Here is a 1,106,269-nt window from a genome sequence, read left to right on the forward strand (position 1 = left end):
AAAAGTTACTATTTATAGGCTCTTGTTTACTTTATGCTGTTTTGCACTGTCTACTCTACTGCTGTAACACTTTAAATTTCCCCGTTGTGGGACGAATAAAGGAATATCTTATCTTATCTTAACAAGCTACAGCCAACCTGTTACGATGCAGCCCAAATAGTGAAGTCCACCTCTGACAAGGTAAAAAAACAATCATAGTTTAGGATTTTGGGGTGGTACCTGGGCTGCTCAATCAGATTTAACTATACTCACTTAATAATCAACTTCAGTACATGTGAGTTACTTTTTCTCAGATTACATTGTTGTGTGTCAGTTACATAAACTTTTTTTAAATCACGGAAAACACAACAGCTCCTCCAAGTGAAGTCAAAATATTAAGAGCTCCCCCTGATGACTGGACACAGCAAAGGTCTTAATCATGAGCTCCTTCTTGGTATCACATTAGACATGGGTCAAATTATAAATTTCAAATACACATTAGTTCTTCTCATGTTCCTTTATGTACAAGTGTTCTATTTTCGGAAAAGATTGACTTGAGTTATTTGCTGCTAAATTATGATTGATTGACAGCTCTATTGATAAATATGTCTATAAAACTGATGAATGATAAGGAACAAAAAACATATAATAAATTGAACATTTCCAGGCTACATATGTGCACCATAGTCTTGCTGAGCTTTAGGTTTTATGCTAATTAAATATAATGCCATCATTTATATTTGTTCCTAAACTAACATGATTACACGATAAACAGTTGATCAGCTAAGAATTAGTTTGTTAGTATTAATTGGAAAAGTCTTTTTGGTGCTAAGAGTTAGTTGAGGAGGTCTCTAGTTTTCTGAGAAGCTGGAGCTAACAACTGGTTAACTGAGGCTGGTCACACACAAGACAATTTTTGGCCTGATTTAGGGCCCAATTTGCCACCTCCAATGATTGGGGACAAATTGGGCCCTAAATCAGGGACTAACTGTTGTAACCAATTATGTCTCCAGACAATCCATGTTGATATTTACGATCCCAGGCCAGACTGACTGAAGAATACCCCCAATAACCAATGAAAGGAGCAGACTGGGAAGCACCACCTCTGCTGTTCACAAACATGGCTGCCATGTAAACCACGTAATTTCAACTGTGTCCTGAGCAAAGAGGAAAATGGAAAAAGATGATATGCTTGTGGAATAATGGCAACAACACCAGTGCCTTTATTATATCTCATGCAAGACATATTATTTCAGGGCTGACAAGGTAAAGGTGAGATCTCGTGTCTGTGGAGTTGCCACTGTGAAATATTTACCATAAATGTTTAGTGTTTGGTCTAGTAATTCATCTAGTGTGTGTGTTTAGAAGTTTGTAATGTTAAAAATTGGTCTGAACTGTTCTTATGTGTGTGATCACCCATGGTTTTAAGTTAAAGTCTAAAGTCATCTTGTGTGCAGCCAACTTTAGCTAGCCCATATAAAATTGTAAAGTTTGTGGGTTTCACGAGAAACTGGAAAAATTTGGACTTTGGAAGCACGGGGCTCACAAAAAGCGTTACTGTTGATACAGCCGGACTTGCTATCTCTGTTTCCAGTCTAAGCTAAGCTAATGCTAAGCTAGTTTGCTGGCTATAAATTGTAGTGGGCCGTTTCACCTCATGTGTAACTCTTGGCATTAAAACATTTAAAAAGTGTATTTTTTAAATACTGCACTAGTCATTTAATGAACCCAGGCTCACACCCTGTTTCACCTTTTGTGTATAATTCACCATTCTATATCTTCAAGCACTTTTTGTTTCCTCTACTTTTTTATATGCAGGTGCAGCATGTTGTGTCCATTGGTAGCCCTATTTGTTATGACTGCTGTTTACTGTGAGATTACACTTTGTATACTGTATGCTTGTCATTAAATTTGAATGAGCACACCACCTTGCCAATGTAGTATATTGTAAGGTGTTGATAACTTGCCACTCACAATGCAGCACTTCCCAAACAATGACCAGCCTGTGGGCTGAAGACATGTAAACCCAGGGGAAGATGTCACATTTCCCAGGGATATTCATGAGCTTTTCTGGGTTTAAATCTGCATAGAGAAAAACAACAACAGGCAACAGGCCTCTCCAAGGTGAAACACAAGTGTTATTTTATTTATGCCCTACTCTCCCCCTCCTCCTCCCCCTGTTTCCTCTCTCTGGGGAGCCGGGCTGCTGTGCCCCAGAAAGCTGACATGCCCAGGCTGAGGGGAGAGCAGGAGCTACGGGGGGAGATGGGCAGCTCCGTGGTCACCCAGACAGAGCCAGCACTGAACACATGCAGCAGTTCTCCTCCGCTGCACCAACACACACTTTTTCTGGAACACTCACTTGACCTTCAGAGACAACAAGAAGGGTTTGGTGGGTGACTACCAAGTTAGGAAAGAGCCAACTTTGTATAGAGGGATTAAAAGTGTGGCAAAAGCACTTTAAAGTTGATAAAAAAGACACAGTTCTGTGAACAAGAAGAGACATGAAGATGAAGAAGAAAAACTTGTAGCAAATTCCTGAACCTTTATGAACAGGTTAGAATATGTTTGTGCTGGACTTTGGCATCAGATGTTCATCCGTTTCCATCAATATAAAAGTGGTATCCCCCATTGGCTGCTGGTGGAGAGCACTGTAACCCCAGAAGCTATCTGCAGTCATCAAACTACAATTTAGCTTTAATTAATGCACACAAGTATACGTGAAAATATTTGAAGCTTATGGTCCTCTCTTGGATGTTGTTTCTCGAGACCAAACCCATCTTTCTCACGCTCCAAAAAGTTGTATCTCTCTCCATGAGGCTATATGGTCGTCTTAACATACAGTGGTTTCTGAAATTACAAACTGAGAAATGATGTGTATAAAAACACATTCAATCAAAACAAAACAAACTAAATTTTTAAATACTAACAACCGAAAACCGACCTCTTGTGATCTCAAGGTTTGTGCAAGTCAAGAAGTTTTTCCCCCTCTAGACAGGGCAGGTTCAGGAGGTGGCTAGGGGTGGCCTTGGCTCGCTTTGAAAATGTTGCTATTTGTATTGAAATTGAAAAATATAATACATTAAAAATAACCTGCAACTTGCTTTGCATTTAAATGTAGCACTATGAACAAACAGCTTTTTAAGTCAAGATCTAAGCTAGATACATTATTAGTTAAAAAAGTTAAGTTTAGCGGGCATAGAAAGGTAAGTAAAAGCAATTTTTTGGTGTGTGGAAATATACTTAATGCCACCCCTGCAAAAGTCAGTGCCCCAGTCTGGCCACCCCAGTCAAAAAAGTCTGGACACAACCCTGGCTGCAGCCCAAATTGGCCCTGAAATTTATTTTCTCCATTAAACAACACCAATTTCCAGTTTCACTTTGCACCCTCTACAGGAATGGAGCACTTCTGGTGTGAGCTGGATATGCATTGTTTTTCAGTTGCATTGTATTTCTGTGTTTCTGACTTTGTGGTATTTGCAGCAAATTAGCTGTTAATGCATTTGTTTTGGCTTTTTTCTGCAAGATTTAATTTTTGCAGCATGCCACAGCTTTATTTTATTCAAACATTAACTATTTCTAATTTTTATCATACTTGAGGCTCATTTCTCCAAATGGAAATAGTTTGGGCCATAACAAAGTGTACTTGTAGGACACTGTAGAGTTGTGCTTTCAAAGTGAAGGTGGGTATTTTAAAAACAGTATTATTCAACGTGTATATAATGGCCCAGGTGACAGGCCTTCTCCTTCCCTCTTTCTAAGTGCTCTTCCTCTCTCTGCCGAGCATTGATTGGCTGAGGGCAAGATTGACACGTCAACGACAGCTGCCCCACAAACTAGCCCTGTTAGGTCAATGCACCTTGACAGCTAGCTGACACCCCAATTTCCTGATGAGCCGCCTGCTGTGCACTGTCTTTTAAGGAAAAGCTTAAGACATCCTCCCCTGCAGCCTCCCCGTTCCTGCTGCTTAATTTCTTTCCATCACTTGTCATCTGATTATGCGCTGGTTGACTTTGTTGTGTCAGCAGATGGAGAGGGGGTTAATGACTGGGGGATGAGAGTGCTATGGTACACCCCCCCTCTCCCAGGACATGTAACTTCAGAGTGTGTAATGGATTAAAAAGGAGGATGCAGTGAGTAGTACATGTATGTGCATGTGTCACTTGGAATTGCAATGAGCAGACTCCTTAACCTTTTCACACGCAACTTTTCGCACATCCTTCCTTTAGGACTTTTTGCCTCAAAGTGCTCCATGAATGAAGTAAAAGATTAGCAACGTTTCTTTAAGAAATCTTAATAACTTTGGTTATTTCTTAGCTCTATAATAATGCTTGTGGATTCATTTATTTGTAATCATTTGGTTTTGCATGCATTCTTTCTGCTTGTTGAACTTTGTACCCCTTGCTGCACAAACAAGACGATGATGATAATGATGGTTGATTGTTGTTGTCATTTTGTAACATCTACGTTGTATCTTTACTTCAGTAACATTTTTTGCGTAACAGGTTAAGACCTAATCTGTGACACCAAATAGACAGTTTTACATTTTCATGACATTTCACATCAATCTGGGGAACATCCCATAGATGTTGTTCGGGAAGGACAGAGCCTGTCAAAAACTCAGAGGCTGATTGGAAAAATATTCTGTCCATCACATTTGTAAGCTTTAACAGGAAAGCCAGTTCATAATTTGAGTTAATTCATGTAATTGAGTTAGGGTAAAAAATATGTTTACATTATTTACACAGTCAACTATTTACATACATTTTTACTAAAGTTATATTTGTATATTTAGGATGCTACAATCATTTCTACGCCCCTGGGATTTCAGTACATTTACCAGGAGCTTGGTCATCCTAGCCTCTGATTGGTTGGTTCGGTGAAATGTGATTGGATGACAAGGAAGTGTTGATGTAATGCTGGCCAGGTGTGGCTACAGTAAAGTGCTCTTGACAAACTCATCCGTCTCCATCCTGCTGTTTCTTATTAATCGTGACCAAACCACCACACATCTAACACTCCCATTACACATACATCACGAGCCAATCAAAGCAACAGAACAATATGACGTAGTAGTAGTGCACTGCTGTTGAGGTGTATACTGCATAACCTGAGCTCAACAGGCAGCTGTCCATATAAGGTTCTCGTTATTTTTTTAAAGAATATTTTCAAAATTAAAGGCATTTGCTCTACTTTTAAGAAAGAAATGTTGTCCGGTGTTCTGATAAAACTGGCACTATAGCTACATCCACGCTACTCTCTTCATGAGCCGCTATCATTTAGGATATGAATTAGACACAATGTGAAAAGTGACTGACAATACTTGGGTCAGACATTCATTACTGAAGTCAAAAAGTCCACTCAAGTAAAAGCATTATTAACATGCATTCATAGTAAGCCAAGCAGTAAATGACCAGTAGGCGAGAATGCTGTGTTAGCCACACATTAGCCACAGAGAGGTTGTGTAGTAGCTAGCTTGGTAAGCAGCAATCCCCCAACAATAAATATTTAATGCAAAACATGTTTTGCAAAACTGCTGTGATAGAGACTACCCACAGGCAATGAGCCAACAAGGGGATTTTTAAAGCAGAGTATTTGCTTGATCATCGATTCAACAAATGCAACAATAATCCAGCACGTCAGTTAGACTGCTACTGAACTTTGAACAATTGGGTTGCTGCTAGCAACAGACTGTACAGCCAACCCTATCACAATGCCCATATTATTTATGGCATGTTTATGTGTAAATTTGTTCTTGGCTGCATTTAAATTTGATGGATGATGTTTTGTTTGTCCAGGGGAAATCTATATGACAAAATGTTTGAATTTAGAAATAACTTTTTGTTTTATATCACATTTGCTGGATTTATTTTTTATAATTGCTGCTGCAAAAGATTTCACAGATTTAGAAGATAACATTTTCATCCTGTGAATCACCTTATAGGTGCTACTTTATGTGTCTCGAGTGTCAGGTAATGGACCCAGTCTCACATCTATAATTGGCCACATCTTCCCCTCATCAGTGATGATTTAATGAGTCAGCATTACGACTATTTTCCACTCCCAGATCTGATTATAAACATGGCCCCCTGAACACAAAAAAACACTTCTGGGCCTTCCTTGTCTTCCCGAGAATGAATTCACTTCATGCTGTATAATGAGAGTCAGTATGGGGTCCATATGGTTACAGCAGGGTTGGGTAGCAGCAGAGATAGGGAGACAGGAAGGGGGTAATGCACGTTTTAATGAGATGTGAGTCTCTGTGGCGCACCTGCACTTCAGCGATCTGTGAGGATTGCTCACTAGAGCCTAGAGAGGAATAAGACCCAGGTAAAGTGCAAAATAAGAGCCTTAGAGTGCCTACAATGAGCCACTGACTTCATCAACAACTATATTAAATGAATTAGCCTGGCTGCTTTGGACAAGCCTCCTGATATGCGTCACTGCTGAATTATCCCACTGTCGTCAATGAGAAACACAAAGATAATTAAGCAAAATCACACTCTGGGTCGAGATTTTGAATGTTAGCATAGCTGTGTTTTAGTCACAGGCTGTGTGGTCCTGATATAATTACAGCTGAGCTGACATTCAATACAACAGCACAACCCAGAGTACAATATTGCAACAGTTCAAAAAGCAGCGTTTATTCGTAAACTGTAAGAAGCAGCAATGTTATTTCATAATTATGGACTCATTTATTGACTCCACCAAAGTGCAGATACTGGACTGAAACCTTACTATTTCTAGGTAACATAAACATTGTGTGCATATTTGCATATGTTGGTATGTCTTCACTTCACCGTTCCTAGTTTAATTCAGAAGTTATTGAGAAAATGTGTCCGTCATTGTGGTGCAAGGTTTGAAACAATCTTCATACTAACTATTGGCTTTAAGATGTATGTTATGAAGTCTAGTAGCAGCACCCACAACTCTATAAAATGAGTGATGCATGACAAAAAAACTCACATTGCTATTACACAGGATATCAACTTGAGCTGTCAGTGTAAACGTGTTCATTATGACGTGACTGAGGTCTGAAATCAACAATCGGTGGGTCTCTGTGAATCGGAACAGATTGGCCACACTGATTGGACATGCCCCTTACATATTCCTTAATGTGTAACAGTGCTATCATAAAATAATGAAATAAACACTTTATTCCACAAATAAGCTATTTGAACTTGTCTCCTACCTGTAAGTCAGTGTTTCAGACCACACTGATGCAGTGCAGCATTTATTTGAATAATAAATCGATTAGTTGGATCATAGAGTTCATTTCATTGCATTCATTTGATTCCAAAATCAAGACACTGGTAAGACTTGCTTTATATTGTTAACATGGACTTTAAACAATATTTGAAATGCATTAATAAGCAATTTTAAACATAAGTTAAAAATGTGATTAATTGTGATTAACTATTGCAATTTTGCAATTAATCATGTTTTAAAAAAGTTGATTGAGGTTAATTATGTGACATCTATGAGCAGTTTTTTGAATTACCGTTATACTCTATATCAACACTATATATTAAATGTTATTTAAGGGAATATGTCTATCTTTGTGGTGCGAAATATGTCTCTATCTTGACAAAATCACAGTTGGTTGAAACTGTTTAATAATCAGGTATTTCTTCTAATTCATTGTAGCATGTGTTTAATGGTCATTTGGCTCTCTGTTGGTTGCTTTACAGATTGAATGTGGCCCCGAGTGGATTGTGACACCCTGCATCTGTGACTCAGCCCATGTTATCCCTCTCTGTAGCAGCTAGTTGGGCACTTGCCCGCCACATGGCTGACTCTGAGCTATTCATTTCTGCCATGTGTTGGCAGCTTGGCATAGACACCTTTGTAGCATCTGTGTCACATGACAATGATGTGTGTGTGTGTGATTGTAAGCCGGTGGTGGGGATCTCAGGTGCTGTAGGGACCCGCAGGGGATGCTACATAAAGCATAATCTGTTCTGTAAATGTTAATGAAGTCATCTTTGTCTGATCAAAGAGATTAATTCATCCAATCAGAAGAGACAAGCACACCCACAGCACAGCATTAAATCTATAATTGTTCTGACCTTGACGTCTTGAAGAAAAAGAATCAAAGTTCCACAGCGGCGAGGCCAACAATGCAAAATACAGCAACTGTAGCAGTGTTTACTGCCATTCCACACAGCTCTATGATTTCACACTGCAGCCCAACTGGGCTAAATTATCGTGGTTTGACTTGGAAATAGCAGCGCAAGGTCAAACTAAGACAAACAGCATGTTATCCAGAGCCAGAGGGGGACTGGGGCGACTGATCTCACACAAGAAGACCACACCAAAACCACCGGGGGCCTATTAGGGGCTACAGATTGTTGGGCCTTGTCATGCATTCACTCTATTTATGCCTCTCAGTTGTCTTTTAAATAATGCAGCTCTGTTTAAGCAGAGTCCTGCCTTTTTTTTTTAAACGCAGCACCTGGCACGCTTTGGTATTCTGCAGTTGGCTCCCTCCCGGGGCACAGATTTTTATAAGGCTTTGTGAGGGGGCTTTGGTTCGGAGATGTGAAGGGAGAATATGACTGAACTGAGAGCTGCTGCATGACAATGATGTTAGTTGGAGGAATGGTTGGTTTGTATTGTGTAGTGGCTGGAACGTGTAGTGCATAATGAGATAGGAGGATAGAGATTTACCAAACAACAATATAATCATGATTCAGGGAGGTTTTTCTGTCGTTCCAAACACAGCAAATCAACTTATTTGAAATTTTTTTACACTTCTGTGAGGAAGTACCATTATTACATTATTTATTTGTTGTATTGTGCTTTTCTGAACACAAAATATTGCCCGAATATTTTAGTGTTCTCCTGCATATTTCTACCAGCAGGAGGGCAAGGGCAAAAGTAACTGTTTCTTAAAAGTTTGGTCTGAAGTACACATGTATCCTTGTAATTCTTGGCACGGTTCTTGTTTATGTGCATTCTGAGTTTTAAACCTGGAGTTTACAACGTGTTGCAGATCTGAGTTCAAATATCTGTGCCTAATGAGGCCTCTCAAATGCCTGTTAGAGAATGTGCTCTGGCCGCTCTGATCTGGGTGGTTAGCTATCGTGTCCCATTGGACCTTTGATTCTGACCCAGTTTGCAGGAAAAGCATAATGAGCTGAATTCCACCAGGTTTGTTCTCTCATTAGATCTGACCTGTGCTCGACACAATCCTGCCATCCTCTGTAATAGAATTTAAATCTTCTCTATTTGTTGTCTGTTACTGAACTAAAGTAAAGAGAAAGCTGCACAATAGATGGTTTTTGATGGCCTGTTCAAAGTTCAATTAGAGTGCCTTTTGCCTTCAAACAATACAATACTGGTACATTCCAGTTACATATCTAAGTAGCATTACTTTAAATACTTTGGGTTCAAATTGTTTGCTCTCTTACGATACGTTTAATGGAGTGTTGAGTTCTCTCCTTGGTGCATGTCAATGGTTAGACTGCAGCTGGACTCTCATTAGCCTCTAAACTTTACAGAGAATATAGTAGACTATAGGGTGTGTCTTCACAGGGATAGTTGTATGAGGTTAATAGTAAGACTTAAATTCAATACAGATTAACTGATCAATGTGCTGCTTGTGGAGGAACATGTACTGTATGTGTTGCTTCCACAAAGTAGTGCAAAAACAAAGTGACTTTCTGACAGCAAAGTAAAGTTTTGAGAAATCTCTAAATGTGTCATACACTCACACTGACATGAGTGTTTGGATTGGACTTCCTTACAATGAGCTAAATCATGTTATGCTGTTGATAGCTTAGCTTCTGTGCTGGTTCTCGATTATGGGTCTGAGCTGACTTGCATCACCCATGGGTGATATACTTTCTGTATGTCAAACAAGCCCACTTCAAAAATAAACAAACTGTCTCTTTCAAGGGAACTGTCACCAATGTTATATTCTTTTAATCAGAATATATTGTTGAATTTTAACAGTTAATTGAAATTTATTGCATGTTTTTACAATTCCATTATTTTGATTTCAACAGTTTTTAAGTGCATGTTAACAATGTAAAGAGCCTTTGCTATTGCTGCCTCAACTCTCTGGAACCTGCTCCCTCAAATCATCCACAACTCTGACTCTCTGCACTCCTTGGAAACTCAACTCAAAGCCTACCTGTTCAAAAAAACCTACAACTCTTCTCCCTCCTATTTTTCATTTTTATATTTCAAACTGCATGAAAAGTTTCTTCTTTTCTTTTTTCTTTTTCTTCTTCTTATTAAAGCAACCCTTTTCAGTGTCTTGATTTGGGAATCAAATGAATGCCATTAAATGAACTTTACGATCTTTACCGAAATAAAAGCTGCACTGGTACCCCAATGTGCTCTGAAACCATGAATTAGAAGTTTGAGACAGCTTAAAAGTCAGGAGACTGCTCACAACACGCCAACCTGAGGATGTCTCTTAGACCTGAGACCTCCACAGAGATGACTGGCCTTCAGTTTCATCGTCAGGTCTGCGAAGATTCACACACTTTGAAATAATGTTCTGCCAGCTGTTGTGATGTGGTCTGATTAGCTGCACATGTATGCTTAGCTTGTTAGTGGTAAATCAAACTAGAGTTACTTTGGTGATGTTTTAACTCTCCACAAAGTTGATATTAGTTTTGAGATGCCATATGAGCCACCTGGGAGTTCTTTTAAAAGTGAAATGGGGTGTAAATATCTCACCTTGAACTGACAATATGTAAAAGCCTGTTGTACCATAAAACACCATCTGCACTAGGATGCTGGAAATACATTGTTTTCTGGTGCCACCACTCTTTCCCGTAGGCTACATATGAAAAAACACATCAATGTATATGACTTCCAAATGATCATGACATTAAAAGAAGCCTGCCATTGATGAGTCATGTGATTGTGTTGTACATGCCAGTCTGATGTCATGTCCATCACTAATCAGTGACTCCAACTGAAGCTAACAGTGGGGAGTCATTAATTAAATCCGCATAAAGATCTGAAAACCTGCACTACATGATACTCTGTCTCCAAGAATCAAAAGGAATCTTCCACACATTTTCCTCTCAGAGTTTCCAAAAGTGTTCCCATGACTGGCCATCAAACACGTCTTCTCCATCACAGACGGCCGCTCAGTGTGGAGGCGTCTCACTCTGTGGTGGAACAAAAGTCCTGAGAGGCAATTAAACAGGTTTTTACACTCATTTAATTTCACAATGCTGGATCCTGGAGAACTTTTTTTTTGTTCCACTCAGACTTCAGACTAATGACGGACAGCAGACTCATGGGCGCTCAGGTCAACGGGATAAAGTTCAACATCAAATATGGACAAGGTAGCCTGCAGGGTTTGGGACTGGACGGTTGAAATACAAGACTGGTTGTCTGAAACTCAAACACAGACTGTCAAAAAATATTCTTTGTTGCTCATGATCTGTTTTGCTCCAGGGATTTTGACATAGCATGTGTCACAGGATGGACAGCTGGGTTTGGCAGGGACTAAAATGTTGCTACATTCAATAACCTTTACCTGAAAGCACCCAATCCCTTCTTTACTTTGGGGAAGTTTCCCCAAATTCAACACCAGCAGATGTCACCAGAAGCAAAAGTCTTCACATGAAGGGACTCACGAATGACAAATGAATTAAGGGAAAATAACCTGTGTTTAAAAAAAGATGCATTGACTGATAAATTGCACCTTAAAACAAGATTAAAAACATTAAAGGCCATATAATCAAGGCTTTTGGAGAACGGTATTGAGGGAGAGAAAAGGCTGGACTGTTCTCTCCTGTGCAAGTTTTACACATAAGCACACATGAGAAAGGGGAGATGTGTGCACACGTCTTCACTATGAGGAGATTACATGTCTTAGCCAGAAAAGCCATTTTGAAAGCTGCTCAGTGCAAAAGCAAACATCAATAATAAAGGTATTAGGAATTTTAATCAAGGACTTATTTAACATGGTAATTGCTGGGGACAAAGGCAAATGATTTAATACTTGATGACGACAGTTTTGCATCCTTTATTAGCGGTATAATTCACAGAAATCCCCTGGTATTCTTGGGAGGTAGTATCCTTGAATTTCAAGGCAGCGCTGTCAGACAAATGTTTAGCATATTCAACATCCTAGGATCAATATGTTGTCGGGGAATAGCGTCTTCTGCGCTCCACAATTAATTCACCGATGTCGACCTCTGGCTTGAGTTTTAGTGAAGCTAACATCATCGGCCTGCAGATGGGACAGAGAGGGACATAAAGCAAATGACCTGTTTTAATGCTCCTCATCAAAGCCCACCATAAAAGATCAAAGTGGGCAGGAACAACCAGGAGCTTTACAATGACCTTAAAGTGCACAGCTAAACGTTGAGCAGGTTGTGACAAAGGTCAGCTCGCTATTGATCTTTCTCAAGGAATTTTCTGCAGCTGTTGCTGTCATGCTATTTTATGGGTGAAAATGTAGGCATTTGGGGAGGAGGGAGCAGATTTTTTTATGATAAAATATTATACTTTACAAGGGTAAAAAACATCAAGCACTCTGACTGGTCTGCAGCTCTAACACAGCAGATGATCCCACCTTTTAAATAGCAAAATAGCACTAATATAAATAATAAGCATAAAGAAGACTTCTGTATCTGATCAACTTAAAGCTCCTGTGAGGAGTTTCAAGAAGGTGTTGAAAAAGACTGAAAATGTTACCAATGCTGCTTCATGAGCCACAAATCCATCTGTGCAAACAGTGATAGTTTCTACATAGTTATTTTTAATGCCTAAACAGGTATAGGAACAGGTAGGCGTCACACAAGATGATTGACAATTGTAGAAACATCATTTTAAATATTTAAAATGTAAAGACAGCAGGATGAAAAAACCTGCTGGTACAATATAGACTTTACTATTTAGTCACAGTTTCCACTGTTTTATGGAAAACACTGTAATTTGATGCTTTATCATGTATTCTATTTGACTGATTGGATGGAAGTAACATGGACACATGAGAGATTACTTTTATGATTTAAAACAGGTTTAACAGACAATACAAACAGAGAGGTAAAATGTTAAAAATTGAATACATTCACAAAATAAAAGCTTTATTGTAAAGGTGTGTCTTGAGTAGTGAAATGAAATTAGGGTCTGATTCTGCAGGAGATCAGACTTGCTCAATCAGTCCCTAATTTTATTTCAGTACTTAAGACACACCTTTATAATAAAGCTTTTCTTGTGTATATTAATAATTGTTGTAATGTATACCTCTCTACATTTATTCTCTGCTTTTACTGGTTTTGTGAAGCACTTTGTTACTTGTATCGAAATGTGCTATACAAATACAATTGCTGTTGTTGTTGTTGTTGTGTTGTTGTTGTGTTGTTTTTATTATTATTATTATTATTATTATTATTATTATTATTATTATTATTATTATTATTATTATTATTATTATTATTGTTATTATTTATAGTGGCCTTCTTAGTTTTGGATTTATCCAATTATGTAATCTATGTATGTTTTAATCTCATATTTGCATGAGTGGAACCCCTGAACAAATAACAACTATATTCAAGCTTTCTTGCCCTCACTTTAGAGCACACAATGCTGCACCTGTTACTTAACAACCAGTAGCTTACTGGCTAACAAGTGTAACATAGCTAGTGTCATGTAACTTAATCATTATTTTGGATCTGTTTCAACTTCCAAGGTGTCTTTCTTTTATTAAACATTTGTATTTCTCACTTTTCCATTGAGTTGAACCAATAATTATCTATAACAGTGTATACTCGACTGTATACTGTATACTCGACCTCTTTAAAATCAACCACCTCTTTGGAGTAGGGCGGCTTTCGACTTCGACATGTGTTACAATATCTCTAATGTTTACATATCTACAAAGTGTTATCATCAGGGCTAACAAATGTAACCTATGACTTAATTAACTTCACAACATAAGGATTTCAGTTAGGATTTGTTAGAATTAATTGAATCAAATTATATGAACTTTCAATATTGACAAAATATCTGAGATCTCTGTCCATCCTGAAATATCACATCCTGAAACTTTAAATCCAAAGTTTCTTTGATTTTAAAACAAGACAGAAAACATCATGTTTAAGATGTCTGAAAGTCATATTTACATGTTATGTTGTTATCTGGTGTGACTGCATTATTTTCAGTGCCATCTTGTGCAGCACGCCGAATACTAAGTGCTGACACTATACCTGTGCATGTTGATGTAGGCAGGATTCAGACTTCATTCATATGTTGGCATTTTGTCACCTCTGTATCATGAATGATTGTCATTTTATAACGTTTTCGGCTTTCCTTAAGGAAGTTTTTTCTCATGAAAGGGACATATTCAAACATAATTATTCTTCCTCAGTCAAAGTGTTGGGGAAATTAATGAATAATCTGGAAGCACATCTCCTTTAATAGAATCAGGCATTGTTAGACTTGTCATCATCACACGGATTCAGGGCGTCCTGGCTGGCATGAAGCTGTCACAGCACACGCTCTGACTTACAGGATTTATGTGACTTTTTAATTACGCATCATATGTCAGCTTATTATGATAAGAAAAGTTATTCAGTGTCATTTAAAGCCTCAGGTCAGAACTTCAGCTCGAGGCATTATCTATTTTTCTCAACCGGGCTGTAAAAGGTCTCATGTGACACCCGATGTCTCTTCACTGGCTCCCCATCAAACTCACAATCCAGTCTGTGGTTCTTGTGATCATTTCTAGAGCTCTGCATGGTGCATTTGTCTCTGTCAGTTCCTCTGATCAGGGTTTTTTTTTTTGGTTTATCCAAACTCTAAACTTCCCACTTTTGAGCGTTTCCCCCCTAAACTGTGGAAGTCTTTATCTTTGGACTTCACAACTGAGGACAATGTGAGCACCATGGACACACAGCCCAAGTCTTCCTTCACATAATTAACAATTTAACTCTTATTCTACTTTTCTATATCAGGGTGCTTTGTTCTTCCCAGGTCTGTATTTTATGTCTGTTTTTATATATTTTGTGACCTTAAAGAGATCTTTAAAGGAACTTTATAAATAAAGTTACTCTCACTAACTTATTAATGTGAAGTGACGGGTGCTAAGGACACAAAAACACAAAGTTCTGCTGGGGTTGGGACAGGTTTTGTTTATGCAGAGATACAAGCGTGGTCTGTGCTCTTTAACTGGGGGGTAAGTTAAATACATGTGTCACATACTTAGACGCACCAATCATTTAAAAAGCAACATTTCTCTTTCAGTTGATGGCAGTTCTGAGCTGCAACGGGATAAAACACTGTCAAAGCAAAGGACTCTGTTGAATTGTCCGCCTACTTTTCAAATCAAACTGTATTGATTGAATGACACAGCTGTGAATTTACTAACAAACCCACAAGCCAGGGGTTGAGCTGCTAGCTTTCTCACAGGCGTCATCTTTTAGATTTTTTCATGCAGATATCTGGCAAATGAATGATCTGCGATGCTTTAATTTTACGTTATGTGATTTATGTGTCCCTGAGCCCACCTTATCTGGTTTGTTAACTATCTAATTACCCAGCTTATACACTGTATAACTGTATAATGAAGTTGCAGTTCACCCTTCAGTAAAAAAAACAGGAATGGATTTGTAATATAGCCCCAACTACAATTTTAAAAGGTTTCAATTCCTTACCTTTATCACATGGGAATGACTGAAAGACCCTCCAGTAAGTAACCCACCTCGCCCACCACCTCTAGTCATCAATGATCGGGGATTAGCCTCTCTGCAGGTTATCTGAAGCCCCATGACAAAAGATAGAGAGAAGTAGGCAGATTAGATGGGGAGCTGTATATTTAGTAATCTCTGATCGGGTGAAGGAAATGATGGATGGACTACTCCCTGCCCGCGTCTTCCTCCTCTCCTTGCTCGAGCTTTATTGAGGTCTTTAGATTCACTTATCTGCAGCCCCCAGGTTATCTCGTCTCTACTCCTTCAATGACAAGTGCCACCCCAGAGAAGCCCTGCAGATGCTCTTTTCCCTAAACAAGGAATCACACTCCTGCTTTGTTGTTTTTCCCACGATGCAGATCGAGCAGGAAGTGGAGAATTCTTCCGTTTCACCTAACGGCATGTTCATTGTGTGTGTATAAATGGAAGCAATAATTGATCCAAGTTGCAATGTGCCCTGGTTGTTATCACAGAGGTTAATTACACCTTGTTTGCATAGAGAAAACTTGCTTTGTTTTGTTTGTGAGGAGCCTGCTAAAAAATTCCACTTCTCTGCTCTGACCATATGACTCACATTGCTTTCATTTTTAAGTTGTCTATCTAATCCTGCCATTGGAGCGCAACCAATAAGCAGCAATACCTTTGCATGGGTTTTGAACATCTGTGTTTGATGATTGTCAATATTGTGCCAGTTGTCCTTGTTTCCTGCTGCCAGCGCAAACACACACAAGGGTGAACCGAGGTGGCAATTCAGTTGCATTGATTTGAGTTTATCCTTTGACCAGGCTGTATTTAGACAAACGGTGTAATCTCAACCACTGGCATCTGTAAGGGGTGACCCCGTGCAATTGCTGCTTACATTCCAGCTGTGCTTCAGCTAGAATTTATGTTACGTGTTGAGGAGTCTTTGTGTGTCCTGCTTTCTGTTTTGTTTGAGTTGAGAGGCTCACTTTTCTGTACAAGTTTTATATGTTACAATGTCATTTAGCATATGCAAAAAAAACATTCAAATTTTGTCATTTTTCGACGTGAATTTTTTTGATTTGGCTAGATTTGTATGTAGCCAGTGAAGTACTACATAGGTGATCATTTCTATCTTGGGGGTACAAGAAAATTATATAACATGCAAATATGTATCTTTTTGGCACCAGTTATTATATCAAACAAACAGTTATTACCAAGCACATACAAGAAAGTTAACCTATGCATGCAAGTTAATAACATGTAAGAAATATATCTTATATGTGCAAAATGTGTTATCTTGTAGGCACAAGAAATTATTTTATGTGTACAGATTATTATCATATGCATACAAAAAAACCACATTGTTTGCACAAGATAATAACTTGGGTGCAAAAATTATTTATTAATTCAGCTTTACACTATCTTGTGCACGCAACAAAATTATCTTACATGCACAATTTACTATTTGTGTGCACACAATAAAACATATTACCTTATAGGAATTCAGGGGCTTTCTATGTTTGAATAACAAAAATGTTCTTTTACAACCAGCATTTCAAGACCAATTTTATCAAGAGATTCATTAAAAGTTATCTTTCAAATTACAAAAATTAAAAACATTTATAATAGATTAAAACCATTGAGATTAATATGAAGTAACTTTTCATAGTTTAAACAAGCATAAACTAAAAGTTTTCACCAGTATGAAGTGTGTTTTTAAAGATCCTTCAAATTGAGGGTTTCCTGTCTCTATTTGTATCTCAAAACAGCCTACAGTTTCCTTGGTCATCTTATTCGGTCAGGTATAGGAGCCACTTAAAGGACGCTTATCTACCTCCCTTCAAGCCCCCCGAGGAAAAGCAGCTCCATTTTCCTCATACGTGGCTGGATGGTGTCATTATCCAGGATCAAGTCCAAAACCTTGCCAGCACCACCAGCATGACACGTTTGAGTATTGACAGCGGGGCTGCTGTCTCTCCCTGCTGATAATAACTGATTCATAGGTGCCACCTGCAGATAGATCCATTCAGTAACTAAATATGTCCCAGCATGCAATGTATATAGAGTTATTGCAAGATATGCACTCTGTTTTCATCTGTTTACCTGGTGAGAATGCAAGCTGTTATCATTTCCGATAGGTAGCGGGCATACAGGGTGAATTAACTGCTGTGTGGATCATACAGAGTAAATGTATTGGCTGATATTATAAAAGCAATGAATTTATACAAAGAAGTGTTACAAACGAAGCCTTCTCCTACAACACATTTTACTCTGGCAGTAATATTTTATATAAGAACACATGTCAAGAAGTTGCAGGAAAGTTTTGCAGACTGTTGCCAAGTGTGACACTTTGCAAGGAGAAGACAGGAACACCATGATGTCACTCGGCCCGCTTACTTCAGATGTCCCAGCGTCTCTGCCTCAGATGGGGAGTTGTTTCAAGGGACGCCCGAGGGCTACGGCGCCTCAAAGAACTCCAAGAAATACCCTTGACCGTCCTCAGGAGCACTCCCTCTTCAAAGTGCAAATGCATTCAAACAAAGAACAATTACCTAGCTGACTGTGCAGCGTCCACAATAATGTCAAATATTTATATAATTTTATGGAAGCACATTGACAAATGTGACTTTTGGTCTCAGGAGGTACATGCTTGTAAATCTATCACAGATACAGTATTAAAGTTTGGAAAGTAAGTAAACTTTGGGGCTGCTCTGGAACTACATGGATTTGAATGTTGATGTTTGAAAGAAACAAATCTTTAATGGGACTGTTATTAAGTGCATATATTTCTGTATCATCATTGATGAGTACAAAAGTACATGAGCTGATTTTCATTTATTGGCCGGTCTTCACTGCTCTGATCAAGAGATGAAAAAAAAACACTGTATGCCTCTGCTGACACCAAACAACAGATAAACATTTGGCAGCTAGCTGGTGATGCAGCAAGGAACACTTTTATGAGCGGGTGGTGGAGACTAAAACTGGGCAAAAAGAGCATTTTGCAAAATGCCCTTTTTTTTTCCTGAGAAAAAAAAAATCCTCTCATTAGGATACTGGTGCCTCAATGGAAGCTCTCTTTTAGGCCACTTAAACAAAACATGCACAGACCGTTCAGTTGAATCCAATATTACTTGTGATTGTGTTGAGGCTTTGGGGAATACTCATGTCTTTAAGTAACATGGTAATGTTAATGTTTGGTATAAGTATGAGTCTGTCAATGTTGCACCGACGCATTAAGGCTCTGCAGTTTTTTCAGACGAGAGCACATTCTGATATGCAGAACGTGGTAGTGTTTCAGTTGAACTGAAAGGCATGCTTCATGAAAATAAAATGATGCATCTAAAACGTGTATTAGATGACTTAAGAGTCATTTTTTTTCACCTGAGGGCAGACTGTTTCAGCTCATTAGGTGCCCAGGTACAGAGGCTGTAGTCCTAGTTGCACTGGTCTTAGGATCGATTCTTGTCCCGATATGATTTGGGGGCATGTCATTCTCCTCTCTCTCCCCACATTTGGCTACCTCTTTCCATCTCTCTCCCTAGCTGTCCTAGTGACTACAGACAAAAAGCTCAAAAAACAATCTTAAAAGAAATACTATCTGCATGTGTGGTTTGGGTTTCTGAACGCTACAGAAGGACCTTGGAATTTGGTGAAGCTTAAACCTACAAGGAGATTTTTTTTTATCTTAAGAACATGTAAGATTGCTCAGTAGATTGCTTCTACACCTGGCTGAGATCCAATCATAATGTGAGCTAAGTGACAGACACATTTACACCTGGAAAAATTGGGTTTTTCCTGTAGAAATATCCTGGTCTATGCTGCACATGTTAATACATGGTGTAAATGGGTTAACAGATGAAAGCACAGAGGCATGTAGAAATGACTTATGTTATACATTTTTGTTATACAAAATGAACACATTTTTCATTTTGATTTTGTTTCATCTTTTTTATAAGTTATCTATTACCTCTGTACATCAATAAAAAACAGATGTTTAATGACTCCATACAGCTTTGAAAACAAATGTATCACAGTGCCAAACTGCACAGCCACTGATGGATTACTAATTGTGGAGCAGTAGGTGTAGGAGGTTACATTTTATAGTTGAGAACATTTTAAAATTGATACAGAAAGACATCTGGGTATAAATATGTATGTAAGATAATTGTGATGCAGCTCATATTGAGAGAGTTGGTCGTTTCGAGATAGACCAGAGTGAAAAATATTTGTCTTAAAGTTAGTCAAAACTGCGGGATCAGCAATGTCATGCATATTGAAGATTAAACTCTCAAAGAGGAGTCTTTTTTTAAAGTCTCTGCCGAGTTACATCAATGCAGTCTCTGAATCCAATCGAGAGCTGGAGCAGCCACAGTCAGTGAGCAAAGGAGAAACAATCGGCTTAAACTCTGTGAAGAATGCATCCCTGTTCCACTGTCAGGGACTCATTTAACAGAGCAGGTGTAAGGCCCAACAATTATTTCTTAAAGAAATATTTGATGATACGTACACACTATACACTGATATTCAAGTAATGACGGTGTGACACAGCTCCTTTAAACCTTCTATGAAAGTAAACTCGGCAAATTTCAACCTTAAATTCATCATGAGTTGAAGGACAATGGCAGATGAAACATTATCCATCTGTTCTGCGTCCACTTGTGTCTCTCCTCCCCTCCCCTGGTGAGGCTGAGGCGACCTGCGCATTACAAGTAGAAGGCTGATGATTACATTGTTGGACTGAGAGCGATGCTCATGGTGCTGTAATCCCAGCAGTAATCAATATCTCTGGCCACTTGCACCGTCCCATCCCTGCTACTGCATGTAAAATATCCCCGAGCAACACTTAGCCCACACTTTAATTATTCTCTCAAAGTCATCAGTGGCTGGAACCAATACTAGGCTTGTGCATACTACAAATGAATCACAGTTTTTGTTTAGGCTTGCTTTGCCACACCAGGGACTGTGAGGATAAATGATAGCCACAGTGGAAGTTTTTATGTTAGAGGCATTTAATGAAAATGAGAAAATCATTGCACGTTAGACGGAAACAACCTTTAAAGATGTTCCAATGATGACACAGTTGTTTATGTCCAAATTGAATTAAAAATGCATATCTCTTTCTTCTAGAGAAGACATATGCTCCTTATGTTGCACAATCTAGTATGAACTCTCTCGCTAAAAGGGAAACATAAATATATCTTTCTGTTTTGTTTCTTGGTAATATGGCAAAATCTCTTTACGTATCTGGCAAAATTAACTAATTTTTAAAGTTATTCCACGAAACAAAGAGCTACTACTATTTAACAAAAAATGTAATTAACTTAGGCTAGCTAGCTAAAGATAACAAGTTTTATTCCTAGCTGTAAAAAAATGTTTGGAACAGAGTTAGAGCATTAAGGTTCATTATGATGCTTTACAAAGCTTTGTATTTTGGTTTATGCAAATATTTCTTGTATACTGCTTAATTTGATTGTGTTTTTATTGTATCTACCTATATTAATTTAATGGAATCATTCTAATATGTTTTTAGACATTAATTATTAATTTCCTCTGGTATGGTGCACCAACAGAAAGAAACAATTTAAAAAGACTTAATACATTGTTTTTAAAGATTCTGTACATATATAACAAAAACTAAATAACTGATTGACCAGTACACCCTCAAGCTCTTCTTTTTTTTTGATTAGTCATGCTTTCTAAGCTAACTATCTTGTAGCTTTAGCCTTGACTTTAATAGATGTAAAAGTGGAATCAATCCTGTCTTCTCTAATGTCTCATTTCCTCCTATGTGGCTGGTGTATGTAGATCCATAAATAAACGGATGATGCCTCAAAAGGCTGACGCCAGGAAGTACATTTCTTTACATATGGATAGAAACCTGATAAAAACTACAGGTAGGCAGTATTTTATATCAAACTGATAAGGGCAATCTGACTGTATAAAATGTATAACCAAAATAGAAATCAACAAAGGCAACTCCATTAAAGTAATACACTGTAAGCTAGTTAGCAGCCTGTTAGCAAAGCTAGCACACTGTCATACAGTCTCTCTATAATCCATCCAGAAGTTAAAATTTTGAACAAACATGAGGCAAATTCCAGACCAAAATATAACAGGTGAGGAGTTTCTCTGGCACATCAGATAACGCAAAGATTCCCACAAGAATGAATGGACTTCAAGTTGACTCACCTGTGGACATGCGTACGTGAAAACAAGGCGTATCCCTCAGCATGAAGATGGATATCACATCACATATGGACTAACCCCTTTACTGGTGAAGACATAGTTAATTTAGTTTATCTCCTCCTCTTCTCACATGCCTAGCACTGTGCCTAGGCATGTTTCAATTAATAGTTGACTTTTATAAAGAAATATTATTTGATTTCTTCCAAACAGGAAAATAAGTTAGATAAAAACTATATATTTCTATTGAAACTATAGCCAGGTACTTCCCTAGTATATTTAAGGACAAAGAGTGGTTCACAGCTTGTTACTGTCAAGGCTACAAAAAGAGATCACTCACTATTGACACGCCATAGCTGGGCTAAAAACACAAACAGCACATTTCAAACTTGCCTTCAAAGTAGTTTTTGACTGCAAAAGGCATGACTTTTTGTAAAGTCAGCTGCACTTAAAAGACGTGTCAACTGTGTGCTTATTTTTGTCATCTTTTTCTTGTTCATGTTTTATAAGTTCAAATGTAACCTTTTCAAAGCAAATCCTGTAACCTCAATATCTGTCACACACTGTAGACATTATCCTGTTACATACTCAAGAGATGGTGATGATGATGAGACTGAGAGAGCTTTTTTAAGCACAAAACTTAGAAAGTGATGATGGAAGAGATGAGGGCTAAAATTAGAAGACAGCCTGCTACATATTTTATGTCTGCTCATCATGTAAAGGCAAGCTGGAGAGAGGTCAGCAGTCCAGCACGGAGGCAGGCAACTTCACTTCCTCCTTGTTTCAATGAAGTCCCCAGCAAATTTTACACTTTGGTTCAGCTTGCACCTTTTCTGTTTATCATTCACCTGGTTACCTGTAGTTATTTGTATGTATTTGAGTCAGAATAGTACATCTTTAGCTGTATTAAGGTCATTTCATCTTGTCTCATTTAGATTAAAACATATGGAAGAGAGCACTTAGCATGCACCACAAACTGAAATGTCTTCCATTCTGTCTCCTGCATTATGATTTTTCATTTTCTCTCCAGCGTGAACTTAACTACAAAAATATTCACACAGAAAAACAATTTGGTGATCTCTAAGCGGCTGCAATTCAGACACCATTAGTTAAGTTTCTGGCCTCTGTGTCCAACCAAAAAAAGAAATTCTTCCAGCATTTATTTATGTTGATGCAGCTATTGATCATGCTCAAAAGGAAATTATGTCTCTAGGCTCCAGTGTTAGTAGGTGGGCCAGGACATTAATCAGGAAATCAATTGTGCTGTCGATTGGCCTGGCTGTGTTTGGAGAAGGACTGCAATCTGAAGACTCAGTTGGTTTGGAGTGAGAAGATACTTATTATGCAATTACACAGCAATATTATAATTTGTTTTCAGCTGCTATCAGTTACTCTGCTGCAGTGATAACTTGGCGGGTGTCTGTGTGTTCTCATGAGAGCATTGGAACATAGAAATTGGTCATTTTAATGCAGCATTTATTGACTTTCTATAGTCTATAGTTTTTTAAGGGCAATGCAGACTATGACCAATCTCTTTCTTATGTCAAATGGACCAAAGCTGAGTATGATAAGAGTTTTGAGTACCTGAAACCTGATAAAAAATTTCTCCTTCCCCACAGTGTTGTCAGAAAATGACACAAAACTAATAAATAGGTTATATTTTGCTCTGTTTGCTCATTTACTACAGAAACAAACTATAATTTTATTTATTTATGTCAAACTGTATTCAAAGTGGCTATAATGAATGCTTTTACATAACCAATACATCAAATAACATTGTGACAATGTATAGAGGATTGTTATAGTGATTCAAATAGCTGAGTCTGCAGCTTTACAAATGTATACATGATCTATTCCCACAATAAAACAATTACTTTAGATTCCTAAACCAAGCATAGCATTTACTTGGTGTACAAACATAGCAGAAAAATGTTGTGGTTTGGGGGAAAAATATGGTCCATCATATTTACTCAGGTGGCATAAGTTATGTGAGTTAAAAGTACACCATTTTTACTTTTGGTAAAACACAGGACACAAACCATTCCTCCCCTGGGTGAAAACACTGAGTTTATTTGGCACATCCAACTTTTTGGCACTGCTTTACATCATCTGACTTTCTAAAGGTGTTTGTTATGCAGGTGTGAAATATACTTCTATTTTGTTTTGTATTTTTTTTAAAGTTAATAAAAAATAAATGAAAATTTAGGTGGATGTACACAGATCTATAGACTGCATTTTGTGACAAACTGCTGTAAAACTGGCTTTGGCTTGGCATCAAGCGTTGTATTAACTTAGTGACGAGCAGGCAAACATAGTGAAGCATTCAGAAGCTGTGGCCCGGCTCTGTGTTCTCTCGTCCGTCAACACCCCCAGGCTGTAATTTAAGAACATAGCATGGAGCAGAACTGCAGGACAGCTGGAGGTTTTGCCTTGGTAATTACTGAATCAACAATTATCACACTCGTCTCCTCATCCATGTTGTCTTTATTGACCTCTTAAAACCTTTGACCTTATGACTCCAGGCCTGGCTCCGCTCATTATTACAGTTTGTTGTTATAGTAGGTAAGGTAAGTGGAATACAATCTAGCGATAACACAGAGTGTTTTATTCTAAAAATTAACCAGATGTTTTAATTTTGTTTCTGTGCCTAACTTCCTGTCCCCCTCAATCTGCTCTCTGCTGATTGATGCTTCGTGCTCTGGCATCCGGCAAGTAGAAGTCTTGCCTGAACGCAACAGAGTAGAGCCAGTGGAACTTAACACAGCTGACTAGAATCCCGAGATGGATCGGAGACTGTTATGATGGAATATGACCCTAAATATTAATCTGAGCAGCTGGTAGAGACCAAACACAGAGTTACAAGGAGAGCTGATGTTGTTGAAAGATTATGCAGTGCCAATATTACGTTGACCTGAGTCTGAACAAAGTAAGTTATTCAGACAATTTCAAGTAAACAGGCGGTTATGCTAACTGGAATCCTGATATGGTGAGCAGGACCCTGTCATGAGGCGGATGGGTCTAGCTGTTGCCTGGATTGCTGGACAGGATCATGCTCCACTTTTCCCAATCAGAGATGGTTGGGGCCAAGTAGCTCCTCAGGCTGCTTTCACATCTGAATCTGCTGTCATTATTTCCTGACCTTCAAGGCTGGTGGAAACTAGTATTTTTGCCACAGTGTGAACAGAACAGGCAGTGCGATGAAACAAGCCTCCTTTCTTTCTGCGGATTGATTTGCCATGACTTGTGTAATCAGGTCCTCCCTGGCGCCACTTTTGCTGTTAAGAATGAATTATCCTAAAAATATGAGATTTTAGCCACCGAGCAAAAATGAAAAAAAACCTTTTAAGACAGCAGAGTGCAAGGCAGTCCTGCAAAAAATTTAACTTGTTTTAACTTTTCTGAAATGCAACCCCACATTCACTGACAAGTTTCTTCAGCATGAAGTCAAGTATCAATGTTTGTATTGTGGGATTTGTTGACAATACCAGTCTCAGTACATTTGTTTCAGTTTCTACTTTCTGTCATGCAATAGCTGACAACCAACACTGAAACTTTCATTCCATATTCTTTCTCTACTGTATTTTACTTGCACCAAGCAATAAATAAAATATAAGCAGCTCCAGTGTATTTTATATTATTGTTAGTGCAATATGATACCACAGTAACCTCTCCATGCACTCTGCAGACACAGTTCTCTTTCCCACCGTGATTTTCTTGACAATCTAACATATCGGGTGTAATTTGCTGCTACTAGCCCTTTTCTGTTACAAATTGAGATGTGAGGTGCACGAGTTCAAACATTAACACCACCTAGCATCAACATGCAGACCACATGTGGTTGGAATAATGATCAAGAGAACAACAATGTCACTGTTCTTGGGGTGAGGTGGAGGTTTTCTTTTTTTCTTCCCCTTCGCCATCACACAGCTCTTTGACAGGCTATGAATCACCGACGTCTCTCATTCCATCTGTCAATCCGTCTCTGTTTCTATCTCTCACTGCTGGGTTTTTCTCCCATCCTTTGGACAACTTCAAACATGCAGGCTCATTTTGACAGCTACATGTATCTTTCAAACCTGGTCTTTGAAAAATCAGGATGGTAAAAAGTAGACGAGACCCAGATTTTAATCTTTTACCTCAATATTGTTGCACAAATGGGTAACTCGTGCCTAAGCTTGCAATTTTTGAGTGCTGCTTCTTTCAGAAGCTGTTCAGTAATTCCACAAACTCACAACAATCCCACACTATTACCATCTTTTTAAACTTCCTCGTGGACACACAAGTTTTTTTCCTTCTCGTTCCCCAGCTTTTGAAAATGTCCTTGTTAGGGTGGAGTATATGCACAATCGAGAGAACCTGCAGAAACAAGTTTGATTGCACCAAATCTGTCAGGGAGGATCATTATCTCTCAAAAGTTTCCCACCGTGAGCAGCTGGGAAATTGTCAAAAAGCATCTTGTTGTGGATGCAAATGAACCCCTTTGAACTCAGCTTTATGTATGTAGGTGTTTATGGCTGTCAATCACCATTAAGATTTTGAGAGTCTAGCAAATAGCACACCCATTCTCATTTCTAGTCACCTTCTGTTGCGTAGATGCTGCAATGCTGTAGTAAGAGCTTGCCATATTTCCTTTAAAAGCTGGTTAAATATTGGGATAAGACGATTTGTCCATATGATTCCAAGTGTTGAACCACTCACAGAAGTCAAACACAATCCTGTTTGTCATTGTGTGATTTCCCCGCCCAAAAAAGCGCCTCTTTAAATAGGAAGTGGAAGCCATTTAGTAAAGTAATATTCAGCTCATATGCAGATGTTTAGACGCGTAATGTTAAATCAAAAGAGCCATACCAATTTAAACAGTCAAGTTCTACTTTAGTTTAGCAAAAGAAAAACTTGATGTGTTTTTTTTTTTGGGCTGTGGCTCTGCAAGAATAGCAGCACAAAGGATTAAAGTGTACCAGTTCTCCATTTGTGATTATTGGAATAGAAATATAAGATATAAGAGAAGAATATAAGAACAGCTTTCCTGAGCATCTGTTGGCGCTTTGTTTTTCCTTTCTTTTGTGACTCAGGTTCTTAATATAGAAAGAAAGTGCTTGGTATGTGGCAGCAAGTATATCTCAGATTACACGTTCAAAAATAATATTATAGAAGCATAAGGTATTAAGATAAACAAATAAATATGTATAAAAGAGCCAGTTAGAAATAGAGTTGAATAAAAAGAAAGACAGAGTCCATGATTGGAAGCCAAACAACTTTAACACTGATGTTTGAGTTTTTTATCTTGAAAATGTCCCATAGAATGATGAAATTAATCCAAACCACCTTTGGGTGTGATAAAATATTGATTGATGAGACGGACGTTTCAAGCTCGGCCACACCCATTTATCTTTGGTGCAGTCATTTCACTAGAATTACCAGTATGTAACACTAATTACCTTCTCATAATTCTGGTAGGTACATTTCACCTCTGCCTGTTGACACTGTGACAAAAATATGAGTGTCCTTCTCAGGCTGGTCTTGAGAGTCTGGAAATAATGACAGTTAGCGGGCACAGATGTGAGAGCAGCCTGAGGAGCTACAGGACCCCAACCATCTCTGATAGGGAGAGAGTGGAGAAACACCCTGCCCGGCAATCCAGGCAACGGTAGCAGAGCTGGTGAGAGCATCTCTAAGCAACTGGTTTCTACAAAGTCACTTAAACGTTCAGCATTAGATTCATATTTTTAAAGGTGTGTCAACTGCAAAGCTCCAAGAAGGAGAGCTGGATGAGTTCAGAAATGTTAACATAAATATTCCTGCAGAAGTCCTGTTCAGCTTCTCTAATGTTACCTTCAAAGAAAATGTTCAGTGTAATGTGCGTAATAACAAATTAGCAGGCTAATGTTTGACTGTGACTTCACCTTAGTTTAATTTGTCCCACAAGGATGCAGATAAGAGTTTGTTGAAATGGAGGTACATTGGAATCAGATGGACTACATTTCAGCTGTACAAACAAATTATTATATAATCTATAAATCATTAAAGAAATGTTTTGTGTCAACTTAATTATGTTTTACTGGGTAATGAGCGGGATAATGTGAAGTGACTGGATGGTTATGCAAATCAGAACACTGACATGGGCGCAAAATGTAACCTGGGTTCCTGAAAATCAAAGCTGCTGTTAGGTGTCGGCATATAACCTCAATGTCTATGTACATAATCCAACCTCACTCATGCAGAAAAACATGCACACATACTTTTCAAAACATGATCTTTATCAACCATGATCCAATATGCTCTGTATTTTGTGCGACACAACATCTGTTTAAGATTCTATTGTTTCTCCCCCTACTTAGCACATGAATATTTTGCATCATCTTTGTCTCGTTTGGAATGGATCTTTTACTTGAGAGTTTCAGAGTAAACACGTGGGCACATGTTGTCTGCTAAAGCACAGATCGACGTTTTTCAAGGCCATCTTTTTTCCCACACTGACCTTTGAGATCTTATCACAAAAGATGGTTTATCTTTCACATAATCATTTATCATCATGTATTCTTCCTGTGAGAAATTCAGTGTCTGTCGCTCACACACTGACAAATTTACAAAGCCTCCCTGTAGTTTGCTTGACTCCTGTGTGGGAGATGGATGCGACGGAAGCCCCCTGATGTTTCGGTCGTGACATATTTGGAGCGCAAGAGATGTGGAGATTGGTAAACTCTGAATTTATACATTTTAGCAGACTGAGTAACTCAACTGCTGGGTTAAATTGCAAGTATGGTGTTAATTTCAGACTTGTTAAAAAAAGTAACATGAATTTGTGTCTGTCTTGAGGTTACAGTTACTTTACACTTAACTGTGGTTTTGGGGGTTGTTGCTAAATTCCAAGAACAGCTCATGTAATCATGACACACCTAGTGTTATTCTGAAGTGTTAATGCTCAGCAATACTGTATTTAAAAAAAACAAATCAAAGGAAGTCAGATTTCAACAACCTCAAGAGAAAAATAATGCTTGTCGTGACCCAATGGAGAGAGAAATAAAAAATAATCTACTTTTGTTGCTGTGCTGTTAATCTCAAGTGTACTGTATTATACCCAATTATGGATTGAGTGTGTTATGTTGATGTGTTCAAAAGATAGCCCAGCTGAGGCTAACTGGTATTTTGGCTGATAGTTTTCTGAAGGTTGGTCAGTGTAATGGACCCTTTATAAAAAACAGATTAATTTGAGGCTGTTGCCTGTAAAAAACAGTATGCGTCCTGGCATGACAGTCTATTTCTGAAAAAAAATAACTGAATGCTAACCTGAACAAGCAATTAATTCATTAAACACATATTCACTGTCAAAAAACCCTGCATCCTTAATTTTTTAGTGTTAAATGAACTTCACACTACATCACACCCTTCTTTGACACAATGTAAAACACCTTAAGATCAGTTGCATGTGACTTTATTTAATCTATTTCTTGGATGGTCCTGCTGATTTCACTCGTATGGTTATTATGCATTAAAACCACTGGCCTTCCTGTGCTGTATGCACATCTCTTAAAAAGTGTCACCTTCCCTCTGCTATTGCTCTGCTGTCTTGAATAATAAGCTGGATATGGAGCTGGATTAACTGGAGTCATCACACAATAACATAAGCTTTCTGTTAGCACACTCAGGCCCTCAGGTAATTATCCAGCAGGTCTAGTCAATTCTGAAAGTTAATTTCTTCACAACATCATATGTTTGATCGTATATTTGTCTATGATAATGGAGTTTCATCATTTGGGAAAGCAGCCCGACAGACGGCTTTTGGTGGATTTTCTAACTGAATTAACTTGGCTTGTTTTTCTTAAGCTTTCCCAAAGTAGAAAATATGTATGTTGCTGATTCTCTACTTTTCCCCCTTTCTATCTACACTACTAAAACCCAATACAGAGGTCATTAAGGTTGTTTATGTCATTGCATTGTTTACATTTGTTTTTTAGCACAAAGCGGCAAAGATAAACCACACCTGCTGGAATTTTAAGCAGGTGTGGGTTCCAGCTGTCACCTCTTAAAATAAGTCAATAAATAGTAAGCAGATAAATAAAGCTAATTTACAACACTGATGCAGATTAAAAGAATATGTAAGCCAAGGTAGAGGAAATCTACTCCAGACTACCAACCCATCCTGTACAGATCAGTTCAACTTCAGAAACCATGAATTCCTTTATTTTTCCACAGAGGGGGAATTCAGATAATAACAGAAGCACTGCAGGCTTCATGCACAGTCAGCGCACACTTATCTCACATAAGTATACTGACATGTACAACTTGTATGTCTCCTCTTAGGATTTACATGAGCCTTTTGACATTGCTAAAGCTGCTCAACAAAGTACCAAAGTCCATTTGTTTAGAAAAAAAAAAAAGGACCAGCAGTAAGATAAGGTAATTGTTTTACCCACAACCAGACCAGGTTGAAGCAATTTTTTTGTTCTATTACTTTCTAAAAATATGATGAAGTTCATAAAACTTTGAAATAAGATATTTCACACATTTCAAAATTTCTTAGGAAGTAACTTTACAGATCATCATTCTTTGGACAGTTGTACATTCTTTGTCTAGAATTGCCTCCTGCAATTGATAATGCTGTTATATCCCTGCATCACTATGCTTTTGTTAACTATAAGGCTAGCCAAGCTTAGCAACTAATGCTTAGAAAAAAACGGTTGCAAATTTGAAGATTTGAAGATTTCACTTACAAAAATGTTCAGCTGTCCCCTGTTTGTCTTTTTCCTATGAAACATGTTTGTGTTCAAATGCTTGGTTAGTTGGAAGCTGTTTAAGTATAGCATATATTTGGGGTTCCCAGCTCCGGCAGTAACATGCCGAGGCGTCCTTGGGCAGACACTGAACCCCAAATTGTTCCTGCTGTTGTTCAGAGGTGTGTGAATGTGTATGAATGAGATTAGCTAATACTGATGGTCCCTTACTATATACAGTAGCAGGCTCTACCATCAGTGAGTGAATGTGGTGTGAAAGGGTGAATGTGGCGAATAGTGTAAAAGCGCTTTGAGTGGTCAGAAACATTAGAAAAACGCTATATAAGTCAATGTACCATATAATTAGCCTGAGTTTTAGCTGTCACAGCAGGTAAAGTACAGCTAACTCTGTGATACAGTAAGATAATACAGGAAAGTAGCATTCAAGAAACATCACCAAAGAATTAACTCACATTTACACAACTCATTACAACAACTATTGTTTTCAAAACTATTACTCTCTGACCAACCTTCACAAATATGACATGGTAAAATATCAGGGAAAAAGAATGTGTTAGCTTGAGATTTGCTAGCATCACACAGCAGCTGGAGCTTAAAACCAGCTCTGTGCTTGACAACATCTGGCAGATCCATCTTCATCATACAGCCACAAAACAGCTGTGTTAAGAGAGACTTTGTTTAGTTGGATGATGGGTGAGAACACAGCTGTGTAAAGAATGGTAAAGAAATTCAAAGATATATGGCTAGGTAGCAGAGGTTCAGAAGAGCAGGTGTGTGGAGGTAAAACAGATTTAAGGTTTCAGAAGTTTAGAAAATAAAGACAAAAAGCAATAGTTGCAGCAACTGAGTCCTCCTTGTTGAATACTAAAAGTAATTTGTGATATGAAAGGCTGGGTGAGCAGATGACCATGTGAGGTGATCATAGATTGAACAAAACGTAGACATAATCTCAGTGACGTCGCCCATTATTATTATTTTTGAACAGGTGCTGTGAAGCCCAAAAAGTTCACACCCCTGTACAGTTGCCATGAATAGAACAATGAGCTATTGAGGCCACTTTGTTTTTTTTAACCAGACTGTAAACGTGTTTAATTCAGCTGTAACAATGTATTTTAACATAAGACCAATAGGGTTTCTGTGCTTATGAAGCCACCCTCAAGTGAACACCCAGGGAGCAATAGTTTTGCGCACTTCTGTTTTGGCTCAATTTTCAACACTCAAGTTTCTGCTTGGAGGTGATGTGCAAGAGTTGGAAACAGCTGGTGGACAGGTGAGTGTGTGAGTCAAAACTGACAGCTGAAGTGAGTATGTTGGCAGGAATCATAAACAGAAAATACAAATAACTGCAGCAGTGGGAAGTAGCAAAGATGCAGCATAATGTTGTTACTGGTGCTTAGTTTATTGAATGCTGTTTTAAACACACTTGAATATGAATTCACGTGGTACAATGTGATTCATCTTGCATTACTTTTTTCAAATTGCTTGAAAATTGTACAACTGTTGTCCTTATTCTCTTCAATAATGAGCTCTCAGCCATGTATCTCATAGAGTTAAATACATTTCAAGTATCTATTATTTTACCTGCACACCCAGCATGCTGGGAAGTGAGGCTGTATAAAAGCAATTTTTAACGCTAACACCTTGTTTACACTCTATAAAATATGATCTGTATTCATAATCATCTGAGCACCAAATTGGTGAGAGAACTTAAATGTAAATGAAATAATAATAATTATTATAATTATTCTGCAGCTTTTGATGGACTTTTTAGGTCCCTAACCTGCTCTAAAACTCATGAAAGTTTGCATGTGCATCAGGTCTGGTGTAAAATTTTATATTCTAAAGGTATACAGTATGGGGCAGGGCAAATTGGCTCCACACGCCGCCTAGCAGTTTTTTAAACTGAGGCCCCTCGGAACGCTTTCACCGAGAGAGATGGTCCTTTTTTAGACATATCTGGCTTCCCTAGAATTAATAAAGGTCTCTTAATGTTGGGATGAAATTTTGACAGGAAGTGAGATATTTTGGAAGAAACTGGCAAAAATCACTCCTTTTTGTCCCATTTCCAGGGGTCATGTGAAAATTATCATGTTACTTTATGTATCACCTGCATTTTTTAATCGGATCAGTTTTCACAGAGGAATAGCCTGGGTCAAATGTCAGTGCAGAAGGGTAACATAGGTTGATATGTGTTAACACCAACAAAAGAGCATGACACAATATGTTACTAAAGTTAATGATAGTAATAGATCTGTTTAGTCTCCAGTAAGCCAATCCAGTCAGCAAGAAACAACGCTACAAAACCCTGCCTCTGAAACTAAAGTTGCCTGAATGCCATTTCATCGTTAATGTTATTAATTTCACCTGCTGTGCTCTTCTGGTTAAATGTCAAAATGTTCTTCTGTGAAAAAGGTCTGCAGTAACATTTCTCACCCATATTCCCAACAAGAGACATAGAGAGCAACCTAATCCAAACACAGAGTCTAGATTTCCATCATTCTCTGGTATATGTAAATGTTTCAGATGATCACATATTTACTAATGCCTTTCTCTGTGTTTAAGCTTCACTTTTACCCTTTTTTACAGGGGTTGTAATTTCGACACCTGGATTGTGTCTTGTAAAGCACTGTTAAAGAACATACTATGAACAATTTGTGATGTGTTGCTTTAGGGCCGTATAATTGGAATGGAGATAGCCTTGAACATCAAAATGGAAAACCAGCTAGGGCATTTTGGATACTGGAAAGGTTAAATTTAATGTTTTCAGGAATTAATTCAGCTCAAATGGAAAATTGGCTTTTGGAAGTAATTACTGTAGCTTTTAAGAATATTTTGCCCGGCTTTTGGCTTTAAAATATTTAAGTCTATTATCTTTTCGCTGGTTTGATCTTTCTAAGTAAGTATGTATTTTTGTTATAAAGGGATGTGAAAACAGATCTATAACTGAAGACACATTTTTGCACGTAAAATCCATTTGTTTAAGAAATAGAAGCTTGTGGTTAACATCGTGACTTGTATAAAAGCACTATGATAAAACAACATATGTCAGCAGATAACACTGCTGCTGTAAATCGCTGCAGGTGTTCCCCCATTAGTGTGTAGAATATGGCCACCGCAGGGATCTGTGTCTTCACCCCCTAATGTGTAACATCAGTCTTTAAATTTAAATATCCTATTACGATTCAATAGAGGGAGAGAAAAGGGATGAGCATCAGAAGGAAATGCACTGGACCTGCCTGGGAATACTAAACAGATTATACATATGCGTAGAGGCCAGCACTCCAGCTGAATTGAGAGCTATGGATTTGTCCAGACTGTGTCTCTGGCATTTTAATCCAGTGTGGAGATAATAGCAGTAATCCACCTTCATTTCAAATTATTTGACACCTACTGTACACCAGGTGCTCACTATGGAAAGGAGGGTTATGATAATTATTATGTAGATGTTTATTTTTGTATAAACTGTAGATGTTTATTTCCAGGTAAAATGGTTGCTGGTATATAAGTGAGGATAAAGTTGGTTTCTTTTGTTAAGGATTTACAGAAGCCAATCTTTATATTGGAGTCTTTTGCATTGGTTTTACCATTGTTTTTTTGGCTAAATTCAATACATCAACCAAAACCCTCAGCTCCACAGAGAAGTATGACACCAAATATTTTTGAGAGAAGCATTTTGGATCTTTGAGCTCCAATCTTCAGTCCCTGAGGGCAAAACACAGACCTGCCTTTCAGCTGTTGCTTCGAATGTGAAGCACTGCTAGAAATCGGGTGACAAAAAGAACTACTGAATCTGAGTGTTGTGTTCTGTTGTGTTGCTGATATTGAATTTAGTGTTTTTGCTGTTCTGCTTGTGTTGTTTATGTTTACATTGTGCTTGCAAAATGCCTTAAATTTAAATATTGCAGATTAGATTTCCAATTCTTTATTTGCATCTGACACTTTTTAATAATGTTTGACAATGACGATCAACCACAGAAACAAGGAACACACTGGTTTCACACTGTCCATCCATCCATCAAATTATCCATCCATCATCCAACAGTCTGTCCATTCATCTGCCATTATCCATTCAGAATCTATCTGTCTGTCTGTCCGTCTTTCTACCTATCATTAATCTATCTATCCATCCATCCATCCATCATTGAACCATCCATCATTCATCCATCTATCATCCATTATCATTTATCAATTCGTACATATCTCTCATCCATCTGTCCATCCAACCTTTAAACATCATCAATCCATCCATCAACCATCTGTCCATCCATCCATTATCAATCCATCCATCAATCTTATTATCCATCTATCATCCATTTGTCAATCCATCCGTCAGTCCATCCATCAATCATCCATCTGTCAGTCTGTCCATCATCTATCATTCAAACTGTCCATCCATCCATCCATTTATCTGTGCATCCATCCTTCATCCATCTATCAAACATCCATTATCAATCCATCCATCCATCTATCCTTATTCATCTGTCCATCCATCCATCATCCACATGTCTGTACATCCATCCATCCATCTATCTGTCCATCCATCCATGTTTCATGTAAATGTGAAATGAAGAGAAGGTATTATTCCCCCTCTCCGCTGTCAGACACTATGGGGTGGATCTCTACGCTGGCCTCGGGCAGTCATGATCTCACGGTTATCAGTCGTCTCCATCTTTATAATCCTGCCTTATTCAAATTGTGACTGTTTGCCAAATGTTGCTATGTTTTATCAAATCCTCATGTCTTTGGATCCACTTGGCTGGATCAAGGAGCTGGATGAGACACCGGCATGGAAAAAACAATCACACGTTTTGAAATAAGACTTGAATTAGACATGATCCAATTTCAGCTAATCTCTTTTTTTTTTTTTTACTTTTAGACTGTAAGCTTAAATGCCTCTGAATATATCTTTAACAGTCAAAGAATTAAAGTGTTTGGAAGAATTAGAAAAGTTCCCCTGATAAAATATTCATGTATAAATGTTTCTGGACAGGAAAGTGTGCTTTTAGCAATATCCAAACTTCTCATATATTCATTAAAGATTCATTTGATAATCATCATGAGCACAGTGGAGTAATTAGCATTGTTCAATGGACTTCCTATGCAAGGTAACCAAGTGCTGTTGTGCATATATTGTGCACATTTTATATATTCTTGCCCTCATTAGAACTTTTAAAAGTAACATATTGGTATGCATTAAATGAGCAGGCTTTTTTAGATTAAAGTTAAAGACTTCTTACCAGCAACGTTGCTCATCCATCCATCAGTATATTTCAATATGAGTCTTATACAGTTAATGAATCAATTTAACCAGTCTGAACTCCTATAGTCAGTATAGATTCAAGGCTTAATTACATATGTAACAAAACAAACTGGATCTTCATCTTTTAGCTGATGCCAAACATGAAAATATTGAAAAAAAAACGTTACCCTCCTCAGTTTCTCTGTATGTCTTTGATCACAAGTGTACATCTCTTTTTTTTCCTGCTCTGTGTGCCATCTTCAGCTCAGTGGAGAGCCAACAGTCAGGAAAAGCCAAGACGGTAAAGTTTTCAAGAGGATTACAGCCAGACTTTGTCAAACAACCCAGGACGAGGAAATCACTTTCACTAATCCCGCTCTCTGATGTCGGCCCCACAAAATGTCCCTTTCATCAGCAATAATTGAACATTGAGCAGACTACTATTGTGCTCGAGTCATTTCCTCTGCCCTCAGCCTTTTGACTTTCAAAGTATCTCGTGGCTGTCCTGTCTCAGATTGGAAAAATATTCTGTCAGTGCTGTGATACTGTGTGTTGAGTGGTCTCACTGCTTCCACCTACTGCCAGGATATAGCTTTCAATTTACCTTGAACATTGAGGAAAGCACTATACGTAGGACAGAAACATAAAACAGTTACTGAGACTCCTCCTTTCTTTCCTTATTGAAGTTAGTGTCGATTGCCTTTGTTCTTGCACAGAAAATACACAGTTTATATTGATATAGGTGGAAAGTTAACTAGTCAAAATTAATTGGGATTTCTCTTCAGACAACGCATCCTTTATTTACGATCTACAACCACGAACTTTGCCATAAAAAAAATACTGCCACTGTCATATTTAATAGCTGTAGCTAGCAAGCTATTTAAGCTAATGTTGAAATCGCTCTCTCTGGCTAACTTTTTTACATATCCAACTTAGTTGTCTAAAAATGTGAATATTGCAGTCCCAAGCAAAGATAAGCACCCATACCAGCTTCAATGCACCCTGTAGCCTAGAAGACACAAAGGAACAGCATTGTTCTTAATGTGTAGTGTTAATAGCCGTGAAAGTATCAGTGACAGTGTAAAAACTCAGGCTGGATTGTTTCCCCATATAGATAACCCTATTTGGCAGCTTAGCTAACGTACATTCTGTCAACAAAGGCCACTAGATACATTTTTGGAGAGTACATTTTCCAGCAAAACCCCTGAGAGCATTTTACTGTTCAATAAGCACTGAAAACAGTCACGGTCATTGCCATGGTTGACAAGAGGTTGAAAGTTCAGTCTGAAAGTTTTTCGATTAACTTTTGAAAACGTCGATTAGATGTCAATGCTTAGACCAGATTTCACTGGGCAATCTGCTCCCGCCACAAGTTCTAAAACACAATCACATTCATTGGCAGGTTTCAAACTGCACCTCATATATTTTGTGGTTAAAGTTATCATATTAAAATGCATTATAGTCACTAGTGAAAAAAAACCCACACCCCCCAGCATACATGCCCATCACTCTCCACAAGCAACTATTGAGTTCTTATAGCACACCAGATGTCAATAAACTACAGCGCAGATCAGCATCGAGAGGTCTACCTCACATTATAGTCAGAGATGCACAGTCAAAGTTCAAGCACATGAAGTTTTATTGTGTCTTCTTCTGTTTGGAATGCTAACTTCTCCATTTACAATGTCTCTGCCTTCTTGTTAAGATCACATATCCACATGTTTCCAACACATTGGTGTCACATCTGTAATTTAGCTGGTTGAAAGAAAGTCTTGGACATCCAAACCTGATGTCATACTGTCTACAAAACAGTAATGTGCTTCTTGTAAAGTGGCCAATTTTGAACAAAACCTGTAACCCAACAAACCTAGTTAACGATTTGTTGTTGTAAGTACTTTGGAAGCAACAGGCAGTTAGCCAGACATACTAATAACTGCAGCTAACATTGAGGGATACACACAGTACAACTGATTTCTTACATTTTTGCTCTTGGGTTTTTGTAAATAAAATACCACTCTCCAAGCTCCTTAAACGCAAGCAGTGCCTGAACACTGGCTTGTGCTTACCTCATTTATTATTCTAAAGAACAAAAATAACCCTTAGCTTTGGGGCAAACTATGTGTACAGGTTTTAAGATGACCTCCTTTCACATCACTGTAGGTTGTTGGTAACAAACACATTGCAAATCCTCAGTGAGTCTTCTGACCTTGTGCTTCTGGGCTTAATTCAGACCAAAAATCAGCAAGATATTTCAGTTTAACCCAGTGAAACTGGGCTCAGCAGTACCTGCATGTGAGGCACAATTTCAAAGTGCTCTGTCCCAAACTGAGTTAGTGAAATGTCAAACTGGGCTTTGGGTATTGCTCATGCATTTACAAGGAAGGACAGGGTGTTAAAGTTTATACATTTGGGCTTGTTGTTTTGTCTTGTTTCCCCGGCAGCAGGGAGTTCTCAGGCCCTGCCATCTTCACACGTGGTTTAGCCCGAGGCACTTAAACCCCCTCTACAACACACCACACACACACACACACACACACACACACACACACACACACACACACACACACACACACACACACACACACACACACACACACACACACACACACACACACACACACACACACACACACACACACACACACACACACACACACACACTCACATATACACACTTGCTTCTCTCCAGCTCTCCCTCACTGTCTCCCTTTTTTCTGTGTCTGTCACTCTCTCTGTTTGTCTGTCTCTCCCTCCCTCTCTCACCTTCTTTCTTCCCCTGTTCAGTGTTCAGTTAGTGAATCCCTCAAGTCTATACCGGACCACTTCCTTTGACACACACAGCAAAAGCCTGTCTGTCAGCTCCCCGCGCTGACAGGATGAGGCCAAGCTTCCCCAAAAGTTGTGTGGATGTACGTGACTCTATGCAAGATTGAGCTGAGTGATACAGTACTTCCTTGCATGCTTTTGCATGCAAGTGGTGTCACTTAAGTTTGGGTGGCCTTACATTACTCACTGTCAAATAATTTTGAGAAGTTTTTATGGAAATAGTCCAAAATTCACATGTGGTTGAAACACCATGTGCATAATGAACTACTGTTTGGACAATTAAGCTAATGAAGCCTGATATCGTTGCTTCTCTTGCCTTTTCAGTCTTTCTTTTCAGTTCTGGACTGTATTACTTTTTATGATGTACTGAGGTGAAATGAGCCCTGATGCAAGACAATGCCTCACAGCCCTGTATTGCCAGCAGATGGATTCTGAACATACCAGTTACTTATATATTTACATAATTAGTAATGTTTAACATTGTCAGAAATAAAAGTCCCTTTGGCTGAAGGTGCCGCTAAGTACTGCCAATTTAATCAGACTCACTTGATGGGGGGCTGTGGCTCAGTGGGTGAGTCGGTTCTTGGTGAACACACTGAACCCCATATGGGTCCTAGAGGCATGGCCAGCAGCATGTGGATGCATATGAATGCATATAATTGGAATGAATTAAATCTCATGGTCACTAGATTAGCAGCCTTTACTGTTAGTGTGTGAATGTGTGGATCATAAACTGTGTTAAAGCTAGGGTTGGTAGTCACGGAAAACTAGCATGAATTTGAATGTAGCATTTCCTCAGGACTCTGTCTAACCTCTCCCTCCCCTCGGAGCTCCTCCAAAACGACGCCCCCGCTCACATGCACGAGCGCCGCCGATTCACGACCATATGATCGTGACTGATTCAAAACCGGTCCTCAGCACGTCGTTTGTGTTTTGCACTACGTCAACTCATGTCTCACTCAGTGGTAATAAAACACCAAAACATTATCATAGTGAAAGTTAAAAACACAAACAAACTCGAAATGTACGTGCAGGAGGCGGGCAGAACGGCAGGACAGGATTTGATTGGTTTCATAAATTGGATCCTAATGGCAGGGATTGGTTGGTGTTTTCCCAGGTTTACTCCGGCTTTAGATAGCGTCTCTTTTTCACTCTTTTTTAAGAACACATTATGTATTGATTGCCATCGGGACATAAAGATAATTTTAACCAGTATAACAAAAAGTGTATCTAAATCTGACTACCAACCCCAGCTTTAATAAGTGTGGTGGTCTCAGTGACGTCCCCCATTGGTTTCTGGAGAAAGCACAAAGACGTAGTTGCCATATTGGAAATGATAACTCAACCTGACTTTCAGTCAAACTAGAAACAGACAAAGAAGTGGGGTTGAAACAAGCCCATTGATAGCGACATTGTGCCCACCCGTCAGTCAACTCAGATCCCAAAATGCAAATCTGTATAATCCTCAATCAAAATATTATCAGAACAAATTAGTTTTCAGAAAATGTACCCTAAGTATATACCAGGCTGTAAATATTTTGCTGTAAATAACAGGTATTTTGAAATGGGTGTTAACTGGGCTTCCATGGCTTTTGGAGCCAGCCTCAAGTGGACAACTGAGGAACTGCAGATTTTTGCACATCTGCATTGGCTTCATTTTTCAACACCACTTGGGTTTGGATGTGACATGTAAAAAAAAAGCTCTTATAAAGGTCCCAAGACTTGAAAAAAAAAAAATGTCCAAGTTGAGCCCATTTACCATTTCCTATTTCATATTATTTGCGGTCACCGGAGGCAGCATGGAGCACAATGATGCTGAATATACTCAGGGAGTAAGCACAGATGAAATGTATGGACTCAAACTGGTGTCATCCTGATAATTTGAACTCCATCATGTTTGTTGCCACTTCGTATTAGCATGACACTGATGAAATACAGCGTATTCAATTTGAACGCAGAAAAGAATCTGTATGGTGTTTGTATTTTTGTGACTTTGAATGACCGAGTGACTGAAACATTGAGCTACTATTTAGCTTTATTTATATAACACTTGTGTAAACAAACGTGCAAAGTACTCCGAAAAAATGCAAAAAACAAAAAGGAGTGTTAAAGATAATGTTGGTACAACTACAAAAAACAAGCTGTCTAATCCTCAGCTTAAACCCTGTTTTTCCACTGTTCTTACCTAAGGACTTGTTGTTTTTAAAGTTTCTATCTCAAATACTCTGGTTTTCATTGTTAATCATAATGGGCTTATAATTAAAGAACAAAGTTGCAGTTTGGTAGGATTTACACAAATTTGCATGCAGCAGCATTTTGTCTGTGAGCAATACTACATCTCAAATGAGGTACAAATAAAAATATACAAAGAAAAGTGTTAAGCCAACAATTTCGCTGAGAATAAAAGGAGGAAATGCTGATCAGTTCATTCTACATTAAAGTTGGAACAGAGCAGACATCAATTTTGGTGATGCATCAGTATTTTGAAGAGATTGCTGCTGAAAGACTATCCTACATTATTGGACCTTCAATACAAAATACTTGAGAGAAGAGGCATGCTTGGAGAAATTCCCTGGTTGACTTTGCTTTTTCTCTTCAAGGGCACCTGCTCCATCCTTACCTTGCTGTCTCTGCAGGCTTGACTGGCACAACGGAACAAAAACGTTGACACCTTGTTTCAACAAATGAGAAATGACAAATGCATAAATCATTCAGGCTCTGCCGGGTAGAGATTCCAGTTTGACACAGACTGGCGCTGCTTGGTGCTCCACTGATGAAAACTTCCACAGAAGCCCACGGAAGGTTCAACCTGCAGCTAATGTGCAAAAAAAATGGTCTGTGTTGTCGTTCAAACCTTGAATTTTTACTATCAACAAGCCTTGAAGATGTATAGAGCTGGAGCAAGAGACTTTGTGAAGATTAAACCGTGCATGCACGTTCCTTTAAAACATTTCAGTCCAATCAATACGGCTAAAAAATAATATTGTGAATCAATAGACCAATACAATAAGCAACTTATTCAATTTCTAACACATTCACCTCATTGTGACTATATTGCTGCTGTAGTGTGCTTGACCTCAATGATGGAAATCTCCTTATGTGTCAGAGGTTAGGATTCCTCTGTGAACTGAAACAATATGTGAGATTTCCATTGAGAATTTATCTTATTGAAAGAGGATATGTATAATAGCGCCACATCTTTGATAGTATTGTAAAAGCAAGCTTGCAAAGTGGTTAAATATTTCTTCTTTGTGCAGATAAGATGATGAAAATACTTTGAAATGATGATGATGAAAATATTTGACTGAAATTGAAAATATGCAATGCTTAACTTGTCCAAAAAAACAATTTCCTCCGCTATCATTAACTTGCAAATTAAGCAACATTTCAATTATTCTCAGAGTATGAGCACTGAATGCAATTACTGTAAATTCAATGCCTTGCATCTCTTAAAGTTACTGTATTTCCAAATGAGTGCGATATTCCACAGAAGCACTAATCTATCTTCAAGCCCGTCCAATTATCTATTTAGCCAAACGTATAATTACTCGTCTGTGTGCCAAGAGTGTTTATTAGGATTCCTTACACACAAATTAAATTGCCCATAAACAATTTTGTGGGAGCCATTAGAGCATCTCAAGAAATGATTCACTAAATGAGGAGGCGGGATGGGAGTGTTTGAATGAGGAGATGGGGGGGTTGTTGCAGCAAACAGTGACATTGGGGAAATAGACAATTAGATGTTGGCAAGCTAAACTGCTCTACACTATCATGATGGCTTGTTTGAAATCAATATAATGAGCTACATGTAGAGGCTTGTAACACTTTTTTCAAAACAGAAACAGATGGAAGAGACCCCTCCCTCGTGCTGTTTATGAATGAGCGCCTGAACAGAAAGCTGAGGTGCAAACAATGACGGTGATCTCACTGTATCCCACCAGCATTATGGAGTGGGCATCTTCCTGTAGCTGACGTGTAGTTGGAGGAGCTATGTGAGTGGAATAATTAATCCGTGCAGCAGCTGTCCCTATTTTATGATGATTGATTTAACCGCTCACTACCCTGCAGTTGTTGATGCAGCACAGGATACATATCTTGGCAGAGACACACCGATGGAACAATCCAGGAGAACTATTCAGGTTTCTTGACTTCAAAAATAGAAGATAAAAATAGCTAACTATAGGATCGCATCATAACATGTCCGAACACAACGCAAGTTTATCAGACTTTTGAGTTTGTGAGAATTGGCTTCACATGAGGCACTGGTTTCGCTTACCGGTTCTATTGCACTCCATGTACAGAGGCCATAGTCCTGAAAGCATGCAGCCTGGGTTTGCCTTATGTAATTCCCCACTCCCCCTACCAGTTTCCTGTCCCCTGAATAATGGCATTGAAGCCCAAATTTTAAGAAGAAAAATGGTTCCAGCTTACAAATAAGTAAAGCTCAGTGAGGCGATTTACGTAACACGCCTACATCCTGTAGTTTCCACTTGCTTAAGCTGCACTTTTTGGCAAGCCATTAATATTCACTCTCATCTTCACAGACAAATATTTTTCAGAGTTAGAATATTTTGGATTTTTTCGTCAGGGGATTTGGGTTATTAATACGTTTTCGGACCAAAGTAAGACTCATTTTCTCTACTTTTAATATCAGTGTTGTCTTGTATTTGTTAAATTTGCCTGCAGAAAATCTATCCTGTAACTGGTCCGAAAGTCAAGTTTTCCAAAATTTTTATGCGTGACTGGTTATTGGAAACTGTCAGTCTTTAGTGTGCTGTCGTGGCCATCTTATTGCACTCCTCACACTATAGAAAGATAAGATTAAAAGTTCTGCTGCATAAATGCGTATCAGTTCATGAAACAGACAAGTGATGTGACATTTAGATTCCTGTACACAGACACACATTTCCTATACACTAAGACTTTCGACTTAATTCTTCTCAGTAGAAAATATATTTCACGCCGGTGCTAGACCAGAAGATAAAGTTGAGTTATTGTGTTAAACCTAAACTAAAAATATATTCCTTACAAACACAGTAATTCTGATTCCTGTACTTAACTTTCAGGAGAGCTGTTACTTAAAAACGTGTTAGAATTGTTGTTGTAATGTTCACTTTTGGTGAGACTGAAGAACCGAAACTCTGGCTTGGCTTTGGAAGGAGGATGATGATTTAGCGTCAGTGCTTTCCAACCAGACTTTCGGTTTCACACAGGGCATGAACAGCCAGCTCCAGGGTGAAACCATAGACTGTATAAAATATGGACGTAGCATCCGTGTCGTCACCCATCTGTTTCCTTTAGAGCTGTTTTGAGGCCAATCGTCGGCAGCAGCCATATTGCTGCTGTGGAGCCAGTGTGACGTAAAGAAGCAGAGTTTGAGCCTCCTAGCCAACAGCTATAGTGTTCCTGCAGTCAGTGTGCCTTTCATTGGAAGACTTGTAATCTCAATATCTTCGAAATTGCCGTGTTAGAAAAAAATGCACCGAAGCAGAATTAATAAAAGAAAAATGGAAATATACAAGTACTTTACCTCTTGAGATTTAGTTACTTTCTCTCTCTGGACCATTTCAGCTCTGATGTGTTTGTCATATTAACCAGAGAATCAAATCAGTCTTGTTTATTATCATTATTCTGAACTTGAAATTGTATTTTTTTACATTATTTCTGTAGTGAACTTGACTGCCTGGTGTACAGTCTGTGTTTTTGAAGTTCCTCCAAACAAACCTTGAAGAAAAAACTTTGACCACAAGAGGAACTGTCATCACTTATTCACAAGCAAGTGAGGACTCGTGTTTTGACACCTAACTTCAAAGTATCTGAATTCTTTTTCATGTTGGCATTGGAGGAAAGTCAAAAGGATGCCAAATGCAAAATCCGTCACCGAGGTCAAAGCCTCTCCCCAAGATGACAGAGAGGTCGACAGTCTCATTGTCAGCGCGCAGATACGAGGCCACCTGTCCTTGAAATCCTGTTCTAAGCATTAGCTTTGTCTCTTCTATCCGGCGTGACCAGCTCTCTTTTCTCTTTGGATGCTCTTTCATCTGTTATTTAATGGAGGGATTGCTGACATGAAAGCCATGACCGTTTTTTTTTGCCTTTCATCACGATGACATCATCCCTCTGGCTACACCTGAGAATTTGTCTTATTAAAATGAAATGCAGCATATTAAGAAAATACCCAATACCTGCTCCTCTTGTTGAGGAGACTAAAAGATGTAAAGGCTTTTCAGCTTTTGCTCGTGTTAAAATTGGAGGGAGATGTTTTTCTATGTTCTGGTAGATCCCGAAATAACCTCTGCTTTCAAATATTGTTCTGTTTCTGATTTGAAAATGTGTCTGTACAAAGCTATCCTGTGATGTGTGATGTTTGAACATGTTGATAATCACTTTCTGCCCACATCTTCCTGTTTGGGTTATAATTTCATCAGCAAATGCTCTGATAGTGTGACTGTTTCTTCCCTTCACTATATTTACTCAGCAGTGTTACAATATTTCCGAATGAATGCCGTTCCTCTATTTTTAGAGCTTATCACTCTGCTCTTAAATTCATAACCACAGACCCTTACAACACTCATCATCGTGAAAAAGTAATCAGACGACCGGTTATCTGCATCATTTTCAGCAAGACAAAGCATGAAAACAGTGTCTAAAAAGGAAAGTAAGAGAGACGAGGGGATGAGTGGTGAAATTGGAGGTAATAAAATTGTTACCTCTCTTATGTTTGGAAATGTGCACCTACTGTGTGTCTGATCAAACCTATCCACTGTTATGATAAAAGTTAAGGTCTGCATGTGACCGTATCAGGGGCTGTATCTGTGTCACCTGAAACATTTTGGTTTAACTATCTATGACTGCTGGACAGGGATGTAATTATTTGTAACTTAGCTCTCTTGAATTATATTATATTAAGCAAAAAGTTAGGCATAATTAGTGGTGTGGACAATATGAGTGACAGGTGGAAACTACTGGCTGTCTGAACGTCAAAACAAGGGACAAATACACACACACAAACATAAATTGTTTTTATTAACCTTTTCTGTCTCCACTGATCCTATCTTTTTGACTGCTAACAGTAAAGTATCATGTGAAAAAAATGCAACAGAATAAGCAACATGTTTGCCAGTAAGGGACCAGGTTACGCCAGGCTTCCACCAAATCCGTGTGCGGTCGATCTACAATCTGCTGGGGTCCGGCCCCGTAAGCAGGATTGACAGACAGCTGGAGTCACAAGACCAAAGTTTTCTCGCGGTTATTACTGAATCAATGATTATCCAACTCCTCTCCTCATCCATGTTGTCTTTATTAGCCTCTGAAAACCTCTGACCTATTGACTCCACATCTGGTTCCACTCATTATGACAGCTTGTTGTTGTAGTTAAGTGAACTACAATCTGGCAATAACATGGAGTGTTTTATTCTGAAAATTAACCGGATGTTTTAATTTTGTTTTGGTGCCTCCGGCAAAAGCGTAACTGATTCGGAGGTCTCTGACCTGCCGGATCAGAGATGCAGCTGGGATGCAACAGAGCAGAGCCAGTGGAAGTTAACTCATTGACTAGAATGTCAGATCTGATGCCAGAGCAAAGACAGATCGGGCGCAGATCTGGTGGAAATTGACCATTAGGTTATACCCAGCAGGACTAGCTAAGCAGCCTTGCTAACAGTGTGACAAACAACCTGTAAGCTATACACAGCGATCACGTCTCTCTGAAAGGAAATTGAATTATAGCAATAATAAGTGTTACAGAGCAATCATAGCATTGAAGGCAGTGTGTTTCAATCAGTCGAAAATATTAAAAGCTAATGATAGAAACTGTAGAATTAGAGACACAGTTAGCCTTCACAGTGAGTGGTTCATGTGGACAGGATAGAGTAGCCTGGGATGGAGTCAAACTCTTAGCCTGGATTATTATCCCAGTCCACCCCTGCAGTGGAGAGGATGCGGCTGTGGCTACCTCTGTTATTTATACTCGACACAGAAGCCTCTGAAAACTAAAATACTTGTATTTCCGCATTTACTTTTATCATCTCCTCTGCAGCTTCCCCAGTATCACGGTATCAGTTTCAGTAATAAGTCAGACTTTCTACCACATGGTTACCCCAACATTTTCACTGTCTGAACCCCTGTGAGAGTTTTGGGACCTGTGCATCATGCTACACTAAATGCTCTTTAAGAAAAAAAAGAATCTTTGAGGCAGAAAAAAAATAGATCTAAAGAAAAGCAAGGCTGGAGGTGTTTCTGGGTGCTTCTTTCTAATATGACTAATTAAAGGGCTCAGACATGCAGCTACACAAGTAGTCTCACTTTGAAACTACTGAATAAAACTACTTGAACTGCTGCACTTGAACAGATTTTTTTACTGAAGCTCTCTCTCTCTCTTTATTGCAGAAGTACTGTGTTTGGCTGTACTTTGTCCCCCCAGAGACTCTAGAGACAACTTCAATAGAACACCTGCCCTTATCAGTGTGCTTGACCTATTTCCCCAGCTTCTGTGCTCCATCCCTCCCTCCGTACCGCTCAGTCTGCAGAGGACAGGTAATCCCATTGACACTAGCAGAGACGGATGTAGTGCACCTGTGATCTGGTTATCTCGCCCCATCTCGATGGCAGATAGATCTGGCAGCGAACCAGTGAGCTTCTTGTAAGAGTTATGGTGCTGTCATAGATCATTGACTAGGGTTCAGCTACATGAGCATTAAACTGGGTGTTATAAGGGATAAATTAGCCTGGCAGAGTTTAATGATGCTGCCGCTGGTGGCTACAGTCTTGCTAAGCATGTGGAGAATGTTTTTTATGGAAGAGAAGCGACATGAGTTAAGGGTAAAGGAGTTCAGTTTGTATTTACATACCACTGTACTGGGGATGAAAAGAAGACCTTGACTGTACACAGCCCTTTAGCAACACTGTGTATCAATATGTGAGTTTTAGCTAGTGTGATTCATTTGAATGCAAGACTGGAAATAAAGCACATGGGAATATGATCTGTGTGTTTATAATCGAGGTAAAACTGTGAGTTCTGCACAAAAACACACAAATCTGCTTGGTGAGGGCTGCTGCATTATGAAAACAAAGATAAGTAAAGAAAATATAAACGTACCCTGAGCATGGTCAATAAAGCACAGCAGCTAAACATAAACAAAGTTAAATATTGATGGAGGAAGTGGATCTCCAGGGAGGGAAAAGCTGAGGCGTCTTCTGGTGCCTCTGCGTCTGTCTGAGCTGCAGCGAAGCTTCGGGGAGCTTCTGCAGCTATAAAAGATGAAAAGTAGTGAACGTGGTCGCTATCAATGCCGGGCCTCTTGGTGCTTAACTCGTTTTTTACTCATTTTAAAACATAATGTGCACTTTGTTTTATCACAGCGGTGCAACTCAATCCGCACAAGAGTTGTCCACTCATTCAATTAATCGATTTTGCTGTCATCAGCCACTCTCCCCTGCGCGCTCTCTCCGTCTTCCTTTCCGACCTCTCTGCGGGCTCTTGATGGCAGCCGGACGGTAGTAGCGAGGCCCCGGCAGGTATTTAAGCTTTCAACAGCTCAGGATAATGTGCATCTAGTGCATGAAGCTAAAAATGTAGCTACTCAGGCCTCCTCTAATTCATTTAGCAAAGCCCAAGGAGGCTCTGCCAGGGATATGCAAAATCCATCAGCTGGCGGTAAGAAATCAGGAGGGAGTGGGGCAAACAAAACTGCTTTCAAGAAGCAGAGATGTGTATGTGGAAGAGTTATAATCCTCAGTCACAATGGCTGCTTCCAATCAGATGAGGACTGAAAGTCACATAGTCAGATTTACTGTCAAGGTACATAAGAAAAGAAAAGGCAGAGGTGTTGATTAGTCTCCCTGTGATCTAATCCAATTTTTTTGGTTTGGTTTTGGTGGTGAGTCTCACTCCAATGGAAGCTTTTTTCTGATTATTTTTTTCTCTTACTCTCAAGCATGTTGCATCTTGGGGGTTGTGCAGGAGATACTCATCTTTCTTGTGAAGAAAACCAGGGCAACCACCTTCTGACAACTCCCTCGACTCCCCTGGCTTAGAGAGACAGACAGCGAGCACATGCATTCACACAAACACGCCAGTGTATACTGTAGCTGGTGATAGACAACATAGATGAGGACCGTTCACACACATACTGTAAAAGGTGAGAGACACAGAGATGCTGGCAGATGGATGGATAGGGAGTTCAAAAGATGTAGACAAATGTGCTGTAAGTGCAAGTCATATTTTACAATTCGTTATTAATGACACATTTATTTGACTCGCAAAGAATGCCTCTCTGTCAATGTGACAAAAGTCTCTGTAGCATTTAAAACACTACAAATATTTTCAATGGTCTACCAAGAAAATATTTCATATCCAAGCTGCTGTGATCCAGTTCATTTCTAGCACGGTGGGGTTTATTAAAAATTGATTGAGGCTTGTCTATCCACATGCTTTTGCTCCACAGTAAGGCAGAGTGTCGTCTGCAAACTTTTTCACATATTCTCACACCAAAATTTTCTTTCATGGCGACAGAGGTATCGAGGCTCTGACAGATGCGCTGTGGCAAGAGTTGTCTTGGGCTGATGCGAGGGCTGCGGAGAGTTTTGACAGTGTTCACTCCAAATATCCTGCTGAAAGTAGAGCCGATCAGAATAGATGCCTCTCTCAGCACAGCCTGGCTGAGCTCCACATCACAGTCTGTCACCACTGTCAGAAAGTAGGCACCGCAGTTGGATGCTCACTTTGCAACATGGCGATGGCCTGTAACATCTTGTTAAACTCTCAAGAATGTCAGACTTTTCTCTCTTGTTTTTGGGTGGCGAGTTTAGTGCTGGACGGGTGTATAAAATGGAACAGAAACTGACTCAGATATGTCATCAAATGCAGAAAATGCTGAGTAACCTGACATCTTAGTAACCTTCATCCTCATCTAAGGGACTAAATATCTTTCAATTCCTCGACCAGAAGCAGTGATTCATAAATACCTCTGCTGCTTTATGACTCACCGACTCATCCGAGTGTAGAACTCTTGTAATTATGGTGAGGTGAAAAGTTCTGATGACTTTACCTGCAGGTACCAAGGTGTTAAAGAGTTCCCTGAAATGCAAAACAGAACAGAACTAACTGCTGTCAGCATGTGTTTGCTCAATAAAAGTTTTTAAATACATTTTTTTTACACAACATACCGCCAGACGCCAATTCATCAGAGTTATTACATACTTTAATGCAAAGGGATTGCTTTCTCAGTCTATATGTCACACTGTGCATCCAAAAGTAAGGTACCCGCTGATTTTAAACACATCAATAAATTGTACCAGTTCAAATAGCTACAGTTTATTGTACAGTGTCACTCAACTGCTTAAGTGAGTGTAATGTTACAGTGTACTGACCACACACTGCAGTACGTTTCTACATTACTGCAACAGAAAGTGAGAAGTTAGACAACTGGACATCAGCCATACAAGAGTTTTAGACACTGTTGATACCCAGCTTTCTTACAGATGTGTCAGATACTTGATTTTGAATGTTTCTGTAATTTTATTATTAGATTATTTTTTAGGTCCTGTCTCCCTAATCACACCCAGAAGGTAACTCACAAAGTACAAGCTGTGTTCCTGCTGAGCCCTCTGGCAATAATTGCCACCCAATGTGTGTGAATTAGTAAAAAGTTAAGGAAGGACAGAACAAGCCATTTGGATAATAGGACCTTGCAATAATCTCATTAAAAAGAGGCTGATGAGCACAGGGACGAGACCATTATCCAAATCTGATGCCTACATTAGACGTATTTATTACTCAGCTTTTGTTGTGCTTTTCTCATCAGCACCTTGATTGGGATTCTGCCTCGGTGTTGTGCTGCTGGTCAGGGTGGTCAGGGCTCCTATCAACACTCAGGTGAAGTGAAATCTCGGACTGACAGAGAGCTCCCCGGTGACTTGGCAGCATTGCTAATGGCCTCGCTCAGGGCCTGCCCAGGCACGGCTTGTCGATACAATTCTCCTTGTTTTTTTGCCACTTGCCAGTTCCCATCTGGAGCCAATTCATGAACTGAGGTGGTGCGTACCTTTCCCACGAGGTCGCCAGCCAGTTTCCGCATAACACTTAGCCCCAGTCGCTCGCTCCACATCCCCTCTGGTCCTCTCGCTCCACTGAGTTGCTCTTCATTGTGACAGGCTGTACAGTGCAGTGCACCACAGTGAGTCAAATCCCCCTTTACTGTAAGGGTCTTATTTATGAAAGGGTGACATAAGTGCTGCTGTGGAGCATTAAAACCAGCCAAAGCACCTTTTGTTTTATCCTATGTCCTCTGATTTCTTGATATCTGTTTGTATATATCATTTTGAAATGTTATTATAACAAGATCTTATCCTTTAATCTTAATAGAAAACATTAAAATGGAATCAGTTCTCATGAGTCACAAAGCAATTACACCAGATGCATCTCCCTCCTCAATTTGACATTGTTTGAAAGGAAAAATATGGTCACAGTTGTGTACTGACCATTGTCTGACAAGGATGGAAGCTGATTGGCTGCAGTGGAAGCAACAATGATGACATACCTGGACTGTTTTTGTAAGCCTGTTAGCCATGCTAGCTCCTACAGTCTATGCTTTACAACTAAGCACGAACCTCTGGTGTTGAAAAATGAAGCCAAAGCTGAAGTGAAAATCTGCACTTCCTCATGCGTCCACTTGAGGCTGTCTGCAAAAATCTTTGGATCCCTAGCAGAGCCCATGTTAAAATGCATTTTTTTTTTGGTGGAAGGAAAAAAAATGTTTACATTTGGTTTGGAGGAATTATTTCTCGGCATTTACAAACTGTACAGGGGATGATATTTTTTTATCACAAACCATGGGTGACATCGCGTTGACTAAGAGCATGCTTTGTATAGGCTATGATTACAACCCCATTCAGTCTCTTTCCTGTCAGGCCTCCTAGTACCTACTCATGCAAACAAAACTGCAGGTCAAAATCTAGCCAAACTTATCCACTCCAATTTGTTTGGAAATTCACAATTTGAAATTTCACCTTTGCTATAAGGGACCACTGTCACTAACTGGGACTGTAGCTCTATTTAATGGATGCTATAATGCTCTAGTACCTAGTTGTGAATAAGCATAGATGATGATTGGTATATTGTAGTAGGGAACAGTTTGGCAGTATTTTGATCTGGAAAATTGGAGATAAAGTTGTTTGTAAGCTGTGTCTGGATAAACTGACTTTTAATCACTCAACTGGAACAATGCATCACCAGTACAGTCATGTGGACATTATGATGCAAGGAGAACCAAAGGCGGCTAGCACTGCTTATGTTAGCCAGGATCTGCTAACCAATCACAAAAAAATTAACTGCAGACTGCGATTCCTTGTTTAGCTGTATTAAAGAAATCCTGCAGAATTGTAATTGTTTGAGATGATGACCAGTTGGTTAGCTGGAATTTAAATTTTGGTTTGAAATGACTAGGAAATTAGTCACTTCGGGGCATCCCTAGCTGAAAGACTTCATGGTTGCCGATTTACTGGAAACATTTCTTCTCTCCTTAACTGATGGAAACAATCCAATGTCCTTATTCTGTGCAGAAAATATTCAACTGAAGCAAATATGAGGCCTCAGGATTCTCTTTTGAACAACAGAAGTGTTTTTTTTTTGTCTTGGCTGTTGCAATTAGCATGATCCCCTACCCACTTAGGGCAAACTATGTTGTTAGGCTCCTGTCAGACTGCTGTTTCCCCTTATTTGTTACAGAAAAAAAACCACTCTATACACAAACCCTTTAAGGTCAGTCTGGACAGACAGATTAGATGAACCTCATGAATCTTTCAGTCCACACAAACCGCACGTGAGCATATGTTATTGAGTCAGACTTAGAGAGAACTCGCAATCTTGATTGAAATGTAAGGGGTAAAATGTGTAGTTAAAAATAATGAGATTTGTACTTTGTTGTTGTTGTGCTGAGAGCAACCCTTTTGAAAAATTCCATCTTACACCAATCAAGTTATGACATTTAACTTGGTTTTGAAGTGACTTTTTTCTGTATGGTGGCTGCACACATATTGGTTGATTGTCCACAGGGGTTAACTGCTATAGGTTTCCTCTTCCCGGTTGAATAAATCCTTCCACCTGTCACTTCAACTGTAAATCACTACCATCCCATAGCTGTTTAAAATGTAGCTCGAGGCTACCAAGGACTACGGTGTAGGAAAAAAAGGAAAGAATAGACTGTTTGACCATTACTGATGTACATGTTATTAAAGCTTCTCTGTCAGTCATCCAAAAAGGAAAGGGTTAAAGGAGGCTGAGCCACTGTAACAACTTAAACTAAAAAAAAAAAAGTTTGGCTCATCTCATTTCAGAGCAGCTCTGCTCGTGATCTACCAAAACAGAAGCCACCATACATAATAAAAACAAAAAGTTTGTAAGCTGCCACAAGTCAAGTGGTGAACAGCAGGAGGCTGTCAGGCGGGCGGGCTGAGGAGGTTATGGTTTCCACTCACCCAGTCAAAGTGCATATTCATTCACGCTGCTCCGCTCTGGTACAGCACTGAACTGTTCAACTGTGTCTCAAGGGTGAGCATCAGACAGGCATAATTTCAAGGCCATGCACCGATGCTTTCATTATTATTCACAGCCATATTTACCTGTTTAGCTGAGGGGAGGGAAGAGTGAACAGGTGAGACTGAAATAAGAGATGGATCGATTTCAACAGCGGGGAATTGTTTTGTATTTTTTTTTTGTTGGAGCCTTGAAATCGGTATTGGTAATTTTTGACTGTGAAATGAATCATTAATGAAGAAGATCTTTTTAAGAACAACTCTTTGAACAATGGGGAGTCCAGAGGCTGGCTCACATATCAGCGTTTGTTGGAGAAGAAAAGCAAAACATGGCAGATATTAAAGAGATCATATTTGAGAAAGAAAGCGTACACATGCTTACATTCTTACACCTATTAGTCCCAGCAAACTAGACCTGCACATTTTGAGAACATGGAGGCGAATGAATATACAGAAACCAAAATAAAGGCAAATGACCTTCATACATGAAGAGTAATAAATGCCTATGACTTGTTAATTTGGTTCCATGAATTCAAACACACATGTATATAACGTTTCATCTATTCAGCCTTTTTTTCTTCATAACTCAGAGTTCTGTAAATTCACATGTTCAGCCAAGCTGATGAGCACAGACTCAAAGCAGTGACTGACAGTGTCAGCTCTGCACTCTCTCTTTGTTTCAGGCTGATGGAACAGAGAGATGACAGAAAGTTCTGCCTCTATGAGTTTACTTTCATAGCACAATGATCATTCTATATTAACACATATACTTTAATTCACTGTAATCAGTTTTACATTATATCATAATGGCTCAGAGACCAGCCTTAGCAATGGTCATATGAAGTTGCCACTCCAAACCACTGATTATCAATCTTTTTGGCTTTCCATTGCTTATTAAAGCTATATGAGTCACAGTTACTTATTCCTGCATTTTCCTAATTACTGCAAAAAAAAATCTCATTGTGTAATACAAACTTTGTTCTTTATGAATTTATTTCATAGTGTTTTCTGATCATTTAATTACTTGTTGCAAACTGTTTCGCTTTTCTTGACATTTCTTTGTCTACATCAAACAATCTGAATATCTCATGTTAAGAAATAAGCTATTAAAATAAAAACTTGAATGTCTTGGCCTTTGGTTATGACCCCAAATTTAAATCAAGCACAGTTCTCTTTAACTACATTTAAAAAGCAAATTCAAAAGCCTGACGAAAAGTTGTATAAAAATATAAAAAGCTAATTTTTCGCACTTTCACAATGCGTTAATCATCATGACATTTGGGAGAACTCTAGACCACTATGTTATATGATGATGTTTAATATCTATATACTAGACATCAAGGTGACAAGCATTGATTTTTGTTATTACTTGGTTTTCTTACTTATCACCTGGCTGTATTAAATGCTTGATTCTGATTGGTCACAATCCTAAAACAACCATAGTTACTAAAGAAAAGTAAAAGCCACATCAGAGACAACCAGATCACAATACCTCAAATCAAACCATGAGTAGTTCAGACTCATTTGATATCTACCTGTTGGCTCTGAAGCAAAAACAACAGTTTCCAGTAGCGCTCTAAAATGATACGCAAAGAGCAGAATATTTGTTTTTTCTTTGTCAGCACTTTAAATCAGTAGGCTAAACAACATGGATAAAATTTGTAACATTACCTGCAATATATTCGGTGAACACGAAACTTTTGATTTGTGGTTAGTAGCTGAGCTGTCACCACTAAGAAAAGAAGAGGAGAGGAGTGAGACTAGTTTAGGATGTGTAATCTGCCATAGGTGGCCTGCTGCTGTTGATGTACCAGACTCCAGCCGCTGTTCCATCTATCCATCTATCCATCTATCCATCTATCCATCCATCCATCCATCCATCCATCCATCTCTCTCTCTCTCTCTCTCCATGAGTCCTGTCTGTAAGACGGGACTGGATCTTATCCTGTCTTGATGTTAGATCTTTGTTAATAATATAACATGGAGTACAGTTCACAGTACATTATGCCTAAGGTGGAAGTTAGTCTTTAGCTACATATTCCCATTACAGGTTTTCTCTGATTTTATAGGCTTTGTACATTTTCTGTGGTTTCAACCTTAGATTTTTTTTTTTTTTTTTTTACTTCTCTTCTAAAGGGACTCAACACTTTAAGAATAGCGCTGTTTTGGAGGGCTACACAAGATCACCTAGCTCAGTAAATAGAAGCATAATGTGAATCCAAAGAGCTGCACGGCAGAGGGCAAGAGGACAGAAATGTTTTGCTTCAAGCTTAAAGCTCAGTAACTGTCACTTAATAGGAAGTGGGGCAGAAGTGCCATGCATAAAGTGGTGGGCAGCGCAGCAGACACTGACCAAGTGTCATAGCTCCAAATCTTCAAAGATCAAAGCAGCAGACTTTCATACTCACAGGTCTCTCCCTGGAGCAGAGATCACTGTACCTGACACTCACCAACCATCAGGGAAATATGCCACTTCCTGCGTAGTTATACCCCTCCATAGACGGAGATAACATACAGAACATCACACAAGGTTTAAATCACTGCACAGCAAAGTACGCTGAGGCATCTGTCTCCAACACCCACAGGCCTCTGCTTGGTCCACAGGTCTCTCCCACATCAATGCCACCCACCAGCTATCCCAGCTGCCAAACAGTGGGTGGTGGGAAGCAGAATAGGCAGGTGTGTGAGGTACAACAACACCTCCAAACAGAAAGCACAGACTCAGAGACACGGAGGTCTCCTCTGGGTGCTGAGGACACACAGGCAGAGACCTTGAGTGACATTTGTAAAAATTACCTACAATAAGTCCATGCAAAATGACTAGAATACAGCAAGCATAGTAAACTGTGTATACCTCCATGCAGCCGTGCCCCATGCAAATCTACAAAGCTAAGACAAGTGGCACTGAATATTACAAAATCAAGAAAATTAAACAGCCTTTTATAGATGTTGTAAGACAGAAAATGAAGCAAATATCCATTTTCTTGATCAAAGATCATTCATGTCTGTTTGTATTTGTTCAACACTGCGCCCCTCCAAATGTGTTAGCCAATGGCTATCATGTTTGGGTTTCATATCTGCCCCTTGAAACACATACAGCTCACGTAGTTAATTTCTTTGCCTCCCTCTTTAGAAATGTATTCGGATGAACTTAGCCTCAGTTTCCAGTTACTTTAGACTGGGCAGGGACAAGTTTGGTGTCCTGTTAGCTAGGTCAGACTCACCTTGATTGGTACAAGGTGGTATTTTGGTGGAAACACAACTAACTAATTTTAGCTGCAGGACGCCTACAATCCAGTCTCAACTGAGGGTTGGCTTCACTGTAACATGTAAAGCCTGGTCTAAAGTCTGGTGTGCAAAACTGACAGGGTCACTTATGATCCAAACACACTGCAGTGATGTCAGAGTGAATGTACAGACCTTAACCCCGTTTTTGGTGTGTGCTTTTTGAACACTTTAAAGCCACATCAAAAACTGAACGCTGTCTATAATCTCTACGGAGCTTTCTTTCCACAAAAGACACGATTGGCTCATTAACACCAGCCTCGGGCAAACCCTTTACGAGATCTGTGTCTCCTTCCATCTGTGGAACAACACCATTTATAATGCAGGATCCAATTATAGGAGGGAGAGGCTTGTCAAGGGCAATGAGCTCTGGTGACCTCTGACCCTACATCCTATTTGACTGTGACTACATCTAAATACACAGAGTGGTGCTGCAGATCACTGCTGCTTTGACATGCTGTCGTTTGGCTCACTATCAAATAAGTTCATAAGAGAAACATTTGCAGTCTGCTATGGAAGAGCATCATATTTAGGTTTTTTAACTGTATTTTATTACCAACTGTTTTGTGAAAAATACAACTTTTATTACATTTGCAGTTTCTCTCCATGTTTTTTTCCATCTTTCTTGTGAAGGATGTAAAGCTTTTAGGTGTTCGCTATAATTCTCAGATGTTATCCTCTCTGCTTCCATTACTCAAAATCATCATGCTTATTTCATTTTCCCAATCAAACAACATCCCTCTGCATTATTACAACACTAAGCTTCAGTCTAACATCATATCCCAACAAACACCATCAAAAATCCAAACACACCTTACCTGCGAGCTCTTGTCTCTGTCTCTTATTTATTTTAATCTTGTTTATTTTACCATCAATGTGCCATCCTGACATCTTGAACAATGAGGTCCACTAGATCAAAAAATGCATCATGGCATTGGAGACCGTCATGCAGCAACATCTCATCCCTGGAAGGGAAGAAAGTAAGTGGTCAGTTTGTAAGAGAGTTACTGCTGTTCACTAGTCACTGCTGCCACTCTCATGCAGCTGAGTGAGGACACAGCGGCCAAAATAGTCAGACTGTTGCCAAAACACAATTACAGTGGTGTGTGTCCTGCACGCCTGTGGTAATGTGTTTAGAGCAGGGCTCTCATGGAGGGGATCTGGGTTGGAAGTAGTGCAAAATGATAACAGTGACTGTTAAGAGAGCTTTCTGTGCTTGTGCACCAAAACTCTGGAACTCTCTGCCTTTGGATGTTAAGGCAGCAAGATCTCTCTGTGATTTTAAGGGTCTGATCAAAGTTTTTATTGATTTTTACAATATTTTTATTTTGGGGTATTTATTTTGTCTTATTCAAATTGGATTGGTTTTAATAGATTTTTCTGACTTCTATTTTACTCTATTGATTTTAATAATTTATTTAAATTATTCATTCAATCTTTATTAAAATTGAGTTTATAATCATTATGATCTTTTTGTTCTCTTTTGTTTTGAAGCACTTTGGGCGGAATGCTTTTGTGTATGAAAGTTGCTATAAAACTAAAGTTGATTTATTTTGAGTTAAAGTTCAGGGTTTGCATAAGGGGCTTTTGTCTGATTACATTGGGTTGACAAAAGCACCTTGATTATAGAGAGATCAGGAAAAAGAATCTATGGTACGTTCCTGTACATGAATCAGTCCTAAAGAGCGTTGTATCCCATCACATGTTCTGTTAAACATTTATCTTAATGCCTTAACTTCAATTTGGTAGATTTCTGTGTCGTAGCCTTGGTTTTCGTGTCTTTAACCTCATATACTGTACTTTTTCTTATGTGTATTCGCGTCTTTCTTTAGTTTTCCCTCCGTAAACAAACCAAATTCAGATTAATGGGACTACTTCCTGCATATGGACACGACTGCAGGTAGTGATTAGAGCAACGTCACAAAGGTCAGGTTATCATAAGTCATTTGTGATCCTAAAACAAAAATAACTGACATTTTTAACATGTCATTTCCGCTTGACGTTTGCCAACCTATCTACTGTCTACCCTATATGAGACATAAAGAAAGCAATATGCACAATGAAAAGTAGAGCTTGGTTTTCCCATTTTGTTGGGGAACAGAAACACAAATAGACCACATGCACGCTATTTTCTTTTTAAGTTTTTGGGTTGAAATGGAAAAACCAAAACCCATGGGACTTCCATTATTCAATCCAATAAGGACAAAAGAGAAAAGGAATAACCAAAGGCAGAAAATGAGAACATTTTAATTGGATTAGGGTTAATTTGCTTTAGAGAGTAAAATATTTTTTTCATTTTGGGATTCAAAACAAAAAAATTAGTTACAGTCATTTTGTTTTGAGATCACAAATTAATTACATTTCGTCCAATGACACCCAGTTATCTGTTCTTCACAACAATAGTCTGCTATGGAGAAAGAAAAGGAAAGACCATTGCTTTGAGCTAAAAAATATCTTTGTGGTGATATCTTCTTTAAATAAATGTAAAACCATGACTCTACTGTAAGACAACGTGCATGTTTGTAATAAAAATGCAATATCTGATCCTCACACAAAAGGCCATCCTCATTTGCAAGCCTATCAAGTCATTCAAACATTCTTGCTGGCTTTAAATGTGAAATGAAAAGGGTGGTTCCTCATATCCCTATGTACCTGGCTCAGCTGCTTGCCTCTACCTGGCAGCCTCTCTGAGGTACGGGCCAATATTACACAGCTCTTTTTTTAATGTTCTCTGTAAATCCTGTGGGGAAATTACCATAGCCTGGTCACCACCGTTTGTGACAGATGGAAAACCTTTCCAAAGGGATTATGATGCCCTAGACTTGCTCTCGTTCTCATTTCTTTTAAAGCCCAGGTATCAGTTATCTGTCAGCCGAGCTCTGGATCGTCTCGACAGAGGTGCACGTGTCTCAGTCGGCTCGGCCCCTCGCCGGAGAGCGGATGAAATTCCCCGTTATGACCTCTCTGTCTCTGCCGTTCACAGCTGTCAGGCAACACAATGACATGACGGTGACATTTGAAATGCACCCTAATAGTGCTCTGTTGAGCCTTGTTACCACTATCACACCTCCCTTTATAGCCTATCAGGCTATTGTGCCATGTTCACTATACTGCCCCTCGATATGGGATTAACTCTTAAAATACACGCCCACAATGACAGAGCTAGAGGGGAAATTGTCTGACTGCTCCATTAAAGGGGATGTTGTTGACTTTCCTTTTATTGAGACATAATGAACTGATGGAAACGATTCAAGCATGAATGTGTGTGAATTCAGGCTGCGGTCGGTATGTCAAGGATTTTCTTTCAGACAGGTTATTGCAATACTTCTATTTTTTCAGTAATCATATATTAGATATATTTTCTCTTTATCTTCCATGTTGAATGTTGACAGATATGAATAAAAACATGGCTCAATGGTTGAGATAGTCGTCTCTCAATCAGAAGGTTAGTGGTTCAATTCCCAGCTCCTGCAGTCCATATGTTGAAGTGTCCTTGGCTAAGACACTGAACCCCATATTACTCCCTGTAGCATATTCATCATCTTACTGTATGCTTATGAATGAGATTAAATACTGATGGACACTTTACGTAGCATCCTCTGCCATCATTGTGTGAATGAGTCATAGTGAGTGCTTAGAAGACTAGAAAAATACTATATAAATTCAGTCTATGTCCTTATTTGCATTATACAGTGGGTGTTCAAATATGACTTTATTTATATCAGGTCCTAACTAAGGTGCTTGGTGTTTTGGCAGTACTTTCCATCCCTATCAAAGGGAAACTTTGGTCTTTTAGAAGTGGGGTTGTGTGAGGTACATGTCAATAATGAGTGAGTTACCCACAGGGGATCCCAGTCAGCTTGGCCACTTCGTTGAGAACCAGCACAGAAGGCAGGCTTTCAACTGCTGCAGATGTGGTCAGTTTTAATACGTCATTTATCTAACTTCAAGAAAGTCCTACCAAACATTTATGTGGGTGTAAGTGTAAGCTACATTTAGAATTTATTTGGAACTTTACTTTGGTGCCAGAAAGCCAATTTGTTTTAGCAATATTTTCAGATGCACATTTTTAATGTGTCGCATTAAGCAACCATCAAGGCAAGGTCTGAGACGACTCACGACCTCCCGACAGAAAATCTAGCATGTTTGATTTTTCTCTCTGCCTTTTACGATTTGCTCTGTCGTGTCAGTGAGGTTGACCATTGAAAGCACAAAGCACTCTGCAAAGTCACGAGCGTTAACAGACAAAATGTAGAAGCAAGAGAAGAATGATAAAATTGGTGCTGCTAGATCGAGCAATGAGACCGAGGAAAAGTTTGTCAAGCTCTGGCAACATCATCCCTGCCTTAAGATGTGTCATTCAGGGACTACCATGACAGACTGCTGAAAGGTTGCCAATATTTATCTTTTTTCAGCCTGGTGAGTAACTGTCGTTAGCAGTAGTCGTTAGCGTCATCTATTCAGCTCCTACTTCTTCATAACATAATCACATTGGTAGATTGGTCGGATACCACCATGTAGTCTGGCCTCAGCACGAGAGTAAAAAAATCTATTATTATTAAACTCACTGTGACACGCAAGCAGAGACAAAGAAAGAAAACTCTTAGTGACAAAAGCACCTTGACCTGGGGGATATGCAGATGCAGTTCAATGCCTGACTGAAAAAACCTTAAATTAGAGTCTTTAAGCATTCTCTTATTGTACAACATAATATCCCCATTGGTTTACAGATGCTAATTTGAGGCTAAGCACATTATAAGAAAGAAATGAAGCCAGAACGAAGCTCATTTCCATACGTGTGGGTCCCCTCGTCCCTGCACTGGCTGAGAGCAGAGACTCTATATTCATCCTCTGCAGCCTCGCCAGGGGTATAGATATACTTTCTTATATCTTTGACATTCATATAGATGACATTCTCTGTTTCAGCGATATCAAGGCTCCCAGGTCTCTTATTTAACTCCCATTGGCTCCCAAGTAAGACAAAGTGGCGAGTCCATGACGAGCAGTTTAAATAAGTCATTCAAAAAAAAAAAAGGAATCGATAGTCGATGCACAGAACATAATTTTCAAGGCAGCTCATTTAAATTGTACAGATAGTACAGTACAAGCAGCAAACAGTGCATTAAAACACATATATTTATCACTGAGAGGAAAAAGAGCCTCATGGTCACCCGATTAAAGGAGTAGTTGGAACATTTTGGTAAATACACTTATTTGCTTTATACCTTGAGTGTTAAAGTACTGCATATATTTTGTATAGAGATGGTCCCTGAACATTCATGAACACTATCAAATTATGTATTTTATATCAGTGCTTTGTTATATTTCATAATTATCCCCATTGTCTTTAATAGAGGAGAGCCTGCAAAGATGAAAAGCCTTTTCTGGCGCTGTATTCCACATTTTGTGCCACTGGGTAAGATTTAAAAAGGATTAGTCGCCAATTTCCAACCTTTTCTCTGTCCAGGCTAAGTAAATAGTGTGAAAAATGCCTGCAGTTATTGCTGATGTTGTGTGTGTGCCAGGGTGCAGCTCTGCAACGCTGTAAAAACTGTTCTACTTCTGGCTTCAGTGCTATCATTTGACATAGTTGGGGGTCATTAAAAACTAAAGGCTAGTTTAGCTTGGATGTTAGCCTCCACTTTCCTTGATCTGCTACCTAGCTGAGGAGGGAGACTACAAAGAATGAAGATGGCATCCCGAAATATGATTGTAGTTATTGGCTGCCTTGGCTACAGATTCAAGGCAGAGAGTATACTGCCTTTGAAATGCAGCATGCAGGACTGAAGCAGTGATTGCTCAAGCACAATGCATCCTGGTACATGCACTCAAAGACAGGATGGTAAATACAAGAACTCAGCCTTCTCCATCAAGGTAGCGCACTGAGGAGTTTTATTGGCTACTTTTACCATTAAGACTGATCCAACATCCAAATAAGACATCACATGGGGAAAATATCAGTCAAAACCTGAAAAACGTGTTCTAATGCTTACAAGACTTAGCAGAGATGGTTTCTTTCATTAAGCATGAAGCTAGAGCCAAAGAAGGGATGCACTCATCAGCGACGCGTTTGGTTATTTCTTTAGACTGAACTTTAGTGCCTGTGTTAGGGTCAGATTTTCCATGAAAAAGCTGAGCTATGTTCAGAACTTCACCCAAATGTTTAGTTGTGAGAAGTAAGTTAGCAAGCGAGTTAGTGAATCTTCTTTTCTTTGGATACTTTTCCTTTTCTACATAATATTTTGTACTCATGGCAGATACTGGAGCAGAATTAGCAAATGATAGATGTTTTCAGTTGAAGTATTGTTTAAGATGGACAAACTATACAACCTGTAAGAGCTGTTCTTTGAATAGTATTTTTAAGCACCTTAGTTTTATTTTGTATAATAAAAGCGATCCCACCAATGTGTATGATGCAAGTTTTATCTATTGACATGTTATATTCCAACTTGTAACTGAATGCGACCAACTAGGGATGTAACAGTATTGTAAATATTGCCGTATCTCGGTTTCAAAATTCTCAAAATAATGCTGTGGCATGTGACGGTATAAAATAGGAACTCAGAGTACTCCCGTTAAGGTAGTTTTTTCTGGCGCTATTGAGAGGGCCGGTCTTAGAAGCAAACATCATCTCCCATGATCCCCTGCACAGTGCAGGAAGAGATGGCAGAAAGCACAGAGGGGGAGCAGAGCGGAAAATTTAAACTGGTGGAACCTCCTGTGAAGTTTAAATCAGAAGTATGGACGCATTTTGGTTTTGCAGTCAACAAAAATTATCGAGGAGAAAACATGACGGACATGCAAAAAACTGTTTGCAGACACTGCCAGACCGCAATCGTCTACAAGACAGGGAATACAAGTAATATGAGAAGGCACTTGATGAATCGTCACCCGAAGAAGATTCTTGATGTGAAACCAAGAAGCAAGCGAGGCCAAACATCAATTTGTGAGGCACTTCAACCAAGTTTCCTCATGACAGCACGAGAGCTCAACTAATCTCAAGGCGTATCGGTGAATTCACTGCCAATGGCCTGCAGCCGTTTTCACTGGTGGACAATGAGGGATTTAAAAGGTTGGTGAACGAAAATACCTGTTGGTAGTAATAAATATGATTAGAACATTTGAGCATTATGTTTGTGTTCAATTACAGTCAGTGTGTTTATCCTTATCATTACTGGCACTTAATTTTCCACACTATGACATTTTTTTCAAAGTCACCTTATTTTTTTGACAATACTGCAATAATTCTGTACCGTGGCCTTAATACCATGACGATATCGTATCATGAGATTTTGATATCATTGCATCCCTACGGCAGAGGTGGGTAGTAACGAGTTACATTTACTCCGTTACATGTACTTGAGTAGTTTTATTTTTTTTTAAATGTACTTCTGAGAGTATTTGTTTTGCAGAGTACTTTTTACTCCTACTCAAGTGCATCTGTGTTAAAAAATATGTACTTTTACTTCGTTACATTGGGCTGTCCAGTCGCTACTTTTACCGTTCCTTTTTTTCTTCATTTTATTTTGTTTTATACTCAGCCGATCTCTCATGCAGCTCCTTCTGATCCAGAGCTATAAATAGCCTCAACACTGAATGAACGGAGAAGTAGCTCCGCCCCCGCCTCCACCTACAGCTGGGGAGAGAGGCTGCGTAATACCTGCGTCCCCTTTGGAGGAACATGTTTGCCCTGTACCCAACATCCGGACTCTCTCATAACTTCTAAATGACGAGGAGAAACAGTCACATTATGTGCTGCTTACTTTATCTATACGGTGGAAATCTTGAGCTTATAGAACAATTAAATCTTAAAAACATGTCATGGTGAGTAACCAGTTAGGTAAGCTAAGGATCATACTGGTTAATATTAAATCTTAAAAACATGTCATGGTGAGTTATCAGTTAGGTAAGCTAAGGATGGTACTAGTTAATATTAAATCTTAAAAGCATGTCATGGTGAGTTATCAGTTAGGTAAGCTTAGGATCATACTGGTTAACATTAAATCTTAAAAACATGTTGGAAATGTTGGAAGGTAATGTAAACTACCTTATAAAAGCAGTAAGCATGCTGACAAAAACAGCTCCTTCTGAAGCTCAACAGTCACCTCAGAGAGATTCTTCAGGACTGAGTTCATGGCCTTTTTAAACACTTCAAAGTTGTTTTAGCACTTTCAAGTTGTGTTTTTAAGTAAGATGTACTGAAAATAAGTTAAAGGTTAGAAAAAGAAAGTTTGGAAGGCATAGATGTATATTTTATTGTAATGTTGGAGTATTAATGTTCTGGAGTTCTGACGACATCTCAGACACAGTTTGAAGTTGCAGCTTGTTTTAAAAACTGAAAGTGGGTACATTAGTTTGTGCACATTGCAGCTTCTCTTTCTTTAATGTTTGAAAGTAAACCATGCCTAAAAGCATTCATTTTGGCATTTTCCTATTTATGTCACTTTATTAAAGGCAGTGTGCACTTCATATTGTTATTAGCATTTCCAACACAATACAATTATATATACGACACTACTCACAAGTTACTCACTACTTGAGTAGTTTTTTTTAGGTACTTATTTACTTTTACTCAAGTACTTATTTCTACGAGTACTCTTACTTCTACTAGAGTACCTTTATTATAAAGTAACAGTACTTTTACTTGAGTAAATATTAAAAAGACGTTCTGTATTTCATTCATTTTCTTCAACAACAAACACAAGAGCCACATCCTCCAACAGTGGGTGATGGTGCTCATGATCACAGTAAACACTTCTGATTTCATCCAAAAGGGTCACCAGAATCAACACAACATGAAAGTTCCTCACAGTGCCTTTAATGAGCGTTTTAAGTTTTATTTCCAGCCTTTGGATAGAGCCAGGCGCGTCGTGTTAGACTGTGTACAGGCTAAAGCACCATATTAAACACAGACGTGAGAGTGGTGTTGGTCCTTCCTTTTACTGTCAAGGAAAAAAGTGAATAAAAGCGTTCTGCAAAACTGTCAAACTACTTCCTTAATTTTGGGTTTTACATCTGGTAAACATTCTCCAAAGGAAGAAACAAATCAAAACTTAAAGAAAATCCAGAAACTGCAGCAGAATATGAGTTTGCTCTCATCAAAGAACGGTTGAATCAGGAACATGTTAACTTATTCTCCCTGTGGACCTCTGGGTATATCTTTGATATCTTAAGTGTTAAATCCTGCTTTGATTTTCAGACCGCCATCTTGGGGACATTTTGCTGTGCATGTTTAATTTGTTTTCACAACTTTTTCCAGCAAAATCTTCGCAACATAGGTCTGTAAATAAATAAATAAATATTCCTGTATGGATTGAATTCTTGTATTTGACTGACTATTAAAAACGTCTCTTTAAAAAAAGTTTCTTTATCCTCTTGATAACAGTTTAAATGAAAAAAGTAATGATTCAGATAGGAGAACAGAGACAGATTTTCTCAAAAGAAGTCAAAAAAGCTCTGATTTTAGGTTGACATCTGAAAATGAAGTCCTCTTACATGCCCAACCTCAGATAAAAGGGGGAAAAGAAAGCAGTGGGGAGGGTAATCTTTGGAGACAGGGTTGTAATTTGGCTAAGTGAGTCATCAAAGATAGCCATTTAATCCCTGATTTGTCCCAGACAGGAAGAGAGAACTCTTTTGATCAGGAAATGAGGCCAGCGCTGGGCCTCCAGAGAAAAATCCAAATCCATTTTGGGGATTGAAGTCAATTCTGGGAATGAAAAGATCAACAAACTATCTATTTGTCAAACTGCAAAGCCTGTGGTTATCTAATTAAGTTAAATATACACAAATGAGGCTACTGCTGCAGGAGCCACGGGTCTGGGAGGGAGCTCTGGGAATTTATTTGATACATTTGGACATCAAAAATAAAAAGAACAGTCTGTGAGCCGTTTCCTAGAGAGGAGTTTGTGATATGACAGAAAGCCCTTTTCATAAGGGAGCTTCTGACAACTTCTGGGCAATTTCTGGACATTTAGGTAATAGAATTATCTTGCCTTTAATGCGGGGGATTGTCAATGTGGGATGCCCTCCCACAACATGAAATACTCTGGTGAGAAGAGTGTCTATGTCAACAGTATGGATAAAAATCTTTCAGCAATTCAAACACAATAGTAGACTTCAAAAGAGAAGCAAGAGAGCAAGGGTGCTGAGAAGGGGAGAGGAGTGGGGACAATTTTCAGGTCCCATGACTGACGGGGGCACAAAGAATAGAATATCTGTGGCAGCAAAGTGGTTGGGCCCAATGTGGTATTTCCATGGGACCGCAAAGGGAGGCAAGCTGTAAAGAGGCAAACCCCTCCCCTTGTTTGGTGTTAATGTTCATGACTTTATCGTGCTGAGTTCATACATCAGCTCAGCCATTCTACACATAAACGTTGTCCTATGTGGGTTGGCAGGAAAAAGGCCAGATAAAGTCAGGACTGCAGCACAGAGCAGGTACACTTTTCTCTAATTGGGGCTAAAACAAAAACCTAAAGCAACATACTCCATATAAGGTGTTACAACAAATGATACACAAGTGCACTAAATCAATCAGAATAAAAAGGCATGTATCTTTATTTGCTGAGCTGAATGAACATAAAAGGAGGCAGAGGAAGCAAAATAAAAAGTCACCATATGCGGATAGCCAAGCTCGCCTAGGAAACCAGCTCCTTGAAAATGTCTGAGTGCGATTTCTCCTTCTTGTTTGATCATTCTGATGTCTGGCTGATAAAGGTCCAAGCTCTTTAACTCTCAGCTTCTCCTGCAAAGATCTCCTGTCAAACGGCTGTATGTTCAACAACTTCACTGAGTTTTCTTTATTTCAATTCAGTTCTTCAGGTCTCATTTAAAGGGATGTAGCCCTTTTGCTGCCACCCTCGAGTATTTTCATTGTGGTGAAAGTATGAATGTTTGTTAAGTTTACTAAAGAATGTGATTTAAGTTGTATGATTCCCGTAGCATGCTAATAACGCTTGCAGTGTGATGCTTAATGATATGAGTATAAATATACACTGTAAATACAGAAACATTGTTTTTATTGTTTATTATGTTCACCCCTCACATCCACTAAACTGTGTTTCCCATATATTGGAAACAAAGGAAGGTATGTCTAGAAGGAAAACAGCTTCACGAGTATTCTTATCAACAGTTCCTGATTAACACTCACCATCCAAACCCAGCTATACTGTTTAGCCGGTTCTCACTCCTGTAGCTATATGTTTGGCTTTCATAGTAAACGTGCTTTATACCATCCACTCTTACGCAACCATCATTCTCACACACAGAAATATCACAGCTTTAGCGGCTTTCCTCTATTATTGAACAGAAAGACAGAGAAAAACTGCAGGTGGTTGGCGTTTAATATTTAAGAGCTTTCTCTGGATTCCAGTACCTGCCTTGCATACTGAAGGAAAGCTGAGGATCTCTCAGCAGACCTGGCCTGCAGACCCTGTGGCCTCCACACCGCCCTCCATCTCACAACACCTCCCTCCCCTCCTCTTCCATCCACCGCTCTCAACCCAACCCCGTCTTCTCCTTAAAGCCAGGTCTGCACCCAAACACTTCGCCTTCATACCTTATTCATTTTCCATAACATGAACATCACAAGCAAGTCTCCGTCTGTTGGCCACTCTTTGGATTCTGGGATTAAAGTAAATCCCCACAAACAAAGAGGATGCAGTCGTGGATGATAATGGATAGGTACTATTTGCATTGTAATATGAATGCATTAGAGCTGTCAACATCCAGGAGATGGCTGTCTGTTTCAGAGCTCATGTGATGTGCTGTTTCAGAGGAAACATTTCCTCCAGATGAGAACTGGAGATAGATCTGTCCTTGTTCATCTGCAGAAATGTTCATCATGTTTGGGACGTGCTCGTTTTCTTTTCTGACGTATCAGCTGCGGCGCTGTTACACCAACATTTGGGGGAAGAACTGCTTGCACATTCCCTCAGGACCCCCAATTCTGCAGCTTCTCACTATTTGTCCCCTCTGTGGCTCTCAGCAGGGGGAGAAGCAATGTTTTATGTTTAAAATGAAAATAGGTGTCATGAGGAGTCGCTAAATGCACAGGGACTGTTTGATTGCTTCACTCTGGTACAGGGGGCTGTTCTTGTGTCTGTTTGGTGCCTATCACTTGCTGCCGGTTCGCCTCATTATAAATAATGCAGCCTGCATCCTGCCCACCCAACAAACACCTAAATGAAGTCAGTCTGCATTGCAGATTCTCACAATGAGTAAGGTTACTTCAAGGAGCACAGCGAATGAGAAAAACAACAGGAAGCGTTTGACGAAGACGCCGCGGTTTGAGGGCGGTGTTTACAAGTGTGTGTATTTTTGCTGGAATGATTGTGTGTGTGTGTTGCTGTGTTTGTGTGCACTTGTATCTGCTGGTGTGGGTGGAAGAAATAAAGGCACCATACATATTGGTAGGAGTATAGAAGAAGAACAGAGAGCTCTATGGGTGAATCCGTACGCCTGTAAAATACAGTGGCTCCATCTCCAAAAATATCATGTTTTTTGGGGAGATGAGATTGGCAGAAAAAATATGGGATGACAGTTATCTTCCACATAAAAGTCTGCTCAAGCAATGCTCCAGAAAACTTGTAGCTGAGACATTCTTCCAATCGAAAAATCTGCTTCTCCTCTGCTTTTAATCACACAAGCGTCAAAGGCCGCTCAGTGAAGGTGGTAAAGACAACTGTTCTCTGAATGCAGCACATCAGTGAACAAGTGAATATATGAACATATAATCCATACATTCTGCCATGGGTTGTGGTTATACATTTTATAATGGGTAAATGTTATTGACACAACTGCCAAATTAACAATCAAACCAATTTTTCAGTGTAATAAAGCCATAAATGCATGACACATTCTTCTGAATTTAGAAAAGGTCATTAGAAAAAGTTAGGCAGTCATCTGTGATGTTGAATGAAAGTCACTCATTAAAGTTTCTGACATGAATAAATCCAGTCTGTTTATGTGAGTTTTATTAAAATGTAAAAACATAACCCAAAAACTCAGTCCACATATCAAACTGTTTATCTACATCAGATTTGTCCACTTACGTACCTACATGCATACCTTTATACTGCCTGTCTATCTATTTATCCAACAATCTACCTGTTTGGTACATGTCCATTTATCTACCTGTCCACCTGCCTACTTATATATGCAGTCTGCCTATTTATCTACCTGTCAACCTATTTATCTACCCCCCATCCTGCCTACCTATCTACCTGCCTTTGTGCAAATTGACAGAGGGATTTCTCCTGCTCTGCTTCCCCCCCTCTGGTTTTTATCCCTGGAGACAAATCTCATCCCCACTCTTTGGTCATACTACATTAAATGCATCTCATACTCCTGCCAGTAGATGATCCAAGTTTGCCATCCCGGTGTCAAGTTAGCTTAACATTCACTGTAAACAATACCAACCAGTTACAAATGCTCTAGGTACCAATATGAAATAGCAACAAAGCATTTCCTCGGTTCATGCAGCAAAAGATCAACCGAAAAAGTCAGTACTTCACCGTGGGGATAATGACAACCAGCAGCGAGCAACACCAGAGCTCACACAAGTGGAAGCTGCTGCTTTATGTTAACTCAGCCATCACCCTCCCGCCCCAGCTTGGTTTTAGGTTGTGTGGAACCTAACAGCTTCAAAGAGGAACATGAATGGCTCACCATCAATGATGGAAGGTCAGTAAAGTGCCTTAACTGTTCTACTGTCGGCACTTTGGGTCACCTCACACAACAAAGGGTCTGCATTGATCACGTAATCATTAATGGGATGATAGTTAAAACTGCAAAAAGTGAAATGACAGAATCAGTAACCATAGAAAGAGTTGTAGTCACATTTAAAGTGTACTGAAAATATAAAATAACAGAACTAGACTGTCTGACTCATTATGTGAATATTTTTGTTTTAATAGCCTAGATGTTACAAATTATAGTCTGATATCCAACAGTATTTAGGTGTTCCCCGCCTCTAGTCCAATCACAGCTGTGATTGGCTCTGGCCCCCCTGCAGACCCGAAGGGAAATGAGCAGTCTACATGTCCGTCTATTTATCTCCATGCTTACCTATATATCTTTCAGCTGACATACATATCTACATGTGGATCTATCATCTAACAATCTGCCAATTCATCAACTGTCATCAAGTATTCACCAGTCTTATTACCAGCCTATCCACTTATTTAACTACAGACCTATCTTTTTATTTACCCATCCATCTGTCCATCTATATACTCAACAACCTTTCTTCTCTATCTGATGAAAGCAGAGAGTTCTAAAAAAGCGAGAGGCATAAATCAAAGAAGTCTAGAGGAACATTTTTTGCCGGTTTCAGCTGCGCTTGCAGACAAAGCATCACATCGTTTCTCTCTGCTGATCCTCTCCTTGCATGCTTGTATAGTCTTCTCTTTGGCTTGTGTACTATTTACTGAGAAACTCTGGGTCAAATGTGAACAAATGTTATTCCTGTCTGGCTTCTTTAAATTGCTTCTTCAGTATCAAAGCCGTTCATTCTCCTGATAACAGTCTGGTTTGCTTTAGAAGTTCATAAAGATGCATTAGCATCTAATCAATAATTATCCAACAACACTTTAGTGTAAAGAGATTTAAACGGATACCTGATTCTTATTTGAAAGGACTTTAAGAAGTGGGTATTTAGACTGAAAAGGCCTCCAGAAATCTAACAACAAAATTTGATTAACTCAGAGTGCTGAAATCTCACCTTCATAAAACCAAGGTGTTTAATGATGGAATCACTTAATACCCACCACAAATAGGATAAACACTTATTGTTATAAAATATCAATTAACTTTCGAGCATGTTGACCTATCCTTTAAAGCTGTATTTACATTTGAGCGTCTTTTTACAGCCTCTGTATTTGTCTCATGTCTTGAAAACATATGAACTGTAGTAACCTCTTACCTGGCCTTGCCTTAAACTCAGCTGGATTCAGCTCGACAACTGAGATTGTCCAAATCTCTCCCTGAGGCTACAGCAGCATAGCTGGGTTACGATTACATAACATAGAGTAGGTTATGATTCTTTGTTCACGTATATTTAGAAAGTGTATTTTTCTAATTTTGGTGAGAAAAGACAAGCAGGAGGACTATTTCAGACAGAGAAACAAATGTTTTTCTCCCCCGTTGTAATTTGAAATGAACTGCCTGCAGTTTCAGAGAGCTGGTGGGAGGGAGAGGTTTGTTATTCATTGAGCTGGCTGGTGATTTTGAAGACGTGATCTCTTTCCTCCTGATAGCAGCCTACGGAAACAGAGTTCAGTTTATGAGCAGCACGAGTCCCTGTGGCTTATTGCATCCCAATGTGTTAACCTCAATGAAAAGCAGATTAGACATGGGTGAGTGAATGCTTAGTCAAGCATTTACACACAAATCAAGACTTTTACAGTGTGTGCTAACCTGCTGGATCAATATTCTAAGTGTGCCTTAGTATTAGCAATAAGTCTCCACAACAGAATGAGTTAGCCTCAATCAAAAGACGATTAGGTAGAGGTCAATGACTACCTTGTCGGCTGCTAGTGGTCCATGTTCGGAATAATGAGCTGCACCAAATATGACAGAAACAAATACTGTGATATATGGGAATAACCTGCTCTGCTCAGGCTGTGCAGGCCTAATTGTTAGTCAGGTGATTGATAAGGCAGAACACAAGAAACTCCAATTAATTAATAGTTTCATGTTTGCAGGACTCTTTACACAGCCTGAAAGATAGACAGATGCATGTAGCAGCGAGCGCAGAATAATGAATGGTTGCATGGAATTTTAATTAATGACAGCAGCGACGTTTGTTTGTGCTAAAGCATGTTAACATGCGCCCAACGTTGGTTGGTTATACTCTGTTGACTGTCTCCCCTGGTGTCTCAACTAGACATATTCAGCGCGACTCTCCTCTGTAATACAATCCAATTTATATATAATTGATTCTGGGATATTTTCCATCCAAGTCTACCTTCTGGGAAGTTAGCTAGTGGTCACACAACTGCTGAAAAGTTTCAAGACATAAATGACAAGCCAAGAAATTCTATCTTGGCTTGATTCCTTAACAAAGAGATGTGATTTAATAAACTTTTCACAGTGTGCCAGAATCTGATGGCACAGGATTCAGGCTTTAAACCTTGCCAAATGTCATCCTTTCAAAGATCAAGGTAATTAACATGTAATGATCAGCTATTAAACATGTGTATTCTGAAGCATAAACCTGCACAGCGTTCATACGGTAGGTTGCAGAGTGTTTAGCAGCTCGTCAATCCACCAGGAAATCTCAGCACTTTTCTGAACCACAGAAAAGTCAAAACCAAGTCAAGGCGCAGAGAAAGAACCTCAGGGAGCATGTGGACTTTTCTGGCTTGCCACAACTAATAAAAGTCAAAAGGCTCACATAGGTTTTTGCAAGACATGAATCAAAACTTAGAGCTACCTGAAACAATGCTGCAGCACAGAGGGAGAAATGTACAGAGGCTCCTACAGTCTATTATCTACTGAAATGTTGTTTTTCATGTCCATGACTGATTGTAACTCATTCTCAAGCTGGTTTTGTGGCATCCCAAGTTGTTTGATTGCGTCATTCAGAAATCTTTTTATTTCATATCATTTTTATCATGAATTTGTATAATGCCAGTGTCAAGTGTGAGCCATCTTCAATAGATACAGACACAATTAAAGTTTCAATAGCATCTTATTCAAGCAAGAGGGCAGGAAATGATCTGAATTATCACTCAGACGGGAATACTGCCCAGTTATCACCTCGTTAGACTCTAAATTGTAGCCTCAATCCTAAAGGACCGCTTCTGTCTCCACTCAAATATTAAGCATGGGCTGTTGATGATCTGAATTGTTGTTACGGTTAAAATTGACTCGTGCCATCCATCATGTTGTGAAATGTAGCACAGCTCCCAAAGAGGTTGGCGTGTTGCCCATTTCTCTCAAGGCAGGAGAAGCCTTGCTCCAGCTGCTTATATGGCCTGCTTTTGGTGCAGCTGAGGTGCCACCCGCCTGCCTCCAATACCTGGCAGAGAATGGGAGTGTACCGCCCACTCAACAAGACTTCTGAGTCCAGATTCCAGAGTGCAACATGCAAAGAGTGCAGTCCTGAATCTTTCTGTCTTTCTGCAGAGTAATAGAAAATTCAGATGTTACATACCAGAATTAAAATGCATCCATTAAAGCTGCTCAACATTATCTCATTTAAAGTTCCAGGGAGGAGATTTAACTTGGTTATGAGACAGACTGAAATTAAACTTAATGCCTCTACGTAAGCTACAACAGCAAACAAAGCCATCAGCAACAACATTTACTTTTTCTATATCATTATTTCTCATGTCTGGAACCTCTTTGGGGGGGTAGGTGCCAGACAAAGACTTTAACAGCACGTTGCAAAACAAGTCTTTAACATTTTCAGTGGCAAAGATTTTGGATGACTGACACATTTTACGATTAAAACAAAGCAGGAAGCCTTTTTTGGGTGGGGGAAACATCAGAATAGACATAAGACCCACAACTTTGTCCACAGGGGGTGCCAAAATCAACATAAACTGTTCGTCACCGGAGCTTTAAGAAGACTTAGTGTTTGATTGGATTTGGTTGCAAAGATCGGCACTTCATGCTGAAATAAAGTAACTACTCATTAATTGTGTAAAAAAAAAAAAAAAAAGAAAAGAATGTGAGAGAAGTTTTCTATTAAGTTTGGTCAAACTTTTTTTGAGAAGTAAGAAGTTAAAACCTACAAGCTCAAATGTAATTCTAGCTGTTGTTTCTATGCAGTTAGCTCAACCTTTAAACATGTTGGGGAATGATTAAACTAAAGCTGTTCCTTCTTTAATAACATTTAAAATATACACTAAAGAGATTAACATTAACCTTCTAATGTGCAAAGCAGTCGGATGAGGAATCTTGATGCTCTGACTAAGCATGAGAATCAGCAGAGGACTCGGGATATGTTAGGATACAACCATATGCAGACTCAACGTGTTTATTCACTGCGCTTTAATTTAGTTTCACTGAGACAACTCAGGGTTCATGCTTTTATTCTGAAAATCCAATTTACACTGGTAATATTTCCAGTTTAAGTAAAGAGCCTGTTCTGAAAATCGAGGGTGTTAAAGTACAGATTTTAGTGCTCAAATCTGTAAAAATATGTCAGAAAAGTAAATGCTTCCTAAAGGACAGATAGCTCCTCTTCAGTAAAGAAGTACAGTAACAGTTATTGGTTACATTCCATCTCCTTTAGGTCCTATTAATAGTTTTTCTTTGCTTTTCTAACAAAGCCAACTCCTGTTATTAGTGCGTCTTAACTGACTGATGTGTCTAGTCTGAAAATGCTGGTTTTTAGATTCAACTGTTGATAAGAGGACAGTGACAAAAAGATCCACTATGGCTGCCTATGTCCAGCAGTACATCATGAAACTAACGCCTATGAAAGGCTCCACAAGGATACTGGTTATAATGAGCAGTGGCATGTTCAATACGACAGAAAACAACATTGTTTATTGGTTAAGTGCTCAACAAAACCACTTATGTTAACACATGAATCAAACTGAATTGGGACTTCCTTTTACTTCATTTGTTCAGCCCCGTATATATTTTCTTTTGTTTCTTGGCTTTCACACCAAAAGTGCAAGTGTGGCACTGTACAGCGACACATCTTTCCTCTCAATGGAGTGTGACAGCACTTTGTCGACTTCTTGCATGAATCATAAGGGCACACACTACCCTGATTTCCCCACTACCCTTAGCAGCCAGGTTGTGTTAAGTCAACTTTGGACATAGAAGTTTTGATGGCAGCAGTTTTCTTTTATAGAACGTCTTTGGAAAAGCTTTCAGTTTTTACTGGTTAAGCAATCAGTTTAAGTGAAATGTCAGTTAGAGGTGATTGCAGCAGTAATTTAAAGAAGCAGTTAAAGCTCCTATGAGGAGTTTTTGGCTGGTTAGGAAGGAGACTGAAATTACTTCTGATGCCTCTGTACGACAGTCAAAAACAAACAAGATCAACAGAGAGAAGATCAACTAACTGCTCTGCCACTGCATTGTGATGGTGAACACGCTGAAACTACCTTTTTTTACAGTATCCGCACAAACATTTGAAGTCATTGAGAGGTTTTCTTTATTTCTTTATTCTTCTATTTCTTTTTACTGCTACAAAGAAGGGTGAGATTTTTTCAACAACAAACACTACCGGTGCCGTTTTGGCCTAATAGTCCTGTGCCCCATGTACAGAGGCTATAGTCCTCAACCTGCAGCTCCTTATCCCGCATGTCGCTTTCGCTCTATCCACTGTCCTTTCCACTTGAATAAAAGGCATAAAAGCCCCAAAATACAACTTAAAAAAAAAAAATCAACAAACAAAAATATTATCTGGGCATGCAGAGGACTAACAGGGGTGTGTCCAGAGGAATGGGTAAGGGTGACACTGCCCCCACCGTTGAAATCTGGTTGGCCACCCAAGTTGCCACCCCAAAATCCTATGCCATGATTGGCAGGACTCGTGTTAAAATTGACTATTTGGAATATGTAAACAGATTCACAGGAGCTATATTTGTATTTAATGTAACATATTTACTCTTGTCAGTGCCTTCAATTGTGACTTTGGACAAACATCTTCTAACAATCAACAAATAATAGACACAAACAAAACAGCTGTATGATACTTACCGCTGAAAAAAGCAAAACAAGGCCATCAATACGAGGAGTGATTTTTTTCCCTATGTTAAAGTTTTAATGTCTGGAACCACTGGCGGAGGTGTCAGACTAAAGGCTGATTTATACTTCTGCGTTGAATCAACGGCGTACCCTACGCCGGGGGTCCGCGTAGCTCCCGTACCTACGCCGTGGCCTACGCACGTAGCTGACGTGCACCTCCTCCAAAATGTAACTCCCCGTAGAGCCGACGCGGACCGCAAGCTCTGTGATTGGTCCGCTCGGCGGCTTTGTCTTTCCCGCATTTACAACACTTCCGGGATCCCGGACATCGGCCGCACATCGGCCGTGTATTTCATCTCCTCCTCTCTATTCTTCATGTAATCATGTCTGTATGATAAACAGCAACATGTATCAGCTGTAGATTAACATAACACGCTCTGAATCTCTGTGGAAAAGTAAACAGAGATCGTAGCGGGACCGGAAGCAGGCTGCCGGCTATCAGAGAGACCACACTGCCCTCAAGCGTTTCGGCGGAGAATTGCTGCGCGACACGGACACATCGACGCACAAGTATGTGGGTCTCATGTCCGCGTCAGCCCCTGCTGCGTAGGGGAGACGCAGAAGTATAAATCAGCCTTAAGTGAATAACTTTGCTGCTGATACATACTTTTTTTTTTTTCAGTCTCCCAAAGTGTGATACATTTGGATATTATGATAACATCAACTCTTTGAAATGTTCTTCAGGATGCTGATGCAGTTAAATGAAGCCCTTTTTTTTCTTTTTTTTTTGTACTTTGAATTGTGACTTTGGACAAACATTTTTTGAGTCCTCAATGAAAAGAAGCTTGGCAGATTTATATCTTGCCTTTCTGTTGTGCTACTTTTTATAGTGAGAAAATTCAACACAGGAATATAACATCTGTATTACACTTAGATGTCAGTAGTTAAATAGCGGAGACAGAGAGGTCAAATAAATTATATTGATTTGTGTGTGTGCAGATACTTCATGCCACCCCTGCATAATTCAATCCCCCAGTTGGGCCACCCAATTCAAAACAGTCTGGACACGCCCCTCTCGGTAGTCATTGCCATCCGTGTGTGTTACCTGTATTTTGGCCGATAGTCTGTTGCTATTTGTTAGAAAAGTAGCCAGCTAGCTGTGTAGAGAGATGACACACATCTCTTTAAAATGGTACAAAGTTCAGATTGCTCATTAATCCAACTTGAAAACCACCATCGATATGAGCAACTCCAGCCCTTCTTGACAAATCAGAGATGTTTCTAATGTAAGCTTGTAGTGTTGCATTGTTTTATCTGTTTAGTGTAACTAATACAACAAGTGAAAAGAGAGAGGTGAAGTAAGCAACTTTTAGAATTCAAAGTCGTTCTGTGTTTACAAGCTTATGAGTGAATTTAATCCTCAATGCCTGAAACGAGCATTACTTCCCCAAAGCAGGCACACACACACAAACGCACACGGACACACCGCAGCGCTTGAACTAATTCCAAAGAGTGTTTCCTGTCTCTCCCGTCTCCTTCCTTACCCTGATCACTTCCTGTTCTAAGCTTCTCCGTGGTGGCTTTGGCACACTCTCCATAAAAGTGTCACTTCTTCCGTGTTCACAAGACTTTTATGTGTGGGGATAACCTACTGGCATTCAGGACTGCGTCTCACTCAGTGATAAGCTACACTGTCACATGCCACAACATAGCTGCTCAACTTGTCACTTGAAAGGTGAAGCTTCCGTCCAATTATCAGAAGGCCTCTCATGACACAATCAGCAAAGCAAACAGTTATGACGACCTTCTCATCCAAACTGCACCACACATGAGTGATGTTTGTCAGCAGCGTGTGAATGCTCCTTTAATTATAGCCGGCAGCAGATCTGTATGTAAATTACTCATACCTGAAAAAAAACAACTTTTGGGTTAACTTTCACGGGGAATTGGGAAGTGATCTAATATTTATATCCCCTCTAATTGCATGCCATAATTACAACCTTGGCCTTAAGAAAGGCTTTGGAATAAATTGAATTAATTTGGCAGCCATAAGTTGTGCCTGCATGCTGATTCGGTCTGCTCCACCTCTGGAGACAAATCTGATTAAATTCACCAATAATACATTTAAACCAGATAAAAACGCTTCAAAAAGACAAAGAAAAAGAAGCCTGAAGCCAAGAGGAGTAAAAAACGTGTTATTCCAAATCTGGACGCATGTGTACAGAAAATTTCAGCCCAGATGAATTTAATGAAAACAAGCTAGAGAAAGTGGCTCAAAAGACTCAGTCTTTCTCTCCATCTTATCTCTTCAGGTTTAGTTTTTCCCTCTCTTCTTTTTCTTCTTCTTCCTCTCTTGACTGCTCGCACACAAACACTCTCAGGAACAAAGCTCCTGATCCCGTCCCCCCCTCTGCAGTCTTCCGACATGCAGCCGGGGTCACGGATGATTAAAGCAGTGGCAGGTGGACTCCACTTTGAAACCATCAATAGACCCCCGGGAGCTGAATCAAACAGCAAACCCTCCATCTCTGTCAGCCCGAGCTCTCGGTGGCACTGAGGGAGAGGACAGGCAGAGGGTGAGAGGGCAGACTCCACCTCTGGATCTTCATTGTACACAGCGGCAAGCTAACGGAAAAAGCGTGGAGTGGCTATGGAGGAATTCCTGCCTCTCTGATGTGATTTGAAGCAGGCTTTGTGGATTCATTCAACTGACCCTGCAGCCTTTGACCAGAGGGGGCTGTGGGGAGGACAGGGAAAGCCAAGGATAGCTCTTCAAGCATTTTTTATTCTCACATCCCGTCCTATATAGTTTGAAGACATTGAAATTCTGTGGTGTAACAGCTGCTGCTGTAGGCTACTACTGTTTATGAAATCAAAATAGAGAAAGCGAAGACAGGCACCAACGAGGTCAATTTTCACACACAAATTGGGTTTGAGACTGAATTTCTTGTGTGAGTTGATCCAAATTCAAGGCTTTGGATTTTTATCTTTAGCCCAGCTTGTGTAGTTGGACCAACTGTATGTTATGTTGTGTTGTGTATACAGTACAGTGAAAAGTACTTCTCCAGATTGTTTGTGAGCCATTTATGCCAATTAACCAACAGCAGCTGTGGTTGTGCAGAGACAAAATATTCAGAGTTTATATCAGAGTTTGTTGAGCGTCTTGAAACAAGGCATTATTCTGAATATCCAGTCTAGGATAGGTTAAAATTTCACTCTCTTAAATAATTGATGGAAAGATATCGAACTCTTGTCAACATTTCAATATTTTGCAATGCACTTGTATACAATATCTGAGATATTTTGACTAGATACAGGACAAAGGAAGTTAAGCTCAAGGAAGAGCACAAAGGTGTTACATAAGAAGCTGCCATGTTTTCTGAGTAAACCCCACAAGAAAAGCTGTCAGCTCTTACAGTGAACACTTAGTTAGAGCTTAGTTAGAATAATTCCTTAAAAGATATTGAAAACATAAACAAAACTCAGGTAATTGAAGACAAGTTAGCAAACATGCTATGTTTTTAAATCAATACAAGACCTTTTTCTCAATGCACTTCAATGCCCTAATTATGATATAGTGCAACAAAATAGCATACTCAGATTACGGCCAAAGAGATGACAAGGAAGATCTGTCGATTGATCTATTACTTTCATTAAGTCTGTAATAGTTCAACTCAATCAACTATGAGAAGTGATGAACTTCAGCACAGGCTGCCATGGTCCCCAGAGGATAAATCATGTCGACTTAAGTGGCTCCCTGACTCAGACTAAAGGTGCTTTTCAACCGCAAGAACTTTACCCCGGAAATAGGGACCTCCCTCAAGAACTGTGTACTTTTTGACCGCAGGAACCAGGGTCTAAATGTAGTTCTGGTGTAGTTAATCTCCCCCTCAAAAGCCCCTACTGGGAGGGGTAGTACTTTTCAAAGAAGAGACTATGGGTGGTGGGGCCTACAATGCTGAACATTTCTGATTGGTAGAGTAACTGGTGTTTTTATTCCATCCACCGTCTACAATAACATCACACACAACTGTGATTCCTCCTTTTTGAATTAGTTTTTTTTTGTTCCATTTTTTTTGCCTGTCCTTTTCAGTTCTTCAAATTAACAAAACCAGTCCTTTTTACTCATCTGTTTGTTACTCTGTCCATTGTTAAAAATCAATATATATATATTGTCCCTAAAAAAAAAAACTGTGATTCACTTGGGTTTAGTAGCTGTATAATAGTCGAAAGGCACGATGATGTGGTTGACATCTGTAGTTCTGAGTAAAATGATTGATGGATTTCATTAATATTGGTGCAGATGAATTGTATTTCTCTGACATTTCCTCCACATCAGGTCAAATGTTTCTCTCGTTCATTACTCTGATTTATGATTAAATACCCTTAAAGAAAAACTACATAAAAGAAGTAGAAAAAGCCTCCTGCACATCACCCATTATTTTGTGAATACCCTTTTCGAATGCTAAGGTTCGCATGACAGCTGTCAGTATCTTGTTTTTTTGGAAGCTAAAGTGCGGACGAATACAGTCCCTGTGAAGAATAAATCCAGTGGAGTCTCCCCCTGTTGGTCAGTAGTAAAACTGCAGGTTAAAGGAACTTGTAAGTGGTGTAATCCTCCATCTTCTATACACTATCTATGTTCGTTCCCCTTAAATGTGCCCTCCCCAGACCCCACTGCTATACTTTGTTTTTAATGGCAATTAGCTGATATTAACATGCAAAGCAAGTGTAAACATTATGCCTGCTTTAAACCAGCATCACTCCATAAGGTTTCTTTTACTGTGGTGTAATCCATCTATCCATCCATCTAACTTGGTTAGAATCAAGTGAGCCTGCACAGTCATGTATGTGAGTGTGTGTCAGGGTGAATGGTACTGTTTCCAGGAGGAATGATTTAATGGAAATGTCAAGAGCAGCAGCCGCTCCAAGCAAAAGCTGAGCCTTCTGATACAATGTGAGGCACTTTACCTCAATGGAAAGGAGAGACTTGTTGTCATTCAGCCCTGGTCCCAACCAAATCTGCCTTTATCAGAACAGAAACGGCATTGCCACTTTTTAATGGGATTACAGGGGTTTCATTGCATATTAATTTGAAATAAATCAATACAGGCTGTGGTTCTATTTGGGGGCATTCTAAACATTTAGTAGCTCAACGTACATTCTGCTTAAAAGTAGTGATACAGAACTAAAGAAGGAGTTTGGTTTTAGACTAGGAACTGTATTCGGATATCTGGTGTGTAAGAGATGGAATGAGCGAATCAAAGATGGTCAAAGAGACCCCTTGAAAAAAAGTTGGTTCATTCCAGTGGGTTTATTTTTACATTTCCAAAAAATGGATGAATGAATGGATGATAGATGTACAGAGGGAGGAAAAAGGACAACCACATATCTAAAATTGGGTAAAATAGGATTGTTTTGTAAGCACATGTTATTCTTAACTATGATAAACAGCCTTAAAGGCAAGCAACTAGGTTACAAACTATCTCAGGGGTACTTTCAGATCGTTTTCATGTGTAATGTTACACTTTTTACTTCGAAAATCCACTCCAGCTTGTGATAAAGTTGCATTTAGGGGCGAATGAGCTGTCCATGGTGCTGAAAATGCTTTTAAGTAGATAACACAAAATAGTGAGAAAAAGAGTATAATGTAAGAAAACTGAAGAGCAGGAGGAGAAAAAACTGCCTCTATGTCTGTCTTTGAGTGAACACAATCATGTTACACCCCCTTAGAAATATGAATGGAGAAAATAAGGGCTACAGAGTAACTGGGTACTTTTGTGCCTCTATTGCACCGACATGGAAAACGCTCGACTCAATTACAGCTGTGACCTTCACGTGGGCGCGGTTGTTCCTATCGTGCAATCTCCACCAGTTGGCATTACAGCACAATTAAAATGCGTGTTCAAAGCGACCTGTCACCACGGTTGTTTGCCGTGAAGCTTGGCACCCTGTAGTGGAGAGGGTGACATCTATGACTCCTCGCCAAGGGAGCCCGGGAGACGCACCTCACTGTAGTTATTCTTCCAGCTCTGCCTGCAAAAACCACCGAATAATTACAGCAACAACTCCGGCCAGGGGAGTTTTTCCTTTTCCCTCTTTTGGCAAGCGTAATACCATTCCCCCCTTATCCTTACATGGAAGGTAAGATCTTCTTTTGTTTGTTTTTTCGAAATTACCTAGTCCTGAAGCGGTGTTGTGTTGGTAATTATCTGTGTTTAACCTGAGGGAGATTTTAAAAAACAAGCCGAAATATTCGGATTATAATTCCCCTCTAGTTCGATTTTCTTCCTCCAACTTCGGCTGCATTTTAATTGTGTTGTTCCGTGTTTTTTCTGCCCTGAGGACTCGCCTCTGTTAAGTTTCTGTGGATATACTCTCCACATGCATCTCTTGTCAGTTTAATGGCTCCTGAAATGTGATAATAAAAACCTCAATGAGTGTGCTCATAGGCTAGATTTTACAGGGTGTAAATATTAAATGTATTCTACCGTAATAGGTGAAAAGTGTGATCACGATTACAGCTAACTGTTGTGTTATCCGGAATGACATCAGTGCACTTCGGCTTGCAGATGTTGGACGCTGCCGTGGAAAAAGCGATGCAGCTTATTGCTGAGCAGTAATCACTTTAAATAGAGAAATCATCCTTAGGATAATATAATATATCTCCGATTACGAATCAATCAATGAAATCTCAAGTTAATTCAGATTCAATAAAACAGAGGGGGATAAATATGGAACGTATAAAGCGTCATTGAAAGAAACTTTCATTTTAAACACAATATCAACCAGATTGTGGAACAGACTACGAACCAGAGGAGAACAACGAGAATAAACTTCTGAAGGAACGTAATACAAATACGACAACCGCGGTTAAAGTTAATATTTAGCAGCCACAAATGTCAGCTTTATCTTTAGGACCCGGCGGAGCGCTCGTTTGTAACTGGACATAGTGGCTCCATTTGAGAAAGATTGCTTATCGCTCCCTTCGTCTCCGGTCCACAACTCGGCTGGGCTGAAAAATCAGTCCTTCCAAAGAGTTGCTCCGCATTGGGATGTGTTTTAAAGCGCGTTGATGTGCTATAAAGAATTTGCGAGCACACTCTGAATCCCCTTAACAGCTACTTGAAGTATTTGTCGTGTGCCATTCCTATGAACGCTGCGCCAGGAGCAGCGCTGCGTAAAGCCAAACAGCTCGTGTGGACACCAGTCGAAACTCGGCGGCGTTTGTGAGCGCGGACAGAAAGGACTGCATGTGAGGCAGTCCAGAAACGTTATTTGGAAGGAAATAAAGCTGCTTTAGAGACAGCAAAAGTTCATTGAAAAGTTTAAAGACAGGAAATCGCCGCGTTCTCCGCGTGAATGCGCGCTTTCTGCGCACGTTTTGCTTTTATTGTTCCATCTGGTGCGAAATTCGAATAAATCAGAACGAGACGATTCAGAGGCGCACGAAGACCTTTCTGCAACTACTCTCTGCAGTGCATAACTTGTTGAATGAGCTTGTTGTTCAAGGAGCGCGTTTAAATGTGAGTATTGTTGTGTTTTCAGCATTCTTGTTGTGCTATTTCCTTTAATGAAAACCGTCACTTGAATGATGATGACAATCGTGACTAAATGAGCGATAATGGGGTAATTACAGTGGGCTGTTTCATGGGCGGAACGTTAGCTGTAATCAGATTTGAAGTCGGTTAAATGAATAAGGAATGAGCAGCTCGGGAGAAATTGAATTTAAAAATTGTGCCGTTTGCAGCCACAGCGTTTTATAAGTTGTATTTTTAACTTTAACTGCACAGATGTTTTCTTCGCTATGCAGAAAGTGAAAGAACAAAAATCTGGATTTAACCTGTATGAGTTAAAAGCTGCTTTAATTACAAATACTCCCCCAGTTGCTAAATAAAGGATTTAATGAGTCTTTAACCTGTTGCGCAGCAGGTCAGATCTAGGTGTGCCTCGCCCCTGCGCAAAAAATCTGTCTCAGTACAGAACACAAGTCCTGTTGATGCAAATATCCTTACTACTTCAAGTTCTTAATTGAAATGATCAACATGAGCAGAAAAAACACAAAGTGACTTGATGTCTTCCCTGCTGTCAGTCCTGTGTTTCTGATTGCATGAATCTTACATGTCCTGGAATTTTAAATTGTTTGCAACATGCTCTGCATTTTTGCATGTTAGAGCTTCGGGAGGAGAACTTTGAATAATGTATGGCAGCAGGTTTCATGTGTGGCAGTGGTGCAGGCTGAATCCCTGAATCTTTGGCTGGGCTCCACACTGAGAGACCCTCACATTGTCAACACATCAACCACATCCTCTCTGGGAGAAAAAGTCTTTGCAGGAGAGCACAGCCAGCCCTTGTTGTAAACAAAGAAGTGTCTCCAATTGCACAGGTCAAAAGTGCAGCCCCTCTGGACATTGATTGTATGTTTTATGTGCTTATGGATCTATTGCTGCTATTGAGAGGCAGAGAGACAAAGACATGGAGGGGGGGGACGAAGGAGGAAAGAGACAATAAGAACACAAACGTGTGCCAGAACAGACATGCTTCTGCTTGCCAGTCGATCCCACTGTGACTCATATGGAAGGGTTGGATTTTGGCTCGGAGGACGTTGGAAGCATTAACCCGTTTATTGTTGCACTCATCGGCCAGCTACAAAGCATCAGACAGTTTGAACTGGCTGTGGATCAGAAGTTATTGGTTGGAAGTCAGAGAAATCAATAAACACAACGTGGCAGTATTGTATCTGTGAGCATCCAAAATCCAGAGTAGGTGCCTAAAGTAAAAGCAAAAACAAAGCAATTGTTGCAGGAGGAACCACAGAGGGAGGATCAGTGTGGGTTCATTTTGTTGCTATTTATTTTGCAATCAATTCAAGTGTCATGTTACAATCACTGATGTCAGTATTGAAGGTACTGGTCTTTGAATTTAGGAGCACACGTTGTGAATTTCAGCACCATGGACAGCTCCTCTCCACATTGCCCTGTATTAATGCCAGGGGTCGGGATCAGAAAAAAAGCTACATTCAGAGACTGAGAGCAAAGCCACACTTTAGCAGGATTAGTATAAAATGAATGGAAAAAAGAAAAACATCCGCCACAGGTTTTTAAGAGTCTAGCTGGGAGTTTGTAACCAATATAAGCCACGGGGCACGGGCTGCCTGCTGACTTTTAAAACACTCTGCCATGCTTGAGCTGCCCAGGGGATGGAATGCAAGCGGACACAAGGGGGTGTTTCAGAGGCTTCAAAAACAAGTGAAGGAAAAGAGAGAGATGGAGGGAGACAGAGAGAGAGAGAGAGAGAGAGAGAGAGAGAGGGAGACAGAGAGAGAGAGATAGATAGAGAGAGGGAGACAGAGAGAGAGAGATAGATAGAGAGAGAGAGGAAAGGAGAGGTGGTCACCCTCAGCTCTTAGCTCCCTCTCTCCCTGCATACGGAGAGCTGCTCAAATATTGATGACTTTTAATATAGAATCTGACCTCATATTTTTCTCAGAGAAAATTATGACATTCCTGAGCTTCTCCTTAAATCTCTGAAAGGCCGCTGAGGTGTAGATGGAGGTGTAGATGCAGGAACAGGGAGGACACAAGGCTGGAAGATTATAATTCTGCTTAAATGTGGCTCTTTGGTGTAATTTAATGAGAAATGTCAATCTTAAGGTCTATACATGAATCAGGAAAGCATAAAGGAATGTATGAATCAAAGTTAGACTCCTAGATTAATTAATCTTCTTTGGATTCTTTTGCAAGAGACAAATTGGCTTCCTAAACGGTGTCAGAACTCTTATTTTATGCAGAAATCATCCCTTGAGCACAGAAGCGATTTAAAGCAGTTTATAATGCATGCGTCTTTCCTTTCCTTAGTAGAGCTCTGATGTTAAATGGTACGTGTCCACGAAGGTCTGCTGAGCATCCGACACCTTTCTTTCATCTGTATAGATTTCATTACTCCAGGTGTCTATGAATTAAATCCAATATTCCCCTGGTTAGCTCCATTTGCTGTCACTTATTAGCTTTGAATGTTCCCTATTAAATAAAAATAAGATAAGCGACCTCCACCACCCCGCTGCTGCTACCTAATTTGACTGCCTTTATAATGAAAGTCAGCCTTGCTGTTATGAAACGAGGGCGTATCCAGGTGCATGTGTGTGTAAGAGAGATGAGAGTCGTCCATCCCATGACACATCTGTGATCTCAGACTGACATTTATATTTATGAAACGTGATACACGTATCTCCAATGAAAGATGCCACGCATCCATCGCTCACGAGCTCCATCTGCGTTAACAAATTTGTAATTGGCCCGTCTTACAGAAGTCTTAATGATTGACATGAGCACATTTAAAGAGCCAAAATTCTTTCCAACATTTTCTTCCCTTTTCCCAGCAGAGGTCTGTCAAATGAAGCCCGCCACCCGTACCTCCTGACAGGGCTCACTTTGAAGGGTCCGTCCAGGCTGAATAGCAGAGCAGATCATTTCTCAGGCTCGGATGAACATCTTTCATTCTGGTTGGAATGTATTCAAGCCTGTAGTCATTCTGTTAAAAAGGACATTAGGCTGGGAGGAAAGCAATATTTGGTTTGAATGTGGGAAAAAAAACCTGCACAAATTGTTACAATTTGCAGTCTGAGACAAGATGGCCAAGTTAAAATACTGAATCCTAATGCCTCCATATGTCGGCAAGGAGCACAGAAATCTGACTGTGTATGTGAGTGTGAGTGTGTGTGTGTGTGTGTGTGTGTGTGTGTGTGTGTGTGTGTGTGTGTGTGTGTGTGTGTGTGTGTGTGTGTGTGTGAGAGAGAGAGAGAGAGAGAGAGAGAGAGACACAGAGTCTTATTAAGAACAGATTCTGCTTCCTGAATCTCATCTGAATCTTTGTCCTTTCATAATTAAAATCCCTTCCTTAATTAATTTGATTTGACTCGATTATCTCTTGATAAATAAAAACTTGAATCTTCTGACACAAACTGAAAAAGTAGCTCTTTCCCTCTGAACACAAAAGACTCTCCACATGCTCCAAACCCCTGCTTACCTGGAAAAATTTGTATTTCAGCAATGACTTTTAGTCACAGAGGGTCGGATGTAGCCTGGAGGGAAGAGTAAGAAGCTGCTGACCGGAAAGTTAGAGGTTCAACTGCATGAGGCGGCTGGTTTTATGAGGCATTATTTAAGTCTGGGTTGGATTAAATATGCATAATGCAGCATTGCCAACCTGTAAGCTGTGTTAATGGAGGATAACTATGCATGCTCGTAGAGGGCACAGGTTACATCTACTTCCAGGAATAACAAGAACTTCAAGCCATTCCTGCATATTGACATTCATCTGTAACTTAACTCCTATTTACAGTGTCATTACCTTGTTTGAGCTGAGTAAAGCAGCGCCATTTTATTTCCCAGCTAACACACTCCTTTTTTACCTGAGACATTGAGATCGTGCCGGTCTCCACTGACTGCTGCCAGGCACCATTACCTGACGAGTTAGGCCATCTGACTGATGGCTTGTGATAGCTCTGAGAAATGTACAATCCCTCAAATAGACCATTTCTGTCTCCCAATTTTACTTTAATATTTCCCAAATACCTCTAAAGGCTTTAGGACAAAGGCAACTCCGGATTCGGCTAGCGGGGAGCAAGAGTGGGGAAAAAGCAATAACTTAAATGTCGTGACTTGACACATGGAAATAAGCCTTTTTGTATGAAAATCAAATGGAGATTAGGCTTTGCAGAACAAGGCCCATTTGAATTGTATACAGTGATTTTGGCAAGGTTATTATTGAGGGTTTCATATAAACAGTGGATTGTGTTTGTGTGCATAATGTATGTGTGCACTGAGACACACTACTTATCCCAGTGCCCTTAAACCATGTTGAAGCATTGTTAAAATTTTAATACTGTGTTTCCAGTGTTTTTATGTGTTTTTGCAGGCTATTTAAGGATTTTTTTCTTCTGTCCTTTAGGATGCAGCCTGTGGCAAAAACAACAGGAGATCCAACTCAGGCGTCTGACAGCCACTGACTTATGAGGAGTGTCACCCTGCTCTGCACATCCCTTCTGACCGCTTGTTGACCCTTTCATCAGTGCTCGACACTTGTGAAGAAGCTCACTTGTTGACACACCTCATCAGCCAGGCAGAAGTGGCAAAAATCTGAGAAAAAAGGAAGTGAATGGGGGCTAATGGTTGCCTGAAGCTGCTCACTCAAAAGTAGTAACATGCTGCCTCAGTTCCCAAATGAGCTTCTGCATCGTGCAAAGCTGCAGTTAGTTTAGAAAATTCCCAGCGACACTGTCATATCTGTTACTGAAAAGCAGCTGTAAAGAAAAAAAGAGAGGTTCCACATCAACTACAAAGAATCAGCAATGTTTTGGCCCGTATTCATCACTCTGCAAGCTGTGTGCACCAGCGTGGCACATGCCATGCAGCATTACCCAGCGGCATGGGGACACTATGACGTGTGCAAGTCCCAGATCTACACAGAGGAGGGCCTGGCATGGGACTACATGGCCTGTCAGCCAGAAGCCACAGACATGACAAAGTACCTGCGAGTGGCCCTCGACCCCCCAAATATCACGTGTGGAGATCCGCCAGAAACGTACTGCGCTTTGGTGAGTCGTAACCTCGGCCGTCCCCTGATGGAGACAAATGAGGCTGTAGGCAGAATCGCACAACGTACTGGGTCAGGGTTGGAGAGCAGTGCATACAAGGCAATGTGCTGCCACTGCAGCAAAGATTGATGCACACACAGACAGAGATGCGCATCAGGATACAAGTGCAGCGCACTCGCATGAAAGACGCACACACACATCAATAAATGCAAAACTAAATAGGTGCATGCACATTTGCACACACATTTGCAGTAAAACATGTAGTGCACAAGGACATGGAGGCTTTTTTGGACATACTTATGCATACATAATCAAATGTGCATCTCAGACATGCCCAGGCATAGAAAGAATAGAGTCACATGAACTATATACATGCAGCGGGCAATAGAGGTGATTTACAGTTACAAACGTTTCTCTGCTCATCTGTTGAGTGACGTAAACAAAAAATGCTTTTGCAGCAGTTCTGATGTTAATTTCTTTATGGATTTTGTGTATGGATAAAGCTTGTGAGATCTGAGGAGCCAGAGAGGACAGATTTATAGAAAAAAAGAAGTAGACGATACCTCCCTTTTGCATTATTTTATGCAAAACTATATCACGTACCCTTGAGATGTGTACTCCTGCAAAAAGTCGCATGCAGCTGCAGAACTTTAATGTTTTTTTCTTTCCTGCAACCTATGAAGCTTATCTCATCCCAGAGATACAAGTGATATTGTAAATTAACAGAAAAGATCAACGCCATATGGATGAAAAAAATATATATTTATCACACATTTATAATCACATGCTGATACGCATACAAAACAGTAAACAGCCCTGCACCTACACAGTGGAATCAAGCTCACACTCTAACATACACACTCACTGCACACTCACACAAACAAAGACGCAGCGAAGGATCAGTGTTAACAGTGACAGGGTAATTGTGCTGCCACAGTTATTATGCAGTGCAGTCTCAGTGCAGTGTTTAGCCTTGTTTCACCAAGCCTTATCAACCATTATCAACAGTTCAAGCCCAGGTTGAATTTGTTAAGAATCACACTCAAAGTAAGCAGCAAGAGCCCACAGGCTTTAAAGTGCTTCATTAGAAGTCGTGCGTGTGTGTGCCCACCGAGAGCTCCTGCAAGTAAATATTTACCAATTAAAACGGGCATCTTTAAAAGGGGAGTTTTTTTACTCTCGCAGCTCCAGATGGCACCGAGACATTTAATGCCACTGTAGGATGAAAAAAGAGCCGGTCTCTTGTTGCGTGTGACGTTCTATGAAGCTTTATATCAAAACGAACCGTGGAACCTTTATCAGTCAGCTAGATCACTCTAAATACAAAACATTAAGACTACAAGAGGAGCGAACGAACAAAGGAAAGGCAGCGGGTTGGACTGATGAGTCATTTCACTCAAGTGACTGTTGGTGGTTAAAAACGCCTCATCACAATTAGATGTTTTCCCTTTAGTTCAATTGGAGAGAAAATTTAATAGAAAAGTGTACTCCATTCATATTGCATTCATTATTTTCACAAGCCCTTACATATTAGATACCTTCAAAGTTTTTCATGGTCATACTTTATTCTTCAGAATGTTTTATACCTTGGTGTTAATTCACTGATTACACTACTGTAAGTTATTATAAAGCTTATAAAGATAATACAGTAGGCCAGCTGCTAGGAAGGAAAGTCTGTCAAATGTTACATGTACCCGATTAATGCTGGCTTACCTGAAGTTTGCAGAACTCTCTGTGGTTGTAACCTTGTGGTGAGCTACTTTGTACCCAAAAAGAGGTTTTGTTGTTGAATTTCAAACACTTACAGATTAAAAATGAAACATGAAAGCTGCATCTACATTAGTGATGCTAGAAAGCTAACCTATAGGAGCAGAACCCAGTAATTACGTTCGGGCTTCAGGTGGATATTGTGGTGGTAGTCCTGGTTATTCCATCCTCTTTCTGGCAAAGCTTGTGATGCACGTCACCACAAGTGCTGAGGGAAAATTCAGCATCTAATTTTGAAAATGTGTTCATAACTTTCCAAACAAGGGGATAAATAGAAAATGATTGAGCTACAAGTGTGTCTCCAAAGATTTGTCAGTCACTCAGACAGCCGGTCAGCCACTTTAGTCCAGACTGAAATATCTAAACAACTATCAGATGGATATTTAGACATGAAATGTAGTAGAGTCATTCATTTCCTCCCGAGGGCAAGTACCAACACAGCAGTCGGCTAGTTTTCAGAGCATGTCTAGACTGTACTCTATGCTATATTATTAACAAAGACCCAACATCAAGACAGGATGAGATCCAGTCCCATCTTACAGACAGGACTCAGTCTGATCTCATCTTAATCCACCATGAGCAGAGCACTTTGCAGCATTTAACAAGTTACATTAGAAAGGACAAACTGCCTTTAACAGGCAGAAACCTCAAGCAGAACCAGACTCGTGTAGACAGCCGTCTACTGTGACTGACATTAAAGTTTTTACAACCTTTTTTTTAATGTCAAACGAATGGCATCCCCATAAAATAAAGCCATAGTCGGAATTAGCAAATGTTCGCATGCTTACGAGTTAGAATAAGTTAGATAACATTGCCTTAAAGCTCCTATAAAGGGACTCTAGGTGTATGATGGCTTTGGTACCTCCTGTGGACCAAGCTGTACTTTGAGATAAACACAAGGTACCAATGCTACCTTACCACATGGTCACAAATGGTCCCCACAACCCACAGAAAAGCAAAGAAAGAAGGCAGAGCCAGGGCGTGAAGGCTGTCTGGGCTAGAGCTCATCCCACCAGGGTTAGCTTTTCTCTGTGTTGTCCTTGTCCTGCACTAAAGTTAAAGTTATGTTTTTTTTTCCTACAGAATTTCTTCATCACACTTTCTTTTAACAGTCTAATGTATCACTCTGAGAATTTTTGCAGTAGAAAATGTGAAAAAAACTGTTTCCACAGTGTGCGGTTTATCATTTTGTCTGACACTCAAACCACAGCAGCCGTTTCAATCATCAAAAATAACTGTGCAGAAATAGTCAGTCCTCTCGCTGTTGGTCTTGTTTGCTTTTGTAGCTCGCATGGAAGCATTATTTATTTCAGTGTGTTTTATAACCAGCTTAAAAACTCCTCACAGGAGCTTTGAATGTACCAGCACATTGGCTTTGTGACCTTGTTAGCCATTGTGACATGAGCAGTTGGGTTACAGCTAAACATTGACTGAATTAGGTTGCAGATAGTTGCTATATAGATTTAGATTGATTATCCATCAGGTTATTGTTGTGTGCTCTATTTTTTCAATGGGTAAGCAAAGTTGTCTGCATGCCAAGATTCACCAAGCTTTACTGACGTTTAAAGTATGATTGGAAAATTTAAAAATTGGAAACACCGACTTCTTAAAAAGTCCTAATTAGAGATTAGTTTCAACCTGAGAGCAACAGATTAAAATTATAATAACTAATATTTATAAATGTTATATCAATGCACTTCTTTAGACGTCGGTGGAAACTGCAGGTGAAGCAGTACAAAGAATACCAAACCACTGATACAGGAAAAAAGATATCCGATTCAACTTTTGGATAGAAGACTGTGCCTGTCAGCCCAAAGCCCCCTCCGCCCACACCACGTGTGCATTCAATCTGTACCTTGGCAAGACTAAAAGCTTCTGTTATGCAACTTTTCAGACAATCCTATGTCTCACTGCCAAAAATGTCCATCACCTCCCACATGAACCCGAGGTCATCATTGTCCAGATGATCGGGAACACGGCTCCTCCTGCACTCACCTAAACAGCTGTTGTGTGTTTGATCTGTTTACACTCTCGTCTGGCACACAGGCAGACTGAGACCGGTGACCTTATCCACCGGTGCTTCCTCAGAGTTTGTGGGAGATGAGAGGAGCATGTAAATGAGCTCTTTCAGCCAATCACTAAGTTGCCTGCAGTTGTGAGCTCGGTCTAATCACTTTCCCCAGGAGTTGTTTTGCCTCATGGCGGATGGTCAAAGATTGCATGTCCCTCCCTTTGCCTTTCCCCCTTCTCTTCCTCTCCTCCCACCCTCTGCCTTCTGCTTACCGTTCTCATCTCTGCCGTTCAAGGATATTTTTTTCGTTTTACATCCAACGTTAGCTTTGCAGATTTCAGCTTAGACAGCGTCTGTGCTCGCGGAAAGGGCATTCATCATTCAGGAGTTGATCTTTTACAACTTTAAAGCTTGACTTTTATGGGTGAAATAATGAAGACACCCTTTTGGTTTTTTGGTTGTACTTTCTTTTGAATGTTTGGGGCATGAGATAAAGAGAGTCCGGGATAAACAGAGAGGAGGACAGGTGTGATGCATTGGGGAGTTAGCCCTGTTTTTATTTTTAGCAGCAGACCTTCAGGGGTTCTGCAAAATGTGTTGGTATTAAGGCCGTTGTCCTGTGGTGCACTGTGGCACTGTCACTCACTATCAGTCAATAGTGGCTTCAGCCCTTTTTTAAACTCAGTACAGTAACACACAAGGTGCAAGCTCAAGGATTCAAATAGATGCACGGTTATTCTAATGATTAATTCCAACCAAATTTGTACAATAGTAGAATTATTTCTCAGTCATGCCTTCTGTTGTGACTAATGCACTAAAATAAAGACATTCGTAATAATCAGCTTTTTCATACTTTAGTACAAATTATCTAATTAGCCTCATTTGAATGCTTGTAGGCGAGACATTTATTAGACTATTGCGCCACATGGGCACAAGCTGTTAATGCAAGAGAACGCCTGCTGAAAGACATCTGCATCTCAAACCTCTTAGAATCAGTTCTGATATAGTGAACACACACCAGAGTGTTTTAATTACAGCACTTTTCTCTTCTATAACTCCAAATCAGGTTGGCTTTAGGGAATTAATGCCATTTACTTTGATTTACTGAGGAGAGAGGAGGTTACATTTTCATGCAGTTTGGAGTACATGTGTTGTAGTTGCAAAGTATGAGCATATTTATTTGTTTGAACGTGTAAAAAAGAGTGGCAGATGGCTGCCTCCGCGTCATGATCTAACTCTGCTGGGTAAATAATTTCTGTTTGATTGAATGGACCACCGTGTGACAGTCGTGGTGCAGCAGTGTTTGGATTAGCACCCTGCTGATTGGAAAATTCTTCACCCAGAGGTTTGAAAAGTGGCAGGACAAATCTTGGAGTAAGAAGCTGAAAGACACTCTGCTCTCCCACATCTCCTGCGCTGATCTTTCCGTTTATCTAAATGAATCAATGTTAGCTTTGAGCTATAGCACCCTTGGCTCACTTGCTCTGCAGTATTTGCAGCATGCTGATGTGTCCGCGTCATGTTAGCAGTGCACAAACATTTGTGTGACTGATTCAGCAATGTTGCTTATTCCAGCTACTCTGCGACTAACTGGTAGATTCTTGTAATTCCTCTGAACTTTATTCAGCTCTCTCAGAATGGATGAAAGGAGTCGAGGCTGCCAGTTCACCACTCGGCCCCCTCGGAGGCTTAGGAAGGAGAGACGAGACGAGAGCTCCAACTAAGCTGCTCGGAGACTGCCACGTTATTGACAGTCAATGCTGCCGACTTATCTTTGCTGGCAATGACTGGAGTCATTGTGAACTTTCAATCTGTGTCTTATGTGCCCACAAGAGCTGATGTAATAGACTTTGGAGAGAGAAATAGATTACAGACAAGACAAAGGGAAGTAACCTTTAGGCTGGGAGGTCATTGACAGAAATAGTGAATCTGCAGAATGGCAAGGGCCTTGAGCTCCTTCAGAAGATGTTTATATACTCTGAACTTGCTTTGCCAGTCAGATTTTTGAGGAAACATACAGCGATTGCTGCAGGGTCTAGTTCACTGGCAAGATTTCAAGAGTTTGTGTCCTGAAATGTCCTTTTTTTGACTTTTAACAATGAAAAAGAAATGCTACACATAACTAAAAAGTAGCCACATGAGGTCATGAACCGATAGAAAGTTATTGCCTCAGTTTTTATGAGTATTTTAGCATTTTTTAGCTTATTGTTTGTTCAACTTGAAGAGTAGTGCTCTGGTTCAGATTGCACTTTCAGCAGCCTCATTTTAAGGACTTGGTATGGACAAAAGCTCAATTTGAACTTCATGCTGATGCTGTGTCTCCACATGGTGTGTTTCTACTAATCACATGAGTTCTATCAAGTTTCACTTCATCCATTATCTAAACCGCTTCGACCATTCAGGGTCACTGGGAGCTGGAGTCAATCCCAGCTGTCACTGAACAAGAGGCACCCTGGACAGGTCGCCTGTCATTCACAGGGCTAACACATAGAGACAAAGACAAAGTCACATTAACACCTTCAGACAATTTAGAGTCACCAGATAACCTAACCAGCATGTCTCTCCACTGTGGGAGGAAGCTGGAGCAGCAGGAGGCAGGGTCGTGTCCAGACTTTTTCGACTGGGGTGGCCGAACTGGGTCACTGATTCTGCAGGGGTTGCGTGGAGTATGTTGTAAGTAAGTAGTGTAAAAAAAATTCCTGATGCAAGTGAGCAAAAATAGACAATGGCTGCACATTTAGCCAGGTACCACCAAGTGCTTCATTTAACAAAGTATGTACTTCAAGACCCTCAACATACACCAGAAACATGCAAAGTTGCTAACACTAAAACGTTAACAGTAAACAGTTCACAAAATATTTAATTCAACATTACTGCAGGAGCCCGTGAAACCAATTGCTACAATAAAAGATACCAGACCACAGCAAAATACAACCACAATTCCATAAAATTACTTATGTGGCCCATGTGGAGATTTTTGTTGTATTTTCATTTTTTTGTAATTGCATCTTATTGCATTTTAAACTCATTCAGGTTAACAATAAATATCATGCATAAGTATTTTCTATTACCATGCATAAATGCTATACATCAGAATGAATCATGTCAATTCAACTGACTAACTCTGTTATTAGATCCTGTGGCTATGCCTTTATTTATTCCCCCATGCACTCACTCACTACCCTCTTTTCTGCACAATACACTCAAGCCTGATTTACACTTCTATGTTGAATCTATGTTTGCGTTACCCCTGTACTTATGCAGGAGCCTACGTAAGAAGCCTGACGTGCACCTCCTCAAAAATGTACCAAAGTGTTGAAACAATGCAGACTGCAAGCCCTCTGATTGGTCCATTAGCACCATCATTTCCTGCATTTACAACACTTTTTATACTGCCACCTTTGCTAATTCATAGGCCGTACATTCCATCCTCTCTCTTTCCTTCTTTACAATAATTGCAGCATTATCAACTGTTGCTCAAAATCTATCAGATCCAACTCCAACATAGTACACTCAGGTGTAGTAAGCATCGTTTCCTGTGCACAACATGCAGACAATGCAGCGGAATCAGGACCTGGGGATATGAGAAGCATAGAAACTGCACTGCAAACTAGCATTTAGCAGAGTGTTGTAGAAACTTTGAAAACTACTCCTTTGACTTATCGTGCACAGGTCTGTATGAATAGTGTATTATAAACAAACTTGGAAGACATGTTGGAGACAGCCTGTGCGTGTTTCAGACCAGTTTGGGCATTATTATTATGAAAAGCGTCTTCTGTCACTTAAATAACAGAAGTTCAGAGGTCATGTTGGAAAATGCCACTGCCCCTCTTTGATCCTTGTAGCCCTCCTTCTTGAGGGTGGAGGGTTGGTGGGGATTCATTCATCCATATATTTGTTTGGGGACAGGGAACAGTTGGAGCGTTTAGCTTCCTGTCAACCCTGTGCCCTTGACTCTGTTCTGAACTGGCCCTGCCCAGCACATCATCACCGCACCACTGCGTACCAAGACACCGGGATGACATGCAACATGTCCCCTGACTCCCGGAGAGGGGGGGAGTCATCATTTATTCTTTCACTCGCCTGCCACCTCTTTTGTCTCTTGGCTTTTTAATTTCCCTGTCTCTTGTTTTCTGTCAGCTGATGATGCATAATATCCATGGCTTGTTTGAACGTGTGCAGGTTGGATGCTGTGTATGAGGTGAGCACTTGACAGATAGAGATATGTCGGCATTATTCTCGGGGATCTGTGACAGGTTAATTCTTGGAGGGTTGTAAATACAAAGACAGATGAATTATGCATGGAGATATAAAAGAAAGTGATGGGCTTTGCGGTTCAGCCAGACAGAGTCTTTCTGGACAGCTTAACATTTGAATGCATGTTTGCTGTCTGAAATGGAGCGACTGCAACTGGATTCATAATGCTTCATTATTTTTTAAAGACCATTTCTGAGCAGTCATATTAACCAAGAAGCCATTTAAGGTTTTCCTTTTTTCCGTCACACAGTTGATGATGAATTCAGGTTCACTTTTGAAACTGTGATCTCAACCTTGAAGAAAATAAGATTGTCTTTCATTTAAACAGGAAATGTTTGAATTCATCATGCATTTATCACCAATTCAAACTATCTTAGATGCATATTGATAATATAAAAAATAAGCAGATTGTACTTTCCTTATATTTTATATGACACACTGCTGCTTTCACTGACTTCTAATGGAAACAAGCTGTTTGGCATGACAGCCCGTCAAAATTGGACGTACTTTGATATCATATTTTCCCACTGCTCTTGATATTAAGAAGCTGAAATTTGACAAACATTTCCACTAAACACAGCATGGGGTGGATGCACTGCAAATTCAATCAAGAAGGGGGAAAAAAAACTCCAGAAATATCAAAACACATTTTCTGGTTAAGACATGGTCAAGTAATGCTAAATTGCTCCGAGTTAACCCCACAGCAGGGGCATTGCATCTCACCTGAAAGAAAGAGCATCTCTTTCATGCTAGTTTTTTTCAAGCTTCAAGGAAAAAAAGCAGTACCACTACACAATAGAGCAAACGTTGAGTATTGATATATAAAAATATGAGTCAGGATATTTTTCAGACTGTCTGGAAACTATAAAATGATACATTAGGATCTGTCCATTATACAACTCAGCAGCTAATATACTCTGACTTAAGTGTAGTTGGTTAGAGAAGTATTCTGCAGGATTTAGGGCAAAAAAAGAGAACCTATGTTTTACAAGTTTGGTAAAATAGTGAAAAAGACCAAAATCCAGCGGCTATATGTTAAAAACAAGTCATTTTATCACGTATAATATCTGTTTGCTCCTCTGATGCCTGTTTCTGGTGGCATTGAGTTTATCTTACATACAGACCATACTCCCATAGCGACCGCTTTCTCGTGACGTCACGCTCAGGGTGGAAAGCTCAGACATTGTTTGTATTCAAGGTCATAAATTGTATCTCTTGGTAATCTGCGTAATTGGATTTATTTCACAGCTTCACAATTGTCAAGCAGCAACATAGACAATGGATAGAGAACGTCTAGAGTAAAATTTTTATAGTTAAAATCTATTTGACCGCCCTTTAGCGAACATCAGAGCACAGTTAACATCAGCCTCCTTGTGTTTGAGCAATTACATTAAAAAAACATACATATACACATATACAATGGAAAAGGAGGATTATTTAATAGATTACTACTTTGGTGGCACTACTGTTTATCTTGGAGTCCACCAAAACATTCCACTGAAAGTCGCCAGTAAACAGAGTCACTCCTTTAACTATAACACTATTGGTCTTACCTTTATCATCAGGGGTATAAGCCTCAATCCAGTTGTAGGATGAGATATCTAACTTGTGCTCCAGAAATTTCCTACAAACAAATAAACAAATGAAGGATTCAGGAAAAAGGATTATAAAGAATACAGCAACTTGTTAACAGGCGAGTATCTCTAATGTCAAAAGTAGGACCCTCACAGAGTACTTAAACATTGTATTGTTGGCTCACTAACATGGTGTAAAAATAGACAGCAACATACTCATTAGTGCCTTCAAAGTTAGTGATCTGTAAGGTTTGCAGTACAGATACAATCTACGTATTGAGATAAATCCAGCATATTTACACTGAAGCATATGACTGATCAGTTCAATAACGTGTTTTTTTCTAATTCAATACATCCAATTAAAAGAAACACAGCTCAGGGTCAGATACTAGTAGAAGTTTATTTATCACCCACACATCCAAGCCAAAGCATCTGATACATCTAATGACCAGCTAGACTTGTATCAACCCTAACTCCAATGAAAAGCTGTGATGAGAGAAGCTTACAGCTATCAAAAACCCATAACACATTCTTATGAAAACTTTTGAAATGAATACTGAAGTATTCAAATCTGCAGCTTTGGTAGTTTGGTCTTCATATGCACTGACAGTGGTAACAGCAGCATGTGTATGGTATCCCTAACCAAAAGCAGCAAGCAGCACCACAGTGTAAAACTACCACAGTGACAAACACACAAAAGTATTACAACCAAAATACATTCAAAGTATAAAAAGGAAGAAGTACCTTTAAGGTGATAGTTCAATGTGTGGTAGTTAGGTCACTCTTGTATGTAGAGAAGTATCAGCAGGATGTAAGTAACTTTCTCAGGCAGCATTTTACCTCCACAGTTCATCAACTTCCTGGTTCTTTATCACATGTGACTGCACTGACCAATCAGAGGCTAGAAGGACTGACAGGTATGAAAAAACACAGATAGATTTACTAGACATTTGTCACTGTTTTAAACATACTGATGAAAGTATTAAAACATGTAAATAAGTATAACAACACAATTGTCTAAACAAAAAAAGTAGCAGTTTTGAGATTTTTCTCAAATATAGGTGATACATTTACTCTAAAACTGTACATGCTTATGCAAAATGACTCATTTAAGAATAAGAGCCCTCAGTCACATTGTATTATTTGATTATGATAATTAAAACATTCTTCTGAAATTGACAAAAAGTGAAGATAAAGATGAAATAGTATTTAGGCACATGTCTCTTAAAATTGTGCAGCTACAGTCAGTGACTTTTATCAAATTTGAGGAGGCACTTTAAGTTTGTGTTGATTTTGGCACCCCCATGTGGTCAAAGCAGAACCTCTTATTACTTTTCAGATCTTGTCCTTTAAGATTCAAACAGTTAAACAGTTAAATTAATCGCTTATTGTGAATCTATGAGTTGGAAAACGTGAAAAAAAGTGTTGTTTCTGCAGCATTCTGGAGCCTTTGTCAGACACCTACCCTCTAGCGACTATTTCATACATTAAAAATAACTGTATTCCAATAATTATTCTTAATGCTTATGGAAATGCAAATGGTCTCATTTGCTGTTGAAGATCACAAAGAGACGTCAATATTAATTTCAGTCTGTTTTAAAACCAGGTATCATGTAGTCAAATACCAGACATCATGTAGTCAATTCCAAAAAAAACCTGTTGGCTCTATTTGATTGATTTGCTACTTCATCAGATGAAAGTGTTAGACACATTTCTAACAAAGATTTCCTCTTACCATACTTGCTTCAGTTATTCTAAGTTTCCATTTGAAAGTACAGCAAACTCAGAGTTAACTGGATTCTTACTTCTTATCTTTTTCCAAACTTGTACTTCAACACACTCTCCATATAAGATATTAAATGTGTTTGCTCCCCTTTAGGTTTGGATTTTAAAAACAGACGGACAAAGATGAATGTCATTAGCATTTACAGCTGGAGGACCGAAATTTCAGAAGATAAGATGGTATTTTGGAACGATTTAAAGAAAATCCTCTTACCTCACAATATGACTCAGCTTCCTTTCTTCCAACCTCATTCCAGTCATTTGCTGCAGCCTCGCATGCCAACGCATTTTTGCCGCTTGCCTGGCAAAGGCACCGTGCATTACAAGGATGAATATTTCATCTGTGAATCATTGTTTGTCTTACACTTCAGAACACAGGAAACAATTAGTTATTTCAGCTTGCGTGGTGTCTGTCAATCCCGAGGAGACAGTGGTTCTTAGAAAGCCACAGTAATTATGAGCTTTCAGTGAGGTATTTTCCTAGTGATGACGTTATTGTGGTGACCCACTGGCCTCAGCAAGCCGGAGATTTGCCAGCTCATCTCTGCTGTGTCCATCTCTTCTTTCTTGAAAAACAGAACTAAAAGGCTGAGCCTGTCTGCACTGTAATTTTAGAAATGAAGGGAATTCCTTCACCATTAAATTGAATTCTTCTCGCTCTCCCAGCTCTCAGTGCTTGTACACCCATTCAGGCCCCTTTATGCCTGACAAGCTGAATGGGATTCTTGTAAAAGATACAGTAATTGAATTACACCAAAGCTGTTTGGCAGACTGGCTCTCTGTTGCTGCCCAAGAAAACTCAACTTGGCCGACCCTTCTGCCAAAGGTTCTTTTTTCTTTGAAGGGAAGTGCAGGAGGACGTGAAGGACTTCCCCTCCCTCAAGACACCACCTATAATTTTGTCCAGACTGAGAGGTGTCAGCCAATCAGACTGTTATCCCCTAGGAGAGGAAAACTTCAAAAGCTTTAACCTCAAACGTGTGCTTGGAAAATACAGCTGTAAAAAGACAGTTTTAAAATAAAGACCCATCAAAGGCTACGCTATTGGTAAAAGACATCCCAGTTGCAGACCTACACTCCACACACAAAGACTTAGGATTGATACTGGTCTGATGTAATGTAATAAAATAAAGTAGTTTTTTTATCCTCAAAAACATGAACTTTGGTTGAAAGCTCTTGATGTGTACGGCTCATATACTTTGCATCAGGTTGCCTCCATCATCCCCAAGAAGTCAAAACAATGGCTGCATTATTTGAAAAGGTTAAGAGCTACATGGCAGAGTGTTATGTTTCTGTATACATTTCTATTTTTTTATTTTGAAAAATCATGAGCGGTGTCAGAGGGGAACAACTTGAAAGAGAGAAATAATGGCGAGATGACAGGCAACTGTTGCGACCCACCTCCCCTTAGGAAACCCAGCCATCATGTTGTCAGGCCGTATTGATCCGTGTGAAAGAGGGAAAGAGTCTGTGCTGAAGAAAGAGAGGGAGAAAGATGGAGGGGGTGAGAGGTATATAGATGAAAGTAAAGAAGGGAAGAATGTTCGTTTCCAAAAGTGGCCTGTGCGATTTTATCATGCTCAGTGAAAGGGGTGACATTTCAGTAATGCTTTATTCCTCACTGTGGCATTTCAAATTAATAAAAGCCTCTAATAACTATGCAGATTGAAAAGATGGAGGATGAGTTGACACACAATGAGCTAACACACTGAACAATGCAGCAATTTCCCATTCCCTGTCTCTCATTCTTTTTTTCGCTCACTCAATTTCATCCCAGTTTCTATCAATTTCTCTGCAATGACCCCTGCATCTCATTGTAAAAGACTGAGAACTGAGTCTGTGTCCTCTAATTCTCTCCTTCATGAGAAGGCACTTAGAACTCCTCAGTGGCAGGTTTTCATGTGTTTTAAAGCTTCTTATATGAAACCAGTGAGAGTCAAAATCAATAATGTAATGATTTTAGAATAATTTGTCTGCAAGTTGTTAGAGTGGAGGCATTCGAGGGTAACAAATGGATTTCATTTTGGTTTCGCTTCAAATTGTTTCAAACTAGACGGCCTAACAGCAGCCAAACAAAGTAGATCTGATGGAAAGTTTAAAAATAATTTGTATTCAAATCAGATTATTTCAGTGGAATCAATAAGACAGCTGTCATCACTCATGGAGGCAAAGATTTCTATACAGTACTTTCACCCACAAAGACAATAGAGTCATAATGAACATGCTAATTTGCTAGACCATTGCAAACTGTTATAAAAAATCCTAATGAAATTTAACAGTCTCTGTTTTACATTGAAGCGTTATCTTTCTTTATAAGACTTAAAAGACCGACACATCTCTTAAGACTGTGGCCCTGTTTGGTAATAGAGCTGGAGGCAATTAGCTTAGCTTAGCTAAAAGTCTGGAAACAGTAAAACAGCTAGCCTGTCTAATTCCCCTCAGTGCTTGGAGATAGAGACCAACTAGCAGGTATGAGCTTTTGAGTTAATTAGCTAACAGGTCTTTTTTAGTTGACAGAGATTCTCTGGGGAAAAATTTTGACGAACAACATTTTATCCACTTGCCCTAAAATTCCTATGCGATATCCGCTGGTAGACAGAAAAATACAGTGTGAAAACAAGACCTGAGAAATTCCCTTATCATGGCTGATTCTAGCCAAAACAATGGTTTCTGCATGGAACTTGCTTTAATACAACAACTGTCTTTTTTCTTTTAATAAAACCACTCTTTGTGGGCCTTATGGTGGACTAGATGAAACACAAGATGTGCTAATTTGAATGTTTTTGGTAATCTTGAGTCAGACCACTGCTTGTTCCCTTTAATTTAACCAAGCTAAGCTAGCTTCCTCCTGACTGTAGCTCAAACATAAAGCTTGGACATCAGATTCCTGACAGCCACTTATCATGACTGTTAAAATGGACAGCTGACCTCCATCTCTTCCCATTGTGAAGCCATGAATACAGCCTCTGTGGGTGCTGACATACCATGCTGGTGGAGTCGAGGAATGCACAGAAGCAATCTGGCTTGTAGAGCTGAGGCAACGATGTAACACTCCTTCTGCTAACCATAGCAGACATTGAACTTTGCGATAAAACGTCAAAGGTCACTCACGATGGTATACAGTACACATTAGAATGGATTCTTGTGAACATTGCAGAGCCCTGTATTCATCTCGTCATCTTCTTAAGGTCAAATAACTAATGAAACTACTTAAACTGACTTCTCTGAAAAATAAAGGCATAAGAAAGAATAAGAACTTACTTTCCTCACAGAGAGCATGTTTGAGACACATGTATTTCTCCAGTTTGATCCATGGTCCATCTGTTATAATGGAGGAGGTGGGTTTTGAGACCTATACTATAGCCAGGGGGTGCGCTAGAAATGTTGGCTTCACCTTGGACAGCTCTTGTTCTGTCCATGGTTATATACAGTCATGGAATCTAATCTTAAACAACTGCCTTTTTATTAGACTGATCTTTTGGGAACCTTATAATGGACTAGATGGAATTTGTGCTATTTTTTAAGTATTTATTGGCAGACCTCTGCTTCTATACTTAAACCAAGATAAGTTATCTAACCCCTTGCTGTAGCACAACATAAGGCACAGACATGAGGCTCCGATTGATCTTTCCATCTAACTCTTGAAACCGAAGAAAATAATGTACTACCACTCGTGTCAGCTTTAATGTGGAGAGAGCAAAGATAACTGGAGTCCATTTACTGTAATAGCAGAGCATTAGTGCTGCATAACAGGGCAAAACTTTAAATCTGTTTGTAATAAGTTGCTAAATCAAACACTAAAATGCAGTGTTTTTATGCATTAATAGCTGTGACACTTAATATGTATGTAGCTCATGAGTCTTGTCATGCAGCTGAGGCCATCTTTATCTGAAGAGACTGTGTCAAATATTTAAGCACTGTATAAGCCAAAGAGAAACAAACCAACAACCCCTGCATTGTTCTTTTTTTTCCTCCGTCTCTATAGGATCATGAGAAATGCCAGTAAATTTTCCTGATGTGTTTATTTTGCTCTGAAATATCTGTCCGCTTTTAAGTATTATGTGTAAAGTTTTCCTGACAAGAGAGAGATCCATTTTTACCACACAAGCCGGCGAGGTTTTATCCAGTTCTGCTTTGGAATACAGAGTGCCGCAAAGCGAGGGAGAGAATTAAACATCCTCTCATTATAGCAATGTTAAAGCTTTTTATTGAATCCTGACATCAGAGGGAGTCTAATCCCACACACAAGCAAGCTCACACACGCAGATTTATGCAGCCACACACACACACACACACACACACAGACACACACACTAATACGTGGGGAAAATGTACAGGTATGCGTATTTACTGATAAATATAAACACAAAACAGCAAATGCTCATGTACAAAGGCTTGGATTCAGTGATCCATATGTAAACACAAAAGGTTTTATACACACATAAAATCCAACCAACACCACCATCCCCCATGATAATAAGGCGGTGTTAAATTTACCCCAGTGGGACTCTGCCACATGGGACAGATAATGAGACCAGGTGTTAATTAATGTGGAGTGCATTTCCCCTAGTCTGCCTACACCCCGTGAATCCCAATCAAGGCTGCGGCCCTGGATGGAGGCTGCGGCTGATTCGCCAGGCAGCGTACTTCAAAAGCCAGACTGGCTGAGCCGCAGTCCTCAAAGGGACTGCTCTGGCGAGGGCTACGTTCCAAAGGGCGGAGGGCTTGGCATGTGGCAAAACAAAACACGAGCGCTGGGGGGAAGTTTGTGTTTTTGTTTTGATCAGGCGTCTGTAAGGATTGCAAGTTACAGCTGTCACCTCTTCACCCTCTGATGTGCTGTTTATCCATCCACCTGATGCATATGTTTTCTCTTTGTTTACAGTGTGCAGCCTCGGAAATCACACTCAAAGGAGCATAATGATGTCTATTTGCAAGCTTTATCTCATGAACTGCTCGCTACTGCTAAGCACATACACACTACAACTATAGTGTCCATTTTTTAATGCATACAATTTTAGATTATTGAGTTATATTCATCCTTCTTCTTGCAACTATTTGTTTCCATACAAAATAAAATGATCATATTAGAAGATGATTATTCCAGGGTAAAATCTTGTTTCCTTTTTCTCAAACCATCTTGTGAATCTTCAAAGATATACTTAAACTATCAGGATGATATTTGCATTAAAATGTTGTATATAAGATACACTGTAATACCTGATTTAGCTTCTAAAAAGTGAGCTGCATCCTATATACCTGTGCAACCAATGAACTAGTATAAAAAGCAGAGAGAGGTCTTTTATTTGGTTACTCAGAAAATGGTGCTCAAGGAAGCTTTCCTCCTGAAGCATGCTGGAAACATTGTGAGGTAAGTAAGTAAGTCAGTAAGTAAGTAAGTAAGATTTATTTATAGAGCACCTCTCAAGAACAGAAGTCACAAGGTGCTTTACAACAACAACAAAAGAAAAACTTTAAAAGGCAAAACAGAGATTGCAATGAAATACAAAAAAGTTACATAAAAACAGACAGATTAAAGAAAGGCAAGTCTAAACAGATAGGTCTTCAACTACCTGGAAAGGTAGGCACAGCCTCCTTAAGTTTTTAACCTGGTACGAGGCACAACCAATAAACCCTGATCAGAGGACCTCAGAGTCCTGCTGGAGTTATATGGCTTCAGCAGCTCCCTAGTGTAGACTGGAGCCTGACCATGGAGCGCTGTGTACACAACAACTAGAATTTTATACTGGATCCTACATTTAACTGGAAGCCAGTGCAAGGATATGAGGATCGGAATAAAATGAGACCTTTTTGATGATTTGGTCAACAGCTTTGCAGCAGCATTTTGGACCACTTGTAGGCGATTCAAAATCAGGAAGACAAGTCTTGGAGCGCTACTAACAGCTTTACTCCCTCATTATGTCGTAATTTTACATTTAAGAAAACACTGGTGTAGTATTTAGTAAATAAATCTTGTGGAGTGCTGGTTTGAGTGAAAAGACTCCTCAGTATAAGACAACAAATGACCAGGATGTGATGCATGTTTCAGCAAATTGGTCTTGTGCAGTGGGTCCATTTGTAACTCAAAACTGCAAGTGCCACCTCTACTGAGCTCAACTACTGTACAAGTAGTTAGCAAGATATCAAAAAAAAGATGGAGCTACTGGATGAAGCTACACCGCTGCACAGAAACTGCACATTGTGGAGTTTGTTGAAAGCAATGAAGTCTTCAAAGAGGAAGACAGTTTAAACCTTTTTCTTCTGGGACACCCCCAAAAGCTGTTAACTGTTATGACTTACAGTGTGGATTTTGCAGCACTTGTCTCAAGCAAGTTGGAGCTAATTAATCTCTCTTCTATGAAACTAAGATTGTGAACCAGTGATTGCCTGAAATGGTAGGAAAGAAGGGTATCTTAATGTTTTAAAAGCAGCAACAACTGTGTGTTTAGCAGGGGTTCACACCTGTAATATGAAGTGAATCAATTAAATCATTTTAAATCACTGGTAGACTTTAACAAGCTGGACTGTCAGGGTTTTCTTTCTGGCAATCCTTCACATGTCCGGTCCACTTAAGTTATCAAACCATCATGTGTGATAGTCTTTCTCGTACATGCATGGTACTCAATTCCGTCCATGAGTTGTCAGCTCCTCCCTGTCTGTAACCCTCCAACCTTAGATATGATATGATGGAGCGCTTGCAGGTCAGATGAGCAATCCCTCCGTCCTCCATTCCTCTGAAGGTCAGAAGAATGAAAAGTCTGGCTCTGTTGTGAGCCTCTGCTGGCCCTGACTGCAGGTCATTAAAGCTCTATTGAGTTTCTGCCAAAGCTCTGACTCTCCCAATATCTCACCATGGCTCATCTCAGCTGTCTCTTCCGTCAGAGCTTATACAGAGCCCTGAAAGGATCAACACTCAGTCTCTGTGTTCACCATACACTGGAGCGTTCCCACTTCTAAAAAGCCGACCTAGATCTACCTTGATATCATCCTTTTTTTGGCCCGTCCTCTGTGTATCACAACAAACGTATCATCCTCAGTCATATCCAGGAACAGGGCAAAGAGAGCTCGCCTTTTCGCTCTTATTGAAAGTTGAGAATTTATTGTGGTCTCTGATGGGTATCTTTTTGCTTTTGTCAAGTGGTGCTTCAACTCAAATCATCGTTCTTTTTGTAACCTGGATCAACTCCCTGAACACTGAATCACAGGCGAGTGATATCAGCAAGCTGTCATTTGTCAAGCTCTCCTCCTCTGGTGCACCCTGTGAATGAGGATGGGCACTCGGAGGTGTGATAGAGGGGGTTTGGGCCAGCGACAGGTCTGCAGGTGTCATGCGGCAGGTTAGGAGGTGTAAGGCCGAGCAGGATGATGGGATGATTAATCCAGCAACACCTCTGCTCCAGAGGGAGAGACTCCTCTCACAGCAGCAGAGGCTCTGCAGAGAGGAAGTTACTCTTCAGCACAAAAAGTACACACAGGTCACCGACTCTTTATTTATATAACTGCATGTTTATATGTAAGTGTGTGAAAGACTTAAAGGTATTTTTCATATTATTCATGTGGTCATTCACAGTGTAGAAATGAGGACCAAAATAAGAACCACAGTCATACAACAGTTGGATTAGAAATGGTTTACACTTATCCAGAGAGTTCAAAACTGTTTGCAAATTTGTATCCAGGGTATAAAAATAATCATTATAAATATCTTTATATTCCAAAAGTAAACTCATCTCTCATTGGAAGTGCATTGCCAACCATTATTCTAATGCAATTACATGAAGCTAATTTATTAACCTATATTCAGGAGCAGGACCACGCCTAAACCACACCTTCAATCATCTGACAGGCCTATTTATACATAGCCATAGCATCCACTTGAGGCTGGCTGCAGAAAGCCACACACAGAGAGAGAAACAGATGGGTGACATCACAGATACTACGTCCATTTATTATACGGTCTATGTTTGAGATCAGCATGGTATTCACGCCTGAGACAGAACCTCCATCCTGACACTCCCTCTGTCGAGCCTTCAGCGCATCCTACCAGACCATCCTAATACACAACATCATTCCTCCACCCTCATCACTCATCACAACAAAAATACATACTCCTGCTTTTTAATTAAATACTAACGCATATTGTTGTGTTATGGTGCTTTCTAGTGAACTGATATGTCCCTACAGTGAACTATTATGCATTGGCATGCTTAGTGTATCAGTGTAAGCGTGCTGCATGAACAGCAGTATTTGAGTTGTAATTAGGTGGAAAGGTTAGCATGAGCTCTATTTATTAAGAACTACCCAGAATTGGATGAATGAGTATTTTTGATGAGTTATAATTTCAACCACTAACATATCATTATTATTCTCTTCCAGTGTTGTGGCTTCTGACTGAACCGCTGTGTAATTTGTGTGCTGAATGATCTCTTTATACGCTCTGAGTCTTTGTTCAAACCCAAAATAAATTTCCCCCAGGACGGTTTGGTAACTGATAGCACAATTTTTCTTCTTTTTTTCTTCTTGGAAACATTGCCTCAGTCGCATCAAGTCAAGCCAAATTAATTTAGTCAGCATTTGCTAAGCGTAGCTGCTCATCCTGGAGAGAGCTGCAGAGAAATAAAGAGGCGAGAACGTCTCAAACTTCCAGCTAAAATGTCACTATGGTGAATGAACAAGCTTGCCTTAAGGGAGATGACTTGAGTAGGAAACGGTGGTGGTGTGGTTCAATCTGTAATCTGAGCTTCAAGTCCAGGAATCTGTCAACTAAACTGATTGGTTGGATTGCCTGCACCCATCCTTCACCAGGAGCTGTCACAGGACAGAGAATTTATCAGCAGAGCCACATCCTGTGTCAAAAGCCACAGCAACAGGTTACGCTTTATCAGTCACATGGGCCATATGTCAGCCGTTTAAGCATCTGCTTCACATCACATCATCAGCTGCCCCCTTGTGTGTGTATCATGTGTGTATTTCCACAGTTTAGCAAAGGCTTTCAGTGCAGCCCACTTAAGAGAAAACATCATTGCTCTCCTTTTCACATATTTTTCAGTAAATATTTCAGAGATTTCATTGATGTGCAACAAATTTATTCAGCATGTGTTCTTTGTCCTCTCACGCATCGTTGATTCCTGTCATAAAACCTCAATAAACTATTGAACACAGCCATGAAATTACATCTAAATACCTACTTGGCTTTCATGACAGTGTGTAGTGAGAAACTAACTGCTTCGTATTGCAGTGAATGACATTTGGATGTACATTCTCAGCTCAAGTCTCCCCGTCTTTCCTTGTTCTCTTGCTCTCTTACTGTGTGACACCCTGATATTGGATTGACCTTATAGGCAGCAGAGATCAGGACATCATTAGTTGCGACCAGCCGAAGACTCGCTGCTGAGGCCTCCTGCATTAAGCCACTGCCCCCGGTCGGATCATATAGCATTGATAGAAACCAGCTGGGCTCGGTTACACAGCAGCCGTGGTGGCAATAGAGTTGTCAGCAATACCAACGAGAGGCAGGCCATTAGAAGCCCTGGCAGAGCTGCTTGTAATGTCAATAGGTGTGGAGTTTGGAGGACTGTCTGACTGCTGAGACATGGGCTAATGGGGGTTCTTCAAAAATACAAACGTAGATTAAGATTTATGATGGTGAGAAGCAAGTGTGAATAGTGTTAATGTAAATGTTGAACATTAAGAAAATGTAAACATAAACATGCAAATTTCCCAACTTGTCATAGATTGTTGCTTTTGTCACTTCTGCTTATGGTTTAAGTTACTCTGTAGCGATTCACAATTCAGAGGTGCCAGCTCTGCTGCTAATGGCTGGATTGCAGGACAGGATGTTGTTCCACTTTCCCTATCAGAGATGGTTGGGGTTCAGTAGCTCCTCAGGCTGCTTTCACATGTGTCCCCAGTAACTGTCATTATTTCCTGATTCTCAAAACCAACATGAGACAGGAACCAACATTTTTAATCACAATATTTACTAGTTAAGAATGGTAACAGAAAACAACTTCTGTTTTTTTAGTTATTTCATACTTTTTGTTTTTTCTTTATTGACAGGACAGTCTAAAGGCTGATTTATACTTCTGCGTCGAATCGATGGCGTAGCCTACGCCGTAGGTCCGCGTAGCTCCCGTACCTATGCAGAGGCCTACGCACGTAGCTGACGTGCACCTCCTCCAAAATGTAACTACGCGTAGAGCCGACGCGGACCGCAAGCTCTGTGATTGGTCCGCTCGACGGCTTTGTCTTTCCCGCATTCACAGCACTTCCCCCGACATCGGCCGTGTATTTCATCTCCTCCTCTCTATTCTTCATGTAATCATGTCTGTATGATAAACAGCAACATGTATCAGCTGTAGATTAATAGAACACGCTCTGAATTGATGTGGAAAAGTAAACAGAGATCGTAGCAGGACCGGAAGCAGGCGACCGGCTATCAGAGACCACACTGCCCTCAGGCGTTTCGGAGGAGAATTGCTGCGCGACACGGACACACCGATGCACAAGTATGTGGGGCTCATGTCCGCGTCAGCCCCTGCTGCGTAGGGGCGACGCAGAAGTATAAATCAGCCTTAAGAGAGACAGGTTGGGAGTAGAGAGTGGGGAAAACATGCAGCAAAGAGTCATGGTCAGTAGTCGAGTCAGCAACCGCTACCACTAGAGCTGTAGCCTGTGTATATGTGCCCCACTCCTTTCAGCAGATTGATTTGATATGACATGTCTGATCATGTTGTCCCAGTCGTCTCTAATGCTGTTGAGAATTAATCACTGTTGTTAGGGTGTTCTGACCAATCAGAATCAAGTATTTTTACACAGCTGAGTGATAACAAATGTTAACTACACTTCAAATATACATATAAATGTATTTACAAATGAATAACATTAATGTCATGTTATATTTAGTCTAAAAATACTGCTAAGAGAACCTTTAACTACCTCATACTTTCATGGCAGCTGTTCTTTTATAAGAGCATTTTCCTGTTGGTCAATATCTCATTTTTTGTACAAAACTCTTGTTTCTCTCAAACTCTCGGCCGACTATTCCCCTCTCCCTCAGCCGTGATCACAGGTAAAGGATCAAGCTGAGAGGGCTTATTGTTTTCCAATAGCTGCCCTCCGGCATAGTGCTGCAGCCCTGAGTCTTAAATGACCACAGAAGCTATTGATCCACATAATGCATTGTTTTTGTTGTTAAATAACCACCACAGGAAATCCAATGAAAGGTCCTGACCTTTCTCTGTGTCACTATCATTCCACCTTTCCCGGACTTTATGAAAGCATTCCAGTGTGCTGTGGATTCATGGGCAAAAAGTAAACACTGCACATGTCACTTAATGTTAGGTTTGAAAAGTGTTATTAATGATGAAAGGGGCTTTCATGAAAGGTTTGCCACAGCCCGCCTCTGCATGTGAACCGGCTGCTTGGGTAGAATGATCACTTCCCTGAAGGCCTGAAGTCACGGCAGGCAGAGAGAGAGAGAGAGAGAGAATGATTATAGATTGAATTTATGACCGCTTTCCACTGGTCTCTGAACACTTCTTCTACCGGTGTGATAAGGCAAATTTCTCTCCCTTTAAAGCCTCTATTTACCCTGCCTCTCACTGTTCAGCCAGGGAATTGTTTTTCTCATTAGCCACGGACGCTGCGGTCTGAGTTCTTTATATCATCTGTGAATAAGGCGCCCATTTTGGTGGATGCAAAGGCAGCCACCCTGCTGCTCTCCCTGAACATCGCCGTGACTAGAAATGAAAGACATTTAAGTGAAAATTCATGCCCTTGACTGACAACAGGGGAATGGGTCTCTTTTGCTCCGTCTGTGTCTTTTTTCCCTCCCTCTCTTCCTGTACGGTCAAGGTCTGAGCAGACCTCCAAGGCTGTTCTGGGAAAAGCAGTAAATGTAACGTGCCACATCATCTGCAAACAGTTGACACAAGTACAATTTATCGTCCCTGTGGCCAAACATCCATGCTATTATCCCTTCTCTCTGTAAGATGTCTCTCTCTTCCTCTTCTGTTTCTGTTTTCAGGCTACACTCTGGCCTTTCAAGCTTCATGCAGGAACTGTGTGGGTGTGCATGGGTGTGAGAGGAGATCACTTTTAGCAACAGAGATCTCTTGTTTAAAGGAAAACATTGCTAAAAGGCCTCTACTATCTCCCACTCTCTCCCTCCCACTCTCTGTTATTCTGTCTCTCTGTGTCTTATAGCAGTATAACCCTTATTACCCTCCTAATTGGATCATGCAACACTCCTTTGAGTCAGCCAAGCAGGCCTAGTGACCCACAATCCCTCAGTCTTGTTCTACCTCTGTGCAGAGTTATCACTTCTAGCCGAGGAGCGGGTCACTGATAGCACATCAGAGTCCCAGACTGAATAAAATGAATAAGAAGTTCTGTATCTAAAACCAGAGAACTCGTACATTCATCTTCCTGGAGAGAAGATAAAGAATCAAGTAAGTTTTAGAGGAATTTAGGGTCTTTACTCAAAGACAAAAAAGCAGCCATTGGTCTTTTCAAATGAAATATAATGGTGCCTGCTTATCAGTATTCCTGCCAGCGATCTGCGCCCGACAAAGTGGCAGACTGAGCTGAATGCACGGAGAGATAAGCGAGTAATGTTGCAGATAGCACTGCTCTCACCTTTAGATAATTTTGCGTGTAGAGTGTCGGATGATTGCTGATTATCGAACCGCTTTACAGTTGATCTGAATCTCATCTGCACTTAACCTCATTGTTCCTGGAGCAGAGGTGAGAGGAATGTCAATTGGAGTGTGTCTTGTGCTCTCTGGCTCTGTTTCAACTCTCTCTCTCCTCCTCTCTCTCGCTCTCCGCCGCTCACTCACACTTACACACAAGGATATGACTGCATGTGCACACACACACACAAGCAAACACATTCAGAGCTCTCTATCCCCCTCTCACAAACAAACACAAACGCATCAAGAGCTCCTCTTTCTCCACCGCAAACAGCCAGACTCCTCCAGTGGATGTCTATGGTACAGAGCAGACGCGGGCCCATGAAAAATGCATGTCCCTTTGCGTGTTTCATAAGAAACACTCATCTGGATTCTATTCCCATCCCAGCAGAGATACCACACAGGAATATCAATTACACTGGCAATTTGGGTGGCAGTGTCGGCAGGAATGGTTGCTGAACGAGAATGTGGGATCCACAGTGTCATCTTAATGAGAGGGTCAGTGTCGCCAGAAGCTCTAGGGGCAGCATTCCTAGTGCAGATTATAAAATACACGTTGCCCTGAGTGTGATAGAAATGCTATTGAGTACGGTGGTGGAATCATGATGGGATGGTGAGGCAACGAGGCTCTGGAAAATAAATAACCTGGACCAACAGCTGACTTGAGAGATGCTTCTGGGTTTGTAATTGTGAGGGTGGGACTGCAAAGTGAGCTGATTTAAAACTAACAAGAGCTCTAGGCTTTCATTTCAAAATGTATCTTCCAAACTAATCGATACATTTTAGTTTTTTATCTCTAGCATCCATTAGTTAAAAGTAGTAAAAGTCTTAACTCTACACAAGAAGGACATCACTTTCTTTAAAGCAAACCATTACCACAGTTAATGCTGTTTCTGTGTATGTACTCAGTTAACTCCTTTTGTGATCCTTAAATTGTCTTTACTTTTGAGCTTATATCGAAAAAAAACAGCAGCATGAAAGCTTTAATGGAACGTCTGATGAGCATTTATGAATATATAGGTTGTATAAAACTATGGACAGCACAAAAGCAGCCCTGAGTGAAGTCCCCCCAATGACAGGCTACACTTCACAAAGTCCACCTTCTCCATTACAACAGATGGGACTTGTGTCAAACCAGAAAATTAAAATACATGGAAAAAAAATTATTTTCAAACATACTTTTTGTCAGAGCAGTTAGTTCTCATGATGCTGATTTGCATATGTGTGTGTGTGTGTGTGTTCAATTTTTTGGTAGGAATTTATTTTGGGGGGGTTATTAATTGTTAAAATGATGACTGATTGACAGCTCTGTTGATAGATGTGGCTCCTACAGCGATATTAGCAGTAAAAAAGAGGAATAGTAAGAGAAGATGTAACGGACACTAACACAAGAGATTGGATTGGACCGACCTCAGGGATCTTTGAAGTTTTATCGTTTAGTAAAATGTGTGTTTTGGTTGGTGGTAGGAAGGGGTGTGACATCAGTCCAGTGGCTGAACCAACCAGATCTGTTCCTGGCTCCACTTGCGCAATATGTCGGTGCGCATTGAAGTAATGTTTTAGCATGACAATTAACAATGGAAGGAAATGGAGGTGCGCCGTCCATTTTGATACGCAGTCATTGTTTGGATCTTTACAGATCACTAAAACATTGAGAAAAAGCAGTTGAAAGTTGTGTGGGAAAGGATAATGTATTTTGGATTTGTTGCTTATCACTGGCACAAATTTCGTGATGATGATTTTTTTCCAGATATCAAGACGGTTGGTTGAAAATACACAGAGCTAAAAACAAGTAGTGGTTTACAGTTGTTAGTGTTGTGAGTCATTGTGCCATGTTGTAGCCAGCAATATTAAAAAAAAAAATACTTAAACCACTGTTTTGAATTTAATTTCTTTCCTGCTTTTTTTCTTCTACAACCATTTGTCAGTCTGTCATACAAAACTCTTCCTGCCAAAAGTTAAACTCAAAAATTTCAGATGTTTTCAGCCTGAGCCTAGATTTCTTATTTATTTCACCACAAGATCAATTCTGATCAAACTTTCATGAGTCCTGCTGTAGAGCTACCTTCTCTACAGCAAGCAGGTAGAGGGGATCTCTGTCACAAACCAGAGGAGGGGTACAATTCCTTCCTTCCTTCCTTCCTTGTATCTCTACCATACAAAAACATATACCTGTATTCCTGTGTGCACTAACACATGTTAATCTCTTTCTATAGGAGAATCCTTACATGTGCAACAATGAATGTGACGCCACGACTGAGGAGCTGGCTCATCCTCCAGAGCTGATGTTTGACTTTGAGGGTAGAAATCCCACAACGTTTTGGCAGTCCACCTCCTGGAAGAAGTACCCAAAGCCCCTCCAGGTTAACATCACTCTGTCGTGGAACAAAACCATCGAGCTGACAGACGACATTGTGCTGACCTTTGAATCAGGCCGACCGGAGCAGATGGTCCTGGAAAAGTCACTCGACTACGGACGGACCTGGACCCCCTACCAGTTCTACGCCACTGACTGCCTGGACGCTTTCACCATGGAGCCCAAGACGGTGAATGACCTCACCCAGCGCACCCTGCTGGATATCATCTGCACTGAGGACTACTCCAGAGGTTACGTGTGGAAGAATGACAAGACGGTGCGTTTTGAGATAAAGGACCGCTTTGCCCTGTTTGCCGGGCCTCGGCTACACAACATGGCCTCCCTGTACGGCCAGCTGGATACCACCAAGAACCTGAGAGACTTCTTCACCATCACTGATCTGAGGATTAGGCTGCTGAAGCCAGCCACTGGAGCCACTATGGTGGATGAGAATAACCTGTCCAGATACTTCTACGCCATTTCTGACATCAAGGTGCAGGGCAGGTAAGACACATTAAGATTTCATTCTAGTTTTTGTTTTGATTCAAAACAAGACTTGTGGTTTGGGTATTTTAGCAACGTAGACCGCATTGAGGAGTACCTTCAGCTGAAAACTAGCACCCTGCATCAAATTCACAACCTTGTTCAGTGTGCCCTGCAGACTTTTATGGTAAACAAACAAATGCTTTCTTTGCTTTCAATGTTTTTTCACTAAAACCCCTTTAGGTTCATAATGAATAAACATGTTGGACTTGAAGTCCTTACTCAAAAACACTTAAGGAACCAAGCAGATTACAGTCTCTTTACTTGTGTGATTCAAATCCAGCTTTACTTGTTGGCAGCCTTCTTCTCTGGTTTTGTGCATGCGTTGATGCCAGCTGTCACCATCGTTTCACGCATGATTAATATGATGATTAATATTGAACATCATATCAGACAGTTGAGATATTTTCTGTGAATTAGTTGCCTTTGAGTAGAATCACTTTCTTCAACAGCAGGGATTTTGAAATAAGGCACTGATCAATATTTCTTAAGTTCCTAGACATCAGGATTTAGTGAGGCCTGATAAATGATGATAGGGTTTTAGCATACAACAATAAGCACAGCTCAGATGGAGGGGAAAATCATCAGAAAATCTACCTGCTGAAGGGATCAGTTGGAATAGAAACCTGCACACAAACTTGGGGCGCTGGTGGCATGGCGGTCTGGGCGCCCCACGTAGAGGCTGTGGTCCTCGTCGCAGAGATCGCCGGTTGGACTCCCGGACGGTCGACCATTTTCTACATGTCCTACCCCACTCTCTACTCCCCATGTTTCCTGTCTCTCTTCAGCTGTCCAATGATTAAAGGCAAAAATGCCGAAAAAAACATAACTTAAAAAAAAAAGAGAGAAACCTGCACACAGTGAAAATGATGATGACAAATGTTCCTTAATTACCTTTTTTCCATGACAAGTCGTGTGAATGGTGGCTTGGTTTAAGTGGTAACACGGTTGCTCGCCATCGGCTACATGGAGGCCAAAAGTTCAGTTGTTTTCCTCTCTGCTTTATAGGTGGAAATGCCAATATTACTACTTTTTTTATATGTGCTGAATGCCGTGATGAGGAACAAATCAAAAGACAACAAAGTTAACGATCTGGAGTAACACTTGCCATGGCTCCTTTGGTCCCATACGTGGCTAACGTTAATCAAACCACGTTGTACAAGCTCCACTCTCGCTAATGTTAGCTAATTTCCTCCTCTAACTACAGACCCTATCAGTTACATTATAACCCAATGTATTTGCTTGAAGCTGGAGTCTATGGGCTCCACCATTTCTGTGAATGTCATCGGATACGTCACAACTCAATTTTTTAAGATATTTTCGACTTACGATATCATGTGCATTGCACTGTGCATTTTCCTAAACATGGTAAACACGACCCCATTTGAAGGCACCATATAACAAGGTAAAAATACATCATTCATTATAAAAAAAAAAGGCCGTTATATTACTCTTTGTTTAAGAAACAAAACAAAATGTTGTTGGTGAATCTTCAGACATTCATACATTCACACACATGATATTGCCAAGCAATGCATTCCTGTGACTGATGAGAGGCGCAGTGTTAATTTTCTCTCATACCTGCAAGAATTGTGTTGCAAGTATGAGTTCTCACTGCCTCCACTGCAACACCCTCAGCCATAGATGTATGCCAGTAACAAAGCCATAATCAGCTTCCAGGAAAATATCAGTTTTAATATTTGACATTTGTTGTTTTTTTGCTTCTGTTAACTCTAATAGCTGTGTCAAAACCTTGATTTACACCAGTTTCGAGATGTATTGGAGAGCATGTTCAGAGTTAAAGCTTTTAGACGCTTCACAGTTTTGATCATCATCAAAGTTGACGATGCAGTTCAGAGTGCAGTGTACTGAATGTCTGTGCAGCGCCTGTCACCACAAGCACAGTCAAGGACCATCGTTAAAGAGCAATACAGTCCTTTTCATTCTACAAATACATCTTTTTTTTCATAGCACATTTATTTGTAGTCAAATAAATTAAATAGCCACAGCGGCCAATGAGAGAACTCTTTGTTTCTTGACTTAGAGAAAATATATTTTACCTTATCTGAATAGATCAGAGAGGACAAAACAGCAGCAGTGCATTGTTGGAGAGGTTTAATTATTGTAGGCTAAACTACAGAGGGCAAAAAAGACCAAAATGAGACTAAAACTGAAATAATTTTTGTTTGAAGATTAAGACGAAAGCTAAATCTCAAATAGCTGCCATGGTTAAAACTGACACAGTGAAGTCTTTATGCTACAGTAGAATAAAGAACTCAAAATCTGACAAATCTATCAGCCAAATTCCACAAACAACAAGCACAATGATGCCGTCTAAATGTGATACTAACTGCTGAAAAGGTAACCCTCACAGTCCAAATATGAACGGTAGTCTTTGAACACGTCTGGATAAGGACATTATCGGAGTGATTACATCTTTTGAAGTTCAAAGCAAAGGAGCTTTAACGCCAACCTTCCTTTAGCCTCAGACCTGCAGGATCCCACTTCTAAAGGTTTACAAGGGCAAAGTGTTTCGTGGCCTGGAATAAGTTCAGTCCCGCCCAAAATTCAGCTTCTAAAAAAAGTCTGAATCAGGGAAAGGAAAAAAAAAGCAGGCAGCCGGAGCAGATACTGAACTCTTCTCTCCTAAATTACTTATTATAACCCTAACTTGACAAGGACAGAGGGCTGAGCTCGCCTCCTGTGAGCCGTGGCAAGGAAAAGAGTTTTAATGCATGTCTCTCTACATTTTTTATAGCAGACACACATCAAGATTTCACAGACGTCTCATTATCTCATGATATATAATGCCTATTATTGGGTCAGGTAGCTCATAATTTGGATAAATGTTTTGCTTTAGAACATTCTTGTCGACACAATCGAGTTACGGCACTGAACTTTCTTTTACTCTCACTTTTAATGCATCTTAACATTTTCTTATCACTGTAGAACTTTTTCTGGCTAGACTACATATCTATTTGTTACAAATTATTAACTTTTCAAATCTGTATCACACCTACGCATATCACCATTAAAAAATATATAATTTGATATAATGCGATGTCAGACAGTTTCACAGGCAGGACCCTTGGATCTATTGATATGTCTATCAGCCTGAACATCACCTCTGTAATGTTTTAGTGTTAACCTCATGGTTGTGCAAGAGAAAGTCAGCTGCAATGGATAGACAGCAGAGAGGAGTTTTTTATGTTCTGATGTAATATACAGTTCAGTTAGAGCCACATGTGAAACAGAATTTAGCCTCAAGTCAACTATCTCTATTTGCAGAGTTAAGCTCGGTTACAGAATCAAGCTGGTGTGTGGGTGCACCCAAAGATGGTCATGTGATTTATGTGAGACTGATTTAAAGTCAGATTTCTGTTTTACGGCTCATGACATGAAGATTTATAGTTAAGTAATATATTTTTATTGAAATGCCCTTAGTTTCAGGTGAGTTCCTCTGAATAAAAGAAACTTTTACTTTACATTAGAAAGAGGTCTTTCCGAGTGGCTGATTTTATTTGTAAAACCTATGGTAAGTGATATAGCTTTAGTTTACAGGGTAATGTGACAAAAAGACAAGATACATTTATTTAATAACTACATTTGTGGCTTTATAATAAATTGAAATCAACTTATATAACTTAAGTCCCATTAAAGCAGCGTTCAAAACATATTTTTCCACTTAGAGTCAGCAGACCAAGCTGAAAATACAGCATGAACATTTTCTGTTTGTCAAGTAACACAGCAAAAAATAAAATTTGTCTGCTGTTTTATTCCACAAGTTGCAGAGGAAAATAAGCATTTAAAGCCTCTGAGAAGATGTTTTCAGCTCCTTATGAAAGAACAAAATGTATGTCCTGCAAAAATAACAAGACCAACGGCAACAGAATGACTGCTTCTATAGTTAGTAAAGCCTGTGATTGATGTGAGAGGGTAGGTGTCTGAAGAGCCCAGGGGTCGTCTGATATTGTTTTTTCAGTGCTGATACCAATACAAATTGTTGGTAGTTCATGAGAGCGATAATGTTGCAAAGTCCAATACAAGATTGGTTTAAAGGCCTTTCGAAACTGTTTAATCAAAACTTGAATTTGTACTACCTTATACAGGAATTAACAGTTAACCAGTGACCGTCATAGTACAGTGACATCTCACAGTTATGTGACATCTAGCCTATCACATAGTGTTAGATCAGACATTGGGTGAGAAAGAATGGTGAGTGAAAACAGACCTAGAGGGTACAACACCAGCAGCAGAGCCAACGTAGCATCTGTGATCTGTCAAATAAAACGCTGATACTGATAATCAGCAAAGTACAGAATATGAACAGCTACTCTCTATTCGTAGCATTTAGACTTGAGCATGCATTGTACAGTCAGTTTAAGGTTTCATTTCTGAAAACCAGGATAACAAAGTATTTGATGGCATGCCTAGAAATAAAACTCACATCCAAATGTATTAAAAATAAGACAGTAGCTTTATGATTGCTAGTTTGGGTTCAAGCAACACCATTTATATTTCACTTGTTTGGTCCAGCTTGATTAAGAGAAACTCTTGCACTGGTTCATGCAGCTTTAGGGAAAGATGCATTTTAACCTCAAGTTCATTTCAAGCTGTTTAAAATTTGGAACCACTTTCTAAGAGGTAGAAGATCATTGTTCAACTTTTCCAACATTAAAAATACTCAGTAAAAATAAGAAGGCTTTCTGAGCATATGTCGTTAACACAGCTTGCAATGCTGCGGCGTATAATATTTCCATCAGTGAGTCATCACAATGCCTCTGTGATTTTCAGGGAATGGAAACATTGTGGTTTCATGACGCATGGAAATGGCCCACATGATGGTCGTAAAGCCTCTACAGCTGCTCTCCAAATGGGACCTGTGTTGCTTGCTGCAGTTGGTTTATATGAGGATAACTAGGTTGGTAATGACCCATCAGATGGGCCCTGTGCGATTTGAAACAGTTAGTCCCTAATTAGGATTCAGTCGACTTCAATGGCGGATCAGAACCATTAGCACGTTGGCTAATTGGTAGGAGACTAATCTTGTAATTAAGAGCATTTGCAGCTGATTAAATGGTAATCATCAGAGACACATCAGTGAAACATGGAGACATGCAGCATTGCCAGGCTGCGGTTCCAAATTTAGCCTTGCCCTGTTTAACAGTGAGTCGATTTATGCTTTAATCTAGGAGGTTTCCCTTTTCAGTACGCTACAATAAACCAAGCTATTTCTAAGGTGATTCTAGTATTTTTTTAATCATCTTTGACTGCTGCTGGCAAAATATGAACAACTCAGTCATCGAGCATGAGCTGTCATTACTGGCAAAAATTCTGACAACACTTCATTATCTTTGATGGCTTTGATCACATGCCACAACAAGTTTCATAATGCTGCCGTGATATTCCCAATACAGCCTTTTCAGAGAAGCATTCATGTTCTGCAGTTAGACACGCTCCTCCAGTATTCACACTCATACTGTAAACATGAATTGATGAGTTCTAAATTGCATGGCCTGGTCCCCAGCACAGAATAGCATCTCCCACCGATATCTTATTTTGCCATTCATTAGAAAGAGAAGCAAAAGGTTGGATGGTGGGGAAATAAGCTATTTTGCCCAATTTTCCATCCTGCCCCTGGGCATCAAATTCAATTTTCCACCAAAAGTTTGCTGTGAGAAAGAAAAGAAAATAAACATACGATTTCTGTCCAGAGGTGGATCAGTAACTCACTTGAAAGAGGGTGATGGAGACAGGTAGGGAGAGACTGATTAGAGTTCCCAGCAGCCTCAGCAGCCTCCTGGCTACAACCAAATGTGAAAGCCTTATCACAGAATGACCATCCTGTCCGAGAATTCCCAGAAAGCTCCACGAACGCTGATAAACTTCTGCTTGTACACAGCCAAATATTTGCAACGGTAACCTGCGGATATGGTCTTGATTGTCAGAGCTCTGAATGAATGGATATTGGCATGCTTTAGAAACATCAAATTATATTCCCACAATGCACTAGGAATGGCTTGGCCTTGAGAAAAACAAGAATTTTCAGAGTAGAGTTCTTCAGCTGGTAAAGAGATATGTTTGTCACTTCAAATATGTAACTTAGTTTTGTTGACAACTGTACTTTTTATGGTACTAGTATAATGATACCAAAGTGCTTCATTTACACGTTATCGCATTTAATTCCACTTAGATCTGAGAGTTTAATCCTAAAAGACATGTTACATGCAGACATAAAAAGTGCTTAGCACAACAAAAGTCCAAATACGAGGAAAATGCATTAGTTTTTTTTTTTAGAACATTAAGTCCATTAACTGGTGCAAACGTCAGCAGTTCTTGCAGTTCCCCAGCAGGGGGAGCAATGCGTCCGATAAGCATCTTTATGTTGTCTTTTTTCCCCTTAGCTGAACTAACAGCTAGTCGTTGCTGTTTCGAAGCTGTATCATCACTAGCATCTTCCTCCTCTTCAGTAGACCTTGTGGAACTATGGTTAGCTTTTTTAGTTCTAAGCAGCTGACGAGCTCTTGCTCCACAGGCAGAGCTTATATTTCACTGTGATGTTGTTCTCGTCCCTTTCCCCTAAAAACCATAGACTGTATAAAATATGGAAGGAGTATCCGTGACGTCACCCATCTGTTTCTGAAGCGCTGTTTTGAGACCAATCGTCGGCGGCAGCCATATTGCTTCTGTCGAGCCAGTGTGACGTAAAGAGGTGGAGTTTGAGCCTCCTAGCCAACAGCTGCAGCTGTGCCTCTCATTGGAAGACTCGTAATCTCAATATCTTCAAAATTTGCCGCGTTAGAAAATTCACCCCCCTCACAGTGAGAGCAGATCGAGAAATGAGCCATCAGACTACACTCGTCTTTTGTACCAGGATGTAAACATGTTTATTTCTGCTGTAAATATTGTCTTTTTCCCATTCATGTGTGTGTGTGACTTCCCGTACTTCCGGAGCCAGCCTCAAGCGGATTCTTGATGAACTGCAGCTTTTAACACTTCCGCATTGGACTCATATTTTTAGACCGGAGGTTGCCGCTTGCTAAAAACTCAAAATAATGGGAATATTTCCGGGAAGTAAACGCTGCCCACACTGTCACCTTGCTCTAGCGCTAGTTAAATTAGCTAGCTCCATATGCACACTGACACAACTATAGGGTTACCCTTTGCTAGTACTAAGCGACCTTCCATGTAGTTGGAAGGAAACAGAAACAGTGCAAATGCTTTAGATAATATCTGTTCTGTGGTGAAAAATAAAAATAAACCATCTTTATCATGTGATGGATTACTTTTATGAAAAAGTAACAGTAACAGATTACCTAGATCACAGAAGTAACGCATCACGTTACTTGTTGCAGCAAAAAAGTGATCTGAGTACTGCAACAAATTTAAGAAGAATAGTCCAGAATCAGAAGGCTACAAAAGAAGAGTTTAACTTGATGTCATGTTCACTTCAGGTAACAAATGGATCTGTATGAGACCAGGAAATGTTGGAGGTAGGGAAAAGTAGGATCACCAACAATGTTCATTTGTGGGTTCACTCTATTGTGGTAACAAATCTTTTAGAAATAAGATTCACAATCTCCAGATGATCTTCTGTTAATATTCATTGAGAAAAAAAATATGAAATCCAAACTCAAGTGCTAAATATGGGTTTAGAAAACCAGGCACACCAATAAAAGTTGATGACTCTTTTTTCCTGGGATATATAAAAGAACGAGAGAAGATTTTTCTTCAATAATCTAAGGAGTTTTACAGAGCACAAGTCATAACACTGGCTTTTCTAGGCTCAGAATCACACTGCACATAGAGTACCACATTGACAGAAGGTACAAGTCATCCTGTACAATGATTCTGATTGATCGAAAAGGGATGTTGAAGCTATAAGGGAAAGGTAGTGGGGGGGTTATTTCTCTCACCTCTCTTGAACGTCAGTGTGTGTGGCTCTCTTTGTTATTGATTTCTAATGTTATTCCACATCAACGGAAAACAAAAACCTTGAACCGTGCAGGCTGTCCCACCTTTCACGTCTCGCTCTCCATCGTTCCTCTCTTATTGATCAGATGTCTGCTCGTTAATTAAGACATGACCGCTGCCGGCCGGCTACGCGGTCAGAGCTGCACATCTACGGGGCTGCAGCAGGGCCTGGGAATCAGAGGCAGCTAATCCATAAGTGCTAATGTGCTATTTCTCTCATCCCCCACGTCATTCTCTATTTTTCACCAACCTTTTTTTCTTGATTTCCTTTCTTCTAACCTGAGTATTTCTTTCTCCTTTTTATTTTCCTTTCTCACCAGTAACCAAGAAAATAACTTTTTCATAGGACCACAGGTCTCATCACAAGATTTTAAGTTTTAATCTCCCTAAAGATATCGACCCAAAATGAGCTTGTGGAGCCAGATTCTATATCTTAAAGCAAAATCATTATAAGAGAAATGTACCATTAGAAGATTGACAGCTATTAGTAAGGTGTCTCATCCATTATAAATCTTAAAGAAAAAGGACTAAGAGCTTCCTTAACATAAAATATAAAGCACTGAAGACTGACCGATTAATTATCAAAAAATAGACACCATTAGATACCATTAGATATTCTTATTTGGGGTATATTCACTCTGAATGTGACATGAAGAGAAGGAATTGACTTTTAGTTTAGTAAAAACGTGCTTATGGTCTCTATGACCGGCATGTCAGGCCTACTAATCAAATTTGAATCACTTGTTTAATGACTATTAATTCTGGGGCTGACTAGCGTGATTGAGAAAATGTAAGTGTAAGCTTGCCAATCAAGTCATCCATGCCCTTATTAACTTAAAACTTGTAAGTTTAATATCTTCAAAAATAACTAGTTGTAAAAAAAAATCATCCCTGTACAGTGTGTGCTGAGAGAGAAATGAGCTGTTCAGACCTAAAACGTGTTTCAAACCAGGCTGTAAACATGTTTAATTCTGCTGTAAAGTTCGTCTTCTTTGAATGGGTGTGTATGTGGTTTCTGGTGTTTTTGCAACCAGCCTCAAGTGGACGCTCAATGAACTGCAGTCTATTGGAAAAATTAATAACCATTCCAAAATGTGTCATTTAATTACTTTAGATTAGTAGGGTCTTTGGGCGCCGGCACAGCGTAGCTGTTGATTCCTAAACCTCATGTGCAAAGCTGTAGTCCTTAAGGTTGGCAGCCTGGGTTTGATCCCAATCTGCAGCCCTTTGCAGTGAGTCGCTCCTCGCTTTCGCTCCTTGTTTCCTACTCTATCCACAGCTCTCAATAATTAAAGCATACAAAGCCTAAAAATAAAACTTAAGAAAAAGTAGTAAGGTCTCCAAAGTTTAGGAGTGCCTATAATTTGTACTTCTGTATTTTCTGTTTCAGAGTCAGTGGTATTTTTTTGTAGTCAAGAATAAATATGTTTTTTCATTAGTCTCATATTACTGGATAACATTTTGTCTGTCTAAGTATAACATTGAATGTTCTGAGGTTAAAGTGTCCATTCAGACATGTGACGCACTTCTGATTGAAATGAGGGATACAGCAAGCTCATGCTAGCTTTGTTTTTGTGTCAACACAGCATTGGATTTTTTAAAACACAAATGTATTTGTGCATAATAGTTTAGGTGATTGCAAACTGTTGAAATTTACTGGAGCATAAATCTGAGTCACTCACATTATGACTGAAGAAAGTTTGAATTTAAAGTTGATGTAACTGGCTTGCAAAGATTACAACTCACAGACACTCAGTTTCGTTTTTCTCCAACAGTTATTGTTCACAAACTAAAACATTTATTCATTTTTCATAGTAGGAAGTCCTCCATAATTTGGTACGAGAAAGTCTCGAGTAATTCAGTTCCCAGTGAATTGTCTGCTTTGTAACACATTAAGAAGTTACGATATCTAATGTTAACATGACTGCAGGCTTGTAGAAATTAAAAAAGGCTGAGATGTTTTATTCTGGGCTGACAGATGTTCACAAAAGAGCATAGTTTATCCAGAATCTTCTCTCTGAGGTATACATGAGAGTTATTCAAAGACAATTTGGGTTCAAGGGAATAATAATTTGAGATAAGGGATGAAACATTATGGTGTTATTATATGCTCCCCAATGTTCCCCTCTAGCTATAGACAAACTCTGTTTCTCCCTCTCCCGGTGGGAATCCAGAGCTCATAAAAGTAGCGTCTCACACTCTTCAACTGTATCTTGCACTTAAAAAGAGTCTAAATTTGTAACTCCTCCACAGTGCATTCACATGACAGGCATTGCACCCCGCTGAACCGCACAGAGAAGATCTAAACCCTGAGGATATCTACAGTACGTGCTTTCCAATGGTTGCATATCTAAATTCAGGCAAAAGGAGCATAAGGGTATTGCACCATATAACCTGCTGAATAATGTGCCAGGAAGTTTCTCTCCTATATATACACAACTTACTTTTGAATTTCCTTCTTCCCAGACCAAACAGCCCATTCACTGACTTTATGTGTCTTTTTCTTTTGTAATTTCACACGGCAGAATGAATGCATCAAAAAGAAATGGATCAATATTTCTGTGGAGAACATGAGCAAAGTTTGCTGTTGAGTAGCTTGATGATGTTTGGTTCGCTGGGTGAAAAACATTTCATGATTCCTGCTTGTAGCAAAGAACAATGTTCAAAACCGACACCATTCATGATCATTTCTCAAATTTAAAAGTGCACTCATATCAACTTGGAGATATTGAATAGTATTTTTTCCTAGCAGTGGCTCACAACCTTGCTTTGTATTGCTCAATTTCCATTGTTATACCAGCCAGTCTGCTTTTGTTCACTTGGTGCTTTCATCCCTAGTGTTTTTGACCAAATACTGAAATACTGTGTTGTTTCCCTCTTAGAAAAATGAGACATATTTTAATAATGTTTCAGGTATTTCAAAACAATATGGCATCCATAGACAGCAGTGAAGACGGATCTATAATCCAGCCTACGTTTTTATGTTTTCCCATCTTCAATACTTTGTCATTCAAAAGGTTTTTGAACCAGGATTCACTCTTATGATTGAGCAATCACAGTTTCTCTGCTTTTTAGGACATCTGCTACTTCAGATGGTTGATTTTTCATGTCTGGTGAACACTGTGTCGAAGCATGCTGTTGCCAAAGTTCATTTGTTGCTCCACTCCGCATTTTGAATCATGCACGGACTGTTAACTTTAAATACTTCATGGCTTCACTGAGTGGCAAATTACAGAGCTTTATGACAGTCATTTTTTACATTTATCAACCTGTATTAAATGTAAAATGTCTCGACTTTTTGTAATACAACTGCCAATTCACCATCACACCATCAACGGGATGCAATTTGGCAATCATTCATTGATTTAATTGGTATAAAGATTCTGAATTTGACATTGAAATTTATTGTTGTTGGTTTGGGGAGGCTTATTAGGGGATCCCTGTTTCTCCTCCGCACAATGAACCCTGCTTTAGGGTCCTATGGAAAGAAAGAAAGAAAGAAAGAAAGAAAAGAAAGAAAGAAAGAAAGAAAGAAAGAAAGAAAAAGACCGAAGGGGGAGGTGTGTGGAATGTGAGACCGAAGGGGGAGGCGAGGGATAGATTTGAATTCATAAGAGTGCCAGGAGAGGTACGGTTTAGGTGTGGTCTTGCATCTGAAACAATGCTACAGTATATATCATCACAACCAAATTGAAATGAGTTATTAGCAAACAAGCAGGGCTATAGCTATATTTTAGAATAAAAAGCATTGAGTTATTTGTATTGTCTACCCATCTAAGGAGTTAACAGTCAACAGATTAGCATGCAATAGACAAAATCTATGAATGCAATTTAAGCCAAGGCTTAACTATCCTGAACTTCATTTGCAACATGCACGCAACAGCAGGGTTAACTTCAGTGAATCCCTGTGGGCTACGCTTGCATAGAGTTGTCAAAATCCATTTTATGGATCATGGATATCAGAAAATACATCATGCAGAGGCTGAACAACTGCTCATAATCTGTTCGCTGTGGACTCAAAACACCTACGCTATTTTTGGGCGCTGTTGCTGCACCCTCACTCATGTGAGACAAAGGCCCCCATGATAGAAGAATAGTTATGGATGGTGTGAGGGGCCCCTAGAGAAGTATGTGTTCCAAGCCCAGATGTTTTTTCTAGGCCCCTGTTGATTTTTGAAATATCTGACAGACCATTATTAAATCAAATAAGATTCACAGAAAGGCTTAAAGCACTGTTACAGGCTTTAATAACATATCAAGAAAATGCAATTACATAACACAAATGCTATTAACTTATTATGGCTAATCAAATTAGTTTGATCAGGTGTGGATTTATTGGAGTAATTGTTCATTAAATAACAATTCTGAGTATGGCCACAGGGAAGTTAGGGATGATGTATACTGAGCGGGTGGTTACACAAATTAGACTCATGACCAGGAAACACAAAGCGGAGCGGTCTTGTCTCATCCCAATCTTTTAACCCAATAAAATTATCACCTCTACTTATGGTTCAAGTTACTTTGTAGCCATCGGCAGCTCCTCAAGCTTGTCTCATATGTGTTCGGCAGTGATTTGTAGGTCACAAATGACTTAGCACTATGAGCCGCTGCTCTACGTGAACTGTATGAGCCTGCTGCTGTTTGAGAGCTGGTTTATTTTTTCCCCTTTTGTTGTTGTTTTGTAAACAGAGAGTAAAGTGACAAACTTCTCTCACACCAATCAGCCACAGGCACACCACATGCTGACTGAACGTTGCATCAATGCGTGTGCCATGCGACCAATCAGATACATGTACAGGGGCGATGAGGGGGTTCAAAGAACAGATGGAGGGAAGAGGAGCACAGTGACCATACTCCATTTAGAGTGTCATTTGAGTTTAATCATTTGTGTTTTGGACTTATTTATTTTACTGTTTTTATATGGCAAAGATATCACAGTAGATCAACTGCTCTTTGTTTAGTGTTTGATGTAAAAAAAATTATGTTCAGCATTCAGAATGAATAGATTCAAAAATTGTGTAATTCTGATACGGTTTGTTGTAATTAGAATGAATAATTAAAGTCAAATACATGCACACGTATTAATCATTGGTCAAAACATTGCTTCAAATGGCAGGATAAAAGACAAAATGATCACAAAGAGTTTGGAAACACAAAGAGGCAGCACTTATCGCTGAGCTGAGTCAAATGATCTGGATCACTAAAAAGAGCTGGAATTCCCATCACTGGTTCCCTGTAACTGTCATTATTGCAAGACCAGTTGAGACGGAAACTAACATTTTTGCCACAGTGTCAACAGGCTGAGGGGAAATTTGTTGGACTCTGCTTTTACTGTTGAAAATTGTTCACTGTTGTCGCAGTGTTTTGACCCATCAAAATCAAGTGTTCACTTATAACAGCTTGGATCTGACAAATGACATACCAAAGAGTGTGTCTTGCGCTGTTCATTATCATGTAGGTTGAATTATTGCTAATTGGAAAGCCGAATAAACCCCAAATCAAGCCCACACTGATCACAGTTACCTTCCGACGACTGGACTAGAATCATTCTTGTTGCCCTTTAAACAACAACATTGAAATGGTAGCTCCCACTTAATCACATGAGCCAACAAACATCACAACATCACACACATGTATCTTCTTCATGTTCAAAACAAGCACATACAAACTCTCTGGCTCTAATCCAGTCTCTCACATTCACTTAACACACACACACACACACACACACACACACACACACACACACACACACACACACACATGCTACCAATCCTCCTTGCTGTGCCCTGTGAACCATGACAGCTGTAGCCAGCTTGATTGACAGAGTTTGAAAGTCAGGTTCAAGAGCAGGTTCACACGACCCTCAGCGTTACTCCACTACCAACACCCGCCTCTCAACCGGCTCTGCCAAACGCCTGCTCACTTATCTTCCACCAGATGCCTGTCACATGTTGCGATGTTTCCTGCCAGTCATCTCACAGTCTCAGGCGTTTAATTAGGGCTCATTAAAGGACCCGGCTTTCTTTGTAAATAATATATGGAGGGAAACTACATCAACATAAGCTGCCCCTGGTGGGCCGGCAGCCATGAATAGTGAAAGAGTCAACATGTCCTTTTGCTGCACTTATTGTATGATCAAGCTTCAGTGGTTCAGTGGTAGTAAAGCAGATAGGGTTGTTGTGGCTTCATGGGTTCAGAGGGCTGTATTTTGGAGCAAGATTTGTGGTGAACAAGCCCTGGAGGAGAAGTGTGTTAAGAGACTCGCAAAACACTTTCCTGAATAATTTTCATTGGAAAGACATTCAATGTGATCTACTGAAATCATACGACAGAGACTGACACAACACCAAAGCCTTGTACTACATGTGCTTTTAAGATATGAAATGAAGCATTGTTACTGCTTTGAATTATTTTTATTGTTTGTTTTCATGAGTCATATTAGTCCATTTGACACAGTAATGGTACAGCTGTAAGATAAAGTCAGAAAATTGTTGTACACTTTAAAATAATTCATCTGAGCATATGATTTATTGGAATACACAGATATAATCATAGTCAGAGCTCCATCATTCACTCCTAAAATTGTTGTCAAGTTTCTTGTATGAGCAGTAATATTTTTACCCTTAATTTGTACATGATAAGTGACTTTTTTCCCTCAGCTTGTCTTCCTGCACTCTGCACCTGCAGCTGTGTTGCTTTCAGGATTAGTTTTCTTTTGACTTTTTAACATTTTTCTAGTATTATAATCATCACCTAGTTTGTGAAATACAGCCCTATGAAGATGTAGCCTTGGTTATATGGTGCAAACTTCCCTCCTTTAATTCAAACTCTGAGTTGATTTATTGAGTGCTTTGTGGGATTGTTTAGGGTTAGTGAAGCCACATAACTTAAATAGTATGTTGACCACAGCCTGTAGTGTGAATGTGTTTGTATTAGTGTGGTTGTCCTCACTTGATTACTGCAGAGGTAAGGTGTGTTTTTTTTTTTATCTCATTGTTTTGCGGTATTACTACTTTTCTGAAAATAGATTATTTTATTCTTTCACCTTTCACACTGTAGTAGGTGTGTGCATGCAGTAAGCATCCCTTGCCTGCCCCCCCTCAAACACACACACACACACACACACACAGACACACACACACACAGACACACACACACACACACACACACACACACACACACACAGAGACATGCATATTGTACACAGAACATGTATCTAGGCTCTAAATTTCCATATTAATAAGTCTCCCCGTTGCCGATTTCTTCATGGCTCCCTCCGTGTCTCGGCAGTTTACATCTCATGAATGAGACGGTCCTCCACCATGAGGGGCCGAGGTGGGAAGAGGGGGGTAGACATTACCATACTGTATGCCTACATCAATGCACAACTTCAATAATAAGCCCTGTCATTGAAACAAATCACAGGCTTTCGGTGGCAGTGGCCCAAGCCTCGCAAATTCAAATTTCATTTCTCCTCGGCACAAAATTGAAGCAGGGGGAATTAACTTGTGATCCGTTCCTAATATCTCACCAACAATTTGGGGAGCCCTGGCGGGGCTGCTTTATATTTCAATGGGGGGACGCAAACAATTTGCTTGAGATGTATTACATTACCACCCCAAAGAATGACAAAATTGGCCACAGCACAGAGCGACGAAAACAAGCCTAATCGGACTCTTCAATTTCACGGTAACACAGCCTGGTGTAATGAGGTGCCTGTTTGACTCTTCCTTCTCTCCTCCAGAAAAACTTCAATGCGATACCAGATATAGAAAGGAGTCAATGAAAAGTAATGTTGTCCTGCTAAAAATACTGCTGTTACCATTGTTAACTTATTCTTGTTTTAGAAAACAGAATGTGCTTAATTTTCTGCAATGGGCCACCTGAGTTCAGTACTCCAAGTTCCCCCAGCACCTATCATTTATTTACTCAGCTGACTGTTATGTAGTCTGTTTTGTAGATTTCATTTTTCAAATTGAGGTCTAAATTAGTTTATCCACCTTATCCCCACCAAAGCTTTAAAGACAATACAATTGTAGTGGTGAAAGACCGGAGTTCTTAATATGTGGTCAAAAAGCTGCCCATTGGGCTCAGTGTGTGGTCCAGGTCTCTCCAACATCCCATCAATATTATAGCAGGCCTATAAAAAATACCACTGCAATAAAAATGAGGGAGTTGAAAGGTTTTTGTAAATCTTGCTTTAGTTTATTTCATTTAGTTCTAAGATTCAGCCACATCTTTTTTCAGTCAGAAGAAATGCTCTTATTCCAGCTGCCCTGACACCTAGATTTTACATTCAAGATTAACATTTCTCCAAAAAACAAGGAACCTCTGTCAGAAACAAGCGGCAACCTCCAGTCTCAAAGTATGTAGCCCATGCGAAAGTGTTATAAAATGCTATTCATTGAACATCCATTGCAGTAAAAATAAACATATTTACAGCCTGGTTTTAAAAACGGCTTGGGTTTATGTAGCTAATTCCTCTATCGGCACACACTGTACGGGGGATGAATTTTTTCTAACGCGACAGTTCAGAAGATATTAAGATTACGAGTTTTGCCCAAATAAGGACATGACTGACTTGACTGAAAGCCTGCCTCTTTACCTCACACTAATTTTGGTTGAGTTCAGCATTACCAATATTTCTCCTGCCGACCATTGGCTTCAAAACAGCGCTCAGGAACAGATGGGTGACGTCACGGATACTACGTTCATTATGCCAGTTTTTACAGTAGTTTTAAACATGGTTACAGCCTGGTACAAAAACAGTTTTAGTATCAATAACTAATTTTCTTATTCATGACAACTGTGACGAATATGATTTTCTATATAACTCATCCATTTTAATTATATTGAGGCTTGAAGTTGTCTACTATTACTCATAATTTTGGGCATGGCTGGTTTGACTTGCAGGTGGACATGTAGACAGGGGTGGATCCAGGGGGTGGCCAGGGGTAGCCATGGCATCTTCTGAGACCTGACTGATCATTACAATGGCCTCCCCAAAACCCAGAAATATGATTGGCTATTTGGGGTGTATGTTTCAATCTACAATTCAGGCTGTGTTGCCACAGGTGTGGTGCTAAATGTAGCATAATTTCTCTCATTAGCACTTTGAATTGTGACTTTTTGACTTGAATCTTCTTGAGTCCTTTAAGAAGTGAGCTAAGAACTTAAAATGTTGCCAATTTGGTCTTTTACTTATTAAAGTTTAAAAAATATACCTAGGAATATAACATCTGTTTGATACTTTTACATTGACCCCTAGGTATCCCAGTGCTGCTTAACACACCCAGCAGCCTCTCTTTCCCTGTCAGATGCTTGGAAGGTAATGCTGGTTCATCCAGGTAACACATTGGCATTCATCTAAAACTTCAGCAAAGCCAAAGTTTTCCTCAACAGCCTTGATCTGTCAGAGATCACTGGTCAGGATGTGTAAGTTTCTCTAAATCTCTTGTCGAGGAAAGTTCCCGTATCCTCAGTATGTATTTATACAGCATGGAGGCACATTACAGGCTCTGACCATGAGGAACTCGTGTGAGGAAACAGGTGAGATGTAGAGCTGAGGGAGGCCGCTTTGCTCAGCCAGTTTCATCAGTCAGATTGCAAGTCATGGGTTAAATCTCAAACGAAAAAAGAACGGAAGGTTTTAGAAGACGAAGAAAATGTTTTGTTGGTGTTTTTTATTCCAGAGATAGTGTAATTTAATTTCATTATCTTATTATAGCACCAGGAAATAATGTACAGACCTACTAGATTTGTAACTACCAAAATAATCGGTTCACTCCATAATTGCTTCAACACAAGAAACAAATGTAGTCACTGAAATTCTATTAGATTAATGTCAAAACAACTTTTGTGTCTGAACAGTAGCTCAGTTTTAGCTGAACCATTTTTCAAAGCTTGTTTTCCTTTTCTTTAATGCCAGCAGTCTGTACACAAACAGAGGCCCAGCACCCACTCAGGTGTTTTCAGTTATTCGTATTGATTCGACCACTGCTAAGGTTAAAGGTATAATGAACGGCCACCAAACTTGGCCGATAGCCCCTGTCTTTTTCTAGCAGGCATGTAGCGTGTGGTAACAGGAAGAGCAGAGGTGGTACCAAAAATATAAATGATGTCTCTTACAAAATTGTGGTGAAAAGTTTATTGGAATTTACAGAAAATCTGCTAAAGGTTATATCCATCCATGACTGTCTTGAAATGACTGTTAGAGCATCAGTCAATCAATGGATAGTGTTAAACGAAACAGGACCTAGCTGCATAGAAGATGTTTATCCTCAGTTCACTGATATTGGAGGTCAACGCTGATATGGAAACAACCAGACACATCTCAAATAGGGCAACATAATCTTACCTCTGCATTTTTTCAACAAACATGGGAGAAAAGTCTAAAAGAAATGGCATCAGGCAGCTGCAGTAAGAAGCAAAGTTAGCCAAGTGTTAGCTAACATTGATATAGTTTTGCTGGAGAGGTTGCACCCATTCTTATCCATGCTAGCCATGGAGCTAAATGAAATGTGTGTCACAAAAACACTGTGTCAAATGAAGAACTGAAAATAAAAGGGATTTTTTTTCTGTCAACAGTGGTAAAAAAGAATCCAAAGGTATTTCCTTGGCTCTTGGCACTGGTTTTTGATAGCTTAGAAGTGGCTACATTTATAACTGTGGTTAGGCTACAGTGTTAACAACTCTTAGCATGCTACAAATTTTGTAGACATTAAAGCTAGGGTTGGTAGTCACGGAAAACTAACATAAATTTGAATGTAGCATTTCCTCAGGACTCCGTCTAGCCCATGCGGCATCCTAAAAAATATGGACTCATTGGACCCTAAAGGAGGGGATTGTTTGTTTTTTTCCCAGGTTTACTCCGGCTGTAGATGGTGGCTTTTTGTCGCTCTTTTTTAAGAACACATTATGTATTGATTGCCATCGGAACATAAAGATCATTTTAACCAGTACAACAAAAAGTGTATCTAAATCTGACTACTAACCCCAGCTTTAACAATCCAATAATTCACACAATAGATATTGTTTCAAACTAATTAATAACTCCTTACATTTAAAGTCGGTAGTTCGCTCCGCTATTACCTCAAAGCATTTCTGATTCAAATCCAGGCTGGGCCTTTCTGTGCGGAGTGTGCATGCATGGGTTTCCTGCGGGTACTCTGGCTTCCTCCCACGGTCTGCAGACATGCTTGTTAAGTTCATTGGTCACTCTAAGTCGCTGGTAGGTGTAAGTGAGTATGATTGGTTGTCTGTCTCTATGTTAGCTTGGCAGCCTATCCAGGGTGTACCCTGCCTTGCGCCCAATGACAGCTGGGATAGGCTCCAGCCCCTCGGGACCCCAAATGGAATATGTGGAATAGATAATGGATGGATATTCAAATAGTGATTTCATGGCAGACCATTTCTTTTCAGTAACTCTGATGCTTTCACAATGTTTTTCTGCTCTGTGGCCTTCAGGGCTTTATTCCACTTCATAACCGCGAGCTCTCAAAAATGTACAGACTATTGCAGCTCTGAGTTTCCCTTTATTTAAGTGCTGAATAAATGTAAGTGATAATGCAACCTAAAGTAGGTGTATCATACTCTGTCTTCCTTAGGGAACACGTCTTTACATTAGCATGCAGTGTTATACTGGTGTGGTTGCAGTAAAGTTAATAACAATCAAAGGTTGGATGACAAAATCTGGGAAAAGAGTAGTTGATAGTAATTTACATTAAACAAAACATACACTCTATGCAACCAGCAGGTTGGGTGTGATTTTTTTTGGAAGTCTCTGCGAGGTTCAGCTTGAAAATGAGCAAAAAGTGAAAGTTTTCCAAACCTGTCAGCTCAAGCTCTCCCACTTTGAGGTTCTTTTTTAACGAGTTCTATGCTCCCCTCTTGTCTTGAATCAGAGATGCTAGAAGCTGTCACAGAGAAGAAAAGCTGTGTTAGACATAGTGAGCCTGTCAACACAGTGCCAAGCAGTCAGGAGAAACCAAGGTGAGGCAGCAGCCAGAGGAGAAGACACAGGGCACTGCTGCTGTCTGCTCCAGCCTGTCAACATAACCTAGACCCTGCTTCACCTTACTTCACTGTACAGATTTGTTCCTTGTTACATTTAACATGCGCACTCACAGACCACAGGTTTGTCCAAATTAAGACACAAATGTGTGTCACATTATTCACCAGGTGCAGCATAAATCAGATGTGGATACTTTTTAGTGTGAGGATGAAAATGGTAAGTTAAAACTAAGAGGGTCATAAAAACCCCCATATTACCTTCAAACTCTCATGTTAAGAAAATCTTTCAATGGGATAATCATGAAATCTTTATATTTACACAGACTAAAGTATTGGGTGAAATATAAACAAGTGTGAGTGTAAAGCTGATCTCAAGTGCTGTGTTTGAAGCTAACGTTGAATTTTATGGTCACAGTTAAAGAAACAATGTTTACAATATCAAGTAGGTCATTTTTTCATGCAAACATATTTTTGTTGATTGTTTTTTTTCCATCTGTCTATTTGCATCCAGGTGAGAATAGTCACACTCTAGCTACTGGGCTATTTACGCTCGCCGTGAGCATCGTCTGCGGGTGATTATTGACTGCAGTGGGTGTTTAGTTTCGGCCGCAGGTGTAGATTGTGGACAGAGGGTGGTTATTGACAGCCGCTGGTTTTAAGCTTTGTCTGCAGTTGTATATTTTGTGCTGCAGGGGTTGAGAGCAGGCTGATAGAGGTCTATTTTCGATGGTAGGTGTTAAACGTCAGCAGCGGATGATTATTTAGGGATGCAGGAGTTTAGTGTTGGCCTTGAAAAGTCTGGCACTGGCTAGAGTTGGATGGTATTTAAAAGTTCAATTTTAGTTAGGTTTGAGTGCGTGTTTAGATTTTGAAAAAGTGAAAGAATCGGACTGAAAGAAAACAGACTCAGAGGTGACAAAACATCTCACATGCAGGTTTGGTGCTGGTTGCAGGTGGGTTTTGGGTGATTTTAACCTGTACTGCAATTCCAGCCCAGGTGCAATTATTATTGTTGTTTATTGGGCTTATATAAACCTGCCAGTAAATAGCAAAGTTAGCTGCCCAACCAAAGTGCAACTATAGTGACTTTGCTGTGACTTAGCACTAATAGAATCCACCTATTTTGAAACGCAGCATCCATTGTACTGGGTTTCACAATTTTCCTTTAACCTCTCTCGTGTAAAGATAAAAGTAGGAATCTGAGGCAAAGTTATTTCAAACCCCAACCAATACAATCTAAACTGAATAAATATAACTTTTATGGGAGAAAATATTTTTATTTCTTCCTTAATTTTTGTTTAAATGATTCCTACATAATGACTCCCAGTATCCCTTTCTTGCAAAAGCACACATACACCTTTGCTTCACACTGTATCCATAAGACTGTTGATTTTGTGCTTTAAAAGACCATTTCTTCACCCAGCTGAAGGGGTGTAATTGGTGGGAAAGACAAAGACACTGCTCTCCCGAGTTTTAAGAGGGAGGGTCATATGTTTGGACAAAGGATAACACCAAAAGCTATGGGTTGGAGAAAAGGTCATTAAAACTTTATGAAATGTGTCTTTGTAATGATGCTGGTTCAAAAGGCTGGACATACAGGGCGATCTCTTCCCTCTAGTGACCAAAAACCATGGATATAAAAACTCTCTGATTTCAATATGACAATGCCGGGGGCAAAAGCATCACATCCCGGAGCCCCCCTGAGACCACATCCTGTACTCCATCAGAGTGCTCCCCGCACCGGCTGAGCCTGATGATCCAAATTTTGTTGGTTTTTAATTAAGTGGAAGGTCAAATCTCATCGCTCTTTTCTTCAGGGAGCTGCTGCTGTCTGCATGGCAGAAGAGCTACACCCCGTCATTAATTTTATGGAGCAGGGACTATAATTGATTAAAAAGTTAAGGACTGTGGGGAATGCATGGTAAGAGGCAGTAGCATTAGATGCTATGCATGAAGGCTGTTTTTCAGTCACATCTATTATGGCTGATATTATTGTGAGAAAGCACTTAACCTGAGGAAATAAAGTGATTTTCTTCTGGCTTAGAATTTATACTCAGCTTTAATGTCAATGCAGCTGAGGAAACCCATGTAATTGCATTTGAAGATTACTTTCTGGCTTGAATTCAAGGGTTTGCATAATTATTTTAGGTTAAAGTGAATGTTTACTTCTGAATTTTGTGCAATTGATATACTTTAAGTCTATGTATAGTAGTAGCAATTTAAAATCTTTTTAAAAGGCTATTTTTCTTGTCTTCTTCGTGCATAGAAACTTTTAATAACATTATTTTGAGTGCTTTCGCAAATATCGCAAATATTTCATAATTGTTGCAACATCTCTTCCGAAATTTCAATCGTTTCAACATTCCAGCAGTTATTATTTACCATCAGGTGCCAACATTTTTAAACATCAGCTGTAAATGCATGAATTACAGAAACAAGGGGATTATTGGTATATTAGTGTGATTATGAACCATATACATCCAGGATAGACCTATTGAAGCGGTGCTAATTTGGAGCAAAGACCATGGTCAGGTAACTTACTCAGATTTCACAAGTGCAGCGGTGCGTTTTGTAGAAAATAAACATCATTCATGGACAAATAAGATGTAATAATCAGAAACCAGGATATATGTATTTGTCATACATATGAATAACCAGGTTTCCCTCTGTGCATGTAAATGCCATATCCTACTGTAATATCAGAGCCAAGACTGAGCTCATAACTGGGATGCTCAAGTTCATGTAATCTCACTCAGTGATGACAAATGTTTAATATGTTAATGTCCAGAGCAAACCGCATGATAATAACATGTAGTTATGAGGACATAGTATATACTGTATGATGTATGTGGTTGTATGTGTTGTGAATTTGTGAGAGGAATCATAATTATACTTTCAGTAGTTTTTATTACAGATTAAAATTGTATATTAGTTGTATTTGTTGGAGCAGTGGTAGATGAAGTAGTTTGAGATAAATTTACCCGCATTAATATTTTGGCATTTCCCTTGGGTGCATGTTTCCATATCCACTGACTCTTGCTGCTGCTTATCGGCTGCACAGAGAAGGCTTCAGTTCCCCTTGTTTCCCGCAGTTATCTATCATTAATGTGAGACGTCACAGCAAGGCCAGGAAGTCAATTAGAATGGATGTATTTCTGACTGCAGCTGTCATTTCTCTATCTCATGTTCTCTGCTGATCGTAGGCAACAGATACCCGGCTCCTCGCTCTCAAATGAGAGAAATCTCCCTCGGAGGAACTTTGTAAAAACAAACAGAGTCATGATGTGAAACCGTGAGCCGGCCTAAACCCCTGTAGACGGGTCATGTATCAGATTCAGTCAATGCCCCCGATCACCCCCTACGTCTGTTTCTATATCAACCTCCAACCTCACAAGAAACCGAGGTCACTAGCTGTAACCTTTTACACACTGAGGGATAAAATCAAATATGGAGGGTTATATTTAGAACATGGATGATTTATGTGAGGGATACAATACACTGAGTGGGTTGGGACTGACAGAGTGAGCAGGATATTGGCAAACCCTGAAGGGATTTTGACTCGCTTAACTTTATCTCGCTTATTACACAGCAGCTACCTAAAAAATAAGAAGAAGGAATTTTATTTTTACAGCGCTTTTCAAAATACTCAATTCATAGAAGCACACATCAAAATAACTCAGGAAAGTGGGATGTGAGCCTGGATTTGAATTTGGGTAGGTCAGTACAACCACAGACATGTTTGGGGAGAGTTAAGGAGGGAGGGGGCAACAACTGTGAACGCCCTGTCGACTCATGCAGGTTTGTGCTTGGTCCTGTGTGGTGGGGAGAGGAAGTTGGCATCAGAGGAGTGGAGACTGCAGGAGGGTGTGTGAGGGTGAAGCAGGTCAGTGACATAGGGAGGGGCCAGGTTATGGAGGGCTTTGTAAGTTAGGAGAAGGACTTTGAATTGAATTCGTTGGGGAACAGGGAAATTGTATGAGTTCTGGAGGACAGGGGCGATAGGGTCAATGGGGCGGGAGTGAGTGGGTGAGAAGGTGAATTAAGTTTATTGAGGACTATAGAGTATAGGATATAGAATGCTGTTACAGTGGTTGTTTGTGGATGTGATGAATGCAGAGACGGAGTGGGCAGAGACTGGCTTTGTTTTCGAGGTGAAGAAAGGCAGCTCTGGTGATATGAAAAACATTCTGTTCCAATGTGAGGTTGCCGGCTAGAATTACACTGAAATTGCGAACGGAAATAATAATAATTTGATGCAAAATATTGATTTTGACACAATGTGAAAATGATTTTATTTCTCCCCTTAAAAAAATAGCCTCTCATACTCTGCAGGTGTAACTGTTTCTGCTGCAATAGATAACTCAGGAGCTATTATCGTGAGCGTTTCCACTGATATGAAGTGAACAAGTTTATCAATGCCACAACGCCTGACTTAGGTTTTCTGCCTTGTCACTATTGAAGTCTGTCGATCTCTCCATCAAGGCAAATAGCTTTTTGCTTCTTTTATTTTCTCTTCCTTTTGCGCCCGTTTTCTTATTTTCCTCACAGTTAACACACGGATGTTAATTTACCCAACTTTTGTGTCAAACCGTAGAATGATGTAATTGACCAATCTGAAGTAAATGCTCCACACAGTTTAATAATAACCTAAATCATCTCATTTTACAACAACTGCATCCTGTTCTGTTTGATAGAGCTCATCACTGAGAGTAAGTTATATTAAGAGAAGGTGCAGTTTCACTTTGTTCATTTGTGGTGTAAGAAACACACAACTAAGACTCTAACTGCACTTAGTTTATTTTTTCCCACACGCTTGGAAATACATGCACGCCAGCTCCATGTGGTCAAATCGGGGGGTGGATTTGGTTGAGTGTTGAAAGCCGTCGGGCCTCCTCTCCTCTCCTGTCAGGAGCATCTGTCAGCTCTGCCACAGTTCTGTCTAATAAACCAGCTCCGCAGACCAGCAGGCTTTTCTGCCTGAAGGCTCCCTTGCCAAATAACACGGTAACTTTGAAGAGAAAGAAAAAAGGAAATTCTCGGCTATGCTGCTTCTCTTTATACTATCATCTCTCTATCAGATCTCTGTTTTGTGCTCAATTAGTTAATCTCACAGAGTGCCTTTCATTTAGCTCTCAGAGAGGCAAAAGTGGCCTTATTTGCATCGCTGTTCTCTCCGCAGGGGCAGCAACAAATGAGGCCTTGTTTTTTAAAAGGAGAGCATAATGAAGCTTTGTGGAGGCATGATCCAAGTCAGATAACCCACCAGGATTTCAATTTACCCCTGTCAAAAATATGAAAAGCACAAATAAACGCAGCAAGGGCAGACTTTGTGTATCCCCCTCCAGAGGGCATTGATTCGATGGGTACAGAATGATGCCTATTTACATGTCTGTCTTTTTGTTGTTATCTTTCTGTCTCAGGTGCAAGTGCAACCTGCATGCCAACAGCTGTGTGTTTGACAAGGGGAAGCTGGGCTGTGAGTGTGAACACAACACCACAGGGCCAGACTGCAGCCGCTGCAAGAGGCACTACCACGGGAGAGCCTGGAGTGTGGGTTCCTACCTCCTATACCAAAAGGAACAGCAAATATATGTAAGTATTTCACTATTTCTAAGGTTCCGTATGTATAGACTGCTTATACATCTGATATACTGGTCGTAGTGGTGGTGCTGGCAGTGGAAAAAACACCATATGTGGTCTGGGTTTAGCAGGTATTGACAGTGCTTTAAGTGTGCAGGTATGCTCCGGTCCGCTCTGGTGAGCTTTTAAATTTAACCCCTTGGCGTACGGGGACTTCTTACCAGCTGCCAGTACCCTTTCCTGTCCTCTCAATAATACAGCTTCTCTTGAGGATTCATAACAGCACCTAAAATATATTTACCATGGAGCACTATACATGATGCTTGCGTCCTTTCGCTTGTGTTACATGATGCTCACTTGTCTGTTTTCCCCAGAGAGTAAGCCAATGTAACAAAAGATACTATATACAGTTTTAGCCTGATGGGAAATTGGACAGGAGCGTGGTGATGCAAGGATGCTGAGGTTCTTTGTTTGTGTGACACACAAAAGCAGTATTTCAAATACATGTAAGTTGTGAAAATCAGCATCAGCAGGTATCAGTACCTGAGGATAATTGCAAAACTAGAGGAACATACTGTTATTTTGAAATGTTTAATCTTTGACCTTGAAAAAGACACCTCTTTATCCCACTAGCTTCTGGCCTCTGGGCTGCAGCTCTCCAAAATGTCTTATGCAAGTATTTTAATTTGCTACAATCTCCTAAAGGCTAAATTCATATTACTGATTAGGAGATATACATTGTGTCATTGGTAAGAGATATACATTGTGTCATTGGGCTCAGAAAATATGAAGTTCGATATATTGAAGTTCACAAATCTTCATACCCTGAAAAAATGACTTAGCAATATAATGTATAGTATATATAATATAGTTTAAAACACTCAGCAGTTCAGTCCAGTCATCATATGTGGTTTTTTTTAAAATGTAAGTTGTTCTCTGCAGTTTGACTTCCCGTACACACATGAACGGAGTGTTTGGTCACTGAAAATTGAGGTTCTTTTCGAAAGCACCTTCCAAGTGTGTCTATGTTGGTGCTTAGCTAAGCTAAGGCTTTTTTCCACTTGTGTCTGTATTTTCATGACATATCATACATTACAAACCCCCAGGATGAACATGTATATTTCACCAAAAATGTTTGAAGCTTTCAACCGACGTGTCTTTGCATCAATTTCCACCATCCTGAAGAATTTGTGTTTTCTATTGACTCCTTCTCTAAAATTCCCTTCACATTCTGTCTGAACACACAGCGAGGGAGGAGGTTGAAACATTTTGTAACACCTGTCTTTGATGTTGGATGTGAGCCTCCTTGATCTTTGTCTGGCCGTCCACTGACTCCTCACTGATGGTTTTGATCTCTTCACATCCAAGGCCAGGCCCATTCTTGAACAGACACAGGGTCAACAATTTCACACTTATATAGGAACACCTGTTATAACTTGAACCCGGTTCCACATGTAGGTCACTGTGATGACTACTAAGCCATCTCCATGACGACTGGGCAAACTCCATCTGTTCATGGAGACAGTAAAGGACACTTGTACCGAAGATTCAAGGCGAGTCAACTCATGTAGAGTGTTGCAGGGAACAGTTTCAGTGGTTAAGCTCATCTCATGCTTGCTGGTTGGGACATTGTTGTGTGGCTGCAGGGGCATGTCCAGGGGTCTCATTTATAAAAGAGTACGTAGAATCCCTACTAAAAGAGTACGTACTCCGAAACCCCGGAAATGGCGTGCGCCAAAAATAATTCTGATTTATAAAAACGTTCGCACGCAAACTTTACGCAATGTTCCATTTATAAATCACAAACCACCTGGAGATATGCGCACGTAGATCAGCCTCTTATTCTGCCCTTTTCAAGCCCACATTCAACCATATACGGTCAATGCAAAGCACGTTATGAATGAAGATGCATACAAATGAGCCGGAAGATCAAAGGTTCTCACTGTGAATCACAGCAACAACAGAGAGGAAGACGGAGAAAATAAGTTTCTGACACACAAACCGTGGTCCTTGTGAATGAAGCGGAGATCAGAGAGCACTTATTGTTTGTTTCTTACTGCAGGAGTGACACAAAAGAAATACAAATAAAAATAAAAGTGACTCCACGTCGCTGCAGCGTGTATCCGTCAGCAGTGCCAGAGCAGCCATCATTCATCATTACGCACATGTCTCACTGCAGTGTTTCATGTTTACAGGACACAGACTTTTCATTTCACATTACAGAGAGCTCACGTCCTTCAGAGATCTCCTCTCTGATATTATCTGACAGAAGTTTGAGCCGTGAATATAAGTTTTAATGTGCTGGTTTCATCACGGGCAGCTTGGTCTGCGCTCTGACTGATTATGATAATATGTAAGATAATAACTGTGAGAACTGGCCATGGCTTTACTTCCACACTTTTTTGCATTAACACAGTAAACACATGCAGGTGATGAAGATGTGATCAGTGTGTGAGGCAGCCGGGGCCGTGTCTGTGCGCTCCGTGTGCGTCGTACAGCAGTCTGTATTAAAAGTATAACTACACCCAGTGACTCTGCACAGCGTTAGAAACATTGAAAACATGACTGTCACTTTGTTCCGCGGCTGATTTACGTCTTCTGATGTAACTTTGGTTTTACCTCCCGACGAACACGTTAGGATACGGCCCGTGTGTTTCCTCTACACCTCAGAGGAATGTGGCGGTGAGACAAAGCTGATGAAATATTTGATGAACTTTAAGGCACGCTTTTATCTTTAATGACAGCTTATTGGAACGACTCACAACAAACACACGTTCAAATAGAATATGCATATTTTAGTGATGATGGTGACGCGGGTCTGTTAATATGTTCTTATTCAATGAATGAAATGTGTAAAAGGCATCAGAATATAATCTGACTTCAGTTCTCCCTCTCACCAACTGCGTCGCCAATTTCCCCCTGCCTCTAAATGTACGTACGCCTGGGTCAGAGTTTGCTTACCGGTAGTCACATTTTCACGTCAAGTTTGTTTTTTATAAATCACAAACTTGGCGTGAAAACTGGCTTACGCCAGTTTCAGGCCCCGTTTTGTGCGTAAGCAACCTTTGTAAATGAGACCCTAGACCTGTATGATCATGGTGCCTGATTTATGCACACGCGAATAAATAAAACGTATTAAGCCTTTCTGAATCCACTTATCATATTCTATGGATAGTTATAATCCGCTGTATCTTTTTGACATTAAAAAGTAGCACAGCAGAGTCCCAACATATACATTTTCTAAGCTTAATCTTAAGGGTTCAAGAAAATGTGTGCCCATGGCCAATTTGAGTTCTTAAAAAGAAAATGTGCCTTCAAATGAAAAACAAAACTAGTAGAGGCTTGTTTGCAACACAGCCAAGCTAGTTAATCGAACATAAGTCTCTCTTCTTACAAAACAAAATTGCAGATCATAGCGTTGAATTTTGGGGTGGCTGATAAGGGGGCCCATGCTATCCCTTGCCACCCCTGTGGACACGCCCCTGTGTGGCAGGTTTTTAACATTACCTGTTTTAAAAATCACATTTTTAGTTGCTTGGATGACATGTGACAAAGGAAATACAGATTATCTTCATCAGTTTGTTGAAGGAAGTCATTTATACATGCACGAATGAAGATTTCAGTTGCTTTGTGTCCACTTACCATTCTTAGCCAGTGAGTGGAGAGCAGCAGCAGTTAAACAAGGAAGAGACTGAATGAAGAAAGTAGTACAGTAGAGATTAAAACACTGTTTTCCGGTTGTTTGAAGGTGGTTCGGTTCTACAAAACCAATTAACACACTCACCTCGCTCAGTGGCTGCAGGAAGGTGCCTGGTTTTTGTGAATCCAGCCAAAGCGCAGGCTTCATCCTGTCTCTCCTCTCTGCATGTGTTTTGTGCTCCTCCCTCAGTCGAACAGATGCACAGACCTGCAGCTGCTCTGGGCTACGTTCACAACAGACTGAAAGCAGACGAGACAGCTCATCTTGCCACATTAGTTTAGACTGGAAGGTTTCATGATGTTATAGACAAGGGCACTGCTGCAAGAAGTTTCAAGTTTCCACTCTTCCCTTAGCCTGAAATGTCCCTAAAGTATGATGTAAAGCTCTTCAAAAGGGATTGTAAATGGACACTGAGCTAAGATGTTTTCTGACATTGGTACTTTTGGTTACCTAACATGACTTTTTCCTAAAACTATAATAACAGTGTATCCAAATACATTGAAACAGCCTTTTAGAGCAGTCATTTGGGTCCTTTTCGAGCACCTGTTGCTTGGTGAGTCTCAGTATGTTTCATATTTTCAGCCTCGAGTGAACATAAATACCCCTCCGCCCAATACTTTAACATTGAATTAGTATTCCTGCCTCAGCTCCATAACAAGGGTGAACTAATGCTGGATATTTTCCCGCCTGTTCACATGGTATGTCTGAGGCAGAAGGTGCTCTTTTGAATTATCCCCATTATAATCTTGGACGGGAGTTGAGTCACATTTATCAAATCCCGTGCCTGAGGCGGGGGGCTCATTGCCTCAATAAATCTAATACAGCCAGCTCAGGGATGTGGTGGTGGACGGCCAGGCGAGGGCCAGATGGTGGAAGATCTAGCCCTCTGGTCCTCTGCTCACACTGATTCAGCCTTACAGTCAGAAACTCAACATGGCAGCAGTCTGCGGGGATTGACAGCAGGTTTTTCAGATGCTACGTTTGATTGTCTGACTCAGATTCTCAGTCATGGATACTGCGATTACATTTGTGCACAGATATGATATTTCTATTGATCCACTGAGCGCGTGTTAGCAGTAACAATGCTGTTTCTTGCTTTTCTTGGGCTATTTGTGATAAGGAATTAGAGGATTACACACATTGTATTAGTATGTCTCTTATGAAACTATGGGTGTGTTTGCACATGCACAAACCGTGTGTGTGGTGTGCTCATGCAACACATTTGATTGCATGTGGGAGTTTGTTTGTGAGAACGTTTGTGAACTCTAAGGCGATATTGCTGGATTTACCCCTGCACCTCTTCTGTGTTATGAGCCTCCCTGCAATGTGCTGCTCACTGTCAGATTGACAGGCCGTTATTAAAAATCCAACACTTGGCCGCATCTGCACCGAACTGATGAAACCAGGGTCTAGCCATATCAAAAGCAATATTAGCACACTTGTTTGGCAGCAGCATAAAATGCAATAATGTTGCACATGGAAGTGACGTAACATTATTGGTCCCCCAGGTGTTGAGTGAACACACTTTTCTCTTAAATTATTCTTATTTCTCTCATAAGTAAAGCCTATGCCTTTGTTCATTATGTGAAGCTCAAATCTGGTATAAGGATATTACGCATACAGGCCTCATATAAAGACAAATATGCTGAACGTGTAAGATGTAATTATGGTTTAATAGCTCATTTGTCATCAAGTCTTCCTCTTTAATCATGGGAGTCATTTATCTCACAGGTAGGAACAAGGCGAGATCTGTTACATATTTAAATCCCTGCACATGCAGAAATTGGACATATGTGACCCTTCATCTTATAAATTAGAGCCCAAATGGAGCCCTCTGTTGCTATGGGCCATAGCTGTCAGAGGCAAAGAGTGACTGATAGTGATTCAAATCCAAGGTTTCCCTAAAAGAAGCAGAAGAAAAGCTGTAAGTTGCCCACAGAGCAGAAGAGGAATCACTTGGAGAATTATGTTGACAGTCCACTTTGCAGGGAGCGTCAACTCATCTTGTGTTCCAAGGCAGGTTCACAGGTTAAGAAGGGCTGCGGCTGAGAGTTTGATCAGACTGTAGAATGTGTTTTGGCTTCAAAGGGCAGCATTGTTTGCCCTCCATTTCTCACACGAAACAACTGTTGGTTTGGGATTGCAGCTTGCTTGCTTTCTTGCAAATTGGAGCTTAAAATCCCTGCTTTTTTTTGCAGCTACTGCAGTGCTGTTGTGCATGCCAGCAGTTGTTGTGACAGCCCCAAACTGGTAATGAAGTGATGAATGGGGTGCAAACAATATGAAACCCAGCTGAAACATAATTAGAGAAGGACAAAGCAGTAAAACTTGGAAACTGTATCAGAAATTGCACTAATTATGGAGCGGATTCTGCCTGCTGATTATACTAATAACCCCAAAGATGATGAATACACAGACAGACACTGATTACACATATGTGAAACACAGAGGCAGCATCAGGGCTGCCAAAGTCAGCTCCAAATGCAGACAGAGCTGATATTTTAGAGTCCAGTTACTGTCTTAAATTCATGGACGAGGGAAAAGTGACATTTTTCTCAATATAAGGTTTTTTTGGGTTTTCTATCTTTTTGAAATGCCACTAAAGTGACCATCAAAGAAGATTACAATGAACACAATGCACTTTTTGTAGATTAAAGGCTCACCTCAACAAATTAAATGTAATGACCTTTTTTTTGACTTAAAGTTAAATACTGTAAGGCTTTCTTTTTATTTTGATGATTATTGTTCATGAAAATCAGAAAGCCAGTATCTGAAATTATTAGCGTACCTCTGCAAATCAACCAAAGAAGGATTTAAAAAGACAGAAATGTCCAACTTCTGAAAATAATGTACAGAAATAGTTATGCCGCTGTGGGCAGGTGCTACGTCCTGCTCTAAAATCTCCTGACAAACGGCTGCGTTGACTTTGGACTTGATAAAACCCAGTGAACCAACACCAGCAGATCTCATCACCACAGACTGCAGAAACTTCTAACTGGACTTCAAACACCTTGGACTCTCTACTCTTCCTCCACACTCTAGGAGATTGATTTACAAGTAAAATCGACCAGCAACAGCCTAGTTCTTTTCCTCCTCAGCCTAAAACTCTTCTGACACTGACTCTGGTTCAGGAGTGGCTTGATATTAGGAATGTGACAGTTGCTGAAGACCTCTGTGCGGCTCTTGATGCACTGAAACCAGCCTCAGTCAACTCCTCATGAAGCTCTCCAAAGCTCTTGAGTTGACTTTTCTTGACAATCCTCTCAAGGCTGCGGTCATGTCTGTTGCTCTTGCACCTTTTTCTGCCTCACTTTTCCCCTCCAGTCAACTTTACATGAATATACTTCAATATAGCACTCTGTGAACAGCCAGCCCTTTCAGCAAAGGCCCTCTATGATCGGCTTCTGGACACCTGTCAAGTCAGCAATTGTCCCAATGATTGTGGTTGTGTGTACTGAACTGCACAGAGAGATAAATGCTATTTATACTGTTTGATTAATGATGTATCTAAACTTAAAGTAAAGTATTCTAATTTTGTATTATTTTTGATCTGATAATTTGAGTTGCAGTCCATAATTATCAAAAATAAAATGGAAAAAAAGCTTGAAATATTTGAGTTTACATGTAATTAGTCTAGTATATATTAAACATTCACTTTCTTAAATAACTGATGGAGAATATTGAACTTCTTCTCAGTATTCTAACTTGTTGAGATGCACCTGTATGTTTAAGTGGATCTGAAACCCAGCTCAATATTCACCACAGATACACAATAGTGAGCCAAACTGATGTGGAAGAGGTTATTTCAAACTTAATGAAAATCCTGATGAATAGATTGTTTTTCTGAATGAGGAGTTTGAATTTTGTTGACATTTCATCACCAGCAGGCCTGCTATTATCATCAGAAGAGGGCAGGTGTTGGACCGCTGTGGTCAGGTTCACTGCAGAGCCACGGCTGATCTTAATCAGTGCACTCAGAGGGGACCAACTGGAGACCCAGAGTTGGTTTCCAATCGGGGAAATAAATAAATACAAATGCTTTCTTTCATAGTTTGATCACTAAAGTTTCAGATGTGAGTAAGACTTTTTGATTCGTGGTTTCTTTGCTCTTTCTGCAGGTATCCCCAGTAATCACGGACCAGTGCGTAAGTGAACAAGCTTCTTAAGTTGGCATGCTGACTAATGGTTTCCTCCCTCAGTGATGACTAACCCTTGTCAACTGATGTTGGTGTGACACATCGTGCTGTACATTACCATTACCATCCAACAGTGTGTTCCTCACAGTAAAAAACAATCTCCACAAGGCGTTCATCCATGTAGAGTCTCATTTTAATACCTGACTTCTTATGAATGAATGTGAAACAGTGCAGGACAGTTTTTGAACTACATTTCAAAGAAGAAAAGTATTATTTATCTTATTGACAAAATTAATACTCTGTTTTTTAAAGTGTACATAAATAATACTTAGCTTAATTTTTCATATTCTATCAAATTAGTGCTAACTGCTGTGCAAAACATGCTTCTTGTCTCATAAATTGGAAATGTTGTCCTCCTACCTTTCTGGAAAATTTATGAAAGTCAACAGCTGATTTCTAAATATTTCCACAAAAGGCAGACAACTTTGAACCTTATGAACATTGTTGGGTAACATACTATGAGCAGGTTGAAAGGACAATTTGATTTGCACATTCAAAGAGCCCTAGATATTCTAGATGAGAATAGAAATAGATGAATAGAAAAAGATGATGCCAGGGGTCCAAACCCTTAGCCTTGTTTCTCGCACACAGATGATACTTGGGCGGGCAGCCCTAGTTTACTTTTGGCCGTCGAAGTATGATGTTGACTTCTTTTGCATTTAATTGCATTCCTAGCCTGTAGCAGCTACGTCCCTCCTGTTAATGCATAGATTGAGGTGTGACGTCTCATGTTGAAAATGAACCCTCACACCACTGTTTTTAAAGTTATGTGCAGCTGCTGATGACACTCTGCACGATCTGAGTTTTCGATAGTTGTAAAACTATACGAATTTCATCCACATATGGGTTACTATCAGAGGAAAGATTTAAAAAATGGGTTGTATTACTCAGGGTTTTTTGTCTAACTTCAGACACATATAGATGGGCGAAACTAAATATGGCAGGGCAGGACATGCCAGTGTGTGTACGCACACATGGGTCCGGATAATACAACTGAAAGGAGGCAGACATATTCATGTTTTAGAACACAGTCAAATCATTTGGAGAAAAAAGGTGAGATTAATATAATAAGTAACCTATATAAGTGTGCAACCTAACATAACATGAATAGCATATGTATTTCAATACGTTCAATATATACCCGTACGCACATATACACATACACACATACGACTCCACCACTACATCATTCTGTGGGAAACACTGCTATACTTTAAGTGCATATCTTGAAATATGCAGCATGGTTTGCAGATTGGTTAGCAGGTATATCAAGTATGTTAATTTTAATTGACATGCTAAAGCATGCAACACACATATGGTTGAGGATTCATTGACTACAGTTGATGAAATATTTGTTGGACCCCTGCATGTCTGAGCCAGTGAATCAGCAGGAACTTCTGGGATTTCATATCTTCCCTTTCACACAGGAGTATTTGCCCTAAGCGCACAGACAGATATTTGCCCAAAGCCAAAGTAAAGAAACCCATTTTTTATGTGGCTCCCACCATGCATCCCCACGCATGTCGATGCCTGAAGGAGACTCCTCATACTGGATCACAAAAGCATCTACCATATGTACATGTCTTGTGGATGATTCACTCATTTTTAAGTTGCATGCACACTATTCTACATCAGTCAATCGACTACTCCAACATGTGGCGGACATTTTCCAGTTATTCTGAGGCAAATCAGGCCTGATAACAAACGATGAGTGTGAAAAAACAGGATCTATGCATGCTGTCCCTGTGCTTTAACTACCTAACAGCATGAATTATCTGACAACTCAGTGTAATTTATAACCTTTCCCATTTTCACACAGATCGAGCAAATGCTTCATCTCTTGGTGTTGCAAATCGTAACCAAGGTAGGCTTATAGGCTTTGTAACTTCAGCATGACATTAACAATACATAGAAAGCATTGACTGCTTATTGATTGGAAACTTTAAAAAGAACAAAGAAGGTGTAATGTAGAATAATGCTAAGTAGTATGAACAAGGTTGTTTTCCCAAAGGCCAGGTGCTTTCATCCTGCATGCACACAAACAAACGCCAGTCCTTACAAGGTGGACCTTTTGTTGTGGGAAAACTGTAGGGAATGGACCTCATGCCTCAGGATCACAGAGTCCACAGCCTCCTAACCCCTTTGATCAGACCTGCTTTATAAATACCCAGAATGCACTCTGGGAGGGGGTGAGGAGGGCACCCTTTCTGCTATGATCAGAAGAAGGAAAAAAGGAAAGAGGAGAAGGAGAGGGAAGGAGAGAAGAGGCTCCAGGGGGGTTTATGTAGATTGATCTCCAGCTATCTCCAGCTAATCCTCAGGCCCAGATATCCTGTCTAGTGAGTGTTAAGTTGCATCTGCACCACTGCTCTCACAGCCAGGAGAGGGGAAAAAATTAAAAAGGACTTTCAGGATTTTCGAGATTAAGTGAGAAAGTGTTTTCTTTTGTTTTTGTGACTTAGAAAGAGGAGAACAAGATGCAACTACGGTGCAAAAGTGGATTACATGGATTCTGCTTATTTGTTATCTAAATATTTTCCATTTTAAGTGAAAGAACAAAGCAGCAATCTACACAGTCAGAATTTCATGGTACACGTCCGTCATCTACAGCCTTTTTGATTCAGCTCAAAATCTCATGAGTCACTTGGTGTTTTCATAGGATAAAGCCTTTACCACAAGATGAAATAGTAAACAGCTAAAGAAGTTACTCTAAGATAAACTTCAAACTGAATAAATTAGTTTGTACTAGCTACCTTGGAAACCTGCAGATTATTTTTGTAACTGACCTTGCAATATATGATTATTTACGACCATGATCCCATGCAGTGCACCACAAATTATTCTTCAGCTGGATGTGTTTGTGGAGCTGCAGGCAGAGTGTGTACTAAATCTTTGCTTGAGAAATAACTTGAAGCATGACTTTATTATAGTGATTATAAAAACAGTTAGCGGCAATTAACCCTTTCATGCATAGTAGTAACAACAGTAAACAGCTGTTCATAGGCTGTTGTTTACTAAATCCATGCGCTTTGATGGAATTATTTCAGAATAAGAAATACTTTATTTATCCCAGGGGAGGGAAATTCAGTCATGACAGATGCTCTACACACAATAAGTTATACAAAGACAATAATAAGCTACGTAGAAAATAAATAAATGGTTGAAGTCCCCGGAGATCAGGAAGAGGGCACTCTGGTGGTCTGTCTGGAGTCTGGCTATGGCAACGTTGAGAACGTTGGATGCTGTAGTCGGGTTGGCAGAGGGGGGATGTAAACAGCTAGCAGTATGACATGTGAGATCTCCCTGTGCAGATAATATGGTCGGACCCCCACAGCGCTCTCGGTGCTATCCCGGTGTGCCCGGACAGTCTGTAAGAAGTCAATGAAATATTCTGATGCAGCCACGTTTCCAGGAAGCACACCATGCTACATTCCTGAAACTTCGTCTGACTCCTGACTAGTCCTGCAGCCCATCCATCTTATAAGTCAGAGATCTCACATTGCCCATGATGAGAGAGGAGAGACACGACTTCTATCTCCTCTACATAAACCTCTGTCTTCTTATACCAGCTCTCCTCCTTGTAGCTCTATGCCTCCTCTGCCTCCATGCGTCCTAAATCTCCAGAGTTCTGCAGGAATATCCAGCAGTTCGGCCGATGAGCCGGTAGGCTTCAGCTCAACCAGCTGAGCATGGGTAAAAACAAAAACAAAGTGGGGTTGCCGGGCAAAAGTAATGCAAGTAAAAGTTAAAGTTGGTGATTTCATTGTGAAAAACAGTCCACAACTCTCACCAACAGAAGGCCAAAAGAGGTCACAACTTAAACAAACTGCCTGAGAAAAATCGACAAAGTATGATGCAGAAAGAGAAGAAAAATCAGAAAGAAGAATGAAAGAAGAGGAGCGACTCTAACAGGCTGTATGCACGGTTGGCGCATACTCAATGAACATCACATCACACACTTCAGTAAGTCATCTGCATACAACTCACTAGCCAGCCGTTGCAAGTGTACCAGGAATTTCTCAAAATCTAGATGGCAGACAGAAGGTTAAAAATGCCATGCAGCTCAGGAATATTGTACAAACCCCTTTAATTTGCAAGACCCCTGTGGGTGAAAACTTCTCATAACATCAAGTAACAACTAAGGAGGAGTAGAACTGTTCAAATTCTCGAGTATCGATTCTATGAGATAACTATGATTGATCGCCCTTCTACTAAATTGGATGTTGTTGCATTGCTGGCTTTATTTCAGTTACAATTAATACTAATATTGATTTGGAGATCTTTCTTTTCTTCAAAAGACTTGATGTAGATTTTTATTTTGTTGATTTATGTTATTAAATTGTAACTTGCAGGTTTCTTGGAACAAACCTTTTTTATTTTTAAGTTGGTAATGAGTTCCATTCATATGTTTCTCTCAGTACAGCTCCAGTCTAAATTCAGATCCATGCTCTTCAATAAATGTCTGCTATTTTGCTGTTCTGGCAGCCTCCAGGCAAATACTGTTGAGGTCATTTAATAGTCCCCAAAGTTTATTTTTTCCTGTATAAGACGAAAAAACTCCAAAACTCCAAAACAGAAAAACTTCTCAAGATCTCAAGTTGATTCTTTACACCCCAGCGGACATGCAACAAACTGAAAAAGTATTTGAAAAAACGAAAAAAGAAATTCAGTTTGTTGCATTACAAACAAAAATGTACTCTTGCATTTGAACATTGCATTATGTTCACTTTAGCGGACACTTCCTCTGAACTATGATATTAAAGAAAAATCTTACATGACTTTGCATGTCCTTGGAATTGGAAAATAAGAAATATGAAATATTGTTCCATTATTCAATAATTCATCCATGAAAAAGTTAACTTTCATTGCTTATCAAAGTTCAGCAGGACATTTTTTTTAATTCTTCGCAAAGTTTAATTGCAATTTTAGAGCTTTTTAAGGACAAAACAAATGATTTCTTTGTGCAGCAAGTACATGTTGCTCCTTGGAATTACAAGTGAAGTTGACAGGAAATCATGTTTGGCTTAATCCATCCATCCATGGATGGTGTTCAGCTAGGCTAACGTGCTGCTTAAATGTAGCTTCAAATTCAGCATTCATGTGTGTGCTATGAATCTTCAAATCAAAGTCCCAGCATATAAGAGGGCATTTGGCAGAAGAAGAAAAAAGCCAAACTGTTCCTTTATTGGAGCTTCTCTTTTCTCCATCTCTGTTTTGACAACCACTGACTAACAGGGGACATTTACTGGAGTCAAAAGAAAATGGGCCACTTTCTGTTTCTGCATGCAGAGCTGTAGCTCTGCCACTGTCAAGTGCTAAGTATTCAGATGACAGTTTATATTGAACTTCTGAGCCTGGAGTCATGACTAATGATGCAGGCTTTGTGTTAATATGATAACAGGTTTCAGCTTACCCTGACATCATGGAAAAGATATTGATCCAGTGTAATTGAAGAAACACTATTCGGTCTCAGAGCATATAATTAGCAGATCCTGTATCTGAAAACTGTCTCCAGTTATATTTAATTGCACTGGAGGATCTATAGTTATAAAGCCTTTTTAAAACTATTCAATTAACAACTATAAAAATGATTTCTAAATAAGATTTTTCTTCTCTGTGTGTAATTAAATGGATTTGCCAATGTATCTCCAGGGTATCCCTAGTTATGAAGGCAATCCCTAGTATGAAAATAAAATTTCAAGGCTCTACATGGCTCATGCAATTCATGCAAAGGTCTGATAGTATGAATGGAGGCATTTAAAAGGCTGGTTTTCTATTTGTTTTTCTCTCCAATAGAAGATCCAAATCTTTCACGAAATGGAGTGGCAGGAGCTACGGTCCAGGACGTCTATTTATGACTTTTAACCTGATATCATGCTGTGATTTTCTGTATCTCAGAGAGTTCTGTCACAGAGTGTCTGAGGACATCAAGAGTTCACTGAGATGAGAGATTACAGAACTGCCTGAGTGTGTTTAGGACGTAAGCACACTGCCAGATCTTCTAGAGAGAAAAGTCACAATAAAAGGATTAATGCCAATAACATTTTTGGAATCATGGCAGGTTAAGTGTTTTCTAAACTGTTAAAAAAAAAACAAAGTGGAGAAAAAAAACAAGTGGAATTAAGATCCCATCTAATTAAAAACACATTTCTCCTTGCCTATACATATATACTTCGGTCATCCTCTAGCCTGGCAACGTGGAAGTGAAAAAGCCTCTGCATTGTGTCTGCAGCCGACTCACCAGGAAAACATAGCTTCTACGAGGAGATTTGAATTTGCTCTTAAGGTGACGTAACGACAGGAGTGATCTGCATAGGCATGCATGCAAACCACTCCCACTCCTCAAGCATCCTGCTTCCTCCTACGACATTGTGGTTTTGCATCTGTGTGCCGAGTCAAGATGTTCTAAGATTGGAGCCGGACATGCCAACTGCTGTTGTTTACATGAACGGCAAGGAATTAGCACTAAAATGTCAACGTATGACTTACAGACACGCTGTAGTTATTGTAATGCAACAAATGAACTGGGTGGTGCATATGACCAAGTGCACACATGAACACGTGCCTTCTGTAGATCGTCATATTTTTCAAACTCAGAACAAATAACTCTGTTAGAAAAATATGAAGTTAAACACATATGCATGACTGAAATTAGCACAGCTGCATTCGCAAAATGAAAGAACCAGCAGATAAGAACAAAAACGCAGAGTTAATGAGCAAATTGAGACTTATTACATCACTTTCCCATCATTACTCCACATAAAATCTCACTAAGGTTACTCCAGTTTAGTCCCTGAAACTTAACTTTTGTTGCAATTTATTCTTGTTCCATGTTGTAGACTTATATGAGCTTAAGCCCTGACGGTATGTGTGAAAGAAATTAATATGAAAACATGATTTATAGCAATAAGCTTGCATAACTTTAGATTTCACAAGTGCAACAGCTTACAAGCTATTTGTTAGGCTATTTAGTCTCTGTTGAAATAGATGTTGGGAAAGCATAATCAATAGCTTTAATTTGACATGTAAAATCCAGCAGGTTGGTAAAGTGTTCTCCCCTGAGATCAGCTCAGAGCTTCATGATCAAGTAAATTGATTGGTCAGTCGAATTCCAGTCTGAACCCTCCCCCTTCAGACAACTTTCCGTCAGCCAATCAGTGCAGAGCCTCATTATCATAGCACCCTGCCCACTTCGATCACGGCATGGATAATAGGTTAGAAACTGAGAGGCTGCAGATCCTCCACAGAGGCTGAATTAGTGATGATTTTTGCAACTGAATTGAAACCCTTGCTTAAAAAACAACAAGGGCATGTTGTAAACAGCTATAAAAGAAATACCCTAATATTGATCCTTTAGCATCCCTATCGACTTTAACTGAGAATGTACTGTTAAATCTCCCAATTATGGCATCATATGTCCCCATATTTGTGTAGCAAAGGTCCAAATTTATGTAAAGTGTTAAAATGAATGCAGAAAAAAAAATGTCAATTTGGTTATATTTAAAAAAACAAACAAATAAACTGTGGAAATCGACATTTTAATTCCCTTATTGAAGGCCAACTGTCCTTCATTTTATGTTGCATGATAATTTAAAAACATGCTGCAAAAAATATTTAGTTTTGATGTAGGATACTGCTATAGAGTATTTCAGAAATACTGTGAAATACAGTGACATTCATCAGTTTGACAAGAAAAAATGTACAGTTAACGAGAAATATCTCACTAGCCTTTAACGCTTCCAGGCCCACAAGCAGCAAACTTCAATTAAATTCTCTTCCTTGTTCCTCCTATCTGTCACTCTTGTACTGTTACTGTGGTGAATTTCATCCTCATAGCTTCGTGCAACACCCAGGCCCAACGATGGATGTGTCATAACAGTTATACCACTAAAATGTCACACATCCGACAGAAGTGTGAGCTGCACATATGTCCCAGAGAGAGTACACTGGTGCTCTGCAGCCAGGGTTCGAATTGCTGCGCCCTCACCAGCTGCCAGCACAAGTCTGAGAGTGGATGATGTCATACCAGGCAAGACGATTCACTCCTATTTGGTACACAACAATGTTAAACTGTTCGAAAGGCATGATACTGAATATGATCTATATGTAAAGGAAGCCGTTTTTAAACAGAGTGTAGTCTTCATAGGCAACACTACAGCTCGTAAAAAAAAAACTATGCTGCCTGAAAGATTACTGAAGAGTGAACCCCAAATGATGTCACATGGGTTATTTAGAATTTGGTTTGGGGGATGTAAAGCTAAGCAGACAGACTGTCCTGGAAATGTTGATAATTGAGTTAAGAAAAAAATTGGCATTTTCCTGGTAGGGAGTTGGAACAATAATCAACGGCTGTTAAGTAGTCTCAGTGATGTCCCCCATTGTTTCCTGAAGAGGCCCGATGATGCCCATAAATGGTGTCCACCATATTGGAAATGGCGACTTCAACCAATTATCAGCTGATCTGCAATCTGACTAGGAGGTGAAGTTCAGGCCAAAGCCTTGGTGCCTGGCTAACAGCTACAACACGCCCACCTGTCAATCAAATCAACCAAGCCTTTTTTTTTTTCAAATTCACAACATGTACAGATCAGTTGGGGGAGGGGTCAGTCATTACAGTTGCTCTATACACAATAAGTTATACGAGTACAATAATAAGCTATGTAGAAAATAAATACATAGTTGAAGTCCCCGGAGATCAGGAAGAGGGCACTCTGTCTGGAGTCTGGCTATGGCAGCGTTGAGAACGTTGGACACCGTAGTTGGGTTGGCAGAGGGGGGATGTATACAGCTACCAGTATGACATGTGAGATCTCCCTGTGCAGATCAGGGTTTGAAAAATTAAAATCAAAACTGTCACAAATTTAGAAAGAGGTTCATCAACCAAACACATTTTTTACCAGGCTGTAAACACATTAAATTTGGCTGTTATTGGAGTTCCCTTGCCTTTGGAGCTAGCCCCAAGTGGAACTGGGGTTTTAATTTTGCACTTCCACATTAACTTCATTCGTCAGGGTTTCAATCATTCAATCTATATTTGTACAGCGCCAAATCACAACAAATGTTATTCCAAGACTCTTTACAAACAGGGCAGGTCTAAGCCATACTCCATGTTAAATTATTAACAAAGGCCCAACATCAAGACAGGATAAGACCCAGTCTTATCTCATCTTAATCCACCATGAGCATAGCACTTTGCAGAATAGTAGTGTGCATTGTTAGATTATGCATTATGGGAAATGTAGGACGTGATATTTTGCCAATACTTTTCCCTAAAGTGGAGCATCAGCTGCAAGCTACTTCAGGCAGGAAAATCAAGCTGCACTGAGTTCACACAGATGTGTCATTCTCTCAATCAGCTGACTTACTCATCCTCTCAATTTGGCAGTCTATTACTGCTACAAGATTTCCAGTCTTTTCCTCTGTTTTGTCATTGTATTGCTGTGCTGTACCAGTGCTGCACCCAGCTTTCAGTCCCACCACCTCCCCAGCATCCACCTGCAGGCTTCGACTGGGGGTTTGAGGTATTACCTCATCACTACTCAAAATTCTGCATGAAAGATAAGATACCTTAGAGTGATGAAGTTAGAGCCAAGACCCAAAACACAATGATCTGATGCTGCAATACACTTTTAAGCCAAAACGATGTAATTTGTTTGACTGAATCTAACGATATCTAAGGCTTTACTACTCTGACTGAAATTATTCTGTTTCAATCTCAAGAAGGTCCACCTAGCTGAAAAAAATGCAGCAGAGAATTACCACTTTTCTTTTAATGTAAATTTAAATTGGTTTCATTAATGAATCCAATACACATGTTAATGCATCTTGTTATACACCATGCTAGTACACTGTTATTGACATTTCCCGATTATTTATAATTGATAGGAAGTGAAGCCAACTTACAAGCTTTTACTATCACACACATACGCAGCCACCAGGTGACATTGCTCAGAGTGACACAGGATAATTGACTTATTTTATACTGTATTTTGTCAGAAGCCAGGCCCTGTGGCTGCACAAAGACACCGCAGGCTTAAGCCTCTGGATAAGCAAACTAATTGGGCTACAGATGCTTTTAGAAAGACAGCGGTCCTAAGGGTCTGCCGGAGGACACGAAGATTATCCTTCGACCACAGGCAACAAAGTTAATGCCCAGACTATACAACGGAGACTCAGCTGATCCCAAGGAAATGTTTAGCAAAACACACAAAGCAGGTGCTTTCCATTAGTGGTAAAATGAGAAAGCTGCTTTGACATAACTGTTTGGGGTGTAGCCAGGAGGCCATTAATGTGTGAATTCACTGAGGACATGGCAGCAGCACTTCCTGATTCCGGAGTCCATTTTCATGCACGAAAAAGTTCAAGTGAAGCATTTTTTGCTTGAGCACAGATTTGATTTGAGGCAGTGGACCGAGTTAAAGGGTCTTTGTTCTGTCAGGCATGGACCTTACTGCGTGGGACAGATTTGTAGGGTTTAAATTTATCAACATATCAAAACAAGCTAATTTTTGTGGATTTTGGGGCAACTGGAAGTAGGAATAACTAACATTATTTGACTTTTTAAGCTGTGATGACTAACATGTTTGCAAGCAGTTCTTAGTGTCAGATTCAGCAAACACACAGCAACATTTGCATTTATTTGGTGATGTGTTTTCTGGTCTACTTGGTTAATCCAAGTCCCAAATTCACTCTCCGGTTGGCACTTAACCGACTCCTAAGGGAGTAATCTGTCTTAAGCTGCCCTTCAGTTGTTTGTCCACTACTGCTAAATGTCTTTAATGTTTTTGAGGTTAGAAGCTAAAAAAACATGCTGCCACCAAAAACTCCACCATTATTATGGCTAAACTAAACCCAAACATTCAGGGGGGAATTCACTAAGAATGGATGCTATTTGCTTGGCAGCACAGTTTGTGGAGCTTTTAACCCTTTGTGCATACTTTCTGAATTAGACAAAGTCTATTTGGCTCATTTGCACAAGTTTAGCGTGTGCAAAAGCAATTATTTGTGTTTATCAGGCCTTTAAAGTTGAAAGCTGAAAATCAAAACAGTGAGCTGAAAGACACTAAAGAGCTAGATATTGAAAACGTGCACAAAACTACATTTCTTTTTGTTCCAGGGCTCAGGTTAAGAAGGACTAGAAGAGTTTTTGAAAAGAACTAGAGGAGAAGACTGTATTAGCAATGTGCCAGCCTCTTATGCGCCCCTTTAACAGCTGCACTACTTACTGCTTCTTAATTACAAATATTATCAAAAAATGTGTTCATCATGCTCAAATGTATCTGCACTATAATTCTTCCCTTGCTCAGCATCGATTTGCCCTTTAGAGGAAAATGAATGCAAACAAACAGCTTATTCATGATGTGATTTCAGATCAGCCTCTGCTAAGAGCATTTTTTCTTCCAAATATAAACATTGTCAAGTCATATTACCAACATTGATTGTAGGAAGTTTTGTGTCCCATTTTATTTTAATTTTATCTCAAACAATCTATGCAAATGTAAGATTTTGGTGTCAAGTCTCCGAATCAAAGAGCAGTGGCTTGTTGCCAGACTCATTATTTTGCACCTAGTCTTCAACAATCATGCACGGAGAAATCTATCATTCAACACCGCCCCGAGACCTGCAGCATTTTAAGTGAGGAGTTTGAGTGATGGGAGGAAATGCTATATTTACTCTTACACTGCCATCATTATCAATCTTTCTATAAATACATACAAACAGAGAAATGCAACAAGGCTGTCACACAGAATCTTTCAGGATCTCAAATGAAGAGGCAAGAAAAGTGGAGGAGTTTTTTTCAAACCACAACTACTGAGGATCCCGTGCTGTTATTAAAAAACTGATATCCACAGGTAGAATCTCCCAGGAAACACATGACATCAGTTGTGTCTGGTTGAAGTGGAAGGGGTGTTATAAAGTAAAATGCAATGCCAATGCCTTTTAAATCAGTTTTGGCAGAAAAAAATGATTATTTGTTGAGTTTATTCTCATGCATAAGCCATATTACTGAAAACCCAAAAAATGTGATTACTATTTATGCAGGGAGAGATATCCAATTACACTGAAATCTCTTGGCAAATATTACCTCTTCCAGGATTTCACCTCTGCTAGCAGCAGGGCTTCTTAGGATAATTGAGTCGTGAGTTTTTGTCTGGAAATGTGAATATCAGCATATGTCGTACTTATCAATCTATATCAAAACAAAGACATGTTTGGAGGCCACGACAACAGTCTAATCCTGGATATTATGTCCTCCTCTTGTAACAGGGTTGTAAGATTTGTTGTTAGGTTAACCGCAGAAGGAAATAAAAGCAATTGGTGAATTACCTGGCAATCTGGATTTGCATATCAAAGGTAGCGGTGGTGCAGCTAGAGCCAGACATCCCTTCCACGTCGTCTCCTCTCTCTGTTGTGTGAGTGTCATTGTGCCAGAGGGAAGCCAAATTTAATTTGCCTGTCCTGCTCAGAGGGGCTGTTTCACAATACTCTGGCATCCTTTGATTCACTAATCATTGATTTCACCTCATCACCGCCATGGTTTGTTTGCTCTTTTGTTTTCCAGGATTATATCCTCTAAATTCCCACCTGAGCACCTAAAAATAACCATCAAATGTCTGTCTGTGTAAAGGCTTTTCTAGTGTTCATGTTCTACATTGTCCTGGTTTTTCTGTCTCCTCTTTGTCTGCCCACTTTATTTAAAAGTCCTTGGTTTCACCCTTTGCTAATGTGTCAGCTGTGCTCTAAGGACACAGAGCGTTGCAGACAGGACAAGAAGAGGCAGCTTGTGCCCTGTGAACCTGCCTGTTGATGTTCTCTGCCGCTCCATCGCTGAGCGATCTATTAATCACCCCTTCCTGTCTCCTCTGTCCTTTTTCTTTTTTTTTGCTTTGTCTCTGCAGCTCGTGTGTGTGACAACGCCATGCTGCGCTGTCAGAACGGCGGCACGTGCCACCACCATCAGCGCTGCCACTGTCCCCCTGGCTTCACAGGCATCCTGTGCGAGAGAGCTCGCTGCCAAGGCCCCGGGGAGTGTGATGACCAATTGTCTGGACGGGCTGCTTTCCATCACCCTTCCATTGCTTATACCCTCATAGTGCTCCCGCTATTGATTGTACCCCTTTGCTGAGGGACCAGAACAGCCTCCCATCCTCAACCAAAACCCTGAGACCACATGTTGGGACTGAACTCTCAACCTGAAGGACCTGAAGGACAAAGGACGCGTGGACAATGTGCTCAGCATTCAATATAAGAAACTCTTTTGTATATCCAAGGCCGCCGGCGTGGGTGAAAGTGTTACTTGTGCAGCAGGAAGTGCACTGATCTGTTATACTGAGTTCTAGATGGATTTATGAAAGTATTCCTGAAGTCTATGCTGAAGTCTTTGGAGACCTGGCTTTGCGGTAATGTCATTGGCTGATGCTTCATTAAAAACGCAGACCGGAGACTCTGATAGAGCTACCCACCTTCTGAGAGCAGACTGTACAAAACTAGACACATGGTTTCTAAGTATCATCTGAAGTAATTAAAAAATAATAATGTGGACTGGGACATCTTAGAACATCTCGCCTCACTGCCTCTTCCTTACTTGTTCCCTCCTCCTCCTCCTCCTCCTCCTCCTCCTCCTCCTCCTCCTCCTCCTCCTCCTCCTCCGTCGTCTTCTTCTTCTCACCTCTCCCTCACTCTTCCCCTCACCACTCCTCCCTGTGCTTTGGTGACTCTGGTGATTTTACTTTGCTGAAGGGTGTCTGTTGTTTTTGCCAAATGCTGCACATGTAATATTATCTAGTCCCTCGACGAGTACCGATCTTTTTCGTTTCCTTTTCCAGAGGCTTTGTAGTCATGCTTGAGCTCACCTGTATGGGATAAAGAAAAAAAGTTGTAACATACTGTAACTGTATTTAATTTTTGTATAAAACAGATATTTTCATGACTACGCAAAACAAAAGGATGTATTACTTGTTTTCTATTGCTGCAGATCTGTCCTAGATGTGGACTATATGAGTGCGTAAGGAGTTTGGTTGTATTATTTCTGTTGCTTTTGTGGCACATGGCTCTCTTCATTGGAGAGCTGCTGTCAAAACTATGTTTACATACACACTTACACAATACACTTCCACCAAAGGGAAAAAGAAAACATGTCTTTGTCTCATTGTTAGAAGTATTAAAAAGTATTAATATAGCATATGAGACCATTTGTAGGCGCAAGCCAGTGACAAAAGCTCAATGTTGTTTTATGGATTTTTTAAGCGATTGTTGATCTATTCAGTGAAGCAACAGTTGCTGGGAACAATATATCAGTCGAAGAATGATTTCCAAGCTGCATGAGAAGGACTGGGATGTGTTGTAGACCATCCTTGTTGTGCGCATGAAGATCGGAAAATCTGAATAATCTCAAGTCAAAATCCCATCAGTTTTATGTAAATTTAACAAGAAGACTTGGTTGAAAAAAAAAGAGATTGCATGGCTGTTACAGAGGTTGTCCAGCTCAAATCTTTAATCAGATCTAATCCTCAAATCAAATGGGAAGAGGGGAAGGTTTTCTGAGCTAGTATGGTTGAAAGCCTGCATCCTGCTGCGGGAGCCTCCGAGAAGCGACACTTTCAGGAAATGAGCTTTAATTCATGGAGGGTCAATGAATAGAAATGAAGTTGCATCCCACTGGGTGACATATTGAGCACTGAGACCAATTTCATTTGAGAGATTAATTTTCCTCCCAAGGTTGTCATGAAATACCTAATTGTGTTAGAGCCTACTGTAAGTGCCTCTCATTAAATGACACTGTCGATGAAAAGAGAAGCGAATGCCTTTTTTGACAGAACTGTGCCTGGGAGAGCAACTTTTGGAAACTGAAATGAGGTATTTGAAATTGTTTAATAAACTGTGTAATATAACTGGAGAGGAGCAGAAAACCTAACAGTCATGGTCTAAAGCTACTCTTGAAACAAAATAATAAACTCTTGGAGTTACTATTAATTTCCATTTTCCAGAAACTTTGAAAACAGTCATTAAACTTGATCAATTCGGGTACCAGTTTGGCCTTGGGGTTCAATTATGCACCCCATGTACAGAGGCTGTAGTCTACAAGGCGAGCAGCCAGGATTTTACTCCATACTGGAGTCCTAATGTCATTCCACCAAAAATCTAATTACAATGATGATAATTACAATCATTTTAATAATAATTGTAACTTTTAGCAAACTTTTAACGATAAAACATAGTTTGCCCCTACAGCTAGCAACCACACAGCATGTCTGTCTCCCTAAAAATGTGGACTGGACTTACTTAAGAGCAGTCACGTGAAGATTTTTCAAACCTTTCTCGTCCAGAAATGCAAGAGCAAGTCCAAAGAATGTATTAAACACTGTGATTTTGCTATTTAGGCTCTAAATGTTAGCATGCTAACTAGCTTACTGTCTAAATCAGTAACAGAGCGTAGCATTAACCCAGGTCCAAAAAACACTAGTTCGTGAAAAGCTTCTTTAAGAAAATGAAAGGTGTGTATTAAATCGAACATGTACTGTAATTTCTCACCAATAGCTAGCTATCGCTTCTGTCTTGATTTTAGCCAAACTTGTTACCCAAGAAAAGGTCACTTAAAGCTGCTGTTGGTTGTCATGATATAAAAATCAGTTCGGAGAGAGATTTTGAATGTCAACACAACCCGTCCCCTATCTGCTCCCCCATCCCCGTCCACAAAAGATCTTTGTGCGCGTTCTATGAGGAAGTAGTGGCTTCCCAGCTAATCAGGGCGACGTAGTGGGGCCACCACTTGACCAATCATGACAGAGGGTCGGGGAGTAGCTCTGATTGGTTGGTAATAACGGGAACGAGGGGAATAATAACATTGCTTTGTACATAGGCATTGGAAAACTCAGAGATTTCGCAATAGTCTCAAATTACTTCACTTACAGGTGAGTACCGATGGGTATTATGACCTTTTCTCCAAACCCAGCAGAAAAAAAGTAACGTTTTTGACACCATTCCTACCAACAGCAGCTTTAAGCCAAACACACTTCAGCGAACACTTCATCCTTCAAGTATTATGGGGGTTAAGACTTAAACTGAAGCATACCATAACACAAAAGCATCTACTGTCTGTTATGCTTTTCAAGGTACGTATGCAAAGCAGCTAACAGCTTATCAATGTTGTACCAAAACAACAAGCTGCACATAGCTCAACAGTGCAGTTTTTTATTTTACTTCAATATTTTACCAGTCTTTCAGCACAACATTATAAAACCTGTGAAGCTATAGCATTTAAAGATCCCTTACAGGTTTCTCCATTTCAAAAAAAGTCAGTAGAAGTGAAAGAGCTCAGCTGAAGACAGCTTTATAACACACTCATTTGACTAACATTATCTTAAATAGCTAGTCAGCCTAAAGACAGCAAGCTATGGACCATGGTTTTAAAAATATATGAATATCCATTCAATGAAAGCCAAAAGCTGTTTCAGTCACCATGGGGAAATGCTAACATGTCACGCCTGGATGGAAAGTTTGATAGAGCTCAGCAAAAGGTTGATTGCTCTGTTTAGCTTGCAGATGTGCCTAAACCTGACAAAGTTTTTCCTCTTACCTTAAAAAACAGTAGCGCCATCATATCTCCCTAGAATTACAGTTGTATGGCTTTCTGTGATTTAACACTTGTGTTCAAGGTTTCTCTCTTTAAACTGGCTCTGCAGGATGTGAAGTGGCCCACCTGAGACCATTTGTGGTGACAGGTGAAGAAAAAAGTCTTCAGAGCTGCATTTAAGGGCCAGAGTGTGTGTATTTGTGTGTGTGTGTGTGTGTGTGTGTGTGTGTGTGTGTGTGTGTGTGTGTGTGTGTGTGTGTGTGTGTGTGTGTGTGAAAGACAATTACCTTTATGACATGTTAGTGCAATAAAACTGGTGTTTTATGACATTGGCTCCTAGCTTTGGGCTGCATTTAGCTATTAGCACAAAAAAGTTTTAAGGTTAAATCCAAGTCTCTTGTTTTTGAATGCAGATTATGGCCCAGGAGGCTGATGAACAACAGGAAGGATACCATTGTGACTCAACAGCTAGTGCAATACTTCGCCAACCTCTACTTTCTCAGCCGCAGAGGGAAAATTAGCATCATAACTTCTCTACAAAACCTTTGTACTGTTTCAGAATGAGAACAAGAACATTTAAAACAACCTTTTATGTTTCTAAACTAGATTTAGAGACAAAAAGAGGGTAGTGGTAACCACAGTCTAAAAACATGTAACTTTAAAACATTAACATATATAATAATACTATTCAAAAGAGATTAACTGCTGACATTTGCACGGTTGGCAGCTATCAAACATTTTGTGGAAATGACTTTTTGGTACAATTTTGGACTGCTACAGCATTAATTTTGTGTTATTTTTTTTTAAGGATCAAAATTCAGTGTACAGAAATAAATAAAGAAAAGAAAGACCTGAGCTTTTTGTTCACTCACTATGTTCCCCACTATAGTCTGTGTCACAGCAACGCCTTGTCCTTCCTGCTTTCACTTCTAAGACTCAGGAGGGGGTATTAGGAGGACATTTTTAGACACGAGCAGTCCTTGTGTTCTGCCACTGTCAGCACCGGTGGCACCAACACAGAGTTACATAACATAAGACAAGGGGTATTCGGTATCTAGGAAAGAAGAAACTCAGCAGCATTTTGGAGCACTCCTGTTTTAAGCAATATAATATTGATTTTAAGCTCATCAATACAACCTTTTGAAACACCTCTAATGAACCGATGCTGTTCAGAGACAAAAGCTAAAATTATTTGGCAGTTTGGCATTAGAATCAATTCAGGACCTATTTTTGGCTTGTGATATTTTGAAATATCACTTTGGTTTATCCAGACCACAGTGTTATTAAGTAATCTCACACAATAGGAAGTGATGTTGTACTCAATATCAGCACAGAAGAGATTCAATCAAAACCTTAGGTGTAAAATTGCTTTTATAAAAAAGTTCCACAAGCATAATGTTACTGTAAAAACGAGTACTTGTGTTTTATTAACTGTATCATTCAGTTGGTTCCATCTACACCACTAGTTCCACAGGCTGACTGAAACTGGAATGTTGCTACTGTGTGTTTCTACATGTGATTGCAGGACAGTGACTTCATAGTTTGTACATTTATCTGTTTACAGCTGCTTTTGGTGGTCTGTGTTATTCTGAAGTACCAGCTTGATCATTAAGACAAAGCTGTTGCATTCATCAACTTTAGTCAGAACACCTTGCTGAGGTGGAGTGATAGTTATAAGTCCTGATGATGTTACATTTTATATTAGCCACTCATGGAACCCCTCTGGTCCAATCAGATTACTTGGTTGGTACAAGTTGTTCCATTATATGATGAACAGCACAGAATGGAACTCTGAGCTTGACCTATTATCTAATTAAACAGAATTTTCGGATTAGATATAGACTAAGTATATTTTATATTTTAGAATTATATTTGAACTTTAGCTTCTTCTCTATCTCACAAATCTAAGGCGTGTTGAGAATGTACTGAACAGTCATTTACAGCTCAGAATAGAAGTTGCAGGTTTCTGGTCTTTATACTCCTCACAAGTCTAACTCTGTGTTTGTTACAATACGTCGTCCTTGACCTGACATCGAGCAAGCTTCAGTTGCTGGCTCAACTGCCACTCTAACAAAAGAAATGAAACTCTGAGCGTGGCTCCATATGGAGAGTTGCATTTTCCACAAAGACCTTCTCTTCCTTTGAGCGAGCAGCGCTATTCTCATAGAGTGAAAGCCGCCTGCTGCCTGACAATGGAAGTTACTTTATTTATTTATTTGCTTGTCAGTTGTTTGGTTGTTCAGAAAGTTTCTCTGCAAGAGATATCCACCTTTTGAAAAAAAGTTACATTTATAGTCTTGAAAAGATAGTTGTGAGCACTAAATTTAATCTAATTACTGCAGAGCATGTAAGGAGGACAGCTGGTACATGACTGCATTTCAGAGCTGATTTTCAAATGTAGGATTGATTTTTTTTTGTGGATAGTATTTTCTTTTACTTTAACCTATTTTGAGGATTTTTTAACTTTTTATGAAAGTTAAACAGATGCCTCTATATGAACAAAGAAGCAAACTTAACAAGATTGCCAGCAAGAACATTTACTCCACGGTTTTAATGTCTTTTATTTAAGTTTACAAAATAATTTGCGGAATGCAGAATAGTGAAGTCACCTTTATTTACCTAAGCTAATTCTTGCAATGGATAATATACTTTTGCTTGTTGAAAGATTCAGAACAAGATATTTTTAAGAGAAAACAGCACAGAGATGTTATGATCTACATTGTCCACAGGGGCGGTAAGACAAGAAATCTTGAAGTATCTAAAGCGTTTTTCTTGTCGTACCCTAAAGCAGATCATAAATGAATTCACTTATGGTGGCTTGGTCAGATTTTTAATTGGCACAAATAAAATGTATCTTTATCCCAGAGGAATGTCTGATTAACTTGGCTGACGGCTTGCAATAAATTAGCTAGCATGCTAGCGAACAGGCAACATACCGGTGCTGAATGACTTTGAACAACTCTCGACGTCTCTGTATTTTTTCTATGCTGGTCTTGTCTTTTCACATGTCAATGGTATTAGGACTTGTATTGAATTTCCGCCTTGCTCAGTGAACTGCATAGGCGCTAACAGTTTTTTCCTTCTTCGCCTCGGAAGCAGGGGCGGGTCCAGACTTGTTTAAATGGGCTGGCCCAGTTGGGGCACCAACTTTTGCAAGTGGCTTTTCATTTATGAATGTGCACACTTAGACTGTTCAAATGTACACCACAAGTGATAATGGACTGTCTCAGCCCTACACAAAATATTTAGAGCTCCTCCTACTGACTGACTGCAGTATAGGTTATGTACCCTGTCTCCCTCATGTTAACACATGGAACATGTTTCAAACTGGAAAATTAAATCCGACGTCAAAGACATTTTTAGTCAAACATGGTTTCTGTCATTAGAGTTCGTTCTTATCATGTTGAATTATGTCAAGTGTTCATTTTTCTGGATAATGTAGTTCTATATAGCTATTTAATGTTAAAAAAGGTAAATGATTGACAGCTGTGTTGACAAATGTACTGAAGTATTAAAGGGATTAAAGGAATGGGTGTTACAAGATATATTTTTCTTGTTGTTAAAGAAAATCAACTTTATAAATCAATGAAGTTGTATTCAACATATTTTCAAAAAGTGGAAGATTCAAATTAAATCAAATTTAATTCAGAAATAAAAATATATCAATGGCAACAGAGTTGTTTGTATGCTGAGTGCAGTGATTCAATTTTATTCCATGCATTGCCAAGTGTCCTTTTGGATCAGAAAAAACAGCCTGAAAAAACACACTCATGTAGAAGAAGCGCCCCTTCTGTTCTTTCATGTGTACAATTCTTACTGTATATGCAGCCAGGCGCACTCTCACACCGACATCCATAGGACCTTCCGCCCTCTCTTTCCAAATCAATTTCCCAGCACTGCGAGTACAAATTGTATCGACTCTGTTTATGTGGGGACACATCAGGAATGGCACTTATGGAGGGAAGGGAGCAGCATGCCATCTGTGGCTTGATCAAACTCCTATTCACAACCCTGACATCGCAAGGACAGCTGGTGGGTGGTTCACTGGCTTTCTGCACAGGGCCAGAGTACACTGGAATCAATAGACTGAACAAAGAGAAAGTTAAGCTGCCTCCGCTGGAACATAATGGAAATACCTTTCTCCCTACTGCTCGCTCAGGGTTCTTTGAAGTGACTAAACAGGAAGCAGTATTACCACTCTGCCCCTGTCCATTAGTGCAAGAAAGATTTTAAAATACTGCCATTGAAACTGAAGATAAACTGTATTGGTTGGATTTGATGTTCATGTCCAATAGTCTTACCTTGAATTATTATTTAAAAAATCCCTGTTGGATTCTGGTACTCTGAAGAAGCAATCAAAAAGAAGAATCTGCTTTCTTGTCACAACCACAAACCAATCTAATGTCCTCTCATTTTAATACAATCTAAGGCAGCAATCGCCTCTTCAGCTACAGATGGTAATCCTATTCAGCGTCACACGCGATCACAGCTCTTGTCTATTTTTTCTCAATGCCAAATCCAGCCCTTCTGGCCTTCAGTGCCACACCTAAATTGCAAATCAGCCCCGGCTGGGATTGGCACTACGAGCCCCCGACACCCTGTTGAAGAAATTATTTATGTATCACACAGAAGCCGCCCATAAATAAAAGATACCATTCACAGTCTGCTCCAGAGTTCCTGGAGCTTGGAAGAAAACTGTTTATCCTCAATGTTTTCACGTGCTGGGAGGGATGTGGGGTTTGTGTTAGTTTCCGGGTTTTATAAAAACATCTCCGACTGGGAAACAAAAATAACTTACCTGTAGAATGTGTTAAAGATTATCAACAGTTCCAAAGTCAATGCACAAGACTGAGATGTATTTTTCTGTGTTCTCCTAAAAGGCATACCTATGCCATTTTTAACATTTAAAATTTTTAACATCATCAGGGTAAAGGAACTGCAAGTACTTCAGTTTTTGAATTTTGGTCTAACAAAATGTCAACAGACAGGGACAGGGGTACACAATACTAAAGCTAGAAGCTGCAGTGAGGGGTATATAAAGACTGTTGAGCTGTAAAAAGCATGCATATTTTTAACGCTTTTGCTTTTTTACGTTCCCCAAATTTATTTACTAAACAAAGAAAAATTTAAAATCAAAACAAGCTTCTTTAAGATGAGAAACAAAGTCTGAATCAAAGGCCTTGAGGAAAAACACCCTCCTTCCACTGGAGGAGTAAGCACTTGTCTCAGGAAGATGTCTTAAAGGTGACATATCACGCTTTTTTCATCAATATATATTGGTCTAAGAGGTCCCCAAAACATGTCTTTAAAGTTCTTAATCTTCAAATCTGCAAACGTGGGGAGTAAAACCGACCTCTGCCAGAAAGGTAGCAGGACCTTTCTGAAGGATTGGTCACAGATTCTGTTTCTTGTTGTTTTATTTGTCAGTGTGTCGACGTGTGTCTTGGTACACAGCTACAGCTACGACGTGTAGCTATGTGGCTATGCTAACTAGCGCTAGCACTTATCCATGATAAGTAAAAATCATCCACTAGATCTTCAAATCTGCAGACGTGGGGAGTAAAACCGACCTCTGCCAGAAAGGCAGCAGGACCTTTCTGAACGATTGGTCACAGATTCTGTTTTAATTGTTGTTTTATTTGTTAGTATGTAGACGTGTGTCTTGGTACACAGCTACAGCTACAGCTACACAGCTACAGCTACACAGCTACAGCTACACAGCTACACAGCTACACAGCTACAGCTACACAGCTACGACATGTAGCTATGTAGCTATGCGCTAGCACTTTTTTCATGGAAAATAAAAATCATCCACTAGATCTTCAAATCTGCAGACGTGGGGAGTAAAACCGACCTTTGTGTTTATTAAGACAGCCTACAACTAGCATGCCTCCCTCCTAAGCTCCTTGTTAGCACACATGTGTGCAGGTAATAAAAAACGGAGTATTATTTTATACAGTCTATGGGCTGAACAAGCTCCGAGCTCTGACCTCCGTGACAGACCGGATATTGTTGTGACGTAACAAAAACACAGAAGTCTGAAACGGCTCGTTTCAGCACACATTTACAGAAAGGTGGATAAATCAAAATGGGGCAGAATGGATTTTTTTCATTCTCGGGGGGTCTGTAGACATGCCAGGGAAACATATTTCAGGTAGAGAACCATTGAAAAGTCGATTTTGCAGGATATGTCACCTTTAACACACAAGCTGAAGGCCCACTTGCTCTGGCTGTCCCTCCTCTCTCCTGTTTAAATACTCTGCTCCTGATTGCCAATTGGCTGCAGGTGAGCTCAATCACCTACTGCTGGAGAGGCTAAGAGCAGCACCTGAAGGGAGCCGAGAGAGGAGAGAACAAATACTGTTTGTAATACAGCTAATGATTGATTTAGCATTAGCATTATTTAGCATCCAAGATGTGCTTCACCACTGGTGGTCAAAACAGAAATTTAACAAAGTGCAAATCACACTAAACCATTTGACATATCCTAATTTGGACCAGACCATAGACTGTGTGAAACATGGACTTAGGCTGTTTTTGAAGCTGCCTACTATACTAGCAGTACGTACTGATTTGGCCAAAATTCAGTATGTAGTAAGTGAAAAAGATCAAAATCTGCAGTATGCTAAAACTCCCTGAATGTCGTACTGATCCGGGAAAATTTGACAGTATGCATCGGACCAGTCTCCCTCTCGTACTGTTTCCCACAATGCACAGCACTTCTTCTGCTTTTTCTTTTTTCTTCTTTTTTGATGGGTACCACTCAGTGTTTGGGTAGCTGTGAAAATTATTAAATTACACATAAACCACTTCTTAACTTTTCAAATCCTTAGTGATGCTAAAGAAGCAGTTTCGCTATCAGCTTGGTCGTTGTTTACTTCCGTTTTCTGAAACCAGAAATCCAGCAACATCTGGCTCAGCATGCTGCATAACAGATCAAACAGAACAGTCATACTACAGTACATACTAAATTTGAACGCAGTATCTAGTCGGTAGTACCTACTGCCTACTACATTCGTAGGTAGCGTGTAGCAGGCCGTTTCGAAAACAGCCTTAGTCTCCTCTCCTCTTCCACACTGCCACAATGAAGTTCTGCCACCACTACACCTTTGTACTTACACATTGAACCACGCAATGCACTAATTGGTGCTCCAGTGTGTGATTGCACATTGCATTGCAGCGTTGCAGAAGTGCAAAAGGCACTGCTTGTAAACACAGCGGGAGCATCACATACAGACATGCATATACACTGTTTTTCCACCTGCTGTGATGCTGCTCATCAACGCCATCTTCTCCTATTACACCTCTATTACTGTCTCCCAGGGCGAATCAGAGGCAGAATGATTTCGCTGCACAATTACCTGGTTGTGCAAGAGTAACAGGGGGTGTAAAGAGTTCTTTTAATTAGCAAGTACGCTTTTGAACGCAGCACCGATACTTCTTATTTTAACCCCTTGGGGTGTCGGGACTTCTTGTAAGGTGGCAGTACCCTTTTCTGTCCTCTCCATTTTTCATCAATTTTTGGTGGTGATGAATGATAGCACCTAAAACAAATGACCCATGGTGCACTACATGACACTCACGTCAAGTTCTGAGCTTTACATGAAGCTCATTTGTATGCTTTTGACAGAGAATAATGTCAGATTAACATGAACTTTCAAGTAAATTAGGGGAGCAATGGCGCACGTTTTTCCACTCAAAGCACTGAGCGTAAATATTGTGCCTTGAAACAGCAGTGTTTAAGAGCCTTCTGTAACATCACCGATTGCTTCTGAAAAGGCGGTAAAAAAGCCAAAAGCTGTCATTCACCATGTTGGAAACGCTGCCTACAACTAATCCCTGACTAATCTAGAAACTGGTAAAGAGGTGAAAAAAAGACCATAGCCATGCCTGCTGGAGAACAGCTTCAACCAACCTACCAGTCAGTCATATCAGCCATAGACCAATTATGTGTAATTATGCATTACTCTTTGCCTTACTTTGATCAGAACAGATGAGTTGTAGAAAAAACACTCCCAAGAGATAAGGTGTAGCACCCCAAACTGTTGTTCCTACCAGGCTGTAAACATGTAGAGTACTGCTGTGTAATAAGGATTCTGATGGGGTTTTGCTTTTGCTTTTGGCACAAGTGTACACTTGATGAACTGCAGTTTTTTGCACTTCTGCATTGGAACACATTTTGGAACACAAGAGGTTGCAACCCAGGTACGAAACACACATTATATATGACATTGGAGGTTGTCAAAGTATTCAGGTATGAAGTTAGGCAATGTGATACAACTGCTGCTCCCCACTGGAGAGTCAAAGTGCATCAAAGCCAGGAAGGTAATAATGATGTGTGCTGTTGTGTTGGCTCACATCAACACACCATGATGTAACAGAACTGTTCAGACTTGTATTCACTGATGAAAATAAGTGCAGGTGGGACCAGTGTTTGCTGTCCTGAACACTTGCAAAATTCACGAAGAAAATCTCTTTCCACAATGTGAACAACCAAGCTAACCACCACAATTCAGTCCAATCTGCAAACACCAGTTTGCACTTGTCAACAGCTAGCCAATATCTGGCTACAATTTTCACTGATGGCAGAAAATGATTCAAATTGAGCCTGGGCCACTTGGGACGGCGCTAAACAAACTGAAAAAAGGGAGGGAAAAAAACTGACCAACAGAGGGTGCAACTTAAATCAAACTCTAAAATGTATGATTAGCTACTAATGTTAGCACAGAAGGGTCACAACCATCATGGTAATGGCTTTGTGCAGTAGTCTCTTGTGCTATGCTGCTGTAGCTAAGCTTGCTGCATTTATGTGGCTGTAGCTTTAATGCAAGGCTTCAGCTTAATGAAAGGTGACTAGCTTAGCTCACTGTACTTTCTGAGTAGTTTGCTGACGACTTCCATTATCTGAGTTTTATACGACTGAGTGTTAGTTTTGCCAATATGAAGCCTCAAGCAACATCTGACTCTATTTTAACAAGTCTTCCACTTGAACAAGCAGTGCTTGTTTACTATTCGTTGAAAACCAGTGTTGACAATGGCATTGGATAGACCAAGGACTGTTGTCTCGGGTGCTAGAGGAAAAAGTGACTCAGGTGGCCACGCTTGAAGAAAATCTCTAAACAAAGAGCAGATACAAAGGAGCAGTTAGAGAAAATACAGTCACACAGAAAGATAGTCAGAGAGACAGCAGACAGGAACAGAAAAAGAGGCATTTTGGTGGCATGAAGAAAAACAAAGAGATTCAAGTAACAGTGGGGACAAATAAAGGAGAGAAGACAGAAGCCTTCATTACAAAAGCCTGTCATGAAACAATGGTTCCCTGATGGAAGGAGGCAGCAGTAAACACCAACACCTCTGTTTGGCAGACCTGGAGGAAGGGATTGGGGGAAAAGGAGGTGGACGGAATGGGGAGAAGGAGGGGTAAGAGACAGACAGGCCGTGCCAAAGCGAGCCCCCATGACGAGCGGCGCCACCTCGTTAAACCTGTCCACAGGAGTCACAGGCAGATGCTCAGCTTTTTCTATGATAATGGCCGACCTGCTAAGCAGCTAGCAGCGTCATGCTCCTTTGAACAACCACTGACCTCAAAGCTGTCACCGGGTTTCACGCCATCGCTGGTTCCAACTCGCTACACTCAGATGGGGCTTGTTGCATTGTAAGTTTTAATTTGTGCCTAGATGTTTTAATATAGCCTGTCATCAAACGCTGTACAAGAATTTCCTCTCCTCTTTTGGTCCTCATAAGTTTGTGCAAGACCTCAGCGCTCAGCCCCAATGCATTCGGGTATCAGATGTAGTAGCCAGGGATTCATGATCACCAATTACGTCTTTAGACCTCTGAAAACATGCTCCCTAGCCCGTGCAAATTGGCATTAAGGATATGAAGTGTTACCCATTAATGCACATTTATTCACCATTTTACATTAAGGAGACCCACCGCTGCTGAGCATCAAAGCACAGTCAGCATACGGAGCCATGAGTCAAAGGGAAGCAACTGGGGTGAGGGGGAGATAGAGAGGGGAAGAGAGAGATAGACGGAGGAGGGGAGAGCAGCAGTTCTCTGAGGATTAGCTCATTTAGTCTGCTTTGATCTGTGAGATCTTAATTGCCGGGTAGCACTGATAGAGTCCTCACAGAGAGACTTCGCAACACCATCCAGCCAAGGAGGGAGGAGGGTGGTCGTGTCTTCAGCTTCTCTTTCACATTCCCTCTTTTGCTGGATAAACTCATCTCAGTTCCTGGGAATTTTCACTTCATTTCTATCAATGATTAGAAAGAGAAAGCGTCTAAAGCCATGCTGGAAGCCTTGGGAGGCTGCAGTTTAGCACAGCAGTGTTTTAAGTGGAACTTGAAAACCAGCATGCAACAAGGCTGATATTTAGCAGGTAAACTTAGCCATCTACAAGATATTACTCTTTTGGCTAGAATACTAATATTTGCTATTATGCACTTCACATAATTTGCTGATGATGATGACAACATATCAGGACTTGACAGGTATTTAATCATTCTGTGCACTCAGCTACATGACGATACTAATAAATGAAGTAGTCAGTAATGTCTAATTTCCTTTTTTTATTTCAATTCATGTTGAAGATATGAATATGCTTCATTAGAGTGTTGATAAAATTGAAAGCTGGTTGCAAAATGCGACTTCTCCAACATTAATTTGTTACCTCTCCTTGAAAAACTGCTTGATTTGGATGAGGGCAATCACTGCCATTAGAGTTAGGGTTAAACCAGGTCACCTTTGTTGTTAGAGTAACAAACATTTGCCATAGAAGGAACAGCTAGTGGTCTTAAAGCCAATTATCCAAGCCATCTTTGACTAACTGTCAGGAATACAAACAAGAAAAACACAAGGATGTCAGATAGTTTCAATTTTTCTCAACAACGACATTCTGACCTGCTCTGTGTGACAGAAAAAAAGCGTGTTATGTGTTGTAGCAAATTGCATGCTCTGGGTCTATTTCTGCACATTTTTGTGCACCTGTGTTTCACTCTTTACAGCAATGCATCATCACTCACTCTTACAAATGATATCATGCTGCATCTGCAAATTTATAAATATAAATAAATAGGAGACTTTTGGGGGCGTTGGCTTGGACTTTCGGTTACATCATGTCATTCCCCACACTCTGTCCCAGTTTCTTACTCTATCAAATGTGTCATCCTCTCAAAAAAAGCATAAAAGCCCAAGAAAAAACTTCAAAGGAGAGGATTCTTTGGCAGAAGTATGTAGCAGACCACAACACAATATTTAATCATTTTGGAGTTTGGATAGTGTAAAGTGAGCAGGTTGTTTTAGCAGATTGGGATCCCAAAGCTTCGGGCCCTTATCTAAACCAAAAGGATGAAAACAAATTTAACTTATATTAAAAACACTGTCATGTTGTTTACTGATTTAGAGTGCTGATGGACTCACATTTTTGCCAGTGTCAACAGGCAGAGGTGAAATGAGCCGGACTACTTTCCACAGACTGGTTTAATTTGACATCTGGGATCAAGTTATCCCTGATGACTGTTTGCTGTTGAGTAACTGAACATAGCTGTTATGGGGTTTGGACCAATCAGAGTTAAGGGGCTGAACACACTCTGTAACTGCACCAGAATATATTGTTGATCTCTGTATGTGTGAGACTTTTCATAGCAGTGACACTTCACCCCTGTATTGCTGCCTATGTTTCTTATTATAAATTCAATACACAAATGATTTTGTAGTTTAGTATGGGAGGTAGAACCTTCAGTTATCAGGCCCCTCTTCTTTGGAATCGTCTTCCAGTCAGGGTCCGGGAGGCAGACGCCCTCTCCACTTTTAAGATTAGGCTAAAAACTTTCCTTTTTGATAAAGCTTATAGTTAGAGCTGGTTCAGGCTTGGACCAGCTCTTAGTTATGCTGCTATAGGCTTAGACTGCCAGGGGAACTGGCGCACTGACACACTGGGATCCTCTCTCACCCCCTTCCCCCCAATCCCCCATCACTTACTTTAACTCTGCCTGTCCCATTGAAAGTTACTATCCATAGACCTTTCTGGAGTCCCTGAGCTCCATTGTCTCGTAGGTCCCTCTGAGCTGCCATAGACGTCCTCCTGCTGCGGATGTTCTGGACTCCAGCTGATACGGACGTGCTGGACTCCAGCGGCAACAGCTTCTACTACTCGTCTCATCACTATCACCTCTCTCTCTTACTCTCCTCTATCCCTCTTTCAAGACCCAACTCGGTCGAGGCATGATGGCTGTCTAACATGAGTCTGGTTCTGCTCGAGGTTTCTGCCTGTTAAAAGGAAGTTTTTCCTCGCCACTGTAACTAGCTAAATACTGCAATGTGCAATGCTCATGATGGATTAAGGTGGGGTAAGACTGAGTCCTATCCTGTCTTGAAGTTGGGTCTCTGTTCATAATTCGACATAGAGTGATCCCGCTATACAAATAAAGATTGATAGATTGATAGATTGATTGATTGATTGATTGATTGATTGATTGATTGATTGATTGATTGATTGATTGATTGATTGATTGATTGATTGATTGATTGATTGATAGTTTAAAGAGCTTTGAACATGGGTTGTTTTGAGCTGTGTAACAATCAATGCTGTTGATTTTCCAAGGAGAGAAGCCTTCTTTCTTATGAGTGTGCAAGAGACCAAGTAGAGGCTTTATGAAGATGAGTTAGCGAAGAAGAATCAGAGAAGTTCAATCAAACTGTTGTTTTCTCATCAGATTTTTAAGATTTTATCTATTGGCTAAGAATTCAATTCAGTCCTCTCTCAAGTCAAATTCAGATTTTATGTGGTTGTGTGCATTGCTGTTGTGGTCATTGGAAAGTAAAAGTCAGCTTCCACAAGGTTTTGTAACAAAACTGAATATCCTCCTTCTTCTTTTCTGCTGCAAAGCATCTTTTAAACCCTTTTCTGAATACAGAGGAACTCTTCAGTTGTAGTTTTATGATTTTGTAAGGGGGGGGCTGTTGTTGGTCACAAGTCAGCAGTTGAATATAAATCTCACAGATAAAGTCTTTTGGAGAGCAGAGCCCTTTTGAGGGGAACAGAGAGCTCACCGTATTTGCGGGCAGCTTCAGCTTTCGCTAAATCCCTTTTTAACCCCATATAGAGCTCCAGAGGGGCTGACTGGCAAAGACCGGGGGTTAAGGAGATCATTCAGACAGATGAAGATGATGCATGGCTTCCTCTTCTCTCACTGCTGTCTTTTGTCTCTCTCTCTCAGATGCACACACATACCAACACACAGCTCCCTCTTTCTCCCTGTACTTTATCTACTCCATGCAACCTTGTAGACCCGTTCCTCTCTCTCTGGCTGCTGGCCAACCTCTCTGTCGTTGCCTTTCATCTATCCGGCTAAGACAGGAACAGGCAGATTAAGGGGAGAGGAAGAGTATTAGGGGAGCCATTCTTTCTGCCTCTTTGTGAGGGAGGGTTACGGTTAGCGCGGCAGAGCCCTCCCTCAGCTCAGTTTATCGTTAGAGAGGCTGCAGAGTGGTGGGGGAAAAGTAAGCCTGAGGGAGTGTTTACATTACAAGAATACTGATATTGAGAGATGCTGGTGTCTAAATGCATTCCCCTAAACTGAAAGTGTCTTTCTGCTGAGTGTAATATTTCAAAATTGGGGAAATGCAAAACACAATAAATTAACACAGGTGTACAAAACAGCAGAAAGAGAATATTAACTGATGGAAATCTCTCAAATCACAAGTTCAGTGCATCAAAACACTGCAGGATAACATGACATTATCCCAGTTTGACTATTATTGTTATAGACACCATGTGACAATTTCCAGCTGCATCAGTTCAGAGGGCTTTATCACATTACATTTATTATAGCATCTGTTAAATTGGCTGTTAAAGCATGGAACGTGGATCCAGTATGGCCAACTTTTGAATATAAGACTAAATATCAAAAGATAAACTAACATGTCATCATTGAAACAGATCATAAACTACTTCCATGTGTCAGACAGTGTGAATTCTGTATTCTTAAAATGAAGTGGCAAATTGTGTCATGGGATGTTACCAGAATTTATCCAAACACCACTTTATTCAGGGTCAACATCTAGCTATCACGGAACACCGGTAACAGACTTTGGGGCAATGCCTGCTCACACGCCGACCGAGAGCCTTTTGAGCTGAAAGACAAGGCTGCTGGCCTGAAGCTCCTGATTCTGTGAGCAGCAAAAAGTGAGACTGTCAGGTTCCAGTCTTCCACACTGGCACTCAATGAGAGGCTCGAGATGTTGCCATGAGCAGCTTAATTCAGACATCTGTGAATGAAGAGGGAGGCATAACAGTTTCATCAGTTTCAGTACCAATTAATGCAAACTCTGACAAATACTCCAATGCCAGAGGTGCACAAGCTGTTGAAGCTCTCAACACCATCCTGATGTAAACTGCCGGTGCTTAAAGCTCCCTCTGTTGTTTTAAAATCAGTGTCCAACGAGGGCTCAGGACATAATCTTTTTGGCAGTAGTGGATATTTTGGTGATTGCTCGAGACCTCACTTTGCTTAACGACAGACAGAGGCAGTTCTTCAGCAGTGGTGAGTTTGATATTTTGTTTTAAATTTAGTAGTCAGAGATAGAATTTATTCATCACTTGTCTTGCAGAGTTACATGCGTTATATTAATGACTACTTCAAATTCTCAACTCACGACGTGGTCATCCATAATATTTGATGGAGAGTGCAGAACTTATCTCTGTTATAAAAGATCAAATCTTCCATCAGAGCAAATCTAAACCCATTCTTAATTTCTGCACCGATAAGATGATGTTTTTCTGACCTATGCATGCAGCAAAGGATTAAAAACCTTTGTTCTTAACTTGATAATACGCATGCAGGCATGTTTTAAAATCTGAACTTCTTTCAGCATAATTCAAAGCTTAAAATAATCTGATCTACTGAAGATTTTCATATTATTTTGGTTTTGTGCAGAACACCAGAGGGATGTCTAAAAACGAGGGACCTTTTTCACCAGAGTGATTTGAAAGCAGCACACTCCAAATGACTTACGCCTGCAAACGGGAGATTAATTTGGGAGTCCTGAGTGTTTGTTTTAAATTGCAGAATGTGCCCAAATTAACAAGAGAGGAAGAACTGATCCCATCCTGCAAATAGCAGCTCGCTGTATGAAATTTTGATGAGACAATCCCAAGATTGGTTTCATTTTGAGACAGAAATTTAAAAAGAAAACATGCTTTGTAACCGAGCTTACATGTTCCCATATCAGAACTGTTCCCATATGTCTCTCTTCTCTGTTCTGTTTGTTTAGCCATTATTTGAGCTCTGGCAGTTCTTCACTGCACCTCCAGCACCCTGTCAGACACAGATGTGATTTGTGATGCAACTGAAAAGCCTTTGTTAGTGCAATGAAAGATTTTTCTGAAGAGGGAAGAATATCCTATCAAATTTCAAAAGTACAATTCAAAGAGCCAGCTTTATTAAATATTGATGTCACACACATGCTTGGCGGGATGTTAACGTTTGAAGGAAAACAGCATCACTTAACGCCCTTGTGCTACCTTGCTCTGCAGTTAGCAGCTCTTACATCACAGTTGAATCATTCATTCTGAAACCAAAAAGAGTCGAGGTAAACACAAAATCTTTGGAATGTAAAAGAGCTCTTCTCATTCAACAGTGAATGGTCAAAATATTAATAAGCTAATGGACCTATACCTCCAGTTACACAGACCAACCAACCAAAACATGCCTTTTATGATTTATGTGGCGTCCTGTTTTCATGCGTGCATCTTTCTCTTCTGTTTCTTTGCATGTCTGAAGCCAAACATAAGAACCATCTCTTTTTTCGTCTAATGCCATTAAACGCAATATAATATGAAACATTATCCAAGTGTTTGCTCCTTCATGTCATATGATCCACCGTGTTCATTTTAGTATCTGTATTTTTAATTAGTCACGTGTTTAGCATTTGTTAATACAATTAGTGAGAAGTATGATACTGCTCTTATGTTACGACAACTATTAGCACGTGAGTTTAGCTTTGCATACAGACCAGAAAAGAAGAAGAACTAGGCTGAGTCTGAAGGTAACAAAAACCCACCAGCGTCTCTGAAGCTCATTACTTTCCTGGCACATGTCACAACCTTGATTTGAGAGCACTTCTTACCTGCGCTTACTACTGCAAGGTTACAAAAGTTGTCTTACTTCCCTGCGTGTTAAGTCTGTTTGAAATCGTTCTCTATGCTCATACTTACTTCCAGGAGATTTTAGAAAGAAAACTCAAAACAATGGAAAGCATTTGTGTTGTGATGTTAGCGTTAGCTTAGACCCTGAAATAACACCCTCAAAAAGACAAGTCTGATCAGTTTCTACTACAGCATTATTGTTGACAAAGTTGATGTCAGAAGTCCTGTCCCTTTTTGATTTTGTTCAGTGTGGGAAGAGTGACATTGACAAGCGCAGCAGTGTTCCAAAAGTTGAACTATCTTCAACTTTAAGGGCTGAGAGCTCAGGGACAAAAAAAGGGCTGGCATTGAGGACGTGTTTGCACCCAGGATGCTGAGTGCTGTAAACGCTTAAAATGCACTGGTTTCATATCGAAAGAAGGTAGTGCAAAAAATGCTGTTAGTAGAAACAGGCTCTTAAGGTTGCTAGATGACCACCAGACACTCCATGAGAAGTAAAAAATAGTCCTTGACACAACCCATCATAAAAAATTGACACCCTATAAATATATAATACTGGTTAAAATGATCTTTATGTCCCGATGGCAATCAATACATAATGTGTTCTTAAAAAAGAGCGAAAAAAAGCTACTATCTACAGTCGGAGTAAACCTGGGAAAACATCAACCGATGAGGTACTTTGTTCAGGACTGTAGTCCGGATCAGAGTCTACAAAAGCCCTCAACAGGGGGGCAATGTTAAGCAAAAATAATTAATGACATTTAGTAAGTCATAAGGAAAATGTAGATGTATTATATGTATTATAGCTTTTCTCCTGATATCATGCTACCAGTACAACTGGATAATGACAGTTGTGAGTTCTAACAATAGCCATGTTTGTTTGTGTTTTTAACTTTCACTATGATAATGTTTTGGTTTTTTTTTTTTACCGCTTAGTGAGACATGAGTTGACGTAGTGCAAAACACAAATGATATGCTGAGGACTAGTTTCGGATCAGTCACCATCATATGGTCGTAAATCAGCGTCCCAAGTGCATGTGAGCGGGGGGCGTCGTTTTGGAGGAGCTCCGAGGGGAGGGGGGGAGGGGTTAGACGGAGTCCTGAGGAAATGCTACATTCAAATTCATGCTAGTTTTCCATGACTACCAACCCTAGCTTTAACTAGTATTGAAATTTAGGCACCAATCCAAAACCTGATGACCATGGTACTCAGAGTTGATGTGGTCATTCAAACTACCAATGATTAATCCAAATGATAATAGGACAAGGATTATAGATTAGAGACAACTTTATCAGCAGTGGGGTTCATGATCAACAATGACATTATGAAGAGGTGTTCTCCTGTCAGGATAGAAATCAATCCTGGCTCCTTGAGGCCGAGAGTCATTAAGACTGCTGACACGTGGGTGATCAATCCTTCATGCTGGAAAGATGAAATCTTAACTATTGTCTTTCCAAACTATATCAAATCACACTTTGGCATTTAAATTTAATCTCAGTCTGGTGATTTAATACCTTAAACTTGAAAATAGAATGAATCTTAGACAGAACTTTGAACACTTAAGTCCACAGCTCCTGCATTTAAATTTGGTGGAGTACCTTGGCTGCACCTGTCAGCAGGATCTGTGTTCCAGTTGGGTGACTGAGCCGTCCTGGTATAGAAACATGATGACAGTGAAGGCAAGTCTCACACCATCCGATGGAGTCATCAATAATGAGACACGGTGAGAAAGCAAGGAGGGATGGGGTGGGGGGTGGGGGTTATCTGGGCACAGCACATGCACTTCCCAGTTGGCCGCAGGGGCAGACGGGGCTGCAGAAAAGGCAAGATATGGCGTGACGCTCCTGGAATCTGTGATTTGACATCTGCTCAGTGTGAGAGTCTGTCAGAGGACAGGAGAAGGATTTCGAGGGCGCTGTCGCTTCTTCTCCAGTCCGAAGTCTCTGGGTTTTATCAAAGAGATCTGGCTTGCAGGGAGCAGAATGGAAGAGCTGAATGGTGCTCACTGGAGGTGGTAAATGTTGAATGGACGCTGAATCTAGCAAGGTCAGTCCTCTTCTTCCACATAGGTAGAGGGAAACCAGCCCACCTGACAATCAGAAAAACAGGACACTAATAAGGAAATAGAACTCACAAGCACAAAAATAGTTTGTATTCCTGTTTGTGTACTTCATGTATTTACACCAATATGTCTTCACCAAAGTTGGATAATAACCTACCATAACCTCATGTGTTTTTACCAGTTATTACAATTCGCAGACTTCCCACCACTAAAATGTTCACAAATATATTTGATAATCTTTTAACCTTATAATAATTTACACCTGTATTTAACCCTGCCAGGATAAAATCACCTGACATGCATGAGCCAAAGCTGACTCAAAACACGATCCCAGCTTCCTACCACCAAACGTTCCTTGATCAGTCTCTTAACCCCTGCAGCATCCAGGTTCACAAGTTGGGGAGTATTGCCATGGTCAAAAATATGCTATTGCAGCTGTAATTAATGTGAACAATATATATATATTTTTTTTTTTTTACATTTTTTAGGTCAACACATATCATACAACACACAAAACTTTTTTTCTAGGATAATAAAATACCCCATATCAAAATGTTTTTGAATTGACTCCTTTTGAGCAAGAACTAGTGAAAGTCGAAGTTTATCATTCTACTTAATGACAGTTGCATGTTTGTAGTTAAAACTGTGTTTAAGAGGAAATTAACTGGATGTGCAATGACTGTGTATGGATATCTCCTGCAGGTATTTAAAGGTACAGTTTATAGAAATGGGAATATTCAGCAGAACCTAGCGGTCAGATTCTGGATTGAAACACCCCTTGCTTGCTCCTCCTGTCAGTGACACAACAGTGGACTTAAAGGACATAAAGCTGTGATCATGATAAGTTAGTCAAGTTTTTACTATCAAAAATGTCTATCAATACAAATTATTTCTGCACAACTACTCTTTTCTCCTTCTTCCAACCAGTGCATTTCATTTTGCCAATCACAAAGTTCAAAAAGCATATGGCTGTACAAGTTTGTCTCTTCTTTTCTACTATAGTAACATGACGTTGCAAGATGGCGGCCTCTGAGGGTGGGGACCTGCTCAGATGTAGAAACAAAAGGCTCATCCTAAGTTGACAAAATCAAAAGGATTTTAATATGCAGTTCATTATACACCAATTTAAACATACTTCTGAATATTATATTCCACTTCTACCATTTTTTTCCCTGCTAAATCCTGCTAAATATCACACAGTGCACCTTTAAAGAAAAAAGGTTAAGGTAACATGAAACAGGCACAAGAATTTTTCCATCCTACAGCAGACCTACCCGGCCGTCGACCTCTCCCTTCCACCACCCGTTGGACATCTTGGTGTAGATCTTGATGATGTCTCCCTGCAGCAGGGAGAGCTCCCGTGTGTCTCTTGAGCAGAAGTCATAACGTGCTTCTGCAATACCCACCACCCTGGGAGAAAACACTGAGACAAAGAGATCCTGTCTTATTATTTCAAGTCATCTCCACTAAATTTCTCAGAAAGTCTGAGGAAAGCTACAAGCCAGACAATAACTATCATCCTGGGCATTCTGGCTTTGCATCTCTCTGTGGTCATGAGTCCTCCAAGAGCTGGCAAACTCACAAAATCAGTCATATCCAGAAATATAATTTAATCGGAATCTTCTTCTACAGAGGTTCCCTCTCGATACTGCATTTTCTAAAGTTTTTATTAGTCACTTTGGGGGTAAGAAAAAAAACAGCTTTGAAGTAAAGAAAAAAACTTTTCTCAGGTTGCACTACCGTATCTGAAGCACCCTGCCATTCAGTGTTTGGAGAACTTCTCACCTGTGTCAGTCTTTTGAAGCCTTTTGATGCATTTTTTCCCCTTTGTATTCAGAAATCCTGAGCTTTGTAAAAGTTATCCTCTAAGCTCTGAGGTCTATCACTTTTGGAGCACTAGTAATAACGGGATGTATGGTAACTAACTTTTATCTTAACTGCTAAATTAATCCTGAAAAACATTAACAAAGCAAATGTAAACCCAGGGTCCAATTCTAAGGACGAATAAGCTCTTTGGCTCTTTAAAGACACATTTAGCTCATCTTAACTCAGTTAATCAAGCTTTAATGGATTGTTGTTTATTTTCATTACAGTGTCCACAAGGCCTACAGTGATGTCTAATGCATTTTATCCACAGTGAAATGACTATGGCTGTCTTGTAGGATCATATGGCAGCCTTGAGTCTTGTGCATGAGCCATACTAAGTTAAAACAAAAACACAGAGACACAGATGAAAGAATGAATCATGTTACAAGAGACAGATGGAAGAACACACTCTCCAGCCTTGCATGGAAGTACCAAACGTGCAGTACAGAGACGACAGGTCATAGGTTATCATTGTCATGTGCTGATCTTATTAAAACTTAATGTTCAACACAGCTCAGGCATTGCATCAGCACTTGAGGTTATACAAGGTTATCCCTACACATGCAGGTCAGGGCTCATATCTCATGTGAACACAGGTGTGCATAGGTTTGTTTACCTTATCTGTGGAAATTCAGGTGACAGAGCTGGGGAGATACGCTGGATGAAAGGAATACATCTACTCCCTCATGCACACACAGGCATGGCATGCCAACACAGGCACTCCGCCAATTTATACATGCATGTTCGTGCATTCATGTACAGGGCATGCTCATGCACAGGAGTTCACGCAGACAAGGAAAAATATTGTCATCTTAACAGACTGCTCTGCTCTTTGCATGCTATGTTCATTATTCTCATTACTCCAACATGTTTGCCTCAATTATGAACCTTGTACTAAAACATAAAAAAGCTAATCAAAACTAAATTCAATATATTTTTGCATATTTTTGCTTATTTGATTAAGTAAATTAGGAACAGAAACAAGACAAACAAATGTGTGTATCCTATTTTGACTTGCTGAATTGATCATGTTTAGGTTTTTATTGATTTTGCAGATTGCAAATATCAGCAATAGAGGAGCTACGGCTCTTTGCCACTAGTTTGTTGACAATTCAGTTGTTATTTTTACCAAGTAGGAGATATCATAGCTGTCAGAAATTCACAACATTTTCAATCTGGCATTAAAGAAAGCTGAAGTGAATGTTTCTTCCCACATGGCACCCGTACGTTCTGTGCAATATGACGTAAAAGCGGCACCATTAGACTCTATTATTTAACAGAGATGGAGAAAAACAAGACAGATAACAGTCTTCGGAAACCCGGAAATGTGGGCAAACAGCAAGGGAGGGACAAAGAGAGAGTAGAAAAGCTGTACCTGTACCTGACCAAAAAGGCGAGGAGGTGGGAGGAACAAAGCTGCAGCCGCCAGGAGGAACTACAGAGAAACGAAGCAAGTGATGGAGGGAGGGAGGGAGGGTTAGGCCGTGGTGGGAGAATAGACAGAATATAAGCAAAGAAAACACAAGTTTGACGGAAAGAGTATGAGAGAAGGTAAGAGGAAAAGTTGGCAAAGTCAAAAATAAGCAAAAAGCAAGGACGGTGGGAGATGAGTGGAAAGAGAGGCAAAAGATAGAGCTTCAGATAATGCATTGTTTCCCCTGTCACATTATTATTATTCTAATTCTGACCAATAGGACATGAGTGTTTAGTATTTAACATACACTTAGCCAGGGCTGCCTACTAAAAGCTAACAATTCAATTCAGAGTTGATAAGTTCTTTGTCATCGAATATCTACTCTCAGCATCATTTTCACGAAACAATGCCTCAGCAACAGCACAGCAAGCTGTGGCTTCAAAAAAGTTACTAAATGATCATCAGTCTCAAGGTGATCAGCAATCATGAATTTTTTTTTTACTGGGAGCTCATTTGATGCAGGTGTTCTCTATTACAAAGACAGAATTAAGCACATCAAAAATCTGTGTTTGTTAGACACTCTTCTTCTGCAGTCACAAGGCACTGTAAGGGTCTGTGAACAGGACTGCTAGCTTGTTTTGGTGGTTTAGCTTCATACCAATATAAACAAAAATAAAACACCAAATAACGCAGTTAAAAATGTGTGCATTTACCAAAAACGACTAGCTTGGCCACTAGCCAACGCTACCTAACGCTAAATCTGACTTGCTAGCTAGCAAGAATAAATTATTAATTAGATATGTTGTAAAAACAAAGATAGTAATAGGACTTGTAGCAGAAAGAAAGCAGACCAAATTTTTTTGTAGGGTTGTATCACTGAAGACAAGAAAAAAGGAATGATATTTGTACGAACAAATCTAAATGTACAAAGCTGGGTAAAGCTGTACTCTAGCACTCCACAGGCATGGTTACAGGTATACAGATAATACATTGCTTTTGTTGTTTTTTTCTCCTCTGTACAGCCATGTCCTTACAACTCTTAGTCCTCTAGCATTTAGTGCTAAAAAAAGATGTTCTTTGAGTTTGGTTTTGCAGAACATATATTGCTGGCACAAAGCCCAATCTTAAACTTAGCATACAATCTCCTTGAGATGCTGCAACAGCTATTCATAAAGGTATATCTGCTTTTCACATCAGAGCTGCTAGCAATGAAAGATGTTCCAGAGGTGTCAAATTCTGTCTTAGAGTAAAAACCTGTACAGGGCAATTCTTTTTCACATGAGCCTTCAAATCATTTGATCCAGATTTCCTTGATTGCATGTTTTAATCACCCTACCAACACCAACCTTTGTGCTGTGTTAGTATACAGCTGTCTTTGTTCTGAAGACACTTTTTGGCCAGCAGCATAAGCCAACAAAAATGATGCTTCTGTGTTGGAACAGAAACAAATACCTTCAGCCAGGCTTCAAATGTTTGTGGAGAGCTTTCCCAAAATAGTGTGGAAACAGTAAATTGGTGCTTATGGTTTGTGAATGCAATATTGCATACGGGTGTAAATATCAGGTGTCCAAATGCCTGGATACTTTTAGCCATACTGTGTCGCCTCTACAACCTTTCCCAGGTTTTACTGCATAATAAACAGCAAAAACAACATTTTGAGTATCAGGCCAGGTGGGCAACAGCAGCAGCATGGGGGTAAGTATACGTCTGGGCACAGCACGGTGCCCTGACAAGGCAACGTCTGGGAATCCATGCCACAGAGCCAACGACTTCTGCTCCCGTATGAAATCCCATCTGAGGCAGCAGACCCTTACACTGAGAAAACCGCCTCCTGTCATAACAACAATATGGTTCCATGGCTTCTTCCTCTCCCCCACAGGGATAAGTAAATGCAGGCCAATATGTGTCAGCTTAGTGACCTGAGTGCTCACAAACAACTACACACACACCTGCAGGAAGTATACACAACACAAACTGTGGATGTATTTAAAAAAATCTGTACATGTACTTGAGATGCAGCATTGCCATTTGATGACTATGTGGGCGCAGCCAATCACATTTTGATTGACATCTGCCTGTCTCTGTTCAAGACAACTGTGCATGTGACGATCATAGATTGTGTAAACATGGACATAGACTCACTGATGTCGCCCACTGGTTTCTAAGGAAGCATTGTGAAGCCAAACGATGGTGGTTGCCATAGAGTTGGGCTTGAAGAATCCTTGCAAACAGCTTCAACAAGCCCACCATTAAGTCACCTAGAAATGCCTTTAATTATACAAATCTTAGCCTTAATATACTTAAAACAGAGGAGGAATTATATATAAAAAAGGAATGAGTTACTCAGACCAAACCCATTTTTGGTACATGTTTAGTTCTGCAGTAAAAAGGGGGTTTAAAAAATGGATGTTAATGGAGTTGGCTGTTTTGTTTTTTTTGGAGCCAGCCTCAAGTGGACACTTGAAGAACTTCAGTTATTTGCACTCCACATAAGCTTCTCAAAACATATATTTCAAATGGTCACTGAGAGGTGAGATACAAAATGCTCTCCATCCGTGCCATTCGTACCAAGCTAACCATCCCCAGCTGATGCCTGGCATTAGCTGACAAAAAATCAACCTGAAATAAACTCCTGTAGCTCAACTAAGTGGCCTTAGTATTTACCCTTAGCTGCCAATACTTCATCCATAGAGAAAGCTAACACTGGGTGTAAACAGCCTTTTGATTTGTCCCATTATTTGGTCGTATAATCTGTGACATGATAAATATAAGATAAGGTAATAACAAGGCAAATTTTTAACGTTATGTCAAAAGTTTGAAGAGACTTAAATGACATTGTTTTGGGTTATCTTATTTCTGATTCTTTGAGATGCCAACTATTTGTATGTGAGACTGTAAATGATATAGTTAGAAGGTAATGGAAGGTTTCCTGTGGTCTTAGGATGACATAATTAGATGCCCACATAATGCAGATATTTCCACCACAAAATATCTGTCTGACAGATTTAATTGTTCCCCATCCTGCCATTCACACACACACACAAATAAGAAGCAATCAGACAGACTTATTTAAAGATGCTGTCTGGCTTTTTCAAACAAATTACTCCAGAGTTTTGATGGCATTTCGGCAGTTCTGCATCTTGTGAATGTTTGCTCAGCCTTGAGTTCTGTTTTCTTTTGCTATGAGGAGTCTGTTTTGAGATCCAAACCATTTTGCGTGTGTGTTTTTTGTTCTGGCATGACATCTGTCTTTCCATGGAGGCTGTTTACCAGACAGAGAACGCGATGCCCACACTAAGTCTGTCTATGGGGGTGGACGACTTAAGGCAATAATAATCTATCCCAGAATGCACTGAGGCAACAGCGGGTCTGTCAAGGCTTTCAGTGCTGTGAATGGCACTGATGCACAAACACACCTCTTGCGGAGCTGCTTTGAAGCCTGATGCGCTGGGAGACCGAGGCTGTCAAAAGAGGCACAGGGACAAGGATGTAGCAGAATTTTACATCCGAACAGACACAAAGGGCTAACTTTGACTTTGTTCTAACGTTCCTCCGCCTGCCTCTGCTCCCGTCGCCGTGGCGGTGGTTGTTTACACGTACACCTCTCTTTAAGTTACGACAGTTTACCTCCAGCTGCTTTCTGCTCTTTTACATCAGATCATATTTGCAAACTTTTCCCCAGTTTTGCAGAAACAGCCTCATTCCCCAGGTTGGACCAGGGGTATCCCCGAGGAGTGTGTCAGCGGGCGGCTGTCACATGGTTTTCTCTGCTGCCAGCCCAAGTGAAATGTCATGTCCTGTCAGGAAAATTGTGAAGCCATCTCAGAGCTGAGCAGCGTGCGGAGTGTGACGTTTGGAGTAGCAGGCTCCTGGTGCTTGCCTGGGGCGTTGGGCCCTAACTGGGACCTCTCTGCCAAGCCTGGTGAGCTGCCGAGGCTCCTTTCTATTTCTTTCACTCACTGTCTCTCCCACTTCCTCTTTTGTCTTCTCTCTCTCTTACCTCCTACCTTCTCTTTGTTCCCTGCATCTCTATTTTTCCCCATTTACATCTGGTATTAACACGCCATCTGTATTTGGATGTCTTCTTAATTCATCCTGAGAATGCACGATGAATACAATACAATGCAGGCAGAGTTTCAGGCTTGTTTTCAGCAGAGTCTAAATACTGTCTGTACAGTCTTTCTGCTTTTTAAAAAGAACAGTTCAGCAAACTACAGCCTGGAATTTTTATCATGTGCAGGTCAAGAGCAACAAGTCTCTGGATCTGACTAAGAAACAACCCACCCCTTTATTCATAGATTTTTTCATGTTATATGTTTGCACAAATTTACCAACTGATATAACAGGTTTGCAAAATTGCACAAATAGCTCTAAACATTTACTGTAAAAGCACAAAAGACAGACATAAACTTTCTTATTCATCTCTTTTATGGAAGGTTATTTCACATCTCACAAAAAGCTCCAGATGACTTCCTTCAAAATGGCTTTTGTTGCACTTTTCATTTGCATTTCTTTTTTTGTTCTTCTCTCACCTCCCCTTGCTTTTCATAGTCTTTTTTATGTCTGCTATGTATGCCTCTCTCATTGTATCCCTATTTTTTCTTTCCCCAGCCCCTCCTCCTCTTCCTTCTGCTCTCCCTCCTTACATCCCTCTCTCTCTTCTTCTATTATAGCAGGGTCTTCCTCCATACTACTCTTTCCCCTTCCTCCTTCACATGCTCCTTCAGAGTCGATCTGCTTCTGTGTTTTGGAGCCAGTGATGATGCAAACTGGACTTAAATACATGAGGGTACAACCACGGATCATGTTTTACCTCTTAATGACAAAAAATTGCATCCATATTAACCATAAAATGACGGTACTCTAGCAGCACATTACTATATGTGTGTTCCTTCTGACTCTGAGCAGTATTTCAATAAATAATCTACTGTTTGCCTGACCCAGATGGATGGGGTCTGCCATATTATATGCATTTCTACAAGATAAATGAAAGTAATGAAACATCATTACTGATTAAAAGACTTGTCTCTTTTATTGTTTAAAGAAGTTTAATTTGCCATAAGCTCATGGAGTACATGCAGGTTTTACACCCTGGCTGTAATCAGCTGCAGCTGGAGTAAATCATTGTTTCTATGCAGTCACAAACCGAGCAAAACCCTCTCACAACAAGGCAGTCCACATAAATATGATTCCCAAGGGGCGCTGGTGGCCTCATGGTCTAAGCGCCCCACATACAGAGGCTATAGTCCTCGTCGCAGAGGTCGCCGGTTCGACTCCCGGCCGCGACCGTGTCCTGCATGTCTCCCCTGTCTCCCCTCCTCTCTACTCCCCACATTTCCTGTCTCTCTTCAGCTGTCCTATCATAGAGGCACAAAAGCCCAAAAATATATATATGATTCCCAAGTCACTTATATGAGCAACGCAATTTCTGCCCCACTTATGCTTTGCCTTAACTTACAAAGAAAAATAATAACTAGGCTTTCAGTTATCTCTTTTTTGTCTGTATAGGTTCCTGCATTGCTCTCCCTGTGTTAGCTATGCATGCTATTTGGCCTATCCAAAAGAAGCCATAAGAGCCCAGCTGCACTGCACTTTAATTTGTGCTATAAATGGTTAAATCTGTGACAGAAGTGTTCTTTACTTACCTTTAAGGTTTGTATGGTCATGTTCTATTAAAGCACACATTCAGCGAGAGCCTGTCTGTGCTGAAATTACACCACTTTTGTTACTTACTTGCAATTTACCATGTTTTATTTGGTATTTGTTAAATGTATAGTTCCATCAAAACTATGCACTCTTCATCAAGTAAGGATGATGATTGTGTGATGTACACAAAACAGCTCCAGGAAAACACTACGCAATTGTTTTGAAGTTGAATTCATATTGGCAGTAATGCTTCATCTGACGTTGACAATTCAACACCTTTTGATCCATCATGTCATGTGAGAGAAAACGTTTAATGACATCTTCAAAAAAAAAAACAGAGCAAAGGTTGAATCCGAATTCAATCAAAAATCCTCTTAAGAAAAGTCAGCACCATTTGTTAGTTGGTGAAAATGATAACTTCATGTTTTTATTATAAAGAGAAAGATCTTGTGTATAACGTGCGAACTAAATGTGATTACTGCATGGTCTAAAATGTTTCTATTTGACTTCATTATGATAAAAAATCTAAGAGGCAGGTCTTTTAAGGAAAACTGTTGCCGCCCCTCGCTCTATTCCACGAGGAAACTTGTTAGCTCGTTATGCCATGTTAAATATTTCTGCCATGTCTCACACGTCAAAGATAGAAACGCCTTGGGTAATCAAGACACTTTTAACTTCAGAGTTTAATCAGCAAGAAAAATGCTCTGTCAACATGATTTTGTAATGTAAGCTGAGACTGTTTTCTATAGTTATTCCAGCTGAAAGCAAACAGTATGTTAACATGTTTGCTATAAAAATAATTTGCCAGTTAGAGACTGATTACAGCAAATGGTTTCTACCATTGCCTTGTTCTATTTTTAGCTATACAGTGAGATGGAAATAATAAAGATTTACTGACAATTTAATTGTTTTGTGATTCTTTTTTTCACACCTTTTTTCTACATTAAAGTTGTGCTGCAATAAACAGAGTTGCCTTAATCTTATAGAGAATTTAAAGTTATTGGTAAAAGGTGAATGAACTCTATTTATATAGCGCTTTCTCTATTGTTCTGTTCTGACCACTCAAAGTGCCCATCAGTGTTGGCTAATCCCATCCACACACCACCAGCACAGCTACTGGACAACACCACCTGGGATCAAAACACCAGATTTCCAATAGGGAGACAACCAAATCTACCTCGAGCCACTGAGTTGTGACTAAATAACACTGAGAATAAAAACATACTTTAACTAAACATAACTTTCTACTCAATCTATTCCATATTCTGACCATAATTTTGTGCACCATGTTTTTGATTTTGGTGCTCTTGAAACTGCCCTTAAAGCTCATGCAACAAACTTTTGGTTTGCATTGATTTTTGCAGCTCATGCTAACAATGTGATACCTCTTATATCTTTAATGACCTCATCCTGTACATGTGTATGTAGCGTTTTTTAACAAAAATCGCATTTTGCTTTCTTTTTATAATGAATCATATCATTCACCGTGAATCTTTGCTGTGGAAAACATCAACAAAAGATGTATCCGCAGTGTGCTGTATGTCACTTTATCTGATGCCTACCCCGCTGCAGGGATAACAGGCATTTAATGCAACAATTCAGAAATGATCAGGCTCATAGGCGAAGGTCTTGTTTGATTTTGTGGGTCATTCAGAGGCATCACTATTAATTTCAATGTGTTTCATAACCACCTAAAAACTCCTCACAGGAGGTTTAAAGTTAAAACAAATAACAAGCAAATCTAACTTTCTCAGGGAAACCCCCCTTCCCCTCCCTCCCAACAGAAATGCTAAAAATTGCTCTTTACTATAACTGGACCAGGATCGGATTTGACCTGTTAGCACTTCCACCTGTCAGGCAGATCTGAGGTATCAGCTGGGGAACCCTGGATGTTTTCGAAGCACACTCACCACTGCTAGCCTTGGTAATGGCCTGGGGCACGTTTCCATTGGAATGTTCCCTATAGGGGACCTGCAGAGTGGTGTCAAGACTGCTGAAACCCTCCTTCAGAGAGTGCTGCTTGTAGTATTCCACCAAATCCTGTGTAAGAACAGCAAAGTTCAACAGAAAATATCATTAAAATGATAAATGAGGGAAATCTTGGTGGTATTGTGTAGAGAAAAAAACTATAGAAATAAAAATATACCCTCATGCATGCTTTTATATTTTCTTTACGTGATTTGTGTTCTTGTGTGAAGCAAATAAACTAACCTTACTTAAAACCAAGGGGCCATGATATAACTTATTTCTGCCTATTCCTTGAGAAAATACTTAAAATAAATAATATTAGCTACTAACATACATCACCACAGGCTGCTGCTTACATGACCCTGTGGCTTTGTGTGGTTGAAAACAACCTTTCAAAGTAAAAAAGCCTTCTTTGCTCTACAGAAAAAGCAAAAATTTCCCACTTGTGCAGGGCTGGATCTCAAGAATGTGTTCAAAAAGCAGTGTTATGTCAAAATGGTAATATTCATTAATGCAACAGTCGTGTCTGGAGCACAAAATCGGAACAAAATTTGAAACCCTTACCAGCACAGTCTTGAACAGCCGGCTCTCAGCGATGTAAAAGCAGCCATACTTGGTCAGAATCTTAATGTGCTTGACTTTCTCGTTGAACCTGTGGAGGATGAATAAGACATTGGTTGCTAATCAACTATACATGCTTCCACATTAAATCCAGTCTCTATGGTGAACCAGCACGGAGGTCTGTCTGAGCTGACTGTCGGTTACCATGCTGGGGAAATCCTACTCCAGTTCACCCGCAGCAGAAAATAGTAATACAAGGTTATCCACATTTGCCCTTTAACAGCAGATGTTTTAAATCTTTTCCCAGCCTTTTAAATAAAGTGGTAATCACACGAAATGTATTCAAATCCTAAACTGATTTCCAGTAACACCTAAACCAGTAAAACCGTATATAAATAGTATAGTATGGTGTATTACTTTGTCTGTTAGGAACCAATTTAATTTGAAAGCAAAACAAACATTTTTGTTTTTCACCATCCATATCTTGAAAGCCACCATTTGGTATGCACATATTCCAAGCTAGTAAAATGTATGACAGCTGACATTAATACACACTATGGGTTTGATTAAATAATGAAATGTCATGTCAGACTCATAGCTCAGTCTCGGTACTCTGCTTTGCTGATAGGTAATGTAGGACAATACAAACATATGCCTATGAGCACTTGCTGCAGTCACAGGCAGGTATGTCCTGTCAAACCAATCTCAAGCACAGTACAGTAAATAGCATGTCTCCAATATGATGGTGCGCTAGTTACACTGGAGATGGACCTGCATCGTAAATACCCCAATGCTGTGTTTAACGGATGAGGAGACCTGGGTCCTGTTGCAAATTCACTGATACATTATGAATATATGGTGAGTTATGTATTATTGATGTGTGTGGAGTTATATAGTGCATAACATATGGAGACAGATGAGCCCTGATTGGTGAGAGCTGAGCTTTTCTTTCCTTCTTTAGTGCAAGGTTGTGTTGACTCTGATTGGTAAGTTACAGCATTCTGAATCTGTCATTACTTTACAGCAAAAGTTGGTGCGTTTAGTGCGGGAAAAAAGAAATAACAGGAGAGAAAAGGAAAAAGAGGGGGAGAAAATTGTAGGCTATGACAGAAAGATGTATAAACAAAAGATAAACACTTATAGTACACGGTATGGGCGCGTGCAAATGAATTCCAGAGTTGAAAAATCTGAACTCAAGCGAATCATTCACACCGCAATAGCCAATCAGCATGCAGACCCTCTGATGAAGTCTGATGTGATGAGTGAGGCGGTCAGATTATCTGGTAAATTGTGAAAACCTTTGTCTGCCACTTTATTCCAGCAAATGGTTGCACTAGTAAGTCAGCACTGCCCAGTTTAGCATCACTGGCTTCACCATTCCATGTTGTCGAGCTCAACCTTGTTTGATGACAACAGACTGGTGAGGCGTTAAAGGAGAAACCCCCCCCCCCCATCTTGGGCACTTGCGGACAGGCTATTTTGACACACCAACTGAGCTAGTTAGTTGCGCAAATTAAGCGAGCAAACGCCAAACATTCTTGGGCTAGTATTCACGTTGATAACGCGATCGTTCGTGTTCGGTGAATGGGACATAAGCATTTGGATTTATTTTAAAACACACAATTTGGGCTGTGTCAAAACAAGCTGCTTGTAGCAAACCTGTCCACCTGTTCTATGCAGCCATCTTGTTTTTTTTGCACTTAAACTTATGATTTGGAAGATTTATGTCACCACTCAATTGTGTTACTTTTTAGTGTTAAAAAATTGGGATCCATTCATACAATACTTCAATGTAAGTAATTATAGTAAGACAGAAAGGGTAAATAAATGCTATTAATTTCTGGGTGCCTCACTGACGATAGGTCAGTGCCCCACCCGGGTCACCCCTTTCCAAACTGCCTGGACACACCCCTAGTAATAAGCTGGATCATGTATAATAAAATTAATAATGATAATAATACTTCATTTATATTGCACTTTTTAATACATATAACAAAGTGCTTCCCAATGGGCAATAAAGGCAAGTAGAAATGCAAAGCAAACATTGAAGCAGTGAATCTAAAAGCATACATACTTATACAACAGACCATAAAATCAAATAAAAATGAAATAAGATCACAGAATTAAAACTTTTCTGTAACAATGTGTACTGAGTAATGAAATAGAACAAGAGACTGACTCTAAGTCTGATCTGCTCTGGCAGGCTGTTCCAATGTGAACAGATAGTTAGAATAGCACCTCCTCAGGGAGGGACAAGACTCCTCTGCTTCACATCAGGGTCTTTCTCTCCCTGTCAGGGTTCTGTACAATATCCTTTACATACCCAAGAATAAGCACACACACACACACAAAGTTTACACAAATGGACCACTTGTAGTGTTTGACATTAGCAAGTTCCAGTTGATTAGTAGCTGCTCTCTGTATAAAGCTCCATTATCTCAAACGGCCATCCTGATAATGATCTTAAGCAGCAAGACAAGCAATTAGGATTGCAGTGTTCACAAACTGGCCCTGTACATCAAAGCTTTGAATGCGGGGCCGGTATGAGTCCACCAAAACCAAATCGGCTGGAATAGTGTGTCACTGGCTAAATAGTCCTAACATCCAAACACTATTTCAGAGTGCACGCTCAATCTGTGTAATCTCTTCGCGCCGTCATGCCAGGTCGGGAGGACTCGATATCCTTTCTCTTTTTTTAAAGACTGAACAAGCTTTGATGTAGCCTGAAAGATATTCACCACTGAAATGAACAGTGTTGTATTTCAAAAGAGGCACTCAACTTGCAGATAAAGCAGCCATATATTGAGGCCTAAAGGGATGAATATTTTATCTGTGATTCAAGTGTGGCGCTAGCTCTCTTTTGAAATACATTTCTAAGTCTGATAGTGCAGCAAACAGTATGATGCAAAGCTATCAGGCTCTCCTTGAACATATGTCTTCGCTGTAGAGACGGACAATGGACTGATGGTAAAAAGATAATTCAATTCTACAGCCAGGGCAAAAAAAAGAGCAATAATGCTTAAGGTTTGAACAATTCCTGAAAATGTAGACAGGATGGTACTCAGATGCTCAATAAAAAGACTCACCTCTGTTATCTAGCCTCGCAGCAACATTAGAATGTCTGTGCCCAAGTTAGTCAATATTTATCTTTTCTTCATGTCGCCCAGCTTTACTGAGTCAGAGCTGTATGTTTGATGTTCAAAGCATTTTAAAATGACACTCAAGTAATGTAAAAGCTCCATCTCTTTTTCAAGAAAAAGGAATGGAGCGGTCATTGTCAACACTTTTCAAAGGAACTATTTCTTCCTGTACGAAGCAGTGGAAGAAAAAATGTTTTAGAGCAAGGTCAGGCAAAGAATTGACCACTTGTCTACGGTGAAACGAGCAACAGTGAGGCTGAAAGCTCAGAGATGGAGGAGATGTTGGTTTTCTTATGCGCTTACGGTTCATAGAGTTCATCTAAGAGCTAGACAAAGTCTCTTGGTTCTTAAAGTGAGGCCACTCCTCAGCCTGAAAGTAGTCTAAAATATCAGTTTTTCTTTCAATGTTAATTATCTTAAAAAATGTCATGTTTTCTGAAATGCTAAATTCATTACACTTTGTGAAATACTGTTTTTGTGAATGATGAAATGGCCTTCTTTCTAGGGATGTTTGAGTGTTTCATGCAGAGTTCTTGCATGTTTCTTTGTGTGCATGTTTTGTAAAAAGCTGAGGTGCTCTGTGAAATGTTGGGTTTTGTTGTGAGTTATGTTATGTGAATACATTCTGAGCACTTTTTTTTATTTTTGGGGGGACTTTATGCCTTTATTGAGAGGATAGGAGAGCAGATAGAGTAGGAAACTGGGAGAGAGTGAAGAATGGTATGCGGTAAAAGGCCACAAGACGGAATCAAAGTCAGGCCACCACTTTGAGGACTACGGCCTTTGTACATGGGGCGAGCAATTTTAACAGACAGGCTAAACCGGCGCCCTAAAAACTAAAGGGAAAAGTTTCTGTTTCATGAAATGTGGAATTATTACATTGTAAGTAACTTGCCATAACCTGTATGAGTACATGTTCAAGCCTGGCTATCTCCTTTTTTCCCATTCGTCTCAGTTTCCAAGAACCTCTCCTCAAAATCCAAGCTTCTCTTCTCTCTCCTCGCCAATCCTCGAAACAAACTGAGTCTCATCCCCCCAGTTCTTGAAAGTTAAGACTTTCTGGACCCCTCTCATCCAACCCTACCTCAACCTTTATATGCTAAAGGTTGAGGTAGGGTGCAATAAAGCAGTATTAAATCTTAAAAAAGTGTGGTCATCTTAGTGAAGGGTTTTGTAAATGTTATATTTTTGAAAATGTTTGCTGTTTGATGAAATGTGTTTTCTGAAATGTCGAGTTTGTTTTAAAATGGTTTAGTAGAAGTACTGTTTTGGATTTTGAGTTTTAATGTTTGGTGAAATGTAAAGTTTTATAAATGTCTTCGTATTTTTACTATATATTAAAATTCAATGGCAACATAAGTGTTCACTGATTGTGAAGCCAAAAGATTTAGAGCTCCCCCTGCTGACTAGTTGCAGTACCGGTCATAAACCCTCCCTCCCTCATGTTAACAGATGGAACATGGGTCAAACTATAAAATCAAAATACACATCAAATGATCTTTTCTCAAACAAGGTTTCTGTTTTATATTTAGTTATGATCATGCTGATTTATGCGCAAGTTTTCTTTTTTGGTAATTTGATTTTTAAAAGATGTTGGACAAATGTACTAGATTAGCAAAGTAGTAAATGTAACTAACACAAACACAACAGTCATTGTACCTCCCATAGCCACGTGTGTCTGCCTCAAATCAACAGCAGAATCTGTTCTGCTGTGGACTGGACCCACCTGAGGGATCTCCAACATTTTAACGGCAAGCTAAATCTGTGTTTTGGTTAGCAAAAAGGGTGTGACATCAGTCCAACAGCTCTATCAGTCAGGTCACTTCTGAGGATGCCTTGTCTCTACCAAAACAATATGTCAACACCAAGCGGCAAACTCCGGTCTCAAATGTATAAACTGCAATACATCGAAAATCCGCTTGAGGCTGGCTGCAGAAGGCAAGGCAAGGCAGCTTTATTTGTATAGCGCATTTCATACACGAGGGCAACTCAATGTGCTTTACATTAAAACATTAAAAGCATTGGAGACATTCAGACAAACATAAAAGAACACAATTAAAATGACAAACATGATAAACAGAAAAGAAAAGGAAAATTAGAAATATATTAAAAATTACATTAAAATGTTAATTTAAAGTGGGTTAAAATAATCTAAGATAGGAAGGCAGTGGCAAATAAAAAAGTCTTAGTCTTTGATTTAAAAGAGGTGAGAGTTGGAGCAGACCTACAGCTTTCAGGGAGTGTGTTCCAGATATGTGGTGCATAATGACTAAACGCTGCTTCACCATGTTTCGTTCTGACTCTAGGAACTGAAAGAAACACCAGAAACCACATAGATATGAATGGGAAAAAGATGATCTTTGCAGCATTAATAAACATGTTTACAGCCAGGTTCAAAAAACGTCTTGGCCCTACGAAGCTAATCTCTCTAATGGCACACACTGTACGGGGGGTGAATTTTTTTCTGACGGGACGGTTAAGAAGATATTAAGATTATGAGTTTTGCCCAAATAAGGACATGACTGACGTGACTCCCGGTCGGGAACACACAGCCATTGGCTAAGAGGCTCACACTACGTCACACTCTGCCTGGTTGAGTTCCGCATTACCAATATGGCTGCTGCCGTCGATTTGCTTCAAAACAGCTCTCAGGAACAGATGGGTGACGTCACGGATACTACGCCCATATTTTATACAGTCTATGGTCCACTCCTATGTCCATTCAGTCAATGGTTTTGACCTTGTCAGTGCAATTTCGGAGATACCACCCCATTTTGTTCAGAGAGGTGCTAGCTATATTATGAGTGAGGGCATTCTAATTCTAGTTTAATAACACTGGCCACTCAAGCTCACCAGGACTTTTTGCCCACAGTGCTCCTCCTGACTGCAATTTTTCTTTTTTTGTGTAGCTGTTCTTGGTTAACTGTGGTGAAGCAGATTTGAGAAACCAGCCCTCATGTCACTTACTTTATGCTGATGGCGTATTCGGTGCACTCTTTACTCCTGTGTCGAACCAGATAAGTGCTGTTTCCTCGGTCCAGGAGCTCCACCTCCGCCTGGTATCTCTCCATCGGCCCTGCAAACCTGAACCACCCGTGAACAACTACTGCACTTACACTGCAATCAATCATTCTGAACATGAGAATGAGAACAGTCAACAGGACCAATAAAGCAGAGTAAGAATGACTTGTGATCATTGTTAGCACTCTGCAGTCATTTGTTTTCATCGCTTACCAGAGCTGAGCAGAGTAATCGACGGGTTTTGGGACCTGGCATGGAAAAGAAAAGTGGTTATTTTGTGTCTTAATGGAGTTGATACAGAGAGGTGGAGGTCATTTGTGGTAATGTGATATTTAAGACACGTCTAATGGCTCAAATCAGCCTTCTGCAGTGAAAAAAGTTCAATTGAAAAGAACTACATCCCTTTGCTAAGACATCAATAGCAGTCATTATCCACTGAATGCATTGTTATCACACTAAATGTGCCTTATTGATTATGAAAAAGATGCACACTTACACATGGGCAAGGCCTCACAGCATCACTTGGAAAGAAGCCAATCTTGCTTGTTGCCAGAATTTTTCCCTGCAATGGCAACTGTCTGTTAATCGCATTATATTTGTCTGGGAGCAACCACACCTCTCTCTCTCTCTCTCTCTCTCTCTCTCTCTCTCTCTCTCTCTCTCTCTCTCTCTCTCTCTCTCTCGCTCGCTCTCTCTCTGTGTCTCTCTCTCCTCCTTTTTATTCTTCCCCTCCCACACTCTCTTCAATAAATCCTCAGCAATTAGCACACAACAAGCAGCGCATCTAATTTGCAGCCCAAGTTAATTACGGTTCAAACTCTGCCGGCAGTTAGATTTGTACTGCATCAAAACAAGAGCCTCGTTTAACACTAAAGAATGGATCTTATTCTGGTCTTTGAATATCCAAACAGCGTGAGCTCCCTGGCTTGTACTAAAGACTAACAATTGCGTTTTGGCTATCCCGCCTCAAGCAAACATAAGCTTTATATGAAAATCATTAATTCTGTCAACAAACGCAATGTAGACAGTTTTTTTCATGCAATTAAATGAAGCAAAGTGGTTAAACAAATTACCCACTCAATTTTAACGCAGACTTGCTTCTTCAGTTTATTCTATACACTTAATACTCTACCATCTTTAAGACAGTAAGAAGCACCTATATCAACTTTAAGTGCTAAGTAATTGCAGTTTTCAGTGCTGAGTTCGAGGTCAATTTGAAGTCCATTGAGTCAATCTAAAGACAGTGAGTGTTGAGCACACATGGAGCTCTTCATTCAGCTTCCTGCCCTGTTTATGCTTTCCGCCTCACTCCTCTCTATTAGAGTATAAAATGCTTTTTGGGACCGTGCAAGCCCTGGCAGTAACTAGATTGGAAAGCGAATCTTTACCCATCTCTATGATTCATTCTATGTAATAACATTTCATCAAAGGTTTTTTGAGAGCCCTTCTCTATTTGTTATGCCTTGGATAAGCGTATGATAAAGATTAAACGTATTACTCTGTTGGCATAAACAGGCAGCAGCCAAAGGATCAAATGAAATTACAGTGATTGATTGTATTGTTCTGCCACTGGGATGGGGGATAATTGCCTCCCGGGTAACAGGGGATATGAATTCTCAGTGTTCTGTAATTCCATCCTCTGGCGCCACTGGGGACGCTGAAGATTAAAGGTACCCTGTGGAGATTTCATTGTAAACAAACAGGGTTTTTTTTGGATCCAGTGTTTCTCACCAAATGCATTGTGTGTGGCTGTAAGACCCAAAAAACTTGTTGAACATTAACCCACAGACAAGGATAATAATGACCAGAGGCAAGATGAAAAGATAATTCTAAAAGCCCATGACCGCCAGAGACCCCAAAGAATATTAATATTGTGATGGGACTAAATATGATACTTTTTCATTTGGCACAATGTCCCTGGCATTGCCCCTTTCAGAAGCCTCCAAGTTGGCTTAAAGGCCAGTATTCATCTTTACCTGAAGCTGATAGACATCCTTGAATAATAAGAATGATGTAATACACAATAGTTTAGGACAAACATCCTTACAGTCATGATAACATGCTGGTAGAAGCAGTGCTGCAGTTTGCATGTTTGAGCACATTACTGCCACCTAGTGATTTTACACGTCTCAGCGTTGAGCAGAATTGTGGTGTAGAAATGTGAAAATCTTTGAAAATGTAAAACTAATACTTAACAAATGTGTTATGTAAACAGCCTGATGCAATGTCTATTTACATAAGTCTTGGGTTTGGAGTCAAATTGTAACATAGACCAATAGTTTGCACCAGTAATGGTAAATTAAATTCCTCCACTGCTCTACAGATCTAAGAGATCATACAAGACATGACTTTTTGCTATCTGTAATACTGTATGAAAATATAATGCAATCAAAGGTAATGAGACTAAATGGGGAGGGCTTACAATAAAGCCTTAGTGCAGTAACAACTTTGGCAAAGACAGACAGGAAGATTAAATTAGCAAGCTGCATCAAGGAAAGGGTAGCTTTAGTTAATAAACCATGGCTAGCTACCATAGCTTATGCTAACACCAAGAGGCAATATCTGATGTTGACAATAAAACTAATCTGAAGGCTCACAATATTTCAGTTTCTTGAGAGTCCACTTGAGGCTCAAATTGTCTTCAACATGTCTACAGACGGGTACAAAGAAATGTTTTTTGTCTAGATATCCCATTGTTTGTTCACTTTTCCTTTATTAATACTGTATGAGGGGTTATAACTCATCCCTTAAGAAGGTATTAAGGTTATGAGTTTTATATATTAAGGCATAATTAGGGGCGTGGCTGGCTTGACTGACAGGCGGGCATGTGGTAGCTGTTTGTTTTGCCGGTTCCTAGGTCGACCAAAAGTCAAGTTGCGTAAACATTTCCAATATGGCGACCACCTTTGTTTTGCCAAAGAAACCGATGTGTAATGTCACTTAGACTACATCCATGTTTCTACAACCTACGACTAAAAACATCATAATTATTTCTTGAATTCATTTAAGGAATTTAAAGTTGTAAGCCAAAGAATATTTACCTTACATTTGGAGCCTGGGTTCCAAGGTTCTGTTCCCAAGCTCTACATCCTCTTAACACAACACATTAAGTAGGCTTAAGGTTTTAAGTTCTCTCTAATGTTTTTTCCCCAGGTCAAATGATCAATGTATGTTTCTCTGGATCATACTGTGAAATCACCCACCGACCGCTCACAGCCTACTGATGTAATATTCCTTGAAATCTGCTCCTTCAAATTTGTAGGCTTAACAGTTTTCTTCAGTTTAAACATTAATATCTCCTCAGTGGCTGAGTTTAGCTTTACTATTCAAACTGCAGTGGAAACATCAATGTGCTCTCATTCTCTTGATATTTGAACTGAAAAGAGATCCATGAATAATCTCCTTTGGGTTCATCATAGATCTTCTAAAGTGTGGTCTTTGCAGGCAAGCTAGTTTAAAAAGGCATTGCCACGTTAATATTCTGGGTGTTTTAAAGAACATACTGTGTCTGCTGATATTGTTTTTCCCCTCACAGCCCTTTCTTCTACACTTCAATGCTCAGTAACCTCAGAAATCCCTATTTTCATAATAAACTTGTGTAATAGATCAAGTAACACTAACTGTATTAGAGAAGCATTGGATCCTGAATACGTTTTAACCGCTCTATGATAGTATTAGACAGGAATACACAAAAATGTGTATAATCATTTAATTAATTGAATCATCCCCTCCCAGCATGCATGGTCACCATGGTAGCAAACAATGCAGCCATGCCATCAGGTCTGTGGCATGACATTCTGCTCACCGTTTCAACCGGCTTACAAGAAATCTCCTGGCTCTCCTGCTCTCACCCTCCACCTTGTGCTCTGTCACACACAGAGAAAAACACGGAGTATAGGAAATCAGGCTCACGGCCAACTCCCAGCCGTGCCGTTGGCAAAGACTGCAGTTTGATTGGAGCGGCACCAGAAGGAGGATGAGGCTTAATGCCGCCGTAAAGCAGAGTGAGAAACAGCTAGGGAGGCTGCCGGAAGACCCCAGATAAATCGCCATCCTTTCAAAAATAGATAAGGTCAAACTCTGTCAACCGATGGCCCACCTCGTGAGATGGCTGCTAATGTGCCTGTACACCAGGTTGTGCACCAACCATTAAAACATCCTCCAGAGGCTGAAATTGTCTGCTGTTTTATCGTCTCACTGTGGCACTCTATTAATCAGCTGAAGCCACTAATTGGTTAGATCATCTGATGGGGCTGTGATTCAATCTGAGGAGTGAAAAACAGACAGATATCCCCCTTTCCTAATGTATCCAGGGCTCAGTGGAGGTTCATACGGATCTTTTTCTGATATTTCAAATGAACACTGACCTCATCATTATGTCATATTTATGGACTCTCCTGACAGGGGGACAGACGGTGATAAACAAGCACTATCTCTGTACGTGATTAGAAACAATAATGCCCGGTAAATTATCTGTTGATTTCACCCCATTCACATATTTCTAAAACCTTTTCTCTGTCAGGTAGTGAGACAGAGAGAGGAGATGACATGCAGCAGGGATTCAAACTGATGACACTGCAAGACATTGCGTGCACCGAGCCAGCCCGGTGAGCCGTAACATGTTGTTTTTTTTCAGAGTCACAGATGTCGAGATAAACGAGGATGAGTTGAGTGACACGCACCTGCCACCAGGAGCTGTGCAGGTCGGCAAACATCAGTTCAATGACATCCCCTGCCTGAATGCTTAGTGGGGGCCCGCAGTGGGGCAGGGGACGCCACTGTAGTCTCTGATTCACAACCATCCTTGGTAAACCTAACAGACCGGGAATACAAATATGAATTTACTCACATGTTAGGCTGTTTATTAGAAAGCTCTATACAAATGAAAAGCACTGCAGGAGTCGTCACACCTTCTGCAGACTGATTCATTTATCATTACTTCCTGATTAAAATACTGTAACCATGTATGAACTGAAATGAGTACTGCTGATGAGACCTGGGAGAAATTAAAAGGCATCTGCATCACAGAGTGTAATGCATGCACATTTACTCAATCAAAAACGTATAGAAAACCAAATATAGATGAGGTGGAGGTATAAGCTAACCAAATATTCATGAAACTGCTCAAGTGACCCAACTCTGGTGTTGTAACCTTTTATCCTGAGATGTTATAAAATCATATTTTGCATGTGTTTTAATCACACTCACTGAGAGCAGTGTTTTATTTAATGTGAGGTGTGATAACCAAACTGCCAAATGAAGTACATAATCAGTCGGTGGTGGAGTTCAAGAACTGTGAATCAACAAAATGTTCAGTGTGGCTAATAAAAGGAGCGTATATTGATGATATATACACTGATTCAGCCATGACATCATGACCACTGACAGGTGAAGTTAATTACATTGATTGCTTCTTTATAATTGCACCTGTTAATGGGTGGGAAATGTTAGGGAGCAAGTGAAAGTTGATGTGTTTTGAAGCAGGAAAAACTGGCAAAGGTAAGGCTTGTGAGCGACTTTGACGAGGGCCAAATTGTGATCATTGGATCGAGTATTTCTGAAACTACTGCTTTAATGAGGTGTTCAAATGCCCCATGACCAAATGCCAAATATCACCCAGGCCGATAACCAGTCGACCCATACAACATTTAGATTGTTGCCAACTTTTCAGTATTTTTTCCCCTATTTTATTTACTTTTCCATGAGTTAAAGCAGGGTTCAGTGCCCTCTGCATTTTTTGCATCTTGTTTTATACCTGTAACAGGCACTTAACAGTATACTGACTGAATTAGAACCACCAGAGGTCAGCAGAAAATGAGTGTTGGCTGTTAAGTTGCTTTTTAGTTTTGATAAACAGAATAATGCAGAACACCAGCAGAAGTCTCAGAGGCAGATATTTTCAAAACATCCATCATTCATCCGTTATCTATGCCCTATATTCAGTTCACGGTTGGGGGGGCTGCAGCAACTTCCAGCTGTCATTGGACATGAAGCAGGATACACCCTGGACAGGTCGCTAGTCTATGACAGGGCTGATATTTTCCAACACTTCATCAAACACTGTTTTTCTTCTTTGTATTCCTTAAGCTTATGATGTATATGAAACAAACTCTGATACCATCATTGTCCTGAAGGTTTTAACACTCCGAGGTCTAAATCACCTGAAATGCGCCATTCTAAAAAAGCAGCAACTGACTCTTGCAGGAAATTAATCTCCTCAATTCCTGTACCGAGCTGCTCCAATCTTTCCTCGGCATGCCAGACAAATACAGCCACAAGCATTGGGCTAAGGCTAAGACTAAACACCCCTGCCAACTTAAGAGACACAGCCACTTACTCTCTTCAGACTCACACATTCAGCCCCCTCAGACACTTCTTCCCCTCCAGCCATGTCTCCCCCGCAAAACCAGCCCGGAGGACGCTATTAGCTGGCGGTGACCTAAGATGAATGGAATATCTCACATTCATGTTTTTAATAAGGACAACAAGCACGGATGTCTTTCTCATAAAGCTCTTCATGAAAATTGATTTATCACAAAGGCAAAGCTCAGCGGTTGAAGCTGAGGCATATAGACTGCTGGAAGTGCTTTTCTGCCAGCAGAAAATTTCTCCTGCCGTGGCCCTCATAATGATTCCACCCACTCCAATTCATCTCAATGCTGTCTTGGGTCTCAGCATCGCAGCATGCGGCGAGAAAAAGGCTCTTTATGCTTTGGTTAAGGATTCCTTCTGCATCCTATTATTCGTTGGTTATTCTTACTCAAATTTTTTGTTTTTTTTAAAAGTTATATTTTTGGCCTTTTTTGCCTTTATTTGAGAGGACAGCTGAAGAGAGACAGGAAATGTGGGGAGCAGAGAGTGGGGGACGACATGCAGGAAATGGTTGACCGGCCGGGAATCGAACCAGCAACCCCTGCGACGAGGACTATAGCCTCTGTATGTGGGGCGCTTAGACCGCTAGGCCACCAGCGCCCCAAATTTATTTGTTAAGAGGAAACTTTTGTTGCTCATTTCCTCCTTTTCAAGCCTGCGTGTGAGGAGGAGAGATTCCTGTCAGTGCTTTTCAAAGAAAACGTCTTTAGGGTAAAAAAGAAAGACTTGAGTAATATTTGATCAAAAAAATAGTGAGTGGGATATCTATGGTAACATCTGAGGGTTTGCTTTAAACCAGCATCTATCTCCTCCAGGTTTTCTCTCTGGCCTCTGACTAACAGTATTCTTTTCATCCTTGCAGTGTTTCTGTTTTGTTACAGAACCAAGATGAAAGCAGCTTAAAAGGGACCACGTAAAGCCCTTAGCAGGTTCATGGAAGTGGCCAAGCGGTCAAGCCATACTGACCTGGGTTTGCTGGTGGTGTACTTTCCTATGGATAGAGAAGGAAAGTGAGTAAGACAGAGAACAGGAAAGACGACCAGGGAGGAAGAAGGAATTAGACAATCATACTACTCTTGCACATGTTCAGTCTGACCTTATGAATGAGTCATACTCTTAATTCAATTATCCCTGAACTTTATACTCTCTTTAGACAGGTTTTCAAAACTATTTAAAAGTGAACATTTGTACCCAGTCTGTTTCCTGGGAAGTTGTAGCCAAAGAGGAGAAAACGTAATGTATTTTTTATCTGTGATTCTCCCACAATCCACTCAGGCATCTTGTCTACTGTTTAGAGATGAGTTATTATAGAATAACATAACGGAGATTCATGAAACTTGAATTTCTTGCAAGTGTTGCTACGTGAGAGGACTATCGTTTTTATCCAAAAACAACCTCTGGTAACTTTCTACACAAGTGAAAGATGACTCATATCATATCAAGAGATGTGAGAGGTCTGATCAGCCAAATGAATGAGCAGACAGGAGACAAGCCAATAAGAACACATCACACTGCCCTGTTGGCTGGACAGAGTCTTGAGCTCTTGAGAAATGTAATACTGATGCTGTGTTAGTGAGAAAAATCAGCAAAACAACTAACATCAAGACTTATAGGCCTGAAACCGTTACAGTGGTTAAACATCACACGTTCAAATAGCACGCTGAAGACACATCCCTTTACATCCTTTTTTCACAGCAAACATTTAGTGACACAGTTAAAAGACAGCAGGATCAGATTTTGTCAGAAATCACTACTCCCTGAGGCGCTTTTGGCCTAGAAGTCTAAGCGTGCCCAATATACAGAGGCTACAGTCCTCATCACAGCAGTCACAGGTTTGACTCCCTGCCTCTACCATATGCTGCATGTCTTCCCCCACTCTCTTCTCCCATGTTCCCTGTCTCTCTCCAGCTTTTCTATCCAATAAAGGCAAAAATGCCCAAACACAAAGCTTTAAAAGAAAATAAAGAAATCAAAAATCATTACTCCCAGATATACAGGGCTTCGACCACAAAAAATCAACACTAACAGAAAGTTCTTCACAGAAGCTTTAAAAACTAGCACTTTTTTTTTTAAGTTATATTTTGGGGCATTTTCACCTTTAATGGATAGGACAGCTGAGGAGAGGCAGGAAATATGGGGAGTAGAGGGCATGGAAACACATGCAGTAAACTATAGCCTCTGTATGTGGGTCATTCGCTTAAACTGCTACTACAACAGTGCCCCAACACTGTTACATTGACTGTAAATGCTTTAGCAAGGGAATAACTTGTGAGATGAATAATCAATTGTGAATGATTTCTCATTTATATTGGATCACGAAGCATGTAACGGTAATTCATGATGCTGTGCATGTACAGCAGGTATAGAAAGTTAACAGGCACAGAAAAATAAGGAATATACACTACCAGTCAAAAGTTTGGAAACAACTTCTCATTCAAGGGTTTGTATTTTATTTTAATTATTTGAAACATTGTAGATTAGTACCACAGACATCAAAACTATGAAAGAACATATATGGAATTATTTAATGAACAAAAAAGTGTTAAACAAAGCAATATGTTTTATATTTTAGATTCTGTAAAGTAGCCCCCTTCTTCCTTCATGACAGCTTTGCACACTCTTGGTATTCTCTCAGTCTGCTTCATGAAGTGGTCTCCTGGAATGGTTCTTAATGAACATGAGCCTTGTCAAGAGTTCATTTGTAGAATGACTTGCCTTCTTAATGTGTTTGAGACCATCAGTTGTGTTGTTCAGAGGTAGGGTTAGTACACAATGGATATCCCTATTGTAATCCAGATTATGACAAAACCATATTATTTCATAGTTTTGATGTCTTCGGTATTAATCTACAATGTCGAAAATAATTAAAATAAATAAAAACCCTTGAATGAGCAGGTGTGTCTAAACTTTTGACTGGTAGTGTAATATATATTATATATATTCATTTATTTATTTATTTTAACAGGCCCCTAAAAATGTTTCAGTATATCATGAAGATTTTTTGTTAGAGGTTAGATGCATATTTAAATCAAATTGTATTTTCTTTTTATTCATAATACATTTTTAAGATTATTCACATTCTGCTTTATTATTGTGCCTCACCCTCACTGTTAAACAGTGCTCTTGTCCTACGATGAGAAACACTGTGGACACTAACAACTCTACTCTAAGTTCCAACTGTTCACCGGCAGCACCAGCTCTTGACATATCTTCCAGTTTGGGTAACAAAATCCTGGTCTATAGTAGAGAGGGTTTAAGTGTGCTGTGTTACACTGCTGTCGAAGTCAAAGAAAGGAAACAGTTCAGGTCTTACCTTAGGCTTCGGCTTGGCAGGATCTGCAGTCAGGTAAGAGACAGACACGGTGAGAGGAATACAATATGAGTGTGTGGTGGCTTTCTGACATACAACCTCAGCTGTCAACCTCTGCTGGCCCTCATCACGCCTCAGAATGCTTAAAGACCACCGTGCGTATGCTAAGGAGGCTTGTCAAAGACCTGAGCTGTCTGTGTATTCAGGGAGGGTAATGTACCCGAACTGCAGCCGCAGCACTGGTGACAAAGAGCTGAAGCCTGACTTCATAGTAAGAAACAACACCTGCTTAATATATGACATACTTTAGGTTTTATCAAACTGCCAAAAATATTTGTAAATTTGCTGCAATTAAATCAAAAAGATGTTTTTCTTGAGGGAAAAATAAATGTATGTGCATGTTGAAATTGTAGCCTGAAGGTAGGTCAGAAGGTTACCTTATCCAGAGTAAATAATTCCACAGGGAACATAAATATTTACAATATATTTCATGGTAAACTAGCTGTTTGAGATCTTATATACAGGCCTGACAATCTGGCTTAAGTGCTGAAGCTCTCAATGTGCCTGAAATGTAAGGGGGTCTTTCTCCAGGGAGAAATGAATGTGCTCAGTAAATTTCATGGCAATCTGCCTTTTAGATTTTGATATTTAGGGGTAACTTTGCCCTAATGGTGGTGCTAGAGGAAAGGCCACCAAAAATTAAGCTATATTCTCCAAGGGACATAAATATACACAGCAAATATCATGGAAACTGTGCCTCCCATTTCTCCAGACAACTTGTGAGAGGAAAAAGTCTGAAAACAGAAGTGAAATGCCTCCATCTCACCTGTTCTCCCGCAGAGTCCCAGCCGACCCAGACACTCCTTATGGGCCCCCAGCCCGCATTTTAGACACAGATAACCCTGGTTAAAGATGCCCCTGGACACAATAAACCACAGGATGAATTGCATGTATAACAGCCTCCTTAAGAGAAATACCTTGACATTTGGAATTTCCAGGCGCCTCTCCATGTCTCAAGATTAGAAAAATGACACAAGAAATGACCTTCAGAGTTTCATAAGCATAGAAATGATGCTGTCTGCTAGAAACTTAGACAGCTAGCAGTTTCACTTCTATATTTATGACAAGTAAATACATCAATTGTTATGAGACATTTCAACTTCAGTTGAAAAATAAATCCTTTTGTGACTGAGAAAAGGTGATTAAAAACTGAACTTTAAAATAGTCAGTCTGCCTTTTATACTTTAAATATAATAAAGATTTAAGTGTTTTTTCATAAGAACACAAAAACCCGACCAGGGCAATAAGCCATGATGATTTCCCTTCCTGGAACAATGTAGTTACAGTTCATGTTCACCCTGTCTGAGGCACAAGACTGCCTCCCACTTTAAAACCTTTTTACCCAGTTGAGTATTTTTAAGTCTTCTTATTAACTCAAAACGAAAGAGTATGTACAAGGCCTGAGAATTACCTGAGGAGGTGGCAGAAACTACAGGAAGTGATCCTTTCAAAGGTGTGCATCTTGAACTGGTGGGAGTTGTGGCTGGCTTTCTCTGGTCGGATGTTCGATCTGAAGCAGGAAGCAGGAACAAAAGTAACCACACATAAACAAGAGGCTACACTAAATCCAGGCTACCAGCTCTGTGACGCTACACTTTGGCACAGCAGTTAATTAAGCTATGTGCTAACATCAGCATGGTAGCATGCTCACAATGACAACGCTGACATGCTGATGTTCGTTTTCACGTTGTTAGATTCGTATTATTGCTATTTAGCAATAATAGGCATGCTATCGTAATTCAAATAGGTGTGTAAAATAATTAATCTGCAAACTACTAAAAGGTCTCTTGGACTCAAAACCCCAAATGTCAACTTCACTGGCACCACAGGATGTATCAAGCCATCACCACTTTTGAACAGATCAATCACCTGACAACCATGATTGTCTCTATAACATTTTGTTTCTCGCCAAAAGAGCAGATGTTGAGATCTTTTTCATGATAACAGAGGGATAATAGACCCTTTAGGCACCTTTGTGGCGTAAAGATAAAAGTCAGGGAATCACCAAAGTTATTCAGGTTAATCTTCTGGGGAACATAAATGACTGAAAGGTTTGCGTGATTATTTCTGCAGTGGGGATAATTCTCTTCCATTTAGTTAATCTTAAAACATTCTTAACGGACTGACAAACGGTTAATGTTTTAAATCACAATTAAAGTGCATTTTTTATCATGTTTAAAATTGTATTATTTTGCATTTCAGATGAGTCCATAATAACAATACAGAGTAAGTCTTACCAGTGTCTTGGTTTGAGGAACAGATGAATGCAGTGAAATGAACTTTATGATCTTGACTTGCTGCACAGCTACACCAGTGTGGTCAGACACTGTGACTTGAAGGTAGGAGACAGCTTTAAAGTGCTTATTCTGTAAAATAATGAGTTTATTTTTACCTAATTACATGTTTTTTTTGTTTTTCTTTTTATTCTGTTTTACACAGCATACTGTTGACTTGTTAACTGAGCTGTCTGGGAGTTTCTTAAGGTGAAAGGTGCCTTTTAAAGTGCAGTGGTGTTGGGGCACTGTTGGCCTAGTTGGCCTAAGCATGTGCCCCATATACAGGGGCTATAGTCCTCGTCACAGCAGTGCAGGTTCGACTCTCGGATTCTACCATTCACTGCCCCCACTCTCTACCCCCCATATTTCCTGTCTCTCTTCAGCTTTCCTGTCCATTAAAGGCAATAATGGCCCAAAACATAACTTAACTACATAACTAAATAACAAAACTAAAAAAGTGCAGTGGTGTCAATCTTTCCATTACAGCGACAGCAAGAGCAGGGAAGCCCAATCGTGCTTAACAATGTTGTGCTGAAAGGGAAATTAAACAGCACATGATAAAAAAATTAACCTGTAATTTGGACCTTAATCACATCAAAATTAACGTGTTAACACTGAAAACCCTAGTTTTTATCATTTTCATCAACAGAAAGAAAAATTGCTGTTGAAAAAACAACCTGTAATTAATTTGTTACCTGACTGAAATGAAGGAATTATTTCTCAACTGCATTTTCGTGTTTTTTGAAGAGGACTTGAATCACCCTGGCAAATCCCAGTTTGATGTGCATGTATTCAAACATGAAGGGAAAAACATGCCCAAGCGGAAAATAAGAGGCCTCTCTGAAACGTGAACAAACAAATGGTGACAGGAAACGCCCTTTCTGTATTGAACACACCATCCAGAAGCCTCTTAAACTGAGTGCTCCCATAAGTGAGTCCTTCATCAGGAGCCCACATCCTCTTTACAGGTACAATTTTCACATTCTGAAGGGCCCCTTCTGGTGTCATTACCCAATGCACAGAGGCACACAGAGCTGTTTTCAAACACAAACCTTTTACCTGTGTGGGAAAAAAAACACTTCCAAGAAGGGTGTGAAAAAAAGGCTGTTTCTCTTTAAATTTGGGAAATTACACAAGAGGCTTTGAATGGGTGTCAAGGGCCTGGCTGTCATAGAGGTTTATTAACTCATACTTTTCGTTAAAGTAAGAAAAGAGAAGCACTAAGTAGGAAACTGTTTAATCTGCATGTCAAGAAGGTGCATTGTTTTGCCAGAGAAAAGAAATATATTCAAGAAGGCCATATCAGGTAGTCAGCATGCATATCAGGGATGTTTCATACACATCCGCCCAAACAAAAACTAAAAAAGCATTTGCTCAGTCAATCAGAATGTAATGTCAAAACAACACTGTATTCCCCCAAATCAGCATAACAAAGGATGGAGAAGGGAAAACCTCCCACTGTTACAAAATAATACAAAAGATATACCTCCATAAAGCACTGATTTGAAGAAACACAGAGGCAGAGAGGCTTCTTGTAGTTTTGAAGCTCTTTGGCATAGTTTATCATCGTGTGGGTGTGTGTTTCTGTCTGCATGAGTGTGTATGTGTGTGTTATACTGTTGTCAGCAGCATGTGCCTGATTACAGCAAAGGCCTGATCAAACAGTGCTCATGAAAGAGTCAACACCTGTTTCGGCCTTGGAATAACATGCATGCAAACAATGACGAATAAACACCACACACCAACAGACACACACAACATTCACAGGCTAATTCAAGTACACAATTTGTTTAGTTCGGTAGTACACACACTGTTTTTCTGCACTGATTATCAAGAGCGTTGTGTTCATGTGTGTCGGTACTTACATGGCCATTTCAAACTGATCCAGCCACTTCTTCTTCAGCTCTCTGGTTTTAAAGAAGAGCTCAAAGCCTGTGTGCCCCTGCTGGTGTGTCACGTAGAACCCATAGCACCACTATAGATGTCAAGAAGAAGAGAACAATCAAAGTGGATGCTAGCCCTGCAATTTTTTGATCAAATCTACAGCATAATTAATAGTGTTGTGATTATCTCATACTCTCAGTAGTGGTTGACATTCTCAATATCTACTCAATGGACCACCACATCTGTGTGTTTGTCTTCCTTTTGTGTCATGTATACCCTCTGAAGGTTGTATTTGCGTAGGCGTAAGGGTAAACAGAGACATATCGTTCAAGGCCACATGAAAGAAGAACAAACAAGGAAGAAAGGCATCAGGTATGTAGAAATAGAAGAGAGATAGTACAAAGCAAAGAATGGGAGAAACCATATTAAAGAGTATATATCAGCTATTCACTCATCAGAAATATACAGATACGTTACAGCAGCCTTGGATGTTGGACAAATAGACACTCACAAGGTTAATTTATCTGATGGGACATGGTGTTTCATTCACTTATCACATCTTCTTTGTCAGGAATGTTTCTAAACTTAGGAAAAAAGCTCTCAGTCATTCTTGCTAACTGTTCCAAAACATGGGACAAGAAATCTGAAATGTGTGCACTGAATATGACGCTGAAGCCAAGAGCTTAGCTAGGAATGAAGACTGAGAGCTGCTGGTTTGCCTGACAATCTCACCATGGCAACAAGTCTACCAGGAAGTGAATGCGCCTCTACAAGATGATTAAACGTTTTTGTTTTATGAATAGATTTAACAACAATACAGATAAGTAGTTCATTCGTGAGCTGTAGAGCTGGTTAGCATATTTTGATTCTTTTAAAACCCACCTGTTTAGAAAGGCTTTTAACCTATAATTGATTTTTTTGTTTGTTTGTTTGTTTGTTTGTTTGTTTCTGTTTTTGTTTTTTGCTTTGCTTTCCTTTGCTTATCTATTGTATAATTAATTTTTTTGTCAAGTGTCTTAAAGAAACTTTTCAAGCACTTTTATAAATAAAATGTATTATTATTATTATTATTATTATTATTATTATTATTATTATTATTATTATTATTATATCTGACATTGTTCCTTCGATAAGCTGTCCAAAAAATATTACATTCGTTTTTTTTATTAAATGTCTTTAGCATAGTGAAAAAAGGAAACCAATAACACAAAACTAAGTGTGTCATATCTATTTCTCTGAATGAAGAGAGCATCAATAATAAGAGTTTATCCAGTTTTTTTGCCCAAAGAGGACTAAGTGAGCACAGAGAAGCAGAATCGTTAGCCTTCCTAAGAGGACCTTGAGTTAGTTTTCAATCTTGTTTTACAAACAGATATGTAATTAATCTACGATAACAAGAAAACGTCATATCCCCCATTCCAAAGGCCTCATCATGCTCAATAAAACGATTTAATCAATTGTGTGTAAATATAATGACTGCTGCTTGATGCCTGATTTTTACTGCTGCCCAATTTTCAAGCAATTCCCCAAACTCTCTGCTTTTGTCACCTAATCTACTCCAGCCTGTTATGTGAGATCGAAAAACAAGGTAGGTTTTACCCAACAGTGATTGGCTAGCCCTGTAAAGTCCCGAGTGTTTTAGAACTCTGCTGAGTGTTAAATCATTGATGCCTGTGTGGGTGCTCAGTGGCACCACATTCACACTCTGAAGTTTCATTTAGCAGAAATGATATATGGCCATAAGCAGCCTTGGAAGACTGCACACATTCATCACCTGGTATTAGCATCTCTGTCCAAAGGTGTGTGTTAGTGTGTGTTTATAGGTGGATGTGTGTAAAGAGTGTGTGAATATTTCCCATGAGTGAACTTTCTTATGAATCACATTGCAAATCAATTTTGCCACTTAATGTTCGGTACAAGATTGTTAATTTGGATATGATGTAAGAGACAACCTGCACATACATATAATCCCCTAAAACATATCCAAATTGTGCATGTTCATTACCAATCACTCACACACACACAGACACACACAGACACACACACACACACAGACACACACACACACACACACACACACACACACACACACACACACACACACACACACACACACACACCACACACACACACACACACAGACACACACATCATGGTTCCACAGTAGAGTAAATGAGGTTGATAATGGAGTCCCTTTGATGAAAAAAAAAATCCACAGAACCATTTCACTCTGGCAAGCTGTCAGTTTTACATTAGCAATCAGCACCGGAGTGAGAAGACACCATCTGTGAGCATACATCAACAAGACATCAACAAGTCCCCTCCACTACAGTGCGGCTGCAAATGTTCCCACAAGGCGAAAAATAACATGCAGGAAGTGTGCGGAGTGACAAAAGGGAAAGCCTTGCACGTTTCTGTATCAAAGTTTTTTTAAAAGGAGAAAACACCACTGAGCCTGCACCACAAAGGAAGAGAATATTGTGAGAAATACTCTTATTAAGCAGCTGACATTTATGTAGGCAATAAAATCTGCAGCAAAACAGACTCTGAAAAGCAACCACAGCAGGGTAAGGTATTGGTCTGAACCATAAACATTAATAGCTTATTATAAATGTGAGATAGATGCAAACATAGAGCTAATATTTCCTGCAATGAAAGGCGCACAAATTCTAATAAAAAGTGTAGCATCTGTTTATTTGAATTCACAGAAACCCATTTAGTCGACTGACCTTTTTGCACTCTCTGTCTGACGTGGGGTTGTTTGTGATCTTGAAGTAGTTGAGGTCGAGAATGTCCTTCATCTCATAGTTGTCTCCTCGTCTCTTGCAAACAATCACAGCCACATCAAATAAGAAGATATGTCTGTAAAAAGAGACGGCTGAATGTTATATTCTCCTATTTTTACACTGAATACCATTTATTCAAAGCAAGTTTGTTCAGGTTTTTTAAATTACACCGTGCATGTACTTTCTGAACATCTGAACAAATTCTGTTCTTATTGGATCCATATGAGTTAAAAGCAGTGATTTAAAAGCAATGATTTGTTCTGTGCTTGCTTTACTTTATGCTGCAGACACATGGTTTTTACTGCATTTATTCGAAAAAGTGATGTTTGAGAGCTGTGTAGGTTGTCTGTGAGTCAAAGGAAGACACACAGTAAAAATGTATGGGTATGGTAAATGTCTTGCATAGCTATGTTTCAGAAGAGCAATCTACTTCAGACATTTAATTGCCTGTTCTTCCTGTCTGTAGTCCTAATTTCTTTTCCAGACATAGAACAACCTGTCTTGTTTCCTCTTGTCAACACTGGAGACCATGCGTACTTCTCCATCTCCTTTTGGTCGGCCGAAGCTGATCAGAGGCTGATTCTGAAAGAGAAAAGAGATCCATTTAAGAGAATGCAACATGTACGAATAATGTTGAAGATAATGATTCAAAACGTGTAATCAAACTCTGTTAAAATGTGGTACTGCTCACACAATCCCAGCTTTACATAACTTTATTGGTTGACTTATTTTATCAACAATCACATGGCTTCAAGTCAACTTTCTTGTTAAATCTAGGTCTTTACAACCTGACAAACATTCTCTCACTCACAATATCTGCACAGCTGGTACTGTCAAACCTTCTACTATCTGAAAACTGTCTATTTACCACCTTTTTTCTCACCTTGTTTTTCTATCTTTAAACTGCACTTTGTTATCAGGTTTTTTGCCTTGAGTATGAGGTGTATTCAATTTACATACATTCAACTACACATGACATGTTTGTGGTGTGCTCTGTTTGGTCCTGACTCAGGGTTAACAGTGTTGTTTTTTCATGTTACGTCATTACAGGTTATTTCATAGATATATAAAAGCTGTTTATTTAAGTGATCTAGAAACTATAACAGGGGAAGTTTAGAGCTCCTGTGTGGAGCTTTAGAGTTCTGTCCATTTTGGAGCCCCCTGTGGACAAAGTGGTACCTCTTTGCTTATTCTGTTCTGTACTTGTGTAAGAAGTGTTTTTAACAGAACTATCTCATCCTTTCTTTTTTAAAAGTCAGATTCACTCGCAGTAAATCTTTGCAGTAGCAGATGTAACAAAAAGGTTGTAGTGGCCTGTTATTCTCTCTATCTGTCACCTACCCATGGCAGAAGTTTAAGACACTACAAATAGCAGTATAGGAATAAAAATCATGTTCTTTTTAGTCTTGTTTGCTTTTGTATGTCATAAAGAGGCATCAGTGTTAAAGGTGAAATATCATGCAAAATCAACTTTTTAATGGTTCTCCACCTGAAATATGTGTCCCTGGCATGTCTACAAACCCCCCCGAAATGAAAAAAAATCCATTCTGCCCCTCTTCAGATTTCTTTCAGTCTTCAGTGTTTTTCATACGTCACAATGACATCCGGTCTGTAATGGAAGTCAGAGCTCGGAGCTTGTTCAGCCCATAGACTGTAAAATACAACTCAACCCCTCCTCCGTTTTTCATTACCTGCACACAAGTGCTAACAAGGAGCTTAGGAGGGACGCATGCTAGTTTTAGGCTGTCTGAATAAACACAAAGGTCGGTTTTACTCCCCACGTCTGCAGATTTGAAGATCTAGAGGATGATTTTTATTTTTCATGGAAAAGTGCTAGCGCTAGTTAGCATAGCCACATAGCTACATGTTCGTCGCTGTGCACCAAGGCACACGTCGACATACTGACAAATGAAACAACAAGAAACACTAAATCTGTGACCAATCGTTCAGAAAGGTCCTGCTGCAGGCGCCTCTCCGTCAGGATCAGATTCTGGATCAAATTAAGAGGGTTGAAGTAACGCGGGTCTGTGAGCAGCCGTGTATATTCAACCAACATGTAACATTAGATCAACGTGCTGGAGAGCTGAGGCCACATCCACTTCCTGAGGGGGTGTGGTCAGAGAGCTCATTCTCATTTAAAGGCACTGACACAGAAAACAGCCTGTTCTGAGCAGTGCTGAAAAAGAAGGGTTTACAGGCATACCACAATCTGATTTCAAAGTGGTTTTTTGAGCGTAAACTTCAAAGACATGTTTTGGGGACCTCTTAGACCAATTTATTTGATGAAAAAGAGCATAATATGTCACCTTTAATTCCAGTCTATTTCATAGCCATCTGAAAACTCCTCACAGAAGCTTTAAATGACTCAAAGGGCTTCATATCAATTCAACTCCACACTGGTAGAGTACAGCGGGGGGGATTCTTAGGATTTGAATTCTGTAAAAGGGAATTAATCAAGTCTAAAACTATGATAGAAATTAACTTAGCATTAGCAATATGTTAAAAGAAATATTCGGTGTTGAGTAGTAGTTTTCACCTGCATAAAAGTCTACATCAGAGCATGCATTTTGTACATTTAAGCTGTATTAAATGTTATTTGCTGATTCTCCCAGTCTGATCAAAAGCTAAAGGAACACTGACTTTAATTGTGAATCTACAAAAAAATGAAGCCACATGTCCTGATTTTTGCACTCTTACAAAGTTTATACTAACCCCTGCTGACAGCTTAAAAAAAAAAGGATTTTTGGTTTACCAGGTTTTCAATAGACCTCTGGTACTGGTCGATCTCCCTCAGAGTCTCATTATCTCTCTTCACCTCGTTGACGTACTGAGCCAGGTCCTTGGTTACACAGAAACACACAGACACACAGACACACAAACTTTGTTGGGTTGGTTCAGTCTGGAGGTAGTGAAATAAGTCAGAAAGCCAGGCTCGTGTATTTGTAAAACCCAGAGGAAAAAACTTCACCTCAGTTATATTTTGTATTGCTCTTTTTGGTTCTCACACTTTCAGAAAGAATGGTGTAATAAGTCGAAAAAAGTTACATTAAAGATTTTTCAACGCTCTTTTAATGTGAAGCTAAAGCCTGGAGCTAGCAAGATGGCTGTAGCTTAGCTTGGCTTAGCAAGAAGACTGGGGACAGGTTGAAACTGCTGCAGGCTGTAATCGAAACCGGGCGCACAATTCAACCATTAGGCTAAATACACCCCCGCATTGACAAATCTTTAATGTGACTTTTGCCTTCATTACACCATTCTTTCTTAGTTTCACAAGATAGAACATGAAAGTGCTACGTGTGCTAAGCTTTAAGCTAAATGTCAACACCACCCCCCTCCCAACCAGATTTCCTCTTAGCCCCTAAACACAGGTCGGCGTGCAGTCACGATAGTGCCAGACTCACAACCAATCGGAGGACGTAGAAGGGGCCGCCACTTAACCAATCAGGACAGAGGATTGGAGATTACCTATGATTGGTCCGTCATAACGGGAACGAGGGGAATAATAACATTGCTTGATACAAAGGTATTGGAAAATGCAGAGACTTCACAATAGTCTCATATTACTCCACTTACCGATGAGTACCAATGGGTAGTCTGACCTTTTCTCCAAACCCAGCAGAAAAAAAGTAGCGTTTTTTACACCATTCCTACCAACAGCAGCTTTAATAGTTGAGAGGCAATGAATTTCCAATGATGAGTTTAGCTTTCTACTGCTATCAAGCTAGCATCACAATGATTATCTCATTCACCATGGGCACGGAACTTACTTTCATGGCATCAAGAGCAATCTTCAAGTTAGTCTTGTCGTCAGCATCATGAGTGTGTTTGACGAGCTCCTGTTGGAGGACAACAGATAAAGAATGAGGCTGAAACTCAAGTAAATACGTTTAGTAAAGACGAGTTAGTTCACTGAATAACCATGATGATCACTTTAAAGTGCTAATATGCAGTTTTCTTAAAAAAGAGACTCACACTAACCAGCAGGCAGACAATTTTCATCCATTTTAGAGAATTATGGTTGTTTTAGGCAGGGGAGTGATTAATTTGGCTGCAGATAAGACTTTTAAAACTATATGCATGAAAGAAAAGAAATAAACTCTTGACTTTTCACATTGTAATAATATATACCATTCATAACATATTCAGCAAAAAGCCATTATACTGTAACACAGTGCATCTAACTTAACGAAGAACACACTTTTATGAGATTCTGCAGATTGAGCTTTAGCAGTTCTCCTTATTAAGGTTAAACTATGTAGTAAAGATACACACAGTTGTTTAAACCTTATGTTTCCTATTTCAGATTATCGTGCAGGGGTTTGGGTTACTGTAAGCGATATATATACAAAGCAGCAGAGAGGTTGAAAATGAAATGCACTTTTTCCATTGCCCATTGTATCATGCTTTTACATGTCAGATCCTCTGCAAAACATCTGGAAATTGTCTTGGTTTGTTGTGAAGTGTTTCAGCTTTCTGTGTTTATGTTGAATGCCTTTCAGCGGCACAGGAGGACCCTTTGTGTTTGATTAACATAAGTTATAGTCATTGCTTAAGGAGTGGTGAAGTGTCAATGTCTGAGGTACAAGGCTGTGTTAATTATTGTCATTGTTTGACTTGTGAGGTAATTTATTCGTCCTTTATTCTCTTCATGTTGTTGTTATCTGGTTTGTTCTCTAGTTTCTCGTAGGTCCGTGTGGGATGGGCACCTTTCTGGTGCATGACACGTCAAAATAAACTACTAATATTTGTGTGTTCTATGGTACTAATTTAAAGTTATTGTGCTTTCCCTGAGTCATATATTAAATGCTACTCAAAGCTACATCTGCACTACTGCAATGTACCTTACTGTAATATTTGACTGCTGTATCTTCAGATAAAATGCAGATGAAGCTTTCAGCAATAATTATTCTATTGTATAATACATGAAACACTTTTTACTGCTTCATTAAAACTTTTAGTATATTAAGCTAACACACAACAGCTCTAGTACTTGTGATATCTTATTCACACGGTCTTATTGCTACGTCAACTTCAACATAAAAGATCTGAACACTGCGATTGCTCTGAATCTGTTTTTTTTTGTACACTGCTGTGGTTAGAAGATAGCTGGTAAGTGAGCCAGTTCGTGGACAGTAAAGGGGTCTTCGATAGATATTGGCACATGGCCTTTCATAGTTAAGAGAAATATAAGTAGAAGGAAAGTCTGGTAACCTCCTGATCACACAAGCACAATGTTTATTTTATTAATACTCAACATTCACTGTAAGTATCCTGCACAGAGGCACAATTAAATCTGTTCTTTGTCTCCTGTGGATGACTTCACTGATGTGAAAAGACCAGTTGGACATCAAGGACTACATGATACAAATAGCCTTATACTTGACCAGACTGAGTCACTTCCACTGCAAATATAATTACATACAGTAATATAATATTGTGTCAGTTAATAAATACCTTGTTTCAAGCTTTTCTGGGTGATCTGGTTGGTACACTGCAGCATGGTGCTTATTATTTTTTATAGCACACAAAGACTTTTGCTTGATTCTAGCCAGATGCAGCCAGTTAATTACAAGCTGCCAAGACAAGATGCGTTGTGCGGTAGCAGGCTTAACTGCAAAGTTATGCATGTTATATTTAATAAAATAACAATACTTATAGGCCAATTAACTGTTCATTATCTCTGTTATATCAGATTAAAAAGAAGAAATAAACTATCTATCCTCACTATCCACTTTCATTTAATCTCTGTTAATGACTTTCTCCTCCTTTTCATCTCTTTTTTTACCCCCGTCCCAAAGTGCCTCCTCAGGGGGCGTCTGAAAACACCCGAGATCACCGCCATTTACCGTGGAGGCCTTTACCCTCCACAGCAATTTAAAACTGCTGTCTAGTCATTGTGTTCGCCTGCACTGCCAGCTACAGTCTGACCTCACATTCATACTAACCAGGGGAAAAGGTGTCACACAGCTAACAGTACGCGCTGAAAGTGGGAGCTTTGCGAAAGGCTGCATGTGTGAGAAGAGAGCAGCTACACTGCATGACATGTATAACTGCAAACATGTACAAAATCAATCTAGATATGTCATGATAATGTTGCTTGAAAATCTGTTTTGAAATCAGGTGACAGACACTCCAGGAATAAAATATCTTCCCTTTGAAGGTCTCTTTTGAGAATGAAAGCCTATAAGATGACATATACTGTATATAACAGGACATCTCAAATTTATGTAGCTTCTTTCATTCATCATCCTTTCTTTGGATGATGACTGAAAATGAAATGTAAATAGCTTCTTGAAACAGATGGCTTTTTGTACGGTGAGACTCTGCTGTGACACTGTGAGGGGAGGCAAACACATAGCGGAATCATGGAGAAGGTCGCCCTCAAGTGGCCACTTTTATACTGACAGAAAAACACACCATTGATAGAACATTTTAGTGCTTGACTTGCTCTTATTTTTAGAAAACATAATCAGTTTAAACCAGCATGGATGTGAGATCTTTTAGAGTTATTATGTGAGAATGAATACATTTTGGGCGATGTTGCTGTCATTGGGTTCTGGAGAAAGGGAGTAAGCCCACATGGTCCAGTGGAGATGCTAATTGAAACCATAGAATCTGGGAAATAGGAATAGTAATAGTAAAATAAAGGGAAAATGGTGATAAAACAAGCTCTCAGACTCAGAGAGAATTACCATAAAATATAGCAAACAACCAAATAAGAGGTGTCAAAATAAGTGTTAAATGACAGTTTTTAGTTATGCATTTGGAGGCCTTTTTACATGATAAACTGCAGTTCAACAGAAAAACAAAATAAAAAAAGCTGACTTTGTTTTGTTTATTTTTTTTATGAAGTGGTGTTAAATTCTTGTTGCTAAATTTGGTGGAGTCAAACCTCCCTCCCTTACCTGAAGAAGTAGATGGTACTTAAGGACTCTCTGCATGGGGACAACCAGCAGATCTCTCAGCGTAAACCTCCCATAGTTCGCTCTCTTCGAGCACTCCTGGAACGATACAACACATAATGTATATTTCAGCTGCATTGCATCATTAAAAAACATGACTACAGTAGTGCTCGTTTGTCAAAGAACAAAAAAATTATGTAATTTATAACTGCATACTGATGCACCTTGTCCTGTATGTTTGGCCCTGTTTTTTTGCAATTGATTGAACATTGATTCCTGTTAATTTTTCAGGAACATGCACTTGTGTTTAAAATGTGTTATTTGAAATTTTGACATTTGTATATTTTCTGCAAAATATTTATAAATATTTTAAGTCTGTTAAAGTTGGAAAGAACACAACACATAGATGAAATCATGTATCTGCAATGCACAAAATAAACACTAGAGGCTGCTATGACAATATAGATCCTCCTCAGGTAACACACCTCCAGCTTCAGACGCACATCCTCTTTCTCTTTGCAAATTAGGTCCAAAACAGCGATGGCGATCTCCACCCGGCTGCAGTATATCCCATAAATGAGCAGTCTGCAATTCAGAGGAGGGAGAGTTTGGAGAAAAGAGCTGTGTTTGCAGAGGGCAAGAAAGTGAAAGTCATAACACTTACCTGACAACTATCAGTACTATTCATAACATGCTGCTATCATGTGGCTCTTGGTTAAGATCTTATCAAGTGATATCTTGATTTAGAACCTGTTGCATGACAGTCATCTACACAGCATATGACTGAGAGGAAATCCTTCCTCTAATACGGCAGATTATGTCTCATAAGAGGGTGTCAGTCTTATTCTAAATCCACTCATCATGTCTTAAAGTGCTTCCAGTTTAACCCTGAATTTTATGTGTAACTAGTAGAGATAACTGTGCAAAATGTGATCCTTTTAAACCCAAATACAGCAAAAAGATGAGAAAAATGGCTGAAAGATTGTGTGTAAACAGTTCCACAGTTTGAAATGTTAGTCATTAATGTAGTAAAAATGTCTGTCTTTGTATTCCAATGACAATGCATCACTATGTTTATGACAGTGTTAGCAAAATGTAAGAGAAAGAACAGGGACCCACTAAGCCATAAACTGAAACTCGCTACAGTAGTTAAGGTAATTATGGAGAAACAACTGCACAAAAAGGGTGAAAAATACTAAAAGTCTATTCAGTCAAAACCTTCTAAATAAATGCACCTCATGACACTCAAATAAGATAAAACTTTAAGCAAATTGCATTAAAAGTGGATTTTGGGATTTTCCTGCGACCTCAAAAGAGTGTAAATTATGTTGTTGATGTATGAGTACCTGTCTTTGTAGTCGATGAAAATTTTGTAAAGATCTAAGGCATTTCTGTGTAAGATGGAGTCCTGCAGGTCAACCATCAGGCTTTTGTGAACTTTAACCAGGTCCTGCAGGAGAAAGAAGACATCAGTATCTGAAGATTTAGTTTTGTCATGTGACGAGAGAGGCAACTTGGTGGACTTACAGGGATGTTGACAAAAACTTTGTCAATTTCAGCCGCAGAGAAAAAATTCTTCAGAGGATTCAGGAAAAACTGGAGAGAGCATAAATCATGTGAACAAATGAAAACTGTTTGGTTTGTCTGGCTAGATATCTCACAGACTAAAAATCACCTGAGACAAATCTTTATAATAATCTATAACAAGCAGTGATGTTAATGCAACAGCTTGGGTGCACTCATACTGAAACCAACAACTAACATCACATTAGATGTCAGATGAGAGTACAGTGGCAATACCCCAATGGAAAATTAGGAAATGCATTACAAGAAGTCCCCTGAAATGTCCCTTGAATTGTGTTCATGTCTCCATTTGTATTCACTGACTATTTTAAGTTTCATATCCTCTGTAGTAAAAAAAAAGTAATGCGTAGGTGATTTCACTGAGCCTTGCCACAGATCTTTAATAATTAGCGAACTCAATGTGAAGCTCAGTAAGTAAAAATAAGTATAAATCCCTTACTTAGGTCAGACAGTTTAAAAATCTCATATCAAGAATTCCATGATTACACTTTTTTCATGTAAGAGTGAATGATGTCAGTGTAGTGGAGATTAAAGGAGGTTTGGTACCTTCTCTATAGACTCCAGGGTCTCTGTGTACTTCTCCTCCGTCTGTTTGATCTCCGAAAGGCAGCAGCTCCGAACATCAACCTCTACCTGCTTCTGGGAATACACGCATCTCAAACTTAAATGTTGCACTAATATTGAAAAAACAGTGACTTTATTTTTCCTACAAATACTCATAGGGTTTGTCCTTTACACCCTGAAAAAGTATTGTTTCTTACTTATGTATAGGCTAAAAAGCGCAGAGGTATATTGGAGGAGTAATTTTAGAACAAGAAATGGAGATTTTCAAAAACTGTTCGTTTATGCATTTCCTTACACATTCTCAGAATACAGACATATTATGTAATGTGAATTGTGTGAAAATGTGACATATTTATAGAAATCCTTATTTTTTTCAATTGTGTATCTGATCTTTGTGGCATGCTCGTGTGTGACAGTACTTAAGGGGGCTACACAAGGGTGCCAAGTATGTACTGATTATCTATTTATTTGTTGTATCTGACATCTACTCCTGTTTGTGCGTAATTGTATGTATGGTGTACATTGAAGAAACTTGTCATTTAAAAGACAGATAAAGTAGTCTGAATATGGAAGTGTATTTCACTTTTAAAATGTGATGCATGTAAACTGTGGTCTTTTTCTAGTTCAATAGTGTGTTATTGTCCTCTTTAAATGGCATTATCAATCCTACATAATTATGGATCAACAATAGATTAAGTATTTGATCTTTCACATTTGTTCAGTCCAAAGCTTTGAGTTTGGGGGCAGAAATATCAATTGGTAAATACCTGCAAAATATTAATTATTAACATCTTATAACTTTACTTTGTTGATCTGTTTACCAAGAATAGTGCAAATGGTTGACTTCTTTGTTATACCAGCAGCCCATGCTGATGCTAACATTAAAAAAATGATCCCACGTTTTCATGGACTCATCTGATTATATCATCTGCATGACATTACAGCACATTAGACAGATAGCAGCAGGGTAAACTGGAAATAACAATGGGCCCAAAGAAGATCCCTGTTGTGCTCACAGTTCATAATGGCGCTGAAAATCACAAAGAATTGTTTGAAAGTAATTTATTGATATTTTTATTTTTTAAAGACTCTAAAATAAAACATATAGGTTGTTTGGCAGGAGATGATTCCATACATTAAACTGTACCAGATCAGAAACTGAACTTAAAATTTGACCAATGAGTACAATACAGCTAACTTTTTTAAGTATTCTGCCCAACAATGAGTGCATCTTTATGTATATGTGTGTGTGTGCATGTGTGTACCAGTGGGGGTTGCTGCTCAGTCCTCATGAGGTCTTCATAGATCTCTCCTCCTGCATTGTCTTCTTCTAGCCCGTAAACTGCTGCGTACAAATCGTCCTCATCCTCTAGAGCATTCTCGCTATAAGTCAAATGACCATGAGCACACACATTAATATATTTAAATGTGATGAATGTCAGCCACAAGTTACTTATTGAGTTGTGAAAGCAGCGAGGCAGCAAACTATGGAAATATAATGCAACACCCAATGTTGAAATGCAAACATAAATAAAATTGTCCTCTGTTTTAATAAAACATATACTGTAATGTATACTACATGAAGACTAAGTACTTGTTTTCTCATATTCATTAAGACATCATTCATTTTTAATCCCTGCATGTATTGGAAAATGAATACTTTCAAAAAGTTGAATTCAAAATTCAAAGAAAACACACTCTGAAACTGTAACATGACACGGAAATAATACAAATAAGATATCTATTTGAAGACCCCCATCTTTTTCATTTACCAATCAAGCTGTCAACAGCACCCATTCTGAATCTTGATGTGGGTGGTTTGCAAGCACTCAGCAAAAACATGCAGAATTACTCATTTGTTCCCTCTGACAGTAAAAGAGAAACAGACCCAAGCCTTTTACCAAAACATGTGGGTGTCAGACCCCTGGAGAGCATGGATGATGAGCAGAAATAATCATGCTGTATCAACACCAGTAATGGCCCCACAGAGAGGAGCCTCATACATACTCAATCAAGTCTTCCAGATTATTGTAAATGTCCTCGTCTTTCAGGCTTTCCTCAGTCGGGAATGGCCTGGAAATGACAAAAAAGCAGCGTGAGGTTCAGTGTTCAGCAGAAAGAAACACCGAAAAGAGACTGTTATTAAAGAGGGACTTAAGCCAGGGAGCTGACTTATGATGTTTTAAAGTATATTCAAAAATCAAGTCCAGCTTAATGTCCCCTAATGTGGCATAAAAAGAACACAACTCGGTCTCATATAGGTGTGACAAATATCCTGATTTATCAAATATCCTGATTCCATCAGATACTGTATGTCTTTTTTTGTTAAATCACAGGAGAAGTGTTTTTCTTTCATTGCTGTCTCTGTCTTTTTTATATATTCCCCTTGTTCGTGGTCGTGTTTCTCATTTCTTGTCACAAAGAAGACATTGAGTAAGACTGGGAATTAGTGGATGAGATGTGGTCATGTGGCTGCAGTGTCAGCACAGGGTCAGTAACTTTGGAGTGCAGACAGAGGTTGCGGGATTGCAGGACATCTTCTCTAAAATATGTTGGCATATTTTCCTTAAATTAACACAGAGTTCAATAACTTTATAAAGCCATTGAACTCTGTGTTTCTGTTTTAACATTATTTTGTCACTCACTTGAATCCTCGTTGCTGTGCAATTGTTGTGTACGAGAGCTTGGATAGGGTGTCCATGACCTAGTAAAAAAAGAAAAAAAGATAATATTCAAGTTTTTTAAATGACAGAGGATGAAAAGATGAAGGAGAGATGGGCAGATAGAGTAAGAGAGTAAAGAGGGTTTGGATGCTAATGCTGTGCTGGAGAATTACCATAATTAAAACTTCCAAACCTTTATTATAAAGCTTTTTCCTAGCTCTCGTAGCATTCTTGCTACCTGGACAAGATGAGACACTGGAGGGTCTAAATAAGGGGTGTCAAACTAATTTCAGTTCAGGGGCCACAGACAGCCTGAACTGATCTCAAGTTGGCGGGACAAGTAAAATCATAACATAATAACCTATAAATAACGACAACTCCGAAGTACAATCTGTAAAATTTCACATTTAATGAACTATATTCTTACAAAAACAGCTGTTGTATTTTTCTCTGTCTCATTGTGGGCCAAATATGATATTTTTTAAGCACTGAAACCTGCTGCGAACACACCAAGTACACAGGTTTCCCATTCACCTCACACAGAGTGTAATGTTTACTGCAATAGAACAGAGATTATAATAATGAAGAAGGTAAAGTTGACTAGTTGGACCCTCCTGCTCCAGCATGAACAGTTTGCTTGCTGGACAAAAAATGTGGATACTGCTCCTACTGTTTACATATGAACTTTAGTGTTGATTGAATCTTGAAGTGCTCTAAAAAGTCTATGAAATTCAACCAAATTATGAAAACTGTAAATATTATTTTTCCTCACTTTGAGAAAAAAGTCCTGGGGCACAGTTCAGGTGCGCTCTGTCAGCCGCTTGATTGTATGCAAGCTGCAGATGACAAACTTGAAATAGTAGTTACTTTTATTGAAAAATAGCAGTTAATGTCTTCTTTGCACTTTTTCACTTTGCAAAGTCATCCCGCGGGCCGGATTGGAACCTCTGGTGGGCCGGTTTTGGCCCGCGGGCTGTATGTTTGACACCCCTGGTCTAAATGCTAAATTACCCCCTTGGGTAATTAAAGCTAGATTATCTAAACTGAGTAAGCTAAAACATAAAGTGGTTGTAGGGTAAAAGAAAAGAAATACATAAATTATTAAACAGTAGAGAGACATAAAAGCAGACCATATTTTTCATTTAGCTGTCCAAATTATTAGTTGAACGCAACAGCTGTGACTTTCCAAAAATTAAACCCTAAAGACAAAGCAGCTAACATGTTAATTTAGCAAAAATTCAGCAACTCCCTTTTTAAGCCCTTGTAAGCCATCTTAAGGCAACAGCACTAAAACCTTCATACAAGCAATGACATAGCAACAATAGCTACGTCATACGTCACACCCCATCTAGTTGCCATCAGCCTGATGTGCTCTAATGAAAAACAGAGTGCACAGCTAGCAGCATTTTAGCTAGCACTAAGAAACAACAAACTTTGAATTTGAATCTATGGGGTGACCTATGCAGCATGCATCTTCTTCTCTGTCGTCTTATACAGCATTTAACAGCTAAAAAACAAAAGACAAGAGACTGTAGCTGTGGTGGGAGCTAACAATGCAACTAGACAGCTGCAAATAAAGCTTCTGTTACAGAAGTATGACTGAAGAACAAATAACTGACTCAATTTCAGGATGTATTCACTTGAGCAAAAAGCAACCAATGATTAATGTCAATGAACATTTCAGCCTGAGTGTAACCTCACAGAAAAATAGAACGTTAATAAACTCTTTCCAGATCTCACTCTTCTTCGTTCTGTTGTAATGTGAGAGGTAAGTAGTCATTTGTAAGGCATTCTTTTTCCTCCCATCCCCTAATGATTATCTTTGACTTGTAAATGTCATATAATATATTTTGCAGAACTTAACTAATGGATAACCTTTGAACTGACAGTGACAGACAAAGGCAAGCAGGGGTCGCAGGAAATGGTCATGTAACCCCAGACACTTAAACCGTTGCGACAGAACGTTTGTGTGTGAGTGTGAGTGTGTGTGTGTGTGTGTGTGTGTGTGTGTGTGTGTGTGTGTGTGTGTGTGTGTGTGTGTGTGTGTGTGCGTGCGTGTGTGTGTGTTGTGGAAGTGTTTGAGTGACAAAAAGAGACTAAAAGAAGGTGAAAAATAGCTTTGATGACAGACCTGCTCTGTTTACTTTTTACCTTGTAAAGCACTTTGGCCAACACTGGTTGTTTTTAAATGTGCTATATAAATAAAGTTGACTTGACTTGACTTGACTTATAAATAAAACAATCTCAAAACAATTACAAAATATCATCGAAATGAAAATTAAACCTTTCAGTAAGCAAGTCGTGTTTTTCCCTGTCACATTTTATATACATACATCTGGATATACACTACTTAAAGCTTGTGCATGAATGTTTACCATTTGGTTTAAGCAAGGATTTCCCCCTGCGTGCGATAATCCTACATTAGTTGCGCTTTTATGTGCCTGCAACCACAAATGACACTGGAGAGCTGGACTGATCACAACTCCAGCAACAGGAAATTGTGCAAGAGTAATCTTTAGACTGGACATCAATTTGAACCAGTCTGATAAACCGTCATCACCGACCAGACAGATCAACCACAGAATGTTAATATTTACTGTACTGAGCAGTTTAGGGAAAAAACACAATCCAGTCTTTTGAATGCTAAAAGAAAAACGTGAAGGTAAAAGGAAAGTCAGCTCACAGTCCCCAGGAAACAGTCAGAACTAGAATGTTTGCATCAGGAGGATGTAACTAATGCCTGGATTAGCATGAGACAGAGAATCATCTGATTGATTCTCTTTGTGTATTTTCCAGTGGCTTTCAATAAGCTTCTAGTATCAACTTTCTAGTTTACTCTGTTCTTGGTTCTTTTTATTACAGGCATGGTTTAAAGTGATACTAGATGGGGTAAGATAAAACAGCCTGTCTATCTGCAGTGTCTCTCCTCTTCCTGTGTGAATGTGTTCTGTGGCTTTGGCAGATGAACAGGTGTTCATGTGACTTGTAAGAGAAGTGTTTGTTGAGTGAGCAATTAGCTTTCAATTTTCAAAGGGACCCTATATCTTCTGAAGTTATTTACAGCAGCTAAAATAATGTCTTTCCTGTTACAAAACCAAACAAAGACTCTGAAGTGAGATGATTCCACTTATTTGAAATGTGGGGTTGTGCTCCTGCAGCAGCCCTGATATTACAAGACAAGATAACTGAAAAACATTTTCTCTTAAAGGTCATTTGATTCAACAAACTACAATGCTGAAAATTATCAGCATTGCATTTTCATTTGTCTTTTACTTGGAAAACATTATGTAGTAAGAGATTACATGAATGACTTGATATCTGTGGTATGCTTGCAAAAAGACCTTTGGCAATACATGTGTAATTTTCACTCTGCTCCACCTATCACAGCTATTGTAACCAATTTAACACCTGTAAGAACTGAAGCTATGCAGGGGACGATCAGTTATTGTTTAAAGACGGCTAGTTCTCAGGAAAATATAGTTCTGAGAAATAGGGGAAAACCATATTATTTGAATAAAAAAAAATACATATTCATATACTATTTATTACAGAATTGTAAATTGTCTTCTAAGCTACCTTAAGAACTTGTTTTTCTCACACCTGCTTTGGCTGATGATCTGACACTTAGTTTCAGCCCTGACTTGAGAGGCGAAGCCACAAGCTGAGCTGAAGTCCAACCACTGTGGTGAGTGTGGCCCCGTTGCAAAAAATCCCCAGAGCAACACAAAAGTTGTACCAGAAAGAATAAAAGTTGTAACGTTATCTTACAGATCCGACTGCATTTCTCACTCTCCTAAATGATACAGATTCAGATTCAGAGTTGTTGTCATTTGCCATGTTAAAACAGGCAGACACATTTAGAGGTTGACATATATAACAACAATAGTTAAATCTCATAGCCTTTCTTTTAAAAATCTCAAACACACAATGTGCTAGAAGAATCATGCTGGTCACATCTGTGCAAAAAAAGTGGCACAAGGAGCTAATCTAGCTTTATGATGTGTGTGACTTCTTCTCTGTTATTTCCCAGCAGGGTATTTAACAGAAATAGAAGATCAAACAATTTGAACATAACGTTTCTTATTTTTTAGTTAGTGAGAACAGAAGGAATTTACAACTTTCTGACCCCTGTTTCTAGTTTTCATGTTAAGTAAAGCTAACCGCCTTCAGGTTGCACCTTTACATTTACCCTACAGATGAAGGCAGGGGCATGTCCACACTTTTAAAAACAGGGTGGTTCAACTGGGGCCCTGACTTTTGTAGGCATGAACACAAATGAAAAGCATTTATTTACTCTTTCTGTCTCCATTAATTAAATCTACTTTCACTACTGACATTTAAGTATCATACATTTGTTATATATATCCCTGTGTATATTCTTAAAACTTTAAAAAGTATCATCACCTTAATTCTTTAAGGTCTCAAAAGATGTATGTAGGAAGGAACAATTTAAAGTACCACTGAAAACAAACGTATTACACTTAAAATGCAAGGAAAGCTAGCAGCAGAGTGTTGCATCACAGACCGAATACTGCAATTATTTTTACAAAAGCTCGGCCTCTGACATGACATAGTTTGCATAATCATACGCTAAATACCACATAATCATATACGTCACATGCATAATTAGTTGCAGAGTTGGGGATCGCAAATCAGATTTCAAGGGGGACCATGCCTCGCCTGGTAACCCCTTCATCATCATCATCGACAATCTTTATTTATATAGCGCCAACTCACAACAAATGTTATCTGAAGACTCTTCACAAAAAGAGCCAGTCTAGATTGTACTCTATGTTATATTATTAACAAAGACCCAACATCAAGACAGGATAAGATCCAGTCTCATCGAGAGTCTTAGTCTTATCCCATCTTAATCCACCACGAGCAGATCACTTAGCAAGTTACAGTGGCAAGGAAACACATCCTTTAACAGGCAGAAACCTCGAGAAAAAACTGATTTGTGTTGAATAGCCATCTGCCTAAACCATATTGGGATTGGAAAGGGGGATAGAGGGAGAAGCAGATTTTATTTTCAGCTGGACAGAGACTGCCTTCTCCCTTCATCCCTCTGGCATTTCCTACATACAGTCTGGCTGCCCAGGGTGAAGCCTGTAGTAACTCAGCAGGGAATGTAGGTTAGAGAGCTCCCATTCGATATTCATTGGACTAATACTCAGTCAACGGGCACAGTTGGCACAGATCAAACCAAGTGGATTACACTGGCTAAGATTTGAGATGTTCTCTTTTGGATGTTTTCTGAAAAATACGGAAGAGATTGAATATTTCTTGTTAGACTTTCTGACCCTTCCTGGGACCAGCCAAGTGGCTGAACCTACAGACGCTTGTTTTTTTAAACTAATGATGCAGCGCAATCTTCCCCCCTCCGGAAGCTTGTTTGTTTGATGGACATCCCTTGAACATGGCTGAGATTATGCAGCCCAGCCTGGATGTAGTGTACATATTTGCAGGCAGCACCTCCCCTATGGGATTATCAGCAGCCAGATTAACTGGAAGCTTCTTTAGAACACAACACACTGAAGTGAAAGAAAAGAGAGCCTGTGTGGGAAACTACACGCAAAGCTCCATATGCAATATCTCACTCTGAGAGGGAACCAATGAGTACTGTCTACTCTATAGGGAGGTGAATTTGATTTTTTAATGATGCATATTTAGCCTGATCAGAGGACATTTGATGCTTTTACCTGGATAACATTTATTTCATCATTATTCTTTCAAATCTAGAGTTCTTGAACTACAGCTGTATAGGCAATATTGTTTAATATATCACTGGTACATACAATATCTGCTCTGACAAATTAATTGTATTACAGAGACACTCAGTAAATCTTGTTGATGCAATCATAAGGCTTATACTGATTTAATTCTCTGTATCTACATGTACTCAAAAAAAGTTTGAATGTGGATAAAGATAAAGGGAGCACATTGATATAAAGAAATGCTTCAGGAACAAATAAAAACCTCTAAGACAGAAATGCTCAAACAGCTTACATTGCTTCAAGACAAAGTTATGCACCAACTGCACTGAACTTAGGCAATGTTGGAATAGGGGATGGTCAGAGTGAGTGTGCTTTCTTCTGCAGAGTTAAATAAGGCTCCTTTGCTGTGAGCAAGTAACGTTGCAGTTATAAAGGAGCACACTAAAAACCCACTGACCTGGCAACAGTCTGTACACAAACTAAACCAGCTCCCACAATAACACAGCAATAAAAAGCAGGCGACCAATCCGTGCAGAAAGTGCAGCAGAAAAATGCAGGGACAGGGAATGGGTGGACGAATGTTGAATACTTTCAAACAACCACACCCACACACATGTAATGTCACCATGAGAGGTACAGACGTCACAACTACATACATTCAGTCAGATTAACCTAAGAGTGTAAAAAGATCTGTGTACAGCGTCAGTACAAAGTCAGTAATGAGTATTTGCGCAATGTTGAAAAGATGTCTTGCTTTGGGAGGTTGCCTTTACCTGTAACTCAGTGCATACTGTACTGGGTTGTTCCAAATCTTAACACTGATTTCACACAACAGCACGTTTTTTTGTTCATCTGAAAAGTACTTACATGCAGTGTTACTGAATTTATTTGTATCACATCTAAATATTAGAAGCCTCAAATCAAGGGTGTCACGTAGGTGTAACTTTCTGCATTGCTGACTTTCTCCTTTTAAGCACCACAACGTGATTTTCTTAGCTTTAAAATCTGAAAAAGCAACACTCAACAGCTTCTCTGAAAACTAGAAAGGTGTCAAATCCTGATTAAATCATTACAATTACAGAATAAGGAGGCAAACAGAAGACGATAGAACAGACAGCAAAGAAGAGAAAAAGAGAGGTCTGAGCATTTGCAGGAGAATATTTGCATATGCGATAGTAACACAGGATTGCTACGTGGTGTTATGACAGGAAATCATGTGGATGTAGGTGCTACCTTTCCAAAGTCTCGAACGTCAAAGAGATCAAAGGCTTCAAATAAGTCACTCTTCTTTATTCCGAAGACGTCACAGCAACACGTCAGGAATGTGCGGATGTTCTTCAAGCACAGGAACTGCAAAGAGAAAAAGATGATGCTCATAAAATCTGCGCCAATGGTGTCCGTATAGCTGCACTATTCCAATTTTTTGGAATCATGTTGAAATGGGTAAATATTTACTGAATAGTCTAAAGGTTTCATGTAAACCTACATGGGTCTGTTCCTGGAAATGACAAAAAGAGGAAAACATATCTTTGCAATATGACTATATAGAATCTATAGAATATAATCTGATTAACACCGTGCTGAGTTACAGGGTACATTTGACCACATAACATCTATCCACGATTAGTCTGGGTCTCAGAATTCTCAGTGTACCGCAACATTGAAATGTGAAAGAAAACACTGCAGAAACAGCGTCATAATAAAAGGTTTTTGATACTGGGGGAACTTTTAGCAACAATGAAGTAGTTCCTGTTATCAGCAGAGGTGTGTTGAGAGCAGGATTGTGAACAGTAAAAGCAAATATCTCTTTTTAGCTATAAGGAGATGTGGCTTTTGAATGTTGTAAATGTATTCTGTTATGATTTAAAACGTAGGTGTACGTGCCTCTATCGCGAAATTCTAATGCTGATATTTGTCTGTTTTTCTGTGTCCACTTGTTTCTGGATATCTGTAAGGCAAGATAAATACCACTATATTCTATTTCTAGAAGGATGCACCTCTTGATTATTTTTTAATCTGAATAATTTGTATCAAGAAGTCACAGAGAACTTTGAGTCACTCAATGTGTTCTTTTGGCGTCACTTCCTAAAGGATCTTTGACTCAGTGATGAGACTTCAACTAATCAACTTATTAAAAGATAAAGTTCACTTGGAAAAAAATCCACCGTTAATGAAGTGTACGTGATGACTCAACTCCAAAGTGCGTCTGTGGTCATTTGCAGTACAAACAGAGCTGTAGAGAGATTCTACAGAACAGATAGGCTGCTTTTTATCACGTCAGCTCATCATGGAGACGCCTGTAATCACTCAGCCCCCTGGGGCCCTGTTAGTCTGTGGAGGAAGTGCATGAACATGGCAGCTTAACACCTCACAAGCTTCAAACTCCTGACTGCTATCACAGCTTTGGTGCATATACACTTTCTTTTACATATAGGCGAAGAATAAATACTGCACAGTAGGCTTAACGGATTAAAAACTCTATCGTCAAAGTGCATCTCGTTCTTTAGAAATTATGATTCAAATGTTTCCTGATGTGTTTTTTTAATACCATTTGTGTTGCTCTGATATCAGCCTTACTATTGAACTTCTATTTTCTAGCTTCTGCCTTTATTTGTTCCTCATATTGATGTTTAGAGGCACTGCTTTTTCTGAGACTGAAGGGAGATTTACTTTAAACATCAGTTGTTCTCTCACTTTCTCAAAAAGTATGATGCAGAATTAATACTGACTTCCTTTAATTTATCATTTTACTGTCACAATCCACGTTTTGAATTTGCTCCAAGGCCAATAAAAACTCTACTTCCACATGCATTTCCTCTGACACACGCCTCTGATGCCGTCCACTCCATTACCTTCATGCTCTTGCCTCCATTTCCTCAGATCTTAGGTCAGCAGGGCACAATGAAAGGGCCATTTAAAAACTGAAGCCCACTGACATACATGCCTCTCTGGGACCATAACTCAGATGGCCTACAGCTGCAGGCTAGTGCTAGCTATTGTCCCACACACTGTGCCCTCAGTTTGCTTTCACTGTCCATCAAGAACATAAAAGATGGGCAGACGTGCACTGACAGAGAAAACGCACGACACTGCAGTTTGCAAGATTGATGCATGGAGAGGAATCTGGTTCTAATTTGTTACAGAGGCAGAGATCTTTTTAAGCCAAACTGATTATTTCAACAAGATGTTTATTGTAGCCGTGTAGTTTCTTACACATTTGTGACATCAACTAAAATAATGTTTTATATGTACTCTTCAAATCTAATCTGTGGAGTTAAATAAGAAGTAGGGACCTAATGTGTTCAAACATTTTCATTTGTGTGCCTATATTTTGGTCTTTTATATCAAATTTTATAAAACATAGATTTTTGTATTTCGTAATAGGGTGTCTCCTTTTGGATTTAAGACAGTGTGAATTTTGTAGTGTTCCTCTTCAGTCTTTACTATTTATCAATCTGATTCTAGGAGCAACACACATAAGTTCCTGTGTATCTGTACCATTCAGTACTTGTGTAACAAACACATTTATTCTGTTCTACTTGGAACCAAACGTGTTCAAAGTCTGACCTCAATATACATTAATCATATTGTATCAGCAGATATGTACATTTCTGCTGATATGTACAGCCGATAAAGTGACACATTAATTATGCACATGCAATGACAGCTAATTCAGCCAACAATGGCTGAGGATATTCTGAATTGTTGTAAAGAGAAGGCATAGCTATTTGCAATGCTTTTGGAGCACAGGTGATACAACACTACCAATAATTGTGCATCTCAAGAACCGTCATCCCAAATGGCACTAAAAGTTTCTGAAAAGTTATCATGCACCAGCAAAAATGTGTCAACAGCCTCTGCTTCAGTTCTTCAACAAAGTACAGATATAAAGCACTGACCTTTTAATATAAAAGAGCCTTGCTTTGTCTTCAGTCACTGAGAGTATGAATTTGAATGATCCTATATATTTTCATATTCCAAAGCTAACGTTGTAGTTATGCATATTCATGAGAAAGCAAACATCTGTTTGTGACCATGGAAAGGAATGACCTATAGCTAGATTTAGAGACAGAGGCAACGTGTGTTGCTGATCATCTAATCTGATGGGTGAAAGTTGACCTTTCTCAAGTTTAAGTTAAAATTGTGATTCCCATCTAAGGAATTCCTTTAACTCCTCAATCAGTATTGAGAGAGCTATTAACTTAGAGTCTTTGTCATCCCCATTATCTTAGTCATGTCACTGAATAGTCATTGCCCTGCCTTATTTGATCCAACTGTTATCAACAATGATACTGTTGTGTATAAATCATCAGATAAAATTCCAGTCTCTACCTCTCGGACTTCAGAAGAAAACCTCTCACACTATCAGAGAAGCAGAGAATCAAATGTTGTTTGTCTAGTTACGTTTGTTTCTAAAACAATCAGACTGTCACAATAAGATTAATGGTTAAATCCTCGTACAGAAGAGAGCTCTTATTCTATATGAAAAATAAAGGGAAGAGTGTGTATATATCAGTATCAGACTAAATTAATTTGAAAGTATCTCCATAGCAAATATTTGAAAAAATCCAATATCATGCATTCCTAATCGAATGTATCAGACTTCTAAGAAACCCGAATGAAGATCCAACTTCCTGCAATTTGCCGAAAAAAATGAGTAAAAGTTGCTGCACAGAAGATCTTGTCTATATGTGAGTATTTCAGCACTCATGAGAGATTTAACAGTGTTAATTTGCACCCATGGAGATATCTTGATATGAATGTAAATTGTAGTAGTGAAGTTCACATAACACACTTTTCTTTAGCCCTATAACACCTTTATGTAAGCTCTGGTAAGATGGTCCTGTGTGTCAGAATCAGAATCAGAATCAGAATCAGCTTTATTCGCCAAGTATGCTTGAACACACAAGGAATTTGACTTTAGTAAACTGGCTATTATACATATATCTGTAGCTGGTAGAATTTTTTTTTTTTTAAAAAGGATGTTTTTTGTATCCGACTCGTGGCATGTGGCTCAGACTAAGTGTTACAAATGACAGCTAATAACACTGGCTATATAAGGCCTCATACTCAGCTTCTGCACAAGTAATAAAGTTCCCTGGCTAATGGGTGGATCAAAGACAGGATTTTTATCAGGCCTCTCCAGTGGCAGAGGGAGAATTATGGGTAAAGGGAGGTCAAGCCTTTGACCACTCCTTTATGTTTCACAGGCTGAGGGACATTAAAGATTCCCTCAGTTTTAACTGCTTAAAGATATTTCTATTGATGCAGACACATATAGAGTATAGGATTAAATGCCACATTTAGAGGGAATAAACTGATGAAAACATGTCCACATTAAATAGGGGTCTCTGTAGCATTATTTGTCGCATACTATATAGTGACATTTGTCAGTTTGTCAGAAGAAAGAGGAGAAAAATGAAGGTTGGCTCTGCTTTTGTGATGTAGTGCATGACAGATGATAAATTCTCAAAACCATGCCTGGTGCTGCAAAAGATGACACATTCTTGGTTTATATTGAAAGTGAGGAATAGTTTGGAGGAGATAGCATCCCAGGTACTTACTATTGTGTACCCCTGCTTTATACTCTAAGTCTAAGAACTTTAAAATTAGGCTTCTGGATCTGGATCTGCTCTGGTATTATCTTCTAAGGCAATACAAATTGACTGCTAACGCATGTCTTCATCAAAGGTAGAGTTTTGAAGCATATCTGACCACCCTGGAGTCATCCAGTGACAGAATATGACCCTGGGGAAACGTATCATTGCTTAGATACCCTCGCCTGTTATGGTTTATTTCGTTTACTTGCTTTTTCACATCTGGCTAAACTGATCTGAAGAGCTTCCTAACTGTTTCAAAGCACTTCAGCTTGTCCTCTGCTCACATTTCAGCCACAAGTTGCTCTGAAATAAGCGCAGTAACTATTAATACCTGCGACATCTGTGGCCGGAGGTTGATTTCCTTCAGGTTGATGGTGTGAGGTCTCAGGTTGTTGAGCAGCTGGCACATCAGCACCCCGTCCCGCAGGGTTTGCGCCAGGTCAAACACCTGCGCCGAGTCCGCAGTCACTCGGTGGTTCGCGGGCAGCACCTTGCAGCTGATCAGCCACACCGCGCACTGTCTCCAATACTCCATGACGATGGATAGAGGTAAAAACTGGAAGGTAACGAAAACTATTACAACTTGGTCCCCTGTGTTGAGCCTGTTTACGGCATGACAGCTGTGCTCAGCGCGGACAGCTCGCTTTTCTGAACTCGTGCATCGCCTCTGGACGACACACAGAGCTGCAGCAGGTTAAGAGTGAGCTGCACAGCTGGGCCAGGCTGCGTGAAACCCCCCTCTACGCGTGCAAACTTCCCCTTCCTTCTTCTGTGATGTTTCCACAGAGGTGGTCGTAACTGAACAACTTCTGATACGAATTTCCATCAGTAGAATAAAAAACAAGCTCTGCAAAATCCAGAAAGAGGGGTGTTGACATTTGTGTTTGAGGTTTGCGGTAATTCTAATGTCCACTATAAATGATGTGTAAGAAAACTGGGTTTTGTTTCATTTTATCCATAAATCTGCAACTAATGACTTGTTCATCAGAGATAAGAAAAAATACCAGACCAACAAACCAAATCTATAAAAGAAAATCCATATGTGACATGATCAAAAAATCCTCCTGAGGCTGCAACAAGCAAATGTGTAACTAATTAAAACAAGGTCTACTTCAATGATCATGATTGACAAGTAACAATGTCAAGTTGTTGACACTTTTAGTTGTCAATTGACCAATATTTTACACTTATTAAATTAGAGCACTGAGTCAGAGAAATTTACTAAAGAGTAATCCCTTTCCCTCACAGTCTCCCTCTCTCAGCTGACATTCCATGTGGATTAAGAGCATTTGACAGGTGACTTTAATCTGAGTTCTGTGCGGTGTGTATGCTGAGAGGCTGTGATCTATGCAGGGCAGGGGACTAACAGAGGCAGAGAGAAGGAAGTTGCTGCCATGGGATTTACTGTACATCTCTGTCATTAAACCCATGACATAAACACAGGAAGGAAGCTGAGGGATCCCATCTTGTTTTCCCTGAGTCACGGAGCCAGATGTTTCCTTATATTTTGGGCTGGGTCACAGCTATCAGTTAGTGTTGGACAAAGGTTGAGCAGGGAAATTAGCTCTACAGGTCATATTCCATAAAATAAAAATACCCAATTAAGCACAGTATAAGATTTACGAAGAACAGCAACAGAGTATTCATGCAAGTCTAACATAGAGTATTTGATAAACACAAAGTGCTTGTGCTTTAATGAAAAGGATAAGTGCTTAGTGTAGAAATCCACTCTGTTATGCCCTCATCCCAACATTTATGCTCTACTGATAAATTACATAACCTACAGTCACCAGTGAAGCTCAGATGGTAGAGCAGGCACCCCATGTATGGAGGTATAGCCTTCACACTGGTCATTAGATTGATTCCCAATCCCGTCATGATTTTGTGAATGTCATTCCCCCTCCTTTTCCCCATGTTTCAAAATAAGGCAAAAAGCCCCCCAAAATAATCTTTAAAAAAGGGACACAACCTACCATATGACCCCCAATGTCCACCCCTCCAGGCGAGCGCTCACCTTCTGCCATTCGCCAAACACCCAAATAGAAAAGACGGGAGAAAAAACGGAGAGAAGAGTCAGAAGGGAGATGTTGAAATTACTACAGTAAAGATGGAGTAAAGGCGAGAAGCCTATCTGTGCTAGAGCTTACACTCACTGGGTTAAGCTGTACGCTCTACCTACCCCTACTCCATAATAAAGTGGAATAGAGTAGAGATGGGAACAGAAGTAAGCAGATGAGTAAGAAGCAAGATCTTAAACAGAGAACACCGAAGGCAGAGTCCAGGCAAGAAGCTCATCTGAGCTCACACACTGGGTTAGGCTGTACGCTCTACCTCCCCTTAATGCTAAAGCAGGACTTCTTGTACAGAGACTACACAAAGCAAAAAGCCAAACACATTGGAGCATAGCATTTGCAAAAGCTGGCTGTATAGTGGATTGTCCCAAATAGCTGAGGTTTGAAATTAACTTGTCTGACTAGATTGGTAAAAGGTAGGAGAAAGAATTGTGGGTAACTAAGTTATTCTTTAAAGAAAAATATGCTTTTGTAAATTAGGATTGCAAAATGCAAGATGTGCAACCACTCAGTGTGGCTTCATTATGCCAAGTAGATTAATGTATTGCTTGTTAACCTTGCTGAGTGACTCAAAATATTTATCAACATGTATTTAAAGCTGCCCTAATTGATATTGTCATCTCCAAAATGTATTAAATGAGCACGAGTAATATCCATAGACTGTATAAAATATGGACGTAGTATCCGTGACGTTATCCATCTGTTTCTGAAGCGCTGTTTTGAGGCAAATCGTCGGCGGCAGCCATTTTGCTCCTGTGGAGCCAGTGTGACGTAAAGAGGCAGAGTTTGAGCCTCCTAGCCAACAGCCGCAGCGTTCCCACAGTCAGCTGTGCCTCTCATTGGAAGACTTGTAATCTCAATATCTTCGAAATTGCCGCATTATAAAAAAATTCACCCCACCTATAGTGCGTGCCGATCGAGAAATGAGCTATCCAGACTACACTTGTCTTTTGTACCAGGCTGTAAACATGTTTATTTCTTCCGTAAAGATCGGCTTTTTGAATTGTTGTGTATGTGGTTTCCTGTGTTTCTGGAGCCAGCCTCAAGTGGATCCTTGATGAACTGCAGTTTTTAACACTTCCGCATTGGACTCATATTTTTAGACCGGAGGTTGCCGCTTGGTAATATCATATGTAACATAAAAAAATCCATTTAGATATTTCCCTCTGAGTGCCAAATTGTGAGAGCAATTTTTATCTTACAAATCAGATAGGTGGAAACACTACTTCACAGGATTATTCATTTTACTCAATATTGTCTATTAATTTCAGCATTAACTTTTGTGCATTGCCTTTACACTGCTTGCATTGCTTGGCAGTACCTGCATCCAAATGGATTTCAAGCACTTTGTTACTCTAACTGATCTCGTTTCCTTTTGTCTAGATCTTTGCTTGTGTTGTTCTTGTTCTGATAAAAGCATCTGCTAAATGACATTGTAACATTGTAACATTTCTCTAATATCAGAACAAAAAGGGTTAATAAGGTTCAGCTTTTAAACTGTTTATAATGTAAACCTGAAAAAAAAGCATCTGTATTAGCGTCTTCTTTTGAAGACCATCTATATTCAATTCTGGTATGATATGGTGTATGATCCTAAATCAGTGTCAACTACATGCTACTTGAGGACTGAGAGAAGGTGTAAAGCATTCTATCAATCTTTCCCAGGGCTGCTGACAAGACCTTATCTAGCTGAGTAGCGGAGACCCCACCTGAAATCTGTGTGTAGCCATAGATACTTATAAGTTAACGTAGATATGCTAAGGAGACATAAATGGTGAATAAATGCTATTCCAACATGTGCCTGCACATAGCAGTCCTGCATATGTCAGTGTCAAGATCATAGACCGTATAAAATATGGAAGCAGTATCCGTGACGTCACCCATCTGTTTCTGAAGTGCTGTTTTGAGGCCAATCGTCGGCAGCAGCCATATTGCTGCTGTCGAGCGATTTTGACATAAAGAGGCGGGCTAGCCTCCGAGCAAACAGCTACAGTGTTCCCGCCTGTCAATCAAGTACGCTGTGCCTCTCATTGGAAGACTCGTAATCTAAATATCTTTAAAATTGCTGCGTTAGAAAAAAATTCACCCCACCTATGGTGTGTGCCGATCGAGAAATTAACTATCAAGACCAGGCTGTAAACATGTTTATTTCTTCCGTAAAGATCAGCTTTTTGAATTGGTGTGTATGTGGTTTCCTGTGTTTCTGGAACCAGCCTCGAGTGGATCCTCGATGAACTGCAGTTTTTAGCACTTCCGCATGGGACTCATATTTTTAGACCGGAGGTTGTAGCTTGGTCAAGATGGGCCACCCAGTCAAAAAAAGACTAGATACACCCCTGCTGCTGAGCCAAAGCCAAGAGAATTACATCATTTGAAGAGGATGAATGCAAATGTAAAACAAATTGCTAAATGGTAAAAATATTATATTATATTTATAAGTTGTTTTTTTTTTTCTCTCAGGCATGCTGTTGCTGTTTGAGTTGATTATTATATTGCTTATATATCTCCTATTTGTATTCATCCTTATACAAATATCAATAAAGCAAAAATGTTATCACAAAACAACAAATATCATATTATGTATGAACACATATTAAATTATTTTATAATCATTATTATTTTTACTTTATGACTCTCTCTTTTATATTTTATTGTGACTGGTGTCTCTGTTTTGTAGACGTCCGGTGAAAAAAACAACAATCGAGCACGACACCGGAAATGGAGCCACAAAAAATAGAAACTGAACCGTCAAAACATAAACAGCAGTCAACCTTGTGTGCACGCAGCTAGCTTACTTTAAGTCCTACTTTCTGCAGAAAGCTTATGCACGCGTTCCTAATGTCGTGTTTTAACCGTAAAAGAATTCCTAGCCGAGGCACTTAGCTCGATTGCTGAGTAGTGGAGTGGAGAAAATAAATCTGCAATAAAGATTAGGACTAAACTAAGAAGTACGCCTCGTCGGGCCTTCGAGTAGAGGTAACGCGAGCTATGCTAGTTAGCCACCACAGGCAGTGCGAGCTGCTTGTTGGCTGTTTTTTGACAACCAGCTGTTTGGTTGATCAGCATGACTGTCGGCTGTTCTAGTTTCGATATGTGTTTGCCTCGGTAGACGAGTCAGCATTAGAAAATCACGTGAATAACAATGACAGACAGTCGGAGCACTGCAGAGGACAATACACTTAAAAACACCTAAAAGCAAGATTAGTCAGAAGTCCGGCCTTTGAGCCAGGAAGGTGCAGAGTTAGTTTGTTTATGTAGCTGCTGCAGGAGGTTTATGTTCGGTAAGTGTAGCCTGGTTGTGAGTCTTGAAGCTAAAGCAGCTAACAGGTAACTTTGCCCCTTGGCACTCAGTGCAGCGTCGATGGTCGATAACACAGCCAGTGCATGCAATGATGTCTGCGTACTTGTGCATGTTTCAACTTTCATTTCTTGATCCAAGCGTTCAAATAGTGTTTTTTTTATCCGACACTTTAAAGGTTCTCCCTCGGGTCGACGCAGGACAAAGGAGACCGACATGGCCGAAGCTGACAGCAAGTCCACTGTGCTGAACGGTGAAGGATCAGGTCTAGAAAGTAATGATATCCATAACTGTGCGAGCTGTCAGAGCTGACTGTTAATCAGAGGACATGTTTGGTCTCACCAGGTGGATCTGAAGAGAAAGAACCAGGGGAGGATCAGCACAATGAGGAGGATGCCTCAGGAAGCAAAGAGGGGCAAACACAGTCTTCTTCACAGGATGGTGACTATTTTTATCTAATAAAACCACTCGTTATGCAAGAAACATTGCTTGAATATATTTTCAGTATTAACACAGTTTGTAAATACAGATCTGTTTGTATCATTGAGGTTTTAATTTTATCTCATTTTCTAGCCTTGCAGCAGTTTTGCAACTTTGGTTGGATCTCCCAGTGGGACTTAATTGCGTTAACCCTGATTCTGGCCTTCCCTATTTCTGCAGCTCCCAGAGACACAGGTGAGGCATCTGGAGACAAGCCCATGCCAGATGTGGAAGGAGAGACAGGAGACAACAGAGAGGGAGAGGAGGAAGAAGACACAGACAGCATGGATGGCAGCGGTCTTTACTCCCTGACTGAGGACGGTGAGCGAGAGAGTGAGGGGGGCAGAAGAGAGAGAGCAAAGGACAAAGATGGTGGGAAAAGGGCAGCTAGAAAGAGGAATAGACCAGGCGGCACCAATCACTCCTCCAGCTCAGATGAGGATGATGATGATGACGAAGAGGAAGATCAGAAGGATGATGAAGATGACGATGAGGCTATGGAGGCGTGGCTGGGAGCAGAGCTCCAGGATATGCGAGGCCCTATATGGCGGGCAGTACCCTCACTTTACTCCAGAGAGATCGGCAGAGACTCGCACCAGTTTGTGAGGCGCGTGTGTGGAGCTCGGGGTCTCGTGCAGAGGCTGGAGCTGCAGGGCCGACTGGAGAAGCACACAGGCTGCGTCAACACATTGCACTTCAACCCTTCGGGGACACGCCTGGCTTCAGGCAGTGATGACTTGCGAGTGGTGATCTGGGACTGGGCTGTCCGTCGGGCTGAGCTGGAGTTTGACAGTGGCCATAAGAGTAATGTCTTTCAGGTAAGGAAAGAAAGAAATCTCTCCCTGTTATGAGCGAAAAAGCACAAGTTTGAAATTGGATTAAACCTGCTAGAGAATAGACAACAGATACAAATAAGTGAGTGACTTATCAATCGGGTTAGAAACTTAAAATCAGTCGTCTCTTTTAGGCAAAGTTCCTGCCTCACAGTGGAGACTCCACCTTGGCCATGTGTGCCAGAGACGGTCAGATCAGAGTGGCCGAGCTCTCTGCCACACAGCGCTGCAAGAACACCAAGCGAGTAGCACAGCACAAAGGGGCTGCACACAAGGTAAGTGTGAACTGTGGAGCGTCTGAATGTAAGGCTGGGCTTGGGTTACAATGGTTTTGGGAAGATTTAAAAGTTGTTTAGTTTAATGGTTACAACCCCGATCTCTAAGATTTCAAATGGCTGATCTGGCTGCCATGATGTTGATGAATATGTTTGATATTTGGGTTTTAAAATCTGTAAGGTATCTGCACTTTTATGGTGTCTGTAGAACCCAAATAACAGAAAAGTATGAAAGGAAACCACATCTTCCCAGACATTTTCCTTTACTGTGAAATCTGCTGCTGACTTTTCTCACCTCATTCCTACAAAACGTTGATGCATCACATAAACCTCCTTATTGTTTCGTCTTAATCTGCTCTTTTCTCTGTGTGTGATCAACATCAGAGAGATTATCTGGGAGGTTTCTCTATATTTATGATTTGAAAAGTCATGTAGGTTAATGTATTCTTTAATATTAAATGCAACTTCAGTAAATGTATTTATAAGTCTGATTATCAGGTGATCACATAGTCTACATCTCAATGTGTTTTTGCTTTCTCTTTCGGTTCCAGCTGGCTCTTGAGCCTGACTCCCCGTGCTACTTTCTGTCAGCTGGAGAGGACGCTGTGGTGTTTGGAATCGACCTGCGTCTAGACCGTCCCGCCAAGTGAGTGATGCCAATGTAAAAGTTTGTCAATTTTTAACTGACAAGCTTGTGCAACAGGCAGGAAAGGTGTAGTGAATTACAACACAGTGCACTTAATGTTTGATTACTGTTGATGCTCTCACAGGTATTGATAAAACTGTTCTGTTTCTGGTGTTAAAAGGAAGTACATGTTCTTACACTCAGTGTTGGTAAATGTCCAATTTTAAACACTGCCAGTTTTCCTCCTTTGCCATATGTCATCATTATTTTTAAAGCTTAAAATAACTTCTCCCTCTCTTTCTCTTTCATTTGTGTTGCAGCAAACTGGTGGTTGTTAAGGAAGGTGACAAAAAAGTAGGGCTGTACACCATCTTTGTTAACCCAGCAAAGACACACCACTTTGCTGTGGGAGGGAGAGACCAGTATGTGAGGTATGAGGTTCATACCTCACAACAATAACATTTCCGAGGAAATGCAATGGAAGTAGTGTGACTCTGTGACCTCTTTTATTCACTGTCTCTTTTTTCTTCACACTTCCTCTGTAGGATCTACGACCAGAGGAAGATTAATGAGAACGATAACAATGGTGTGCTAAAAAAGTTCTGCCCGTCACATCTGGTATCCAGTGAATCCAAAACCAACATAACCTGCCTTGTGTACAGTCACGATGGAACAGGTAAATCCTCATAAACAAAACATCTTATATCTAACAACATGCCTCTTATTTTTCTCTCTAAGGCCTAAGTTAAAATAAAGACATGTAACAGCTTGCACACTACATTTATAGATATGTTCATTTCTCAATATAAATATCCCTATGGGACGCTCTTACATAATTCCTCATTCTGTTCTGAACATATTTTAGAAACATTGAAAATAATGAGCCCTGCACATTATCCTTGATTTAATCAGAGTCATGAAATGCAGAACTTCTGCTTTTCTGACCAGTCCTGATGCAACCACAATGAAATATCAGTGAATGAAACACAGCGAGGTGGATAAAAAGCATTACTTTACCCTCATCTTTGCAGAACACTAGTTAGCTCAGATTTAGCATGAAAAGAAAATTGAGTTTCAGGGTAATCCACTGTTTTTGTGGGATTAATTGATTATTTTCTGTGGAATATAAAAAAGCTAAGATCACTGTCTGAATTTATGACATCAAAGAAAATAGGAAATATATTGATTTACCCTTTTCCTTCACGCAGAGCTCTTGGCCAGTTACAATGATGAAGACATTTACCTGTTTGACTCCAACCACAGTGATGGGGCTGACTATCGCAGGAGATATAAGGGACACCGCAATAACGCTACAGGTGTTTGATCCAGCTTTATCACCACAAATGCTTTTTTGCACCTATTTTTCCTGAACATTTACTGCAGTAGTATTAGAGAAACTGTTTATCTCAAAGACTGACAGTCCACCTTCCTCTCTCATCTCTCTCACAGTGAAGGGGGTGAACTTCTACGGGCCGTGCAGTGAGTTTGTGGTCAGCGGCAGTGACTGCGGACACATCTACCTGTGGGACAAGTACTCTGCTCGCATTGTTCAGTTCATGGAGGGAGACAGAGGCGGAGTGGTAAGTCATAGAGACGTAGTAAACCATATTTATGTTGGTCTAAAGATAACTCAGGAAAGGCTGCACAAACACAATACCAGTTTGTAACCTCTTCAAGTATTTTTAGCAGAGTACTCCAAAATATTTGACACATATTCCTATGCACAAGATGAACTAATTAAAATCTAGACTAGACTAAGCTTTCTTTGTTGAAGAAGCTTCTATCTCAGGAGTATTTTCTGTAAAATCTCCTTTAATCCTCACACAATTATCTCAGTTATTTTGCTTCCTTTGATAACTACAGGTGAACTGTTTGGAGCCACATCCACATCTTCCAGGCATGGCCACTAGTGGGCTGGACCATGATGTCAAACTGTGGGCCCCCACAGCTGAAAGCCCCACAGGACTCAAGGGTCTGAAAGAGGTATTGTTTTTTTGACATCAAAATTTTACTTTATTGATATTTGTATGCAGGTTGTTCACAAGCAATATATTGATCAGCGCAAGCAGCAACATCATGCTTGTGCAAAAAGATAACCTTATAAAAATAAGGAAGGGGGAAAAAACAAAACATCATAATAATAAAAATAAACCAATATTAATAAATAACAATAATAAAGAAAAATAAATAATACTGAAGAAAAAGAGGTATTGTGAATCAAATTTTTTAAAGCTCGAGCGTGTCATTGTTGGTAACAGTTTTTCCAAATTTGTACTAGCGAGTCTCAGTGAGAGGATTACGCTTTTGATTTTTGTCTAAACTTCATAATGTATTTAAAAAGAAATAAGTCAATGTGCTTGAACTGCGTATTTTAATTGTCTAGAGTTCTGTTGAAACTGTAAAAAAAAGAAATGTCACAATTGGGGCTTGGTGAAATTAATCGCCATTCTTTTTCCAATTCATTTTCCAGTACATACAAACTAATTTAACTATTTAAAAAATGCAGTGCCCCCTGGTGGTTAAGAGCACACTCGCTAAATAATAGCTAGCATATCAAACTAGCACATCAGTCTTTCTACTTCACTTTGTTTCTGAGGTAGCGCTGATTATGAAACCATTTATTCCAAAAATAAGTTCTGGTACTCCTGCATGAATGTTATTTCCAAGTAAGACAAAATGAACATTATTGCACAGCAATCTAATGATATTCTCAAAAATGCCAGAAGGTAATGTAACTGTGATAACATATTAAAGCTATACATAAACATACAGTGTAGTGCCCTTACAGGCTAAATCTTCTGTATTAATACAATCTTAACCAAAATTAAAAATGATTTCATCGTGAATTAGTTTAAAATAATAAACAAGTGAGAGTCCATCCTCATTTCATTGTGAGATTATTTTTATAAACAGAGTCTGACTCTTTGCAGTGCACTGTGTGTGTAGTCTGACACAGAGAGACAGGCTTCACTGCTCTGTTACTATGAAAACTTTTAAAAAGCAGTGTTGTCATACCCGGCATGTGCAGCTTAACGCTTAATACTTGCGTTTGGTTTTTCGGAATAGTAAATAATACGGTAGAAATGATAGAAAGTGTTACTTTCCTTGTAATGTTATTTTCTGTCTGTTTTATGTACCATTGTGATTCTGATGAGACTTGTTTCTGTAGATTGTAATATTGTTTTTAGAGATCCATGAGATGTATGAATTTGTTTCAGGTGCTGTTGTACACTGTTATGAATTATTTGCTGTATTTGTCAAGGTTATGAAGAAAAACAAGCGGGAGCGGGATGAGGACAGCGTGCGCCACGGTGACCAGTATGACACCCAGCTGCTGTGGTTCCTGATGAGACACATGAGGAACAGACGGCCCCAGAGGGTGAGCGCTCAAACACTACCGTAACTTTCTCTCTAGAGTGTTGAAAGATGTGGAAATTTGCTTGGCCTATGACAGTGCTTGTATTTGGAAATGTAGGATGTAGGCGCCTCTGTGGCTTTTTGATCAAATGCAATTTCTAACATTAGAGGCAGAGTTTAAAAGATGTTTACTTTTTCATCCTGAAACAGTCTCAGTCTTACTTTCTTTGTCCGTCCTCTCCTTCTCTCAACACAGCCTCGCCCGGGTGACGCTGACACTGATGACTCTTGGAGCTCTCCAGATTCCTCTGATGAAGAGGAGGGAGGTCCAGACCATGTCCAGTGCATGTCCTCCTGAGCCACACAAACACACACTCAAATTGACATACATACACACACACATGTACACACTTTATTGCCCTTGAATTGATGCACATAGGCAAGCACTATTGACATACTGGCACACTCAAACACTGATGAGCCACAGACTTGGGTTGTTTTCTTTTCTTTTACACACATACAGACTCAAACAGACACACACACACTTTAACGTGAACATACTGTTGAAGCAGAGTGACAGATAAGCTTACCACCTGGTTTTTCCAGCTGTTGTGAGTGTGCAAACGGCAACTACAGAGTGCATACATACTTCCAGAACCCTGATTTTTTTTTTTGAGAATTGTGCAAAGAGTTTTAGTGAGTGTGTTAATCCCTAAGAACCACTCGGAGGCCCCCCGATGCTTGTCCATACATTATGTATAAGGTCTGCCTCACCCCCAGAAGGATGCACTGTGCCGTGTGGCAGCGAGCACCTCCTGTTTTAGGCACCCTATAGGAAGCTATACATCACCAGCACACAATCTCCTCTCTCTTAGTAACACTCTTCTTCTTTCAGAGGAAAGGTGTAATTTGGTACTTTGAAACCATCCCCTAAATGTGACTCCTTAAAGATTTAACAGTATAGGAAGAAATCCCAGCACCACTGAATGCATTGCCCCAGCCTCATGCTTGATCTCTGGTCCTGCAGCTTTGATGTATCTCCTCACATTTTTCTTTTCTGTTGAAGACTACTAAATCCCTACATGCTGCGTCACCTTACATGCTGCCCCCTCCCTCCTCTTCCTCCTCCCCCTCACTACTGAGTGCACTTTGAATCAGGGATGCTTTAGTTTGAGACAGACAAAATGTGCACTGAGTGTGTGATTTGGGGGATAGGAGTTGTTCCTCGCATTGGAAAACTCATTTCAGTTAAATCAGTTTTTTTTTTAATTCGGGGGATATTTTGCACATTCACTTTTTTTTGACGAAGGAAGAGAAGGTTCCTTTTGCTTCCACCAGCCCTTCTTCCTCCCTCGCTTTCCATCCTGACACCCTTTCATTTACATGAAAACTTCACTTTAAATCTCAGTGGACATTTAAACACACGTAGTAAATGTTCAGCGTGTGCATAGGATATAAGGACAGATGTTGGTGTACATTTGAATAGCCAGAACAGACTCAGATGGAATCAAAATTCAAAGACTGCCTGTGTGCCGGTTGAGAATGAACTACACTTGTTCCTGAAAATCTTTCTGTGAGACAAACAGGCTCAAATCAGTTGCTGGGTGGCAGTTTTCCGATGATTATTTGAACCAGGTCTTGCACACTAGTTGTGAGGAAACTTGTGTCAGTGCTGTGTGAACATTGGCTCAAAGAGAAGGACGGGGCAGTGGGGTCAATATGCTTGCCAGTCATTTGTTGTGTGAGAGCGATAAAGTCCAGCTTTTCTCATTTTCTATGAGAACTCTAGTTAGTTGAATTTATATGTACATATATAAATATATATTAAAACTGTAAAAAAAAAAATCAACTTTAGAAAATGCTGTTTGACTTCCAAAAAAAAAAAGAGAAAAAAAGATGTCAAAACATTTGATTGGTATTGATGCAGAGGTTTATATTCTATATGAGGACAAAGTACTTTTAAAATCCAGAGACTAAATCAACGACTCGAGGCACCATTTCTGTTCAGTTATCCTTTTATGAATGACATCCCTCTGTTAGGAACAGAATCACTGTCATTAAAGTGTTAAAGTTTGGATTCTCTTCTTATCCAGATAAGAAAGAAAACAGTATTTCCTTTGTAGATCTTAATCCAACATTTGAAACCGTTGTATCCAGATTTTCCCACTGGCTATTTTTGGCATCTTGTATACATGATGAGGCTTTTGATGAAGAGTTTTTTTCCACCACTGCCTAATATTGCGTTATACCAGTTCAGTTGGAAATATGTACAATTCGTGCAATAAACAAAGACAGTGTACTTCGTGTTGTCGTCATTTGTAGTGTCAGTCTGTGTTTTATTTCAGGAATGTATATAATCCATGTGTTGAACGACTGAAGTGGACTTAACGAGTTCTGCTCTTTAGGGATTAAAGGAGTTAATCCTGAATAAATTATATAGTTAGATTTGAACATCTGTATGATTGTATCATATTATAAATGAAGGCAGTTTATGTCTGTGAGGGTTACAACCTCAAACTTTGATTTATGGAGTGTCCTCTATAACAAATGATTAAAGGCATCATGTGGTCAGAAAACCAACATTGATGCAGAGTCTAACAGCCTCTCTCTTACTCCATACTCAGATGTGCTGTCCTCCACACAAGTGAGCAAATAGAGTGAGTGTTTAGCCCCTTTAGCCCCTTATCACAGGTCTTGATAGCTGCCAGGGACAAAAGCAAATCAGTTATTTATAAACATTGATTCATTCTTTCTGTGTCTTATTTAAGTTCCATAAATTGGACAATTTAGGGGATTAAAAAAAAGTGTCAAAAGATTTCCAGACTTTAAATCTTAAGTGTAAGTAAAGGCAATGAATCACTGAAGCCTGTATTTCCTATGAAGCAACCTAAAGTCATCTTGTTAGACTGCCTGCAGCCATGTCTTTAAACTCCAGTCCCCGTCTATGTGACACAGTTTAAATATGTCCCAGACAGTGCTGTAGTACTCAAGTCTAGGCCACCTGATTTTAAGGACTCCTGACTCCACTTGCACTTGAGCATTGATTGCGTGGTGGTCACAAGAATAGATAGAGCGCAATATAAACACAGTTCATTTACCAGATTCATACTCAGGGAATAGAGAGGAGTTGTTGGGTTGTTGTTTTTTCACACGAGGCTTTAATAATTTATTCCTTTGGGAGCGGGATGTCGTGTCTTAACCTGCTTATGTGTCAGCATGTGTTGTCTTCTTCAGCAACAGTTTCTGCCAGGATGCTGAACAAGACGCCAAAAGTCTTTTGCTTTCAGAGATTTTACAGCAAGTGCAACATGTCTGATATGTAAAAGAACCATTGAGGAGAGGACGCCGTCAAATTTGAAGTTACATTTTGGACATCTTTCAGGGTTCCCACTCTTTCCCAGAGATAATTTTCCAGGACATTTTCATTGATGATCAAGCTGGTATGACAGTCTAAATTCAGTTCCTAATTTAGTTACTAAATAGTCTAATATGTTCCTTTCAGTGGAAGTCTACATTGAAAGACATGAAGTCTATGGCTATCAATGAAATCATCTCTTACATACTTAAAAATGATGGCAAATTGATAATAGATTAATGCAACCACAGATGTACAGCACTTCACTTTATTAGTGCAACCAAGTAACAATGATGGGCAACATCTCAGTTTTCTCTTTTCCCAAAAAATATAAAATGAGCGAAGAAAAAAACAAATGAACCAGTGAAGGAATCAGGAAGCTGCCTTACTGAAATAATTAAATAATAATAATGATCAGAGGATCAGTGCATTAATGACCTAAATAGAACTGAATGACAAAAATGGCCACAAATGTTTCTCAACTCAACTCAAACTCAAAATATACCTGCTTAATCATGATATTCATCCTGCTAAGTGGTCGATATAAAACAAAGCAAATGTCACGTTTTTTTGTTTGAGTTACCATAAACTCTGAAAAAATCGCACCAGTGTAAAGACGCACTCTGTATTTGAAGATCTCTCAGAGATTTAAAAAAAATGTAAACTGTCTTCCTGTTGCCTGTTGCTACGGGCCATTCAGTCTCTGTATTGTCGGAGGCAGAGTCTGGTTCGCATTGCCGGCAGTAAGTCGAATTCGTTCCCGGTGGGGGTTGGACTCCGCCAGGGCTGCCCTTTGTCACCGGTTCTGTTCATAACTTTTATGGACAGAATTTCTAGGCGCAGCCAAGTGGCGGAGGGTTTCCGGTTCGGTGGCCTTGGGATTCCGTCTCTGCTCTTTGCAGATGATGTCGTCCTATTGGCTTCATCGAACTGTGACCTCCAGCCCGCACTGGGACGGTTTGCAGCTGAGTGTGAAGCAGCGGGGATGGGGATCAGCACCTCCAAGTCTGAGGCCATGGTGCTCAGTCGGAAAAGGGTGGCTTGCCCTCTCCGGGTCGGAGGGGAGTCTTTGCCCCAGGTGGAGGAGTTTAAGTATCTCAGGGTCTTGTTCACGAGTGAGGGGAAAAGGGAGCGGGAGATTGACAGACGGATCGGGGCGGCGTCTGCGGTGATGCGGGCGCTGTACCGGTCTGTCGTGGTGAAGAGGGAGCTGAGCCAGAAGGCAAGGCTCTCAATTTACCGGTCAATCTACGTTCCAACCCTCACCTATGTTCACAAGCTGTGGGTAGTGACCGAAAGAACAAGATCGCGAATACAAGCGGCCGAAATGAGCTTTATCCGCAGGGTGGCTGGGCTCAGCCTTAGAGATAGGGTCAGGAGCTCAGACATTTGGGAGAGGCTCAAAGTAGAGCCGCTGCTCCTCCGGATCGAGAGGAGCCAGATGAGGTGGTTCGGGCATCTGATTAGGATGCCTCCCGGACGTCTCCCTGGGGAGGTGTTTCGGGCATGACCGACTGGGAGGAGGCCACGGGGAAGGCCCAGGACACGCTGGCGAGACTATGTCTCTCAGCTGGCCTGGGAGCGCCTCGGTATCCTCCCAGAAGAGCTGGTGGAAGTGGCTGGGGAGAGGAGTGTCTGGGCTTCCCTGCTGAGGCTGCTGCCCCCGCAACCCGGACCCGGATAAGCGGAAGAAGATGGATGGATGGATAAACTGTCTTCCTGCATGGCGATGTCTATTATGATCAGCAATGTCTACAACGTGGAGTTTCTGTGCAGCTGTGTCGCTCTTTTTGTTCCGCGTGTTTTCACTATCGGGATTAGGACTCCTACTAGCTCCCCCCTCATAATTGTAACACAGATTAAGCACATTAGTGATGTGTCATGATCAAAAGCTGCGGCTCTGAGAGCCGATGCTTTATAGTGAATCAGAAGAGCCGGCTTGCATCGAGAGAGAGCCGGCTGCCAGTTTTTTCATTTTGCTGCTTAGCTCTCACAGTGCTCAGCCCCAGCTCTGCTCACAGCAGAACTTTGTTTTGATTGGTCAGCATGGCGGCCATGAGGCCAATCAAATGTGAGGATATAGGATACAGGTGATGGAGGGGAGGCTGTGAATCCTGGCTACATCTGTTCCTTCAGAGAGAGTCTTCTTGAAGACCGGGCAAATACTCACTGAGAGGAGAAATTGGATCTACCCATCCAAGCTGAGGCATCTGATTTTTCTCAATGCCAACCTGAGGACATTAATAATGTTTGCTCCAGCTTGGTTCTGTTTGCATGAGTTTGGTCCTGGTTCTGTTTGCTTGAATTTGGTTCTGGTTCTGGTTCTGTTTGCTTGAGTTCGGTTCTGGTTCTTTCGACTCGGTTCTGGTTCGGTACTGGTAGGGTTCTGGTTCTGTTCTAGTTCAATTCTGGTTGGATTCTGGTATGGTCGGTTCTGGTTCGGTTCTGGTTCTGTTCTGGTATGGTTCTGGTTCGGGTCTGGTTCGGTTCTGGTACGGTTCTGTTTCGGGTCTGGTTCGGTTCTGGATGGGTTTGCTTGAGTTTGGTTCTGGTTTTGTTGGCTTGAGTTCTATTCTGATACGGTTCTGTTCTGGTTCTGGTTCGGTTCTGGTACGGTTCGGTTCTGGTTCGGTTCTGATACGGTTCTGTTCTGGTTCGGTTCTGGTACGGTTCGGTTCTGGTACGGTTCTGTTCTGGTTCTGGTTCGGTTCTGGTAAGGTTCGGTTCTGGTTCGGTTCTGGTTCTGTTCTGGTACGGTTCTGTTCTATTTCTGGTAAGGTTCTGGTACGGTTCAGTTCTAGTTCGGTTCTGGTACAGTTCGGTTCTGGTACGGTTCGGTTCCTGTACGGTTCGGTTCTGATACGGTTCGGTTCTGGTTCGGTTCTGGTACGGTTCGGTTCTGGTTCAGTTCTGGTACAGTTCGGTTCTGGTACGGTTCTGTTCTGGTGCTGGTTCGGTTCTGGTCAGGTTTGGTTCTGGTTCTGTTCTGGTTCTGTTCTGGTTCTGTTCTGGTTCTGTTCTGGTACGGTTCTGTTCTAGTCTGGTTCCGGTACGGTTCTGGTTCGGTTCCGGTACGGTTCTGGTTCGGGTCTGGTTCGGTTCTGGTTGGGTTTGCTTGAGTTTGGTTCTGGTTGTTTATTTAAATTTAGTTCTGGTTCTAATCCTAATCCTAACCCTAAACCCAATTCTAACCCTAACCCTAACCCTAACCACAACCCTAACCCTAATCATAACCCTAACCCTAACCCTAATCACAACCCTAACCCTAACCCTAATCACAACCCTAGCCCTAATCACAACCCTAACCCTAATCACAACCCTAACCCTAATCCTCACCCTAACCCTAACCCTAATCACAACCCTAACCACAACCCTAACCCTAATCACAACCCTAACCACAACCCTAACCCTAACCACAACCCTAACCCTAATCACAACCCTTACCCTAATCACAACCCTAACCCTAATCACAACCCTAACCCTAATCACAACCCTAACCCTAATCACAACCCTAACCCTAACCCTAATCACAACCCTAACCCTAACCCTAATCACAACCCTAACCCTAACCCTAATCACAACCCTAACCCTAACCCTAATCAAAACCCTAACCCTAACCCTAATCCTAATAACAACCCTAACCCTAACCCTAATCACAACCCTAACCCTAACCCTAATCACAACCCTAACCCTAATCACAACCCTAACCCTAATCACAACCCTAACCCTAATCCTAACCCTAACCCTAATCACAACCCTAACCCTAACCCTAATCACAGCCCTAACCCTAACCTTAATACTCACCCTAATCACAACCCTAATCCTAACCCTAATCCCAACCCTAACCCTAATCACAACCCTAATCCTAACCCTAATCCCAACCCTAACCCTAATCACAACCCTAACCACAACCCTAACCCTAACCACAACCCTAACCCTAATCACAACCCTTACCCTAATCACAACCCTAACCCTAATCACAACCCTAACCCTAATCACAACCCTAACCCTAATCACAACCCTAACCCTAACCCTAATCACAACCCTAACCCTAACCCTAATCACAACCCTAACCCTAACCCTAATCACAACCCTAACCCTAACCCTAATCAAAACCCTAACCCTAACCCTAATCCTAATAACAACCCTAACCCTAACCCTAATCACAACCCTAACCCTAATCACAACCCTAACCCTAATCACAACCCTAACCCTAATCACAACCCTAACCCTAATCCTAACCCTAACCCTAATCACAACCCTAACCCTAACCCTAATCACAGCCCTAACCCTAACCTTAATACTCACCCTAATCACAACCCTAATCCTAACCCTAATCCCAACCCTAACCCTAATCACAACCCTAATCCTAACCCTAATCCCAACCCTAACCCTAATCACAACCCTAACCCTAATCCTAACCCTAACCCTAATCACAACCCTAACCCTAACCCTAATCACAACCCTAACCCTAATCCTAACCCTAACCCTAATCACAACCCTAACCCTAACCCTAATAACAACCCTAACCCTAACCTTAATACTCACCCTAATCACAACCCTAATCCTAACCCTAATCCCAACCCTAACTCTAATAACAACCCTAATCCTAACCCTAATCCCAACCCTAACCCTAATCACAACCCTAATCCTAACCCTAATCACAACCCTAATCCTAATCCTAACCCTAATCCCAACCCTAACCCTAACCCTAATCACAACCCTAATCCTAACCCTAATCATAACCTAACCCTAACCACAACCCTAACCCTAATCACAACCCTAACCCTAACCCTAATCCCAACCCTAACCCTAATCACAACCCTAATCCTAACCCTAATCACAACCCTAATCCTAACCCTAATCATAACCTAACCCTAACCCTAATCACAACCCTAATCCTAACCCTAATCACAACCCTAACCACAACCCTAACCCTAATCACAACCCTAACCCTAATCACAACCCTAACCACAACCCTAACCCTAATCACAACCCTAACCACAACCCTAACCCTAACCACAACCCTAACCCTAATCACAACCCTTACCCTAATCACAACCCTAACCCTAATCACAACCCTAACCCTAATCACAACCCTAACCCTAATCACAACCCTAACCCTAACCCTAATCACAACCCTAACCCTAACCCTAATCACAACCCTAACCCTAACCCTAATCACAACCCTAACCCTAACCCTAATCAAAACCCTAACCCTAACCCTAATCCTAATAACAACCCTAACCCTAACCCTAATCACAACCCTAACCCTAACCCTAATCACAACCCTAACCCTAATCACAACCCTAACCCTAATCACAACCCTAACCCTAATCCTAACCCTAACCCTAATCACAACCCTAACCCTAACCCTAATCACAGCCCTAACCCTAACCTTAATACTCACCCTAATCACAACCCTAATCCTAACCCTAATCCCAACCCTAACCCTAATCACAACCCTAATCCTAACCCTAATCCCAACCCTAACCCTAATCACAACCCTAACCACAACCCTAACCCTAACCACAACCCTAACCCTAATCACAACCCTTACCCTAATCACAACCCTAACCCTAATCACAACCCTAACCCTAATCACAACCCTAACCCTAATCACAACCCTAACCCTAACCCTAATCACAACCCTAACCCTAACCCTAATCACAACCCTAACCCTAACCCTAATCACAACCCTAACCCTAACCCTAATCAAAACCCTAACCCTAACCCTAATCCTAATAACAACCCTAACCCTAACCCTAATCACAACCCTAACCCTAATCACAACCCTAACCCTAATCACAACCCTAACCCTAATCACAACCCTAACCCTAATCCTAACCCTAACCCTAATCACAACCCTAACCCTAACCCTAATCACAGCCCTAACCCTAACCTTAATACTCACCCTAATCACAACCCTAATCCTAACCCTAATCCCAACCCTAACCCTAATCACAACCCTAATCCTAACCCTAATCCCAACCCTAACCCTAATCACAACCCTAACCCTAATCCTAACCCTAACCCTAATCACAACCCTAACCCTAACCCTAATCACAACCCTAACCCTAATCCTAACCCTAACCCTAATCACAACCCTAACCCTAACCCTAATAACAACCCTAACCCTAACCTTAATACTCACCCTAATCACAACCCTAATCCTAACCCTAATCCCAACCCTAACTCTAATAACAACCCTAATCCTAACCCTAATCCCAACCCTAACCCTAATCACAACCCTAATCCTAACCCTAATCACAACCCTAATCCTAATCCTAACCCTAATCCCAACCCTAACCCTAACCCTAATCACAACCCTAATCCTAACCCTAATCATAACCTAACCCTAACCACAACCCTAACCCTAATCACAACCCTAACCCTAACCCTAATCCCAACCCTAACCCTAATCACAACCCTAATCCTAACCCTAATCACAACCCTAATCCTAACCCTAATCATAACCTAACCCTAACCCTAATCACAACCCTAATCCTAACCCTAATCACAACCCTAACCACAACCCTAACCCTAATCACAACCCTAACCCTAATCATAACCTAACCCTAACCCTAACCCTAATCCCAAACCTAACCCTAATCACAACCCTAACCCTAATCCTAACCCTAACCCTAATCACAACCCTAATCCTAACCCTAATCACAACCCTAATCCTAACCCTAATCATAACCTAACCCTAACCCTAATCACAACCCTAATCACAACCCTAATCCTAACCCTAATCACAACCCTAACCCTAATCCTAACCCTAACCCTAATCACAACCCTAATCCTAACCCTAATCACAACCCTAATCCTAACCCTAATCATAACCTAACCCTAACCCTAATCACAACCCTAATCACAACCCTAATCCTAACCCTAATCACAACCCTAACCCTAATCCCAACCCTAACCCTAATCACAACCCTAATCCTAACCCTAATCACAACCCTAATCCTAACCCTAATCATAACCTAACCCTAACCCTAATCACAACCCTAATCACAACCCTAACCCTAATCACAACCCTAACCCTAATCCTAACCCTAACCCTAATCACAACCCTAACCCTAACCCTAATCACAGCCCTAACCCTAACCCTAATCCCAACCCTAACCCTAATCACAACCCTAATCCTAACCCTAATCCCAACCCTAACCCTAATCACAACCCTAACCCTAATCACAACCCTAACCCTAATCCTAACCCTAACCCTAATCACAACCCTAACCCTAACCCTAATAACAACCCTAACCCTAACCTTAATACTCACCCTAATCACAACCCTAATCCTAACCCTAATCCCAACCCTAACTCTAATCACAACCCTAATCCTAACCCTAATCACAACCCTAATCCTAACCCTAATCCCAACCCTAACCCTAATCACAACCCTAATCCTAACCCTAATCACAACCCTAATCCTAATCCTAACCCTAATCCCAACCCTAACCCTAATCACAACCCTAATCCTAACCCTAATCATAACCTAACCCTAACCACAACCCTAACCCTAATCACAACCCTAACCCTAATCCCAACCCTAATCACAACCCTAATCCTAACCCTAATCACAACCCTAATCCTAACCCTAATCATAACCTAACCCTAACCCTAATCACAACCCTAATCCTAACCCTAATCACAACCCTAACCACAACCCTAACCCTAACCCTAATCACAACCCTAACCCTAACCCTAATCATAACCTAACCCTAACCCTAACCCTAATCCCAACCCTAACCCTAATCACAACCCTAACCCTAATCCCAACCCTAACCCTAATCACAACCCTAATCCTAACCCTAATCACAACCCTAATCCTAACCCTAATCATAACCTAACCCTAACCCTAATCACAACCCTAATCCTAACCCTAATCACAACCCTAATCCTAACCCTAATCATAACCTAACCCTAGGATTAGGGTGAGAATGGTTTTGTAACAGAATAAATGCACAAAATTGGTCAAATATAAGTCTTCTCAAAAAACACTACGTAAAAGGGTTTTTCGACACAACATTAGTTTTTGCAAAGTTAAAGTAAAACATACGGCTACAAAAGATCCTAAATTAAGAGCCGTTCGGTAGTCGAAAAAGCCGACTCTTCTTTGGGAGCCGAGTTAAGAGAGCCGGTTCTCTGAAAAGAGCCGAACTTCCCATCACTAAAGCACGTTTACTACCATTTGCACTCTTAGTTTCCCTTGGAACTATTTGTATTGTAAAACGTATCAATGTAAATACTTCAGACCTGTACCATAGTGATAAACAGATAACACTTCAATTTGAATCAAGTAAATACCACTTGTATACTTTAAAACAGAGGGTCATTTCATTCCTTGTGGACTCAACATGACAGCATTTATACTTTTCAAGTAATTGATCTTAAACGCTTTCAGAAATTTAACAGTAGCAAGACTCACATATCCCTTCGAGCCACCAAATGGTATCATAACAATGGTGTAGATGCTGTTTTGTAATGACACAGCACAATTTTATGATTTATTAGAAATTTATTCAAATTATTTCAGGGACCCCCATGCTATAGTTCGCGGACCCCCAGGGGTCCCAGGACCCCACTTTGAGAACAACTGAGCTAGAGTACGGTAATTGAGCTCTCAGCCTGCAGAGAAAGTTGTGAGGCACAGACCCCCTAGCTCTCTGCCAGACTCCACTGGTCACACTAGAACTTAAATATAAGACTCTTTGAATCAAAAGAGCACTCCACAAGGTTCATGTACCATAAAACATAAACAATATACCCCCGTTTTCTATGAATGCATGATTATGAAGTGAAGGAGAAAAGATGTGAAAAAAGTTGTGCAGTGCCGCTGTCTTTTCCAGCACAGCGTGGACTCAACTTTCATTGAATGGGGATGTGTTTTGTTAATAGGGTCAGGTCGCACGCAGTCATGTTGGAATAATTTTCCAGGACTACATGTGATTTTCCAGGACATTTGACTTTTTCTCCCATTTTCCAGGTGTTTTCCAGTACTGGAAAACTGGTCAACTGTTTTCCAGGTTTTCCAGGACACATGGGAACCCTGATCTTTGCACTTAATGGATAGGACAGCTGAAGAGAGTCAGGGAATGCAGGGAGCAGAGAGTGGAGGAAGACAAATGGTCAAGGCTGGGAGTCGAGCCTGCAACCACTGCGACGAAGAGCCTCTGTACATGGGCCGGGTGCTTAGACCGCTAAGCCAATGACACCCCGATGGGGACAAATTTAAACATTTGCAGAGGTCTGTGTAGGATGCATCCATATAAGTACTTTGACCGAGAGACTTGAGACTCTACTTCAGCACTGCCTGAAGATGAAAAGGACTGACCAAGCTTTTTTAAAATGGTAGTACCTTTTGATCAGATTTTACTAAGAACAATGTATTGTAGTGAAAACTGTAATATAATAACTTCTACTTTTAAATTATTTCATCAATTTAATATTCCACACATGGAAAACAAAGTGCAAATGGCTCAATGGCAGGCCGCTTTTAGGTCAGCAGACATCTGAACATGAGAGTTCAAACACGTGAGAATAATTGGTGCAGCAGCTCAGGTTTCAGGGTCCTGGTGCTGGGACAGTAGAGCTTGTTGCAGGCACACTTCCTTGCTGCCGACATTGCCATTTCCATCAAGTGCATCTCTCTAAGTTGTCACTTTGATGATTAAGTAGTCATGTGTTTACGTTAAGACTGATCACAAATTATGTTTCTAAACCAAGTATCCCTCACTCCTCCAGTCTCTGCATCTTGTTCAGCACACCAGGAAGTACCATTGGTGTAAAAGAGCTGTCTTGTGTCCACTTTCTCTTACTTTTCCAACTGTGTAAAAAGCAACTGAGGTGAGGCAAAACTTTATTCTCAAACAGAAAAACAATTTATGGACACAGCTAAGCTATTATGAAGACGAAAGTTGTCTCTCTCTCTCCACCCATTCACTTCTGTTTCTTTCAACCTAAGGGATAAATAATCATCATGACAAATCATCATTACATAATTTTTTATTCAACAGTTCTTGAGAGGAAAGTTTTAACTCCACACACGATGGCAGTGACAAAAAATAACTTCCCAAACTGGTGATCAGCCACGCTATACATCCAGTCTTTATCTGAAAAATAGCCTTAAGTAACATGAAAAATACAACAAAAAAAACTTAAAATGAATAAACAGATGTGCCTATTGTGTTTTCTCATTATGATGTTTTTATTCTCCTAGCTGGTGTCTAGAACAAAACCAGATCCTCAAAACTTCAACATCAGAACACACACTCTGACACCACACAGCTTCTTGCTCATCACTCTGACAAACCATGCTCCCTCTCTCTCTCGCTCTCTTACTCAGTCATCACACCTGCTGCATGCTTTGAAATTGTAAAAACGGAATTCCAGGAGACAGCACATTAAATATGAAACTAGAAATAGTACAACTGTAGCACAAATAGCCCTTTTGCAACTCGTCCCATCAAGCAAAAGTCAAAAACCTGATATGATTTTTCTTGTAATAGAAAAGAAACTAACATATTTTGGAATGAGCTGCTTTCTCTACAGTAGGCTACTTTCAATCACCCAAACACAGGCAGCAACAGTCTCCAGACCTGTTTCAGTTCATCTGTTGGGCTTCCTGTCCCATCCTCCAGCATGCAGGAGATGTCAGCTAGCCTGTCAAACTCAATCTGCCATGGCATAGTGCAGACATAAATATTAAAGGAGGCACTATCATGAGCTTTCACTTACTTGCACACACACACACACACACAAAATCACACTAATAAGAATCTGAAGTGTCAGGTGTGTTATTCCTTGTACTCCAGAAACTGCTGCAATCTTTTCCGGTGCTCTGCAGACATCTGAACAGCACTGAGGATTTAAAGAAAAGTGTGTCAGACAATTGTCAGCTCTTTTTGTATCGTGTAAAGAGAGTCAGCTTTAGTGAGAGGCCTTACTTTAAGTGAGTTCCAAATGTGGTTGTTATCCTGTAGATGGCGGTCTTGAGTGTGGCCCTGAGAGCAAAGCGCAGGGTTTTGTAAGTGGAGTCTCCCATGCTGCTGCCCGACCTGGCCGGCTTACTGGAGGCATGAGGCAGCTTGAAGTGTCGATCTACTGCCTGAAGGTGTGGAGGTTGAGACAGGAGTGCTGTTAGAAGGGGCACCGTGCAAAGCATCTTTTCTTGTCTACATCACGCTGCACTGCGTATGATGATTTCCTGTGAGTGTGTGCATGTTGTGTTTCTGTCAGCATGTGCAATATCTGCTAAAAATGCGAAATATTAGTCGCCTTTAACCATCTGAACTCTGAAGTTGTGTGATGGAAAAAAACAGTGCTGAACTTTGTGCAAAGCCTCATACTTGGCAAGATAAACCAGAATGATGAAATCTCATCACTTCATTTAACAATAGTGGCTGTGTCAATGTGTGCTCTTAGATTAGCTAAAATAACCCTCAACTTACCTCTTGTAACACCAGCATGCAACTAAGAATGCTGGGTAATGTAGTCTGCACAACCCCGAACTGGTCCTCTGAGTAGGAGGCTTGAACCAGATAAGACAGCCCTGTAGGAGGATAGTAGATGATGCTGTGATATGGATGATGAGTTAAAAAAGATCACATCCTCATTTATGAAATGAAGTCCATTTTGTCGTCTTACCTTCGAGAGCCCAGATGTGAGCCTGGCTGTCTGCAAACAGAGCCTGGCTGGATGCTTCTGGAAGCTTTGATAGACAATGTTGATGAAGTAAGAGCTTTTTGCTTCACAGACAGATCTGTATTTGTGGCAGAGTATGTTCGGAGGAGACATTGAAGAGGGTCTACACTAAAACATGCACCTCAGAAAGCAAAGCCCAACTACTTTCTACACACAGGGAGTGCAATGCAAGTTCGATCATCGATGATGAAACTTTTCAGTATCAACGTGCGAGCAAGTGATTATCAACGTGATTAGGAAGACGTGCCTATAAACACAGAAACACGTGTGTTACACAACTCCTTCATTCAAGCCTCGAAGTGATTAATTAGTAAGGCTTGTTGTAACAGCTAGACGGATGGAAAGAAGCTACATTAGTAATGTCTACACAGCAAGGCCCGAAACCCGGAGTGATATTAGTGAAGCCTGCAGGGGGGGGACTGTTAGACACAGAGAATCTACATGAATAGCCCTTTGTATATTGTGAGTTTGCAACAGCGCCACCACTAAGCTCTGCTGTCATCATGCCTTTATACTTTCAAACTGATGCGGTGACAGCTCAGTACCGGTGTCCTAGTGTGTGATTTTACATTGTGTTACAGGACTGTGGAAGCACGAGAGGTTAGAAGCTTTACAAACACACACTCCATCCTGAGTGCTCCATCGGTTCACAGTGAGCCTCTGTTGCTACCTCTGTGACATTCATATTGAAGCTGAGACGTTACAGGGGCGTGATTATAGCACTTTGAACTAGCAATATGAAAAGGGCTATCAGCTAGAGGTGATCTACATCAGCATGCAGGGAGCCCCTCTGAGTGCTCAGGAGTCAGCAGAGGAGAGCATGCACATGCTACACATCCTTACCTTGTTAAACCAATACATAACCAGCACCCGCTTTGCCAAGAAATTCTTAACCTGAATGGAGCAGGTAAGTGTAAAGTTGTTTCAGCTTTCAAAATTTCACAAGATAATAAAACATGTATACAGAGGACGTAAAGGATTTTCATACTTAAAGGTTAAGATCTTAGCAGCTTTAAATGAGAACAGATCAACATCAAGCTAAGCTCAATGGTGTGACCGTTACTTAGTATTAAAGATTTGTAACCTGGCTGCAAATGAGACATATTGTCTGAACATATTTCATTGACAGTCTGTGGAAGCTTTGAAGAGTGATGGGTGCAATTGAGCAGCGACCGAGGGCAGTGGAGAACAGAGTCTGCAGAGCGTATGTGCATCTGCTCATTTTCACACCTCTGTCTCACCTGGCCACCCACTGCATAAAGCAGAGGCGACAACTGGAGATGTTTTCTAGTGGCTCAAATTTATGCTCGTCTTTCTGATGTGTCATTATGTTTTTTATGTTACACCAAGTTGCACTTAGCTGCATGTGTGTTTGCACTTACTTAATCTGAGACAGACCAAAGTATAGGGCTACTACTAACAGCCCGAGGTTAATAACTGTGAAGTATGAAAAGCCCTTCATGGATACTGTATGTGTGGTTCTGTTTTGGAACACTAGGACTGAAGTACCTGTTCTTTTCTGTTCTGGAGGAACTTAGCCAGGAGACTTGGTTTGGAGGGTTCCTGCTTGGGGCTGGTTACTGAGGCAGGCGATGGCGGAGGACTTCCATTGACCTGTGAATCTGCACACAACAGGTACGTCAAGGGAAGCAGCAAGAAAACTCAGTATTCAGATATCCGTCTACTTAATCTCATGTGAAACCCTGACGCTCTAAAAAGTTGACAATTTCTGTTCAGATGTTCCAAAACAGCTGGAATTTGTTATTTTCCGAGTCATTTAAGGTCAAAATATGTCTAAAGAAGAAGAAAATACATCTCAAAAGGGATTTAATGTGTTCACAAACTGGCCTTTTAAGTGTCTGTATGACCTCCCTGAGACCTCCTCTCACCTGTGGAGGTAGACCACAGTTTTGGCCCTCTCCTCATGACGTGTGGGCTCTGCACTGTGCCAAACCACGGCGAGCATTGATCCACAGGAGCAGTGAGACGCCGCAGAGCCGGAGAAGCGAACGGGCTGTCCAGGTCAGGAGTGAAGGGTGCCGTCAGAGGACTCTGTGGGTGGCCGACAACGGTGCGGGCAAAGACAGAAGCTGGAGTTTTCATCAGGAAGGTGGGTTTAGGGCTCATCAGATCTTCTGTACCTGAGGTTACTGTTGAGGGAAACAAAGGGGAAGTGTTAGAGAACATGAAGGGGAGTTATTCAAAAGTTCACCTGTCTTAAGAAACACACCTGATGACTCAGACGAGGTCTTCCTTTCACTCCCTGTCGACATAGATTTGGCCCTGCCGTTGGTCGCCACTGTTTCATGATAGGCTATGAGTCTCTGGGTCAGATCGGCCAGCATCGACAGACACTCCTTACTGATTGCATTCCAGTTATGAGGATGGCCACCTGGATTAAACAAGACACTTATTCTAGTTTTGTCATCTGATACAAGTACAGTCTGAGTATTTGAAGTGTGTTGACATTCATCTAACATAAGAAAAATCAGCAGACCTGGCTGACTCAGACTGAAGACCTCAGAGCGTCGTGATGGGGAGTGTTGAGACAGCAGAGCCAAGTCCTGCAGAGCTAGAAACTACAACATGAGGGAAAAGATGTTAAAACACCAACAAGAAAAACTAAAAGAAACGCGTAAAATTAATGTGTTTTTATCTACCTTCACTATCATCGGCTGCTTGTCTGTAAGAACTTTAGGAAGACACTGGTGAGCATCCTCAGTGAAAGATGACTGCACAGGAAAACTGTACACCTGGGGATGAGAGGAAAAACCTGAATTAACACACGTGTTAATTGAGTTTCAAGTCAAACTAATCACGCTGAATTCTGAGGTGGTGATCTTTCGATGCGGTTCAGTCTGGTGCTATTTGTGTGCTTGAATATTCAAAGAAAGGACAACACTGCCCCCTAGTGTCACTAAATAATTCAAATGCAGTGTTTGCAATTTAACACTCTACTTTAAAGCCAATCACAATCAGAAATTGGCGATCACCAGAGAGTCCGTGCAATTTGGCAGCTGTTTAGGCTTCAACCTCTGGCCTGTGGATGAACTCAGGTCAGACTGAAAGATTATTATAAAGGCTAGAGTCAGGGCTTTCCTTTTGCAATACTAGGGATCATTTAAATTCACAGTGATACACACACCTCAGTGACAAAGATCCTGAAGAGCAGCAGTGTGATATGCCATGTGAAGAGGAGGAAGGTGGCACTGATCCAGAGGTGGCCCAGCAGGGAGAGATCCAGCAGCCCTGCTATACTGTCAAGCTGGTGGACAGAGCTGGAGGTGGAGGTGAAGTTGGAGACCGCACATTAGAGACAAATAATGCAAACGTGTTGCTTTAAATCAGCCCAGGGAGCAGCACAGGGCACAAGACGAGACTCAGTACTCACCTGTTCAACTGAAGGTTCAGAGTTTTACAGATCCATGCTCTTGGAATATATCCTGTTGATATAAAAGTGGACATATATCACGACGAAACAAAAACAGACTTGGAATAAAAGCTGCACTCAGGTACAATAAATAAAAGTGTCCATAAAAAAAGTTATGTTAGAGCTTTAGACTGCTACAGTGATTTGTTCTGAGCTGTGTTGCAGAGATCACTTACCCAAGAAGAAATAAACAACGATGTAGTTCCTGACAGAGTAAAGTGCTTGAACCGCGCTGCATTTCACCACCAAAGGCAGGGAGCCTTTAAACTGAAGGTATTTGAATTGCTGGGGAACAATAACAATAAGTTCATATAACCATCAACAGCTTTTAAAGGGTGCCTGTTATTTTGTTGCTCTTAAGTTCAGTCACACTGTGAAGATTAAGACATAAAAACATAAGCAACCTGATGGCATACATTTATGTTTAAGAGGTTTGTTGTATTTCTATTTCATTGCTTTCTGTTTAACCTAGACTTCAGTACCCAATTCCACCCCCTTCGTGTAATAACATGCCCTAGAATCACAGTGAACGTCTTTGACTTCTTGAAATAGATTTATAAAGGCCCATTAAAAACAAAAGCATCCATCTTTGCATTAAAGTCTGAGACATTCAGGCAAACACATCTTACATATTCAGTGGTGGCAACATCATCAGTCAGATAAATTGGGTAAATCACATCACATACCTGAACAGTGTGGAAAGCAACATAGTTCATGTTGTGGATCACACCCAGCAGACTGTGAGAGAGTCCAACAAAAGCTCCGGCCAGCAGAAGGAAGATTTGATACTCATTCAGGCACATCTGAGCGGAGCTGGCAGGAGTAAAAAGACACGATAAAGAGATCAAGATGGTGGACTGAGAGTGTAAAGCTTTAATTAGAGTTTTATCCAGAAGAATCTTACCCATCACTCTGTGTGCAAGAGAAGCCAAGCATCTCATATCTTCCTCCGATGGTAATGGCACAACACCAACCAACAATTATCCCCATGATGCAGTGTGCCATGGAGTTTAGAAACTGACGAGGGTGGAGCAGCTGACCCAACAGGGCGATCTTTGAGCATGCAACAGTGGGAATGACTGAGGAAAAGAGGAAGAACAGCAGAGTTACAACCAAAAGCCAACATTCATCCGTGTGGGATCGTGTTGTATTCAGAGTCTACGCTGTTACATCCCATAATACATTCACATTGTGAGTAGTAGTATCTGATTTTCTTTTTTACTCTCACCCAAACGTCACATGTCACATTTACTGATTGACACAGCAACACAGAGAAAACAGTAGGGCCTGAATGTTGTTAGGCTGTAAAGTTTGTTCAACAGCAGCAGGAAAACACTTCTCTGTTGATTTCAGAAGAAAGAGAGGAAGCAGAGCTGAACTTGAATCTGAGGATGAGGGAACGATCAAGCAAGGCGTAACATGTGTGAGCGAATCCAAAGCGCACGAGCACAGCATTCATTGACTTACAGTGACATCAACGTCACATGAAGTCTCTGCTGCCTGTGCTGGCTTTGTAGATGGAAATAAACAACAAGGAAAACAAGAGTATTTTTTCCATAATTTACCAAATATTACACTGTATGACATGTGCGTTAAAATAACGAATAATACAATTAACAAACAGTGAAACATTTAGATCGATCTATAGCACAAAAAAAAAAAAATGGTGAGGGATAACATCAACAAAGTCTTCTCTCTCTCTCTCTCTCTCTCTCTCTCTCTCTCTCTCTCTCAGTGCAACAGGTTGGCCCTGACATGCTGTCATACAGTGCAGGGTCATGTTATAAATACAGATGGTTTATTTAATTTGGATATTCAAATCTAATTTGTTTGGTTAAAGCATTAGTGTTTTTTTGTGTTGGGTAAATTTAGACAATTAAGTATATGGTTATTCAGAGCTTTTGTCTAAGTGTTGTTTAATAAGCCGTGGTCATTTTGGTCTGATGGTCAAGATCAAAAACTAAAATGTACTTTACATGACAGCTTCCCTAATGCAAGCAATTCCTAGCATTCAGTTTCATATAATCAAAAATAACTAATGATTCTTCTTAACCAATACATTCAATTTGGGGAATTATTCGTTGTTTCTTTAGTTCAGGAGAAGTGCAAAATAAATGTGTTACACATCTGTTTTTGATTATTTAAAGATAAATAAGTCAACTCAACCTGCAGCTTCTGGTTAATTCATCTGAGATATCAGACTAATTTGCTCTGTTTACTTCAACCCTGAAGTTCACAAAATGAGGTATGGCTCTGTTAATCTGCAATCTGAACAAAGTTAACTTTAAGAAAGTATTCAATACACCTTTATAACATCCTATCAATTACCTGTATAATACTCCAGGTTCAGGAACCCCACCATGAGGATCACTCCGAACAGCAAGATCAAGGAGAAGATGGCACTCGCACTTGTCAGGAGAGACAGACATTCTGCATGGAGAAAGTAGTCCTCAGTGAGTTTCAGACAACTTCAGGCAGTGATGAATCAAATCTCCCCATAACGATGGTGACTGACCTGATATGGTCTGGATGGGGTGAAGGAGATTGAACCTGCTGAGGATACCAAAAACTGCTGTGGTGGGAGGCAACAACAGGACAGCCCAAGCAATACTGGCCGTGGCTCTCCAGCAAACAACCTGAAAGAGTGATCAGACATTACTAGAGACATAACTAATATACAACTCATCATAAAAGAGCCTCTGTTGTGTAACTTGTGTATATCAACTTGCTGGATCTTAGCTGAGGTTGTTTACTAGGTAAACAATGTGTACGTCCGTGGACGTCAATTTCTACATTTAATTCTGCTCCAGTTGTATATTTATATGACTGTATGCTTAAATAGTCTAAGAGTCATATAAAAACAGCAGTCTAACATCTGATGCATTTCTTTCTACCATGTCTGAAATACTTGATTTGCTGGATACTGCTGCTACTGCATTTTAAACATGACCCGTTTTATTGTCTGTGAAATATATGGTTATAAGTTATGTACATGTCCGTCTCATTCATTTTGTTGTCTTTTGCTCTGTAGTTCATAACCTTAGAGTGTTTATGCCACCTCTTAGTAAAAGCTATACAACAAATAAGCTAGCATAAACACAGGCTACTTTTAGTTAGCACGCTAGTAATCCGCGATTCATTTTCTATGTTCGGAAGTAAAAATAGACTTCCAAAACTCACCTTGTGGATGAACCAACTACTTTGCTGTGCTGTAAACATGTTTTTGGATGAACAGAGAGTCCCACGGTGACAATAATTTCTTCGGCTCTCCTGCTGTCAAACTATTTTCCACTCACTTTCCCATATCGCGCCACATGCATTCAAAGGACCTCTGAAGGACCCACATTAATAGCTGTCCGTACAACTGCCTGTCACCAAGACCAACCCCGGCCACACGCATTATATATAATAAACTCATAGCTTCAAAGAAATGCTTACAAATGTAACTATTAAACAGAATAGACTCACAAACAATAGTTTGATAAGTTAAATTTAGATAAATGTTGATTGAAACAGTTAGGTGACAGTAAAACGATACAAAATCTGAGATAAATACATGACATAGAATCAAATTACACAAGCAAGTCATTAATGACAAAAAAAAAATCCTCTTTTTCTAATTTCTTTGACATTTTTAGTCCAAAAATAATCCATAAGCTATATCTCTGCTGTACTTTCAGAGTCCGAGTGGCATTTTTCTCAATTCTGTATTCCTTTAGCTTCATCATGCATAAAAGCTTTCTTGTCATGATGATAGCCATTTCCGTAAGCTGGAAAACTGTGCTTCTCCAAAACAGTCTTTCTGTCATGGTCCCGAGTAAAGGACTTGGTCTCAAAGGCATTGACTGGGAGCTTTTGTGATAAATTAATGGACATCTCAGTCTGAACCGCTTTGTGGATGAATGGTTTCTGTCCTGGTTTCTGGTTTATTGCAGGGAGTGCAAACTGTTCCCTCTGGACCTTCTTGTCTTCCCACAATTTAAGAAGACGGCGTTGATTATTTGTCATATCCTTTAGATTTTGCTGCAGTGACTGCACTTGATCCTCCAACAGTGTTTTCGAGGTGACTGCATTTGCCAACTCTGATGTCAAATCATCAATGGTCAAACTCAGTTTCCCAGCCTTCTCCATCAAGGAACTGCACTCACGCTCCTTTTCATGGAAGTCATTGATTATGTCCTTTGTGGTCTTTCCATTAAACGTAGGGCTGCACTCAAGTCCTATCTCTGTACGAAGAGCCTTCACTTGTTTCCTCAGCTCCTTGTTGTCCACCATTAAAGTCTTCATTTTCTGTTTCAGAGCCTCAGTTGAACGCATCCTGGACTCATTCTGCCTGAGTTTCTCTCTCAGGACACTTTCCCTGTGTATGGCATCATCTCTTTCCTTTCTGCATTTCTCCAAAAGTTTCAGTGTCTCAAATTTAGAAACCTTTTCCATTTTCCCACTTGTGCTAGCCATCCTATGGTTAGGTTTTCCCCTATCACAATATGTATATATAAAAGAAATAAATTAAAAGGGCATCTTCTTTAAAAGGTGTTACTCACAAGCTGTTCATATAATCCCTGAACATTGTGTCGGTAAATCCTCTTCACGAGCACGAGCAGACACATGAATGCCTGAGACTGAGGCAGGTGACATTTCTCTAACAGGGTTATCTGTTTGACAGTCAGCTCCTGTGTAACACAAAGCTGGGGCTAGAATGACCATTAATTAGGGCGCCACCATCCCTTTGACACCGTTTCAGGTGACTCAATTTTTCTCTATTTTGTTTACCAATTTAAAAAAACTCTGCTCTTATAAATAAGTAGAAATATTGAACACAAATAGAACAGAGGGCTCATGAGTGTAAGATGCTGACCACACGCCTCACACATGTGGAACCAGGCTTTACATACTTAAGTGACATTTTTCCACTGGAGGTGATCTGTGCATCTAAACAGTGACACCGTAGATTCTATCGGTTTGCTCAGCCACATGACAGTTTGGATGGATGAGTTGGAAAAAAACACAGCAGCAGCCAAATGGCCACTTTCAAATAGATGCTGTCTTTAAAAAATTGAAGTTATACCTATTAGTTACAATCTCTTCCTTAAATATTTAAAATGTCCAACTGTTGAAATGCAGTGACAGACACTGATGCTATCAGGTGAAGACTCACGTTGGCCTACACGTGGGGGGGCGAGTAAGAGTTTACTGAAACACAGAGGTGCAAATAACTTATTCACTGACATATGCTCTTTTAAATGATAAAATTATACAAAATCTTTGAACATTTTGATCATTTAAAGCTGAAACACTGTTTTTACAGACAAGCATTCAGCACAATGCTTATAACAATGTTCAGGAAATACAAATAGTGATTACACTGAGTGTGCAGATTTTGATAATAGCAAAAGTTTTCCATGTTTTAAATGCTGTTATTAAATAGAAGTAGTGATGGGGGGATTTTGTAACTTTTAACAGAGTCATGCTTGCTTTTCCCACTTTCTCAGTCTTTTTGCTAAGCTAAGTTAAAAGCATCTTTTTATTGCTTCATATTTGTATAAAGACAGAAGTGAGATATCAATCTTTTTACAGGTCTTGTGAGGAACTTTCTATTGAAGCATTCGTGCAGCTATTAAACACAGTTGAATCACAGTTGTGTGTGATGTTATTGTTGACGGCAGGTGAAAAGAACACTGTGGGTACTCTACCAATCAAAAATGTTCAGTACTGCAGGCCTGAAGTTCACGGACCTTTGGAAAGTGCTACCCTCAAGCAGGGGCTCAGGAGGGAAATTAAATACCCAGGAACAAAATATCAACCCTGGTTCAAACTGTTGAAACAGGCATAGTTCCTGAAAAGGTCCCTAGTTCCTGGGGGAAGTTCCTGCAGTCGAAAAGCACCTTTGTCTCGATTCTGGCGCCTCTCTAGAAAAAGTGGTACCCATAACATCTAGTGACTGCATTTGCCAACTCTGATGTCAAATCATCAATGGCCAAACTCAGTTTCCCAGCCTTCTCCATCAGGGAACTGCTCTCAACTCCTTTTCATGCAAGTCATTGATTATGTCCTTTGTAGTCTTTCCAATAAACTTAGGGCTGCACTCAAGTCCTATCTCTGTACGGAGAACCTTCACTTGTTTCCTCAGCTCCTTGTTGTCCACCATTAAAGTCTTCATTTTCTGTTTCAGAGCCTCAGTTGAACACATCCTGGACTCATTCTGCCTGAGTTTAAAGGCTATAAATGACACCTACCTCCTAAAAGTGGCATTTATAACAACTACATGGAAAGAGTCAGTCATGTTGCTGGTGGTCTTGGTTACCATCATAGGTCATAGAAAGACATCACTGTGCAAAAAGTCCAAATCTACTCACAGGTGACTATGGTGAGCGTCCTTTTCTCAAATGTTAAACTAATTCTACATATAGGCAGCACGTAAATAAGAAAGTATAAAAATCATCTGATTAAAAGTTTATTTGTGTTTCAAAATCAACTACAGGTTGACCAGTAATACGATTGTTGTTTACAAAGATGATTTTATTATTAACATTGGGTCCAAAATGGAAAAGTTGTACCTTTTTCCCCAAGTAACACTCATAGAGAATGGACAAATCAAATACCATGTATTAAACAGTTTGTCAAAACAAGAGGGAACTCATTAAAAAATCGTGTTAAATCACTTTTTAATACCTTAGACATTTACACAAAGTCTTTGGCATTAGTCGAGGACACTTAGGCGATATCAGACAGAAAATATACAACGTCCTTTTGTACAAAATAAGACTTCAGTATATCACATACTGCTACACTTAATGTGGTTTATATAGCGAATTCTTTACACAGAGTATACTTTCCAGTTCCCATTCACACAATATAAAAATGCATATACAAAACACATTTGATGCCACTGCACAGACTACTATCTATGTATTTTAACAAAAGACTCATCAAGAAGAAAACTAACACACTAAAAGAGTCCCACTGTGCCGTGTAACACCATATCCCATTTGTCTTCCAGAAAGTTTAGAAGCCATCCTGTTAGAAGCCACATACTTGGTTCCAGTGTTCATTTTCAGAGGTCACGCAGTTGAACCAAGCACACACACTTCAGCCAGAACGTCCAAGTGCAGGTGAAATCCAGACGACCCATGACTTCATCTCCAAAGCAACCTGATTCTCTCTAATAAGGCAACAGGAGAGCCTGCAATTTTAAATAGAATAACACATGCTTTAGGAAGGAGAAATCATGTAGTGGAAGTCCGGTGTCAAATGTTGGGCTTAAGCAGGTCAAAGAAAAAAAAACACACACTCAAGAAAAAGCAAGGAATATAGGCCAACTGTGTAGAGCTACTGAAGCAAAGGTCAACAGTGCTTTATGATACAAGTGATAGTAATTATAAAAACAGACACTCAGCAGAAGGAGGAGGAGGAATATGACTTACAGGTACAGGTTATTGGTGTATTTGCACAATGGGAGCATGGATTTTAAAGGTTCTGTGTCAGCTTTGTTTACCTTCAAACAATGACGAGTTTTCATGTGGAAGACGTTGACTTGATCACCACTGCTGCAGGAGAGTTTTCAGCTTCTAGCACTGGTTCTGGTTTGCTAAAAAAATAGGCCTGATGAAACAAAAGCAAATAACAAATAAGGAAACTGGGTTACGTAATCTGGAAAAGATGCAATGACAGCATTAACAGAGACTGCTAATCAATCAAGAAGTAAAGCCGGTGTGTCTGGGACTAAGTGTTCAGCAAATGTTCGGTGTTACAGCCGAGAATAAAGCATCACTGAGATCCATTCATCTTGGTCAGCCTTCAGACACAGGCTTACTTTGTAGACTAATTACATGAGTGTGAGCAGACATACGACACCTCTGTGGACCTCACATTAAGAAGTGCACGTTCCCACACCACTCATAGTTTCCAGAAAGAGAGACCCCCCCCCCCCCCAGAGAGTGCTGAACCTGACACTATCAGGTCCCAGAAACACACAGAAAGAGTCACGCAAATATGTCCGTGTAGTGTGCAGTCTGTGATTGGCATGGACAAGGTGGGTCAAGTCTTGGTCATGCTACTGAGATCAGTCGAATTGGAGTGAGTCAATCATTGTGGTTATCTACACCACGACGGACAGGCAGCTTGAATCAACTAGATTGGAGAAGATGGAGTTTGCCAAAAGCAAGACAAAGAATGATGGATCTTATTTCCTCAAACTGATTTAATGTTCCATTTCTCTCAGATTTCTAATTAATCCAAACTGTGAAGTTATGTAAAAGCAGAATAACAGCTATCAAGCATGACTACCTTGCTTCCAACTGCGAGTAGTACATTGAGCAGGACGATGGTTGACAGGATTGCTATGATGATTTTGGGGTGATCATCTCTGACCGCAGGCCAGAAAGTCAACACCAGCACCGAGCCGGAGAGACAGAGAGCGATCACGATGGAGCACCACCTCAGCCATTCATACGGCAGAATCCACAGGACCTGGAAGGACAGGAAAAAAGTATTCAGTAACTTTATAATACTGTGAATAGTTACGTTATAAAAATTATTTGCATGGTGTGTTAAAAAATAAGTCATGCACTCCTGTGGCTTTATTTCTGAGTTGATGACATTTCTCAGTGGGTAACATAAAAACTAGCTGTGAATGTTATCAACTATTACTATTCTTCTGTATCTATTCATCATGCTACAGGTCTTACCACGGCTGGAATGTAAATGGCGAGGGAATATCCGTACACACAGACAATCTCCATGAAGGAATATGACACCACGTTCACAACCTTATTGTTTCTCCACAACAGGACACCCCAGAGGGCAAGAGGCACCAGCCAAGCATAGCTGAAAATGGCCGTTGCAGCAATGGTCACTGGAAAACACAACAAATTAGAATATAAAAGAACATCCCCCAAAAAAATCTGCTCTGGGGAGGTTCCCAAAGAAAAACAGCGCTCACCTTTTCGAAACTCTGGGGTGTACTTGTAGTTTGGTTTGCCAAGGTGTACCAGGAAGTTGGATATGTTTCCACTGATGGCAATGGCAAACACGAGAGTGGTACAAATCCAAAATGGTCCTGCAAGCACAAATACCAGCACTTTGATTTGTGTAGCCATAGGGGGTTTAAACATTCTATACAAATATTACAAAATTAAAGCTGCAGTAAAGAACAGGAACTCATGTTTGCCAGAGAAATATGAAGTGTCCCTTATACTTATTAAATAAATAAACAAATAGATTGATTGTGGAAGTGTTTCAGTGCTAACCATAAAGATCGGGATTCCGCCGAAGGTGCACATGAATAAAGTTCTTCATAGGCCATGGTCGTACTGATCCAATGATCCTTTCCTTCACCTGAAAGGAATATTACATTAAAGTTATTTTAATTAAAATATGTTCTTCATTCTTTGCTTCACAGATAAGTAGGTATACCAAAAGCCATTAGAAAAAGTATAATCGTATTACGTGATGGGTCTCGATGTCAAAAAACTGTTGGTAGTACTCAAACGTCCAGAAGGGGACGCTTTTCTTTTGCCCAGAAAGAAGCTTCATTTGAAGAGAGAAGAAATACAGAAGATTTACATGATTAAAACTAATAGTTAATGTAACATTCAGAGGTTACAATATGCTTGTAAGTATTGTTCAAACCTCTGCCTTGTCATCACTGGCAAGGAGGTCCTCCTCATCCCCAGCAGGAGAGTAACCAGCAGCTCTTTTCTGCTGCCTCTCAGGTCTACTTTCTTCATCCTCAATGCTTATGGTGATTGCATCTCTGTTGGTTTCCAACAGGTTTCCAGCTTCTTCAAAATCTAATGTCAAAAAATGGACAACATCGAGAGGTTTTTGAGTGACCTATGTGTTATTTATACAAATACATTACAGCAAAGACGTGCATTGATTATGGGAGTGCAGGTTCCATAGAGACATTGAAAGATAATAATACACTCTGGTATTATTAAGGCTACTTGATATCGTAATTATATGATTAGTTGTGGAAGATACTCGCCTTGAAATTCAAATGGATCCTTGTTAGTCGCCATTTAAACGAAGTTTGTCTCCGGAAGTTATCAACCAAAAGAATGCTGCACCTTTCCCGAGTAATCTATGGAAGGAAGAAACATGTTTTGATCTTCAAACACAAATCATTATGTTTCTGTACATTGGTTCAAAACGCTGAGAATGTACAACACAGAAACACCCTTAAAGTTAGCTTAAGTTGGCTAGCTTATCAAGAACTCTCTTGACAGCTCATCAACAAGTGATTGCTTTTACTGCCTAACTTCATCCGCTGAGCAAAAATACAGCAGGGAGAGCATTTATTGTTGTATGATTACTACTCCACAGACTCCCTGAATCAATCCATGCTCACCAAAATGTCCCCAAAATTTCATGAAATCACTTCAATTCTCCCTGTGGGTGTAATGCGTGGAACAGGACATACTGGTCATGTAAACAAGGCTTCTTCCTGTTACTTAATATATCAAAGTAAAAGTTTGAAACTTTCTGAGCTCAACTAATATTTGTCTATTTGAATAATTATCCTGGTCCATGATAGTTCACGATTAAAACAGTATATTTAAGCTAAATTCTTGTTACTTTTTTGTTCTCTGTGTGTTAAAACGAGTTTCAACTTAGCGCGGACTTTTATTTTGAAAGAAACTCGACTGTGAGAACTAGCACGGCTAGCTGCAGCATGGAAATACTTGCAATAACACCGCGATAGCTTTACAAAACTCAGCAAAAGTATGCAGAATACGAAGAGAAAAGATGAGATAAGCGAACGAAATGCGTAAAGGTAATCTTAGTCCTGTGTTTAGCTCAGTTTTAGACCATAGTTTGGCTAACTTGCTAGCTTCCCTGAGTTTTTAAGATGCATCAGGTGTTTAGCTCTTGACATACTTGATCTGACAGTCTTGCCTCATCATGGACAATAGCACCGTTTATGTCCGAGAGAGAGGCAGCCTTCGTCGTGTCAGTGACATAGTCCTGGCACATCCAAAGCCTGTATCCTCGCCATCATCATCATCATCATGCAGAAGGACAAATCCCTTTGTGCTGAAAAAGGAGCACTTCATATTCACCTACAATGCAGAGGGAAGTCTGAGATACACAACAAAATCTCTCTTTGACATCACTCTGCTATTCGTGGCTGACAACATTCACCACGTGGACTCTCTGGTGGGCTTCCCTGAGCAAATAGGAGACAGACTTTTTGCAGCAGCAGAGGAGAACCATGTCTTCTCAAACGCAGACATTTCTACTAAAGCCCTGCAGTTATTCAGCGATGCATATAAAGAGATGGTGCTGCGATCCCTCTGTCTGAGGAACAGGTCAGTGAAAATGTTAACTCACATCCATCCTCCAAGCTTTCTTTTCAAGAGACGGCTACATAATTTGTTCCTCTTTTTACTGCAGATTTCCACTCTTGCATGAGAGGATGAGTGAAATCAGAACATTTCATAGTTTGAAGTCTCTGGATTTGTTTGGCTGCAGACTTGGTGATGATCACGAGATCTTCCTACATCTAACATCCAGCTCACTGGCGAGGTACCACCTCATTTATGCAAACCACACATCTTGCCATGGCAAATTGGATACATGTTGATATCACTATTACTTCTCTTTTTCAGCAGTCTGATCCAGCTTTTCATCGGTGGTAACAGTCTGTCAGATGTTGGTCTACAAAAATTGACTGCACCAATTCGTATGATGAGGAAGGGACTGGACTGTCTCCAGGTTCTTGATCTTTCCTGTCAGTAACCTAAATTATACATACTTTTATTTTGTTGTGGCAACTCTAATGCCACCAAATTCAATATTTGTTTTGGAGTTGACATAATGCACCAACATAAAATATTCATTAATCACTTTTGCTTGTTATACAGATAACCCCATCACAGAGAGAGCTTTCAGATACCTCACATGCCTTCCAAAACTTGAAAAACTTGATATATCTGGGACAAGTTTCAAGGTAGAGGAACACTTGTGGTGCGCAATACTTGGCTGTGCCTTACTGTGATTCTGACATCTACATGTGATTTATACCTCCAGCTTGGCTCCAGATTAAGGACAACCATATGGGACCTGCTGGGGCTCATTTATTCTGAGGAACCACTGAACACTTTTGATCATGTGAGATGCAAAACAGAAGGCTGGGCAGAGCAGGTAAACACCCACAGACATTGATTGAAGTAACTGTCTGTTATGGTTTGCTGAGTTTTACTGACAGTTTAGATTCATCAACAAATCCATTGTCTCATTTACAGGTGGTACACCAGTGGGAAACAAATAACTCACACATGCCAAAACAGAAGAAAATTGAGGAATCCAGATCTTCAGCTCTTCGCTTTTGTAAGTTTATTTAAAGGTTCATTCACATTCTGATGTGCTATTTTTAAAGCCTTAACATTATCACCTATAATCCTAAATAATATGTGTCTTTGTTATCCAGTTGGCAGACAGAAGTTTGTCAGGGATGTCCTGAATGCAGCACCCTTGTTATGTCAGAGCGCAGAAGATACCAAGAGTGAGACGCTGCGTTTCTACAGACCTGCTGCAAACAGTCACATACCAGAGAAACAGACTCCAGCTGCAACCTATCATCCAGCAAAGCATTCCTGTCTCAATATAAAGAAAAGACAGCGGCAGTCAGAAAGATGTGACAGTTCACATCAAAGCCCTCCCACTAAACGTCCGTCCTCGTCAGCTCTCACTGCAGAGGACATGGACTTGTTAAACAGCTACTGATGGGGCTGTGTAGCATTTCACAATGAGTGTGTCAGTTCTAAAGTAACATTAAGGCTCCAATCAACAAGAACATGCTTCAAGTTCAAGACAACCAGCTTTTTGAGCTGAGAAGACTCTTGGAAACAGGTTTTGTTGTTCATATCATTTTTGTATAATAAAGTGTTGAATTTTGATTGAGTCTGCAGTCTCTGTTTTCTTATTTGGTAATCAGTTATTGCACCCCTGACATGTTTTTGTATACAGCAGACAAAAAAGGCATCAAAACTAATGCACTGCACACAAACTTTCCTCCACAAGACCTTACTCAAATAACAATCAGTCAATTTAAAGTTGCGTTCACTTTCTTTTTGGATGGTACCAGCTAGGGAACAGGTTCTGTCAACCATGTGTCTATTTTTAACTAATAGTGTTCCCAACCCATGCAACTCACATCACCTTCAAGGTAACAGACTTTATAAGGTTCCTCCATTTATCATAGATTTTTGAAGTTCATTATTCATTTATACTCCCGACGACCTGGGAACAGATCATGTGTAAAATCTAAGCTGTTCCTCTCTAAAATCCCCACACAGCAAACATGGAGGCTACTAAATATTCAAACCCAGAAAAAAATAGGACATGAGGAGAAAAAAGGTCAATAGGTGGCCTATCAGTTTATTTTAGCCCTTAGCTTCCTTGTGGGTTAATTCAGCCCTAAAGTAGATCATTTATAGGCTTTGTAAAAACTGTTTCTCTGGCATGTCACATAATCACTTAATTGACAAAGTTCAGAGTATACAGTGGACAGCAAAAGTCTAAACACCACTGTTAAAGATAAGATAAGATACTCATTTATTAATTAAAATGCCAGGTTTTGTTTTGTAAAAAAAAATGAGACCAAGATAAATCATGTCCAAACTTTTTCCACCTTTAATGTGACCTATAACATGAACAATTCAATTGAATTTTTTTTGAATCTTTTAGGGGGAAGAATAAAAAATTAGAAAATTAAATAATGTGGTTGCATAAGTGTACACACCCTCTTATAACTGGGGATGTGGCTGTGTTCAGAATCAACCAATCACATTCAAACTCATGACAAATAGTAGTCAGTATACACTGTCATAATTTAAAGTGACTTTGATTAATCTCAATAAAGATCAGCTGTTCTAGGAGGATTTTCCAGACATTTCCTCAGTTGGATCTTACAGCAAAAGCCATAATACACAGAGAGCTTCCATAGCATCAGAGGGATCTCATTGTTGAAAGGTATCAGTCAGGAGAAGGGTACAAACATGTTCCAAGGCATTAGATATACCATGGACTACAGTGAAGACCGTCATCATCAAGTGGAGAATATATGGCACAACAGTGACATTACAGGTAACTGGATATCCCTCCAAAACTGATGAAAAGATGAGAAGAAAACTGGTCAGGGAGGCTTCCAAGGGGCAACATTAAAGAAGCTGCAGGGATTTCTGACTAGTACTGGCTGTGTACTACATGTGACATCTCTCCTATTCTTCATGTGTTTCAACTATGAGTAGGGTTGCAATACGGAAGCCTTTTCTTATGAAGAAAAACATCAAAGCTTGGCAAAATGTTTCAAAAACATACATGAAGTCTCCCATAATCATGTGGGAAATGTTTTATGGTCTGATGAAACCAAGGTTGAACTTTTTGGCCATAATTCCAAAAGGTATGTTTGGCATAAAAACAACACTGCACATCACTTAAAGAACACCATACCCACAGAAAAGCATGCACATTATAGTTGACATCAAAGGTGGAAAATTTCTGATATGATTTATCTTGGACTCATTTTTTTTACATCACAAAACCTGGTATTTGAACAGGGGATCCAGTGTATATGTGCACCACTACGGGTAGAAATTATGTAATTTACTGGCCTAAAAGTGGAAGAAATTGGCACATTGTGTGAAAAAAAAATGCAGTTATATTGGGTGGAATTTAAGTGTAGACCATTCATGGCAGATTTCAGTGGTAAACATGTTTTGTGATGCTGTGTTTCTGCATTTGCAAGCTATCAGACAGCTCACCTCGCAATACCGATCCCTCTATCAACCCAGAGGAAACCGGCGCTATTTTCTGCAGCCTTGTATAAACAACTGACGGCTGAGTGGAGACCAAAATAACACTAAATGACTATGTTTAAGTCCTTTCAGCAATAAATGGTCAGCACAGTTTTACATGCCGAGCAAAAGGAAGCACCATGCTCACTGCAAGAAATATACAAGAGATAAGAATAAGACAACAGTGGTGAAGCTTCTAAATCCTTATTTTGGGCGCAATAGTCCCAAACTTCACGAAAGCATAAAAGGTTAAAAAAAGTCACACCCAACAACTTCAGATCAACGTTTTTAATTAGGATCCATCATTAGGCAAACAGACATCAATGAAGCAGATAGGCCTGCTGTTTGTACCGCCACTATCAATCAAGGTTTAAAGCATACAGTTTTATTGTAAAATTCAGTATCACCTGGGAATCACTGTGGTAGTAATGTAAGAACACACTGGGTGAATCTTCAAATATATGCACAAATCTGTACCAACAAAACTTCAGGGTTTGGCTTGAAGCCTGAATCTAAACAGCTCATTTAAAACTGATTCAATAAAATAAAGCACACCACCAGACATCTAAAGCACACACCAAATTTAAGAAAAAAGTCATACATCCTGTTTTACCACCATCCCTTTAATGCCTCAATCATACCTATAGAAAAAAAACTTGAATCACTCCAGTTTTAAAACTTCAGACGGGAGACGATACGTTATATCAAAATGTGCAGAAAGTAGTTACTCCTGTTTAGACCGCGAGCAGCACAGGTCTGGCGCCAGAGCATAAAAATCAGCTAAGACTATTCAGAGAGAAGGACGATATCCCTTTGTTAGCTACATCTTTGGCCTCTAGATGTTGGACTGGTCCAGGTTCACTTTGGAAGGTAGCGGCCCGGCCTCTTCCTCTGGCCCTTTGGAGGTGACGATGTGCAAGGAGGAAGCTGGGTATGGAATGAGTTTCTTTTCCTTCATGTACTCATTGTCTCCATTGATGCTCAATTTCTGAAAGAAAAAAATAAAGAACACAATTTAAATAAGGTTTAGGCTTTTTACATGCGTCATCACCAGACTCCAAAGTTGAGATCAGATATGAATTTGACTTTTATCATCTCATCTGTTTGCATAAGGAATGGAAAGAAAGCAGTGTATTCTTCATTTCCAGCATCAAGTCTGACATCTAGTCTTTCACTCCTGTCTTTAGGCAACTTTATTCTGGGAACATAAAAATGCCTTAATTCACCCACCTGCTGGAAGTTGGATAAGAAAAATGAATGCTTCCTTTACAAAACAAGCTACCCCCTGCAGCCAGCCTGACTCTGGAGTGAACAAAACGACCATAGAAGCTTACTCATTAGCATATTTTGCATTATCTGTCTCAGTTTGCAAAATAAGTGATAAAGTAGTGAAAACCAGCTGACATCATCACACAGATGAAACAAGAAGATTTCATGAGGTTCATTATTTGCTTTTCATATGAGCTGGTAGGCAGACTCTTATCTACAGGCAGAATCAGGTTAGCGCTTTCCTGTTGTTTCAAGCTTTTATGCTAAGCTAACCAGTTGTGAAGTTCCTGGTTTTGTTCCTCTAACATGCAACAAACAATATCAGCAGCTGTCCAAAACCAAAGAACAACAAAAACCATGAGTCAGGGTTTGCTGCCATCGAGGTAAACTCAGGGTTAACTCAGTAACAAAGCTGGTTCACCTCTTACTTGGGTAGATCCCTATAGTGAACTATGCTGAACACCTAACCTGCTCCAGGGCAGGTTGGGACCAGGATAAGCGATCAGTTTGTAGAATTTTTTTTTATATAAAATATTTGTTGTTTTCTATCATCTGTCTTCCAACAAGACTAAACAGCCTAACATCAGAGAATGTAGATAAGAATCATATTTAAAGTTTATTGCTTTGAATTATGCTTCCATTTCATTTCTCCACAACATTTCCTCTGATATTATCGAGCTGCAGCTGAAACATTATGTCTTATATTGTCATACATGCTGCCACAATATTATTATTGTTATTATTATTAATTTGATCTATAGAGCACTTTTCAAAATCCAGGTTACAATGTGTTCACATGTGCAGCAGAATAAAACAAGCAGGTCATAAAATCACACACACACACACACACACACACACACACACACACACACACACACACACACACACACACACACACACACACACACACACACACACACACACACACACACACACACACACAGGAAGATAAATAAATAAAACACATTTTAAAATACATAAAATTCCCTTAAAAAACAATTATTTAAAAAATATATATAGATACATTTTTTAAATAAATCTTAAATATATAAATAATCTGTGCAACAATTTAGCTTCAGGGAATAAACAGGGGTAGTAAATTAAATTAAAAGAGACAGAAGTCTTGATCTTTGAATATAATTATGATGTTTCTCTCTTATCTGACAGTTCTTTCTTCTTTTTCTAAACGCAGCTGAGTTGGTTTTATGTGTTGAAATCGGTCATATTTCATTAATATCATAATTCGCTCTGTTTGAAAAATATGATGATCGGCTGAGGGTTCTCTGTCATATTTGTGATTGGTCATTGTTGCTTGCCCCGCCCTTTTAACTCTGTGTTGACCCGCTTAGTGTGATCTTGCCTGTCAGGGTTAGTGAAGCTAGATAGCTTCAGGATACAGCTCCATGCCTTTACTGAGCTGGTTTGTGTCAGGAATGTCTCCAAAATAACTGAAGAGTAAAGAGAGTACAGCACTTACCTCGCCAGGTACATACTGGTCTACAGCGGTTGCCACGGTGGCACAGCAGATCCAGATCAGGACCAGCACAGACAGGATCAGGGTTGTGGTTAGGATCCACCCTGGAAGCCAAGAGTTCCTGAGAACAATTCAAATATTTAGCTTTGGTGGCTCTGCTGGGATTACATCCTTAATGCTCATAATATCACACTCCTCTGAGCAAGTGTAGCAGTTTCACTGTGCTGACAATGTAAGGGAAGATTTGCTGACGAACCTTGAGAGACAGCTGAAGAGGTTGTATTCGTCGTCGTAGCTGCTGTCTCCGGTCAAATCTCTGTCCCTCTCCTGGATGACAGATCGTTGGTATTCTCTGTAAACTGGAAGGCCGAAGCCAGGAACTTAAAAACATGAGAAATTAATCAACAACACATCTTGTATGCTTATTTCTCATGTTGCACGACTTATGGATTGTGCATGAAATAAATCCTCTGCTTTGCCATGTTTAAGAACTCTTATACTCAAGGATAAGAATGAAGATTCTTCATTATGTTTCTTGTTGTCTTAAAAATCTTCAAAGTGACAAAGACTTAACTACTTATTGGTTTTTCCTTCACCACTATTTATTGCACTTATCTGCTTGTGGCTCTCCAGGCACTAGCATACTGCTCATCAGGAAGTAAGAAAGCTAGAACATTCTGTTATCTCAGATCTGACACTGCAACGTATACGCTTCGATTGAAAGGATAGCATTTCTCTCTCAAGCTCTTTTCTTTTACTCATTACACTTTGTTTCTGCTCCATTTAAAAAAAAAACAAACAACTGCAACAACAAAACTGACAAAACATGTACGCCACTATCACCATATCCTGTCCTCTTTCTCTGTGATTGGCTGGCTTTTCACTTCCCTCTGAACTATAAACACTTCAGGTGTCATATGAACCATCTCTTCTTAAGCATAACTCAGCCCTCAAGGCAATTTTCTACCTTTGAAGGCATCATTCAGTAAAACTGGTCAAAATACATCCTTTTGTTTTCTTAAAGGGTTTTGCAGTTTCAACACTAACATGGTATGAAGTCTTGAGCTCGCCTTTATCAAACAGGGACTCATTTAGCTAACAGGTTTTTTTTGTGCTAGCTTGTTGTGACTGCGGTAAGATGTCTGCAGGAATAAACTTTAATCTCATGTTCGTCACATTTAAGGAACATGTCAGTCAGTGCAGCTTTGTCACTCATCTATGTATTTTTGGGACATCAATAGAGGTCTATGGACTGCACTGAAGTTTCTTTATGCCATGACAATACTTGTTGGGAGGTTAATCACTAAGCTGCATAAAAAATATAGGAAAAATATGGCATATTACCAACTTCTTATGATAAATGAATGCAGAGAAAGTTAGTGGCGGGCTTACAACTTCTCGGTGAATCCTCTTTAACATCCTTTTCCATGTCAAACAGGGAGAAAAACTTGACTTGTGGCTCAGACTGTTGATCGAAAGACAGAAAGGGATTGTCAACATGCTGTTGATGTGTGTTGTTTCAATGCACAAAGTTGATGCTGAAGATCAAGCTCTTTTCTCTGCAGAGTAACACACCTGGAAAATGACAACTTTGCCATCATCAGCCTGGAGGTAGAAAGTCCATGTGGAGGTGATAAAGCTGTGAGCTTGATTCATCAGATCGCCCCAAAGTCCTCTGACCAGAGCCATGGGGTACAGCAGGTGGATTCTGGGCACCATGGCCTCCAACTGAAAAAGAAACAAGACAAACTCAGTGCACTGTTCTTCATTTGCTTGTACCCATGCAGAGTAGATATGGATTGTACATGTCTACCTGCTCATTGCGTTTCTCAGCAAATGGGAGCTGATTCTGGCAGCCCAGGTTGCATGCATACTGCTCATCAGTCTGAGAGTAGGCCTCGCGACAAGCTGCAGGAGTTTGAAGGTTTTGAAAGTTAATAGGAGAAGGTAAAACAGGACACACAGTGAACAAAGATGTGTTCAAAGCCACCTTGGGTGTGCAAACATTGATCTAATTATATGTGTGAACACTTGTTCACTGCTTCACTGTAGGATTCAAGAAAGCTTTATTGCCAAGTGAGCTTGCACACACAAGGAATTAAACATGGTGAATGGAGCACTGGTACTTGACAACAAGACAGTAAGGACACAACAAGACAGTAAGGACAATAAATATAGAAACCTAAACACAAATCCAAATATTCCAAAAAAAATAAAATAATACTATCTGTACAAAGAAAGGGCAAAGAAGTACTTTTAAAGACATGAAATTAGTTAACTTAGCCTAAGCCAGGGTGCACATGTAGATGATTATAATAATAAGATATGTTATGGAATCATTTACAATATTGCACATGGATATTGAGGTATTGCATATGTATGTGATGTATCACAGGAGTCTTTGGTGGTTTACTGTTTGAGTGACTAAAAGGGCATTATAATAGGTCAGGACAAGTTGACAGGAGAATTCAATATGTCAAAGGCATGGTGCATAACTTACTTGATTCACACTCGGACTTGGTTTGATTCAGATCATCGCTGTCTCGAACAAACTGACAAATGGAAAATAGACGGCAGCCTCTCTGGCAGGCGTAGAGTTCATCCTCCTTCAAAACAAACCAGACGACCAGTTGAATGCTCTGACAAACACTTTCAACTTCACAACACGCTCTCATTCACACTCAACATGTAATGTGCACAGAACAGGTTGTCAATAAGTACACAGGCCGACTCGTAACATTAGCTGACGCTAGCAGACATGACTTCCCTCATAGAGAGGAGTACTCACCGATGGATACGTGTGCAAACTGTATGTCATTTCACACGACTTGTGACAGGATGCTGTGTTTCCCAAAACACTATTAAATACATCTGAAGTCGCGGATGTGCATGAAAGCACGACGAACAATCCTAAAATACAGACAAAGGGTGAAAAGGTTCCCATCTTGCCAGCGAAAATTTATACAAACAACAACACGCTTCTCTTCCTCTTACTTGATCGGTTTGCAAATCTCGCGGGAGCCGGGGCTTCGCGCGAGACTGTTGTTAAATTCAATTCCTCCTCGTAAAAGTCAACACTCTGTGTTAGATTAGGAATGATATATCCGATTTATTTTTATTTTTTTTCCTGAGTTTGTGTTGACTTAAATCGGGTTATATTTGTAGTCTACCTTATATCTATACTATGTCCTTTTGATTTATTGCTCCCCCTCCCTGTTTTGTGCAGGATTGTGTCAGTAAATACATCCTGTGCATTTATTATTATTATTTATTATTAATTTATACTGCACACACTGTGAAATGTACATTCTGTAAAAATAATGTAAACAATAATGTAAATCTCCTATAATCACTTTGCACTACTGTACTGTATAGTCTAATGTATACCATAGCCATAGTCATAGCCTGTACATACCTGTAGCAATAGTCAATAGTCACTCATGTAGATACATATTAGATTATATTTATTCATCATTCACAACTCTGTATATTCATTGTTATTCATTTAATTTACTGCTAAAGCACTTCTGGTTAGATTCAATCTATATGTCTTTGCTTGTATCTGTGACATGCCCAATGACAATAAATCTAATCTAATCTATTCTAATCTAAATTAAGACCAGTGTTTTATTTCTCTGTCAAATCCAATCAAACTACATAAACGTACCATCAGCGGGAGAATGCAAAACATTATTAGTTTGCAATTGCCTACATTGTCCACCATTTATAGAGGAAAGCAAGATTCTGTACCCTTAGTAGTTGAACAATTACAAATAACTTGACTTCAGCATGCATTACTGGTTGTTGACACAATTTCCTGGAGTACTCTGGTTTTGATCTCCATATTTGTGGGCTAAATACAGTTTCAACGTTGGCCTTAGGGGACACAACTACTTAAGGTGTGTTTTAGTAACTCAAGATAACAAAGCTTAAACTGTGATAGCAAAATTTTGACTTGATAGTTTGCTCCTTGGTGGTACCATCGCACCCTCAGTGGTGTCTGTAATTTCCGACAGCACATAAACACATCAGCAGTCACTGTTTACCATAGCCTCCTAGCTGCAGATAGGCTTAGCTCACAGATTAATCATAGTTTCGGTTATGAAGGCAATTTTTGTCTAGTGGAGAATGGACGACTGTCCTTGGCCAAAGTAGAAACGCTTTAAAATATGTTATTTTATTTTACACAGAAGCAAAAACTAGCAAGGAAACGTTAACCTGCAAGCTAACAGCTAATAACAGTGAGCATGTTCACCACCTACATGTTCTGAAGCTGCTTCTGTGAAACAACTTTCCCTTTATGAAGCGAAACTCTATTATATAAGTGATTTTAAACCGGCTAGTGTGTTTGTTAGTTTGCTTCTTTGTATCTGAAGATGGACAAGTTCGTGGTGAGGCTTCCAAAAGGAGAATCACCTAAAAAACCAAAGAGCAGTGGAAAGGTTTTCAAACAAACTACAATTGAATCTTTGCGGGTGAGTGATCAGTCGGGATCTGGTGAAGTCAGTGATACTGTGCGACACATTTACATCATTCATAGTATTTGTGTTTCCTACAGAGAGTGGTTGTGATTGAGGATATCATGCGCTACAAGTCCATGCTGGAGCTGCCAGAGCAGAGCAAAGACAACCTGCTGTCTGCCCTGACAGAGCTGAGCAAGAAGATCCCGTCCAGAGAGGTGCTCAAGTCCACCAAAATAGGTACATGGGGAATAGCTCTGACACAAGATTCACCTGGTCTGGAAAATTACTGCATTGAAACTCACACACTACATTTTTCTTTCCTTCATTTCCCTATGATGATGAGTTCAGTTCAGTTTTTTGTCTCAAGATCACAACTTAACATTAAATGATCAGAACCTGTATCCACAGAGTTGCAAAAAAGCATAAACCAAACATGGAAATTGTCTTAGCTTAGTGTCCTGGTGATGCCTGTCACAGTGACCAACATACTGTTTGTTTAATAAATCACCAGAAAATGAAAAAGTAATTACAGGGGGATGAGATGATGACAAAGATTCTTCCATTATAATGGGAAAATCAGTTTTGTGACCCCGATACAATGAAGAAAAAAAAGAGAGAACTCAAAAAAAAAAAACAGACATTACTTTTTATAATGTGAAAACTGAGTAAAAACATAAATGACCACATGTCTAATTTGGTCTGTAATCCTTCTATTTGTGTCATGGTAAATATAATACTATTATATAGTATTATTTACTATTCTCTTTATCTACATACAGTCATATTACATACCCATATTTATTTATTTATATTGCTTACAATCTGTCATATCCAAATCATAATCTTACCAAGTCGACCTGTCACCACAGAATATGCCAGTTATAAGAATGATTTACACCATGTGTGACATTTGTATATACACCTTACATTTTGATTCTTATTCTTAGTTATGTATTTTCATTTTTTTTATTTTTAATTATTTAACCCTCCTGTTATGTCTGTTTCTCTGGAACAGCAATAATGTTCCTGGGTCAATTTGACCCGGGGCATATTCAATTATCCAAAAGTGTCAGAACCCCAAAAAATCCCGATACACCTTATTTTTTAATCTAATTTTTAGCTCCATTACTAACCATTTAAATCAAGATTTAGTCCATTGGTGTTCTTTAATTCTCACAGATCATGGTTCAATGAGGATAACTCACTTGTTTTTCATTAAAATTAGTGTTAAAACTTTCTAATGTACATTGGAAAGCCCTAAATATAAATACAATAGTTTTACATGACACAGATTTTTGTTTATTGATTATTTTATTTTACATATTGATTTTTTTGTTTTTTTATGAAGTGATGTAGATACATTTACACAAGACTCCTCTTCTGTCACTTGCTTCCCAGATTTTTATGCTGCATTTAGCTGGTTTGGAGGGCATACATTACCTAAAATAGACTTTATAAAGGGTCAATCTGACCTGCAACATAACAGGAGGGTTAAACTTATTCTCGATTTATGCTTATGTCTGTGTTGCTGCAACAACCAAATTTCCCCCTGGGGAATTTATTATCTTATCTTATCTTCTGTAATCAATCAGCCAATATCATTGATATATAGAGAAAACAATTCATTCATATCCTCATGCCCAATTTAAATAGTTTACAAATAACAAATAGTTTAGTCATTAAATAATAGATTTTACACAACAAATGTAAGTAATAGTTTTATACTGGCTTTGGATGTCATGATATATTAATCCCAGGACCTGCATTTTAATCAAATAATAATGTTTTTGTTTCACACTGTTTGACCTCTGTGATCATGACTGCATGTATTGCTGATTTTATATTTTAGTGTGATAAACTTCTCTTTATACCCAGTTTTCAAAGTTCTGTTTACCTCACATAATCCTGACACACCCTTCATCAAATCCACGTTGCACTAATTAGTTTTATCCATGATGAAAACCTCTCCCCTCTAAGGTCACACTGTCAACAAAATGCGAAAGCACCTGGACCCTGAGGTGAGCTCAATGGCAGCAAAAGTTTACACAGAGTGGAGGACGTTCATCGAGGAGAATTCCAATAAGCCGTCTATTGAAGTGCGCTCGGACAAACAATCTGAAGGACTCCGGAGCAACGCAAGAAGACTAATGTCTGAGGCCCTGGAGGTCAAGGTTAGAAAAGATGAGTCTCAGTAAAGCCTGATTCAGAGTACAAGTCTTTGTGTTCCACTCTTCCCTCTGATACTCTACCTCTCGTTTATATGTGACTTTACACGTGCATTTCACTGGTTGTGATTTTTATGGAATAAGAGCTGATGAAGAAGCTGCAGTAAGTATGTGGTCTGTTGGGTTAATGCTGAAAATGTATACATTAAATCAGAGATAAAACCTTGTTATTTTGACATGAATGCAAATGATTGCAGTGAATGTTTCCTTCTCTGCTGGATCTTATAGATGTTAAGACCTTTACCAAATCAATAATGTAATCTTAAAATTCAGCATACATTATCTGTGCTGAAAGCAGCACTTTCATATGTAATTAATTCATAAAACTCCCTGACTGCCATCTGCTTTTCCTTCCCACAGCCTGTAAAAACACATTATGATGGTCCAATGTACTCTCTGATATAAGTGTTTGCTCTGATTTTCTCTTTGTGTCTTTCTCTTACCTACAGGAGGATTCTGGTCTCATAGATATCATTGAAAGAGAAATATTCCACCAGAGCTCCCGGTTGGTGAGCAGCTCATACAGACGAACAGTTCGAGCACTGGTGTTTGCCTTCAAACACAATCCAGAGACAAGAACTCAAGTGAAGGACAGCACAATGTCTGTCAACCAGCTGGTGTCCAAGTATAAGAAGTAACTGAAGGAGCAGGCTGTGCCTCCGACTACATATTGAAGACTTTTTTTTGTACACATACAAGTTTATTTTAAACTTCAATTTTCTTGTTTTTCTGTAAAGGAAATATAAAACATGTTTACATGCAACTTGTGGCACATCAGCAGACTTACACTGGTTTTAAACACATATGTAAATCATTGTTTATAATACTCTATATATTGTTGGTGGTACCATAATGCCATTTTTTATACTTGAATCATGACTTTTTCCAGTTGAAAGAGTCTTTTATGCTGTTGAACCTTTTTATACCAAATATGATGATAAACATGAACCAATCATCATCAGAGTCCTTTGTTTTTTGGATTAGACCAATTGTAAATGGAATACTAAAGCAGCACCAGCCAAATAATAGCAATCACCATGAGAATAACAGCCAGAACACAGATGCTAATGAAGACTATATCACTCAGGTCATGAGGTTCAGCCGCTGGACCCCCTGCATCGCTACCACTGTTATTATCAGTTTGCAGAGCCTGCTCTTCCAGACGCCGCTCCTCTGCTGTAATGATGGACACTGATGCTATCTTCCGCAGTGCATCACACTGCACCTTATATTCCTGCACATTCTGCTGCTTCCCATCAGAGAAATCAATGTAGAGTTTGTTTACCAGCATGGTGATGTTCCGATGTTTCTGTAAGGGAACAAGAGACACAGGTTTAATAGCTGAAAAATCAATGGCTTCATCAGATGAATTATTGTGAATCATTTCCTGTTTTTGTGTATCAGGAAGTAATATGAGACTGTGGTGGGTCACCTGGCTGGCAGTGCCACAGTTGACAAACTGAGCGAGTATCTTATAAGAGGTAGCTGTCAGCTGGGCTGCACAGGATGGGTTCCCCAGATAGATTCTCTCACGGTCCAGCTGAGGTAAGGACTGCTGGGGTATCAGAATGGTGAACTCTGATCTTGTACAGCTAACGTTTACAGGCACCACTTGGATTACAGAGAGAGAAACACAAAGTTCAGACTTTATGAAGAGCAGCAGATGTGTCACAGCGAAGCTGTTTGTAGATCTAAAAAGTAATGTGTGAACCATTCGCTATAAATACCCATTTACACTTATAAAAAAACTAAATAGATAAAATATATATACCTAAATTATAAAAAAACCCACAAATATGAAAGAAAACCGATGGGATTTAAAGTCAATGAGATAAAAGCCTCAAAAATATGAGAAGCATTGTCAAATGAGGTGGAAATATCATAATGAGAGAAAAGTCAAAACTGCAATCTGAAGTTACATTCGTGAGAACAAAAATCCTTGCTTTGACATATGTTGAAACTGTGAGAGAGAAAAGGCTTAATTCTACAATTAAAAGTCATAATTATACGCAATAAAGTTGAATGCGTGAGATAAAATCATAAAGCTAATTCATAATAATTCGGTAAAAAGCAGAAATTATAAGATACAAGTGATGGATTATATCTCTGTCTTGAGTTTCTTTTCATGCAAAGCCATTTCAATCTGACTTTTAATCTCATAATTCTTGTTTTCTGTCATTATCATAAAATTTGGGGTTGGTTTTCTGACAGAAAAGGGTCCAATAAGACTCCAACTTTAACATCTTACCTCCAAGATAAGAGGCAGTGAAGCCCCTGTGAGCGTCATCCCTGTCTGTGCTGAGTACCACCAGCAGCTTGTTTCCCTTTGACACCAGAAAGGGGGGTTTTTCCCTGCCACACCAGCGCCCCAGCAGTGTGTCTGTCTGGCTGTCCCCATCGTACACTGCGATGGAGTCATAGTCACACTCGTCTGACAAACTGTTTCGGTCCTCCAGGTCCATGATGGGGAAAAAGAGTTTGATGCGGTATCCAGCTGCTAGAGTGATGCTCCAGTGGCAGTTGATGTTGTTTGGGTAGATGTTTGGGAAATGGGGGCTGCTAAAGTTGCCACTGACAGCTGAAAGGACCTGCTGACATTCACCTGATGATTTCAGATGAGTTAAACTTAATCTATGATATTAGATTCATACAGCAGAAAGAGGAAAAGACTGGTACCACTCTCATTTGTCTGATAGTGCTAGAAGTCATTTAGCTTATCCGAGCATGTACAGGAAGTAGATATAGAGGGAATTAGCTAGCCTGGTCACTTGGGATGTTCTGAAGCAACTTATTTCCAAGTTGTTTCAATATAAATTTGACTTCTAACAAGCAGAAGGTAAGAACATTTTCAGAAAAAAGCCAATGTGAGCACAATTCATTTAACATGGCTAACACAGGATCACCGAGTCTGCAGGTAAACGCCGCCAAATTGATTTGCAGAGTGTGGCTAACTTAAGCAGAGCTAGCACCACCAGCCTTCAGTACTCCTTGCTGGTTAACGTCCACATACTTGTGCTGGTTACACAGTCCTCGGTGTGACTTAACTAGACACAGCCTACGTACAACTTTATCATTTCACTTCATTTTTTTAAATCAAAATACTCCCAAACCAAGCAGCACTATGAGATGCCATCTGTCATCTGTGCTTGTTTTCATCCAGGTAGTACGGCAATATAGCTTCATGGCAGTCGAAGTTGACCAGAGCTACAGCCCCAGCTTGTGGCAAGTGGCTGCACTACAACTTTGTCACAACATAAGACATACTACGATAATAAAATAGTTAACAAATTGTTTAACGAGTAGTAATTCTGGTGCTGACCAGCGAGTTGTCATTTAATTGGTTAGTCGGCTTAATGCACACACACTGGTCACAGCCAGTGAGAAGCTAAATAAATACATCAAGACACTTCAATAGTTTGTGTTCTTTAGATTTGCTAGCTTTGTTTTGATATCATCAGATAGAGCTTAGAGTCCAGGCTTAGAGTTAAGCTAAGCTAGCAAGAAGCTGGATGTAGCAATCTTTGTCTTTCTGATCTTTAATAACAGTGTCCAATTCCCCAGTGTCCCTCTGCAATTTCCTCCTGTATTTAAGGATTTTAATATTCTTGCTTAATGCCGGGCAAAGTCAACAGGGACAGTCTGTGCTCAGTTGTCTCAAAGTTATTCAGCTGTGTTTAAATTGAATTCAAGTCCATCATTGGCTAGACCACTCAAGGACTTTCACTTTGGGGACTCTTGTATGTGAGAGGGATGGTGCGAGACAGAGAATGAGCTCTGCTCTGCTCAGTGATAGTGATCGACTTTGAGGCAGGAGTGTTCAATTTTCATTTCATCAGATGACAGCATCCTTTGTGTCGTGCTCTAAATCTTTCACAGGCTTTGTTTCAAATGTTCATTGTTAGATAATGTGTTCTTTTTCTTATTGCCACTAACATCAGCTACATCATTGATCCTATTGTTTCCTCTTGTCCAACTAGGTCCAACTCTGTTCTTCACAACACTTTCATAGCCCTCAGCAAATATATAGCTGTTCGATGTCCTTTGGATTTCATGGTTGCATTTCCGCTCTGAATGGGCGAATGAATAGGATTTTTACAAACAAAGGTTGCTTTATGTAAATCCTCACAATGAAATATTACGTGACATTGAAAGGCATTGTTCAATTCCATTTCCTTCAGTTATACCGAAAACATTTCAAGGTAGTCAAATACTGAAAGAACTTCAAAATGCATACTGTGTGAATTGACAGCTGTCATGATACCTGAGTAATAGTAGGCCTTGAATCCACGTCCACCAATGTTGAAGTCAGACTTGAAGACTACCAGAAGCTGGTTGGAGCTGGTGACAATGTTTGGGGGTTGATCTGCCCCGCAGTATTTGCCCAGGTGGCGGTGGGTGACTGTCGGGCCATCAAACAGGGCGACAAAGTCAAAATTACATCCTTCATTGTTTTCCAGTTGGAAGTCCAAGAATACCAAGGTGACCACACTGGTGTTGGACACGTGAATGGTCCAGGAGCAGTCTGCATTGTTGCTGTACTCCTGAGGATAGCCTGGACTGGAGATGACCCCTGAGAGACCAGTCAGGACTCCACCACACATATCTAGAGAGGATGGAAGGAAAACAAAGATTCATATTATCACGAAAACTATTGGATGGATTGCCATTTTATACATTCATTCCTGATCCTCAGAAGCTGAACCCCAACAAGTTTGGTGATCCCTGACAAATATCTTGGAATTGGTTAATTGACATTTCACCCATTTTGCCCTTTACAGTTTCAACACTTTCTGAATGAATTGTTGTGAAGTTTCAGGACACCTGTTTATAGTCCCCTGAGGATGATGTCTAAATCAACTCTGACCAGGTAAAACAACTTCATTAGTATTTGATATTACTAAAGCTGGACTGATAATAAGTTTTATTTACTTTATCTGGTACAACTGAGATTTTTGTGTTTGACACACATATTCAAGGTTCCCAGAGGATTGTCACGAATTACTTTGGTGATAAACTGAATAAGGGAAATGTACTTGTTGTTACGGGAGAGATTGCCCTACATTTGGTACAGATTTTCAAGGTGTCCAGAGGGTCAATCCTTTTTATATTTGGTGGCCCCCAGCGGAGATTTAACATTATTGTTTTTACTTTAATATCACAGTAAATATTGGATTGATTACATTAAAGACTGGTACACACTTTCAAGGTCCCCAGAGGATAAAAACCTATGACTCTGGCTATCCCCTGACCAAGTATAATAACTTGCCACAGATATGTCACAGATATTTAAGGTCCCTGGAGGATATACCTTCATTATTTCAGGTGATTGTTTCTTGGCTCAAACACGAGATAGATTTTTCTATTTCGATTTTTTGCTGTTGCTGTTTATTGCTGTTTAGGTTTGGTAAACACATTATTGAACCCCAGAGGATAAACTGTCATTACCGGCCCATCCTCTCTGTCTTGCACCATCATCAAGTCAGATTTTTATGTTGTCCTTTAATTCCCTTTATGTGTTAAAAATGAGAGACATTACTTCGTATTTGTTGTTGGCATGCTTACATTAAACTCATATGATAAAGACATAAATGTGACAGTAGCTGATGTGAGCATTTGGTGCCTAACAGTGCTGCTAGCAAGGCTGGGGACTGTTTTCAGTCTTGTTTATGTATAATATTTTGGCGAGTAATAAGTTCTCTAGTGGGATTTAGATCAAGATGTTTTAGCTGGAGGCCATGGGTTAACATTTTGCCAGAAGAAATCAACTCAAGAAATAGGTGGTCAGCCAACAGACCCCTGTCACATTGTGTCAGATCTTATGAGTTACCTTTTCTGTAGCCAACACTGAATCCCCTCTTGGCCACATGGCGGTCTGAGTGGAAGATGATTGACATGACATTCCAAGAAGAGGTAAACTGTGGCGGGGAGATGTCTCCACAAAATATCCCAAGGAGGTTACCCTCATCTTCGGATATGCCATTGTAGATCTTAATGTAGTCGTAAGCGCAGTTGGCATGGTACTCCAGTTCAAAGTGGTGAAAGGTAAGGAGGACGGAGGAACCCTCTGCTACCACTATTAGCCAGGAGCAATCGATGTTGTAGGGATACAGGCCTGGGAAGTTTGGACTGGAGATATTCCCCGATGGAGATGAGAGGATCCCTCCACATTTTACGCCTGATATTTGCAAGAAAAGAAGTCTAATTTTAGCTCAAAGAAAACAATACTGAGTTGTTGTTACCACTCTTTCCTTGCTTAATTATTGATCTGACAATTTTCCAGCATCATGATACAACCTCTGAGAGTGTATTACCGGCTGACTTTGAGCAATTGAGATTCGCCTCTCGCTAAATATACAACACCTTCAAGATTAAGTGCCTCCATCAAATTTAAGTTTAGAGGCATCAGAATAACAAATAGCGACTTACCTTTTTTGGAGTAAGCCTTGTCAACAAGCAGTAGAAAATGAATCAGTATAGCCACCCAGAGACTCATGTTGTTATTGTTGATTCAGCTTTTGTCACACCTCAGCAACAATACATGCAGAGGAAGACAACAGCAGTGTCAGAGCGCACAGCCTTGACACATCAGCAGCGGTGCCTGTAGAGGTAATAGGACTTTGAAAAATTCATTCACTGCCTGAATGAGGAATCTGATACCTACCCAGGCCACGCTTTGCCCTCTTCACTAAATTTTAATGACTGATATCCAGTGAGCAGGGGTGGCTTGTCAGGACACTGTTTGGAGAGATGCTATACATTTTTAATGATGGTCAAACAGACACACACTGAGCAGCAGCTGTGGGTGGAGTTGATAAAAGAGATAAGAAGAAAGAGAGGATGATCACATTTGTCAGTGTTATAAATGGCTTCATTACAACGAGAGGGGAGAGAGGAGAACAAAACTAGTCATGTGTTGGAGTGAGGGACTGGAGTGCGTACTTTGTCTTTATTGTGTACAAACAGATTAAAGCTAACAGGAAGACATCAAATCTTAACTTGGGCAGAAACCAATGAAGACATGCAGAGCGGTGTTTGACAATATTCAAATATGTTTGACCTAAAGATTGTTCTGCACAGTCACTGAATCTTGGATGTACAGCAAACAATTGAGCATGGAAGCACATTTGCAATGTGGGACATATTGGTCTGGCCCCAAACAGTTTTCACTTGGCATCATCCTACCTTAGAGAGAGGCCAGTGGTGGATAAATGTTTCTAAAAGTGATATAAAGTCATCAAAGATAATATATTTCTGTTTCAAGGCATTTTGGAAAGCATGTTTTTTCTCTTTCTTACATAAATGTCGTATTTATGCAAGCTTACCTACGATTAGCACTAAGACACAAGGCAGCAAACAGGCTAAAGCATCTGTCCAGAGGCGTTCCCAGAGGGGTGGCCCCTTGAAATATGATTGGCCACCTCTGGTGCCACTCCAAAATCCTACGCTATAATTGGCTATTTGCCTTGTCAGAGGCTGACTTTTGTTACTATCAACTATTTTACTATTTTGAATGCAAGACAAACAGCTTACTTTGTATTTAAAAGTAGAATTTGTTATTTTGTATTATTTTGCCTTCAATTGTGACTTTAGACTTCTTTTAAAATTAAAGAAAGAATAAAGAATTTTATTTAGGAGAATAACAGCTTTATAATACTTAAATGATAGCTGTTGAAGTAGATAGTGAAGACAAATAGGATAAATGCTATTAATGTATGGGTGTGGGTGTACAAACTTGGCCACCAAAGCCTGTATCTGTGCTCCAGTTTGGCCACCCCATTTAAAAAGTCTGGACACGCCACTGCTTAAGACAACAAGAATCTCAGGAATTAAAAACATCAAACATGTTTCATTACAGTAATTCTTGAATTCAGGGAGGAAATAAATACCTATATATATACGGTATTGTAGTTTAAGGGATGTTGTTGTTGTTGTTCTTGGCAGGATCAGTGACACTTTGATATTATGACATTACAACCATGTTATCTAGTGGTCTCTGTTCAGGGCAGAGCAAAGCTTTGCCCAGCAGTTTCCCTCACTTACATCTCTCTTACTTTTACTTTGGCCTCATATGCCTTTTCATTGAGAGGATATGACAGAGGATAGAGTTCTGGGAAACCAGGAGAGAGTGGGAAATGACTTTCAGCAAAAGTCCACAAGTTGAAATCCAGCCACTTTGTTGAAAACACAGGACTCTTGATGCTGTGTTCAATCAATATCAACTTTCAGAGTACATCACACCACATGTTCAATTAGCTCATTTGTAGCTCAGCAAAAAAGTAATTGAAGGTATATCGTCTACTGTGAAGAGTCCTGCAGTAGTGCTTTGCGACAGTTGCTTTAAATTGCTCTACAGTAATGATGCAACATTAAAACCCTCTCTGTTTCATCATTTGTTTTATGCTTGTGACATAATTTCAATGACAGTTTTGGATGTTTCATTACAAGCTAACTGAACAAAGTAGAAGTAAGTGCATAATGACTCATATGGAGGATTATCTTCTACCCGTAATACTACTTTATGCATGCTATTTTAATGCAAATTGTGTTTACAGTCATGTCTGAGAGGGATCCTGGTATAACTCCCAGACAGATTTGGCTGTATTTACCAAATGTCCATCATGTCCCACGACTCATTCCTCCTATTTCGACAGTTTTATGACTGAAAAGTGCAGACACATATAAGCAAGCTTAATCCTGACTCATTGGAATGTATATCAAACAGGGAGATAAAGTAGTCTTACTAGAATCCGTTTCTGCAAACAAATGCTTATTGTTCCAGCAGTGCTGTAAAGGCAGGGCTTTTAGAGAGAATATCTAATGGATCCAGTGAGCACAGCTAGGACACAAAGAGCCCTGCTAGATGGTGCTGTTGCACTATGAGAATACAGTGAAAATCACTGGCTTTTAAATAGTCACTCTAAGCTTCAAGCTGAAATAAATAAGAATGTGATTAAAATCAGTCAAGTGTTTTTCACACAGCGGTTCCTGGAACTAAAATGAACCGCCTTGCCTTTGAATTTTAATTCTGTCCTCTCTGAAAGCTTGTCATTGTTCAAGGATGTGGATACTGGGCAGTGCTGAAATGTGTTTCTGAAAGATATCGTTTGTTTGGAGCAATTAAATCAACTATTAGCGAGTAAATACTCAGAAAACAAATAAGGAAACTACTGGAAAATTCCTTCAGAATAAAGGGGAACTTCAGAGGAGCAAATACGAGGCTTTTGACCCAACTCTTGAGGCTTAATGAAATGATGTTAGTCCAGAAATACATAAAATGGGTGTTGGTTACAACTAATTTTATTCAGTAGTATTAAAATATCCATCATGGACCCCCTGAATTAAACGCTGATGGGATTTAGCCAGTTGGCAGGTGAGAGGAGTGACTATAAGTGTCTCAATGTGTTTATGTTGCTGTGGGATGGGGCACTTGACAGCTAAAGCATCTGGCATCATTTGATCCGGAAAAAAAGAAGCAAGGAGGCACAGGATGTGAATGTTGAAATTTTTAATAAAACGCAATCTGCTTACAAAACATCTTTCTCCACATCAAGACAGATTATGTTAGATTCCGCTACGGGTGTACCGGGGCTGTTGGTAACAGCTCACTCTGATGAATGTTCTCTAAAGCCCCTGACAGTGAGATGAATATATAAGCATATATGTCACAGGACAATAAAAAGTTAATGCTTCCGACAGAGCCTGCGGCTTGGCAGAACATCCCCATACATTCCTGAATTCATCCTTTTCGTATGGCGTCCTGGTCAGCATGATTTGTCTTTTAATATTTTGAATGCATGGTGTATTTCTGCAGTAAAAGCCCAAGGATAACCCTAAATAAACTCACACTGCATGTTTTTTGGAAGTACTCCACAACACAATCATCTAGATTTTTCCCATTGCAGCTGGATGGATTTTTGCCTCTTGTTTCAGCTCTTTAGAGTTCATTTTGTACTAAAAGCTTTATCTAACAACAGAGCTCTTTACTTAATGACATTCAGAGTGTTTAACATTAATCAAACTTACATAACAGTGGTGGTAATGTTTATGCAGGAGTGGACCGGTCCAACTCACTGAGTACAGAGGAAACATTGCTACAACCTTGTACCTCGTATTCCCAGCTGGTGCACACTTAAAGCCAGTAAAGTTGTTTTTTTCTCTCTCACAGTGGTTTTGTTAACATTTTCTCGGCGCCGCTTTGCTGAATTTCCACCTTGTCTCTCTACCAAGGACAATATTGATACGTCATTGCACCTCCGATTCAGGGAGCTCACAGATTGGATTATGGACCATAATGTGCAAAGCCTCCATCTGTAGTTATGAGGGCAATAAAATCCGTTTTTCAGGTTAAGGAACAGAAAAGACAAAAAATCAACTTATCTGGGCATCTGCTACCTCTACCTCTCTTCCAACCAAAATATGAGATAGCATTTGCAATGTTCCTGACCATTTTTTCTATTTATACAAATCATATTAAACTGAGAGTGATGCATCCAAGGAAATGGCCAAAGAAATAATATTAAACAAGAGTAATGAGGCAGTGTCCAGTCAGTGCATGGAGCACAATTTAGCTGTTTCAATTATCCCTTTTTTAAACACACTGTGCACTTTAATTCCTCTTATAAAACATAACATTAATTGGATATTATAGTTGCTGCAAAAATGCATTCTCTCTTATAGTGTTTGAAAATTGAAATTAAAATATTTACTACTGCAGAATAAAAAGAAAAAATTCCTTTTATATAAATTTGAATCAACAAAACCAATATGTTTAAAAATTAATTATGAATGAAGTATGAAAGATAAGCTCTTAATACGATTTTACAAAGTGGTGCACTATTGGTATGAATAGCTCCACTCCAAAATAAGTCAGTCAGTCAGTCAGTCATTCAGTCAGTCAGTAAGCAAGTAACAAAGTTAGGAAGTAAGTTAGTAAGTAAGTAAGTAAGTAAGTAAATAAATAAATAAGTAGGTAAGTGAATAAATAAGTTAATCAGTAAATGAAAAAATAAATAAATGAATAAGTGAATAAATTAATAAATAAGTAAGTAAGTAAGTAAGTCAGTAAGTCAGTAAGTAAGTACATTTTTACATGAAAATTGATGCCCTATTTCTCAAAATTGAAGATGCTGCACTAGTTTAATCTGCAAAGCTTCAAAATGTGCACACAGAAAGTAGCGAACAAAATCTTTAGCATCATGTAATTCACTTCCTATCATACTTAGGAATATCAGTCACCTATCAATATCATAAAAACACAAGAACTTTCCTTAAGTATAACCAAAGTGCATAAGTCATCCATAACTCTAGTGTGATAGCTTAATACTTTTATCAAAACAGGAACAAACTAACCCTTGCCTGTGAACCTGATCCATGCAGAAGTAACATTAATGTAAAACATATTAGCAAATCAAATCAGTAATATTTTGTTGTCAATTTTGCCTGAAGTGGATATGCATCCATATAACATTTTATTTAATTCTGTTTCATGTGAGAACAGGTTAGTTCTCACTGTTTTTACAAACCTTTACTTTTTTATTTTTTATCTCAAGATAAAAAAGCTGGTTTTCTCATGATGACAACTTATTGTCTGTTGTTTCCTCAGAATCTTGACTTGTCTTCTCATTACCTCAGGATAACGATACTGGGTTTCCCATTATAACTGATTAATTTATCTCATAGTCTGAAAATAACAAAGCTGGCTTTTTTTCTGAATTGTTTTTTGATGTTAAGATTATTTTCTGGCAATCTAAAAAACAAAAAAGGTTGGTCACTTTAATAAGCCAGACCATGATATGGAATCCTACCACTGCTGACACTGATGAGGTTAGTTCTGCCTAACTTAGTTTTTTTTGCTTTAGCAATTCTGGGGATAGGAATTGTAATCAGCTGATATTAAAGCTGCTGTTGGTAGGAATGGTGTCAAAAACGTTACTTTTTTTCTGCTAGGTTTGGAGAAAAGGTCATAATACCCATCGGTAATCATCGGTAAGTGAAGTAATTTGAGACTATTGCGAAATCTCTGTGTTTTCCAATGCCTATGTATTAAACAATATTATTATTCCCCTCGTTCCCGTTATGATGGACCAATCATAGCTAATCTCCAATCCTCCGTCCTGATAAGTAGAGTGGGGGCCCCACTATGTCGCCATGATTAGCTGGGAAGCCACTACTTCCTCATAGAACGTGCACAACAATCTTTTTTGGACGGGATACAGGAGCAGAGAGGGGAGGGGTAGTGTTGAAAATCAAAATCTCTCTCCAAACTGATCTTTATATCACGACTACCAACAGCAGCTTTAAGTGAAGATCTCTAGAAAACATCTGACGTCTCCTCAATATCACAGGAAAATGGAGTGAATAAAATGTAAGGATCCATGCCTGCTTTATGCCTCTGTACTCTTCACTGTGTTAAAAAAAACTGAACACTAGAATATAATTGATTTCTGAAACATGCTAGGTAAAGTAAGTCCTGTTAGCAAAAGCACTTACTTGCAATATCAGATTATTATGAATTAAACTTCAAATTGTTTATTTTAATTTAATCTATTCAGGTTTTTGACACTTTTGGGCCTCCATACAAAACGAGCGACTTCGCAGCTGTGCAGAGACATGTCGTGTATCCCTCCGCTCAGAAGGACAACTGAACGCAAGTGAAACGCCCTCACAAAGCCACGTGCTGCAAACTTCAGGTCATATTTTAATGAACAATACAGATGTTAAGTTTATTCCTTTCACTCTTGGTGGAAGTTAACAGCTGTTGACAGAAAGAAACGCTGAAAAAAACTGAAACTTCACACTAGCTGCTACCCCCCCCACTGCACAAAGCCAAAGGTACCTACTTGCAGATGAATGAAAACGGTGGATAATTTAGCAGCTTCAAAACGAGACATGTCCTTGAGGAGTTAGTAGACACTTCTAAAAGTACAACAGGGAGAGTTGAAACACGCCAGGTATGCAAGAGCAGTGCTCATAATAAATGATTTGCTAATTGGTGGATGTAGAAGCACCTGTGCAACAGTTTTCAGATCACCTTTCAAGCTAGTTTTGTGCTCACGGTTGGTTTCGAGGTCCAAGTAAGCTAAAATAAATAAATCTTTAAATAAATCAATTAATATATGGAAGCTTTGAAATGACTGTCTGCTGCCTTTGTAATGTATTTCTGAAAATGTCATTGTAGGGAGGCCTCCTGGAGGAGTAATTGTGCTGGTGGTCCTGGCTAAACAAAGGTAAGTGCATGAGCTTGAGACATTATTTATGAGTTTTCCTGCTCTCTGTTATATCTGCCTGGCTTCTGTGTCTGCTCTCTGTGTGCAGTTTTCTTCTATTTTTGCCTTTTTTAATTTGCTGTGTGTTTTATGAGATTTCATGCTGTGTTATAAATGGAGGTGAAGGATAACTTGGTTAAGCTGCGTTTTTTTCCTCTCATTTGTGGAGGTTTCCCTTTGCTTCATTGTACACCGGGGTCTCTAATGGAGGCAAAGTGTTGCTGTAGGGACACAGGCATGATTGTTGCCTCACACACAGCCTCTTCACATAATTATTTCCTTGTAATACTTGATTCATGGGAAGCTCAACATGGCTTTGTAACACAGAGGCTGGACCGTGGCTTTGCTGTTTATCATATCATAATCACTGAGTGCTGAGCTGCTGGTCGTTGCACTATGTTGTTGCACTTACCTCCAGCAATAAACTGCATGTACTGATTGTCATGCTGCTTTTACATACCACACACCCTTCCATAAACATAATCTGTGAGCTTGTGTGATTGTTTTAATATGCTCAGGTTAATAGATCTGCTGTCAGGTGCTGTGACTGAAAGCTTTGTTCTCATTGGAGGAAATTATGGGACTGTGTTTGCCGCACGGTGCTCACTCTGGAGCCTGCTGCTGCATAGGAGATGGATTGATGGGTTTAGAAAGGTTGCTGCCATTCTTTGGGCTTGTTTCCTTTGTGCTCACTTCAAACCAGGTCTCTGGCAGAGTGAAATTGTATACTGGCTTAAAGCTCAACATGGCTTTTGTCAAACAAAGGCAGTCAGGAACATTTTCTCCACACTTGAAATCGTGTGAACTGTAGTGAAAAAGTGTAATTAGAAATTTAAAACTTAAATTAATATATTGATGCAATCCACACAGCGTCTTTATAAAAGCTGCTTTTGGCTTAGTATTTAATTATATTTTGGTTGAGACGTCTATTATCGTCTCTGCCTCAGTCTCTGCTTTGGTGAGCTTTCTGTATGCCAGTGGGGAGTGACAAGTTTATCTCTGCAACTAGGCTATGTGAAATCTATCAGGATGTGTTTTTTTTTCTCACAGGCATAATCTTTTCTCAACAAAAAGGTAGCCTCACCTCCAAAAACACAAGGTTGGAACATGATACCCTGCTCAAACTGATTGATATACCTTTGAAAAACACACACCAAAGTGTCTGCGGTTTGCTGATGCTGTTTGTTTACATCAGTGTTAATAAGCTCAGCTTCACCAATGACGCAGATGTTCTAGAAATCGACTATTTAAGCTGTACTTTCATCAGTCACAAGTGAAGTGTTCCCATATAATACTAATAATCACATATATCACAGCTTCGCATGGAAATGGAATAAAAGTAGATCATCAGAAGCAGCGCCCTGGAAATCAATTCCAACTGAGCCGCCTTGATGGCTGTGTTGTTGTGGACTGAAAGCGACAGCATTTTAATTAATCGCTCACACAGCAATGCTGCAGTGTAAATACTCCAGATAACAGGAAGTCAAAGGGGGGGAGTGGAGCACCATGGCACATAAACAGAGTACAATTATGGCCTTTAGCAAGAGCACTTGATTAAGCTGTTTTAGTACCCTTTACTCATTGGGTTCTAAACATCTGACTCATAATGCATCAGCTGTATCAGAAGATTACTCTTGTTATGATCTTGCATGAATATTCACTCAATTAATTAAAAGAATAGAGCGATGAAGTGGACGGGGACAGGAATCAGTGACACAAACAGTTTGATATGCTTGATGATTAATACGAGGGCAGTGACTTGAAAAATGGGAGAGTTGTGATGTCACCAGAGTGTACTTTTGATTTTCAGGTCTTGTAATTGTTCAGTTTAACATATTGAGACTTGTAGAACATTGGTAGTGTCAGCAAATGCTTGAATAACAAAATGTGTTTATGCACAGGATAAAAAGATCTCTCGCAGCCGTAGGGAGTATGACTCTTGGGGGAAATGTGCGGTAACATCATAGATCCACAAAGTCTGTCATGGATGAAGGTTGGAGTTGTTAAATGATCAGACAAACAGAGCTGTATGTTGGCATTCCCTGCAAGTTAGGTGCTTCACCAATTATTATTTTGTTCAACCCAAACAAACAAATGTTTTTTTATTCAACAGTGATATTCAGTCAGCACCCGGATATGCCACAGCTGTATGGCCAATTTATTTTCTCCAAAGAGGACATTCATATGTTAATTCAAACACACTACTGACAGGAGTGAGTCTTTTTTATATGCACAAAAAAAAGCCTGAGACATGACACGTCCTACTTTAGAGCTCATGAGAAATGGGAACAGAAGCTAGTGCAGCATTTGTACCATCATTTTGTGTTATTAGATGCTCTGAAGCATAATTACCTGTAAGGAAGCAAGAACAATGCAGCATACTGAGAACTTGTTACTCAAGGTTTATTACCTCACAGTGTTCATATAACCTTATGAATATGGGGGAGTAGGTGGAGGTAGAGCGTACAGCCTGACCTCGCATGTGTAAGCTCTGGAACAGCTCTCTCTCCCTGGTTCGGCCTTCCCTCCATCCATTTTTATTTCCACCCCTCCTCTCTGTCCTCATGAAAATAGGAGAGAAGGGGGATGTAGAGCGTACAGCCAAACATTCTTCTCACCCTGGCCCCGCCTTCTTTGTCCTCCTTCCTGCATCTGTTTCTCTTTTTTCCTCTCCTCCCTATCCTCATGAAAATAGGTGAGTAGTGGAAGGTAGAGTGTACAGCCTGACCTGGCAGGGGGTGGGCTCTAGGTTAAACGGGCTTCTAACATGTTTCCCTCTTTTCCTCTCCTCCCTTTCCTCATGAAAATAGGAAAGCAGAGGGAGGTAGAGCACACAGCCCTACCCAGCAGGGGTGATGTCCAGTCCTAACATTCTTCTCACCCTGGTTCTGCTTTCTTTGTCCTATTTCCTACATCCATTTTCCTTTCTCCCTCTGACCTCTTCCCATAGGAAAATGGGGGAGTAGGAAGAGTGTACAGCTTGACCCAGCAAGTGTGATGCCCAGCCCAAACATTCTTCTCACCCTGGCTCAGCAACTCCCTGTCCTCTTTCCCACATCTGTTTCTCCTTTTTCCTCTCCCCCCTTTCCTCATAAAAAAATAGGTGAGTAGGGGAAGGTAGAGCGTACAGCTTGGCCCAGCAGGGCTGATGTCAAGCCCAAATATCCTTCTAACCATGGCTCCGCCTTCTATGTTCTCTTTCCTTCATCTGTTTTTGTTTCTACCCCTCCTCTCTGTCCCAGGAAAGCAGGGGGAGGTAGAGCGTACAGCCTGACACAGCAGGTGTGATGTCCAGCCTAAACAGGTCTCCCACTCTGACTCCTCTATCTATTTCTCTCTTTTGTTGTCCCAACATGACAAAACACCAGTAAAGGGAGGAACCCAGGTAGTAACCCTGTTGATGTACTGGTTCTCGTCGCCCAGTTACCGCCATCTGTCCTCGTGTCTTGGTTCTGGGGAACGTTTGGAGCCATGTGGTAGATTTCATAACTTATCAGTGGAGAATATTAGCATGAGGGCTTGATGGGGTGAGTACTTAAGCTTTTTATCAGAGTACATTGTGTTTATTTCAGATTTAAAAAAAACACATTCAAAAAAACAGCCTTTATAGTTAGTTAAGTACCTGACTCATAGGATTTGGCCCTTCAGGATGGCCTTCAAATCAGTGCCTCCTTTGTTCTAACAAGAGCCAGTCTTACATATAAGAGGCTTTTTTTTTTAGTTCTCCAACAAGTACCACTTGCTGCGCGTATGGCCGACATCCTAAACATTTTCAGCTGACTGATTTTATAGTTCTTAGTCTCTTCACATCATTAAACGAGACGGGAGACTTTTAGCAACTGAACATCTGGATTTTTAGTTATCAGGAAAAATAACTGAGCGGATGTTAGCAGCTTGTCTTGCAGTGCTGCAAAGCCCTGCCAAGTAATGTGAGGAACACGGATTTTAGCGCGAGACTGCCAATTTTAATCACGGGGTGTGTTAGTTTTGGAGGGGGGACTGTTGTAGATAATTGAGCTCCTGGTGAAAACTTTGTCAACGATGAACACTGGATGGTTATTTAAGAGTCTGAAAGTAGGGTTTATAATCTACCACTCTTTTGTTTGTCTCTGTTTAGAATGGTAGAGTGTATAAATAAGAGCAAAGATTCGCCTAACAAATGTATGTTTTTTTCGGTGTACTCTGGACTAAATGGTCAGATAGTTCACTTTTACGGGGCAGGCTTAGTATTGTTCTCCTTTGACTACAAGTAGGATCCTCCTCGAGCCCCAGTTTTCCTCCGACCCTTTTGGCCTTGGTGGCTGCTCTGTTCAGAATTGGCTCTTTACTTCCTGACAGATGGCCTTGTGTGCCAGTTATTTCCCGGTCTGTGGGGGGCACCAGCTGTATGTACAGACTTGGCACATGTGCAGAACACCCAGTCTACAGTCACACCATATTTAGTCTCAAATAATGTGAAGTCTTGCATTGCACTACATTATGAAAAACCAATTTCCCCAGACGCAGTACTTGACAAAGGCCAGACCGGTGTAGTTCCATCCCAGCAGTTTACATTATGTTGCAGTAATCTGACAAAACTAGGTGGTAAAAAAAAAACAGAGCGACGTAATTATTCTGTGACATTTCTCTTTTTGATATTAGTGGTGTCTTTGTTGTAGGTGTAATCTGAGTGTTGCTCGGGTTCTCAGCTAAACAAAGCGTGTGTGTTTGTACGAGATACCAATTCAAAGTACTCTTGAGGAGTAATCCACCTCGCATGAATAAGCAGTTGGAGATAATCAACCCCTTATTGAGAGCCAATGAAATTTCTTCCCAGGGGTCACTGAAATGATGCCCACCAGTATATTAATATTTAGAGGGACAACAGCAGGGATAGAGACAGAAGGTTAACAGCTATTGGCTGGTTCGACTCCTGGGATGCTGAATGACCAATTACAGTGATTAATAGGGGTCTAATTAAATAGTCTCCCTCCCTAACTTTGCCAGTAATGTTTCAGTGTAATAAAGCAGTAGAAGGATATCTGTTTATTCTGCTTCACTTTTTATTACTCCTGTGTTGTCCATATCTTTGAATCTCAGTGCTGTGAGTGGATCGCCTATGCCTCTCATAAGACATTATCATTACTTTGGTGCAGATTGATGGGAGTGTGTTTGTGTTTTTCTGTGTATGCATGGGGTTGTTTGTGCCGTGTTCCCTCATCTATCAATGGGCTGCCCTCCTCTGATGGCCACTGAAGCTCCATTAGTACCCACAGTCCTGATTGATGTTGCACAATACTGTGTTGGAAGGCTAGGATTGTTATTCTGAACCAGCGACATGCTTATTACAACACCTTTTCACCGCAAAAAAAGGGGAAATTGCTATGCTGATCTTGTCAGGCTGTGATTTGCATTGATGGTGAGCTCAGCAAATGTCCCAAATTACTTACTTTTCTAGAGTTTGTTTTCAAATACACCATGTCTGCAAGTGAGAGTAATGTTTGTGAAAACAGGGCACTTTAGATAATAGTGTGTTTCATGAATGAATTTGAAGAATAAGTTCCTTCATGCAGAACGGTTCTGGATCCTGACTGACATACTGTACCAGCTCCCACCGATTCAGATGATGCTAAGTGGTTACATCCGAGCCGCCATGCCAGTCCAAATGCTGCAAACCTGCATGATTGAAAGGATTTAAGCTGCTGTGGTGGGAGCTGTGATAGTCAAGGTCCAGTCCTCTTGTGATTCAACTTGAAACAACATAAAAGTGGATTCATTTTTACCTTTTTTTTCAAGTGAAATGAAAACCTCCAACTTGAAAGCTGACTGTTCAAATGGAATCATATTTCCAACATCTGTGTTTAACGCCCTTGATCATACAAAGATGCCACAGTCACTGTTATTAAATTGAAAAGCTGAGAGAAGCATGAATTGGTGAGTTTATAAGATCAGACACTGAGACGGTTTCCCTGATGACAACATTCCTCTTCCATGTGATCTCTCCTCACTGTTGTCCTTCTGTCTTTGTCAGCAATTTTGCACATCTTCAGAACAGAGCACTTGAGTTGTGCTGCTACTTTCCAATATGACCTTTGAATTCTTGTCTGCATTCATTAGTGGGGAGCAATGGCACCATGAGTTCCAGGGCCAGCTGCCAAGACATCCATGCCGCGAGACAATGAGGGAGCTAGCCGGCTCTGTAGCCTGCTGATGAGTACACAGTCTCTTTGATTTTGCATTTGAAACAGAGATGTAAAGCTTGTACCCTGCTGGACTGTCAAAAAGAAGCTGAGCTGAATCACTCAAGTTTGGTTTTATTTAGTGCCAGCTTTGCTTTTGTTCCCTCCACTGTGGCTCTCTTTATTGTCATCATCAAGGTCATAAAAAATGAGTCATAACTGAAGCTGAAAATAGTTAACACATTGTCTTCCCTCTATGTCTGAAGAGGTTTTGGAGAGGATTATTTTCCTTATACGTGGGCTGCTGATGATGATTAAAAAGATGTTTCAGATGATTTCTGTAAAAGAAAAACAGGAAGCATGAGAGAAAAGGGGCTGGCATGCAGGAAGGGCTGAGTCAGATTCAAACTGACATCTTTAACCAGCAGAGCTTCCCACACACAAACAATTCTGTTTTTATTGTTAAATTCATGCTGTTTGGCAGACTATAAACATCTTTTAGCACATTTCTTTGTCGCCGTTTTCTCCGTTGCATTGCCTTATGTACAATGACATGTGGCAAAGTGCAGTGATTGCTTTGCTGCATGTCGAACGCACCATTTTAGTATTCCAACGCCGAACATTATTACACCCGTTTCCACGTATTAACCTTTCCCGAGTTCTTTTCTTACTGTTGTGCTCATGTGTTCCCAGACTATGATTAATATGCCTTTGCCATCATGTGATAAAATCTCACAAATCTCCCTCCCTGCCTACCTGCAACTCCACTCACCTTATTATTTTCCAAAGGTTGTATGGTCACCGAGCTTAGATTATTCCATTCCTCTTATGCTGCACGTACCCCCTCCTCCTTCAAATGTGTTTTTTTTTTCCTACAGGAATGGGATATGGAAATGTGTTTTAGCTTATGTGCGGATGATGTTTCAATGCATCCCATAACCATTTTATCAACCTCCCAATAAGGCAGCTTGTGTGGATGTCCTTGGTTTGCGAGAGTGTTTTTCAGATGGTTCTTTGTGGCTAAATTGTGCATTCTGACACAGGCATGAATTGGACTGGACTACATGTTCAAAGAAGGTAATAATCTGCAATTTTAGTGTACATTTTACATAAATTCACGGAGCATGATGTGTTTGTCTTTTTTTTTTTTTAAGGTCCAATACAAAGACCACAACAAACAATGCTTTAGTTTGATGGCAAATATTTTCCAACCTACAGTCCCCTGCACTTGGCTCCAAACCCGTATTTGCTCTTGGTGAAGTTTATGAAGGCTTATACTAGGAAGTAAGAACTTACTCCAACACTCATTTTTGTTTTTGATTTTCTATCACATGGTACAAACATCATGTAGTCTCATATTACATTCAACCATCAGGGCAGTTTTAGGTTTAAAGCATGTCTCAGTGTGTATCAGCTGACTAAAGGGCTCCACCAGCTCTTTTTTGTGGGGTGGGAATACAAAACTATGCTGCCAAAAATGACACGGACACAAAGTTTCAAAACTTAAAGCCTCTTGAAACGTAAATGGAATTTTTAAAATTCATATAGAATATCAAAATTGAATGTGTAATAAAGGATCAACAAAAATCTGAGTGAAAATAAACATCCTTAACTATGAAAAATCTCCGTTCAAAAACAGCTTATTTGCCAGTTCAGACCATTTCTCAGGTCTGTGTGGGTGTGACAGCTAACTTTTTGGTTGACAGGTCAAGAGAGAGTTCACAGCCTGCATGTTTGAGCCGTCTGACTCTGAATCTAAAGACATAAAAACTCCAGAATCTGTAAATTATTGATTTCAATTGGTCTCTGAGTGCTGAGTTACAAAATACTTCAGAATCAGAACTTCTATCATTTATAACTATTACACGGCTCCAGGTGTCAGGCAGAGCTGTTTGGCTAAACTCTGATCTGTTTGGGGATAGTTAGTTAGTTAGTGCACCGGTCCTGAGGGAAATGAGCGGATCGTATGCAGGATTGCTCTAGCCACTCGGCTGCGGATCATCTCAACCACGGCCTGTAGTTTCCCCAAATCCACCACAGTTAGGGAAATAGAAGAATAACAACAAGCTGCCATCTACACCTGTGGATGTGCAGACTGGGACGGCACACACGATCACAGTGATGCAAAAAGCAGGGAGACAGCTACACAGACAGATTACAGGCAGTACATGATTAGTAAACAAGCTAACAGCTATGGTAACACTGAGAGGAGCTAGCTGAGACGCTCTATAGCCACCGCCTGAGGGAAATACTGTATGACAACCAGGCACCAGTAAAAACGAAGAAAAATTGTACTTTAAAGTGAGAAAATATTCGCAGTAACTATTCGATTTTTACCAGGAGAACAAATATTCTAATATTCGAAAATCATGTCCCATCCCTACTAGGAAATAGGTCGCTTTAAAACATCCCTTATCAGAACAAGGACAGAGTATGTCAAACTCATTCAACCAAACCAAATACATATTACATATCATACTAATAAAGGTCTACATCTGCAACAGTATGGCTCGTGGTGCTCTCGACCCTCGACAGCTATGCTGGGAGGATACCCTGTTGTGACAATCAATCCAGTCAGCTGTTAATGTGTAGCGCATTTGAACAGTCTTTTAATAATCACATTGGAAACAAATGGAAGTGCTACTGAAGGAGGCTTTGCAGTATTACTTCTGATTTATGAAACAGATATATTTTCATAACAAGCTAATGCTACACAGAGGCTAACTTAAGCATGTTCTAGTACTTGTGCAACAGGTGCAACAAAACTAATAAGGGAGTAAGAGAGATGTCTTTAATCTGTGTTGTTTCTACATTTTCATACCCTCTAGAGGAAAGGTCGAAAGAAGCAGCTTCAGTGCTTTCTGGGGCAACATGGCTGTAGAACTGTAATGGGAACAATAAAGGAATATGGCAGTGAGATAACCTTTCAATACACCAGTAGTTCTCACATTGTGTGTGTGTGGTTGGGTGTGGGGGGTCTCTGGTAATATAAGATGTGGTAGAATCAGTTTAAGAACGAGGCAATGGAACAGATTGCGATCGAATGGGTCTAATTGTGTGATTTTACAATACAATAACAACACAATATGTGCTAATAGGAACCCTTGATAATAACAAAATAATTATGATAAAAGCTGTTTTTGAAGTTAGATTTTTGGGAGGCATTTTCACCTTTAATGCACAGGTCAGCTGAAGAGAGACAGGAAATGTGAGGCGTGGAGGACATACAGTAAATGGTCGAGGCTGGAATTGAACTTGCGACGAGGACTATAGCATCTGTATCTTGGACGCGCTTAGACCGCTTGGCCATCGGTGCCCCATAAAAGCTGTTTTATCCTCAAACATGTTATAAAGGTAGTCTTCAATAAACTTCTTGAGCTGTTCCTGTTGATATAATGTCTCTGCTTTGGAGTATTATTGATCTATTATTGCCAAATTGCTAAATTTGTGTGTTTTTCATGTCTTTGGTTGAACTTCATGGAGTATGTTGGATCCCTACCCCCTCTGTACTGGCTTTCATGTCAAGATGTCATTACAGTAAACATGAATAATTGACACAGCTCAGCTCTTATCAAATATTCATCGATATTTATCAGCTGAATTTGTTATTTGCGCTCAACAAGCATCACACCTCTGGAATGAGCTATTATTAGTCTTGAATAATGCACAAATAATCTTTTATACATGACACCATTTATAATTTATTAATTGTGCTGTTTATCTACATGATGGGGGAAAAAAAAGACTCTCCAGGGCTTCACTCGTAGCTTATTATTGTCACATTTCACTGATATGAGCAGCTGGAATAGTAATCACCATATTTAATGAAGTAAGTTCCAACTGATTTCAATATTTATATTCAGGCTGAAAGCATACAAAAACATGTGATTACTAACATTTCATCATACAACATGTTTTTTATGACATGATGTTGGAACAAACTTGAAACATTCTAAAAGCAGGAAGTGAAATATGAGTAATTGTTTGAAGAAGAATCTTCACTTTCCATGAAGTGTTCTAACTTCTCCCTGGAGCTGCTGACTATAATTCAACTCTTACACATCAGACAGAACACTCTGTGCATTAACTGGAGTTAAAAGCCCAGCCTGACCAAATGAACCTATTTACCCACAGATTCTGCCTCAATTAGCAAAGAACTGGCGATGAAAAGACATCCATTACAGCCCACAGTGTGTTTTCAATTGAGGCAGGTCTGAAGTATGACGGCAGAAAGAACAAGAGGAGGAAGTGATTGCTGCTGTCTGTAGTGTTACTCTGGGGAGACCATTTTGTTCTGTGACTCAGGCTTGCACAGTTTCTCTTCTTGAGCTTTTCCAGCACATCAGCCATTTCACATTTCCTCAAAGCACGCCGTTATTTTCAGAGCGGGGTTGTGAAAGATTCAGCTTGTTCACCAATCCATCATTTTGGGGACCCGTTACACCGTAAGACGTGCAAGTTGCAGAAAAACTGAAACCACTTCCGAAATGTTTCAGGTTTTTTACATCTCTGGTTTTATTATTGCATTTATAGATACAGTTGACTTCAATAGTGTCAACGATCTTGAAAACAAAGTCACAAGTCTAACAAGGCAAGAAACAAACAGGCAGGGACACTAGGCATGTACATTTTTAAACAATCACCAAGAAGAGCTCACTTTGAATTTAAAATCAAGCTCATGCTAACATTTGTACTCTATTTATTGGAAAAGTCTGTCACAGGTGAGGGAATATGACATAAGGGAGGCAGTAGCTCAGTCCATTTGGAACTGGCTTGGGAATCAGAGGGTCGCCGGCTTAAGTCCCACAGTGGCCAAAGTTTGGCAAGTGGACTGGTGGCTGGAGAGGTGCTGTTCCATTTTGCCTGCGCACTGCCGAGGTACCCCTGAGCAAGGCACCGAACCCCCAATTGCTCAGGTGGAGCTGGTTGATGGCAGCCTCCACACTCTGACATCTCTCCTAAGCATGTCCATAGCAGGTTTGTGCATGATTATATGTATAACAAACTATGTGTGTTTGTAGCATGACCAAAAAAAAGAACGCTTGTGAAAATTTGAGTTTCCCCCATGGGGATTAATAAAGTACGTTTACCTTTTAACAAATCAAAACTGCACCCTATTAAGGTATTAAATAACATGTTACCTGAAAGAAAATCTTTATTGCAGTTCTGCAAGTGTTGCTGTGTTCCTAGATATCTGCAAGAATAATGATTTTATTGCACTTAAAAAACAGGAAATAAGGTCCAAGCTGTAATAAAGACAAATTTATTTCTCAAGTCACAAAAAAGGTGATTGGGGGACATGGCAGTCTGCCACCTGTGGTACTTTTTTATCACATCTTCTCATCAGGAACAAACTATTTGTCCTCTTTTTTTCAAGAGGGCACCTTGTACTTATAAATCACTGCCGTGTGTGTGCAGTGTGTGTTTGCAGACCAGAGAGGCGCCCTGTATGTGACCGTGTGTGTACTCACTCAAAAGTGGGTAAATTTGCGTGTCTCTATCTGTCCGTCTGATCTGAGTAGAGGCTATTAAAAGAAGAACATGCTGTGCAGATGCCCTTTCCACCATGGCAGGATCTGCTCCTGGTGTCACCTTTGTGGCTGTGACTGACAGCGCTGAGAGGAGAGAGGGAGGGGTCGCCTGCTCTCAAACACTGGACCACCTGTCAGAGTCAGCAGGCTCACAACGGATGATGTTTAAGATCAACTTGGGGGCAGTAGACTTCACTTCAAGGATGTACGCTTCATAAACTCAATGGTAGAGCATTCATTAGCTCCATTAAGCCTGGACTTTGAAAGGGTAACAGTGGCATTGACCTGAATAGAGCGATTTCTGTGGGAATCATCATTCATTTAATGTCCTGGAGTCCAATCTATCCTCCGGGGGCCGACTAGTCAACTTTCTTTTTAGCTGATGGGCCATATCTGCTTTTTGGAGGCGATTTGATTTGCTTTCTGTCACTGTCACAAATCCCCAAGTGTGAAATCACTATTTCTACACATTTCATATGTGTGGCATTACTGCACACGGGGTGTAACTTTGTAGGGGTATTTCCTCAGGATAGGTGGCCCCCTGCTTCCATAAGATGCTCAGTGAAGCAGGAAATTGAAAAAGGTGGAGCACCAGATTTATAGCCCATCACCTTTATTAAGCCTTGTTTGCACAGACAGAAAAGTGAGTGTGTTCATTTCACGCTTAAAGTTACAAGTGTCAGCTGTACCCACTACCTACTTAACTCCGAGGGGGAGCCCTGACAGTGCTGCTGTTTTTTGTCAGCAGACTTTAAACAGATGGGGGAAATTACAGAACATAAATTGATGTGTGATGTCTCTGCTCCTGAAGTCAACAATTAACAGAGCAAACAGGGATTGGTGTTGATACACATGTAAAATTCACCCTCTGATGTAAAAGATCAGCCTCAGCAGGATTAGATTTTTTTTCATGACATACAGGAGCAAGTATAGTCTGCTCTCCAGGGTAACTGTACCATTTCCCAGGGTAGCAGTGTCATTGTTAATATTTCCTTTCTCTGTCGAGCATCGGAGGCATATTTGACACAGCCACACAGGTTGCAGACGTCACTTTGTACAAGCTGAAAATAGCCAGCTGCTACAAGGTCCTGAATCACCGAGGGAGTTTTAAAAGGAAATGACCAGTCCCCCCTGTAGTGACCCTGGCAGTCCAAGCAAGCGACCAGAAAAACACACTTAGACAAGAAGACCGGGACTCAGAGGCAGGAGGTTAGGTATATGCATGCGCATTGTGAACTGTAGAAGTGACGATAGCACCAAGCCTGTGCTGCTTGAGACAAAAAGTTGGTCATGTAGGAACATCTTTAGGGACTGCTGTGAAATTCTAAAAACTCATTTGCTGGGAATTGAATTTCTAATGATACTAAATGAAAATGGAGCTGTGAAAGTGTTCCGCTCCTGCACGAGCCTCACTTTCTACAACCCCGCTGAGACACCACGGCGACACGGGAGGCTAGTAAAGGCAGGGCTTATGGAAATGAATGGCAGCATATGAAAATCACATTTCATTGTGCTTTATTAAACTTTATGGCTGCTTGATGAGGCCCGCAGCTCTAAGATATGATGTCATTAGTTTACAGTGTTGGGGGATGGAAGTTTAACATCTTCATTTTCATATACAGTAAACATTTAACAGTGCAAGTTGACTACAGTTATAGCCGGGGAGAAACTGTTAAATAAGCTTTGGCTGTTAAACTCACATGTGCGCTGACAGTCCCTGCAGCTCTTTGTTGTACAGCAGAGCGGGCAGCTTTATTGGGGCAGTAGGGCAAGCACTTGAATGTTATTGATTAAGGGATGAGCAATAACCCGCCCAGTAATTCACAGAGAGAAACGTTCACAGAGACTCACCTCTCGTAACCTTTTCTGATCTTCAGCTTGACACAGTTTGTTATGGATTAGTTCTGTTTGGTTAAACTAATGATTTTTTTCATATTTGATCACCTTTCTGACTCACTGGTTCATTTCTGGTTGATAAAATGTCAGAAGAAAGTCAGAAAAAAGGGGAAAAGCCTATCACAATTAAGGTCTTCAAATAGCTTGATTTGTATTAAATGGTTTGAAACATACAGATCTTTAATTTACTTTGATACACACTTGAGAAACACACCACATGTATCCATTTAAGATAATGGAAACAACACTCTTTGCTTTGGCACTACTTAGGGCTGGGCGATAAATCGATAAAATAATTGCTGCAAAAAAAAAAATTCTCAATAGAAATATAAGAAATTTTCAATTAAAAATTGGATATATTTCTCCTGTAATTTCATCCCCAACCACTGTAAAGGGAGGGGGAGCTAACGTGCCTTAAATGCTAGTTGCCACCCAGAATTGGACAGATAAGAAGACAGCATTGAACAGCCAATCATGTCACAGGGCAAGAGGTAGGTGGGGCTTAAAGACGTTTGGAGCGGAGTGTGTAAACAGCTGAAACGAGCAACAGCAACACTGAAGAAAACTCAAAACATACCAGCTCAACGCAGAGTCGTTAGTCGATCACTCCAGACTCTGCATTAACTATAAACTTAATACACTTCATTAAATATAACGATATAGTGTCAGGATGTGGGTAAAGGAAGAGAACGGCGACAACTTCTGCTGTGCATATGAACACATTTAGTGTGCACCGCGACCGTAGTACACCTGAACACTGAATTACCGTGATGCATTCACTGCACTGTGGGAAACAATATCACTCCGCCCTTATGTTGCACTTGTGATAATTATCAATATCGACTGACATGAAATATTTTATCGTGGTAAGATAGGTTTCAATATCGCCCAGTATCAGGCAACACTGTTTGTGACCTGTTTGTATCACAGCCTAAAGTTTCCTCTCAGTTTGACCAGTGGTGCCCCATCACTTTGTTGCAAGCTTACTTAGGGAAGATCTCTGCCCCTTTTTCATCCCAAGACAGTCTCAAGACAGTCTCTTCATCTGTGGTCGCTCTGAAGGCGCTAACAATGATCACTTTGCAGCAGGAGTGAATTGATTATTGACTTTTGACCGTATCCATTACATAGTCTAGACTTTTGTCACCTTATGTTTGCCGTTTCACCTCTGTCTCCTGCCACTCCCTCCCTCATTATAATCTCTCCCTACTTGTGTGCGTCTTGCAGCTGCCGCTCTCTTGCAGCACCCAGCTTTTAGTTACATAAGCATGTGAGACGCTCTTGACTCACTTAAAACAACAAATATATAAATAAATAAAAACAAAGTGGATTATCTGTGACTCATTCCAACATTCGTGAACACTTGAAGAATTTTCTAATTTGTTTGATTATCTCTGAAGTGACAGTCATGCATAGTAATCCTGATTTATGCTAATATACTACTCCCCTTCTTCTCCTCCCAAACTGAGGCTGGAGATATTGGCATTGGGTTTCTTTGACGGGTGCATGTTTGTGTGTGTGTGGAGGGGTACAAGTGAGTGTCTGAAATATAAAATGGAAATGGACTAGTGTGATCTGTTGCTCTGAGTGTATAAATGCTGCACCATAGATGCTGCTCATTGGCCGAGTGGTGGAGAGGCTAATTAACTGCAAAAGCCTGCTGCTTTCATTGCCAACGCCAACAGAAGGGCATGTTCCAGATGCCAGCTGGTATCTGGAGGGTTGCTGCTTTTAGATTAATGTGGAGCTCATAGTAGAGGGGAAGTTAAAAGTGGAATTTAAGGGGCTCACAGTTGTTGCAGCTACAAGCATTCTGGTTCAAGAAGCATCCTGATCATTTTTAAAAGATTGTTCATTTCATTGCTGGACTGAGATTTGAGTTCTTTTGAATCTGTGTGAGGAAAGAAACACATTTCCTGCTGCGTGTTTGCCAGAAGAGGATTCAACTTTTTAGACAGATTTGTGGACAAGGCATCTGAGCCTGCAGCCTCTGGGAAGGTTTCTCCCCATGGCAACACTCAACTGACATCTTAGAGCAACGTTGCTAGGAGGCGCACTGCATACACATGTGGGGCTTTAGTGACTAGAGGGAGTAATGGCCCTGTTTAACCTCTGAACATTGATTAGAGATCCACCGATTGTGAACATTAGCGCTGATACCAATATTGTTAAACCTTGCCCTACAGGGACAGGGGGTCTAGCAGCACATTAAATACAGTGCGTTCCCTCAAATTCATGCCGTGTTGAAGTAAATGCTTCTTCATATTGGACATGCTTCCTCCCCTGCATGAAATGTCTTTGCCACAGTTGTAGCTATAGACTGTATAAAATATGGACATAGTATCTGTGACGTCATCCATCTGTTTCTAAAGCGCTGTTTTGCGGCCAATTGACAGCGGCAGCCATATTGCTGTTGTGGAGCGATTGTGACGTAAAGAGGCGGGCTTTGAGCCTCCTAGCCAACAGCTACAGTGTTCCCACCTGTCAATCAAGTCAGCTGTGCCTCTCATTGGAAGACTCTTAATCTCAATATCTTCTAAATGGCCATGTTAGAAAAAAAATCACCCCCGCTTGCCGCTTGGTTGTAGCACACTGCTGTCATTCACTTTTTTAGTGGAGCTTAGCCAAACTTTAATACTTGCTGTGGTCCGTCACAATCCAGTTCTCATAACTCTGCTGACGGACCATGTCACAAATGATGTAATGTTACATAAGCTAGGGCTGGGCGCTAATTCATTAATGATAATTATCGTTATATAATTTTTCTCAATATGAATATATCAAATGTTGGATAAAAATTCAATATAGATACACTTGTAATTATACCCCACAACCACTGGAAAAGGAGGGGGCGCTAATGTGCCTTAAACGCTAGTTGCTACCCAACAATAGACAGAAGAAGAAGATGGCATTGGACAGCCAATCATGTCACAGGGTGAGAGGTATGCGGGGCTTAAAGAGGTTTGGAATGTAAACAGCTGAAATGAGCGATAGTGACATTGAAGAAAATGCAAAACCTACCAGCTCAAAGAAGTGTTGTTAGTCTAACACTGTGCTGACTCTGCGTCAGAACTTATTACACTTTATTAAATACACTTTCAGGATGTGTGTTAAGGAAGAGCACAGAGACAACTTCTGCCGTGCATTTTGAACACGTTTAATGTCCACAGTGACCTTAGGACAAATGAACACTGCATAACCGTGATGCATTCACTGTGATGCACTTTGGGAAACAACATCGCTCTGCCCGTAACCCTTAGTAATCTTAAAGGGGAGAGCACAACTCAAAACAATACTATATAAACTGATACACAGAATATAATTTGATATATCTTTGTTGTGCATTTAAACCAAATTATGCAAATAACCTCAGAAGTGAGAAAAGTAAGAATCTACAAACTAAAACTTCACAAAAACCTGATCTCTCACAAAAGACCTGCTTCCTGTTAGCACCATCAGAAATGATGGATTCAAGAAGCTCATCAGAAAACTAAATCCAGATTCAAACTAACAAGCTGTCTGGTGTCTTCACTTTAACTCTACTAAAAATCTGCCTTTAAATTTAAATTCAATAATAATTTGATATAAAGTGATAACATCATTTTCAATCAGCATAGCAGGCCCTTGCAGAGAAGTACAACTTCTGTTGACTGCAAAACTCTCTCTGAGGTTTAATCCTGAAAGATTGATGTTGCTGTTAACTGAAATTAACATGCCTTATCAAGCCCATGAATCTCAGAATTGTACAACCAGTTCCAAGTGGGAACTGGTTCTTGATACCCAAGCCTAACCCTACCCCACTTTTATATATCATCAAATTCATAGCACTTATTTGAGGACACATTATGCTGTCAGTATTTTACAAGGAAAATGGATGTTAATGACTAATATAATAACCTGCTGAAGTAAGCTGTTATTTTTGTTAAGTATTATTTTTACACTTTGAAAAAGAGGGGCTGTCAAGTTGTTCTTCTTTCTGGGTCCAGTGTGGTGATTATAAATGACCAGGCAGTCAAAACACACAGCAAAGAGTGGGCGTGTGGCCTCCTCATGATTATCTCTGAGTGGTTATATGAGCAGAAACTGTCCCAATAAAATTGCCAAAAGTGAATTCAACTATCAGTTTAATAAAAATGTGAAGTTTCCTGTTGTTACTAAATTCCATTTGGTTGGAACAATGAATCCCTCTCTGTTGTATTTCCATTAGAGGCTCCTAATCTGTAAAGGTAAGGCCACTTTAAAAACTCTGGGAAGACACTGCCCGTGAAAATAAATGAATATCAGATAACTGTGACACATTTGCATCCCAATATTTATTAATGTGCAGAGTCCATAACAAATATGATTAAATATAATACATCCATACCTTTAACCCCCTGAGGTGTTCCTGTCAGGGGATGAAAAATAACACATTTGGACTATCTTTTGGATGGTAATGTGGAGTTAAAAACTTGATTAATGGAACAGCTTTACTCCATTCATGATAAGTGTTGGGCTTTAATAGAGTGGGAGGAGGAGCTGCTGTTACATGGAGTGTTTTTCTCCTACAGAGGCATTATTTTACTCTATATGACAGTTGATTTCACAGGTTTGGGCTTAGAAGAAACTGAAACAAGAAGAGTGAGGATTTGATCATTAAAGAGTCATTTTGTGTCCTACTGTTTGAGCCTTTTTGAAATCAGCAGAGGTAATTGGTGATGAGAAACCTAACATGTTCATTTGGAAAAATTCCCAAACTGGAGCATCTGTTGAGAAGTCAGTCAAAATGATTCGCCCTTGAGTGTAGGATGATTAAACTACGCTTGACAGAGTGTTTGCAAACATAGAGAATGAAAATCATTTAATTTCAGTGCACTCTTTATACAGGTTATATGCCTGAATCTAGCTCAAGGTGCATCCTTACAGGCTTATACATCATCAACAATTTCACAACAGTGTCATGCAATATGAAATCACCACCTGTGTAGTATTATACTTATTAACAGCACACTTTGCTTCTCAGGTTCAGTTACTGACGTTTGTGCTTCCAGAGGGAGGAAAGGTGCATTTATCCGTTATACCATAAAGTATTCTGATTAGTTTGGAAAGATGATGAGCCACAATTAGTCATATAGGTGATGGCAAACAACTCCCCAGACTTATTAGTAGTCTAGCAGAGTAAGACTGTGGTTCTTCTGTCTAGCCACCCTCATGGTTTGTTGGAGAAAGAAAACACCTGATATGATGCCAGCAGAGCCCTGCGCTCTCCCTGCTGGCACCACAGAGATAATGATTTCTTCTAAAGACATTTATAAAGCGGAGTAAACCATCTTTATCGCAGAATTGTTCACAGTTTTCACCCCCTTCAGTTGTTTTCAAACCTTTCTCAGCTTCTCAGCCAATATTATTATGTTTTGCCCAACTTTGTGCTCAAGCAGCTAATGATGACAACACTGCCTTCAGAGAAAGGACACCACTCTCAGGTGGTCCTCCATCGATCAGCTAAAGGCAGCTCATATTCTGTGTGTGTCTGCTACAGAAGACTTTAGTAACAACATGTAGAGACAATTACAGTGTTTTACCAGACAAGCATTTCATGCTGTAAAAAGATACTCCCAATTATCATAAAAGAAGATCTCACTGTGTCCCATTTGTTTCCATTTATACTGACTCGTAAACATTTATTTTCTTTGAAGTGAGTTTTGGTAAAATGCTACAATAGCAAAAGGGCAGCGTTATATCTCTGGAGCCAGAGCAATAGATCATGTTTACCCACAAGAAAATACATCTTCACTACAACCCTGTAGAATACGCTGCTGCAGATATTTGAGTCCTCGACAACAAGGAGATTTGAGTCTAAAGATATATTAAATAGTAACGTTATGTAATAAAAGCACATTCATCTGCTGTAGGCTGCTATTTCTGCAGTGAAAACCTTTACACTGTTAATAGAGCCCAATAACTTTCTGTTCCAATTATGTATTACCAATCTTTTATACAACATTATTTACATCTAAGCTACAATCATAATATTCACAAGGGTTTTTGGTGCATTATAAGTAACTCAGATGAGCAAAGTCTGAATTAAATTCAAGTGAACGGAGGATTATTCATGGCTAGTTTTGCATTAATATAGCAGAATGGATTTTAGGTTTAAGTCTTCAACTTACAGCCGCAATGAAGAGCTTTCTGTTTGTGTTGATTTTGGCGCCCCCTGTGGACAACGTGGTGCTCTTATCTCTTTGCTGATTTTGTCCTGCACACGATTTAAGCAGTTTTCTGACAAAAACGTCATCCCACTTCCTTTTAACTTCTTCAGTGTGCTGTTAGTCCACTCACCTGACACCTGCAGTAAGTAAGGGATAATGTAAAGTTAGCCAGTGTTTATGCTGAATAGAATCTCAACAGGGTGAGACAAGACCATGACAGGAAGTGGATACTACCTGACGACCAACTAGATATACAAACAAGCTGACACAAAGTATTTATCTAAAGAGGATTTTATTTATTTAAAAATAGAAAAAAAAAAAGATTTATACAGCTAGTATATTACTCTGTTCCGACATCTTTCACTTTATTTATTTTTTTAAATTATTATTTCATTTATTATTTTAAGTTACATTTTGGGAATTTCTGTCTTTTATCAATAGGCCAGCTGAACAGAGACAGGGAATGAGGGAAGCATGGAGCGAGCGAAGACTTGTAGCAAATGGTTGAGGCTGCGAGTCGAGCCTGTGACCGCTGCGATGAGGACAACCGCCTTCGTACACGGGGTGTGGGCTTAGACGACTAGACCAACAGTGCATCTTCAGCTCTCTCACTTTAGCTCCTTCTGCGCGGTGTGTTCCCACCTCTCATCTTATTTCCTCTGCTGGTACCTGCTCAGCAATTAACAACCTATCTAAAGCTCTGTGGTCAAATGAACTAATAGTAATATTGAAAATATCTTCTTTATTGTTTACTGATTCTTTCGGAAAGTAACGTTTTTGTTACATAGTCAACAGGAAAGGATGAAATCATACTCAGTACACTAGATTGGACGTAACTCCTTAGTGTGGATTGACTTGCCCACCGTGACGTGTGTGGTCAGGTTGTCTCTATAGTGTCGATTTTGCTGTTTAGGATTAATAATCACTGTCAAGGGGTTTGGACAAATCAGGATCAAGTATTAAACACAGCTGGATGAGTAGTGAGAAAGCAGGGTAAAAACAGCCATTAGAAATAGGTATTTGATTTTTGGGAGAAATAATAAAATCAGTTAAAGCACTAGAAATTCTATCTCTCCTGACATTTTTAAAATCACTTTATTGATGTTTATATTTTGAATCAATAGTTATGTGGTGTGTAAAAGTGTTGGTGCTGTATTAAGGTGGATGTATGAAGTGGGAAAGACACTTTATTTGTGCCGACGTGTCATATAAGCTATAGATAATTCTGTGGTTTACACGTCTAACAATGAAGGTTTGCAGCTTGTTAGCTTGCAATTAAATGAGAACTCTTTTTTATTTATTCATCTCATCCGTCGATCTCTAATATTATATGCTGGTTGCAGTGCAACCGTTTACATGGTCCTGTGCAGATGTAGTCATCGGTGAAGCTGCCTGGGGCATGCCTGTGTTTACCATCCCACCGATATTCATCTTTAATCAGCCAGGCCACAGATGGATTAGCATGCTACATGTAGAGCAGTGTCAGACATTAACATGCTCTCCGCTTGCTGGCGGAGAAGAGATGCAGGGAGAGAGGAGATAAGGTCGGCAGTTAAATATTATCACTAGCCACAGGAGAGGGACCTGGATTTGGTGGAGGGAGGCAGAGAGGCAGCGCCATGCTTAAACGGCTCCATAAACACTAGTCAATGAGGAACAACCAGGGGGCCCCTTACAGCCACCATAGTTTCCTTTAAGCATCACTCATACAAAAAACTACATCGAAGGTGAGGACATGTTATTAGGCATCTCAATGATCTTATCTCATCCATGCCAAAGTACACCAGAGACCCATCTGTAATCTGTGATTCAGTGGTGATCTTTTAAAGTTTGTCTTAAGCTGGGGAACGACAGGCAGAGGGATTCAGGCTGTCTTTCCCCTCTTTTGACCTCTAAGTGAGGATGGAATCACATGGTTACAAGTAGATGTTGAAATATGGCAGCAGAGGAGATGTATATATTTAAACATCACTGTTCTGAGTGGGTCATATTTGTTTTTCAATCAGCTGGGACACCCATTCCATCTTCCGCAAAAGCCACGTTCACGCTCCCATCACGAAGCAAAGCTCACAGTCTATTTCCGAAGTCTGCATCACATTCTGTAGATCCTTCTAATAAGCACAGGTCAAATAGCCTCCATAAATCATAAAACACAGCACTTTTCCTCTGGTTTTGCTGCAGCTCTGCTGTAATGGAACAAGGAGCCAAGATAAATTGTTATTACTGCTCCTATAGCAGGGACCAGTGGTGGAAAAAAAATCAATTGTATAATCACTCGTGGAGGAGGGGGGGAAAGGGCGACATTGAAGTGTTCCTCCATTTCAGGTTATTCCTCTTATGGAGGCTTACTGCTGCTCACACCCCGGGTAAGGGGCAAAACAGAGCAAAACACCGAGAAAAATGATTCATACTCAACAGCTCTCATCCAACTCGAGCACCCGACTGAAAAAAAATAAAAAAACAGGTATGCAACTGGCATTTACAGTTCATTTGTTTTTGCAGGAAGTAATTTTCATTAGCAAAACCAATTTCCCCCCAAGTCTTCAACCTGAATAATAAACACAAACTCTTACAGAGAGAAGGCAAAAACAACATCTCAGCTCAAACTCCTCTTTGCAGACATATTTCGGGATGCTGTCTTTGTTTGGGCTCCAGGTAAGAGGTGTCATAGTTTGCAGAGCGTGTCGTAATCACTTGCCTCAGGAGGATCCTGCATGAGAGCTAATCATTACCACCCTGCCAGCTTGTAGAGGAGGGAGGGGGCACTTTTCTCCTTCTCTACTTTAGGCTGTTTTTTTCCTCCCTCTGTGTGACTGCTGCCTGTCAAACAAGCCATCACTGCTTGAAACGGCAAGTTTACATCAAAGCCACTCACAACAACAAGTTCATTTTGAAGCCGCAATGAAATATTCAATGGTGTCTGTCTTTAATCAGAGCAGAATTATTTGCAGCAATACGTTTTTTTCACCTAAAAACATGCTGCCTTTCACACCGAGCATTATGCTGCTATGTTAATACTCTCTGACAGCTCTTATAACTCAAGTGCATTTGTATAAGTAAGATCTTCTAACAAAGCGTAATGAAAAGTGAATTACAGTATTTAGTTTGCTTTACATCTTTATTTTTGTCACAAAGAGGTTCAATATGAAAGCTCTTTCATGTAAATGATAGCAGGTTGTAACTAATTTCCTCCAAGCACTACATTAGAGGCATATATAACTAATATTTCAGTATAAATATGAATTAACTGTCTTCATATTTAACGCAGTGCAAAACAGAGAGCATTTTCATTAGTCCACAATTTTTGTTTGAGATTTACTCTCAACAACTGTGCTGCAAGTGCAGAACAAACAACTGTCCAGAGGGCCAAAAGAGACTGTGATGCTGCCTCTTTAGTCATGAAAACATTGATTTGTACTCACTCATGACTTACAATCACTGATGGAGGCAAGGTGAGAATGAAGGCAAACAGTCCAATACAAGCAAACTAATCCAAGGTGCATCCGAGAAAAAACAAAAGCAAGAATACAGACAAGGTCCAAAAAGTTCTGGGGTGCACAAGGTACAAAGACAAACTGGTGCAGAGACAAGGGCAGGCAGAGAGTAATTACACCCCAATTTCGGGTCACACCAGTCAGGCCTAATTTTAGCCTGATCGTGCATCGTTTGCACAAAGTTTGAATAAGCTGCTCCGGACCGGTCTGATGAATTTCTGGCATGTTGGAATTTTTTTGTCCATCCTCTTGTAGGACTACAAGCCACATTCATCAACTTCAATGCTTTTTTTCACTAAATGAAAGGCAGCATTTGAAAGCACCTTTGCAACACACTGCGTAATGTGGACCACATCTACCACAAACTATACTCTAACAAAGCTTCTACATTTTCAGTTCTTTTTGTTGGGTCAGATGGGTGATAGTTGTACTTCCTACTTTTGATTGACGTCGTATTCTCTGACTTTTAAGTTTCAAGTGTGGGAGTTTTCAAAATAAACTTTATAGATAATTATAAAACCTTGTGTTAAAGCATTCAGGTCATGGCTGACAGTTTCAGCATGAGTACATAAATCGTGAGCTTCAGCCTTGCATTGTTTACGATCGGGGCATGGTAACCCCTGGCCATCCTTTGAAAACTCCCCTGCATAAATCTTTCCAGTAGTGAAAGACAGATTTGAATATTTAACTCTTGTTTAATCCCTTTAGTTAATTCATGCACAGATTAGTGCTGGGGATATGGGTTTAAATAAATATCAAGATAAGTTGAAAAATGTTACCTCAATTCTGATTACTAGACGATTATTCATTTGTTTTGTTTTCTTGCCTTCATAGTTTATCGACAAGGTTAGTACTGCAGTATGAACTGTGATATACTCAACTATCAAAGTTGAGTTACACTAAAGTATATCTTATCTATATAATTTAAAAATATTGAAGGAAAGACATATTTACTATGTATCAGGGATGTGATTGGCATCAGGCAAAATAGCAGGACACCCCACCACACTAACACACGATATAGTCGGTGACATTCAGTGGACAACTTAAGGTACTTTAAAATGATGACCTCTTCTTTAAACCAGCTATTGTCACCTATTGATACAAATTTGATAAATGTACAAAGCTCTGTTTCAGCAACGTTTCAACACTTCTGACTTTATGTTGTTGAAGGCTGCAGACAAGTAGCTTATGCAGATGACACACAAATATACCTGCCACTGAGACCTGGTTACCAAAGAAGCCCAGCTGCTGTTTTTAACTGTCTCAAGGATATTAAATGTTGGATGGCCCAAAGTTTCTTACAACTCAACAACTCCAAATCCGAAATACTACAGTTCAAATATCCAAACTCACACATTGCCAAGATTGAAAGCTTCCTCGGCCCATTGTCATCAAACATCACACCAACTGCCAGAAACCTATAGAGTCACTTTTGATTCAGGATTAACCTTCAATCACCACATTAAGAAAACCGTCCAGTCCTGTTTCCTTCACTCAAGATCCATCTCCAAAATCAAATCCATTCTGTCACAAAGCCGACCAGGAAAAAGTTATTCATGCACTCATCTTCTCCTGATTAGACTACTGCAACTCCCTCCTCCCTGGTATCACCAATAAGTCAAACCATCGCCTCCAACTGGTCCAGAACGCAGCAGCTCGGCTTCTAACTGGTTTTAACAGATGACATCACATCACTACTGTCCTTGCTTCTCTCCACTGGGTTCCTGTGCGTTTTAGAATAGATTTTGAGATTTTACTGACCCATTTTATAGCTTGTCTGGGCATGACAAAGCACTTCGTAAACATTTGTTTTTAAAGTTTCTATTCAAATAAAGTTATTACTACTATTCATTATTTGTCCAGCTCAAGCAAGATGTATTCTTGTAGTTGTTTGGTAGTCTTAGACGTAATATTTCAGCTTCAGTCTCATCATATCAAACGAAGAGGTGTGTTTGGATACTAATAAAAGTGATAAGTAGGCTTGCTTAATTTCAAATATCCTACATACAACAACTACATGCATCTTTGATCAGTTTCTGATGTAGGATGAAATCAGTGCAGCTCAGTAGCTTAATTTGGCGTGTTTAATATGTAAAATCAAACAGGAAAGACATTATGTTTGTCAGTCTCTCCCTCCTCCCCTCTCTTGATCAGCTCAAAGACCTCTGATAAAGTAAACTGATTGGTCAGTAGGTGAAGTTTTCCAAAGTTCTCCGAAGTCTCCTCTTACCCTTAACATGACCTGCTCTGGAGCAGGTTAGTCTTGCTTCGTAGTATACCCTCCAGTACTTTGGTTTCTTGAAAGAGTCATGTTTTTCCCCTCATTCTCAGTGCAAGTTAGTTGTTATCTTTGAGTATACCTGTCAAGGTGTGATGGTAAGTGTTACTGAGCATCAGTAAGCATGTCTCCGTTGAGCACATTTGCAAACAGACGTCACTCTTACTATTTAGTTGCAGCTAAACTTGTTTCTGTAACTCAGTCTTAACAGTTAATTTTGCAGTGTAGCTCTTCATAACATGCTGGTAGTCTATGTACTGCCCCAAGGAAGATATAGCAGCCAGTTCTCATCACACAGTTGTTGCTACACTCCGGCTCCACTGTCCAGATGTCTGAAATTGTATTTTCTGATATATATCTGTGTCTGCTTATATTCCAGGAGCTCCGTATGTGTTTGCTGTGCTCAACAAACTCTTGTGGTTGTGTAGAATACACAATGGTGAAGAAGAAAGCGACTTAAAAGTAGGCCAGTGTTTTGATTACTTCTGATCGGATCCAGATAGCTCATCCTTAACATTCACTGCAGCACCTTGTCCACCCCCTGGAGCGACTAGATCAAATTCTCAATTAGGCTTGTTGTAAGTGTGCCACTGACCTTGAGAAAGGCCCTTTTTCAAATGTGCTTCCTGGCTTGAATGTTAAGCCTTTTGAGTCACTTGAGGATAAACAGTTTGACACTCACACTCACACTCACACACACACACACACACACACACACACACACACACACACACACACACACACACACACACACACACACACACACACATAGCAACTAATGACATTCAGAAATACAAGATGACAGATTGAATTGATGCATAACATGAAAGTTGAGCAGCAGTCCCTCATTGGTACATGTCAGCTATTATAATAAATAATACGGCTAATCTGGGTAAAACCATGTTGGGGTACTCTCAGTAGTCCTTTCTTATTTTGTTTACAACAAATGAATTACAGCATACACATACACACATGCAGCAACCACACTCATGGCTCCTAATTGGCTCTTAATGGAAGCACAGTGTGTTAATAAAAATCAACCACTCGTGACTTTTTAGGAGTGTTGAACCTTGGGAGGAAGTGATTAAATTGGTTATTAAACAGGTAAGATGCTCAAACACTGGGGTGATAAATTCCCCAGGGGGCACCTTTTCACTGAGGCATCCTCTAAAAAGATGAATGTAATTGTACCAATTTCCACCCCGAGCTTGTCTCTCCCAACACTAATTTACTGTCAGTCCCAAGTGCAGACCAAGTGGACTAAAACAGAACTAGTGACAGATGCACTGTAGCTGTGATGAGGAGATAAATTCGAACTGAAGGTGCTGAAACTGGAAGGTTTAGAAATGAATTAAAGTCAAGCAATTATCCAGTGTGGTGAAATGGTAATTACTGAAAAATGATCAGGGGATTCATGGAGGAAAACAAAATGTTGATGTTGTTGATGTCTCAGTGCATCAGACACAAGGCTTACTAGCATTAATGTGTGCCTTTCAGAATATCAACTAATGTATTAGAGATTCCAGGCGAGCAGCATCTCTCTCACAAACACTGACTTGGAATATTAGTTTGGTCACTCAGACATATTGGCCCAAGCTACTAGAACCCTTAACAGATCTATGACACACAGCAGATACCATAGAGTTCAGTGTATAAGATACATTTAACAACACTTTAGTCATCTATAAACCCAGCTGGATCCTATACATCAGTGTGACCAATATACAGGTATACAAGGGAGAGAGAGGTATTCTGTTGTGTTCTGGTGCATTATACAGAGGATGGTGCTGGATAAAGGAAGCGGCCGCTTTGCTGCACAAAGCATGATGGATACATAGCGAGGCAGACCAGTCTAGCGGCTTCACTTTTCCATAGCTTTTGTCCCTAATGAGGTCATAATCATGCAATTAAAGAAACAGTGGTTTACATTTAAGTACATACATCCTGTGGAGAGCTAGTTTGAAAAGACTCCTCAGTTTAAGACAAGAAGTGACCAGCAGGGTGGATTTGTTGTTGGAAATGGGTCCATACGTACCCCAAAACTATTATAGCTATAGGCTGTGCTTAACTAGCTGGAAAAGTGGTATTAACAGCTGGCTAAACATCTGCATACAAACTGCACATTGCTGAACGCAATGCAGGAACACAGTTGGAACCTTTTCCTCTCTGGGAACCCCTTAATAACGGTTTGTGTCTGAATGTCGCAGTGAGACTTATATCCCTGATTTGACGGTAGAATAAGTGCAGCTACAAGCTGGTAATTATTTTCTATTCAGTATAACAATTGAAATACATTTCATTGTATTGAGTTACTACACCAACTACTCGCAATTTTTTTCACAAATTAAAGTGTTACAAGTAGGGATGGGTATTTTGTATTACTGGTATGTGATTGCTGAGTAAAAAATTCAATTCAACTTTATTTATATAGCATTTAATTCATACAAGCATGAATCTCAAAGTGCTTCACAAAAAAGCAGAGAAGGAAAACAATAAAAATGGGTGAAATAATAAAAGACAATCATAAAAATTAAAAATATATTAAATAAAATCAATACAGTAAAATTAATAAAATAAGTAAGGGTAGAAAGCAAAATTTAAAACCAGTTTAAGTTTAAAAGATGAGATAAACACAATAAATAAATAAACAACTAAAGAAAAAATAATGTGGTTAAAAGAATGGTTATAATAATGCAGTACAGGGCTAGAAATAACTTACTCCAATTAAAAAAACAGATTAAAAAGGTCAGTCTTAAGTTTATTTTTAAAAAGCACAGATAAAAGACTCAATCGTGACAGCAAGTAGTTTTCTCAGTTTGATGGCATTAGCTCACAGTACACCTGCACCACGAGGAAATTTGTGATCTCTGGCTCTCCAATTTAGCATAGAAGTGTCTTCACTTTTTTCCTTTGGTGCATTGGTGCAACCCTTTCTCCCTGTAAACTTCGGCTCATAAAGGTGTCAATGTGTTTCTGCAATAAATGGCATGTCAGCGCTGCCAGAATCACTCATCATTCAGTTTGGTTGTATTTTTTACTCTTTGAAGCCCGCAGACCTGAACAGTTTGTGTCCGCAAAAAAACAAATGGGCAAAAAGTGAAGTGCTGAAAAAAATCCCAAGTAGAGCATATACCTAAACCAAGATGAGTGCTTGGGTTAGTGTTTCTCAAAATGAACTTAATTACGTGGCAGAACTGGCCCCATCTGCAGAAAACTGTAGCCCTATTTGCATGCTGTTCCTCCTGGCAGTTTCTCATTACAGGTGCAGAGCTGACCGGCATCCATTGTTGCTAGTACAATTACTATTGACATGTAACTCATACAACCTAACTTAAAAAATAATTAAATATCCCTTTAACTTACATCATTTGTGTGGGCAATGCAACATGGCATGTTATCAAGAGAGAACAAGCTTTAAGAGATTATGGCAAACTGATTTGTTATCATGGTGAAACCAGCGTTGTTTTCCTGAGACGATGAGAAAAGTGAGTCAAGATCTCAAGAAATGATAGAAAATTAGAGTTATCACAGGTAGGGATAACCACAATTAATCAATTATCGATTAATTGACTGTTAAGAAATTACTCGAAACACACATTTTTGTTATCAATTTTCCGTCACGTGGAACAAACATCATGTGGTCTCATATTACACTCAGCTATCAGGGAGGTGTTTTAAGTTTAAAGCATGTTTCGATGTGAATCAGCTGTTAAAAGTGTTGCGCACAGCGGAGACGCTCAGCTGGCGGCTGCGGCTGCGCGTCAGATCTCCACGTGCGCTTTTTAAAAGAGGATCAATACAAAACTGCTGCCAACAACAACACGGACACAAAGGTTGACAGCTTTAAACAGGATATTTCCACCTTTGGATACGAAGGCAACAGACAGGTGGGAAATTCTGGTACGCTACGTTTACAGACCAGCAACATCAGAGCCGTCTGGGCTTTTCTCCAGCAGGACTGATTATGACCCGGTTTCGCTCCTGGCTGACACCTGATCGAATACACATGATTATTTTTCTCAATAAGAATGAGTAGACAGAAAACTGGACACTGTGAGTCTGAATTACTTTTCTGTTAGTATTATGCCTTCACTTTATAAGATTATGTCCGCGGAGAATATTTTAATGAGCCTGATCGTTGATATTCTGCTTGTCAAACGTGTGCCCGTATTCAATCCCGTCAGTTATTTGCATTTTGTTGCTGTAGAAAATACAATTTAGGGGGGAAAACAACCTATTTGGCATTGTTTTTGAAGTAAGAATAATAATGTTTTTTTTTATCAATTAATCGATGTTGATCGTTAACATTTCCAAAAATCGATCACGGAAAATACTTAAAATGTACATCCCTAATCACAGGACAACTGAGGAAGTAAAGTGTACGGATGCATGTCTACAATTTTAGCATTCAACATTACCCCTCCATGATGTTTTGAAAGCATTCCAATCAGTGTTTATGTTGTTGTTGAATCCCACCAGAGCAGTCACTTATCTTGGTTATCATGATGTATTTTTAAATTGTACTCATCAGTACAATAGTCACATCCCGTTTATTTCAGAGGAATGGAGCTTCACAAACATGTCCCAACTTAACTAGAAAGACATAAACCCTCTGAAGACTCTCCCGCTGAGTCACTGAAGTTGGGAACAGAAGCTGGAGGAGGAAATTGGGCTTCAAAAGTTACAGGCCGGTCCCAAACCACTTCCTTATTAACTCATTCACAATTCTCTCAGGAGTTTACTCTATTGAGAAAGCAAGGTAAAACTTATAAATCATCATCATCATCATTATCAAGTGTTTTGGGACTGTTGAAAGGAAGGAGTTAAATTCATTATCTTATGGACACTCTTAAGTGCAGGAATTTCAGAGTCAGAATTCAGCTGCTCAGTGAAAGTGTGGACAGCTAATGAAATGCCCATCATTATGTCAGACCTGACTTCCTTTTTGACACCCGTAGCGGCTCATACTCGAGGAAAACGCGTTTTAATTATCATGCCATCATTAAGTGTGGCCATATAAAGTAAAGATAGACTTATTCGATAAAGGAAGGAACAAAAGACATGCAAAGTGTCACCTAATGTGGAGTACACACTTCAAGTTTATCAGCTGATTTCAGGCTTTCAAGTGTCCTCTCCCAACAAAAGTAAGCAGAGTCCAGATTATTTGATGCTTTCGGGAGAGATTTTACTTTTACTTCATCCAGAACATTGGGGCTGCACCAATTGCTAATCGTCAATATTAACCATGTTCAACATTTATAAGAAATCATCTTGTGTGGGGGGTACCTAAGGACAGCCGAGCACCCTCTCTTTAGATTATTGTGGATTCTTCCTGCCCCTCGACCATCATTGTTGTTTATTGTACTGTGAAGTCGTGTTTGACTCTGAGAGATTTCCAGTTTGCAGGAGCTGGGACTCTGGGTGTTTGTTAATGGAATCTGTAAGTGTGTGGTGTGCTGTCAAGTGATATCACTGCTCTCCACACACACAGGAAGAAAACTTGAATCTGTTATTATTTGTCATCTTGTGTAAGGTCTCTCACATTGTCAACATCTGTTAAGATTTTTAATATTTTTATTGTGGGTCAGCCTGAACCACTGCATGATGTAAATGAGGGTCATCAAAGAATAATTGCGGAGCATTTAGCATTTTTCTTTGCTATCTGCATGAGAATACAATTCAGGAGCAATTAAGATCTCCCCTCACAGTGCACATGTATGGGGACTGACCAAGCGGCATCCTTCGGTCTCAAAAGGGTTAGAAACTGCAATTCATCGAGAATCCGCTTGAGGCTGGCTGCAGAAACACCGGAAACCAAATACACACCAATTCAAAAAAGACAATCTTTACAACAATAAGAAACATGTTTACAGCCTGGTTCCAAAAACAGCTTTAGGTGTTAATTTTTCTATCGGCTAACACTGTACAGGGGGTAAATTGTTTTCTAATGCAACAGTTCAGAAGATATCAAGATTATGAGTTTTGCCCATTTAAGGACATGACTGACTCTACTGACAGGCGGGAACACTGTAGCTGTTGGCTAAGAAGCTCAAAGCCCGCCTCTTTTCCTCACACTAGCTTGATAGCAGTTAGGTTGCGTTCAGCATTTCCAATATGGCTCCAACAGACGATTGGCTTCAAAACAGCGCTTCAGGAACAGATGGGTGACGTCACAGGTACTATGTCCATTATTTATACAGTCTATGGGACTGACACAGGCTTTGCAGGTGATCAGAGAGACAGAGGTGAGGGTGGGACAAAATATCGATACAGCAATGTATCTTCATGATTGATATGCAGAGGCTAAATATTGATACTTTAATTGATTAAATGCAGGGCTTTAATTGGATTTCCCTGCCAATTTGATTCACAGCATCAGTACTTCATGACTCCTTGCGGGGGCGCTAATCAAGTGAATGAGGGGAATGTGAACAGCAGTTTATTGACTGCAGGAGAAAGCTGCGAGCTGTCAGAAAGTGGTGAAAAAGGAGCTAGCTCCGTAAGCCGCTCTTAAAACAAACAAAAAAAGCTGTTTCAGCGCTTGATGCTGAGTCCAGCTGAGATGAAGGGAGAGATTGGGGATGCACTGAAGTCTGCATCGAGAGTTTCACTCACTTGGCAAGAGTGTCCTCTTAGTTTTTGGATGGATGGATGGATGGATTGTGAAACACAACATCATCAACAGGCCTTTTCCGCACCTAGATTGCCTGTTGTGATAACATAATGTGGAGTGAAGTTTTTCCAGACATGAGTTTTGTTATTTTCGCGCCTTTTCAACGTACTCCTGATACAGGCAGAGAGAAATGGTAGGAGGCGAGGCGGGACACGCTGCGTCACACACGAAAATGCGTTATTTGTGTGGCGGGGGATAACAGAATTAAAAAGAAGCATGGTAAGTAAATTAGTTTGTAAACACATGAAAATAAACTTGTGGGAAAAAAAGCACAATTTATTTGTAAATGAATCTCACATAAACATAATGCATAGTTAGGGCTTTCAATCATAGACTGTATAAATAATGGACATAGTATCCGTGACGTCACCCATCTGTTTCTGAAGCGCTGTTTTGAAGCCAATCGTCGGTGGGAGCCATATTGGAAAAGCTGAACTCAACCTGACTGCTATCGAGCTAGTGTGAGGTAAAGAGGCGTGGTTTGAGGCTCCTCGCCAATGGCTACAGTGTTCCCGCCTGTCAGTCAGGTCAGGTGATGCCCTTATTTGGGCAAAACGTGTAATCTTGATATCTTCTGAGCTGTCACGTTAGAAAAAATTGCACTCCCCTACAGTGTTAGCCGATAGAGAAATTAGCTCTTCAGACCTAAATTGTTTTTGAACCAGGATATTAACACATTTATTAATGCTGTAAAGATCGTCTTTGAATTGGTGTGAATGTGGTTTCCAGTGTTTCTGCAGCCAGCCTCAAGCAGACGCTTAGTGAACTGTAGTTTATAACACTTCTGCATGGGCTTCATATTTTGAGGTCAGAGGTTGCCGCATGCTTCCAATATATTCAATAAATACCCCTCTGCCACAAGTACAGCATCATCCTGTTCTGTAACTTTGAAAACTTCCTCATAGAACAACTATTATAGAAACGGCTACTGAAGAAAAATACAGAGCCCTATCAGAAATGAGGTTTAAAATATGCTGTATACGGCATATAAACTGTGTTAAGTGGCACAATGGGCCATATGCGGGCCATGTGCTGTATACTGTGGGCAACAATAAAAGCCTGAGCACAATGGTTCCTCTGGCAAATAGTGCACTATGCATATCATAAATGGAACTGAGCAGCCATCAAAGGACTTATCACTAAAGTACCAATGATTGCTTTTCTAAGACTTACTCTGATGCATATTTCATTGGAGCTGCTATTGAATAAAGGAAGCACCAGCAAGCCTCAGACATTCTACAGCACATTTGAAAAGTAGCACTTTCCAACACTCTATACTTTGATTACATCAAATCAAAACACTTAATGATTAAAAACACTTGAATGGAACCTTCATAGTCAAAGATCTGTCGCGGTGTTGCAACCTAGTTTGAGGATTTGAGGCGCATGAACTGCAAAACTGATAACAGCTGGCTGAGTGGATTGGGATTTACACACAACGCTTTCAGACTTTCCTGCAGACTGAACCCTCCTCTGCTGCGACTCCCTCTGAAGGTCTTCAAAGTTTTTCTTACCTCGCTCAAGGAAAACGAATGAGGGGAAAAATTCGACTGATGCTGCTGCCTCATGGAGGGATGCCATCGTCTTGTCTGTGTTTTCTCATCATCCTCAGAGTGGGGAGACTTTAAAAAGCCTGCACAGGGTGTCAGCAAGAAGACACATTTTCCCAGATCACTGTTTCATCAAAAGAAGCTTAGGTGTGTAATGGTGGTGCTATCAATCGCCTTGTGACAGAAACCATAACCACCATTGCTTTGGCAGCTGTAACAGCTCAGTGCCAACTGAAACGTTTGCAGCTGTGGTACCATTTACTCTGGTCCACCTTTTCATTACTTTTCCCTTCAGTCTTCAGTTACAAGAGAAAGTTCTCTGATTTCTAATTGAATCAGAGTCGTCCTCTACCTGTCCATCTATCAAGTGTTTTTTGAGGTAGTTTCCATCTGTTCCTCCTGGACTGTATGGCAAACTGCAATCACTTAATTACTTTGGCACAATCTGTGTATTCCTGAGGTGAGCTCAACAAAGTGTAACCGAATAGATGTCTTCTTTTGTGTTAATAGAGTGACTCTGTGTTTCTCTGTAGCCCAGTTTTCTAAGATTAATGGTAGTGACCAAGCCCTCCTTAAGGCGCATTCATTACCACAGCCTCATCTCCCTACAACCAAATACAACACCATGAATCACTTTCCTCTCATTCAGTGTATAGCTGTGCTGACATCCCTGGATCAGTTTACTGTTTGTAATTTCCTATTCCTACAGGTTCAGACAGAGATAATTATGGTGACAGCTGATTTGTGTGCACTGTTGGAGTATTGAAGAATAGCCATGTGTTTTATGTGTTCCTGTTCAGCACCAGAGGAGTCTTTGTTATTACACAGCCAAATAAACAAGACCTGTGACAGGACAGAGTGTCCAGCCTCTGGACACTCTGTCCTTTGGCATTAGTCATAGTGACGTAGGGAGCTTTGCGTCATTCTGTTGAATAAGATTATGATACCACAGGTTTATAGGGTTTGTGTAAGACTGGGACATAATGTTTATACATTTTCATGAAGAAATTGAAGTTAAAACATTGACGTAAAGAAGTATTATGCCAAAATAGATCATTATTACTTTGTTTAATTCAATATATATTTGTTAACACTTTGATAAACATGCCTTTTTTTTTTCTTTCTCCTTAAATTAATTATGTAATACTGCAATATCTCACCCTTTTAGTGTGTTTTTTCTTTTTGTCTGAGTGTTCTTTTTTCTTTGTTTTCTTTTGTGAAATGTCTTAACTGTCCATATGTTTTTCTGTATGTACTTATGCAGGGAAAGCAGGGTAAGAAGGGAAAAATAGAATAGAATCTATATCAACTTTGATGTACCCCTTTCTTAATGCTGATCTCCCAATAAAGAAAGAAAAAAAAAAATCTTATATAAAACCACACATACTGTATATAGTTCAAAAAAATTATCACTGTCCAAAATGAATGATTTAAATTAGATAGTCACAATCTGAGTATTAATGATATATTATATTATTATTTATTACTACTGATACTGCTATTATTATATAGTACTTTTTAGTACTTTTTACTATTCTCTATCTCTGTATACAGACTTATCTTTATATAAACATATATATTTATTTATATTGCAATTTGCACCTTAACGGTCTCACAGTGCACTGTGTCATTATATAAATGACTATGTCATTTGTCATTATATATCACCCTGTTGCCATTTGTCATAATCTCAACATGTCAACCTGTCATTCTCCATAACTTGTCCTTACTGCCTGTATAATTATAACTATTTCACTATGTATATACCTTTAAATTTTATTTTTATTTCTCAGTTTTTATTCTATTTAATCATATTCTTCTTTTTTTTCTGCAATTATTCTTGCACTACTCTTGCTACTATGTCTGTGTTGCTGCAACAACCGAATTTCCCCCAGGGGAACAATAAAGTATTTTCTTATATTATCTTAACATTTCAATCGGAAGTAGTAGGAAAAATATCAAATGTGAATATTTAACATTGTTGTTTTATTTGTTTTATATTTTTTCAATGTTAATTTTTCCGGGACTAATCCTATTGAGATACGAAGTCTCTTGTGCAAGGGAGTCCTGGCCAAGATAGCATAAAAAGTTTCACAAAGAGAACACGACAAAAACAAACAAGCAATGACACGTAACTATTACGTCAATTAATAAATTAGCAGTATTAAGCAGTTAAACAAACTACGGTATATCATTACATTTACCAGTGCATTTAAAGAAATGTTAACATCATAAAAATGTTTTTTTTATTTTCATTAGTTATTTAAGAGAGTGCAATTATAATAAATTCTAGACTTAATACATGAAAAAATAAATATCAAGCTTTTTTTTCTATTAAACTTTGATAATTATGGCCTACAGCAAAAAAGTCAAAATATTACAATATCTAATTTCGAGTTTCTCTACTAATTTCAAGTTATTTCGAATAAAAAAACTGTTTTCACAGAATTCAAACTTTCAGATTAACTAGTACATGAAAAATTCTTCATGTGCTAGTACTGTTTCTAACCAGCACCGGTGCAGTACAAGATGTGCTTTCACTTAGTGGTGTAATAAGGAACAGCTTAATTGCACTAAATGTGTCTAATGGAATCTGACAGTACATTGAGTGTTTTCCTCATTTATTTGCCACCAGGTGTTTCTGATTACATAACAGACGCTTTCAGCTAAAACATGCAATCTTTGTACAAAGCAGAGCCCATGGTTGGATCAAAATGACCAGTACTTTATAAGGTACTGCAGATTCACTTATAATGCACCAATAGTGAAAAGCTTGTATTATGATATAGAGTGAATGACTGTCAGTCAGAGGTTATAGTATAATCACTCCCTCGGGGCCTCACAATGAAATATATCACTTAATGTCCACCTTGGGCCAATCCTCCAGTTGTGTCAAAGTTGGAGCTCTTCCTCAGTGTTGCATCTGACTTTCAGTACTCATGTCTCGAAAGTCATGCAGTCATGTTTTTTTAAAGCTGAGACTGATTATCTGAGGTTAGACCCTTTGTTTATTTTTTAGATTTATTAAAGGTAATTTATGTGTTTATCACCTCAAGACTTGATTACTGTAAAGCACTTTATTCTGGTGAGAAACATAAACATTCTCAAACTACAGCTCATTCCAAATGCTGCTGCAATGCTTTGAACACATTCAAGCAAAAGGGAGCCAGAGATAGGGACTCAAGGTAGAGACTTGGACTTGAGTTGCACTAACAGGACTTGAGACTTGACTTGGGCTCACCCCTCAGACTTGACCAGTAACTTTGGATTTGCATTATAAAGTTATTATTATTATTATTATTATTATTATTATTATTATTATTGATCTGCTGACTTGACTGAATAATTATTATAATAATAGTTAAAATAAGTATTATAATAAGTATTATTATTATTATATTAGCATTATTGTTATTTTTGTGAATATTGTTCATTGATTGAAATAATAAATACTACTACAATTACTACTGTTACTATTACTAATGTTACTATTACTACTACTACCAGTAATAATAATATTAATAATAGTATTACAAAATGTTATTATTATTAAGAATTGATTTGCATCTTTCTGTAAGAAGAGCACATCAACACAACATACTGTGCTGATACATTTTCCTTTCAATGAAGTAATGCGATCAACACAGGACTTTATCTCTCAGTAGCATATTTGAACTTTGATTTATAGCTGCTTTTACTCTTAAGAACATAAATATTATCGCCCAGAGCAACACAAAGCTTTTTTCTTATATTATAAACTGTCTATGGTTTATATAGTCTCAGTTTTACTAACTGGAGTAATGCAACTTTGCAGCTGTATTATATGCAAAACAATTCTAGTCAGTTTTTAGAGCATGAAGAATAGCAGTGGGCGTTTGTAAGGCCAAAGTGAATACAATCAGGCATGTAATTGTTTGGCTGTAATGGCAGTGACAAAGCACAGCTTCAGTTCTAGCAGATTGCTCCTCTCAACGGTAGACAAAGGTGTTATGTAAAGGAATTCAATCTGCTGTGTTCCCTCTGTTTTTGTTTCATTGAGAGAGAGGGGGCAGCCATTTGCTTGTTTGTAACAGATCATATAAATCAGCTTACAATAGTGTTGAAGTGTTTTCTAAAGATCCCCCCCTCTGTGCAGCATTGTGTTTTTGAAGTGATGGCAGGTTTTGGGTTCAAACCGAAGAGCGAAGTATTGAGCGCAATACCATCAAGTTGCAACCTATATTTCTGCCAAAGTGCTAGAAAACTTTTTCTGAGAGCTGGAGACGACCGTGTGATATATTTCTGTACAGTGTTGTGATTGAATCACGCCTCTAGTGCAGTTTGCAACAATGATATTGTTACTGCTCTGTATTGGCTGGCTGCACCGGTTGGAAAAAGGGAGCGAGTCAGAGATGTGATCGAGGTATAATGGAGTTCTTCACAGGTCAGCGCAGAACTATTGACCTCTCAGCGGGTTCTCTCTGTCCTCCACTCATCCGCCACAACATCCACCACTCATCAGCAGTCCATCAGGCCAGGGTTTCCAGGAAGAGCCGGGCATTGTGAATTACACTTTTGTCCAGCTTCAGTCCTGTTTTTCCACTTCCATTCCTCTTCCCTTCAACATTTATTGTAAGCTGCAGCTGCGGATGCTCTCACGTATCAATCAAAACAGCAAATGGTCATCAAAAGAGATGAAATGGGGATGTATTGAATAACTGGCCAGCTTCCGAGCACATTAGTCGCAGTAACAAACTTCTCTTTATCAGCAATTTCCCCTGCTTATCTCTCTCCATTTATTATTCTCTCTGCTTTCATACGCATTCTACATTTTGCATATTGAAAGACACACTGAATTAGAGGTTATCCTCAACAGCCCCCACAAATTTGATTGTTTTTTCCCTCCCTGCATATTTTCTCAGCAGCAGATTTGTATCCACTGGAGATGTATTCTTTTTTACTCTACGGTGAGGACACATTGTAATTCCATTTGATCCTATAGGACGTCTGTTACGTTGTTCACGCTCTGTGTTTTCCTCTGATGCTCACCACCACTGTTAGATCACTGGTGATGCTTGTTCTGTAGAGAGAAACACTCAAAGCAGACTCAGGTGTGCTGGCAGGAAGAAACATATGTTATCAAAGTGTCTGTATGTGTGTAAATCAAGGTATAGCTGAAAGGGAGTGGCAGCTTCAGCATCTTTCTTGGAGGAATTTGAAATGTTTCCCTATCTGTGATTGAATTTTCCCTGAGCAGCAGCTGATTGTCTGAGGTAAGACTTTTGCATTGCATTAATTAAGTGATAAGGCTGGTGTTCTATTTTTTCTCTTTGTCAACAAACAGCATTGTTTCAGTCAGCCTCATGCTGAACATCTTTAAAACTGGGTTACAAAAACATTAGTGCATTTGAGTTTCTTTTGGAGGGTGAGCGTAGTGGAGGGACCAATAGTCAACATCATCTAGGGCTGGGCGATAATTCGACAACGATAATTATCATGATATCATTTTTCTATATATAAATATAACAAATGTTTTGCTTTCGTTTCTCTCTTTTTTAAATAATGCATAATGACACAACCCGTGATCCGCATGATGTATTTACCTCATCAAAACACACTGTGTTAGCTCCTGCAGGGAAAGACTTAGCTGACATAACAAGCCCTGTAGCCTTTACTGTGTCAACGACACATGATGTACAGCATTTGTTACTTAAAGCCACGTCTAACTGAAATGCTAAAATATCAGAATTAACAGTATTACAGAGCTTACAGTTATACATCATAGACCCAAATTGCAGAGCAGTGCACTGTTGCAATGTGTCACGTTCGAGTATAGTGCAAAAACAAATGAGCTTTCTGCAGCAAAGTAAAACACTGAACATTTCCTAAATGGAGCGTACACTGACGGTGTTTGCGTAAGAGTCTCTTAAAACTTGCTAAATTGTATTGTAGAGCTGACCCATCTGCAGCGATTGATAGCCTAGCTTTGGTGCTGATTCTCCGGCCTAGCTGTCAACTGTCAACTGTGGCTAATACAGTCACTATTAAAACATACCTCAGACAACCCCACTTCAAAAATGTAACTATAAAGTTTAGTTAATTAAGCCTCACTATACAAAACTACCCTCCAATTATACATTATAAGCTACTATTTTAATTGAAATAATATTAGTCGCAAGTTAGTGATTTCCCATTGAGGTAGTTGGAAGTAGGAGAAGTATTATGGTTCCTATTAATTTACTAATTATTGTGTTTTACTGTGGTATTTTCTGCCTCAAGGTCATTCACAATGTCTACATAAAATGTCAAGAACATACTTCCAACTTCCCTCTTCCTTTTGTGCATAGAGGTCTGTTTTAAGTCTACAACGAGTATTTATTATCTATGTTCTTTTTGTCCAAGTTTTTATACATGTATATTCTGGTGCCATAATCATATCTGTACTCTTTGCAAAATAAGTGAAAGGTGAATTATGTTCTCATCTGCAGTCCCTTTCTCATTTGTTTGTTGCATGTTTTGGATGCTAACACATCAGTCTGGTAAATGGTTGACTTCATACCAGTTACTGGAGTACTTTAGAAAATAGTTGAGGTCAGTTAGACGGAAGAATATTTATGTCTACATGACTACAAAACAAATGCATGCTAATAGAAACAATTCATTGTTGGTTTTGGTCGATCAATGATGTTCATTGACAACAAGAACAATTGAAGGAGTAACCAGCACCGACCTCTCTATAGTCCATTTCTGCTACTTTAAGACAGAAAGAAATGGATGTGCTGTCTTTATCTAACGGTACAGGAATTCAAGGTATAGAAGTCACAAGGGCAGAACTGGGCATTTAAGCCATCTCTCACTGCCTGTACTTGTTGTGGCGTGACAGTGGGACCAGTCACCTGGGGGCTACATCAGAGCCAAATTACATTCTTTGCCTCCCACTCAATCTCTTGATCTGGTCTCTTTACTCACCTTATGTGTTTCTGTCAGATCAACAGCATTCTTTACGTATCACTCACCCTTGTTGTTGTTCACAGAACTGGAATTTTTCAAACCCATTTCTTCCTGATCCACTCGAAAAATATGTCGTCCCTGTCCTGAGCCAACATGGATTTGAGCTCAAAAAAAGGTTAATTGGCTCTTCCGTGACTGATGTTTGACAAAAAAACAGCCGTTTTGAAGACAAACGCAAGGGGGGATTGTCGGGGGGATGAATAGGGGACATGTGAGCGAGGTTGTTCATCATCTATGAGACTGTACAAAGAGAATATGCGTTAAAGGACCTTGACTGCTCAGCAAAGCACCAGCCGAATATAGAGAGGATAAGAGACAGGCCTCTGTAGCAATTTGTACTATTCATGCTACATTACACAAACAGCCGTTGAGCCAAAGCACTCTGAAGAACCCATTTTTATTCAATTGTGCCCGCTTTACTGAAAAAGGCTCAAAATTCTGCCATCAAGGCTTCATGTGAACTATTTCATTTTAAGATTAGATATTTTTTCATGAAGAGGAGGCTGCAGTGGAATTAAAGCCATTGCAGTGTTGCTCATGTCTTTGCAGCGACTTTTTGTGTTTGTCAATGAAACGTCAAACAGTGCTCTGAGAGCCTTGTGTTTCCAATTACTGTCTGTGTGGCTGAACTCGGTATAGAACGGGAAATGTCTTGTGATGACAGAGTGAACCCATCAACACAGTGGCAGCAGAGCCAGCCGGCATTAATGAATCCTCAACGTGAGACACAGAGCAATTATGTGTGATGTTCCTATGGCGTTTGTTCTTTGCGTTTGAAGAACCATCCAATTATCAGTTGATCTGAGAGTTTCCAGGGGATCACGACAATTGTCACTTGTAATTTTGTTGTCGCTCAAATGATGAGAAGTGTAACATAGCAACAAAATGGATGGCTTTACAGGACTGTGCGACACGGCGCTGGTTTGTTGTCATTCACTAATTGGATCTGACAAGCATGTCAGCGTTTACCATTAGCATTTTTATCTCCCATTGCTTCTTTAGAAACCAAAAGTGACAAATACACAGATGCTCTTTTCAGTTACTTAACAAACAAAAACAAATCAAAATAGGTCAAGCAAGCAGCCGTGATGTTTTTGAGTCTGGTTCATCACATAATTATTACTTTAACTACAAATTTTAGATTCTCACCACAAATATCAACTACATTCTGACAGCACCCTCAAGGGAATATGTCAAACAAGTGGCAATTGCCTCACTGAGAGTGCAGAATGAACCTACAGAGCCAGTTTTACATTGATTGTTCATAACAGGACTAATGCATCTCTGTTGGGCTGGGTATACAGGGTGCAAATTCTGACCTGATTTTTGAGTAGCACGACTGATTGAGAAGTGGGGCAGCTCCAACGTAGGTTGAATTTCTGGCATGTCAGAAATTTTGGTCAGCTGACAGTTTACTCTGGCACAATGAAAAGGACCAGCTGATGCCCCAACTTAAGCACTTTTTTCCTGACTGTGCTGCAACAAGTTATTTTTTATTAATTTATTTGCTTTATTTATTTAACCAGGAAAGAACTATTTGAGGTTAAACGTCTGTTTTTCTTTTTCTTAAAAAAAACCAAAAAACTTTTTGGCTGTCACACCTTTTTATTTCATAGAGGAGAGGACAGTATGAAGGGTATGAAACCAGGAGAGAGTGGGGGAATGACAAGCCGGAAAGGGGCCTCAGGCTGGAATCGAACCTGGGGGTGCAGCTTGACCATTAGGCTAAATCTGCGCCCAAAAGTCTCTTCCTCAAGAGTGTCCTGGCCAAGACAGGCAGCAGCACAGTTTACAAAGTTTACATACAAGACTACTCTCTGTGAGAAAGAGAAATAGTTCACACCCTATGCCTCATGTGCCACTGCAGCACCCTTACGCAAAGTTAAAACACACAGTGACACCAATAGTCCTTCGCTTCAGGGTTTAATGTAAATGTACAAAGGTGTCGTCATGACGGAGCTTTGTAACAACACTTATGAGAGTGTTAGGAAAGAAGCTAGCACATTGGTGTAATCCTTAGTTTGTGAAATGAGTATTCTCAGTGGCTCTTATGCAAAAGAATGAGACCATAAGTAGAACAGGCACAGGTAGTCAGGTAGGTGTGAAGACATACTGTACAGTAGAGAGTCAAGTAGACTTATTACAGACCTGCAGTGGCCATAGTAACAGGATTTTTTCTGCTTCCCATTGCATACAAATATATACGTATATATGTTTGTATATGTAGATATATGTGTATATTAGGGATGTACATTTTAAGTATTTTCCGTGATCGATTTTTGGAAATGTTAACGATCAATTATCGATTAATTGATTAAAAAAACAAACATTATTATTCTTACGTAAAAAAAAGAAAGCCAAATACGTTGTCTTCCCCCTAAATTATATTTTCTATAGCAACAAAATGCATATCACTGACGGGATTGAATACGGGTACATGTTTGACACGCAGAATATCAACGATCAGGCTCATAAAAATATTCTACGCGGACATAGTCTTATAAAGGGAAGCCTGAGACTACTAACAGAAAAGTAGTTCAGACTCACAGTGTCTATTTTTCTTTCTACTCATTCTTATTGAGAAAAATAATCATGTGTATTCAATCAGGTGTCAGCCGGGTGCGCAACCGTGTAACTATCAGTCCAGCTGCAGAAAAGCCCAGACGGATCTGATGTTGCTGGTCTGCAAACATAGCATACCTGAATTTCCCACCTGTCTGTTGCCTTCGTATCCAAAGGTTAAAATGTCCTGTTCAAAGTTGTCACTCTTCGTGTCCGTGTCGTTGTTGGCAGCAGTTGCGTATTGATCCTCTTTAAAAAAGCGCATGTGGAGACCTGACGTGCAGCCGCAGCCCCCAACTGAGCGTCTCCGCTGTGTGCAACACCTTTAACAGCTGATTCACATCGAAACATGCTTTAAACTTAAAACACCTCCCTGATAGATGAGTGTAATATTAGACCACATGATGTTTGTTCCACGTGACGGAAAATTGATAACAAAAATGTGTGTTTCGAGTAATTTCTTAACAATCAATTAATCGATAATCGATTAATTGTGGTCATCCCTAGTGTATATGTATGTGTATATGTTTGTATATGTAGATATATGTGTATATGTTTGTATATGTTTGTATATGTAGATATATGTGTGTGTGTATGTATATAGGTATATATATGTATGTTGTATATGTATATAGGTATATATATGTATGTGTATATATGTGTATATATGTGTGTGTATATATGTGTATTTATATATATATAAGTTATTTTTACATCAGCTACTACTGTCACATGTTCAGATCCAGAATGCAAACCAGAAGCGGCTACATTTACAGTTTGGGCTGCACAATAATTCTAATTTCCTCATCATCACTGCATGAGCTTTGGTAAGAAACACATTTTAGCGCAATTTATCTCAATAAATACATTAGTTGATGTAAACAAGCAGTGCTTTCTTGGTTACATGGTTACATTCAACCTATTTGGATGCAGGCCTGGTTGCTTTCACACATTTTAACAAAGCCCAAGCTAGCCATAATCAACCCTCTGATTATTTGATGCCAATTTAGTGTTAAAAAATGGCTTTGGGAGTCATTTTGGATATAAGTGGGGAATGTTTTACACACTGATATGGATTGAAACATGATTAACAGCTGATAGACATGTTGTGAGTTAAAGCTAACATGCACTCTTATATTTTTTGTGATCACTATCAAATAATGTTTAACACATTGCATATTTTACTCATATTGTGCAAGGCCCGTTACAATTTCCCTGCAAATCATATAAGGTTAAAGAAGACAGAGGGAGATTTAATTAAGAGAAAATTACAAAAACATGCAGTGTAGCTTCAGAATGTAATAATAGTACAACTTTGTCCACAGGGGGCAACAAAGTCAACAAAAAGAAAAATTGCTTACTGCTCCTTTATGGCTTTAATGTTGCACTTATTCTTTCAATGTTGTTTTTTTTTTATTGTAGTTTTAATTCTGCTTCTTTGTTTCTTTAATGATCTGTTTTTATATTCCACTCTGAATAAAGGTTATACAGCTTGTTTTATTTTAAGTAGGACTTTGTAGAATCCCCCTCCATGGCTCCACTCTCTCCAGACACCAAGTGTGATTAATACCTGCTACTATTACTGTCTTTTACAAATGACACTGTTGCTCCAAATCTTAAATCAGTCCATAGAATTCAGGTTTAGAAACATGCCATTGTAACACTGCTGTCCCTTTAATATCACAGGACAAGGGTGAGGGATAACTTTCATCCCCCCATCTATAAACCGTTATTTGGGTTTCATAAAGAAATCAGCGGCGTGCGTCATTCAGCCTCAGCACTGGTGACTCCCCCGTCTACGGATGATCCTGCACAGCAGCTTCTGGAAGTGAGTCAACCCTGCCGTGTTGTTGGCACAGCACCTGAACAGCTGCACATTCTGCACCGAAGGCACAGGGGGAGAAAATCCTCAACCTCCTCAAAGCTTATCCTGTAATATATTTAATTTTTGTCTTTTTGAATGAACAAGCGCGTTTCATGTTGCCTCCTTACCTTGTGTTGACCTGCTCTGTTTTACCCACTGGGGGGAATCTAGTTCAGAATCTGCACGATTCATAAGCAGAATTATAATCTGAATCAGCTGTATGTGTTCATACAGAGGGAATCTGACTCTGGATCTGTCCTGTGAATCTGCTTCTCCTCAGCCTCACTATCAGTCATCTTGAGCTCTTTTAGAAGTCCCTGCTTTTGGCAAACACACCACTAGGGGGCAGTCTCTCACCTGCAGTCCCTTTCCTTATGTGGACTGGCTGCAGTGCTGGGCTCCGGTCCTCTTCACTGTCACCATGTTCTGACGCCAGTGTTCCCAGAGCCTTCCTATGTATGTGTGTATTGGAGAATCGTAGGCATACACCCTGAGGCCAGGCTACATTTCAGACCGGAAGGAATTTGAACGCTTGGACTGAGAATTACCAGATCCACCCACACACGTAGGATTAAATTAGGGAGATGATATTTTTTGGGCATTTGCTGTCCTTATTCAGGCCTGGCCCATCGTTACTGCACAGAATAACTGAGAGAAATGCAGTTTGTTACTTAAAACTCAAGATCTTTGCTAAGAAATACTGTGATATAGAGCCAAATGATTCCTCTGTCACAATAAGGAACTATCATTTTAAGTAAAAAATGCATATGCTCAACTTCATTGGTAACTAACAATTTTTTTTTTTTCAAATACCTCTCTTTAAAATAAATCTCTGTAAAGGCTCCCTGTGTGTCTGCCCTGCTCTTGAACCTCTGCTTATTTCAATGCTCTGCACTTCTAAGTGGTCTGATGTAATAGCTGAATTACTTCTGCACTGCCTTTTTCAGCCACCTTTTCCCCCGTCTCTTTAAGAACATAAAGGCACTGCTATTTAGATGCATTCAAGCAAAAGTGCTATTCCAGCAAACAATGCTGCGCTTCCATGTGAGAGCTACTATGCAAGTGCCCTCTAAAGCTCATCACTGTGCTAGTCCAGGCTGATCCATGCATAATAAAAAAACAGACAGACGTGTGGGAGCGTGCTTGCCCTGTGCAAAAATACAGTACGTGCTGTCAAGCGTGTCGCTTTGACTGCAACTTAACTATGCATGCTGTCACCCCAAAGCATCTCTGCTCATTCGACTGAGTGAAGGAATGTAAAGTGTGGTAAGGTATCTACTGTGTGTCTGACATTTTTCCATGCAGAGAAAAATGAGTGTTCCCAGAATATTGTTTTCACTTTTCCTTCAAATGTAACCTATTATGTTTGATGGAGCTTGGTAGGTGTGTGGTATGCTAATTTGCAAAAGTGTGTGGATCTTGCACAACTTCTGCAGCTGAGTTAAGACACGAGAGAGGGAGTTTTTTCGAGGGATGGAAACCGCTGAGTCACTTGAAGTCATAAACTCTCAACACCAGGTCAAAGCCTCAGTTTTCAAGCCCACATTAGCAATCTCAGTGTCATTTTAACCATTGTGGAATCATCGCAGAGGTGAGACCATTTCACTCTTAGGCTGCCACAGAAAAACAAATGCATGCTTTTATAACCCCTAGGCTTTAATGTTGCAGTGCTCTCTTGTTTGGTCTACCTAAAAAGGCTTTCGGCCGCCTACGACTGGTTGAGAATGCAGCAGCCCGAGTACCCACAAGGACCAGACAGAGAGCACCTATAACTCCCATTTTAAAGCCATTGCTAGCTCTGTTCGGAGTTGCACAGCCATTTAGAGCAACAGTGAGATCTCATTATAAGCTGGTCAGTAAAGGTTGGCAATTTTCAGTTTGTTTATTTTTTCTAAATGGTGCTAATGTTTGCTTAAGTACCTCTACAAGGACGTTACAGAACAGAGGAGGATAAGTCAGATAAATATGAGACAATGATGATGATACAGAAACAGAAAATTAAAAAACACACAAGGAAGTAATAGGCTTTAAAACCTCTTAATCTGTATTTATGAGTATGAGTAGGAGCTCAATAATGATAAATTGGACAACACTCCCTCTCTTTTTTTGAGTGATTTTCCCCCAAGGATAATACAGTTTCCATCTATCTTTCCATCTTTTTATGTATAAGAACATTTCAACAAGGACCCTTCATTTTGTTCCACAGCAGTCGTGACCGAGATATGAACTGAGACAGACATTTTCCAATTTAAAAATAAACCTTTTCTTTCTGGCTCTCTGGTGATCAAATTACGCAACACTGCCACTGTTCCTCAAACCATCATTTGGCATTTTTATTCTGACATTTCATGTCAGTTATCCTCTGACGTACTGTATATGCTAACTAAAATCAGCCCAGATATCTGCACCGCTATTGTTATGACAAAACCAAACTCTAACAAAAATGATGGGGAGTAGGGATGATTTAGACTTTTCAACAATGGGAAAATTCTCAGTCAGACCTGTATTTTACCCGCAGGTAATTATGAGCACTGCCCGCTGAATAGATGTGAGGTTTCTGGAGGTGGAAACAGAAGCTGACTGCCGGTCCATGCAGCGCTTTTCGAGCAAATAAAAGAATCTTTAAAATCATTTGCTGTGGTAATGTGAGGGAGGGCCAGCACAGGGGAGAGGAGCTTGCTGTTGTCTCTTTCTGTTATCCCTCACTTTCCTCCACCATTTGCGGCGACTTGTGCATAATCTGTGCTGTGAGTTAGGTGTCAGTTTCACTATGTAGCACAATGGGAGGCTGGGAATCAATAACCTGCCAGTGGGTGTGTGCTAGAGAAAGAGAGACAGGGACTTTGCATACATCCAACAGAGTGGAGAGAGTAATTTCCTTTCTTTGGAACAAAGCACTGATCCCTAGAATATATCTCAGTGTTTAGCCAGAGAGTACAAAACATTTTACACTCCATAGCCTCTTTATCGAGGACTTCTTATTAGCACCAAATCGGATCATTTTGCCACCAAAATACTTTGAATTCTTCAAGTCATGACTCTGCAAAGTGCTGGGAATGCTGCACAGGGATCTTAACCTCTTCTTTGACCCTAATCTTTTGGTGTTGACATCCAACTTTATGATATCCCAAAGGTGCACTTAAGGGTTGAATATGAGGGCTCACAGGGTCACCGTTGTGTGTAAATAGGTGTCCATAGACTGCTATAAAGCCTTTGTCTTGTGTTAATGAAGCTGCAACTTTTATTATAATATATACTGTATGGTGTATATAATTACAGATAATTAAAGATAAAACCTCTAACAATTTTCTTTAGCTAAAAGTACTATTTACCTGGAGTGCAGTGGATCACAGATCTCACAGTTTCAGATTGGTTCACAGATTTGAGTCATGGATTGGATCATTTTTTGGATGGTCTGGAATAAAAAGAAGAAACCAGATTTTCAGGCTTTCACTTTTCTACCCCTCACTTTAGCTGTGACTGCCACTGTGCATTTTAAGGCATAATGAACCACAATGCATTACATTAATATATTTTCTTCACTAAATATCAGGGTTGTGAGTGTTAAGTATTAATTTGGATGCAACTGAGATCTGAAATTATTGTTAAATTTTTTTTAAATTACATGCTATTATGTCCTTTCAGCACACTGTAGTTAAGCTGCCACAGTGTCTTCCTGCTTTCTGCTGCCGTCAGGTTGGAAAACAACACCATCACTTTGCTTTTGAATGGCACATTTTACTTAAAAAAAAACCAACAACTCCCAGACGGCTTAGTTGACAAGTCAAGTAATATGCGCTCTGTGACAAATGGAATAAAAAATAACACTCCAGTACTTCAATTTCACGCTACCATCCAGAAGCTAAGCATGCAGGTGCAGCTAAGCAGACTGATGTCAGAGAGCATCTGCATCACAAAAGCCAACAGAGCTCTGCTGTGGAGTGTGCAAAACTAAATTCAAGAGGCTAGGTTGGAATGTTGTGACTAGCCATTTGCCTTACCCTCACAGAGAACCAGAGTTTCTCACATACAGGACTTTTCTGAAATAGAGAAAGTACTCACAGCGGAACTCCTGAAAAATGCAAATTATGTTACATTAACCAGGGATCCCTGGATGACAGCAAGCAATTAAAATCATATGTACCGATGGAATTGCATTTGCAAAAAGACTGATAATTTCTATATTGTAATATTTAATTCCTGTAACCACTGTTAGGGTTTAATATCGCACGGAACAATATTTAAGTTATAGTTTGGGGAATGTGTGCCCTTAACGGATAGGACAGCTGAGGATAGACAGATAATGTGGGGAGGAGAGAACGAGGGAAGACATGCAGCAAATGTCCGAGGCCAGGAGTTCAAACCTGCATCCGCTGCAATAAGGACTATAGCTTCTGTATATGGGGCACGCCAGGCCCACAGCGTTCCCAAGAAAAAAATATTTTTTAACTTTTCCAATTAATTTTTCCTCAGCAAATATCACAACAAGTGTTACATTTGACTGTTAAAAGAAAGCAAGATGAGATTTTTTGCTTGCAAACATGACTTACATCTGTACCAGACCAGTAAAGAGAAACATAGGTATCACTCTGTCCACAGGAGATGTCAAAATCGACACAAACATGAAGTTATTCACAGGAGCTTTAAGGAAGTGCTCTAAAAAATATGGGTACAACAGTGTGTTATTTAAAAAGATGCATCATTGACAGTATTTGTTAACTCACAACGTATGAACTAACAACTAACAATTAGCCGGTGTGGGTTTTGAGTCAGACAAAGCAACCAACCTTGCAGTCTCTTCAGACGTTGGACCAAACAGAGTGCTGTATAAAGGAGTTTGTGTGATAATGTTACTCATGTTTGGATTGTTGTCACACAGAACCACCAGCTGATACTTGAAAGATAGAGAGGAGAGAGTTTGAAGCAATATTTGGCACATAGCAGCCATACACAATGAAATATCAGCCCTTCACAAACCCTTTTCTGTGTAAAAGTTTGGACAAAATGTCAGAACTACATAAAAAACAGACTGAATTGTCTTTGTATAACAGATCTCCATGGTGCCGACACCTGCTACTTAAAGGCTGCTGTCTTTTAACTGAGACTCTGCACAGATGTTCATCGACACAACATTTTTATATACCATGATGATACATTGTGCATAGATACCTGGATCACAAGCATGCTGAACTGTTGGGGCTGAGATTCATTGATATATCATTGTGTTATTGCAAGAACATTGGATTGTTGCATCCACTGTGGACATCCTATTTCCTCTAAAAACAACTACTGCACCAGTGCAAGCCACATTTCCCCCCTAATGTATGAGCACAGCTGAAAATGGCACTTACTCTCCATATATTTAGCACTTAGCTCTCCTTTGCTCCTTTTACTCCTTTTTACTCCCTCCCCCTGGTGCTGCTCAGCTCTTTGTTACAGAAAGATGAATTCAGTGCTTCCTCTCCCTCCCCCCTCACTCTTGCATCTTTTATAATGATGTTCCGGCACTCTGCAGTACCTGTGTTTTTGCATGCCTTCTCAGATTTGGTTGAGAAAGTTGGCTGCAGGCGGCTCTGTGTAAGCGTCACTGACATCCACGCTGTAGAGTGCGTTCATGTGCAGTGGGGACCTCGAACTTAAAAAAAAAAGTTGAAGTTGACAGCCAGATGTAGGATGAGAAGTTTATTTTTTAAAGTGTGAAAAGCCAGCAATTTTCAGTCTTTTTTGATAGCAGACATGTTTACTTTGTGCTTGTGTTCAGAGTCTGATTTTCTGACAAAGTAGCAAGGATGCTGACACTGAAGTTTTGTACGTCCACAGCCTCTCAGCAGCCTGTGAATATTTAACTACAAAGTCACAGATCAGCCTATGTTCTTTCTGTTTCCTTTTTTTCTTCAAGTCTGCATACTTAAGTATTTACTGTGTCTTATCTTCCAGAACCTTTCACTTTTTCTTAGCTTAGACCTTTTGGGTTTATGGATTATTGTTGTTAACTTGGTATAGGAATCACAGGGTAAGGGAAAATACAATACTATATGATACAATATATCACAATACATCCCAATACAATATGTTACAATACAACAGGATACGATGTTATGATGCAATATATCACAATACAATATGTTACAACACCATAGGATACCATATGTTACAATATGATATCTTATGACATGATACAATACAATGTGATATGTTAGTATCTAATCCTAAAACCTGTAACCTTTCATATCATGCTAAATAACAGAGAAATTGCATGATACTATAATAATACAACACAATATCTGATGTCTGTAGTTCCACTGAGAGGAGACATGAAGTAGTGATGAGGCGAGTTTAACTTTGGATAGGAATCACAGGGTCAGGGAAAATACAATACTATATGATACAATATGTTACCATATATCACAATACATCACAATACAATACATTATGTTACAATACCATAGGATACCATATGTTACTATATGATATCTTATGACGTGATACAATACAGTGTAATATGTTAGTATCCATCCTAAAACCTATATTGTATTGTATCGTATCGTATCGTTACATTATGATTCAATACAGTACAACATTCTAGGAAAGGACAGGATAAGATAAGTTACCAAACACTGGGCCCATGATAATGACCATTATGATGATATCGCGATACATCATTCCTTCAATAACAGATAAATTGCATGATAACAAAGAAATACAACACAATATCTGATGTCTGTAGCTCCACTGAGAGAAGTCATGAAGTAGTGAGGGGAGTTGAATTGGAGATTCAGAACAATATATTATTTCACAAATAAAATATTGATATGTGGAGCCAGGGATACAATAATTGTATTTCATGAGTCAGCACAGTGTTACATTGCTGTGTCACTATTTTATTCCACTTCTATTGTTAACTACTTTAATGACCCTACTGTCAGTACTTAACATATGCACAGAGCGGCCATTTTTCCTCTGATGGTCACTATAAACATAAGGCATCTGAAAAACTTCTATTATTGTATGTTGAACATTTGGAGGGGCTCTTGACCGTATTTCAAGGAAAACATCACTGTTGAGAACTCTTAAAGTAGTGTTTAATCCCAGCTAATGTTAACATCCAGCCACTTTGCAGCCTATAACACTTTTGGCCATAAGGCTGGATGTTAACAATTCCTTTTCATAGTATCATTACCTTCTACAGTACCATGCTACATTTAGCGAACCATAATATTGGAGTGGTGTTAGTTTAAGTTAATGCTAATGTTAGCCAGGGAGACATTGAATTCTATGTAGCTTTTGCCGATGGTAGCTCATGGTGTATGATACCTTGTTTTAATCCCTCTTGATTTTTACTATTATTACTGTCCTATTATACTGTATTCCAGAATTACTGCCAGGGTAAATTAATTATTAATTTTTGTCATTATTGTAGGTCTGAAAAGCTGGTTATATGTTGTGTCTAAGCTATAGTGCAGCCACCCTCCACTAGCTGGTGCCGTTACCATGTTTAATGGCTTTTGACATGAGGCTTTACTACCTGGATGTAAACAAGCACAGATGACAGATGGTACCTTGAATCATGGTGTGGTTTTGCATCGTATTAGTCTAAGAATATTGAGATCCCAACATCATGACAGGATAAGATCAAGTCCCATCTTACTGACAGGACTCAGTCTGCTCTCATCTTTATCCACCATGAGCATTGCACCTTGTTACAGCAGTTACCAAGTTACAGCAGCAGGGAAAACTTCCTTTAACAGGCAGAAACCTCCAGCAGAACCAGACTCATATTTGACAGCCATCTGCCTCAACCGAGTTGGGGTTGGAAAGGGGATAGAGGAGAATAAGAGATAAAGAGATTGATAATAGTGATGACACGGATAGTGTTAGTAGTAGCAGCTGGAGTCTGGAAGTTCCACAGCAGCAAGACGTCTATGGCAGAGACTCAGAGGAACCTACGAGACAAGGGAGCTCAGGCACAATGTTAGCCCCACTCAGCAAACCAATTTGACATTGTTCAACTGCAGACTGTGATCCTATATTCAGCTGTTTCAAACATATAATACACAGTTTTAACTGAAGAGCTTATCTGTAAGCTAGTCAACTATTCGTAATTTAAATTTATGTTTAAACAACAGGGAAATTAGTCATTTCAGAACATCTTTTTTTACGTCCACTACACCGCTGTCTTCCAGAGGAAAGCAATGAAGTCATCACAATGCACCGACTATCTATGTTTTTTACCACTTACTACCTCAAACTTAGCATTAAAAGCATTACAATAGTACTTGAGTTTAATGGTATTTAAGCTCTCCACCCTCCTTGAAATCAGAATCAATTATAATATTTCGACTGGGTGGGTTTCTGATACCTCCTCATGTGGACTGCTCATGTGCTCATCATACTCTCCTCAAATTCTTAGCTGGAAGCCAGCGTTGCTCTCCTGCGGTTTGTTGATCCACTTGGAGCCTTGATGACTTGTTTGTTTGGAGATGCCTCTCTGTACATAGCAAGGTGGTATTTACATACCTGCTCCCGCTGTGTGTGTGTGTGTGTGTGTGTGTGTGTGTGTGTGTGTGTGTGTGTGTGAAGTCCACCTGGAGTCCTTCTTTCCACTCCTCATCTCTAATAAGCAAGACGTTTTTGCCCCACAGCAGTGACTTGAATCCTGCTAAAGCTTTTACTGCATGTCCACAGGGCGGCCATTACTGTCAACCTTTTGGTGATTTCTAAATGGTTGGAAATGGCTCTTAACATCACATCCAAGGTCACCTGAACCACAAGTCTTGCCACTTCCAGCATGTATTTGAACAGTAACCGCACATTTTTATCTCTGCATTATTTGTACTTAAGCTTTAGTCACACAGGAATCTGGAGGAGCAAACAGCAAGGTGTGCCAGATAAAGTGGTGTGTATGTGTGTATATACTTATAAAGTGTGAGTCTGCTTGTTGCACCCTCAGGGGTTGATGGCTGAGCTGCTTGGGAGGGGAAGCTGCAGTATTTACCACCTGCTATGAAACAAGCCTTCTGTGCAGCTGTGATAGTGTCACACCATGTGAAATGAGAGTGATGCTTACCCATATCGGTGCGGCTTGTTTTTAGAATAATATTTTCATGACATTGCCACTTTTATTAGATTGTGCACAAGTGGTGAGTGTGGAAGCAAGGAGAGGAGACAGAGTGAGGATGACAGGCAACAATTGTCATGTTTATTTCTGTTTGACAAGCTTTTGGCTCCCTGGATGTTTCCCCCAGCAGGACAAGAACTCAGCTAATGTCCGTGTTTCAGTGTTTCAATATCACTTTGTGTCAACGCAATCTGAGCTATTTCTTGTTGGTGTCTTTGTCTCTTCGTGTATAGATTGTACTAACGTGATCAGACACAAAAACCTGGTTGAAATAAGTTGTCTGCTCGGATTAGTTTGGTCTTTGTTTAATTCCGATTCTCTGTCTTCATTCTATTGTTTATTGGCTGTTTAATGGCAAACCAGCATACTGCACGCCCCTGCCAGCTGGGCTACAGTACTTTGTGGATTTATCATCGAACACCAAACTCTTCTAACCAGAGTAGATCACTCTCCCTTTGACATCACTGCACATGCTCAGTTTTATTTATTCAATCTGTCACCGTGTATCTAAACCTTTTGTTGCTCTGAAACTGCTGCCTCTGCAGAATTAACTGAACGCACCTCATACGCTGACCCCCTGAGACGCCCACATCTGCCATGGGTGTTCTCAACAATGAGATGAGTCAGTCAAAATGGGATTTAACTTCTGTATTTTGCATAATGAGAACTGAGTTGTTAAACTACCATCTCCTGGAGAGAGAAAATGTTTCTAACATGTTTAAGTCCTCACTTATCCCCCGATTTCACATGCAGGAGGATTACCGTTCCTCCAACATGAGTGCCCTGATCATATTTTGCATAGTCTCCAGTATTCTGGGCCTAATCCCTGCCCCCCTGCCTCTAGTGAGAGCCCCTCCCTGTGTTTTGTGAGGTCTTGTCGATCAGTTTAAAACACTTGTTTGGAACTCTTGCTCCTTGGGATTTGTAGGCCTCTCACTGGAGACCTTTGATCATGCTAATGTAGTCATGGAGCGGCTCCATTATCTTTGTACTACATGTGCTCTGTATCGTCTGTCTACAGTGACATGAGGTCAAACCCTGGAGTAGCTCCATGCTCTTGATTTGATCTAATATAATTCCAGTTATTGGACTTCCGAGTTTTGAACAACACCAATGTTGTTGTTGGCTTCACTGATGTCAGCAACGTGTCTGATGACGTCTGACGTTATTGAATCATAAGAATTTAGAGTCTTTGGCATCCTGGTTTCTTCTCGTCTCTTCTGAGGAATCAGATGAAGAGGCAGGGTGAGTGGATTAGGTTCCAGCTGAACACCGAGGACTGCAGCGAAATGCAGTAAAGCTGACAGAGAACAAGCTGTAAGTTTGGTGGTGAGTGTGATTCATTGGACTGTTGACCTTCCTTTAAGGGAGATGATGAACAGCCTGGTACCGGACCCCGGGCCTCGGGCCCTGCTCTCCCTCTCAGCTGTCTGCAGCTTCACCTTCAGCTCACATTCAATCACTCTGCCAGCCATCGGCTGATAAATACCCACCATATGGCTACCTTCCTCACCTCTTGCTCCATCCTGCAAAACAAACAACAAAATGTCATCGCCACTGCAATAGTGCCACCTAGACCTCCCATAGGCACCATATCTCTTCCCATTTGCTCCCCTTGATCATAATAGCCTGCAACACTGCAGCTAATGGAGGAGGTGACAGACAAATTGGAGCTCTGTTGCCCTTGCTGGAGTGCGTCGGCTTGAAAATGCATTTTTAGTTGTATATTTTATCTTCTCCTTTTAAAAGTGGGTCTTTGAAATAAAAGTTTTATCCAGCTGTCTCTGGTGTTTTATATCAAGTATTATTTTATGTATGAGTTTTATATCATCACGCACGAAAAAAGACCTTGTGTTGCTCTGATAAACCCTCTCAAACCCGTAACCTACAGTCAAGCATGAATGTTTTCCTTATCAAGGCATGCATGCAAGAGCGCCTCAGGGCCATACCTGTAAAAGAGGGAAATATTTCTTTGTCTTTTATGAAAGAGGCCTGAATTGGCCTGCAGAGGCTTCCTCTTAAAACCTGTCGAATGTGGTGTGGACTGCTGCTGGCCTGTCGGGGGAAACAAGCAGAGGCAGTTATTATAAGTCCTGATGTATTTCTGCTCAGCCTCAGGGATGTTGCCTGGGCAGCAGTCGGCTCGAGGGTGTTCTGCAAAATTCATCAGCACCCACCTCACGTTTAAAGTACAGACAGAATTATTCCAAAATGATAGATGAGCCTGCACAGTGAGAGGCTTTGACAAGACATTCACAGGGAATGGAGAAGCACTGTGTAACACGATGAGGATTTAAAGAATTTCACATTACTTGTAGAATCTGTGACTTTTGATCCTGATTGCTTTCTTAACAACCGCCTCAGATAAACAGCTCCAGTGTCTGCACTCTGGTCAGTGTTGTCGCCTCTATACTGAGACCACCCTGTGAGCAATTAGGTTTCTGAGGTTCCCTTGGAAACACCAATTAATTATGATGCGCTGGTATGAATGAGCACATTATTCAGCACTACTATGTAACATTTTAATGTTGCTATTTAAATGCAAATCTTGACTTAATGACCCCAATTGAATTGCAATGAATAGTTTCAATTTCAATGTTTTTATGTCTTCTGACGTGCATGAAAACATTGGAGTTGTTCCAGCATTGCATCATGGTCATTCTTTCAGCGCATGGACAAACAAAACAGAACAAAATTGGGTTTTTGTGTTTAATTGAAAACATGCCCACAGTCTGTTATTATTGATGCAAAATAGCCGAGTGTCATTAATACAAAACCTTCCTTGTGAACCGAGTTTATGGAATCGCTTCTTTGTAATGAGTGTGTAAGGATACAGTGGTAAAAGAAACGGTCCCCACACAGTAGTATTAATTAGGGAAGGCATAAAAATGAAAAAGGACTCAAAGAATTTATAATCTTCTCCTTACCTGCCGTTATGGTGGGTCCCTTCACATGCTGTTGAGCACATGCCTCAGCAGTAACCTTGGCAATCCTGCAGTCCCTGCAGGGCTCCTGCCGGTCAGAGTGGGTTGTAATACGACTAATCAGACGCTTTAACTTTATGTAAATTGCCCCGGCTTATGAATCTTAAAGAGGTGATGTCAAAGACAAAAGGGGGGAGGGATATGAGGGTAGGTGAGTGAACGGTGAACTGTCAGAGATGTGAGCTCTAAATCTGATTACCAGCGATGCTTCTCACACGCTAATGAAGTCGTACAGTTAGTCTAATTAGTGATGATGATGTCACAGCTAGCCACAGATAACATCTGCAGTGCTTGTATTAAATGGTAACACTGATGTAAAAACAGGCCTCAGCGATGACATTAAGGCGAGGATCAGTCTAAGTTATGAAGAGTTGTTTCAGGCTAAAGATGTAGAAATATTTCACACTGCTCTGTTGTGTTAATGACCCATTTAAAGGTAAAGGAAAAGAGTAATTGTTGTGCCTCCAGGGTGCGATGAAGCAACATCCATATATAACAGCGGCAGATTAACAGGACATACAGATTAACAGTGTTGCTCAACTGAGCAACCGTAATTACTGACCTGCATTCTGTGTACCCAAGGCTCCTTTTTAAGCATCTCACACACATGCATCACACACAAAAAAAACACACACACATGCACTACCACACATAGACACAGTGTAGTAATGTTGCTGCAGCAAAAACAATTTCATGATTCAGGTCACAAAAGGCCTCAGGCTCATAAACCAGTCCCCCTGTCTCTCACAACTTAATTTGTGAGGAATAATGGCTGAGATGTACAAGGAGGCCACGGTGCGTCACAAGTTTGTGCGAAATATATTAGCCACAAGAAACTGGGCTCCCACACTAAATAATTAGCAGCAGTGTAGCCCAGCTTGTCAGGTATAACAAACTGTATGTGAATTTGCCTTGGTGGCATTGTTCTGCAGATAAATAGGCTGCTTAAAACAGTCACATAATAATGCGCACATCCAGGTATTATTCAGGTGCACTATAATAGAAGCTGACTTGCAGTGCAGCTGTGAATTAGCATATACTTAACATAGTGCTGCATAGATTTTAAAGATCATTATATATATACCGGTGTTAAGTTTTCATTTATCAGCTTATAAGTTGTTTGGCAGTAAATGTATTGTCTGCCATATTTTACATGCAAATTCACACGCTTCAGCATTTCAATTGTTAGGATTTCCTTTTTCTCTGTCTCACAGAATGTAGAATTAAAGATAGGGACTGAAAATGTCACAGACTATAACAGCTACTGATTCATGTGGTCTTATTCACCTTGTTTTACCTCACCATCAGTGGAAATGTTCTCCCTTCTATGAGTTATAACAGCTGAAATAGCTCATTTTAAGAAGGTAACTGAGTTAAGTGTTACAATAGACGCAGCTGAAACTGAATGTAAAACCCTATTGTCAAATAAAGGAATACAATCACCTTTAAACTGCTAAAACCATTTAAAAATCAGTGTGTGGTGTACAATTAGCTAGTATAACTATGATGAGCAGGAAAATGTATAATGAGTGGGTTGTTATAGCAGATTAGAACTCTTATAGGGTGAGCAGGACCAGGATGATGCAGGGGGGTCTTATGTCACCTTCCAGGGGCTCCTACACAGGATGGTTGGAGGATGAGATGACATATGTTGGGGTCCTGCTCACCCTGTCAGAGTTTCATCCACTATAACAACCTGCTCACTATACATGACCCCTTACATAACCATGAATGTGCCACAGCCCTAATCTGAAATTAAAGGTGACATATTACGCTCTTTTTCATCAAAATATATTTGTCTAAGAGGTCTCCAAAACATGTCTTTAAAGTTTATGCTCAAAAAAACACTTTGAAAACAGATTTTGGCATGCCTGAAAAAAACTTTTTCAGCCCTGCTCAGAACAGTCGGTTTTCCCTCTGACCACGCCCCCTCAGGAAGTGGATGTGGCCTCAGCTCTCCAGCACGTTGATCTAATGTTTACATGTTGGCTGAATATACACGGCTGCTCACAGACCCGCGTTACTTCAACCCTCTGAATCTGATCCAGAATCTGATCCTGACGGAAAGGCGCCTGCAGCAGGACCTTTCTGAATGATTGGTCACAGATTTAGTGTTTCTTGTTGTTTTATTTGTCAGTATGTCGATGTGCGTCTTGGTACACAGCTACTAACATGTAGCTATGTGGCTATGCTAACTAGCGCTAGCACTTATCCATGATAAATAAAAATCATCCTCAAGATCTTCAAATCTGACGTGGGGAGTAAAACCGGCCTTTGTGTTTATTCAGACAGCCTACAACTAGCATGCCTCCCTCCTAAGCTCCTTGTTAGCACACAGTGTGCAGGTAATGAAAAACGGAGGAGCAGTTGAGTTGTTTTTATACAGTCTATGGGCTGAACAAGCTCCGAGCTCTGACTTCCGTTAAAGACCGGATATTGTTGTGACGTAACAAAAACACGGAAATCGGAAACGGCTCGTTTCACACACACTTACAGAAAGGTGGAGAAATCAAAACAGGGGCCGAATGGATTTTTTTCATTTTCGGGGGGTTTGTAGACATGCCAGGGAAACATATATTAGGTAGAGAACCATTAAAAAGTTGGTTTTGCATGATATGTCACCTTTAATGTCGAATCTGTAACCTTATTTCTGGATTATTAAAATACATTTGATTAAACTTGAAATGCATATTTAGCCAGTTCCTCCTGCAGCCTTAGCCACTAAAAATTGCAATCACATACGACAAATAAATACAAGCAAGAAGACTTTGTAATGTATAAGGCCCCTGATACTGACTATTTATATATAACTACAACCACACTCCTTGTAATTAATTTTTCCCTCTGAGCCTTAGCAACCTGTTTTATCAGCTGATTCCCAGCCTTATTGGAGACAGGAAAAGCCCTATGCAGGGTTTATGAAGTCCTAACTTTTAAACCTTGTCACTTTCTTCTGACCTCTGTAATAAAAATACATCACACTGAACATAATCTTGTCCAGTGGTGTCCAAACTTTTTTAAAGAGGGCCACATTTGATGTTTTCAAAATACCTAAGGGCCAGTGGACCCTACTGACATTTTACCATAAAGGTTATATATGAAATCTCTATTTTATGACAATTGTTTTCAATAATTTCTCAATAAATCAGTAACTAGATAGTCTTCAGTTCTCTACAGTGTTGCGAGACACATAAACATTAACAAACTTTTGCATCTTCTTGAGGAACATGTTCTTCATGGGGTGGGCGTTATGGGGAAAATATCATATCATTTTTTTATGGCAGGATCATGATCTGGATTCATCTCCATTCTTTTCATGTTTCTAAAACTTTTTGGAACAAAATATTTATTTTACTGTGTTGTGAAACATTTGTATGCACACATGTTTGACTTTTCTGCACCATTGCATAATTTTGATCTAGTATTTTGTTCCGTTTTGTGTCTTTTGAACTTTTAGTGTTAATGAAGAACATTTTCCCATCATGACAGAAACATTCATTTGAAAACTTGTCAACTTTGAGAGTTCTTGTGTTTCCTTTCTATTTTGTCTGGCAGAACTCCCAGTGCTTTGGCTTTATACAAGTATACAGTCTATATGAAGCTTTATGAAACGTTTCTTGATTTACTTTAGTTTGTGCGCTTGAAAGAAACTGCAAATTTACACATAAAAGAATGTCATTAATTTATTTGATATAAATAACACATTTTAAGATGGACGCCGGCCGTGATTGGCCCCCAGGCTGCACTTTGAACAGACAGAACTTAAATAAGTTTTTCATTGTTTTTTAGTATGTAGACATACTGTCTGTGATCTGGTCGCACTCAAACACCCTGTAGATCATACTCCATGTAATGAAGCCGTAAAGAATAGAATAAAAATATATTGAAACAATGCTTGTTACATTAGACCACAGTGACTGAGTTTCTTTTGTGAAATGTTTGTGAATTCACTCTAAATTGTTCTGAAATAGTAAATGATGGATGTGTATTCAGTTTATCCTCTAAGGTTCGGGTCAATTTCACTTTAAACTTCAAAGTATTTTTATTCTGTGTGATACACTCCGGGAAAAATATAACCTTTTTAGTAAACTACACTCATCTAGAAGCCAGTCATGCTGAGTCGAGCTGCTATTAGTGAGGCAGTCTTGCAAAGTTATTTGATCATCAGGAGTACAATTTGTACAAAAATAAGCACCTACTGGGAAATCATTTGGTTTGAGTAGAAATAGCCTCAAAGAAGACATCTTAATCTACACTGGGATTATGTCAAGCAGGATTTTCTGCACAGAGGTCTAAAGAACAATGAAATGGTGGGAATCAGGTTCCAGATATGTCATCAGTTTTTTTCCACTTCATGTTGCTAAAAAGTAATATGCAACTTCACCCCAAGAAGTGAAATCCACTAGAGCTGTACGTGAGTTATTGTGGAGGCAGGTGAGCATGTGCAGCATGTGAGTCCAAGACGTATCTTTTCAAGGGGACAATAAAGACAAGATTGTAGCTCATGAGAAAATTACAGCCCCAGTGCATATACAACCTAAAGGATGCCCTGGACAACGTTGGTCACATGATCTTCTTGTCACGTTTAAACACTGTGTAGGAATTAAAGATGGTTTCAGTCTTATCTGGCAGATAGGAGTTTTTCGGTCCACATGGGTGATGATTCCTCACTTACTTGTGGTATCCCTCAAGGTTCTGTTTTGGGTCCCATCTTTTTTTTCCTTCCTCATCCTGCCTGAGGTCTGTTTTTTAAAACTGTTGTTTTTGCTGATGTTTATGTCTTCTTTCCACTGAAACTTGCTTGATTGTCTAAAAGACTTTGACTCACGGATTAGCTTAAACTTCCTCAACCTAAAGGAAAACAAGACTTATGATATTGAATTTTAAATTGGATGTGGGCATTCTCCACCCTGTAGCCACTAACTAAATCTTTCCTCTTTCTATCGTTGTAATTCTTTGTTTGTGGACTTGGAGCAGTCATCCATTCGATGCCTGCGGCTAGCTCAAAATGCTGCTGCTCACCTCTTGACTGGAAAGAAAAAGAGGGACCACATCACACTTGTGTTGCTGTCCCTTCACCTGCTTTCTAACTGTTCCTAAAGAAAACAAAAACGTTATTGGCTTCTGAAGGTCTTCATGGATTGGTCCTGCCTTACTTAGCAAAACTTATCCATATTCCTACTCCAGCTATAGGGCACTGAAGTCAACCTATTGGCTGCTCCTGTCTGAAACTAGGCTGAAAATGGAGGTGATCAAGTTTTTCGCAGTAGCTGCCCCTCACCTGTAAAACAGCTTTAGATAAGATCAACTCCTACACTTCAATGCTTCAATTAGAAGACCCACTCCTCTCTTTGGACTCCCTTTCAAGACATTATCCCATTTATCCTCACAGATACTTTATAAAGCGCTTCATTCAATCTTTGCTGTTTTAAATGTGCTACATAAATAAAGTTGACCTGACATACAGTTATTACAGTGTTCCTGAGTTGTGGTCCTTACTCAAACATGGCTTCTTTTGTCTCAGATGGAAGATGTTCTCTTCACTGCAGAACCACTTTTGTGATATGTACCTCGAACTTCACTCAGCCTTGATAAAAGTTCACTGGGTTGTCTCTTCTGTTTCCTCTGGATTCGGTGTAAATACACCCAAATAAAGGTCATAAGCTCATTAATCAGAACTGGAGCCAGACAGCTAAGTTTACATTTAGACTGTTTTTCTCCTGTCTCTCTCTCTGACTTCATCTTGGGTTTTTGTAATTGGGGCATGATTGGATTAAGGGAGAGAGAGAGAGAGAGAGAGAGAGAGAGAGAGAGAGAGAGAGAGAGAGAGAGAGGAGAGAGGAGGAGAGAGAGAGAGAGAGGAGAGAGAGAGAGAGAGAGAGAGAGAGAGAGAGAGAGAGAGAGAGAGAGAGAGAGAGAGAGAGAGAGAGAGAGAGAGAGAGAGAGAGAGAGAGGAGAGAGAGAGAGAGAGAGAGAGAGAGAGAGGAGAGAGAGAGAGAGAGAGAGAGGAGAGAGAGGAGGACAAGTAGACACAGTGAAAACTAAACCATTCCTCTCTTTCACACAAGGGGTGTAACTTTATCTTAACCCTCTTTGAAATAGTTATACTGTCAGTCAGGCATTTTGTATTGATTTCATTTCCATTACTTGTTCTTCAAGAATATTCAGCTACTGCTCAACTTAAGTTTCTTTAACACCAAGGCTGTTTGGTGTTCAGTGGAAACAAACCCAGGCCTGTTCGCCTGGTCAGTAGGACTGGTCCGGGTTGGCGTGAAAGCTGTTGGCTGAACTTTGTACCCAACAACTCATCCAAGTCTGGTTGAAAAGATGTTTCTTTGTCTGCTTTTAACCAACTTTGGTGTTTCATTCACATATGAAAGCAAACTGGCCAACAGCTAGATGCTAGGGATGGTAGATATGTCATTTTTGCATGAATTCACAGAAGCCCACCCTGCGAAAAACCCACTCTTGTCCAAAGGATGTGGACTTTACCCGTTGTAACTCTTCCTGACCAGCCACCATGTTTCATCCCTTGACCAGTTCTTGCTGCCTCGATCTGATGCATCCTCCTCAGTGCTTCAGATGACAGGTCATATTGGTAACTTATGTGGAAACTTTGGCTTCAAAGGTCTCGATTGGTGTGACTTTAAACAGGTGTGAAAGCTGGATTAGGTTACACATTGAGAAAAATAAATTTATCTTTATAATTATGTGATTTGCTCTGTCCTCTGAGCATTAATCAAACTGGCGTAACTTTTGAAACCGTCAGAAAGGTTAACACTGTTCAAGTGAACTCACTTCTCTTTTAAATTCATTTTCACGATTGTTTTATTTGGTTTGAATGTTTCAGCACAGTTTTGGTTTGATGCAGATCTGGATGTAATAAATATAAAGAAGTGACTTTGAATCATGCTGTTGTCTACCACAAAGGACATACCATACCGTACAATATAAACAAAGTGTTTTTGAAAAAAGAAATCTGTGACATTTGTTCTTTTTTCATCCCATATTCTTAATTTTTCTTGATCCCAGGAAGATAGACCCCTTTTGAAATATTAAATCTCTATAGTCACTCATAGTTCAGCTAAAGTGTGTAGGTGTCTGTATCTGCACTAACCCTGGCCTGCTGTATTTGGAACATATCTGTGTCTCAGTCATTTTTCAGAGGTTAGAGCTCACAAAAATACACTGAGCAGGACGCAAAGAAAAAGTAGTGAGCAGTTGACATCCCTCTTTCTCCAGCATCATTTTTCAGCAGACACAAATGTAACTTGTGCATCTTGACACGCCAAATAGAATTTGAGCGGTCTGCCTGTGCCATTGCTGTGTGAGAGCTGCAGGTCCCACTGAGAGCAGAACAGAGACACACAGCAGGCAGTGTGAAGAGCATCAGCATGCAAACAAAATGTAGCTCCATTATGTTTGTTAGAGCGGAGCTGTTGGCGTGTATTCGTTATTTTAACCACTGTGAAAAATCTGAAAATAACATCTAATTTCTTTGGTTCACTAAACGTTTTCATCAGCAGCGCTAGCTCTCTATGCCACTCCACCATTGCTGCTCATTCTCCATGCTGGCGGCAGCTTTAGGTTCAAGAAGCTAGCCTACTAACAGCGACATCTACAGGTGTGGAGCTCAGTGTGATTACAGGAATTCAAGGGAAAAGAAAGGGCATTTTCAACCCATTAAATTAATCCTTTCATGGGCAGGAAAAATGTATATAATATAGTGAAAATAGATATTACAAAACTTTGCTCCATCAATATTTTGCACAGCCCCAGTAGTGGTGGTGGTCGTAGTGATAACAGCTGTAGTATTCTGGCTTCTCGCCCAACATCACAGATCTACCCTGAGTCTTTTAGCTGCAGTTATTCACAAGTCTAGTAATTTGAAAATGATGAAAGTTGAAATAATGATTTTTGATAGAATCCAAATAAGACAACCAAACCCTGACCATTCAGCAGATGATCCTGTTTCTCTGATCACTGGATCCATACATGTGCTGACACAGCATCATTACAGCAGTTTTCAGCTCTTTTTTTCCTCAGTGCATTGAATAACAATCGTTCCAGAGGAGAGCAAAAACAAGATGAAAACTCACTGCAGAAACTAGATGACACGCACCCTTTTCCTCTGCTTTCATGAAATTCTTGGGTTGCCGCGGAAGAGTGAAGCAGAAGCGAGAGAGAAGTGAGAAACAATCTGAAGATGAAGGTTTATCCGTGTGTTTCAAAGCGACGAGCTCTCCATGTTGGAGACACTCTGACTGATCTCGTAGAACAAAGGCGGTATGAAAATAACCATGCTTCTGGCATCACGATTCAGCCTAACTTATTTTAAGAAATCAGCAGTTCACAGGGGCCAGTGTGAGTCTTCCGTACACTGCAATTATACTCCATATCAAAACACAATCCGAGGTCAGATGTTTTTCTGCGAGCTGTTTGATTGTTTTCCTTATTGCATTATTGCACAACACTGACACTGACTGGTGAAATAGCCCCCTGTCAAAACCCATTCACTCACAGCAAATTAATTCCAGTCTCTCTCCTTTGCAGCTGAATGGAAGTTTGAAGCCAAAATGAGGCGCTTTCCAATTTAGACTCTCTTCAAGGAAAGGGAGGTCATTTGTGTGAAAATGAATAACCAAGCAGATTGTCTGATTTAAAACACTCCTATGGGGATGCATATGGCCAACACAAATCCAGCGATGTATGAGCTAACATAATTGGAAGTAATGAGGTAGAGCCCAGCAAGTTTTTATGCTCAGTTATTGTGAAAGGGCTCCTTAGTCCAAACATTGGTCTGGAAAAATCTAAACAATACATACAGTAAATAACAATTCACCATGACTAAATTACTGTTAAATAAGATCTGATTTATGCCGTGCTGGGAATGCAATTTTCTGTGCTGCTTCCCACAAAAGTAATTTTGAGTGTCCTCCCTGCCTGCAGCAAACAGGTTAGTTTAACATGCAAATGCAACCTTAATGAAAAAAAACCTCATCCACGCCTGCACAAGCAGAACATTAATCTAAATAAACTTTGACATTCAAGTATTTTAAGTGTATTAAGATATCTAAGTTAGTTTTCAGTATCCCTGTACCCAATTTTCTCAGCCTGTTATTTCACTTGCAGGTTTGTGTGTCCCCCATGTTTCCCAGCATCCCCTTTGGCAGCCCCAAAGAACGATCTTAGATATGGCCCCCATGTGTGAGTGAAGAGACAGCAGCAGTGATAAGAAAGTAACAGCGGAGAATTTTTACAGCACTTTCTCAAAGTGCATCGATACTTTAACTTGGGAGAGAAATTTGTGGCGAGGAAACCTAATCTACACAACAAATGTGTTCCTCTGACAAATTAAAAAGCTAAGCAAACTTGACAGGAGACAGTGTTGGGGGGTTTTGTCACTTGGATAATTGGATGTGACTGTCACTGGCTGTAACAAACATCTCTCAAAGAAGAAGCCCTTGAACTGTGGCATATATAGCAAAAACTTTGTTCTCCACTTTAAATTATTCTGACTGAAGTGTTGCGTACTGAAGTGAATTACCTGAAGTTTAAATTGCATATCTTAGACTTTTATTTTTAAGGCTATCATTAAACAGTTGATGCAAACGTTTCTGTTCCTCACTTGTTGCATAGATAAAATGCACGTGTTAAACTTGTGTTTTCTCATAAAGCTACAGCACCTTTGAGTGTTCCAATTAGCAAACCCTCCAGGATTTCACACGCCTCCTATATGTTACAATCTTGAATGCTGCATATCACAGCTTTTTGGAAAAGTCACAATGCATGTTGGGATTTTTTTGTGTTGTTGCCTCTGTGTGTTTAACACATTACACACCACATTTGAGCTACAGGGACAGCAATCCATTTATGTAATTTATTGGCTAAATATGCTGTTTGTCTTCTGGCATCACTTCCTGAGATTTTCTGACTTAATATGTTGAACAAAATGTGTTAAAACTGAATGAAACTAAAGTATATATTAAAAAAGCATGTTACAGAAGCTACAATGAGCTACGACATTTTTTGCATTTATACTAATGCAGACATTTTTGGTGTTCTCATGATGTAAACGACTTTCACTCGTTATCCTCTGATGCTCTGAAGTGTTACATGTCGCTTCTTTGGGTTTGCACCATAGACTATATAACAAATGGACGTAGTATTCGTGACGTCACCCATCTGTTTCTGAAGCTCTGTTTTGAAGCCTATTGTCAGCGGGTGCCATATTGAAATGCTGAACTCAACCTAAAAGCTCTGAACTAGAATGAGGTAAAGAGGCGAGCCTTTAGTCTTTTTTGCTAGCAGCTACAAGATGCCCGACCGTCCATCAAGACAGCCATGCCCCTATTTGGGCAAAACTTGTACATTTGATATCTTTCAAAATTACAAGTTATAAAAAAATGCACCCCCGTACAATGTGTGCCGAGAGAAATTAACTATTCAGACTTTTTTGAACCAGGCTGTAAACACATTTATTTTTTGCTGTAAAGGTCGTCTTTTTCAATAGATGTGTGTGGTTTCTGGTGTTTCTGCAGCCAGCCTCAAGTGGACACTAGATGAACTGCAGTTTTTAGCACTTCCACATCGGCTTCATATTTTAAGTCCGGAGGTTGCCGCCTGGTTTGCACCAATCACACAATGCAAATGTCATCACCCCAGTTTGCTCACTCATGTTTAATTTTTCTGAATATTTCCTGCAGTGTTCCCACATCAGCTCACCCTCGACTTCACACTGACATTTTTTAGGGGGGCAGACAGGAAAAAAAGTTGATATAAAGTGAATATGAAAATGTATGCTGTTTGAGTTCTCACAGTCAGATCACCCTGAAACATATGGCAAGTTTTCTGAAGGGGATGTATGAATAAACATATAGATTCTATACATGGAGTTTCCATAAAGACTGTAGTTTGAGACTTTGCATTAAGAAGCTCATTAAGAGACAATCACAGCCTTGTTACATCAGCACATCTGTCAGCTTCACAGTGAAAAGAAAAGAAGTCTATCATACAGCGTTGAAGATTTATTTCAAAGACACAATAAATCACTCTCTGAGTTTTATAGAATGTTTCAGACCTAAAGGGACCAATATTAGGAAAAACAAAAGGAAGAATTTAGTGTAGTACCATAATGCCTTTGGGGAAACAAGGTGATTGGTCAAAGTTGCGGAAAACTTTTTGAGAATTGTCCAAAATTGCAAGTAAAAATTTTTAAAAAAGTGCAGCGATAGGTTGAATTAGGGTGAATTACAACTTTACAACAACCTGGAGAGATTTGAACATATAATACTAACCTTAAAGCATCCTGAAGTTGATCTTGCAAAGGCAACATCAGGCCATAATGGAATAATAAAGATTAAGTCTTTAAAACCAAAGGGTGAACAATGCCATAAATTCTCTATTTTACATCCTCAATGCCCAAAAGAGTCCATAAAAACTCTGTCCTTATGTCAACAGTGCATTAGAGTTAATAACTATCAAGGTAGGGAAGTTGTTGACAGGTTATTTAAGGAAAGATTCATGCTTATATGACTGCAGTCTCCAGAGCACAGTACATAACCTGCCAATTACATTCCATATTTTCTGATGGCCACTTTATCTTTGTTTTTCTGCGCTCAGGCTCCATTATGTTCCTGCCAGACTCCTGCAGTTCCAGTAATGCTGCACAGAAGCCTTTCAGAGTGACGGAGGTAAAGAATTAGGAGAAATGCAATGACTTTCTTTATTACACTGCAGAGGAAAAAGGCCATTTTGAAAACACAGTTAGGATTTAGTATTACTCGTCGCTGTTGTTTTTGATTAAGTCAAAATTAAGCACAGTATCGTGATTCTTCTGGAGCAGGATATTTCTTTGTCCTCTGGCTATATGATGATGTGGAAATTTAGTTCAGCTATCCACATTTTGAGGCTGCTCTGACTCTGTAATGGGTATCTGATAAATCTTAACACAGTTTGCAACTTTCTCATGTAGTTTAATGTAGCTCTGGCACTATGGGGGGTATTTTTTTTTGTAATAGCAAATCTGGCCTGGTTTTGGTCCTCTGTCATGATTTTTGTATTATTTCTTAGAACGTCTCCCAATGAGAATAGAACACTTGTGTTGTTTATTTTTGATGAAACAGAAGAGATGCTTTTTTTTACTTCTTCTAAGGGTTATTTTCTTAAAGCAGTGTCTGCGCTTTTTATCATTTGCTCACTCTCTCTCTCTCTCCCTCCCTCCCCTCCCTGCCTGACATCAGTACAAAATGATGATTAAGACAGCCATGTGACACTCCTTACTTTTTAAATTAGAAACCTGAGATGTATCTGCGATCTAATTGAAAAAAGAAAAGCAAAATTTGAAGACAAGTCTGAAGAATCAAAACTAATTAACTCTGGATACCAGAGTTTCCACTAATCTATTCAAAATAACCAAACTTAACACATTCCTTTGTGTTTTAAAAACTGATACTTCAAGGATAATTAGTGAGTGTTCGTCGAGACGAAAATGATCAAGAGTTAAATTGGATATTTTCAAGCCTGTCGCAGACAAACTGTCGCACTAACTCAGCAATTTCTTAGAAGAACAAAACATCTTGTGACAAATGAAGTATTTGATAAACCCACAGACGGCTTTAAAGGAGTGAAATGATGTTTGGACTGTGACTTTGAACTATGATTACATCCTCTGCTTTGGTTACTTGTACAACACTTTCATACATCTTGTCCTTATCTTCTTTATGGACAGCATTTTAAAGGATTTGTTCGTGTCAATACTGAAGATAAATTGAGCTCTGTTCTCTGTAATGATATAAATGATAGGCAGAGACTCAAAGTGGGGGACACTATTTGGTTTTGATGTTTCCAGTGCTGCTTTGAATCAGCAGAAATGCATCTGTGGATTTGTAAGCTGTGCTTAAACTTTGATCTTAACAACCAGCAGTTTATCGAACTTTACATCACAGCTATGGAACACATGTTGCATGGTAATGGAGCTGCACGTCCATATTTATCTCTAATTTTCTTTCAAATGTTATTAAAACAAGTTTTCTTTCATTTCACCCTTGTCAAAACAAACAGGTTCACTCCTGTCAGTCTCCTGAAGGTCCATGTCAGCACTCCAGGAAAAAAAAAGAGTTTTTTTGCTGAATGTTCATGGCTGAAGTGCTGAAGTTAATTGGGTGCATAGAATAAACTGGAGTAGCACATTCATGACGAGCCACAACAATCATGTTTTATGCTCAACGCGTCGCTTGTTATGATTCAGGATCAGTAGAGCGGCCTTTGTTGAGTGATGACTCCTGTCTAATTAGATGCAAAATGCAAATAGAGAGCAGCAGCAAAGCTATGGAATACATTACCACTTCATGAGATCCACTTGTAAGAAACACAGAGTTGTTGACGGGCGTCTTTTTATGATGTTGTTACTAATGTATTCCTCAATGGTAATTTTTTTTTATACATAGACAAACAAATGATTGTGATATATCGGCCTCTCAGATTCCTCTGTTTCTGCTGTATAACTATATTCTTGTAATAGTGCGGCAGCATTGACTGACAGTCGGAGTGCTGCTTCCTCCTCTGGGAAATGTTCCTCTGGCGAGAGCCTGATGTGTATGAGGCAGAGTTACACCCGCTCTGAACACTGATTAGTTAGCTCCAGGCTCGCTCTGTATGAATTATGCTCTTTGTGTCGGTGGCTTCCTGGAGAGTAATGGCTCTGTCAGCGAGGGTGTGCTCAGGCCAAAGTTCAAAGGTCAAAAGTGAGACAGTGTTTGCTAAGAAACTTCCTATCCTTGGATGCAAACTTATTTGTACAAACATGGTGATAATGACGTTTTCATAGAGAGAGTATATATATTTATAGAGAGAAAGAAAAGTGAAACTTCAAAAGATAACATTGAAGCTCTTTAACATGGTAACCTTTGGGTGCAGATTTAGCCTAATGGTTAAATTGCGTTCCCATATAGCAGGCATTCCAGGTTCGATTCCAGCCTGCGGCCTATCTCCTGCATGTCATTCCCCCACTCTCTCCCAGTTTCCTGCTCTATCCACTGTCCTCTCCTCTCTGAATAAACGTGTAAAAAGCCCTCTAAACAATACAAATATATATAAAAAAACAACAACAACAAAAATACAGGGTAACCTCTATGTGAAAAGAAAAATAAATAGATGGCCACATGAAAACTCCATCAGAATTACGATTTCTTTCTGTCTCAGCAGCTGTCTGTCTAACATGAGTCTGGTTCTGCTCGAGGTTTCTGCCTGTGAAAAGCAAGTTATTCCTTGCCGCTGTAACGAGCTAAATACTGTGAGGTGCTATGCTCATGGTGGATTAAGATGAGATAAGACTGAGTCTTATCCTGTCTTGGATGTTGGGTCTCTGTTAATAATTTGACATAGAGTACGGTCTAGACCTGCTATGTTTGTAAAAACGTCTTGAGATAACATTTGTTGTGATTTGGCGCTATACAAATAAAGATTGATTCATTTTCTCTATATGTGCATTTTTGAATAATTAAAATTTGTACAGGGATCCCACGCGTCCTGGAAAACCTGGAAAATAGTTGACCAGTTTTCCAGTGCTGGAAAACACCTGGAAAATGGGAGAAAAAGTAAAATGTCCTGGAAAATCACAGATTGTCCTGGAAAATTATTCCAACATGGCTGCGTGTGACCTGACAATGTTAAAAAAAACACATCCCCATTCAACATTTGTCGCCATTTTTGTCATTTAGTTCTATTTAGGTCAATTTATGCACTGATCCTCTGATTATTATGTATTTATTTATTTAAGTAAGGCAGCTTCCAGATTCCTTTGCAGGCCCCTATGTTTTTTACTTAGATAATTTTATATTTTTTGAGAAAAGAGAAAGCTGAGATGAGAGTTGGCCATCATTGTTGCTCTACAACTGTGGTTGCATTATTCTATAATCAATTTGCTATCATTTTTAAGCATGTAAGAGATGATTTCATGGATAGCCATAGACTTTCAATGTAGACTTCCACTGAGAGGAACATCTTAGACTATTTAGGAACCAAATTAGGAACTAAATCTAGACTGTCATACCAGCTTGATCATCACTGAAAATGTCCTTGAAATGTCCTGGAAAATGATCTCTGGAAAAGAGTGGGAACCCTGTTTGTAACATTTTTTTAGGGACATTCCTGGCAAATTTCAGATTAGTTGACTAGTTTAGATGAAGTAAAACATTAACAAAACAGTCAAAATTAAGAAACATTTATTTAACCAGCCTTAATACTGTCTAAAAGCACACTGTGTGTGGCATATTTTTATTGAAACAGTCCATCAATCTCTTCAAAAACAAAATTTACGGCTGTTTCACATTCTTAAATACATAGCTATCAGTGACATGTGTATATATGGCATGTTCTCACAGAAAAGCATGACTGCAAATCACATAGTAAAACTAAACATGTAGCATTTAAAAACAAAAATAAATAATGTGAACTCTCAATCATCAAACAAGCTGCCAATGATAGACTTAGAACATAACAGAAAAGGTTTGATTAACATTTTCATGCTGCTAAACAACTGTGTCAACTTCAAAGAGCTGGAGCACACACACATTGTGGAAACATGCTCCAGTGAAAGTTTAGACCACATTCTGTTATCTAAAAGTCACGCAGCTGAAAAGAAACTCATTCTGCCGGAGCAGACGTTGCAGGCGAACAAAGACAATGTCTTGAAAGCTGGCATTGTTTTGGAAAGCACCTTCTGGCCACACAAGTTAGTGTAGTGAAGGGATGAAGTGATGGCTAGTATTATGTGGCTACTGTCAAATCTTTCAGCTCCTTGTTCCTTACCGTTGTACGTTGTAGCTGCTTGCCTCATTTAATGCTGCTAACTATCAGTCTAAGTTAATTCAACTTGCAACAGTAGAGAAGTCAGAGTATATATGCCGAAGCAAGTCTTGTGCACACCCTGCACACTGTGTGAGTACCTCCTCAGGCACATCAACAATCACACACACTGCTTACCCATCAGGCTGTCGTCTTAAGGGGACAGGCTGGGGTAGCTCACAGAATACACACTCTGAAGTTGCCCCTTTTCTAAGTAATGGTTTCAGCAGTGCAGCATTTATTTGAACAATGAATCTCAAAGTCAGGATCGCTAAATTCATTTCATTTATTTAATCCCTAAATAAAGACACTGGTAAGAATTAATGTCATTGTTAATGTGGACTTGAAAACTGTTTTGAAATCAAAATAATTGAATTTTAGATGCAATTAAAAATTTGTTTAATCAGGATTCATTTTTGAAATTATGTGATTTAATCACGACAAAAAACAGCCCAGTGTATTTCACAATGAGTCTATTTTAACATCAGAGAATAACTTTTAAAAATGTTGAACACTTCATTAATGAGTCCAATTAATGATATATGTTTAAATAAGAAAACAGCATCACATTACGTCTTCACACTGGTTTTACAAATCTTAAAATGTCTCGTAGGCTTCTTATCGAGGCTTCTCTTCACTTTAGAATCTGGTCATTGATTTTCAGGCATAGCTTTGCCTTCTAAGCAACTCTAAGTTAACATAATAATGTTTTCAAACAGGCCTGTGAACAGCTCCTGTGTTTAGTAGGTTTGTAGGTGTCTGAGTTTAAAATGCTTTATGTTGTGTCTTCTTTAAGTAGAGCACATTGAGTTTCTTTTCAGATCTTCCTCCATGCCTAAACTACAAATTAACCCGGAGTATCACGGCCTCTCCCTTTGAGACGCTTACTTGTTTCCTCATTCAATTGTTTCTCAACTTTCTCCTGTATCTGGCTGTCGTCCATTCATTATCCTTACCGAAGCAACTTACAGAGAAAAGTACGACAACAGCTCATGCTGGAACTCTTTTTTTTCTGACAAGCTGCAATGGAGAAAGATAAACCTGTCAGTTTGAGTGAATAATTTGTTCCCCCTGACATCTGTTATGGGATTTGGGAGGGGGGCTGGTACAGTTCGTTATAGCCTTGGGAATAGTTATATAGACAATAGGCGACACAGTTGGGATTACAGTTATACTCGCCAGATCGAAAGTGGGAGATAAAGAAAAACACAAGGTCCCTGAGGAAGAGCTGAAGACGAGGATGCTAACTTGCATCAGTTTATCCTGATGAAATGGCGTGAAGTCAAAGTTTTAGATTAAGGCCAAATGTGTCCTCCACAGTCCACTTCTGAGCTGCTGCAGCAATGTTTCTGTAATAAGAGAGAGAAAATAGGTTCCTGCTTCTCGACAGGACGCTTCTTGAGTAAAAAAAAAAGACAAAACATGGATCATGCATTTCACAGTGGATCTTTTTATTGCTGCAGACGTCTCATTTTTAGTCCCTCTCCCTTCCTCTTCTTTATACCTCTGCCAAAACCAAGAGCCATTTTTTACTCGTCACATCCAGGCATGTTAATACTTTTATGACTTTGCAGGAGCAGATGGGAGAACCTTAATAGGAAAAAAGTAAAATGAATTGATATTCCTCATTTCTCTGTCGCCGGGGAGAGGATGCAGCTTTGGTCTGAAAAGTTTTGATATGACAAGAATCAAATTATGCACAGATGCGCCGAGCAATCTGTTGGCGGATATTCTGAACAAAGTGAAACATACATATTTGAATAAACAATGCACATGGATTAGCTGAGTCTATTTTTATCTCTGAATGCAGTAAGAAGAATGTAATTGTTGGCCTTGTATTAAAGTAAAGTTGGAAGAATCACATTAAGAGGAGGGAGAAATCCAATAGATGGAAAAGCCTTATCAAATCCGAGGTGTTGAAAAGCCCTTCACTCACATGTGTGTGCGTATAGATATTCTGCTTCCACAGACACAATTGAGGAAAGCAATCCACTTAACATGGAAATTGTTCTTTCATCTTTTCGGATGGAATCACTCCGAGGAAGTTAAGAGGCAACTAATCAACAATAAAGGAAATGGTTCAGCCGCAGCTAGACTTTGGGCCAATTTCATTCTGCACCTACCATGACATTTCCTACATGTAATATTAGCCCTAAGTAAGATAATAAGCTGGGATTGAATTTGGTTAAATATCTGTATTCATCAGCTTTTTGTATTATTTATGCTCACAGTGAAACTGTGAACCCCTCAGTAGTTTCCTACGCTGGAAAAAAAAATCCTTTTGTGGTACAAGTTGTCCCCAAAAAAGAGCTCATTCCCGCGCTGCACTGTGTGACGGATGCAGCCTGTGTTCTCTGGCGCAGAGGTCCACAGGGTCGGCGCTCAACTATTCTCCCCACGTGTGATAACTTATAAGCTCCATGCGGGGGAATGGCGTGTGAAATATGGACACCAACCTCGCCACGTTTCGACTCAGCAGCTAGTCAATTGACCTCAAAGGCCACTTAAGATTTTGAGTGTGTAATATTTCATGTGATCGGATTTGCATTGAAGCACCACATTTCTGTCCACCTCTTCATTTATTAGAATCACAACGCCACAACCAGGCTCCGGAGTCTCTCTCTCTCTTCCCTGGCTGCACCAAATCTTGAGTAATTACACTGATTCAAACCTTTTGTCTTAATTCTTGTTATTCTTGTGTGTCCTCCTCTCACACACTTTGGGTCAGCATGGATGTGAAAACAAGGTTGCATTATTAAAAAACACAACATCGAGTTAAGTTTTAATGAAACTGTGACACTAAGAATCTTCCCTAATTCGTCTTTGCTTTGTGTTTGATATCTCTCTGTTATGTCTGATCTGCACAAAGAGACAAAAGGAAGTGTGTAATTGGACGTTAGAGCACCAGAGAGTGTAGACTAAAAGGATTTGTGAACATTCACAGCAAATGGATTAAGATGATGGAGCCTTGAAAAGCAAACAGTTGTGTCTTTGATGGGCGGTTGTTACTGTTCTACTGTGAGGCCCGCTTTTAGTCCAAGTGGAGTGAAATGAAACACAGTAAATGATATGCATAGTTTAGCCTCTTACATGAGACATGTGAGAGCCCATTGGCTAAAAGAAATCTAATTAGGTTTGGAGTAAACCACATTATTGCCTCATTACTGTTAATTGACCTCTTGGAGACCTGTTACTGGAACACTGGAGAGGATGCCTGTATACAGACAGAAACATTAAGAGGTTATGTTGAGAAGGCTGCGAGGAAGTAAATGGAAAGCACATTAGAAAGACATTACTTCATTCAACACACATTTTCACCCCCGAGGAGGATTCTCGCTCTTTCCTTTTTGAACTGAGATCATCAAGGAGGTGATAAAGCAACTAATAAATACGCTGAGAAACCAAAACTTACAATGGGGTGTCCTTATATCAAAGGGGAGAAGAAGAGAAGCTAATTTTTCTCTACTTCAGATGTGTGATGCCTCAGGCATGCCTTTGAATGCAGCTCGCTTTTCAACTAAAGATGAATCAGGGGATTTTACTAAGGTGCGGCGGTGTTATCTGACAAAGCTATTTTTAGATTATTATCATCTACAGTGTGGTCTGTTAGGTCAGAATATGACTATCAAGTAGTTCAAGTCAGGGTTGCAGGCAGCTCTTTCAGAAAACAAATTCTAAAACATCATTTTTAATACATGTAAAGAGTCTCTTATGCGGAATTCCATAAAAAGGTGTCCGACTCATAAAGGCAAAGGAGGAGGAATCCCCTTAAAACCTCTCACATCAATAGGCGTCCATAGCTGCAGGCTCACTCCCATCCTGCTTCATTAAATTCTCTTACAGCCCTCATCAAAACACATCTTTCATCTAGACACAGTGTCGGAGCTGCGTAGAGACCAGACTGCACCACCACCGATAAGAATTCATTCCATGGTCTGCATGCTGTGGACGGAGGGCCGCTTGCTGCTCACACAGTGGGATAAGTAGTGTGTTTTTTCTGTTTTCTCCTCACAAACAAAAGGGATCCTTTAAAGATGTATAGAACCTTTTGAAGTTAATCTTCCAGCAACAGCTGGTGCCGATGTGAACGCCCACTGAAGTGTCAGCTGTGTGGGAATAAAGTTGAAATACATGACAACTTTGAGAGAGAAAAAGATGAGTATTCAAAAAAGAGAGTCGGGGTGTGGGTGTAAATTCATTCACGAAGGAGAAAGTTAACAGTTTGACAGAGTTTCATTAATATAGGAAACTGCTTTCACTTTTTCTCTCAACCCTTCAAAATAAAAACTTTATCATATTGACTGAAAGAAACTTAGAAGAACTTTGAGCTAACGTGACAAAGGTGTGAGGAATGGATTTGTCACGCTATGGGTCTAAACAAGGATGGCAGGATTGCATCACATCTCATGTATGGAGTTTTAATATTCATGTGTCTGTTTTTTTTATTGTTTTTTTAATAGACAGGGGTGACGATACCTCTGCTCGTATATCTTCAACATGGAGTGTTTGAAATATGTACAGAAAAAGGTTCAAACTGAAAAAATTGTGCAGAGTGCTGCACGTTTCATTTAAACTTTAAATTTCTGCTAAATACACTACTGGGAACAAATTTGAAAAAAACTCTAGGACAAAGACTAAAGCAGGATGGGTCCTTAGGCTCAATTTGTAAAGCTACAATGATTTTCTTTGTCTTTTCTGATGGCAGGGTGCAAGGTTTATTATTGAAATGAGGAAAAAGGGGCTCAATTCAGAGAAGAATTGCACAGCTAAACCTGTGCAAAAAAATTACACCGCTTAGTTCACAAAGCAGACTTTAAGGGTTAAATGAGCCACAAACTGTGCTGCAGAACAAATAGTGTCTCCATGTACTGGTGCTCTTTGTGCTTATTTAAAAGAGCCACTGCATGCATAATTTTGGGGCAGAATTGGCCCCTTTCAATGAAAATATTATAAAAAAGGTCTAAATCACAAACACTGGCGCTAACAGCTGGATTGAGTGACATTTTTACAGTCTGCTGAAAGTTGGTGGTAACTGCCCCACAGGAGTGTATCAGGGACGTCATACTCAAGTTTTTAAGTGATTATGACAACAACTCAACCTGTGGATAACCTAAAACAACACAACTTAACATGAAGTTTCACAATAAACTGATGCAAAGTGTTCCCTCCTCATTCAGCTAACCATTCATATGTGCACAGATGAAGACGGCTCATCTCCACAGTAAGAAGCAAAACCAGAGCAAACTGCACCGAGCTGCAGAATTTTATGGACATGTATGCATTCAAATATAATTTGTGACATATGTTTTGTGAATTGGACCTTGAGATAAAGCAGATAGCGTGGGGAAATGATCTGAAATCCTTGATGCTAATGGCGGCCGCAATCCATTTCTAGTGAATCAAGGGCCTCTGTTTTGTAGGGTTAAATGTTGACTTTGTCGAGCTACGAGAGGGACTACACCTATTTAGCCTATTTGTCTTTTACATTGATCTTTCAAGCAAACTACCTCTGGGTTTTATTCCCACCGTCAGCACCAAATACATCCTCTTTTTGTTGATCATTTGAATGATTACATTGGATTGATTCCATTTGCAACCAGCTAATGAAATACCCCATCCAATTGATCCAAAAGCAAACCAGAATGTAAACTCAAACATATTTTTAATGGCTACATTTATCTGACACATTACTCAGAGATCAGCTTCTTGATCTAACTCACCATGATGTGTGCAGCAGACAGGACTTTAAGCTCGGTGATTGGACCGTTTCTTCTTTTACTTCATTGGTTTTTGGTAGCCTCAGTTGACTTCTCTCCTAAAGTTACCTTTTACTCTGATGTTCTCTGATGTTCAGCTCAGCTGTAGAAGTTTTGCACTTCTGCTTCAAGTGAGAGAGTCCATTAAAATGTTATGGATGCTTGAATAGCCAGACGTATGAGGAAAAATGTAGTAAGACTTTCGGCGTCTGATCTAACCACGCCCAGCTGAGTATTTCTATCTATTTGGACACCGCTGTGAGATTGTTGGTGTTTCGTGTGACTGTGTGAGACAAGGTAATAACTGAAATCCCTGAGATATCACAGGTAGTTTAACTCTAGATATCAGATGACATATAAGCCAAACAAGAAACAGCATCAACACTAAGTAACATCAGCTACCTACATTTCAGATACACACAGATGTTTCAATATATGATTTACAGACTGAGCCTGTTTGTAAGAAATTCACCCCACACACATTTAAAGTTTAATGCAAGTAAGCTATTTATTTTTGAAACGACATGCACCAAAAGGCGCCCAGCCCGCACCCGCTAAAAAAACCCCACAACAAACATTATAAAAAAACTAGTAACACAAGATGGGCTCAAGAACAAATATAATGCACCTCCCTACATGTCACACAATGTCAAATCAAGTATGAATCCTTCACCTTGAACGTAACAGCTATAAAACATAACTTCTGAAGCTCACACTGTGCTTTTAACACATCAAAACGAGAGCGCCCTCCTACGCTGTTGGAAGGCATTTGAAACAAAGCGAGCCACATGAGACACTTTAAAGGTACCGAGGTCTACATTCATCACACATACAAAACAAACCAGGACACTGTGCAGACAGTGAATTAATATAATACTTCTACGGTGGTGAGATGATGGTCAAGAGAACACAAAGTGCATTTCATTTTCGACCTCTGCCAGATCACACAGGCCACACTCTCCTGCTCTCCTCTGGGCCTGAGTGAAAGCATCGGGTTTCCAGCGCCAGAGGCAAGAACCGCGGCACACACAGCCCTCTGCACTCTGGTCAGGTTAAGGGTGATGGAGTGCTCTGGATTGAAAATATACTTAATCAGACTGAACTTTGGAGTGAATAAAACTTTTCCTGACCAGTTCTATTGCTCACTTTCCAACAGTGTTATTTTAATTTGACAGAAACTGAAATGAAGACGCTCCAGTGGCCAAGATTGATCATTAGAAAAATCCAAACGTAGCATTTTGAAGTTTGTAATTGATCTTCTTTCTTAGTCTGTTTTAAATATGTCACCTGAAGGCTACACTTCACATGGCTCCCATCATATGTCACCACAAACTGCAAGTTTTAACAAACGTTATCCCCAAGCTCTGCACCAGAGAGTAAAAATAGAACTGACACAATAGTTTTAGAACAGAGTGAAGGATTTACGACTCTCTAAGTTGCTCAAACTACAGTATTAAGAACAGCTCCCATTGCTCCACCTGCAGAGTCTGAGAAGACATTTATTCCTTCCTCAGAGGTAAGATGTTCATCTTTGGGGAGTCATTAGTATATTTAATGTAATATGACAGCAGTGTTAAGACAGAATGGGATCTAAACACAGCCTGAAACTCTTAATTCTTCTGAGTTTTGTCTTTGTTTCTGAAAAGCTCTGAGATTTTTGTCTCTTTATTCAAATATTGATCATTTGTAGCCTCTGCAGGGAAGACTGTATCATCTGTGTATAGAAGAGTGCCAACCTTAGAGTCATCAGATCTGAAGCTTGTGGCTACTAGCCTCTTTTATAAGGGTCGATTGATACTGGTATATCAGGGCTGATACCGATTATTAGTAGTCCATTGACTGTAACATTTAGCTCATCAAAAGTTAGAATGTGGACCTGTCAACAAATCAATCAATCAATCAATCAATCAATCAATCAATCAATCAGTCAATTAATCCTTCATTTATACAGTGCCAAATCAACAAACGTTATCTTGAGATGCTTTTACAAACAGAGCAGGTCTAGACCGTACTGTATGTTAAATTATTAACAAAGACGCAACTTCAAGACAGGGTAAGACTCTTTTTTTTTTTTAGTTATATTTTTGGCCTTTTTGCCTTTATTTTATTGGACAGCTGAAGAGAGACAGGAAATGTGGCGAGTAGAGAGTGGGGAAAGACATGCAGGAAATGGTCGACCAGCCGGGAATCAGACCAGCGACCCCTGCGACGAGGACTGTAGCATCTGTATGTGGGGCGCTTAAACTGCTAGGCCACCTGCGGCAAGGAAAAACTTGCTTTTAACAGGCAGAAACCTTGAGCAGAACCAGACTCATGTAAGACAGCTATCTGCCTCGACCGAATTGGGGTTGGAAAGAGGGATAGAGGAGAATAAGAGAGAGGGAGTGATGATAGTGATGAGACTAATAGTAGTAGTTGTAGTACAGGGTTCCCACTCTTTTCCAGAGATCATTTTCCAGAACATTTCCAGGACATTTTCAGTGATGATCAAGCTGGTATGACAGTCTAAATTTAGTTCCTAATTTAGTTCCTAAATAGTCTAATATGTTCCTCTCAGTGGAAGTCTACATTGAAAGACATGTAGTCTATGGCTATCAATGAAATCATCTCTTACATACTTAAAAATAATGGCAAATTAATAATAGAATAATGCAACCACAGATGTACAACACTTCACTTTATTAGTGCAACCAAGTAACAATGATGGGCAACATCTCAGCTTTCTCTTTTCCCAAAAAATATAAAATGAGCTAAGAAAAAATCAAAAGAACCAGCAAAGGAATCAGGAAGCTGCCTTACTGAAATAATTAAATAATAATAATGATCAGAGGATCAGTGCATTAATGACCTAAATAGAACTGGATGACAAAAATGGCCACAAATGTTTCTCAACTCAAACTCAAACTCAAAATATACCTGCTTAATCCAGATATTCATCCTGCTAATATCCTGGTCGATATAAAACAAAGCAAATGTCATGTTTTTTTTAATTTGAGTTAAACTCTGAAAAAATCGCACCGGTCATGTCTATTATGATCAGCAATGTCTACAACGTGGAGTTTCTGTGCAGCTGTGTCGCTCTTTTTCTTCCGTTTGTTTTCACTATCGGGATTTGGACTCCTACTATCTCGCCCCTCATAATTGTAACAGATTAAGTATATTAGTGATGTGTCATGATCAAAAGCTGCGGCTCTGAGAGCCGATGCTTTATAGTGAATCAGAAGATCCGGCTCGCACCGAGAGAGAGCCGGCTCCCATTTTTTTCATTTCGCTGCTTAGCTCTCACAGTGCTCAGCCCCAGCTCTGCTCACAGCAGAACTTTGTTTTGATTGGTCAGCATGGCGGACATGCGGCCAATCACATGTGAGGATATAGGATACAGGTGATGGAGGAGAGGCTGTGTATCTTGGCTACATCTGTTCCTTCAGAGAGAGTCTTCTTGAAGACCGGGCAAATACTCACTGAGAGGAGAAATCGGATCAGCCCATTCAAGCTGAGGCATCTGATTTTTCTCAATGCCAACCTGAGGACATTAATAATGTTTGCTCCAGTTTGGTTCTGTTTGCATGAGTTTGGTCCTGGTTCTGTTTTCTCGAGTTTGGTTCTGGTTCTGGTTCTGTTTGCTTGAGTTCGGTTCTGGTTCTGTTTTCTTGAGTTCGGTTCTGGTTCGGTTCTGTTCTGGTTCAGTACTGGTAGGGTTCTGGTTCTGTTCTAGTTCGCTTCTGGTTGGGATCTGGTACGTTTGGTTCTGGTACGGTTCGGTTCTGGTTCAGTTCTGGTTCGGTTCTGGTTCGGTTCTGGTTCGGTTCTGGTTCAGTTCTGGTATGGTTTGGGTCTGGTTCGGTTCTGGTACGGTTCTGTTTAGGGTCTGGTTCGGTTCTGATAAGGTTCTGGTTCGGTTCTGGTTCTGTTCTGGTACGGTTCGGTTCTGGTACGGTTCGGTTCTGATGCGGTTCTGTTCTGATTTGGTTTGGTTCTGGTTCGGTTCTGGTAAAGTTCGTTACTGGTTCGGTTCTGATACGGTTCTATTCTGGTTCTGGTTTGGTTCTGGTAAGTTTTGGTTTTGGTTCGGTTCTGATACGGTTCTGTTCTGGTTCGGGTCTGGTTCGGTTCTGTTCTGGTTCTGGTTCGGTTCTGGCACGATTCTGTTTTGGGTCTGGCTCGGTTCTGATTGGGTTTGCTTGAGTTTGGTTCTGGTTTTTTTTTCGCTTGAGTTCAGTTCTTTATATTGTTCTGTTCTGGTTCTGGTTTGGTTCTGGAACGGTACGGTTCTGCTTCGTTTCTGGTACGGTTCGGTTCTGATAGGGTTCTGTTCTGGTTCGGTTCTGTTATGGTTCGGTTCTGGTAAGGTTCGGTTCTGGTAAGGTTCGGTTCTGGCTCGGTTCTGGTACGGTTCGGTTCTGGTTCGGTTCGGTTCTGGTAAGGTTCGGTTCTGATACGGTTCTGTTCTGGTTCGGTTCTGGTACGGTTTGGTTCTGGTTAGGTTCTGGTTCTGGTTCTGTTCTGATTCGGTTCTGGTACGGTTCTTGTTCGGTTTAAGTTTGGGTCTGGTTCGTTTCTGGTTGTTTATTTAAATTTAGTTCTGGTTCTAATCTTAATCCTAACCCTAATCATAACCCTAACCCCAACTCTAACCCTAATCCCAACCCTAACCCTAACCCTAATCACAACCCTAACCCTAATCACAACCCTATCCCTAATCATAACCCTAACCCTAATCACAACCCTAACCCTAATCCTAATCACAACCCTAACCCTAATCACAACCCTAACCCTAATCACAACCCGAACCCTAATCCTAATCACAACCCTAACCCTAATCACAACCCTAACCCTAATCCTAATCACAACCCTAACCCTAATCCTAATCACAACCCTAATCCTAATCACAACCCTAACCCTAATCACAACCCTAACCCTAATCCTAACCCTAACCCTAATCACAACCCTATCCCTAATCATAACCCTAACCCTAATCACAACCCTAACCCTAATCATAACCTTAACCCTAATCACAACCCTAACCCTAATCACAACCCTAACCCTAATCACAACCCTATCCCTAATCATAACCCTAACCCTAATCACAACCCTAACCCTAATCACAACCCTATCCCTAATCATAACCCTAACCCTAATCACAACCCTAACCCTAATCATAACCCTAACCCTAATCGCAACCCTAACCCTAATCACAACCCTAACCCTAATCACAACCCTAACCCTAATCACAACCCTATCCCTAATCATAACCCTAACCCTAATCACAACCCTATCCCTAATCATAACCCTAACCCTAATCACAACCCTAACCCTAATCATAACCCTAACCCTAATCACAACCCTAACCCTAATCACAACCATAACCCTAATCACAACCCTAACCCTAATCCTAACCCTAACCCTAATGGCAATACTAACCCTAATCACAACCCTAACCCTAATCACAACCCTAACCCTAATCCTAATCACAACCCTAACCCTAATCACAACCCTAATCCTAATCACAAACCTAACCCTAATCACAACCCTAACCCTAATCACAACCCTAACCCTAATCCTAATCACAACCCTAATCCTAATCACAACCCTAACCCTAATCACAACCCTAACCCTAATCACAACCCTAACCACAACCCTAACCCTAATCCTAATCACAAACCTAACCCTAATCCTAATCACAACCCTAATCCTAATCACAACCCTAACCCTAATCACAACCCTAACCCTAATCACAACCCTAACCACAACCCTAACCCTAATCCTAATCACAAACCTAACCCTAATCCTAATCACAACCCTAACCCTAATCACAACCCTAACCCTAATCATAACCCTAACCCTGATCACAACCCTAACCCTAATCATAACCTTAACCCTGATCGCAACCCTAACCCTAATCATAACCTTAACCCTGATCGCAACCCTAACCCTAATCCTAACCCTAATCATAACCTTAACCCTAATCGCAACCCTAACCCTAAACCTAATCCTAACCCTAATCCTAACCTTAACCCTAATCACAACCCTAACCCTAAACGTACCATACCCTAATCCTAATCTTAGTCTTAACCCTAATCCTAACCCTAACCCTAACCTTAACCCTAATCACAACCCTAACCCTAACCCTTATCCTAATCCTAACCCTAGTCTTAACCCTAATCCTAATCACAACCCTAACCCTAATCCTAATCATAACCCTAATCACAACCCTAACCCTAATCACAACCCTAAACCTAATCCTAACCCTAATCACAAACCTAACCCTAATATTAACCCTAAACCTAATCACAACCCTAACCCTTATCACAACCCTAACCCTAATCCTAACCCTAATCACAAACCTAATCATAACCCTAACCCTAATCCTAACCATAATCACAACCCTAATCCTAACCATAATCACAACCCTAATCCTAACCCTAATCACAACCCTAACCCTTATCACAACCCTAACCCTAACCCTTATCCTAACCCTAACCCTTATCATAACCCTAACCCTAATCACAACCCTAATCATAACCCTAACCCTAATCCTAACCCTAACCCTAATCACAACCCTAATCATAACCCTTACCCTAATCATAACCCTAACCCTAATCCTAACCCTAACCCTAATCACAACCCTAATCATAACCCTAACCCTAATCCTAACCCTAACCCTAATCACAACCCTAATCCTAACCCTTATCACAACCCTAACCCTAATCCTAACCCTAATCACAACCCTAACCCTAATCACAACCCTCACCCTAATCCTAATCATAACCCTAATCACAACCCTAATCCTAACCCTTTTCGGGAGTCGAAAAAGCCGACTCTTCTTTGGGAGCCGAGTTAAGAGAGCCGGCTCTCTGAAAAGAGCCGAAGTTCCCATCACTAAAGCACATGCTTACTACCATTTGCACTCTTAGTTTCCCTTGGAACTATTTGTATTGTAAAACGTATCAATGTAAATACTTCAGACCTGTACCATAGTAAACAGATCACACTTCAATTTGAATCAAGTAAATACCATTTGTATACTTTAAAACAGAGGGCCATTTCATTCCTTGTGGACTCAACATGACAGCATTTATACTTTTCAAGTAATTGATCTTAAACGCTTTCAGAAAATTAACAGTAGCAAGACTCACATATCCCTTCGAGCCACCAAATGGTATCATAACAATGGTGTATGCTGTTTTGTAATGACACAGCACAATTTTATGATTTATTAGAAATTTATTCAAATTATTTCACAGACCCCCATGCTATGGTTCGCGGACCCCCAGGGGTCCCAGGACCCCACTTTGAGAACAACTGAGCGAGAGTACGGTAATTGAGCTCTCAGCCTGCAGAGAAAGTTGTGAGGCACAGACCCCCGAGCTCTCTGCCCGACTCCACTGGTCACACTAGAACTTAAATATGAGACTCTTTGAATCAAAAGAGCACTCCACAAGGTTCATGTACCATAAAACATAAACAATATATCCCCGTTTTCTGTGAATGCATGATTATGAAGTGAAGGAGAAAAGATGTGAAAAAAAGTTGTGCAGTGTCGCTGTCTTTTCCAGCACAGAGTGGACTCAACTTTCAATGAATGGGGATGTGTTTTGTTAATAGGGTCAGGTGGCACGCAGCTATGTTGGAATAATTTTCCAGGACTACATGTGATTTTCCAGGACATTTGACTTTTTCTCCCATTTTCCAGGTGTTTTCCAGTACTGGATAACTGGTCAACTGTTTTCCAGGTTTTCCAGGACGCGTGGGAACCCTGGTAGTAGTAGTAGTAGCTGTTGCCGCTGGAGTCCAGCATGTTCGTATCAGCTGGAGTCTGGCTGCTGCAGGCTTCTTCATCAGTAATTACTCTAGATGAATATGGAAAACAGCAATAAAGGTGCGTTTTATCTCTGAAAATTGTACACCTTTCTCTGTAAATGTGTGCAGTAGATGTTAGCAGGAGATTATTTAAGACAGAGTTCCCCAATAATCGGTCAGCCTCTACTCTTTATTGCTCATATGGTTGGCAAGCACAGCAGGTAGGCACCAGATGTGTTCAGGAACTATTCTGTCGGCCAGTTGTTCACACACATACGACAAGTTTGGTAAGATCATTTTCAGGCATTAAAAAAGTCAAAATCAATTTTGAGTCATTCAGCATGGAGAAAGCGGTGATTGATGTGTCCATAAGCTTTCAGAAAATCCATAAAAATACTAACAGCAGGACTCCCTGTCTGTGTTCTGGGATGAATTATCGTCAATAAACAATTTATTATAATGATGAAAGCTCAATGTTTCTGTAACTATTAAATTGTCAACTAACAGACTAAATGTTTCAAAGTTGTTAAACCATCTCTTATTGAGAATTATATTAGTGTTCATAACTCAACTAGGAAGACTTCAAACTCCAGCATTGTTATTTTTGGATTAAGGGATTGGTTTTATTATTGATTCATGTCAAACAGAGGGAACAATCTTGTACTCACAGCATAGAGATAACATATGAATTCAAATTGGAAGCAAACAGAGCTTTTCAGAGGTTAATTGGTGAGGTTGCTTTTTTAACTTCTCCAGAGTAATAATATAATCTAAGAATCAAACTGCATGTGAGCCTTCATTACATTTTTATAATCAAATATCGTTGGATGAAAGCAATATTACAAATAATGCCACTTTTTTTTGCAAGCTAGTAAATGTTGCTTTCTCTACTTGACTTGAAAATTTTTCTCTGAACACTTATTTTCTTCAGATTTTCTTTCAACTGTCAATTCATTGAAAATCTTTCTTGGTGGAGTATGGACTTCAACAGACGATACTCATCAATAATAAAGTCGTCTCATCTTAATTTTTTACCTATGTTTGAAATATGAGAAAGCATAATACCTCTTTAAATAAAAGAGTCCAAGAAGTAGTGCTCCTGTTTTTTCCTCAATGAGTGAAAGTCTAGTATTTTTTAATATATGCTGACATCAATTAGCACATATCTGGGTTTGCACTCAACAGATCTGTCTTGTTAGCTTAGCTTGTTAACAAGCTAATTATCCAGCTAATGAATTAGCTTTGGGAATAGACTGTTATCTGCTATACCCCCACTGTTACCCCATCTCCAACTTTTCATCCTCTTTCATGTCTGGTTGGATACTTCCACTGTTTTACTTTATGACGAAGACCAACACAAAATGATAACGTTCAAAACACAGACTGTGAAAAATGGATGTTGGCTCAATAACCTCACACGGGACTTCCACCAGATCCGTGCTCTCTTGTCCGTCAACACCAAGAGAGAGGTTCCGGTGGCTGGTAGTGAGGCTTTCAGCAGTGTGACTGCCCCCTAGTGGCTGGCTGCAGTATAGGTAAAAAAAACCGTCTCCCCCATTCATTTGAATGGGGGAGCAGTCAAACTTTGAAAAATAAATACACGTCGTACGAATGTTTCTCACATCCGTATGCTGTGGTGATATGTAGTTAGTATCTGAGTGTTTTGTGTTCAAGGTCTCTTTTTCCTGAAAAGTTTCTTTTTCGTTAGTTATTAGAGTTAAAAAAACGAGGTTTTACTTCCAGGTTCGCCGTGGAGTGAAACTTCAAAGGACACACAGTGTCTTGTGACGTCACGCTGTAGGGTGGAGCTTATTACAGTGGCTTCACAGGCTCTGGCTGCACAATGAGGGCGCCCAGGAGAGGGATTTTTTGGCTTCGGAACTGTACAATGGGAAGAGGCGGAGCAACGCTGTCCATTTTTATTTACAGTCTATGGTCAACACCCATCGGTTGCGTTTTTGGCATATGCAGCAGGGAGCAGGACCTCCAGACAGCTGGAGTCATGTAACCAAGGTTTTCCCACGGCAATCACTGAATCAAGGGTTCTCCTCCTCCTCTCCTCATCCATGTTGTCTTTATGGTCCTCTGAAATCCTCTGACTTTATAACTGCAAGCCTGCAGCCGTTCAAAATGACATTTTGTTGTCATAGTCAAGTTAAAAACGATCTAGCAATAACACGTGTGTTTTATTCTGAAAATTAACCAGATGTTTTAATTTTGTTTTGCTGCCTGACTTCCTGTACCGCTCCACCGCTCTGTTGAGCTTGATGGCCCGGCATTCGACAAAAATAGAAGTCTCTCTCTGACAGAATGCAGCGGTGCGGATCCAGTGGGAGTTAACAGATTGACTAGAATAGAAACCTATCAGATCAGATGCTGTGACGGATCGGAAACAGACTGGACATGGATCAAGTGAAATTTGCCTGTCAGACTGGTTTCCAAAGAGGCATTTTTCAGTCTAGAGTCAGTGGTCACCTTATTGGAAATGTTGACTACAACTAGCATAAGGCTAATCTACAAACTGGCAAAGAAATGGAGCCGAGGCCAGAACCTTAACACATGAAACTCTTAACTTTCGAATAAAGACATTAGGTATGTTAGTTACTTTATTTGCTATAAATCTGTCATTGTAATATGTGAACTTATGAGGTTTCCTTGGCTCTTGGAGCAAGCCCTCTAGTGCCCTCCAGGGGTTCCCAAAACTTTTCACCCTGCAACCCAAAAACAACTGTCCAAGAGACTGGCAGACCCCACTGTCCTTCTAGGTGGTTAAAAATTGCTCACAGCTCTGTGTAAGCACTAATAAGCCACTCTTAAAACAGACATTAAATCAACACAAAAGAAAATTACAGCCAAACAACCGTATTACTATTCAATAGTAATTTAACAAAGGCTAGAAGCAGAAAAGAAGCAATATTCATGTTTAGACTTGAGTAGTGAAGGGACATAGTGTTTTGGGAACCACTGCTCTAGTGGACACTTGAAGAACTGCACATGTTTTGCTTTGGCTTCAATTTTCAACGCTGGAGGTTCCCTCATGGTATAAAACTGTTAAGAGAACTGATTCCCTCAATACATTCTGCTGGATGGTGTTTTTTTTTCCCCTTTAAAGTATTTAAACAACCAATGGGAGTACAGTCTGAAACTGCTGAATCATTTTGAATGTTTTGACGTACTTCAGCTAATTCCTGATTTTTAAACAACTTTCATAGTCCCTCAGAAACTCACCCAACTCCCAACTCTTCACCCCTGATCTAATGCACAACATAATCCAAACTGGCTCTGGCTACATCATCCATATCAGTATTACTAACAGTCCTCCAGCTGCCGTGTATATATTTGTGTGTGCGTAGCCGTGTGCTCTGTATACCTGCTATTTTTATTTAGATGTCTTATTTCTCTGTGGATTCCTTCACTCCCAGCCCTCAGAGGGCTCCCAGAGTTTCTCCAACGTGTTTCTCTGCAAAGCTTCTATTTCAGGATGTTTTTCCTGCTTTATTTCTTTTACATGAGGGATCTCTGTGGTTCACCACCACTCTGATCCCTCACTTGTTCCACTCTGTGATTATTTCTCCTTTACCTGCTACTTGAATGTCTTACATTTCATTTTCTAGTACCTTTTCTGACTCAGCTAGTGTCACCTGCTGATACTGGCTAGAAGCACTTACCTCTGTGGAGGGAGGTGACCGTGGCCCTTGTCACAAAATGTCACCAAATCCAAATACGGCTGTGCTTTTTATGATAGGATTGGAAAACAAACCTTCACCTGGCTCACAGTAGAGGTGCGTGAAACTTGTACTCTAGCAGAAAATTGTTTACAATAGACACTGACCTTAAGAATTGTAAAAGGAAGGGTCTCTGAAAGGTTTCCTCTGCCTTTTTTTTTTTTCTTTTAAGACCCTGAAAGTCGTGAAATTGCTTTTAAGAGGGTCTGACTTTTCCGGATGGCCTCATTATAAATAGTGCATGTTGTGGTTTATTGCTAAGAGAAAAAATCAGCGATAGTATCAATGTGCTGCTGTAATTGCACTTGTTGGATTGGACAAATGTGTGCGACACAGATGGAAGCTCCCTGTTGTTTTGTTGACTAAACATACACAATATTGACATGAAACAGATGTTAATATGTTATTTTCCACATGAAGTCTTCAATGCAACTTCAATCTCCTCTCCAGCTGCCGCCGTTTGTAACAAACTCAAACCCAATGAGCCTTCCCTCCTCTTTGTCTTCCTCTTGTTATCTTCATAAGAGTTATTTCTTGCCCACACCACAATATAGAATCTTATGTCTTCCCTCTGCTCTCCTCTGCGTTGAGATGGAATAGGGATATAATGTGTATTCAGTGCTGCTGTGACCCCAGAGATATGAGCTTTGAGAATACAATGACTGAGGCACTACTTAACTCTTTCAATATTTTCATGATCCACTCAATGAAACATTTAATATCCTTTCATGCAACAGAAGATAACCTATTGAGCATTTCAAGTGCTTCAGTTCACATTCATGGTTTTGAAGCTGAATAGAAAATATTTTCTTTCTTTTGCTCAATCAAATCAGTCAAGTCTCTGCATCTCAATGCAGATCAGACAAAAACAAAGACTAGTTCATGTGAGCCTGGCTCAACCCAGAAGCCAACCTAGTCCCAGTTTGTTATTTTGCATTTCACCGCCCACCCCCCAAATAAGAGGGCTGCTATCAGAGAGGTGATACAATTAAATATCAAAGTGAAAAATATATTTTGATCTTTAAGCTTATTATTCATGGTCAAACCTCGGACATTGCGCTCCATCAGAGCAATGTGGCTATTGCTAGTAGTGATGGACATTTCGAGCCAAAATACTATTCGAAAATCATTGGCATCTGTCCGGTGATTATTCAAATCGTAGTGTGAGATTCAGGAACGGAGAATATCGCTGTGACTGTCCCTAGTGTTTTCTTCTTCTTTTGCTATTTAATGCAGTTAGCATTCTTCTTCTTCTGTTACTTAAAGCTGCTGTTGGTAGTCGTAATAGAAACATCAGTTCTGAGAGAGATTTTGAATGTCAACACTACCCCTCCCCTCACTGCTCCCGTAACCCCGCCCACAAAAGATCGTTGTGCACATTCTATGAGGAAGTAGTGGCTTCCCAGCCAATTAGGACGACGTAGTGGGGCCACCACTCGACCAATCAGGATGGAGGATTGGAGATTAGCTATGACTGCTCCGTCACTACGGGAACAAGGGGAATAATAACAGTGCTTCATACAAAGGCATTGGAAAACACAGAGATTTCGCGATAGTCTCAAATAACTTCACTTACCGATGAGTACCGATAGGTATTATGACCTTTTCTCCAAACCCAGCAGAAAAAAAGTAACGTTTTTGACACCATTCCTACCAAAAGCAGCTTTAATGCGGTTAGCAAACAGCTTCAAAGCCATTGTCTGGCAGGAATACCGTATTACAACCAGGCACCGGGGAAAGCGATGAGAAATTGTACTTTTAAAATAAAACAATATTTGCAGTAACTCTTCGATTTTTACTAAGCAAACGAATATTGGAATATTCGAAAATAATGTCCCATCCCAAATAACCTCTAACAATCATTGGTGCATGGAGGTGTAGGAAATCCACAAATGAGCCAGCTTTTGCTGAAAACATAGTTTATTGTTGTCCCTGTTGCACATTCAAAGACGCTAATGGAGACTAAATGTTGTTAGGGCCTCAGCTTCTCCTGGATGTACAGGTGGTCCCAACTGCAGGATTATTTCAAGTCTTGCTGTCCCTCAGTGGTCCCTGCACAACAGGCCAGGTTCTTCTATTCACTCATACTCCATTCTAGTGTAAAGGAACAGCATTTAAGTCATTCTAGAAATGACTCAAAAAAGTGCTTTGAGCCCTTGGGTGATAAGATCATCTTAGCAGTCATCAGGGAAGTAAGCTGTTGAGAGACAGAGTCTAATCTTCATTGATAAAATGCACCGTCTAACTCGTGTTACAGTGCACAGTTCCACTGGACCATATGTCTGTTGTAGAGGAATAAAACGACATCCCCTCCAGCTCTCTAGCGATCCATTCATGTGTACAGTTTGGGTAGCACATACCTGAGGTTGATGATTTGAAGTACGTGGATAAACCCACCTATGGGCACCGTATCATTAGCAGTATGCAGCATCAGTACCAGCTTTCCACTATGTCATTTTCTTGTCATACGCCATGAAATGGGAAAATAAGTCCGCTAATGTTGGCTGCTTTTCAGTGGGTGTTTGTGGGCTGTGGCGGTCTTGTACATCTAATAGTGAGAAGCATTTCTCCCACTCGGCTGCATGCCTCTGTTGGAGGTCTGATACTGCAAAACCGAACCAGTTCCAAACGACTGATGAGACTGTGGCACTGTGCCTTTTCTTTGGGAACACATTCTTCATTAACACTGGCAGCCATGATGTTGTTGTGTGTATCTCTGTAGGAAGTAAACAAGCGAGGGAGCTGTGAATTTCGGGAGCTCAAGGGAGGAAGTGAAAAATTAACTAAAAATAAGAATGAATCGATAAAATCAATTTAACACCCAGCTCGTTACAGGGCAAGATATTCTCACTGCAAGTTTGGTAATTTTAGCTTGAGCTCATCATGCCATCAAGAGCTGGAGCCAAACGCTTCTATTAATACTTTACGCAAAGAAGAACTGTTACCTGAACTCTGACAGAACAAGGTTTCCTTTCTTGCGTTGATCAACCTCTCCAAGTTAATGGATCTTTAAAATCTGTGTCTTGGAATTTCATGTCATTTTTTTGTTTTGTTTTTATTTAATGGAAACTGACATCCCTCGTACTACACATATGGCAGAAAACTCTGAAGGCTGATTTATGCTTCTGCGTCAAATCAACGGCGTACCCTACGCCGGGGGTCCGCGTAGCTCCCGTACCTACGCAGAGGCCTACGCACGTAGCTGACGTGCACCTCCTCCAAAATGTAACTAGGCGTAGAATCGACGCGGGCTGCAAGCCCTGTGATTGGTCCGCTCAGCGGCATTGTGTTTCCTGCATTTACAGGACCTTCGGGATCCTGGACATCGGCCGCACATCGGCCGTGTATTTCATCTCATCCTTTCTATTCTTGATGTAATCATATCTGTATTATAAACAGCAACATGTATCAGCTGTAGATTAACATAACACGCTCTGAATCTCTGAGGAAAAGTAAACAGGGATTGTAGCGGGGCCAGAAGGAGGCGAACGGCTGTCAGAGAGACCACACCGCCCTCAAGCGTTTCGGCGGAGAATTGCTGCGCCACACAGACACACCGACTCACAAGTATGTGGTGCTCATGTCCGTGTCAGCCCCTGCTGCGTAGGGTCGACGCAGAAGTATAAATCAGCCTTTACCAGAACGCCATTATAAGAAGAATCCTTTATTTATCCAAATAGTAATCTGTCCTTTTCTATTGAACTGCAAGGAACCAGTTTGACAAGTATGTCATTGGCTTCAAAATCAAGGCTTTAATCATTTCCCCAATGCCTATTCCAATGACGTGCTAATGTATCTTAAATACCCCTTATGTCAAATTAAAAACGACACACTTTACCAATTCTGTTCAGTCATTATATACTTAATTTCAGGTTTTTCTTAACCTGCTGAAAGATGTGACATTTGCAATAAACAGAGGTGGCAGGTGATTCTGCCAAATTGTGCACCATCCATTTTCCACTCCCGCTAAGCCCTTTTTTATTCAGGTGTAATTTTGTCAGGCAAGAGCTAAGACGCCTCCACCAGCCGAGTTAAAGAGGCCTCAAAATGTCGTCTTTCTATCCCTCTTTATCATGGCAGGAGACTATATGAAGTCCCCACATGAAAAGGATGGGATGTGCAGAGCTTGCACGGACACAGACTGCTTCTTTTGCAACTGGCTGCTGTGATTATTTACAACGTAATGAGGAGAGCCTGAAGTTTTCCAATGATTTGCAGAGCCACTCTGATCCAGTTGGCTCAACTTGAAAGAATCTTTAAGTCTCTTTTGTCATTGATCACAGTTAGCAGCCTGCAAACCACAGCAGATGACACTGTTGGAGTGTTGTTGTTTTCCGTCTACTGCTGTATACATTACAACCACAGGATAGGGAGCATTTCTTGTTCTGACTCCCTGTGCTGTTTGTTTGCATTAGTTACCTTACTTGAATGCCTCTTAGAGGATGCTTGATCTAATCTCTTCTGAGTTGTAATTAGCACCATGTAGTACAGGTTGTGAATGGCTGATAAATCCTTACGTGACATGAAGTAGTGCTATGTTAAAGTGGTAATAATCAGGAGCCGTTACAGGGTCCAAAGAAAACCTGTTAAAGAACCCTTTATTGTTACGTGAACAACTTTCATTCCTGTCAAAAGGCTGACTTTGATCACAGCTGACATTTTTAGTTGTAATATACTGATGTAGCATAATCTGATCACTGCTCATTTGTATTATTACAAAGCAAATGCAGTGTGTAGTTCTACTTCTTGCATATTCATGCTGCTATATTATTAAAACATCTGTTGGAAATGAGATTTTATATGATGGCCCGATAAGCTAACCGGGGTTAGCAGGCATAAACACTAATAGATGCTGTTGCACACAACAACAACACTTAATTTCACACTGTGCTGATCCTTAACAAAGACTGATCTGCCATCAGCCCACCTTTGTGGCTGCTGAATAGACCCACGTTTTATTATTCCAGGAACAAGTCAATGGCCATTTGTGTTGACGAAGAACAATGGTATACAAGGAGGAGCGTGCTCAAAGTGATTCCAGATAAGTAATGCATCTTGGAAAAAAAAAGATAAACACAACATCTTTCTTTTTCTCTGACACTGAGTGTCTTGTGCCATAAATTTCTGACATATAAGACCTAAGTTTGTGCCCTTACTTTTAACTCTCCCCAGATAAAGCATCTTGTAAATGAAATAACACAAGCCTTAATGGATGTCCTCAATGGACATCCACTCAGCCTGACAGTGACGACGGCGGCATTCTGTTTTAATCAGATTGGGGAAGAAAATGGGGATATGTTTCTTAAGAGATCTGTCATCATTTTGGCTTCCAAAGATGAAGGAAAGTATTTTAGTCCTCTGTCCCTTTCACGGTGTACCCATCTTACATGACACTCTATTTTCAACTTGTTTGTGAAAAGTGAAAAAGAAGAAGATATTTCAGAACTTGGACATCATCTAATGGCATTAATGCAAATCTTAATTCAAGGAGAGATCGAACATCTTGTAAGTACAGTAACTTCTTTATTTGGTTTCATGTAATTGGCTCTATGGGTCTCAATAGCCTATTACAGCATATATACCTCTTTATGCAGGAGAGCATTAAGTGGAGTACAATTCATAGAGTAATTTCTTTAAGCACTCTTCTAATGTTTATCTAGCTCACCCACTGACACTTAAACTAGGTATATGACAAAAGCTGCTTGATAAAGTGTGACTAACTGATACGCTCACAAAGTACTGCAGTGCAAAGACTGGAATCTGAACAATACATGACTAACAGTTGGATTGAATTGTTGGTGGCGCTTTTCTTAAGTTGCATTTCTAAGAATAAAAACTTTCTGATCTGAGTTTTGGATCATTCATAACACCACTGACTGCATATTAACTACCCCTATTGTAAATCAGTAAAGCCAAAATACTCCTGCAAGGGGGTATTTTGGCATGCACAGAAATGGTATCTGGCTGGTGTGGCCCAATGATTGACACCACACCCTCTCCATTAACCAACACACATTTAACTTAATAATACAATAGCAGATTCATATGTTCATTTAAACAGACGCTCACCTTTTTGGAAAGTTCTATGAACTGTGTTCATGTTCATTACTCTTTCTCTCATTGTTCCTCCTCGGGATGCTCTGAAGTGACTGGTTTCCTAGTCATTTAAAGGGAAGGCTGAAAATTTTAAGTTGCCATCTACAAGCAAGAAAAAGTCAAAATTGAGCACAATTTATTTAATATGGCGAGACAGGGGAACATGTAGTCTGCAGGTAAATGTTAGAAGCACCAGCTTTCGATCCTCCCTGTATGTTAACATCCACATACTTGTGCTGGTTACGCATCTTGACAAGACACAGCCTTCATACAACTTTATTCATTTTCTAGATCATAAAATACCAAACCATGGTGTGCTACGAGATGCCATCTGTCATCTGTGCTTGTTTACATAAGGGTAATAGGGTTTTTAGCTTTATGGAAGTCCCATTAACAATTAACCAAGGCTACAGCACCCAACTCGTGGCAAGTGGCTGGGCTACAGCTTAGACACAACATAGTACTGGCATTTCAGACCTACAGTACAATAATAAAAATATGAATCACTTGTGCCAACTTAGAAGTGTGACAACATTTAAAATTTAAGTCAAATAAACGTGCACATCCCTGATTTAATTATTTACTTGTATGATGCATTTGATGTGAATGAGCTTAAGGCTATTGCAAACTTAATGCCAAAACACCTTGTAGTAAATAATGGATTTACCAAATGCTAGTGTAGTGGCTAAGTGTCTTGCAAGATCAAATGACTGAAAATGTAATGAAGTCCAAAAAAACAACAACCAACAAGTGCTACCAGGCCAACCCCCAAATACCCAGAAGTGTCACATGTTCAGTCACAAAATGTACCGGACGAACTATCAGACTACTCTTCTGAAAACAACCACCCTTAGTCGATTCAACAGGTTGTTAGAATGTTTCTCGACAAGAATGGACTCCCATCATTTTTCTCAATGTTCTCTCTTAACTCTTTATTTGATTATATGAAATGTGCATCTTATTTTTATCTCTGTGTCATGCCTCTAACACACTCAAGGCTGATTTATACTTCTGTGTCTCCCCTACGCAGCAGTGACTGACACGAACATGAGCACTACATAGGCTACTTGTGCGTCGATGTGTCTGTGTCCCGCAGCAATTCTCAGCCGAACCTCTTGAGGTCAGTGTGGTCTTTCTGATAGCCGGTCGCCTACTTCCGGCCCCGCTACGATCTCTGTTTACTTTTCTACAGTGATTCAGAGCGTGTAATGTTAATCTACAGTTGATACATGTTGCTGTTTATCATACAGACATGATTACATGAAGAATAGAGAGGAGGAGATGAAATACACGGCCGATGTGTGGCCAATGAGCAGGGATCCCGGAAGTGCTGTAAATGCAGGAAACACAATGCCACCGAGTGGACCAATCACAGAGCTTGCAGTCATCGTCGATTCTACGCGTAGTTACATTTTGGAGGAGGTGCATGTCAGCTACGTGCTTTGGCCTCTGCATAGGTACGGGAGCTACGCGTATCCCCCACTGTAGGGCTACACCATCGATTCAACGCAGAAGTATAAATCAGCCTTAACAGTGCATGCTTGGACTCCAGTTGTTTCCACAATGTACAATTAAATAGCACAGAAATGTATGAACATTGGTCTCATTAGTTGTGTTAAGTATCACCAGAGAGTGCATGTTAGACACAGAATTCATATCCGACTTCTTGGAAAAAGGTGTTTCTGATTTCTGAGCAGACATGTCTGAAATCTCTATAAAACACAGCCTGCAAATACTTTCAAATGCAGTTCTTTCATGTCTGAAATTGTGCCTCATCTACACACAAGGCAAGGGCATCATTATGGTAGTAGCCACCTTCAGCATCAGAACGGGTCGATGATATTTCTCAAAAACCATTATGGTTGTGTATTCCCCTGGGGATGGTCCTACGGTGGAGAAAATAGAAGCAGCGGAGTGACGGTATCAAGTGATCTAATCACTTCTGGAGCTAAACCTGATAGTGGAAGTGATTTCTTGTTCTTTCTGTGTCAGTACGCTGGAAACACACGATGGAACAAAGATAGCAGTAATGAATTCCTGGCATTCAGAATTCATAATTTTGGTTCTCTGAATATTGTCAGTTAAGAGAGGCTGTAATTTCTGTAGCTGTGCGCGGGATAATATGCAAGTGCCCGGGCACATACCGTACTTCACACTGCGCGGTTTGTGAGGAAGTAATCAAATGCTACTTATCTTCATCCTCATTATAATAAACAGACATCACAGTCACATATGGTTCTGGTAGACAATAGTCACAGATGGGTGATTAGTTGAAGTGTTCTGAAGGCCATGCTGTTCCTCAACCAATTGAAAGGGAGCTTGGGGCCCCCAGTGTAAAATGAGGACTGTAATCAAAGATCCTTCAGAACTGTAACTCATCACTTACCAAACACCATCTTTGTACTTATTAATTCTCTGTGCCAAATGTGTCCCACTTTTCGAAAATGATGCTTCTGAAACATGAGATTTACATATATCACTACTAATCTGACTACTTTCTGCACTCTTTTGTTCCTTCGGGAAATCCATATAGCTTCAACAATGTTGTAAAAGTACCATGAAGATTCAGGGTCCATTAACTTAGATGTAGCTGGCTATGTTCTTAATGATTCACTTGTGACACAGCATCCCCTCCTTGCTGAATGCAAAGAAAGTTCTACCAGGTATCATAAAATGCTGCTTAAAGCAGCTTTGCCACCCTGTATTTGGAGAGGTATTAATGGCTTTGTGAATCTTTGGATGATTAGCCCTCGCTGCGATGGACAGCATGCATTAATCATACATTTCGATCATGTGGATTTGAAGAAAATCTCACCACTCTGCACGGAGAAGCCTGTGGAGGTCACTAATTGAAGTGGGTGCGGGGTCTATACGGAAAGTGTGATCCTCTAACCTGGATGGAGGAGATGTGTTGATGAGTCCTGAAATACACCTTACTGACATGTATCTGAGAAAGAGCCTAATAGTCTGCAGCTCAGGCAGCAGAGAAAAGACCTGTCACTCCGGAGCTGATTAAAACATTTTTGAACTCAAGAATCTCTCAGGTTTCTCTTTCTCTTACTAGGATGAACCACTAGTGATGGCTAGTGCATGTAAATCCATCAGGATTAATGTTCCTCTACTAATGTAAGTGCAGAATTAACAGCCTCCCGTCATCAGAGAGACTTTGGAGTGTAAGATGGCTGCAGTGCCAGCCTCCTTGTTGCTAGGATTCTCACATTTGGATAGAAAAGCATTTTGACCTGACTCCTCTTTCAATCCAGCCTGGCTTTGGTAAACCGCCTTGGAAACCAGAGAGAGAAAGAAGCTGGAAAAGGAGATGAAGCCTTTAAATAATTCATAATGAATTAGAAAAGAAGAAGTTTAGACTATATATATATATCGTGAAAATATGCGCAGTGTTAGACGGTTCCTCATCTCCTTCTTATGTCCACTGTTGCATACACATATACAGGGATGAGTTTTTAACCTACCTCTGTGTGGGCTAATTTACCTTTTGCCTTTGTAGCTTTGTCATCAGTGTCTATCAGTGCTTATCTTGCGGGGTAAGGCTGAAGATCGTTATTCATGTTCTCTTTTGAAATAACTTTGAACAACAGACGTTGCTTCCCTGACTGTAGTCTGTAAAGAAGCCCGCTTCTTGGCAGCACTACTTCCCCTATAAAAGTTTCCTGGATCTGGAGGAAAGTGCCGTCTTAAGAACAAACTTTGGGACCAAAAGTCTTCTCACTCAGAATTTATACAACCTGCAAGTTTGGTTGCTAAACAGACACACACCTCAAAATACGAAGCACATATGCTCCATACTTTTTGACCTTTTGACTTTGCAAGCACAAAAATCTATCTTACAGCAACTTCATCAAAGACAATTAAAAGGGGGACAGCTTTATATACAAGTTGTGGGAGACAATGGCAAATTAAACAGTAGTTAACATTCTTCACTCACTGATGAAACATTCACGGTCTATGTTACACAGAGAGACAGGAGAGTTAATGAAATGCACCTTTACCATGAACCAAATGATGCATTTCTATGGGTTTTTACATTATTTTAAACATTTGGGATGATGAAAGAACAAAACTTATTAAGATCTATCTCTAGAGTCCACATTTTTTAAATGTTTCAATTGATTTAAACAGTGTGTGTGTGTGTTGTTTGCAGTTGAGCTCATTCTTCATTATAGATGGATTAATTTCACAGTGCAGTGTGTTGTCTTAAACAAAAAACGTTTTGCATTTGAAATGTAGTAAGAAATACATTTGTCAGTTATACTCAAATTTGATTTACATATTAATAATCTTCCAATGTTTTGTAGAAAGAGGGTTTTGGAGGCTCTTTTTATGTCAGTCTTGGATTATGGGGACATAATCTACAGAAATGCGCCACCCTCAACCCTCAAACGCCTTGACTCCATTAATCACTCTGCGTTACGATTTAATACAGGTGACCCCTTTCACACACATCGTTGCATTCTGTACAAAAAGGTTGGCTGGCCTCTCTCCATGAAAGAAGCAATATCCATTGGAATCTTTTTATCTATAAACCTGTTTTAGGAAAATTACCAATCTACCTTACTGAACTTCTTCATTACCCAGACCGTTTATATCAGACTCGCACCTCAAACCAGCTACTTTTGCATGTTCCTCGAGTTCGGTCAGAACTGGGAAAAACTGCTTTTTGTTTCTCTGCTCCTGACTCCTGGAACAAGTTGCAGCAACATCTTGAATTAAATGCCCTTTTACCTTTTGGACAATTCAGAATCTTAATTTTTAACCTTTCAACCCCGCTCTGCAACTGTTTTAGCTAGGTATAGGTGTATATTTATTGTATCATTTTAACCACCGGCCCTTCCTATTTTAGTGCTTTTATAGTCAATCTCCGACACCTCCTTTTATTTTTATTATTTTATTTGATCTTATAATTGTTTTTATAACCAAATCAAAAAAAGTATCCTATTTGATGACTTTGTTACTCTTGATGCAGTGTTGTTGTTTGTTTGTTGTTTGTTTTTTAAATGTCACTGTAAATGACTCGATATGATTGTAAATGAGGGTTGCCCCTCAATGATCTCTCAAGTATAAATAAAGGTAGTTTGATTGATTGATTGATTGATTGATTGATTGATTGATTGATTGATTGATTGATTGATTGATTGATTGATTGATTCCTACAAAGAATAAAAAAGTGAATAGTTGTATATTCAGCACCAAGTCAGCACAAAGGACTGGTGTCCCCCTTACTGCAGTAAAAGCTAAGGTCGTGGAGGTCATGCTGGGTAAGGAGGACCATGTTTAGTGGGATGTCTTAATTGCCAAAGGCTGCGGTCGTGCTCTTATAACAAACCAATATTAAAACTTGCTTCTTGCTGCACAGATAGTGCTTGAAAATTTTTTTATTTTTGCATCCAAGGGAACCACTCAACACTATTGTAGGTGAACAGGCCACAACAGATACAGAGAGGCATTGGCTGCTGGTGCCAGAAAAAGCATGTGAGCTTGTCTGAGCCCGTGTTCTCGGCACGTCTTCACTTGTCTCCCGAGGTGTCGACTCTCTCAAGCTTTGTGATTGGAGCCTGACCTGGTGCCACCAAACCATGCATTGACAGCTCACAGCTCAACACAGGTTTCAGTTCAGCTAAAACCAAAGAAAAATATTATTTGTTATTGCTCATCGTGGTCACATCTAAAGAGATCTTCGCTCTACTTTTATTTCCATCGGAGATCTGAACAGTTGACTATTGGCAACAAATCCAAAGAACAAATATAATTCCATAACCAGGGTAATGTACCAACCTGTACAAATAAATGAAAAGGTTTCAGGGTGCTTTTACATCTGGATTGTTTGGAGAAGTTGTTTTAAATAGGGGAATTTCCCTCCGTAGCATGTCTGTTTGGACATATATGAACTCAGCGATTGTACTCTGATGCCCCAAGTCAACCCATGGCTCAATTATCTGTAGGCTAAATGGCTAACATTAATTGGCATCATGGAGGACTAGTAAAAATGGCATTTATTTCCCTTATGCAGTGTGAAAAGGAGGCTGACTTAATGACTTAGGGGTAGCCCAGTAATTATGTTTGCCTTGGCCCTCTCTACAATATTGCAGTGTGAACACAAAAAAACACAAAGGAAATTGCAACAATGTATAATTTTATCATCTGAATAGGAATGAAACAAGCAAGCTACAGGTGTGAAAGCATCCTTAGTTTCCTTAAGCAAACCCTATCTCTCAAAGGTTTTATTTTTTAGTCTAACCACACGAACGAACCAGCCAACCAATCAACCAACCAACCAGTCAGCCAACCAAATCTGCCACCCAATCAATTAACTAGCCAATCAACCAACCAATCAATCAACAAACTTACCAATTAACTAGCCAACCAATTAACCAGCAGACCAACCAACCAACCAACCAATCAGCCAATCAGCCAATCAGCCAACAAGCCAACCAGCCAACCAGACTTTAACCATTATGTAGTTGCCATCCAAAGATGCTGTATAAAGTAAGAATTTGAGATTATGGTAATAGACGAAAAAAACCTTTGTATTTGAACTAGAGCTGTAACGATTATTGGGATGAATAATCAGAAGATTAATATGCATTTTTATCCACAGTCAAATAACTGTATGCAGTGTATTACTGAAAAAATGTAAACCATTTGCTGGCCTTTAAAATGACATGGCGTGTTTTCTCAAATGTGTGACCTTTGGGTAGAAAAGAACAGGACGGTTGAAGAAACCATCCTGAGCTGAATAATTTTTGCAGCTTAAAGACAAAACAATCAACCGATTTATTGAGAAAATAATGGGAAGACTAATAGGTAATGAAAAAATCATTGGTTAGTGCCCTACATTGGTTTTACAGAAATCTTTAGTATTGATGTTCTTTACTGGTGATAAGTTGTTACTGGACCGAATACAGTGGGTCTGTTTTAATGCAGCAATATGTGTGGTACAGATAAAGCTGCATTCTATCACAGATATATTGTTTTTCTGTACCAGATAACCATACCTGCTCTCTATCTGATATATCTGGTATTGTTTTAGTTTACAACCTTTGCCATCTTCTCTTATTGTCCTGTAAGCAGAAGTCATTATCGCTGCTTTCCTCCACTACAGTATAAACAGTGCAGTCAAAGATCTTCCATCAGCTTTAATGAGGGGATTTTAATTGAAAGGGCAGTTAAGCCCATGAAAGCAGTTGGAGGCATGGCACATCGCTGGAAGAAAGTGACCTTGAGTAGCCTTCACAAAGTTCCCCCTGCAAGAAATAAGCTAATATGGATTAATTCCTTTCTGTCTGAAATGCCAATTAAATTAGGAATTAACTTTATTTCTCGCTCTGGACTGATTATCAGCGATTTCTTGATCCTGTGATCAGTCTCTACAGCTCTTCCATAACAACAATAAATGAGTATCATCTAGTTCACTGGCAAATAATTAAGGATTATCCAGCAAGAGTGTGTTAATTATGTGAACAGCAACAGCAGGATCAGCCTGATGAGGGCTGACTCGTGTCTCTATAATGACCAGTGGCAGTGGAAGGACAATTACATCAGATATTAGCATATTGTATATGTATCTGACTGTTAGTCCTTATGCAGTGTGGTGCATCATTATTAATGATCGGTTGATGTCACGCATACAGTAAAATAAAATAAAACCATACTTTTCTGACCCTACATGATTAACATGAGCAGTCATTATCACTCATGAATAATATCCGCCCACTGTGGGTTATACCTTCTGATCTGTTTGGAGAGATTAGCATCGACTTAATATTTTAAGCTCTTGGCGTTCTCTCGCTGATGTAAAAAAAGAGTGTATTGAAATTTCTATTTTTACATTTCCTTTGTAAAGTTGCTTTTTTTCCTTCTTTTTTTTTTTTCTTTTTCATTACTAAGACTTGATAATCTGTTTGTATAAAATCTCAGCCAATCATGTCCTCACCATAGTGAGTCTGTTACAGAGTCACCTCTACACATGTTTTGTTTGAGGCTGTCAGACTGAGGGGAAGAGCTTTCCTCCTATTTCAGCCGCAATTCCAACAGAAAGCTTTTGTCTTGTAACCGTGCCGAAGAGAGAGCGAGCGAAATGAATAATTGATGCTGCGAGATGAATGGATTCCCCTCTGTGGAAAGCCGGTCCAATTGTGTCTTGTATTACCTGGAATGGGGGGTCGGCTGTGCATTATCTGCAACCCCTCCATAAGCCTTTTCTGCAACGTTTAGCTCTGTGTCTTCAACTGTTTTCCTCTTTTGTTTGCTTTCTTTCTCTTGCCCTTACTTTTACTTTGACACTTTGAAGTCCTCAACTCCTCTTTTGAAATAAACTGTTGTTCGTTAAGTTAGGTAGGATCTTCTGAATGATAGAGGCTTTGAAATGACATTATCAGTCCTACAGAAACATGTCAAATAATTACAAATGAGCATGAACAAAAACTCAGCTTTGAAGATTAAAGACATCCTGGTTTAAAAACTGCTGTTTAGAAAAGCCTTAGTACTTGATATTTATAAATGATAATGATGGGTATGTGTAATTGAAATTCTTGTCTCTGGAAAATAATATTAAGACCAACAGAAAAATATTTCACATAATAAAACACATTTTTCAATTGATGTTTAGGGTAACACAGGGGCAGATTTTTCTGTGGCAAGCAATGTTAGTCACTGTGGAAAACTCAGTCTAACATAATAAATGACAGAGAGAAAGAGCATAAAGAATGTTCAGATTTCATTCAGTAAAGTATTATACCTTCATCTCTAACATTATGGAAAAAATCAGTTGACATGGTGCAGTCAGAGTACGCTGTGTTGGAAAAACTCTGACTGGCACACCACTTACGTACCATCGAAATTTTTTACACAGATCAATTTGATTATTTTACTGTGATCTTGCAGACATTAGCAGCGTCCTTATCACTGCAGCCCAGGTCTGATTTACACCATAATCTTTGGCTACTTCAATTTTCTTACCCCTGTCCTTCTTGTCTGAATCATTAACTGTTTATACATATTGTGAAACTTCCAATAAAAGCCTGTCCCAATTAAAGACCCGGATCCCCTTTTAGTAGCCAGTGTGCATTACACGTATAAAAAAAAACCTTTTTTGTACAAAGCTTCTCCCTCTTTTTTTTGACCATTTTGCAACATTGACTTTGTATTACTATTTACGGCACGCTCCATCTGCTTACCAGAACAAATATTTAACTTACCAATAATATGTAAAAGATCCTGCAGGTCTCTACAGTCCACAGCAGAATAGAAAACTGTCTTGGTTTGAAGCAGACACTCATGGTTATGGAAAGTTTAATGACTGATTCAATGTTTGTTATGTTTGCTCTGTTCGTTCCTCCTCTACTTATCCAGTCAACACTGTGTGACCCTGCATTTGGCAACAGAGCTGTCAATCATGTGGTCACACCTCCTTATCATAATGAAATATCTCAGAATAATCAGAAGTAAATTTCCCTAGAAATGAACGCTTGCATATAAATCAGCATGATAAGAACTGACTTGTTTAAGATCTATACTGCAGTAAGTCACCAGGGGGAGCTCTAGATATTTTGGCTTCACTTTGGGGGAGCAGTTGTGTCGTCTATTCTCTGATGTGCTGTATGCTCTTTGTTACACAAAGTAATATTGTATTTATGACTACAAATACATTAAGCTGCCCAAGTATTTAGTGTCTTCATACACTACATAAAGTAATTGAATATTACTAATTATTATTCATATTTTAAATAATAATATTTTTAGAGTTCTTTTTTGGAACCAGTTTTTCACACGTACATTTTAGCAAAGTGTAAAGTGCTTGTTTAAGATATGGATACATCAATTCATTATAGGAAAACATTAGTTTATTAGGTCATGATTTGTACCATTTATTTAAAAATCTGAGTGTAATTTCACTATCGCATGGTTAATCAGAACATCTGAGAGAACCTCACTGATATTATTCTTAAAAGCAGAAAACTTTTGGTTTTAAACTAGCAGGCGTTCAGGAAAGTTGGAACAACCCTTGCCCTGCACATGAGTGACTTTGCTTTGCTCTGCAGCTCAACAGTGCGCCCATGGTTCAGGCCGGCTCAGCGGTCACACAGTGGTCGCACAATGCCTGGATAAACAGAAGGACGTTTGACTGTGACCTGTTGGCTCGTCCCTTCGCTGGGAGCTGGTTGAAGCGTACCCTGACTTTGAGAGAGAGGGTGTGAACGCTAAAGTGGCACCAGACACCTCCATGTAGAAAATTGTGGCACTTCGAGCCCAGCGTGATGCAGCAGCTATTTTAGAGCAGACAGTTGAACCCCGGTTAGAGAGAGGTGAAAGGATAAGTGCTGCTGTGTGAAAATGCTGAAGAGATTGTTATTGGCAAGCAGCAGTCATTTTACACTTTTATAACCGCAGTGAATAATGAATGAAAGGCAACTTGCGAAAATGGCTCGAGCGCAGCACAGCTTCATTTCCCAGCATGATGTTCACTGACTAGTGATAAAAGGGAAACTTTTTCCTCCATCTCTTGGAAACAGTGGAAGTCTTTGGGTCAGCAAAACAACTTATTCACTATTTCTCTCTCTGAATATTGTCAGTTTCCTTTACTTTATAGAGCCAGACTCAGCAACCGTGTTATGAAGAAGACAGCGGAAGAGCCACTGTTGTACAAAAACTGCTGAGGTCAGTAATCTCAGTGGATTCTTCCGTTTGAACCAGAGCACCAGAATGAAATTTAACCAGCCCCCTGTAAGATTAATTACCCGATGAGAGAGCCTTTTATGGCAGAGGTTTATCACAGGGGAGAGGTCCTACCTGCAATTCTTTTATTTCACTGCAAGACATTATTGGTAAAGAGAGACTGTTGATCATATTCTCCACCACTTATCCAATCATGGCCAATCCAAGGGAAGATCTGAGAAGCCCTGTGGAAATTGGAGATAGTTATCAGTCATCTAAGCCCAACAGGATACAGAGGCTCTGAGTGATATGGTCTGCTTGGCTGTCACCCATGAGGGGGGATGTCAGGGAGAGGTTTATGTGAGCACACAAAATAGGCGGCCATTTATGTATTTAGGTGGCCATCTGCAGTGAGAGGATGAGTGCAAGGTTTATGGATACCCCCACTCCTTTTCCAGTTCACTTGGAAAGCATTTATTGTATCAGCATGCTGTAGTGCTGCTCTTCCACAAGGTCATGTTCTTCTAACATGTATTGCTTTTAGAATCATTATCACCCTCCTTGAGCCAATTTTAGAGCCCTGCTGGTACGTCAGAGACCTGACAGTGTCAGCTTTTGTTGGGTTATTGTAGAGATATCAGCAACAGCCAATGAGATTGTTTAAAGAAATAGGGTAACAATAAATTGCAGTAATGCATGTTTTCTATATGCTGCGTTTCACTGACTTCGTTTTCACATCATTTACACAGCTGGTTCAGATCATTCAAGTTACATTGGATTTCATTATTGGGCAACTAAAGGTCATCTTACTTGTTTCCTGTGGTTTCAACATTTCAGTTTACCAATTTGTGGTAAATACTGTCTAATCAGTATTCAAAATGTCAATTATTCACTGGAACACTAGGTTTGTGACCTAAACAGAAGGCTCTAGAAGGGCAAAAACTACTACTGCCTAGCTTGTATATTATAGCAACTAGAGCTGAGCAAACCCAACGAATGTTAGCCAGTACAGTTAAGAGTTCAGGGACTAGGTTTTACAGTATATGAACTGCTTGGATTTGTCAGACTACTTTGGTGAATGTCAAAACTGATCTATGATGAAATACAGTATACTACATTTCATTAAAGTTATGATAGGTAACTTTCCTCTGATATATTTTCTAAATACATTCTTAAACTAGAACTACTGTATATGACACAACTATTTTAATTTTGCACTTTCTATATTTCTAATATTTTTATTTCAATGCCCTTAAGCAACTAATTTCCAAGCCATTGAAATAGAAATAGATATTCTGAATAACCGATTAATCTTAAGGTAAGAAAACACTCATAAAAACAGTCGATATTAAGCATAACATATTTAACATGGCTAAACACTGGTTCACAGAGTCTGCAGGTAAATGATGTCACATTGGTTTGCCGAGTGTGACTACCACTAGCAGAGCTAGCAACACCAGCCTTCAGTCCTCCTCGCAGGTTAACGTGTGCAAATCCACTCTATCCAAATCCAATAGTTTCTCACTCACCATTGATAACTCCTCCGTCTCACCCTCCCCCCAGGTTAAGAGTCTGGGTGTCATCCTTGACAGCACATTATCCTTTCAATCACACATCAATAACATCACCCGGACTGCCTACTTCCATCTTCGTAACAACAATCGTCTTCGCCCCTCCCTCACCCCCCACACTGCCGCCATCCTTGTCCACAGCCTTGTCACTTCCCGTCTGGACTACTGCAACTCTCTCCTCTTCGGCCTCCCTCACAAATCCCTCCATAAACTCCAACTGGTCCAGAATTCAGCTGCCCGTATCATTGCCCGAACCCCCTCCATCCACCACATCACTCCTGTCCTCCAACAGCTCCACTGGCTCCCTGTTCAGTTCCGCATTCAGTTCAAAGTCCTTCTGTTGACATTCAAGACCATCCACAACCTCGCCCCCCCCATATCTGTCCGACCTCCTCCATGTTCCCACTCCCTCCCGCTCCCTTAGATCCTCTTCCTCCATACACCTGTCTGTCCCCTCCGCCCGTCTCACCACTATGGGGAGCCGAGCATTCAGCCGCTCTGCTCCCCGTCTCTGGAACTCATTGCCACCTCAACTCAGAAACACAGATTCTTTCCCCCATCTCAAATCACAACTCAAAACATATCTGTTCAAAACCGCTTACTCTGTCTGACTCCAATTGCACTGTCATTTTGTTATTGTTTCTATTTTTTTCTTACCCCTTGTTAGTTTATATTGTTTTCATTTCTGACTCTGATTTTGTTTCCTTTAATGTGAATTCGTGTATGTATATATTTCTATCTGTGCGGTGTCCTTGAGTGCAGAGAAAGGCGCCTTTAAATAAAATGTATTATTATTATTATTATTATTATTATTTTATTTTTTATTTTTTATTTTTTTTAAGTTATATTTTTGGGGCTTTTTGCCTTTATTTGATAGGATAGTGAAGAGAGACAGGAAATGTGGGGAGCAGAGAGCGGGGGAAGACATGCAGGAAATGGTTGACCAGCCGGGAATCGAACCGGCAACCCCTGCGACGAGGACTATAGCCTCTATATGTGGGCCGCTTAGACCGCTAGGCCACCAGCGCCCCGTATTATTATTATTATTATGTCTGTGCTGGTTACTCATTGCTCTGATCAAGTAGTTATTTGCCACTTTAACCAGACACAACCTACAAACAACGTTAACTCTATTTAGTAGGTCAAACCATGCTGAAATACATTATAGCAGCAGCCACCAGAAAGAGCAACAGCCTCAGCTAGTGGCAGGTACCTTCATTACGGCATAGACACAACTCGGATGTGCACACTTAATAAAAATATCTATTGATAATTCATTAAACCGGCTAATTCTGGTGCTTACTAGCTTACTAGGGTGACCACTTTAGTCAATGTCAATGTCATCTCTACTTGATAACAACTGATTGAAACGTCAGTTATACAACAGACCTTGAATATGAACCTGCAAATAGATTGTCATTGGTAATGTGGTAGGGTGACCCAGCCGTGAGGCGATCGTCCAGCGGAGCAGTGACCAGAAATAAGGCTTCGAACTCAGTATCAAAATTTACACACAAAGTTTATTCATGCAGCATGAGAGAGAAGTTACAGCATACTCAAGAGCATCTGAAGTTCTCCGACGAATGACAGAGATGCTCAATACTTTATAGTTCTTCAAACATAAGGGAGGAGAAAGGGAGGGGGGGGAAACATGTGTACGTGTCATCTTAATACAGTTGTTCATAAAGAAAAGACAAAGGGAGGGGGAGAAAGGGGGGGGTGACAGGTGTGGGTGAGTTGCAATCAAGGGTGAGCAAAGGGTCATGTCAGGTGAACATTGTACTCTGGAAACAACAGAGACATTACCTCAGTCTAGCGGTTTACAAAAAGCATATGTCTACAACTTACGACACTTGCGGTTATCAAAAAAAAAACATCTTAAGAAAGCGTACATCGTTACCATTGAATATTTATGTAATCATAAGGCGCTCATTTATCATAATACAAACCGTTTATCATCATGTTACCAAAAAAATCCCCTCAGCTCACATTCAACTGCAACCTGAGACTATGGTGGGCCTTTTGGCCTTTTGCAAGGCAGTGGGCTGAAGATGTGAAACCACATCCGGGCTAAACCTGCCTTGAACTTGCAGAAGCTGGGTCTCTGACCTCAGTCTCACCTTTATTCAGAGATCTGCACAGATCTCTGGCCTTATGCCTTACTATTTGCTGGTTTCTTCAATAAAACATATAAAATGGAAAACATATGAATATAATTGTTAAAAGAAGAATACATGAGCATAATAAGAAAAACATGATTATATTTAAAGAAAATGCATGATTATAATAGAGGATATTAATCAAGATTCCACAGTAACTATGGTTGTTTAACTATGAAGGACTCACACAGACCCCGCAAGTCCACATTATTAAATTGTGTCTTTTATTATTGCTTGAATGACAATAATTGAAACAACACAGACATGTACTGTTTCCGTGTCCAGTTGATTTATCTTATTAACTGATTCAGTCTGATAACAATAACAGTGACCATGTGTATGATTTTTAGTATGTCAGTTGCATAATGTTCTGAAATTGTAATAACTGCATTAACTACTCGTAGAAAAGTCAGATATGGTCCTTCTGAGATGAGTCATTGGGTTTTTATGTGTCTCCCTCTTGAATTTATTCCATGAGATGCCCATTTTTTTCCTCGCTGAAGCTGGGAGGTTAACAGCGCTGATACTAATCATTCCCCTGCACTGATAATTGCCCAATATTATCATATTACGTGCCCTCATTAGATAGATATTGATTCTCCTGCCCAGAAGGATACCAGTGGCTGAGATATCCCACCAAGAGCAGTAAAAAATATTACTCTGCCCACAGCTGTGGAGCTGAAGTCATTTAAAGTCTTTTAAAAAGTTAAAACTTGGAAATATTTAATTAAAAGCATCCATTAACATATGGCCCATGGCTCTAGAAAATGGAATCCTAGGCACAAATGGCAAAGCTATAATTCAATCCTAAGAAGGGAGCTCTGTCAATAGGCATCAGGTAAGGTCAGGTACTCCATAATCTCCATCTGCGTCTTCCAGCTGAGTTATGATCTCTCAATTATATTACAACATAAAAAATTTTACCCAGGTTGTGTGTATAATTGAGCAGAATTGACTAAAGGGAGACTAAAGGATTCACATTACAGTTTAAATCTCTCCTTCACAGCGGGGGGTCATTGAAATGTGGGCAGAGAGCTGGAGACAGCCAAAGATTCTTAGCCTTGATGCTCCACTCTGCAGATTAGAATATGAAATTAATCCAGTGCAGGTTTCATATATATATATATATATATATATATATATATATATATATATATATATATATATATATATATACTGTATATACCTCAAAGATCTGTGTGCTTTGAAGACTGTGAATGTGGATGTGATTAATCAGAGCAGGCGGATGTCGGAAACTTCTTTCTAATGGGTTGCTCTTAAGTTCAATTAAAACAATGTTTTAAAAAGCACTTCTTCTTAAAAGAGGTGATGCACTTCAGCTGAATGCCATAATCTTCTCTCAGAGATTCTTCTGTGTGGTCCTGAAAGATTTTTAAACTGCTGACGAGGACTGAGTGACAACAGCAGATAATAGAGATATCACCACTTAGCTGATATAATCAGGAGAAACACTTCTCATGTCTCATTTCAAAACACTATTGTGTTTATAAGATGCAGCTAACCTTGAATTTTCTGTACTTTGCAGGACGTTGCAAGATTCACAGCAAACATAAACAAAGCCTGTATGAGAAGGTATATTTGATTATGAACATTTAAACAAGTCTGTTTATGAACACATCGAACTGAACCAGACAGCTCAGCTTGTGTAACACCTGATTAGCCTTGTTTTATTCCCTCACGTTTTGATGGTCTTCCTGTAGGAAAGAATCCCCATGTGTCTTTGATTTTGACAATTCTGTCCTCCTCAGAGACTTCATGCTAAAGAAAGCTGAACATTGGTCATGTATTCTAATTAAAAAACAAACATAAGTAGACGTTCAGGTTCAGTCTGTGGTTATTCAAGCGCCTAATAATGAGTGTTGGTTTTCTATTAGTTTAATTTATGAAGGATGAGTCATTCAACGGATGCTGGAGTTGGAGGAGAGAGCGGTGTCTGCAAATTAAGTTACAATGAGGGATGAGTTTGCTTCACTACAGATCATGGGAAATCTCTCATCAAGGAAAAGATGGAGAATTAGGATTATATATGCACTATTTTAGGAACCAAAAGTATACCTGATTTGATGTCTTAATTTCGAACATGTAAAAAATTATAGAAAAAACATTAGTAAAAAATAAGAAAAAAACAGATGAATCAACTCCATCTCGCAAGCACTGAAACATTTTAACTTGCATGTGCAAAAAGGAGTTGGAAGAAGTAAAAACTTCTTTAATCCTACCCCTTTATTGACTGTCTATTTTCTGTCATGACATGAATGCATTCAGACGAAACAAATGATCTCTTATATTCATATTTGCACATACAATCAAAGCAAACCCCTCATGATTACAAATGCCCCTTTTCCTCCCTGTACCTCCATGAAAATAATTTCTTTATACTTCTTCTTGAATTGGATTTTGTTTTGGCATCGATATTGAGTGTCCTCCACAGATTGAAATACTAAAACTTTTCCTTGCTGTCCTGATCTTTGAATTTGACTCTTAAGTAATGACCCCCCTCTCTTTCAAAGAACATTCTTTGGATTTTTTCTTGCTGTAAGTATTATTTGTTGCAGTTTTAAAATGGGCGGCTATTGCTCTCTGGGTAGAGTCGGTCGTGTCTCAATCGAAAGGTTGGCGGTTCAATCCCAGCTCCTGCAGTCACAAGCCGAAGTGTCTGAAGTGCAAGACACTGAACCCCAAATTGCTGTTGTTCAGCAGTGTTTGAATCTGTATGAACTAGATTAGCTAATACTGATGGTCCCTGACTTTATAGCAGCATCTGCCATCAGTGAGGGAATGTGGTGTGAATGGATGAATGTGATGAGTAAGGTAAAAGCCCTTTAGGTGGTCAGAATGTCTAGAAAAGCACTAAGTTAGTACAAGTCCATTTATCACTTACCAAAATCCAGCAAGGTCAAATCATTTCAAGGTGTTGGAGTTGAGGTTAAATGAATTTGTGTGTTCACAGAAATCAACATAATGTACTATTGTGATGGCTCTTGTGCAGTGGTTGCAATGAGCTTTTGTATCCCAAACTTCAGTACAGTAACTGAGATATGGTGGAATAAGAGAACAGTAGAGAATGTGGTGTGATTTATTTGCCAGGACTGAAATGCCTCTAGGCAGTTTGGATTGTGGCTGCTGTTGTTGAGCTTAGGCCTGGACTCAGTCCTTTAGCTGTCTGAGGCCACAAAATGATTGCTTCCAAAGACTTCAGCCTGACTGCTTATGTAATCTATTTATCCATAATTCATATTTACTTTTTCAACCACTACCCTTTTTTTCATCCCTGAAATGATCAGACAGTTTATCTCCATTAATACTCTTCTCCGATGTTCTCCCAACTTAGCCATTCCTCCCAGCTTTTGACACAGTCTGTAACACTTGATGTTAAATTAGATCCATGTGACGCCTCGATATGATATTCATTTAATTTCATCTCCATGTAAACGAATTACATTGTTGCTGTTTTCCCTGTGTGGTTCAGTCTGAACTAATCAAGATGGAAATTTGAAAAACAACTTAATGAATTAAATCCTGTTCACTCTCAATGAATATTCATAGTTTTCTCAGTTGATGAGTACTGGCGATGGATTAAGCTGTTAAATTTGATTCGATAAAATAAATATTTATGCACTCCCACATAAAACGCCGACGTTAACAGGTGCACCAATATTATTCTTCCATTTTTCATTTGACTCTCACACCACAGTTCACTGCCTGGCACTTAATCATCTATTATTAGAAGTGTCATTTATATCACTGCTAATAATTGAGGGCAGTGTAAACAAACAATGGAGAGTCATTGTGCCATTTGTGGCTGAAAAGACTGTTGATGAGTTTAATGAGTAATAAATGTGAAGTTTGGGGTTTTTCCTTTACACAGTGTGGATCTCTGATGTAAAATATTACATTTATTTCTGCTTCCAGATGCTGCAGATTTATTCCAATCCTGCCACACTGCTAAAGATTGAAGGTAAGAAAATGGTTAGTTATAATTACATACATTACACTTGAATATAAAACTTTCAAATTGAACTCTTACTTAATAGAAAATCCCACCTGGGACTTGGATTTGCATTCAAGTGTAGTTCGTGTCTAATTATCTTCTATGTCTAAATGTCCTTGGGGCTTTTTTGGGATTTGGTATCCTTTTAGTCTGAGTTTCTAGCACAAACATCATGTGACCAACAATACAAAAAACTCTACATACTCTACTTGTAGTAGTCTGTCACAAGTAGGGGTGAGCCTGACTAAGGATTTGCTTAGTCGAATCTGATTCATCAGATTTTGCCCATAGTCGACATATAGTCAAATGTTTGTTGTTTTTCCTTATTGACCCAAAGTCTGCATGATGGTGACCGCATGACAATATTACACACAACCATTTACAATTAAGAGACTCGTAGCTTAAAGTAAAAGGGACAACAGAATATTATAAGTATAAAACTTAGATTTTTTTAAATCTATATAACACGCAAAAACAACGAGGTGATGGAGAGAAACTCAAAAAAGGCCACCATACGTTAAACATCGAACAACGTACCACTATAGAATAAGGAATCAGGAGATATTTAAACAGTGTTCACACAGAGGAGAGCAGCGCTGCGGAGGGTAGTTTGTCCAACTTAAGGCTAAACATGTTTATAATGTTCAAAATCAAACCTGAACCAGCTAAAGGGTTTTTAAATACCTTAACGGTACCTTTTAAAACAGTCTTTCACCACGTCTTTGTCCGCTTGAGTCTTTTGTACGTGAGGAAAACCATCATGTGTACGCGCAGAGGTGCACTCCTTGCTTTTTGACTGTAAATCCTGTCTTTGAGAATATCCTCTCTGATGATGTGGAGGTGGATGGGATGCTGTGGATTGTTTTTGAGGCTTCGGACAGCTTTGGGTATCCCTCCTCGTTCTTTTGGCCCCGTACAGTTTTTGTGTGGTCCGGTAATCCTTGATCTCACAGCACTCTTCATGAAGCTGCTCCCCATCTTCATCACTATTTTTTATAGGATCAACTGAAGTTTTATTTCTGACATTTTGAGCTACCATGAACGTAGAAAGATTTAAAGGCCAGCTGAGGTACGTCTGCTCCACAGATCCCGCTAAATGGTCCACCTTTAATTACCAGGGGAGATTTAATTACCACTTTGAGGAGATTTAACACTTCAAGAGCTGTTCTCAGAATTACATTAAATAAGTTTATATTTATATCAAAATAGGCTAAATGAGACACTATTTTTACGGGAAACAGGAAAATAATGTAAAATTAGATATTGAGCACCCCCATGGTTTGAATGGAATGATCCACAAGTCTGTTACGAGCCAGGCCTACAAGTTTGAGGTAACTGACCTGAAGTTGATCTGGTATATGCCATGATGTCGTCAATCTTCATTTCCTCTATTTATTTATTCTCATCAGAGGAAAGGCTGTGTCCTGTTCTCGCTGGGCACCAGTGGTTGAATGCCTCATGTTGCTGCAGTTTAAATGCACCTCAGCTGTAGTGTAGTACCACGCTGAACATTAGAGGTGGAGCATGCATCAAATGCTTAACAAAAAGCAGCAAAGCAATTCTTTATTGGTCTGATACTAATAGAGAGTAATGTATCAGATACCCTGCACTGACATGTCCCTGTTTTGAAAGGAAATGTTCAATCAGCTCATTTCTACTATAAAGGCTACTTTTGTAAAACAGTAGAGAAATCCATGTTGAATTTGAAGTATCAACTAATTCTACCCAGCTTGCTAATGCCCAGTCGAAAAAACTGGACAAGGCATAAAAACAGAAGGCATGGTGGAGATGGTCCAACATAATATTTTACTTATGATACAGATATCAATACTGATACCAATATAGATACCAATACTAATTTAAAAACCAATATCTAGTCTTGAGAATTGGCAAATACAAAGTATTCCTCCAATACTGGGGTGATTAAGAAGTGTATCACATCATTGAGGAAAAACACACAATGTTGACATTTTGCTCACTTTGACTATTATTGCACTCACCACTAGCACCACATTGTTGTTGTTTACTTTTGTCACACGATCATTCACCTGAAACAATGGTCATTTGGGGGCTACTTGGTTTATTGTTTATAAAGTTATATTTTGGGGGCATTTTTGCCTCTATCTGATAGGACAGCTGTAGAGAGATAGGAATGTGGGGAGCAGAGAGAGGGGGAAGACATGCAGCAAACTGTCAAGGCAGGGAGTCGAACCAGCAACCTCTGAGACAAGGACTCTAGCCTCTGTATATGGGGTGCATGCTTAAACTGATAGGCCAATGGTGCCCCATACTTAGTTTATTGATAAAGATGCACAAATCCAACTTTTTACTTTTTGATACCAATACCTGGGCTTTGTTATCGGCTAATATCAATCACCTGATCGAATACATGTATTAAATTAAAATTCTGTATTCCTCAACATGATGCTGAGACTGGGTAAAATGGTTTGGGCCTGGGGTAACAGGCTTTTTAAACTTTGTAAATCAACATAAAATAAATAAATAAGTATATTTAAACTGACCATATCATTATTTATTAATAAACTTATAAATGTGCACCAGCAGTTTGTTCAGTAAATCCTCAAAACTAACAGGACTTACAATTCTTTGAATGCAGCAGTAGGTATGTCAAAAAGTTATATTCTTGAATAAAAAAAAATTCAGATTGAAAAAGGCATGAAAATGAAAACATCCAAACACAATTATGTCACATGATAGTGCAACAAATCTGATAAATTAAATTACATTTTACCATCGGTATAAACAAGCCTGGCAGACACATTTTTTTCCAAACATTGGGAATTTAAATTCCAGTATAAATAATATAACAGCTGCATAAATATTGCATTTAAATCAAAATCCACAAGCAACTTCCTGAAAACACCACCAAAATAAAAAATTGAATCTATAGAAACTTCTTATCTTTAAAAACGTTCCGTAGAGAACTGACCTGCTGTTATCCTTTACAGTAATATAGCAGCTGTGTGATTTCAACAGTTAGACAGAGTATGGGTGACCTTGCTCAGAATGTTCACTTTAAGCAGCAGTGACAGGCTCTTTCTCATAAAAACAAGCATTTCTGCTCCCTCTGGGGTAAGCCTGTTTCTCTTCATCCACAATGCTGGATACTGAGCTTAACAGCCTCTCTCTCTACGCTAGTTCAGGGGATGCTGAGGAATTTCAAGGCACAGGCAGCAAGGCCTCCCTAGTACTGGAACGGGTCGTCCGAGGCAGGAAGAGTTTTTCTCTGTGAAGTATGCCTGTGCTTGGACGAGAGTGGCTGAGCTGCTTGCTTCACTGGGACCCTCCTGCTCTTCCAGAATTTTATCAAGTGCTTCCATAAAGCTGATCTTGCTTGTAGTGCTTGGTCCTGGTACTACTGCTTCCAGACGTGGGGCCTTTTCAGATGCCTCTGTGCTTGGATTTTGGTTCTCGGCAGCTCTTGGGTCAGTGCATTTTGCATGCTTTTACAGCATCTGTCTTGTAGCCGTGAATATGCAACCAAATACTGTTTAAAATGCCCTACAATCTGTCTCCCGTATTCAAGTGCATCACTCGTGCTGTGACAGTAAATCCTCGTTGACCATGACCTGCATTGTAAGTGCAAAGCAGCTTAAAGCTATGCACTTCCATGGTGTCCATGGCTTTTTTCCTGTTGCTAGCATTGTCTCTCAAGATGACATGCACTTTATTTAAAGGAATATGCCACTGGTAAAGAATTTCCTTGATGATTGGAAAATCTGTGGCGATGCCCATTATTGTAACATCTTTTTACTCTGTTGATGAGTGTTTGCTCACTTTCTTGTAGAGTTCAGGCAGAGAGTTGTCAGAAAAATATTTATGATAGTAAACTGCACCTGGGTTTCAAGTCTTTGACCAAGTGTTGGAATCCTTCATTTTCAACGATTGCTGGGGCTGCTCATCCAAAACAATGAGTTTGAGAACCTTGTCTAATTTTTCTCACTTTCAAATCATCACCTAGAAGTTTCTCTGTCTTTGTAATGCAGCTGACAGTGTTAGTTGCTTCGTTTCATCTTCCATTTTTGTTCAGTTGAACTTGTATTCTTTAACATGATGATTCTTCAGATGCTTAATTTAATTGGTAGTGTTATATTTTGCTCTGCTTCCGCCACCCCATGAAACATTGACTCTGCAGGTATTGCAATTTGCTATTGGAGTTGTTGGTGCAACAAGCATGAAACACCTCCAAACTGCTGAACCTCTCTATTTAGCTTCCTCCCTGCTACATTTGCTCTCTAACTAGCAAAATGCATGGACCAACCAACATGTTGATGTATATGCGCACATTGCTGTTGTAAACAAAGAAAAGCCTAGAGTTAAATAGATATGCCAAATGGATTGGCCCTTTTTCACCAATACCTGATCTAGTTTTGCAGTTCAGAATCTGACCAATACCTGGTACCAGGATCGGATCGGTGTATTCCCAGTTATTGTATCTTATTGTTGCTTTAACAGGCACACAAGCCAATACCCCATTCCACATTATAGAAGGAACTATAGGCATGTTAATTCCAGATAGGCAAGAAGCTTTTTGTTATTTCAAGCCCCTAATGATGTTTCAACATCATAAAATGCTACTAAAACAATTTTTTTTTACATGTTTCTATCTCCCAGTATGGCCCTGTTGGATCACTAAGGTTGTGTACCAATCAGTAACCAGGTTGGGAATTCTCCACACAGAACAGTCAGTACTTTCAGTCTGCAGTAGTGCCACAATCCCCCCTTTAAACATGACTGCTTCTGTATGTCTCTCACCAATGTGTCCACTTGAAGCGAACCCCCCCAACGGCCAAACCAATTCCAAGGGTCTGGCCCTTGGGATGGCAGAGTTGATCCGTAGACCTGAAAAATACACTGATAGCTAGCCTGTGCATGATCCAGCCCTTTGATCTTCACCATGGGAGCCGTCTTCATCATCTCAGGTGGAGCTATCAGCCCCACACACAGGCATTCAGAGAAAATGACTGCACCACTGGAGACTCAATAAGACCAGTCTCCCGTTGAGAGAGCTCGGCTGTGGGATCTGTTGACAAGAGAGGGCTCCTTTCTCTCTCAGCCCGCCCTGAAATATTTATCACCACAACTTATCGCCCCTTGATCAATTATCCACCTGCCATGGGCTGACAATAAATTATTTACATGCTCCTGATAAGCATCTAACCCATTGATTTTTGTCACTCATTTGAGATGGATATACTGGAAGAGGTTTTCTCTCACTTTTTCTCTTGACGTTTGGCCAGTCTCCATGGGGAGCCTAGCAGAGCTGAAAATTTAGACTTACAAAGCAACCCAATATCCCCTAAAAGACCCAGACTAGAGACATGGCAGAGTGGTGGTATTAGCTTTCTTTTCTTTTTTTGTATTTGATAACATTTAAAAGGCATTAAATGTCTCCCTCACTTTTATCTAATTTGTTGATATTTTAATCATTTTTATGCATAAAATGCTGGAAAATGGCAAAAATCCCAGCCATACTTACACAGATATTATGTATTGAAATTGCTGATTTGATCATTAATCAAAAAATAAGACATATTTGATTTGCAATCATTTGAACAGTAATCCTCTAAACGCTCACTTTAACAAAACTGGAGGCAGTGGATGGCTTTGCATCTCAACTCAACGAATGACTGTAAAAGTGTGCTTTTTGAAATTTGCAGAGTAATAAAAATAAGTTTCAGATAATTCTATAAAGATTAGACTCCCAAGTTTATGGATTTCTGGGGCCTGCCATAACCTGAAATCACACATCTCTAAACTCAAACTTAAGATGAAGAACTATTTCCCAATACAGTTAACATCATAAAAAAAACACTTAAATCAAATTGAGCACAATGTATTGTATTGAAGAAAGTCAGAAAGACATGGGATCATAGAGTCTGCAGGAAAATAATGTTAAATCTGGTTTGTTTCATCATAAAGTTGACTAAACGTGTTCCACCTTCAAGGCCCTCTCCCTACTCTGTGCAATCCCATCAGATATTCTTGTCTGTCTCTGACCACATACTCATCTCTAAAGTTGCTATCTTCCATCAGCCTGGATCTCCAGCCAGTTTGCCTTTTATGGATTCAAACCTGCTACAACCATCAGTGTTAAAAAAATATGTCATCGTGGAAGTGCTAAAAACAGCAATTCCTCAAGTGTCCACTTGAGGCTCCAAAAACCAAGGAAACCTAATTAACACCCATGTTAAAAGGTCCATCTTAAAAGCAGAAATAAATATTTTAGACTGATTAGCACATTTCAGTATTCAAACAACCTCTATGGTTGTGAATGTTTGTTATAAGTCATTCATGTTAAAGATATAAAGGTGACAAGTTTGCATGATTAGACAGGATTAGGAGTGTAGCTGTCTTGACAAACAGGCAGGCAGGAGGCTAAAGGTCCGACTCAGCTCTGCGTCTTTGCCTCTTGCTATAGGTCGACTGAGAGTTAGGTTGAATCAGCATTTCCAACATGGCGGCCACCATTTTTAGGCTTCTGAGCTACGCTCCAGAAAAACCAAAGGGTGATGCCACTGAGACTAGATAAGTTTTATACAGTCTCTGATAAAAAAATACTCTACATTTTTAATTTTGCAAAAATGAACCAAGGACCAGTTAACTGGATGTTCAATTACTCTTTCAGGAGCTCCCTCATGCTCGCAAAGATTGTCATATCTTCCTGGATGAGCGGGCTGTTAAAGACTGCAATGAAAGTGGTAAAAAAACAAACCAGAATATGACATAAAAGTTGGTCTTCAAATTATCTCTCTGAAGTAAAGTAATCCAGCAGTGCTTCTGATGAAAGCCTCCCTCTTTCCATTACAGCAAACTGAGTAACTTATCACCGAAGCTGCTGGCAGGTTAGCCTGACATTTTCATCAAATCTGTTGATTTTCTTGGTGGCCTGAAGCATCATGAATCTGAGCTGGGAGATGCTGAATATTTTGAGTTATTAATCTATTATAAAGCCAGAAATGCAATAAGACCCACATGCATAATATATACGAAGCCATTCATTAAACCTGTAACACTTGGAATACTTTCCTAGGTGGTTGCAGCTGCAGGTTCAATCACAAACTTCTTTTGTAACCTCCTGGCTGCTGCAACCTCCACACATATCTTATTCTTATCTACCTGTTTGGGATGAATTATTTCACTCCTCCATTTCCTCCAACAAGAACACCCCTGTTGCCCATTCATAATGGTTCCATGCAGTGCCAAGACTAACATATGCTGGGTGCCACTAAGAGTTGAAGAGAGAAATTGAAATGTAACTTTCTTCATAGCCACGGCTCCCAGTTTCTACAGACTCGCCCTGCCAGGGAAAGATTGATTGCAGGGGAGATTGAGTTTGAAAGTCAGTTTTCAGCGTGGATAAGGCACTCAAGATTAGTTTTTAAAATGATGTGTAGATGCTTTTTGGATTTGGCAAGAGAAAGGTTGGACGCAGACCAAACTAATTTCTGTACTTTTTCCTCCTCCCTCAAGTGTGAAACATCTCAGAGAAGATCTCCGTTTTAGATGAATTCCACGGTACTGTGATTTTGTTTAGCTCACAAGAAAATGGGAGACATTTTTCTGCAGTCAGAGTGCAAGATCTCTCAATCAGTTGTGTTCTCTTCTTCTTTTTCTCCAAACATACACTTTTCTACTTTTCTTTTGCATTCTCCTTGTGTGTGCATCTCTTCCTCTAGTCCTTAGACATTTCCCAAAGTGAGTCAGTGGACTACCGGATGTGTTCAGACAACTGTAGATGTCAAGACAAGTCCACAAGGCATATTAAACAGATCAAAGACTAAGAGATTAATAGCTATGCCCAGATGGAAAAGCGGGTAATTAATGAGAAGCTTAACAGCAAATTAAATAGACGGCAATGCAATTATGGAGGTGAGTGTTGATCAATAACCTTGACTAGCAGCCTCTGGGATAGTGCATCATACAATAGAAGGCTTCTTATTTGGTCTATCAGCAGAGAAACATCCCCAAGATGAAACAGCAGGGGTGTGTGTGTGTCCGTGTGTGTGTGTTGGTTTGGAAAGCAACGTGTGCATGTGTATTAGATTGCTGTTTTCAGTCAGAGACATACAGTACGGCAGGATGAAATGCAGCCTCCAGACTGTAAATGAGCAATCAAGTCATTCATGCATTAATTTCTCATTGATTAGCCTCCTCACTGGTATTTATATTCACTGTAAGAGCGGTGGGTTGGCCCCATGACCCCCTGAAAATTATCATTAAACCAGTTAATGAGAAGTTGTTTTAAATTTGCATTCAACAGTAGTTGGTGAACCTAATTGGTAGCAAAATATCATTTAAAAAGGGTGTTATTAAAGGTTTTTATCCCCAAACCCTGCTGTGCATGTCTTGGATTATCGTGGGAAGATAGAGCCTGAGTGAGTACTTTAAGACAGAATATATACTGATCTTTATGTAACCTCTAGATACCTAATAACCTCAGTAAAAGATACAACAATCAGTCTGCATTCAGGCTACTTTTTGAAATGAAAGAAATAAACAAAGATGTTTTCTCAAGCTAAAGACTGCAACAACACAATATGGATTTATTTTTAATCATACTGCTCCCAGTGTCCCATGCTTCAAAGGGATCTCAAGGTTTATTTTTTTAAAAGGTACCCGGAGGACTTCTCATTGTAAACAAACACAGCTTTATTTACATTCAATATTGCTCTCTGTTTATCCTTAAAGCTCAATAAATGCTGAATTGATAGTATTTTTTAACTCATAAAACCTTTCCAGTGTTTTTCTAAAGCTTTAAGACTTGTCTTGTTTACACAGGCTTAAGGTCTTCTTCTTTTCTTCTACAGGCAAAATGCTATTACATGGAATTACTGCCACCGGTATCCTTTAAGCATTACTGCCCTTTGCATTCAGGGATATGTCTATTGTGAATGGAGGTGTTGTTAAACTTTGTGCAAGTGAAGTTTAACAACCAAAGAACTTCATAGACTTAAAAAATCGAATTACCAGCAGTAATAGGTGAATTAGTTTTTAATAGGAACGATTCACAATACGAATATTTGAGTAATTGTTCATTTATAAAAAATCTAAACGTTCATCCAATTTTAAATATACATTTTTTTAATACATAATACTTTGATTTCCGATGCAATACCTCAATAACCACGTGCTGTGGTGTGTTCCAATCACCACGTCAAATTTCTTGTGTGTGCGAGCTCGCTTGGCAATAAATCTTTCTTGATTCTTCTTAAACATTATTTCTACCAGAGCCTGGCTAGAATGTGATACAACCACAACACTGTGGGTGCAGCCCATCTAAAAGCAGTTTTTAACCTCCATTATGATAAAAAAAATAAAAAGAAGACAGCATTAATATCAGTAGTTGGCAAAACAGGGGTGTTGTTGCAAGATTTGAAACAGGTGAACTCTGCAAAGACTTATTCAGCCTTGAACGAGTTCTATGAGGAGTTTATTTAAAAACATGAACCAAACAGAGGTTGAGTACAAACTGCCAGGTGAAACTAGCTTAACAGAAGTCTTCAACAAGAATGAGGCATCCAGCTGAAAGGGGAGGGGGATGGGGCGTGGCTATCCGAGTAGTTATCAAATAGTACCTGGTGAATATTGAGTAGTGTTTTTGCTTGAGTTTTCAGTAAGTGTCCATGTTTTAACGATTTAATCTTTTTAATGATTGGTCCATCTGCGAAAGATTCCTTTACTATAGAGGGTTACTGCAGTACCATGATTAGCCACTGGGGATGTATTGTTAGTAATGCCGAGTGGTAGCACAGTATTCACAGTGAAGTATTAGGAAGCAGGACATGACGTCAGAAGCACATTACACCGTTTTATATATACAACATAAGGTGGACGAAGCAACAGAGTCCTTCACTATGATGACATATTTTGCGTTGATATTAATGCTACATGAAAACACAGACATCTTTGCTGATCCTCCCTGTTTAACCTCAGATGTCTTATCTTACCTGTTGCATGTTGCACTTTCAGGTTCACACCAGTCACATGATATAAACATTATCACAAATATTGCACACTGCATGCTCACATTGGCTCACCTTGATGTTTTTATGAAATGTAACCATGGGGCTGCTAGAAAAGTCCACGGTAAATTTTTACCGTGCTTGTTGTGTCCAAGACAATAATGTTGTATTGATTCTCACGACTCTACAGCGCCTCCTGTAGTCATAAACTTAATGGGATACATCCAAAAGTGGAGCAACATAGCAACTTGATTGCTTTGGTGGATCATGTCTATCAGCTTTGTTCCCTATACGGATTTGTCCACATGCATCTTAGTGAACAAAACAGAGTGCAGGTTCAAAATACAACAGCATGATTCCTGACAGGACAGAGTTAGCCAGTTGTCTAAGTCATTCAATGCAAGAACTCATAACCTGAAGTAAAATATCACTGACGTTTGTCTGGACTCCAAACTTCCTGCCTTTATTGCTGGTGCTGTCGTGTGTTTTGTCTTGTAGATTTCTTTTTGCCTTTGAGACACGTTCAGTTCTATCATTCAGAGTGTGGTTATTATTTTTCCTGTCAACCACAGAGATCTTTGCTCTCTAAAATCTCCATCTTCGGGTACTCCCCGGAGAAGAAGATACACTCGACTCGGCACCTTTCACCTCAGAATATTTATGCCTTCATTGTGCTTTTTTAATCCTACCATGCTGAGATTCTGATCATTACTTTGTTGCTCTGGGGAGGATGACATATTTTGATGGTACTGGAACTCAAATGATATGATATGTTGAAGCATGATTTTTTTCTTTTTCTAAAAACTACTGGTGCTGCTGTGCTTTTTATTTCTCTTCTTTTAACTCCCTGCTTGTCAACACACATATATGTCATGTGTTTCCTTGCAGGCATGAAAGTCTGTAGTCTTGTTCTAGACTTCATTTCATGCTTTTACTTCGGACTATTTTTTACAGGAGCAGCTTTTAATCCATTTTTACAGAGCCTAAAAGTATGAAGCATATATTTTATATAACATTGTGTTTTTGAGGTATTTTACATTATTGATAGATATGCATCATCCACATGAATAAAGAATGTTCAAATATTACAAAAATCCAAAAATGAGACGCCACGGTTTTTATGTAACTGCTGCTGAATTACATTCACTTTTTAATCCCCTTCATTGTAGATTTTAAAGGATATGGATTAAAACAAATTCCCTCTCATATATGCCAGGCTTTAATTTTTCCAAGAGGCACTTTTATTGCAAGAGAACAGTAGATACCACTTTCAGAGCTTATTACTGAGCTGACTCCATTGTTTTCCTATCTTGGCAGCTGAATTTAGAAAAACACTTTGTCTTTGCCTGATGTTTTATGGGAATTAAATCACATTTAATATTGAGGCTGTCCTCCCCAGAAAAAGGCATTGTTGTTTATTCCAACAGCTTAAAATCAGCCAGTGTGTGCATCCAGTGTGACAAAAACAAAGTTGTTTGACGTCTGTGTTGCATCGTTATAAAAAAAGTGGTGGAGGTTTTGTCCTGATAGTGGTGGCTGTGGTTAACTGTTGTCTATAGGGGCTGTGTGTTGCCCAAATATTCCTATATAAGGGTCTCAATTCAGTATACTAGATTTATTGTAACACTCTAAGCAATAGCAATAGCAATTTTATTTATAAAGCATATTTCATTACTCGGAAGCTCAATGTGCTTTACACTGAGAATAATAATATAAAGACATAGAAAAACAATAAAAAGAGAAAAACAATAGATACACCCAACATACATCAGACACAGCAATCTAACAAAGAGCAAGTGTTGCCGCGCATGCAGCCAGTCACATCAATCATATAATTCATACGCTCTGGAAAATAAATATGTTTTGAGTTTTGTTTTAAAAATAGAGACAGTTATGATGGACCTGAGCTCAGCAGGCAGTTTATTCCAGAGAGAAGGACCACAGTTACTAAAGACCCCTTCACCAGACTTTGATCTGACTCTGGCTACATTTAAATGTCTTTCACCTGATGACCTAAGGGTCCAGGTCGGGTTATACAATGTGAGCAAGTCAGAAATGTACTGGGGAGCTAAACCATTGTGTGCTTTATGGACTAATGATAGGATTTTGAAAGTGATTATGTATTGAACGGGGAGCCAATGAAGTGTTTTGAGAACCAGGGTTATATGTTTGAATTTTCTTGTGTGTGTCAGTATTCTGGCTAAGAAGGGTGGTAAGTTGTTTTTTTCTTGAAGAGAAATTATTAGAAAATATATGTCGCAATAAAAGAACACTCAACCATATCATCAAACATATGAATGTATGGAAGCAGAATTTGTTTTCATCGCTGGTCCCTATTACATTCAACACTGTAGCACTGCATTCTGTGCAATAGGAAGAAATGCATTTACATTTCCCTTTATCACTTTAAAATCTCAGCATGAAAAATACTATTTTAAAAGGAATACATGTTTTTAAGGATGATACTGTATCACAAAATATCACAATACTCAAATTTAAACACGTATCAGCTATAACATTATGACCACCTGCTTAATATTGTATAGGCCCTCCTTTTATCTAGTCAGCCAACCTGATGAACCATAGGACTTGTTCTCAAGCACATATTCGCACACAGATATTCGATTGGATTGAGATCCAGAGAACTTGGAGACCAGGTCAACACTGTCATGCTCCTACAGGCAAACCTTTTCCCTTGCTTTGTGCTCCAGCTTTGTTGCTCACTTGCACACTGTAGGCACTTTCAGAGGTGGACAGGGGGCAGCATGTGCACCTTGACCCAGCCAGTCTATGTCCACACAGCCTCACACACAACAAACTGTGATGAACTGTGTGTTCTGACACCTTGCTTTTAGAACCAGCCCTTACTTTTTCAGCAGTTTAAGCTCCAGCAGCTCCTCTGTTGGATCAGACAAAAACTTTCGAGCCTTCGTTTGGAGATGCTCTGAGCCCGTGGTCTGGACATTACAATGTGGCCCCTGTCAGAGTCGCCCACTTCAGCACCTTTACCTTTTTTTTCCTGCTTCCATCACATCATCACCAAGGACTTAATGTTCACTTTTTGCTGAACAGATCACACCCACTGACAGGTGCCATTGTAAGATAATTAGTTTTATTCGCTTCACCTATCAGCGTTCACAATGTTATGTAATGTTCGTGTAGCCTTATTATCCACAACTACGATCCTGTTTTTCCCCTGTTTCATGAATTTGTCCTCATCAAAGATTAACAACCTTTTTAAAGCAGAAGTGCATGAATTATTACTGAAGAAAAAGATGCAGACATATTGACCCATTCCAAATAGACCTGCGAATGACTCCACTGGATTGAAAGTATGTTTTACACCTACAGACCCCCAAGGAAGCGATGGCATCACCGGCAGCACCATGATGTGCCACTAATTAATGAGAAGCCATGATGTTAAAAGCAAGGTGCATATTGTTTTTTTTCATGTCAAAGAGTTCCTGCAATGATCATGATTTAGTCCGCCATCAGGGCTGAAAGCAAGTCTGCTTAGAAGTACATCTGCACTTAATAAATTTGATTCAAACAGTCATTTGGACTCACTAGCATTGCTCTGTGTACAAAGAATATAAGCAGCACGACTTTAAAAATGACTGCTGTAATGCACGTTTTGATGCATTTTTGAGTTAGACCTTGTTGTGAAGCTACAAATTGTCCTCAAAAAACAAACAAGCGGTTATTATGCATTTGATTTTAAGGTTTGCTGATACCTTGTCCAAACAACAATAACACAATCCTGCCTCTGTTTGTCAGCGTACAGGCCAGAGGCATATTGAAACATAAAATGTGTACTGTAATGAGATGGCTTTTGCTACTGTCATGCTGCTTCTGTCTTGAAAATCACATCATGGTAAAATAATAATGGTTTGCCTGAAGGTTCCTCCAGTATTTTTTATTTTTTTGCAGTTTTTGCCGAGGCACAGATGCAAATTAAAAACAGAGGATATCTCCCCAGAGTGCTACTAAAGCTGTTCAGCGCAATATACTCATGTTGAAAATGAGCCGGGTTTTAAAGGTTTCTTTCTTTCCTTTTTTTGAGCATATGATATGTCAAACTGTGAAAACTAGCAAGTCCCTGCTATTAATGATCCAGTTTGATTCGGGCTTTACATTTCAGCTGATCCGCATAAGAGTGGATTTAAAAAATTGGACCTCTGAACACAGAACCCTGTTTCCTCCAGGGGTTTTTCCCTGAGTAAGTGATCCACAAAATCCCAGAGCATGGAGAGATAAAGGCAGCCAGAGAAAAAGAGAAACAGAGAGTGTGGCATCAGGAGGGGGGAAAGGGGGGTGACATGGGAGTGCATTTCAGCTCCACTGCCTCCCATCCTGTGCGTGTGACCATGGAGGATCTGAAAACCTCAGCTTCGCCCCACAGCAATGGCAAGGAGAGGAATGTTCTTGGGGAGACTAAATTTAGACCCAATGTGCTGTACCATCAATCCCGATTAAGCTAACTGCGGAGCCTTGCTCGTTGTGGGGAGAATATGGCTGAATGCTGAATCCAGGTTGCATAAGAAACACTTTATGTTTGACCCACGGGAGATGATCGAGCACAAATTGAGATTACATCTCTTAAGGTCTTCTGTAGGTTTAGTAGTATCTATGCACCAACTCAGTATCTACAGTACATCGAGATCGTCCCAAAGCTTCTTAAAACCTTTTGTCAAACTTAAAGCTGGGGTTGGTAATCAGATTTAGATACACTTTTTGTTATACTGGTTAAAATGATCTTTATGTCCTGATGGCAATCAATACATAATGTGTTCTTAAAAAAGAGCGAAGAAAAGCTGCTATCTACAGCCGGATTAAACTTGGGAAAACAACAACCAATCACCGTTTTTTGGGTGCCAAAATTTTAAACCATTCAAATCCCGTCATGCCGTTCTGCCCGCCTCCTGCGCGTACATTTCCCGGCGTGCACTCTCCGTCCCCGTCTCCTGCCTCTGCTTCCCCTGACTCTACTCACTGCCCCTCTCGCTCGACCTCGGGCCTGTCCCCTCTGACCAGATGAGGTGCTTTGCTCAGGACTGTAGTCCGGATCAGAGTCTAAAAAGCTCTCAGCACGGGGGCTCTGACAAGCAGAAGAATGAATGACATTTACTAAGTCCTACAGAAAATGTAGATGTACTGTAGTGTCCGTCCAGACGCTGTAGGGATGACGAGCCGATTCGTGAACACGTTTAGTTTTAATAACCGGTCACTGTCGGCCGTGATCACGCCAAGCAACAAAGCAACAATCAATGTTTGAATGAATGATAAACTTCTCCTCTTGTCTCTCCTCTCTCCCCCTCGCACTCTCTACACCTCAGTCTCCTGATGCCTTCACTAACTGTCAACACTGTAGGAATTAAGAACATCTTCACTGAACACGTTTAACAAACAGTAGAGCTGTTACAGTATTATATGTGTTATAACTTTTCTTCTGATATCGTGTCACTGGTACAACTGTATAATGCTAGCATGACAGTTGTGAGTACTAACAGCAGCCATGTTTGTTTGTGTTTTTAACTTTCACTATGAGAATGTTTTGGTGAGGACCGGTTTTGAATCAGTCACCATCATATGGTCGCAAGTCAGCGGCGCTCGTGCATGTGAGCGGGGGGACGTCGTTTTGGAGGAGCTCTGAGGGAGGAGGGGAGGGGTTAGACGGAGTCCTGAGGAAATGCTACATTCAAATTCATGCTAGTTTTCCGAGACTGCCAACCCCAGCTTTAAGCAGATTGTAACTATGACTTGAAATTCAGTTAATTATTCTGTGCATTAGTCTAGCAGAGACTGTTTTACTAAACTATTGCACTGAGAAAGACACAGTTACTCACATATGCTAGTTTATTACTGTTTAACCACTTTAGTGTATTTAGTCATTTATATGTGTCAGATATTTCCTGAGACATTTCCCGACAATACTTTTAGGCTGTTAGTCAAACACTTTCAAAACGTAGGAGTTGATAAAAAGATAACAATAGTAAAAATTGCAAGCTATATTTAATATTACATGTTAGCACACACACAGACATTGAATCATGTCTGTATTGTTGGTCAAAGGTCATTGGGCTAGGTCTAATTGATTGTCATACAAAAACACAACGGTTAAATTTTATTTACTGATTGGAGTGAAGCTGGATCGTTTCCTTCCGCTGCCTGGCTTGAAACCTTGCTGAATTATTGGATTGGACACCTGTTGCATCTAGCTAGGAGGTACTGCCTGGGCCAAAAGTCCCTAGGGTAGTGTTTGCCTGTTTGATGACAGGGAATAGTCAGTGGGATTATGCCCAGGCACCAGGAGCCAAACTTTGCAAAGGATCCATATTTTCTGACGTTACAATGACATGATGGTTGCCATTGCTATTAGAGATTTTAACAATGAGACTAGTATTGGTTAATTGATTGGCTTTTTAAAAAAAAAGAATTCTATCCTTGAAACATACATCATGGGGTCTGATATCACATTCAGCTGTTGGGCTAGTTTTACGTTTAAAGCATGTTTCAACATGACTCAGCTGGCTAAAGGTGTTGTGTACAACAGAGCTCAACTGGGGGCTGTGTCTTTGCTCCAGGTCTCCACAAGCGCTTTTTTGGGGAGCAATAGATACACAAGAGATGCCAACAATGACATGGACACAAAGGTTGAGAACTTAACATAGGACATTTCCCCATCTTTGGATACAAGGCTCTGATGTTGCTGGCATGATAGTATGTCTGCAGAAGAGCAACATCAGAGCTGTCTGAGCTTGTTTCCTGCCGCCGGACTGATTATTTGTCTCAATAAGAACGAGTAGGTAGAAAACTGGACACTGTGAGTCTTAAATATTTCTCTGTTCAATTATCTTGTTGCAGTAAATCCCTATGTTCAGGGTGTTAAACATTTTCTACACCTTTATGTGATCTATAGTTATTCAATACCATCAGTCATATACAAAAAAAAAACCCATTTGGTATTTTTTTTACAAAAATCAAAGTTTCTTTAACAAGTAATCGATAATTGATTATTAACATTTCACAAAATGGAATACTTAAATGTGCATCCCTTGCTATAGATGTTGAGTGACTTCAGGTGTCTTCAGACCAAATGCAAACAAAAAATGTTGTTGCTTTTGTGAGTTCAAAAGCAGAAATAACTACGTGAGTTGTGATCAAAAGCAACACAATTTTTATCGCTCCTGATATGAGTGCAAAATAAATCCATAATTTCTTCATTAATTACATAACATCATACATCATAAGGATTGTTCTCTCATAGACTCTAGCTCCTGCTGTTCATCTGTTTCATGCCGGTCTCAGTTTCACTCTAAATAGCAAGCCACACGGAGACTGCACGCTGGCTTACTACAACACCATCAAACAGATTTTTTTGTGCAATAAACCAACCAGTCCTTTTCCAAAAAAAAACCGGACACAAATTGTTTCTTTGAATGGAGATTGGAAAGATGATTTCTGAGACATCCCAGGAGTCAGGGAAATGTCAACCCTGTTTGACTTTCATGATAGTGTCACAGCAAATAAGGAAATTTAAACTTAGCACTTCATAAGTTTTCCACAATTAAGCAGGAATTCAACTTTAGTTGTTGTTGTGTTGTGAAAAAAACGGAACATGTATGTACAAATACACTTTCGTAACCACACCCCTTCTCTGTGTCAAAATCTTAATCTTACTTGAAAAACCATCAGCAACACAGGCTGGATTAGGACTTTAATGACCATGTTGATGGAAATGCTAAATTTGAGTTTCGAGGATTTTAAAGCTTTAATGGGGCATGTTCAAAGTGTGTTGGCTCTAATTGGCAGGTCTGTAAGGTTTCAGCACTCAGTCATGCTAGCTGCTCCTTTAGCTTGTCCACTTCAGCTTCAACTAATTGCCCCGTTTTTGATTTTCTGTCCACCAAGAGCTTAAAAACACTCCAGGCATGCCTGGTGCAGTGAACCCAACCTGCAAACTTTGAAAAGTCCCCTGATGTTATATCCTGCTTTATTTCTATGTTGTATCATAGTCTACACGTGTAGTAATAGTTTTAATCTACTGTGTTATTCTGGGTTCAAGCTACAGACGTGTTTAAGCGTGACAAAATATTCCTGTCCTTACACAGCCGTTTGAAATTTCATTAACTCTACATGGCTGCACTTATTTAAAACTCTGACTCGTGTGTTTACTCACACATTTGACATGACAGGGTTTTTGTCAAGCAACAGTAAAGTCAGCTCCTTGATAAAGATTTGTATCAGTCTGTGATGTTTGCACACATGAGTACACACATGACACATTCATACAAACGACTGCATGTTTCACAGAGCTGTATTACCTTTTTACAGGCTTGTGTCTCAGTCTGACATTTTCATTTTCATCACCTCATACATTATGAATGAATCACAGCATAAAAACAAATGTCTGACAAGCATTTAAACCTTACTTTTCTCATTTTATCATAAACATAACAGACTCGGTGAGGTTACAGAAACTACACTCGGGTTCATGAATATGTTTTATTTAGATTATTCTATATTCATACTCAATAATCCCCTCCTGTCTTCTTTAATTTTCCTCACAAGGTGTTGTCCTGTGGGGGTTATTTACAAACATCAACAGATGGCAATGTGTGCCATGCAATATGTGCCACAGTTTGTAGTGCATTTTCACTCTTAGGCTGGGATTTTCACACACAATGCCATTTGACACTGACAAATTAATTAAACCCTTAACATATGGAATGAAATAATAAGTAAAAAAAAGATAAAATAAAGGTAGCTAAGATGTTTGGCTGTAAGAAATGTAAAGACATTTCCCAAATATGATAAAAAAAATGTGCAGGTCTCTTTTTAACAAGCATGCTAACTACTTAATGTTCACCAGTAGATGTAGAGCTCTAAAGTCACTCCCTATTAATACCCACAAGCCATCTGGCACTTACAGACCTCAGCCAACTCCTTCAACATGCAACCATTCTCCTTCAATCACTCTTTACAAACAGTTACCAAATTATTAATTCACAGCGTATTGGCAGGAACATGGCAGGCCAACAAAAGCAGAGCTTGGAGTTCATCCACAGTCTGAAGTATTTCTCAGTTTTCAGTGAAGTCCTTGATTTCTTTGTTCTTTTTTTTTACCCCTCTCTCTGTCTGAGCTCTGTTAGGTTTCCTGTTGTTCTACTTCAAACATTTTCATGTCAACAGACGTGTCACACTGACGCCTCAAAAAACAATGTCTAAATATGATCCTCAGTGGCTCTGCTGGCATACAAAAAACTGTCTCTCTCTCATTAAAAGCAAAGAAAAAGCCATTTGCATTAACAAAAAATGGTGATGGATTTCTCTTGTCAAACATGCATGTGTTCTGTTCTAGCTTAATCAAATATTTATTCAAATGCCTGTTCCTGAAATAGTGCAATAGTTAACGCTTCACTTAGTGCAGGGAAATACAGTATTGATTAATACTCCTTGGTGCATTTGCATTCAGCCTGCTGCGTCTTGACTTGTGCAAATGTAATTTTACTGAACTCTGTGAGCCGATGGTGGCGTGATTCATCATGTAAATAAATGCATCAACATTACAAAGCTGCTTTCATAGGAGACATTTATAACAGGAATATATTAAGTGAACTTACGGTGTCATTTTTGTTTGCACTGTGCTTGTCAAATTACCTGTCTGCGTCATCCTTTATGCGGGATGTGCTCATGGTGGTGAGGGCATCCTTCATCCGCTGCCACTGGAAAATCTCAAATTAGAACCCAGCAGGGACACATATTCTCCCAGCTCAGCGGGACCCTCTTCTCGTCCCAGTGGTGTATGGAGATGTGAATGTCTGATGAGGCTGACGGAGGAGGGGATACAGTAACTGTCTTCCTCCAGGTCAGGGCTGTTCCTTGGTGGAAAGAGCCCCTGCCTTGTCACAGTCTGACTGATGGATGTGCGGGTCAGAGCAATCACTCAAACTGAGTCCTGCGCCTGCCAAAGGTCTCAGACCCACCAGATCACTATCCATTAGTCACATCATCCCTTTGTTCCTTGTTTGGGTCAGCCTTTTAGCCCTCATAAAGCTTCCTGGAGTCAGCTTAGAGCCAAATGAGCGCTTTGTGTTGTTTAAACATAGCCTCATTAAACACCAGAATAACAAGGCAATCATTTGGACTGTTTTTGAAATTTACAATGTAATTACCTGGTTGAAATGAAACCCACAAACCTATGGGATGCTGCCTTCTCCTACTATTGTGTACCTTTTATTCTAATCTAAATTGCAATAGGCTAGAGGTTCTGCTCTACCTGCCTAATTGCCATAATAATCTTATTGACCGCATGAATCATAGGCAGTGTTTTGATTCAGTTTTCATCCCTTTATCCATCTTTCTAGGACGTGTCGTTATCACACAGCAACATTGTTCTTCTCACTTTTTAATGCTGCAGCAAATCTAACATATAGCTTTATTCTTGTGCTAAAATCAGGGGAAGAAGTGAACTCCAAAAATAAACCTGCTGGGATCTATTCCCTAACTTATACATATACTTGCTTAATGATTTGGATTTTGAATTTGATATTTTGATGATAAAAGGTAAGCCTTCTTTTGCTCCTGAACAAACGTTGCTCTCTAGATTTGTTTTTTTACTGTACATTTGTGCTTTTTTTTTTTTTTTTTTTTTATATTTTCCCTTTCCACAGTCAGATTCGTTCTTTTGACAATTTTCTGGGATATGCATCTCTGACATATCTATAATGGTTTCACCATGCGTAAAAATACTTATCTATTATGATTCTATGAGTCTTTTTATTCTAAGACCCTTGAAAGAAAGAATAATGTGATATTCTTTTTAAAACAAAGGTTTGCTTTAACCTGAATTCACAGGTTCTTTAGTTGTTCATCTAAAGAAATTATCACAGTTTTAGAATTTTAATTTTTCTGTTCTAATGTTATTTTTTTACCCTCTTTTAAGACTACTGATTTAAGACTATTGTTTGATCTGACCCAACACAAATCCATATATTATTAGGTTTATATTGATTATGTAAGGGAGTAAGGGATAATGTATGGTGAAGAGGTGCTTTTGCTAGTTAGGATAAAAATTAGGCTTTGCATTGAGCTCCTGCTCACCATGTCAGGATTCTTATTTTCATAACCACCTGTTCACTTTATGTTACCTGGATACTAACTAAACACCCACCAATATTTTGTGTCGTTAACACATTTTCACCAAGTTGGTTTATTTTTAGTTAAAAATGATCTATTTTTACAGATTTAAAAAATATAGTTCCTCTGATTCCATGGTTTGTACCACTTCCATGACAATCAATTCTTATCAGCCTTCTTTGGGAACATGTGAAGATTAAACTAAACATTTGAAGTCACACTCAAGTCAGGGTCAAACATTTACCTGCTTATTTGTCACAACTCAGATTTAAGTGAACATTTCTATGGAAGGTTAAGTTAGTCAAGGTGAAAGGGACTTCTGCAGGAATATTAAAGTTAACATGTCTGTCCCCAGCTTTGCAGTCGATACACCTTTAAACAAAAAATAAACTACCAGTTATAGTTCTAAGTTACTTTATAAAAATCAGACTCAGCTCAGTTGCCATTGCTTGGATGCAGAACAGGATCAAATATTAATATATCCTCAAAGTTTTTCAGCCTACTAATTTAGCATAATTGAAACTACTATTTTTTCCCCAGCGTCAACAGGCAGAGGTGAAATGTGCTTGAACCAAGCGGCATCCTCCGGTCTCAAACATGAAGCCCATGTGGAAGTGTTATAAGCTGCAATTCATCGAGAATCCTCTTGAGGCTGGCTGCAGAAACACCGGAAACCCCATAGACACCAATTCAAAAAAGACGATATTTGCAGCATTAGTAAACATGTTTACAGCCTGGTTAAAAAAACGGATTGGCTCTACATAGCTAATTTCTCTATTGGCACACACTGTACAAGGGGTGAATTTTTTTCTAACATGACGGTTCAGAAGATATTAAGATTACGAGTTTTTGCCCAAATAAGGACATGACTGACTTGGCTGACAGGCAGGAACACATAGCTGTTGGCTAGGAGGCTCAAACTCCGCCTCTTTACGTCACACTTTGGCTGGTTAAGTTCAGCATTTCCAATATGGCTGCCGCCGTCGATTGGCTTCAAAACAGTGCTCAAGAACAGATGGGTGACGTCACGGATACTACGCCCATTCATACAGTCCATGGCAGGAACTCCGTTCAGCTGACTGACTTGATACGAAGGGTGTGATCTGCTTGTCTCTGATGTTTTTCTGGGTTTTTAGAGTTTGTTATTGTTGTTATGGGGCTGCAACCAATCAGAATCAATTATTTGACTCAGCCAGGTAATTAGTAACGCGGCTACAGGTAATACATTTAAATCATATATAAGCAGGTGGACTGATGGTCATGGCCGCTCTAGATGTTTCAGAATTTCTGTGGTTTAGGTGTTAAATTGTGAAAAATGTAGCTGAAAGATACTGCACATTTCCCATCACTTAGGTCTCTCTGGACCTGGAAGTCAAAGCTAAGTGAGGCAGCCTAGTGTTTTTCCTGTCAACAACAATTGTTATCTTTTGCTGCACATTCTCCTGACATTCAGTGTAGCGGGCTGAATAGCACAGGTGGAGGAACCTGATGCTAGATTGACAGTCATAAATAATGGAACCAAGCAGGGACCTGCTCTGCTCACACTGCCCAGGGACAGCCAGCCACCCAAGAGTGATGAGAGGAGCCCAGGAGCCCAAGGACACTCATCTAATGGTCCACCTAACCAGTGCTGCTGTCGCACATCTCAATCAGACCACACACCCTCCGCCCATACACACAGACACACACTACCACAGGCACACTGGGGGGAAAAATATCCCGTCGTGTATATTTCACAGAGATGAAGATCAAACGCTTAAAAACTCCCACTCCCTCAGACACATTGATTTAACATCCGTCGCCCTCATGGTTCAAGATGATGACGTTATGAATCAAAGCAGAGAAACTCCAGATTAAAAGCATACTAAAGTAGACACTGGTCAGTGTTGAATAAAGAAGTGCTGCAGAGGGATTCCTGCTCTGTGATCATTAGAAGGTCTGTGTGGTGTGTCCAGATGGAGCTGTCACTGTGAAGCATGCCTGAACGTGTCCTCAGTGTCTGTGGGATCCATTGCTGTGGGCTAAACGGGGGGGAGGAAAACCGACATAACCTTGTGTCAAAGGATTTTCTCATTTTGTCAGAATGATGACTTACTGCAAGGAACTACGGCCTTGAGGAGTCATCGACAAACGTAAAAGTGCTCCAGTCAAGTGCCAGTCCCCATCACAGGGACATCAGCCGTCCAGTGCTAGCATCCAAAGTCAGACTTGTTCTTTGCATGAGGCTCTTGAGCTGTGCTCATGCAGAATCAGAGTGTTAGAGCTGTGATCTCATACCTATGTAACATCTTACCTTGTAGAAGTTTCTTTCAGACTTCATACTGCATCTTAATGTCCCGTACCAACACCTGTAGTCATTTCTGTGTAGACTGTGCTGCTCATACAACTTTTATGACAGCAGACATAAACCCTGACCATACATAATCAATCAGAGGGACTGTCTGGTCATGGTTTAGTTTTTTCAAGTAGAATTGACCTTGAAAAAAAAAGAAGTTTAGTCAAAAAATACATTTCACATGGCCATATGTGATTTGCAAGTTTTTCACCAGTTAGAATAATAATCACAGATTATTAAAAGACACCCCTCCATAATAAAAGTCCTACTTTAGTCATTGGTTGCGTCTTTTATCCATATTTCTACCACTGGAAATTCCTTTTTCATATCTAAGATTTAGTTCTAACAAGTTATAAAACTGAACATGGAATTTTCACCACTAATATTATAATAATAAGTTACAGTTGTGTGGCATATATGTAATGGAGGTCAATATATGTCAGCACCCAATTTCTAAGTGAAATGTTACATTTTGACTAATGTTACTGGATTTAATATCAAGAATACATTAATGATTTCTATTATGTTCGAATAATTATAGATATCGGTCATGTAGTTCTATCTGAACAAGAATTGAATCACTGATAAAGATAATTGTCATATTTATGAATGAAATGAATTAGTGAAACTTATTGGTTTAATTTACAATCTGGTGTGGGGTTCCATTTATTCACATCTACCCTTCTTACTTCAAACCTACCCATCACAAAACCTGTTCATGGCAAGAGCAGCACAGATTACTTAATAATGCTATCACTATTGTCATTAAATACGCGTTGGTATACTTTTATTAACGTAAGTGTTCCATTCTGTAGTGCATAAGTAAATTATTCTTATAAAGCTTTTTGATCCTGAGCCACACGCTGCAAGTTTTAACATCTTTAGGAGAAATATTCTACAGGTTCAACCCCTAACTGACAGATGAGTTTTAATTTTTGTCTGTTATTACTTGTAATGTAATGTAACTATATTCAATAATGAGCGCTTTATCTATTAAGTAAGGGATAATGTATGGTTAGTAGGTAGTTATGGGAAAATAGAATCCCAACAGGGCTAGACAAGACTCTGACGCGAGGGGTCTCATCTCACCCTCAAGGGATTCTATTTCCCATTACTACCTGCTTACCATACATTATCCTGCTTATTACCCGGCTACTAAATTAAACTACAAACACGTTGGCAAAAAATAATTGATTGAACTAATGATCTAAAGTGATTTATGTATACATTGAAAAAAAAAATTGTCGCAATGATTCCACACCAGTTAACGTTGGGTTGATTTTTTTTTTTTAAGTTATATTTTGGGGCTTTTTTGCCATTATTTGATTGCAACAAGGACTGTAGCCTCTGTATGTGGGGCGCTTAGACCGCTATGCCACCAGCGCCCTGCATTGAGTCGAATTAACATGAAACTGTTTTCATTCATCTCTCCTTCTCTTCTGAGCACATTTAAAAATAAACGGGGCAAATGTCACCGTGTGTTAACACTACTGCTTCCATCACCACCGCTCATGGTTTAAGTTTCTTTGTAGCCACCAATAACCTGAAGTTTCACTCACCTGCTCATTGGGCAGGATCAAATATGAAAGTATCCATTATCCTAACCCTAACCTATGCCTACTGACTTTGCATGCTAACCGACACTAAACACAGCCACGTGGTTTTAGCTCACCTTGCGGTCTATGGTGTCAACAAGCAGTAGCAAAATGTGCCAGAACTCTTTTCCACGGATTGATTTGACATGACGTGTGATCAGTTTGCCTCTGAAGTTGCTCATGTTAGTGAAAGTTGATAACCGTTGTCAAGGGGTTGTGAATAATCAGAATCAAACATCATACACAACCAGAAGATCAGTAAGAAAGCTGGGGAATAAGCATTGTTGATAAACAAGAACTTCAATTATTTGGTTATAGATGTGTTAACTTTGAGTCACAAAAAATGATAATGTGAATAAGACATTTTTGACTTAGTTTGAATATCTAACAAAAACTCTTCCTGCTTACCTTTCCTGGAAGTTTTCCCTTTATTAGACAGGAGAGCTGTAGCAAACAGGGAATGTGGGGAGAAAGGAGTTCAAAGGGTACAATATGATTCGCAGCATCGAGTCCAGGAGAACTGCAATGAAGACTGTAGCCTCTGTACATGGGGCATGCACTAAAACCACAAGGCAAACAGGCACCTGTTCTTTTAACATTAACATATATCACTCTGAATCTGTACAGTGGAAATATCAAACAAAGCTCTGTTGATCACTGCTAATGAAACCTAACCCGTCACAGAGGTTTCAAACAATAAAATAATTGTTATAAACAGTTCATCTTCTCGCTGATGGTCTTGTTTCCATTTGTAGGTCACAAAGAGGCATCAATCTTACTTAAACAGGAGGCGTTTCAGCTGCGTTTTTCACCCGTTGGTCTCACATGTGTCTGACAGAACAGATGCACTTCATTTTAATTAATACAGCTGTCTACACAGGCGCCACACAGGTCACGTTTCACTGCCGCCATTTGAGCGTAACTGCGACCCGAAGACGATTTATTACGTTTCATGTCTCTTTTCTTCTGTTTTACACTCGTAACTCAGTGATGTGTGTTAGGATCAATGCACTGCCAAAGCACAGCTGACCTACACTCAATAACACACATGGTAACTCATTAACATACAATATTATCATGGGAATAATCAGCGGAGGAGGCCGAGACACGCACAGCCAGGTATACAGAGGTTTGCACTGATGCATTGTGTGTGCCTGTGGGTCCTGCAGAGCCAGAGCTGTATTTCCACTGTTACCTTGAGATGTTATTCCAACAGGACTCTGGTTCTGTTTCCTCAACACAGCAGCATTTCCACTTTGAATGTCTGTCATGATCTCTCAGGGCTTTGAACGTGAACACTGTTGTGAGGATCAACAAAGTGCCTGCGGTGACAAACAGCGTGGTGTTCATGTCCTGCCTCTGTCACAACTTCACAGAACACTTGCTGGATGTCAGCACACCCTCAGTTTACCCGAAGCTTACAATGTGCAAACTTTACCTTTTCAGCGTAGATACAGACAACACCAGCATGAGAATACTATATTTTAAACACTGATTCAGAATTATGTATCATGTTTAAACACATGCAGACTTATAAAACCATGTGTGCTTTACTTTATAACTGTTTTAAGAGTCAAAACAGTTTACTATAAAGGCTACAGTTCATGATTTCTCATGCCTCTGTCAGAAATAGGACAGGCAAGGTCAGCTCTTATTGCACTTTTCAGAAACAAGGCACTTCAAAATGTTCACAGAAGACATTGAAATAATGTGACAAAGAGCACTTGAAGCACATTATTAAAGGGCATACAAATGATTAAGACAAGCCCCTTAAGAGTCAAGAAAAGATTAAATACAACGGTTACAACAGAAGCTAAAATACAATAAGACAAGGGATGCATCAATTTATTGGCTGGTAGTCGTTCAGTTGCCACATATCAGCCGATTGGCAATTGTCCTTCACAGATTGCTGAAGGCGATCTATAGCTGTTGTATCAATCACTTTGAGGTCGCTGCTTTTGGAAACAAACAACAGTATATGAGAAAACAAAATGATCATATTTTTCATTATTCATTGATTGGATTTTAGATTTTTTCAAATTTTACTGCAGCATAAAACTGTTTTTAAAAGATCTGTTTTTGTCTGCCTTTAAAGCGCTGAAAAAGGACTTGGAAGCAGCTGTATTTCCCAGAAAGAATCTTTTTCATGTAAATGAAGGTTGAATTAAAGGTTGTTTTATACATTAGTACGACTAAATATGTTCTCACCCAAAGACAGTGCAATGAAGGCCTGAATGACTTCAGCAATGTTTACAAATATTTTTAAAACAAAGACTAGTTTGGGTCCATGGCCCAGCTGGGGAAATTTATCACAACAAAAACAAAAAAGTGATATCAGAATCAGCTATCAACCAGAGTGTTTTTAAAAAATTGGAATCAACATGGGAGATGATTTTCAGCTGCATAGAAGCTTAGTAAGAAATCATTACCAGGCTTTCTTACTAATCGTCCAGCTGTGTTAAACATGTGATACTGATTGGTCAATGTTCAATAATGATGGTTATTAATTCTGAATAGCAAAAGCGATGCTCAGGGCAACCTGATATCACACATATCACACAAATCAAATCAATCAGTGGAAAGGAGTTACTTCACATCAAGAGCATAGTTAATGATTTCTGGCCGTCATTGACAGTGCAACAAAAATGTTACTTTATGATAGCATCCATAAACATGGAGGATATTTTAAATATTTGTCTGATATATTTGGAGAGCAGAAAACTTTAGATTTGTAGTGAATGGTTAACAAGTCAACAGCAGAGACAAGAAGACGAGAGAGTGATGTTAAAACACACAAGGAGCTGAGGGAAAGAGACATCTATCAAATTGAAGACAACAGACACACAGCAGCAGCAAAGTGAAACATAGTCTGGGCTTTGGCAGTGTAACAGGATGGGTTCAGTCAGAGAGTAATGAAAAAACAAACAGGCTTTCTGACCATAAAGTGAAGCACTGAAAAAATCCACAAACAGAGCGTACACTGACAGCAACATTTGGGTCTGAGTTTCTTAAAATTAGCTAAATGATGTGGCAGAGCTGCCCACACCTGCAGTGGGTGATACCCTAGCTTCTGTTCCAGTGCTCCAACTGGTTTCTCAACAAAGGGGTGCAGCTGACACCGTTGTAATACACTTACATTGACAAAATCATCATACAACCCTATTTCTACCCTGTCAGGGTGCAATTTGTCTTAAATATCTGCTAACGATACATCATCCCTTATTTAAAATAAAGTTATTGAAATGGTTTTGTGTCTGGGGACAGAAAGCAGACCTATCCTGACAATCAGCACCCAATTCTTGTTACTAAGAGTACCAGGTCCTCAACATTGCTTTAAATTTTCAGTCAACTACAGCATAACAGTTTAAACACTGATCCTGCGCTCTTATAAAAGGAAAATATTTATAGTACTATTTTTTGATTTCAGGTTTTGGCCCTCAGTTCTTGCATTCAATCAATGGACTGCTGTCATGTAAACACATTAAATAATAAGTTTAGCACACCAGCAAATGTCACTTGGGGTCATATGCTGGGGGGGTCCTCACTCTTCAAAATGACTGCAAACAACAAACTGTCTCCCCATGACTTGTAGCAGTAGCAGAAGTTTGTTTACCTTGTCTCTCACTCCTCTCTGTGTGTAACACCGACACTCTGTCAGCCCGTCAGCTGCTGTCAATCAAACACAGACACTGACATGCCCCTGCAGCCTGCTGAGACAAAGAGAGCTATTTCTTTACATTAGTGTGGATTGCCAAAAGGGATGACTAAATAAGGTTTCAGTTGAACTAAAGTGTCAAGTTTATTGATGCTACATTGTCAAATAAACTTCAAATCAACCTTCATGAAGAGAGTTTTAAGCTATTTTTCACCTGTACTACCTGTACCCGTGCCACACCTGTTTCAACATCTACACACTATTACCTTAAACCCTAAGTTAACTTGTCATCAAACAAAAGCTCATTCACCAGCTCAATTACGAACTCAAACAGGCAAACAAACCCACATCTGAGTGAGAAGCTCCTGGGACAGGGCTGAGACGTGCCGTTGCGCTCCCTGTGGAAACAAGAAGGTTGACTTGAATGGACAAGAGTGAGTTGCACTTACGGAAGGCAACGCACACGCTTCTGGTGGAAATTAAGAGTTGGTGTCATGGCTCCAGCCGGTAGCCGCTACGACAAAGACTATGGACATTGTATATGGGGCACGCACTTTAACCACCAAGTTCTACCCTTTTTTTTTTTCAAACTATGTTTTGGTCTCCTCCCTCTCTTGTAACAAAAATTCAGATCAGGAACTGCTAAAGCAAGCCTTCATGTTGTAACTGGAAACAGAACTGATGAGGCCATACCAGAACAGTAACAATAAAGGTAACTCAGTCAAAACAAAGAGCTCAAATTTGATAAAGTAACACATGCAGTGTTTTGGCATTTCAGAAATGTTAAGTGCAAAACCTCCTCAGCATGAACCAACTTTTTTTAATGACACATTGGTAACTGATCAACCAACTTTTAGTTTGTGTTGATTTTTGCGACCCCTGTGGGCAAAGTTATGCTTCTTACATCTTTTCTGATCTAGTTCTGTAAATGTGTAGGTTGTGTTTTCTGACTGAAATATTTCACCCTTCTTTCTTCTAGCGATCAAATGTTAAATATTTGTTGTGAAAATGCAGTTTCTTCAGCTGTAAAGTGTGTCGTCTTACACCTACCCACCTGGCAGCAGTTACAGGCACTTAAAATGACTCTATAGAAATTCACAGTCCAGTTGCTGGTCTCATTTGCGTTAATCATTTATAAGTTGGCATCAATATTAAATTTTGTCTGTTTCATAATAAAACCCTCACAGGTGCTTTGATATCCAAATGTTTAGTGCAGCTTTGGTTAAGGTCACCCAATTACAGGACACAACAAACAAGAACAGCTGGCGGTTCCGGCGAAGGCATGTGAGGACGCTTCCTTGCTGAGCTCCTCATCCAAACTGTTGAATTTGTCAATTTTTAACTTAAATTTCCACCAGTTTTATGTAACGGACAGTTTTTTATTGTGAGCCACATACGTCTACGTCAAGTTTACAGTCGACTCCAATCCAAAGGTAGGAGAAATGAGTAAGAAAAAGAACCAAGAAGCAATTGCTAGCTCGCTTGCTAGCAATACTAACACATGAGACGCACAGACCGGGGAAACTGCTATTCTCCGAACCTGCTCTTGATAAGGCTAAATTGGACCTTCAACGCTGGTGCGCCCTCCCCATATCCTTAGCAGGGAGAATTAACACTGTAAAAATGTCAATTGTGCCTAGATTTTTATTTTTATTTCAGACAATACCCATTTTTCTATCCAGGGCTTTTTTTAAGGAGTTAGATAAGAATATTAACACTTTTCTGGGGAATAAAACTACGCCTAGAATAAAGAAGATATTCCTTCAACGTCGCAAGGAGGAAGGGGGATTTGGTCTTCCAAATATTATCTTCTACTACTGGGCAGCAAACACACAAAAGATAGCTTACTGGATTTCAGTACCGGAGGATGAGAGCGGTTTGGAGTGGGCAAACATGGAAAGGAGCATTAGTGGCCCGGTGAACTTAGGATCCTTGGTTTGTGCTCCTCTACCTATCAATATGAAGGTTGCAGGAAACCCTGTAATTAAGGGCTCCTTAAAAATTTGGACACAGTGCAGGACAAACTTTGGACTAAGACAACCATTCCCCAGTATGCCATTTACCAATAACCCACTGTTTGCACCCTCAATGTTGGACAATGCATTCCAGCAGTGGTCCAGATATGGCCTGAGCAAGGTGACAGACCTGTTCAAAGACAATATTTTCATGTCATTTGCCCAGATTGTCAGAAAATTTGGCATTCCACAACATCACTTCTTTAGGTATCTCCAAATCAGAGACTTTGTTAAAAAAAACTTTACTTCATTCCCTTCTCAAACTCCTTCCAACTGGTTGGAGGACTTTATTCATAAAGCCCCTGATGAATACAATTCCAAATCTCAGATTTATAATACTCTACTGTCAGTGGCCTCACCCTCCTTAGAACACCTTAAGTCAAAATGGGAGGATGACTTTGGCGAGAAGATCTCAGTTGAAATCTGGAAATCGTCTATTGCAATGATCCACAAAACCTCAATATGTGTCAGACATAGTGTGATCCAATTTAAAGTATTTCATAGATTGCATCTGTCTAAGAGTAGGCTTGCCCAAATTTATCCAGAATCTGACCCAACCTGTCAATGGTGCAACCGAGATCCAGCGACCCTTATCCACTCATTTTGGACTTGCCCAAATCTGAGGCAATTCTGGGCTAAGGTCTTTGAAACACTTTCGTACATGTGTGACAGAGCCATAGACCCAGAGCCAACTTTAGCAGTTTTTGGCGTTGCTCAGAGAGATCTGAATCTCACACAAGCTCAGGTCCACGCTGTTGCCTTCTCGTCACTTTTGGCAAGACGTCTAATTCTATTTAATTGGAAATCTAGCTCCTCCCCTATGCACGGCTGCTGGGTTGAGGAGGTAATGAGCCATTTGAAGCTGGAAAAGCTCAGATACACCACTCAGGGTTCAGTTAATAAATTCCATAAAATATGGAAAACATTCCTGGACTATTATAATAACGTTTATACTACATGAACTGTAATTTAAAGCCTGTAGCAGCTGACCATAATCACGCAGAATTGCTGTAGAATCCTGACTTTTTAGTAAATTGTATTTATTTTATTCTATTTTTGTATTTTAGTACGTTTTGTCTTGTATTTTGCTTAATTTCCTTTTGTGATTCATTTTATATATATGTGTGTGTATACATATCATTATTTTCATTATCTCTATTATTATATTTGTTATTATTTTGCTGTTATCTACTCATGTAATTGGTTATTTATCCTTTTTTACTCTTGGTTTGTTGGCCAGTCTCCCAGGGGGGTGGGGCGGGTGGGTTGCAAATGTTTGCATAATGTATAACTTGTAATTGCTTGAAAAAATCCAATAAAAACATTTGAAATAAACAAGAACAGCTAAGTCTGTTCAGCGTTAAGTCTTTTCCTTGGTGTTTGGGAAGTTTCAGTGACTCTGCCGCACAGTCTAGACTAGATCTATTAATAACAGGTCAGTTTATCAGAGCAATCACACTTTCTGTTGGCCTTTTGAAGACAGCACTCCGTTACGCTGTTCAATAAGAGACTAATAGCTCTGCATGAATACCTGTGATATGTATCCCTTTTGTTCAGCCCATTACAGATGCATTATGCATCTTTCTTCTCTCCCTTCATTTCCAAAAGTAAGTTATATGACTGAATGTTTTCAGAGGAACGAAACAGGAATCTATTCTTTTCACCCTGGCAGCTCTCCTGTATTTCGATATTTTAAGTGATTCATTGAATGAATGTTTTATGGGTAGAAAAATGCAATCTGTCAGATATGGCTTTCTCAAGGGAAGTTAGCATACTCCTCTTACTCTCCTCTGGCTTTGATGTACTGTATAATAAAGTAGAACCGTGACAGGCTAACCGAGCCCACCAGATATTGTTCGACACTTCAAATATAATTTTTACATCACCATCTGTCTGCATAAGTTGATAATACTTTTTAATTAATTTACTCTGCCGATAAAGTTTTGTAAAATGCTGTGACAAAGTAATTCAAGAACAAGGGTGGCATATATTCCTCTGACCTACAAGTGTTTTCCTGTGTGAGTGATGTTAATAGGCACTCTGACACACAGAGATGTTCACAGCAGAGATTCACACTGGGATCTTTCCTCGTAGATGCAGTAATGAAACTATAAATCACGGCATCATTGGACGTCTTCCCGGCCCCTGATATTTCCCCAGACACATTCACTCCAACCATTCCAGTCTGCTTACAGTGTTAAATAGATTGACCATGGAAGATAAAGTTAAATGTGACTTTCTTCCCCGTGCCTCTGACTCGACAAGAAATGATGAAGAAAAAGAGCAGTTATATACTCCATGAGGACGGGGTTTAATGCTAATATTTGGTTCGCTTGAAAAGTAGAAGCAATAGCAGAGGTGGTATTAAAGAAAGGCATTTTCTCAGCATTGTGCCGAATGATGGGGATGGAATGGTATTTAAATGTCAATGAAAGGCCCTTTTATAGTGGAACATATTATCTGTCTAAGTGGCGGCACAGTGGGTCCCTTTGAAGATTTTCACCTAACATTGGTTCTGTGAGGCGTAAACAGGCAATGATGGACCTGTGTGATGTCTAACTCTCCCTCAGGTGCATACAAAATTGCAAAAAAAAAGAAATGGACTTCATTCAACATGGCAGGAATTTTTCCAACGTGGCATATTTCCATTCTTACAGAGAAAACATCCTACTACATCATCCCTCTATCACCTGACTGCGAGAGCTTTGTGGTTACGGCCTTTACATGAATGAGGTGCAGATAGAAAACTGGGCATGTCTGGTTTGCAAGGCCCCACAATGAATACCAGACCTGCCAGTCCTGTAATTAGTTTGGGCTGTGGTTGGCTGTGGCTGTGATGGAGTCCGTTTATCACCCCTGAGACAATGACTGCATAAGGCCTGCCAAATCAAGGCTGTGTGATCGCTTCCTCTCGCTGTAGCTCTGGATGTTAAAATGGCTCTTGGAGGCGTCGTGGGAGATTGCTGTCAGGTTTCCACTGGCCCTTTCTGCTACTGTGTGTCTCCTTAACTCATGACAGATGAACAGTATTATAGCAAAGACAGAGGGTCAATGGTGGTAGTACGGGTTTCTTCATTTGCAGCAGGAAATGGTAATTGTTCATGCTGAGTGTAAATGCTTTATGACTCAGCAACAACAAAAAAGCCTAAATTATCTCAAATTAAAGCGCACCTTTGCCAAAGTTAGGAAATTAGTGTTGGCAGAACATCTCAAAATAACTAACCTGGATCAGAATCAAAGCATGTGTATCATTCGTGCAATGCATTGAGTGGACTTCTTTTTTGTTCTAAACCAACAACAATTGACTTTTTTCAACACTTAGAGGCAATGGAAACAAGCTGTGAACACAGAAGTTACTAATTTTCTTATGCTTAAGTTCAAATGGCAAATTCTTTAGCAGCTGCCTTTTGCAAAATACAGCAGATACCAGGCAACATTATCATTCAGTCCACCTGGATATAAATCCAATACTGACTCTCCATTTGGCTTTGTTTTCTCTCTCCACAAAGTCTTCAGAGAAATAGATCTGGCTCTTAGCTGCTAAATGCAGCACTAATTTCACCAGCCATACAATAACTCTGTCTGTCTGCTATTTGGTGCTGGACAGCCAGAGTATGCTGATGAGACAGGGGAGAGAGAGAGTGAACCAAATGGTAAATTTTGGGGCTGTTAAACCAAATCAATGATGTGGAAGACTTTTAAAGCTCTGGAAAGTAGAAGAGAACTGCAGAGTCAGGCCGTTACTCTTTCTGGGGTTGGCACTTTATGTGATTAATGTGGCACACACAGTAAAGTCATCCATTCATAATGCAGAAAACATTTATTATATGAAAGGTAGATCATATTTATGTGCCAAAAAATAAGGGCTGTCAGTGTTAATGTGTTAATTGCAATGCGATTGAGGGCTGAAAGTAGACGGATATTAGATTTGATCGTGTGATTTTTTGTCCCTTTTGTCACACCATAGTTGATAATGACTGCAACATCTTCCTGCTTCCTGCTGCCAACATGATGAGAATAGCAACACCATTGCACTTTTGAATGGCACATTTCACTTTAATAACTTCCAAACAGCTCAGTGGACAAAAAGTAGTATGCACTATGTGTCAAACTGAATTAAAATATCACCACAGTACTTCAAGTTCGAGGTGACACCAACAAGCTAATCATACAGGTGCAGCTAATCGGACTGATGTCAACAGGCAACTGCTTCACAACAAGACAACAGAAATCACCACAGACCTGAATGAATGCAGAGCTTTGAAGCTTTGAAGCTTTGAAGCTTTGAAGCTTTGAAGCTTACCCCTAAGTTATTCAATCATTTTACCATGCAATTAAAAATGTGATTAACTATTAAAATTCGGTTATTAATTATATATATTTTTAAATCCTTAAATAAAATATAACAAAATTGTTGAAAAAATAATTTGTGCACTATATTTTATTACACGGCTGGGATTCCATGGCATAAGTGATAATAAAACAATCTCGATGAAAATTAAGCAAAATTTAACCATATTTCGTGGCTTAAACCTTAAAAGCAACAGAGTAAAAGGACCGTGTGATATTTCTGGGTCAACTTTCAAGCCCTAAGTCATGTGGAGCTCACCGTTCTTCAGAAACCTGCACTACAAACAACATTCATTTATACTCAAACAAATGTATTTGAATACATTAAGATATTCTGCCTCCAAACAAACTGACTGTATAATCCTAACTGTAGAATATGGTTCTGTAAAGCCTCGGTCCTTAATAAGTAACTCACACTGCACCACATGGAGCATCCCTTTAAAAGCACAACATGTTCTGCAGCATGCAAACCACAGACTCGATGCACCCTGCATGGACTCTTTTGCATGAGCCAGAAACTGTATATTGGACCTTTGGTGGAGATGCTTCTATAAACCAATCACGGATTAGAACTTTAAAGGACCCACTGCATTATAAATCATAAAATGAGATTTGAAGCAGACTCCACTTTTGCACCCAAACTATTCAAAGCCTCGAGCCTCAGGGATGCTGTGGTGCAGAGAAAGATACAGCGGGTGAGTGTATGTGATAGAGAGGGAGACAGAGAGAAGGAGAGAAAGAAATAGGGAGGGAGGGGGGCTATGACACTATGAACTGATGTGGAAGAAACAAGTCAAGGATGTGTGACCGCTGAGTGAGAACAGTTAGGAAATGAGAGGCTTGGGTGTATTTGAGCATGTAGTGTGTGTGTGCAGAATGCTTGTGTGTGTGAATTGCTTGTGTCTTTGCATTAGAAAGAATGTCAATGTGAGTTTTTATTCTGTGTCAGTAATAAAACATTTTAAAATACAGCTAGAAGAAGCTTTTTTCACCTGTCAGAGGAGCCTCCTGATGCAGCACTTTGGCAGCAGTTCATTGGCGTGTGATTTACGGCTGCCATCCTCTGACCCGCACTGTCAAGGCCAAACGGTTTGAAGCCCTTCTGGACAGGACGGTTAACCTTTCAACTTGAATGCAGAGCAAGCACCTTATATCTTGGCAATCCGCCACAGCCGTCTCCTTAGCTGCCTTACCAATCAAGTGATTTAATCCAGTTGCAGAGGATGGAGCAGCCTTGGCCCCCTCACTCTAATCCAGGGAAATCCATGGACTTTTCCAAAGCCTGAGCATCAAGTGTTGTCAATTACAGCCTGAAAAGGCTTAAAGTAAGGGGGAGCTTTTCGAGTCAGCCTCAGCCCACGCCCAAAAGAGCAAAAAATAGGCCCTTGTTTATCCATGGCTGAGAATGGAACAAGAGCAGCAACAGTCATTGTGCTATGACAACAATTTAATTATGCGAGTTAGCCAACTGCTACTAATCTGGCCGTGTTTACCTATGTAGAAGACTTCCTTTAATAGACTCTCACTGCAAATTCCAACTAGCATGGCGTTGGCTAGGGTAAAAGCTTTGTGCTTGCCCTCCAGCTGTGCCCATGCAAGTAGAATTACAGCTCATCAGAGAATAGTGTGTAATGTAGTTAATAATGAATGTTGAGTGGGTTATTTGGTCCAATCATTGTAGATGGCCTTGGATTAATGAAAGATAAAAGAGCTCCCTGCAGTGCCACTATATAACAGTCCTTGAAATCAGAATCTGCTATCAGTTCTATGTGCGGTGTCAAATTAAAGTCCACATCTATGGTTTCATTTCTAGAAAAAAGGGTTAACTCTCCAATGACACTTTTCCCCATGGTTTAAATAATGCATATTGGGCTTGATCTGGGTCATCGAGGTCTTTTGGGTGTATGACTCAACATTTAAAATTACATCGGCTCATTTCTGGTGTGTCTGGTGCGCACTTTAGTAAGTGACTGGATAAAAGCAGGAGTGTCAGATTTAAAGATGCTGTAATGGAAGCAGTGAGATTGCTGTAATGATTACACTCTGGTATATTAGGCTTTCTATGTTCAGTCTTGACAGCGTTTTTGCCTCTTTTTCCTTCTAAGCTGGAAACCTTTTTTTGTTGTTGTTGTGAGCCCAAATAAGTCCACCAGCGTTATATTTGCAGAATTTAAATTAGCAATAAGCATCCTACTATGTAATGCTAAATCTAATTATTGGAAGCCCCTGTCCTGCATTTCCTATTTATTGACAAAATGACAGTCTATTTATTGTGACAGCAGGTAGAGAGTGAGCGCCAAACAGCAACAGAGTGCTGATTATCTATAAGCAACAGCATATTTGTTTGAAGCCAAACCACTGCCTCTCTGAACCCGTCAGAACCGAATGCAAATGAAGCAAGTTTCTGGCTCACTGCGTCTCGCAAATTAATAACTGCGCACACGCGGCATTACAGTACAATTAGATTGTCCATTATTTTGTAAACGCCAGCAGAATCATTCCATCCTCTCAAGCATATTGTCATATGGCTGCATTTGCCTAACAAACGTGAGATCAAAGGCATATTTTTGAATCCTAATCAAATCTATTTCAAGTCCCATGCTGGCGCCGGATGGCAGGCTGAGGTCTGCGGCTGGCACGGTTTGAGGCCCTGTCTGAATACCTGCAACAGTAAATAGATGGGCGGGCAGGATGATTTGCATATAAAAAGGAGCATTGATAAAAGAAAGTACTTAACCTGGAGTTTCTCACCATCCAACACTCTGGCACCTGCAACAGCATGACAGAAGACTGCTTTTTATCAAAGGGGATCCCATTAGAAGATAAATGTATTTATTCTTGATGGAAAATGAAAGGCAAAAGAGAAACAAAGAGCGTGGACTGAAGCGCCAAAGACCAGGACTTGCACCTGTAAGGCAGTGCAGAAGCCTTCACATTACATGCTGCAGAGTAGCTGAGCAGAGATGTTTGTAGTGTCAGTGTGCATTTGTAACCAGGCCTGTTTTTGTACCAAGATGGCTGCTTTGAACTCGCAGGAATCCTATAAGGTATAATTCATGTAGTGTCAATTACTAAGCAGCAGATGTACTGAGCTGAAGAGAGGGAGTCCCAAACCATATCTCTTCAAATACTGTGCTTATTTCTCCACCCTATTAACACTCCTCTTGTCAGTCATGCAGTTAGATCAATGCAGCCACACTTAGCATATTTGAAGGTTTCTGTCCGGGTTTTGGAAGATTTGTTTGAGGATTTCTCGAGGGGAGGTGACTACAAACCTCATATTGAATGCGCCTTTTTATGTCTCGCTCTCTGCTTGTGTTAACAAGACTGAGAATCAACACCCATGCACGTAAGGCTGTGAAGCTCTGCTTGAGCACTGTAATGCTTACAATCTGACTGTTTGCTTTAATATTTGTGCAATGATAATGCCAACATTGCTGTGTTTAACAAGTGAAAGTTTAACTCTGTTCATCAGCTTTGTTTAGCCTGTTGCATATTACATAGATACAATCTAAGGCTGAAGGTTTGAAGTTATTTGCATTGGTTAACTGTCAGACCATCATCATTTGACTGGATTATATCACTTTGTAAAAATATAAAGAATGATATATTTTCTATTCCACCTGAAGAAGAACAATTGTCAAGACAACAGCAAATGTGAACCTTAAGCTAGATGAAAAATTTAGAGTATTAGCAAAGCTATTGGGATTTTTTCTTTTATGTAGTCCAGGATTGCACAAACATCGCAGCTTCCTTATCTTTGCATTTTTTGCATGCAAAGTGGAAAGAAAATGTTTGTCATGAATAAGAAAAGCTATTTCATTAACACCATGCACTAACATCTGTCTGCAAAAATGGGACTCATGAGATGAAGCCTTGGATACATGGACCTTGCATTTAAACCACTGTAGCATTCACATCTGTCAGCTACAGTCAGATTAGTTGGAGTCATTTTGAGGGCAACTGCCAGGTTTGCTGTTAGGGTAGCTGCATGAGGAATGGAGTTAGAAGAGCTTGTGGTGTAAGATCTGATTCATTAGAGAAGTTATGGTCAAATTTGGTGTATGAGATGCACTTTTAATACTTTTTGCTTTTCATCTAAAAAGTGAGCTGTGTTCCAAACACCAAGTGACCGATATACAAGAATAAAATGCAGAAAGATTCTTCGTTCTGTTGAAGTGTTTTGCCTGGAAGATGGTGCTGAACTCAGTATAGCTTCACTACAAATGTGCTGTCATGACTGCTGTCCTAGCTCAATGCACATTTGACCTGAAGCAATTGGGAATTTGCTACTTTTTAACAGCCTTTCTTCATCATTGGATCATAATCATACATTTAACAAAAACTTTGATTTACTGGATTTACTATCACGTGACCAGCGGAAGTTGGTGGCCATGACTCCAGGTTTGATTCTGTCATGGGCAGTGCCTCACAAATATCAAAGTTATTATAGGCTGAAATCAACTATCAAAATGGTCGCTAGCTGGATTGCTAACTCCACATTGCAAAAACAGATTGTACGAATAAGAGCTACACAGCTGCAAAGAAATGCATGTGACTGATATTACAGATTGTACGGTAAATTGAAATTGCAGTTACTGAGCAAAACATGCTGAACAGCTGGCGGATAGAAACTGCAAGTTTGTGCTTCATTTTTATATTTAGTGGTATTTATTCAGTCATCAAACATAATACAATCATCTTCACAGTACAGACACTTTCACCAAAGCTAACAGTCATGTTGTCATGACAGTCATGTCCCTACTATCTATTTATGATCTTGAGTGCCTCCCAGTGTATACATGTCTGCTATACTTATGATGGCTGAAAAGGCATACGCAGAAGCATAATGCTTAGTTAAGCCTAGCCTACATTTTTTAAAAGCATGAACTGCTTTGTGAACCATTTTTGGAAGACTAGAGTTCACAAGTTTTAATACTGGCATCATTCCGCAATTCAAACTCAACAACAGAAACATCATCTTCTAATACCTTTTTCTTTAGAGCTTTTTGCACACACCTCTGAAATCATACTGACTCTCCAAAATTAGAAAGCACTTTGTAAGGAATATTGAAGTTCTTTTCATTTTACTCTAAACATTATTTGCATTATTTTGTAACAGAATAAGTCATTGAATTTCATAACATTTACTTATCCTCCTGTCGTCATTGTAGTATCAGAAAATGTTATCGCACAGTGCAGATTTCTAAGTTATTGTGAAGACCTATGAGCAATCATCCAATACTTGTCATATTTTAATCTGGACCAGAGTGGATGACTGATGACCAGTTGAACTGACTGACCAGAATTTGCATAATTAAATCTAATCCCTCAGAAACACAATTTCATTCAATCAATACAAATGTATACATTTTTCCTGTGAAGAGATTCCCTGCTATCCATTTATGATCTTCAGTGCCCCCCTGTGCATACATGTCTTCTACACTTATCATTACATGACTGTGTACTGACTTTCCTTGCTTGGGAGTAGTGCCATGTGACCTCTCATTTGCAGTTCAACAGATGACCAGCTTTATCAGTGGGCCATCCAAACATCCTCAGGCTGTATTCAATGTCAAAGTCTCTGTATCTACTCTCCCCCAGAATGAGGGACAGCTTGCTGCTACTACTGCTGCTGCTGCTGGAGGGGATCACAATGAGCAGCCTGTCCCTGAAGGCTTCGAGTGGGTCTTCAAGAAGCCACAAGGGCATTTTTTCTGATCTCTCGTGGGTCTCTTTTAATGAGCTGCAGTCATTATGTGTTGCAGAACAGCTTGCTATGGTTCTGCACACATGAGACATCGACATTTACTAAAGGAGAAGACGCTGTTTGGCTATCTTACTTTGCACATCCTTCAATCTGTGGTCAAATCTTGCTGTGTGATCTTTTTTCAGGTCGGTCTGATGCATCGCGTCATCGCTTTGGCCGAGAGGTGACCTTGACAATCAGTGCCGTTGCATCTCCCCGTCTCTGCAACGATGGTGAGGCAGAGCGAGCTACCCCTCTAGGGGGTCGTTCATCTAGATAGGAGACCCATCAGTCAAGGCAGCCATTGATCGGCATGTCAGATGGCTTGATTTCCTTGTGTAATAATCGGCTCAGTTTTGACACCGTCCCTAATGTGTAAACGGGAAGAGAAGAACAGGGCAAATGGATTGTGAAGGGCAGCTTCATCTATTGTCTGTAGTATCTCATGCATTAATATGTAGAGTGAGAGTCTTATATAATTAAAGCCTCTTATGGGGTGATTTGAAATGTGCATGCTGTGATTAATATTACATGTATGCTTAATTTTCCTGTGCACTGGAGTGTGTTTCCTGTTGAAATGTCGAGGAGAATTATACGATTGACCCGTCCAGCATTCAGAACAGGATAAATCCATTGTCCTCGCTGTTATTTCCTCACACAGAATAAGACATACTCTTTGCAACCTCATGTGAGTGCTGCAAATGCCAAACAATTGTGCAGGATCCATTTGGAGCCCACAATGGATTAGTGTGTTTGGTTCCCTGTTGTGGTCAGTGTGCTACTAGGACAGTTAGAGGCAGGCCGACATGTGTTGGGCATTGATAATGACTGTTGAATCACAACGGACCGACTGGAGTGTCGGGTGAAATAAAAGCATACAACCGTATCAGTCCCAAGCACGGCGGCAGTCGCCCACAACAAAGAGTAGTGTCTTGCATGCAGAGCTAAGCTGATGGGTTTTATATTCAAATAATAAGGACAGGGAGGAATACCAGAAGCATGGGATCCGGAGCTTCCGTGTACTTGCGATATTATAGGTTGCAGGATTCGTAATTTCTCCATGATCCGCAGTAAAAAGGAAGCCAGTTTCCATAACGCTGCAGACTTAAGGATGCATTCAACAACAGCGAGCAATTGGAGTTTAAATCCTTTAAGCCGACTGTTTGGCAACATGTAGCATGTTCCCATAAAAGGGTTGCTGATTTTCAATGGACTCTCAGTATCTAATGAGGAGGAAGTGTGCAGCATCTTGTTTTGTTTACCAGTTCCTTTTCTGTCGGCATGGTCAATAGGTTCAATTTGATTCAGACTGTGGGTGGGAAAATAAATTGGAATCGTAATGGGGGTCATGTCGGACAAGATTTACTTTGTTTTGGTGCTTATCACTTTCAACAAGCAAATGTTGCCGTCGCATCGACTGAGCTGCATCACAAAACAACATTCACAATTTGGATTTAAGTTCTTTAATTACACTTCAGTTGAAAACAAAAGGACGACAGCATTTTACCACTGCATTTGATCGCTCTGGCACACAGCTCTGTGTGTCTGAAATCCATTAAGAGTTTTCAGTCCTCCTTTAAGTAAAGCTTTTAGTCACTGACTTCTTGGATCATTGAGGGTCAGTGGATCACAATATGAACAGCACACTCAGTGAACAAAAGAAACTCCATGCATTCGTACAAGCTTTGAGCTGGGGACTTTGCAATCTTATTGCAATATGAAAAGATGATAGCACATTACAAAAGACTGCCCGAGTCACAATGAATGGGCACATCAGTTTTATTCTCCTGGGCCATGCATTCCCTCTCAGCGTGCAAACATTTCAGGTATCAGATGGAGCCTTGGATACAGGGGCCATCATTTCCACCCTATTTGGCCAATCAGTTGATCAGCTAACTGACCGTCAATTCCCCTGAGATTAATTATTTGTTGGAAACAATGGTTGCACAAGGTAAGCTAGCACAATAAATGAAGACAATGAATTAAGAAAAAAAAATGCAAGGAAAACGTTGTTGAGGAAGACTTTTCAGAACTAAAGAACTAAACTTAATCTGTGTTGAATCATTTCAGATTCAAGAGCAGTGACAAACATTGACTCCTAAGTGCTGGCCCTCTTCTTATGCCCATTGGCTTCAACTTTTCATTTAGAGTAAATCTAGTACAAAGTGTGGATAATAGTTTTGTAGCAATATCCTCCTCACGAGCAGTTACAATACTCACAGCTTTGGACATGGGACAGGCTTCTTCGCTAGCTTGTTCACCAATAAGCCTTGGCATTCCATACAGTGTGCAAGGACTTTTCTTCATAATGCTAATGATAAAAAAGCTCACTAACTTAGATGAAAAGTACCATTTCTCAATTTCACTGTAATTGACATTCTTCTCTCATTGAACTACTGTGTCAAGGCCCCTTGATAATTTTAGCACTGAACCGCCATTGAAGAGCTGGTAGCATAGCCTTTCTTCCCAGCAGAGGCGTAAAATTCTGATAGGTCAACAAACTGGCTTCTCTCATTTAACCTCTCACATTCCAGCACAACTAGAAAGGCAGGTTTAAGGCTTGATTTTCTCAGAGCATATTAATTATTTAGTGATTATCAAATTATGAGTTGATAAAATGGAAATAGGACTGATTACTTTTTAAGCATTATTATTTTGGTAAATGTTTTGCCCTCACTGAAGGCTTGAAGGTTCCCCTCTAGAGACGGTGTGTTACAAACACCGGTCCAGACTTAAACAATGCTACACAGCAGAAATTTGTATTTCTTGATTTCTATAGCTTAAATGCTCACGTCATATGTATACATATATATATACATCACACATATGGTAATCAAGTAGTTTTTGCATTTTCCTTTGATGCCCCTCACTCATGGAATACCCTCCAAAGTTTGAAAGTTTGAAAGTTTATAGCTCCTCCCTCTTTTGCAAAGTTTTGGACTTCAATATTTACCCACTGTGTCTCAGATTACAGCTGTTTTGATTGATCTGTATTGTCTTTTGTTTTGTGTGTCCTTTATTGCATTGGATAGCTGAACAGGGACGGTAAATGTGAGGAGTAGAGAGCTGGGTAAGACATTCAGCAAAGAGTCGAGGCCAAGACTTGAATCAGTGAATTCTGTAACAAGGGCTGTAGCCTCGCTCTTAACACATGGGGTGCATGCTCTAAACACCAGATTTAGTTATTTTGTGAATTTTGATGGCATTGAAAATAAGGGAAACCTCAATGTCCTTTAAAGAATTAAAATAAGGTTTGAATGACAGAGTGAATGAATACTGAATGATGTTATCACACATCAAGTTTCCCCTCACATCCTGCAGGCTTGCTTTGAATTCCTAACTTCAGCTTTTGTTTTTTTCATACATTTTTTAGTGTTAAATTAAGAGCAGTGCTGTTTAAACTTTAAAAGAAACATCATCCTCAAATATGAGCGGCTACATGATTTAGGCGTGCATCATGTCTGCCCACCTTAATGGTGGTGTTTGTGGCTTCTAGCAGCAGGATTAGAGACCCAACACTCCCTAAATGGTCTGATGAATATTGTATTAACTTGTTTGTTTCCAGCATTCCAGCAACAGCCTCATACCCTTCACCCACAGAGACCCAAGAGAGATTTTTTACTCCTTTCCAAAACAGAGTGTAGATTTACTCCTTAGGCTGTGAAAGATAAAAGATTTCACATTTATACAGAATAAAAATAAAATGTTCAAGAAAGCTCAACTGAGTTTATTTAGCTTCAATTAAAGTCTTTCCAGCTATTCCCCAAAATTGACCCTGTTGGAAAAAACTCTCGATCGTATCCCTTGAGAATAATCTTGAAAATAGTCCTGCCTGAGTCGAGCTAAGATACTCATCTTTTGGAAAAGGCACATGTTGTTCCCGGAAAAAGTTCAGAGCTCCGACCTCTCTTTTCTCTCAGTTACTATTGTTCACTGTGATTTCCTAACTTTAGCTCTGACAGGCTGATGCAATGAATTGGAGTCTCCACAAAAGAGACTTTTACGCTACATTAAGCAAGGGTCCCACGTGCTTCTTTGGCACAAAAATACAATTTATTGCGACGGTGCCGTTCATCTTTGCAGAATCTCTACTGATATGAAAGGCTCTATCCAATAAGGCTTTTTTTCCTTCCCCGCTCTCACTGCTCTGTTGAAGATGACTTTAACATTTATTCTTTGAGCAAGCATATGGTTTTATCAGAGACGTTAAGAGAGAGCGTGACAATTCAAAAGCAGGCGCTTATGCAGCTTTAATGACTTCTTATGAATTACCTGCGACGTTACTTTATTGAAGCATAACTGTATTCTGAACAACAAACCAGAACAGGACTTTTATTCTGATACCTGCGAGCAGAAACATGCTTTTATTCTTGAAAAAGAATCAAGTTGTCCGGGGAATCAATTTCTCATCTCGTTCTATGGGATCTGATGGTGTGATGTGTGTCAGGCGATGTGAAGCAGCTTATAAATCACAGTTGTAGAAGAGACCTGAACACCACCACTGGTGGGCTTCCAGGTCATCATGTCAATGAATCAATTTGCTGTGTGCTCACACATGTAATAAGACCTAATGAGAAGAGCCGCGACCTCAAACACAAGCCAACAAAGGGAATCACAGTCATTCTGATGCTGTTTCCTGTATAATGCAGAGCAGTCTATGGTGGTCAAATCTTATTCTCTTCTCCTGTGTTTCTTTTTCTTTCTCCTAACCTCTAATTTGCTCAGTTAGAGCTATTTTCTAATCGCTGTCACTTAGAGATGTGAAGCTGCCTGCTATACAAACATCTCATGTTCTCTAACTACTACAGTGCCATCAACAGATCTTCATCACCATCACTCACATGTCCTGACTGGATAAGTGTTGTGTGCACCCTATGGATAGCTCTGACCTGAATCCCTCACCCTCCCCCTTCTTGCAATTTGTACTTAAAAATTGCAGACCCCAACCTTTCCTTGAGAGTAGGGATGTAATGTATATTGACTTGTTTTGATTGAAGCTCTTTGAGAGACATCTGAGAAAGTTAACTGGGGTATTTTTGTTCACCAGTGACGAGTTTGAAATGGACGGGCAGGTGCGTGGAGGGTAATGAGTAGCTGTAGAGAGAGACTGCACTGACAGAACCCATTACCTTTGCCAGAGAATACTTCACATTCCCTCTCAAATCAGAAAACATAGGGACAGAAATAGGAAAATGCTCAATGGAGTCAGCATAGTAGCTGCTGGAAAACAACATTATCAGGGCATTACTGTAGATGTCTTTCAAATAAACTTGTGACAAAAGAAATCTGTCAATCAGCATAGAACAAGATGGTGCAGAGAACAAGATGGTGCAGTTTAACTTCAGGCTGTTGTTTCTAGACTCAGCGAGATCTTTATTCAAAATTGATGATCCGTATGTCGTAAGTAAATTAAAGAGCAGTGAGCCAAGTTCAGCGGGACTGCAAGCAGAGCCTGTAGGGAGCAGTGCTTGTTAAATAGTTTGACACATGACTTTAACTTCAAAACTAGTGGTGCTTTCAAAACAAGCCTTCAAAGGGCTCAGTTAAATGACACTAATGCAGCTTGCTCAAAGCTCTGGTCAGTGCACATTTACTTTTACAGCCCACAGTTTCTTAAAACAACCCTCTGAATGTAAAGCTGCAGAAAACTTAGTGTCTTTAGAGAACTGTGTTTAAATGTTCCTCCTATTCTTTGAGCCTGTCCATCATGGAACTTTCACATTGATCAGCCATAACATTATGACCACTGACAGGTCAAGTGAATTGATTACCTCTTTACAGTGGCACCTGTCAGTGGGTGGGATGTGTTAGGCTGCAAGTTTACATTTTGTCTTCAGAGTTGATTCGCAGGAAGCTGGAAAGATTGGCAAGGGAATGCATGTGAGCCTCTTTGACACAGACCAAATTATGATGGCATGACAACTTGGTTGGAGCATCTCCAAAAGTGCAGCTTTTGTGGGCGCGTCACCAGTTTGTGGTGGTTAGTAACAACCAAATAGGTCCAAGGAAGGAACAATGATACATTAGCCATAGGATCATGGGTGGTAGAGGCTTGTTGATGCATTTGGTGGGATCCATTAGAAGAGCTGGTTATGTTAGAAAGGTGTACAGACACACAGAGCATGGCAGATTTTGCAGATGAAGCTGCACAGCTTCAGACCAGTCAGGATGCCCATATTGACCCCTATGGCTACCAGCAGAAGGGCCCCACAATGGGCACAGCAGCACCGGAACTGGACTATGGAGCTTTTAAAGAAGGTGGCCTGGAAGAACATGGAAAGTTAAAGGTGCTGACATGGGGTGCATCTCAAAGCTTTTAACTGCAGTCTCCTCTCTCCTCTCTCCTCTCTACTCCGGCGAACCGGAATTACTTACTGACCCGCCATATTGAGTGGCCTCCCAAAACTTCTTACTCTGCTAAGAGGACTCTGGAGAGAGGACGGAGGAGACTTATCAGAGGAGCGATGAGAGAGGATACATGAGAACAGCCTTCACGGATGTCTTTTCGCTGAAAGAGAAGCCCCTTTATCGAATATCACTCACTGATTGGATGCTGCAGTGGCTTGGACTTCTCTGAAACTTCACATCACCTGAGTTTAAAAATAGAGAAAAGATGGACCTTAAAGCAGTTAAAAGTTGACAGACAGCTGATCCAGGGGTGATCAGCTGACGCCGTCATCACAAACCGACATCGCATCACATGATGCTCCGGAGGAAAGGACGTCCCATGTCTGTTATACAAATCTCACCATTACCTCTTTCCTTCTCTTCATTTCCTTGCATCTCTGGTGCAAGGGGCTAAGATGTGATTTCCGAGATCTCAATCAAATCCATGTGCTGGACACCAAAGTCTAACCAATGGAGGCCACACCTCACACCATACAAGACTGAAAGGGTCTGCTGCTAATGTTGTGGTACCAGAGGTCTAGTTGAATCCATATCTAATCGGCTCAAAGGTGTTTAGGGTGGTAATAATGTAATGGCTGATCGGTGTAAATCTTTGGTAATTGTCTAATTTCTGGGATATTTTTGGTCCATTTTGGCCATAGTAGAAAGAACAGCTTGAGATGGACAGAAATGCACTGAGGAAAGAGGGAATGACATGCAGCAGAAAGCCGGGAATCATCTCTTTTTGAGATGGAAATGTCATCCAAAGGGCACTCAGGTCAGTGGCTGGTTTAATAAACATGGAAATGATGTGAATCATCTGCAGCGGCCTTTGCAGTCACAAGATTTCAACCCAGTTGAACAAGCATGGCAGATTTTGGATGATGTTTGAAACCACAACCCAACCTAACCATCCCTAAATAAAAAGTACATGGAATACATTTAGAGGACTGGTAGATCCAATCCAAGAGGCATTAAAGCAATTCCAGTGACTAAGTCAGACCCTTTCTCTTATTTTATTACAAATTGTTGCTCATCAAAGTTTCCTCTTTGTTAAAAGGCGATCAAACTTTGCACAATTCACCACCGATGACACATCAAATCACGTCCACATCCTCCCCCTGATCATTAGATAATGACACCCAAACTATTAGTGGTCAGATTGAACAGCTTTGAATTAACGGAGCTTTCAAACATCAACACCACACTTTGTAGACTGACTCAGGCAGCTTGGTCAGCTAATTAATTTATGTGATCAAAAGGCACAACTTTGAAAGACATTTGCACCAATAAACACAAAGGAGGCTTAATGTTCAGAGCACACACGTATCAGATTATTTACGACAAACTTTTGTCACTGCATAATTGACTCCTGCACACCCTATCTCATCCTCTCTTTTCAAAGTAAAGGGCAAACGACGGGGGGAGACAAAGAGATTTGACAGTTTGGCTATGAAATGTGAACAAGCAAATAATCACCTTGCAAACAAAAAAAAAGGGGAAATAGACTAATGTTGAAAGTCATCAGGAAAGAAAACCTTGTTTGCATTTTAATGATTCGAGAAGGAGGAAAACAAGGTAATGTAATGCATGTGAAATCTGTTTTTGGGTGGATTGACTCTAAAAGTCTATTTACTGGAGCTGAAAAGGGACATTTTGTGAGGTTAGAAAGCAGATGCAAAAGCACAAGTTTCAGCCGTAAACACAGCTTTTCTGATCCAACCCGCTATCAATCCAAACCAGAACTAAAATAGGATCTCCTGAAAGGTTATTTCAGTCTTCAGATTGTAAATGTTTCAAAGGGTAATTCTAGGTTGTTCAATGTTTCTGTGAAATTCGATGAGTTCTGATGTGGTTTCTGATCAGTGGGGTTTTGGGGAGGAAACTCCCTTGGTGGTTATTGGCCTCCTCTGGGACTTGGAATGATGTCTTTTAAAAAAAATCCCAGCGCCAAAATTACAAGGCAGACATGCAGCAGGTCAAAGCAAGGACAGAAGTGACTTCCATATCCGAAACATGAATCATATTTTCATCACCAAAGGCTGGAACAGAGGGAGGATAAATAAATCACAAAAACAAAGTCAGCCTCACACACAGGCTGTCTCTTTTGGCTTTAAAAAGTCTGATACCACCAATTTATATTCAACTTCTCAAAGTTTTCAGAGATAAATGGCACAAAAGACGAGTCCCAGAGAGGCAACAAAACAATTTTCCAATTGTAAGAACATTTGTTAGAAATCTGCAAATTGTGACAAGGGACACAGGCTTCAGATTCATCTGCCAGAGCCTGACAAACTGCGTCAGCACAGAGGAACATTGGTCACCAGTTGAAGCTCTGATACAGACTGATACTTCACGAGAGCGGTTGCTAAACAACACATAATTCAGACTCAAAAATAACCACAGACCAGAATCAAAATCTCATCTAAAATTGCTGTGAGCTTCAGAAGCCGCGTCCATGCAGCCGAGTGGTCATTTGAAAAGTGATTGATTTCGTGTTTCACAGACAAATGGACGACTTAATCAATGAACATGGACTATTGTGCAGTGGAAAAAACACAACATGGTCTAAAGAAGATTTTCACTATTTTCTCTACATGTTGAAAGAGGAAAGCAAAAGGAAGCCAACTGCTCACAGAGTCTGTTAGCAGCTCTGACACGTGGCGATGAATCTGCAGCGATATAAGCAGCCATGGGAAACATTAGGTGTGATGATTGCGCTGCATGGTCATATAACAGCCAAGGAATCTGGTGCTACTTAACTGAAGCACCCTGTGGTGCAAAAAAATTTCACTTATGGCAGAAAGTGTGGCCTTGTGCAGTAAAACTCATCCAAGATTTTTTCTGTAAACAAGAGACTTCATATGGCATCTTGTTCCTTCACTAAGACCAGATCTGGATGTACTGTAGTTCACGTTTTACTGGATGTAGATTTCTAACACTCAGGCTGTAAACCTGTCGGATTGGTCCTTCACTCATAAAGAAAGCAAGGCCACAAGTTCATTTTGATCTTGGAAATGGTGCTTTGATATTCCAAAAACCAAACTCAAGGTCAACTCACTTACTTTCTGCTAAGAGTTTAATCATATCGAACTGAAAGTAGCCCCACAAAAGGCCGGGAAGTCAGTGCAGAGACAGAATTGTGATTTCAGATTACTATTTCCAAGATCAAGAATTGGCCTATTTTGAAGTCAGCTTAAACGTAAAGTCTTGTTCGTGCACGGCAACCGAGCAAAAACTAATAATCAGAGATGGACACTCAAGTTTCACACTGGGACTCGAGTTGCAAACAAATGTGGCTTGAGATTTAAATTGGACTTGCCCCTCAAAGACTTGAGATGAATAGAGGGCACAGTGTGAGGAACATTTATGTATACAAGATAGCTTAATATAAAAAGGGTACTGTATTTTCAAATTATCAGTACAATGAACCTGCCTGCAAGTGCTGGATTGGCTTTGCTTTTACCATTAAATGTTAAATAAATGTTGATTCTATTATTATTGAAATCATAATAATAATAAAAAGAACAACAAATAATAAATAACAACAATAAAAATGTGTCTGATAAACATGATACAGCTGCGAATAATCAATAAAATGAACAGGATTAGATGGAGAGAGAGTCAATGTTACGGATGTCTGGTGGGAGGGAGTTCTAGAGGCAGGGGGCCAGACCAACTGAAGGCTCTGCGTAGATCCCTTGGTGGTCAAGCGGGAGGGTGGTGTAGTGAAGTGAACGGAAGAAGAAGAAGACCTGAGAGTGCGGCGGGGTATGTTGATGTGCAGAAGTTCAGGAAGGTATAGAGGAGCGAGGTTATGGATGGCCTTAAAGGTGAGGATAAGAATCTTTTGACCAGTAGCCAGTGAAGCTGCTGAAGGACATCAGTGATGTGATGAATGGACGGGGTTCTGGTGATGTTGCGAACGGCAGAGTTCTGGACCAGTTGAAGTTTATGGATCGATTTGAGAGGGAGACCAAAGAGAAGGGAATTGCAGTGATCAACGTGAGATGTAACCAGGGTGTGAACAAGGACCCGGGACTTGCAAAATGTGACTTGGTCCGATCTCAAGCATGGCAGTTTTTGGATGATGTTTGGAACCATAATCCATGGCCATCATCAAAAAACAGTACATGTTTTAAAAGACTAGTAGACCACATCCAAGGAGCATTAAAGCTGCACTCTACATTGTTCGGAACCATTCAGAAAGTTTGGATTCTAATAACCTTCAGATTAAAATTACTTCATGGTAACACTGTGACAGAATTTGACTTATTAGTTATTTAAGCAGTTATTTTCCCCGGATGCAGTTCACTAAATATTTCTGTGGTATTGATTGTGAATTCAAATAAGTCCAGGGACAAATCATGGACCTGCATCATAAATGAAAAAAGCTAGTGCAAGGACATCTGAAGTGATTTCAGTGCAGCAGGAAGTACCAACTTTGTGCCTCAAAGTTGGATCTTCTTCTTTCATATCTTAAATATCTCTATAAATACTTTTCTACAGGGACAATATTGAGAATAATTGATTTTTTAAGCACTAAAAAGTTTAATTTGCTCAAATGACAGAAATAGCATCCATCCACAGATACTGTATAATCTCACACAGAAACCAGCACTACTCTCTAGGCTTTAATTTAAGACTGTCTGTTGCAAGAAGTCTCTGAAATAGCTGAAGTCACATGCAAGCAAATCCTCTTACATAAATGGTCTTTGTTTCTTTTAGCACAAAACTACCAGTTTAATGCTTCCAGGAAGAAGTGTAACTTAGCCATAAGTTGATTATTGAATTTATCTTATTGACTTAACTCCCTAAATGACAGAACCAGAACAACAAAGGTCACAGTTCTTTTCTCTGAGAACTCTCATGTTTACTGCCTACTCTACAATGGGTTATAACACTGATCAGACATGCTTTGAGTACCTTGAATATCATTACCTTCAGCCATCTTCTCTTTCTTAGCCATAGCTGAACAAGCCTGTACTTGTTCACTCTCTCTCTTATCCAACCATGTAAGTGCTAGAGTATTGGAGAGGGTTAAATTGGAATTTTTCCGGTGCATTAGCGACAAATTACCTCATCTCACATGCAAAATAACCATTCAGATTTCCAGCCGAACTGCTGATGGTGCATCATGTTCATCATCTTTGAAACTGGAGAGTCATGAATTTAGGTGTGCAATCAGCAGGAGCAACAAACAGGAGCTACTTATCAACACATAGCAGAATTTCACTCCAATCAGACAGTTAACAGACCTTCTAATATGCTCAGCATGCTCATCACATCTTGATGATCAACGCAGGGAGCTGGGAGGGCCCTTTAATATGAAGTACACGGTCTGCACTCAGATGCTGGGTCTAATTTGTGGGTGAAAGCCAGGGCACAGCGATGTGGACCTTTGCTGTGGTGGCTGTGGAGATGGGGGGCGGGTGGGCAGAAATGGAAGTGGTCTGAGTGCAAACAAAACTCTCTAAACCCAGATAGGAATGCCAGAATAGAGGAGGGGCAGAGGAGCTACATTCCCTCAGTATTGATTTTTTCTTTGGGGTTTAAAAGAACAGGAGCTTGTCACTGTCGTCGATGAACAGAGCTCCTTTGTGCTGCTTTCTGTTTGATTTCTCGGACAATGAAGATACCTCAAAGCCTTTTCTTCCTCTTCACCTCTACCTTTTGTCAATAACGTAATCCCTCATCAACTTTGACACAGAGTAAAACATGATTATAAAACACCATTCCCCATATTCATTAGGGGTGGGTCTTCATTTTTGACTCTTTGAGTATCCAATTAATAATTTCTTAGAAATGGAGTCCATGTGAGTATTATATCATTCTAATCATATTGTTCCTTTTTTTTTTTACCAGGACATGATTGTACAACCAGAAGATGACTGAAAGCTGTTTGCCAACCGCTGTGAAATAACAAAAGCATATGGTGATGGATTGCCAGGTAAAACTAACAAATCTAAATCATATCCTATGTCAAACCGGCTTTTACAATTTATTTTAATTATTTTTAGACAGAACAGCTGAAGAGAGTCAGAAAATGTGAGGGGAGGAGAGGGGGAGGGTTGACATGCAGCAAAGTCAATGCATGACCAGGAGCCAAACCAGTGACTGCTGCGACAAGGACTGTCATCAGTATATGGGGCACACTTAAACCACCAGGCCAACCGTGCCCCCCCCCCCTATCCACAACAACTGTTCACTGTCAGTGGTCTCTTGCTCTCTCTCTCCCTCTTTCCTTCTCTCTTTATGTCTCTGTGTGAGTGCTGGGGGGATGCTATTGGAATATTGGTTAAATTGTTCCCAGTGACTACTGAATGGTATTTTGTTTGAAATGCCCCTCATAAATATTTGCAAAGCAGCTATTTTCCTGTGAAAACACGATCAGAGCGAGAACTTGGATTCTGTCACAATACTGTACTACTATAATCCAGATTATAAGGCCAACAATTATGGGGGGTTTGATTTGGTCACTTCTTGATGAAATAGGAACCTAACAGATGGTTAAAATAGCTTACCCAGACATTAGCTAATGCTACCATTTAAACACTTTGTGGATATCATTACACAAGCCAGTACATATCCAATATGCTTTTTCTATCTTAAAATATGACCAGATTTAGCCCTAAAAATGTTCCGCTGTCTTTCCAGTCGAACTGGAAGAAGTGAATTGAAAATAATTGTCACAAACCCCCAAATCTGTAATACCAAAAACCTGGAACACAGCAGTACAACATTATGTTCACACACAGACCATGACATTAGAAGAAAATGCTGACATGTGAATATTGTCAATTTGGACCCTAACAATACCGGATTAGCTAACACCAAAAGACAGGCCATTTAAATGCAACTAAAGCTTTAAAAAATGTTGAGTTGGAAGCTTTAAATCAGTCCCTTAATGTGTCTAACACAACATCTGCGGATTAGGAAAGTTCCCTCATTTAGCAGCCTGTCTGCCGACGCTCGCAAAGCCGATAAAGAGGTTCCTGTGAAAGTGGACACAGAGGACCGGTGTGGTAACTGTTGTCGTCTCTTACAGCGCTCTGTTACACACTGCCATCATCCGTAGGGTCAACAGCTGGTAAATGTTTAGCAGGCCTAGCCCCAACTGAGCACCATTGGCTTGCAGATGCCGCTGAGGAGAGTTAAGAATTCACACCACGTAAAGAGAGGAGGCAGATGTTTGCATATTAATAGAGATAGGATGTGGAGGGTGTCTGGCATAGGGAGGTATTACAGCTGCTCTATTACAGTGTACAGTGTACAGTGCATGCCACAGATGGATGTGCTCTCGTTTCATCTCTGGAGCATTTTGATCTGATGCTTTTCTATGCCAGGAGTAAAGGCAAGATCAGATATCTGCACTGCAGTTGTGCACATCTGATGGTGTTAGATTGTTAGTACAGTTTCTATCTACATAACTCACATGTCAGGTTTTTTTTTGCCAGGTTTCTACTCATTTACACTTTGCCTCCTAACTACAATTTTCAGGGTGAAAAAACAACAACTTGTTGCTGCTGTCTGTTTACCCCCCAGCTGTAGATGCTTATTGCGGGATGAGGTACAAGAGGGATGTTTTGAAGCAACACATTTTTTGAGATTAGATGGTCTGAAGATAAAAAAAACACTGAAAAGATTGTCAAAGTTCAGCACAATTTAATAACTTACTCGCTGCTAATGTCAAAGTAAACAATGTCAAATTGTCTGCAGAGTGAGGCTAACATTAGCAGAGCTAGCAGCCCCAGACTTTAGTCCTCCCTAAAGGTTAAAATCCACAAACCTGTGCTGTAATACACATTGCTCCAGTTTAGTGATTATATGTGTACTACATACAGCCTACATCCAACTTAATCTGCATGCTATGCGCTGCACTAGGACACCGTTTGTCATCTGTGCTTGTTTACATCCGGGTAGTAGAGCAGTAGCCATTTGGTGCCTTCCATTTGATCACGGCAGTCAGGAATTCCAAGATGCCCATCTAAAGGTTGGAAGGAATGTTGAGATTGTCGGAAGTATGAAACTCAGAGAAACTTCAGCAACCCCCAGCTCTAAATCCAAGATGGCTGCTGTATCAATAGTTACAAATATGTGCTGTTAATAGTGTTCATAAGCAACTTATTCTTGTTTTGTGTTACTGAATCAGTCACACCAATATCACTATGCAGGTATCTGTGGAGATATTGTCATGTTGCTTTCACAAACTATCAAACAGTGTGTTGTCATCATCTGGTATTAGCTAGCAATGCTAACAACAACAGGAGCTAATGGATAATCAATTTTCTGACTTTGTTTTCAACTTGTAACTGGAATGTGGACAACTTGGATGTGACCTGATTCCCAGCTCCGACATCTGACATTAGCGGTAAATGGAACGCACCAATTAACCCAAGTAACCGTTCCGCCTAGTGGGGGGTTGCTGCGGTACAGTTTACATGCAACGACATGACCAGCATTTCAGGCCTACAATTATACAAATATATATAACTAGTCTGACTGTCTTGTTCATCTGGTTCTGTCGAGTGAGGGAGATGATTTTTAATAGTTTAGTTAACAAAACACAAAATTTCTTTCATGATAACCTCTGACAACCTCCGAGGTGTAAAGCTTTGGTCAGTGAAAATTAGAGTTGTTAATATCACAATCAGTGCACGTGTCTCTGTTCGCTAATTAATGAGAGTGGATCTCACTGATGAATATTTTGTATAACCTTTATTTGGCCTTGTAAGTGATCCCATTTCCAAACCGTTGATAGCAGTTTATAGTGACCAGACAGTGCCAGGTATGATATGAAAATACATGTGAGAGACCCAACAAAGGTTTTTATTTTTATTTTTAATTATTTATTTATTCCACTTGCTGTATTTGATTATTTCATTGGGACAAAATATGTCAATAGCAGAAGTATGAAATAAACATGTTGTAAACATACAAGGAATCCGAGGAATGCAAATTGACATCCATGCTCCCTTGGCAGATAACAAACACAGAAGTATTTATATGAAGATATAAATATACCAAACACAAGAAGAACAAGACGAAACACATTGTTGAAGACTGACTGCATTGTAGGTTTTTATCGTGGGGCTCCAAATGTAAAAGTGGTAAATTACCACTGCAGACTGATTAGGATTTCATACATTTCATAAATATGTTTCGTCCCACTGCTCCAATAAATAAATAATAGTCATTATAACTGTCAGTCAACACAAGCCTGTGAGGACTTCCAGGAAATTGTCTGAAGTGATATTTCATTTGTTGCTTTTGTACATTTTATAAATATGAATACTTCCATGCTAAGGCAGAGTATGCACAGTGAGGCTTTTATATTTAATTGAGTATTATTCTATTGTTGCTCTGATACATTTGCAGAAGTAAAGGATTTGACTGCTGCTTCCAGCGCTAGTTAATAATATAACTCTATAAGTAGGCAGAGGAATTACCATTTATATCTGTATCAAAATCAGCTGCCTCAAAGTGTTTTCAGGCATTTTGGAGAAAGACACAAAGGCCCATTGTGGAAGGTGTGCTGTGAATGTCGTGTCTCCCAAAATGACAATGAAGAATTGTCTGTCTTAGAGGTGGTCGCAGAACAATGGTGCATGGAGGTGTTTCTGAATGCAACACACTATATCAGACACAAATCTATTGATTTGTTCATTCAGCAGCTTCACTAGGCCATAAATCTCACTTCACAGCCACACCAACCACAAGGGCAATCTGTTACTAGAGCCTGAGCCTGATTGCTTAAAAACCTAAATGGGAAATGCACTATAATGTCATTCGACGCGTTTTCAGAAAATGACTCTGAATGGTAACTAGTTCTTTGCAGTGATAGTGTGTAGTGGTAATTTGAACTGCAATCAGCATCTGATAAGTGCTGCAGTTGGGAACGAAATCAGTGGAAATCAGACCAAATCAGTCTTTGGCACGTTTCCGTCCTGAATGCAAATTACCACATATGAAGACACAGGGGGAAACTCTAAGCAGAATTAGACATTGTGGGTAGATAGATGGTGTTCAGGCTGGCTTCTATTACTCTTGAGCATGACTCCCTGCTGTGTACACACTCACTGACAGACACACCAAGGGAAATATCACACAGCAAACATGGACTGATGGCAGTGGGTCCACCCATGCCTAGAAGTTTAGACATTGAAAGTCCGAGGTTACTCTGCTTCTTCTTTTCAAGTCGATTGTCAACAAGTCAACCAGTCAGCACGATTAGAGGAGATGAGATATTAGTGTTTGATGTTTCCAAAGCATTAAGCCTAATGGGTTTACTTCTGTTACAAGATTTGCATAGGAATTACCACTTTGAATTGGTAGTCACACAGCATGTGGTCCAGTGATGGCCTCATGATTGTTGTAATGTAGAGCGAAAGAATTACAAATGAAAGGAAACTTCAAATTAGGGTGGAAAAAGGAAGTAAATAAATCCACAAGAGCAACTGGAATAAAAAGATAATCATCAGATATAAACATAGTTAGACCTGACCTCAGGGGGCCTCTCTGCACTCTATTTTTCCTGGAAACAGTTGAAAATGATGAGGGAGCTGTCATTGTTCCAAACTGGGGGATGTGATGCAGGGTGGATTCAATCTGTGATTAACCATCATTGCTGGTAGTCTAGGCACGTTCACGGTGTCAGAGCTACCGTTTCATACTCTGCTTTCTTTGGCTCGCTTAAATAAAAAACTGTTTCATTTCTGCAAATTTTACAGCGACTGGGTAGAGAGGGGAGCATGCATTGCCCGCAGGGTCGCAGCTACACTTGAGGGAGGGGAGGTGGCTGGATCACAGCCGCCCTCCCCAACTCATCCACCCCCAGTCTCTACATCACCAACACTCCAACCTTCTTTTTTCCAATGGGGAAGAAAGAAAAAAGGGCTCGGGAAAAGACCCTCCTTTCCCCTTCTTTTTCAGAGCAGTGAGGGAGAAAGCGTGAGAACAGTCACTGCAGGGCTTCGGGAACATTGTATCTGTCTGTGGGATGAAAAGCCTGGCAATAGAATGGGAGGCCTTTTTACCAGAGCCTGGCTCGTTGAGAGGGGAGGAGGAGATAAAGTGAAAGAGTTCACTACTTCTCACTAAATTAGATTAAGGTGTGTATTGATTGGGTAATAAATGCCAGTAGGCCCATACTACAGCACCATCTACAACCCGAGCTGTTTCAGCATTTTCCCAGATAATGAAAGTGGTAATGAAAGTACAAGACAACTATCTTATTGCTGTACGCTTACACCAACGTGTCACACACCAGCAAAACAAAATAAGGCAGCAAATGACCCAAATGGAGTTTCCAAACAGGGAACATCCTTGGGTACTCTATTCAAAGAGAAGAACTGAGTGGTAGTACAATGCTGAGATAAGTCAAAGTGCCGATGTTCGCAAACTTGCTGTCTCAGCAGCCTAGCAGATATGTTGCTGATAATGGCGACTCACTGCATGCAGGTCCTGATGCCAAAATTCAAGCCAAGACTTCTGCTTTGTGCCCCACACGACAAAAACTCCAGGACTCTCCATTAATCTGTGCTTAAGCTGGCTGGCTTCAAAAACAGATGCTGGAGGAGGATAAGGCAACTCGGTTGGAAAGAAGGTACCTAAGCCTTGGTTGGATAAGGAGGAAATAAAAGTGGCAGCTTTACAGTGTACCATATCTGCTAGATGGGACTTCACAGGAAATTGTTATTTGTTATCATCCCAGCCTTGTCCGTATGAGAGGGGCAGGTGCTTCCTCAGCTGTCAGCGCCTCCTCTTTATGCAGATGTTATGAAATGTTGACATTTTATATTCATCATTGAACTACACAGAGACTCTTGACAAAAAAGAAATACAAATAATTGTCTAATTACAGCCTGCTTCAAAAATGTTGATTGTTTTTCAGACATTCTCCTTTTACTGTTCATCAAAACATCAAGGACAGAGCACAAGTCGCTCCAGCTGCGTATTTTGCAATAATGAGTAATCATAGTTTACAATATCAGAGTATTCAAAGTGTTGACAGCCCCAGTTTTGCTGTCTCTCATGTTCAAGACTTTTATTTAGGTTTTGGGCAATTGGGGACGGCATTGCTCATCATTATTTAACCCTGGTGCACTTCAGGTCATATAACTGCTGTGACTGTTTTCTTTGGATTTCTATGATGTGCAAATATCATATTTCCACACAGTTTGAGAGAGTTTAGCGTGCTCATATTCAGAAATAAAATCTTATGGCATGAATAATTGCCATCAATAATCCAGAGGAACTGTGCGGTGGTGTGTGCATTAACAGAATGTGTGATCTCTGTCTGTATTTTCTAATTTTCTTGTTTAGGACATTTTAAGGGCATCAGCTTTTGTGACGCTCACAGCCAACAGTCTGCAGGTCCGGACTACAGTAATGGAAAACATATAGAGATCTGTTTAAGCTCAGGTTGTTTGCATCAGATGTACTAGTAAACGTAATGTGTGCGTCTTCATGACACACTAAAGGAACTTACAGAACGTTAGTATTTGCCAGCGTGTGAATGAGATCAGTCAGCTGTGACAAAGGGAGGAGCAGAGAGACGCACAGCAGGCACAGAGAGACTTTAGAAGCATCAAACAACATCCAGCGCCTTCCTGCACATTTCTGTGGAGCTGTGGACACGTTAAGTAGTTTCTATGGGCAGAAAATAACATCTTATTTGTCTGATTCATGGCTTTGTTTTCACTAGAGGTGCACGCTCTCTTTGCTGTATCATAATGTAACTTGACCATCACTGCTGTCCCTCTCGCTCTCTCTCTTTCCCCCTTGGCTTAAAGCAGCTCCTGGTTGAGTATTTGACTGTTACTTTTAATTTATTTTTTTTAAGAAACTTTTGGAATATTCAGCACTACCAAATTGAGATTGTATCATTTTAAGGACGTGTTATTGAAAATGATCAACTTTTGACAGACTTAGTGCAACATTGAATTTGTCTTTTCTAAAAGTGTTGTAGAAAATTAGTCATCATCAAAGCCGAGAGTATCAGAGCCGCCATCAGAATCGAGTCACATTGCTTTGCCCTTCACTGTCTGGTGTCATACTGTTCCCTGTTTGTATCAGCCCTCTCCACTTTCATCACAATTAGCCGTTGAACAAGTACTTTTTGGTGGCCCAATCGTGGAACCCATCCGGTTAACAAGAGGCGATGGCACACTTATTTGGGATTCAAGTGTAGCCATCGGTTAGCGATGAGAGGACTTCCCACTTGCACATTGCCTTTGTTAACAGTGTGACTAACAATTTGTGGAGACAACTGTAGGTGAAACTATTGTGCTTACAACAGTTTAGAATTTTTCAATTAAGAAAACAAAACATAATTTCCAGATGATAGCTGATGTGATTCAGGGTTTGTATTACAGCCGATACTTTCCACCTCTGTTGCTCTCCATCAATCCATTATCTTTACAGCTTAATTCTTCCAGAGATGCAAGGGGGCTGGAGCCTATCCCAGCTGTCATTGAGCCAAAGGGCGAGAGGCGGGTTACACCATGTACACATGTCGATACAAACAACCATTCATGCACACACTCAACCCTTTGGGCTATTTAGAGTCACCAATCAACCTGACAAGCATGTTTTTGGACTGTCGGAAGAAGCAGGAGAACATGCTAAGTCCACATAGAAAGTTACCTGCCGGGGATTCAAACCCTTCCTGCTGTGAGGCAACAGCGCTAACCACTGCACCACCGTACAGCTCTCTTTTCCTCTCCACGTGTAGTAATTTTCTGTACAGTAAAAAGTAGCTGAAACACTTCTGAACAAGAGTTTCTGCTCAAAGGATCCTGCATTTAAATACAGAGTCTTTGCATTGTCATTTTTAATTGCCTTAACTAAACTAAACTCTCCATAAAGAAGTAAGCTTTAGTTGCTTGTTGAACAGGTTTGACACTGAAAAGAATCAGTAGCCTGACTGACAGTTTTATCTGATCCTTAGGCAGTAAACCATCCACTGCTCCTGGATTAGCTGCTACTTGTAGCCCTTGATCTGCTGATTCTTTGTGCTGTTGTTCTTCCTCTAAATAGCTTATCCTTCTTAGCCAGCTACATATTGTCCTGAACATGTTGAAGGTCAAGGCAGCTTGATAAACAGAAAGGATAACCTCATCAGAGGATCAACACATTGTGTCATTGGAAATCGGGCTCCTATGCTCTGTCATGTCACCAACGGAGCGATGAGAGTAAGGCAATCTGTGCAGATCATGTGATAATCTATGGGTCATATGACAGTTGTAAGGGGTCTAATCAATAGATGCCCTCATGCTTTCACTTTAAGTGCATCATTTATTATTCAGTGGCTTTGTATATGCATATTGTATTGAATAGCCAATGAGCGGGATAAATGTCCTGCTGAAAAATGTCCCACTCCTCCCTGTGATTGTGAGCACAGCCTTTTTTATTTTCTTCAAGTGTTACATCATTGTTTCCCCTGATTGAGTGAGTATGCACTTCCCGGCCTTCACCTCAGTCATTGTAAGCATTTGCATTTTATGTTTTTGTCCCCCCCAGTAATCAGTATCTCAGGGATCTGCTTAATGGTCTGAGACAGTTTAGTCAACAGATCCCATGATAAACAGTCTATTTCTGCTCACGCGCTTGATTATGTTTTCAGGGAGCAGTGCATCAGCATTCAACAATATGTTATTTCTGTCTGCATGGAAATGTGACGGCGACTCTGAGCATTTAATAAAAACTTGATAAAGAATGATGCCGGTCATGGTACAGAAGGCAGAGCTGCTAAATCTCAGCTAAAGCAAATCCACTGCTGTGTCCTCTCATCATGAAAACACCATTATGTTTAGTCATTGAATTTAATGATTAAACTACTCACAGGATAGGAAATATAACAACAGACAGCACAAGCAATTACTTTGGCCCAACGTCTAAGTCTGTTAGTGTTAATTTATAGCCTGGCCAGACTGAATAGAGCATGACCAGTAGATTTGTGCAATCCCATTTGTAGTCAAATGACAATGTCATATCATTGACTGGCTTCCTTTGTTTGTACCTTGGTGTATAATTACATCAAAGCCTTCACAGTTTAGATAGTGGGAGTGTGAGATGCCCTCATGGAGATGTTTTCCTGTTAAAGCCAAATAGCTGAGGGCTTTTACCTCCATGTGGAAATAATTTTACCTTTTTCACTTCTAGATAAGAGCTCAAATTAGCTGCTTTCGCCGACGGCAGTTTGGTCTCTTAGTACAGCTGGCTAATCTTGTCTCATGTCAGTGAAAGTAGAAGTTGAGCCCCAGGGATAGCAGGGCTTTAACCTCAAGGGCAACCAACCTTTTTTTGGGTTTGGGTTGCATATCACAGCGGATTAAAATGTGTCCGATATCATTTCAGAATTTTGTCTCATACTTAAATTAGACACTTGCAATCATGGCTCCGACACATTCTCTACGCTTCCCCTGCGGCTCCTCGCGACCCATTTGCACTCCTAAAACAGGTCCAAGGGGCCAACGTAGCAGCAGGTCAAGGGTGTGCGATGCGTGATGAGCAAGGGGAAAAAAGTGCCATGGAATTCGCCACTTCCCTCAATACTCCTGTCGTCATACAAAGGACATTCTGCACGTTGAGTGGAGACACTCAAGCACACACACATCCAGTGCACACATGCCCATAGAGGCTCCCAATGGAATGTGTGACCCTTAACCCTGATACTTCCAGACAGTAATTAAAGGCAGACAGTGTATTATATGACAGAGTGCAGTTGGTGGGATGAGGATAGAGACACACGAGGTAAGGGGACCGTGGGGACCAATGTGACGTCCAAAATAGACCTTGGAGATTATGGGGCCATGCTGAAAAGCACCCACACTTGTGCTGGAATGTCACAGCTTGCCATGATTTTGTATTAAGGCTGCCAGCATCCTTTTCCATAATGACTGAATTCCTGTGACCGTGAAGGTTAACAGGCGACTCCCACGAGCCAGCCCCTCCCAAGGCATGCATTACATTCCTTCATCTCAATTGACTTTGAAGGTTTTGAATGACTAGGTCTGGTAAAGGATCAAGAATAACATGTATGGAATCTGTCTATGACATACATTTAATAGAACTCAGGTGTCATAACTTTTCCTTTCTTCAGAGGTGAAGGAGTATACATTCTCTTTACTGAAGGAGAAATATAGATACACTTGAGGTCAAAATTATTAGCCCCCCCCCAAGAATTCTGGAACATTTTCCTTAAATTCTGCCCAATGTTTGAATCATTGATAAAACTTGATATAAGCAAACATTCACCAGTGTTCTTTAGTAGCTTTGGTACATTTTGGAATTTAAAATACATTTTTAGGATAACTTTATATCAAATATAGTGAAAATGGGGTGGTCAAAATTATTAGCCCCCCTGTGAATTTTTACTTTTAAAACACACCTGAGTAGTCAGTTTGTTTCCTAACAACACCTGTAGGTCAATTGGCTTCCTAACAACACCTGAGCATTCAAACAGCATTGAGATTTACTTAAGGGACTCCAAACAGGGCACCAGAACATATTATTGAGAGAGACTACTCTTACTAACCATGCCAAAGACAATGGAAATCAATCTTGAGCTCAGAAAGAAGATAGTTGAGGCTCATAATAAGGGGGACACGTTTTACAGTGTCTAGAATAGCTGTACGTTGCATCATTGCAAAGTACAAGGAGACAAACTCTGTTGGAAACAAACCTAGGCGTAGTAGAAAACGCAAGATTTCAAGAACTTTGGAGAGGAAAGTAGTCGAAGATGTCAGCAAGATGCCCCGGACATCTTCCAAGGTGATCGTTGCTGACCTGACCTCCATTGGAGTTGATGTTTGAAGGAGCACAGTTGTGAGGGATCTTCATCATAATGGGCTTCAGGACCATCGTCCCAGAAGAACCCCTTTACTCAAAGAGCGGCACATCAGAGCCAGATTGAGGTTTGCCCATGGACATTTGAAAGGTAAAGATGAGTTTTGGAAGTCCATCCTTTGATCTGATGGAACTTTTTGGGCATATGGATGTTGTTCATGTTTGGCCAAGAAAGGGAGAGTCCTTCAACCCTTAGAACATGGTCCTCAGAATTAAACATGGTGGAGGGAGCATCTTAGTGTGGGGCTGTTTTGCAGCCTCAGGCACAGGAAATCTTGTTCTGGTGCATGGCATCATGAAAAAAGAAAGGTATGTTGACATTTTGAGGGATAATGTGAAGAACTCTGCTCTTAGCCTAGGCTTTGGTCGGTGCTGGGTCTTCCAGCAAGACAATGATCCAAAGCTTACGTCAAAATTGGTCAAACAGTTCTTAAAGGGCACCAAAACCAAGGTCCTGGAGTGGCCCGTACAGAGCCCAGATCTAAATCCTGTGAAGAATCTGTGGCGGGTGCTCAAAGTGAATGTCCATGCTCAGAAACCATGTATTTTGGACCAGCTGGAACAATTTGCGTTGGAAAAATGGGCCAAAATCCCTCCAGAGACATGTGCCAACCTTGTAAAGAACTATTTGAAGAGGTTGTTGTCAGGTATGGCTCAGAACGGGCGCACTATTGACTACTTAGGGCCAGGGGGCTAATAATTTTGGACATGCCATTTTTACCTTTTCTTGTTTCAATTCATTCCATCAACAAAATATCCAAGTCAAATATAGTGAACATTTGTCTGTGTTATTTTGGAAACACATAAACTATAAACACTTGTTTTTAATGGTCATTTTCATGGAGAAATCAAGGGTTTTATCTGATTTCACAAGGGGGGGCTAATAATTTTGACCTCAACTGTACCTGTGAAAAAAGTCAAAGAGCTGATGCAACTTCCTCATGAAAGTTGAAATGAAAAATTTGAGCTACAAAACAAGTATTTAGTGTTAATGTGTCTCCTGAGTTGGTGGTACATGGTGTGTAGGACCAGACATCTGCATCTGGTCAACCTAGAATCAGGCGTAGAGGTGGAGCTGAGACCAGCTCTGGCAAATACCCACGCCCACCATCAGCCAAATCAACCACGCCCCTAATTTCCTCTTTGTCATAATGTAATCAGAACAGATGAGAAACAAAAAACTACCTCACATACAGTGTGTATGTTTAAAGAAATGAGCCATACAGACCATAGCCTTGTTTTCTCCCATGCCGTGAGCCTGTTTTATTTTGCTAAAAAAGAAGGCATTTTAACATGGGTGTTAATGCGACTTTGAGTATTAAGAAAAGCGCTATATAAATCCTATGAATTATTATTAGTATTAACTTCCTCGTGTACTTTTGGAAACATAGTTTTATCTCTGTGAATTCGCCGTGCTTTCCCACATAAACAGAGTTTTAGGTCACTTAAAAACAACACCTGCAAAGGGGATGATTTTTTAAAAGTTCTGTTTGACCTTTATTTCTGTTGACATTTAGAATGAAAGTTTTGGAAAACGCTGATGTAACTGCACATGGGAATTGTAGTTGATGATTTTCTAAAGTTATGTTTTTTGGCATTTTTGCCTTCATTCGATAGGACAGCTGGGGAGAGACAGGAAAAGTTGAGAGAGTGGAGGAAGACATGCAGCAAATTGTAGAGCTTGGGAGTCAAACTTGTGACCGCTGCAACGAGGACCATAGCCTCTGCACATGGAGCGCACGCTAGGGCAGTGGCGCACCAAGGCAATTGTTGTTAATTATGTATTGTTGGATGGCTGGCTACCGTTTTTTTTATGTCTGCTTGATACTGTTAAGTTTAATTGCATGTTTACAAGGAAACCTACCTGTTCTTTATCATTGTACTGCAGCATGGGGGTGAATGAATACATCACGCTTATGGCCCTGTCACACCTTGACGATTTAGCCAGTGTATGCCGGCGTGTTAAAAAATTGGCGCGTACGCTGGTGTATTGTCTGTATAGCTAGTATATGTCGTAGTACGGCAAGTATGGTTCATACATCCGGCATACGCCTGTCATAAGTTGTAGGCAAGTTATGCCATCGCTGACACACGCAGACACGTAGAGCGGTGTGTCTGCGTGTGCTAGTGTGAGACGCCTTTGAGCCCTCACTCATTGTCAAATAGCAGAGTATCTGAGACAGAAGCTGAAGCCAGCATGTCAGAGTCTGGTGGTGATAAAGCTGCTGTTGTTTAATTAAATGAAGTTCAAAATGTTACATTTTCGAAAGCCCAGTCAATAAGTGTAACTTCTTGTAAAGACCAGAGGCTGTGTTCCTGCTTGTTTGACTCCTCTGACACTCTCCACGGTTCATCATGTTCTTACAGAGAGAGACTGCAGAGTTTTTAATAACACACAAGTTTTTTATTCACCAATGAAGTGCATCTAATTTCAAAACATATAGATTGTCATTAACAAGCGACAATCGTTTTGTGTTTTTCATGTCAAATTATAAATATTCAGCTCCTCTGTATTTTTCTTCTAGGCTTTTAAACCTATAACAAAACAAGCGTTACCCTTACAAAGTGTGAGGGGAAAGATATAGTTTGTATTTTTATTAGCTAGCTAAGTAGTTGTTAGATGGTTGTTAGCCCTGATGCTAGCAAAAAATTCCAGTTGGGGTTGGTCGTCACATTCTCTTTGGGGTTGGTTGCCACATGTAACAAGCAACCCCTATGTTGGCAAAATCATGCATGGTGAAATTAGTTGGAGTGTGCAGACCCTTCATTTGCCATCACTGTAACTCAGACAGTGACTACATGTAGCCTAGTTGAGTAGGTCATTATTGTTAGGCCTATTTGTTTTGTTCTTTATGTTGCTATATAGGCTGGCCTAAAGATGTGTTTCCTGTTCATGTTCCTTGCTCATTTTATGTTAAAATGCATTAAGTTATGTAGACCTATCCCTTGTCAGTGCAATTAAACTTTCAAATTTAGTTCTGCCTTCTTGCCTTTTTTAAAAGATTCTTCCCATTAAAATACCATTGTGACAACCAACCCCATAGTCTGTGACAACCACCCCCGTGATGGGGTTGGTTGTCACAATGTGTCAGAGTGTCATGAGGACTAATGCCACATTATGAGTTTGTGTTAATGCTGTTGTTTGTGTCAAGAGGAAGGTGCACATTCCTCTTGATTCCTCCTCATTCCTCACCTGAAGTAGGTTCCACTGATTGGAGAGCTGCTGCCTGATTGGCCAAGTGAGCAGGTAACCAGCTTTAAAAGGAGCTGCAGGAAATGGCCGCTCTCTCTACACTGCTGTGTGACCTGAGGCCAGAAGAAGAGCCTTTGAACCTATGTTAACTTTACTCAATTTTTCTTTTGTTATCACAGGGAACCCAGCAAACTGTGTGTTTTCCCTAAATATAACTGGCTGAATACAATATGAGCCTACACTTCAAGGAACACCTGGTTGGAAGTTTTTCTTCATTGTTTCCACTCACACTGCCTGCTTCCCACAGTATAACACAGAGTGTCTTTGATAGTTATCTGCCTCTTTGTTACAATGAGTTGGAAAATGTTAGGGATACACATTTCAAGCCAACACCTTAAGCTTCAATTTAATGCAGGAATGACTACTGAAAGATGTTTTGATGATGACCCCGTTCTCCCCTACCTCTTATTTTTTGTTGATTTTGTCTTACACATATAAATATCTTAAAGGTTAAATGTATGGCTCATAAGAAATAAAAATAGAAAAGGAAAATAGTAAAAGAGGTGGTTTCTGCAGCGTGTAATTAATCACCTCGACTGTCACCTACCCCCCACCACTGGTTTCAGACATTAAAAATAACCACAGAAAATAATAAATCTTTATGCCAATGGTCTTGTTGGCTTTTGTAGCTCATGTAGTGGCACACGTATTCATTTCAATCTGTTTCATATCCAGCAAAAAACTCCTCACAGGAGCTTTAAGTAATAAGCAAACAAAAAGTCAGGAGAACAGCGTACAGAGATTTGAGTTCAACTTTTGGAATCAAAGAGGTAAAATAGTTCTAGAAAAATAAATACTGAAGCAGAGGACAGATATCTGACGACTCTACTTAGTGATGAAACAAACAGTCATACTTAAATGTCCCACCCCTGCCTTTCTCTCCCTGCTAGTTGCCCAGTGGAAGTATGTACTTAAAGTGAACTTATTATTTTTTGGGTTGTGTAAGAAGAGAACTGCAGGTAGAGTCTTTTGTCCTCGTTACACAACAGGGGGGAGTACTACAGGCAGACTGCTGTTTAAAGGGAACCGTTCCTGTAACAGGTCACCCACTGTTGTGTAAAACACTGAGCTTCATTATAACAAAGCGCGTCGTTGTATCTCTCCCTGCTTCTTTGACTCGTGTTTGCCAGCGAGCATTATTAAAACTCACAGCTGGGCATTTTATCATCCGTTTGGCAGACAAGGAGTCATTTTGTGAGCATTGTTTCAGAGGGGAAAAATGACATGTAGCTCCTGTTGGAGGATAATGCAGAACAGAATTGTTCTGGCACGAGGGAGTGCGGTTAACTTCTGAGTCATGCTGCAGATTTGGAGGATTAGCGAAAGAACAATGAGAATCTTTCAGGGACTGAGATAAGCATATTGTGAAAATAGATGGGCAGAGATGTTGCCAGGAACCTTTCCTTTTTTTAAGGACTGACAGATAAGAGACAAAGATATGGCCTCAGAATTAGCCTGATGTGAAGAATTAATTAAATGTGAACATCAAACAAGAAAAAAGGATCTCATTTATGCTGAAAATCTGATAAAATATAAGGTTTTGAATTACAGAAGAAGCCGGTGGTTCCTTGTTGCAGCACCCGTCATCTGCAGCTTTAGTGAAGCCTGCATTGTCCAGGTTGAGCTTAAATTATGGAAGAGGCAGTCTGCCTGTCTTGCACTGCACTGAGTCTGCAGTGAAATACATCATGCGCAGGTTCCTACCTGGGAAATGATATTCATTACGCGTGAGCTCTTCCTGGCACAGAATACATCTCTGTGTCTCACAAATTAACCGAGCGCCAGCCTAAAGACTTGTTTTGACGCAATTTGTCATGCCAGCTTCATTTGCCCCTGTTTAAAGCAGCAATTAGAAATTGGCTGCATTGGCGAGGCCCTGGGGTAAGTCACACGGATACGGTTCTCGACCTTCGCGCCCACTGATGCTCTGTTGCCAGTGGCCTCGCTGATGATCAAGAGTGTTACATTTTTTTGTACACCCTGAAGGACGCTCAACATGTTAGTCCCTTAGGTGTAATCCACTGATGCATTCTGCTTCATTACCATTTCAAAATGCAGAATTACCTGTCAAGGCTCTATTGGGAGCCGGTGTTGCCAGCACTCCCACGGTAACTAAAGGGCTCTGCCTCTTAACACATAGATTGTCATTAAATGAAACCAGAGCTATTTGTAGGTTCATTAATTACACCCTTTCACACGCCGCTTCCCTTTCCCCCTGAACAAAGGGAAGGTGAACAAGGACTTCCATTTTTTGCGTTACATCAATGTCAGATTACAGCCGTCCTGGCTTCAGCTCTCTCCTCTGTCTCCCTCTCTTTGAGCCTCTGAGATATGCGATTAATTATAATGTAGAGGGGGGGAGAAGTGACATTGATGTCTGTGTATGTACACACTGCCACCTTAAACTTTATGCAAGAGTCATAGGCGTGAAATTGGAGGAACTGGCTCTGAATTTTTATGATCGTCACATGCCTCGTCCTGAGGTTTGAGACGTCGTTCCAACATGTCGAACATTTCCTCCAGACGGCTGAATCTTTCACCGCAATTATTTTGGAGCATGATGTTAATCCTGAGTCATCATCCCGGTATTGTTTGGCTTTAATGAGTGACTGGAACATATCTGCTGTGGAATTTGATACTTCACTGTGCATTAGGCCTCTCTGGCAGATGGAACACTGTACAGTAAAGCTGGGGAAGGATGGCCTTTCCCACTTTTCATAAACATAACCTAATGAGCCACTGAGAGCTGCCCAGCAATTATCAACCTCCCTGCTCTGTGTTTGTGTCCAGATCTGCTATGCATAGCTTACATTACAGAAGGAAATGTTTAGTTTGCTGTGCAAATAAAGCGGTTTGGTGTTCTTCATCACGCCGCACGCTGTACATACAGTAGCACGCATCTACAGAGCCATCTACCATCTTTACATATGTTCAAATCAGCGTGTAATTCCCATGACTAATCTGTCACATTTAACATCTTAATTAAAAGAATAAATCATAATACCCTCATGTGTCACACTCTCTATTACACTCAAATCTGCCCTCGTGTGTAACGAATCGCAAAGCCAACAAACCTAATGAAAGTATATCCGACTCCATCCCCCTTGTTGAATGAGATAGATTTGATCTGTATCTTTCAACACACACCAGCTGTCTAAATACATTTCTGAAGTGTCAGGGCCTGCTAATAGAAATTTCTGAAGACAGGTAGCCGTAAAAGGAATGAAAACAGTGAACATCTGTGTAACGTCCGCACACGTAACATGCTCCTTTCACTGGATCATAAACAAACTGAGAGTTTTTCAGAGGTCATCACCCTTGATGCATCATGGGTGAAGTACTCTGCTGGAGTAATGAACTTCACTGTGTCTGTATCTGATAAGAACTCTGCTTTTGCACTCCATTTATGTCTGTATTAATCCATAAGCCTTGTATTTTCCCCCCGCCTTTTTAAACCTCACACTTATCTTCTTGGTGCAGACATGCGATCAATTATCACCCAACTAAAACAACAAATGATCAAATCAGGCCGTTATGTAAGCGCACATCTTCACGACCTGCAGCGGAGAAAAGAGGCTGCTTTCCTGTTATTTATATTCACCTATATGTTTGCTGACACTGGCATGTTATAGATGATGAATGGCCACTGCTGGGACCTTGTTTATTATGCATGCAATAATTAAATGATAGTTTATCGGTAGCACGGTTACACTCTGTGATGTGGAATTAGAAATGACGTGAAAAATTGCTTTGCTCTTCTCTCCCTCACAAACAAGGCTCCCCAGTAAGTAAATCTACTAACACAAATGTAAATGGACAGATTTTTTTGTGATTGCAGGCACTTGTCATGATAATTAGCTTTACTCATTCAGCATTTCTTTTTTAGAGCGAGTAGAATAAATATTGAAGAGTAAACACTGAAAAAATAAAAATGTTTGCAAGACCTCAAAACAAGGTTCCACGTTTCATCAGCCCCCCCCCCTGCTTGGTGGCTTCAAAGTCCAGCTTCTCTGGTAGCAGAAGCAGGGCGACTTTTCTTCTTCAGACATATGTGTTGAAATGACCACAAGGCCCCCATCTGAGGATCTGTGGATGACGAGCTGTGCATTGGATCACATTGAGTTCAAGTTCAGTGAGACTGCTCGGGGGATAAAACTCACTATTCTTTGAAATCAAGCAGTGAATTCTGATCCAAAAGTGACAGCTGATGTGATAAGCTAGATGGACTAGGGAAGTGATATGACACCTTTTCTCTGCAGCAGGTTAAACTTTCAGGGGCAGGCAGGGGTGGCATCGACCCATCTTGAAATCTGAATGGCCACCCTAGATGCCACCCCAAAATCCTGAGCTATGATTGTTTAATTGCTGTGTCAGAGGCAGGACTTATGTTTAAATCAACTATTTAAGATGTCTTTACAGACTGGCAGTAGTTTTCTTTGGATTTCAATGTAGAACATTTTCTTTTGTTCGAAAAGAACTGAGCTTAGAAGATGTGTGTCACCTCTCTATTGTATTTCTTTGTGCAGTAAAAGAAATACACATAGCGTTATGATGATTTAATGATAGTTGTTAAATTAGATAGCATAGAAAGTAAGAATAAATGCTACTTATTTTTCTGTGTACACGCACATACCCTGGCCACCACTGCCTATGTCAGAGCCCCAGTTGGGCAATCCCAACCAAAAAAGTCTGGACACACCCCTGCTGTCAGGCGCATCTTTTAAATAGAATTAGATTTTGCTAAGTTTTCCAACATTAAATGTGTGTTAAGTCAGACTAGACTACTGTAACGGTGTCTTTACAGGACTCCCTAAAAAGTCCATCAGACGACTGCAGCTCATACAGAATGCTGCTGCTCGAGTCCTAACAAGGACCAACAAAGTAGATCACATCACTCCAGTTCTTAGATCTCTACACTGGCTTGCTGTCTGTCAGAGAACAGACTTTAAAATCTTGCTGATGGTTTATAAAGCACTGAATGATTTAGGCCCAAAATACATTGCTGATCTGCTGCTACTGTATGAAGTATCTCGACCTCTGAGGTCATTAAGTACTGGTCTGCTTTCAGTCCCAAGAGTCAGAACTAAACATGGTGAAGCAGCGTTTAGTCATTCTGCACCACATATCTGGATCACACTCCCTGAAAGCTGTAGGTCCAATCCAACTCTCACCTCTTTTAAATCAAAGACTAAGACTTTTTTACTTGCCACTGCCTTTCTATATTAGCTTATTTTAACTTGTTTTAAATGCAAATTTTGATTTTATTTTTAATATATTTCTAATTTTCCTTTTCTTTTCTGTTTTATTTATTATATTTGTCTTTTTAATCGTGCTCTTTTATGCTTGTCTGAATGTTACCAATGCTTTTAATCTTTTAATGTAAAGCACATTGAGTTGCCCTTGTGTATGAAATGCGCTATACAAATAAAGCTGCCTTGCCTTGCCTTGAGTGGTATAATTACATATATTACAACTCCACACTATGACTTCTTTTTTTGGGATGCTGGTTTAGCTTATTTGGTAAAGCACACTCCTTGCTCCGAGGCTACAGTTCTTTGTTGCACAGAATGTAGGATCGTTTTTTGGGTCCTGACAGTATTTAGAGCATGTCATGCCCTCATCTTGCCCCACATTTCCTGTCTCTCTTAAGCTGTCGCTTCAAATAAAGGCTTAAAGTCCACAAATAATCTTTAAACAAATCTTTGGAAGAGGTATTTCTGCTCTGTTATCTTTCTCATATAAACCACTTTGTACCTGACACATTCAATTCAACTCTAGTTCATTGCAGTTGAGTTGGTACTTAGAGCAAGAGCTTTATATGTTTCATTTTAAAGTTAATGTGAAATTCATCAACCTAAAAACGATCCCACCTGAGATGTGTATACTTGATATTAGAATAGTAAAGACAAACCAGCAACTTTTATACAGAAGGATGACAGGCTGATCCTTCCATATTAAAAGATGGGTCAAAGGTTGGACTTTAAAATCAAAACACACACTTCAAGTAACTTTTCCTCAAACATATCATTAAAGCTACTTCTTATAAAGTTGATTTATGTCTGTGCATCAATATCTCCCCGTAATTTAGCTTTCATAACTCATTTGGTGCTGAAATAAGGCTATGATTGACAGCTCTGTTGACAAATGTGGCTCCTGCAGTGCTCTGTGCAGCGGGATAGCAGCACAGTGGTGGAACATTGAGAGAAAACATAACAATCACTGACATTAGAGTCAATGATATTCTAATGAGCAGAGTCTTAAAGTACAGACTGCAGACTTTAAGATTGATCTGCTTTGATGATGTAGCAGAAGTTGATAACAGACATATGATTGCTCACCAAAAAGCACAAACAATCTTAACATTTTAACTTATTAATCCAGAATATAGGGAAACACACAAAGTATAAATTGAGCCATAAAATTCACCCGTTAAGCAAGCAGGCTCCTCTCTTCTAGGGAACTTTCTAGAAAAACTTGAAGAAGAAAACCCTTTACATCGAGCAGAATGAAATCTGATAAGCTGGGAACGTAAGTGAACAATTATTGGAAGGTGGCGTATGAAGCAGAAGCTGCTGCTGTAGCAAGCAGCCAGCTGTATTTGAAAATAAAGTATGAGTGGGAAGTGAGGGTGATTGGATGTAAAAAGTCAGCAGCTAGTCAAACAGATGATGCATCGATAAATGAGTCATAAATGAGACAGCTGACAGCAAACTGATGGGAGTGAGATGCTAATGTTTTGCTTGAACTCAAAGAAAGTTGAACTCTAAAAAAAGAAACAGTTAAAAACTGCTCGTCATGTTTGACAAACTTCACCCGTGAATCATGAAAACCTCTGATAGATTCATCTTAAACATAAACCCTGATATGACCTGGTTTCTAACTCCAGCTATGTTCTCCTTTTATCACCCGGTGCTCGTTCAGAAATTAATAGTATCAACAGTGAACATCTAAATAAAAAATGACCCGTCTGTGTCATCTGACCCAAATGTTGGTGTTGACTCATACCAGGGGCTGACAGTCTGGTGTCTATTCTCCTCCTGGACCTGTGCTGCCTCCACCAGCATGTCTTCTGCCAGCAATTTCCAGCTTTGATCTGTGCTATCTGGCTCTCATCTTATGAGGTGTGTCTGAGGGGGAGATTGAAGGTGATGGGGTGAATATTAGAGGCTGACATTTCTCTGTCATCTGACATCACACGCAGCACATGTCAGTGTTGCCAGGACAGGTGGCATGTCTTCTGTAGCTCTTCATAACTCTACACAGACCCTCTGGGATGACGCAGAACTTTTCCTGAGGAAGATGTTTCAATTTAAGATGAATTATTCAGCAAGTGAAAAACCATTTAGTCAATAAAACAACAAACGGGAGAAAAAGGGATGAATATCCTCAACTTCCCTGCAGGACCAATGGTATTGATTACCGTAATATTCAGTGTATAACATGCTCTTTCGAGATAGGTTTCAATCTGGAAAGTTGGCTGCATCCTTTACATAGGTGTGACCAATATACCAGTGTGAAAAGTAAAGAGGGATATTTTATTATGTTATGGTAATTCACCCAGAAGATAGTGCTATAAGCTAGCTAAAGCATTGTCAGACATGTGCCGTCCTGTAGTGCCGCCGCCATCACAACCATCAGCTGTACCAGAGGCTGAGCTACACTAGCGTATTGGTTGCTAGCAAGACTACTAACGAGACATGGTGAAAACAGATGGTATTAGAAGAGCTGCACAGAAACGTAACACTGTTGACTCGGCTAAATGTAGAGGGAATCATCATGCAGAGAGACACTTTGACCAATCTGTAATGTGAGTGTGACCTAGCATTGCTTAGTTCAGCCATTTTGGATAAATATTACAGAAAACCTCCTGAAACTTCCTCTTATAATTTGGTGCGATTTATATTTTGCAATTATTTCAGTAGATCACCATTGCACATTTCTAGGCTAGAACCGTCAAGGGATGTTCTTAAGTGACTGATTTCATTATTTAAACAGAAATTTGACTTCAGACTTACCAAGTAGTGTAAAGGTTAAAAAAAAAAAAAACACGCCGAAAACAGAACTGATCACAGTTTATTTAACACGGCTAAACATGGGATCACAGAGTGTGGGGGTAAACCATATCAAATGGGTTTACTGAGGATGTCTAAAGTTAGCAGAGCTAGTCCCACCAACTTTCAATCCTCCTTGCAGGTTAACGTCCACATGACTGTGCTGGTTACCCATTGCTCCAGTTGAGTTGTTATGGCAGTTTAACCAGACAGCCTACGTCCAACTTTTTCTTGATTTTCTAGATTAGATTATTAGATACAGCTTAGACCAGTGGTCCCCAGACTATTTCTGAAGGGCCCCACTTTGGTAGATGGAAGTATTTCCAAGCCGTCTCCTTCCTCTCACCATAGACATCTGTATCTTTAGAATTAGTCAAAATTACATAATTGCTACTTCATCAAATCACTTTTACAAGGAAAGTACTTAAAAATGACACTGCAACATGCAACTCCCAATTTTTGGATGATTGGGCAGCCCACCATAGATGCAGGTCAAACCAAGGACAAGGCATGACCCGTCAAAATTTATTTAAAAAAAAATTACTTTGTTTTAGTGGTTGTGACATTTGGTGCAGATTCATCATCAGCCTTACGTTTATCTGTCAGTGTGTTAATAAAATGACCATGCTTTGCTAGCACTGCACAACTGTGTGCAGCTTTTATTCCGGTCTGTAGAGCTCAGGCTGCTCTATACAAGAGGTTTCACACAATTTTTTCTATCTTGAAGATTTTGTGACATCACAAACTCTTTCTATGGTCAAAGGCACAGAGGACAAGGATGCGCCAACATTCCCAGGGTTGCAAAGAGCTAGCCAATCAGCAGAAAGTGGGTTTAAAGGGATAGACCTTAAACAGACAGCATTAGAAATCACCTGAGTCACACAGAGGCTGAACTGGGAGTTTTCACAGACACCAGGGTGGGATAAAGTAGAGTTTTCTGAAGCATAAATGAAGGTGAACTTCTCCAGAGTGAAAATATAAAACTTGAAATTGGCATAATATGGTCACTTTAATATTTTTGGACCAGGGATTTCTAAGGAGCATCTCTGCCTGCATCTCAGACCGTAAAGGAATGTTTGATTTTGTCATAAAAAACAACATAGGATTAAAGTGCCTTAATAAAAATCCATCCTTTGCAGATCAAAAATGAATGCTTGCTTTAGTCTTTTGCCCCTTTTATGTTTGAAGTTTAGAGAAATAAAAGGGGTTCTAATCTTGTGATCGGTAAACCCGAGCAGGAGAAAAAAATAAGCACTTCTCTCAGAAATAAGACTATGTTTTAGTCAGCCTTTAGCCCGGCTTAATGAGCCCTTAATCAGACCCATTCCTCTTGTCGTCTTTATCTAGTAAAACGCACACGTATTACATCTTTGTTGACCACATCAGCCTCCTTTTTTTTTGTTCTTTTGCTTTTAATCTCACGCTAAACCACAACTGACCCCATCCCTGGCTTTCGTCTCCTTGAGGATTCAGACTTGTGTCTTGTCATCTAAAATGGAGATGTATGGGCTTGTGCCGCCAGCCTCGATTGAGCCCTGACGTGCAGCAGGGTCTCAGGTGTCAGCAGCCATTTCCCGGCCAGGGTCCCGACCAGAACAAGATTAGGTCCATTTATCTGATTCCAGATTGCTCTAAACCTATTTCAACTGTCATTTACTCTGCGAGTGGGTCATTAGTCCTACATCTGTTTTGTTTTGTGCCGGGCTCTGCGGCTGGCTGAGGCTGTTTGGCTCTGTGTGTGTGTGTGTGTGTGTGTGTGTGTGTGTGTGTGTGTGTGTGTGTGTGTGTGTGTGTGTGTGTGTGTGTGTGTGTGTGTGTGTGTGTGTGTGTGTGTGTGTGTAAGTGTGAGTGTGGACCTGCCTGTATGTGTGAGTGCGTGATCACATTACACTGAGATCAGCAGCACCATGTGATTATATACAATAAAACTAATTTGCCTGTCATATTCCCACCAAGAAGAAGCCAAGAATGACATTAATTGCGGTACCAAGTGACTGCTGTTTGATGGCATTAAAATAGTGCATTTGAGGAGCCTTGCAAAACAACATGTCAGAACTCTGTGAAGGCTTTTTTTCTCCTAAACTTTAACACAATAAAACAATACAAATCACTGATATTTACATGATATGTCTACCTGTAAAACTAGTGACTTTAGCGCTTGTTTACATCCAGATAAAAGATTTCAGTCATTCATAGATCATAGTCACACCTTTCTGATACATCTCCCTGCTCCTTTTGTCGTTTCTTCAATGACAAAAAACACAGGCAGTGATGTGAAAAAAACTGATGTGATGATACCACGGTGAAAAGTTTGTGTTGATGTAGCAATTCAAACACACAGCATCTTTTTTCTGCTTCACCGGTTCCTTTGGAAGCAGAGAAAATTGAACAAAAAGCCTTTAAGAAACAACAGATTGCCTCACTTCGTATCCAAAATATAAAAGAAAACATTCAAATAACTCTGATTTCTTCAGTTGTGCTGGACCTTTTGCCAGGGAAAATTCAATTTGAGAGAAATCAAACCTGCTTACTTACTTTCTCTCAAAGATTAAGATGACTGAGGCTTTTACAGATGACTTTGCATGGGTTTCCTCCCTGTAAAGTGGTATTGAACTTCTCTGTTTGTTCCGTCACATCCCGTCAGTCCGAATTAGCCGTACATTTGATGATGAGTGTCAATCCGGATCTAACTCAAATGCTGATGGTAAACATCTATTGTTTCTGGGCTGCCTGATTCCCATGCAGTCACCTCTGATGGGTCACATTTTGATTAATCTGACAGGACTTTCCCAGTGGGTTAACAGCAAGTTACCTCTCTGAAGATTGTGGAATTATCTGTTTCAAATGGCAATTACTTTTCCTGTGCATGACATAACACAACAAGCCTGCCAGGAAAATCATCTTGAATTCAGACCAGGTTGCACACGTTGCTGGCAAACCGCCTGATAATCTGCTATGGAGAGCAAGAAGTAAACAAGCAGACCTCATGGAAGCAACAGTAGCTAATCTGAAGGGAAATTTGGACAAGCTGAGGAATGTGGGTTACAGGAATCAAACTTTTTGGGAAGAGGTGAATGCTGTTGGAGGGTTAGGGATCGATTGCATGGAGTTACAACAACCAAAAAATAGACAGGGTCATTGTTTCCAACTTGTGCATGGCAGCTATGACAGCTATGCTGGATTGTAGGACATTTTAATGAGAGCGCTTGTATTGTTGCAGGTTTTGTTGATCCCCATGCTGTATTAGTCTCTCTACAGCCAAGGCAAAGTTATCATACATGTGTGTGTTTGTGGTTCTTGTCAAAATATACTAATGGAAAACCTACATAAACCCGAAGGGCACAAGTTATTGTCCAAATGGGAGACCAGATCCTCAGTGGACCTAGAGGCAGTCAGACTTGGTTCAAAATATCACTTACGGTTTCTAAAATGCTCTTGATGCAAAAAGGTTCAAAGATTAAGAGAGCAGCAACTCTGTCACCAGTAGCATGACACATGAACAGTAGTACACAGTAGTTTGTCTTGCACTTCATATTCATCCATAAAAAGACACTCTCCTCTGAAATGATGGTGTCAAACCATGAGATCAGAGCTGCTTGGCGTTGGCTGCGATCCACTCAGGTTTTTCAGTATCGACCAAGAGAAAAAATAACACCCTACTCCGACTTGATGAGATATAATTTGAACCCAGTTTAACCAGCGTCCTATGAGAGGTCTTGGTTACAAGAAGAACTTGCCACGACCTCTAGCCTGGCCTCTATCTCATGCGTCATTTGCTTTTCACCTCTCAGCATGTGTCACACAGTATGTGTAAGAGGGAGAAAACTTTCTGTCACCTAAACGTCCCAGGAGTAGAGAAAATTGACAGATGACATAAAAAAATGCCAAAAAGATAAAGCTACAGTGATAAATGTAGAAACAATAACTTCAATAACTGTGTGTTGGAGAACTATAACCACGGCTTTTAAACTTATTTTCACTTCTGTTAACATATTGACAGATGGGAAATATAGGAAAAGGCATCTACTGAGTTAAACAGACAGATATTCCTCTGAGGAGTTGGTGGTAAACAAAAGCGAGATATTATATTTGACCTCCCAAAAACAGATAGCTAATTCCAAATCATGGACCGTAGAAAACTACCAACAGCTTAACAGCTATCCAGAATGAAGTCATAACATTTAAAGCTCCCCCTGGTGACTGGCTACAGTAAAGGTCTTAAAGCCAGCCCCCTACATTGTAACAGATGGAACTTGGGTCAATGTAGAACATTTAAATAGTTGATTATTAATGAATTATTTGATGTGAAAAACAGGGAATATGACATCATGATTTACGTCTGTGTTGAAAAACCCAGGATACTGCAGAGTAAAGGAGGAACGGCTATAGGGAAAGTGTTACAGACACAAACACAAGAGCCATTATAGTTCTGCTACATTCTCTGTTTCATTGTGCACAGGACACCATGGCGACTGAATCTGAGTGTATTATGTTGGAGGTGGAGCTGGTGCAGCAGTTGATAATACTGCAATTACTGCAAAGAAGAAAAGAGAGGAGACGTTGGAGGAGATGGAACATTTGGTGGCTTAATCGAAGTAGGTGGCAATGTCAGAGATGTTTCAAATGCAGGTATTCATGATGTTACCCAGTGGAACAATACCAGGGCTTGTGGTCTGTGTTGTTTCAACGTGTTGTTAGATTTTTGAGAAGGTGCACACCAGACTTGGCGCCTTGGCTTTTAATGTATGTAGGTACAGGGATCCACAAACCTAGTAGACTTCAGTGTGTAAGTCTGACTTTTCTGAAGTTAATAAAGTAACTGGTAACTGTTTATAATGCTTGATAGTTTAGGTTGTTTTCCAGTTCTCCAGCCTGTTTCTCAACAAAGAGGCTGACCCTAACAGCATCTCTTTTGAATAATACACTTACTATTGACAGGTACCTCATACAACCCCACTCCAAAAAAAACCCAACTATCCCTTTAAGTGCATTTAAAGCTATGATTACAAACTAACTGTTTTTAATTATGTTGTTGCCATTCTTTGTGTTTATCCTGTCTGTGCATAATAATTGTTTTACTCTCAATATCATTTAAATGGGGCCCTCAGTGATTCTTCATGGTTTAAATTACAGACAGAAAGCTGTATGAAGGTATAAAAGAAACATGCTGTTTCAGTGTTATTGATGCTGTAAATCTTGAACAGGCAATGGGCTGTGTGAATATAGGTATAGTCTCGTGTTAATGTATTGTACTGCTGGCTGAGGGCCTATTGCTGTTGCGATGATTGGTACTACTGTTCACAGTGTACCATAAAAACAAAATGGTATTGCAGTATAGTGTTTCCAACATTGATTACAGTTATAGGCCGAACATGTTCCAACTAACTCTGTGTGAGTCGCAACTTTGTTTACAAGTGTTGTGCCCTGGGATTATAGCTCTACAGTTAGGGAGGGAAACTTTGTTTTGGCTTTGTTTTCACCAAACTGGCATGTCTCAGGATTAGCAGTACCATATTCTGAAGTTCAATGGTTCTTCTTTGTTTATGTTTCCACATTTTTGAGTTTACAGTGGCAGAAAAGTAGTTTACTGACAGAGAAATGTGCATCTGTGCTGGTTTGGTTTCGTGCTGTTTTAGCCTAATTTCCAGCTGTGAGCGGATGTCAGTGTCTTATTTAGAAGTCATTCATCTGGCAGTGAAAGTCCCACAGCTCGCCAAAAGCCTATAAGGACTTATCTTTATTTTCACTTATATTGTTCATTCAAAGGACAGTGGAGAGCTTTAAAACAAAACAACTGTGAGAAACGTACTTGTGCCACTTCTCTGCCCTAATTTCTAATTATAGTCTACATATATTTTACTCTTGTAAGTTAGTTTGTCTTTTGGTAAACCCAAATCATTCAATGGTGGCTTTATACCGCAGAACATGAGCTGCACATGTTTAATTACAGGAAGCTAAATCATCAGCCTCTTCCTTAAGCTCTTACTACACATTAATTCTCTTTACCCATCTTTGTTTCCCCCTCGTGTCAGTGTCCAAATCACACTTCCTCCCCCACGCCCTTCCAGCAGCCCCCCAGTCTTTCCCAGTAATGAGGACATTCTTCCTGTTGGAAGGTTAATGGCAGACAGAGCAAGGTACCTGACGAATCCAAAACCTCCTGACTCCTCAGGCAATTTCACACAGAATCTCTCTTTTTTTTCACTGGAAGGAGAGTCCATTCAGTGTGTGAATGAGTCAGGTAAATCCAATTCCAAAAGGCAATGGGATTTCAGATGGGGAGCAAATTGCACCAAGGTGATGCTGGACTGGTCAAGAGACCCTTGAGGAAAAAAAAAAAGTTAGACCATTCCTACACAATAGAGGACACTGCTGTTATCTTTGCTGTTAGTCGTGTTTTTATAATTGATTTCCCCCTCTGGCACAATGGCTGGGCAATAATGAAAAGCCTGTCATTCCTGTTCCTTTGTGTCCTACGTTGATGAGGTCATTGGCTCAAGGTGGCCAGAGTTGCGGAGTAGCTGGTCCTCACAAAGGGTGGTCAAGAGGTTGAGGACAAAGAGGCAATCTAAATACTTAAAATCTGCAGAGAAAGAAATACTGTATACGCAACATATGCATTGGATGATGTGTTGATCCCTGTGTGTTTACTGGAGTGTTGTTGGTGCAATGTGGCCCTGATCTTTACACTGTTACTGTTTAGTTTTTTTCTGTTTACTGTGCAACTGTATTCCCCATATCTTGGTTTGGATGAAAGCCTCAGCTAAAGCCTGTAAATGCAGAAGGAGAAAAGGCCATTAGTGTCACATTGCTGCAGCAGCAGCAGCAGCGGCAGCGTCAGCGGCACTTATATCTGAATCGAGGGAACAATGACACACTGCGGCTTGATTGAAGTATAAATGGGTCATTAAAGATTTAATTGTTACCAGTGGCTCTATTTATCTCAAAAGGAATGCATTGCACACTCAGCCTATCCGACAGACTAACGCATCTGATCAGAATGTAATAATTAAACCAGCAGCTTTATAGATGGCAATTAGTAAATAGTGCTTCATTGAGCTCACTGAAAAAAAGCTTTGTGATCTACTTCTGCACAGTAATGGCCTCAAGGTAACTCAAAGAAATGAAATCCAGACAGTCGTTCTCAAAATCTATCAAATAATACACTCCAGCCTGTCACATACCGAACACTTGGACAAGAAAAGCCTTTTGATGGGTTCACAAAACTGAAGGTTTAGACGATTTCAACTGAGAGAGCCCATTCAGACAGTGTTGGAAGGTAAAACTTTGCTTCTACTGGCCAAGAAACAGGAGGACAATGAAAGGGATGACGTGCAACAAAAGTCCTCTGTTACCTGACCCTGACATAAAAACTTCCCTCCTCTGGTTCAGGTATTTGGAAATTTGACAAAATCTAAAGAGTTTTGGTTTTGAACATAATTTGAACAGTTTCCTCGTCAAAGCCCACAGTGAACTCTTTTATTATTATGTTTTTTTTAACCTTTTTTTAAAGATATCCATCCTCTAAACATTGTCCATGCAGAACAAACACAAAGCACTGATCTGACTGCAGAGTTGCTAAAACTTCATTATTAACAGACATATGAGAATATTTCATTTAACCTCGAAAAGGTATCTGCTTCTGGCAAAACACAAAATTGATCCTGCAATCTCAAGGCAAACAATTTCCGTTATACCATGCTGATCCTTCATGATATCAGAATTCTGAATTTCGATACCATACCTGTAAAAATTGATGATATTGATATTTGTTATGATACCAAAGCAACAAAAAATGAGCTCTGGGTACCCAATATTGTTATTTTGTTCCTTTTGATGTCAAGCCTGCAAACAGTGCTAGTTCAGAAAATGTCTCTGAACACAGATCAACATTTGACAAACTGTATATGAAATCCAAAATAAATCAGACTTTACCTAAAATGAATGTACCATATGCATAATATTCCTTTTAAATGATCATTCATAATGCAGAGGAGGTGTGCGGTGGTGTGTGTATCTGCAGAGAGTGTGCTCTCTGTTTGTGTTTTCTCATCTTCTTACTAATGTGGTCATTTTATGGGCATCAGTCATTGTGCTGTGATGTGAAGCTCCCAATCAACAGTCCTCAGGACAGGACTAATACAAAACATACAGGGACCAGGTGATCTTGTTGTCTCTCTCCTCATCTCTCTGTCTGTCTGCAACAAACATAAACATAATGCATCTCTGTTAGATGCTAAAGGAACCTAACAAACATCAGTATTTGGCGACTTGTGAACGGGAGAGTTAGTGGCATAGTGGTTGTGGCCACGAGCGACACAAGGGGGAGAAAGGTCAGGTCAATTCCAAGGGCCCATGATTGACGGGGTCCCTATAGAGTATTAGAACATTTGCAGGACTGAAGAGATGGGACACAATGTCAATGTCTCAATGTTTCAATGTCACAATCCCAGAAATCTCTGCCAGCACTCCTTTCTGTGACGGAGGGCTGAACAGAGAGACACACAGCAGACAGGAAGAACTTTAGCTGCAAGCAAACCAAAACTGTCTTGTTTGTGCAGAGATGCCGATGTGTTTAAAAGTGTAATTAGAGCAGAACCACTGTTGACAATCAGAAAACGATTGTCTTGTTGTTTATCAGATTTATCAGTCATTCACTTGTGGCAGATTCTGATTAAAAGTATGAGCATAGGGCTTTTTTTTTACTTAAGCATTGTTTTTTGATACTATCAAGTGTAAAAATAGTAGTTATTGTATAGTTTGAAAGCATGTGGTATTGAGAAGTATCTAAGTATCCAAAATTCTGACAACTGTAATACCATATTAAAACTACACTTTAGAAATAAGACCACTTTGCTTCAGATGGCCTGTAAATGAATCTATAACATGTCTATGTTGTAACTAATATATCTAATTTACCTTGACCGATTCAGTACAGAAGATGCAGTCTGTCTGTGATGTATTTGTACGTAAATCGTAGCAGAATGTCTGCTATAGCCCAGCAGGAATGCATGAAATCACTATAATCATACTCAGCCAGATTGAACCTGAAACTACTGCAGGGGTGAAAAATACTATTAGCACATACTGCATGTCAACGAGGAGGATATCTTTCAATGTTTCTGCAGTAACTCATGACATTTATGTATCACTTGTGACATGACATTTACCTGTCACAGAGCTATACTTTGTGAGTCTCAGTTAATTGATATTTCTGGCTTGACATATTATGCGGAACATAATTCTCGGTTGAAGCCACCCAAAAATAAAATCATTAAAATAGAGATGGGTTGAAGCTGTGATCTCCAAGGAGGCAATTTACTTAACAGACAGTAGTGCAAGACAAAAACATACATTGCATCACACATGAACACAGGACATGGTCTAAATCTTCACTTTTTCACAAGCTCTACTTAAATTGAGAGAGAAAAAAATACAAAAAAGTGGTTAACAAGGAAACTGGCCTCATGCAGGGGTAGGGAGGGACTTAATGAGAGATATCTCCCACTGAAGTCCACGAGTGGTTTATTGAGATACCAATTAGACGATAACATTTGTGGGCTTTTCACCAGACCTATAATTATACAATAGTATAAATAGTAAAAAATTGACAGCACGTATACTCACATATGCATTACAGTATATACCCCAATTCCAAAAGAGATGGGGCACCATGTTGAATGTTGATGACAACAGAATTACCAAGTTGGCTAATCATATAAAGCCTGTATTTAATTGGAAATAGTGCAATTGTTGTGCAAATATTGTAACAGAAACATTGTATTGTTTTATATGAAATATATGCTAATTTTGAATTTGATGCCAGCAACTCATTTCAAAACAGTTGAGACAGGGAAAACAAAAAAATAAACACCTGGAGGATTGTCGCCCAACTAATGACATCCATTTGTGTCAGGTTAGTAACATGATCAGGTATTTTCAAAAAAGCATTCCACATTGGCCAAGTCTCTCAGAGGTAAGGATGGGAAAAGGTTCACCACTCTGTAGAATAAATCACAAAGGAGTATACAGAAATTATAACTAGGGGCTTAGTTGAGTTAATGGATAAAGGGCGCACTGTAGCGCCACCTCTTCACCTGTGACTAGGTTGATCAGGAGTTAGGTTGAGAGATTTTCAATATGGTGCTGCCATCACTAGGCTGTAGAAGGTCCATTGAAAAACCATTGGGTGACGCCACAGAGACTGTGCCCATGTTGTCCATGAATTGCACTGCTGATTATGTCCTGCACAAATGTTAATAATGTTCTCTGATTAAAACTCACATCCTGATTCCTTTTAACTGACAACGGTATCACTCACTGTAAATCCTTTTTATGGAGACCAGAACAGAGGCAGTCTCAGTATTCATGACATCACTTTGTCTGGCATTGACCTGTCAGCAGCCATGAAAGACATAAAAAAGAAAATACAATTAGATACATTTTGATTTATATAGACCATTTCAAAACACAGTTACAAAGTGATTTACACCAAGGATACTAATGCACACAGGCAGATTAAAATGACATTAAAAAGCATAAAAAACGTTAGGTGTAGGACCTGAGCACATTCAAAAGTGCAAGATACAATACAGTCAGGTTGTGCTGGAAATTAAAAGTAAGTTAAACAATTGAGCCAATAAAACAGTCAAACAGCAAAACAGGATTCACAATAAAACAAAGTAAAAATAAAAGCAGGCAGTCACATATTTACTCTAAAAAGGCCTTTCTGTCAAAGTAGGTTTCAAGGACTGATTCAAAAGAAGATACTGATTGAGCTGACCTCACTTCCTCAAGTAGGGCCTCTAACATAAAACGCCCGGTCACCTTTAGTGACAAGTATGTCGGGGGAAGCCTATGTAGAGCTTTAAAAGTGACGAGTAAAAGTTTAAAATCAATCCTGTACCTAACCGGTAGTCAGTAAATAGTCCGGCTGCTGAGTTTTAGATGAGCTGTAGGTGAGAAATGGATTTTTGACCGTGACCCGAAAACTGGGAACTGCCCTCTAGTCCAGACCTGAAGAAGTGAATGACTTTTAAAATAACTATATATTATTAATATAAATATTTACTGGAGCTTTTACCAAGAGTTAGCTCTGAATACTTCTGAATGCAGGACTTCTAGACAGGTATTTTCACACTGCTATTTAGCTTCCTGGCTTCACTGCATGGTTTTATTGTAATTTCTCATGTTGTGAGTATAAAATGAGAGGTGTTTTCATTGACTAAACTATCCTCCTGCAATTAAGTGAGATTTATTTTGACAACCTTTTTTAATGCATGTGTCAAATTTGAAAAGACCCCACACTGAAACTCAGCTTCATCAGGATTACCAAACTCAACATGGTGTAAACATGAAGATACTTACAGCTGGCTGAATATAGCACAGCAGCATCAGGTGTTTCAACACTTCACTGTTGTCTGTCTATAAGTGTGAGTGTGTGAGGGAGTGATCAAATGCCAACATCCAACGACGGGGCCCACTGGCAGTTTTTTTTGCACCTGCGTGAGTTCATCTGGTGCTCACCTCTTGAGCCGCAAATCTGAGACATGTCACTGAGATTATCAGTGGAGTGAAATGATTGTAGCACCTCTCAATACAGCCAACATACAAGGTTTGCTGTGCACCTTTTCCCATCAAAGGAAGCGAAAACCTGCAGGTCGACAAAGTGAGGAGTGGATGTGCTCCGGCAGCCCCACAGAGATACAAGGAACTGTGGGTTTGTCATAAAGTCACAATTCGAGGATGAAGACGAGCATGTGTGATTTAGTGAGAAATTCCATCACCGGGAGGTTTTGATCCACTGTCCTGCTTGTGATGCACCTGGTGATGCAGAGATTTTTTGGGGAATGATAGGTTTTCCTTGAGGTTTATATCTTCCCTCCCCCGCTCTATCTAATCTCTGCACGTAATCACTCTCTCCCCCGCCGAGCAACAGCACATTCAACAGCAGCGTACATGAAAAACGAGGAGGTAAAATCGTCATGACAGCTTGCAGCTCACTTGTGTGCACAGAGGCACTGTACAGCCGGGCGAGCATGGGTGCTTGTATATTCATTTGTTTCTCGCTACGACTCACATCTTTCTTTGGAAAAGCAGCACATGCAGCTTTCCAACAGGGTCCTTATGCACACACCAACCTGAGGCAGCAGGGGGACCAAAGTGGCTGAAATTAGGGCAGAACTGCACTTTTTCAACCAGCTCATTGGAATTCAGTTACTGTTACATGTATCATAACACTAGTCTATTTTAACCCAGACTGTTTGTTCATCCTCCCATCACATAATATTCCTGTCCCTTCAGAATAAAACCTACTTCTTGAATCAGGCCAGTTCTTGGATTGTGTGAGAAGTGGGCGGGCTGGCGCTCTTGTATATGTCCTGGTTTATGACTGCCTTGATTAATTGTAGGAGAACATAAGTCTTGTTGAAACAGAGCTCGCGTAATTAACTATCCACTCAGGGTCTGCCTAGAAATTAATAACTGCGATGTTTAATCAAGATTTACATCAAGCGGCGGGAATGCCGTATGCATATTTGCTCATACTGTGTCCTATCAGCTTAAGGATATAGGCTATACTCTATTATGTCCCTTCTGTATTCCCAGTAGTGATATTACTCAAAATTATGGAAATAAGCTGAACTTGATCAGTTTTATGTTATATCAGCACCTGCCTCTGAGGTGCCGTTTTTTTAATTAATTGAACAGTAATTAAGAGTTAAAGTCGGGATCCGGAGAGAAAGTGAACTTGAAAGGCGAATCTAAACTAATGAGGTTCTACTTTGAAGTAATGAACTCTCTGGGTTTAGGGTAATCACGGGCTTCTGGGCTTTACTCAATTTATCTAGAAGACAGTGAGCTGTATGAGGATGTACAGTATTGTTCTGATCTTGAACTTTTTTTGAGGCAGCTTTAATCTGCAAGCTGAGACTTAAACTTACTGAGACATTTAAACAAGGTGAAATAGGAGGGAAACGAAGAGAGGAATTGGCTGTTCAAAGGGGATTAGATGATGAATATTTGGGTGATTTAAACACTTTCATAAAAATGAATTAGTAGCAACATGCTGGTGATGTGTGGCACATTAAAAACAGGTCAGTGTTTAACATTGATTTGAGTTAGACCAAGGCTGTATAAAGAGATGGACGGCATGACAGCTCCACAAAAGTGAAGCAAAGCATTCAGAGCTCTCCCTACTGACTGGTTGCAGTATAGATTAAAAACCCTGCCTCTGCCTTGTTAACAGATGGGACATGCATCAAACTTAAAGCTGGAGTAGGACATGTTATTTTGATACATTTTTATCAATCACAAGCAAAAAGCAATGTATACATCGATAGGGAGTAATACACAAAGTGATCTAACACTGAGATGAGAAATTTCAGTTGTCTGTGTCAGCAGCTAGGCTGCAATAAGTTTGTCCAATCAGTCATTCGCCACTGAGGGCAATGATTGGCTGACCAGCCGGATGACCTGTGACCTGCCGAAAGACACACCTACTGTTTACAGGAGTGCGCGTGACCTGACTGAGATTGTCACCTAGTAGGCTGTTCACTAACGCAGAACACCTGATAAACATGTCAGAGAGAGAGAGAAACCCACGTTTTTAGCCCAACTTCTGCCCTCAAGTCCTTCCCCTACGCAGAACAAGAAGAGGGAGACTGTGACGGAAAAGGCGGAGAGTTAAAAACGCTGGATGAAGATACAAACACGAGTCAATATTCGGGCTGCATTTCCGCGACAGCTGAAGGATTTGAAGGGTCTCTGAAGCGACGCCATGGTTGCTGATTTTCTACTGGACAGGTAATCATGTCATTTCATTTGTCTTTGTGTTCATGGTTTAGTTCATCTATGAGACAGCTAGCGATAACTTCGGCTAATGCTAGTGACCGGCTAACGGCTTGTAGCTCTGTTTATAGAGACCTGTATACAGTCTGTTAGCTGGTAGCTCTGTTTATAGAGACCTGTACACAGTCTGTTAGCTGCTAGCTCTTCTGTTGCTCTTTATCAGCATGAATGGGATGTCGTACAAAGTCTACATGCCGTCTTGTCTGTGTTTTCATAGTTACGAGAAGGACACATCGACACGGTCTTCTTGCTTTTCTTGTATTTCCTTCATATCCGTCTCTGTTTCCTCTGCACGCTAATTCGGAATTTGAGACCACAGCAGGACAGACAGACACCATACAGACTAAAGAGATGAGGGACACAAAGTTTAGCTGATAAAAAATCTTGTGAATGTTAGCTGCTTCTCTAAAAGCTTGGTTTGGTGAAGGAAAGCATAAATAAAAGTCTTCAACAAGGAATCAAACACACATAATAATTGTATTAATGATCTGGGGGTACAGTCTTCCTCTCCAGGGAGGGGGAGAGCACATTTTGACATCACTTACTCAGAAAATATTAGATAATATTCAAGATATCAATAAGAAATACAGTATATGTACCATATGTGCACAATACACACTGCAGTAGGCACTAAGCACACACAAGTGATAGTGGCATCAACTCCTTACATGGCCAGAAGAAATAACTGTTTACATACGGGGCTGAAGGAAGGGTTATTATGATTGAAATCAAATGCACAGTGCTGTAAGATAATGGGAACCTTTGACTAAACTTCTGATTCTTTCTTCTATGTCAGGTATTGCACAATATTTAACAAGAAGACCAAAAAAGTGGAGCCTGTACAAAATGAAGGTGGGTAAGGACTACAAGTACATCACAGACCTCCAGAGCACAATCCTGCACAGAAGGCCCAAAGAAGAGAACCAGGAGGCCTGATGATCCACGCCAACATGTTTACCTTCAACAGCCATTTTTTTTTTCTGTATAACTACATTTTCTAATAAAAGTAAATGTAAAACAACTCTTTGATATTGCAATTATTTGTTTATAATGTTGTATGTTACTTGAAATGGATGTAAATATTTAGCAATTTGAAGAGAGAAGGCCAGTGTAAATTTAAAGATTTATTTAACAAATGTATACACAGCACACTCAAGTATTTTTTTTACATGAAGATAAATATAAAATATATACAAAGGAACTAAAGGGTCACCATACAAGTATTGTATGTAATCATGTCAAAGTTTCATTCACTCCCAACTGAAACCTTTATACTGTCCATGTAGATCTGGGTAAGGGTCACGGATTTTCCAGATACAGCAACAAGGTATTACTCCTCTATGACCTGCACCAAGTGCTCCATGCTGCCAGACAACAAACTGTCTGTGCAGCATGGCGGAACTTTCTGTTGCTGTCCCCAGGATCTGGAGCTCGTCCCCGGTCGTTGCTCTCCCTCTCGCTCGTCTGGCTTTGCCTTGCACTCGACCCCGGCCTTGTCCTCTCCGACCTGAGGTGCTTGGCTCAGGATCGTAATCAGCAGTCATCATGAGAGCTCTAACAAGTACAAAAAAGTCAATACGTTGTGGTTCCAACACAAAAATGAAGACTGTCAACAATGGTGAACGCTAATAAATATATAGGTACTGTAGCTGTCTAGTAACTAAACATCATGCAATGCGATGCTAAATCAAAATAAACATGGCTAGCCAGGAGTTATTAGCCCGGCAGCAACAACTTGCTCTAGCTGTATTCAGATGATAAAAACAAACACACGTAAAGCTAACATGCAAGCTATGCTGTGCATTCTAACTAATTACATTATTTTTTAATGTGGAAATATAATCGGTTTACTTACATGGGAGATAGACATGTTTTCCTTCAATGAAAATAAAGTAAATCGCTCGCCTCTCCACCGCTAGCTATCGTGACGTCATCCTCCAGCTGTAGTCTGCCACAGCGCGTTCATGTGTTTGGAGGTGTGTCCCTCCCCCTCTCTACAGGCTGCCCTGAAGGGAGGGGGAGAGCTCTGTTTGGTTGTGTGCTTTCAAAATCAAGCTAACTGCTGCAGCTTTCTCAGGATGTCCTACTCCAGCTTTAAAAAACAAAATACATGTCAAATACATTTTTCTTAAAGGAACAGTAAATGTAAATATTTAGCAATATCTAGTGCTCAGATTCTAGACATTCTTCCTTGTTCACATCTTGAGGACAAGAAACTCCTGTGATGCATGGCAAGTATGAAGCTATATTTGTCAAGTTTTCACCGCCAAAAATGTTTATAATTACAAATTATTTTGCATAACAACGATCACTCTCTTTTTCTTCTTCTTTGATGTCCATCAGATGCATTTTCTGCAGCCACCCACTTAAATACAAAAACACAAGAAGGCTGCCTCTGTGGAAGGGGACCAACTTCATGTAGATATACAAGGCGCATTCTAAGTTGTCCAAACATTTCGGAGAAGTCTCACTTTAGTTATTTGCGCAACAAAGAAAGGTAAATCGTCATGATTGACAGCTCCATCTACAAATGCCACTCCAAGAAAAAATGTAACAAACACTGACAGAAGAGTAATTGATCTTTTAAGAACTGTGAGAGTCTACTTCAAACCAACATAACAAGCTGTTCTGTTGAGGACTGTTAGGCTTAGTAATCTTATTGTAAAGTTAAATGTACATTTTGTTTTGCGGATAAGTTCAGTGCAGTAAAGCCTTGTGGGCCTGTTTCAACAGGTTTGGCTTGTATGCTGTTTTCTGTACTTGCAAGTTGAGCATCTGATACTATAGCAGCCTTGATTATATTAGATTGTTAATTCATAATGAGCGTTTAATCGAAACCAGATAAATAAAAATGAAATGTATATGCACTATAGCCTATCAGTTGCATACACAAATGCAAAAAAAAAAAAAAAAAAAAGCACCCCCAACTTAAAGCCACTTCCCACGGGTTTGGTAGAAGGGGTGGGGTTAACACTACAGCTCCAACAGCTGATACTGTGCTGACTGTGGCTCAACTGGTGTAATATGTCAGCACCCAGTGCTGGGGTATTTTGACTTCACTTTTGCAGAGTGGAAAGATGTGAAGTTGAGTCATCCATTTCTATATACAGTCACTAATGTAGACAAGGGTAGTAAAATATCTTTCATCATGTACTCTTTTGTTACCTTACTTGTCATATCCTCATCAGACTTTGATGAGTTAAGATGTCTTAGTGACTATTTCTGATTTTTTGCTCATCTCTTTTTGTGCAATGGCTCAACAATGAATTTAAGTTGAGTTTCCACGTGCCATTTTTAACTTAAGCCAGATTAAGGCTAGCTAAACCAATACCTATGTACAGACATGGTTAATCTTCCCAGTTCTTCTCAGTTTTTGCATAAGCAGGCTACTCTTTTAAAGCCTGAATTCTCAGAGGCTTGCTTAAACCTACAACAGCCTCACCTGAGGGCAGCATGACCAACAACATTAAACACAACTGAATATAAATTGCTATTTGTTTTGTTTTTGTTTAATGTGTTGTTTTGGTCTGCTTCTGCATCTGTCCTTTAATGTCCTTTGAGAAAATATAGACCCCATAGAAGTAAAGAATCTGTTTTCTATTTTGGGTTTCATGAAGGCGCCTCCCTGTTTAGTGAATATTTAACAAGAAACAGTTGGCATGTTTATGAACTGTCATAAAACGTGACTGAATTGCAACAGTTCAGAGATTTACATCATTTATTCAGTCTTATTTTCTCTCTAAAAGTCCTGCTTTTCTCTGCCTCGACACAAAAGAAAAAACTGTGAGCTCTGCTAGCATGCATGGTCGACGTGTGTGTGGGTGACACAGGTGCAGCCACACATGTCCACACACACGCACACTTGGCAGTCACACCAGCAGCCCGTCCACCTGACTTTTTCAGCTGCAGAGAAGCAAGTGAGGCTGCGGTGGTTATTATTATAGCTCTGCTGTCATCAATATCAGGTGCACTTTCTCAGCCATGCAGAGCTGCTGGTGAGGCTTAGTCATTGATGGTGGGGGTCATTACATCTCGCCGGCTCTTGTCTTCCGATCTCTTCCTCCACAGGACACTAACAAACCATGCTGCCTCCAGTGAACCATCCAGAACAGGAGCACCCGGATAGAAAACAGGCGTTGTGCCAGTCACCTCGGTTACTGACACAGTGGGGTTCCATGGGGACAGCATTAAAAGCTTGCTCACCGATGCAACTTATGAGTAATGCTTGTTAGACCTGCTGCCAGCATGGGACCTAAACTTTTGCGGTCATTACTTCTGATGATATGACCATAAACAATGCGGACATGTCACTGAGCTAACTATGGCCAATAAATTTTAATGTACAGTTCTGGCTTCTGTTTCGGTGTGCTGGAGCTGGGCTGAGCACTAACACTGAGGTATCAAAGCTCTTACAATGCTAAACCTGGCAGGTTGGGGAAGATGGCTACTCTTGGGATTATTTACATAGGGTTAGCAAGACAGAATGGAATAAAGCTAAAGAACATACAGACTATGACTACACCAGAAGCCTATAGGCTCTTTACACACATGACCATAAATGAGTTTGATATACGGTCATGCTCATTCAGACTAATCAACACTGGCAGCTTTATGCGTCAATATCTCTGCATGCTGAAATATATTATGCACCCATTAAGGCTGGAGGATACAGAGGGCATCAATGTCATGATTTATCTATTTTCTCTTATTGGTGTATAATTGTATCATGATATGTCATGGTGTGTAGTCCTTAAATGAGACTCAAGCCTAATCCCCTTTCTCATACCTTAAATAGAAGAAGCTCTTGCACGGCTTCATTTGTTGTTTTGAAACAACAATAATAAAGCCAATATTTGTATATATAGCATCGAAAAACAATCAGGGATTCTGATTTACAACCCATGGTTGTTCCTATATGATGCTCTCACATACTGCCGCATCAAGGTGGGATACTTGCACTCTGGTTAGGTCTTGTCTACAATGTGTAACCCACAGAGGAGAGGAGTGATGTGGGGTGTGGTTGTTCCACCTCTGATTCGCTGTCAGAGGGGATGTAGCAATGTATAGCACTGTGTGTATGTGGAGCTCCAGCTTTGTGTTTGCATGCCGTGCCTCTTTCGCTTCCACAACGCCACAATACAATATGACACCACAAACACCGATATTTGGCACTGTCGGGATGTGGTGAGTGGACTGACATGCGAGTGCACTGTAGCTTTTATCCAGGCAGCTTAAACTCCCCCTATGTGCTGGTTTAAAGATCAATCGAAAGTTATGTTGAGTTAGCATTTCCAACATGGGGGCCAACATCATTGACTTTCAGGAACCAATAGGTTAATCCCTGAGATTAAGTCCATGTTTTACATAGTCTGTGTTTTACCTTAATGAATAAGTTGTTGTCCCTTTGTTCCAACACCACCACTCCTGTTTTGTTTTTTTTACAACTAACTTTGCACCAACCAATCTGAAGGTAGTTAAAAGGTAATAATTCTTCAAAATGATGTGACACCATTGCTAATATACAGGCCTCAATCCATCAGGTATTTTGCTAAGTGGGAAATCATTTATGATTATATAAAATAATTTGTCTTACTTATAATCATGATAAATGAAGACTTTTGCAATGTGTTCACAGAAAATGCTAATTTTTCACTAACAGTGAAATTGTGATTGTCCAACCCTGATCCAAAGTTGGGTCCTTGGTCGAGGCTTAGTTTCTGGGTAGAATCATGAGTTCTATACCAGACACCTGGTCTAGTGCATTGTAATGAGGCCGTTGATCAAGCCTCCATATTTAACCAATTTATGTTGTGTGGAAAAATTTGCACTGAAGCACAAACACATCTTCTCATACATGCATTGCATCTGTTTTATGTTCCAGTGTATGTCATGATCATGTCCCCATCTTCACGTTCATTCATCCTCACCATCGTGCATGTGCTGCATCCATAACGGTAGCTCAGTGCAGGTGGAGCACTTTTATGGCCTGCGGAGGGATTGCGTCAACTCACGCTTTGCTGAGGAAGGCAGGGAGCCGTATTAGTCTCCATCCCCTTACGTCAGTGGTCATAACATTTGCCATTACTTCCCCTGCAAGATTCAATCACCAGCACACAAAGCCATGCTTCACGCACAATGAAAGGCGAGTGCTTTTTGTCAGGCATTCGGCAGAGTGAATTGCATATAGAGTGACTCCAAGATAGCATTGTTTCTGGCTGCCATAAAAAATCTATTTAAGGCAAATCTAATCTTCATAATCTCCTCCCTCAGAGGTGGTGAACGGTGATGGGGTAGATTTCCATGTGAGTCCTGGGTGTCTGGTTGGCTGTGTGCAAGGCTCGAGGATGTAGGAAATTGCTGGGAGCAGAGGATATTAAACTTCAATTTGAGAGCACTGATAAGCACTGGATTGGTGATTTATTTCGGCACATTGTCAACTAAATCATCCTTAACCACTGGACACAAGTATATTCATAAACACAACCCTCCTGCTTGCTTTACAATTCTATTTTTCTATATCTGCAATCTAAACTGCGGAGTAAATACTGTACGTCCTCAAACTAGTTCAAGATATGGTTTTGAACAAAGATTATTTTCCCGGTGATTAGTTTCGGTGTAGCCTAGCAACCTTGAGTGTGTGTGTTGTGTGTGTGTGTGTGTGTGTGCGTGAGTGCATGTGTGTGTGAGAAAGGAGATGGAGAGTGAAAGCAAAAGGGATCTTTCTGTTTCTTCTCTTTTTCTCTTATTCTTTCTTTCTTCAAGCTTAAATGGGATGGCCACTAAAGCGGCTCTGCACATTACTCCGCTGTGCGTCATTTCGGAGCGTGTAAATGGGCCGGTGCAGTGCAGTAAGGGGGAAAAAAAAGGGGCCCCTCATAAGTCCGCCACAGTGAATGAATTATTAATGGGTATAAATCCCAAACAGAGGGATGGGGCCGAGACTAATGTCCGCTGGCATGAGTTCCGTGGAGATGGGCAGCATCTCAAGGATAGCTGGGCAGCCTGGCAGCGTCACGCCGCTGTCAGCTGAGGACACTAGATCACTGCAGAGGAAGGGACACTCATCGAAAATCATTCTCACCTCCATGTGCATTGTAAACATTAGCACCAGAGTGTGTGTAAGTGTGTGTATGTGTGTGTGAGTGTGTGTGCGCTTTTCTTCTTCTGCTTCTTTGTGAGCTTAAAGTATCCTCTCAGGGGTTTCTTTGAGGGATTAATTTGCGCTCAGGATCCAGGTTTAAGGTTAACTTTAGAAGAAGGATTAAGTTGAGTTTAAGAGGTCAGGGAGTGAATCTAACCAATTAAGCCTTATATGCATAGTCATACATCTTAATGTAAGAGGACTGCTTCTGTATATATGTTTGACTGTATATATGCAGGTAGACATTGCGTCTGATCACAATGGGGTAGAATTGGGAGAAGTTGGGGAGACACTTTTTTCTACAAGTCTGCTCAAATGAAGGAAAAAAGAATTTTGCTACACCCGCTGTTTCCGTGAGGGAGAGCGCTGCTTCATCCTCATGAATTGTCTGAGCACCTCAGACTGCCAGAAGCAACCATTTTACAGCCTCGTGTCCTCATGACTCATCATAATGAAAAATCTTCACACCGAAAAAAGTCTGGTATTGAAAAGAGGAAAGTTTCATTACAGAGTGAAATGCCATTTGGGAAAGTGACACCCGCTTTTAGAAATGAACACTAGAATAAAAGTAAAACTTACTATGTTTCATAATAGAGTAATTAGCTATTTTACAACCTTTATAAGGAAGATAACATTTATAAGAATGGGCTCATTTTTCATCCTCACATTCCTGAAACTCTCCACAGTAATACACGCAATCTCAAGATATTATATTTTCAAATTCTATGACTTAATTGCAGGCTTGTCTGCTACAAATTACACAATACTAGACAAGCATTCTTATGAAGCTCCTGTGAGGACCTTGTTCGATTTTGGCACCCTCTGTGGAAAAGGCTGTATCTCTTACTGCTTTACAGACATTGTCCTGTACATGCATAACAAATAATCTACTTCTGCTTACTTTTAAAAGCCACATTTATCACTCTTGAAAAATTTGTGCTCTGGTTAGTGTTAGCTAAACTTAATATGAAAAAAATCTAATTCTGCAGCATGCTGTCCTTCACTTTGTCCAGGGCAGTGGTTTCAGGCATTGAAATAACCTCATGGAAATATTCATGTTTTTAGCTTTTGTTCTCGTTTGTTTTGTAGATCATAAACAGTCATCACAATTATTTTCAGTCTGTTTCATGACCAGACAAAAACTCCTCATCGAGGAGCATTTTATTTACGCTTTTTATTTATAAGTGCGTAGTAAATCTGGCTACATGTAACGCTTGAACTCAAAAGTGCAATCCAACAGTTCTATAACAGTGATACATAACTGATCATGTCATTTATAGAAGTCACCCTGTCACAAAGGCTTTTTTAATGGAAACTGTATTTAAAAAAAGCACTCATCTTTTTCTTTCACCTGACCTTTTGTTATCATGCAATCAAAAACTGTAACCGTAGAGCATTCTTCAAACTTACCATGAAATTCTACAGTACTTTTGCAGTCTATACCTTACCCTTACTCAAACAACTTTAATGCCGAGGAATTTAAATCTTAAAATGCAGGGTCCTGTATAATTGCTGAAGTTTGAAAACTGTATATAATATTTAAAATTCCGTGAAACAATGTCAAAGCCAAATGATGTACAGGTGTGTTAGCTGTGGTTTGTTTGGGGATAGGTTTTTGTTTTGGCTCCATGCCCTCTAATATCACATGCTGTGACATTAGGTGGAATATTTACGCCCCTGTAATGTCTCGTCTAAAATGTGTAACGCCCGGAGGCGTAATGGTTGGGCGTCTGATCGACCATCAGAGGTAGAAACAGAAGCATAATGGGAGGGGGGAGAAGGCGGCATCAGAGCAGGCAGGCCGGAACAGACCTGTAAATGTGTGCATGTCTTAAGTGTGAGTGTGTATGTGGAGCCTCCCTTCCTTGTGTGTTTACACGCATTGTCTCATGCACTGTCCCACACTGGGACCCCAATGTTACGCCATTGCAGTGTTCAATGTGTGAGTATAAAGGCATGAAGATGGCAGAACTTTGGTGCAGTGCTGTTGCAGAATTGCTGTGAGTGAGTGGCCTGAAATTTAAGTCAACTTTGTTCCTTTTTTTACTTTAAAGATATAAAGCAGAAAACGATTGGCTAACTCTCAAACCAACAGACACCCTTGACATATGTTGGATTTGTGCAGGGATGAACTAGCCTAGCAAAATGAAGGTAACAAAGAAAATACATCACCATACTTCACCTACAACCATAGACTGTATAATTAATAGACCTAGTATTTGTAATGTCACCCATCTGTTTCTTGAGCCCTGTTTTGAAGCCTATCCTTGGAGGGTGCCATATTGGAAATGTTGAACTCAACCTAACTGCTGTCGCTACAGTGCTCCCACCTGTCAGTTTAGTCAGCTGTGGCTCTCATTGTTGAAAACTCGTAATCTTAATATCTTCAAAACTGCAGTGTTCAAAAATTCACCCCCCGTACAGTGTGTACCAAAAGAGAAATGAGCCTAGATTGTTTTAGCCATGCTAGCAAGGCTTCTGTGGTGATGACTAGTGGATCCACCACTTTAATACAGAGTTAAGCTAACGGTACATTCTGCTTACCGTGATCCTTTGTTGCTTTATGTACTGCATTGTATTTTTAGAGCTTCTAGGCAAAGGTTAGCATGCAATAAGCTACGTTAACATTCTTTGTGCTTATAATAGCATCTAGCTTATAGCTCCACCGTGTCTAAGTGCTGCCTTGTGGGGCTTTTGTCCCTTCGGAACAAAAAGCAAAAATATATTCATAGCCAGTTAAGTATTCATAGCACAGCCATTGTGCACATTGCATAAAACTGCATGTATATTTATATTCGAAGGGTATCTATGGTATATGAGTAGTATAAAGTATAAATTCAACAGCGCTGTGCTGTGCATTTTACATCCTGGCTGCTCCATTAAATTTAGTATTGATAGAACAGACCTTGGTAACAAGGCAAACAGTAAAGCCAGCTGTGCCTTTGGGGAGGTTTGCTTATTAACAGGCGGGGAGTCAGAACACACACTGAGGCACACAGACAGGGATCACTATTGAGCTGTCTGTCACCAGGGAAATTGCCCCTGTCCGTACACTGCACAAAAAAAAACCCTGTCCATCTCAGTGTGTGATTTATTTATTTCATCCGGTCTTAAAATCACTGCTCAACAAGTGTGACCACCTGAGGAGAAGACCAGGGGGGGCTTTAATTCATCTGCCCATGTCCTCCTTTTTTCTTTTGTCCATCTGTCCCCCATAACTTACTCAAAGCTCAGGTGCAGAGATGGTTTTGACACGTTTAAAGAGGGATGAGTCATCCTGCTAATCTTTGTATGCTTGTACGGTATCCCGAAACTATTTTAAATTAGACGTGCCCTTTTTCCACTCATATTTTTCAGTGGAGTTTCTACATTAGTTCATTTAGCAATGTACATCATCTGCTTTCCATCAGCCAGCCATCACAGTGGACCAGCGGAGCCACTGCAGGAGGAGAATAATGAAGCACATTGTTTGCTCTGAGAGGTCTGAGAAGATCTGTCACAGCAGGTGAGACTCTTCCTTTCCAGCTGGTGCTAATGAGGCCTGCCAGGACTCTGTGGTTTCCCGTCTACACTGTCAGAACAGGCTTTGCAGATTAAGTCGCATACAGATCCGGTTCCTCTTGTGTTTTTTTTTTTTTTTTTTTATGAAGTGAACTTACATAAGAACATGAGGCGGAAACCACGCGTCATCAACACATTCCTGCTCACGGTCGTGTAGGTTTTTCCATGTGATTGCTCATCTGAAATGTGCCGTGGCTTAATGTGGGGTTGGCTTCATGGAATGTTAATTAGTACAGAGGATGATGGTGATGAAGATTTCTACATGAAAACAAGTGACAGTGTGTCAGAATGAAAGATATGTGGACTAATCGTTGTTTGCAGTTAAACATGAACACGATGCAACAATGATTTGAACCGTTATAAAAGGTTCTTTGAGTCTGTAAACCAGTCCCTCCAGGAAGTTGTGATTTCGCGATCGCAACTATCAACGCAAATTCAACCAATCAGCGCGATTTTTTCGCGGCCTTGCAATTTTATACAATCCCCGCAACTTTCCCGCAAATTTGACCAATTACCTTAATCTCAGCCCCTGTGCGTTATCGGTTTCATCATCAATTTCACTTCCTTGGAACATAAACGTACGTCCTCACTTGATCGGCACTTTTCAACAACAAAACACGCACAGAGAACAGGTGAAGAGCGAGGACAGCAGGCAGGACAAGTGACGATGACAACGTTGTTATTTATAGATACTAGAGTTATTATCTGAGGGGAGCAGTGTTAGCTTGGTCTCTACCTGCAGCAGGTGTGCTTTATGAACCAGCTCTCCTCACCTTAATGCATCTGTCTTATCTTCATTGAGGATTTTTGCCCCGGTGTGCGTTAGTGACAAAGACACAACCGGGGGACGTCTGTTTAATATTTGACGTTTTACATTGTTGCCGCTCTCAAAAAGCTCAGCGTCTACAGCTTGATTTAATCCAGTTTGGTGATACATCAGACACATTTAGTAAGTTTGGATCAACTCCTCGTCATCAATGCAGATTCATTTCAGAGTGCCTTGAACTGACTGTCTGTGCCTCTGTCTCTGTGAGGTGCATTCAGGGACTGTCGTAAATATGCAAGACAGCCCTTTCATGGCATTTTTCTGTGAATCAAGACAATCAAAATACAGTCAGTGGCCACATCAAGATTTTTTTCTAAAAACAACTGTAATTCAGCGTATTTACTTGCCCCTGAGATGTTATTGGAGGAAAAAAGCAAAAAAAGAATAATCGCAACTTTCACCGCAATTTCAAAAAGCTGTCGCAAAAATCAGGCTTTTTGGGCCGCAACAATCACAAAAAAATCCTGTGAAATCCTGGAGGGACTGGTAAACTGTAAATAAACTCCAGCAGCTGTATTTATAAAGGTTCCTGTCACAGTGACACTTAGTGATGAAATTCTAACAAAATTATCAAATTTTTCATTCAACTTTTTGCGGAGAGTTTTGATTAGATCCTGTTAAAGATAAAAGATGTTCACAAGCATCTTAACCCTTGAAACACTGTGAGGAGTGGTGAGGAGGACTTTAAAGAGGCATCTCAAGAAGAGGAGAAAGACTGTGAGATAACAAGAACGTTCTCCAAACAGTGAATGACAGTGAGTTAATTAAATGCTACAGATTGGATCCTGCAGTGATCATGTTTGTAGTAGATCTCATCAAAGATGTGTTCACATCTCACAGCAATAACGCAACATTTCAGGAAAGGAAAGTGATCAAAACATTGAGATATTTGGCAAAATGCAAACATTTGGAAAAAAGACAATTTGGAAAAACCCAACAAGACAGCATGGACGAGTGATGACTTGGGTTTTTGTCACAGCTGTCAATCAGCAGAATGAACACACAAGCCATTCCCGTGCTGTCACTGCCTCATATTGTTATGCAATTTCATTTCCACTGGACGTCCTCACTCTGCAGGCTCACAAAGGGGCATTCATGGGTATGGCTGGCCTCCCCTGTGTTGTGGGTATAATTGATGGGACTAACATCCGCATTATTGCGCCATCTGGAAATGAAGTGGTGTTTGTAAACAGAATAAGGTACATCAGCATCAATGCACTTTCATTCATGCTTACCAGGTTTTTGACTGTTTCTTAATGACCAGTTTTCAAGCCTCTAAAGCAAATAAATGTCAATGTCAGCATGTAAAGAGGCTTCTACATAATGAGCATGTGATACTGGCCAGATTATCTTGTAGTTTGTTCCTCTCTTAAGTTTGAAGCTCTCTGAGAGTTTTGTCAAACCAATCCTCCCAAAACAAAAGATATTCAAGTAAAACATTAAGGTAAAGCACATATCCTTTTATTTGTCAGGCAGGAAGCAGAAAATGTCGAGTATAATTTCTTTCTAGCTGTCATTAGAAATTATTTTATTTGTCCTAACAATATCTTTAGATCCTTCCTGGAGTGATCTTTCTCATTTGGAGCTAATTACAGAGAAAACTGGCATCTCCTTGAAATAAATGCTCCGTTAATCCCAAGCAAATATGCATTCATTACTTATTCAAGAGTGAAAACTTTTTCATATTTTCATGTTGAATTCTTTATGTGCCTTAAGACAAATTCAATTTTTATCAGACCAGTTGACCTGCTGCGTTTTGACTGAAAGACTGAGTAGATTTTGTAAATTATTCAATGAAATTAATTAATTTGATGTTTACTAATTTTATACTTTTTCTGTTTTCCCCCATAATGAGACCCGTATTAAACGGTGATGACTCCCAGGAAACTTTCTGCTGAAATTCCAGGAAATTATTTAGAAATGACAAACAAAGTCTGACTGAATTACATTTAAATCCTGTACTCTGTTGTTGTTGAAATTATTTTGAAATAATTGTTAGCCATTGTGCTGATCTATTAAGCACTGACTGAGGTTTGAAAAAGAAAAAAGTAGTCTTTTATATCTGACTATCATACAACAGCATTTGAGTATCTTGCACAAGGTCATCTCATCCTTTTATTTGTCTTTTATCTGGAATATCTTTCAGCTCAGGGGATCTGGCTCTTAACATAAAGCTATATTGGTTAATGGAGGTCTTACTCCATTAAAACGGGGTCTTCTGATTATAAAACCACTTTCAGATGCTGGAGGTTCAGATTAGTGTGCTTTCAGCGCCTGTGAAACTGGGATAACGTCTCTAAAGGTGAACGTTATATATATATAGGTCTAGGTTTCAGCAGACTCTTAAAGCCCAACAAAGCGAGGCCCAGTTTTGTCACTCTCATGGTTTTGTCTGCTCCCAGTGAAGCCTTCGGGTGCCGAGTGAAATGAATCCTGGGTAAAGGCTCAATTAAAAGGCGGGATCCCTCGGCATGCCGGAGGCGCTCTGCGGTCTCCCCGGTCTGAATAGAAAGTGTCAGGAGGCGCTAAAGCATTGAGCAGTGACCGTCAACTCAGACTGACAGCATGTCATCTCTCCTCTTTCAGCTTCACCAAGCAGTGCCCCCTGCTCAACCCCCCTACGACAAACACACACACACACACTAATTCACATACTACACATACCACATCCTCATTCCTGTCTGTACATACTGTACATACCAAACACACACATCTTGAGCCTTGCACTCCTTGGTTGTGAGGCTTTGGAGAAGCTCTTGTGAGTAACTCATTGACTCAGACAAATATTATCATATTCCCTCTCTTGCTCCCTCTCTCCTACATACACACACTCGTCCAGTGCACATAAAAAACATGCACACTTGCTCAGGAATGCACATTCCCACAGAGGAATATGTGCACACACTGACAAAGTAATTAGTGGGTAGGAGTTCAGCATCCTGGTGGTTTGTGGTCTGGTTGCATTAGAAAAAAAAATCCACATAGCCTCATTACTCTCGGTATCTACACATGGGGAATATGAACCAACATCTTCTTTTTATTTCACTCCAGGAACTTTGTACTAAACAGCATCCAAAGCTCACACTATCAACTATCCTACAGAGAACTCACCCAACATTGTCCACATTGTTTAATGACAGCAGCAGCTTGTCCTGATATAAAAACTGGCCTTGATTTGAAGAGGTTTTATCATCCTCCTCTCTTGGATCGGATGCCGGAAGAAACAGAAGCGCTTTGTTCACACGCTCATTCAACGAGGTGAAAGCGTTTAAACGGTTGACCCAAATGTGCCCGGGTAAAGCGCCATTAGAAAGAAAGCAAAGTGGATCTTGCAGGGGTAAATAGCACAATCGTTTCTAATATACACGGGTGTTGGGTGCGGTGGCACACTGCCGAGGCCAGGGCCATTTCTATTCAAATATCTGTGGTCACGTGTTTCAGGCTGTTTGCGCTTGGCTGAGCCCGGCTCGCTGGATTGGATCACCAATTTAAGCCCCCTGATTAGAATGTTGAAGTGAAGCAGCAGATGATTCACCTTCCATCAGCTCCAGTATCAAGCTGTTTGTGTCTGCACGCCATCCAACACCAGCTAACACTTTGCAATAGCTTAAAGTGAGTTTAGACTTGAGGAGAGCTTGTTCATACAGTTGTACAAAGGCAATCTACCTGTTAGTTGTTATTATGGTGATGGGGTTGGGTGCTGAGCCCTTGTTGCTACAGTGCTTATGCAGTGCACTTAACAGTACTCACTTGGCAAGCAATCTATAGGACATTGTTTTCTCAGTTTGTTTTGGTGAACTGACTTTAAGTAGCTGTGTATCTTCTGTCCACTAGGGATACATTGATCCCACGTCTTACTTCCAATTAAATCCGACTGTTGCAACCAGTGGAGACATCCACGTCATGTGATTTGTATTTTCGGGGACTGAGTGTTTTTTTAGCCTGGGGGGGAGTTGAACATGGCAATTATTGAAATTTATAAAGTTCAGGCTGGCCAATGTTATTTTCTCATAATTTGACAAAAAATATGAAGGAAAACAGATACATTGGGCTATCCATGAGAAAGGCATGTTTTGAACATTTCCTGGAAATGCTATTTCAGTTTGTGTTCCTTTAGTTGAGTTGACTTTGTAAGCAACTACTGATGTCCAGAGGACGTGCTCAATTCCAGGAAACAGCTAACTTTAGAGATCTTTTTCTTTTTTAATTTACAAACTGATGGTGGACTTCAAATTATTCCTAATGCAACAGTGGCCCTGCTCTCAACAATAAATACATAAGGGATAATGTACAGAAGGCAGGTGATTATGCAAATTATAATCCCATCAGGGTGAGCAAGACTTCAACTTGCAGTGCACATTTCTTGTCTCACCCCAAAGTGATTCTGATTTGCATAATCACCTGCTCACTGTACATTATTCCAGTCATTACCTGGCTAACATCCAAAGCTATGACCAACCTGAAACAAAATATTGATTTTAAATGATTTATGTATGACCGATTCCAAGGTCAGTCACACTTCCATGGCAATTGATCTTTATCAGCCTACTTACAGGACAAATTAAACTGAACATTTTAATCCATAGATAAGTCAAGGTCAAACATTAGCCTGTTTATTTATTAAAATTCATATTAAACTGAGTATTTCCTTTGAAGGTAATGATGGACAAGACTTTTCTAGGAACATTTATGTTGACATTTTTGTCATTACTCAGCTCTCCCTCTTCTCTGAGCTTTTCAGTTGACACATCCTTAAAGATGAAAGAGGCAAAAGTCACAACTTTTAACAAAGTTGCTATGATCACTTATGTCTTAATCAGCTCGGCTGCCGTTGCCTGAATTACAGGACAGATCCATGTGTGTTAGCCTACAAATTAAGAATGCTAACCGAAACTCACATTTTGCCACAGTGTCAACAGGCAGAGGTGAAAGAAGCTGGACTCCTTTCTTTGGATTGATTTGATATAACTTGTGTGGTCTGATTGTCCAGAGTGTTGCTGTTGCTATTTGCACTGTGTTACAACAGGCTTCCAGTAGCTTTCTTTGTAATTAAATGGGGCACTTGTTTGTTGGTACTCTAAATTGTGGTACTGTCAAATAATTGGCTTGGATGAACATTTCTTTTTTGAATCCCTAAAATTAAGCTCAGGAAATTTCATGCCACCTCTGCATGAGTCAGTGCCTCAGTTGGGCCATAGTCTAGTGACGCCCCGGGTCCAGGGTGTACCCCACCTCTTGCCGAGTGTCAGCTGGGATGAATGAATGGATGGATGGATGGATGGATGGGTGGGTGGGTGGGTGGATGAATGAATGGTTGGATGGATGGATGGATGGATGGATGGATGAATGAGTGGATGGATGGATGAATGAATGGATGGATGGATGGATGGATGGATGGATGGATGGATGGATGGATGGATGGATGGATGGATGGAAACTAGGGTAACTTGGGTAACTCGTATGTACGTAGCTTTGGATAAAAGCGTCTGCGAAATGACATTGTAACATTGTAACATTGTAACTTTAAGACCATCACAGCTGATCCCAAACTTGTGCCCTTTTTTCGTTCAAACTTCAAAATCTGATATAGTGATGAAAATGTCATAACTCTCCTCTCCGTAATTAATATAAAGCATTTACTTCATGTACGGATGAGTGCATCCCAAAAAAATATTAATTCATTTTGCTCCAAACAAGCCACCATAACCTAAATATTATTGATCTTCCAGCCAACTCTGTATAATTGTTGAACTTGCACTATTATATTACTACTCTATCATATTGATTTGCATTATAAAAATAGCAGACTGTGCATTTGTTCACACAAAGTTTTTGCAGAGCATCACTGCAATAACAGCACACTACCTAAGCTCCATTACATAGTCCAGTGAACTGGGAGAAGTTACAGAAATCTGTTCTGTCAAAGCTCAGAGCTGTGAAATGTGTTTCATTAAAAGAGAGAATATATTCGTTCATGTTTTTTTTTCTGTCATTTTCAGTTCAGCATTATAATTGTACGTGTGCATCGTGAAAGGTAACATTATTCAGACAGTATTGACTCTTACTTAGAATGCACTGTCAATAATTGAAGCCATCACACATAACTGATATTGATATCCACGCTCAGCCTCATATTTTACCCATATTTATTTGAAGCCATTACATTTTTATTTCCTGTTCTAAAACAGTAAGGCATGTGTTAAACAGCTCTGATGGATGGCTGCCAGAGATGGCTCATATCTCAGTCGGATAGAGCTGATTAGAAAACTGGTTCACTACAGTTTTCCTGTTGTTTGTGAACTTAATATCATCATTTCTGCACATATTGGGATCTTAGACATGACCAGAAATACTAAATAAGATTTTTTTACCTTCATTTAATATAGCTTTCACTCGACATCACTGATTCTTTTACTGTTTTCAGTGTATTTATATTATATATTGTGGAAAGTTTCAAATTTATAATGTTGACTTTGTCTATTTGTACATTTGTATATGCCTCTAAATTTGTACTCCTATTTTTCTTCCCTTATTCTTGCACTACTACTTGCCACTATGTCTATCTGTGATTATTACCCAACTGTGTGAAATTGATCTAATACAGCAAAAGCAACACCAGGGACAACCTGATCACACACGTCATATCAAATCAATCCACAGAAAGGTGTCCTGCACATTTTACCTCTGCCTGTTGACACTGTGGTACAAATGTAAGAATCTGTCTCAGGTTGGTCAAGGTTTCTTTCTCTTTTGTTATGTTTCAGAAACTCTAGCTTCTTAATATCTATAACATCAATATCTCTGAAATGTGTGTTTTTTTGTATAAAATACAACAGGAAGTGAATAACCCTGATCACTTCAAGTCCATCTTCAAATTAAATTCACAGGTCCATGCTTACTCAACTTGTCAAAAACTTTATTTCTTCATCCTCCTAAATGTTTTACCTGTAGAAGTCAATTCTCGATACGTTTCAGGGGCAGCAAATTCTGGAATATTTATTCCAATGTGGTGAAAAATTGTTTATCTTTAAAATGTTATAAAGGATGCTTGAAACATTTTTAACACTCATCATGCTCAACCACATATTCATAAACAGGTGTCTCTACACATCATATTCATATTTTGTACTTTTTAATTCTGTTGATAACTGTATTTATATGAATTGTTGATTTAATATATTCATATGTTTATTTTTAGTATCAACTATTGTCTTTATATGTGTCAAATTAGTATTTTTTAATTAATTTTTGATACACTATTTGTGTGGAGGCTTCAAATAAGCTCTCTGAGTTTTCTGCCTCTTCCTGCACAGTATATTATTTATCTTTGCTCTTTTTTTGTGTGTATTTTCTTTGAATTGTGCAAATAAAGAAACATAAACATAAACAGACTTGGCGCTATGCACAAAACCAGATTGGTCGATTGATTTAGCTAATTTGTGACACAAGTTTGCATTAGAGTTATCCGATGTTGAACTTATGGCTTCAGTACAGTTTGGAATCACATGCACCTTTAAGAGGGCATGAAAATAGAACTCAATGTCAAATACTGAACAGCAGGAGGAAAAAAACACCAGGAGAATTATTAACACATCTATTCTTGAAAACAGCTACATCAGGTGAAACAGTATTTCATCAAGATTTAGGTTTCATATCCACACTGGGAGGGCTGAGGAGCTGTTGTTGGTATTCAACTGATAATTTCTCTGACCCACAATCCTCTTTGGTTACCCAGCAACAGGCAGCCTGACGACATCCCCCAGGAGGCAGATTTGGTTTAGGAAGCAGAGGAAACAGGAGGAAGTCTGGCCCAGGGAAGGAGACTTGAGAGAAAAGGGGGAGATAGATTCTATCTTTTATCGTGTACGGATGTATGAGCCAATCAGCACCAACCCTTGTTTCGACTTTATCTAATATAGTTGCTTCAGGATGCCTCCCGGTCAGCTGCTACATGAGCAAAAAGAGGAACTCTGCAGAAAACCTGTGCACTGTGCTGTACCTAACAGAGGAAAAACATACAGCTTAGGCAGCTTAGCACGAGGCTGTCTGTTGCCTTTAGCAGTGGCATAAAAACTCCACGACTCAATATTATTTATGCAGGAATTTAATGTTGTTGTTAATATTGTTTTGTCTTTCATGCAGTGAGGCTGTAATTTCTCTTTCTCCTCTGTTGTAATTTTGGCTGCATGAATGTCTGCCCTTTGTTACCTTTGCATACCTGTGAACATCATGACACGGCTCTGCATCGATCTGTATGGAAATAGTGCGATGTCTGATCGATCTGCTGAACTTGTCAGGATTGCGCTCATCCTGTTCACCCGAGCAGAACAGGGAAACAAGAGGTGTGACGGCTGTGTGAGTCAGCAAAGCTTTATCATGTTGTCCTTGACTGCAAGAGGGATGCAAGCAACACTGGAACATGTGAAGACCCTGAGGGGACATTGTAACTTCGTACAACACATAACACAACTATGGTTTGACGCAAAAACAGTACACACAAAAAGACATTTTGAAAAACACATTTTGGAGAAGATCCATTTTTTGAAAACACATCACAACATAAAAGAATAAATTCTGAAAAATAACAATTCACAGGACAGAAACGCATGAGATATAACAATATTTCATAAGAATTCCATTTCAGAAAACATGATATTGTACAAACACAATATTTCACTGAAAAATTTTGGACTTGTAGAAAACAACACATTTGCAAGATCATAACATTTCAGAGGAAGCAACATTTTGGAAACACTTTAATACTCGTAAACTAAAATGTTGGAAACGTATTAAATTTTACAACTTAAAGCTCCTCTAAAGAGTTTGTATCTGCTTATGAAACAGACTGAGTTTATGATTGTTGCCTCTTTATTACCCCCAAAAAAGCAAACAAGACCTTCAACAGGAAGGCTGTCTTTTTCTATTCAATTCTATTTATTTATTATTAATGTCTAAAACCACCTGCAAGGGTTAGGTGTCTGATAAAGACCTTTTCATAGATTCCACAGCAAATATTCTCAATGAGACAAATCCAATCCACTTCATTTAAATAGCACATTTTAACAGACAATAACGTTTACCAAAGTGCTGCACAGTGAAGTAGATCATTTAAAACACACACAGAACATGAAACACTGTAAAAAAGAAAACACACAAAAAAAATTGTAAAGCACTACTCTCATGCTAAAAGCCGAGGAGTACAAATACATTTTAAGACTGGATTTCGTTCCACAGTTTGGGGGCCACTGCCAAGAAGGCATGGTCACCCCTGGTTTTCAGCCTGGTCTTAGGGACTACAAGAAGCAGATAATCAGAAGACCACCTCAAAGATCTTGAGGGGGTATAGCATTGCTGGAGGTCAGAGATGTTTTGTGGTGCTACTTCATTTAAAGATTTAAAAGTGAGTAATACATTTGACATGTCATTGGACAAATCGGTAAAGACTTCTTTGTCCATAGGGGGCAGCAAAGTAGACACAAACCAAAAGTTCCTCACAGGAGTGTCAAAGGTTCAGAGCCTAGCATTTAGTAGCATTTAGCCTAGCAGATGTGTTAGAAATTCAATATAATATTTATGAATTTGTCAAATACTGTAAGTGTAAAGTCACCTGAATATAAAACATATTAGTTTTCTTTAAACTTAGAATGAGCCTTTTATATCTACATCAGAGCAGGGTGCCATCTTGCACCGCCATGATTCTACTGTAGCACAGAATGGATCAACTGGTAGCATATGTTTTTTGTATTTTGTGAGTGACCATATGAAATGAACAGGTTGGAAGATGAAAGACGAGAGTTTTGTTGTGCGGAAAATAATTTGTATGTAAAATTGAGGATCATACTTACATGCATCACAGGAGCTTATTGGCCTTTAAAAGCCACCGTCGCTTCACCGACAGGAGCGGCGAGCAAGGGAACATTTCAATCCAGAATCTAACTGCTAGATATCGCTAAAATATTTACCTGCCAGGCGACAACCTCCAGTCTAAAAATATGAGTCCAATGCGGAAGTGTTAAAAACTGCAGTTCATCGAGGATCCGCTTGAGGCTAGCTCCAGAAGTACCAGAAACCACATATCACAATCGCTCGACAGCAGCACTAAGGCTGCTTCAGAAACAGATGGGTAACGTCACGGATACTACAACAACCAACAACTTTTCGAACAAATCACAGCATTTAACTAAAAACATGCAATTTAGGAAGACTAACATTAGGTCATTATGTATGGATGTACCAATGTTATTTTCCTCTACTACCTGCATTTATCACTGGTGACATCTTTGCGTAAGACTGTGTTCTGCGTTTGTGCAATCACATCAGTGATTGATTTTCAGTCATTTCGCACACATTAAGAAAACTCAAACATGTTTGATGATAACTGGATCCATAAGAATTTACAGACAGGCATTTTTATTGATGTGCTCACCCATTCCATTGTTGCATCTGCCCCAGAACAGACATCGATTCCAAATCCAACCTGCAGACGACTGACGATCGATCCCTGTTGTGTCGCCTAGATCATCTGCCAAGTAAGAATCTGGCAAATGTCTCCCTTTAAGCTAAGAGAAAACCACTTTGTGTTGTGAGAAAAACGCACACCCATACTGAAGGCAATGTTTTTTTGTCTTTGGTTCAGTACCCTAATTGAATTTTTTAATAACGCTCACCAATAGAAGAGAAGGTGGTTTGCTCCCTCTCAATTCAGCCTTACTTCAGGATTTACAAGGAATTAACATTCTGCAGAGAATGGCCCTGCTCTCCTTTGAGAGGAAGGGAAAAAAAACATTGTCAGGAAGCAGTTGTGTGTAAATGAATGGCAGGGTCACCCACCACAGTAAAATGTTAATGAGGAACAGTAGACTTGTTCAGAATGCAGGAGAGCTTGAAAGAGGCAGGCTTGAATGCAACACGCCACAGTAATTGAGGCGTATTCTCTTCGCCACAACAGCTGAAAATAAACTCTGTCAAAACATATTTCAGCATGAAATAGTTATTTTAAGGGACTGCTTTCAAAATGAGGTTCATGTGTCAACAGAGTAACATTTATAGCTGTATTCACATATGCACAAACCTGTTTAAAAATGTTTGCAGTTGTCTGCATGTGTGAACGCAGCATCCTTTTAAATGTCCACAAGCAGTCTGGGTGAGCCATTCTGAGAACAATGCAGGAAATATTTGCTTGAATTCATTGTGAGAGAAAGAGCTAGGGAAGATGTTTCTGCATGCAACCAGTGCCAACCCAGAAGAGCAACGCATAACAGGTTGAATAAAACCATCCAAGGTTGAAGGAGAATCATTTTTCTCAGTTTTCCCATAGCATTGATATGCATCCAAAATCTGTAAACATGCTGTCTGTTGCATCGTCTGAACATTACACAGCGGCTTTTGTGCCATGCTTTTGATGTCATGTCCTGCCTCCACTCTCACCCACCTCTGCCTTCAATGACGGAGGATGAACTATGAGGGACAGAGAAGCCACATTGGACACAGTGTTTTCTGGAGTGCATATGTGAGGGAGGCTTATTTTGCAGCTCTTCCATCTTCACTCTCTTCTGAGCTGCTGAAGGCTGTGATAGAAAAAAACTTAAATCTTACATTAGCAACACTGCAGCAAACAAAGAAGGGGTCAAAGGTCAAAGCCAGACAGAAATCCCAGGATAAAAAAGCCAGGAAGAAAAACCTTGAGTAAAAATGGAGTTAATTTTGATCAGACAAAGTTTGGTTTTTTATTTTAATTTGTACATACTAAGGCAATATGATGAAAAATTCTCAAGTACAGATTGCATGTTCTGAAGGACAAACTTACTGAAATGTCATGTCATATCTTCTTCATACTGCAGTAGGTAAGGAAGTGTCATCACGAGTCGTTTGATCGGATCTTGACGGACACGTTATAGAAACAGCGTGACCTTTCTGGTAGCTTCTGCGGCAATCAGCAGTTTGTGGAGGTGGGAGACAACTGAGTTCAGCATGTCCACACCGCAGATATGGTTCTCAGAAAGTGGCCCCAAGCATAATTTCTGCAGAGTGAACTGGACTTTAGTTTTATATGAGGATAATTTACCACTTTTCTGTCTTTAATAAGGTGTTGCTACTGACTACCACCTCACTGAGGACATCCCTTGTGGTTGCAGCGGCCTTAATCGAGCTGTCATACCGCCTTAATATGAACACAATGGCCATGGATGTAAGCAGACAACTAGAAAAAGAGCCAATGAAAGAGATGAAAGGGGAATTTGAGACCAATTAGAATTACAGAGGAGGAGAGAGGATGTGGTTCAGTGGGTGGACAGTGACAGAAGGTCCATATTAAAAAATAATTTTCTCTCTTTTTGAGGTGAGAACAGGAGGAGAGCGGTGGTGGGCACAGGGGTTAGACTTTGAGAATAAAACATAGTAACACTTCACAATATGAGAGATGTGGCCCTGGGTGGTTCTGTACCTGAAATACCAGTCAGTAAAACAAGTTACTGATATTTTTATCATCGTAAGCCCAAAATGCAGGTCATATGTTCCGCCCTAAAAAGGCAAAGTGCAGTTACTACGCAAACAGTGAAACTGAGAAAAATTGCTTTAAAGTTTTTGGACTGGACAGACAAATATGTTGTAGGTAGATCAGTGTCAATGCATCATGCATCATCATCCAAAACCAAATCCAAAAATGCTGCACTCTGACGTTGGAATACTTTGAACAGCAGTAACTACAATACAACTGTGTTTATTAATCAAAGAAGCGGGTAGGCTGAAATCGTCTGACCGTCTGACCGTCTGTCCGTCTGTCTGTCCGTCCGTCTGTCTGACTGACTTTTTCCTATGCTAGCTCTGCTAATGTTAGCCACACTTGGCAAACCAACTCGAAAATGTTTACTTGCAGATTCTTTGATCCAATGTTTGATAAATTATGCTCACATGTGACTTCTGATGTTCTCTTACCTTTAGATTGTTGGATGAGAATTTGAACTTCTGTGTAGACCACTTGTAAATGAGTTGCTTTGGAACATTCCTAATGGCTACCAGTAAAAGATTGAGACCTCTATTAGATCCTACTGTTGTTGTGATCTTATATCACTGACACATCAGACTAGATACTATAAGCCCACTTTCCACACACTCATGCACTCACCACCACACCTCCACCTCCACTCCTCTTTCATTCAAGTGTCCTTAAATAGGGAGCAGAGGCACGATGGCATCTTGCTACAGCTGAAAGCTACGCCTCTCCTCTCGCTGCTGATTTGCCATTCACTTCTCTTTCATTGTAAATCTAGAGTTGTTTGTCTGTTTCATTGTAGTCCTTGGAAATCTCTGGAACCAGAAGTTGCTTTGACGACAACCAATACTTATTTTTTAGGGTTGATACCAATTATAAGTAGTTCATGAGACTGATAACAGATATTTTTAACCAGTAATCATTTACAGTAAAAAAAAAAATTAAAACTTTCTGTCAAATTTAGAATTCGGAATATTAAAGACAAGACTTTATTTTAAAGAGTTAAGCACATTTTTCATACAAAACTGAAACTTTCAGCATAATTTACAGGAGTTACAGTACAGTCACGTTACACAGTCCTCTGACATGACTGTACTGTAAACAATCAGTGTTGTGGGCAGGACATTAAGTGAGACAGAGTGGTGATTGAGAACTGAACCAAAGGGAAAGACACACCAGCAGCAGAGCCAAAGTAGCACACTTTCAAATCAACTAATTTTATCAGCCATCAGTGAAATAAAATGCTGATGCATGATTATTGAATCGGTAAAGTGTCGAATATCTGCCAGAGGCTGATAATCAGTCTACCCTTAATAATTACAAGCTAGTTCCTGCTTTTTGCACAAATCCTATGGCACCACTGCATATGTGTCAGTGTAAACAAATAATTGTTTTTCTTTAATCTGCGAGTCCATATGTACTGAAATATCTCTCAAATTGTTCCAGGACTTGCTCTTCCTCCAGCATTATGCTAATCAGAATGAGGCAATCACACCCTTGTAGCATGAACACTCACCTGACTCCTGATTGCATGAGAAGTGGCACATAGTTCACAAAGTCAAAAGTACGTGAAAAAAGGGCTCCTGGCACAAAAAAGGGGGGCTGCTGAAGCTGATACATTATTCAATATTCTTATCATGAGGTATAAAAACAAAGTCAATTGCTGCTTGTCTGTAGCTACACAGCTGAGATTCTCACCACTTTATGTCCATATTGTTCACATGGCCGCTGCATTTTACACTAAAAGCCTTCCATATGCAGCACTATATTGACAGGTGGTGGCTCTGGTTACCTGTAGCTGGAAAGTGTACCTTGAAAGTGGATGGATGAATGCAACACATTTGTGAGGCATGTGGAGAAAAAGCAGCTCATACAGCAGGACTACCTAAATCCCACATCACGCTTCGAATCCAGATTCTGTTGGAGGAATTTGTTCAGTAGAAAAATTTTGATCCAGTTCCCAGAATGTCTGAATCTGAGTACCAAAAACCAGGACTACACATTTCTGATTCTTCCTCACATATGTCAGCTATATAATACACCTGCCATGAGGATACACTAAGTTTTATTGGATCCGTTCGCCCACAGCAATGCTAGGGTTTTTCATTTTATCTTTCAGAGGTAGACTTCGCCTGGGTATTCAACCAATAAATGTAAAATGTTCTCCAAGGTACACTATGTGCTATGTTAATTATAAACCCTGAGGTGGAGGTTTTTCTGAGTGAAATCAATCATTTTCTAAAAACGAGTTATTCAAATGTACGTGCTCCTAATGAACACGGTATCTATCATCTGTGGCTCATTAGGTCCCATATAAGCACAGTCCATCATAGACTCCTATTTCAATAATTTATGTCCTCGGTAAAATAGGGAGTGCAACGTTATCTGTGAAGAATAGTTTTCTATAGTCATTGCAGAAATTATAACATGATACTTAATTACATGAAACTGCATCTGTGGGGGCGTCAGATTTGCTTGGTTGGTAGAGCCTGTCCTCACTGTTCAGGGGGAAGTCCTTGCCCCATTGGCTCTGGGTTCAGTGACAGGTTCAGCCCTGCTCTCTCTTCCCTATATGACCTGCCTCGTTTTAGATGTCTCATTTAACAAAGGTAAACACAAAAGCTAATTTAAAAACATCTGATTGAGTCTGATATCCGCAAACCTTGGAACCAATTGGCTTACGGCCAAAGCAATTGCACTGTCAGAGCTTCGAAGGTAGCCAGTTACCAGATGAAGAACTTATGGTTGATTTATTTTGTCCATGCTTTGCCACGTTTACAGTCCAACTGGCCACCTGATGAGTAAAGCCTGGTTTATACTTCTGCATTGACCCTACAAATCAGTGGCTGATGTGGACGTGAGCATTATATACTTGTGCGTTGATGTGTCTGGGTCACACTACAATGTTCCACTGAAAGGCTTGTGGGCAGTGTGGTCTCTATGATAGTCTGGTCGCCTGTTTTCAATCCTGATATGTTTTCTGCTTCCTTTTTCACAGCAATTCTGAGTGTGTTATGTAAAATTAGAGCTGACACATGTTGCCGTTGATCATACAGCAATTATTACATGGAAGAGTAGAGAGGAGAGGTAGGAGGAGATTAAATATATGGCTGGTGGACAGTGATTCTTAAAGTGCTGTAAATGCAGGAAACACAATGCCATCCAGTGGACTGACCACAGGGCTTGAGGTCCATGTCGTTTTGAAGGGTATTTACATTTTGGAGGAGGTGCACACCAGGCTACGCGTGTAGGCTTCTGCGTCAGAAAAAGGGCTAAAAGGGCAGAGCTACGGCGTGGATTCAACATAGAAGTATAAACCTAAACATGTTTTGATTCTTACCAGACTTGAAAACTAAAACATTTGTTGTAAAGGTAGTTCAGTAATCTGTTTAGTTAGAATAATGTTTAAAGGGATGGTTGTAATGATGCTCAGGAAATCAAATCCGAAGTTCCTCTCAGCTTTCTCAGCTCAGTATTTGGTTTCACAGGAAAAGTTATATCATTCTGATGCAGTTTTTAATGTCAGGGAAAGGCTGTCAAGGTTAAAAGTTAACTTCCTGTTCATCAAGATACAGTGGAAAGCTAAAGTGAGCAACTAGTAAGTTAACATAGTGGAGCATTTAGCAGCTAATGGGCAATATTTTCTCAGGGGTTGGTGGAGTCAAAATAAGAGTTGGAAGAAGATGATCATTGGACTGAGATTCATAAAAAAAACAGCAAACAAACTTAAAATGTGGGCTTTCAGCATTAACACTTAACATGATATTTTGTCCCTTTTGGCACACCGTAGTTAAACTCTTTTCCACTTCCTGGTGCTGCTGTGGATGGATGGAAAATAACTACAACACTGTTGTTTTAAAAGACACATTTCACTGTAAAAAAAAAACTACCATACAGCTCAATTTAAACTCAAAATTTATACGCACTTTGTGTCAAACACAATTAAAATATCACTCAAGTACTTCAAGTTTCAGCAAACACTTATGAGCTGAGCATTCAGGTGCAGCTAATCAGACTGATGTCAGCAGGTAACTGCATCACAAGAGCCAGAAGAGCTCTATTTTAGAGTGGAAAATCACCACAGACCTGAGGGGGAAGCACTTTGAAGCTGTCTCATACCTCTGAAGCTCTTTCAGACCACACTGGTGCAGCAGTGCAGCATTTATTGAAATAATAAATCAAGTCAAGATCACCAGAGACCTTTCATTGCAGTGAATTGATTCCAAAATAAAGGACCTAGTAAGATCTGCTTTACATTGTTAATAAGGACTCAATAAATGTTTTGAAATGCAAAATAATGGAATTTAATCATGATTAAAAATGCAGTTAATCATGATTAACTATTCAAATTCTGCGATTGATAGCGATTAAAATATTAATCGTTTGACATCCATACTTGAAATAAATACCAATCGTTCTCCATGCCGAGGAGATCAAATTGTTACTGTAACACAAATCAATCAATCAATCATTATCTATAGCACCAAATCCCAACAATTTTTATTTCAACATGCTTTACAAACAGAGCAGGTCCAGACTCACTGTACTCAATGTTAAATTATTAACAAAGACCCAACATCAAGACATGGTAGGACTCAGTCTTATCTCATCTTAATCCACAATGAGCAGAGCACTTAGCAGCATTTAGCAAGTTACAGTAGCAAGAACAAACTTTCTTTTAACAGGCAGAACCCTCGAGCAGAACCAGACTGATGTGAGACAAACATCTGCCTGGACTGAGTTTGGGTTGGAAAGAGGGATAGATAAATTCCATTTATCTTGTGCTAACTTCATCAAGGAACTGCAAGCTTTTTCAGTGACCCTGCGCTGGCCTAAGTAAATTGATAAAGGGTTAAGATGTTGTAAAAGACAGACTTCCCCCATACCCACAATGAGTAACTAGTCGACTACTGCACGTAAAGTGATAAGAAATTACACATATATTGCTGAGCTTCAGAAATAGTTTTTTTTTTGGGATTCTTTACCCAAACTTTCAGTTTTTATATAAGCTACTGAATATTTACTGCACTGACTCAAGCTCTCATTCAACACAAGACATGGGAACGATATCTTCCTAATGGGAAAAAGCAAATGAGTACATTATCAAACATTTTAAACTCTTGCTTTGAGTAGAGTGTGGTTACATGTAGGAAAAACCAAATTACGGAGGTGTATTAAGCTGAAGTGGCTAATTAACTTTGTACCAGGTATAAAAAGTGGGTCAAGAGCGTTGAGGTGGGTGGAAGCCACCACAACAACAAGCCCCCTCCACGTGTGATACAGTGTTTATTGGAGGAGACACAGGAGACCTGGTCAGGTTGTAAGTGCTTTGGTGTGTAGCGTGTGCCATGACCCCTGGCAGGGCCTATTAGAGGAAATGTCTCTGTGGTCTACATGCCTCCAACCTCACTGGCAGCCACCGAGCAACATCAATTACACCCACAGCAACTCCAGCCTATAGCTACACTAGTATATTGCCATCACCACAGGGGTAATTGGTCCACTATATACTTCCAATTCTGAGCAAGTCACAGCCTATTTTTCCAGTCAGCAGACACCCGGCCATGTAAAAATTGCTATTATAGCCCGCAGCTTCACAATGGGGTGCTGAGATTGAACAAGGAGATGGGAGGGGCAACATACTGTACAACAATGATCAAAGATCATCAAAGGAATGAGATGTGAGCAAAGAGGAGGGACGCAGGCTCTGTTTTGCCACATTATGGCCTTTTAAGCAGCAGTGAACCGCTATGTTTAGTGCACTAAAGAGAAGTATGAGGAGGGCTTTCTCCCTCTTTGCATATTCCTTTGAGATGGATGTATACATGCAAGATGCATCTCACCCCCTGTGGCGAGTACGACTTAAATGTCCTCCTCTGCAGTGATGCACGCATAAACTGTTGTTGGGGTTGGACCTGTGACCTTTTCAGTCACAGGACAGGTTCTTTCCCCACCAGGCCAAACACTGCCACTTAAAGTGACCGGGCTGTTCTGTAACAGACAGGATGACAACAATAATTAACTCCGTTTATTACATCGTCCAGGATAATGCAAATGTCTCATGTCATTTCTGCTTATAATCCTTAATTTGAGTGATATTAGTCTTGACAGCAAGAGTATACACACAAACACTGTTACATGCACTTGAATACATAACGACACACACACACACGCACACACGCACACACACACACATACGCACACACACACACATATGCACACACATACACACACATACACACATACACACACATACACACACATACACACACATGCGTGAGGGAATTATGCATATATGCATGCATTCTCTTTTTAAATCCATTTAATTCAATGAGGCTTTAATGGTGTCGCATTTTGATCAAAAATGTATTGCCTCATCTCATAAATACAGTAAATATAGTGACAGATAAACACAAAAATAGTCATTTTTAATACATGCAAGTCCACACACAAACACACACACGCACACAAACATTCACACACACACCCATATATAAAATGAAGCTTTACACTTTCATGCATGCACAATTAAAAAACAGCGTGCGTCCTCCGTGGATATGTAGGTATGCTCAGTGCGGATTCTGCAGCAGATAAAGGTCAGTGGAAGTACAACCCGGCCCTCAGCGCTGTATGTGGTGTACATTCAAAAAGACAGGGAGAGCAGGAGCTACACAAACACACACACACACACACACACACACACACACACACACACACACACCTGAACACAAAACATTTTCACACACTAAAAGCAGCTCCCAGAATGCAGATGCTTTCCGCACACAAACAGATGCGCACACAAAGCAAATATAAAGAGGAAGTGAAAGACACACACATACACATTCACACACACACACAGAAACACCAGGCCCCCTGGCTGAGGCACTGGGGCCAATTAGGATGCCAAGGCCAATGCATCATCTGAGGGAGCCAGCTGTCTGTGAGGCTGCCCTGATGTGGCTGTCCTCGCTGTGCTCTGCAAGCCCTCTGCTCCAGGGGGGGCTTGGACAAGATCTGACACACACAGCCAATCTCTTCCCTCATCCTCCCTGAAGAAACAAGAGGCATGTAGCACGCAACAGGTTAACCGGTTGATTAGTGCGACGATTTGAGTCCTGTGTCCCTCTTTGAATCATTAACATTGCAACATTTTCACGGTCAGTATCTCACACATCACTCTGCAGTGTTTTCAAAAACGTAGACCTCATTTCTCATAAATAATATTCAGCATCTTTGAGTAAAGCCTCTTTTTATGTCAGTGCAGAACAGGGTGAGCATTGTAAGAAATGTTCTTGTTTTTCTTTCGATTTTCCCAGACTTTGCTTCTCCCTCATTTCACCATCTGCTGTTGTGAAATCTTGATTTTTTTAGCTCTGTTTGTGCTGGATAAACAGCAGCGACCCAGTGGCACATAAAGTAGAAGAGAGTGTAGAGACTGTCAGAATCTGCCAGTCTAACAGGTTCCTTTGCTTCAGTAATTACACCATCATCCGTAAACGCGTCTTAAAATATAGTGGTGAAACAGCATCACACATGCTTGATTTAGGAAAACAGTGACAAAACAATGAATACAAAAAGAGGAATTAAGTCTTAATTATTCACTTGTACTCCCAGAAGAGTCTTCTATCGTGGAATGACTGTGCTACATTTTATAGTTGTTTCCTTTCCAAGACTGAGACACAGTTTGATGTGCAGCAGAGTCCAGGCAAGTGCTCAACCTTGACCATCTGCTGGGTGGGAGAGAGGCTGAAGTCTCCCAGAGGACAGATAGAGGTGCTGCTGAGGGTGAAGGAGACAGCAAGAGAAGCCAAACAGACTGACATGAGCGAGGGGCTAATGCAATGCTATACTTAAGAGGGGATTTATATTCAATAAAATATATGAACTGCAGTTTTTACCATGGAGTATTTCATATCAGTCTTAATATATCCCCTGTTCAAAACAGGGGATGATATTGCTTTTCAATCAAATCCAAATTCATTTATTCAGCACATAAACAAATACCAAAATCTGACCAAAGTGCTGCACTATCAAGCATAAAAAACTCACCTAATAAAACAGTAGGACCGACATAAAACAACAGGAGTTAAGTCGTAAAAAGTGTTCAGACAAATAGGGAAGACAAAGGTAAAAGCTGTCTCCCAAAGATTAAAAGTGCATTTTAATGTTTGATTTGGAAACAGGCAGTGTGGTGGACAGCCAGACATGAACATGTGATGGGAGAGCTTTAAAGTAGCAGCTGAAAAGCTTGGTAACCCCTGCACTTGACCTTGACGCAGCCTTTGAGGGCATTTCACATTTGAATGGAAGATTAAGGTCATGTGTCTATGAATGCTGTTTTTGTTCTGGCAGCACCTACTTTTATAAAAGCAACACAGTTCAGCATATTCACCACTCAGTGAGAACATGCAGTAGTGTACTTGCTGTCAGCAGGTTTTTTTTTGCTGTGCACACACTCGCTATATTGCACATTAATGTCACTTCTCCATTACTGACGTAACAAAATCAAGAGGGGACTTCTTATGTCAACTATGTCCAAAATATTGACAGATGTGAGTAAAGAAGAGATACTAACCACCATTATTTAAGATATCTTACAGCAGGTCTAGAGCTGCTGCTCATGCCAGGACCGTAGACTGTAGTACATGGACGAAGTCTCCCTGATGTCACCCATTGGTTTCTGGAGCACTTCTTTGCTTATTTAAGGCGGTTGCCATATTGGAGATGTTGTCTCAACCTAACTTTGGTCCACCTAATGTGAGTCAAAGAGGTTGAGTTAAGGTGGGCCTTTAGCCTCCTCGTTAACAACGACAATGTACCTGCCTGTCAGTCAAGTCACCCATGTGCTTAATTATGCAAAACTTAATGGAACTTTAGTATCTTTAAGAAAAACAAGTTCTAAAAACATATTTTACAGTTATATGTGGATAAAAAAATGAGCAACTGACCCAAAATCATTTTTGAACCAGGCGGTAAACATGTTCATTTTTTGCTGTAAAGATCAGCTATCTGAATGGGTGTGTATGTGGCTTTCTGGTGCTTCTTCAGTCAGCCTCAAGTGGACACTCTAGAAACTGCAGTTTTTAGCCCACACTGGCTTCTTATTTCAAGACTGGATGTTACAACTTGTCAACAACACAATAATACTAATTTCTGTATGTCTTCTTTGTAAAAAAAACAACAACTAAAAAACAGAAACTGAGCAGTCCCAAGTCATGACTTTCATAGCCAAGCAACTCATCTATTCTATGTATTTAAGAATTAGCAGGTCTAAAATGCACTCAAAATGCAATGTAGGTAACATCCTCTTACTTTGGGTGATCACATCTATAGTAAACTGAGGATAGATAACATTTTGCTTTGGTCACAAATACATGCAGGCATGAGAAAAACTATCCACAAAATGTTATGCAAAATATTGACTCATGTGGGTAGGATAAGTCCCACAAGTACTTTAAGTGCTCAGAAAAAACATTGAATTTAAACATCTGTACGTTCAATCACATCTGGACTGCTCCATCTGCCATGTCTGTGTGCCTGTTTGATACAAACTAAAGCACAGACCAGGGACAAAAACATCATGATTTAATAGTTCTGCCACTTATTTCTGTTAAAATCTGCATTTTGAGCTGGGAATAATATTAATATCATGTTATATTACATCCCATAATTACCACAGATGTATGCTTATTTTTTAGATGTTCACATGAACCGGCCATTTATTTTCATTACCAAAAATAATCTCCTAATAGTGTTTAAAATAGGGCAAGAATACAGACAGCACTTGTGAAATATTGCAGAAATTGAATGTGAAACTATCTGACCTCAGTTAAATTGTCTTTTATAATCTCTGTTCCCCATTTAGTTAGGCCATAAAAAGTTCTAGCAACGTGAGATAATAAAAGTTAAGTTATTTCAAACTAATTTTGATAGTCTGCATGTCTCGAATTAAGCTCTCTTTGCCTGGCAAATCCCACCTGTCAGCTTCTGCAAGCAGGTTAAAACAAGCATAGAGGATTATTCTCAAACACTTATTCCCCTGGATCTGATTTGCACTAGAGTGGTAGAAATGTAATCCCGCTGGACAGGGAAAATTAATCCATAATGAAACCCTCTCCTCAGTAATTACTGTATTTCATGGCCCATTTTATGTTGGTCCTGGAAACAAAAGGATTCTGTTTGTGATGTGCAAACAAGGGAAACATTCTTGGATCTCTCACAATGAATACGAAGGCAACTTCACGGCAGCAATGATGTCATATCCCAAGTGAGTGGACATGGGCACATTTTCCTGTTAACAACTGTTAGCACAACAGTGAAATCACTTGAGTGTAAAGGCTCAGACAAGCGTCTTGTGAGCCAACAAAGTGCAGGCACCAATTAACTGTCAATGGCATAGCTCCAGGTTTCATCTCAGATCACAGAATTTCCTGCCCAGTTTCTTGATTCGGTTGACATTGGTTCAGCTTCACAGTTAATGATTAACTCCCACATCATACAACTAATGTGTATGTTCATTTTACTTTTCTGTTCAACATAAAAGCTCAGTGGCTCTCCCCTCAGAAGGTTTGTTTGCCTGTATTATGGTGCTGTTTGAACAGAGATGGATTTTAGTCAAGGTACAAGGCAGACACAACACGGCAGCTACTGAGGGTGCGACCAAGTTCCTCTTGAGGGCAAACAACGCAGAGGCCTGTTGCAGGGGATGATAATTGAATGAAATAGAGATTGGATTGGAAGCTCCTGTCACTGCCAGACACATCGGCAGGTTGATGACTCGTCGCCCCGGGCCTCCAGGGTCTGACTGGTGAGAAAGAAACAGCCTGTTTGGATGGCTCTGTGCGTTGCTTATTTTTTTTCCTTCAAGCTGTCCTTTCTCAGAGTGAGCAGGTTATAACTATCCATGGACAACCATATTTTTATCCAGCAAAAACCCTCTCTTGCAAGATCTTCCAAAGGATCGAACACAATAATTGAGCCTTTCAGTGGAGTGGAAGTACACGCACACACTCCATCTCACACACTGAGCAAAAACAAAGGAGGGAATGGGAATCCTTTCAGTTTTAATTAGTCGTCGCTGCTGTGTTTTGGAGGCGGGGCAGGGGTCAACAGTAATTGGGTTGTTTTCATATTGAGGCATTCAGAGCAGAACGGAGGGATATGGGTCACAGCGAAGTGATCCCACAATCCCACTGCCTGTTTCCACCCTCTCTTCCTGTCCTCCTCCTCCTCCTCTTCTGCCCCTTCCACCCTCCACCCCCCATGCGCCCTGGCACTAGTGCGTTCACTGGAAAGACTTGTGGATACTGGCAGGCTGGGGTAACTGGAGACAGGCCACAGCACCACCCTCTCAACACAGCTCCAAGTCAGTTCTCACCAAGACCAAATGGAAGAATCTGGAAAGCTCGGCCGTGCCATTGAAGAACGGGCTTCTGGGAACATGTCTGGGAAAATGGAGGGATGCAAAGACTCCGAATGAGGCGGAGGAATCACATTGCCTGCAAAACGATGCCAGGATTTTCTCCACCAGTAGAACCAGGAGCGCCAAAGTAAGAAGTGCCAAACCAAACTGAGAGAAGCCTGCTTAGAGGGGGAGAGGATACAAATGATAAGACGACAGGAATGAATCAGTGAGAGCACTGCTGCGGAGGATAGACACCATCCAGATGGTCAGCTCATTGGCTTTCAATAAATTATTTATCAACTTCTTTCTTTTCCTGACGCCTGCAGTCTAAAACTTTATCTTTAGTGCTCACAGATCACATGTGAATAATGAGCATTCTCATGAACACTTGTTTTGTGACAATTGCGGTGCATTAATATGGAGAGTTAGCATAAATTACACATAACTACATAATGAATGCGCATAGGCTCTCCAAGCTGTGAAGTGCCTTGGAGGGGTAATGCAATACAGCAGGACAATGGCTGTGGAGTTTTCGAAGCTGATTGCACTAGTCAGGTTGGAGAGCCATCAGAACGATGTTGGAAGGACCACTTTGTGACAGACAGCATTAAGATGAAATGGCCTTGAAGGACTCTGATATTGCAAGGCTGGTCATGATAAATTATGAAACCAAGAAGCTGCCAGGTTGAGGCCTCTGCAGGGCTGCCTCTCGTGTACAGTAGGATATTGCATTCTGTCTCTCTCTGTATATATTCTCTATAGGCTTGTCTTTTGGGAGGTTTTACAGATTTTCACTGACACATACCCAGACCTGTTAAAACTGATATTTACCTGCAATTGATGTCCTCAGGCGCACAAACTTTATGATTCTTCCTGCATCGAGTTGCTCTCCAATACATTTTACAGTAAACAACCTCTGGATGAGACACCTCTGAAAATCGACTGGAAATGAAAGTAAGATAGAAAAAATAAGAAGAAAACATGAAAAGCTGTTGATACCATCGGTAAAAATATCTCCCTGAATGGCAGTGGTCCAGTGAATAGGTAAAATGGTACAACAGGTTTGAACCCTACATGTCACATTCATTCATCATACATTCATTCATACACTGAAGGTAGAGAATGCTATACAGTATGAGAAGGTTAATATTTAACATCAGACGTCACTCCTCAATCAGTGCATTAACTAAAATCAATCTGAAGAACCTCTCTGTCTCTCTCTCTAAATCATCTCATTCATTGATAACGTGATCTTACACAGATAAAAACAGGGAAAGAAAAATAATTAGAACTGGTCAAAATTTGTATTTGGGAGGCTGAGAAGATACTTAAACGCCCTGCCCAGGTATTGTCAATATGTGTGGGATACACTGGATCAAGAAATGTAGCCATAGGTACAAAGAGGACAAAGTAATGGCTAAATTTGACCAGATCTGTCTCCGTCACAGCACCAGATCTGATAGGTTTCTATTCTAGTCAATGTGTTCACTTCCATTGGATCCGCTCCATTGCTTTCCGGCTAGATTTCAGAGCCCTCCAAGACTCAATTTTTGCAAAATGCTGGAGCACGATGTATCAATCTCAACAGAGCAGATGGAGCAGGACAGGAAGTCAGACACCAGAACAAAATGAAAAAACATCCGGTTAATTTTCAGAAGAAAACACTGTGTTATCACCAGATCGTTTTTCACTTAACTACAACAACAAACCGTCATGATGAGCGGAGCCAGGACTGGAGTCAACAGGTCAGAGGTTTTCAGAGGACGATAAAGACAACAAGATTGAGAAGAGGAGTCGGATAATCGTAGATTCAGTAATTAATGCGGGAAAACCTCAGTCTCATGGGTGTTGATAGATGGGAGAGCACGGAGCTGGGTCACAGCGGATTAGAGACGGACTGGACACAGATCTGGTGGAAGCCCGATTTAAGATGCTGTCGTTGCTGCCACCATGCTTGTTTATTTGATTCATCAGCTGAGGCCGCACCTGCATATGTATTATCAGATACCAGGGTAAGGCGTATACATGTCACACTATCCCACTTTCTCTAGGACTTGTGCTGCAGCTTGTTCCATGTGCCGACCTACTTGAAGGTTATTTACAACCAGATCCTTGAGTTACTGATAGCACAGCTCACAAGATCTGCAAGCTGCAATTTTTATGTAAGCCTGCAAAATTGATGGTCACTGGAAGTGAAAGCTGCTAATCTTTAAAGTTTAGGAAGCATGGTCTCAAAAAGTAGATCTACCACTGTAATCATAACTAACTATGAGTTTGCTATGGTTGTGTGTTTAAGTTAGAAGCTTAACAATCATGGCAACAGTAACTATGTTTGGCGGAGCATAATGAGTGGTCAATTATGGACAATCAGCAGCTTGAGTTCTTCAAAGTAAGTAAGACTAGAAAATGTCTGAACTACTGAAAGCTTGAGTTGCTTGTTGTTCAAGAATAATTGATTATTTAGTTTGGTATTTTTAACTGTTTCTTCAGATATTATCAAAAAAAACTACAAATATTGAAGCTGAAAATTATCACTCCTCGCTTGTACAACACTCAAAACACACTGCATCCAATTCCAAGGCAGGAAACAGGGTTTGGCAAAGCACAGCAGTCCTCCTTGCCGTCTTGTAGCTGGAAAACACGCATCAGTCCATGCCAGGGATTTAACATCTGAACATCCTTCTACTTACTGGTCCTCCTCTCTAATTCAAAGCCAAACTACCACAGCAATATCCTTACAACTCTCTACAGCGTTGGCATTCCCTCTTCTGTCTGCTTTATTTCACTTCCAACATCCACATCAAATTATTTGGAATATTATGTTTGCAGAAAGCCACTCAAAGAAAACCCCAGTTGCAGCCTGCCAGATTTCTGTTTCAGGAAAATAGAGAGGAACTAGAGGAGCAGAAGACTTGAGCATTCTGTCGCAGCTCGCGCTTTGAATCATCATTAGAGTGATTAATTTTCCCTCCAGTCCTACATTCCTCATTGGTGATTCCCCTCCAACACTTTGGCCCCGCTCCACACAAGTGACGAATGTGTTCCCATGGAAACAGACCTGTCATGCCATTGTCACCGCTGGCCTGTCAAATCTGCCAGAGAGGAACCAGCTGGTGACCTGACTGATCTCACATCAGTACAACAGTGTGACTTTTGACAACCAAGTTGCTTTTAAAGTGTGTACCAGCTCTCTCTGTCATTGTTAGACACACACACACACATGCACACACAACAGTTCTTTGGTCTCTTTGTCTACCAGCCTCCCTTAACCAGCTTCGTCTCAGTCTGTCTCTCATCAAAGTTTTCCCTTTTTCCTTTTCATCTGATGCTTTGTCCTCTAGAGAGGCTCGGCATATTTTGGTGTAATGCCACCATAGACTCTACAATGATGGATGTAGCTACCGTGATGTGATCAATTGGTTTCTCAACTCCACGTAGTGCATTAGTCCCTATTTAAGATTACCTTGATTATTAGACCCCCTCCACACACACGCGCGCACACACGCGCGCACACACACGCGCGCACACAAACACACACGCACACACACGCGCGCGCACATACACACACAAACACACACACACTCTCTCAACCCAACCCTACCCCTTCTATTTGAAAAGTAATGTTGAAATACACCATGAATATATACCTACTATATACTCACATGCTATGTAAATGATATAATAAGGGAGGTTGGGCCTTAAGCTATCAGGCACCTATCTCTGGAATCTTTGACCATTCAGGGTCTGGGAGGCAGACACCCTCTCTACTTGTAAGAGTAAGGCTTCAAACTTTCTTTTTTGATAAAACATACAGTTAGGGCTGGCTCCGGCTTGGACCATCTCCTAGTTATACTGCCATAGGCTTAGACTGCCGGGGGACTGCCTTTTTGCCTATCACTTACTTTATGTCTTCCTGTCCCATTAAAGTTACTAACCAGACCTTTCTGGAGTCCAGGAGCTCCCTTGTCTCGTAGGTTCTTCTGAGTAGCTGCCGTAGACGGCCTGCTGCTCTCTCAACTATTATCTCTCTCTCTTTCCCTCTATCCCTCTCTCCAACTCGGTCTCAGCAGATGTCTGTCTAACAGGAATCTGGTTCTGCTTGAGGCTTCTGCCTGTTAAAGGAATTTTTTCCTTGCTGCTGTAACTTGCTAAATACTGCAAAGTGCTCTGCTTATGGTGGATTAAGATGAGATCAGACAGAGTCATGTTCATTAAAAAAACAGCATCATAACTCCACCTCAGCTGATGCAAAGTTCTGCCTACTTACAGGTCACCTTATCCTGGACAATCACAGTGTCTCTCCATCTTTCACCTCCCTGGCATTGTAGTTGTAACTGATGGCTGGCCCTTGTCATGAGGGGCACATTCTGAACATCTTTTATTATGAACATATTATTATATATCTGTAGCCATTCAAAAGTCTAGACCCAGAAAAAAGGACAATCAGACTTTTTCAGGTGTATATCATATAAAAAAAAGCTTCTTATATGGCATTTGATTGCCATCATATTGGTTTTCCCGAGCCAGAAGCTACCATCGTTGTCATTAATAGAGACCAAAGACCATTGCACCAGGCTGTATCCATGTTTATATATGCTTTTAAAATGGACATTTTTTATTTTAATATAGGATTTTGATCTGTATTTTGTTTTACTTTTGTAACCAGGCTCAAGTAGACACTCAAGGAACTGACATTCTTGCACTTCTGAGTTGGCTTCATTTTCAGTGCTAGAGATTTCTGCTTGGCCAACACTGGCCAGTTGAAATGCCGGTCCTGTAAAGGGGAGTAAAAGTGCTTCTATTAAATTCAGTCAGAATTGTCCGGAAATGACTTTGCTCACATGGCTCCAAAAGCTCCAAAAGTACCCAGTGATCAGAAAGAAGTGGAACAAGGTTATGACTCACAGATAAATCACTCACTATGCTGGAATTGTCTGACCCCACTTGGGGGAAGAAAGTAATTCTCTTACAAGTGAGCTGGGTTACAGAGTAGCTGTTGTATGTAGTGTAATTCACAACCTTTTCACCTCACAGTGTGACTGAATAATATGACTTCAGACCATAAAACAAATCAGGACACTTATGTTTCCATTGTGGTACCACCCTAAAATGTTGCTGTGTGAAATAAGGTTTTTGCCCTGAAAGAGGCTTGAGGAAAAAAAGCACTTCAAACAGTAAACTGCTTTAAAAAGCTCAGATTTGCACTGTGTTATAAGTTCTTATCTTAGTTGCATTCAATTCCAATACCAAGGCTGCTAGTAAATAATCCTATATTATAATACCTAAATAACAGACAACTACCAAAAACTTTTTCATATTCCCTCAGCTGTATTGAGGGTTTGAGCATATTTTGGAAAACTATTTTTGTTTGGCTCATGCTGTCCATAACCTTTTTTACCCCTAGCAGTGATAGGCAGCCTTTCTCAGCAGCAAAAGTCCTCATTAACACTAGATACTGTATCCAGCACAAAACTGAAAGACATTGTGTGTTAATGGTGAATGATGTTGAGCATTTAGCATGTAAAGCCTAACAAATACTTCAAGATCTGGTGGAGACCAAAACAGAGCAATTGAGAGTTGGACTAGAATTTAACTAAGGTCTGAAATTAACACATTCATGTTTTTTAATTGCATTCTATATTGCACACCATTGTAAAGCCACGGCTGCGTCTTCTTGCACTTGTTGCTGTCATGCTGGAAAACAACTGCACCACTGTGCTATTGAATGGAACATGTCACTTTGAAAAATCACAGATAGCTCGGTTGACAAGTCAAAACACTTTGTGTTGAATGTAACTAAGCATCACCAAACTACTTTGAACTTAATCAAGCAAACAGGTGTTGTTAAACAGTTTGATGTTTGAAGCAGAGAAAGCAACCAAACTGGAACTCCTGAAAATTGCAAGTGCTGTTGCATTAACCAGGGATTATTGGATTTACATAAAGATTCAAAATGATCTTCAAATAACTGCACATCATACTTACATTGAGTATACTATGTGTACTTTGACTCCTTCACTTTTCAGTGTTTTTATTTTTTTGTACTTTATATTTGAATGGAAATAATGTATTGTATATTAACTTGACTTACTTTGAATCATCATCAGTGTGACTAATTTCCCCTCCAATCTAAAAAGAAGACATTTTTATCCAAGAAACGGTGCAGGAAGCAAAATGTATGTGTTCCAATTTCATAAATGGACTCAAAAAGATACAGATTTGCTCTCAAGCTGGTTTCAAAAACTGACAATTGTGTTAGCAGTAAGAATTACTTCTTGACTTGCCTCCTTCATTGTGTTCCAACTAAGTGAAGGGGTTATGTTGAAAACTAATGACAGGTCAGGTTCAAGTTTTCAGTCAGAGCCTGTCACACCTACACACAAAGAGAAATATTCTATAAATACTCAGGAGTTGTGTCATTTGCTAGCTATTGTAGCCATTAGGCTAACACCTGTCCAGTTGGTAAACCCACTGTTTGTGGCAAATACACACAGACTGCACAAACAGCCCCGTAGCCAAACTCGAGCAAGTGAAGTGAGGCAAAAACACAACAACCTGACGTTTAATTTGAACACACTTTAAGAATCTGAGCAAACCTTCTTTGGGAAACTTTCTCTCTGCAAACATTTTATCTGGAGGTTCATTACCCAGCCTAAGTGGCAAAAAGACGCAGACAGATTGGTTCAAACACTTTATAATGTATAATGCTTGTACTCAGATACAGGGTCCAGTGTGTCGTAATGGTGTAATGAAAGCAGCAGCAGTAGTTTGGAATTTGGACAGTTCTATTGAGCAGGTACAGCATTTTAATTAGCTTCAGGTTGCTGTATTTTCTGACTTGCTCACCGCTGTAGGCTGCTGTTTAAACACTAATGAATGCCTGTCATGAGACGAACACCTCTCTCTCCATCTGCTGCTGCTTTAATCAGTCTTATTGTTCAGCATGTGTAGGCTGGTTATCTGCGGCTAACTGAGTCTACCCACAGCTCGGCTCAGTGATGTGCATCCAAAAAGTCGACCTTGCTCCCCTCTCGTCTTAATCTAACCCTCAGTGAATGTTCCCCTGATCAGCCATGGCTCTCAACATGCTTGTTTTTTCTTTCATGGGGTGGGAGGCAGTGAATCGATAGTCATACACAAACTGTCTCTGGATTTAAGAAGCAAATCCTCAAGTGAGTTCTCTGTGTGTGTAGGGAGGGGGGTCAGGTGAAATTTGTCTTTTTTTCTCAAAGGGAGTGAGAGCTCGGGAATGCATAGGCCAGCTTCGCTTTCCATGTTAGCATCTTTCAAAGAGGCAAAATATTGAGGATAGAATTACATAACACTTCTTCCTCCTGGCCCAAGCTCCCTGTTATCTTTTACTCTTCTCCCAAAACAGTTCATTAAAAAAGTACAAAAGAGAGAGAGACGGCGATTTCTTCAATCAAACCAAAGAGGTACTGACATTGTTGAATCCCACTTTTTATTCTAACGCATGTGCTGTATGCAGCGCCTTACATCTGCTCAACGTCTGCTCTGCTACGTGATGAATGGATTAGGGACATCTGCTATGAATTATTAAACAGATGTATTTAGAGAAGTATTCATATCTGCGGGGTCAGAAAGCTCACAAAGTGGTTTAACAAATGATCATGTGACAAATTTAAATGAGCCTTAAAAGGTCTCTGAGACTTGTCTGCAGCGTGCAGAGAAAATAGACTCAAGTGGGAGCAGAACTGACCACATAAGGCTGATGAAAACCTTTAGGAGATGCATAAAATTACTAGAGTAATACTACATACAGTGGCACAAGCTAGGCTAAGCTAATAACCATTTCCCTGTAGCTTCTTAACATACCCACATGAGAGTAGGGTTATTCTTAAAGCTCCAATGAGGAGATTTTAATTGGTTGTGAAACAGATTGAAATTTACAGGGATGCCTCTTATAGTCCTACGAAAGCAGAGTAGACCATTAACAAAAGACTGAATATATCTGTATAAATCTTAATTTTAGATGTCTCTAACAAGGGAGTAGGTGACAGATTAGGCAATTAACAGCATGGGGAAGACAACCATTGTTTTCATTTCCTCAACAGCCAACATGACTGATCTGTAAGGTAAATTGAGTCAACTTGCATTAAGAATTCAGGCTAAGCTGATAACTTCTTGCCTGTAGTTCCTTTAACCTACCTACATGTATAAAAATCTTCAAACTCCATACCTACAGGACTGATAAAGCACTCTATGCTCATTATTTTATGCAGTCGAAATTAAGTATAGTTGCTCCACAAACTGATTCAAGCTAACCACATTTTTTTGAATAAAGGGGAAACATAACAAAATGTGGTAAGCAAACTTATATTTTGTTTTGTTTTTTTTAAGTTATATTTTTGGCCTTTTTGCCTTTGTTGTATAGGACAGCTGAAGAGGGACAGGAAATGTGGGGAGTAGAGAGCGGGGGAAGACATGCAGGAAATGGTCAACTGGCCAGGAATCGAACCGGCGACCCCTGGGACGAGGACTGTAGCCTTTGTATGTGGGGCGCTTAGACTGCTAGGCCACCAGCAACCCGCAAAGTTGTGTTTTTAAGCAGAAGGAAAAATACCCTCCCCAAAATGCCAAAGAAGATATCAAATTATTGTCATTTCTAGAAAATGTTGTAAGTTATGTACTTGTACACATATAGGAATGATAAAGTCTAAGCTCTTTCAAATGACATTAACCTTCTCGCTGGAATAAGTACATACAGTGGATTTTGAGTCAAGTAGAAGAGAGCTGACCAAATCAGGATGATGTAAACTTTTTAAAGATGGATGATTGAAATAAATAATGTAGCATGGAAGGATTTAAGCTAAGCTAAGCTAAGCTAATAACCTTTGGCCTGAAATTCCTGAAATGCACCATTGTGAGAGGGGTACTACACCTCTTAAGCAGGAATTAGTACGTTTAAAGTAAAACATACTTTAAAAATCTCTCTCTTTATCTCTTATTCTCCTCTATCTCTCTTTGCAACTCTAACTCGGTCTCAGGTGATGTCTGTCTAACAGGAATCTGGTTCTGCTTGAGGTTTCTGCCTGTTAAAAGGAAGTTTCTCTTACCGCTGTAACTTACTAAATGCTGCAAAGTGCTCTGTTCATGGTGGATTAAGATGAGATCAGACTGAGTCTTACCCTGACTTGGTGTTGAGTCTTTGTTTATAATTTAACATAGAGTATGGTCTGTGCTGCTCTGTTTGTAAAAGCATCTTGAAATAACGTTTGTTTTGATTTGGCGCTATATAAATAAAGATTGATTGATTGATTGATTGATTGATTGATTGATTGATTGATTGATTGATTGAAAGTCATTATTTTCTTATCTTTTAAAATATTTAATTACAGAACTTTCTTTACTTCACACCTTCAGAAACGTACAAAGTTCTCTAAGGTAAAACTACATTTTCCAAAAATAATTGACTCTGGTGGAGGTAGAAGCTCCAGACTCACACGAATAAACCTTTAGAAGATGCATAGAATGGAAAAGTAAGACACCAGCACAGCGTTGTAGTTATACAACATATGTGAAAACTTTCTTGGTCTGGATTACCTCCTGGACATGGCTGGCTGAGGGTCATATAGGTTGCAGCCTTTACACGGCTTGAAAAAGATAGATGTACAATGAGGGATCTGGACAGTGGCTATCAGGGCTCTCTGTCTGTGAACTGCTGTGGCCACAGAGAGGGGACTTGGGACATATTGCTTTGGTTAATGACTGGTGACACTTGCAAGATTTGTGATCTTTGAAGGTCGTGCCCCTGCTGAAGTCGCACAAGGAAGGGAATAAGTCGTGGGCCGATCCCTACTGAAAGCCGCGGGAATGGACATCGCAGTGATTCATCTCTGTCTCATCGCTCGTGCTGCTGGGTGCTTCCACGGACGGCCGCTCTCTGTGACACTCTTTTCACTGGCCAGCTCGCAGCCAGTGACAGGAGCCATGTGCTAACATGAAGGCAAGTGTAGTAGAAATGGAGGCACTCTGTCTTCTTCTGTGCAGCTCAGACAAGTGTTTTCTGAGAGAGGGTAACCAGTAAAAGCGATGTGCTTTTTTCTTTCCTCTTTTATCCATTTTGGACTTGTTTCTTTTGGTGATAACACGTTTTGTTTTTTTCCCCTAATGAAGAATAAAGCTGGTGATTGTTCAGTTTTTCTCACATTCAATACTAAAACCAGTGACATTGCTTTACTAACAAGCATTGTTAGTGTAAGTGTTGCCAAATTCTAACAGATCCTCGGTGCCAAAGAGCTCCCTTCCTGTCCAAAAACTCCTAAAAAGACATCAATAAGCCAAACCATTGTACTCCTGGCTCCCTCATTACCACTGAGTCAATTGTTGTTTCACATTTTTTAAATTGCCACCAAAGTAAAACATCCCAACCTGCGTCTTAAAATAGCCCCAAACAAATGAATATTTATTCCTCTTTGAGTGATATCACTAAGACGCTACAATGGCTGGATGCTGCAGGAAATATCTAGGCCATGTTTTTCAAGTACCTGCGTCTTTAATAGGAATGAATGTCCTTTAATGAAGTAAGAGGCAGACAAATACTGAAATTAGCCTTGTTTTGTGCAAAAGAAAAGCGAAATGCCTCTTTAAACTGTCCATTTTAGAAAATCAGTTACAGTTTTCCAACTTGGCTCTGACCTACTTTGCATATAGTAGGCTTTAACTGTACAATAAGCCACTAGGGCTACATATACAATATTTTGGTATTGATTAAATAATTAATCAACTTAAGGAATAATGAACTGTGCAATTACTTAGGCTAGCCATTCACTGGACCACTTTAGACACCGTTAAGGGCCAAATTTGCCACCTCCAATGATTGGGGGCGTGGCCTGATTTGAAGCTTATCATAACCAATTATTTGTATGAATAATCCTCAAGTTTGTGGTGTCAGTACAACTCTTTTACTGCTCTCTGAGTTACAGCCTTCCAGACCTTGGATGATAAATATGAAACATATTTTAAATTTAGGATCCCAGGTTGGACTGCCTCCGCCAGAATGCCCCCAATAACCAATGAGAGGAGCAGCTGTCTTTAAGATTCAAGGTTCAAGAAAACTTTATTTTTCATCCCACAGTGGCAGAATATTACCTTTGGTCAGAGGCTCAAACAACATGAAATAGTTCACACACATCAGACAAATACAATCATACCAAAAGTTTCATAAAGTCCTGGTGTGTGTTCGTAAAATAGAACAACAAGAATAAAGATGAAAAATTAACAAGCTAGATCTTCTTCAATATTCCACTTGGTACGGTGCACAGTTGTGTTTACGTTCGGTGCCATGTTTGTGAGCTGTAAAAGTATGCAACATCTGGTTGGTGATGCCTCCAACGCCGATCATCCTCCGTGTTTGTTTGTTTTCTAAGGTCACATTTGATCACGTGAGTTTCTATGAGATCTCATGTCTGTGAAATCATTACCACAAATATATGTGTGGTGTAGCGGTCTTATGGAATAATCACTGTGTGTGTTCAGAGAACTGTAATGTTAAAAATTGTTTGGAACTGTCCTTGTGTATGTGTGGTCTCCCACAGTTAAGAACTAAAAGTCATTTAGTGTGTGGCCAGCCTTAATGACTCTCATTTCACTATCAGCTTTTAAATTTAACATTTCTCCTCTACTCTCTAAACATGCCATTAAAATCTTAATTCAAGCAATATTTTGGCTTTAAACACAGCTACTGTTAATGTATGAAGGATGACTTTGTTTTGATGTGAAGTAATAACACAGTTAAGTAGGAGAGGAAGAAGAAAAAGAGAGGAGAAGGAGAGAGAAAAATGAAGTGTGATTAGGTAAAGGTGATAAGCTGAAGGACGGAAAATGTTGAATTCACACATCATGGACGTAACTGTGGGCTGTTACGTTGATTGTCAGGATTAATGTTGAAATGAGAGACGTCCAGCGTGCCTTCTCTTCTGTCATGCATTATTGATGTGCTGCCATGATAAGCAAGGCCTGATTTACAAATGTTGCAGGCAGCATAGAAAGTGAAATGCGTTGAGGTTATAAGGATGGGATGGTGTTGCGTCGACTACCACGATGTTGCTATGTTTTGTTTACCTGTCACTTCCTGGTCGCTCTCTTGCATGCCCCTCTCTCAGCAGAGATAGTAAGGATGTGAGTCTCACTCCTCAACTCCGAAAAACAATGTTACATCCACATACATGAAGATATCACTGACAAATTAGCCACAATTAAATTCATATGCAGCTAATTTTGTAATTGATTATAGCAATTTTTGTAATTGTACCACTAAAAGATATTAAGAACAGATTTCAGGTGCATTTACTGTGATCATACATCCAGATAAGCCAATTCGAGGCTTTCATTTCTTACCCCATCTGGCTCATTGAGATGTCTTTCATGTTTCCAGATCTCAGCAATTCCTCTTAAGTACAATCTTATTGTGACAGACTGAAGCCCACAACTGTGAAAATAAAACCCAAGTTGAATCGGATCCTTCAATCCATAATCCATTTATTCTACTTCAAATAAAGGGTAGAAATCATAATTAATATGTGACAGCTAGTTCTCATTGACAGTATTCTCATGTGACAAAAATGTCCATCTTTCCCAATGCTCACTCATCCAATGCAAAGTAAATGTATGAAGATTTATGTTGAGATTGTGAGGAATTAACCATGGTGGATTTAAACACTCTATCTCATGTGTGCTCTGTCTTCATTAACCCAAAAGATCAATATGTCATTGGCTCAATTACAGAGGACATTGATGACATTGAGCCTGCCGTCCTATTTGTTCCGAATCACTACACCCCACCCAAAACCCCCCATGGTGAGACGTTCATATACAGTACTGAGTCCTCTCCAAGCATCTCTCTCCATCTTGTGTATCTGGTCCTGTGAGACGATTTTATAATAGTGTTTGTGGAGTAAACACAACTTGTTATGATTGTGTGTGAAAAGGTTCGCCCTGCGGGAGAGGGGTTAGATAATAGATTAAAGTAAAGGAATACCAAAATATCAAGTAGAAAACAGCTCCTGTGCAGGAAACAGCTTGAATGGAAGCAAATACTTCTGCAGCTAGACAGATGAGGTTTTAGCTAATGTTAATTTAGCTGATAAATCAGAGCACTTTATGTTACTTAGTCCAACAACTTCCTTTACAAGCACCTTGATGTAATGCTAATTAAAGGGCAAAAAGTCTAACCTTTTTATGCAAGCAATTTTCACAGTACCCACAGAAAAAAAGAAAATATTTCTAGACTTTCCATCAAGAAAGTTGTAAAAACCCAAACAGGATTCATAGTTATTCTCAAAGCTTCTGCTTTAGAATTTTCTGGACAATTACATGCATCCCAGAGTGTTTTTATTTTCATTTCTTCTTTCAAGGTAGAGCCTTTCAGCCCAGTTCCATGAAGCACGATTTCAAAGAGCTCTTCGTTACCCAATTCTGTTTTCCTATTACATCACACGTAGACAGAACAGCTCTGATGTTGGATCACAAAAGTACAGACTACTTCAGTGCTCCTTATGAAATACTGGCTGTTGCTCCTCTGTGCATGTCCTCGGCGTGTTCCTCGAGCTACTCTCAGTCCGAGAGGCGATGACGGGAGCTGAAATGGTTCAGGCTTGTGTGACAGAAGATACGGGTCAGGAGAGCCAGTGGTTTCTCTGGCAAGAGCCGTAAGGAGCAGGTGTCACGAAGCCGTGTTTAATAGGATCTCCCCAAGCCTCTTAGATATATTCCATGACTCTGGAGCAGTGTCCCATTTTCAGTTTGATATTACTCCTCATATCTGTGTCTGGCTGCTGTTACCTGTCATATCTGCTTCTTAATATATGAAAGGGTATTTTGTTACCTTTGTGAAATGCTTTTAAAAAGCACTTTGGGAAATATTTGACTAATATTTGGCACTGAAAGCTAAGAGGTCAGGTTTCTGCATCAGTAAAATAGCATGCTGTTTAAACACTTACTTTTCTCTGCTTACAGGAATTCATTCAGCGACTGCTTGATGTTTTAATACGTTTAATTAAGGGTCTAACACTTTTCAAGGCAAACACTCCCACTCAGGCCCCTGTTGACCTGCTTTTCATCCCTCTTTAAAGCAGTTAGAGACTTTACCTGTTTGCCATACATGAACAAAAACAAACACCCCAGGGCATGACCTCAAAAGACACACAAACATACACAAAGACGCATTTGCCTGCCCAGCTCCTGACCTGACAGCCTGGCACACGAGAGCGTCTGTCAATTGTGTGGTCAGCTGCTCATCACAAAGCCTCTTGACAGCTTTTGTCTTAATTTAGTTCTGTCACCTAGCTGGCTGTGGGTCATCTGTGGCTCGCAAAAGGGCTTATTTTCTTACTTAGGTTGCCTCGGCTTACATCCCTGGAGAGACAAAGGCCGTCGTAGACTTTCTGTCTTCATCATTCATCAGACTGCCCACTGTGTCTGGGAGCTTTGGCTGCTTTGTTGTTTGTAGTGTTGGTGGGAGGAAGATCAAGGTTTGGCTGTGGTTATATTTAGATTTGAAAAGGCACCAAGCATACATTTGTGTGTTTTTTATTTTTATTTTAAAGTGCTCCACAAGGCTGGAATGGACACTACAAAGCAATGAAACATCTTCTGTATTCTCCAGCAGGAGTTTTGCTTTTCTAATACTTCCTAATATCTAAAAGAGATTTAGAAATGTTGTACTTTTTTTTAGAGAAACTGTTTGACATTGTTTTTCCAATCAGAAATATGCTTAAAATTTCTGTGCATTAAGTATGGAAGTGGAGCCCTGAGGGGATTAGCTTCCCCTAGCATAATAAGTGAAGGCACGGACAAACAGTTAGCCTTTTTTTAAAGGTCATGTATAATGGAAAGCGCCTTTTTCTTTGCCAATATATTATACTTTAGTCATTCTCCAGCCTCTGTATTGTTAACGTAGCCCACCTACTGGGAAAACATAGCTTCTGCAAGGCAATTTGAATTTGCTTCTGCATTACAGTAGTGATTTGCATAGGCATGCATACAAAACCACTCCCTCTCCTTAAGCTATTCTGTTTTTATCTATGCTATTGTGGTTTTGCTTCCATTTTGTAACACTAACAGAAGCTTGAAATAATAATGAAATTTGAGTGTACCATTCAGGCACTGTTGTTAGCAACATGCTGTTGTTATCGTGGCTGCTACACTCCAACAGCTGCCTCCTTCTGTTAATGGTCAGGTTCTGGATCACATGTGTGGTATAATGGTGCAGGTTCTTCAGGAGTGCTCACCAAGTTGTTTCGGTGTTTTTCTGCCTCTGCATCTGTCTGCACCAGTCTGCACACTCCCCCCTCAGACAACATTTAAGCAGCCAAACAAGATTCAAGATTTAAGACTCCTCTATTTGTCATTTTTAAAATATAAACATAAAAAAACACATAAAAAAAGGAATTATGTGTCAGTCATCCACCACTCAATAATTCAATGCAACACAAGTTGTAAAAACTATGCGTAATAAGCTAAGAAATAAGAACACTAATGAATAAGCTAAAGTGTGTTAAAATAGAATACAATAAATATTTATAATTTAAAGATTAAAAAGGCTTCATTATCTACACCCACTCAGGTCACTGCATGAATAATGAGGTTAGAAACTGAGAGGCTGCAGATCCTTCACAGAGGCTAAATTTGGATCTGCATTGCTCCACTTTGAAGGACGGTAAATATCTTAAATAACTACTGGACATTTCCTGTAATTTCGGAGTAGTTGTCTAATTCTAAACGTAGTGATTTCATTTTAAAACATCAAACAGATGAGGTTGATGAAGTAAGCTAGCATAGCCTTGCTTCTTTGTATGTAAAGTTAATATTGTGGTGTGCAGTAATGAACTCTCAGTGGTCATATGGGATAATGTATACGGTGGGTATGTAACATTATAGTTGCACAACCCTGAGTAGATCTATGCAGCACTTACTGTAGAGGCACCTGACCTCTGCATTAACCCCTGCTCTGCCGCCACAGAGGAGAGCAGAGCGATAGGTATTTTCAAGGCAAACACAATTAAACACGTGGGTTGAAATACATCACTAGAGGTGATGTGAGGGAGATGCAGCATCTGTATCCTGACATGTTGTGCAGTTTCCTGCCTCCTCTCACATAATACTGCACATTTGTCACCCCCGCTCCGCCCACATGCTCTGCCGCTGATGTGCAGGAGAGTTTGCCCCCTTTGGAGTGGCAGCCTCACTTTTATAGCAACAAGGTGGTGCACTGTTGGATGTATTCATTATTCAATAAACATTTTACATATTCCCAGTTATGAAAGCACAAGCCTGTCTGGGTGTGATTATCTGCCATGGCTGTGTGCTCCGGGTTATCGGGGAGATAAACTCAGCATACTGATGACTCCCAGGAAGGGCGATGACAATCTATTTGGTCGTATTTAATAGAAGAGGTTCAATATTCTGTCGAGTCATTGAAAGTCTAAAAGTTTTATCCACCTGTGAATCAAAGTTAGACCTAACTTATCAAATGACTTCTACAACCATTTGGCAATCCTTTTTTTTTTGTCATTTTTGCTCTTTGTTTTACTTTTTTTTTTAACCTTTTTCTGTTTTTGCTCAAGTCTCAGTTGAACAGCACAGGGGAACATCTGTTACATTCTCAACTTAACACCCTTTTAGTTTCCGTCAACAGGAATTTAAAAAAGTGTCAGGCTGGAGTTTGTTGAAGAGAAACAAAGAAAAAAACAACAGAAATAAAAAAAAAACAGGGAACAAAGGAAAGACAGAAATAAAACATAAACATAAACATGAAAGACAGACAAGAAGCAATAAGAAAGAATGAAAAAGGAGAGACAGAAAAATAAAGAAATAAGAAACTAAACAAAAGAAAGAATGAATGAAAAATGGAAAAAGAGGATTAGGAAAATAGAAACAGAGAAAGAAAGAGAAAAAAAAAACAAGGAACAACTGTGAAAGAAAGAAACAAAAAAGGGGAAACATGCAAAAAGAAACAGAACCAAAGAAAAAAGTAACAAACAAACAAAACTAAGAAATGAAAGCACTGAAGAAAACATAGAAAATATAAGGAAAGAACAAAACAAATAAAGAAATAAAGAAACCAAAACTAAGAAAGAAAGGGACACAGAAAGACAACTCTTATTAAAACACTTCATTTTCTTTTTGTATATATTGTTTACATTTGTGATATAAAATGGTTTTTGGGGTTGTATTTAATCTACGCTTCATGCCTTTCTTTTTTATGTTTTGCTTGTAGTCTGATAATCTTGGAGAGTCTCAGAAAGTACGGGTGTGCTCAGCCTTTAGTCTCAGTTCAGAAGAGCCCCTGAATCTGCTTTCTATTCCGTTTTTTTAAATACTCGTTATAATCTTGTTATTTGTTTACAGCACATTAAACCAGGAAGACTGCAAGGGTAACATTTCTAATGTCATCAACTTCAACATGAATGTATTACTTCCACTGTCAGTGTCTGTATAGGATTACATACTGTGCTGCTGTGCTGTGGTTGAAGATAGAATTAGCTTAGTGGGATAAGGTAAAGGTTGAGGTTAGGTATGTTATGTTAGGTTAGGGGTTAAGGAAAGAGTCGACTAGAGTAGAGTATCTTTGCACAAGGGTGAGAGTGCAAATGTCCATGTGTGTGTGTGTGTGTGTGTGTGTGTGTGTGTGTGTGCTAGTCTGTATGTCTTTGAATGACAGAATCTGTCTGTGTCCTCAACACTGCGCCTTATTGAAAAGATAATCTGTGTTTTTGTGCCATTCCTGCCAAAAACAGCAGACTGATAACCTGATTTGCTGGTAACCTTACACTTGGGGGACAGTGATGACAAATACCTTCCTGGGAGGCCTTGGCAGCCGCGGCCCATATATTACCAAAGGGGGTCACCTTGCCTGGTCCCCATCTCATCACAAAATAGCATTCAGTACCCTCTCACTGTGGACAAGGCCATACTTCATGCTGCCGTATATCTTACCTGCTGGAGCATCTCTGGGTGTATCAGTATAAATAGTAGAGAAATGATAAACTCTGCATGGATCTTTGCCAAAAAACAATAATATTTTCTGAAGTGGTGCACTGATAGAAAAGAAAAAACTTTATCTGTTTCATATGAGATCCAACTCCGCACACATATTCATGGAGCCAGGCGAACAAAACAGGCATGAAAACAGTCATGCAGTGTACCATTTAAGACAAGAAGAATACAAGATTAAGTATTGATGTGTCACAGCAGCATAGCCCGAGGTATGAAATTGTATCTGGCGTGCATTACAGTAACGACAAAAGACAGTACTTCAAATGTGGAACAGGCCTTGCAGCAGTTGTGGGATGCAGCAACTTAAGATGTGCAATCAAAGTTTAAAAAAAGTACAATAAAAAATGGTTCTGGAGGTTGATAAATGCCGGTTTCCTAGCAACAAGCAGCTCAGAGAGAACTCAAACAATAGCTACGGCCTGTGTTGTGCGGGCAAGTGTCATATCATTTGTCATGATTAAGCGCAGGGAGGCAAGTCAAAGTCAGAGACAAACAATCATGGAGGTGTTAATGGCTCGGCTGTTGCTGCCAAACCATTAGCGCACGGCTAAAAGCGTGAGATATTGTTTTGTGGGAGCATTTCCAGATAGGCAATAATCGAAAATTGTTACAAATGGTTACAGATTTTTGTGGTGTTAGGTGTGTTTGTAAAAAGTGTTGCCTGTGGCGGAAGATGTCAGTTGGAGGGTGTGGATCTAATGAATAGATATTCAGTCTGATTAGTTTAACACTGATGAATAGCAGTTGTCTACCTCCGGTGCCGTGCGTGTATATGTGTGTGTGTAAGTAGGAGGAAAAGTTTGTGGGCTTGAATGCCAATAAGCGTGTGCGCATCAACAATTTTTATGAGTTCACTTGGCTCTGCGAGTGTGTGAGTGTGTGTGTTTCTGTGTGTCTGTAGAATCTGATAGGTGCTCCCTTTCTCCGCAGTGTTTCACCTCGATCAATGCCCTCCCACAGGAGACCCCATGACTTCACTCACCAAGAGATTTTGTTACCCTCTCCCCCCTTGTCTAGGAAACAAGACCCTCCTCAAACCAAAGAGCTTTTTTTCAACTATTTTCCTTTTGGGGAGTCTCCATTTCACTCTCCAGTCTTTTGTGTTCCTTGCTTATCTGGTTGGAAGGCCGACTAATGGAGACATGCACACAGAGGAAGACAAAATAAAAGCATGTGAAATGATAGCCTTTGAAAGGTCGACTTGTCTCCTGCTAATTGATTCCCATCCTAACTGTCTGCTCTTAGATTTCGGGGAAAACTTAAATTCCAGGTATAAATCTGAAAAACACGAGGCGACTATTGTGTCTCTATGTTGACAAAGGAAGCCTGCTTTATGCTATTATGAAATGTCGCTGTCCAATTCCATCACTTCAGATAATGACTAACATCAACGTTACCTGGAGGGTCATTGACATTTTCACTGCATACCAACATCAAACAAGGTAAAATTACTTCACTAACATGACGCTCAATCCAAATGTCTGTAAGTAGGGGCAGCTTTGGGAATTTGAGAGCCTTTAAAATAGCTCAGCAGCAGGTCTGACTAAGTATCTGTCATATTTTCTGTTGTAGACCAAGACCTCATAATCCATATGCATAAACATAAAGTTTATACAAAGGATTGAAAAATATAGTCCTGTTAAAAAATTCTTCCACATACGAGTCAGTGATACCTGACAAACTGGGGACCATTAAGGTTTCTCTGTAGTCCTGGTAGTAGTCATTTGTTAAGATTAATTTAACATGTCATTAAGGGTGGGAATTGCCATGTGGCTCGCAATAAGATATGTTACGTTGCAATGCGATGCGGTATGATTCGGTTTGATATGATTTGAATCACTACATCAGGATTTGATTCCATATGATACATTAGGATACAATAAGATATGATAGGACACAATACAATACAATTTTAAATGATACCATTGTATAAGATATGATTCAATGCGATACAATATGATACAATACCATAAGATTTGTTAAGTTTCTTTAAGATTCGTCTTGTCTTGTTTTGTGTCATTCTGTGTCGTTACATGTCGTTTCATGTGGTGTATTGTGGTGTCTTGTAATGTTGCGTTGTTTCGTGCTGTGTCATTTCGGGTTGTGCCATTTTGTTTTTGTGACGTGACGTGCCGTTTTATTCTTCTTGTTTCGTGTCGTTTCTTGTCATATCTTGACTTTTGGTTTCGTTTCTTGTGGTTTTGTTTCCTGTTTTTTTTGTGTCGTGTCCTTTCCCTTTCTTTCCTTTCCATACCATAAAATAAGATAAGATAAGATAAAATATGATTCAATGCCATAGACGGTATGCAGCCCACAAAATCGCTAAATTCATGATACAGTGATTCTGCTATAATGGACATATTGAAGGACAATCATATGATGATAGATCTGGATATCTGATGAACTGAAAAATGCCCCTAAAAGACTAAAGCAGGATTAATGTGTTTATTCACTGTACTTTGTTTTGGCTTCACTGAGATGAAACAATGTTCATGCTTTTAGTCTGTACATTAAATTTACAAAACTATACAATAACTGTAACATTAATGTAAAAAAACATTTCTTTAGAAAACTGCACATTTAAAATCAATTACACATTGTACAGTTTGACAGGCACAACCAGTATGTAAGCCTGTTTCCATGTTATTCTAAAGCTGTAAAGCATAAACTTGTTGACATCAATGTGAATACAACTGGTCCTCTAACAGCTACAGTTGTGTTCACATTGACGTCAATAACTAGAGCTGGGTCTGCTTCAGTCAGCTTCCATTCCTCTGTAGCCTTGAGTCAAACTTCCAACACTAGCTCGCTGGATGTTTCATGCATCATGCTTGTAACATGTAGGAATCCATGTTCACTCCATGTCGAAACAAAAGGCAGTAATTGTTACATAGGAACCACGTACTGTGAAGTCCACCCAATGAACCTCTGAACAGCTGGAATAGCTTTTTCTGTCTTTCTTCTTCTGTGTTGAAAGTGGCTATCACATCCCTTAATTCTTCTTCACGGCTGTCAGACTGTATGCTGCTATCTTCTTCTTGTACCCCGCAGTCATCTTCCTCTTCTTCAGCCAATTAACTTCCGTTCAAGTTACCTTCATCCATGTTGAAGCACCACAGAGAAGAGCCATGAATTAGTGATGTGGTGAGTCTAACTGGTGGGGAATTCTGTTAAGAACGCTGTATTTGTTCAGTTAAACTATCAATATTTTGCGCTGGCACATCAATAAATGTATCGTATTGTATTGTATCATAACAAGTCAAGACGACAATATACTGCAGTATTGACATTTTTCCCACCCATAGTGTCATGCATTACAAGTAGTGCCCAGACCACATGAGCTGACAAAACACTAATAAAGTAAAACAGACAAGCAGCAACATAATAGGAAAAAATAGGAAGTACATTGCAGTACAAGTCAAATAAAGACAGATCAAACATTAACACAGAGTTGCTCCCCAGCCATTAGAACTTCAGCACTTGTTAAGCAACTGCTATAACTTTCATAAATCAAACATAAAGCGTCCTCATAAGCCGTTGGAAGGCATTTAACACGAACTGAGCGAGCTGTAACACTTTGTGTGTAAACAGATACTGAAGTCTATCTTCATCAAACATGGGAAACAAATCTCTTTAATCTTGAGACATTTTGCTGAGGAGCTGACATCTAAGAGTATGTTACAAAGGACAGTCAAATAAAACCTGCGTTTCATTTCCCACCTCTCCCAGATAGAGCAAAGAACATTTATATCCTCCTCTTGAATGGGGAGGATGCGACCTGTTGTCTAAGTTAAAGGTAGGATACCTTATCTTAGCTGTGCACAGACAGGCTTCTGTGCTCTGGTTAGGTTTAGGGCCACATAGAGCTTTAGACTGTATGTCTTTTTGATCAGATCATATATTCTTCATTCTGGTTCTCACAAAACTTCTGATCATTTGTGTTCAAAACTTTGGAATAGGATTGTTTTAAACCCCCTGTGAGGAGTTTCTCAGTGACAACTGGTTGTGAAACAGATTGAAATAGAAAGTGATAACTTTTTATGACCTACAAAAACTATTAAGACCATCAGCAGCAACACTCATGAATTACTGTAAAATTTGGTGAATAGGCAGACTTTTAACGGCTGCTTCAATGGGCAGAGCATGCTGGATACATAGCAAGGAGGACCAGGCATTGTCTGACCAGACCTCACTATGGGCAATGCTACCACAGGCTAACTTAATTGTGGTATGGGTAGCTGGCAGGGTAGCATAAACAAATGATACTGGACAGATCTACACATCTGCAGAGAAACAGCTCATTGCTGAACACAATGGAAGTATTCACATAGGAATACAGTTCAAACCCTTTTCCCTCTGGGAGTCCCCCCAAAACAGACTGAGTCTTACATACCTATGCGACTCATACTCCAGATTTTACTGTATGTATTGTAATTTTTAATCCCTGAAACCCCTGCTGTGGGTAGGTGTCAGACAGGAAGATTGGCCACATGCTGAACAAACAGTCTTTCTTCACATTTTCATTTACAACAGCAAATATTCACAATGAGTTGCACGTTTGACTGTTTAAGGAAATAAAGATGAGTTTTCTGTTTGACCATGCTGCCTCAGCATGTACAGAACATGATTAGCAAAGCGCTTTAAGATGTACAGCTTGGCCACAGGGGGAGCCAAAATCAACACAAATCATGAGTTCCTCACAGTAGCTTTGATTTCCCTTACACTACACATTAATGCTATTACGTTTTGGAGAGCTGCCTTCACAGGCAGCATGGTTCCGCAAAAAAAAAAAAAAAGGTAGAATCTGTGGTACCAGATTTATCGAGTTCTTGTTCTTAGTTTTTCTTATGAGTGTTATGAGACACTTGCAATGCAGTGGCCTCTGAGGAATACAGTTGTGTGAACAGCACAGAGGTGCAACACAATCCACTAAAATGCAATCCTGGAACCCAATTAGCATCATATATAATGACAATTAAGCTTTAATTGATATCTTAAAGCAGATGTCTGCATGCAAGTGCAACTTAGAGACAGCTTGTAGAAGTCCTCTGTCTGCATCAGCTTCATTATCACTTCTCAAGTTGCTAGCCAAGCTGTTAACAGTGGTAATGCATGGAAAGGACGATGGTTGATAAGTTCCTTCATTTCCATAGTCAAATAGGATTCAAAGGAAGGAGAAACTCACAATACATAAACATTTGGCTTTATTTTGTTAATTTGACTATTGTTGCTTCCAGTTTCTGGACACCATACTGCACAAATACTGGGACCTGTGAATCTGCAGCTCTGCTCAAACAAGTCTGAAGGGATATAACGCAGTGATTATAGGCCGAATAACTAGTGCAGTCAAAATGTTAGAGTTGGGAATAGTGTGTGCTTATATAGTAAGTGCTTGTGCAGGTCAAATACTATCACAGTTTAGGTGATACGTCTGTGCTGGTACTGCAAACAGCGCCCATCTTAATGTTGTGTGGTGAACTATGGTGGCCGTGAATTCATGCACTTCTGGCAAGTCTTGGAGGAAGTAGTTAGATTTGACATCCCTTGGTGAAAAAAAGAAAAGTAACCACTCACAAGCGGCTATGGTGATGTCACTTCAAAACTGACTGCTCTGGCAGGACTGCACAAAGGGAAGCCAGCAACCCACAGCAGATCATAGCATAGTATCAACATCACTGAAATAAAAGAAAATACTGGAGATAGCTTCATGCCACTGTTAACATTGGCAAGCACAGTTATATAAGGTGAATTTATGCTGGCCAAACAACACCTACTGTAACTTGTTGACACCAAACAAACTAGTGAGCTAAATAATAACATCACTGTTGAGGGGCAGGTTCATTTTTGTTTTTCAAGGCTGTGTGCTTTTGGAAGGGAGAGACAGTTTTACCATCACCCACCTTTGCTTTGGTGATGAAGAATTTCTAACCCTTCACCTCTCAAACTGCAATATTATTGACCCAGATGGATTGAAAATACATATAGCCGCCCTTACTTGTGCAGGCTTCCATCATGGCAGCAGTGTAAGGGGAAGGATTCGCCCCTAGATATGTGTAAACATCGCAGCTGTGAAGTTCTGGCTGTTTCGGACGATTGAAATTGTGTTGCTGTTTAAAGGTCAGACGTGCCTAAAACTTAAAGTTTCTCTTCATATCTCTGTTTGTCTATGGTTGTCATGTGAAATAAATAAGAGATGAACGATTGACAAGGCCGTCCTGCAGCTTCATAGTGTCCAATGGAGGCCGTCATTTTACTACCCTCAGGTTTTCTAATGCTACAGGTTTAGGGGTAAATAGAAAAAGGTTTGAACACCTGAAAAACACCATTTACTCAATTTATTTAGGGATTGTAACATCATAGTAGATCCATATGTCAGCTTTGAAATGATAGCTTATGAGCCAATTTGGCTTTTGGGGGTCGACCAGCTATTCTGGAATGCGTATGCATTGAAACACTGTGCTCTATTCAGCTTATAGGAGATTAGTCCTGTGTTTTGAATTGAAGCCATGACTGCAGGATATGTAATAAAATGCTGAACAGTAGGCCAAACAAATCAAAACATAAATAATAGTGTGGGAGAACAGGATAGTCAGATACAATGGGGTAGCAGGGTGTGGGCCCTTCACTGAAGTATTCAAGCTGACGCTAAAAAACTATGGTTCAACAAGTTTGTGCTTACGGTGGCATTTTTCGGGCTGTCTGAAAGTGGCTGCCAGCTCATGCAGAAGGAGGAGGTTGACAGAATGATGATTCCCAGCCTCTCAGTGCTTAGCAAATACAGATGGTACAGTGTGTAAATGGAGGCTTAAGGATGGAGACACAGAGGAAAAAGGAGAAAGAGGGAGGAAAAATGCAATGAGACGTGTTCATCCAAATTGAGACAGCGAGCAGAGCCGAATGAAAACAGAGTGTGTCGGAATTAAAGGGGGGAAGATAATGGGACCGGGAGAGAGGGAACGAGATGAAGAGCAAGCTATCGAGGTGGAGTGAGAGAATGCGAGGGAAGATCCACTGAATGGGCAGCAGAGAGTGGGCTGAGCGGAGAGAAAGAGCTGTTTACCAGAGAGAGGAAGGCAGCGAATGAGAAAGAGACTGCAAGAAGAGGGATAGATAATCGACGTGGGTGAGAGGGAATGAGAGAGGGGGCAGTCGAGAGTGAAACAGACAGTGACAGAGTGCACAAGTGGTGGGGGATAAGATAAAGGTAAGCAAGGGGCGGAGGTTGCGAGGGAGAGATTTTTCCAACGAATGAGTGACAGTTGTTGAAAAAAACAGAAAAGGAAAGGTGAGTTTGTATTGCTCCTCCTGGACGGATGCAGCTCTAGTCTGGGCTGTGGAGGGCATCGTGCAGGACAGGCTCTTGCAACGGGGACATTAACAAAGCGTGAAATTAAAGCCGCCATGCTGCAGGGACCCCGGGCTCTGCCTTACCATCCTTCCACCATCATCATCACCCCTCTGAGGCCTGCTGGGAGGCTGGAGGGAGGCGGTAGCTGCAGCGGGGGCATCGGCTGGGTGCTGAGGGGTAATAGAGCCTGCTGTATTACCGTAATGATGTGTGGAGAAAGGACAGAGCAGGGAGATTATAAAAAGGAGGCTCTAATCACTCTGGTGTGACAGCATGGCTCTATCTGCTACCACAGGCGATAACGCCGCCACACACATAGGTGGAGTGACAAGCCTTCCAAGCTGTTTATTAAGGAGTGCTGACGAGGCATGCCTGTTTGCCAATCTGAGCAACCGCGCAGCTTGTCACTCACTATACTGCACTGCACCTGCACGTCTGCTTTCTCAGGTAGAGTTCAGGTGACAGGATGAGGATCTATCCTTGGTAAACACACTGTTCAGCATTTTGAATTATAGCTGACACCCTGACGTGAAATGGCAGTGGACATAACCACGGGTTTCTACTGCAGTTGTCACTTCAGTTTTCCAGGTTTTTCTCTTCTCTGGAGGAGAGTGAACCAAGTGAGAGTCGGCTTTCTGCAGGTCACAGCTTTACCTCAACACTGCATTTTATATACCACCTGTTTTAGAGCATGACAACTCAAAATGTTGGTGGTGAAGTAAAAGAAAATCTCTAAAGATTGCATGAATTACATCATTAATCATTTTGTCCATCAACATTTGTTAAAATTGAGTAATTGCCAAAAAGAGCAGACAAATGATTTTTTATGTTTGAGCCCATTTACAACAAATCATGCTGTAATGTATTTCTGCTACCTTCCATTGACTTCCATTCATTTTGGTGGACCATGGAAATCAATTGGCAATTGACTGGACATCAAGTCCACATTCATTTTTGTCAGACCTACATTATGAGGTAATGATGTGCAGACTTTGGGAATCAATCAGCAGCCTCAACAGTCAGCTCAGTGGTTTGCTTAAGTATTCAAAAATGAAATGAAGAAAATGGAAACCAACAGTGATTTCCAGCTGGACCTATGTACTGTTTTCTTTTTTTCAATTTATAATCATTATTCTTTAAAGTTCTTAATCAAACAAAAATGCTGAATAATCACTACTTCCTTTTTTTCCAACCTGAGAACCTTTTGGCAATCATCATTCATCAACATTTGATGACAAGAGGCAATATATTCGTCTTGGAACACATTCAAACTTTTCAATAATTTGTTAAGCCAGTGGTTACGAAAACAACCTCTAGCCATCACCTGCTATTTGTGCTGCATTCACTTCCTTTTTTGGTCCCTAGGACAAGCCCGTTCATCTTCTTCAAATACCAGTAAATCTCAGTTCAACAGATGATACACAGGCGCACCACTCTAGCTAACCTCAGCGGTATGAACCCGAATATGTAACCAATTGTCTTGTGATTTACTTACAATTCACACGCCTGTCTGCCAAAATAGCAACAAGGTCGAATCAATCGTTTCTGATACCTTCCAGGTAGTCGGGAAATCTAACCGCTGATGTGCTTTTGCATCACAGCGTCGAGCAGATTGTTTGCTCAAGTTGAAATTTTTATCTAGAATGGTTTGTTAGCTCAACTTGCAGAAAGATTTAGAGATACATGAATCGTCGCCAGTCCCCGCTGAGTGGAGCAGGGATGTTACTACAGCGGTGCATGTATTGGATTCTACATTTATAGGTAAACTCTGTGCATAGATACAGCTTCTTACATGTGACGATTTGCTGCTTTCTCTGCTTTATGACACCAAAGTAGACATCTCGTCAATGAAAAATGCTAGTAGATCTTTTGAATAGGCATGTTTTACCATTTTCTTTTGTTTTTTAGTCTGAGTAATAAATCCATTAATTAAAAAATAATCAGCAATTGAATCAGAGATGAAAGTAATTGACTGTGGCAGCCTTTTACCATTTTATGTTGGAGCTATTTCTGTTCCTTTCCATGAACACATAAAAGAGTGTAACTACAGCCTTATTTCTCAGAGGATATGTGTACCTAAATAGATGTTTCAAAGCTCTCTATATATCTGTAAATAAAGGGATGTAGCAATTTAAGATCCTTGTCAGATAACAACAAAACCGGTGTAATACCAAGTGAACCAACACATCTTCTTCAGTATAAATTTACTGCTGAATTGCATGGCTTGTCCTTGTGTCTGTAGTCACTGCAAGAAAATAAAACTTAACACAAGTGCCACCATCCTTCTCCTCCAAATCCCAGTTAATCTCCTTCTTTAAACCTCATCTGAATCTTAAACACCATCACCCCCCTTCCTGAGAGCTCTGTTTCCTCCCGCGCTCTGTTAGAAAAAAGACAGGACTAGAAGACAGCATTACATATGTGGTCTGTGTCCGTGCCACTGTCAGGGGAGCTCTGGTGCTCTGCTACAGTGGCGTCTGCTTAATAACCCTGGTGTGAGGTCTGGTGACGGGGCATCATCAGCTGGCTCTGTGCTGCTGTCAGAAGCCATTTACCCCAAGCAGCTTCTCGCCTAATGGAACATCTGAGTCAATAAAAACAATCATCACTGCCAATCCCACTGAAAGCAAGGAAATTATTTTAGGTGGTCAAGGAAAACATGGCTGAGGTATTTGAATCTATCTGTCCGGGGAGCTGCTTGATGTGCACTTAGCCTGACAACCTATTACAGTCTCAATCTTCCCTATTTGTCTTGTATGAATACATTGATGATCACAGCAGGGTGTTCTTTACAGATGCAACGGCGGCTGCGGACTTGCAGTGAGCCAACCATTGTTCGACTGTGCAGATCCTGCATTTTTCACTCTCTCTTGGTGGGCTCAGGCTGTTGTTTGGTGGGAAACAGAAATCTATGTCTGGTTGTGTTGGATTGGATACAGACCTTATAAACAACCATGTTTCTGCTCCCACCAAGGCTTAATGAACCGCTCTCAGCATCCACTCAATATCTCCTCAGTGAGGACCTCCATTGTGCCTTACGAAAGGTCAATAGCTGGACAGTGTGTCTTTGAAAGGCTTTCTGCCTCACCCCAAGACTCTTAATGGTGTTCAATGGAGAGACCCACACAATATTCCCGAGGGGCCGTTCCCAGATATCCGCCCGTGATACCTAATCCAGGCCCATTAGCTTTCCCTTCAGCCATGAAAGAGCGCGGCTCCCTTGCATCTCAGGAATTAAAAATTAACCAGCTAATATCCATTTGTCTGATGGGATGCTCCACACAGTTGAAACAGCAGATTCCCCCTGCGATGGTCTGTGAGGGATGACTTGTGGAACCCAATCTGCCGAAGGGGAAAATGCTGACAGGGATGGCAGGAAGAAGCAGAGGGATAATGCCCGCCTATCACATCCATCACCCGTGATTCACATCTGTAACAGCTGGCTACCAAGAGATGACCTCCTCCATAAAACAAGAGTCTGTTCCTGAGCTGTCAGGCTCTGGGCTGCATCCTGTGCTTCACTACACCACAACCTTGCTCTTATTGTCCTTACATGTGCAATATATGCAGCCGGTGTGGGAGCTCTACATGACGCACAAAAAGCAACGTATTGCATGTTCTGTCATGTTCTGTTGTATGTATATTCAACATTTCATGAATAATTAGAGCATCTTCACACAAGAAAGCATGTTTGTATTGCTCAGAAGGAGAAATACTGTATGAACACTGTGCCTTAAAATCCCTGCCTGCTGGTTATACTGTATACAGACATGTATAAGTTGTATACAACCGCCTACGTCTTGCACACAAAAGAATCACTCATACTGCCCACTCAATGCCTTTGCACTATTTTTTACAGAAATGGTTACATGCAGACATTGTATGCTCTCTGTCATGGTTGCTTTTTATAATCATAAATATACACCAGTCTCCTCATCTTCTTCATATCCCTAATAGTATTTTGTCTGTTTCCTGTGACGTTTTTTTTTTGGTGTAGTGTGTTAGAAACATAGACTGTATAAAATATGGGCGTGGGATCCGTAACGTAACCCATCTGTTTCCGAAGAGCTGTTTTGAGGCCAATCGTCATCGGCAGCCATATTGCTGCTGTCGAGCGATTGTGACGTAAAGAGGCGGGCTTTGAGCCTCCTAGCCAACAGCTACAGTGTTCCTGCCTGTCAATCAAGTCAGCTGTGCCTCTCATTGGAAGACTCATAATCTTAATATCTTCGAAATTGCCGCGTTAGAAAAAATTCAACCCCCTACAGTGTGAGTCAATCGAGAAATTAGCTATCCAGACTATACTCATCTTTTGTACCAGGCTGTAAATATGTTTATTTCTGCTATAAAGGTCGTCTTTTTCCCATTCATGTGCATGTGACTTCCAGTACTTCTGGAGCCAGCCTCAAGTGGATCCTCGATGAACTGCAGTTTTCAGCACTTCCTCATTAGACTCATATTTTTAGACCGGAGGTTGCCGCTTGGTTAGAATGCATCATGTCAAGTTTAAAACAGGAGACAGAAGACCCAAATGCAGACCCCATAAGATTTATATAAGAATGTAAAAGGAGAACAAAGGGCTTCTTGTTTGTAATTGGAAGCCAACAGGAAGAAGATATGAAAATTCAAAACAAATATGTCCAAAAGAGAAATAATGAAACACAAGTAAAGCAGGTATTGTCCTTCTTTCTCCTGTTATCATTACCTGACTGTGTTAAACACTCTATTCTGATTGGTCCAAACCCCATAATGACAGTAATTTATTCTCAACAGCCTCAATTCTCAATGCCAGGAACAACCAAATCACACACATCTTATTAAATCAATCTGTGGAAAGAAGTGCTGAACATTTCACCCATGCCTGTTGACACTGTGGCAAAAACATTAGCTACCATTAGCATTCTAAATGGTCTCATCTGCATACCACGTGATCACTACACATTATCTCTTCAACTATTACAACTTATCAGGGATCCCCATTTTATGCTTATTATAGCTGTTAATGTCAATATCAAAGTCAACAGTGGATTATTGTATATGTTCCTGCTATTACCACACATAATAGTATCATAAGTAGTGGCACTGCAGCTATAAATCTATTTTATCTGTTGTTGTTTTCGCTGTTTTAGTTGGTTTTTTTTTACTGTGTGCTTGTCTCTATCTCTCTTTCTGCAAGCCCAGCACAGTCACAACATGCGTTTGGCTCTACTCGAGGTTTCTGAGCATTAAAATCAATTTTTACCTTGCTACTGTTATTTGCTAAATGCTGCAAAGTGCTCTGCTCAGGGTGGATTACAGTTGGATCTTACTGTTGCATGCTTTGAGATAATATTTGTTATGAATTGGCTCTATAGAAATAAGGATTGATTTTTGACATTGGTAGGAATAACAAAGATAAAGGATGACGCTATCTTGTCAATAGAAGCTGTGACTGATTCTTCCTCTGTGTACAATGTTGTTGTTCTTATTTCCTGCAAAAGCAGCATTCCACACTCAGCACAATCCTCCACATTGCAGAATATAAAACAACTTGTGCTGTGTCGCCTCCCATTCCCCCTTAGATCCTTGTGCTCAAGGGCCTCGCCAACCTGCTGGCTAGCAGTGCATCTTGCCTCTATTGCTGAGTGGCTAACTACTCTAACTGCTGTGAAACAAAAAAGCAACAGAAAAAAAACCTAGAAGAGGAGGACAGGCTTGTTCCTCTGCCCCCATCCCTCTGCAGGAATTTTCTGCCTTTGATTTATTCTTTTTCAATAACCAAGGGCTCTTTTCACTGTTGCCAACTCAATGAAAGCTTATGCGTCCTTCATCCAATTCCAACCCACCACTCTCCCTCTCTCTCGCCTTCTCTCTCTCTCTATCTATTTTGCTGCTGTCTCTTCCTCTTCGTTTCTCTGCATTCCCCCTTTTAAATATAGCCTCTGTGAAAATGCTGCTGTGTGTTTCTTGTGGCTCCAGTCTTTGAAGGAGCAGAGTATTTCAGATAGCTCCTGTCTCTTTTTCTCTCACTCTCATGTCTTCAGAGGTGCGCACTAAATCAGAGATGCACTAAAATGCCATTTGACTGATCACATCCTTTTATCTACTCTTCAACTCTTAAAGGGAAGTTTCTTTCATATTTAGCTGATAAATTAGAATTATAGATATCAGACACACAGATTCAACTAGAGAGAACTCTAATCTGTTGTATCGCTTCAAGACAAAACCTAATCTCCTCCATTGATGAACAAAAAAAACAGATTGATTTTTGACTTGGTGCTTGTCACAGCTTTCACATAAAAAAAATGGCCTTATTGACGTGATTATCTTTATGATTGGCTCTGAAGAATAAAAATGTGCATGTTACAACACAGTGTTGCTGTTTCTCTCATTTACTTGCACTGAGGAGTCTCCAGGATCTCATAATGAGCAGTTTTTCTCTCTGTGTTTGCAGGATGAGCTAATAAAAGCTGAAGGACACAAGTGAAACCATTGACTCCGTGGAAGCCTTTCATCTATTAAGCAAGGTAATAATTTAACAGCGCTTGAAGCACAGACATCTACCAGGAATATTGTATTTTTTTTTATAATATAACGTTAACCCTGCTGATTGCTATCTCTAGAAGCCCCATCTGTGGCACCACTGCTGCATTTTACGTCCCATAAAGAGATCCCAAACCACATTATCATGACCAGTTATCACACCTCTGAATGTGACTTGCTGTGGCTTGCTTTTTCCATCTCAAGAGATGCACGAATCGCAGCCATCATCCCTGCACGTACCTACTTAAAAGTGGGCCCTCATTGTGTCCAACCGCTGAGATAGAAACCGCAATCATTAACATGTTTGACTGCATGTTGGTTAATGATACAAAGAGCACTGTGTGTTCTCATCATTAACTTCCATTAACTGTTTTGCTGCCTCATTGAATCCTTCGTTAATTGTGCAACAGTTATAAGACGAAAGCATCCTGCCTATGTGTCTGTTGATGGTCCCCTCATAATTATGTATCAACTCTGTTTTTCTTTTGGTCATTTTGAAGACGACCTTTTGGGCAAAAAAAAATAAAACTCTCCTTGAGTTAATTAGTATGGATCAAGTAGAACAAGAGTGAAATACACTCAGATATCACAGTCATCCCTACGAGACACACAATATACTGTTTAATAATAATGATGAACAAATGGCAGGCTCTTATTGGTTAACTCATGACTGAGAAATCCTTCAGTCTTGTAGGTTAAAGCTCCTGTGAAGACTTTTTAGCTGGTTATGAAACAAGACTCTTATGCCTCTATTTCTTTTTTTTTTATGTCTTGAGCTGTTGGTGGGTTGTAGTTGTCAGACATAGTGATTAACTGCACACCGCTAAAAGAATGAAAATGTTCTTATATTTGACTGTTACAATAAAGCAGGTTTAGATTTGTTGTTGTTGTTGTTGTTGTTGTTGTTGTTGTTGTTGAAAGCTCTACTCACTAAATCACAAAAAGATGATACTTTACTGCTTTGGTACTGCTTTGTCCACAGGGGGCGCCAAAATCAACACAACACAAACTACCTCACAGGAGCTTTGAGACTCATGCAAACATCCAAGGGAAAATGTATAGTGAGCAGGTGGTTATGCAAAATACTCAACTTTGTGTGGGGGGGTCTTCTCTCACTCTATCAGGATTCTATTTTGCATAACCACCCATAATTCTTTTCAACTAAAGATGCATACAAGATTACACTAAGTGTTGATTTAATGATGATTAATGATTAAAAATTTGTGTATATATGCAGCGAAGAAATGGTCCCTCAGATTCAATGGTTTGTAACACTTTCATGGCAACAGTATTCTTATCAGCCTACTTGCAGGTTGAATTAACATTAAAATTAACATTTTCATCCATGTTTATGTCTTAACATTAATTTCATTAAACGTTGCATTTTTAATTCAGGGTAAAGTCTTAATATCAGTGTTAATAAGAGTAGCACATGTATAAGGTCCTCTTCACTGTTATAGTTCTGTTGGTGTTTTCTTCTCTCTCAGCTAGTCCTATAACACTGATAAAGCCTTTACCATGTTGTAGTTTGTTATTGCTTCGTATCTGTTTTTGCCACAGTGTCAACAGGAGGAGGTACAATTATTAACTATGAATGGGCTGGACTTCTTACTTGGAGTTTCTCTTTCCATTCAGAATCAGTAACCATTGTTATGCGATTTTGACCAATCAAAATCAAGTATTTAACACAGCTTGGTGACTAGAGAGAAAGAGGGGTGATACAATTTTGTATTCTATTCTACAAGACTTTGACAGCATGAGTGTCTCCATCCTGAGCCTGCAAAAAATAATTATCTAATTAAAATGGGAACATGTAATCATTTCTGATGATGTGATTGGCTGTAACACACTATCTATATAACAGCCTCTTGAGCCAACAGCTTTCTGGTAAAAATCCAGAAACACAATCTAGGAATTAGCAGAATCTAATTTGGTTTAATAACACTGAGGGAAACTGGAAATGGACCAACAAAAATCTTGTCCAAACACAGATGACATGGTTTAATTTTTTAAAGGGCTAAGAAACTACTTAATTCACAAAATCTGAATGGGAAAAAGGTTAAAAGACCACACACCTCAGTGTAAAGGTAAAGGCAAGAACATCTTGGGGGGGAAAGGAAAGCAGAGGCCAGCTGTCTTAAAGCCTCATTTTTTAACAGTTTCTTTCTGTTGTCTCTGCAGGAAAAATAACAAAAGATCTAAAAATAACATCAAATACTGACATCAGTCTGTTCTTTTCCCTATCTTACAAAGAACATGATCAAAATAAATTCCCTGAGAGACTCAAAACCAATGATCCGTGTCAACTTGTCAAAAAACACACTTTAGTTTCTCCGATTATACGGCAGGAGACATCTTCTAAGACATGGAAACAAGTGGTTGACATTCCTGTTATTGAGTGTGGAGACAACTCTGGAGCTAGAATCCTACAACAATAAATTTACCAGAAACAAGTGTAACTCGCTAATAGGATTAACATCAAACATTCAACAAAACATTTTAATCTAAGTCATTTATGCTCAAATGCTATGCAATTCACTTTCAGAGAAATCAAAGTGTTGTCTTGTAGAGAGGCTGATGAAATTAAAGGTGTTGCCTGAGATTTCATGTAAAGCATTTGGAAACTTTTAAGCAGTGTGATTTACACTGGAGTGTTGTACTGAGGATTTTAAATACATCCTATGATTAACGGATTTTCTGCCACACTGTCATGGACTGGCGGAAAGAATGTAAACTGATTGTGTTTGCAAGCGAAAGCAGCAACACAAGCCTCCATGCTCAGCAGCAAAATGGACTCAAACACTAAACAGAAATAATTAATATTAAAGGCAAAGGTATACACCGATACTGTAAATAAGAATTTGTTCTTAATGACTTACCTGGTTAAATAAAGGTTAAATGAAAATTAAAATAAAAATAAAGATTACAACTGGCAGACCATCCTGGACACTGATGCAGCTACAAAGCTGACAAAAAACAAAGTCTAGTGAAACAACAATAACAGTGTTCTGGGATTTTTTTATTTAATATTACAGAAAAACAACTTAAGATGAGCCTGTTGAGACTAGCATTTAACTATTTTGGGGTCTGATACGTACCCAAGGAAATATTATTGATCTAATTATAAAAAGTAGGACTGTCAAACGATGAATTGCTGAATTTCAATAGTTTATCGCATTTTAACTTTTTCTACATGGTTTCATCCTCAGGTCTGCTGTGTGTTATTTGCACACTCTGATTAGCTGCACCTGCATGCTTAGCTCTTAGGTGGTAGCTCAGACTTGAAGTTCTGCCGTGATTACTTTTGACCTTTGAAAAGTGAAACATGTCATTCAAAATCACAGTGGTGTTTTCCATCATGGCAGCAGCAAGAAGCAAGAAGATGCTGCTGCAGCCCTGACTATGGTGCACTGAAAGGGTCAAAATAGCATAGGATTAAACCCTAATCGCATCCCAGTTAATGCATTAATGCTGACAGCCTTACAAAAAAAGTTTTTTTCTTCTCAACCAGACTCAGAAGTAGTAGTCTTGAATACTTGTACACTAGTAAGTGACTCAATGGTCACTTACTAGCAACAAAAGGTGACACTGTTGTGATTCAGTCTTTGACCTCCTAATCCCAGTCTTTACATTTGTTGTGCTATAGATTGGGTATTAGTGTTGGTTATCTTGGGAAAAGATCATAAATGGCACACAGCTAGACTGGGTTCAGGCTACAGGGGGTCAGTTCATCCCTCCAGGCAATCATAGGATAAACTGTTTTTGGCCCTTTGTCACATATTTTCTGGCAATTTGAAGAATTAAACCTCCCAATGGCTCACAGACTCATCTGGGCAGCCCATTAATGTCAGACTTGTTTGATATCCAGGATTTCAAATCTAGATTATTACATCAGTTGCTGAGCAGGACCATCAGTCACAATAATCATAATCTTAATTATTATCTATTAATAAGAGACACGCTGTTATTTCCAAATTATGTGGAATCTGCATGTTTGGGATGTAGAAAAGGATGTTTGTGATTTTTTCCTTATTTGCATGGTACAATCTGAGTTCTATACCGGATAGATATTTTTAATTCCTGTAGTCTGAGCCCGACCTTAGAGAGGAGTTCTCTATCCCCTAGCAGGGTTGTTCTATTAGACGGGTTTAGCAGTGATGCAACAATCTCCCTCTTCAAATCACTGCTGCTTAAAGTGGGATGCTGCCTATGTCTCTTCTAGCAGCATAACCATGGCAGATGTCAAAAACCATGCCTGCAATTACTGCTCGTTGTCCCAGGTGCTGCTAAAGAAAAATATAATGGTGAGTTTTGAAATTGTTTCTTTAATGCAAAGAGGCTAAACCTGTTCTTGGCTCTAAAATGCCCTTAGAGGGGCTAACATCAGACAAAGAAAAACATCTGCTGTTACTGCTTTTTTAAATGTTGTAGAATTTGTTAGAACAGAAATAATCTCTTTTTGTAGATGTGGCATAAAAACACAGAATCTGCAGGTGCAGGACTGGACTTTGGTATTGGAAGAGTTATGGTTTTTCATTTGTAGCCCAAGTAGTAGTGTCCACTTGTGTTCCAGCAAGCTTTTCCTGTACATAAATACAGTTCTGGGAAGTTTTGCTCTGAGGTCATTGGTCACTGTACCCAGATCTCCAAAAAGTTGGCTGCTACTCCCAAAAACACAGTATATAGTCACCAGATCATAGATAGGCTTAGAGGTTGGATCAGAACAGAACTAATTAATCTATTAAGAAACTCTTACAACACTTGGATTCAAACATTTCATATATCAAGGATTAAAACACAACTGAGAGAACATTTTCCTTTGAAACATTTCAAAGACATCAAAAGCCACTTCTGAAAGTTTTTTCAAAGTCTATTGGAAGATGTTGACTCAACTTCTATGTTTAGACCAGATTTCACCGGAACATCTGCTTCTGTCACAAGATCCATCACACATTCACACTCACATATTTTCAAGTCCCATCTTGTACATGTTGCAGATAAAATTAACATATAGCATTGCATCAGTCACCTAGGAAAACATTTGAGGACAACAGCAGCAATCCTGCGATTCAGTCCATGACAGCTCACCAACCCCGTCCTTTGTGTGGTTGGAAACCGCCTTCTTCACAATGCCTCTGAATCGTCTTGTTGACAGCAAACTGCTCAGAGTAGGCCCATTTGATTTTGTGTGAAAAATAAAACACATTGAAAGTACATCTTTGGTAGATGGGATTATAACGACTGCCGGAAAATTCTTTGAATAAATACTTTTGAAATAATCACTTCCATCCCCCTTTGATGTTGAAAGTGTATTTTAGCCGGTTAAAAATGGTTGAAAGTAGGTCTTGGACATTCAAACTTGATTTAAACCAAATTTGAATGTTGAAATCCTGGTAAGTGCTCGATTGGAAGAAAGCAGCTCTGACTGCTGGTTGTGTATGAGTTTTTAGAAATGTGTTGCTCAGAGGGGGGATAGTCGACATGCTGTTTCTCATAACCTGCCACAGGAAGTAAAATCAATCTGCCACAATATGGCAAACATTTGTTTTTGATACACAATCAAAATATACTCAGTCACTGTGAGAAGGTTGGTCTCATTTCTTTGCAACAGTCGTTTTCTTTAATATACACTTATTGAAATACTTTCAGAATGGTGTGTGTTCTCTTTTAATGACTCTTGTAACGTGGATCATAGACTGAAAACTTACTGCACCAGTATTAAATCTGCCTTTAAACCATCAAGTACAGACTGAGGGGCTTCCTGATAGGAAAGAACCCCTTACAAGTAATTTCAACTAACTAATTTCCCCATAGAGTTCAATAAAGAAATTAATAAGGAGGAACAGCTGATAAAGGGATCCATGGATGAAGCTCCGTTCCAGGAGAGTTATGGTTAGAGGCAGATTTGCTACCTCAGACCCTTTTTGAAATGCAGTAATTTAGTCAACCATTTATTCCAAATTGAGGCAATAATTAAGAGCGGGGAGTAGTTTAGAGTGGGAGTTTTTGTTCCAGCACTTTGATGGATAGAAGGTGTTTAATTGACTGAAAATATGGGCTTAAGATTTTATACGTTCAACTTTAATTAATCTGACATTCATGCAAAAAGCTGCAGAGTTCTCATTTTGTGTTGAGTAGAAATGTACTTTTTTGAAACCTGATTGCATGAAAGTACATATAATTTGTATAATTCAGCTCTGAACAAGACAACATAATCAAAAGGATATTCTGAGGTACTCAGGGGAGAGACTCTGTTATTTGGTGAGAGCTATTGTACAATATCCAGCAAGCACAAAATGTGGTTGACCTTGCTGGAGTCTTGAGAAGCATAGCTGCAAACAAAAAAAATGCACTGGACATCTTTTTTGACCTTCACAGGCTAAGGTTGTTTATAGGTCTCCTGCTCTGTTCTCATGAGATGTCAGGAGCTGGAAAACAAGGCCTGGATTTGGCCACCAGAGATACCTAACAGCATTATTGAGCACATGCACCAGTTTTTGTCTGGCACCTTGCATATTGATGGTGGTTCAATGTGAACAATGGCCTTCCTATGAGTGTAATGGCACTGCCTGGGCCTCTTATTTGTCTGACAGGATTCTATTCTTGGAACATTGGGCTCTCTCCAAGGTTATCATTTGTACGCTAAAAGGAACAGCAGTCCTTTTCAGTTTGGGAGGTAGCATAGCAACTCGTTTTATTACATAGAGTCAATGTGCATGTGTTTGTATGTGTGTGTGTTTGAGAGGATAAAGAACCTGCCTGATTGCCCAATTGGGTGAGACATTTATGGCAAAGTAAAATCTTGTGTAAACGTCTTTGCACCAGCCATCAGGAGGTGTTCTGGAGAAGAGGCGGTGTGCAGTTCAGCAGGAGTTCTGCCAGGCTAACGATTGATCATGGTAAGGTTAGAAGGCGGAGAAGATGGGTTGTCAGAATCCTAAAGATATTCAAGTTCTCATTACTGGGGGTTACGGCGTTCATGCCCTGCACGTTCAACCGAGCCGCTTGAGTGCTCATGCACTAACAGTCAAGCTGCACTGTAAGCAGTCCTCTCACTGTCCCCATTCCACTGCACTGCTTATGGAATCTGTGGTACCCAAAATCTGTCCTTGACACTCCTTTTTATTGTCGTTGTGTTGTAAATTGTATATTTAAATTCAACATATTTGTGATATTGTCTGGAGCTGCAATGATTAATAGAGTCTGGAGAAAACTGGTCACCAACTATTTTGATAAAGATGAAATATTTCCATTTATTTTCAAGAAAAAAATCTGAATTTACTTGTTCTTATTGATATGAATATGATAATGAATATGAATATTGCTTACTTTTGTCATCATTTAGGTAATCTCTGGTTTTTAGATTTTTTTAGACATTCTGAGACTGAACTCTGATGACCTTTGCCATGTTTTTGACATTGAATGCTCCTACGGATCAACAATAATCAAAAGAATAATTCACAATGAAAATAATCTTTAGTAGCAGAACTTACTCCACCTCTAAATATGAATATAATTGTCTTACCAAAGGGATTGTATACTTGGAGATCTGTTTTAATATTCATACGTGAACAAGTTGCAAAATCATTACGGTGTTCCTTGTCAAAGCCAGCTTGTTTAACATGCTTGTGTGTCACTGAACTGTGGGGAGTATTTCCTACAACCTTTTCCCAAGGCTGTCTTTAAAAAAACAATTTCAGGTACCTGTGAAAAAGCCAGAAAGTTGGGCTATGCTTATAAATTATAAATAACAGTCTTGTCCTGAGCTTTTGCAAGGTTAGTGCAAGGATGAGGAAGAGGAGTAGGTGCTGCAGATTCATTGTATTTTCTGTAGAAAATGGGCATAATAGGGTGGTATTTATACATTTTCTATTCTGAGTGATGAATCATGGCTGTGTATATGGCAGAGGCTCAAAGAGTGGGGCCTGGGGACCACCTGGATTAGCTGTAGGGGCTCCCCAGGAAAATGAGTAATATTTTGATTCTACTTTTATAATGAGAGAGTCTGAATTAACATTGCCATTGCTTCTTAATCTACCCCCCAAATTGTGTCAGAAATGTAGTGTGCAGTAATTCGCAACATTTATCGGAACAAAAAAAAGTTAAAAAAAAATTGAGTTTAAAATCAAAAGTAATTTCAAATGAGTGTGTAAGCATCTGAATATCAAAAAAAATGCTAACTTAGAATGAGCCTTTTCATAATGTATATATAAAGGAGCAGGTCCCATTCCATGGAAGCCACCATCTCGCCCCACCTTGTTTCTGCTGTAGCATGAGCAGACAAGCTAGTTACATAATGCATTTTTATATTTAGTGGGTGTCCGTGCAAAATGCACCGGTTGGAAGACAAAGAGGAATATGGTTGTTGTGCGCATAAGAATTTGTATTGATAGAGGTTTTTTGGTAGTGAAACCTTGACACACATAGGCCACAGTCGTTTCACTTCACATGAGGGGTGAGCATGGGAGCGTGTCTAGAATCTGACCACAGACTTTCTCTGCTTAGTATTTGTATTTTTTAAACAGATTCATTGTGTTAAGAGAGAGAAATAAACCACCTGAAGTGCATTTCTCCATAGGTACGAAAGAGTTTTGCAGTTGTTGTTTTGAAGCAAAGAAGTGTAACCTGTTGTGTATTAAAACAGCCAAACATAGGACTTCTACTACATTTTTCATTATTTTTATAGTTATATTTTTGGGCATTTTTGCCTTAATGTGATAGGGCAGCTGAAAAGAGAGACAGGAAATGTGGAGAGTAGAGCGCGGGGGAAAACATGCAGCAAATGGTCGAGGCCAGGAGGACTACAGCCTCTGTACATGGAGGCGCACGCTTAAACTGCAAGGCCAACTTCACCCAAGACCTCAACTAAATTTAATAATTTTATCAGAGGTCTGCGAGATTTTTTTTGGATCTGTTATTTTTTATCAAAACATTAATAATACAATACAAGATTTTCAGAATATGGGGAGGTTTAGCTGTAGTTGGGATTTTACTGTCACAGCCAGAAAGTGAATCAAGAAGTCTGTATTTAAGTCGGATTTATATTTCTTTTGCTGTAGCTTATGCAATAGGTTTGTGTTGCCCTATGCCTATGCAGAAGCTGTATGCAGCCTGATGTGCACCTCCTCAAATAGTAACTACGTGTTGAAGCAATGCAGACTGCAAGCCCTTTGATAGGTCTGCTGAGTAACATCGTATTTCCTGCATATCCCTGCCTTCACTAATTCAGCAGCCATACATTTCATCTCCTCCCATGTGTCTTTTCTTTTCTTCTTTGCAGTATGATCAACAGCTGCTCCATGCTGCAACTCCTTAAGCAACTTTTACTCCCAAAATCATATTAAAGCTCCTGTGAGGAACTTTTGTTTTGTGTTGATTCTGGTGTTCCCTGCAAACAAAGCGATACCTCTCATTATTTCTTTGCAGATTTTGTTTTGGACATGTGTCCAAGAGTTTTTCTTTTCTTTTGTTTTAATCTCATTTTGCTTTTGCTTTTAAAGCCAAATGCAATTCTCATTAAGACCCTTTGCTGTAAAAAAAAAAATAATAATGTTTTGGCAGCACACTGTTTATTATGTCTTCTAACACCTACCCTACTGCACTGATTTCAGGCATTAAAAATAACTAGAAGTAATCAGTCTGGTCTCTAATGGTCTTGTTTGCTTTTGTAGCTCATATAGAGCTCCTATAATTCATTCTTTTTTGCGTCTAACAAAATTGTCCTCACAGGGGCTTTAAGTTAATTTTCCATGTACATTGCCTTTACATATTAGCAGATGCATGGTTTGAAGAAAAAAATATTTTTAAAGTGTTTCGGGTAATGGTTAAAGATGTATAAAACTCAATGCAGTTGTTCCTTGGCATCATTGGTGTTAGAAAATTCTGCATTTGTTGCTTGCAAAAAATACAACCTTTTTTAGCCTTCAGGATGAATAGATCGAGTCTGAGATGAGTTCACAATTTAGCCTGCTGTTATGGCTGTTTTTGTAATGCAGTGAAATACTGGTGTTTATTAAAGCAGATTTTTTTTTACCAATAGGTATTAAAAAATACACAAAACCCTCCGTGCTCCTTCCAAATGATAGTAAAATGTATAACTAAAATATATTTTTGATGATAAGGTAACTCATGTAACAGTGAGTCCCCTGGAATGGCTGGAGGGACTCTCAAGGAACATTAGGACTATTTTTAATTTCACTGTTAAAATAGACTGCATGAGGAAATCTATATTTATATTAAGTAGGCTAAATCATGAAACACAAGTAATGTCCAAAATCAACTTTATTAAGATAGTCTTGTTCATTGGCCTTTTTTAGCAGGTGCAAAGTGTAAACAGAAATAAAAAATGGCAGGTTTAAGATCCCCTCGTGTCTCGTGCTTGCAGGTCCTGAGGAGGAGGCAGGAATGAATGGACACAGCAGCGAGTGTAGCCGAGTGGATCCGAAAATCCTGCTGACCGACCTGTATGTGTTTTCTTCTTCCACAGAGGCAGAGAGAAGCGTGACTGTGGAGGGAGAGACGGAGCAGCTCCCTATAACCTTCCACAGCAGCTCCTTCTTGTTTGGAGGGAACCTGTGTGTGGACTTGTGCATTAACGAATTAACTTGGAGAGAAAGAGGAAATTTACGTGCAAGAGTGGAGATAACATTTGTTCTCGGCTTCTCGCATTCAGCAGGCAGCGACACTGAACACTTGAGCGGAGCTGACGTTAACCCGTTAGCGGCGAGACACGGGAGCTACTGCCACGAATAGATCCAGTATCCACCACGACCCCGGTCGGCCGGCCGGGATAGGACCTCGTGTTCCTCTGGGCTGCCAGCGGACTCCTATCTTCTTTTACTCTCCTGGCTGGTTCTTTCTAACTCTTGTCTTGGCTGCTAAATACATGAAGTGGAATTTGTGCTTGCTACAAAGTGGAGACGGGACTAAACGTTAGCGGTGCAGAGAAGGAGAGATATGCCCACAGCGGTGACAAAGAGGAGATTCAGTAAGTGCACCGTTATTATCTTTGAATGTCCCCCATTGAACTTGAGACGCTGCTGTTTGCTAACTCATGTAAATGTGAAAACAGTATTTGTTTGTCTGTTTGTTTATGCATGCCTCGGGAAGTGGAATTACTTTAAAACGCTATGAAATACGTACGCTAAATACAATTAGTCAGCCCGTCTGGTATAGTCGGTCTTCAGCCACGCACGCAGTTTGTTTCAGTGTTTTTATTCATGCTAACTCTGAATGTACTAACAACTTTTATTAATTACTAAATGAGACAACACGGTGATATTTCTGCTTGTTAGCCTCTCAAATGCCTCCTTACGGACCAAATATCCACAGGCATTAAGGTGACAGGGGAAAGAACCACATTCATTATTTTACAAGTGATTTTCGATATTCAAACCTGCGCAGAGTTGGCAGTAAACTGGGCGCAGGCACTTTTTAGTGAGCAGATTGACGTCGCAGTAGTCTGTGCGGGGATGAAAGCTTCAGTCAAGCAGAAAATCTGTGGAGAATCAGTAATGAAATATAAATAGGAGCAGTGGTGGTCTGTGGGGCGTGAGGCCGTCGTCACCCTGTTTTTATGTCTTAATTGCACTGTGAGGACTTGCTCCCACATTGGACCGTATATATTGAAAATGCCTTCCCCGAACGTGCGAGCTTTTACCTTCATGTGTGCGCGTGCATGGATGCGGGAGCATGTCAGCGCGCGCATGAGCGCCTCCAGCATATGAAATCTTTTCTCTTCCTTAAGTTCTCATCACACACACAGGTATTTGACTTCCTGGATGCCCATCAATTGCAGTAGCTGCTGTCGTATGTCATTCATCTGCCCTTAGAAATCACTAACTGCTGCAGCAGAGGCTGCGCAGACAGGTTTGATTGCACGAATTTGCTCCTGGCAGCTAAGGCAAAAGCACAATTTTCATTTAAAAGATCATAGAATTGTATTGCAATTCTTCTTTAACAGGTGCGCCTCTTCATATAATAGCCTAAAGCCGTATTCAAGTTTGGAATCGATCTGAACGAAGGGGGGTGTTTTTCACTAGAAAGATCCTCAGCGTTGCAATAAGCCCACAGCCCTGTTTGATTTATTTAAACAAAGGGTGCCATGCAGTTTTGACAAGCCGAGGTAGCTTCATGGCCACCATGCATTGATATATAAACCAAATTGTTGCTGCTGCAGACACAATGAAGAGACACAACCAAACTGTAACAGGATGATACAGGGTGTGTTAGTTTCTTGGAATTGCATCAGAAGCTTTCTGCAAATGAATCCTATAGGCCTGGCTGCATGTTCGTGTCTCTAACTTTCAGCTTGCGCCGGCTGAAAAAAACATGATACAGTGTATTTGTGTCATAAATTCAGGGTTATTTGATATTTTACTGCCCTATATACTTTGGGCTATACTCTACAGTGGTAACAGAGACAACCTTGTTGAATAATGTGTGTTTTGCATGTCAGGTGTTCTATCAACACTGTAGATTGTATGCATATTTTTATATCAGCATGTCTTTCATACAAGAGATGACTCCTTTTTGGTACGTTTGCATAAAAGATGCAGACTAACCTGTTGTTATCTAGTTGCTAGATGTTTTATTTAAACCTGTGTTGACAGTGCTGTTATGTCCCATGCTGTTGAAGCATTAAGGTTTTCCGCAATCATGTTGACAACATGTTGCAGAGCAGCTGCTATGTCCTTCTATGTTTCTGTTTATTCTCATATTTTGTGTGACATCCATAAAATGTGTTCATATTTTACCATCATGGCTTCATTTGCTGAATATTCATACATTCCTACAAGCTATTCAGCCTACTTAGTACTCCATCCACTTCAAAACATAAATGATTCAAGTGAAGACGTGTGACTTGTTTGACCTAATCCTCATGACTCCTGAAGGATTACAGGTTTCCCAATGTTGGATTGTTACGTTGCTTTCTTCTTTTGTTTCTTGCCAGGCGGGTCAACAGTTCATTCGGTGAATGATTCCCTGAAAGAGTGTTTGTGAAAGAAAGTAATCAAGGCTCTTACTGGTGACGTCATCTGCCAGGCATGCATATTGTCTATGCTTGGCTACATACCAACTTACTGATACTGCAATATTTGTGTTGTGGTTTGACTTGAGGCTTAAAGAAGCAATACCAAAATGAAATGTTTTTGCTCAAGGAGGGTTCAGTGTTTAAGCTATACAACCAATGAGAAATATTCCAGGGGAAGCTGCCCTTTGCTTCTGTCTCAGCTGATGATTGTTCATAATATAGGCTTGTTTTACTGCAGTTATTCAACCATTCATTATGTAAATAATCCATTAACAGCATGAGAAACCTCGTCATTGAGTTGTTATTGTGTGGTATCTCTATCATGGAAGACCTTAGAATTCATTTCAATGACACCAGTAAAAAAATTAGCATTTTGAATCTGTTGTTTTCTAACTTCTCAATAACAAATTCTGCTTTATAATGATTTCATTGTATTTTGAATGCTGTATCTGTCGTGTCTGTTGGCCTAGCTACATCCCCAGCCTGTGTGAGCATTTGTTCATAGCTGTGGTGGGTATTTCCTTGCCTGCCTGGTCTGGGGCTGGTAGCCAGAGCATCTGCCTCAGCTTCCTGAGTCCTCGTATGCCGGTGCTCCCTGGCAGGGGCCGGTCTGAATGGCACTGTTAAAGCAAAACCAGCTCCTCTGTGACCACACGCTGAAAAACCACTCGGCACAACCCTCTCCCAGCTGACGCTTTCTCATGCTTTCCATATGGGTAAAATCGTGCTAATTTCAGGGCCCTGGAGTTCTAATGAGAGGTTCTGCACAAAGTGTGTTGGTCTGTGGTGGGCGGGATCAGCGTTTCTGGGCTTTATAGGGGATTATAAGTGCTCTGAGAGGCTTCACTGGCCCACTGTCGGGGCGTTGGCACAGAGAAACCAAGAACTCTTTTAAAACTGGCAGACTGGTTCAGACTGGTTGTGTTGAAGTTTTTTGGATGTTACATTTAAGGCTGCAAATTAGGTCTCCAACTGTAAACTCCAACACACTCAGCTTCAGATACCCGGTGTGAAGAGTTTTCACCTAGACATCAGGATGTCTAAGATCTCTTCACTCTATAGAAACCTTGTGAACAACTGCTTTTATCCTGTTTAGCATCCCGTCCCTACATAGAGACAGGGTGCTCTCAGGAGCACGCATGGTGGATTTTTAACAATGCTTGTTCCTTAACGTCAGCAGCATAGAAGCAAAGAGTGATTTACTACTCTGTCTGCGAGGGTAATGTAGGAGCAATTTGACTGCTGATTGAAACCAGGTCTCCCATTTCAGAGTCCACTGGTGGCATTATAAACCATTTACACCAATGTTTTACAGGGCACCCCTGCAATGGGGAAAGTGGAAACAGACACATGGCCTAAAAAATGGTCTGCGCCACCGTATGAGGCCTATTTTTATCCCCACTCTGTGTGATTTGTTGGTTTTTCCTTGAAGGTACATTCATGCTGCTGAGTGAAGTGGTGAATATGGATGACATGAAAGGTCAAATGTTAATCAGTCCTGTTTTTCATTTATCCACAAGGACCTCCTAGAAAGAGAAAGCTGGGGTGTGTCTGCTTTTGATTATACAGTCTGTTCCGTAAGCTGTGCAACTTTTTTTTCCCCCCAGACATAACTTGTGATTAACAACTGAAGTCCAAATTCTCTGAAAATTGGCTCAGGCAATTTGCTGTGCCGAGACCTTGTGACATCTTAGCACTTGTTCCGTTCCAACATATGTTAGAAGGTAGCCATTACTTAAATGGACCAAGTACCCTTAATTATATTTTCACCACCTAAGCCTTAAAAAACAAAAACCTCATTACAGAGTCAAAGTGCTGCTGGAGTGCAAGAGCAGGAGACGTCTTTAGAGGAATAAGTGCACGGACTAATGAGTGAAGGATGTTGGAATTCAGTGGCTGAACCTTTAGGATGTCAGTGTTTTGTTAATGTCACTGGTAATGACTAAAACTGAACATTAGCAGCAACAGTAAAAGCAAAGATAAATGACTTTGGCTTTATTGTTGTGCAACACAGGATGTGTTCAGTTACAATCATTAGAGGTGCCTTACCTTCTCTTTATTAAGTTTCAAAAAGAGGTTAAGGGTTGTCTAAATCTGCACTCTGATTTTTTAAACTGTTCACTTTTCTGAATATAATTAGAGCTGCAACTAACCATGCAATGTTAATTAGTCTGTTCATTATTTTCCTCAATAAATTAGGTCTAAAAATGTCAGAAATAGTAAGAAGTTAATGTTTCAAATAAAGATAAAGTGGTTGATAATTAGTTTTATGGTTAACACATTTTGATTGGTTAACATAATAAAATAAATTTAGCAGGGATATTACCATAAACATAACCACAGTCTTCATAACAGCTGCATGATCATGCCATATTTGCTTTATTTGGTTAGATTTTTCAGACAAGCATCAGGTCAAGGTTTGCCCATCCTCTGGATCTGACAGCTAAAAATATCACTGCTCTTTTCTTGGTTTTCTGAAATATTGAGTTTTTTGACAACTGATGAATATCCCACCGAAAATGCGCAGTCATCTGCCCATTGGCATGCATAACAAAGTCTGTTGTGAGATGAAGGAACTGTTGATATTCATCTTCAGTGTGATCTCTGTTAATCCCAGATGGCATTGCATTCCCATCACACAGGCCATCTAATTATAACTTTTAACCAGCAAACACATAGCAGAGGATTGTTACAGGTGTGGTTATTGCTTTAATACTTACCCTTGCTTTGTGTACCTGCATATGTAGACTAGTAGCTTATTTTACCCCTCTCCTGACATTTGAGTGTAATTATGTGAGGCTTTTAATTTTCTGCAGGATGATCACTGCAGCTGTAAATGTTTTAGATGTTGTGTTGTTACCACTATTGTAAAGGCTTACAGAAGTTTAAATAGTTAAATACCATAACAATGTTTTTAGCAAACGGGTCTGAACGCCAGTGGTACTGCTAGCCCATGCATGTGAAATGATTATTGTTTTAGTCTCAACATAGTATTTTGTGTCTGCTCAATGAGTAGGGCACTCACTCATAACATGCCTGCTGGGAATGTGGGAAAAGTCTTTATCATGGAGGAAGTAAGAGGGCAGTATGCGTCTAGTAGCTGCAGTGGAAGGCCTTTTAAGAACTTTGGAGTTCAAATCTATGGACCTGAAACAAACTGTTGATCATGACCATACTGCATAAAACATGGACGTCTTCTCAGTGATGTCACCCACCCAGGCAGTATGAAACCCAAAGATGGCGGAAATGTTGACCCAACCCAATCTTTGCTTAACCTTAACACAGGCAGAGTTGGAGTGGGCAGGTACCACACGGCACCACACACCCACCTGTCAATCAACATAGACCACGCCCCTAATTATTAGGGATGGGAATTTCAAGCCAAAATACTATTCACTAATCATTGGTATCTATTCGACTATTATTCGATTAAACCCCCCCCCCCCCCACACACACACCTGTCCCGCTAATGGCCCGTTTGTGTGGAAACATCAAAAACGATGACAAAATCGTACTTTTAAAACGAGAAAATATTCGCAATAACTCTTCGATTTTTACTAAGTGAATGAATATTTGAAAATCACTGCCCATCCCTACTAATTATGCAAATATACGCTTAAAACTTTTCCTAAATATTAACAAGTGGAGGAGACATCAAAACAAATCTAACTATGAAGTTATTTAATTTGTCGTTTTAACATGAGGGGCAATATTTTGGACTTATGCATTGGTTTCATTTTTCAAAATGTAGGTTACAGCTTGATAGTGATGCTACAAAGCCAATTACTTCCTTATTCATGCTTCCTATGTTGATGTTTTCTGTGCTAAATGTCTTGTTTTGGACGGTTATTTTTGCAAAATAAGCCAAAAATTAGCAATACACCGGAATTTACGAGAGTTTAAAAGGTTTGTATGGACCCAAGGGTTTAATAATTCTGATATATAAGGCAGGTAATACAGTTATGGTAAAATAAGAGCATAATGGGCATAATAGGTCTTTGTGGGCTGTTTATAACATACATTTTTGGAGTCTAACAGCACTTTATATCCTGTACTATCACCCATGCAGTGTGCTTCATCTGCTACATGTGATGAATCAAACAATTGACCACTATTTGCCACACAATACAGTCACAACACAGTCGTGTTGTTGTTGTCAGCTGAAGTGAGGGCTCCTGTTTTGACACCCCATGTGTTTGTTATTGTTGCATTGTGAGGGGCTTTGGTTTGGTGTAATCCTGCAGAGAAACCACTCGAAATGAGACAAAACTCCATTGTTTCATTTTATGCACGCTTTCAAATATGATACTCTCACGTTTGCATGAAGTCGAGTGTCATAGTAAATAAAAAATGGAATTATGAGATTAATTCACTCAGGCAGTCCTTTTTTTTGTACTGTTGAAAACATGTAAAACTATCAAATCCTGCTGTGAATTTTATGAGTCATTACAGACCAAATAGCTGTCCTGGAGATGCCTCTTGTTTGTTATTACAGCTTTCATTTGAGATCCTAACATCGATTCTGTGCGGATGCTCCCCCGGGGTTATGGCATAGTAGACAGTTTTATCACATCTTGTGTATTGGAAAATGTACCGGGGAGTTGACAGGAACATGTGACATGCGTGTAAGACCTCAATGCCTTGGCTGAGCATTTGCCCCATCAGCAGAAGTGCTGTGATGACGCACTCTTTCATTTCAGACAAACACTGGATGGGGACAAATAGAGCAACGGCTCACCGGCTGGTGTCATTCGTTTTACTTGTCTTTGTCAACTGATTCTTTACAGGTTTTCATCTAATTAGAACACGCTCACACTCACACTCACACACTTTCAAACACACACACCTTCAAACACACACACACACACACACACACACACACACACACACACACACACACACACACACACACACACACACACACACACACACACACACACACCTTCAAACACACACACCTTCAAACACACTGGCTGTAGCAGAATTGATGCAGAACATTACATGAAGGTCAAACAGTCAGCTGTCATATCAGGGCTGGACTTAAATGCCACATACTCCATGCTCCAAAAGTGGGAGAAATGTGACAAATTCACATAGGTTATGTAGATTAAACGCACACTGGGTTGAATAATGAGCCAATTTTCACATTCAGCGTGGCCTGGATTCTACATATACTTCATAGTAGTAATGCAGGCAAGCAGACCCATCCAGTACACAAAACACATCCTTCTAGTCCTCTGTTTTCTTTAGTATTCACCGTTAACACTTAACTTGATATGACACTGCTGCATTACTGATGAAGGACTGGAAATATTTGGAATTTGACAGTCATGAAGCTATTCTTTATTTATATGGTTGGAGAAGGAATTATGACTTTGCGTGTTTTAGCTTGCATGCTGTCTTTCAGTGGAAGGATGTCAGCACATTATAGCTGTGCCCCTGTATTTTTTCCTCTAAAAGCTTCTTTCCTCTCGGGAATCTCTGTCCAAGCCATTACCCGTTTCGGCCAGAATGCAGTTATACAAGCATATGGACAGTCAGAGATTTTGTGTGCACTTTCAAGGTGCACAAAATCATGCTGACTGATTCTGGAAGAAAGGGACTGTAAGTCAGTGCCGAGACACTTTGTCAGAACACTTCAGCAAACGCTTTTAGCTTATGGAAGCGGTAAAGACAATTCATGATTGACAGCTGCAGCTAAAAGTCTTTCAGAAGGCTAACTTTAAGGTACTGGCCTGAAGAAAAGCCAAAAGCAGTTTGTGGACTGAATGGAAATCCAGTAACTGACCATGTGTTGAATGTAGCAGTGAAGACTCCAGCACAGACACCCTCATTGCCACCAGCTCTGCATGATAAAGAACAACAGTGAATGGCAGAAAAGTGCATGCCTTGCACTCCGTGTGCCCCGCTGATACGGCAGATGGATGGGATTTTAGGGAGGCAGGAAAGGGGGGAGGGGAGGTGGGTTTCTTTGGCAGTAAGGGACAGAGATGACAGCTCTTCATCCATGCAGGGCTACCAAGGGCCTTGGCTCTGAGCACCTACTGCATCCTCCTGACAGAGCCTTGATGCCATCAAAGGCCATTAGCGTTGACAGCATGTCATCGTGTCACACTGGAGCTCATGGTCAAGCACTGAATATGTAAGAACAGTAAATAAAGATGGCACACTTGGAAATAACTAGGATTTGGCCTCATGCAAGTTTGTTTTCCCCCTTTGCTACATCATTTTAGCATTGAGGCTAAACTGAGCTAACATACAAGCTGTACAAATGAGGCTTTAATAGCAATATTTTTCCTGCTGTTCAACACAACCTCAAACACTGGACTTTGCTTTGAGTGTACACCGTCTAGAAAGCCGCCTCAGTTAGTGTTGGAGATGTTTTTCAGGATGGCATGATTCGATTTAACTCGAATGCATGACACAAGTGAAGACGAGTGACTCTAATAAAGCCGTGTAATGTAATAATTCAGTGACTAAATTAAGGGATGAGCAAAGCTTTGAAGAGGGCTCTCCTCACAGTTGGATAAGGGGGCACCAAAACATTTAAAGACTTAAGTATGAGGCCCTTACTGTAAATAATTTAGTCTCAGGACTCTAGCTCAGGCTTGTATGATACTGAAATGTGTATGAGAGAGTCACACATGATCAGACTGTAAAGAGGCCTGCCGTGTTTGTTATACTATATCTGTGTGATTAATTATTGATGCCATACTAAAGTGTGAAAGTTGGAGGTAGTATACACGGAGAAATGTGAGTGTTTATTCACATTTACTTCATAACAAATACGATGGAGACAGAAAATGTATCCGAATATATATTTTGTATGAAGGTAACATGATTTATTTAAACTGCACAAATAGAGATCTACAGGTAAAATGTTAGTCAACTCAACTCATTTTTATTTATATAGCACCTTTCACACATTCAAGCATGCAGCCTAAAGTGCTTCACAAAAGAACAGAGACAGAAAACAACACAAATATTTAAAAGTGGAAAGGAAAGGGATGTAAAATTCTTCAAAATAAAATCATGACGATCACTTCAATAAAACAAAATCCGAAAAAATAAAATAAAATAAAAATGAAATAAAATCAATATAATAAAATCAATATAATAAAATCAGATAAAAACCAGAAAAATCAATAGAAAATTAAATATAATATAATAACATAGAATAAATTAAAGTATATAGAAATAGGATTACACAATGGTAATAATGCAGTCCAGAGCTAAAAGGAAATTATATGTTAAAAGCCAGATTAAAAAAAGGTAAGTCTTTAGTTTACTTTTAAAAACACCCAGAGAGTTCCTTGTCTTATTGTCCAGAGGCAGAGTCCCATTGTTTTTGTCCATAAAAACAGAAAGCTCTCTGGCCAGCGCTTGTGAGGGACACATGAGGAACATTTAAAAGGGAAGCATCCGAGGACCTCATTGAACATGGTGGAACTTAAAACGACAGGAGATCAGTGATGTATGGAGGAGCAAGGCTGTTAAGAGCTTTAAAAACAATTAAAAGGACTTTAAAATCAATTCTAAGAGAGAAGGGAAAACCAGTACAGAGCTTTAAAAAGAGGAGTTATGTGGTCTGTTTTAAAATTCTGGCAGCAGCGTTTTGAATGAGTTGTATTTTTTCCAGAGTTACAATAATCAGTACGAGTCACATATACATATTTTGTCCATTTAGCTCATCAATTTTAGCATAATCTATTTCATGCTTAGCTCTAAGAGTATACCTTTCTCTAAATGCGATATATTACCATACTCTAAATTGTGTTCTAAGTGAAAACTGCCAACAGATAACGCTGAAATCCTGAATACTCCACATCAGAGACGTGGTTTCACTGCTCAACTCCTCTGTCTCTGCTCAAGTAAATGAAGTAACAGCAGCAATGAAGACGCGCTGGGACTTTTGAACTCACTTTTAATGGAATGTCTGCGTAGTGACCAAAATGATAAGTTGTTTCCTGCGTCCTGTTTATGTATAAATATGGCCCATGATAATATAAATGATCCAATGCATGGCTGCACATCAGCAGCATTCATCAGACTCACATTAAGTACGTTTCAAGGTTACACACTGTAGTGCAGAGCTGAAATCATGTCGAATTTTTCTAACTGTAGTCAGAGAGTAATGAAATATCACAGCACGAGGTTAGACGAGGTGGTGGAGGTGGTGGAGGGAGGGGAACTCATTTGGCTGTCTGTAATAAATGGAATTTATTGTATATTTAATGTTTATGGACAAAGGATAAAAGGCTGCTTTCCATTACAGTGAGGTCTACAGGTTATTTTCCATTGCAGCACTTTCATGGGCGTGGTAGATCGTTTATACAAATACATATTTTTTTATTGTTTCATTATTGTTTGTATTTATAGGGACAGATATACAAGCGAGGAACATTCCCTAAAAAAGCCAATACAACATATCATAACATTTACGACTTGAGCTAATTTCCAGTGTTTACTGCCAAGTGGAGTTTTATGAAAAGAAAATTCAGCAGCGTACAAATTACATTATACAAGACAGAAATGTGAATGTAAAATACACACTGAAATCAGTGTGCCATAAAAAGACATAAGAGACCTGAGGGGTGACACCTGATCATCCATGGCTACATGCCTGATCAGATTCAGACATTTACATTTCATGTTGTCCCAGTTTTCATCCACTGTAAGGTTATGCTGATAAGGAGTTTTACATATTGAACCCCTGAAGGTAGAAAGCAGTCTGTCCAAAAGGAGGCTTCATGAAAGGACAGTTTATAATTCCCCATGCATCAACTCTGAGGTACTGAGCAACAAAATGTTGTACCAGGTCACTGAACATGTAGACGGGGAAGTTTGCATTTTTAAATGTAACCATGGGCAAAACATACCTATAACATACAGAATGTCATTATACTGTGGCAAAAGTTAGATAATGAATGCTTCTATCTTTATAAAAAAAAAACATTGAAAAAACACTTTGTGGTTTCCTGTGACAGGATTTCCTCAACTCATGTGCAAGTATGATCTACTAACATCATCTATCTTCAGTTCAAAGTATGATATCTAATTGCACTTTATTTCCTTGCACTAACAAACAAAGATAACTTGTTGCAAAACATTTGGTTGCTTTGCTCACAGTTGCTATAAGCCTTGAAATGAGGAATCTTTTGAAGCGACCAATTTCCCAGTTGTCTAAATGGAAATTTAAATTCTGACTGACGAGTCCAAAGACATGAAAACACTCAGGGAACAATCAAAATTGAGCACAATGTATTCAAAATGGCTTAACACGATATTCCAGAGTCTGTTTGTAAATGTCAAATTGGTTTGTGACTGTGGCCAACATTAGCAGAGCTAGCACCACCAGCATTTGGTTCTACTAGCAGGTTAATGTCCGAATGACTGTGGTTAATTTATTAGTAATTAGTTTAAGTGACAAGTTTTTCTGGTGCTAACTTGCAAGGGGGACGATCAATCGTTCAGTCAACTAGTCGTGTACATTCCTACTTCTTATCCTTTAGATTTTTGGTCATTTAAAAGGCGGCCGTGGCTCTGTGGTAGAGTCTGTTGTCTCTCAATCAGAAGGTCCCGCTGTCCATGTGCCGAAGTGTCTTTGGGTATGACACTTAACCCCAAAAGTGCCCGCTGTGGCTGTGCCAGCAGTGTGTCAATGGGATTAGGTGATACTGATGGTAGCAGCCTCTAGCATCAGTGTATGACTGTGGTGTGAATGGATGAAGGTGACATGTAATGTAAAATTCCATATAAAATACAGTCCACACACCAAACACAGTTCATGCTATAGAGGTGGCAATGCAACCTTCATCCTCTGAGGCTGTTTATTGTCAGCAGTCTGAGCCTCATAACTTGATTTTTCTTGGACTCCGTGGTCATAGTTCAAACATTTTCCTCTGCTGCCACCCGTTGTTTCTGCCTACCAGGAAGAGTCAAGAGAACCCTGTGGACACAGCAAGGTGAGATCCACGCTGCAGCTCCTCTAAAAGGGCAATGATTCATGAGGCTGGCTCCCCTGTCCCTGGGGCTGCGAGGAATAGCTGGCATTATCTGCTGCAAATAGGTTTGAAAATGCTGTTGGCCACGTTGACCAGGGCACTGATTTATAGCTCAAGATGCGCCGAACGCTTAGGCTCTCTTTCCCAGCATAGGTATGAGCCCCCACCGCTGCTGCATGCACCAGCACGCACACAAATGTATACTCACACTTCCCCACTCCAGTGCTCACAATCTGTGCATCTTCAGTTTATCCGGGCCATGCCTTTGGAGGAGGGAAAGAAAGAAGGAGCTGAATTTATGACACCAAAGTTGTGGAGTGAAAGAAGTAGCCTATTGTTCTTAATACGTCAGGCACAAGGATAAGCAGTTTTCCCGCCTTTATCTTTCTTTGTCAAGGCCCATATATAGATATGAGCCTTATCCTTGACTTGAAGTAGAAACCGCTGTCAGAGAAATAGAAATTGCCTCCTGAAAATTGTTCCTTTTAATCTTGAATCTGAAAAGAAAACTCTTCTCTCTGAACTACTGTGAAATAGTGTAGTTAAGCCCTTCTGGATAGTTGAGTCTTAAAGAAAGTCTGCTGATTGCTTTGTGTGTCTTCCTCCCTAATAAGCTTTATATCCATGTCTGAGCTTTGGAGTCCCAGCAGCTCTGAATTTCTGCTCTCAGCCAGGTAATATTGCAGACAACTTTTGAGATAATTAATTGACAGAGTAAACTCAAAATGTTTGAGGAAGCTTGAGTCATTGAATTGCTGCAGATTTATCTAAAGCCTTAAATTGTCACAAAGCAATTAACGTGGCAAACATCCTCACTGAGCTCCTCTGAGGGGACAAGAATTTTCTAGTCCTTTTTTTAAGTCGGACAAACTCCTGTCTGATTCCCACGCTGCTTCATCAGCATTACACAGAGATGGTTTTGTGCCTCACACGCAGGCAGTCTCATTATTAAGTCAACACGGATTACCAAGCCGACCAAGTGTAAGTTTTAGTCAGGACTGAATAACCCGTATGTTTCCACCTCAAGCGTGTCCCGTCCTGTGATTGTGCTCAGCCTCCTCTCATCAGAATACCAGGACCTGGCAGAAACGGGGGCGGGAAAAGTCGACTCGCAAACAAGGGGTTGCACAAACCGGATTTGACTTACTTTGTGAAGCGTTTAAAATTTAAACTGACAGAGAAGGTTTTCGCCAACATCACCTGCTTCGAGTGTTTGCAGTCTGCCCCATTAGAAAATTCCTCGTCCAGTCTCACCATTGTTACGCAAGATCCACACAAAGGCAAAGAAGGAGCTCACGTTTCCCCTTTCCGAGGCGCCCCAGGAACTCTCTCGAGGATCAGCAGCAGTTGCTTTGGGTTCTAATGAGTGCCATCTAAAGTCTTAAAGTCTCAGAGGTCTCCACATGGTGTCTGTCCACACAATCATCCATCTTCTAAACCTCCTACATTTCCATCCCCCCTTTCAGAAAATTACCTTTTCCCAGCTGGATGTTAATGTTTCTAAATGGTGTACTTACAAGTGGATTATTTAAAAGGCTACGTGTCAGACAGATCTTTATCTGGCGGCTTGGCAGCTTGACTCGGACTCACTCAGCTTCCTGTCTCTGCATGTTGATTAGCTTGTTGTTGCTCCCCTCTCCTTGCTATGCTGTGCAGTCGTCTGTGCTAACTCACCTCATGTGATTTGAGACAGAAAACGGGTAATCCTTTTTTTTCTTGTCTTCATCTTGTCTTTTATGGAAGTAAATAGAATATAGTGGAGGGCCTTTTCAACACTGTGTGCAAGCCTGAGTTTAGTTTTATTTGGACAGACCACTGACTGGTAAAATTAAGGTGAGGTTTGATTTGAACAACAAAAATCCTCTTGATAGATCTGGAAGAAGTGGAATGTTTTTCTATCCCTTATGGTAGCATTTGATTTCGTCTCATGCTAAGTTAAGTGCCCGTGCTATCTTCCATTTCATTCAAAGAAGGATTTAGTTCACTTTTAACTATCTGAGCAGCTTACTGCTACTTGGCAGAAACATTGTTGGCAGCTTCACCCTTGAGTGTGGTGCTTTAGAGATAAGGCAAAGCAAGGTAAAATTTGACAGAGAGAGAAATGGATTTATTCTCAATATTCAGGAATTAAAAAATATGCAAGGATACAACACCAAGGTTACATATCACCACATGAACCCTTGTGCTACTGTTTGCTGCATTTTTCAGTGAACGGTTTCAAAGTGAATGCACAAGTTGTTGATTGCTTTTCAAGAAATGTATCTCTAAAAAGTCAAGTGTGTCCCACCAAGGTTTCAAGAGGAGTTTGATTGAAGAAAAGTCAAAATGCTGTGTTTTAGCAGTCTGAGAATCCTTCTCTTGCAGTGGTACTCGTCATTTCACTGTGTGCAGTGAGTATTGTGACACCTTGCAATGTTCTATATTATACTCTTTGTTCCAAAAACTGATAAAAATAATCCACACCTGCTTAATAAGAAGACTCACATGATATGCAGCAAGCAGGGCAGGATAAGGTAGTTCTCATTTTTGGCTTGCTACAAGTCTTATCTTTGCTTTAATACCTTCACAAAGCCAGGGCACTTTGATCTGATCTGAAAGTAATGTGCAGACACATTTTATCTGCCAAAGAAGGAAGCAAATCCAAACACACAAACATCAAAGTAAAGTCCGGCCAGTTGGGAAATAAGAAAGATTTTCATCTAAATTTTAATTCAGGTTCCAATTGACAGTGTTTGTGGTAAACCCCTGAATGATATCTGATAGAAGATAGAGAAAACAGGAAGCCATTAAGAAGTCATAATTAAGATTTGAATGGTAACGGTTTTCTTAATTAGGTGTATACAGTATTTAACATTGTAAATAAGCAGCCTGCAGCTTATGTTTTGTTAAGTGTTCTACCATCTCAGTCACTTGATGAATGTTGGTGGGTAAGCAATATGCAAAACAAAATGAATCCAAACCTTAATGCGATCATTTTGATCAAATAGAAATCAGACAGATTTTACAGAAGCCTGCAGGAAAGTAGTTCATGCGTTAGGTCGGAGGAGCTTGGAGCTTTGATTCCAGATGATATTAGGCAACGCTCAGTCTTACCACCTTTCATTTTGATCTGTCCAAAACTCCTTTGATGTGGAGTCCAATCCAATATATAGAATGTACTTAATGAAAGTAGGTCAAATTAAAGATCTGTTAAGCATTTTAAGTACCTTTGAAAGCTGCATTGCTCTGCAGTGACACAATATGGCCTTAATACATCTCCTCTGACAGGTACATGTTGTAATTTGCATAGTTTGTGGTTGTAAGTTCAAAAAGTGAGAAGGGTGAATCAGGGCAGGTAGCTGTTGACAGGTCTTTCTCACAATTTTTCCCATAACAGCTCTACTGCGTATGCTATGCTTACTAATGAATACTTTAAATGTACCTGTAGGCTTACCCCTTTTAGTTTTCTGCATTGATTAACAGGAACAATAGAGGCTTCGGAAAGCAGAGGTTTGTCCGAGGTCGCAATTTAAAGCACTTGAATAATAACAAGTGAACTCCTGACAATGTCTAAAAATACAAAAAGGCATTTATTGACAACATAAAATGTTGGGTTTTGTTTTTTTGACAAAATGATTCTTCTCCCACAAAACTGTCAAAAATGTGAGGTATTTTATACAATTTAAAGCACAAACAAAAACAAACTTGCTACATTTGAACACTAAGAAAGATACTCGCAGCTTGAACCTTTGGCGGCGAGAAATGAAGCCAATGCGGAAGTGTCAAAAACTGCAGTTCCTCAGGAGTCCACTTGAGGCTCGTTCCGGAAGTACCAGAAACCGCATCCACACCAATTAAAAAAGCCGATCTTTACAGCAGAAATAAACATGTTTACGGCCTAGTACAAAAAACAAGTGTAGTCTGGATAGCTCATTTCTTGATCAGCACACACTGTACGGGGGGTGAATTTTTTCATAACACGGCAATTTCGAAGGTATTAGGATTACGAGTTTTCCATTATGAGAGACACAACTGACTTGACTAACAGACGGGAACACTGTAGCTGTTGGCGAGGAGGCTCAAACCCCGCCTCCTAACATCACACTAGCTCGACAGCAGTTGGCTTCAGCGTTTCCAATATGGCTCCCGCCGACAATTGGCTTCAAAACAGCGCTTCAGAAACAGATGGGTGACGTCACGGATACTACGTCCATCATTTATACAGTCTATGTATCTAATCCATGTCTTTTAACTGTATTGAATCTTTTGTTTCTTTGTAACAAAGAGGAGTCTAACACTTAGTTTATCAAACAGCAAAGTAGAAGGTTGACTCAGGTTCTGCCAGATACTTAGCATGCTCAATTTAGGATTTAAGAAGGGCTAATTGGATATTCTTGTCAGCCAGTGTAATAGAAGCAAACAAAGGACTTAACAGGGATAGTGATTTACATGGCTGATATCCATCCATTAAAAAGAATGGCAGCATCGGCCCTGACCCTGGTTGAGGATATCTGTCCACAGAGGATATTCTGTCAGAGTAGGCTTGAGTAGTCTGAGCCTAATGGTTTTACAACTAGCTGTCCATGTGTGATATATGTCCCCCAATCAAAATAGGCAACAAGGTCAGAGAGACGAGGACTTCCAAACCTCGAGCGTAAGTAGATTAAGTTCCAGGATTTCTGGTCAACGATCTGGACTCGTCCAAAACTCCAACAAACAAACTCTGATTTATAAGATAAGCAAAAATAATTTGTGGTCGTCTGCATATTCATTTCTGACTTGTCCCATTATTCAGAAGCTCATTTACATTTTAAGCAGCATATCATGGTCAAGGACTGTGTGTACTTTCTGGCATGAGCCTCTGGAGCATTCCAATGAGTTTACTCTTTGAGGGGAGAGATGAGCCTATTGATTAGAGTCAGCCTGACCTGTGCTGATAGCAGATGAGCAGTCACTCACTTCTGAAGCTTCAAAGGAAAACACACCAGTGATTGACCTTGTTGAAAACTAAATTAAGACAACAAAACATACGCATTTATGTTTGTAATCATCATTTAATATGCATTATTAACTTAATTGCATCTGTCAGATCAATAGATTTGTTTTACTGTGAGTTTTAAGGAACGACGCGCCTTTCAACTTCCAATTTGCCGTGATGGCTTGCCAATTATCTCACTCCCTCAGGCTTTCATCTGCTGGGTTTTTTTTTGTCACAGATGTTAGGTTCAAGTTAATGTTTGTCAATAATATGTCAGTCCGTCTGGGATGATAAATACGACATGTGGTGTTTTGGATGTGTGACAACCTGAATAGCAGCAACAAGTGCGACTGTCATAAATAGTGAGATGTCTTAATGATAGGTTGTGAGGAGATCACACCATCCTTGGTCCTGAGCCAAAGAGAAATGTGTGAAATCCTTTAACATTTTGTGGTTTACTAAGATCCCTCCATTTTCACAAAGTTGTTTTTTAGAGCTTTAGAGGAACTAATATGTTTGAGATATGTTGGACATCCATATGTTTTGACACTGGGGGAACACAACTGATGAATTATCCACCTCTAAATTGGAAAATGTAATTACCAGCCTATTATTTCTCCAATAATAGAATCTCAGCAGGTAATTATAACCAGTGCTAGATTATATTGGGCTTCTTTGCAGGATATTGTGTTTCTCTACATATGCTGAGCAATTTCCGTGACTGGAGCACATTTTATTGTATTTTTCAATGGGAAGTGTAAAAGTGAATGTGTTGCATTTGTGTGAATGCATCTCTCTTTAATGCTGCTGAAGCACCTTGGGCTACAGAATGATGAATTCATGTGGCTTCCTCTTTACCGCTGCATCTTTTATAACCACGTTCAAAGGACCACACTGGTGTTTTTGCATGTTTGAGCTCATTCTAAAAGAAATGTACTCATGCTGCAGCAGCTCTGTAGCAGCTGGACTCAGTTCCATCAACAGTCTGTGAGGGGGGTTAGACTTATTATGGTGCATGGTGTGTTCAAGTTCTCCTGGGAGACTCTTAACACCTGACACTTGTGGAAACTTTTGTTGCTGTTGAAAGCAGACAGGTTCACATCATCAAGAGCAGCATTTGGTGTTGTTAGCTCGCTACATGTCTTTGCCCCTCTGGGCTTTCCAGGCATTGTCTTTCTTCTAAATTCACATCAGTTCACTTCAAGGAAACAAGACGAACTTAGAGAAGACAGTCGGGAGAGAAATGTTTTCGTCTTAACTGTGTGTGCGGTGTTTGTGGTCATTCTTATGTCAGTCTAGACTGAACATGTTATGGCTGTGGAATCGGCCATCTTCACAGTCTTTTATTGCCTCATTGCACATGACGTGTGGATTATACTGCCAGCTAAAATCAAAGCACACAACAGTTGGCTTGTACCAGTTGCAGCACATTGGTCAGGGTGGAAGAGAAAAATAATCTGGACCTCTGTTTTTGCAGCAGAGAAGTGTAATCATAAATATGTGGTCTGAAAATCATGGGATACACAAAATGTGTCTTACTCAAGGAAAACATACTGTAATTGTGTCATTGAGAGGTGTAGTCAAGCGGCAACCTCCTGCCGCAAGAATTGAAGCAAATGCGGAAGTGTTTAGTCTCGATAGCTCATTTCTCGATCGGCACACACTGTACGGGGGGTGAATTTTTTCATATCATGGCAGATTCAAGGTATTAAGATTAGGAGTTTTCCATTATGAGAGGCACAGCTGACTTGACTGACAGGCGGGAACACTGCAGCTGTTGGCGAGGAGGCTTAAAGCCCGCCTCTTTACCTCAACAGCAGTTAGGTTGACTTCAGCATATCAAATATGGCTCCCGCTAACGATTGGCTTCAAAACAGCGCTTCAGAAACAGATTGGTGATGTCACAGATACTATGTCCATTATTTATACAGTCTATGGGTGTAAAGCAGAAGTTATAACACTCTAGGTGCATATTCTCCAGTGTAGGTTTGATTCATCTGAATATATAAAACTATGTGGACTGAATACAAATGTAGAGCCCATTAAGTCCCAGATAAATTGCCGGAAATATTCAAATCACTGACAAAAACGCTGTGAAATTAAACAGTTCCTTTTACTGTGTGATACAAGTCAAGGTTATCTCTGTCATTAAACGGCAGGAGAGACTGACACTTCAGGGTTCATGCTGGATCTTAAAGAGCGCTGCGGCAGCCACAGGACCACAGCTTAGTAGGTGTCTGTCCTGAGGCTCTTCTCCCCTCTGGTGCACAGCTCTAATGTGAGCATGTGCTTCTCTGCATTCCCGAAGGCTGCCATTTGACTGAGCTGTTTAACAGGCTGACGCAATGTTTGTGTGTGATGCTGACACAGGAGGAGCAGTGGGAGGCTGAGCGGGAGCCTGATCCTCTGGCACATGTCAATGAACAGCAGAAAGATGAGGATTATTTTGCTCTTGTCAATCAAGAGATTCAGGATTGGTAAATGGCAGTTCTGCCTGAGGATGACTCTGCATAATGCAGTAACTTGGCTACTGTATGTGTTATTAATCTTCATAATACAGATTAGACCCACTTACAGGTTTTGACAATAACAATTGTCCTGTCGCTCAGGGCCACTTCTCTGAAGAGGTTTTGGTCTTAATATTGGCCCAGAGATAAGGCGGCTATCTCGGCCCCCTCACTACTCTTGACTTTTGCAGAACAACAGATTGGACATCACATCCGTCTGTAGGATATTATCTTAACATCCAATTTAACTGAGAACAAACTGATTTTCATGTCTTACAAATTCCATTAATACCTTTTTCATTTTGCTTTCAAAATGCAGAAGTTTGCTTAATTTTTGGTGCAAAAGTCAATGAATTATTTGCATTGTTGAACTCTGATTGATGCTAAATGAGCTTACTATTTGGACTTTTGTATATTTAAATCATTAGTTCAAACAGATTCTGAAAAATGTCCTTAATTCTCTTTGAATGCAGAAGTCAGCTCTGTGCCTGTGCCTCTTTTTAATATTTAAAAATGCATTGATACCAGGTAAGAGCACTCCATGGTCACACTAAAACAATATACCTATTCCTTTTAGTGTCATTTGCGCACTTTCATTATTGACTACTTTTTAATTATACCTCTGGTGTGGGTTTTGCAATCAGAGCTTTCCCACCCGACCTACTTTCAAAGCAAAAAGCAAAAAAAAAAAAAAGCTTACTGACGCTTAATTATTCTCTAAGTTTAATAAATAATTGCTCTTATGAGTCATAGGATGTGCAGCTCCATGTGCTCTGTGTGCTCTTTGCTGATTTGTTGCATGATCAAAAAGCTCTGTTGGCTTACAGGCTTATTTCGTCAGTGAAATTATTATGAAGCAAGACACAACACACACTGTGTTTTGAATTAAATGAAATACATGCGTTTCATTTTGTAGATGAACCCATGCAGGCGGCTTTGGACTCTGAGCCCTTTAACTAGTGATGCATTACAGCGGGATACAATGAATGTTAAACATGTTATAAATAGAGCTGATTCCCTACACTCTTTCCTTTGCTTAGAGGCTTTGAGTTATTACTCGCACTGGCTGTAAGATTGTAAGTGAGGGAATAAGGAGCAGTGTGTGCATATAAAGTTCTGATGGATTTTGTGAGCTGGTTAAATGTATTTTGTTTTTGCACATTGGACTCAAATATTGAAATTTGTTCTGACAGCCGTGCCGGATGCCACCTCACAGTTAGTCAGATTTGCACTTGGAGCAAATCTGACATCATGTCATGTAGCAACTTGGACACACAAATAGATACTGCACTTTGTTTTTTCATTGTGTAACCATTAGGAAGGTTGAGAATGAAAAACACCATAATAAGTGTAGGCGATTACCGTGGGTACGGCAGATGTATCTGGCTGACTTTTTAGGGAAATGACTGCAAACACATACTGTATTCACAGCCAGCAGCACCTAGTGTGTACGTTGGCTTTGCAGCTTTCTCACACCCCCACATCAGGTCGCATTAATGTGGTGGCAAAAAGGATGTGGAGCCTTAACTAGCCTCATGAATAGCCATTTTTGGTGTTAGTGCTGATTACATTTACAGAGAGGCTTCTATCTGTTAGGTAACAGGGCCTATTCATGAATACAAAATGTGCAGCATGGGCCAATTAATATTATGGAGTTGTTAAAAGTAATATATTTTAAATTATTCTGTGTCAGTTCAGGGAACACTGAGGGATTTTCCCAAGGATTTTCCCTAAAGGCTCTGACTCGCCCTGCAAAACAGCCAGTGTTACACAGTATGATAATTAGTGAGAAGATTAATCTGGTTAGTCAAAAAAGATTTATTCAGTTTGTTCCCTGTCCAACGAACAGCAAGAGGCTTTGGTTTCAATTTAGAGTCCTCTGCCCATGTCAACAAAGCGACACTTTTTTAATCTTCTTTTCAAGTCTGAAAGTTCACTCCGTTTCTTTGTTGTACTTCTTTAAAGAGCTGCAATCATTATCAATTAATCAATAAGCTGTCTTTAATGTGAGGATTTCTTGATGTGTACACGGAATAAGACATTTGATGATACCACTTTGGGCCTGCAAAGCACAGACAAAGATTCTTTTGAAGTTGTCCCTTTTTTCCTGAATTTTGTAAACCAAGTAGAGGTGCACTGACTGACCGGCTGCTGACTGGAATTGGCTGATTTTCAGCCTGCTTGGCCGTGGTCGGTGACCGGCTGGTCTTCTCAAATATAGCTGATCCTGTGCTGGTCACACATGAACCGCATGATCACTGAAAGCCACACAAACAAACAAACGGACATGTTGGCAATTTGGACGAGAGGTGACCATCAGCAGCTCGGCGAAACGCACAGGGCTTTGAGGAGTACAGAATGTTAAATTATTATTCAATAATTTAATCTGAACTTAAGCCCAAGAGCATATAACTAAAAAAAAAAAATCACCATGCCATAACATATCAGTTTGCAGGCAATATTATAGATGAATGCTTATGGAGAATTAGTAGATATAACAGCTGTGGAGAGTGAGGCAAACAGGTAACGACTGCAAGCAATGTCCGCAAGAAACCGTCACCTGTTGAGTTGTGTAATTAATGATTCTTCAAGTGTCATGAAGAAACAGCTGTGGAGCAGTAAACGTCTCTGTTTCTATAATTTATTTATTAATAAGCTACTTTAGACAACTGAGGAATACAGACTGTTTGTAACAATTGTTTTTAAAATGCAATAAATCTTTTTTTTGTTTTACTTGAGCTGTACGAAGACACTTCCCCCGTAGAGTCATGGTCTAAGAATACAGAATTATACAGGAAATAAAAGGTTTGGTGCTCAAAATGTTCGGGGAGAAACATTACTGTTACATTTTTAACTTAAAATGGAATTTCTGTCACAGAAAAGTAGAAAAAATGTTTGATTTTGCTGTCCATTACAAAATTGGAATCAGCAGGTCAAACCTTCGGTCTCAAACTATGAAGCCCATGCTGAAATTTATAAACTGCAATTCATTGAGAATTGCAGCATTAATAAACATGTTTACAGCCTGGTAAAAAAAACTTGGCTTGGCTCTACAAAGCTGATTTTTCTATCGGCACACACTGTACGGGGGATGAATTTTTATTCTAACGCGACGGTTCACAAGATATTAAGATTAAGAGTTTTGCTCAAATAAGGACATGACTGACTTGACTCCTGGGCAGGAACACATATCTGTTGGTTAGGAGGCTCAAACTCCGCCTCTTTATGTCACACTATGCCTGGTTGAGTTCCACATTTCCAATATGGCTGCCGCCATCGATTGGCTATAAAACAACCCTCAGGAACAGAGGGGTGATGTCACGGATACTACGTCCATTATTTATACAGTCTATGGTGTCACCTGCCTCTGCTTCTACACCAGAATAAGAAAGTTTTCTTTCAAAACAACAAAATGGAGGCGCTGGTGGCCGAGCTGTCTAAGTGCCCCACATACAGAGACCATAGTCCGCCTCACAGAGGTTTGATTCCCAGCCGCAACCATTTACTGCATGTCTTCCCCCACTCTGTGCTCCCCACACTTCCTGTCTCTCTTCAGCTGTCCTATTATAAAGGCAAAAATGCCCCAAAAACCTAACAAAATGATGGATGTCTGCTCAAGACAATTACAAATTGAAACTTCTGATACATCGTAATAAGCTTTGTTGTTAAACAACAACGTTTCCAGCCAAAACTTCTCAGGAAACAAATTTCTTGTAAGACAAAAAAGCCCAACAACAAATACTCACTGTGTACTCACAGTGAACTAAAAGCCCTATTCCTTCAAGTGTTCTTTGACATCTGATATCTTTTATGGTATGTTCGTCTCAATGTGAGATGCCTCATGAGCCACCCCGAGATTTGCCCCATCAATCTAGCATGAGAGAGGGGGCTTCTTCACAGGCTGTCTGCCTTTCTTTCATTCTGGCCCCGTTGGGAATGGTGATTGGATCCCAGTCAACCAGCAATAGATGGATTGGCCCTCGACCAGGATGATTGAGTGGCGCTTCTGCCTATGCACGTGTATATAGCTTTGTGTGTGGTGGTGCGTGTGTGCGTGCTCACCCTGCATGCATGCTGCTCTCTTCGAACAACGGCACATCTGTGTCACTCCATCTCCTCTCTCTCATTTGAATGTAGAGTTCTCTCAATCATTGCCAGTGCTGCTGTGCGCAGTCTCTGGATGTGGGGGTGCAGAGTGGGACTGTACGCCTGTGAACAAGTATTCTTGACTTAGCCATCAAATTATTGTCAAGACACATCTGAATGTAATCCCGGTGGAAATGAGCATTGAAGCTGACATTATTACCGCATCTGTAGTGTAAGATAAGGAAGAATATGAGATGTAGAAGAGCAGGAAAACTTTGTTTTGCATTCATGGAACAAAGAGTGATTCCATGCAAATTCTTATATGCAGATAATAATCAGAATCTAATCTAAATTCATGCTAGATTGCACAAAATGTAATCCCAAGAGTGCTGCAGAATCCTTCGTTTGTACATTTTTATTTTCAAAGAAATCCACACGGTGTGATCACGAGGCACGCCACTCATACTTGCATGCACCGTGTTGTATTAGTCTATTCCTTCTTTTAATGACTTGGTAATTGCTTTGTCCCTGGTTATTGAGATGACTGCCATGCACTATTACACCAGTTTAATGGTGTGTAACTATTTCCCTTAACAAAGCCATCAATCACAGGTGTTACTATGGCAACAACATTAGCCATTATGCTGATGTAATGATATGTATGTCGCACCTAGGGCCTGATCTACTAAGATCCCAAATAACGAGCGCTAATTTGCGTGTGCAAATAATAATTTTGCACGTGTTATTTCTGGGCGTGTTGCGGGTGATCTACTATGACTGCGTGCGCAAATGATAATGAGTGCAAAAGTGGTGCGGACCGCCCTATTTTATGGGGTTTTGCGTGTGCTATGGGCTGTCACCATGGAGAGTTTGAGAGAACAGAGTGGCCTTAAGTGATAAATTAAGTTTGAAGACATGGAGTTGGAGGTTTTAGTGGAGGAGGGAAATAAACACATCCGTGAACTCCAGCAGAGACATCTCAGCGTTAGAAACGCGATTTTGGAGGCCATCTGTGAAAAGGTGAATGATGTGAGAAAAAACAGAAGATCTGCCAATCAAATAAACGCATCTACTCTTCTCCAAAACGCAATCTGTGTTTTGATTGAGTTTAGAGAGCGATTTGATGAGGCTTAGTCTGCCACTCTTGCTCTAGAAAAGTTAGACTTAGATGAAGACAGTCGCCTCACTGTCCCAGGGAGCAACTTTCGGGTGAACGTTTTCAATGCCTGATATCATCATCCAGCAACTGTCCCAAAGATAAGATTCACCAGCTTAAATGGAACTGGGAACATGTTTGAGGCCATTCACCCCAACACACTGCTGCAAGCACGAGATGAGGAGTTACGCAGAGCTGCCTGGCGCAGCTCAGTGAGCGCTCATTCACGTTAAAACTAAATAAAAACCCCTTGATGAGCTCGATGGGACAGAATAGACTGAGTGGACATGTCATGTTATCTATTGAGAATGACAGATCAAAGAAAATGGACATACAGTGCATCGTGGACAAGTCTGCGGAGCTTAAGGCTCGTCCAAACAGTGGTGAGTAGGCCGAGTACTTCATATTGATTTTCTGTTTGTATGTGAACATGTGGGCCGCTGTGCCAATTTGACTAAACTTTATATCTGTTGATACAGTGACCTACTGTGCTCTCATTATATGAAAAAGTTAAAGTGGGTGTCAGAATGATGCGGTCCCTATCCGTGGTGCTGAACTGCTTTGAATTTGTGTTGTTTTATTATTATTATTTTTTTATCTTGGTTTGATTGACTAAAACATGTAGTAATGCTTGTTAGCCCAGCTTTTGCGGGCATGTTGTAAAGCGATGTTATGATGAGCGTTACAGTGACCGCAGCCATGTGTGCGTAACGCTGTGCCAGTTTGCACTTGCCTTTCAAACGTGCTAAATATATAGACGCAAATACAGTCAATCTGCTTCAGGTTTGATAAATCACATTGCGTGTGCTAAATGATTACATTTGAAACTCCTCCTCCCAGTATTTTGCGCGTTCTGATGATCTACATGTATTCTGCATATTCATGAAGGCAAACACGCTAAATGATTTGCGAGTGCTATTTTGCTCATTTGACAGACGCAATCCTCTGTGCTCCCGGTTAGTATGTCAGCTTTGCGTGTGCTATCAAGTTTGCACGTGTTTTTATACACGCAAACCTTTAGTACATCGGGCCCCCTAGTGATTAAGCAGAGAACTACGACTACCTGAAGAAATCAGCCGAGAAAACTGGTAATAATACAAATAAAGTGAACGCTCTCCTTTTGTTGGATGCTATTTATAGATTTGAAGGTGATATTTTCCCTCCGTGTGTGAGCTTTGCTTTATGAATACTTGCTTGTCCAGAGAAGCAGTGAACCCAATCATCTGTTTTTGTTTAGAGGGGTCAGGTGATTACAACCGAAGCTACTTTAATCAAGACTCTTTATTTTGTCTCAACTCAAGTTTGTTTGACAGTCTTATAATTAAGTTTCCCCATCCAAACCAGTGTCGTCTATTCTCACCGTAAAGCTGCACTGCACAGAATAGAAAATGGCGAGTGCAGAGGCCATTGTGTATGTGTCCTCGGGGCAGGCTAATGGGTGTTGCAGAAGAGTTGGATCTTAAGCAGTAGATGGCCGTGGTTTAAGCACCGTGTGGTATTGACCCTCGGGTGATAACAGATATAGCAATGGTCTGTTTGAGTGTTTCTGCTACAAAAGAAATGGTTCACTCAGAGATGTGGCCTTCATCTTAAGAAGGTAAGAGGGCCAGTCCAACAAGATGTTTACAGCCACTGCCCCGTTTCTTCACCTTGTAAACCAAAAGCCTCTGTGAAATGTGATTGTATTGCAATCACCCTGGCTTCAGATTATAGTTATGAGGATTTTATGTGTTCAGAGAGCCTCCAGGGCTTCGTCCATCAACAACTAATGAGCAGACATTGTGTTCCTCTATTGCACAGAGGTCTTTAATCCAAAGGTATAAACAGAAAGGGTATTATCCCCTGGAAATGTTCTAAGGGGTTATCACCGTTTCCTGCGGTGAGATCTGTAGTAACCAACCAGATGTTTACGACAGAAAAATAATGAATAACAACCGTAGTAGAGCAGAGGTGAATCAAAATCGTGATGAAAAAGTAATCTTTCCAACTAATCATTATTCATTCTGCAATCATACCATGATTTAAATAATTTAAATTAAGTATTTCTGGGTCACTCAGCTCTGGTCCTCAACCTGTCATGCAGGCTGGTAATCTCAAGTCAAATTGATCATTGTCCAGATAGTATAAGACACTGTTAGTGTTCTCTATGTGTGTGTGTGTGTGTGTGTGTGTGTGTGTTGGGGGGGGGGGGGTCATATTTTTAAAATTGTAAAGCTTTGGCGCAGGGATCAAATGAATAATTTGGCAAACAAAAATCTATGAAATACCAGTAAAATTACACAAATCACATTAAATGAAAAATGAATAATGATGATGATGCTGCTAATGACTGTAGTTATTATGAAGGGTATATTCTATTACTTTCATGCCCTTTCTACCCTTTTACCCTGTCAGAAATAATGCTGGTAAATATCTGCAATCAACCCCACCTATTTTTTCATTATATTTCTTCTTCTTCTTCTTCTTCTTCTTCTTCTTCTTCTTCTTCTTCTTCTTCTTCTTCTTATTATTATTATTAATATTAATAATAATAATAATAATAATAATAATAATATTATTATTATTATTATTATTATTATTATTATTATTAATATTATTATTATTATAAGTAGTAGTAGTAGTAGTAGTGTTTAATTTTATTTGATCTTTTTTCTATTTATTTTATTTCTTTATTTTCATTATTCTTATTCTTATTGTTTTTTTCATTGTTATCAACATTATTATTTCTATTGTTATTATATTGCTAATATTTGTATTATTATTACTGAAATTCTTTCTTTCTCTCTTTCTTTTTTTCTTTCTTTCTTTATTCATTTATTTATTCTATCTTTCCATAAATCACCCCATAAGCCCCATTACCAGAGAGTACCTCAGAATGTCCACATTCACACACACACACGCACGCACGCACGCACGCACGCACGCACGCACGCACGCACGCACGCACGCACGCACGCAAGCACGCACGCACGCACACACACACACACACACACACACACACACACACAAAGATATGATACATTCACTATTATCTAACATCCTACAAACACAAGATGCACCTATTTGCCCTGATTGCTCCGAATCTTATATTTAAGTGGCCTTTAGTCTTTGTAATTGTCTCCTCTCTTATATGTTAATGTCTGTTGTTGTCTATATCTATGTTTCTCTGTTCATTGTTTTGCAATAATAAAATATTAATAAATAATAAATAAATAGATAAAAGCTTTGGCACAGGGCAGGTTACCTGCTAGCTTAACTCTAATGTGCTGTAGCAGGGTAAGCTTGACTTACAGCTCATCTAGTGAGTGTCATCGCTATGATGAACTCAAATGAGAAACCAGAGCAGGAAGAGCCTCCGATGTCACTTTGATCCATCACGTGGAAGCCTTATGGTTTCCAGGTAGGATACAGCAACACTGGACACAGAGTGATGGTCCAAACCTGTGTACCAGCACTCTCTATGTGGTTTGGTATGTTTTTAGAAACTTCAACAAATAAAATCCCAAACAAATTGTGACAGCGGTGCCCGAAAAGTGTCTTTAACGGGACTTGAGCAATGTTCCCTCACAATGTGTCGTTGTGTCTGCCCTGTACAAATGAGCACTCAAGCTCTTGGCTGCCTCCACCAGTGGATGAACCTCCAGGGCTACTTAACTGTGCAAAACATGAAAATAAAGAGAGCCTTGACGGAGAATGAGCATAAACGGTTGAACTGAATGTGAAAAGCTTCAGCTGCTCTGCTTGCTCTAATTTAAGAGAACTAAAAATAAACTGCAGTTGTTTTATGGACAATTTATTGCCAATGAACTCAAATCCCATGTCTACTTTTTCAAAATGTGAATTTTTCATGCTGTTACAAGAAATGTGTCCAGATAACAGTGTTAATTATTAAAAGCTTTAAATCCTTAGGTCTAGAAACAGTGACCATAAAGGATTTTATTTAATGGATCATTGTTATTGGATATTCTGTCTTAAATTAACTTAGCATTTCAGTCTCATATTGTAGTTTGTCTCTAAAGGAGCTGGAAGAGGAGCTTATTTTTTGGTGTTTCATAGATTCTCCATCCGTCATGAACCTCTGACAGTCAAAAAAAAGCTTGTTTATTCCACAGATTCATTACGGCATCATTCTTTGGCTGATCTGGCTCCTGTGGTATGAATTCTTTGGGAATGGCATTGTGACAGTCTTGGCTAAAGCCCACTTAGCTCCCACCCCCAGCCCTTGACCTCTTCATTAGATAAATAGGCCAGTCTATTCTCTGGCCTTCACTTGTGATGGACAGCATCTGGCTGTTTCCGATATCCACCGTGAGAAATGTGCAGACAAAAGCTTCCCTCTCCTTCCTTTTCTCACAGTTTCCTCCCCTTTTCTTGCTCCCTTGTTTACGTTGCTAGAAAACGGAGCATTGTATGATATCATACGTCTTTGAATGCTCCGCAGATTGAGCGGAGGGTGGGACTCAGCAGATGCTGATTTCCCCCTCTCACTGTGCTGTTTTCCAGGAGACAGTTAAATTGATCAGTCACACTTTGCACATGGACTGTGGTGATACATTCTCTTATGGCCACACTGTGGGACTGGATGCCATTTTCTTCAGGCATATCTTCATGCATTCCTGTGTGGATTTAGACACATTAAGGGAATTATTTGGCGTAGCAGCTAAATACCAGCACCTCGGACGATGCTCTGGCCGCATCCCGTAAACTGCTCTGCAGTGTGGCTTCCTTACGATTATGTTTCAGGTATTCCTGAAAGTGATAAAGAAAACGCATTTCACCATGAGGGGAGCCAAGTTGTTGATAGTTTTTATTTTAATGGATGCACTTAGAGGTGAGGTTTGGCGTCTGTTATGGTAATAGAGGTGAAGCTGGAAATAGTTGGTGTCTAGTTTCTTTATTCCTGCTTGTAGCGGCTGCACAAAAATCCAATACCAGATATCAACGTATTGATTTCACTGCCAATTAATCTCCAGATATTTTCTAATAACAAAAAATATTGATTGAAGTATGAGAATGCTGAAACGCCAATCACAAGCTACCAAAGCTTTAAGAGTGACTTTTAAATGGCAAGTCTTGTAAGAGCGACATTAAAAGCCTAAGATATTTTAGAGTACGCACATGAAAGAGACAGATTACTGCAGCAAATTTACACATTCATACAGTAAAATCAGATTATCAGAGTCATCGTTGATTGTTTTAACACTAGCCCAATAAGATTTTCACTCCTCTTTTAGAGCACTGCAAGACTGTACAACTCTTCCTTCCATCCATCCTCCATCAAACCTAATCTGAGTTTTTCTGATGTCTAACAGACGAGAAGGAAAAACACACACAGCTCAGCCTGAATCATCCTGAAATTTGAGACCTACATTTCTTTTAAAAAGAAACTGAATTCATACTTGTTGCAGAAATTTCATGGAACCTGACAAGTTAGGCTTGCATGTTATGATGTGCCTGAAAGCAAAGCAGAAAACATTTCATCAGCACTTCTGTCTTCTTACTGTATCTGCACTGGCAGAGGCAGACAGGCAATCCATCAGCAAGCAAATATAGTACGTGTCACTGAGGAAAGTACTCCAACCGCAGCGTGAGTGCCACACACATCCATATATTTAATGTCCACATGTGATGTCTGGTCTCCTTGGCTTGAAATTCAAAACCTTGGGTCTCCTCCCAAGCATAACATGTCATTTGGTGAAAGCTTTTCTACGCTTCAAAGCATTTTGCTGCTCCTGCATGCATTTTTAATTTTTGAGTGCAGTGTTTTATGGAAATTAAACCTATAAGCATACCTATTATGATACATAACACTGCAATTGCTAATTGCTTCTCGGATTCTTTTTTCCTCTCTGGAATGTGTCACATTTGTCTCTGCAGGATGAGAATTTGCAGGGGGTGGCATCTAAAAAAAACATCAAATTGATTTTTCCATATTCAACCAGCTCCTCTAAGACGGCATATTACCAAATGAGGCTTATGCTTATTGTTAGATCAAGAGTGCCTCTCTGAAAGACTGTTTGTGCCCTCCTTCTCTGCTGCTCGTTTGGTAGGCAGTCTGACAGTTTTGAAAGAACAGGCCGCGGGGAATGCAGCGCACACGTCTGATGTCGTATCTCCTTGGTCCAGCACTTGTTCTTTTGGAGCTCTGCTGAACCAATCCTGCTCCTCGTACTTACCAGACCCTCAGGCCCCACTTTGATCTCCTTTAACAACCAGGACAGCAGTTCAAGCATCTTTTTATATTTGACTGTTTAATCCATCAAATGTGTTTGTCTCAGCAATAGGCTAATGAACATCTCTATCTGGGCCTTGCTGCTGCTGAATAACTCCTGTGATAACAACTTTATTTAGGATAGACTTGCATGAAATTTGAAAAAGGGTAATTGCTTGTTCCTGCAAATTGCTGTTGTCCCAGTATTGTTAAGTTTGACGCCTATTTTCCGCATCTTCACTGAAATACTCGGCCTAATACTGTGCTCGCTGCTCTGGGTTGTTTGGCAGTGTTTTGTACAAGTTTAGAAGAGCATAGGATTTAGCCTCCTGAATCAGCCTTTTAGGTTGTGTCCCTCTGCTTGCATGTCCAATACAATTTACTGTATCAGCCCCCCTGTGGCTAAAATGCCAAGCCACTAAGCAAAATGTCTCAACTAATTAGGAGCTTTATAGCAAAGCTGTAGAAATGCATCATATGACTAACTTTTTCTTCGCTCTTTTCCTTTTTGTTTTTCAGAACCACAGTAGTGCTCCTTACCTTTGTGCATGAAAATCAAGGCAATACAGTGCAGGATGGCAGAACGCATAATATGATTTCAGTATTTAGTTATTAAGTACTTGTGGTTATCTATAATGGAAGGTTCAATCATAATACATCTAATCTAGCTATGAGTATGTTTGAACAATGCAAACCCTACAATTTTATTAAGGTGCTATAATGATGCTTTGTCCGTACATTGCTATATAACCCTTCAGCCATAATGAGGAATGAGTGTTGCTTTTTGCACCTATGTCCGTGCTCTGTAGCTATTAAGAACAAGGCTTTGATCTGTAATGCTGCTGGATTTAACAAGGCAAAATATTAGAATATCAGCAGGAGAGGACAAATCCTTTATTCCTTTCTTTGAAATCCATGAGACCAACAGAGTACCCCACATGATTGATAGTTTCCACAGATATATGCACAAAATTGCAATTTGGATACTTTAAGTTAGCTGCTCATGCACAAATGTATTTTTAGTACAATTATTTTAAAAGGTATTTAAGGCAAATGAACATGTATGTTTTTCATCTACGAAATAATGACTCAGTTTTTTAAAACCAAATGATGGCAGTCGCCATATTGGAAACGATGACTCAACCTAACTTATGTCTGACCTAGCAAGAGGCAAGAGGTGGAGGTGCCATCTCCTGGCTAATGGCTACAATGTTCCCTGCCAGTCAAGACTAGTCATGCTACACTGTGTAAAAGTCAAGCTTCAACCTACGGCCATGAGAATTGAAGCCAATGTGGAAGTGTTAAAAACTGCAGTTTTGCGAGTGTCCACTTGTCTGGCTCCAGAAGTACCTGAAACCACATACACACCAATTCAAAAAACCCAATCTTTACAGCAGAAATAAACATGTTTACAGCCTGGTACAAAAAACAAGTGTAGTCTGGATAGCTCATTTCTCGATGGGCAAACGCTGTACGGGGGTTGGATTATTTCATTACGTAGCAATTTTGAAGATATTAAAATTACGAGTTTTCCATTGTAAGAGGCACAGCTGACTTGACTAACAGGTGGGAACACTGTAGCTATTGGCTAGGAGGCTCAAAGCCCGCCTCTTTACCTCACACTAGCTCGACAGCAGTTAGGTTGAGTTCAGCATTTCCAATATGGCTCCCGCCAACGATTGGCTTCAAAACAGCGCTTCAGGAACAGATGGGTGACGTCATGGATACTACGTCCATTATTTATGTAGTCTATTGTAAAAATAGAGGAGTGGGTGTTAAAATGCTTTTAAAGCCAGCCTCAGGTGGACACTCAAGGAACTGCAGTTTTGAGCCCTTTCTCATTGGCTTCCTTTTGACCCGGTCTGCAGCTTCCATGTGGCACAAAGGGGTCGTGTGGCTGCATCTCCTGTCGGTAACTAACAATGGACATGTACATCATACAACCCCACTAAAAGAAAAACAAACTATCCCTTTAACTTCTCATACTCATAAAAACCCAAGAAGACAGTTCAAATTATTAAGTTTTAGTGATACATTTCGAATCAACGTTTCATGTTTTGCCCCTAATCAAGCCGAATCTTCATTCTTCAGCTTTCCAAGTGTTCATCTGGGCTAGTTCACTCTGTGAGCTGTAACACATGATGATGTCAGTGGTGTCTCCCCGCTGTGATGATTTGCCAGCATGTCAGGGTTATGTTAAAACCTTTTTGGAAAAAACGTTTATACAAATGTGATTATCGGTACAGTTAGACACATTTGTAGCATATCTTGTTCTATCCCACGCTTCTGTTATAAAATCCCTTGGGGCTACACATTGTTACAACTAATACAATTTATACGCTCTTCCAGGTCTGTTTCAGCTCCCGACAGACATTTAACTTGTTTGTGTTCTCAGTGCGGCTGCTCCCAGATGCTCAGCACATCTGATCTGTATTTCATCGACGCTTACACCGCTCGCATGCTGTCATTTGATGTTGGCTTTTCAGATTTGCAAAGAACCTTCAATTGACTCTGAACTATTTCTGAATCTTTGGGGTGCTGCTCCTTTCGTCTCAGTGATATTTTTTGTTGGGGGAAACACAGCCACCTGGATTGAGTGTAAATCCATAGGGGACAGACCGAGTAGATGAGGATGTGTCCTGCTCATGAGGAAGTATGGACTATCACAAGGATTGTCAGTTCTCATTTGTTTATTTCACGGCAAACTGACTGGCTCTCCTTGAGAGTATCTTGTGCATGTCAGTCTGTGTTATTGATGCAGAGAGCCATGTTGAAAGGGTTGGCCTAGAGGAAGTCTATCTCTGGAAACCTCTTTTTTCCTGCCCCTATTTTTTAACCTTTCTAAACTAAAAAAAAGATTCACTAGGCTTTAAACACTTTTGCAGCTGAGTCCATATTTCAGTTGTTCTAACCATTTATGTTGGAATAGATGATGCCATTTGCCTGCAGTCAAGTACTGTATACAAATTGGATACCAGCGTTTTTCTCTTTCAGTCAAAAATATGTCTCTCTGCAGCTCTGGAACTGCTCAGGATCCTTCTTTTGACATACACAAATAAAACATCTAACTATAAGTTAGGACAGCTGTGCACCAAATATGAGGCTGCAGCTACCAATTATTTCAACGCCTTCAGTAAATAATAAATTACACCAAATTTCATGTGCATTGAAACCCAAAGATGGAAAGCTGCATCTCAATGTTTGATTTGGACCGGCTTAATAAAGCCAAGGTTTCATCTGTCTCTATGTGACTGCAGCCATACACCTTGAACAGGTCTGTATGGAGGCCGGTCTCGACTTTGAATCATATTTTTCACTTTTCAACACTTAACTGTTTAAATTGAACTATTTGAGGTCAAATGCCTATCTTCATGCAGCACACTTTCCAAGCTGGCATCCAAACCAGCCTTGGCTAATGCTGCCCTCTAATATACAGCATATATTACCTCTGTTAGCAGCTTTCACTGTGTGTCAAGTGCCTATTAAATTTAGTGCTGACACTAAGCTTGCTGAGGCTTGTTTGCATGCATATAATTCTGCTACTTATACTTTTAATATGGTGGCTTGTATCTTAGGCTTCATAATGTCCTGAAATTGTGATATGATATTTAATATTTCAAGTTAACACAGGATCAGAGCAAGGTGAGCCTGCATACATTTTCATTCCCTGGGTTTTGAGCACCTTAAGTGAAGACATCACTATCCTCCATAGGCTTCTTGCATGGCTATGATCCTTTCCCCCCGTTTCCACTTTTGCAGCTTGCACAGAAGTTTGATAAACCTGACACCAGGAGATGGATTTCCCAGCCAACCTAGCTGTAAAGTAATGGGAATCCAGAGCGTAACAAATGGTAGTGGTGCCAGCAAAGAGCTGGCTCCGTTGGGTGTGCAGGTGGTCCACTATTCCCCCTGTCAAACCCCCCGCTGCTCTCACAAAGTGGCCATGGAGACTAGGGCAAGATTATTTTGGCGTTAAGGTTGGAGACCAGTTCTTTCACTACCCATTAGTCACACTCCAATTTCTGTGATGGGGACTTTTTTTTTTACTGTCCCCTCACATTTTGTAAATGTACACACAGCCTTTCCCCTCCGACTTGAAAGGTCACAGCATGTTTTTGTAATTTCTTGTCTGCTCTGATTACTTTCATCTTAACTGGGGTGCTGTGCCTGTGGAAAGCTGATGTCATTTAGGCTTTACATTTGGAAATTAGAGTGTGGTCTCTTTCTGACATTACGGATGGTTTGCAGTTAACGGGAAATGTTTGTTCACATTCCAAGTTAAGGAGTTGAAAGGATTTCCCTCTAGACTGGGTCTTGTTTTCTTACAAATCCTGGCCCTCACTGAGCCAATAATGTGTATTGATTGGATTTCACTGGCCTGTTTGCACTTGCAAATTGAGGACTGTGTGTTATTCCAGCCAGAAAAGCTAGGATCTTGTGTCTGGCTGCATATTAAGAAAGGAGGCTGTCCTTTTTAAAAAAATTATAGTCCATGAGCTATTTAAGATAAAAGGAAAAGTACACATAGAAATATCCACGAATCTGGGTTTTAACTACCCCTGAGTCAATCTGTTGAACAGCTGATAAAACTGTATGCTATCAAATGAAAGACACAGTGGGTGAAATAAGTTTGCTCTTCAAATAAATGCTCTAAGCTATCATGACAAGCCAGACAGCTTTACTTGTTAAGTCTTCATGTGGCTGACCAACTCACAACCAGAAATTTGAGTCATACTTCGCCTCCAGAGACTGTTCACAGTCCTCCACTTGTATTATTTAGTTACTGTTTAGCAACTTGATTTAAATTGCCAATTTAGTTTAGGCTATTTGACATACAGACTAATTTGCATAGTCACTTAAGGGACACAGGGTTAGTTTCATTCAGCAGCTAACATATTTTGCTGCCATGGTGGCTTGTCCGCCCACAAGTATTGGCCATCTGGTGACAATATTTCTGAACCTCTCCCCAGGAAAATGAGGCATAATGTTTCCAGAGGAGTTATTTTCCCCAAGAATGCATTTTTATCACCAGACTAATGTAGAACGGGTGGGCACAAACACATAAACACCTGCGCGGTGTAATGGAATCTCTGACAATACCCCTGATCTAAACGCTGTCTCTGTGAAAGGTTGTTGTGGTTTTTAAGTCTGATGTTGTTGTTTTTAACATTATTCTGAAGGTTATTCCTGTTATACAGTCCCTCTATAAATTCATGTAATGGAATATATATATATTTGAAAATACCTTATAGTACACTATCACTGTTTGACTAATGTGACAGAAATATGACTTTCTTTACTCATACTCTACCTGTTGTTACCTTCTTTCATTTCACAATTACTTTGTTGTCCCTTTCTCATGTATCAGCTTTAAATTAATCATTTCTCTTTAACTGTAAACCTGATGTGTCAACTAGCATAACTAGTGTTAATGTAAGACTGTAAGAGAGGAAGAAGAAAAGATGAGAAGGAGAGGAAAATGGAGACGGTAAGATTTGAAGGCGAGGGACTGAAAATGTCAAATTCAGACTGTGTGGTGGTAACTTTTGACTGAGAGATGTAAAATACTAAGCAAAGTGCTGATACAGATAACGATAATATTACATAAAATTGAAAGCAACAGGCAATACAAGACTGTCAATAACTTGATTTTGCTAACATTCGAAAAGGAGTGTGAAGAAGTCTACTCCTCCATAAGTCATTGTGAATTATAATTTATTCAGCTTCCTCCTCAACTATCATTATTTTCTTAAACATATCCAAACATAACGTTTTAATTGCCCATTTATTAATCTTACGAAATACACATTTATAAAAAATATTCTCTCATTTAATGTATAATTTTGTTACATAAAGAATATTAATTGTAATCAAAAAAATTTAAACTTGCCATATTATACATCACAAGTATAAATTCTAATTAAAGGTCAGAAAACCTTCAAAATTGAGCACAGTTTATATTCCATGGCTAAACACTGGACCACAGAGTCTGCGGGTAAACAATGTCGAACTGGTTTCCTGAGTGTGCTTAAGGCTAGCTGCCTTTGGTCCTCCTTGCAGGTTAACGTTCACATGACTGTGCTGTTTAACATTTATGTGGTCGGTTATGTTCCTGTTTAACCAGACAGCCTATGAACAACTAGATCTCCATTTTCTAGATCCAAATTCAGCAGAACTGTGTCAGGGTAAAGGCTGATTTATACTTCTGCATTGAATCAACGGCGTACCCTACGACGGAGGTCCGCGGCTTTGCCTTTCCCACATTCACAGCACTTCCGGGATCCTGGACATCGGCCGCACATCGGCCGTGTATTTCATCTCCTCCTCTCTATTCTTCATGTAATCATGTCTGTATGATAAACAGCAACATGTATCAGCTGTAGATTAACATAACACGCTCTGAATCTCTGTGGAAAAGTAAACAGAGATCGTAGCGGGGCCAGAAGCAGGCGACCGGCTATCAGAGAGACCGCACTGCCATCAAGCGTTTTGGCGGAGAATTGCTGCGCGACACGAACACATCGACGCACAAGTATGTGGTGCTCATGTCCGTGTCAGCCCCTGCTGCGTAGGGGAGACGCAGGAGTATAAATCAGCCCTAAGAGATGCCATCTGTCATGTACTTGTTATGGAAGAAGTGGTAGCACTACAGCTTATACACAAAGTATGACTGATATTATGGGCCTATATTATTAAAAACACCAATAATTTGTAAACCAACTAGCAAGGGTGACCATGTTAGAATTGACTAAAGGCACACATACGTAGCAGGCACCACTTTTCTTTGCTGCATTGATGGTGAAATAGTCCTGGACTTTTTCAATTGAATGATACAACGGTGTTGCATCAGCCACCGCCATGTTGCAATGACTTGTTTACCTGTCACTTTCCAGTCGCTGTATTTGCATGCACCACCTACAGCAGAGATAATGTGGATGCGAGATGTCTCACTCCTCAGCTATTCAATTCCAGAAAGCAATGTTGTGTCCATGCACGGAATGAAAACACGTGTCATGATGTCGTATACTAATTAATGGAAATTGAATTTGTTTGCAGAAACTTTGTCTCAGAAATGTTGCACCTCTACTTATTAGACAATTCCCTTTGTTTTGAAATATTTCAAACACAGACACTCACTGTAACTCTGATCTATTCTATTCAGTGTTACAGACAGCAGCTTTGTTTTGGTAGCATCAGTCATTTTAAAGCACGCAATCAAACAAGGTTGAGGTCACATTTATGTTTCAAAGTGAAAGCATCAGCAAGGTCAGACGTGTCCTCCACCTTTGCCGTATCCAAACACAAAGGTCACATTAAAAAGACAAGTGTAAATCTGGCCATTCACACGCAGTGACACGGAGGTGGCATTTGTCCACTGCACTGCTGTTCCTAAAACTGTCAGAGATATAACTGGAGTGGCAAAACTCATTACAGAGATCAGAAGTGATCTGAACATTTTCCTAGCAGGAAGCCTCTTCATAGGCGAACACCAGGCGAAATGCATCAGGAGACGCTGGGGGAAATTACATCACGGTTCACCTACCATTTCAGTTCTGGGCTGTCCGATGGGATCAGCCACATGGCTCAGAGCAGAGAGATCTACTTGTGGAGCGATTATAGGCCCCTGTACCTTTTTTGCCAGTCTAACTTTAAACCATGCAACACATCTTAAAGTGTGAGCTGTGATCAAGATGGCATGCTGCGTTTATTGGGTAGCAATGTGACCTACAGTATGACTTTGACCTCAGCCTGGAATATTTGACTTGTGCAGGAAGTGGTGATTGTTCCAGGGTGCCCCAGTGTCACCAACAGGTTGGCCCTATTTATGCCATGCTGGGTGGGTCAGACACCAGGGAGCCTTACTGGAATTTAGTAACTCTAGGAATGCTTATCCTGTTGCTGCTCTCCGTGCTAACAGCTATGATGCCCATAAAATGTTGTCTTCAGTGGTGCACTTGGATGACATTTAAGTCCTCTTGAATACATATCAAATGAGACCTTGATTTGAGTTGATTCACTTCTTGGAAATTGTCTTGCATCTCCTCTTTTTCTCATAAGAACAGCTACATTGCATTTACACTTAAATGGGGCCTGTGTAAAAGCATTACCACTGCCTCTTTGGTGACTAAAGGGAAAATGTAAGAGAATAAATCATTTAGAGAATATGTAGAATTCATAAAACTGAGCGAGCATGGATTTTCCTTCCCCCTTTTTCGCTTGTCGTTTCAAGCAGAAGAAAGAGGTCTACCGGAGCTTTTATTTCTGCTTTGTGTTGCTGATCACATCCTTGAAGTCAGTACTTGGTTTTAGCCTCACATGATCCACTAGCGTCTGAGAGAAACCTGACAGTTGCCCTGACTTGACTGTCAAAGTCCCAGAGGTCTTAGTAGACTTTGTGCTCTAGGCGAGAGGAGACAGAAATAAAAGGAGACACTCTTTGCAAAGTTTTTCTTTCACAGCCTTTTTTTTACACAGTTACAAATTTTCCAATGAAAAAATGTGGAACGTATCTAGAAGATGAGAATGTCTGAAGTTTGTCTAGAAAGAGGAGTCTTCACGAGGTTTGGAGCTTGGTGGTTAAGATTTTCAGTAGTGCTGCTGAGGTAGGGTTTGGATGTGAGGGTATTATCCTCAGCCTTGGTTTTCACTGACATATCCGTCTCTGAGGTACAGTGTTTTTTTTTGTTCCCTTCTCAAAGAGCACTCCACTTTAGCACTTTTACATTTAGCAAAACTTCCCCATCAAGAGGAAGAAACGGCTCAGAGGACTCTAGACTATTTGAAAAATTGAACTTTCCCCCTGGAGCACTGTAGCTCAGATCTCTGTCAGTGTTAGCGTGCTCCTGTAGCCACAAACTGCTTTTTTATAACAGTGGAGAACAATGCTCTGAATCCAGTTTGGCTGCCATTCGCCAGAAATGCACAGAGATAAGTAATAGGAGGTGTAAAGGCGAAATGAAGTTGAATGGGGGTAAAGGGAAATGACTGGCTTCTCCATTAGCACTCAAAATGAACTCACTCATTTCTCCTCTATAAATTTATGAGGCCCTGATGCTATAATAAGAAGTTATATGTTGAATATTTAATTTCCTTAATTATTTTGGGCTAGCTTTGCAGTAAGGCAGTGCAAGTCCATTTGTTACTCCCCACAATGAATGGTTAATGAAGAAAAAAGCACTGAGGCTTCCTGTTAAACCGTGGCAAGCTCTGATAACTGTTCAGCTCTGGTGTTGAGTATATTCAGTTTCTTTCACAAGCCTCAGCTGACTCTGATTTACAACCTTAATTCCAGGAGTTGGAACACTGTAAAAGTGCAAAGGACAATATAAACAAATGCTGACACTAAAAAAATGTTGATGCTGATTTGAAATTTGATGGCAGCAGCATGTTTCCAAAAACTTGGAACAGGGGCATGTTTCCAATTGTGTTGCATCACCTCTTATTTTAACAACAACAACAACAACAACAAAAACAACAATAAAAATAATAATAATAATAATAATACATTTTATTTGAAGGCGCCTTTCTGAGTGCTCAATGTCACTGTGTGGGCAGAGTTAAAAAAAGAACAATATAAAAATTAGGCTAATAAAGTCGAAAAGGCATCATACACACTCAAAGAAATAATTTGTTGGGTGAATGTAATAAAATTATGGAAACGCGGGGAGTAGAGAGTGGGAGAAGACATGCAGCAAATGGTCGACTGGCTGGGAGTCAAACCGGCAACCTCTGCGATGAGGACTATAGCCTCGATACATTGGGCGCTGAGACCGCTAGGCCACCAGCGCCCAAAGTCACAGGCGATCTCTCCCAACTCCCTGTAATGGCTCTTCTTTGCCAGAAGCACGCTACCTTGGCTGATGAATAGGGCCTGTCACACGTTACTGCCACCTTCCGCTCTGGAGAGGTATTGCAGATGGGATTCTTACCTAAACCCATTAGGTTGTGTTGACAAGTAATCCTGTAGTTTTAAGGATTTCGCGTGTCATGTTAAAACTACATGACTTAGAAATGTTTAACCACTAAACATGAATTAATATAATAGAAGCTACATGTTATACTTATGTAGATAAAACAGACACCCATGTTGTTTTTTTGAGTTCAGAGTAAATAATAAATACGTATAAAATTAACAGCATAAGAAATAGTGCAGTGAAGAGGTGTAATCAGAGTGAATATAACAGTTTAAAAAGATGTGTTTTGAGACGGGATTTGAAAATGGAAAGAGAATTGATGTAGGGATGTCTGGTGGGAGGGGTTTCCAGAGGCAGGGGGCAGAGCGGCTGAATGTTCTGGACAACACTTTGTTAACATTGGGGACTGAGGAGACCAGGTTCTAGGGTTTAAAGTGAGAGGTTGTCCCATTCTTGGCTGATATAGAATGTAAAACATGGTTTGGCATCGTCTTGCTGAAATATGAACGCTCCGCCCTGAAAAGGAATTGTCTGTATGTCAGTATATTTGCTCCAAAACCTTCATTATTCAGTGTTAATGCTGGTCTTTTTTCCATTATTAAACTTTGTCATTTCTTTGTTGTCCCTCTACTATTTGCAAAACAAAAAATAAACCCTCAAATCCGTCTTTATCCACATTTTACCCAACTTTTTGGATTTAGGGTGGTACGTTTGATGTCGAAAATTAGACTTCTTTGTTTTCAACACTCATTTTCTACTTTCCTACATCCTTGAATGCTAAACCCTAATCTCCTCACAAACCAACAATATCACTTTGGTTCCTTTCTTTCTTTCTTTCTTTGATGTGTTCACTGTTTTGGTCAACAGAGGGCCCTTATCTCTCACTGTCAGTCAAACCATTGTTGGAGAGGGGGAACCCTGCAAATGCAAAATGGCACGAGTGATGGATTACTCTTTTATTTGGCAGGCTTTTCATCTGTTGAAATAGTGTGTGTGTGTGTGTGTGTGTGTGTGTGTGTGTGTGTGTGTGTGTGTGTGTGTGTGTGTGTGTGTGTGTGTGTGTGTGTGTTTGTCTGTCTGTGTGCTTAGGCGTGCATTTTTACTCCTGTGTTTGGGACAAAAAAGAAGAATTGTAATGTGCAGCACATTTTGTCATTTCCTTGCAGCAAAAATAATTTGTGAAGCATAAAATAATATTTGGCCGCAGTTCAGCTCAAAATTCCCAAATCAACACATAACGTTTAATTCTAAGCTGGTTTGAACATCCTAGGTTTTGTAATAACAGGGGACATATATTGTATTTGACCATCATGTAACTATTTAATTCTACTTTTAAGCATGAAAACTTTTCTTTTGCATTGCCTAAACTGGAAGTACTTAGCCCATTATCAGCGCTCCATGCAAGATGCCAGCTCATAATTTGTGGTTTATTTCCTTTCAGCAGTGGAAGCAGCCTTCTCCAACAGAGGGAATCATTTCATGTCTCCCTCCTTTTGATACCAGCAAAGTGGTGCACTCTGCTGCAAAGCTCGGGGAGATTTCCTAATGAGAGCTATTAGCACTGCTGAAGTTGATTTGTGTTTTGAATGCATCCCTATCCATTGGAGTTGTTTTTCTGCATGCCAATGGGAAATTATTAGAATACTAAAATGTGTAATAAGGACACCACAGGTTTGCTCTCTGGGAAACATGAAGCAGCACACCGAATCATATGCGGTTGCTTTTGTGTGGTTGAACATATTGACATCCACAGAGCTAATAGTGGCTCTAAAAAGCTGTTGACACTTTTCACTGTATCCAGTCAGGCTACTTATCTCTGTCTGTGCGAGCGCCTTATCCTCTGTGTGAGGCAGAAATTTATCGAGGGAAAGCATCTGGAAGGCTGTCTTGTCAGAGACAAAGTGTATCCTCCTCAGGTTAGGAGAGACTGCTCGGTGGGGCATTTATTAGGAACCTCTCACTGAAAGTTTTTCAGATTCATCAAAGTCTCCTCTGAACACAGCATGCTTACTCTGTTTAAGGAACTGCACAGAGGAACAGCCCATTTGGATTTTATCCTTGCCCTTTTCTTTTATACATTTGATGTTTTTGAGCAAGTTCTGCTCTTGTTTTGATCCAGGTTTCTCAACCATGTCTCCCTTGATTTCCCTCTCAATAGAAATATCTGCTTTAGAAGGAAAATGATCTTTCAAACACTTAAGGACAGACATTCTTCATTTACATCTGGAGATGTTTTCCTGTTAATGGTGGTTTCCCTTTTTTCATCAAAATGGCCAAATGAATGGATTCACAGAAAATGACAGCTTGCAGCAGACGATTGAACAAGAGATAAAGACAAGGTTTTAAAAATGTAGCTGAGATACATCATGAAGAAGATGATATATCAGTTTCTCTGCTGACAGCAACATCACAAAACATGATGCATCGTAGAAACAGCTTGCTTCTTCGACGGTAGCTTGTGAAATGTAACACAGCTGAACAGCTGGTCGCAGCACAGCCGAGCACAGCATTGCTCTTTCTCCACGCTGGCTTTCCTTTTGTTGTGGAAACTAACTAGGGCTGCTTTTGCTTTCACTCTCTCCTACTACACTAAAGGTGAAACTTCTTTCGATATCCTGCTCTTGTAACCTTTTAGTAGACCTGAAGGAAACTGATGAATGAGAGTTTTGTTGAGTGTCAGTGCTGAGGTGGCATCTGTTCCAAAAGTGCACCTGACAGTAATCTCAGTGGAATGATCATTGATCAAAAAAGACAAATAGAGGTCTAGAAATTAGACCAGGGGAGACATATTCAGGTGAGAAAAGGAGTGAATTGAACCATGCAGGCTTTGGAGCAGGGAGTGGGTGACACTGAAGGTCACCCGCTAAGACACGTTTGGATAAATGGAGCCAACATCCATATCATTGATTGCCAACTTACCCTTTGAAGTTGCACAGAGTTTCATTGAGTCCCTTGTCTTGCACGCTGTTCTTGACCCAGCTGTATGCTGTCAGCCCAACGGGGATCTCCTTAGTGCTGGAGCAGCGACTGTCACTCCCCAAAGAGGACTGTGTGAAGATTAGGCATGCAAGATAAAACAATGAAAAGATGCCTCGTCATTTGGTCTTTCTCTCGCCTCTCACAAAAACATTTTACGCCTCCTGTTTTTTTGCACATTTCACCTCAAAGCGACTTTTCCGAGCCACCCGCTTCTTTGCTTTCATTGCCACCCCCGCACACCTCACAGAGTGCAGCATGGAAGGAAGTGAGTCTCTGGAGAGATTTCAGGGAGCACAGGGGGCCAGAGGGTGGAGAGGGGGCACAGCGCTGTAAAGTGCCTCAATGTCGCTTCATTTCCCCATTTTAATTGGGCTATCTAAATGCACCCCCGCTTTGTCAATACCCGCTAGGGTCCCAGATAAAAATGATTTGTCTCATGCATTCGCCAGCACGCTTCACTGTTCCCCTCAGAGAGCATGCCCTGCCAGTTGTCAGCAACAAAGTGTAATGGAGAGCGCTCGTTGTTTTTGATTTTCAGCGAGTAGCAGGAAAATAGGTGCCTGCCTCTATCTCCATCTCTTCCTCGCCCCTCTTCTCTTAGTCTTAGTCTTTTTTCTGCACTCTCATTCTGTTTATGGGAAACAAGTCAATACATGCATACAAGCTCTGAGGACACATATACAGACACACAGGCACAGGGACACATGCCCCACGCACACAGACAGGTCTGTACAGGCACGTACACACACCCAAACACTCACCGAAGGTCAGCACCGCGGAGCCAATCTTATCTGTGTTTTTATGTGCTCTGTTTCCCACTGTCCTTGTCTTTTTCACACCTGCTGTCACCGTGTGCCATCACCTTCCCTCTCGGCGCTGGAGCCAGCGTTATCTGCAGACAGTCCTGAGAAAAACTCAGGGCCAAAAGTCTGCCCTTGGTGTTTGGACTGTTGAGCAGAAGTAGTGCTAGCTTAAAGCTTACTCCTTTTAAAGATAAACATTTGTTGCCTCTCTGCTGAAACTCTGAACTCCTGAATGATGAGCATGATTTGTAGTTAGTTGTAGTGACATGTAAACTCCCATGTTTCCTTAAAGTACTCCCAACATAGGTTTGTAAGTTCTAATGTCATTCATGTTTGCGATACAGAAACCACCAGGACTGCAATCTGGAGCTAAATTAGCAAACAAAGTGACTACAAGCAGTCGCCAGGCCGCACTAAATTGTGAATCAGGCTGGGAATTTGAAGCTAACAGGTGTTGCCCAGCTGTGCCTCTGGACGTGATGACATAGTGCTAGTCTTAAGAGCCCATCAGCAGCAGCACACTGACTTTCACAGCTCATTGTTTACGACACAGGTCAGCATATTTTCACTGGCTCGCAGCCAGAACAGTGTTTATTGGTGACTCTCTGAATGTGGAAATGAATCACATTTCTCTGAAAGCCATATAATGAATGTTTTTAAAGATTCTATAACTGAAGATGACAGTTTGTAATGTGTTCTGATGTTGTTTTAGATGATTGTAGACTGCAGTGTTTCCAGACGCTGTAAATACAATACTTTCTCGCAATGAGACGTATCAGATATTCAGTCGATTTGCGCCCTTTTGACCCCAGATCGTGAAGTTTCTCCACTTCCCTCGAAACTGAACCTTGTTAAAATGTGTTTGGCAGACTTGTTAGATGGGGCAGACAGTTATATTGATAAAGCCCAGGGCCATTGTGATTCATCCCTTCCTACAGCAGTCAGTGCAGTTTCCCATCAGATGATGACTATAGCTACCACTGAGGAGCTGAGGTGTCTGGCTTGATCCAGGTGTTCTTCACCTGCAGATAACCCTGCAGCTGCACGTCATTTCTGTACATGCAATGACTTGCAGAATAACAACTTAAAAAGCTGGATGAATAAAAAAAATTGATCTTCAAAATCAAACTCTCAGAACAATCTGTGAGCTGGGCACTGTGTGCAGATTGGCTTTAGTCAGGGAGAGGCTGGCTCCATCAGACTGAAGAGGTTGTAAATCTCTTTTTTCAGTCTAATGAAACGAGCGGGGGATGGGTGTTTGTCACAATGTTATAAATTCTCCAACTTGGTAGGGGTGTTACCAACTCTATTCAAGCTCTTGGGGGGTGGGGCAAAGATAAGTCCTAAAACTGCCTGAGCAACAAGAACCTCACTCGAGGCAACAGTATTAATCTTGCGCCGGGGGTTACTGCCGGACTCCATCTGTGTTTTGAGTTTTACATTGCACTAAAAAGAGATTACACCAGAGATGGAATGGCTCATGTTGTGCATCTGACACACTACTCCACATTACTGTGGCTCACAATTAATTTTCTTTCCTTCTCTGCTGTTAAAACCACCAGACGATAATCTTTTATTCAACCTTTTACTAGATTTGTTCAGCAATTTCTTCCCAGATGAATTTGACATTTGAGTTTGCAAAGACTCTTTACACCTACAAAAAAAATACTTTTTCTCCTCTCCTCGGGTGTGTGGGTGTAATAATTATTCTCCAGAAGGTTCCCTCAAACTCTCATGAGCTTATAAGAGAAGAGAGGTTTCCAAAGTGTCCAGATTGGTTGTTCTCGTTTTTTGCAGATAGTTGTTATGTAAATTTGAGGAAGTTTTCTCCTCGAGATCGTATTAGTAAGAGTATTGCAGCACAAACAGCTAGAACACATTCATATGTAAGGCTGTATAAATCGAATTACATTTTAATCAGATGACCCACATCCTACAATTGTTCTTAAGTCAGAATAAAGTACTGATAAAACAAGTCTTTCTCTTGCTGAAGCGGCTGTTGTGTGCACAGATCTGCAGCCTCCAGTAAAAGCAGACTGTCTCCCATTGTTAACAACAAAGAGAAATGTAGAACACATTGCTGTTCGCCATTTCCTTCAGCAGGGTTTAAGCCTAGAAGACATTAAACATTGCTACTGAGTGGAAATCCTCATATATCCTTTTTACAACATTAAATGACTTTTGTTATGTTGGTTTATTTGAAGCACTGCGCTGTATAAGCTGTACTGCCTTGTTTAGATTACTTTGAATTACATTAGCAATCTGTAGCACTGTTTCTTTTTCCTATAGAAGTACAAACATGTAATGACAGAGCTGTTAAGTATAATTCAACTATTAATGCGACATCATCTACAGACGTCTGTCTCCGGTCCAGGCCGGGGCTTGCAGCATCAGCAATGGCACTGATATTAAAAAAACATCATTATATCGGGGGGGCGAAACATTGTTGAAGCATTGCTGCATGAGTCAAGTTACAGTCCACACAGTATTATTGGGATAAATGGGCAAACCTCTCCCCAAGGTCCCCGGGCTCTGTGATCTATTAAGGCGCTGTCGTCTCGGATGGTGAATCTCAGAGAGCGGGGGAATTTTTAGGGGAAGAGAATGGTTGTGCTGACATCCTCGCGCAGTGCAATCCCTTGTCCTTGTAGGACAGAGGAGGGAAAAAAAAACACTAGAGGCTGACTTGGCTGTTCCTCTGAGCTCTGTCATAAATCCAACTGAACATTTCTGAACATCTGTTGTGGATGATTAGCTCCATGGCTAGAAGAGTTTGACCGCAGGGAGTGAGAGCCAGTGTGTTTGGGAGCTGGGTGAGTGTGTGTGTGTGTGTGTGTGTGTGTGTGTGTGTGTGTGTGTGTGTGTGTGTGGATTGCCGATTCAAGAATGAGGATTTTGCATATTTATTTTCCCTTTATTTTTGGGACATGAGAGAGAGTGCTGTTTTTGAGACACAATTATTATCCACCAAAACTGTTACTGTACATTTTCTGCTGGCACCGTCCTCTGGGAATGCTTGCATGTTTCAAGGTTACACTTTGTTAACCCCTGGCTTCAGCGATAATGACATGGGAAATTGATTTTAAAATACATGCAGGAATTCCATTTAAAGGCAGAATGGAGGACGTTGGAGGTGCCAGATAGCTTGTCTTTTTTTGCCTGGTTTAGGGTAAGCGTGCATATGAGCTTACATTAGGTCACATTCTCTCCCAGGAAGGTGGTCCATAGATAAGACATAATGGAGTCTCTAAGCTGCAGGAATACATAACATCACGTGGACTGGAACCTTTTTTTCTTCAGGCAGGTGCACTAAAAAAAACTGTCTCTCATTGGTCAAGGTTTGAAAAAGGTAAGGCTGTGCTGCCTCCTCCCTCCTCACACTGAAATTTGACACCAGTGACATCACACAGTGGGTTTGGCCTCTCCCGGGCAGTCCCTGAACACCCGCTCAGTGTGTGAACAAGCGTTGCCTCTGAAGGATCTCTCCCCAAGCCACATCGCTGTATAGCCACAGCTGGAAACATATTGCAGGAGAGCAGAGAGACAGTTCTCCTGGTTTAATGAAACGCTGTGAATGGAATAACTGAGCAGGAGCTGGAGACTACTTTCCGTCTCACACCTTTTCATAAGACATCGTTCAGGGATAATCTTTCTTGGATATTGCTGGATTTTCTTTTTGAGGATTTGGATACTCTCTCTCACTCAGGAATAAGGAATAAAAAGAGCCATTAAAAGTTTAACAGTGGACCCTCTTGACATGAATAGGTAAGTGTTATTGTTGCACCACAGGAGTGGGATAATCTGACAGATAAGAAAACTGCATGATGGTGTCTGAACTTCATTAGTCTGTTAGTGCTCACTCCAGCATGTGTTATTTTTCATCTTCAGTTTTACTTCCTTCTTCATAACAAAAGTAACAAAATAAGTTGATGTGTTACACTTCAATGGTCAGGTATTTTCTTACTATTCTTTTGTCCCTGCGCCTTTTGTCCTTGCTCACTCTGGCTTGTTAAGCCAAAACAATAGTTTAACCTCGTCTTGGCTTAGCTCTATTGGCTGGCTCTCTGGCAAATTGCCCTGTCTGGTGCGAGCCCTCCCCTACGTATTCAGAGGACTTTGAATAGAAGGACCATAGAATGTCCCCTAGCTACCGCTGCTAAGGTGAGGCGCCCTGCCGTTCTACTGCATTAGGCCTGCGCCGAGGCCAAACAACCTGTTTTTCCAGTTGTCTTTATCTCCCTGGGCAATCTGGAGGGGTTAAGTTTCAGCAACAAAAAAAAAGTTCTGTTTGAAGGAGACACTGAAGAGCTTTGAACTCCCAGATAATTTCAGAGGAGAGCTGTTAGAAGTCACAAATTAGGATTTTGGGAATGTGCTTGGGCCTGGCTTTCACCAAAGCAAGACCTGTAATTCTTGTTCTGTAAAGCAGCATTTAAAGGTTTAAGTTTGTTTTTCACCAACAGTGATAATCAGCTCAATCTTAGCTGAAAGAAGTTTTTGGAGAGACTGCAGTGAAGAAAGTGGGGAACTTTTTGAAGCATTCTGGCATCATTTCAACAAAGAATAACCCGCTCTAAATGTCTCCCTCAGCTGTAATTATGTCTTAAATCTTTTGTTTCTTCTTTATTACAGCATAAAAATGTTATGCCCTTGTATGAGGAACGTTTGGACCCAGTTCCTCTTATTCCTGGTCCCAATAAATGTGGTAGTTGCACAATAAGTTTGTTGCTCAATACAAGGAGCTGTCAGTGGGAATAAAATATCCCTTTTGCAGCTTGCTCTTTTCCATCAGAGCTGTCTTAACCTTTCAAAGAACAGAGTGTAGACAACATGTCTGTCTCGTTTTGTTTGGCCTTTGAAACGACTAGACTTCCCCACGGGTCTGTCTCACTGCTATTGAAACTTGTGTGTTTTCTTTTAGAGTTGCACTAAAGCTAAGCTTGCTTTTTATTTATTCATCCTTGTTATGTTCTTTTTTTGTAGTTAATGATTCAGCAGTACACCCCTCTGTGCACAGATCACAGGTTAGTCTTTACTTGGAGGTAACCTGATTAATAAATGACCTTGTGGCGAAACTCAACACTCAGAAGGGTAAACAAACAAGACAAAAAAAGTGTTAGCCATGGCCGTTATTTGTTCAGGAAAACCAATCTGGGTGCACACGAGATGACCTGCAGGTCGCCCTCCTTCACCTCCAGCATGCAGGCCGCTGACCCTTCATTCCACTTTTACGACTGTGCTCAAGTCACTCTGTCACCGGCAATGTTCCACAGAAACATTAGGACTCTAGGAAGTGACCTGAGAATAACTGCGGCCATTTGTATACCACTGCTCTTTATTAGATTCCCTGACCAAATATAGGGAATATCCTTCACTTAAATGACCGCCTCGGCTGGACTCTTTCCCTTTGAATGGATTACCCCGTGTGGAGCGGTCAATCACTCAATCTCTCTCCCCATCGAATTCTCTCACAAGTAATTACGGGCTGAGCATATGGATTTTTCCATAAAACTTGATTTCTCATCATCTGTGAATTGGGTGATGTGTAATGGCCTTTTAATGCATGATGGATCTGCTTAGTCACTCGAGTCCCAGTTGGGACATGAGGGAGGTTTCTTACAATCACAGATCAATGTGCGAGAAGGCCATTGTGTGAGCCCAGCCAGATATTTGTCTAAGACGTGTACTGTAAGTAGACAGAGAGTCTGTCGGGTGCTTTTGTTGGCTTATTAAAGTTCAAAGCTTCGACGCTGCAGCTCAAGTGTCGGCTTATTAATTAATTAATGGGTCCCTGATTTAAAAGTAGCAGCAGAGGGAAGTTTCTCATTTGTGTTTGTGTCGGGGAAGTGTAGCCTGATGGTGACAAGGTCATGCGTAGCTGTTTTATGATGACAAGGCCTAATTGTCAATCCTCTGGTCTGTACTACACAAGATGTTTATGCAGCTGGGGGTGAGTGTGCCAGACATGTCCTGCTTAATGTGCGATGTCAATCAGCGGCCACCGCCTGCGCAATGTGTGAGCAGCGCTGATAGTCACTTTTTGGTCTTAGCTGTGACACTTCTTTTCTCGCAGACGTTCCCTCATTCGTTGTGACAGGTGCTGATAGGAAAGGTTTAGAAGAAAGGACTTCCTCCTCACTAAATTCACCAGTGTTTTGACAAGAACGCTCTTCCTCAGCTGCTCCAGGCACAGAGCTCTTTGATTGAAGCATGTCGAAGTCTCTCCTTCTACATTTACACAGGCGAACTAGTATCGAAGGTGATGTTGCTTTTCATGCCAGTTCATGATGGATGGAAGCTTTCCTGTGAAGGCGACCTACATGTGTCGAAATGGAGCTTTAAGTAGTTGTCAGAGGAACAACAAAGGTCAAAGAAACAACATAACTCAATAACTAAGGACTGTGAGGCATTGTTCTGAGAAACTCTTGTCACATTTTTGCATTTCATATCTTTCATAATGTCTCAGTTGATCATAAGGTCATTACCATATGAACCTATGAACACAGTTGTAAGTCGCAGCCCTGAAGTGTCTCATCCTGCCCAGACTCACACCTTCATCAGCTCTTTTGCGACCCTCAGTCCTTTTATTCACTTTGTCTTTTCCCCTCTGCAATTCAAATGTATCCATCTCCATTTTATGGCCTGTTATAGCTGGCCATCAGAGGTCTGTTTTGTGCTCATAGCCTTGCACCTTTCATTCTAACTTTAACTCTATGCATTGCAGCACTGGGTTGCTCAGTGGGAACACAAATCCGCTTTGTCACAGAGGACATTTCCCTCCTTGCACAAAACTCATTTCAATTCCACATCATCCCATTACGCCTCCACATTGATTGAAACAGCCTACATTTTCAGGGGCAGCTGCAGTTTTTTCCACTCTGTATGTATGACAAGGCCGAAGCTGGTGCCTGTGCATGTGGATTGTGCAGCTGTGCAGGTATGAGACATACGTTGGCCGTGGCAAGACTCAATTACTCTATGCATTTAAATGTTTTCTGAAGGCAGAAGAAAACAAGGGAACACTGTTGCAGGTTTGTCATCTCCTTGATGTTATATGGCTGATTGAGGGTGTGATGTGCTGCTAATATCTCACAGCAAATATAATTTTTTCTGTCTAGAGACAAGGTCAGGTTGGTAGCTTGTGGACTGCTATTAAATGGAGTTAAGGTCATAGCTTTACCTTGCTCTCGAGTATAAGGGGATAACTGTGATGCTAAAGTTCTGTAAAGCAAATAAAATCGAACGTTGGCTTGATTTATTTGCTGCTTTGTTCCGGGAGTAAAGTGGTGTTGCTGATTTATTCCTCTACCTCCACCATTACTGTTCTTTGTTAAGATATTTAATGCCTGGCTTAGACTAGACACCCTACTTGATTACTTTATCAGCTCTCCTGTCACTTTCTGCAAAGTGAGGACTTGTTTTTCTGACAGCCGGCTGCCTTCGCTCTCAAATTGAGGCAAGTAGGACTAGTCCCTTTATGAACTAGGTCTCTCAAAATGGAATAAGTCCTTCTAGCCTTGGCTACCCTACAAATATTTGGACTCTCTGGCATCTTAGAGCATGGCACGTGTGTTGCATGTTTCCAGTGGGACGTGCTCAGCATCAGTAGAACGTTTGACTTTTGTTCATCCTATGGTTCGTCCTCAAACGCAGGCGATAACTCTTCCTCCTGCAGAACTCTGAGGTCCCCGGCTTGTTTTGGGAAGATGGATGGAGATTCATTTGGTTTCATTATAATGTCTGACTTATTTATAGCCTTCCTGTGCAGCGCCTGTTGGCCCGCTGCAGCCCTGTAAGGATGCTGGGGGCTGAGGCGTTGATGAAACATTCCTGTGTCCGGGGGGTACTCTCTGAGGAGAACACTGCTTGTTTAAGGGAGGGCAGCGGGGTGACAATGCAAGAACCGCGAGCAAGGCCACTGAAATCTAATTCCACTTGCCCTGCCTAGCTACAGCATTCCTGTTTGAGGGATTTCTCCTATCAAAAGTCGTGCTCTGTGTGGGTGTTAAGGCTATGTAATAATACCATATAGCCGGACAGCATAGGAGGAAGTATATTGGTCATATAAAAGTAGTTACCACCACCACAACAACAAAAAGAAGGCAAAAGGGAACTTTCTTAATAGCTCTCCTGAAGCATACTTTCATATTTGACTTTTATTCAGTTTAGAGTTTGTGCTTCCACAGCACCAATCCCAAACCTTTATCTGGATCTCCCCCTTCAGCCTCAGAGATTACCTCCTCACAACCCTGGAGCACGGATGCTGTCTGCCTGGTAATTTGATGGCTAATCCCCTGCCTCTTCCCTACAAATCTCCTCCCTGATAAAGGGGTTGCTTCTACATTAGTAAACATGGGAGACTTGGCTGCCTGGGCTGACAGTCAGTCAACTGGACTGGTTGAGGGAAGAGGAAGTGGAGGGATAGCCACTTCTCCTTTCTAGTTCATAAGAGAGCTCATTTTTCATCTCATGCATGGAGAGGCAACATAAAATGAACACTTAAAGCAGGGGGATGTCTTTAAGCCGGCTGGTGAGGGCATTTTCATGTATGAAGGAGCCTAAATTATGCATCGTAAAGTTTTCACATGTTGGTCAATGCATGAAAAAATTCCTCTTTTCTTAGCATCTCCTGCGGCTTTTGGTGTGATGGGGAGCTAGGGTTGCCTCAAAGAGTTAAGCTCTAAAGAGAGCTTCCATACAGTCCATTGTTAATGCACATTCATTAGCTTTTTGACCCGAATATGTTATCCTAATGATCAGTGCGCTCCTGCCACGGCTAGACACGATGGTTCACTTGAAAGGAATTCACTTCCTCAGATCTTTCTTCACAAGCTTACACTGGACCGGACTGACTATGTGACCAGGACTTGCTGGATTGCAGGCTGCAGTCCTCCTAAGAGTGGCATTTGAGAGTGTTAGCTTCTGCCCTCTACATGATTTCTGTTTACAAAGTGTTTATTTACCTCCACTGATGGTACATCAACAAAGCACTAAGCCCCGGAATCAAAACTGACGCCCTGAGCCCAAATATGCTCAACCAAGTTGAACAGGACCTGGCAAGGAAGCATTTAAGCAGTCTCTGGAATGACATCAATTGGATGACTGCAACATTGGCTGTGATGGCTTTTCATTTGTTGACCTGACAGAGGCACTTTAGGCGTCAGGGTGGATCTGGCGGGGTGAGTGACAGGTCCTGTCCCTGCATGTCTTTCTGTATGTGTAATGGCCTGGTGTTCAGTCTAATCGTTGTCAGAGAGGGAGAGATGACATGTCAGGAAGAATTTGGTGAGATCTCTGATTTCAGCACATTGCGAACCAGTCACGATTATATAAAAAAAGAACTGCAGTGAGGGCTTCAGGTTTTTCATGTTTGTGCTTTTTTTTGACTTTGTAGCCGTCTCCAAACGCAAGCACAAAACTTTTATACAAACGTCTTTGAACAACATGTGCAACCCCAATTCCAAAATAGTTTCTCGACTGGGTAAAATGTTGATTGCTGATTAAAACAGAATTTGATGGCATATCATTTGAACCTTGTATTTAGGTGAAATTAGAGCAAAGATGTTGAAACTGAAAAATGTTCATGTTCATTTTTGTATTTGATACGAGTAAGACATTTTCAAAAAGTTGGGATAGAGTTATGTTAACAGTGTACTGTATTTGATTGCTGATAACCAGCCAGGTGGTACCTTTCCTCTTTAGAGCAGAGGATGTTCATGATTTCCAAAAAGAATGTCAGGTTTTGATTGGGCGGACCACCTTGCATCAGTGCATCTTTAATGAGCTTGATCCCAGGCAAGTTGTCAGCATTTCTGGATCATGCAGCGATAAACTGTTAACAAACAATGGATTTTTGAGTTGATTTTGAGCCCATGCAGTGACTTCCAGTATAGAGTCATGTCTGTTTTTATTGCAGTGCCACCTGAGGGCCTGAAGATCATAGCCATACAGTGTTGGTTTTACAGTCTTGTCTCTTTTGTAACAGATTTCTAAAGATTCCTCTAATCTTTTGATGATATGAAGTACTGTGGACGATGAAATCCCCAAAGTGTTTGCAGTTTTCCTCTGAGGAATTTTTTTTTTATCAGCTCAGGCTCTCTGGAATGCCCTTTTTATTCCTAGTCATGGTATAAAGTGGTATATAGTCACTTACATGTTAGCCTTAGTTAGGAGATGTTCCTCCATTTAAAAAAAGAAACATATTTTTTGCAGTAGCACATTTCCATCTTTTGTTGACCCTGTCTCAACCTTTTAAAAACATGTAGCGAGCATCAAATTTAAAATGATCATAGTTTTCACAGAATGATAAAATTTGTAATTCAATATTTAATATGTTATCTTTGAACTATTTAAAATTAACAGGTTTAATAAGGATTTAAATTGTTTTCAAACCATCAATGTCTGTTTTTATTAACATTTTACACACCGTAACAACGTTTTCGGGATCTGGGTTGCAACTAATTTTCCAACTCAAGATTGACCTTCATTTTCTGAGGATACATTTCTGTTGAATTCACTCAGTAATTGCTCTTCTTCTTTGTAATATTAAAACAACTGCTCTTCTTTGATAGAACACTTGATCGAAACACCAGTTAGCCTGATTGGATGCGTCTGCACTGTTGATATTTCATAGGGTGGATTGTGTGTGAGCTCTTTGATTAGTCAGTGAAATCCTTTGACATGTATTCAACTCAGAATTTCTCGAACTGGATGTGTCCAAGACATCTCTGCGTGTGTATATGTATTATGTGAGTGTGTGTGTGTGTGTGTGTGTGTGTGTGTGTGTGTGTGTGCACGTGCACGTGCACGTGCACGTGCACGTGCGTGTGTGTGTGTGTGTGTGTATGTCTTGTTAGCCAAGCTGCAGAACAGTGACTCTACACTGGTGGTAATTGATAGTCTGGAGGCTGTCTCAGCTGCAGGTAAATCCTATCTGCTGCTGTACTATGAGGCAGAGGGGAGGAGAAGGGGGGAGGGTATAAATAAGTCTTCCAAGGACTAAGGATTTCAGAATAACTAGAGGGGTGGTGGTGTATGTGGAGGGGGAAAGGATGAGGGGAGCAGATAGCATAGCTGAAAGACAGGGCGATGGTGTGAGAAATGTTTAATACAGCAGAAGTTTTCCCTGGTAGATAGCTGAGATTTCTTCAAGATGGCACAAGCTTTTACATACATTTAGGCAGCACTTACAGAAAAAATGCTCTAAAAGACTGTGTATTATAGCCTTGTTTTCTTTGCTCTGTATCCAATGCTTGCAGAGTGCATGAAGCTTGATGCAGAGGCTTAGGTGTGGCTTTTGCCTCTTTGAAAACGCATCCATCAGACTGACAGAGTGAAATTCAGTCCCATGCTCAACCCAGGGAGATGTTACTGACGATACAAAGCAAGAGAGAGCAAGAAGAGGTCGAGCGCAGGAGAGATTGGTCCCAGTGAGAGATGCATACGTAGTAATGAGGACGTTGGTGGAGTGCAGGTCGTCGTGTTGTGGCTCTGGCCTGTCAGCATAATGGACCTCGCTAGTCAGCTGGCAATCGATTGTACTGCTCACGACCTCGTATGCCTGTTGTTCTTCACTCTTCCTGTCTGTCAAGCTGCCACGCGAAGACAGAGGACATAGCAGAATCTTCTCCGAGACGACAGATACAGTGTCCAGATAGTCTCTCATTACCTGAGAGGTGGCCCGAGGTGAGGCGCATGTGTGAGGAGGGAGGGTCTGGCTAAGGCAATGCAAAGAGGAAGTCCCAGAAGGAGGATCCTAATTACTTCCTGTTTATTTTGGCCTGTGGCTGCTAACTGGTTAATTACACTGAAAACTGGACTTGCTAACTAGTTATTTTGTTCATTATTAATGAACAGGCATTCCCAGATATAAGGAGTTGCCTTAAAGTCTGTTTTTGGTTGATTAACTGTAAACACAGTCAATCCACGACAATAGAAAAGCTTTTTCACACAGACAGAGAAGATATGGACGATTTAATATCTTGTGATTTGTAAGTCATCAAAACTGTTGCAGATTTAATTTTCTTTTCATTTATCAATTTCTCATTCAAATATTTGTTTTAGCTCTATTTGTTAGCATTTCTCATATTTTCAAAGCTGGAACAAGTCATTTTTTATCATTTGAGATGAATTAAGCCTTTAAACGATTAGCAGATGGTCAAATTTGTTGTCCGTTCATTTTCCATCAACAGAGAAGGAACAGTTTTGGGGTGCCTTCTCCAGTAACCAATTGAAACAGAATTTTGTACTCCCTCAGCATCCAAGATAAATGCTGGATTCAATAATTGAGAGGGACAGATACACCAGGTTAGTAATTAATTTAGCTGCTCCATGTTTGGAGTTTATTGTTCTATAGTTTTTAGGGATACTGTATGTGTTTAATGAAGGTGCTTTAAGCTAAAAGTCCCTGCCTCCCTTGCCCTTTATCCACTGGTGGCTGCCTTTTCCGCACTCATCTCTTTTACATTTTAAATCCTCAAGCCTCCGGAGAGCAATGGGGATATATGGTTCCATCTGCTCCACCAGACTGGCTCATGGCTCAGACAGAGAGAAAGAGACAGAGGAGGAGACATGGCCGGGGAGGGAGAAAAAGAGAGAGGGAGAGAGGAGGAAACAGGGGAATGGAGAGAAATGCAGACTGACAGAACGGCTTATTAGAATCTGCCTCTTTTCACTAGTTAGACAGGGGCTGAGAGGATGGCCGTCTGGAATAGTAGGCAGGAAAGAAGTTGGGTAAGGACTTGGGGGATTGTCTTTTTCCCTATTTGCAATGGCAACTAACCCGTGTTAGATCTGTTCAGCCTGAACTGTTTCAGGTAGACCAGGAGTCTTGGTGTTTCTTTGTGTAACGCTGCATGTTCTTAGTTTAAGGAAGGCCTCAGATGTGTGTGTCTTTCAGATTCCTCCAAACACTCCTCTCATCAAGGGGTCCTCCTTTGTAAACAGACACTTATGTTATACCCCAGACACCAGCAGGTACAATGTTTCTGTTTCCCTTCACAAATGCTTGATTATATAGGAGGTGCTTTTCCCAGTGCTCCCAGCATTAGTCTAACCCCTCTCTGTGTCAACACAGGGTTTGTTCTCCTGTACCTTGGACCACTGCAGATTGTTTTCCCTCCGTCTTTTACATGCTCTGCCGTCAGGTGAAATAATAATATAACCATTGTGTCAATATACAGTTTTCAAATGTGCTTTTCAGCCTGCTCTGAAGACAAACAAGCTCTAAACCAGCCAGTGTGCTATGACAAATCTTGCAGTCTTCGTCATGAGGTAAATGTGCACTAAAGTTTCACACCCTCACCTTTGTGGTGGAAAGTGATGTGCTCTTAGGGAACATTGTTGCTGACATAGCAGTTCTTTAGAATTGCATTTGCATAAAAAGGATATCTTGAGATGCAGGGTTGCTTTAATGCTTGCAGTTGAACACGCACAAGCACCATTCACCCTGTGCCAATGAGCGAGTGAATGAGCATGTTTTTGACTAAAAGCCAACAGGGCTAGTCAGGCTAATCCGTCTACAGCTAATGTGAGTTTTCTGTGAACGAGAAGGCAAATCCTAATTGTTGTAGAACAGTGCATAGAAGGTTTGTTTGCAGGTATGGAGAAACCTCTAGTCAAAACAACTACACAGGAATCTCTGTTCCTGCTTATCTGCTGAATTAAACATCTGATGAATCAAGGGGTTTGATCACTTTGATGAAAGAATCCAGGAAATCCAATAGTGCCTTAAAGCAGTCCTGGTTATTGATTTGCATTTCCTCCTATGATTAGACATACTAAAAGGATGGAAAGGATGGAAGGGATACGGCATACTCTCTGCCAGTCTCAGAACAAATTCAACCTCTATCCAAAGTTTTGTGACAGACAATCGAGCTCTGAGGCCACAGCTTGGTTCTCATGTAGGCCTCTGAAGGGAAAGAGCTCCACTCCCAGCCGTTACAGTCACTAATCTGGCCTGACACCAAGCTGATTTACAATACCCCCCTACCCTAAGCACTGACTGACTAGAGGTAATTGATTTAGAACAGTGGGAACACCTGCTGGATTGTATGAAGCCCTCAAAAACCCCCTCCTATGCTGCTATACAAAGTTTGGCTCAATACCCTCACCTCAGTGCGTCCTGTCGAAAATAAATATGCTTATACAGGAAGAAGTAATGGAAGGATGTTTTTGCTTGTTCAGTAATACGACTGAAAGAACTGTGTTTTCAGACTCAATATATTCCATGTGCTTCCATGGTCTACCATCGTTCTACCAGGCTTAATATTTCTGATATTTCTGCTTTTTTCCAGTGGCTAAAATCCAGCAGGTCTCATTATATACCAGGGGATTGAGCTGAGCTCCAACAACTGCCTGTGTTTGGCCAGCTATTGATCTATGGAGCTCTGTATTTGCCAGTCTTTCTGCTCACATGCCTTCACTCTGTTTGTCTTTTACTGGATGAGACGAGGCTTTCTGCCCAGGAGGTGGTGGTGCTGGTTTTGGGGGGGGGGCAGACGGGGGGGGGGGGGGGGGGGGGGCAGACGGGGGGGTTAGGGGATTGAAGTCCTCTGTGTGGTGTTGAGGTGGGGGGGGGGTGGAGTCCGTGCCTTCTGTGCTGCCTGCCTAGTCATTTTATGGCACCATCTGTCCACAAGCAAACCGTCAAGTGGTGACGTCTTAGCTCATCTTTCCTGCTTGACAGTGTGAATTTCTTTTTGATATATGTGCACATCTGCTGTCGAGAACGTTCCTCACTTTATATTGCTAATTTAATGTTTGGCCATAGCACGGAATCATTCTTAATTATGCACTAATTCATTTGTAGAACCATCTGAAATGTAAACAACACAAATATTAAAACTTTTTCCCTCCATCCTTGAACTGGGGCAAGGCTGCTGGCTGCATGCATTGTTAAAAACTCTGAATTATATACAAAGCTCTGCTATTGTATCATTCTCTATTGCTTTTTTAAAGGCTGTAGCTTTGAGGAATAACATACAAAACAACTATAAGGGTATTTAATTATATACCGCTTTCAAAACAAAGATTCTTCAGACAATTCAAAGCTCAAAACAAAGAATATTTCAGTAAGAGAAAACTTACAATCATCTTGATGAAGGATTTTAATTAAGAAAGATGTTAAAAATGCAGACCCAGACAGCATCACAGGGGACCAAATGTATGAACAATACAAGATTTCCCACACAGAAAGAGAAAATATGAAGCTGCTCTTGTTTATATTCAATAAATATGCCTCAAAAGTTGAAGCTGCTGTTTTATCCACTCCGCTGGTGGACTTGTACTCAGCATTGCTTTTATTTGATGAATGTCTGTTTTACATTGAGCCTGCTTTTTGATTTATCGCAGGCCCTTTGCCCAGCACTTTGTAGTGCAAGCCATTTTCTCCTCGCTCCGCTGCTCGACAACGCCAATAATCACTCTCCAATAAATTCAAATGGAAGTGGCACTCTGGTGTGTCTCCTCTACTTGGTGAAATACATATCAGTGTTCTACACATCACCTTTCATTCTCGGATTGATTTGTAGCTGAAAGATTGGTTGCCCCCTCCCGAGTAGTGATTGTAAATCCCCTCTTCAGTGGCAGTTTATGGAGGTGCTTTAGTTTTGTTAAATGTTCACTCAACCAGACTGAATTCCCTTCGACGTTGTATCTTACGGGTGAAGCCAGTGTGGGATGGTCTTTGCATTTTGTTGGAAGACAAGCGAGGGCCTGTCCTGACACACATCCAGCACCCTGCATCACATCAGCAGAATCCTAATGCGTCACAGGTTTCGTCTTAATGCGTCATCCAGGCTGTGTCATATGTTGTAAATGTCCAGGTTTATCTCACCGTCCTGAAGTATTATGATGCATAATAATCCTGATGTCTTAAATTCACAACCTGGTGGATTTCTCTGAGTCATCCTCACAAGCAGACACTTCACTCATGTGATTTATGACATGAGTCCTTTCATCTTAGGTCAGCATAATCAGTGCTCCCTACTTTCTATTGCTCAATGTGAGGAAGTGCACTCATCTGTTCGAGGTTTTCTTTCAGTCTCTCAGCCTTCTTCACGGCAATAAAGCGTTAACAATTAACTTTGTGGAGTCAGCTTGTAAACAAAACTGTTGTAAAACTGGATAGGTCACAGGACATTACTTTTTGTTAGGTGGTGTAAGGTTCAATGCACGGCCTTGTCGCCGTCATGTGAAAAAGACATGCACCGTCAAGTCTGTGGATACAGCATGACTCCCCGGGTCTGAACGAAAACCTAATTTCGTTACATTACGCTCGTATGCGGTAATTCTCCTGGGATCTCGTGGTGCGTGTTCAGTGCTGAGGTAAAATAAGAAGCAAGGGCTCGTGAGGGTGAGCCTTCTAGGGCATGGAAAACTAATCAGGGGCCAAAACACTGCTGTCGAAAATTCAGCTTGTAACTGTGTTTATGGAGCCGTTGCAGGCTGCGCCAACACAAACCTCTCCGGTCCGGGTTTATCACCTCCAGAGACGGCCATGATTAGCTCAACACTCTGCTAGCCATATATCTCAGCTGTCCCACCTCCCCACGCTCGGGATGACCCATTAAACAGAGACAGAGAAAGAGAGAGAACATGAGTAGGAGGGATGGAAACGATGGCAGGCAGACATGCTACCTGTAGTTAGGGTAATGGTAGTGTTTACTCAGCCCCTGTGCTGCCTCTCTCTCTGTGCAGCTGTGTCTCACATTGTCTGTTTGGAGACTAGCACTTCTGTATGGGTGGCCACTCCCTTGCCACACACACGGAAACACACTGGGGGTAATAACGTGAATGACAGGCACATGATGTGGGTGGCAAATAAGCAAACAGGATAGGTGTGTAATTTCTGCTATATACTCCTCCCCGCTGTACTCACGCAAAAGCTCTTTGTCCTCCACAGTTTACCGTTGGAGATGTTCACATCCTTTTGTTCCCTTGTTAATTACTTCACTAAACCTCTTAGTCCTCTGCTCATAATGCAGCGCATACTGTATGTACAGTAAAGCAGAAGTCCACACACACACCAGCTTCTTTCTAAGGACTTGACAAGGCGCTGATTGATTCAGTTAAAGTTTAATTCTGCTGGAGTAACACTTAGATAACCTTCATTCCTTGTTCTCACTCTGTTCGTGTGAAGATAAAATGTCTCCAGAATAAGGTCCACTGTACTTCCATAGGAGCTGTGTTCCTGACATGTTGAAAAATTGGACACAGGACTCAACATAAATTGTGTTTCGCATGGCATAGCTCTGAATCACCTCGCTTATCTGGTTCTTAAAGTCTTGGGATCTAGTGTATGGTCGTTCCCTGTAAGCAAGCCCGAATATATACAGTATAGCCTTCCTTGGGAACCGAAGGATCACTGGTTCGAGTCCCAGTAAGGCACCGAACCCCCAACTGCTCGGGGTGCGCTGGTTGACGGCAGTATCCTCACTCTGACATCTCTCCCTAAGCATGTTCACTGCATGTGTGTGCATTTGTATGTATATACCAAAAAAACTGTATGTGTAGCATGTCCAAAATAGCATGAGTGAAAAAATTGAATTTCCCCCCTGGGGATCAATAAAGTACCTTTCTTCTTCTTTCTTACTTTTCTTTTTCAAGAAATCATTGAAGGAAGGAACAAATGTGAGGAAACTTCATCATGGCTAGAAAGTTCAACGTAATCTCATATGCACTCTATATTTACATTAAATGCTATTCAGTCAATCAATCAATCTGTATTTGTATAGCACCAAATCACAACAAACGTTATCTCAAGACTCTTTACAAACAGAGCAGGTCTAGGCCGTACTCTATGTGACATTATTAACAAAGACCCAACATCCAAGACCAGTCCCCTCTTACAGACAGGACTCAGTCCAATCTCATCTTAATCTATCATGAGCAGAGCACTTTGTAGTATTTAGAAAGTTACAGCTGCAAGGACAATCTTCCTTTAACAGGCTGAAACCTCCAGCAGGACCAGACTCAATTTTATTGTATGTATAATTTTTCAAAAGTGCTTAAGTTTGAGCGCTGTGTGAAATACTAATGAACACAGATTTGTATCGTATGTAAAACATTTAAACCTTATATTTGATTGAGAATAGTGCAAATGTATTGTTCTATGAAATTTGTCTGCTCATAAATCAGAAAGTTGTGATACCTTTGTGATGCATCGCTGATGATTTCCAAGAAGAGTGTTACATTTTGATTTGCCATACCACAGGACAGTTTTCCACTTTGGTTTTATTACTTCTTGATGTGATGTGTCTGTTTTTAATGCAGTGTCGTGCCTGAGGGCCTGAAGATCACTGCCATTAAGTATTAGTTTTCAGCCTTGTCTTTTGTTTTTGCTCAGATTTCTCCAGATTCTCTGAAACTTTTGAAGACATCATGTACTGAAGATGATGAAATCCTCAAATCTTTTGCAACTTTATGCTGAGGAACATTATTCTGAAATAGTTTAACTATTCACTCACACAGTCTCTCGCAGACTCACTGGCTGTTTAGGAAACCGCGTAGTATGTAGTAATTACTGCACACTGGGTTTGAAGTAGGCAGATTTTAAAAACAGCAACAGACTCAGCTAGTCGGGAATGCCCGGGTCATCTTACTAACCTGTTGCAAATTAACCTGATTAGTTGGGGATGTTTTCAACACCACCAGTTTTTTTTCTTTTGTTCTACAATTACACAACTTTGCATTGTTTTGTTGTCTCTGTCCCAACTTTTTAAAACCTGTTGCTTGCATCAGATTTTAAATGAGGACATATTTTGCATAAAACAATAAAACAAATGTAGTTTCAATGACTGATATGTCTTATAAACACTGTTTCAATTAAATATAGTGTTTGAATTATTTGCAAACCATTTGTTGTCAACATTTTCCAAATTGTCCCAACTTTTTGGAGTTGGAGTTGCTCATGCTCACTGAAGCAGCTTGATCTACTCACTATTGATCATGATGCAGGAAAACGACTGACTCGAAAGCAATAGAAGTTGTTCTGCCAAAAATCCCTTGTGTGCTTTGATGAAAAGGCAGGGTCAAAGGAAATTGAGTGCTAATTAAATACAGCCTCAATTTACTTTGCTAGATTGTCATAATGTGCTTGCCGTAGTTCTAAAAACATTTACAACTCGTGACATACTGCTTCATAACACATTATTTTGGTTTCCTCTTTCAGACTGTGTTCATTTACATAATTTACTCAAGCTGTAGAACAGTTTAGCTCCTGAATTCATCCTGCCTAATTGTTGTGATTGTGATTATTAATTAGGATCTCAGTTTCTTTTGAAATAATCTGGGAGATCATTTTAGCCATAATTATTCAGTGCTAACTCACACTTCCCTCTCCGACTCTGACGCACTAACAAAGCTTCGCAATGAAATCTTTGCAGAGACAGAAGGATTCAAATGCATCTCGCTAGGGCAGACATCCACCTCTTTGTCGTTTCAGTGTTTTCTCCTGCTCTCCCACATAGTTGCAAACAATGTCTTTCTGTTTGCCGAGCCTTTACTCAGATTTTGGATCACACTATAGCAAGTCCCCGTTGGTGCCCTGTCCTTCACTCTGTAGCCCTACTACCACAGAACAAATGCACATCATGGCAAGTGTTGTCCCATAGTGTTTGTGTGCAGCTGGGAGGCACCAAGCTGCACGGGGATAAATAAGTAGCTAAATAAATAAATAAAGAATAAACCTCGCTCTAGGAATTTGTCTCATTGAAGATGAAAAGCATCTGCCTCTCTCTGGCATCTGCTGCAAAAGATATCCCTCCACCGCCAAGGGTTTGGAGCACGGCGAGTAGCCAACTTTATCAGCCTCGCTCACTTCCTCTACCCACCGACATGAACCAACGCAACGCTGGCGTACATAAAAAATGAGTGTCAAAACAAATTTGTCAGCCAACAAACTTGATGCGAGTTCGACTAATTTTTGCTGTGCTAACTTGAGGTATTAGCTTGATATAGAAACGAGGCCTCAGTGTCTTTCATTCTGGTTGCAAAGTGGGGGAGTGATCCAGTTCTTTGGCACCTCCAGCAGCATTATTTGTGTATCTTTTTCTTCTTCAGACAGCTGCAGCCTAACACATCAACAATGAGTTGCTCGCTTATTACCAGTTAAGGTGAAGACACCAGAGGAAAAATTATTTTGCAGAGGTTTTTAATAATTTAAGCCACACTTCTAGGCATGTCTCAAAACTGTACATGCAGGGAGGAGTGTGATACAGCCTGGTGCGATTACAGTTTGAACTCTCACTGATGAAAGATGTTGTGTTTGGAAATTCCTGAGACTCAAGGTGTGTTTGATAGGAAATTGGCTTAGTAGGCATGAAAGCCCAGAGGCACATTCCTGTAAGTGACAAACAGTGATGAAGAGGTAGTCGTCAATGATACCTGTCTGCAAACGTGTCCAGGTGAAGCACCAGCACGGTGACTCACAAAAAACATTCCATCACATTTTTCTTGTCTTTTTTTTTCTCTCTTGGCGAGTGACTTGTCAGAAGAGGTCAAAGCGGAGCTCAGACAAAAGAGAGAGGAAGCTCTTTTGCCTCACTAAGTTCCCGGCCTAACACACTGTTTTCCTTGGTCTTGTTTCTCAAGGAGGGTGGTCAAAGAAGTGCCCAGTGTGAGCATTTTTTCACTGTTTCCACACGCATTGAAGTAGCCTCATGAGTAATGGGCCACTGAGCACCTCCACAGGCTTAAGAATGGAAATGTTGTTTTTTTTTCTACAGGCTACTGGAGGCATTGTTTTCCTGACACTTTAACTTATTTGGCTGAACTGAATAGACTAAAGCTGACCGGCCACCCAGGAAGCCTCAAGATATTCCACAATGTGCACGTCTCTTTCTTTCTTCACAAATATCAGTAATCAGTATTTTTCAGCCGCCACTCTCACCTCAAAAGTGAGACTGAACAGAGGAGCTGAGAAATCTTCAATTCAATTCCAATAGGCCTCTTGTAAAATCTTTTTACAGACTCGTTGTCAGGCAGCCCTTGAAGACAAAAGCAGGCTTTCTTTAAAACTTTTCAAACTTTTCTCATTTTAGCTCCCTTTTTTCAAGTCCTCTGGAGATACTGCTTAAATTTACAGAGATATCTATCCTTACTGTGTTGTAGTCTGCTCTGCAGCGATTGCTCATCACAGATGGCCATGGGCATGAGTGTAGGGATGAGGAACTCAGTTAGCCCAGTCTATGGGCAAACAGAGTAACTCTGTTTATAATAGCATTAGAAATTGTATCTGCAGACCATAACAAACTTAAGGTCATGGATCTCAATCTTATCAGCTGGTTTAGTCATTTCCGACTCTTAATCTAATTCTTCAAAAGTCAAAGAATCATAGCTTGTGTGTTTTGAAACGAGGGGCCGCCTGCTTCAGGAGACGGAGTACAGCTCTCTGTTTTATTGCTTGGTTAATTATGGTTAATTTGCGGTACACCTGCTGCTGCTCTATTGACCAAACACGTCCCCCCTCTGGGTGTGTTGTGTTTTCAATGTTTATATATGCATGCATGTTGTCATGTTATGAGATCATGGCACTTTGCGTGATTTGAGCCCATCTGGAACACACAGTTCCAATTTCTTAATGGGGAACATTAAGTGGGCGGTGGCCCCGGGGGAGCTCTGTTTAGGAGGTCCTCTGGGTTTTTAACTGATCCCCACGGTGAAGGGAGAGCAAAGGAGCTTAATCCTGCGTGCTGACCCCCTCTTTGTTCTTTTTACTTCCTCTCATGATTTCTGCATTTGATTTATAACTCCTCTGATAATATAGTTTGCGTGTTCCATCTGCTTCCCTTGTTTTTCCTTAACTCTGTGCAGGGTTTTGTTGAGGTTATCAGGTGCCTTGTTGATCGTGAACAAAAGATCTGTGTGCCCACTGTTTATCTACAAGTATACAAGAAAACCCAGTCTTGTTCTGCTCCACAACTTTTGTTTGATATTTCTGCTTTACTGTGTTATTATTCTCATTCAAATCTATGCAAATGTACGGCGAGTTTGAATACTAATGCTACTCCTGTTCTGCGTGTGTTTGCTCTCCCAGGTGTTAGTCTTTGATCCTGTCAGAGTGGGACGTGTCTAGCAGGGGACCGAGGAGGGAGCAGTGCCAACTTGGAACATGGTGCCTAATATTCACCTGGCAGTGCCCCTCCTGCCCAGAGGGGCGTTGCTGTTCCTGCTTCTACTCAGCTGCGTGGTGTCCTCCTCTCTAGCAGACAGTAAGTAATCTCATCTTCACAGTCTCGTAATCTATTGATATATATATATAGATATATGTTTTTTACAGTAAGGCAAGCAGCCTCTCGTGATTCAAGCATGATGAAAAAGACACATAACGGAAGATTCATCATTTAAAGGGGCAGTGTTTCACGATCATTGGATGGGTGGATACTCGCAGTGAACACACTCTCACGCTGTGCAGCAAATCATTGAAAATCAAATATAGATTCCATTTACATCCTTTGCCTTTGACGTACTGCGGTAAACAGAAATAGCACCTTCTCTAATGCATGTTCCAAAGTATAGAGAGCTCCGGCTTTTATACTAAAAATAAGCACAAGGATTGAAGTGCCATCGGCCTCCGTGACCGGCTGTCAATCTGAATGACGGTTTCGGCTGGAAGAAGGAGCTCAGAAAGATGTGTCACCGTTGCTGTGCTTCGGGTCTCGGGGCAAGCCAAGAGCCTCTGCCCTACCACAGAAGGGGTCAGGGACAGAATTAATTCAACACATGACCTCACCTATAGTGCTGTCATGCGGTCACTGTAATTCAATTATACCCAGACCCCTCCCACCCATCCCGACCACGCCAACTGCCCTGTCCTCTAATACACGGGGTCCTGTAGGATTTGTTTTTCTGTCCCCTTGCCTCGTCTCACTCAGCCCTGTGTTATCAACTCTGTCTCTTGCGGTGTGTCTACAGCTCTGCACGGTGTCAGTGTGAACTTGACCTTGTAGAAAAGTTTTTCACTCCTTTCGTTTTTCTTTTGGTCCAGGAAGACTGTCTCTGCTCTGCCTGTAATGGGATCGGACCAAATCAAACCTTGACTGGAACAGAATTACTTAAGCAAGATGTGCCTCACTGCCCTGAATCCATTCCCAGAGTTAAACACAGTGACATGTATTTGACTCAAGTCCATTCATGCTGCTTTTCTAAAACTATTGCAGCAAGTTTCGGTCTGCTGGTCCTCCCTATTGTATCCTGTTATAAAATAGCATACTCTGAATACTTGCAGTTACTGGAGTTTGAATTTCTGTTGATTTATTGTCTGAATACCAAAGCAGATTAGATCTACAAGGCCTTTATATCATGCTCATTCTTGAAGTCATGTACCTGTGCCTTTCAATGCTTACATTTTAATTGCCATCATGGGAATAAACAAAATAGACTCTGCTGCATGTGCTGAAAAGGACTCATCAAAAAAATAAAATAAAATAGGCAATATCAGGAGGATTGAAGCTGCCAAGATATTATTTAAATGTGCCCAGATGTCCAGTCTCGCCCAGCCGGGGGGTTTGTTTATTAAGTCATGCAACTATTGATATTAATCTGAATCATGCAGAGAGCTGCTTAGGTTATATTAACCAAATATGCAGGATGTTTTAAAATGATCATATTCTGTAACAGTATTTTTACATGAAAGTCTTTAGGCCGTGTACACACATGAAGAAACAGCCAGCTCGTATTTTTCTTGTCAACATTCTCTAAATCATCGCTTAACGCAGATAATGTCCCACAGAGTCCTTAATTTTCTAAATGAAGCCTTTTGCTCGATGTTCCTCCGTCTCCATGTGAGCAAGATTTCCCTCTAATTTTGGTAATTATATCATTTAGGGGTAAAAACACAGAGCCAAGCATTTTAATGAACAGACAAAGACGCTCCGCTGTGGTCAATCTGGCACAAACGTTTGTATTGCAGGTACATTCAACTCGTGAATGAGGAATTCAAAGAGAGAGATGGCGTTTGAACCGACAAGAAAGATAAAACAAAAATAGCTGATAGAACAGCGTTAGCTCTGGTTGGAGGTTAACCTGTAGTTGTAGTTTAATGGGAGCACACATGGAAAAAGGCAGAAACCTGCTATTACACAGACTGTAAAGCAAACAGACATAGAATTAAAATAAGACAGTTGGGGGCAAAAATAACACCTACCACTAATAGCAGGCTTGTGTGCCTGTAATTTGTATGCAACTTAGTTATGTGAACTTGATAGTTCTAGTTTGGATTTCCTGTATTACAGGGCAGACAGCAGACAGATATTATGGGCGGGGTGCAAGTTTCTGATTACATGGGTTCAGTCGGCTGTCCTTGTGTACTCCTTGAAAAAGTTCTGCAGGCAAAGCGACCACAGGCTGCAAACATACGAGCATAGTCAGTCAATAAAAACATAAATACTGTTGTTTCAATCTACATCATCTGGAAGGCTACTATTGTCATGTTGTTTGTTTGTCCTGATACACAACATTCTTCACTCCATCATGCTATAGAATCACAAATAAGAACAAGAAATCCTCCAGCAGCATTATCAGTGTTTTGGCCATATGACATCATTCATCTTATAGCGTCAGTGAGGAGGAACACAATACAGTGTGATTACTCTGAGTGCTGATCGCAGACGTCCCATCGATCCCCGGGGAGCTCAGCCTAATCAACCAGCTCCCCATACAGCCTCCTCGTACACAATAGACCAGTGGCCCACAAGGTCAGCCTCAAAGTCACACATGCCCAGCACTTAAATGTAATGGTTATCTTTTTGTAGTGCTGTCATTGTGACTTATTTCATTGGCTTTAATAAGCTTTTGATGTATGTGTCTCCTCTGGCGGTTATACCCTGTTATAATCTTGGGTTGCTTTTCGAGTGAGGTGCAGCAACACCACTCAAGCTGCTGTAACCGAGCCTGCTCTCTTCACTCCCAGTGGCAGCGGGATTACAATGGCACTGTAATTAGCCTAATAAGTTAAAGTGACTTTTCCTGGCGCATCCTTTCAGTGTCTTATTTGTGGTCCACTACAGGCTGCTGCACCATCAATAGATGAATTGTTGTTTTCTTGCTTCTTTTGAAAATGTCTCAACCATTGTGCTCTCTATTGTCCGATGACTCGTCCATGGAGAGGTTTCCCATGGGGCCTCTTAGCTTAATATGCATGTACAGAAATATCCCCCAAATAGCCGTGTTTGCCTGTCTGAAGAAAATGAACCAATAAGACAAGCTCTGTAAAGTGATTTGCCAATTTTTTTACTCCTTCAATAGACTGATGTGATGGACGTGCCAAAGTGGTTTGGAGAGAGATGGCCAGACGAGGGGGAGGGGGGGATGCTGGGGGGCTAGAAATTGGATTGTATTTTTAAGTGTCCATATGGTCACCCAGTTCAAAATCTGACAGAGATGGAAATTGATTCTTTTTTAATTAAAAGTAACCATATCCACCTTGGAGAGCCACTTGGAGAGTAATGCAGTTAGCACACAGCTGTGGTCCACACACATCATACAGAGAGAGAGAGAGATGGAGAGAACCTCAGCATAGAAAATGTGCTCCGAGAAAGCAGTGGAGGAAGAGGAGTGTATGTGAAAGAAAATCAACAAGATGGAGTGATGGAGGGTCGTAATCTAGAGGTGGAGATTTTGATGGGAAGTTGTTTTCATAAGCGAGTGCAGCAATGTCAGAATGGAGGGAGGAAAGGGTCGTTGGAGGTTAATGGTGTGAGATTAATAGTTTAATTAGGAAGCTCAATAGCAGGGCCAGAGGCACTCACCCAAACTCTGCTGTGTCCCGGAATCGGCAGTGCCACAGGACGACAAGGATGGCTAGTGTCCTTCCAGAAAAGAGCGGATGGAGAAATATGTTTCAGTTATGTTTTCACATTGATGACTTGATTAACCAGAGACGCCTCATTTCCCCACTTTTCCCTGTATGTAGTATTCGTAGCTACTCGTATAATACTTTCAGTCAAAAGAATCATGAATAATTACAGATTTTGCAGACTGTTTTGTTTTTACGTTAAAATAAATATTCAGCACATTAAATGATGTTGCTATCGCTCTTTTAACCCATCCTGATAATCGATCAGACTGGAGGAATTCATGATTGCTGGAACATAATCCAATTTCTTCCAGGCACATTGCTAGACAGACGTGTATTGTTTACTTTTGGAGCATCCTCTAAGGTGCATTTAAAGGCATTTAGCTCAATCCAAACAGCCTGTGGACATGGAGCGACATAAAGCGCGACTGGATCTCAAGTGGGAACTGTTTCATGGGTAAATGGTCACCTTAGCTTTTCAAAGAAGCTAAATCATAAGGGAAGCAACAAAGAGCCCGTTGGCACATGTACAGGCAGAATTTCTTTGTTGCTCCACGTCCCTACGGTACCATGATTTAATTTCTCCCCCAATTTTGGCTAGGGGACAGTTGAATTACTTAAGACCTCCGGGCCGTGTGGGTGAGACGATGAGAACAATGGTAGGGGCTCTTTGTGGTCTCTGAGGGAGGGCTAATCTAGGGGAGGCAAATTAATGAGTTTAGTGAGGTTGTGAGGGGGTGCATGGTGATGGATGGTGGGCTAACCCCAAAATGGGATCTCTGAAGAAGCTAGGAGCAATCTGAGCAGCCGAGCCACCGACCTGCCCCCCTCCCGGGATCACTTAGCACACTTAACATTTTCCCCACACTGGTCTATTAATGCCAGGGTCTGAGCCAAGGTGACCATTGGACTTTACCCAGCAGCAGTAACAAAGCCCTCTATCAGTTGCCCAAATCTCCTTTCATACTCCCACAGCAACTTTACAGAGTACTTTACATTTCCATTACAAAGGTGGCACGCTATACACTGTATTACAAATTCAAGCTGCATTCAAATCCCTCCTTCGTTTTTGCATGCGAGTGTCCCCAGGTTGACACTCCGTTTGCCACCCACACGCGCCTTCAAATGCAGCAGTCATTCGTCCTTCACTGCTCCAGAATGGAAAAACACTTAGTTTCATGACAGCGCAAATGAGAACATTTCATCAAGCGAACCAAATGAACATCGGAGGTGATGTAGCCTCCAGGTTATGCAGATGAGCTGTGCAGCTCAGCCAGCATTAGCAGGCTTCTCTTGGAGGTTAGGGCCACATACTTAATAAAGAGCCTGTTCATCAGAGACAGAATGATTATAGATTTGCATTGTCCACTCTGAGAGGTGGATTATACATCTGTTATTTCCAGATAAGTGTGTGATGAGTCTGTGGCAGCGATGAAAGAAATGGAAGTGAGCATTGACAAACATATTGTATTCCCCTATTTCATAAGCATAATTACATCAAAACAGTGTGATTTGAGAGGGCAACAAAGGTACTTTTGTCTTTTAAGTATAACAAAGATTCATCAGATTACAATGCCTTCATCTTATGTCTGCTCAAACTTTCCCTCAAGGAATCAGGTGTGTTGAAAAGGAACCACAAGCAGTGAGTCATCTCTGACAAGACTTAGGTTGGGCGCCAGTTTAAATACCACAGGTAATATAAAACCTCAGACTCACGATGGTGTGATACCAGGTACACAATGAAGCGTTTATCTTCACATGTTTTTTAAACACTTGCTTTTAAATGCCCACTCCAGGCATTGGTCACCAAAGCACAGTGTGTTTCTTTTCTTTTTGTTTTGTCTTTTTCAAATGTCACATATTGACTGACAGACGAGAAGAGAGAGAGAGAGAAGCCTTGAGAGATGCCTTCCCTTGTTCATAATCGGCTTGAGAAGATGAAAGCCATTACATTAATGTTGCTCACACTGGGAAGAGAGGAGTGAAGGGTAATTGCACTTAGAGTTCTTGTTCTTCTCTGGCGTCCTGAATAATTCACGGAAGGCTGGAAGGCCTGATTGAAAGCCTGTCTTCGCGGTCTGTGAGGTTATTGAAAGTTTGATGTTTTCTATTCTCCTTTTCTCTTCTATAGGTTGCGACGTTTTGTCTTAAGTACAGTATCTCACTGATGATGAATCGCATAGCTCTTGTGATTTCACTGAAGTTCTGATAAAGCTTGTAAAGCGCCATCAATCTTCAGCCGCTTCCCTATCATTCCCAAAAGAGAAAAAGAAAGTTTCTTTGGTTTGTGTGTTATCAGGAGGGAATGCAGCGTGAGCTGACTGTCAATAGAAAGGAGTGGAACGTGCAACCAAACCAGACCATCCAGCATGAACCTGTTCAGACATGTGGAGGGTTGAGCTCACGCCATCTATATGGGGCTGTGTTGTGTTTGAAAGTAGAGCGTTCCAAATGTGAGGTGACGATACTTAACACTGCACCTTTGTGTCAGAGGACTTCTAGACTCCATTACCTGAGTCTAACCTGAGTTTTCATCCTGTGTCTCACTCACCCTGCAGCAGGAACAAGAGAGGAGCTGTTGGGCTGTGTTGCACAATGACAGCTCTCTTAAGACAATGAACTCAATTTGGCAGATTTGAGAGTAATAAATTACGTTGACCTCAAATGCATCAACTACAGAGAGATGATAATGAGAAACTCTGATTCATATTCACATAAAAATGAACACGTGCGATGCACACGTGTCATTTAGAGATATTAAATACCACAATGCTTGACTGTGTTTGGCTGTAAAAAATGAAGAGCAGATAGCAAACATTATGTTTATTGGTTTAAACAAACAGCCTGAAGTGCCGTTGACTTTATCGGGGTAAATAACTTGCAGGGGAGGCAGCTTTATATGGAATTAATTGCAAACAAGTTGCCTGCTAATGGCCCGAAAAGGCCTTAATGGAAGTGTTCCATTAAAACAACCAGAGCTGATGCCATCAGACAAATTTCCACTAAGTGTTGCCTCATGAAAATGATAACTTGCTAATCCATTATTAATAAGAATTAATGGTTTTCTCTCTGCTGTGTGTGTATCGATCCCTGATACTCTACACCAGAGAGTAGCTCTCATTGGGCACTCTGGCAGAACTGGGAATACGCTAATTGTTAGCCACACAAGTGCCATTTACACGACTCTCCCTGCTGTCTCTGAATTTATTACAAGCCCTGCTCTGAGCCCCCGACAAGGAAAGAAAGAGAAAATTATATGTGGTGGTTTTGAGAGGGCCAAAATAGCAAATCTCAAATAAATAAATACATTTTCAGTCTCTAAAGAGCTAGCCTCTATTCTTGCCCTACATTCAACCTTTTCATTCATTCATCCATTGGATCCATTTGCTTGTGTCGTCTTTTATAAAGTCATTCATGTTTCCGTACACCAACAGGTTTTCCTGATCCCCTGTCCCAGCACCTTGAAATCTATCTCATGAACACCTGCAGCATGACTGAAACCTGGGAACCCCCCACACGCCTTTCATCTGTCTAATGACCTCAGACCAAACAAATACTGCTGCGGGCATTATGCTAACTGAGAGAAGCTGTTTAATCTCCCCCACACAGAGCAATCAGCAGCCACTAGGCTCCCTCAGCGATGTTTAAACTGGAAATCTATGCAGATTTGTCAGTGACCTGCCCCAAAATTTACACGTCAAACCAACGCAGCGTGAATGTGATTTGCATTGAGAATACACCTGGTTTATGCACCTGGTTCACTACTTACAGCTAGCACAAGATTAAGCTAGCACTTTGTATCAGCGTGTAAACATGAGGCCTTAAAAGGGTTTGTATTGTGTTCTCTTATGACCCTGTGATTTGTTATTGTTATAATAATCAGGTTGATGCGTTGTAGCATACCAGAAACACCTTATTAGTCCGATAACAAAAGAAGAAAACAGAGGGTTGGGTTTTGAATAACTTGTGATCTATTCGTTAAATGTAACATAAAAGCCTTTTTGCTCAGCCAACAACAAACGTGTTTGTTGTTTTCCACCACAAGCAGCCATGCTGTTGTTTGTGTACAACAACACTGTTTTGCATTTGGTAATCAAAGCCGATACACGATGATGGACTTGTAATCTACATGTGTTTATCTACTGTAATATTCATAAACCTATTTAAATTATCGATGAAGCACCTCCGTCTGGTTTTCAATGGATAAACTGCTGCATTGTGGTGAATTTGGGGTATTCATGAGTTGGTTACCTCAACGCTGAAATTCTGTCACCTTGCATCCAACACTACGCCTGACGTTTGTGGCAGCATCTTCTGCACATTTCAAGCGAGAAGAGAGCATGCGTTAAAGTTGTGTGTGTCGAGATAGGAGTTCTCAGTGTGATGTATCAAAGCTTCGAGAGGTTGCAGCTCAAAGCCTGCAGTCACCGGCTGAGTGAAGGATTTGCATAGGTAGGCTTATGTGTTTTCCACTTGGTCCCTGCCATTGTTTTCATGTGACAAGTGCCTGACAGCCAGGAAAATGGGACACAGGCACAGAAAAAAGGGTAGAGTCTGGATTTTGTCTCTCTAAGAAAAGAAGTGACAAACGGAACAGTTTGATATGCTCGCTCGCCAGTGGTGCTCGCAGTGATAGAGGAACTCTGCAGAGTTTTAGTCCAAAAATAAACGCTGTTGGAGAGTGAGACGACCACTATCAACCCGATCCAGATTCTATGATTGAATGCCTGGCGAGATCAGGATTAAGGATGGACAGCTCTGATTTTGCCATAGTTTTGCCTCTCAGTCATAGGTTAACCCACAAAATGCAGGGGAAATCTTGCTTAAGAGGATTAATGTTGGAAAAGTTGTTGAGGGCCAGTTTTCCTTTTCCCCCACTTATCCCTAAAAATCCTTGTGATTTCTTAGATCCAGCGGCCCCCTTGCTTAAAATGTTTGTGGCAACACACAAGCTTACACCCATTAATTTGAAGCATGTGCCGAGGACTCTTTAATGCCGCCTGATCCTCCATCTTAGCAACAACGTGAAAAGCATGCACATCAACCCAAATGGAGCCGCTGTGGACAGATGTTAGCGGGAACCCTTGGAAGTCAGAATGGTGATAATCAGGTCTTGAGGATTCCAACTCAGCAGCCATGCACGCACAGATGCATGCTCAGGCACACACTCTTTAGAGCTTATCAGGTTTGAATCATTAGCACAGCTCCCCTGCTGCTGCCGGCATGCGTGTCACACACAGTCACATTCTCATGCTATAGAAAAGGATTTATCACCGCTCTGCTGCAGTCTAAATCTTGTCTCTCAGAGGACCAGGATGAAAATATCATTCAAATGTCAGGTGGGTTTAGGTACTATGAAAGGGTCGGAGGTCACAGATGGATGGATGGAAGTGTTGGATTACTGTGTATCACCAAGCACATGTAAGTGGCTACTCCTACACTACAGAGCAGTGGAGTACACTCCAGCCTGCCAGGGTTATGTAAAATGCTGTGGACTTGAACGTGTTTTTGTTTGTCATCGTCGGTTTAGAATAATTGCTTTTTAACCAGAGGACAAAGATGTTAGCTTTAATCTCTTTTGCTAATTTGAGAGTTATTTGACAGTGACTTAGTGCAAGAAAAACAGGTCATAAAACGGATGATTTCAAGTATAATTCAAACCAGCTGGACTCCGGCATTTTATTTTGGAAAGTCATTAAGTGACGGTTTCTTTTAGTGGTTTGTTTTATGCGGAGCAGTTGAAGGTATTCTAGTAATTTTGCACATCAGTGATTACAAGTGAGCTGCAGTTATCTTTATACTCATCTTAAAAATCATGCTACACCCAAAGTTGTTATTATTTATTCAATCCATTCATTTATCGAGAACATATATCTATGACTATGTTGTATTTCAGTGTGGCGGGGACAGTAAGCTTTGAAGCATAAGCCACATTATACATCTCTTTTTCTGCAGGTGGCTCCATCTCTCTCAACCAGTTGCTTTTTAATATGTATAACCGCCTCACATCAAAGTGTTATATATGCACATAGTTCACCGCCTGCACGCTTGCAGTATCTTTTTTATTGTATACTGCTGTATTGCTTAAAGAAAGCTCCTCCACAGAGATGTCCTCGAGCAAGGACAGACAACACTAACTCTCTCTCTCTCTCGCTCTATCGCTCGCCAAGTGAGGGCAGAGGTTGGTGATAAAACAGGTAGACCTAGAGAAAGTACTTAGAAAAGGCCCTATCTGTATCAGGGTGAGGTACAATGCTATGCTAACAGGACAGTGACCCCACCTCCTTCCACCAGTGTTATATTAGAACACATAAAAAACGTAAAGAATGGTGGCAGCCATTGCTGGATTTTCCCCAGCGTGTGCTCTGTGAGGGAAAGCTGGCATCTCCTGTGTACACAGCGTAATGATTCACCCCTTTGTGCACGTCTCCACGGGGCGGTCCTCTCGTCACCACTGTGGTTTAGGTGTTCCCCACTTCCCTCCTTAATGACTCTGGAGATGAAACATGAGCTGACTGAGCTGTTAATAAGGACATTGTCTTATGTTGTTGAAGCCAGACTCTTATTATGCACGTCTGAAGCTGCAAATAAAGCACAGAGCATGGCGGCTATATAGCACGGAGCTGCTCATTGTAGCGTTGTGTCAACTTAGATGAGCTGTCACTGAAACAAACACGCCATTGTCCTGCACATAAAGCAGTTGGGTGTGGTGCTTGACAAAAACACCCTGAAGGCAAACAGTAGAACCACATTTAAAGGTGTTCTCCAAGGTAGCCCACTGTGTTGTTGTAAACACACACTATCCAGGATGTCACGAAGAGGTTACTCTGCATAGTGGGAGCATTGTTTGGAGTTTAGCTCGTGCCAGCGAGTTTCAATACATCATGAGCCAAAACAGCTGCTGGAGTATTAAACCCAAATAACCTACAGTTAATCTGGAGTTAGGCTCGAATTAGGAGTTACTCTAAAAGTGAATAATTTACCATCATCCTGCTCTTCCTGTCCCCACAAATGTTACAGATGTGTTTTGTGGGAGAGTAGGAATGCATGTTAAATTCTAAGAGTTTTAAAACATCATCTCCTCTTCTTTACTATATGTTTCAAATGACTCAATCTTATTTCTACTTACGTTTAAATGATCCTAAAGTACCATGGATTGAAAAAAAAAACGAATTTACAACCAGATTTTTGCCTCAAAGGAGAGAAAGCAGCATAATTGAGTGATACAAGAGGGAGTGAAAGGAGAAAGCGGTGTAATTGACAACAAAGCAGTAAATCCGAGGACTAGAATTGTATTCTCTTCTTTGATAAGATTATATTTCAGACTTTTTATGCCTTTATTGATAGGCCAGGATAGTTGATGGAGTAGGGAGCTGGGAAGAGACAGTGGGGACACATGACATGCAGCAAAGGACCACAGGTCAGATTTGAAACCAGGCCGCGGGATTTAACCAGTGAGCTAAAGTGATTGCTTCACATGGTGGATGTATTCTGAGTAATTAAAAGGAAAACACAGGAAGGTGCCACTTTTGTCACAATCCAAACGAATCAACACTTCTGCCTGACAGCTGTGTGTGGCCTCCTCGCCTTCCTTTCCTTTTTAGCCCTGACCTGCAGACTACTGATGAGGATGGATTCACACCACAGCCCAATGATTGACGTCTGTAAATGTCCCCAAAAGAGCAGAGTGATTAGGACAATTAGAAAGTGAAAGCAGAGGGCGGAGCCTCTGCAGACATGGAAACACATCCACAAGTAGAGCTTGAGAGGGATTCTTTTCCTAAGTTGCTCATTTTAACTCTTATAGTAACAGTATTTAAAGTTTGATGTTGCAGCCTTTTCTCTGTAGCAGCTCTGTGTGCAGGTCAGCTGGGCCATTTTGCTATCATTCAATGGGACATCTGAAGAGAGACAGGATATGTAGTAGTCTGGGATGATAAGCAAAGGGCTGTGGTTGGACTCAAACCCACAGATGTTGCAACAAGGACTTTAACCTCTGCACGTAAGACACGTACTCGTATCCCTGAGCTGAATCAGCGCTCTACAAGTAGATATCAATCTTAAATTTTGTCCTGCTGGACTTGTATCAGTGTTATAAATTCTAGTATTCCTGCAACCCTGTTCAATAAATAGAACTGCAGCTGCATTTTGGTGCCCTGTTTCAAATGGTGTGTCAAGCAGGGGTGAGAAATTTAACATGATATGTTGACAGGCAGGCACACAAAGCCGCAATACTTCCTCTCTGTCTGAGCTGCAGGTGTGCACAGCAACAATGCCACAGTGGGTTTTTTCTTCATGTTGCCTTTGCGGGGAGAAAATGATCCCCATATATAACCAAGTTTTACATGCCCACATGACTGACAGTTCGAACTAACATCCCCTTCACCTCTCCCCCTCCCTTCTGCTCCCTTCTTCCCCTGCCTCTCTCCCTCTGTGCCCATCCCTGACTCCTCTCCCTCCCCCTTTTTATCACTCTCCGTCCCATTCTCTATCTCCCCTCTTCTCCGTCTCTCTCAGACGTGCCAAGTTTCGTCAAATCCCCGGAGGATCAGACGGGCATCTCAGGTGGAGTTGCGTCGTTTGTGTGCCAGGCCGCCGGGGAGCCAAAACCAAGAATCACCTGGATGAAGAAAGGCAAGAAAGTCAGCTCCCAGCGCTTTGAGGTGAGCACTCATGCGTGACTTTCAGATCTCGAAAGGGCTCTCAAACACACCCACACGCAGACGCACAAATACAAGCAGGCACGAACGCAACACACGTGACAAACATTAGAGGCGTGGGCTTTTTGACGGCCTCTGCAGACCTCTCTCATTAACACAGACACATCCGCACATGCATTACAGCTCACAGCATTAGCACTTAGCACACACACTAACAGAGCACACACAATCAATCGCCCTGTTATTGAGCATCACACCAACTCTTCTCCTCTCCGAGCGAGACCAGACAGGCTTCCCTTCTCTTTAATCTCCCTCCATCTTGATTTATATAGTCCTCTTCATCTCTTTCAGTCTTTTTACACCCTCATCCTTCCCCTCCTGCTCCTCTACTCCACCATCTCTGGCCATACATCCTCTTGATGTATTACTTGATGTATTTCCCCTCCTCTTTTGAACCAATATGAACAGAAGAAGTGCCCTAGGTGGGAATTCTGGTTCTGACCAGCATCTCTAACAAAAAGTAGTCGAGGTATCTGCTTGTGCTCTTTGGGAAGACTTCTGGTTTGTAACTCTTGATATGATGCTTGTTTTGCTTCTGCTTTGAAACACACTGTTTTTTGGGGTATGATGTCATGACCTTGTGCACCCAATAACTCAAGTTAAAATGTCACTGAAAAGATTCTGTCAACCTTTTTTACTCTGAAAAGTATTGTGCTTTTGGAAAGGTTTAATTCAGCAGAATGACTTTCAACAAACTATCAAAGCTGCAACACTTGAGTGTCTTCCTCTCTGATCAGAAACAAAGACATCTGCAAGTCTGAATAAATATTATTTAGATGTAGCAGTAAACTCAAATCCTTTCCAAACGAAAGAAGTCCCCTTCAAAATAACATTCCTGCCCTTTTGCCTCGCTCCGGCTCTCCTAGGTGATTGAGTTTGATGATGGCTCAGGCTCCGTACTGCGGATCCAGCCACTGCGCACACACAGAGACGAAGCCATTTACGAGTGCACAGCCACCAACAGTGCTGGCGAGATCAACACCAGTGCCAAGCTCACAGTGCTTGAAGGTAAGATAAGTTCGTTTTTTTTCGCTCTGCTTCTTTCTCCATCTTTGCCCCTTCCACCCGTCCTCCTGTCTCCCTGCTGGTGGTGGTTTTTGGAGCTTTTATTTCAATCTGTCTAAAAGTAAATAAGGGTGCTTGCCTTAATAATTCATCCATAAACATTTGCAAAACCTGAGGATCCCTGGTATTGACAGTGTCATAGAGGTGCAGATCTATCTTAATGTAAACTCCACAAGGTGAAGAAAAATGCAAGGAATGTGTTTTTTAAATAAGATAGCACGCAGTTCAGCAGTTCAGCAGTTCAGCAATTCAGCGATTCAGCAAAAAGTCTGACCTGGAATCAAGTTATATTGTAAGAAATAGCTGCCATTTATTGACTATGATGCCACACTCTCCATTCCTTAATGAGTTAGCCATCCGTGTCCCAATCATCTACCAGAGAAAATCAATCCCATAATCAAATAAAGAAATAATAAATTGCCCCATCAAAAGCCTCATCTGCTAAATAATGACTGATGGCTGAAATGCACATATATAAAGAGGTGATTCCCTCTGCATCTGGAAGAGGAAAATAGATATGCTAAACATGTTTACATAAACAGTTTGAACATGTCAGGCTGCCCTCCATGCCTGCAGGCCAGTCTGACCTCCCAGCGTTTCTCCCCTCTTGTATGTAGAGTTAATGCTCGTGATTTATGGAGACAGGGCCTTCCTGTTCAGCCTTCCATGCCAATGAGCTGTGAGGATGAATTTCTTTTTCAGTTGATTGTAATTTTGTCATGTGGGTGCTCGTCATCACAGGAGTTGATTTCATTAGAAACTTTCAAAGGAAAAAAAAAACATCTCCAGAACCAGCCAGCGGGAGGATTAAGGCCGTCCTCAGCCATTACACTGGCATTAAAGCAGATCCCCACTCAGTCAAATACAGCCTTTCTATCCCTTGTTTCAGTCCCATCTTTCTTACACCCACCCTTCCTTTTTTTCTCCGTCCACGCTGATTTGATGATATCATCGGCTGGGCTTGCGTAATCTACCCGTAGGGACTTTTTCTCCTGCGCAAAGAAAGGTTCTTCTTTTTTTTTTCTATTTCTCCTTTTGCACTGTATCGTGAGGAATGCTGCTGCCTGCACAAACAAACAGCGCTTACATGACATGAGCGCACATGAATGAGATGAGATTAATCACAGTGTTAGTGTTTGGGGGGCAAAATAGGACACAGAGTTTGGATTCCCTCAGTTAGTGGAGTAGAAAGACGCACAACAGTGAGCTACTGTTTCTCACCAGCAGACGTGCTTTGCATAAAGTCTCCATCTCTCTGTGATCCTGTGCTCCGTGCTGGAGCTACTAACCCAGGAGTCAATACCACACATGCACATTCATTTAGATTGCTGCATACATCTTAAGCATTCCATATGAACTAGCCCTTTTTGCTAAAACCACAAATTCAGGTTATGATAAAAGGAATTTAAAATGCATTAGTTTCTATTTCTTTGAAGAAAAAAGTCCCAAGCTCACCTGAATAGAACACAAGGTTTTATTTTGCAGCAATCAGTTACTTAATGCCAATATTTGTCACAACACATGGCGCCACTTATCGGCAAAGCGAGCGCCCCCCTCATGACTGAGGCCAGCCGTTACTCACCGCGCTAGTGCCAGGGGGATGAAAGATGGAGAGACATGGTGACCGGAGCAAAGTGGCTCAAAAGTAGGACAAGTTATCCAACAGCTGAGGCGGAGTTGGTAATGTCTTCCTTAGGAAAACAGTTATCGATGCAGCACAGGCATAACAACAATTAAGCAGCCAAAAATATGGTGCCATGATTCCAAAGATATGGAGCAAAATAAGATCGTTTTAAAATGCTTCGGTTACTTGCAAACAGATTCAAGGTACGCATGTTGCCAGGTCAGGTTATTGAATTTTTGCCTTTATGATAGGACAGCTGAAGAGAGACAGGAATCATGGGAAGTGGAGAGTGGGGGAGGACATGGCGACCTCTGCGACGAGGGCTGTAGCCTCTGTATGCGCCCCCTGTTATTTAATTTTTAAGGTAATTGAATACTGGTACCATACATGCTTCATTGATGCATTACATCATATTTTATTTCATTTAAATGTAACGATTTGATTAGTTTGTTTTTATCATCATAAAATTTGATTATTAAAACCATTTTAATTATTAAATCAATATTTGGTCATCTTGAGAAACAGGAGGGTTGATTCAGTAACATGAGTGACAGTAGTTTGTAGATCGGTCTGGTGTTGACACATCCATCTAAAACCAACACCTGAGCCTGCTCCTCTACCCCAAGCTAAGCCCCTTTAAGCTCTTTGTTTTGAACTGACAAACCAAAACAACGTAGGTTCACACCAACCTGTGGACAGCTGCTCTCAGCCTGCAGGCCCAAGCAAGCCGCTTCTACGCTACCTGTCCAGATTAAAATGGCTGACTGCCAAAGTACACAACTGCTGGAGTCTTCGTAGATCATTTAGCAAGGCGAAGAGAGACAGATATTTATTTCCAGACTAGTGCTTAGATGGTATGTTGCCAAGTTGTATTTTCTCGAAGAAGGAATCTCTGCCAAAAGAGATACTGATAACCTCATGAGCTGAATGCTACACAGGCTTGTTGCTTGTTTTCGAACCTCATTTTAAAAAATATCTCCACATAGACTCAGTGGTAATGTAAATATGTGGCATGTTCACAGTATTGAGACTTCCTGGTAGAGAACATTCAGTTTGAAACTGAGGAAAACTTTTGAATGTTTTTAAAGCACGTTCTTCCTGTGAATGTTTCTTTTTTGTTTTCTTTTTGTAATATTTGTAATACATTTTGACTTAGTCCCACGGCCCTTTTCCATTTCACCAGAGGAGGACTTCAAGTGCAGTCACACAGGCTGGTAGAAAAAAAGAACCACACATCAGATTTAATCAAAATAACTCCTTCAATCTGCTCATCCAGGACCCCAGGGATGTGCTGTACAACTTGTTCATACATGCACATGTGAACACAAATGTACAACCACAGTCGTGCATTCTCCCTGACGCCAAGGCACTCTGTAAAAACCCACACACCCTCACAGTGAAATGTTGTCAGCTCGGCTCTATTTTTAGACTATTGTTTGTAGCCTAGCGATACATCAAGTTCATATCAGCAGCGCTACACAAGAAAACACTGGGGCAGCACCAAACAGACGAAGACTAATGATCCCTCGCCTTAATGGGGCAGCGGTAGCCCGAAGGTGTCACGTCACCAATGCTGCCATTCGGAATCAAATGATAACATCTGAAGAGAGTGACCAAGAAAAGTGCAGAGCTTCTGTAAACTTCCCTCCATGTGGTGCCCTTGAGCAAGACACAGAACCAGTACAGCTGCTTGGTGACAAATATGAGAGGACTGTGGCTTCCCTGGCTCGCTCTCCAAATGTGAATGTGCAAATAAAAATTCAGCTGAGCATTGCTTAAAAGCACATCACGTTTCGGTCAACCTTCCCTTAAAAAAAATAAAGGTTGAAAGAATGATTTCATAAGCAAAAGCTTCCTGTTTTTTGCATTTCAAAAGAAAAGCCTCACATTCCCCACATGACTTTAAGTACATGTGACTTTGCCTCCACATAAAGTTGTCATAATACATCGAGCAGAGAGGCAGTGAGTAGTAAAGTCATTATAGCACTAAGTCGATCTGGATTATAGTTTTAAGCAGAGCAAAGGAAGGTCGAGCATTAATTATGATTATTTCATATACCGGCTCTTTATTTTGTTCTGCCAATCCTGCAAAATATGGATTATGACAGTCATAACGGTGCAGCTTTACACATGCCTTCACTGTGCTCATTTGAAGGTTATGGTGTATGCAGAGAAATGCTCGGGTTCAAAAGTGCAGTATGGTATCTGGATCACTTCCTTGTGATTGTGAATTCAGTGGATCAGAGATCATTTTTGGCAGTGATGCTTGCTTCTTAATTAAAGAAGAGGGACTCAAGTCGTGCAACCTTTACAGAAACCCTGTCATTAAAATGAAGAGTTTAGATGTTCAATGGATTTTTAATCAGGTGGTTTGAAATTAAAAATCACCTGTTCTTGGACTTTTGTCCTCAGATAAAGCTTGACTGATTTCCCACACTGGTCCCTGTCTTTTCCTAAACCCGCCCATGTGGTTGCATTCAATGTTATGCCTGTACAGTTTAGCCTGCTTCTTACCTGTGACAAGCAGCAAAGGCATATTTTCACACCAAAGCCGAACAGGGCATTAGCACTTTTGCAGTCATGAGTCTCGAGTCACTCTGTAATTCTGTCACGCTGTAACAGCCCTGCTCTTTGTTCGTGGTGGTTCTCACGCCCCCGCCCGAGAGGGGTCACACCGCTGAGACTTACATACAGGCCCAAAGTCAGCTCAGTCATTTCTCACCGAGGGAGAGAGTGACACACACACACACACACTCACACACACTCACGCACTCACTCATAAGAAGTAAAATAATAATAAGAGTTTCTTTACCGCCGTCACACTGTCATAAGTCAAAATCAGAGTATCCTTGGCTCTAATCATCATTTTCTCACTGTGATGTTTTGAATAATGGCCTACATGGAAAATTACTTTTCAAATGTACAATCCTGCCCCGACAGTGTGTGTGTGTGTAACAGAGAGGGAGAGTCAGTGAGCTGTGTGCAGGCCTGACCTGTATGGATAAATAATGATGCAGGCGATGCTGCTGAGACTGGAGGGGGAGGTATGATTGAGAAATATTGTTGCTGTCAGTCTTTCATTTCCTCCTCTCTTCCCATCTCTTTCATTTCAGTCTCTGCCCTTTTTTCTCTCTGACTTTTATTCTTTGTACCTGCTCTCCTCTCTGGTCTGGCTTTGCATCGCTCAGCGTTCCAGACAGTGGACAGTGAACAGCGGTGTGACGTTGCAGAGGGTAGAATAGAGAGATGACCAGAGGGAACAATGACTCATTACCTGGGTAACGATGCTGACACTTTGACCTTGATCGCCCCCCTTGAATTGAACTGCCTCAGTAAATGCTCAGGTAAATGGCGCTTGTCTGTGTGATGTATGGAATAAACTACTGCCGGACAGAAACGACATCTCGGCTCACAACATCAGTCTTGGATGCAGAGTGCTCTGCTGCCACTTCTCCACGTCGAGGCAATAATTCATATTCTCACTGCCGTTAACATTTGATGAGCATGTAAAATGTAAAAAGCAATGACTCAGATCAAGAAATGACTGAGGTGGCGTCAAAAGCATGTCAGGGTACTAATAGTGACGATAAAACTGATGAGGCTCTGTGGTGCATTCAGAAGAGTGACTGTTGTCACAGTTGGAAGCTGACTTCGTCTGCAAAACAAAGCCCCAAATTCTGATGAAACTGCCTTGAGAGGAAAAGGTATGTGGTTTTTATTGGCTTCTATCAGCGACAAGGGAATTGCAACATTAACAAGTCCTGGGAAAGGCCTTCAGCTAAAACACTTGCAAATTAAATAATGAAATGCATATCTTCCCAGTACAAATAAATCAACAACATACTTCTGAGGTCAGATAACCCAGGGAAGAAAAACATTATACAAACATGAATCCTGCTTTATTACTTGAGAGTGAAATAGCTTGTAATGCTGTTTGTTCTCCATAAGCTCTGTAGCTTATTAAACTGTAGCTCCAGCCAAAGCCTTATCAAACCCCAGGAAGATAACAACCTCAACTTTATCTCCTTACACCTTCATACTGTTACTTTCAGTAGTTTCAGCAAAATTCCTTAAAACTGAAAAATCTAAAACAAACATTCAAAAAGTCAAACTGATATCTGCAGAGCTCCCTGTGACAAGAGAACATTCCTTTCTCAAATGAGGAGAAACTCAGCGAGCAGGTATTCACCGTGTGGGAGAACACTCTCTTGTCCTTTGGGAGACAGCGGACTGGTCTCTAGGAAGGAGGAATGTTATCTAATGGTGCCAGATCAAAAGCTCTATCATTACCGGAATCCACTGCTGTCGGAGTGCGAATTAGAAAGGTTCTCCTTCAGACCAGCTGCACATCTTTTTTGAAGTTCCCTGGCAACTGGTCCCTGAACATGTTATGTCGAGGAAAATATGTAATTTTTTTTTAGGAAGGTCAAATGAGAAATATGCAAGGATTCAAAGCTCCACTGTGAAAAAACGTCCACCTTGGTTAGTGGAAGCAAACATCAAACCTTGGAGTGACACAGGTCCCTTAATAGAATCCTGCTCTGAGTCCATGTTATGTTCTTATATATGACAGGAAGAGAGGCTGTAATCATGCAGCAGTGTAATTCATTCTTGAACACAGTTTCAAACTGCAGCTTCACTGTGTTCCCTGTGTTTAGTGGTCCTGTGTCTGATGGCAGTAAACAAATTATGGCTTCACTGGTTAGAAAAGGCCTTTATTTGCTTGGAATGCATTTTGGTCCCTGGTGCAGAGGGAAAAAATGACTGCAACACAATGCCAGTAATAAATATCTCAGGAGCCAGGCAAGTGCGGACAACAACCTGACTGGATAAACAGCATAGAAATCGCATTGCGCCTCTTCCCAGGCAAGATAAATACATACAGAAGCTATATCGGAATGATTTAATACCGAGGCCTGCTCCTCCGACAACTTAATCCTCTCCTTTCCTCCGCGCTATTCAAATCATCCACAATGACCAAAATAAGGTCTGTTGTGTAACTGCTATTCCCCCACATTACTTTCACACTCCCTCTCATTCTCTTTTTGAATGCTGGTGGGTTTTCTGTAATATCCGTGCCGTCATTCTAATATCTGTTCCCTCTTGTTGTTGAGGAAAGTGAGTGGTCAGTTCATGTTTAACAAACACACACAGCAGGTTGTTTATGAAATGACGCCGCCTGTGGAAGTGCGGGTTGACTTTAAGTAGAACAGGTTTGGCTTCCGTTTTAGGCAGGGCTGTTATTAGTCACAACATGCAGCGGGAATACAGCAGCACAAACACACACACACACACACTAACACACAAAGACACTCAGGGACATGTATCATCACACACACAAACACACACACTCATCTACAGGTGTGCCCCCCCCCCTACAGTATTTCTGGGCTCCATTGTGACGGTCTGTGTCACAGATTTAATTTCTCCCACCATCTGCTGGCTGGAGGCCGAGCATCGTAGATCATATCCAGCCTGACAGATACAAACTGCATCTGTCTATGTATGCTTCTCTCAAGGACTCACACAATATGGCAGGGTGGAATCACCCTCCTGGCCACACAATCTGCATCCTTGCATCCTTACTCCCAAGGACTTGGGCATTGTGACGGGGGCGGATAGCATTCTAGGTTTGGTCGGACCTTCAGCAGCTGTACTGTTGTCTCCAAAATGAATAAAACACTGACGCTGCAAGACATCTTTCAGAAGCATTTGTTCCTTGCACTTGAAAGAAGATGAGCAGTTTGCTGAGATCTTGTGGGATTTCTTTTGCATGGCTCGCTTTAAACAGCAGCAGCCCACTCACTTGAGTGTCCTTGAGCAGGACAGCAAATCTCTATGAATCCCTGCCAGCTTGTTGTGTGTCAATAAATTAAGAGAAATAAAAATCAACCAAGAATATTTGTTCCAGTTGTCTCCCGCCTTATGTTAAATGACTGAATGTGATTCAGTCCATGCATGACTTCATATTTTCAATTGCTACACACACTGACCCTGGTTAATTGATCTCTCCCATGAGACTTGTTTGACACCAGACTTACGTTTTCATGTTACACGTAGACATCTGGCTGGAGTGGATCTGGCTTTGAGGGTACATTTTATCATCTCGACTTGTCCATCATTTGTTCCATGCTTTTGGCAAAGCTGTATCTGTAAAGTGTGCGATGTCTGGTATGTGTGCCGTCAGTGCTGATCATGTCTATGTCCTCAGGGGATGTACGGAGAGAAAAAAGAAAGATGGAGAGAGTGAGTGAGTGAGGGAGGGAGGGAGGGAGTGAGTGAGTGAGTGAGAGAGTGAGACAGGTCAATGAGTAACAATAACATTATAAAATGGTGATAGCATGAAGACAAGCCGAGGGAGTCAGACGTTTATTTGTAATGGAAAAATTCAAGTGTTTTTTTGTTTTCTTTGCACAGGTGCTGCATCAGACCGCTTCCTTTAAAACCTCACTTGCTCATTAAAGCTTTAGCTGCTGCTCGCCACTTTAAACTGTTGAAAGCAAGTAATTTGGTATTAAAACCTCCAACACATCTGCAGCCTGTCCCAATGACTCAGGAGTGGATTTACATTTCTCTAATTTATCCCTTAACTTGAACCACTTTTAGGAAAATTCAACAAGCTGAAAGGTGTGAAGAAAAGGCTAATGCTGGGACGTATTTATCCTATTTTTAAGTGGGCCAGTAGTTTTCAAAGAGTTGTTTAACACCTCAGAAGTTTTTTACTTTCTGTATGAAAACTCATCCGCTGAAACACCATGCACCACAGGCAGGGATGAGAAAATGGGAAATTGTATGTGGATGAAATTTCATTTTAGTGTTTCTGATTTTAACTCATTCTGTCTTTTTCGCGTTGTCGCCCTTGCTTGTTGGCACCAGAATTAAAAGTTAGTTCAACAAATTATTTCTTTTTTTACTATTATTGGGGCAAAAATTTGGTCAGAGGTTGTGTCTAAGCTGTAATGCAGCATTTGACACTCGCCAAGGGTGTGGCTCCAGTCAGTTGCTACTGCCTCTGCTAATGCTATAAAGCTCTACTACCCTGATGCAAACAAGCACAGATGACAGATGGCATCTTGCAGCGTGGTTTGTTTGGCAGTATTTTGATCTAGCAAATAAAGACAAAGTTGTATGTAGGCAGTGTCTGATTAAGCTAGCATACAATTAGCTGACCAGTACAATGTGTAACCAGCACAGGCATGTGGACTTTAACCTGCGAGGAGGACTGAAGGCTGGTGGTGCTAGCTCTGCTAACGTAAGCCAAACACTGTGAACCAATTCAATATTGCTTACCTGCAGACTCTGAGCCTGTGTTTAGCCTTGTTGAAATGCCCTTAATGTTAGATTAATTGTGCTTTTGACAGTTTTTTTCCCATCTGTTTGTCAGAATTGTCAGAATTAAAATCTTCCGTATAAAACAAACAAGAAATGTGTCGCTCCAGAACATTCCCAGTTGAGTCACCATCACCTGTTTTATATAATAAGCTTGCTAGTGGTCATGGTTAGTGTAAAATGATTGTAATGGATTGCAGTGTTGCAGAGGTGAGGCTCCATACACAGCCTAGCCTACAGAGTAAAACATTGAACTCTGTTGCTGCTGACTGCTGTCATACATTGATTGAGAGCAGAGCTGCATCCTGTCACTGTTTAAAACTTGAAGCTATGGCCAGCATTGGTTGTCAGGGCATATTGAACCCCTCATCTGGATGTCGTCTCTGGGCGTCAGGAGGTATTGGAGATGTGACAAGACATGCACATCCGTTAATATCTGCACATTGTCAGGAACAGACAGGGGCATCCGAGATTTGACATATGCTATTAAATATCTGCCACAAACAGCTGCAACAGGCTTTCATTATTCAATTACGGTTTTTACTGAAGACTTGTTTGTGAGAGCATGACCGATGAGATTATCAATAGTGTCTCATCATGCGTGTATTCAGAGCGTCGCACTGATTCTTCCATTGAACAAGGTCACATACCGTCATATTGCCTTTTTGCCTGGAACTGATTCATTTGCTGAAAGCTGAATTTGTATTCATTTGTAATCCTGATTATTGGACCACAGATGTTGAACTGGGTTGTTGTTTTTCACTCCAAACCAGACAAAAGGCCAGCAGGGGGGGAAGTCAGGCGTCTAAATATGAAGAGACAATATTATTTTTCCGCCCGGGGTACTGGAGACTGTCACTCATAAATGTGCACCTAAATCAAAATGTTATTTGAGGGTCAAATGCAAGACAAACACTTACTCACACCTGCACAGTCAGAGCCCTGCAGAGAGCTAAAATGTAATTTTGCATCAAATTATTTTGTTCATTGCTTCATGCTGTTCTCCATGCTTTGGTTAGAAGTGCTTTATGCACAGCTAGGGTTCAACTTGTCCTCAAATCTTGGTTCTATTAAGCTTTTGTCCCATTCAACAGATGTTAATAAAGAAGTCTAATACATGCATTTTCCTCGCCATGGCAGTGGGAAAACATAACAATATAATTTGAATCAGGGGTGGGCTGAAATGACTAATAGAGTTTACTGAAAAAGTGATGAAGTAGTTTTGTATGAAAATGTCCAGACAAAAAATGTCCTTTGAGAAACAAAGCATGTCAAACCTTCTATTAACATAACAACATTTCTGACTTTGAATGCCGCACGTCTTCTGCTGACATCGTGCAGTGAAATGACTGTTGATTTTTTAGAAATTTCCAACACTTGCTTCATATTTTATCCCTATAATTGCATGTTGTAAATGATTTCAATGTTTTGATGTGCAACAGCAGTAGCTTTCTCTTAGTTATGCAAAACCAATGATTAGACAACACTCCAACACAGACAGCGCATCAGAAAAGGAGAAATCCCTTTACTGGGAAAGATAGTTTCAAAATCTAAAACAAAAGCGCTGCAATTTGGTGGAACGCTTTGGCAATTTCGGTGTGACATTCTTTTCCAAGTATGTTATGCTTCTGACAGTCTGCAGTTTTTTCTCTGACCTTTTTGATACCTCAAATCTCAAAAATGAACTCTGTAACTACATACAGAGACAATCCTAACCCGTGCTGTTATGACTATGTATTGCTGGACTTTTATGATACTGTACGTGCAGCACAAGTGTGTAAGATGTTTTCTATGTATGAGAGAATAAACAAAAAACAACACAAAATGCAACAGGAATAGCTTGCTCCCTTTATTTTTTTAATACTGGCGCCCTGGACCATTCCCCTGCAGGTAAAGAGCGAGGTCCACCTTAAAGCCAATGAGTCAACAGCTCCCCAGGCCCTTACTGGCCATGGATGGATGGACCGGCTGCATGTCAGGGGGGGTTCTAATACCTACTCTCAATGAGCTGGCTAATGGGAGTCCTTTCACCCTGACCCCCTTTGCTCACACATTTACACACCGAGCCCTCTTGGCTTACCCACTGGGCCATAGAAAGCAAGGGAGGGGGGAGAAACGGCCTGACTCACTACCAGGGTTATAGCTCGGCCTTAAGCTTGACATTTTTCTCATGTTTAAGAGGCACAGTTCCATTTCCTCTAAGCTGCTAAGCTGTGTTTTCAAGGCTGAAGTTGCTCGGTTTGCTTCCACCTGTCAAAGGCACTGTTGATTTTGCATGCATTACATCTGCATCAATATCTTTAACCTGTTTCACAAGGGGAGGTTGACGGGGCGAGCAGACTCAGATTCAGGTCGGCCCTGCTTAAAGCACAGTGTCAGGGCATGTTAACACCCGGCAGTTAGGAGCACTTACCTGTTCTTTAATTATTTATAACCCAATTATTGACTAGTGCTGTCAGGGAGAGCAGGTCTCTGTCCTTTCCAAATGAACTTAAGATCGCACTAACCACAGAGGATGAAATAGTAAAATAATCAATGAACTGTAAGGAGCAGTTTTAGGTAGTAAGAGTGGATTTCTTTGGCTTTGCTGCTTCCTATTTCTCTTCTCTGCCATCTCTTCTGCTTCCATAACCTCACCCAACAGAAACAGAGCTGTACTATCACATAATCTCAACTATTTTGTACAGTAGTACTTTACCTGCTGTCTGTATCATCCACTGTGGAATTTAAGTCATTGTTACTTTTCAAGTTACAAGGGATTATATTATAAACACAAAGTCCAAGCTTCTACACGGCTTCAAATTTGGCTTTGGTATGTTGTTGGCTTTGGCATCAACATTGGCAGGCCTATTTTCACACTCGTGACAGGAACAACTTTAAAAACATATGCCATCTGTAATATCATGGCAGTAAATATATTAACGTACCCTCTAAATGAGAGGCTCCATTGTGCATTTGGTAGTTTCTGTATTCTGGCATTGCACAACCATGAATTTTGGGGGCGGAGCTTCTGAAGGAGCACCAAATGGGGAGGTGTGTTTGCTTGGCAATCTTTTTCTCAAATTGCTTACTCTAACTTTAATAGGTTATGTCAATTTGGGACATTTTCAAACACCCATCACTTATGAGAACCACTACAAAGTTGAGACTGTCAACATTGACTCACAGACTGGGTGTATTATTCATTATCTCTGACTGAGAGGAGAAGTAAAGGCTGTCAGAGGAGCCCAGCCAGTGAAGATTTAATTAACAGAACCTGCCACATTCCACTACATCCACCGCCTTTCTCTGAACTCATAAAAGCCATCCCTATCTGCCGTAATTACACTAAACATGTCACAATAAAGCTTTGCCGATGATTAATTTGAGTTGTGGAGAGGATCAATTAATTCATTTATTTGCGAAATGCTGCTCTGCTTCTTCTCATGGACCTTATTTCATTAACCGTCACGCTTCCTGATTCCCGGTCCCGTCCTTGTTCTTTTTCCAAGACACCTGGAGGAATAGCCTGTCTTATTAGCCACATTGTATTAGCGCAGGAATTTACCATGAGCCCTCCGGTTTTTCCATCTTCCAGGCAGTTACATAAAAATGAGTAGTAAACCACAAACCGTGTACTCTTTAATACCGTAATCTCAAGGGTGCTCCATCAAACTCCTGTTGGTTGGACCACAAGGCAAGAAGTAGAGCTGTAATCTCCGAATGAAAGCCTACAGCTGTGCTCCTCACACAGCGTAGTTAATGGGGGATGTGATTCTGTGCAGCAGTGCTTGTCCCACAAGGTGACTCGGTCAGCATAACCATGTGAATTTAGAAGACCACCCTTGGGTTGCAGTAATGGTCGGAGGCCACGGTTATGTACTAACCGGTGCGCCTCAGCATAAATAACTGGCGTGGGGCATCTGGCAGGGCCGTAGATCATCCCGACGACAGGGGAAGTATGATATCAGATAGGAGAAAAAGGGAGAAGTAGAGATGAATAGGAAAGGGGAGAGAGGGAAAAGATAAAAAGAGAGGGAGGGAAGGAAGAAGTTAGGGGGAATTAGATGACTGTTATTGATTACCTGCCGGTGGGTGAGGAAGTAGGGCCAAATGTTCTGCTCAGCCAGACAAAAAAGTGTATTATTTCAAAGGTCACGGCTTACATTACAGTCTTTTTACGCCTAGTACACTTTGATAAACAGCAGAATAACAGCACAACGACATGAACACTATCATGCTGCACGTATTAACAACTGCATTAACAGTGTTTTTGTTATGACTATGTTGTTGTGATGGTCCATTGCATGCAGGTGTGTCTATGCCTGTCTGTTGTGTTTGATGCCCCTGTATCTCCATAGCAACTGCCAAAACACCTGGTCTAAGAGATAGCGTGCCAGAGGCTACCGACTCGACAAGATATTCAGCCGTATTTGAATGCACATTTCATTGCACATTGTACAATTGCCTCCATTTCCATGGAGATTTTTCACAATTTTCATGTCATTACAACAGTATTACATCAATGGCCTCCTTGCCGGGTCTTTGATGTCGGGGTGTGCCGTGTCATCCCTGCTGAGGAGACCTCTGTGGTGGGAGCTCTGCCAACTAGTATTTTTCTGAAGAGCAGAAGGGTCCTGCTCACATGCCCTTCGTGGCAGAACATGTGAGAGAACTCCTTGCCCTTCTGTGTTTTGCAAGTCAAAGTGCAGAGGCAGTTACATGAATACCGGTCGGATCTGTCTGGTTTTCTCTGGGGCCTATTAGTGGCTGCTTGAACGCCTGAATGTCACAGGGTATTAAAAAAACACCTACAAGTACTTCCATGTTTATAAAACACATACAAGGTGGAAGTGAAACCAACCACACGATTTCAGAGATAATTGATGTCATGCTTCTAAGGGGAAGTGCTACTATAACCACAATTGAATAACAACTGAACAGTTAGTCACCAAAGATTCTGCGTGCATGTCTTTGGAGCTCTTTGCACTGATGCACTTAACACCTGAAATTTTGAGCTGGGTGCATGTGTGAACACAAATGGCCCAAATTTTCACCCAGACCTTAACGTTGGAATTTTTCTGGCCAGCCCCATAGAAAATGTTTTGAAGAAGTCAGGGCGAGCTGATGTGTGAACACAGCAGGAAATATTCAGGAAATTCACCCCAAGCAAGTGCGAGGGAGTGAAATTAAGCTGCTTTAATGTTTTTTTTTCTGGTTGCCAGTATGTTCCTTTCCACTCATTCGTACATACTGTGCACATGTCCTAAATACGTAGCATCTTGGATATCTTGTCAGCGTTGCATGCTTGTGTCCTTCTGACGTCATCCCCTCCCCTCATGGTGAATAAGCAACATTTGGAAAATTTCCAGGGGAGGCAGTCCTGAAGTGTTCTAGAAATTTCAGGAGTGCATATATGAAACAAGGCTTTAGAGAGAACATGCAAACTCTACTCAGAGAAGCCCCCAGATAGCCGGCTAGGAGGTTCAAACCCAGAAGCAGGTGAGGCCGCAGGGCTAACGCCTCACTCTCTCTCCCTTCTCATAAATCCTATGCAGTTTAACATTTTCCAAATGAATTTGCTGAATGTTTTACACACCATCGGCGATCCATCTATTCATAGAGATCTCTCTGTTGAATTCATGTTAGCTTTGGCTCCCTATTTGCACCTCCTGCTGCTGCTGACACCTCTCACACATTTCCGTGTCTCATGCAGATGCAAATGTCTGTCTCAACGATGTTCTTGGCTAGAAACAGCCGCAGGGCATACGCTTTGTTTTTTGCAGACGGCTTATCTGCTTTTGAGCGTTAGATTGACTCAAGACCAGTCGAGGCACAGACAACACTCATTGCTCTATAAATAGTCACCTCACAAGTTGTACTAGCAGAGGGGTGAATAATTATAAAGGTTTATCAGAGTGGCATAGGAAACACTCAGACTGTAACCTTCGTGGCTTCTTTACTTATCACATTTATCAAAATAAATTGCTCTTTTCAAACATTTAGCCAACAGTTAAGAGCTAAATAAAACACTTCCTCACACATGGGGAATAACAAGATGACCTACATAATCTCTGGATGTGTGTGAGCATTTTATTTTTGAGCCCTGGTATAAAGACAGTGCACTGATATATGTTTGAAAGGGTAGATTTTAGAGCAGTAATATTTCATGAGGCAAGTGGCTATGCTGCTGTCACTGTGGTCCTTTGGTTCCCGCTATCAAAGGAGACATCACCTTTAATTGTTGTCATCCATCATTTGGCAACAGGCGCATGTGGAGATCATACAGCCTTTTTTATATCTGACTGCAAACGAGATCAGCTCAGATGTAAACGCTAAAGAAGTCAAAAGACTTCATTTTTAAAGTTGCACGTTGATGCTGAATGAGACTCCACACAGATACTGTTCACATTGTTTTCTTATAAATATTTCTACACATATGTTTCCTGAGAGCATGTTCTCTGTGATAGGACCTCTCTATGGTGTAACTGTATTGTAAAACATTCATAACAGCACATGTCATTCACCACCTTATGCTCCTGAGAGAAGAAGATAGTAGGGCGCACTGAAATGGAAATGAGGCAGGCATTTTTCTCCTACAGAACTTTTTGTACTGTGCCACTGTGTCAGGGCTCCCCTGTTATGAAGGAGCAGGGTTTTCTGGAGTGTTTTCCACTATTGAGACGAGTGTGTCTGGGTGGAGGGGAAAAACGCCAGCTGACGATAGTGTGGGATTGAGCTCCAGCAGCCTCCCAGTGGGACGGGAGGACAGGGACGGGTCTCTTTCAGCAGGGCTCTGATTAGACCCATCGCCCTAGCTGCCACGCTCCACTCACACTGGTAATTGGAGCTGGCAGGAGGTTGGCAAGCACCCCTCCTTTGCCCCCTCCTCTTCTCCTCCCATCCCCTCTTCTTTTCCACTTTTTTCCCTCTCATCTACATCTTACCCTACCTGCCTGTGGCGGTTACAGCAGAGACACACCTCCTTGACATAACCCTTCCTGATAACTGTGTCGTGTTTTCTTAGTTTCACTTATTACCACATAACCAGCACCTTTTCTTCTTACAAATTATCCTGACAACGCTCCCCATGCCTTTGTGTATAAACAAGGCCCCCACTGCTATCCTAATTAAGTGTTACCCCCACAAAACCACATAAAGCCATCACCAACTGCCCTCTCCTTTCTACCAAACTACTTCCACCATCGTAAACAAGTTCATCTGCTGATCTGCTCATATTGCAGGATGTCTCTGTGCGTGTTAAACGCCTGTTTAGAGAACAATGGTCCTTATTTTCCCACCATGGAGGAACCAGTTCATGCATTCCTAGCTTTGCCTGGGGCCTTACTCGTTTGCAAATCCAGGGCGTTTCTACTACTTTTTGTTGTAACAACTGTATCACAGGCACGCTGTACAGATAAAACAATAAAACACCACAGCTTAGACAAAGATTGACTCAGAAAAAGGGTTTTCTTACAGCCAACATGATTTCAGACTGAAAAAACAGCCCCTGTGCTGGAATGATCATGCGTTGCATTTGTAGTTTTTGTAAAGATTTTTCTGTCGTTGCTCCTCTTAGTCATGCACAGTCTACTTGATATTATCACAACGTTTCTACCTCACTTGCGTTTCCCTGCCTGGACTGAGAAGTTTTTTCATTTGATGAATTACACTCCAGCACAAGAGCCTTTTATTAAAAATGCCCTCTATCTTGACAAACATCAACCTGCAGTGCCCGCGCTATTTAGCTGGATCCGTGCCAAATTTCCCCATCGCTTTTCTTTCCCTTCAAATTAAAAAGGACTGAACAAAGGCATGTCTTTGTCTTCCCCGGGATGACAATTTGGCAGACAAGGCCAGCCGCAGGAATTGCTGTATTAGGAACAGACAGACACTCAAATCTAACCCATCGACAAGATCTTTGATAAAGATGCCTGCAGAGAGAACTCTCACTTATTCTTTTCCACCGAAAGCCAAGGACACAGGCGACTTTCCAAAGTTATGATGAATGAGAGTTGCTATTTGAGAAGTTAAATGTCTTAACTTGTTAAAATTCAAACCCCAAAGAAAACACTAACTGTTAAACATTTTCTGTAGAAAGAACTCTTGGTGAGTTGAGGTCAGTTGGCTTCATTTTTTTTCTTTAGAAATTCCCGTACATTCAGAAAAACTCACAATTTGAGATTGTATGGGGAAGACTTTGTAAAGAGAATGTAATTATGACGAGTTACAGTGTTTGAGTTAGCCTTGAGAGAGGCCTGCGTGTCAAACACTCATCCTCAGGAAGCACAATAGGCATATTCAAACATGCATATGGAAACATAGCAAAAACCAGTCACTACTTAGATGCAGCACAAATCTTAACCTTTATGAACAGGCATTTATAAAAAGGTCTTACAGGCTGTGGAGGTTTTATAGTACTTGTGACTCTATGAGAACAGTTTAATCTAAAGATGCAGCGATTGTGCAAATCAAGGCCGAGTCTGGTGTTAACATAACAATTCAGACATCAGTTTTTCATAGCTCTGTTGTAAATCTCTGCTATAACACTTGATGCATTAAAGTTGTTGCTCGTAGTCCCATCTCCTGGAACATGTCGTGCAAACTGCATGATGCTGATCTTTCTCAGACGTTGGAACACTTCCACACGAACAACATTTTCTTTCAAGTCTGACCATGACAAGAAATCTCACAGCGTCCAGTGTCCTCTTATGTCACGCTAAAGTTTGATCAACAAGTGACAGCTTCAGTCCAACAACAAGCCTCCTCTCAGACTCAGCAGTCAGGTCCTCCAGCATGCTATTGTTACATTGACACAACAGATAAATATCTGGTGCTGACATGCAGTTGCTCATCAATGGTGTCGAATGTTAAACGAATTCATCAGTACATCTGTACTTTAAACTATGTTTCATTTCGATACCAAATAAATCCCTTTTGCGTGCTCATGAATTTAAACCACTGCTCTGTATTCCTCCTGGTTCAATTCCCCAGGACTAACCAACCCTGCATGTACCCTTCCCCCAGTCTGGAGGTTAACACTGCAGCTCAGCAGTGCTGCCTCCTACATATGTATAACACTTACTGTACACAGTCTGACTACTCTTCCATTCGGCAATATTCCATGTTAGAATTGACACAGTGAAATAAAGAGACAGTGTGCTTTCCACTAATCTTCCACACACACTGTTGGGAAAAGAAATGCAGTGCAAACATGAGGCAGAAGTAGAGGATAGATTGGTGTAGAAGGTTTGCAGCAGCTGTTTGCTTTTTAAAGTATTCCCTGTTTGTGCTTCCTGGTATGACGGAGCTGCTGACTCGTGTAATAACTCCTTTGGGGTCTTTTGCCCTGTTTTACCAATGGTTTGCATTTTTCACAGCCCGGGAACATTTGCCAATAATCTTAATCATAAATATTCTATAGGCAGCATTACAAGGGGTCTGCTGGAAAATACGCTCATATTTCAGTGTCTTCAGTGAAAGCGTAGTTTCTCAAAGCACTATTGTGTAAACAGCACAAGCTCTTCTGTTCAAATCTTGAAGTTTGTGCCGTAGATTCTAAACAAAACATACAAAAACATACACCTTAGAATATCCTAAGACATGTTTCTCAGCGCTTTTCATAACTTCCTTCCACTATGGAGCTACTGAGCTGGACTAAAAGAAGGATACGCCATATTCTGGCAAAATATGGAGGCTCTTTAGGCGCCTGATGATGTCTTAAATGTGCAAACATTAGGGATCAAGTATGGCCTGAAAGACAGACATTTTTCAAATCCAGAGACTGAGGATCAGCTGTCTGCTCAGGACTTCAACTTCTAAATCTATCGAAATATTTAATACATCAGGAAGGATCTGTGAGGGATTTCTCCACGCTACTAAATTCAGTTTTCTCAGATCTAAACTTATTCAGGTTTGAAAAAGATAAGGCTGTGAAAAAGTCTTATTATACCTGAGGAGAAAAAGGGATCAAATTACAAAAGTTAACTTATTAAATACATATTTTAGAAATATAAATGTTAAATTTTTTCTTTGAGGGCTTCAATTTATCCAAAATCCAGAATGAGTTCTCAGAGTGGGATTGTTGCTTCATAACTGTGCTGACCTGCACAGCATCTAATTTAGCTCCTCAGCAAGGTCCTCAAACAGCCCACTGTCCCTGAACACAACTGTGCCCTCCTCCCTGGTGAATACCTGCAGGAGAAAATTAGGACCATGTCAGCAGCCACAGTGGTACCACCTCTCAGGTGTTCTGTAACCATTACGAACATGTTCTAAGTGAATAGTAAGTAGGCAAGAGTGGAGTTCAGCTCCCTCAAGATTCTGAATTATTTAATGGCTCCCCCAAATTGCACCTCAAAAGAAGAGAAATCTATTATTCTCTCATCTTTGGCCACTGAACTGTCCGGGTTTTAAAAAGAGCTGTACCTCTTCCTTTCTCCTTTGCTTTGAAGGTTAGAGAGCGCAAACCACAGAGAAACACAGGGCACTACTGTTACCATTATCCCTACAATGACAAATTGCACATCATTGTCCGCAGTTGTCTGTTTTGTAGCGGTATCCTGATTTCACTCGGGATGTCTGAGGACAAATCCTATATCGTTAGACAGGAAGTAAGCCTCGCCACAGAGATAAGAGACCACGCAGAGATCTGTCACCCACATCTGAATATGAGACGATCCGGGCTGCAGGCCAAAAACAAGGGTGAAAGGAGGAACAACTGCTCTCCCCGAGATCAGAACAAAGTACTACACCCATGCAGCTTTTCATGCCCCAGCCATATAGGTTTACATATGGATTTGAGTCTCAGACGAGCCAAGTGAGGGAGGAGAATTGAGAAAATCCTGTTTTATGCATTTTGTAGACTATCTGATGCTAGACGGCTTTCTGCTGATGTAACAGTCGAGGCGAACAGAGGGGAATTCAAACAGGGGTCCATGTTATTAATGTCTGCTTTGAAATGAGGAAACACTACTTAACAGTTCAGCTAGATGCAGCTTTTTGGACTCTATTTTGCCTTCACACATGTTTAGTTTAGATACTTCTTCATGCAAGAGTCTGCTGTATTAACTTCTTCTCGAGGCTGTTTATTAATGTGAGACAATCTTGTGTAACTGTGACAGAGGGAGAGCTCACAACAGAAGATCTTTGATTTGTGCCTGAATATTCCGGAGTAAACAACTTTCATATCGTGAGTAATCAGAGCAGTTTGCAGATAATACTGGATGTTTTTTTCGCCCTGCTCTCCCTTTAAGTCATACGTGCACAAACCTGTAATCACAGCTTTACACGCTTGACCACTCCGGTGGAGTTCCTGGAGATTAAATACCTCCCACCGAGACAGCCTGGTGAAAGTTCTCCTCACCTTTATTTGACACAAGATCCCTTGAATAGGTTTCAAACTTTTAAAGTTGTTATTGGTACAATTTTTGTGTACCACTCTGTTCAATTCTGTGCTTTCAGGGGAAAAAATACATACTTGCACCCCTCCTATTCACGTGTATATCATGTGACCAGTACCGGTTAATCACTAGTGTCAAGTTTTACAATTCTACAGTTAATAAAGGATGCTCAGAGATAATGCTTATTTCAATAACATCCATTTATTTAAAACAGAAACCTCTACACCTCTGCATCAGCATGCTCCTGTCCAGTTTTCCTTCAGGCTGTATAAACTAAACAGTAGCTTTGGTATGTGGTGCAAAAGAGTCATCAGGCTTGCACAGATTTTCCTTGTTTCCAACAATTGCAGAGTCGCTTTAATCTGACGTCTCTCTGACAGAAACAGACAAGTGAGCATCATGTAAAGCCCGGGAAAGGACGCAATCTTCACATAGTGCACCATAGGTTATGTATTTTAGGTGCCAAGAGAAACTGTACAATTGATAGGACAGGAAATGGTACTGGCAGCTGGTAAGGAGTCCAAGTGCACAAGGGGGTTGGATTTGGAAGCGACAGTGTACAAGTCATGAAGGATTTGAGTGTTTATAGTATCTTATTTTGAGGTTTAGGGTAGGTTATTGTCTGTCTGTGTTTTGTGGTGTTATTTTTGTTGTTTGTTTACAATATGGTTTATTGTGGGGTCAGTTAATTAGGTTATTTGCGGGTCATGTGTTAGGGGTGGGGGTATTCACTTCATTTAGGCCCCCTGTTTTCTTTTGTTTGGAGGTAGAGAGAGGGGGTGAGCTGGGTCTCCATACTTTGTTGACCGCTATTTTTCGCTATTTTCCTTTGGTCACCTGAATCATCTGTTTGTACCCTTTATCATGAGTTGATTATCCTTTTCCGTTACTAAAAGGTTAAACTTACCCTCTTTTTACATCAGTGATTTTTGCTTTTATCCCATCAGACACTTACCTCAGCCTCTCAGCAACTTTTGGCTCTTTGTAGTCGCTGCAAACTGGAGCAAACCAGCTCACTACAGCCCTGGTTAAGTCATTATTACGTTTGGCTTCATTACGTTTTAGAAGATATTTCTCTCTTCACTTTCCTAAATACCAAAATCTATATCAAGCATTTATTTTCAGCCCTGCAGCCCAACCATCATTTGCTTATTCCTAACCTACAGTAAGGTATCCTGTGATTAACCAAAGGCAGGAGTTAGATTCATTAGTGCGGTTGTAAGGATTTCATCTTAGCACTTTGGCCCCAAGGAGACATCTACATAAAAGAGAAGAGATAAAAGAGATTACAAGTTTGAGAGCAAGCTGATAATAATACCTCTCAAGGGCCATCATGTTTCCTCTTGATTAACGCTGTCCAGAGGTTAAATTGGGATTTAATATGAGGGCAGATGGGGGGGTTATGATTTAGGGTTTCCAGCACAGCTAGGCCATGTCAGTGACAGATTTATGTGACAAATACTTCACGTTTCACTGAAGTTAGTTTGAGAAAGCATCACAAAGCACATGAATGGTTTCTGTTCATTGAAGAGGAAAATTCTGCCACCAGAAAACCTTCCCCAAACTCCTGATATCAAATAGTTTTATCTGAAAATCAGATAAGTGTTCCTTATTTGCTCACAGTTTTTAGCATCTGGCTGGTGATACACGATGATACGACTTGTTTTTACAGACCCAAACAAACAGCATTGAAGTGGTTGTTAAGTCGTAACTGTCAGTTTCAAGGCCAAACAATAAAGCAAAGTTTCTTTTTATTCCTCTCGCAGTAAGTCTTTGATACTGTTTACCAGGACGCACGTCTTCTTCCTAACGTTTGTCTACATATGGTTCATATTTTGATAATCTCCTGTCGGTTTATATTTTAGAGAACAAAAACCTTCCACATCAGAATCTCAAATTCTGCTTAAGGGATCATACTTTATGTATTGTCATGGATCTGCTGCTACATTTATAATGATAAGTTGGATTATTCAAATAGGTTTGTTTAGCTTGCTAAGCCTAAGGCGGCTCATTTATGCATGAGTGCCCAGAGGCAGATTGCAACTATCCTCTCCCTGTCTACACCTGAGACTTCCTGTGCCGCGTAGTAAGCTGTCCATGATAATCAATCACAGACGGGATACTATTTTTTTAACGAAATTACAAATCCAAATTAAACCAGATGTAAAATTTAGCAGTACTTCCTTCTTTTGCTCTTCCCTGTGTGCATTCTGATTGCCGCTCGGCCTGCAGCACCTGAAATGCATTTGCTCTCTCTCTGCTCCTCTCTGTCCGTTTCAGCTCGACAGCTCTGATGCACTCAGCACCTCTCACAGCGATTGAGAGCCTCTCTGTCAGAATGCTTTTGTAAACATGTTTTCCCTCTCCTATGTTATGTTTTTTTCATCTCACTTGTTCTCTTATGTCTGGTGTACTTAAAATCTTCCTTTGCTAATTTCCAGAGAACCAGATCCCCCATGGCTTCCCTACAATCGATATGGGTCCTCAACTGAAGGTGGTTGAAAGGACCAGGACTGCCACCATGCTGTGTGCCGCCAGCGGAAACCCTGACCCAGAGATCACCTGGTTCAAGGACATGCTTCCTGTGGATATCAGCAGCAGCAATGGGCGCATTAAACAGCTCCGCTCAGGTACGATTTATTGCTATTTGATTTAATTTTATGTCCAATTTGATTTGATCTGAGTTAACTACTTTAAAGTCTCTCCTACATGACATACTGATGGTGTAAATGTGCAAAGCTAAGCTGCAGGGTACAATATGCCGTCAGATACCAACACATATAAGTCATGAGGACGATGTGGAAACATAAAGGGCCTTTGTTGTCATGTATGACGTCTCTTTCATCACTAAGCACATGAAAGTTGCCTTCAAAAAAATGTTACCTTGATATGTTAGCTGAGCTCCTGCAGATTTTGCGTTCTCACATCAGCATCAGCCACTTCTAAAGTATCACAGAAGTTGGAATGAACTTGCTCCCGCCTGCGTGCAGTCTCTGACAGTGATGCATGAGTTAGTAACCTTCTAAAGTACAGAAAGGGAATTTTTCACCATATTAAATAATCCTTAATCCCCTCTTAAACATGCAGCTGGGTCACAATGAGGCCAGCCAATGATGCATTAGCCAGGATTCAACCTTGCAAAGAATAAGAAAGAAATCAATGAGGTGCTCTTTGTTCACAGTAGCAGTCCACTTGATAAATAAACAGTGGCTGCCTGACCCGGATCAGACGGAAACGGAGCAAGGTGGAAAGATTAGAGGCTTTTGACCGGGCTCACTCTTGTCACTCCTTACTAAATCTACCTCACTTAGAGAGTGTCAGGCCAGGCTGCAGGTCTGAGGCCCCGAAGATTAAAGATGAGAGCTACTCCAGAAAAAGCCTGGTGCTAAAGCTGCCCAGTGGAAGCCGGAGAGAGGTCACTGGGGCACTTCCACTGTCCTTGTTCTTACAATATTAAAAAATTGGCCGGACTACAAGCACACCCTGAATTACACACAGATTTCTCCTAAATGAGGCACTAATACAACTACTTGTTATGTATTTATTTCAAGGATAAACCTGTGCCTCAAACTGTGATTGTTATACCGCTACCAACAAACTTTTAATTAGTTTTCTTTCTTGCATATAGTGCCTGAAAATGTGCTGATATGTAATGCCCTCAGACTAACATTTCTTTTTATCCACCATCCTTTACTTAACATCCGCAGCCATAACAGGATTTACATTACTGCATACGACCTGAATTGAGGCCAATAATTGAGATGGCAGAAAAAGATGAATTCTTCTGCTGCCACAGTTTACCAGAAAAAGGCAGCCCATGTTCATTTCATTGCTTCAAATTCGCTCGATTTTAAGCGAGCGCACACACAGATTAGATCTATCTCCTCACACCATCCAAATCATTCACTCTGCAGAGATACTAACTTCTTTTCAATTTAATTCCTCTGACCTGAATGCCTTTTCCTCTGCATCTCTCTATTTACTGTGTATGACTTTCTTTCATTCCTCTTGCACGTTTTTACTAACCGCTCTCTGCTCAAATGCAGTCTGGGGGTCATTGTTAATTAGATAGCTCAATAAAAACATGTGCTTCTATAAAGCAAGGACAAATGTGGCTGTAGCTTTTTTCTGCGAGTTAACAAGTAGATCACTTTGATTTCAAAATGTGACCCTGACAGAGGAGGTCCTTCTCAGAGGTTGTGACAATTTTGGCCATTAAAAGACATGTACAGTCACACACAAACACTAGACACCATGTGCAGCACTGATAAGTTCTCTGGGCTTTGTCACATTGCATTTAAGTGGCTTCTGCTCTGTATTATTTTTTTTTATCTGTGGCCTGTCAGAAGCCGTGTGTTTCTCTCCCACTGTTGTAAGTGGATTACTAACTAATCTTTCAACCCTGTTTGCATCGAAATTACTCCCACCTAGGTGGTACACCAATTAGAGGTAAGGATGATGAAGTGTGTTGAAAAATATCACGTCCACACCATTTCCCCACATCCATATCAGACCTCGTCTGCACCTCCCTCCCCCCTGAAAGCCACATCACCAGGTTCATCCACACTGCCGGCGCCAACCCTCCCTTTTTCCACTCCCCCACCTCGTCTCCTCCCAACATGTTCTGTCCGCTGTCTGCTCCTTAACAAACAAATGATCACCAACCCTGACGTCAGGAGAATGGGAATGCAAAAGTCCAAGGTGTTATCTTGCAAATGAGCCTTTTCAAGGCTCCTCCTGTAAAAATTAACCACTTCTATGAAAGAGCATGCACACACTCGCACACAAACAAACAGCTTACAGCTGCAGTTCATCTCAGCTGGCTTTTACACTGGAAGGAGCGAGGAGCTGCATTTTAAACTAAAGGCCACTGTTGCCACAGGAGGATCTACCTGCCGCCCCATATGCAGCCTCAATGTAAACTGAAATGGCTGCATTTGCATAAAGCCTATGCAGCATTGTGCCCCCAGCTTGGGAACAGGAGGCCTGGTCAAGATTGTTAAGGTGGAAGCATCATCTTTTTTTTTTATGGTAATCATGTGCTTTTCCCCCTGAGTGAAAGAATGATGCCCGTTCAACAACTCCGAGTAAATAACCGACATCTTGGGTAAAAGCTGAATACATTAGGAGCTACCAGCTGTGTGTCTCACTGTCCACAGCACCAATACAACCCAGATTCAATTAGATGTTTAACTCTGAAGACAGCCTCACTGCAGCCTCCGTGCTGCTAGTGTACATTTCTGCACAGGGAAACAGTGGAATGACCTTGCAGAAGATCTGATCTGCTGGTGATTGAGTAGTCGGGAGTAATTGAAGGGATTTACTGTTGCAGCTGTGACAACTGCCATAGCAGTAACCTCCTCTATTCCTGTAGTACTCCCACTGTTTTCTCCCATAGGGAAATGGGCAGATTGACAGATTGGTGACAACAGCATTAGTATGCAGGTGCATGTCAGTGCTGAATCAGACCGCGATGAGCTGAACATGCAGAGCAAACACCTTGGAGAGATGTGTTGTCATGAGATCTGCACTGGTATTATCACATGTCACTGCCCCGCCCTGTTTTCACTTCTCTTGTGGTCTCGTCTCGATTCGAGTCCCCCCTACGGTTGGTGTTACCTGTTTGTTACATTCATCTCATACTGCATGATGTACAAAAAAACGTCTCCTGACATCGTCTTATGCTGATTATTTTTGTCATTTTCAAACTGCATGGTGGCTGGCCGCCTTTAATGCTCGTACCATGCTGTTTTGGAGATGTGATAGCTGCTATCACTCACTTGTGACATACGTACGTACTTGTACTGCTGAGAGAGGTAGTTTTATTTTTAAACATGCTTTTTTTTAAGTTCTGGATGCAGGTAAGATTGCTGTTTCAGGTTTCTTTTCTTTTCATTTGTCAGATTTGTTCCATCTGCCAGACATTTGCAATTCAATAGCTGTGATTATCTTATGGTTATGGACATAGAGTGTCAAAATAACCACATCAGTGAGGCTCTCCTGGGCTTTCAAGCTTTGTTAGAAACAACATGTTAGACTTCTGTCTGATGACTACAGCTACCTGAGATTGTGAATACTAATCTAAGCCATCTGGCAGAGGAGCGACTCCCTTGAGGGCTTTGGTGAGACTTGGTCAAATAGTTTGAGATAAAAGTAAAAAAATATGACCTCACTGCTGAATACACCCACCACTGAAAGTAGAAACCTTCACTGGCCGTTAAAGGAGATAATGAGCCGAGTTTTTGGTCACATTCACCTCGCCCTCACTCACTTTGTGTTGAATGTGACTGCATTTTAATCTTATTCCAACAAACAGGATATTATTAATATGTCTCAGCTCCAAACGGAGAACTGTTCAATCAGAGCAGCGCTTGTCTGGAGGCCGACCATTGTCAATATTGTCTTTTGTTAAATCCATCCACTCCTCTGCTTTTCTTGTGCTTATCATTCAGTTAAGCTTAGCTTCATCCTAACATATGGCTGTGACAGATTACCCTTCATGACACAAACACTTTGGTTTGTCAATTATTTTCATAAGCACAAGACCTAATCATACTGTGCTGCGTGTGACATATTATTCAGATGATTAATTGACCCTCAGTCATGGTCTTTTTCTCTCTCTGTAACACGACTAGGCAAATATTCTGTTAGCGGTTTCATTTAACTTGCCAAATCAGCCAAGTGCTTCCCTTGCCATAAGCATTTTTCTTGACAAAACTGCGTCCATGTCGGGGACATTTAATTATGCATGAAGTGGGTTTGACTAGTTGACTACAGGCTCTCTAGCGAGTCACTGTGCAGATATCTGCTGTGGTTTTCATGCCAACTTTCATCTCATATTCCTCAACTGTCAAGACGTCTAAATTTGCTAATCCTCTGTGCAGGAGCTCTGCAAATTGAGAACAGCGAGGAGTCCGACCAAGGGAAATATGAATGTGTTGCCATGAACAGCGCCGGGACCCGTTACTCTGCTCCTGCAAATCTCTACGTACGAGGTAAAGTAGAACATTTGTTTCTCAAGCATTTCCATACCACAAACAACCATGCAATGTTTTCAATCTTCTCTGCTTCATTCTTTTTTTCACTCACTTGTGACCACACAGTAATATTTTCTCTCTCTTTAAGACTCTTTATCTTGATGATTTATTTACAGCACACATTTCTCTTAGTCTGGATGATTAGAACTCTTCTATTGGTGGAGTAAGTCTCAGCATGCCTCACATGAAACCTAAGCAGAGCTCTAATAAGCTAAGATTATGGAAAACATGAAAAAACACTCCTGTTTGTTGTGTCCACGTTTAAAGATCATATTTATGTCACTATTTCTCTCCTCTTCTTTGTCAATCAACCGATGCTCCCACCGTTTTTCCTGCTTTTCCGTGTCTCCCATACCAATGAGCTGAACTAACCTCCACCTCCTGTTTGGCTGCGAACTCGACCAGCTGCTGCCTCTGAGAAAACAGCTGCATTGAAAAAGCGTTTCCTCTGCTGGCATTGAAAGCCACGCCAGCCCTCCTTTCTTTTTTATTTTGACTGTATCGAAAAGCTCCATTATTCCCCCCACACACAACCCAGAGCCTCCACAGACATGTCTGGGGTCTGGAGTTTCAGGGTTTGTTTTTGTTGTGGTGTCTCCGTGGGCAGACTAATGCAGGGCAAGGGCAGCGTTGTACCCATACTGGAAAAAGCAGGTATAGGGGAGAGGAGTAGACTAGGTCAGACCCTGCGGATAACACCACCATGTCTGATGTACATGAAACAGAATCACTGCTCCAGTTGTTAGTGTGGGTGGAGACAGGAGGGAAGGAGGGAGGGAGGGAGTGAGGGAGGGAGGGAGGGAGGGAGGGAGGGAGGGAGGGAGTGAAAGTGTCAGGGTAAGAAAGAGACACAGTCAGCCATCACTTCATAATTTTGTTAAAAGCAAATAGTGGAGTGTATCACACAGGCCATTTCATGGACCAGTGATTGCATCGTTTAATTCTTCCATTCATCAGGATCAGAAAAGTAAATTAGTGCCTTTTTTTTCCCTTCACAAACCTCTCCTTAGGAAAGGGGAAATTGAATTAAGAGCACTATTTTTACTGTTTTATAAAATTAGCTCTCACTAATTTCTGCTCCACCAATGAACATCAGTATTTTCCTTTTGGGAAACATAACCAATAAATGTGTTTCAACACACAGACCCTCCTCTTGGATCAGAGGAAGCAGAGGTAAAATAATCTCAACGGAAAAAAGTGCCATTAAATTTAAAGATAAAACATTGTGGGATCCAGAAGGTTCAGATCTTAAATCTTGACAGGATGGGGTAGTCAGGCAAACAGCAAAGGCGAGAAAGGGATGTAAGTCTTGTCTATTAATCAGGGCATGTCTGTCACAGGTGCAAACGCAGCCTTTTTTTCCCCCTTCAGAGGTAATTACAGTGGTTGTGTGGCTTGGCGCCAGCAGGGCCCCCAGGCCCAGCTAGTCTGTAACACCACCCAGGTAGCTGTCAACCCGTTGGCCCCGGCACCGGCTTTTCCGCCTTCCTCACCTCACCAGTGGAGAGATAGAAATCAAACCAACCGTAACCTTTTAAAAGTGTACTAGTCTGGAATGGAGAACAAAAGCAGCAGCTATGTTTTCACTCTGTCTTTGTTACTGCTGCAAGAATGATGAGACACGACCCGAGGGCTGTGCTATCACCGGGCTGCTTGATTGGGTTTAAAACATGAGGGACTCGAGACAAGTGGCCTCTGACATACCTCTCTTCCTTTCCTGTTGTTATGTGTGTGTTTTTTTTATTCTCACCAGAGGGGAGATTTAGGGGCTTACAACATCTGCCATGAAACCTGCAAACATAACAAGCTCTGGAGGCAAACAGGTTATTTGACAACTGTTACATTTTAAAATGTTGAAATGTAGCAGAAGGTGGAAAAGAAGGGTTGATTCCAAACTTTCAGCACAACATTTCAACTCTATATTTATCCTATAAACAAATACAATCATGTTAGAAGTCTCAACGCTTATGGATTTATTAATTTGCAGTGTAGTGCTAAACGAACCCTGTCTCAATATTTCATTCTTGCTATTTAAATAAATTATAAGAGACTGTCACTTTTTTATTCAGCACCTTCTAAGAATCATTTGAAACATCATCCCCCTGGGCAGAACAGTAATTTGTAGACTTGAAATGTCAATAAAGTTAGCACTACTTGAAAGTGACATATAAAGAGTACCATGAGAGGAAGAATTATGGTGTTTTTCTCTATCAACACCCTTCTCACACCCGCCCACACACACACTAGACTGTCAGACTTGCATTAAAAGCATTTGTTATGGGTTGGTGTTTGGTGTCTGCAAATGTGTTTCTGTTTTTTTCCACTCACTGAAGCTACCTGATCCCATTCCTGTCTGCAGGTACGCAAACAGGCAGCCAGCACCACCAGCACCACCCTTGTCTTGACATTTTAGAGCCACCAGAGAATGATGTTCTCATATTTCTGTACGGGGGGAGGGGAGTTTGTTAAGGGGGTGGGGGGGGGGGGGGGTACTCATGGATTGTTTGTCCCTTCCTGTCTGTGTATCTATTTATGTCCTTCCACTTCTCATCCATTAAGAGTGTGTGGGTGTTTGTAGGTGTGCAGGTGCACTGCGGGTCACTCTTGGTGACCCCCTCTGTAAAGGAGGACTCCATCAACGTGGGCAGACTCACAAGCGTCCTGTGATTGTGCATGAGCGTTCATTTGTCAAGTGCTTATCCCACAACGGAGGAGGGATGTCAGCTTCTGTCTGCCGGCACTGCTTCATATATCCATGTGACATGTCAATATGTCACTGAGGATAAAGTGCTGCGGCCGGGCTTTTCTTTAACCAAAATATCTCCATGCTGTTCTATGTGTGTGTGAGTGTGTGTGTGTGTGTGTGTGTGTGTGTGTGTGGGTGTCAGGGAGGGAAACTCACAAAAAAAATCAATTCAGGTCAATGTAATGAAGAAAAGGATTGGCTACAGAGGCGAGTAGTGTCCTTCAGAGCATCAAGTAGCCTTCACAGGAGGTGGGCAGTAAATTTGACTTGTTGCTTAATCTCTGAACTTTAAAACGGTCTTGTATCCTTCTATTGTTGATCACTTGTCAAGTAGATGTACCTCTGAACACAAGTCTGAAAACAATTTTCAAATTCTTCATCTGTGAATCTCCCTCCCTGAGACTTTTAATGCATTACTTTGCCTTCCAGTGCCATGTCACTAACCTCCACTGCGTGTGCAGAAACACTGTTCTGTTTCACTGTCTTGTTTCCTCTCCACTTTGTATGTTTCCATTCCATCGCTCAACTCCATCAAACACTCAAACAGATCAGCGCGAAGGTTGGTCCTTTTCACTTTTCATCCTTCCTCTTCAGTTTGATCCAGATTCCAAATAATCCCAGCTCCTCAATTGAGAACATAGACACTCGATCCCTGACCTGAGAACCCCTTGAGTTTTAGTATAGAATATCTCCTTTATCCATTATTGTGCAAATTCATCTTTTGCATGAACCGTTGAGTAATTCTTGCATGCCCCTTAATGCCCCTCCCCTGAACATTCCTTCAAATATCCTTCCCCAAACACCCAAGAAGTTCCTGTGCCGTTAGCTTCAGTCGTCATTAGACCTCTGTTGTGGTATGTAGCTGTGCATCCTCCCCAACTGCACACCTTCATAGTCACTGTCAACCACATCCTCCTAAACCGATAGCTCCTTTCTCCCTCAGACTTTCCATTTGCCTCTGTATGCCATTCACATGTGCGTGATGGATGACTTCTGCAGTCAGGTTGCAACCAGATTTGTCAGATATTTAAGCAACAACATCCCACTCTCCCACAGAGAGACACTGGTATCAGAATTGACAAAGCCATTCTCAGGGGGTTTATGTCTGTTTCACTGCTGTGGGTATCTTCTTCCAACAGACTGAGCGATGTGATAGGCACATGTTACCTTAACAAGAAGACAAATGTCCTCTGTTCTCATGTGGGTTTATAAGCAGTAGGCCGTTCAAGAGCGGAGAAACAGAAAAATGTCCTCTAATATTAGTCATCTTAATGTATATCAGCTCATTATGAGACAATTAAAGGAAGCAGTAAGTACCCTGAGATTTGGACCTAACCTACAGATGTAGAGCCTGAGCCTCTGATGCAGAGTTAATAAGTGATGACAGGGACATTGTCCAAAAGAGAGCTAATGTTTTTGAAGTCATCTCCACTCTTCTACCATCTACAAAACACTGCAGCACAAAGAGCTGACCTATGGAATATTTAAGAATGAGCTGGCAGTGTGCCGACAAGAGGATGATCAGCCATCATGGTTGCCCAGCTCTGCTGCCAGGAAGCCTGGGAGCCCGCTGACTCTGTGCCAGTATGCTCAAATATTGATTGACTGAACAGGTTCTGCTATCCTTGGGCACTTTGTCAAGGCAGTTAAATTTATAGGTATCCAGCAAGCGGGCAGGCAGAGTGGAGACAGGGCTTATTTTGTGGTTTTGATAGAGTCCCGGAGCCCGTCTCTCCAAGCCGCTCTCAACGGGAGAGAGGCTTCGGGGGAATCGATAACAATTACCTGCCCTCTAGTCATTTTGTTCCACAGCACCTCTCCAAACTTAACCGCACGACATGAATTATTCACAACATTAAGTGTTCAATATACACAGCCCCCATTGACTGACTGCTCTTAGCACTGTTTAGTCTATGGCATCATGAAAGAATAACAGATACTTTGAGCCTAATGGTTTTACATTAGGGCCGCTTCTCTCAGGTTTCTCTCTTTCATAAGCATATGTTGTGAAAAATAGCTGCAGTCTGAGAACGTTACAGTTCTGTAAGAAGACACAGGTGGTCATCAACATAAGTGGGATGCTTTTCTTCCTCAAAGGAAAGCCTGTTGTGCATTAGCCATCCTTAAAATCAGATGTTCAGTCATCAACAGGAGAAAAATAGATCAGGTTCCTCCTTTATCTCCTTCTATCAGGCCGCTCAGGCTTGTGATCTCATCCCGTGTCTCTCCTAAAGTCTGTGCATGCTCTGCTTGAGAATGTCATCCGTGTCCTGTTCCCAGGCTGGTAAAGCTAACCGGCCTGTCCAGTCTTTGTGTTTAAAAATCAGCTGTAATCCTGCGAACCTTGAAAGCAGATGTCATGGCTGATGTTTGACTCTCTGTCCCTTTCCCTGCATGAAACCATCTGTATGTTGGAGTAACTTCCAAACTCTGACCTTCCTGTTCACAAGTAATTTTGTAAACTTTATTTTGAACATTTATCACACATCATAACTCTGTCCTACACCTTTACTAACCTCTTTACTATTCCAAGTTCTACTTTATTTGTTTACAAGACTCCACCTGAAAAGGTTGATCCACATTAAAGATCTGATCTATTTATAATGCAAAATGTGATGCGTGACACAAAGATTCCAATAATTCAACTATTTTTGTGGCTCAAACCTGGGTACTTTTTATTTTTTGCTGAGTAGTTTAAGCCCACTTGATTGTATTGATAATAAAAACCTTCTAGCAGGTCTATATAAAGCACCTCAATTATTTTGGGATAATTCAGATGAGTGTGAACTGGTTCCCCCTTATTACAGCTTGGTCCAGAGAACCAGCTTTTTCCTGACTGGAATCTCAAAAGGTGTTTTTTTGTGTGTATTTTTCCATTTCACCACATAATGAGGGGAATAACAAGTATGGCTGTATAGTAACAACGTTCTGGTTCAAATTAGATTGGGGAGGGAGGGGTGAGGGGTGGGAGAAAGGGAAGGTGGAGGGAGGCTCACATTTGAAAATCCATTTTCATGGAGACTGGTGCAAGAGAGCAATTACAGTCAAGGGCTTTTTTTTCCCAGGGAGATGTTGTAGCACATTAGGGGAAACAAGCAGGATAAACTGTGCAGGGATAGTTTCATGCCACAGTGTTTTGGATTCATATGACCAGCAGAAGTAGGACAGCAATGGTGGGTCATCACAAGGGAGCTAAATGTTTGGCTTGGCTTCACTTTCTCTCTAGCGAAGGTGAAAGAAACTACAGCTCCTCCTCTGTAAGTTCAGGAAATACTATGGCAGTGTCATAAATTTAACAGTTCTGACACTGATGGGAGGTTCACATCGTACTGACAGGCACCATGACAAGCAGATAAGTTTGTTACGGTTGCCAAAAGTTACCAGAAAAAGATCTAAAGTGTGTAAATATGGCATATCTTTATTTAGACAGAAAACACGTCCTATGTAAATGATGGCTGCCTGTTTATTCTAGGCCAGCCATTCAGCGCCGCATCGAGGCTCGGCATCGGTGTTTGCCTTGTCCCTGGCGACGTCAACGGGTCCTTCTTGTCTCCATGGGAACCCCTTTTTAATGTCAGCCTATCTGCATATCAGAACTGCACAAAGAGAGGGAGAAAGAAAGAGAGAGAGAGAGAGAGGGAGAGAGGGAGAAAGACAGGCCATGCTGAAAGAGCCTAAGAGAGAGAGGGAGAGAGGGAGCGGGAGGACAAATCAAACAATGCCATCTCCACAGGGACCCTCAATGATGCAACTCTCGCTACCATTTGACACTTTGACAAAAGAGGGCCAGACATAGTCTCCAGCAAAACTGGGCTGTTTTTTTTATTATATTCCCTTTTGTAGGGGAGAGGATAAAACACCCCCTCAAAGTTTTCTTGTGAAATTCCAGAGCCATCTTTGTGACAGTCCTATTATCCCCATTGTGCTCGCCTCCACGTTCGGACAAAAGCGATCAACTCTCCATTCTATTGGCTCCTTTTCTGCGTTAGCTTTTAGCCTTGTGTTGTTCTAAGGAGCTAGACTTTTAATTAAGTAAGGTAAACAACATGCATTTATCCACCTAACTTTATCCTACCTGCTCTCTCCTGCTTCTCTCTAAGTGCGACGAGTTCCACCCAGATTCTCCATCCCACCCACCAACCAAGAGGTGATGCCCAGCGGGAGCGTCAACCTGACTTGCGTTGCGGTAGGCTCACCCATGCCCTACGTCAAGTGGACCATGGGGCTGGTGGAGCTCACCAAGGAGGAAGAGATGCCACTGGGACGCAACGTGCTGGAGGTCACCAACATCCGGGAGTCGGCCAACTACACCTGCGTGGCCATCTCCTCTCTGGGCATGATTGAAGCCACTGCCATGGTCACAGTCAAAGGTGAGAACTCTATTGATGTATGTACAGTATGTGTATTTATAGATGACTGTTTCTGTGTCCTAGCACATCATCTCCAACCTGTCTCATGTCTTTAACCTTCAGTCTGTTTACGTCTGTTTCACGGTTCCCTCTCCACTGTGTCTCTTTTCACTCCATCAAATCAGTTCCTCCTCAAACAAATATTACCAAAGGTTGGTCATCATCCCTTACAACCCTGTCCCTTTGATTTGATAACAGGTTTTGAATGAGGTCAAAAATCCTTTCCAGCTGTTCCTGCATGTCTCTTGATGCCACACCCCTGAACAGTGTTTCGATTACCCTTGCCAAGATACACAAGGAGTCCCTCTGCAGTTTGTTTAGGCCATTATAAGCTTTCTGTTGTGTTATGCTGCTGTGCATTCCTCCCAACCGCTCCCATATAGTCACTGTCAGCCACATCATCTTAAAGCTACAGCTTTCTTCACCCTCAGCTGTGTGTGATGGATGACTTCGGTATTCAGGTGGCAACAGGATTTGTCAGGTATTTAAGCAGCAACACCCCGCTCTCCCACAGAGGGACATGGGTATCAGAACTGACAAAGCCGTTCTCAGGGGATTATGTCTGTTACCCCGCCAGAGGCATCCTCTACCCAGAGACTGAGTGATGTGATAGGCACATGTTGGCCTAATGAGCACTGATGTCAGGGCATGTGTGTGTATGTCTTTCACATATTTGTTGCCTTTCTTTTTTTTCAGTCTGACATTGTGAGGTGTTTGTTTGTGTGAGTGTGGCTCCACCTGCCTGTACTGTTCCAGTGAGTGTGATGTCTACCCTTTGCAGCCTCCCTTATCAGTTGTTGTCTGTATTGATCCCCCTTTCCACTCAACTGATCAATACACAGAATGTCACAGTCGTTTAGAGGGACCACAGAAAAACAGACCCCCTTCTTCAAGGCAGCGATAATGAAGACCCTCTGTTTTGTTTGTATTTGTCATACTCTCACAACGGGAGCCACTCTTGCAATTTTCTTGTGTTGTCAGTAATGACCAGGCCATTTATAAAGCACAAAATTGGGATTTCAGTCCAGCTTTTATATTCCTTCTGGGATATTGGCTGCCGACAGCACTATAAGGATTAGCTTATGAAACAATAATTTCAGTGCTATGAGTTACTGACTGGAGAATTACATGGCCAGTCATGTATTTTCTCCTCAAGAGCAGATTGTAGCTGTATTGTTCCTATATTTTCAGATTTATGGTATAATATGTGTCAGATGTTACATTTTTCTCAAGCTACCCACAAGTCCTCAGGGCCATTCTTCAAATCAAAGCTAACACCTCTCTTTTCCCTCCTCAGCCTTGCCAAAGCCTCCCACCTCCCTCATTGTGACTGAGACCACAGCCACCAGTGTGACTCTCACCTGGGACTCTGGAAACCCTGAGCCTGTGTCCTTCTACATGATTCAGTACCGAGCAAAGTCTTCTGACAACGGCTTCCAGGAAGTGGAAGGTGTGGCGACCACTCGTTACAGCATTGGTGGACTCAGCCCCTACTCTGAGTACGAGTTTCGTGTCATGGCTGTTAACAACATTGGCCGCGGGCCGCCCAGCGACCCTGTGGAGACGCGCACTGGTGAACAGGCCCCCTCCTCACCACCTCTGCACGTCCAAGCGCGCATGCTGAGTGCCAGCACAATGCTGGTCCAATGGGAGCCGCCCGAGGAACCAAACGGACAAATCAGGGGCTACCGGGTCTACTACAGCTCGGACCTGACGGCTCCGCTCAGTGCCTGGCAGAAACACAACACAGACGACAGCAGCCTGACTACCATCTCAGGCCTGACTCCTGACATCACCTACAGCCTCCGGGTGCTGGGCTTCACCTCTGTAGGTGACGGGCCACCTTCTGACATCCTGCAAGTCAAAACCCAGCAGGGAGGTGAGCAGCAACCAGTGTGTGTGCTCTGTGTTTTAATTAACGCGCGTATGTTCTGAAATTTCATACTTTCCCTGGAATCAGTCCCATACTTAGCCAGCATTAGAAAACACTGGGAATTTTAATGCAATGGATGACATATTGTTTCTAAAAGAGGTTCAATTTGCATTCACCAAAGATATCTTCATGTTTTTGTTGCCAGAACCAATGCAAGACCAATATAGAGGAAATATTTAGAATTTATTTCCTCAATTTGTAGCTCAATGCTTAAGTTTTTCATTTTTGAGCTTTCTGGAATTACAATTGTAACCCTCTACAGATTTTTATAAAACAAGAACACATAAAGAACAACTGTTCTGACATGTTTAATAAAAGAAAAACTTACATACAAGGAAAAAAAATCTTGGAGATGTAACAGAATTGTACAACAGTTCAAACGACTCACAGATATTAAAAATTCACTCTGTACTGTTCCTCATAAAGCTATTTGAGTTGTAGTTTGTCTCTGTTAAGTCGATGCCTTCCCCCTGTGGTCAGTTTTTTGGGAGATGGTTATTGTTGATGGCAACCCTTGTTCCTTTAACTCTTCATCCTCTGTCCTTTCACCCCTCTGGATGCAGTCCCTGCCCAGCCTTCCAGCTTTGAGGCTGAAGCCGAGCTGGATAGCCGCATCATGCTAACATGGCTGTGGCCTGTACAGGACCCCATCACAAAGTATGAGCTGCAGTACTGGGAGGATGGCTCAGACTCCAAGGTTAGAATAACAACATCAAGTTATAACTGTTTTATTACTTAGTTTTCTCTCTCTCTCTGTCTATCTACTGGTCTATCTATCCGTCATGTTTACCCTCCTCTCGTGCTGCTGTGAGATTCCAGTCGAATGAATCTTGTTCTTTATGATGCAAGTTCTCTGAATGGGAATCTGCAGCTGAGGCAATGTGATTGCTCTAACGCACTCTCCTCCTTGGTGCATGATAAATAAATGCTGTAGTAACAGACAGCATAGTTGTTGTGTAGTTCTTTCTCTCTGTGTTGTAGCTCTTGGTTCAACTCTGATGGACCACTGCACAAGCTTTGAACTCGTTTTGGAGCCAAGTTGCGCTCTACTTTGGCTGTATTCCCTGCTTTGAATGCATGTCAGGAAAGTGAGACAGCAGTCTAGGCTTTAGGATTAAAGTCGAAGATTAATTCCTCCATGTTTGAAACCCTCCAGATACATAAGACCTTCGACCCAGCCGGCTCATATGCTGTGGATGGTCTAAAGCCTGACACCTTGTACCGTTTCTCGCTGGCAGCCCGATCTGAGATGGGTTTAGGCGTCTTCACCCAGCCAATTGAAGCCCGCACCGCCCAGTCCAGTAAGTCCATAACTTAAACTCTGTTGTGTTCTCTCTTATTTGTCTGAACTGCTTTCTGTCCACTAACCAGACTGATTCTGCAGAGTAACAGTCCCCCACAGCAGGCTAAAGCAGGTTTAGTTTTATGCAGGACAAATTTGAGTTTCATACTGCTTAAATCAGACAGCGTTGGCAACTTGAATGTCAAGCCAATTTCTGCACAACATAAAGTGCTGACAGTGCAGCTGTCCCGGTCAGTCTCACGCTTCCACCACCTCCCCTCTGTCACCAACACTAACCCTCCTGTCCATCTATCTGAGGGCAGGCCCTGTGTTCAGTGTCAAAGGTAGGTTTGATGTGTCTTTTCCCCACATTTGTGAGTAGTGCTGTGCTCTTTATTTATTTATTTATTTATTTATTTATTTATTTATTTATTTATTTATTTATTTGTTTGCCTCAAATCATCATTATCTGCTTTTAAAGTGTCAGCCCTCAAAATGTCACTCTGCCAGCTGAATGCAGATTTTTTTGCTGTGGTGGCACTTGCTTGCACCAACTCAACCAGGAGGCTGATCTCAACACAGTTATAGCTTGCACATATTATGTAGAGATGTAGAGAACTACATTTCATTAAAACTACAGGGGGAAAAGCATAATTTTACTTTATTTGAACTTTAGTCAATCAATCAATCAATCAATCAATCAATCAATCAATAGTGGTGAGAGGATAGTAGTAGTAGCTATTAGAGTTGTAGCAAGGTCTATGGTTAGTAACTTCAATGGGACAGGAAGACTTAAAGTAAGAGACAGGCAGACAGAGCAGAGAGTGGGGAAGATATGATCCCAGTATGTAAGTTCCCCAGGCAGTCTCATATAGCAGCATAACTAAGAGCTGGTCCAAGCCTGAGCCAGCCCTAACTATAAGCTTTATCAAAAAGGAAAGTTTGAAGCCTATTCTTAAAAGTATAGAGGGTGTCTGCCTCCCTGAGCCTGACTGGTTGATTACTCCAAAGGAGAGGTGGCTGATAGCTGAAGGTTCTACCTCCCATACTATTTTTAGAGACCTCAGGTGCTAGGAGCGGGCCGACATGCTGGGAGTGTAGTGTTATAGAGGGGTAATAGGGCACTATGAGCTCTTTAAGATACAAAGGTATCTGCATTTTAAGAGCTTTGTAGGTCAGAAGAAGGATTTTAAATTATGATCTAGATTTAGTTTCATCTGTGATTTGAATTAGGTTTGACTGGTCAAATCTAACCGCTGACACTGACTTTAGACAATCTGTGTTGGTACTACAGACACACTCAGTCCACAGAGGTGTCATAGATTTGAGCTCCTCTCACAAAAAGATCTTTGAGTATTGACATCAGCTTGCACAGTGCACACCAACCTGCCAAAAGACAAGTTTAATATTGGCCAGCCGTCAAGCTACTCATGCAATTAGCACTAATTAGTAACAGCTGATTTGTGCGCACTCGCACCGGTGATCACATTCACACTCTCTAATTTCTCCTGGCATTTCCCGCAAAATGCTGCACTGTAGAACCTGGCTGTCAAGCAGCTCTGCAGCATGAGCAGAATGTGATGAACAAAGCCCAGTGGACCTCAGTCAGGGAAAGATCAGATGTTGACGAGGTTTATCAAAGTGGATAGACGTCTTTTAAAACAAGCCACGATCGGCCTTGTCACCAATCTTGGGGATTGGCTTGGGACAACTCCAGTCACACACTTTTTACTGCTGGTTCAGTCTGTGCTTTACTAATCATTGGCCAATTCAGAAGTCTTTTCTTCTCCTTTATTTTGTGTGTGTGTGTAGGGTGGTTACAAAATTAGTAGGAACATGTTTGAAGAGAGTCCAAAACATTATCAGATTGCAAGTCAAGCTGCAAGTTGAATATCTCTCCAGCTCGTCACAGGATCACTGTCTGCAAGAATGAAAGAGAAAATAATACATAAACTAAACCAAAGTGATGAAGAGCTCTTCTTGAAATATTTCTCTGTTCAGTCTGAGAAAATCACCAAAGAGCCAATACGTCTGAGAACCACAGAGTAACACAACTGTCAGTGGAGATCATGAGTGATGATGAGTCTGTGTCCTTGCAGCTCCTGTCAGCAGGAGACAGAAGGACACAGAATGTGAAGAGTAGAATTTGGATTTCATGGGGCAGGAGGATGGTGTGCATGAAATGAGCAGCAGCCCTGGGAAGGTTCAGAGGCAAAGAGGCAGTGGGAAAGTGTGACATTTTCAAGTGCTACATATGAACATTTCATTCATGTTATTATTTTTTAATATTCAGAGCAATGAACGCAACAGAGCTGTTTGAATATTTCTTGTGAAGTTTTTAAATGATCCACAGAGGATTCCCGCATATTGAAAATGTAGCATAACAGAACATGTATGTTGATATATATAATAATATATCTGTTGGTATATCCAGGGACTGGGCTTGAACATTTAAAGGAAGGAATGGTAGACAGAGGCACTTAATTTCCTCCATCTAAAATTCTCTCTCTATTTTGAGCCTTGTCTCTTCCCATTTTTGCCTCTGAGGCGATTGTATTTCCTGTGGTGTTATCTTCCCCTCAACCAATTTGACTTTGATCTAGCATATTTTCATCAGGACCTTAATATCACAATCTATTCTTCAGATCATCAGCATTGTTTTGATTCAGTCTGTTACCTTTTTGTAATGCATGTGGTACTGTCAGGTCTTTGTAGTTCCGTTGTCCACTCTCCTGTGGGACCACTTGATGAGACTCAGACCTCTTTTGTTACGCCAAGGTGTTTTTGAAAAGGTAGAGTTTCATGTTCTGGCATTATTTTATTGGATTCATATTCAGGCTAACTGTCCATTGCTCTGTTTATTAAAGAAAAAAAGGAAATAGCCTGGGCATGCTTTATAAGAACACACTGCTTTGAATTTTATTTCCCTTGGTTCATTCCATTCTCTTTTGAAGAGGCTCTTTTGTGTACAGTGGAATACGTTTTTTTGTTGAGTATTGAGTTAGATGCATGTAATGTATGAATGTTATTGTGTTTTGTTTTCAGTGTTGTTATTGTTCCCTATTCTCAAATGGTTATTAGTTTTTCAGTTTTCCTCCGGACTTGAGGGTGTGCTCAATTTAATGCTGGAGCTTATATATTTCACAAAGATCCTATTATTCCAGATTGGAGGTGTAGCTACAACTTATCCTCTTCATACATAAACATTACATTTGATATGCTATATGTAATCTAAGTAATTAGTCCAAAGGGAAGAAAACACTTTGAAAACAGTCAAAATAGAGCAACATTTATCTAACACAACTAATAAGGGTAGAGAGTCTGCGGGTTAACAATGTCACATAAAAGAAATGTGAGGAAGAAATCACTAAAAGTTATCCTCAAAGTGACAGAAAAATAAAGAGATGACAAAGTGATGACCACCAACAGATAAAAGGAATTAATATTGGGAGAATAAAAACAACAAAAGATAAAAGATTAAAACAATCAAAAGATCAGAAATATAAAATATGAAAATATTAAACCCTGCCAGTGATACTGACTGAAAAGAAAAGCACATGCCTTTGCTGGTTACACATTGCTCTGATTGAGATACACCTCAGTCTCCATTTCAGAGAATAAATTATTGCCAAACAGCGCCACGTTGCGACACACCATCTGTCATCTGTGTTAGTTTACATCCAGATAATAGTGTGTTATAGCATCATGGCGATAACCATTGACCGGAGCTTAAGCCCTCATATGGGTGGAAACTCTGTTAAGTCGACTACACACACATTCTTTATTTCTACACTGAGACAATACCAGAATTATTTTACTCGCTGCAAACAATCAAAAATAAAACAAGTTGATTGGATGATAAACATACATTGACATTGATTAGATATCATTATAGATATCATGTGTACATAAAGTTTTATATATAGCAAGTAGGTCTTAGACCAAAACCACAGTGCTGCGAAGAACTTGACTGATGTATCTCATGGTTTTAAGCATGATTGCAAAGCGATTGAGCCTGCCTGAACTAACACTGAGCTCAACTTTTTAATAGAGCTGGCTTCAAACCAGTTGTTGACATTCTTTTCTATATACACAACTTTAATTGATTGACTATTGTTTGTGAATCGATTATGCTCCATAGTAAACTTCAAAAACAGCCCAGTGTATCACGACGGCAGCACTTAGCAAGGTCTGACAAGCCCAGAGCTTCTGCATCAATGTGTGAACACCAGTCGACACGGTCAAGCACTCGTTCACACACTCGCACATCCATGGCCACTTTATTGCTCCCTCTGCATGCTGCGAGAGGCAGCAGAGAGGGCAGTTATGAACAAATTACGTCTTTATAAAAGCATCGCCTTGTAAAATTTTGGCACATTTTATATTCAGTTCAGACCACCCTGTAGTTTCATGGCCTCTCACATAAATGGAGTGCCAGACACAGCTCCAACAGAAGCCCGGTAATGTGTTCTTGCAGCCAATCTCTCAGTCCGGAGGTAGCATCCTGTTTAGTATGGAAGCTTTTTGTATTCAGTATCAAAATGAAAATGTCATATTTAAACTTGCAATTTGGTACTTCCAAAGTTGTCATCTACTACATGAGAGCATATGATTGGTGAATTACACCAAACCCAGAAAGTGACAAAAAAAAGACTTTCACTTTAATAAAGAGGACATGTTGAAAAACATGGAAATGGTTTTCTGCAGCTGGAATACATGTTTTCAAAATAGAGTCAATCCCTGAAAGTGCTCCACTCTGAAGAGCTTTATCATCTGAGCTCATGAAGTGTACTTTTATACACATCTTTGTGTATTTTTATGGTCAATAAATCATCATTTATATTTAAATTATTATGTTTTTAATACCTTTTTAAGCATTATGTCAAATGCTTGTGGCTATTTAGGCTAACATTTAAAAACAACATAGAAATTGAAGATACAAAAACCGCCTTGATAGGGGAATGGATCCAAAATGTTTTCAAAATTAAGCTTAAATCTTTGCGCTCGTGTAGAAGGGATAACTCTAAGTTTTTGTATGCAAATTGACATTTTGACAACCAAACAAAAAGCTTCCAGTTTTTCCTCAGTTTGCTCGTGTTTTTCTTTATTTTTATGTGTTTATTTTTCGTTTGCTTGATCCATGCCCTCCTCCATGTGGTTGTGCTCCCCTCCCCCCTACAGCCCCATCTGCCCCCCCTCAGGAAGTGCAAGTGGTCAGCCTGAGCTCCACCAGCCTTAAGGTGAGTTGGGTGGCACCCCCCGCCGCTAGCCGCCACGGCGCTATTGTGCGCTACACAGTCAGCTACCAGGCCATGTCTGGGGAGGACACGGAGCGGCATGAGGGGCCAGGCATCAACGCAGACGCCACCAGCTTTGTGCTGGAGGGCCTGGAGAAGTGGACTGAGTATCAGGTGTGGGTGAGGGCACACACTGACGTGGGTCCGGGCCCTGAGAGTGCCCCTGTGAGGATGAAAACCAGAGAAGATGGTAGGTTGACACCTCGTCTTGAGAAGAGTGCTCTCTCTGACTCTAAACATCCCTTTTGTTTTCCGGGGCTGCCTGTCACTGCTTTCCCTCCCTCTCCTAAACTTCTACTTAACGTTTCACTTTTTCCTGCTGATCAATTCAGAGTTAAAGAGGTGATGCTGTTTCTCAAAGGGTGTTTTGGGGGACACAGTAGACATAGAACAAGTATAAGATGATTTTGATTCATGGCCAAATCCAGTAGAACTTCCTTCTACAGAGAGTCCATAAAAAAATCAAGAGGCATTATTTTGATTTGAGCGTTTGGCTCTACATCACACAACAGAGTGAAGTGTTGAAAACCACTAACTCAGCATATTGACTCTTCTACTCCTCTCCCTCTCTGTCTCTTTCTTTCCTCCATCTCCCCCTCTTTTCCTGGTTTCCAGTGCCAGGAGCTCCCCCCAGGAAACTGGAGGTCGAAGCTGTAAACTCCACAGCAATCCGGGTCACCTGGAAGCCGCCCCTGCCAGGGAAGCAGCACGGCCAAATCCGAGGCTACCAAGTCATCTTCTCTCGGCTTGAGAACGGGGAGCCGCGCGGGCAGCCTAACATCATGGATGTTGCTTTGCCAGAGGCGCAGGTACTAGATGATGTCTCACTCTTGTCTGGGTCTTTGTCCGTCTCTCTTTCACTGTCTGTTACTGTCTTATGTTCATTTCCCATTTTTTTCACTCTCCACCGCTCCTCTGTTCCCTTCAATTCTCGGAGTTCACGCTTCATTTCCCCCCATACCAGGCGACACACATGGAATTTTCTCTCTGTCGACTGCAGTTAACCCCCCTGCCCCCGCTTTTTTTTCTCATCATTCTCTACATTTTAACTTTTGACTATAAATTAGGACCCTTCTTCTTCAGCTTTGGATTAGCAGTCGCAACAAGATCCATTCTAATTCTACAGTATTAGCTGTTAAATATTTTATATATGTTACATCAGGAGAGGGCTTAGTGGAATCAATGCACCTCTCTGTGGTTTTAGTAGGAATACATATGCACTGCCTTGTTACCATGTTTATAAATTAGAGTGTTTTTTTCTGATGCTGCGCTTTACACATTAATGCAGGCTGCTCCGAACCGCCCAAAGCTGTGTGACACCGTGAGATGGATGAGAGATTGTAATCCTTAAGAGGGATTCAGAGATTCATGAATATCTTAAAACCAAAAAAACCCACTCTGACTCTTTTTTTCTGTTTGGGAGACGAGAGAGCGGCTTAAGAGCCTCCTTCTGATTGTTTGCCGGGAGTAACATTTGCACGAACACGCATTCGCTCGCACCCTCGATGGCCTCACACAGAAACATCTCATTTAAACAAGTAAGCGCTCCTTGGCCGCAGGAACACCACAAGAAAATCTGAGCAGCCGAACATGTGTCTCTGAGCAGTGTTTGCTGATAAATGCTCAGCAGCAGCATTTAGGGAGGACCAACAGGTTGCTGGTTCACTTCCAAGGCAGCGTGCACTGCTGTGCCCTTGAGTGGAGCGGTTAACCCTCATTTACTTTTGCAAACACTCACTGTCTGAGGTCTTATCATATCAGAAGTGGAGGCACCGTTAGAGTCACCTTGAAAAGACGTGTCAGCTACCTCCCAAGTGATGCTAAGTGGAAGCTTTTGGATCCCTGCTGTGCAACATGGTCTTCCGTGATAACAACAAAATCACTCATATTGCATGTGGTTGTCCAGTCCCTCAAGGGTGAGCCCTCTTTGTCGACTTCTGAGGATGAAATGAACATTAAGTTTATTTTGGCCACACAATGCTGAGAAGAAGTATGAAAGAAAGGTTGTAGCTTTTATCACCTGCCTGTGTCTCTACAGCCGGCCAATCGCTCCACACTCAACACCTGAATACAGTCAAACACCTTTTTTTTTCCGGCGGTATTTTTTGGCAGCTGCTGCCGACAGTTTGTTGTTATCTGACTGTGTGCTCGAGTGCTTGACTGCCAGGACAGCATTGTTTGGTCTGGAGGAATTGAAAAACATGGTGGCTGCTTGTCTTCCTGGAAGTGTTTTCTTTATGTCCGCATGTTTAGCGTGACTTTGTTAAACGCTATGATAACTGAACTGAACATGACCCTACTTGTTGTGCAAACAATACTCTCAGCCATGTCTCATTGGTGCCAGGTTCACACAATAAACACAAAGCCATGCTGTATTTTGGCACACAGGATAGTGCTCATGTTCCACTTTGGTGTCCGGGACACCTCTCAAAACTCACCGCTCCCACTCCCCAGCAGAAACTGGAATCCCTCCTCCCTCCTCTCACAACACTGTTTTCTTCCCCCCTCCACTTCCCTTCCCTTACTCTCTTGTCCTCTTTTTGCACTCTTCCTGCTTGAGAAAGCCAGTTGAGTAATTACCAGAGGCTTGCGTGCAGGTTGGTTACCCTTGATTGAGTCATCCTAACAGATTGTTTTCAATGAGACAGCGCCGAGTAGCCAACCTGCAAGGACCTGCCCAGACGTCATGAGGACCACACAGTCAGCCGACGCTCCTTGTCCACGTTGGCGCCCAACTGGTTTCAGAACAATCCCTCCTTTCTCACTCATCTTTCCATTCACATACCTCCACAACAAATGGAAAAACAACCCCTATAACATGAGCAAACATGCTCACTGCTTCGATCAACCCTGCAGTAGGCGTTCCAGCTGGCTGAGAAAAGTTCATGACTCATCGTAGACTCATGCAAATCCCTCATGCGCACACCTGTAATTGATGAATAATAAAAGGAAAAAACAATTTTCTTCAATCCTGGCGCATCCCGTAGTGTTTCTCCCAAGAATTTGCCTAATGTTTTGTGAAATCAGTTCCATATCCACCTTTTCACCTGCATCTGATGCACGCTAAGCCTGCCAGAGGGAAAACAAAAACCTAAATTTACTGGAGCTCTTGCAGCACAACCAAACCTCACCTTCGACTTCAGTCACGATCCTAAACTGACTGATTGGATTGCAGATTTTGTCAAAATTGCTGTAACCTCTCCCCTTGTCTTTGTCTGGCTCCTTCTCTCCTCCTCACCCTCACTCAGGGTTAGCTGATACGCTGAGAGGAGAGCTAGGAGAGCTTGCATGTGCGTGGGCGGTTTAAGCGCCTCTTTTTCTTTTCAAGCAGGAGCCCACACAGCGCCCTCATTTCCCTGCTAAATTTAAACCAGAGGCCATGTTAACAGTGTGATGTTATCGACCCCTTTCTAACCATATTTCTATTGGGAGAGTGGCCTGAACCTGAGTGGGCAACTCCTCACCACATAGGCTGCTCCATCATTATGCACCCAGCCACCTCTAAACTCATGTTTTTCATATATTCATCCGTTAAAGTTGGCATACAAAAAATGACGTGATTGGTTTTGAAGCCATTAGCCGCTGTCTGTGCTTCTTAACATTTCCTGCACAAGTTCGCCGTCACTCAGCACCACTTTTCCAGGTTCATTTTGTTTGACCACTCATGCGTTATTGCGGTGTGTGCGCACGTTTGTGTGTGGGAGCGAGCACGTCAATGCTTCACTGCCTCTGCGGCCTTCACTGCCTCAGATTGGAGTTGAATGTGAATTGAAAAAAAAAGGAGAAAAGGAGCACCTCAGCCTGTCTCACTCCATCAATCATGACAGCTCCTTCTCTTCCACATCACTCGTTCCCCCACTCGTTCCCATTTTTATAGCCACACATCTCAGCCCATGTCATCACATTTGCATTCATCCGCCTGCAAATTATACTGCTCCGTTTCCACAAACGACGCTTATCAGCAATGATGTGTTTTCAGCTTGCACTGGCATTGGAAATATAAATGGGGGATAATTTATAATTCTCCCATGGATTTAGGCAAAGAGCAACAGCAGTTGCGATAGAAGGGGATTAAGACCAGGATGCGATAGGAACTCTTGCGAACCTTTAATGTGTTTGCTGCTCTGTTGACACACTGAGTAGAGTCAACGGTAAACAAATTAAGCAATTAGGCACATCACAAACTGTTATTCATGGAGTTAAGTAACAGCTGTTCTTGAACGGTACTATTTAGTGCCCCGATATGTCAAGGGAGCATGAGGCAGCAGTTTTTAATGTTCCGTGTGTGTCGACTAGTTGCCGCTGGGACCTTACAGAAGCCTCGCTCATGCTGCAGTTAGCTGGTTGGTGATAAAGACCCATCCACAGGGAGAAGAGCAGAGAGGTTGGGTCTTTTGTCTTTTCATACGCCAACAGTCAATGCAGGATGATGAACACAGTCTCTCCGGTGAACAATGAATCAGCAGAGTGTGAGGCTCGCTCTATCTGTTTTAAAAATGTCTGGAGTTACAAGAACGGAAAACTGGGCCAGAAGGGATAAAGGTACAACCACTAAATTTGTCTCTAAGGCATGTGTCGTATGACTAAGCATGTTAGAACATATCTTTACACTTCAATAAAGCAACATGACATTCGGTCATGAAGTCTCAAAAACAGTGGATTTTATTTGTACTAAGAATTTAACATGCAAAGATTTTGTTTTCCACTCATTTTAGCAAACGTTAATCATCGTCAACGTCAATAAAAAGCAGTGCCATCATGTTTGATATTGATATAAGATTATAGCAGCTGTGATTAAAACGGATGCAGATCCAGCTGTTCAAGGTTATAAATACTTTGTACATATGATGGTCTGTGTTTGAGATAACGTAAGTTTAGACAGTGCTGTTGAACCACAATGCATGTATTATGATACATTTAGCATAGCAAGATTCATGCTAACACACATATCATTTGTCCTATTTTTTTAAGAGACTAATTCACTCAAATTAAAAAAAAAACATACTTTCTTAATAACTTCTGTTTGTATTTCCAATGTCCATCAAGTTTAATGTGCACAAGTTATAAGCTACCCTAGTGCTTTGATAGCTGACCACTTTAATGAAAACATCTCATGCAATTTTGCTTTGCTTGCTTGCATTAAAGGTCTACATAATAATAAATGAATCAGAGCAAGCAGAACCTCATCCTTTCGCTCATAGAAAAACAAATGATGTTTGATGCAGTTGCTACACGCAGGTTGCTGAAGTCCTCCGAGGGTCTTTTCCTTTGCCACAGAGAAGTCAGCCTACAAGGGAAATGAGCTTATAGTCAGTGGAAACAATAAATACATCCTCATTTAGAAATATAGTGTTTTAATGATATTCACAATATTACTCACAAACTTTACAACATTATCACAACAATCAAAACAAATGTGCTATCTAATGATACCAGCTGCATAATTGCACAAATGTGGTGATCATGAGAGCAGCTGTTGAGTCATAGCTGACAGTGTTTTGATATTGGGCTGACATCCGTTTATGTTTCCTGCCTTGCATTTAAACTGTTGAGCTGATTTTCACTATCTAAGACTTTCTTAAATAAATCATCTCCCATTGCCTCCTACTCCATCAGAAACAGTTCTAGCTCTAAGTACTAATGTGCGGATGTAAAAGCTTGCCGTCAGCACCGTCAACCACCATTATCCCTCGACTCCTTCTTCCGTCTTTGTTTCCGATTTCGTCCCACATCAGTGTCACCAGTGTCATCTCTCTTGCCCCTTGTCGACCAGGCCACCCATCAGTGAACTCCTCTGCAATTGTGGAGCGAGTTGCTAGTAAACACCAGCAGTTGCGTTCTGCACCGATGGGGTTTGATGTCACAGGGCTAGCATAGCAGCACTGGTAATAGGATTTCACGCTCGGCACCGACGGAGCCCCGCGGCACGAAATGGGCTTTCACTTCCCTCGGGAATCACTTGGCCAAGCACAGCAAGCTAGGAGAACATTTTGAAAACATATTGAAATATAATGAATAAAAGGCCCTCCCTCTATTTCTGAGGAGGAAATGTTTCTGAGATCCTGCATAGTTTATTCTTCATTTCCACAGAGAGATAGTTTCCATACTGAGAAGAGGTGTTCTTTGATTAAGGCACAGAGCGGTTTTTATTTGTTTCAAAGGCAAATGAGAAACAAGGCAGTGCATCATAAACCGTAATGAACTTCAGAACCATTTCTCAACTTGGCTCCACCATTTATTTTATGCCACTCAACTTGTCTCCATTTCTTTCTCTCTCACTCCTCTCGCCCATCACTCTCTCTCCCTCTGTGTGTCTTTTTTGCGACTGCATGACTCTGTTGACACCTACATTCATCCATCTCTGAGTGAAAAAAAGACAAGCGCTTTTTTTCCCCGCCTGTTGTGTTGTCTCTGACTCATTTCTCTCCCGCCCTGTGTCCTGTGTCTTCTCTCCCATCAGTGGAATATTGAGGAGACCACCGAGCATGTGAGTAACCCTCATGTGTGATGCTGGGTTGTCTTGCAGGGAAGGTTCTTCTCCCCTCTGCAATTTAGGGGTGCTGTGTGTGCTTGTGTGTTCGGGTAATGAGTTGTGTGTGTTTTGTTTTTGTGTTCAATGCTTGTAATCCTCTCTGTGTGAATCCCTGTGAAAGATCATAACCCCCATCATAACCACAGCAAGAGATTTGTGTCCTAATGATTCCTGTTTATTATATTGTTTTTGTGTTTATTACCACAACCACGAAGCATGAGGATAACTACAAATGATCATTGCGGATACAATTTTACTTTCTCCATGTAAGGGATAATGAGCAGTGAGTGGGTTGCACTCATGAGTTGGAGGCCTTACAGGGTGAGAAGGACTGCAACAAAAAGAGAAGCATCTTTCCTGCCTTGAGGGGGTTCCTCCGCCATGTCATTATACTTACTGTACATTATCCAGCGTTTTACACAGCTTCTTTGTTAAACAATAGTTTTACACCAAATATTGAATCAGGAATGACTGAATATAGTTGTTTACACTCACAGTTTGAACTGCGTCCATAACGGTTAACTCTTTAGCCTTCTACATGAGCTAACTTAGCTTTTATAACGCGCATAAAACTGAACATGTTCACCCTTGTGAAGTATAAAATATGAACCGCTCTGCAAGAATCAGGGCAACATCTGACTGAGTCTTTCCGCCTTGTCACTCTCAGAGTCAGTGATGTTTCTTTCACATGTATCAGTCCCTAAACACTGCCGTATAGCATACCGTGTTCTGTTAAATGTTTACATGCGTTCATGTTTTGTAGATTTCTCTATTGTAGCCAATTGTGTCTTTACCCTCTCCTTCCTTTCCTCCACCATTGCCGTTTTTTCCCTGGTTTCCCAACAAACAGACGTCAAATTAATCTGACTTTTTAACTGTAATGACCAATCAGAATCGAGTTCTAAACACAGCCATGAAAAGGTACACAAAAGAACCATGCAGTAGTAGCTGAGCATTCATCCAGAGCTGAGGCACTTCTTGCAGCAAGCTTGCAGTTTCTCTCCTTGTCATTGAGCTTACAGTGCCACGGTGTCACCATCCCAGTGTGATGCTGACATTAATCAGGCTCGCCTCACCTGCTGTCTCACCTACTGTTCCAGATGACATGCCTATCTGAGGGGAGGAGCTGTGTTTTTTATCAGCTTCTCTCATCTCCAAGATTGCCACCAGCCTTTCATGTTCTTTTCATTTGCCTGGATGGCAGCTCACTGTTCTATGGCTGTCACGCAGCCCTTTGTTATGGCTTATTACCTCCCAGACGTCACATTGCACTGGCATAAGCGCGGGGCCACATACTGTTCCAAGTGAGAAATTCAATAGAAACCTGCCAGAATAACAAACATCGCTTTCATCTTTCAAACAAGGGCAAAGACGTTGTTTGCAAAAAGGTTTATAGCTCTCAAGAAACCCTATCGAATAATTACTCTCTGCAATTTTAGGTTCTTGTTCCCTGACAGATAAAATACACTGCTGGCCTATCAAAATAGTGACCGCCCGCAAAAGTTTATTGATGCAGAATTTTTCTGCTCATCTGTTCGATATAAACACTGGATGTTTTCTTTTTTTAAAAGGAGCCAGCACAATGAGCACACATCATTTTATTTATTTACTAACAACCAGCTAAACTGAGATCTGTTTAAACACATGGCCAGATTCTTTCAGCTACACCCACATGGGTTGAGTCAGGCATGCCTGTGCTCCCCCTTCCTTTTAGTGTGTTGATTAACACCTGACAGACACAGAGCGAGACACTGTCAGAGGAAGACATCTGCTCACGCATCTTTATGGTTTCTTTAGCAGTCATGTATGTGTGCCAGATAATTTATGCTGGGTCAATAGACAGATGTCAACAGCTAAAATACTAGCATGGCTTACTGACCCATGATGTCTTCATGGAGGAAAATTTGAAGCTTTTTTAAAATGCATATCAATAAAGAAAAGAAAAAAATTATTTAAGCATATATATTTGTTCTTACAACTCTGTCCATTTTCCCTCTGGCATTTCATACCATTGCTAGAATAGTGGTGAAGGGGGGCTTGTAGAAAAGAATCCATTTCTATAACTAGTTGACTTGATAATCTCTGTAATGCCCTTTGGTGCTGCTCTAAGCATTTGCTCTGAAGGAAACTTTGAAGCCTCCTTTTTTCTATTTTCTGCTGAGTTTCAAAAGCGTTGCTAGACCCGGTTTGACCTTGCCAGAAAAGTGAAAAAGGATCTCTGCGGCTGCCGCTGCCGAGACTGTTAAAGCCATTTTGTATGATTAAAGTAATGAGACTTCCTCCATAAAGTTAAAATGTTTTTTATGATACAGTAATTTAGCATTTTCTCCCCTGTCTCTCTTGAAGGCTAGTACGAGAGCACTGAGTGTCCCTTAAAGAGCAGAGCAGTTAAAAGCATTGTCAAACAGAGCTGGCTCATATAGACTGTTAAATGTTCTTCTATGGTGAGGAAATTAAAACTTCATTAGTTAGAGCAACAGCATTAAGGCAAAGCCGTATTATATTCCAAGAGCATGAGAAGTTTGCAGGGAGTTCCGGCAGGAAGGCTCGTAGGCATCAGCGTATTCATCCTCTCAGTGGCCTTAGTCAGACTCCAGCATGTGTGCTCAAGCCCCAGGCATTAATTTGTTCTCAGTATCGAGTGTGTGCTCATGTCTGTGTGTGTGCATATGTACATATCTCTGTAAATGCATGTGAACTTCAGTGTGTGTTTATATTAAGTACCAGTATATATGTACTGTACACGGGTGAGTATGTGCATTCACATATGTGTGTCTGTTTACACATGGGCTTTGTTGAAGCTCGGAGTGTTTAATTCAAGCGTGTGTGGGTGTGTGTTTTTTTTCACTGATGCAGTCTGGTAAAGTGAGTGCCAGCTCTGCAGCAGGTTATCGATAACAGAGTGTTGCCTCAGTGTTTTGCTTTTTTTTCTACTCACTGTTTGTTCCTGAGAGTTAAGTTACTGATAAGCTCAACCACCTTAGTGTGTCTGTGTTTTTGCATCAAAGAAAACAACAACATCGTAATCTAGACCAAAGACCAAGAATCTGAATTTGTTAAAAAATAAAAGCCAAAACCTTTTCATTGTTTCTTTAATATGTCGCACATTCAGAGGGGCACCATTAGTGTGCTCGTGTAGACTTCAGTGCGGTGATGATCCTAGACTCCTCTGGGTATATTCTCATGCTTATCCATGCAGAAGCATGAACACTGACACACTGGTGATGTTCTGGTTCACTTGGTTGGTTGGTTTGTTTGTTAATGGGTTCAAAGTGTGCCTTACAAGTGGGCGAAGGAGTTTTTCTTGACTAAGAAAAGTTCCTTGGCCTGATAGTGTGTGTGTGTTCAAATAATCTGTTCAATGCTTTAAAACTTTTGTCCCCTCTTATAGGAACATTTCAGAAACATCATGTGTTTTGAGATCTGTGTTTTGTTATGGTTTTCTTTGGTGCTGTGTGGGGGCTTGTGTGAGAGGGGTTTGGGGGTTGTTTTGTTTTGTTCTTTTTGCCACGGAGACAATCTCGCTCAGGCTCACTGATTCCTTTTAACCTCTGACCTCGAGATTTTTCCATTTTGCAGGAGGCCATCATTGGCGGACTGCAGTCTGAAACTACCTACTCTGTCACTGTGGCAGCGTACACCACCAAGGGTGATGGAGCTAGAAGCAAAGCTAAGGTCATCACCACCACTGGAGCAGGTCAGAGTCAGTTTTATCAAGGTTATCGTGTAAAACATAGGCTGTGTATTTATAGTGAATAATACAGGATTATCTTTGAGGCTGATAACCTCCGTCTCCCTCATTCAAAGATGTTCTTTAACCAGAAGTGTGTCTGCGTGACAGGAATGACTTAATAGGGTTAGAAAGATGTATGTTACCTTCAGTCCCAAGCTTGGCTATTATAACTATTCACAGTTGAATTTAAATAAGCAAGATATGTCCCCATTCAGTAGAGATATTTGAAAACACGTACGTATATTTATTGAAATGTAAAACAAATCAAAACTTGATCTTTTATTTGTAGTGCCAGGAAAGCCGACCATGATGATCAGCACTACTATGGGCAACACAGCACTGATCCAGTGGCAGCCACCCAAGGAAATGGTTGGTGAGCTGATGGGCTACAAGCTACAGTACAAGCGCACTGACGAGGAGACCTTCACCTCATGGGAGCTGAAAAAGACCGACGACCATTTCACCGTCACTTCGCTCCACAAAGGTGCCACCTATGTGTTTAGACTGAGCGCACGTAACCGCGCAGGCAACGGGGAGGCCTACGTAAAGGAGATCAGCACCCCTGAAGACGTGCCCACAGGTTTCCCATTGAACCTGCAAGTCACGGGCCTAACTCAGTCCAGCACCCAGCTGACCTGGGAGCCCCCGCTGATAGTGGAAAGGAACGGAAAAATCATTTACTATGTGGTCGTGTACAGGGACATCAACAGTCAGCAGAACACCACCAACCGCACCGCCGACACACACATGACAATCCAAGGCCTGAATCCTGACACCACCTACGACATCCGTGTGCAGGCGTTCACCAGTAAGGGCGGGGGACCCCTCAGCCCCAGCATCCAGAGCAGGACCATGTCCAATGGTAAGATGACACATGGCTGATGTTCACACACAAATACAGAGGAGGTGTTTCATTTGAAAACATCAAATCAGGGTCTGTGCACACATCATTTTTACATAACCACGTTACATTTACACACACATCTTTCCCCACAACATACGTCATCCTGTGCATCAACACCACATCACCCACTCCCATCGTGAACACTCTATATGTGGCTGTTTTCCTGTCTTTATCAGTGGCACGTCTTTCTCATCTACCACTCTATACAGTACAGCACTGTGTTTATTGATTTGTAGAGTACTAATCTCATTACACGCTACAGTCACATTACCAAGCCGCCTCATCCTCCCTCCCCTTAGTCACAGATCCAAGGCGTCCTCAGCATTTACCTCCCCGTGCATTTTATAATCGTATAAATGTAAGGTTTCTTATTTATAGCCAATTAAGCGTGAGGCCTATTTTAAGATGGATGTTGTCATATGCATTTCTTGGTAATCTCAGAGATCTTGCTCTTTTTGCATATGTTATTATGAACAGTGTGAAATAAATGGAACAGGCTTAGGGAGATGAAGGCTATTTTTATGTGATCTGTAATCAGCGTGGAGGAGATTGTTGATGTTCTTCGAACCCCCCTGTGGCTTGTCAAGTTTGGTTCAAAGGTACCACGGCATGTTCACATTGTTTACTGAGGTATTTTTTTCTAGCTGCTACTGTTGTATGAAATTGAATTATGCACATGTTCTGGTGTACAAGATGTCATATATGAGATATTAATCTAATAATCTTCCCATCCTAGATTTTCCCACCCTGAACTTTGGTGTCAAAGCTGTGATGAAAACATCCGTCCTCCTCACCTGGGATTTGCCACAAAACTACAAAGTGCCCCAAGTGCCTTTCAAGGTGAGTGCCATGATTTAAGCTATCCTGACAAATACACAAAGAAAACATTTAGGTAGGGTAAGTCTTTAGCTTGAAAATCACTTTCCAGTAGAATACTTTGTCATGCTTGTTACTTTTGTGCCTTGTAAATTTCTAAATTTCAACCTCAAACAAATCCAATAATCACAGCACAAGGACGCCAAGGTGATTTTACATTGAAAATCTATTTCCACTGTTGTCACAATGTGCAGCATCCATTCTTTGTATCATTGATGCACAGAGCTGCATCAGTATAAGCTGTTCATGCGTTTCCCACGGTGTGATGCACAGACTTTCCTATTTGCGCTGAAAAATACTCTTCAGACACATGTTCATTTATGAAACGTAATAATCTGTCAAAATGATATTATACCAATTCCCACTCCATGGTAATGGTGCAAAGACAATTTGAAGTGTAAAAAAACTATTGGATAGGCACCAATAGGCAGGTGTGACACCTAAGCACATGAGACAAGGTGTCAGATGAGACGGGCACCCCTCTGAGGACCCTGCTGCTTCCATGCATGTGAGCGTCTCCACGTTGGAGGGAGTGATAGGAGAGAAATTGCATTTGTCTGGAGTTAAGAGATTTTGTGTTTACGTGTTCACTTACTCCAATCTTTCTATGGCATCCTCGCAGATCTTATACAACCAGCAAAGTGTGGAAGTGCAGGGAAACCTGAAGAGGAAGCTGATCTCGCAGCTGCAGCCAGACACAGACTACTCCTTTGTGCTGACAAGCAGGGGCAACATTGCCGGAGGTCTGCAGCAGCAGGTGTCCATCCGCACCGCCCCTGACCTGATCAAGACCAAGCCCCGCACACATCAGGCTCAGGGTGGCAAGATGACTATCAACCTGCCTCAGGTCCAGACCACCACACGTGTCAGGTCAGTGCCCAGACACATGGGACCAGGAGAGCGATACATCAGACAGGACTACACCCACAGATGAGTGTAGTTTCCAGACCAGAAATTCAGTTTGAGATATACAGTAGCTTTGTTTTTATTTTGCACATATTTCCAAGCTTCCCATCAGGGAGTGAGCAGTGTATGAGCCCTTCTATATAAAATATTAAGAGGGACATATACAGCATGTTATTGTAATTTAATGTGATAGTTATTTCTGCAAAAGTGGTAGACAAAGCTGCTAAGTTAGACAGCTGTTTGAACATACCTTGATGCTCAGTAAAAGCACTGAATCATTGAATTATAGATGGTTGATAAAAAAGGTCAGGAACAGTTATATTTTACAGAAATGACTGAGTTTAAACTCTTCTGCAAAGGCTATTCTTCATTTTTGCATTCATGGCTCTTCACCCCAACAGCCACAAAGCTTTTGTCAAAAGACATGATCCTATGGGAGTGAATACAACTAAAACTCTGAACACTGAACGATCTCTCTGAGGGCATCAGCAGCACAAACTTGTTTCTGATCAATACTAAAGCCATTTTCAAACTTAAAACTGGAACTTTTAATCTCAGCCAGCTTAACACAGCGGCTGAGGATAATCGAGACTTTTAACATCAGGTCGAGCTGTATTATCTTTTGACTCAAATTGTTAAGGGCAGAATTGTGTCTGAACCTGACGACTTAAGTCTTTCCTCCAGATACACACACACACACACACACACACACACACACACACACACACACACACACACACACACACACACACACACACACACACACACATACACACATCTGAGTAGAGGGAGTGCACAGGGTTGATTGGTAAAAAGATTACAGGGCTGTCAGGGCTGGCCAAGCTCCAGCACAGACTGACAGGCAAAGAGCACATGTGATTGGGGAGAGTGGAGGTGTGTGTGTGTGTGTGTGTGTGTGTGTGTGTGTGTGTGTGTGTGTGTGTGTGTGTGTGTGTGTGTGTGTGTGTGTGTGTGTGTGTGTGTGTGTGTGTGTGTGTGTGTGTGTGTGTGTGCGCCCGCGTGTGTGTGTGTGTGTGTGTGTGTGTGTTGAGGGGGGTGAGGAGTCTTGTTATAAATGTCTTCTCCCACTCTCAGTCTTGACTGACTGTTGAATCACAGAGTTGAGGCTTGGAGAGGAAGGGGAGAGAAGCAGCTGCTCTTTCTGTCAGCAGCAGCTGATTTTACAAGTGGCTGAATGCTGCAGTGGTGAAAAACTTTGAGCTGAGCAGAGACAGACTGGAGAGGGACAATGAGAGGAGCAGAACACAAATCAACACAAAAAACAGATGTTTGCATATCAAACACATTTCTCTATCAATAATGTGACACCTGAGTTTGATCCAAACACTCCTGAATGTTTTCTCTGATATCTTCTTTGTTTTTGGTCTTTTTTAATATTATTATCCTGAGGTATATATTCATTTTTTTATAATGATTTTATTTGCAAGACAATAGACAAATAAAGACAACTTCAATGGTGAGGGACACAGTTTTTAAAATGTTTAAACTTTCCGATAAGTAGGTGGTACAATATGTGCGGTATGTTGCTCTGAGGTTAGTTTGTGCATTGTGTGTTTGATGAGGTGTGGGGTGTGTCTGTGATTGTGGATGTGAAGCAGAGAAAGAATTCTGGATGGTTCTCTGGAGGTGAAGTTTGAATAAAATATGGATGGGAGAGACGTAGGAGCAGAAGGGCAGAAAGAAAGATGATGTAAAAGTATTATTATTAATAATAATAATAATAATAATGATAATAATAATAATAATAATATTTAAAGAATACATTAAGAAAAAATTCAAGTGAAATAAAAAAAACATCTAAATAAAGACTATAATCATCATTATCCTTTTCCTCCCCTTTAAATCATTATCACATTTAACCTTACACTATTTTTTGGTTTTTGGTCTTTATGTTAAAAAAGCAAATTGAGGAAACACACACGAGTAGTCACATATCAGGTCCTATTAACCCAATAAGTCCTGTGGGGATCTCTGTTAGCTGAAGGCTCCTCTCACTGGGATAGTGTTTGTTCCAGTCTACACGGCAGATGTTCTTAGTGATTAGCCATTAATTGGAGAATGCAGCGCCAATCTGCTGGTGTTCGACCTTGGTTGGACCCGCTTGAATACCACTCGAACTTTTGAATTCATTCCAGCAAATGTCACAGCGAAAGTATGTCTTCCTAAATGTTTTGACCGTGTTAATAATGCGCTCGACCCCCCGTTTGATCGCAGCATGTATGTGCTGGAGTCAGTCTGTCTTTACACAGGCTTTATTTTTCTTGGCAGGTGGTACTACATCGTGGTGGTGCCGGTGTCCCCGTCAACCAGGCAGTGGAAGAATCCAGACGAGATGGACCTGGACGAGGTGAGTGCCAGCTGGTGGCTGATTGGCTAATGTGTGAGGTCAGGGGTCACGGGTAGCATCTTCCGTTCCAACTGGGTAGGAAGTCACTGTTTGTAGCTAATTAGCTCTACGCTCCTGGGCTCAGGGAGGGGGTGACACGGCAGAGAGATTTTAAACAATGACTCACTCGGGCAGGTGGGGAATGTCCTGATTGAACGCCAGGTCTGTAAACTGTACCCATCTGCTAAATCCAACAGTTTGAGTGCACAGTGAATGTTCTTTGTCTTATGACACTATGGATGTAAATGTTCAGAGCAATTTATTCATACAGCTCTTTAAAACAGTAGTTTAACACTAGTCTGCTCCAGCCCCATATTTTTCTTTAGAGTTAGAGTTTAGCCAACCCAAACAAAGTTTTGCATAAGATATTCAAAAGAGAAAAGAGATTTATGACTACTTTATTATTCTATTGAATAAAGGTCTTCCTCGTCCACAAGAGAATTCAGACTAAATGACTCGCCCAAATATTAATAGCATCATTTTTAAGTAAACTGTAAGGCTCGTTGCTTTCGCATCGCTTTTGTTCAAACTCCCTGAAGAAATAACAGAGGAGACCCAGAGAGGGAGAGAGTTGGGACTCCCTGAGTCATTAAACACTGAGCAGGCCATTGTCTCCTCCCTCCGACATAATGATTTAATAAAGCTACATCTGGAGCAGCACATGAGACACCACTGACAGAAAACAAAATGCTGCTGAAAACATAATGCCGCAGTGCTGTATGCTCCTGCTCATTTATTAACCCGGCTGGCAACCATGCTGAGAATGTGTGCTGGAGCAAGCGCTAATTGCTCACTTCGTAGCTCGGCTGCATTGTTTGCAAAGTTATATCACAGAGCAAAGGGCATGGAAGCCGTGTGGATTCATTATCTCTTATTTGGAGAGATGGCTTGAAAACAGACCTGGACATAGAGTGTGATTGCATTAGAGTGAAATTAGGTTGGTTAATGGTTCACTCATATGATAGAAAGGTTCTTTCACACAAGCCAGAAGTTTGAAAATGAGCCTCCATCCTCCAGTCCATTTATCAGTGAGAAACTCATTTTTCCAGCACCACCTCCAAAAGAAGATCCAAGTTCTGCTCTGGTTTCAAATTTGACCTTAACCTTTGTTCTCTGCGTTTGTCCACAGCTGCTCAGGTCAAGTGAAGGCCCTGTCCTGAGACGCAGACGCCACCTGGATTCCTCTAAGCCCTACATTGCTGCCAAGTTGGCCTCGCTGCCGACCACATTCACCCTGGGGGATGAGCAGAGGTACAACGGGTTCTACAACAAGCCACTGGCCAGTCCACCGGATTATATGTGCTTCGTCCTGGCAGTACTGCGATCCGAGGGGACGGAAGGCTCTTCTAATTATGTAAGAAACACACACACACACCCACACACACTAAAGGAAAACTTTTATTTAAAGTCTGACAACCATTCTCCACAGCATGCCTCACAGTAGTTTTTTTCAATTTCTGAGTAAAGCCCCCTCCTGGATTTGTTAGATTAAAACTTAATTTACCTGAGCTTATACTCTATATTTGTTTGTGTCACTTTTTCTTTTTTTTAGACAAACTATTTCAGTTTATCACCCATCCTCAGGCTCTGACAGCACTTCCAATCAAACACTTCCAAAATGGCAGCAGCATGCCAAATTGTTGTTGTTTTTATTGCCACTTACCCTTTACCAGGGCCGCCTCTAAAAGTCATTGCAGCTTGTCCTGATAACTCCCTTATCAGCTGACAACAACATCAGAGATCCAGCTCTGCCATTTTCGAGAGCTGGCAGTACCCCTTGCAGATCTCTCAACAATGCATAGACAAGACTCTTGGCTTTTAAGTGTGGGCCCTGTACACTCGTCAAATAGCACTAATGCAGAGTCCCAGCTCTCCTCGGGATGGTCTGGAGTAAACTTCACTGCAGGAAGAATGAGAGTCTGCGATTGCTCTGGGCTCTTCCTCTACCCGCACCATACATATTCAGTAGCTGAGCCCTGGGCGAGCTCAGAGGGGAGGAGGGCGCGAGTTCTCCATGTCCGAAACCAAATCCCAGACTTTTCACCTTTTACTTTCCCCCCTCTCCTCCCTTTTTTCTTTTGCTCTCTCTCTTCTCTTCTGTGTCTCTCTTCCTCCTTCCGTCTTTCTCCACCATGAAGAGAGCACAGGAGATTGATTAGTGCAGCTGGAGTTAAGAGGAATACGAGGGCCTGGTCACAGGGCCTAGGGAGGCTGCAAAGCAGGCCTGATTCCCTTGAAATGCTGCTTTAAATGTCCCAAAAGCCCCCCCTCCCCTCTCAGTAATCCCCCTCTCCTGCGCTCTGACAAGGGGAGGGAGGTGCAAAGGAGGCTATAGTGGGCAGCCATGATACACTTGACTTCAAAGGAGATGCTTAAACCCCATCGCTGCACAACACTTTCACTGCACTCGCTAGACGCTGCAGGTTGGATCAGTGGCACTCAAGATTTGTCTTTTTTCTGTGTATTCCTCCTCCTTCAACTATGTAGCTCCCTCCTACTTTAAAACTTAATGGCTTGGATTAATCAGGCTGCACTTACAGGGTGAGTCAATCAGGGTGTTTACCTTCACTTCAGCAACCTGGTTATTGACGGCTTACTGTGGGTACCTCATTTCTTAAGCTTCAAACAAATGAGACGCCTGGTTTTCTTAATTTGGGGAAACTCACCAGGGCTGCAGGAAAAATCTTTTACTCCTTCTTTAATTATAAGGTTGTATATGTGAAAATGTACATGACAAAGACTTGATGAGTGACAGGGATTAAAGTTAAGATAATTACTTTTGCTGTTTATCCTTGCAGCTAAAGTAATTATATCCAAAGTCAGACAAAAAAAAGAAATCTAAATAAGTTGACATCCACAACTGAGCTGTAGACTAACAAACCAAGGACGTGCACACATAGAGAAAATCTTTCAGTTTGGTACTACAGAGCCTGCCCCCTCAATGAACCGTCAGTCCAAAGACCTGGATGAAAAAAGCCCTCTTCAGGCTGTGTCACAAATTCACTCGAAATATTCAATCCTTGGTTCAAAGTACAGTAGAGGACGGGAGAGAAATCCCATAACTGACCCGCTGCACTTAATAAACATGGAATTCATGGTGACAAGATCACTGCAGTGCATGTAAACACCTCGGTTTCCTCTTTTCTCCCTGTAACCTTGTTTCTTGTGTGCCTGACAACATGCCGAATTCTGAGATGGGGACTACAGGCGGGCTGTCATTGATCGCCGCACAAATCCCCTAACCGCACTCTTTGGGAAACTCAGATACCACAGCAGCATTTGTTTTTGTCACCCCCAACGCAGCACTTGCAAACATTTATTACCAAACACAAACGGGTACAGAAGGTAAAGCAGGCAGCGGGATGGAGCAGTTGGCAGAAGCTGCCTTGAGCAGGATCTTCACCAGACCCAGGAGAATAAGACAACAAGTACTGGAGTAAATGACTTGTGTCTTTACTACACTTCCCCAGCACCACCCAAACTCCCTCAGCGTAGATCAAACAGGACCGCCAGGGTTTAATAAGCCCTCGTATATCAATGGCCACAAGCAGCCAGCAGTGGTTGGAGGAAAGAAGAGAGGGAAGGAAGGCAAAGGGGGATGAGAGAGAGAAAGAAAAAGAGAGAGTGCCTTCATGTCTCCCCAGCACCCAAGGCAGATAAACAAGCCGGGGGAAGTGTGAAATGGGATGATAGATGCTGGGTGTGTATAAACAGTATCATTTAATGCGAGAAGAGAGTGAGGGAGGGAGGTAGCATGAAATATTGTGTGATGTGAGACAGAGAGGAAGGGAGCTGTTGGAGAGAGGAAAAGAGGAAAGCTAATTTTTGGTATTGTGTCCCGTCCAGCCTGTGAAGCGCGCATGAGGGATAGTGAACTGGTTTGGAAAGGAAGGAGACTGTGCTAATGTGTGCTTTTCTTTTGATAAGGGAGAGGTGAGTTTGTGGCACAGAGATGTGTTTACCACAGTTTTCTGTTTGCAGTGCTTTCCAGACATTTTATATTCCACTCACTCGCAACAAGAATTGGCTTTGTAGCACTAATTCTGTTAGTGCTCTGGGCTCAAAACACCCTTAACATGGAAGACCAGTTTCTTTCAAAATTCAAAAAGCTCCAACAAACAATATCAAGAGAGAATTGTGTAAACAAGGTGGTTTATTCTACTCCCTAGTAGAGAGTATGAGCTCATCCAAGCTCAACTTTTCACCAAGGGTGGCCAGTGGAGTTCTATTTAGTTTTCTGTGTCGCTAACACTCCTGGTTACTTCTCCCCTCTAGTGATGCCTCTAGATATCTAGACGCTTGGTATTCAGACGGCTACAGAGTGAAAAGTCTAGTTCTGGTGCTGAATTGGAAAGAGAGCATGTAAGGGAAAAAAAGTGGTGAAAGAAAGTATGAAAGGAGAACTACAGTGTGAAGGAGAAGGGTCATCAAACAGGGTAGGCTACACCCTGCAGCCATACTTCTGTTTCTCATAGATAAAGACATACTCACACAAACTATCATGTTCTCTTCTCACTTTTCTACCTTTGTATTTCTGAGTCTCTATATCTCTTTCTCCAGCCTCCTCTCTCCCCCCTTCTTGTTGTCTTTCTCCGTGTCATGCATCGATGAGCTCCTCAGCCTCCCCGGGGAGCCAGAGAGAGCAGCAGATACATAATGGGCGTCTTTGCATGTTTGTTTGTTTGTCTGGCACACACCCCCGCGGCTTATTTAAGCCACTTTTGGAGAGACGTGCAGCTTGCGGGGTCAACGGCGAGTTGAAACAAATGTGCCTGTGCTGCACATAGCGGATCCTGCGCTCAGGGGACGGCAGAGCAGCGGCCGGCTCGGGAAGTTGTGTAGCCCACAGGCCAGATAGCTGACTCGATATACTGATACTACCACAACACCTCTACTTCACTCTCTCTCTCTTTCCTCTGTCTCCTCGCTGTGTGCCATCTCTCATCACCCACTCACCTTTCTCTTTTTCGCCCTTGTTCTCTTTTCTCAGACAAACACTTACAATCATACACGTACACTCTCAGCGGCAGCGACCTAGACAAACACTCTTGTGGAGACTCAGAGGAGCTAGAGAGAACAGGCTCAGGAAAAATGGATGTATGCTCACACGAACCCCGAAGCATTTATTAAGTCTTAACACACAATCACACTTCAGCCTTTTTTGGCATGAAATGCACATACGTCAACTTAGGCCACCTTATTCATTCACTGTTGAATGAATCTGAATGTAAACATACCCATTTGTAGTGTTAACAATATCTGTCCCTTCTTATTCAGATATTTTAGCATTAAATCCAACCTGAATCTAAGATCTGACTGCTTTCACATTTTGATTCCTTTGTGAAACCCATTTCAGCTTTGCTTTCAGCATTTTTAAGCAAGAAGAGCTTTAAATAACTGGAAACCAAAGGTTCGATTGAGATCTAGCTTGTCAGCAAAATATGAATCAGAGATCTGAACACCAACTATTTGAAATGGTGATAAATTATGTATCCTGCGCTTTGAAATTGTAACCTATTACAGTTTTAACCTATTTATTTATTTTTCCACAAGCTCCAAATACTGGAGGCCCTGATAACTTCAAATATTGACAGGTACATTTAACAACAAGGATTCAAACAATGTGAACGGCTGGATCATTTAACCACAGGAGTCTAACCAGTCCACTACAGACCCGCTTAAACAGAAAAATCAGAAATCATCTTTATTATTATTATTTATTATTATTTATATAGCTCCAAATCACAACTAATGTTATCTGAAGACTCTTTACAAAAAGAGCAGATCTAGACCGTACTCTATGTTATATTATTAACAAAGACCCAACATCAGGACAGGATAAGATCCGGTCCCATCTCACAGACAGGACTTATTCTGATTTGTAACTTTAATGGGACAGGGAAAACTAAAGTAAGTGATTGTCAGAGAGAGCAGAGAGATAGGATCCCAGTGTTTCAGTTCCCAGGGCAGTCTAAGCCTATAGCAGAATAACTAAGAGCTGGTCCAAGCCTGATCCAGCCCTAACTATAAGCTTTATCAAAAGTAGAGAGGGTGTCTGCCTCCTGGGCCCTGACTGGTAGATGATACCAAAGGAGAGGTGCCTGATAACTGAAGGCTTGACCTCCCATACTACTTTTAGAGACTTTAGGTATGATGAGCAGGCCTGCATGTTGTGAGTGTAGTGTTCTAGAGGGGTAATATGGCACAATGAGCTCTTAAAGATCCAAACGTACCTGACCATTAAGAGCTTTGTAGGTCAGAAGAAGGATTTTACATTATATTCTAGATTTGATGGGGAGCCAGTGTCGAGAAGCTACATCTCTTTGAATTATTATTTTTAATATTCAGTCAGTGGAGGTTAAAATAAAATATTTTATCTGTATTTTATATAAAGTATATGTGTTTGTGTCCTCACACGAAACTGAGATTTGAGTTTTTTTAGTTCTTCTTCTGAATCCAGGTATTTTAAAAACATGGAGTCAAACCACCTCTTGCATTCACCAGCTCTCCTCTAACCATATTGTACACCTCTAATTCAGAAGGGTTAGAGACACACACACACTCGTACATCTCTCACTGTCTGTGACTCACTCTCAGGCTCACACATTCCTCCACTGCACCATCGCTCCATTGTGATATCTCTCTGCGAGGGCATTAGGATCTGCGTGACTGAGCTTTTATCAGATATTAGAGCCGTTCAAATGGATGATCCCAGTACTTTGGCGTGACCAACAGACAAAAAGCCCTCTCTTTTTGTCCGTCTGTCCCCTCTCCTCTTACTCTTCCTCTCCTTATCCTTCTCTGAAAGCACAGCTGCAGTCATTTGTTACACCATCCCCAAAAAAAACTTTTTTTCCCAGGATTCCCTGCAGGGCCGCATCCTACAGCCTTTTTTGGGCCCTCCTGAAGGAACAGGAAGCCTTGTGGTGTCGTCACACTGGCACAGTCCCACCGCTGTGTAGTTTCCCTTTGTTCTTAGATAATAAGTTCACAAAGAAGAGAAGAAAACCAGTCTCATGAGCCCAGTGTGTGTAGCTCTGTGTGAGAGGCAAAGACAAATGCGAAACATCGCTGCAGTAAACTACAGCTCTTATGTGAAAATGTGAGTCTTTTTCCTCCCCTCCTTGAGTTATCTGGTGTCTGCGTCTAATATGAGTCTTGTAGGTTTGCACGTACAGGATTGAGACATGCTGTAACATTCGCACACCCATACAGTAAATTTCCTTCCCCGAGTTGCCGACGAGTACAAGAGATAACAGAGCTATATGACAGAGCGTAGGACTCTTTGAGCCCATCTCAGCTTATCTTTCCAATTAATATCTGCCTGTGTGCCGAAGAGCAGGCTGCTGTGCGGCTAATGATCCGGATTACTGCTGCCTGCCGCCCTGCCACTCCCGCTGCATGCTGGGAGCCCAATTCCCTTCAAGGGCTGCGATCTGTCACCCATGCCCCCTCTGCATACCCGCCTCCCCTCCCAAACCTGCATCCTCCCCTCGTCTTTCAATAGGAGCCACGCTGAGCTCTAATGACAAATGCCTCGCACCTCCTTCTTTCTCTTTCTCATCTGTCACCTTGTTCTCCTGCAGTTGGACTCCGTCTTCTCTCACACACTTTTTTAAACACCACACTGTGTCACCTCGCGCATACTCTCCTCAAACACAAACACACACACACACACACACGCACACACTCTCACACACACAACTTAGTCCCCTCCATCATTTGAAGACGAAGGAGCGGTGAGATGTCTCATTTACAACCAAGGTAGAAACGCACCCTCACCGTCACCTCCTCCTCCTCCTCCTCTTCCGTCACGGTGTGAGCACTAATGAAGAAGAGATGAGTCCTCTCCTGTGCCCCCATTTATCTCTGTGGCCAAGGGACATGCACACTCATCCCTGCCTCTCTGTCTGCGCCTCTCTTACTCTCCTGTCTCGCACCAGCTCTGTCATCATCTCTAACGTGATGCAATGCTTTAATAGAAGCATAATAACTTCATTAAGCACGATGGTTATTGTTTTTGGGAGGGTGTCTTTTTCTTTATTGCTTGTTCTGTTGCATCCTTGAACCGTAGCTTATTATTATCATAAAATAACTTCTCAGGGTGCCAGAAATGTGAAATTTGTAAAGATATCTTGATTCCTTTTCCTTAACTAGGTAGTCTCAGCAAACCCTGTGTGTATTTTTAGTGTTTCATTGTTTCCTACACTGTTACATTACCTACAGACACTTAGAGAATACATGTCTGCTCCTGCAAATCTTTTGATTTGAGAATAAAAGGAGTTGCCTGTTACTTTATCTGTCTTTGGCCCCCATTGTTTGACTCGTATTGACATCACACTTTTGACCTTTTTGTGATCTGAGCACCATCAAAAAACAGCCTGAGTTGAAGGTTTGTGTCTAGCATTTGCATTTCTTCACAGAGTCAAAGATTCACATATAGATTCAGAACATCTTCATACACGGGAGACTTCCTGTTGTTCCTCTCAAATTAAAAACTCTGTGCTAAAGAATGCTCGCATGAACCTCTTCCCCTGTGATGTGTATTTTTATCCTGCTTTTCAGGAAGTCTTAAAACCCCTCAGGTTGAGCATGTTGAGATAAGAAGGGAAAACCTTGCATACATCTCATTGCTCTGAAGTGACCCTACTCTCATGCACCTTTTTTCTTTTCCCCTGCAGATGACTTTTTCAGCCAGTCCCTACTCCGACCCAGTCCAGGTCACAACAAAATTGGCTCAGGGGATGGAGCAGCCCGAGATGTTGTGGGTCATGGGTCCAGTGTTGGCTGTGGTTCTCATCATCATCATTGTCATCGCCATCCTGCTCTTTAAGAAGTAAGAGGCCACGCTCTGTCATTTGTCTCTGCGTTGGTGTGAGGTTGAACTGCAGTGACACTTGTGATTGTAGGTTTCTTTGGGTTGCATCAGGAATGGTAATGAGACATGCTCCTCTCTGCCACTTGCACCACCAGACTGCTCACTCCACCAAACTGTAACATCCGATTTCCTTACCGCAGATACAGTGTAACGGGAAAGGAACCAAAGGCCGATTGATTTGTCTGTCAGAAAATTTCATTTCTCCTCAAAAGATTTTGGCCCAGTTGGCCGTTTTTAGCAGTTCTATGTGAAGTGTCAGTTAAAATGGCAGCTGACATCGCCTTCCTAATAAAAAGCACAGCTTGGCTGTCAAAAACTCTTAGTTAGGAGGGGGAGTTTGTTTTTGCCAAGACCATTGGTCATTTTAAATAAGAAACAGAAGGCTGCCACAGTGGAGCTTAACTCAAATCTCATTCAATAACTCTTAAAGCAGGTCAGCTGCTCCTGTGCTGCACAACATTGATGCAACAAGTACAGGATAGGTACAAAGACAGGGGGCTGTTAAAATTCATTAATTAGGTCATCAAAAACAGTTAGTTTTAGGTTATTTATTCTGTAATCTTGAATATTTTCCTTTAAACTTTGACATTTTGTTTTGTCTTTGAAAAGTGACTATTTGCATTTTGGACAATTGGTCAGACAAAACTTTGAGCTCATGACTTTTGGCTTAAAAAATGAATATGAATTGATAATTCAGGGTTCTATTGATCTTAGCTTTCGATAATATAATACAAATGTATTAATTTAAAAAAAAACATTCATTTTGACATTTATTTGTATTTATTTACCATTCTGTTAAAACTTGATATGCTCCAATAGATATTTATAATATTAAGTATTTATAAGCAGAATGCTCATCCCAATACACAGGAAGCCAAGATGATTTCATCGAGTGTTCGAGCTAAAAATGGTGGGAAACAAAAGAATGAGAATGTGTAAGAAAGAATGAGACAAGCAAAAACAACTCACATTATAAGTGAACCATGAATCCTTCTAAAAAGAATCTAAAGGAACAGCTGAGAGTAAACAAGTTGCTGATTGAATGTTAGTAGATAGTTTCATCTTCATGCTGTACACTACACACGAGCAGCCTGCCTTTAGGTTTCTTAGCATCAAACATTTATGTCCATGTTCACACTCGTGTCTAAATTCTATTACCTGCGAGCCATTGTTTACCTCACTTGACTCTTCTCCCAGAATCAGTCCCACCCCCCTGCCTCTCCTGATAGCTCCATTACAATTTCTCCCTTTCACATCATAGCTATTCTCCAACCTGCCATCCACAGCAGTACAGACTGCTGTGTGGCTGCGGTCTCCAGCACTCAGAGAGCGACCGGTTAATAATAGGCCTTGAGACAGCTCACTGCTGAGTAGCACATCCTCTGTCTGGAAGCCTTTTCTCCATGTAGACACAGATCGACAGGAGGGGACTGTGGGGAGGTGGCGGTGTGCCCTTTTTCACTGTGGACTGGCAGTACATGTGCAAAGGAATAATCACACCCTACCTAAGGTTGTTATTGCTACCTGCGTATTTGCCAAGACCAACAGTAGCACTGAACAAAGACGAGGTTATTCTAGAAAGTCTCTCGTATGTGTTAAGATACATTTTATGATGTGCTCTGAATATTTGGTTGATATTTTTGGATGAACTGGATTTAGCTCTCTAAAAATAAAATAGAAGTTTTAGTTTCACATGAATAATAATTACCTTTTAATCCCCCCCTTCTTTTTATCCTTTGTGAATGCAGCAAACAGGAAAGGTGGGTACATTCACTGTAACATCATTCACAACTCCATCCCTCACCACCCGAGTCCCTCTCATTCGTGTTGTGAAATTGCTGGAATTCATCAGCTCTTTGGGTTACGGGGTCAGCTTCCTCTCAGGTCCTGTAGGCATTACTCAAAAAAACTCCACTCAAACAGAATTAAAAAGAATCCTTTTTAAATTGGCATGTCTAATCTAATTTGTTCAGTTTTGCATGACTTACAAGACATGAGAGGCAGCAGACTCTGCAGCCCTTGATAACCGGGGTCAGAGGAACCCCCGGGTCACCTTGGTGCACCAGTGCATGTTCCACATCCAGTGCCAGTGTTCCCCCTTCAGATCGTCCTGTCTGCCAGGGTTTGTCTCCGTGCTGTGTTTCATTATCCAGCCAGTGTCAGTGCGCCCCTTCAGGATTGGCCCCATCTGAATATGCCAAGGCATCACCTGCTGCTGAATGGGCCATTGTGAATTAAATGCCAGACAGGGAAACTGCTGAAAAAGAAATGTTCCCATCTTTTAAGCTGACATTTTCCACTGAGACCCATTCCTCCAGTCCCCCCCCCTCTCCCTGATTCCTCGTGGCAGGAGTCTCAACAAAGGGCCCTGTTCTACCCTCATTAAACACACCCTGTACTGCATGCACTTATGCACCCACACTGTATGTGTGTGTGTGTGTGTGTGTGTGTGTGTGTGTTTGTGTGTGTGTGTGTGTGTGTGTGTGTGTGTGTGTGTGTGTGTGTGTGTGTGTGTGTGTGTGTGTGTGTGTGTGTGTGTGAGTACTCACATTCTCACACATCTTAACCCCTCACTTTGAGCCTGAGATGAATAACCCCATTGAAATTTCTGCAGTGTTTACTTTAGCCCAGCACTAAAGTGTCATGTAGATTGGCATCTTATTGGGTCAGGGGGAGACATGAGGGGTGTGGAGAACAGCCCACAGATGCCCAACTCTTTCAACCCACCCACCCCCAACCCAGCCCCACACCAACAGTGTTCTCTGGGAAAACCGGATACGGTCTGGCTCAGCTCTCAGCTGGAGAGGAAAAGATGCTTGTCATAGATTAGCCGTCACGCTGCTAGCATTAGCTTAAGCCCCTGCAGCATAAGATAACAGGTGGCAGTGAGGCCCAGGCCCCAGCAGCATGAGGTGGTCGGGGTTAAGGCTGTGTGTGCACCACCAGCTTTATACATTCTCACCACGCCAGGCTTCAACAGAAGGCCCTGCTCCTGCCTAAAACCCGTGCTCGCCACTTGCAAATGGAGTGCAATGAGATGTGAAATTTCCACAGGGCGCCCTGATGCTTCTTTCCGCCCATTTCCATTTGCAGTCTGAAGGCTTGTGAGTCTGCAGCTGTATCTGTGTGTCTGTGTGTAGCTGTGAAAAGGGAGAGAGGTGGGCAAGCGTACATCTGTGTGTGTATGTCAACAGATGCTGGCTGTCTGAACATTAGAATACAGGCGGTTTGCGTTTTCTATCCCTCTGTCCGCCTGATGGACAAAGCTGTGGTTGACTGAGCCGAGCCAGTCTGAGCTGTACTCTCCTGTTCGGTGCTATGCTAGACTCGGCTAGGCCGGGCCTGGCAGTGCAGGTGCTGCAGAGCTGGTCTAATTACCCAGTGTTGTGCCACCCAGCTGATGAGCTAATTACAGCAGCCGCCTGTTTTCCTCTCAATCTGGAAAGCCAGTAAACACAATGTGTTGTTAGCGCACACACACACAGCAGCGAAAATCACACATTTTAATCTTTGCTACACACAAACATGCACTCATGTACACATACCCACACAGCAGCTGTCACCTATCCAGCGGCAAACATACCAACCCTAGCCCACTCCAGGAAAATGATGCGGTTCCTTCAAACACATTAAACTCCAGTTGGCAAACTAATGGGGCTAATTCCCTGGTACCTACTGTCTTTTGAATTGCTGGTCCTCAGAACTAGTTTTGAAAACAATTAACAATCAGCCATTAGCCTCATCAAGTGTGCAGCACAGTAGGGATGTGTGCATTGTTCCTCAGTCCTCTGTTCTAACCATATAGAGGAAATTAATGTCACTCTTAATCATCCTGTCATTTTCACTTGTAGTTAGCTGGAGTATTTGATGGATAGAGTTATATTAAACTGCACCATGTATGTGGTCTCAGCTTTCAAATGTGGTTAATGCTCCAATTTTAATTTCTGCCACCTCAGGAAGCGAGCATCACCCTTACCCAAAGATGAGCACTCAGGCGGGGTGAAAGACTCCCTGCTGGCCAACTCCTCCGACCCTGTGGAGATGAGAAGACTTAACTACCAGACTCCAGGTAAAAAAAAACATGATTTCAGCCTTACTGTATGCAGCTCATTCTGATTCAATGTACTTTGATTTGCTGTGTGACTTCAAATGTGATAACAGGAATACTGTGCATGACAATATGTGACTATATATCTGTTAAACTCTGATTTAAAGCACATTTCAGATCCTTGATGATGGAGAACACCTGCATTCTTTATGATTTGGCTGTATTACAATTTGGATGTATATTCTCCCAACATGTTTTAGCATCAGATTGTACAAGAATCTTGCTCTAATATGACTTTATTTACGAGCTCTTACAGGACTATGCTTTGAGTTTTGTGTGTCTCTACCTCCAGTTTAAATTGAATTCAGGGATTTGAGAGAGCGCACGTTCAGTCCTCATTTCTTTTCTTTAATGAAAATATTTAAAGCTACAGTCTGCCTTTGTGCCAGAGGACCTGAGAGGGTTTCATTGCAGGAAAATTATACCTGAAACTCATCAACTGATCCAATCACGAACCTTCAGAAAGGATACAAAGATGACTCATTCCTTTTATAGTATTTTCTGATACCCTGAATGGCAGATGTTACATTCTGTTTTTCCCCCTTTTCAACTAAACTCTAACAGAACTTCGAATTTACTTCTGCAATGAACACCTGCCCACCTTTCTGTGATGGATCTCTTGTTCGTAGGAGCTTTATTGCTGGTGTTGCTGTATCAGATTTATGTGCCTTGCTTGTTTTGTTATTCATCTGAATCTGACCAGCTAAAAAAAAAAAGTGGTGAGAGAAAATAAGCAAATCATGTTAGCTGTCATGCCCGTCTGTGGAGGTATCAGAGGAATCAGACCGAGTGGATTCAGATTCCATCCACGTGCACTAGTAAAGTGGGGTGGGTTGGAGAGGATGGAGTTGGGGGGTTGTGTCAGGGTGCCCGCCTCAGCATCAGCCTTCTTCCTTTTTTCATTCTGATCTCCTCCCTCCTCTCCCGGTCCGTGCTCCTCCTCCCTCCATGAGCTCCTTTCATTCCCTCTAGCTGGTAATGAGTCCTGCTGCCTCTGATGTCAAGGTGAGCCAGGCTGAGGGAACAATGGAGCTGAGAGAAAATGTCAACCTCTGTGCAGGCGCGCGGTTGTGTGTCTCTCTGTGTGTTTTCTGTGTGTGCCAGTGTGTGTGTATCCCTTCTCACGGGTTATTAAAGATCCTGTTCCCCTACACACACACACACACACGCACGCACACACACACACACACACACACACACAGCCCCTTTGAACCCCTGCAGAGGAATTAAGCAGCGCTGCCGCTCTAAAAGAGCCCTGTTCTTCCATCCTCCCACTCCACCTCTTTCCTCTTTTGTCTTTCATTTCTCCCTGTAGGGTAATCTCTCCCTTTTTCTTTTCCCCTTTCTTCCCCTCTGTACGTCAACATTTATCTCCTTCTTTCTCTGCCTTCACTCCTCACTGTTTTGCTCCATGAGTGGTGATTATCAAAAATCACCATGGCTGCGTCTCGCTGGTGAAAACATGCGAGGTTCCCGGGCTGAGCTAAGTGAATATTGAGCAGTCTGCTTCTCTGTGCTCTTGCTTTCTCTCTCTTTGATTTGCCCACAGCAGGTGAACATTCCTGCTCTGATTCTGATTGTTGTTAAGTGGTCCAGCCGATTGCAGCTCATGTCTCCGGCACATTGGTTTGTTAAACAGACCCTGGCTGTATCGTCCTTATGGCACTTCAGCAGCAGGCGTGTGCTTCTATGAGTAAATGACCTGGTTTATTCTTGGCAGACCTGGTTCAGATAGTATCTGCAACTACCTAATCAAGTTCACATGTGTTTGACCCTGCAGATAAAGCATCTTCTGGAGGGAAATTCTGGTTTCATACAACAATATCAGTTTGCATTTAACTCATCAATCACATTTCAACACATGAATGTTCTTAAAAAACTGATAACATTAATTTATCTTTGAGAGACAAAGTCTCCTGGTTAAATTCATATATTAAAATATGCACAGTTTCATGTGCAGTAAGGGGATATTAACAGTCTGCCTGTCTTATAATCAACAACATGTATTTAATGTCTCCAGATCTTAGCAGTTCCTTTGATGACTGTAATTTTGTCCAAAGTGAAAACCAAAATGATTTCTATCACGACGACTGTGAAACCCAAGTTACAATAAAAGGAGATTTTCCTTTAACACTTGAGAGAACATATGTAGTGGCCTTTCTGCAGGAGTGCTCTTTACACTGAGCAGTCTCAGGGGAGCATTTTAAAGTCAAGCTTTGTATGCACTTCTGTTTAACAACCCAAACCACCCTTCTACAATTGTCCTGAGAGGATATACACCCCCTGCTGCACGCTCCAGCTTACATTAAAGGTTATTTGCAGATACTTTTTGGCCTGGTCTGACCCTGAGACACCGCCATTGATTGAGTGTTCTTCTTCCTCCCTCCTTCACTCTCCTCTCTCCGCAGGTCCCAGCTCTCATCGCTGCCCCAACACTCCAAGTTAGTCTGCTCTCTCACCTACTGTGTATTTCCCACACATGCAGTCTCGTCCTCCCCCTCTCACCCCTGATCACATTCCCCTCGTTGTGATTCCTGACAGACATCACAAGCCCCACAAGCTTGTAGCCTCTGGCACTCCATGGATGCAGCAGTGTCCTCTTGGCTGTAAGCTTCCAACAACATGTTTTGGTGTGGAAGCAGAGGACCGGATGGTTTCATGGATAGCTAGGCAGTGCAGACGGTTACTCTGGCTGTACATCATTCTTCTCTATGGCTCACTCTCCATTTACCCAACAACATGTTCATGAAAGACCTGGCAGAGCACGTCAAAACACACACACTGACGTCCCTCTTTGTGATAGTATTAAATTAGTGTAATTGGTCAGGTCTCATCTTGTGCAGTGGCCATAGTTACCAGCCATTAGCCAGTAGCATTACAGTGATAATGAGCTTGCTGCAGTAGCTCATCTGAAAGCATGACCCATGACCCTACAGATGTGCTCTGCCAAAGGCACTAATTTTAATATTTATACCTTTTGAAAGTGTCTCTCTGATCTCTATGTGACTTCCAGGCTACATGTAAGGTTAATGATGCTCCCTGTATAACTTCAGAGCTTCTTCATGCGTCGCATACAGTTCACTTTGAACACACGAGGCAAGTTCCCAACAATCCGTTTAAGTGCAGAGCCTTGCCAAGTTCAGAGGCACAGGGGGAATTTGTGTCGGTAGATTAGCAATAAATCATCCAATAACCCAGCGATGAGAAATCTACAGAGCAGCAGGGGGGTTGTTTGAAATTAATCCCAGCCCAAGCGCTCCAGGCTGGGCCGAAAGATAGTCCATTGTTGGGGAACAGATTTTCAAAGAAATGAGTTTTGGCTGGTGACCAGTCAGGTTTTTTTTTCTCTCTGGGAAGTGACAGTGTGACTGATTTGGAGAGACTTGTGGGTTCCTTCTCTGATCCCACCTCTGCCACCGATTGAGCGTTGTGGAGTCAGAGAGATGTCTGCCTCCCGCTTCCTTCCAGGAGCATGCTCACCCAGTCACTCATGAGCATTGCCGTGCTAGCCCCACCTCTGTCCTCCTCACTTAGCATGACGATATCACCAAATGTCACCAAATGTCACCAGCCTGTTTCAAATGTGCTCTCCCTTTCTCTCTCTCTCTCTCTCTCTCTCTCTCTCTCTCTCTCTCTCTCTCTCTCTCTCTTGCTCTCCCTCTCTCTCTTCATGCATTGTTGAACAAAGTGCACTCTCCTCACCGTTACACTGCCACCTCATGGTCCCACTGGCAGCCTCTCTCACCCTGTGGTCCAACCAGTGTTTTTGTGTAAGTCCATTAGCATGTCTTACCCAGGACCAGCAAGATCTCATTCTTTGTTTCTGTCTTTTTCCCCCCTTCCTCTCCCTACTCATCCTCTCCCAGGAATGAGGGAGCATCCGCCAATCACTGTCGTTGACCTGGCTGACCACATAGAGCGCCTGAAGGCCAACGATGGCCTCCGCTTCTCCCAGGAGTATGAGGTAAGAGCTCCACACTGGTGCAGAATCAGTGTTTTCTTTGTCAGGCGTATAAATGAGTTTCTTTGTTGTCTTGTCTGCGAGGAAGATTTCTGTTTATGCCTATTTGATCCTTTATGCATGTATTCTAATGGATTATAGAAGACTTCTTTCACAGACATTCTTCAGTCATTTTTACAACTCTATTACCATTCCCACCAGGAAACCAACACTTACATTAAATGCTGCGAGATGCTTTTTCACAAAACTAGCAGGTGGCGGGTTGCTTAAGCAATCTGTGTGCAGCTTGATGTTTCCCCTAAGAATGTTATTTTGCAGGCGGTCTCTCCGATGCAACTCAGTGAGGGATTATCTCTTGTCAGTGTTCTCCCTAAAAAAAAAAGAGTTAGCAAATTTGCATTTAAAGTGCCACATAGTCGGCTTGGGGACAAAGCAAGGCCAGATGAAGAAGAGCGGCATCCTTGAATACTGAAAAACAAGAGCTGTCTTTTATTTAGTTCTCCTGATTGTTCGATCTGTTTTGTCTAATCAGTGCTATTCTTCACATTGATGGATACAACAAGGCTGTAGAATGATTGTAGATCTTTCGGATTTCGTTTTTTTTACTCTCCCTGAAAGGCTATGTGATTGCCTCTGCCTGTTTTTCTGTGACCAGCATATGTTGCTGCAGCATGAAATCTGCTGTGCAATTTCACACTCCTGAGAAAAACAACAAAATTGTTGTGGTGACCTCACAACCTTACCCCGAGCAACACCACAAGCTCCAACTTTAGCCAACATTATGTTTCTGTTCTGCTGCCCTGTCCAGTGTTTACTGCGAAAATAACATCTATTTGATAGCTTTATGTAACCACTGAATCATCTACCCAGTGGTCCTGCCTGCATAAAAGAAATCATTCAGAACCATATACGGTGCAAACAGTAATATAGTGTTTGTGAGTTTTGGCTAATGTGACTAAGGCCTGTTTCATTTCATCTTTTTATCTTCATTGTAGTACTCCAGGCTCAAATTAAGGCATTCTAATACAACAGCCTCCGTAAGGTTAGAGTGTTGGGTTTTTGTCTAAACTGTGGGTGGTGTTGATTAAACATTTTGGAGGATGCAGTCTGTAAAGCTGCTAAATTGTGTTTTTGTCATACAAAGAGGTATTTCTTACAATCTGCCTCCTTAATCCATGAGGGCACCCACAACATTTAAAGACACATGGCTTTGTTTATATCTGTGTCTTATAATTTAAGAAGAAATATGAATTAATAATGTGTTGGATACAAATCCACACATTTTATGATACAGTGCATATTTGAATCTTCTTTACTGGGTTCAGTGTAAAGCTAACCAGGGACATAATTAAAGCATGGTAGAAATCTGCACTCAATTAAGTGCTTTCTTGTGTTGCTCAGTGTCCCTCCAGATCACCCCGGACAGTTGAGTTAGTATAAACCAATCAAGCCAGAGAAGTGGCTTGTATGACTACGGGCATTCAGCCCGGCTGCGTTCCCTCCTTGTACAATTCCAAGTCGGGGAAGACCCCCTCCATGGCCCGGCAGATGGCCGCCCCTCTCTGCGCCAGCCAAGGCACAGTGGCAGAGCTCATGGTGCTTTGTCACAGTCACGTTCGCCGGCTGCTCCCGTCGCGCCTTCCCCGAAGGAGCGGAATTTGTCGAGGCTTCACCGCCTCTTCTTGCTGATGTTTTAGGCAGCCTGACACTTCCTCTACCACCAACGCCTGTCCGCATCACACTGAGCAATGTGCACACTGGGTAATGAGCAGAATTTGTCAATCAGGCATGCTGCAGCTCCCCCTGACAGTCTTTTTATTGCAGGAAGCATTACCACGCTGCAGTCGTCATACAGCAGCATCATTATGTTCATTTGAAAGCATTTTCAGTGTGTCAGCAAGAATAACTTAGGCGTTTGCTTTTCACCTTTTTTGCCTTCCCTGGCTAACATGCTTACTAGTTGTCATCAGTCTAGTGGTCTCCCTGTGTTTGCTGGGCTCTCAAATAGATGTGACATGTTATGACTGCAAATGAAATCTTCCTCTTCCTGCTGGCCGTCATAGACAGGGAAATTGGCAGTGCTGAGCTCATCAGCAGCAATGGACCAATACTTACATTACTACTGCTGACTTATTTGGAGCTGAAGTGGATGATTTCTTGCACAAGAGCACTTCATATTTCATACATCTTGTCCAAAATCATATAACATGTACATGGCTTTCTCTGAAATAGCTAACACAAATGAGCATCCTGTGGTACCAGTCAGCTATTTTCATGCACGTGTGCAATAATACAAAAAAAACACAATTTATAAATGGCTTTTTGAATTAATAAAAGAAAACATCCAAGCATTTTTCTCTTGCTGTGTTAACCAACGGCACGTTTTTATAAATAAGTTCCTAGTATTCACTATGCAGCAGATAGAAGTTGGATTAATTTGCATTTACTTGTCAGAGGGTTTAAAATTTCAATAAAATGTGCCTTAAATTCGAATGAAAAATTGTTATAGTGAGAGCTTGACAGTGACCACAGTCAGCTTTTAAATTTGCTGTCCCCAGGATTAGTTTGTATGATGTTCATAAAAGAGTCACAAACAACAGCAGGAACACACCTTTAAAATGTGATATTTTATTCATAAAGTGTCTACAGGTATCACGTTTCATCATCTATTCTATTAGTTGTTCAATAATTATTATCATCGTGTTCAAGCTGTCAGTTTTGGGGCATAAAATAACCTTGAATAATTAAACTCTTGCTAAAGCCATGTTAAGTAAGTGTGGGAATTTGGAAGGTGTCATTCTGACTCCTGCTGGATTTGTGGGGCGAAAGGTCTGGGGAATTAGTGGACATGGTTCCGGTGTGAGCTGAGGGGGATCGATACAGAATAACAAGAGACTCTGTGACATTATCGAGCCAAGGGATGGGAGGCCGTCACATATCTCCCCAGATCAATATGTATGCAGTCTACTGTCGTCTTAGCCGAGAAGCAAATGGCACAAGAAGGAAAGGGTTAGAAAGAGAGAGGCTGGAAGGAAGAGGTTGAAACAAAAGTGCAGGATCGGAAGAGACAAAAGAAACTGAAGATGTGAGAAGAAATGCAGAGAGGGGACTGGAGGAATCATAGTCACTGCAAGAAGTCAGGCATGTGGCTTCTTAGAATGGGGTAATTCAAGAGGACGACAGGGTTTGTAACAAAACCTTCACACTAAAATGTGCATTATCCTCCTGCTGCATTCAGAAGTTAAAGAAATACATAGGTGGCTCATCGGTTGACTCACTCCTGACAATTGCTTTTTCCTTATTTAGATCACAAAAACATATGCCTCTACTTTTCTTCCTCATTGGCATTCAAGGCATCTAATGACATGCAAATTATGCTAATGCACCAGCAGTAGCTGCATTTTAACCAGCAGTATGGCACTGTGTACTGTTTGTTTTGGACAATCTGCAAAAAGTCTAACTGTCTGTACTGTCCACTCTTGAGATATGGTGCTACTATATGTTCATTTTCAAGGCTTTATTCTCCACAGTGTTGTCCACTTGAATGGGTGACAGCTGACAGTGAGGTTATTATACCCTAGAAACCTTCCTGTATTGTCCCATTTTATCCACACAACACTCAGGAGCCTCCTTTTGTGCTTCTTTTTTATTTTCTTTCCTCCTGTCTGTGTCTCTGAGCCCACTTCCTCATAATCACTCTCCCTCTCCATCGTTCTGTTTCTCTTCTCTCCCACAGTCCATTGATCCCGGCCAGCAGTTTACCTGGGAGAATTCCAACATGGAGGTCAACAAGCCAAAGAATCGCTATGCAAACGTCATTGCCTATGATCACTCCAGAGTGGTGCTCACCTCTGTGGATGGTAAGAGCTTATGGAGCCACTTAACCTCTTATTTAGCTGTTGACTGAGGCTGCCATCGATTCAGACCTCCTTCACAAAGACCAAGGATATTTTGTAAACCTGCTGCTGCAGCTTTAGAAATCTCCAGTTTTATCCACAAAGCACGTTTACAAGTTTATCCATCCATATAGAGTGTTTATCACCAAGCGGTCAATATGTTTCTTTTTTTATATCGGCAAGGAAATCTCTTTCTGAGCAACCTCATCGGATCAAATAAGCTCTACTCAGCACTATGTGTGAGTAACATTCCTCACTTGTTGTCTCTGATACAGCTGTTCCAGGCAGTGACTACATCAATGCTAACTACATTGACGGCTACAGGAAGCAGAATGCCTACATCGCCACACAGGGGCCACTGCCCGAAACGCTGAGCGACTTCTGGAGGATGGTGTGGGAGCAAAGATCCAACACCATTGTCATGATGACCAGACTGGAGGAGAAGTCACGGGTAAGGGAGACACAGTGTTATTATAGAAACCCACGAACAAGGCCATCAGTCACTCACTCTGGCCCTCAGCATGTCTTTTTATTTTGTTGTGATCGTGCATGCGACTGAAAAATGTAAAGAAATGCCAAATAGTGAGTGACTCATGAAATGTCAGATAGATTAGTAAACACAGACGCCAGAAATACATTAGGCTCCAGAAACACTTTTCCCTGCAGCATGATTAAAGCAGCAGAGTAGGTATAAATTAACACCTCTTTATGTGATGCAGCATCTTTTACCAGTTTACTACACCAACACAGTAGGTAGCTACTATCAATGGGAAGAACTGCCTCAGTAGGAGGAAAGAAACGACTATCCTCTTAAACTCAGGGCCATTGGAGTTGATAGTGCGGTGTTGAACGAGACAGTCAGTATCTCAGAGTTGAGATGTGCTTTAAAATAGAGTTCCCTGACTTATATAGTGTGTATATATTTATGTAGCTGAAAACCAGAGAAGTAACATTAAACCAAACGAAGCCTGAAGGCATATAGAAGCCTGGTCCTACTTTAAAGCAGGATTTGTCAGCCTGATCAAAGTCACAAGGACTTCAAAGGATATTTGGTTGTCTGTGGACAGTATCGCTTCATGTTGCTTCTCTTTTCCCCGAGTCTTCATCTTTTAAAACTTCTGCATGAATTCCTTCTCAAACTGTTGGTGAAGTTAAACTGCAAAACAGCTTTTTACCGTTTCCCATCCTCCCTCCTGTTGTTTGTTTTTTGTCACTCATGATGGAGTTACTCTGGACACTCTGCACATGATGGGAAATCGTAGTGTTTCTAACTCTGTTGAAAATATGAAAAGTGTTCTGTTGTTTGGTGGGCATGTGCAGAGTAGTCACACATATATTTTCATAATGATGCAAATTCAATTTTTGTTCATTATGTAGACACTGCTCAGAAAGCTCATTTCTGATTGCTACATATTTATTTTTGTAACACCGTGCCAGGGTTTCATACACATAGAGTGTCTAATTTGTGTTTGCTCTTTCTGAATTTGGCTCTGGAAGCCACGGCACTATAATGAAACTCTGTAGTTGGAGTTAAGAGGATTGTCACCCGTGTGCTCCTATAAATACATTCAAGCTAATAAAAGCGAAAAAAGAGCACATGGGCGACTTGAGATTCAAAATTGGGATAGTTTTTTTAATTACCATCACAAAATCATACTCATGAATTCCTTGGAGGAAATAAATCAGCATGAGCCCTGCCAGTACGTGGTGCTTTATTAGCGAGTGCAATACGGTGCCCTAATGAAATAGAGTCCCTAGACAGAGAACTGGAAGTAAAAGAGGTCGTAAATGAAAGAGTTCATTTCCAAAATCCTAGGCATTGATTTTTTTGCCAGGGTGGGGAGATTGATCATTATCTGAGCCTCAGTTCATCAGTCAGTATCTATAGAGAGTGTATAAAAAATACTTTTTTTCAGAGGCAGAATTTTTATCCCCTCTTTTGAACAAAACAACATCGGTTTTAATTTTGATGCAATCAGTCATTTAGGCAAATTGTGGGCGTCTTTGTCTTCTTGAAACAGAGCTCATTTGTTTGTACCTTGGAGAATTTCTTCCGCACAGAAATGTTTTACAAGATCATTTTTATTACTCAGTCAAAACTCAGCAAGGGTACACACATCCGCCCAAATACCTCTCCATACAGTTAGTGTGTCTGAGTGGCTATTTCAGGGCACTGTGACTGATGACCACTCTCTTCTGCTTTGATCTCAGACTCACAACCACACACACCGTGTTCATGCGCAGGGACAAAATAAGTGAAACAGCAAACTTAAAGAGAAATGAAACAGCTCTCAGCACGTCCCCACCTCCTACACACATTTGAGAATCAATTGGCTTGCCATAACTGTGGAGAAAGATGTAGAGAACTGAACCCGCCTTCCACCAGTGGGGCTGGAAACACTTTGTTGGCGTGCTAACTGTGAAATCTTCAGGATAACATCACACAGGGTGGAGTCGTCTTTGTGTGAGCAGAGGATGTTGTACCTCACTCCTTTAAACCAAAGATTAGAGTGTGTTGTTTTAATCTGCATCTCTGTTTAAAGCATTTTAAGAGATACTTTTTATTAGCAGATCGAAAAACCTTTATTTCATTTAACTCCATCGTTTACAAATCACAATTACAACCTCCACTAAAACAAACAGATCGTGTTTTGCGAAATTATCATTTTAATATGATATAAAGGTCTGTTGCAGTTTTGAAGTGAGTTTTTCCAATAAAGTATAAGTCAACTAGCAGTGACTGGAATTGATTAAATTCCCTCTGCATCAGCACCCAAAAATAACTTTATTTAACATGGAAGACTCTCAGACTGCAAATCAGACCAACTATATGTGCAAGTAAATATTGGATGGATATTTAAGAGGACAATTCATGGCAGAAAGCTGGCGATACTCCTGATTAGACGCACAGTGTTGATACAGTTCAGGGATTTTGTGATGTTTGTTCTCTCCTTTAACATAAACACACGTCCTCTGTTGGTCTGTTCCTCTCTCACATAAGCACTCAGACTTACACATATGGTGAGTGAGTCAACCTCCCACCACCCAGCCAGACTGATGTCTTTGCCAAACAGAGGAGCATGACAAATATGATGAGATCCGACAGCAGGAAAATTTCAGCTTCCTCTAGCAATATCATTACTAGTTAGTGAAAACCTTAAAAGGTCGGGGACTTCAAATGAGACCGGGGTATTACTCACTTGTCTCTGTGTGTGTGTCCGTGTGTGTGTGTGTCTAGATAAGAGGACTGTGTCCTCTGCAAAAGGCCAGGTGTCGACATGTGAGAAGCCAGCTTCAAAGGAGACGCAGATGATAGTGAAACCTGCGGTCCTTGTGTGTGTGTGTGTGTGTGTGTGTGTGTGTGTGTGTGTGTGTGTGTGTGTGTGTGTGTGTGTGTGTGTGTGTGTGTGTGTGGGTGTCTGTCTCTTAATGTGTGCGTTTGCAAGGAACAGAATATGCCGCCCAACCTCAGACAGCAAAGAGATATTCATTACTGTGGTGACTGCTAATCCATATGTTTGTACTGCAAGTGGTTCCCCATCACTCAATTGAGTTTCTCCTGCGAGCTCTACCTCTGCCTCTGAATGGGAGCTGTCACCGGGGGAGGTGAAATGTGAGGGGGTGAATTTTAGCGCATTTTGTCTGTCGATTTGTACCAGCTCCCTGAGACAGCCGAGGTGCCTCCAAATGTCAGCTTGGCTCTGCAGTATCAATATAATTAGCTTACCCGCGCCACATCTCTTCCTGCCATGTTGTCCAAATCAATAGCAGCCTCGTCTTAGTACCCGCGGTTCTAACATTAAAACACATTTTGCTTTTGCTGTCTTTCTTCGTGTAAACAGAGCACTTGGCAGACTTGTACGGATCCTGTGAAATGACAAAATGTACCCACACGTGAAATATTATTTTCTCAGCTAATGCTATCAAACTGAGCCTTTGACTGATTGAAAACAGGCTCAACTTGTTGTCAAGACACATGCTAGGTGGACTGAAACGGCCCTGCAGATTCAGACGACACGTCACAAGCTTTTTAGATTTTTCTCAACTGGATTTTATTCTTCACAACATCCACAAAGCCCCAAAGCTAGAAGCAAGACCAATCAGCGGGCAATGCCCAGTGTTTAGATAATGATGTGACTCATCGCTGCTCAAAAACTCACAGACCCTGTGAACAACTATTAGGTGTTATAAAAATCAAATGGAGCATGATTGTGCAACTGCATGACCTATTTTTGACTCCAAATTATTCACAAGTAGTTTAGGACACATTTCCTGAGCAGGCGCCTTATTATTGCTGTTTGAAAGCGATAGCCAAACTCCAGGGGCAGCTGGTAGTGACTTTCATCAATCAGATGAGGAAGGCTTCTCTAAATGTTTGAGTGAAGAAGACTCATTTTCAAAGTTGTTTTTGTTCAATTTTAATGGCCATTGAGGTTTGCCAAGAGAGCGAGTAAAGTGGAAATTATAACAAAGCCAAGTGTGTCGTTTTCAGAGATACACAGAGTGAAGCAAAGCCACTTAGTGCCAGTGTTTGGAGAACCTTTAGCCTCCTCCACACTGAAGTTTGTTCTGTGCACAAATGCACCAAAAGCATACATTACAAAGGGTTGAAAAGCACCTGACAATTAGCTAATTGAAAGTGATCACAGGCTGCTAAAAGACAAAGCCAGTCTTTTAATGCCCTTTTGAAGCCAGCTTCAAATGCAGACACACATGAATGCCCATGCTCAGCTCACTTGTGTTCGTTCTTTAGGAGATACAGGAGCTGACTCCGAGTCTTCAGCTTTTAATTAGGCCTCGGACAGAGCCTTTGATCTGACCTCTCTAATGTTCCCCTCTTGTTAATCAGTGTGATCTAACAAGCCTCTCACTAGTCTCACAGTGGATGTTAGCGGCGGTTCACTTCTGACAGTGTGCCCTTTCTCTTGCTCTGCCAGGTGAAGTGTGACCAGTACTGGCCGGCGCGGGGAACAGAGACCTATGGGATGATCCAGGTCACCATGCTGGACACCGTGGAGTTGGCCACTTACAGCGTCCGAACATTCGCCCTCTACAAGGTACAGTACTGCTTTTTCCTCTGCAGTTAACCATACTGGGAAACATGCTCATAAAGGACACGTTCCCAGCAGGTGATTGCAGTTCATCATTACTGGGGTCACATTTTAAAAAGTAATTTCTTATTTTCTGAAGTCAGACAAAGGCTATTACCAGTGGAATCATTTATGTTCAGAGCTGTAATTGCTTTTTTACATCCAATATTTGTCTCTTGTTCTGTAAAAGGAAAAGATTTCAGCTTTTCTCTTTGATTCATGTACTCCAGTTTCATGATGATGTGTCTGATGTTTTGTCCTTTATTTCTCCTCTACCAGTTCCTATTTCCATTACTTCCTTTTAATTTAATTATTATGATTTCTAATTAAATACAAGTCTCCAGCTGGAGCCATTACTTTGATTCAATCAGGAACAGTGATAATGCTAAACTGTTTATGAGAAACTGCTGGAGTTCAGTTTCAATATTTTACACGTTATCTGCACCTTCAGAATGATCAGAGTTGTGAAAGTGGAGCACATTACGCACAGCTGTTGCAGTGAGTCAACTCGAGACCTTTGCTTAAAATAGCAGCGTTTTTGACAAGTGCATCAGGGGTGCTTTTCAAACTTAACTATAGATTTGAGCTTCCTTTCATCAACAGCGTGACCTTATCCTTCTCCAAACATTTCTGCCAAGCTGACAAGTTTCTCTCTAAAAAGCTGCCAATTAAAATTCACTGTGTCAGGGTATTCAACCACAGTCAAACCTTTCTTCTTATCTGACCTCTCTGACCCCCCTGTAGAACGGCTCCAGTGAGAAGAGAGAGGTGAGACAGTTCCAGTTCATGGCCTGGCCAGACCACGGTGTTCCAGAGTACCCCACCCCCATCCTGGCCTTCCTACGGCGGGTAAAAGCCTGCAATCCTCCAGATGCAGGACCTATGGTGGTTCACTGCAGGTGAGTGCAGACAGAAACAAACGCAGCATATGTCTAGTATCAGAACAGTGTTGACTGCAGGTTTCTTCAGAGGATGACAGGCATGGTTAAGACAGTGGTGCTGTATTTCATAAGTGATTAAAGCTAACACACGGTAAAGGACACTTTTTGCGATGCAGCCAGTCAACATTCCCTTCAGATGCTTCTGCAATCACACACATTTGTTATGGTCCTGCTCTTATGCAAGAGAGAGTGAACACACCTGCATAGAAGACATGGTGCTCTGAACATAATCATACTCCTAATGCACCTTGATGCAGCTCAGGTTTTGGTTTCTACACCTTGTTGATGCAGCCTACTGTTATGTGCATTACCAATATCTGTTGATCATTTTTGGGGTTAATTGCTAAGTCAACTCAAATGTCAGAGTTTTGCAAAAGTGTTTGATATTTATGTTTGAGAACTAACCAGAAGGATTTTTTGATGGTGAAGTGTTTTGGCACTAGTTTTTAAATCCTTAATAATTTGCAGCTCTCCCACATTCACTTTAACAATCCTGTGTGAATATGACATGATGCAGCTTTAAGTTGCACTTTGACACCCACACATAAAGTGCATTCATAGCCGGAGGAGTATTCACAGCATATAGAGACTGAAGGTTGGAGAAAGAATAATAAAGAACGTGTACAGCAGATACTCCTGCTCATTTCATATTTACTCAGTCCTGCTGTGAGTAAATAGTTAAGAAGGGTTTTGGATATAACCGATGTGTTATTACTGTCTGTGGATCTTGTTATTTGGAGTAAACAGAGATATGTCAGTATTTTTAGTGACAGATGAAGTTATTTACCCTTCTTCTCTCTCCATCTCTCTCCATCAGTGCGGGAGTGGGCAGGACTGGCTGCTTCATCGTGATCGATGCCATGCTGGAGCGCATGAAGCATGAGAAGTCTGTAGACATCTACGGTCATGTCACGTGCATGCGTGCCCAAAGGAACTACATGGTCCAGACCGAGGACCAGTACATCTTCATCCACGAAGCCCTGCTGGAAGCCGCCACCTGCGGCAACACTGAGGTGCCGGCACGTAACCTGTACGCCCACATCCAGAAGCTCACTCAGCCCCCGCCTGGCGAGACGGTTACTGCCATGGAGCTGGAGTTCAAGGTGAGCGATAAGGACTCATCTCAGACAAGAATTACTTCAGGCTCTTTTTGATGACTTAGTCAGGGTAATAAATTAACTTTTCATTTTTATAAGAGCTGAAGTTGACCTCTGCAGGGTGTAATGAAGAATTTCACTTTACAAACACAGCCTTTCTGCTCCTCAACACTTTAGGTATACTGATAGTTTGCAGGGGTGACATTGTAGCACCTTACAGAAAGTTAGATTTGTTTAATCATTAAAGAAAGTTTGAAAAGTTAGTTCCTGTTCTGCTTACAGCTGGGCAATATAATGATCTTAGTACAGGATCCTGATCAAACCTATGCACGGTGCAATGACAAACTTTGAACATATTTTATTTGACAGAGACTTCTAACAGCCCACAACCAGCAAAACTAAACTCCACCAGAGAACATCAGTCTACAGATTTTAGTTTCTTCAACAGCCAAAAAAAAACTTTATGTCATCCACACTTCTAAGATCTTTGTTGTCTTAGAGACATTAACAGTTTAGGTTGGGGTTTGTTCAAACTTGCTAAATCACACAGTAGCATTGACCCAGTCTGCAGCAGTTGATAGCCTAGCTTCTGTTCTGGTTCTCCAGCAAAGGGCAGAGCCAACCAGCATCCCCTGTGGGTATTACACTTATAATTAACAAGTACTCATACAACGCCAGTAAAAGAAAACTGAACTACCCCTTTAATCTGATGAATTTGAATCATCAGACATCTGGAAGTCTTGAGAAAACACACCGAGTTAAAGCTAAAGGCAAGCATCAGAAAAACAGATTTTTTTCTGTGTTATTGTTCTTTATCCCCTTGTAGTAACGAGAAGGAGACCACTTACACTAACTGGCTCTCAGCCCTGTCTTCTGATTGATAATATGAAGCTGCTTCCCTGAGTGTTGTAGCTAATTTTAGTTATCTGCACTTAAAAAAATACAGCCCTGACAGTTGTGTTAAAAAATAGATTTAAAGTCTAACTCATGAACCCTCTTGTCTCGTCCTTCATTACGAGACTCTTTGAAATGTCAACATCACATTGTATATCAGGATGAATGTGGATATTGCTCAAAAAGAAACACTGGTGTCCCCGGCCAAGCTCTAATTCTGCATGTTTTTTCTCACTCCAATCTGATTTGCAAGCACCAGATTTTCAATTGGGCAACAGACTGCAGTTGGACTTCTGACCTTCCATCTACAGTGTCGCTGTAGTGCCAGCTGCTATTAGTAATCCACCAAATCATTGATTCACCAAATAAGCCAAAGCACGGGAATCTGTGCAGGTGACATTGGCGCTGAGACATTCCAGCAGCTACACTAGCATCACATGTTTGAGGGACAAATCAACCAGAGCACACACACACAGAAACACAAACACACCATGACTGTCACTTACACATACACACAGCTGGTGTTCAAGGTGACTTGCAATCACACGCACACCTTCTGTCAATAGCCATCAACTGTGATGTTATTACACACTTTCCTCCCAGCGCGGCTCTGCCATTAGCCCTCTTATGACCATGATCCATTCTGTTTGAAGTGATAATAGCATCTCCTCTCCTGCCAACCACAGAGAATGAAAGAGTGAGAGAATGATTGCGGCGTATGTGGGGGCCACAGCCTCCGTGCCCACACAGTCTGGCCACACACACACACACACACAAATTATCCTGGAGTACTATGACTGTCCACACACACACTCCTGTGCTGTCCATCTGTGCTCTGTCCACTGCCAGCATCGCGCTCGTCACGCCTACAACCCTCCTAGCTCCAGGACTCTATGACGGACAAGTCCTGTGCCGTTAGCTGGACCTACCAGCCGAATTTCCTATTTACCCTGACAGGAAACGTAACGTTCAAATAGAGATTGTCAAGTCATTGTCAGATGCTTTCTTGTTTGTTTACTTCAGGTCACAGGTCACTCATTTTTTTTTTTCTTCTTCTCCCTCCATCTCTCTCCCTGTCTGCTTTCTTCACACCTTTCATTAAACAGAGACTGGCAAACTCCAAAGCGCACACGTCACGCTTCATCAGCGCCAACTTGCCCTGCAACAAGTTCAAGAACCGCCTGGTCAACATCATGCCTTTCGAGTCCACCCGCGTCTGCCTGCAGCCCATCCGTGGCGTCGAGGGCTCTGACTACATCAACGCCAGCTGCATTGATGGCTACAGGTCAGCAAAGGCTTCAACTTTAAGATCTGAGCCGAATTTAATGACTGTGATGTTTAAGTGCTGACGTTGAGCTTCAAGGATGGCTGCACGAAAAGACATGAGCCTTTTGGTTCAGCCTGTACTTCACATTTTCACACCCAAAGCTTCACTGTTGGCTCTCATATCAAAGCGCACTCTACTCAAAAAAGATCTGTTACTATATATAATTACCAACATGTTAATTATGATTTATGCTTAGGCTAAACTGTAAGTGGTGCTTTTTCACATCCATAAGTTCTTCATAATGCTGTTTTCAAATATAGAAAGTTTACGAAGAGACTATTTTGAGCATTAAATGAAGCTGGATGCTGATAGGGACTCACTGAACTCCAGGGTGCAGCATGGGGCTCATCTCTTTTGTTCAAGCTTTTAGGCAGAAGTTGAGCTCTTTGGAATGGAGGGGTACACTGAAAAACTGATGCCAGACTTACTTCTTTTTAAGGGTTTTTGAGGGTGTTTGCAATAGCTTGGACTTACCCTGCATTTTCTCTAATGGTCAGCAGGGGGGGACTCCAGTGGCTGCAAAAATGTAGGCTGTTTTCGAAACCGCCTACTATACTAGCAGTACGTACTGATTTGGCCAAAATTCAGTATGTAGTAAGCAGTAAGTGAACAAGAGCAAAATCTGCAGTATGCTAAAACTCCCTGGATGTTACTGATCTGGGAAAATTTCACAGTATGCATCGGTCCAGTCTGCCTCTCGTACTGTTTCCCACAATGCACAGCGCTCGTTCCGCTTTTTCTTTTCTCTTCTTCTTTTGATGGGGGAACTCAGTTTTTAGGTTCTGTGAAAATTATTAAATTACATATAAACCACTTCTTAACTTTTTAAATCATAAGTGATGCTAAAGAAGCAGTTTCTCCATCGGCTTGGCCGTTGTTTACTTCCGCTTTCCGAAACCGGAAATTCAGTGACGTCTGGCCCAGAATACTGCACAGATCCAACAGAACAGTCATACTACACACTAAATTCAAACGCAGTATTTAGTAGGCAGTACCTACTACCTACTACATTAGTAGATAGTATGTAGCAGGCCGTTTCAAAAACAGCCTGAGTCTTGATTGTTCGAAACCAGGTGGCAAAATCACACTCTCTCATTGTTTGTTTTTTTAAATATCGGTAAACATTTTTAAGGGGTGTATGTTCTCAAAGTTACAGTCAACACAATATTTCATACATAGGCTTTGTAAATTATGGTCATAAATATATGTTATTATATGCTTTAGGGGCGTGGTTGGCGTCTTATCTTCCTAAAAGTGGCACAAGCCCGAAATACCAAACTTGAGGCTTCTAAAGGAGGGTTAAAAAAAATGTATGACCTCACAGAGGTGAAGTCCACTTCTTTCATACTGCCCAATAAGTTCACATCCATGTGCTTGTGACAGAGAAAGACTTGTAGCCTTGAACAGGTTTTCTTCAAACAAGCATATAAATCAACAAGCAACCTTTTTATATCTGCACAGTAAGTCACCTGTCAACGTTTGACCAGACTTCAGGTATACAAGTAAAGATGGCTGCCCTGCATGCCCAGCAGCAATTCAAGGGAATGCTAATGTTTATGAGTCGGAGACTTCAGCTGAAAGTAGATTTAGTATGCAATAAATTTAGGTTTATGTAAACTTGTCTGATTAATTTCTGCCTCCCACATGTTTCCTGCGATATGGATGTAAACCTAAATCACGTCTGAGAGTGTGATTTTTAACCTCGCACTCCTTGATTTATTTCAATCCAATGTCACTGAGTAAAGAGGCAGCTCGATGGAAATTAAATCGCTGTCCTAAATCCTTCCTGGCTGCACTCGGTGTGACAGGTCTACAGTTGTTTTCTGGCATCAGCGACTGATACAGGTGTGAGAGAAACAGCAGCGGACATGATAAAAGTGTATGGGCGGGGACTGAAGATGAGTCCGCAGTGGGCAGTATCCAGTTGCAGGAATTACTTGCAGCTCTGTCAATGTGGCTGTCATTCGCTGGGCCACTACCGTCTTCATATGGAAGCTGCTTCAGGTCCTCGTGTTCTCTGTGAGTCCAAATTGCTTCCTGGCGGGAGGAGGATGAAACGGCAGCTCTCTGTTTTATATCTTTATAAGTATGGGCGGAGACAGACGGAACAGGCTCTTCTGTGGTTGAAGTGTTCAGGGAGGAGATGGAATTAGCTGGTCTGAAATGCCATTCAGTCCATATGGGGTTCTGCTTTATACCGCACCGTGACAGAACACCACCTCCCCTCCTAACTCCCTCCTCTGTCTCCAGCCCTGTTGTTAATGAGAAGGTTCTCTGCAGAGGCCGACCCTCCATTGTTGCTGTGCAAATAGCATAATTGCAGCAAGAGAGCAATGTAATGAAGTATGTTTACCTTAGCCTTCCCTCCCCTTTTTCATTCTCTCCTCCATGTTCTCTTCTCATCTCTCATTTTCCTTCTTAATTTTGATCCCATTATATCTCTATCTCTCTCTGGTCCTCCTTTTTAATCTCACCTCTCTTTGCTCGCTCTCTTCCTAGCCTCTGCTCTCACTCACCATCTTAATTTTCAATCCAAACATCACGGCTGAGACAGACATATCCGGGTGGGGACCTGTTGTGTGCACCAGTGGCACTGTGTGATTAAGCCGCTTTTAAAGCCTGGGCATAAATAAAAACTAAACAGGGGCCTCCAGTGCCCTTCACCCCAGCGTCTTCAAGAAAAGCCAATAATATGCTAAGCTAATGAGAGGCGAACCATTGATTCAAGCTATGCTATCAGGGGCAGGAGCCCTGGATATGCTCCGATGCAGGCTGGAGTTTTAGCATTGTAATGAGGTTGAAATGAAACACTATGTCCTCAAGCACTGCAGTCATGTGGGATGATGCGGAGAGTGCTTTGTGCTGTTTGGCAGCGCGCTCATCAGGACACTGTGCAGAGAAGTCAGTATAGTGTGATACGCTTTGAATTGTTTTTGTTTTGGCTGGGGGCTGTGTTATGGGAGGGTTAGAGGGGTCCACCTATCAATTAGACATTTAGCATTCATCCCCTGTTCAGTGTTCCCTCCCTTCCTTTCCTTCCTCTTTGGCGCCTACATTTCTCCTTTCCTACGTTCTCATCTTCCCCCCTTTGTGACTCTCTCTCTCCTCCCCCTCAGCACTCACTCTTACTTTGCACTCTGGTGTCCAGCTGAAGAGTGCACTGCTCACTCATTTCATCTCCTCCCAATTTTCTCTCCTTCTTCTCCCTCTACTTTTTGTGCATCCCGTCTCTTTATTTTGCATTTCTCTTTCCCCCCATTTTCATCTTATTAATTTGATTCTGCACTCTGTTGCCCTCCTCTTTTCATATGCCATCTCCTCTTCTCTCCACCAATCTGTTGTTTCTTTATTTGTGCGAGCGAGGCCCTGAGCATATTCTAATCTCCCGGTTCCACATTAGTTCCTCGCCTGCAGCTCCTTCATTAGTTGTTCAGCCGTGGCTCAGTGTGTGACTGAGTGTGAAGTAGCGTGTCTGAATATACATGGGAAACTACAGCACGCATACATGCGTACACCTAGATGAGAGCTTACATGTGCTGCAGACATGTGAGCGTGTGCATGCACGAACAAAGGTACATTTCTGTGTTGGTTTCTGCAGCTCTCTCTCACTCTGTCTGTCAGTGCGCTGCTGCCACCTGCTGTTAGACGGGAGAACTGCTGAGCTGCATCAGAGTCACGTAGGACAGCAGCACAGCTCTGGCAGCTCAGTGGATGAGCTCATCTCTAGTTTAGGGAGCATATCGAGTGCTCGCTCTCTCACTCTGTGTTGTGTTACAGACAGAAAGAAGAACAAGTAGACTCTTTTCAGGCTTTAATAGCTCAGTGATGATGATATTGCAGAAGATTATTTGCTCTGTTTATTAAATGTGAAGGAATTCGTCTCATTGGCTTCATGGTAGAGATATTTTGACAAACAGAACAAGGACAGAAGGATCTTCTATCATTTTCAGCTGAATGCTTTTAAGCAGCGTGCTACCCTCTCTTCTATGTCATGTTACTGTAGATGCATGAGTTACACAGAAAGCTCTTCCCCAGCCTTTGACTTTTATTTGAATACATTTGAGTCAGAATTTATTTGAGCACTTTACAAGACGTCAGTTTTGCAGCATGTCTTGTTTCTTGTCTGCTATTAAATTTTGGGGTGTTTGCTGGATTAACAGCCTTTACTGACTGCTGTACAACATCACTCCTTTATCATTAAATCTTGCTGCTTAGTGCTTTGTTATGTGCTTTATAATACCAGCTGTAAAAGCACCATGAAGTTTATAATTACTGTTTCATTTCCTTTTCTTCTGTGTTGTGTCTTTAGACAGCAGAAGGCCTACCTGGCCACACAGGGCCCACTGGCAGAGACCACAGAGGACTTCTGGAGGATGCTGTGGGAGCACAATTCAACTATCGTCGTCATGCTCACCAAGCTACGGGAGATGGGACGGGTAAAACACAAACTTTTAATTTCCATGTATGTAGCTCCTTAAAGGGTAATTTCGGGGTCTTTATGTGCTGAGTGGATTCAGCCAAGCTGCTGAGTCACACTGCTCAAATATTAATTCATTCCAACCCTAAACAGTAACTTTGGTTGAAAGTTAACTCGCCCTTATCACCATAGCTAGACTGCATCTGTGATCCAACCAGCACACTCCTCTGCTGGATTTGTCAATAATTGGAAGCATTCCAAGAATACCCATAATTCCCATACTGCATGACTGCATCATATTTTATGAAAAAGTTGTACTGTTTTGTCACAAGGGAGTGGAAAAGTGAGAATTAAACTAAATTTTTTAACCACTCCTGTTTAAGATAGTAGGTAACTTTACAAAGTTAGGTGTTGAAGTTCAAAATTTCAACAGTGACCTTGCAGAGAATGTGGTATTTTGGGGGCTAAGGGGGTCAAAAAAACGAACAACAAAACCAGGGAGTAAAAATCCAATAGAATTGTTCCACAAATCTACACAGCTCTCTGGCACAGAGAAGTTTGCTTAGCTTAGCACAAGCACTGAAAAAATGTGGCCCTAATACTTGGCTATGCTAATCAGCTGCTAGCTCAAGCTTCATTTTTTGAGGGACAGAAATGATCACCAGAAAAAAAAGAAAACCACCAAAACTTCAAAGTATTGTCAAAGTGGAAGAAAATAGTGTGTTGATCTAAAATAAATCTGTTTGATTAAATCCACGTCTTTACGGAGATATTTTGATTGTCTAAGTGAGCCTGACAGCTCTCGACTGCATTTTATAGCTTTTATCACCCTCTCATCTGTAATCACAGAAGCACTCATGCACATCATCGCTGTAGTTAAGAACGCAAACAAATTATGTAAATATTTAGCTTCCTATGATGAATCAGACTATATTTCAAACCACAGATTAGTCTCTCCTTGATTTGCTTTTGTGAGCAGAGACCTCCTCATGACTCAAAATGACTAATAACCTCCCTGAACCTGTGTTAATAATAACCCTGTGGAAGTAAATCATTCATCCGGCTCTTATGTAAAAGTGTTTTTTGTTTTTTTGAAGAATATGTTGAAGAAGAATCCTCCCATAAAGGTACTTTAATGTAATCTCCCCCTCTCTCTCTGCAGGAGAAGTGCCATCAGTACTGGCCAGCAGAGCGTTCAGCCAGGTACCAGTACTTTGTGGTGGATCCGATGGCTGAGTACAACATGCCACAGTACATCCTCAGAGAATTCAAAGTCACAGATGCCAGGGTATGTCGGAGTCACTCTGTGTGAAAATCTGTTTGCCCTTGTGTGTGTCTATGTGTGTGTTCTTCTATGTATCTATCTGTGTGTGTGCTTGGTGTGGGACGGAGGTGAGGATTGATTGGCATTTCACACAAATACAATCATCCAGCTCAAATCCATCTTAATTTTAGGTTTCCAGACAAATGCAGAGAGTCGCTCTAAGTGTTAAAAATTATACCCACTGTGATTTCAAGGTAGAGATGATCAGAACGTGTCCCGTGTTATTTCTCCTGACAGGCTGACATCAAGTGAATGCACCATCAAACATGTTTACCTAGATTCAGCAGCAGCATGCATGCTCTATGGATTGTGTGTATGTGGCGGTGCATGTGTGTATGTGTATGAGCATGTGTGATTCGAGGTGGCTGTGAAAATACATGAAAAGCACAGCCTTCAATCCCCAAGGGCCAGTACCGCAACTCCCTGTGATGCAGTACTTTCAATGGGCTATAAATATACTTTACTGTCATCAGAAGGCCAACAGCACAGCAGCACTCTAATCCCACATCCACTCCTCTCCTTCTGCCATAGATACAGAATACGTATACGATATGTGTATTTAAAGACGGATACATCAAAATGAACTAAACAATTAAAATACACAGATATTGAATTCACGTGTGCAGTGCTGTCAAATGTGGGACTCCATGGTGCAGTTTAGTATTTGCTAGTTTTGGTTCTTGACTGCCAGAGACCTGCTGGTTTTCTCTCCTAAGGGGTCGTCCGCTTCATTCATGCATCCCAGGTGTAAATGAGCTGATTAGATGACTGTAGTGAGAAGCAGCAGGGTTATGCTACTCATGGACCTTAAACAAAAGCTGTGCCTTTGTGAACAAAGACGACAGAAACAGATGTGTGAAGCATAATCTTCAGATTACTTTTTGCTCTTAGAGATGAACTGAAAACATCAGAGAATTATACACACGGGACACAACACCCACAAACCTTCTACTGATCAATGAGTCTTAAATGTAAACCTCTTGATTTGTTCCCCTTCAGGACGGCCAGTCCAGAACAATCCGCCAATTCCAGTTCAATGACTGGCCTGAGCAAGGAGTGCCAAAAACTGGAGAGGGCTTCATTGACTTTATCGGACAAGTGCACAAAACCAAGGAACAGTTCGGACAGGACGGACCAATCACTGTACACTGCAGGTGAGGAGGAAAGATGGCACTCATTAATCATACAATTAAGAGAAATCTGCAGGCTTAATGCCGCACAGGAGCTCTGATGTGGTATCATTCAAGCAGGGAATAATCTGTGTTCAACATACACAAAGTAAACCCAATAAAGATACTGACAGAGGGATACCAAAGTTCAGATTTTCTGCAGTTAGCTCCCTTAACACTGATGGTCATCCTGTGTGGGAAAATCCTATTTAAATGGTACTTGAATACTTTGAAAGTCATAGTTACAACAAACTGCATGCTTGTTGAGTAAACTTTGCAAAAAGAAAGTCCCAGTAAGTCTCGTTGTCATGAGACCAATGTTTTTTTGTCTTTCTAAATTATTTTTAAAATATTTTTTGCAATTCTTAAAAGGTTGTAGTTTGTGGCGCTGTTTTACTGCATAAGGTGTGCAGTGCATTTTAAAATTAAAGGAAAAAAATGTTATTATAGTTCATGTATTCTTCTATAACTTGTATAAAATAAGCTTTATAATCTTGTTTTAAGTAAGTAAGGACAGGACTCTTGATGAATAGTTTTGTTTTTTGTTCCTCAGCGCCGGGGTGGGCAGAACCGGAGTCTTCATCACTCTCAGCATCGTGCTTGAGAGGATGAGGTACGAAGGAGTGGTCGACCTCTTCCAGACAGTGAAGACACTTCGCACCCAGCGGCCCGCCATGGTGCAGACCGAGGTAAGAACAGAGTGCAGACAGGGAGATATCTCCCGCAGACAGGCTGGTACTCCAAAGTCAATACTATATATTATTAAGGCGTAAAATAAAGTCTTGCACTGCTTGACTTACTGACACATTTTACTTCAGCAGAAGTTTTAGATGCTCTTCAGAAATGTCAACGCAAACTCATTTAGTGTCATCACAGAGGTCCAGTGTTAATAAATACCTTTTAAAACTCACAACGCACCTGAAGCAGACTAAAGACAGGCAGTGAGTGAATGTAAATTATTGAACATGAAATAACAGTGAGACAAAATACAAAGTTCATCAGAAACATCTGTGACAAAGTGACATTGATGAAGAGAAACCAAATACATAAACTGAAGTGCTGTACTCATTTATAAAATTGGGGGTACTTGGTGTATAAACGAGTGTTTCTATTTTATGTTACCTCTACCTTTGTGGAAAGCTGCTCCTGTCACCTGAGAAGCTTGAAAACAGTATTTTGTGCAGCCATAATTACGACAAGTGAAGTGGTTTTTGCTTAGTCAGCCTCAAATCACAAATTCCAAATTCCCTTCAAGGATTATAAGCTGTTCGAAATGAGACTGCCTTTATTACTCAACAGAAAAACCTCAACAGAGAAGGAAGGATCTCACGATTAGGAGAGACAGAAAAGCCAAATATGTCGTTTTTATACAACAGAGTAAATCTCAGGTTTGTTGTGTGATCTTCCTGACGTGCGTGAGGTTGTTCTTACTGAGTCCTCTTTTCTTCTCTCCTCAAAGGACCAGTACCAGCTGTGCTACAGGGCAGCACTGGAGTACCTGGGGAGCTTTGACCACTATGCAACATAACCACTCCTGCCGAGCAGCCTCCCTGGTCAGACCTCTCAGGAGTGTGCCAAGTGTCCCATCTCAGCCACCATCCACTCACTTGACCCACTTAAAATCAACCCCTCGCAGCCAACAGAGGGGAGGAGAAAGGGACGCGCTTGCTGACCCGGCGACGGGTTCAACCAATCACCGAGATCCACACTGATTTAACCAACCACATGAGATTTTTGCTTTAAAAATAATAACAGAAATGTTACAATGACTCTGACAAACATGAAAACTCTTGTACAGATGCGACAGCGCAGAGCGGCAGCTCGCCTCTCTGCTCCGTCGAAGCCAAACCTCCCCGATTGTCAAAGGCTACTGGTAGCACTAAGAGAGCACTCTCTTTGTTTGTATGTTAATTTTATTGTCAATATTATGATTCATTATGTTATTGTTTAGTATATTTGTTCTTTTTAATAATCATTTTAACATCAGACATTTCTTTTGTCTTAAACAGCCCAGCCTAGGGCGTGCATTATTTTCATAATCCGTACTTTTTTTATTTTATTTTAGGGTACTTTAGCACAAGGGACATGTATTTTAAACACGTTCCTAGATACTAATACAGGAGGACCACTGTTCTCTGAGCTGCTTTCACATTATGTTCTTGTTTTATCCATATTATATGTCATAAACATTGTTTTCGGTCTTATTCAGTTCAATAACTCAAACCTTGCCTTTTCACCCATCATTGCGATAAAAAAATCAACTTTGAACAACAAATTGATTTCAGAGCACACACACTTGCTAAAGTTTGTCCTTCTGCAAACATGGTAGCTAGTTATAAAACAAAGGTGGATTAGCGGACAAGAGAGAAAATCAGAGCTGTACAGAAATGGAAAGCACATGATTTCTACGTGTTTTGTTTCATCAGAAGCCTATGGCATTGAGGCCTTCATACTCCACAGCGGAGAACTTACCTGAGGAAAACAGACTTTTGTACCCAAAGGGTAGTTGACAGAAAAGAAACTCCCTGATCTCTGAATAATGTTGCTCTTCAAGTCCCTCCCATCTCCTCGCTGCCCATTAGCCTGGTCGCTTTGCTGGAACTGAACTACACAGACCGACAGGAGAGGAAGTGGTTCACATGGGCTGAGGAGTAGGGCCATCAATGGCACCTGTACAGAATCAACCATTCCTACCAGAGGGAGAGAGACTCAGCCCTTTGGACTGAAACCTGATATTATTTTATACAGAAATAGAACTATAAATATATATATATAAATATATATATAATTATGATTGATTATATATATGTACAATTACACATAGATATATACACAGCTTCAAAGGTATATTGTTAAAAAGGATTAATTCTGCTGATCTACCAACCCTAGAGACTGCAGAGAGCCTGCTGTCCTAGAGTGTGTATTAATGGAAACACCGTTGTATCTACTGTACTACCATAGTAACTTCGACAGTCCGTCTGAACCAGGAAAAACAGCACAACCCCCCACCCAACCCCACTCATGGAAATGGACAACTCCTCACTCAGCGCGGGGCCATCGCACCACTCAAGCACATCTTCTCCCACAAAAGCCACAGGAGGGGAGCGTCTGATCTCAGAGGCCTAAACGTTGTGGTGGCGGCGGTGGAGGCGAACGTGGGAGGGAGGGGGGACTTGAAAACGCTGGCGAAAAACTAAAATGTTCATTTTTACCTTGTGAATGCTTAGTGCTGTAGGGGTTCAATCTGTTGTACACACAGTCTGTTTTCTATTTGTTATAAAGAACTGGAATTTAAAAACAAGCTGTTGATGAAAAAGAAAAACATTGATGTTAATAAAGTTAAATAATTGGGTTTTTGTACAAATTCTGCCTTGATGCTCTGATTTGTGATCCTACTGTTTACAAGCTTGATGCTTCACTGATGAATCTTTCTAAGTGTAAGTTTGGGACCCTCAAGGATACAGAGATGTCTGCTTTATCTTCATGTTACAAGAATCAGTGCCAGTTGTACTGCCCAAAATATTTCCTGATCTATGACCACTACAGATGAGTTCACAATCCTGTGTTCTTTGTCTTCAGGCAGTTTCAGAGTTTCTTGGTCCAACAGTCCAGCTTTACATTCAGTTCTTAAAAGTTTGTGTTTGCAGAGTTATAGCTAAGAATTTTTAAATGATATCTGCCCCCTCCTTTATGCGTCTAAAAAAATCAGTTTTCTAAATCAGATTATTTTTAGTCATGAACACAATACTTCTCTAGACTAGAAATCTGGACTGAGGGTCCACTTACAAGGTTTACCCAAGATCACTAATTGTTTCATTTCCTCTGATTTCTGATGCTTCATGTTTTAAGTTTAACCTCCTCTGCTTGTTATAAAGTGGGCCTGACTCTGCAAAACAAAGACAACGGCTGTGTCTGGCTCAAGGGTCTTCTTTTATGAAAGTCAAAATTACAGGGTTTTTTTTAATCTGAAATGATCTCTTGACGCAGGATATCCTGGTTGCATAACCATCTGTCCCCATCCTCACCTCTGTACCATCTACAGCCTGGAAAGCTGCAGCTATAACACACTTCAGGAATAGAGAGGAGTTTTTTCATTTCATTGTATTTCTTGTTTTATCATTTATGAGAGCAGATGGAGATACTTTTGATTAGTCCACCATGAGGGGATAACTTTGTAGCGTTTAGTTAGAGTGGTGAGGAAAAATGTCCTTTTAACAGGCAGAAACCTTGAGCAGAACCAGACTCGGAGATGAATACAGACTGCAGCTACAACAGCAGCAGCTCATACAGACTTATGCTTACTGTGCCAGTAAAGATGGCAAAAGTACTATTTACATGGAAGCAAATTAGTGTTAATAGACTGATCCTAATATTAATACTTGAAAGACCTTTTGTTGGGTTTTTTGGTAATGTAGCCACAGAGACACCAATGTAAATCAACTCATGAAAACCAGCCCTACGCAGTCTAACACAGAAACAGAGACTGTGCCCAAATGACTCCCTACATTTGTAGATATTTAAGGTCTATTTAAAGTCTGATTTTCTGCTTTAGTGTGAAATTAACCCACTTCACAGTTGCCTTAAACATTTCCACAGTGTGAAGATAAAGCATTACCCATCAGCTCAGTAGGTTTTGTAATAACTTGTATTTCATGCAGGGAAGAATCGCAATCATGCAACTGCACAGCTGTCAAAAATTGATGATTATTCTTAAAGCAATGTTTTACTGGCTACTCATGTTTATTATTATTATTATTATTCTAATTATTATTATTACATTTTAATCTTTTAGCCAATAATGCCGTGTTTGAGGATACACATTGTAGTAACAGATGAGTTGGTTACTTGTGTTGGCATGGAGACGCCACTGTAAATAGAATCACTACACAAACACACAGGTTGTGCAGTGACTGTTGTAGCAGACATGTTTGAATGTTAGACTGTGAAACTGATAGTCAATGAGCTCATTTTTTACTTCTAACATATTTAGTCTCAACTATTTTGTCTTCCTGAGAATTTTAATTTCTCTTTTTGTCTCTCCACCACAGATGTGCGTGTGTCCCCTCCTTTCACTATTAGCCCACACACTGTGTTGAAATTACTACCAGTTGATGCCACATAAGAGAAACTGAAAAATTCTGTGGAAAAGCACCCAAAGGTCTTGGTTTGTATGTTTATCTTTTGTGTAATCATTGTGACATATTGAAAATAAACAGGCTCCATATCCTTCCATATGTTACAGTTAGATCTGCAGTTGCTCCCAGCATTAAGAAATAATATGTAGAAGCAGTAACATGCTGTAGACAGAAGCACTACGATGGAGTGTCAATGAGGAGGCTGTTTTATACACACATGCAGCTATATGTTGTAAAAAATAATATTGTTGCTCCTCAGATGATTTGATATGAAACATATGAGAATAACACTGGAACATTAAAGTTAGTTCTGTGTCAGAGAGACAGCCTGTATTCCAGCAGGGATCATAATGATTGCTTGTCTCTTCTCATTAATATATTTTTTTGTTATGTTTGGTGCGGGCTTGAATATTAAACAACTGTAGAGCTGCTGTTGTGAAATCTAGAATTTTGCTTGTAGCATTTTATAAAGTTTTGTTTCAATTCCCACAGAACCAACTGCCGTCATTGTTGTCATACAAACTGTCCAGGTGCATTTTGTTTTCATTGAGTAACTATCTTGCTTGCAGCTTTTGGTTAATACCTGTATTTACTGAGAAGGACTCAATTAACACACAGCTTAGTGGCCGGAGCGAAACGATGAGTAATCCAACTGGGTAAGGAAATTAGAAAACATATGGTTGACTAATCTATATATGCAGAATATCATGATGATGAGCCGCGTGTTCTTGTAGAGATTGTGCCCAATCCTCCCGAGAAGAGGAGGAGCGTGAAGGTGAGTTGCTCTGCTTGATGATTAAAGCCCAGTTGGAGGATTTGTTCTCCGACGGCCACCTGGCACAGGACGGCTTCCTGCTGAAGCATGTGCAAAGGAACAAGCAGGGCTATGTCAGCCTAAAGCTTCTCACTTGTTTGAAAAAGGTAAAAAGAAAAAATGCATGTGCTTTCTGATGTTTGCATTCCATCACTTCTATTCAAAATTCAGAAAAATGCAAACAAAGCTGAGGTTGCTACTGTTTGTCACAGATAAAGGTCCTGACCACTGACTGGCACATGACTCTAGCAGGAGCAGAGTACTCAAAGCTTCTGGAGGTGAATGACGAGTGCACCAAAGTGAGGCGGAAAGAGCCGCTTCCCAAAAGGCTACAGCGTTCCCCAAGCAGCAAGCTCCTCCTCGCCTGGAACATTTCTGAGGAGAAAAACGAAGAAGACGGAGTCGCCTCAGGCCTCGAGCACCCTCCACTCTCAGAGAGGATCTTCCAAAAGTTCAGCGCTTACGGCAACATTACTTCGACGTGGATCCTGTATCCTGGCAAAGAGCTCCCAGAGGAGTTGCAGAAATATGCCAAGCATCACAAAGAGCTGGGCCAACGTCTGTGTGCAGTGGTGAGGTTTGAACACTTGGAGGCGGTTCGTAAAGCATACAGCCTTCTCAAAGCAGAGGAGAAGTCTGATCGTGAGGGCATGCATGTGGTACCTCTGGGACTCCACTCAATGCCCCACCTCACCAGGGAGGAGAACAACCAGGGTCCACCTGGAGATGAAAATCAACATGAAACCTCACCGAATTCAGTCCAGGAGGAATCCTCTTTAACAGTTCAACTTTCTGCAGAGATTTTAAGCACATCTCAACCCCAGGAGTCCCAGAAAAACACCATTCAAAAAACCTGGGAGCTGATCTCCACCAGTAGTAACAGCCAGTCCTCCGGTTTAAAACAGGGGTGCATTAAGATGAGCTGGTGCTCTGGAGACTGGGATAATTCTCCGAGCCCCTGGGTGCTGAGGCGCAAATTTGCAGCCACTGCAATAAACCCCAAGGTGGCTGGGGACCTGAATGAACGTTGTTTCATGCAGAGAGTCCTGCGTCAGCCCTTCGGCCCTGACGGAACAAAGGGTTTTCATTGCAGAGACAGAGCAACTGCAAGAGGACGAAACACACTGCTCGTACAGTAGCCTCAGTGAAAAATGTGAACGGCTGATGAGGAAAATAAAATGTTTTTTTAATTCAATTTCAAAGTTTTGGTACCTCTGTTGGTCAGAATTGTTTATTCTGTGTGACTTGTAGTTGCAAACCACATACAGACGGGGGCAGCATTTAGCCATGTTCACATCTCTGTTATCTTAGACGCTTCCTATTTGTACAGCTGCATTGGCATAAGAAGAAAATACATTGCAATGCATTTAAATGGACTAAAAGACCTATTAGCTGGTGTCACAAATTGCTGTGGTGTTTAAGCACTGAAGCAAATGATGTGTTAGAATATCACACATGCCCTTTTTGACTCAGTAGTGGACCCTGCACCCCTGAGGGCCTCAGCTGGTCTGGTCACGACTGCAAATTGCCGTGTATATTTGTTCTTGGGCCAGGATGGATGTACCTTGTTACCACTTTCTCCCAGAAAGAGGTGTTTTCTTTCAACACGAAACACATTTAGAAAAAAGCTCTCATTGTCCCACTGCATCTTTTTCACAAATGCCTGTTTAGATTTTGGTTCCCTTAAAAGTAGTTTTCCACTGACTGAGATGACATTTGGCTGACGGATACTTGTCCAATCATCAAACCACAATCTTGTGCAAGTCGAGGGTAAAGGCAACAGTTGTGCCTTAGTTCCAGCCTTTCTAATGACACCTCGACTGGAATGGTATGTTTATAGTGTTACTGATTGAGGGCTTCCTTAAAATCTTGCCCGAAAAGTAAACAAAATGTGTTTCTTCACTCATCCACACCCAGTGGAAAAGATTCAATCTGAAGTGTATGAAATTCTATCAAATTCAAATTGGAAACATTCTTTGTTTTTTTTTTTCCCTCTTGTATATGCTGAGTGTCTGACTGTCTTTATGACTAATGTAACCTTAACTGTTGAGTGAGACTCAACATTGTATACAGATCAAGTGTTTCACTGTTATTGTCTCTGACTTGATTTAGCAATTAACAGCTGTTGGGCTTTTTTAGCCGCTCAGGCTGGTCTACGCAAACTTTGCACATCTGTGAACAATATGGAGGCTATAGAGTAGAAATGTTCCTGCCCGATGTCAGGAAATGTTTCTAAGCTGATAGTTCCTTTCAAGGATAGACAAGCACGAAATCCCCTGCTAACTGGAAGTCATTATTTATTTCTCAAAGGCTGCCCTGGCCAGTAATAGTGTTGCATGTCAAACAAGTTTGTTGAGGTAATTCTCATGTTTTCTTATCTTTTTTCAGAGAGAGGATGACTTTGCATCTGTTGACTGTCACTAAAATATTCTCCCCATGACAAAGAGTAAGAATCCTCTCTTGATTTGTGGCATTGAGTTATCCTTTAGGTCAGCGCTGGAGGGTTGAGACTGAAGCGAAGGAGAGTTTGTGTTGGCCTAATTTCAAACTTCTCAGGGAGTCGATGTTTGAGGTCACCGAGCAATCAACCTTAGGAGATTCATCAATACACAAATTAGGTCTAAAGCAAAGCGTGGGTTTGGGATTTCAATGGTTTTTCCCTCTTTCTCTCATTAAACACCCAAAGAATTGGAAGTAAGTGCTTATCCACATCTCTGCTTTCTGAGTGGAATTTTGCAAAGCGTGATTTGTGTATAATCTGGCTCGAGGACATGGGAATGACTCATGGTGTTAGAATGAGATGTTTGTTAGCAAATAATGTGTTTCCTGCTGTATCTCTGACTTTTTTTTATCCTAGCACGGAGATAGCTGCTTTATTTCAACATTTTTGGCCGCAGACACATTTCTCAAACCACAAATTTAGCTTGAATCAACCTTGTTCCTGACAATTTATTTGTCTGGTTTATGCTTTCAAAACAGCACCTGCAAAACTTTGTGTCTCTCCCTCGTCTCTCCCTCTCTTCTGCATCACCTCCCTAGTCTCCAAACTAGCCTTTGTTTAGATATGATTGACCCCACACACCTGACGCATTTCCTCCATGGATGGGGTATTTATTTAGATTGCAGTCTGGAGTGCCTGATACCTTGCAAAAGCATAGCCATCTGCTCCTCATTTGCCGCCCAAGGCTCAAGAGCTAGAATACTGGTTTGTATTGGAGGTGACGTGAACGTGAGTCTTGCAACAACACCCTGGTTTTATCTCCGGCCAACTGTAGATTGAATCCTCATGAAAAACCTTCGCTGTGATAAGACCATTTAACTGGGGTTAGCCTTGTATTAGCACCTTTTAAACCAATTGTGAACTTTCTTAATTCCACCTAAAAGATTGAAAAACACTTGCTTCAGCAGACCCCACTGATCTGCCCAATCGAGGCTATTACTGGTCACCCACTTAAGATGGCAGACTCTCTTGTGGCAGAAGGTAAATGTAAGCCCTTGCTCAGGCCAAAGCATCCTTTAGTGCTCCTGGAGCTAGAGCCAGGGAGATTATCATGTCAGGAGTAATCCGACTCGGCCCACAAGCACAACTATGGAGGAGGAGGAGCAACAGTTGAGGGGGGGAGGCAGGCAGAGGCATCAGATGGGCTCTGCTCCGCTTACGGTAACTACACTCTCCCTCCTCACCCTAAACCATCTTCTCAACCCACTGAGTTTCCCTCCTTGGAGCTGAAGAGAAGACCTGCTGCTGGAAAAGGGGTAAGGAGATGATGAACGTTATCTTTCCAACCGTGCTGTAGTGTGGGGATAAAATGATCTGAAGTGGAAGGAGTTGCACAACAGATGGAATAAAAGTTAAGACATCTGTAAGAGCTGTTTATTACATGGCTCAGTTCCTCTGTTTTGCTCTGTTTCAGGTTCAGGATCGTGCAAAAAGGAGATCAGAAGTTTCATATGGAGACGCATGATGACAGAGATTTTCTAAAGTGAACCAGATGCCAAAGTCAGGGGCTTTGCTAAACACATACCTCTCCTCTTGTTGAATGGATCATTCTGATTGCCATGAAGTGCACTGTAACATTCAGAGGAATGCTGATTCTGATCTTTGCAACCTAACCAAGCTCTATGGAAATGCAAATATGATAAAAGAATAATACAGCCTGGACCTGAATCAAGTCAGGACACCTCCCCTACTTGCAGGCACAGGGAGCTGTGATGATTTTAAGAGGAACAAGCAGGAGTCCTGCCCTCGCTCCTCTCCTGTGATGATGATGGACTTACCCAGCCAGCACTTGCCTGTGGAGGTCAGCTGAAGACGACGCCACGCAGCTAAGTCTGGATTAGCCGGCCGAACGGTAAGGACACCACATCTTCTTTTGTTAGTTTAAGCCGGCAGCTTATGGGGAAGGCGTTAGGTGCCGCTGACAGGGATGCCTCACCAAGTGCTTGAGTGGCAGAAAACACACGTTGGATTAGCTGTATCAACAAGCGGCCTTTGCTGGAACCACATGTCAATAGTGCAAAGCGGCCTGTCACGAAATGTTTGTAGAGCAGCTATATTACATGGGGCATGTCACAATGTTGGAAAAGCAACACGAAAAAAAGTTAAAATTCTTGTTTTTGGAAGAATTTAAACAAGCTGTTAACAAGAGGACCAGTTTGTTTTGTCAGGGAGAATATTTCTCTTTCTGTCATTCACCCAAAACGGTGGTTTGCCACAAGACCATGTGTAATTGCTCTCTAATACTTGGTGGCTTTCCTTACCCAAATGTTCATGCAATACTTGGAAATCATATTAACGGTGTATTGAGATGGTAATTTTTCACTCAGTGTTTGGAGATTGACATTTTGTGCAGAGCTTTGTCTTAAATTGTCTAGATTATTAAGAAGAGCTGGATACAAAGAGTTTAAATTGTCCTTTAAATATTTAACACAGGTACTCTAAAAGAGGCAAACTCTATGATTCTGACCGTGGGCATATTACTAAAGTGATGATCCCTTCCTCTTAAGCCCATATCATATGTAGAGATTATACTGTATCTAGCAGAGCCCCCAGAGGCTGCATAGAGGTTAAGCCTGAAGTCAATTGAACTGTCCAACTTTCATAACCTGCAAAAGCCAGTCATAACTGAAGGAAACTGAGGGTGAAGTTGAACGGATGCATCACTCCTCATCATCTCATCAGTCTTTTCTCTAGTATTCTTGCTAAAATATACATTGTGCATGAAAATGATTAACATTCTAGTCTTCTGAAGGGAGCACGGGCTGATTAAAGACGTAAAATGTCATCATATTTGAGATGTTTGTACTTGCTTGTGCTTGCTCGCATGGGTCATATTTAAAAGTAGTATTCAGTGTGTGCCAGATGGCCGTCATCCTTTTGCAAAAGCAACATCAACATGTTTAACATTGGTTTAGAGACACTGCGGTTGTGTAAAAAGAGGATCTGGCATGGACAGATTAGCAGCCAGAAGCCAGAATAGAAGCTCAGAGACTCTTCTTTAGAAAGAAGCTGAGACAACATCAATCTTACTCCTAGCTCACTCAAAAATGACGAAGCAAGGTGATGTTTGCCTGTAAAGCCTCATGCAACCTCTTTGTGTGTTGGAGAAATGCATGTCAGAACTACACCTTGACTCAACTCTTCCCTGAATAGAAAAGGGCAGATAAATTGGGACAGGGGTCAAATGTGCATCTATAAGTGTATCCGGGCTTCAGATCTCATTAACGCCACCCCAACAGCAACAGGTTTGAGTTGTGACATGTCGTGCAAGGCTGTTAGGTCACTGGATTAATCCGGATAAATCCGCCGGATGTGATAGTAAGGTTCCCAAAATAAAACTGAATCTTTCGGAGTCCTCACCTACATCCAGGAGATTAATCGGATGCAGGAATGTTTAGAATTTATAGAATGTGAGTTAATATTAACACTATTTCTTTCAACATAAGCTCTGATGTTTTCCCCTTTTTTCTTTTTCAATAATGAACAGCAGCTTTCTCGCTAACAAGGAACAGGCTTGTTTTAATTATGCGATGGTTACTGAGTGACAGAGCGTGAGCCAACTGAAGTGGTTGCCCAGCAAAATTACAGCACCGTCTAACCTAAGCCTTTTTCAGTTGCATTAGAACCAAGGCTGGATTTAGAACAGCCAATCCTGGCTCAGAACATCCACTTCATTTTACAGCCTTTTGCCCACCCTGGTGTTGAAACAACAGATATAATGAACTGTGCATGTCAATATTCTTATGTTATTCAGAAGGAAACTTCACAGGTTTCAGGAGCACAAGCAGGGGAGGCGCTTGCTAGAGCTCTCTCAGTGGGCCCTGCATGCATGCTGGCCTAACCCCTGAGTTAGAGGTATCTGATGGATTAACACATACGCACACATGCAGCAAAGCTCGGGCTCCAGCACCAACACTGCAGCCAGGTGTTAACCCACGTGACTACAGATAAAGCCGGCAGGCATTAGTGCTAATCTCGCCCTGATCTTTGGAATATGTCCCTATTACGTCCCCGAGCACTCTCTAGCTGTCCCCAGGCCTCCTGATGCTCACTTAAGAGGGAAAAGACAAGACAGGGCCTCACTAGGACACCCTAAAGCACGTTGTTTCCCTGCAACAACACAGTAGGTGCCTTTCCCGCTGTTTGTTATGCTCCTCTGCTGTCTGTGCAGTGCAGGTATTTACGGGGTGTGTTCAGAGAAACACGGAGACAGACGATCACATGGGCGGAGCTGAGCTGAAGGCACAGCGTGGTAATAATGTTCTGTAGGTAAGGGCCTCAGGTTGTGCAGTAGCAAATAAACAATGGTTCCTGTGGACATTACTAGAAATCAAGAGGCAGCAGTTTTATGTAAACTGGATTACAAAGTGTTCTGTGATGGTGATACTGGGAGTGTGTGTACATCCTGGAAGTGAAGTGAGTGTCTGGACAACAATGGAAGGTTAGACTTTGTCTCGATTTCTACACAAGCATGTGTCATATGATTTGAGGGAAAGTGAAACCACACAAGTGTTGCAAGTGTGTGTTTATGGCATGTGTGAGTCACAGCCAGGCAGTGATTGAGACAGAACAGGCTGTATTTAGCGAATGTATAGAAACAACTTCTACGGACTGGTGAGGCATTAAAGTTGGTTTCCGCTTTTTTCCAGCACAAAGAATTCATTCATTCTGTTCTGTGATCTTCCTTTGCTGTAATCTTGTCACACTAGTGAAGATCCAAGCAAGCTGACAAGAAGGAACCCCCTGTCTGCTGGCTTCATTCAAAAGTGTTAACCACAGACGCCCCTTATCCCCAATTTGACAGATCTCTACTTCATCTTCCATAGGCTGTGGCATTCTTTGGATTGTCTCCCTCTGGCATGGGAGGGAGAGGAGGACACGAGTGCCATGCTGCTGTAATTACATTACCGACAGCTTAGCAGCGCCTTTGCCACTGACCCAATTATTTCTTGAAAACATCCATTTTATTCTGTCATTTCAAATAAAGCAATCTTTGAGTGACAACAAGAGCTCGGCTGACCGTTGAGGACTGGACCCGAGTGTATGATGCACGCATCAGAGTATACATAATAGCTCAGGAATGGCTTTGACAGAAAGGGGAATTTATTCTTGGCAAAGCAGTTCACTTTCATGGATTGCCTCAAACAGGTTAATGATCCTCTGAGACTATTTTTACTCTGTTGGTAGCTCTTCAGGTGAAATTTGACTGGCAGCAAAACATCAGGTGAACTATCTTAGACATACCTCAAATGTACATTCAATCCCACTAGTAACACAAAATCCAAATGAGAACTTTCATGTGCTGTTATAGGATTCTCCTTCTAGTGAAAAGAACTCTTTCTGCATTTGTTTTGGGACTCACATTTTCGGCAAGCCTTATCTCCAAATGCAGGTGCTTGCATGGGCACACCAGTGTCGATGCTTTGTGAGGGCCAGACATGCAGCGCCTGTGAGGGAGCTTTTTTAGTTGTCTTTGCAACTCATCTGCACTTTTATGTCTCAGTTTGAGGATGGCTTTTCCTTCTGCCAGAGAGTCCTCTGGGATTCCTCTATATCCTCTGTGTTGTTGCTCTCCTCTATTTGCTGGAAAACAGCAGCATTTGTCCTGTCGGAAAAGAGGTATACTCAGTCATGTGTTTCCGTTGCTCACCTAAGAAAACACTGGTGCCCCTTCCTCTGTCTCTATCTGTATGTTTATATACAAGACAGCAGGGGCCGGTGGTAGGTATTGAATATCTGTGCCAATTAGTCATCCATAACCATCTGAACAAGCTGCAAAATGCACCTTGGCACTTTTATTGGCGCCAATCGACTGCAGATGGGACTAATGTGTTTCTAAGTGAAGCAATTATGACAATCAAAGTGTCTTCAGGGACATGAGATCAGCATTTGATGACCATGCTTTGTCCAGCATCAGCAACCAAGACATCCGAGAAGACATCTTTCTTACGAGCTAATTGTTTTATCAAGATGGACAATGGATCTAAGAGGCCACAGGCATTGATGTATCACAGCCGTGTGAAACAGCTAACTCCAAGGCTGAGTAATTGGCCCAAACTGACCTATTAATGGCATAAGAAAACAATGATCTCATCCTATACCATATATTATGAAAAAAAAGTTCCTTTTAGATGGGAAATGTATCATATTTAGAGTAGGAGCAGGAAGATCTCTGGTGTTAGATGTTGGTGTTGAACCTACAGAAAATAAATTACTTTCCATGGAGGCCTCTATCTATCATGTCTGGTAATTAAATATAACAAGTGAAACTCAGACATACTGTATAGGCAGGTATGAGTAACATGCTGACCCAGCTGTGGCTCCATATTTGATTTACAGACTATGTCAAATGAGGTTGCTAGCTGAAATGTTTGACATTCAAATGAATACCATTCTACCCCTTCATTGTGCAGAGGCTGGTTACCACGTCAAACTCATATGAAATTATGAGTCAAGCTGTGACTGATAGGACTGGTTTTACCTGTTTATACCCTGTTTATTCCACTGCAACTCATGCTTGCAGAGTCTTTGTATTTTCCCTATGTGGTGTCCAAAACTCTGGAGAACTGTCTGAATTTGCCTATAGTTCCTCTTTTTTGTTTTTCTTACTGAACTACAAAAAATTCCAGCACATTGGCAAAAAATGTTCCATCTTTTACAATTTTCTCATCAAAAAATTCTGTTTGATGTGATCTGCAGGAATAACCCACATGCTTAGGTGCAAACTTCCAGAAGCAATTCATTTCAGATTTTTGTTTTTATACTACACTCGACAAGGAAATGTGCAATTTTGACCCCATTGTAAACACTCAAGCAGCCTGTATATGTACACTACAGAATCCAGTCTGGCAAAACAATTTGTAAGGCTGGTCTGGATTTGCTGTTAGTCACTGCCAGTATACCGTTTCCTGCTCTGGGGAAATGTTCTGCTCACTGGTGACATGATATGAAAAAGACAAAGACGTGAGTTTGTAAATCTTCTCAAATACCTGGGGCATGACAATAAGGAAAGCTCAGAAATAAGACTTCCAAAGTGAGTTTTGTGGCTGCTGTGGTGCAGTGTCTATGAAAAGAAGGGGCGGTATAAGATAAAGGGACGTACAAACACTCATGTACATACATAGCATTGCAAATAGGTGTGGTTGAGAGATTCCTGTAGAGGAAGAAAAGGATTTCCCCCCTTTGAAGGATATTTCTTATAGCATCTACTTCTGCTAAGAAAAAGTGATTTTCTTCAAAAATGAAAGGACGCAGCTCATATTCTCATTCCCATCAGGTATTTTTGAAACAATACAAACGTTTTCTTTAAGATCTTAAGGGGCAAGAGAGGTTGCAAAGCTCATTCAACATGCCAGCTCAAATATGAAATTGCAGTTGTGCTTTTTCCTCTTCAGGCAAAAGCGATTGAACACTGCATTCCCATTTGTCAGCAAGGGATGTCAAGTTTGCGGATCACAAACCCACTTAAAAGTGAAAATGAGCTGACAGCAGAATCAGAAAAAGTAAACTGACAGTGAAATAAAAGCCCTGTTGAGAGGTAGGGATTTATGGCAGGGTCAAAGAAATGCGACTATGCAGAGGTAACAGTTTTTACATTGTGCTCTGTGCTTTAATCAGACAGGCTGAGGAAAAGGTGGTTTACAAAGACTGAAGGTGTGACTGTTGATACATGTCTGACGTTTGTGTCCACTTTGCCTCTCTTCACAGAGTTTCAATGCTCCTCCACGTTCTAAGATGAAGTTATGGAAAGGTGCTACTTTTGCCTTCGTGCTCTGTGGCGCAGCCCTGTCCATCCTCTTCGTTAAAAATATGGCCACTGTCGAACAATTCAAATCTAGGAAAAATTCTCCTTACACATCTTTATCATCATCAAGACCGTCCTCATCATCAACATCCAAATCCTCATCCTCATCCTCATCCTCATCATCTGCAGAATCGGCTGTGATGACCCGGCAGATGGGTGGTCTTCATCGGAGAGCACGCTCAGCGGACGAGATGAACTCTCTTCTCTCAGAGTGTAAGATAAACTGTTATTGTCTTCCTTTTAGTGTGGTATGTGAAAAGGTGCCATGTGAAAGGGATTCAGGGGTGCCGACAGAACACTTAGTACCAGCCTCTCTTGTTTATAGAGCAGGTTGTGATGTCTGGCAATAACCTGCAGTCAATTAGCACCTCATAGTTCACTGGCTCTCCATAGAACCATTATAACTTTCAAGCGAGGATGATATACCCTCTCGCTTTTGGTTTCACATAGCTTTATTGAAAGGCATTTGTCAGCCTAAATGGGCTTAAGGGAGTCCTAGCACTCTGCAATACTGATGGTGAAAAGACTAGTTTGTAGCTGTCAACATGTCAGATAAAATAAACTGATGTCCCTCTGCTTGCACATGGTTTTCATTATCCTGCCAACGGCCCTACACTATCTCTGATGGCCATCTGACATATCTGGTTATTGAGAACTTCATCCATTTCCAAGGAATCAGATGATCTGTCCCCCACCTGTCTATTGATGTTGGTTTTATCTTCTTCTTGTCAGTTTCCAAGATGTTCCAGAGCTTCACGGAGGGCGAGCTTCAGCATGTAGTCGGGACCTTGCTTGATAGGAAGAGGAGGAAGAGCCGACGCTTGGGTGACAACCAGGCTCGAAGGACTAAAAGAGCCCGCAGGCCTAAACCCTGCTCCGTGAGGGAGCTGGAGCTGACTGTGAGTGAACTTGGTCTTGGCTACGACAGTGACGAGACGGTGCTGCTGCGCTACTGCAGCGGCAAATGCATGGCGCACCGGCAAAACTATGACATCACCATGGAGCACATGGCACGGATAGGTTTCAAAAGGAAGGGCCGCAAGGACAAGGTTAGCAACGGACCCTGCTGCCGGCCGATAGCTTTCGAAAAAGACTTTTCCTTCCTGGACAACAAGAGCCGCTATCACACAATACAGAATGTGTCAGCGAAGCATTGTGGGTGTGTATGACCCAAAGAATTGAACTTACCACTCTGTCTTGCTGCTCTCAGCCCCAGTTGGAACAGATAAACATGGCTAACTGTGGAATATAAACTCATGGAGAACAAAATGGAAATACGTCCATGGATGCTCCATGGTGACCTTTTTGTGACAGGAAGACTTGACTCTTTGACATTTGTCAATACAAAATGGAACCATATCAATGGACAGCAAGTGCTGCGTTTGTGAGGATTCCATCGGAAGAGACAAAAGAAATCTCTATTCATACCAAAAGGTTTTTATTATATTTTCTCACTGTGTAGTAACACTGTAAACTGTGGTGTAACAACAATGTAGCAACATTATTTTTGTGTTATTTGAGAAGTAGTACTATGCGCTAGATGAGCAATGAGGGTATAGATAAAGTGGCCTAGATTATTGCTGTTACTACACATTGGATGTTAACCAGGTCCTAATTTTGTGGAGTATGTGATTATAAAGGTGACAGTAATTCATGTTACAAAGATAAACGTTTTGGTTAAAATTTGATTCCAAAGCTTTAAATGAAATGAAAAATAGATCAAATGCACGGATGTTAATTAAAGTTCTGCATAGGACAGTTTGGACCATACCTGAAATAATGTCCAATAATCAGCTGTCTCCAGGAAGTATTCTGACTTAAAGGCCTGTTGAGTTGAGGTTATCACAGGCCACAACTGTGTGCCCTGTTTCCATGCTTGTACACATTAGGGTTACTGATTGCAGTGTTATTACACAGGTAAAGGAACTCGTGTTATTGATAAGCATTTGACAATGAAAGAAAATACTTTTCTATAGATTCAGGTTTGATACCCATCTTTAATTATTGTATTTTGTATATTAATGTTGTGTAGATTAACAATAAGGATCTGTTTCAGAACACATAAATTATTACACATGATTGAAGAGCATGGAAATTTATCCCCATATGTTCTCAGTAGAATAATTCATACTCAAATAAATTGTCCTTTGATTCTTTTTTATACTTTTTTTTTTTTTCAGAAAGCCCAGTATTGTAATTACCCATCATTTTCGGGAATTATTTTTCATGGAAGAATTGCCAAAACACAATGAGTCAATTCAAATACACATAATGAATTCACAAACTGGGATTCATAAACATCTTGGGTCTCGTGTTCCAGGTGACATAAGCTCTTTAATGTCCACTCTGGATGTAATTTGAGTGTTTATACTCAAGAGGCTTTGGATAATCTGAGTCTCAAGCGTGAAGGAGAATAATGATATAAGTGAACTGTAGTGTCATGTTTCTTTCTGTTCACAGAAAACAAACTATGAAGTAGAGTCAGGTGGTGGAAATGTGTTTGTACCCATACACGAAACCCTGTAGCTTGCTATGATTCAACGCCCAAGTACAGCCTTTTATTGGCCAGTCAAATGCCTCCTTGTTGATTTGCCTGGTGGAGTTTTTAGTGAAAAATAAGCTATTGGAATTCATAATGAAGCATCTTTTTCACCTTTGACAATCTTTATTTGGTTTTATGCAACTGTTTGCCTGAAGTAAAATAAATTATGTTTTTGTTTTTTGTTGTTTTCCTGAGGAGGTGCAGTGTGGGGCACTGATGCAGTGCATCTTTATTATAGTTTATATTGTATTTATTTGGGAAGTAAATTATGGTTTTGCATATTTATTTAGATTACCACACAGAGACGGGACAGCTTATTATCATGAAGCAACTGTGCCAAAAATGTTTTATCTAACATCCTATATTGACTGCTGAATAAACATTATTTCAGAGGTATGGATATTCATTATTTTCCCAAAATATCAATCTTTGGGTGTTAAATATTCTGTACTTAAACTGTATTGAAAATAAGTGAATAAAATAATAAAACTCTAATAATACAACATGCTGTTAATGATAGAATAACTGACTGTATGAAGGGGATCCCTGTGGATACATTTTACTTCCAGGTTGTATCAACTAAGCCATATGGCAGATGAAACACAATACCTTTGTCATGCCAGTAAATAAATGTTTCTTAATGACACTGAAATCATCTATTATACAGCAGCTTGGTACTTCATGTACTCAACAGCAGTGACAACAGAAGCTTATACACCAGGGCTTGTGACCAGAGTTTGATCCCTAAGGCAGGTAGTGAAATACTGCTGAGACGTGACTGACAGCTTTTCATATGAAACTATTGCCAGACAGAAATCAAACAAAGTAAGACTTTTCTTCTTTGTGAAATAACCTTTTTTTTTTCTGGAAAATGAATTCCTTGGGAACACAAAAATCAACAATCCAATGATCCTACTGACAAGTATTGCCTCAGCAGCCAAAGTTTGATTTTTGTACTTTTTTTTCAATGTAAGAGCTTTTTGTCCCAAAAAGTTAAATACACCCATGTGAGCCTTACTGGTGTCTTGGGTGAAACATTCCTTTATTACAATGAAACCTGCGCTGGAACTGTAATTTATTTTTAGTCAATCCCACATACACCGATCTGCTGCCAAAAATACTTACTAGAGCCCAAATGTGTATTCATCTGCGGCTGAAAATAGTCCCCTGACAAATGCCCTATTTACTCTGTTTAGGCAACAGCTCTAAGAATCTGCTGTGGACTACATCATTGGTTCTGAAAAAAGTAAACTTTTGAAAGTGAGTCTAAACAACCTTGTTATTTGTTTGAGCATCACACAGTTTTGGATTTAACTAAAATGTTTCTTGTGCTTCATGAGCAAAATAGCTCATCAACTCTTTAACATTAAAGTCATTTGAATGATCTATTAAAACTGAATCTATAGGTGGAAGCTTATCCAAATTCCAAATTTATAAAAATAAAAACAATTCTCAGTTACCTCATTACCACAGGTTTGGGTTTGGATTTGTTCACGTTTTCGGATAACACCCTCTTCAGTTTGGCCTTGACCACAATGCTTCCAAGGTGAATGAAGACACACTGAAAAGTAATAATTAGTACATTTAGAACCCTATTAGACCCTTTAAAGTTCAAATAAACCACACACTTTGTTTGCCTGCTTCCCTCCATTAGTTAAAAACCCAATGTACAATATCACTAACAGTATGCAATGAAAATATATCATGTGCAGACATGCAGGTGACTTTCTGCATACAGGCAGATACAATTTCAATGTTATTTAATGGTATTGTCTTAAATAAAGAAGAATTTGATACTTTCATCATCAATGCACAACTTAATAAACATAGCCTGTACATAAATTAATTTAAAAATGAAATAACTAAACAAAATTTTCGAAATATTTGCGATTAAAACTAAAGAAAAGATTCCACAGTGATTTTTAAAACTATGCCTACAAACAAACAAACATGAAATTCAGAAGCTTTTCTTTGAAGTAGACATTGAACCAAAATGTGATTGGAAATGGAAACAAACACGATTCGAATAATATTAATTATGTTGAATTTTACTTCTTTTTTTTTTTTTTAAAAAGATCATCATGGAAATTATTAATCAGGAATCCAGTGAACAACAATTGTAATACAAAGAGGAAGAAGAAAGTGAGGGAAATTAAGAAGAAAGAAAGAAAGAAAGACAGAAATTCCCAGAGGCTTCCCTGTCAAGGCAAACCCTGTACAAGTGAAAAGTGTCATTCAACACAGTCCTGCCCACCTTCAGTGTGGAGGTCCTGCTGTGTTGGTGGCTCTGCTTGAGATGGAAGACAGATCTCCTGAGCTTGAAGCTATATTGAGTGGTGGGGCAGGGAACTTCATGTTAAGCTTAATAAAATTTCAACAGCATTGACTGAATGTTAGTTAAAAGAAGAATAATATGTGTACATCATTTTATTTGAGGATGTATCCTTTGACATATAGCAACCAGATGCGTTAGCCTATTTCAATATGGACTAAGCTAAAAAATTATTACACAACTCTCAAGGACTTCACACACCTTAGGCTTTTTGAGAACTCGTTGAAATAATTGCTGCCCTCCCGTTTCTCTCTTTTAGCTTTCTTCTTTACTAATATTTCATTAAGAATTCCACTGTGAAGAAACTTGAATCGTGGTGAGGCTTCAGCTGCAGTCTTCTCTTCTAACCTGCTTCTAACTAGCAATCGAACCTGCTTTGGGGGCAGGACTGAACCATCTGCTTTGAATCAAGGGGGTATGCAAAGTTACTCTTTCATTTTTCTTGTGATTATTATTAGCCTGTTGCTTTTTAGTTTTAAGAAAAAACATATAAATGTATCAATACCTTAGAAATAATATTCTGTTAGCATATAATATTAAAAACCAAGCTCCTCTGCGGGGGGTTCTCCCAGTAACAGGACCTTAAAGCTGTAATTACCCCCCATCCACTCTGCTGTCCTCAGTCACAATTCACTGTTAGCATGTTGATTTTATGAAACAGGGCAGGGCCAGACCATAATATGTCGACGCTGGGTGAAGTGACGCTTTCTGGATGTTAACTCTTATGCCAAAAAAAAAGAAAAACAAAACATTTTCTTAGTACAGGAATAAAATAGCAGGGAGGAATAAAATATTTCCTAATTACTTCAGGGGCTGTCAGTCAGAGAACCTTATAATTTCATTCACACCCCTTCTTTGCCATAGGGCTACTGTGGCAACATGTCAAAGCAGGTAAGTGATTAATTGTTACCACATTCTTATGGCATGTGCCTGGCTTACTTGGAAATGTAAAATGAATATTGTCAATAAATTGAAGCTTGTTTTTAGGGTTACAGTTTAAAAGCACTCTGCAATAAAACTAAATGGGGGGAAACAGCGTAGGCATGTTTAGGTATGTTACTATATTTAGTCCAATATGCAAAGCTAACAACAACTTAACTCCTGCAATACTTGAAAATCAGTGTATGACATAGTATGAGTATGATCAAGTGAAGCATTCTGTACTGTTTTTTTTTTAGAAATGACTTTTCATTCATTGAAGAAAAGTTTTGGCTGAGGTTGTGTGTTTTCCCACAGGCACCAGTTCTCTCTTTGAGTCAAAGTAATATTAAATGAAGGCCTGGTGAACAGGAGCAGTAGCATGACCCCCCTTTAAATCTGATTGGACACCCCAGGTGCCACCCAAAAATCCCAAACCATGGCTGGCTATTTGCCTTGTCTGATGCAGGAGTTATGTAACAATCAATTATTTGGATTGTGTTGCAATAGACTGCTAGTAGTTTTCTTTGCATTTAAATGTAGCACACTTTGATTGTCTGTTACTTAAAATGTAGAAAAATACTTTGCATATGTATTTCAGATGCATAGGAGAGAAATAAATCCATCAAAAAATTGGAGGCTTACTCCTGCATGCGGGCATTTATTGGCATCATTTTACTACTGAAACTCTACCAATATAAGTATTTTTGGCTGACAGTGTGCAGGGGTATGCTTGCATTTGTGTTTTTTTTATTTTGCCACTGTTGGGTTACTTTTTGGAGTTAATCAAACATAAGATTGTAGCATTTGTATGATACTTTCATGTTAGTAGCCATGTAGATATGATTAGTGGATACAGAAATACAGAAATAGTTAATAATGCTTCTCATTTTGTGTATGTGTGTGTGGGTGCGCTCATGTGGGTGCGAACGTGTGTATACTCACATTCTTAATGCCATCCCTGCATGAGTCAGTGCCAAAGTTGGGCCACCCAAGTCAAAAAGTTTGGACACACCCCTGCTGGTGAACAATAATGGTTGTGTAGTATTTGATTATATTTTGGATGTACATATTTTAAGATGTTAAATGTTGTCCTCATTTTTCTTTCTCCTGAGTATCAGTTTTTATTAAGCAGGAAAAGCTCTTCCTATGTTTACATGTATGTTGACATAGGGCTTGTTACCTCCCAGGAGACATAAATCCCAGAAAAGACCAGACAACCCAACTTACACAACTTCCTGCCCAGTTTCAGGGAGACAGCACCACCTCTTAGAGTTCATGCCACGAACACAGGCATTTGAGGTAAAACTAAGGTCAGTATGACTAAAGAGACAATGGTGGAAAAATCCCACAGAATTATGTGGCTGACGTATTGTCCGGGGTAACTTTAGTATATTTGTGAGTGAAAAAAGAATCTGTTTTCCTTTGGGTTTTATTTGTCCAAGTGGAGCACATGTTTCAGTTTGTCTGTGACTTACTGTATTTACTACAGCTGTGGGGGAGAAATGACTTCAACAGTTTGCATTTTCAGCAATTTTACATTAAACAGGAATAGTTTAGAAGTACAGGAATAACAGAGCAGGGCACAACTCTCTCACATCAAAGGCATGCCACATTCAAACATTTGGATTAAAAGATATCTGATATATAAAGAAATTTACCCAAAAGTGACAACTTTCCTTCCAGTACCCAGAGCAACGAGAACAATTTGGAAAGCATTTCTCAGCGAGTTGTATTTACAGTTTCCTGTAGTTTTCTGCAAGTTGTTGTACCGGCACGATCACCCAAAATATCCTAAAAATGTTTACAACTGCAGTGAAAGCAGAACCACTTTACCTCTGGTATAAACACATATTTCCGTTACTTGCCACTGCAGTAAATGCAACCAAAGGGTCTACACAGCCTCAGAAGAGAACTCTCAGATCTGAAGGAATGAAGAGACAAAAGACAGATAATGAAACAAGGCTGGTGAGAAACTTGAACTGCATAATAACACATGGCATCCATTTGATCACAGAGTAAGACTCATGTAGAGGAATGTGTACTACGCTTGGACTGTGGTTTGACATTCTCAGAGAAATAATCATTAGGAAGTCCTCTGTTTTTCCTGACGTATATTTCATTCGGCGTCACTTTAAAGCTTGGGTTATTTAATTAACTCCAAATTTAAGTAAGAATAAAACCCTTTGCCGACTTTTCCTTAAACTGAACAGATGATAAGCTAAGCCAGTCTGAATCTATCCTCTTCACCCATAATTCTTTGCTGTTTGTGTTTCTCTCTGCGGCTTCTTGTATATATTACCCCTATCCCAGAATTGCAATTCAACTGCACATTTTTGTCCATGTTGTTAGTGCCTGAGAAAAGCACATTTTAGCTAAAAATAATGATTATTTGTGTTTACTCATTCAGAGGGAAAATACTCAAGATATTGGTGTTAGTGTATGCAAAGACATCTGTTGTTGCACACAGCACTGACAAGATCTACAATAAACATGCCAAAGTATTACAACCCCCTCCCATGTCCAGCTGCAGTGTGTTGGTGTGTTCGGACATCTTTGGAGGGAGCAATCAGGATGGAGGATGCAGCGGTGACTCAAGAGGACCCTAACAGCCTGAACAACGGCAGCGAGCAGGTGTTCCTCCTCTCCCGAGCAACTCTGAACTCCACAGGGATTAATCAATACAAACCATTTTGTTGATTTTTCCATTAAGAAACGATTCAATGAGACACAGGGTGTGGCAGTTTTAATTTCACTATTAGATTTACGCAGCATAAGTTCCGGGGAGAAATGTGCGGTCTTGGATTTGTCATCTTTTAATAGAGATAGATGACGAGGTGAAAGAAATGTACTTGTTGACTCCACATATTCATTCTTTATTCATGTGCATTTGGCTATTGCACGTCCATAAATATTTAAAAGCTTTAAACCTAAATACACATTAATAATTCAGTGATTTTTATACAAGCCACTAATTGAGAAAGACGACATTGCATGTATACAACATACCAGGTCTGAGACAAGATTTATTCAAAAGATTATTCATCTCATAAGAACTGACTGTTGCATGTGACATGTAAACACAGTCTGCTTTTTGATGAGGTGCTGACAGGCTGCTAGTGTTGCAGCGAAACCTTTGAGCTCTCTGATTGGCTGGTTTAAGGTTTTGGCGGGTGGCACTGCTGATGCAAAGGATGCTTAATTTGGCAGAGTTGTCTCTAAATAGATCTTAGACGGCACCGTCTCGCCTGTTAGAGAAAGAAAGATGGCCTTTCTTTCAGCAGGCTAGCGTGATGTTGTTTGAACAAAGAGTCTTTTGTGTGTGGCTTTCTGATGTCTTCCAGTGTGACTCTTTACAAACAGTCTCACTTGGCTGCGTTTGGGGTTGGTGCGATTGTAAGGATGCTGTTTGTTGATGGGTTCACTCTTAACAAGCAGCTGTAATGTTATTGATTGTGAGCAGAGATAAGTCAGGCAGGAATTGACACACTTATCTTTGACCTCGGATGCTTCTTTTCACTGCGTGCTGATGTGAGTCATTGCCTTTTCTGCTCGGTCATTGCTTTCCATATGGTTCAGGATAAGCTCCACACCTTGAAACCTTTGAACTTCTCCCTTCACGTTGTTTATTTTACCCCTCTGATTGGGCAGGGATCTGTTGCTTTAAGTTCAACTGCTTCTGATTTGAGTCACACATAAAGCGGGCTGTGCGTGCCAGCATGTTTATTTTCCTCTGTTGGTGGGTGTGTGGGTGTTTAAAGGGGCTTTGGGGTTGGGCGATGATCAGGAGTGGCAGGATTTGATGGAAGAGGGGGATTAGAGGGAAGTGGGGCAAGGTGTAGAGCTGGAAGGCCGAAGGAAGTGATCATCCTGCTGATCACTTCACTTGCTCCACCATACCACCTTTGCTCCCCTCTGCAATTCACACACCCTGCATCTGAACATTGGATTTTATTAGGTGTCCTTAATGGATTTTAGTAAGATTACTGTCTACTCTGAAGCACACGTTTTTTCAGTTTATTTAAGAAGGATTTCTTTAGTTTAGAGTATTTCTGGAAATATGTGTGTGCAGAGATCAAAGCCAGACCCACAAAAAAGTATCAAGTAGACATTTTGGACAACATTAATAAACACAGATTACTCAGCGTTGCCAGAGTATTTAACCACTTGGATTTTAGACTTTTTTATGCCAATAAAAAAGAGAGTGAACTGGAAAATGGAAGAAAAGTAATGAGAATTTCAGAGGGGACGTTAAACAGTTGGCACAACTGACTTATGGATGTCAAGCATATCACTGAACTGTATACAAGACCACTTCAAGTCTTCAGTGTGGATCCTTTAAGCTTCACTTAAATGTGTTGTATTAAATCATATATAGTGTGCAGAGACATCCTTTCCCCAATATTTGATGCTGCTGACCCTCTTTTCACCTGAAGAATGGTCCAATTAGAGCTGTTCATTTATGGAAAAAAACAACAAACAACGAATTCAAGATGTCTTGAGTTTTCCAGGATTTGCACACATGTTGTTTATTTTGTGTCTTGCGTGTAATCTCTCTTAGTTGTGACATATGTTGTGTCACAAACAACTCTAATTAGCTAAGAAATCCCTGTGAGATTAAGATTTTGTGTTTAATTGTCATTTGTTTCAAAACAAATACCCAAAGTGCGCTTTATTTAGTGGTCGGGTCGTTGAACTGGGTGGGGAGAGGGAAGTGAATAAACAAGAACTTGGAGTGAGAAGGGCCCATAATGCAAAATTTATGAATAGCCATAAGTGAAAGGGGGCCTGAAGAAAATGCTGACGTACAGGGCCTAGAATTTTGTGGAGGACAACTGTTTAGTTGTAGTGTGTGCATCTATAATGTACAACGTGACTCAAATCACAGAAAAAAGCCAAGGCCAAGGAGTTATGTGAATGTCTGTCCTCTTCCGTCTTATTTGTCCTGTCAGATTGTTGACACTAAGTGTATTTATGGACCCATGACTGACCCTTAAACGGCTCTGACCTGGATGAAGTCTTTTTGGTTAAAATTTTGACTCCCTGAGTGAAATATGTACAGAAAAATGTATATCCTTTAGAGTTTCATGCTATCATTATGATGAACAAAAGCAACTAGAGTCTCAGGAGCAGGAGTTCTCTTTGGTGCATGAGTCCATAGTTTTATTCTGCATTCAAGTCACTTTGAACATAGAAAAATCATGAGCTGAAATTTCACATATGAATTCATTGACATTCTAATATTAGTTCTGCGTTATTGGGGAATATATGAAATATATGTTTTTTGACAGCTCCCCCTTGTGGAATTAGAAGAGAATGATACCAAAAATATACCATATCAACCTAACTGGGGTTACTATCGGTCATTTTCTAATGTGATGGATACAGTCGGTGCTCTTTTGAAAATACTCTATATCTATAAGAACATTAAATAACACGTGGGAACATCTCTAAATGACAAAACACATGGTAAAAGAATGGCAAAAATCAATAAAACTTGTCATTTCTATATCATATCTCAGAAACAATGATAATACATTTCATATAAATGTAGTTTTTCACCTGTGAGAGAAGTAAGAAAAGTAGAGAGAATAGCCTTGAACAAGGGATTGTGCTTAAATACTTGAAAAAAGATGGATATCTTTCAAATCAAGGACAGGATGTGAGTAAATGTAATGTTGTGTAAACATGAAAAGACATTCTTCATTCTTCTTCATTCTGATGATGAAGATGATGATGATGATGATGATGATGATGATGATTATGATGATGATTATGAAGATGATTATGATGATGATGATGATGATGATGCTGATGCTGATGCTGATGACTAAATTTGAAGCAGTGGTATATGAATTTAAAGATACATATAAATATGTGTATGAATACATATACTATGTTTGGTGATTTCTTTGTTCTCGCTTACCAATTTGTCCTTATGAGCATCTCATATTTTTATAATTATTGTTTATTATTATTATCATTTCATTGTTTTTATTTGTTTATATTCTTATGTTCTTGTATGGATGGATGATAACAAAAGCTTTAAAAAAATGTGTTAAAATTGTTTGAAAATACTAATAAATATACATGTTGGTGCCGTTGTATAACTTGGAGGTATGAGTGATAAAAATAAGGATTATTTTGAACTTGATGGATGCTGAGGAAACATGCATTTAAGGTTGCATTAAATGCATTAAATTTCTACACAAGTATAGCCTCAGACTAAATATTTACCCCTTCTACTGACTGAATTAGTTGTCGTAATTAAACAGCAGGATTATGTTAATGTGTTCTAGATCATTTGGAGTAGTTATACCAGACATCAGATGAGGAAGCAGATAGTATGTCTTTGACCATCGGCCATAATGCTACATTACACAATGCATTCATGATTTTTCTCACTAGCTGTGGAGCCTTACTGACCCAAACCTTTGGCAAGCTGGTTAAACCCACACACTGTATATCAAGAAGTAAGGATCTCATAAATTATTGGATTCTGCACCAGGATTTGTAAACTGTTTGAACAAATGAATGGGATGTTGCCCTGATCATTTCAGATGAAACCCTGTTGTACTGTAAGGCTACTGTTACTGATCACAAACCACCTGACCAACATGAACACCGTCATCACAAACTGCTCTGACATCAATTGTTTCCAGCGTTTTCTTTGCCTTTTGTTTTGTGACAGAAAAATGTAGTAAGAAAAGCCAATGTAAATGGACTTAACATATTTTCAATGAGTAGTCATCGGACAAATGTTTCCGCAATGCTAGTGTGTGGTTAAAAGACAAAACATTTTGTTGCTGGTGTCTGTTTAGAGCCTGACCTCAGACTACAATAAGTGCTACTGTAGAACCATGTCTGACTTTTGAGAGATTTATTTATTTATGTATGGACTGACGTGAAGACCTTTACAATCCACGTCATGCTCCTCCCTTATTCCTTTTAGTAATCTTGCTACTGTATATTTCCATTTGGTTTCTTGTAAATGCGTAGAGGAAACAGTGTTGTTGATGTGACTTCTTTTACCAGCTCTCTTGAGAAGGACCTGATTCCTTGTAAGGAAGAATAAAATGCAAGATTTATCTGCAGGCTCTTTATGGGGGAATGATATAAATGTGTCTTTGGTTTTGATGTTTCAAGTGTTACCTGCTGTTTACTCAGGCTACTCAGAGGAAAATATAGTGGGACTTGATTTACTTCTGTTCATGTATATGAAAACACTACTCCTCTTTTTCCATCTGAGCATTCCTCAAATTCTTCTTTCAAGTTCAAGTTTTCAACACAATCTTTTATCGACTCCCCTCTGCTCCACTCTGACATGATCTTCCTATAAAATACTTCCCCTGAGACTTCTAGGACTGTATGACTCATTTACAGACCTGCCTATGATAAACAAGCTGCAGTTTGCAGGTGACAACAGGTCATAAAAATGTAGCGTCTCAGGCGGAAATTTTAATTTTGCTCCCCTCTTTGAAAGCTCACTGAGTCATAACACCAGAGCCGACTGTGCAGAGAAGAGGAATGAGTTTGGAGTTAGCAGGTGTAATTTGTCGTCTGTAAGGGATTCTTAAAAGGAGCTGCTTGAGTAATGACATAAGAGGCGGTTCATTCCTCGGCTTTCACTTTTTTTAACAATGCATATTAGGTGCTTCTCATTCTGACATCATGACATGTATAGGCTTGAAAGTTATCCAAGTCTACTGAAATTCAGGAGCTGCCAAAACTGAAGGATATCGCTTTACAACAGCTTCCACCTGGTCTGAAGACATGCCTCTCTTTGGTGTGTCACTTGCATTTAAAGGGCAGAAAAAACACTGAATATTCACTCTATCCCAAATACGATGCAGATTAATTCTGTGGAGAAAAAGAGGAGAACATTTTGTTGGAGCAACTACAACAAAGAGCATTGTAACCATTCACAGACTCACATTAAGGACCATGTGGCGCTTGTGACCACGAACAGTACTAAAAAGTCATGTTTGTATCAGCCGAGCCCCTAAATTGTTTTTAACTTGCTCGCAAACTAGGACAAAGCTCGAGCAACTCACATCCAGTGGTTGTTTTCATGCTATTTTTGATAATTGAGAGTTACAACGACAATAATGAACTTATTTCAGATAGCACAGCGTGTTCCAAAACACAGTTTCAAAGTGATTTAAAGATTCACACAACAACATTTGGTGGTGGTGAGCCAAAAAGGTATGGAAGAAGAATACTGCTAGCAAACAATGCTAGCAAACAATGCTAGCAATTAACAAAAAATAAATGTGCTCTGTAAATGTTCAATGAGGAAGGTTACGGACAATGCGTATACTGTGATTAAGCCATTTAAACAGTGGTGGATGAGACCTCACAGGTGGTCTCTAGAAAAGTCATAACAAGATGAAAAGGCATACAACACTTTAATGCTCCACGAAATAAAGTTTATATGACTTTTTTCTGTGAAATACTGAAGACCTTTACATCCTCAGGCCTCCAAATATCGGTCAAATGGAAAACATGACAAAATTGGCGTTCTCCACAGTCACAGCGCTGCTTGGATGTTAATGCTAATGTCAGTGTGCTAACATGCTCATAACAGCATTACTATAGTGACTTTTAACTTTAAAATCTTAACATCAACATCAAGGTGAGCATGTTAACATGATGCTAATTTCAATTTGCTTACATATTTACAAACATTGATACGACGTTAATATATAGCGGGTAAATTGCCAACTATGTTTAACATCAAGATGTGCATGTTAACATGACACTTTTACTAAATATCTTAAAACTACATTGCTAGCATGCTAACATTTAGAATGTTTAGTGTTTTCCATGTTTAACTTCATATCAGACTGATAACATTACACTAATGTTAGTTTGCTAACATGCTAACGCCAACATACTATCATGCTAACATAGAGCAGATAAAATGTTATTTATGTTCATCTCTAGACTAGTGTGTTACCATCAGACTGTACAACTCTGATGGCTTAACTATATTCTGTACTCTGTGCAATAATGTGCAATAATGTAAAATACAGTGCAATACACTGTGCAATATCCCTGCCACATCAACATCCTGTATATAATACCGTCATTCCCAGTGCTTTTGTACATAGCGAACTGTAACTATTCTGCGTTACTGTATATACTTGTTATTAATCCAATTTATATTATTTCATTCTTATTTATATCTTATTTTATTCCTTCTTTCTATTAATATTTTGACTTTTTCATACTGTGTATAAGCGCATTCTGTAACAACTGAATTCCCCTCTGAGATAAATAAAGTATTTCTTATTCTGATACCATGATGCTAGCATTTTCTTATTGCCAGTATATCCCAGTACAGCTAAGACAGGAATAAAGTGTTTGCAGGTTTTTTGTTCATAAAACAAAGTATCTGACAAAGTCATATTTTTGACTTGATGGTAGATGAAAGGTTCTGGGGTCATCAAGTTTTTTTTACAATTCATTCTGACTAAGACATTGATGGCTTTACCAAATGTCATACTGCTGAGACATTTTTCTGAAAACCACAAGAAAAATGTCAGGGAATCACAAAAGCATTTAGCATTCATTGTGTGGGACCTGTGAATGCTTGAACAAAATGTCATGGCAATCCATCAAACGTAATTCAATTGTTTTTAGACTGACTGACGATATGACCAACAGTCCAGCAAACCAAAGTTTCCATCAAAAGAGCCCTGAGCTGGGTACAAAGGAATACAAAAAATAGGAAAAACAAACAAACAAAAAAGAAAGCCTAACTGTCATACTCCTTTTGTAGTCACAGGGAGTTTCCCCATTCCCCTTCTGATAGGCATCTTTTCCCTGGACAGAACATGTTAACTACTGCCATAAACCACAAATATTTACCATAAATTGCTGCTTCTGACAACACATGGTGCTTATGCTGTTACTCTGGTAATTGTTATCCCTATACGACCTTAGCGCCTCGGGCACACATGAAAGGAACGCTATGATTCAGAAAAACAGTCATGTTCCTACGCAACACCCTTCTGCTTAACAGGTAAGAACTCCTCTTAATATTCAACTAACTGCACTTATCCACTTTGCTACTGGATCAGTGTTTGTTTATTTTGGTTTCCTACGTAACATCTTTTTAGGGAAGAAAGCCTCATAAATCAACAAAGACTACAAGAGTAGTGGAGGGAAGTGTTTGGGGTTTCCTTTAATACTGCTGGGCTAACCTCTTCCTGTGAGGAGAGAAAAATCTTTATTTGATCTCAGTATAACAGAGGAAAAACATTAGTGTGACACCATCTGGGATTCATTACAAACTGTTGTGACAACCTTACCTCGGTACAGATGTAGATCTAGAAACATTAGAAATCATATAAAGGAATACAGCTCACACTGAAAGTAATTGAAAGCATAAGGAGAGGGGAGGGGATTGAAGGTGGCAATAGAGGTGGGGGGTCTGCAGGTCTTCCCCAAGAACATAAAAGGATATGAGAACCACTGTATGCGTCACATGCTTATATCCTTTTCTTAGTTTAAAGCCACACACTGGTGTTGTGATTTAGATTGATAACATGCTTGTATCAATCAGTATTCCAGAGAAGTGGTAAACAGAAAAATATTTCCTTCCCCCTTGTTTTTCATCTTTAAGCCCGATTAGACACTATATTCTGGTGCAGCATGAGCTGAGAGGAGTTACCATCAAATTTAAGTAAAATAGGAGCACCACTGCAGGTTTCATCAGGTGGACAGCACTACACATTATACTTCCCCAGATTTTAAAGGAACAGTGTCTATACATGGAAATATTAAGCGATATCTAGCCGTCAGATTCTAGATTGGAACACTCCCTTCCTCTACCCTCCTGTCGGTGGCCCTAGAGGACAAGAAACTCCTGTGATGCATAATAAATATCATCCTCAAATTGACAAGTAACATCCATCAATACAAAATATTTTGCAAACAGTAATGACTCGCTTCTTTTTCACATCTTTAAGCCGCTGCATTTCACATGGCTACTTACTAAATTAAAAAAGGAATATGATACTAGTTTGTCCACGCTACATGTAGAAACATACTTACGATTATTATACATCATTTCTACCATCTGTTTGGCTAAATGCTGCTAAGTACTACACACTGCACCTTTAAAAGTTGTGCTTCCCACTTTTTCTTTTTTCGACAGATGGAGACTTTTACAATTGAGCAGACATTTTTAAATACTGCATCAAGTGTCGACCCAACTTCATAAGTTTAGTGAGAACAAATAAATAAAAACAGTGTGAACAAGTTCCTTTTTAACTTGACGGAAGCCAAACTAAGAAGCAGATCTCAGTGTTATTATTTATGGATTCATTTGTCTTTTTAGTTTTAAATTCTTGCACCTTCACCTTTTTATATTATGAATTTTATCTGAATCTGCTCTTTTGTTGCCCGTACATGGGCATCATTCCTAATTAGAGTTCTCCCAAAATGTGTTTACTAATGATTTAGAATAAATAAATAAATTGATGATGACGATGATGATGATGTTGATGATGATGTTGATGATGATGATGATGATGATGATGATGATGATGATGATGATGATGTTGATGATGATGTTGATGATGATGATGATGATGATGATGATGTTGTTGATGATGGTGTTGATAGTGTTGATAGTGTTGATCTTGTTCCTGTGAAATCACTTAGACTCCCACATTAGTGTCTCTGAGGCCTGAGGTTGAGATCACAAGTGGTCACAAAGGGATTTGAAGGTCAGCTTCACACACCCTCACAAAATAATATTACTTTCACCGGAAATATTGAGTTTTTTGGTTTTTGGAATTGGAAATCACTGCCATTCAAATTGGTAGCAACTTGTAGGCCTGAACTCTGTGATAAAAGAAAATGCTTTGAGTTGAAGGGTCACAAACATGTAGGTTTGGGATAATCAGATCAAGTGTCGTCAAACTCAATTTCACAAAATTAGAGTAGTAAATGTAAAAAAGTTCTATAGTAATAAGCAGCTCTTATCGAAAGCACATTCAGTCCCCTTTTAACCCCAACTATGAAGAACTGCAACATCAGATCCTGTCCTTCGCCTCAGAATCGATTCCAAAGTATTACTTTTAACAAACAACACATTATACTTAGTCAGGCTGTCTGTACCTGAAGAGTACTTGTGCTTGCTTCAGAGCAGTTTTCTGGTTGTCCAAGGTTGAAAATTAAATATGATTGTGCGCTTGCTATTGTTACTCCCCCAATCTGGAGCAGTGTGTTGACATATTTATTTTCTCTGGCTTTCTCTTGTTTTTTTTACTCCTCGGATATTGTAGGTTGTACACCTCAATGCTTGCTCTCTGCTATCCCACGTATCTTCTTCCCGTAAAGCATTTTGTGAGTTTTGTTTATGTAAGTTCTGTATAAATAAAGTTGACTAGCTTCTTTGCAGACCTCTCTGGTTGTGGCTCTAAAGTGAAGTGAAGCACTGCAAAACTGAAACCTGAATGTAAGTTTTCAAGGTTGTGGGAGGAAAACACTGAATTATGCAGATGGATGTATATTTTATACTGTCCCAACATCTGAGGTCAGAATTTGTTTTTTTTGGGTCTGTCATTACAACACTGAAGTCATTTACAGGGGACACGGCAGAAAATACTCTCCCCCTGAGTCACCTCAGAAAGTCAGATAAGGAGCAGCTTGGCAGAGAGCATTTATGTTCCTGGTTAGGATGTAAAAGATTGCATTGGGTTGTTATGATAGGTACAGGCATCAAATATTCATGGACTTGTGTCTGATGCATACTGTGTATAAACAAGTTCTAGTCTGATTCCTGCTTGATGCAGTCAGTGCTCAGCATACATCAACCTGCAGGCCAGATCTGACACATGAATACAAAACAGATGAACCAGTCTCCCTTTTGTGAGGTGTTGTCCTGATTAAAAACATCCACAGAAGACAATCAATGACAAATGATACCACACTCTGGAGAAACGTAGCCTTGAAATTTGGATAGAAGTTTGGAAAAATTGTCTCAGAAGGAAATTAAATCTCAGATGTCAGTCCAAAACGGTTTATTTTGTAAAGGGGGCAGTTGGAGGAGATGAGAAAACATGGTGCGCTACTAAATGATATATTCAAATGTACATGACATTCAAAAAGGTTACAGTTATCACTCAAATTTTCCACACATGAACGTAAGTCTTCATTCCAATATGTTCTCCAAATGTAAATGGATAAAAAGTTTGTATATTTTCAAAATAAAAAAATATGTATCAACACAGTAAACTCTCGGGATGCTAAAAGAAAAAAAGAAATAACAGTTTCATGCAGAATGGAGACTGATGTGATAAACTTTGTTTTGGGAAAATAGAAAAAAAAAAATCACATGGTGAATGACAAACTTGTTAATTTGATAAAAATTTGAGGTGACCCCTTCTGCTTTTTCGTTGTCACATCATTAACTCACATAAGCAGAAACTGCTTTGTTTCAGTCTTTTATTCAGTATAATATAGGTCAATAGGAAATATAAGAAACTGCTATTAATGACAACTTGAGTGGTCTTGGCTAGCCATTACAAACAGCACATATGAGTTGAGATACCTCATGAAAATGACGATCCAAAATAAATTACATTTGCCAAAACCTAACGCACGGGCTGGTTGGGATGGAGGCAGGAGGAAGAGGAGGGTTGGAATTGATGCGGTAACAGCAGACTGATGACTAGTCAAATACACTGTGAATGAAGCTCCTCTGGATGTGTGGCGTCCAGAGGTACGACTGTAGAGTGAGTAAAAAGGTCCCAAAGTAGAAACTGCAGTCTTAACATGTGCCATACTTTAAAATGTAGAGGAAAACACCCTTACACTCATCAATATGATGAGCAGAAAAGTCCCAAACCAAAGCTTTGAAGTCTTTATTTTGCTATCGGGGAGAGGAAAAAAATACTCGAAAACAAAATAAAACACAAAACAGGAGAGGGAAGAAACGACTCCAGATATTACGCTGAATGCAGAGAAGATGAACTGCACGAGTTGGGTGAGACACTCCGGCACGAGGGGTTATTTCCTGGAGCTAGACTTCTAATATCCAAAAGTACTGGTCTGGAGGACCCATGTTGGTCAAGGGGTGTCCATGGAGATGCCTACAGTAAAATGCCTCGACAAAAGCATCTAAGCAGGCTGTCCAAGAGTGACGCTATGTGCTTCCTACTGCCTGGCTCTCTCCTCCCTCTGAATTACCTGCAGAGAGAAAGTGACAGCAGGTTGACAGGAGTTATGTAGGCGAGTGGTCTCGATATATATCACCAAACAAACTGCTGATGTGGCACCAACAAGCAAGAAGCAGCAATAAACCCACACACTAACAATAAAAATCACTGACTCGTAGCAGGAGTGGAGGCTGAAGCTGAGGCAGACGCATTGTCCTCCTCGTCACTGTCGTCCTCATTGGACTGCGGTACCTCGGCTTCGGGGATGGTTGTTGCCGGGGTCTCGGGCTCCTGCTCTGCCCTGCTCTTCAGGGCTAAGATACGGTGATGTAACGCTGCAGCCAGCTGACCTACATCCTTAGAGCTACCCTGAAGACGACAGACACAGGGAGAGACATTGAATGAAAGAAAGGCAACATTTTTACCACACAGTAACTTGAAACTAGTGCACCATAGCACAAAACATAGATGTATCAGAGCTTGCCTGAAAAGAGGGGATATGTACTTTAAGCAACTAGGCTTTAGATGTGAAACATTTTAAATTAATTTGTTTTACAGTTTTAAATACTGCAAATCTTAAGGAATCAAGTTAGTGAAATGATTAAAAAATCTGTCCTGAGTAAAACAGTCCCTAAGGTTTTTTCCCCCACAACATGATGCCCTGATTAGTGGGCAGATTCCTTGGACTTTCAAGCCCCTATACTTCCCACGTCTGAGGCCAGATGCCCTGTCTCAAAGCACCAACAGTGGTACAAAGTGAGGTATGAAAAAGCTTTTAGATCATGTCACCTTTATGCTGACACGTCACTGGTCCATGCTTTCAATAACCAAGTATTTGATGTACGCGATAGTAACAGTTCAAAGCTATAAGGAGGAATCGTCCTGAAGGATGGAAACGGAGCCGTAATGAAATGTTGATGTTACGTACGGATATTAGGAAGACCTTGACCCCCTGGTCCTCTGTGTCCATGGCAGTGATTCGTACACTCTTCTCGCTGGCCTTGTCCACCTGCATCTGGGGCCAAAGTTTAGTGTTGAGGATCAACCGAAGGCTGCCCTGGGTCCTCATCACTGGAAGAGTTTGGACACAAATCAACATAAATGAACAACAGGCCAAAGCAACTGTTATGGTGTTCTACCTGGCACCGTGATGTTTGTGCTACTGAAATGATCAGGCTATAATTCAAAGGAGTGTCCTTTCAAAGGTGACTTAAGATGTTGTGCTTGCCAAGACTTAATGAGGCTGCTCCTTTTTTTTCCATCAGCATAACTTCAGTGGCAAGAGAAAATCACCCAACCTAACTTTTCATCAAAGGCACTTTTTTCTTTGACTGATATTTGTCTTAATTTCAAAACCCTTCCTGCTCCAGTGATTTTAACAGCATGCAGTGATGCCAGCTCCACACAATGAAACATTCAAGGAATGAGCTCCCCCTTGTGTTCAAAGCAATGTATTTAAAAAAAATACTTAGGACCATGACTTTTTTTCTTTTTACTGAGGAATGTTATCATCCCACATCTAATCATACCAATGTTTGATCTGATCATCTACCATAAAAAAGGCGTTCACTCCCTAATGGTACGTTATTCATTCACTTTTTTCCGCCCCATACAGTTTCTGCAGGCGTGCTTACCTAGACGAGACTGTAGCGTGCCATCATCTGTTGACGCCATGTCATTGAGCCTCAGTAAACCTCGACCTCTTTCTATCCACGACTGAGCCGTCTTCTCAAAAACGTATAACTTGCACTGCATCTGAAGTTGAAGAATGAAAACAAACAAGGTCTGTATAGCTTCCAGTCAAATGCATTTAGTGTATGGGATGAATGAAGCAAGAGAGAGTCTCTACCTGTAAAACGTTGCTTTCTGATTCCTCTCCAGTTTTGACGTCGACTTTCTCTAAGATGCACTTCTTGGCTGTGGCTTTGGTGTAAGCTGCTGCAGACTCCTCCAAAGACTCAGACACACTGTTCGCTGGGGAGATAAAATACATCGATAAGAAAGCTAGACTAAGCTGGAGACTTTATCCTGAACTGACGCGTCTCTTTAAGAGTATTATTTTACTCCTATTAAAAAAATACTCTCTCTGCAAAATGTGGTATTATGCTGTGCTGTAAGGTAATCATGAAGCACCCTGGCTGACACTCCGTCACTTCACACAGGAGCTGTTCAGGCTGCAGCAAGATCATACGCACTTCAGCTCTAAGCCTGCATTGATAAATGCCTGTGCAGCGGGAGCTATGAAAGACTTGATTTTTTTTTCCATTGTCACCGGGCAAAAGATTAGACAATCCCACCACAGAAATGTAGATACAGTATTTTTTTCAATAGGCACTTAAGACTTAAATGTTGAGCTGAAATAACAAACTTTTATCAGCTGTATTCACATAGTAACTTTGGTTTTAGAGTCAGAGTTCATGATTGAAACCAAACAAAGGAAATGCCATTCTCTAAAACCAAAATACAAATATGTGTGTAATTATAGCTTCCATTGTTTTAATGATATTCACAAACCAATGGTATGAATTTTGCATCAACTACAGTTGTAGTATTTGTCACATGTACAGATCTTTGTGGAGTTCTAGTAAACACTTAACTCCTAACTGAGATGTGAGTAAGTCTGTTTTAGATTTTGCATTACTTGTCAAATAGAGACTTTAATGTCAACAACTGTGAGGATTATAATCTTATTATTACATGTTCTTGTTATTTGTGGTTATTGCTGTAAGTGTTTTCTTAAATCTAAAGGCAGTCAAATCATCATTTAGCTCTTAAAAAATCAGAGGGGTCTTGTTTTACCCTTCTCTGGGGTGGTTTCCTGCGATGAGGGCTCTGAAGAAGGGGGAGGTGGAACTTCTTTAGTTTCCTCGCCTGAGGACTCGCCCTTTGGAGGACTCTGAAAACATGACAAAAAGACCATCATTGGAACCTGTTCACACTCATTCATAGCATTTTTGCAGATTGTCAGGTGAAAGACTGACTTTTTTTAAACAGTGCGCCACAACTCACCAGAACTCGTTCAGACATGTTCTGCCCAAAAACAAATTTTGCCCCACTGTCTGTACTGTTTGTGGCATTTTTTGAACTAGAAGAACAGGAAAGAAAAGACACATTGGTGAGTCGATAAAAGCTAATCATGAATGAAGATGAGCTGCTAAAAATACTCGTCGGAGGACACACTTCCATTACCTTGGGGTAGAGATGTACTGTAAGAAATAATTAGTGGCCTCTGATTGAGAGTCCAGTGGCACACCATCTTTTGACTTCTCTTCCGTACTGTTCTCTTCCAACTAGAGGAAAAAAGTAATCACATTTAGAGTTATACCGAAAGAACTGACCCAAAAAACGAATTACAAACAGTGCTGCCACACTAGAACCCAAACTATTCAAAGTAATTTCAGGAATCGCAAGAGATATAGCTGCAAATGCATCTCTAAACAGGAGCTGACGTCATGTTCTAAGTAAGGGACTAGGGACCCTAACAAAAAGTTACAATCTAATATACTTCACAAATTTAAGACTTAGACAAGGTAACTTAATATTCAAGCATCATCTGTTCTGCTCGTCACATTCTCACTTCCTGTCAGAAGGTGTAAGACGAGTGGAAATCAACCCACCTTTGCTCTGTCTCTGATATTCTGACCAAATACAAAAGATATTGCTACATCTGCATCCTTCTTCTCTCTTCCACCTCCTTCTTTGTTACCACCTGCTTCATCCTCCTCATTTTCATGTTTCTGAAACACAAGTGCAAAGACATCCTCTGGGTTGATCTAATATTTCTCGGTATGTAACACTGCTCTATGAACAACTTTCTCTCAAAACAAAGGGCTTCTTTTGGTAGCTAACATTTGCCTAAGTTCTTTTAAAAACAGACTTGATGTGTTGCCTTCACTCCGAGGAATAAAAAGAACCATGGGTCTGCAGCTCTCGAGCAAATTCCCACATTTTTGGAGACCTTAAGGAAAACCTGCAACGATCTGGCTGGCTTTGTTCAACACCGAGCTCCAGATTATTACAAAGATTGAGCCACTCCTCACCTGTGACTTTGCCAAGTCGGCTGAGTGCTCTGTGTTGTTCTGAAAGACGGACGGGGCCGCAAGTGCCCCATCTGAAGACTTTTTCACACCGTTGGTTCCACAACTGGAATCTGATGAGAAAAGACAGAGAGGAGGAATATCATTTAGCAGCTTTTTTTTTTAACCGTCCCAAGGAAGTTTAGACTATAAGACTTTAGGGACATTCTTTTTTATCTACAGGTTTAAATCATAGCCAAACAAAAGTTGAATGTTTTTAGCGAAACAAATTGGTGCAGATGACTCTGAGCAGCACCCACTGGACTCTATATGTGATTTAGAGGGCGGCGCCTGGAGAACTGCAGGGCGAAGAACACTGCGTTGCTGTTCCTTGGGTTTCTGACTTGGGACCCCTGCAACAGAGCAAACTTGTCTCATACTTCTTCAACACAATGAGATGATCGAGGTCTACACATTCACGCCTAGATGTACCCTTTCCATTTCTAAGAGTGGTCACATAAGAAGGGTTCAATTCTTTATTTCCATTTCAAAAACAGTCTGTGTGAGAGAAGATAACAGAAAGAAAGCTCAGAGCCTCAAACACCAACCTGAACTTGGTGCCTGTCCATGTATGAGGGTTGGTGGCTTTAATCGGAATCCCACGGGTTTCTCCTCTGGTGAGATGGAGAACAAGAGAGGGCAGTCATTAAAAAAAGATCCAAGAGTCACACAGCAACTTAAAAAGGGTACGTTCCTTCTGTCTTTGCACCTTTCCAACCAAAGGGCCAGTTACCACAGCAACCCTTGAAGAGCTACAAGAGCTGTGTTGTGATCCAACCCCTGCACACTAACACGGCAGGCTCTAGGGCCTCTGATCCCTGCCTGCCTCTCACTCTCCATCTCAGTGGCTTTATTAGCCTGACATAACCTGCTCCTAATCAGTGAGCTGAAATCACTCTTAAAACAGCATCCTCTTTATCCCTCAACATTCACAAGATAAATCCTGTGTCAATAAAATGCCTGTATCTGTAACCTGGGCTGTATTTTCACGTTACTGATCATGAGGGGAGGACTGGACATGGCTGTGCATATAAAAACAGAAACACAGAAGCACACTGAAACCATTTTAACAGTCAAATTTAATCAAATGACTAAAGTGATGTTACAGGCCATCCCCAAAGATGGAACATTTCTGCAAGCAAGCTGTAAATCAGTGTTTTGTATTTCTCATTCTAACTTCAAATGAAGTGCAGGATGTAATATTCTTAAAATGGGTTATATTTTATTATGCCTGGTTTAGTTGATCAGGTGGACGCTCTCTGAACAGCTGTGTCATTTAGTGACATAATCCCTCCTCATTGTGAACGACTGAGCCAGTTCCAGATTAATGGATCGAATTCAAAAACAAAAATTGTCAAACAAATAAGTATGCTACCCACAGTGTGTGTGTGTAATACTGTATGCCTGACCTACAGAAGATCATACACTGCAGCCAAGACGAAAAAGAATAGAAACAAGACCCTATACGAGTCTATATGTGCACGTTTCTGCCCCATTTAACCAATCCAACCAACTATTAAACTAAATGTTACATTCTATCATTGTTTTAAGATACAGGGAGGCCTTCTCACAGATACACAATAACTAATCAAGAAACTATCAGACACTCAGCTTGCCTTTTTCAGGTACCCTTGTACATTTGAATGTGATCAAATACAACAACACTGCCATGAAATCCTCTTTTCTATGCACTGTTATTCTTATGAAGTAAGTTTTAGTAGGTGATGTTGACAAACTTGCTTGTATTTTATCAGAAGGGGTTTCTATTTTGCCCTTCATGTGTGAAAGGGGTTTTACAAAGTAAAGGACAACTTCTAATATGCCGAAGTTCAACAACGCTTGAAAAAAGCAGTGTTGAACTTTTGTCTTCTCTTTATAAATCAGATGCTAATACAGGGAGCAGGGTTTGATAAGCAATGCTCAGAGGCGCAGTGTTATGACGTCATTCAAGAGCGATGTGCGCCTCTCAGCAGCATTACAGATCAGTCATCATTCTGTTCAATCCTGAGCTCATATATCCAAACAAACGTCAGCTTGATATTCTTAACTTTCAATGCTGATTTTAGATTTGTTAATATTAGCCTTCAATCACTCTCTATCACTGAGCTTCATCGGTAGGTGACAGAGGGTAAATTTAGAACAGCTGAAGAGAACGCTAAGGGATTTCTACAGAAGATGTAACTCCTGAAGTTGCTGATGGTCATGCTGCATGTGGATGAACTATAGTTACTGTAAAGCCTGCAGGACGGAGGTTGCAGGGAACACTTCAATCACCACTGAAGCCATTTAAGCGCAAGAGCTTGGGCAGACATATTGAGGGGTACAGATTGTTCAACGCGCTGATTATCAACATAGTACTGGCTCATAAAAATAATCTCTGCAGACCTATAGTCGAGTAGAGCAAGGCTCAAACTACTAAAGTGGAATTACTGCTACAAGAGAACTGAACAGGAAAATATTCAACATCAGCAGAAGAGCAGAAGAGCTACGCATAGCAACATCCCAGGACTCGACCTCTGTATTTTTCTGAGTGGTGTCAAATTTTGACAAATATGCTCATCTGCACAAATGTTGATGAGGCGTCTGACCTCTTTGCTGCTCCAAGTCAGGCAACAACTCATTTTAGTGTCAAGTGTGACCAGCACACATGGCATTTGTTTACATACGCTGTGGGAAAAGGAGACTGTGACGTGTTCAATCAATTAGTTAATACTCGATTCATTGTTAGCATCCCTGGTGCTACTGAATGAAAATAATAATTCAAGACCTGTTAATGCCTCCATTGTAGGGGTGTAACGATTCATCCACTACATCGATGTATCGAATTATATTCCTGTGATCCGACTACATCGATCTGTGCTCGGCAAGTTGGCCTTCCGGACGATATATATTGATCTAAGATTGTTTTAAAAGGTAATAAATTGATTGTATCAATACTAGGAAATAACGTATTGGATTTAAGCACATGAAACTTTATATGGATGTGGGGTTTTTTTTCCACTTTTAATGATAGACATTAAATCTTACTCAATTCAGGCTGCCTGTCTGTGACGTCATCGCCACGCGCCAGCAGACAACAAAACATAGCATGGCAGATGGCAGAGGAGAAGCCGGCGAGCGAGAAGTTATCAAGCCACACACACTGGAAACACTTTGGCTTTTGCAAAGACGGAGATGTTCTAAATAAGTCGCTCGCTGTTTGCAGGATATGTAAAGGTCAAGTAAAGTACCACGGCAACACGACAAATCTATCCAACCACCTACTACGGCGCCGTGGGATTTCACACAACGCCGAGCGTCCAGGCACGTCTTGCAGCATTCCCGCTGCAGCAGCACAAGGTAACATCAGCTCTGCAGAAGCCTCAGGCCTTGTTTGTTTATTAGGAGTGTACCAAAATATCGATACTACGATATATTGCGATTTTTCAAAAAGAAAATGATTCAAGGCAGAGGATTAGCAGCAGAAAAAAACACCTGAAAGATGCACCGTCGAATTTTAAATCTAAAGTCTGGGCCCACTTCGGCTTTTACTATACTGACAATGGAACCACACTTAAAGAGTTCGCAGAGCTTACCGTGGAGGAGAGGACGGTTCACAACGCCAATGCTAACATTTCTGTAAGTGCCACTTTGCGAACTGCTCCAAAAACGAAGGTGAAAGTTAAAATTGCAGTCACAGCGGTGAAATCTAAGTGACCCAGTAACATGCTGTCGGCGTATTGTTGGGATAGAGACAACTCGCTGTATACACGTGCTGACTCGACCAAAACATATAGTGAAGGAACAGTTTGGGGGCCACAAATAGGCGGCCGGCGGGCCGGATGCGGCCCCTATCGAGGGCCTCTGGTATCTACTGCACATATGGTCTAAGACTTAGACCATATGTGCAGTAGATACTTTGTTTTACTTGGCTGTCGTTCATGTGAAATTGATTGACAATGTTTCGTAATTCCTGGGAAATGGATTCAGTGCAGTCAATAAATTCTGAATTTCTTCAGTGACACAGATATCGTGATGTATCGTGGATATTTCTTGCAATATATCGATTATCACAGAATTGCTGTATCGTGATAGTATCGTTATCGTGGTCAAAATATTGTGATAATATCATATTGCCAGGGACCTGGTGATGCCCAGCCCTATTGTTTATATCCATAATTAATTATTACCTGATTCCCTGACAAGAAACAACAGGAATCTAGGACTGTCCAGTATCAAGGTATTTATTTCACAGTCACACTGGTTGAATTTTTGGCTGAAATGTTACTGAATGGATTTGGATCGTATTGTTCTAAATTAACCAATATCATCCTTTAATCGTATCGGCAACCACAAATCGTAAATCGAATCGTGGTTCAAAAGAATCATTACAGCCCTACTCCCTTGCAGTGTAGCATCAAACTTAAGATCAGTATACTGTAGTTTGTTAAAGGTACAATGAAGTGAGTGCTGTTGTATTGGATCATTGTACAAGTTTACCTACTGAGTGAGTTTTTAAGTTAAGTCTATAACAACATAAGGCACAGCAGCAATCCAGCACAGAACACCCCTGATGAACTGCCCTCATGTTCAGTGACACTACATGAAATGTAGCCAAATACCAGACCAGAACACTGAGGCCTTTAAAACACTAACCCCTCTTCAGTAACTATTTCAGTATTGGTAAAATGAAACTGACAGCTAACCTCAGAATTTGTTTCCAAGCTGAAGGAAGTTCACAAAGTCATAATCAAGAGCAGGACTACTTTCTGTACAGGCTCAGTCACAGGTAATAACAGCTTGTCAGAACTAAATAATGAGGAATGATGGAAAGCTCCTCTTTAGCTGTTTCTATGTCATTCAGTACAGACATTATTTAGCAGAACACATTTAACAAATAGGTTGGGAATTAAAACAAACTGACTGAAGCTGTTGGTTAAAATGATCTTAAAAAGTCTCTTCAGTAATATGAAATCAGTCCTGAACAAAGAAATCTCACATGCCTATGGAATGTGTTGGTCAGAGGAAGTTGTGTTTGCATTGTTTGACTGCATCTTCCTCTATTCTGAGTAACATCTGACCCCCAGGGCAGATACTTGAATGGCTAGCTCAGAGGTAAAAATACCACCAATTTAACTTTGTGAAGGGCTGCATTTGCAGGCAGAAATATGCACATCACTGACGTCTAAATTACAAGTATTGCTTTCAAGACTCTTTAAAAGACACACATTCAAATTTTATTTCTAAACACATTTGCTGTGGGCTTGCATGTTAATGTATTTTAGTTGTATCTGTAGGCTAAGTGTCTAAGCCAAACTATTGCCTCTGTTGCCCTCAACAGCTGAAAATCTCCCATCCCTGACCTTTGAAACTAAGATTCTTGAAACTAAGATTTAAGAGTGGGTCTTTCAGCTTTGAAGAAAAGCTAATAGTGGTCTTGATGCCTCACCTGGCTCAGAGTCAGAGTTCCCAGTCGGGGACTGGCAGAAACTTGAGGGCATGAATACATTGTTCTTGGGAACTGCAAAGTAGCAAACAGGCATTGCACTCAGCATACAAATCAATGTGTACACCACAAGCAAGAACCAAGAAACAAAAAAACACAAATGCTCTGCTTAGTCACAACGTGCCCTTACCAGAGTGTGGGGGTGGGAACGATGAGGTCCTTTCCCTTTTCACAGGGGGGCAATAGCTTCCCTCGTCTTTATCTGAATCTGAGAACAGTAGAGACATATTAATATCCAAGTCTAAATAAATCTGTTAAGAAGAAAATGGTGAGTTTCAATGTTTGATTTACCTTCTCCATCCTCTGCACTTGAGCCCTCTGCAGATCGCTGCAATAGAATACAAAGAGTTTATAAGCTCTGATTTAACCCCGAAGAATAATCCTTCAAAATTAAGGTCACGTCAAAATAACACAGCAGCAGCAAATTAGTGGTTCTGGTCTTAAAATGCAACATGAAAGTGGTATCAATTCTAATATCTATTAAAGTATCATGACGTTTCATAAAGCCTTGCTAACAGCTCTGGGAATTAAGGAAGGTGTTAGCTTTAAACTCTTCTGCAATGCGTGCTTCTTGAAGATCCGTCTAGACTGAATGTCACTGTGAGTAAATTCTGAATCTAAAGTGACCTCGGCCTCATTAAGTGCTTGAAAAACAAAACAGAACTTACCTTCTGTGCTTTATCTTTTTGAAAAACAAACACAGGGGGCGCTATGGCAGGCTTTTCTGTTAAGAGAAGATGTAGGCTAGTCATTGGTGCATCAATTGTAAACATACAGCAGTCCTCTATGCTTATTCTTTTTAATGCTCTGAACAGAAACATAACACTTTAAGTTTAAGCAAACTAGAATGTCACAGTTATCCTCTTAAAAGCAGGGAAAGCATGGGGCTTGGTGAAGCAAGAGAGTACCGAGCATTAGTACTTATCGGTGTCATCATCTTGCACTAAACCGCACAAGAAGTTTGAATGCACAGAGATAAATACATCACAGGCATTAACACATGAATACAAGTAAAATCACAAACTAGAAAACAAGAGGTGGATGCATTCAGACATCCTAGACTGTGGGGAAGGTCACATTTTGGTCACATATTTTTTGTGCCAACTTAAAAAAAAAAGTGAGTAAGGTTATACGAAAATGAAAGTGTAAAAGGGGATGTATGAAAATCGTCTGGCCAAGATGACACAAGAGACAGATTACTACACCGCTGCTGAAGCAGAGGGGTTGCATGAGGTACCATTGTGAGTGTATAACCTGCAGTAGATGGCAGGTGAAGATTTCCTAAATACGGGGTACAGGCTCCTGTGAGGAACTCTCAGTTTGTGTTGATTCAGGCAACCTCTGTAGACAAAGCTGCACCTCTGAACTCTTTGGTGTTTATGTCCTATACATCCGAGTTTTTCATATTCTCTTCCTGACGCCTTAGAACAATCATTGAAGATCTTACTTCACGTTTATACAGAGTGCAGACTTTATCCTTCAACATTAATTTAAGACATTTAAAAGATCTCAGAAGAAATGGTCAATCGTTGTGCTGATAGTCTTCTTTGCTTGTGTAGTTTATATGCATAAATTATTTTAACAGGGACCTTATTTAACTCTCCTGTTACCCTCAAATGTACTCACATCTTTTATCCTTGGGGTCAATTAAATTGACCCCAAGGATAAAAGAAACTGAATTTGACCACAACATTTTAAACCTCCAGAAACTGATTGTTACCCAGGTTTATGTGTCAGGTACTTTATGTTTCTGTATTGACTACCTAAATAGCCTTTAAATGAAATATATTTTAAGCATAAACACAATTTAAAGCATTTAAAAGGACTTTATTTTTAAAACAGAACATAAAACTGCTGCAAGTTTGTCAAGCTCTCGTTGGCCCTGCCTTGTTTCTATGTTATAAAAACGTATGACACAGGACACATCATTGAATGTCTTTAGAGACATGGTGGCTGGAAATATTATATCTCAATCTAAAGGTTGCCAGTTCAATCCCAGCTCCTGGAGTCACATGTGGAAGTGTATATGGTTATAATGACCTCAATATCATCCAAAACAACCAAATCAAATGTGTGTAAAATGTTGATGTTTCTTATGTTATATAAAGCTGAACAGCCTGGGGTCAAACTGACCCAAAGGAACACCAATGCGTTTTTCAAAATTACATATATACAAGAAATTGGAACATATCAACATTTTAATTTGACACTTTCCCAGTTGTCTCGATTAAATTAGGAAAAGTCATGGAATATGAAGCCAAAAAAATGATGCAAGTCATTAATTTAGAGACGTTAAACATTGAATGGGGTCCAATTGACCCCAAGGATAATAGGAGGTTTAAGTTTTGAAACAAGCCAGTCCTCAGCTTCAATGATGTGCCAGCTTCTCTGAATAGAGGCCTTACTGACTGCCATCTACTTCAGGTAATACACCATGTATGAAGTATCTCATACAATCAAACTTCAATTTGAGAATAAAAACTCTTAATAGGATACTAAAGTTAATCCTGCAATCCCATTACTGCTTTGAAGAATATGGTCAAATAATGACGACGGATGAAAAACAGCCATCAAACACAAACAATATGATCAAAAATAAGACTACAATTAGCTCAGCTTCACATGAATCACACATGTTTCAGTCGTTGTGCTGCAACTGTAGCTGCCTCTGTAATCAAATGGGGGATTTTATTAAGATGTTGATATGCTTCTGTGAAAAGCAACCCAGAGTGGTGATCATCAGGCCAGGTGATGTTTTAAAAGTAAACTTCAGACTTACCTTTTTAATCTAGCTTTTAAATTGAAGTCATTTATTTTTAGCCCTGGACTGCATTACTACTATTTTTATTATTATTTGAATCTTTATTATTTGAATCATTGCATTAACATATATTTAATTATCTATCTTTTTACTTCTTGTATTCATCTGATCTTGTTAACCCTAACTCATTTTTAACTTTTCTTTCCACTTTTACTTATTTTATTAATTTTACTGTATTTCATATTCAAGTATTTTATGTATAATCATGCCTTTTATAATTTTACCATTGCTGTTGTTTTCTGTCTCTGTTTTTCTGTGAAGCACTTTGGGCTGCATGTTTTTCTGTCTGAAAGGTGTTATATAGATAAAGTTGAGAATGTTGTGATGTGAAAGCAGCTCACTTAACGCGTCTACCTCCTGCACACGGTAACCTCTGTAATCCCATAATGTTAGCAGACAAAGGTTTTCGTCTGTCTGGGTTGGGCCTGTTACACCGAGCAGGTGTAGCATCGTTTTGTGAGCTGTGCTGGGGCATAAATACATCAAACAGCACATACCCCCTCATGTTAAACACACAGACATCCAGCATCTTTAACATAACCCTCAATGCATGGGCTATACGCTTCTATATGTAGCACGCTTAATGATAGAAAACAATAATGCTAAGTGACCTATATTCATCACCTGAATTTCAATTCCAGTGCAGCTACCGGTCAGCTATCTTAACTAATGTATGTTATAATTCAAGCACGCAACACTGATACTCACTGGAGAGATTCAAGCAACCCGAGATGTTCCCGGCTTATGTTAACGAGCTAGCGCCTACACTATCTGACCCGATCCAGGAAGTAGTCGGCCTCGCCGGTTGTTCCCTAATGCCCCCGAATGTAGCTAATAGTTAGCCTGCTGCATCTCGCATGAGTCATCTCGTCTGACAACCGACGGCACATGTATTCCGACCCAAATCCCCCCCAAACAGTCCACAGAAGATCACGATAAGAAGCATTTTACAGGAAAAACTACAACAGAGGAAGAGGTTTGATCATAGCTGTGTCCCGCGGTTGACGTTTTCTCTCTACGCGCCTAAATGAACGTCAAGCGCTGCTAGCTAAGATCCACTGAATAACAAATAGGATTTCATTTAGTTAAGGTTAATTACTCATTAAAACATCACATTAATAGCACTAAAGTTGTATCGTAGCTTTGTGACATGCAACACTTTCGTTGCCGGGCCTGATTTACTGTGGTTTACATCCACAAATGCCACACAAATGGCACAAACACAGAGCCTATAAATAGCCGGGTGCTAGCTTAAAGATTCAGGCTTCATTCGAGGGCGTTTCGAAGCATTCCAGGTATTAGTCGCAGCCCAGCCGTTAGCATTGTTAGCCTGCATGCTAACAGTTGTAGTCTTGTGAGCGCCGCGAGGCTTTAAATCTCCTGACTTTACTCTTAACATGAGGTCGAGTAGCTTCTCTTCAGATATCAACCACACAGGTAATGTACAGGTGGCGTTTCTAACCGCACAGTCTCTGTATTGTTTTTCTTTTACTGCCACTTACTCACCTTCGTTTGCCAAGTCCGCCATTTTACTTCGACGCTCACACACCCACAACCCACCGCGCAGATAACACAAGCTGCTGAGGCCGGAGTGTTTTCAGAGGCAGGGAAAACATTGAGCACATTGCTGCCGGTTTACTGATGCAGTAGACTCAGGGGCTCTCAAACTCTTTTTGGCTTGTGTACCTCCTTTCAAAAACAATTTCAGAAAGGTACCCCCTTGTATGGCCGAGAATAAATGTCAGGAAATAATATGGGAAAATAACATGAATAAATGTATGCATGCGGTTTTACAGCAGTGGTTCCCAAACTTTTTCTGCGGGGCCCCCCTTTGTGGGTGAAAAAATCTCCATGCCCCCCCCAATTTAATTATTTTTAAAAGCAAACTCAAGACCTGCCTTTTTAGTCTCTCGTTTTAACTGAGTTTTATTCTTAACAGTTTTATTTATTGATTGATTTATTATCTAGTTCAAATTATAGTCACTTTTATTCTACTGTATTTATTTATGTACTTATTTATTTTAAGTATAGCATCTTTTGTTCTTTTAATGGTTTAAAATTTTAGTGTTTTATTATCTTAGAAATCTTTTTTATTTTGGTGATTTAATTTCCTGTGTTGAGTTTTAACCTTTTAACATCTTATTTTACCTCCAGTGTTTATTCAGTAAGATATCATGAAGGCGTTTCCTCAGTTCGCTCAGTTACTTCTTTTTTTATTATTTTCTTTTCTTTTTATTGTTTTTATTACTATTGTTGCATATTGTGTTCTTAATAGTGTGGGGTGGGTTTGGGGTTGGGGTAGTGATCTTTTTCTTAATTTATTCTATTTTAGGTTGTTTTTATGTCCAGCACTTTGTGTTACAATGTCATTGTATGAAAAGCACTTTATAGAAAAAGTCTGATTGATTGATTGATTGATTGATTGATTGATTAGTTCATTCATATTTTTTGTCATTTGTTTATGATTAATTGATTAATTCCCTTTTTTATATTATTGCTTTTTGAGGTAATGATATTTTGCAGTTTTACAAAATGATGAGGGATCACGAATGTGAAAATATGTTAACTCACTATGACCTCCATCAAACAAGTCTGCAATGCAACACTCGAGCCTGAGACCACAGAAAGATGTTTTTATAATCCTTTTTGTTCGGAACTCAGGACTTTGTAGCTTCTTACTAAATCTGTGTTATCTGAATTTCCTTTTCTCTCATACTCCCTTGTTAATATAATTTATCTAGCGATACTTTATTTAACTCTTTGAGATCTGTCAGGTTATTATAGCTGACAACATTCTGATTCCTGTTATAGCCCTTTCAAGTAAAGTTTTTTTGGAGTACCGAACATGAGGGAACTTTTATTGTGAAAGTTTTTTTCGGATATGAAATGTTGATCATTGAAGTAGCGTAACTACGATTAGCGGCGGCCGTCAGGAGTTATAATAAATACAATTGCTCATCTGGCGTCACGTCACAGCTACAGTCAACGATCCTACTCATCTTGAACTTTAGAAAAAACAAGTTCTATCACACGTTGAGGCAGGTAGAGCCGTGGTAGCGGATGAAAATCCCTGGTCCAAGCGGTTTTGCAAATAATATATTTTATGAATGAATATGCTCAATTTGGGAAATAGTTAGTGCCCTATGTGATGTTGTATTGAAATAAAAATTAAATGCTCTTGATAAAGTTGTCTTTAATCAGATTTTTATTTATTTATTGTGATGCAATTTATTTATTTTTTTCACATTTGTCCATTTGTCACGTACCCATTGTAGTACTCCCACGTACCCCTAGGGGGTCATTTCCGCAGCTGCAGAAAAATTACTACACCACTGATGTCTTTATGTTCATGTTTGTAATTTAATATTTCTTTCAAACACTTCTTATGCACAGCTTTGAGTCCTGCAAGGAACTTTTTAGTTGATCGGTTTAATCAGGTTTCTCCAAATTTTAGCACCCTCTGCAGGAAAATATATACATCTTTTGTCCATTTGCTCATTTTGACTCGTGCATATGTAAGTAGCGTTGTATATATGAAATATCAAATTTTTCATATTGCGGCCAGTTTTAATCTTGCTGTCTAGAGCGCAACAATAGCCAGAGAAGTATGATGATAATAGAAGCTATGGGTATGAAAGGTAGCATGCTCATACCTTCTCTACTCTCCCGCTCTATTGTCTGTCTGTTGCTATGTCAGATTTAGGCCGTACTTAGAAAGTAAAGTAAAGTGCGAGAATGCAGGTGTTGGCATGACTTTTGACGGGAACATTCTCTGTTCCCGTGGGCCACCCACATTGAGGGGACTCTCAGCAGGGTAGTGATGTGTCATAATCAAAAGCTGCGGCTCTGAGAGCCGATCCTTTATAGTGAATCAGAAGAGCCGGCTCCCAGCTTTTTCCTTTCGCTGCTTAGCTCTCACAGTGCTCAGCCCCAGCTCTGCTCACAGCACAAATTTGTTTTGATTGGTCAGCATGGCGGCCATGCGGCCAATCACATGTGAGGATATAGGATACAGGTGATGGAGGGGAGGCTGTGTATCGTGGCTACATCTGTTCCTTCTGAGAGAGTCTTCTCAAAGACCGGGCAAATACTCACTAAGAGGAGAAATCGGATTAGCCCATCAAAGCTGAGGCATCTGATTTTTCTCAATGCCAACCTGTACTGAGGTCATAAATAATGTTTGCTCCAGTTTGGTTCTGGTTCTGTTTTCTTGAGTTTGGTTTAGATTCTGTTTACTTGAGTTTGGTTCTGGCTCTGTTAGCTTGAGTTTGGTTCTGGCTCTGTTAGCTTGAGTTTGGTTCTGGTTCTGTTTGTTTGACTTGGTTCTGGTTCTGTTTGCTTGAGTTTGGTTCTGGTTCTGTTTACTTGAGTTTGGTTCTGGTTCTGTTTGTTTGACTTGGTTCTGGTTCTGTTTGCTTGAGTTGGGTTCTGGTTCTGTTTGCTTGAGTTGGGTTCTGGTTCTGTGTGCTTGAGTTGGTTCTGGTTCTGTTGGCTTGAGTTTGGTTCTGGTTCTGTTCTGTGGATATGTTTGCAGTTTTTGTGAAGTACAATAAAAAAGTTTTCTTAAAATACTAAACAAAAGTAAGAATGGTTTTGTAACAGAATAAATGCACAAAATTGGTCAATTATAAGGCTCCTTATAAAAACAGTTTACGTAAAAGGGTTTTCAACACAAACCATAAGTTTTTGCAAAGTTAAGGTAAAATATACGGCTACAAAAGATCCTAAATTAAGAGCCATGCAGGAGTCGAAAGAGCCGGCTCTTCTTTGGGAGCCGAGTTAAAAGAGCCGGCTCTCTGAAAAGAGCCGAACTTCCCATCACTACAGCAGTGGAGGGGAAAAACATATACAGATTCTCTGCAAGGGAGTCCTACCAACATTATACTCTCCATCTACACATGATACACTCTCTGTCAGAGCTTTACAAAATGAGCAGCAGAAGTAAACAGGAGATAACTCTAGCACTCCTCTTTGATCATGACAGTGAAAGAGAGGAGGGTGTGTCTGAAGATGAAGACCATCTCGTGGTCAATTTTGAGTCTGATGATTCTGATTATGAACCAAATGAGGAAACAGCTATTCATATTCCTCCAAGCAGACATTCACATCAAAAATGGGGAAATACAGCAATCTTCATCCCCAAATATACGTCAGGCAAAACTGTCTGCAGAAAACATTATAAAGACAGAGCCACTAGGATAGCAGTGACTCGTGTAACAGACATCAAGTCAGCTTTTGAGCAGTTCATGGTAAATAGTAAATGGTAAATGGACTTGTACTCATATATCTCTTTTCCAGTCTTCTGACCACTCAAAGCTCTTTTACATTACTGGCTCACCCAATAATGGTAGAGGCTGCTCTAGTAAGGGACCATCAGTATTAGCTAATCTTATCCTAGACATTCATACACCGCTGAACAACTGAGGGAGCAGTTTGGGGTTCAGTGTCTTGCCCAAGGACACTTCGGCATGTGACTGCAGGAGCTGAGATCAAATAGAGACAAGCTGTCAGCCATTAGAACAGTGAGGGACAAGTGGGTAGAGCAACTTCCACTGCTCTATAACCCAGGCCCTAATGTCACAGTGGATGAAAGGCTAGAGGTATTCAGAGGTTCCTTCCATTTTAGGCAATATATGCCTTCCAGGCCAGCTAAATACAGCATCAAAATCTGGGCAGCATGGGACAGAAGAGGTGTCTCCTGTTAATTTATCAACATCATTTCATAAAAAAAATAAAAATAAAAATGAAATAAACAAAAATCTATGTCATGTAAAAGTATTGTATTTATATTTAGGTCTTCAAATGTACATTTAAAAAAGCTTTAACATTTAACAATTTTCATAAAAAAATGAATGAGTTATCCTCATTGAACCATGATCTGTGAGGATCAAAGAACACCATTGCACTAAATATTGATCTAAATGGTTAGTAATGGAGTTATTAATGAGATTAAAAAATGTTTATTGGGATTTTTTTGAGTTCTGACACTTGTGGATAATTGAACATGCCCCGGGTCAAGTTGACCCACGAACATTATTGCTGTCTCTAAGAAACAAATAACAGGAGGGTTAAAAAAAGCTGAACTATTTTCGGCTGCTTTGAAATATTCTTTGTTTACACCAGTTTGCACTGAATTTTCCTCTTTTACTGGAGCTTTATGGAAGCCACATTTGCTACGCTGTGAGTCACACATGAATGCAGAATGGCCTGTTCTGCAGTTGTGATTGGTTCCCAGGTCAGCCATCCTGCTCTGATCAGACCCAGGAGTACCACATGTTTGGTCTTTTTGCAACACAAATCTGAAGTTTGACTTCTTTCAGTTTGTATTTCATATCTTTTCAACTAGTTTTATGTTGATTTTTTTTGGCAACTTCATGATTCGTACATAAAGCCTAGGATCTGCCTGACTCTTGTTCTGCATTGCTGTTCTTTAAATTAAGGCCCATGCAGTTCACTTCATCTACCACCAGAGGGCAGGCTATCGTGTAAAACTGCAGATGAGCTTCCTTTCCACTTCACAACCAGTCTATGTTCACAACATGTTAAAAAAAACTCAGTATACTTATCTAAGGTTTTCAGGTTTGTAATGACTGTAGTCTTCTTCTGAAAATTTATAATCCACAAAATAAGTTTCTTGTTTTATTTTTATCACGGCTTAAGGTGCTGCAAACTTGTCTGTCAACCAAAGGGCCAGCTTTAAATTGAGTGATACTTTACAGTATGTCACATTAATGAGTAAAACATGTGGTATGATCTTCTATGCTTGTAGCCTACAGTTCTCTGCTGCATTCTCTGTTTTTGCTACAACATTGTACCTTGACATTTATCATTATTTCATTTTGAGGTAAGCACTTGGATTGTTATTCTCTGTTACATCTTCTTGCTTCTCTGGATGTTTTTATACAAATGTAATGGTCACAATTTAAATCAATTTACTGTTTTGAATTGCTTAATGGTTTTAATTTCAATCTTAGCTGTTTTTTGTTTTTGTTTTTTTTACAGAAGAATGAATGAAACCCATTATCTGACATGATGTGTATCCCTGGCTTCCTCATACTCTCTGGTAAATAGAATAAAGGTCAAACCAACAGCTACTAAAACCTGTATGAAAAGTGACCAGATATAAGGAGAAGCCAGATAAAATAACAGGAGTAGAGGAAATAAAGCACTGTTATAAACATACAGACGTTTTTCTTCTTCAATTATGGTTACGACACACAAAAGAGAGTACATTTCACAAGACTTTGAATTGCACAATGCCGACCAAGGTTTCAGAGAGAGTCATTCTTCAAATTTCCCTTCAGGCAAAACTTAAACAAGCCTCTGCCTGTGTTTGTGCTGTTTGCCACAGAGTCTGTCAGGAGAGCTTGGCTTTCTCTGTAAACCAAAACAGTTTCACTTCTGCTCTGATCCTTCAGTATAGCTGGGGTCCAACGTCCACGGCTAAAACAGTGAGTCAACATTTTTTTGGCCCGGAAGCTCAACTCTCAATAAAACACAACTATACTGAATGTTGGAGCATTTATGTCAGTCTGACAATTTTTTTGATAGACAGCTTATAGTTAGAGCTGGCTCAGCTTGGACCAGCTCTTAAATATGCTGCTATAGGCTTAGACTGCCTGGGGAAATGACACACTGGGATCCTATCCTTCTCTCTCTCCCTTTCCCCCAATAAAGTTACTATCCATAGATCTAACTGGAGTCCTTGAGCTCTCTTGTCTTGCAGGTTCCTCTGAGTAGCTGCCGTAGACAGCCTGCAGCTGTGGACGTGCCAGACTCCAGGTGCTGCAACTACTACTATCCGTCTCACCACTATCATCTCTGTCTGTTTATCTCCCTCTATCCCTCTTTCCAACCCCAACACAGCTTCAGCAGATGTGTGTCTAACATGAGTCTGGTCCTACTCGAGGAGCCTCAGCCTGTTAAAGGAAGTTTGTCCTTGCCACTGTAACTTGCTAAATACTGCAAAGTGCTCTGCTCATGGTGGATTAAGATGAGATCAGACTGAGTCCTGTCTGTAAGATGGGACTGGATCTTATCCTGTTCTGATGTCAGATATTTGTTAATAATATAACATAGAGTACGGTCTAGACCTGCTCTGTTTGTGAAGTGTCTTGGGATAACATTTGTTGTGATTTGGCGCTATATAAATAAAGATTGATTGATTTAATGATGATTGAATGAAGTGTAGCAAACACCTTAACAGGCTCTGGTGCATTAGGTAAGGTTGCTGTTAGACAGTTAAAAGTGTCCTTCCTGTCCTCCTGATGTGAGGGATATGTCTTTAATCAAGTGCACATGTTCTGAAGACCACGTTCATCTAAGTCCCTTACATAACTTGCCCAGTTTTTTTTTCAGAAGATTGCAACGAAAACCTTAAAATAAGACCCTGGAGAGCAACACTGGAAGACAACAGAGCCGTTTGTAATGTGAACTTTCTTTCAGAAACCCCACAACAAAACATTTCACTGAGTGGTGTAATATTTGATCTTATCTTCTGAGCAGTGTCATTGGAAGAACACAGCTCCTGGGTAGTGTAAATATAGCCCACTGAATACAAAAATCAAAGGAATGAAAATACTTGCTGCAAAACTGCACTCAGTACAGTCCAGGGGAATAGCTCCAAAAATGATGCAACTATATCTTATCTAAAAGTGTAGAAAAGTGCATATCAATGCTACTGTTCTTCCTTAACAGGACACTTGCGTTCACTCTGTATTTTGCCAATAATACTTGGACAAGTATTTGGATAAGGGGACTTCAGAGCAAAACCCTAGAATAAATGAGCTATTTTTAAATGACAATAGAACAGCCCCCCCCCCCCCCCCCCCCCCCCCATTGAAAGAATTTATCAAAATAATACAAAATATGATAAATACCTGAGAACAAAGTAGAGGAGACTGTTATTTACCAAGGCATAAAACCAAATTCAGTTAGATGTTAGAGTCTTTTAGAGGCACACAATCCTAGAACAAATTACCAGCTCATGCAGGGAGTGTGAGAAATACTTAACCTTTAAAAAAAAACCTCAAACATTGGTTAAAAAAAACATCCTTGTACTCATGAATGATTTCTGTTGTCTCATATATTGCCTGTTCCCGGGAACAAGTCATTTTGTGTAGTGTCCGGCGAACTGTCTTGTGACATCCTGTAATTTTAAAACTTGTTTTTTGTTTTACGTGAGTACCTGTCACAGAACTAAGGAGGACATTTATCTCTTGTGCTAATTCTGGCATATTTACATCGAGTCATACTGCAGAATATAGGAATAAAGAACCCATCTTATCTCATATCATCATCAGATCATTAAAAGGGAAGGAATTTATTTTCCCTGTCCAAAGTCACATTCACACACACAAACACTCCACCCTTGTTTACCATTATACTGTGTTAATTGCACTCCCTGTACTGGCTCTAACAAAATCAACAGTGTGGACAAGCTTGTTATATGCCAAATATGAATGATTACCTTCAGGCAGATGTTACAGAGCAACAGATTTACAACTGTCTTCTCTTCTAACCTCAATCACACTGTTTAATAAACAACCAGCCAAAGCTGATTCCTGAAGCGGTCTAAGGCACAGTATACCCTGGTTTTACTGTTACTTTCATCCTTAGTCCTTTATACTGTATTCATCAGGTTTAACATCAAGTCAAGTGAAACTTATACATTTTGTAGTATTTATCTGTATGATTATTTTATGATTGCTGTCTTGTGTGCTGTGTTTTTTTTTTCAAGATAACTCAAGTTTCACTGAGCTGCATGTTCCTAATCTAATCTTCTCTACAGGTTTGATCTGCATGTCGGTTAATTTGTCTGAACTAAGGTGGAGCTCCTCAGCAGTGTCTTTGGTTTATTATGAAACAGATATACTTTTTTTTCCTCTACAGAAATAATCATTTTATGCTTCGGTACAAAAGATTTTTTTGAAACAGTACTTGATGTGTGAAATTAGGACTGGGAAACACCCACAGTGGTTTTAGCGAATCCATCTTCAATCACAGTCTTCTTCTTCATCAGTAACAGCTATTGGTTTACTCTCCTGGAGTTAACATCCCAGTCTGTCAAAGTTGAAATCCAACTTTTTAAATCACAGAGAATATTATTCTAGGTTTTTTTAAGGGACTATATCTGTCAGTCATTTTTATATGTTTTTCCTGGTTAGTAACTATAAAGCAAAAATACATTATATTGAAGCTAGCATAGTATGTTTTATTCCTGTTTCAAGCTCGTTTTGGCTGAATTAAAAAAATAACTGTCCATGTGGAGGTCGGTAAAAAAACAAACAAGCAAACACACAGTCAGCCAAATTGCTTTGAGCTATTTGTTGATAAATACTTTACCTTTTGTTAATCAATGTGAAGAGATATAATGATAATAATAACTTTTATTCATTTAGCACCTTTAAAAACAAGTGTTTACAAAGTACTTTGACAAACTAAGCATGGCAGAATTCAGGAGGATGACAGAATAAACCTTTAACAGACAGAGAAGAGTAGAAAATCTAACAATGCAAAAAAACAAAATACAATGCAAAAGGTAAACAAGAACAAATGCAAATTAAAGAGAATAAAGTGTAGACCAATTAATCATTGTTATGAAGGTTAATAAAAGAGATTGAAGCATATTTAATTTAAGAAGAAGACGACCCCACATCAGAGGAAATAGAAAAAGATTGATTAAGAACATTTAAATGATAGATGATACAACAATTAAAAAAGATATATATATATATTATTTCATTTTATTTTATTGTTTTATTATTTATTTTGTTATGTTGTTTTTATGTTTTATTTATTTATTCATGTATATATATGTGTATTTTTTACCGCATAAAACCAAATAAATGAAGTCAAATTAATTAGTTAAATAAAATAGGAATACATAAATACAAATAAAAAGCTATTAAAAGGGTGAAGTCATATAAAAGCAAGTCTGTAAAAGTAAGTTTTAAGATGAGATTTAAAAGATGTCTCTGACTCTGCAAGCTCTTTCTTCTCAGGGAGATCGTTCCAAAGTGGAGGGGTCCTGGAGAAAGCCCCACAGTGCCAGAGATGTCTACATGTGCTCATAATCTGGTTTTAGGTGACTCCATCCTGATGTCACAGTTGGACCGTCTGCACTGGTCAGAACAGAAAAAGGAAGACCTCGGCCTGGTTACTACTTATTGTTTATGGAAGTTATTCCAGGCTACATCTTGACCCCAGAGAAACTGCCATTCACACCGTAGACTGCATATTGATATCAGTTGATAACTGTTAGGTTCAAAGAACAGGCCCGCAGGAAAAACTTTACAACATTTTGTTGCATTAAATAGTCAGGGCAAAGTTAAAGATCAACTTAAACCTTTTACACATGTATAGAATTATCTCTTAACACATGGATTTTCTGAGAAAGAGAAAAAGTGAAAATGCAACATCTAAATCTTTCCATTTTTCTCCAGCATTCAGAAAACATAACTTTTGGTAGAAAGAGACACATTCTTTTTTTATTCTTCATGTTTGCTTTCGTTTCTCTGTTCCAGGCACATGTAGTTTACAAATGGATGGTTGAGACAGAAATCAAAGTGAAATCAGTCTCATTATTCAGTCTGCAGGATGTGAGAGCACTCTGTCTTCATCTCTGCTGCAGCTTTTTTTTAGATGTGTGCCAAAGTAAAGTTTCTATCACACTGATTAATGGAGATGTCTGCTTTAATTTGCATGCAAAACGACAGCACTGATGAAAGTATAAGACGACATATCACAGTGTCGGCAAGGTATGATGAAGACAACACAGTGTGTCATCTCAAGGCATGAGTCCAGGTTGGCAGTGGACCATCATCTCCTGACACACACTGGCTGCCATTAATCCATCAAGATCTTTCTGTTATAGAGTCACAACCAGGAACAGAGATGATAGCTGCCAACTATCTTTTTTTTCACTTTTGAAGATCCAGGTTGTTCTTCCAACGAGCAACCTGATCTCTTTCATGTTGTCAAGTGATCAAACTAAACTGTCAGCAGCAAGCAAGACCAGAATCACACAAAAACACTGAGGCAATTTGTGGATAAATCAGAGCAATACTCATTTTTATGAACTAGTCTAATGGCTGGGTGGCAGGTATTAGCAATAAACTATAAGATTCTTTCTGTAGGATGCATTTTATGTGTTCTGGATCAGAATGATGGTAAACAAGGGGAGTGAGCGTGCATGAGTACCCTGCGGGCAGAGGAAATGAAAAGACCAGGTTCATGGAACGCCTCATTGGGCTTCAGCAGGCTGTTTGCATGTGAGAACTGTTGAGCGTATAAACAGTGAACAGCACTATCAGATGTCCCTTCAGGTACTCCAGGCTCATTAATATCTGTCACAAAAGCTTCAACAGAAGTCTTGGTGAAAGGAACACTGTGGCTTATTTTCAGGAATGAAAAAGTAAAAGCTTTTATCAGTGGATACGCGATATGGCAACGCTGACACATGTTTTTAATGCAAAACCTCTCAACTTCCAGAGTGCAGTGTCAACTATGGAAGGATGATTCATACCTGATTCTATACAACTTAAGTTTCTTGCATCCTGGAGTCAAGGTCCTCAGAGACTCTGACAAGCATAACACAAAAAGTCAACAGGCTTTTATAAGAATCATGATCTATTCCCATAACTGTACAATTTGTGGTTCAATTAAGGGCTGCAGCTTTCTACAACTCCAAACTTCTGAGTCACAATTCATACAAACAATAGCCCTCAAGACTGCTATCCCTTTTGTGCAGCATGGTGCTAGTTTTTTGAAAATGTTTTCATATACCATTATACAGGTCAAGACAAAAGTACATACATTTATTTTTTATTTAGAATCAGTTCTGCCTTTTATACTTAACGTTTATTTTCTGTACTGTTTTTTAAATATAGTGTATACTTTTTGTATATTTTTGTTGTTACAATCTTATCATCATTATGTATTTATGATTTTGATTATAAGATTGACTCAAGGAGCAATCCACACAAGTTCCAGTGTGCACATACTCAAAGGGCGGAGCAAGATTTTGTTTTCCAGGGGTAAACTGGGGCACTGACTCATGCAGAGGTGGCATGAAGTATGTGTCCACAAGCATTAATCAATATCTTTTATTTACCCTTTCTATCAAGACTAATCATATCTACTTAGACGACTTATAGTTAAAGATCCAAAATATGTTACACTTCTGTTTTTATTGTTTCAACATTGAAAAGTTACACAACAGAGTGGCAACATTTAAACCTTCCTCAAGTCCAAAATCTTTAAGGACTTGAAAGGAAGATGTATGTCCAAAGTCAGGATTTGATTCAACAAAAAAAGAAACTCTCCAACTAGTCACTTCCAAATGTTGTGATAACTGCATTGTTATTTCTGTCCGCTGTAGCAGTAAAAACAATCCTTTAAAATTTTTCCATATCATTTCAGTCGAGCTATAATGACTCTGTGATAAAAGCTTTATGGCCTAAAAAAAGCTCAGAGTCCCGTCCGGGGACTTCCACACACAAGAGCAACAGGAAACTTCCATAACTTAGCTTATGGAACGGACAAGCTAAGTTGCTATTGCTAGGTCTGCATTGCTTTATGAAGCTTTTAGTTTGGTATTTCTGCAGCAGCGTGAATTTGCATAAGCTAAACATTTATGATAGCAGAGCAACATTTAACATTTAGATTTAACATTTAACATTTGTATTCAAATTTAGAATTGGATTCAACAGGGATTATGACTTAATATATTTCTCAACTAAATGAAATGTGAAGAAGATCACAAATATTGATCTAAATGTGATACAAAAAAAAGGTGTCTTTTAAAAATGTTATGCTTTTATGAAATGTCAAAGTTAAAAGTGGAGAATTGTAGCTGTTATTTTTAGGGTGCACAACTTTACAAATGGCGCACCATACTTAAGTTTAACTGTCTGAGGGTGCTATTTTTTTTTTTTGTTCCACAATGTTCAGTGTACCAGTATTAATTCAATAAAACTTTTTGGATAAGAGTGTTAAGAACCAGTCATGAAAGATCCATGGCACTAAACCCCTTCATTCAACAGCGATTATAACAGACTTAATGTTTCTCCATGTGTAGCTGTCAGCGTGAAGGTGGTGTCAAAGCCTTTAAAAGTTGAACTGGTTGGACTCCAAGTTCAACAGCCTCAGGCAACGTGAGTTAATATCACATGAAGAGATCTGTTTCCTTTTTCTTATTCTCAATGTAGATAAAGATGGCTCTGTGTCTTTTATGAGAAGATCGTTATCCTATCTGATATATGTTGCTTAATTCCTGAGAGTTTCAAAAGCTTATCAAGAATTCTGGAGACATCACTGCACAAAATTTAAAGCTCAAATTTCTGGCCCTGAATTTCCTTGTTTTATTCAAAGAACAACAAAGAACAAGTATCTCCAACTCCTACAGTCATACTTATTTTTGGATTCAGCAACACAGATTAGTCACCACTTTGATTGTGACACTTAGGAAAAATGAAGGAGTCCCGCATTAATGTTGGGTTGACAGAAAAAAGAAAAGGAAAGAAAGATGAGCCGAGGTGCAAAGGTGAGGAGCGTTTATGGAAATATGATCCCTGGCAAAGTGCTTTATAAGAGAGCTTCACCTCACCTGCACAGACACAGGAAGAGAGAGAGAGAGAGAGAGAGAGAGAGAGAGAGAAAGAGAGAGCGTGCTGTAAAATACATGTGGAGCATTTCAAGTAAGTTACCTTTAATCCTTATATAGAGAGAATACACTCTGATTTCATCTGGATTTCTGTTAGTATTTTGTAATTTGCACAAATTGCAGATGATATTCAGCAACAATTTTAAGAATAACTTGCTGCACTTTAGTCAGGATTGTTCTTTTATGCACTCACTTAACTTAGCCTGAGTGTTTCAGAAGAAGCAAAAAACTAAATTATTTTATTGTGTTGTTTTGGGGTATGTTTATGCCTACCATTTACATTGCCTGTATTTAATTTCTTCACTAAAACCATTTTTCAACAGATTCAGATAAAAAGGAGAAAAAAATTATATATACTTTTTTTCCCATTATTTTTATATTTTAACATTATCCAAAGCAAATACACAGATATTTTAGTTAACTAATCCAAAATATTTTCTATATTATATATATATATATTTAGGAACAGCTGCTTTATTCAACTGAAACAGAAATGTCATGTAATGTGAAGAGCCTAGAAAATAACTACATTTATTCAAAAATAAAATGTTGAAATGTTAAGATTGTCACATTTTCTACATCCAGATAGAAAGCACATGTTCTTATACACAAAGTAAGTCGAGTTCAAATCTGTGTCCGAGGTCCAAAGTTTCACCTGTGACTCAGGAAGGTATTTGAGACTCTGTGATAAGACTGACTGCAGGTAAACACTTAATTTCTTCTCTCACAGCTGAAATCAACCCTGCACCATGCAGTTCAACACACTCTTCTTCCTGCTGATTGGGTCGTATCTCTGTCTCGCACTGGCACAAGGTGAGATGGTTTTACAGAACAGCTAGCATAGGCGTCTCAATAAGAAAGTGATAAAATAGATCAAATGAGGGTCAAAATTGGTTGCGTGCCTGTAAGTACTTCAGTGTGAGGAAGAGGCCTTGTTGTGTATTTATTGCATAATTCAGCATCTCCTGATTGTAGCAACAACCTTTTATTGATTTGTTGATTTAGTGGACTTTGCACAAATGATGTTGTATAATATGTTAAGCTGTAAGGTGTGGTAGGACTGTATCCCTGACCTCACTGTGCCTCTGATTCCTCAGTGAGCTATGACGACTGCTGTTTGCGGTATGTGAAAACTCTGAGCAGCAGAACTCAGAGACATGCAGTGAAGTACAGATGGCAGGTTCCGGATGGTGGCTGCAACCTGCCTGCTATAATGTAAGTACAGAGGCACAACCAAAAAAAGCATTCAGTCCTAAAAGCATACTCATATGGAATGTAAGGTTTCTCATTAAATATACATTTCCTCCTCATGCATTTCAAAAATTAAACATCTGTTTGTGTTATTCTCCTCCAGCTTCACCATGAAGAAGGGACGTGAGTTTTGCACAGACCCCAGAGAGAGATGGGTGGGAGATCTGATGAAGATTGTTAATGAAAAAGAAATCAAAAAGTCCAACAAGAGACCCACTAGAAGGGTGAGCCATTCCTGTAAATGTTTCATCTCATCCAGGGGCGGATCCAGACATTTTCGATCTAACTAATATTAAAGTTAGATGTGCATAAATCATCTAACTTTAAAATTTAACCCAACAGAGAGGGAACACTAAAATCTTGATTCTATAAGGGCTCTTAAAGACAGTGTACATCCATAGTTGCAATATTAAGTACTAATAAAAGAAAATGAACTACATAATGCAAAGAAAGATACTAGCAGCCTGTTTAGGGCTTTGCAACAAATCCCTGATAGTTTATTTTAAAGCTACAGAGAGGAGGTTCTAGCCAGTTATGAAACAGACTGACATTAATATTGATGTCTCTATATGACCCAAAAAAGCAAACAAGACCATTGAGGATACAGATTTTTCGATGTCTCAAATTGCTTGTGTGGGTGGCGGTCAGACAAATGGATATAATACGATAATAATTTTTAGAGCAAAAAATTCTGATAAAATTCTTTGTTAGAAAGCATACTTACACATACACAGGACAAAATTGATAAAAGAGATGAGAGGTAACCTTTTTGTAGACAGGGGGTGCCAAAATCAACAAAAAAGTAAAGTTCTTCACAGGTGCTTTAACATAAGTCCTGCCTCTGATTAGTTTAGGGATTTTGGGGGGTGCAGTCAGATTTCAAAGGGGGCCAATACCATCCCTCTGGATCCATTCCTGATCTTGCCTTTACATGTTTACATGTGAGTCATAGTAACCTTTTTTTTCTACCTAAAATCCATGAAAAATCCCCCCCGTTTTTAAATGCATGTGCCAGAAATGAAAAGACATAAAAAAGAAAAATAAATGGACTGGTTGTTACTCTTGATTATATTCGCCAGGGAATTTCACTGATGCATTTTCAAAGGGCTTTTAACAATTTGAAAAGTGTGTGAATTGATGTTATAACAGATATTTTTGTTCTTCACAGCGCCCTTCACATCGGCTCAGAGGCTGAGGGTGACTGTCTGCTGCGATGGGTGCGTCTCACATTCCCCCCTCTCTTTGATAAATCTTATCATCAAGCTGTTTTATGGTGTCGTATTGGAACGCCGGTCAAGGAATTCTAGCATTACTTTTGCTTTCACTCTGTCTGAGATAGAGGTTAAAGCTCTGTCAGGGTTGGACTGCTGATGCCAGCTGACCGCACACAACCATATAACGAATGACTTCAATTTCATGGCTGCTTCACTGAAACTATTTGAGACCATTTTCATGCCATGCAAGGCATCAGATATTCAATAAGCTGCTTAATTAATGGTGATGGAGTGTATCATATATCTGTATATAATTATTGTTTGATGGAACATTTACTGTACTTCTCTCATGTATCTGTAAGTAAAATACCTGTTAACTAACAAATGATCAAATGTAAACTTCTTTCTGAATTCTGTCATAAAAATGGGAAAAATTCTGTCTTCATTTATTCTACATGTTGTTCTTTTTACACATTTTGAATACAAGTTTTATATCAGTATGTTTGTTTCCCTGAAAACGTTTGACAATAAACTTCCTTATTACTGTGTTTACAAGTACCTGACTTTTTACGACACATTTTTTCTTTTTGGCCCACTAAAGGTGAATTGTTGTTATCTTGAGTCAAATACTTTTTGGGACAGTATTTAAAAATATATATCATAATTCAAAGGGGCCTCCCTACTCCTGTTTCTGCTTACTCACACTCACAAGGAGACTGCCACTTTATATACTGCTCATGCCTCCTTACATATATCTGTAAGATCATTTTTAGAATTTATAATTTCCTTACATCACCTCACGTTATCAACTTTAAACAGCTTATACAAGCTGTATTTGACTTTACACAAGTTTAAATGTAATGCAAATATCTCAGTTATTCTTTAAAAGTTTATGTGTAACTATTAACTCATTTAACAACGTCTGAAGTGGATTTGCACAACTTTAAACACACACATCATCTTAAAGACACAATAATCCTTTTGCACCCAGTGAAGTTTAAACCTGCCCTGTAGATAATTACACAATACAGTTATATGAATGAACTGAAAGAAATCACTGCATTTAACCCATATCACTGAACTTCAATTACTTCACCCCGATTACATTAAGGTTAGTTTTAGACAGAAATTTAAAAACACTGTTATTAGCATGGGCATCAATGTATACTATATACGAAACTCTTTCTGTGGGTGGATAATATTCAGAAGACCAACTCAGATAAAGTAACTCTGTTAACTATTGCTTGAACCATTAACTTTTGTGATGACAACAATATGTTTGTGTTTTTAATGATCATACTTTTACTTTGTTTTAATTTGTTTAAGTTGAAGATTTTATGTTGTGTAATACTTCATTATTTTTTCTTTTAGTAGAATAGACGCAACTGAGATAACGTCTGGGGAAATTCTTAGTGAAAAAAAACAATAGTAATTTCATCCACAGCTCTCCTTGAAATGCATGTAAACACATTTTTACGCTCTTCTACAACCCTTGTTCCAAAACTGTTGGGTACCATTGCGTTGCATCACCTCTTCTCATAAAGTCTTCAAAGTGAAAAGTCATTTCATTCTTGCCTGTTAAAGGATGTGTGCTGCTCAACAGTTTGGAGTCTCCTTTCTCATGTTTTTCATTTCAAGATGCGCCAAAGATGCGTGCAGAAAGTGGTTTGGCATCATCTTGCTGAAATAAGAAAGGTCTTCCCTTGAACAGTCTGGATGGCAGCCCATGTTGTTCCAAAATCTGTATGTTTTGATCAGCATTAATGGAGCCTTCCCAGTTGTGTAAGCTATCCATGCCATGGATACTTATTAATTCCCATACCATGAGGGGGGCTGGCTTTTGAACTGTGTGCTAATTATAGCGACTACAAAGAGCCAAAAGCCACTGAGAGGCTGACACTGGGCCCAGTTATTGTCAGACGCGCTAAACTCATGATAAAGCGCACAAACAGAAAATAGGAAAAATAAGTGATAAATAAGCGCAAAGCAAGCGCAAAGCAAGCGCAGAGCAAGCGCAAAGCAAGCGCAAAGCAAGCGCAAAGCAAGCGCAAAGCAAGCGCAAAGCAAGCGGTCAACAAAAAGTACGGAGACCCAGCTCACCCCCTCTCTCTACCTGCCAAACAATGGAACACAGGTGGCCTAAATTAACTCGGTATCCCCGCCCCTAACACATGACCCGTAAATAACCTAATTAACTAATCCCACAATAAACTATATTGTAAACAAACACCATAATAACACCACAAAAAGTATACAAACAATATCCTACCCTAAACCTCAAAATAACATAATATAAACACTTGAACTCTCTTCATGGCTCCAACACTAATAACAAGCCAGGTGGTCTGGAGGACGAGGCATCCATGATTTCCAAAAAAGAATGTCAAACTTTGATTCATCAGACTCTAGGACAGTTTTACGCTTCACCTCGATCAGTCTTGAGAAGTTGCCAACATTTTCCAGATCATGTATATATATGGTGTCCTCTTAGCATGGTACAGTTTTAACCTGAATTTGTGTATGTGGAGACAAACTGTGTTCACAGACATTGGTTTTTGAAAGGGATTTTGAGCCCATGCAGTGATTTCCACTACAGAGACATATCTATTTTAATGCAATGCTGCCTAAGGGCCTGAAGATCTCGGCCACCTAGTAATGGTTTTCGGCCTTGTCTCTGTCGTACAGAGATTTTCCAAGTTCTCCAAAGCTTTAAAGAGTTTGTAGTGTTTGTTGCTCCTGTCCCAACTGCTTTGAAATGTGTTGCTGGCCCCTAATTTCAAATGAGCAAATAAAATAATAAGGTTTCCAGTTATAACATTAGATATGTTATCTTTGCATCATTATAATTAAATATAAGCTTTAAACAAATTACATACCATTAAATACTGTTTTTAATAAAAAAATTTAAATAGCACACCAACTTATTTTAAATTGGTGTTGCACTTAGAATATGGAATTGGTCTTTTTCACATTATGTTTTAACTCTTTATTTCTAGCCGTATAATGTTACCTTTCTAGTGGTGGACAGTAACAAAGTAAATTTACTTGAGTACTGGACTTAAGTACATTTTTTGAGTATCTCTACTTCACTTGAGTGTTATTTTTTGGAGGAAATTATTACTTTTACTCCACTACATTTAGAAGACAATTATTGTACTTTTTACTCCACTACATTTCTACCAATGCTCTAGTTACTCACCACTTTTTTTCTTTGAAGTCAGCTCATGAATTTCCTTCTCTTTTCTGAAATCTGATCCCTAAGACAGTAAAATGTGTTTGTGTAGTTCTGTTTGTCTCAGTGGTTTAGTCATACCTGTATATCGTGTGTCTCTACGGTTGAATGTGGAGCAAACACAGAGAAAATTTCACTCAGTTCAGGCAGTTCATTTAGAGGTGGTAATGATGGCTATAATTCTCCACCTGAGCACCCATGGTCGTATCTTCAGCCCATGTTAGACCCAAGAAAGCGTGTTGAGCTACGTAACATTTGTTTCATTCCAGATGAACATTTCAAACTAAGTTGTCTGTTCTTGAAGTAACTTAGTGTCTTTTTTTATTCCATTGTATAGTTTTTAGAGATTTCAAGTAATGGTTTCTAGATAAACATGTACTCCTATGTATTCTTGACTGCACTTATGTATTGTGAAAATACGTTTTGAGATTTTTTAAGAAGTACTTTGAATACTTTAGTATTTTTAAAAGCAAGTACTTCAGTACTTTAACTCAAGTAATAATCTGACAGAGCAACTTTCACTTGTGTTGGAGTAATGTTTGACCAAGTGGATCTAAACTTTGACCTAAGTAATGAAGCTGTGTACTTTGTCCACCACTGTACCTTTCCAGTCATTAGGGCATTGGCTGCAGTTATTTTACTATGCACAGGATACTCAGTGAAAAAAAGGTAAAAGATAAAGAAAAGATGTATATGTAATCCTAAATTTTGGAAAGGCTGTTTGCAGCGGCGGTGCAAAATATCTTCAGAAACAAAGCTGGCCACATGTGAAGCATCAGTGAGAGAATTTGTGAATGTAATGTGCTGATTTACAACCAGCTGTATCTGATCTGCCTGGTGCTGGATGAAGTTTTCTCATTGACTCATTGATCGCTTTACTTTGTTGTCTTCATGGGCATTTATAAGAACTGCTGGGACATGCAGCAGATCAAATCTCAGTGTGAGTAATTCAGAGTGTTTGACTGCACTGACTTTGGAGATTAATGACTCACTCAAACAGTTGCCTTGCAGATGCTTTGTCTTTTACGGTGCATGTTGATTCAAACATACATCAATGCCAACTTTGTCAGACATTACAATGATGTTTGAGAATAGTTTGAAAAGTAGGGCAATCAACAATAAAAGCAGAGAGTTCTGCTGCACACAGCTCAATTATTTGTTTGACTGAGTTTTCAATTTGGCCCAAAGGCAATGTTGATTGATAACCTGGCAAATACATAACACTCACAAAGACAGAGATGTCATAGACAATATTAATGGACATTCATAAATACTTGGAATGAGACTAATAGATGCACTGTCTGAGGAAAAAGAACTGGGTTGCAGCTTCAAAGGTGTTTTTGTGTTTGCCTCCACTTTCCTTGTTTATATGAAATCTGCAGCACTCTTTTGGTACTGCATGCTGGGGCAGACAGATGTGTCTGGTTGCGTGATCCAAAATGTCAAACCTTTGTAAAAACATATGAACACTAAGTATCAAACAACCCACTGACTTGACAGACTATCAGCAAAAACTCTCCTTATTCACCTCTGCTTTAAAATCTGCTAAGAAGGCGTTTTATCATGCAAAAATCTGTGCTGCCACCAATGCACGCAAACTCTTCTCCGCTTTTACTTCTCTGCTTTCTCCCTCAAACCCACAACCCTCCACTATGTTGACCCCGGACATGTTTGCCTCGTACTTTACTGACAAGGTTGCTACCATCAGTAACAAATTCTCTGAGCCTGACCAACTCAGCTCTCGGCCACCAGCTAGTGATTCCTCACTCAGCTCATTCTCTCCACTGAGTGAGAGCGAAGTCACCAGGCTTCTGCTTGCCGCTAAACCCACAACCTGTCCGCTTGATCCGTTACCCTCACATCTCCTGCAGGCGATTGAGCCCACAATCAGCCCGGCAGTAACAAACATCATTAACTCCTCTCTGTCCACTGGTGTTTTCCCTACTACATTCAAGCAAGCAAGGGTCAGACCATTGCTCAAAAAACCCACTCTCAACCCAGCCCAGGTTGAAAATTACAGGCCGGTCTCACTTCTTCCATTCCTTTCAAAAATACTGGAGCGCACAGTCTTCAACCAGCTCTCAGAATACTTACAGAACCAAGATCTACTTGATCAGTATCAATCTGGCTTTAGGCGGGGCCACTCTACTGAAACTGCACTGTTGTCGGTAACAGAATCGTTGCGTATGGCTAAAGCAGCAGGTCAGTCCTCAGTTCTCTTGCTGCTGGATCTGTCTGCTGCTTTTGACACAGTGAACCACCAAATCCTCCTCTCTACACTCTCCTCACTTGGTATCTCAGGGTCTGCCCTCTAGTGGTTCAAGTCCTACCTCACAGGGAGATCTTTTAGAGTATCATGGAGGGGAGAAGTGTCCAATATGCATGGCTTATCAACAGGGGTACCTCAAGGGTCAGTGCTTGGTCCCCTCCTGTTCTCAATATACACCACATCACTTTGTGCAGTGATCCGCTCCCATGGCTTTTCCTATCACTGCTATGCAGATGATACACAGCTTTTCCTATCTTTCCCACCTGACAACACAACTGTCTCAGCTCGGATCTCATCCTGCCTTGCTGACATTTCTAAATGGATGAGGGAATGTCACCTACAGCTCAACCTGTCCAAGACTGAGCTTATTATCATTCCAGCCAGTCCCACTATGGACCCACAGATCAATATCCAGTTTGGATCACAAAACCTCATGCCCACTAAGTCTGCCCGAAATCTGGGTGTCATGATCGATGACCAGCTAACCTTCAAGGTTCATGTTGCCTCGATTGCTCGGTCCTGCTGTTTTTCCCTCTATAACATCAAGAGGATTAGACCCTACCTGACAGAACACGCAACACAGCTCCTGGTTCAGGCTCTTGTAATGTCACGCATTGACTACTGCAACTCTCTGCTGGCAGGCCTCCCTGCATGCACAGTCAAACCTCTGCAAATGATCCAGAACGCAGCAGCACGTCTGGTCTTCAACCAGCCTAAGACAGCTCATGTCACTCCCCTGCTCATTTCGCTACACTGGCTTCCAGTTGCAGCTCGCATCAGATACAAAACTCTAATCATGACTTACAAAGCAGTAACCAAAACTGCTCCAGTTTACCTGGAACCCCTCATCCAAGTCTACTGCCCTTCTCGCCCGCTACGCTCAGCCTCTGAAAAACACCTAGTGCTTCCAGCACACAAGGTCTCAAAATCACTAGCTCGACTCTTCTCTTCTGTTGCCCCTAAATGGTGGAATGAACTGGCCAACTCCATTCGATCTGCAGAGTCCCTCTCTACTTTCAAAAGACAGCTAAAGACCCAGCTCTTTAGGAAGCACTATGCACTTAGCTAGACTGTTCTCCACTGTTGTCCCCAGTGGCAGATCATGTCTTCCAGCTACGATTGACTCGCACTGTCCTGCTCTACTCTGGGAATCGGTGTTCAGCTCTTGAGTGACCCAGCACTTGGTACTTTGGTCATTATTGTGGTGATGTTAATTGTTGATGATGATAATGGAAGGTCTTAAATTGGTTGGTTGCTTCATTGTAGATGTTCCTTATTTCGGGAAAAAAAAAAAATAATAATAATAATAATAAAATTCCTTACTTATTTTTGTGCATTGCCTTTACACTGCTTGGCAGTACCTACACCCAAATTGACTTGAAGCACTTTGTTACTCTTACTGATCTTGTTTCCTCTTGTCTAGATCTTTGCTTGTGTTGTTCTTGTTCTCGTATGTACGTCGCTTTGGATAAAAGCGTCTGCTAAATGACATTGTAACATTGTAACATTGTAACAAGTATCAGTGGAAACATTCAGTAAAACATCACTTATGTGGAAACAATGGTTAAAGGAAATAGGACGATTGAGATCATTCAGAGCTGAAAACAGAGACGGTGAGGTTCATTCGTGTGACTACAGGAAAGTGAAAACATTCAAAATCTCAGCACAGACTTGTTCATTTCCAGTTGCTGTATCTCTGCCAACTTCATACCTTAAAACTTTGAGATTCATGTTAACAGAAGTCTCTGCAGGTTTGGTGCAAATCAATAGCACAGATGTTGAAATTATAAATCATGTCTTTTTAAAGAGAAAGGTAAAAAGGGCAAAAAAAAAACCAACTAAAGCAGTCGTAAAACATTTCACAACCTGCAGTCGTCTGCAAATGTCACTTTATTTATTACCATAATATTTTATACTACCTTACCCTAAAAACTGTCATGATAATAACATTGCTTCACAATGATCAGTGAACTGTCAGAGCCCACCTGTGAGTGTATTGTATTTTGAAGGGATGTGAATGTCGCCTGCAGCTGTTGCTCATTCTTAAAGCTGGTTACAGGTCAATGCTGAATTTGCCATGTGCACATTCCAGGAGACAAAAAGAAGTGAATATCTTTGCAATAACATTTAAATGCTACAAATGTTTACTAATCAAATAAAATAAAACGTATTTTATATCAATGTATCAATTTTAAAAACAAGTAGATAAAATAAGGTAGATCAGCTTTTGTGTCCCAGAGAGGAAATTCTGAGAATAAATATGATTAAAAAGAAAAACTGCAGAAAATTTGGACCTTTTTTAAATTAAACAAGTTTTCAGATCCAAAGTCTGCATCCTCCTTTCAACAAAATATCAATTTGGACATTTCTTTAATTCAATGCAATCTGCACATTTAATATCTATACCTTTCTTTTTTTTAAACAGACATTATCATTATGTCTTGTGTTTATAAAAAATCCAAAAAAGGAAATGTGGTTAAAGAAACTTCATAATTCTTGTGCAAATGTATTACCCTTTACTAAGTGACCTATTCCATTACTTTTGTTTTTGCCACATTTTTAAGCAGATCATCTAAAAAAATATTTTCAAATAATTTCTTTTTTTACTGCAAAAAGTTGTGAAGGAGCGAAAATATGTTAAAAATGTATAAAAGACGATTGAAAAACAAAATATGCATGAGCATTATTGAAATTTGATCACACATAGTATATAGTCTCTTAAAGTGTGTATTCATCTAGCACAACCAAACACTACATTGCATTTTCACAAATACCAGTACTATCTCTGAAATGTCTCACTACAATAAAAAAAAGACACCTTTATCAAGGTTTGATTTTTCAACATTCCTTCTACCTGAGTCATCCTCAGCCCTCATGAGAGATGTCTGTCATGCTAAGTTAATTTCAGAGCAGTTACACTGTAAAAACTTGTGATGTTATTTTAGCAACAAAACGGAGCCAGTCAGTGTGCCGCTGGGTGTAGTTTCATTTGCAGTGACTTGCATTAACATGATATGTGAGTAAATCTTCAGTTGTGAGTGAACTCCATGGAATCAGAACTTCTAATCAACATTTCAAACCATCACATGTCAATTTAGCTGAAACAAAGGAGAGGTCCAACCTTTAGGAAACATGCCTTGTTGCTCTCGCTAAAAGAATAAGATGACAAGAACAGAATCTCGTGTCTGTGTGTTATGTGTAAAGCTGGTGCAAGGAGGTCATGAGCCACGCTTAGAGTTAACAGTGGAAGAATGTGAAAATAATTAACCTTACTCTCTTAAGAGATCAAACACAACAACATCTGCAAAACTCAATAATGATATTGTATGCCTTTTCTTAAATGACAGTTGATTCATCTGACCTGTACAGCATCTCTGCCAAGGACACCCTGATCAGGTCATTAAAGTTTTGCAGAGACGTTGTTACAAAACTAAAAAATTTTAATGTCTGGATTAAACAGAAACAATCAGTGTTAGAGAGGAAACATTGGAGGTGACTGACGATACATTGATTTTTCTTCTCAGTCTTCATGATCAGCTGCCAATCAAACTTCAAACTCTAACAAATAGAGTCATCTTGGATGCTTACCAATGTCTGTAAAGCATTGCATTTTGGGCTTATAATTAAAATAGAATATTCTTAGATTGCAGTCCTCCTCTAAACTGCAAGACGACTCTAACAAAAGCAAAATTAAATTTTTTAACAGCTTGCCTTTCTCACAGCTGAAGATTTTTACATGCTGCACTCTTATATCTGAATACTGCTATTTGGTTAAGTTGATATGGGGCAGCTGGGTAGTTGGTACAGGAGGAAGAGATGTTGATAACAGTGACTGTTCCCAGAGATTCTCAACAGCATTTATCAGGAAATGTACTTAACACAACCAGAAGTCAAGCAGTAACGTGTTAAATAAACATTTCAGACTATTACCAGCTGCATTCACACACTGGTTCACTGTTTACAGACATTTCACTTTAGGGCTGGCAGGAAAAAGTACGCATGAGCAGACTCGGCTGTGTGTGTTCACACATGTAGTCTACCTGGACAGTGTTGCACAATATTCAGCAGTGCAGAGGATGTGTGAAAAGGGCTATTCACTAGAGACTCTGCATGGCTGCAGTTGTTGTGATTAGTTCCAAGTAGATTGCAAAACCAAAGCAAGTTCTGCCAGACCACACAGTCTGAAGAAATTAAAGTAAATGAAATCTAATTAAAGATTTATTTTACGCAGATTTTGTTGGTGCTTTACTGGATGCTTCATTTTTATAACACATCTGATTTTTGATAATACAAGGCAATTTTGCAGTAGCTTTAATGCACAGACATCGTTCTTCTTTACACCCTGTGCATCGCCTCTAGCCCTGCAAGGCAGCACCTGTGCCTGACCTGACTGTGTGGGTCTTACTCACATTGTTTCCTTCCTGTCTAGATCTTTGCTTGTGTTGTACTCACTCTCAGATGTACGTCACTTTGGACAAAAGCATCTGAATTGTAACACTATAACATAAGACTGTTGTCCATCTTCTCAAATTGCAAATGAGCACACCTCAATATGCAGAACTCCTGCTTTGATGGACCTAACTACATGATGCCACACACCACAGACTGGCGTTTGTTTATCGTCCCCTTTGAGCCCGCTCTCCATCTTAGTCTGTTCTGGGACTCTTTGGTGTAAGTCTGGTTGTAGCCCACAGCTTCCACAGACCACCTCTTCTGGATGCGGTGAAGCAGAATCCTGTAAGCCCCGTTGATGGGACTTCTTAAGTCAGGACTGTTATTTAAGAGATGGTCTTTAGTGATGCCAAGATCCTCCAGTGCTGCTTTCACACTCAGCTCATCTGAGTTGAGGATGTGAGAAGGCTCGACCAGGTGGGAGGGTGTCTGTGCACAAGCTGGGTAAGCTTGTGGGTATTCAATACCTGTCATCCAGTTGCTGCTCATGATCTGTGCAATAGTGAGGCGATCCTCAGGAACCAGCCTCAGCAGACCCCGGATGATCTCCTGACATGATGTGGGAACATATGAGGGGATCACATAGGAGCCCTGCAGGATGCAACACCTCAGCAGATTTGTGTTTGTAGCTTTAAATGGCATAGAGGCAGTCACCATGAAGTAAAGCAAGACGCCCAGCGCCCAAATATCTGCACACTGACCCGAGTAACTGTTCTCTGTAAACAGCTCAGGCGCTGCGTAGGGTGGAGAACCACAGAACGTGTGTAGGACATCGTTGGGGTGGCAGTACGTGCTGAAACCAAAGTCGCCCACTTTGATGCAGTCGGTGCTGGTGTAGAAGACGTTCTCCGCCTTCAGGTCCCTGTGCACAATGTTATTATCATGCTGGGAAAAGAGGAAAGAGTTTGAGATAGTTGTTCTAATGACTGAGGCATTAGAAGGTGAAAGGTATAAAAGTACTTTAAAACATGTTCTCTCATTCACAAATCATCCACATCTACATTTTATTACTCTACTCTGTTTTTAAAAAAACCATTTAAAAACATAATTCAGTCTGCAGAACATCCGGTTGTTGACTTACCATGTGTTTGACTGCAGACAAAATCTGAGAGAACACAAGCCTGCTCTCCAGGTCTGACAGGCGCCCCCTGCTGCTGATACGGGAGAACAGCTCTCCTCCGCCAGCGTACTCCATCACCAGGTAGAGCTTCTTGAAGGTCTCTAGCACCTCATACAGGCACACTATGTTGGGGTGAGCCAGACTCATCATGCAAGAGATTTCTGACTCGAAAAGCGTTCGTGTTTGTTTGTCCAGTCGAACTTTATCCAGGATTTTTACTGCAACTCTTTCTGACAGATGAAGACATAGGCAGAGGCAGTGAGAAATCAACATACTTTCTTGCTACCTCATCTCTGATTTGATCTACCTTTTGTTGGGAGATTTTGCTTGAACAGCTGTTCTTGCAGCATCATTGCTATGTGTCACACTTGCCATTGGCTATGAAGACTGGATTATGGATTAGAGGATGTCTGGTTTGATGAGTTCAACATCTTTTAACTTCTAAATTAAACCACTGAAGACTTGTACTGTGTTGTATGTTGCATTGAGCTGAGTTGCATGTCTTTTGAAGAGAACAATGAGTATCCTGACTCTTTTTGTTATACAAGTCCTGGGATAACAGACCACTGAACAGTGCCTGTGTTTTTAAAAAATCGTTATCCTTTATCACAACTTTGGACTTTATTTGTGAACTAGTTTGCACTTTTAAAATTATTATTATCATTATTATTTTAAAGTTTTTTTTTTTATGTTTTTGCCTTTATTGGATAGACAAAGAATATGGGGAGTGGAGAGTGGGGGAAGATATGCAGCAAATGATAGAGGCCGGGAGTCAAGCCTGCGATCACTGCAACAAGGACTAAAGCCTCTGTACGTGGGGCGCGCGCTTAGACTGCTAGGCCAACAGGACCCCGAAAATTATTGTTTGTTTTAAACTTTTGTCTGCAATCTGTTTCATGATCATATTTATTATGACGTGTGCTGCTGACCTCTTGGACAGGTCACCATTGTGAAAGAGCACTTGATCTCAACGGATAAAATCTAGTAAAATCAGAGGTTCCCAAAGATTTTTACCTATTATTTTAAAAGTATTCACAAAATAAGTAGGTAAATTTGAAATAAAACATAGCAAAATACAAATTTGCATTAGTTTTCTGTTTTTCTTTATTTCCAGATAACTCATGAGGTCAGGATTAAATAATAGGTAATTACCAAAAGCATCAGTCTCAGCAGGTTAATTCATGACAGCACATGAAACACAGCCACACGTGCATGCAGGTAGGCTAATTTTCTGCAGACCAGTTAAATGAAGTTTGAAGCAACATTTAATCACTTCCAGGGACAATGGGGGTCACAAGCCTTTGGCACCTATATTTTGGGGGTCGTGGGATGAAAAGCCTATGAACCCCTGAGTCAAATAAAGGTTAAATAAATTAAGATAAATAACTTAGCACTCCATTGAACCTTTATTTGATTGGTCTGTTTTATGAAATGCATCAGGACAGAGTTTCACACTAAATTGTAAATCAGGTAACAAGACATTAGCTCTTTTATTCAACATTAAATTAATCATTAAGATACTGTAGGCACTAATACAAATGTATGACTGCATAAAATAAAAAAACTCTGATAGAGGTAAACTTTTCTACAATTGTGTCTTTATATAGGAAATATAACATGACCCAATTTCATTGGTGCAGTGTTAATTTAGTTGTTGTGTTTTTTATCTCTAAGGTGTGGCCTTTATGACCATCTTAACATTTATCAATACTACAATAACTCTGGCACATGTGCACATCATTGCATCATAACCAGATAAATGCCTTTAAACCAGCCAAACTCATAAAGTCATATAAAGTATCTATGTAACTAGATATGGATTATTTTCATATATTAAAGCATCAATAAGAAATAAATCAAATGTCTAACAATGACTGAAATAATGACAGCCTTCGGATTGAATCCTTAAAACATCAATGGAAAAACATCCCACCTCATCACTGAAGCTGTAAAACTAGAACATAAAACATCCAGCGTCTCACCTTTGGTCAGGTCATGTATCCCCAGTCTAACCTGGGAGAAGTTTCCAGAGCCAATCTCTCCTCTCAGCTCGTAAAGCCCCACCCGCCTTCCGAACATCAGATCATTCATCACCCTCTCTGAGTGGCTCAGGTCAAAAATGGCCTTTCCCAACGCAGTGCGCTGCATCACCTCCTTGTCCTCCACCGTCAGAGTCTCCTTTGTCTCCACCTGGGGTGTAAAGTTGATGATGTCTTCCTGCTGTGGAGTCCACTTCAAGTGAGCCCCTGAGAAGCAGAAAATAATCAAGTTAAAATGCATCTCCATAACAAAATTCTGAATTTACACAGGGTGGTGTGTCTGTACTCACATGTTTTGCCTTTTACGTTCTTCCTGCTTCTCTCTGCATTGATGTTGTTATTCCTGTTGTGAGAATACATGATTTCCATCCCAGCCCACCAAATGTATTCTTCTTTTCTTTAAAACTTTTCCAAGACTTTTAATCACAACAAGGTGGTAAGTTAAGGAATCCTCTCGAAGCAAAAGCTGGAGGAAACAAATCAGTGTGAAAAGAGCATGATGTGAAATCAAAACCCTCTGCATGCACGAGGAGCAGAACTCCGGGAAAGTCCAGGTGCTTCACTGCTCTTCCTTGGCTGCTGTCTCCCCTCGCTGCACTATTGTCTCCTGGTTTATAATCTCAACCTACAGCATGACGCCCTGTAATCCCAGAGTGCTGGACTCCTCCCACACAGAAGGACAATAGCCAGGCTTTACAGAGGCTTCTTTAACCCCTGGACATGATGAACATGTAACAGCTGCAAGTGCTGTGACAGCAGCTTCATTGGATTAGCTCTCCATTTCAGTATTATAGATGACCACATACTACTGCTAGGGGTCATGGTGGAGTGAGGAAATACTGCAAAAGGCGTTCAGATCCCTTAAGATTGATTTAATATAATATCATTGATATTATAACTCCATCTTTGCAGTGTTTTCTACCTTGCTCCTGAAGGTGTTTTTGACTTTTGTGCAGCTAAAAATAAACATACCTTCAAAGGTCATTTTTACCCTCACAACATGAAGTGAGTGGACTTTCAGAGAGTCTGTGACCTTCAGACCAGACTAAACAGTGACCCAGACACTGACCCTGACACCAGGACAGACTGTCTGGACACACATACTGAGGAGGTGTCTATGCACTGTCACTCCTGTCAACCTTAGCTATACCAAAGTGGACACAAGGATTGTCCAACAGTCATCTCTGTTTATAAGCTGTGTGCTTACGTCGGATGTGTCTTTCTATAATCCAATAAACAATCAGTAATCATCTCACCATGTGAAATGTTGAGTTAACATGCTGGGTTAACTGGAGAAGAGAAGAAGGCTCTATCAAAATATTTATGTGCTAATAAAAGAGGGGTACTTCTAACACTTTGTAGCTTCCAGCATAAAAACTGCTAGATTACTTCAAATGAATGCCAGACAACAGCCACTGAGTGTTAGAATGTAGAAGTGGAGGCAAATGAAATCCAGCATTAGAAGGTACAAATGTCAAATACAGTGTTCTTAAACAGGCATTTAGGCCTCAGAGAGCAACTAGTAAGACTCCAAATATATTCCATACAACTTAAATTATACAGATTCATATTTAGATACCATTTTTTTTAAATAGACTGCCAAGGAAAAGCATTTCAAAAGATAGAAGCTTTTTATGAACCTTAATGACCCCTGAGCCCTGATTAAATACATAATTTCTTATTAAAAACAGAGTAATTGATCATTAACTGTGACTGCTACAGAGGTGCAAAGGCTGGGCTGCCCTCTGCATGTTAAAACCTCACTCTCACTTCCCAGTCTCCTTCTCTATCAACAGTCCCATCATCTGAAATAAAGCCTCCCAAAAATAATCTGTACTACAACACAATCTTAAATGAAAGATAATTGAGGTTTTGTGCTGCTGATTTGAATGATTACATCAACTAAATAAGAAATAATCTGGGTATTACCAGGATTATAAGCCAGTTTCAATAAGAAGTGTTGTTACCGCAGTGAGAGGACCCAGCCATAGATACTGCAGTGGGTGTCACCCTAATCAAGGTGTCTGAGAGTCGATGGCTCTCTGAACGATGATCCGTTGATCCTGCAGAAAATGAGGGGATTAGATCAACACTTCAAAGAAGGACTAACACCTTATTAAGACAGCAGTGGCACAAACATTTTTTAAAGCAAATATAATCTTCTTTTTCTTGATGAAATGAGACTTTTCAGAGCATTCAATAGTATGTCTAAACAAGGCATGATCTAGAGTATTTGGGCTGCCCTTATAAGATAAAAATTGACAAACTCTGTTAGGAATTCTGTCTTTTCACCACTTGATTGCATTCTCAGTTTCTGTTTTAATGTTGAAAAAAACTGACATTAATGTTTGCAATCATTAGTTTGTCTTAAGATTCTTTATCTTACTGCTTTCCTCTGAATGTACTGAGGTTTGAGGAGCCGCTCTTAGAGGTCTAGCCATTTGGTGTCATGTTGAATAAACACAAAGGTGCTGAAGTTTTGTAAAGGGGAGGCTCAGGCCCCCACGCTGATCCTGTTTGTGTGTTTGGGCCGGGTTTTGTTTTAAGTCAGAGGTGCTAAACACCTTCCCCCTGAGATAAAAGATGATTAATGCCTTTGAATGAGCGACGCTTTAATGGCTCAGGGCTACTTAAGCCCTTCATTAGGTTGAGCTCGGGCCGGCTAACACACTCGAGCCTCCGGGTTACTCGCAGCAGAAACACACAAGCTGCAGAGATCTCCTTTGAAGTGCTTGTAAGAACTGCGTTTAACAAAGCAGTCAGAATGGAAATTTGATTAGCTCTCACTTTTTTGGCCCCACACCACTTTGAGAGCTTGTTTTCAGGTCACATCTGGGGCTGAAGCTTGATCCCGTATAAATATCAGAGGCGTCAGAGAGCAGAAGGACACTCAGGATTTGGCAGCTGAGGAGCAGATTGAGACTAAAAACATGGATTTACCCCGGCCGCTCCTTCTCCTCCTGTGTGCCCTCCACTTCACCTGTAAGTACTGATTGTCTGATTCTTTCCTAAAGCCAATGAGATGTGTGTAGAAGCAGCTTTTCACTAGACAAATTGACACTTATCTGTGCTTTCTGCATGACTCATAAACATGAGAGGTTTGATGCTGGAAACTGTCTTTAAATTGCTCACATTGGGTTAGTTTAATTGCAAAACAAGTTGGGATAAATATGTTTATTTTACTAAACAAAAAAACATTTTTAAATGAAAATTCCAAAATGAATATCTTATGGTGTTCATCTGAGTCATGCATTATAATTACAGTGAGATGGCTTTAAATTTAAAACATCTGATTAGCTGCCAATAAGTGCTTTGATGACCTTGAAGAAATTAGATATCTGCACTTTTGTGTTCCAGATTTAACCTGTATGTTCTCATTGACCGTTAACTGTTTATCTTATTATCAATAATATGAAAAAGCATGAACAGAGTGTCTGGAATACAGTGTAAAATGTAAACAGCGCAAACTAACTTGATACTTGTTGTGTTTATTAGTGAATGGAGTGTTGAGCAAACACACAGATCACAGAAACCTGTTCACACAGAGAGTGTGCTGCAAAAGACAGAGTCACTTTGTTTACATTGGACAAGGTAAGGCTGATATGTTCAAAGCTACCATTCTTATATTGGTTAATGCATGTTTTCCTCCTTAGTGTATGCTTATAATGACCTAATAGCAAATGTATAATTTGAAAAACTGTTTGCGATATTTTAAACCAACCACATTTTCTTGTTGCTATAATATTATCATGGATATTTTCTCTCACAGGCTAGCCTCAAATTGATTGGGTGCATTTGTTTGTCTCTTTCTCTCACCAGACATCTCTGGGAGTCCTGTCAGTGTTGATGTAGGGATGTGCAGGTCTCACTGTGGGGGAGCAGTCAGGTCATCACATGAAGCAGGGCAGCAGGAATACTCAAAACACTCCTCAATGTTGGAATTTCTCAGGAGCAAAAAGGTAAGTGCAGTTCCACAACATGACCACACGAGGGCGCAGTGACTTGTTGAGAGTTTTACCTAAGTGAAATTGAGATTTACTTCGAGCGTTAAAAACATAGACAGTATAAATAAGGTTATAAACGAAGAGTTATAATACAGATAATAAAGATTAATATCTGCTAAGCAAGATCATTGAATTGTCATTTCAAATAACACATGACAAAATTATAAAACTAAACATTATCACGGGCAAAAGGTTTTAAAACACGTGCCCCAGACTTTAAAGACCAAACCTTTACATGCTGGAAACATGTTCCGACATGTCTCAAACTATATCATTTCTTGCCTTTTAATAGACAATAACACGCAGACCCACACCTCCAGACAGCCCGGAGCTGCTGAGCCAGCTGCCCTCCTGCGGGGTTAACCAGGTGTGTGAGCCGACCGGGGTGCGTGTAGACCGGGTGCTTCTGATGGAGGGACCCCGGGAGGTGGAGGTGATCCAGGAGTGTCAGTGCGACATTAAGCTGAGTCAGTGCATCCGCGTCCCCGCACTCAAGACTTACTACTCCGATACACCCTACGAGACGGTCATCGATGTAGGAGGATGCTCCAGGTCCAAGGGTACACCAGGTGAGTGTGTTTACCTGAGGAAACCCTGTGTTTACAACATGAACTGAAAGAGGCGCTTCAAATTGCAAGCTGATTTCATTAGCTGCTGCCAACTTGGTAATATTATGACTTTTTCAAATCATGCAAGAAGATACATAAGTTAATTTCCTCGGATTTCAAGAAACGTTTTTTTTTTTTTTAATAATTTAAATATCATACATTTTTATTATTCACCTGCCTTTACACAACTTATAATTTATGTTCATTTAAATTAACCTTTTCTTATTTTTAGTGCATGTCAGCCTTCAAAACTACCCTAAAAAAATGCAGTCACCATGTTAATAAATTGACAGTCAGTGGTTTAACTCCAGTCTATTTGGGGTCTTAATTAAACATACGACTGGAATACTGTATCCAAGTTGTTCAAAGGTGGCCCATAGACGAAGGACCCCTACAGAACAACCACTATGTCCTGTTCTAATTTAGTCTAAGGCCTAATACACAATAACAACATTTTAAGGCTTCACTTGAGGTTAAATAAATGAGAAAAATATTTTGTGATTAATGATAACCTTGTCAAAATTAAACGCATCTTTTGCAAAAATTGCTAATATACTGAAACACTACTAAGCATCAAAACACAAACACAAATTATATTTAGGTTATTGTGAAATGTTTTGTAAGCCTAACATTCAGCCAATCCAGTGTTTTTTAAATGTCTTTGTCTTTACTTTTTAAAAACATGTAACTCTAACTTTCGTTTATCAACCTTTCACAGAGGGCTTTTCCTGTCTACCCACAAAGTTTGACTCAGCCTTTGTGGAAACTCCAAACAAAGTGGACCTCATTCAGACAGTGGCTGCCTGTGACCTGAAGGAGAGCTGTTACAGGGTTCCATACGTGGAGTATTACTACGAAATAGTCCAACACGCAGACGGAGTCAAAGAGGAAAGACTTAAAGTAAGAGAGAATTAACATAAATATGCTGTAATGTTTCCCTACAATACACAAATTTGATTAGCATGGCATACTTAACACCAGCAGAGGGGTTCATTTGTGATGCAGGTTTCACACTCTCTTTTGTAATCAAGTTTAGAGGAAACGGGGGCTCGAGTTGGGCGCCAGACAGTAATGAAGTATCTTTATTCATTAGGTACATGTGTGGGAGACAGCTCTTAATCAAGCTAATCCACTGACCGGTGTCTGCACTGCCAGACTCCAGGATGTGTTTTACGCTTATTGAGACAGTCTTCAAAAAATACACATGCTGGACTGACTGATGTGTCTCAGCTCAAATTCAATCCAGGAAATTCATCCAACTCTGAACAGTATTTTTGGCCATGTAGACAATAAGATTAAGGGCTTGTTATTCTCCCTTAAGATTGTATAATTTGTTAAAGATCTATAACTCAATAACACAGATAAGACAATGATTGGTGTAATTTTATGATAAGACTTGACAGAAACAACATTATAGATGTAACTTTGGCCATAAGTTTAAGTTGAACTCTTGGACACAGTTGGTCTCCTCCAGCAGCAGAGGTGCGAGTGCAGCACAAACACAAATGGTCCTGCAGGTGACGAATGAAAGCCGTTAACATGCTAAACAGCATCTTGCCCCCGACTGAGTTGTGTCAATATTTGTGACCCGCTGTTAGCTGACGACCCTCTCTCTGTGTTGCAAATTTTCCACAGGAAATAGATGTGGGCAGATGTTTGGGAGGCTGCACTACAGGAAAACGATGCCTTCTCAGGTAAGTACGAACACAGCTGCTACGCACACAAAAACACACACCTCCTCGGTGACACTCATCACAATTGCCTGTGAATTTTGACACTTTCTGCACTCAGCATGTTGGCCTTTTTAGTTCCTACACCAAATGTCCCTCTCCTTCCTTCTGCTGTATATCTGCTTGAGATTCAAGCAAAATACTAAACGTTTAATTGAGTTTATTATCATCTCAATGAAGGAATTATGTACCTCAGTTCCTTCATCATTGGACTTTGATTAGTGTGCTGCACAAACAAATACAAAATGTATAAATATAAATCCCATTCAGACCTCATCATACAGTTTATTCTTTTCTTTTACCTTGAATAGCTTTAGGGTGATTAAAATGCACTTTAAACTATCTAAAAGCATCACCTAAATAATAGAATACAATTATTACAGGACTGAATTGGACCTATCAGGTTACACCACATGAAATAACAAAACTCGAGACACCATAAATACTCTGAATTAAATGTGGTATAAGGGCTATTTTCTCGAGATCTGACCTTATAGATTTAGTGTGTCTGAAGTCTTGCAGGTCTGCACATTTTTTATTCAAAATCCAGTTTCATGCCTCTGAATATTTATTTGTTAGGGAGGGCTGCAAAGCTCTGGATTATTGTGGTAAATGTGGCATACGAGTCCAATGCATGTCATGCGTAGTAATCATTTAGATAATACAACTTCCATACATTACATGGCTTTAATATGTGTTTTATACCAAATTATTAAGCAGTACCACAGAGCTTATTAAAAAAAAACACCAGAACTTTCATTGTTCAAACTGACCGTAAAACCTTCTTAAATAGAAGTTCAACATTTTGCAGCACAACATAACCTAAAACTTCAGTTTTAAAAATGTCAATTTTCTCCTGCAGGAGTCCATCTGATCCAAAAATCTGCCACTTATGGGCAGACAGAGAGTCCAGTTCCTGTGCTCCTCAAGGCTACGAGAGCCACAGCTTCCTAAACCAGCATGGACAGATCCGCACGGTCCACTCCATCACTTCCTGCCTCTGCCAGAACTGAACACTGCGCCCTCTACTGGAGAATAACATCTTATCCCTTCTGAGAAGCTGAAAGATTTGAATCCACAAAAGTTACAGCTTATTACAGACCCCATCCCAATACTGAAACATATGTTTAAGAGCTTGCTTCCCTAAAGTATTATTGTATTATATGTAATATATGTAAAAATGATAATTTTGTAAATAAATTTAATACAACAATCTTTAAGGACTTCTGTTTGTTACACTGCACAACTCAAAATAAACATCTTGGAGGGTATGTCAGATGCATTTCCAGTGAACTTACAATTAAGTATGCCACTGCGTTTGATGAGCATAAAATGTATAAATGTATCTCAGGGCGTATATACTAAGAACATTTGACTTTTAGCTCAGAAATCTTTTTTGGGGGAGGACTGATGTCTTTTATATCTACAGATCAGTACATCAGGTTTAGGCTTCAAAGAGTCTTTGAAGAATCGCTTCAAAGGAGCCGAAGCCATCCAATTTTGCAACTGTCCGTTAGAAAAAACACACGTGCGAGTCCTTCGGTCTCCTATTTTGATATGGACGTGTGAAATAAACACTTTATTTTTTCTGTCATCATAAGAGAAGTGTTTTGTGACTTGCTTTCAAGGTGCCCTAAAGAAGAAAGCTTTGATGTCTAAGATGTTTATTTCATTGGGGGGAACGGAGTCTTCCTCCAAGTGGCCACCTGTCTTTTGCTCGTGCGTAATTGCGCGATCAAAGAGACCAAATGGCACAGTTAGTGAACCAGATCAGAGCTGAAGGAACAGATTGAGTTGACTTTCATAAATAGATAAAAATCGAAATAAAAATCGGGTTTACTTTGTAGGTTAAATACATTTATACAAGTATTCGTATTTAAAGTAGTTACAGGTGAGACCTTCACTCAAGTTTTACAACTGACTCCAAGTTTAGCAAACTGACCCAAACTTTACAGTTTCTATTCTGACAAACATGTAAGAAACAGCTGTCTGTCTGGTAAAAAAAAAAAAACGGTCTTTTCATAAAGACAAGTTATCAATGAGCTTAATGGAAGTCTCAGTGGCCTTCGCTGCACCATAACAACCTTTCTTCAGTAAGATATCAACTCTGCGTTCTTTTAAAAAACAAGACTGCAAATTCGGTGATTATCCAGCTGGCACTGGATAAGCAGTTATGTAAATCTCTCAACGTGTAGCCCGCAACACCCTTCTCTTTATCGAAGTAATTGGTTTCCACCTTTGACACTGTGCCCATTATTCTAATTTAATGGATTCATTTAGGCCCTGTTGACCTCCCATGGAGAATGAACTTCCTTAAGAGATCAGCCCAAAGTGTTCCGTGTCCATATTTCTTTATATAAAAGAAAACACACGAGACTACAAATATGCTCCACAACAACACAGTCTGTGTAGGATGAGCACCGAGCTTTTTTCAAAGGCTGCATTTAGTTTATTTGAACTTTTATTGCCAGACGTGAGGACAATAGGCTTGAATGAAATCTACAATCACGCTCACACCTTGTTAACGCCGCCATTAGTCGCCCTTTACATTCGCTGATTGGTGATTTACATTTGCGACCAAATAGCATCTTTACTGCTGTTTACCAAGACTTTGGGGGCACCCAGGAGCGTTTGATATAAAAAGTCGAGCCTCCAGGACACTTCAGTCACTTCAACTTTAAGTTGCTGACTGGTCGTGTGGTTTAGGACGCACCGGGAACTTACTCAAACCTCAGAGATGTTGCTGTTCGTGCTCACCCTCACCGCTCTGCTGTGCGCCACAACAGCACGGCCTTCACTGAACTACCTGGAGAATCATTTTACTGCTGAAAACGAGCCAGAGGAAGTCCGATCAGCTGCCATCAAGAGACTTTTGGAAGTTTTTGGGATGGAGGATCCTCCTGCTATTCATGGACACAAGCAGCCACCTCAGTACATGCTTGATCTTTACAACACGGTGGCTGATGTGGACGGTGTGACCAAGGACCCGAACCTTCTAGAGGGGAATACAGTGCGGAGTTTCTTTGACAAATGTAAGAGCTCTTTCTTTAAAAAAAAAATGTGGCCAGTGTAGAGAAGAAATAACTGCATTTGTTCAGATTTCTAATTATTTCGTTTCCATTGCAGTGCGCAGTGAGCAGGTGGAGTTCAGGTTCAATTTGTCCACGGTTGGCAGAACAGAGAAGATTCTCACAGCAGAGCTCCATCTCTTCAAACTGCGACCTCAGGCAACACTGACTTTCCAAAGGCATCACTTCTGCCAGGTACAAACTTTCAAACAAAGACAGGCACTTCAATGAAATAATATTAAATGATTGCAGGAAAAATCTTGCTGATATATAGGGCATAGTTGTAATGAACTCCTGTTTCTTCCAGGTTAGTGTCTATCAACTGCTAGACTCGAGCAGAAACAACAGCACACAGGAGAAGAAGTTGCTGTCTTCTCGCCTCATCCCAGTCCACTCCACAGGTTGGGAAGTGTTCACCATCACACAAGCAGTGAGTATTCACTTTTCTGTCAGGCCTCCTTAAACTCATTCAGGATATTTCTGAACAAATGAAACTGAACCATGTGTTGAAACTGACTGATCTTTTTCGTGAAGGTCCGCTCCTGGACAATGGATGAAGGCAGCAACCTGGGGCTCCAGGTGGTGGTTCGGACTCTGGGGGGGAGCCAGATGGACATGAAGCTTATCCGCTTTGCTTCAGGACGCAGTCACCACCAGAGCAAACAGCCAATGTTGGTCCTCTTCACTGACGATGGCCGCCGCTCTACTACTCTTGAAAGCCTAGGTGAGAGTTTTTTCAGGCTTTATGGCATGTGATTAATAAGCTGAGTAAAGATGACACAGGTCAGGGTTTATGAGCAGGGTGTAAGAAAAAATGGGGGCTGAGGGTAATCTTGGTTCCCACAAAATCTCTGTGAAGTTTATACCTCACACATTATTTTATCTTGAATGCCTTCAGTAAAAATCTGGTGTCAGCTGCTAATTGGCCAACAAAGGCTGTATAACTTCAATGTGTTTTCTTACAAAAAATCATTTCAGAAAAAGTTAGAAAATTAGAAAATACTTAAAAAAACTAGAAACTGAAATTTGTTCTCCTACTCTCGATAGTCTTTATATTGTCTAACAAAATGCTCTCCTTTCTTCACCAGACCCAAACGACACCACACCTACTTCCACCCTGCCCCAGGCCCCCATGTCAGGTCCGCCCATCCGCAGCGCCCGCTCTCTAGACTACAGCGAGGAGGAAGGTGTGTCTTCGCCCTGCCAGCGTCTCCCTCTCTACGTGGACTTCGAGGAGATTGGCTGGTCTGGCTGGATTGTGTCTCCCCGAGGATACAACGCCTACCACTGCAAAGGCTCCTGCCCCTTCCCTCTGGGTCAGAACATGAGGCCGACCAACCATGCCACTGTCCAGTCCATCATCAACGCTCTGAAGCTGATGAAAGGCATCGACAAGCCATGCTGCGTGCCTGACAAGCTCTTCTCCATCAATCTGCTCTACTTTGATGATGACGAGAATGTGGTGCTCAAACAGTATAATGACATGGTGGCTGGGAGCTGTGGGTGCCACTGACATCAACGAGTCACAACATTGGGACTGCACAGATATTCATAAAAATACAATGTAAATTGGAGTTCTTGTACATAGATAGCATGCTGTCTTTTAAAACTCCATTTCACCTAACGTGTAATGTGCTTAGTCCAATGAGTGGCACTGTAAAATATGTAAATACCCATAAATTATAATATATGACAGTAATGATATCCTGTGAAAGATGTAAAAGTGTATATTTTATGTTTTCTGTGATTTAATACATAGTCAGAATAAACGGTGTAGACAAAAGATTACAGAATGAATTCATTAGAAACATTTGCATATGAAACATGATTCATTTATTTAAGGTCTATATTCTGCCAGTACCGGCTGCTATCAACCCTCTTTAACAAGCCACCTGTTCACCACCTGAACCAGCTTCAGAGGAAATATTACCTGGTAATTTCTAAACTAGTCTTTAAAGGCATAGTTTGTTTTTTTCAAATGGGGTTGTATTAGGAAATAGTCACTTGTTAGTGTGTTATACACAGTGAATGCTAGTCAGATCCTCTCTTTTGCAGAGAAACCGAGTAGAGAACCAGCACTGAAGCTGGGATATCAAACACGACCAACTGGGCCAATCATACCATGTAATTTAACTACTGTTAAAGTCCTATCCAAGTGTCAATGTTGGTGCAAGTGAACGTTGTACTTTGAAAAATTTCAGTGCTTTACTCACCGTCAGAAAGCTGCTTTGGTTCAGCATAATTAACAGTGGCAACACTTGTGTTCCTCCACCAAAGCTACTGCCAAAAAAATGCTTTGCCATGCATAGTTCTCCTGGACCCTAATTAACAGTGCTGGAGACTTATATCAAACTCACCTGGCTGATGTCCCATGATGCAGCACGTCATCCAAAAGCCCCCAGGTATTCTTGCGTGTGACTGACACACAAGCTTCTGAAGCTTTAAAATCGGTCCTCCTCGGGGAAGAAGACTTCCATTGAGTAAAGCCTTTAGAGTGAAGTATAGATAGCAAAGGTTAAAGGTCATTATAGTCCAGTTAAAACTTTTAATCTTGGAATAAACAGTTCTATTTAAAATCTAAGAGTAAACCATGATCATCTTGATAAAAGGGCAGAGAAAGTGACACCACTGAAGCTGGACTCATCTTTTATTTTTTCAAAAAGCAGACTAAATGGTGACATATGGTTGATTGGATTCATGCTATTTTTATTTTTGGAGGGAAATCTGACCACATCCTGGATAGGATACACAGTCTGCAGATCCTCCACATCACCACCAGAGGACGCCTGAGTGCACAGTGGTAGTTTCTGTATTCAATGGCTGGGAACAGTTGAGACACAGTCATGAGGGCGGTTGTTTTGTAGCAGCAGAAAGCCTCCCCCGAGAACTTCCTGTACAAAGATGATGACACGGCCATTATACAAAGTTAAAGCACGTGAATGGAAAGACATATCATTAATGGAAATACAAGCTTAATTTGTTGACTGTCTAGAAAAACAAACACACTAACTCATAAAAAGGAAAAAAACTTTTAAGTGGGCTTTTTGCTGGCTATGTTTGAGGCAAACTTTATTTATAAAGCACCTTTCATACATACAAGCATGCAGCTCAAAGTTCTTCACAAAAGAACAGAGACAGGAAACAACAGAGATGCGTAAAATAATAAAAGACAATCATAAAAATACTTCAAAAAATAAAATAAAAACAAGACAGTAAAATTAAAATAAGTAAGGGTAGAAAGGAAAATTTTAAATCATTCAAAGTTAAAAAGATCAGATATATACAATAAATAAATAGATGACTTAATAAATAAGATAAATAAATGCTGTTAAAACAACGATTATAATAATGCAGTTCAGATCTAAAAATAGATTACTCTAAATTAAAAGCCAGATTAAAAGTCTTAAGTTTACTTTTAAAAACACCTAGAGAACTTGCTGTTTAGATGTCCAGAGGCAGAGAGTTCAGAGTCTAGGGGCATAAAAACAGAAAGCTCTCTCTCTTTTTGTGGGACACATGAGGAAAATTTAAAAGGGAGGCTTTCGAGGACCTCAGTGATTGTGGTGGATCATAAAACAGCAGTAGATCTGTGATGTATGGAGGAGCAATGCTGTTAAGAGCTTTAAAAACAAGTAAAATAACTTCAACTTCATTGGAACTGAAATGTTCTTGGTACAGTAAGTTATTCTATGTTATAATGTGTAAATTATACAACATTCAAAAACGCTCTAAATGTGAAAACTGCCAAGTGCTCACTCATACCATACAGCTGGATACCTTACCTGTAATCACATTAGAGCAGATGAAAGGAAGCAACAACATCTGTAGCAGTCACATCAGCAGATCTCTGGAGAAGGTGAAGTATTTTAATTCTCTGGCTCATATCTTTCTGGATTGCAGAGTTGAGTTTGAGGTAAATCCTTCAGAGAAACACAAACACATTTCAACATGTCAGTGTGCCAATTAATAAATCCACAGACAATACCAAATACCAATACCAATACCACAGTTAAGCTGATACACAGGACACTAAGTGAAAACAACATACATAAAGTGAAATCACTCTTTATTATTACACCTGTGATGTAACAAAGTATAATGATTTGGTTAACTTGACTGTACAAAAACATATACAGATAGTTTCAAACCCAGCATGATATAGAGTAATATTAACTTCAATACTGACTGATGTATTGAGACATATAAATAAATGTACCACATTCTGGGGAAACAATTAAAAGACCTACTGTGAATACATTTAACATATATATGATGCATCCCATTCCAAATGTACATGTGCTCTACTACATATTTAATCTATCTTACTCTCTCAAAGTTAAGTATATTGTGGGTCAGAACCAAACTTTAAGGAGGTATCTTTATGACTTCAAGTCATTTGTGGAAATAGTTTAGGCCAGACCTTACTCCTGAAAGAGAATGCATACTTTATGTTAAGACACTTCATGTAGGTTAATCAAATACACATTAGGCCTACCCATGATAGCAGCAGCCATGATAAAAGAAGCATGGAGATTCGGGGGTAACTCTGAAGGCTCTGTGCATGGCTTGCTTGTTCTGGATGTTGTCTGCTGAGCTCAGCGTCGTCAGCTGGTTGACTTCTCATATTTTACTCTGCCTCTACACCAAATATAGACTACAGAGGAGAAAAAAGACAGGGACCTTGCATTAGTCACCTGTTGAATAGATCATGTGTTTTGAAATTGAACTGAATATCTTCCAAATTTAAACTTTAAAAAGCATTGGCAAACAACATATGAGCATTTTTACATTAGTTTTGAGAGTAACCTTGATAACTTGTGACCCTGCAAAAAAAGAAATGTACTGACTACTTGCTGTCCGTCATGGCAGGGTATAAAAAAGGAGTTATTACTTTCCTTTCTGGTTTGTTTCACAGGTGTCTGTCCTGTTCACCAAGCATTATGTAAGTCCTTTAAATCCCACATTGAATTCAGTTAAATATCAGTTTCAAGACAACACCAATCAGCAATACGATGGTTATCCAACAGGGCTTTAAGACTGTGAGTTGCCTTGACATGAGTATTCGCAGTTTGATTTCAGTGCCTCAAGTTTTCCTTTCCACTCATAATTCTTGTAAACATTAATTCAGGTTTACTTTTAGGTCAGATAAAGAATACCTGACCTAAAACTGAAGGCTAAAAAGTGCTTGGTAATCGGATAAACACCCAATAATCTTGTTCTCAGCTGAAACAAAACTTATCTCCCATCAAAAAGTCTATCTGCCCATGACAAAACCCTGTCTCTACAGAGTGTAACCTGAGCAGTGACCGAGGCGTTGGCCATACAGTGGCACTAAAGGGGGTTGATACCACTTGGCATGATGCTGGACGACAGCCCTTATTCATTGTCGGAGGGGCTGCTATTCACAATGGAGAAAACGATGAAATGCTGCCATTATAACAGGGACCAAAGGGCCCATGGCAGCCTGACACCCGATCTCCTTGTTGGCTCTGGCTTCCTTTTGTCCCAGCATTTCATATCTGGCATATCCACACACCATAAAAAAACACTTGATGTTGGAGCAGCGATGGACGTGAGGCTTGGTGCCTGTGCGCTCAGACATGGGGAATAAACAGACCATATTCACGGCACAGCAGCTAGATGCCTATCAGGTAGGTGTTGCTCCTGTTTCTTTGGCTTCATTCACTTAAACAATGCTTCTCTTATCCACGCTTGATATTAACATATGTAAACAACATTAACACACTTGTGAGATTATTGCTGTTTGTTTATGAATAAATAGAGGAGGATCAGGGTCATGTGGTGCATCCAGGCTGAACGAAGTCAGAGCTTTCCTGATTCTATTGCTGCTCTAACGAGGGTTGATTTTAATGCTAAACTGGTGCATTGACTTAAGAGTATATAATAGTATTTCCATGTATTAGTATTTTATTCCACTATTTCAATGAATTTCAGAGGAAAATGTTGACCTTAATCGACTCACTACCTAAATTGACTCGTATCACAACTTTGAAAATTGAGATTTTACACAAAAAATCATTTTTCCCAGAGCTGTGTGCAGAACACAAACTAGTGTTAAACAAGTATTAATAACTGACTTATGCTTAAAATTAAAATGCTACCATCTGGATAATGAGGGGAACACCTGCATCTTGATATTGTTTGCAGTAACGTTACCTGACATGACCTGACTGTATTTGCAGGACTGCACATATTTCACAAGAAAAGAAATCCTCAGGTGAGTCAGTTATTTGGTACTATATCTTGATAGAGTGGAGAGACATTGCTGGTGTTATATGCCTTTTGTTCTGCTCTGCACTGTACTACACTGTAACTTTAAACTACTGTATCTGGAGCCCTTACCCACTATGGGGCAGGCTACTATGGAGATCAAATGATTTTAAAAGCTTGCTTCACTTTTTTTCACTGAAAATTCTTTAATATTTAGTGTCTCCACTGTCGACCATGATATAGGGAAAATATAGACTGCAGCTGAATTATAGCAGTTTCATATTTCTTAATTTCCTCTCAATAAATAGCCAAATATTATCAAATATATCTGGTTATTTAATAACCACAGTTCATTTTCAAACCTTTCATAGACTGTTCGACCGCTATCGGGATTTGGCACCGCAGCTCGTTCCTCTTGACTACACCAACCACCCAGATGTGAAGTTACCGTATGAGCTGATTGGCAGCATGCCTGAGCTGAAGGTAGACCCGCTGGTCCACACACACCCTGCAGACCCGCTCTCTCCCTGTGTTCCCAATCCATAATTAATGGCCAACTAATCGACAGAATTCTTTGAAAGGTTATACGTTACCTGACTCCTTTAAACTTGAAGAATACCAGTGAGTCCCTCAGGGCACACTTGTTGGAAATGGGTCAATTATATGCCTCTTTACACAATGACAGTAAGGTAAACAGGAGTGCTAACACGCAGGTCACTGACGTGACCTTAGAGAGGGAGAGTTAAACTGTGGAGGTTATACTTTCCCTCATCCTTAATGCTTTTTCCACAACAGTGGTAGTATTGCATGTTGGAGCTTTAAAAACAGGCAAATGATCAAAGTAGAGCAAAAGACACAATTATGAAGCACAGCGAAGTCATCAAACACAACGAGCAAGCTGCAATGCTCTGAATGACTAACCACACTGAATTATTCACACTTTTATCAGATGGTTATAAAAGCAGGGTTACTGGTGTCCCCAAATTGCAGGACAACCCATTTCGTCAGAGGATTGCTGAGGTTTTCTCAGAGGACGGAGAGGGAAACATGACACTGGACGACTTCTTGGACATGTTCTCAGTCCTGAGTGAGATGGCACCGCGTGACCTCAAGGCCTACTATGCTTTCAAAATTTATGGTAAAGGACCCGTACATGTTTGAAAAATAACCTTTTTTCCTCTAAATGGGTTAGGGTTAGGGTTAGGGTTAAAAGTCAAGTCGTGATGTTTCTTCACCTCAAACCAAACCAGGCGTACACATTAGATAGGAACATATTGGGCAAAGGTATTAAACTAGATATTTTATATGGTTTATGCCCTATGCATATGCAAATACATATACTTAGTGTTCAACCAATCTGATATTAGTAAACACTGATAAGGGATTTGATAATGCAAAGGAATGATTATTTTATTCAACAGTGATGAGTAACGTAGTTTTCAGTGAAGGAATGTTTGCAGGTCAGTTTTAGAAAACCTGGAAAAGTCACCCAGGAGGAAAGGTGATAAAGCTGTTTTATGTTTGTTTTGGGGCTCTTAAAATGTAATGAAGATTTAAATGTAACCGGAGAATATTAAAAAGCTCCCTAAAACAAAACAATGTCCCAACTTTTGGCCAACAAAAATCACAAAATCTCTAAAATGTTAAGGATTAATAAAACTTTCCCCTGTAAGTTTAAACAGTAGCAGATACAAATGTAAGATTTTATCATGGTTCATGCTACTGCAAAAGAAGCATGGTGAGGGGCTCTGGAGCTGTAACCATGATGGATGCTGTATGGTCTGTCATTAATGATTAACCGATCCATTATGGAGGCAAAGAGCTTTTCAAAGCCGAGTATGTGCTAGGCACTAAGGTCCCCCCTAATTAACAAACGCTGACAGATGAAGAAGTTACATACACATCACCGCGGTCATGGGTCGAAGAAACTTCTCATTCATTATTTAGACCTATAGAGATGATATATAACCCGTGTCTGGCCTCTTGTATTAGGGGGCTGTAGTCCTTCGCTCCAAGGAACAAGGCATGTAAAGGGGACTTACAGGTCAAGTCGTCCCCTGGGAGCTGTAAACAAGCTGTAATAAACATTAGACTCAAACAGGAGCAGTTAGTTTCTATTGAACCAAGATAAAGTGTGCTCTGATGGATGTCAAACATTTCCTTCTGGGAGGTTTTTATGTGTACGTAAAGTAAGTCATAGAGAGAAACTAGGAAGGTAACATGCTTTGAAATCACAGTATAGATGAAGTTAGCTCTCTAATAAAAGGACTTCAGAGTTTTGGCTAAATAGGTAAATGTCGATTCAACCTTATTTGAATTATAGGCAAACAAAGTTAATATAATTGTTTATGGCATGGAGATCAATTTCAATACACGTAATATTGTCATATTAGCTGTTAACATACTTTTCTACATGTTACCCTGGGAGGGAATTAGTCCTGGTTCATCTCATTCTTGTTTTAAATTCCTAGGTCAATAAATGTAAGAATTTTATAAAATTATTATAATCATCTTTTTATCAACATTTATCTTATTTAGTTATCTATTTATTTCTTGTATTTTTCTGATCTTTTAAACTTTAACTGATTATTAATTTTGCCTTCTACCCTCACTTATTTGATTGATTTTTCCTGTATTGATATTAAGATAAGATAAGATAAGATGAGATAAGATACCTTTATTCGTCCCACAACGGGGAAATTCACAGAGCAGCAAACAAGAAGGTGTACGGTACAAGAATTTCAACAAGAATATATATAGAAAAAAAATGTCCATCAGAGACGACAGCTTGGCCATAATTCTCCTGTCAGTCTCCACCTCCTCAGTATTATTTCAAAGTATATTTTATGATCACCATCTTCTTTCTTGTTTTATTATTTTATTTCACCCATGTCTGTTGTTTTCTGTCTCTCTCCTATTTTGTGAAGCACTTTGGGCTGCCTGCTTGCATAAGGTGCATTTCGACCAAGAGTTCCGGGGTCTTTTAGCCCCCAAAACTACTTTACCCTGAACTAAAAGGTTCTGTGCCCCCCATTGTTGTCTGCGTTTCGACTGCGGGCTGAAGTCCTGGGTAGATTGTGCAAATCAGGCCACTGACGTACTGTTTATTATTATATATGTAAAGTTGTGTTTGAGTTTGGAATGACAGGTTGAAGTATTGTTACTGCTTGTCTTAAAGTCTACATAAGATGAAATCCCAAAGATATTTAGTACAATATCACAGAGATTGTAAGAACCCCTTGCATAAAACCTTACTAATAACGGCTACAACCTCTACTATCCGTCTCACCACTATCATCCCTCTCTCTTACTCGGTCTCAGCAGATGTGTCTAGCAGATGTGTCTAACATGAGTCTGGTTCTGTTCGAGGTCTCTGCCTGTTAAAGGAAGTTTGTCTTTGCCTCTGTAATTTGTTATATACTGCAAAGTGCTCTGCTCATGGAGGATTAAGATGAGATCAGACTGAGTCCTGTCTGTAAGATGGGACTGGATCTTATCCTGCCTTGATGTTGGGTCTTTGTTAATAATATAACAGAGAACAGTTTAGACCTCTGTTTGAAGGCGTCTTGAGATAATGTTTGCTATATATATTGATTGATTCAGAATACTGCAAGTGTACATAGTAGCTTGACTTCCTGACCTAATCATTTCGCCTCTATAAGGATGTCATATTTTTTTTATCCTGCAAGATTTCAACAACGACGACTTCATCTGTAAGGCTGACCTGGAGAAAACGCTGAACAAACTGACCCGCAACGAGCTGACGGAGGACGAGGTGAGGATGGTGTGTGAAAAAGTGATCGACGAGGCCGACCTGGACAACGACGGGCGTCTGTCACTTGAGGACTTCCAGCACATGATTGTTCGAGCGCCAGACTTCCTCAGGTAGGCCAGCAGACAAGCACAGAAAAAGTCACCTACATTCAACAGATGAGGACAGTTTTTTTGGGTTATACATTAATGTGATTTAATGTATTGAACTATCTTTAGGGCTTTTTAACTCTGAATAAAACCAGATATTTTCTTTATCTACAGCACCTTCCACATAAGGATATGAAGAAAAGAAGTCATCACGTTGATTTATTTATTTGAACAGAACTTATACTACCGCAAAGTGTAAGCAAAGTATAGGAATCCTTACATCTCATCCAAGAACTATTTTACCTTGTCATAAATGTATTATCTTGTGTTTCCTTTTATATAAAAATTGTACCAAAATCGTTCTAACCTTCAACAGAGTTCCTTTTTAACTTTGACAGTCAGAATGCAGTATAAAAATTACAAATACCAATGACCTGTCTTGTTTTTAATGCGATCCCTGATGTAAATATTCACTTTTTTTTATGTTGTGAAAGCAATAATAACGGAAGTCATGGTGAGACTGCAATTTATCAACGGATGGTTGCATCAGCCAATCCATCAAGACAAGCTTCATTAGCTATGACCATCAACAGTAGATTTGTGTTTTGTATCTAAAGGGATACGGTTACAGCAGACTATAAAAGAAACACATGCCAGAATATTCCAGTGGGTCCTAGCGGGCAAATAAAAGGACTTATTTGTCATGAGGTGCATTGTGGGAGCACAGGGTCAACTGACAGCGTTGCCTCTGACAAGCAGAACATAAACACATCAAAGTCAATAATGTTTTAAAATCTTATTTTATTAAATCAAAAGTACACATATCTACAAATTGTAGATACATTATCATATGGGTTTAGAAAGTACAGTACAATTTAAGTAGATCTCTTTTTTCAATGTGATATTTACACGTTTTTTTCTTTTTTTCAAAACCTATTGTATTATCTCCCTGTGTACTTCACAATCAATGGAATGAAAATATGGCTGTAAAAAGGGATGTTCAGTATAATATGACGTGTGATAGGATGACTTAAGAAATAGGATATGATTTCAAAACAAAATCAAAGAGGGAGTATCATTTCAGCCAAAAATGATACAGCTTTGAGTCCCAAAAACGTCTGCTCCCTATGTTTCTGTTTAAGACTTAAAGCTACAGCATCACTCAAACCAGACGGCCGCTCTATCTCCACATGTCAACGTCCAGACTCTTCCTTTTCATCCTTTCATCATGCTAGATTTCACCCACGTTGATGCAGCAGTGCCTTTTTGAAAGACAGAGCACGTCCTGTTTCAGGCTCAGTGAATGATGCTAAACAAAAACAAACCCGTACATTCAACTGTACAGGCCTACATGAATGTCTGAAAATTACATTACACAAATATGCACAGGTCCAAGATTCACGATGCATAGCTCACCTATGACAGAACTGAGTATTAGCGGTTAAGACAAATGGCTGTGGTAGTCATGAGGTCCCAAATTATTTGATATTTCAAATAAAAAAAGTGCAGGCAAGCAACAGCAGATCCTCCCTCGATGTTGTGCATACAGGAGTTTGATTTTCAGACGAGCAACAAATGCAGGAACGAAACACGAGGAGCAGCGGAGAAAGAGAGACAAATGTTAAACAGAGGGTAAAGGTTTGATTCACACAGGTCTAGTTTTCTGTGTCTTGTGTTTGTAAGAAAATACTGATTATAATTTGAGTTCAGGTGCTCTTGTGTATTGTCTCCCTCACCTGCGGTGCCACCTAGCTGTCAAACTATGATCAAACACAAACACACAAGAAAACGTGCAATAATACTATGGGACCTTGTTTCAGCTTAAGTCAAGCCAGTGTTCACAAAATCAGCCAAAACACATCACTTTTTAAAGTATAGTTTGGCAGGGCAGTAGCATAGAAACAGAGGCTCGCAAATTATTTTTTTTAAATATAAATATATATATTTAAGTACAATACGGCAATGTTTTCAGTGAACTAATACCAGGACAGTGAATCACTTGCAGTGAAATAGCAAAAGGAGATCAAGTCAGTTATAAGTAAGTGAAGTAAACTTTAGGAATTATGCCTGATATACTACTAAGACCCAATAGATCCAAACTTTTATAACTAAGTAACTGTATTGTTGTATTGCAAAACTATCACTTGGCACGGACTACACACACAACACGAGTTACTGGTAAAGTGCAAGGATAGCTTTGTGGATAGCAGAAGAAGAAAGGGGCTTACAGTGCCAGACTTGGATTGTTGATCAAATAAACCAGGACGTCATTTAGCTTCACTGTGAATCAGAGCTGCTACAAAACCTTCACACGAAAGCAAAAAGCAACACTTTGAAGTCATTCCATTCAGGGTGGAGGCAGCTTTTTGGGGAGACATCGTCCTAAATGATTTTGGGATTCAAATAATGAGTCCAGGAGACCTTTGGAGCATGTGAGGATTCACCTTTTTTTTTTTTTGTCCCATGGTTATTAACTGAATGTTCTGAAAATATTATCCTTTAGATATCAACCCAGGATTTAGACATTTTTAAGATGATTTCTAAATATTCTCTGTCATATTTTAGATCAAACAATAAACTGATTAATCTAGAAAATAAATGTTGGAACAACTGATTACAGAATAGTTGTTAAATTAAGCCTTTTATACAAAGTACTTTACAGTGGAAGATCATCTATATGAAATATTAAGATAATACAGCTCACATGTCGTGCCATTTCTGTAAACAGTGTTATAAAATACAGTTTGAGCACATTTTCGCGCTGGGTGACGAAGCACTGAGCAACTTTGCATGTGCAATGTTTTTTTTTTTTGTTTTTTTTTACTGGTTCCTCCTGCAGGGGAAGCTTAAGCAAAACCCTGTTATCTTCCCAAAGCTCTGGTATTCATTTGACACGAGAGGCTGATCTAAACAGTCAGGAATCTGGATGGTACAGTATTTCTAGATGCTGTGTTGTCAAACCGCCTTCCAGCACCTGAAAGCTAATGCAGTAGGGTTGAACAGAGCTGGAGGCTAATGATCAAGATACGATGATACGCATCAAATGATTGTCAAAGATAAAAGCAAAGAACAGAACTGACATGGAAAACCATTTGATCTGACTCCTCTCTGATCTGTGACAGCCTTTTTTTCATGATGTTGTGAAAATGAAAGCATGTGCAACTCTGCTTCACTAAAGTTCAAGCCTTTCAGTCTCTGGTTAGCATCTCTAACATAAGAAAAGGGAAAGAGCACTAATAAAAATAGATCTAGATATTACTTTTTGCAAACACAATCCCAAAATCTTGACATTAATTTAACAATTTCTCATCCTCAGTTGTGCTACTGGCTGTGATGTATGAGTGCGTAGTACAAAGAGACTAACATCAGAAACAAGAGCGTGTCTTTTCTGTGATGAGGAACATGTGGAGAACGCTCCTGGCTGAGACTTCGACCAGTCAAGCACCCTGTCTCATGAAGACAACACATTTTCTTTAAATGGAAGATGCACCATTGGAAGCTTTCAGAAGAGGAAGAGAGGAGGAGGAGAAATCCTCTGCTTACTTGGAATATAATGGTTTGTGTGGACTGGGAGGACAGGCTGTGGATAGGTAGAAAGAGGGAAGGGGAAGGAAGTGCTTAGAGAGAGCACAGTCCGTTTATGTCCAGCCAGCTGGCAGCCAGTGTCGAAGGCCTTGGTCCTCAGAGTAAGCTACAGCGGAAGAAGCTGGTCTTTTTCTGAGGCTCTGAGATCTTGACTCCATGACTGGCCCCCTGTGGTGTGTTGCCCTCCTGAAAATGTTACACGAAAAGAGGTCAAAATTCTGTCAGGTTAATGCCTATTTGGCTGCTCTGCTCTCATAGGGGGAAGCCACTTTCTATCTAGAACTGTCTTGTACTCTTCCAGGAGGAGCTTCCTTCTTTAGAAATGAGATGTTGATGATGGCAGGGAGAGTTTGAAACTTGGAAATATGTGATTAAATATTCATATTTAATGGCAGCTGAAAAGTACTTGTTACATTTATCTATTACTTAAGATGCCAAACATTGAGTTTATCAAAGGCTTCTTACCATTTTTGTGTCCATTTTTGATTTGATATCTCTGGCGAGCGTCAGAAACGCCTGAGATAAAAAAAAAAACATAGTTGTTGCACTGATGGCATATAATATGTTAATTATCTTTAACGCAAAATAGAACAGTTACTCACATTCTCCACGTTAATGTTGGCCTTTGCGCTGGTTTCCATGAACTTTATTCCGAACTCCAATGCAAGCTAATAGAAAATGAATGAAAATAAGATTAAATTAAACTCATATCTTCTGACGAGTTTTACTAAACATTATATACAAGAAACAACTTCCTACCTTCTCTCCTCTGTCTTTGGACACCTGCCGCTTGTCATTGATGTCACACTTGTTGCCAAGGACCATCTTCTCAACATCAGACGATGCATGCTAAAAGAAAAGAAGTATTGCATGAAAACAACCTTGACCTAAATGTTTACCCTCTGCTCCTCTTTTATTGTTATTCAATGTATCTTGATATCTTTCTTTCTTCTTTTAACGTACTTGTTGGAGCTATGTCCATAGTTTCATATATTTGATTACTTCAATTTAATTAATCAGTTTATTGTTAAATTAATTTAAGCTAAATATACAAAAATTTGATGCCTTAGGTGTTATTAATATATTTCAGATAAGAGGGGCTGACACCAGAGAAGGTCATTTTTTTTTTGACCAGGATAGGTGAGAGAGAGATTTGATTTAGAGTTTTGTTTTTTGACAATGTCAAATAGCCACTATGATACTAAAAGCCTAACTGGGGACAAGAGTAGGAAACTAGCTATTATCTTTATATGTGACGCAGCAGTTACTACAGCTGTTTGTGACAGGCAGAAGTTGTACTATTTAATTTGCATTGTCCCTATCAAACTAACTAACTAACTAACTAACTAACTAACTAACTAACTAACTAACTAACTAACTAACAAACTATAGGGTCATTGGATGTCTTTGGACTTCATACACAGTTAAAGAGTGGTCTATGTGGGCCAGTAAATACCTCCTCTATGTTTCTTATCCAGTTCTTGATGTTATCAAAGGACTTCTCGTTGGTGATGTCGTAGACGAGCATGATGCCCTGTAAAAAAAGGAGGATCAAATGTGTTGAGATTCAAGGAGCTGTGGCTTCTTATATAGAGCAAATTCATCTGTGAAGACACTTACCATCGCTCCTCTGTAGTAGGCTGTTGTGATTGTTCGGAAGCGCTCCTGTCCAGCTGTATCCCTGAAAAAAAAAACAACAGAATTTCCACTGAATACTCACTCAAATGTAATATGACAGATATGTATTTCAGGCATTGGTGTCTAATGAATGGACTCTAATAAACTAATCGAGTAAACTGAGTGTAGCACAGATACATGGAGCTTTGGGTTCCCAAAGTGTAGGTTGGGAGCCGTTGGGGGCCGCGAGACACACATGGGGGGTAATGAGATGTATTCCAGAATGTTTTTTATATTTTTAAAGTTATCTAAAAACATGTATTATTATTATTATTATTATTATTATTATTATTATTATTATTATTATTATTATCATTTATTTTTGTTTATTTACCTTTTTTCTTATGTTTATCTTCATTTTTGTTTGTATGGTTAAATATTATTATTTCTTTACGATAATAATTATTTTTGTATTTTTAAAAAATGTTCTTCTCTTTGTTGGTTTTCTATTACTTATATATAATTTGTTAACTTGTGGTGAACAAAGAAATACTGAAAAAAATGCAATAAAAAAGATGAATTACAGAAGTTATCTAAAATTATACATTTTAGTTTACCCATTATAGCAAACATATCCACAAAAATAGTTGCTAAACTTGAAATAAAACCTTAAAAATAGAAAATGTAGTGAGTTTTCTGCCTTTCTTTTTGCTAGATGACTCCTAAGTTTAGGGTTAGTGAACAGTTGATTATCAAAAAAATTTGTAGAAGTAAGTTAATTCATAAAGGCACAGGCAACACAGCCATATGCTCATAAAGGTAGTCTAATTTTCTGCAGACCAGCTAAATGAAGCCACATTAAATCACTTTGAGGGACAGTGGGGGTCGCGAGTCTTTGGCATCTATATTTTGGGGGTCGTGGTTCTGAAAAGCTTGGGAACCCCTGTATTTGAGGAAGGGTAGCTGTTGAGTGAAGATAATGAGAGGCTGTAAAGCCAGAGTTGGCACCAAAGATAGACAACAGTAAAAGAGTGGAATACATTTAGCTGAATCTCTAAATTAGCACTCATACATATAACTTTAAAACAACTGCACAATATTTACATCATTCACATTTGAAGAGTATAAAGTACTCGTGGGCAGCTTCACCTTCACGTGTGTGCCTTTCACAAAATATTAGCCAAACATAAATAAGTCATGCCCACTTTGCCATTCCTTTGAAAGAAGAGAAATTAGGCTAAACTTACCATATCTGCAACTTTATCTTCTTGCCGTCCAGCTCTATTGTCCTAATCTTGAAATCAATGCCTGCAGGGGTTCAAAGAGATCATGTCAATCATAACGTTAGCTGGCTAGCTTGGTGTAGCTGTCAAACATTACTGACATAAAGAACTGATCTCAATAATAGGGAATTAACGACGACTCGGTTCTCTGCCATGACAGGTAGCAGTAATCTTTACATGAGACAACAAAAACGCCCATATATGGCATAAATGTGTCAGCAATGGCGCGCTGTAGCAGGCTTTCCGGTGTCTTTCCAGAGAGTAGACAGGGCCTAATAGCTAATGTTGGTATATTCATCCTTCAGGGGAGACACCCGGCATGAGTTCAACATTCACCACAAACATTTACACTCCTGCAGAAGCCTTGAACAACACACATACAAAATAATATTGCTATCTCTTATCGACGATTTGATTCTATGAATAAAACATTTCAAAGAACAGACGCTTATTAATGACAAACTACTTCCAGGCATGAACATAGCATAGCTAGCATCCCAGGAAGTAGACGGCGCCTCAGTGACAGCCCGGTAGCGTACTGTAAACAGACAGAAAGCCTTTTACATGAAGAACATCTCACCTATAGTTGAGATAAACGTGGAGTTGAAGGCGTCTTCTGAAAACCTGAAGAGGACACAGGTCTTCCCGACACCAGAGTCGCCGATTAAGAGTAATTTAAACAAATAGTCGTATGTCTTCGCCATACTTGATATTATTGCGGAAATCCCGCCCGGCGAAGCAGTGATGTGAATATGTAGAAAGGACGCCCCCTGCTGGCCTGGAATACACCTGCAGGTACAGGACTGACACCTCTGGGCGTTACTACTGAGGCCGGAAATGTTGAAGTAGACTAGATCAGGGGCGTCAAACTCAATTCAGTTCAGGGGCCACATACAGCCCAAGTAAAGATTCAAAAGATTCAAAGGTTTTTATTGTCAATTTCACTGTATATACGAGACATACAGGAAAAACAAGATGCTGTTTCTCTCTTCCAGCTTTTAAATATCTAAAATTTAAATATAAAATACAATAAAATATAATAAAATACAGTATATAGATCTGAAGTGGACAGGACCAGTAAAATCATAACATAGGTTCCTATAAATAACGACAACTCTAAATTCTTACAGTCAATTACATTCTGAAAATGTTCACCTTACATGAACTATCTTTCTATAAAAACAGCTGTTGTATTTTTTGCTATGATGAGTCTCATAGTGGGCCCATAGACTGTATCAAATATGGGCGTAGTATCCGTGACGTCACCCATCTGTTTCTGAAGTGCTGTTTTGAGGCCAATCGTTGGCGGCAGCCATATTGCTGCTGTTGAGCGATTGTGATGTAAAGAGGCGGGCTCTGAGCCTCCTAGCAAACAGCTACAGTGTTCCCGCCTGTCAATCAAGACAGCTGTGCCTCTCATTGGAAGACAGGTAATCTCAATATCTTCAAAACTGCAGCGTTAGAAAAAAATTTACCACCCCCCTACAGTGTGTGCCGATCGAGAAATGAGCTATCCAGACTACACTTGTCTTTTGTACCAGGCTGTAAAAATGTTTATTTCTACTGTAAAGATCAGCTTTTTTGAATTGTTGTGTATGTGGTTTCCGGTAATTCCGGAGCCAGCCTCAAGTGGATCCTCAATGAACTGCAGTTTTTAGCACTTCCACATTGCATTCATATTTTTAGACCGGAGGTTGCCGCTTGAGTTGGCTGAATATTTTACTATTTAAGCCCTGAAACCTGCTGCGAACACACCAAACACAAAGGTTACCCATTCACCTGACTCAGAGTGTAATGTTTACTGCAAAAGAACAGAGATTATAATAATGAACAAGGTAAAGTTGATAATTTTGATCCCCTCAGCTCCAGCATGAACAGTTTGCTAGCTGGACAGTGTTGTATGACGGAGTGTAGTGCTAGTGTTAGTAGTTAATGGATCATCTTATAGTGCTCTAAAAAGTCTTTATGAATCTCAACCGGATTATGCAAACAGCAAGTCATCAATTTTTTCACTTTGAGAAAAAAAAGTCCTGGAGCACCGTTCAGGTGCGCTCCGTTAGCACTATGATTTTATGTGACCCCAGAGGACAAATCTGAAATAGTAGTTACTTTTATTAAAAAATTACGGTAAATGTCTTCTCTGTAATTTTTTCACTTCGCAAAGTCGTTCTGTGGGCCGGTTGGAACCTCTGGCTGGCCGGTTTTGGCCAGCGGGCTGCACATTTCACACCCATGGATAGATAAATACACTTTCCAACAACTAACCAGTAAAACTTAAAGCTGTGAGTAGTTCATTATCTGATTATGAAACAGACTGATATTTATACTTATGTCACCTTATGACCTACGACACCAAGAAAACTCATATTTTTTAATGTATGTAACCACAACCAAGGGGTTGGTGTCAATTAATTTAATTTCAACATCATAAAATAAAACCGTAAATGCTACACGTGATTCTTGAAATAAAGTCAGATGAGATAAATAGTTAGATAAAACATTCTACATACTGTATAGAAATAAAAAGTCAAAGTTCCTTACAGATGCTTTTAAATAAATGTTAGCAGCTGTGTAGCAAGAATTTGGACCCTTTATCATTGGAAGTACTCATATCATACTTTTATAATCCCATAAAATACATGATAAAGCAAGACATTTATGTATTTTAAGGGATTTTCTCAATTTTTATCAATGCTTTTGCATTTGTGCAACTTCCTCTGTTTTTACCTTGCATTTTGTTGTGTAATTGTGTTTGATTTGTGTCACTCTACATCACTGTAAATGAGGGCAACATCAGTGAATTTTTGAGTTCAAATAAAGGATATGATGATACTTCAGTACGAGATTAAGTGCAGTATTCATTATTTTACACAGGAAAAGTTTGTAAACATGAACAAAAATGTTATTTCAAAAACTGGTTAAGTATAAGCATCTGTTTCGATTTGAAACTGTATTTTATGTTTATGTGTAAGAAATTATATCCAAATCAACACATATGTTGATATTGCTGAACAGGAAAGGAATGGAGAACTGGCTGTGGTAAACATGGTGATTAAAAATCTATTTCCTCAGACATTTAAAAAAGAATGTTGATACTTCAGTTAAGTCAAAGTGTCTGGGGTAGATCAACTTCAATTAGTTGAATTATAACTCATCTGTGATTTTGTCTCATACTAGAGATGATATTCTAACGCTGCGCAAAATAAGACTTCACTTAGAATACGATGAGGTGCATTTCATTTCAATTCTGCTGACATGTGAAAACATACATAATATAAAGAAATACCATCAATGTTTTATCAGGAGTTATTTTATTCTTAATATTTAACTTGCTGATAATACTTCTTTAAGTAAACCTGTCATATTTTGAACACAAACATTTTATTATGGTGTTGTAAAGTTACAATTAGACAGCTGGTTTTCTGAGAATTCAACCATAATCAGATAATGTTCTTCTTTTAAGGCTATTTCCTCAGAGATGATCAGGTTATTTTAATAGTTACTTTGGTTTAACAGAAGCTTCACAACCTTGTTTGAACCTAATAAATCGAAGAGGACATGATCTTTAATTTTTATCTTTTGTAATTGGTATGTCATTTCATTTCCATTGATATTTGAATTGTCATGTACATGCATCTGCCCTCATTCTCTCTTTAAGATCAAGTTATTGTTGTGTGATCAGCAGCTAAGCACCATCCCTGGTTTAGCGTCTGAGGAATTCACTGTTTTAGCAGAGCAGAACTGAAAACATTGAGCATGTTAGCACTTGTCCATTGAAGAGTGGGCTCTCTCTGCTGCTGCTCCCAGTTTATGGCTGTGTTGAAACAGCCTGAAGGACACACACATACACACACACCTGCATACATTTCAACAGGTAAGCATGCAGGGAACATTACTCATAGAACTCGCGTCATCATCAGCCTCATCATCACTTTTATTTGTGCTAAGAGTTTGGTTTGAAACACAATTTCCCTCACTAACACCGACTATCATGTGGACCCAAAACCAGTTTTTAAAAAAGGGAAAGAAACAAAAGAACCATAAATATATAAAAAGGGGTACATGTGTTTTAGCTACCAGTAATAAGAGTGAAATTACAGACAATGGATGGCATTTAGAAAATATCTTTTACAAAAAAGGTTGTTTTTTTATTTATTGTTTGATGTTCTTCTTGGCATTTTACAAGCTACCCAGCTCTTGCAGTGTTTGGTCCAGGACTTGGTGCATTTCTAGGTTTTCCTCTTTTGCTTTTGTTAGGGACCCTGCAATGAAAAGTAACAGAAGATATAAAACAAGCTGGCTTTTTCAGTGAACACATTACTCATCACTGAAAGGGAGTGGTTGAGCTGATAAACTGTGGCTCATTTGAGAGTGGAAAACAAAAAGAACAACAGGGTTTAAAAGAAAGAGAAAAAGACAGTGTACAAGAGGGAAAATATATTTATTGAACTAATGCAAGAAGAGCATAGAGAAGTTAAAGCAAAGGAGGAAAAGAAGAAACAAAGTGCTTCTGATCAGGCAAGAAGTGATAGAGAAAGTGAAAATGTCATGAGCTCAACGCAAGGTTTTACAAGGTGTTCATATCATTGAGGGCATTATCCAGCTCCTCGCTGATAGCCTTGAATTTCAGCTTCTGCGTGTACAGTTCGTCTGCAGGTCAAAGGCCAGAGAGAGGCAGAGCAGGCGGAGGAGGTTCAGAGGAAAATGAAGACCAAGGAGGGAAAAAGAAACAAGAGCAGAGATTAAGAGTAAGAAATGAGGAGATGTAAAGCATTAAAGTCAGATTCAATTGAAGCGTACCTTCTAAGTCATCTATGGTCTTTTCAAGCTTGGCCACTGATCTCTCTGCAAACTCTGCACGGGTTTCAGCCTTAAAAAAGGGACATAAAACATAATGAATGTCCAGTTGGAACTCCCACTAGAGGAGACAGAGTGAGCAAACAGGAACTTACCTCCTTAAGTCTGTCATTCAGGAGTTTGATCTCCTCCTCGTATTTGTCTTCTTTCTCAGAGTACTAGAGAAAAAGAGTTAGAGTTTTATAGTTTAGAAAGAATAGTAGTGTACAGGCAGTCAAAATCAGTGAATAACACTCTCTACCCCTCCAGGATAGATTGACACCCCTCACCTTGTCAGACTGAGCCTCTAGTGACTTTAGGTTGTTGGTGACGTTCTTCAGCTCTTCTTCCAGGTCCCCACACTTACTGTATGAAAGCAGAAATACATTTGATGTTCAGGACACATCCAAAAGTGCAAAACTCTGAAGGTATGTGTTTAATTGCTACAGCGATTTTTGCGTACAGCTCTGCAATTTCTGCCCTCTCCTCTGCCCTCTCCAGCTCGCCCTCCAGGATCACCAGTTTACGAGCAACCTGAAGGATGGAAAGATCACAGGTGAGCATTTACAAAAAAATGTAAGTTATCTGAAGTGGGATCTCTCCGGTGGTCGTACCTCCTCGTATTTGCGGTCTGCCTCCTCAGCGATGTGTTTGGCTTCTTTGAGCTGCATCTCTTGGATCTCCATCTTCTCCTCATCTTTCATGGCTCTGTTCTCAATCACCTTCATACCTCTGAGGGTCACAAAGACACACAGTTTTTACTTTGAGCATAGAGACACCACAATTCAGTCAGTGTTGTTTCCACATGATGCAAATGATTCAAATCTGCTGGTACTCCCTCCACACTCCTCTTGCCGTTATCGTTTCCATCAACACTACACAACGAGCTGAGCTACATGTGTAATGCAAAAACAGTATTGACTGACTTGATTTCTCCACAAAAGGTGGATTATTTTCAAGTTTGTAACCGTATTGTTTCTTAATAAGGGGATTCTGTAATGCTGGAACAAGCTATCAAAATGAACTTAAACTTGTTTTTCTTCTGGGAAAATATCTTGTAAATATTTTCACAGATAGAAACCCCAAATTTCTCTCCTCCACTTGATATTTTTAATCTTATTTTGTATTTCCACGACCTCCCCGTCTCTGATTTGTTGTTGGTACATTGGGCACTGGGTCCTGTGTCGACTCTCACCTCTCGCTCTCATCCGCAGCCTTCTCGGCCTCCTCCAGCTTCTGCAAAGCAGTGGCCAGTCTCTCCTGAGCGCGGTCCAGCTCCTCCTCCACCAGCTGGATCCTGCGGTTCAGGGATGCCACATCGCCCTCCGCCTATAGTCACACAGAAAGGAAGAGAGAGGTCAGAGGTCAGCCAGGAAACATGCTACGGCCAGAGGAGGAAGGATACCGTTAGGATGGTGGAAGCTGCATTTAGGGCACTTGCCGTTTATTATCAAATCATTCATTTCAACAGTTTGACAACTGAAATTGACCGTTATTAAGCCTTTTTCATTGATGTTTATTAATCTAATGTTGTACTCAAATGCTATAAATATCATAGTATGTTTGAATTTCAGTCTTCTTCAGTCATATAGGTCAGATCTGTTAAAGGCACTCAGTTTCATACTCTAATGAGTCCTGGACTTTGTAGCTTGACCACATACTAAGAAAACTGCTGATGTAGACTAACACAGTGGTAATTTTAACTCAGGCACATGTTGAGTTTTACAGCTCTACTGTTGTAACACTCGTAATGTAAGCCCATGTATATTTGTGGGACAACAGATTACTAGTTCTGGGCCTGTTTCCTGTGGGACTGATATGACAGATAACCATGTCTGCCCTCTTCTTCCTGTGTCAAGTATGAAGGGTATAAGGAACAGGATGCCAGCTCCTAATTTATATACTTTTAAGACAAATTGTCAAATAAAAAACTTGAAACACGAACAGAAAAAAAAGTATCAAAATCAAACCACTCCTTTAGAGTGTTTTATAGACACATTGAGGAAACCCAAGCTTTTAAATGCTAAAAACCTGTCAGCCTGTTCTAGTTCACAACCAGGCTGACAGTTCATGTAAAAGTGAGGGCGCTCGCTGCATTTCTTCGTGTTTGAGGAGATGTAGGGTGGGTTTGAGTTAGATAACACAGTCGAACATAAGTCAGCGAATGAATGCCGCTAAAACGACGCCTCAACTTCCCATGAGCCTCCAAAACAACCTTGTTTAAAACCTTACAAACTAAAAAGAACTTCTTTACGCATGGATTACAGAGAGAAAGTGTTAAAAACATGAGGCAGCGGTGTGGATGGATAAACGCTACCTGCAGTCCACGAGCGAGTAAAATAGTTTCACAATACTCAGCAGGTGAGAGAAGATGAAAGCCAATGGAAAAATGCGACAGAAGTTGTATAAATTGTACATTTCCTCACTTGTTCGCGCAGTTCCTTTTCAACGTCCAACTCCCTTTGTACTGCCAGTGCACGATCCTCTGCGTCGTCAACTTGTAGCTGGAGCGACTGGATTTTCTTCTTCACCACCTCCATTATCTCGATTACTTTGTTTTTCTCAAACGCAAAGAATACTAAAGAAGAAAGGTAGTGGGCTAGATTGGCTGAATGTGTCCCTAAAAGTTATTGATTTGAAGTTTCAGGCTCCGAGGAAATGAGTTTTTTTTTTTCTCGGGCAGGAAGTCAGGGACGTGCAGTGTTGGGATGGGGAGAAAAAAAAAGGGCTGGGAGTTTTCAGGAAATTTATTGCGAGATCCTCCAATCCTGTGAAGAAGCCTGGTCTCGGATGACATCACAGGATTTAGGAGGGGAAGGCACTGCTCTTTCCTCCACAAAAGAGGTGTGTAAAAGTCCAAGAGGGAGAGTCTTGCAGTTCTATTGTGGACTTATATGGCAAATGTAAGGTGTTGCTTATGCCACATTTTTCTGCTGTGATCACAAGGAAGCAGGGTAAAGATCACAAGAGGAAGAGGAAGAGCTCTGATTCATCGGATTCACCAGTCTGATGAATCATAACTTATGTGAATCATGATATGATTGAGCTGCCTTTGTGGGGGAGGAAGACAAAGAGTGTGAAGGGAGAGAGTTGTAAACTGGATAGAAATCAAAGGTCCAAAGATTTACTTCTAGAAAGGAGGAAGGGAGAAGGAGGGAGGATCCTGAGTTTGGGTGTGGCAGCAATAACACTCTTCAGCAGGGGTTGTTGACCTGCATTTGTCTGGAATGTAAATTGATTTGCTTGCAGGCATGACCCATGGCCATCGGGTGGCGACACATTCCTCCAGCGCCCCCTTCTGCCATCTCCTCTTCACTCTTCATTGATTTATTCTCTCTGTGTGTCCTTGTGTCACATTGATATGCATCGGTATCCCCCATAAACTGTGTGAAGTATATCAGTGGAAGTAATAGGGTTGGACAAGTTTACAAAAAGCAGACCTGAGAGCGACAGATATGTCATTTGTGACGAAATCGTTAATCTGACCTTTGACATCTGGAGTCTTATCTCACCTGATTCCACTGCTAGATTTGGAAAAACTGTGAGGAAAATGTACACTTGATGCTGTATTTTGTTTTACAGAAGCATCTATTTTGATGAAAAATGATTGGTTTTATTATTGTACACCCACAGTGACAAATTACAGTGGTTTCTCTTTCTTTGACTGGTTGTGAGACTTTGTTATTTTTCTTCATTTTTTTTATTCCTGCTTATTGATTAAGTCAGACAAAAGACCTGGGATTTGGAAACTGTGAAATTTTCTTAGATTCATTATTTTCTGACGTTTTATTAACCAAATGATTATTGAAGATGATAACCAATAAGGGAAATATTGAGCACTAAAAGGTAATGCCAATAACAGTAAGCTGTTGTACTACTTCTCGAGGTAATTCGAAACCTGATCTTGTTATTCCTGTTAAAATGCATCATCCTAAAATATTAAAATAAAACAGTAAATAAGAAAATCACCACTTGTTACTAAAAGCTTCTAACTAAAATGTAAGACTTCACCATAAAAGTGTTTTCAGTGTCAAATCTATAGTATTTGTCAGGCTGCCCATGAAAAGCTTAAAGAGACTCCTGTAAGAGATTTCACCTCATCAGATCTTGCCTTGGTCAAGTAACTGAGACATCACCATAGGGGAGACATAGCTGTGTAGAAAAGCTGTTCTCTGAAGGTGGATGGCCTTTCACTGTAGTCTTACATTAGGTGTGTTTTGTAAGGCCGGACAAAGCAAAAAATATCTCCTCCCCAAAAAAGTCCAGAGCATTGATTTCATTAGAAACTGCAGTATGGGGTTCTCTGTTTGCTTAAGCTGCATTCCTGGGATTCCTGGTCGGCTACAGGCCAGCCAAGTTTTGTCTGTGCTTGAGGAGGAACTCTGTTACAGGCCTCAGTAATACACTGATCACTTAGATGTTGAGTCTCAGCACTAACTGGTTTAGAAGAACTGACTAAGTTCTGTCAGGGTGAAAGTGTCATCTCTATTGAGGTTTATCAGTTCATGCTCGGCAGATTTTAAAAGTTGTTTGTCAAATTTTCTTTGACATATATATTGTACAGTATGAGTCTCTGTTTAACACACAAAAAGGAGTTTCCAAAGGTAACCTCATGTTGAACCTTGGTCCTGATTTGGATGTTGATTGCCCCTCAGTCCTTCATTTTGAATACACAGAAACTGAAGGACCTTTAAAGACTGTAGCCCTGGTGTCCATGGTTAAAAATAAATGAATATTGGATACATACACTTGATTGAATGTTTGAAATCCTTTTTAAAGTCTTTCCCTATAGTGTCTTCGTTTTCATCACTCTTCAGCGATGTTCCATCACTCCAGAATCAACCAAACTACATCAACCAATCAGAACCAGTCCAGACATGGCCTTTTTTGAGAAAGTGTGAGCAGTAGAAACAACACTCAGACTAAGTTTTAGAGCACTTACTTGACAATATTAAAGAGAAGAACATCTGTTTGCAAAACCAAGATATGTCTCTATTAATTATCTTCCTCAATTATGGAGTCAGTTATAATTGAGTCCATCTAAAAGGGTGTTTGTGAACAGTTCACTCAAGACTGAAACTTAAGTTGTGGTGATCCAGTGTAATGTGAATAATGTGTTTCAGATGGCGTCTTCTGTGGTTAACTCACATCTGTGGCCTTCTTCTCGGACAGCTCCAGTTTCTCCTGAGCATCCTTCAGGGCCTCCGAGTACTTATCGAGCTCGTCCTCTGTTCCCTTCAGTTTCTTCTGCAGAGCCAGCAGCTCATCCTCCAGCTGGAAAAAGACAAACATGAGAGCGTCAGGATGGACATAATTAGATTAAACAAGGACCTTTGTCTTAGAAGGTAAGTATGAATGAAACACGGCACTGAAAAAAATATAACGTCACTACACGTGACAGCTGAAGACCAGGTAGAGGAGAAAGAATAAGTACAGTATTTGTCAACATATTTAGATTAACATACTAAAGTAGACTCAGTTAACACCCAGAGGCACTCAGATGTGTGACATGACTAATACCAACTTCAGTTAGATGTCTTGAAACGCAGTTGAAGGTCTACAGATATGTCAACTGCTGTGTGGTGTGTTAACACTAGATATTGTAATACATGGATGAAGCCAGAACAGTGACACACATTTTATATCAAACTATTATTCTGTTGCCACAAGTCTGGCATGTCTTGTGACCAGAAGTCACTACATTTGTACAAAGTGGTAGAAGCAGATTCCCACATCGGAATCCTAAATGTCAAATTGTAGAGGTAGCAACTTTGTCAGTCTCAAGTAAGCCATGCCATTAGCATACCCTGCTTTATCAAGAATTCTACTGTAATGGGACTACAATTTACGAAATGAGTAACTTGTGGTAATGAAGACTTCTTGAAACTAGTTTTGAATACTTTATTGGAGATATGTTGGATGAGGTAATAGATCAAGAACCACAGGAATTTGTATTATGAACTTCTGGAAGATTTGTTAATAACTAGTTGACTCGCCCCCTGCTGGTCATAAGAAAACGATGCAGGTTTTAACCACAATTGTATAAGATTGAAAGCCAAGTCTGCTCCCACTATAGGTCTTTTTTAAACATGCTTACAATTTCTCATTGCACATGACATAAACCAGGTGCTAGTTCGTTAACTAAAACACTTGGCATCTGGAACCAGTTGATGGTTACAAGTTAAAGATCATCAATGGCATCGGAGGACATGAATGTTGTACCAGATGAATTAGAAACCATCTAACAGTTGTTGAGACTTCAATCTGAATACCATATATATGAACCTTGTGGTGGCATGAGGGAAACATCAAGGAACTACAAAAGGATTAAGATTCATCCTCTGGGAAGCATGATTTTCTAAAAGATAATTTATGCCAATCCCTTTAATAATTATTCAGACTGTCTTATATTACCACAAATATGAACGTTATGGTGGCAAGAGGGAAATCAACAGGAAACCACTAAATGGATAAGGATTCATTCTCTGGGAACCACAAATATCTAACAATAAATAATGCAAATCCATCTGATTATTGACGAGGCATTTCTCCTAGTACCACAAATATAACCTCCGGATGGCAAAAAGGCAACCATCAGGAGACAACTATAGGGATGAGGATTCATCCTCTGGGAACCACAAAGGCCTAAAATCAGTCACGCTAATCCATCTAATAGTTTTTGAGACATTTCTCATAATAACTACAAATATGAACATTGTTGTGACAAGAGTGGAATCATCAGAACACAGTTAAAGGGATATGATTCCTCCTCAGGGAACCATGAATGACATGTTGGTATAAGAATAATGTTATTTATTCTAGTTTTGACCCCTTTAAACGAGAATCCACATCAAGTCTTCAAATACATTTCTCTTAATACCACAAATATTAATCTCCTGGTGACAAGATAGGACTCATCAGGAGACCCTTAAAGGCATTTGGATTCATCCTCTGTGGAAGTCTTTCCCAATTTCATGCAAATCAATTTAATTTGTTTTTATATATTTAACCCCAAAGAAGAACAGCTTACATTGCCATTCTTTAAGCCTCTCTGGTAGCATGGCTTAAATTTGAGAAATGTTCCCATTCCTCTTGATTATCTACAGAACTTGCTGCCAAAACTTTTCATCAGGACTACTTCTTTTGTAGGGAGTAGTTCCAAAGTAAACCCTCTGTAATGAGTCTGTGGATAATAACGGGTAATCCAGGGACATTGTCTTGCTGCTGGAGTCTGTTGCCTGTTTTGTATATTGTAAATTGATATTGAGTATTAGTTTTGTGTATTTTCAGTGTCTTCCGTCAGTTTTCCTGCACTCTGAGGTCGAGTCAAGAATAGCAAAGAAAGCATCCCTTAGCGCTGCATGTATCGCTGCCACCCAAACAAACTAAAGAACTCTGAGTAATCTTCTAGGATTTCATGCTGACTGCTTCTTGAGCTGAGAGTTAACTGGGGGTCCATATGTGCGCTGCCAACTGACAACTGTCACTCCTTGTGCTCTCTGAGGGTGTCATTAGAGCATTAGCCAGCAGAGAGAGGATTCTTTCCACTTGCTTTAATGAAGATCCTGGCTTTGTCCGTGCCTCCTAAACTCCCTGCCCTCAAGCATTCCTTTCGTACCGCCATGATGACGACACTACCTCCCACTGTGCAATAATTGCCTCGTTTTGGAAACCTCAAATATCCCATTCCACCCCAAGTTTTTACTTTGCTTGTATGAGGAGCAGCAAGTATGCTATCATTAAGTTAGCCCTCAAAATATCAGGCTGTCTAAGGCTTCTGCAATGCAGCACCAAATATGGAAGTGCAGAGATGTTGAATTTATGAGGTTTTCCTGTACACCCTTCAAGTCAGATAAGGATGTGGGGAATTGCAGTTCTCTTCTGTTTTAGAGTAAAAGCTACAGCTGCTGCAGATAGACTAGTATATCTTGTGCAGCAACACTTCGTGTAGTCTCAAGTAATCCCAGAGGTTGGCTGTGGGATTACTGATAACATTCGAGCAGTCATCACTTTTGTAATTCTATTCTTACATCCCTGAGGACGACTTCCTCCATGTTGTGCTGCCCTCCTGAAGACACAGCCGCGGGGCGACGTATCAGCTGCTCTTTGTATTTGGTGCTCTGGGAAATACCTGACATTGTATGCAGAGCCACCCTACAGTCTGCACATTGGGCTTGGTGCTTTCATTTATGTATTTAATTTAGACTAAATCACAGTTGTGAATGAAAGTTGTTTGCAGATGACAGAGTTGTCTTTTTAAATCAATTAATACTGTTTTCGCAAATAATTGACCTAAATTAAAAGTATTGATCAGCGACAGACTCACAGAAATATCTCAATAAACTTGAAGTAAATTCTGAGAACTATTGTATTGAGAACTACTTTCAATACATCTTAACAATGACATGAATCATGACATACAAATCATACATAAAGTTAAAAAATTCAACTTAACTTTGATGAATATTTGTGTCTCTTTCTTTCTTTCTTCATGGTTTGTTTGAATTAACACACTTAAGAAACTTTACTTCACCCCCCTCTTGCCATTACTTGTAGCTATTAATGTACTTCTGTATTATGCATTAGTATTTTATGCCTTTACATGCTTTTCAGAGCTTTATTTTGTGTTTGCATTTAAAAGTGTTCAGATCTCTCATAACTGTATTAATCTGTATGTGCATCTGTTATGTGTTTTTCTTGTTGCTGCTTTGACACTTTATTTCCTTTTAATCTTTTTCTATATGAAACCTATCATGACAGTGAAATTTAAGATTACGTTCAATAGTTTCTCAGTTAACTCTATGATTCAGTACAAAAAAAGAGTCACAGAAGACTCAAATCAGTCCAACACTTATTCTTTATCTCACCTGCTTGGATTTGTCCTCTGCTGCCTTCTTGTCAGACTCAGCCTGCTCTGCCCTGTCGATGGCGTTCTCCTTGTCCAGCTTCAGCATCTGCATCTTCTTCTTGATGGCCTCCATGGCGACGGCTGGGTCTCAGTGTTTCACAAACCTCAAGGAAAAGAAAAACAAACTTATGGTTTCTTCAGGTGAAGGGCTGCTGCAGATGTTCAGAGGAAGATGCCTCAGGAGATCTCTCTCAAGGTTGACTGGGAGAGCAACTAGCAGATGAAGAGGAGGAGGAGGAGGAGAGAGACAGACGGAGCTCAGAGAGAGTGAGCAGAGGACAGGAGAGGAGGATGCAAAGTGAGAGTTGAAGGAGCTCTGTGTGATTTAAACTTCACTCGAGGTTTGGAGACAGCCCAGCCTCTTGTGACAACCCTTTCCCACCATTTACCCCTTCCGCCACTCCCCACTTTGGCTACTCTAGACCTCACTGTGCCCCCCCCCCCCCCCAGATATGAACCTCACCTCTTCAAGGCTCTTTGGTCGAACAGCATAGTGTAGATGTGTTGTCAACATCCCACCCCTCTCCTTTTTGGGGTCATGGCCTTGTTGTTTTGGACAGAAGTGAGGAGAGAAATATCTGATAAGAAGCAGCAGAATGATCCGGAGCCCAGACATCAAAAGGACACATTAGTAATTTGAGTTACTGGAGGTTCATTTTTCTCCCCCTGCTTTGAGCTGCATTTTCATACGCCTGTGTTCTTACTTAGGAATGTTCAAATTGATGTTAATACCAGAGTTGGTAAGAGAGGACATAGTTTTCATTCTACCGCTGAATGAAAAAGAGCTGTATGGAAAATGATCCAGCCAAAGAAAATTGGGGAAAGAGCGAGCTGTCTGCATGTGATCCACACCAGGCAGCTGGAGCTTTACAGTCGAGCTGCACGGACATAAACCACAGGTCTCCTGCAATTAACGTCCTCTTAATTACTACTGGTCTGACAGACCTTTATTTAGTAATTTCTTCTATAAAATGTAAGGCCCACAATGCAAAAGAAAACTTGTTTACAGAGAGGATTTCCAGGAGCAGGATTCAATGCACCTATTAGATATTAAGAAAAGGAGGCATGCATGGTTATTAGTTCATGCCTTTAATTTGCAGATTAGAAATTAAATCAGAAATGAAGTACATGAAAGCTCATGTGAGGAAAGAATGAAAATGTGTTGCAGACTTTGATATTTCTTCAGTAATTCATGATGACTTGGTTGTAAACAGTCTTAAATTTAAAGTTAAGAGTGAAAGATGTGTTTGGTAGTGTGTTTGATGTGTGTGTGTATATATGTTCCTGATGACATCAGCACTAAAGGACCTGTCTGCTTGCTTCCTTCTCTTCTGTGCCAGCTGCCTTGGCTAAAAATAAAGATTACAAGTAAAGTCAAAGAACAGTGAGGACCCTTTAGTTACATCTGAAGAGATATCTGGACTTATGCACCTCACATTTTGCTTTGCTAGTCCTGCTGAATGCATCCTCTGGTTTTGCCGTCATACTTCATAGAAGAACAATGCTTTGGCACAGAAAACACTTTTTCTGTGCCAAAGTGTACCTCGGATTCTGTGTTTCCTGCAAGTAGTTTCATTTTTTTGGGAGAATATTGTTGCTACCCTACAGTAAAAACATGCATATAGTGACTTGGAAGATTTTTCCAGGTAGTCTGCACTAAATGTTCCTTAATCCCTTGTAGAAACTCACCTCTTTTGGTGCAGCATACATTATAATTGAACTGAGATTGGCTAAGACAATTTGGTGTGTACTTCAGTCTAATTTTGCCTCATATTACATCCATCTGAAGGTCATTAAACCTTGTTTAAATCTCAGGGAATAATTGAAGGCATAGGCTAAATTTAATGGTACCATAATGACCCTTAAAAGCTCATAAATCATTGCAAATGAAATAATAAAAGTAGCAACAAAAAAAATAACAGGTAGGCACATGAATGTAAAAATCAGTGGTAGTTCAAAATTGTGTTTTTAAATTCCCCGATGGGAACATCTGTGTTTAATTCTAGTGTCAATGTTCCAAGTGTGTGCACAAAAGTGTGTGGAGTAACATAAATTATATTCAAATGTGTTTTAAAAAGCAAATACATTTTTCAGGAGAAAAAGTACCAATTTGAAATCCAGATTCACGGATCCACAACTCTTTCCTCTCTTCTTCCAGAGTTGGAGATAAATATTGTTGTGTGAGTGCACTTGTAGAATTCTGTTTTGAAGGAGAAAGAGACTGCAGCCCTTTTTTGGCCTAAGTTTATAAAAGTGGTGGCAGTTTGATAGCTTAAACAAGCTTACATCATGTCCTGCTATGATAAAGAGCGGGGACTGTGCGCCTTTTTTGGTCTGTCAAGATACTCGCTGTGCGCAGTGTTATGATAATACATAGCATGGATACAAGTGTGATAATTCAACACAACAAATGTTGATTTTGGAAGTGTTTTGGTGATGTTTCTTTTAATATTCAAATTCTTTAAGTTGTACAGTGAGAAGGAACCAGGAGAGGAGAACAGAGAGAGGGGGGAGAAGGAGGAGGTAAGAGAGAGAGAGACATAGAGGCAGAGTGAATCAGATGCAGAGTGAGAGAAATCAGAAACCTCCCACAGGAAACAGAGCTAAACTCCTCTTCTCCTTGTATGGTAAAAACTCCCCCAAAAAGCCACAGGATCGCCTAGGGAGTAGAGTCAAAGTCCTGCTAAGTATAAATCACAAAGCCATGGGAATGGAGGACCAGATTACATTGTATATGAATGCTTGAAGAGTGGAGGGTAGATAGAGTAGAGCCGTTTTAGTAGCCCCCGTCAATAACATGTGGATGCTAATGCTACAGTTTGACTTAAAGTGCTGCAACTTTATGATCAGCTGTAAGATCTGATTTCACTGGCAGATATTCTACTTTCTTTTTACATCAATCTGTCTGAGGAGAGAAAAATAAAGGTCTCATATGAGTTAGCCGTGGTAACACCTGCACATGACTTATTAAGTGCGTAACACCTACATGATGCACTGACTCAGAGTGCACTCAAACAAGCCCGTTCAGTAACCCAAGTAAATACGTCATCAGGCCTGTTCAGCTCTGAGGCTTCTGCACAAACATGTTCATTAACTATGCAACCACTTCCACTGATTTCTCAACCACAGCCACACACACACACACACACACACACACACACACACACACACACACACACACACACACACACACACACACACACACACACACACACACACACACACACACACACTCACACACACACACACACACACACACACACACACACACTGTATAGAGTATATGGGAGTGGCTGAGAGAAGTAGCAATCTGTTATATTTGGATCTGTAACTCACTCCACTTGTATCTATGACTTCTGACAATGTCTAGACTCCATCTTACGGGCCAAGGGATCTGAGATGTGTCACTTTAAAGAGCCACAGTTGTCCTGCACAAGCTCTGTGATGAAAGGTGTCTCATGCCAAACAGGGACGGTGATCTTAGAAGGAAAAAAAACTCAGATGTTTATCACTTTCCACGCTTAAAACAACCTTTTTTTTCTTCCCCAGCTTTGGCGTTCTTTATCTAACATCAAAGTAGAACCTAAAATCCAAATTTTCCCAAAACGTCTGTCATCAAATATTCGCTTGTACCTCTCCTCTGTCCGTCAACACTCTCTTCACACACACACACACACACACACAGCTGTGACAAATACCAGTTGTTACAGTTTGTGTTCTTGAGCAAGCTCTTAAATCCATATTATTTTATAGCTAAGCCTTTGCTACCTTCATAATTACCCAAGTAGCTTTGTGTACTATAGAACACTGACATATTAATAAGAAGTGTATTTATAATCTAATGAAGCAGAATTACTTCAGCTTAAGTTTCAGTGGTCTTTTCATCGCTGATGAAGTCAGTTCTTGTTGCCCAGCTGCTGTTTAAGATTCACACAACAGACACTACAGTCAGTGAGATGATGGAGTTTGTTAAGTTTCAGTATGAAGTCAGGATGGAGGTCACATTAGAACTTAAGACAAAGAAGATTTGCACTAATTAAGAGCAGCTGAATGAAAAGAATGAGTTCAGATTAGACACACATGTTTGCACAATTACAACAGAAGTACATAATGAGTGTGGGATTGTGTAAGATTCAGTACACGAGGCAGATAATAAAAAGATACCAAAGCCTGGTTACTACTTTCACTTGTTGGCCCTTAAGAATGTGGACAAGAGGGATGTTTGTTTTTAATGAAAATCTTCTTTTCTTTAAGATTGTTTTGTATTACAATGAAAAGAAGCAGGCATACAAAGGCACAAACCACACAGGGTAACAATTTAATGTGGTACAGGGCTGTTTTATGACCTAGGTTACACTGTTTCATTTCAATTCAATGTAAATGTAATACTTAAGCATGCAGTGATGTCTGACTTTGTTTTATGCTTTTAACTTTGTGCCTTCAGCTTGGGGAAATTCCTCTCTGGCTCACATGTTAAAGACTATACTTATGAAGGGGAAATTAGAGAATTGATTCTTGGTGTTGGGTACAAAGAACTGAAAGGCCTGAGCTCTACGTTGTCAAACCAGGCTTTATCACCCAACATCAGTTGCAGATGCCATCAATGCTCTCGTGGCTAGATGGGGGCATATTTCTCCACCAGGGATCCAAAATCTAGTGAGGTGTCCAAAGTTTTGTATGTGATATTTCACTTAAGTTGCTTTTTAAAGGTTTTTGAGTCTGACAGTATTTGATAAGTTCAAGAGAAGGAATACCAACAACAGCGGCAACTATGAAATTCAAGTGTCTCAGGTGAACTATAACATAAGAAAAGCAGCACTGATATTTATAACTTCAACCAAAGAGGGATCAGCTATCACTTCTAATTATGACTTTCATTTTGAAGTTCCCAAGATTTGAAAATATGTTATTCTGTTTGTGTTATTCCACACAGATTTTAAGAGGTTGTATTTGCATTTAAAGACACTGCTAACTTAGATGTTATCAATTGAGAATTAGGCATTTGCCCAGTTGAGGGATAGAAGCTGGTGACATAAAAGAAGGTTACTTTAACACATCTTAAAAACAATGAAAGCTTCTAAGACTCTAATAATGAAAAGCACATATGGAAGATGGTAGCATAGACTATGGATATACAGTTGCCTCGGTTAACTGACTAACTTAACTGTCACAGTGAATTTACTTTCCTTTTTTTCTTGCAGATTATCCTCATTTCTAATCGCCTAATTTAAAAAATATATACAATCACAAAGAACACAAGAGTAGTATCTGAAAAGATGATATTACACATGTTGCATAAAGTGGCACTCAACGATTCTAGGCAACTGAAAGGTATTAAAATGAACAGGTCCCTACTCAGACACAAAACTTTTATTCTGTTAATTTATCCTTATTTATATTTATATTTATATCGTCTATTTGCTTTAATTGCCTCTTTACTTGTATTGTCTGTTTTTTTATTGTTTTTGTGAAACACTTTTTTACTTTTATTGAAAAGTGCTGTACAAATTAAAAGCATTATTATTATCCTGGACAACCCCTCTCACCCTCTACATGATGAGCTGTGGCTGATGGAGAGCTTGTTCAGTCAACGCATCATCCCACCACGGTGCAAGACTGAATGCTTCAGGCGCTCCTTTGTGCCCACCGCCATCAGACTGTTAAACATTAACGGAGGCCACAGACTGCACCACGCTGACCACTGCCCCCTACTACAATTTAATCCATTTGTAACAGGTTTTTATTGTAAATGAGAATTGGTTCAATTCACTCAATTGACTTACCTGATAAAATAAAGGTAAAATATAAAATACATTTGTATTAATCTAAATTACGTTTGTAACATTGTATATATCTAAATTGTATTCTATCTTTATGTATGTATTTTTATTTTTACTTATTCTATCTTACTAATTAGTACTTTTTCTTGATTGTACCATAGGATTGTACTTATGTCTGGGTCTGCAACAACTGAATTTCCAACCCGGGAGCAATTAAGTGATATCTTATCTTATCTTATCTTATCTTATCTTATCTTATCTTATCTTATCTTAAATTATCTTATATTATCTTATCTTAATACATCACAGGGAAATCATTTTAATATTTTACTTCAGCATTCTGGATTAAATTATATCTACTTGTTAAGATGAAGAAGGAGATTTTGTGACACTCATATTTTGTGTCTCTATATAAAGTTATGAACCACTGAACACATCTGTCTTATTTAGTCGGGGAATGGCAGAGGACAGTCATGTGTCATTCTACTGTCAGTGCATCCTCCCGTCCCACAGGGGGCGCTCGTTTACTTGTCTGGATGGTGTGACAAAAAAAGGGAAGGGTTTGTGCTTTCCTCTTTTCAGTATTATGAATGAAAGTCTGTGCTTCGATGTTAGCCCTGAAGTAATTTTCATCAGAAAATAACAACACGGTACAGACTGCGAGCTGAACTAAGCTCGGATAAATTAGTTCAAGATGTCTGCGAGTGCGGTGTATGTCTTGGATTTAAAAGGAAAGGTAAGATAGCGGACTGATGCTGCGTTTCTAAGCTAATGTTAGCTAACACATTCTTCAGTGACAGATTATGATGTGGCTCAATCTGCAGCACGTTAGCTAACGAGACAGCTTTATACGCCGTGTAAAGGGGTTCAGCTTATTATTAAAGCCCCTGTGTGTCACCTAAACAAGGTGGCTGTCTTCCTGTGATGTGTAACACTGAGAGGCACAAGGCCACGTAACGATAAGGAGAACATAACTTGACACGCAGGCTAACAAACAGGTGACCAGCTGTTAGCTGCAGAGGATGTAAAGATACGGACCAAACCTTTCCAAATGTTTGTTTTTACCTCCACTGCGTCAAAAAAGGCGTCTCATGCTATATTATTTACTTACTACATACTTTTAGTCTGATATCGGCGTTCAATGTGTTTGATTTAAATGTAAGAAGCGTCAGATTTAGCTATTGCTGCTACTGACCACATCCTTGTTCTTGTTTAGCAAACACTCAAAGCATATTGAAAAGTAGTCACTTACATCCTTAATTGTGGATTTGTAACCTCAGAACTTTACAATGATGTTGCCAGAAGATACATGTTAGATTGTTCTTTTTAAATTCTGTCTTTATGGTGATTTAAGATTACAATATGTCATGGTAAACGAGGAAAATGATTGACCAAATGAATTGACTTTGGCTACAGTACACACTTTCACTCCTTGGTAACTTACTGACAATAATAACAACGATGTCATGACTGTAAATCCATTAGTACTAGGGCTTTACTATTAATTGCAATTTAATTGTTGAGCATTTGCAATAAACACAAAATTCAGAATTATTTGCAAAAAATAAATAGTTTAATAACAGTAATAATGCATTTATTTATATGGCACCTTTTAAAAACATGTGTACAAAGTGCTTTACAGAGTGCAAGACAGTGAGAGAAAGAACACAAAGCCCATGACAATGGTTTATGAGAACAAAATTAGTCTAGTAAAAGACAATAATAAAAACCATGCAGAAATTAAAAAAGTCAGTGATGAATTAAGAAGGGAGAGAGATTTCAAAGAGGACAAGGATGTGGCTTGCCTGATCTCCTCCGGCAGGTCATTCCAGAGTGACGGGGCCCTGACTGCAAAGGTCTGGTCACCTCTGGTTTTTAACTTAACTCTGGGAAGTTCCAAGAGGGACCTGCCAGAGGATCTCAGGTAGCAGTTGAAGACATACATCCTTAGACACTCGCTTAGGTACTCAGGGGCCAGTCCATTTATGGCTTTAAAAGTGAGTGTTAAAATCCAAATCTAAACTTAAAGCTCCTGTGAGGAACTTTAAATTTGTGTCCATTTAGTGCCCCCTGTGGATAAAGTGGTACCTCTTTGTCTTTACTGAGTTATCACAGGCAAATGTGTCACATATTGAGACTGTACACAGTGCAATGATACTAAAGTCTGTTTCTGCAGCATGCTTATCATCCCTTACTTTGGTACCTACTAGGGATGTACATTTTAAGTATTTTCTGTGATCGATTTTTGGAAATGTTAACTATCAATTATCAATTAATCAATTAAAAAAAACATTATCATTCTTGTGTAAAAAAAACAAAAAAACAAGGCCAAATACGTTTTTTCCCCCTAAATTATATTTTCTACAGCAACAAAAAGCATATGACTGATGGTATTGAATACGGGTACGTTTAACACGCTAATTATCAACGATCAGGCCCATACAAATATTCTCCGCGGACATGATCTTATAAAGTGAGGCTGAGACTACTAACAGAAAAGTACTTCAGACTCACAGTGTCCAGTTTTCTGCTTACTCATTCTTATTGAGAAAAATAAACATGTATTTGGTCAGGAGTCAGCAGGAGCGCAACCGGGTCATAATCAGTCCAGCGGCAGAAAAGCTCAGACGGCTCTGATGTTGCTGCTCTGCAAACATAGCAGAGTAGCAATTCCTAACACTCTGTTGGCTTTGTATCCAAAGGTTAAAATGTCCTGTTTAAAGAAGTCAGCCTTCGTGTCCGTGTCGTTGTTGGCAGCAGTTGTGTATTGATCCTCTTTAAAAAAGCGCTCCTGGAGACCTGACGCACAGCCCAGCCGCCAGCTGAGCGTCTCCGCCGTGCGCAGCACCTTTAACAGCTGATTCACATCGAAACATGCTTTAAACTTAAAACACCTCCCTGATAGATGAGTGTAATATGAGACCACATGATGTTTGTTCCACGTGACGGAAAATTGAAAACAAAAATGCGTGTTTCAAGTAATTTATTAACATTAAAATTAATCGACAATCGATTAATTGGGTACATCCCTAGTACCTACCCTTTGGCAGCTGTTTCAAACATTAAAAATGACCATGTAGGATAATGAATCTGATAAATAATGGTCTCTTATGCAGCTGTAAGTCGTGTAGGTTCATATGTTATCGGCATAACATTGAAAAACTGATATTGGTCGACCACTCATTTTGATGCAGTCATATTAAGCTCATGTTATCAGCTACCTTTAGATTATATGTCAGTATAATACTGGAAAAAAATTCAGAATACACATGGTGCGAACAGTACTCATGTTTCGTGACATACTGCAGCAGTAATAATGCTGTGTGTGTCCTTTCAGGTCCTGGTGTGCCGAAATTACCGGGGAGATGTGGACATGTCAGAGATCGAGCACTTCATGACCCTTTTGATGGACAAAGAGGAGGAGGGGACACTCTCTCCAATCCTGGCCCACGGAGGAGTCCGTTTCATGTGGATTAAACACAATAACCTCTACTGTATCCTTTGTTTCTGCTGTGTGGTATTTGTACTCAACGGTTTTTTGGTCTTTTTATATTTCATGTATTGGATTGTCGTTCGAATCCTTAACACACAATCTCACCAGTGGTTGCAACATCCAAGAAAAATGCTAGTGTCTCGTTGGTCTTCTCCTTCTTGTACAAAATTGTTCAGGTAGGATTGTTTCCTCTTGTATCCTCCTTTATAAAGGAGATTAAGGAAATAAACGACACTAACAGAACCATAAGTGTATCCTAAAACTCTATATTTACAGTGATAACCAAACAGAATTATGAGATAGTGTTTCTGCTTTTCAGGTATTTTCAGAGTATTTCAAAGAATTGGAGGAAGAGAGCATCAGAGATAACTTTGTCATCATATATGAGCTTATGGATGAGCTGATGGACTTTGGCTATCCTCAGACCACAGACAGCAAGATTCTACAAGAGTGAGTACTCCTCTGGTTATTTCTTTAGTTGATGTAAAATATAAACACATAACCAAAGTCAGGTAGATAAAAGGAAGTAGATGGAAAAGTATTAAGAAGTTAAGAGCGCATTCAGTGTTGTATGTATATAGGTGGTGTGTTAACAGTTGTCAAAGATTCCTCACATTAATCCTGATATAAATCATATGTCACAAAAAACATCTGCAAGTCATGACAGCTTTAATTAAAAGTACAGTACTGATGGGTGGATGAAGCCTTGAAACGCTTTCCTTCAGAAAAAGATGTTGCCTCATCAGCGTCAGACTTAGGGAACACACTGACATCTGGTGGTTTGTAAATCTTACAGCAGAGTCTGCATGATAGAGCCAAAGAAGGACATTCCCCCACTGATGCAATGAAAATCCAAGATGGCTGCATTTACTCAATAAACCTGATAATACAAGACTCAGAGACTCTTTTTTTAGAGATTGATAGATATGTTACAGTAGAATAACTTATTGATTCTTTGTTGAGAAGCCTTGATGTTAATGATAACTGCTGCCACTGCCATTAATGTCCTTATATGTACAGTTCAGTCCACTTAGAAGTTATTCAGTTTCATGTTCACCATTTATTTTTCTTCTGGGTCACAAATATGATATTAATCTATCACTTTCAAGAGAAAATGTTGCAATACTAAGATTGTTGTAGTGTTCATCCTCCTTGTATTAAGATGTTTATATGCTTATCACAAAGTCTAGCTGCTGCACTTCATCTGGTATCAAGCCTGAGTGATGTTAACTCTGAAGTACGGCAGACGATTAGGGTCCCATTACGGTTGAAAAATCACAATTTTAAGAATAAAGTCACATTATAACAAGAAAAAAGCTGTTAATTATCAAGACTAAAGTTATACATTTAAAAGAATAAAGTCAGAAATGAATGAGATTGAAGTTATAAATATGATGAGAACAGAGATGTAATCTTATGAGGATTAAGGTGCAGTTTTATGAGGTGGAAGTCTTCATTACGGGCTGTGATTAATCTACACGTAAAACAGCACATGGGGGGATAACAGAAGAGCAACTGAAATGAGGAATGTGGATTGTCTTGTGAAGCAGCATTTACCCCTGAAGTTTTTAACACCATCAGACAAGCATTTTTCTCAACATTGTATAGAAACGGCGTGCTCTACAGTAGTGTCTGTGCGTTGGATCTTACACACGTTTGATATTTCGTCATGACACATTGTAATTACGTGTCATTAAAGTATTTCTTCATGCCTTTATATACATAAAGGATTGCAGTGTAAAGATATTTTGAAAATAGATTGGTGTGAAGCAGTTAAATCTGGTGTTACATAATGATTTGTCATTTCCATATAACTGCAAGTCAAATGAAGGTTACTGTCCTGGATGAACGTTTAAACTCTCAGCGCTGTGGTTAACACAGATTTGTGGATGATCGTTTCCACTTTACGCTTGTGGTTGATGCAGACGCACAGCAAGCTAACTCTGGATTTCCCCCAGACTTCAGCAATAAGTCAGACAGTCCTCCCTTTTAGTAACCATGAGACTCTCTGTTCTTCTTTGATGCTTTCTGGGAACCCGCCTCTGCACTCAGTTGATTTCCCCTTTTCTCTGTTTGGTCTCAGTGTTTACATTTTTGTCTCACAGATACATAACCCAAGAGGGGCACAAGCTTGACACTGGCGCCCCAAGACCCCCTGCCACTGTCACCAATGCTGTGTCTTGGAGGTCAGAGGGCATCAAGTACAGGAAGAACGAGGTCTTCCTGGACGTCATTGAGTCAGTCAACCTCCTGGTAGGAACTACTTGTTTTAGAAGTGCTGTGTTGCTTAAGGAATGACAGTCAGTGTCCGTAAACTTCCTCCCTGCATGCGTCAAATCATCAGTTTGATGATTCTGATGAGTTTTACTGAGTGCTTTCCTGAACATTGAAGGTTGTAATCCTTTTATTTTTCAGGTTAGTGCCAACGGTAATGTCCTCCGCAGTGAGATTGTTGGCTCAATTAAGATGCGAGTCTTCCTGTCTGGAATGCCTGAGTTGCGGTTGGGCCTTAATGACAAGGTTCTGTTTGAAAACACTGGACGTGAGTCTAACATTCAGCTAATTACATTAATACTGTTTTTAGAAGTATTTGAGCAGAGGTAGGAGCTAAGTGATACCCCTTTAAAGCGTGCTGGAGTCAAAAAAGTCCCCCAGAAACTTGTATTAATGTGCATCCATATGTTTCCTAATACTGATTAAAAACCAGACAGTTATTGCATCTGTTTGTTTTTCACGCAGGAGGGAAGAGTAAATCAGTGGAGCTGGAGGATGTGAAGTTCCACCAGTGTGTCCGTCTGTCTCGTTTCGAGAACGACCGCACCATCTCCTTCATTCCTCCTGATGGAGAATTCGAACTCATGTCCTACCGCCTCAACACTCATGTGAGTCCAGAGGATCAGACACCTTCCAGCCTCCAGTAGTATAATCTATCAGCAGAGTCTAGTAGTTGAATGAAGGGGTCAAATGATCACCTACAGCGCCAACAAGACATATCCAGTATAAACTTATTGCATTCCATTGCTGTCGGGCAGAAACCTCGTGTCTCTTTCTCATTTGAATGTTTTTTCATTCATTCATTGAAAAACAAAAGCTTCTTTTTTTTTACTATCTGGACAGTAGAGGTTTTGGAGTTGCAAGGTTTCTGCCTGATGGTGACGATAAATTGGCATTTTTTAAAAATATTGGCAAATAAAACAAAACAAAACAATGCAGCCCAACTATGTTTAAGCTCATTCAGAAACAGCTTCACTATCACACAGTTTATCGACCAAGAGAAGTGCCAGATTGATTTTCAAACCATTAATGTCCTCCTCGGTGTGTCTTGGTTATGATTTTTAAAATGCGTCACAAAGAGCTTCACAATAACAGAATAAAAAGCAAAAAACAAGACGTAGCAAGAACTAAATAAAAGTAGACAAAATACACAAACAAATGGGTCAAAGTAAGCTTTTTTTTATACAAATGGGTCTTCAACTGCTTTTTAAAAATGTCCACAATGTCCACAGCTCTCATGCTCCAAAGTTTTGGAGCAACAACTTTAAAGCAAAGTCGCCTTTAGTTTCGAGCCTGTTGCAAGGGACAGCCAGCAAACCCTCCTGCTGGAGCCTGACCATGTGTTGCTCTATACACAGTCACAAAACTGGATTCTGAACTCAATGGAAAGCCAATGCAAAGACATGAGTATCGGTGTGACATGAGACCTTCTGGATGGTTTTGTGAGGAGCTTAGTTGCGGCGTTTTGGACCACTTGTAGGCGGTTCAGAGACGTACTGCTAAGACAATTAAACAAAGAATTACAATAATCTAAACGAGATAAAACGGAAGCATGAACAATACTGTGCAATGGTTTTAGACTAAGACACTAAGACATATGTTACTCAATCAGAGTGTGTAAACTGCCTCCCCCATCACAAAGATTTACGCAATTAATGTTTTCCCCCAAGTGTCCTCTACAACATTGTGAGCAGAAAGCACAGTTTCAACACAATGCAAACATGTGAACATGACAATTTGCTGCTGAATCATAAAAAATTATGTCCCAAATCCATACCTCAAAGTTTTTTGGTTGGTTCTTTTTGTAGTAATATCAGCTGACCACTAGGTGGAGACTGTGTCATGTGTACCTCACTCTAACATGTATTTTCATGTAGCTGACACTTATGGAAACTTGATTGTTGAAGGTGATAAAATGTGCCTGTGTGTGTGTGTGTGTTGCAGGTGAAGCCCTTGATCTGGATTGAATCTGTTATTGAGAAGCACTCCCACAGTCGGATAGAGTACATGATCAAGGTTGGTCAATCTTTCAGATGTTACATCAGCTGTCGTATCACTCATAGCAACGTTGTTGTTGTGGAAAATTGGTTCCAGAGTGATTTCTCAACAGAAAACGAGGAGAGAAACACGATTTGGCGTCTGTGAAGTCCACATGGGCTGAAAACATGTGATCCGTGTCAGCAATGAGAAGCACATTGTAATGGTTTTTAAGGAATTTGTGGTTCTTGTTTGCATCATGTTTTCACACCGTTTTAATTCATATATAAAGCTGTCATTAAGCTCTGCTTTAATACCCTGTTCAGTCAGGCCACCTTGTTTAACTTGACCTGCTTGTTTTATGGTTTAGGCGAAGAGCCAGTTCAAAAGGCGTTCCACAGCCAACAACGTGGAGATCCACATTCCTGTGCCAACGGACGCTGACTCACCCAAATTCAAGACCACAGTGGGCAGCGTGAAGTGGGTGCCTGAGAACAGCGAGATCGTCTGGTCCATCAAGTCGTTCCCTGTGAGCAGAAACCATGACTCATGAGTGTCATATAGACGGTTAAAAAATGACTGTTATTTAAGTCTTAGTTTTGATTTTGGTTGCAGTTGGCTTGTGATTTTACCTGCCTGTTGTCATGTCAGTTCCTGTGCTAGTCCTTGAGTTAATGTTTATGAAAGCATGACTTCACTTGGTTTAAACTATGAGGTTTAGAGTTTGTGGTGTGACTCTTCACAGGGTGGAAAAGAGTATTTAATGCGAGCCCACTTTGGTCTGCCGAGTGTGGAGGCTGAGGACAAGGAGGGGAAGCCACCAATCAGTGTCAAGTTTGAGATCCCATACTTCACCACCTCAGGCATCCAGGTACATCTGAGCACACACACTCACATAAACTCTGTCAGTCAGTGTATGAAAATAACTTCACGGCTAATTTGTTTAACCTACATGTGGCAGCTCATAGGCAAACATGCTACTCCATGGAGAAATCAAATGAAGACAGATCCAGTTTAATCACAGGAAACTGTTGGTCAAACTGTGTGTTGATCATTCCTGTTTGGTAATGCCTCTGCGACACAACACAAACAAATGCAGCACTTTTGTTTTGCTGTCTGTTTCCAGTCCAGTGCACAGGCATGCATGCATAGTCCAAATATCTTGTGGTTTTCTGTTGTTTCCCTGTCATCCCTGACTTAGAATTTACAGCACGCAGCAGTAGCATCTCAAACAAATGCTCTCTCCAGAGCAGGAATTCAAACAATTCATATTTGTGCAGCTCTTGTCCAGAGGGGGCAGTAAAGGAGCACCGTGTAGCTGAGGGACTCCTCATGCGGTGGAGTGTTAAACAAAGTAGCCTGAGTCACGGCCCTCTGCCCTCTGTTAATCACAGTGATAGAAAATGTCATTCTTAGTTGCGCGTAAGATTTATTGGATTTTGATTGTAATTCCTATGATACGTACAGAGAAGCTAATATGTTTAAATGAAAACTCTGACAGACCGCAGATTTATACAGATGCGCTGCACCTCCTGTGTAATCAGTTGTCTTATGATTATGTGTGCAGCACCACGGATACACTAAACTACATTTCTCAGTGCCTTGATGTGAGGACTGCTCTACCTGACAATCTCTGTTTGAAAATATCATATCATTGTGTGGAGGTAACAAACAATCTTTTCAGCAGATACAATTACAACCCAGTGTTACATTTCCCAGATCTCCTTAGACGTGGTGCTTGTCTAAAACAAGTGCGTCTAAACTGAAATATTCTCGAGAGATGTTGTAATCAGAAGTTTTAAATTACTGCTGCATTCTTAGAAATAGTTGTGTGTTAGGAATAAAAGACACAAGGTCAGTATCACTGCCTGAAATGACAAGGGAAATGTGTCTTAAAATCCAAAGACTTGAAGTGATGGCTTGTGATTTGACGCATTATTCACAGAAGAAAATCTTAACATATACCTCATACTTATTGCAGCATGTTTATTGGTTCTCAGCCGGCACATTTATAGACAGGGACAATCTCCCCACTGACTGGTCCTGCAGATTTCAGGACTGTTATGGCAACTAGTCGGTTCTAGTGAGTAGATAATGAACTTTAATCACACTTAAAGAACAAAATGTCTTTAAAAGGGCACTTTATACAACTTTTACCATTTGTAAATGATTGTATCCCTAGAAACAAACACACTTGAAGGATAGTGAAATCATCTTTTTCTGATGCTGGTACATATTTGTTTTTCTTAACTTATGGAGGCCTCTGCGTTCACACTCTTCAGTGAAGTCTTTTATTTTATCTCTCTGTCTAACTCTCATCGAAAGAGCTCCAAGCTCATTTGTCCTCGTTCTCCACATTTCCTGTGATGGTCAATAACAGGTTATTAAGTTGTATGGACATCACACAGCCCCCTCGGAAACAAGCAGCTCTCTGTGATGTTAATTGAAATATGTAATACTTGATATCAGGGGGATTTTGGCAATGAAAGTACAATTATCATTTTGCAATGTCATTTGACAGCAGAAAGACATAATCCGTTTCCTTTTTCCTTTTCAAATATTTGACAATCCATTAATGAACAGATGCAGGAATAACAGCAAGTGCATAAAGTCACAGTGCTGTAACAAAGGCAGGTGTGGACTCGGTTCATCCAGAGAAGAAGACTTGTCCTAAAGATGGCTTCAACTTTTATTTTCTGTCACCTTTTTACTGTCGATAACCTAAATAATTAAATTGAATATTTATTCTAGAGAGAACTCATCAGAGTTTTAAAACTGTAAGCTTCCATCAAATAGTGTAAATGTTCAGAATACAAAAAACTGCATTTCTAATGACAATCCACTTTTAAGGGATGATGCAGTTGTACGCATTTCCCTTTTAGACCATAGTAATAAAGAAAAAATGTTTATCTAAACATTAACATGAAAAATGTTTTGAGTATGAATTTTTTTTTTTCAAGTAGTGTTTTAGGCATTTCTGCCTTAATTGATAGGACAGCTGAAGAGAGACAGGAAATGTGGGGGAGACATGCAACAAAGAATTGTGGCCGGAAGTCAGACCCTCTACCACTGAGATGATGACTATTGTTTCAGTCTGTGGGGTGCGTGCTAAAACCATTAGGCCAACCGGTGCCCGATAAGAATTCTTTCACATTCTTTCACAAAAATAAAAACTAAAACCCAAAGGTCATTTCAGGAGCAGTCCATCTACAGGGACTTCACACCTGCTCCTCTGGTCCGGTCGTTAGATAGACTCTCTTTGTGTTATCTTTGTTAAATCACTGTCCGCTTGGATTCAAACTCAAGAAAATATATCCAATGATTTCCATCTTTTTGTAACAATCTTCCATTGGCAAAATTGTATACATAAAACATAAAAATAGTGTATCTGCTTTTTTTTAAAGAAAATTAACAAATAAAATAAATTAATAGATAAATAAATAAATTAAGGGAAAAGAAAAGCAAATAAAAACATAACTTTGTCACTTATCTATGTCATTGCAGCCAGTGATCAGAGTGAAGTGGTCACTTCCCTTTATATGGTTACCAGTGTAAGATTATTGTACAACCTAAATAAGACTACATAACATTTACAATTTTTGCAACGTATGCAATGAAATACTGTTGAATCTACCACACAGACCGTTTATGATCATTAATGATTATTATTATTGGTATTATTGGTATTATTATTTACTTAAATAAACACATTTTTAAAAAGCAATACAAAATGAAAAAAAAAAGGTATGGTGTGGATTAGATCATGTGCAATAATTGGTGACATTGCATTAAGCGTGCAAGTGATACACTTAAATTGAGCCTCTGCATCCTAAAAGGGAAAGTTTAGAGGTTTGCAGTGTACACTAGGATGTGCATGTGCACACTTAGTGGACTGAACTGATTCAGTCTGATGGCTTGAGGAAAGAAGCCTCTCCTCGGCCCTCAGGCTGCAGTAACAGCTGCCTGATGGTGGAAGGGATGTGGTAATGTAATCCTCTGATTACACATTTCAATGAACTGATACTGTTTTTAAAAACACAGAACAGAGTCAATAATTCTATAGATAACTCATTAAACCTATTTACATTTTTTTTTGAGTTTGGTAGACTGAGTCAAAAAGTCTGCTGAAACCTCTGAAAGGGACCAAACGTTAAAAACAGTTTTTCTTCCGTTAAATTTGCTTTTTCTTCAACTGTCTCGAAGGAAGCCACCTGAGCAAGTCTGAGTCTGAAAACCACAGTGCACCCCGGGGACTTTTCTATGTGACATCTCAACATGTGCAACACTTAATAGTTGAGTCATCAATTTAATGGCTGAGCCCTAGAAATGAGTTTGATAGTCCAATCTTAACGTAAAAAAACAATGTACTGGTACTCTCAGCGGTTTTGAGATACACTGAAAATCATGTTTGTCACTTGCACTGAGGATCTGCTGCACCCCCTCCACATCCCACAGCCTAAACTCTTTGCCTTGTGTGTGTGATCACACTGCGGTGCACCCATCATATCATAGAGGACCTAATAAGAGCAATATTCCCATCGAACTCATGTGTGAGGGCTGTAACCTTACCCTCATTACAGGGCAGGAGCAGACTGGGTCCCACACTCTAATGCAGCACTCTATGTGTGAGAAGAGGCCGTGTGAAGTTTAATTAGACACATGTAAATATCAAAGCATGAGAAAGTTCCTCTTAACTCCACCACTAAGTGCAGGGGACGGCACATGTCATATGTGTGTAATGCACGTCACTGCACCTTGTAAATGTGAAATGGAGGAACCCCTCACTTTAACCCGGTGGCAGTAAGAGCTGAACTGTAGTTACTTTTTCAGATCTCCTGTCTTTAGGTGATGTCGAGGGAAGCCAAACAAGCTGGCAGATACTTTTCGGGGCCATGGCTTCTACCGAAAGCCTGATAAATCCAGACCACACATGTAGTCTATACTTACCAAACGCGATACAACAAACATCCTCCGTGCCCCTTCTCATCTTACAAGCCATAATGATATTTTGCGGAGGATGGCTCCTGGTGGCGTTTTGCTGACTGCGTAGCCACGGTCAGGCCGGCTGCATGTTTGGCTGCTGGGTTCTGAGAGAAGTGCTGCGCCGGCAAACTCACTGATCCCATGTCTATGTGTTTTGTCGTCATGTGTCTGGTGGCCAAGGCGCTCTCTCTCTCTCTCCCCCTCTCTCTGACCTCACTGTGTAGTGGAAGGTAATAACAAGGCGGCCACTACCGAGGACCGCCATCTCCCGACCCACAAATTCCTGCTCTGTCTGCCCTGCTTTCAGCTGAGAACCGGCGACATTTCCCAGAGAGGGGTCGCGTCAGCCCTAAAATGGCCGTGCTCGTATCCCTGATAATTGTGAGAGCGCTGGTCTGATTTATTTTCCACAGAAAGTTTTGTGCGAAAGTTGTCACGGCGAAAACACCAAGCATGGAAGATTTGTCTTTCATTATTGCTGCAGAGCACAGATACAGCTACCACAAGATAGAAGGTTGCACCACAAAGTCCTTCATGTCACTGTGGTTGAAATATAAAAGAGGATTATTCAAAGAAAGAAAGCAATACTCCATCCTTTAGAACCAAGTCAGTATACACTCAAGATGGACACATTGAAATGCTGGCATGTATTTTGAACTCTTATTTCCTTCTCTATCTGACCGGGAAAGAAAGATGTGTGTCAGTGATGGTCAGGCTGGCAGGTTATTTTTAGAGCGTCTTCTCGTAATTCAGCTGTGTAGCAACACTGCTGTGGTGAAATATCAGTTAATAGCTTGTGAAAGTTGTATCTCAATAATGCTTATGCTGCATTTTTTTCCTCACAACCCTAAAAAAACAACATGTTACAGTTATGTAAATTCAGCGTGTATGTCCCTTGAAAGCTGTTCTTTTTTTGCTTCCCTCTTCTCAGTGACTCATACTACAGCTTCCTCATCAACAACGCCGCTCGTACTATAACTTTGCACCCTGCAGAGTACAAGACTGAAAGTCCATCTTGAATATGTGCTACCTGTGGGAATGAGTGGGGGGCTCTGACACGTTTAAGACACAGTCAAAAGTCAAACTGTTTAGAAGAATACCCCCAGAAACTTTTCAAACCATTCTTGCTGAGTGAGTTATTTTTCTGGCATTGAAACATATTGATCCAAAACTTAATCTTCACTGATACATCATCGTATGACTGAGCTTTGAGAAATGATTAGCAGCGGGATAGTTATTAAATCAGCTGCTTTACATCCTTTTGCACACTACAATACATCAGACCTTTATGAAATTAAAGATGAACTCAACACATTTCCCTACTAGGAACAAAATAGTGCATGGTAGAGTGTAAAATTGCTGTCACATGGTCAAATCACTAATGTTAAATAACATAATACACATACTCATGCAGACTTTGTCCTTTTGTGCATTAGTTTATGGGAGAAAAGTCAAACGTACACCTGAATAGAACATAAAGGTCATGCAGATTTCATTATAAAGCATATTTATGCAACAAGACAATTCAAAGTCATATAAGACATTGTGACAGAGGTCAGAAGAAACACTAAAATAGGGGATTGAAAAAAAAAACATAAAACAAGCTATTTAAATCAAATAGAAGTGAAATATTAAAAAACAGTTTTGAAATCTAAGTGAAAACGTTATATAGTACAAAATAGATGCTCCTACTACTACTACTACTTTTACTATTACTGCTACTTCTACTACTACTTCACATGTTTAAGACCCTTCTACTGATTCTGCTCTCTGTAGCTTTAGGCTCTTTATAAGTTTCACTTTTTAGCTTTAATTAAGCCTTCCGAGTTTTAGCAGGGAATACAAATATTTTAGCAGCTATACACATTTTTTCTCTATTTCATGTTTCCACATTTTCAGCAGTTTTTTTACTGATTTCAGCTTCAGCGCTTCAACGAATTTGCTGTAAGGAAATGCAACTGTTCTAGTTTCTTAAAATAGTTTAATAAAAAGATTCTGCATCAAAAACTGAACACTGCTTCTCTGTGTTTGGTTCGGACTCTGGAGACAGAAAGCAGACCTGTACCCCAAACTGAGCTGTATGGAAGATTGAGAGCCTCTAAACCCGAAGTCAGATTTTTTTTTTAGGGAGACTTGTAAAGACACTGTTGCAGTAATCCTCCATAAACCTCCTTAAAGTTAGTGTGCAGTATGAAAATGAGACATTGCCAGTGGTGCTTGTTGGTTTCTCTTGCATGCTCCATTGCTCAGTTCCGCACTTTCCAGAGGCCAAACATACTAAGCTTCTTAGTACATGACTCTTCAGCTGTAACTGCTCTTAACTGTGTTTGTAAAAGATTAAATGGCGCCTTGGTCCCCTCACAGTGTATGCTAAGGTGGGCCTTAGCCGCCTTGTTGCTCTATGCACGACAAGTGTAGACTGAAGATGTCAAATTTGTAGAAGTAGGCATTTCCCGTAAGTTCATCTGAAAGCACAAGCTTGTTGTTTATCACACAAGAGCAAAACTTGTGCAAACCCATCCATTTCTTCATATCAGAGAGTTCAGTTCTAGGCAAGCTGTTTGAAGACTTGTTTTTTCTCTGAATGGACGTGTATCTATGTGTCATTCACCTGTGTTTCCCCCTGCAGGTGCGTTACCTGAAGATCATTGAGAAGAGTGGATATCAGGCTCTGCCGTGGGTGCGCTACATCACCCAGAATGGAGGTAGGTCAAAGAGTTGAACAGTACTTGTTGTACAAAGTGCCCATATGTGCAGTTATTAGGCAACAGTTGGGCAATACAATGCAATGTGGTGGGAACCAGCTTTGAAATGATGCAGTTCTAAGAAAAAGGGGATACACTGTAGAACATGAGGCAATGTGGCAACGTCCTGCGAAATGTGAGAAAGTGAACTTTTCTCTTTTTTTTCTCCTCTTGACCTTCCCTCGTCTTCACACTGAGATTACCAAGGTTGCACATGTTGGGTCTTTTTGCTAATGTTGCCACTAATTACCAAACATCCTCATCTCATTTCCTTTATGTTTCATTCATTCTGGGTGGAAAGCATCAGCTGCCTCCTCTTGATTTCTCTGATTTACGCTTTTCTTTGTACATTTGATTAAGCCCTGTTCATTTCCTCCTCAGATTACCAGCTCCGGACTCAGTAGGCAGGTGGAAATCAGAGGGGGCGGAGTCAATCCACATGTCTGCTGTCGATGGCAGGTGTCAGTCATGAGATCAACTGTCAGTATCTACTTTTTATTTTGTTTTGTTTTTTATTTGTTGAAGGTTTATTAATTTCTGATCAATGCAAATATTAGATGGAGCCTTCGGTTAGAAAAAAAAAAAGAATAATTACGTTGTACTACTGTGTGGCTCCTAATGTGAGCGAGGCCAATAAAAGAAGGAGATAAGTTTACATCCAACCTAAGAGATATATCTATCACAGTGGGTCAGATGGTTTCAAACAGTTTGTTACATTTGCCATCAAAAGTTACTGTAATCACCTCCACAGGTAAAAGAAAACATGCTCCGGTCAGTCTGATATGAAGCTGCTTTGTTCTGCCACAATTCCAATTTGTTGATTATCTGTATATATTTGTTAAATGTTAATTCAGTGTTATTTGTTGTAAATTTCAAAGCTTACTCTTCTTCTTTTTGTACAATTACCTCCATGTGATGCCATTGATATACGCCAGAGCGATGCCTTCCTGCATGGCTGTTGTGCTTTCTATCTGTCAGTGTGACTCCTCGGACATTCAGCTTTGCATAAAACCATGAAGTGCAGACATTTGGGTTAAAAAGTGAAGCGAATACCTGTTACAAACCCCAGTCCTCCACCCAGACTCCTGTGTCCCCTTTCCCCCAATGTGTAGCCACGCTGTTTTAAATCATTAAATGTCTATTTAGAGAAAAGTTTTCCATCGTCCGCCTGCATCATTTTGTATGTGATGTCACTGCAGTCATCACACTGAGCTGACATGGTGTCATCTGCAAGCACCTGTCCCACAGACCAATGAGGAATGCTGAACACAGGGGGAAAACTCAGAGGAGGGGGGTTCATGTGTAGCCTTGAATGGTACTTTCCACCCCATGCTGAAGGTCTTCTCAAACAGTGGCACTCTTAATAACCAGGGCGCATGATATCATAGGCTACTGAGCACCAGCACTCCGTAAACATGCAGGAGAGCAGGGAAGGATGTGACTCAAGCTGTGGTCAGCGGTCGCAGACATGCTAGAGAGAAATGTAGGATGAACACAGCACAGACCTGCTATTGTTCATGTCAAGCCAGACTGCAGTGGTCCTGCATGAGGTAATTCCTGAAGTTAGTCCTGTAAGGGGACTGTGATATTCTTAATGCATGTGAGTCACTGTGAGCAGGTGCTGGAGGTTCAGTTCATGTCGCAATATCTTGGCAATGTGAGATTTTTGTCTCTACAAATCATCACAGGATAGACTTAGTTCTATCTTTGGTGTTTCAGTCAGATCAGTTTGCATTTCAAATTATTCTTGCAAATACCTGCTTAAGTTAACAAACACACACACACACACACACACACACACACACACACACACACACACACACACACACACACACACACACACACACACACACACACACACACACACACACACACACACACACACACACACACAGCAGATTTGTCTGGTCGGGGAGCAGAGGTTGTTTTAATTTAAAAAACGACTGTAATCCTCAGCGGTCTATATCTACCTTTACATTCTGTACTTTGTAAGTTAGCAACTCTTGAACATATTTGAGAAAACCTCTTAGGTTTTTCTTGAAATCATGAGATCAAGCAGCATTTTCTGTCACATTTGATCGTTTTAAAAGGTACAGTGTGTAGAAATGGGAATATTTAACGATATGTAGCGGTCAGATTCTAGATCTAAACACTCCCTCACCCCTCATGTTGTTGTTGCAGACAGAATTTGCCACATCTATCTATCTATCTATCTATCTATCTATCTATCTATCTATCTATCTATCTATCTATCTATCTATCTATCTATCTATCTATCTATCTATCTATCTATCTATCTATCTATCTATCTATCTATCTATCTATCTATCTATCTAACTAACAAGAATTAAAAGAATTAATGTAGTCGATCAGATATTGGTATCAAGGTTTTACCAAGTATTAAAATTGTCAACATTTCACAACACTTTTGCTTTTGTAATATCTTAAATTAAATAATCCAGCCTGCAAAAAAGTCAAAAGAAAACATTCTCCATGTGACCACTATATGTGATTCTCTTGATTCAAATAAAAATGCCATGAAATCAAAATACAGGTCTGCATTGCACATTTACGACGGTCCCTGAATGCACCTGCAGTGACAGGCACTCTAAACAGACGGTCAGTTCACGGCACTCTTTGATGCCAAGGATAATCAAAACTGACTAAATGTGTCTGATGTTATCACTAAACTGGATTAAATCAAGCTGTATATGCAGAGTTTCTTTTACGGTGCGAGCGGCGAAAACGTTAAATATTAAAGGGGACATATCACGCTTTTTTCATCAATATATATTGGTCTAAGAGTTCCCCAAAACACGTCTTTAAAGTTTATGCTCAAAAAAACACTTTGAAATCAGATTTTGGCATCCCTGAAATGCCCTCTTCTTCAGTCCTCCTCAGAACACTCTGTTTTCCCTCTGACCACGCCCCCTCAGGAAGTGGATGTGGCCTCAGCTCTCCAGCATATTGATCTAATGTTTACATGTTGGCTGAATATACACGGCTGCTCACAGATCGCGTTACTTCAACCCTCTGAATCTGATCCAGAATCTGATCCTGACGGAGAGGCACCTGCAGCAGGACCTTTCTAAACCATTGGTCACAGATTTAGTGTTTCTTGTTGTTTTATTTGTCAGTATGTCGACGTGTGTCTTGGTACACAGATACGAACATGTAGCTATGTGGCTATGCTAACTAGCGCTAGCACTTATCCATGATAAATAAAAATCATCCCCTAGATCTTCAAATCTGCAGACGTGGGGAGTAAAACCGACCTTTGCCAGAAAGGCAGCACAGCTGACTTGATTGACCGGCGGGAACACTGTAGCTGTTGGCTAAGAGGCTCAAAGCCCGCCTCTTTACCTCACAATCGCTCAACAGCAGCAATATGGCTGCCGCCGCCAATTGGCCTCAAAACAGCACTTCAGAAACAGATGGGTGACGTCACGGATACTACGTCCATATTTTATACAGTCTATAGGAAAGATGTCTGAGAACACATGCAGCCAAAGGCCCACTGATCCTCACTGCCTCCTCTCTCCTGCTCTTATACCCTGCCACTGATTGAGAATCATGTACAGGTGTGTCCAATCACCAGCTGCTGCAGTGAGGCTGGGAGCAGCACCTGTTGGGAGCACAGAGAGAGGGAGAAAACCCTCTACAGAACTACAACAATTAACAATACTAGAATGAATAAAAGGGGTATTCACTTTTCTCTGTTTGTTATTTGTTGCTATATTAACACAATGTCAGACCAGATTTAATTCACAAACTCTAACAGTGTAAAACAGGAGAGCTGTGATTCTGGGTCACCCTCCCACTTTAAACAGGGTTTACCGTCAGGTGCTTTTACAACAGTTTCTAACATTGTTTTTGAGGTCGAGTCATAAAACCCACTTACTCATCAACGTGCTCTCCCACTCTGGATCTTTCTCTGTGATACTTGGCAAAGTGTGTGAATATTTGGCTCGTGATGAGAGGGTCGCTTTCATGAAGCAAAGTCGGCCTGTGAGGAGTCTGAGGGGAGACCTGACATACACCTCATGTTGCATGATTGCTTGCAGAAGCTTTGGTTGCAGGAAAACACGAGTATCCTCTCTCATGTTCTCAAATATTTACCATAAACATACACTGCTTTATGTAAGGTTTATCGCAGGGTTATCATAACGGCTTACTCAAAGAAACGTGTGAAACGTACGTCAATGCAACTTCAAAGACAAATGGAAGCCAGTGATTTACGCAATGAGTGCGTAGTTAATTAAAGACATAATTTTAGCTTCAACTTGTCACCAACGATTGAACTTTCTCATGCCACAACTCGGCCAACAGGTTAACAGGATCAAAGCTTCACCTTTCCCCTCAGGGAGTTATGGGGTTTCCATGCCAACATATTGTCACAGATTTTATGGCAGATACCTGAGTGTAGTTATTGTCAGTGGAAAATAACTATGGTTACTCAACAGTGCGATGAAGCAACAGGTAAAGAGGTCTGACAGCGTGGCAGTGTCAAACACAGGTGTGCCACAAACAGGAAACCCCGTGTTTATCCACACACGGAACCCCGGCGCCTAGCAACGAGGGATATCCTCGCGTGTCGCATCAGGACTCTGATCTCTGCATGACGTCAAGACAGGTCGTTCCCCTCTCAGGCATGCAGAGTGCCCCTGTGATCATCTGTGTGAAGTGTCTCTGCTTCGGTTGTGAAAGACAAACAGCTGATGAGTCACTTTGAGACAGTAAGTGAGGAAAGGTGTTTTACTAAAGGTGAAGCCGCAGAATGTGAGGGACTACCTCCCACACTAACCTGAATTAGCTGTTGCACCAGCAGCTCGTGTGTGGTCCCGGGCTGGATTTACAGCAGGGTATTCCTCAAGTGCAGGGAAATTTCCATCCTCCTGTGTAGACTTTGGAACAATATTGGTTTAAAGAGCTAATAGCTGAGTGCTCAACCCTACCGGCCTTGAGACGCTTGTTGTAATCTCAGAGTCTCCAGCCCACACGTCTCTGACAGATAGTGTGCAGAGACAGCCAAGAGTGGTACGTGACAGTGGGTCATAAAGTCTCATCAGAGCCTTCACATGGAGCCAGTCACAGAGGTCAAAGTGCACAGCAGTATAAACATTGAACTGTTACTATATTTACTTCCCACTAAAGAGATCTCATGTAACAATTGTTTTGTTTCGTCTTTGCCCTGGAAACTGACTCATCAGCAGCAGAGTCCAAAGTTTGAAAGATCAGCAAGTACGGTAGAGCACGTACCATCACGCACGACCGTTTTAGAATACACTGACTGTTTTTTACAGAGCAACGGATCCCAAACTGTGGCTCAGACCCCAGAGAGGCACCAGAATAAATAACAGGGCTGGAACTAAGGGATTAAAGGAAGAGTTTGACACCTTGATAAATGAGCGTATTTGCTTTCTGTCAGAGTAAGACGGCAGGCTAATGTTGTATCAGAACCAGTTAGCTTATCTAAGCATTAGGGCTTAAAACCTCAATATTTAAGAGCTTTGTACGCATAAACTGATACCACGCCCAAACAGCATGCAACTCAAGTGAGCATCAGCGCAGACATTAGCTTACATTAAAGTATCTTAATGGAGTGTATTGAATGACTGCTAGTGATGCAGTGCCAAGCATAAAACTTTTGTTTATGAAATCCAAATGTAAGAAGATGAAAAATACTCCTTCATTTCTTATTGCAAGGACTATTAAAAGTATTGGATTCTCTGCTACCAGTCATTATCCTTTATGCCTGGTTTGGTTTCTGTGCCAACAGAAGTGACCGACGCCAATGTGAGCATTACATACTTGTGGGTCAATGTGTTTGCGTTGTGTATCAATACTCTGCCGAAATACTTGAGGGCAGTGTGGTCTCTATGAGAGTTGGGTTGCCTGTTTCCGGCCCCGCTACATTTTCTGCTTGCTTTTTCGCAGCGATTCCGAAATCATTATATGGAAGAATAGAGAGGTAACATCAGAGGAGATTAAATGTACGGCTGATGTACAGTGATTCTGGAAGTGCTGTAAATGCAGAAACTCTGATACCATCCCACAGACCTTTCAATGTGTGGTCATATTTTGGGGGAGGTGCCCATCAGGCTACATGCGTAGGCTTCTGTGCCGGAAAGGGGCTACACAGACCTACAGCGTTAATACAACACAGAAGTACAAACCAGGCTTTAGTCTTGATTCAGTCAGTAAATAGTTAAAATGTCCAAGAGCTGAATGTTTTTTTCCTGAGAGATTCTAATTAAGTTAAATGTATTGATACAGCCAATATCACAAATCACAAATCTGTCAAAGAGCTGTACAGTCTGCACAGCATAGGACATCCCCAAAGCCTTATTTCTGAAAACAAGCACTCTCCAGAGTCAAGGGAAACATGGGAGAAGCCTCACTAAAGACCTACATAGTGAAATTACAGTATGAGTAATCTAGATGACAAGGTTATAGATGGATGGTAAATATAGGGGAAAATGCTCACAGGATAACGTTAAGTGACGTCAGACGTCACTGAAAAGATTTGAGTCGCACGTCTTCCTCTCACCTAGATGTGGGAAGAAAAGAGGCTACATAAAACAATGCTGACGGGAGTTTTTTTAAATAATTGTACTTTATTGTGACGTCTTTTTGCTTTTAGTGTGTACCTTGAGTCAGCACCTTGAGTGCCTTTGAGAACTTTTTAAGTTGAGCACTCCAGCTCTTTGTCTAACTGATTACATAAAAACGCAGGAGGCAAAAATCAAGCAGCACAATACACCGAAAGAAAAAAATAACAAAGAGAGAGAGGAAGAGAGAGGAGGACAAAATGTACACAATGTACAGAAAAACAGACAATTAGATCCAGACTTGAATGTCTGGAATGAGTCCCTGACATCCAGGCCAAAAAGACAGAGGTCAAGAAGAAGAGAGGACAGCGGAGGGAGGGAGGGGTTGGCACACAGCTCGGACATTTGTGCTTGTGGTTCAACAAACAGACGGATGCTTTGGTTTCTAAAAATTACAGTTTTTTCATCTGCAGATTTATATCACTTTACATCCGAAGCTGGGACAAGGTACAATGTGGCATATTTGCTTGCTCAATTGAGTAACTGATTATTCAGCTGATTTTTTCTTACTATCTAACTTCAGTATTAATTACATTATAGTATATCTTTTCAGCTCAAATTTCAGAGTTCAGCCGTATATATTCCTGGAAAACTACCCTGGTAACTCTCACAACATCCCTAACAAAGTGGAAAAGGCCCTCACTGCTCCCTGTCAGTTTGTTTTGACAGTTACTTAATGTGTCCTCTCTTTACACTCATCCAATCTGAAAGTCAAAGCCCCCAGTAGCTCTTCAGCTCTCTATATTTACACATCTGTGTTTCCTCGATGCCGTGAAGCTGTAGTGCCACAACATGCCCGGCGCTGCTTAGGGATTATGTGAAAATGACATATCTGAAACGACGGCTCTCTACATCCTGGGGCAAAAATCTACAGGGCAGTTTGAAGAATGTATTCCTTTGACAACTGTCTGCGACTGCATTGGTCTTTAAAAGTAAACAACCCCCCCACTGAACACACAGAAATGTGTCCAGCATCTGTGAGAAGGAAGTTGTCTTGTAAAAAATAGATGTCCTCAATTTATAGAGAGAGAAAAAGCCAATGCGTGTTGTATGTTTTATAACAAAGAGGGTCTGTCACTCCTCTCTCTGAACAAAAACATCAAAATAAAAGTTGCTTGAGGCAGCATGCTAATTGAGAAGTCTTTTGTTGTGGCACAATGGAGGGTAAAATCCTCTGCTGTCCTCTTTGAGAAAGCACAGGACACCTGGCTGTTAGATGGAGGTTCAAAGGCTTGTTGGAGCCTTTGGTGACTTTCTTTTCTTGTATCATGTTTGGGTAAAGACAGACAAGTGCACAGCAAGCGCAGACACCTTGCATTTTGGGTAATGACAATCCCAGATTCTTAGCAGCACCACAGAACTCAAACTGTGGCTCTATGTCCTTTAAATGGCTTCTTTAACCAGCTACAAATCTATAAAACCTACATCTGGATATTATCTGGACAGTTACAGCTGTAATAAACATTGAGGCGCACACAAGAAACCCCCTAATTCACTTTGATTGTCCACAAGAGCGTCTTTTGGTTTCGCTGCCTGCTACTGAAAATATTTGTGTTTTCCCCTCTGCAGCTCCTCTGGACATTTGATAGGCCCTCTGGACGGCGGCCGACATACTTTCTGCTGTCTTAATGCCGGCCCGTAGCACCAAATGATATTTTAGCACAAGTGCATGGCAACAGCAAAACAAAGAGGCACAAGAGGAATTCTTTGGCCGACCACTTTTTGAATTACTGATCATGTAAAAACCCGCTGTGGCTCCCAGATTGCAAACATCAGTCCTTGGAGCCTGCATGCAAACCAGTCCTCTAAATAGGCCTGTCTATTTCTGTTGGGCTGCGGGGGGAAACATGTGTTTGACATCAGTGTCACTCACTAGACGTTCTGCAGCGGGGCTTCATTGTCCCCTTACAGCGACTCCACTTGAATTCACATGTGACAATGGCTGATTTCAAAGAGTACCTGTAATTACAGTCGGATCAATGAGCTCATGTTTTCAGGGACAGCTTTGCTTACTTGAGGTTAAATGTTTTTTGGATCCCTCATTGCGTTTTATTTAGAAAAGGTTTGGTTTATGCAAGCTCTTTGAAAAAAGGGCCCTGGATAGACAGCAGCAAAGTAAACACGCTCACAAAGTACAGTGTATCCTGCGCCACAACAAACTCTCCAAGACTATCAAACCATGTACAACATGCTCAACATCAAAGGGCACAGTCAGAAACAACTCTAAATCACTGAATTGCTCTTAAACTTGATCTGTAGTGACAGATTGGGCAGGAGAAAGTGAGTGTGCCGCTCCATCCTGCTGTAACTACTGTTCAGGAGCTTGTAATAAAAAGAGTCAACAAGCAAATTGCTCCAGCTGTGCTACTTATGATGAAGTGGAAAAACATGCTTAGCTGCTCACAGGTGTGGATTTGAACTTTATATTTTTTTCAGCTAAGGCTAAGAAGGTTGGATAAGTGGTGCATCAGATTCACAACAACACATCCTTGTTACTTGTCACATGTCGCAGAAATAACCAATCAGAGGCAAGGAGGACTTAGATTGCGGTAAACCATTGCCTGTATATTAACATGGACAGTGTTGCCTCCATCTCCGCCCATTTGAGATGTGAAGCCAAAGCACTACCTCGATGGGTGCTGCGTCACATCCCTTCCGTTCACCAAACCAACATTTAACTTACTGATAAGATTGCAGAGATCACTCTGTGGTTCAGTCCAAAGCAGCACAGATTCCTGTAATGATTTGAACCAGATACCTACGGTTATGGAATGTTCTTGACTCTTGTGTTAGTGCTTTTTTCTCTCATCATTCCTCCTTTACTCTGCTAATCAGGTAAAGAATGCTACTAAAGCATTTGTCAACAGAGCTGTCGATCAATCAACATGTTAAAACTAATCTTCTCAGACATTTGACTTGCACATAAATCATAATGATTAGAACTGACTACAATGCCAGAAATCAAGTGTCAGAAAAATGTATTTGATGCGTATTTTAATTTCTAGTTTGACCCACTTTCCATCTCCTATAATGGAGGAGGCTGGCTTTGAGACCTATTCTGCAGCCAGTCACCAGGGGGAGTACTAAATGTTCTGGCTTCACTTTAGATAGCTGTTCTGTCTGTAAACATGGACATAGTCTCAATAACACCACCCATTGGTTCCTGAAGAGGTGTTTTAATGCTCAAAGATGGTGGTTGCCATATTGGAAATTGCTTACTTCAACTAACTTCCTGTTAAACTAGCAACTGGCAAAGAGATGGAATTGAGGCCATAGCCTAATTGCCAGGCAATCAGGTTCAACGTGCCCCTGATTATGTTTGATTACCCCTAATTAAGCCTAACTGCTGGCCTCAATTAAACAGATAAGTTATAAAAAAAAATCTCAACCAGTTAAGTTGTCATGAATAAATCTAGGGCAGTATTCCTCAATCGAATAAACGTTTGAAAAACAAGTACGGCCATTGTTAAAAAGACAAATGCAAAAGTGAAAGTTTTTCAACATCTTTTCGTAGATGTTGAAAAACTGCTTCTGTCACTAGATTCATCACACACATTATTAACAGCTGTTTTTATCTGATGTGTTTTTGAACCTTAAATACATATATTACCGTGAATCAAAGAGTAACTGTAATGCTCCTGGAGCAAGCCTCAAGTGGGTATTCATGGAACTTCCACATGAGCTTCATTTTTCATCAGTGGAGGTTGCTGTTTTGGTAAACTTCATGAAATCCTTCAACTTAGATGCAGTAAAATCCTGCCAGAGTGTTAACATGAAGGCAAAATATTGAAATGTGTAGCTTAAAGTGGAGACAATTAGACTGTATAACAGATGATGCGTGAAGATCATAGTTGTCCTATGTAAAACTATTTTCTAAAAGATATGGAGAGGCTAACAAGTGTAAGTAGAAATTGTCTCCTAAATGTTGCATGTTTTTGTTGGTAAAATAAATTAAAATCTAAATAAGTAAATGATTACCTGTTAACACAAATGTGTAAATTACTCAGCTGTATTAAAAGTGAGCACATATTCTTAACTTACTCAAATAGATGAATTCATTTCAGTAACCAAAGGTAGTTCACACAAAACTTTCTCTTATGAAACGTTCTGAAATGAGAGAGATATTAGAATTCAGTCCATGTTGGAAAAGTCTTGGAGATACTTTTACTGACATGAAAGGAGACAAAGACGGACAAATCAAAACAGTGGAGATCAGGAGGATTTGGCTTCAGATCTGTCAGAATTCAATTTGTACTGCAGGGGAAGTTTTCAGTATTATTTTGTCTTATGTAATTCTAACCCTGAACTTATTTCTAGCCAAACTCCATTCAAATCTCTCGCTTTTTGTTACCTAAATATAAATTCTTAAAACCTTTATTCAACTTGTTTGACTCTAGAAAGAAACCCTGAAACACTGCATTTCAACATTTCTGCTGCTGTAATATAGTCCTACTGTGGTTCAGTAGCATACATTTCTATACATCTCAACAAAAAGTCTTCTCCATATTATTATATTCTTCAGATGTTGATACAGTTTTGTAACTCTACTTCTCCTCATGTCACTGTGAAGCAGGATGCTGCCACAAAAAGTAGGCCTACAGTACGAACTCTCTGGACCAAATGTTCAGTAAAACCTCTCTTGTTTTCAAAGCAGGTGATGCATGTGGCCAATATCCTCATGAACCCATCCAGTCCCAGAGGAACCTTGTGTATTCACCCGATCAGCCTGTGGAGAAGAGGAGGAATGAGAGGCCTGTGTGACACCAGCTCTCTCCCTCTATAATTTCCGTCCCCATTTTCCACCAAGACCACTCAATCTTACAGCCATATGTCGGTTTGCTGCCATAACCATTCACAGCTGAGTAAAAATAAACCTTTGGGATGCATCCTTGGGACAGGGGTTTGAGGACGCATTCAGCATGACTTTTGTTTGACTTTGAGCTGGTTAAGATAACCTACTGTGATTCATCCTATCTGCACATGATTCCCCTCATATAATTTGCAATTTGAGTTTGGTCAGGGTATACAATATCCTTCAGTTTAAATTCAAGGCTGAGGCAAAAATAGAAATCCAACCACATGAAGAAGTTGAGAGCAGAAATAGCTTCTTTGATGGGTATGTATTTCAGCGGTGCAATGATGGGGTCTCTGCAGAGAGCTTTTAAAGCTCCCCCTTATTTATGATTAGGGGTTGGGTGGTTGCACACGTGGTTGGCTTGCTGTGTGCTTGTGCATAAAACAAAGACGATTAAGAGTTCAAACATCCTGGAGCATTTGGATTTTTAAAAATAAGGCCTTTGAATGAAATTACTCACAACAGCAAACCTAAAATAAACACACGTGTTAAGAATGCCACTTATTGTTAATCTACAACATGATTGATGAGATTAACTGATGCTCTTTCGTCAGACTTTCAGCAAACACAGCATGTCTTCATATCGCAGTCTGATGAAGTAACTCATGTATATCAGGAGGTGTGCCCGTCGCCAAATGACTCCCACACATTGATTAATGTGTAAATCATGCATTAGGTGTGCAGACAGGGAGACACAGCCTTCGCCCACCTCACAGCAATTACACAGATTATTGTCTATAACTACTGAGCCCGACTTATGACCTAGAACTGTATGCATTTCACAATGGAAAAGCACTTTTGGTATATATGTTCATTAATGGCTCAGACATCCATACAGGTAAAAATGTGTTACTCAAGCTCTTTAAAGGTACTGTGAGGACATTTTTGCAGAATATGAAACTCTATTTCACTGCAATACTGATGCCTCTGTATGACTTAAAATACAAAAAAAGAGATGACTTTTTCTCAATGTTTCAAAGAGAGTGAGAGGTGAACACTGCACATGCTAAACATGAGCATATTTGTTCCTTTTTTTAGAAACTTAGCATGTTAACGTCAAACTTGAACGACCACTCTTCAAAGGTACAAATCTCTGTTTATAAAACTGAAATCTGGTATAACAAGTTACCTGATTTCCATTTATAATAGTACCATCCACTTTCATGTCATTGAGCTTTGGCAATGCTGTGGAATAGGATCCTCGTGGAGAGTAAAGGGATGGAATTAAATTGCCTGTCATCTAGTGATGACTACGCTATAATTAATGTCCCTAAACAGAAATCTGAACGCAAATTCACCGATCAAACATCTCTTACCACCAAATTCCACCACGTCCATGTCCGGTCTGTCTCCGATCCATCACAGCACAGGACCTGATAGGTTTTTATTCTAGTCAATGTGTTAACTCCCACTGGATATGCTCCGTTGCGTTCCGACTGGGTCTCTGATCCAGCAGGCTGGGGCCCTCCGGATCAGATACGAAAGACTTACATCTTTGCCAGGTGCCGGAGCACGACACATCAATCTCAACAGAGCAGATCGAGCAGGACAGGGAGTCAGGCATCAAAACAAAATTAGGAAACCGGGTTAATTTACAGAATGAAACACATGGTGTTCTCGCCTGATTGTTTTTCACTTAACGACAACAATGAACCGCCATAATGAGCCGCCATAATGAGCCGAGCCAGGCCTGGAGACATAAGGTCAGAGGTTTTCAGAGGCAAATAAAGACAATATGGATAAAGAGAGGAGTCAAATAATCGTTGATTCAGTGATTTCAGATGCGTAGTGTTCTTCAGAGGTGTTTCATTGAAAGGTGAAAGACAAAGTAGCCAAATAGTAGGTAATAGAGAGTAATCGTGGTCGCTTGGACATCATGCAGAAATCCAATCCTAATTAATAGCCAGGCTTGAATCAATAGCAACCACATTTTTTGATCCAGATTTTAAAGTGGCAGTGCACAAAACCAAGCAGTCATAAAATGATGAAGTACAGATGTTCTTTTTTTGTTGCCAATGGAGGAGCCAATAACAGTTGCACTGGGGAAAACCTCACTGCAATTCATGTAGCATTGCTAAGAAGACCACGTCAGAACCCTGCCTTCATTATGGTGGTACTAGAGGAAATCAGTATTGCACATTCACCTTCCTGTAATAAATGCTGCCAGTTTTGACATATTTTACATTATACACATTAATTCCATATATTTAAGTGCATTTTTTTTTTGCTGTTGAGTAGAATTTCTGATTGAATGTATTTCTCTACTGTTGGGCAGGGCTTATTCATCCACCCATTATCTATCCATTCATCCATTAACTATCAATCCTTAAATCCATAAATGCATCCATTATTTTTTAATTATCCATCCATTTACCCATACAGCCATCCTTTAATCCAACCATTTATCCATCCATTCATGTTGCAATCCATCCATCCATTAATCCATCAATCCATTAATCCATCCCTCCATCCATTAATCCATCCATTCATCTTTCCATCAATCCATCCATCATCCATCCATCATCCATCCATCATCCATCCATTTATCCACTCACTATCTTTCCATAAATCCATCCATTATTTTTATTCACCATTCCACATATCCACCCAATTATCCACCCATCCATTCATCTGTCCATCCTTAATGTGAACTGTATGACCACCCTCATGATGTCAGATCAACAATATCAGGAAACCTGAAAGATGCAGGGTCTTCATTCCGCAGAAGAATATTAACAGATTAATGTTTTAGAGAGTTGGTTAAAAGATCCCTTGGTTGACCTTTTCACCCCAGGTTAATTGCTTTCTCAACTCTCAGCAAAGGTTTTAGAAAGTTTCAGCCTCCATCCGTCAGCATACCAAAGCTAAGATTGTAGTGCTGTGATCTATATCTCCACATCTACACTGAGGGGCAATTTACTCTCATGCCTCCAGGAGATCACAGGACACTTAAGAGATAAATTACAAGTCTGAATCAAAGACTGCAGTTACAAGTATGTGAAGAGGAAATATTTGCGAAACATTGTTTCCCTGGAGCATTCCATCAGTATGGAAAGATTTCCCTGCCATTCCCGTTTTATGTGTCACTGTCACAATAGGATGTGCTTCCTTGAAACTTCATGCGAGGCTTATTGTTTGAAAGAGAATACTCCAGAGATCATTCATTGGATTCAGAACTGGCAAAGGTATCATAAAGTAGAGGAAGTTATAAAAAGTGCATATCACCTGGCTGCTCTTGCTAAAGAGAACAGGGCTTGTGGTTGAGTCATAGCTTTGGACAGCATACCGATGTCTTCTGTCAACCTCACAGGAAGTCCTAATCTAGAAGAAATACATGAACTCTAACTGTACACAGATATCAGTAGCTGTGTATGTTCATCAAGAAGGACTCAATGTGCTAATACAATTATTTGATGAAGGACTGCATCTGCACCTTAAATGAAATCCAACTTTTTAATGGGATTTAGTAGTGAGATGTGACTTTCCAACCTTTCACCACTTGTTCCAATATTGCTATAAAACATGAAAAGCAGCTTTGAAAAAAAAAGTCATCCAATCTTGCAATCAAAGGTACGGACTGCACCTTCAGTAACATTGTTTCCAAATAAGTCCTTGACTGCTTCACAACAAATTAAGATTTTATTATTATTTTGAATATTTCTGGTGACACTTTTGCCACCTAGGAAAGTGTGAAGAGAGAGATTCAACAAGAAAACAGGAAAAAGAAAAAGTGTCTTGGGTGCTGCATGGGCTCCAAGTTGATATTTTTGTTTTAGTTGGAGCATTCAACACAAAGGCTAAAGTGAACATGATTTTTTTTAAATGTTCTGGTTATGTCTTTAATGCAAGGCTTATGAGAAGCCTTATTAAAAAGTCCCTTAACTCACTAACAGGCAGTCCCTAGGATGCAGGTTGAGCTCAAAGGTTAGTCTCCCACCCTCAGCCCTCTGCCCTGTCACTCCCCACTCCTTTTCCATGTTTTGACTCAATACCTCAAGAAAGGCATGAAGGAGCCCTAAAATAATACTAAAAAACAGGCAGTCAACTGCATTACAGTTGTAATGCCATGGAAAGGATAATGTATAGTGAATGGGTGCTTCTGCAAAATGGAAACACGACAACTGCCATTATTTCCCAACTCTCAAGCCCTGCCTTAGACAGAAATAATGTTTTTGCCACAGTGTCAACAAGTAGAAGTGAAACTAATGTATTGATTTGATATGACATGTGTGTTCAGGTTGTCCTTGGTGTCCTTGCTAATGAGAATTAATCACCTTTGTTACCATTGTCCTGGGTTTTTGACCAATCAGAACCAACTGTTATACAAGGTTGTGTAGTAAGCAATGTTAACATTGCGAAAAAGTACCGAAAATTCAAGAGCTATCTGTCTTGGACCTCTTGGAAGCTCAATCACCATCAGGTTTTGGTCAAAGATTTGCATGTGATCCTAAGTGTGTGTTTGTGTGTGTGTGTGTGTGTGTGTGTGTGTGTGTGTGTGTGTGTGTGTGTGTGTGTGTGTGTGTAGGTGTGTGTGTGTGTGTGTGTGTGTGTGTGTGTGTGTGTGTGTGTGTAGGTGTGTGTGTGTGTGTGTGTGTGTGTGTGTGTGTGTGTGTGTGTGTGTGTGTGTGTGTGTGAATGTGTGTGTGTGTGCGTGAGTGCATGCAGGAGGCAGAGGGGTCAGATCCATCAATGGCATGTAGAATAGAAAGATGTCTATAAATAACAGAGGGATTTACACAGCCACTTAATTGAAGTGACAGATCCGGATCTGCCTGCAGGACACCTTTCATTACCTAAACACTGTGTTAAATGTTTGAAGACTGAAGGGAATTCCTCTTCCCTCTTTCTCTCGCCTGTCACATAATAAGCGTGAATAACCCCACCTCTCCTGCTCTCCACTCACACACCTGACGGGACAGGTGAAGCAAGGTAGGGAGCAACAAGAGGCAGCAGCATCCCTCAGGGCTCAGGCTGCTCTCCTTTGATCCTTCACAACAGATATGATCATTAACGGTACATCACTCAGCCCCCGTCCCCTTACATCCTCCCAAAAGACCTTCAGAGTCCTCTCCCTGAATTCAAGCTGTGCTAATCCTGCTGATCTTAATCTCCGTACTTCAAAAAAAAAAAGGACCACAGAACCAAAAACACTTGTTTGTGTCTCAAAGTTCAACAGAATGTCTTCACTTACATCCTAATGAGGAGTTTCACTTCCAAAGCATGAATCAGCTCTGCCACCTGTTTTGTTTTCTGTTTGGGCTCAGCTTTCCAGAAAAGAGGCAGAGAATGTGCCAGAGTTTTCTCATTTGTGTCAGGCTCTTAGCTTTTAAACAGATGCCGGACCCGTCTCAGAGCCAAACCAGCCGCACTTTTAGTGTTGACCCATGTGGTTATTCTATTTAGCTTCTTACAGACCCTGTTAAATTTATCCGAAAGACCCGAGCCAAATATATCAAGCAATTTCAGTTTATAAGGACTTTAGTGAGTCACTTCAGTTTTACCAGCATGCACAGGTTGGTTTGGAGAAATCCTCCTGGAGATATATTTTTGGGATGATTTAAATCTCAGGGGAGTTAAACTTGCTCTACTCCCACGAGAGATGTGTTAAAGTGTTTGAGTTGTATTGTTAGAAGCTGGTGTGGGAAAGTCTTTAAGCATGTGTTCCCTCTGACTGAAAACTGTGTATGCAGTTGTTAGCTTATATATTGTTCAACATCCTTTCCTTCTGAAGAAATACAGACAGATAGATTGAAGCAACAGTGGAGAATCAGAGGAGTAGTAGGCGGGCTCCAGAGGAAGAAATTAGTCAAATGTGTTAATTGTGCTTGTCTAATTTAGCAGAACATCCCCATAAACTCATCTGCACTCCCTTTTAATCATCTATTACCCTCCTACATGGACTACAATGACAAAAAAGCCCATTTCCCTCAGCGGATGCTCAGCAGCAATGCTTTTATAATGGCTTTCATCTTGTAAAGTGCACTCCTATTTTATAGAGAGAAGAAGGAAAAATAATAACAGCAACATTCCTGAGGGGCTGTAATTTTCTTCCGGCGGGTAAAAGTTGTCCATTATGGTCAGGGTCAAGGAATACATGCAACCCCGTCATCAGAACCGCGTGGTCCGCCACATCAGAACTGCCCGTCACGACCAGTGGAAAGGCCCTGTCTGTTAGCACGGAACACAGCCAATCACCAGCCGGCGGCCCCAGCGCCTCGGTTCATTCGCCCCCCCTAACCACGCCGCGCTCTAATTTAAGCACACATATTCCATTGAAATTACAGCATACGTACCCACCCTTCCCTGCAATTTACATGATTTGCACGCTGATGGGTCGCGCTGAAACAATGCTGATGGAGTCAATATGAAGGAAGTTTCTTTTTCTTTGTTTGGTGTAGGTCAGCGGAGCAATTGAAAGCTCGGAGGACAAGCTTTTCAAGTTCAGGGAAGACAAGAAAAGACAGACTGTATGTACATCCAAACAAACATTTCATCAGGTATAACCTTTTGATTCATGCCGTGATAAGACAGCTGCTTTGTTGTAACAGCTGAAGTCTTCCATTCACTGAATTCATTTGCTCTTATCAGATGGCAACAGGAGTTTAGCAGCCAAATAGCTTTCTGAATGAGCTCAAGGAGTGAAAGGTGTCTGCCAAAACTCATAACATGTGTGCTGCACAAAGTTATTGCATCCAGATGTGCATAAACATAAGTTTGACACTTATTGCAAAACTGTCTGCTTTTCTGTTTGTAATTCAGTCTGTGCCAGTCACAGCTTGAGTTTTGGAACATTTAATTTAATCAATTGTCGGAGAAGAATAATCATTAATCTCAAATGTTCCTGGTTTAAGTATGATGTATGTAAAATAACAAAACCATAACATAATGCTCTTTATGTTATCGTAACTAGTGCTGTCATATCATGTTCAGCTTGGCAAGGTAGCAAAAAATTGAAATATCATGCAATTGATTTTACAAGGAAACTTTTACAGCCTCTGAAAAATGTGTTCTGCATTTCTTCCTTACAAATATGAACAAAATACTTAATGTACATACACTTTTCAAACTTTAAACATGTAACTTGAAAAAAGCATGGTGCAAGAATGCATATATGAAGTGTAAACTGAGATTTGAGTGCATGTCTGAAAACAGCTATAGAGTTCTATGTCAGGAGACAGTGGAAACCATAACAGAGCTAAAAGGAGCGTGATAAAAAAAAGTACCAAAATGTGAATCAACACTTGATGAGCAAAAATTTGTTGGAGGAATTTGCACATTTCAAGAGCGTTACTGTATGTAAAACAATGTTTTGACAATTCAAACACTTATGAATGCATGTCAAAGTTAGTGAGTTTTTTTTCTCAATGGGGAAGCTCTCGGTTATATAAAAACATGAGTAAAAATGAAAACACAACACACCCTGACAACCTGTCTGGATATCTGATGTTGGAACACACTGTCAGATTGTTAAAATGTTGTCTGTTGTGGGTTTTTCGTGATGCATGAGTACACCTCTTTCATCTAAAGTATGAGCGTGTTGGCTTGTGATGGATGACGCTTGGCTGCATCAACAACGCAATGCAGAGTGGAAGTTTACAGGTGTGCTGTCGTGGGAATGTGAAGCTTCTTTTTAAGAATAAATACATCTTCACACCTACACCGTCTGAAGCTCTCATAGTTTTTGTTGGACCTGAAGTTGTTCTGCATATTTCCTCATGAGGCGTTGACAGAGAGGGCTGTCAAGATTTCACAAGGGTTGTCTGTGTGTAGTAGGTGCATTGAAAGATGTGACAGGCAATCTGACACACACACCTCACCTGGGAATGCCACTGCACCACGTGGTGCATCTTGGGATAGACTGTTGCAGCCATGACTCATTGCAGCAGGCTGGGAACCTGCAGGGTAAAATGTGTTGTGGTGTCTCGGTATTTTGACTATCTGATCCAGACATTGTCAGTGGTATTTGAATTTAATTCTTGAAGGCTTAACTGTTGTGCTTCATGTTTGTTATTTTTAAGAGTTTAATTCTGTAAAGCAGATGCTATCAGCCTGTTCAACCTAATGTTTTTACTTGGCTTGTCATGCCAACCAAGATGCCAACGATTGTACAGACGCATTTGGCAGGTGTCCTATGCATGGGTGTATTTTACTTCTGGTCACTGTAGAAACTAAAGATATTTGAGAGAAAAACAAAGACTGTTGGTTTCTACCTGGAGTTAATCTGCAGTGAGGTGGTACACTGAAAGATCTGAAATGAATTCATACAGTACATAAAGGAATCAGAAAAAGGAAGCCACCCATCTTAAATCAGTTTCACCACTTCATGCAAAGCTCGTAAAAACTGGTTACCAAAGAACAGACAAGTCTGAATAGTTAACTTAAATGTAAATAGCTGGAAAAAGTAAGTAGGCAAATGCATGAGCAGCTAAAATAATTAATATGTCTAAGAAGATAAAGCTAGCTCAGTAAAGGGATTTGACAAGGACCAAATGAGACAATATTTTAGTTAACGTGCACTAAATAAATATTAACATATAAATATAAAGCTAGTTTTACCAAACAAAATGATGAAATGGAAAGCTCCGAGCAATGAAACATCCAAATGTGGCAACAGCGTACCTGCCGTTAAAAGGCTTTTTTTTTTCAAAATTTGAGAGAGAGTTCTAAACCTGATTATGGCTTCCATGACTCCTTGGCAAACTGGTTTATGATGCAGGTTCCTGTCCTTGAATGAATTTCAACATAAAAGTCCCCAAGTGCTTGTTTCTTCATAATTGCACCGCATGATATTTCAGAAAATGGGCACCATTGGACAAAGTTGTTTGTATATTATGATTGAAACATGATTACCGACGCTTTGACATTTTTTATAGGACTACAAAACACTTTGGAAATTATGTCAAACAGGGCAGTAAATAAATGTGCATAGATTTGGAGTAATTTCAAAACAGAAATCATGGGTGGACGGTCGCACCACATGATATTTTGACACTTTGAATAACATCAAAGTTATAAATAACAAAGGTAAGTTGAGTACAAATGTGGGAGAGTTACTTCATATAAATTTTATCTTGTTATGCATTTAAACATTTATGTAACTGAAGAAAAATGCGGGCATCGCGTCATTGACCCACAAGTTGAGGGAGTTAGCTAAATCATAGAATTTTAAGATAATAAGCTAGCTGTAAAATGGACTAAAAGTTTCCTGAAAGCACCTGACAATCAATTAGTTTGGCAAAAGTAACTACAAAGTTTAACCAATAGTAGAGAAACATCAGAAACAGTTAGCTTAAAATAATGAATGAGTTGTTTAAGTACTTACCTAAAAGTAACTGGTTAATGGTTGAAACATCTGAATGAGTAGTTTGCTTTCTTTTATACATCCAGCTTTCCACAAACTCAGAGGGTAGAGGTAGAAATCCAGATCTGACCAAAGCAAAGTTAACATTATAAATGATATGTATTAAATTATGGAAAACTATATCCTTTTTTGTGCCATTAATAGCAATCTGTGTAATACATTAACATCTTGCTTGCAGTCTCTGCAGGAACATGTTTTTAACATGATCGACATGGTGTTGATGGAGGGGCACTAATCTTGGCTGTGTAAACAAATGGAAAACTCAGACAATTCTTCATGACAGAATAATTCTAATCCTTGGTGAACATCTTTATTTTGGACAGATTTCAATGTGTCAAACATGGATGTCACATTTATAGTGCAGGTAAATTGTAAACATGTTTTGTTCAGTAGTGGTTCATTCATTTACTCAGGTGTGCTGATGGCACCACAATGCTTCGCTATCGCACAGTAAGTGCTTTTGAATAGGAATTTGTTCATTGTCAAATAAGATGGAGAGCTGAGGGGGCCTTGGCATTTGAAAAGGCCATATTTGAGGGCCTCCTCTGTGACTGTTTACCTTCAGGGACAAATGAAGCCATTGAGTCCCTGTGAGCTGTGAATGAGCTCCTTCTGCACACACTGGCTTTTTGAATGCACATCAAAACAACCTCAGCAAACCCAGGGACGCATTCCTCAGGTGTTTAATGTGCGGGCAAATAGGCAACCACTTCAATAAAATACCTTTTGGATGGAATTGCATAAGTTAAAAAAAAAAAAAAAGAGCACCGGCCAAACTGGGGTTAAACTCAGGGAACACCAATGCTTGAAGGTTTACCTTAAGTTTTTAAGGATCATTTAAAGAGAGGGGATTTATTGTGTTGACAGGTTTACAGCGGACATACATGCAACTGGTATGTGCAGGAACAAAAACTCAATTGAGGGCACACTGAGGCCGTCATTTCAGTAAATAGAAAGATGCTGATCAATGTCACCACCTCAAAGCACATTTCATTCATCAAATCTTTCTAAAATATATAGAGGAGGAAAAGAAAAACCTCTGCTTCATGTCTATTTTTACATGCCGTCTTTTTGAGGTTTTAAAGACAATAACAAGTTGAGCTCTGAGAAGGCCATCCTATTTTAATTATATTGTACCAAAACTCCCCCGCCCCATCTCCCTCCCCTTTCCGCAACCCCTTCCCTTCACAAACACACAAAACGGCATCGCATTACACACTAACATCCCACTACCCGCGCCATGTAATTATACAATCGGCAGAAAACATTTATTTTTAGGGTCAGTAAATGTTTGACTTCTGCTTGGCTGAGAGAACAGGCAGGGGTATTTCACTATAAAGTGTTTAACAACTCAAGCTTCATTGTCCAGTTTAGGGATTTTATGATGTGTAGGCGTCTCCTTGTGTTGAGAGCATTTCCAGCTTCAGCATCATCCAAGAAAAGCACACAGTGTTCCCGTTGTGACAGGTGTAACATGTTACTCCTATCCTAGTTACTGTATGATGGGTGGATTTCAAAGGTAACACTGCTGAAACTCTAAGTATTAGTCAGGGATTAAAGGTTTATTGCAATTACGAATAAATCCTTGATTATCCTTACTTTGAGTCTTGTCAACGTAAACCAGCAGAGCATACTGGCCTTAAGTAAACAGAGAAATGATTACATTGCATTTTCACAAAAGAAGTAACGACTGAAGCAATAATACAACATAATGCCATGTCAAATGTTTTTTATAAGTTTCATTTTTATGAGTAATGTGTTGCAACATTGGCTGCATGCGCACAGCTGTCTTCAACAGCTGGAGGTTTGAAAATGCGAAAAGTGCTAGATTAGTCATGAAATAATACACAAAAACTTACAACAGTATTCCACTGTTTTTACGTTTACACTTAGATTAAATGCTAATCAGCCTGAAGCAGCTTTCCTTGGTATCAACATTTTACTGTTTAGAAAGTGAGTTTTGGAAACTAGAACCCGGGCAAACTAGTCTGTGAGTCATTGGGATTGGTTGACAGCTCTGTTAAAGCCTTTAATATATCATGCACCATGTCTATATTGTGCTTTGGGGAAAGTAAAATCTTAGTCATAAGATTTTTAATCTCTGCATGAGTAATTCTCAAATGTTTGAGACATGAGTATGATGAGAAAAAGAGTATTTTGAGTTGTCCCTCCTATGACAAAGTCAACATGTTCTGATCAGCCCTCCAACAATGAAGGAATGCAACGTCATTGTTATCATAGAAGGAAAAGACAATAGAACACCCACATGCTCAGTTTGTCTTTTCTCACGTGACAAGATTTTAGATTCTTAACGGATGTTGAAAATGAGAGTGACCCCGTACATGACGACCATAATGACAGATTTAACACTTTTGCTCTTGCTCTCTTGAAATGTGTGGAGTGCAATGAAATTGCCAAGACATCACACCACACACTAAGGCCTGTCGTATAGCCTACTGATAATCTACACTGTAGGATGCACCATAGTTTCACGTAGCCCTGTACCTACGTAGAAGCCTGTTGTGTACCTCCTCAAAAATATGTACTAGAAATGTCTATTACAAAGTGAGTTGTTTAAAAAAAAATGACTCTGAGCAATGACGTTGTCTTTGTGATTTTTATTCCTGCAGGAAGAAGCAAAGTATACAGAGTATCACAGTAGTCTGCAAAGAAGCTCAGCGAGGGACGGGGAGAGAGTTCATTGTATTGGGAGAGGGTGAAGGAAGGGGTGAACAGCAAGTCAGGGGAGGTAACCTTGTGTGGAGGTTTTGAGATAAAACATTAAGAGAAGTTCATGGCTTCACAAAGTCCCATGATTTACATAGTATCTGTTGAACACAGGCAGGATACATACTGAAACCATGACCTTTTAGTAGTTATAAGATTAGAATAACAAGGATCATAATGGGGTGGCAGTAGCTCAGTCTATAGGAACTGAAGGGTTGCTGGTTCAAGTCCTGATATGGACTAAGTTTGCCTCAAGAGGTGCTGGTTTGGTGCCACCTGAGCGCTAGTTGATGGCAGCCCCCTCACTCCGACATCTCTCCATTAGTGCATGTCCACAGCATGTTTGTGCATGAGTGTGTATCAAAATCTGTGTGTGTAGCATGAACAATTAAACACCAGAGTGTAAAAATTAAATTTCCCCCATAAAGTAGATGTAAATGTAAAGTAATAACAACACAAATTGTCCATTACAAATGTAACTATACTTCAAGACAAGCAGACCAGAGGCCCTGTGATTGGTCCGATGGGTAGCATAAATTTCAACCATGAATCTACAACATTTTCAGTATTGCCTTACATTGACTGAATACATTACATATCCTCTCTTTTCTTCTTTGCAATACTTGCAGTATGATCAACTGCTCCTCAGCATTTATCAGCTCAAACTTTAAGTTAATGAGCTCAGATAATAAGCTCAGAGTCATCATGGTTTCCTGTGCACGATCAAGCAGAGAGTGAAGAACATAACGGAAACTGACAATATCACTAGCATAGAAGTTGCCGTCTCTAGCTGGGCCTCAACTCTTTAAGAGGTAAGTAGTATATGATCTTTCCTGTCAATAAAGATAATAGAGACTTCAACCAACAATAAATGTATCAAATACCCAGAACAAAGAATCCATTGTGAAGCTACAGCAACCTGATCCAACAAACAATCGGGAAATTTGTGATGTTTGTAAAATTGGAATTAAATAGCGTTGGTAACTTAACTTTCATACTGATCTTTCAAACAAAGTATCATAACATTCAGGAGTTTTTTCATTTCAAAAAGGTTTAAGTAGAGTAATTCCTTGTAAATGTGTTACATTATCAAGTTTATTGGACATGCATGCTTGAAGTTGGGTCCAATTGTTTATATATAACTTTTTATACTGTATTAGATATTATGCAACATTTGTCATTTTTGAGAGAGGAGGAGTCATGAAGCTCATCAGTATCTCTGTTAAAAAAATAACAAGACAGCACAGGGTTCGTGCAATTCTTTTATTACTCACCTGATGTTCATCACAGAGGTATTTTGATTTCAAACAGAACAAAAGGTAAGAAGGGATAATTGCTGCTATAAGCTGCAACTTGTTTGTGTAATGTTTGCCGTCCATCACATTTTCTGAGGGCAGACATGTATGTGCTGCTCTGCTCACTTTACAGCTTATTGTTTGAGGAAGGATCAGGAATGATGGCACAATGACCACAAAGCCAGTATTAGGTAATTAGCACATGTTGTATCTGAAGAGTTCATGTGACCTGCAGCGCTGCAATCGGTCTTCGCTTCGCTGTGTTTTTCAAGCTGCACATTCATGCATAGTGTTTGCAAAAGTGGAGGCCTTATCTCTTTTCATGTTATTGAATCTGGTGATGTGCCAGATTTTACAATCTAATCAACAGCAGGCAAAAGGAGGTTGGATCCATGCGAAAGTGTTGGATATGCAGGTCTCCTTGTGTGGTTTATCTAATCTAACTGTGCTTATAGGTATCCAACTGTCAGAGAAATTTACTGGAGCAAGTTCAAGAAAGGTTTCCAAAGTTTTATCACCACCAAATTCAATTCCAACATATGATGTTGACTGATATTCACATGAGCCTTAAAGAAGATAACAAATAATAAAGAGTCTACTATCCTGTCAGCTAGGTCACACAAGCGGTCTATTACAAAAATATAAGCCTACAATGTAACAGAGGAGAGAAGCAATGATTTATTTGGCAGATTTCTCTTTCACAGCCTTGGCCAATTTCTTTAATCTAGATGGAGTTTGATGGTGGGGAGAATAAATGGCACACCTACTGTTGCGGTTTTGGTGACTCATGTTAAAAAATCCAGCAACAGGCGCCTCAGTGCAGACTTATTGACACTTGCATCTTTTCACATAATCAATCACACATAAAACTTAAGAGGAACAAAGAGGTTTCCAAATGATTTTTTTTTTTTTTACCGCATACCTGTTACTTTGCAAAGTCTGCTCTTTACTCAAAAAAGACGTATGAATATTCTTTCTTACTTACCCAGTTGATCATACACATCATTTTAGGTTGGCTGAAACATGCACAATGGAGTTACAAAACATCTCCCATCATAATATGATGGGCTGTATGTTTCTATGATGGTGTTTCATATTGTGATCGGTTGTACATCCAGGAGGTATGGATGTAGTTTTTGCGGCAAACTCCAATGATGCACCACGATCATGCCTGTAACAAAAAATCCCAATTTTCCAACTTTATACAGTTAAGATCTTAAATATGAACTGACCCATTTTGAGCTTACTAAGAGTAACTCCAAAAACATGGTTGACCTTGGGAAGTAAAAGGAAATATGCACGAGTTAAACAGAATTTCAAGCCACGGCAGTGATAGACATTTTTCAAAACTTCTGTTTTTGGATATACCAACCAAGTTTAGTTAAAGTACGAGCAAGTGATGTTTGAGTTACAATGTTGAAGTTATGTCAGGGGTGCTGATGTGGCGGACTGTAATACCTAGAGTGCACTTAAAACCATCGAACACAAGAATGTGCATTTATCCTTTAAACAGAAATCATAATCTTAACCTTCAAACGGTTCTTGTTGTATTTCCTACAGAGCTGCTCCTGACTCAGGGTGTGAACTCTTCAGGGTCAAACTCTTGCTCTGTGTTTGATTTCGTGTCTCATCAGGGAAAAAAGTAGAGGAGTACCCATGTGTAAAGTAAGATTCTGTTATAAAAGAAAAAACAAAACACAAAGAAAAACTGACGTAACAAATGTCCAATAAACTACATTTCCAAAGACAACACAGGGAACACAAGGACACACATTTGCAGAAAGCAATGCACGGAGAAGACAATGAGATGTAATCATCCAACACAGGACAGGGGAGCAGGGTAATCAACACAGGACACAGGTGAAACAAATTAGGTTGATCAAAAAAGGAGGGAAACACAATAAACTAAACTGAGAAACCTGAGAAAATACACAAGGAAGACATAAGATAACTTATAACTAAAACAGAAACATGAAAAATCCTAAATTAAAGATCAACTCATGACATCTTGTGTCTTTGAAGGGATGGCAGAAATTTATCAAATAAAAACTGGACTCCACAGAGTTGAACTCTGGGTAAATAACAGTAAATACCTTTCCTCAACACCCCTTCAGTACCTTCAGATTATAGATGTGATCGGCAGGCTGCTTTATTTTATGTCCCTCGCTGTCTGGACTGGTGATTACTTCATGAAACCTAAGACCTTGAAGCTGAAATATCCTGACCATCTGTCTTCTGAGGTTAAACCAAAGGTGACCTTCTTTTTGGCACTACAAAGGCCTGCCCGAGGAACCCAAGCTGGCAAAGACTAATCTTACTCATACAGCATCAAAAATACTTCAGAATGGCATTTTATTACCAGGTTCTGTTGAGCACTGCAGGTTTCATTCAGTGAGCCAGTTTGAACATGAAATTCAATTACAGCTAATCAAAGGAAGCCGCTGCTGTATGAGTCAATTTAAAGAGAGTTCTCCTCTATTTAGAGCAGTCTTCAAAGCTCGGGACACATATCTCCTTACAAATTAAGAGGACAAACAAAGTCACATGGTGTTTTGTTTAAACAGACAATTTAGAGCAATACAAAAGGTTTACCTGAATAAACTGTCTAACCTGAGGTGGTTTAAAAGGATCAACTTTCATCAAAAATCCATACCTGAAAAACACCTGTTTTATTTTGCGTGAATGTTTTCCCAACAATACAAATGAGATTTATTTCCTTTGTCATCCTTGACGAGTGTGGGGACGGAGGGACCTCCGGGCTACAGCTTCCTTACCTGAACTGTTTGGTGTTAATGGGGAAAGGGGGGTTGTTATTTTACCAGAGATGCTATCAGATGACGGAGCATTTATCTCCATTGGTGTTTTATGTAATTAAAGAGTTCTCTTTACTAAACGCTGTGACCACTAATCACGTCAACAACTGTTGTCCTCCAGTGGCCTTTCAAAGTCTCACGCATCTCCTTGGGAAATACACAATAAGCCTGACTCAGTCATTTGAATATGGATCTTTAATTTCAGATAATTTCTCTCCTTCTAATTACAACGTGAATCAGTCGTCTTTCTGTGAAGATTTTGAAAAACATCTTTGAAATATGACACTGTGAAATCCGCCACCTTTGGGAACACCGTGCCCAAAGGAAACCAACCAAGAAGCCTTGACTGTGTTAAGCTGGACAGCTTATCTACAACACATCTCCAGGGCTGCTTAAAGTCTGCAATTACAGGCTGTCACACACACTCTGATGATGAGTTAAGCTGAGCTGCTGGAGAAGCACACGCTTATTTTAAGGGTAACAATTTAAATCTTATGTTGTTGTCAATCTCTTTTAATACATAATTTAAAAATCACTTTTTGCTTTTCCGTATTTTTTCTACAGTTTAATCAACAATTAGGTGCATGTGTATAACACTTTAGGACCAGGCCCTCACAGAAACTAATTTTAAAAACAGAAAACATACGAAAAGCTTTATCTTAAGGCAACAGATTTTTGTCTTTGACTTGGGTTACACAAAGCCGCAGAGCAACACCTTGCAAACATGTTATATATAACAAAATAACACATTTAGATCGTTTACCACAAAAAAAAAGATTTCAGGGCACAAAATCTTTATTCAAGTTGCCAAGATTCAAAGTAACGATAAAGATGTGATGTGTATAGATATAAAACCTGACCACCAGACACACAAAAATTAGTCATCTGTTATCTATTACTTTTCCTCCATTGACACTTAAATGAGCGACATGACACCTCCAAGAAGCATCCCAGTGACAAACTTATAATATCACAAACATGACCTCTGCAAAGCTGGAGACAACAATATCTGGGACAGCGATGGATTTAGTGCTATGCAATGTGATATCACAACAACGAGCCATGATGTCATTTCCTCTGGGTGTTCACTTTGGCTGAATTTTTAGTGATTAAAGGTCCTCCTGATGGGCTTCCTATCCCTCTGAAGAGGGAGCACCCGTGCTCTCCTTCTAATTTAACCTCCTCCTGCAATTTTGCTGCTTTGTACATCAACTGAAGCCTTTGAAGTGAGCCCTCATGCACGTAACAAGTAAATGTGTGTGTGCTCCTGTGCTGTGCCCAAGTACTCAGGTGATAATACAAAATATAAGACATTAACAAAAGGTAGGTTTCCTGCCGTCCTCATTCCCATGTAACACAATGCAGGTGAACAAAGGAGGCAGCGTCATTAACCAGAGATTCACTGTGAGCTCCAGTTACATGAGGGCAGCAGACAACGTTCCACTAGAGATGTAACCTCAGGTTTTATCTGTATGACTGTCAGGATAAGGTTGCATATGAAGGGATGAGTTTCTAAATGCTATTACATATATGTTTTTCTACATTACACACATTTCTTCAGGCTGAAATGAAGAAACATCAGATCTCCATGTGGATTTATCTAACTGACATGCATCATAGTGGACCCCTTTAAAGGCAAAGTGGGGAGTTTTTTTTTAACTGATCTTGAAATGTTGTCTCTCTTACACTGATACCTTTTCATTACCTTGATAATAAATCTTCTGAAATTACTAGCGACATACTGGTTATTTATCATTTTAAAAAAGCTGATTCGATATTCAGCACTCACCCAGAAGTGACCAGTTAGAACTACGCTGGTGAAGTTTGGCAGTGAGAAGCAAGTAAGCAAGCAGGAGGAGTATTTTTCTTTAGATAATTTTCCTTTGACATAATGTTTTTACTCATGGCTGATACTGGAGCAGGATTAGCAAAGAGACATAAACTGTCTGTTGACGTAGAAGGAGAAACAGTACAACCAGGGCTTTCCTGGGTAAAAGAGCCAAATGGCTATGAAGAGAATTTAATGTTATTGCCATTGTGTGAATGCTTCGCTGCTCTTTGAGGACAAAATCATTTAAACGTGTGCATATCTACATTATTAAGATATTTCTTAGGACACCAGGTAGGTAACAGGTAAAGTTAAACTCAGTGCTTTAAGTGAGAAGCAAGCGGCAACCTCCGGTCTAAAAATATGAGTCCAATGCGGAAGTACTAAAAGCTGCAGTTCATCGAGAAATCCGCTTGAGGCTAGTTCCGGAAGTACCGGAAGTCACATACACATGAATGGGAAAAAGACGATCTTTACAGCAGAAATAAACATGTTTACAGCCTGGTACAAAAGATGAGTGTAGTCTGGATAGCTTGTGTCTCGATGTGCTCACACTGTGAGAGGGGTGAATTTTTTTCTAACGCGGCAATTTCGAAGATATTGAGATGACGCAGAAGCCTTCCAATGAGAAGCACAGCTGACTGTGGGAACACTAGCTGTTGGCTAGGAGGCTCAAACTCCGCCTCTTTACGTCACACTGGCTCGACAGAAGCAATGTGGCTGCCACTGACAATTGGCCTCAAAACAGCTCTTCAAAAACAGATGTGTGACGTCACGGATACTACGTCCATATTTTATACAGTCTATGGTGAGAAGAAATAAGTGCCAGAACTCCCATTATTCACTTTCTGGTGGTGCAGTTATGAACCTTTGAAGACCTGTGTAATCTCACAATATGGCTGTCGTCTTCTTTGTACTCGGATTTCCCTCATTGGACCAACCTTGTAGAGACATACGAGTTCACATTTATTTGATGTTACTCTCCGGCAAAAATTGACAAATTAGCGTCAAACGGCAGCGACAGAATGCAAGCATCACTTAGTGTGCCCTGGGTATCGTTCTTAGGTGCTATCCTGAATCGCCAAGAAAAACTTTAATGTGGAGAGGATGGGAAAGGGTGTTGCCAGAGTGTAAGGAGTCCTGGTATGTTGAAAAAGTCCCAATACGCCAAGGAGTTGAATCTAGAAGTTGTGGTCCTGTGTACTGGAGAGCACCAGCCCACTCAAAGACGATCTATAGTTCATTCTTTTGCTTCCACAATAAATGTACGCTTTAGGAGGAGCCACATCTTTATGACAGTGTGTGATGGAGCTCATGGGAAATGCAGTCTCCATCTTGGAAAAACAATTTCATCCAAAGGGGTCATCCAAGTTAACACAACATGAAAATTCCCTGCTTTTATGAAAATAAACAGAATACCTAATCCTAGCAGGGAGGATAGTAAATCAAATAACCTTGTATATTTGTGTGTGCGTAATTCAAGATAATTCTCTAAGTGTAGATATTTTATCCTCTTCCATCCAGAACTTGTTCTTTTAGCCATGTGTTGCGTGCTGAGGCTGTTAACAAGCACTGGCTCAGCGCGCTGACAGACGTTAAAACTCTCTCTGATCTGATAATAGCCAAGTCTTTGATGAGTTAAGTGAACAAAAAAGTGTCTCTACAAAGAGAGAAATCACAGCACAGATCAAGAGGGAGAAAAGAGAGCAGAAGGTTTAATTACAGCATCCTGCAGGGACAGTGTGGAGTCCAAACACGAGGGCTTTACCCTGAACGAGCGGCTGAGTGGATGTAGATGAGGACTTGTTGTTGTTGTGAGTTTCAGTTAAGTGTGTACATTTAGGCATTTATGAGGAGGTGTTTCCAGCAATATGGTTTACGCTTCATTCTTAGAGTCGATATTATGTTAGTGCACCACTTTTACAGCAATTATTCAATCCATTGTAACTTTTAAAGCCCCAGAGATGATTTTACACAATTCTATCTCATCACACCTCCATTATTGCAACAATCTTTTTACCCGCCAGAACCAAAAACCCACAGATCGACTCCTGACAGTACAGACCTCATCTGCCAGGCTTCTAACCAGAACTAAAAATATGACTGCATGACTCCTGTTTCAGCCTGTTTTACAGTGGCTCCTGGTATGTTTGAGAATCAATTTTGAGATGTCGCTGATTACTTTTAAAGCTCTTCATGGCTTTTCTCCCATGCAGCTACTTGTCAAACCTGTTAGTACCATTTGAAGCAGAGGTCTTCTGTTTGTGAAAACTAAAAGGGAGAGAGCATTTACTGTGAGGGTTCCAAAACTCTGAAATGAGCAGTCAGTGATCTCTGACAAGTTTTCCTGATATAACTGGAATCTTTTTTTATTTTACATTTAATTTTAAATTATTTTTAATTGCTTTAGAGTGCCTTTACTCAAGACTCACCTTTATAATAAAGCTTTTGTTTTGTGAATTTTATTTTAAATTTTAACATTTTACATCCCTGCTTTTATTGTCGTTTCTTGTAAAGCACTTTGTTACTTGTATTTAAGAGTGCTGTACAATAATTATTATAACTGTTACTTTAAATAAATGTTGTCTTTTAAAATGTGCGTTCTTAATCCTTGCATTTGTTTGTGCTTTGTGACCTTGTTAAGCACTTTATAACTTAGATTTTTCAAAGTGCTCTTTATATAGTATAAGTGTATTGTTCAATTGGATTATCAGGCTGTATGTTGTAGAGGAATAGAAAAATCTTCAGGCCAGTTCTCTCAGTATCTGAGCATTGCTTAAGTTGGACGGTGCACACAACTTAAAAATGGTTGGTTTACACCAGAGCTTAATGCAAAATTAACGCAAAATCAGTGAAACCCTGATAAACCTGATAACACTCTTCAAAGCTGTGTTTATTTTGCCTGAAGGAACGTTGGATAGGAGCACGGTGATAGTGAGTAAGGGCAGAACCAGCACTTTTTTCCATTTAAAGCCCTCTTTGACAAGTCTTTGACAACTTTTTTTTTTTTTCAAGCAATGTCTTAAACAAATTATTTTGTCATGATTTAAGTTAAGTATCTGTGTTCCCCTTACTTTTCCAAATACAAGACACTAATTTCTGGAAATGTCTTCTTAAGGATTATTTTCATTGGAACCAGGCATCTCAAAACCAATCTGACTGCAGACAGGAAAGGTGCTTTATGTTGGCTTTAAAACACTTTTCCCCAGAATGAGAGAGAAGTTTGTTTCATCAACAATGCAAAAAAAACCTAACAAAAAAACGGGGATCACAATTTTTTATTCACACGTGTTTAATGAGTTCCTCATTGTACTCGCTATTCACTTTTTGAGTCTGCTGTTAATCCAGCAACAGTTCACCCACATTCCTCAGTCCTATCAAGGTGTTCTGCCCTCCTGGACTCTCAGGTGGCTCCATTCAGCAGGTCAACAAGACCTCACAGGAGCCGCTGGCAGCCCGGTGCCCACACAACTGATTCTTCAGCACTCTGCAAGACAATATTACAAGAGGCCCCCTCACAATGCAAGTGGCCTCTTCACAATGCAGGGCTCCCATTAACAAAGACGGGGGACTAAAGCAGCAATCAATGCAGGACTCCCAATGAGGCTGACTGGGACTGAGCAGACGTCTGGGCTGCGGATTTAAGTGGAGGCCTCGGGCCATCATATGTGACTGCAGGCAACCTGAGACCCAGAGTGGAGGAGGGGGAGAGGTGGGGGGAGGAATGGGTGACAGAAAATCAAATAGAAAAACTATCTAAAAGAAGTGTTGGTGGTTCTACAGGTATCTCTGCACACAATTTGTCATTTGGCAGTGTGGTTTTTCATGTTTCTGCAAGATTTCGACACAAACATACAAATGATCTCATTCCATCCATCTGTCCAACAGGCAGAAAAATACTTCAGTGATGCTTCATGTCAGCTCCTGAGGCTCTTATTTGCTGACTGAGGGGACGGTTGGTTTTTACCTGGAGCATAGATCATCTCTTTTTAAAGCTGAAAAGAGACACAGGGCCCCAAATCCCCAGGTTGAAATGTCTGGCATTAACTATTATCCTGTCTAAACTAGCGATGTACCGGTCTCATTCTTAGTACTTCAACATTGATCACATACATACAGATTCACAATTAAAATACAGTGAGGCAAACAGTAGTGAGCCAAAGCACATAATACATGGCGTTGTCAGCTGTTTACCACTTTAATGGTTTGACTAAAAATCAGCATATTTCACATCCTCCAAATTCATCTGCGTGATAGGATGGGATAGGATAAGATAAACTTTATTGTCCCTTGAGGGAATTTGTCTTGGACACGGTACCACCAGTGATATGGTAACCAAAATATTTAGTGGTTTAATGAAGGGAAGCTTTGTGATTTCCTTTATTTTCTTTATAAAAGTCTAACATGAAAGATAAAAAAATAAAATAAAAAGACAGCAGCAGAGTGATCACGGACATTTTTTTTTGTCAAAAATATACATCTTTCATATGTACAGGGTAACCAAAATCAACCACCAGAAAGTACACAGGAGCTTTAATGAGAGGCATCCTGAGATTAGGGAACATTTTTTTTCCAACACTCCAGAAGTTTCTCAACAGTAGTTCAGTCTTCTGGCTTTAACTTTAAAACCCCGCAGTCAGCGTTTTTAGCCAAAGCACCATCATTCAATCAAGAGAAGCACAACATATTTTCAAATTCAAACACATCATTTCAGAATCAGTCTACATGAGAAAACAAAGAAGGAAGCAACAAAAAGAAAGAATCACAAAAAGTTACACTTTTCTGGTCTTCCAGTCATAAGGCCGAACGAGATTGGTAACGGCTCAAACAAAGTTAAAATAATAAAACCATGAACAAATGTGTGTAAAACTGTGCTCATATGTGTGTTAGTCCACCACTTTTGTATGCGTATGCACGTGTGTGTATGTGTGTGTTATAGTAACATGCCACATAAATATTTACCATCTGTAACCAAATGAGTGTGCTGATGTGTATTTCAAAGCCAACATTACAGAGGATGAAATAATGAGCTTGTGGTTTCAGGGAGCTCGAAGGAAACACGCATGGACAAATAAGGAGGGTGAGTAAATGGGGCCTTTGTTGAGTTATGTGATACTTCTCGCTCTGCACAAACAGAAAGGAGGTGTCGGAGGTGATTAGGAAAACAAATGTCAAGTTCTTTCACTCTGCTATCAGCTCTTTTCAGCACGATCCGGCACAGGTGCACAGTGAGTGTATGTGTATTAAAGTGAGTGTGTTGAAGCATGCCCAGAGCTTTGGTGCTTGTCATTTAGGTTTTACTTGATATAACCTTCTATCTTATTCTATCAGATGTAACACTCCGCCTCTTGGGCATTAAAGGGAATTTTAGGGGAAATGTAAACTCTGATTCTTTTCTCAAAGCGGACAAGCTAACAAACGACTAAACGCTCCTCCACAAACAGGTCGAGTCGGGAGCTGCATGAAACTAACTCTGAAACAAAATCCCATAACTCTGCAGATTCACTGGACTTACAGGATTATTGTGTTTGACTGTGAGAAAATCCCGAGCACACACTAACTGGACTTACCTGCATGACTTGATGCTCCTCGTAAATGGTAAATAATTACAAAGTAATAGACAGATGCAACACAGAGAGATCTTTGTTAACCCTCAGACAGAATGCAGCCAGCACTCTTTCATTTTTCTCTCTGTGTCAACAGAAGTGAATGTTTAGTTTATGATGTACTCATTAAAATACCTGCAGAGGCTCATGTAACTTTTTTACAAGGAGGTCACGCTCAAGGAGCTCCTCTGTAGATCGTTTTATTACAGTTTTATTGCTCTTACATGTAAACAAGGCAGGAAATAACAACCTCTCATATGGTTAACAAGAGTTTATACTCTGTTGGACATTTTTTCCTGAGCTGTGCTTATCACCAGGAGGCAAAGTTACAATCCTTTATAAGAGCCATCAGAAGTAACGCCGAACTGTACTTTTAGTTAAACTGTACTTTAAGTTAATCTCTCACAGGTACTGGAGTTATGTTTTGTCTCACTTGAAACCATTCATTCAACGCTTCTGTTACCGCCAAAAGTTGGCGTGGATTAAAGCCGTACTATAAAGTGACAGGAAAAAAATGCCAAGTCATGATTGGATAGAGATAATTGTCACTCACAGGACATTTTGAACAACCCTGCCAATCATAGAGTAATTTGGTTTAGCAGTCTGCAGAGTGACATTCACAGAAACTCAAAAGTAACATACGTAGCTAGCTAATCATTCAAAGCTAAGGTTCACTGAGTTACCAAAGTCTACATGCTGTCTACGAACACTACAGTGGAGAAGCTGCGGCTAGCCGACTAGCTGAACTCTTCTTTGTCAAAATCAGACTTGAGACGAGTACGCTTAGCTCGCTGTTTTATGTCTTTTGGACTTTTGATTTTCACAAAAAATACAATCATCACCATTTTGACAACAACTTGTTTTTTCACAGTGTAAATACATTTAAATATAATCTTTTACCTTAAAGCTCCTCTAGGGAGTTTTTTGGTAGTCATGAAACACACTGAATTTACAAGTGATGCCTTTTTAAGACTTACGAAAGTAGTCTTATGACAGCAAAGCCATTAACAACGAGACTGATAATCTCTGTAGTGTCATTTTTAATGTCAGTAACCATCGTGAGGATGTAGGTGACAGATGACATGCTAAAAAACCCAGCTTGTTTTGCATCTTCAGTGGGAAATATTTATAACAAGGGATTAACTTTACTGTGAAAAGAAGGCATGATGAGTTTTTTGTTTAAAAAAACACTTCTTACACATGAACATGGTGAAATCAGAAATGACATGTAAGAGCACTGATTTGACCACAAGGGGTGCTAAAATCAGCAAAAACAGAGTTCCTCACAGGAGCTTTAACCTTTAAATGCAACTTTGAAATTACTCAAATTGGCTAACAGAGTAACAGATATTCTTAAGCATGACAAGCACACGCCAAATTGTCAGATCAAGATAAATGTATCTAGGTCCCTGTAACATCTGACCATCATTGTAAATGTCACAGAGACGTGAGTATAGTCCCACCGCTGTGCCAGCATCAGCAGTAGTAACAGGCATTACATGGGTGAGACAGCACACAGCGGGCAGGGTGTGTGTGTTAATGTGTTTGTGTGTAAGTGAAGCTCCCACTACTTCTTTATCTCTCGTGCATCTCCAACAACATAATGCACTGTAAAATTGCACACTGGGCCACCAATATTAAGCTGTAGTGGGATCAATATAACAATACAAAGGTGTAATGAAGACAGGGCCACTGTTGCAGACTCACAGTATGAAAAGGGCTAATGGTACATTAAGTTCCTGCTTTTGTACACACTGATTCTCAATTTCTAAACTTAGTCGTTTAAAAAAGCGGTAAGCAGTGCAGACTTTGTAAAGACAGAGAAATATACAAAGCTGAAATGTATTGTGTACATGATGTGAAAGAACCAGTTGTGTGAAACTAAGAGTTGTAATAGTTTGAAGTGAGTATTTTGGAGTAGAATAATCCCCCCAAAATCATAGATTACTGTTTATTTAGCAACAACAACAAAAAAGAAAAGAAAAAAAGGTGTGCCGAGTTCCCTCAAAGAATTCTATTTCTGTTCTTCAGATGAGTAATTCAGACATGAATCCATAGCTGTTACTATAAAAACAGGTGTTAGGTCTGAAGATGAGGCTTGAGCAGACAGGTGAACACACACCTGGAATGTAGTAATAGTTTTATAAGCCTCTTTAGCACGAAAACACACCTACACTCAGACTACAAAACATGTCTCAGGTTGATTTATAGATATTACCCAAACACAAGTCTGAGACTACTCTATCCCTTTACACTTATGTACACATCATATAGCTTTAACATTAGTCACTCTGAAAATCAAATCTGCGGTGATCAGGTTCAGCTCCTTGACAGTGATGAATCAGCTTCACCTTATCAATAGAAATACAGATAAGTCCGAAATGAGAAAAAAACTGCTGCAAAGCTAATGTCAACGCCCAATGCTTTGCAAACAGTTCTGACATCCTTGAACTCTGAATTTACTCTCTAGGATAGCAGGGATTTTATCAGCTGCAGAGAAAAGAAAATTTTAATGCAGGAGCATGAAAAAAAAGGAATTGGTAATGACGGGTTAAAATTGAGTGTTTTTACTCCGTCTCTCAGGCTTCTTTTTTCTCTTTCGTCACACGTTTGATGTCTCTGTTTGTAACTATCATTTACTTTATTTCCTTCTTTCTGTTTCCTCCACACATTTATGGGATCAGTTACATTGACACCAAATGAGATCCAAACTTGTACTAAACATGCCACGTGGAATAAGTCAGGATTTTTTTTAAGACAAAAGAAAATCTGAAGTCTTTCATCTGAGAATTAAAGCCATAATTTTGCTTGGCTGATGCAACCTTAGCATGAAGCAACATGACACAACAATGGAGAGACAGAAGTGCAGCCAAGATGACTAATATTTCAGGAGTCACCACAATCCAGGAAAAAACCAAAGAGACAAATGGTAGAGGAGACGTGTTTGCAACTAATTTGGGTAAAAAGCAGATGCTGAAGTCTCGTTCTTAGGCCTTAAGCACATTTTATACCATAATTAACTTGAGCGACTTTTGTTTTTTATTAGGCTCGTCTGTACTTACTAGAAAATCATCTGCGGTAACATTTTACGTAATATTTTCTACATGGCTTTGTGAGAATAGAGCTAGTCACACTCTAATATTGTTATGAAAAGATGCCAACAAATCACAGAACGCAACAAAATTCAGCTTTAAATGTTACATAACCATCATGATCCTTTTGAAGAGGCAGGATTCACCCTGTAACAAAACTTATGTAATGAACTTGAGCAAAATAAAAATCATGGTTTCCTACATCGTCGGGTCCTGTGTGCTGGATTCCTTTACACTACCAGAAACACTTTAACGTATCTTGAATCTTCGCTTGAAGAAAGTAAGATGCTTGAGGATATCAAAGTCCAGCTTAGCTATGCTCTCATTGGTCAAATAGATAGCCTGTACGTTCAACATTAGCTGAGATGCTATTCTAAATGGTGGCTCTGTCACGTCAGCTAGTGCCAGAACCAAAGTCCCATCACCAGGGTTGGACTAGAGACAAACTCTGCTCAAACTTTAGCATCATAAGTTGACACTTTTAGTTTTTTTGATATCAACCTTTTAACATGTAACATTTTGAAGCATTAGCCCATAGATTTATGATTAAAGTTTTCTCTTTGACTTTATTCATTTCACGTTAGTCAGAGAGAAAGGTTATAGACGGTTACACTCAGCGCCTGCCCTTGCTTCAGACAGGGTGCATGTTGAATTCGTGACCCCTGCGGTAGTCCAGTTGCTGATATCATTTCTGTCTTTCTTGATAAGTTTTACCCAAAATAAGGCCACGAACTATCCGTTAATTAAGATGTCTTGGATGAATAAATGTCATCAGTATGGATTTTTTACAGGATAGGGAGAAGTGGCATGTGATCAACTAGAAAACTACAATCAATACACTTGCATTAAATATACACATTAATCAATCTTCACTTAACAGGCTGTTTGACATACCTATACAGGGGTGGTTGTAGCCATCATGCTTAAGCAAGCAAGCTTGTATACATTTAAAGGGGGTGCTTAGTTTGTGGTTGCAAAACCTGTTGTGTTCACAGCAGGGCAGAAAAAGACAGAGGATGATATGAAGAGGGAGAGGAGGAGAAGATTAGATCATACTGGAAGAAACCTCATGTTCCTCAAGTTTCTTGATATTTAAATGTTTAATTTTTCACTTGCAACCTCCTTTTTTTTAACCATATCAGAGGATGATGATGTGATATAGATTAAAACCCAGTATCAGGAAAATGATACATTTAAATCTCAATATTTTTATTTTGAGATACAAAAATTAAGCATTTCTCAGCAATACTGTTATTTATTATTTACATTAGACCTTATATTACATAGTAGATGATCAATTAAGGATTGGTTTTAATTGGCTTTAAGAGATAAATAAACTCAGCAATTTAACAGATGCCATGTCTGAAAGCGGGCTTATCTTTATGGCTTCCCCTGCTTCTGTTTCCCCTGTGACTCCATGTCTTTACATTCCTCTGTTTCCCTCCCACAGCAGAATTGTCTTGTCGTGTCTGTCGTCACCTGTGGGGTCAGGCTCGGGGCGCTGCTTTGTCACCAGGTGAGAGGAGAATCCTCCTGATACACATGTTTATCACTGAAGAGCTGAGGAGCTGCTGAGTGAGGTCAGTGTAAACCCGGATTAACCCTTCCCACTTTCTGGTTGACCACAGGGTCAGGGGGACTCTGCTGTCTCTCACTCAACTCCCTCAATTTTACTTCTTTTGTTTGGAGAAGCATCTAAAATATTTCAATCATTTAAAGAGCTTTTCTTAGCTGAGAGGTTGGACTGCCTCGTCACAGACCAGAGCTTAGAGGTTCATTCGTGTAGGAGCAGGTGAAATAGGAGATGTTGGCGGTGTCGAGGAATTCTTCAGGGATTCATTCCTGACACGCCACGACACTGAAGGCCTTTTTTCTTAATAGACATGTTTTGGTCAAAATCACTCTCCAAGCTCGTAAATTAAAATGACCAAAACATAAACTGAATCTCAATGTGTGTCATCGTTCCATCTGTCAAGGGCTCAGATAACCTATTATCATACCTGCAATAGTTTGGTTTTATATCAACTATAATTACGTTTTGTGTCAACAAACAGAGAGCATTGTGACAGTGTTTTTCAGCACCGATGACTTCTACATTACTTTGCTAAACTTTGTTTCTTCACAATGCATTCACATTACTCTAAGATGATTTTGTCACATACCACATTTCTGTTGATGACCAACCCCACATTTATCAAACACAGCCAAAATGCATGCTAACTTTTTCACTGTTACTAAATAAAAGTCTTATATGTATGGCGAGATTTGTGAATATTTCCAACAAACAGCCTTTTTGGGGGGACTACGTTTTCATCCTCACCACAACCCTGTATCCTTCCACATGGAAAGCAAGCAAGTGCCAACACTCCAACAACTAATTTTCACATTAGCCAGACTTCTTAGAAATATCAGAATGCTCGCATACTCATTGGAGGAGGATGTAGAGGATTTAGAGTCGTTGAATCTATACTTTCTTTTTCTTCCAAGAGACAAAAGCAAGCAATGGCAAAGTCAGAAGATACTGCCATCAACTGTAACAGGTATAGCAGCTATAGTTAACATATGAGGGCATTGCTAAGTACTCCATGAATGGGTCATGATATCCATTACTTGGCTAATTTCTTGGGTTAAGGCTGTTAAAATAAAATAATCATAATTTATATTTTTAGTAGCCATAAAAGTTGTTCTTTCATGAATATTTCTCTGTAATGTTTGATGCAAAAGTGAACTCTGACATTAAGAAGTTGTTTGCTGAATCACAGTTACTTAAGCATGTCACCAAAGTGACTCAGTGGCTAACGTGAATAAACAGAACTGTTTAATGTGGTTAAGCATTAACAGTCAGTGTGGGTTGAATAGTAATTAATTCAAACAAAATAAGTGTTGTTCCTTAGAAATACATTTGAAAAACAACCCTTTATATCTGTAGATCTTATCTTTAACCACATATCTACATACCTTTCCAAAATTCTGTTAACTGATGACAGTGGAGTCCCTGTCACCTTATCACCCCTTTGCTGCCACACATGAAATGATCTCATTACTCACGCTGTAATTCACAGCACAATTATCAAATAAGATGGGTGCCAAAGGTCTGCCATGAGACTTCCTGTGAAGTGGCCTGAACTTGGTCTGAGGACACATTGAGGCTGGCTGTGGGCACTGTGACCTCCCAAGCAGTGTTTGCTCTCCGGCGCAGCACGGACATGTTTTCACTGTGGATCCTGGGCTCATAAAACACACTAATTAGAGGGCATCCTTCAGTCAAGTGCAGCTATCAGTCACTCATTTTATGTTTATTGCCTTTTTTCTGTTGCAATAAAATCCTGAAGCCAGAGCGGTGTAAAGCTGACTTAAGGAGCCTGGGGCAGAGATAAGACACCCATAACATCTTCATATCAGCACTGAGGTTAAAACTGTCTCCACAGTGTTGTAACCCTTGGCCACACTCCGATACGCGGCTCTGACAGTCGCCCACGCATGTCTCTTAAGTCAAGAACTGTGTGTGCTTGTGTATAAGTGTGTTACATTTAAAATGCCTAACTCAAGCATTCTTTAAAGGTAAACACGGGCATCTTTTCATTGCATGTGCTTTGATAAGAAGACCTCAGCGTAAAGCTGCAACGTGGTCTTGAGTGACATGCGAGATGCAGATTTAAAGAAAAGAAAGAATTAGAGAGGGATGTTTTGTTGGCTTTGAGATGGATGTGAGCACGTTAGCATGCAAAAAACTCAGATAGGAATAACTCTCAAAAGCTCAAGTCAAACAGATTGTCTTCTAAAGGCATGAGAAAAGATCTACAGTCCTAGTCTGATCTAGCAAGCATGCAGTGAGTCACAGCAGCTTGGGCAAACAACATTGTCTGGCGTGACTCATAACTACTGACACATGGGGATCCAGAACACGTGGATGGGCACACAACAGGCAAGTCCAGACAAAAGGGTTGCATCCAGCCTGATTGCCATTTACACCCGGCTTAATCCTCTGATTTATCTCACATCGAATCATCCTCTCTACACCCCAACTGTGAGTGTGTGTACGCACGTGAACACGAAAGTTGTGCTTTCATGGCGTGCTCTGTGTTCCTGTTATGTATCTTGATTGGTCATTCTTTACTTACCTGCAGCAAGGATCCTGCTCCTTCACCCACTCACATGGCCATATACTCTTGTGATTAACAGCCAAGTGCAAACAGTGACAATCCTTCAGTGAGTCACAAAGTCAACATTCAAGTTGTCGTCTTGTCTTTGGCTCTTAAGAAATTCCCACCAACTCATCCAAGTCTCTCTGCAGAGCCTTCAAAAGACTATAAAGGTTATTTGTGTGTAAGATTGACTTAAGTGCGTAAAACATGTACCTAATATGTTGAAATAAATGATGTCCTCATTTGCCTTTGGCTCAAAGTTTCAATTCAAATTTCCAAAAGCAAACACACACACCTGTCAACCCTGGCAGTTACACTGGCTTTGCATATCCTGTCTTCTTTTTCAAACAGGATTTAAAGATTAATATTTCACTGTGAACAAAGTAGCCAACATCTTCACCAAATTTTATGCAATACGCTCTATTTGTTCACAGTTTTCCAGGAACTGAAGTTTATGCAGCTACCACATGTGACTCCTACGGCTTTGTATTGTAAGGATCAAGTTGAGGCTAAATTTGTTGTTTTTTGGTGCAGGGTGCTGCCACAGAGAGAAAACAGGGCATGCTTTCTTTAACCTGACATTAAATTGGTCTGTTGCTGAACACGAATGCCCCTGGAGCATTCAGTAACTCTTGTTAAAGCTTTTTGTTGTTTTATGTTTACCCATACAGCTGGTAATTCACTTGGTGGAATGTGGTAAATCCTGCCGATGCCTTCAGGGGAATGAAAGGAATCACCTGACAAACCAACAAACCGTCAAAGTTTGGGTTTTACATACTTCTAAGATTAAATTAGCAACACAGAAAACTTTCTTTCATCAGTGGTATGAAGTGAATTTGCTTTCCTCCAGAGGCAATTCAAGTTCATGTTTCTGCATCAAATGACAAATCATTCTCTTCCAGGATGACTGAATCATTGTACTTTCCATGTACAGGTTTGTCATATTTGAGATCAGTGTACTGCGAGTTTCTATTGACTCACTCCATGTGAAAATAACTGAGCGTTCCTTATGAATTTCAGAATTTGATTAAAATACACTTAGTTTGATAACAGTACATTGACTATTGCTTAAAGCATTCCTGATAAAGACAATGTGGACTATCTCCTCCATTCATCATCGTGGTCACTGATTCAACTGTTTTTCTGGCATATACTTGAACCTTGATTGAGCCCCAACCTGCAAACGCCCTGCTTTCCACTTTTTGATAACTCATAAACATGTTGTATATCATCCATATCATGAATCCTGTGTCATGGCCAATATTAAGTCATCTATGTTAAATACATGGCTGCAGCAAGTGATGAATTAAAGTGAGAAGTGAAGACAAAACCCAACCTCTGGACAACCACAAGCTAAAAGCTAGCTAGACCAGAGAACTATCAACCCTGGACTGACGAATGGAAAATTTGGGGAAATGAATGACCTTGCTTTTTCGCTGAGAATGAGATGGGAAGGTTGACATCATTTAACTGACTTAGCATTAAGTACATAGATAAAGTCGGCTGTAATTAGCCTAGCTTAGCATAAAGGCTGCACCATGGAGAACAGCTTTCCTGGGTCTGTCTGGAGTTAGAAATAGACTGTGCAAGACCATGGCCAGAACAGCAGCTGTCTAGAGTGAAGCCAAAACTTTTAGAGCTCCCCCTACTGGCTGGTTGCTAGTCTTTAATGCTATTCTTAACTAACTAAAACAAAAATTAATGTTTTGACAGATTCTTTGAAATTACTTACATCCCAATAAAATGTGGAATATTGTCCTTTGAGAATCAGAAGTGACGTTGCAGCACAGCCTATTTGATATTGATTGAACCAAGGCCGATCATGTGCTTCCAGGATTTCTAAGCTGCAGCACTCAATTAAACCTGTCATGGCTTTATCAACTGACTGTCATTGAATCATTTGAGTTATGTGATGGACAATATACATGTTTAATTTGAGCTTTTTCAAGAGTAAGGGCTGTGCAGGTTATCTGAAGGCATATACAGAAACAGAATTTTTAAATATCTTTGATTTTCACAACACAGCTGCCCCATGTAAAAGCCTAGCTAGGAATATATATATGTATATATATATATATATATATATATATGTAGTCTGATAAAGGGCAGTCCTAATCACAAGCACGTTATACTATAGATTATCCTAAAAAAAACAGCTGTCACAGCAGTAGGAAGAATCTGACAGGCTTACTGAAGATATTTCATGTTATTTTATTCCTTATAGTCCTGGTTTGGTGGACATTTTTCATCTGCTGTTGTACTTGCCACAGAAAATTCACTCTGCACCCACAAACTCTCTGCGGCCGGTCACCCGGGGTCTTCAGATGAAGACCAGGTCCCTGGGGTCCTGATGTGGCCTCCTTACTGGACACCATAGCTCATAGGTCTCTAGCAAAGAATAGGATACCATTTTTTTCTTTCTTTTCTTTCTTTTTTTTTTTTCTAGTCCAGGGTCGCATAAACACTAGCGCCAGACCTGAGTGGGATCAAAGTGCTCATTAAAGAAGCCCACAACCCTGAGAAATGGCAGACCAAATAGCAGCCCATGGTGGCGGGCAAAAACTAAATCTGGAACAAGGGCATGCATTCATTTCCCAGGAATGGGGTGTCTTAGGCAATTGCCATTGAGCAATGACAGTGTTTTTAACAATAATTTTTTCAGAGTTACAGTCACAAACAAAGTTTTGATACGGAAAACAGAAGTGGATCCAAGCTATGTAGATAAAAAAACAGAAGAGTAACACTCATCTGTGACGCAATATTTCAATGTTGCATTAATAGTGAAATCAATAGATGACTGATGATTCTAAACTTAATTTGAACCTGCAATATACAGAACAAATGCTTTGGAAACGCTGTATTTATGAGGCCTTATTTTCAAATATTAATGTAGCAGTGGGTCTAAAGCAGCTGTTCCACTAAAAGGAAATTGAAGCTCAATGTCAGAGTGCGTCATTAAGAGGCTAAATGATCCAAATAAAGTGAAAACCCTGCCAGCTATTCAGTCCACAGGTCAGTTCAGCTCAGGCATGATCAACAGGTCTATAAACAGGTGACAAACCAGTTAAAATAACAAACACTTCTATGGAAAGAAAAAAGAGCAATTTTCATGCCATGGAGGTGTCATAGTTTCTGCTCATTTAACAGTTTCCGCCAGCTGCTCTGAAATAGTGGAAATGAAGAGTTTGTGTGTGTAACAGAAGCACACTGAGGCATCTGTTGTATGTGGCTAAAAACAGGAGTGCGATTCACAGTCAGACTCTGATTCATTTTTCTCCTAATCAGAATCAAACTGACTTTTGAATCGACTGCCGAGACTTAGAAAAACAGCTTTCATGTGGCTTCTGAGTGAAAGCAAAAACACAAAAGCACAACTGCATGTCAGCACTTACAGGCTTCTTAAAGGCTCAATCAGAGAAATGTTAACAATCGAGCGAGGGACAATAGACTCTTCTGCTCTGTACGTAAATCAAGACAACCTTGTGTAAACTGAGGGAACGAGTCAATCTGGAATAATCTGTTGATTCAGATTTCTATTTGAGTCTTTGTGATTATGGCTTCCCCACCATCGCTCTGTAATTATAGGCCTGCTCTCCTCAGCAGTAAGGTTCACATTACAAGTGTGGTTATCGACATGTGTGTGAGAGCGAGTGAGAATGTGTGAGAGTGAGTGTACGTGACGGGAGAGGAGGACTGTCAGTGCGGGCTGTACGTGCCTGTGGTTGACCTGTTAGCCTTAATGTCCACTGTGGAGGCTTCATTATCAGACAATCTAAGACTTCATATACACAATGTGATACATGAGTGTGCTGATGACAGGCTAGCACACTTGTCAGTGATTGAAAATAACTAAACACATTTACGCAAGGTCTGCTGGAGTTCAGTCTGTGGTACATGTTCACTTGAGTTTTTCCTTCTCATTCTGGATGTTTTCCACTTTATTTCAGAGAGTGCTACTGAACCTTTTCAACTTTCCCACTAGAAAAACCTCACAGCTAGTTACTAGTTATTTTGAAGATTTTGTTATACACAACAAATGACCATTTTACTATGTATAGTTGTATTCACATTCACAGGAAATCTCCTGAAAACAAACAGCAGAAATTTTCATTCCGACTTTACACAGATACTTTCCTCCTGATAATATGTCTACAAGAAGTCAGGGTAAGCTGATGTGAGAACAGCAACACGTAACTGGACTGAACCGTGACAGAATTTATGGTTGAATATAGTCTAGAGTACACCTAATCTGGCACAATGTGTTGTGCCGGGCGCAAAGCAATTGAATTAAGTCTCTTAGTCAAAAGTGGGTTTTGGGCGTAACACAAATCCTACTAATCAGTGTGTCTGCTTCCATTCCCTTTAAGAGCCTGGTGCACCTGTAGGCAGGCATGTTGCTATTTACATGGCAGATTTCAGACTTTCTACTTAAATACACCTGGCTTGAGCTGGCACATGTCGTTCCTTGTGACCCTTAAAAACCCAGAAAAGCACAGGTCAGTGTGTGAGTTATGTCGATACAAGGCTTGATGTTTTATCCGTTGAAACAATCTGCAAATCTGAAATGATCAGGGACTCTCCAAATTACTGACATGTACATTTACACACGAGGCACAGCAGCTGTACTTCATTAACTACTGTTTTTAAAACTCAGGACCTGTTGACAGTATCGAACAGGATCTGATTTTAACTTAAATGACCTGCACACTTTACACCAAAGATAATTAGGCCGTTTTTTACTTGTTTTTGCTGCTGGATCACATGGCTGTATTTTGTGGTCAGTGATACAGAGATGTATTTTGCTCATCGTCTCATCACTCCCCGTTTTCTGCATGTTAATGTGTGTGGAGTGATGAGGTCAAACAGAATTTATATGTTCCTTTATTGATCACTGGTGAGTTTTATCAAAGAAAAACGAGTAAACAACGCAATGCTACGGATAAAGACACAGATTAAGCCAACCCAAGCATTCAGTCAGCACTCTATTTATTTCGAATTGTACGAAGAAAAAGAAAAATCTGTGAAAGAAGTTTCTGTAGTTCCACTCTGCTTAGTAAAGAATTTGGATATATCTGCTGTTATATCTGATGTTTGAGTTTTGTGAATGAAGCCAAAAAACCTGACGGCTTGGACAAACTGCTGTTTCCTCCGTCAGGCAGAGGGACTTAAGAAGAGAAATGCAGGCTTACAGCTTTCAGGTAAAACTCCACTTTAACTGTGGAATTTTGATTCTCCAGAGAAGTCATCAGTCAAACTGAGGACAGGATTGAGTTGTAGTTTCTTCAAGCTCAAGAGACAGCGCCAACAGTCCCACTTTTTAAGTGTAGATAGAGATATTCCCAGATGAGGCTTAGACAGGCCGAACCCCAGATGATGAATTAGGCTATTCACCTCTCCCAAATCCACACAGACCTCTGTGTGTTTTGTCACATGAAAACACAAGGTTGCCTCTTGTACCCAGGGCCCAAGTATGTAAAAACAGAGGAAATAGCTGAAAGAAAAGGTGTCATTTTTCTTCATCTTGAAAGAGTCCACGTGTGTACGTGTGTGTATGTGTGTGTGTGTGTGTGTGTGTGTGTGTGTGTGTGTGTGTGTGTGTGTGTGTGTTTGGTGTGTGTGTGAGGGACCCAGGAGTGAGAAAAAGTGAGAGCCTGCATGCGTGAGAAGCACATACAGGGAAAGTGAGAGTGCGAAAGGGAGAAAGAGAAACCGGCCTTTAATTCGCTGATCTCAGCTGATTACATTTTCCCGTCCAGACGGTAGACATTCCTCCAACCTGCGGCCGAAACCATCGGGCCCCTCGATTTTCACTCCACAGCAGAGTCCCATTAGAGGTAAACAAGCCGATTCTATGCAGGCCGCAGAAACAGGTGGGCGAGAGGGGTGAGACTGGTCACTGCAACCCGAGTGAAGTTCAGCACAGCAAACTTTAAAGGGGACATATCACGCTTTTTTCATCAATATATATTGGTCTAAGAGGTCCCAAAAACATGTATTTAAAGTTTATGCTCAAAAAAACACTTTGAAATCAGATTTTGGCATGCCTGAAAAGTCCTTTTCTTCATTCCTCATCAGAACACTCTGTTTTCCCTCTGACCACGCCCCCTCCGGAAGTGGATGTGCCTCGGCTCTCCAGCACGTTGATCTAATGTTTACATGTTGGCTGAATATACACGGCTGCTCAGAGATCGCGTTACTTCAACCCTCTGAATCTGATCCTGACGGAGAGGCGCCTGTAGCAGGACCTTTCTGAAGGATTGGTCATAGATTTAGTGTTTCTTGTTGTTTTATTTATCAGTATGTAGACGTGTGTCTTGGTACACAGCTACGAACATGTAGCTATGCTAACTAGCGCTAGCACTTATCCATGATAAATAAAAATCATCCACTAGATCTTCAAATCTGCAGACGTGGGGAGTAAAACCGACCTCTGCCAGAAAGGCAGCAGGACCTTTTATGAAGGATTGGTCACAGATTTAGTGTTTCTTGTTGTTTTATTTGTCAGTATGTCGACGTGTGTGTTGGTACACAGCTACAGCTACAGCTACAGCTACAGCTACAGCTACAGCTACAGCTACAGCTACAGCTACAGCTACAGCTACAGCTACAGCTACGAACATATAGCTATGTAGCTATGCTAACTAGCGCTAGCACTTATCCATGACAAATAAAAATCATCCACTAGATCTTCAAATCTGCAGACGTGGGGAGTAAAACCGACCTTTGTGTTTATTAAGACAGCCTACAACTAGCATGCCTCCCTCCTAAGCTCCTTGTTAGCACACATTTGTGCAGGTAATGAAAAACGGGGGAGGGATTCAGTATTATTTTATACAGTCTATGGGCTGAACAAGCTCCGAGCTCTGACTCCGTGACAGACCGGATATTGTTGTTACGTAACAAAAACACGGAAGTCTGAAACGGCTCGTTTCACACACATTTACAGAAAGGTGTAGAAATCAAAACAGGGGCAGAATGGATTTTTTTCATTCTCGGGGGGTTTGTAGACATGCCAGGGACACATATTTCAGGTAAAGAACCATTAAAAAGTCAATTTTGCATGATATGTCACCTTTAAGAGATGCTCCATGAGAATCTATACCTCAAGGATTTTTGACCTTTTTCTACGTCTGACTTTCTCACAGACATCAAAAAGGAGGGAAAAACATCACTCAGTGGTTTCAGTTTGTTTACATGGCTGTGAAAAGACAACATGTGGGCCACAAAGAGTTAAACATCAGATCTGTTTGCTGCTCTAAATACAGCTTTGGATTGTGATCCGCCTGAGTTGATCAGAGTGAAGCTGTCATTCCCACAGGGAGGGAACCACTTCACATCTCAGCATTTGCATGTAAACACAAGGATCTGCCGTCAGACCCAATCAGTGACACTGGGAAGACATGACATGGCAGAAGTTCATAGTAAATCAATGATGTGTGTGTGTGTGCGTGCATTGACTCTCTCAAAAGCTGTGTGAAGCAAACACAAGTGATGTGGGGATTATAAGATCTCATCATAGTGCCTTTACAAACACAAATACCAAAACTAACAAAGTTGCTCCTAGGAAGTGAAAAAAGTGTTTATCTTGATGCTTTAGTGTTTAAGCAGCAGTTAGCTGTTGTAGCTGATCAAGCTAATTTAAACTATTTAAACATCTGGTGAAGAAGAAACACTTTAATGTTTTTTTTCATCTAAAAAGTGAGCAGTGTCTTCTCCACTAGTGCAACCAATATAAAATGCTAAGACTGATATTTAATTGTGTTATGGTAATTACCTCACAACAATCAGCATTACTGCAGGCTGAATTAAACTATCGAACTGGTAATATATGCTGAAACAGATACTAGAAAGAGCTACAGAAACAGTACGTTGGGGACTCAGCTGAACGCAATGGAAACCGTCACGCATGAAGACATTTCATTTTCAACTAATACATATTTTGTTACTTTAACCACGTAAACACATATTTGATAGGAAGTGTTGAGACCTCCCTCAACAGCAGACTATGTCTTATATTCTGCTTATATATTTTTTTAGTTAGTGAGCTACTTCAGTGCAACCTTATGGTCAGGCCCTTTGAAAGGCTCACAATCAAAGCTGTAAAAACAAAGAGGAGGTAGCCACTTGATTTAAAAGTGAAGTCAATGAAGAAGAAACTTTAACCCTTCTTTTCCTAAATGCCAGTAGGAGGCAACAGGTTTCAAAAGAAGACTGATTTCCAGAGCTAAGTACACATCTGTTGATCCATTAATCATAATTTACCTGCGTTACTTTTGGATGTTAATTTAAAAAACAATTATCAAATCTTTTAACTTCCATTTAATTCTTTTTTTTTTTTATGTTGTCATCATTATTGTTTTTCATCTGGCCTCACTGCAGGAAAACAGCACCACGGAAGCAGCAGACATCCACACTGACCTTGGGAGCTTAGTGATGTGTTGACCGTGAACAACTCAGCTCTAAAAGCCAGCTATTATAAGTGAATGAGCTGTTCGTGGTTGTTTACCTGAGTAAGAAAATGCTCTTACATGGTAAGAGGGACCGCAGATAACTTGAGCAGCAGCAAACTGTTAGGGGCACTCAGTTTGGCACTCAGTTTGCTGAGATAATCATCACAGTGTAGAGTCAGGTGTGTGTGCCTGATTGCCCCTGATTTGGAGCAGGTGTGGGAAGCTTATATATACATTTGGGCTCCAATTCCCTGTGCTGACTCATTAGCTCACCGTCTGAGGTAGTGAGACAGGTTGCGCCTTGTGTTTTGAGTGTAGTATGTCTGCATAAGCAACACATTTGTCTTCAACGTATTATCATTTGATTGCTACTTCCTTTAAAGAAAAGTTGTTGTTTTTTTCACTGAGTCTCTTTTCGACACCAGCCTTTTTGTGTTTGGCATCTTTGGCCACCTTTCAGTTGTGTATCAGGAGATATTCCTGAGTTTGGTTTCTTGGCAGCAGTGGTTTTATTCCGCCTTTTTCTGAGTTTGGTTTGCTTGGGCTCAATATTATTTGATCTTTTCCCCCTCCCCATCTTATCGCTTGTGATTTTGTGGTTATTCCTTTGGGATAACATGGCAAAACATGTTCTGGAAACTTTTTGAGGGGGAAACACCTTGGACTGTTTGATTATCTTCAAGGTTTAGAGGGATATTTGTTCTTTAAGTTGCATAAAGTTTTTATCAAAACTGCTGGTTAGAAAGTCCCCAACACCTTTACCCAACACAAAAGCCAAAGTAGGAAGGCCCTTTTTTTTTTAACTATTTCAACTTGAGAAACCAATATTCACACACTTCAAGCAGCAGTCAGCCAGTTTAAACTTCTGTCTCTTTATCTTCTATATAAAACTGCTCCTGTCCTGTTCTCATGTACTATACCAACTTGTACCTGAATAAACGTACTCAGTTACTTTCCACTCCCGCTGCACCGCCAACACATACCCCCCCGGTCAAAACACACCTCAGCCTCACGCAGCATCATGTTTTCCGCCATGAAGGCCATGAAGGTCAGGGAAACACTGGCAGTGTTTCAACAAGCCCCCCACCCCCCTCCTTTTCTCTGTTCCTCAGCAGGCCACACATTTACTATCAACAGGAAACATCTTTCACGGCAAAGGAAGTGTTACTCTCTAATTGGCCTGATTTGATTCAATGACCAGTCTGGGCTCAGCCAATGGGAGGGTGCTTATTTTAAGAGGAGGTATAAAAGAGAAGTGCAGCCCTTCCAGAAAGCTTAGACGGCACAAAGTTCTCACACCGACGACATGGTGTGCTCTCGCCTCTCTACTTCTGCAAAAAAGACTGTACAGAGACACATTACTAAGCACATCTGGTTTCATTGTTGTTTCATGGATCTCATAACACATCATGAAACCACAGTCTAAGCAAAAGAAGATGGGGGAAACCCAGAGTGTAAAAAAAACTGACCTCATTATTATTCCCCAGACTTGGCGTGTGCTGTTTTTGTGCAACAGGGAAAATGATCCATGAGTACAGTAGCTTGAAATATTTTAAATCATAAATCATAAAGTAGCTAACAGGCCTCTGAAGGTGAGAAAAAGGCTACTTGTGAGGGATTTGCAGTTATTTTTTCACCCCATGACAAAGGCCTTGATCTGCCAATGATGCCACAATTTCAATTTTAGTCCTTACATTCCTCAAGGTGATTGTTCCTGCCAACTTTGACATTTTTCCCCCCTTCAATGGACTGTGAGAGGCATGAGAGCAGAGCCAAAAATACCATTGCACACACAGAGGGTGACATTAGGGGGAGAGCGGCCTTAGCGACGGGGAGCTATGACGGAGTTCCCTGATTAGTGAGTGAGCATGCAGAGACAAAGGGGCCTCTGAAATCACAGGAAACAGAACAATCAAAGGGCCAGCGCACATTCCAAGAAAAGCAGAAACACAACATGATCCAGGACGTCGCTGCGTCTCAACATCTGATGAAAGCTACAGCCGAGCAAGTGTGGTGAATTATTAGAGAATGACGGCAAAGGACGGAGCTGGAGTCTTACATTGCTGGAACGCAAACATCAGATACTATCTTTGATCGCTTGTTCTCACTTTGAGAGAAAAAATCAAGAAAGATGTGACTCTGAGACGTACTCTTACCAGAACTGACCCTAATTACAAGTCCCTCAATGTGGGAATCCATCTCACCATATCCTTGACAGGTATATTCATACACTTCCGCATGCAAAACCCAAAACCCCTCAAAACTGTGAGTTCCTCTCCCCCTTAAAACACCACACACAGGCCCACACAGCTTCCACATGATCCATTAGATCTCGGCCTGTGCTCAGGAAATAACTGGCTCCCTCTTTTACTCCAAAATGGCAGCCCTGTTTCCGCAGCGTTGGTTTTCTGGATTAGAACAATTACCCCACCAGTCCATAATTTGTGGGATTCTCATAACACGCCACACCCTGCAATACATTTCCATTATAACCCCATTTTGTTCCCCAATGAGGATATTTGTGAAGCAAAGAGGACATCTAATCCACTTTTTTGGTGACGGACCCTCCAGCTTTGGGGGTGCTGCTGCTGCTACAAGGATGAGCTGCTAGCCGCTAAATGTCCCTGCCTCCTCTTTAGTTATTCAGCAGCAGGTAACAACAGGGTTGGCTAGAAAACCCTCAGTGTGGGTGCACAAATTCTAGGTCAAGCAAAGATGAAGGGAATCTATTTTGAGCCAGATGTGCTGTTTATCTCTGTGTGTAAAACCAGCAGGGATCCTCTTCCCCCACAAGTCAGGCCCACTTCTCTAACTTGTGGCATGTGGCTACCTGTGTGATGCGGTTGCAAGACTATCTGTTTTCTCCTTCTCCTTTTGTCAGTTCTGTTTTTTGTTTGTGAAACATATAGCTCCCGAATCAATCAGCAACTACTTGTTGACGTTGAATCGAAACATAAGACGGAGTTTTAAGGAGAGTTTCTGTGTATTTCCACAGAAGGAAATCTTGTAAATTCCTCATCAGATCCAAGCTGTGAGTTCTTTCTCTGAGTTTTAGCCAACAGAAAGTTTGGCTCGGGGCATCATGTCTGCCAGATGGGTATAAATCTCATCAGCAGACTTAAGCAGGCATAGATCTGTACATTTTAGCTTCTCAGTTTTTCAAGTAATTGCCTTTTATTTTCTGGAGATCTCAACATATTTATCTCATTATTTCAAGATTAAACATTGTTTTCCTTTGATAACGTGATCATTTCCAGTTGTTTTTTAAGATCTCAAGTAATTTTCTTGTAATTTCAGGTGAACACAATCTCAGAATCCATTAGCAGTCGCTGTCTATCATTGAGAGGGGATGAATACGCCTCTGGGAACAGATGCCAACTTTTCAGTGTTTCCAGTGTAAGCCAGCAGAAAATGACTTCCAGCCAATCTACCTTTTCCATGCTGTGTTTATGTCTGCCACGTTAACACTGTCACTTCTCAGTCCTTTACATCCTCCAGGATAGTGCCTTCATCTGTTTCAAGTAGGCCAACCAGAAGGTCTCAGTTCAACAGCAGACACAAAGATGCATCACTTTGACTTAACTCAGCGGTGTGAACACCAAACAAAAAATCGATTTTCTTTTGATTCACTGACAAATTATAGGCCTTAAGTTAGCCGAGTTAAACCATCACGATAATAAAGAATGCTTTAGATCTATCAGGGTGAGAAGAAAGCAACTTTTAAAATGTTAATTGAATGAATGGTTAGATTCATTTCTGATACATTCCAGGCAGTCAGGAAATCTAATCGCTGATGGGCTTTGGCAACAAAGTTTTGAGCAGATTTGCGTCTCAAGTTGCAATTTTTGATCTAGAGCAGTTTACCTAAACTTACATGAAAATATCTGTTTATAGTGAAAGCGATGTGATGTCAGTGTGCTTTACCAGCACACATCAAAGCCTGCTGAAATGTGATTGGTCAGTTCTACTCAGACTACAAATTGACTACAAATGAAAACAAGAACACTTCCCATGCTAAAAATCCAGACTCATGTGTGTCTACATTTTAATGTAGAAAATGTACACAGAGATTTAGGAATACCAAGCTAGTTTTCCCCTCAGAGTGGATTAATTGATCTCATTATCTCAAGATATCAAAGGTTATGTTCCCGTAAAATTTGAATAATTTTCTGGAAATCTTAAAAACAAAACAGTAGGTTGGTCATTGTGATATACTAGGACATGTCCAACTACCACTGCCCACACTAATGAGGTATGTTCAGCCTGTTTCTATGTTTATTTTGGGCTTTTGTAACTCTAGGGTGTAAGGGTAATGATAATCTGACTTTAAGTTGAGATCTGGAGATAACTAGAATTACTTATTATCTCTGGAACACTGAGTAAATAAAAAGGTATGCATGCTTGTCCACTTAGGGCCTCCGTACCCTTGGCCACTCATCAACACTAATATTATGTACATAAACATGTTATACATGGGCGTACATGTGTTCCTGTTAATCGCTGATTTCAAAGTCAACATTCAACATGGGCCTCAGCTTGGGCAAAGAACGTGGTATCTCTGTCGTGAGTCTGCGTGAGGTCCAAGCTGCTGAGCTGATCGTAGACAAAGCATAAAAAAGAGATGCCAAGATGAAGAGACAATAAGAACCCAGCTCTCACATGCTGCGGTTCAGCCAAGCAGGAAGGTTACAGTACGGGGCCACAATGGTGAATGATGCATCAGCTTCCTGAAAGACAAAAAGACTTCTACACATGTCACTCAGACAGAAAGAAATGCTTTATGTTCAGTTTTATTTACAACAATATCCCTCCAGAAAAGCTACACTGGCTATCAGATTAAGATCGCTAATTATGCACAAATCCACACAAAAAAACATCAATTACACCTGTTATTGAAGCACTTTTGCAGACACCTTGACATGAAAGGGAGGATGGTATTTGCAGCTGAAAATGTGCACCACATAGAGTAGAGAGGTACTGTGATTGTTCATTGCAAACCCTGCAAGCCGCCTCAGTTTGGGTTAACCCACAACACACACGAGTGCTCAGTTTTACACACGAAACACACTTCAGGAAACTATGGCCAAACTGTGAGAAGATTCACTGTTTCAAAAACAGGAAGCGGTTACCAGCTGCATTAAAACCCGAGTACACCTCGAAACACGCTGATGAGCTACAATATCTGACTGCTCTAAAACCTGAAGCAGAACTGAGACAACTCTTCCAAAGCTTTAACAGATGCATTTTTTATTTGCTTTATTTGCAGAGACGTTTTATATATTTGTGCCTGAATGAAGTTCCTCAAAGAAGCAGCTAGTCATCATTAGAAAGTAGAACTCAATCGCATGCAGGCCTTTGTCAAAGAACATCTCTATCCCTTTAACAAAAGAATGTCTGAATTGCATAATATGCCAGGCAGGTAGATTAGCAGAGGCTTACTCTCCTGCAACCGTGTCTGTGCCTCAGGTTAAACAGAGCAGCTGCTTCAGAGAATGTCACCCAGAGCTGCAGGGCTCCCCTCCATTAATGAGCACACATGCATTTATGGATCAAGTGTGTTTATCCCCTCAACCTGCTGTAGGTTGAAGTGCACCACCTGAGAAGTGCCTGGGCATGCTGGGGGCTTAGACGAGAACACAAACAAGCTGGGAATTAATCGCCCAAGGAGTCATTATCTTTGGGGTTAGTGTCAGAGGCTCAAAGGACGACACAGGCGGCAGGTCATGTGACTAACAGGTTCTGACAAACAAGATGGGCCTGATAAAGTGAGGCTGAAGGGAGGGCTCAGGTGAGTTTTAAGTGGTCAGTCAAGGTTGAGAGGGTGAGGACCTCGAGCTCTTCAGAGGTCACGCGACTCAGGGTCAACTCAGAGAAGCAGTCACTTTGACCTCTGATCCTTTAAGAGGCTGGCGAGACGTGGTTACAGGCTCAGATGTTGAGGAGGGAGAGTTGCTCTGTTTCAGCTTTCCCCACTCCGTCAGCTGTTGCTAAGCACTGGGTGTGTATGTGTGTGTGTGTGTGTGTGTGTGTGTGTGTGTGTGTGTGTGTGTGTGTGTGTACGCAGTGTGTTACAGTCACTTTACAATGTGAAAGCACAAGATGAATGCATATTTTGGGAACAGTTGGCTGATGAATAAGAGACTCAGTCATTCAAACTGCGGTTACGTTACGTCAGCAGTGCTTCCTTGTGCTAATAACCTCGGTCACTCTGAGGCAGAGCTGACCCTGCCGTGACTTAGGAGGAAAATCTGATGTGATGTGCTTTGTTATTATATAGGCCTGTTGTAATAATTATTTTGATCTCAGATGGTGTTGTCTTCTTAGATTTCAATTTTTCTATCACTTAAGTTTTCACTCCTCATTACATCTATAATACCCAGCCCCCAGTCCCTTCCCCCCTCCAGACAGCCCATAAATTACAGCCTGATCAATGGTGGGCCCCATTCAGGAAGTGAGTGAAGACACACAGATGATACGAGAGATACAGGTTATTAAAGAGAAGCGGGGAGAAGCTGGGGGGAAGTTTGAAGTTAACCAGTCGGGTGAGGCCCCTGAGCTATTAGAGCAGCTTAATTATACCTCAGTCCAAGTGTTAAATAGACCAGTAACCTGTGCTTTGGTGCCGCTTATTGAAGCCAGGTGTAGTAAATAAATCAATTAGGTATGTGGGTTCATGAGTGACTTGACTCACTCTGCTCCTTGAGGGAGTTTTTGAACTTTCTTTATATTCTGCACTGCGTGGGCATTTTCACTTCTGCTACAGTAGCCAAAAAAAGAGCAGCACTAATTTTAGTGAAATTCTTCCAACTGTAAACGACTTTGGCGGACTTCAAATCAGTTTACATCAGTGGATTGCACACAGCCACAAAAGAAACTGTTGAAAGTTTGAGAGGAAACCGACAAACCACTCTCTCCGTTGAGGTAGCACACTTCACACATGATGAGCTGAATATTTTACATCGTGGACCCACCTGGTTAGCTGAAAAAAACCACACTACAAACACCGATTCCTGTCTGCAGGCTAAGAGTGAAAGAGGGACACCTCAGAATCTGAGTGCAACGCGTGCCAAATGGTCGGTACACACCGGATCTCGTTTTGTTTGTCAACCACAGAGTGTTATCTTCTCTGTCTTTTTGTAACCAAACCCAAAAATCTAAATTACTCAGCTGTAGATACACCCTCAACACCTGAACACTCCCTTTAACTGCTCTAACTGTCCAAAGCAGAAGAGACATTGATTTAGTGCTGGTTACACCCAGAAATCCCTTCCCCAGCTGTTTTTTTCTCAATGTGAAACTAACTGTGTGGCCATCATTTAATACAAATCTTTCTCACTATCAAACTATGTAACTGCTCCTGTGTCATTCTGTCTGAGCCATCAATAAGGAAACCACACTCGACACTATCTTTTAGCATCTTTCCCACCCCTCACCCGCTTGAAAAGAAGGGGTGTTTTATGACAGTTTGACTCTTAGTTAATGTCCCCGTGCTCCTTTGAGATAGCATCTGAAAGGTGCAGAGGAACCTGTCCGACCCTGTGCCACAGCCTGATGATGTATTGAGTGGGAGAGTGTCGGACAGCTTGCAGGCAGACCCGTGGCATGTCCTGGCCTTGGGACATGGAGTGGAAAAGGCTTCACCTGTTTTGCTATGTTCTCACCAAACCTGCAACTTTAAATATTAGGAAAAATACTCTTCAATACAGGGTTTTAAATTGTAACGAGTTGGGTGTACAAAAGCCTTAGATGTACATTTTTCTGTCTCATTGTTTTTCATCTGTTACCACAGAAACCGTGTTACACACTCACAAACTGAAAAACGAACGTCACGTCCAACTGAAGAATCGCTTTCTACTTTCATGAGTCGAGAAATAAGAGGTTTTTTTTCCACTTTCAGTTTGAAGAGGGATGACTCAACATCAATTCTGTAACATGTTACTTAACCTATTCGTCAAAGCTTTGGGAATTACTAGAAACTAATTCGTTAAAAAAGAAAAAGAAAGGTGGAAAATGAGGCAACAGAAGCAAAGATACCTTGATCTTTAGTTCTTGATGAGAGGCACAAAAAACCATTTCCCATTATGCACATAATCGATCTCTGCCTTTCAATTACAAATGTTTTTGAAACCCCACAATTCCAGTCTGCTCCTCAAGGCCTTAGTAATCTTGAATTTCAGTTTGCAGTCATCTTTACACAAGCTGGGGTTGAGACTCTAAAGAACAATCACACTGTAATCCTGAAAAGTAGGGCAAATTTGATCAAATTTGCTGCCAGTGTCCAAAAAATACAGTCTCTCTTTGCTGTTAAAGCAGAGATGATGGCGTCACTTTAAGGCAAGCTGCTTCATTTATCTTTTAACTGGGCCTCACTAACTAAAAAGCCCCAATGATGCAGCTGCAACATGAGAGAATGTACCTGAATCTGCAGCTCCCCTCGGCTTTATGATGCTTTAAAGCAGGTTTCAGCTCATTCTTTGGATGTCTGGCTCACAACTTCTGTTTCAGTTCACATTCACTGCTCTCATCATATTGTTTGTAGCCTCAGCAGGCAGCTGTGTTCTGCAGAGAAGCTGTAAAAACGTGCTATGTGCTACCTGCCAAGCAACAAACAGCAGACAGACACAGTGAATAACTTTTAATTTCCCTCAGGAGATGAAAGAGAGCTAATAAACCTTGAAAAGTAATGAAAAACCATTTACCGCACAAACTTAGAATAAGTCTCAGTGATGTCACCAATTGTTGGCTTATGAAGATGGAGGTTGCCATATTGGATGCGCTAACTCCAAATTACTCCAGGCTAATCTAGAAACTGGCAATAAGTCGGAGTTGAGGTCATTGTCTAGCTGCATGGTAAACTGCTACAACATGCCCACCTGTCAGTCAAATTTCCTGCAATTATGCATAACTCTTTGCCTTAACATGATTTTAATGGATGAGTTATAAAAAATGTAAATAGAGACTTTTCATACGGTTCTGATACAGTTTCCTTGGCTAGTGGAGCCAGCCTTGAATGGACACTAAAATAAAGCAGTTTCTTTGTACTTCCACTTTGGCATCATTGCTCTGACACAATGGAAAACACTGCTAAAGTAAATTTAATATGGGAAATTGAAGTAAAGCACAAGGTAGCAGTAGTATTTGGAATAACCAGACATGGAGTCATTTGAAACCATCACCCATCTCAAGTTTGCAATCCCAGATTTAAAAAAAAAGTGAAGTGTCAAGCCTGAGTACAGCAGACTCTTCATGACATCACTTATTTAAACTTTGTAAAACTCTCTGGAGCCACTGTAGGCATCATACAGCCACTGAGCTATACACCTAAGATGTATAACCTAAACCTTTGTTTGAAAGCACTGTGCGGCTCTTTTGGGTGATATTAAATATCAGAACAGAAATTTCTCATTGTATTAATCAGCTGAGACCATAATCCAGAGGTTGAGATGCTCCTCACGTACACATTTAGTGAGGAAGTTGTGGTTTGTTGTATTTTGTCAGTCAAAGATGGCCTCTCTTCACAGTGACACATCCCAACCTTTTGACCCCTGTACTGCATTTTATCTGATAACCTCCCACCTGATTTCATACATGATGACGTATCCTAACTGTGTACTTCCATTTATTTCACCATACTCACTGATTTATCTCATACTCACTTATTTCCCAAAAACCTCACAGATAAGCTCATAACAAACAGATTAAATGGCGTCTAGCTTTGACCCCACGTGTTTTCAATGTCATCCATTTTGAAAACACAACACCATTCACGAGCACAGGATCGATATCCATTCCCTGAAAGAGTGTGGTTCTGTGAAAACAGACCAGTGCACTCAAGGAATCGTAACCAGGTGTAGGAGAGGAAATACCTGGTGCATTCCTAGCTGGTGGAATGTTTTTATTAGCCTTTTTACAAATGTCGCCATTTCGAGGTGTGTACACTATAAAGTGCAGTGCAGGCTAGATCACTCCATCAAGCAGAGCGTGGCTTCAATGGGGAACCTGTGTCGAGGCCGGCGTTATGCTATTTGAACAGCTGGCACAGTTTAGTTCGGCATGTTCAAATGTGCATAGGTCTGGGGCTGTCGTACCACACAGAGGAGAAAAACACAGGCCTCCCCAAGCTTTCAGCAGGATAGACTCTGCTTTGTACAGTGCTGTCATTATGAGAGTTAACCTGCTGACATTAAATGAATCAGAAATTAGTGGAAACAGAACAGAAAATGTTGTAAATAAAGAGATGTTTTACACGTTTATATACATGATAATTCACTTTTTCAATTAAACAAAAAACTCTTATGTTTACACCAAATCTCCAACTACATTCAGTTTATTATTTAGTTAGTTAGCAAGGAGACCACTCGTTAGCTGTGCTCCAAAACCATCCATTCTTGTTTTTTTTGTTTTTTTGTGGACTACTGTTTGATAAAATTAAACAGAATTTAATTTAGTAGTTCTCTGCACTGAATTTGATTCCCTTTTCTCATCTTTATGCTAAGCTAAGCTAATTATTTCCCTGCTTTAACTTTGTATCAAACATACAAACACAAGTGGGGAAAGTTACTTATCTCACTTTAACAAAATCCCCAAATACTGGAAAATGCGTTTATTTGCTTTTTTCAAAGTTAAATAAGAAGATTAAGATCACCTTTATTTTTGTGCTTAAAACTTAAACTGTTAGCTTAGCACAAGACTGGGAAACAGCTAGCCTGACTGTGCTGCAACAAAACATTCATTATCTCACAATGTTCTTTTTTTTAATGGAACACAGAACGTATAACAGAATATTTAGTTGATGTTCTTATTCCACTCTTAAATTAAAATATCCCAAAATGTCAGGCTTTTAATAACCTACAGCTAAAGAAGGAGACGATAAACAAACAAACAAAATGCTGAAAGGCCAAACACTTCGTATTTCATAAATTACACTGAACTTTACCAGCCCTTGAATTTTCATGTTACCAAAGGCAAGTCTAGAATTGTTCCAGTCTTTTAAGAACAGCCCACTTCAAGATCCCAAGAGCCTGCCCGTTCTCATTTATCAAATAAAAAGCACCTTCCTTAGCACTTTGGAGGGAAATAACAACATTTTCACAGCCAGTGAAGCCATGTGTGTGTGGTATGACGAGTGGGACCGGTATGATTCCTGGTGTTAACAGCTAATAAATTGGGGCCCATCCCCCTGGTGCTCTACTGGCTCAATTATATCCACATGTAGCCATTATTCCTGCCATGTTAGCCGGACTGAGCTGCATATTTTTAAAAGGTGGGTTTCCATAACACTTGCTAAAAGCTACACTGGTTGTCGAGACACATGTTTGGGTTCTGTGGTAGCCAGACGATGGCTGTTTTAAAGCAGAGGTGCAGGGGAATGCAGGAGCGACCAGTATAAATCCTTTGTTTTCATCAGTCTCAACTCAATAATGTGTGTGGAGACAGAAAATGTTAAAATTGATTAAAAAGTGTGGGAAAAAAACGTGTTACTTCATTCTTGAACACTTTTTCAAGTTATTGTTATTTTATTTTATTTTATTTTAAAACTTCAGTATGCAGTTGTCCTATGATACACCTGATAAACATGCTAGTTTATAGTAGAGCTAGCTAAAACTTACTAAGGCCTGAAATACTATCTTTGTTCAAGTTACAAAATCGGAAGGATCTTCATTGTAATTTTTGTAGGTGTTTTCAATCTATCTAACAATCTACTTGTGTCATATATTCAGTCTGCTCTCACTGGTATGAGTGATTCTTTTGCTAGCTAACACTACAAGCTAATACTTAGGCAGGCTGCCCTACAGTATAATCAGAAATACTGGTTAAATTACAGTTAAAAGCTTTGTGGTTATATTGTAGTTTATAATGCTCCTGAAATGTAAAAGGTTTACTAAAAACGTGCTTCCTATGCTTTGTCAATCCCAATTGATTTAAAAAGCAGTTTCTAGCTATTTGCACACCTAGCGTAAACTTAGGCGGGCTAAAACAGGAGTGCACCAAAAAAAATCTTGATTACAAAAGCTGAAGTTTAGAGTCATTTTGTGGATTCATGTTTCTTCAGTTCAATAATATTTGTTATAGAGAAATATTTTATGTCAGTAGTAGACCTAGCTTTGGTCAAAGACAATGAAAACATTATCAGTAATAATATTGACATAAAAACAATGTTTTTTATACCTACCTGAAACACTTTGTTTGTCTTAGTGCTTCAAAAGTTTGTCCATCACTGTATTTCTCAGTTTAACCTAACAGCCTAATAATGTAAACAACCAGACAGTGTCAGTCAATATGTTATTCAAATAAGCACTGTGCATTAACTAGGATAAACTGTAGGTTACTGGCAGCTCTGTTTGGTGACAGTTACCTTTATCAGTGAAACTCAACTGTTCCTTAGTTATGCTAATTCACTACAGAAACCTTTTTGAACACTTTGCTTCAGGTAGGAAAGTGTGCTCAGGAACGTCTGCCCGGTCTGTGTGCTGTTATTTTAACAAATGTTTAAGGTTTTCTGAAATTGGAGCGGGACTGAGGCCAGCTCTTTGAATGTCAAGCTGATGGCGCGTGCCAAACTTCTCTGCTAAACATTTTCCCCCCTTGACCCCCCTCCCCTCCCTCTTTTTTTTCCAACAGGGGGGTTGGAGAGCCTCAATGCTATCATTCTTTGATTCTGTTTGAATCTGGCCGCATGTGAGCAGGAAAAGGAGCCAAACGTGCTTCCTGAGTGGTCGAGAGGGGGGGCAACTCTGTAATAAGCAAAGGGGTGGGTGTTTAAAAATAACTGGGCTATATAAGCATAGAGCAGGATCTCACTCACTCTCAGACTCTCTTTGACTCAGGCTCAGTCAGGACGTCCCGTGCAGGCCCGCCGCTACCTCTAACACTTACACACTGTTTTCCATGGAAGTTAGCGGAGTGTGCCACATGAGACAGAGCTGATGTGTCCAAATTCTCACCACAGTGACGAAACACTTTCAAACCTGACCCAGACATAATGCGTGTGTGTTTTCATGTCACCAACTCAGATACTTATTAGTGACAGCACACGGTTTCATCATGGGGAATACGAGACATGAGCAGTTATGACGAGCCATGTGACCCACCCTCTGTGCTTTTTTTTGGCAGAAAGTTGAACAAAATCAGAAAAAATCTTGAGATTCAATGTTCTAGTGTTAACGTCATAGTTTGTCATCTTTCTAAATCTTGTAAAGTGTTTCTCACCTTATTTTGTAAAACATAGAATTCTTGGCCTTTGGACTTTTGCAGACTTGTAGTGGCTCATCTTATGAAAGCTACTCTGTGTTTGGATGAGCTCTTGTGTTTCTGTGTTTGGGTGGGGATTGCCATTTTTTGTTCAGGAATTGTAGAAGTGATGTCTTATTTCAAAATAAAAGTTTCAAGGAAGAGGGATACTTCAAATTTCTGACACTCCAACATTAGTTTGTCATGAGAACGTTTTTGTAAGAACAATTGAGTTAAGAAAACAGAACACTTTCAAAAGCTCGTGTCACTGTCACTGCTGTAAGAACATGTCATCAGCTTCATGTCTGGATAGCAACTTGACAACTTGTTGATGAGGTGGTAATCTAACTGCATTGATAAGTCAACACCAAAAGCACAGGCTTTACAACTGTGAAACAACACATATGTTGCCCAATTTACGCTATTGTGTAAATCTCAATTCAGGGAAAGAGATTTTCAGAGGCTTCTGTGGAAATGTTGCACATCTTCATTGAGCTTTTTTTTTTTTCCAGAAAATGATTTCAGTTGTTCCTCTTCTGTATGTAAATGTAAAGCTCTTATTGGGCTCCCAGTGTCCCTTTAACATTTGACCTATAAGTAGAATAATTTCACAGCTTCATTCAGTTCCAGCTTTTGCTGAACATTTTATAAATGTCTTTAACTTAAACCTCCACTAAAGAATGTTTCTGTGTTGGCCTCACAGTCAAAAGTGAGTCTCACCTATCGCAAGTGTGGTCCTGTGCTTAATTTGCCCAAAAGAAATTCTCTCACCGGGTACGTACACTTCTCCACAGGAAGTGACGGATCAGAATGAAATACAAACCTGTCTCTTAAACGTCATCTGAATTAGTGAGGGCTCCCTTCAGGGAAACACCAGACTTGCCAGCTTTGGTTCCTTGTTTGCCTTTCTCATCCCTCTGCTGAACGTCATGGAGCAGAGCCCTGCTGTGTGCAGTTTCACATGATTTCAGGCTACTCAAGTGAAAAGTTTTCACTTCTGTCTGGCTGACATTTGAATCCACCAGGTGCAGGGATGTCTAGTAAAGACTTTAAGTTCAGTTGCAAAACTTCTGCTAACAAGACCAGTTAGATCATGACATTAACTGAGTTTTCTGCAAAGATGTTAAATGTTAAACTCTCTGTTATAGAAAAAAACATATGATTTCTAAATTAAAATTACAGGAACAAACAGAACTTCTTTATTATGTTAAGCCCTGGTTGAACAGAGGGGAATTTTTGAGTTGATGTTTGGTCCCTGTTCTCCCCACCTAAATGTCAAATGCTTCTTCTCCACCAACATGAAAAAGTGAATGTGTTTTCTTGCTAAGTATAGATAACGTAGCTTCCTTTTACAGTCATGTCGACTTGACGGTCGTAAACAAGAACATTTCATAACATTTATCTACAGCATGCTTTTTTTTCTATTCAAATAAAACCAAAAATGAAACCACATAAATAAAAAAAGTTTGATCAATTTCTACTTTTTTTTAACTAAATGACCCCTGAGGTGGTTACAAAATATTAGATATTATAATAATATATTAATATGAACATACAGCAGCGACATGCCCACAAAAGGATGACACTTTCCTGCAGACTAGTTAAATTACATTTCTTAGGGTTTAAACCAGTTTGGAAACTTCTAGTCACACTCTCCTTCCGCTTCTAGTCTGTTTTTTTAATGACTGTAAAATAATAATTGATGTTTGTCTGTTGTGTTCCTCTGTGTTGTTCTGATTTCTGGCTTTGGATTGACCTATTGTGTGACTGCGAGCAGCCTATAACCACCTCAAGGGACAGCAGGGGTTGTGAGTCTCTGGCAATTTTATTTTGGGGGCTACGTGTTGAAAAGTTTCTTATTCATTGCATCCACAAACTGTCATTTATTACACCTTCGTACAAACTTAACTTGTAGAATATGAGCTGTTAATTCAGAGGTGTTGTGAGACATTTTTGTCCAGGGTAGATGCTACATCTCGTTTCCAGTCTAAAAACTTACCTCCAATTAGAAATGTGAGTTTCTATGGACAGGGGCTTTGAGGTGTCAGTAAGTTAACAGTAAAAAAGCACAGACTTGTGATTTTATCTTTTAAAAAACAACATCTTGCACATACAAGCTCAATCAGATTTCTACAGCAACTTCTATTTAATTAAATAAGTAAATTTTGCTAAAGGCTTTTGATGCATAATTGAAATATGTTCCCTTGTGAATATGACGGTAACTATCAGGAGGCCAGTAGTGAAAGAAGTTCCTTAAACTGAACCTGTGGATTATTACAAAGTGTCAAAGATAGCTGAGTAATGGGGGAAGTTAGATTTTAAGCATTATAACTGGTAGCCAAGCGGAGAGCTCGCACAGTGCAAGGCTCCGAGTCAGCAGGTCAGGGGTTCAGACATCAGGCCGGCCACTCCGTCCGCTGTCACTGAAAACACACTTCCTCTCCAGCTCTACTGGACTGCTGCAGTGTGACGCACTTTCCACTGAACACAGTACAGCACAGATCAGGGATCAGGATGTGGAAACCTCACGGCTCCACTCACACAGTTTACTGGTGGACATGACGGCCTGATGAGAGGTGATGTGTCTGTCATGTGGGTCTGAGCTCAGTGGTTCTGTGTTTACTCAAATCGTCATCATCACGCCGAGTACTTTTACTCATTTCACAGCACCTGTTGCAGGAGAGGAGTGTTTCTCTCACATTTAACGTCACACAGCACATTGTGTGTTATAAGAGAATATTTACTGAAGTACAGCACTGTGTTTTAGAAATATTATGAACTATTTGTTTGAATTGATGCAGGACTTTTTCAACCATTTATGCTGTGTGACAACAGGTTGCTAGTAGTCTGCTTTACCCTTTAACAACATTTCCTTTTCTTGGTACTTGAAATGTATTTTTAATCCACAAAGAAGTAGGCTTAACGATTTATATGTTGCCACTCTGTTAAGTTACTTTGTAAAGCTCCTGTGTGGAACTTTCGGACTGTGTCGATTTTGGTGCCCTGTATAGAAAATACAGTACCTCTTACATCTTTGTTAAAATGATGTCCTGTACAGGTGTAAGTAAGTTTTTCTAATCTAATACTGCTTTATTTTAACAGACAGATGTATAACTCATTGGGACTATTTGCAGTCGAAATTGTACAAAACATGCTGTATATTCGGAGTGCTGTAAATGGTCTCATATGACACCTACCCCCTCATAGTTGTGAGGGACTTAAACAAATTACAATATAGGAACTTTCAGTCTCAATGTTGATGGTCTCATGTGCTTTTATAGGTCATAAAAAGGCACTACTGTTCATGTCAGCCTGTTTCATAAACACCCAAAAAACTCCTCCCAGGAGCTTTAAAAAAAAAAAACATCAATCATTCTTTGTATTCTTGAGATACATTGTGAATAAAGTTCTTTCTGATCCAGATTCTGATAGCACATAATGTCACCCCATTTAAAAGTCTGGGCACGCTCCTGCTTCCAGTGTTATTGATGGTTGCTAAGTTTATTTCAATCAATACTAACCTTTGAAAACAATTCTCAAAGTATCCTGTTTCTCATTTTATCTGAGATTTCATGCATAAGTTATTTTTATTTTAAAGCTGATGTGCAAATGACTGCTATATCAGGCTAACAAGATAAAGATCTCTAAATTAGTCGAGAGTCTTTGCATAAAGAGACAATATGTCCTCACATTTACAGAAGGCTTGAAAGCAGGTCCACAGTGCAGAGTTACAGTTGGCCTAATGACCTCTGGAGCCAGAGGGTTCCTGCTGGGAAAACAGACCGACTGTCTTCACGTCAGAAACCAGACCCCTCAGCAGAAACAGCAACAAGCAGGCAAGAGTTGTGATGTTAATTTGAGCTCCAATCGACACCGCAGCCCCCTCTCTGTCCATCATTTACACCTGAATGGGACGTTACCTCAAATCATGTTTACATCACCAGCGGTTAGAGCGTTTGAAAGCCGTGAAAAGCGTTTCAGACGAGCCTGGCGCCTGTTTGGACAAGCCTGCTGCGAGGGAACAAAAACCATCTTCCATTAATGATAATGAGCCGAGAGCGAGACGCGCCAAACAGGTGGAGGCAGCAGCTTAGGTCCCCTTCATCTGCATGTACAGTTATGCCTATTCTAAAGTCTCACTTCTGGTTCATTTAGAAACGTTGAGACATTCTCAAAAGGAAAGCTCGCTGGGAGTTGAGAGGGTTTCCTTTTTATCATGGAAAGAAAACAAAGAAAGCACAGATGAAAAAAAATGATCTTGAGGCATTCATAAATCAAGTGATGCAATCAAATAGAATATTTGAGAGATAAATCTCCAACGTGATGTTTTTGGACAGTTTTATGTCAAACGCGATTAGATTTACGCATCATAATCCAAATTGCCTGCGTTTTATTAAGTCATAATTCTGAGTTCTTGTATTGCCTTCCAGCCTTTTTACCCAACTACTCTGAGTCTGATTATATTTTTATTACTGTTCATCCAAAAAGTTATATCTACCCTGATTAACTGGAATACTGACAGCCTCTGATATTAAGTAGTTGTTGCGGCTTGGCATCCAGAAGTTTCTGTCATCAGGCTTGTTCTTTTCAGCATATTACGTAAGTATATATGGTTGCTATATTGTCCGTGTGTTTGTAATTTGCCAGCAACTTTTTTCCAAGTCAAACTAGAGTAGGTGTGTCTGCTGGGCGTTTGCGTCATCGTGCGAGGGAGGTCCTAAGCTTTATAGAGTCCTCTGCACTCCTCTGCCTGTCATACAGCGAACTGAGCAGCCTTGCCTGCACGAGCTGCTTTATAAAGAGCTAAATTTACCAAATTTACGTTGTTTCCTGAGCTCTTACAATTGGCCGAGCGTACTGGGCTTAGACAGTTATAAGTTTGGAGGACCTCCTACCACTTCGAAACTTGTTCATGTCTTCTGAGCGCAGCTGTGGAGAGGCGACAGTGAGATAGGCGCACAGACTCGAGCGGCTGCCGCTCTACACAACGCAACTTTGACAAGAGATAAGTTATTATTTCACCCAACGATGGCCTTATCCGGAGTGATGCTACCATCCTTTTCTACATTCTCAAACCAAAGGGAAAAACCATGGGAAAACGTAAGTTTAAAGTCTTGTTATATGTTTGAAAGTTATAGTTGGTTAAGATGTGCATCACTTTGTTCCACCTGTTTTGAATGGAATGTCAATTTCAATAATTTACAAAGTTGCTGGAACTGATTCATTTGCTCTAAGAAACCCAAAGGAATTATATCATTTAAGGAAGATGAACTCTTTCTTTGTTCAGTTAAATGTCTGCATCTCTCCTTCTCAAAGCACCGCTTTACTCATCCTAACTAATAATGATCTCTTCATTCTTACAGAGGTGGAAAGGAGAGGACAAACTCCCCAGCAGCTGCTCCATGCTTGAGATGGTACACCTGGACCATCACATCAAAAAGGACGACGAGGATCTGAGTAACTATTTGGATCTGGATTTTATTCTCGCCAACACAACATGCACAGGCAGCGCACCAGACTTTGTTAGTACGGTTGACCCCAGCATGTACACGACGGGACACTCCGTGCCATCATACCCAGCAGAGGACCACCGTTCCCCGCCGCCCCCGTACGGCGCCAGCCTCATGACAGAGCTGCTCCGTTCCGAAGGACCAAGCAACTATGGCATTACGCGCAACAACGGCGTTCAGGGGAGGTTTTATGTCAACACAGTGCCTTTTCCCCGCCAAGACATCATCAAAGTGGAGCCCCCCATGGACGGTTACGGCCCCGTAATGGGCATGGTGCCTCAAAGCTGCAGCAAAATCAAACAAGAAGGGAACGTGTCGTGCATGATGTCTTTCGAGCAGCCCCGGGTTGCCATCTCCCCGCGGGCAGCCAGCAACATGACCCCGCCTCTCAGCCCCAATGACCAGGGAGTTTCAGACTGCCAGGCACAGCTGTGCCAGCCCATGAACTTCTCCCAGAAGTATCATACACCGACAGCTTACCCTCACCACTCCCAGGCTCCGCAGATGCAGATGTCCTACCACGCTCCACACACTGCATTTGGCATGTACGATGAAGGTCTCAGCCTGCAGCCAGGCGCGCAGAGGGTGATGCTCACACCGCCCTCTTCTCCCCTTGAGCTGCTGGAGTCAAAACCAAAGAGAGGGCGACGCACCTGGCCGCGCAAGCGCACAGCCACGCACACCTGCACCTTTGCTGGCTGTGGGAAAACTTACACCAAGAGCTCCCACCTGAAGGCACATCTCAGAACTCACACCGGTAAGTTTGAGCCCATGTCAATCATTATAAATATGATGTCTGCGCGAAATTACGCACAGGCCTGCTTTGCTCAAAACTATGTACCCCCTCAAGCAAAGTCTAATAATCGCTCATTTCTTTGTCCACGCAGGTGAGAAGCCGTATCACTGCAGTTGGGAAGGCTGTGGATGGAAATTCGCCCGTTCTGATGAGTTAACTCGTCATTTCCGCAAACACACAGGTCACAGGCCCTTCCAGTGCCACCTGTGCGAACGCGCCTTCTCCAGGTCTGACCACCTCGCGCTTCACATGAAGAGACACATGTGAGGGAGCCCACATAAAGACTGAGGGTTCATGGGGGGGATTGTGTTTTTTATTGTGATTCAACTGATGTATTTTTTATTTAAATTGTTCTCCACCTGACCAAAGTCTTTTTATATATATAATATTGAATTCAAAATTTTAGTGTTATTTTCTAATGATGTAGCTGGTACTACTCTGGTTGTATGAAAGCTTTAGAAAAGCATTGTTTGCTTTAGAGCAGGCAGACCAAGAAGGGGCTGGCCCTGTATATACTACTCTTCTCTGACAGAACTGGAATGCTGTGTTTGACACAAAAGTGCCTTTCTACGACTGTGCTACTGTAAAACTCTTCGCGACAGAATGACATGGCCACAAAACAACATATTCTTGTTGACAGGAGTGAGGTGCACATACAGATGCCTAGCATGTGCAAAGACAATGTTTTATTTAAACTGCCTCAGTGTCTGAATGACCTGACTTTCCTGCCTCCTTCTCTTTGGAGTAGAAGTTGTCTCCACTTGTGTGAAACCTTTGGATCCAGCCCCTCTGTTCACTATCAGGGCTTGATGTCCTGTGCATTATTTTCACTTAAATTTATATAAATATGTACATGGATTTTATACTGTCAAATGTATTTATTGTAAATATTAAAAAACAATGAAATTGAACTTTCTGACTGAGTGATTCGTAACTTCTCATGCATGTTCAGTCCTTGCAAATATATCTTGTTCACACTTTGAGTTCAATGAACCACATCCACCCACTCAACAGCAGGTTCCACAAAGTGTTTACAACCAGTGTAAGGAGCAGCAGACATGCAGACCATCAGATCAGTTACACTTAATATGTTATACATGTTGCCATAGTATACTCACTTTAATTCAAAACATGGCCACTTGATTTCCACTGTGATGTCTTGCAGCTGCAAGACAGAGAAGGGCAGCCGCTTGTGGGCTTAGCCTATAAATACAAACACTCCATTTCCATAATTACAGAGTGAGCCGGGAGCCGTCTGGACAGAGGGGCACAGCAAAAACCCTCATCAGGGAGCCCTTAGACTCCCTTTCTGATGGGTAGAAATTATAGTAGGACATCAAAGGGCTTTAATGCTACAATTACAAAGAGTCACTCTGCTCTGCAGTTTCAAAGTATCTCAGTCTGTGAATTCTGTGTCTGCATGGTGTCACTGAGCATTTGTTTCCCCTGCATCAGAGCCTGTCCATGTCTCAAAGCCAGATGGTATTTTGAAGAGCAGATAAATATCCAACATTTCAATTGCGTGGACATATTTATCCTCTTTCTGTTGCGTTATATGGTGTAAAAGTGGTGTCACACAGCTCAACAGTTATCTCATATCTTGAAGGGACCCATAAAAACAAAATGTTCCTACCAAGTGTGACTTAGATGCATCAACACTTTGCTAGAATTTATCAAAATATTTTTAAAAAGAGGAAGTACACACTAGGTAAAAATATCTGCAGGGGTTGATGCAAATCTATCACTCTCATTTCACTTTTTTTGTTCCAGGAGTAATACAGAACCACAAGATGTAAACAATATTAATGCTACTCTGCATTTTACAGTTAGGTGAAGTGTCAGACTTAAATCTAAAAATAGAGTCAACATGAAAGTCCTTCCTTCATTTCAAATTTTTGTTAGGTCAGTTATTGAGTGGGGATCACCAGGAGTAACAGCTCACATCTTTCTGCTGTTAGAAAAACAAGACTTACCTTGATCAAGGAGTTTTAAAAATCCCTTTTATTCAATTAAAAATTACAACAGTTCTGAGCACCTCAAAGCTGAGATCTTTTTTAATCACATACATACTCTGCAAGTTACAATGTTACAATGTCGATATGTTGATAAATAAGGCGCTGTCACTCTGTAGGTATCCAGTCAACTCTGGAATATACAAGTGCGTACATTATGTGCCCAATAAACCTGATTAGTGTTTCATAATTACAAAGATGCAAGAATTTAAGGCATTTCAAGAAATGTCCTCCAACTGGATCATAAGACATCACGAGACAAAACTGAGAAAAATAATACAATAGGAAAATAAATAGAGATCCACCGGTCGATGTGGAAAAAGATGAGCAAAAAGCTGAAAGCAGACATCACTGTGCATTGTGTGTAAAGCAGTTAAGTGTAACAGCACCAGTATAAACAACACAAGTTTACACCTATTCCATTTTATAGAGGCTTTTAGTTGTATAGGAGTGCAAGTTGTTGTTACAAGGGCGTTACAAGGCAACCAATGATAGTCCACCTGACAGACACAAGCTGTTGACATCAGAGGGATGGTGCAACAGCGCTGCAGATGGGCTGAACTTTGTTCATAATAAAGGAAGACCTCTGTGATTATCAACAGCATCTGAAGTGTTGAACAAGGACAAGGCAAAACTTCTATTTGAGAAAAGCTATGTAAGGGCTTCATTGGGTGTTCAAAAGCAATAACTTTTAAATTTCATACATACACATGTCCCACTTGAGAGTTTGGTTATGTTTCAACATTTTTCACTTCATTTATTTTAAGGCCTAAAATATTAAGTCAGCATAAATGGTTAAAACACTTGTAACTCATGAGAAATAGAACACTAAATCATAGCATCGATCATCTGAACACTATGCTCAGGTCTTTTAAGATGAGTCTGCTTAAAAAAAAGAAGGATACAGCTTTTCTTAAGCTTGTCCTTAAACCGTCATCTAACAGTATTTACAGTATATAAAGGAGTTCCTTAAAACTAAACATTGGAAATCAGGCAAACGGATCAAAGGGCGACAAAGTATTTAGCATGTAAAGTTATCTGGGCATGATTATTAAGAAAGGTTAAAGGTTATATAAAAAAGTTTATACATTTAATTTACAAGTACTTCTCACACAACATATGTGTTGTTTTTTCTATAAATTAAACTGTAAAATATTCTTAAAAGGTTATTCTTTCATAACACAAAGGTGTTTTATACTTCAGAGTGATTAGACGAAAGATATGAAGATAGATATAGGTTGGAGTCTAGTTGATTGGGGTTGTGTTAAATGGATTTGTTTTTGCAGAGTGAGGCCGGTTTGAATCAAGATTGCTCGTATGGTCCCTGATTACAGTGGCCTCAGAGTTTGGAGTCATGAACCTTAACGGGTTGCTAAATCTGGAGGCGTTTGACAGGAGTCCATCTGTGGCTGGAGAAGCACTGTTCTCTTACACAAATTGGTAACAGAGGGCTGCCAGTCATGTTAAGCCTGTGTTGGTGCTGTTGTCATGAGCCTAAGGACAGAGGGACTGTAAGGCAGTGGGGGAAAGAAGACTAAGAGCTGTGGTGTGGGCATTCCTGGTCAGGAGCTGGGCATGTCGGCCCTGCTGAGAGCGATGGCCAGCTCCAGGTCCTGCTGTTCCTGGAGCCGCAGCTTCCTCAGCCTCTCCTGCTCCTCACGCTCGCTCTCCCGCTTGGCCCACTCCAGCTGCTGGTTCTCATTTCCAAACTAGAACAGAGAAATACGCATTATGTCGACAAAAACACAGACACGGTCGGAAAAGTCAACACAAATAGCGACATCACTGAGTGTAAGCAAGATTTCAAAGTAATGGTGGATGCAAATTTCAAATCATATGTTTTTACTGGAGTGAAGGGTCAAAATATACAGCAAACATAATTGAAATGATCAGATTTATATGGCGGTAAATTGAGAAAAATAAATGTAATTATTTTGATGTTTGGATTTAGCCTGGACATCACAAAAAAGCAGAAAAAAGTGACACTAAAAGCTCTACACAAAGATTACTACACAATATGCAGCTAGTGCCACAAATGACTGATAACATACTTCCCATAAACATTAATCACATGAATCACCGTGACGGACAGTATACACATTAAGTATTCATGCTTCTGAATCAGCTTACTCAGATTACGCAGTGCAGAAAGTTTTATCTCATGCAAAGGATTGACCACCACACCCTTGTACAGACTTACCTCGTCATATTCAGATCCTGGCAGAAAAACAAGAAATTACAATACAGAGCTCGATATAAAAAGAACCCACAAATCCCTCTCAAAAGTCTCATGCTGGCATGAGGAATAACATAAATGCATGTCAGGTCAAATGAATACAAACCAGACAAAAAAAAGCTGCCATGCATCATCTCTTCAAACTCAGCTTACACACGGAGGCAAAGAAGCGGAAGATGTGGGACAAAGCGGAAGATTTACTCTGTTGTGCTCTGCTTCGAGGCATATCATGCTTTGACAGCAAATAAGCCTTTAACTTGTACTTCCAAGACTTAAAAAATGCTCCTCGAGTGCTACCTGACCAGGCATGTTCACAGACTCGCTGATTAAGACTTTATAAATCCTGACTTCCTGTCAAAAAGCTGAAGACAATAGCAAGCATGCAAAGGCCCCTCTACCAGACAGACAATGGTCTAGACAAACACAAGTTCGAAGCCCGTCAAAGTCAGTCATATAAACAGTCAATTTCCGTCTTTAAAGCTTTAAAAAAGCTCTCAGGTGTTCTGTCAGTTGTTAGTCAACAGCCAGTAAGCACGACAGTCCTGTGATGGCTTGCTGTGTAAGGGACAGTTAACGGAGAGCGGCCCAGTGACAGACAGCTGTCACGTTCAAGCCTGCAGCGCAGCAGTCTGAAGAGTGAGATCATAAGATCAGCGGCTCATGCAGACAAAAATACCAACAGGAAACCGTAAGCTGGCTACACTTACAGCACCAAAATCTGCAAAACCCACAGGACAGTCTTTGGGAGCGTTACTGGAATGAGTCGCAACAAATGAGCCTGTACAGGGAACGCTCTGGGACGGCTCTGATGCGGTCAAACTGAGCATACCTACTGGAGAAGGAAGACATTAAACAAAACCCATGCACAAGAACTTACTTCAGATGCTAATGACTGGTGGCCCATGGGAAAATAAGCTGACACTCAAAAAGTCTAATGTGCAATATTGTGTGGCTCCACTCTCACAGGAAGCCAGCAGGTTCAAGCTGATGGTGTGCACAGCAGTCACCTAGGCTCAAGTGATATTGATTTGAAAAAAGGTGTTAACCACTTATTTTGAGTAAGGCTCACTGATGCATTGAGGCTAAACATGCAAAGAGTGGCTTTTTTGGGAAACAAGTAACTATAAAAGACAGACACACCCTTATATACAGAAAGATTGGAACTCTTCCTCTTTATCTCTCAGTACTATAACTTACTGATAATCATTCATACATCAAACTGAGTCCAACAAAGATGCACCTGCACATTAAAGAGCTTCTAGAGGGCTTTATCATTCATAATAACAGCAGCAGCAACTCTGAACTTAAATATTGTAGATAACACTTTTCATAAAATATGCCTTAAAGATAATTCCACAACTGTAAACAGCTCAATGACACACTTCTCATTTCCTTATCACATCAGATGCACATCTCCTGAGCTGGCTCCCTGGCCATATGTGGCCACTTATCTCTACCCTCCGCTGTGTGGTAAAGCAAAGAGGAACTCCAACTTTCTCACGCTGTGGCTTCTGCTTAAAAGAACAAGTGCAAGGTCACAGCGGAAGTGTATGAGCTGGGCATGGCCTGTGGGTAGTGGTTGGCTGTGTGAACGTGCACTCACACCCAAAAACACAAGATGAACATGAGGCTTAATGTAGGAGAGCCACTCGTTTCTTCCCTCTGTTTTACAGGTTTAACCCATGGTTTAACCCAACACTGCACTACATCTATTAAAGCACAGTGACATCACTGTGTGAGCCCCCAGTGTAGCCTCACCTCTACCAACTGCTTTCCTGTTTACAGCTTCAAAAGAAAACACATGTTCTCTTTACCCTGCTCAACAGGGAAGTGGATGTTTCTGCATAACATCACGGCACAAGAAAGCCTTTTAAATAGATCAACAGTTAGCCTCAATCCCTACTATTACATTCATGTGACAGGTCGCAAATGATAAAAGTAATAACGTTGATTTAATACAGAACTGGAAACATCAGCATGATGAACACTATTAAGACTTCAACTGGACTAAACAGACAAAACATGCTAAACATGAATATAGCAAATCATAGATGTCAAGTTAAACTGCAACTTCAGTCATGTTCAAGCACACACACACAGACAAAGACGCGCACACACAGACACAGTCAGACAGACACACACAGACACACAGACACACAGACACACACACACACACACACACACACACACACACACACACACACACACACACACACACACACACACACACACACACACACACACACACACACAGGACACAATCAGGGCTTACCATAGGGAGGTGCAGGTCGATTGGGCACATTTTTCTTCGATGGGAGCACAGGGTTGTCCGACTTCTGTTCACACACATGGGAGTAGACGATAAAAAAGCCTCTCAACTATCGCACAAAATGATGACTCCAACAGAACTGTGAGCCAAACACTAAAGCCTTTGGCTTCATACCAGAGAGATTGTTTTCATAAAGGTGATAGAGTAGCAGAAAAGTAAGAAATCACTCATGATGAGAGTAAAAATAACAACACAGCTTAAGTGGAAAACGCTGCTTTATGGTACAACTGATTCATAACTCCAAGAGTCCAGAGCGTACCTTTGACATCTGACTGAAGTCAGCAAATCCACCTCCCTTGTTTCCAAAAGATTTGCTTCCAAAGGGGTCTTTTGTCCCAAACACATCTGTGACAAGAGTGCATTGAAAAAATTAGACCCATTTCAGAGCGTTTATGGAAAAAGCCTATAAGTAACTATAATAAAGTTCAGTCTCAAACCACACATTCAACATCATCTCTACATCTTACTCTGAAAGGGCCTGCGTGCTATTTTTAGGGCGGGGAATGTGGCATGACCGTTTAATTTTCCGTGACATTTCACAAAAAAACCTGGAAAGCAGAGGTTTTTTGTTTGACCTGACGTATGCATGTGATCAGCTAATTAGAGGCGTCAGTCGGCGTACTGTTAACCAGAACTGTGCCGGGGTTGTTTTGAAGCTTGCTTGGTATGCCGCTTAATGAAAAAAAATGGGCTAACTGCAGCTGGTTACAGTGCAAAAACAAACCATTGTAATAGAATATGTTTGTTGTGAGTGTGCGGCCACAAGAGACCCCATTCATGTGAAGTACGTAGTGTTTTCTTTTGGGCACAGTAACCCAGCTCAGATCTACAGTTGCCCCTGTGTTCCTCTGAAGGTGTGCAGCACAGCAGAGCACTGACCAGAAGTAGCCACTAACTTATAACAACTTCCGTAGCGAGTGAGGCAGAGCGTTTCAATAGCAGCAGATATAAAGACAGGACAGAGGCAGCAAGGAGAGGACTGGTTGAAGAAGTGGCAGTGTATTCTAGTAGAGCAGGACCAACAGTCACAAAGTTTCTGTTATGTTTGGCTCCAGCGAGCCTCCTGTTTTTCCAGGGTAGGGGGGAGTATTTTTAGTTGGCCAGGAGTTAAATGCGTAGGTACTGGGCTAAAAATAGCCTGAGACCACAGGAAAAATTGAAACCACAGTGAGTAAAAATTGTTTGCCCCCAATGCCCCAAAAAACAAAATCTAAATCTGACACGTCACCCAGAATGGCAAAGAATGAGTCTTTGAGACGTGTTGCACGACTAGAACAATCTCCTTTCACATTCACGTGTCTGTTAATAGAATCACCCTCTGGGAAATCTACGTGGAAAATCTGTGCAGAGTTGGTTGAGGGATGAGTACACATTTGCGCTTTTATTTGTGAAGTCAGTCACAGGGCAAAATGTCAGCCAGCAGTTTGTTCCACAACTGTGCCACGACATCTCACCCTGCTTACTATGTTCAGTCAAATAAAGTAGAAGAGAATGTACAAACTATGTCTGCAAATCATTTTAAATTACAAGTATGAACTTCAGATGTTTGTTTTTTTGTTTTTGTTTTATGCATAGAGTACGGATGCAAGATTAAACATTGAGACTGGAAGGCGACAACTAAATGTGTTGGCACAAATGACTACTACCTCAGCATACTTGTTAGATTCAAAACAATACATTCAATCTATTTCTGTGAACAAGCCCCGTACCTGAGTCCTTTGGTTTTTGGCTGTTTGATGTGAAAGGGTCACCACTGTTGAAGGCACTTGGCTGAAAAAAACAAAGAAGAGAAGCAAAGGTTGAGAGGGGAAGCTTTTCTAAAGATCTTGTTTAACATACACACAAAACAATGTTCACATCAGCACAGCCACTAAAAACCCTCCTTTGTCTTCACCAGTGGGAACACGTCAGAGCTTGTTTCTATCAGAAGCCACAACTTTAGCAAGCTATCAATCCTAGAAGAGGACGAATCATTTTGAGTCTTTGATAAAAGAGCATTAATTGTCCTTCTATAATAGTGCATGCAAGAAAACCCCGTCTGATACCTTTGCTGGCGGTGTGGGTTTTCTACCAAATGGGTCAGAGGATCCAAACAGGTTTGGCTTGTCTGTATTCTTAAAAAAGTCATCAGATGTGGTGCCTTTGAAGGGATCGCTTTCTTTGAAGGGATCTCCAAATGAATCTAGGAAACAGAAACGTCAATGAGAACAGAGTTATTGTCATGGTTAGGTATGAACTTCACAATCATCTCCTGACTGTAACAAGAAATAATCAACACTTTATTTGATGTTTTCCCCAAAGCATGAAAACAACAAATATTTTATTTTCATACCACTTAGTAATTTCACTGAAATGCTACGTCCCAGAAGCACAACATTAGCACAGGTGGTGGTTACTTTGATCGTAACAAGGCAAAAAAAGAGTTAGAATATAAAAAGAGCTTCCTGACCTTTGAAAGGGTCGGTCTTGAAAGGGTCTTCTGTCTGGAAGGGGTCTACTGGAGTCTCCTTCGCAGCGCTGTTGTTGAACATGGCTAGCTTTGACTTAAAAGAGTCATCCTGACGAATGAATCCAGAAAATCAAAACAAAGTTCAATGTAAATGGTCACATCTTGACTGCACAAAAAATGATAACATGAAAGCCACCATTAAATCTGTCACAGCAGAACACAGTAGGTTATACAGCTTAATCATGTTGTTAAATGAATGGAATGTTTCTACATAATAAAAAACTTTAGGTATTCCTGTAAAAATGAAGAACTTGATACGTGATATGAAAATGCTTTCATTGAGATTTCCAGTACTAAAGCACGTTCTCTATTCTACTTTTTTTCAATTAGGTTTATTAGGAGGTAATAATAGTAAAACTTCCTGGCTTCTAAGCCTTAGTGATAATGATGATATTGAGCTTTTAAGATCTCTCACCGCATTTCTGAAACCTCCGTTCTGCTTCTCAGCAAACCCTTCGTTTAAGTCCGGCAGGTTGCTGAGATTCCCTCCGTTGATGTCGCTCAAAGCGATGTTGTACTGCTCAATGGTCTTGGTCACTTCCTTTTGGCTGTCCTGGATCATGGACAACTTGCTGCGTGCCTAAATACACAAAAGGTTTAAAACATAGATCTATAAAATTTTAATTACATGTTATATATATTTATTTCTACAGGTTCTCCTTTGCGGTTTCTTTCAGTTAGCGTTAAATGTGTGTTCTTCAGATCTCCTTAAATGCTTTAACACATTGGAAGTAGAAGTGAAACAAACGTTCTATCTCCACAGAAAGGTCTGTTTTATTGTTGAATAACTTAAGCTTCCTCAAAAACCGCTCTCACTTTGATCTACTCAGTGTCGTGCGCCATAAAGTTTCAGAGATCCAGATGACACCCACTCCTTGTCACTGACCTGGCTGAGCTCTTCCTGAGTGGTTCTGAGAGATTTGATGATGCTGTCCAGCTGCACGCGACCAGTGAGCAGGCTCTGCTCCAGCTGGGCCTCCTCCTCCTGCAGCCTGCTCAGGTCCACCTTAGTGCGGCTCAGTTCATCCTCCTGGCTGCGGAGGTCGGTCTCCTGGGAGTGGATCTGGCTCTGCAGGGACGAGATCTGGAGGGTACAAGCAGAAAACAAATATTTTGAATTTGTAGTTTAATAACGGTTTGATAGCTGTACATTTAAAGCAATTCCAGCTTTTTCAAAGACTGTGCTTTGTAATGAGGTCAAATAAAGTCCTGAAGGGTGCAAAAAAAAAGAAAATAATAATTGGATCAAATCAACTTTAACGTACAACATTTTCTGATTGAAACCTGACTGATCTCTGATATTGCACTGCAAAAATTCCAAAGAATGAGCTACTTTGCTTATAAAGGTTGCACCGTTTTTACAGCACAACAAGATGTTACTCAAGATATAAAATGTCATCAGCAGCCCAATACATAACACACCAGCTTTTTTCTTGCTTTAATACATTTGACATATTTTAAATGAAAAGGTCACAAACCATCTGCGTCTCTTCCTGGCATTTTTGCTTGACGTCATTTAGCATTCCCTCCAGCTTTGAGCGCTGCTGGTCCATCTCCTCCAGACGTTCCTGTGCATCCTGCTTCTGAGACTCCAGGTCCTGCAAGCTGCTGCTCTCCCTGTCCAAGCCATTCTGCATGTCCTGAGGGTCACACACACACACACACACACACACACACACACACACACACACACACACACACACACACACACACACACACACACACACACACACACACACACACACACACACACACACACACACACACACACACACACACACACCCACACACACACACACACACACACACACACACACACACACACACACATGCAGAATAGTTCCTTTGGCACAGCAATATTATCTTAACCCATTAGTTAACTCTAGAGCCAGTTTACTCACAAAAGAGCATGATGATGAGGGAGGGGCTAGTTCTATTCATATGGTCAGCCTTACCTGAACATCAGTATTTTGTTGTCTGATGGTTTCCTCCTTTTCCCTGATCTCTTGCTCCAAAATGAATTTATCTCTGTAGGGAAGAGGAAAGAGAGATAATGGGTTATTACTTTGTATCAAAGCTTTTGTGGAGTTTAAAATCCCAACAGGAAATATCCTTTAATATTTTCAATTTATTCTTTGATATTTTTTGCATGCTCGGAAAGCAGACTGATGGGGTTTCCCGCAAAACAATGCCATGAGTGGCAAAAACATTAGTAAGTTGCAATAAAGATACTCTCCACTTTATGGTCATTTTACTCGGCATAAACTGTGCTCATGTGGAAAACTTGAGCATGCGTGGGCAAAAAAGAAAAAAAGATTCATGGTTGTTTTATACTGCTTTTGGCAGAACATGGTGACAGAGGGGTTTCCAAAAGGATAAACACTAGGAAGCAGTTAAAGATGGGGCATCTGTTGCAACCATTGATCAGTATTATTTCCATGACCTTTCGGACAATATGCAGCCTTGACAAATATCAGTTCTCCAGACACTCTACTGCTTATTTTGTTAATTTCCTCTCAGATATAAATTCTGATAAAAGTCCCTGGTTAAATGAAGGTTCACATTATTTAGTGGAAATACATCCAATAGTTTGAAAGATCTTTGATCCTGAACATCCTCTGACTGTAACCTCCCCTCCTCTTTCTCAAGGGGAGGAAGAGAAACAAAGCTGTCCTCCTGCTACTCAGAGTTCAGGGGCTCACCTCTGCAGCTGAGCTATTTCCTGGCTGAGGTCATCCAGCTCTTTGATGCCTATCAGCTCGGCCGACCCAGCCGAGCCGGTGCTGTCCTGAGGTGAGAGACGGAGACAGACGAGAGAGAGGAGGGAGGGGGGCAGGGTAAGAAAATATGATGAATCAAGTAACTTGAGGACAAAGACAACAAGAAGGAAAAAGGCAAACAGGACAGGGAAATGTACACCAAACAGAGGTGGAGGGAAGGTGAAGGGAACAAAAAGGAGGGAGTGAGAGAGCAGAGGGGAACGAACAAGACAAGCTCCTGCTGATACGTCCAACAGAACAAAAGACCAAGGACGGGAACATGAAGAGCTCTCACTGCTAGGGAGACAGTCAACACTTCAAATGATACATACACACATGAAGAGTCAACCAAAGAACTGAACACACACAATGAAGTATGGCTATAAATCAGTGCTCAACATGAAAAAAGCTTTGAGGGTTTCTAAGAAACATCGGCCAAACATATGCAACATTAAAGAAAAGTGAAGGTGGAAAAAGATTGATGGTTTCCTGCTCAAGCTTAAAAAAAGAACTGTGAAACTGAGTTGCAGTATTTGTAAGAGTTGCAAAAGCGTGTGCATTTGTTCTGTCGTTCTTGAAAGCTCTTGCTTAATTGGTTTACTAATTGATGACATCACTCTGGACATTCACACCAAAAACTTTGTTTTCCAATGGAAGGATGAATTAGAGTGATTCAATGGTCGTATATGCCATTGTTGGTTTATAAAGTTTGGAACAAAACTTGACTTTATAATTCAGCAGGAAAAGTTAAACCCTGATATATGAGGTTCTGATTAACTCACAGAAATATTGAAGAATTGGGTTCATCCTGAAACCTGCCCTGAACAAATGCCTGACACATCCCTGACTTTATTACGGCACATTTTATAATGCTTCTTAGAGATATATGGATTCTTTGATCACTGAAGGGTCATAGCATCAGATCTCAACACCTATATAACCAGTATTCATGACCAACTATTACAGTAACTGCTTGGTTTTATTAGAATAACAGAAATCTGCAATAGGGAGTAGGACATCTTGTTTGTTTTGTCTTTGACTGTCCTATGTTACTGTTGTTGTTGTTTTTCTCAATGTAAGTGTTTTTTGTGACTATATCTGAAAAAAAAAAAGACTGATCAAAAAGAATAACAGAAATGTAACTTTGGTTTTCTAAGCTGGAGAGAAGTTTTAGTGTCAGCCTGTTGATGGGACAGCAGATGGCAGTGTTTGACTTTTTCACAGTTAAGACTTGGAACAGCCAGGTCTGCCTAAATTAAAACACTCAGGATTAATGAAAATATACTGCAGAACAGAAAAAAACTATCTAATAAATCTCTATTTCACTATTAAAAGATAAATAAAAATATTAATACATAACACAAGGTAAATGTTTCGGTTATACATACAGTTTTAGACTGAGACAAAGATTATGACAATACGACAGCACCACCTTGTGGCATAGCAGTCTATTACTCACTCTGCGCGTATTAGCAAGTGAAGCAAGATCAGGTCTCACAGCTGGCATAAACCCCACAAAGTTCTGTTTGAAAGGGAGGAAGAAAGCTCAGAAAAGCCAAAGCATACAACAGTTTTGCAGCGCGAAGCTGAAAAGTCAGAAAGCAGATCACTACATTTAATTGCAGCAGGAAAACAGCTTCCTTGAGTACAAATGCAAGTGAAAATTGAGGTCTGTGCTTTTGCCAGATGAGGTAGATCTTGCAGTCTGGACTCACCTGACCCACAGCTGAAGCAGCAGTCCTTTCTGATGGGGGGATCATTTCAGGGGTTAGACTGGAGGGAGGGTCGATACCTTTGGTGGCCTTCTGCTGGATCAGATACATGGCCAGAGAGAACTGCTCCCGGTTCAGCTTGCCTGTTTGTTTGGTGTCAGCAAGTCCCCTGCAGAGAGAGGGGAGATCATGATGATATGGATTTTGGAGAAATAAAACAAAACATCTACTTATAACAATATCCTCTGTGGACTGATGTGGCCCTTTGAAAAAAGGATTTATACTGCTCACTAGATGGAGCCAGAGTTAAAGCTAGAGGAAGTATCTCTGTATAGAGCAAGTGTGGATGATTCAGCTCTGCTCGGGTGCCCAGGTAAAGGGAAAAGCTTTAATGATGCCGGTTATAGGACTGATTGTTTTAAAATGCAAAAACAGGTAATGTGCTGTAAAGCTGCTGCATGTTAAAGGTGTAGCGCAGCTCACTTGGCCGGTGTTTTGTTAATCTGGGATGTGTGTTGCGAAAGTGCAGAAGTCTCACCATATCTGTGCCAGCATTGTCTGAGAGAGAGTGGACAGCATGAAGATCTCAATGACTTCAGTTCCAGTCACAAGGCCGTCATTATCCCCATCTGTTTTTTTGAAGATTTCATCATATCTTTCCCTGTCAGCCGCCGGTACCACCCAGTTTACAGCCGGCTATAATAAACAAAAGACAACATTCATGTGGTTTTAGAAAAGAGAAAGAACATCTGTTACACATTGATTTCTTTACCAGCAAGTATGAAGTATCAATATAAATATGGAGTCAAAGCTAGATACAAAAATGTACTGTTACCTATGATGCCCTATATAACAGCACTGAAAAATAGCGTGAAAATCTGAGTTTAAACTGGAAATCAAATAAGGGGATGCAACTTTAGCACATACAGTGGGGCAAAAAAGTATTTAGTCAGCCACTGATTTTGCAAGTTCTCCCACTTAGAAAGATGAGAGAGCCATAATTTACAAATAAATTATTTAAAAATCCTACAATGTGATTTCCTGGATTTTTATTCTCATTTTGTCTCTCATAGTTGAAGTGTACCTCTGATGAAAATTACAGACCTCTCTCATCTTTCTAAGTGGGAGAACTTGCAAAATCAGTGGCTGACTAAATACTTTTTTGCCCCACTGTATGTAAGAAATCTTACTTTTTGGTCTTAGGTAAGTAACACAAAATGTAAATTTGGAGGAATGGCAAAGAATGAAGGGAGGAAAACTGGCATATAAAGAAAGTTAGGAAACATCACAACTTTCTTTATACACTTCTTTATTCCCCTTCAGGTCTGTGGTACAAGTGTGAGCAGAGCCTAACTTTTCTTCCCTCTTAGGGAAACCTGTTTCTCTAAGAGTCACGGATGAGAAATCCCTGCAGCTACAACGAGGTAAAGAGAAACAAACTGGGCCGTGCACAACGCTCAAAACAATGTGGAAAAACAAGTCCACCCATCAGAGAAGGAGAAGAATCAATACATGTAATGCGGGTTTCTTCAAAGGCTGGGCCCCTTTCTGAGGGAGGAGCAAAGAAAACTAAATTCATTTTTTTGTGTGTGTATCTTTTAGCTCAAAATCACCCCCATCGTCATGACATTGAACTTAGAGAAAGAATTTACTCGGTTTTTGATCAGTTCAGGAAGGCAGCTGTGTGAAACTGCTACTGAAAGTTACATGACCTAACATCCTTTTAGCCTTCTCTCTCCCTTGTGAAGGAAACAAGTTTCATCTTGTGTTTTAATGAGAGCAAAACTGATTTTGAATTGTTTAAGCTGATGCTGAAAGAAAGAAAACACTGTAATTATTCATACAAGAGCATCCGTGTTTTCTATTTGCACTAATATTCTATCAATATTACAATAATATGGTATTCAGGAGAAGGTTTCCTTGATAGATCAATTCTTCTGTAAAGCACCATCTGCAGAGATGCTCTGATACATGTGCAACTGGCAACACTGAGGGTTTTGTAAAACATATAGTCAAAGCATGCTCTGCTATACATATGTTGATACACATGTTTTATAATCACCCCAGGTCTTTTTGTCTACATTGTATGGCTGTGAAAAATGTTCTTACATTGGTTCATATCTGAAAACATGTACCCTGATGTAAAATGTCTGCATGGGCCTGTAGAGAAACATGAGTGAGGCAACGTACCGGTGTGCTGGATTTAAAGGAGTGTTTTGGAGACAGGTTGACAGTACTGTTGCTCAGGAGGGCTGCGCTGCCCAGAGGAGGAGTGCTTCGCAGGGAATCTTTGAAAGGAGCCGAGCCAGCTGTAAACCCAGACAGAGCAGGCAGCACGGCCACAGCTCCTGGGAGTTTACCTGCAGTCTTCTTCCTTTTAGATGGGGGGATGAGGGAGGAGGGTAAGGTAGCTGGGACAGGCTCCATCTCCATGGCACGATACACAAGATGCATTGCCTAGAATGTCGGACATCATATCATGTCTTAGTGAAAAGTATAATAAATGTTGTTAAGTTTAAATTGCTTTTTGGAGTGACAGCAGAACTTTACATTAACAAAAGGCACACTCTTACCACTGTGAATTCCTCTTTGTCCAACTGTCCATCTTTGTCAACATCACTTAGATCCCAAATCTACAGAAACATCGAGGTCATTTCAAATGAATGACACTTCATTGCTTTGAATTGTAAACTGATGTTATGTGCTACATAAGTCTAATTTGAAATATCACCTTTCCCAACACATCCAGAGGTAGCTTGGAGTTTATTAAAATGGGCCTGACTTTATCACCTGAGAGTAGACCGTTTACAGGGGACAGACTCTCAAAAATGCCCTCAAACTTCCCTTTTTCATCAGCCTGGGGAAGAAAAGAAGCTTTAGTTTCCATGAAAAACTTGATTTTTGTATGTACGCAAGAACATTCTTCAAGATGGTATCAGCTCACCCTAATTGCCCACTGAGAGTCAGGTCCCGTGGTTGAAACACTTAATAATGGGCTGTTAGAGTCTTTCTGCAAAAAGACACAATACGATACATGTATGATAAGAGGAAACCATACACTTCCAGTCAAAAGTTTGGAAACATCTTCTCATTCAAGGATTTGTATTTATTTCAATTATTTTAAAAACTGTAGATAATACTGAAGACATCAAAACTATGAAAGAACATACATAGAATTTATTTAATTAACAAAAAAGTGTTAAACAAACCAGAATATGTTTGATATTTTAGATTCTGTAAAGTAGCGCCCTTTTTCCTTCATGACAGCTTTGCACACTCTTGGTATTCTCTCAGTCTGCTTCATGAAGTGGTCTCCTGGAATGGTTCTTAATGAACATGTGAGCCTTGTCAAGAGTTCATTTGTAGAATGACTTGCCTTCTTAATGTGTTTGAGACCATCAGTTGTGTTGTTCAGAGGTAGGGTTAGTACACAATGGATAGCCCTATTTGACCTCTATTGTAATCCGTATTATAGCAAACCCATATTATTTCATAGTGTTGATGTCTTCAGTATTAATCTACAACATTGAAAATAATTAAAGTAAATAAAAACCATTGAATGAGAAGGTGTATCCAAACATTTGACTGGTAGTGTAATTGCAATAACTCAATTTCAGTTTTCCTATTTAAGATATCCAGTTATCATTTTCAACATCACATCCTTGAGTATTGCAGTTGTGATTTTATCACTTACAATTTTGGGTGCAGCTAAGTTTTGATTGAGGTTGTGCAGGCTGATATCATTTCCACTCTGTGCTGACGCCACCAGTCTCAGAGCTATGAAGAAACCCTACGAACGAGGAAGAACGCAAGACAAATGCTGTGTTTTATGCACAAATCAGCAGCATCAGCAACCATAAGAAACTGGAGAGAACTTCTTTTACCCTTTTATCCAAATAGCCTTTTCTTTCCGAGTCTGCCAAATCCCATATCTCAATAACACAACAGAAAAAAAAGAAGGATTAGATTCTGAACACACAGATGTGAGTTGTGTCGACATAAGTTGGATTTTGACCTATGATTTTGACCCACCTTTCCCAACGTGCTGTCTGACAGCCCTGACTTTTTAAGGAACTGAGCTGCATCTCCAGCTGATATTTTGCCTGTGTTCCCTGGATCCAGCTACAAAGAATCAGAAACATAATACTAAGTGAATAAATCAGACAAAACTTTGCACAAGTCATAGATTTAATACAGCAAAAAGCACTCAGATAAACAGAAAGCTGAAGAGCAAGAGAGAGAAATCACAGCTCTGACTTCAAGCTTACCTGTCTGTAGTAGTTGTCATAGACTGGGTTTCCACTTGATAACTGGAGAAGCGAACAGGGGAGACATATGTGACAGGCACAGTTACAATTAAGTCAGCGTATACATGAGCAATATCAAGCTTTTAGAAAACTAGCTTCAAAGTTAGCATCATTACAATTAGGCGAGTTCACAAGCGATGGACATCGCTAAACACTTGGACAGCTAACGTCAGCTGTCTGAAGGTTTATTTTTTCTTAAATATTTAATAGTAAGACATGTTTATTTTCATTAGACACATCCTCACAGTCAGCTTTACGTATTTCTGTGTTAGCTTCTCTTTCCTCAAAAACGTTCAGAAACATTGCTATCCTTACTTAACCTAGCTAACCATGTTCACTTTACTGACAGCGAAATCAAGCTAATCCGTCCCCACAGACAGATCAAACCACTGCTCACAGCGCAGGGATATGGTTAGACCGTAAAAACACTGTCACTGGCATTTGATAAGGTTCTGTATTCACACAAGAGACTTTTCGAGAGCTATTGTGAATTGTTACCTGACTCAGAGTCATGAGCGCCGCCATATTTCCTGGTCACTCGGGAACGCGCAAACGCCCCTTAACCGCGCGGGCACGAGCGGCGGCGGATCGGATGGGACGTGGGTTCCGGTTTCTGTGTCATCTCAAAGCACCGGACTCATGGGTGGACTTGCCCAACAGCAAACCCGGGGCCGGTGTTGTGCCGAGAAACGCCTGCCCGCCCAGAATTGCATGCACCTCGCGGGAACGCGCACCGTTCATAGTTGAGCGGTCCACGGCAATGTACATTTTAAAACCGATACAATTCTTATTTGTGGGGCTAAACAATGATGAGAAATGGTCCGAAAGTAAAGTTAATATCTTTTGTGTAATTTATGTTGAATAGACCTTGCAGAATAATGATTTTATTAATATTAATCATAATAATCATAATCATAATAATAATAATAATAAATATTCATAATAATAATTATACTACTACTACTACTACTACTACTACTACTAATAATAATAATAATAATAATAATAATAATAAAAATAAAGATAAAAATATAATTAATAATAATACATTTTATTTGGAGGCGCCTTTCAAGTCACCCAATGTCAATTTACAGGGAATTAAAAAAAACATTCATCATTAAAACATCATTAAAACATCATCAAAACAAACAATGTCCACACTGCAACTTTTAAAGTAAACATCTGGATTTTATTTGCACTTGTTTGTTGTTTTTCTCTGTGTTGATATATGCTTAATGATACAGTCGGCTCAAATGCCACAGAACACTCGAGTAGCACAATTAAGTTCAATCGATCCATCAATTTTTTGCGTTTACCGCATTGAAAAGGATATCACATTTCAGTCAAACGTTTATGGTAATAAAATCATTATTCTGCAAGGTCTATTCAACATAAATGACACAAAAGATATTAACTTTACTTTCGGACCATTACTCATCACTGTTTAGCCCCACAAATAAGAATTGTATCGGTTTTAAAATGTACATTGCCGTGGACCGCTCAACTATGAACGGTGCGCGTTCCCGCGAGGTGCATGCAATTCTCGACGGGCAGGCGTTTCTCGGCACACCGGCCGTCTTTATCGGGCGCCACTTGCACCCTAAATGAGTGAGTAAGAAAATATGAAGATATTAGGAAAAATAATATTAATTCATCTCATACAATGTAGGTGAAATTGCGGAGTGATGCCTGATGCCGGTATACAATTTGAAGCTTGTGATTCACTTTTGGTTATTAAAAATAATGGTATGCAAATCAGTTTTTAAAGTCCATAAGTGTTCATGATTTACCTGTTTTGGTTTTGCTGTTGTTTTCCTTACACTTTGGAAGCTAATAGCTTAATTAGATAGAAAATGTAGGCTAGGTTTAAATATGCATTTTGCGTCTGCCTTTTCAGTCATCACTTCATACATTATACATGTTGCTTTGTTGAAAGCTGTACTGTGAAAATGATTGTGTTATATAATGACTGAATACGTTCTACTACTAATTTATGTATTTTGAAATTGTATTTTTTACCTGCTAAATATCAGTGTTATTATCATTTTATTAAAGATCTTTTAGAGGTCATTTTTATTTTAGAATAAAGGTAACCTTTAAAACATAAAGCTGTATGCCCTATGTGATGTGATTGTTGGAGTTGGTTACAATCCAAGAGGCACCGGTTAAAATCTTACCTGGGGCATCAAGTTAGGGCCGGCTCTGAGCAAACCATGCAACTAAATTTTTATACAAAAATGAAGTATTACTATCCATGATGTAGATAAGACATTTGTCAAACGTTAATTTTGATGCTTTTCTGAAGGGGGGGGGCTATACCTATGCTTGGCCTCAGAGGTCCACAACTCTTATACATTTTTTGCACAATCTATTTTGCTGCGGTATGACTTTAATTTCCCCGATGTGGGACGAATGAAGGAATGTCTTATCTTAAATAAACAGCCAGTACAGTACAGAGCATTTATGCCCTTTGCCCAAACAAGAATCCCTTTCAATTTGATTTCAGTAATTTTTTAAGAGGTGAGATAATTGTGAATTGACTGAAATCAGGGTTCCCACTCTTTTCCAGAGATCATTTTCCAGGACATTTCCAGGACATTTTCATTGATGATCAAGCTGGTATGACAGTCTAAATTTAGTTCCTAATTTAGTTCCTAAATAGTCTAATATGTTCCTCTCAGTGGAAGTCTACATTGAAAGACATGTAGTCTATGGCTTGATAATAGAATAATGCAACCACAGATGTACAGCACTTCACTTTATTAGTGCAACCAAGTAACAATGATGGGCAACATCTCATCTCTTTTCTCAAAAATATAAAATGAGCTAAGAAAAAAACAAAATAACCAGCAAAGGAATCAGGAAGCTGCCTTATTGAAATAATTAAATAATAATAATGATCAGAGGATCAGTGCATTAATGACCTAAATAGAACTGGATGACAAAAATGGCCACAAATGTTTCTTAACTCAACTCAGACTCAAAATATACCTGCTTAATCATGATATTCATCATGCTAAGTGATCGATATAAAACAAAGCAAATGTCACGTTTTTTAATTGCGTTACCGTAAACTCTGAAAAAATCTCACTGGTGTAAAGACGCACTCTGTATTTAAAGATCTCTCAGAGATTTAAAAAAATGTAAACTGTCTTCCTGCATGGCGATGTCTATTATGATCAGCAATGTCTACAACGTGGAGTTTCTGTGCAGCTGTGTCGCTCTTTTTGTTCCGTTTGTTTTCACTATCGGGAGTTTGCACTCCTGCTAGCTAGAGAAGGAGTTCTGAAACTTTTTGGAGCCAGGGACCCCTTACAGGTCAGAAAATTGTCCAAGGCCCCCTTATAATTGTAACACAGATTAAGCACATTAGTGATGTGTCATGATCAAAAGCTGCGGCTCTGAGAGCCGATGCTTTATAGTGAATCAGAAGAGCCGGCTCGCATCAAGAAAGAGCCAGCTCCCAGTTTTTTCCTTTCCCTGCTTACTCACAGTGCTCAGCCCCAGCTCTGCTCACAGCACAACTTTGTTTTGATTGGTCAGCATGGCGGCCATGCGGCCAATCAAATGTGAGGATATAGGATACAGGTGTTGGAGGGGAGGCTGTGTATCCTGGCTACATCTGTTCCTTCAGAGAGAGTCTTCTTGAAGACCGGGCAAATACTCACTGAGAGGAGAAATCAGATCAGCCCATTCAAGCTGAGGCATCTGATTTTTCTCAATGCCAACCTGAGGACATTAATAATGTTTGCTCCAGTTTGGTTCTGGTTCTGTTTGCTTGAGTTTGGTTCTGGTTATGTTTGCTTGAGTTGGTTCTGGTTCTGTTAACCTGAGTTGGGTCTGGTTCTGTTTGCTCGAGTTTGGTTTTGGTTCAGTTTGCTTGAGTTCGGTTCTGGTTCAGTTCTGGTACGGTTCTGGTTCGGTTCTGGTTCGGTTCTGGTTTGGTTCTGGTTGAAGTCTGGTTCGGTTCTGGTTCGGTTCTGGTACGGTTGTGGTTCGGTTCTGGTTCGGTTACGGTCGGTTCGGTTCTGGTTCAGTTCTGGTACGGTCCTGGTTTGGTTCTGGTTCGGTTCTGGTTCGGTTTTGTTCTGGTTCGGCTCTGGTTCGGTTTTGTTCTGGTTCGGCTCTGGTTCGGTTTTGTTCTGGTTCGGTTCTGGTTCAGTTCTGGTAGGGTTCTGGTTCGGTTCTGGTTCGGGTCTAGTTCGGTTCTGGTTCGGTTTTGGTTGAGTTTGGTTCTGGTTCTGTATGCTTAAGTTTAGTTCTGGTTTTAAACCTAACCCTAATCCTAACCCTTAACCTAACCATAACCCTATCCCTAATCACAACCCTAACCCTAACCCTAATCACAACCCTAACCCTAACCCTAATCACAACCCTAACCCTAACCCTAATCACAACCCTAAACCCTAACCCCAACCCTAACCCTAATCACAACCCTAACCCTAATCACAACCCTAACCCTATCCCTAATCACAACCCTAACCCTAATCACAACCCTAACCCTAACCCCAACCTTAACCCTAATCACAACCCTAACCCTAACCCCAACCCTAATCACAACCCTAACCCTAATCATAACCCTAATCACAACCCTAACCCTATCCCTAATCACAACCCTAACCCTAACCCTAATCACAACCCTAACCCTATCCCTAATCACAACCCTAACCCTAACCCTAATCACAACCCTAACTCTAATCACAACCCTAACCCTAATCACAACCCTCATCAAAACCCTAACCCTAATCACAACCCTAACCCTAATCTTAACCCTAATCACAACCCTAACCCTAACCCCAACCCTATCCCTCATCACAACCCTAACCCTAATCACAACCTAACCCTTACCCCAACCCTAACCCTAACCCCAACTCTAACCCTAATCACAACCCTAACCCTAATCACAACCCTATCCCTAATCACAACCCTAACCCTAATCACAACCCTAACCCTATCCCTAATCACAACCCTAAACCTAATCACAACCCTAAACCTAATCACAAAGCTAACCCTAATCAAAACCCTAACCCTAATCATAACCCTAGGATCAGGGTGATAATGATTTTGTAACAGAATAAATGCACACAATTGGTCAATTATAAGGCTGCTCATAAAAAAAAACGTACGTAAAAGGGTTTTCAACACAAACCATTAGTTTTTGCAAAGTTAAAGTAAAACATACGGCTACAAAAGATCCTAAATTAAGAGCCGTTCGGGAGTCGAATGAGCCGGCTCTTCTTTGGGGGCAGAGTCAAAAGAGCTGGCTCCCTGAAAAGAGCCCAACTTCCCATCACTAAAGAACACGCTTACTACCATTTGCACTCTTAGTTGCCCTTGGAACTATTTGTATTGTAAAACGTATAAATGTAAATACTTCAGACCTGTATCATAGTGATAAACAGATAACACTTCAATTTGAATCAAGTAAATCCCACTTGTATACTTTAAAACAGAGGGCTATTTCATTCCTTGTGGACTCAACATGACAGCATTTATACTTTTCAAGTAATTGATCTTAAACGCTTTCAGAAAATTAACAGTAACAAGACTCACATATCCCTTCGAGCCACCAAATGGTATCATAACAATGGTGTATGCTGTTTTAATGACACAGCACAATTTTATAATTTATTAGAAATGTATTCAAATTATTTCACGGACCCCCACGCTATGGTTCGCACACCCCCAGGGGTCCCAGGACCCCACTTTGAGAACAACTGAGCTAGAGTACAGTAATTGAGCCAAATGTACCATAAAACATAAATGATATACGCCCGTTTTCTGTGAATGCATGATTATGAAGTGAAGGAGAAAAGATGTGAAAAAAGTTGTGCAGTGTCACTGTCTTCTCCAGCACAGCGTGGACTCAACTTTCAATGAATGGGGATGTGTTTTGTTAATAGGGTCAGGTCGCACGCAGCCATGTTGGAATAATTTTCCAGGACTATATGTGATTTTCCAGGACATTTGACTTTTTCTCCCATTTTCCAGTACTGGAAAACTGGTCAACTGTTTTCCAGGTTTTCCAGGACACGTGGGCACCCTGTGAAATGTAAACTCTGTGAATACCTCTGATCTTATGTCCAATTAAAATGGTGAATTATCCTGAGAGTAAACCTTATATTTAACCTTTTTAACAATACACATGTTTAAAAAAAACACACCAAAGATCAAAATCTGAATGTTCCCCTGCTGTGTAGCAGATTGCTATATGTCTAACCTCACCAACACATTACAGTCCAAAGTTAGCATATGCAGCATAAAATATGGGCAGGAAACAAGGTTATAATCTTTTTAATAAAAACTTTGGTATCATTAACATTCTATCCAATAAAAAGAATCCCTTAGTGATGTCATGAGTCACACCAGGGGCTCCCCATCTGCTTCTCCAGACTTTCAGGAAACAATGCAGGTTCCATCACATTACTATGAAGACATTTTTTCATTCATGCCATTTAATGTAGAAAAACAATTTCATGTTTATGCTGAAAAACTTCATTCAATTCTTCTTTGAAAGTTTGGGAGGGAAACAGAAAGTCAGTGCCACAGACATAACAAAAATAAGTTACATTACAGTCTTGATTGGTCTGTATTTTGTGATTGTTTTGCATCTTGTCAGCCAATGAATTTCATGTCCAGGATGTGTTTTTTGTTTCACCAGGCTGCAAGGAAAATTTTCTTTCATGGGGAATACGCTTAAATTCTCAATTTTTCACATTTACCACTTTTGTACATCAGCTTTAGGTAAAATTCTGCAACCTGTGAAAGGATATCTGCAAATAAAGATGTGTAAATCAAGAAAATCAAGAAAAAAGTGGCTATTAGAGCGAGGAATAGAATTTGTAGGTGGAAAACACAAGAATCAACTCAGCAGCTCAGGGGCAACAGAAATATATGACCGAAATGAAAGAGAAACTAAGTCCATTAACACCCACTTCACTACATTTTGCACCCTAAGTTGGGTTGTGTCCAATTCTCAGGGAAAGGATGCACGGCAGCCAAAATACCCCCAGGAAATACAGGACAGTTCTTAAAGGAGGGACGTACAAAATCAATGGTCACACCTCCTCAAAGCTCATCTTTATCATTAAGCTTTGCTTCCTCCTCCTCCATCTGTGAAAGTGCATCCTCCATTTCATCCTTGTCCTCCTCGCTCATATCGTCGTCATCATCATCCTCATCACCCTCATCCTCATCAGCTTCGGTGTCTTGTTCTTTGGTCTTCTCCTCTTCTTCTTTTCGTTTCAGGTCATCTTGCTCCTCTTTCATTTTCTTTTCTGGTTCCTGTGGAAGGAAGTTAAAGTTACCTTAAACCACTTCTAAAACCATTCACAACGTGGCTCAAAAAGTACAACTGCACCAGCATACCTTTGTTGCACCCCATGTCTCTGTTCCAATGTTTTCAGCCTCCTGCACATCATCTGAGATCAGGAAGTTGTCAAAGATGGTCCCAGATTTCACCTAAGATAAACATTAACACACGTTAGACTGAACTTGTGGAATCACCAAAGAAATAACCTCTTTTCAAAGGTGAATTATTTCTCTCTCTCTCTCTCTCTCTCTCACCTGCCAAAGATCCAGGCCTAAAACCCCAATCTTGTCAAATTTGTAGATGTTTGAATCAGCGCTGTATTCAGGGTTGTCAATTTCAGGATGCACCCAGGCTCCTTTGTAGTTGGGATTGTCAATCTGTTTGGGTTTCCATTCTCCCTGCAATACAGAAGGTGTTTAAAAATGCAAATGATGGGGCAGGGTTAATTCTAAGCGTTTCTAAAGCAGGGTGGGGATCACCAAAAGTACACGCTCTCCTGATGAAGACACAACTTTAGCATTACCTTGTACTCTGGGTTGGGGATCATGGGTGGCTCCCACTCTCCATCCATATCTACATCCCAATCCTCAGGCTTTTTAGCATCAGGGTCTGGAATGTTTTCAGGTTTGTCCCATTCCTAAAAGGAGGACAAATTATACCAAGAGGGGGTTAATAATATGACAGTCAATGCAATCTTGGCTACTGGAAGCCCTGGACTTCATCTGGAGTTAGAATGGAAGAAAAAGCGCTTTCCATAGACATAACAGCTACAGAATTACAAGGTCAATCTACGCTAAATGAGGTGGACACACTTAGTAATTCACCTCAGGCTTGGAGTCATCCGCATCGTCGATCTTTGCACGATCATCCCAGTCCTCTGGCTTCTTGGCTTCAGGGTCCTTGATTTTCTTAGCAGGCAGGAAGTCCCAGTCTTCCTCCAGACTGCCAGATTCTACCTTCTCGTTATCAATCTTTACCTCATAGGTCTGATCCGGATTCAGGATAAGCGTGTACAGATGGGTCAGCTCATCATCCTAGAAGAAACATCATCATTTGGATTAAGCCATTGGTGCAGAGGCAGTGCATGTTTGTATGCTTGAATAAAACTGACACTCCCCCCAATCTAAATAGTATAAATAGAAGAAATACCTTGCACTTAATCTCTTTCTTGATAAGGTGATTCTTGCCCTTGTAATTGAAGATGACATGGACTTTCTTTGTGCTGTATCCACAGATATCAGGGCCTGGGTGGAAATAATTGAATTAATAAGTGTTGCAAAAAACTTTTTTGAAACCACTGTGTTGTTTTAAAAATATTCTATTACATGAATAATCCCTTACCAAACATGATGTAGTATGAAGAATCTCCATGCATCTCAGCCTGGTCCAGGTCTGAGGGGAACACCTTCACATAGCCGCCACCACAGTCAATCTTTTGCTCGTGCTTGACTGTAAACTGGATCACCAAAGGCTTGCCCTCATTGCTAAAAGGCTCAAAACGGGCAGAGGCAGCGTAAAATCGAGCATCTTGGCTTGTTTGTAGACCTGACAAGGAAAGTGAAACAGAAAGCTTAATGAAGACATGCACCACTTAATAGATTCTCTTTAGCTAACAAAGTGAAAATATAAACATGAAGCCTCATTTGAATATAAATCTGTATTGTTCAGACTAAATTAGTGATTTAAGAGCTTTCTATAGAAAGTCAATGAATGTGCCTCAGCAGGGTCTACACTGGTGAAGTTGTGCTCTTACAATCAAATCACGTGGTAATTGTTGTATAATAAGTGGATCAGAAAGCAGCTCACTTACCTTTGTCTTTCTCAGCATCTCCAAAGAAGTTGCCGGCTGTTAGTTTCCACTCTCCATAGTCAGATTTGTGTTTGGAGTTCAGCCAGCGACTTCTCCATTCATCTGAACAGAAAAAAACAGCAACATTTGGTTAGCCGGGGTGTAACCCTCGAGGGACCTCTTTAAGTACATCAAGCTACTTCCCAAAAACCCAACTCAAAAGTCTATTCACTGGTATTGTTCTTTGAAACTGCCAAACAGGCTGAATATAATGATCTAGAAAGAGTTACATAATTGCACTGCCATTTAGGCCACATTTGGCAACTCAGGTGCCAGTACTGGAAGTATTTCACGTTTGCAAACTTAAGGCCCTGGCTCAAGTTAGCCAGCTAACAACCAAGGAAAAAGTTTTTTTTTTTAACTAAGAAGAGAGGGATTTACACCGAACTTATGATAGAAAGTCAAATAAACAGTTCAAGTTGATTCGTGATGAAAACAGGCTTTCATGGGAAAGTCGTTGCTGATTTGGGCTACAGTCAAGCTAACATGCAATGAATTAAGCGCCTGCAGGACTAGTGCTGTATTTAAAAGAAACTTACCACCGTCCGTAAACTCCTCCCGGAAGTACACATTCGCATGTACGCTGTACACTGCTAATATTATCGCAACTACACCGAACACTTTCATCTTTCTGGCTCTTGACACCACTACCTACGTCCCGGATAAGTCGTGAATACCTTGTGGAGAAGGAAGAGAGGAGAATATTTTAGAGTCGCTTCAGCGAACAGATGTCTGCCTGCCATTGGACAACAACACGGTGTGTCTGGACCAATCACAGTAGACCACGAAACATATGCCCGACACAGAGCCTGATCCAGGATCAGATCAGATCACTCTAAGTTTATTTCGGTCTGCATCAATAATCATTTATTTCCTTCACAATATTGAAGCTTCTGACAAATCACAAAAAAATAAATAAATAAATGAGGGATTCAGCAACCATTAAATATATATAGACAAATAAATAAACATTTATCCACGCGAACATGCATTTAGGCATACACAAACATATACACTTTGTTTAAAGACAGGGAGTTAAAAATGTTTGGTTCCAAAAGTTTACTGTGATCAGTGATAAAATAATAATGTCGACTATGCAATTCTATCAACATCCGGTAGATGCCGCCTAGTGTCCAATGTAGGAAATAAACACGACAGCAGAGGAGTTGACAGGCAGTATGGTTTTTGATAATAAGGGTTGTAGGCAGCCATTTCTGGAATAATTTAGATCTGATATCTGCATTTTTTATGGATGTAGGCCAGACCGGTGGCGATGGATGCTCTGAAACCTTTGAACATCTTCCTCCATTGAATGCAAAGAATCATCAGTGCATCAGTGTGGTGTGCTGAAGTCTGACTGACCTGAAGCAGGCATTGATGGTAATATCATAAAAAGCAAGGTTAGATAACTTCTTCATTCCATCACTCACTCTGAAACACTAGAGCTTCACTTTTTGTTTCTTAAAAAACTAACTTTAAGTTTTTAATGAGATTTTTGCTTTTAATTTTAAAATAAATGCTGATTGTTTGTTTGCTTGTTACAGTACCGACTCACTTTATTTCAGCTGTAGACTACAAAAGACCTCTAAAAGTTATAGTGTTGAAATTATCCTGCAAAATAGAATCCTTACAAGGGTTTAACATTCTATCCAACTGTTCACTCGTAGAACCTCCGCGATAGCATCACGACAACATTTGCGATGCCCATGTGCCAAATCTGTGAAGGAAAATCTCCTGGGGGTCATCCACCCTGGGCTTTTGGTTCACAGAGCTTCTTGAGAGAAACAAACTGTTCCACAGCCAGGTGATTAAAGGAAGGCCCAAAACATTCTAGATCACAGGATTCTTCAACATTCGGGGTGAGAGACACTGTACTCAAGAGTAAGACCACGACTGAACAGAGTAGACAGTGACACCAGACTGATTGTATGTCTGAATAACTGTGATTTTGAGCTTGATCATAAGTGATTAAGCCCTGTTGTTTGGTGTTGATAAAAAGGCTGAAAAGGTGGTCATATCAGCTTTTTTATCAACACTAAACAAAGTGGTACGACTTGTGCTAATAATCTATTTCCTGGGCAATGTTTCAGGCTTCCTAATAGTTATGAGATAAGAAGTAAAAAGAGCAAACAAAGGCTGGGCACTGGACACGATCACTGCACAACAAAGTGCTAAAGCAAACAAGGGAGGAGTTCAAAGCCCCAGCAAAAGTAAGTTAAAAAGCATGGGAATAACGTCAATAGACCAACTAATTATGATTAGCACAATATCTCCAGTATTGTCTCTTATTGTCTATGATGGTGATTTGATTGTGAGAAAAGTGATCCATTAGTGCATGTTCTGATAGGAATCATGCCTCTCTCTGCCACTTCCTGCTTTTCCTCAACAGGAGGGAGTTTATGTTTATGGTCTGTACCCACATTCTCATTGAGTCCTCACCCAAATTTGCTTTTCACACCCTTACCTGTAATGACACTTTTGCCTTTAACTCCACTGCCCCTGTGGATCTGAAGCTTTATGTCTGTCCCATCTATGAGAAACCAAGGCGCACCCACCTGAATTACTTCCCAGCAGTGGTGTTGCCAACCGTCCAGCTGCCTGATCACTGGATCTTGCGTGGGATTGCCCTGCTTTGTGACATCAAAAGATATTTATACAGTAAGTGATTACTCAATGTTTGTTTTTACTCAGGATGATGCAGCTGGATAGCTTCAAAAATGTGGATGATGTAGATGTGCTTCTGTAGAGAGTCTGACAACATATTTCTTTTGCCCTCACATCCTATAAGTCCCAACTTTTGGCATGGAAAAAGTAAGATATTTGTATTTGAATGCAATGTTGATGCTGACACGAACTTTTTTTTGCAAGCCAGGAATACTCACAACACCTGAGAGCCAAAGAACTCAGAAAATGGGTGACACCGCCAAACTACCCGATACGCCACTCACATCTGCACCCAAAAGCAGGTAAGTCTTGTTAGAAAGAAGCTAAAGGAAGAGTTTTAATGATAGTATTCTTGGTGTTAATGTTGACCAATAGCTGTGCTGCATTTGTTACAGCACGAGTATTAGGAACAAACAACTGTTTACTGCTTGAATATTTAAGAAAGGAGAGAGGTGGAGGAAATGTGTAACTTGTAGCAGTGCACGTGTGTGCAGGCTGAGGGAGGAGTGCTGTTTGAGTGGCATGTTCTTTCTCTCAAAGTGAACACTGGGGCAAAGACGAGCAACTGGCGCCAGCCATCAAATCCCTCCCACCCTCTGAGTGATCCCCAATTATGTCAAGAGGGGAAAATGGTGTCCCTTTGTAAAAGTGTTCTTAATCAAACCCAATTAATTCCGCTGTTTTCCCTTATTATTTCCACCGTGGACCATGTCCTGGTAGTCAGCCTGTTAACTAGAGCCTGGGCCCCAGTGAAGGTCACGCTTGGCCAAGCAAAATAACATAATAATGTGTGTAATTAAATACTAGTTCTGAGTGCGTCTTCTGCAACTTCAGGGTGTTGTTACGATAAATCTTTCTGACAAAGGTGGGGCGAGAGATTTTTTTTCTTAATATAGAAAAGTCTAACTCACTTCATTGCCAAACTACTGGAGCATAAACATGGTACTGTAGAGCACTGAACCCTTTATCTCCTTTGCAAAACTTACAGGTAGCCATTAAAATCAGAGGGGAGAACAGGAAGAGTAACTAACTTGCGCATTATTGCCGACCCTGGGCTGTGATTGAAATAATGCAGAGATGCGACAAAGGCCCCAAAAATTTGAATTCACTAATTTATGTCATTATATGACAATATATATCACTTTATGTGATTTGATTAAAATGTCCCAATCTAGCTAGTTAGAGGTTTCTCAATTTTTATAATTCTCAGTTTTAAATAGTGAATGAATAGATTGCAGGTCCAGGTTTGACCAAACCTTGTTGTCGGCCAAATACTACTGCATAGGCTAGCAGTCAGCAATGATCATTTCAGTCTTACTTCCTCTTTGTCACTCAAAACATTAAGCACACGAAGGCTAAGGTCTTTGCACATCTCTTAAAAAGTATTTTACTCAATTTCCAAGAATTTCCTCTACCCCCCCAATCTGTTTTACCATTAACAGAAGCGTCTGATGAATGCATCTCATTGATGTGAACATGGATGAAAAATCAACTGTGTCACAAAAATTGGGAGGAATTGAGTTTAAATTGTCTGCTTCCTAATTGTAAAAAAGGACGAAGTACTTAGATGCAAAATAGACCTCAATACAATCCTCCATCCAAAAATAAATTGGAGCAGCTAAGCCACACAGGCCAACAGAGGGCAATTAGAGCTTGAGCCCTTGTGGCCTCTACAGCCCTAGCAGGCGGGGCCTCCTGACACCCTGGTTGGGCCTGATGGAGTGGAGCTTCATCTGTCTAACGGCCTGGCAAAACTCCACAGGCCTGGACGAACACAACAGGCCTCCATCAGGCCAGCTCACTCTGTCACAGCTTACATGGCCTATTGTACACCAGCGCTCATTAACGTCACTAAGCCATGTTGGTGACTCACTAATGCATGTGTAAAAAGAAAAACAAGGCTGACAAACATAGTTCTTCTTCAGTGGTTCTACACTAACTTTATTCTGAAGACTCTAAGACTTGAAAGGAATAGAAATTAGTGACGATACAAATAAAAAAAATCAAAAACAATAGATGTCCTCACAAATGTATCAATCTTTCTTGAAGCAATAAATGTTTGTTTTTTCTTTGGCTTTTAGTCCATTGTTGTCAACAGGAATCATAATATTTACTACAAAACTTACAAAACAGAGAGTGTGGAGGCTACCATTCCTATAGGCCATGATTGACAGAAAATATTAGAAATATTGTAAATGATATTTTTTAACAACACTTTTTATTGTGTTGCCAGATACATTTCCCTAAAACCATTGAGACAGTCCTTAGTACCATCTTAACATTTGATAACATTAACCTTGGTTATAATGGTTATCTCTAACCATTATTACTTTTGGTAAACGTATAGTAAGTAAGTAAGATTCCATTAAATTACTTTTAAATCATTTATGGTCTTGTCCAAGACTGAGGAAGGACATAACAAGGTAACTGCGTTTTGCCAGTCAAGCAATCTTCTGCATCACTCTGATGCACACAGATAAACAAACACGGTATAAAACACAGAAGTCATAACAACATGACCATAGGTCTCTTAAAACATAATTTCCTGTTAGCTGGAGTCCAAAAGTGCCATGAAACTAAGCTACTTCCAAGAGGAAAGAGAGGCTGCCATCTCCCGTTAACCTCCTCGCTCTAAATCCACCTGACTTAATGAATATTTTGTCAACAATGCAATGAATTGCATCCTTTACCAACAAGGATGAACACTTGAGACGGTAAGTTAAAGAAAAAATAACAGGAATCTGTAGTGCTGTTATAAAAAATCAGATAAATGGTCAAGTTTGTGGGGAGGGGCAGAGTTAATCAGGCCTTGAAAAGGCTTTTTCAGGGGAATCTGAGGGCATTCTGTCTATGGTTGAGAATCCAGGGTTAATCGCTTTAAAAGCAGTAATTAGGTGTTAAGAGGCGTGCTTGTCTGTTTAAATTAGCCTCTGAGCCAGATTACACTCTGTGACTTCCGATCAACTCCCCCATCAGGGCTCTATGCTCTCTTAAAGGCAGTTTTATGATTTGAGAAGAAACACAGGTCACACTTCAAAACTGCTTTTATGTGAGGAAAGTGTTTTAAAAACACACAGTGGTGAAATGTCAATGCTGGACGCTGATTCTCAATTACATGTAGACAGAGTTTGCCTCTCAGAAAACGTTTTGAAAATATATTCTTCTCTGAAAATGATGTTTCTTAATTAAGACTGCAAATCTGCATTGATTGAAATATTTCCTAAAGGCAGTCCACGTACACAAACATTACTACTCCTGACCACATGGCTCTACTAATCCGCTGATACACTGTGTTGCAATGTGACTGCTCTGTTTTGTTTTTGTTTGTTTTTTTGTTTTTGTTTTATTTTGGGTTTTTTTACCACAAATATACAAAATTGTTTTCTTCTCAGAATTGTTAAAACATTCATGTTAAAGATTTTCTCTCAAACAATACAATTTTCCCGAGCTTTTTTTTTTTTAACCTAAAAGAAATTAGTCACGAGAGATTTGGGGCAAAAAAATAAGTAGAATCAGAATTTCTTTCATTTTAAAGTGAGTTTTAAAAAACTCACAAGAAGTTCAAACCCAGAGTTACTCTTTGGGGTCAGTGAAAAAGTATCTGACTCCTTTGGTGTTAAGTACCCTCTGAATTGGTACATGAAACGAACAGTGGAAGAACAGTTTGTAAACATTCACGGGAGCAGTTCAAAAAATTCCAACCACAGTGCCTTATCCGCTCACATGTGCTGCCATGTTTTATCCATTGACTGAATGTGCTCTTTGGCTTTCATCCTGAGTGCTGCAATACTGGAACTCCTGTCGTCCTCCATCGGGTATTTATCGTTGAAGCTGGGTGGACACTGGTAGGGAGGAGGGCCGATTGGCTGCATGCCTTGAACCATCCCAGGTGGAGTGTTTAGAAAGCTGTGGCTTGAATAGGCAGGCTGCAGGCCCTGCGGTGAACCCATGAACCCAGGGATAGTGTGCATGGGTGTGGCACTGGAGATGGGCGAGGTCAGCCATGGATCGAGTGGCATTGGGTTTGACACCGGACCAACGTTAGGAGGCATCGGGGGACGATTGAAAGATAGCATAGGGGAATCATGTAGCTTCATGGTACTGGTATCCATTTTTTCTTGACGTCTCCATTTGGCCCTCCGGTTTTGGAACCACACCTTGAAAAAAAGAAATCATGAAATAGGACTAGATGGTACAGTGAGGCACCAGGGTGTGACATTTAAACTATCAAGTGACATACTTTCAAACATTTCACATGGTTAATATTAGGGATGTGACGTAAAGTTGACTACACGATTGGTTGTTGTCATCCATCCTGGTCTTCAGACTAATTAGCCAGTTAAACGGGTTGTTGATATTTTATTATAATAGCCTGAAATGCAAGCTATACAGTATGTTGTGTCTGAGCTGTAGCGCAGCCCCCCCACCACCACTAACCAGGGCTGTGGCTCCGGTTGATGATGACGACTATCTGGTTGTGAATAAGCACAGATGACAGATGGCGTGTCGGAGCATGGCAAAGTTTGCATATTTTGATTTATAAAAAGTGAGATAAAGTTGTATAAAGAATGTGCTGGTTACACATTGCTTCAGTCAAGTTAACCACACACAGACATGTGAATGTTAACCTGCAGGGAGGACTGAAGGCTGGTGCTGCTGGCTCTGCATTGTTTACCCGCAGACTCAGTGATCCTGTGTTAAGCTGTGTTAAATGCGTCGTGCGCAAGTTTGACTTTTTTGTCCAAGTTTTATCTTAGGGTTAGACTAGTCAGCTTAAAGTTTCCATTCAAACAATTAACACATTTGTCACTTTAGAACAACTCTGGTGAATACTTTACATCTCAATACGTTCCTGTAGCCTCTGTACATGGGTCACCTGCTCTACTAACTGAACCAAACCAGCGCCCCTTGTCGAGGTTTCCTGGTTAAACTTTGTCCTGAAAAAACTTTTTTTCTTCTGGATGCAAAATAACAAATGTGAAATACCAATGATGAACTGATAAGCCATAAATTGCCACTGTGTAAGTGATAGCACATGGTCCTTACCTGAACTCGAACCTCAGGCAAATTGACCTTCATGGCCAACTCCTCTCTGCTGTAGACGTCTGGGTAGTGAGATTTCTCAAAAGCTCGCTCCAGCTCATGAAGCTGATAGGTGGTGAAGGTGGTGCGGTTTCTTCTGTGCTTCTTTTTAGTGTGCTCTTCATCTTTTATAGTCTCTGGAGAACCCTCAGGAACATCCACGTCCTTTTGCAGGTCGCCCATGTCATCATCACACTTGTCAGTGGAGAACAGGTCTGATTCTGAAATGAGGAGAAGGGTGCGTAAAGTAAGATGGAAAAAAAAGACAGTATATAAATTAGCAACTAAATGCAACTTTTAAAGTCCTAATTCTAACCAACTGGTGCACGGCTTGTCTCAAAACCAGAAAAACATACTGCGTGCTTAATTTTTGGCAATGCTGCTAACTTGACAAATCTTATTTGGCTGAGTAAAGCTGAGGATGAAGGACAGAGCGAGAGTACAGTGGAGTTAAAAGAGCATTTAAGGTTCTTGGCAAGGTAAGGCCTCTGTATCCTTAAAACCACAATAGCTAAGCTCTTATCTAAGGAGTCTGCCATATTAGACACAATCGCTATTGTGCACTTCCTCAACTTATCCTATATAATCATGACTATCACTATAAAGTAATTAGAAGGTTTTTTTTCTCGAATTTACTCTTGTTAAAAAATAAATAAAAAACTAAAACTTGATCAATATATACTTTCTCTAAATGAAAGTTTAGCACTAAATTTAATTCTACTTTCAACACAATAAGTAAAGCATTTCAAAAGCAGTAATTCAAAACGTACAAACATTCATGTTTTCAAAACAGTTTCAACCACAAATGTAATCATCAGCCGCAGTAAAGTTTGAAATCCTTTAGTTGTTGCATAAACACTGTTGACATGCCAAGACACTTCCAAAACTTAGCCCAAGTATTCTAAATACTTCTGGTTAAACTTATTTTACCACCCTTTATTACTTTTCTTGTCACCAGTTATATAATAAATAAATCATACTTGATGTACTCTATGTTTTATATCTAGTTTTAAGCCTAAATGATGATGCAGAAAATATCTTTATTGAGGTGTGATTGTTGATCATTTTAAATTAAATGCCACATTAAAGTGCCCAATCAAAAAGTGAAATCTTAACCCTTCTCCTGATGATTAAATAGCTTAATGACTGATGCCCTTGTGAACACCAGGGGTTTGGCAAGTCCAAATAACATCATGTCTTTCACTGAATTCTGTCCTGTAATCCCATAGTAACAGATGCTGCTTGTTAAACCTACAATCCCCGCCTCCTCTAATAACAAGGGACTTTAGTTGGCTCCTGCAAAGCCAAGTAAACAGTCATAGTCTAGATTATGTCTTCCAAGAAATAAATGCTGAGCAAATGAGGCACGTGTGATGCACTGAAGCTTGTTAAATATATCTAGTGGTTTAAAGCAATACGCTCAACAAAGCAAACATGCCAAGCAGCAAACACTTTTTGTTATTGATAGTTTATAAGATCATTAGAACAGGATTGTTTGAAATTATACAGTATTGATAGGATATAAGTGAAGTGATAGCTTTTTCTACGCATGAAAAATTGCTGTGATTCTGTGTAGCATCCTGACCGCATCCCATTTATTTTAGATGTATTATGTTTATGGGCAAATCTAGATTTAACATGAAAGTTTCAGGGTTAGGAACACGTCTTTAAAATATAAGAGTCACAGTGGCTTTGAATACCTTCACAAATAACATGCATCAACCACTCTTGCAGAGGTATGTAGGAAGGCAAAGTATCCGGTTTATTAGATTGTTAGCTTAGTTGAAGTGAGATATTTATCTCAAAGTACTGAAGTTTAGCATTAAAAAAAATATGACTCTGTCTTAAAAAAAAGCTGTGATAAAGGGTTACACTTGTTTTTCAGCTGAGAATGGAACCTGTCTTTTTTCTTTTTCAATATGACGTCTTTCTGTGTGAATCAGTCGTCACACCTGCTCCATCGTAGCTCAGCCCTTGGCTCTTTTTCTTTCTCTTATGAGTTTGAACTTTATCAGTACCATTGACATTTTCAGCATTTGAGCATGACACCAGTTGCATTGAAGGCTATAACCGAACACCCGTGCCTCAGTGCATTCTACATATGTGGTGAATTTAAAGTATCCTGTTCCTTAAAAAATTGCAGCATTCAGCTGTCCACTAGACACACAAGATGTTTTGTTTAGACTTCAGCAGCTACTTTTGGATGTGTGACTGGTGTCAAATAATCTACAGCACCTTGACTTCTGCTTTTATCTTTTTGCAAGTTTGTTAAGAAGTGATTTGGTTTATTTGTAAAGAATGAAACAGGGTTCAAGAGAACACATTCATTATCTTTAAGATTACAGAGACATTGCCTACTTATTGCCTGACTCCTCTCAGGCAAAGGTTTGTTCCATTTGAGTCATCATGTCTGTTGTAATTGCTGACAACAGAATAAGTTTACTGACATCTTTATCTCTTATTTCCGACCAATCTGCAGAGGACGCCTGCTGTTTGGGTCAGCAATGCTCGAACCCATCAACAATAATAGAATTGTTTTAGACATCCTATGGTTACACAATATGACAAATAGGCTGGGCTGAAGAGATCCGTCTCACAGTGAGCATGTCAAGAAGAGCACAGGTAGAACTAATGACATTAATCTTAGCTCTTCTCCATTTAACTTTGCCAATAAGCTAGCATGCGCAACACCAACAATACCCCAGAGTGGAAACAACAAAGTAGACGTTAATCATATTGATTGCCCCACATTTGTTCCACAAGACAGAAAACATCAGAAAGACCTGATTAAAAACAAATGTATGTTAATCTACCAGACACTGAGTGCATGCTTTCTCTCGTCTGGTGTTTCTGCACCTTTACAATCAATCATAGTTTATGATTTCTTTGTCTTTCATTTGGTAAATGTGAGAGTCTGATACTCTTTATGAAGGCCTTAGTTCAAAAGAAGGAGGAAAAACTGAAGTATTGTGTTTTACTGGGACTCTGCCAAACATGGTACAGTTCTAATTACACTTATTGCACAGTTAAAGACAAAACCCAAAGGACTCCTCATGATCCTGGAGAAATGACAGTTTTCACGCCTGACTGTAGTTTTTCTTCTAAAAAGACTCACCGTGGTAGGAGGAGTGTTGGGAGCTGTCACCCAGTTCTGGAAGATGCCCGTAGGGGTCCGACGGGTGATGCTTCTCAGGGTGCTGCTGGTTTTCTACATTGTTTTTTTGGTTGTCGTCATCCCCCACTGAATGAAGTAATGGGTCCTGGTCTTTGCTGAATCCCAGTATGACATCGATGCTGTGGACCCTGCCTCCACTGCTTGACCCAGCACCTTTTGCCATGTCATAGTTTTCCAGGCAACTATCGTCCACTATTCCCAGGGTATCCATTGACAAATGCATTCGAGCCTTTGGGCACACTTACTCTCTTTATCGTTAGAAAAAAGTCAAATTCTATCAAGTGAGGCGATCGAGGAAAGTTGCTTTGAGGAGCTGTTGCTCTGCTTCACATGCAATGGAGCAGAATTCCGAGAAGCGTGAGGGCTGTAACCTTAAGAATAGCTTCGTGACGTTGGATGAGTTGTTTTCACAAATGCAGAACAAAGTCACATCTTTTTCTGAAAAGGAAATATATGCCACACATTAAGGCTGTGCATTTACATTTACCAGATAAATTCATGACTAGAAATGTACTTTGGGACTACTTTGTCAGGGTTGTGGTGGATATTAGACATGACAAGTTTAAAATAAACATCAAGAGTGCCATGTTCAGTTATATAGATCATTGTTTTTCTAAAACAAGAAACTTCACCAACTTGTGTTATGTCTATGAAATCACAATTAAGATGGATAGTCACAATCATAAGCAAATTAATTAAAGTAATGTAATTATTCCAAGTCTGATTCCCACCAGTCTTTGCTTATAATTTTAAAATCCATAATTTGTAACAGTCTTAACAGGAGTTTGCATTTCTTTTTTAAACTTTAAAATCTTGCCAAAGAAACGTTAAACTGTAAACCTTGGAGAGACTAAAGAAGAGAAGAATGTCATCACTTAATAAAATACAAATAAGCTTTAGAACCCTTACAACAAAATATGTCATATCAAACAAAAAGCAGTGAAATGAAGAAGTCTTACCTTCCTCAGGTACATAACACAGACAGCGCTGTGCACATGGTGTCCCTAGTCCATGAGCAGACGATTGACACTAACAATATCTACTGTAGGCACTTGTTACTCCCAGTTAAGTCCTTGAAATCCCCTGCACACAAGTGAGCAAGGAACCTACTGTTGAAGTCCTGTGCAACAAGCACATGTAATGTCTTTCTCCCCTGACAAAACTCTCCTTAACCTCATAAGACACCAAAGCTTGCGGGGGAATGGTAGTAAAACCAAAGGGTTTAAGAGGTTTATTAATTGGAATCCTTCCCCTTTAAGAATGACTGACAGTTGTTTTCTGGTCAAGTAATTGCTCCAAATGTGTCCTGCATTCAGACCACAGAGGGAGGCCATTGCTAATGAAGCCTCAACAAAACTTTCTTTCAAAAAATCTATTGTCTGAAAGATAATGGCTTGTACTGAGTTTTTCACTAATCCCTTCATTATAGACAATGTAAGGGAGAAAAGACACAGGGATGGACTTTTAACTTGAATGGCTGCTCACCATAAGGACTTGTATTAAAGACAGTTTCATTCAAGTGGGCACTTTATTCTTTATGTGTTAGAGCAGCATTGCTGACTAACAGAATAAGGTAATAATTTCAGTGGATGTTGTATTATGCTGAAATGTTTTATTAATAGAAATATGCAAAACTATAATGCTTTCATTTTTAAGAAAACTTTGTTTTGATTTTTTTTATGCCCCTTTAGTTGAACAGAGTTACTTACCCTTACTAATAACAGTACATCTGTATAGTGATAATGCATTTTTCATGTTTTTACCCAAATAATCTACCATTCTCAACTTACAAATCATAAGTCTGAAGAAGCCAAATACTAAGGGGCAATCCTCGATTTAACCTAATTAATTCTAACGCAAGCAATTAGTAGGCATGGCTAATGTTGAACTCAGTCCCTATCACTCCACTGAACAGAGACTGTGACTTAAACTCATAGTGTTTACATTTGTCAAACAAATACAGAGCAAAAAATCTGAGCCTGTTTGAGGAATAATCTTGGTGTCCAGCCTCTGATAGCTCACAGGGGAATTCAGTTGGGGGCAGCAGGGTTGTTCTGCCCTGCAGCCTGCAAGTTTCTCCTTTGCCAGCTGGCACAACCCAAGCTGTAGTGGCTACGTAGGTGTTGCAGAGATCAATCCTATCCTTAATGAGCCTAAAGACTTCACTAGAGATTTCCTCTGTCCTGGCTCCTCCTATTTACAGTTATATTTAGGGGTTCTTTGCACACCAAACTACAAAGTGGTGCAGAAAGTATTTTTTCCACCCAAATGTTGTCAGGCGAGTTCAAGAATGCAAACCAATGTGCTTTCGCATCACATTAGGTCTAAAACATCAACAATGCAACATCAAGAGCTTACTGACAATTAAAATAAAAGCATCCAACCCTTTGTGGGGTGGTCTGCCTGCACAAAGACAAACTATATATTTCTGACTCTTGAGTTTTTGGTTGGGGTCTGACCTTTGTTGAATTAGGACCGCCCTTTTTAAGATATTACATTATTTGACTGCAAGGAAGGAAAGGGGATGCAATATGCTACATTTCCCTTTGTTTACTCTGCGGCACAATGGTGAATAACCAGTCATCTGTGAGTCAGGGAGATGTACAGAAACAAGACACGTCTGCACGATTGGCTCATGCCTAAGCAGCTGAGGAACTTTAAACGCTAACGAGTTTAAAGCCATCTGGCAACAGTGGGATGCATTGCCAATGCTTTCTATGAGCAGAAAGGCTGTCCGTTAAATGGCTTTGGCTGAATAACTTTTTCCTTGGTTATCCGTGTTGTTTTCCAGGAATGAGGAGATTACTCTTGACTATGAGCCACTGCAAGAATGAAAATAAACTTAAAGACTCTCCTGTGACACGAATGCCCCCCGAGTTGATTGTTCGGGCAAGCCGTAATTCTCGTCATCATATGCACTTAAACTGAAAAGCATGCAAAAGCATCCCTTGTCCCTCATAAATGTATTCCTTTAATCATACATTTTTATATTATATTATACTGTATGCATGCAGTTTAGCTGGGTTTTTTTCAGAAAGTTCTCACAAATTAAACTTATTCTACCAGGATTTCAGAATATTCTGTTAACACAGTAATAACTGAACAGAGCATTAATTGCCTTAGTAATCCGATACCATTAGACTGTCAGTGGACTAAGCAGATAATAATTAGTCTCAGTAATCAATGATACAAGTGAGAAGAAGAGTCATAAGGGAAATTTAGCTGTATATTCTATTGCAAAAAAACTGCCAAGTTTATGATGGAGGTACTACAATTATTTATTATAATTATGTTTACATTGTATATATTTGATATAATGTATATATTACGTTAACAGTGTCTGCAGGGAAAACTCTAATTGTATAAAGTTATCAGCTGATATTTTCATATGACTTCAACCAAGATATACAATACACTGTTTGAATGATCTTTATGCAATATCAGTGTTAGGGATACTCGATAGTAAGTGTAGAAACGCATTGCATGTTTAGTTTATGGTGGTGTTTTTTTCAAAATTCCCACGTAAGAACTTTATGAACATTTTGAGGTAGGAGGTTAAGGTGGGTAGGTGGTGTCTTATGTAACAGAACTATACTGTAGCATTGTGGGAAATGTAAGATCCAGGTTTTTTGAGCTTATTCCAGGACAAAAAAACTGAATATCTTGGCCTGTGTTGGATTTTTAATTATCTCTTCTAAGTCCTCCAGCATTATGGAAGTGCACCACTTAATCACAGAAGTAAAATTGCAGGTAACACCAGCTGAACATTTAGATGTCAATACAACACAGTCAGAACTATAACTGATAACATAAATGATGGTTTGTTTCCAAGTAAGTGCTCCAGCATTTGGAACACTTGCAGAGGCCACCAACAACCTGTGTACTCACAAAAGCTATTTGTTTTTGTTTTTATCCAAAGGTCTTATTTTTATTTGGCTGTTTATACTTGAACATGTAATGCTACTGTTGACAGACGATATTCAACACATTCTGAAATCTAATTGAAATGTTTGTATTGACTTCACTGTTCAGCCCACTTTATCAGCTTATATTCATAAGAATTTGCACGATACTCCTAATACCACCCAACTCATAGGCAGGGGAAATTGATAATCATTTTATCACATTAATATATTAAAGCTGTCCGTCTTCGCTTGTTTCCCCATTATCCTAATTGAGTGCAAATTGGTTAAGAGGGCGCGGCATAGCTATCAAGCTCCTTAGTTTTATCAGATGACAGTTTAAGCCTCTGAGATCCTATTAGTAAGAAAGCGGCTAATGTTTAAAGGCGCTGTGTCAGCTTACAGGGGGAAAGGGGGATGGTGAGCAGCAGGGGGATGACAGGCTGAAGATGGAAAGGGAGGGTAAAATGTAGAGAGAGACCAGGTCATGTGACCAGCTTGAGCTAAAATGTAAAGGAAAAGCTGACCCAATCATGTTGGAAGTGCCTGTTGGTGCCAGAGGAGCTAGTTTCAAGAAGTAAAACTTTATTCACTGTTAAAGTCATTTTTATACACAAGTCCAGAGATTCAAATAAAAAAGCCATTAAAGGATGTTATATTTATAGGATTTAAAAATGTACATTTTGTGATATTGTCAGCCAAGTTTAAATAAAATAAAACACAATGAGTTATAAGCATGCATCAGGGTTAAAAACTAAATATTAGATTCAATGGTATCCTCTTGTGTGTTTTATAGCAGTGATCAGCTCAAATTAGCTCACTGGAACAAGCTGTACGGTACAGAAATGCATCCTTGGTTTAATTACAGCAGTTTACAAATGTTCTTAATTTTTATTAAATGCCTTTAGCTCAACTGTGTAACTGCTGCCTCGTGTGGGGTGGCCTGAGGCGATAGCAAATTACATCTACAGAACATTCAGGTGTTGTATCTTTTAATCTTTTAGTTTGTCATAATGGTCAGAAGAGATAACCGTCTCTCCACCGTCCAGATTAAGCCCTCCTCGACTTAAAGTTAATGCTCCCCCTCTCTGTAAGTCTAACCTCTTTAACCTTTTTAACATAGCGCTTCAGTGACTGCCAAGAAAGGATCAACAAAAATGATCATAATGTAAACAAAGCAAATTAATACTAATATTTTATATGGGTACATTAGGGTAAGTGTGGTAGAGAAGCCTCCCATAGACCAATCCCACTTTACGACTTCCTGGCTGTCACAGATATTATAAGCTGTTAAATACACGTTGAACCTCAGTCACCCACAGTTTAATTTCTTCACACCAACATTAATTGAAGATGCTGGTTCGAACCATATACTGTGAATTTTATGAATGACATTGGTATAAAAAGACTCTTTCTGCTTTTTCTCTGTCACCGATCCACATCCATCTTGTGAAATTATATGAATCGTGATCTCCTCTTCAAGTGAAGAAGCACAAACAAGCAGTGGCATCCTGAACAACAAAGTCCACAACAAAATTAAAGTAAACATTATACAATTAGAAAAAATATATATATAGAAATAAATAATAACAAATAATCTAAAAAAAACAGTGATGCACAGACAGCTTAAAAGTTGACATAATTTCTTATGAAATTTTACCCCACACAACTGTTGACACTATTATATTGTAGTTCAACTTTAATTATTTGCCTTTTTTTCTGAGCTGGAAACGTCTTCAGTCAGACATTAAAAATGAGTGATACTGCCCCCATTTCAAGTTACACTCTTCCACCTTATTTAGAAGCCTGTATGATGATTGTTCAAGAGCAGCAAGCTGACTAAGAGAGGTGTACCATGAGGATAAAACTGGTGCTGAGGAGGCCTTCCATTCTTTAACCAGAATTTTTCCCCCAAACATGAGGACAGTCTGGGTCCAGTCTGCCACTGGTAGAGCTAGGTTACTAAGAGCGGAAGAGTCACCCAAGATAAGCAGACTGGAATATTACTTTAATTTCCTCTCCAAGCTGGGGCACCAATTTGGCCCAGTAGATAAGTCATGCGCCGCACGTTTGGATCCTCTAATCCTCCAGTATACAACCCTGGGTTTGATTCCAACCTGCAGCCTCACTCCCCCCTCTCCCTCCCAGTCTCCTGCTCTATCCTCTGTCCTGTGTAAATCTTCATCCTATTGTCTGTAACTCCCTGATGCTAACCGGCTATGTTTGGGCTAAAAGCTAAATGCTGCTAGCAGTCGTGGATGGCTAGCAGAAACAAACCACCTTGAGCAGAAATGGATAAAGAAACAGATCTACTGAATGACAAGTTCAGCTTCAAAGCCCTACTTGATGCCACTCTCCACAAGACCAAAGTTTTTTGTATTTTTTTTTTCCATAAGTGATGATGTTTCAGTGATGGAAATATAGCAGACCAATAAAGGCTACTTGTTGTACAATGTGTCCCTTGGTGTAATGCATGAGGTCCATCATTGTCTAGTTGGCCTTTATAGGTAAAGTTGGACGTTTCATTGCGTTAGTATTGAATATTAATGTTCTACTATGCCCATCTGTTGTTGCTTCTTGGTCTTGAGTTTGCCATGATATGTTTTTAGTTTATTTTTGGAGCATGCAGTCATTTTTTCTGGTGCCTTTCTGTGTGGAGTTTGCATGTTCTCCCCGTGCATGGGTTCTCTCCAGGTACTCTGGCTTCCTCCCAAAGTCCAAAAACATGCTCACCAGGTTAATTGGTCACTGGTGAATGGTTGTCTCTCCATGTTTGGCCTTTGATAGGTTGGCTACCTGTCCAGGGTGTCCTGTCCCTTCCTTCCACCCAATGTCAGCTGGGATAGGCTACAGCCCCCGACCCTGAATGGGATAAGCGTTCAAAGATGATGGATGGATTGATTTCAAAATAAAATCTATGACATTTTTGGCTCATGTTTTGTGCACAGCCAAGTTTGAGGCTATTACTTTGGAGAACATGACCTGGGGACCCCAAATCCATAAAAGTGATAAAACCAACTTCTTACTTGATAACAACCCCTCAATCCTAAATAGATGTGTCTTTAGGCTCTTTACTGTAGGACGAATTTGGGTCTCCACATACAGACGAGAGGGACTTAGCTACCTTAACTAAAACAGGACATAAACTGATCCATATTCTCCCCCTGAGTCCTGAGTTTCCTCTCAGGACACGACTTGCGTCATTGGTGCTGTAAGCCCACCTATGATGGTGCACTATATCTGCAGACTTGACGTCATCAGCTCAATAGGACAGTCTCCATATTAGTACCAGATATGACCCACATCTATTTAAGGGTGGTCTACTCAGGCCTTGACCCTCTTTTAATAAGATTAGCTCTACCTAGAGCTGCAGCTTGGCACAGATCTGCGGTTACTTGATGTCTTGGCCAGGGCTGCACTCCTTCACCTCACTCCTTTACAGTGCTGTGCCATCTTTACACAAAGATCATCCCTGGATTTATTCATATGTTGTTTTGTTCTTCATGGAAAATGCAGACGTATTGATGTAGCTCCAAGCAAACCAGAGAAAGGGCAGAAGAAGAACATTTGTTTGTCTATGTCTGTTGTCAAAGTTATCATACCACTTTCTGGATGGTGTGGTTTGGATGAAACTGTGACTCAGCTGCAGACCTAGATAATATCACTTAAGTAGAGACATTTAGCTTGTCCTTTACATCTTCATCAAGCAATCTGGTGTTTCAACCACCAGGCAATACTTTCGAAACGCTTACTTAATTAGTTCAATAAACAAATTAGAAAGGGGCTTAAAAGCGACATGATATGTTAGATGTAGTTTGTTTTTTAACTTTACATTTTAACTCTTGTCAAATGTAAAAATGAAAAACTAAAATACGTCTTATCTGAACCCTCTTACGTCTTGAATTAAATGAAAAAGTCACATCTTAGAAAAGCCTCTTCTCATTCAGCTGGATAGTGAGGCTTTAACTTCATTACACTTTGGCTTTTTATCTAATTGAAGTTAACTAACACATCGGCACTACTTGAGATAGTAAGGTGATTAAATAATTATTGTTTTAAAGCACACTGGCTAAGAGATGTGTTTAATGCTGGCTTCTTGAAACTGAGCCCTGTTGGGTTATTACACATGGAGCCTAATTAGGTTCTCTTAGGCTAATTTGAGTCCTAAGGAACTAAATCTTCACCTAAAGCTACCTTATAAGCCTGTCTCACATCCGTTGATGTCACAAACGCATCACAAGTAGCCAGGAGCAAGGCAAGCAAGCTCTGTCTGCCTTTATACACCCACACAATTCTTCTTCTTTCCATTCTATTCTTTCTGTTCTGTTGATACAAGTTACTCAAAACATGTTGTCATACATTGAATAAGACTTCGGTAAAGATAAGTCCAATACTATTTCTTCTTCTCTTTAATATTCTTTTTTTTCATCAAGACAATAAATTCACCATTAAACACTTGTGACATTCAATTTCTTTTAATCACAGACATGACACACTTGCCTCCTTCTTCTTGTAATCCCGAGCCAACATTTGAGTTACAAAAATAATGAACAGCAGTTCCGCATGGGCTTCATGTTTTAGGCCAGAATTTGCTGCTTGGTTGTAAGCAGTACATACAATGTCTCTGCATACTCACTTCTCTTCTACTTGCTGCCTCTGGCATCCCATCAAAGTCCCCTTTGGACAGTCTATAAGACTCAGGAGTTTACTGTCCAACTGCTCCTGCTTTACATTCCTCTTCACTAACTCCTTCACTTAAACTCTTCAAATCACTACCAACATGTGATTCATAAGAAACACCACAGTACAGTTCACATAGATGTTATTTAGTCTTACTGGGAACGGGAGATGAAAACAATTTTTGGGGAGAATGTTAACTCTAAATCCAATTTCAGTAACAAAACAGAATATTAACAAGAGCTGCTTTGTGTTCACGTAGAAACCCTGGCTGTTGTGAGTCAAATGATCAGACTATAAACATACATATTATTAGGGATGTAAATTTCAAGTATTTTCTGTGACCGATCTTCGGAAATGTTAACGATCAATAATCGATTAATCATTAAAAACACGTAAACCTTTTCTGTCAAAAACAATGCCAAATGCTTATTTTCCCCTGAATCAAATTTTCCTTCACAACACAGTGTTTAAAGCTGACAGTATTGAATAGCTACGGATTGTATTCAGGTGTTCAAAATGTTAAACTCGCTGAATATCAACATGTAGTGCAGGCTTATAATCTCCGCAGACGTACAGTCATAAAAGTGAAGGCTCAGACTTCAACAAGGGATCTGAACAGAAACATATTTTCGACTCACAGTGTCCAGTTTTCTGTCTACTTGTTCTTATTGAGAAAAAATAAGCATATGAATGTGGTCAAGTGACAGCCAGGAGTGAAACTGGGTCATTATTAGTCTGGCGGCAGAGAAAAAAAGTGGCATGGAGACCTTACACTCAGCCGCAGCGCCCAGCTGAGCATCTCCGTTGTGCGCAACACCTTTAGTCAGCTGATTCAAAACAATTGATCAACAACATTGACAAAATTAAGGATCACAAGATTATTACCACAGATTAGTGCAAGCTGTTCAAGTAAATGGCATAAAAAAATCTACATTGGCAAACATATTTAAGATTATAATTAGTCATAAGGTGATATTTCAGATTAATAATGTTGTATGAAGAAACAAAATGAAAGTGATTAATCAATAGTTTATTTAGTTTGGCTTTTTCTTTGATTGTTAAGAATGGAAATTTCCCCTGGAAATAGACAATGCCAGTGTTCCCTTTGTGAGCATGTAGTCATCCTCCCTCTATCTTCTTACACCCAATGAAACCATTTCAATAAACCAGATCAACCAATAAAGACTAAATGGGCTAAAAAGCTTTGAGTAGTTGAGAAGTCACTTGTCCTGCAATTCACCTTTTACCTTTTACCTGTTAATTGCTTTGGGGGAAAAAATGCAATAACCTTCAATTAATTAATATCAAACAGTGCATGCATGATTTTACTAACATACAGTAAATTCTCATTTATTATGTTAGCTATAAATAAAAGCTGACTCATCAGAGTCTGATTAAAAATCTAATTTTAAAAATCTAAAATGGGTTGGTCATTGAAGCTTTAGAGAGCAATTCAAATACAGAATTTAAATTCTCAGTATTATGTGAATATCTCCATTATTTTACTTTACACCAATAGTTACGAGGAAAAAGTATCTTTTTGGTGTTTTGCTGAACTCTGACTAAACTTCTGATGAACTTATTGATATGTGCCAGTGACCACCCCATAATTCATTACCCTTAGGACAGATAAACCAATAAAGACTAAATGGGCTAAAAAGCTTTGAGCAGTTCAGAAGTCACTTGTCCTGCAATTCACCTTTTATCTGAGAGAACTTTGTTAATTGCTTTCGGAAACAAATTGTCCCATACCATACCATCTTCCTCTGTTTATCCGGGTCCGGGTTGTGGGGGCAGCAGTCTTAGCAGGGAAGCCCAGACACTCCTCTCCCCGGCCACTTCCACCAGCTCTTCTGGGAGGATACCGAGGCGTTCCCAGCCAAGAGAGATATAATCTCGCCAGCGTGTCCTGGGTCTTCCCCGTGGCCTCCTCCCAGACGGACATGCCTGAAACACCTCCCTAGGGAGACGCCAGGGAGGCATCCTGACCAGATGCCTGAACCACCTCATCTGGTTTCTCTCGATGCGAAGGAGCAGCGGGTCTACTTTGAGCCTCTCCCGGATGTCTGAGCTCCTGACCCTATCTCTAAGGCTGAGCCCAGCCACACTGCGTAGAAAGCTCATTTCGGCCGCCTGTATTCGCGTTCTTGTTCTTTCGGTCACAACCCACAGCTTATGACCATATGTGAGGGTTGGAACGTAGATTAACTGGTAAATTGAGAGCTTTGCCTTCTGGCTCAGCTCTCTTTTCACCACAACAGACCAGTACAGCTTCCGCATCACTCCAGACGCTGACCGGATCCGTCTGTCAATCTTGCGCTCCCTCTTCCCCTCACTCATTAACAAGACTCCAAGATACTTAAACTGCTCTGCTTGGGGCAAAGACTCTCCTCCGACCAAGAGTGGGCAAGCCACCCTTTTCTGACTGAGCACCATGGCCTCAGACATAGAGGTGCTGATACTCATCCCCGCTGCTTCACACTCGGCTGCATACCGTCCCAGTGCGAGCTGGAGGTCACTGTTCAATGACGCCAATAGGACCAAATCATCTGCAAAGAGCAGAGATGAAATCCTAAGGCCATCGAACTGGACACCCTCCGTCACTTGGCTGCACCTAGAAATTCTCTCCATAAAAGTAATGAACAGAACCGGTGACAAAGGGCAGCCCTGGCGAAGTCCAACCCCAACCGGGGACGAATTCAACTTACTCCCGGCAATGCGAACCAAACTCTAGCTCCGACAATACAGAGATTGAATGGCCCAGAGCAACAGGCCATCCACTCCATATTCCCGAAGCACACTGGTGTAGACTTTTCCAGGGAGGCTAAGGAGTGTGATCCGCCTATAGTTGGAACACACCCTCTGGTCCCCCTTCTTTAAAAGGGGAACCACCACCCCTGTCTGCCACTCCAGTGGCAAAGTCCCCAATTTCCATGCAATGTTGCAGAGGCGTGTCAACCAGGACAGCCCTACAACATCCAGAGCCTTGAGGAACTTGGGGCGGATCTCATCCACCCCCTGGGCCTTGCCACCTTGGAGTTGTTTAACTGCCTCAGCGACCTCGGCCCCAGTGTTGAGCGAGCCCACCTTCAAATCCCCCGGCTCTGGTATAGTGTAATGTAATACATTACCCTTAGGGCAGATAAACCAATAAGGACTAAATGGGCTAAAAAGCTTTAAGTAGTTCAGAAGTTTCTTGTCCTGCAATTCACCTTTTATCTGAGAGAACTTTGTTAATTGCTTTGGGAATTGTTTTTGTTAAACTTCAATTAACTAAAATTAAACAGTGTATGCAGGCTTTTACTAACATACAGTTAATTATCATATTTATTTTGTTAGATTTAAATAAAAGCTGACTTTCAGCAGACTTGCAATAAACAGCAAATTATAAAAACCTCAAATGAGTTGGCCATGGACACTTAAGGAAGCAGTTAAAATACAGAATTTAAATTCTCAGTTTTATGTGAATGCCTCCATTATTTTACTCTACACCAATAGTTACGTGGAAAAAGTATCTTTTTGGTCTTTTGCTGAACTCTGACTAAACTTCTGATGAACTTATTGATATGTGCCAGTGACCACCCTGTAATTCATTACCCTTAGGGTAGATAAACCAATAAAGACTAAATGGGCTAAAAAGCTTTGAGTAGTTCAGAAGTCACTTGTCCTGCAATTCACCTTTTATCTGAGAGAACTTTGTTAATTGCTTTCAGAAAAAAATTGTCCCATACCATACCATCTTCCTCCGCTTATCCGGGTCCAAGTCCCAGGGGCAGCAGTCTCAGCAGGGAAGCTTATGCTGATGAACTTATTGATATGTACCAGTGCCCACCCTGCTATTAGCCTTCACAGCGACACTTGAAACCCAGTCCATACTCGTTAAAGGTATTTTGTGGATTATTGGAATGACCTGATGAGACCGCTATTGCTTGTGGATTTGTTATATAAGGGGACTCAAGGGGCTGTAAGATACTTAAAATCTCTCTGATCGGCCCTTATGCTCTCCAGTGTCCATATATATTGCCCTCCTAAGACTCAGTACTTTGTACCCGTCACAGAACTCATGATGACCTGGACGTAAATCTTTTACTACTTTAGATCACCCAGTTATTGAAGAGGGGATTATTTAACTACAGCAGTACTTTAAAGGTTTGAGTAGATATTTTTGCATTCGTATATATTTTAGATATCCTAGTTCACAGTACTTGTTTTTCAAACAACAATAAAATAATTACATTTTTATGAATGCCATATAATAAAGGAATACATTAATTGATTTGTAGTGTCTCTTTTTCAGGCAATAATGATTCAGATGCTTAAAGTATTGTTTTAAATCTCTGTTTTATTCTCACAAAATAAGACCTAGATGGCCTCAGACTCCTTTTATAATTTGAAAACATGCAGATGCAAAATGTCAAGAATCTGAATAGGTTTCAGCATTTAACACCATAAAATAAGCCATGTATAATAGAATTCTTTGAACAAAAATGAATCATCCTCAAGGGTTTAATCCTAATGGCTTTGTTTATCATCCAACTTTTTGACTTGTGCAACTTAAAGAATGACATATCAATAAATCCATCTTTATTTATATAGAGCCAAATCACAACAAATGTTATCTTTAGACTCTTTACAAACAGAGCAGGTCTAGACCGTACTCCATGTTCTATCATTAACATAGACCCAACATCAAGACAGGATAAGATCCAGTCCCATCTTACAGACAGGACTCAGGCTGTTTCCGAAACTGCCTACTATACTAGCAGTACGTACTGATTTGGCCAAAACTAAGTATGTAGTAAGCAGTATGTGAACAAGAGCAAAATCTGCAGTATGCTAAAACTCCCCGGATGTCTACTGAATAGGGAAAATTTCACTATTTTGGATAATGGAAAGCAACTTTTCAATGTGTTTGAATCCACTTTATTACTATCACACTGTACAATGATTGTCAGTTTATTTAGATAGTGACAAATTAATGTTCATATATTCATTTTTAAATATAAATATTTTAAGTATTTTTAAAAATATTTTCTTCCCCAGATTCTAGAGCTGTTCTACAGAAATGCTGCCGAACAAAGTCTCATTTAATGTCTTTTTACAATGAAAATAAAGTGCCTATCCTATCCTATCCTTTCTTAAAAATGTGTCTAAAACTTGAAATCGCTGACTCAATGTAATCGGTCTTTATATAAAATAAGTAAATAAAAAAGCAACAGGAAGCAGTCAAAGCCTCAATTTCAATTTAATGCGACTTGTCAACAAGCTAATGTGTTGATACAGCCATGGAAAGCATTCCACTTAACCAATGTGAAGAACAAGTCTTTGATCATTGGGATGCAGCTAAGGGAAGAGGAGATCTCATTACAGTAACACTGATGTTGTCCTTTGGTGCTTTATCCACTGTTCACGACAGGATGGCGCCTGTAACACACTAGCTTCATATGGTAGACCACCCTTCTGAACCCACTGAGGCTTTCCATTTGTCCATCACCCCCCTGATGATTAGCACCTCCCTGGGCATTTTAATTATTCCTTGATAGTTTGTGATTAACTGCCTGAGAGTGATCATCTGTGTGCACTCACCGCATGTGCTCTGTAACACTAGCAATGAAATCTACGTTTTTAAAATACTCACTCACTTGTTCTGCAGCAATCCTCTGTCGCTGCTTGTTAATAATAGAGTTGAGTGGGTTTCTCTTCAATGCTTCAAAAAGTTTGATTGTTCCAGCTGTGAGAACAAGCGAGGGGGGCGTCACAAAAGCTTGCAGAGTATCCATCGTGATTGAATCAGCTCTGCTGCCCATGGAGGACATTTCACAGCTCATGATTTTTGATTAAATTCTGTAAGTACACATGCTACATATATCAGTTTCAGATCCATAGAGTGAGAATGGTTTTACTTAGTATATGCATTAGAATAATAACATGACAAATATTTATGTTTATTAGTGAAACCTGAAAACCTCTCAGACTTGTCAATTCCATAGTGCCAAATTTCCTTAGGGACATGTTTAAACTTCAAATAAATCAAACAAGCTTTATTTATATAACACCTTTCATAAAAAAGAAATGCAATTCAAAGTGCTTTACAGTGATTGAAAACAAGAAAGAAGAAATAAGATAATGACAAAATATTAAAAAAAAGATGGATTTACACACAACCAACAATGATAAAATATATGTAATTAAAAATAAGTTTAAGCATCAAAATAACAATAAGAGTATAAATAGTTAAATAAATAAGAAAAGGGAGAGTTGAAGATGAATAATGGGACTAAAAATAGCAATACAACTGAGTAGTAGTTTAAAGGAAATAAAACATTAAAACAACAAAGTAATAAAATAGTGAAACCCTACATAAAAGCCGGACTGAACAGTTTTAAGTTTTAAGTTTATGTTTAAAAGTCTCATTATGTCCAGCTCCTCTATAATCCAGCAGGCTGTTCCATAGTTTAGGAGTGTAGTGGCTGAAAGCAGCGTCACCAAAGTTTTTGTTCTCCTCTGAGGAGCAGCTAAAAGAGAGGAACCGAAGGATCTGAGAGGCCTTCCTGATTCATACACTTGAAACATTTCTAAGATGGTGTCTGGTACGAGGCCATGCAGCGCCTTAAAAACTACTAAAATAATTGTAGAATCGATACCAAAAGAAACAGGCAGCCAGTATAAAGATTTAAAAATAAGCTTAATGTATGTTCTCCTTTTGGTCTTTGTTCAAACTCGTGCTGCAGCATTCTGAATTAACTGCAGTTTGTTAATTGTTTTGTTTGGTAGACCAGTAAGGAGAGCATTAAAGTAGTCTAGACTGGTAGTTATAAAAGCGTAGTCTCTCTGTGTTGCTCAGAGAAACAGCCTCACTTTGGAAATGTTCTTTAGATGACGACATGCTGTTTTTGTGATTGAGCGTATGTGTGGTTTAAACGTAAACCTAAAATGTGAAATATTGCATAAAAAAATGTATTCCCTTGTTTGTTTGTTTTTTAATTTAGAGAAAAAAAAATGCAACAATCATCCTTTATTTTAAACTCCAACATTTTACTCTCAAATTCCATGTCATCAGTACTTCTGTCATACACCTGCATTGACAACAACCCAGTGTATACGCTTGAAACAGCATCAACCATGTAAAACACAAGGTATAAGGTGTGTGACTTCAACGCACTGAGAAGATGAACTAACTTCTTTTATGTGAAGTGCTGCAAAGGTGCTTTCATGGAGAACTCTCTTCTGCCATCTGGTGGCAGGAAAAGAAAATACAAGACAAGATAATATCTCAGTGACCTAGTTGCACATGAGTAATGCGGGACATATAGAACTGATAAATATTTAAAGGTGCTGCACTTTATCAAAGAGAAAACTATGTAGCATGGGCTTGAAGCTAAAGCATGAGTGTGTTCACTCTACAAGCAGTACAGTGGTGAACATTTTACTGACAGAAATGCAACACACAGTGGAAGATCAGTTTAGCTCATATAAAAGTATTTAAAAAACCCAGGATTCATGCATTCATTAGTTTGTACTTTTGTGAATACCTAATGTTACCTAATGTAAATTCCGCAACCCTCAACTGCACCAGATCTGTGGGAAAACAAATGCCTTTAGTCAAAAGTCTGGGCATGTTGCAGTATTTCCATGCTGTGCCAAGAAGCGTTATTTATAGAAAACTCTAAATACACCACAATTCATTTTTCTTCCAGGCAGCCAATGGCAGAAGAAGAATAGGAAAATGTGTCTACCCCCACGAGGTGATGAGTGCAATGTCAGAGAGATGCCACTGACATCGCCCAGAGCTCAGTGCAGCTGTGAGGCAAGCAAGAGAAAAGAAAGGGAGGGAGGGGGTGTTTAGCATCAGGGCAGGAGAAAAGGAGGGAAATTCTCATGGAGGAGGGGTTTCACCAAGAGTAAGAGAGCTTAGAAGAGATGGTGAGAAAAAGAAAGAGAGAGAGAGGCTGTGTGTGTGTGAGGGAGGAAGATGCTGTTGCCAGGGAACAGTGGTGAAGTAGACACGTCCATCTTTTCTAGCTTAGATTTTGCAAGAGAATAAACAAACGTATTAAATCATGGATGCAAAACAGACTGAACGTGAGGATAAAGAAAACAGCTGATCTGGACAAAGAGATTCACAGAGAAGGTAGGCAGGTGTCATTACATAACATCCATACCACAATTCCCATTCGGGTGACATCATCACAGCAGGATTAGAGCCTGGGGTGGGAGCATTAGTGTTGGCGGGAGACTGGAGGAGGTGGGGGTAGAGGGGGATTCAGCAGAGAGAAGCAGAAGTAAATGGTAGAAAAGAGAGAGAGAGAGAGAGAGAGAGAGAGAGAGAGAGAGAGAGAGATCACCATGAGACGAGCTAAAAGCGCAGGGTGAGGATTATCTTTTGTCCAAAAAGCAGCGAGGGATCTGACTGGCAGAGGAGGGAGGAAAGATGAGAGCAGGATGGCGTTTACTGCGTGTTGACCCTGACTTCCCTGACTGTGCTTCTCTCTACAGGAGGATACAATTTCTCCATCAGCATCCATCCAGTGCAGCAGTAATCTGAAAGACTTATTGAGCCCAGACCCAGAGCAAGGCACGAGTGTCAAACCTGCAGATGTAAACATTGATGACCCTCTGTCTGCTCGCGCAGATTTAAGGAGGAAGAGGAGCAATTACAGAGACGCTTTCGATACGGCAAAGAGGAAGCCTTCCTTGTTACAGTAGGTGAGTGCCCTGCTTTACATGACCAAGGATTTATCCGCCAAGAGCTTGATAACATGTTTTTTTTCCAGGGGGGAGATTCTGAACCAGACTGTGATTTATATTCATGAGAAAGTGTCTGCTTCCATTCGTCAAAAAAAGAAAGGGAGTCGTGACAGACTATTTGGTTTCATCCTGAACACACCCAAATGTAATCTCAATCAGCTTCTTAATGAGTAACCCACACAAATCAACTCTTCTCTGCTAGATTAAACACAGTTTTCCATGTGATCATACAAATATTATCTATGTTTATTTGTTAAATGCTTATGTGAATGGCTCAGGAACATTCATAGAGGGATATGATGACAAATGAGGGGTTGTTGGGTTCCTGTAATTCCCATCTGATCAAATCTCAGTGGTTTACTTCTAACAGGAAAGATTAGCTTTAATTTTCAGGAGGTAAACTCTTGATATCTAAAGATGTTTTAGTACTCTTAATAGAGATATCGTAACCCTTTTAGTGAAAGATCTGTGTCTAAAATATCTTTCATGTTTTAGTAAACAGCAGTTAAACAAGTTGTGGGAGGCCCTACCAAATCAGGATTTCTTAGCTTGCCTTTCCTTATCTGTGGCTTTTTTCATGCCCATCTCCAAGCTGCAAGCTATCAAATGGTTTCATAATGCAGAGGAGGTAGAATACAATGATGTTCTATTCAAGTGGATTTTTGCTTCACAAGTCATGAGGCTTTGAAAAATATGAAAAGTATTTACCAAAATAAGTAGAACAAAGAATGCACTTTTTAAACCAGAATCTATCGCACAGATTAAAGACAGTTTTTGGTGAAAAGCTTACAAGATAGTGTTTGGGAAATGAAGGCCGCTCTGCCATCTGGACTCAAATCCCCATCAAACACGTGCAACTGCAACATTACTTAGAGTCCATCAATCAGCAGTTCACTGTGTGAGCAGCTGAGCCATCTGCACAAACCAGACACATGCATTGATCTGCTGTTTCCGTGTGTGTTCCTCTGTGAGTAACCTCCTCTTCACTGTGAATTCAGATGTGAAAATGATCAAACCGTAACAAGAATAAAGCGGGAGAAGTGAAGAAGGGACTGCGTCTTTTAAGTCAGAGGATCTTTATTCAAGTGACATTTCTGGAGTTCCCCATCAAACCCACATCACACACTGCTGCTTTGTTAAAGGAGGATAAAGCTAAACTCTGAACCGTCCTCTTCCATCTTTTTGAATCCAATCACAACACAGGAGCACGAGCAGCATGATGCCTGAGGGCCTGCACACTTTTTCATCTCAGTATAAGCACTTATATATTTTGCTGTAGCACATCAGTGCCATCCCAGTGGACAAATGGACTGTGCTAACGTCTGCTGTAGCATGAACTCTGGCTAGGACAGTGATGTAGGAAGGAAACTCCTCCCCCCAATATACGCACATTTTTAACACAAGACTGGCGCATGATGTTCACTTTCTGCATGACCGGCCCTGACAGACAGCAACAGACCTGAACACGAGACACAGCAGGGCTTTACGTCATAGTTGAACCATAAAGAGACATGCAGCATCATATGGACACTTTGTCATCTTTAATTTGATTATGTAAAATACGAGACTTCAGAGCACCGTCTGCCAGCACAGTGATTTGTTTGTGTTGCCTTTTGGGACTGTATGAGCAATGATGATGTTTTATTTTTGTCTTATTCCTTGAGGATGTTTGGCATGGAAACGCACTGGGACATGATTTTCCAAATATGTGATTTATTATGACATCTTTTTACAATTATTACCCTCGGCAGAATAACACCAGTGTCTAAAAAGGATGGAGACTTACTTTTCATGCACATGAAGCAAGATTCTTGAATTGTTGGTTGGATTATTCATTGCCAAATGTTAGTCTGCCCTTGAAATCTGATTGTTTTATTTTTTGATTATTATTTCTCTTATTTTACATTAATCAGCCTCTACTTGGCCTTTTTAAACTATATTACAGCAATTCCATGAGTTTTTAGAGACAATTTTAACCAAAAGCTGCCATGATATTGTGATTTTTGTTCAAGGTGAAAGACACCAAATCCTACATTTCCCACAATGCAGCTTAATTAGTCCTTCATTAAACCCTCCCTGCCCTGAAGACACCCACATCTTTCAAACTCCACACCTTCAGCTTATAACACTCACTTCTTCTTCACATGTTTAAAGTCTTACGACAACGTTTGTTACCAAGAGGGAGGAGCTAAGAGTCCTGTATCTTTAAAGAAGGTTTAACTCTTTATTTTCTGCTTTTTGTTTTATTCTTTTAACTACAGGGAGCTGAAGCCCGTCCTCCCTGGCTGAGGATGGGTACAGCAGAAGTCACTTTACGCATGGACAGCATGGAGGTGAAGGACGAGTGGCAGGATGAGGACTTCCCCAGGTAATCATATACAGTTAGTGTGTCTGTGTGTGTGAGAGAGAGGGAGCCTTTGTGTGTTTGTGTGTGTGTGTGTGTGTGTGTGTGTGTGTGTGTGTGTGTGTGTGTGTGTGTGTGTGTGTGTGTGTGTGTGTGTGGGCGTGTGTTCATCTGATTTGTGGACAGCCTTTAATAAACGGCTCCAGCACTGATGGGAAGTTGGAGTGTGTCCCTTGCTGAAAGGCAGCAGGTGTGTTCTTTCTTGTTGTAGTCACGGTGTGCTATGTGATGAGTCTGGATCATATCAGTGAACATAATAGCAGCTATTATAGAGAAAAGTATGTCAGCTTCCTGCAGTAGAAAAACAATTGACCACTTGTTTTTAAAATAAGCATTGTTCAGTGATTTCAAATGTATCCACATTTTACACCGTCAACTCAACACGATCTGCTTTGAATAATTTTATCACAAGATATAATACATTTCTCAAAGTTCAATTGAAAAAAAGCTTTCACAATACAAACACTGAAAATCTCTGAGGGCTGAGAAGTAGACGTGTTCTGCTGTTCAGTTTTGTCCTCGTGAATAACAATAAAAGGTTCTGTACTCTTTGAGTCCCGTTTAAAACGTTCAAGACTGCTCCTCTGTCTCTCCTCCCTGCGGTTTAATCCACTCTTTAATATGTGTTGCTGCTGTCTTTAACTCACCTCTACAAAGCTACTGACAGCTTAATAACAGCAATTATCCAGCAGCACCATCAACGAGCCCATACTTGTGGTGTTTTTAGGGTGTGTTTGTCTATGCTTGCATGTCTGTGTTAATGTCTTCCCCCCTCTGTGTACACTATATATGTGTGTCCCTTCTACTATAATCTAGCCTTCTGTTCCCTCAGGACGAACAGTTCAGCTGTCTTATTATAATGTCAGAGGGGAGTGGGTAATTACTGGTATTGCTTTTTCAAACAACAAAAATTGTTTCCAAGGACACACTGTAGTTAAATCACAATAGAGACGCTCCAAACACAAAAGGCGAGAGTGAAAACAACTTCTGTACACTTCAGAGTTTATTTCAGTATTTTTTTTATCATTGCAATTTATTTTCATGTTTATGTGCATAACTAACAATTATAAAAACACCAAAACAATCATTAAATTGTTGCAGGAAAACAATGTCATCATTTTGTTCCTCTCTGTCTCTGCAGGCCACTTCCAGAGGATGGAGATTCCCTATGTGGCCTCACTGACAACAGAACCAGTAAGTGGAATAAATATGACAAACAGAATTAATTCATTTTGATTGTATATATTGTATATCTAAACATTGCTCTCTTGCTGTTCCAGATCCTCCCACCACTCTGAACGTTGGCGAGTCCATCGCCCAGCGTAAGCGCCGTACTCTGGTCGCGCCTGACATGAACCTTTCCCTGGATCAGAGTGAGGGCTCTGTGCTCTCTGACGACTTCCTGGAAACACCCGACGACCTGGACATCAACGTAGATGACATTGAGACTCCTGACGAGACGGACTCGCTGGAGTTCATCAACAATGGAAACGAGCTGGAGTGGGAAGGTCAGACAGAGCAAGATAATATGAAGTCAGATTAATAAAGATTAGGCTAGTCAGAACCAAGGGAGGAAGGAACTGATTGTACGAAGGTTGAGGGATAAAGGGAAGAAGGAGGAAATTATTATACCCTTATTACTTTAAGTGTCCTTCATTTGAGTCCTTGAGATATTATATCTCTTTGGCTAGCCAATCACAAACTGCTGCCAACTGTTGAATTCGACTGTGTCCTCCCACTGCATGGCCACAAAGTCAGGGCTGTCTGCTTAAAGCTTCACTAATTCCTCAAATTCTGTGAGGTTGTCCCGTCCAGAGGAGCTGCCGTTGTTTGAGATATTTTTCACTGGTGCTCTTTATTTTCATCACTGATACAGTATAATAATAATACCTCAAATAAGACTCTAAAAAATATCATAATGTCCCCCAGCTTAACTAAAATAAGTATTTTAAACTTTGTGAGTTGCATTGCAAAACATTGTTCCCTTTTAATTTTGTCCGCAACCTTTAAGTACAGTCTCTAATGACAGAAACAGATTTAATATAAGCAGGATATGCAGGTTGTGTCTCATGAGACATATTCAAAGTTAAGTTTTCACAGCTTGTTACCATTACTGTTACGTCCAGGATGTTCAGCTGAATTGAAAGTCGATACAGTTTAATAAATCACACAATTAAGATGCTTTTCAACCAAAAGTTCCCGGAACTACTCTTCCAGGAACTACTTTTTAAGGAACTAAATGGCCCCATTGTTGCTCGCGTTTCCACCAAGGCCTGAAGTCCCATGGAGATTGTGCACATCAGGCCAGGGATGTATGGAGAAAAAATTTAAGTAATTGCTCTACACTGCCAGACCAGTAGAGAACAGGTGTGTGTGATGTTATTGTTGAGGGCGGGTGAAATAAAGACACTGCAGGTAATCTAACTATCAGAAACGTTCAGTGTTGCAGGTCCAACCCCCCAAAGTTACTGGACCTTTAAAAAGTACTACCCCCCAAGCAGAGGCTTTTTAGGGGGAGATTACCTACCAACAAACTAAATTTAGACACTGGTTCCTGCGGTCTAAAAGCACATAGTTCCTGAAAAGGTCCCTTGTTCACAGGTAAAAGTTCTTGCAGTAGAAAAGCACCTTTAAAGTTGGTTCCTCTAACTGTCTGATGCCTCGGGTATCTCTTGTTTACTCTGAACTTAAAAAACATGTCTTTAGTTCTTGTGCTCCAAATATGTGGAATTATTTACAACAGACTCTAAAGATGGACACCCTTGGTTCTCCCGGACAATTCAAGACCGTTTTCAGTGTTTTTGGTTAGTTTAAGTTTGTGATTCAACGATTTTCGAGGCTTCAATAAATGTCGATATCTAATCTGCCTCGTGCTCACTTTTACTTTTTTAATAAATGAAGGCTAGCGAAAGGATTTTTATATATTTTCTTATCCATATCTTTCTTGTGTCACCTTGTACCCAGACGACACTCCTGTGGCCACTGCCAAGCGTCTTCCAGGTGAAGGTGAAGAGGAGAGAGATTCATCTGGTCGTCTGTGGCGAACTGTGATCATTGGTGACCAGGAGCAGAGGATTGACATGCAGGTCATCAGACCCTACCTGAGGGTGGTCACACACGGAGGTTAGTTAAAGAGTGTATTTAATTATATTTTACAGTTTATTTTTAAGAATATGTACAATTGTTCAGAAGATGAGAAGAGAGCTGGGAACATAAACCATAAAGTACAAAACGTTCTGGTTTATCAGGAACATCGGTAATACTTTACAATAATGGTAAAAAAAAAAAGAGAGAATTCATGCTTAATTCATGTTGAAGTAATTCATGACTCGTGATGAACTCTTGTATGAATTGATGAGGGGTACACTATTGATTCCTAATTCCCCATCACTAATGATCCTGTCACTATGACTTCATGTTATGAAAACATGTTTAATACATCATTAGTTAAGGTGTGTTAATTAACAGTTACTTCATACATCAATTTATGTATGACTAAATTTGCTGGACATACAAGGGTTTTTTTTTGGACTGTGCATGTAAATAGAAGTCATATTGACATGTTCATTAGTTCATGGTGAACAACAGGAATTCATAGTGCACCCCTTATTAATCATAAAGAAATGAATCATAACAAATGCATTTCTCCAACATGAAGTGAGCTTTAATTCATTTAAAGTCGATTAAATGAGAGAAAGTCCTGTCAGTACAACAAAATACTATTTATAAGAATCATAAACTGCATGCCTCAGAGGAATTGATGAATACATTTCTGACACAGCAGCTTAATCTGAACATTATAACCTTCATGAAGGCAGAATACAGTGTATTGTATGATGGACTCAACTCTCAACTCTCTCCACTCATCTGTATTTATAAAGCACCTTTCATTCATTCAAGCATGCAGCCCAAAGTGCTTCACAAGGAATAGAAAGACAGAAAATAGCAGCAATAGGTAAAAATGATACAAGCTAAAACAAGATAGAGGATAGTAATAAGATATACTTTAAAAAAAAGAAATCATTTCAATAAAATACAATCAGATAAATACCAGAAAAATGAAATAAAAATAAATAACTTAAAATAAGATAGAATAAAATAAAAACAATGCTAAAACAAGGGTAATAGAACTGCCAATTATCTTTATGTAATGTTTGAAAATGTGATTTTCACCATCAAGCTCTAAAGATACCAATCTTACTTGAGGATATCTCAGCTCATCTTTATATCTGAAGGGATTATTTATAGGTCAAAAAACTGATACTTAGATTTTCTGTCCCTTGTCTTTTATTTCTCTGCTAAACGTTCAAATTAAAAATAAAGAATCTAATCCTGGAGCACCATTCAGACCATCGAGGGACATTTGAACTAATGTAACAAACAAACTAATTAAACCAGGCTCATTTATGCAGCTCTTTCATGCACCAGTGGAACTCATGTTGCTTTACATCTACAAGTAGATAATAAAACTTTAATAGTGTTAACAAGTAGACATCCACATCCGCCCACTCACAACAAGTATACAATTCGAGGACACGCAGTGATTAAAATTTAAAAGACAACACTCATGAATTAAAACAAACACTGAGAACAAATGTGCTGGTACTGCTTGATAAGATCTAACTGAAACATTAAATAATACAGCATGTTATGATAATGCTGTCACTTCTGTCATACTCTCCCAATGTTGCTGCCTTTTAAGTGCTAAAAGGATTCTCTCTCCTCTTTCAGGTTATTACGGTGAAGGTCTGAATGCCATCATCGTGTTTGCAGCCTGCTACCTTCCTGACAGTGGCTGTGAGGACTACACGTACATCATGGAGAATCTCTTCCTGTAAGATCTATTTGAGTCTCTCACAGGAGCATGCATCATAAAACCGACCTCTGCTTCGTTCCTTTTTTTTTTCCTGCTGTATGATTGGTCAGAGGTTAGTCTGAGTTGATTTGTTCTGTCCTTAGGTACGTTGTGAGCAGCCTGGAGCTGCTGGTGGCAGAGGATTACATGATCATTTACCTGAACGGAGCTACTCCTCGCAGGAAGATGCCTGGCATCAGCTGGCTGAAGAGATGCTACCAGATGATTGACAGGAAGTAAGGAAGACAAGATATTAGCACAGGTGGCACTTGGTTTTTAGGTTCATTACTGCCACCTACTGTGTTGGAGTTGTATCAGATGTTTAATGGTCTGCTACATTTACAGTGAAATAATGCCAAATAATCACTGGTGAATGTTATCACTTCCAGTATTTACAGAGGTGATAACCATCCCACTGGTAACTGTTCTATTCTGTGAAAATGATCAAGTTCAATATGAACCACACCTAAACTTTATAAATCATAAGTTAATGATACAGAAGCCGTTTTGCTATCAGCATGGCCATTGTTTACATACTGCAATCATAGGTGGTATAAAGCAGGCAGTTTAGAAAACAGCATAGTGTTAATTTTTCCGAGAAGTTTTGTTTTAGTTATTTGATGCAATTAAGGAAGGGTATACTCTATGATTGACAGTTCTGTACATAAAGGCAGCTCCTGGGGCGCTGTATGCAGCTGATTTGCAGAAAAGAACAGTGTGAGGGGATGTAACAAACTAGCACAAGGGTCCTTGAACTTTCTACGACCAAAACAAGAATTTGTTCTGCTGTGGACTGAGTCCACCAGAGGGAACTCTTCTGTTTTTCTCTGAAGTTAAATGAGTGTTTTAGTCAGCAGAAGATGCAGGATGTAAATAATGCTTATTGCCGCGCCTTACTGCACAGACACCAGGACAATGTCAGTGCCCTGTCATGGAGGTTATTTTGTCCTTCACGGTTTTGTATAATGGGAGGAGCTCAATTATGAAGCTAATTATGATAAGGAGGAAAGAATTTTAAAAAACTCCAAATCTGATTTTTTCTGCAGACTGAGGAAGAATCTGAAGTGTCTCATCATCGCTCACCCAACATGGTTCATCAGGACCGTCCTGGCCATCTCAAGACCATTCATCAGGTGAGGATACATTCAGCGTGGGTTATAGTGCATCAGTCGGTCACTTCAGTTTTCTGCTGGCTGACAATCTCCTACAAACAGATCATAAAGCTGTAACATACATAGAGATACAAGTTCCCAGACAGGATACTCTGTGTCAATAACTTGCATGTTGTTGATGTTTTCTGCAGCGTAAAGTTCATGGATAAGATCCGTTACGTTCACACCCTGAATGAACTCAGCCAGATCATCCCCATGGAGCATGTGCAGATCCCTGAGTGTGTGTTGCAGTAAGTACTCTAAGCCACCAGGCGTCACTGCTGAGACACCACACTTATCTGTAACAGCTGATGTTGTGCCCTTTTATATACACTCTATGGTTGTGCACTGCATGCTTCGAGTAATTGGAACTTGAAGGAATGCCCACAGCACAGTGATTTAGCAAAACCTGAGACAAACTGTGTTTAAATCACCAATACACTGAACATGTAATTGTGAAGATAAGAAAAGATATACTTTATTGATTTGATTTAGCATTGTCTTTATATATTTGCTAAATGCACTTGGATGCAATTATTGGCTCTTACCCAAGACAATCTCATCTTTCTACTTTCTGTCATTCTGAAAATGCCAAGCAGCTGAGGCCTGATATTAAAGAAACCATGACAGCCAAGTCCTCTGCAGCATTCAGCGGGCTTTCCAAATAACTTATATTGGTATTCAGACTGTCGAGCAAAGTGTCGGTGGCTAAACTTTGGAATTCAGTATTCTTAGTAGGCCGAGTCTCAACCACATGCTTTGGAAAGCATCACAACAAATACGTAAACACAGCAAATAATATAAGTAATATAACTAATAATATAACTATAAGTGCAAAATAATCGTATGCTCATACAACAGTCTGAGATGTATTTTTCTAATTTTAAAGGTATGATGACGAGAAGCTAAGAGCACAAAGGGAGAGGTGAGGAGCAGATATGCATGCGTTTTCATTTTCAGGCTTCAGAAGTTTTTTGCATGCTGTTTTTCCTGCATCACAGTGGCATCTACTCATGTTTGTCTCGCATACTCACAGACTTGAGCAAGAGCAGAACCAGACCAACTCAGCACTGCCTAAAGAAAGGTGACCTCATTTTGCACTAAAAACAGTCCGATAGAAAAATGCTTTACTTTAATCGCATTAAGATGAAAAATGTTCAGAAATTGATCTGTTTCAAAACTTTTTGTCACTAATGTCATCAACACATGGTGCATATTAAGTTCATGATGATCTGATTTAGTCAGTCTGTATTGAGAAAACATTAAAATGTAACATACATGTCTGTTGTTACTTTTTTAAATAACTTGTGTGCAGCTTCCTCAGATATGTTTTGGTATCAGATAGCACAGCCTTCTATGGCCATCATGACCAGGCAAAATATTTATATTAACTCATTGCTCAACTTTAATCTGTCATTTCCAGACCGAAGTCGATGATAGCAGATGTTGGCCGGGACATCTGACATTAAGGTAAGAGTTCTCATTGACTTAACTGCTTGCCTTGAACTCGTCCAGGCTGGTTTGTAATGTCATACCACTGCAACTAATCTCTGACATACAGGGTAATGTCCTCTTCTGTCTACATACACATGCTTAAGTGTTCAGAAAGAGACACGGGACATAAATTCACCCAAACGCTAGGTGCTGGCCTGGCCAGAGTTTTGGGTCATGGACTTTAAGTCCTCAGCGTCAGGGGTACTGATATACAAATTTACAGCCTCAGTGCGTCAAGTGAGACAACAAGCTGAAAGAGTGAGAGGAAAACTCATATCACAGTTATTTAGTCCTGTAAAATACATCCCATCACAAGATTTTCTCTGTCTCAAGTCATAGCTGATTACACATTTGTGGTTTTGGACTTTAAATCAGACAAAAACAAGAAGTTACATGACAACACCTCTGAGAATGAACCTCAGAAATGTAGGAAGCTTCTGGTTTCAAATGTGAAGCCAACACAGGCATACCTTACACCTGTATTACTTCATATGGCCAGCAGGAGGGGACTCTACTGGTTGCAAAAATAAGTGTGACACTATGAAACCAGAGGGGGGGAAACACCCTATTTCTTAGTTGATTTACTACCACAATAAACTTTTGTCTAATGATTCAATGGACTCAGTTGCAAGTTTCAAGTTCCCTTTAATACAGCACAAGGTTCATTTTTGTACATTATTCAGAATAAACAAACATAAGTAATGGAATGTTTTGAGCACAGCTTGTAGTAATGAGAGGAAGTGGAGAAGTAACAATGCATATCAAGTCTGTCTCACAGTTAGCATCCAAATATCGTTCTTTTTGGCTCCATAAACATGAGATAAGAAGAGCAGAGGCATACAAAAGTAGAAACAAATAAATAATAATAATAATAATAATAATAATAATAATAATAATAATAATAATGATAAATCCAATATAGGGCCATTGTAATGATTTTAAATAAAGAAATTATGTGAAGAGAACCCTTGACTGAAGCACAAAATGTAGTCATATACGATTACTGTCAATCACCCAGTCCAGCTCATTTTCTCTTTTGCCAAGTCATGTTTCACTTCTTTAAATTCCCTCTTCGAACGAGTCCAAGAAATGTTAGATGATCCTCACACATCGTATTCCCTCCACACAAAGTGTTACGTAAAGCACAGCTGCTCATCCCGTTAAGCTTCCTGCACACAACCGATCGATTCTATTTTTAACGGGCCATACCACCAACGTCTGGCAAATTGATCCACACTGCACAACCTGTCCTGAAATCGAGGGAAATACCTACCACAGAGGCCGGGTTGTGTTAGGGTGGGCAAGGTTGGAGAGTTATTTTAGAACCCCCTCCCCTTACTTCCGTGCTGTTCTGTGCAGCTATCACCCTCCATATATCAAAGGAGCTATCAGTCAGATGTCTGGGTGACAGCCCAGGAATGGACACAGGCACCATCTTCTTACTTAATGTCACAGGAGGAAGCAGGGGAAAATGAATAGGCATTTTGTCAAGTTGTATTTAGCTTAGATTTTGTGCATGCCTCTGACAAATTAAAGGGAGATTCTTTCAGACTGCTTGGACAACAGTTACAGGAGAAAAAAAGACAACTAAACTTCTGTCTTTTTATTACAGAGCTTTACATTGAGGAACCACGGGGAGCATTCTTTCAGTAAAATGGGAACCAGCCTACACCAACATCACGCACTTGCTCACAGGATTAAATCTCTTAATGGATCCATTCCCTGCAAGACAATCATTTCTCAGATGCATTACTGTCAGCGTCATGCCTGCTTCGTACTTAAAGTTAACTTAAACCAAAGCATAACAAGACAAAGCTAAATCAAAACAGTATCAGCTCCCTGCATGTCAAGTTGAGCTTTATCTACAGCATGACTTTACATACATGACAAATTAAGGACTTGAAGACACAAGCATCATCCGATCATTACCAGCTCTACAGTGTACATACTTGTATAGATTTATTTTTGAGAGGTGTCTGCATATGTTTGGTTTTTGATATGAATGGCATGGGTGTCGTTCGGTCACATGAAAAATAATGTGCAATGATATTGTTCTTCTTCAACCTCATTAGATGTTACCGATGCAAACGTGTGTAAACAGTTTTCAGAGTTCAATATGCAGTTGGCATGCTTGTTTATATCCTTCTGTCTCTGTCTGAGTTTTTAACTTGTTTGCCATTATGTTTCAAAAGGTACTTTTACAAGTTGGAAAAGCTACAGTTGTTATAAAAGAAATATATTTAAGGAGAGAGTCAAAATAAATGCTGAAAGTATTATTTATGAAAATGTGCCATTTACTGTTTGTAAAAAAATAAACCAGTGAACTACAACAGGCTTTTTTTCGTGCTATGATTATAAGCTCCTGTCACCTCTGATGCAGAACAAAGTCAGCCTCGCTGATTGACATCCCGGTTTATATTGTCATTAAACTGGAGCACATTCAGGAACATTGATTTGTCACATTTTGATGGACAGTTACTGATGAGAGCCAGAATTAGGATTTACGAATGTAATGTTCCAGCCAGTTAATGTTTTTGTCACCTGACAGTCCTGTGCTGCTCTCCATAGGGGTCATTTGAACACAACACTCCTGAAGTCCCCCCTCTTTATTTTTATATGCAATGTCACTGTGATCACAGGGTATTGTGCAATAAAAACCCCACAGTCAACTTAAAGGAACAGTATGTAGAAATGGGAATATTGAGCAATATCCAGCTGCCCGATTCTAGATTGAACTGCTCCCTTACTCACACCTCCTGTCAGGGAAGCAACAGTGGCCTTCAAAGACAAGAAGCTCCTTTGATGCATACATATGATCATCTTTCAATACAATCTATCACACAACAACCACTATTTTTCTGTCTTCCAAATGGTGCTTTTCAGTTGTTCAAATGTTGCTGATTACCACATACCTGCACCTTTAAACAGTAGAAGTACTGTCTTGTGCATACACCAGACATTTTAATAATAAGTATTATTCAATTATATGAAGTTCTATTAGCCAATTCAATCATTTCAAAAGTTAATGATTCTTAAATTCAGTCATTTAAAAAATTATACTCAGTGAAATTGCCACACAATATATTTTGGTCCTTAATAGTACAGAACTAGATGTCAGCATGAATGTATGAATAAACAATAGAGCTGTAAAATGTGGTTATTTTTTATAAAAAGAAGAAAACCGTAATGTTAACTTGAATTTAAAGCTCCTGTAAGGAATTGTATGTTTGTGTTCATTTTGGCGCCCCCTGTGAACAAAGGGAAACCTCTTTACTGGTATTTCTCTCAACATGTGTACGTGGTGTTTTCTGATGAAATATCTCCTCCTGCTTTCTTCTAACAGCCAGATGTGTCAGTCACTGTGATTCACTGTGATGGAAACTGTATAAAGTCTGTGTCTACAGCATGCTGTCAGTCGTCTGGTCCAACACCTTCTTGTAGCAGTTGAAGGCGCTAAAATATACATTATAGTAACTGTCAATCTTGTGGCCAATGGTCTATTTTCGTTGTAAGGTCATAGAGAGACATCATGGTTATATCAGTCTGTTTCACAACCAGCTGAAAACTCCTCACAGGAGTTTTAAAAGAACACAGTGACCTTTGTGAAGAAGGCACATTTGCTCTTGCTGAGAGTAATGTGAGAAAATCCATAAGCCTCACTCAACTATAATGCCAGAGTCAAGAGGCTCTTAGCATAGCTTGGCATACCGATTAGAAGCAGTATGGAAGATAATGATTCCCAGTTAGCCAGTACAAAATGTAACTCCCATCTATCTGACAAACAGCACTCCAAATGTGTTTTTAAAGTGATGACTGAGCTATCGGTGAAGTTGCACTTATGACTAATGTCCTGATATGTTCCTGTTTCTTGTTTACTCTGTACTGAATAAGAAATGTAAACAAAAATCTCAATTTCAGGAGAACAATTTTTGACTTACATAAGTCAGATCAAGAGACCAACAGTTCTGTTTTCTGGAGCTTGAGACACACAAAGATCAAAGTGATGACTGTAGTGGGATGTTTCTCTACCTCTAGGAGCCGTAATTTACACACAGAGAATGAGTGATACTGATAATGTTATTTTTGTATTTAAAAGTGTGTTTTACAAAATATCTAACTATTTCTTGATGCCTGAAGATTTTTGATTGTATAGGTTAGGCTCTGGATTTTACCTTAAGAGATTCTATGAAGCTTGAAACTAAAAATTAAGGTAAGACTGTAACCGTGGTACTGAAAGTAGAAGAATTCTTCACCTAACTGCTGGTCAAGTAACGCCGTCTGACTTGTGAGTGACATAAGGAAAATGTATGTGCACCACATGCCACACATGGTTCACCATATGTTACGGTGCCCTACTTGTGTCAGCCCATAGGGGACAGTTTTGTAATCCCAAATTCTGAACCAGTATGCACATTTCTTCTTCTCTTCAAATCACACTACAACTCATCAAAGTTCCTCTCCTCTGCTCTCACACCATCATCATCACACAGTGTCAGCTGGAATAACATCTCCATCAGGATTGTCAGTGAAAGATGAAGCCCTGAACATGAACCCATGTGCCCTGATAGCAAGGACTCAAAGTTCACCTCTTTCACACCTTCAGTAAGAGAATCTGAGCAGTTGTAGGTCTTCAAACACTGTACAAACACAACAATCACAAAGTTAGACTGCACACATCCGGAGGAGTGTAAGAAACAGAGCTGATAAGAACAGGGCGCTTAAGTTATCAGACCAATAGCCATGACTCGATACCCTGTGGTCACATGTCTGCTGGACGCACACACCAGCAGGTTGCATCAGAAATACTCGTGACGCAGCAAGCGCACACACAACAGGCCACTAAATATAGAACTTCTGGTTTTTACCCACGTGGAGATGTCTGGGCATGGAAACTTTTCCCCCAAATAATCCAAAAGAAACAGGTTTTCCTCCAAGCTGTGACACAGATGTTTCAGTAGCAGGGTCTGTACTCTTGTATATTACATTAGATTTATTAATTGAACATTTTGCAGCCTGTGTGTCTTCTCTAAATGGCTCTAGACAAATTTCCCTTACCACAAGTGGCATCTTCCTTTAAACTTGTTTTGTTTTATTAGAGGAGTTAGAGTTCTAAACTCAAACTAAACAGAATGATACAAATTTCACAAGCTCCAGTGTAAAGTAAACCCTGTCCAAGCCCCAACATGTGACAGCAGCTCTCTCCAAAGAGAGAATTAATTTAGTGTTTCACAGCTTAGCCTCGTCACATATTTCTCTATTATCTTCCTAGAACTCTGTTAGCCGTGGGATTTGCCGCGCATTTGCTTGGCCGATGTTCACAGACTACTGACAGCAGGTGGAAAATTAAGGATCTACTTTCATGCAAATGTTGAGGCCCCCGGGTCCTCCTCCTCTTCATTGGTGCAGCCCAGCTGTAAAGAGCCGTCTCATTGGCTACAGATATAGGGGGCCGAGAGTAAGAGAGGCTATGACGCTGCAGCTAAATCCTTTAAATGCCCAGCAGAGAGATTGTCTATCAATGAAGTAGTAAAAGGGGGGGACGTCTGTGGCAAAGGAGAAGGAGAGCTTTTTACAGGAAGTCTTTAACAGATTGTTTGCTTTGGCTGGGTTCCCTTCTTTTATTTACTGAATTCCACACATGACCAAGAATAAAACAACACTAAACATGAAGTTCATCATTGGCATTGGAGGGTAAGACTCTTTAGAAACCTGTGTTTTTTTTTGGATTTTGAATTTGATTGAGAGGAAACCTGGATTGTAACTCATCTGTGTGATCTGTTTCTGACTTTCAGTGTGACCAACGGTGGGAAGACCACTTTGACAAACAGACTTCTAAAGACATTACCCAACTGTTGTGTGGTGCATCAGGATGACTTTTTCAAGGTAGGATGAATTACAGTCACATTACTTTAGAGCTTTAAAGCTAACTTGAATCAAGACTTGCTAAGATAAAAAACATAGCTTTGTTATTTAATGTATTAACACTTAGTGAAGGTAAGTATCATTTATCATCAATTTAATTTACTTTGTTAAATTTGCCCTTGAGGACATTTTGTTTCCCCCAGTCTGACCTGCAGATGTCCTATCGTCTCAGTAGCCTAGTAATACATCTGGCTGATTGTCTCCTGGACAGCCAATCAAAGGGCCGAACGTCCCCACTTAAATTCAGATTTTGTCCAATCATGTTGCGAATTCTGCAACCATCTTTATTTGCATGAGCATTAACACACTTTGGCTTCAGAAAGCCAGAAAATAATATATCTAACACAATCATCCTTTGGTGCTGCATTCAGGGACAGTTAAGACTTACTGACCATTGACCACACAATGAGTTCATGTAAGTCTTTTAGATATTTTACTACTTAAGTATTACATCGTGAATTTTATCTGTGTCCGTAAAAGTACAAAAAAATCGGAGGCGCGATTTTTATAAGAACCTCTCTGTAAGCATAATTTATTACCGGCATCATTTTAAAACATTATACACTATTTAACTAGACGAAGCTGTGTCCTGAGAATTTGCAGCTGATATCTCGCCAGCGTTTTGTAAAACGTTTTCAAAAAATGTCAGCGCGCTCCTTTAGGTGGAGACGAGTCCTTGACTTGTCCTGTCCAGGTGCCATCAGCTCCGGCTGGTTACTAGGTTGCAGCAATGTTTTATTGGTGACTGTTATTTCAGAAACCCGATCAAATAGAAGTCGGGGAGGACGGCTTTAGACAGTGGGATGGTAAGAATGGATTTCCTGTAGGAAAACCATGCAGTAATGTACTCTTTCTTTCCTACACATTTCTCTAATTTGGTAACCAATCAATCGTAAATATAATGATAAGTAATCAATAATCTATTCTGTGAATGCTTCAGGTATTCACTAATGGTGACTGATGTGTGTTTAAGCACATTAGTGAGGAGGGTTTCTTGCATATGTGGTGAAGGCCGCTCTTGTTTTTTCTCTTGTTGTTGTGTATCAGTGATCGCTGCTCTGGACATGGAGGCCATGGTAAACACTGTGAAAGGCTGGCAGGAGAACCCGGTCAAGTTTGCCCGCTCGCACGGCGTCAGCCTGTCACCTGAAGCAGAGGAGGCAGACTCAGAGGAGGGGATCCATATTCTTATCATAGAAGGGTTCCTCATCTACAACTACCGGTGGGTCATCTCTCACCCCCTTATTTTACAGTATCCCTAACATGTAGCCCACAGGCCTTTTGACCTTTCTGCTAACCTGAGCCTCCACTCCCCTTCTGCAGGCCTCTCATTGACACCTACGACAAATGTTTCTACATTTCCATACCTTATGAGGAGTGCAAGAGGAGGAGAAGGTAACCAACTCTTCAAGTGACTGACAGAAAAGTGTTGAATGAAGCTTACAGACTATAACATGACTCAATCAATTCTGTTTCTGCAGTACAAGGTCATACACAGTCCCTGACCCCCCTGACCTGTTTGACGGCCACGTCTGGCCCATGTACTTGAAACACAGGAAGGAGATGGAGAACAACTGTGACAGGATAGGTACGTCACGCCAGTTTCTTACATCCTGTGCACAGAATCAACAAATCTCTGTGTCTTTATTACTCTTTCTCTCTTTGCTTCTCCTTAATGTTAGAATAAAAGCAACATTTCTCCTTTTTCTACTCTCCTCCTCTCACTGTTAATGACTCTCATTCACTTTTACTTTGTCCTTTTCTAAACAGAATACCTTGACGGGATGACTTCAAAGGATGAAATCTACAGCAAAGTATTCGATAGCGTTCAGAACTCCCTGCTGAACAGCTTATAGGTACACATCTAAACATACTTCCACAAACAGATTAATGACGAGCACATCATTCAGTGTTAGTGACCTCTCTCCTCTCTGTCTCTCCACAGCAGGATGGGGATAACGAAGGATCTGTGTATAGACTTGTAAATATCATTGTGCATCAGTGTGTGACCCCAGTTCTGTACTTCTAGCCTGATTTTGTAAATAGTCAATCCTGTAACTTATTAAGAACTAATGGCAGAAGATTTCTGTTTTGTATAGCTTTGTGTAACTTTTTCTAAAAGATAAACCATCTCTGACCTGCCCAGTGTTTGACATCGGAACCACTTTTACTCTGATCCTGTGTGTAAGAGCATAAAAGTTTAACAAGCGCGCTGGGAGGACGGATTTGTGTCTCGCAACAAAATGAAACGACTGAATCCACTTGATGTTTCCTGTCTTTTTTTCTGTCTCCTGACTCATCACACACCCACATGAGTTCACATGAAGGACATATTCCTCACATTTTTTACATTTTACAGCACAAACATTTATGACTGATTGTTTAAATCTTTTAGATCTGGAATAAGGGCCCCTTATCACACAGATTAGATTAAGAGCATCAATAAAACAACAAATACGAGCGGGACATGATTAGATTTAATCCACATTAAGCTGCCAGATGAAACACAATGATATGCAAAAGTATGAGAGTAAAGTTTGAGCATCTCAAACTTTAGCACAAACAACTGCATCTAAAGACACCATGAGGAGGTTTCTCAGTGTGCTCGACCTTGTTTAATAACAGTATTTTATTTTAATGATCTTTAAGCCTTTGAAGCTGAATATTTAATTCCACAGAAACATACTGATCAATATTTTGATTAGCAGTATTACATCTTGTCAGTGATTGTAAAAGATGCTTCAATGTTTGAGCTTTTTATATGAAGGATAGCAATATAATGTGAGGTTTACGTATCTGAAATATCCTCCACGTGTTGTAGGTGTGACTGTTCAGAAGAAGAAATGCTAAAATTGTGCATTCAAGCACAGCAATAGGTGTCATAATGAATAAGCCAAGTAAACAGAATCATTGTTAGTTGAGGTTTAGAGTCATCCACAGCAGACACTGCATGTGTCTCTAAGTTAAACTTCTCATGCATCCCTGCTACGTCAGCAAAGCCTCATCTACACTCGAGCCTTTAGCTTAGCAGCGTCAGGAAGCAATATGTCTGCCTCAACAACCACTCAGACGACTTTTATTTGCTTTACAGGTTGTTGCAAAGATTGAGTATCCTTTGAAAAGTCATCCGCCACACTGTCTACTGAGCCAACGCAGTCATCAGAGAAATGAGGTGAAACAAAGAGCGGTAAATTTTCTCTTTTATTGATACTCTGATAGAGAAAGCTCATTGAATTATACGCCGACCTTGAAGGTTGTATTTCTTATCTGCGTTTATAATCGCACCATAAAATGAATCACTTGTGTCTGAGACATCGAAGGGTTTATACTCAGAGGGAATGTATTGAAGCAGTGTGTCTTTAGTTTTATACATGATTTTTCTGTAGCTGTATCACCTTACACTGTACACCACCAGGCTCTGTCCCAGGACCTGGCAGAGGGTGTGTGTCAGGGGGGGTTTCAGGGTCTTGTGATGCGTTTCTGAGAGTGTTCACATACCAATAGTTGGTCTGGAGCAGAAGGTGGCTGCTCTGTCGGTTTATATTTAGGCTAAGTGCTGGAGAGTGTCAAAGGAATATATTTAACAAGTGCACAGCCAATTACTGACCCACCCCACCCCAACCCACCCGCTACACAGCCTCCACAGCCAGTTCTGACTCAGGGGCTGGTCCCCACACTTCACCACAGGGAGGACGGGTAAGGTGAGAACCCTGTGGGATGGCATGTGCTCCCACGTCACCCACCGCTATGGTAGCCTCAAAAAGTACAGCGGGGGCGCCTATATTTGGGCGGAGAGGCTGGGACACAGGAGACGAGCGGCTGTCACATGCTGGACAGACCCCCAAGTGAGGACCCCCGAGGCATGTGAACAGTTGTGGTTATAGCACTGAATGAATGACTCACTGTGGCTGAACATGTGAACAACTGAAGGTGTTTATGCTAACAGCTGACTTTAACATCTATAAAATGTAATACATGGTTTATAATGTTGAAAAGAACTGTCATTTTAACTATTCTTCCACAAGTATGACTTCTCCACTTAGGATACACACCTGTTCACATTTTAACTTCCATGCGTTTAGTGTTAGTGAAGTTCAAAGCTGTATCATCTATGAGAGCTCAGCTCCTGTAAGTAGTGTTAAACTGGTCATGAGACAGACTGAAACTTATACTGAAGCCTCTATACTGTCTTCAAAAACACTATCAGAATAAGACTGATTACTTCTATGGAGTTATTTTCACTGTACTTTACTGTCGCTGCTAAGTTCGTGTCAAACAAAGAAATGTGCAGACACTGCCACAGAAGCCTTATTTATGACTTTGATCAAAAAAGTATGAAATGATCGAGTTTATTCCAGGCTTCAAATTTGAAAAACAAAAGGATGAAACTATCTTTACCTAAAAAAGAGAAAAACTGCACATGTAGAGGATAAAATCAGAAAGGAGATCAGAGATATCGATATAGTTTGTCCACAGGGGACGCCAAAATCAACACAAAATGAGCTTTAAAGATATCAATAAATAGTTAATAATAACATACAAAATAATAATTAATATTATCTACTTTTTCAAAATATTTTACTTGAGCTTTATAGTTGTATACATTATGCAGACCCCAGCGTCTACTTATAGGTGCCAACAGAAGGACCCATATGTGCTTAAACTGCATTATAGCATGTTAAAACTAGGTCTCTCAAACAATTAATTTTCTAAACCTGATAAATTTGAATCACAATCAATAACGTTTTTAATCCCATGATTAAAAATCCTTTATTTAGATTTCAAATCAAGTCCCTAAAAATGATGTTAAGTGATTCTTTCCAGTCTCCTGATTGAGGAATTAAATGTACCTTCATCCACAGATCTGTGGCGATTTACACTATAAGATAGCAAAATAGAGCTCTGGCTTGTTGTGATGCAGTTACCCTCTGACATCAGTCTGATTAGCTGCAACTGTGTGCTTAGCTTGTAGGTGTTAGCTCAAACTCAAAGAACTTATGTGATATTTGAATTCTATTTGACAAATGTAGGGTCACTAAATGTTTAAACTAAAAATTTTAGATTAATTTTAATCTTGTTTTATTGTTTTATTAGTATTATTTTCTCATATTTGCTCAGTTTTATCTACAACTTTTAACATTACACTTTTTTTTATTTGGATTATTTATATTCTTATTGTCATTTTGATATTTTAACTTATCTTTGATAACATATATTCTATTTTTGTTAGTATGAATTAGTCCCTGTTTTGAAATCCATTTTTGCTTTCTTTAAAATAAAATGTTTAGCCTTTATTTTATTTTATTTTTTTCAATCACTGTAAAATACTTTGAATTGCATTTGATTTGTATGAAAGGTGCTCTATAAATAAAGATTGATTGATTGAAAAACGGCATGTTGGTTTGAGTTATGAAACGAGCCATCTGGCAGTTTTTCAAAGTCACACGTGGCATTCAAAAGCACAGTGGTGTCTAAAGACGCTGTGGGGGTTAAACTACAGCGTGCCCGAAGGGACAAATAGCATGTGATTAAAAAAAATGTATGCATTAATTTTGGACCTTAATCATCACGATTAACACGTTAAATTTAGCAGCCCAAGCTATAACCATATATTCAATGTTTCCATGCTGCTTATGAGTGCCAAATAGAAGGGTGTACAGTAAGATGTTACACTTTTATGTTGTAAAATTAGAAGATGGTCGAGCCTGCGTCATCTTTTTAGACTTTTAAAGGCAGCCTTGTGGTTGATTATGTAACTGGCATTTGATCCTGATCAGTTCGCACTAACGCAAAGTTATAACTGACATGGGGAGCCAGTAAAGTTTCACATGGCAGCTGAGGAGCAGGTACAGAACAGCAGATCACATGGTTCATTCCTGTCCTCTCTTAGAAGCTCATTACAGCCGAAGTGAGGAAAAAGATATTGACACGGTGTTAATATCTATCCTCGATTCTAATCCTAATCTTCAGTGATATGGCCATATTTTATTTTATTTTATTTTGTTTTATTTTATTTTATTTTATTTTATTTTATTTTATTTTATTTTATTTTATTTTATTTTATTTTACTTTATTTTATTTTATTTTATCTTGTTTTGTTTTGTTTTATTTTATTTTATTTCATTTTATTCTATTTTACCTTTATCATTGCTATTATTATTGTTATTATATTTTTTAACTCCTTTTTATTTTCCTATTTTATCAGATTTTTGTAATTTTATTCTTGCCATAGCTGGCTTGGGAATAAGCAACTGTTCCTTTAAGTGTTCTTTGTAGTTAATAAGCTGTCAGAGTAACTTTAATTAAATCACATTATAACTCCCTCTTAATTAGACACATGTAAAGAAGATTATATTTAATGTAAATCAGAATCTCCCATTAAGTTTTAGACTTGTACTTGTAACGTTTCTTTTATTTAATACATTTAATTATTATTTTTCAACTGCTTAATGTGTTTATTTTAGAAAGCTTTTGGATCAATCTAATTTATATACATTTAACTGAATGCTTGAATTTAGGTCTGCTGTCTCACTTACACATAGATTAGAGATAATATGAGACAAAGAACAATTTAAAAAAAGGGTGTGAATTAGATAAAAATGTAAGATTTCTCTTGGATTGGAGCAGGAAATGCCAAACAACTATCTATAGGTTTATCCACTTCTAAAATAAACATATATTTATAGAATGACTCTTGTTAGCCTGATAATACATGTATCTTTTTCTCTAACAGTGCAGATATTTGGTCCTCAAACTTCAGGGAATAAAAACTTGTTTTTAAAATGTTAGACCTCAAGCAGCCTTCAGTCAGATTAACCCTGTCATACTGTCGGGTATCTAGGTCAGGGTCCATTTCCTGGCGTTGTTTAAGTGACCGTTTGTAATAGCTCACATATTAAAAGCCTCAACTCTTAATTTGTCACGTGCAGATCTACAAACGTGAATACTGAAACAGGTTGTATGAAACTGAAACGTGAGGAGAGCTGGCAGCACTGATTATTGGCAATGGTTAATCAACGACAAGCAAGACAGCTGTCACAAGAAACCAGAGCGTCTGCAGATGTCAAATATCCTGTAATTCATCATTATCAGGCATCTCTATTTTAAATCAGCTGCTCAAACAACTTTTATTTCAAAACTCAAACATGACAGAGTGTATTCATTTCATTTATTTCACACATTTTGTTCAGCGTCTCACCTGCATTGTCTCCCCATGCTCTGTGGTAAACCTCTGGATCTATCATTTAGGTGTAAACTCCTCAGAATGGCAGTGTGAGGCCTCAGGGGAAGACAACAGGTGTATTCCTTGTGGGGGAAGTTTTCTTGTGGTAAAACCATTTTAAGACCATCATCTTCCTTTAATCTCACAAGAAGCAAAGCTGTGAGCAGCCCTGGATACCTAGATTCATGGGATAAGATATATTCAAAGCGTAAAAGAATTAGTCTTTCACACGGGGAAGGATCTGCTGCTGCTGCTGCTGTAGGTGTACCAAGAAAACAACCACAAAGTGTTTATTTTATTTCCAAACACTGATAACTTACAGTAAAGATTTTGTGGCAACATTTGTTGTGATTTGTTTACTTTCACGTCAGACACACAAGAAAGACTCAATTCAGCATTAATACTTACTGGCTAACTTTTGTGGTTTACATGTCCTGCTCGGGAAGTCTTGTGCCAAACCAGTGCCGAGGATCTGCGGCTCTTATAAATCTGGACTGCAGCAGCAACAAAGAACAGGCGGGGCCAGACTCTGGACCAGGGGCAGGTTAAAAATAGAACTGCACACAGACTCACCATCTTCATGCCCTATTTGGATCTTCATTTGAGAGTTGACAAAGTCTGAGCTGTTCGAGCAGGGTGTGTGTCTTACCCTGCTAAAAGATCAGAGTGATAGTAATTAATAACAGGCTTTAATTAACCTTACAACCCCAAATCCAAAAAGCTTGAGACGCTGTGTAAAATTTGAAAAAGAACAGAATTTGATGGTTTACAAATAATTTAAAGCTTATATTGAATGTGAAAATGTAACTGAAAAATGTTGTTTCATAAAAAAGATTTTAAATTTGATACCGGCAACACATTTAAAAAGAGTTGGGACAGGTAATGTTTACCATCACCTCTTCTTTTAACAAAACTCTGTTAATGTTTGGGAACTGAGGAAACCACGTTTTTTTTTTCCACAGTTTTTTTTGTCCTCAAATAGATATTTTCCTGATGGCAGCATATATTGCTCTAAAACCTATGTTGTTCAATGGGTGCTGGATTTTGAACAATAACAAGCCTAGTGGTCTGGAGGACAAGGCATCCATGATTTCCAAAAAGAATGTCAAACTTTGATTCATCAGACCACAGTACAGTTTTCCCCTTCACGCTCACCAATCCTAACTGGCCTTGACCCAGAGAAGTTGCCAGCATTTCCAGATCATGTTTATATATGTTTTTTTTCTTTGCATAGTACAGTTTTAACCTGCATTTGTGTATGCAGTGTCAAAAACTTTGTTCACATATGCTGATTTTTTTAGTCCATTTTGAGCCCATGCAGTCATGTCCACTACAGAGTCATGTCTGTTTTTGTGTGAGATGTAACTGCCTGCCAGGAGGCTTAAGGCCCATCTCAGTTCCACCTCTTTGCCTGTTTGTAGGTCAACTGAAAGTCAGGTTAAGTCAGCATTTCCAATATGGCAACTGCCTTTGATTGGCTTTAAAACCACTCTTCAGAAACCAAAGGGGTTCTTCCATTTTTTAAACAGTTAATATTAATCACATATTAAAGCTCCTGTAAGGAATTTTTTGTATGTTTTTATTGTTGTGCTTGCTGTGGACAAAGCTCTACAGTCTTATCTCTTTACTGGCTATGTCCTGTACATGTATAAGTCTGATGTATCAGTCATTATTAATACTGACTGTGGAAAAAGTTTTTAAACTCTAAGGTCTAGCACTTAGTCCCTTGCAAAGAGAGCTGAGAGAGGACGTTGCAAACATAGAAACAGGGATGAAAAATGATAGAGAAATTTGCTTTTGTAAGTCCTAAGATGGCATCACTTTTACTTCCATTGGATTGTGTAATAAGCTACAAACTCCTTACACAGACCTCAAACTGACTACTTTGTTTGTATTGCTAATTTTCAGCAGCATGTTCACAGGTTTGCACATTGACTGCATATCGATATGGACAGTGCACCTCCATATACTCCCATTGTTAGACCTAAAGCCAAAACAATTGATATGATCAGTTTGGTTACTATTATATATGATATGCTTTTTACCCCTGTTGATCATGTTGTCTGGAGGTTTTGGAAACAAAACAAGTTCAGGAAAATGAAGTATCATAGTTTCTGTAATGGATCTGAACAATCCCTCAGGCTGGATGATGAAAGACTCTTGGAGAGCAGTTCTGTCTGCAAGATGATGACACACAGACGCAGCCTGCCTCCCTGTGGTGGAGGTTTAGTGCCGCATGAGGACAAGAAGTGCAGCCTGTCCAGAGTGGATGCGCAGCGTTTGTAAATTTGCTCATATTTTGGCAAAAACATCTGGTATGTGTTTGTTATGGTGAGGACCTTGACTTTAAATGGCACCCCCATGACATGGAAACTGACGCAACATTTGTATGTCTAAAATATTTTAAATTTCATTTCTAAGTGGAAAAAACAGTCCTCATTAACCTATAAAGCATCACTTTGGGTGGAAAAACGAATTATTTTTTTATTTTATCAGATAATCTTTCCTCCACTGGGTTGACTGGTTTCTAGAAAATAACCAGACTGAATGTCCACATTCAGATGACTTCAGTTCACACCCGTGCGTAAAGTTTACTCAGCAAACGTCCTTGTGTAAGGCTTGTGTAACGGAACCTCAGTACGGCAAGCTAAGGGTTAAATTTTCCTGCTCGAAAGTTTGACTTTGCGTTGGTAACCGGGGCTGACTTCGATAAACGAGCAGAAATAAGGCCCCAGCCCTCCTCTGCTCTCCCCTTGTCCTCCTGATGCTGTGCTGTGTGAGGGAAGCTCAGAGCACTCCTGCTTCTCATCCAATCTCCCACTGAGCAACATCTTTGGACGCGTGATTCATCTCATAACCTGGTTTATCATTGGTTTGCAGGAAGGATTTCATTTATTTGTCTATTTTTTCTGTCATGGCGAAATTGTCTCTTTTGTTTTTATACTTTTTCCAAGGACTACTTCCCTTCATCTTTGGGCAGCAGCAGCAGCAGCAGCAGCGCACAGCTGGCCCCTGGCGTCACCGGATTCAGTGGGAGAACAATGGACAGGTTTATAGTTTAATGAGCACTGGAATGGAGTACCAGTCTCCGGTTCGGCCAAGAAGCCAGTCGAGGGTTTTTGTGAGCAGTAGAAGGGATGGCACAAGGAGCCAAATGCCGGTTACGCACAGAGGAGCGACGCTTGTAAGACCAAGACAGACTGAATCTAGACAGTTTAGGACTGTTAACGGTGTAGAATCTGGATCTGCTGCTTCAAGTCACGATGTTAGACAGTTAATACCGTCTAGGGGTAGAGTGTCAGGGGCCACGCAGCAGCCTGAGCGCCCTTACTTAATGGGAGCGTCAGGTTATCCAAGCGCACGACGCTCAATCCCTGAACACACCGCCTCTGCGAACACCTCTACAGCGGGGAGTTTGACAGACTTGCCAGGCAGAAGAGGGGGTGGCAGTATGGATACGACTGCACTGCACACTAGAAGAGGAGACCTGGGTCCCGGTGCGCACTACCAACAATTACGCACGGTGCCAGAGGCCACATCTGGCTCTAGGCAGCAAGCGCAGACGGATCAATCAATCCCAGCACATCCCATAACTCCGGAGAGGGAATCTGCAGCTTCGGTTCCTTTCCCAGTACTGAGAGAGGATGCTGCAAACGAGGCTGGTGGTAATGGAGAGGACATGGTTAACGACGACCCTCGAAACCCACTGAAGAACCACAACAGGAATTCTGTTTTCTACAACATGTATCCAACAAGAGAGAGGTCAGGCAACCGCGCGCACCTTCCACCTGGCACAGGTTACGGGACAAGATATTTCCAGAATGGTGAGTGAAATGTGCTAATCATATGAACTGAGCCATCAGAATTGTCATTCTGAAACATAAATGATGTTCCAGAGGGTCCTTTAAATATGTTAACGATCGATCCATCATCCATCCCTTAAAGATATGTTTTAGAGCTGATTTATGGATGTATCTTTTGTATAAAGTTAGTCCAACTTATTTTGTAAATCAGAGAGAAGAAAAACTGTCCGACAAGAAAAAAAAAATCTTATTTGGTGTTTGGATCGCAGACTGACAGTTCAGGAATGTAAAACACTCTGTATTACGCCAACAAACACAAGTTGCCGCTCTTATTTTCAGCCAGGACACTGTCTATTTCAGGAAATTGTTCCCAGCACAAATAAACTGGCAACATTACAATCACAAAATTACAAAACTTGGACTGTCCCTTTAATTTTTTCCACAGGTCTACCAGACTTGGTGCCGGACCCGTACGCCATCCAAGCAGGTGCCTATATTCAGCGCATGCAGATGTACGCGCTCCGCTGTGCAGCCGAGGAAAACTGTCTGGCCAGGTAATCTATGCTGCCAAAAGTGATTCACTCCTACAGTACGCAGACACACACACATACACAGTTACACACAGCTATTTCCTTTGTTTTAAATGTTCATCCAAGCTTCATTTAACTTGTTTTAGAATAAATTTGGATTGTTTAAAGATAACTATGTCTAATTTTTCACCAAGGAAGAATATGTGTAGTGTTGATGGAGTTAGAAAAGCTGTTTGATCTTATTATGGAGCAGTGATTCTTCAACATGATGTCCTGCCAACACATAAATGTTCTGGGTTGATTTTCCCAAAAGCATGCAGCACAATGGAACAAACGTTTGCACTTTAACAAAACTAACCCTGGGAGCTCAGCCAGTGGTGCTTTCCAAAACAGCTCATGCCCTTTTCTTCCTGTGATCCATCCCAGGTCTGCATATGGACCTGGCGTGAGAGACATCGACTTCAGAGTCCTCTTGCGTTTCCCCCAGAAAGTGAAGAACCAGGGCACCACCGACTTCCTCCCTGTGAAGCCCAGATATCAGTGGGACTGGCACAGCTGTCACCAGTGAGTTCTTGATGTCATTTAAATGAAACATCACACCAAATATACTGGTCTTTAAGTCATGTCTGAAACCAATGTGAGCCTTGCCACAACTAACAAGCATGTTTTATTTTCTCCTTTGTTCTGTTTTCACCCTCAGACATTTCCACAGCATGGACGCCTTCAGTAACTACGACCTGCTGGACACTATCTCTGGACGTAAAGTTGCCGAAGGACATAAGGCCAGTTTTTGCCTGGAGGATACAGGCTGTGATGCTGGATTCAGGCGGCGCTATGCCTGCACATCTCACACACAGGTAATTTCTTTACTTTTACTAAAGACAATGTTTTATACCCTTTGAGCAGGAGGATCAGCTTCTTCATCTATGATGTGCTTTTTACTGAATTGAACTGAAGAACAAAGTCCAAAGAAATCCAGGGTTTTTTTGGTAACTTTTATCCAGACAAATATTCTTCTCCCACACAAAGTACATCTCCACATAAGGCCTAAATTATAGTACTGTCCAGTGTGCTTTGGAGAAGAAATGTACATGGTTTGGTCCCCTCATTATTAAGTGGTTATTTAGTTTTGGAGTCAACAAACTCTTAATAAAAATCAGATTGAGAATCAGACCAATCTACTCACTCGCGTTCACGCTGGCAGATGTCTGGTTCTTCTTTGCTTCAGACAGATTTCCTGCCAACTTGGCGCTGGTCAGGCAAATCACAGCTGTTTATCTGAAATGGGGCAAGTTCAATACAATGATGCTGTCCAGACGTTAAGTGTACAGAGGAGCGCCACTGAGGCAATTAAGTAAACAACCAGAGTGGATACAGCATCTAGTACAAAACAACTGCCCCTAAAACTATTGTTTCACTATAGAGTCAAGTGTTACCACTTTTATCAACTTTGGTTGAAGTTTAAATGCCCAACTAATTAATGTCCAACTGAGTCCAGAGGTATTGTGGTCTATGCAAATGAAAATCCTGAGCTGATTAGTTTTCCCCTAACAAATTGGTCTGACAAAACTTAAAAAGCCAGTGAACCTCAAAGTGACTAAAGCCCAGATCTGAGGTATAAAAATCAAGAATCTGGGGCGCTGGTGGCCTAGCGGTCTAAGCGCCCCACATATAGAGGCTACAGTCCTTGTCGCAGGGGTCGCGGGTTCGATTCCCGGCCGGTCGACCATTTCCTGCATGTCTTCCCCCACTCTCTACTCCCCACATTTTCCTGTCTCTCTCCACCTGTCCTATAAAATAAAGGCAAAAAGGCCAAAAATATAACTTAAAAAAAAAAAAAAAAAAAAAAAATCAAGAATCTATAAGATGTTTTTTTAAACATCAAATGTTATATCTTGATATCTAATGCTGTAAATATGTTTTAAACACTATGAAGTTGGTCGAGATCTTAAAATTTTGCTCCCACAGTTTGAATAAAACTTGAAAGTGTGTTTCTTTAGATTCTCCCTGCTTTGTCTTGGAAACTTTACACCTTTAATCAACGTAGTAGACCATTGTTAAAAGCCAGTATACATTCATGAGACAACCCTCTTTATATGGAATATCACAACCAAAGGTTTTTTTTACTGTTTCTATAAGTTGTATCATACCATCATTGATTCGTGAGTTGATTTTGATATCTATAAATGTGGTGGCGTGCCCCTTTAATTGATGTATTAAGAGTTCTGATTGTTTCTTTACAAGAGAAGGAAAGCTGGAGAATGGTTTCTCAGTAAGTCATTATAGAGAGAAAGCCAGTTTGTATGTAAACAATACACTTTTTTATCTGGTGAAGTCAAACCAAACACAGTGGAGGTATCAAAGCCCTGATTTATACAGTTACTTCTATTCTGGGGTCTGGATTGCACATCCTCCATATCCACTTCTGAGAAATGTTTTTATTACTACAACTCCATGGATGCCAATAAGAGAAAACAACATCCTGAGGACATGAGAATATTTATTCTATCTGTTGTCTGGCTCTGTGATTCTGGCTCTTCACTGCTTAGTTTAGTGCTGGTGTCTAGTAACAGCTCTTTGTCCAGAGAACTGTTTGAATAATTAAAACTTGAATCATTTTCAGCTCTTGTAGGAAAGTAGTCATCAGATTTGTCTCTAGAGTCAGAGTCAGACTTTAAAACACACTTGGGGGGGATGTTATAATGTGTTTTCAGGGACTGAGCCCGGGTTGCCACGATGTCTATGCTGCAAACATCGACTGTCAGTGGATCGACATCACTGATGTACCTCCAGGAAATTACATCTTGAAGGTAACGTCTCCAATTCAGAGTAACACTTCTTTCTCTTCATGGAGATTTATTAAACAGACGTTCCTGCAGGAAGCTCAAACTGTTTTCATTTATGAACTTTGCAGGTTACTGTTAATCCAAATTTCCATGTGCCCGAGTCGGATTTCACCAACAACATTGTGAGATGTGATATCACATACACAGGGATCTATGTGCAGACACGCAACTGCAGAGTAACAAGGTAAGAACATTTCCATTGCATGTGGTGATGCATTTTCATTTTTAACACTACTGTAAGCGTTAATATTCTGTATGTAATGTAGATACAAGAAGAATTGAATCAGGACTGAGAATATATGAAAGAGAAGAGCAGGGTGGTGATTTCAACTGAGGGATAATGCATCAAATCTTGTGTATTTAGAAAGTTAGTCCAATATTTTAATCTTTATTTCTTTTTCAGGGGTTGAACTTGTTCTTTTGAAGACTTTTTTATAGGAGATTTACAGCGATCATCTCTCTGTGCTGTGCAGCAACATCCACTGACCAACAAAAAGTGCCTTTGGTAAAGTGTTTGACTAGTCTGTGTTGCATTTTCTACACATACATGCAAACACTTTACTTGTGAGATCCTCTCATTGACTTGATTTTTTACGTCTACAAATGTGCCATAATGCATAACAAAACTCTCTTGTTGTTTGTCTTACATCCTTTAAGTAGTGTTGTCTTGTATGTTTACTTCTTGAATGCTGGTTAGTCGCTTGAATCATTTGTTGTTGCATGTTGTCTTTGTTGTATTGTTTCTACTTCCTTTTTTTATGTGCACATCACTTTTTTGAGTTGTTTTTAAAGGATAAGATGTTCTATATTTGTATTATTAACACATCGTACACAAAGAACCCAAACCAGCACTATGTTGCTCAGATAGACTCACAATATCTGCTGACATTCCTATCTGGTCTGTGACTCTTACGCTCCACTGAGGACAAAAATCAGAGTACAAGTTTTGAGTTTTGCTATAAAAACATTAAATAGTTTCCAGAACTGCCAGGCACCATTTTATATTTCAATTTTTACTCAAGCAGCAAAAGTAGTATAGTTGATGGAACCAACCCCAGATTCAAGTTTTGGCGAAGGTGGAATTGACTCCTAATTATTACACCGCTTTCTCACTGATCCCCCAGCTTTGTTAAATACTTGATTGTGATTGGTCAAACGCCTTGACATCGGTTATTAACTCATGCAAGTCATATCAAATCAATCCAGAGAAAAGAGTACTTTTTACTCCTGCTTATTGAAACTATATGGTTGACACTGAGGCAAATCTAACATTAGATTCTGTTAGCATTATAGAGTGGAACATTGTGGCGAAAACATTTGTTTTCGTTAGCATTATAGTGGTTAGCCATCTCGTTTATATATTTAGTTGGTCACCGGCTAATAAGCAGGAAGACGTATAGTTAGTCAGTTATGCCAAATAGAATCCCTTCAGGCTGGAAAAGACCCTGACACAAAGCATAACCACTGACTACTATCCCTTTCCTGAAAGTCCTCATGAACATTTACCCCAATTGCAAAAGTTTAACTGCACGGCTAAAATAGTTAGGGCATCAGTGAAGCTCTGAGTAAGGAATGAGGAATAACATCCTTGGATACAAAGACGTCACTCGTCAGTTAGATCAGTTCATTGCTGGTTCTGTCTTTGGATTTGTTGACAATAAGAAAAAAGAGAATATCCTCAGACTCATCCTTTAACCACTTGTTGGTCACATCTTTAAGTATCTCAATTTATGTTAAATGGTATGTTTGTAAATGTTTATGAATGTGTGCCTGTTTCTTAACTGAGTGAATGGAAAATGTGGGAAATTGTTACTATTATCATTGTTGAAACCTCATCGTTCTCTGCCTGTATGTTGAATTCAATGCAATAAAGATGGTGGAGAGTTTATTATCGTGATAACTCTTCTTTTTTCTTTTGATTAAATAAACAAAAGTTTCAGTTTGACCTTAAAAACCTGTCTGAATATCACGATTATCCATTTGATTATTGATCCAGGGATCCTGTCCAGATTGTAGCTGCTTGACCACACTTAAATTAAAAATTACGAGGGATTATTAAAGTAAAGGTTCTTTTACTACCTCCCATCCTTTTAGTGGACAGGTACGTCTTGAATGTCCTTGCTGTGCAGGACTGAATCTGTATTTCGTCCCGTTGAATGGAGGATCTTTACTTTGAGTGACACGTGCAGATTGCGGCCTCAGAGACAAACAGGACTCCAGGCAGACGCTGGCGGCATGTTTGCTGACAGACCTCTGTGAAGACACAGCCCGCAGGATCTTATACCGCCATGCCATATCTACTAAAACACAGCCAGAGCACCATGAATGAATGGGGGGCTTTTCACTTTACTCTCTCCTCCTCCTTGCATGTAAGAAGAAGTGTCTCCAAGCTGCTGTGAGGGACTGCTTCCTGGCTTCATTTATGACCAGCATTAAATAACACATGGATACTTTCTCTTAGGGAGAGGACTGACATAACCTGTTACAGAGTCATCCAAAGATGTTTTTCAGAGGATAGTGTTTTTTCAACAAAAGAATGGAAAGAGAAACACCAACCATTTAGAGATCTTATTCACTCTAGTGGGTTGTGCTTCACCTGACTCAAAGATGTTTTTACCTTGAGCAAATCACTCTTTAACATGCTTTATATACATCATGAAGTGTGTTTGAACGATATAATGGAAAACATTCAGGCTCCAGACAATGTATGTACTGTTAAATGCACACATGCTGGGTATTTACAACGAAACAGAGCTCAGTCTCATCATAAGAAAGCAGCGGACCGCAGAGATTAAGCCCAATTGAAAGGGTTTACGTTGGAAGTTGCCAAGGTGTGTCCCTGCCAGAATAGATTGTCTCTGTTATTGAAAGTGTCTGGAAAATTCCCCAAACTCATGTTGAGTCAACTCCAGGCCCGTCCGTCCTGGAATTTTCAGGACAATATTTACAGACAGTGACTATTTCAGCAAAAGATTGCTTCAAAGGAAGTTTAAAGTCTGGATTTGAACACAAGTAGTACAAGTCTACATCCTGTCTGTCTAAGTAAAAATGACAACATATTGAAATTCTGCTTTTAAGCACAGATATTTTATACCATCTTCAACTTCTGCAGGCGTTCCATAATTTGCTATTCAAATATAAAAATGATGCACAGATAAACACTGAAAAAAGGAAATGAATATAGTCACTGTGATGTAAGTGTCTGGTTTGATTGACAGCAGGATTTCTTTTTAAGTTTTTTTTTTGTTTTTATGTTGATATATGCTGACCCTATCTTTGTTTGAGTCACTTATAAAGTCAGGCGAACATTGCCATCTGAAAAGCCAAAAATTGATCCAAAAGCTGATCAGGCGATGAGTGTAGGCTCGCTGTGTTCCTCTGAACTCAGCTGGTCTCCTCCTTTTTGGACCAGCGTGTCATTTTAAACATGTCATGCTGTAGAGAAGACATTGGCTGTTTGCTCAGCTGTGGAGCTTCACACCAACATCTGGAAGAGTCTCTCGTTAGCCTTACACAAGCACAGAACAGCATCTGCAGAGGTCTAAAAAAGGAAAGAAAGGAAGGCTGGCACTTTACATCTGTCCTCAACAAACACAATCCAGCATACAGGTAGGTAAGTTGAGGAGAGGATGGTTTCTGCCATCTGTCTGCAGCCTTAACTGAACATACTATGGCAAGGAGAGACATTTTCCGGATGCATCTGCACGTAGGTGGGCAGTGTTTGCAGAGGTTACTTAGGCCAGGGCTTGGTATTTGGAGGTCATATTTCAACAAAGGGGGGCCACGTGAGAGCCGACGGGGACGTAAGAGGGACGTGCTCGGCCCAGAGAGAGCGTCTTGACAGGTTGGTTTAGGCACAGAGCAGAGAAATTCCTCAGCTGTTCTGTCATCCCGTCAGGATTAAGAGCAGTTCTGAGTTCAGCCGTGGACCAGCGAGGCTGTGTAGGGCAGACACTTCCTCACCTGGGGTCACTTACACAAGCAGCAGACACGGTGCTGTAAATTTAGAAAGTGAAAACTGCAGAGACAAAACACAGAGGAGTCTTCTCCTGGTGGGACTCATGATGAGCTCTGATTCTCTGTCAAGCTGGGTGGTTTTGTGACTTGGGTGGTATTTGGAGGGATGGCTCAGAGGATTTGCTTGTCTTTGATTGTTGAAGCACTGTACTTTCTGTCTCAGAGCTCCTCATCTCTGACTTCAAGCCCTTGATTTCATTTCTCTCCAAGCCAATCTGTTAGTTTACTTTACAGCACTTAAAGAAGCATCTGGTCATCATTTAAAGCTCGTGTGATGAGATTTGGAATGCTCATAAGATTGACTGTAATTAATACTGATGTCTTTTTATGAACTACGAAGACCATTGTTTTTCTTAACAAGTTCATCTCTGTATATGCACTCTGATATTCGGCACAGTTGCCTCAAGGGATTAAATTGCACTCATCCTGTTCAGCAGCCCGATGAATGATGATGAGCTAATGTCCTGGAGCAATTTAAAAAAAAAATTTAACCCATGAGTCATTTATTTTAGGTTGCAAACACAGGAATAAATCACTGTATCATCCTGCCTGGCTCTGTGTTTTAGGAGGCTGTTTGGATCTATTAGTTCTTAGCTGGAGTTCAGAATATGTTCAGAGCCCAAACAGACCATGAAACAAACCTCCTGTGGACAGGCGTCAGACACTTGTGGTATCAATAGCATCCTCCTCATGTATAATTTTTCAGTGGATGAAGCAAAGTGAGGTTCCAGTACTAAGGGTCTGTGTTAGTCTTGGTTAGAATATCTGTCTGACATTCCTGAGTCACTCCAGTGTTTACAAAAGCAGCACGGCCAGCGGCTCAGCTGGTGTGCCATCTGTCTGACGAGATTCATAGACAGGGTTTGTAGGAAGGCGCAGACATGAACTGAAGGCCAAGACGTGGCCTTTCTCAAAGCCCACTGGGGTTTTTGGTGCTGCAGACATTATCTGAGATCCAAGCCTGCAGACCTTTAAGTGGTCGCTCAGAGGATCGATGATTATTTACTGACTTCAACTTGGTATTCATGCAGCATTCTGAACAAGTCGTATCATTAGATGTTTGTTTTAAAAGTTAGATTTCAGTCAAAGGGAACAGTTGAAAGAAAGGTCTTTAAAAAAAAAAACACTTTTATCTTTCTGCCAAAACAGACGTCTCCTATGAATAGCAAGCAGAGCAGTGTTTTCTCTGGAATATGTAAAACATTCTGACACAGTTCATGACTAAGCTATAAAGAATTTAGTCTTTGCTCCTGCATGAAAACACAGAATACAAAGCAAGATTCATTAGACCAGGCCTGAAATAAATAATCCTCTTTATCAAACAATAAACTATCCGGTCCCCTAAAGTGTTAGGATGTGAATCTAATTTGCACAATAACATTTTAAACAACATCATTTTGGTCAGTTGGAGCCTAAAACGTTTAACAGTATATCTTTTAAGTTTAAGTGTATATTTTATTTAATCTGCAATGAATTTGGTTCTTTTCCATCTGGGTGACGAGGAATCAAGCTGTGAACATTATCATTTAATTGGGGTTGGAGCTGTTCTTCTGTCAGTTTGATGAATGCAAGTCCAATTTCCACTCCCTTTAATAACTCTCAATGTGGTCAAGCCCAGCTCCTCGGAGAAAAAATGGCTCTTTAGAAGCTAAATATTTCATTAGCTGTTAACAAGGTAGACGATAACAAAGTGCTGCAAGATGGTGACTGGTAAGAAAATGAGACACTACTCTTTATACATTTATCCAAACACAAGGATCTTTTTTAAAGTTGTACAAGACTTTCAACCAATAAATAAATCATAAACTGCATGTTGTGCTGAGTCAGTGTGTCTCAAATGCTTTTTTAATGTCTTCCTGCTGTTTCCTTGGTGTGCAAAGGATATAAACAAAGTCAGTCTGATAAATAGGTTTCATTAAACCAACTTTCTTATTGGCTAGCAACTCAAAAGACACCTGATGGTGATGATATAGAAGGACACAGGACCATGTTGCATGTGAAGACAATAAAAGCCTTTCTGATAACTCGTGAGGTACAGACAAGTCACAAGAGGTTAGCATCCAACAACTTTCTAACCAACATCCGTTTGCCTGCCAACATTAACGTTACATGAACGTTTGTATAGATTGTGCAGGACCAGAAATAGCTTTAAGTGGTTGATGCTAACATGAGCTGTTGTATAATTGAAGCTAATTGGGTTCCAAAAATGTAATTTTAAATAGATGTGTTGCCATAACCCTCTTCCTTATACACTGTTTTTTCATTTGGAAATCAAGACAGTTATACCAACGATCTTTGTTAAATTTCATTGACATGAAACATTGGTCTAGAGCCCTGCAGAAACATAACAACACTTCAGCCAAGGGTGTAAACGGAAATGTTTAAACGGAAATTGAAATCGCGATTAACTAGTTTGAAGGTAAGAGAACACTCAGGAAGAGTTCAACTTGAGCACAATTTTATTTAACATTGCTAAACACAGGGTCACAGAGTTAGCAGGTAAATGATGTGAAATTGGTTTACTGACTGGGGCTTACATTAGCAGAGCTAGCGCCACCAGCCTTCAGTCCTCTGTGCTGGTTACACATTGCTGTGGTCGAGTAGTTATATGTCAGTTTAACCAGACACAGCCCACATACAACATCAAATACTGCCAAATCGGGCCAAGCTATGAGATGTATCAGTGCCTGTTTACACCATAGACTGTATAAATAATGGACATAGTATCCGTGACGTCAACCATCTGTTCCTGAGAGCTGTTTTGAAGCCAATGGACAGCGGCAGCCATATATGAAATGCAGACCTCAACCAGGCAGAGTGTGACGTAAAGAGGTGGGGTTTGAGCCTCCTAGCCAACAGCTATGTGAGCCCGTCCGGGAGTCAAGTCAGTCATGTCCTTATTTGTGCAAAACTCGTAATCTTAATATCTTCTGAACCGTCGCGTTAGAAAAAAATTCACCCCCCGTACAGTGTGTGCTGATAGAGAAATTAGCTACGTAGAGCCAAGCTGTTTTTTGAACCAGGCTGTAAACATGTTTATTAATGCTGCAAAGATCGTCTTTTTTGAATTGGTGTCTATGTGGTTTCCGGTGTTTCTGCGGTCAGCCACAAGAGGATTCTCGATGAATTGCAGCTTATAACACTTCCGCATGGGCTTCATAGTTTGAGACTGGAGGTTGCCGCTTGGTTTACATCCGGGTAGTAGAGTTTTATAGAAATATTGCAGTAGCTAAGCTAAAGCTAAAACTGAATAGAGGCAGATGGCTGCACTTCAGCTTAGACACAACACAACCTGCATTTCAAACCTACAATTTTCAACACAATGGATCGTTCAACTGATGAGGGAATCTTAGGTCGACAAGCGAGAGTGACGATGTTTAATCATTAAGTAATCTGAAAGTGCACATCCCTCATCAGAGCAAGATAGATGTTTGGTGTCATGTCAACCTTTGGGAACTCAATTTTCAAAATTTCAAAAGTCACATTTCTCTAACATATAAGACACTGCTGTATATGATGGTGATACATTAGGTAATAGGCAGATCACTTAATAATTTAGATCATCTCCAGTTGCAGCCTCAGTCGATTGAAAACATGATGCAGCAGGATGCTTAAGGGGCCAAACAAGCGGGATAATGTTCTTGACAAGTGAAAATGGCCTCTTGAACTACTCGATATTTAACAGCTCATCATCTCTTCACAACTTCACCTTTCACTCACCATTACCTCACAATTACTCATAACCGCTGTAGGCTGCAGACAGACAGTGAGCGACTGAGTCGATGGGACAGTTAACAGCTTGTATGTGTCACCCTGCATCTGTCACTATAGCTCTCCATCAGTGATAAGGACAGGAGGAGGGATAGAGAGAGAGAGAGAGAGGGATGTGTGGTGAGGGGGATGAATTATATTAGTTGTCGGAGCGGAAACGGTGTGCTCTGATAGCAGCAGCAGGAGGTTGAGAGCACAGTGGGGAAAGTCTCAGACAAGATTTAAACAAACAGAGATGCTGACGCTGGACCCGACGGGCCTGGGACCAAACAGCGAGCGCCCTGACAGAATAAGGCCATGAGAGATCACACGCTGTCATCCCCAGATCTACCAGATAAGTGTTTCTACAGCATCAACAAACATTTGGGAAACATCTTCCAGATAAAGTGAATGCATAATCATTTCCCAGAGTCTGGAGTCATGCGATACTGCCGTCCTTTATTTTGTATTCAAATGTGGAACCTTCTCCGGCCAATTCTGCATCTCAAGAGTCCGAATATTGAGATGTTAGATTTACTTGTGTGGGAAAAGTGCTGGAAAATCTATCCATTGCATAAAAAATTAGCTCTTCTGTTCCAACTTTTTGTCCCTGTACTGATTATTATTCTTACATAATGTAAAAAAAAAAAAAAAAAAGGAAAACAGTCTACACTCTTTATTTGTAAAATATCTTTACAATAATGCAGATGGCATAAATCCCAACATCGCATACATTAGGTTAGGTAGTATCCAAACTGGTTTAAGCTGCCTGAAAATAGATTTCTTTGCAATAAAAATAGTACAAATAAGTTAACACAGTCATGAAAAGATACCTTTATGTTTCTACTGGTGGATGTTGAGTAGCAGTTCACAGTTTATCCGTTTAGTACTTGACACTACATCACCAGAAACAGCAAAAAAAAGCAGAGATTCTCCAGAGAGGTTCGTCTTCCACTCCTCCATGCTTCTGTGCGCATGTGACATACAGCATTGGGTCGACTCTTGGGGGAGTTTTCCCTTTGGAAATACCCCCACCTTCAGGCCGTGCTCTGCTTCCACTGGCTGACAGCTCCTCTCAGCGGCATCATCTCCTCCTGAAACAAAAATGACAATTGAATTCTGGTCTCAGGATCTAAACAGACTTAACCTACTGCTGCTCTGAAACCAAATACTGCACAGAGCCAGCTATGCTTCTTCTCAAGGCTTCTTTTGACTTATTGATGAAGCCATGGAAACAGGGACTTAATCTCTGTGCTGAAAGTGAAGCATTGTTTGTGTGTGTCCTTGTGAGATATGATGCATCGCTGGTGGAGAGGCAATGCAAAGAGGGCCCTTACAAAGTTATGTTGTTGCACCTGCTCTGCGTGTCCCTGTTTTTGTTCACGAATCTTTGGCTTTGTGAAGAAATGAAGATCAACGCTGGCAATGAACCTTGAGAGTGAGAACATTTAAGCCAGTCTGCTTCTCTTAAGGTGTACTTCTAACTAAGACTGGATAAATAAGAGTGGATCCCTTCAGCAACTGTGACAAGAGTTCAGTCAAACAGCGAGGGATCGTGCACGTACAAAAAACCCAAGTTGAAACACAGAGCATGTATAGAAATCTGGTGGATCAATAAGTGAAAAAATGTAATTGAGATAATCTGAGTAAAAAAAAATTGAAGCCTCCTTCAAATATATTTGAAATACTAAAGGAAAATTCCACAAATTTGCTGCACCTCATTCTGCACCCCATTCAAGCATGGATTTGTAGTCTCCACCTTGCTTGTATAGAAAAATATCTTCAAATTAATGCTATAAATGCAACATAATGAAAAATGCCACGGAGCGTCTGGTCCTGCAGGTGCAAGAGGACCCAGTTGACAGTTTGTGCTTCAATGGACAAGATTATCTATGAACACATCTACACTAAAACATGACAGATGTTTGCTTTACCCCTCCCTGAAAATTGCCTTTCATCAACAACAGACCCAAAAGGAGACATCACATGATGGAATTTTGCAAAGAGCTGCAGCAACAGGTACTCTACCTGCACCAAAATATGACAGAAATCAAGGTTATTTTCTTTTCATTAGCTTGTGGTAACTTGAGTGAATTCACAGGGAACAGAAACTTGAATTGTAGCATCTTTTCATTTTGATTTTGACATGGGACTGATATAGTTTATGTGAATATGAATAACTACAAAGCTCACACAATCCTCAGGCTTTTTTGGCTCATTGGGTTGTGAGAAAGCAGGACATTTGCAGTTTGCACAGAGTATCTAAATTTGGGATCCTCTCTTTATTCCTGTCTTTTATAGTTTCCTCTTGGTTGTAAAGTATACTTACTGAGTCTTTTTTAATGTGATTGCTTTGGCCATGTCTCCTTTATGTCTATACATGGATACTATTATCTTGAACTGACTATATAATCAGTTTACTGCAAAATAAAGTAGAGCTCCTCCGAGGACATTTTTTGATTTGTGTCGATTTTGGCGCCCCCTGTGGACAAAGTGGTAACCCTTGTCTCTTTGCTTCTCCTTACTTGATGCCTACCAGCCAGCAGTGGTCTCAAGCATTAAAAACAATAATCTCAATCAATCTCTAGGCTGACAGTCGTATCTTCTTTTGTAGGTCATATAAAGACATCAGCACTTATTTCAATATGCTGCAGTGAAATACTCCTCAGCATTAAGTGCTGTTTCAGGATTACGGTTAGGTAATTATTACTTGCATGAATAGATACTCAAAAAAAGGTAGAGTAGTCAGCAGACTAAATATATTTTAACATCTTTAATCTGGGCAGAGTGGCATACAGACCAGATGCTGGCACTTTGCTTGCTACTGTGCCCATATTAAAGATGTTAAAGGACATTTAGACTGCTGACTTCTCTACCTTTTTGTTGTCTATGTGTGGCCGTGCACCTGAATGGAGTTAAGTGTTTGAGTGTGCTCTTTTTTTCTGCCTTTAGATATTCAGTCCAACCTTTTGCACGGCTGTTCTACGTGGGTGAAAGTCAAACTTATAGACTGAGGTAATCCTCTATTGTAGGAAGATTTTTTTTCAAGGTCATGCTCTGATACAGACTTGTTTCAATGTTTTTTCCATTCTTTTCATCTATTTTTGGTTCATTTCATGTTCTTTTGCAAATTTTGTTTTGCTTTTGTCTCGATTTTTGACTCCTGTTGTTTGTGTCTGATTTCATGCTCCCATATCAACTATGAATGAGATTAGAAGTAGTTCATGAAAATCAAAGGTGCTGGTTTAGCTCTGTTGGTAGAGTAGGCGCCCCATGTACAGAGGACATTGCTGGTTGCGTGTGTGTTTGTGTGAATGATCAGCTTAGCACATAATCTGTTGTGCTAGCCTTTTAACATTGAACCTATTCTGGGTGACTAATTCAGATGATTCAGGCCTCTGAAATGTCAACAGCAGCGTTGCTTTGAAAGACTGTGAAAGTGGAAAGAAAGTATTGTGTCAAACAGAGAAGCTACACCACACTTACAGCTAATTAAACTCCCATTTCATTACAGAAGTTAAAACTCTAACATATGCACTTTTTCTCTGGCAGCCAGTCTCGACCTGAAGCTGCAGCCTTGGTAGCGCGTCTCTCCCTGCAGCAGAATGTGGAGGACTGCTTCACTGTGCAGCGGTACTGATGTTTATATGGACGTCACAAATATACCAAGAGTTTGCCTCACTCCGTTCTGGCACGTGGCCATGGGGTTTTATGATTAAAACCAGATTGTGCTTGCCCAACACAGACAGGCTAGAAAAATAGATTGCAGTAACGCATACTCTGCACAAGAGGGTGGTGCAGAAACATGCATGTCTGTCTCTGCAGCATCTGTAAAAGTGGACTTTTTTGGGGAAGAATACTTGACTGTATGTATATGCTGTTTAATTTTCCGCATCTGCTGGAGGGACTTTTTCACAGATGTCATCTTGTTATTAAGTCTGCTTCTAATTCCCAGCCAGTGAGTAATGATACATCTGACTGTGGCAAAAGAAGAAAGGTTTAGGTCCTCCTCATCAGCCCCCTTGGCAGTAAGTTATGCCAATTCTGAGTCAGAGCTATGATCATCCTGTAAATATAATGACTCCTCTTTTGTGTCACATGATTGGACTCAAGCCGCTGTGGGGTCCTCCTTCGCCAAAAACCTCTGGGTTCCTGCCAAGTCTCAGTTCCTTCGAAGTGGTGACTAAGATACACTGTAAAAAGAAGTCTGTCTTGAGCTTTTATCCTCCTGTCTGCCATCAGACTTAGAGTTATCATAGTTGTAAAAGAAATGTCAAATCGAGTCTGTTTAAGATTATTTACTGATACTCAACTTATTTTGAGGTCTGCGATCAAAACCAAAGGCAAATCCTGTTTTGCTGGGTTCAGAATCACTAAAAAATCCACTCAAAAAGATAATTTATCTTCCTGTACTGCTTTAGATTCATGCAATTAAAGTCAAGAAAAAACTTAGAATCAAAGTTTTTAAGCTTCTTAACTTAGACTCAACTTATTTTTGAAGAAGTCAAATTTGCATTAACCAAAGGCTAACCTTTTTTAATGTCAAAAGTCAATCATTATACCGTTGAAAGCTACATTTTATTCGAGCAAGTTCAGGTTTTTACCCAGCAGACTTATTTGATCAAATGCAAAGCCACAACAGAGTGCAAGCACTCATATCTCACTTGCAGAGACAGACACATTTTACAGTGTAGAGAACACTGGGAAATCATGTGACATCAACAAAAGCAGACACATTACGCCCCCTCCGCCCACACACACATACATCAAACGCACACATGAACCCTTTTTTGTCACGGGGAAGAACGCTGCAATTCATTTACTGACTTTGATCACCACTCTGCCAGTAAACACAGAAATCGTCATCAGCGCTGACGGAAACATCAACACTGTAAGAAAAGAGAGGGAAAACAAATACAAGCCCTGCTGAATCTGTACATACCATGAGTTGTTCCCCTGCCTGGTCCCACTCTGACCTCCACTCTCTGCAGCAGGGTCTCATGTTTCAGGCCCCCATGGCACCGGGCAGACCACCCCTCCCTCCTTCACACAATGCTGGCACTCTGGCGGCCCCTCCCTCCTGGATAGGAAGGGGTCTTCACAGGTTTGGGAGGCGGGTACGGGCCTTTGCCACATCGCCCGTTTTGAGGGTACAGAGGAGGCTTCTGAGTTCGTGAATTAGAGGTGCTGTTCCCAATTATGACTTTAGGGTCCAGACTGTGTGGGGGGTGGGGTTCAGGATAAGTTTGTCCAACATTGTTTGAGTCTCTGGGAGGACACAGGTGAGGCGGGTGGCCGTTCACACCTGGCCTCTCATGGCTGATGTCCTTAGTGTGACTGGGGGGGGTGAAGCGGCTGGTTTTGACAACGGACGCCATGTGAACAGGGGAGGGCGAGTTAGTTCTTAAGATGATGCGATCCTCATCGACATGTTGCAACATTTGGACAGGAGGAGGTTTGTGATTGGGCAGCAGAGCTACCTTGAGATCACCTGGATGAACTGAGCCGTGACAGTTGGCGGACGACCCCTGAGTGATGCAGGCCGTCTCCTCATTGAGGTCGATACTGGCTGTGAGACGATCGATCTGCTCGACCACCTGAATGATAATACAGACAGTCAATACTTGTCCAAACTGCAAGGAAGGAAAGAAGTATATCAACCCAAATACAATGATTTTACTTCAACATTTAAGTCCACTGTGTACTTGGACTGATGTTAAATAGGACATATTGCACCTGTACTCCACCCTTGGATGGCTGCAATCACCAGTTGTTTTTAACATCAAGGTTTTGGTAAAAATGTTCCAATCCATTCCGGGTTATGACCCTATTTAAAAATCTGTGTTAAGTTGGAGCCCCTTGATCCACCATTAAGATGTTTACCCTCTTAAGCCCTCTCTTATTTCTTGGTGGGGGTAAAACCTCCCAACATCACATAAAAGAAAAGAATATTCCAAAAAACAAATCCAAGTTTGTGTAGATGTGTGTTGATTTGTCTTTCCTATCCATTTGACTCTCTCACGACCCCTCAGTTTTATCTTGTGACCCTTGGGAGGGGCCCTCACCCCTTGACTGACAAATGCAAGTTAAGCTTTTTAACAGCGTATGAAGTGGCTAAAATAATCTGCAACTTAGTCAGTTTTGATAAAAAAAAAAGCTGATTATGCATTGGTACATTGGTATTAACAGCTAAAAATATTATGACTTACTTAAAGCTTCTCTGAGAAACTTTTGTTTTGTGTTGATATTGCCACCCCCGGGTAGACAAATTGTCTTTTCCTTTACATATGACGGGAGTGTTTTTGAACAGAAGAATTAAATCCGCTGTCTTTTAATAGTCCAATGTATTACCCATCACAAACCTTGGTCAGGGGAAATGTAAACAAATGCAGTGTTCTGTCAATCACGTCTTCTGACTATTACCCCACCACAACGATTTCAGACTTTAAAAGCCATATAAAATAATCAATCCTCTCACTGATGGTCTCCTTTGCTTTTGTAGGTCATTATGAGAGGTCAGTATTAATTACCGACTGATTAATAACCAGCTGAAAACTCCTCACAGGTCCTTTAAGGTCAATAACAGGGGACATTTTTCATAAATGAGTTCTTAATGTTTTACAACTCAGTTTAGAAAACTGATTAATAGACTTCTGAAGTGACTAATTTATAGTTGCAGAATTAATTTAACATGGCTAAACACAGGATCACAGTGTCTGGAGGTATACAAGGTCAAACCAGTTTTCTAAGTGTGGCTAACATTGGCAGAGCTAGCACCACCAGCCTTCAGTCTCCCTTCCAGGTTAACGTCCACATGCCTGTGCTGGTTACACAATGCTCTGGTAGAGTTATATGACAGTTTGACCTGACGCAGCCTACATACAACTTTTTTTAGATCAAAATACTGCCGAATTGGGACAGGCTATGAGATGTCATTTGTGCTTGTTTACATTCAGGGAGTAGAGCATTAATCACCATTAATCAGAGCTGCAGCCCAGCTAAAGCTTAAACACCACATATGACTGGTACCTTGGCCTACAATCATATGAACATTAACTATTTGTTTGATGGACAAGTAGCTCTGGGGAAGACTAGACAAGGTGACAGAGTTTAATTGTTTAGATTAGCTAATAATCTTTACTTTTATTACTTATATTCATAGTGAGGTGTTTTGACCTTGTGCTGTAGGTGTACATACTTAAGTTAATGATCTGAGTACTTTTTGAAGTAGTTTGTCCCTAAAATGTGAAAAAATTCAACCAATCACCAAAATCAAAGCTGGTTTATGTTGGCATTGTTTTGTTTCTGGCTGTTAATTTACCAAGTTGACATTATTGCAGCTTCAGTTCAATGCCAGGCCTTGAACTGTTGCTTTCAGCTGTGAACCGGTGCAATTTTATGGCTGCATGCAAAATGGATACTGTTAGAGCAAGGCATAATTTAGTAACAGTCTCAGGCCACGCTTTTTAATGTGCTGGCCGGAACGCTGCCAATTTTCGCCAGCGTTCTGCAAAAGGTCAGAGCTAAATCGCCCTCGATCACTGCTTCAGCAAAAAAGATGATGAGTGAGTCACACACACAATACAGTCAGCATACATAAACACATTAATATGCTCTCATGATCGTGACGCACAGGAAATGAGTCCAAATAATCTGAACTGTTGCTGAGCTTTGTGTAAATTGGTGTAAATGTCACAGTGACAAAAAGGCAGAGACACCTGCACCTGACCTGCACCTTTCATGGTTAGACACCTGGAGTAAACAGAAGGGATAAACATATCTGATAATAGACCCTCCTACCTCTTTCATCTCCACGTGAACTTGCTTCAACCCCCCCAGCACATCCTCCAGATTCGTTACCACTTGTCTGATCTGATCCCTCACTAAATCCTGCCTCCTCTTCTGCTTCACCACCTCCGAACCCTGCTGCTGGTGCTCGTCACTGGTCCTCGACTTTGACGGGTCCTGGATGGTGATACTGGAAGGAGGGAAGCAGGGCACCTTCTGTCTGCTCTGCTTTAACTGTTTCTGTGGGACTTCAGTTGGGAAGAACCCTTTGTGAGAGCCTTCACGTCCATTACAACCCTCCTCTGATCCACCCCTCAGTTGTCCCCGGTCCTGATGGCTATCTCTTTCCTCCCCTCCCTCAAAGAACACAGACCCTGGTCCACAGTGACCATTTGGCATGCAGGAACGACCCACATTGTAATTGTGTGCCTCCAAATGATAGTTCTCAGAGGTGCATCCACAAGCTTCCTGCTCCTCATCCACTGAGACATACCGGATAGTCCTTCTGTGCCTGTAACCTTGACCTTTGACCTGAAGATGAGGGAGAGGATGTGGTATCCCAGTGTTAAAGGGGTGTGTCCGAGTGTCGCTGCGCACCACACAGCCACACTGTTCTTTGACAGACGGGTAATGTCTCACCCCAGGCTCTGGCGGTGGGTAGCTCCGCTGGGCAGGGTTCAACTCCCAGGGGAGAACTTGGCTTAAGTCGTCTCCTGACTGGCTGTGAGGGCTCTGCCCTGAAAACACAGGCCTCCTCTGTGGGCTGCGATGACCGCTTCTCTCAACCAGGAAAGCTCTCCCTCCTACGTCTTTAACCCGAGGAGCCTGGATGTCTCTCCTGCAGTCCAGAGATGGGTGGTCCGTCTGTCTGGGCATTCCTGGTGGGTATCCAAGCCCAGCGTGGTGGCTGTACGGCTTCTCATAGTGGACGCAGTGCTGGCAGGAGCAGGGAATGGAGGTGTTGAAATGCTGAAGGAATCGATGGTGTCCCGTTGTTTCTGTGTACATGTCCAAAGAAGTCCACAGGCTTGTGTTGAAAACGCCTCAGAAAAGAACTGGTTTCCTCCTGTCCCTGCTCTCTCCAGCCCAGTCATTCACTCCCTCTGTTTTCCTCATCTGCGTCTCCCCACAAGAAAACTTTTTCTTCAGCTCTTTTTTTCCTTCGCTGCCCGAGACTTTTCTCTGCCTCCCTCCCCTTCCTTCCTGTCTGTTGTTTCCCCTTCTGCTCTCCTGTAGTTGTTAATCTCAGCAGCCCGTTCTTTCCCTTCCCTGGACCCTCTTTTACTCTTCTTATAACTTTTTCTCTTCTCCTTCTTCTTCTTCCTCACCCTCTAGCCCTCTCTCCTACACGGGGCCCCTCTCCACCTCCCTCCCTCTCTCTCTCTGTCTCTCTGTCTCTCTTTCTACCTCTCCCGCCTCGTTGTTCTGTCTCATTTGCTGCTGCTTCCAGTCTCTCTCTCTGTCTCTCTCTCTGTCTCTCTCTCTCTCTCTCTCCCTCTCTCTCTGGCTGTATATTTCCCGTTTCCTCCCCTCCCCTCTCCCGCTCTCCTCTCTTTCTCCACCTCTTACTCCGTGCCCTGCCTCTGGTAAATTCTGGGAAACATAGTCGGCTGTACCTGAATTTAAGAATTCTTTCTCCCCCCTCCACCTAAAATCCAGCCGCCCGGTGAGGCTCCTCCGCTGAAGGACTCCATATGGTTTTTCTGTTTGTCCGAGAGTGCGTGGAAGAGTCCCAGCGCCGGTGCTGAGCTCATTAGCCTAACTAAAGCCTTTTGCACTCTGCAATTAAACGCTGCCTGGGATTCCTTGGCCGGAGACTGAGACAAGAGGGGAGGGGAGGAGAGAAGTGCTGGGGGAGGTGGGGTTTGTAACATACACAGATGAGAGAGTAGACAGCACTCTGAGTCAAGGAGACAGAGCCGTTGGCTTTCTACAAGGGGAACATTTTTCACCCATCTGTACCTCCTTTTTTTCCCTCCTCCTCCCCCTCTTTGTCCTTTGCTACTCCTGTCAGTCTCACTCTATCATTGTCTCGGTTCAAGTGATTTCACCGCAACACTTGAGCACAACTTCACTCTGCTGAGGCAAGCACACGCATTACTGTAGCGCTGTATAGGAAGGTGAGCACCCTTTTACTTATCTAGTCCCCGAAATAGTGTTTAAATACCGCCTTAACATGAAACTGTCAGAGAGGGCTAACCATGTGTTGAAGTCATGTTAAATCCATCATGCTTTTCATTATAATTCCATCTCTGTTCCTTATATGCAAACATAATTTCAGGCTTAAGTGGACAAAAAAAACATCATCAGGCAAAATTAGAAAAAGCAGGATGAGCAATCAAGACCTCTTTCTCTTTCAAAAATAGCATTACTCGTCTGTCTTTGCGGCTCATAATCCAGAGCAACTGAAGACAGCACGGCATTTATTTTCAAAGAAAATAACTGGAGCTTTGAAAACAATGGGCTGTTTAAAAGAAAAGGACTGAGAATAACAGCAGAGGAGGATGAAGGAGATTGATCCATCCCAGCAGGAGGATGAGAAGTCCAGTCCCTGCCGCTGGGAGAGATTGTTGTTGTAGATAAAACAAAGCTTGGGTGACTTAAACATATATAACATCAACCAAATATATATAGTGCTACAGGAGGGTGAGAGTATGCACATCTGTAGGCACACTCACATGCAAGCAAAGCTGAAGATGAGTACTTAATTCAGCCTTTCAACTGAGTGACTGTTAAATATTGCCTTTTAAGAGACGATTTATACAATGTTCTAAAATAAACGCATCAATAACGTGTATAGTGATTTTTAGGACAAACTGTTAACGGATAAGTTCTGGACAGATGTGAATCCTGAAAATACTCTAAAGTCAATGAGAAAAGATCTGTCTTCTTTCTCAGTTCATGATCTCAATAAAAAAAATGTCCTTAACCATTTGTGGAAATTATCAGTATCTTTAAGTCTCCTTACAAGAAGCATGATGTTCCTATTGTAAAGCTGAGTCCCGTTGAGATCAAAATACACAATAAAGTTTGGTATGCTTTAAGGTGTGGCTACTCCAAATGTAGTAAAAAAAAACAGACCCATGCCAAAACTTTAAAATGTGCAGTGGTGATCCACAAACCATTGGCTGATTTCATGGTAGCTGTACATCACCCTCTAACATACCAGCTATGGCACAGTTTGCACACTATTAGAGAGGAAAGAGTGAAAAAAAAATCCCAGAAAGGTAGCCTCTATTGTATAACAGGAGTCATGTGACTCATACTAACATTAAGATATAAACATCATCAGTTCATACCAGTCATTTAAATATCTGAAAAAAGAAATTAAGGAAAAAAATGAACCCTCTGATGGGTGACAACTAATGATCCTTTTAAAAACACAATCCAAATCTTAATACTGCCCACCTCTTGTGATCAATAATGTTATATAATGACCACAGTCTAAAGGCAGAATCTGACAGTGGCTCATTGTTAAATTGGCAGTGGTTGATTCACCAGCATTTAACAGCCAGTCAGCTGAGAAGAAGAGCAATCTGGCATCCCTTTATTTATTTATTTATTTCTTTATTTATTCTTTATTTTTATCAACTGTTTCCTGTCGTCTTTTTGGAAGTAACTGAAATCTTGTCTTCTACTTTCTTTGGATATTTCAAAAATACGAACATAGTCACTGTTTTTTAAACTGAGCAAAAATATTTGATGTATTTTCTAAGACTAAATATAGCAGCAGCACTCCTACAATGTATTACAAAAAGAAGAAGAAGTCTATAATAAGAGGCGAAGCAGCACCTCAACCTGTCATCTCAGGTTTTCTCAGTTGGGGTTCCTCAGGCAGATCTGAGTCTTCAGGCTACAAAGGGAACATCAAAGTCTGTAGTTGTCATATTGCCTGTACCCATACATATAGAAAGGTACAGTTCGAGTGTGTTGCCTCAAAGAGTGCCCAGCTTGTGCACCTCTTACATCACACTGTTTTGTGTTGGACGTCCCACCTCCTGCTTGGCTGTCGACTGGAGGGCACCCACATAGACGAGGAAGGGAGCCACACTTCAGCACTCAGCCGCTCTGCGATCTCCCGTCCTCTCCAAAGTCGGCACGACCTAATTAGCACATATGGATACTTCTAAATGAGATAACACAAGCTCAATATGGTGTTGGCAAATTGTCAGATGGTGTCTTTACCCTCCTGCAGATGCACAGGCCCAGATAGTCACTGATGCAGACCTGAATGGCCCACAGCACTTCATAGACCAATGTTAAGGTTTGCATGAACTGCTGTTAGTGATATGATTAATTAGTATACCACATCATCATACTGTACAGGGTACTTTTAGCCTCATCAAAGTTGCTTCTAGTGTGGTATACTCATATAAATTCCCTTTAATAATGTAAAGGACAAGGCATAAAAGCCCCAGAGTCTGCTGCTCAACTTTTAAAACCATGTTGACCGTTTGAAATCATCAAACCAGGGTCAAATAACCAACAAACTGAAGAGAACTATGCTACACAGGTCACTTTATCACAGATACATCACCATGTTTTAAATGTTACAAATCTTCAGCACTTTTATAGCACTCTGTAGTTACTACTCACCTCAACTACCTGTTTTTATAGCTCGACTAAGTGTGCTTTTCAGCCCTTTGAAATCAATGTAGCCTGTGCTTTGTTGTTCTCTTATAATAAAGCCTACTCATATTTAATTTAGCAAAGATATGCCTCAACTTGTCTTTGAAAAGTGGAATGAGAATAATGTAATGAGTGACCCCTGAAGGTAATCTCACATTCCCCAGTTTAACTCCAGCTGAACTAAGTAGAGATGCATGATATGGATGTTTTTCTGCTGATACAGATAACTGATAATAACCTATGTCTGATGGCCAATACAGAGAAGATTATCAATATTTCATATTAACATATTTGTATTTTAAAATGTGTAGTTCATGCACACCCTAAATAAAGTGACGTAAAAAATACAGATTAAGATTAAGTGAGCCAAAATGCAATTATATTGTTATTCTACACTTACCAATTCCATTGAAGTGAATTCACTGTTGTTGTACTGTGGACGAGCCAGACTCCAGCTGCTACAACTAATACTATCCATCTCACCACTATCATCTCTCTTTCTGCATCGCCCTCTATCCCTCTCTCCAACACGGTCTCAGCAGATGTCTGCCTAACATGAGTCTGCTTCTGCTCGAGGTTTCTGCCTGTTAAAGGAAGTTTGTCCTTGCCGCTGTAACTTACTAGATGCTGCAAAGTGCTCTGCTCATGGTGGATTAAGATGAGATCAGACTGAGTCCTGTCAGTAAGATGGGACTGGATCTTAACCTGTCTTGATGTTGGTTCTTTGTTAATAACATAACAGAGTACAGTCTAGACCTGCACTGTTTGTAAGGAGTCTTGGGATAACATTAGTTGTGATTCGGCTCTATATAAATAAAGATTGATTGATTGAACTCTTCAATGATCATGTGGTATTTTTACTGTGAACCACAGCACTCTTGTGCATGCAATGATGACTTTTCATGTTCATGCCTTCATCTAGTCACTGAGCCTTCAAATTAAACATACTCAATGGACTAACATGACAAAAAACTAAAAGTTAAAAAGTGTTCAAACCCAATAAATGATACAACCTGTGCATATGTCAAACAGAGTGATTTTTTTCTGTTACAAACTGGAACTACATGATCCAAGAAAGAGTAAACAGCAACATGTACTACACCCTTATACTAGATGGAGGCACATGTAATTGGATAAAGTAATCCAAAATCTGATGTACTGCACAAAACATGGATTTCTCAGGAACTTTGAAAGTAGGTTTTAAGATTACCTCTGTTACCTTTACTTGGTTTAATGGAATTAGTCACAAACTGTTCTTTTATGGTTTGGTTTTGATAGTGATAGTGACGATTGTGTCATTTTCTGATTCAAAATAAGACTCCCTTATCACTATAGACTCTCACTTCTCCACCAGCAAACATATATACTGTGCTTGCTGAGTCATCCAGGATGTTGATGTTGGGATGTTTTATACTGTGAACACTGTGTGCACTGACATCAAATACAACAGAAATATTCTGATAACTCACTGATCACATGCTCTTTGTTATTTGAAGGGTTCTGCAGCGAGACGTTCTCATGAGTATTTCCGACTCCGCATCACGTACATATTAATTATCACACTGAATAATCAAGCTATAAAAGAGACAGAAGACAACAGTGACTCCCTCCAGAAACACATGCAGCAGCGTGCCCTATGGAGACACTTTATTCATCACATCAATGCTTTAATGTAAACTGAATGTATAAAATATGAGGCTCCCTTCAGAAGACTGCAGCGCTTTTTAACTACAGCTTTCCCTGAAAAAGTGCCAAGAAGAAACACAATGGAATGAAATAACTTTTATCTGCTCTCCTGCTTTTTATCAAGAACAAAGTAGACGGCATATTGCTGTTAATTTTGCACATTCACTGCACACAGGTTGTTCTAATGAGGAAAAACAATTCCTGCATCTGCGGTTGAGGTCAATCTAATTTCACTCTCAATGATCCCCTATTGTGAGTAAATTATTGCATTTCCTGAGGAGCCACTATCACCACAAAGAAGCAGGTAAAAATTTCATCCAGGCTTGAAATGAGATTACATTTTAAGGTTAGAAACAGAAAAGTACCAACTCCTGCTGAATTGAAATGTCAAGAACAGGCAGAATCCATTAAAATTAAGCCAATTCAGCCCCCAGTTGAGTCTCAAAAGAGTTTTTAAACGTCCAAATATCTTTGAAGCAAGATTAGCTTCGCAAAAACACAAAAAAAAACTGTAGTCTGAAATTATTTTTCATCATAACTGGCACAGTGGATCTTATTTAAAGAGAAACACGTTAGATCAAACACCCTGTGAGGTCATATCTTATATCAGTACCCGCTGTGTCTTCACGCACGTCCTGCTTTAAGGGAACACAATGGTTATGCCGTTGCAAAGAGGATTATAAAACAATTCCTATTTCTAAGCCAGGAAACCCAATTGCATCATAGTGCCACAAAAAACGCAGCGTCATGCAATTCATTAGATAAGTTGCTCCTTGAGATTTTATGTGAGAGCAAAATGGTTAAAGTGCTAGAGGCTGGATTTTTACTTGCTTTAAAATACAAAAAAAGTAGACTATTAGGCAAATCACTGCTTTTCTGCCTTCATTCTTTCAGCATGCTTGGAAATTTAGATAATTTCTGTCAAAAGAGACCACTTTGCCCTTACTTTTAGATTTCCTTTTTTTAAATCTATGAAAAATCTATATATTTTAGTCCTTGAGCCTTTTATAGCATGTCCTTTAATACATAGAACCGACAATGTGCTGAGCCCAAAAGACCTCAGGGTGCTGTAGCTAATTTGTCTCGACATTGTGAGCATCAAGGACACTACACAGGATTCAGCTGTTAAAAGAAGGCCTGAGATCCAAATGACAATGGCAAAAAGCACTAATGGATGGGATAATGACGGGGGGGGAAGAGTGAGTGTTGCCTTGAGAAGTACAGCGGAAACGGCTGGCACAGAGCTGTTGCCATGGTGGACAGTAAGAAAATGGGAATGAAATGATTCATTTTGCCCTGTTGGCTTGAGATTGTACCTGCAGTCAGGAGAGTGCGGGGCAGAAAATGAAAAAGGGCTTGTATTCACCTGATTTGGCCCTTGAATAGTGACAAGGAGGAAGGACTGGAGAGGAGGAAGGCAGGCAAGCACTGCACCGACAGCACTAAAGGACACATTAAAACAAATGCATAGGCATTTTTATGGCTAAGACACTCAGATGAGTGTAAGACTAGATCTATTGTGATGAGACAAGGCCAAGACTCAAGGTAAAGCAAATAGTGTCCTCCATATAGCTTAAGTAAAGCAGTAAATCTTATGTCCTTCCAAATGTAAAATTCGATCTTGTAGTGTTCCAGAAGCGAGCAGACCCTTGGACTTTGGTTAAACATATTGGAGTAAAGGCTCATGGGACCATTAATGTTCGTATTAAAAAGTTTGTTACCCACATTATAACTGTTGTAGAGTTATTCTGTTAGTAGTGCTTGATAAATGAGCATGTTTTATAACATTTTCAGTGCGTAATAGAAACATTAAACATTTCCCCACCCACAAACTCGCCACAGTATAAAAGGAATTCTTATCAAGTAATAGGGATGGAGGTTGATCTAGAGTAGGGTACCAATAAGATGCGATACGATATGACTCGATACCGTATATGATGCAATACAATGCAATGCAATGCAATATGATACAATACAATGCAATTTGAAAGGATACCACACGATACAATAGGATACGATACGATACAGTAGAATATAATGCAATACGTTTTGATAATATACGAACGATACTTGATATGGTATGATACAATCATATCCCCATGAGTTTTCAAATAATTTCTTCACAATGGCCAGTTGTATCATTTCACCAAACCAAGACCCTTAATTAGGATTCTTTTTCTCCACAGTCCTTTTCAGGCTGGCCACACTGTTCCTGGTTTTGGACATGTATTATCTGTGACTTACTATAGCTTAGCTGTTGAGTAGCATTAGCTAGTTTAGGACCAGTAAATGTAACAGAGTGCATAGATGTGTCACATGCAAAAGTTTAAGCATACGGAGTGGGATGAGGTTTAAAGAAGGCAAAGCAGGCAGACTTTATTCACTTTCTCTTATTTCACACTTTCTGCACTTAATTTGAAATTATGACAGGGTCAGTGCGGGCCAGAAAATTGACTCTGGGGTTCATCGATCAAGAGAGTTTTGCAGTAAATAATTAAGTTTTGAAAAGAAAATCAGGATTGATGATGACTTTTTAAAAGTTGGTTGGTCTAAAAGAAAACTAAACAGAGCAGTGCTGCTTCTGTAACCTAATCATAAAACCCATTTGATCAACAGTGACCTATTCAAAACTGAAATTTTATCCATTTTGTTTCTTTAAGGGACAGACCAAATTTAACTGATGGATTTATTGTTTATCTACACTACAGCACAGCAGTCCATAGATTTATATCAGTACGGAAGGAAGACAGTCCACTTCTTATATCAGAAAACACACTGTGAGGGATCTAAGATGTTGTTCTATTTTATTTTATCTCCATGATCAGATCTGGATAAGTTTGGCCCTTGTTGCTTATTGTCTCAGAAGAGATTTTGTTCCAGGAAAAAACACTTGGTTTTAGTGCTTACAGCTTGTAATTGCTGCATTCAAGCATAATTCCCTACATATTCAAAAATATTCTAATGATTCTTATATTTATATTTCTAAAAAATTTGTTTTAGTAAGACTGCATTCATTTTCAGATAACCATGGTTTCCTTGAAATGAGATATCTTTTGGTAAATATCGTGGAAAGGTGAAATTCTCCTGCTCTGTTGGCTGGGGTTTTTGCTTCTCATAGGCAGGATTTTTCCGCCTCTGTTTTTATGACCCTGACTTTTTTCAGTGTCTTACATATGGATGTAGAGATGGTCCTAAAGGCTAGCGCTACCACACATAACAGGGATGGCTTTGCCAAAAAGTCAGGTCAAGATCCAGAAATGACTGATAGATTTAAGTCCAAGATGTCAACAAAGTGCATACATGTGTGGACGAGGACAAGACATCCTCCCTGTGGCTCTAAAATGGTATGAAAAGCCAACCCAAGACATCGAATTGAAATGTCAGTCACTTACCTTTTGTTTCATCTTTGAACTTAATGGCAACATGAACACATCAGTCAGAGACTTCAGGGGATAAAAGCCTGGCCTGCTGTCGTCTCTTACAGCCCGGGACTCTGATTATGAAACAGGAACAAGCAGTCAGACTTCTTTTCACTCACATCTGACCTGCAGCAGTAACATGCACTGACCTAGATAAGCCCAAATCACATTGTTCATTAAACAGCATGACGCCAAGGCCTTTAGTCATTAATCCAGAGCAGGACATTTTGAATGACCACTGCCAGAGTCCTCTGACTGCATGACTTTTTTGTTACAGAGGAGAAGTATTTGGACCCTCAAGAAAATGCAAGAAAAAAAAGTCTTGTACTTTTGGCATATAAGCTAATAAACCTTCTTATGGTGAAAAATGTTCTCTGAGAGTGTCATGGGGTGATATGATATGATCACATGTCTGTTCAATACCAATATGGTGCTCAAATGTGTAATTAAATATATTGGTACTCTTTTCTGTCTTATAAAGACAATTTCTGTCAACTCAAATTACTGGAGGACTTTGATTTTCTGAGCATTTCCAAAGATTTTATGAAATTCTTTTAAGATTATAAAATTACTATTTCCCAGAAAATAAATCAAGGATTTTACTACTGATCCAAATAACTCAAAATAATCTCAAATTACTTTTGAGAATGTCAGAACAAATTTAAGTTTTTTTTTTCTATTTCAAGTTAGTTGTAGTTGTGTGTTCCTCTCTTCTCTGATTTCAGAGAGTAGAGAGGAATTTATTGAGTTTACAACGTTTACAACGTGGTGAAAAGCAATTGAATAACAGGATTTTTGTCAGCTAAAGCAGTGGTTCCCAACCTTTTTTCCTTGGAGCCTCCTTATTTATTTATAAAAATGTTTGTAATAAAAGCAGGGTTCCCCCTAACCCAGAGCCAATATCTTGAAAGCTACAACCTTCAAATTAATAAAACTTCTTTGTTATTTAAATGGTAAAAATATTTTTAAGCTTTTAAAATCACTGAGATGAGCTGCTAGTTTGGCCTAATGGTTGAGCCGCACGCCCCATGTGCAGGGCCCATGTCCTGGGTTCGATTCCAACCTGCAGCCGCTGTTCTGCATGTTGCTCTCCCACTTTCCTGCTCTGTCCACTGTTCAATCCTCTTTAAATAAAAGGCATACAAGTCCAAATATATATTTAACTGACAAAAAAATCTTTAGGACAAAAGGTAAAGGAAAATGCTAAGCAGCGACCTCCAGGTTCCAAAAAATGAAGCCAATGTGTAATTGCTAAAAACTGCAGTTCAATGAGTGTCCACTAGAGGCTGGTTCAAAAAGCAAAGGGGACCCCATTAACACCCATGTTAACAACCCTGTACAAAAACAGCATTCGCCTATTCCTCTATTTGTACACACTGTGTGCTGTTATAACTCGTTTGTGTTGTTGATAGAAAGTTGACAATTTTTGCATAATTCGACATAATTAGTGGCGTTGATAACTTGACTGACAGGCAGGCAGATTGTGGCTGTTAGCCTGAAGCTAAAGGCCGCTAAGTTGACCTTAAGTAATGTTGAATCAGCATTTCCAATCCTTGGACTGCTATCGTTGGCTGAAAACTCTGCTTCAGAAACCAACGTGTGACGTCACTGAGACTACGTTCACGTCTTTACAGTCTATACTATAAGTTCACCAGCTTATGCATCCCCCTTGCAATGAAGTATAATGAAAATGTAGACTTTACTTATGAGTGAGTCCCAAGCCTAAAAGATTGGGAACCAGTGGTGTAAGGTGATGTGATCTCTCACATGATAACTGCTAAACAAATAACTAAAACTGATCACGTATCTCTTCAGGGATTAAAGGCTCAGTTCATTAAACTCTGTAGACCCAACTTGTTCAGATTTGATTAAGACATTCCCAGCTGCAAAGTAAATTACTGCAGCATCTTTGCTGTAGTACCTACATGACAGAGAGAATTAGATCAGTTCTCGTGTTGTCTTTCTTTCTTACTTTCAAGCCTCCTGCAGGTTTGAGCATTTTGGTTTCACTGACAGAACACTCCAAACATCCGGTTGTTGCATTTTCATCTAACCTTCAAGATCATGGCCGTGCATTTGTTTAGAGTGATCTCTCATGTTTACTCATAAACAACGGCTGAATAGTTCATTCTCCGTCACTGCCTTTCAGCACAAGCTGTGAAGCCTGCAGCCTTCATATCCTCCCATTTTAGATGAATAGCGATGCACTTAAATTGGTGCACCAAGGGAGGAATCAAAGCACTGCTCAGCTTAACAGCCACCAATAACTATTTTACTAAATTTCAAATGCAATGTGATAGTGTACTCCAAAGTAACCAGTAAACTTCAGATTCCTCATTCATATCTTACTGTTTAGCATGAATTTAAATAAGATTCAATCCACAGCTCTGAAAAATGTAAGTGCTGTCCTTCTGTGGATGTTTCAAGTAGCTCTCAGTGTCTTTTTTAAATGGAAACGGGGGATGGTTATGCAGATAGCAAAGAAAAATTAAGTTCTGATGAACTGTTGAGATACTTTACAGCCACATGAAGCCATTTAATCTGAGGAGAGCATCATCAAAAGGGCACTGTGACCTCATTTAGAGAAAATAACCCAAGATGTCCTCATGCGACCTCAGCGTTTAAGAGCTAATGATGGTCAGTGGAGGTGTTGAAAGGGGTTTTTATGCTCTGTAAACAGCCATTAAAGAAAGACGGGCAGTTCTGCAAGACCTTGGTTGAACCAGCTCCAGAAGCAGCCAGGCCTGGGAGTGTGGTTTAACACACAGTGCTGACACAACGTTCAATCTTGGCTCCAGCCATGCAACCTCACTTATTTCCGTAAGTGGCAGTGTCTTATTTAGTGCCGCAGCGCTCAATTTGCATTGTCTGAAAGAGGCGAGTCTTTTTTTGTCTCGTAAATCATTTTCAGAGTTCTAGTAAAAACCATCTGAACAAACTTCACAGCTCAGGTCAAGGTCTAGCCAGGGGTCCATGTTTACCAAAGTTCAGGATGTCCTTGAAATTGAGTTATGAGTAAAAGCCTTTGTGTTTTAAGCAGAGCTGCGCATAATATTTTCACTTGTGGAAACAGATCTTTCAAGATTTCTTTTCTATTCTGCCTACTTTGAGTAGGAAAGATGTGAAGAGGAAATGTAGGCAGGAGAGAGCGGGTGATGACATGCAGCAAAGGGAAGAGGTCAGGACTCAAACCAACACATGCATCTTTAAAGCTTCATTCTCGAATAGAAGATGTATGTCCAAAGTCATTATGTTAAGTACTAACAAAAGAAGATGTGCTGCACTGAAAGGAAGAGGAAGCTGCTGGCAGCCTGTTGCAACACAGCCAACAAAGTTGATTGCATAATAAGTCCCACCTCTGACACGACCACCCCTTGCCCATTTCCTCTACGGTGCCCTAAAACCGAAGAAAATGTGATTAAGAACCCCTTTGAAGTGCTCATCCAGTTAAAAAACTATATAGGATTACGCTGCCTTGCAAGAAAACTTTCTGCATGGATGGCTGCCATTTTTATATTATACAACTTTACTTTCTCTGCGCTTATTATTTGATTTAATACACAAACAACAAGCACAGGCAATGAAAGAAGTAAACTTTTCTGTCGGAGTATGTGAGAAATTATCCTATTGATCTACACAAGTAAGAGAAACATGTCTTGTCCTGAATACTTCCTCAAAAGTAGAGTATTTCACCTTCTACTGTTCATAGAAAAAAAGAGTGGAAACAGAAATAGACAACAAGCATGACAGTATCATCTGATAGCATCGTTTCACTGCCATTATCACCACAACAGCAGGAACATCCCTCCATGGTGCCTCAAAAACAAATACAACCCTTTGATTTTCTGTCTTTGTCTTCTAGCAGCTGGTCTCAGTCAGAACAATGTACACCCCAAAACATCTTCTGCATGATAAACATCAGAGCCCATGAACAGTTTGGGAGTCAGAAAGTTGCCCATAGCTTTTTGGGTTGACGAGTGCCTTTTGTTATTTTTAAGGTTCTGGTCAAATGAAGTCACAGTGGGAGGAACTAAAGTGAAAATATTGAGCATTCATACTAAAAACAGGATTTTTTTATAGTCAATATTTTGTGCTGCTCTCCAACACAATTCTGCCAGTGCAAAAGATGATGGTGATAAGGTGGCCTTGTTATCTGCCAAAAATCGAATAATGTGAGAATCACTAGGCTTTTATTTGTGAGGTTAAGTTGCAGGAGTCAGTGGGATAAGGAGAAGCATTACTGTCATTTAGTAGCTGATTGTAAAAAGTGAATATTTTGTATTTAAATGCAAAGATAGTAGGGATGCATGGTATCAGAATTTTTGCTGATATCAGATATTTTCAAACTCATACTGGCTGATAACAATACTATACACACACCCTGTTTTCATTGTAAAGAACCAAAAGTCTGTCTTGTACTAGAATTTACTGGCCACTCGTATTGTGACAGTCTATTTTTTAGAAACAGACAGAGGACCAGACAAACACCATTTGATTCTTCCATAAATAATAAACATTATTTCTTTTCAAATATAAACATTCAGTAGCGAAAAACAAACGGGATAACGTGCCCTGTCCACAGGGCAGTAAAGGCTCAGCATACTGACATGACTTACACTCAATGTCTTGATGTTCATGGTAAAGCTAATATACTGTAAGTAGCAGTAGTGAGGAGACTTTTACAGTGATTTACAGTTCAGGTATCTTCTGAGAAGTAACTACACCAAGGCTCAAAGTCCATCATTAGCCTGCAGAAGCCTCCATATCCCCCCACACTGAAAGGCTGGTGAATGAGAGCAACAAACTCAATGATTTACTCATTAAGCTCCTTTACCTTTGGATGGTCACTGCTACATTTTTTAGCTTGTTGAATGACTGAAGGAGAAGCTGCTGACTCTTTTTCATTCTCACTTTTCAAGAACTCTCGGTGCTGTTCAGGACGACAGTTCTTGAGATGCACAATTAAATTAGTAGCGTTAAAGGAGTGTAGTTTTGCTCCATCTTGCATCACCTGTGCTTCAAAAGCCTTGCAAATAGCTGTTTCTGTTTCTGACTCTTCAAAATACTTCCATACGGCTGACATATTGAAGCATGGTGTTGGGGCACATAAACCGTCATTGTGGGTGCATAATTAATGCAAACGTTTCAAGCTTTTTTCTGATATTATGCATCCCTAAAAGTCATAACACTAAAAAGAGGAGTATGGGGGATTTAGAGAGGAAACCATCAGCAGATCAACTGATCACTCAATGGATGATTGATGATATTAAGGTATTCAAATATGAATATCTGCTGCCCTCACCAACACAGCAAACTGATAATCTTTCATTCTGGACTGAAAAGGTAAGACCTTGAAATTGCCACAGACTTGTTTTATCATTTTCCTGAGGAAATCAAAAACAAAAAATGTAATTCATTGAAAAAAAACAAAAATGAAACGGCCATGAAAGCTGTGAACATACGAACAGCTATGAAAAACACTGTGGATATTTGTGTTCTTTGGAGCTGGCAGTTTAACTCACAGTAAACAAACTTAAGTATGGGCTTAACAAAAACTCAGTTGAGACTTTAATTCCAGAGTGAGATTTGAAAAAGTAAAAAACACAGTGTGACCTAATTTCTGCATGATTATTTATATACTCCTAAACTGAAACAACAAACTTCGTCAGTATAATTAGCTCCTCTGCGTTTCCTGTGTGATACCACTCATACCACAGAGGCCCAGCCGTCCTGACAGCTTGGTATGCACAAGTGTCACTGACTCCCACTAACCACTGGGAGGGTCAAAGGTCGCCCAGCCATTTTCACAGATGTTGTTTTCCTTTCTGTGTAAGCAACATGATATCTTCTGATCCTGCTGAGAGTCCAGGACATCAAGTTAATGTGATACAAATTCTGTGGATAATCCTGCATGAAGAACGTTGCGAAGTTGCTGCACTCCTCCTTCATTTTTTAAACCAAGCAGCCATGAAATTGATGAAATGATCCCTCAGAAAAAGATTAAAATTCTTCACATGATCAATAGGTGGCACTCATGATCCTTGACAGTTTTGCAAGGTCATCTTATTAGAGGAATACATTATTGCTGCTAAAGACTCAGAAACAAATGTGTTTTTTAATTAACACTCTTTTTCTCACTACTTTAATTATAATGTTTTTAAATGTTGCAAAAATATGTATTATCTGCAAAACAATAAAAAGCAACTTTAACCAAACAAAAAAAAAATGATGTTGCTCTGCCTTTAATTGATGTTTTCCTAAATAATCCTGCACAGTCAAACACCCTTTTTGTGCCATAAAAACACCCATGTCTGTCCTTCAAACCCATGCTTGGCTGCTGAATCTCCTATTCACGCATTTATCACTTCCAGATTTGATTAATGCAACAGCACCCTCTATGGCACATCCTCCAAAGTCCCGCAGTGCATCCAAAAACCTTCTGCCTGAGTGCTTTTACTCTCTCACACACACACATACACACACACTCATCCCTGCTCCATTACATTACTCACTCGCTCCAAAATGCCTGTTGGCTTTGCATGCAGCAATGGATGCAGATCAATCCACATCACTCTACCTAAAGAGCTGCTCGTACCGTGGCTCGGACCCATCTATTTGGCCTTTTAAAAGTTTTTTACACCTTATTTGAGAGCTAGTCTATCAATGTTCTAAACTCCTCGGGCCTTGTCTTATCTCTCTGGCCACTTTTTTGAATGTCAAATTAATAAAAATGATGGATTGAGGTAATTTTTGAGAAGAGGGAAAGTACCAGAGAAGCCTTGCTTTTATTATTCCAAAGTTGTTGTAAATACTAACTATTCAAATTGAGATGGATGGCTGGATGGATGGATGGATGATAGATAGATAGATAGATAGCTTTATTAGCAAGGTGCCCTTATGTGTGCAAACTGCTATATTAGTCAGGTTGATTTTACTTTTAACCGGGCTGTAAGACACTTTGAACATAATTACTTACCGAATAACACGAACAGCACACTCCAGAGCCCGTCTTTCGTAAAAATGACCGCTGAACAGGCATCATAGAAGACACCTTACTACTAACACCTTGTCAATCAACAAGTGGCCGTGCCTGTGTACCCAAACATACTCTGCTCTCTGTCTGTTTTACTCCACATAGCTTCATAATTTATTAATAATCCTAATGTTGTATTGAAGAGGGCTTTGAACAAGAGTCAAAACACCAATTCATAAATATTTACCGAGGTAATAAGTGAATTTAAGAGGTTGGCTTGAGGTAATTTCTTGAAAACTTTCATGCAGGTTAAGCCTCCTTTCAGTGAGTGCAGTCGCCCCCTGCTGCATTTTACAAAGACTGCAGGTTTATTTCATCTCCACATGGCCTCTCTTATTTTATTCATTATATTAGTGTTAGCATGCTCGTTACTATGTAACACATGGTACAGCTTAGTCTGATTATAACATATGTATTTATATATTTATTTGTATTTATTTGTTTATTTATTTTGACTTTCAGACTATGGACTAGGTGTTTTCAAAAATCTTGTTTTTTTCTTTTTGCCTCTGAGACTAATTGCTGCATCGTTGTTTTGAGAGATGTTGGCTGAGTCTAATAAAACCGTTAATATATATACATATATACATATAAATATATACTACCAGTCAAACACCTTCTCATTCAAGGCTTTGTATTTATTTGAAAGACTGTAGATTAATACCAATGACAGTAAAACTATGAAAGAACATATGTGGAATTATTGAATTAACAAAAGAGTGTTAAACAAAGCAGAATATGTTTTATATTTTAGATTCTGTAAAGTAGCCCCCTTTTTCCTTCATGACAGCTTTGCACACTCTTCGTATTCTCTCAATCTGCTTCATGAAGCGGTCTCCTGGAATGGTTTCTAATTAACATGAGCCTTGTCAAGAGTTAATTTGTAGAATGACTTGCCTTCTTGTGTTTGAGACCATCAGTTGTGTTGTTCAGAGGTAGGGTTAGTCAACAATGGATAGCCCTATTTGACAAGTGTTGTAATCCATTTTATGGCAAAACCAGATTATTTCATAGTTTTGATGTCTTCAGTATTAATCTACAATGTTGAAAATAATTAAAATAAATGAAACCCATTCAACAAGAGGGTGTGTCCAAACTTATATATATATATATATATATATATAAGTTTACAGCCAAAGTTTTACACCTACACTAGAGGGGAAATGTATGATGGCAAAGGTTGAAAAATGAAGAGATCCATAAACTGATTAAAAATTCATATTTGAGGGGACATGATAGGCTATTAGGTTATATAAGCCAAATATCTCAAGAAATATTCAAGACAAAACAAGAAGTATCAACCGCTTTATTCTTCAACAAAATCTGCTGAAAACTCCTGAAATTGCTTTTAAGGTAATTACAGTCCGAACCAGATTGATGGACCAATACACAGAACAAGATTACCATCACTAAAGATCTCAACAGCTTACCTGTTGCCTGCCTTGCAACAGAATACCAAACCTCCTCTTAGTCCACTATAAATTATACTTTTTCTAAATTCAAAGATCAGAGACATTGGTAAAACGCAAGAGTGAAAGTGGTTGTTGGACATCAGAGCAGTCCAAAAGACAGTTTAGCTTCAAACTCTTCCAGCCATAGCCAAACATAATGGACAGTCAGGCCTGTTGGAGCCAGCTAGCCCATTAGCCTGGGTTAATGCATCCAGAACTCCCACCATGCACTGCCCATCACTCCAGGCTGGATCTGGTTTCACAAGAAGCCGCCTCACCTCTTTTTTTTCTCAGGGCAACTCTTACTTCAGAACAATGACCCATGAGAAATGGTAGCTGAGAAAGTGTTTGTTGTTGTCCAGTGATTTGGGGTTTTTTGCCAGAATTTGGGGTCATGGGGTCAAGAAAGACTAAAATGTACTTGGGATTAATACAAAACTCTTGGGACTGGATAGAAATCTGACAATTAGTCTCAGAAGTTTTTGCAACAGATAAAGAACTTGTAAAAGTACATGTACAGTAACACAAATCAGGCTTTGTTTCTCCTTAAAATGTAAAGTGGATATTGGCTCAATCAGAGGGTGAAATTGTTTTTGACCGTGGCTGTGATCTTGGGTTTCACAGCTCCGCCTTGCTAAATGGACTGGGTGCATTAGGGGCCACAGAGGAGTGTGCTGCAGAGTGCTCTTAAAAGGCGAGGAGAGGAAAACAATTTGAGACAAGGCTGCAGAGGGACAGTGACATGTAGCAACCATGTATGGAAACGCGGGTATCGTGTAACAGCCGTCAAATCAAAACAATCATCCTGATGGAGGGAGGGCAGAACGTGCATGGAGGGTATGATGACGGACATGAAAGCCCTTGCGTGATGGAGGGTGAAAGTTTTTCATCCTCTTTTGCTTTGTAACAATGGGACAGTTTGCAAGGAAAAACACCTCAGAGTATGGGTTGGTGTTTGAGGATGAAGAAACAAAAAGTTCAGGAGTGATTTACTGAGATTAGTGACTTTTTTATGAATCATGGTCATTAAATAGAGGAACAAACTAAGGACCAAATAATTATATAATATGTACTTTGAAAGAATAGCATTTTAAGTTTTTTCTTACTGGATACATTTCCCAAAAAGAAATGTACTCAGAACCAACTTAAGGAACACACTTCAGTTTGTTTCATCCTTCCATCTCTGATAAAGATGAGGTTATACTTCAATTAACTGACTCTGTTAACCTAGAACCAAATCTTGACTTTGGCAGCAGGAGAGATTATAGTATCAACACAAAAGAAAGTAAAGTGCCCATCTCCTCTATATTGAGAAGCATGTCACCCAGTTCAGCAGTGTGATTAATACATGGAGTTTTTAGCTGGCTATGAAGTAGACTGAAATTAATATGAATGCATCTCCATGACACACAAAAGCAAACAAGATCATCAGTAACAAGACTTAGTATTTCCATGTAGTAATATTTAACGCCTGAAACCACTGCAGAGGGGTAGGTGTCAAAGTAAACAGCACACTGCAGAAATAGCCTGCCTGGCAAAGATTCTCATTGAGTAATACATCAGACCATTAAAAAGCAGCAGTGAAAGATTTCTTGTCCAAAACTACTAACACATAAACAGGACCAATCAGTAAACAGATACAGCTTTTTCCACAGGGGGAGCCAAAATAAACACAAACTCAAAGTTCCTAACCGGAGCTTTGAGCTTTTTGACACAATAGAGCTCTATGGCACAGAGGAATCATCTCAATCAGGCTTCAGATTCACAAAAATAATTCCGAGGGATCAGTTCTTTTATTTATCACATACTGCTTCACTTGGGATTTTATGCTTGCACATTAAGAAAAGCATCAGATTTATCCATTAAAGATCAACAGATTCTGTTATCAAATGCTCAAAATTCTGCTTTATTACTTTGATTCTCCTTTTTTATAGTGTTTTTATTAAATTTTAAACATATCCAGTATAACAATTAAATACAATACACTGCAAGGTTTTTTAAACTTCAACACACATAAACAAATATGTTCTATACCTGCTCCATACCCACTAATATAATAATAGTAATAATAGTAATAATAGTAATAATAGTAATAATAATAAGAATAATAAGAATAATAAGAAAAAGAATAATACACTTTATTTGTATAACACTTTTCAAAACAGGGTTACGACATGCTTTACAAAGGAGAAAAAAAATAAAAGAAAGTAAAGTAGAAATGTGAGGAATACTTTTAGAAAATTTCAAAAATTAGAACAATACAGCCTGGAATTAACCAACATAATAGCCAAAAAAATACAGAATGAGAAGTAAGTAAAAAAAAGGTAGACAAGGAAAGATAAAAAGGAATAAAACAAGTTAAAAATATATATAAATCCAACAACAATAGAATGAAAATAAAACCAACTAAAGATAAGATATTAAAAGAGAAAATATATGATATATGACATATCAAATTCTATACTGTCTAAAACAGAATAAAAGCACCATCAGGATGATTGAAACATGCAGATAAAATCTCCTAAAAAAACACATCTAAAGGCCCGGTCACCTTGGTCCCCAGCCTCGATTGTGGAATGGTGAGCAGAGCCTCGGCTGAGGACCTCAAGTTACCTCCATGCACATATGAGGTGAGGAGATTAGACATATTTTTGAGTGCAAGACCAGAGCGTGAACATACATACACACATAAACATACAATGCTTCTCTAATCAAAATATATGATCAAATGTTACCTACTTACATGCACATACTGTACATACCCATATGCATATATACACATAAACAAAAACTTAAACATTTTCAAATCTTGCCTTCATCCACTTCAGAGGATTACCATTCATTCTTAAGAGTTCTTACCCTGAGACATCCTCCTGCAGAAGCTCTTCATATATCCATATTTTATAAAGCCTTTAAGTGTTTCCAGTTTCCCTCAAAGGCATTCAGCTTGTTTTTCAAAGTACATGTTATTCTGTTCATTGTTATACAATATGCGCACTTTGACCTTACATTCAAGCCCCAAGTACAAGAATGAATATCACTTTGTTGTGCATTGTTTACATTGAAAGTAATTGATATAGCTTTTAGAAACTGCTCTTCTCTCTTCACATTATTTGCAATAGTTATTGTATCTCATATCTTTGACTTAACTTGAAATTAAATTTATGCTTCGACACGCTGTGCTTCTATTGTGATATTATGTTTTATTGAGGTTTTTATTAATGTACCTCTCATTTTGCAGTGAAAACATACTTAAATCAAGCAGAATGAAGATAAATGTTCAAAGGGCTCCTGATTATGCTGTGTTGGCCATCCATAACAAACATATTTGGTGGATAGCTTTCTTCTCTTTCCCTTTTCCCCTTTGACATTTTTTGGTATCATGCTCAGAAAACATAGTTCATGCAGCTTCCATAAAGAGTTGAGAGAAACTATGTTTTCGACTGAAACCTGACTAAAACAATGAAACAACCTGCAGATAATTTATTCCTTTCTATTTCTGTTTGTGCTTCCCTCTCACTCACAAACCCACATCTCTTTCACCCCCACCGTCACAAGGGTGACTCATCAGGCTGAAACAAATATGCCAATAGTGCGCGTTACCAGCAGGGTGTGTAAATTCCACACCTGTCCCATCATCCTCTCTCCCTTCATCCCTCCCTTCCTCCTCCCCTTTTGTGCCTTCTCTCTATTCTCACATGCTAACCACCCTCGCTCACCCACACCTCGCTCTGAGCAGCTTGAGGAGCAGAAAGCAGCGCTGTCTTGTTAAGAACATGCAACAGAAACCAGCAGAGAGCGATCGGGTTTAACAACACTAAGGGGCCTCAATATGTCTCAATATCCCACCTTTTTAACCATAAACAGGTAAGTTTGAATTCTAAACATTTACAGGCACTTTTAAGAAAAGTTGCATGAAGGCTGGCATCTGATCTCTGGTTACTGTAATGCATTTAAGTGAGTCTAATATGGAGATATATCTGCTGCATTATCGCTTGTATAGACTGTTTTAGATTGGGCCGTCTTGTTCTTCCGTCCCCCTATTCTCTATCTTTCCCTTTTCTCCCAATTACACTCACCTTTTCTTAAAATAACCTCCCCATCTTCCTCCATTACCTGCGCCGAACAAGTCCTAAGAAGTTGGTTGGATAAAGTCATGTACATAGGGGATAGTGGAGGCTTTGTTTTTCCCAAAATGGATCATCACACTCCTTCTCCACAGGGAAATAGAAGGAGGTGGCGGGATGACAAAGGCTGCAGCTGCCTTTTCTTCTCCTGAAACAGGGTGAAAAATGACATAATGGCAGCAGAGCTCAGGTAACTTGGACACTGATACCTTTGAAATTATAAGCCAACTCTTGGGTTGTGTTTACAAGATTTGTGCCACCGAGAGAGTGTGAAATCCAAGTCATCCTGTGGACAGAGTGTTTTTGGGATAAAGACAATGAATGTGTAATGAGAGAAAGACATGTAAAAGTGTTATTTTCTTCACATTTTAACATCAAATTGGATAAAAAAAAAGAGCCTAGGTAGGATCATATGACTTGTGCAGTTGATGTTTTACCATTTCTTTGACCAGAGAGGGGTACACCGCGGGATATCAAGACACAATCAATAGCTGTGTGTGCACAATTTTTCTGTAGGGCTCGAGATCAAGGCGGCATGAACGTGAGAGCTACTTGTTTTCCACTGAGCAGTGATGTCATGAAACCGCTGTTAGTTTGGGCAGACTAACAGTTTATTCTGAAAACTGAGCCCGTGTGTCCTGAGGCTCAGACAAACTATCTGAGTACAAACGATGAAGGCAGAGACACTTCACAGCCAAACAGAGAGAGAGAGAAATATATCCAGTGTGAGAAGAGAAAGCTGATATCAGCATTTAAAGCCCACAAAAACCCAGTGATCATGTCATCGACATTCAGTATAGAAAACCTTCTCTTAATAGTCTCCTGAAAGCTGAGGCCTGCATCTTGGCTTGAATCACTACCGATTCCTACTTTAATTGTCTCATATGAACAATGGTGAAAAGTAACATGCAAACTATGGATATTTATTTTGAGGTTCTACTTGAGTATGACTTTTCTCACAACATTGATGTGAAAGCTATTCTTGCTAAACAGATGACAAAGAAAAAATCCTTCAAAATTCAATACATTATAAAGATCCATGCAATGTTCAGTTGCAGCTTTTACAAGTGAATAAATCATAAAATACTGAGCAGCATGAGTCATTTACTTTTCTAATGTGCACTTTGGTGTCACATTTTTTTGAACCCTTGATAAAGCTCCTGTAAGCAACTTTCAGGTTGCATTGATTTGGCGCCCCCTGTGGACAAAACGGGTTAAATTCACTCTTTGTTGATTTTATCTTATCCATGCGTCACAGGTGTTTTTTGACAAAATGTTCACTCCTTATATTTTAAAGGGCTAACGTGTAGCTCACAATGAATCCTTGGCTCAGATACTTTTGAAAAGCTTTTTTCAAGCTGTTTCAGGCACTTTTAATTACAACAGAGCATTAGTCAGTCTTGTCACTGAGGGCCTTGTTTGCTTTTGTTGGTCATGTAGAGGCATCAGTAATTTTTTCAGTGGTTCATTACCTGCTAAAAACTCCTCACAAGTGCTTTAAACAGAAACTGAATGACGTTCTTCCAAGATAAGAAGTTCACTTCAATTGTCTCCCAATAATAAGATGGTTCTCCCTTTATATCCCGAGATAGCTAAGCTTATTTTCTTCTGCAACATGGTAATTTTCTGGTGATCAGCTAAACAACAGGTTGGTCACTGCGACAAACCAGATCACGACTTGTCATGCTGCCATTGTCCACATTAATGAGGTAAGTTAAGCCTATCTCTATGATAGATTTGTGCTTTTACAACACAGGATCTACAAGTTATGATCATATGAAGTTAAATCAAGAGCTCAAGAAAACAGCTGAAATTAACTTGTTAAATATAGATGCATGTCTGCTTAGAGCTCCCATACTAGGGCTTTTTCACTTTACTTTCAGTAAAGTATCCAAACACTTGAGTCTTCTTTTACTGCTGGACTTGAGAAGTGATGTAAGGCAAAGTCATGCATGTAATAAAAACAGCTATTCAGTTATTGCATTTGAAAGTAATAAACTGTGGTCTAACACTTAATCCAACCACTCATCTTCTGTCGCCACATATTCTACTCGCATATCAGTGGCGAGTAAAATATATTAGACGAATACAGATTGTTTTTACGAGCAAATTATATTGTGTTTTTTCCAAATGTAATGACTTCTTTTCCCACAGTGAACCTGGATTTCTCATTTGTATGAACCACAGCATGAGAGCAGCAGATATTATTACTTTCACAGGAATGAGCCTGATTGCGACATCCATTAAACCCATGATCTCAACTAAATGTGTTTAATTTTGCTACTCGTATCTCTTCTGCAGAACGAGACACAACGCTCAGATTTCCTGCTGCGATTGCCGCCCAGGGATGACTTTTCTAAAGATGCAGAACTTAGCTCATTAGTGAGCATTGAACCAAACAGGAATTGTTCACAGTGGCTAAGTTCAGTGTCTGACATGAAAGAATGAGCTCCAGCACACCTGAGAGCCCCGGACGACCCTGAGCAGAGAGGTGAGGGAAGACAGATGTGTGGAATTAAAAACGTCAGAGCCACCTGTACTGTAAAGTAATGGAGGAATGCTGTAAAAGTCGTTGCATGTCCAGACACTGTACAGTATTTAACTTTGCCTGATTTATAGCAGCTTTATGAAGAGGGAGACGAAGGAAGGGCAACTTTGAATGACAGACGGTTTATTTGGGTGGATTTATGAAAAGTAATACTCATTTCCTTTGTCAAACATTTATTTCCAAGCCCATCTTATTACTTTTGATAAATTGTATGTCTTAAAGATGTATATTATACAAAATAATGACAATTTAGGGCAATAAAATCATGCTCAATGTGTCATTCTTGCCTTGCAGAGTCAAACTGGAACCCTTAATTTGTCAGTTTTGTGTTTTCAGCCATTTTTTAGACACTTTGGACATTTTGGACTTTTTTCAGTTGTGCCCTCCTGTGCCTACTGAACTGGATTCAGTGTGTCTTTGCAGAACTGGCTCAGTCCAGCAGGAACAAGAGTGACATCTATTATAACCAGCTTGTTAACATCATTATCCTCATTTTAATAATAATCAGAAATGACCACAAGCATGTTTTATCAGAGGATAATTTGGCAGAAGTGATGAATTTGCAACTCTGACACAAAAAAGATGTGTGTGTGCGTGTGTCTGCATCGGTATATGTGTGTCCTCATTTGTGTCCCACTGTGGGTGAATCTGGCTGCCTCTGCAGGTAGCGGTTATCAGCAGCAGCTGATTTGTGCTGAGTAACACTTTACACTGCCTCTCTTCATTCCTCACACTATAATAAGCTGTCAGAGTGTCTGCGAAATTGGGAAACACGGGCTCACCGCCTCTGCAGTCATTATAAACCTGCACGGACAGGCGCTGTATTAGCATAAGCAAAACTGATCATCAGAAGACATTTTATTGATTTTGGATGCCCTCAGATGTTGAGGTGCAGTTTGAACAATTACTTTTCACCTTGGGTCATCTTCTTATGGACTCATTTATTACAAAATTTGCAAGACGTGCAAAAATTAATAAAGTCTGAAGCTTAAAAAGAAAAGAACACTGGTGTGTTGAACCAGGATGTTATACAATTCCAATCAATTATTTCATATGGAATACATGGCACTTTAAACTGAAGTTTTTTTTGATCATTACTGAATGTGTGCAGTGTTGTCTTCATGAGGGCTAAAATACCTGCACTCAATATAACAAGATGATGCAGTCAAACGTAAGTATCAGGCAGCCTTCTAAAAATTTTGGTTTTCTGTATCATTTTCTTTAGCTGGTTTTGTTTTGGTTTCTGCCTTAGACTTATATCTGATTAAATATAAATTTTAAGTTTTTTTCTTTTCTTTCTGATTGTGCCTCATCTGGACATTATGTGCTGTGTTTTGTTGTGTTTATGTGTAGTACTCCAGGTTGTCTTTCAGAATAAAATATGATGTAAAAAACAATAAAAATAGTCAAACCTGTTTTTTTACCCATTTCTTTGTAAGAACTCTATAGTTACCAGAAACAAAATTAAAAGTTGCTGTTGTTGTTGTCTGTCTCCATCTCTCTCTATGTATCTCCTTCTATCCCTCTTTCCAACCCAGCAGTTTCAGCAGATGGCTGTTCATCATGAGTCTGGTTCTGCTCGAGATCTCTGCCTGTTAAAAGGAAGTGTTTCTTTGCCACAGTAACTTGCTGAAGTTGCAAAGTGCTCTGCTCATGGTGTTGCTACTGAAGCAGCAGATGTTGTTATGTAGCTGGTATACCATAATACATTCAGCCTTTTCTATCTGTATGTGCTGTGTAGTGATTATGCACTATTATGTAGTTGTTATTAAAGTGTAGTACTTTTAGCCTTTAATATGTTTACATTGTACTGTTAATGTCACTGTGAAGGTACCTGTTGTTGTATAGTGATAATGTGCGGTTGTGTAGCTTTTATGGTGTCCTACTTGTATTTAACAGAGGCTTTGTCTCTGTCTCCTGCCCAGGGGCTACAGATATAAATTAGCTCATAGCTAACTCTGGTATGGCTAAATCGATCAATCAATCAAGCTTTATTTATAGAACAATTTTCATACAAATCAAATGCAATTTACAGTGCTTTACAGCGATTGAAAAGGAGTATTAGGCTACATTACATATGTATCCTTTATCGAAATATTCCTCAGTTTAAAATTTGTGCAGGGACTCAGATGAGTAGCAGTAACAAAAACAAGAATTGACAAAAATATGTCCAATCAGAAAAAAGAAGTGTTGTCCCTACCCTTGAAGTTTTGTGAAATGTTGTGTTTTCTGTAATGTCGTCACGTTGCCTGGAATGTTATTGTGTTTTGCCCTTTAGGGCCACCATAAAAAGCTTCCAATCACACTACATTAGCTTCTATTGTATCCATCAACTACACAAACTAAATGTCTTATGATAATAGTAAGTAAAAGGGAAAGTAGTCCTATCTCTTACAACTTGCTTTGTTTTGAAATACTTAAATGTACATGTTTTTCTGAGGAGTAGATATCAAATTGATTGTTAAAAGAATAACAGTCTTGCTGAATCATGGTAGAGTAAAGGTCTTTGGAATATATATACTGTATATTAAATTAGATATAGGATGAAACACGAGTATCCTATCTCTAAATCACATTTGGGTTCATGTCAGGATAAAATTACATTCACCAAAGCACAGTTGTCAGACAGATACCATAGACTGTATAAAATAGATAGATACACATACTTTAGATGCATGGCCTGTTCCTGTTGTCTACTGACATCCACTTCTATTCCATGTTTCTGAAAGAAATAATAGACTTCCACTCCACTTTTTTTTTATTTCATCACTTAAGCTACTATGTTGCTGTACCTATATTTTCAGTTACTATGCCAAATCACATTAATAATGTAAAATGAAGAATACATTATTATGTACTCCCTTTATAAGACCAGACTTTATTATTCCTGGGGCAATATTGACAAGCTATACCAAGTAGTCAACATGGCCCATCGGTTACAAGCTAAATCATTAAATAGGTGTTCACACTAATCCATCATGAATCAAATCACAAGCAATAATACAGTGTATATACTATACTGGGATGGACAACTCTGCATAAAATGTGTAGATAAAATCTGACTAGTAGAACTTGAAGTCTATCTTTATTTCTGTAGTCTTCAGCAACATTTTGAATGTGTTTCAATGTTTACGCTGTTTCACTGCTACTGCCACCTAATCAGAAGAGAAGCCAACTTTTTCCACTCAAGATTTTATGTGATAGTATGTCCAGTATGAAATTGTAATTTCATGTTGTTGTTTTTTTGTTTTTGTTTTTTTTTTCCCTTTTAAAAAAAAATGTACTTGTGTTTATTTGTTTATTTTCATTATCATTATTTTTATTGAAATTTTGTTTGTTTGTTTATTTATTTTTCTTTCTTTCCTGTTTGTTGATTGAATAGCAATAGCAATTAGCAATATTGATTGATATAATTGATTTTTTTTAAAGTGGAGACAGTTGTTATGGACCTGAGGTCAGCAGGCAGTTTGTTCCAAAAAGATGGACCACAGTTACTAAAGGCTCCTTCACCAGACTTTGATTTGACTCTGGGTACATTTAAAAGACTTCCACCTGCTGACCTAAGGATCCGGGTCGGGTCGGGTTATGTTATACACTGTGAGATTGAAGCAGATAAACCATGTTTTTCTGTTCTGAGCGTTTATGAAATTCTGTAAATGTGTGAATGTTGCAAAAAATGAAAAAAAGCAATACAATTGTGAATCATTTAAAAAATAAAATAAAAAAGATTTTATGCGATAAAGTAATGTTGCAAGTTTTTGTTGTAAATCCTCATCTGTCCACCATGGGGCACAATCACTGCAAAATTCCAGCCATGATAACACACGAGCTCAATTAAAC

The 1,106,269-nt window shown here is 40.2% G+C and overlaps 29 protein-coding genes and 3 long non-coding RNA genes across 57 annotated transcripts; 16 read left to right on the top strand and 16 right to left on the bottom strand.

Moving 5' to 3' along the window:
• The first annotated feature begins 67,665 nt into the window (after nt 1-67,665).
• LOC117826286 (netrin-G1-like) lies at nt 67,666-162,687 on the top strand. Its single transcript, XM_034702239.1, is given in 8 exon segments — nt 67,666-67,936; nt 88,011-88,656; nt 114,956-115,599; nt 141,045-141,184; nt 141,187-141,216; nt 149,023-149,049; nt 150,920-150,964; nt 162,000-162,687. Coding segments are annotated over 7 exon segments (1,359 nt in total). The 5' UTR covers nt 67,666-67,936; nt 88,011-88,410; the 3' UTR covers nt 162,227-162,687.
• A 20,409-nt stretch (nt 162,688-183,096) lies between these two features.
• LOC117826943 (guanine nucleotide exchange factor VAV3-like) lies at nt 183,097-252,540 on the bottom strand. The gene is made up of 28 exons (XM_034703371.1): nt 252,386-252,540; nt 241,555-241,779; nt 236,857-236,973; nt 229,889-229,947; nt 229,251-229,316; nt 228,509-228,626; nt 227,226-227,318; nt 226,623-226,691; nt 226,442-226,545; nt 225,581-225,680; nt 225,099-225,194; nt 221,961-222,029; nt 220,946-221,032; nt 218,690-218,775; nt 218,137-218,269; nt 215,389-215,498; nt 212,659-212,757; nt 212,014-212,105; nt 211,191-211,213; nt 208,844-208,868; nt 206,188-206,318; nt 202,002-202,067; nt 201,719-201,753; nt 201,452-201,568; nt 195,348-195,435; nt 194,726-194,855; nt 185,164-185,312; nt 183,097-183,916 (listed from the first exon to the last, which is right to left on the bottom strand). The coding sequence occupies exons 1-28, from the start codon at nt 252,509-252,511 to the stop codon at nt 183,875-183,877; spliced, it is 2,655 nt and encodes an 884-aa protein (XP_034559262.1). The 5' UTR covers nt 252,512-252,540; the 3' UTR covers nt 183,097-183,874.
• Nucleotides 252,541-265,514: 12,974 nt separating this feature from the next.
• On the bottom strand, nt 265,515-274,016 carry ndc1 (NDC1 transmembrane nucleoporin). Of its 2 annotated transcripts, XM_034703372.1 has the most exons (18): nt 273,841-274,015; nt 273,176-273,296; nt 272,989-273,090; nt 271,565-271,739; nt 271,347-271,473; nt 270,837-270,945; nt 270,622-270,673; nt 270,376-270,508; nt 269,891-269,983; nt 269,728-269,809; nt 269,461-269,622; nt 269,120-269,380; nt 268,740-268,852; nt 268,074-268,124; nt 267,174-267,237; nt 266,978-267,078; nt 266,474-266,634; nt 265,515-266,387 (listed from the first exon to the last, which is right to left on the bottom strand). In XM_034703372.1, the coding sequence occupies exons 1-18, from the start codon at nt 273,877-273,879 to the stop codon at nt 266,324-266,326; spliced, it is 2,010 nt and encodes a 669-aa protein (XP_034559263.1). In that variant the 5' UTR covers nt 273,880-274,015; the 3' UTR covers nt 265,515-266,323. The 2 variants fall into 2 exon arrangements, with proteins under 2 accessions (XP_034559263.1, XP_034559265.1); XM_034703374.1 differs by lacking the exon at nt 268,074-268,124 and having other exon boundaries at nt 273,841-274,016.
• Nucleotides 274,017-274,289: 273 nt separating this feature from the next.
• On the bottom strand, nt 274,290-275,097 carry zgc:113691 (uncharacterized protein LOC503529 homolog). Its single transcript, XM_034702845.1, has one exon. It carries the CDS (start codon nt 275,095-275,097, stop codon nt 274,360-274,362), a length of 738 nt encoding a protein of 245 aa, XP_034558736.1. The 3' UTR covers nt 274,290-274,359.
• Nucleotides 275,098-277,101: 2,004 nt separating this feature from the next.
• Nucleotides 277,102-281,864, bottom strand: yipf1 (Yip1 domain family, member 1). 2 transcript variants are annotated; one of them, XM_034703151.1, is made up of 10 exons: nt 281,542-281,864; nt 280,649-280,744; nt 280,291-280,451; nt 280,108-280,188; nt 279,909-279,996; nt 279,602-279,718; nt 279,348-279,514; nt 278,947-279,129; nt 278,156-278,262; nt 277,102-277,843 (listed from the first exon to the last, which is right to left on the bottom strand). In XM_034703151.1, the coding sequence occupies exons 2-9, from the start codon at nt 280,680-280,682 to the stop codon at nt 278,176-278,178; spliced, it is 918 nt and encodes a 305-aa protein (XP_034559042.1). In that variant the 5' UTR covers nt 280,683-280,744; nt 281,542-281,864; the 3' UTR covers nt 277,102-277,843; nt 278,156-278,175. The 2 variants fall into 2 exon arrangements, with proteins under 2 accessions (XP_034559042.1, XP_034559041.1); XM_034703150.1 differs by lacking the exon at nt 281,542-281,864 and adding an exon at nt 281,012-281,125.
• On the top strand, nt 281,286-283,562 carry lrrc42 (leucine rich repeat containing 42). 2 transcript variants are annotated; one of them, XM_034703149.1, is made up of 7 exons: nt 281,286-281,972; nt 282,058-282,189; nt 282,276-282,394; nt 282,528-282,613; nt 282,694-282,807; nt 282,909-282,993; nt 283,094-283,562. In XM_034703149.1, the coding sequence occupies exons 1-7, from the start codon at nt 281,566-281,568 to the stop codon at nt 283,387-283,389; spliced, it is 1,239 nt and encodes a 412-aa protein (XP_034559040.1). In that variant the 5' UTR covers nt 281,286-281,565; the 3' UTR covers nt 283,390-283,562. The 2 variants fall into 2 exon arrangements, with proteins under 2 accessions (XP_034559040.1, XP_034559039.1); XM_034703148.1 differs by having other exon boundaries at nt 281,287-281,972; nt 282,273-282,394.
• A 2,172-nt stretch (nt 283,563-285,734) lies between these two features.
• tmem59 (transmembrane protein 59) lies at nt 285,735-291,215 on the bottom strand. 2 transcript variants are annotated; one of them, XM_034703430.1, is made up of 8 exons: nt 290,993-291,215; nt 290,705-290,810; nt 290,018-290,112; nt 289,780-289,932; nt 289,597-289,669; nt 288,461-288,563; nt 288,208-288,325; nt 285,735-286,449 (listed from the first exon to the last, which is right to left on the bottom strand). In XM_034703430.1, exons 1-8 carry the CDS (start codon nt 291,146-291,148, stop codon nt 286,297-286,299), a joined length of 957 nt encoding a protein of 318 aa, XP_034559321.1. In that variant the 5' UTR covers nt 291,149-291,215; the 3' UTR covers nt 285,735-286,296. The 2 variants fall into 2 exon arrangements, with proteins under 2 accessions (XP_034559321.1, XP_034559320.1); XM_034703429.1 differs by having other exon boundaries at nt 288,461-288,584; nt 290,993-291,213.
• A 994-nt stretch (nt 291,216-292,209) lies between these two features.
• tceanc2 (transcription elongation factor A (SII) N-terminal and central domain containing 2) lies at nt 292,210-295,850 on the top strand. The gene is made up of 4 exons (XM_034703907.1): nt 292,210-292,679; nt 292,763-292,904; nt 294,645-294,838; nt 295,342-295,850. Exons 1-4 carry the CDS (start codon nt 292,581-292,583, stop codon nt 295,528-295,530), a joined length of 624 nt encoding a protein of 207 aa, XP_034559798.1. The 5' UTR covers nt 292,210-292,580; the 3' UTR covers nt 295,531-295,850.
• On the bottom strand, nt 295,591-301,385 carry cdcp2 (CUB domain containing protein 2). Its single transcript, XM_034702846.1, has 6 exons — nt 301,319-301,385; nt 300,720-301,067; nt 299,154-299,495; nt 297,141-297,494; nt 296,325-296,503; nt 295,591-296,201 (listed from the first exon to the last, which is right to left on the bottom strand). Exons 1-6 carry the CDS (start codon nt 301,383-301,385, stop codon nt 295,896-295,898), a joined length of 1,596 nt encoding a protein of 531 aa, XP_034558737.1. The 3' UTR covers nt 295,591-295,895.
• A 6,095-nt stretch (nt 301,386-307,480) lies between these two features.
• LOC117826330 (receptor-type tyrosine-protein phosphatase F-like) lies at nt 307,481-769,701 on the top strand. Its single transcript, XM_034702308.1, has 42 exons — nt 307,481-307,842; nt 308,070-308,118; nt 334,085-334,167; nt 420,617-420,663; nt 423,004-423,049; nt 476,159-476,243; nt 502,908-503,043; nt 579,518-579,590; nt 590,093-590,593; nt 657,293-657,467; nt 669,569-669,714; nt 670,638-670,779; nt 693,612-693,800; nt 698,055-698,165; nt 705,054-705,323; nt 706,660-707,241; nt 707,859-707,992; nt 708,452-708,596; nt 713,759-714,064; nt 714,490-714,683; nt 720,335-720,361; nt 723,986-724,103; nt 724,429-725,001; nt 725,780-725,883; nt 726,542-726,789; nt 729,115-729,193; nt 730,362-730,586; nt 737,914-738,068; nt 742,067-742,179; nt 744,627-744,659; nt 746,085-746,182; nt 749,916-750,039; nt 750,351-750,526; nt 755,013-755,132; nt 755,910-756,064; nt 756,924-757,209; nt 759,204-759,382; nt 763,734-763,860; nt 765,004-765,129; nt 766,165-766,319; nt 766,888-767,023; nt 767,794-769,701. The coding sequence occupies exons 10-42, from the start codon at nt 657,368-657,370 to the stop codon at nt 767,860-767,862; spliced, it is 5,745 nt and encodes a 1,914-aa protein (XP_034558199.1). The 5' UTR covers nt 307,481-307,842; nt 308,070-308,118; nt 334,085-334,167; nt 420,617-420,663; nt 423,004-423,049; nt 476,159-476,243; nt 502,908-503,043; nt 579,518-579,590; nt 590,093-590,593; nt 657,293-657,367; the 3' UTR covers nt 767,863-769,701.
• Nucleotides 769,702-771,972: 2,271 nt separating this feature from the next.
• On the top strand, nt 771,973-773,478 carry larp6b (La ribonucleoprotein 6, translational regulator b). Its single transcript, XM_034702309.1, has 3 exons — nt 771,973-772,125; nt 772,204-772,390; nt 772,496-773,478. The coding sequence occupies exons 1-3, from the start codon at nt 772,109-772,111 to the stop codon at nt 773,420-773,422; spliced, it is 1,131 nt and encodes a 376-aa protein (XP_034558200.1). The 5' UTR covers nt 771,973-772,108; the 3' UTR covers nt 773,423-773,478.
• A 2,770-nt stretch (nt 773,479-776,248) lies between these two features.
• Nucleotides 776,249-784,756, top strand: LOC117826332 (neurturin). Its single transcript, XM_034702311.1, has 3 exons — nt 776,249-776,635; nt 782,491-782,800; nt 783,320-784,756. Exons 2-3 carry the CDS (start codon nt 782,518-782,520, stop codon nt 783,754-783,756), a joined length of 720 nt encoding a protein of 239 aa, XP_034558202.1. The 5' UTR covers nt 776,249-776,635; nt 782,491-782,517; the 3' UTR covers nt 783,757-784,756.
• Nucleotides 784,757-788,089: 3,333 nt separating this feature from the next.
• LOC117826333 lies at nt 788,090-791,228 on the top strand. 2 transcript variants are annotated; one of them, XR_004634020.1, is made up of 3 exons: nt 788,090-788,352; nt 789,570-789,692; nt 790,907-791,228. It is a non-coding gene; the product is annotated as an uncharacterized LOC117826333 (long non-coding RNA). The 2 variants fall into 2 exon arrangements; XR_004634021.1 differs by lacking the exon at nt 790,907-791,228 and adding an exon at nt 790,256-790,336.
• A 10,166-nt stretch (nt 791,229-801,394) lies between these two features.
• Nucleotides 801,395-816,773, bottom strand: ranbp3b (RAN binding protein 3b). 7 transcript variants are annotated; one of them, XM_034702708.1, is made up of 17 exons: nt 816,442-816,773; nt 812,783-812,838; nt 812,406-812,442; nt 812,245-812,322; nt 812,058-812,129; nt 807,178-807,243; nt 806,890-806,982; nt 806,594-806,703; nt 806,171-806,290; nt 805,743-805,843; nt 805,563-805,638; nt 805,353-805,449; nt 804,403-804,527; nt 804,188-804,308; nt 803,482-803,624; nt 802,727-802,922; nt 801,395-802,584 (listed from the first exon to the last, which is right to left on the bottom strand). In XM_034702708.1, the coding sequence occupies exons 1-17, from the start codon at nt 816,461-816,463 to the stop codon at nt 802,541-802,543; spliced, it is 1,557 nt and encodes a 518-aa protein (XP_034558599.1). In that variant the 5' UTR covers nt 816,464-816,773; the 3' UTR covers nt 801,395-802,540. The 7 variants fall into 7 exon arrangements, with proteins under 7 accessions (XP_034558599.1, XP_034558600.1, XP_034558603.1 ...); XM_034702709.1 differs by having other exon boundaries at nt 812,783-812,796; nt 816,442-816,523; XM_034702712.1 differs by lacking the exon at nt 806,171-806,290 and having other exon boundaries at nt 816,442-816,568.
• Nucleotides 816,774-829,473: 12,700 nt separating this feature from the next.
• On the top strand, nt 829,474-832,516 carry ccl25a (chemokine (C-C motif) ligand 25a). The gene is made up of 5 exons (XM_034703591.1): nt 829,474-829,634; nt 830,331-830,413; nt 830,698-830,815; nt 830,955-831,075; nt 832,020-832,516. The coding sequence occupies exons 2-5, from the start codon at nt 830,350-830,352 to the stop codon at nt 832,044-832,046; spliced, it is 330 nt and encodes a 109-aa protein (XP_034559482.1). The 5' UTR covers nt 829,474-829,634; nt 830,331-830,349; the 3' UTR covers nt 832,047-832,516.
• An 8,879-nt stretch (nt 832,517-841,395) lies between these two features.
• Nucleotides 841,396-849,421, bottom strand: LOC117826160 (serine/threonine-protein kinase NIM1-like). 4 transcript variants are annotated; one of them, XM_034702040.1, is made up of 6 exons: nt 848,994-849,421; nt 847,145-847,240; nt 845,468-845,520; nt 845,121-845,384; nt 843,100-843,368; nt 841,396-842,903 (listed from the first exon to the last, which is right to left on the bottom strand). In XM_034702040.1, exons 4-6 carry the CDS (start codon nt 845,284-845,286, stop codon nt 842,148-842,150), a joined length of 1,191 nt encoding a protein of 396 aa, XP_034557931.1. In that variant the 5' UTR covers nt 845,287-845,384; nt 845,468-845,520; nt 847,145-847,240; nt 848,994-849,421; the 3' UTR covers nt 841,396-842,147. The 4 variants fall into 4 exon arrangements, with proteins under 4 accessions (XP_034557931.1, XP_034557929.1, XP_034557930.1 ...); XM_034702038.1 differs by having other exon boundaries at nt 845,468-845,643; XM_034702039.1 differs by having other exon boundaries at nt 847,107-847,240.
• On the top strand, nt 848,075-852,739 carry im:7138239 (uncharacterized protein LOC497366 homolog). The gene is made up of 7 exons (XM_034702041.1): nt 848,075-848,159; nt 848,673-848,768; nt 848,997-849,136; nt 849,474-849,750; nt 850,508-850,689; nt 851,425-851,483; nt 852,382-852,739. Exons 1-7 carry the CDS (start codon nt 848,108-848,110, stop codon nt 852,530-852,532), a joined length of 957 nt encoding a protein of 318 aa, XP_034557932.1. The 5' UTR covers nt 848,075-848,107; the 3' UTR covers nt 852,533-852,739.
• A 658-nt stretch (nt 852,740-853,397) lies between these two features.
• On the top strand, nt 853,398-856,370 carry admp (anti-dorsalizing morphogenic protein). The gene is made up of 5 exons (XM_034703388.1): nt 853,398-854,551; nt 854,646-854,782; nt 854,895-855,017; nt 855,122-855,311; nt 855,676-856,370. Exons 1-5 carry the CDS (start codon nt 854,257-854,259, stop codon nt 856,098-856,100), a joined length of 1,170 nt encoding a protein of 389 aa, XP_034559279.1. The 5' UTR covers nt 853,398-854,256; the 3' UTR covers nt 856,101-856,370.
• Nucleotides 856,371-857,233: 863 nt separating this feature from the next.
• LOC117827110 lies at nt 857,234-859,271 on the bottom strand. Its single transcript, XR_004634151.1, has 3 exons — nt 859,083-859,271; nt 858,370-858,507; nt 857,234-857,478 (listed from the first exon to the last, which is right to left on the bottom strand). It is a non-coding gene; the product is annotated as an uncharacterized LOC117827110 (long non-coding RNA).
• Nucleotides 859,272-859,839: 568 nt separating this feature from the next.
• On the top strand, nt 859,840-864,967 carry cib3 (calcium and integrin binding family member 3). The gene is made up of 6 exons (XM_034703585.1): nt 859,840-860,238; nt 860,791-860,825; nt 861,190-861,301; nt 861,809-861,956; nt 864,508-864,703; nt 864,854-864,967. The coding sequence occupies exons 1-6, from the start codon at nt 860,188-860,190 to the stop codon at nt 864,873-864,875; spliced, it is 564 nt and encodes a 187-aa protein (XP_034559476.1). The 5' UTR covers nt 859,840-860,187; the 3' UTR covers nt 864,876-864,967.
• Nucleotides 864,968-867,115: 2,148 nt separating this feature from the next.
• Nucleotides 867,116-871,963, bottom strand: LOC117826791 (ras-related protein Rab-8A-like). The gene is made up of 8 exons (XM_034703134.1): nt 871,745-871,963; nt 871,129-871,189; nt 869,885-869,945; nt 869,721-869,798; nt 869,024-869,113; nt 868,867-868,932; nt 868,730-868,780; nt 867,116-868,450 (listed from the first exon to the last, which is right to left on the bottom strand). The coding sequence occupies exons 1-8, from the start codon at nt 871,866-871,868 to the stop codon at nt 868,361-868,363; spliced, it is 621 nt and encodes a 206-aa protein (XP_034559025.1). The 5' UTR covers nt 871,869-871,963; the 3' UTR covers nt 867,116-868,360.
• Nucleotides 871,964-875,079: 3,116 nt separating this feature from the next.
• tpm4b (tropomyosin 4b) lies at nt 875,080-885,206 on the bottom strand. 2 transcript variants are annotated; one of them, XM_034702566.1, is made up of 9 exons: nt 884,868-885,206; nt 881,149-881,274; nt 877,196-877,329; nt 876,615-876,732; nt 876,464-876,534; nt 876,291-876,366; nt 876,117-876,179; nt 875,965-876,034; nt 875,080-875,426 (listed from the first exon to the last, which is right to left on the bottom strand). In XM_034702566.1, exons 1-9 carry the CDS (start codon nt 884,979-884,981, stop codon nt 875,344-875,346), a joined length of 855 nt encoding a protein of 284 aa, XP_034558457.1. In that variant the 5' UTR covers nt 884,982-885,206; the 3' UTR covers nt 875,080-875,343. The 2 variants fall into 2 exon arrangements, with proteins under 2 accessions (XP_034558457.1, XP_034558458.1); XM_034702567.1 differs by lacking the exons at nt 881,149-881,274; nt 884,868-885,206 and adding an exon at nt 878,427-878,733.
• Nucleotides 885,207-891,221: 6,015 nt separating this feature from the next.
• ap1m1 (adaptor related protein complex 1 subunit mu 1) lies at nt 891,222-907,314 on the top strand. The gene is made up of 12 exons (XM_034702565.1): nt 891,222-891,424; nt 894,026-894,182; nt 894,290-894,357; nt 894,501-894,631; nt 896,287-896,434; nt 896,597-896,723; nt 896,921-897,063; nt 898,400-898,471; nt 898,803-898,961; nt 899,178-899,303; nt 906,045-906,120; nt 906,541-907,314. The coding sequence occupies exons 1-12, from the start codon at nt 891,383-891,385 to the stop codon at nt 906,561-906,563; spliced, it is 1,272 nt and encodes a 423-aa protein (XP_034558456.1). The 5' UTR covers nt 891,222-891,382; the 3' UTR covers nt 906,564-907,314.
• A 67,613-nt stretch (nt 907,315-974,927) lies between these two features.
• On the top strand, nt 974,928-977,389 carry klf2b (Kruppel-like factor 2b). The gene is made up of 3 exons (XM_034702573.1): nt 974,928-975,272; nt 975,536-976,439; nt 976,570-977,389. Exons 1-3 carry the CDS (start codon nt 975,201-975,203, stop codon nt 976,743-976,745), a joined length of 1,152 nt encoding a protein of 383 aa, XP_034558464.1. The 5' UTR covers nt 974,928-975,200; the 3' UTR covers nt 976,746-977,389.
• Nucleotides 977,390-978,461: 1,072 nt separating this feature from the next.
• LOC117826485 (epidermal growth factor receptor substrate 15-like 1) lies at nt 978,462-994,931 on the bottom strand. Of its 5 annotated transcripts, none has more exons than XM_034702568.1 (24): nt 994,841-994,931; nt 994,304-994,345; nt 994,068-994,157; nt 993,920-993,967; nt 993,730-993,825; nt 992,980-993,045; nt 992,767-992,892; nt 992,609-992,668; nt 992,226-992,492; nt 990,574-990,731; nt 990,039-990,204; nt 989,783-989,845; nt 988,267-988,352; nt 987,520-987,592; nt 987,043-987,204; nt 986,451-986,648; nt 985,980-986,144; nt 985,505-985,613; nt 985,101-985,237; nt 984,765-984,825; nt 983,315-983,400; nt 982,999-983,062; nt 980,691-980,707; nt 978,462-980,199 (listed from the first exon to the last, which is right to left on the bottom strand). In XM_034702568.1, exons 1-24 carry the CDS (start codon nt 994,865-994,867, stop codon nt 980,053-980,055), a joined length of 2,514 nt encoding a protein of 837 aa, XP_034558459.1. In that variant the 5' UTR covers nt 994,868-994,931; the 3' UTR covers nt 978,462-980,052. The 5 variants fall into 5 exon arrangements, with proteins under 5 accessions (XP_034558459.1, XP_034558460.1, XP_034558462.1 ...); XM_034702570.1 differs by having other exon boundaries at nt 980,082-980,199; nt 980,621-980,707; XM_034702569.1 differs by lacking the exon at nt 989,783-989,845.
• Nucleotides 994,932-1,000,620: 5,689 nt separating this feature from the next.
• Nucleotides 1,000,621-1,004,239, bottom strand: calr3b (calreticulin 3b). Its single transcript, XM_034702331.1, has 9 exons — nt 1,004,043-1,004,239; nt 1,003,465-1,003,566; nt 1,002,996-1,003,199; nt 1,002,804-1,002,898; nt 1,002,479-1,002,688; nt 1,002,178-1,002,291; nt 1,001,909-1,002,052; nt 1,001,711-1,001,803; nt 1,000,621-1,001,626 (listed from the first exon to the last, which is right to left on the bottom strand). Exons 1-9 carry the CDS (start codon nt 1,004,128-1,004,130, stop codon nt 1,001,411-1,001,413), a joined length of 1,266 nt encoding a protein of 421 aa, XP_034558222.1. The 5' UTR covers nt 1,004,131-1,004,239; the 3' UTR covers nt 1,000,621-1,001,410.
• A 414-nt stretch (nt 1,004,240-1,004,653) lies between these two features.
• On the top strand, nt 1,004,654-1,043,988 carry atcayb (ATCAY kinesin light chain interacting caytaxin b). Of its 5 annotated transcripts, XM_034702328.1 has the most exons (19): nt 1,004,654-1,004,903; nt 1,005,171-1,005,362; nt 1,005,594-1,005,713; nt 1,006,017-1,006,161; nt 1,006,376-1,006,469; nt 1,030,704-1,030,813; nt 1,031,503-1,031,712; nt 1,034,016-1,034,122; nt 1,035,300-1,035,352; nt 1,035,439-1,035,666; nt 1,037,123-1,037,281; nt 1,038,890-1,038,992; nt 1,039,118-1,039,249; nt 1,040,060-1,040,146; nt 1,040,317-1,040,415; nt 1,041,054-1,041,089; nt 1,041,201-1,041,248; nt 1,041,588-1,041,634; nt 1,043,271-1,043,988. In XM_034702328.1, exons 8-18 carry the CDS (start codon nt 1,034,046-1,034,048, stop codon nt 1,041,625-1,041,627), a joined length of 1,062 nt encoding a protein of 353 aa, XP_034558219.1. In that variant the 5' UTR covers nt 1,004,654-1,004,903; nt 1,005,171-1,005,362; nt 1,005,594-1,005,713; nt 1,006,017-1,006,161; nt 1,006,376-1,006,469; nt 1,030,704-1,030,813; nt 1,031,503-1,031,712; nt 1,034,016-1,034,045; the 3' UTR covers nt 1,041,628-1,041,634; nt 1,043,271-1,043,988. The 5 variants fall into 5 exon arrangements, with proteins under 5 accessions (XP_034558219.1, XP_034558221.1, XP_034558216.1 ...); XM_034702330.1 differs by lacking the exons at nt 1,004,654-1,004,903; nt 1,005,171-1,005,362; nt 1,030,704-1,030,813 and having other exon boundaries at nt 1,005,625-1,005,713; nt 1,031,639-1,031,708; XM_034702329.1 differs by lacking the exons at nt 1,004,654-1,004,903; nt 1,005,171-1,005,362; nt 1,005,594-1,005,713; nt 1,006,017-1,006,161 and having other exon boundaries at nt 1,006,375-1,006,469; nt 1,030,704-1,031,137.
• rx2 (retinal homeobox gene 2) lies at nt 1,009,741-1,014,647 on the bottom strand. The gene is made up of 3 exons (XM_034702333.1): nt 1,014,365-1,014,647; nt 1,011,214-1,011,470; nt 1,009,741-1,010,324 (listed from the first exon to the last, which is right to left on the bottom strand). Exons 1-3 carry the CDS (start codon nt 1,014,645-1,014,647, stop codon nt 1,009,887-1,009,889), a joined length of 978 nt encoding a protein of 325 aa, XP_034558224.1. The 3' UTR covers nt 1,009,741-1,009,886.
• LOC117826343 lies at nt 1,035,144-1,039,282 on the bottom strand. The gene is made up of 3 exons (XR_004634022.1): nt 1,039,173-1,039,282; nt 1,037,112-1,037,259; nt 1,035,144-1,035,653 (listed from the first exon to the last, which is right to left on the bottom strand). It is a non-coding gene; the product is annotated as an uncharacterized LOC117826343 (long non-coding RNA).
• A 3,212-nt stretch (nt 1,043,989-1,047,200) lies between the features above and the next one.
• Nucleotides 1,047,201-1,049,827, top strand: LOC117826342 (nicotinamide riboside kinase 2-like). 3 transcript variants are annotated; one of them, XM_034702334.1, is made up of 8 exons: nt 1,047,201-1,047,349; nt 1,047,451-1,047,541; nt 1,048,338-1,048,386; nt 1,048,628-1,048,802; nt 1,048,904-1,048,975; nt 1,049,062-1,049,168; nt 1,049,351-1,049,436; nt 1,049,526-1,049,827. In XM_034702334.1, the coding sequence occupies exons 1-7, from the start codon at nt 1,047,297-1,047,299 to the stop codon at nt 1,049,434-1,049,436; spliced, it is 633 nt and encodes a 210-aa protein (XP_034558225.1). In that variant the 5' UTR covers nt 1,047,201-1,047,296; the 3' UTR covers nt 1,049,526-1,049,827. The 3 variants fall into 3 exon arrangements, with proteins under 3 accessions (XP_034558225.1, XP_034558226.1, XP_034558227.1); XM_034702335.1 differs by having other exon boundaries at nt 1,049,529-1,049,827; XM_034702336.1 differs by lacking the exons at nt 1,047,201-1,047,349; nt 1,047,451-1,047,541; nt 1,048,338-1,048,386 and adding an exon at nt 1,047,935-1,047,995.
• Nucleotides 1,049,828-1,057,716: 7,889 nt separating this feature from the next.
• LOC117826338 (protein-lysine 6-oxidase-like) lies at nt 1,057,717-1,063,867 on the top strand. Its single transcript, XM_034702324.1, has 7 exons — nt 1,057,717-1,058,626; nt 1,059,051-1,059,159; nt 1,059,562-1,059,699; nt 1,059,836-1,059,992; nt 1,061,850-1,061,945; nt 1,062,050-1,062,165; nt 1,062,385-1,063,867. Exons 1-7 carry the CDS (start codon nt 1,057,717-1,057,719, stop codon nt 1,062,389-1,062,391), a joined length of 1,533 nt encoding a protein of 510 aa, XP_034558215.1. The 3' UTR covers nt 1,062,392-1,063,867.
• A 4,572-nt stretch (nt 1,063,868-1,068,439) lies between these two features.
• On the bottom strand, nt 1,068,440-1,079,074 carry LOC117827368. The gene is made up of 3 exons (XM_034703949.1): nt 1,077,549-1,079,074; nt 1,074,691-1,075,345; nt 1,068,440-1,070,842 (listed from the first exon to the last, which is right to left on the bottom strand). Exons 1-2 carry the CDS (start codon nt 1,078,542-1,078,544, stop codon nt 1,074,794-1,074,796), a joined length of 1,548 nt encoding a protein of 515 aa, XP_034559840.1. The 5' UTR covers nt 1,078,545-1,079,074; the 3' UTR covers nt 1,068,440-1,070,842; nt 1,074,691-1,074,793.
• Between the last annotated feature and the right edge of the window lie 27,195 nt (nt 1,079,075-1,106,269).

Source organism: Notolabrus celidotus, chromosome 15, assembly GCF_009762535.1.
Source record: "Notolabrus celidotus isolate fNotCel1 chromosome 15, fNotCel1.pri, whole genome shotgun sequence".
In the NCBI taxonomy this organism is placed as follows: domain Eukaryota; kingdom Metazoa; phylum Chordata; class Actinopteri; order Labriformes; family Labridae; genus Notolabrus; species Notolabrus celidotus.

Bases quoted from the DNA above. Each gene is read 5' to 3' on its own strand.
- LOC117826943 (XM_034703371.1), bottom strand. From the start codon at position 252,511: ATGCACTGGACATGGTCTGGACCTCCCTCCTCTTCATCAGAGGAATCT. The intron at 194,856-195,347 runs GTAAGGGTTTCA...GTTCTTACACAG, and splicing joins GGCTGTTCAAGACTGTGCTG to GATTTGGTGGAATACTACAA. The intron at 185,313-194,725 runs GTGAGTGTGCTT...TCTTTGTCTCAG, and splicing joins CATTACCAAGGCTAGCAGTG to TGTTTTCTCCCAGGGTGGTG.
- ndc1 (XM_034703372.1), bottom strand. From the start codon at position 273,879: ATGTTTACAGCACAGCAAAGTAGTTGGTTCATCCACAAG. The intron at 270,509-270,621 runs GTGAGTACTGAG...CTCCACCTCCAG, and splicing joins CTGAACCTTCAGTTGAACAG to CTCTGTCCACCAGCTTGACA. The intron at 269,381-269,460 runs GTGTGTTTCTTA...TTCCCTCAACAG, and splicing joins GACCTCGTCTGAGTCATCAG to TAACCTCAGGTACAGAAGAT.
- zgc:113691 (XM_034702845.1), bottom strand. From the start codon at position 275,097: ATGGAAAAGGTTTCTAAATTTGAGACACTGAAACTTTTGGAGAAATGC.
- yipf1 (XM_034703151.1), bottom strand. From the start codon at position 280,682: ATGGCGACTAACAAGGATCCATTTGAATTTCAAG. The intron at 280,189-280,290 runs GTTTGAACAATA...CTTCAAATGAAG, and splicing joins CCAGTGATGACAAGGCAGAG to CTTCTTTCTGGGCAAAAGAA. The intron at 279,719-279,908 runs GTTAGCACTGAA...TTGTGCTTGCAG, and splicing joins GCGGAATCCCGATCTTTATG to GACCATTTTGGATTTGTACC.
- lrrc42 (XM_034703148.1), top strand. From the start codon at position 281,566: ATGGACAATAGCACCGTTTATGTCCGAGAGAGAGGCAGCCTTCGTCGT. The intron at 282,614-282,693 runs GTAGAGGAACAC...TTATACCTCCAG, and splicing joins TATCTGGGACAAGTTTCAAG to CTTGGCTCCAGATTAAGGAC. The intron at 282,808-282,908 runs GTAAACACCCAC...TCTCATTTACAG, and splicing joins CAGAAGGCTGGGCAGAGCAG to GTGGTACACCAGTGGGAAAC.
- tmem59 (XM_034703429.1), bottom strand. From the start codon at position 291,148: ATGGGAACCTTTTCACCCTTTGTCTGTATTTTAGGATTGTTCGTCGTG. The intron at 289,670-289,779 runs GTGTGTTACTCT...TTCGATCAACAG, and splicing joins GCAAAGTTGTCATTTTCCAG to TCTGAGCCACAAGTCAAGTT. The intron at 286,450-288,207 runs GTAAGTGCTGTA...TTTTTCTTTCAG, and splicing joins ACCAGTATGTACCTGGCGAG to AAATTGAGCATCAATGGAGA.
- tceanc2 (XM_034703907.1), top strand. From the start codon at position 292,581: ATGGACAAGTTCGTGGTGAGGCTTCCAAAAGGAGAATCACCTAAAAAA. The intron at 292,680-292,762 runs GTGAGTGATCAG...TGTTTCCTACAG, and splicing joins CTACAATTGAATCTTTGCGG to AGAGTGGTTGTGATTGAGGA. The intron at 294,839-295,341 runs GTTAGAAAAGAT...TCTTACCTACAG, and splicing joins CTGAGGCCCTGGAGGTCAAG to GAGGATTCTGGTCTCATAGA.
- cdcp2 (XM_034702846.1), bottom strand. From the start codon at position 301,385: ATGAGTCTCTGGGTGGCTATACTGATTCATTTTCTACTGCTTGTTGAC. The intron at 299,496-300,719 runs GTAACTCATAAG...CATCCTCTCTAG, and splicing joins CAGTGTTGGCTACAGAAAAG to ATATGTGTGGTGGAGTCCTG. The intron at 296,202-296,324 runs GTGACCCACCAC...GTTCCCTTACAG, and splicing joins ACTGTGGCACTGCCAGCCAG to AAACATCGGAACATCACCAT.
- LOC117826330 (XM_034702308.1), top strand. From the start codon at position 657,368: ATGGTGCCTAATATTCACCTGGCAGTGCCCCTCCTGCCCAGAGGGGCG. The intron at 744,660-746,084 runs GTTAGTCTGCTC...ATCCTCTCCCAG, and splicing joins TCGCTGCCCCAACACTCCAA to GAATGAGGGAGCATCCGCCA. The intron at 756,065-756,923 runs GTGAGTGCAGAC...TCTCTCCATCAG, and splicing joins CCTATGGTGGTTCACTGCAG to TGCGGGAGTGGGCAGGACTG.
- larp6b (XM_034702309.1), top strand. The intron at 772,391-772,495 runs GTAAAAAGAAAA...TGTTTGTCACAG, and splicing joins TTCTCACTTGTTTGAAAAAG to ATAAAGGTCCTGACCACTGA.
- LOC117826332 (XM_034702311.1), top strand. From the start codon at position 782,518: ATGAAGTTATGGAAAGGTGCTACTTTTGCCTTCGTGCTCTGTGGCGCA. The intron at 782,801-783,319 runs GTAAGATAAACT...TCTTCTTGTCAG, and splicing joins GAACTCTCTTCTCTCAGAGT to TTTCCAAGATGTTCCAGAGC.
- ranbp3b (XM_034702708.1), bottom strand. From the start codon at position 816,463: ATGGCGGACTTGGCAAACGAAG. The intron at 804,309-804,402 runs GTAGAGACTCTC...CTTCAACTTCAG, and splicing joins CAGAAAGCAACGTTTTACAG to ATGCAGTGCAAGTTATACGT. The intron at 802,923-803,481 runs GTACGTAACATC...TGTCGTCTTCAG, and splicing joins TCAAGGTCTTCCTAATATCC to GGTAGCTCTAAGGATGTAGG.
- ccl25a (XM_034703591.1), top strand. From the start codon at position 830,350: ATGCAGTTCAACACACTCTTCTTCCTGCTGATTGGGTCGTATCTCTGT. The intron at 830,414-830,697 runs GTGAGATGGTTT...CTGATTCCTCAG, and splicing joins CTGTCTCGCACTGGCACAAG to TGAGCTATGACGACTGCTGT. The intron at 830,816-830,954 runs GTAAGTACAGAG...ATTCTCCTCCAG, and splicing joins TGCAACCTGCCTGCTATAAT to CTTCACCATGAAGAAGGGAC.
- LOC117826160 (XM_034702038.1), bottom strand. From the start codon at position 845,546: ATGGAAATCATGTATTCTCACAACAGGAATAACAACATCAATGCAGAG. The intron at 845,385-845,467 runs GTGAGTACAGAC...TCTGCTTCTCAG, and splicing joins GAACGTAAAAGGCAAAACAT to GGGCTCACTTGAAGTGGACT. The intron at 842,904-843,099 runs GTAAGTCAACAA...CTCTTTTCCCAG, and splicing joins TGTCTGCAGTCAAACACATG to CATGATAATAACATTGTGCA.
- im:7138239 (XM_034702041.1), top strand. From the start codon at position 848,108: ATGGATTTACCCCGGCCGCTCCTTCTCCTCCTGTGTGCCCTCCACTTC. The intron at 849,137-849,473 runs GTAAGTGCAGTT...GCCTTTTAATAG, and splicing joins AATTTCTCAGGAGCAAAAAG to ACAATAACACGCAGACCCAC. The intron at 850,690-851,424 runs GTAAGAGAGAAT...AATTTTCCACAG, and splicing joins TCAAAGAGGAAAGACTTAAA to GAAATAGATGTGGGCAGATG.
- admp (XM_034703388.1), top strand. From the start codon at position 854,257: ATGTTGCTGTTCGTGCTCACCCTCACCGCTCTGCTGTGCGCCACAACA. The intron at 855,018-855,121 runs GTGAGTATTCAC...TTTTTCGTGAAG, and splicing joins TGTTCACCATCACACAAGCA to GTCCGCTCCTGGACAATGGA. The intron at 855,312-855,675 runs GTGAGAGTTTTT...TTTCTTCACCAG, and splicing joins TACTACTCTTGAAAGCCTAG to ACCCAAACGACACCACACCT.
- cib3 (XM_034703585.1), top strand. From the start codon at position 860,188: ATGGGGAATAAACAGACCATATTCACGGCACAGCAGCTAGATGCCTAT. The intron at 860,826-861,189 runs GTGAGTCAGTTA...AACCTTTCATAG, and splicing joins ACAAGAAAAGAAATCCTCAG to ACTGTTCGACCGCTATCGGG. The intron at 861,302-861,808 runs GTAGACCCGCTG...CCCAAATTGCAG, and splicing joins GCAGCATGCCTGAGCTGAAG to GACAACCCATTTCGTCAGAG.
- LOC117826791 (XM_034703134.1), bottom strand. From the start codon at position 871,868: ATGGCGAAGACATACGACTATTTGTTTAAATTACTCTTAATCGGCGAC. The intron at 871,190-871,744 runs GTGAGATGTTCT...GAACCCCTGCAG, and splicing joins CACGTTTATCTCAACTATAG to GCATTGATTTCAAGATTAGG. The intron at 869,799-869,884 runs GTAAGTGTCTTC...CTTTTTTTACAG, and splicing joins CCTACTACAGAGGAGCGATG to GGCATCATGCTCGTCTACGA.
- tpm4b (XM_034702566.1), bottom strand. From the start codon at position 884,981: ATGGAGGCCATCAAGAAGAAGATGCAGATGCTGAAGCTGGACAAGGAG. The intron at 876,180-876,290 runs GTGAGGGGTGTC...CTTTTTCTCTAG, and splicing joins TAGAGGCTCAGTCTGACAAG to TACTCTGAGAAAGAAGACAA. The intron at 876,035-876,116 runs GTAAGTTCCTGT...CCCTTTTTTAAG, and splicing joins TGAATGACAGACTTAAGGAG to GCTGAAACCCGTGCAGAGTT.
- ap1m1 (XM_034702565.1), top strand. From the start codon at position 891,383: ATGTCTGCGAGTGCGGTGTATGTCTTGGATTTAAAAGGAAAG. The intron at 891,425-894,025 runs GTAAGATAGCGG...GTGTCCTTTCAG, and splicing joins TCTTGGATTTAAAAGGAAAG to GTCCTGGTGTGCCGAAATTA. The intron at 896,435-896,596 runs GTAGGAACTACT...TTTATTTTTCAG, and splicing joins TTGAGTCAGTCAACCTCCTG to GTTAGTGCCAACGGTAATGT.
- klf2b (XM_034702573.1), top strand. From the start codon at position 975,201: ATGGCCTTATCCGGAGTGATGCTACCATCCTTTTCTACATTCTCAAAC. The intron at 975,273-975,535 runs GTAAGTTTAAAG...TCATTCTTACAG, and splicing joins GGGAAAAACCATGGGAAAAC to AGGTGGAAAGGAGAGGACAA. The intron at 976,440-976,569 runs GTAAGTTTGAGC...TTGTCCACGCAG, and splicing joins ACATCTCAGAACTCACACCG to GTGAGAAGCCGTATCACTGC.
- LOC117826485 (XM_034702568.1), bottom strand. From the start codon at position 994,867: ATGGCGGCGCTCATGACTCTGAGTCAG. The intron at 993,968-994,067 runs GTGGGTCAAAAT...TGTGTTATTGAG, and splicing joins CAGACAGCACGTTGGGAAAG to ATATGGGATTTGGCAGACTC. The intron at 983,063-983,314 runs GTACGCTCTGGA...GTGTGTGAACAG, and splicing joins ACTTCAGTCAGATGTCAAAG to AAGTCGGACAACCCTGTGCT.
- calr3b (XM_034702331.1), bottom strand. From the start codon at position 1,004,130: ATGAAAGTGTTCGGTGTAGTTGCGATAATATTAGCAGTGTACAGCGTA. The intron at 1,002,899-1,002,995 runs GTAAGGGATTAT...ATTTCCACCCAG, and splicing joins TTCATACTACATCATGTTTG to GCCCTGATATCTGTGGATAC. The intron at 1,001,627-1,001,710 runs GTATGCTGGTGC...TTCCTTCCACAG, and splicing joins AGACATGGGGTGCAACAAAG to GAACCAGAAAAGAAAATGAA.
- atcayb (XM_034702330.1), top strand. From the start codon at position 1,006,414: ATGGGTGACACCGCCAAACTACCCGATACGCCACTCACATCTGCACCC. The intron at 1,035,667-1,037,122 runs GTCAGACAGAGC...CCTTGTACCCAG, and splicing joins AAACGAGCTGGAGTGGGAAG to ACGACACTCCTGTGGCCACT. The intron at 1,037,282-1,038,889 runs GTTAGTTAAAGA...CTCCTCTTTCAG, and splicing joins GAGGGTGGTCACACACGGAG to GTTATTACGGTGAAGGTCTG.
- rx2 (XM_034702333.1), bottom strand. From the start codon at position 1,014,647: ATGCATTTGTCAATGGATACCCTGGGAATAGTGGACGATAGTTGCCTG. The intron at 1,011,471-1,014,364 runs GTGAGTCTTTTT...TCCTCATTTCAG, and splicing joins CCAACACTCCTCCTACCACG to AATCAGACCTGTTCTCCACT. The intron at 1,010,325-1,011,213 runs GTAAGGACCATG...CTTTTTTTCAAG, and splicing joins TGCCTGAGGTTCGAGTTCAG to GTGTGGTTCCAAAACCGGAG.
- LOC117826342 (XM_034702334.1), top strand. From the start codon at position 1,047,297: ATGACCAAGAATAAAACAACACTAAACATGAAGTTCATCATTGGCATT. The intron at 1,048,803-1,048,903 runs GTGGGTCATCTC...CCCCTTCTGCAG, and splicing joins TTCCTCATCTACAACTACCG to GCCTCTCATTGACACCTACG. The intron at 1,049,169-1,049,350 runs GTACGTCACGCC...TTTTCTAAACAG, and splicing joins GAACAACTGTGACAGGATAG to AATACCTTGACGGGATGACT.
- LOC117826338 (XM_034702324.1), top strand. From the start codon at position 1,057,717: ATGGCGAAATTGTCTCTTTTGTTTTTATACTTTTTCCAAGGACTACTT. The intron at 1,059,700-1,059,835 runs GTGAGTTCTTGA...TTTCACCCTCAG, and splicing joins GACTGGCACAGCTGTCACCA to ACATTTCCACAGCATGGACG. The intron at 1,061,946-1,062,049 runs GTAACGTCTCCA...TGAACTTTGCAG, and splicing joins CAGGAAATTACATCTTGAAG to GTTACTGTTAATCCAAATTT.
- LOC117827368 (XM_034703949.1), bottom strand. From the start codon at position 1,078,544: ATGTACACAGAAACAACGGGACACCATCGATTCCTTCAGCATTTCAAC. The intron at 1,075,346-1,077,548 runs GTAGGAGGGTCT...ATTATCATTCAG, and splicing joins TTCACGTGGAGATGAAAGAG to GTGGTCGAGCAGATCGATCG.